Source organism: Lissotriton vulgaris, chromosome 6, assembly GCF_964263255.1.
Source record: "Lissotriton vulgaris chromosome 6, aLisVul1.2, whole genome shotgun sequence".
Classification (NCBI taxonomy): domain Eukaryota; kingdom Metazoa; phylum Chordata; class Amphibia; order Caudata; family Salamandridae; genus Lissotriton; species Lissotriton vulgaris.
Window position 1 is genome coordinate 1,044,773,273 of NC_141694.1, and position 997,240 is coordinate 1,045,770,512.

At 46.3% G+C, this 997,240-nt stretch overlaps 1 protein-coding gene across 2 annotated transcripts; it reads right to left on the reverse strand.

Moving 5' to 3' along the window:
- Positions 1-296,445: 296,445 nt before the first annotated feature.
- On the reverse strand, positions 296,446-974,500 carry PHF10 (PHD finger protein 10). Of its 2 annotated transcripts, none has more exons than XM_086927105.1 (11): positions 974,364-974,500; positions 892,970-893,100; positions 889,094-889,177; positions 818,962-819,095; positions 748,123-748,272; positions 620,821-620,930; positions 619,558-619,720; positions 591,762-591,917; positions 371,578-371,686; positions 323,890-324,078; positions 296,446-296,668 (listed from the first exon to the last, which is right to left on the reverse strand). In XM_086927105.1, exons 1-11 carry the CDS (start codon positions 974,420-974,422, stop codon positions 296,586-296,588), a joined length of 1,368 nt encoding a protein of 455 aa, XP_086783231.1. In that variant the 5' UTR covers positions 974,423-974,500; the 3' UTR covers positions 296,446-296,585. The 2 variants fall into 2 exon arrangements, with proteins under 2 accessions (XP_086783231.1, XP_086783230.1); XM_086927104.1 differs by having other exon boundaries at positions 818,962-819,113.
- Between the last annotated feature and the right edge of the window lie 22,740 nt (positions 974,501-997,240).

A 997,240-nucleotide genomic window follows, 5' to 3' on the forward strand; every position in this document is an offset into this window, starting at 1 on the left:
GCTTCACTGACAACCTGGGAGAATGGACTCCGTAGACTGCAGAGGTGTCCTGTTCATGCAGGGGGCCCCTCTCACATAGAACCAAGCACCCTGCGCATGCACCAACTTACACAGGCTCCAATGGCAGGCCTGTAGGTCCATTTTGTATGGTCTCTCATGGGTGGCATAATGTATGCTTCAGCTCATGGGTGACTTCTGGGGTACCTATGACCTGGATACCATATACTAGGGACCGACAAGGGTACCCCAGTATCCAATCTGGGATTGTACCTAGGTACTAACACCACAGTTTAGGGAGAAAGCAGATAGACTGGCATCCTGATTAGCAGGGTCCCAGTCAGCCTAGTCAAAAAACGCATCACATAAAGCAAAAAGTGGGGGTAACCATAAGAAGCAGCTCATAGTTTCCTATACCTGCACTCCGATTAATCTATAATCTCTAAAAGTCCACAATAAGCCTAACAGTTAAAGCACATTCTGTATCACTGTATGCTTTTTGCGATCCGATCCCTCCAACAGCTTCAGTTGATTATACACTTGAACTCTGGTATCCTCCAGTCTAACCCCATTTCTACTTAGATGATCCTCTTTCTACCTACAATTAAGAAAGATCCTCTCAGAAAATGTGAATAAAAGGAACAAGACAAGTGCACAAATGTAGACCGTAATTGCAGGCATTAGCACAGTGCTAAACATAGCCCCTCCCAAACTATTGATCCATTCACCAACCTTACTAATACTCTTTTCTATCTAACTAGCCAGGAACTTACGGCTTCCCACAAGCCATACTCTTCAAAAGCATAGACTTAACAAGAAAAATGTGTAATATTTATTACATGTGTATTAATAACCCCACTGTTAACAGGGATGAAGATACAGCACTCTCTAAACTTCAAAACCCTGCAAACACGGCCTTCCTTCAAAAAAATATCTAGCACTAGGTAATTCAGCATAATCGTTGTACACATAGCAATTAATTCTGTATTAATCTGCGTTATTTCGTCGGCCAATCAACAAGCATAGATAGTCTTGTAATTTTCACTTAATTTATAGCTACTCCTATAGAGGTAATCATGGCTCCTAATACTATATATCCCCAAAACTACTATTCACTCTCTTCAAGCCAACAGCTTCATTGATCCCATTCATAAGATAGAATGGGATTACTGACACTCGGGTTGCTTCCACCCCCCATAAATCCCCCTTCACTTTAGGAGACAATGGCATTAAATTACTCAAGATTCATGAAAGAATTTATGGCCCCTAGGATTGAAGAGTCTGATGATATTAAGATGAGATGAAATGAATTTCATGATGTTTTAAAATCTACTACGGATATTCTTGCCCCTCTTAAACAACAACACTCAAAATATCCAGAGACTGCATGTGGCTTGGTATTCACCTGAGCTGCGTTAACAAGAATGCAAATTGCAAAAAACTGGAGAAGTTTTGCCGGCAATCGCATAATTTGAACAAAAATAAAACCTATGAAAATGCACTAGCACTTTATCATACGAATATTAAAAAAGCTCCTAAAGCTTACATTGCTTCCATCCCAGTCCAGTTTTAGACCAAGGCACAGCACTGAATCGACTCTTATAGTGGTAACAGACTACATCATACACTCTTGTGATAACAACCAGGATGTGCTACTGGTGCTGTTGGATCTGTCGGCAGCCTTTGATACAGTGTCATGTCATAAGTTACTCCAAAGATTAGAGTAGATGGGGATCTGTGAACTTGCTCTAAAATGGTTTTCTAGTTTCTTAAATCAGGGTACACAGACCATTAACTTGCCTGGACACTCGCCATCGGGCGAAGCCGTGAGGGGAACGGCGGAGGCAGACAGACGCCGGACGCCGGACCGGACACCGGGGAACTATAATCCCCAGCAGCCTGTGGGGCGGAAGCGCGCTTGTGACGCGCCGAGAGCGCCCGGAGGCGCCTGCAAAAGGCTGACCCCCCGGGAGCCCAGGGGGGAGCACCAGAGACTTGCCTGGACACTCGCCATCGGGCGAAGCCGTGAGGGGAACGGCGGAGGCAGACAGACGCCGGATACTGGGGAACTACAATCCCCAGCAGCCTGTGGGGCGGAAGCGCGCTCGTGACGCGCCCGGAGGCGCCTGCAAAAGGCTGACACCCCCTCACGCCCCGCGAATCGCGCGTGGGAGAAGCCCGGGACAAGGGCGGGACCGTCTGTGGCCGTCAGGGGCCAGAAGAGGCCGGGCAGGGCCCCCCCTCCAACCACCAGGAGGAAGATGGGCAAAAGGAAAAAGGTAGGCTCTAAAGACGATGCAGGGTCAAAAGCTAAACACCCCAGACACTCTGAATCAATAATCTCTTATTTAACCTCAGCAGTGGAGGCCCTGACTAAAGAAATTGCACAAGCTGAGAAAGAACTGGGCTTGAACACTGACGAGTTAGACCCAGCCCTGAGTTCCGACCATAACAGGGAGATACCCTTGGTTCCGAATGTTATTATCTCCAACCGGGCATTGACCCCACCACCCATCGCACAACCAACTCCTTCAGATGCCTCGATTGCCCATTTACCTACTTCCCCCACACCCACTACGACCTCACAAAGAGCACATAAGAGGAAAAAAACACTAAGCTCGCTGGGAAGGCCTAATAGAGACTTGGCAAATACCAATAGACTGGACGCTCGCACGAAGGGCCAAATTGAGAAACTTATTGAGGACCTTTTTATTGAGCGCTTGGAACCTGCATTGGTATCTGTAGCTAAGGATATTGTGGACACACACTCAATACGTGCGTAGCAGGGCTTCTCTCTAAATGTGAAAAAATTTACCAGCTATTGAGACAACATAGTGGGGATAAGGGAGGCCTGCACAAACCGGGTGTTACATCTACTAATCCGTCTACAGCTGACAATCCTAATCCAACCCCCAGTCAGGTCACCAGTGAGGGTGGGGCCACTAGCTTACTGGGGAAGCCAAGCGCAAGGGACAAGTCTCTGAACCCCGGGATGGAGAAAAATGCATGCCACACCCGGGATAGGTTCAATAGTAGACATCCCCATCACCCTGGTTACAGCCTGGAGTTGCCTCCTGATGCTGCTCCTTTGGTGGCCATCCTCACTGGAGTTCCCCCAGTAAAAGAGGGGGATAGGGAGACCACTGCTGACTTGTTGAACTTAGCTAGTCAGTGGTGCAATGAGTTTAGCTCAGGCAATGCTAATATAGCTAGTGCAATTACTATGGTAAGGAGGGTACGATGGGTGGGGCGCCGCCCAAAGAACATCCCCGGGGACTGTGCGGTGGTGAATTTTAAGAATAAGAATTGTGCGGAAAGATTATTCTGGGATGGTTCAGAGCTAACTAATAAAGGCATCAGACCCCTACCCGTGGGTTTTTTTTACCCCCCACCGGGTGTTTTGAGACAAGCACCCCCACATTTCCAACATCACACAAGACCGAGCAATACAAGTAAGTTAACATACCAGGCTAGAATGACTGCTCAGCGGTCTCTAGCGCAGAGCCCAACCAGGATGGGGGACATTGAATCAATGGACTTACTTCCAGCCTCCCCGATAAATGTGCAACCTAGGGACGAGATACATCTTAGTAACAGGTTTTCACCCTTATCACAGATGGAATCCAACGACTGACTGGGCCAGGTAGCTGTAAGTGTAGGGAGGGAAAGAGGACGCCTTATAACTCCAACAGACCCATTCAAGTTTTTAAGTTTGAATGTGGCGGGCATTAGATCTAAAAGTGATGATCCCATCTGGCTCCAATTTATAAAAAGTTTTGACATCCTGGCATTTCAGGAAACTTGGGATGCAGACCCTAGCTTTAATTTGGATGGCTTCCAAAGCTTCTCTACCCCTGCGATTAGAGGGACCATGGGAAGATCTACGGGTGGCTTACTTTTTCTTGTATCCTTAGACATTGCTGGGTCATTTAGAAAATGTCATATTGAGTCAAATAATTTTATCATCCTGGAGTGGTCCTGGTCTAATAAGAAATATATGTTGATAAACTTGTATAATGCAATGGATGGTCTTGAACATTTTAACATTTTAGAACAATTTTTGTCAGTATATAAAGTCAATCACTCTCATTCGTTAGAAATTCTTCTCATGGGGGATTTTAACACACACCCTTGCAAATGGGATTGTTATGGGGATGACCTAGACGGGCAACTTAACAGCAAGGTACCTCATTTTGAACATGGTAAGAGGGGAGAGGATCTGGAAGCTTTGCTCTCCAGTATGAATCTATTAGAACCAGGTAGGGAGACTGGCAATGAGAATGCTCCTACCTTCATAGGTAGGGGGGTCAACTCTGTTATTGACTACATTTTTGTGTCACCCCCTTTGCTGACCATAATATTAGCCTACAGAGTAGTGACATCACCATTTAGTGACCACAACCCTCTTGTCTTAGAATTGGATATAAGCGCCAAGATTACCACCAGGGCACTGGGAAGGGAAGTACCACGAGCCATCTCCACAAAGGATCAAGGCAGACGGTTAAAATGGGACAAAATTATACCTGAGGCCTTCTTTGTAGAATTGACGGCCACAACTGAATCCCATATGGGCATCTGCCTAGAGGATAATGTTGTGGGAGTGGGAACGATAACCTCCTTCTCAGCCATTTGTAAACAAATAGCAGCTAATCTAAACAAGGGGAGGGGGTCACACCAGAAGAAAGCCCATAGATGGTTCGACAGCGCCTGCTCTAAAGCACATGAGGCCCTCCTTGGGGCACTTAAAAGAAGCCCGAGAGATAGAATTTTGGTTTCCACTCTCCGTAAGGAATACAAATTGGCAATCTCGCAGCGGAAACTGAAAATCAAAGAGGATGCATGGGATAGCCTACAGGAGGTTGATGTGTTAAGGGATAGCAGGAAGTTCTGGGCCATAATCAATCAGCCATTCTTTGCGGATAGCGACAGCCCAGACACGGATTGTGTAATTTCGGACGATGTTTGGCTTGGGCATTTTAAGAACATTTATGGTGACTTGGACATGCCTGATCTAACATGCGTACCCCCAACCATCAGCTGTCCCAGTTCTCCCATCAAATTCGAACCACAAGAAGTAGAAAGGGCAATCCGTGCTACTTCCAAAAATAAGGCACCAGGCCCGGATGGGGTGCCTGCAGATCTTTTTATTATGTATCCTCATTTCTGGGCTAAAATCCTAACTAATGTATTTAATGCTGCAGCACTGGTGGGTTTCCCCCCATCCTGGGGCTCTTCAATTATCGTGCCCATTTTCAAAAAGGGGAGCTGTGGGGACCCCGCCTGCTATAGGCCAATCTCCCTGTTGGATTCTTCCGTTAAAATCATGGGAAGAGTTATTCTACAGAAACTGGGAGATTGGCTGGACGGTGGGGGGTTCCTCACAAATCTCCAGTACGGTTTTAGGGAGCACAGGGGCACCATGGACCAGTGTCTTAATCTTTATCTTCTGATCAACAAGTACACAGTGGCAAAGGAAGGCTTCCTATATCTGGGGTTCATGGATTTATCATCAGCCTTTGATATGGTGAACCGTTCAAAATTGTGGTGTATCTTGTTAGATATGGGTCTAGACGCTCCCCTTGTTTATTTTCTAGCCTCACTCCATCAGGACCTAGCAGCGGCAGTCAGGGTCACACAGGACGGCAGGTGCACGGACCAATTTAGATCTAGACGGGGAGTCAGACAAGGCTGCATTCTGGTTCCCCTTCTTTTCACGATCTATATAAATGGCCTGGAAAAATCTTTAGCTAAGGCTGGTGCGGACATCCCTAGTGCAGGAGGAACGGGTATCCCGGTCCTCCTGTACGCTGATGATGCCGTACTCATCGCCCGTACAGGTCTGGGTCTACAAAGGCTGCTGGACAGCTTTGGAAAATTTATGGAAGCCCTTGACCTCAAAATCAATAGTAAAAAATCCCATGTCATGATTGCAGGGGCCGGCAGGAAGCCCAGGAATGTCAATACCTTTAGATGCCTGGGTGCGGAAGTTGCAAGGGTCCCAGTCTTTACGTACCTGGGGGTATTATTCGATGAGAAAGGTAATTGGGGTCCCCAGATGAAGCACAAAAGTAACATAGTGGCTAGATCCACCACAGGGCTTCTCAATTTTGCTAAAAGACTGGGAGCGAAACCCATGGAACCCATACTCAAAATCTATAAGGCTAAGTGCTGGGCCATTGCGTCCTATGGGGCATCGATTTGGGGATATGCCAATGTGGATAAAATTCAATTGGTAGAAAATAAGTTTTTTAGATCACTGCTGGCGGTACCACATTCATCGTCAACCATGGCAGTACACTGTGAACTAGGAATGGGATATATCACAGACCATCTTAAGGCAGCGCCATTGATTTGCTGGGCTAAGACATGGCTGAATGAGGACATTACCCTTAATCATCTCATCCTTAAAGACTGTCTGGCTCTTGACAAGGCACTTAGCATCCCATGGCTGGCATACGTTAGAGCGGCGTGTGTCAGGCTGGGACGTCTGGACGTGTTTTCCACCCCAGAGGGTATCAAGAAAGAGGACTTGGGATGGATTAAGCAGAACTACCGAATCATGGCTGAGGCAGATAGGGAGGAGATAGAACTCAAAAAATCAGGAGTAAGAAGTATTTATGCTTTGCAGTCCTCGCCCCACATAGAACCCTACCTCAGGATTGTAACAAAGCCATACCATCGCTTCTTGCTTACAAGGTTCAGATTTAACCTTATTCATCTTGTGCTGGGAGATCAACAACATTGGGGTAAGCCAGCTGATTCTCCACCATGTTCTTGCGACAACTTCTCGACACAAGACACTCTTCACCTTATTATGTTTTGTGACAAATTTGCGGTGGCACGAAATAAATTCTTGTTGCCCATATTACGAGAAGCGGGTTTCTTGCAGGTGAGGCCTGCACTACTGTATTTGCAATTATTGAACAGTGTGCGAGTTATCTTTAGCGTAGCTAGTTTTCTGGTGGCTGCAGCCAGAGTTAAAAACAAAAGAACCCTACAGATAAATTGATCTAAACCACTTCCCCATAATCGTGGAACAGAAATTTTTATAAATTTTATACTGTTTTAATAGTGGTTTTTAATTACAATAGGAGATATTTTGTATTAATTATCACCCCATGAACGTTGTAATATATAATTTGTATATAATTGAATGTATGTACATAGATGCTTGTTTTTAAATGTATACATATATTTTTACTCTGTATGTATATATTGTTGCTTCTTTTATGATTTTAATAATCGAATAAAGAGTTTTTGACTGACTGACTGACTAACTTGGGTCCTTTTTGCTCTCGCACCATTGAGCTTACTAAGGCATACCACAGGACTCCTGTTGTAGCCCTACTTTGGTAAATGTATATATGGCTCCTCTTGCCAAGATAATTTGGGTTACCTCCTTTTCATATACTGACAACACCCAACTTATTTTATTGTTTGAAAATATCACTTTTTCTACCAAATCCCTCTTTGCAGAAGGAATTCGAGCGGTTTTGGGTTTATTGACAGAAAACTTTCTCCAACTGAATGCCAATAAGACGAGGTTTTTATGCTTTTTCATAATGCTCAAACATTGTGGTCTTCAGAATGGTGGCCACCAGAATTGGGCATAGCCCCGGCTTCCAATTCAGTGGCTAAAAAGTGGATGTCCGTTTGGACCAAGCTCATAGTATGAAAGATCAGGTAGTAGCTGCCACCTGGTACCTGTTTAGGTCTCGCCTACGCAGCGCGCAAGCGCTGCTTTGGAGTGACCTCTTGAAATCGCTCCAGGCTTTTGTGGAAACTCGTGCATGTTCTGCACTGTTTCCAATGGGCACTCATGCATGTACAGCGTGTCCGAGGCATATGAGCTGCAGATTGTACATCTTAGCATTAGACCGCCACCTGGTATTGGGCTCGGATGATTGCAGGTTGTTGTCTTGGAAGAAGTCTTTGTAGTCATGAGATAGGTGACTCCTCCCTTGGACAACAGTGCGCATGGGCATCAACTCCATCCTTAGATTGTTTTTTTCCGCCACTGGGTTCGGATGTTAGTTTCTCCGCTCCGGCCAGAAAAACATTTTTCAGCAACTTCGAAACGCAGAACTTCCAAAAACTTCAACAAACTACCTTCGAAGACAAGGCTTTTTGAATACATAACTTCCATTCCGGTCATCGAAGTGGGCCTATCGACGCCGTGCGGCCTACACCACATGGAAAGAACTCCGTTCAAGAAATGCCCGAAATGCCAGGCAAAATTCCCATATAGCGATCACCACAAGGTCTGTAACCTCTGCCTATCGCTGAAACCTGACGAGTCGACCTGCACAGCGTGTGCGTCATTCCGATCGAAGAAAACCATCCGGGATCGGAGGGCCCGTCGACACGAGATGAGGAGATCAGCACCGGAGGATATCTTCGACGAAGAGGTTCCCGTCGTTCCCGAAGAAGACTCTCCTGATCTCCAGATCGTATCAGAGGCAGACGACTCAGATGACTCCATTCCATCGGGTCAGCGCGTGAGTACTACTGCCCCTGCACCACATACTCTGCCCAAGCCGAAGGCAAAGGTCAGCACTCCACACAAAGGGCCCAGTCAAGACCGAAAATCCACTTCAACAGCCCCACCATTGAGCCCGGCTGCGAAAAAACTAACAAAGCCTTCTAGGGCCTCGACACCGAGTAAACCTCTCCTGTCAGCACTGAAACATAAAGACACCTCGGCGGCGAAGCCAAAAGACCCTTGGGTACCAAAGCCGAGAATCATACCGGCACCGAAACCGAAAGAAGCACCGGCTCCGAAGCCGTCCACCTCTACCTCTTTCCGGTGCCGAAGACAAGCCTGATTCGGAGGTGCCCAAAACCTCGAACATACCTACCAAGCCGAAAAGAACACCTTCAGCTCCGAAAACTTTGCCATGGGACGTTACAACCCCTCCCAATGCTAAAGAAAAACCACAACCTCCGTCGGAGCCGAAAAAAATCGAAGCCCAGGAAGGTTGTAGACGAGGAGGAACTTTTTACACCAGATCCTCAACAAAAATCACAACCTCCGTCGGAGCCGAAAAAAATCGAAGCCCAGGAAGGTTGAAGAAGAGGAGGAACTTTTTACACCAGATCCTCAACAAAAGAAGATCTATATAGACCCAAAGACAGGTCATGTGGGCACTACAACTTCCAAGAAGAGACAGGCACCACCCACTCATGTGGTGCCTGTCAAGAAGAAGGACTGTGCAACATCTCCTATGCACCCTTCCTCTCCTATACCTCCTCACATATCACCTCATATATCTCCTGCACATTCTCCATTATCATCACATTCCTCACAGCAAAATGATGATGAATATAACTTAGAGGGAGGGGGGATGAGGAAGAGCCTAGATCATACCACATAGATAAGGGTATTTGGGATTAAACAAACCCAACCGAGGTACCTATATATGATTTTCCAAATCCACAGAATATGCCTGACGTTCCAGAACCGCATTCATACCCATCAAAGCCTTCCCCTCCAGAAGACCTAATTAGTTTTAGTCATCTGTTAAACAGAACTGCTGTTTACCAAGGAGTGTCTATGCATTCTGACGATATTGAAGAGGATTTTCTCTTTTACACCTTTGAGCACTCTCAGAGGACTGCTCAAATCCTTCCAGTGATTAAGGGAGAAATCAATCATGCTCCAGAAGTATTTAAAGATCCTGTATGCACTAGAATTTTAAATCCTAGAATTGAAAAGAAATATAGGCCAGCACCTGCAGACCCAGTCTATATTAAAGGACACCTTCCACTAGATTCATTAGTGGTGTCCAATGCTAGAAAAAGGGCCAATTCCCAAACATCAGGAGAAGCGCCCCCACCTGATAAAGAATCAAAGGTAATTGATGCATCAGGGAAAATAGTAGCTGCACAAGCGGCAAACATGTGGCGTATAGCAAATACACCAGCCCTCCTCTCTCGTTTTGATAGGGCTCATTATGATCAACTAGAAAAACTACTTCAACATCTACCAGATCAGTATAAAGATCAAGCAACTGACCTTATACAAGAAGGCAAGCTAATATCTAATGCCTCAATAAAATGTGCACTAGATGCCGCTGACACAGCATCCAGGGCCATAAACATCAGTGTCATACTTAGGAGACATGCGTGGCTACGTATTTCAGGGTTTAAACAAGAGGTGCAAACTACCATTTTAAACCAGCCTTTCAATCAAAACCAATAATTTGGTCCTGAAGTAGACAACATCCTAGAAAAGATGAAAAAAGACACTGACACAGCTAAGTCTTTGGAAGCTTTACAGTCTACACCAACTAGAGGCTTCTTTCGTCGCTCCTCCTACAGAGGAGGCTCCAAGCAGACTGGAGCAGGCACTACCTCATCTTTTAAGTCACAAACCTCCTCCAATAAAGGATACTTTAGAGGAGGATATAGAGGAAACAATAACAAAGGAAGAGGTCGCGGTAACAATAACAATCAAACCTCTTCCACCACCAAGCAATGACTTCCCTCTGCTCCCCCCACAGCATACCACTCCTGTAGGGGGCAGATTAACACAGTTCCTGCCTGTCTGGAACTTCATTACAACAGACAAGTGGGTAAGACAGATTATCCAACATGGTTACTGCCTAGAACTTACAGCAACACCTCCAAACATACCTTGAGACAGCGTCCAATGTCTACAGACCATCTAACTCTGCTTCGACAAGAAGTGTTATCACTTCTACAGAAGGGTGCTATTCAAATAGTTCCTTTAGAAGAACAGGGAATGGGGGTTTACTCACTGTATTTTCTAATTCCCAAAAAGGACGGGACACTGAGACCAATACTCGACCTCAGGCCCCTCAATCACTACATACAGTCAGATAATTTTCATATGATCACTTTACAACAGGTGCTTCCACTACTACAACAGGGCGACTTCCTTACAACACTAGATCTAAAGGACGCCTACTTCCATATCCCCATACATCCTGCTCACAGAAAGTATCTAAGGTTTGTACTAGAAGGACAACATTATCAATTCAAAGTCCTTCCATTTGGGGTAACCACAGCACCAATTGTATTCACAAAGTGCCTAGCAGTGGTAGCAGCACATCTCAGACGACAACAGATACATGTCTTCCCTTACCTAGACGACTGGCTAATGAAAGCAAAATCGTTCAATCAGTGTGTCCAGCACACACAGCAAACGATTCAAACATTGCACGACTTAGGATTCACAATAAACTACACCAAGTCGCAAATACAGCCTTTGCATGTACATCAGTATCTAGGAGCTACACTAAATACGTCCACAGCTCTAACGTATCCCAGCACAGCCAGTATACAGAGCATTCAAGCCTTAGTCACCAAGTTTCAACACCAGCACTCTCTACAAGCCAGGGTGTTCATGAGACTAATAGGCATGATGGCATCTTGCATCTTCATAGTGCCACACGCAAGACTGCAGATGCGTCCCCTACAAGAGTGCTTAGCACAACAGTGGAACAAAGCTCAAGGTCAACTAAAAGACCTGGTGTTGGTGGACAGGTCCACATATCGCTCTCTGCAATGGTGGAACACCAAAAACCTGACAAAGGGGCGTCCGTTCCTAGAGCTTGTTCCACAAGTAGTGCTTACAACAGACGCATCCCTCACAGGGTGGGGAGCCCATCTCTTACATCACACAACTCAAGGACAATGGGCCATTCAACAGAAAAGGTTCCATATCAACCACCTAGAGCTGCTAGCAATATTCCTAGCACTCAAGACTTTTCAACTTCAAGTACAAAACAAGGCTGTCTTAATCCGGACGGACAATATGACAGCCATGTACTATATACAAAAACAAGGGGAGGACACACTCTCTGCAACTGTCCCAACTCGCACAGAACATTTGGAGATGGGCCATTCCTCAAAACATACATCTGCTAGCGAAGCACCTTCCAGCAGTCCACGATCAGATAGCAGATCTGTTAAGTCGGCAGACACAAATTCACGAATGGGAACTACATCCACAAGTTCTTCAACCATTCTTCCAGAGTTGGGGGCATCCACACATAGATCTGTTTTCCACCCACGAAAACGCAAAATGCCCAGCCTTCGCCGCCAGGTTCCCACACCCACAGTCCGAAGGCAATGCGATATGGGTGATCTGGTCAGGCAGATTTGCGTACGCTTTTCCGCCTCTCCCACTTATTCCATTAGTAGTGCGCCAGCTCAGACAAGTCTCTCACAATGATACTGGTAGCTCCCACATGGGCACGCCAACCGTGGTTCACCACACTACTAGAACTGTCTCTAGCTCCGCATCAAAAGCTACGCCTCACACCATCCCTGCTAACACAGAACCATGGAGAAATCAAGACACCCAGATCCCAGCCAACTGACTTTGGCGATCTGGCTCCTGAAGTCTTAGAGTTTGGTTATCTAAACCTACCACCAGACTGTATGAATATCATCAAAGAGGCTAGAAAACCCACTACTAGAGCGTGTTACGCAGCTAAATGGAGAAGATTCGCAATTTATTGCAAAAATAATCACATCGATCCACTGGATGCTTCCATCCAAAATATCATCTGTTAACTTTTACATTTACAAAGGTCTAACTTGGCATATTTTTCCATACGCCTGCACCTCACAGCAATTGCAGAAGATCTACAAAACAGACAACACCTGTCTCTCTTTAGAGTACCAGCAATAAAAGCATTCATGGAGGGATTAAAAAGAATAATCCCGCCAAGGTTACGACCTTCCCCTTTGTGGAACCTAAATTTAGTACTCACAAGGCTCATGGGACTCCCGTTCGAGCCTTTACATAAATGTGAACTGCAATTTCTAACATGGAAAACAGCTTTCCTTGTTGCCATTACCTCTCTTAGAAGAGTAAGTGAAATAAAAGCTTTCACAATACAAGAACCATTTTTTCAAATACATCCTAACAAGGTGGTTCTTATATCCAATCCAAAATTTCTTTCAAAGGTCATCACTTCCTTTCACCTAAACCAATCCGTAGAGTTACCTGTGTTTTTCCAAAACCCAGACTCTGTGGTAGAAAGAGCATTACACACATTAGATGTTAAAATAGCTCTTTTATACTACATAGATAGAACAAAATCCTCTAGGAAGACAAAACAACTGTTTGTAGCTTTTTCTCCTCCTCATAAAGGCAAACCCCTCTCCAAAGGTGGGATTGCGAGGTGGATTGTAAAATGTATACAAATATGCTATGCTAAAGCTAAACGTACACTAACAGTTCTTCCTAGAGCGCATTCTACTCGCAAACTAGGAGCCTCTATGGCTTTCTTAGGAAACATGCCATTAGAGGACATATGCAAGGCAGCTGCATGGTCTACACCACATACCTTCACTAAAGACTATTGTGTTGATGTGCAAGCCAAGCAGCAAGCTGCAGTAGGCCAAGCTGTCCTTAAAACTTTATTTCTAACTACTGCAACGGATACGGGTGACCACCGCTAAGAGGAGACACTGCTGCACAATCGATGCTAAGGTGTACAATCTGCAGATCATATGCCTCGAACGGAAAATGCTACTTACCAGTATGCATCTGTTATTGGCATGTAGAGCTGCAGAGTTGTACACGCCCTCCCGCCTCCCCGGGACTCGTATCCGTTCCAGTTTTCATCTTATTTAGTTGCACACGCATGGACATCCTTTTTATTACTATATCTCTACTAACTCCATCATTTCCCATCATGGCGAAAAACAATCTAAGGATGGAGTCGATGCCAATGCGCACTGTTGTCCAAGGAAGGAGTCACCTATCTCATGACTACAAAGACTTCTTCCAAGACAACAACAACCTGCAATCATCCGAGCCCAACACCGGGTGGTGGTCTAATGCTAAGGTGTACAACTCTGCAGCTCTACGTTCCAAGAAAAGATGCATACTGGTAAGTAGCATTTTCTTTACCTTGCAGGAGCGAGCAGCGGCGCTATCTGTTTGCAATTATCGCGCTTGCTCCCGCAAGGTAAACTCTGTACATGGACTGAGCCCGCAGCATTGCCCCATGAAGTCGCCTCGCAATATCTCCTCTCCCCTGCACATCAAACACTGCTTGCAAATCGCCCTGCCCGTCAGCCCTTCAAGAAGGCAGTGCCACAAGAGTGCGTTTTCAAGCCGCTTTAGCTTTGGAAGTCCGGCTATTATTTTACCTTTTTTTTAGTCATAATGGCACGGTTCTTGTTTTGTAAAGAAATGTGCATATATTCATAAGAATTTAAACTTGGACCAGCATTTCGATGCTAAACATGCCACTTTTCAGGGCTGCCGGTTAGCTAGCTATCACTACTCTTTAAAAGTGAAGTGTGCACTACACACTTAGCTCGCGTAACTTATGGAGTTTAAAAGGGTACTTTCTGGTTTTTTGTGCAAGGGGGTGTGTTCCCAGCTGGGCAGCCACCTGGGAGTCTGGTTGGCTGCCGGAGATTGTAGTTCCACCGGGCGGCTTCTGGGAAGTGGAAGTCAGCTGTGGCCATGCTTTCCACAGCTCACAAAGCGACGTGCTCATGCTGCTGCCGGGAAGAGGGTGAAGCATACCTCTTGTGATTTCCGTGTACCCCCTATCTTCACACGGATTGCAATGAAATGAGCCTCCCACCTAGGGTCTCTCCGCCACTCATGTCCCTGATAGGAGTTTTATGTGTAGCACTGTAGGAGAGTAGGGTCTGCTATCCTATGGTCACCTCAATTTTTGCTTTTTGCTTCACTGGTTTTCGACTTACTGAGGCTGTGGGCCTGCTAATCAGACCCCCAGCCTGCTGTTCTCTCTCTAAATTCACAGACATGTACTATAGATACATAACCCAATTGGAAATGGACTCCTTGTCAGCCCCTGTACCATGCACTATAGGTGCTCAGGGCATAGGTGCCACCAAGGCCTACCAGGGGCTGAAGTATAGCTTTTGCCACCCCTGGCTGGTTCTTAAATTGACACAACTGGCTGATCACTCAGCTGGGGCAAGTGGGTGTAATCACCCCTTGCTTAGATATAGTATACCTTTATCTAAACCTATATCTGGACACATATAAACCTGTGAGCCACTCCTATGGAAGGCCTTATCAATCCTGGAGGCAGAGTGCGTGGTTTAATGTGAGATGGAGCTCTGGCATGAGCTGAGCCTGTCTGCAGCTGTCGGGAACAACTCCCTAAGCTGATCCGGGATATTGCCATACCATATACTATTAAGTGCCTTATAATCCTCGCGGTTATATAGCAACTTTGGTTTGGCTTTATCAAAACATGTCGTGTAAGGTGTCATACGATTTGGAATACTATCCCCTGGACAGTTCTGTCGACGGGGATAGCATTCCACCCCTCTAGAGGGAGAAGACATGTTCCTTTACTGAAACGCGGTTGATTTTTAAAAGAGCCTCAGATCCACAAAATGGATGCTTCTGCCACAGACACAAGTCTGACCTCCTGCTGCTGACCGAAACTCCGCAGAGGAGGCCTGGACAAAGGCTTTCCTGTCGCAGGGAGGTGTCACACCACCCCAGGCAGGAGATAGTGGATTGTAGCAGGGAGGTTTGAAAGAAACCAGACACTGCCTGGGGAGCACAAGGCGTCCCCTTGCATAATCCAGCCAAACCGGTTCTGGGGCACACCAGCCCCTGTCCCAGCGCGGCCTGGATCAAAGGAAAGGGGTGTATCCACCCCCTTGCTGGGTCCCACCCATAGGAGGGGACCTAGCAGGTAATCCAGCCCCCTGGATTGGTATATGAATGGGAGCAGTGCCAACGCACTCAGATTATCCTGATGAAACATTTGAAATGAAACTCTGGACCCTTCGACATCCTACTCAACGTAGAAGACTGAAGAATCTCCCTTGTGGTCAAGGAGTGACCACCCTGTGCAAACAGGCACCATCCAGCACCTTGACGTCTGCTTTGTTGCAGTTCCCGACGGAACTCGAGCGACAGAGATCGACGAGATCAAGCTTGCCTGCCTTCTTACAGCCCGATCCACAGTCCCTGCAGAGCTGAGACCCGTGGAGACGACCGGAAGCGTGGGGCACGCCATCTTGAAAAGACCACGAGACGCTGACTGTGCAGCCCACGAGTGACCCTCGAAGCTGTACACCGGGGTTTGAGAAGCCCCAACCCTGAGCCACTCTTGCACCGAAGCTCACCCCTCTACACTCGACGAGTGCTGCGTGGGGCCCTTCTGCTTTCTTTGGCTCGACGCGTTGGCCCGGTCACTTGCCAGCTGGCTTGTGGCCCCTGTGCTGACGAAAACCTAAAACCGACTTGCGATTCTGGTTGCTCCAGACTTGCACCAGCTCCTCTGAAAAGGAGCCCCCACTCTGACCCTCCTGGTCCGAGTGAGAAGCAATCTTCCAGTCCTGCGTGGATTGCTCTTGCCAAGTGTTGTTGACTCCGATCTTGAAGCCGACAAAGCCGACGGTGAGAGCCTTCGTGGGACAGCTCGTGACCCGCTCCTGGATGTCGCAGATGCCCCAGAGCCCACGTGGCAGCGGAGAGAAGCTCCTCGACAACCACCTGATTGCGCCCGACATTGCCTGGTTCCGTCCTGGTTCCACCCTGGTCACTGCTGAGTGACCCAGACTCTGTCCCCTCTGCTTTCAGGTACTTTTCTACTCTGATCCACCCTTGGATCACACCGGACACTTCTCCTTCACATCGCCTGCAGCATCTTCAGCTTCAAGCACCAAGAACCTGCGTGACGAAACCCGACGCCACTTCGACCCTATGCACCCGCTTCCTGTGGGTGAGGTAACATTGCAACGTCGGTGTTCCCACACTGGTACACACCTCTAGGGTCTGTGTCTAAAGTTTTGTCCATCTAGGTTCAGCGGAAGTATCCTTAAACTCTATTTGTGTAACTTTTACGCACCATTGACTTTACATTGGTGCATGCGTGTGCTTTAAGCGCTGCACCCGAATCCCGCGGGCTTTTCCCGCCTTCAGCGTTGCTTGTCCCGACTGCTCCCAGCGATTCCCTAGGCCCTAGGCCTAACCACTGTTCGATTGGTATCTCTTATACCACTTTCTTAATATATGGTTTGAGTGGCCACCCGCCCTCATCCATAATTGTGCAACTTTGTATGTTATACTTTGCTTTTGATTTAACGCTTGTGCCCCTTTGCTCATAAAGAGTACTGGGGATTATTTTAGTAATAAACACATATATTTTTATAATATATACTTGTGTGGTGTCCTTTCATTTGATATTACAGGATTGTGATTGGTAAAACAGCTAGCTTAACACGACCTCTTGAGTTTAGCCTTTAAGGCTGCTTAGTCTATGCTACCATTAAGATGGCTTGTCTATAAGGTTGATTTACAACCAGACACCATAAGGGATTGTTTGGACTGAGACAAGGTGGTTCCAGAATTGGAAACATATATCAGGCCAACTTCTCACAAGCACCCTGTCAGTTCACCAGCTGCACATGTGGCTGCACCGAGCACCTCCTGTTTCAAGCACATGGCAGTGGGTTGTGCACACTTCTTGCGAACAGATCACACAGGACAGGACCTCATACATTGGATAATTAGAGATCCTGTATCCACACCTCCTATGGAGCACAATGCTGAGGGGAAAAAATATTTCCATGGAATATTTCTCACAGGGCTGATTTAGCCCCAACCTATTCGGAAGACATTATTTTATGGCCAAGTGTTGCATTTTGTTTTTATCTCACCCTCAGTAGTCAAAGATGTAGCATAGATGCATGAGGTACCATTCAAAAGAGTTTGCAATATCCCCATCAAAACTAATCTTTCAGTTCACTTCAAGCTTCAAGCCATACCGAATCATACTCTTGTGACTTCTCAAATGTAGGTTTTATTTGAACGTCAAATATCTAAATTTTGATGGCTTGCTCACCAAATTACTTTAGTCAGTGACTAATTAAGATTACTATTTTAAAGTATCAGTGGTTTTATGAACCTGTATAACTCGGCATTTCTGATGAGGAAGTTTCTGGGATAAATGTGTTTATGTACGTTGAAAGCCCCGCTTCTATCTTCCGTTGACTTAGGACGATAGAGGCCACGTTGAGCTTTGAGGTACTTCTTTCCCCTCTTGTGTTTGAATATAAATTGCATGTGCATTGAGCAAGTAGATATTGGCTAAGCCAATAGGTCTCGCTTTTGGGACCTTATAAGTATTTAGTTATGCAGCAAAATATCCTTGGTGCAACTACATCAGCTGTTGCATGGCTAAACACTTATAAGGTCCCAAAGGCGAGACCTATTGGCTATGCCAATGTTTGTTTTATATGTTGAGTCTTGCATAGAGCGTTCCATCTCCTCCCTTTATCCGTATGAAAACTGCTGATTCGGGCTTTGGTGATCAGTCTTCTAGACTACTGTAATGCGCTTTTAGCGGCCACAAATGAATCTTTACTGAATAAACTTCAGGTGGTCCAAAATACTTTGGCCTGACTGGTCCTTAATATGCCACTCTCACTCTTCTGTGACAACTACACCGGCTCCCTATACGCTAGAGAATCATGTTTAAGATCTGTTGCATTGTACATAAAGCACTAAATGGCAAGGGTCCTAGCTATCTATCTGAAAAACTCATCTGCTATCAGACTAGTAGATTCTTACACTCAGGGAAGAAAGCCCTCCTTGTCACCGCCTATTTTAGGAAGTCTTAACACGGTTGGGAAAGCCTTCTTCTACCTTGCCCCCTCTATTGGAATCTCCTGCCTTTGCACCTTCGAAAGTGTACAGACCTCCTCCTTTTTAGGAAATTTCTCAAAACTAAACTCTTCTGCAACTGATTCTACTGGTCCTGTTTACCTGATCATATAGCGTGGAGATACCACTTAGGTGGTGATTCCGGCGCTTTACAAATTTGATAATTCATTCATTCTAGGAATTACTAAAACCAACTAGCAAGAACCCACCCAATTACGAGGCAGATTAAAATATGCAGTCTTACCACACATAATAAATTCCTCTGGTACTTCACCAACCAGAAAATCACCACTGTTAACATAACTTCTCTCACACTTACCTACAAATTATATTGACCTAACTCCTATAGGTTCATGATGAACTATACAGAATTCACTCTCTCATGCTCCAGTCTGAATCTTGGATGCAAATTTGAAAACCTAAATTCATCCTCAGCCTTCATCTGCTTTTTAATTTTTCATCTGTCCCATATCTTTCCATATCCAATGTTTATTCTCCTCTCATTATAGTCCTTCACAGATTCTTGCTCATCTTTACTCAAACTACACTCATACGTCCATTTAGTCTGTTTTGTGTCATGATTCGTTTGTGCAACTGTATTCAAATATTTACTACAGTTTACCATATTCCTGGCATCTCTGGACACAGCAAGATTCTTCAGAACAACATAGAAATCCAACTAAATGGCAACAAAAATTTCAGCTGATTTATTATACTAATAAATTCACCACATGACAAGCTATACCAAATAGATCACCTGCAGAAGGGGGGGAGAAATACACCTCCAATGAGCAGCTTGTTAACCCAACATTTGTTTTCTAAATATAATCATTAAATCCACTAACCAAACGTTGCGTGTATTAGACTCAACCGTATTATGAACTGTAGTTCGTTCAACTTTTGTGGAGGCATATCTTTCCCGAGAAATAAGGCACAACCGGCTAACTAAGAATATTGATATCATTATCAATACGGTCATGATAATAGTTTTACAGCATCTGCTGTATGCCATTTCTATTGAGATTAGAAATAAAAATTAAAAATATTCTTTTTTTTAATAATAAATATAAGCGTACATACACACAGTCTATATCATAAAATCAGATTTATCATATTAATCAAATTGGGGGCATGCCCAGCAATATGACAGAGTAACTTATGAACACAACGAGCTCCAGCCGGAGCTACCATATCCTGCAGTGCATAACTTGTTAATAGAGCTCAATTCTGTCTGAAGGAGCCCTTACTGTACAGGGTGAAGATTGGCGACCGAGGGCCTAAGCATATCGAGAAAGAAGGTGGTAGGAGACAGGCCAGCGCAGCAGAGTGAAGGCTAAATCGGACTTACCTGCGGCCGATAGTGGCAAAGCTGCTGAAGTCCCAGCTGACGAGGAAGCCACCTGACTTTGCTCTTGCGTGGCCTCCGGGAGAGACTGGAGACAGGAGCACATCGGGCGGAAAGAAGAGTGGCCCAGGAGAGATCCCCGGCCTCGCAAAACCTTAGACCAGGCACCTTCCTAGGCCTGCCCAGAGACCGGACCGAAAGGTACTTTGCTGCAGAGAGAAGGGGACCGGAGTCCCCACGTTCACCCCACGGGCCTGGAGTAAGAGACAAAGGACCCAACTTTGAGGTAAGGAGGGAGACACACCCGGGACATTGAAGCGGGGGGAGGGGGCTGGACACCCGGCTAACGGGTGCCCATGGTCGCTGGTCCGGGCCTTGAGAAAGTGGAGACTGGCTGCTGAACGCGCAGACCATGTGTGCGAGGAGGTGCATCTAAGAAAACGGAGGTAGGGAAGCCCTACCCAAACCGGCCACCAGATAAATCGAGAGACAGCCCATGCTGGTGAAAAGGGCAGCATGGGTGTGGCCTGGACAATATACAAGACCTGGCCTGTAGACCTGAAATCACTGGCGAGAGGCTTGCTGATTGTGACCAGGCGGCCTGTGGGGGCGAAGGATGACACTGAGGAGCCTGCCCTCCCCGCCCCTCACCAGAAAAGAAAGGAACGACATCCACTGCTGGGCGCAAAATGAAAAAGGTGAGCACGGTCGGGCCCACACCCGGGGCAGAGGTGGGTGAGGTATGGACTTAAAATGCCTGAGTGACTTTGGCCTTGGGCCCAAGAGCTAAACTCACGCCCCCTAAGCGAGCCAATAGACATCAAACATGAAGTGAATGGACTAACATCTCACGATTTTCCCATTGCATGTGGGACAATGCAGGGCTTCCCCCATCCCCACTACTATTTGCACTGACAGTGGAAATCTTGGTGTGCCGGATCAGACACCACCCAGAGATATAGGGATTTAGGGTGACCCTGGGAAATCCTTTGAAGAGAAAATCTCGCTATACGCGGACGACATTGTTTTAGTTATAACACGACCCAATACCACGATTCTCACTCTCATCCAGACAATAGATACATATGGACAACACATGGCATATAAGGGCAGCTGGCACAAATCACTGATATATAGCCCACGCCCAATGATGGAATTGCCGCCACTTGCGGGAGATCTACAGGGGGCAGTCCCTGTTTGTTTTTTCTTTTATTCCTCTCACGAAATTGGAACTCAATAAAAATATTCCACAAATATTTTAAAAAAACATTTATTGAGACATTTCAGAACAGATTTAAAAAAAGATACAACAGGAAAGCAAACTTCACCCTCCTTTAACATCTGTAAAAAAACATTGGGCAGTTCTAAATTGAATACAGTTTCACCAAAGGTTTAAAAAGTGCTTTGAATAAATTCTATAAATATCTATAGGAAAAAAACTAAGTGCAACATCGATTGTATCAAAAGACCATATTATGGGCAAATACAAATGCTGGCCCAATCGTATTGCACCAATGGGAAACAGATTTAGGAGAGTATGATCCCTACCCAGAAGCGTGTACACAGGGCCCTTTCCCACTGCCCTGATATTTTTAGAAAGAAAGGCTCTGGCCAAGGAGTTGCTTACAGCACAGCACATTCCCTAATTAAGTGTCTCTTTATTACACCCTGCTCCCTATCCGCCTTTTTATTCATGAGCAAAGATTTAATCTTGAATCTGTTTTTCTGATACCGTATGGAATATGAGAGCCAAGATATATTAAGGCAATTGTCGCACACTAAGCAATCTCTTCTAATAACATGGTTAAGTTTGGCTTGAGGATTCAGTCATACTGAGAACTAGAGGGTAAGGGATGCAGGTTTAATCGAGTCCTCCTGGAACAAGAGGCCCAATTCCTCATGGCATACACAGCTAGGGCATGTAGAGGTAGACTTAAAAGATGACAAAGTCCACGATTCTTCTCCAATTGCAAAACGCTAGTGTTAGCACACCCCCAGCCTCATACAAAACTACCAGCACACATTCAGGGATATTCTCAAGAATGTGTGATATTCATCGCAAAATTTGCTTAACGCAACTCTTCACCGCAGTCTATCGCGGGAAATGAACACCGTGGTAACGTGGTATTCCCAACCTGGCAGTACCATGCGAGAGGCTGACGATAAGGCGTCAAATGTTCACAATAAAGTGAATGCGGCGCCACACAAATGCAAAACACGTATGCAAAAAAAGCTGCGATGAGGCCAATAGCGATACAAAAATCAGCGATAACCAGCGACGGCAATTCCCATGCGTCATGCGGGAAAATGCACCATAAAAGCAGAGAAAAATAAAAGTAGAAAAAAAGAAACTGCGTAGCACAATGGATGCACCCAGACCCAGTGCAGAGGCCAACGCGAACCCCCCAAGCCCCACAAACCACCAGAAAGGAACCTCGGGTCGGGGAAGGGCAAGGGGAAGAGGAAGACAGGGTGCAGTCCACAGGAAAACCAGATCAGCGTCACGGAGGTGACAGAACACTACCACCCACTGAACGTCAAAATTACAAATGTGAATGCAGTCGGAGTGTCGAGGAGGTCTATTGAGGAGGACAAGAGCGCCAGCATGATGTGAAAAGCCAAACCAAGCACAAACCTGCTGCCAACAGGAAGCCAGCAACGGCGACAGGAGGTGGGAGTCCTGCGCCGCTGGAGGAAACGGAGGCCACAGTCATCAGGGTGGAGACGGTGCAAGGAGTTGGGAGTCCTGACACAGCTCGATAGGACCGGACACAAGATCAACTGGGGGAGTAACGACCAGGGCCTGGGGGGACGGGGGGAGATGGGCACAATCCCACACATGCACAAAGATTTGTAGCACACTGCACACCCACAATGACCCTGGATCATGTCCCTTATCCCCGTGGCACACTGCAGCACACACACATAGCAATAACAGCACATCCAACGACATTGTGGCACTAAGTGCAACACCGACACCGCAGAACTAAGGACACAACTGGGTGCTCTCAGGCACAGAAAAAGGCCAATCACATCCAACATAGCTGGAAACTGTGAAATGGAAATGTACATGTACAACCACACATCCGTCATGTGGTCCAAATGTCCACTCTCCCGCCTCAAATATGCAGCACCTCCCAAACAGCCTTAATGTACATTGTCATACAGTCTGCATGTAAACTAGAACAATGCGCCAACATACATGTCAACATGCATCTCCCCTTCACATTGTAGAGGGACAAACAGAGCAGATCAAACCACTCATCAGTGATGCTGGAGAGGACCACCACACCTTCAACACCCTACAACAGCCCATGGACATCTTAGGAAACCCACCCCCAGGAGCAGGGCAGCCAAGCTACACAGAGGAGACCCCAGCCACTGCACAGACCACACAGCAGGAAGCACCCGTCACCAAGGCTAGCTCCCAACACTTCACCTAGGCACACATCGCATTCCAATGCCAGGTGTCAGAATGCCAAAAGGAAGTGGCCAAACATATGGGGGTGGGGTCAGAGCTCATGTAGGCCAAAGTAGATCACATACGTGGGAGTTCAAGCCCATCAGGGACCACCTACACCACACAAAGGAGACCCACACTGTGACAGATACACATGCATGTGCACAGTTCCTGCAATGAACCACGCCCAGAGCCACGGAATCATCATACACACCCCGTGCTGGACCTCTGTCCGATGGCCCAGTCCACTCCTCTTACGCATTGAGTGGCTGATGACAAAGCTACATATCCAAGGGTTTACCCGCTGTCAGCGGTGACATGGTTGCATCCATTGTACACAGCGTAATGTAATGTTATAGGCCCTGGGGCCCTCAAGCATACATCATGACTACACAGCCACACGCAGATAGTTTGTGGAACTGGCTACAGGCACGTGCGCCCGACCCTTTATTGGCAGTGTCACATGTACAATGACTCCTGTGCTGGATAGGTGTGGGGTGAGTGTACGCCAGCCCGAACTGAGTGGTTGGTGCTGGCAACAACTTGAACAGTGAACACCATTAAAACAGAAACAGAAAACACCAGCATTACAGAGACAACTGCGGAGCATCATGGTGGTAGCCGGAGCAAGTACAGAGGTCACCCAATCTGCAAACAGAAGTGTCCGTGAGTTGCATAGCACTGAGTTGGTGGCACCTGGAGTGCTGAGCAGGGTATCAGGCAGATGATGGCATCCACAACAGGTGTGATCAAACTCTGATCTGGCAGCAAGACACGTTCTACTCTGGCAGTTGTCATCTGTAGGTGGTCCTGGTGGTGGTGGCATGTGTCTCCTATGGTGATGCGACGTCCGTGCCGGTCAGGACTCTAATTGATGTGTGAGCCCTGGTGGACTACAGTGTAGGCCGGAGGCAGCGGACAGCGCAGGGCCACAGACACATGGCGTTGATGACCCAAGGCCATCGTCTCAGAGGCCATCCAATATCTCAGCTGACAGGGTCCCTGACTTGGGCTGCGCAGAAGTAGTGGCCCCGGATGCAGTGCGGCCGGCACAGGCACAGGCACAGGCACACCGCCATGGGACGGTAACTTGCGGTGCAGTGAGATAGGGCCACGAGAGCTGAGCTTGTCCTCACCGATCTCCAAAGGGAATGTAGCATAGGGTTGCGGGAGACTGTGGAAAGTGTCTTCCAGGGCATGATGCAGAGGGTAGAAGCCGTCCGGACGCGCAAATGGAGGAGTGGAATGCTACTGCCTCGTTTTTGCCACCAAGTCAGTATCACCGACATGATGATGACGACAAACCCAAGTCCATAGACCCATTCACCTCCAAAGTACAACCAGAAAGTGTCCATGGATGTTGGGGAACAGACTTAGTGGCACCAGAGTTGAAAGGGGATGCAGTCTGCGATGAGGCCAGTACAATGTTATCACATCTGCCATTAATGAATCAAGACTGAGTCCTGAAAGTGTGACCTACACAACCGCAGTGTAGGCCGGAGGCAGCTGTCAGCGTGGGCCAACCTATGTTCAGCGAGCTCCTCCTGGAACTCTAACATACGACATTGGAATGGCATGTGGGGGTGACTTGTGGTTGACGGAGGCAGAGGCACCAGAGCTGAGTGGGTGTTCAGTCAGCGACGATGCCGTGTCCTGCCTGGTGCGGACTGGATTGGAGTGAGGCCTACTGGACCGCAGTGTAGACTGAAGGCGTAGTCATCAAGGGCCCACAGACGGGAAACAACTTTTACAACGCACTACCATTACAACGAAACTTTTACAACGCAACATCCATTACAACGCATGCATTTACAACGCAACCATTACAACGCATGACACTACAACGCACACCACTACAACGCATTCCATTACAACGCAGTCATTACAACACATAGTACCCTTACACTATCCAACACTTACCCTACTGTTGAACCCCCTGGAGTTAGAATGGTAATTTTAACCCCTACACTATCCAACACTTACCCTACTGTTGCACCCCTGGGGTTAGAATAGTAATTTTAACCCCTACACTATCCAACACTTACCCTACTGTTGCACCCCCTGGAGTTAGAATAGTAATTTTTACCCCTACACTATCCAACACTTACCCTACTGTTGCACCCCCTGGAGTTTGAATAGTAATTTTTACCCCTACACTATCCAAAACTTACCTTACATGCAATGTAATGTGATGCGTTGTAATGGTATGCGTTGTAAATGTAGTATGCGTTGTAATGGAATGTGTTGTAAAGGTACTTTCAAAGAATTTGTTGTAATGGCATGCGTTGTAATGGTATGCGTTGTAATGGATGTTGCGGTGTAAAAAATGCGTTGTAAAGGTAGGCATTGTAAAAGTATGTGTTGTAACGTCATACATCCCCCGCAGACACATGTGGTTGGGATGCTATGCACAGACCTGGTGTCACCACATTGAAGGAAGTATAAGGATCTGAATGCTGCATTAATGTGTGTACTCAGACATTGTATGATCAAGACTCAGTCCCAAATGTGTGACCTACTCAACCGCAGTGTAGGCCGGAAGCAGTGATCAGCAGGGGCCCACAGGCACCTTCGGCTTGCGATGCACAGAGTTAGTGACACCAGGGCAGTTGTTGGTAGTGTTCAATCCCCTCCGTAACGATGATCCATTTTTTACTCCAGTCTGAACCATGTCTTCCTCTTACACCTCTCCTGGCGTGCATGATATGAACTCTGCCATGGTGGGCCGAGGGCAGTAGTCTGCGGGGGCCCACAGGCACTTGTGGTTGGAATGCCATGCACAGACTTGGTGTCACCACATCGAAGGGAGTATAGTGACATAAAATCAGCCATAAATATGTACTCTGCCACTGTGTAATCAAGACTAGTTCCAAATCTGTGACCTATTTGTCCACTGTGTATCCCGGTGGAGTACATCAACATGAGAAGAGGACTGCGGGCCTTGCTCAAGGAGGTCCTGATGGTCTGAGCAGGCTGCCAAGGTCGCGGGCCTTAGGCTTGGAGGTTGCATCAGCACATGACAGGCCCTCCTTGACACACGCCGGTGTCGGCAGGTGAGCAGTGAGGCCTGGCTGTGCAGGGGCAGGCAATATGGGTTCGGGGACCAGCGGCCCAGGGTGCAGCAGGCACATAGGATCACAGGCAACTCCGCTCATGTTGACGCGTAGGCCTTATGGCGGGGTGAGAGGCGCCACCCTGGCAGGGATGTTGGACATTCCGAAGAGAACTACGCCCAGGGATACTTGCTTTTTATTCACACCCCTATGCTGGCTTGGCGTATGCCGGGCCAGCCCACCCCGATCACGCTTACAGGGGGGGACGTAACAGGTTACATTTCCGCGATCTTCCCCACTGGCTGGGGTGACATGGTTTCGTCTACTGTCCACTACACTCCATACACCAGCTGTGTATGTCGACATGGATATGGGTGTGTTCTGCATACTGTAGTCTGTCCAGCACATCGCCGCCACACGTGGCATTGTGTACTTTTGAAGAAGGGTAAGTATTTCCCTTCAGGTGTGGTCACGGGCTACCGAAACACTGCCTATCTGTGAATAATAGACACAGGTGTGAAACACAGAAATTACATTGAAGTGGCACTTTTATTCATCAAGTAAAACACAGCAGAAAATATATTCATCAATTCATTAGCTGTAACAAGAATATTTAGAAAACCTGACTTCAATCCGTCAGAAATAAAAGCACAAGTACACTTTTATAATGCACAAGAGCCTAGAAGGTAAACCTTAAATGAGAAAATCAAACATGCAAGAGTTACAATTTTAAGGTACACTAAATGCAATGAATTGGGTGAGGATGAGACACCGAGAATAAGTGAAGAAGTCAAAAAGGAAAAAAAACCATCTAGATTGGGTGTTTCCACCTGAGAGCAGGCTTAGGAGCCCCAAAATAGATATACGTCCGGCTAGGAAACAACACTGTGCAGGGCACTGCAGAAAAGTTCTGGGCTCAAAGTGGGTTGCAGGACCTATATACCTGTTCAAAGCAGAATGGTTAAACAACATTGACGTATCTACTGGCATAGGTGTTTGACTGCACGCCTACAGTGGTGTTGCTAAAACGCTGAGAACACAAAAGTGGTAGCCCAGTGGGTCAGGTGTTTGGGCGGGCGGTCGGCCGGCCATGCTTGACCGCAAATTATAAACAAAGAATATTTCTAGAGTAAATGTCTCGGAAAATATATGTGAGAGCGGAACTAAAAAACAGGTGTTATTGTAAGATGCCGTCTTGGATTTCGTTTGAGCAAGCTTGGAAAGTTTTCTAATATAAAAATGAAGCAAACAATACTTATGAAATGTCAAAGATGTACCAGTGTGTGGGTGGAATACCCTGTTTTTGTAACGGTGGAAAGTTTCTGTGGTTCTATGGTTGCCCAAGCTGCATCTCCGTGTTGTGCTCACGAGAAATTCATGTTTGTGAATGTCGGACCTAGTAGATTTTATTATTGAAGATCATAACATGAGGCAGTGGGTTCTGGGCCTGGTCCTATACGTAGGGGTATCAAGGGACATGTGGGTCGTCATTTACTGATTGTGTATGGTAAAAATGGTCAAGATAGCATTTAGCCAGATTTTGGCTAGTGGGGCATATACAGGGACCTTCATGCTGCATGGGTCGAGCAAAATGCAATGTTGGGAAATTATATGGTAAAACATGATCCTCCATTATTTCCCTCCTCTTGTTCATTTTTTAACACACTTCTTAGAGAGTATCTTGGTGATCTTTCTGCTAGTGGGGGCCTCGTAAACATAGCACTTGAATCTGCCCTGTTGTTGTTCCCTTAGGTTGACATATTCTCCATATGACCTAATAAGTATTTCGGCATAGTCTGCACCTGATCTGTTAAGCAGACATTCATATCGAACAGCAGCAGAGCCCTCGTTCATGGTTTTTTTACCTGGGGGAAGTGGGGGAGCGGTATGTATGTCATAATGAGCAACAGGTGTTGCAACCTCACTCATTTCTAATTGCACCCCGTTCCCATCTCCTGGGACACAGTTCATGTCCTCATATTGTGTTTTCTGGTAAATCCCTGTGCTAGCATAGTTCATACCTACTACTTTTATGCCAAATTTCTCGACATCCTTAGATATGACCTGTACACAGCAACACAGTAGCATCAACACGCAACAGATAGGTAGACACATTTTCAGGATAGCAGACAGCCATGAAGGCATCCAGTCAACGTTAAACCAATTACTAAAGACGTCTGCTTCAGCACCTCCCTCCTCACGCATCTTCTTCCCCAGATTGTCCTAGTCCTCAAATAGCCTTGGAGAGAGTCCCGTTTTCGGCATCATTCGATGGAATGGGTGTGCAGCAGCTTTTTCCTATTTTAGCGCATACTCCACCGTCCATGGCAGTCAGTTGATCTAGAACATAGCGATGTTCCAGAACCATTAGTCCCAATGGGCGTAGTTTCTCTTTTTTGGCTTTGAACCCGTCTCTTGTGTTGTTGACGAGCCACATAAGTTCGTAGTGGGTCACCTGCAGCCATCGGGCATTAGCTGATGTTTGCCATATTGGCCACAGGCCCCCAAAGAACTCCTGGGCATCATTCAAAAGTCGAAATTCCTGAGGAAGTTGGCTAAAGGCGTTAGCAAAATATTGCGCACTCCTTCGGTGGCGGTGGAGCAAGGTGACATCACCTGTCATCGGGTGAGTATGCACATGGGAGATGTTGGATGCCGGGACAACCAGATGCAGTTCGTGCATGGTGACCATGGTGCATAGGCCACTCCACTGGGGAGGCAACTGGAGATAAAGGCGTTCTCTGCATGCCCAATAGATGTCCATGAGGCTGGAGGTGCCGTCTTGAAGGTCCAAATTAAAGATGGTGTTATTGCAACCAGTGTTGCAGCCCACAGGAATTGTACCATTCCCTAGGAAACAAAGGAGAGGATGTTTTAGCTTGTATGCTTTTTTCCATTTATAAGTTCTGCCCTTACCATAGGTATACCTTCTAGTTTCCTTTGCTCAACCCCATGGCACTCAGTTACAACGTCCCAATCTATACCGTCCTCCCAGTCTGTTGCTACAACAGGTGCTCCTAAGGAAGCTGCCCAGCAGGTCAAGTTGTGTGGACCCTGCCATTTGTTGTTAAAATAAATATGGGCCTTTAAGAGTAGCGCAGCCCTGGTCTGACAAGCGTTTTGGGTGGTGCCCTTCCCTGGTACTCTTGGATCACATATTACTCCGTGGATGGGAAGGTGAAGTATCCCTGGTCCTCAAAGCTACGCTCCCAATGTTTTGTTACGGAGCCATGTATTCTCATCCTATACATAACCTCCATTTCCAACTCAAATTCTCGTTCGTCTGTCACAACCCTGAACGTGACATAATTATGGTCCCATTTCGTGGTGTTAACAAACACTACGTCAAGTTCTGCTGATAGGAGCTGGATCTGACCATGTATGTGGCAGAGAAATAGGTGGAGAAGACATTTGGTAATTGGTGGTGGTATTTCTTGGGGAAAGACCAATTTGTCTGCGCCTAGAGCATGTGGGATGTGTGCACACACGTAACACGACTCCTGCGTGACCTTCCTCCCTATTATTGTCATGTCCCTGTACCACATGTTATCTAGAAAGGCGTTATGGGCCCCATGGTCACTTGTTGACTGGTCAGGACCTGGGGAGTGGAAGGTAGGCATGGGATACTGGTCAGCAATATAGACAACTGTGCTGTGAAGTGCGGAGGCCCAACCTGTTGCTGTCTGTTTGGACCTCGTAGGGGTGCGCCATTTTAGTGTATAGACCAGAGGAACTGCAAAAACAAATCTATGTTTTCTGTGCAGGGCCATTTTATGCCTGCGGGACTTGTTAGTATTGTGTTGGCGTTCTGTAAGCGGGGGGGGGGGAGCTATTGTTAGGTCAAGAGTGTGGGTGACCGCTAGTACATTGGGTGGTGTTGTAGGTGTCATGGCATTATCGCTACCTGCATTGTGAGGGAAATAACTCTTTACAGCAAGGAAAAAGATATACCAATTAAATGTTGCTAGTGCCACTCCAAAAATTATACATAACATTAGTATAGATAAAATACATAACTTTGCGTCACGGCTGCTGTACTCATGGAGCAGCACGTGAGTTCCATCTTCGTCTTCATCAACAGTGTAAGGGAAGCCACTGTCCTCATTCAGTTGGACCAAGAGCATGTCATTTTCTTCTTTCAGTCCATTGTCTGGTGCTGCTGAGGTTCACGGTCGAGTCTGATGTCGCGGCGATGGATCTATGCCTTTTACTGAGCTATCCGGATGGCAGTTTGTGATGAATCGATCACTGTGAAGGGGCCCTCAAACTTGGGGTCCTTCCAGCATCTGACGTGTTTCCAGACAAAGATCAGGGTCCCTTGGCGGATTGGTGGGAGCTCAGGATCGACGGGGCCCTTCTCTTTCCTCCTGGATACCTGGGTAGAAAAGAACTGCGCAGGATGACTCACGATCTGTTTTAGGCCTGGTTGAAGGGACAGCTACATTTATGGATCGTCCGGTGACAAGCTGATGTGGCGTGAGGTGGTGATCCGAACTTGGGGAATTTCTTTGTGAAAAGGGAGCAATTGGGAGGCAGTAGAGCCATTTTTTACCGATTATGGCGCTTATTTTGCTTATTTTACTTTTGAGAAAGCAGTTGAGGCACTCACAAATGCCGTTGCTTTGTGGGTGGTAAGCTGATGTTAGTTTGTGTCTGATGCCTAGCATTGTGGTCAGGGAGGAAAAAATAGCGGTTGAAAAATAACTTCCGTTATCCGTCCGGATGGCGTCGGGAACGCCCCATCGGAAAATGACGTCACGGAGTAGGACTATGGCTGCTGCTTTGGCATCGCAGTGAACGCATGGTCCAGCTTCGATCCATAACGATAATGGGCATACTACCACAATGAGGTATCAATATTTTTGGCATCGTCCAATCATGTCGACATAGTCGATGTGGAGTTCTTTGAAGGGACCAGAGGGTTTAGGGATGGTAGAGGCGACTGATTTGAGAGTTGGGTTTGGGGAGTATTGTTGGCAGATGAGACATTTATTAACAAAGAGTTGTATCAGCTCGTGGGCATAGGGAATGGACCAGTCTGTTTTAAATGTTGTCGACATGTCTCGGGAAATGTGTGTGGGAAGGTGTCGTTGATCCAGTGCCACTTGCAGTAAGGCTTGTGACATGACAGGCTTTCCTGTCATTGTCTGTCTGTAAATAAAATCAGCAGGGTCCTGCTGTACTCCCCTCTTCTTCCACAACTCTTTCTCTTGATCTGGTGCACTTTCTTACATTTCTCTGAGATGCAGTTGGGCAATGTGATCATGCTGCTGCATGTGGTCGATAGTATAAGGGGTATTTGTGTCAAGTGTTCCTGTTCCTTCATCCGTGTCTGTCTGTTCTGCTGGAGATAGTCTTCTTTCATCCATTCCTGTCTGCTGTGCTGGAGTTACTGTTTGGGCAAGTAGGAGAGGGACGTTCTGAGCGTCTGGTGCAGCTACAGGTGGGGGGCCTCTGGCTGTGGCTTTTGCTGCCCAGTCTGCCAGAGCGTTACTTCTTGACCATTAGTGTGTGCTGCACATTTGACTACAGCTACCTCAGCTGGCAGTGTGAGGGCCTTGATTAGTTCCTCTGCTTGTGAATCACAGGTGTCCCATCTGATTTAAGAAATCCACGCTTTTTCCAGCGCAAGATGCTGGAGTGTGTTGTTGTTGTGACATATGCAGAGTCTGAGTAAACGGTGATGCGGATGTCAGCCCCATGGTTCAAAGCGGCATGAGTACCACTAACTCGGCTGCTTGGGCTGAGTAATGTGGAGGTAATGCAATCTGCTGTACAATGCCTAGGGAATCAGAGGACTCATGCTGTTGGGCCCTAACCACTGCAGCTCCTGTGTACTTGACCCCCTGTTTCTTGGTCAATGGTGGAGTACCCGTCAACAAAATAGACGGTGCTCTGTGGTACGGGGTCCTTTTTTTCTGCTCCTGACTCCTCTGGAGAGACTTTGGCACAATCATGGGTGTCATCATCTGAGGCTGCAATGGGATGGGCAAAGAAATTGGCAGGATTGACTGTGTGACATTTGACAACTTTCGGGGAAGGCAATGATAGTATGGCTTTGTAACCTGACACTCTTTGTGTTGTTAATGTTGTTTTGGCTTTCTGAATTATGGCAAAGACGGCATGCTCAGTGTACAGTGTTAACTGGGGTCCCATAACAATGGGAGTGCTTTTCTCTACAGTGAATGCTGCTGTGGCAAGAGCTTGCTTGCATGGGTAATGACCTTTCATGACACAGTCCAACAAGCCGCTGAAGTAGGCAATGGGCTTATGGCCCATGGGATATTTTTGCGTAAATACAGCAGTCATGACTTGGCCATCACAGTGAGGGAACAGGTAGAATTCTTTGGTGTAGTCAGGTGAACCTAACACTGGTGCGTTTGTTATTTCATCTTTTAACTGCTTGAAGGATGCTGTCATCTCAGGTGTCCAGTCTATTTTGTTGTCTGTCTTTGGCCGTTTTAACTGCTTATAGCAAAGGAGCGGTTATTGTTCAGAAACCAAAGACCCACTGGCGGACATAATTCACTAGTCATAGGAATTTCTGCATGTCCTTGACTGTCCGTGGCTCTGGGGTGCACTTTATTGCCTCAACTCTGTCTGGCATGACTCTTCTTCCTGATGCTGACAGTAATTGCCCAGGATAGTGCACCTCTTTTTGGCAGTACTGATGTTTGTTTGTAACCTCGGTGTGCTAAGGTAGTGGGCAGGAAAATGGTGTCCTTCCTACATTGATGTTCTGTGGGACTACAGAGCAAAATGTCGTCGACATATTGCAGCAACGTGCTGTCACATTGGAAATTTGATAAATCTTCTTTGACAACTCTGTTAAAGACGCTGGGGGACTCACAATATCCTTGAGCCAGACGGGTGTACATCATTTCCACACCATTGAACGAGAATGCCAATAGGTATTGACTGTCTGGGTGTAGGGGGACGCTGAAAAAAGCATTTTTCAGGTCAATCATGGAAAAGTACTGTGCATCCAGGGGGACATTTGTGAGGATGACAGAAGGGTCTGGGACGATGCGAAACTCTGGTATGACTATGTTTTTATTGCACAAAGATCATGTACTAGACGCCATTGGTTGGTCTTCTCTTTCCGCACCGGAAAAAAGACACGTGTTACGTGTGGAGATACAAGGGTTTATGACTCCTTGATCCAGCAAGGCTTGTATGGTGGGGCAATACCTTCCTCTGCTTTCTTGGATAGTGGGTACTGTCTAATTCTGGGTAGGATGGCACCTGGTTTCAGTGTTATCTTGAATGGGGCAGCAGAATGGATAAGGCCCACGTCATTTGGGCCCGTAGTCCACAGGTGAGCTGGGATTTGAGCCAAATCTGCTTCACGTACAGAGTCATATTTTGCTATGGCATTGGGTTTTCTGGTGTCCACTGTTACTGAGAGGGACACTTCATTCATTTAGATGATCTCTGTTTTCAGGTATTCTTCAGGATCGCCAAAGAGTGCTCATCTGAAATGTTTCTCACCAACTGTCCAGGCTCGATAAAAATGACGCAGGCCCAGGTGTGGGCATAATCGTCAATTGCTAGGAATGCCCATATGTGGATGTAATTTCAAGAGCATGTATGTCTAGGATCATGTTCCTGTCTGATACTTGAGAATTCTGGGACTGTGGGCAAAAGAGGAACTCTTTTGGGAGTTGGACAGTGCGGTCGTGCAGTTCTGGTGTGTTAACTACAACGATGTGTACCGCAGTGGAGAATGCTTGTTCATTCACTGGGCGGGCTCTTATTTGATCTTTCAAGGAGGAGTCCACAGTCAGTGCCATCATTCTTGCCAAAGGTGTACCTGGTATAGAGCAGATCATTGTTCCGTTCTCATTGAAGTGGATGGTCATGTTTATTTTTGCCATGAGGTCACGCCCTAAGAGATTCACTGGAGAGTGTGGCGAATAGAGCAGTCGTTGTTCTAGCACACAGCCTGCGTACTGGCTTGGGGAAAGGGACCCTTGCTATTGCCCCAGAGAATCCTTGTGTGTCCGCTATCTGATCTGAAATAGGCAGAGGTCCGCCTGTAATACAGGAGTACGTAGCGCCTATGTCAATGAGAAAGCTATATGTTTTGTTGTTTATCGTGACCAGGATGATGGGGTCATCTTCACTGCTCATGGTGCATGATAAAACCGGGCACACAAGAGTTTTCTGTGGGCTGTCCTAACCAGTGTATCCTCCTGCTTGGTATTGCTGTATGGTGCCTTGTGTGAACGGATTGCTGGGAGTGATCATCGTGCCTCCTTGGGGCACAGCATTTTGCGTTTGGAGCATCACTTGTTATGTAGGTGTCTGCTGCTGCTGTTGCATGGGAACTTGCATCTGCAGAAGTGGTGGTTGTACTTGGGCCATCATGGGTGCTTGGAGCTGCACTTGCTGCATGTTTTGCTGTTGGGCAGGTTGGGCGTAGGTGTACAGCATTTGGGGCTGGAGGGGCTGTGGGTGCATTTTCTGTTGTTGGAATCGTGGTGATGCTTGTTGGGCAGGACCCATAGATTGCTGGCTTTGGTCTCGAAGTCTAGTACGGCATTCTCTCTGCATGTGGCCTACTTTGTGGCAATAAAAACAAGTGTGCTGTCCTGGCTGTAGTGGGAACTTCTGTTGTCCCATTCTATGCCCTCTTCCCTGCATACCTATGTTTCTATTAGCATTGTTTTTGTTGTTGTCGTAATAATTGTGAGAAGTTGGCCTGGTATGTGATGCTCACAAATTCTAGTGATCACCTTGTACCATGCCAAGCAACCCTTATGATGATTGGTTGTAAGTCAACCTTATAGACCAGCTATCCTAGTGGTAGCGTGGACAAAGCAGTCTTAGGCTAAACTCTGAAAGGCATGTGAAGCAAGCTGTTTTACCATATACAACCCCCTTGAATACCAAATGAAAGGACACCACACAGATATATATTGAAAATATATATATATATTTATTAACTACAAATATCCCCTATACTCTTTATGAGCACAGAAGCACAAGCGTTAAAACAAAACACAGTTAAAATACACAAAAGTTGCACAATATGGATGAGCCCTAGGGGGCACCTAAACCATATACTAAGAAAGTGGTATAAGAGATACCAATCGAAAAGGAAACAGGCCTAGGGCCTTGGGAATCGCTGGAGCTGATCGGGACTAGCAGTGACTAAGTCGGGAAAGGCCCGCGGGACTCGGGTGCAGTGTTTAAAGTGCACGCATTCACCAATGCATTGTCTATGGTGCATAAAAGTTACAAAGTTAGTGTTTTAGGAACCTTCCGAGTGACCTAGAGGAGTGAAACTTCAGACACAGACACTAGAGGTGTGTACCAGTGTAGGAACACCGGCGTTGTTGAGTTGCCTCACCCACAGGAAGCGGGTGCACAGGTGCGAAGTAGTGTCGGGTTTCGTCACGCAGGTCGATAGTGCTTGGAGCTGAAGATGCTGCAGGCGGCTCGATGTGAAGAGTTCCGGTGGATCCAAGGATGGATCTGAAGTGGTGAAGACCTGAAAGCAGAGGGGACAATGTTCAAAGTCACTAGCCAGTGACTACCGTGGAACCAGATTGGAACCAGGCGATGTCGGGTGCAAACAGGCGATGAGGTGTAGCTTTTCTCTGCAGCCATGTGGACACGAATAGGTCGAGGACGTCCAGGCGTCGATCACGAGCTGTCCCACAAAGGCTCTAGCTGATGGCGGTGTCGGCAACTTGATTGGAGCAAACAGGCCTTGGCTAATGCAAGCCACGCAGGAATCAAAAAAGGCTTATCACTCGGACCAGCAAGGTCAGAGCGGGTGCTCCTTTTTACAGGAGCGAGGGCAAGTCTGGAGCAACCAGACCCGCAGTGTAGATTGTAGGTTTAGTCACCAAGATGGCCGCTGACCACGTGGCAAGTGGCCGGGATGGCGCGTCGAGTGGCACGATGCAAAAGGGTCCCACGCAGATCGTGGAGATGCTGGGGGGCTGATCTTCAGTGCAAGGGCTGCTCGGTTGTTAGGCTTCTCAATCCCCAAAGCACAGCATCGAGGGTGCCTCGGGTGCTGCGCAGTCAGCTTTTCGGTGGTCTTCCGAGATGTCCAGTCCCACGTCTCTCGATGCCTCCACGGGTCCCTTCTTTGCAAGGACTGTGGATCGGGCGGTGAGAAGTCTGGGAGTCTGGGTCTCATCAGGCTCTGGGCTCGGGCTCCGGCAGGAGGCGGCGGCAAAGCAGACGTTGAGTTGCTGGATGATGCCTGTGTTCACAGGGTGGCCACTCCTAGGCCACAAGAGAGATGCTCTTCAGTCTTCTGTGCAGCAGAATGTCGAAGTCCGGCGTCTTCTTAGTTTTAAGTTGATTTCAGGATGATCTGAAGTGCTATGGCACTGCTCCCACTCTTATTCCCAATCTGAGGGGTGGATCACCTGCTAGGTCCCTCCTCTGGGTGGGACCAGGAAGGGGGGCGGTTACACCCCCTTTCCTTTGTCCAGCTCCTCGCCAGGCCTGGGTCTGGAAAGTCCCAGGACCGGTTTGGACTGGCTTATGCACGGGGACACCTTGTGTGCCCCGGGCATGTCTGATTCTATTCAGCCCTGTCCTACCCAATACACAAAATCCTGTCTGGGGTGGTGCTCGCACCTCCCAAGGCAGGAAACCCTTTGTCCAAGCCTCCCTCGCTGGAAGGACTCCCAGCAGCAGGAGGTCAGACTTGTGTCTGTGGTGGCAGCATCCATTTTGTGATGCTGAGGCTCTGGTTAACTTTAACCGGGGTTAAGGCTAGGTACATGTCGTGTCCCTCTAGAAGGGGGGACTGCTATCCCCTTCGACAGAACTGTCGAGGGGATAGTATTCCAAATCGTATGACACCTTACTCGACATGTTTTGATAAAGCCAAACCAAAGTTAGCATATAACCGCGAGGATTATAATGCACTTAAGAGTATATGGTATGACAATATCCCGGAACAGCTAAGGGAGTTGTTCCCGACAGCTGCAGACAGGCTCAGCTCATGCTAGAGCACCATCTCACATGAAACCACGCACTCTGCCCCCAGGATTTCAGGGGCCTTCCATAGGAATGGCTTATAGGTTAACATGTGTCCAGTTAAGGTTAGATATAGGGATGCTATATCTAAGTAAGAGGTGATTACACCAACTAACCCCAGCTGAGTGATCAGCCAGTTGTGTCAAAATATGGAGGCCAGGCCAGGGGTGGCACAATACATGCTGCAGCCCCTGGTAGGCCTTGGATACACCTATGCCCTGGGTACCTAGGGTACACTGTTACAGGGGCCTATAAGGTGAACCAGTTCCAATTTGTAATGCACCTAGAGTGCATTGGCAATAATTTAGAGAGAGAACAGCAGGCTGTGGGTCTGATTAGCAGGCCCACAGCCACCTTAAGTCATAAACCAGTGAAGCAAAAAGCAAAAATTTGGGATGACCATAGGATAGCAGACCCTACTCTCCTACAATAATGCTGTTGGTCATTGATGTAAGCAGGTTGTGCTGACATGTGTTGTACGGGGGCTGTGGCTGCACGTGCTGTAACACAGGCTGTGGTTGGGTCTGTACATACTGTACGGCAGGTTGTGACTGGGTCTGTACGTATTGTACGCCAGGCTGTGTTTGCATCTGTTGTGGGGCAGGCTGTGTGTTGCCTGCGAGTGCATTCAGGGCAGTCTGGGGAAATGTGGTGACTGCCGTCATCTGACTGACAGGTGCAGCTAACATGACTGTGTCTGGGGTGTCCTTTTTCTTATTAAGTTTCTGTTGCACCAATTTTGCAGCTGTATTCTCTGTAGCTAGGTGTCTACTATTTTCCTGTTCTTGCCTCTTTTTGCAGAAATGTATAATGTGATTGTTAGAAGGTGGTTCTGACACTAGGGTCCGCCCGGATTTTTCGCTTTTTGAGCACCTAATTGTTGAGCTTTTACTGTGGGGGAACCTCATAATCTGGGACTCGCCCACAGTGAACTCATAATGAAGGAGACTGCATGGAGATTTTACTGGTGTCCCCCTGGCTTGACTAGGCCGCTGCGCAGCAGCGGGAGTATGGGGCACCATGCTGGTTACATGCAGACACGGGTGTACATGCGTGTGCACACTTGTATGGACTGCGCAGGGGAGATTCCTAGCGTGCACAGTCCAGGAGGCTACAGAGTGATGGTGTGGCAGGACTTATACAGAATTGGGTGATGACATGGACTAGGCTTTATACACTGGAAGGAAACATGCCAGGGAAAGTCAGTGTGTTTTACTGTGTTTTTCACTTCATTATTCCATTATGGGAAGGTGGAACCCATGGCGAGAGTTACTTCCACAATTCCTACAGATTCCAGACACGCACTAAAGTCCAGTATAGCGGATGTGAAAATGAGTATTTTGTCATATTTGTACTACTTTTGGGTCGTCCAGAAAATGTCCTATTTCTCTGAGTCCCTGGCTGGGGTCTGGCTCTGGCAGGTTAGATTAATGACTTTTCTTTCCAGAGCGAAGATCTTCCCTCCAAGGAGAAAAGATAGGTGGAGCTACAAGCCAATCCATCAACTGCTGTCGCTGGGTGCTAGGCACCCGGATAAACCACAGTGAGGGCAGTGATGGGGGAAGGAGTTGGGTTTCAGAGGCCATGTGGCCAGACACTGGACTACGCCATTTTTAACAAACCCAGAGGGTGGACAAGAAGGAGGGAGCAGGGGCAGGGAAGTGATGTGTCACTGTGTGATAGGACACACAGAGACTTCCTGCCAGCCCCCTACTCAACTTTTAAAAAGTACTTGCACAGGAAGAGAAACTCTCTCTGAGGTGTGGTCTGCTGAGGCGGAAGGTGCAGGAGCCTGGCAATGGGCAGTTGGAAGGAGGACACCCCCGACTGCCCCCCAGGCCCCTAACAGCACCAGAAGAAGAGCCCAGGACTGGTGTGTGGAAGCAGGGGCCTCTGCGCAGGGAGAAGAGAGGCGCAGGGAACCAGTGAAACCCGATCCCTGCAGAATGCACCCTCTTAGAGACCCGGAGGATGAAGGAGAGTGCTCCCAGTGGCTGGGGGCCGCCACCAGGAGCAAGAAGAGGCAAACATGGGGCAGATTGGACCCCCAGGGGCTGAGATATGGCCCCGGAAGGTAGGCGACCTTTGACCCCTAAGAAGACCGACAAAGAAGCGCGTGGGGCTCCGCCGCCAGTCTCAGACATGCCCCCGGGATGGGTCAGGTCCCGGGGGCTGCCCCCAAGGAGATGTAAAGCCAGGGAGCGCCGTCACGCTCCCCGTGAAGGTGCCCTGCAGGGGGCCAGGAGCCCACCCTGGCCCTCACTGAAGACGGAGGCCGGGGAGTGCCGTCGCGCTCCCCATAAAATAGCCCCCTCGGGGTGCCAGGAGCCCACCATGGCCCCAGACGCAAATGTGATGGGGGCGCGCCATCGCGCAACCTTGTCCAGAGGAGGAGGGGCCCGGGACCCCATCTCCGGGCCCGAAGTGGCAGAGTGAGGGGTCGCGCCGTCGCGCCCCCGAAGATGTTTGGGTGCCCGGGATCCCATCCCCGGGCTCCAAGTGTGGAAGTGCTGGCCGCGGGGTGCCAGGAGCCCACCCTGGTCCCCGCCGAAGGAAGTCGGTCCAAGCCGGGGGGCGTCGTCACGCCCCCGTGAAGATGGCCCTGGGGGCCTGGGACCCCATCCACGTGCCCTGATGTGCAGGAACAGGTGGGGGGAGTGCGGCGTACTCCCCTGTGCTCCAGGAGGACCCGCTGGATGTCGGGCGTCCTTCCCCCGGAGCGGGCAGACCTGAAGACCAGAGCCGGCTCCTGTGTCAGCACAGAAGAGTGCTGGCCGGGCGGGGAGCCGGCCGGGGGTGGGCTCCCCAGGCTGCCCTCCATCGAATGGGCATGCGGGGGCCCGGTGGAACCGGGACCCTCGGTAGATCAAAGAAGGTGCCAAGGGCCCGGGTGAGACCGGGCCTCAGAAAACCGAAGGAACGGCCGGGGGTGGGCTCCCCGAGCCGCCTACCAACACCTGGGGGTCCGGGTGGCCCCGTGCCCCCACCGAAGCGGGAAGAGAAGGCGAAGCCACCAGCAGCATCAGCGCGGCTCTCCCCGGTGCAGTGGGAGAGCCACTCATACAATATGCACGAGGAGGAGCACAATCGCCCCATAATGCCTTGCCAGGCATTTGGGAGCCTGCCGTTTTGGTGCTTGGTAGCCCCCAGAGGAGGGGGGTCACCCTCATTGGTGAAAAGGTGCTGAGGGGAGCTGCTGGAAAAGTGCAGCCTCCCCCCCCCGCACAAAGAGAAACGTCACCCTAAGTTTCTTAAGTATTTCTAAGGAATAACCTCTCAAGGGCTCAGCCCACAATTATCACCTTCTGGGCTGGAACATTTGTTCTTCTGCTGAGGGTGTTCGCATAATTGCCTTAAGGAGTGAAAGGCTGAGTGGGGGTGTCTGGAAGAAGGCATCCCTGCAGGTGAAGAGGTGTAATTGCACCAGAAATGCTTTTACTAATGGTTATTTCCTTTAAAGGGACTGAAGGTCACATGTGCATTGTGAAGTACTGGTGTATGGTGACATCATAAGCAAAGTGGGGTTGTGTTATCAGACATTCCTGCTAGGGTGTCTGGCTTTATATGCATACTCCTGTGATCTTCTGTGATGCCTTTAGGGGCTGTAATTACAATGCATTTTTAATGATATCCAAATGTGAGGAGTACTGTCATTCTAAAGTGTGCATAAACATGTATTCTTGCTGCTGCACTTAGGTGAAGAACCTAGACTGTTAGCCCTTAAGATGTAGAGGTGCATACTTTATGGTCAGTAGGAGATGCTCCGTCAGGTTCATGTGTCACCAAGGCAGGTGTACCCCTGTTTAATGCTTGTTGAGGTAATGGGGGGATGCCACTGGGATGTGCCAGTGCGCAGGGCCCTCGCTCCAGGTTATGTTCAACCAATTGCATTGGGGCGGCAAGAAGATATGCATACATGGGAGTGGTGGTGCTAGACCCCACCCCCCTGCGGGAGGGGTGGAGATGTTATGCAATGTCACAAAGTAATTCCAACAGCTTATGTATATTTGTAAATTGGTGCATAGTATTGAGTAGTGTGTGCGTTTAATAAATGTACTCTTACTTTTATAAAGCAAAGTACAGACTGGACAATCAATTATTGAGTGTTACTTTTTGCGCCCCTGCAAATGGCGATTACTAGTCCACACCACCTCCCTTGAGTAAGCTTCAGACTGCTCTGCAACGCTAGCCTCTGAGAGTCAGGCGCTACAATTGTGTGTTTGGTTCCCAGTGAAGGACAAATGTAGTCATGTTATTTGTGCAGGCCTCACAGATGCTGCCTCGTTTTCCAACACTGATCTTGTATCTCAGGCCATGGTTGTGCTTCCATAGCTACAACTCCATCCAACTTTTCCTGCATATCCTCAGGCAGTCCTCTCTTGACCATGTGGTAGAAAAGCCTGCTATTCTCTCCTGTTGCGTTCCATTTGTCACCTAACTCCTGATGCCATTTTCCCTTAATTCTATAGATAAAGTCAATTGGATCCTCATTTGCTTGTATTGTCAGTGACATGAGGGAGCCAACATCGGGGACATCTGGATATTTTATACGCAGTTTGGCCCAGACCTATGTTCCTATTTTGTCGAATGATTCCCTATCATACGTCGTCTCAGTCATGGTTATTAAGTTACGACTGACCCTTTTGAAGATGTCCTCTGCTTCTTCTCCCATGATGGAGATGAGCAGACTCTTCATATCACCTATCCCTATGTTGCTCCCTGTAGTATTTTTTTCCAGGGCCGCTATCCATTTGCCAAAAAACACAGTTGATGGACAGAATGCAGAACAATGTCTTACATTCACCCCAGTACAAAGATCTGGACCTAAATCCATCGTTTTTTTGCACTCCACACCACCCTAGGTCAGACACTGGCTATATGCAAATCAGCCTTGACCCTGTGCCTCATGGGAACAGTCCAGCCCGAACTACCAAGTCATGTCTTTCCTAGACTGGAATCAAGCATCCAAGGACCGGTTTCTGGCTATCAGCCTTCTTCAGCCTGGATAGCTTGACTCCAGTGATGTGGAGAGCCTGGGACTCACGTCTGAGCATACCCAGCCCACTCGGGGTGAAAATTGCAAAAAACACAGTTGATGGACAGAATGCAGAACAATGTCTTACATTCACCCCAGTACAAAGATCTGGGCCTAAATCCATAGTTTTTTTGCACTCCACACCACCCTAGGTCAGACACTGGCTATATGCAAATCAGCCTTGACCCTGTGCCTCATGGGAATAGTCCAGCCCGAACTACCAAGCCATGTCTTTCCTAGACCGGAATCAAGCATCCAAGGACCGGTTTCTGGCTATCAGCCTTCTTCAGCCTGGATAGCTTGACTCCAGTGATGTGGAGAGCCTGGGACTCACGTCTGAGCATACCCAGCCCACTCGGGGTGAACATTGCAAAAAACACAGTTGATGGACAGAATGCAGAACAATGTCTTACATTCACCCCAGTACAAAGATCTGGGCCTAAATCCATCGTTTTATTGCACTCCACACCACCCTAGGTCAGACACTGGCTATATGCAAATCAGCCTTCACCCTGTGCCTCATGGGAACAGTCCAGCCCGAACTACCAAGCCATGTCTTTCCTAGACCGGAATCAAGCATCCAAGGACCGGTTTCTGGCTATCAGCCTTCTTCAGCCTGGATAGCTTGACTCCAGTGATGTGGAGAGCCTGGGACTCACGTCTGAGCATACCCAGCCCACTCGGAGTGAAAATTGCAAAAAACACAGTTGATGGACAGAATGCAGAACAATGTCTTACATTCACCCCAGTACAAAGATCTGGGCCTAAATCCATCTTTTTTTGCACTCCACACCACCCTAGGTCAGACACTGGCTATATGCAAATCAGCCTTGACCGTGTGTCCATCAACTGTGTTTTTTTTGCAATTTTCACCCCGAGTGGGCTGGGTATGCCTAGACGTGAGTCCCAGGCTCTCCACACCACTGGAGTCAAGATATCCAGGCTGATGAAGGCTGATAGCCAGAAACCGGTCCTTGGATGCTTGATTCCGGTCTGGGAAAGACATGGCTTGGTAGTTCGGACTGGACTGTTCCCATGAGGCACAGGGTCAGAGCTGATTTGCATATAGCCAGTGTCTAACCCAGGGTGGTGTGGAGTGCAAAAAAACAATGGATTTAGGCCCAGATCCTTGTACTGGGATGAATGTATGACATTGTTCTACATTCTGTCCATCAACTGTGTTTTTTGCAATTTTCACCCCAAGTGGGCTGGGTATGCTCAGATGTGAGTCCCAGGCTCTCCACACCACTGGAGTCAAGCTATCCAGGCTGATGAAGGCTGATAGCCAGAAACCGGTCCTTGGATGCTTGATTCCGGTCTGGGAAAGACATGGCTTGGTAGTTCGGACTGGACTGTTCCCATGAGGCACAGGGTCAGAGCTGATTTGCATATAGCCAGTGTCTAACCCAGGGTGGTGTGGAGTGCAAAAAAACGATGGATTTAGGGCCAGATCCTTGTACTGGGGTGAATGTATGACATTGTTCTACATTCTGTCCATCAACTGTGTTTTTTGCAATTTTCACCCCGAGTGGGCTGGGTATGCTCAGACGTGAGTCCCAGGCTCTCCACACCACTGGAGTCAAGCTTTCCAGGCTGATGAAGGCTGATAGCCAGAATCCGGTCCTTGGATGCTTGATTCCGGTCTGGGAAAGACATGGCTTGGTAGTTCGGACTGGACTGTTCCCATGAGGCACAGGGTCAGAGCTGATTTGCATATAGCCAGTGTCTAACCCAGGGTGGTGTGGAGTGCAAAAAAACGATGGATTCAGGCCTGGATCCTTGTACTGGGGTGAATGTATGACATTGTTCTACATTCTGTCCATCAACGGTGTTTTTTGCTATCCATTTGCCAGCACCCTCCGTGAGGGGTGGGAGAAGCTTTTTGAGGTTCTCCTTGTCCATGTGAGACCATGGGACAAAGAAAAGCGGGTCAGTGGCTTTTTTATACAACAGTTGCATCTGGGGTGTCCCTCCCATTGGTTGTGTATGGTCACATCTACGTGCGTACTTCTGTCAGACCTGTAGGCCTGGACGCATATAGTCATCATCCCTTGCCCCCTCCAAGATGCATTCCTCGGCAGTTGCCATGTCTTGTTGCTCAAATGATCCTTCTCTTGGTCAAACATTAATTTGGGGGCATTGGCTTCTGTCCATCCTGCCAAATTATATGAGATGGGGTTGACATAATAGTCTGACCCTTCTCCAAGTATCACTATTTCGTTTGGTGTCAAGCTATCAGTCCGCGGTCAGGGCTGCTTGCTGAGAAGCATTGGGTGCACATTTCGTGACCTGGTGCTACGCAGGCATGCAGAACCTGAGCCGTCATACTCGTATGGGCGTCCGTGTGAACCCAACACTCAGTTTTTCCGCCTCTGTTCGTCTCTTCCTAAATTTCTGCATCACTCTGTCTACTGGTAGTGACATAGGGCCCAACGCGAGTGGGTCCAGAACGCCCCATGCTGACTGAGGTGCTGGGGGTCCAGATGGCGGCGTAGAGGCAAGTGGGGTGTATCTTGTAAGTGCTGGTGGTGGAGGTAATGCTGCCTGGGAGTTATTCTGGATGTAAGTTAGCTGGGTTTGTGGTACATCTGAGGTGGCTGCCGCGTTGGACTGGGATGTTCCTGGGCTTTGGGCTTCTCCATGGAAGCTTATCAAGGGTACCTCCTGTGCTGCAATTGTTGAGGCCTCACTATTGTGCGGCGCCGCTGGGCCTGGTGTGCTGGCCAATTCATTGAGTGTTGGCCGGTGCTGTTTACCAAAGTGGCCTGTGTCCTCCAGTAGTTCAGCAAGTTTATCTTTCACCTGGTTTACACTTATAGACAACCGCCGAATGTGTGCCATTCGGTCAGTAGGGCTGGGTGCATGTTGTTCGCATGACATATCCCCTGGCCCTTTACCTTTTCTTTGAAATAAGTCTCGCTCTGTCCTCCATCTGCTACTGTCTGTGTCAGTGACTGCCTCAGAGAGACGTAGGTCACTATCCCTTTCCTCTTCATTGAATGTTGGCAGGAGCATTGGGAAGTATTCTGTCTTTGGCTTGCGACCAGGAGTAAGGGGCAGCCGCCCATTAGAGTGGGTCTGTGTATTGGGAGGGAACTGCTGCTCCTTGGGAGAGATGAACGGGCCGTAATTTCTAATTGCTGTGCCTGAGAACTCACAATCCTCATTGAAGGCCTGGGAAGCGACATGCTGGAGCTGCGTTGTGAAACACTAGAAGCCCCATCACTTTCTGAGTCCTCGTCCGCCTGGCGATCACTGGAGTTGGATGTTGGCGTGAGTGTCAGTGTAAAATGAGCGTCCATCTGTCCTGATATTCCTGACACAGTGGCGTGTAGGCATGGGCGGAAAATCCGTTCCGCTCGCGGATTTTGCGGATTTTCGGGAAATCCGCAATCCGCGAGATTTGCGAATCTCCCGCAAAATCCGCAAATCCGCGAGCAGCGGATTTTGCTCGCACTGCTCGCACTGTTCGCGTGAGTTCGCGTGAGTTCGCGCCCCGCGAATAAGTGCAAAATTGCAGAAATACGATCTTAGCAAAACTGAAAGTAACTACTTACCAGGTTCAAAAGTTCAGGCTCATCATTAGTAGCCATTTCCTGTAGTGCTTCCTGAGGGGCCCCTCCAGAGTTCAGTTGCCAGTTGAAACTATTATGTGACCCTGCTCTGAACCTCAGAATAGTTACACATATGCCACAAAGGTCCTGAATTACAGCTAAGGGAGACAAGCAGGAGCCAGGCTGGAAGTTAAAATCCATTAATCAGCCCCTAATTCATTATTGTCAGTTGGGGCAGGGCAGGTGTTGTAACTAATTTTGCAACAATGAAAGCACTTAGCAAGTGCAAAAGATCACTAATCAGGGCGCACTAAGGAAGCAGGTGCCAGCTAAAAAAATATTCTGTGACACATTAATCAGCCCCAAATTAATTCAGGTCACTTGAGGCAGGGAAGGTGTGCTTTGCTTTGCCGAAAATAATGTACACTGGACAACCAGAGGGTGTGGTGATGAAACAGAGGGTGGCATGGGTGGGCCAGAGGGTGGCATGAGTAGTCAGAGAGTGGCAGTGGTGACAGAGAGTGGCAGTGATGAAGAAGAGTGTCCCAAACAGGCTGGACACGTAGAAACAACAAGTTCGCGAAACTTGCGACCCGACAGGTAAGTTCGCAATTTGCGAAAGTGTACAAAACCCTCGCGAACTGGCAGAAACACGGGCGAACACAAAAAAAAAAAATCCGCAAATTCGCGGGAATTCGCGGATTTTGCGGATTGCGAATCCGCAAATCCGCAAAATTCGTGAACGCGAGATCCGCAAAATTCGCTCATGCTTAGTGGCGTGTATAGTGGGACCGCTACTGGTGAGGCATGGTGCAGGTGGGGGTTTGCCTAATCCTGGCATGTGGCATGTATACTTGGGCAGTTGCTGGTGAAGGGTAGTGCAGGTGGGGATGTACTACATGCAGTAGTGTGTGGAGGGGGTTTGGTGGGGAAGCTAAATCCTCTGGAAGTTTTTTGAATCTGACAGCTGGTAGGTCATTCGTGGTAGGATGTAAATCTGGACTCTCAGTGTGGGCGACCGTGACCGCGGGGTACATACCGCTGGCCTGATATGGTGGGGGAGTCGGAGTGGCAGTGGACATGGCCGTGTGTATCATGGCAGGGGGCTACTGCGTATTGTCTTTGAAAATATGCCAGACATCCAGGGTGGCCTTCCTCTTCTGTAGCTTGGTGCCGGAGTACTGGGCGGCAAATAGGTCGGGCAAGGATAGAGTATAGAGGCGGACTTGGGAGGAAGAGGAGAACGCCGAGACTGCTATCGTGGACCCCCAGGTGAGGAAGGATGTTCTGCGTCAGGCAAGTCGGCGGAACCTGCTAGCGTGGTCACAAGAACCAAGAGGAGCCTGTTGGAAAAAAGATACCAGCGCTCTTTTCCGCTGCTAAAGATAAACGGAAGGGCAAAAAGGCTGAACTGTTACTAGAGGAAGGAGTAGATTTAGACTTGGCTGAGCCTGGTGATTGCGGGCCTTCAAATAAGGCTAATGTGGTGAATATGGTTGATGCGGCTAATGGGACTCCAACTATGTAATCAGTATCTCTGGAAGATGGTGCAGTGGGGTGCTTGGGACCCCCTTCAGATGCCACTATAGTTCCGGGCGGGGTACCGGAGAGTACTGGTCAAAGTGGAGATTCTAAGGGTACTGCACAAATACCTGAAGCAGACTCAGAGGATTTTTTCTCCCTTTCTGAGCAGTCCATGTCATCTTGGGAGGACTTGGCAATTCAATATTCGGCCCAGTTAAGCATGGTGAATGGCAGTGACCATAGTAGTCTGTTTTTGGAGGACTCAGAAGTGCATTTAGAGGGGCGCTCTCATACTGTGCGGAAATTGGAGTTGAACTGTAACAAAGGTGATTTGTCAAAGACTCAAACTCAGGGGGACCACATACAAGCCGAGGGAGAAGAAATTTCTCTGTCACTAATATATCGATCCATCATGTCCCACGGGATGAGACCCGAGAAGAGAGCCTAAGAGTACAAAACTCTTGTTGCAAGTTGCAGAACTCGGTTAGACGTTTGGCCAAATCCCATTCCTACTTTATCTCTAGGTTCAAAGAAGCAGAAACTCAAATATCCAATTTAGAGGATGAACTCGTTCAACAGAAGACTGACACTGATTTGATTCAGGCGACTAGGGAGGACACATTATGGAAGCTGGCAGATATTGAGAACCGGGCACGCAGAAATAATCTGAGAGTACTTCAGATACCGGATGGGAAGGAGGGGCAGGATCCACGTAGATTCATAGTAGATTTGTTTAAAAAAGCTTTCCCTGAGATGACCTGGTGCGATTGGGATAGAGAAATTGAAAGTGCTCATAGGTTCCCATTCAATATACGTCTTAGAGCAGGTCAACGGGACTCTAAACCCAGAGCTCTCCTAGTTTCTTTCAATAGTTTTTGGCCCAAGAGGAGGTATTTTCATTAGCACGTCCTGATAAGAAAAGAGTTGGGGGAGACGTTGAATTTTTTGTAAGGTCGGATCTCTGCCAGCGCTCTGTTGAGCTCCGCTGGCAACTTCGGCAATTGATCGCAGAATTTCAAGCTAAGGGGGCTCAAGCCTATTTAATGTTTCCAGCAAAGCTAAAAGTGATTTTTCATGAGCGTACTCATTTTTTTACTAGTGTAGGGCCTGCCAAGGAATTCTTAATCTCTATTCAGTAAGGCTGATTTAATGGTGGCAGGCTAATCAATGTAGTTGTAATACTGTATGGGTTCATATTCTCCAGCTCTTTCTATGGCTTCCTTTTTTTTAATTCTGTGTGATTAGCTAATGAGGACCTTTTCTTATTCTCCACTCCTTATATTTTCCTTTTTTTTAATAATTAGGGTTGGTCTTCCTGCTTAACTTGGGGGGGGGTCTTCTTCCTTCTCTTTCAAGCGGCGGGGCCCGCAAGTAACGGTAGGGGGTTCACGGGGGCTAGCATCTACAGGACCATGGGTCCCAAAGCCTCATTACAGGGGGGTGGAGGGGGGAGGGATGGAGGGGGGAAGGGTTTCACTAGGGGGAGAGGGGTGTCGTAACACTTAGGTGGGGTAAAAGGGGGAAAATATCCACAGTAGCAATTTTGCGAGAAAATTTAAAGAATAATAAAATATTGATATGGTCACAAAGAGACTACGTATGTTGTATACGTTTTATACGTTTGGTAACGACGCTACATCTGATATGGTCAGCAGGGGGAGTTTGGGAAGTTTGTCTGAACTTTTACAATGACACTTAAAGGGATAAAAATCTGTTCACTAAATGTCTCTGGTCTTAATAATTGGTCAAAGTGGAAGAGGGTAGCCGCTGAATTGCGATTTATTCAGCCAGACTTGGTGTGTCTTCAAGAGACACATATACCTTGGCCTAAATAACACATTTTAAAGGAGCTTGGGTTTCTATCGATTTCGGCCTCTCTGCAATCTGTTATGACTCGGGGTGTTGCTATCTTAGCCATACCAAATGTATTCCCCATTGGACGTACCCTGGCCGACAAGCTAGGCCGTTGGGCCATAATTGAGTGTGGGTCTGGGGATAGTAAGCTTACTGTGTATACCATCTATGGTTCTAATTTGGAAGAGGCAGAAACCTTAGAGGAGCTAAATTTGGAGCTGGCCTCATGGGGACAACCTTTGCTAATTTGCGGGGATATAAATATTAATCTGGCCAATCAAGCATTGCAGGATGGACCCCGCAAATATAAAGGGTGGAAACTGTGGGCCTTTAACGCTCTTTATCATGTAATAAGTGATCATGGTTTAGTTAATGTGTGGGGAAAGCTAAAAGTTATGGACCTGGGCTAGACGTTTTATTCTTTCCCTCATAAAAAGCTGGTTCGGCTGGATTATTTTTTCGCACCCTGCTCCTCTTTAGCAGATGCCTCTGTCCAAATGTATCCGAGGAATTTGTCGGATCATGCCCCTATTGTTTTAGATTGAGCTTACCAGGATGGAAGGTACAACCTAACATTTATTCGTTTGATCGGAAACACTGTCTAAGTGATGATTTCAAAGAACTCATGATTCGCTGGATGAAGGATTTTTTCGTTAATACCGGACAGTCTGCTCATATATTTTTTTTTTTGTCCTCATCTGCCTTCCCCTTTAGACGGATAATGCCAACCACCTTGCACGACATTGCTGACGTGATGAATTATGTTGGTGGGAGAGATATTCCGACAATAACAGTTAGGGGTGCGTTCTTTTGACTCCATCTAGGTATGTTTCAACCTGCCGGACCTTACTCGGAACTGTCCTGGCCCTTGATCCAAAGGAGTATAGATGGCATAATCATCGGACCCGGGGAAAAAAAAACCAAAAAAAACCCCGGATCATCTCCAGTTGGTCAGGAGGTCCCAGAAAGCCAACTTTCTCTTACTTACAGATCTTTTTAGATCTCTTTTGGATGTCTCGTATACGGATGTGAGCCATGAACAGTGTAAAGGAGGTGTCTTCTCTACCCATTGTATGCAGATCTGTCTTCTCGCTAGTAAAATTGCGTAAAAAAGAAATGGCTTCTCCTTGCCTGTGATGTAGTCTTCCGTCCCAAAGATGACGAGTGGTAGGGTTATTGACAGGGATGTATTTAGTATAGAATTTAGAGTGTTTTTCACGTCTTCCCAGAATTTTGCTATGCTTGGGCATTCTAGGAACATATGTATATCACATGCATCTGCTAAATTACATTTATTACATTTCTTATCCGGTTGATATTTAGAGAGTTTTTGTGGTGTTAAATATGCCCGGTGTACCGAGAAGATATGATTTCGTACTAGCCAAGAAGGCTTTACAATTTTACGCAATAATTCAAAGGAATTTATCCACCTCTCCTCGCATGGAATTCCAGTCTCTGCCCCCCATAACTCATCCGGGAGTTTAAACTCCCCTTCGCTTTCCTCCAACAGAAGCCAATACCATATGGCTACTTCTCTTCCTCCAGTTGGTCGTTCTACCATTTGTTGTTCCGTTTCACTTATCTTCCCGATATTACTATCTATGCGGGTTTCAGATCTTGCCCAGCTATCCAGTTGAATATATTTAAATCTGGAAAGCCCAGGGCCTACTTGATCATATAGCTCATCCCAGGTTATCAGTTTTTTTTCTTTGAATAATTGACCCCATTTAATAATGCCTGCTTGTTCTATTATAGTGGACAGATTATCTTTCAGGCATGGGGGTAAACCGGGAGAGTCCCAAATTAGGGAATAATTTGAGTAATAAAATAAGCCCAGTTTTTTCCTGATGTTAAACCAATTTTTGGCCCATGAGTATAGTATTTTCAATTTTATGTTTTTGAAAAATGTCTGACTTCCAAATTTAAACATAAAGCCATCTGCTGCTAAATTTGTCCCCCTTAGCATGGCCCCGTACATAGATGTATTAGGCAGATTAGATGGCATTTTGAGAAGCATTCTAGAATAAGACATCTGAAAAGCCCATGAATAGTACATTAGGTCTGGCAATGCAAGGCCCCCTTTTTCTCTCCTTCTTCTGGGCTTCTTCCATGCAATTCTTGTGGTCTTGTAACTCCATATGAAAGAGTTAATTTCTCTTTGACATTTTTCCATCATTCTTGTGTCCATAGCGATTGGGATAGTGTTAAAAACAAAAGTAAATTTTGGGAGAATGCACATTTTGACTAAGTTTACCCTTCCTGTTATAGAAAGAGGCAAATGTGTCCAAGATTTCATAAGTGTTTTGCTTTCACTGTGTATTCTTTCCAAATTAGTTTGTGCAAGGCTGCCCACATCTTGGGTTATTTTGATTCGCAGATACCGCATTGAGGATGAGATGTTTATCCCAACATCTAAGTTGGGTAGATTCCATGCCATAATCTCGCTCTTACTCGAGTTTATGTCGTAGCCCGAGACATGTCCGAATTCTTCAGCCCGTTGTATGATCACTGGGAATGCCCTAACTGGATCAGGTGTAAACACTAAGATGTCGTCTGCATATAATGCTACCCGTCTCTCCCACTCTCCGAAACAAAAAGATGGAATATTAGCCTCTTCCCTTAACACCTGGGCAAAAGGCTCGATGTACAAATCAAATAAGAGAGGGGAAAGCGGGCAGCCCTGCCTTGTTCCTCGAGTGATGCTAAGTGCTTCCGTCAGAGACCCGTTAACCAGCAGCCTAGCTGATGGTGCACTATATAACTGCTTGATAGTTCTACAGAACACTTCACCGCAATTAAATTTTTTAAAGATGTCATTTAGGTAGAGCCAGTTAACTCTGTCAAACGCCTTGGTTGCGTCTAGAGTCAGAGTGGCCAAGGGCAGAGAGAAAGCAGTAGCAATATCTATAGCCCCAATTAATTCCCGCGTTAGCTCAGCTAGTTGTCGCCCCTTTATAAACCCTTTCTGATCATGGTGGACTACAGTACCAATAACGCTAGCCAATCTTGTGGCAATAATAGTTGTAAAAATGTTATAGTCGTTGTTAAGTAACGATATTGGTCTGTATGACCCGCACTCTAATGGGGATTTCCCTGGTTTTGGGATGAGAGCAATTGTGGCCTCGCCCCAAGATTTCGGCATTAGCTGTTCTTCCATTAAAATGCCATTAAAGAGTTCAGTTAACACAGGTATAATGGTGTTCTCAAGAGCTCTATAAATTTCTCCCGGCAAACCATCCGGGCCTGCTGCTTTCCCTTTCTTAGTTTGACTAATAGCTTTTTTCACCTCCTCTTGTGTGATGTCTGACTCTAATGATTTGCTCTGGGTTGTTGAGAGAGTAGGTAGTGTAATATTATCCAACCATCTATCCCTTGCGTTTTGATCGTTGGGGAGATCCTCTTTATAGATATCCTGAAAAAACTCCAGAAATGCTCATATTACTACCATCTGGGACACGTTCAAGGCCTGTTTCCGGGAGGAAGTATTTAGCTTTGGTCTGTATCAACAAAAAAAAATTAAATCAGAGCTACAGCGTTTATATGCGGATCTGAGAGAGGCGGAGGCTGTATTAACTGTGGGGATTGCATCGCAAACCAATAATATTTTGGATTTAGAAACACTGTCGCTAAATCACGGGCAAGAATTCACGGTCTATGGAACACAGAGAACGCAAAAAAATATCTAGTATATAAGAAGCAGAATCACGAATATGGGGAAACCATAGGCAGACGTTTGGCATTACAGCTGCATATGAAAGAGTCCTCTCGCTCTATTGTATCCTTGAAGGATCAGAATGGGTATGTGTGTCAGGACCCAAAACATATACTCTCCATTTTACATCAGTTTTATACCGATCTGTATACACAACAGGGAGGGGTAAAGGGTGATTACTGTGTATTTTTGTAGGAGGGAATACCACATTTAGACCCTCTTCAATCGGAACAACTTGATAGCCCAATCACTATGATAGAATTAGAACGTGCGATTAATAGTCTGGCCTCAGGGAAAGCGGCAGGCCTGACAAGATTTAGGCGGAGGTCTATAAGCTTTTTTTCATCAATTAAAAGATGTGATGCTGAGTGCTTTTAGGGTGGCACAGCAGTGTCATGCGCCCAAGTCTTGGGCAGAAGCCACTATTGTGGTTTTCTGTAAAAAGGGCAAAGAACCGGATTTGGTGGGATCATACCGCCCAATTTCGTTATTAAACTGTGACAGCAAAATATATTCTAAGATTTTGGCAAATCGTATATCCAAAGTTATCAGCACATTAGTCTCCGTAAATCAACACAGATTTATTCCATCGAGAGGGACCGTGACTCAGGTGAATAAAGTGGTGACACTTTTTGACGTAGCCCAAACTGAAAAAACGGGATTTGGGATTGATTTTGTTGGATGCGGAGAAAGCTTTTGATCAGGTGGAATGGGATTTTTTATGGCAACTGATGTCTCAAATTAGATTTGAAAGCAGATTTATGACAGCAATGCAGGTTTTATATACCTACACCAACCGCTAAGATCTTTGCCATGGGCTTATTGTCGGAAGCTGTTTGTATTACCCGAGGTACTAGGCAAGGTTGCCCCTGCTCTCCACTTTTGTTTGCTTTATACAATAATCCTTTTGTTGAACAGTTGGGCAATAATCCCTGCATTAAGCCTTTTTCTGTACGTAACTGTTTGTTTTCAGTTTTCGCATATGCCGACGACATTGCTATTACTACGGCTGATCCTCCTCTTGCATTACAAGAGATTGAGCAACTAGCAACAATGTTTGGCCAAATATCTAGCTAAAAACTTAATGTGACCAAAACGCAAATCCTTTGCTCAGTATTGTCTTTCAAGATGTCAGAGTGTTAAAAGAGGTGACATACCTTGGTATTAAAATAAGGGCATCAATGTCCGAGGTGGTTGATGTCAACTGGAATACGTTGTTACATAGTGTCAAGGATTAGTTGGATAAACGGGGACGACTACACTTTACTTTAATTGGACGAAGCAACATCATAAAAATGAATATTCTTCCCAAGGTTTTATATCTATTTCACTCAATTCCTCTGGAAGTGGCTTGTGCTCAGCTACAACATCTTCAATCGATTTGTGCAAAGTTTATCTGGGCCCCTGGTAAATCTAGACGAGCAATGAGATTTATAACGCTACCATTGAGAGAGGGGGGCTAGCTATACCTGATTTTGCCCTTGTTTTCTGTTAAAAATGCGGGTATTATTTACAGGGGAAGGAATGGCGAGCATTGCTGAGGCTCCTTCCATCTTTGAAAATTTGTTGGGTTCGGAGTCACGACAATGTCTATTTAAAGAAGTTGATGGTAGTTATTTTAAGCGTACAAGGTTCAAAGTATTGGATGGTGCCTTTAAAGTATGAAAGAGAATAAGAAAGCTATGTTGTTTGGAGAAATTATCATATTACACTCCCTTGAATTCTTCTAAGATTCTTCCCCCTATTTTTTGGGATAATATAGCATACGGGTGGAGGAATAAAGGTATTACCAAACGAGGGGATCTTTTTTCCCTGGGGGGTTCGCTTATGTCCTTTGAAGAATTATCGAAACAATATAAGTTGCCTAATTTTCAGTTCTTTAAATTTCTCCAGATTCGGGACTTTTTACTACGGAAAAATGCAATTTTTGTACCTAATCCACCTATCGAGATTGTTAGACGACAGGAGAATATTGGGGTGCTGTATCAGTTATTATTATCGTATAGACTGGATGATCTTGATAAACATAATGCCAAATGGTCTATAACTTTGAGGGAGCATAATATATCTATTGAGAAGGTAATAGTTAGATCCCGGGACGTATTATTATCGGCTAATTTGAAAATGCAATTCTTTAAAACTATATTTGATTTGTATTACACCCCAGCTCGAATGTCCAAGTGGGGGAGTGGGTTTGATGGAAAATGTTTTCAATGTGGGGGAGATAACGCCGATAGTTATCATGTTTTCTTTAGTTGTAGTAAACTGTCCAGATTTATAACAGATATAGAGAAATTTTTGTCTATAATCATTGCCGGCCCAATGAAGATTACACCTGTTATTATGTTATTAGAGATGGGGCCTGATATTAATCAACGGACTGTACTATATAAACATCGATATTTGATTTTTATTGCCATGACTGTTGCTCGGCTTTGTATAGCCTCTGTATGGCTTCAAAGTGAACTCCCAGTATTTGAGGTATGGCTGGCCAAAATGTACAATCTTTATACCTTAGAATGGAGTTTATTTTCGGTTAAGGGGGTAAAGAAACGTCAGATTGGTTTAAGTATTTGGGGGGCTTTTCGTGACCACTTTAACTCTTGAAAATTCTATGTTAAGAAGTTGTATTGTTTTTCTATGTTATACTTTGCTACTGTTGAGTAATAAATAAAAAAAAATTAAAAAGAGAGGCGGACTTGGGTATTGGGGATGAAGGTGACCCCCCCAAAAGGTCCTATGTGGTGGATAAGATATGCCGGTGATGGTCAGTAAGGGTAGTTAGTTCGTTAAAGGTAATATTATGGACGGTGGTAGCAATGCCGTGCACCAAATGGATAGTGACGTTGATGATACGAGGAAAAAAAGAAAAATATCCTTGACTTACCCAGTGGCTGGTAGTGGGGAGAGACCGGGTTTTCGTGGGCAATCTGCCGAAGTATTCCAGCTCCACCGCAGACAAGAACAGTCTTGCATAAATTGTTCGTGGTCGCCAGCTGAAGAAGGTTAAGTATTTCCCTTCAGGTGTGGTTACCAGCTACCGAAATACTGTTTATCTGAGAATAATAGACACAGGTGTGAAACACAGAAATTACGTTGAAGTGGCACTTTTAATCATCAAGTAAAACAAAGCAGAAAATATATTCATCAATTCATTAGCTGTAACAAGAATATTTAGAAAACCTGACTTCAATCCGCCAGAAATAAAAACACAAGTACACTTTTATAAAGCGCAAGAGCCTAGAAGGCAAGCCTTAAATGAAAAAATTAACCATGCAAGAGTTACAATTTTAAGATACACTAAATGCAATGAATTAGATGAGGATGAGAAACCGAGAATAAGTAGAGAACTCAAAAAGGAAAAAAAAATATCTAGATTGGTTGTTACCACCTGAGAGCAGGCTTATGAGCCCCAAAATAGATATACGGCTGGCCGGTAACCAACGCTGTGCAGGGCACTGTAGAAGAGTTCTGGGCTCGAAGTGGGGTGGACGACCTATATACCTGTTCTAAGTAGAACGGTTAAACCGCATTGACATATGTACTGGCGCAGGTGTTTGACCACATGCCTACAGTGGTGTTGCTAAAACCCTGAGAACACAGAAGTGGTAGCCCAGTGGGTCAGGTGTTTGGGCGGGCAGGCGGTCGGCCATGCATGACCGCAAATTATAAACAAAGAATATTTCTAGCGTAAATGTCTCGGAAAATATATGTGAGATATGTAAAAACAGGTGTTATCATTGCAAGATGCTGTCTTGGGTTCCGTTTGATAAAGCTTGGAAAGTTTCATGATATAAAAATTAAGCAACCAATACTTATGAAATGTCAAAGATGTACCAGCTGGTCCAGTGTGTGGGTGGAATACGCTGTTCTTGTAACGGTGGAAAGTTTCTGTGATTCTGTGGTTGCCCAAGCTGCATCGCCGTGTTGTGCTCACGAGAAATTCATGTTTGTGAATGTCGGGCCTAGTAGATTTTATTATTGAAGATCATAACATGAGGCAGTGGGCTCTGGGCCTGGTCCTATATGTAGGGGTATCAAGGGATGTGTGTGTCGTTATTTACTGACTGTGTATGGTAAAAATGGTCAAGATAGCATTTTTCCAGATTTTAGCTAGTGGGGCCTGTACAAGGACGTTCATGCTGCATGGGTCGGGCAAAATGCAATGTTGGGAAATTATATGGTAAAACGTGGTCACTTGCCTCCTTCGCACATGCCTTTTTCCCACCTCTCCCCACATTCCGCTATTGTGTGGCTCAGGTGCCATGACATTGATGGCTTATGTACATGGCTAGTCCAGGTTACCACAGTAAGTTGTGCTGTCGTGTCTGGTGGGTGGGCATGTTGTTTTGCATGTTGTATGTGATTTTGTGACGTGTGCATTGCCAGAGTTGTGAGTAGCATGATTGTGGAGTTGAGGTGTGTGGGGTGTTCATTTGGTACTTGCCAACGGGCAGTGCATTCCCATTGGTGCCATCCTGGAAGCGCAGTTTGATGGAGGACTGTCGGAAGATGAAGGTATCATGCACACTGCCTGGGTAGTTGGCAACGACGTTGGTGGCGATTCCCAGGTGGTCCACTGTTGCCTGCACATTGATGTAATGTGTGTGCTTTCTGTTGAGGTAATTGTGTGCAGTGTCACCAGGGGGCACGAGTAGGACAAGTGTGCAGTCAATTGCCCCCTAACACATGCGGGAAGCCAGCTATGGCGTAGAATCCTTGCTTGGTCTCCAGCTGTTCCTGCGCAGTGTGGGGGAGTATGGGTACTGGGGTACCAAGCTGATGATGGCATCCAAAACAGTTGTGATGAACTTTGATAGGGCTGGCTGTGAGACTCCTCCGACTCTGGCGGTTGTTGGTGGAAGGTCCTTGAGGCCAGGACATCATGTGCAGCAGAGCCAGCAGCTTTGTCTGCGGTGGGATGTTGGTTGTCGGCTGTGTTGGTACCGTCAGCCTGTGGGCAATGGTTGTCAGGGTGCGTAGGATGGTTGTCCTTTTGAGCCTGTAGTGGGCAATGACATTCTCTGGTGTTGGGTCTGTGAGGTTGGTTCATTTTCTTAAGGTCTGCTGTCTTGGTCTGCCCTGCCTCTATGGTGGTCCGGGGGAAGGAGGGTGGGGATGGGGGGCTGTCCTGGAGGTGGTGGTGGTGGGTGTTGTGGCCCTGTTGGGGCTCCATGGTGCATGGTCAGTGGCTCTATGGCATCTGTTGTTCTGCAGGTGTGGCTGTGGTCTGGGCTCGCTTGTCTGGTGCCGGTTGTCGTCCAACTTTGCACCAGGTCAGAGCAGGTGTTAATTTCCTGTTCCTAACTCACCTTATTGCATGTTTTGTGTTCTTATCGCAGATCTGGCTGGTCGTTGAGAATGTTGAGGTGTGGTGTTGTCTCAGCTTTTTGCTTGGGTACACCTACTCTGCATCTCATTAGCGATAGTTGGCGGGGTCATCCGTGGCGATGTTTTTTGAGGATGCTATCGCCAGAAAACTGGTGATATCGACTGTTAGCACCAGCTTGTGAATGGGTCGATACATTTATCGTGACTTTAGCTGCGATAAAGTGCCGATAACTCAGCGATAGGTCCTTGAGAATATGCCCCATTGTCTTTTGTATATTTCTAGCAATGGGGTGAGTGGCCTGCTTCTGATTACCGAGGAGATGTTAGCTAGAGCATCCACTGACTGCCTTAATATTTAGCTTCAGATTGATAGGTTTCTATTCCAAGAATTCATGGAGTTGAAAACTATTCGAAAATAATGAACTTTAAATGGTTCATTACCCTTAATGCTAAAAGTTCTCAAGGTGGGGCTGCGCGGTCGACATGCCGTAATTTGTGATTTTGAAAACTTGTTTTTTAAATCTAGCTCGGTCATGAAGTTTGGAAAGGGAAACACCGTTCCTCGGAGTATGCGCCAACAAGACTACGTCATCTGTGTGCAGTAGGCTGGGATTGACATAGTTAATTCTAGGCACGTCCAAATCTCATTGAGACAGATGTTTGTTCAAATTATTAATATAAATGGAGAATAAAATGGGTACCATACAGTAACGCTGCTGAACTCCATGCTCAAACTTAAATGGATGAGAATATTTGCCATCCAGACCATAGCGCATTCTAACCTCTAGATCCAAACAAAAATTAAAATAATGTTGAATTCTAAAAATCAGTCTTTAAGAAAAATGTTTTTTTTTGTTTTGGAAACAATATTGAATCATTTTAGTTGATTTTTTAAATACAATAATCAAAAATTAAAATTTAACTTTAAAGTCGAACATTTTTTCAGTTCAGAATCTTCAAAGCATTATTTCTTCATCTGGATTCTTTTGCAAAGTTCAAAACCTATTCCACCACTATCCGAATTTCCAAAAGTTCAAGGTGGCTCTTTTTCCTTCTAGCTTGTTTTCAAAGATCAATTGGCAACAGTTTATTGGATTGTGTATATCTGTATCTGACTCTCCCATTTCTCCTCCAAATACAGACACAAGATACGCACATTGAGGTGTAGCGTATTTTCTGTTTGGATTTTTTTTTCTTGCTGGTATTTTGGGCAACAGGCAATTCAGTTGCATTATTTTCTTTGATCAAATATAATCTTTTATTCTCCCAGTGTTTTCTCTTGCAACGTCTTTTCAATGCATTGGGTGTTACGACTCTTGCATATTTACTACAGTTGAATCTTCTTTACACACTGATGAACTTGTGCTTTTATTAGCATCAGCCACTTAACTCACTATGGACCGCTTTCTTCCTCTGGCGTTTCTCGAGACTCGAAAATTAAACTGGAGCTTTATACGAGTTGGACCAGAGACTATTTCTTCTTGCTGCTGCTCATGACTTTGTAACAGCTCCTCACTCTGATCCTCACATTGAAACTGCCCACTGATACTGTCACCTTGATCTTCACCTTCATCAGGCAACTTCACAACTTTCAAAGATTTCTGCCGTCCCCCTTTCACCACCTCCCACCCTGCCGCCACCATCTAGATTCATACTGCAAACTTGGGCATGATCCTAAGAACAAGCATTTGCAATGCAATAGGTCTCTCAGCATTAAAGTTTGAGTTACTGGCATTGTAAATGACAATGCTTTGCATTATTATTTTTTTTAATTTGCAATTGGTATATAAACATTGTTTGTGAATGGTTAGCTGTTGCTTATGTTAAGCTAAGTTGGCAGTAATATAGAGTGCTAGTCTTGCTTGTTATAAGCATGCTGATTTAAAGCGCTCTGATACCTGCGGGTAAAGTTTGAGTTATATAAAAGTGAAAACTAATAAATAAATAAAAAACAGCCTACATGTACCACGTCCGTTCTTATGACAGAAGCATGCACAAAGAGAGAAGGGATAGAGGTGTGCACACACAAGGAAGCAGGGACGTGCACACATGAAACAATGGAAGCGCAGAGGTACGCATAAACGCGGGGCACGGGGAGGCGGAGGTATGCACACAAGAGAAGCTGAGAGGTGCAAGCGGGGATGGGGAGGCACATGGATGCGCACAGCACGAAAGAGACAGGGGGTGTACAGGTGCACAGAGGAATGCATAGGAAGGCGCAGAGGTGCACCGAGCGGGAGGCAGAGAGGAGTGCACACAAGCGAGGCTAAAAGGTGCAGCAGGAGAGGCAGATTCTTGCACATAGAGGTGAGGACACAGGGGTGTAAGGGTGGACATAGGAAGGCGCATAGGTGTACAGAGAAGGAGGCCGAGAGGAGTGTACACAAGAGAGGGCAAGAGGTGCAACGCGAGGGTGGGAAACAGATCGATGCACACAGAAGGAAAGAGAGAGGGAAGTACAGGTGCACACTGGAGCCCCTCGGGAGGCACAGAGGGCACACAGACGGTGGCATAGAGGTATGCATACAAGAGAGGCTGTGAGGTACAAACCGGAGGTGGGGACAGATTGGTGCACAGAGAAGGAAGAACACAGAGGGGTGTACAGGTATACACAGGAGGCCACCGGAGGCACATAGGTGCACACCGCGGGAGACGGAGAGCAGGCAAGCGAGGCTCAGAGGTGCAACAGGAGGGGCAGATTGGTGCACATTGAAGTAATGTGGTACTGAAAATTCTGGACCCTGCTATAATGTGGTACCGAGGCTCTACACTCGTGTCAAAAAATATCATTATACCATGACGAATTTGGTATCGGCAGACCGGTAATGATTGAGACATTATACCTGTGCATTTGTGTCACAATTGAGTGACGAAAACACCCTTAATTCATACTTTCTGTCTTGAACCCTCGGGTTCCATTTTGTGAGCGGCATCCATCTTGTGGTTGCCCTTACATAGTCAATTGACCAAGGCCGAATTCGATCTAAAAGGACACGTCCACCTTTCCTGGCTCCTCTGTGACCTGGGCAAGCTGACTCCACTGCCTCCAGCCAAACCTGTTCGGGCAGTCCCCAACCCAATGGCCGAGCGAGATTAGCATCAAGGCACAACATGTCATAAACCGTTCACCGCATACAAACCACGCTTTATCATACACACACCTGTCCCTGTTTCTTCTTTATGGCTAGTTTTACAAGGAGGAGGTGCCCGATTTTATTGGGGTTTCATCAATATCTGATGTAAGTTCTGGGCCTGGCTGGGTAATCTATCACAAACTGGACATACGAAAATGTGGGCTTGCCATCATGACTTTGCTTTTTCATTGTTGTGAAAATATGTATATGGTTGTACCGTAAAACACAGAATTCTTGCCTGAAGCTGATATTTTTGTATAAAAGGAGAAGGCTGGTTCTGTAAAAACGAACAGTCTCCTGAGAATATACACACCGTGCTGTTGTACTTCTAGGACGCTTGTTACTTGGTTGCAGCCAATAAAACTCGATCCTTGACATCACCTAGAAGACTCTGTGTTTCTGTGGTCCAGAACAGGAAGAACTCAAGAGGTCTCTGGGTGTTCCCCCTGGCACCGACGGGTTCCTAAAAACCCGGTACCTCAGTTTGGCGCCCAACTCGGGGCGGTATCAAGCGGTGTCGGTCCAAGCCAGATGTTCGTGAGGAGCTTTGTGTGAAAATTCCAGAGGACGGCCAGCCACTTCAGCGACCCCTGTATGTCGACGTGGTTCCGAAGGTCTTTGCTGCGAGGTTCCCCGCGTCCCGACGGCTACGAAGGACTGCTGCCCTGACTATCGCCCTGTTTTGGACCCATTGATGCTTGGTAGAGCGAAACGATAGACAAGTCTTCTAGTGACGTCATCGATCTTCAATACTTCAGTTAAGTATAAGTGGAGCGTCTCCCAGTCCTTAGTTTTATTTTTAGTTTTGGTATCCTTGAGATACGCTTTGATTTGGAACTTGCAAGCGCCAAAGCCGAGGGACTCGTGTATTCACAAGAATATTGTATTTGATAATCCTTTGAAGTTTGAAGCTAGACTAGTGAGCGAAGATGCCTGGTCTTAGCAGACTTGGAAACTTGTTTTGTCTTGGTTGTAATAGGGACTCCCGATTAGAGGATTCGTGTCCGGTTCCTCCGATTGGAACTCCAACATATGAGCTCTATGTGAAGCACGGCGTAGGCCCTATCACATATAATGAAGTATGGATCCGATACACCAGAAATGATGGTGTCTTAAAATGGCCTCAATATGGTAGCTTTGATACAGAAATCTTAGATAATCTAGAGGTGAAACTGTTCAAGAAGAAAGCCCGGCCGGCGATGTTTGACTCCTTTCGCCTATGGCGCAAGGAAGCCAAACAGAAAGAAATGAAATTAGCGAAGAAAAATAAACGAGGTATGTCAATGGTACAAGCTGCCGTTGCATACAGGGATAATGAGGAAGAGCAAGAGAGTGAACAAATGCTTAGAAGTAAGAAGTTAGCAGTAGACAAATGCTACCCAGTGTTGCCACGTGAAGGACAAGGATCAAAAGGGACACCTGAGAAGGATCCATTAATGTCCCACTTACTGAGTTCTCCACCCCCTATGCACAAAATGCTACTGCACCCCCGCAACGCTTTGTTATACCGCGCCCCGCCGCACAAACACCAGTTCTTCCACAAGCACCAGCTCCTCTACAGCTGGTTTCTTCTTCTCCGGCGCAGCCCTCTCAAGGGCCGCCGCCTTTGCTACATACTCCATCTACTTTCTCTACGACTTCGCCTACTGCTCCAATTGCTTATCCTGATACTCTTTCTGCTACTGCCTCGACTTCTACTTTACATCAGCCTGTCTTTTCTGGCACATCTGCCTTTCCACCAGCTTCTTCTTCTGTTCGACAGAGTGGCAAATACTGTCACTGGTCTTTTCTCACCTTTCTTTGGGTCGCCTAAGACGACCCCTAATACAGAACGTAGACAGTTGCGGAGTCGACTGCCTGACTATCATGAAAGAGAAGTGCGGAATGAGTTAGCACGTAAATGGGTTACTGATACTGTAAAGTATGACGTTCAGTCCGTTATGGAAGTCTTCCATCAGTGGGAAGCATCTACACAGAGATATGTATTTGAGCAAATGTGTGTATATCTCCGTGAAGATTTGAAGGGAAATGATCCAGAATATGACATGAATTAATTATTCCGTGTACGGTTCAAGTTCGCAGAAGGCATGATTGTAGGTGCCGATGTTGAACAAGCAATCGAGATGTTATTGTCATATAGGAGTAAAGGAAGCAATTCCCGGTTACTATCTGAGTATGACATGCCAGGTAGGAAAAAGGCGCGACAGTACCCTATGAGAGAGGTTCCTCCAGTTTGGAGGGAAGGTGATGCAAATGCGAATCCAGCCATTCCGCCGCATTTCCAGCGTGTATGGGTACATGTCCCTTGGAAAAGATCTGAAGTTTTAGCGCTAAAGCAGACATTGCCTGATCCCCGCAAAAATCCTGCAGGGTATTATAAAGAGTTAACACAGACTGCCAGTTCCTGTATCATGAATTTAGCCGATGTAGACATGTTGTTTGGAAATGTTGTTCCACAGCCTTTATGGGGAAAGACTCGCCAGCAGATCATGACCAAGAGCTAGGTGATACATGGGTTAATATTGCTGCTGCTGATGCTAGACAAGTTGGTGGCTCTAAGCCCGAGCCTTTGGTAGCAGAACCTCCTGGTAGAATTATCACATATATGAAGACATTAATGCCTGAATTGCGTGTGAATTGGGACAAGTTGTCTGCGTGCAAGCAGAAGAAAGATGAAATGGTGTCTGACTTTTTCACGAGGTTTGAAGAGACTTTCGTCGATCATAGTGGTCAGGATATGGCTACTGAGGGTGGCCAAAGATTGTTTGTAGACAAGTTTGTACATAATCTGCTTCCTGAACTGTGTAATAAGTTGAAAGATTCAGAGAGTGCTTGGGCTGTTTCCACGTCAGCGCAGATTTTAGCCACAGCCCAGTACTACGAAAATAGGCGCAAAGATGAGCTAGAGAAGGCAGACAAAAAGACTAAAGAATTGAAAACTAAAGTCCTTCTACAGCAAGCTTATCCGCCTCGTACTGCTAGTCAGCAAGATTATCAGCAACCTCAGCAGTATTCGAGAAACTCACAAAGAAACGAGTCTTCTCAACAGCGTTTACCGTATGGTCCGAATCAGTGTGCGTATTGCAAGGAAGAGGGTAATTTCAAGAATAGTTGTCCGGCTCTGTTGCGACGTATGAATGGTGTTTCTGGTGCAAGAGGTAGAGGTGTTCAACAGGCTCCTAGAGGTAGGGGCCGTGGAAATTTCCCCCAGAATGCTCCTTCTTTTCCGCCTCAGAAATCCATGAACAGCTTTGACCAACAGAATAATGCGTTTTCTAGGACAGCTCAGTACTATGCTGATGACTACTATGCAGAGAACGAGAATGAGGGTAATGATTGCTAGGACAGCCATGGACAAAGAGAGGGAGTTGTTTCAGTTCCAGTAGATCAGAATGGACCTTATGTTGAGGTGAATACATCAGGTGTGTCAGAGCCTTTTCTGTTGGATACTGGTGCTACAAAGAGTTCTATTATGCACTCCAAGCTCCCTGGCGCACCTTTGTCTGGCGAAATGAATGTTTCAGTAGGTTTTTCTGGCGCCCCTGTTAGGAACCCGATCTCTAGTCCTATGTCCCTTTCGGTTGGGCCATGCGAATTAGAAGCACCCCTCATTCTTACAACATGTTGTGGTGAAAACTTGTTGGGATTGGATCTGTTAAAGAGACTATATGCGACTTTGTACTGTTCTCCTTCAGGAGTACAACTTACCCTAGGTAAGAAAGTGGTTTCTCCAATGTATTTGTCAAGGGAAAAGCTTCCAACAGAATTATCTTCTCTTCCAGATATACTTTGGGCTACTGGCTCTAATGATGTGGGTCTTTTAGAGATAGCGCCATATGTTATAACATTGAAAGCCAATGTTAGGTTGCCACGTATTCCCCAATACAAGATCTCTAGCGAAGGCGAAAAAGCGTTCTTAGCGATCATTTACGATCTGATTGAGAAAGATGTCATTGAAGAGACAACAGGCAACATTTGCAATAGTCCTGTTCTGCCGGGTTTAAAGAGTACTGATCCTTCCCAGCCACCTGTGTACAGATTCGTGATTGATCTTAGAGAAGTGAACAAGATTGTTGTGCCACAGTTTCCAGTTGTTCCTGATATTACTGCCCTATTGACTATGGTTCCAGCGTCAGCCACTTGGTTCTCGGTGATTGACTTGAAGAATGCTTTCTTGAGCATCCCGATTGCCGAGGAGAGCAGAGATATTTTTGGCTTCAATTTAGGAGGCCGAAGCTTCCGCTTCAAACGCGCTCCTCAGGGCTACTGTGAAAGTCCATCAATATTCAGTCAGGCTCTGAAATCACAGCTTGACACGGTTGTTCTACCTGATGTTGCGACTCTTATTCAGTACGTCGATGATTTACTGGTAGCTGCAGATACTGAGGAGATTTGCAAGAAAGCCACTTTGTCATTGTTGCGTCATTTATGTGATATGAAGCACAAAGTCTCTCTTTCAAAATTGCAATTTTGTCGACAAGAAGTGACCTACTTAGGCCACATCTTATCGAAGGAGGGAAGGAAGCTGACCCCAGAGAGAATACAGGCAATTGCAAAATTGAGTGTCCCAAGGACACAGAGAGAAGTGCGTGCTTTCTTGGGCATTACATCATATTGCAGACAATGGATACAAAATTTCTCATTGGTGGCCAAACCTTTGGTGGCATTAACTTGTAAGGATACACCAAAACCCATTCCGTGGTCTAAAGAGTGTCAGAAAAGCTTTCACGAATTGCGTGATGCATTGTGTTCGGCTCCTGTGTTGGGTACCCCCGACTACAGTAAGCCTTTTACATTATACATCCATGAGAAAGAAGGTTGTGCATTATCAGTCCTGACACAGTCTTTTGGGGACAAACAGCGTCCATTCGGGTACTTTTCAGCGACTCTAGATCCCGTAGCTAAGGCATTGCCAAGTTGCTTGAGGGCCACTGCGGCAGCAGCTATCTGTATTCGACAGTCTGCTGGGTTAGTAATGAATAATACACTGATAGTTATGGTCCCACATGCAGTAGACATTTTGCTAAACAGAACAAAAACACAGCACTTAACTAGTGCTCGACTGTCAAGTTATGAGCTGACACTGCTAGCGAGTCACATACACATAAAGAGGTGTGATACACTCAACCCAGCCATGTTATTGCTCATTCCAGTAGAGACAGATGAGGTCGAAAAACATGACTGCTGCTTTAGGACAGAAGAAGAGACAAAAGGGAGAGTAGACTTGCAGGACACTCCTCTTCCTGAATGTAATGATACTTTATGGGTTGATGGTTCGTGTTTCAAGTTGCCGAATGGTGATACGACTGCAGCATATGCTGTGACAACATTGCACACGATTGTTGAAGCTGCACGTATCCCACACAATTCTGCGCAAGCAGCAGAGTTGATTGCACTTACAAGAGCATGTGTGTTGGCGAAAGGAAAACGAGTGAATGTGTACACAGACAGCCAATACGCCTTTGGCGTGGCTCACAGTTTTGGACGATTGTGGCGTGAACGTGGGTTCTTGACGTCGCATGGTACAAAGATCCAGCATGGTCGGCTAGTTAATGAGCTTCTCGAGTCACTGACCTTGCCACTACAAGTTGCGATTGTGAAATGCAGTGCACACAAAAAGGTGACAGATGATGTTGGTCGTGGTAATGCGTTTGCAGATGAAGTTGCAAAAGAGACTGCAAGGAATGTGATGAGTCGAATGTATGTTGCAGGCCCTACAAGATGGATTGGGGATGTGGGTATGTGTGAAGACACGATTGAGAGTGTGAAGTCTATCCAATCCGAAGCCACAGAGAAAGAGGTGAATGAATGGAGAGAAAGCAAGGGTAAATTGGATGCGAATGGTTGTTGGGTTGAATTGTCAGAGCATCAGAGATGGTTGTTACCCGATGCGTATGTGCTTGCAGTGGTGACAATGGCTCATGGAATGGCTCACATCAGTGTGAAAGGGATCTGTAAGTTGTTAGCTCCAGTATGGCAGAATAGTGGAATACCTAAATGTGCAGAGAATGTGGTCAAGAACTGTATGGTGTGTCTGAAGCACAATCCTGGTAGGGGAACCCCAACTCCAGCTGGTCATTTTGCGCCTCCAACGATTCCGTTCGAGGTTTTGCAGCTAGATTTCATCCACATGGAGAGGTGCAACAATCTGAAATACGTACTCGTTGTTGTTTGTGCCTTTTCCAGGTGGGTGGAAGCGTATCCCCTTAAGGACAATACTGCCTTGTCCACAGCCAAAGCCCTTGTCAAAGAATTCTTCCCTAGGTTTGGAATGCCTAGAATGGTCTGGAGTGATAATGGGAGTGAATTCGTGGGACGAGTGATGAAGAGAGTGTGTGAGAGTCTAGGCATACACCAGAAGTTTCACGCTGCAAATCACTCCCAATCAGCTGGATTAGTAGAGTGCTATAACGGCACTCTAAAGTTGAAACTGGCCAAGATCCAAGCCAGCACAGGTCTTAAATGGCCTGACGCCCTGCCCTTGGCACTCCTATCGACAAGAATGACTGGTCATTCTAGAATGGGACTTAGTCCTCATGAAATCCTTTTCGGTCGCCCAGCTAACATATGGGGAGTGCCAAGGCCCACAAAGCTCAGTGAGATAGAGCATCCTGTACTGCTTGACTATTTGTACGAAGACGGCTAAATTGCGTGTTTTACACCAACAGGTCCATGACTCTCTGCCTCCAGTCTAAAGCTCCAGGACATCAAATCGATCCTGGATCCTGGGTGTTGGTGAAAAACTTTCAGCGAACAAAGAACAAACAACCCAGGTGGACCGGCCCACACCTCGTCCTTCTTTCCACAAGATCAGCCGTTTGTGTGGAAGGAAAGAAGAACTGGATCCACGGGATCCACTGCAAACAGATCCCTCTGCCTCTGCCCTATGACCGGTGGGTCCAGGAGGGTGTCGCCGACTCAGAGACTGAATCTGTGCCACGATTTGTACCCTTCAGTGATGCACGTTTAAAAGGAACTACTACAGAAAAGGAGAGCGATAACATTCTGCAAGGATTTGTGCCACCGTCAATGCAGTTGGATACTACTGAGCCTGAACTGCTGTTTCTCGACCACACAGCACCCGGTAGAAATCGCTATAACTTAAGGCCAAGACCTATGACTAAGGACAAATAAAAACATTTTTATTTTTGATTGTGCAGCTCTCTCATCCAGGAAACTTGCTCATTTTTGATTTTCGAACCGCCATCCGGTTCTGCTGCTAGGGTCGCAGTTGCCACAGTCTTTGGAGTGCAGCTGGGGACGGTTAGGTCGATAGTTCTGTTGGTTTAAGGGAGTTACCCTAGGATTGACAGAAGCACTCCTTAGCAGAATCAATCTCCCACCGCGGGCAGCAACTTAGAGGATGGAGTTTCCAAAGATGGAGAGACCTGCTAGATCAGCGAACTTTGAAAAGACAATATTCGCTGTGATGGCGAAAAAACAATTTTTAATAATATGCATCCTCATGTTGTGCAGTATAATGATGTTTTTGATTGGCTATGCTCTATTCACTTTTCGAGTTTCATTTGTACACGACACTCAGCCCACACCTCCTCCTACTGTTTCCCCGCACTCCTTTCACCCTCTACCTGAACACGAGTCTGCCAGAAGATTTGAATTTGTAAATAACTCATTCGTTCATCTCCTACACCAGCACCAGTCTGTAATGAACACAACGAATTGTTGGGTATGTGGACTTATGCCACACACGACAGATAAGGGTATCCCATACTTTGTCCTGCCATTTAGCTACTATGGTTCTCTGTGGGCTTTCCAAACCATGTTCCTGTTTGCCATAGAACCGTATCCCCCGCGTCCCACAGGAAGAAATTCTAGCAACAAGGCACTAGTGGCAGGAATCAGAAATATGAGCAGGGATATTGACACATATCGGACGATTCCCAAAGATGAGTTTAAGTTATACAGTAGATGGAACATAACTAATTATGGGATTTCCTTGAGTGAGAGCCGGAAAGCAAAGAAATCCTCGACCCACTGGATAGTACCCCATCAAGGTCACCTATGTCTGCAGGGAAATGGCAAAAACCCCAGAGCTCAGTTAGGGAAGAGTGTCTGTACTGAAACTTAAGTTTTCTCGTCTTAGACCTCTCCTTCATTCCTAGCAGCTAAGGGTACCTACTTCGTCTGCCATGATAGAGCGTATACATGGTTGCCCCCTGACTTTTCGGGCACATGTTTTGTCTCGTTTCTGTTGCCACCCACCTACACGGCCGAGGCAGATTACCATCGGACAAGGACAGTTAGGGGTGTCCTGAGTAAAGACGACACTGCGGAACAGGAGTTTGGAGATTTCGCTAAAGGTTTTCTGCCGTTTTGGGGGCCTATGGTGAACAGCAGGAACATTCGCCAATTGACGAGGGTAGTTGAATCCGCCGTGATTGAAACGGCTGGTGCCCTTAGTAACTTGACTGCGGAGCTCCAGTCGGACCGCCTTATGACTCTTCAGAGCAGGGTTGCCCTAGATGTCATACTTGCAGCCCGTGGTGGGGTATGTAAAGTGATCCAATCCAGTTGCTGCATTTTCATCCCCGATAATGCTCCGACAGTATACCAGGCCATCTCCAAACTACACAAGATCTCTGAGTCCATCCATGTGGACAAAGGCGACTGGTCCTTGCTGGGGTGGTTCTGGGAACTGATATCTGCCTGGGGATGGAAAACTCTGATATTCATTGGAATGATCTTAGCCATTCTGTTTCTGTTCTGCCTGTGTGTGCAGTGCGCTCCTGCAATATGTGGCCTCTGTGCTACATCATGTGTAAGGAAGCCTGTGTCAAGGGACGAACTGAGCAACAGGATGATGCTACAGCAGCATATCCATGACTTCATGAATACAGATTTGGACTCAGATTAGCATGAGTTATTGCCTATATAAGGGCAAAAGGAGGGTCTGTGATACTGAAAATTCTGGACCCTGCTATAATGTGGTACTGAGGCTCTACACTCTTGTCAAAAAATATCATCATACCATGACGAATTTGGTATCGGCAGACCAGTAATGATTGAGACATTATACCTGTGCATTTGCGTCACGATTGAGTGACGAAAGCACCCTTAAATCATACTTTCTGTCTTGAACCCTCGGGTTCCATTTTGTGAGCGGCATCCATCTTATGGTTGCCCTTATATAGTCAATTGACCAAGGCTGAATTCGATCTAAAAGGACACGTCCACCTTTCCTGACTCCTCTGTGACCTGGGCAAGCTGACTCCACTGCCTCCAGCCAAACCTGTTCGGGCAGTCCCCAACCCAATGGCCGAGCGAGATTAGCATCAAGGCACAACATGTCATAAACCGTTTACCGCATACAAACCACGCTTTATCATACACACACCTGTCCCGGTTTCTTCTTTATGGCTAGTTTTACAAGGAGGAGGAGCCCGATTTTATTGGAGTTTCATCGATATCTGATGTAAGTTCTGGGCCTGGCTGGGTAATCTATCACGAACTGGACATACGAAAATGTGGGCTTTTTCATTGTTGTGAAAATATGTATATGGTTGTACAGTAAAACACGGAATTCTTGCCTGAAGCTGATATTTTTGTATAAAAGGAGAAGGCTGGTTCTGTAAAAACTAACAGTCTCCTGAGAATATACACACCGTGCTGTTGTACTTCTAGGACGCTTGTTACTTGGTTGCAGCCAATAAAACTTGATCCTTGACATCACCTAGAAGACTCTGTGTTTCTGTGGTCCAGAACAGGAAGAACTCAAGAGGTCTCTGGGTGTTCCCCCTGGCACCGCCGGGTTCCTAAAAACCCGGTACCTCAGTAAGGACACGGGGTGTATGAGTGCACACTTGAGGGTATAGGGAGACACAGATGCGCACTGCGGGAGGCAGAGCGGAATGCACACAAGAGAGGCTGAGAGGGTCAACACGAGGGATGGGGAAGATTGGTGCACACAGAGGGGCGGAGACAGGGGTGTACAGGAGCACACAGGAGGGCATAGGAAGGCACAGAGGTGCGGACAGCTGGCGGCGGAGAAAAGTGCACACAAGAGATCCTAAGAGGGTCAACACGAGGGATGAGGCAGATTAGTGGACACAGAGGGACGGAGAGAGTGGGGTGTACAGGAGCACACAGGAGGACCCAGGAGGGCATAGGTGAGGCACAGAGGTCACACAGCGGAGGCAGAGAGGAACGCACACAAGAGAGGCTGAGAGGGTCAACAGGAGGGATGGGGCAGATTAGTGCACACAGAGGGACGGAGACAGTGGAGTGTACAGGTGCACACAGGATGACACAGGAAGGCATAGGGAGGCACAGAGGAAACACTGAGGAGGCAGAGAGGAACGCACACAAGAGAGGTTGAGAGGTGCAAAAGAAGGGGGCATTTTTGGACATTGAGGTAAGGGCACGGGGTGTACGGGTGCACACTGGAGGGCATAGGGAGGCACAGAGATGCGCACAGCGGAAGGCAGAGACAACTGCACACAAGAGAGGCTGAGAGGGTCAACACGAGGGAGGGGGCAGATTGGTGCACACAGAGGGACGGAGACAGTGGGGTGTAAAGGAGCACACAGGAGGACACAGGAGGGCATAGGGAGGCACAGAGGTCACACGGCAGAGAGGAACGCACACAAGCAAGGCTGAGAGGTGCAACACGAGGGATGGAGTAGATTGGGACAGACAGAGGGACTTAGACGGGGGTGTATAGGTGAACACAGGAGGATACAGGAGAGTCCAGGAGGAGTGCATAGGGAGGCACAGAGGTCACACAGCCGGAGGCACAGAAGAATGCACACAAGAGAGGCTGAGAGGTGTCACACAGGCACGGGGAGCAGATTGGCACACACAGAGGGAAGGAGAGAGAGAGATTGAGCACGTGGGGACAACCCAAGACAGGGGACGGCCTGCCGCGGGAGGGGAACTGAAAACAGACCTGGGATATTTAAAGATCTGTGAAAGAGGAGAGTACAGACCCTCTCCCCTTCCCCCACCTCTCCCCTCAGTTGTTTTGGACAAACCCAAGTGATTCCACACAACGCCAAAATGTTCAGAAATGTACAATGGAATATTTTTCACAGAAAGCATCTTGCCCATCTTGCATTAAAGAATACAAAGCTGTTGGTCAGCAGAATTTATCTGTGGCACACCAATACTACATACAATACAGGATAATAATGTTCTAAAAAAAATAGGCACTGTAAAAAATTACAAAAAATTTGCTGGGAGGTAAAGAATGAAATTATATGTAATTTAGTTTTTTCTGAGTTCAAGACACCTAACGGTGCATGCAGGACTGAATGGTCTGACATCCGAATCAGTTCCATATCGAACATGGTGAACGCTTTCCCTGCTCACCAGAGGATGGTTTCAAAATAGATTAAGACTCTGAAGTTGGAACACGTTCACCGCCCTCTCTCTTCGAAGGCAGAGATATGACACGCGTACAGAATATGTATAACCGTGTGCCACTGACATTTGTTGGGCTAAAACTGCCAGAAAGGTGGGGCGGAGCTACAGATGAATAATATATAATGGCTGATGTTGCTGCTCTTCACTACATAACGAACGTGTTTAAAGTTTGAACTGCAGGAGATGTGGAGGGGGTTGGTGCGGCAGTGGCACCATGTCCTAAACTGGCCATGACCTAGAATGCTACACGGGCAAACCATGCACTTAGGCAACACTAATGAGCGCTACGAAATTAAAGATGCTGCGCTCCCCATTGTGACCAGGCAAAACCACTGGAATGTCCAGATTAGCGGCTGCCTCTTAGTTGTCATGTAAACGCAATGGTAAATCACCATGGCAATCCCAGAAGAGTAAACAAACTGGTGCTATTGTAATTGTACTGATGCAAGCCAAGGCTCGATAACCCATGCTGTTCAGCCAAAATTCACTTTGGCAGCCATCGCCATGTGGAAGCAGTGTGAACACGTATTAGGGCGAGAACTAGTAAAATGGCTGTTTCGTAAGTGGTTTCTCGTCGGTTTTGTCTTTGGGCTCTGAAAAAGTAATCGCATCTCAACCTTGAGCAAACTTGACTCCCCCCTCCCTAAACTGTGTCTGATCCCCCAAGCCAAGCGAGAAGTTAAACATCATTCTGGAAATGCCAGAGCCCGACGATTAATAGAAATTGCTTCATTTCGAAGCAGTACGTCTACTGGTGTCGATGTAATGCTGCACTTTGTCGATTGAGGCTCCGCGTGTTTGTACATCACAAACGGAAACGCACAAGCACTTCAAGTACTGAATTAATACTCATTCTACTTATAGTAACCTTTAACACTACAATCCATTTAACAACTGAGCGAAGGCAAGCCTGACACGTTTAATGTAAGGCTTACTTTAGGCCTAAAGCTGTAAATGTTAAGTCGGTTACAAAAAAAATACGTGCAAAAAATACTTTCTCTGGAGCGACAATACTGGCGTGAAACCAAACGTAATTATCAGAGCATGTAGGGGATACATTGTGCCAATGGTCATGTCCGTACTCCTCCTTCTGGCCAATTTATTTTCTAAGTCCAAAAACTCAGAAAACAAGAGAGCAACACCTTCGGGTAAAGTTTGCGCTATATACAATCGCATTAAATAAATAAACATAATAAAGCGATCGCTATTGTGAAAACAGCCATACCACATATGCGACGCAAGGGCGAGAGAGCGGAATGAGCGGAAGCAGGAATAACAATTAAATGCAGCACTCAATATAACTAACATGTAGGCAGACACAAACCCCGCTCTCAGTCAGATGTGCTTTTCAACCTTTTTATTCCGGTGAAATCACAGTGTACCTCTCGCTACGAGCTATTTTCAACGCCTGCCTGCTTATCGGCGCTGCGCTCCCCTCTGCAGACTCCCCCTGCTCCCCGCTGCCCTTCCCACGCACACTGACCAAAACCGAAACTTAAAGCCTATCATGGCAGAGGAAGATTCCGACGCGCGCCTTGGTATTGGGTCGCGCGCGTGAGCTGTCTACGTTACAAGCTCACGCGCACGACCCAATCCAAAGGCGCGCGTCTGAATCCGCCTCTGCCATAGACAATGCTGCGCGTACGGCCAGCTCTTGTCTCCCCTCGTTGTTGGCTGAGTCGAAAGCTATAGTTCTCGCGGCGAGAGCGCGCTTTTGCGCGCTTTCGCCAGGGTGAGACCTAATCAGTGGATGTCTGCTGTCTTCCCTCTTCTCGTGTGAGCAGTGTGGATCCACTGTGGGACTCGGGTACACTTCACTGCAGTTTTAGTCTCTAGCACAACTTGTTAAGGACACTTCTAGCCCTCCTCACGGAAGCTTTTGCAGACATGCTTTTACATCAGGATCCCGTCACCTTGTTGCAGGGGATGAAACAGAGTTTCCTTTGATGGTACTATTGCCAAATTCACCTAATGAGAAAAAGATTTCACCATATCTGCCAGACCTTTGCAGTAATCTAATAGGATGTCATACGTTATTGATACCGGTGTTACTGCGGGTACAAAGGCTATTCTCATGACTTTGTCTATTAATACTTCATGAGGCAAAAGTCCAGTCTTTTTGTCTTGGGTACTTCTAATACTCATGAAAACAAGAGTCCGAGCATCAGGCCATTTCAAACTGGTGGAAGATCATACTTTAGCTAACTTGTTTTCTTCTACCCTGCCAGATGACTGAGGACAATTACTACAGTGGAATTTGTGATCAATCAGGTGAGCTGAACAAATCAATGTAAGAATCTCAATTCAATTTCAATAAGCTCTATTCAGTTCATAAAAACTACCATAAAAATACAAAAAAAATCAGCATACATTACTTTAGAAAAAACATTACTGTACAATAAATAGATAAAATCCAGCAAAGTATTAATGCACTTAAAACATCATATTTTTCCTCGCATCGATGGATTTAAGAATAAAAGTACAGTGAAGAAACATATATCAGGTTCTCGCATTGTAAAGATCAACCTCATAGCAGCTTCTGCAGTAAAGGTACAATATTTTAAAAACAAGGGTTCTAAAAATGCAATACGAAAGTTCATATATAAATCACATATGAGGAGAAAGTGCAAAGTGCTTTGTTTAGTGTGGCCGTCACATAAGTAAGGGGAAGCAGGATACTGTTTTACTCATGGAAATGCTACCAAGTGGTGAACAAGCCCAAATCTCATTCTTGTGAGTACATAAGGGTGTGAGGATCTAGTTACCTGGCTCAAATACGTTTGGAATACCTCGAAAACCGAATAAGAATTGTAAAATTGGCAAGTTGTTAGGTATCCTATGCTACTTAGGCGCCTCTTTTTTCTGTATAACAAAAAAAAATTCCTCATTTCTGTTTTGGGCAGCTCAGCTACAACATTAGGGTCATCCAAAATATTTAGTTTAAAAACTTCCTTAAAACGATGTACAATGTAATTGAGCCAGGGAATCTTAAGACAATTATGTAATCGAAGACAGTCTTGATAATCGTTCTATTGAAGGTGGTCTCTTCCTTTCGCCAATAGATTTCCAGATCAGTAAGGGCCTAAATGCTGTTAAGTCCATCAGGTAGCTGATTCCTACTTCCCTATGAATTAATTCTGTTTACGCCGAGGATGGCAAACAGAGCAGTTTTTTAAGAAACATATTTTCCACTGTTTGTAAATCACTATTAGTGTTATGACCCCAGACCCCTGCACCATACAGTGCAATTGAGGTACATCTTGATTGATATATGTGTGTCATATCTAATTTGTCAGTCGCCTAACTTCGCTGCAAATCTAAAAACTCCATGGAGACTTTTAGCCATCTTTGCCTAAACATTCGACATCTCTTGTGACCACCAGATATGTTATATCTGTTATGTTATATATGTTATATCATAGACCATAGTATATGTTTTGGTCTTATTAATCTGCAGCTTCCTCCTCGTAATAAAATCAGCAAACTTGTCTATTAGCCGCTGAAGGCCGATTGGGGTTCTCGATAAAAGCACGGCATCATCTGCATAAAGCATAAACATCTTGGCCATCCGCCTGTGGTGCATCCGATTTTACTAATTTAAGTGCTGCGTCTACCTCATTAATAAAAAGTGTAAAGAGCAAAAGGGCAAGGACGCAGCGTTGTCGGATGCCACATCTAACATTAAATTTAGAAGTACATTCTCCCCTGTGCCCGTACCATACAGATGTTAACAATCTTCCATAGAGCCTAGCCAGAAAATAAATTATAGACTCTGGGGCCCCGAGTTCTAAAAGAGTTGGCCAAAGAATGGTATGATCCACTAGATCGAACGCGCGGCTGAGGTCAGCAAAGCATAGAAAAAGGGACCCTTCCTTAGCACATGTGTATTTTCCAATTAATAAATCTAAATTAATACACTGTTCAAGGGTTCTTCGCCCTTTTCTGAAACCATATTGTGTCTTTGTTAAATTCCCATTGTCCTCAGTCCATTCTTCTAACCTAACAAGTAGAATCCTACTCATAATTTTAATGGAGAAATCTAGAAGGGAAATTGGCCGGTAATTTTTGGCATCCGATTTGACCCCCTTCTTAAAAATTGGGATGATAAGACTCGCCTCATGTTGGAGGAATTCCCTCGGTTACAGCAGCATTAAAGGCTCTGTTTAATAGGGGTCCCCATAAAGCAGGTACAGCTTTATAAACATCTATTGGAACACCGTCCGGGGCCTTTCCTCCTTTTCTACTTTTGATACCGTGTTCCACCTCTTCTAAGGTTATATTTAACAGTACAATAGGCCAGGTACTAGAATTATTAGGATTGTTACTAATAAGATTTCCTGATTTAAAAATGCTGGAAAACTGGGCAACCATGCCTCACTACTAACATGGGACATCAATTCAGGGACCACCTCGTCTTTTAAAAAGGGAGAATTGACTGTTTCCCAGAACAGTTGGCAGTTTGATGTATCCGCGGCCTGAGCAAGTTTGTCCCAAGCCTCCTATTGTAACTCTCTCTTCCTCAGTTTCAGTGTGGATTTATATTCCAATCTTAATTTCTTTACAAGCATCAAATCCCTGGGCCTACTGGACAGTGCTTGTTTTAACAGGTTAAGTGAGTGGGTACAGACGTGGTTAAACCATCCTCTGTTCTGAGTAAATTTCTTGTTAGAAGTCGTGGTCAAAATTCAGTCAATGGTATTATTTATTTTACAAAAATTCGTTAAAATCAATGCAGGCTCACTTTCAACATCCAAATTTTCAGAAATCTCAACAAAGCAGTCAGTAACAATGTTTTTTAAACACCCTGCCCGGGTTCACCCCTTTCCATTTGATACTTGTACCGTTAGGTCTACACGGGGCGATATTTCCCACAGTTGTTGCTATAAATACAGGTCTATTTTCCCATACAGCTACTTTCATTATGATACAATTATGGTCACTAAGTAAGGATTGTTTGAGCCTGGGGGTGGTACACAAAGGGATAATATTGGTAGATACCAATACATGATCGATGACTGAATTTGCATTTCTACCTGAAAAGGTGGGGACCGATTTCCCCGTTCCATCTCTTGCACATTGCATAATGTCCAGATCAAAATTTGCCATAAAAGTATTAAGTGTTTCTCCATACAGATTGTGCGGGAAATGCATACAGTCATCTCCTGTGTCGTTTCTGAACCCACAGACCCTTGTAGTAGACAGAGGACATAAAGGTGTATTAAAATCGCCAACCCAAATTGTGTCAAAATAAACATCCTCATCGGAGCCCAGTTTACCAATAACATTCTCCAGTTCCGTAACTACTTTAACCACATGGCTGCTAGGCGTTTTCCCGTCCTGCGCTAAAAAATGTAAAACACCATAAATCATGACGAGCTGGCCTTGTCATCCGCGCACGGCAGGTAAGCGCCATGACGAGCCCAGCTCGTCATTAGCTTCGAAGGGGTTAAACCGCGTACAATCAAATAAATTGTTATAGAAATGAATTAAGAGAACATTTTTTTGGTGTAACCAAAGTACCTGTGAATGGAACCCGATGTTAATAAACCTTTTAACTTCTATATGCAGGTTGATTGACAGGAGAATTAAGAGACCCCCCTTTGCTCTACCGGCCACAGAACATAGAGCAGGTAGATCATAGGAAACAAACCCCTCAAAGCTAACAAGGTCTGTGCACCAAGTCTCATGGAGACAAATAATATCATGGAAATGAAAAAAACCTGTCCATCCTAACATATCCCTCTTTTTTTTGTCAGCACAGCTATGCTCCAAGTGGCTATAGAAAACCCGCTAGCTTGACATGCAGTTTCTATTTCAATCGGTTGGCCTATATTACCCTCAGGGGTTGCCCCTTGCTCTAAACCAGAACCCCTTTCATCGGAAGTATAAGCAACTCCCCGTGAACTTGCATGACCCACCGGTCCCTGTCCCATTATGATTTCAGCCCCTGGATCGTCAATTCCCCTGCTATCCGCCATTCTTTCTGTATGGCGGTCTGGATCCTGTCAATCATTCTCCTCAAGAGTGCTGAGTGATTGAAATCGGTTGTATACAGGTAGGTTAAAATGCGACTGGGGTGGTAAAGCCCAGCTGTTTTTTTGGCGTTCCTGAGTAGCCCCTCTCGGGGGCACTTGTTTTAATTGGCTATAAAAGAAACCGAGTGGAAGTAATGAGGTACTCAAATCATTAGCTGGCAGGGCTACTACTCTATTCAAAGAGATCCTGGCATAATGTGGGTTCTTGAAATTGATAATGACGCAATCACCCTGTATGGATTTCTTTAAGGGGCCTATCCAGTTAACTCTTCTTGTTGTAAGGATCTGATCTGCACAATTAACCGGATAGACACAGTTAAGGTTAAGCCAATGCATGGTTTTATATTTAAGAGATGCATGTGTTTCGTTTTGTGACAAACTAAGAGGGGGGACATTCACCAAGACTGCCACATACGGGGAGCATTCCGGGGGTAGGTTGATGGTACTACTACGTTTTCCCTCCTTTAATTCTTTCTCTGTCCGGGTATTAATCTCCGTTATGCTCTCCTTACTACCAATGCCTAGATTTCGTACATCAAAGGCATGGTTACTCCCTGTCAATTGCTTTGTGTGGCCAAGAGGGGCTGAATTGTAACCCGTAACTGTGGCGTATGCATTAGGTTTATTAATGGCCCCCGAAATTCTATTGGAATCAGACACTTCTCCCATAGCAACTGCTATTCTTAAATTACTACCGTTTTGAGAACCTTCTTGCTGTCTATTTATAGTTAATTTAAGTAACTCATTGTGAGTGTGCAGTTCCCCACTGAGCCTAGATACTTCCCCATTTATTTTGTCTATTTTATCGTGTAGAGGTTTGTGGTATGTTTCAATCTTAACAGCCAGCACATTGATGATCTGATTAACCTGTGTATCATTTAGCAACCCAATACTAGTTGGTTGCTCACCTGTACAAGCGGTGGGAATCGTTTTGGAACCTTTTCTTGTTGTCCCCTGTTTTGGCTGTGGCTTCCTACAACTTCTTTTCTTTCTTGGGGTAGGCACTTCGTTAGTTAGCGGCGAACAGTGGACTTCTCTTGGATCCGAGGAATTCAGAGCAAGGTCTGAGTTTACACTATCCACGATAGGAGTAGTATCTTGATTAATAATAAAAATTGGCTCCACATGGGAATCTATCGAGCTTACAGGGTCCGGCAGGCTGCCTAATCCTAATGAAAGTCGGCGTTCTGCCCTATCTATTGCGACACTAATGGCGCTAACCGCCTTCACGAGGTACGAGTCAATGGTAGAACCCGTGGGCTCAGCTATATTTTTGTTTCCTTTACGTTTCGACATGTTATGTGTGGCATATATAGCAAAATCCTACTAGTGCTAATAACAGCAAGATTAACTCATGGAACCCACGTGTTAGAGTATAGGTATTGTAATGACTTGCACCTTAAAACAACCAAAGAATCATACTTTCTTTCCAATTAATAATGCAAGAAATATAAACGGTGCAAGGAGAAAAGTTAAAAGTGGGCAAGAGTATCCTATTCTCATTGCCACCACATCGAAGCTTATTGATTAATTAAAACCATTAAAAATAATAAAAACTGGTAACGCAATCAATCGAACTCTGTCGTAACCTGGGTTGATATCCGTGTTTACCTGCTGAAGAATAGGCTAAGTTAATCTAGACAAGTCTAGTCATAACCGGCTACTCACAGTATCTACAGCAGTCCAAAATTAGTACTTAGGTGCAACAACCAAGGGATATGGCCCAGCCCAGCCTCAGACGGGCCCGCCCTTGGCCCGGGCTTCGCCCAGCGCATGCCCCGCACGCGACCCACGTAGCGGGGGCCGCGAGATGTTAAGTAGCGCTTGTGGGCGGGCAGTCAGCCAGGCACAGGCGTTACAGGTTGCGGGGCTCCTGGGTGTTGTAGTCCCCTCACGCTTACACCAGAGTCCCAGGCAAAATCCAACGACAAGCGACTCCCGCGTAGCGGGGGCCGCGAGATGTTAAGTAGCGCTTGTGGGCGGGCAGTCAGCCAGGAACAGGTGTTACAGGTTGTGGGGCTCCTGGGCATTGTAGTCCCTTCACGCTTACACCAGAGTCCCAGGCAAAATCCAACAACGAGCGGCACTCTTGAACTGAGTTCCAGAGTCTGTCTCAGTAGAGATTGGCAAGATAAACAGTGCAATCAATTGCCTTAGCAAAAGTTTGGCAAGTGTCATATGATGTCAGATCTCCAAGTAGGCTAATCCTCAACCCATTTAGAAAAGAAGTTGATATTTTCAAAAATATATTTAGGGCCATTGTAAACTGGCATCTCAATGAAGTCTGCCTGAAGTCCTTAAAATGGGCCCTCGGATTTGCCAATATGACTCATAGTAAAAATAATAATTTTCCCTTAATATTTCTTTGACAAATAACAGACTTTTGATACAAATCTTCTGCAACATATCTGAATCCAGCATTAAACCTATTTATTATAGGTCCTGGTAATCACACCCCTTCCCAGACGTACTTGGCCATATAAATAATGTTCTATGCAACATAGCATTGAGTCTGTAATGTCTGTCATATTTGTATTCAGAAGTTATCCACACATCATTATACCTCTTTTTAAAACCAACATTTCCCACCTTCGTTTCTCATCCTGTGGTATTCCTCCTGGAGATTCCTCAATTCACCTAGTGCAGTCTATTGGGTTCAACAAAAAACATTTGACATTTTCTATACTTTCAGAAGAACTTACACTTAGTTTGTTTTGTTGCTTTATAATTTGCCCCTTTGATCCCACCATTGCATTACACAGTCTCTCACCACTAGGCCAGTATATTCTTTTCCCAATGTGACCATATCATCACCAGATTTATGGCCAGCACCCTTGACTACTGCAATTTCTTTTGGTTGTATTGCTTCCAACAAACCAAGACTTAGGACCATTTCTAATGGGATAGTAGAGGATGTCATAAAGCCCCATTGTGACCATGACTGCCAAAATTGTGTATCGCTCCAAATTCATACTGGCTGCCTGTATAAATCATCTCATTAGAATTATCTGCAAGGCAACAAGCTCTGGTCAGTGCAATCAACTCTGCCACTCATGTTGAAGTTATATTAGGAGGGTATGATGCTTCAAAAATTTCAGAAATTTAACAAACTGCTTTCAGCATTCCATGATGGCCTTTCAGATCAGAACCATCTACAAACAAAATCAGGTCAGTCATTTTTAGAGGAGTATCTTTTAAGCCTGACCTTGGTTTGTTACTTAATTCTGTGACATTCACAGTTCATCATTATCTTCATGGCTGTCTAAAACAGGACGCAGCGTTACAGGATTAAAAAATTGCACCTTCTTATGTAGATGTTTTAAGCTGCCAGTATGATTTGCTCATACCTTGTATGGTGCCTGTTAGTCATGTGCTGAGTTCTGGTTCAGGTCAACAAAATCTTGACTAGAAGAAGAACAGGCACAATCAGAGAATGTCCCTTACAGTCTTTTCACTTTGTTCAGTTGCAATACAAGCAGCTGCAACTGCTTTCAGACAACCAGGAAGAGCTACAGCTATTAGATCTAATGCAACACAGGTATATGCAACTGGCCTCATAATGCCTCCTTTATTTTTGGTAAAAACCGACAAAGTGCGCCCACTCTTCTCATTGCAAAAAAGGTCGAACTCCTTATCATAATCGGGCATTTTGAGGGCAGGCGCATTACATACATGGGTAAGTTTTTGAATCTTCTGACAACATTAGCCAACATTTCCCAAGAACATCCTCTGCTCCCTCTGGGTGGTTGCAGGATTCATCTTCAGAACTACAGAAACGCGTTCTTGTGAGACATTCTTTGCTCCTTTTTTAATATGATGACAAAGATAAATCACCTATTTTTCACAATACTGCTTCTTTGTGGGTGAAACCTTGTGACCAATGTCGAGAAGATGATTCAGAAGTGCAATTGTATCCAGTTTATAACTTTTATCTTTGATGGCACAAGCAGGTTATCCTTAAATTGGACTAAGAATGAGTTACAGAGGAGCTGTAAATTCTCTAAATCTTCCTATAGGATCTTATTAAAAAGGGAAGTCTTTCTATATACCCCTGTTGATATCAACACCAAACAAGGACTTTACTTTGGAACTGAAATGTGAAAACATATTGACTATTCTCATGTAGAGAAATGCAGAACAACACTTTGTTTAAGTAAGTTACTGTATACCATTCTGTATCTGCAGGAATCTCGACCAATATTACTGCAGGATTTTGTACTACCAGACAAATGGAATTAAACTTTTATTTATTTTTTATCAGAACTTGCACTAATCTCCAATTTAAAAAAAATCTGTTTATTGAGCATTTACATTTTTTACTACATGTATATCACAACTGGTTCATCATCAGTTCCAGCTTCGATTAGATACAATGTGTCCAGTATGATATCACTAGCTGAAATAATCATAAGGATAAAGTCCATGTGGCAAACAAAGGATAACAATATAAGTTGGGTTTGACAGATTTCAGGCCAGTTCAGCCATCTATGAGCAATAAGGAGATTACATTTAAACCAACCGGAGAGTAAAGAACAACAAACCTAGAACATTTGAACAGGCCTGTACCTTCCAGATTTATAAACCAGGTTCTCTCCACAATGCAACATCACTTAGAATGATTAACATGTTGGGGGCGTGGCTTGCGCGCCGCTGTGAAATGGCGGATTACGCTTGAGCTCCGGGGTGACAGAGGCCGTCGGGGAGATTTCTGATCCCTATACGCGGTGAAACCTGCCCGGAATCGGCGCTTTCGACTTCGGAACATGCCGTGAGCAGTTTGTGAGGCTCCTTCTACTCACGCTGCTCGGAAGGCTTAGTTATTCGTCGCAGAGCCCCTCTCTCTGGAATTTGCGGGCGGCCGCCATTTTATATCCTGGTGGCGGCGCTCGAGTTCTTCTCTCCAAGTGCTGGGCATTTCACCAGAACCTGCGCTACATGAAGGGAAAGAGGTGATACTTGCCTGAATTGGTTATTTTAGCTTCTCCAAGAAGGCTTTTTCCTCCTAACATGCTGTTTTTGGGAGCTTTTATGAAGTGGAGACTTATGGCCCCTTTTAGTGACTTTCTTCAGTGATAACTCATCAAACTCTATTCTGGAATAGTTGGTGAGATACCTGTGTCATTTTTACTGCTCTTGTTGCCTGGTTTGATACTCCTGCTCTCGCAGAGCCCTTCTTTATATTTTTCTTTCTGCAAACGGCCGTCATTTTGTGCTTTATTAGTGGCGACTCTGTTTTACCTCAGCTGTTGCACCTTTTATTTGGTGTTCTTTTTGATCATTACTGAGGATGCAACATTTATAACTGTGACTCTGAGATTTCACTACAGGAGAATGTTCTTTGTTTGTGGCAACTAATTTGTCCCACTGAAGGCCTACTACTAGTCATGTGGTACTACACTGCTATCTTTTTTCTTTCACTGGGATGTTCTCAATGGTGACATTATATTGAATTATTTGCTGTAAAGTACATATGTCTTTAAACATATTCTGAGTACGCTACTGGTGCCCAGGGTGCTGTTTTTGTTTCTGACGTATATGCACCTTTCCTAACTGTACCAGTGTGGGTGAATATAATTCCTAGGCAATTATTCCTGAGAGTGAATGCCATATAAGTCCGCCCTTTTTGTTTATTCTGCCTGCTTGCTTTCATTGTGCTCTATTCCTTTACTTTTTGTGGGAAATACTCTCCCCTTGACCTTTTTTTGCCTGCCTCTATTATACCTCACGTGGCTTTACATTTTTCTCTGTGGCTGGTGTTCCATGGCTGCAAATATGGGCCGGTCATGAACTGCTAAGGATGCTAAAGATCCCGGTACCTCTCTTAAAAGACTCAAATCACTGTCTCCCACACCTGAGTCTTTTCAATCAGACACCAATACCACTCTTGATGCAATCTTAACGAGACTCAATGAGGTTCATGATATTGCGCAGTCAACAAAGACTAACACAGATTTACTGCAAGTGGAGGTGTCTGCTATCAGAAATGACTTTAAGGCTCTCTCTATTCGTGTTTCGGCCACGGAAACACGTATTAGTGGTGCAGAGGATAATATGCAGAAGCAATCTAGGTCTCTTTCCCAAATGGAGCGCTCAATGGCGGCATTGCGAAGGGATCTCACGGAGCAGGAGGATCGTAATCGCAGATCTAATCTGCGCATTTTTGGTCTGCCGGAAGATGCAGAGAAATCATCCTCTTCTATGATTGACTTTTTATACCACTGGATTCCTTCTACTCTACAAATCTCCTTTCAGAGAGACTTTGAATTAGAAAGGGCTCATGTTGTCCCTACCTTTCGTTCTAAATCTGCCACACAGCCAAGAGCGATAATTTTTAAACCACTGCGTCACCAACACACGGAGCAGATTCTTGCCCACATGAGGAAGGTTAAAGCTGTTATCTGGGAAGGTCATCGAATTTCAATCTCTCAGGACTTCGCCAGGGATACAGTGATAAGGAGGAAGGGCTTTCTTAATCTTCGGAAACGTCTTTCTGAGAGGAACATCCCCTTTTCCTTCTCTGGTCCATCGAAATTTCGTATTACCTTCAAAGGTCGCTCCAGAATTTTTGATGAACCCGCAGACGTAATCTCTTTCTTGGACAATCAGATGGAACTGCAGATGGAGCTTCAAATGGCAACTTCGCTTGATCCTGGTGCTTCTGGCACTTGAAGTGTATACTTATACCTCCTCTGCTTTCTCTTTTGGTTTCAGATCTGTTGACTTAGCTGTCTCTTATGATCTGTATGGTGGTTTTATGTTCCTCTGTTGTTGATATATTGGTGTTGTCTGTTTGTGGCTTTGCCACTGGAGTTTTTTTGGTTTGGTTTGATATCTGCAATGAGTTGTCTCTTTTTCAGGTTTATTAAGTTTATCTCTTTTAGTTCTGTGTAGTGCTTTTATTGCTCACTGTTGTTGGTGTTCTTTTATTACCTTGTGTGTGGTGTTGTTACTTAAAGTTGTACGGTTTGTCTTCTTCTCTTCCTTCTCTACGCGCTTTCTATCTATATGATGTACTCCACCACTTTCTTCGGTATACCTTTTTTATATCTCTTCTAACCTTTGGTGGTATTCCTTTTTTTTTATGTTCCCTTAATCCTGTTTGTTTTTATAGTGCTTACCTATCTTTTTTCTTTCCTTCTGCTTGTTCTCTGCCCGTGTCAGCTTTCGGTTCTTCTATTATCTCATTTTCTAGCTTCTTTTATTTCCTTCTCTTTTATGTGTGAGTCTTCGTCTTATGTCCCTCTTTTGATCTTCTCTTTCCTTTGACTCTAATTATTGTCACTTTTATTGTTGGTTCTTTATATGGTCATTTCGCCTGACATTTCTCTCATGTTGTTTGCTCTTCAGTGTTTACATCATCGATTACTAAATGCATTGTTTTATAGATTGGTTATATAAACTGTTTCATAGATTCTTATTAAGTACGCCTATATAGCTAATGCTCAATTCTCATTATTGTATAGGTTATTTATATATCTAGCTTATGATAAGTTTCATTGTTTGCTTCCTTACCTAGTATTATCAATTGCCTCTCTACCCTAGATCTAAGTTATTCTATTTATTCTGCACGTTCTAGTCTCCTCTTCTCCTACTTTTCATTAATATATATTTGATATGTTCCTATATTTTCAAATCAAATTATTTATAACAAGTTCTATATATTTAAGGACACTTAATTAATTGCTTATCTTTAATTCTTGCATATTCATCTTCATGATATAGTGATTTCTTATATTTTATCCAGTTTGGTGCCTCATTGATTGTTCTACTCAATAGCTGGTTGGTGCCTCTCTCTATTGTGTCTCCTTTATTTTCTTTTTACTGCACTCTATAGTCCTCTTCGGAAGCATTTTTTTCTTCTACTTATTCTGTCCTGATATTTATCATGATTGCCTCGACTTTGTTTTATTTAATCTTAGTTTACTTTTATGATGTTTTTGGTGCTTTCTTTATTTATAATATGACATATACAACTTGCTATTGCATTTACTCTGTTAGGTGTCTTTCTCTCTTCTACCTATTCCACTTTTCTATGGTATACTTTATATGCTACCTGTCTATTAACTTGGTATATGCTTGCTGACTTTATAGACTCACATGATGAATTGTTTTTGCAATACTCTAATGGTATTAGTCCGTATTTCAGAAGTTTCTTTCTCCTCATTAAGTTTAACCAGTTATGTACTGTATTGGGGCTGTTGATATCGATTGAACTTACTCCTCCTGACGGTCCCCTTGCTCGCCTTCCCACGTTCCCCCTAGTATGAAGTTGGTCTTTTTCAGACCTCCCCTGCTGGTTCCTCTCCTTCTTCTTCTTTCTCCTCTCTTCTCTCTCTTCTTCTTTCGGATTTCCCCCATGGATTCTTCCTCTTCGACGTTAATGTTTGTTATCTGGACGCTTGTATTCGTGCTGGTTGTTTTTTATTTTCCATTTAGGGCCTATGTTATCTTTTTCTATGTATGTCAATGCCGGGTTTGAATGTGTTGTCCCTTAATGTTAAGGGTTTAAATCATCCAGTGAAAAGATCGAAAATCTTAGATTATTGCAAATCTCTCTCTTCAGATCTAGTCCTTTTTCAGGAAACTAAGGTATCTACCAGAGACGCGCTATTCCTGAAGAAGGAATGGGTTTCAGATGTTGTTTGTTCCGATGCTTGTGGTAAAAGAAATGGGGTCATTACTTTAATTTAAAAAAATTCAGGCTTATTTATACTCTCTTCTGATCATGATACTGAGGGTCGTTGGTTATTAACTAAGTTGTCTGATGGCAATACTGATCTTTATGTCATGAATATTTACTCCCCTAACAAGGATGATCCGTCCTTTTGGAAAACGGTTACCAAAAAATTGAATGACACACCTCATTCTGGGAATCTTATCGTTGGTGGAGATTTTAACTTACCAATTGATCCCATTCTAGATAGGAATTCAGCTTTTCAATTTCACCCTCCAAATCTCATAAACAAATGCTTAACATGTGTTCCCTAACTCATCTTCAGGATGTATGACGTCTTCACAACCCCACTGGTAGTGATTTTTCCTTCTTTTCTTCACCTCATTCTACCTTTTCTCGTATTGATTATTTATTGGTTCACTCCTCTCTGGTTTCGGCTTCCTCCTCTCCGCTTATTCATCCTATTCTGATTTCTGATCATGCCGCGGTTACTTTTAGATTGTTGTCCTTTGCTCCTAAATCAAGAGTTCGTTCCCGGAGACTAAATACAGAAATTTTGTATGATGATGCCCAGATTGATGAGTTTTCTACGGATATCGAAACTTTTTTCCTTGAGAATGAAGGCTCGGTCTCTTCCCCAATTGTCCTCTGGGATTCGTTTAAATGTACCTTCCGTGGCCAGGTTATTAAATGTATGTCAAAAAGGAATGCTGCTATTAAAAAAGAACTTACAGATCTAGCAACTGAAATAAAAAGTCTGGAATCTACCTTTAGACACTCTAAGGATAAATCTTGTCTACAGGTAATCAAGCAATTAAAGTACAAATATAATACTATAGTTACCAAAAGAGCCCATATTGGGGTTCAGGCTCAGAAATCCAAAAGACTATTGTTAAAAAATCGAGCTGGGAAGATTCTTGCGGCCACATTAAAATTTCAGGATTCCTCCTTTAAGTCTTCTCAAATCTCTTGTATTAATGATCATCTTGGTTCTAAAAAATTTCAGACTGGGGAAATTCTTGAAGTTTTTCGTGAGTTCTACAATAACTTATATACCCCTTATAATCAGGCCTCTTTTGAGCAGTGTCAGGACTTCTTGAAATCTGTTCCGGTGAAGTCGGTATCCGTTGAAGGTAGCAATTTTTTAAATGGTCCGATTACACCTGAAGAAATTATTGCCGCAATTAAAGCCACCCGCTCTGGGAAAGCTCCAGGGCCTGATGGTTACCCTATTCTGTTCTATAAAACCTTTCTTCCCGTGATTGTTCCCAAGCTTCAATCTGTCTTTGACGCTTTTATTAAGGATGGATCTGTTTCTGGCACGGCGGCTGAGGCTACCATTGTAGTGATTCCAAAAGAGGGAAAAGATCATTCAGAGCCCAAAAACTTCCGTCCTATTTCCCTTCTTAACATGGAGGCTAAAATTTTTGCTAAAATCTTAGCCAAGAGATTAGAATCCTTCATTCCTAAACTGGTTCATCCCTCTCAAACGGGTTTCGTAAAGGGCCGTCTTGCGCGTGATAATATACGTACATTTTGCCATATTCTCGGATCAGCTAAACGTTCTCATCTCCCTGCCGCGGCCTTGGCCCTTGATGCTGAAAAGGCCTTTGACAAGGTCTCTTGGCCTTTTCTTCGTGCTGTCTTGTGTGCACATAATCTTGGTGACTCCTTCATTAATATGGTAATGTCCCTATATTCTCAACCTAGAGCTAACATAAGAGTCAATGGTGCTACGTCGTCCTTCTTTAATCTTCGCCAGGGCACCAGACAGGGTTGTCCTTTATCTCCACTTTTGTTTTTATTATCCATTGACCCTCTCCTCAGATTGATTGACATACACCCAGACATTAAAGGTTTTGCTTTTGGTCCTCATTGTATTAAAACTGCTGCGTACGCGGATGATGTCCTTATTTTCTCAGATGATATTGCCTTGGCTATCCCTGCTATCTCGGATACGATTTCCCTTTTTTCGAAGGTTTCAGGATACACCTTAAATAAGGATAAGACTGAGATGTTCCCCTTAAATGCCTACTGTTTTTCTACGCATATGGGCTCTGCTGGTTTCAAATGGCAGTCTAAGCAGTTAAAATATTTGGGTATCTATTTTTGCTCTACCTTATATGCTACAATTGCCTATAATGAAACCCAGACTATTCTTAAAGTACAGCGTCTTTTGGATACTTGGTCTCCTAAACACATTTCCTGGTGGGGTCGCCTTCAGACCCTCAAAATGATGATTACACCTATTATTATTTTTGTATCCTCTATGCTCCCGGTAAAGTTATCGGATTCCTTCTTTCATGAAATTGATGTTCTGACCTCTAAATTTTTATGGAATGACAAACGGGCTAGGATTGCCTATAAATTGTTGCGGAAGCCTTATGATATGGGAGGATGCAATCTTCCTGATTGGGAAAAATACCAAACTGCCTTTTTGGCGTCTCAAGGTGCTCTATGGTTTTCTGCTCCCCCTATTCATGTTCCTTCCTGGTTGTTAATAGAGCAGGAATTGGCTTCTCCATTACCGACTGCCTCCTTTTGCACTGCGTCTACCTTGTCTATCCTGTTCTCCCGCTCTATTATTCTTGATACTCTTGCTGCGGTACGGAAGGTAGACAAGAAAGTGGCGATTCCACTTCACAAATCTAGGTGGTCTATTTGGCGGAATTCTAAAATTAAAATTAATATTGATCCTTCTCTGATGTCTTATTGGGCTACTAAGGGGATCTCGCTTGTTAAACATCTTTATGGTTCTAATAATGAGCCACTTCTTTTCTCATCCTTAGCTCAACAACATTCTTTAACTAATTAGCTCTTGCTAAGGTGCGTCTTCATCCTAATTCCCCTACGATTACTCTCTTTCAAATATGGACTAAATCTGGTCATGTAGCCTCTAAAAACTATACATTTTTATCAACTGTTTCATTACCTACTCATACTGTTGCTCAACAAAAATGATTGCACCATTTTGATCATGGTGTTACTGACCATATTTCTTCAGACACCTGGCAGATGATTGGTAAACTTTCTCTTCGCAATAAGATCGCCCCATCGTTAATGCAATCCAAATATTTTTCCGTCAACCTCCTTCATTGGACTCCTGTTCGTTTACATTCGCTCAATCTCAAAGAGGATAACCTATGTTGGAGCTGTGGCTTGTTAACAGGTGACTTTCCGCATATGTTTTTTGAATGCTCCCTCCTCCAACCCTTTTGGGACCTCATTCACAAACACCTAATGCTCATCTTTGATATTAAGTTCCAACTCTCTTTCCCATTAATTCGTTTAGGTCCATTAGCTGCCCCAGTCCCTCTCCCCTTAGATCGCATGGATTTACAGCTGTTGGATCTCCTATTGACTATTGCAGTGAAAGTAATTCTTATGGAATGGAAATCCTTTTCCTCTGTTTCTTATCATACTTGGTGGGCTTGGGTTTCCTTCTTGCGAAGTGCTCATACCTCGGTTGATCATGCTCACCTTTCTCCATCTATTGCTAGTGGAGTTTGGAATGCTCTGGATAACTATATGGATTTGTCAGCAAAGGGGTTGATTGAACAATATCCCTTCGATTTGTCTGGATGAATGGCGTCTTGTTTGTCGGGTGGGTTCGGTTGAAATCCTTCTCTCCTCCTTTCTTCTCCTCCTTCTCTGTCCTCTTTCTTTTTCCCATCTTTTCCCTCTTTTCTCTCTTTCTTTCTTCCTTCTTTTTTTTTTTCCTTTCCTCTCCTCCCCTGATCATACCAGCTGATAGTGATACTCTTGATTGTAAACTCTGCCTAAGCCACTTACTTTATTTTACTTCATTCATTTCTCAGTTTTTGGCAGGCTACTTTTGTTTATTGATGTCCTTGCTACGACTCATTTTTGAATTCCAGCTTCTGATTGCTTTTTATCTATTATCAATTGTTTCACTTTTTCATGTATTTTGTATATTCATTTGCTTCTTTATAATAATAAAATTCTTTTGAAATTAAAAAAAAAGAATGATTAACATGTTGGGGAAGGAAGCAGCCAGTATAATGTAGTCGATATGCTTTGCAAGAGGGGGGTATCTGGAGAGCCTGCAGCCTCACTGGGTATTAAAGCTCCTCTGGGGGACTCGGCTGTGTGCAACTGGGCAGCTTCAAGTGCAATCAAGATAGTGTCCCAGCTAGTCGCAAGGGGATATTTGCTTAAGCCCTTCGTATCCTCTCTATGTAGGGCAAAGCTTTCAGCCTTGTCCAAAGTTTTCCTGGATTGTTCCCATCCAGTGAGGGGGGGGGGGGTGGATTTCTACTTCCGAGTGATGACCCATTTGGCCAGCAGGATCCCTAAGTCACTTATACGGGTTGTGGACCTGTACTCTCTATTCCTGCGGCATAAGCCCTACAAGCACACCTCCCATGTGTGCAGCGAGGAATGTCCTGTGCAGTTCGTTAGGTGTGTAGTGACGCCTTGCCAATACTTGTGAAGGGATCGTCAGGCCCATAGCATGTGCAAGAAATCCGCATCAGACAAACATCAGTGGGGCAGGTAGCATCTGCGCAATGGAAGTAATGGTTTATCTTGTTACAGGTGAGGTAAGCCCTATGGAGTGCCTAATATTGAAAATGACGAAAGCGGGCATTGCGCTTGATCAGGGCAGGCTACTCCAGTATGAAACTCCATTCTCTATCTGTACAAGGGCCATCCCAGCTCTGTCTCCCAATGGCAACTTAAAGGGGTAAGTGGCATTGCCACGTGTGTTTACAGTGAATCAGCGAGCCAGCGCTTCAAATGTTTTCCTGACCCCATAACTTGAAGGTAGAGGACTATGAGGTGTATCAGGCATTTCTGCTGCAGGTTCCCCCAGTTTCCAGCCAGAGCCCCAAGGAGAGAGTTGTAAAGTAGGAAGTAGCCAGGAGGAAAACCGTCATCCTCAATTAGAGACTCAAGGGGGGTAAGAGAGCCATTGCGATATAAATCTCCCAGTGTATGTCGCCCTATCTGGTGCTAGGGGGTCATTTCCACCAAGGAGGTGTAGCACCAGGGTGTATGGCTGAGTTGACCCAGTAAGAAAAAGGCTCCTTCTACAACAGCAATCTTCCACTCATGAAATGGTGAGCTAGGCGGCGTTGCCCTTGAGCAAAGATGAAACAAGTGCATTATGCAAGGCAAACCCTAGGCTGGAGAGGTAGTGGTGGTATCAGTTATCTGGAGGTCCGCCAAACACTGGGCCACCCACTGCAGTTGAAAGGCCAGGGAGTACTACTCAAAGTTTAGGATCACTAGTCCACCCCTGTCCATAGGCAGGTAAAGACTATGCAGTGCCACCCTACAGCATGTGTTGTGCCAGAGGAACTCCCTTATCAACTTTTCAAGTGATCAGAAAAAGGGCTTTGGAACATACAGGGGGAGGTTGACAAAGTAGTATAGTAGGCGGTGCAACATCACCATTTTGGTAAATGCAAAAAGAACAATAGATAGACAGAATGCAGAACAATGTCATACATTTACCCCGGTACAGAGATGTGCGCCTAAATGCCATTGTTTTTTTGCTCCCCATGCAATTCCAGTTTGAGCCCAGCCATATGCAAATCAGTCTTGACCCTGTACCCAATGGGAACAGTCCAGCCCGAACTGCCAGGCCAGGTCCTCCCTGGACTGGAAACAAGCATCCTTGGACTGTTTTTGGGATTTCACCCCTCAACAGCCAAGATAGCTTGACTCCAGTGGCATGGAGAACGCAGGACCGACTTCTGGGCATACCCGTCCAACTTTGGGTGACAAATGCAAAAAGAACAATTGATGGGCTGAATGCAGAACAATGTCATACATTCACCCCAGTACAGAGATCTGGGCCTAACTTCAGTTTTTTTGCTCCCCATGCCATTCCAGTTTGAACCCAGCCATATGCAAATCTGTCTTGACCCTGCACCCCATGGGAACAGTCCAGCCCGACCTGCCAGGCCAGTTCCTCCCTGAAAGGAAACAAGCATCCTTGGACCGGTTTCAGGGTTTCACCCCTCACAACCAGGATAGCTTGACTCCAGTGGTATGGAGAGCACCGGACCCATGTCTGGGCATACCCGTCCCACTCGGGGTGACAAATGCAAAAAGAACAATTGATGGACAGAATGCAGAACAATGTCATACATTCACCCCAGTACAGAGATCTGCGCCTAAATCCATAGTTTTCTTGCTCCCCATGCCATTCCAGTTTGAACCCAGCAATCACCTGTGTATCTTTTGCATTCTAGCCCTACGTGCGCTGGGTATGCCCAGATGTGGGTCCCAGGCTCACTGTGCCACTGGATTCAAGCTAGCATGGCTAATGAGGGTTGATGCCCCAAAATCGGTCACAGGATTCTTGTTTCCCGTCCAGGGATCACCTGGCTTGGCAGTTTTGTCGGGACTGTTCCCATGAGGCACAGGGTCAAGACTGATTTGCATATGACTTAGTCTAAACTGGGGTGGTATGGTGAGGAAAAGAACATTGGAATCAACCCAGATCAATTGACTTGGGGTGAATGTTTGATTTGCTCTGCATTCTGTCCATCAGCTGTGTGTCTTTTGCTTTCTCGCCCTAAGTGCGCCGGGTATGCCCAAATGCGGGGCCCTTGGATTGCCATTGGATTCAAGCTAGCCTGGCTGATATGGGGTAATGCCCCGAAACCGGTCCCAGGATGCTTGTTTACGGTCTAGGGAGGACCTGGTTCGGCAGTTCAGTCTGTACTGTTCCCATGAGGCACAGGGTCAAGGCTGATTTGCACATGGGTGGGTCTAAACTAAGGTGGCATGGTGAGGAAAAGAACAATGGATTTAACCCAGATCTATTGACTGGGGGTAAATGTTTGATTTGCTCTGCATTCCATCCATCGTCTGTGTGTCTTTTACCATTTTGGTAAGCACTATGCGTCCTGCCACAGAGAGTGACAGTGACCTCCAGAACCCTACCTGCGCCCCCATCCAAGACACCACCTGTGTGAGATTGCCGTTGAACATGTCGGCAGGTTTGTGATAGACATGAATGCCCAAATAGCGAAACATGATGGGTTGCCATGTCAGTGAGTACCATTAAGGCAAAAGGCAAGGTCAGGTGTTGTACCATTGAGTGGAAAAATGCATGATTTGACCTAATTGACCTTAAGGCTCAAAAGTTCTGCAAACTTGTCAAATGTTAGTGCTTTGTCGGCCGCAATTACATGTATATCTCTAAGGTACAGGAGTAGGTCAACTGCGTACAGAGAGACCCCGTGCAGACCGTCGCCCAGCGGAATCTCCAAGCTCCATCCGTGAACTTGAAGGGAAAGTGCCAGCGGCTCCATGGCCAGAGAAAAAAGCAATGTGGACAGTGGGAAACCCTAGAAGTGCTCCTGTGGATCGGAATGGGGTCAGAAATGAGAGCACCCGTTTTCACTCTAGCTGGTTGTTAAAGAAGCCTAACCCGCTGAATGAAATGAGCCCATAGCACTGCATCACCTAAAACAGGAAGACAACTCTCCCTTGGCCAGGAGTAGGGGCAAGCTCCAGGATCTGGAGAAATATTAGCAGATTGAGAGAAGTAATGCAGGACAGAGCATACCTGTTCTGGTCTGGGTGTACCAATGCTGGGATCAAGGGTGCCAAAGGGTTGGCAAGGATTTTAGCTCATATTTTGTAGTCCCTGTTAAGTAGTGCCAACTGCCTGTATGACCCCACTGCAGTGGGATCTCTGTCGGGTTTAGGGAGGGAGATAAGCAGCACCTCACAGAGCGTGGCCCGTAGGTGGATGGCCAGCAGAACCTGATCATATAATATCCTCAGGGGAGGGGCTAAAAGTGGGGCGTGAGCTTTATAAAATTCAGTCGGGAGACCAGAACGGATGATCCAATGCTCTGCAAAAAAAGTTACATAATCTACCCATGTGCTTGCCACCATCTTTTTGCAATTCCTAAACCTCTGTCTATACAGTTCAGGAGTCAACCCAAACCTGGACATCAATGCTTCTTTCATATTGCTATAAGAATTGTGGACTTCAGAAGGCAAGTCTAACAAGGTATCCCACCCCTCACGAAGGAACCGCCCCCACAACCCCGCTCCCCAATCCTTCTCACGGACCCGGTGGGAGCACATGGCTACCTCACAGACCTTGAACCACCATGTCATCATTCTTACAAAATTCTCTAACCACATCCTTAGGTATGTACACCCTTGCTTTAACAGGCATGGACCTGCCACCAGAGGGAGTTATCTCTAAGCTCCTAGCTTTTAACTCCAACTCCCTCAAACTTCTCTCATGCTCCAACTGCATTCTCTTTTCCTCTAGGGCCAATTTCCTATTCTCTAAGTCCAATTGCCCACCCTTCTTGTGCTTGGTCGGCTCCAATTTGTGCATCCTACTTTTCTCCCTGTCCTCCAACTCCTCTGGGGACAGGCCCTTGGCAGAAACACTGCTATTTACTGGGGAAGTTGCTCTCCTCTCCCCCTGGACCCAATGGCCCTTCCAGCTGCTCATCTGCATTTTCAGCCTCTTCCACATGCTCAGGGGCGCTCCTTGCTTCCACCTAGGCCCTCAGCGCCTTTTGGAACTCATCCTTCTTGGTGAGACCTGTAATAGCAACTTTAAACCTCCTGCAGAAGTGCTTTGGCTCTCTCACATTGTAGCTTTCTATTTCTCCTCTTCAAAATCCCAATCCTCAAATGCCATGGATTCTGCTTTACTCATGGTGGCTAAACTTGGCAGTTCTTGTCAAAAATAGAAAATCCTAGGAAAAATAATCTACCAAAATGTATGTGGTTGCGTTTGGTCTGTACTCACTAGTAGTGTTCACTACTGTTCACCAATCATTGTGTATGAGTCACAAATGCAAGTCCAGAATCCTCACCGCTGACCACCAATGTTAGATTTGGGGGTCTCTAGTTGACAGAGGTAGGTACCTTTGACCAAATAGGGAACCTTGCGTCTAGTCAGGGTAAGGGGCTACACTTCTAAAATAACCCTTGCTCACCCCCTTGGTAGCTTGGCACGAGCAGACAGGCTTATCTCAGACGCAGTGCGTAAAGCATTTGTGAACACATACAGTAACCCAGTGACAACACTGCAGATGGGCACCACACAAGTTGTAGTATACAAATAAGTATTTTTATATAGACTTAACACAAGACCACAAATGACAAAAATCCACAATACTGTACTTTAAAAATGGTATACATAGCTTAGTTCTCTTTAGATGGTAAATGTGACAATTTAAGTTCAATGTACCTTTGGATGAATAACGCTATACTACGAATGTAGTGTAGTTCCTATATTCCCAATAGGCTCGGCGCATTGGAATAATATACACTATAGATTTGACATAGGACTGAGGTCAGTATGTCTCTATCGAGTATATTAAACTTAATTGTGTGTGTGCCAGCTAACTCAGAGTTCACTAGAAACTTTCTCAAATAAACAAGAAGTGATTAGTCGCTGACAACCGCATAAACATGACAACTTTGTTTCCCCTAGAACCGGAACAAGTCACTCAGTCAAACGTGCATGCTTCGTTTCTACAGCGTTGCATAGAAATAGAGAGACTGGCGTTTCAATAAAAGGGGTTTATTGAACAGTCTTATTTGTCATGCAAGAGATATGAACTTCTACAATCATTAGACAGAATGCAAAGTATAATGTGTACAGCCTGAACAGTAATATAAAATAATACTGTAATAGCATTGTCTGTTGCTATGACATACATAAAATACATATATAAATAACACAGGTTAAAATACTCAACTGGTGCTTCTAAAATACGCCTACCCCAATGTACGTAACCTAGGTCTAGTACCAGGGAAGAACTAGGTGCTGTTTAGGTATAGTTTTAGTTCTGCCAAGAATTTGCCAAAGGTTTCTCTAGGTTCTAATCAGCTCCATACCTTAGAATGAGAGAGGTTGGTATCTCTTTCCCTGGACTCGATCTCCCAACACTCCGTAAGGGGAGTCAGAAGCACTGGAGCTGGATTCTCGGCAGGAGGATGACAGCTTCTACTCAGTGAGTCAGCTGGAGAGTTGGCTTCCTTCGGCACATGCTGTAGCGAGCTGCGTCGTGCAAGCTGGTAGTCGAACTGCACCGAACCACACCGCGCTTTGCTTTAGCAAGTGAAGGTATATTTATACCTTGAAGTGTTTAGGAATGCCATTATTGACGTAAGAGTCGGGCATATGAACGTCATGAATAAACCCTTAAGGAATAGATGTTCATACATAATAAATGAGTTCTTGGAGAAATCAATATCCAGGCAAGGGGAAGTCCCTTCAGCTTAAGAGTCTGCTTGTCCAAGAAATCGTTGTGACGTAGATGAACGGATGGAAGTAGCCATGCCTGTATCTGGGTAGTATTGTCTATGCCTAAATAAGAACTGGATTTCTATGCCTATATAAGGGCAATGTGAATTGTATCTATATAAGGGCATGAATTGGGAAAATGCATATGGAATCCAAATCGATACACAACACCCACTCCACTTTCGTATGTACGACGGTTCTAAACATGTTTAACATATCTAAAACATATCTACACATGAAGTGCTAAAACCCCTCCAAAATACATTAAAAAATGCATTAGAATTGGTTGTAAGCATATACAAAATGCATTGGTGCTGTACACATTTAAGCCATGTTTCATTCTAAGCATATATTTACATTCGAATGCTAAATGAATGAAGCACGAAAAATACATTGATGAAATGGCTCATAAATACAGAAGAAAAAAGGTCATAACCATTTTATGTCAGATTACAGAAACTGTTTGTTTATGGACAAGGTCATATTATTGTCTCTTGAAGTATTCATATAATTCTTGTTCTTTATGAATAGTTCTACTATAAGCACATTACTTGTGCCAAATATGAAAAAATACAAATTTGGAGAAAAATAATAAATTAATCATAGGAAAAAGTTCTTTGTTTTCAAAAATGAAGGTCACATTCAAAGTCTCTCAGAACACTGTGTGCCAAATTCAAAAGTCATGAAATCTTCTATGTCTGCAAAAAAATTGCCTGTCATTGTAGGTTACAGCTGGATTACCTCGTTTAGAAGATTAAACTGCACATAGATGTGAAGCATCAGCATTTTGCGTCTGTGAGATCTCAATAAATGCCGTCATCAGAATTGGTAGCCGCTGCGGACAACACAGAGCATGGACCGTTACCGGTTTAAGCAAAGTATCAACATCCGTTGGCATGACTGATGGGAGTGTTAGGCAGATGTCTAGCACGCATTATTCTCCGCATAGCAGGCAGCGTAGAACAGATAAGATGCAATTTTGCCAGATTGGTCTGAATGACAGAAACCATGTGGTATTTAATTCTCGTACACAAGTTAATCCTAAAATTTGGACAACGCGCTCATGACACTTCATCTCCAATAGAGCTCTCTCTATGGTGCTTGGATTGGCGCAGGTGATTTGGCTTGCCATATCGTAGCAGAAGGAGCAAAAATAGTATCTCTGCAACGAGTTCCAAAAGGAGGGGCAGTCCGCCAAACACAGAGTGCACAAAGTTTGGAAATATTCAGAGGACTGCTTGAAAATGTGCTAACAGTTCGGAACATACTTTCTTAAGTAGATGTACAATACTGCTCGTATTAGACATGTTTAAGATACAACTTAACATTTCTGAGAAATGTATAGGGCAGTTTGTAGTTAAAAGGGCATGTATCTCGACAGAAGTCCTTGCGACTTGCAGATCATAGGTCTCTTTGGCCAAGGTCAGTGGCACAGTTTTTTGCAAAAGAATGGCTTTCATTCTGCTTAGAGTATCAATTCCTATAGAAGAGATGTTCAGTGAAGGCCATAACGCCGACTCCCTGGCTGTCCTAATTTTAGGAAACAATACTTGCATACAGCAAGTGACCCTGGCTGACACAGTTACTAGATATGGTATGCCTGGCAACATGCCACAGCAGCCGCAATCGTTCAACATGAGATAACTCCCATTTGAAAGTTGTCCAAATATTGGATCAATCACTGCAGCTGGTGAACCTTGCAGGTGACAGGATAAATTGTTAGACAAACCATTGCAGGGCCCGTGTAAATTAATACCCTGAGAAAGGAGAGAATCTCTAAGTGTGTTTTCACAGTTTTTACAGCTAAGAAACACTTCAGGTCCCCCACTCCAACATCTGTGTGTGTATGGTAAATCCCAGGATGTCTTGATGTATTCTTTACCCAACCTTTCATATGTGCCTGATGGTATGTGTTTTAGGCAATACTGAAAATGGAAAATTGTAACAGGCAGAGTGATTGTTCCATGTATAATCCATTCAATAGCTGGTTTCTCTGCTAATAAATGGCAATCTTTCCAGTTTTTCAATGCTCAGCACCGTATAGTCTGCTCCCCTCTGTGCCAGATTGAGCTGTTTAGCAGTGAGATTGAATTCTGAAAACAGTGACGTGGTATTGATTAAACGCCAAGGCACATAGCTTGAACGAAGGTTTTGAAACGTCCAGCCTAATAGCATGATAGAACGTAATTGCGACTGACCATGTTGCAACATGCCCAAGTCCTGTTCCATGATGCCCATGGCAGAAGACACTATGCTGTCCAATGAATATATCCTGTACGACAGAGTGGTTAACCCAATGTCAACTACAGAGAGAGTTTTCTCCAAATTAATACGATCAATTTATCGTATTCTTTCTGCAGTCTCTGCTTGCGTAATCTTCCATGCTTCGTTATATGCAGCATATATACTGGCATATATAAAACGGTTATGTTGCAGTTTTCTTGGTCCTAGTAAGACTTCCCTAAGATCGGCGCCATCTTTAAGTAAAGATAAGTGTTGTTTTACATCCTTAAGTATAGATCTTTGTAGCCAATCGAGGCATAACTTCCCTAAACTGTATGTTGTTACTATTCCGGGATGCTGTCTTTGAACATAACTTGGGTCTGGCCTATTGTTTTTAACCCCTTGTGTTTTGTTCAGGAATCTATCTTAACAGTTGTTGGTGTCTGTGGGCCAGATCAACCATTTTTTCCTTTTTTTTTTTTTTTTTTTTTTTTTTTTTTTTGTAGTGGAAGATCCCTCTTTATTGACAAGTAGTTAGGTGGATCTGTTCTGTTGTGAAACAAAATAGTATGTACGTCAATCTCCCCCTCTGAAGTATCTTCACTATCAGGTGAAGGAGTAGGTATGGAGGGATTGTTCATGTCTTTAATTTTGACTAACCCAAGTCAAGACGTCTTTTGAACAGTGTCATTCAAAAAATCAAAATTTGCTCAGGGATAATACAGGCTCTAGACATAGCTTCTACACTGTAGGAAGGTGGCTACCTGACTATGGTTACCCCAGATTTTTTGCCTTGTGTTTAGCTGGTTCTTGACTTAGTTGGCCTGGTTCCCTGCTAATCAGGGCCCCAGTCTATCTGCTCTCTCTGTAAAATGGATTCCATGTACCCTAGGTGCATAACTAAATTGGCTTGGGTCACCTTATCAGCCCCTGTACAGTGCACTATAGGTCCCCAGGGCATAGGTGCATCCAAGGCCTACCAGGGGCTGCAGCATATCTTTTGCCACCCCTGACTGGCTATCCAAAATTGACACAACTGGCTGATCACTCAGCTGGGGCAAGGTGGTGTAATCACCCCTTGCTTAGATATAGTATACCTATATCTAAACCTATCTGGACACATATATACCTATAAGTCACTCCTATGGCAGGCCTTAACAATCCTGGAGGCAGAGTGCTTGGTTTTATGTGAGATGGTGCTCTAGCATGAGCTGAGCCTGTCTGCAGCTGTCGGGACCAATTCCCTAAGCTGTTCTGGGATAATGCCATACCATACACTATTAAGTGCATTATAATCCTTGCGGTTATATGTTAACTTTGGTTTGGCTTTATCAAAACATGTCGTGTAAGGTGTCATACGATTTGGAATACTATCCCCTCGACAGTCCTGTTGACGGGGATAGCATCCCACCCCTCTAGAGGGAGACAACATGTTACTTTGCTAAAACGCAGTTGATTTTAAAAGGAGCCTCAGCACCACAAAATGGATGCTTCTGCCACAGACACGGGTCTGACCTCCTGCTGCTGACCGAAACTCAGCCAAGGAGGCCTGGACAAAGGGTTTCCTGTCACAGGGAGGTGTCACACCACCCCAGACAGGAGATAGTGGATTGTAGCAGGGAGGTTTGAAAGAAACCAGACACTGCCTGGGGAGCACAAGGCTTCCCCTTGCATAATCCGGTCAAACCAGTTCTGGGGCACACCAGACCCAGTCCCAGCGCGACCCTGGACAAAGGGAAAGGGGTGTAACCACCCCCTTCCTGGGTCCCACCCATAGGCGAGACCTAGCAGGTAATCCAGCCCCCTAGATTGGTATTAGAATGGGAGCAGTGCCAAAGAACTCAGATTATCCTGACTGAAACTTATGAAACAAAACTCTGGGCCCTTCGACATCCTACTCGACGTAGAAGACTGAAGAATCTCCCTTGTGGTCAAGGAGTGACCACCCTGTGCAAACAGGCACCATCCAGCACCTCGACATTTGCTTTGTTGCAGTTCCTGCTGGAACTCGAACGACAGAGTTCAACAAGACCAAGCGTGCCTGCCTTCTTACAGCCCGATCCACAGTCCCTGCAGAGCTGAGACCCGTGGAGGCAACCTGAAGCGTGGGGCCCGCCATCTTGGAAAGACCACGAGACGCTGACCGTGCAGCCCACAAGTGATCCTCGAAGCTGTGCATTGGGGTCTGAGAAACCCCAGCCCTGAGCCTCTCTTGCACCGAAGCTCACCCCTCTACACTCACCGAGTGCTGCGTGGGGCCCTTCTGCATCTTTTGGCTCAACGCGTTGGCCCGGTCACTTGCCCGTTGGCTTGTGGCCCCTGTGCCAACGAACCTTGAAACCTAACGTGTGATTCTGGTTGCTCCAGACTTGCACTCGCACCTCTGAAAAGGAGCCACCGCTCTGACCCTCCTGGTCCGAGTGTAACGCCATCGTCGAATCCTGCATGGGTTGCCCTTGCCAAGGGTTGTTTGCTCCAATCCGGAAGCTGACACAGCCAACAGCGAGAACCTGCGTGGGACAGCTCGTGATCCACTCCTGGACATCCTTGGTGCCCCAGAGTCCACATAGCTGTGGAGAGAAGCAGCCAGTCAGCGACCTGAAAGCGCCCGACATTGCCTGGTTCCTTCTGGTTCCACCCTGGTCACTGCTAAGTGACCCAGACTCTGTCCCCTATGCTTTCAGATCATCTTTAACTTCGATCCACCCTTGGATCACACCGGACACTTCTCGTCTCGACGACTGCAGCATCTTCAGCTCCAAGCACCAGGAACCTGCGTGACAAAACCAGACACTACTTCGCACCTGTGCACCCGCTTCCTGTGGGTGAGGTAACTCAGCAACGCTGGTGTTCCCACACTGGTACACACCTCTAGTGTATGTGTCTTAAGTTTCGTCCTTCTAGGTTGAGCGGAAGTATTCTTAAACTGTAACTTTATAACTTTTATGCACCATTGACTTTGCATTGGTGCATGCCTGTGCTTTAAGCGCTGCACCCGAATCCCGCTGGCTTTTCCCGACTTCAGCATTGCTAGTCCCGACTGCTCCTAGCGATTCCCTAGGCCCTAGGCCTAACCACTGTTCGATTGGTATCGCTTATACCACTTTCTTAATATATGGTTTGCGAGGCCTCCCGGCCTCATCCATAATTGTGCAACTTTCATATGTTTAACTGTGCTTTTGTTTAAACGCTTGTGCCTCTGCACTCATAAAGAGTACAGAGGATTATTCTAGTAATAAATACATATATTTTTATAATATATACTTGTGTGGAGTCCTTTTGTTTGATATTACAGGATTGTGATTGGTAAAACAGCTTGCTTAACACGACCTCTAGAGTTAAGCCTTTAAGGCTGCTTAGTCCATGCTACCATTAGGATAGCTTGTCTATAAGGTTGACTTACAACCAGACACCATAAGGGATTGTTTGGACTGATACAAGGTGGTTCCAGAATTGGAAACATCATATATCAGGCCAACTTCTCACATTGGTGGCAGCGGTGGGATTTGAGCTTGCTGTTGTTTTACCATTGCAATCTTTTTATCAAATTGAAAGATCACATCAAGTACCTTCGGTACATATAAACAAAAGCTTAGCATATTTAAGTTCTACTGAACCTAGTAGTTGTAGATCAAAGGGATTAGAACACCCTGCCTACAACTCACTAGCAAGGTACAGTAGGAAAACACTTAGTGTAGGTAAGTGCATCACTTGCACCTCACTAGCAGTCATGTCTGGCAGAGAGGGAGCTCCTGGCTCTCAGCCTGTGACAGTTGACCTTACCAAGGCAACTTCCAGCTATGACAAACTTAGCCATAAAGACTTGAGTGCATTATGCATTGCAAGAGGGCTATAAAGGGGTCACAACCCCACCGTTCCTTCCCTGATAGCCATACTGGAAAAGGATGACTTAGCTAAGGCAAGTACAGTTCCCTTAGATGCAGGAGATGGAGTGAATCTCCCAGAGAATGAGAACACCCCAGAGAGTGAGGTGGACCCAAAATCAGATGGTAATGTGTCAGATCATCATCAAGGGGATATCCAGGTACCAGTGGGGAGGCTTAGCCGAGCCAACTTGGACCTACATAGAGATGGAGAGGGCCAGCACCTCCCCAGACCCTATAACCCAGTTCCCTCAGGTAATAGAAGGTTGAGATCTCCCTCAAAGGACTCTCATATTTCTAGTGCCTCAAGGGAATCTCAAAGGGGAATGACTACCCCCCAGAGAAAAGAGCATAGGGCCAGAATGAGGGCTGTCCAACTCCAGATAGAGAGGGAAGAGGTAGCCCTGGCTCAAGCTAAACCTGCTTTAGCAAGAGAACAAAAGTTGTGTGGATTAGATTCCACTGGTGGCAGCAATATTCCTAGAGAGAAAGACAGGGCCTATGATAATAGAAACCTGACAAAGATTGTGCCCCCCTACAAGGAAGGGGATGACATCCACAAGTGGATAACTGCTCTTGAGAGAGCCTGCAGGGTACAGCAGGTTCCTGAAGAACAGTGGGCGGCAATCTTATGGTACTCCTTTTCTGAGAAAGGGAGAGATAAGCTCCTCACTGTCAGACATGAGGATGCTAAAAACTACAAAGTCCTGAAGAGTGCCCTAATAGATGGGTTTGGCTTAACAGCAACTCTTCCTCACTAAGGGTGTTCAATCTGTCTAGTCCCAAATTTCCGGCCATTAGTTCTTCCAACTCTAATCTTAGCTTGTAAATATCTAATGGTTTGGGCTGAGGAGTTTCTTTTTCCAATTCTCGAGTCCATCGATTCAGTTCTTCCGGAGTCACTACTGTGGCGCTTCGAGTACCTGAAGTTGTTTCTATCAGGAGTTCCTTTGCACTAGTCTGAGTTCTCGTCCGTGGTACACTGCTTTCCGGTTCCCTTATGGGCAGATCCATCAGAAAGATCACAGATTCACATTCACTTGTCTGATCATCAACTATGAGAGGCTCTTTTCTGGGCTGTGCTACAGCTGGTGTAATAAATGGTGTTTTTGGACTAGCCAGTCTATCCCCATAAAGAGGAACAACTGGACCAATGGTTACTGGAATTGTCAGAGCTTCAGGACTGGGATTTATCTGGGCTATTGTCTGAATGAGTTCATTTCGCTGTTTAACTAAGGCTTCCTTTTCTCGTTCGTGTAAAACCTTTTCAATTGATGTGTCATGTATTACTTGTGGAACTAAAGGAGGGTACAGACTCGGGGCAGTTGGGACTGTCATACCTGGTCTCTCATTACCGAATGGTCTATAATTTGGGACAGTTGTGTCAAGTCTACAAAATCCATCTCTACCATTATGCCTATTACCTATACCTGCTGTATCTGTTTCACTGGCCCTTCTACTTCTAGGATGTTTGAAGAATGGGTTTTTCGAACTCAGGGACCTAGACTCCTCATCATATGGTGGTGGATTTTTCATTAATAAATCCTCCAGGTATTCATCTTCCGAATCACCCATAGTCATTAAGTGTCGGGTTTTCTCTGTCCTTTTTCCTCCTACAGGTTCGTCTATAGGTAGTACTGGAAATAGTCCCTCGACCATCATATTCTGTCTCCACTGTTTCATCTTTTTCTCTTTGGTCTCCCTCTGCATTTTCGGGTACCCTTTACTTACTCCCTTATCCATTCTGGGTCTGTCTCGCTCCAAGGCCTCAATCTCCCATTCTTCTAAAGCCTCATATTGCGTCAATCTTGGTCTGGGATGTAAGTCATTCATTCGGGTCCTCAAATTAAACAGATTTCTACTATTAAAGGTACCATCTAGGGGAAATGCTAAGATTCCATTGTCTTCAGTATACTTTACCCAATTCTACAACCATACGCAGGTATGATACCCTTTGTCAAACATCATAAATGATGCGGGAGTATTAGGTGGTGGAATAATTACACCTTCTCTAGTTTTGATGGGCTTATCCTTCTTGAAATAATTCCTGACCTTTTCTGCGAAAGTCATTTTCCTCTTGCTTCCGTACATATTGTAAGGTCTGCCTCTTAGCATCTGATCCTTACAAAAACCTAAATGTTGTGGATCAGGTAAGAATTCGGGATACCACATATACTTCGTAACTAGAATTTTCGCGTTTAACTACGTATTTTGTTTACAAATCCCTTTCCAATGCTAGCGCGTCTTTCAGTTGTTCAACCACCAATCAACACTATGATTACAATTGTTTCTGACCAATGAGTGCGCGGCCTTTTTCGCGAGACGTGGTCTCACGCTCCGGCACTCACCCCTCCCTTACAAATACCAGCTCCGTTACACACTCGCTGTTTCAACCAATACCAGCGCGACACAGAGTGACGTCAGCGCAGCTCCGCGACCGACTCCCTCCTTCACAAGGTAACGGAAACTTTGAATTTTTCTTAAAGTGCAAGTGCTCAGTTTAGTTTACAACGTATAACATTCGCCACTGTACTTGAGTGTCTATAAAGAACGTTTTGTTTCACTGCAAGTAAACCTCTTCTGTCTACTTTTCATACACTATGGATAGACCCTTCTGCCTACCCTTCACACAAGCATTAGAGAACCTGTTACTTCTTTGACTCATCCACTCTTTCCGGGATATATACTAAGTCTAAAGTTTCACCAGTGAACTCCTTTGCAATCACTCAAGCTCCGATGAACCCACTAATCCTTCCTCGTGTGACCCTTACTAGGTAATATCACAACTGAAGTTTCATCAGCTAACCCGTTGCTGTCATTCATTCAACTACTCATTCACAAAACCCTAATTAGCGCTTCCAGTTCTGCCTAACCATGCACTCATTTTCCTCACAGCCAGTGACCTCTCTGCGGAGTGGATTCTACTCACCACCCGCTATTCTATCCCCCCGGGTAATTTACAGACAACATATAACAATCACTTACCAATTTGTAAATAAACACTTAATATAGCAGCATATCATGAATTATAATTTCAAACAATTTCAAAACATTTTAAAGCAATACTTTTTACAGCAGATCGATCTTAAGAAAAAAAGAATTGTTAACAGTACATTTTCGATTTTCACGTTTTACCAGCAAGTTAATTTTATCTACCTATCTTAACTAGTCCTAACCATCCTATTGCTACCAGAAAATTACTGATAGCGCGCGCAGGTCACCCGACTCTTATTTACCAAACTATGCACACCTGGGCCCATACGTATTTATCACTATAATTTATTTGGTCAGGTAACCTACACACCACCATCAGTAATACTTGTGTTTTTACTTTCCGTGTACCTAACTTACCAAATCCTTGTCACAGGTACTTCTGATCACGATAGATCAGGAGCTAGCAGGGGTAGGAAGATAACACCAAACAAAATACCATATACCTTGCAAAATGTTTATACCATGTAATAACCACAAACACAAGAAGTTTTCAAAGCTTTATCTAGTCATCATTTTCTTCATATGCCATGAGTATGAAATTTACACAGATCAAAACGTCAATAACTAAGATCAGAAATATAGTGTAACTATGAATCAAAGTAAGAATCATCTATATGACTTGAAAGATAAAGGAAGGGGAAAAATAAGGAACACGCTAAGTTTTGTCTACCAGACTTTCACAACGTTGCTAAAGGTGGATAAAGAAAAAGGAACATACTAATAAATGTTGCCTCGAACTATACTAAATGATTCAGAGGAAAAACGAAACTTATCAAGATGTTCCTATTTTCTATAGGAAGGGAAAAATGGGAACATGCTATATATGCAGATAGTCCAGTATTTGACTAAAGGTAGGGAAATTATGGAACATGCTAGTCAAAATACTTTACGTGAGAGTCAAATGACAGAAAGATTTTACATAGGCAAGATTTGCTTTATTTTAGACAAGAGAGAGATTTAGAGAGACAAACACCCAAACAGGAATTATATTTACCTAGATCAGAATGAAGACTAACCCTGGCCACGGGTCAGTTTGGGAAAAGGCGAGAAGGGACCCTCAAGGACTTTAGGATGCCAGTAGGCGAGCAGGTACAGCTCATGGACAGTCAGGACAGGATCACCCCAGGATTTGGATCAGGACTGGGCTCACCAAAGGGTACGACCAACACCTGCAGCTTCGGATGCAATGCCTGCGCTACTCCCTCTCTGCAAGGAATATGCCAATAACCCCGATTGGGGTCTCGAATCTCCCAGCATAGTGCTTCGCCAGCACTTAAGGTTCTCCACCCCAGACTGAGTTTGTGATCAATCACCTATAGAGTAAGTAGGGTCAGTGACAGGTCAGCTATTCGGACAAGTCGGACAATTTCTCTAGCTAAACCTAGGCTAGTTATACTGTTTTCGGGTCAGTGTACCACCCACCAATGTTGCAAGTGAAAGGATCCCCAACTTCGGATTGGACAAGAGAGGTGGTTAGGTCATGACACCACCTATAATTTTAACTTTCCCATACTAAATATTCAAGTTTCGAACCCACCCCTTACATTCCCGTTCCCATGGCATAGAAATTCAGAAAACAATAGCACACACATTACAATTCTACAATGTAGCAAACGCAGGTATGAGTTTTGAGTCTTCTCGCTGGGGCATGGTTCAGGTTCCCATGAGCATCTCAGCTTCGGCAGCCAGCTGGCTGGTTTCCACTGCTGCAAGACTCTTTTCCCTCATCACGTGATTGGTACCGCACGGGCTTCAAAGATGGAAGGGCGCACCTCTCCCAGGCCCGCAAAGATCGATACATGAAAAGTAAGCGAATACAATTTAGAAACACAGAAAAAATGAATACACTGTATACCATGATTAGCTATACTACATCCCTTACTTTATAATAACTATAGCATTAGGAGTTAAGCAGAACAAAACGGCTGAGCAAAAGCAGCGGTGGCAAGCGAGGAGCATGTTATAAACAAAGCGGCCATTTTAACTGTACTGCGCATGAGCGAAAAATTCCCTCCAGAACTGCGAGTGCGTCACATCACATGGGTATGACCGACGCATGCGCAGACTAGAATCCCGCATAGCAGCGACCATTTTAAATGCAAGCGTAGTTAGGATTAGTAAACACATAGGCAAGCGTCACTGGGACACCCCCGTGTAGTGTAAAAGTGCAATATTAATAAGACAAAACAGGTTGGTTATGATGTTACATTATTCTAGGTTCAAGAGTACAAGCAAGTCGCGTAACGTGCGAATCCTTGCTCCATCAGCCAGACTTCTAGAATAAGCAGTATAACTCATGCTAGGGATAGAAGTTGACAGTAAAGACAGTTGTCTACTTTCCGACCCAGAAGAGCGTAGGGAAAGGTGCCTCTGACGGATTGATTCCTTTGTTCAGAGACCGCGGTATTGCCGACCGTACATAGTTTATTATGCAAGCATAGAGAATTCCACCACACCATAGAAGATAATTTAGATGATGATTTCCAATTAAAGGTGAATTGCTGGAAAGCAATCGCCAACAAAATATCTTATAACTTATGTTTAGGAAAAGACGGTACAAGATAGTTAGTTAAAGAGCCTAGAAAAATTGAAAGAATCTTAAAGGGATGTTCTAAATTAAAAATCTTTCTGATCTGAGATCAAACCCTATGCCAAAAAGAAAGTGTATTAGGACACCTAAACGGCAGATGCATAAGATCAGCCTTAGGAAAATCACAAGACCAGCAGCTATCAGAGGCATCTGAGGAAAATTTGGAACAGCGCACGGGGAAATTTATAGTCTATAATAAAAACAAAATTGGGATTGTGTAATACTTGCTGGCCTAGAAATTTTATAGATACTTGCTCATATCTTATTCCAAAAAGTAATTTTCTCAAACAATATCAAGGTCCTGTTCCCATAAGAACTCCAACTTGGATTTGGTTCAAGAGGGATACGTAATGGAAGGAGTTTTATAGAAAAATGCAGCTTTAGGACCAGTTTTCAGGAAATCAGTAAATCCTGATGCAAAGGAAACTGAGTGGGTGGATATCTGTATTGAAAAATAAACATCCAGAATAGCATTCATTAATGATAAGAAATGAGGATAAAAAGACTTGGGACAATGTTAATCGAGACAAAATTGAGGAAATGAGAAAGGAGAATTATAATGAAAAAGTTGAGATACGCACATAAGGCCCCTATCCATCCAAGTACGCCAAAAAAGAGGACGGTTGTTAAGTTTAATCAGAGAGTTTTACCATAGAGGCATCTTCAAAAATACCAAGGAGTTAAAGTAATAGGGAGAAACGTTGATTTGATCAATAAAATCTTTTTTGGTAAAATAGAAGAGCGAAGAAAAAGATAGCGCCTCTTTGAAAGTAAGAGGGAATATAAAGGCTTTTACAAGCTCCAACCACAATGCACAGAAAGATGAAGACAGCTCAGAAATCCAGAGCGCTGCTTGAAGGAGGGTAAAAGCTTTATGATAGTGATAGGAGTTCAGAAAATTCACACCTCCCGCCAATTTGGATCTCTGTAAAGTAACTAAAGCTACTCTTGGCTTTTTATTATGCCATAAAAACCTAATAAGAAAAGAGTTAATTTCTTAAAGAAATACTTTGGAATATGGACTGGTAACATATAAAGTAAATAAAAAAGAGCATAATTTTTATAGAGTCTAAGTGAACCGACCAAGATAGATATAAAGGAATCCAAAAAGAAAGAATACTCTCTATTTTAGTATTTAATTCTGTAAAGTTAATTTTGATGGAATCCGGAATAGAACTGGTAAACCAAATCCCTAAATATTTAATCTTGGCAATATTAGATCATTTATAACCTGTGAGACTATAAGATTGACTAAAAGTATAATTATTGATAGGAAGGGTTTCCGTTTTTTCTTTCTGTAGTTTATATCCTGCAAATAAAAAGAAATTTCCTGCAGAAGCGGGTGCAAGGAATTATCAGGAGAGGAAGTAAATAGAAGAATATCAGCTGCATAAGCAACACATTTTAAATGACGTTCACCGTAAGGAAAACCAGCAATAGAAGAATTATCACAAATACAGGAAAAAAAATGCTCAAGCGCCAAGACCAATAATAGAGGGGAAAGTTGACACCCTTGTCGAACTCCTCTATGAAGAGAAAAATTGGAAGAAACTATTCCATTGACTAGCACAGACGCATAAGGAGCAAAATATTAAAGAGAAATAAGAGCTATACATTTATAACCAAATCCATGGCATTATAATGATTGAAGCATAAACTCCCAGCTTATTCTATCTAACGCTTTCTCAGCATCAATGGATATAGCTGCAAGCAAAGCTTTAAAAGTAGGGGATTTGCTAAGAACATTAAGAAGCAAACAAACATTATCCGATATGTCTTCCTTTAATAGAGCCAGATTGCTCTTTCCCAATAGGATGAGGGAGAAACAAATCTAAACAAAGAGCTAAAAGTTTAGCAAACATGTTATTATCCACATTTAATAAGGACATTGGTCTATACTTTTTACAATCCTGGGGATAATTATCATCTTTATGTACAATACAAATAATTGCTTCTTGAAAAGAACCTGAAGTGGAAGAAGAATCAATACAATGTTTAAATAACCAATATAAATAGGGAAGAAGAAGATGAGAGAAATGTAGATAAAATTCCACTGTGAACCCATCAGTACCTGGTATTTTCCTTAATTGTAATGATTTTATTCCTCTGGACAATTCATCATATGTAAGAACACCCTCCAACAAGTCAAAATCCAGATCAGGGGGAATAATATGAGATGTCTGACTTAAATAGTCTGACATGTTGAAGAAGGGGGCGCTACTTCTGGAGTACACAAGGACTTATAACATTTTACAAACTCCTCTAAAATAGCTTGATGGTTAGTGATAGACTGCCCCTGTGAAGAGGATATAGAATCAATAACATGTCTCTCTTTTTGACCTTTAAATAATTTGCTAACAATTTATCCACTTTATTTTTCCCACCGTAATATTGAGCATTTTCCCTCAGCAGTATTTGATTGGCGTCCTCAGGAGAGACAGTATGGAACCACAATTTAGCCTGCAGCAAATAATGCAAATCTAAAGACGATTTTGAAGAGAAGTACTGCTGCTCCAAAGCTTTGATTGAAGAGAGTAATGCATTATGCTCTTGCATTCTATTTTTCTTTTTGTTAGAGACATAATTTGAAATAAAGTCTCTCGCACAAGCTTTAAACGTGACCCACAATAAAGCAGGTGAAATCTCTGAATTATCATTAAAGGAGAAAATTCTGAAGCAAAAGAAATAAAAAAACTAGAAAATTGAACATCTTGGAGTAAAAAATTATTGAATCTCCATGTATGTGGCAGAGATCTAGAGGGAACCAAATCCAAGTCAGTGATAACCATGGCATAAACAGAAAGTACAATTGGAGTAATGTAGGACATTGTGAGAGAGATTTAGAGAGAAAAATGTGGTCTAGTTCTGAAAATGTACCCTGAGTGGCAGAATAAAAGGTATAATCTGTAACTGTAGGGTTAGACAATCTCGATGAAGCTACTAATACATTTTTAGAAATGGCAGAAATAAATTGCTTATACATTTTATGTGACAAAAATTGAACTGACAACTGTCTATCCAAAAAAGGATCTGAGATTTGGTTACAATCCCATTCTAAGATAAAGTATGCATCATAATATTGCGAACATTTTCTTGCAGTGGAATGCCAAAAAGTATGGTCAGGTTATGTAGGAGCATAAATATTCATTATAGTTAGAGGTATATTATCTACAAGAACATTACTAATAACCCATCTTCCAGTATCATCTGCTTTTTGCGAAACCACATTAAGATTGAGAGCCTTTAGGATGCCCCCCTTCCAGACTCCTCTCCTCTTGAGGACCGGCTCTTGCTGGATCCTATGGATCGCAAGGCCATTTACCTCACATATAAAAAATTGGTCAATAATCGGACCGACCCAATGCTGAAATTGCGGGCGAAATGGGAGGGTGACCTGGGAGAAATGGCCGATGAGGACTAGTAAGAGGCATTGGCCTCACCTTGAGAAGTTGCCATCCCGATGCGACTTCGATTGGTCCAACTTAAAATTCTCCATCGGGTGTATTTTGACGCCACACTGCTGTGCCGGTTGGGTAGGAGACCTGATGCGCTTTGCCTCCGACACTGTAATCAGACTGGTACATTCCTACATATCCTGTGGGATTGCCCCCACATTCAACAGTACTGGACGGGCGTCACCAGACAATTAACTAGGACTTGTGACAAACCTATACATCCAACTCCCACACTATGTTTCCTCAATATTTGGGAGGCAATGGACCTCACACAAGCCGAACAATCGTGGGCTGCCATGGGGTGGACTATAGCGAAACTGAACATTCCTCAGAAGTGGGGCGTAGACACCATACCTCAATTGAGAGACTGGGCAAAAGATATTGATCATGCCATGATTGCGGAGAAAGCAGCCTATAAAGGGAGGGGATGTCCACGTAAATGGGAACACAAGTGGGGGCGATGGAATAAATATAGGGGGGAGATATGTGTTTCTCCTACCGTGGAACTGAGGAGGGAGAGGCTTTTGGTGTTTGATGGGGGGGAGGATGAAGAGATGGTGGCGAATAACAGGGGCAATCAATGATTTGGGTAGACCGATGATGTTTCCGGATCTGGGGACGTAGAAGCAACCATCATAAAGAATGTTAAGATGTTTCTTGAGTGTATTTCACTTGGCTTCTGCTGGTTTGGTGTCTGGTAATTTAATGCTGTAATCTTATGTACACTGCCAAAGATGTCAATGCAATGTCATTATTGCTGCAGTTTGTTTCTAATAAAAACTGTTAAAAAAAAAAGATTGAGAGACTTATTACACAGTCTCACAACTCCATTCTTTTTAGTCACGGAGGGAGAAACAAACACATGACCAACCCAGTTTCTTTTAAATTTCAATGCTTCAGATTGAGTAAGATGGGGTTCTTGAAGGAGAACAAGGTCCGAATTAGATTTACCTAAATGTGACAATATTATTCTCCGTCGTTTAACCGGGCTGAGAGACCCCTTAATATTCCACGATATTACTCAAATTTATATAAAGTGAATCAGGGGATTTACTGCTGCAGAGAAGAAGGTAGTGAGAGCTACTGTGAAGCCAGGCTGACTGTCCATGCACCCTGGGCGGAATGGGTGCCAAGGTGGTTCCGGTCTTCTGTCGGTTCTTCTGGAACTTTTTGGTGACATTTTTTCCAAATGCCAACTTTTGCGGTTAGACAGGAACAGCACTCTAGTACCACGTGCAACACTCCAGGACTTGGGGGGGCATTTGGGGGATTAGGATTCACTCCAGCAAAGGCCAGGTACAGGGTTAAATGTCTCTGGAGCTTGTTATATCCCTGGAGCTCACACAGGAGGTCATTCAATTAGCTCTTGGAGTCACTCTGGTAGTGCTCGGTTCAAGCAGCAAGGCAAGCCTCAATATGCAGGGCAGTCCTCTAATAGCAGCAGGGTAGTCCTCTGGGGAACAAGGCAGTCCTTTGCAGGTCCAGGATGTCTACAGTCTTTCACAGGTCCAGGAGTGGACTGAAGAGTGGCTCTGGAGGTCCAATATTGAGACATAGTGTCAGCCTTTGAAGTGGGGAAATCCATCAGGCTACCCCCTCATTTGGTACTGGAAAGTTCTTCCCTTTCCAAGGCTGCAAGAAGTCAGTCTGGGGTGACAAAAGGCTAAGCTCAGGTTTCTTTGTATGTGTGCCAGAAACAGCCCTTTGAAATGTAAGTGGGGCAGGTAACAGCTCCAGTCATAGCAATCCAGGCAGGATAGCCAATCCTGCCAACACCTAGTCCCCTCTGTCTTACTTTCTGGGAGAAATACCCAAATCCCACCAGCTAAGCTATTCACAGTCATGTGACCCTGGACACTGGCAGCAGGCACTAACTGGTTCGGACAAGAAAATCATCAACACACAGAAAACCACTGACAGTACCTGCGGTAGGGAACTAGAGGCTATGGGGCCTCAAGGGTGAGTTGGCTTCCAGTCACAACTGTTATACACAACTAAGCCACCCGAGAAACTGGTTTGAATAAATGATTCACCTCACTGTAGCTTATCTATGGGCATACACACAAATGTGACATGATGTCCTTTCACACCACCAGGTGTCATGCTTCATCATAGGGCTCCCCACGCTCTTCAAATATCCGGTTTGATGAAGAGTGGGCCTACACCCTGGAGTCAGGGAGGCCCTTTTAACTAGGTATGGACCTGTGACATAGCATAATTAAAAAACAATGGCATATGCCAAACTGACCTTTATGTTAAGTGGAATACCACTTGGTATTAAAAAATAATTTTGAGGACAAAGGGAGCTAGTACTCCATCACCACTCAAACCATCAAAATGTTTCTGCCTGTTGTATCATACAAGCCAATGGCATTTGACAGGAAGGAAACACTGAATCCTTGCATAGCACACACAACTGTGCATGCCACTATTAATGTAGGGGTGACCTTTGTCGAACCTCCCAAATCCTATGTCCTTAGGTACCTGCAAAACAATAATAATATTGTACTATTTGGCTAAGCTACAAGAACAGCCGGAAATAAAAAGCATGCAACATTCCCTCGCAATGTAAATGTGTGTCATATGTAGACAATTGGTATACTGTGAGACCAGCTCTCATCCTCTTACCTTAAATTTGCATCTTCTGGGCCCCATGAAAGAAGGGCTTAGGAACCCCTGTAGTCACAGACTGTCTATGGGAGAAGACAAATTAAGTTTTCCCCATCGTCAGACACTTACATCAAAGGGGTTGTGCAATGAGAGGATCCTGTCCTCACCACTATTCACTTACTTCGTCAAGATGTGTTCCTCTTAGTTAACCTACTGATACTGGCTCCTTTCTTTAAAAACTTAATTTTCCTTTTCTTCAATACAAAAACATTGTACATATGTATTCGTTCACCAGTGAATCATTATACATTGTTGTGCCATATCTATATCAACACTTAATACAGTTTGCAATCCTCAAGATATTTACCAGGTAGTTAAAGGCTGACCCCTTCTTATAACACCCCGTCCGATTCAAAACCTCAATATACATGCTTTGTGTGTGGGTAGTTGACACATATCTGAAGTAATCTCAGCATTAATAGTACAATAGGACTATAACATCGGTAGAGTCGCAATTACCCCACTTCCTCTGGTACTATGCCTTGTTCCAACTACAGGTCTGAGTCTTTACATAAGGCCTCAATGTATGACCGGTATGGGCCCCATATGTCCTTGGGATGGGACGAGCTAGGCATCACACTTGTGTATATTTCACTGTTAACTTTACAATACGCTAGGCTATGCAGCCAGTTCTGGACAGTCCGAACAGACTTGCGCCCCCAATGGATGGCCACCTCTCGTTTCGCCAGTAGCAGACCTAATGCTACAAACCGTCTGACCTTTTTGGGGAAGTTCACTGTAAAGCCCAGCAAGGCCACTTCAGGGATGGGAGTCAGAGAGAGATTGGTCATTTTCCCTAGTGTATAATGTATGCGTTCCCAGTAATGTTACAGTTTCGGACATGAACAGGTGAGATGTGCAAAATCAACCTGAGGAGCGGAGCATTTACGACAGTTGTGTGGCTTGGAAGGGTCTATCTTGTGTGTCAATGCTGGAGTGAAATATATGCGGCGCAGAAATTTGAAGTGTAAGAGCGTGTGTCTACTGTTCAATGACATGTCTTGTGTAACCAAGCAGCATTTGGCCCATTGCTCATCTGTAATTGTCGTTCCCAAATCAGCATCCCAGGCCCTACAGATTTTGCTGTCATCAACGGGTTTCAGTGCCGTGCATGCCTTATAAAGTTTTGAAATGAAATGTATGTTATCCGCATTTTTTATAGTCAAAGTCAGAGGAGGAAAGGAGGTCGGCTCAACCGGAAATGATGGGAAGGTGGGGCGTAGGGTGGAGCGCATGCGGCTGATGACAAATCTGTCCATAATGGTACCAGTTTGGAAACGGGCGTCCTCCGTTAAGAAAAAAATATGGCTATCTGGTCACCTATCTGCGAAAGTTCAAATTTAGTAAGAGTACGCTGAACCAATCATTCTCCCATGATTGGTTTCAAACGGGGGTTTACGATGGGCAGAGCAGAAGAATAAAGAACTTCTGTACCTGTGATCCCACATAGTTTCTTCCATGCCCACCTTGTGGAGGAAACAGTTTGGATATCCAGTGGGTCTCTGGGGAAGCCCGTAGGCAGGATAGTCGCAAGCTATTCAGGGAGAACGAGGTCTGCCTCTGTTCTTAGATACGGAATCCGGGCTTCGGGGTGATACCAAGAATAAGCATAGATACATTGGGCCACTAAATATTATAACTGAAAATCCGGGAGATTATATCCTCCTTTCTCATATGGTGACGTAAGGACTGCCCTTCGGACTCGTGCCTGTTTCCCACCCCAAATTAAGCGGGTCAGAAGAGTATTAAGCGTTTGAAAAAAACTATTGGTAAGAGGAATAGGTATGTTATTAAAAAGATATAGGAATTTAGGGAGTACTACCATCTTTAAAATCGATACTCGGCCGCTAGTGATAAAGGTAGCCTTAGCCATTTCTCTACTCGAGTCGTAAGTGTGTCGACTGCTCGCCCATAATTAAGACTTAATATTTGGGCAGTGTCTAAATGGATATGGATTCCTAGATATTTAACTGAATCTGTGCACCACTCTAAAGGGAATTTGCAGTCCCATTGTTTTGTACTGGCTGTCAACAGGAACATTACTGATTTGTGCCAATTTATGCCCATTCCCAAGAAGTGACCGAATCAAATGATTTCCCTGATCAGTTCATGCAAGTTTTCTTAAGGGTGTCTAACATAGAGGATCGTGTCATCTGCGTATAGGGAGACCGGGAAGGGGGCCGGTGTTAAATTGTAGGCCCCTGTGGAGATGTCGCTGCTAAAAGTGACATATCAGGGGGTCCATGGCCAGAATGAATAATATTGGGAACAGTGGGCAGCCCTGATGGGTTCCGCGGTATAGCCGAAAGGGACAGGAGAGTGCACACTTTAAACATAACAGAGCAGTTGGTTTATCATACAATAATGATGTTGTGGCAATAAAACCCATGGGTATGCCCATGTGCCTCAAAACAGAGAGTAAAAAGGGCCTTTCTAAAGAATCAAAGGCTTTCTAGAAGAATGGCTGCGGCCGGTGTGTCTGGATTGATCCTGTGAATAACCGAAAAAAGTGTTCGGAGGTTGAGTGAAGTGGAGCGATGTGGCACAAAGCCAGATTGCGTCGGAGAGACGATGAATTCCATTAATTGGGACTACCTATTAGAAATTTCTTTGGCTAAAATTTTATAATCTAAATTTAGGAGGGATTGCGGCCGATAAGAACCACATTGTATAGGGTCCTTTCCAGGTTTAGGAAGGAGAATTCTGACTGCCTCCCTAAGAGTGGGGGGCAGGAGTTGCCTCTCCAATGCCTCAGCATATACCTCGATGAGTTTTGGAGCTAATAACTGCTTGTATTCTTTATAGAAGTCTCAGTTAAATCCGCCTAAACCTGCGTGCCGATAAGCCACGAATAGTGTCAATGGGCAGTGTCACGTCTGCGACCGAGATGGATTCTGCCAAAAAATCCTGCATGTATTTCTCAAGATAAACTAAGGCTATCTCGTCTAAATAACTCTCTTGCGCTTCATGATTGCCCCCTATTGTGGTGGAGTATAGAGTAGAAAAATATTCCAAGAATTTGTTTTGAATGTCCGTCGTGGAGGTGTATATGTGAGTGTCTAGGGAATGTAATTCAATGATGTAAGTCTTGTGATATGGGGGGCACAGGAGTTGGGCCAGAACTCTGGCAGGTCTCTCACCTTCACTGTATCCTCCGGCTGTCTGATACTTCCCTAAGAATACAATTTCCTGGTCAGCTGTTTCCCTGTATTCCTCCAGCATTACTAATCTTCTGCTATCGTAAGTGGGTTGTGTGTAATTTGTGGTGGCCTCATCCAGCGCCTTGAGGTCACGCTCAAGACGTGTCAGTGTGTTATGAAGGTCTCTGAGGACTTCTGCATGTGTAGCTATGAGCGTACCCCTGATAACAGCTTTAAAACTCTCCCACAGAACCGCCCACGAGTCCACAGAGCCTGTGTTGATGGCAAAGTATTCCTCTATGGCCTCTCATGTCTCTTCCTTGAACACTTCATCATGCAAAGCGAGGCTGGGAAACAGCCACTGTCGTTCAAAGCCCTCTGGGCGGGGGACCTTAAGATGTAGCGTCACCGAGGCGTGATCTGAGTAAGTCCTAGGAAGGGACCCAACTGATGTGCACCAACCATAAATTTCGGGGGATAGCAACCAGTAGTCAATCCCTGTCAAGGTGTTGTGTTGACCTGAATAGTGGGTGTACTCTGTGGTGTTTGGATTAAGTTTTCGCCAGACATCCAACAACATGAACCGGTCACAGAGCTCACAAAGTGCTCGGCGGGCACGTGGTTTAACCTCCGAAGACCTAGAGGTGCCATCCACTGCAGGGTCGAGTAGTAAGTTGAAGTCCCCACCTATAATCAACGTCTGTGGCTGCAGCCGCATGAGCCGTGTGTGAAGGGAATGACAAAAATCGGGAGCATCTATGTTAGGGGCATAAACGCAAAGCAATGTAACATTCCTACCCAGCAGGGTCCCAGAGACCGCAAGGTATCTACCCTTGTCATCTTGAAGCATGGAGCTAATGTGGAAAGGAACTCTCTTATGTATTAAAATGGCAGTACCCCTTGCGTAATTACTGTAATTAGTAAAATACCTGTGTGCACCCCAACTGGTACCAAAGTGCGCCTTCTGTGTTGGGGAGGTGTGTCTCTTGTAAATAAGCAATATCGACATTGTGTCTTAACAGATAATGGAGCACCTGTCTACGTTTCCTAGTGTCATTAAGGCCCCGTACATTCCAAGATATTAGGGAGAGGTCTGAGGGTCCCTCTATGTTACCAAACCTGGCCATTTATACGGGAAAACAATATATCGCAACAATAAACTACTGTGAGCAACAGTAAAAGATTTGGCATGTCCCGTGAGACACGATTTTCACAATTGAACAATCCCCTCCCCCCCCCCACCCCAACCCAGGCAAACCCCAACCGGGGAAGGGCCATTCCCAACGTAATAGAGAACGTGAAGTACCAAATAGCTTTACATTTAAATGAAGATCCCAAAAAACAGTACCCCAGTTTAAATCAAACCAAGCTCAAAGGATACACCATGAGGGGCAGCAACACCCCGTTAAGCTACCAGCTAAATGCAGTATCATTGCAAGGATGTAAAAAAAACATATTCCCAATATTACATTGAAACAAGTTACGTGAGTCAAGGTGCTGAATCATCCCGTGCCAGCACTGGAAAACAGTTTGCCACTTGCATTGGATCCACTGTGCAGAGGGGAAGGGCCTGACCCCGCTCTACTAGAAGGAAGATTGTTCTGTTTGTAGACTCAGCAAAACTCCTGTGCCTCTGTTGGGTTTTAAAAGATTCGAGCCCTGCCGTCTATGTCGACCTTTAACCCTTGAAGGGTACAGCATACCAAATCTTAACCCTAAGTTCCTCAGGGTAGCTTTGACTCCGTTGAATTTTCGCTGTGCGTCCTGTACCATGGCCGTAAAATCTGGGTAAAAGGACAGTTTTGCGCCCTGCCAGTCAATGTCACCTCTCTCTCTTGCCAAGCGAAGTGCTGCATCTCGGTCCCGGAAGTTCATGACGTGCGCCACAATGGGTCTGGGGGAAGACCGGGGTTGGGGCGATGTCATAAAGATCTGTGTGCCCTCTCGATTACAAAGCCAGAAGTGAAGGAATCTTTGCCAAACAGTCTGATTAACAAAGTCTCAACAAATAGATCCATGCGGCCAGTGGGGGTTGTCTCCGGAACTCCAAGAATGCGTAGATTGTTGCGGCGGATGCAGTCTTCGAGGTCTTTAATTTTGATGGCCACCTCCTTTAGAATGCGCTCGACCCTTTCCAGACATTTAGCGGATTGTGCAGTCCCATCCTCAATGTCGGAGATGCGTACTTCAGCTACATCGAGTCGTCTGTCGTGCACTTGGATTTTGGCGCCCAGACTCGAAATATTTTTGTCGAGCAGATCAAAGCGGCTGTCCAATGCCTTACAAACCTGCTCTCATCACCTGGTGTAGTGTAGTTCCTATATTCCCAATAGGCTCTGCGCATTGGAATAATATATACTGTAGTTTAGACAGAAGACTGAGGTCTACTAGGTCTCTACCGAATATATTAAACTTAATAGTGAGTGCCAGCTAGCTCAGAGGTCACTAGAAACTTTCTCGAATTCACAAGAAGGGATTAGTTTCTGACAACCGCATAAACATGATAACTTTGTTTCCCAAGAATAAAAAATCAAATCTCTAGAGTCGCGGAAACAATAGATAACTATTTTACTCAGTCAATCGTACATGCTTCGTTTCAACAGAGATGCAGAGACGGGCATTTTCAATAAAAGTATTTCTTGAACAGTCTTCTTTCTCAAGCATTGGAAATGAACTGCTACAATCGTAATACTGGTTATAAAGTACAAGGCATATATTACAAACAGTATTATAAAGTAGTACTGTAAAAGCATGATATGGTTTCTAAGCCATAAAGTGCATAAAATGTATAAAATACATGCAGTAATAAATAATGACTAAAAGTACTCAACTGGTGCTTCTAAAATACGCCTACCCCGGTGTACCTAGCCTGAGTCTAGTACTAGGGAGGAAGTAAGTGAGGAGTAGTCTCAGTTTAGTAGTTATCTGCCAGGAATCTATTCCAAGAATTCTTCAAGAGGTCTAATCAGCTCCGTACCTTGGTTTTAGAATGAAGGATGTCTTGTATCTCTCTCTCAGAACTCGATTTCCCAGATACCCGCAAGGGTAATCTGGAAACACTGAAGCTAGATTTCTCGGCAGGAGAAAAGACAGCGTCTCTCTCAGTGCGTCAGCTGGAAGGTCGGCTTCCTTCGCCATTTGCTGCTGCAGGGCATCGGGCAAGTAGATAGTCGATCTGCTCCAAACCACTGTGTGTTCGACTGGTCAAACCTGAGCATATTTATACTTTGAAGGTGCTGAGTTTGACGCATGTTTGGACTTAATATCGTCACTCAAAGGCTAAATTCTTGGAAAATGCCAGGAGTTCTTGGAGAACTTAATATTCAAGCAGGGGGAAGTTCCTAGCTGCTGAAGGCGGGTTTTTCCAAGAAATCAATGTTAATTCTCGGAACCTAGTGGAAGTAGCCATGCCGTATTTGGGCTGTATGGTTTTAGACCAAATAGGGTAGTGATTTCTATTCCTATATAAGGATATGATAAAGTATACCTATATAAGGGCATGAATCGGGAAAATTACACTAGGGGCCTAGATTCGATTACAACACCCACTCTGCGATCTTAAGTTCAATTAAGCTAACCTAATAAGCACTGAACATATCTAAAGCTAGTGTTTACAATCCCACCCCAAAATACATAAAAATGCACTTGAAATGGTTTGTACATGATAAAAATATTGAGCATTTCTACAGTACGCATTTTAAGGAAGTGATGACATTCTAAGCATATAGTATGGTATCTGAATATGCAAACTGAATGAATCATGAATTTACATTTATGAAAATGGCTCTTAAACACATAAAAAAAGGTCGAGACCATTTCATAACATAACATAACGTACCATGTCAAAGGTTATATGAGGACAAAGCCAAATACATTTTCTAGGCAGTGTTTCAAAAAAGAAAATAATTTCTTGTTCTCTATGAATAGTTCTACTTTAAGCAGATTAGTCTGTGCCCAAAAAAGTTCAATAATTTTTGGAGAGAAGAAAAATTCAAATGGTTGTGAAAAACTGAGTCCCAAAGTTAAATTTCTTTGTTTTGAAAAATTGAAGGCCGAATTTCAGAGTTCAGGGAACGCTGTGTGCATAAATCAAAAGTTATTCTCGGTGTCAGGAGAAAACATTAGATCATCAAGGCTGGCAAAGAAATCGTCTACCTCAGAAGGTGAAAGTGGAACCACTTGATCAAGCAAATCAAATGTGCACAGATGAGAAGCATTGCCGTCAGTAGTGTTCAAATCAGATAGTACCTGTGTGCCTGTTGATTCTCGTATCTCACTCTCAGTTAGAATTACTGGTGAGATCTCAATGAATGCCTTCATCAGGATTGGTAGCCGTTGGGGAGAACACGATGCATGAGCTGTTACAGGACCTAGCAAGGCGTCGACATCCGATGGCTGGACTGATGGAAGTGTAAGACAGATGTCCAACACGCATTCCTCTCCGCAAAGCAGGCATCGTAGAACACGTAAGATGCAATCTTGCCAGATTGGTCTGAACGATAGAAACAAGGTAGTGTTCAGATCTCTTAAACGAGCCAAGCCAAGAATCTGTGAAATCCTTTCACGATACCTTATGGCAAGGAGATTCCCTTCCATGTTGATCTGGGTATCGTTAGTTGCTGGACTTGCCATATTGGAGCAGAAGGAATAAAAATAAGATTCCTGCTACTAGTCCCAAGAAGAGAGGCAGGCCGCCGAACACAGGGTGCACGAAATTTGGAAAGATGCAGAGGACTACTTCAAATGGTGTTAACAGTCCGAAAAAATCGTCTTAAATACATGTGCGATGCCACTGGTATCCAACATGTTTAAGATTTGACTTAACATTTCTGCGAAATGCACTGGGCAGTTTGTTGATAATAATGCATGTATCTCTGCAGATGTCCTCGCAACTTGCAGATCATACGTTTCTTTAGACGAGGTCAGTGGCACAGATGTTTGCAAAAGAATGGCTTTTATTCTGCTTAAAGTATCAATTCGTATAGAAGAGATATTCAGTGAAGGCCATATTGTAGTCCCACTGTCTGACTTTCGAGTTGGATACAATACTTGCATTCAACAAGTGACCATGGATGACACAATAACGAGATAACGTTTTCCTGGCATCATGCCAAAGCATCTGTGATCATTCAACATAACGTAACTACCATTGGATAGCTGCCTGAAAATGGGTTCTATCACAGTCGAGGGAGTACCTTACAGGTGGCAAAAAAGGTTATTTGCAGAACCGTCACAGGCTCCGTGTAAATTAATACCTTTGACTGAGTTTTTACAATTTTTTCCACTAAGGAATACCTCATTTCCCTTGTTCCAACATTTGTGTGTGTATGGCAAAGTCCATGTCGACTTAATGTATTCTTTACCCAATCTTTCATACAGGCCTGCTGGCATATGCTGTAGACAATACTGAAATTGGAAAATCATCACTGGTATCATGATGGTGCCATGAATTATCCATTCAATGACAGGCTTCTCAGAAACTGTCAATGGTAATATTTCCGGTTTTCAATGCTCAGCACTGTATAGTCTGCTCCTCTTTGTGCCAAAGAGATTTGTTTATCTGTAAGGTTAAATACAGGAAACAATGACGTTGTGTTGATTAGACGCCATGGCACATAGCCTGAACGAAGGTTTTGCAACGTCCAGCCTAACTGCATTATAGAACGTAATGAGACTGGCCATGTTGTAACATTAGCAAGTCCTGTTCCATTATGTCAATTGCAGAGGATACAATGCTGTCCAAAGAATATATTTCTCCTATTCTTTCTGCAGTTTCTATTTGCGTTATTTTCCAAGCTTCGTTGTACGCAGCATATATACCGGCGTATATAAAACGTTTTTGCCGTGGTTTGCAAGGCCCCATTAAGAAATCTTGCAAATCATTGCTTTCTTTAGGTAAAGATAAGTGTTGTTTGATTTCCGGAAGTGTGGATGTTTTTAGCCACTAAAGGCATAGTTTTCCTACACTATATAATGGTACTATCCCTGGATGTTGTCTCTGGGAGTATCTTGGATGTGGCCTGTTCAGTTTTAACCCTGTGTTTTGTTCAGGAATCTATCATGACAGTTATTTGTGTCTGTGGACCAGATTAACCATTTTTTCCAATCAGGTTTAGTTCTGTTTTGTGTTAAAATAAATGGTACGTCTACCTCCTTTATTGTTGTGTCATTACTTTCAGAAGTGGGTTTAGGTAAAGACGGTTTATTCAAATCTTTTATTTTAGCCAGGCTAAGACAAGAAATCTGTTGAACAGTATCATTTAAAAACATTATTTGTTCTGGTATAATGCAGGCTCTGAACAAGGCCTCTAAACCTTGTACCTGCCATTCTTTCGTGCCCCAGACAGTTTTTGTCTCAATGTTGTCTTTCCAAAAGTCAAAACTTAATGTAGACAGATGAGCATAAAAGTTTGCAGAATAAATTTGTTTAGTGTTGGTCAACATTGTTTTCATTCCTGTCTTATTTACATTTTTAAAACAAAACGATTCTGGATTTGTAACATTAAACCCTGAGAAGTACGAAAACTTTTCATGAAATGTTTTTGAGCTGCCTTTTGGTGGCGTGGGACAATGTTCCCATTGATTATATGTAAAGACATTCCTAGGACTTGCAGATTTGTGCAAATATTGGTGACCATAGTGATTGAAACAATACATTTGTTCATAGTCTGATGACCCTTCTAAATAGTCGTGTTCAGTACATTTTTCAGACATTTCTAAATCTGGCATCTTATTATTAATAGTCTCAAAGTCCCAATCATCAGAGAATGTGCTGGGTGATACAAAGTCACTTCAATTCAATTAAATTCAAGGATTCTTTATTCGATGATTAAAAATCACCATAAAAGCACATACATATATACAACAATTAAAAAATTCATTTAAAGAAGCCTTGAACTGGTGTGGAATTTTCAGCAGCTCCACCGGGCCATAGATGTCATAGTCAGTTCTATCCCATGCTATACCACCAGGTATGGGAACGGCTGTGATGTTCACTGACGACAGGTCTCTTTCCTCACGATGGGATGATTTGTGAGGTTTCAGGACCAAGTTGATTTTCTGACTTGCTGTGTCCATTGTACTGTATTTTCCCTCTATCATTTGTCCCAAGCTTACAACCAATATCATAAACATAAATATATAGAAATTACTGGTCCTCTATGTGTTGCTGTACTAGTAACTGAGAAAACAGGACTCATGCAAACAGTGAATGAGTTACAACTGGCTGAGATATTCCCATCAGCCCACCCTTCTGGCGGAGTCTCATCATATGGGATATTTATTAATCCATCCAACCAGCCACCCAAGCCATCATCCTCTGAGTAACATTCTGGCTAGAGTTTCTACTCCACATCCATATCCACACCATCATTTGATGGCTTGGGCGGCTGGTTGGATGGATTAACAAATATCCCATATGATGAGACTCCGCCAGAAGGGTGGGCTGACGGGAATATCTCAGCCAGTTGTAACTCATTCACTGTTTGCATGAGTCCTGTTTACTCAGTTACTAGTACAGCAACACATAGAGGACCGGTCATTTCTATATATTTATGTTTATGTTGTAGGGAAATGAAATGACAGGTCATTAAATATATTCCCTCGACCCCCTTAAAATTATTTTTATTGGTACAACTAATATCAGCCAGAGTAGGAGAAAAAGTGCACCCAAACCAATCCAAAATTCAATCCATGGTGAAACCAGATATATTTTCCCTAGTTGATGAAACAGGTCTATTGTTTTTTCTTTGAGAGTTTTCTTTGCTGGCCTTTCTTCGGGTTCACTGGGATCCTCAGAGAATGTATCAAAGTTGATAAAATAGCCAGAGGCAGTTCTGTCAATTGTTGGAATTGCATCAGGATTGTTATTAATCTTTGGGGTTGCTTCTTCCTTTGTCATATTGGTATAGTCAGAGGCTACATCATTGTATTTTTTTTTTTTAATTTGTTTTTATTGCAGAATTAGAAACCATTGCATACAGTTGCTCAACCAGTACACTCATGGTGTCCCCCCGCATCAATCGTAAGAGCGTAGATCATACACAGCCATTCAGCCCGCATCCCGGAGGCCGGGCGGCACAGCGTCCCAGTTAGTAGCAAGACATCATGGTGAGTGTCCCTGAGGGACAGTGGTCGAAATCTCTTTACGTATTTGCATTTTACCCCCCAACCCCTAACCTGTCCGCAACATCAGCCATTCTAGTCTAACATTCCAGTGCTACAGAGCCGCTGCAGTCCAGTTCCCCGTTCCCTACGAGGGCCTCATCATGTCCGTCCTGTGCGCCCCTGCCGCCTCCCGCTATCCACCCACGCTCCACAGACCCAGTAAGCAGTCCCAATCCAGAATCGCTGCCGTATCCAATCTGCCTCCCGGCTCCTAGCCCACCCCTCAACAGCACCTAAACAACCCCTAGTCCCACCCCCCCAGCAACCGCCAATGGTGTGTGCCATGTTCCTGACTCTTGCATGGGTCCCGCTACAGATCCGCTGATACCTCCGTACTCGTAAGCCTCGCGGTGTCCTCGAGTCCTATCCATTCAGTCCTCATCCTCCACCAATGAATCACGCAGAGCCTGCACTAACAATTCCCAAGCACGCGCTGATTCTAAGTTCTTTTCATTATCAAGCTTGACAGCTTGCCTCATTCGGAGCACACTCTCGCACTCGGACCACCTCAGCAAGTCATTCGTCCACCTCCTCACAGACGGTCCCTCCCTGGACTTCCAGTGCCAGGTAATCTCTCGCTGCGCCAGTATCAGCCCTAGGTCAATAAACTTACTTGTCACCTTAGTGTGTTTGGTGTGTGGGAACCAGAGCAACAAGCACGCCACCATATCAAACTCCACCTCCCTGTCGGTCACTGCATTGAGAAGTTCCCCTACCTCCGCCCAGTAAGCCTCTAATTTCGGACAGCCCCAGAGCAGGTGATCCATATCCGCCTCCGACGCCAAGCACCTCGGACACCGCGCTTCCTGCACCTGGAAGTACCGTTTGATCTTCTCCGGAGTCAAGTAGGCCCTATGTAATACAAAGAAATGCACCTGCTGGAAGCGCGCATTCCTCGTGCCCTTCCACGTACGCTTAAGAATATGGCTCCACACCGTGTCCGGAATGGGCCTACCTATGCTCGCCTCCCATTTCGCTTTCAGCCCCAGGAGCGGTTCCAGCCCCTCATGCAGCATCCTATTATGGAGGCAGGTCACCGCCTTAAAGGTGCCAGCGGCCATCACTACGTACTGGCATGCCATAGTCGTGTCCGGCTCAATGAGCTCCCCTCTCCAGTGTTTCTGAATGGCCGCCACCACTGCCGCATGCAAGAGGAAGCTCCCCTCCGGCAGCCCAAACTGTTCCTGTAGTACCCCGAAGGGCACCAAGGTCCCATCAACATACAGGTCCCCTACCACTTGCAGTCCCGACTCCTCCCATTCCGACAGTGGGGACCAATCGCCCCCATGCGGCAGTGCTGTCAACATGCCTATCGGTATCTCCGGTGCATACGGTCGGGTCGCCTTCGCCCTCCTCAGACTCCTCTGCCAGCATAACCTGAGCGTCCGCTCCTCCATAGTGAGGCCTCGCAACTCCAGTTTCTGCTGCATAACGATATAGGCCAGGACATGGCGTTGTATCCCCGACTCTCGGTCGCACTCCGGCCCTCTGAACACCCTAGCCACATGCTGTGTAAGAACCTGAAGCTGCGCCGCCAAGTAATACAACTCAAAGTCAGGGACGGCCATCCCCCCCTCAATCTTGGGGCGAAGCAACGTGGTCAGTGCCACTCTACGGCGGCCATGGCCCCAAAGGAAGTCAATAACCATCGTCCGCAAGTCCCTAAAGATCCTCTGAGGAATCCAAATGGGCAGCGTTCGAAAATAATACAGGAGTCGTGGAAGCGCTACCATTTTCAACAGAGCAATCCTACCTAACACCGTCAGGGGAAGGGATGCCCAAAAGGACATACAACCTCTCAGCGCCCGTACGCACCGTCCAATATTGCCCTCTAATAGGTCCGCGGCCTCGTGGTAGATACGGACTCCCAAATAAGTAAAGCAAGATGGCTCCCAGACCACCCCCAAGTCACGTGCGGGGCAGGGCGCATCCGCTCGAAGCGGAAAGACACAGGTCTTCGCCCAGTTAACCCTGAGGCCCGACAACCGGCCAAACTCAGACAGCATTTCCATCGCCCCTTCCAGAGCCCGTTCCGTGTCCTCCATATATAGCAGCAGGTCATCCGCGTACAGTGAGATGTGGTGCAGCTGCCCACCGCTTGCAATCCCTGCATACCCGTCTCCCGACCTGGCACGCACCTCCAAGGGTTCCATCACCAGTGCGAACAAAAGAGGGGAAAGGGAGCACCCCTGTCGCGTTCCCCTACCAACTGGATAAGCCGCGGACACCAAATTGCCCAGGCGTACTCGCGCCGTTGCCGAGGAATACAGCACCTTCGTCCACCTGCGGAACCCTTCACCAATACCAAACCTCACTAGCACTTCATCCAGATAGAGCCATTCCAAACTATCAAAAGCCTTCTCAATGTCTACAGACAACACCGCCTGGGCACCGTCCGTATCCACTGTACCATCCAGTATCCCAACCAGGCGACGAATATTTAACGCTGTGCTTCTCGTGGGGATAAACCCCGCCTGGTCCCTGTGCACCAGGCCAGTCATGTGTGGGGCCAACCTGGTGGCCAAGATCCGGCTCAATATCTTGTAGTCCACCGTCAGCATGGACAATGGCCTGTAGGACCTCACATCAGTCGCTTCCCTGCCGGGTTTTAGCAGCGGCACTATCAGTGCTTCCCTCATTGATCCGGGCAGACCCCCCAACCTGTAAGCCTCCATATACACCACCAGCAGTCTGGGTGCCAAACTATCAACGTACTTCTGATAGAACTCTATTGGTAGGCCATCCACACCGGGAGTTTTATTCCGCGCCATGTGCTTAATGGCCGTCCTGATCTCGGCCAGCGTGATAGGCCCACCTAAGTCTTTTGCATCGTCATTGTTAAGGACCGGAAGCTGCCTTGACTCCAGATACGCCGCGATTTCGTGGGCGTCTACTCCCAACTGACTCTCGTACAGCTCCGCATAATAGGCCCGAAAGCACTCCAGCACCGCCGATTGGGAATGCACCGTTTCCCCCAGTGCATTTTTGATGCTTAGGACCGGACAGCCTCTAAGTTCGGGATTAGCAAGCCTGGCCAGGAGCGTACCCACCTTATCCCTTTCGGCATGCGCTCTAATGGCGTATTGTCTGTAGTCATAGCTCCGTAACCGTTCCGTTTCGGTGGCTACCACCTCCTTTGCCTCCAGCAACCGGGCCTGCAATTCCGGTCGGGTCGGCCTACGCCGCTCCAGTTCCCTCAGTTTCTCCTCCGCACTGGCAAGCACATTCAGCACCGACAATCGAGCATTCGAAAACCTACCCAAGCATACACCTCTCACCACCACTTTCATCGCATCCCATTCAGTGGACCTGCATGTAGCTGTACCCTCATTCTCACTAAAATACTGATCAATGCCCTGTTGGACTGCATCACTGAACACCGAGTCCTCCAGCGTGTCGGGCCGGAGCCGCCATGTTGGAATCGCAGAACGCTCCCGCTGCCATTGGACATGCACCAGCAGAGGATTGTGATCCGAGATAGTTCTGGCCAGATACTCCGTATGAGAGACCAATGGGGCTAGGGACCCGCTACACAGTACCGAATCAATTCTAACATGTAGAGCATGGAGTGCTGAGAAAAAGGAGTAGTCCCTAACATCCCTGTGTTGTTCCCGCCATACATCCAACAGCCCCCACCTATCTTGCCAATCCTTCCTATGCATGGCTAGCTTACGTACCGGGGAGTCAACAAGGGGAGGGTGAGATCTGTCTAAGGCCACATCCGTGATCGAATTAAAGTCCCCCCCCCAATATCACAGGACCCGCTAGGAAGGAGGCCAAGGACCCGGATAAACCATCGAAAAAGCGGGCCTGATCAACATTTGGAGCATATACACAGCTGAGAACCACATCCCGACCATATAACCTCCCCTCCACCGCCACATATCTGCCCTCGGGATCCACCACTTGATTCAGCACCTGAAACGGTATCCCCGCCCTCACCCATATCAGTACCCCTCTAGCAAACGCTGAGTAAGTGGTGCCAAAAACCTGACCCCGCCATCTCTTCTGTAGTGCGGTGCATTCCTGTTTCGTTAAATGAGTCTCCTGCAACATGGCAACCTGAACCCCCCTCCTCACCAAATACGCATGCACTTTGTGGCGTTTGACCATAGTTTGCAGCCCTCGGACATTCCACGTCAGGCATTTCAAGTTAGGTAACGTCCCCATACCAGCATAGAGCGATCCAGTTCAAATGCAGCCAGTCAATACCCACACCATAGCAGTTGCCCCCCCCAAAACAAACTATTGAAAAGAAAACTCCCCGAACCCCACTCCCCAGGACAGAGCCCACAAACCCGGTGTCAGCCCCGATCCAAACCTTAAACCAAACACACATCCGACTAACCTGTGGTCACCTCCACAGAAGGCCTTAAGGGCCCTGGGGGGGTGAGTTATCGCCGATCCCGGCAAGCGGCGCCTGCGCCCCGCGCTCTCCATCCCGCCATGCCAACGCGGCACCCTGCCCGGCGACCCACCCAGCTCCAACAGGATGCCACCCTACCAAAAACCGTGTCCAAGTCCCAATGAAGAATCAGCCATGAAAAATCTCATCAGACGTCTGGGGGGTGACCACCGGCCCCTTCGAGCTCTCCGCCTCCGAAAGTTCCTCTCCGGTCCTGCCGCCGTCGTCGCCAGAGTCCGTCGCTGCCAGTTCACTCTCCGGCTGCGATCTCGTAATGGCCGCCGTCGCTGCAAGCGCCTCTCTCTTGTCTGCAGCCATTTGGGCCTCCCGTTTCTCTCGCTGGCGCCTAGTGCGGGAGCGGATCCTTTGGGACTGCCGGACCTGAGGCGGTTTAGGCCGATCTCGCCGACTTTTGTGATTCCTGTCCGTGCCAGCTCGGTACGATTCCAACCACAGCCATGCTTCATCCGGGGTCTGAAAAAAGTGCGTGGCCCCATCCAGGATTATCCGCAGCTTGGCCGGGAAGAGCAAGTACTGGATGCCCTCCTCCCTCAGTTCCTTTTTCACTGCCAGAAATGATGCCCTATTCTTCTGGACCGCCTGAGTGTAGTCCGGGAAGATCGTGACCCTGCTGTTTTCCACCTCATATGGGCCCGAAGCCCGAGCTCTCTGGATTAGGAGGTCCCGGTCCTTATAATGAAGGAGCCTCACCACCATCGGTCGGGGGGGGGCAGCCAAGCGCTGGCGGGTGAGCCGGCACCCTGTGAGCTCGTTCCAATGTAAAGAAGGAAGTAAGTCCCTCCGGTGCCACCACAGTCCGGAACCATTCCTCCATGTAGGCCACCGCATCCTCCCCCTCAATTCGTTCCGGCAGGCCTACGACCCGCACGTTGTTCCTTCTGTTGCGGCTTTCGGCATCCTCCGCTCGTCGTTCCAACATGTCCAGCCGGGTCAGGATGTCTGTTATCTTGTGTTCCGCGGTCACCACCGCCGGTTTCAGGTCCAATAAGAGCTGTTCATGGTCCTTTACCTTATCCACCAACTTGGCGTGATCCGCTCGCAGGAGCCCCAGCCCCGTAGCGACCTGCGCAATGTCCTGCTGCAATGCCTCCTTGGTCGAGATGATAGCATCCAGTATGGCATCCAAGCGCCGGTGTAGCCTCTGCTCCTGGTCCATCATCGGCGGGGGGGCCTCGCCAACCTGGGATAGTGCGGCCACATCCTCCTGGCCCTGCTCCATGGTGGTCGCTCCCCCTGCAGCCGCCATCTTAGGTTGCTCCGTCGCCTCTGCACGGGCAGAGGGCCTCGCCAAGTCCCAACAACCACTGTCCAGTGGGACGTGTGTCTCAGCAATGATCGCGACAGAGTGCCACCACAATGCCCGCAACTCCAAGGATCAGAAGGACCAGCGCCGTCCACCTCACTGCCACCAGGTCCGGGGGGAGGGGGAGGGGGAGAAGGAGTAGAGACGAGCAGTCGCCCCCAATACCCTGATCAACTGCTGGGCACCAAACTCCCCGCCTTCAGGACCGCATCTACAGCTCCCACAACTCCGATCTCGTAGCAGCGGGCCAGTCGATGCCAATTCCGCTCAGTTTCGGTTTTCTGAGGCCATCGACCCGCGCCGCCGCCATTTTCTTCACACTCCAGGCGACACCTCGGCCGTCGTCTTACAAGGTCTCCACGGGGCCAGCGAACCCCAAAGTGCTTTCCGCCGCTCCCCAGTGGCTCCCCAACTCTTCGTAGGCCAGTCACACCGACCAGGGGTCGCTCCGGGTGCTGATTTCAGGAGAATTAGCGGGACCCTGCGCGGAGCTGCAAGCTCACGCCGCCATCCCGATCGGCGTCCAAGCCACGCCCTAGGCTACATCATTGTAGACAGGTGTTTCTTGACAAACTGTTATTTGGGTCTCAAGAGAGACGAGTTCCATGGCTTTGTTGCATAGTCCTTCTTTTCTTACTGCAAGTTTATCAAACGTGATAAGTCTTTCAGTCCGAACCTCTTGGATAGTAGCAAGATTTGGTCTTCTGCTACATCTTGGGAGTCCACTGGGCCTACTACTTATTATTGGCCACATGTTGTGGTTTGACGAGGTCGATGGACACGACTCGGTTCTCCTTTTTACCAGCAAGTGTTGGTAGTACTACTGATCTTGTTCCTTTGATTGCTAAGACAGGTACTGTGTTACAATAAAGAAAGATCCATAGTATGTAGGTGAAATCAGGATCATAGCTTTATTTCTTCTTCAGATCCATGAGATAGAGTAGAGACCCCACCAGGAGCAGTTCCACTGCTCAGCCCCTCATGCCAACTGACATCTCCTTACTGTTCTACCATCCCAACATTCCAATGACATCATCAAGGGCCAAGCAGTACAGCAGGGGTAAGCATAGGGAGGATGCACAAAAGAAGTTACATTACAACACATCCCCCTTTTATCAAAAATCAACAAATGAATCATCAGCACACATGCAAAATAATTCACAAAGAAGTAAATGTGCAAAGATGAAAAAGCACAAAGAGAATGTCAAAAAGATTCAGAAACAAAGAGCCAAATAACACAGCAATTCAACACCCAAGTTCTAAACCTTCTAACACTTCTAACACATTAATAAATATTTCAATAACGAAAGACCCACGCAAAAGTCCTAAGGCAACTCCAGAAAATGTCAGGGACTAGATTTTTCACACCCAACAACGGAGGTAAACCATCCTCACCCCACCTCCTTCCCATAGGAAAAGACAAAAATTAAGGGGAAAAAACCTCCCCAAAACCTTGAGACATATTGTAAAGGGCAAATCACCTCCCTATAGGGAAAACAACTCTCAAAAACACAAAAACAAATTGTATAGGGCAATCACCTCCCTTTTGGGAAAACACCTCCCAAAAACACAGAAACAAATTGTATAGGGCAAAACATCTCCCTATTGGGGAAAACACCTCCCAAAAAACCTTAAAATACTAATGGGGTGACAGACATATGTCACCCACAAGCAAGAAAACGGCACATAGCCTATGGAGTAACCAACTAAGTTACCCACAACCCAAATGAGAGCACAAAACAATCAGACTCTCAACAAAAACCTTGAAAAACTAATGGGGTGACATACTTATGTTGTCACCCACAACCAAGAAAACGGCACATAGCCTATGGGGTAACCAACTAAGTTACCCACAACCCAAATGAGAGCACAAAACTCTCAAACTCTGAACTACTCATACCACACACACTTCCCCATCACCATACATAAACAATAACGGCAGGACAAGGGAAAACCCACAATTACATAAACCAACAACCAACACAAAAACATATAATATAGGGCAAATAACCTCCAAAAAAATATATATATATTGACATATAATTCACTGTTAAAAAATATTCGAACACCATTTAAAACCGTTTGTTAATTACAGGATGGACAACCAGACAGTGAAAGAGTGCAAAAGGTAAAGCACCCCCCAAAACCCTCAACTTAACAAAGCAAACACTAATTGAGCCCCGAAATTGCAAAACACAGATGTTTTTTTTAAAAAGTACAATAAAGACAAACTCCATATATCCCAGAGATTTGATTGATGTGCATAACTCTCCCACGAAGCACTGCGTAGCGCCGTATCCATGGTGATGATCCTAACAACTGCGCAAAATGATGGCACACATAACGCGTAGCGCTGGGTAGCTCAGGGCACGCTGCAGCTCTAAGCGTGTAAATGCGGAACAAAAGGACAGCTGAACGTCACAATGAGCTGTAAGGCAAAGGTAGGCTTCACACGATTCCCTTTGACTTTCAAAAATAAGCATGACAGTTGAAGCATAAGTCGCGCATTTCCCATAGCGCAGTTAAAAATTAAGTTGGTTTTAAACAACAGATTCCCAAAGCACATGCCTTCACTAATTCACCGCATGAGCCCGCTCGACTTTTAAAATACAGCCGCAGCATAATGTTCCTCTACACTCTGGTAGGCACACGATCTACCCGGCTCCTTTGAAAATGCACACAGATGATTGTCCAACAGCATACAGTGCCTTGTACCCCTCAAAGTCAATCACAATCCCTCGATCATAACGAAACGATTACATCCTTCAACAGCAGATAGAAACGCTTGCCGAATTCACGTCATTCACTCAATGACTTTTGCATGTGGTATCTGCAGTCGTCTGTAAATCCATTCCAAATTGTTTCAAAATACAGTCAGCAAATCAATAAAAATTCTTCCGTTTTCTATCGCAGCATAAACACTGTAATACAGAGGCAGTCACCATTATATAACTCACAGCGCTCTCTTGTGTGAACAAATGGTGCATGCACAGTTCATCAGGACTTCTCTTGCTGCTCAGAACGGCACAGGGAAATCAACTGGCATCTCCCTCATACGCTGATCAAAACTGCCAGAACCATACATGAGAAAAAATGTGCTCCAGATGCCAGGCTGTTTTGTAGTCGTTGTAGATGCTGACACCTCTCCAAATTCATACAAAGAGTCAACACAGAACTCAATCTGTTCTTCCCAACAGCTTGTAAGAGGTTACAGCAAACCAGTAATGACAAAGACAACAAGAAAGAAACTGGCACTTACATGAATAGGGCGACCGATGATGTGGTCACTGGTGGGGTCTTAGATGTGCCAAGTTTCTCCAAATTCAAAACCAAATCCAAATCCTTTAGTTTCTTGAAAGTCCAAAGTCCAAATCCATAGAAGTAGCACGCAGGTTCTTTTACATCGTCACCAGTGTTACAATAAAGAAAGATCCATAGTCTGTAGGTGAAATCAGGATCATAGCTTTATTTCTTCTTCAGATCCATGAGATAGAGTAGAGACCCCACCAGGAGCAGTTCCACTGCTCAGCCCCTCATGCCAACTGACATCTCCTTACTGTTCAACCATCCCAACATTCCAATGACATCATCAAGGGCCAAGCAGTAGAGCAGGGGTAAGCATAGGGAGGATGCACAAGAGAAGTTACATTACAACATACTGCTTTTCTGTAAGAAGGCCCAAATTCCTACTTCACCGCTATCTTTTCCCTGACTAGATCCCCAATCTTTGGAATCCAGACAGGTCTTGCTGGGACAGGTGGTTTTTCTTCAGTGGCTGTTGGCTTTTTTGTTGTGTTACTCAGACTTCTTCTTGTTTCATTTAAGTCCTTTAAAACAGCCAAACGATCTTTGACATCAAAGGGTTTTTGTTCCACCACTGAAGTTTGACAATCGAGGTCTTCGACTATAATTCTAGTACCAAACAGTAACTCATAAGGAGTGATTCCCACCAGAGAATTTCTTGGCCGATTGTTAAGACTACTTTGGACACTTATTAAGTGTTTGACCCACCCATCACCCGCACCTAATACCTTAGCTGTTAGGGATTGCTTTATGTTACGTTTTTTTCTTTCCACTACCGCATTACCCTCAGGATGGAAGGGACTAGAATACCGCAATGCAATGCCCAAGCTAACCATAGCCTCCTTGTAAGCTCGAGAGCTAAAAGCAGGACCCAGGTCAGAATGTAGCGTGCCGATTGCGTATATGCCGATAAAGACTCGCAAATCCTTTATAACAGTTCTGGCGTCAGCCAAGCGCTGGGGCCATAACCAAGTAAATCTTGTGCAGGAATCCACTGCGACCATAATATATTTATAGTTGCCATCCCTAGTTAAGGGACCACTGTGGTCCAGGTAAACACACGATAGTGGTTTATCTGAAATCATAAGGGGTGTCTGTACAGGATGTTTCACTGTAGAAAATTTTATTTTCTGGCAGATTTCACATTCCAGAACATAGGGCCTCATTTATGAGGCCTTGCGTCAGTTTTGCGCTGCGGATGCGTCACTTTTTGTGACGCATCTGCGGCGTAAAACATGCGCCTTGTTGCGCCATATTTAAAAAGTGACGCATCTAGGTAGATGCGTCACTTTTTAAACCCCTGCGCCACATTATACCTGCGTCAGGTATAATGTATGCAGAGGGGGCGTTCCCCCGCAAAAAGCCTCGTAATAGTGACGCAGTGAAATCTATGAGATTTCACTGCGTCACTTTTAGGATGCGGTTGCGTCAAAATCTTGCGCCTGCCTCACAGCAGGCGTAAGACTGACGCAAGCCCTTTCACATGGGGCTTTCCCCATGTGAAAGGACGCATTGCTGGAGATGCGTCACTTTTGTGACACACTCCAGCAATGCGTCACTTTTGCGCTTACAGATGCGTCAAAAATACTGACATATCTGTAAGTCCTTGCGACATGATGCGTCATACATTAAATATGACGCATCATTGGTGTCGCAAGGAGTGCACAGTGAAAAGTGACGCATCGCTGTTTTCACGCAGCGATGCGTCACTTTTCATAAATGAGGCCCATAATTTCTAGTTTGTTTCCTCATTTGCGGCCACCAGTATCTCTGTTTTAATAATAACACTGTGGCGGAAACTCCCGCGTGTGTAGACGTGAGCCCTTCATGTGCTGCTACAATTAGTCCTAACCTATGTTCCATGTTTGGGATTGCCCTATCCCCCACTCCAGGGATTCGAGCAAAAGGAACATTATTTGCATCAGTTATATATGAGTACTTTAATGGAAAGCATTTAGGGAATGTCTTACCACTGTCTTTGACTGAAGCAGTGACAGCTTGCAATATATCGCTGTCTATTTTTGTTTTTGACCGGGTGATTGCAGCTACGGAAGACGTTTGCACAGCTGCCTTTGCCGCTTCATCAGCCAATGAATTCCCTGCAACGTGAACGCCATCACGCTGATGACTCAGTGTATAAATCACGTGAGTCTTTTGTAGTTCTTTCTGTAAAAGAACTACTTGTTCCCAAAGCATTTTATGCTTGATTGTGCCACCTTTAGCCTCTTTGAAGCCATTCTGAACCCAGTTCTCCAAGTATTCATTGTAAGATTGTATGCAGTAACACGAATCGCACACTATTAGTGTGGGGAATTCGCGATCAGTATTTTCAAGCGCCATCTTGAAAGCCTGTAGTTCAGCTTGCTGAGCTGTACAGTCTCCGAGTGATTGAGTTTTTGTGACCATAGGTCTGAATTTGCCTTTGCGCCAGCGACCTTTAACAATCACGCACGCAGCACTATAGGCTTGTTTACCCCCAATTGCAGGCTGTGCTGATCCGTCTGTATATATTATACATCCGTAATATTCTAGAGGCAGGATTTCGGTCGGTAGAGGACATTCATGTTCGTATTGGAGAAATTCTTGTAAGAAAGTTAACTCATTGTATCCATCTTCGATGTAAAGCTTTAGCGTTTGGGATGCTTGCTTTCGTCATTGCCTCTAAGGCAGGTACAGGTAAAACGTTCATTATGCGTTTACCCTGCGCGAGAGCTCTCTCTTTTGCTACTGCAGTTTGAACCGCCGTCAGAATTTTCTCAGTAGAAGTGAACTTCATTTCAGCTTGTGTGTACAAGTGTGATTTGTATGCTGTAGCGCTCTAGTGTTTTTCCCCGGGGTCTCGGCTGAGCCCCGGAAGAACATTCCCACAATGTATCACCTTCTGGCCATGCGTGGCCAGAAGGCTATAAATAAATGGTCGGAGGTCGCACGGGACTTCCGTCCGACCCTACACTGGTGCCTGCATGGGGTCATTATTCATGCCTGCCTAGTATATCTGTGTGCGACCTCACCCTTCGTTGTGTGCCCCCACATACCCAGATACTGGGCCCCAACACTGGCGACGAGAGTGGGATGTAAACAATTTCACCCAGAAGACGGAGAAAACCCTACCTGCGTGACGCGACCCTCACACTGAAACTGCGTGTCAACATCCCGACGGCCGCCGCTACAGTGAGGCCTCCCATCCCTGCTGAGAAGGCCTTCAAACCGGTAAGCAGCGTGAGCAGAGCTGCGAGAGGGACCGGTGCAGGCAGTGGGAGAAAGACGCGAGCTCCACAGGCAGGCCGAGCGCCTACGGAGACCCAGCCAGGGAAAGACGGTGCGCGCATGCGCACGAGAAGCAAGGCCCGAGGTGAACACGCGAGACGCGTGTGATTGAAAGGCCTAGAATAGACGAGACAAATTAGCGGCGGCGACGACGAGGAGAAAGAGCCCCAGGACCCACATGCGCGCATGAGGCAGAGCAGCCCTGAGTGTGCACCACACAAACAAGAAAAGAAAAATCAAGCATTGGCAGCAGCAAGCAGCAAGCAGCACAGGCCCATACCTAACAGAGCCAACAGCAAGCATTGGCAGCTACAAAGGCCTGGCATAGCAGGAAGAGACCCTGAGTGAGCCCACAAACACCCAGACATCAACAGGACAGTAAGCACAGGCACGAACTAGCACCAGGAGAGCCCCAACAAGCATTGGCCCCAGCAAGAGGCCAACACCAAACCATGTCAAACAACCAGCCAGGAGTCGCTGCTGGAGTGCAGCAACCTTTGAACCCCCCAGCGGCTGCAGCAGGAGAAGCACAAAACGTACCACCCCCTGTAGGACCACCTCCTGCACAGGTGGCAGGTGCACCAGTACAACAATCCGCTCACTCCCAAATGCAGGCGTTGCCACGGTTTAGTGAACTCATCGATCCAGGTACAGCTGCACCAAGATGGGCGGTATGGATAGGGCGCTTAAACAATTATTTTGTGACCACCAGGGAAAAGGACAATGAAGTCAAGAGATCTCTCCTACTGCACTTTGGTGGAGACGAGATTTATAAATTATTCGCACACCTCCCAAACACCGGAGATGCTACCGACTACGACGCCGCCGTCCGAGCGTTAAATGCTCACTTCGATCCACAACTCAACCCCCATTATGAACGCTTCAAGTTTCGACAATCAAGGCAAAGAGAGGGAGAGACAATGGACGCATTTCACGCACGACTAAGGGAGCTGATCAGCACGTGCCCAGACGACGACCAAACGAAGGAAGTCACCGCGCAGTAAATTTAAGGATGCCGCAACAAGCCTCTGAGAACACTAATACTGCGTCAGCCCCGCATCACTCTAGAAGAAATACTACTGCTGGCCTGATCACACGAGCTGTCTGACGCCAGAGCCACTGCTATGGAAGCAGCACTCAATCCCCATGCCGACACCGGAGCAACGGTCAAGACGGAGAGAGTAGACACCATACGCAGTTCCGGCCGCAGCAGCCGAGGGCGTTGGCCAACCAGAACACCACGGCAATCAACTTGTGGATAGTGCGGGCGGGAAGAACATAACCCTGAGAACTGTCCCGCCAGAGGAAAAACATGCTCGAAGTGCGATATACCGAACCACTTTTCTAGTGTTTGCAGAGGTGGAGTTCGCGGAAGGAACCAATCTGGACGAAAGACCTTATCGGAAGCAGTCAGGCACCTCACCATGGATGACCAACACTCGTCACGCTCGACGAAATCACAACATTGCCATTACGAGCGCCTGGATGACTCGTCCACTGAAGAAGATGACGAATGCTATTTCATATCGTTCACCAGTGACCTCAAAAAGCGACGAAGGCCACAGCCCAAGTGTCAAATTCAAATAGATGGATCACCTGTAACAGGAGTAATCGACACCGGTGCCACCATAAATGTAATGGGAATACAACATTACCAGGCTCTCAACACAAAACCACAGCTGAGACCGTCCACAATACGAATACTCACGTACGGAAGCCACGAACCACTGCCGGTGCGGGGGAAGATGACAGTGCAAGTCAAATCTGAAGATAGAGAGTGAACAACAATGTTCCATGTCGTCGACAAAGAGGCTGACCTGCTGGTTGGTAGCCACACGGCGGAAGACCTCAATCTCATCGCATTTGCCAATGCCGTAAAGACCCTGCAGGTAGAAGACATTTTGCAATGGTTCCCGTCCTTATTCGAAGGCCTATGAACGATCAAGAGAGATCCTGTAAAACTTCACATAGATAAGGCCATCCAGCCAGTCGCCCTACGACATAGGAGGATCCCTTTTCACCTAACAGCCGCAGTGGAGCAAGAGCTAACCCTATTAGAACAACAAGGGGTGATTGAGAAAGTGACCGGTACAACGCCATGGGTGTCCCCCATGGTAATAGCTGAGAAGCCTCGACAGCCCGGGAAAATACGGATCTGCATTCATATGCGCATGCCAAACAAAGCGATAAAGCGAGAAAGGCACATAACACCCACCGTAGATGACATACTAGCCGACCTGAACGGAGCCCAATGGTTTTCGAAGTTGGATTTAAACGCCGGGTATCACCAACTAAGGTTAGCGGAAGAAAGTAGGTACATCACTACTTTCTCAACACACCTGGGCCTAAGAAGGTACAAGAGGCTCAACTTTGGGATCTCCTCAGCGGCCGAAATATTCCAAAACACCGTCAAGGAAATATTAACCAGCCTGCAAGGGGTTCTCAATGTCAGCGATGACATACTAATACATGCAAAAACCAGCGAAGAGCATCATCGCCGACTAAGAGCCACCCATAAAAGGCTATCCGAGCATGGAGTTACCCTGCACAGAGACAAGTGCAAATTCTTCCAGAAATCCATAGAGTTTTTCGGATACGTATTTGGCGCGGAGGGAGTCAAGGTGGATCCCCGGAAATCCCAAGCCATCAGACATGCACCTGCGCCCACGACAGCCTCCGAAGTCAGAAGCTTCCTCGGCATGGCTCAATACTGCACAAGGTTTATCCCAAATCTTGCCACCCAGGCGGAACCGCTGCACAACTTAACAAGGAAAGACAATCCCTGGAAATGGACCCAAGTGGAAGAGGAAGCCTTCACAAAAGTGAAGGAAGCCCTGCTAGACGGAACAACGATGGCCTACTTTGACACTGCGAAGAACACAGAAATCCTAATAGACGCCAGCCCAGTCGGGCTGCGAGCTCTACTGACACAAGAAGCCGAACCTGGAGTGTGGGTCCCACTCGCATTTGCCAGCAAAGCCCTCCACCAACAGAGGCAAGATATTCCAAGATAGAAAGAGAGGCGTTAGCAGTCAAATGGGCGTGCAATCACTTCCATCTGTACATCACGGGATGCCCGTTTTGGATGGTGACAGACCATCAACCGCAGGTGCCCCTGTTCAAGGGCACGGCACCACATCCACCACCAAGGATCGAGCGCTGGGCCATCCAAGTTCAGCAATACCAGATGGACCTAGTATACAGGCCCGGGGCCAAGAATCCTCCTGACTTCTTATCTCGCCACCCAACAGTAGGAGAAATGATCAGAGAAGAACAGGACACCCCAACGGAGGAGTTTGTAAATATGATCTCCCAATGGGCTTGCCCACAAGCACTGTCAGCAGACACCATCACAGACCAATATGCCAATGTCGCAGTGATTCAGCGCGTTGCTCAAGCCATACGGGCTGGATCATGGGAGAGATTCCTCCACAACACCCAGGATTGGAGCGAGGCGGAACGACTGCGCCTAGGAAAATTCTGGAGAGTACACAATGAACTCAGCATCGCAGAGAACGGGCTAATACTGAGAGGGTCCAGAGTGGTGATACCAGTAGCATTACAAGAGCATGCAACGACTCTCGCGCATGCCGGACACCAGGGCACTCGGAGAATGAAAGCCAGAATGAGGGAGAAAGTATGGTTTCCTGACCTCGAGCAGCTAGTAGACACCACTGTGCAAGCCTGCAGAGCATGTCAGCTCACAAGCACACCAGAAGCCCCTGCACCTGTTGTCACGGAAGACCCTGCGCCGGCACCATGGTCATGGATCAGTCTGGATTTCGGTAGTTTTCCCGACGGAAGGGTCACCGTGGTCATGATTGATAGCTACACCAAATACCCAATCGTCGAAGTGGTAGCGTCAGCAAGCTTCGTGAACATCCAACCAGTACTCAAAAAGACGTTCGCCATGTTTGGAATTCCACTAGTGCTCAAAACAGATAACGGATCCCCTTTTCAAGGGAGTGAATTCAAAGAATTCTAAAAAGGACTTGGAGTGAAACACCATCGCATCACACCTCAAAGGCCTCAGGCTAATGGAAAGGCAGAAAGGTTCATGAGGACTATTAACAAAATTCTGGGATAGCCACAGTAGAGGGGACTGATCCCGAAGAAGAGCTCCAACACTTCCTCAGGGAATATCGGAGCACACCACACAGCACAACCAACAAGTCACCTTGGTCACTCATGCTGTCGGGACAAAGGAGAGATCTACTTCCTGTGGCGGAGAACTGGAGGTCGGAACCATACTCCCCTGAGGCCACTCAAGAAGGAAGACGAAGGAACAATGACAAGGCGAGTCGGAAGAGGAGAGCTCGCGACAGAGAACTATCACCCGGAGACTCGGTGCTCATCCGGACACGAAGACCTGGTGGGAAGTTTCGTACCCCGTACAAAGCTGAACCATGGGTGATTACGGCAACCAGAGGCACTGCAGTGACCGCGCTATGGAATGGGGAAGAAGTTACCCGCAACGTATCATGGTTCAAGCGGATATCGTCAGATCCCCATCGGAGTGAACGGACAGAAGAATTGCCGGTTGACAATCCCACAGAAAGCGGACCTGAGCCAACTTGCCCGGAGTAGCCTGCCGATCCATCTGGAATCTCTGAGCAATCACCCAGTAGAGCTGCCACGGAGCAGACACCCACCAGAGGAAAGCAACAATACGACCTCCGGCCAAATCCAAGACCCAACCGGAGGTTGGCGGACTTTGCCTGCTGAAAGGGCGCCTACATCAGAGACTGACAAAAGACTAACTTGAGAAGGGATGTAGCGCTCTAGTGTTTTCCCCCGGGGTCTCAGCTGAGCCTCGGAAGAAAATTCCCACAATGTATCGCCTTCTGGCCAGGCGTGGCCAGAAGGCTATAAATAAATGGTCGGAGGTCGCACGGGACTTCCGATCCGACCCTACACTGGTGCCTGCATGTGATCATTATTCATGCCTGCCTAGTATATCTGTGTGCGACCTCACCCTTCGTTGTGTGCCCCCACATACCCAGATACTTGGCCCCAACATATGCTATTGGTACTGTTTCTCCCTCATTAAAGGTCAGGTACCTGAATCCGCATCTCCCTGGGATGATTCGGATCACAAGATTGCGCACGTTTTCACATGTCTGTAACTGTTTTTTAGCTAACATGTCTTTTTGGACGGAACGCAGAATTTCTGTGTGACCTTGTGTCCAATTAGTTGATTTGAAATCAGGTTTGATTAGTTTGTAGAGAGGTTTAACCCTTTCTGCATAATTTAGAATGTAAGTTCTACCAAAATTCAAGAAACCTAGAATGGACTGTACGTTTTTCAGCGTTCTTGGAGTTTGGAGCAGCGCTCATTTCTCTACAAAGTTTGCTCCCAGGCTTTTGCCTTCACTCAATAACTCGTATTCTAGAAATAGGACATTGAGGTGGGCAATTCGTGATTGCTTAAAATTGAATTTATACCCTTCAGAGGCGAACCCAAGTATTATGGTGTTCACTCTTTCCAAGTGCCTGTCCAAGTCGTCATCTGTAAGAGAGATGTCATCGACATAAGATAATGCCTCATCATCGTACGTTTGTAGTAACTCTGTTACCCTGGCTGAAAATAACCCAGGACTATTCTTGAATCCTTGGGGGAGACGGCAAAATTGTCCCTGTGTCCCCATTATTGAGAAAGCGGTCAGATGCCTGCTTTCAGGTGCAATGTTTTGACAGAAAAACCCATTTGAAATATCTAATGTGGTTTTATATTTTTTGCGCACAATGTTATTCATCAGAGCTGCACTATGTGCATTTTGCACTGCAAAAGTTTTGCAACTAGAGTTTAAGTGTCTGTAATCCAATACTATACAATATGAATTGTCTGGTTTGGAGACAGGAAACAAAGGATTGTTCATTGACGAGGTGCATGTTTCAATCACCCCTTGGTATTCAAGTTGATTTAAAATCTCCCTGACTTGTTTTTTATCTTCTTGCTTAACTGGATACTGCGTTTGTGCAGTCGGTTGATTTTTTAACTGGATTTTATGGTTAGGAGAATCCTCATCCCATCCCACATGATTTTATATAATGCTGGAGCATGTGCTACTGCCCATTTTCTGGCATAAGTGTATTTTTTATGAATTGGAATATGATTTGAAAATGCCGGCATAATTATCTCTTCGCCATGTGGGCACTCCCTGAAAAATTCAGATGGCCAGTCTTGTTCAGCTAGAAGTATGTCATAGCCCGTAGAGAGCTTATCCCAAAAGAGTGCTCTTATTTTTCTAGTTATGTCCCTCTCCATCCAGAGTGTTACTTCATATAACTTGTGGGGTATACTAACCCTGGTGTCGGCAGTTTCAACCTGAATGCTTTCATTCAAGTCCACTGTCTCCAGATGATCCTTCAGGATCCTGCGAACTATGGTGACTTCTGCTGCGCTGTCTAGCATTGTTTGAGCCCACTCCCCGTTCTTGAATTGTGTCCTCAAGATCCTCAGCATGTCTGATCTTTATGCTTGCTACCTTCTTTTTAGGAAATTGAGCTTTTTTACTTTGGTGAACGGGTTGTTTGTCTTTGGACTTGACGCGTTCTTCCTTGTGTTCTGACCGTGCTCTTCTTTCCGATTTCTGCGAGGAAGTCTGAAAAGATCGAGAGGGACGTGTATCATTATCTTGATATCTGTCAGGTTTTTTCAAATTATCCCTATTCCTAAGGTTATACCTTTTTTCAGAGGGCTCCCGATGGGGAGACCTACTTCCCCTTTGGGGAGATGTTCCTCTGGACAGAGAATGTTTCTCTCTGAAAAGAGTTTGTTTAGTGTTTTCCCACTTCTTTTTAGGAGTAGTGAGATTATTTTTAATAAACACTTTTTCAGGAGTTTCTGTTAATTCAGGTTTTACTGGTTTCCCACCCAAACTATCTCTTCCTAATTCTTCATAGGATTTTTCAATAATTCTAGCAAGCTCATATGGTTGATCTGTTATATCTGTTTCTTTTAACTTTTGGCGGATTGCCACAGATGCTGCTTCACCTTTAATGTTAGCTAATAATATAGCTGAGACCTGTTTGAAATCTTTCATAAATTTCATACCTAAATTTAAGGCCGGTTCTGGACCGTATCCATTTTCAATCTGCCTCAGAACGTCTGGTATCACCGCCATAGACGGTACACCATGTGTTTTTGTGTAGATTGAAGCAAAGACTGTACCCCAAGTGTCACAGTCCTCCACATGTGGTGCTATCCCCATTGGTAAACAGATTGTCAAAATTCTGTGTTTCTCATGAGGTGTGCTATGAGGGAATACTGCCTCTATTTGAGGAATTTTTTGAGCTAACCAGAACGGAATTTTTTCCCCTGGTGAGGGGTGTGCTGTGGAATCCTTATAGCAGGTGGAACCGTTAAAGTCCGCATGACATATTGAACCAATTGTCTGTGTATTTTAATTAACTGTTTCAGCTGAGCTAACAGTTCTGGATCTGACCTCCCTTGCCTTCCTCAAATCACTGGTCATCCCTTACCGTCCGGTACGCAATCTTCGTTCCTCCCATCGCCTCTTGCTAGCTGTCCCTGCTACCAAACTAAAAAAAACGGCGGTCGTAGATTTGCCTACCTTGCCCCTGCCTTCTGGAACCAGTTACCTCTCCCTCTTAAATCTGCCAATTCCCTTCTGGCTTTTAGAAAACTCCTAAAAACTCACCTCTTCACACAGACTGGCTAGACCCCCGTATCTCAATCTCATTGGCACTCAGCCAGCGCCAGGAAACCTCTCGGTGTCAGTGCGCTATACAAGAATCCCCTAAGATAAGATAAGATAAGATGTAATTCCGTTAATATAAGGATGTGGTGTATAGCTGGCTAGTACCGGCCATGTAGCTCCTGGTCTACCTAGTGGACCGAGCCTGGTAATCTGATTTTGATGTTGTAGGGCGCCATTAAACCAGAGCTGATGCTCTTGGTAAGTTAGTGGAATTTCAACGTCCTTGAAAGGAACGTATTCCGCTGGAGGTTCCTCTGCTTTGTAGTGGTGGAACTCCTGTGTTACTGGATTTGCTTGTGGAAAAGTAATCCATGAATAGAATACCTCTGTCTGCCGATATTCATGTGCCTCTATTACAAATATAACTTTACCACCTCTCGATGATACCTCATTTTCTATAAGTTTTATAGTTATGGTTTTCCTTATATTTGCCGGGATGATTACTGCATCATCATCGTTTTCATTAAACCCTGTAGCGTCTAAACCCGGTTGGTTCGCATTTACTGCAGCTCCACCGGTTGCATTGTTGTGGCCGCCGTTAATCGACATTGTTTAATGAAAGTTTGCAGAACCAGTTTCAAAGAAACAAAGATTAGGTGTACAATATTTTGGAACACTGTATCCTTCAACGTTGAATAAACCAAAAACGAATACATGGGATTTTTCGTCCTACACAGTTTTGGCGGATATTATCCTTTTACCCACTCCAGACGTCTATTGGAGTATTTTACGGGAAAAAAGGGGTCGGTGTGGAAAGCACGACTGAGTTACTCTAGTATCTAGCTTTAAATTATCGCCTTACCAAACGTTGGGTGCCATGTAGTTTAGTTCCTATATTCCCAATAGGCTCTGCGCATTGGATTAATATATACTGTAGTTTAGACGTAGGACTGAGGTCTACTAGGTCTCTACCAAATATATGAAACTCAATAGTGAGTGCCAGCTAGCTCAGAGGTCACTAGAAACTTTCTCAAATTCACAAGAAGGGATTAGTTTCTGATGACCGCATAAGCATGACAACTTTGTTTCCCAAGAATAAGAAATCAAATCTCTACAGTCGCGGAAACAATAGATAACTATTTTACTCAGTCAATCGTGCATGCTTCGTTTCAACAGAGATGCAGAGAAATAGAGAGACGGGCATTTTCAATAAAAGTATTTATTGAACAGTCTTCTTTTTCAAGCATTGGAAATGAACTGCTACAATCATAATACTGGTTATAAAGTACAAGGCATATAATACGAACAGTATTATAAAGTAGTACTGTAAAAGCGTGATATGGTTTCTAAGCCATAAAGTGCATAAAATGTATAAAATACATGCAGTAATAAATAATGACTAAAAGTACTCAACTGGTGCTTCTAAAATACCCCTACCCCAGTGTACCTAACCTGAGTCTAGTACTAGGGAGGAAGTGAGGAGTAGTCTCAGTTTAGTAGTTCTCTGCCAGGAATCCATTCCAAGAATTCTCTAAGAGGTCTAATCAGCTCCGTACCTTGGTTTTAGAATGAAGGAGGTCTTGTATCTCTCTCTCAGATCTCTATTTCCCAGATACCCGCAAGGGTAGTCTGGAAACACTGGAGCTGGATTTCTCGGCAGGAGAAAAGACAGCGTCTCTCTCAGTGCGTCAGCTGGAGGGTCGGCTTCCTTCTGCACTTGCTGCTGCATTGCGTCGGGCAAGTAGATAGTCAATCTGCTCCAAACCACTGTGTGTTTGACTGGTCAAACCTGAGCATATTTATACTTTGAAGGTGCCACGTTTGACGCATGTTTGGACTTATTATCGTCACTCAAAGGCTAAATTCTTGGAAAATGCCAGGAGTTCTTGGAGAACTTAATATTCAAGCAAGGGGAAGTTCCTAGCTGCTGAAGGCGGGTTTTTCCAAGAAATCGTTGTTAATTCTCGGAACCTAGTGGAAGTAGCCATACCGTATTTGGGCTGTATGGTTTTAGACCAAATAGGGTAGTGATTTCTATGCCTATATAAGGATATGATGAAGTATACCTATATAAGGGCATGAATCGGGAAAATTACACTAGGGGTCTAGATTCGATTACAACACTGGAGTAGAGAGCCCGTTGTATCCGGGTGGAGTTCTGGACTTTTTGGTTCCGTCCAGAGGTGTCAGGGATAACACCCGAAGACCCCGGAGTTCTACCTGTCTCGGTGCACAAATAAACAGAAACACGGGCTTCTCGATGGTGGCGTCAAAGACCAAAGGTTTATTACTGCAGGGACACAGAAGTCACAGAAACTACACACGGGCAGTATCTAGGAGCCTGTTCGATTTGTACAAAGTGGGTTGCTCCTTATATACTAAATTTTAGGCTTGAGGCAAATTCTTTACATGCTAGTACATTTCTAAACCTTTGTGTCCTAAACAATAAATATTTGGCGTTGCACAGAAATCGTCAACAATATCTGATGTCAAAACATTACGAACGAGGGGTTCCCACTGTTCCATCATAATCCCATGTCAACTTTTCATTCAAGAGCCGGACCGCCTCATCGTAAATTTCGTTACCTCCCCCTAATAAAGGCCCAGAAGGAAAGGAGCAGAGCCAGGTGCAGATGATAGAAAAGCAGGATAAGAGATGTTTGTGGGTCGTAAATGGGCAAGGCTACCAGCTTCGGCCGCCTAATCATGATCAGGCCAACGAACACGAGAACCAGTATAGCAGGACTGGCCTCAGGCAGAGGAGGCAGTTTCTGTCGAGTCATGCAGCCATGGCGTGTTCTGCCCTAAGGTGCACGTGTCACTAGCAAGGTGAATCGCCGGCTAAAGCTTACGTATCCTTAAGTGAAAGAGGTCACTGCGTGTCCATTGACTATGTGAGGGCAAGAAATACAAAATGGCTGCCGTAATCTAAGATGGATGCCATGGGTAGATCAGAAATGTGTTCATTACAGGAGTGCTTTTGCTCGTAGCATGGCGAAAACACCAGGATATGCTAAATGGATCATTTGCGGTTCACTGATACCAAAATTATGTATTTACGACAATATTGAAAACACGGGTTCAAATCGTCACGGAACCTCAGACCCTCCTTTTGCCCTTACATAGGCAATTACTCAGTCTATGTCAGAGTCTAACTCTATGCTCATCAGGTCAGTGACATGTTGTTGTATCATCATCCTTTCTCGTACCTTTTCTCCAAACGCAGGTGGTTTTCTGAAACAGGTTGCAGCACAGAGACTACACAAAGCGGGACCACATTGGATAATAAGGCAGCACGAGAACAGGAATACTAGGATGATACCAATGACCATTAGAACCTTCCATCCCCACGCTGCCAACAGAGTCCAAAGCCACTCCATTAAGGACCAGTTTCCCTTGTCTACGTGAATAGACTCGGAAATCTTGTGTAGCTTAGAGATTGCTTCATAAACAGTCGGAGCATTATTGGGAATAAAAACACAGCAGCTCGATTGGATCATTCTGCATACCCCACCTCGATCTGCAAGTATTACGTCTAGAACCATACGGTTCTGCAACGTCATGAGACGATCCGCCTGAAGCTCAGCTGTTAAGTTACTAAGGGCACCAGCAGTTTCTGTAATAGTAGATTCAACTACCCGTGTTAGCTGACGTAGATTTCTACTATTGGCCATAGGCCCCCAGAAGGGAAGGAAACCTTTGAAGAAGTCTCCAGCTTCCTGACCAGCGGTGTCTTCCTTGCTGAAAACACCTCTTGCTACTCTGGTCTTGTGATAATCTGAAGAGGCAGTGTACGTTGGAGGCAACAGTCGAGCAATATAACATGAACCTGAAAAGTCAGCAGGCAGCCATGTATACGCTCTGTCTTGACAGATGAAGTAGGTACTCCTAGCAGTAAGAAAGGCAGGGGAAGAGTTAGACGGAAACACGTAAGTCTCAACGCACTCACTCCTCCCTAGCTGAGCTCTCGGATTTCTCCCATTTCCTTGCAAACAGACTTGACCTCGGTGGGGCACGACCCAGACTGGAGTGGAGCTTTTACGCTTGCTTTCTCCCAAACTAAGGCGATACTCTGTAGAATTCCAACTCAAATATACCCGTAATTCATCTCTAGGGTAAGATGGAGTATTATTGACGTCTTTAATCATGTCAATAATTCCCTGGACTAAAGCTTTGTTGGCAGAGTTGTATTTAGTGGAACGTGGTGGACGCGGAGGATAGGTCTCAAGGGCATAGGCAAAAATGGTCTGAAAGGCCTGAAATGATCCATTATAGCTAAAAGGCAAGACTAGATAGGGAATGCCTTTATCCATAGTGTGGGGTATCAAGCCACACACCCAGCAGTCTGTAGTGTTAACTACCAGTTGGTGTTGATGCAAGAGCTGTACAAAAGTATTATTAATGAATTCTGAGCGTCAAGCTTGTTCGTGTTCAGGAAACGAGTGAAAAGAATGCATAGAAGCAACAGTAGAAGAAACAGGATCAAGGGGAGGTACTGTAGTTGTTACCGGTGTAAAAATCAGATGCACACAAAAGACGATTCCACCCACCAACGTTATTAAAACAATCAAAAACGTAATTGCACTTTGCATCAAAAAGCATTCGCTATGAAGAATCTTGTAAAGTCTATTTCTGCGAACATAAATTACATTCTCTCGTTGCAGCTCAGGAAGCTCCATCTTCTACAATCCGCTCGCGACCACTGATGATGTGTACGTAGATGAAAATGCCTCTATCAGCCCTGGGAGTTCCCAGAACTAACAGAAAGATCGACCTTGTGTCTGACCCCCGCAGATTCAACTAGGCACACAGCCACGACCCTACGGCTACCCAGACGGCAAGGCAATTTAAAACAACAAAATAATACAAAGTATTAGCAAACTTCCTGGCTGGAGGCAATGTATCAAAAATTCAAATGTGTAAAATAGGCAGTTTCCTGCTTTATTTGTCCATATTGCGAGATCGTAAATTATATCTCAGTTTTGCAGGAGCTGTTTGATCTGGAAACAGTGTATTTTCAGCAGGGGTTGCAATGTTCAAGTTCGCAGATGGCAAATGTTCTTTTGATGCAGAGGACAAATGTTCAGAGTTCAAAGGAGCAGTTTCAGAAGGGGAGTCAAAGTTTGATGAATCAGTGATTAGTTCTGCATCGCTGAAAGGGATAAACCTGGGTATTTGTTCAGTTTCCGAGGCACTGATTCCTTTCTTCACCCAGTTATCATAAGGAAGCGGCAGAGGCACACGCTTGACATGCGTTGTATGGATCCAGTTTTTTCGGCCAGCCACACGAATAGCAGTTCTTGTCGCCAACAACACCTGGAATGGTCCGACGAATCTGGGTTGGAGATTTTTCGTCCTTGCAAAATTTCGGATGACCACTTGGTCACCTGGTTTCAGCTGATGACCTGGACTCTCCGGTGGCTTTGGCAATGCATCGAAAACCTGTTGGTGAATAAGACTCAATTTAGCAGTCAAGTCGAAAAGGTAATCAATTAACATTGGGTATTCCAGCTGTTTAAATTCCTTTGGTCTAGGTACCCCCCAAACATTGGCAGGACGGCCAAAAACTATTCCGTACGGACTAAGCCCTACTCTAGAATGCACAGTCACTCTTGTGGATAGCAGAGCCAAAGGTAGTGCATCTGGCCAGGACAAACCCGTGGATGCTTGTATATTAGCAAGTTTCAGTTTGAGGGTGCCATTGTAACCCTCAACTAAACCAGCAGACTGGGGATGATTCGCACTGTGGAACTTCTGTTTTATCCCTAAGCCGGCACACACACTCTGCATAACTTTCCCTACGAATTCACTTCCATTATCTGACCATACAATCCGTGGCATTCCGAATCTGGGGAAGTATTCTTTGAGAAGGATTTTGGCAGTGGACAAGGCAGTATTGTCCTTCAGTGGATATGCTTCAATCCATCTAGAGAAAGCACAGACTACCACTAGGACGTACTTTAGATTGTTGCAACGATCCATATGAATGAAGTCTAACTGAATCACTTCAAAGGGGCAAGAAGGAGGAGCGAAGTGACCAGCGGGTGTGGGGATTCCCTTGCCAGGATTATGCATCAGGCATACCATGCAATTTCTCACCACTCTCTCTGCACATTTACTAATCCCATCATTCTTCCAGACTGGAGCCAACATCTTACAAATCCCTTTAGAACTGATATGCGCTGCTCCATGCGCCATCGTTACTACTGCAAGCACATACGCATCAGGCAACATCCAACACTGTTGTTCCGACAAATCAATCCAACACCCACTCGAGTCCAATTTACCCGTACTCTCTTTCCATGCAAGCTTTTCTTCCTCAGTCGCCTCTTTCTGAATTTCTTTCACGCTTTCCACTGTGTCCTCACACATTCCAGACTCAGAAATCCATCTTGCAGACGTTGCAACATACATTCTACTCATCATATTCCTAGCTGTCTGTTTAGCGGTCTCATCAGCAAAAGCATTCCCACGACCAACATCATCCGTGATTGCTTTATGAGCACTGCACTTCACAATCGCAACTTCAGTCGGCAAGGTTAGAGATTCCAACAAGTCGTTAACTAGCTGACCATGTTGAATCTTAGTCCCATGGGACGTAATGAAACCTCTCTCTTTACACAAACGGCCAAAACTATGGGCCACGCCGAACGCGTACTGACTATCTGTGAACACATTCACTCTCTTTCCCTTAGCTAAAACACACGCTCTCGTTAGTGCAATTAATTCCGCAGCTTGGGCAGAATTCTGACTCACTCTCGCAGTCTCCACAATCGTACTCAAAGTCGTTACTGCATAAGCAGCAGTCACATCACCATTCTCCAATTTAAAGCAAGACCCATCAACATACAACGTGCCATCTGGATCTGACAACGGGGTGTCTTTAAGATCAATTCGTCCTTTTGTCTCTTCCTCGGTTCTGAAGCAACAGTCATGTGGTTCGGAATCACTCGACTCTTGACTAGTCGGCAACAATGTTGCTGGATTCAATACATTGCATCTTTTGATCTGAATATGACTCGCTAGCAGTGTCAGCTCGTAGCCAGATAATCTAGCACTGGTAAGGTGCTGTGTCTTGGTTCGATTCATGAGTGTATCCACAGCATGAGGAACCATGACCACTAGCATGTTGTTCATCACCAAACCAGCAGATTGTCGAATGGAAGCCGTAGCTGCCGCTGTAGCTCTCAAACAACTAGGCAACGCTCTAGCTACCGGATCTAATGTTGATGAAAAATACGCACAAGGGCGTTGTTGATCACCAAATCTCTGTGTCAGAACACTCAACGCACAACCTTCTCTCTCGTGAACATAGAGCGTGAATGGCTTACTGTAGTCAGGTGTACCCAACACAGGAGCTGAACACAGTGCATTTCGTAACTCAGAAAAACTCTCCTGACATTCAGCAGACCATGGCACCGGACTCAGAACACCTTTCCCAGTCAAAGCTACCAATGGTTTTGCCAAAAGTGAAACATTTGGGATCCATTGCCTACAGTATGAGGTAATACCTAAAAAGGCACGCACTTCTCTCTGTGTGCTAGGAACATTCATCTGCGTAATTGCTTTTATTCTCTCTGGGGTCAACTTTCTTCCCTCCTTTGACAAGAGATGACCTAGGTAGGTCACTTCTTGGCAACAGTATTGCATTTTCGAAGGTGACACCTTGTGATTCAAATTAGACAAATGATGCAATAAGGAAATTGTAGCTGCTTTGCAAGTTTCCTTGTCATCGGCAGCCACTAGAAGATAATCTACATATTGCACTAAAGCAGAACCAGGAGGAAGTACAAAGGAATCTAACTGACTTTTTAATGCCTGGCTGTAAATGGATGGACTCTCACAATACCCTTGTGGAGCACGTTTAAACCTGAAGCTTCGACCTCCTAGAGAGAAGCCAAAAATATCTCTGCTTTCTTCAGCTATCGGAATACTGAAAAAGGCATTCTTCAAGTCGATAACTGAAAACCAGGTGGCTGTGGCAGGAATCAATGTTAACAATGCAGTTATGTCTGGAACCACAGGAAACTGTGGAATCACAATTTTGTTAACCTCTCTAAGATCAATTACAAACCTATAGACTGGAGGCTTTGAAGGATCAGTACGTTTCAGAATTGGCAATACAGGACTGTTACAGACATTTCCTCTAGTTTCTTCTACTACACCTTTCTTGATCAAATCTTGCACAATCAATAAAAGAGCACGTTCACCTTCACTAGAGATCTTGTATTGTGGGATTCGTGGAAATTTGACATTCGCTTTCAAAGTGACTACATATGGTGGAATTTCTAAAAGACCTACATCGTTAGGACCAGTCGCCCAAAGAGTATCAGGGAGAGAACGCAGCTCTGGTGGGAGCGCATCCATTGACAAGTACATCGGAGAGATGATTCTTTTACCCAACGTAAGCTGTACTCCTGCCGGAGAACAGTACAGTGTCGCATATAGGCGTTTTAACAAGTCTAAACCAAGCAGATTTTCATTACAACCGGTCGTCAAAATCAAGGGTGCTTTCAATTGACACGGTCCAACAGAAATAGACAAAGGACCAGGTACGGGGTTGTAAACAGGGGCGCCTGAAAAACCTACAGAAACATTTGTTAAGCCAGACAAAGGTGCGCCAGGGAGTTTCGCATGAATGATAGAACTTTTTGCTGCACCAGTATCCAACAGAAACGGTTCGACTACACCTGATGTTGCTACTGCGACATAAGGCCCACTCTGATCTACTGGAACTGATACTACTCCCTCTCTTTGTCCATGGCTGTCCTAGTACTCACTTTGCTGAAATTCCTCATTAGCTTCACAATAGTCTCCAACATGATACTGTTGAGATCTATTTTGTTGGGCAGACTGTCCATTTCGCTGATCAAAATGATTAGAAGGGCGATCATTCGTTTGTGGAGGCATAGCACCTCGTCCTCGACCTCTAGAATTTTGCACATAACCACCACGACCTCTTTGAGCTGCTGCAGCATTATTTTGCGCTAAGACTGGACACTCATTCTTATAATGACCTTCCTTCTTACAATAAGCACACTGATTCCACTGATATTGCGGTCTCTGAGAACCATAATCTGTTCTTTGATATGACCCTTGCTGTGTATTTGTCTGATTCGTGCGAGGCGGATATGCTTGTTGCAAGAGAACTTTAGTTTTTAAATCTTTCGTTTTCTTATCTGACTTTTCCTTCTCCTCTTTATCCCTATTTTCATAGTATTGGGCAGTTGCAAGTATTTGCGCAGTCGTAGAGACAGCCCACGCACTCTCAGAATCTTTCAATTTATTACTAAGCTCTGGTAACAGATTGTGTACAAACTTATCAACAAATAATCTCTGTCCTCCTTCCGTGCTCATATCCTGACCACTGTGATCTACGAATGTCTCTTCAAACCTTGTGAAAAAGTCGGAGACACTTTCGTCCTTCTTCTGCCTGCATGCGGACAACTTGTCCCAGTTAACGCGCAATGCTGGCATCAGAGTCTTCATTAATTCGATTATTCTACCGGGTAAATCAGCAATTAGAGGTTCGGGTTTGGAACCACCTATTTGTTGACCATCCGCTGCAATTATAGCTGCCCAATCACCACCTAGAGCAACTGGATGATTCTCTGTACGAATTTTAGCCCAAATTGGTTGCGGAACTACATTCCCAAATAACATGTCAATGTCCGCTAAATTCATCACACAAGCTTCAACTGTCTGCGCTAACTCTTTGTAATATCCAGCTGGATTCTTACGCGGATCAGGCAAGGCCTGTTTTACTGCTAACACTTCGGCTCGCTTCCACGGAATGTGTATCCACACTCTCTGGAATTGCGCCGGAGCGGCAGCAATACCATGGGCCGCATCAGCTTGCACAGCTTCGCGCCAAATTGGAGGAACCTCCCTCATTGGATATTGGCGATTCTGTTTCGTACTACGTTTTTCTAACTCCCTCGGTGAACGAAGGGATGGATCATTCCTATAACTTAAAATCAGTTCCATCGCTTCCTTTATATTTTGACCAACTATCATACCTGCAGCAAATTCTTTCTGAACATTAATTAATTCTTCTAGATTTGATTCAGAGTCATCCTCTTCCAATTCCTCACGCAAAAGGGAGCACATTTCGTCAAACACATATCGTTGTGTCGGTTCATTCCATTGCATAAATGTATCTAATACATCTCTAGTACTATATCTTCCACTTTTCGAAATCCATCTAAGAGCTGTGGAATCTAATATTCCCCGTTCTTCAGTACTGGGAAGCTGACTACGTCTCTGCACAGAGTCAGAGGCAGGAGTCTTAATTAAAGTTTTATAGAAGGGAGATAGAATATTAGAGACAGAATCAGTGATTCTCCGATGAACAGAAAGCGGAGTCATGATGCTAGCAGAAGCAGTAAGTAAAGTAGCAGTTGGAACAGATAAAACAGGAGCAGTAGAAGTAGCTGGCAAAGTAGCTTGTGAAACAACAGGTGTAAGCGGTACAGGTATAGGCAAAGAAGCCGGCAACCCTGGAAGAGGGGGTGCCGAAGGAACATTAACATTGACCACAGGAGGTACAGGAGCTTGGAGCAGGAGCAGGAATACCAGGCTGTCCAGCAACCGGTAATTGAACATTCGGTAAAGGTGGAGCCGTAGCACCCTGTGCATACGGTGGGGGTGACTTCAACAAGTAAGACAACAGAGGATCATTTTCGGGGTCCTCTACTATCTTAGCTGTACTCGATGGCAAGGCAGGATAGCACTTGTCTATCGCTAAATTACGCTCTCTATTGGCCACCTCCATTGCTTTCTCAGACTCGTTGAGTTGCAGCTGCTTAGTAGACTGTTCTAAAGTCAACTCTTGCTCTTTCTGTTCTTTCTTCAACTTTTTAATTTCTCTCTGTTTAGATTCTTTTCGCCAATAACGGAAAGAATCAAACATTGCCGGCCGGGCTTTCTTCTTAAACAATTTCCTTTCCAAATTATCAAGAACTTCAGGTTCAAAACTACCATGCAGTGGCCAACTAAGGACACCGTCTTTCTCTGTATATCGGATCCACACCTCATTATAAGATATAGGACCCACTCCAAACTTACGATACAGATCATAAAGAGGAGTTCCAATCGGAGGAACCAGACATGAGTCCTCCAACCGGGAATCACTGTTGCAACCAAAACACGACAACATACAATTTTTCCGACTTACCATTTTATAATCCGGAACACAGAACAGACAAAACACAAACAAAAAGGTGCGCACTCGAACCAAGAACTTAGGCCTACCAAAGCGAACAAATGTATCGATACCCAAACTAAACCAAATGATTATCGTAACTAGAACAACCAGTGATAATCTTACGAAACCAAACCAAACCAAGAACTAAAAGGATTATCCAAACAGGAGCAACCCTTACGAAATAACCAACTAGCAACCACTTAATACTTAACTGAGGCACTGAAGACGTCACCAAGGAGAAACCCGTCACGTCTCGCCGTACTAAGGACTGCACCTCGGGTCCAAGACAGGGCGACGGTCAAGGCAACGGACCACTGCAGCCGTCCGAACGGGAACCCTCGTGGAAGAGAACGTCGGGCCACTTTTGCGATATGCCAGGATCGATGAAGTGGGGCGCCTCCCTCAGGAATCTTCAAACGAAGCTTCTCGAACTCTTCAGGCTTTTGGACCGGTACCGAATGACGTCCCCCCAGTTGGGCGCCAATTGGAGTTCTGGACTTTTTGGTTCCGTCCAGAGGTGTCAGGGATAACACACGAAGACCCCGAAGTTCTACCTGTCTCGGTGCACAAATAAACAGAAACACGGGCTTCTCGATGGTGGCGTCAAAGACCAAAGGTTTATTACTGCAGGGACACAGAAGTCACAGAAACTACACACGGGCAGTATCTAGGAGCCTGTTCGATTTGTACAAAGTGGGTTGCTCCTTATATACTAAATTTTAGGCTTGAGGCAAATTCTTTACATGCTAGTACATTTCTAAACCTTTGTGTCCTAAACAATAAATATTTGGTGTTGCACAGAAATCGTCAACAATATCTGATGTCAAAACATTACGAACGAGGGGTTCCCACTGTTCCATCATAATCCCATGTCAACTTTTCATTCAAGAACCGGACCGCCTCATCGTAAATTTCGTTACCTCCCCCTAATAAAGGCCCAGAAGGAAAGGAGCAGAGCCAGGTGCAGATGATAGAAAAGCAGGATAAGAGATGTTTGTGGGTCGTAAATGGGCAAGGCTACCAGCTTCGGCCGCCTAATCATGATCAGGCCAACGAACACGAGAACCAGTATAGCAGGACTGGCCTCAGGCAGAGGAGGCAGTTTCTGTCGAGTCATGCAGCCATGGCGTGTTCTGTCCTAAGGTGCACGTGTCACTAGCAAGGTGAATCGCCGGCTAAAGCTTAGGTATCCTTAAGTGAAAGAGGTCACTGCGTGTCCATTGACTATGTGAGGGCAAGAAATACAAAATGGCTGCCGTAATCTAAGATGGATGCCATAGGTAGATCAGAAATGTGTTCATTACAGGAGTGCTTTTGCTCGTAGCATGGCGAAAACACCAGGATATGCTAAATGGATCATTTGCGGTTCACTGATACCAAAATTATGTATTTACGACAATATTGAAAACACGGGTTCAAATCGTCACGGAACCTCACGGGGGCTGTTCTTGCCCCGTGTGATGCGCAGATTCCGCCATGGCTGGGTCTTGTTGTAGGGCGGTATCAACGAGTTTCTCAAACGGCAAATGTCAGCTGTGTGCGGGTCGTATTCTTTGATGGTCAGGGTGTGGCGCAGATGGTGCCGGGTCTGGCGGGAGGTACGCCCAGCGGTCCCCGATAGACACACAATTAATGCAATCAAGACAACAAATATGTGCATACACAAATGACTTATAACAACATTGTTTTTAATCACAACGTGTATCATACAAAATTCATTCATAAAAATAAATATGCAGTAAATCACATATAATGCCCCTGAAGGAAAAGGAAGGGTAGTGCTGGGATAGTGAAAGTATAGAAACTAAAATACGGGTCACTAAGACCAAGATACACCAGAAATAATGATAGGTTAGCACAATGAACCAATTAATTTATCAATTGATTTAAACAATCATGCCTCGAGTAAAATCACAAATGATGAATCAAAAAAAGAGGCTGAACATAAAAGGAAGTGTCGACGTTTCGACCTAGAATCGATGCAGGCGTGGTATAAACCTTGCTAGAGGGTCTTCATCAGGACAGGGGTTGCGGAAGGTGGGGCAATGGATCTGTATAAAGAATTAAAATATTTTACTGCGGGTCCCAACGGATCCCAAAGAGCTCATAAAATTAATAAAAGGCCGAGAGGGAAACACATTGTGAACAAAGGGAATACATTAGTAGCAACCGAATGGCTGCAGTCATATTACTTGTGAGGCAAACTGATTTAGAGGCCTCAGAAGCACAATAAGTCGATAGTCAATGGAAAAACCACCCCAGACAGGATTTTGTGTATTGAGGTAGGACAGGCTGAATGGAATGAGACATGCCTGGGCACACAAGGTGACCCTGTGCATACCCTGATTCAAACCAGTTGCTGGGGCACTCCAGCCCCAGCTCTGGTGCGAAACCGGACAAAGGATAGGGGGTGTAAACACCCCCCTTCCTGGTCCCACCCATAGGAGGGACCTAGTCATAGTACAGCCCCCTTTAGGAGTATAAAGGTAGGAGCTGGTCCCATTCCAAATTAGATTAATCCTGATTTGAAACTACAAAGAAGAAACTCTGGACTTCGACGTTCTGCTCCACAGAAGACTGAAGAAATCTCCCTTGTGGCCAAGGAGTGACCACCCTGCACAAGCAGGCACCATCAAGCGTCCTAGCGGTTCACTTTGTCGTCCTTCCAGCCTGAACCAGACTTCAGAACCTGACGAGATCCGGACTTCCAGACCTCTCCGACCTCTACCTACATCTGCAGCACAGCTGAGATCCGTGGGTGCGACGAGACACGTGGGACCAGCCATCTTGGAGAAACTGCTCTTCGCTTCCAGCACAACTTCAGAGGCATCCTCGAGAGAGTGCTTTGGGGATTGAGAAGCCCCAGCCCCGAGCAGCTCCTGCACAGAAGATCAGCCCTCCAGCATCCACGAGATCTGCGTGGGGCCCTTTTGCTTGATTGCTGATTGACGCATTGTCTGGTCACTTGCCGGCTGGCTAGTGACCTCCTAGACAATGATCCACAAAATCTACACTGCTGGCCTGGTTGCTCCAGACTGGCCCTTGCTCCCCTGCAAAGGAGAAGCACCCCGGACCCTCCTGGTCCGCACCAGATGCCTTTTCCACTCACCGCGTGGGTTGCCTTTGCCAAGGCCTGTTGACGCCGAATCCGGAACCAACACCGCCGACAGCGAGAGCCTGCGTGGGACAGCTTGTGCCTCCATCCTGGTCATCAAAGACACCACCTGGTCCACGTGGCTGCAGAGTCAAGCATCCACTCTTCACCTGATCGCGACGACAGCATCTGGTTCCTTCCTGGTTCCACTCCAGTCACTGGCTAGTGACTGTGAACATTGTCCCCTCTGCTTTCAGGTCTTCATATTCCTCGATCCACCCTTGGATCGCTCCGCACAGCTTCCTCCTGGTCGCCTTCAGCATCTTTCTTCAAGGTTCCATAGACTTCAACGCGGAAACCCGACACACTTTCACACCTTTACACCCGCAGCCCGTGGGTGAGGTTATGAGAGCATTTCGGTGCTCAAGGGTAGATTGACTCTCCTAGTATCCAGGTATCCAGTCGTTTTAGTCCTAGCTAGTCGTAACTGTCTTTTACTTACCTTTTCGTAATTTGTACTGTCCATTGACTTTGTCCCGAATCTCGCGTGTGAGTTCACACTCTGCACACGCGTCCCGTGGGCCTCCTGCTACTTACCTAAAGTTAGGGTAGTGTAGTCCCAGCGATCCTACAGCCTCTGGACAGCTCCATTCCTTCTATCGATTTCCTTATACCATTTACTTAGTATATGGTTTGTCGTGCCCCTAGGGCACCATTGTAATTTGTGCAACTTAACGTATTTTTCTTAAGAGTCTTGTCATGTGCTTAGCCCTTTGATCTCATAAAGAGTTCAGAGGTGTTTTGTTAGTAATAAATATCTTGTTTATTTTCATAACAACCTGTGTGGTGTCCTTTCATTTGGTATTCAAGGGGTTATATGTGGTAAAACAGCTGGCTTCACATGCCAAAAGAGTTTAGACTAAGACTGCTTGTCCATGCTACCATTAGGATAGCTGGTCTATAAGGTTGACTTACAACCAATTACCATAAGGGTTGTTTGGACTGATACAAGGTGATCACTAGAACTAGTGAGCATCATATATCAGGCCAACTTCCCACATTGGTGGCAGCGGTGGGATTTGAGCTTGCTGTTGTTTTCACCAAATATAATCTTGAGCTATCATTTGAAAGATCACATAGGTACCATAGGTACATATAACAAAGCTTAGAAATACTCTGAGTTCTACTGAACCAGCTGTTGTAGTAGAAAGGGAGTAGCACACCCTGACTACAACTCTTAGCAAGGAATCCGTAGGAAAACCCATAGTGTAGGTAAGTGCACCACTTACACCTCACTAGAAAGCATGTCTATCACAGGAGAGAACACAATGGCTCCCCCTGTGATTAGTGACCCTCCACAGGTCCTTTCCAGATATGCAGCACTCAGCTTCCAGGAGATGAGACAATTGTGTACCTCCAGGAAACTGAAACAGGGTTCTAACCCTACCCTTCCTTTTCTGTTAGGTCTCTTAGAGACATATGATGCTAGAAGGGCTTCTAAACCAGGCCCCTCTGATCCTACAGATGGAAGCATACCCCCCTTAGAAGGTGACCCTGAATCTAACCTCCCTGAAACAGAAGATGTAGGTGAGGAAGATGGGAACTCCTCTGATGGAGAGGTAGACAATGGTCCAGTTATAGTCAGTAGACTTACCAGGGCCAACTTAAGCCTACATGAGGATGGAACTGGGGGAGCCCCAAACCCATCCACAAGCAGGCCTAACCTTGGGAATAGACGAGTTAGGTCTCACTCCAGAGGCTCTACCAGATCTATTCACACCCATGTCTCTCAAGCATCTTCTCAGAGAGGGATGACTTCCCCTCAGAGAAGAGAACATGAAGCAAAGATGAAGGAAGTGAATCTGAGAATCCAAAGGGAAGAACGTGCCCTTGCCAAAGAGAAACTTGCCTTTGCCAAAGAGCAGAAATTGAGTGGGGTAGATCCCACTGGTGGCAGCATTATCCCTAGAGATAAAGACAGGAGTTTTGATAATAGACACCCGAGTAAAATGATGCCCTCCTTTAAGGTAGGATATGACATCCACAAATGGATGACTGCTCTGGAGAGGGCCTGCAAAGTACAGCAGGTACCCCAGAGTCAGTGGGCAGCTATCTTGTGGCTCTCCTTTGAAGGTAAAGGTAGAAATAAGCTCCTCACTGTTAGAGCTGAGGATGCTAATGATTACCAAGTCCTGAAAAATGTACTGATTGATGGGTTTGGCTTAACAACTGAACAGTACAGGTTGATGTTCAGAGACACCCAGAAAACTCAGTCTCAGGATTGGACTGACTTTGTTGATTGTGCCACTAAGGCTTTGTGAGGCTGGTTACTGGGAAGTAAAGTTACTGATTACACAGGATTGTATAATCTAGTGGGACTCTGACCGAAAGCTTACCTGGGTGCTCCTGCCGCTGCCGCTGAAAACGCTGACTCCGTGACAACCAGCCTCCCCGTGTCCCTGGAGGGATTGACCGCCTCTGCCGCCCGTCAACATCTTGCAGCACCCGCTTCGCGGGTGCCGCTGCGCGGCTTGAGGCGTGGGGTCGAGGCTGCAGGAGGGCTGCTCAGTCGCCGAAAGGAGGAGGGAGCTCCACGAGGCTGAAGAGGACGCGCCCCGCAGGGACTCTGAAGACCAGGAGTCCCTGCGCTGCACAGGTGTGCACGGCCGCGCCCCCAGAAGGACACGCCCCCCGGCCGACCAGAAACTAAAAGCGGGAAGCTTTCCAAACAGCGGTGGGACTCTGACCGAAAGCTTACCTGGGTGCTCCTGCCGCTGCCGCTGAAAACGCTGACTCCGTGACAACCAGCCTCCCCGTGTCCCTGGAGGGATTGACCGCCTCTGCCGCCCGTCAACATCTTGCAGCACCCGCTTCGCGGGTGCCGCTGCGCGGCTTGAGGCGTGGGGTCGAGGCTGCAGGAGGGCTGCTCAGTCGCCGAAAGGAGGAGGGAGCTCCACGAGGCTGAAGAGGGCGCGCGCCGCAGGGACTCTGAAGACCAGGAGTCCCTGCGCTGCACAGGTGTGCACGGCCGCGCCCCCAGCAGGACACGCCCCCCGGCCGACCAGAAACTAAAAGCGGGAAGCTTTCCAAACAGCGGTGGGACTCTGACCGAAAGCTTACCTGGGTGCTCCTGCCGCTGCCGCTGAAAACGCTGACTCCGTGACAACCAGCCTCCCCGTGTCCCTGGAGGGATTGACCGCCTCTTTAAGGTAGGATATGACATCCACAAATGGATGACTGCTCTGGAGAGGGCCTGCAAAGTACAGCAGGTACCCCAGAGTCAGTGGGCAGCTATCTTGTGGCTCTCCTTTGAAGGTAAAGGTAGAAATAAGCTCCTCACTGTTAGAGCTGAGGATGCTAATGATTACCAAGTCCTGAAAAATGTACTGATTGATGGGTTTGGCTTAACAACTGAACAGTACAGGTTGATGTTCAGAGACACCCAGAAAACTCAGTCTCAGGATTGGACTGACTTTGTTGATTGTGCCACTAAGGCTTTGTGAGGCTGGTTACTGGGAAGTAAAGTTACTGATTACACAGGATTGTATAATCTAGTGGGACTCTGACCGAAAGCTTACCTGGGTGCTCCTGCCGCTGCCGCTGAAAACGCTGACTCCGTGACAACCAGCCTCCCCGTGTCCCTGGAGGGATTGACCGCCTCTAGAAGCTTCGCGGGTGCCGCTGCGCGGCTTGAGGCGTGGGGTCGAGGCTGCAGGAGGGCTGCTCAGTCGCCGAAAGGAGGAGGGAGCTCCACGAGGCTGAAGAGGGCGCGCGCCGCAGGGACTCTGAAGACCAGGAGTCCCTGCGCTGCACAGGTGTGCACGGCCGCGCCCCCAGCAGGACACGCCCCCCGGCCGACCAGAAACTAAAAGCGGGAAGCTTTCCAAACAGCGGTGGGACTCTGACCGAAAGCTTACCTGGGTGCTCCTGCCGCTGCCGCTGAAAACGCTGACTCCGTGACAACCAGCCTCCCCGTGTCCCTGGAGGGATTGACCGCCTCTGCCGCCCGTCAACATCTTGCAGCACCCGCTTCGCGGGTGCCGCTGCGCGGCTTGAGGCGTGGGGTCGAGGCTGCAGGAGGGCTGCTCAGTCGCCGAAAGGAGGAGGGAGCTCCACGAGGCTGAAGAGGGCGCGCGCCGCAGGGACTCTGAAGACCAGGAGTCCCTGCGCTGCACAGGTGTGCACGGCCGCGCCCCCAGCAGGACACGCCCCCCGGCCGACCAGAAACTAAAAGCGGGCAGCTTTCCAAACAGCGGTGGGACTCTGACCGAAAGCTTACCTGGGTGCTCCTGCCGCTGCCGCTGAAAACGCTGACTCCGTGACAACCAGCCTCCCCGTGTCCCTGGAGGGATTGACCGCCTCTGCCGCCCGTCAACATCTTGCAGCACCCGCTTCGCGGGTGCCGCTGCGCGGCTTGAGGCGTGGGGTCGAGGCTGCAGGAGGGCTGCTCAGTCGCCGAAAGGAGGAGGGAGCTCCACGAGGCTGAAGAGGGCGCGCGCCGCAGGGACTCTGAAGACCAGGAGTCCCTGCGCTGCACAGGTGTGCACGGCCGCGCCCCCAGCAGGACACGCCCCCCGGCCGACCAGAAACTAAAAGCGGGAAGCTTTCCAAACAGCGGTGGGACTCTGACCGAAAGCTTACCTGGGTGCTCCTGCCGCTGCCGCTGAAAACGCTGACTCCGTGACAACCAGCCTCCCCGTGTCCCTGGAGGGATTGACCGCCTCTGCCGCCCGTCAACATCTTGCAGCACCCGCTTTGCGGGTGCCGCTTGTGGTACTGTAAATCTTGACCCTGCTGTTCCACCGATATCGAGGTCCAACACTCGTATCACAAAATATCGTCGCACCATGACGAATTTGGTATCTACGGACCGGTAATGATTAGGACATTATCCCTATGCATTTGCGTCATGATTGAGTGATGCTAACACCCTTAAACCATGGTTTCCGTCCCGAACCCTCAGACTCCATTTTGTAAACGGCATCCATCTTATGACTTGCCCTCATATAGTCAATTGATTAAGACCGAGTTTGATCTGAAAGGACACGTCCGCTGTAGCTGACTTCCCCATGACCTGGCCGAGCTGACTCCACTGTCTCCAGCCAAGCCTGTTCGGGCAGCTCCTCGCCCAGTGGCCGAGCAAGATATCATCAAGGCACAACATGTCATAAACCATTTACTACATACAGACCCTGTTTTCCATACACATACACCTGTCCATGATTCTTGTTTATGACCCGTTTTATGATGGGAGGGTGCCCGACCTTATTGGTGTTTCATCGATATCTGATGGGAATTCTAGATCTGGCGGGGTAATCCATCACAAACTGGACATCTAAAATATGTGCTGACTAGCATGACTTCGCTCTTTGTATTATTGTAGAAACATGTGTATAGCCATATCATAAACTCAAGAATTCTTGCCTGCAGCTGTTATTTATGTATATAAGGAAAAGGCTGGTTCTGTAAAAACGAACAGTCTCCTGAGAACTTACGGCCCGTGCTGTCGTACTTCTAGGACGCATGTTACTTGGTTGCAGCCAATAAAACTCGATCTCTGACTTCAACTATAAGACTCTGTGTTTCTGTAGTCCAGAACAGGGAGAACTCAGAGGTCTTCAGGTGTGGTCCCCTGGCACCACCGGGTCCCTAAAAACCCGGCACCTCAGTTGGCGCCCAACTCGAGGCGATATCAAGCGGTGACGGTCCAAGCCAGATGTTCGTGAGGAGCTTCGTGTGAAAATTCCGGAGGAAGGCCAGCCACTTCAGCGACCCCTGCATGTCGACGTGGTTCCGAAGGTCTTTGCTGCGAGGTTCCCCGCGTCCCGACGGCTACGAAGGACTGCTGCCCTGACTATCGCCCTGTTTTGGACCCAGTGATCCTTGGTAGAGCGAAACGATAGATGAGTCTTCTAGTGACGTCACCGATCTTCAATATTCAGTGAAGTATAAGTGGAGCGTCTCTCAGTCCTTAGTTTGGTTCTTAGTTTTGGTATCCCAGAGATACGGTTTGTATTGGTTCTAGCAAGCACCAAAACCGAGGGATTCGTGTATTCACGACAATATCATAATTAGATAATCCCTTGAAGTTTGAAGCTAGACTAGTGAGCGAAGATGCCTGGTCTCAGCAGACTTGGAAACTTGTTTTGCCTTGGTTGTAGTAAGGACTCCCGATTAGAGGACTCGTGTCCGGTTCCTCCGATTGGAACTCCAACATATGAGTTATATATAAAGCACGGAGTAGGTACTATCACGTATAATGAGGTATGGATAAAATACACCCGCAAGGATGGTGTTTTAAAATGGCCCCAATATGGTAGTTTTGACTCAGAAATATTAGACAACCTCGAGGTCAAATTGTTCAAGAAGAAAGCCCGGCCGGCGATGTTTGACTCTTTTCGCTTATGGCGCAAAGAAGCCAAACGGAAAGAAATAAAAGTAGCAAAGAAAAATAAAAGAGGCATGTCGATGGTACAAGCTGCCATCGCATACAGGGATAATGAGGAAGAGCAGGAAAGTGAACAAATGCTCAGAAGCAAGAAACTAGCAGTAGATAAATGCTACCCGATGTTACCACATGAGGGACAAGACTCAAAGGGAACATCCGAGAAAGATCCATTAAAGTTCCATTTATTGAACTCACCACCCCCATATACATCGAGCATTGTTGGACCCCCGAGGCGTACTGTTAAACCACGCCCTGGCGCACGAAAAGCAGCTCTTGCACAAGCACCAGCTCCTCTTCAGCTGGTTCCTACTTCTCTGGTGCAGCCTTCTCAAGGGCCGCCGCCTTTGCAACATACTCCATCTACTTCTACAACTTTGCCTACTGCTCCAACTATTCACTATGATAATACGTCTGCTACTGCCTCGACTTCCTCTGCTGTTGCTTCGACTTCCTCTTTACATCAGCCTGTCTTTTCTGGCGCATCTGCCTCGCCGCAAGCTTCTCCTTCTGTCAGACAGAGAGTGGCAAGTACTGTCACTGGTCTATTCTCGCCCTTCTTTGGGTCGCCTAAAACGACCCCTAAAACGGAACGTAGACAGTTGCGTAGTCAACTACCCGACTACGAGGAAAGAGAAGTGCTGAATGAGTTAGCGCACAAATGGGTTACTGATACTGTAAGATATGATGTTCAGTCTGTTATGGAAATCTTCCGTCAGTGGGATTCATCCACTCAAAGATATGCATTTGAAGAGATGTGTGTGTACCTCTGGGAAGATTTACAAGACAATGACCCAAAACGCAGAATGCAGGAACTAGCCCGCATGCAATTCAAATTTTACGAAGGCATGATTATAGGTGCAGATGTTGAACGAGCAATGGATCTGTTGTTATCTTATAGGAGTAAGGGAAACAGCTCTAGATCCTTTAATGAGGATGATATGTCTGGTAGGAAAAAGGCGCGACAGTACCCCATGAGAGAGGTTCCTCCAGTATGGAGGGAGGGTGATGCGAATGCACAACAACCTGTTCCACCGCATTTCCAGCGTGTATGGGTACATGTCCCCTGGAAAAGATCCGTAGTTTTAGCACTCAAACAGACACTACCTGATCCCCGTAAAAACCCAGCAGGATATTACAAGGAATTATCACAGACCGCCAGCTCATGTATAATGAATTTAGCAGATGTAGACATGTTGTTTGGGAATGTTGTTCCGCATCCTTTATGGAGTAAAATTCGTCATGCAGATCATGATCAAGAACTAGGTGACTCATGGGCTAATATTACTGCTACTGATGCTAGACAAGTTGGTGGTTCTAAACCCGAGCCTTTAATAGCAGAACTTCCCGGTAGGATTATCGCGTACATGAAAACGTTAATGCCTGAATTACGTGTAAATTGGGACAAGCTATCTGCGTGCAAGCAGAAGAAAGATGAGAATGTGTCTGACTTTTTCACGAGATTTGAGGAGACTTTCACTGATCATAGTGGTCAGGACATGGCTACCGAGGGTGGCCAAAGATTGTAGACAAATTTGTGCATAATCTGCTTCCTGAACTGTGCAATAAATTGAAAGATTCAGAGAGTGCTTGGGCTGTTTCCACGTCAGCGCAGATTTTAGCCACAGCCCAGTACTATGAAAATAGACGCAAAGACGAGCTAGATAAGACAGACAAGAAGACTAAAGAACTAAAAACTAAAGTTCTTCTCCAGCAAGCTTATCCGCCTCGCACTCCTAGTCAGCCCAATTATCAGCAACCACAGCAGTATTCGAGAAACGCGCAAGGAAACGAGTTTTCCCACCAGCGTTCTCCGTATGGCCCGAATCAATGTGCATATTGCAAAGAAGAGGGTCATTTCAAAAGTAATTGTCAAGCTCTTGCTCGATGTTTAAACGGTGTTTCCGGTACAAGAGGTAGAGGTGTTCAACAGGCTCCTAGAGGTAGGGGCCGTGGAAATTCCTCCCAGAATACCATTTCTTTTCCGCCTCAGAATTCTATGAATAGCTTTGACCAACAGAATAATGCGTCTTCCAGGTCAGCTCAGTACTATGCAGATGACTATTACGCAGAAAACGAGAATGAGGGTAATAATTGCTAGGACAGCCATGGACAAAGAGAGGGAGTTGTTTCAGTTCCAGTAGATCAGAATGGACCTTATGTCGAGGTGATTACATCCGGAGTGTCGGAGCCATTTCTGCTGGATACTGGTGCTACAAAAAGTTCTATTATGCACTCAAAACTTCCTGGCGCACCTTTGTCCGGCGAAATGAATGTTTCAGTAGGTTTTTCTGGCGCCCCTGTTAGAAACCCGATCTCCAGTCCCATGCCCCTTTCTGTTGGCCCATGCGAATTAGAAGCACCCCTCATTCTTACAACAGGTTGTGGCAAAAATGTGTTAGGTTTGGATTTGCTGAAGAGATTATATGCGACTTTGTACTGTTCTCCTTCGGGAGTACAACTTACCCTTGGTAAGAAAGTGATTTCCCCGATGTATTTGTCAAAGGAAAGAATTCCGACTGAGTTGTCATCTCTTCCAGATGTACTTTGGGCAAATGGTTCTAATGATGTAGGTCGTTTGGAGATAGCACCGTATGTCATAACATTGAAAGCTAATGTTAGGTTGCCACGTATCCCCAATATAGAATATCAAACGAATGTGAAAAGGCTTTGTTAGAGATAGTCTACGATCTGATTGCGAAAGATGTCATCGAAGAGACTACAGGCAACATTTGTAACAGTCCTGTTTTGCCTGTTTTAAAGCGTACCGATCCTTCACAGCCCCCTGTGTACCGATTTGTGATCGATCTAAGGGAAATGAATAAGATCGTTGTACCGCAGTTTCCAGTCGTCCCCGACATTACTGCCTTATTGACTATGGTTCCAGCCTCAGCCAATTGATTTTCAGTGATTGACCTAAAGAATGCTTTCTTCAGCATCCCGATTGCCGAGGAGAGCAGAGATATCTTTGGCTTCAATTTAGGAGGACGAAGCTTCCGCTTTAGACGCGCTCCTCAGGGCTACTGTGAGAGTCCATCAATATTCAGTCAGGCTCTGAAAACACAACTAGATACGATTGTTCTACCTGGTGGCGCGACTCTGATTCAGTATGTAGACGATTTACTGATCGCTACAGATACTGAAGAGATTTGCAAGCGAGCTACATTGTCATTGTTGCGTCATTTATGTGACATGAAGCACAAGGTCTCGCTTTCCAAATTACAATTTTGCCGACAAGAAGTAACCTACTTAGGTCACATCTTATCGAAGGAGGGAAGGAGACTGACCCCAGAAAGAATACAGGCAATTGCAGAATTGAGTGTCCCAAGGACACAAAGAGAAGTGCGTGCCTTCTTGGGCATTACATCGTACTGTAGACAATGGATACCGAATTTCTCACTGTTGGCCAAACCCTTGCTGGCATTAATGCGTAAAGACACACCCAATCCTTTGCCTTGGTCTGAAGATTGTCAGGCGAGTTTCCATGAGTTGCGTGAGGCATTATGTTCGGCTCCTGTGTTGGGCAACCCCGACTACAGCAAGCCTTTTACATTATACGTCCATGAGAAGGAAGGTTGCGCATTATCAGTCTTGACGCAGCACTTTGGGGACAAACAACGCCCATGTGCATATTTCTCAGCGACTCTAGATCCTGTAGCTAAGGCATTACCAAGTTGCTTGAGGGCCACTGCCGCAGCGACTGTCTGTATTCGACAGTCGGCTGGGCTAGTCATGAATAATCCTCTGACCGTTATGGTCCCACATGCAGTAGATATCCTACTAAACAGGACGAAAACGCAACATCTAACTAGTGCTCGACTATCCAGCTATGAGTTGACCCTGTTAGCAAGTCACATTCACATAAAGAGGTGTGATACACTCAACCCTGCTACGTTACTACCCATTCCACCAGCAGAGACAGATGAGGTCGACAAACATGATTGCTGCTTTAGGACAGAGGAAGAGACAAAAGGGAGAGTAGACTTGCAGGACACTCCCCTCCCTGAATGTAATGATAATTTATGGGTTGATGGTTCATGTTTCAAGTTGCCAAATGGTGATACGACTGCAGCATATGCCGTGACAACATTACACACGATTGTAGAGACAGCTCGCATCCCCCAGAATTCTGCACAAGCAGCAGAGTTAGTCGCACTCACAAGAGCGTGTGTGTTGGCGAAAGGAAAACGAGTGAATGTGTACACTGATAGTCAGTACGCCTTTGGCGTTGCCCACAGTTTTGGAAGATTGTGGCGTGAACGTGGGTTCCTGACGTCACATGGTGCGAAAATTCAACACCGACAGCTAGTACACGACCTTCTCGAGTCACTGACCTTGCCCCTACAGGTTGCGATTGTGAAGTGCAGCGCGCATAGAAAAATCCGAGATGATGTTGGTCGAGGGAATGCATTTGCCGATGAGGTCGTGAAAGAGACTGCAAGGAACACAATGAGTCGGATGTATGTTGTAGGTCCTGTTAGATGGACCCCTGATGTGGGTATGTGTGAGGACACCATCGAAAGCGTGAAGTCTATACAAGCTGATGCTACCGAGAAAGAGGTGAATGAATGGAGAGAAAGCAAGGGTAGATTAGACGCGAATGGTTGTTGGGTCGAACTATCAGAACATCAGCGATGGTTGTTACCTAACGCCTATGTGCTCGCAGTGGTAACGATGGCCCATGGAATGGCACACATCAGTGTAAAAGGAATATGTAAGTTGTTGGCCCCAGTATGGCAGAATAGTGGTATCCCAAAATGTGCAGAGAATCTGGTCAGAAATTGTATGGTGTGTTTGAAGCACAATCCCAGTAGGGGAACCCCAACCCCAGCTGGTCATTTTTCACCTCCAACGTATCCGTTCGAGGTCTTGCAACTCGATTTCATTCACATGGAGAGGTGCAATAACCTGAAATATGTCCTTGTTGTCGTTTGCGCCTTCTCCAGGTGGGTAGAAGCGTACCCCCTTAAGAACAACACTGCATTGTCAACTGCCAAAGCCCTCGTCAAGGAATTCTTCCCTAGATTTGGCATGCCTAGAATTGTCTGGAGTGATAATGGAAGTGAATTCGTGGGACGAGTGATGAAGAGAGTGTGTGAGTGTCTAGGCATCCACCAGAAATTCCATGCTGCAAATCATCCCCAATCGGCAGGAATGGTAGAGTGCTATAATGGCACGTTAAAATTGAAACTGGCCAAGATACAAGCCAGCACAGGTCTCAAGTGGCCAGACGCCCTGCCTTTAGCACTCCTGTCTACCAGGATGATTGTCCATTCCAGATTAGGACTTAGCCCACACGAGATCGTGTTCGGGCGCCCAGCAAATATATGGGGAGTACCGAGGCCCAGGAGGCTCAGTGAGATAGAGTACCCTGCACTGTTTGACTATTTGCACGAACTGACAACTAAACTGCATGCTTTACATCAACAGGTCCACAGCTCCTCTCCACCGGCGTCTGACGATCCAGGCCACGCCATCGAACCTGGCTCCTGGATCCTAGTTCGGAACTTCAGACGAACAAAGAACGAGGAGCCTCGCTGGACCGGACCTTTCCAGGTTTTGCTGTCCACCCGCTCTGCAGTACGTGTCCTCGGGAAGAAACACTGGGTGCACGGCGCCCATTGCATAAGGGTCCCGCTGCCCCTTCCATATGACCGATGGGTCCGGCAAGGAGTCGCTGACTCCGAAACTGAGTTTATACCTCGTTTTTTCCCCTTCAGCGATGCACGATTAAAAGGAACTGGTACCGACAAAGAGAGCGATTGTATTTTGCAAGGATCTGTGCCACCATCGATGCAGTTGGACACTACAGAACCTGAAACATTGTTTGAAGATCACACCGTGCCTGGAAAGGAACGATATAATCTGAGGTCAAGACCAAGCAACTGACATAATCGAATTAGTGCAATTTTCCCCCTTTTTCCCATGAACTATTTTTGATTTCACAGCTCTCTCGCCCAGGGAACTAGCTCATTTTTTGATTTTCGAACCGCCATCCGGTTCTGCTGCTAGGGCCGCGGTTGAAGTCTGAGGAGTGCAGCCGGGGACGCCTAGGTCAACGGTTCTGGTCAGTCTGAGGGAATTACCCCGGACTGGACAGAGCGCACATCTTGGCAGAAGCAACCTCCCACCACGGGCAGCAACCAGAGGATGGAGTTTCCAGGGGTAGAGAGACCTGCTAGACACATGAACTTTAAAACGAAAATATGCACTGTGATGGCCAGGAAGAAATTCCTGATAATATGTATTTTGATGATATGTAGCATAATGATGTTCTTGATTGGTTACACCTTATCCACGTTTCAAATCACCTTTGTAAACAACACTCAGCCCACACCTTCTCCGACTGTTTCTTTACACTCCTTTCACCCTCTTCCTGAACACGAGTCTGCCAGAAGACTAGAGTTCGTAAATAACTCCTTTATCCAGCTCCTACACCAGCACCAGTCTATAATGAACACATCGAATTGTTGGATCTGCGGACTCATGCCGCACACGACAGATAAGGGCATTCCATACTTCATCCTACCATTCAGTTATTACGGTTCTCTATGGGCTTTCCAGACCATGTTCCTGTTCGCCCTAGAACCATACCCGCCCCGTTCCGCGGAAAGCGATTCCAGCAACAAGGCACTAGTGGTAGGAATAAGAAATATGAGTAGGGACGTTGACACGTATCAAATGATTCCTAAAGATGAACTCACTCCCTACGGCCGTTGGAACGTGACTAAATACGGGATCTCTTTGAATAAAAGCCAGAAAACAAAGAAATCCTCCCAAGTCTGGATAGTGCCCCACCGAGGTCACTTATGTCTGCAAGGTATTGGCAGGGATCCCAAAGCACAGTTGGGGAAGAGCATATGCACGGAAACATATGTGTTTGCCTCCCGAACTTCCCCTCCATTCTTGGCGGCTAAAGGCACCTATTTCGTCTGCCATGACAAAGCCTACACATGGTTGCCCCCTGACTTCTTGGGCACATGCTTTATCTCGTTTCTGCTGCCACCCACCTACACGGCTGGGGCAGATTACCATCGGACAAGGACAGTTAGGGGTGTCGTGAGTCAAGACGACACTGCGGGTCAGGAGTTTGGCGACTTCGCAAAGGGTTTTCTGCCATTTTGGGGGCCCATGGTGAACAGCAGAAACATTCGACAATTGACGAGGATAGTTGAGTCCGCCGTGACTGAAACGGCCGGTGCCCTTAGCAACTTGACAGCTGAGCTTCAGTCGGATCGACTTATGACCCTTCAGAACAGGGTTGCCCTAGATGTCATACTTGCAGACCGTGGTGGTGTATGTAGAGTGATCCAATCTAGTTGCTGCATTTTCATCCCCCATAATGCTCCGACGGTGTACCAGGCCATCTCCAAATTACACAAAATCTCTGATTCCCTTCACATGGAGAAAGGGGATTGGTCTCTGCTAGGGTGGTTCTGGGAACTGATCTCTGCCTGGGGATGGAAAACCCTGATCTTCATCGGGATGATCTTAGCCGTTCTGTTTATGTTCTGCCTGTTTGTGCAGTGCGCTCCTGCAATATGTGGCCTCTGCGCCACTTCATGTGTAAGGAAGCCTGTATCAAGGGACGAATTGAGCAACAGAATGATGCTACAGCAGCATCTCCATGAATTCATCAATACAGATTTGGACTCAGATTAGCATGAGTTATTGCCTAATATGAGGGCAAAAGGAGGGTCTGTGGTACTGTAAATCTTGACCCTGCTGTTCCACCGATATCGAGGTCCAACACTCGTATCACAAAATATCGTCGCACCATGACGAATTTGGTATCTACGGACCGGTAATGATTAGGACATTATCCCTATGCATTTGCGTCATGATTGAGTGATGCTAACACCCTTAAATCATGGTTTCCGTCCCGAACCCTCAGACTCCATTTTGTAAACGGCATCCATCTTATGACTTGCCCTCATATAGTCAATTGATTAAGACCGAGTTTGATCTGAAAGGACACGTCCGCCGTAGCTGACTTTCCCATGACCTGGCCGAGCTGACTCCACTGCCTCCAGCCAAGCCGGTTCAGGCAGCTCCTCGCCCAGTGGCCGAGCAAGATATCATCAAGGCACAACATGTCATAAACCATTTACTACATACAGACCCTGTTTTCCATACACATACACCTGTCCATGATTCTTGTTTATGATCCGTTTTATGATGGGAGGGTGCCCGACCTTATTGGTGTTTCATCGATATCTGATGGGAATTCTGGATCTGGCGGGGTAATCCATCACAAACTGGACATCTAAAATATGTGCTGACCAGCATGACTTCGCTCTTTGTATTATTGTAGAAACATGTGTATAGCCATATCATAAACTCAAGAATTCTTGCCTGCAGCTGTTATTTATGTATATAAGGAAAAGGCTGGTTCTGTAAAAACGAACAGTCTCCTGAGAACTTACGGCCCGTGCTGTCGTACTTCTAGGACGCATGTTACTTGGTTGCAGCCAATAAAACTCGATCTCTGACTTCAACTAGAAGACTCTGTGTTTCTGTAGTCCAGAACAGTGAGAACTCAGAGGTCTTCGGGTGTGGTCCCCTGGCACCACCGGGTCCCTAAAAACCCGGCACCTCACGCTGCACGGCTTGAGGCGTGGGGTCGAGGCTGCAGGAGGGCTGCTCAGTCGCCGAAAGGAGGAGGGAGCTCCACGAGGCTGAAGAGGGCGCGCGCCGCAGGGACTCTGAAGACCAGGAGTCCCTGCGCTGCACAGGTGTGCACGGCCGCGCCCCCAGCAGGACACGCCCCCTGGCCGACCAGAAACTAAAAGCGGGAAGTTTTCCAAACAGCGGTGGGACTCTGAACGAAAGCTTACCTGGGTGCTCCTGCCGCTGAAAACGCTGACTCCGTGACAACCAGCCTCCCCGTGTCCCTGGAGGGATTGACCGCCTCTGCCGCCCGTCAACATCTTGCAGCACCCGCTTCGCGGGTGCCGCTGCGCGTCTTGAGGCATGGGGTCGAGGCTGCAGGAGGGCTGCTCAGTCGCCAAAAGGAGGAGGGAGCTCCACGAGGCTGAAGAGGGCGCGAAATGATGAATGAAACTTATATAGCGCACGACTTACCCTGGGGCATCTCCGCGCTTGCTTAGGGAACCCGTCCTGGTATTCCCCTGTGAGATAACCCTGGCAGGGTATCCACAAGGTGAAAGCCAGGAATCCCACCGCGAGGGGCCGTTGTGGAGATTAAGCAAGCTATTGCCCAGAGTCGCAGAGTGTGAACCCGTGAGTCGAGAAGACACCGGAGGGAGAATTAACGAGTCCGTGGAATTTTGAGAACAAGACCCGCCGAGGCGGGGAATTGAACCCTGGTCCAGGGCCGAACTCAAGCTCCAGGTCTGCCGCCTCTAACCCCTGAGCCACACTTCTCCACCAACGGTTTAACGCGTAGCGGGACGCGAGCGGGACGCCGAGCGAAGCCCGAGCTAAGGGCGGGCAGTCTGTGGCAGTCCGGGGCTGTCAAGGCTGGGCTGGGCCACCCCTCTTACATCCATCGCCTGCCGGACCAAGATTTCGGAGTCCATCTGTGGGCCCCGAAGCCATTATGTCAACCCGCTCTGGTAAAGCTCTGAGGGGTGGCGGAGAAAGTGCCTCAGGGGGTACCATTATCGGCACAATGGACAAATTTATTACCAGGGTGGCTGCCGTCATTGAAAAGGAGATTGCAATGACGGAACGCCGCCTCTCACAAGACTTCCTCCCCTCCAAACGCTCCTCCTTGGGAGCAGCGGCACACGCTCTGTCTCCAATCTCCTCCAACCCCACTGCACCCCTGCTTGGGACCCTATCTGGGGAGCCACATATTGTAGCTATAGAGGCAGGAATTGATAGGATAGAAAATCTGATATCCGATTCTCTCCCTAACAGCCCCAGCACTGTTGTAATAGAGTCCTGCCCCGTCCCTCCCATAGCTAGCTCTCCTGGTCTTAAGTCTCAATCCTGTTCTGACGTTCCTACAACAGGCCTAAAATCATTGCCCCAGACACGATCGACCCGGGCTCATAGGAAAAGGAAAAGGGCGACCAGTATCCGGAAGGGTTCTTACTCCACGCTTTATAAGCGTTCTAGGATACAGCCCCAAAGGGGTCCCACACATCCAGATTCTGGAGGGCTTGAACCATCTGGAATCCCCACCCCTCTACAGCTTGCTGCTGATACCCTGCAGTCTCATCCCTTGGTCCCAGCATTACTTGTTCCTGCTAACGAGGGCCCCACATTCGAGCCCCTTGAGAAACTGATAAAGTCTCTACTGTCACCACTCATCGACCAAGTCAAGAGTATGGGGGATAGGCTTGACAGATTCGAACAGGCTACTAGGGATAATTTCTTCTCCCTGAAAACCTTGCTTAAACTGCATCCAAAGCTTAGGGAGGATAACGTAGATAGGAATGTCGAAAAGGGGGTTGCTGTGGGTCAGCCACAGGGTAACCAGTCGGCATTGCCTGCTAAGTCGCAAGCGACTGTGAATGTTCCCACACCAGCTTCCCTAGCCGGTGCAAAGCAGGCAAGGCCGATTGCTACAACTCATGTTGCTCAAGTTCATGCTAGCCCCTCCCCAGTAGCGAAAATTCCCGTCCACAAGAAGCAACAAAAGGGAGGGGTCGGTTCAAATTCCAAACCCTTGGCTGCTCCGCCTGCCAAAGCTAGTGGAGTAGCCACAACCTCAAAGACTAATCCAACCACCTCTCCTCCTAAAAATCCCTACCCAGCGGCCCCTCCACAAAAGGCGATACGCAAGTGCCCCCCCAGTCAATCTCCCGCCCGAGTGCCACCCATATGTTGTAGTCCTAGTTAAGGTTCCCCCCCTAAAAGACAGTCAGCAGGAAACCCACCAGGCGCTAAAGAATATGGTCATCCACTGGCTGAAAACTAACAGACCCCTTCCCTTGGGCGTGGATGGCCTGATTCTCGGCGTACGGAGGGTGGGTTGGATCGGACATGGGAAAAAACCTTTTGAGGGTGACTGTGTGGTGGTCAACTTCCAAGACATAAGAGCTGCCCACTCAATATGTTGCCTAGGGCGAGCCGCGGCCGGCCCCGGAGTTGATGCAGTTGACCTATCATTCTTCTACCCGCGGTCAGCCTCGAATACCCCCATCATCCATTCCGGGCTCCCTCCTCAAAATATTGCTTATGGCCTACCCTACCCAGTGACAACTGTAGCGCAGTCGCATACAGCTTTACCATCACCGAACTGGGGTATCTGGGGCTGTTGACTCTGTGACGCCTCTGAGGAGTCTCTGGTGATTCGGAGTCCCGGTGTCCAGTCCCCTCCTTCTGCTAAAAATAACACCCCTCTGACCACACCGGATGAACAGGCTATTGTAGAGATGACAGGGGAATTAAGGGAGGAGAGGGTGCCACCTGACCCTACAGCTGGTTGTCCTACTGTGGGTGCTGTGGACTTATCCGCTCTTGTCGAGACCTGTAGCATTGCGGCTGTGGCGGACCCACCTATCAGGGTTCTCAGCTGGAATGCAGCAGGGCTCGAAAGAAAGCTGGCACTGCCCGACTGGAACTCGCTTGTGGAGCAATACTCCATATGCTTGTTCCAGGAAACCTGGAGTAAGGAGCCCCTACACAAGGCAGGATACTCTACCCACCACTTACCAGCTGTCCACTCAGAAACTGGTAGGGGTCGCCCTTCGGGCGGCCTCCTCATCTGGGTGGCTTCTGCACTTAATTGCAGGGTGGTGGAGCGGGATACCAAATGCCCGGACCTCCTTAACATCTCTCTGAAAAACCCCAAGGGACGTGTCATTTTAAACATCTTTAACATCGATGCCCGTGGTATGAAGGGGGGTAGAGAATCCCCAGTTATAGCCTGCCTGGAAGCCCTAATACGATCGTCTCCACACAAGCACTGCACTCTGGTTGCGGGTGATTTTAATTGTACCTTTGAGCCCCTTGGCCCCGAAATTCTACAAGACCAAGAGGAAAATGACAATAGGTGGGGGATACCAGCATTAGAACTTAGCCCAATCAAAAAATGGACAGAAGTGGTCCTCCAGATTAACTCCCTAACAATGCAGTTTGGTCTGAGGGCCGCCAATGGCAGGACTGGTTCTGATAAAGCAGGAGCCCATACTTACAACAGGCCTGGTCATACGTCAAGAATTGACTATTTTCTTCTTGACGTAAACCTGTGGAGCATGGTAAATGACATGGTGATTATACCCTCCGTCGAGAGTGACCACAATCTCCTCTCGCTTACACTTACACTGTCCCATAGGTGGTTAACTGGCACTGGGAGCGGAACCGCTCGCAATCTCGCCCCGGACATGTCATCAGTCTCCAACTGTGGACGACGGTTAAAGTGGGCGAAGCTGTCGCTCTCAGTGGAGAAAACTTCTACTATAAGGCAGCTACTTACCACAGCCTTAGACAACCCTGTCTCCTTCGAGGATGGGCTGTTGGAGGTGACTGCTAGGTTCTGCACCCTAACGCAGGCTATTAGCGACCTATTTGTTGTCCCAGCGAGTGCCAACAGGAGGAAACCCCGCCCATGGGCTAAACAAGATTGGTTCAATCGGAAGTGTAGGGAGGCGAAGTCACTCCTTGTTGAAGCAGTCAAGTCCAAAATACACACCAGGACTAGGGAGGCAAGAAGGCAATATTCCCTCTGTCAACAAAATGCTAAAAAGGAATGGGAGGACAGTTACTGGCAGGACCTCTTGGCTGCCAGTCAAGGGAAAGATGCTAAAGGCTTTTGGGATTTGGTGGGAAGTAGGAATCGCCCCGATGACACACTGACGACCTGCAGCATTACTGCCCAGTCATGGCTTACCCACTTTCAGACACTCTATTCCGCCATTGAAGGCCCACTTAACGTCCCCTTCATCGTTCCGCCATACACCTTGGATAGAGATTTGGATTTGTTTTCTGAAGGGGAAGTCACAAACCTGATCAAAACTCTGGTGCCACTAAAAGCTGCTGGCCCGGACGGGCTCCCAGGAGACGTTCTTCGAGCCTACCCAAAAGAATGGGGGGCATTGATCTCGGCCCTTCTTAATGCCATCATTGAGGGAGGACCTGTGCCTGATTCCTGGAAAGGGGCAGAGGTAGTCCCAATTTTTAAAAAGGGTTGCCGGGACCTACCAGCGAATTACAGGCCCATAAGCCTAATAGACTCGAGCCAGAAATTGGCGGGGAAAGCAATTTTGGGGAGGATTTTACAATGGGTGGATGACAACCACATACTGTCTGATATGCAAGCGGGGTTTCGTTCAGGAACCGGAACCATTGAACAAGTGTTTAGGCTCATGTTATTGTACTGGAAGGTGGTGGAGCTAGGCAAAGGCAGTCTATACTTGGCCTTCATAGATCTGAAGACTGCCTTTGACCTGGTTCCTAGGGAGGAACTCTGGAGGGTGTTGTATGGCCTAGGGATGCCCCCATACATCTTAGACCTCCTTATTAAATTGCACGATGCCAACTATGCCTAGGTCAGATGGGGGCTGAATGGGGAAAAGACCGACAAGATCAGGGTCGAGAGGGGAGTGCGGCAGGGCTGTGTTCTAGCTCCCACCCTATTCTCCCTTTATGTTAATGGGGTGGTAGAGCACCTGCTCGGCGAACCAGCAGACGCCCCCACATTGGGAGGCGTAAAAATTCCAACTTTGCTGTTCGCCGACGACACCCTCCTCATCTCGAAAACTCCCCAAGGCCTCCAGAAACTCCTGAACCGCTTCCAGGACTTTTGCACTATCAGAGGGCTAGTCATCAATGTGGACAAAACAAAGTATCTAATCATGCACCCCCCCCCCCGCAAACTTGGGCGTCCCCCCATTTTGAACTCCATCCCCCTTGAAAGAGTGGCAGAATTCGATTACCTGGGAATCCGCCTGAGTGATGCTATGAACTGGACCGCCCACATCAACAAAATGACAGTCGGTCATAAAAGGGTGGGGGGGGGCCTCCTCAAGGAATACAGCAATTCAACAAAACATTGTGCAGCCCCGTTAATAGACATTTATAAACCTTGTGCTGTATCCGCGTCACTCTACGGAGCCGAATTGTGGGGCCTAGGCAATATGGAGTCACTAAGTAAGGCAGAGAATAAATTTATCAAGGACCTCCTTGCCATTCCGATGAGTACTCGGACAGTCCCGGTCTTAATGGATGTAGGCTGCAAAGAAATTAGGGACCAGGCTCGCCTTCTCCCTCTCTTGCTTTGGGCTCGCCTGTGGAGGGTTCCGGAATTAAAATCCTATGCTGACGGGTTAGCCGAGGTGATGTGCTCGGACGGCTGGCAGAGATCAAATGGCTTAGGGACATTAAACATCTCTTAGGGGACATAGGCTTGGGGTCTTGCTGGTCCAATCACTCAGCCCCCCCAAAGGAGTCCCTAAAAAAACTATATTGGGAATGGGTTTCCTTGAAGCGCATTAGTAATCAGCGTCACTGCAACGCCACCGCAGCATTCTTGAAAATAAAAGACGTTGTTTCCTTCGAGCCCTATATGGATCTTATTACCATCGCCATGGACCGGACTTTATACATCAAATTCCGACTAGGAACGCTACCCCTTGCCGACTTTTGCTCCAGGTGGAATAAGTCTCAGCCAGCATCACGTCATTGTGCCCTATGTTCTGACAAACCTGAAACTGTATCACACTTTCTTTTCGAATGTCCGGACTACGTGCGCCCTAGGTCACGCTGGCTTAAACCAATTTGTAGAGAACTTGGCACTCGTCAGTACTTGGTCGCCCTCCGGATTTTACTAACTAACACAGCCCCTCCCATTGTCTGCGCCGTAACCAAGTTTTTAAAATGGGCTTGGTTGATACGACTAAAAAGACTGTCTATATCAATTTAATTCATTTTTACTTAATTTATTCTGAGCAATTGTGCTTTTATTCTTTTATTTCAAATGTACAGTCACATTCATGATATGCTGTTTTATATTTTTGTAATGCTTTTATGATATATGCATATCAAAATAAAGCAATCAACCAACCATAATCTAATTATGAGAGAGCAAATCTTAAATAATTGTCAGAACCAGTTGTTGCATCAGCACTTGATTGACTCAGATCTGACCTCTCCCCAAGAATTGGGAAAGAAGGCAGACAGATGGGTCAGGACAAGGGTCAAGCAGCAGAACCAGAACCCGGGTAGTGGCCAGAAGGAAGCAGACCAAAAGGGTAATCAGAATCAACAAAATGACCAGAAGGCTTCAACAGGGCCCCAACAGTCTAAGGAGGGTGGGTCCCAGAATTCCCAAAAGAAGAAGACTGATTTTCCAAGAAAACCATGGTGCCAATACTGTAAAAGTAAGACTCACTGGTTTAGTGAGTGCACCAAGAAAGGCACAGCTCCTACCACTACTGCCCCTAAGGCACCTGCACACCCTAGTACAGTTAGTAGTGGTAGTGCACCCCTCCCCCCCCCCTAAGGCTATAGTTGGGTTAACCCTGGGAACTGAGGTGGGTTCTGACTTAGTCAGAATAACAATTCATACTGTTCTTGTTTGTCGTGGGGACATGGATATGGCCCCCTACTGTAAGTCCCAGTACTCTGGGCAAATACAGGCAAACGCCTTTAATCAATGGGAAAATGGCTCAGGCCTACAGGGACACATGTGCCAGTGTCACTATGGTGACACCAAACTTTGTGGACCCTGATCAGGTAATACTAGGTTCAGACTACCTAGTGACCAATGCTAGCAATGTCACTACCAATCACAGTATGGCAGTTGTTAACTTCTCCTGGGGAGGGGTAACTGGCCTCAAAAGGGTTGTAGTTAGTTCAGACCTCCCAGTGGACTGTCTGTTTGGCAATGATTTGGAATCCTCCTTATGGTCAGAAGTGGAGCATAGGACTCATATGGAAATGCTAGGTTTGTCAACACATGTCCTTGCTGTGACCAGGTCACAGGCCAAGAAATGCCCAGCTGGACAAGTGCTGGATCCTGGTACAATGGACCAGACACTACCCAAGAGGAAGACCAGTAGGGTTAAGGCAGTGCCTTCCACCCTAACTCAAGGATGTGGATCAGCCCTCTCAGGAGGCTGACCCAATGACCCCAGTAGGAACTGTCCTAGAGGAGCTTGAACACGATAAGGTTGAGTTTCTTCGGTCAGGGGGACCTTCCAGGGCAGACTTGAGGCAGGCACAGTTAGACTGTTCCTCTCTTGAACCCCTCAGACAGCAAGCTGCTGCTGAGGCTGCAGGAAATGCTACAGGTACCCACAAGGTGTACTGGGATGATGGACTCCTATACTCTGAGGCAAGAGACCCCAAGCCTGGTGCTACCAGGAGGCTGGCCATCCCCTTGTCTCTGAGAGGTTTCCTTCTTACCTTAGCCCATGAGATTCCCCTTGCAGGTCACTTAGGCCAGAACAAGACTTGGGACAGGCTTGCCCCTCACTTTCACTGGCCTCATATGTCTGAAGACACCAAAGAGTTTTGTCGCTCATGTGTCACCTGCCAAGCCAGTGGCAAATCAGGTGGCACAAAAAGACCCTCCTTATACCACTACCTGTGTATTGGGGGTACCCTTTGAAAGAGTGGGGATAGACATTGTTGGACCAATGGACCCACCAACAGCATCTGGGCACAGATTTATACTGGTGGTAGTGGATCATGCCACCAGGTATCCAGAAGCTATTCCCCTTAGAACCACTACAGCTCCTGTTGTGGCCAGGGCCCTACTTGGAGTTTTCTCCAGAGTGGGGGTTCCTAAGGAGGTCATCTCTGACAGAGGTGCAAACTTCATGTCAGGATACTTGACTGCAATGTGGAAGGAGTGTGGTGTAAATTACAAATTCACCACCCCCTATCATCCACAGTGCAATGGGCTTGTGGAGAGATTCAACAAGACCCTAAAAGGGATGATAAAAGGGTTACCTGAAAAGCTTAGGCGAAGATGGGACATCCTTTTACCCTGCCTTCTGTGTGCTTACAGAGAGGTCCCACAGAAGGGGGTTGGCTACAGCCCTTTTGAGCTTCTGTTTGGGCATCCTGTAAGGGGACCCCTATGTCTTGTGAAGGAAGGATGGGAGTTACCTCTCAAAAAACCTAAGCTTGACATAGTGGACTATGTACTTGGTCTCCGCTCCAGGATGGCAGAGTGTATGGAGAAGGCATCCAAAAACCTTGAGGCCAGCCAAGAACTTCAAAAAGCTTGGTATGACCAAAAGGCTGTCCTTACTGTTTACCAGCCTGGGCAGAAGGTGTGGGTGTTGGAGCCTGTGGCCCCAGCAGCTCTCCAAGACAAATGGTCTGGACCCCATACCATCATTGAACAAAGGGGAGAGGTCACCTACCTGGTGGACCTTGGAACTCCCAGGAGCCCTCACAGAGTACTTCATGTGAACAGGCTCAAGGCATTTGTTGACAGGGAGGACATGGTCTTGCTCATGGCCACAGATGAGGGACAGGAGGAAGAGAGTGACCCTCTCCCAGACCTGCTCACTCAGAACCCTGATGATGGGTCAGTAGATGGTGTGGTCTTTTCTGACAGCCTCTCTGAGCATCAGCAAAAGGATTGCAAACAGGTTCTTCAATCCTTTAGACAAATGTTCTCTCTGACACCCAGTCAGACAAACTGGTGCACCCATGAGGTGGACACTGGTGACAGTCTGCCTATAAAGAGTAAAATCTACACGCAACCTGACCACGTCAGGGACTGCATTAAGAAAGAAGTACAAAAGATGTTGGAATTGGGAGTCATTGAACCCTTAGAGAGCCCTTGGGATAGTCCTGTAGTTCTAGTGCCAAAACCTCACACACAGGATGGTAAGAGAGAGATGAGGTTTTGTGTAGACTACAGGGGTCTCAATGCTGTCACTAAGACAGATGCCCATCCAATATCTAGGGCAGATGAACTCATAGATAAATTGGTTTCTGCCAAATTCTTGAGTACATTTGACCTGACAGCTGGTTATTGGCAAATCAGGTTAGCTGAGGATGCCAAGGCCAAAACAGCATTTTCTACCCCAGGAGGTCATTACCAATTTGTGGTGATGCCCTTTGGTTTGAAAAATGCACCTGCCACTTTTCAACGGTTGGTGAACCAAGTTCTCACTGGGTTGAATGACTTTTGTGCAGCATATCTAGATGATATTGCTGTCTTCAGTTCCACCTGGGAGGATCACCTGATCCACCTGAGGAAAGTTTTGGGGGCCCTGCAAAAGGCAGGCCTCACTATCAAGGCTACCAAGTGCCAGATAGGGCAGAGTCAGGTTGTGTACCTGGGCCACCTTGTAGGTGGAGGCCAGGTTCAACCATTGGAGAGCAAGATACAGGCCATAAAGGACTGGGCTCCTCCAACCACCCAGACACAGGTCAGAGCTTTCTTGGGCCTCTCTGGTTACTATAGGAAATTTGTCAGAAATTATGGGACCATTGTGACCCCACTGAATGACCTGACAAGCAAGAAAATGCCAAAGTAGTTCAGTGGACAGTTAGCTGTCAGAAGGCATTCGATGACCTGAAGCAGGCCATGTGTACTGCACCTATTCTCAAGAGTCCACACTACTCCAAAACTTTCATTGTCCAAACAGATGCTTCTGAGTTGGGCGTGGGAGCTGTTCTATCTCAACTGAATAATGATGGTCATGACCAGCCCATTGCTTTTATAAGCAGAAGGCTGACCCCTAGAGAGAAACGTTGGTCAGCTATTGAGAGGGAGGCCTTTGCTGTGGTTTGGGCCCTGAAGAAGTTGAGGCCATTCTTGTTTGGAACTCACTTCAAGATTCAGACAGATCATAAGCCCCTCTTGTGGCTAAATCAAATGAAGGGTGAAAACCCCAAACTTCTTAGGTGGTCCATTTCCCTACGGGGGATGGACTTTACAGTGGAGCACAGACCAGGGACTGACCATGTCAATGCAGATGGTCTCTCCAGGTATTTCCACTTAGAACAAGAAGACTCACCTGGTCAAGGTTAGTTTAATGTCCCTAAGTTTTTTTTGGGGGGGAGGGGTTATGTAGGAGAGTAGGGTCTGCAATCCTATGGTCACCCCAGATTTTTGCTTTTTGCTTCACTGGTTTACGACTTTCCCTCGCTGTGGGCCTGCTAATCAGACCCACAGCCTAGCTGCTCTCTCTCTAAATTGACATCCATGTACCTTAGGTGCATTTACCAGTTGGTATTGGGTCACTCTTGCAAGTCCTTCTACAGTGTACCATAGGTACCCAGAGCATAAGTGCACCCAAGGCCTACCAGGGACTGCAGCATGTATTATGCCACCCCTGGCTGGCCATCTAAACAGACACAACTGGCTGGTAACACAGCTGGGGCAAGGTGGTGTAATCACCCTTTGCTGTAGATATAGTATACCTATATCTAACCCTAAAATGGACACATATACTCGTATAAGTCACTCCTTTGGCAGGCCTTAAGAATCCTGGAGGCAGAGTGCTTGGAATTATGTGAGATGGTGCTCTAGCATGAGCTGAGCCTGTCGGCAGCTTTCGAACCCAAGTCCTTTAGCTGTTTCCATGATAACACTATACCATATACTCTTAAGTGCATTATAATCCTCGCGGTTATTGCTAACTTTGGCATAGCATTATCAAAACATGTCGAGTAAGGTGTCACACAAATTGGAATACTACTCCCTCCCCAGTTCTGACGATGGGGGTAGCATTCCACCCTTTTAGAGGGACACGACATGTATGTAACTGTGAACCCCGGTTAAAGTTAGCTCGAGTCTCAGCATCACAAAATGGATGCTGCCACCACAGACACAAGTCTGACCTCCTGCTGCTGGGAGTCCTTCCAGCGAGGGAGGCTTGGACAAAGGGTTTCCTGCCTTGGGAGGTGCTAGCACCACCCCAGACAGGATTTTGTGTATTGAGGTAGGACAGGCTGAAAGGAATGAGACATGCCTGGGGCACACAAGGTGTCCCTGTGCATACCCCGGTTCAAACCAGTTGCTGGGGCACTCCAGCCCCAGCTCTGGCGCAAAACCGGACAAAGGATAGGGGGTGTAACCACCCCCCTTCCTGGTCCCACCCATAGGAGGGACCTAGTCATAGTACAGCCCCCTTTAGGAGAATAAAGGTAGGAGCTGGTCCCATTCCAAATTAGATGAATCCTGATTTGAAACTACAAAGAAGAAACTCTGGACTTCGACGTTCTGCTCCACAGAAGACTGAAGAAATCTCCCTTGTGGCCAAGGAGTGACCACCCTGCACAAGCAGGCACCATCAAGCGTGCTAGCGGTTCACTTTGTCGTCCTTCCAGCTGGAACCAGATTTCAGAGCCTGACGAGATCCGGACTTCCAGATCTCGCCGACCTCTACCTACATCTGCAGCACAGCTGAGATCCGTGGGTGCGACGAGACACGTAGGACCGGCCATCTTGGAGAAACTGCACTTCGCTTCCAGCATGACTTCAGAGGCATCCTCGAGAAAGTGCTTTGGGGATTGAGAAGCCCCAGCCCCGAGCAGCTCCTGCACAGAAGATCAGCCCTCCAGCATCCACGAGATCTGCGTGGGACCCTTTTGCTTGATTGCTGCTCGACGCGTTGTCTGGTCACTTGCCGGCTGGCTAGCGACCTCCTAGACGACGATCCACGAAATCTACACCACTGGTCTGGTTGCTCCTGACTGGCCCTTGCTTCCCTGTAAAGGAGAAGCACCCCGGACCCTCCTGGTCCGCACCAGGCACCTTTTCCACTCAACGCGTGGGTTGCCTTTTCCAAGGCTTCTTGACTCCGAATCCGGAACCAACACCACCGACAGCGAGAGCCTGCGTGGGACAGCTTGTGCCTCCATCCTGGTCGTGGAAGACACCACTTGGTACACGTGGCTGCAGAGTCAAGCGTCCACTCTTCACCTGATCGCGACATCAGCATCTGGTTCCTTCCTGGTTCCTCTCCGGTCACTGGCTAGTGACTGTGAACATTGTCCCCTCTGCTTTCAGGTCTTCATGTTCCTCGATCCACCCTTGGATCGCTCCGGACAGCTTCCTCCTGGTCGCCTGCAGCATCTTTCTTCAAGGCTCCATAGACTTCAACGCGGAAACCCGACACACTTTCACACCTATGCACCCGCAGCCCGTGGGTGAGGTAACGAGAGCATTTCAGTGCTCAATGGTAGATTGACTCTCCTAGTGTTCAGGTATCCAGTCGTTTTAGTCCTAGCTAGTCGGAACTGTCTTTTACTTACCTTTTCGTAATTTGTACTGTTCATTGACTTTGTCCCGCATCTCGCGTGTGAGTTCACACTCTGCACACGCGTCCCGTGGGCCTCCTGCTACTTACCTAAAGTTAAGGTAGTGTAGTCCCAGCGGTCCTATAGCCTCTGGACAGCTCCATTCCTTCTATCGATTTCCTTATACCATTTACTTAGTATATGGTTTGTCGTGCCCCTAGGGCACCATTGTAATTTGTGCAACTTAACGTATTTTTCTTAAGAGTCTTGTCATGTGCTTAGCCCTCTGATCTCATAAAGAGTTCAGAGGTGTTTTGTTAGTAATAAATATCTTGTTTATTTTCATAACAACCTGTGTGGTGTCCTTTCACTTGGTATTCAAGGGGTTATATGTGTTAAAACAGCTGGCTTCACATGCCAAAAGAGTTTAGCCTAAGACTGCTTTGTCCATGCTACCATTAGGATAGCTGGTCTATAAGGTTGACTTACAACCAATCACCATAAGGGTTGTTTGGACTGATACAAGGTGATCACTAGAACTAGTGAGCATCATATATCAGGCCAACTTCCCACAGCTTTCTTTTACATTCCTGAAGTCGATATCTTCCTTGTTGCTCTTCGCACTAGTACATTTGTGTTTGGAACTGTTACTACAACTGTCCACAAGGTGGTGGTTTTCCCACATTGTATATGGAAGGTACTTAACATAGACAACATAGACGTTAATACAGCATGTTGCTTCCTGAGGACATTCCAGCTTTATTGCGTACATATATTTGTATGAGAGGATGTAAAGAGCAGTAACTTTTCGTTATTTTTTTGCGAGTTGGGCATCAGAACATTTTCCAACATCTGGGTCTCCAGTCTTTCCATGCAGGTGCTTAGCATGGAGATGTATTCAGTTGTCAATGTTTGTAGGTTAGATCTTGTACAGAACTCAGACGTAATGATCTCTGCCTAACAAGCTGCAGTGCATTCCTCTCACACCCTAAATAAGGTTAAGGGGTTCTACAGCACCGGATGGATTTGCAAGTGAGGGGCCCGACAGGATCCCTCCCCACTCACTGTGCCTTTGGGTAGGTTTTGAATCATACTCTGTTTTCGTGCCAGTAACTTTGAGACGCACAGTACCCGATATGAAGGTGCAGTTCTGTGGCTATGAGTGGGTGTGCAATTTAATGTGACCTCATTCACTAAAGTCAAGCTCTTCTGTCAAACATTAGCTGAATATGGTGCCACTTTCTTGGGCTCGAAATATGAAATGGAAACGTTTTGCAGAATGAGTGAAATAAGTCCTCTTTTTATTTATTTATTTATTTACGCAACTTTTATAGCGCAACAAATACCCTGAGGTGTCTCGGCGCTGTGGAGCTACTAGATTCAGCTAACCTCTTACTGGTTAAACAACCATGTCTTTAAGAGCCTGCGAAAGCTCATCAGATTCGGGGCAGTTTTAATGGCAAGTGGCAAGAGATTCCAAAGTTTTGGTGCGGCTACGAGAAAACGCCTGTCTCCCCAAGTGGCCGTTCTTGTACGTGGCACAGGGAGGAGACTGGTGTTAGCCGATCTTAATTGCCTTCTGGGGACATAAAGCTGAAAGGCTTCAGTCAGGAACCTGGGTCCTATGCCATGTACTGCCTTATATACAATACAGAGGGCCTTAAATTTTATACGGCTCTCAACTCTCAGCCAGTGGAGCTGACGAATGCCATGAGTAGTGGATTTGCGGCGAGGAAGGTTTAAGATAATCCTGGCAGCCGCATTCTGAATGGATTGCAGCTTCGTTATGACACGCTTCTGAGTATGAAGAAAGAGAGCGTTCCCATAATCTATTTTTGAGAAGACTAAGGTAGAGACCAAAGTCTTCCCAGCTGAGGGAGGAAGATAAGGCAGTAGTTTCTTTATTTTTTTCAGAACAAAGAATGATGACGAAACGACCTTGTTAGTGTGAAGGTCAAAAGCCAACTTGCTATCAAATATCACTCCCAGATTTCTGGCTTTGTCCACTGGAACTGGTGGAAGGCCAAGCTTTTCCGGCCACCAACTGGGAGACCATTCAGGGGAGAGTTTTCCAAAGGTCATAATCTCGGTTTTGTCCGAGTTGAGCCTAAGACAGTTCGAGGTCATCCAGGTACTGACCTCAAGCATAGCTTTCTGGAAGTTAGCTGCCACAGCAAGGCCGTCCCTGTGGATAGCCAGGACCAGCTGGGTATCATCTGCGTAAGATGTAAGCCGTACCCCATAGGCCTTTATTACCCTCGCCAAGTCCGCTACGTAGATATTAAATAGCATTGGACTTAGCGAGGAGCCTTGTGGGACTCCACAGGGGAGAGCAGAGATAGGTGAATAAAATTCTCCCAGCTTCACCGTCTGGGTACGGTTTGCGAGAAAAGATGAAATAAGGTCCCTGGCCAAACCGTTTATCCCCAGGGCTGTGACACGGTCGACTAGAGTGACATGGTCGACCGTGTCAAAGGCCGCTGACAAATCCAGAAGGATCAGGACAGCCGCCCCTCCCTGATCCATGATCACCCTGATCTCATCAGAGGCCTTTATCAGAGCGGTCTCTGTTCCATGCCCTTTCGTAAAACCAAATTGCGTTTCGTCGAGAAGATGGTGAATCTCGACGAACTCTGAGAGCTGTCTATTCATCAGGCATTCGCATACTTTGGCAGGAAAGGGCAGACATGCAATGGGTCTGTAACTAGCAACGGCCGTAGGATCTAGGGAAGGTTTTTTTAGAAGAGGTTTTATGACAGCCTTCTTCCATATATTAGGAAACTGGCCTGTCTGAAATGCGAGGTTGCAAATCTCCATAAGGGGGCGTGAGATCACTTCTGTGAGTTTTGACATCACTGAGGGGGGACATGGGTCCAAAGGGGAGCCCGATTTGATGAGAGAAATGAGTTTGGTGACATCATCGTGTGAGGCAAGTGAGAAACATGAAAAGAAATCATGATTGTGATGGTGAGGCCCTTCTTCCCCAATACAGCCTCTGTATTCAGTTTCAGTTTCCCCTTTAAAAGATGCATATATATCTGCCACCTTTGAGGTAAAGAAAGTGGATAGTTCATTGCAAAAATTCTGTGAGGGCTCAACTCCAGAGCCAGAGGGGGGTGTGGACAGAGTCGTGACAACAGAGAACAACTCTCTGGCAGAGTTAGCAGCAGTCTCAATTTGTGACGAGAAAAAAACTGTTTTTTGAGTTATAATCGCCTTTTTATAAACTGCAAGGGCATCTTTATAAGTTTGCCTAGCTATAGGACAGTAGGCTTTCCTCCATCGCCTTTCTAAGTTCCTACAATGTTGGCGATGAAGTCTGAGATCTTCATTATACCAGGCAGCCGAGGGGGATGCTCTGTTAGGTCTCGTGCATTTTTCTGGGGCCACTAGATCAGCGGCGGTACGGATCCAATCCTGAAAGTCTGAAGCTGATAGTGCAGGAGTATTTCCGTCCCAAGTACAGGAAGAGGCTAGGGAGTTTAGCATCTGAGGGATGTCTGCATTTTTCCAGGCGCGGGTCCCCACCCTATTTCGGGGCCTGGAAGATAAGGGATATACAGATTTTTTATCTAGCTGGAATATAATAGCCCTGTGGTCTGACCATGTGATGGGAATAATATCCAGCACAGAGATGTCAGGATCGTTAGTGAATAGACCATCAAGGGTATGTCCAGCTTGATGAGTACTGCCCTTAACTAATTGGTGGAGTCCTAAATTAGAGAGGTCAGAAATAAGTTGGATAGTGTCTGAATTATCTTGGTCTTCCAAATGAAAATTAAAATCTCCCAGTATGGTATATTTGTCTGAGCCTATGACGTTGTTGTTCTGGTCAGAAAAAGTGGAGAGAAAAGGATTACGGGGGCCAGGAGGGCGGTATAATATTATACCCTTAAAAGCTTGCTTAGGGCTAATGCTGATAGCGAAGGCAGCTGATTCACAATTAGCAGAGTTTATAGGGTCGAGCGTAGTGCGATATGTGTCCTTGTAAATGATTGCAAGGCCTCCACCTCTTCCTAAAGGCCTGTCGTGTCTGACGACGCTATATCCATCCGGGATAGCGTCGCAGAAATCCGGCCCTGACCCGGCATCTGCCCATGTCTCAGTAGCAAACAATAAATCCAGGTCATGAGCAAGAATAAACTCATTAACCTGGAAGCTGTGACAAGGGAGTGAGCGCATGTTAATTAATGCAGCTCGACAACCATGCAATGAAATAGTGTCCGAAGCAAGATGTGAAACATGGTTAGGGTCTAGATGGTCTGGTAAACGAGGAGGGGGGAGCTGATAGCTACAGCCTGGACAAGGGGGGGGGGGGGAGTGCCCAACTTAGTGCTGAGAGCAACAGTAATACAATCCAGATGTACCTTACCAGGATTCAACTCTTTTAAATAGAGTGATGAATACAGCAGTCGGAGACCAGGGGTTGTGGCCCTGGGCCGTGTCCAGCCGCGGAAGGGCGCAGACGGGCGCAGACGGGCGCAGACGGGCTTGGCTTTGGCGCGGCTTCGGCGCGCGCCCGCTGCGCCAGCCCGCTGCGCCGTCTGTTATTGGTACTCATTTATAGGCCGTGAGGAGGGTGGGAGGGCAGCGCGACTAGAGCGCAGCCCCAGCCCACACCCAAGATGGCGCCCGCCGCCGCCTTCAATCGACAAAAGCGGCAAGGAGAGGCGAAAAAGGAGGATTAATAGAGTGAGTAGATGTCAGTGTGCCTCACATAAATTCCCTTTACACTAAAAGAAGAAATCGTACCCCCAGCTCAAAATTTCAACACAAGTTATAAAATCGATATTAAAATCAGGTTCAACAGTTTTCAATGCAGCAATGGGTTTAAACTAATTTCGAGTAGCTCGCAGCCCTAGTGCTCACCTAGGGAGAGCTTCAGAGGCAGCGAGCGTCGCGAGTTTAGCAGGCTAAATAGTCTGGGAGGGCGGGAGGGCAGCGCGACTAGAGCGCAGCCCCAGCCCACACCCAAGATGGCGCCCCATATGAAGGCCAAATTGTGGCAAACTGCTTCACCGGTGCAGCCAGGAAAGTGGGCACATTTCAGTTATTCCTTGCAGTTGTGTTTCACCAAAGACAAAAAATAATCTAGAGCAGTGATTCTGCACCTGTGGTCCGAGGACCCATGGGCGACCGCAACTACTTCTCAGGGGTTCTGTGACTGTTTAATAAAATTACATTTAAAAAATAATAAAGTATATACAATTAAAGAAATAAAATGTAAACTTTGAAAACCTTTTCTACACGTGAATGTGAATTAAACAAAATATTTCAATACTTGAGCATTTGTTTGGTTTATACTTGTTTTCATATTTTTTTTGTGTATTTTGAGGTCTAAATCACAGTAGTTGCTTGGGCTCCTCGTTTTCTAATAATAATTCAGTCCAGGTCCCCGGATTCAAGTAATGATTCAGTGGGGGTCCACAGGAATTAAAAGGTAATGGACCACAGACAAGAGAAAAAGCTGATTTTTATGTTATCAGAGAAATGAAAGTTACTACAGAAAGTAATCTATATTTTCCCGGACACTGCCTGTGGGGTCGCCGGTACCTTTCTTTACAAGGTGTTCCAAGTCCACAGTCCTGCAGTGAGCTGCAGGACTATTGAGCTTTTTTTCTCGTGATTCTCTTTAAAAATTGAGTTAATCCTTTCTAACGCTTTGTGTCTGGAATTGTGGTAGGCTTCTCACCTGAGGACAAATTCTAGGTTTTTAGCCGAACGTCAGAATTTTAGTTGCCTTGCACCTCCACTAAGGCTTATTTGCATTTTAATGTTGCTCTGGTTGATACGATCGCCCCTCTTGAGAGAAATTATGGAAAAAAATACAATGGTGCTAGCGAGTATGGCAATTGTGCTTGCTCTTCCAGTTTCAAATAAGAAAGGATTCTGTAAATAGACAGCATATTAGGTTAGACCAACAAGGGGAAAAAGCTTCTAGCTCTAGGAAGCTGGCACTGAAGTTATCCATCTTGGTATACTTTCTTGCCAGGTAATCTCACGATTTTCCTGTTTTTGACCTTCAAGATCACGTTCATACCAAATTCACTTAAAACTCTAACGGTGGCCTCAATGGCCCCAAAAAGTTACCTGATAAGAGTGATCAAAACAACAGCTGATGTATTGGGTTTGTTTTTTTAAATGTTTTACAGGAGAGAAAATGGCCAGCACTGCAAGTTCGGGGAATATAGCCACTGGCAGAAACTTCAACAGTTTTACTGACTGTTCAAAGCCAACTTGTATTTTGCCATCTCCTTATCGGTCTATTCCACTCTCACTCGAAGCCTCTTGTATTTCTCAGTTCTGGTTCTTGAGATGCTAATAGGGTCTGGGTGTCATATACGTTCTACAATGGCTAAGGATAACCTTGGATGAGTGGGTTATATTCTGTCATTCTTGAGTTGAGGGCCGACCGTTTACTCTCCCCCCCCCCCCAAATATCTTGATTGCAAACATTTTGTCCTAGAAGTAATTGGTTCCTCGATTTTAGAGTGGTATGGGATACTATTCTAGGTGCCTTCTGGTGCCCTAGATAGGGGCATGTCCGAGGCAGATTCTGCACCTTCTTTTCCGGCCAATTTCTTGAAAATGGGAAGGCTCCAGATGGGTAAGCTTCAGTTCCTCCTTTCAGGTGTTCATTTTGATTCAAGTTTTGTTGCATCTGCAGAGCACCTACTTCCACAATTCTCTCTACACAATCCAGCTTACACAGGAAGTACACTGAAAGTATAACTTTTGAAAGTAAATAAACAGTCCGCACATGGTTGTGCTGTGCACATAAAGAGCAACGTTTATTTTGCTCTAGGTTTAAGCATAAACACGCAGTGACCAACTGCCAAGTGTTCTGCCTCACTGCGGTTACATTGAGCCTTTTATACAAAAAATGTATGCAATACAATATATTGAAATGACTGAATCATCTATTCCATGCAGCTGCAAGGTTATTCTTATCAGGAGCTTGAAAGCATTTGTTTCAACAGTTATGTATCTTGGCAGTAAATATGTTACTTGTAGCTAATGGGTTTTCTTAGTTTCTGAGGCCCAAGGTTCCCCTGCATTCTTCAAGTCTGTGATCAATGGATAGTAAGTTACACCTTTCCACCTAACGGACAGATTGGGGAAAAAAAGCCACAAGCAGATATGGGTCAGTGTCAAGAAGTTCAAACAATAGTTCACTCCTACTTTCAGCACACTTATAGACGCCAAGATCCTAGTTAAAACAAATGCAGCATTATCACAAAAAACAGCTGCTGCCTTCCTGAGCGGAGCCCACAACTGGCACCGTTGCACCTGGTTTTCACAGTTTGGGTGCGAGAAGTGGGAACGTATAAAAAAATCAGTCAACAAGACTACCAGGTGAGCATATTGCGAAAACAATTCTCTAGGCAAAAATACAGATGCAGTACCAATCACAACAAGCATTGGCATAGCCAATAGGTCTCGCTTTTGGGACCTTATAAGTATTTAGTTATGCAGAACAATATCCTTGGTGCAATGACATCAACTGTTGCATGGCTAAACACTTATAAGGTCCCAAAAGCGAGACCTATTGGCTATGCGATTGCTTGTTTTAAATATCCTAATGACCCCATCTAATTGATGAGCGGCTCTTCCCTTTCAAGTCTGTGCAGCTGTGCTCAAAGAGCCCATGTGAGGAACAACTCCAAGGCTGATCGCTGTGACCGGTGTTATATATAATCGGGTACTCTGCCTTATCAGTATCGCTTGTACACCATTAAAATGGGCGGCGTCACTGCTGCCGCTACTAAGCAGAATGACCAGCATCAGCTGTTCTCAGATGTAGCTCGATAATTAACAAGACGCATGTGGCATGCGGCGTCAATCAACTTCATTAAGTAAGTGACTAGTACCGCAACTGACATCAGGCTATCGTATGTGTAAAACGAGTCGTCATATATCTCCCGGGCGAGATGGATCATTCTGGCTGGGTGCGACAGCGTGTGGTGTTGTGCGTGATAAACGCTGCCACAGTTCAACCGGATCATGGGAAATATAGTTCTCCCCCAGATCCCGACATGTATTCAGTTTTCTCTACAGCTGTGATTATTTGAGAATAGAGGGACATTTTCTTTAAAAAAAACTAAATTGGCAGTGTGGGTGCTGGAATCACATCATTTTTAAGTCACCCCACATTTATACCAGGTAATGGGTATCATAAGCAAGTTCCAGATACGAGACACGTGTCTCAATATCAAATAAACTCCCACCTCAAGGGTGTAGTGACGGAGCCACCCGGCCAGTGCATGTACTACTAGGCACATGCATCCGCTCACCCCAGGGGTTAAATAAAGGGGCGAGAGAGCGCTCGGGGTCTTTGCCCAGTGCTAATATTAACGTGTGGTTATCCCCTTATTACTGTGGCTGTGAGTCAGAGGCCTACTGCTGTGTCCCAGTCAGGCCTGGACACTACACTGGCGACGAGGCGGGTCCCACCCACGCCTTGTGTGCGCATCACCTGCTGGTACTGGAGATCCTGGTGCGGAGGTGTTATGTTATGTTAAAATTATTTATACAGCGCACGGACACCAAGCGGTTTCATGGCGCTAGGAGCGGAAGGACTATGGCAAGAAGATTAGTGGAGCCTTATTCATAGGCTTGCAAAAACAGAAAAGTTTTAAGAAGGGTTCTGAAAAAGGTGTAGCTGGTTACTAGTCTTAACTCATTCGGAAGGGAGTTCCAGAGGTGGTGGGCCAAGAAGGAAAACCTAAGGCCACCATGTTTTTTCTGCTTGAAGGCGGGGGTGATGAGCAGGTTGTGATGGGAGGAGCGAAGATCACAGGAAGGGACATACGGATGGATCCTGGAAGAAATGAAGACAGGGCCCTGACCAACAAGTGCCTTAAAGATGGTACAGCCAAGTTTAAAAACACAACATTTGGCTACCGGGAGCCAGTGGAGGTTCTTCAGCAGGGGGGTATAGTTGGCGAAAAATTAGCCTAGCTGCCTGATTTTGTACAAGTTGTAGGCGGTGAAGCTGATAGGCTGGAATGCCAACATAGAGAGCGTTTGCATAATCAATGCGAGAGGGGACCAGGGTCATGATAACAAGTGTGAGGGCTTCCGTGGTCAAAAACCTGCAGATTTTCCGAATTCTGCGGAGATGGAAGAAACACGAGGAGACTACAGCATTGATTTGTGGTTTCATGGACAGGTCATTACAAATGATGACACCAAGACTTTTTACAGAGTCTGCGGGGCGAGGTGGAATGCCCAGGGACGGCGGCCAAAAACTAGAGTTCCAGGGATTAGTGGGCCCTCCAGTCAAGACAAGCTCTGTCTTGTCGGGATTGAGTTTCAATTGACTGGAGTACATCCATTCACTAATAAAGATCATGGTAGATTGGAAATTCGTAATGGATGCATTGGTGGAATCAAGATTGAATACCAACTGAAGGTCGTCGGCATAATTGAAGATTGTGACCGGGCTGTTGCGAAGGGAGACAATCAGGGGTTGCATATATAAATTAAATAGAAGGGGCGCTAAAGCAGAGCCCTGAGGGACCCCATAGGTCAATTTTGTTTTCCCTGCTGAGAAGGTGGACAAGCGGACCGCCTGGAAGCGATGATGTAAAAAGGATCTGATCCATTTAAGGGCCAGACCCTGGATGCCAGCATTATTGACACGGTCGACCAGAAGTTCATGATCGACCGTGTCAAATGCCGCCGATAGATCCAGGAGCACCAGTGCCTGGGCGATGTTTTTATCGGCTCCACTCCTAAGCTCGTCCATTACAGCCAAGATGACAGATTCTGTGGAGTGCGCTGGCCTGAAACCCGCCTGCCGGGGGTCAAGAAACTGGGAATGCTCAATAAATGAGCCGAGGCAGTTTGTAACGTAGGCCTCTAATATTTTGCTGAGGTAGGGGAGCAAAGAAATGGGCCGAAAGTTACTCAGTACCGAGGGGTCTGCATTGGGTTTTTTCAATATAGGGACAACTGTGGGGCATTTAAAGGTATGCGGAACAATGCCTGTTTTCAGGTAGTTGTTAAGAAGTAAAAACGGGGGACCAGGACAGGCGAGAAATGCTTCCTTCAGAATGTGGGGAGGGCAACAATCATTAGGAGAGCCAGATCCCACTTTGTTCAGAAGAGTCAAGAACTCTACTTTAGAGATCAGGGGAATATGATCCAGCGTGAGTGGGTTCTTACAGGATGTGAGAGGGATGGTGGGGGAAGTGGGGGTAGGAATATTATTTTTAATGGAAATGATTTTATTGATAAAGAAAGAGTTCAGTGAGTCACATAGTGTTTGCGAAGGGACCGATTTAAGTCACCCGGTCAGGTTGTGTGAGTTCATTGACAATTGAGAAGATGTCTTTGGCCTTTGTGGATGAGTTAGTGATTTTTTGCGAGAAGTAGGCCGACTTAGTCTGAAGAATAGAGTTTTTGTAGTGTCTTAACAGGACTACGTATGCCGTTTTCTCAACAGGGGCATAAGCTCGCCGCCAACGGCGCTCTGCCTGCCTGAGGGCCAACTTTTCCTTTTTTAGGTCCTCAGAGAACCAGCGTTGGGCATCGTGGGGGCGTTTGATTTTTATTTTTTCAGAGGGGCAACCTTATCACTGGCTAATTCTAGCCAGCTTTTGAGGCTCAAGGCCTGGCAAGAGATGGAGACCTGTTCATTGGGAGCAGAAGCTCTTAGCAGCGCGTAGAATTCATCCATGTTAGCCCGTTTCCAGTTTCTAGCCGAGAAGTTACCGGCTGGAGATGGTAAGATGGAGGGGGTGTAAGCCATGGTGAAAGAGATAAGAGAATGATCAGACCAAGAACAGGGAGAAATTAGGGGAAGAGTAATATCAATATTGGAGGTCCAGACTTGGTCCAGAATGTGCCCCTTAACGTGGGTGGCTTTGTGGGCGTGTGGGGTGAAATTCAGGCCAAGGAGAAGGTCTGAGAACTCCACCGAGGAGGTGCTTTCACGAGTGTCTGAGAGCCAGTAGTTGAAATCGCCAAGGATAATAATCCTGGCATGGTTAATGAATAGCTGGGAGACTAATTCACCGAAAAGCTGGGGGAACAAGGGCATATGATCAGGGGGTCAGTAAAAGAGGGCACAGATGAAGGAGAACTTGGGGAGACAAATTTCAGAATAAGACTGTCGACACGGGGAAGACTATCAATTTCTAGGGTGGTAAACTTATGTTTTTTACAAATAATAGCTGCTACTCCACCCCCTGGTTTACCCTGGACCCTATTAGTTTGGAGTATATAATAACCAGCGGGTATTGCTGCGAGGACGTCGGGGGTGGAATCACCCGTAAGCCAGGTTTCTGACAGGAGTAGAATATCAATGTTGTCAGCGTCAAGTAATTGAAAGATCTCAGGCTGATGCTTCACCATCGAGCGTGTGTTTAAATAGGTGATAGCAAGGGGACCTACAACCCGGGGATTGGGGTTAGGGGTCATCTGGGATGCCTCGTGGGGGAAAAGAGAAACACATTGGGTGTGATAATCAGGTGGGGTAGTTCTAGAGACAAGGATACCTAATTTCGTTGCAGCTATCCTGGCATTAGCACAGATAGGCCAATTGTGCTGTAAGTTGTGGTGGTCGGAGGAGGTATAGGTGATCAGTTGGACATTATGACTGGCCCCTGTCCCGGCTGGGCGAGGATGGGTGCAGACGGGCTTGCCTTTGGCGCGCCCGCTGCTCTCGTCCCCTGCGCCTCCGTCTAGTTTCTGGGTGTGCGGCCTGCTCCGCCGACCCTGCCGCGCCTCTACTGCAGGAGCCCACCCCGCAAAGTGTTGCCGTCCTTCGAGTCGTGGTGCACCGGTGCACACTCTCCTTGGTGAGTGTTCACCCCGCTGTGCACCGCCGCAAGTCAGCAGTCTTCATGCCTGGAACTGCGCCCCAACGGTGAGGCCCACTTTGTCCTGCGCGTGTTCGAGCTAGTTGTGCCTGCTTCTTGCCGCCTGCGAGACTCGCGCCAGCACTCCGGCAGCATCTGTGCCCGGCCATGCTCCTAATGTCATGTGGTCGAGCCGGCGAGAAGTGCGAGCGCCTATCTCGGCGCGCAGCTGTTCAGGCTCTGCAGCACGTCCTCCACACGCGCGCCTGCTCCTCACACCTGGTCCCCACACCCATTGAGGAGCCAGAAGCGGGACAACATGTGGAGTGCAATGTTTCCTGCTTGAGTCCCAGACGCACAGGGTACACACCCCTGCACCCATTTGGGAGCCCTGAGAGAGCAGGCCTTACTTCACTGCAAAGCTGCCAGATCCTGGCCGGTTAGGCCCCACACACAGTCTGCCCCAGCAGGGCCAAGTGTCACTCAGGCCTGGTGCGTAATCAAGGTCCTGCCCACGCCAGTGGGCACCATCACAGCGAACTGCAAGTGAAGCCTGCCCAGCTGCTACCCTTGGGGGCCATCAAGGAACGCGCTGTCGACTGGAAATGAGTCAGCAGGGCGGCAGTGGAGGGGGGCGATGCCCCCGCGGCACCACCACCACTTCCTCAGCAGGCGGTCCCACCTGCCCACGACCGGCCTGATCAGGCCATGGCTGCCCCCTGCCTCCATTCAGCAAGCTCTCTGACCCCTCCACGGCTGCAGCGCGCTGGAAGTCCTGCATCGGCCGCTTGGATCACTACTTCGTGGGCGTGCAAGAGACTGAAGAGTGAAACGGTCGCTCCTCACGTGCTACAGAGGTGGCGAGTTGTATAATCTTTTCAAGACGCTGCCCAACACTGGACCAGACGACGACTACAATGGGGCGGTCGCAGCCCTTAACAGGCACTTCGACCCCCAGATAAACCCTGACTTTGAGTGCTTCAAGTTGCGACAGGCCAGGCAAGGGGAGTCTGAGACTATTGATGTCTTCTACGCCCGCCTGAGGAAGTTGGTGAGTTCCTGCACACCATCAACATGGGGCTATCATTAAGCCCCAAAACCAGTGGCACAGCCAATGTTGCATTTGCAAATATTCTCAATTTCTTCAACGTTTTATACTTCTTTAAATTCCATATTTCCTTTTTTTTTCATTTTCACTGTAAACCTTTCAAATCCACATGCAAGGAAATGCAATTTTCTGAGTTTCTCATGTTTAAGGGGGTCATCCGAACCTCTTCTCCAAAAAACACGTACAAAGGCGAAGGTGAAGTAGTATCAAGAACGGCGACCTTCCCCTACCTGGGAGTGCTCATCGATGAGAGGGGATCGTGGGGCCCACAGGTTAGGGCAAAAAGCCCATCAGTGGCCAGGTCATCGGCGGCTGTCATGGGCTTCTCAAAGAGACTGGGGGCTAGACCGATGGAGGCCTTATTGAAGGTATATAGTAGCAAATGTATTCCAATTGCCATGTATGGTGCTTCAATTTGGGGATATGTACGGCTTGAGCCTATACGGAGGGCAGAAAATAGGTTTTTGCGCTCCTTATTGTCAGTCCCAACATCTACTCCGACATACTCAATCCATGCGGAGGTGGGCATGGATTATGTTACAGACAGGCTCAACTTGGCACCGCTGATCTTTTGGTTAAAGACATGGCTCAATAAGGAGTTAACTCTGAATCACTCAATCATGGAGGACGTCATGTCGCTAGACTACTCTAAAAAGATCCCCTGGTTGGAATATCTGAGGAAGTCATTTGCCCAGGTGGGAGACCGGAACTTTTTGAATCCCCTTCCCGTATTAGGAACGTGGATGTGGTCTCAGTTAAGAGGCAGTTTATGATCTTGGCGAGATTAGCCCGCGAGGAAAGGGAACTGCAGAAGCCATCGGTGAGGTCTCATTACATATCAAAAAGCTCGACCTCACTGGAACCCTACCTCAGCATTGTTACTAGGCCTTTCCACAGATTCCTTTTAATTAAGTTTAGATTTAACCTGATCCATTATCATTTGGGCAATTACCAGTCCTGGGCCAGACCAGAGTCAGCCCCTCCCTGCTCCTGTGACAACTTTTCAACCCAGGATACCATGCATTTTGTCATGTTTTGCTCTTTATTTTCAGTTCCTCGCAAAAAACATTTGTTACCAATTTTGAGGGAGGCTGGTTTCATACAAGCTAGACCAGCTCTTCTTTACCTCCAGTCTATGAACAATATTCGCACTATATTTTGTATGGGGAATTATTTGGTTGCAGCATCACGTATTAAATCAAGTATTACAACAATAGCCAGTCCCTAATTTCTGTCCATCCCCTGCAGTCCACATTGTTATTTAGTATGTGGTTCTTTGCCTTTTTGCACAAACGTTCTACTAATAGTTTTTTACTGAACCCCTTGCAGTCTATAATGGTATTTAGTATGTGGAACCTTGCCTTTTTGCACAAACTCTTTTTAATAGTTTTTTTACTGAATATACTGTGTTGTAACAATCTTTGTAAATGTATTTTAACATTTTTAACATGTATGGAATGTATGTCTTTTTATGATTTTATTTAAAATCGAATAAAGTATTTTGACTGACTGACTGACGTACAAAGGCGAAATTCATCAGAAGCAGTTTATTAACACCAATGCATTTCGGGCCTCTGGGGGCCCTTCGTCAGGGTGTAATTGAAAATGACAATAAAACGTACATTAAAAAACCTCCAATATATGTACAATCAATCTCATGTCACTGTGCTTATGGAACAAGTTACACTCTGCCCGATCAGAGAGAAGAGATTTGGGTGCAGATAATCCAGGGGTGTCATTCTGTGACGCTGTGCCGCCTGATACTCCGCCAGCCGGGCATCAGTCTGGACGAGATCCTCGTCCTTGCCAGGTCCCACGGGCTGTCCAACGCTCGAGCGGACGAGATGGAGGCGGCACTCGACCGGCCTAAGCCACAATCAGCGCCAACATGATCACCAGTGATCAAAGAGGAGAGGGTGGACATCATCCAGAGACGACAGGGACAGCCAAGAGGGGCCTCAATGCCTTCCCAGAGAAGCGCGTGTGGGAATTATGGCCTGGACCACTCTCCAGTGGGGAGGTGTTTCGCAAGAGGGAAGACGTGTTCCCAGTGTGGTAAACTCAACCACTTCGCAAAGGTTTGCAAGTGTGGCAGGCCGAGAACAAATGCCCCAAACCCACGGGGAACGACGACAGCAGTGAGACAAATGACGCTTGAAGACACGCTAGATCAGGTGGCCACCACCCCGCCAGGGTTTTGTACTGGGGACAGAATATGATGATGTATTCTTCATGTCGTTTGTAGGAAGAGAAAGCACAAGACGCCGGCCGCCACCCATGTGCACGATCACTGTGACTGGATCTCCAGTGAGTGCCCTTGTAGACACAGTGGCGTTGGTGAATGTAATGGACAGTCACCAGTATGAGCAGTTATCACCATGCCCGCTGCTCCTCCCGTCCAAGGCAAGAAATTACACCTATGATGGAAACGAACCTCTTCCCCTATGAGAAGTCACGGAGGATGAAGTCACCAACGAGGGTCATCGTATCAGCACAAGATTTCACGTCATGGAGGGGAAACGAGGAACACTCCTCAGTTGCCACACGGCGGAGGACCTAGACCTGGTTTTCTTCGATAACCAGGTGCATGATCTACACGCCTGCGCCATGCTCAAAGACTTCCCCATGCTGTTCCAGGGCCTGGGCCACCAAAAAGGTAAAATGTTCAAGCTACACGTCGATCCAACAGTCAAGCCCATGGCTTTGAGACACTGCCGGGTGCCCTTCCACCTACGCCCGCAAGTGGAGGAGGAGCTGAAGAAGTTAGAGGAGTTAGACATGATAGAATGGGTGTCAGGTCCCACCCCATGGGTGTCGACGTTGGTCGTGGCCCCCAAACTAATGCAGCCAGGAGTAATTCGGCTGTGCGTGGACATGCGCCTTCCAAGCAAGGCCGTGAAGAGGGAGGGTCATCTCACTCCCACGATGGAAGACATTGTGGCCGACCTCAACAGTGCCAAGTGGTTCACCAAACTCGACCTGAACGCTGGTTACCACCAGTTAGAACTCCACCCGACAGCAGAAACATCACAACCTTCTCCAGCCACGTGGGGCTACGTTGGTAAAAGCAGCTGAGCTTCGGGGTGTCCTCTGCCGCAGAGATGTTTCAAAATGCGATAAGGGAGATGCTAACTGGACTGCAAGGGGTTATAAACTTGAGTGATGACATCCTAGTATACTCCAAGACACTGGAGGAGCACCATGTGCACCTCAGAGCCACCCTCCAACGATCGGTCGAGAACGGACTCACCCTGCACAAAGCCAAGTGCTCCTTTTACCAAGAGCAGTGGATTTCTTTGGATACATTTTCTCAAGGGAGGGCCTACGTGTTGATCCAAAGAAGGCAGCGGCCATACGATCTGCCCCGAGGCCCACATCGCCCACGGAGGTCTGCAGCTTCCTCGTGATGGCCACGTATTGCTTCCGTTTTATCCCAATCTGGTGTCCCTCTCCGAGCCGCTCTGAAACTTGACGAAGTCTGGCCAGCCGTGGGTCTGGTCAGCGGAAGAAGATCTGGCATTCCATGCCATCAAGGAAGCCCTCATCGATGACAAGGTGATGGCGTACTTCTGCACCCATAGGTGCACCGAAGTGGTGTTAGACACTAGCCCTGTGGGGCTGGGTGCGATCCTGATGCAGGAGATGTAGTCCAAGGAGTGAATACCCACCGCCTACGCCAGCAGGGCGCCGACTGTAACAGAGATGCGCTACTCACAAATTGAGCACGAGGCCCTAGCCATTAAATGGGTGTGCCAGCACTTCCATCTCTATATGGACACGAATTCCGGGTGGTCACATATCACAAGCCACTTGTTCGCCGGCATGTCTTGGCTCGCTCCTTCCCGGATCAAGAGATAGGCAGTCCAGCAGCAGGCCTAATTCTTTGACGTAGTTTTTCGCCCAGGGGTCAATAACCCTGCTGACTTCCAGTCGTGACACCCCTGTCCGCCGGTGCAGTCCATGCGGTTGTCCGATGAAGAGTGCACCGAGGAGTATGGCAGGATGATTTCTCTGGAAGCATGCCCGGTAGCCCTCACACTTGAAGACATTGGAAAGACGACTGAATCTGATGAATGCCTAATCAAGGTCAAAACCACAGGAACTTACACCGGCTACCTGAACCCTTGGATTTACTCCATACGGATTGATTCCAGCCTCCCTTGGCTCTCATTCAGTACCCATGTATTGTATTTCCTATATTCCCAATAGGCTCTGCGCATTGGAATAACATATCCTATTGATGTGACGTAGGACTTATGTCGACTAGGTCTCTATTGAATATATTAGACTTATTGTGAGTACCAGCTAGTTCAGAGGTCACTAGAAACTTTCTCGAATAAACAAGAAGGGATTAGTTTCTGACAACCGCATAAACATGACAACTTTGTTCCCCCAAGATAAAACGTATCTTCAGAGTCGTGGAAACAATAATAGATATTTCACTCAATCAATCATGCATGCTTCGTTTCATCAGAGGTGCAGAGAGACGGGCGTTTTCAATAAAAAGGATTTATTTAACAGTCTTCTTTCTCAGGCAAAAGAAATGAACGGCTACAATCGTAATACTGGTTGCAAAGTATAATGTGTACAGTAAGAAGAGTATTATAACATAATACTGTAAAAGCATGGTATGGTTTCTAAGCGAGACTAGCTCTCAATCTTTCAAGAAGATCTTCGGGGAAACAAGCTTTAGTTCAACTCCACTGGCTCCCTATACGGGAGCGTATCATCTTCAAGAGCATGTGTATGACCCATTGCATTGCTTATGAGAGAGGTCCTGCCTATCTTCAAAAGCTACTCACAAAATACCACCCCAAGCGTCTTTTACGATCACAGGGCCGTATGCTCTTTCAGGTGCCCAGAATTCAACAGGCACGGATGGGGGGGTCGGTCTTTCAGATATTTGGCTAGCAAACCCTAGAATGACCTCCCCATTGAGCTTCGGATGGAGCCATCAGAAGGAAGCTTTAGGCGCAAACTGAAAACGCACCTCTTTCCCAAATAGTGATATTCTCCTGACCTTGCCTTCAGCGGCCTTCTTGCTTTTGGGGTTTAGTGCTGGTAAATAGTTTTAAAGCGCGGGGACACACTGTTCCTAGTGTAACCAGGCGCTATATAAATGGTGTTATTATTATTATTATTATAAAATACATACATAAATAATAAAGCTAAAAGGACTCAACTGGTGCTTCTAAAATACGCCTTCCCCAATGTACCTAACCTGAGTCTAGTACAAGGGAAGGAGTAAGTATGGTGTAGGATAGGTTTAGTTTGTTTTTGCCAAGAATCTAACCAAGAGTTCTCTTAGGGTCTTAATCAGCTCCGTACCTTGGTTTTAGAATGAAGGAGGTCTGGTATTGCTCTGTCTCGGACTCGATTTCACAACACCCTGCAAGGGGAGCTTGGAAACACTGGAGCTGGATTCTCCGCGAGAGAAAGGCAGCCTCTCTGTCAGTGCGTCAGCTGGAGGGTTGGCTTCCTTCGGCACTTGCTGTAGTGAGCTGCGTCGGGCAAGTAGATAGTCGAGCTGCTCCGAACCACCGTGTGTTTGCTACGGCTAGTGTAGGCATATTTATACCTTGAAGGTGCCTTGTTTGACGTAAAGTCGGACATAATAATGTTACCAAAGAACCCTAAGGGAATTGTAGTTCTTTGAAAACTCCATGATTTCTAGGACAAATCAATATTCAAGCAAGGGGATGTCCCTGACTGCTGAAGCCGAGTTTTCCAAGAAATTGTTGTGGCTTTTTGGAACCAGTAGAAGTAACCATGCCTGTATTTGGACTGCATGGGTTATGTCTAAATATGGTTATGATTTCTATGCTTATATATGGGCAATGTGAATTGTACCTATATAAGAGCATGAATCAGTAATTTTGCTTGTATTCTAAAATGCTACACAACACCCACTCCACTTTATTATATTCGATATTACTAAATTCTTAGCATTTTTAAACATATCTAAAGCATGATGTGTTAAAATCCCTCCCAAAATACATAAAATGCATTCAAAATGGTTGTACACGAAAGTTTGCATTTGTGCTGTACGCATTTTAAAAGCAATGTTTTTCATTCAAAGCATATAGTATGACATTGGAAATGCTATTAGAATGAGTCATGAAATAATATTTATGAAATGGCTTTTAAATACAGAAGAAAGGTCGATACAATTCCATGACAGAATATAGATATTGTTTAGGTTGTGGACAAGGTCAAACATTGTCACTTGGAAGTGTTTCAAAGAGTTCTTGTTCTCTAAGAATAGTTCTTCTTTGAGCACATTACTTAGTGCACCAAAAAAAGAAAAATAAATTTTTGGAAAAAGTAAAATTGCAAAAAATAGAGTTCTGAAGTTGGAAGTTTTGTTTTGAGAAGCAAAGGTCGAATACAGAGTCCAGTAGAACGCTGTGTGCTTACTTCAAAAGTAATTCTCGTTGTTAGGAGAAAACATCAAATCTTCTCAGCTGGCAAAGAAATTGTCTACCACAGTAGGTGAAAGTTGGACTACTTCATTAAGTAAATCGATTGCACAAAAATATGAAGCATCGCCGTCAGCGTTAGCCGCGTTAGCAATGTTCGAAGGAGTTGGAGCTGGTACCTGTGTGCCTATCGATCCACGTATCTCACCGTCAGCAGATTGCGTCTGTGAGACCTCAATGAATGCCACCATCAGGATTGGTAGCCGCTGGGGACAACACAATGCATGAGCCTTTACAGAACCAAGCAAAGTATCAACATCCGTTGGTAGTGCTGATGAAAGTGTCAGACAGATGTCTAGCACACATTCTTCTCCACATAGCAGGCATCGTAGAACAGGTAAGATGCAATCTTGCCAGATTGGTCTGAATGATAGGAACCACATGCTATTCTGATCTCTCAAACGAGCCAAGCCCAAGATCTGTATCATGCGCTCACGACACTTCATTGCCAGGAGAGTGTTCTCTATGGTAATCTGAGTGTCGCTGGTGACCGGACTTCCCATTTCGGAGCAGAAGGAACAAAAATAGTATTCCTGTGACGAGTCCCAAAATGAGAGGCAGGCCGGCGAACACAGAGTGCACGAAGTTTGGGAAAATGCCTAGGACTGCTTCAAAGGGTGCTAACAGTCCCCAAAAAAATTTCTTAAATACATGTACAATACCACTGGTATCCGACATGTTTAAGATACGACCTAACATTTCTGCGAAATGTACAGGGCAGTTTGTGGATAAAAGGGCATGTATCTCTGCAGAGGACCTTGCAACTTGTAGCTCATACGTATCTTTGGACGAGTTCAGTGGCACAGTTTTTTGTAAAAGAATGGCTTTCATTCTGCTTAAAGTATCAATTTGAATAGAAGAGATGTTCAGTGAAGGCCATAACGGCGACTCCCCGTCTGTCTTAGCTTTAGGAAACAATACTTGCATACAACAAGTGACCCTGGCTGCCACAGTTTTGAGATAGACTATTCCTGGCATCATTCCACAACAGCTGTGATCATTCAACATTATGTAGCTCCCATTGGAAAGCTGCCTAAAAATTGGATCTATCACTGCTGCCAGAGAACCTTGCACATGGCAGGATAAGTTGGACGAAGAATCGTCACAGGCTCCATGTAAATTAATACCCTGACATAGAAGTGTACCGCTTAGTGCGCTTTTGCATTTTGTACCACTAAGAAATACTCCTTCTCCCCCACTCCAACATCTGTGTGTATGTGGTAAATCCCATGTTGACTTTATGTATTCCTTACCCAACCTTTCATATACGCCAGCTGGTATATGTTTCAACAATATTGAAAGTGGAAAATCATCGTGGGCTACGCTGGACTGATACTTGGGAGGATCGCATATCACTCTATGCAGATGACGTGCTCTTATATCTTGCCTCCCCATGAAAATCAATTTTAGAACTCCTGAATATATGTGATAAATTCGGCCGGGTGTCTGGATACACTATTAATTGGTCTAAATCTGTGCTCTATGTGTTGAAAGGCCCGCCACCACTATTACTCTCGGAATGCCCGCTGCGAATTACAGACAAAGCCTTTAAATATCTAGGCATCTACGCCACACCTGACCCTGACGACTTCTATGTGAAGAATTTGAAACCCCCACTAGAACGCTTCAAACGTGATGCAATGGTTTGGCGTAGCCTCCCCCTCACACTGTTGGGTAGGGCGGCACTTTACAAAATGATGACGCTCCCCTGGTTCTTATATGTCCTTGAAAACACCCCATTCCCCATCCCACAGACCTACTTTAAGGCAATAACCGCTGAAGCCTCCTGCTTGATATGAGGGAACAATCCGGCGCGAATCGCCCAAGACAAGCTGGTGCGTAGCTGGTACGATGGGGGGATAGCTCTTCCGAATGTACAGATGTACTACTGGGCGGCCCACCTTAAAATAATCAACTATTGGCTACACACCCCGCAGGATGAACCTGCGTATCAAGCGGACAGGCACGACCTCGGGGAGAGCGGATTAATGACAGCATTATACAGCAAGCGTAGGCCCCCCTCCCTGATTGGCCCTACTGCACACACGATCCACATATGTTACCGGGCGCAGGTGCGCTTGCAATGTTTGGGAAACATCACGCAAATGACACCACTCTAGGACTCCCACAGACTTGGGCGACTTCGTAATAGTAAGGGATTCACCAATTGGGACAACATAGGTATTTCCACAGTGGGGGATCTTTGGAGGGAGGCTGCTGCGGTGGTGGAATTCTCCCATTTGGAGACACAATACGACATGGCGCAGACAGAAAAGTTTAGATATATTCAAATTAGACACGCACTTCAGGCAATCCTAGCGCCGGGCACGGACATACCAGATGCTAACCCACTGGAGGATAGACTCCTTACGGAACATATGGCTGAGAGGGCGACATCCTTTACATATCGCAAGTTAATTAACAACCTGCCAAATCCGACGCCCAAGCTCCGACAAAAATGGTCCCAGAATGTGGGTGACTTCGATGACTCAGAATGGCAGGAGGCACTGTCATCGCCCTGTGAGATGGCCATACCCTCAGGTTGGTCCAACTTAAAGTATTACACCGCACCTACTACACTAGAGCGACACTCTGTGCCATAGGGAAAGCCCAACACAAATACTGTTTAAGGAATTGTGGGGAGGAAGGTACATTTTTTCATACATTGTGGGAGTGTCCTCTTGTGGCAGCATACTGGGCCAAGGTGATGCACACTATTTCCCAAGCTGTGGAAGTCTCTCTACTGCCAGAACCAAGACGCTGTCTGTTAAACGTGTGGGACACCAACGACCTCACCCATCAGGAACAGGACTTGGCAATGCTCGGTATGACATTTGCGAAGCGCAACATTGCTATGCTGTGGGGATCAGGTGACACACCTACGCTCCGGAAATGGTGTACAGACATGGATGAAGCGATGGTAATTGAGAAGACGGTCTTTATACACTGTGGTTGTCCCCGTAAATGGGAGAAGGTGTGGGGAGCATGGAACAAGTTTCGAGGTTATATCTGTGACCCACCTGAATTTGAATCGGATGATGTGTCCACTTGATGGGATTGTGTTCCTCAGGGGTTCGGAGCACGAGTCAAAAGTAACGTTTATTGTCTATGGGGGAGTGAGTAAGATTAGCGTTGTATTATTTATAGCTCTACTTGCAGCCAATCATGACTATATTTTTAAATGTACTGTTTCCCCTGATTTTCAATTTAATAAAAATATGTTGATTAGACGCCATGGCACGTATCCAGAACGAGGATTTTGTAACGTCCAGCCTAAAAGCATTATAGAACGTAATTGTGACTGTCCATGCTGTAGCATGAGCAAGTCCTGTTCTAATATGTCTATGGCAGAGGATACAATGCTGTCCAAAAAATAAATTTTGGATGACCGAGTCATTAATCCATTGTCAACTACAGAGAGAGCTTTCTCTAAATGAACACAATAAATTTCTCGTATTCGTTCTCAAGTCTCTGCTTGTGTCGCCTTTCAAGCTTCCTTATAAATGGCATATATACCTGCGTATATGAAACGTTTATGACGTCGCTTTGCAGGACCTTGTAGGAAGTCCCTTAAATCAACGCCATCTTTAAGTACAGATAAGTGTTGTTTAACCTCAGTAAGTGTAGATTTTTGTAGCCACTCAAGGCACAGTTTTCCTACACTGTATGTTGTTACTATCCCTGGATGTTGTCTCTGGATATGTCTTGGATCTGGCCTAGTTATTGTAAACCCTTGTGTCTTATTCAAGAATCTATCTTGACAGTTGTTTGTGTCTGTGGGCCAGATTAACCATTTTTTCCAATTAGGATTAGTTCTGTTTTTAAGTAAAAGTGATTTTACGTCGACCCCTCCCTCTGAAATGTTTTTATTATCAGGTATAGGTGTAGGTATGGACGGTTTGTTTAAATCTTTTATCTTGGCCAGGCCAAGGCAGGATGTCTGTTGAGCAGTGTCATTCAAAAACATTATTTGTTCAGGGATAATGCCGGCTCGAAATAAAGCTTCTATTCCCTGCACTTGCCAGTCTTTTGAGCCCCAGACAGTTTTTGTTTCAATTTTGTCACTCCAAAAGTCAAAATCTAATGAGGACAATTGGGCATAAAAGGCTGCAGAATAAATTTGTTTAGTATTAGTCAACATACTTTTCATTCCTGTCTTATTAACATTTTTAAAGTAAAACGTTTATGGATTTGTGGTATTGAAACCTGAGAAGTATGGACATTTTTCATAGAATGTTTTTGAGCTACCCTTTGGTGGCGTAGGACAATGTTCCCATTGATTATAAGTATAAACATTTCTAGGGTTTGCAGATTTGTGCAAAAAATGATAACCATAGTGATTATAGCAGTACATTTGTTCATAATCTGATGAACCTTCTAAGATTTTGTACATTTTGCAGACATCTCTAAATCTGACATCATATTATTAACAGTCTCAAAGTCCCAATCATCAGAAAACATGCTATGTGAAACAATGTCACTCAAGGAAACCTTAAATTGATGTGGAATTTTCAACAGCTCTGCCGGACCATAAATGTCATAATCAGTTCTGTCCCATGCTATACCACCAGGTATAAGAACGGCTGTGATGTTCACTGATGTTAAGTCTCTTCGTTCACGATGAGATGATTTGTGTGGCTTGAGACGTAAGTTGATGTTCTTACTTGCTGTGTCCATTTTACTATATCTTCCATTTATCAGCATTCCCAAAGTTAATACAAGAATTAGCCAAAGTAGGAGAAAAAGTACGCCTAGCACAATCCAAAGTTCAACCCATGGTAAAACCAGATAAGTTTTTTCAAGTTGCTGAAAAAGTTTTGTTATTTGATCTTTAAAAGTTTTATTTACTGGCGTTGTTTCGGGCTCACTGGGATCCTCAGAAAATGTATCAAAGTTGATGAAATAGCCAGAGGCAGTTCTGTCAAGTGTAGGTATTGCATCAGGATTACTTGAAATCGCTGGAGCTATTTGATCCCTTGTCATATTAGTATAGTCATATGCTATATCATTGTAGACAGGAGTGTCTTGATGAACTATTATTTGGGTCTCAAGAGGCACAAGTTCCATTGTTTTATTGCTTAGTCCTTCTTTCTTACTGTAGATTTTTCAAAGGTGATGAGTCCCTCAGTTTGAACATCTTGGATAGTAGCAAGATTTGGTCTTCTGCTACATCTTTGGAGTGCACTTGGCCTAATACTTATTATCGGCCACATGATGTGGTTTTACCAGGTCGATGGATATGACCCTGTTCTCCTTTCTTCCAGCAAGGGGCGGCAGTAACACTGTTCTTGATCCGTGGATTGCTAGCACAGGTACTGGTTTTCCGTAAGAAGGCCCAAATTCCTTCTTATCCATGATCTTTTCTCTGACTAGATCCCCAATCTTTGGAATCCAGGCAGGCCTTGCTAGTACGAGTGGTTCCCCTTCAGTGGTCGTTGGCTTCTGCAATGTGTTCCTTAGACTTCTTCTTGTTTCATTTAAGTCCTGCAAAACAGCCAAACGGTCTTTGATATCAAAGGGTTTTTGTTCTACCACTGAAGTGTGATGATCGAGATCCTGGACAAGCATTCTAGTACCAAAAACGATTTCATATGGAGTGATTCCACCCAGAGAACTTCTTGGCAGATTATTTAAACTACGTTGGACACATATTAGATGTTTGACCCACCCGTCACCCGAACCTAATACTCTAACTGTTATAGATTGCTTTATGTCCCGTTTTTTTCTCTCCACAACAGAATTTCCCTCAGGATGGAATGGACTAGAATACTGCAATGCAACGCCCAGATTGGCCATGCCCTCCTTGTAAGCTTGAGAGCTAAACGCAGGACCCTGGTCAGAATGTAGCGTGCCGATTGCGTACGTGCCGATAAAGACTCGCAAATCTTTTATAACAGTTCAAGCGTCAGCCGAGCGCTGAGGCCACATCCAAATGAATCTTGAGCAGGAATCCACTGCGACCATGATATATTTATAGTTACCATCCCTCTGTAAGGGACCGCAGTGGTCCAGGTGAACACAAGCTAATGGTTTATCTGAAATTAGCAGGGGTGTCTGCGCAGGTCGTTTCACTGTAGAGACTTTCATCTTTTGGCAGATTTGACATTCCAAAACATAGTTTCTGGTCTGTTTCCTCATGCGCGTCCACCAGTATCTTTGTTTTACTAATGACACTGTGGCGGAAACACTTGCGTGTGCAGAGGCGAGCCCTTCATGTGCAGCTATGATTAGTCTTAATCTATGTTCCATGTTTGGAATTACTCTATCCCCCACTCCAGGGATTCGAGCATAAGGAACATTATTTGCATCAGTTATATATATTTGAGTGGAAAGCCTTTTGGTAATGTTTTACCGCTGTCTTTGTTGGAAGCGGTGACAGCCTGCATTATTTTGCCGTCTATTTTTGTTTTTGAATGAGTGATTGCAGCTACGGAAGCCGTTTGCACGGCTGCCTTTGCGGCTTTATCAGCCAATGAATTACATTCAACGTGAACGCCATCAAGTTGATGACTCAGTGTATGGATCACATGAGTCTTTTGTAGTTCTGTCTGTTTCGGAACTACTTGTTCCAAAGCAACATATGCTTGATTGTGCCACCTTTTGCATCTTTGAAACGGTTTTGAACCCAGTTCTGCAAGTATTTATTGTAAGATTGAATGCAGTAATATGAATCACATACTATCACTAACCCTGGTGTCGGCAGTTTCAACTTAGATCCACTCATTCAAGTCCACTGTCTCCAGATGATCCTTCAAGATCTTGTGAGCCATGGTGACTTCTGCGCTGTCCAGCATTGTCTGGGCCCACTCCTTGTTCTTGACTTGTGTCCCCAAGATCCTCTGCATGTCTGATTTTTAGTTAGACCTGCTACCTTCTTTTTGGTGAATTGGGTTTTCTTATTTTTTTGGAACGGGTTGATCGTCTTTGGACTTCACGCATTCTTCCTTGTGTTCTGACCGTCCTCTTCTTTCCGATTTCTGTGGGGAAGTCTGAAAGGTACGAGAGGAACGTGTATCAATATCTTGATATCTATCAGGTTTTCTCAACTTATCCCTATTCCTGAGGTTATACCTCTTTTTCAGAGGGCTCCTTTTGAGGAGACCTACCTCAGGATTGAGAACGCTTCTCTTTAGAAAGTTTCTTTAGTATTCTCCCACTTATTTTCAGAAATTGTAAGAGTGTTTTTAATAAAGACCTTTTCAAGACTCTCTGTTAGTTGGGGCTTAACTGGTTTCCCACCCAAACTATCTCTACCTAGTTCTTCATAGGATTTTTCAATTATTCTGGCCAGTTTATATGGTTGCTCAATTTCATAAATGTATCTTATTTTTTGGCGGATTGCCACGGATGCTGCTTCACCTTTAATATTAGCTAATATTGTAGCTGAAGCCTGTTTGAAATCTTTTAGTAATTTCATACCCAGATTTAAAGCAGGCTCGCCCCAGTTCATTTTGAATCTGTTTCAGGACGTCTGGTATTACCGCCATAGACAGAACACCATGTGTTTTTGTGTAGATTGCAGCAAAGACTGTACCCAAAGTGTCGCAGTCCTCCAGGTGTGGTGCAATCCCCATTGGTAAACAGATTGTTAGAGTCCTGTGTTTCTCATGAGAGGTAGTATCAGGAAATACTGCCTCTATTTGAGTAATTTTTTGAGCTACCCAGAATGGAATTTGTTCCCTTTTTGCGGGCAATTTACCAATGACTGATTGTATAGTCTGTGGTGTTATTTTATTTGTGTTCCCCTGGTGAGGGATTTGTTGTGGAATCTTTATAGGAGGTTGAACTGTTAGAGTCCGCATGACATATTGAACCAATTGTCTATGTATTTTGATTAATTGTTTTAGTTGAACTAATAGTTCTGCACCTGACATTTCTTCAATGGAAGTATGTGGTGTATAGCTGGCTAAAACCCGCCATGTTGCTCCTGGTCTACCTAGTGGACCGAGCCTGGTAATGTGATTTTGATGTTGTAGGATGCCTTTAAACCAGAGCTGGTGCTCTTGGTAAGTTAGTGGAATTTCAACATCCTCGAAAGGAGTGTATTCCGCTGGAGGTTCCTCTACTTTATAGAAGTGGAACACATGTGTTACTGGATTTGCTTCAGGGAAAACAATCCATGAATAGAATACCTCTGTCTGCCAATATTCATGTGCCTCTATGACAAAAATTACCCTACCACCTCTTGATGATAGGCCATTTGTTATAAGCTTTATAGTGATGGTTTTCCTTACGTTTTCCGGAATGATTATAGCATCCGGCACGGTTTCTTGGAAACCTGTAACGTCAAAGACTGCTGGATTTACTGCAGCCCCTCCATTCTCACTTTAAGTCATTTTTTTGACTGAAAGTTTGCAGAGCAAGTTTCAAGGAAACAAACATAAGGTGCACAATATTTTGGAACACTGTATCCTTCAACTAATACAAAGGATTTTCGTCCTACTCAGTTATGGCGGATATTTTATCCTTTTACCCACTCCAGACATCTATTGGAGTATTTTACGGGAAAAAGGGGTCTCTGAGAAAAGCACGACTGAGTTACTCTAGTATCTAGCGTTGAATTAGTGCCTTACCAAACGTTGGGCGACATGTAGTGTAGCTCCTATATTCCCAATAGGCTCTGCGCATTGGAATAACATATCCTATAGATTTGACGTAGGACTTATGTCGACTAGGTTTCTATTGAATATATTAGACTTAATTGTGAGTGCCAGCTAGCTCAGAGGTCACTAGAAACTTTCTCAAATAAAGAAGAAGGGATTAGTTTCTGACAACCGCATAAACATGACAACTTTGTACCCCCAAGATAAAACGTATCTTCAGAGTCGTGGAAACAATAGATAGAAATTTCACTCAGTCAATCGTGCATGCTTCGTTTCATCAGAGGTGCAGAGAAATAGAGAGATGGGCGGTTTCAATAAAAAGGATTTATTTAACAGTCTTCTTTCTCAGGCAAAAGAAATGAACTGCTACAATCGTAATACTGGTTGCAAAGTATAATGTGTACAGTAAGAAGAGTATTATTACATAACACTGTAAAAGCATGGTATGGTTTCTAAGCCATAAAATACATACATAAATAACAAAGCTAAAAGTACTCAACTGGTGCTTCTAAAATACGCCTACCCCAATGTACCTAACCTGAGTCTAGTATGAGGGAAGGAGTAAGTATGGTGTAGGATAGGTTTAGTTTGTGTTTGCCAAAAATCTAACCAAGAGCTCTCTTAGTCGAGCTGCTACAAACCACCGTGTGTTTGCTACAGCAATTGTAGGCATATTTATACCTTGAAGGTGCCTTATTAGACATAAAGTCAGACATAATAACGTCACCAAAGAACCCCAAGGGAATGGTAGTTCTTTGAAAACTCCATGTTTTCTCGGACAAATCAATATTCAAGCAAGGGGATGTCCCTGACTGCTGAAACCGAGTTTTCCAAGAAATCGTTGTGTCTTTTTGGAATTAGTGGAAGTAACCATGCCTGTATTTGGACTGCATGGGTTAGGTCTAAATATGGTTATGATTTCTATGCCTATATAAGAGCAATGTGAATTGTACCTATATAAGGGCATGAATCGGTAATTTGCTTGTATTCTAAAATGCTACACAACACCCAAGACCGCCAATTTCTTCCTGATTGATTCCAATCTAGCTACCCCACAAATCAACTCAGCTGTCTCCGGCATCCCCGGACTGAACCCGCCTCATTTCCTTCCCCTCACTGCCTTTAATTCAAATGTAACCTGTTGTGATGATGGCCTAGACTTCTGCAGGCCGAAACGCTGTCGACTTCCACAGCGTAACTTCTGGCGTCCCTCCTTACGGACACCCTACCTAATATGTTTCTTGAATGTTGTATCATTTATTGCCTGGATGTCCTCAATATGTAAGCTACCTGTTGTTTTACTTTGTCCTTTGTCACGTCCATCACCATCTCTCTATATATCCCACATCACTTGTCACTTGCGCGGTCACAAACTTCACGAGCACTTGTGCACAGTATCTTGTTGGTTACATGTCATTTAATGTAACGCGGTGCTACCCTCCCATGTGCTTGTACATATGAACTTTAATATATCCAACATGTTTGAAGTGACTCTAATACAATCGACCTTTACATGAATATGTCTCCCTTTGTTTCTCCCCTTTTGGATTGAATCTGCAGAAATTGATTGTGCTACCTGTATTTGTTCTTTAAATGATACCCATGCTTGAGACATTGTTGTTTGATATAGATTATTGCCCCAGTCTCCTGTGGTCAGAAACTGCCAACAGGAACTGGTGGCACTTCCTTGATTGAGTCAGCGCACTAACAGCAGAAGAAAGACTGTTTCGACAGCAGATGAGGAACGCTCAGAGTGAGCTCAGCGTGGGCCTCCATGGAGTCGTGCTACGAGGAACCACCCCCGTGATCCCGAGGAGTCTTCAAGAGAAAGTGGTTCATTTGGGGCACCAAGGGCTATCAAAGACCAAAGCCAGGTTAAGAAGCAAAGTCTCGTTCCCGGGAATGAACATGGTCAAGGAGGTTATCCGCACATGCCACTCGTGCAACATCACAGGGGTGACCCAACGCCCCACCGGTGATCATAGATGATCCATGCCAAGAACCCTGGACCAAAATAAGTGTCGACTTTGGGTCCTTTCCTGATGGCCGAAAGCACCCTAGACCTCGTGGACTTGCATTCAAAGTTCCCTGTGGTGGAAATTGTGGCATCAACAGCTTTTCTGTACGTCAAGACTGCACTTCAGTGCATATTTGCCCTGATGGCATTGCCGGAAAAGATCAAATCAGACAATGGCCCACCATTTCAAGGTCGAGAGTTCCAGGAGTTCTTGGCCTCGAGGGTCATTTGGCATCGCAAGATCATGCCACAGTGGCCTCAGGCAAATAGTGAGGTGGAGCGGTTCATGCGTACAATGAAAAGAGCTCTCCGGATTGGAGTGGAAAGAGGAGAGGAAGCTGAACAGTGCCTCCAGCAATTCCTAAGGGCCTATCGCCAGACGCCACACTGCACCACCCAATGTGCATCGGCTCACCTCGTGTTCAGAAGAGCGCCAAGAGACAGTGTCCCTGCGGACCCGTCGTAGAGTCCTCCAACACTGAACCCAGAAGCTGTCTGAGCTTGGCAGAAAGTGATCAACGACAAGGCAAGTCAGGATCGAAGAACGGAACAGATGAGCATCTGAGTAGGGGACAGGGTCATCGTGAAAGACCGCTATCCTGGCTGGAAGTATTGCACTCAGTACGAGCTGGAAGTATGGGAAGTCGTCAATGGGCAAGGTACCATGGCTTCGGCCATGCGTGGAACTCGTGTGGTCACCAGGAACACATCGTGGTTCAAGAAGATGGAGGGTGACTCTAGGCCAGCGGAAGGTGCCACTGGAGGGTCAGAAGATGAAGAAGCAACTGCCAGATGAGCACTCCCATCAGCAGCCCAGCGCCTGTGTCAGGTCAAGGAGTAGAAGAGTCAGGAGGAGGAGAACAGCTGACCCCAGGGGGCGTGTCCCCTGAGGCAGGCAAAACTGCCAGGGAGTCTGGAGCAGAGAAGATCTCCCGGAGCAAGAAGTATGGTCTCCGGCCGAACCCAGCCCCCAGCCAAAGATTGAAAGACTTTGCATGGTGTTTACAGAAAGACTGAGGTTAACCCCTCCCATGCTGTTGCCATGGTGCTCGTGTGATGATGACCAGCTGAGCTCGTCATAGCCATTAGAACGCTCGCACGCTGGGATAATTCCCCTGCTGTGCTGAGCGTTCTATTGAAATGGTTGTGGCTGTGACGAGCTCAGCTCGTCATGAGCACAGGAGCACTGTAGCTCATGACGAGCTGAGCTCGTCATGAGCACCGGGGCGCTGTGCGCTCCCCCGCCCCCCAGCACAGTAGGAAAATTACCCCAGCAGCCAAGGGGTTAAAGACTTTGAAGGGCCTTAGTATCTGATAGCTTGGAGGGATGTAGTGACGGAGCCACCCGGCCCATTCTCGTTCTACGCACAAGCATTCACGCACCCCGAGGGCGGGCTCGCCCGAGGGGTTAAATAAAGGAGCGTGAGACCGCACGGGGTCTTTGCCCAGTACTAATATTAATGTGTGGTTGTCCTCCTATTACTGTGGCCGTGAGTCAGAGGCCTACTGCTGTGTCCCAGGTGTCCAGTCAGGCCTGGACACTACAAAGGGCTCTAGGCCAGAGGACCCCACTATTGTCATAAATTAGAAGTGAATAAGAATGGAAATGCTCATTCACATTCCTTTATGTCCTTTTGTGGCCTTCTGCATGTATGTCTAAGCCCTTCTAATTTATTACAATAGTGGAGTCTCCCAGCCTAGAACCCTTGAGGTGGGAGCTTATTTGATATTCAGACACGTGGCTCATATAGGAAACTTGCTTATGATACTAATTACTTTGTATATATGAGGGGTGACTTAGGAATGGAGTAACCCATACTGCAAAGTTTTTCATTTTTTTAAAGAAATTGTCGCTCTAGTCTCAAAATATCACAGCTGTAGAAAAACCTGAATACATGTCAGGATCTGGGGGAACTACGTTTTCCATGATCCTGTTGGGACTGTGGTCGCAAATCACACATGACACCATACGCTGACTCACCCGGCCTGAAATGATCCATGTTGGCCTGGACGATATGACGGCTCGTTTTACACGTATGGTAGCCTGATATCAGCTGCAGTACTAGGCATTTACTTAATGAAGCTGATTAACGCGTTGCACACGTCTTGATAATTATTGGGCAACACCTGAGAACAGCTGACATTGGTCATTCCGCCTAGTAGCAGCAGCCACGACACCGCCCATTTCATTCGTATACATAGGGTGACCAATTGGCATGGGTGTGACACACCAGATGTTGCGCAATAGTATATAAGTAAGTAATTTGACAACCAACATAAGTACAAGTAAAAAACTGTGCAGGTCTTTTTTTGGTATTTCATATGACCATTATCTATTGATATCATTCTTTTCTCTTTATTCTTTAAATTCATATTTCATCTTCTTTTCATATTTCCATATTCCTTATTCTCATTCATTTTTTTGTTCCTTTTTTATTTGATCACCCTCTTTTCCTTCCTTTATTGATAAGTCTTTCTTTATATCTTTCAGCTTTGTCATTATTTGCATTCTATTATTTCTTTGTTTTCTCACTCCATTTGTGTCATACTTCTTTTTGAGATAACATTTTAATAATTTATATTTCTTTCGCCGCTTTTGCCTACTTTGGCCCCCTTTTCAGGGCTGCATCACAGTGATTATTCTTGTTTTGTTTATTAGGTTCTTCTCCTGTCTTGTGCTGGCCTGGGAGTCAAAGATCAAAGTTAGGAAGGAAACGTGTTTATCTCACCTCTGTCACCAACCCCCCCCCCCCCCCCCCCCCACCCCCTTAGCGGGTGCTTCAATACACCTTTGGCCCATTGTCATTCAAAATGTGATAATCAGCCACAGTCAGAATGACAATGGGCCTTTTCACAGTCTTTGCCAGGTCCTGGAGGGGCAACTGCATTCTCTAGAGTTCAAAAGAGAAGTGCAAGCTGGTTCTGGTTGTGGCAGGGGGATAGCACAGCCTGTTACAGTTCCAAAATTAGGAATCTGTAAAAGAAATGATGACGGCAACGGACAAGACAGCAAAATAACGGACAGTCCGTGAAATGTACGGACGGTTGGTCACCCTACGTATACAGGTGGCAACGATGAGGCAGAGTAACTTGATAACAAATAACATGGTTGATGCCGATCAGCCGATAAGTTGTTCCTCACACAGGCTTGTCAGCACCTCTGCTGAGCTCGTCCATGACGGCCAGGATGACCGATTCCATGGAGTGAGCAGGTCTAAAGCCCGCCTGCTGGGGGTCGAGAAACTTAGATTGCTCAATAAAGGAGCTGAGACAGTTTGTGACGTGGGCCTCCAGAATTTTGCTGAGGTAAGGAAGCAGGGAGATGGGGCGGAAATTGCTAGGTACTGACGGGTCTGCGTTGGGCTTCTTTAATATCGGGACAACTACAGCCTGCTTGAATGTGTCTGGGACAATACCTAGTTTGAGGGAGTTGTTGAGGAGAGAGAGGGGAGGATCGGGGAAGGCTAGAAAAGCCTTTTTTAGGATATGAGGTGGACAGCAATCGTAGGGGGAGCCAGATCCTACTTTGTTCAGAAGGGTGAAAAAATCTTCACTGGAGAGCAAAGGGAATTGATCAAATGAGAGGGGGTTTTTGCCGGTAAGGGAGGGGATGGGAGGGAAGGAGGGGATGTTTTCTTTAATCAAGGTGATTTTGTCAATGAAGTATGAGTTCAGGGTGTCGCAAAGGGTTTGTGAGAGGGTGGGCTTGGCCATTACCCTGTCAGGTTGTGCGAGCTCATTTACGATTGAGAAGATATCTTTGGCCTTGGTAGAAGAATTCATGATCTTTTGGGAGAAAAAGGATTCGGCTTCGAGGATGGAGGCTTTATAGTGTCGTAGGAGGGCTACAAAGACAGCTCTATCCTCAGGGGCATAGGTGCAGCGCCAGAGGCATTCAGCCTGTCGGAGGGCCAATTTTTCCTTCTTAAGATTGTCGGAGAACCAGCGTTGGGCATTGTGTGGGCGCTTAAGCTGAATTCTCCTAAGGGGAGCCACCTTGTCCCTTGCAACTTTTAACCAGCGATCGATGTTGACAGCTTGATGGAAGATAGAGGTCGATTTGGTGGGGGGAGAGGTTGTCAGGGATGCATAGAAGTCGTCCATGTTGGCTAGTTTCCAGTTCCTGTCTGTAAATTTGCCGGCAGGCACCACTGGGGTGAAAGGTGTGTACGCCATCGTAAAAGAAATGAGGGCGAGGTCGGACCACGTGCATGGGGAAACTGAGGGGGTGAGACTTCGATGTTAGTGGTCCAAATCTGGTCCAGAATGTGCCCCTTGGTATGAGTGGCCATGTGCACATGTTGAGTAAAGTTCATGCCTAGGAGGAGATCTGTAAATTCAGCCGACGTGGCACTCTCATGGGAATCGGAGGGCCAATAGTTGAAATCCCCCAGGATGATGATACTAGCATGATTTATGACTAGCTGAGAGATAAGTTCCCCAAAAAGTTGAGGGAACAGGGGCATACGGTCGGGGGCGGTAGAACAAAGCACAAATAAAAGAGGAGCTAGGGGAGTCAAATTTCATAATAAGGCTATCAACGTTAGGAGGACTGCTGGTCTGGAGGGAGATAAAGTTGTGTTTATGCTGGATAATAGGTGCCACACCACCACCAATTTTGCCCGTCGCCCTATTTGCATAGAGGATGTAGTAGCCGGGGGGTATTGCTGCCAGGATGTCGGGGTTGGAGTCCACCTGTAGTCAGGTTTCTGATAAAAATAAGATGTCAGGTCTCTCCGCATCGAGTAAGTGGAAAATTTCGAGCTGGTGTTTTACCAGGGAGCGTGTGTTAAGGTATGTGATGGACAGAGGTCCAGTTAACCGAGCAGGAGACACAGCAGGGGCAGGGGGTTCGTTTTGCGCCGAGGAAGGTCTCGGCCCCATGTCCTGTGAAGGATACATGAGGAGAGGGTCACTAAGGTGCAGAATCCCTTCTTTACTCATGACAAGCTTGGTAGTGGGGTTTATATCCCAGATGCCCCTAAGGTCGTGAAGTTCGCGAGAGGTGTAGGAGAGCAAGTGGGCATTATTGCTGGCCCCTGGTCCCGGTTGGGCGCGGACGGGCACAGACGGGCTTGCCTTTGGCACGCCTTCGGCGTGCCGCCGGCAGGCCTGCTGCGCAGTCTTGACATGAGCTGGGTAAATACCCTCGGGGGAAGGGGTCAGGAGGGGCGTGTCTCGCTCTCCTCGGTCCGCCCTCCACACAAACAGCGAACAGCTGCGGTGGACCGGGGTCGGAGCGGGAGGCGTGCGGCGTGAGGAGGGAAATGGAGGCTTCGAGGTTCAGGTATTTCCCCTTTACAGTACAAAGTGCAAGTGCAAGTTTAAAATTAAAATAAACGAACACACACGCAAACAAACACAAGGATACGGCCAACACAATCAGCGCACAATGCTTCAGCGGCACGTCGCGAAGGCTATGGACCTTATGTAGGAATTAGCTTGGAGACAGCATCAGGAGGGGCGTGTCTCGCTCTCCTCGGTCCGCCCTCCACACAAACAGCGAACAGCTGCGGTGGACCGGGGTCGGAGCGGGAGGCGTGCGGCGTGAGGAGGGAAATGGAGGCTTCGAGGTTCAGGTATTTCCCCTTTATAGTAGCAAGTGCAAGTTTAAAATTGAAATAAACGAACACACATGCAAACAAACACAAGTATACGGCCAACACAATCAGCGCACAGTGCTTCAGCGGCGCGTCGCGAAGGCTATGGACCTTATGTAGGAATTAGCCTGCACCGTACCGCTGCCTCCCGTCTTGACGACGAGTTCCCAGCGTCCGGCGGGAGCTTTCAGGCGAGACTGGGGATCTGCGGACTGGGAGAAAATGGCGGCCGCAACTTGAGCACTAGCGGATTAGAGACCGGACCGGTGAATGCTGCCTTGCCCAGGGGAGACTACTTATAGCGTGTGGGCGAGACGTCGGGGACACCGACACGCGGGCGTGCTCATTTAAGAGTTGTGCGCTGCATGCGCAATCGGAGGCGGTGAGCCGGTTGCCCCCGCCCCCCCTTCACCCTTCCCGCTGCGGCGACAAGACAATGGCGGCAGTTAATCCCCCCACCCCGCGATACCTCCAGTGGCAGAGAGCCTCCGCATTTGGATGTGCTGACGGTGCACTGCAACTCCCCCTCCCCCACGTGAAGTGCCTGCTGATGGATGTGGGAGGCGGTAGAGCCTGACCAGGGCTGTGCATAAAAAGTAGACCCCGGGCGCTGATGTTCTGGCTGTGCATACCTACTGAGACATACTTGAGGCCGCCATCGACGTGTTGCGGAGGATGCACGTGGCGCTGAGGACCGGTGGTGCGGTGCCTGGGGAGAGAACACTCTGAGGGCCGTTGCAGCTTGGCGGATCCCCACACAGCGAACGGCGTTGCCTCTACCCACACCACTGACACCCTACTAGTGGTTGGATCTGCAGGCTCATACAGTGCCCAGCTGGCGCCGGTAGCACCAAGACCTACTGCCTTATCCGTTGGAACTGATCCCACTGACCAACGCGGCCCTGCGGGCCCTGCTTACAGCCATACAGGGACACTACGAGTATATTGACCTGCAAGACGCTACCCGCCTCTTTGCGCCGCTACGCCACTAGCGCCCGAGCTCACCCCCAGCTGAAGCTCGCTCTCTGCATCACACGTGGAGGGCACTAGATAGTAAATCTGAGCCCACGCGCCCAAACGGAAAATAGGGGAGGCCATCACATCTCGCTGCCTGCATATCTATTTGCTACATATCGTGACTATATCCCTGCGTGCACCCGCTACCACTGCAAAATGGGGCGCAATGATGCTAGACAGTCCAAAATCCTGTTTGAAACCCGCAAGGCTCCTACGCCTCAAGACCCAGAAAACACAGAGCACAGGAATGACCCGCCGCCGGGGGAGGACTGGAGAGAGATTTAATTAGGTATGAAGCAAAGCCTTACATCCAGTGACTCAAAAATAGATACTCTAAACACAAGGATGGACTCTGTGGTCGCTAAATTAGAGCAACACGACACCCGCCTTAAAGAAACGGAAAGCAGAATCTCAGACCTCGAGGATGGGGCGACGACGAGCGGGCGCCATATCTCAGAAATGGACAAACTGCTTAAAATAATTGCCGAAAAAAATGAGGATTTGGAAGCTAGGTCCCGCAGGAATAATATTCGCATTTTAGGCCTAGCAGAGACAACCAACACTGGCCGAATGGAGGACTTCATAGAAAAGTTGCTAATCGACCTCTTTGGTAGGGATGCCTTCTCACCCCACCTCACTGTGGAGAGAGCACATAGGTCCCTGGCGGCCCGCCTCCCACCTGGGGCACCACCGACCGAGGCCCATCATAGCCCGCCTCTTGAATTATCGAGATCGCACACGGTTCTGAGACTGGCTCGTGAAAAACAACAAGTGCCTTATGAAAATACCACCTTGGCATTCTGTCCGGATTTCACCGCAACCGTACAGGAAGCCCGGCGCAAATTCGCAGAAGCTGCAGACCCTGGAGATCCCTTATGCCATGCTCTACCCCGTGAAACTCAAAATCACACAAGGCGGGAAACAACATTTTTTCACCACCCCGCAGCAGGCAGAAGACTACATTAAACAACATAAAAGAGCATCCTCCAGAGAAGCTGTCCCCCAAGACCGCTCCAGATCGAACTCTCCGCTATCTCAACAAGACTGATGTTGCACTGCGATTGTAGCTTATCGGAGAGACACGCGGCTCCTACACGAAGGGACATAACGACTTTATTTGGTGATGTATACATTATGTTAAACATGATTGTTGTATTTGGAATATGCGAACTGTAGTATTGCTCGGCCCAACACCTCCGTCCCACGACAGTCTGCTTTGCTTACCAGCTGGCAGGCGGGTGGGTGCAAGTAGGGAGGTGATAGGGCTGGTCTAGTGCCCCTGGTCGATCTACCCCCCTTACAGGGCGAACCCCTGACCCCCCTAATACACGGGGACTCTCAGTTAACTGTAATGGGTTTCCATTTCAAGGGAGGGGATTTAGTACCCGGCAAGTTGGGGACGCCGGAGTCGGAGGGATGTCATAACATAATGTGTTTTACGTTTATAAATGCAGCCGGTAATGTCACTTTTCTAGAACACTTGTGGTTTAGCACATCTAGTTGTGGGAGCTATGGGTTAGGCACAAGCACTCTTCACCTTCATAATAGCATCATGGAATGTCCGGGGCCTAAATGACCCTAGAAAGCGCAGACAAATCCTGGGGTATTTGGACAGGCACGAGATAACTATTGCCCTGTTACAGGAGACACACTTAGCGCCCAACGATAACACTTAATTTGCGACCCGCTGGTCCACGTGTCATGTTTTCTCCACTTATTCTAGGGGTGTGACCATCCTGATCAGGCGAGGTGTAGCCTTCATGCCCAAGGGCATGGAATCAGATGCGGAGGGTAGATTCTGCCTATTGTGGGGACAACTACACAAACACGACATCCTCTTTGCCAATTATTATGGCCCCAACATTGACAATCCCAATACCCTCCTCTCAGTATGGGGCAGGATACAAACGCTCGGCATCACACATGTTGGTCTGGGGGGAGATTTCCAAATAGCCATACAACCGCAACTTGACCGCTCCCGCTCACTACCAACGCACTACACCACAACGCAGCGCACATTGCAAGACATCGTGGACACGCACTGCTTGCTGGACACATGGAGATACATATACCCAGAGCGCAGGGAAGGCACCCACTACTCTGCCGTACATGCTAACTGGGCTCGATTTGACTATATATTTATGTCAAGAGGGATGGCACAGTGGCTGACTCGGGTAACTCATATGCCCCGCACCTTCTCGGACCACTCCCCGGTCATGGTGGAACTCCAAATCCTGCTGGACTGCTCACCCTATTTGGGTTGGCGCCTCAACCCCTTCCACCTGGGTGACACGGCGTTTAAGGCTGAATTGCAACAAGATATACATGATTTTTTTGATCGAAACATCTCCTCTGTCTCTAGTATCAATACAGTATGGGAGGCCTTCAAGGTCACTGTAAGGGGATGGTGCATTGCTAAGGGCGGTGGCATCCTCAAGTCGCTGCGAGGGGATCTCCGCAAGTTAGAAGCCGAATTGCGGTCTCTGGAACACTCACTCAACCAAAATCCAGATAGCACGACGACAATGGCCCATATCAGGGATAAACTTAATGAGTACGGAATAATAGCCGACAGGGAATGTAAATTTCGTGGTAAGCCGTATGAGGCACGCATCTACGGTGAGGGTGACCGACCCGGTAAAGCCCTGGCTGGCTCAATCAGGCCCCCTAAATTTGCTACTTACGTAGCCGCCATCCAAGACACACAGGGGAACACACACAGAAATATTACAGACCAACTTCGTGTCTTTCGAGACTTTTACCAGACCCTCTATTCATCACAAAGGGGTGCACCCTTGGACCTACCTGCATACCTGGAGCATACTGCAATAGCCTGGCTGGGACCTATCCAGCAGAAGTTCCTCAATCTGGAATTAGAGCTAGACGAAATCACGGATGCCATTATGACAATGCCATTGGGCCAAGCCCCTGGCTCTGACGGCCTCCCGATTGAATTTTATAAAGCCTATGCTCCCATACTTGCACCCATACTAAAAGAAGTCTTTTATGCCGCAATGGAAGAAGGGAGCCTCACTGACACCATGGGAGAAGCACTTATTACCTCTTGCTTAAGCCTGGCAAGTCCCCCACGCAGTGCGACTCTTATCACCCTTTTCCCTATTGAACTACGACACCAAAATATTAGCAAAGGTGCTTGCTATCCACCTTAACCTCTTGATGGAGCGCCTGGTTCTACCAGATCAAGCAGGATTTGTCCCCAACCGCGCAACATCACATAACTTACGCACTCTCCATGCAGTAATGCAAGACATCAACCCACATTGCGAAGCTGCAGCTGTATTCCTCGACGCCACTAAGGTGTTTGATTCGCTGAAGTGGGACTACTTGCTGGGTATACTGGAACGCATGGGCCTTCCATTCAGCTTTCTGAATTGGATACGATTATTGTACAATCACCCAACGGCTGTAGTATTACTTAACGGGTCCAGGTCATCCCCATTCGCGATACATGGAGTCACGCGCCAGTGCTGCCCACTATCCCCCGTCCTCTTTGCAATAGCGATCGAACCCCTAGCGGCGAAATTGCGTCAACACCACAACCACCGGGCACTCATTTACCCTAATCGACAATTACTCATATCCCTATACGCCGACGACATGACGCTATACATTCACAAACCCACTGAAAACCTTAACCCAGTATTGCAGGAGAGTACAAAATTCGGATGCATTGCAGGCATACAGATAAATTGGGCCAAATCTGCAGTCTTCCCCCTTACGGACTCAACGCACCGCATCAACTAGACTACCCCCTTGTATGGGAGCAAGACGAAATCAAATTTCTAGGCATACAGATAACACGTCAGAGGGAGGCCCTGATGAGAGCTAACTACGGGACAGCAATAGATAAAATTACGGACACTATCACCAAATGACTACGCCTCCCACTCTCGATGGTAGGCCACATATCCCGGACTAAAATGGTGTTGCTTCCGAAACTGCTTTACCTCTTCACCAATATCCCGTATCACCCCAGCAGTTTTTTCTTCCGCACGCTTAGGGCCCAATTATCCCGACTCATCTGGGGCAGTAAGCAAGCACGACTCAGTCTTAGCACGCTAATGCTGCCTTACCACCAAGGAGGTTTGACGTGCCGGATTTCGAACAGTACTATTACAGTGCACAGGCCCACTTCGCCACATACTGGTTTTACCCACCTCCATTCATGGCACACCTAGCGGTGGAGGACGGGCACATGGCGCCAGTCACTATCACTAACTACATATTTACGAACGTCAAAGATAGGGACCGTGATCCAACGACAGTCGATTGCACAGCCATGGCATGGAAGCGCATAGCACAGTATACCGGTAACCCATTACTATACTCGCCCCAGCTGCCCTTGATAAACGACTCCCGGCTACTGATTACCTGTGAGGGGATAGGCCGTAAGATGCTGCTAAGTCTCAATTACTGCACCTGGGCTGACCTGTACCTTGATGGCCAGTTCCGCACATCGCACCACTTTTTTGGTGAAAATACACCCACAACCATGGACACGTTCTTGTACACGCGGCTTCGGCAAAATGTACGGTCACTCACACCCTCCTTCCCAGACGAACCTGATACCCTGGCGCCCTTACATGCACTCTTACAACCAGAAGCCCTGCGCCATGTAGTGTCGCTCATCTATAAACACGTACAGAATGCGCCACGAACCACCCCCCCCGCGCTAGGGCGGAATGGGACAGGGACCTTGACTCCCCGCTAACAGACGAGCAATGGGAAATCAGCTGTACACAAACGCCATTACCAGCAATGCCAGGCTACGTCTCATACACTTTAAGTTCCTACACCGCCTATATCACACCCCCATTAGACTCCACAGGTTCCAGCTGAGGGACATGACCGCTGTGCTCAATGTGGCACGAGTGGTGCAGATTTTGCACACCTAGCATGGACATGCCCCAAAGTAGAGGAATATTGGATGCTGGTCTTTGCGGGCCTCTCGGACATGTTGGGTGCTACCATATCACCATGCCCGCGACTGGCGTTGCTAGGTCTCACGCAAAATATCGAGACTATACATAGAAAATTCTTGGCAATGGGGGGGGCGGAGCTTGCCAGCGGCGAAGATGGCTGCGTGGTCCTGAGGCTCCTGCCCACATATCTAAAATCTGACATCTATCCTCCGCCAGAGTGGCGAACCTTAACCCCCAGGCAGCCCTGGGAGCTGAGTAGAGGCCGGTGAGCTGCGCGACTTTTCCCGACGCCAGCTCCCGTATGCACAAGAGATCTCAGCAGTGAGGTGGTGGCGGCGACCTGGACCCCCCAGCCGCGGGCTGTGGTGAGAGCGTGGCCCGGGCGGCGGCGTCCTGCGTGCAGCGAGGGGCGGGCCGTGACCCGGAGCCCGGCGCCTGGGCCCCCCTGCAACGTCAGCGGCGGAGGCCCCCCTTGGGGAGTACATTACCGGGCCTGGAGTGGCGAGGTGAGGGGAGGGGAGTGCTTGGGCCCCCCCCCCTGAGGCTGAGTTCTGAAACACATAAATTGGCGAGATTTGTGATAGCGGCGTGGCGGTTAGAGGCCCCAGATAGTGCGACTGCCGATGAGGCAATGGTGGTGCCTGAAGTGAGGAGGCCCCCTCTGCGTGACAGAGGAAAAGCCTGGAGGACCCGAGGTGCCGTCGGAAGGGACTCACTGGGGCACGGAGAGCCTGAGCCGGGAGGACACAGCTAGCTGGCAGCACACTGAGGTGAGGGGGGTCCTCGGCGCGGTGACGCCGCTACACGTGGCTGGGTCGGCGTGCAGCCGGTCTCGGGGAGGTGGCTTCGGGAGAGAAGGAGACCACACGAGGAAGAGTGCGTAGGGGACCGGCTCGGGAAGGGCTCACCCCCCCCCCCTATACATATTACAGATCACCTTGGGCCTGGTGGCAGGCAGGTCTAGAGCGGTGGAAAACACCTGACCCGCTCTGGCCTGGCCACTTGAAAGAGGTGCCCTGGGGGCCAGTAGACCCCTGATCTAGTCGACAACTAACTGCCTGGAGCGTACTGTGCTACTTTGTGCGGCTGGTGTGAGAGGGCCACAATAAAGTTCTGACCGTGGGATGAGCCTGAACCGGTGAAGAAGCAGCCTAGAAGATATTTGCGCAGAGTCCCGCTAGCTGACTTGTCATAGGGTGGCTTATAGTTGTCGGATTCACACAACCGAGTCGCTGATACTAGCTGTGCAATGGGCAAGGGTGATAAGACGCAGAGTAAACTTACCTTTGAACGAAGACGATCGAGATCACAGGGCCCCACAGGAACAGACAAGGCTGCAGAGCGGGAAGAAGAGGAGATGGCGGGGGCGAAGACATTAAGACCATGCTTCTTGCAATGGAGAAAGGCCTTCAAGCCAGCATCGCGTCGTTGGGCTCTAAGATGGGCGCACTCACCTATAGAATGGATAGAATGGCGGAACGCATAGACAAACATGCGGAACGCCTAGATATGTCTGAAAGGAGGCTGACGGAGGTAGAAGAGGCGCAAACGGAGATTGATTTGAACCATAAAAGGCTGGACGCCGCCCGGGCCGCGCTCTCACCACAGGCTGATGCAGACTCTTCAGGACAAAAAGTAGGATTTGGAGGCCCATTCGCAGCGCTGCAACCTCCGAATAACGGGCCTTCCGGAGTCGACCCAGACGGGGAATATGGAAGACTTCTTCGAGAAACTGTTGACCACTCTCCTGGGGACGGAAACTTTCTCGCCGATGTTCGTCGTGGAGTGAGCGCACCGATCCTTGGGCCCACGCCCGCGTCCGGGAGCCCCCCCTCGACCAATAATTGCAAAACTATTGAATTACAGGGACCGCGATGCGGCACTGAGACAAGCTAGGGAGAGGAAAACACTGCAATACGAGGGCTCGGACATCTCACTCTATCCGGATTTTACCGCCAAAGTGCAGGAAGCCCGTAAACATTCTGCTCCCTTCAAAAGGCAACTGAGAGACCTGGGCCTGGATTATGCCATGCTGTACCCTGCGAAACTGCGCGTAAATCGACAAGGTCATTCACACCTGTTCACTGATCCAAAGTCGTTGAAACATGCCTTGAAAGACTGGTCTAAGAATCATCGCAGGGAGGCGAATCTTTCGGCGGAGGCTGCGGAAGGTGATAGCCAGCTGGAGGAACAAGATTGACTACCTGATGCCATTAGATTTACAGGAGTTGGTAAGATGCTGGACTTATGGATAGTCGCTAAGACTGTGTGATGCCACTGAGAGACTTTGGTGGCTGGGCGGGACTGCTGAAGCTAGTCTAGCTCATTATTACTCTTGTTGCTGGGTTGGAGCTCATTGTTGTTTAGACTGCTGGGTTTTCCCGCTGCGGGGTCTCTTGCCGCTCTACAGGTGGGCCTGAGCGGGGGACGGTTTGCAGACCTGAGATGTGCCTAGGAAATGTTGATGCTACAGAATGCGCTGTTTACCTATAAAGGCACTTAGATTGTAGTATCATGTGTAAACTCAAGAACAACCATTCTGGTGCTTACTATACATTGATGCAGGCGGTGGCGAGGAGGACCCCAGAGTAGTGCGCACGCGCACGCCTGGCAGACGGCCGGGCAACCTCGGCCCCCCGTGCATTGCACCTAGTAGGTCTCCATGGAGACATTTTTGATCGGGACAGGGGAAAGGGGAGGGAGGGAGAATGTCATTTTCGTCGAGGCCCAGTTGGGGGAGGTCTGCTGTGGGAGGGGGAAGGTAAAGGTTTCTGAGTTAAGTTTTGAAAGGGGTTTGAGGGGAGGGGTTGCATGCTATTATCACGCACTGGCTTTGATGGGCCCACACGTACACTGCACAGTATCACATTGGTAACTGCACTGACTGCGTCTGACAGAGGGAACCACAATAAATCGGTCATAGTTCGGGCCCTCACATGGAATGTAAGAGGACTGAATGACTTCCGTAAGCTGCGAAAGGTGATTGCATATCTTCAGAGACAGACAGTGGATATAGCACTCCTACAGGAGACGCACTTGCCGCTCACCAGTAGAATGCTACATAGTAAATGTCTGGAGGGAATGTAGTGGCAGCAGGCTTCACAACCCATGCTAGAGGTGTCCTAATCTGGGTGAACCCAAGGTCGAGATTTGCCATTACCCCCATAAGAGTGGATGCGGAGGGAAGGTATGTGATTGCACACTGCAAGGGATGCGGGATGGACCTTATCATTGGTAACACATATGGCCCAAACTATGATTCCCCTACATTTTACCAATCCCTAGCGGACATTGTTAGTATGCATGACTCGGAAAAAATTCTATGGGAAGGGGATTTTAACTTGGTACTAGATCCGGAGATGGATAGATCTGCAGGACCCCAGCGAAGACCTTCAGCGGCGGCACAGCTGCTCAACACACAAATTCTTAGGCTGGGCCTGGAGGACGTGTGGAGGAACAGGCACCCGACACAAGGGGGATACACACATTATTCTGCCTACCATGCAATCCACACCAGGATAGATTACTGGCTAGCCTCCTCCGGCGTATTAGACCAGGTCAGAGAATTTACAATATTGCCGCGTACATTGTCGGATCATTCACCGCTATTGCTGGTACTGGTGACTCCAGCGAAGGCCATCCCCCCCTTTACATGGCGCTTCCCGTCGTACTCGCTTCTGGACCCCTTATTCAGGGGCGAGATTGCAGAGGCGATAAATGTCTTTTTTTAGACTAATGTAGGGTCGGTCGACAGTTTCCAGACACTTTGGGAGGCCTTTATGATATATATTCGTGGGATTGCCATGTCCAAACATTCCAGTGTCCTCAAATCTATTCGGCAGCGACTATCCGACTTGGAGAGTCTTATGGTGAAACTGGAAGAGAGGCAGCTGGGGTGCCCGTACCCAGTAATTGTAGAGGAAATGAAGTCCCTCCTCACAGAATATCACGAGGAAGCTGATAGGGAGGTAAAGCACATGCGAAAATATGCCACAGCACGCACCTATGGGGAAGGGGAGAGACCCAGCTCGGTTTTGGCCAATATACTAAAGGGTAGGAGAGGCAGACAGCAGGTGACTGAGTTAAAAACAGACGGCGACCGGACCGTTACAGACGAGCGCAGTATTGCAAATACATTCCGAAGCTACTACTCTGACCTCTACTCTACGCAGAGCGGCGACCTGACCGATGAGATCAAAGAATATTTGGAGCACATAGAACTACCTGTGCTCTCAAATGCCCATAGAGAATTTTTGATGCTCCCCATAGAAAAGGATGAGATAGTAGAAGCACTGACCTCCATGAGGACAGGCAGCGCACCGGGAATAGACGGGCTCACGGTGGAATTTTATAAAACCTTTAGGGAACAACTGATTCCCCATTTATCTACACTGTTCGATGACATATGTGTGGAGGGCAGTATGCCGCAGTCTATGCGAGAAGCCTTATTAGTTACAATACTGAAACCAGGGAAGGCGCATGATGAATGCAGCTCCTACAGGCCGCTTTCCCTGATTAATGTGGATACCAAGATTTATGCTAAAGTCTTAGCGACACGACTGGCACTGCTGGCACCTACTTTGGTGGCACCGGAGCAGGCGGGCTTTATCCCCAACAGGAACCTTGTTTATAATATTTGTGCGGTATTGGGTGCGATGCAGCATATAAAACAGGATACGAAGGCCATCGCAGTCTTTCTCGATATGGAAAAGGCGTTCGACTCGGTTGAGTAGCCCTTCCTGAGACTGGTGCTGAGGAGAATGGGGCTGGGCGAGCCGTTTCTTCAAATGTTAGGCGCGCTCTACCAGAAGCCCTCGGCTAGGGTACGACTTGGCAACCTAGTTACGGAACCGTTTATGATTGGCAGGGGCACACGACAGGGCTGCCCGCTGTCCCCACTGCTCTACGCTTTGGCGGCTGAGCCGCTGGCCTGTGCGCTGAGGGAGTACCACGGCAGAGAAGGTATCCGTTTCCCCACATACAATATCGACGTCTCTATGTACGGGGACGATATGTTGCTTTATGTCCATGACCCCGAGAATAACCTTTCGCCAATGCTCAGAGAGGTGGTCCACTACGGCGCCTTGTCAGGCTTAAAGGTGAACTGGACAAAGTCATTGGCTTTTCCCCTGACGCCTGTCACTCATAGGTTTGGTATGGAATACCCTCTGCAGTGGACTGAGGACACTGTCAGATACCTAGATGTACGCCTACACACAGACCCGGAGCTTCTTCTTAGAGAAAACTATGGAGTTGCGATTGGCAAACTGGAAGATGCCATAGCTGTCTGGAACAGGATCCCTCTCTCGCTCATGGGGCGCATTGCTATAATGAAAAGGATCGTCTTGCCTAGGCTCCTCTTTTTGTTCAGTGCAATTCCAATGGTGTTGTCGAGGGCATTTTTCCAGCGCTTAACGCAACTGCTGATTCACCTCGCATGGGCGGGTAAACAACCCAGAGTAAAATGTACCACCCTCACGTTACCTTACAACAAGGGAGGCCTTGGAGCCCCTGATATGGAATTCTACTACCGTGCAGCGCAGGCGGCACACTTGCACACCTGGGTGCATGGCGAACAACGTATCCCGCATGTGACTATGGAGTCGCTGTTTGTGGAACCCCTCGCCCTTCCGGTGACGGTGTTCACGCCCAAGGATCGTAGGACGGGTATTCTTGACTCGATCACGGCTACTAATCATGCGTGGCACTCCTTGCTGTCACGGCAGGGGAGCGTCTTGCTATACTCGCACTTCATGCCAGTAGACTGGACAGTGTGGCTGCCCCCTGTGCGCGAACGGGGTGTAGTGCGCGCTTTACGACAACTTGGCATACACTTGGCAGGTGACTTCTTTGAAGGCGGCACGGTAAAAACATGGGAACAGGTGATGGGAGATAGGGGAGACCTGACACTGCTGCACCGGTTCAAATACCAATTCCAATGGTTATTATGGCCTTGGTGACGTCACGTATTGACTATGACAACTCCCTCTACGTAGGTACTCCGGCCTATCATCTTTACCGGCTACAGCTGGTGCAAAACCAGGCGGCTAGATTGGTATTCCATCTTCCGAAACACCAACACATTTCACCCTTGTTGAACAGTTTGCATTGGCTCCCGGTGGCCTACCGCTGTCAGTTAAAACTTGGTTGTTTGGTGTTTAAAGCCCTCATCGGCCAAGCACCTGCCTTCATTATCTCCAGCCTCCAGCACTATACTCCATCTAGAGCACTCCGATCCACCTCTCATAACTTGCTGACGATCCCTAGGTACAAAAGGAAAAAGCATGGTGGTTCATGTTTTTCCTTCCTGGCCCCCACCCTGTGGAATTCTCTTCCCTCGTGCTTTAGACTCTGTCCTCAGTACGATTGCTTTCGTAAACTACTTAAAACTCACTTTTTCAAGCTAGCCTACTGAGCCCTCTACAGTACTGTCTCTCCCTCTTCTGTCCTGAGCGCCATGAAACCTTTTGGTGACCGTGCGCGGTATAAATGCTTTTACCATACCATACCATACCAATACCATAGACTCCGCAGTGCCTTCCTGGAGTTATTGGGGCCGGACCTGGCGGAACCCCCGGAGGTCCCGGAGTTAACATATGTGATAAAAGTGGAATCCCCCCGTAAACTTGTGACCAATTTATACAGAATTGCTCAGTCCCATGACGAGCATCGACACCTGAGGGCCAGAACGGCCTGGCAGAGGGATCTTGCGGGACCAATTGACGATGCAATGTGTCCTACTGCTGCCTCAGCACCAGGAAAATCCCATTAAATGGAAGGCACAGGCTGATCCATTTCAAATTTCTCCAGAGGGTTTATTACACTCCTGAGAGGCTACACAGGTACGGCCTTCGCCAGTCTGCGGCATGTGAGAGATGCCAGGAGCCAATCGCAGACTTTCTCTATTTAGCATGGACTTGTCCAGGCATACAGGAATACTGGTCAAAACTTTTCTCCGAAATGAGCAAGATTTTGGAGGTGGATTTGCATCCAGATCCTGTGTTGGCCCTCATAGGACATTCAAAGGGTCTCCTGGTGGCGATCCGACGCCAGGCCGATATGGGGTTGCTGATAGCGCGACGAGTGCTGGCGTGCTGCTGGATGAGGGGCCCATTGCCTACGGTTACACGTTGGGCACAAGACATGCTTTATTGTTGCACGCAAACGGAACACTATAGCGAACTACTACCACCCACAAGCCGCCCTAAAAACTTCTGGGCCTTGTATCAGACACACATTAGTGGCACCACTCAGGGTGAAGACGCAACTGAGGGAATTGGGATTGGGACGCCTCCAGTTGCCGCTTCAAATTGTGACGACAGTGTGGATGCTGACCTGGGCTGACTGCTTTTTAATCATTGAACGACCTCGGGTGGTTGGAGAGTTGAGGAAATGAGTGTTACACTACATTGGGGGAGAGACTTATAGCGCGGGAGGGAGAAGGAGGCAGGTAGAGGCTGGACTGCTGTGATGAGAATGTTGAGGTTGCGGACGGCGCAGTACTCTGCAGTGCGATGAATGAGTGTGGCGCCGACAGCGGGCGCAGTGTGTGAGGGGTGGGGCACGGGAAGGGGTGTTGGTTACCTGTTTGGTTTGTTCTCAGTGATTTAAAATTCTCCATACCATAGCGCTGCGGTTTCTGGGCAGAATGGTAACTCGGACATACGAGAAAGTTAGGAGACAGCACCCTTACTTAACAAACTGGTCTTTAACGCTGCAGGATTGCAGATCGCGTATATAATGCATGTCATTTTTCAAGTTTGATTGTTTTCTTACGAAACTTGCCTCCGGACCCCCGGATTTTCGGCTGATGGGCTGTGTTACCTCTGATAGAATTAGTTAAGCAATCAGTATTTGCCGCCGGCCACTGGGTAGTAGGCGATTTGAGCTGTGTAATCACTTGGAAAAAATAAAGGTTTTTGGAGAAGAAAAAAAAAGAAAATTATTGGCAATGACAAGCCAAAAGACAAGTGGCCTGTAGGTGGGGGAGGGGACGGGCCCCCAAATTCAAAACTTGGCTCTCAATCATGTCCACTTGGAGGGACCAACTGCAAGCATATGCATGAGCTCCTTCCACTCAAGTTGCGACCAAAAGACATCTGGAGCCCTTTGACGACCTATTTATTCCGCCAGGAGGCAGAGGAGGAGGAGGGAATGGGGAACCATACTGGTACTGATAGGGGAAAGTCTGCAGATACTCACCAAAGCGGAGGTCGCTAGGTTACATATGAGCCGGAAGATGTGCCAAATACCCACTCCACATGCCCCGCCTTCCCAATTGTACCTTGCAGTATGTGGTTCCAAGAGATGTTCGACACTGTGGATTCCCCTTAATAACAGCATGTCATTATGGAATGTTCTAGTACTCTCTGATGCTCTAATGTTATGTATGTACTCCTCAATGCACAGCCCAAGAAGTATTGACTTTCTAGAGATATAGCGCAAATACCTCCACTGCTTTACTTGCCATTACCTGCCGCACTGTAAATGATGTTATGCATGGGGAGGGAGATATGGGAGTTCAGTTCTGGTTTGATCTTATTTACTGTATTGTGTGTTTACGATACGGGAAGCTACCGTCCAAATGCTTGCCAATACTGCACAGTATCAGTTGGTTTCATTGTACTGATGTGCTGTACTCAAACACAATAAAGGTTTTTGAAAATCAAAAACAAAAAAGTAAGTGGGTAGTGGTCGGGGACAGGATCACACAGCACAACCCCTGTGATGTAAGTGTCTGAGAATGGGGCAAACTTGATTTTTCTCCTTCGATAGATAAATAGTATGTAACTACAGGTGTTGCTGAGCCGTTCCTTCATGGGGCCCAGATGACCCAAATATAGGGTATGAGTATGTGAGCTGATCTCACAATATACCAATTGTGTACATGTGATACTGAAGTGCAGTGTCACATTCACATTGCATGGAATGTTGCATGCAAATGTTGCATGCTTTTGATGCTCACCTATCCTTGTTAGTCAGCCTTTGAAAAATCATACAACTGTATTAATATTGTTTTGCAGGTACATAGGGTCCTAGGATTGGAGAGGGCTGACAAAGGTCAGCCCTAAATTAATAGTGCATTAATAGTGCATGCACAGTGGTATGTGCCACACAAGGATCCTGTGTTTCCATCCTGACGAATGCCATGGACTCCTATGAGCCAACAGGCAGATACATGGTGACGGTTTGAGTGGTGATGGGGTACTAGCTTTTCTTGTCTGCGCGTTGTTTTTTAATACCAAGTGACATTCCACTTACCATGAATGTGAGTTTGGCATATCACATGGGTCCATGCCTAGTTAAAAGTGCCTCCCTGACTCTTGGGTGTAGGTCAGCTCTTCATCAAAATGGGTTATTGAAGGGCGTGGGGAGTCCTATGACTAAGCATAACACATGCTGGGGTGTGAGGATATCCTGTCACATTTTTGTGTATGCCCAGAGATAGGCTACTGTAAGGTGAAGCAAACACTAACTCTCTAAAAGTGTGACTTGTGACTGAAAGTCTGACTTTACCAATAAAGAGGATTTTAAATTACAACTCATTTGAGTCCAAACATGACACTCTTGCCTGTTCCCCATCACAAGTTAGCCCTTATTAAATGTATTTAGGTAACCAAATGTTATCCTGTAGGAGAGGTAGGCCTTACAGTAGTTAAAAAAGAATTTAGGAGTTTTTTATTACCAAGCCATGTAAAACTTAAAACATAGAAAAACCAAAGGTGATGATGGACGGAGCGTTGACAATACAAACACTCACCCCCAGTCAACTGATCTGGGTTTAATCCATCACCGTTCTTTAGCTCACTCCGCCACCCCAGTTAAGACATGTGCCACACGTTTTAAACATAATGCAGCTTGCCCGCTGTGCTTTTTTTGGGGCCTACCTTAGTGGTGAATTATGTATATTAAAAAGCTAGGTTTAAGCCTGGCAAAAGGTTTATTTTGCCAGGTTGAACTGGTCATATATACTGCAAAACAGGCTGCAATGGCCGACCTGAGACATGTTTTAAAGTTCTAATTTAGTAGGCAGCACAATGAGTGCTAAAGGCCCACTAGTAGCATTTAATTTACACACCCTGGTGTGAGAAGTTAGCCTGGCATATGATGTCCACTATTCTAGTGGGCACCTTGCACCAGTCTAATCGACCCTTATTGATGGTGGTTGTAAAGTCAACCTTATAGACAAGCGATCCTAGTGATAGCATGGACCAGCAGTCATAGGCTAAGACTTCGGGGAGCATGTGAAGCAAGCGGTTTTACCAATTATAATCCCTTCAATGCCAAATGAAAGGACACCACACAAGGTATATATCTATATGATTATATATATGTATTTATTTTTAACACAACCCCTCTGCACTCTTTATGAGGTCAGAGGTAAAAGTACATCACAAGTTACTCAATTAGTATACGATAAGTTGCACAAATACAGCTATGCCCTAGGGGCCTCACAAACCATATACTGAAGAAGTTGTATAAGAACCACGACAGAAACAGTGAGTAGGCCTAGGGCCTAGGGAATCGCTGGGGCTACACTAAACAACCAAAGGTTAGGGAGTAGGAGGCCCACAGGAGACGTGTGCAGTGTCTAAACACAGTCGCGAGTTACCATTGACTTATAATGGAAAACGAAGAAGTTACAAAGTTACTGTTTCAGGACCCTTCCGGATGGACTGCGACAAAACCTCTTTAGACTAGGACACTTAGAGAGTCAAGACCCACGGGAGCACCGTAGTACTCGTGTTACCTCACCCAGGGAAGCCGGGTGCATAGGTGCCTTTTGGTGTCGGGGTTCGTCGTCGTTTTCTATGGAGAGCTGCGAAGAAGTGCTGCAGGCTTCCAGAGGAAAAGTGTCCGGGTGGATCCAAGGGTGGATCAGTGATGTGAAGAACCTGAAAGCAGAGGGGACAGAGTCTGGGTCACTAGCCAGTGACCAGGAAGGAACCAGAAAGGAACCAGGAGATGTCGAGTGCTTTGCAGGTGAAGAAGGTGAGCTTATCTCTTCAGCCACGAGGTCCAGGAGGCATCGACGATGACCAGGCACTGGATTCGAGCTGTCCCAAGACGGATCTAGTAGACTGCGCTATTGGTATCCAGATTGAACCCAACAAGCCTTGGCAACCGCAACCCACGCAGGATGTCGAGATTGGCTCTGTTGCAGACCAGCAAGGTCTGTGGCGCTTCTCCTTTGAATGGAAGCTGGAGCAAGCCGGGAAAGCAGTTTAGTTCAAAAGGTTTGTCTTCAGGAGGCTTACTAGCCAACAGACTAGCAACCGGGAAGACACGTCAAGCTGAAATGCAGGAGCGGGCCCCACGCGGCACTCGTGGAGTGTGAAGGGCTGAGCTTCGATCCAAATGGTGCTCGGGTCTTGGACTTCTCGTACCCCAATGCACAACTTTGAGTTACCTCAGGAGTCGATGCAGTTAGCAAAATGCAGCATGTCCAGGGTATCCCATCCCACGTCACTCGTGTCCGCCAAGGGCCTCAGCTTTGCTGTGGATGTGGATGTGGGTAGGAGTCAGAGAAGTCTGGAAGTCCAGTTCCTGTGTCGCTGAGTCTTCGGCATCCACCGGGAGCATCGACAAAGCAGACCGGCAAGTTACTGATGGTGCCTGTTTGCACAGGGTGGTCATTCCTTGACCATAAGGGAGATCTCTTCAATCTTCTAGTCGAAATAGAACGTCGAAGGTCCAAGAGTTCTGTACCAGAGTTTTGTTCCAGGATAATCTAAAGTCCTGGGGACACAGCTCCTATACTTATACTAAGCTAAGGCCTAGGTCTCTCCTATTGGTGGACCTGAGAAGGGGGTGGTTACACCCCTTTCCCTTTGTCCAGTTTTGCACCAACTGGTTTGAACCGGGCTATGCATGGAGCACCTTGTGTGCCCCAGGCAGTGTCTGAAAAAGCATCTGCTGATGCAGCCCTCCCTGTCCCAATACACATCAGCCTGTCTGGGGAGGTGCTGGCACCTCCCTAGACAGGAAACCTATTACCAGGCCTCCCCTGCCGGAGTTTCGTCCAGCAGCAGGAGGTCAGACTTGTGTCTGTGGCAGCAGCATCCATTTTGTGATGCTGGGGCTCTGTTTAATTTTAACCAGGTAAAGCAGTAACATACATGTCTTTTCCCTCTAGAAGGGTGAAATACTACCCCGCCGCCAGAATTGGCGAGGGGGGGTGGTAGTATTCCAAAGTGTTTGACACCTTACACAACATGTTTTGATAAAGCCAAACCAAAGTTAGCATTAACCGCGAGGATTATAATGCACTTAAGAGTATATGGTATGGCTATATCATAGAACAGCTATAAGGAGATGGTTCTGAAAGCTGCAGAGGGGCTAAGCTCATGCTAGGGCACCCTCTCACATAAAACCAAGCACTCTGCCTCCAGGATTGTCGAGGCCTACCATAGGAGTGACTTATAGGTGCATATGTGTCTATATGTATAGGTAGATATACTATATCTAAGTAAGGGGTGATTACACCACCTTACCGAAGCTGAGTGATCAGCCTGTGGTGTCAGTTTGGAGGGCCAGCCAGGGGTGGCATAATACATGCTGCAGCCCCTGGTAGGCCTTGAATGCACCTATGCCCTGGGTACCTATGGTACACTATACAGGGGCTCACAAAGGTGACCCAATACCCAATCAGGTATGTACCTAAAGTACATGTATCAATTTTAGAGAGAGAACAGCTGGGCTGTGGGTCTGATTAGCAGGCCCACAGCCACACTAAAGTCGAAAAACCAGAAAATCACAGGAAAAATAGGGGTGACCATAGGAAGCAGACCCTACTCTCCTACGCAACCCCCCTCCCCCCAAACGTAGGGACATTAAACTAACCTTAACTGGTTGAGTCTTCATGTTCTAAGTGGAAATATCTGGAGAGTCCATCTGCATTGGCATGGTCAGTCCCAGGTCTATGTTCCAATGTAAAGTCCATCCCCTGTAGGGAAATGGACACCTAAGCAGTTTGTGATTTTCACCCTTCATCTGATTTAGCCACAAGAGGGGCTTATGGTTTGTCTGAATCTTGAAGTGAGTACCAAACAAGTATGGTCTCAACTTCTTCAGGGCCCACACCACAGCAAAGGCCTCCCTCTCAATGGCTGACCAACGTTTCTCTCTACCGGTCAGCCTTCTGCTAATAAAAGCAATGGGCTGGTCTTGACCATCTACATTAAGTTGTGAAAGCACAGCTCCCACCCCCAACTCAGAAGCATCTGTTTGGAGAATAAACTCTTTGGAGTAGTCAGGACTCTTTAAGATAGGTGCAGATCACATGGCCTTCTTCAGGTCATCAAATGCCTTTTGACAGCTTACTGTCCACTAAACCTTCTTTGGCATCTTCTTAGAAGTCAAGTCATTAAGAGGAGTCACAATGGACCTATAGTTATTAACAAACTTTCTGTAGTACCCAGACAGACCCAAGAAAGCTCTGACCTGTGTCTGGGTGGTGGGAGCAGTCCAGTCCTTTATGGTCTGGATCTTGATCTCCTAATGGTTGAACCTGACCTCCACCTACCAGGTGGCCTAGATATACAACCTTGCTCTGCCCTATCTGGCACTTGGTGGCCTTGATAGTTAGGCCTGCCTTTTGCAGGGCCTCCAAAACATTCTTCAGGTGGATCAGGTGATCTTCCCAAGTGGAGCTAAAGACAGCAATATCATCAAGATAAGCTGCACAGTAGTCATCCAGACCCGAGAGGTCTTGGTTCACCAACCTTTGGAATGTTGCAGGTGCATTTTTCAGACCAAAGGGCATTACCACAAATTGATAATGTCTTCCTGGGGTTGAAAATGCTGTTTTGGCTTTTGCATCATCAGCTAGTCTGATCTGCCAGTAGCCAGGTGTCAAGTCAAATGTACTCAAACACTTGGCAGATGCCAATCTGTCAATGAGTTCATCTGCCCTTGGTATTGGATGGGCATCTGTCATAGGGCCAGATGTAGGTAAGTAACATTTACCGATTCTTAATTACCGAAAATTACCGAATTTTACCGATTCGGTAATTAAGAATCGGTAAATGTGAGGGGTGGGTATGTAGGGAATCCAGATGTTCCCTTTTACCGAATCGGTAAAAGTCGGTATTTACCGATTCGGTAAATACCGAATCGGTAAAGCCTATTGATTCCTATGGGCTTCAAAGCCCATAGGAATCAATGGGCTTTCCCGATTCGGTAATTACCGAATCGGTAAATACCGAATTTCACAAGGGTGCAGGGGGTGTCACTTTGACACCCCCTGGCACCCCCTAAACAGGATTGGGTGCCATGTGGCAGGCATACAAGCCCTAGGGGCAGGTCTGCCTGCCACATGGCATAGGTGTGCATGCTCACATGTGCATGCACACCGGAATCGGCATTTTACCATGAAGTTGGATTTCATGGTAAAATACCGATTCGTTTAGGCCTTTGGGACTCAGAAGAGTCCCACCTACATATGGAATTTACAGAATCGGTAAAATTACCGAATCGGTATTTTACCAAATCGGTAATTTTACTGATTCTGTAAATGTAGATTTACTTACATGTGGCCTTGGATTTAGGCCCCTACATACCGATTGGCCATTTACCGGTCGGTAACGGCCGAAATCGGCCGTTACCGGTCGGTAAATGGCCTGAAACGACCACCTACATCGGGCCCCTAGTGACAGCATTGAGGCCTCTGTAATCCACGCAAAACCTCATCTCTCTCTTACCATCTTGGGTGTGAGGTTTAAGCACTAGGACTACAGGACTGGCCCAAGGGCTCTCTGAGGGCTCAATGACTCCCAACTCCAACGTCTTTTGGACCTCTGTCCTGATACAGTCCCTGACATGATCAGGTTGCCTGTAAATCTTACTTTTAACAGGCAGACTGTCCCTAGTGTCCACCTCATGGTTGTACCAGGTAGTCTGACTTGGAGTCAGAGAAAACATATGTTTGTAGGACTGTAGAACTTGTCTGCAGTCCTGTTGCTGTTGGTCAGTGAGGCTGCCTGCCAAGGCTACACCATCAACTGAACCATCATCAGGGTCCGGAGAAAGCAGGTCTGGGAGAGGGTCACTCTCCTCCTCCTGTCCCTCATCTGTAGCCATGAGCAAGCCCATGTCTGCCCTGTCAACATATGGTTTCAATCTGTTGAAATGGAGCACCCTGTGGGGCTCCTGGAAGTTCCAAGATCAACCAAATAGGTTACCTCTCCCTTTTGTTCAACAATAGTGTGGGGTCCAGACCATTTGTCTTGGAGAGCTGCTGGGGCCACTGGCTCCAACACCCACACTTCCTGCCCTGGCTGGTACACAGTCAGCACAGCCTTTTGGTCATGCCAGGCTTTTTGGAGTTCCAGGCTAGCCTCAAGGTTTTTGGGTGCCTTTTTCATATACTCAGCCATCCTGGAGCGGAGACCAAGTACATAATCCACAATGTCTTGCTTTGAAGCTTTGAGAAGTAACTCCCATCCTTCCTTCACCAGATAAAGGGGTCCTCTTACAGGGTGCCCAAACAGAAGTTCAAAAGAGCTGTAGCCAACCCCCTTCTGTGGGACCTCTCTGTAAGCAAACAAAAGGCAGGGCAGTAGGATGTCCCATCTCCGCCTAAGCTTTTCAGGTAAACCCTTAATCATTCCCTTTAAGGTCTTGTTGAATCTCTCAACTAGACCATTGCACTGTGGATGGTAGGGTGTGGTGAACTTGTAGTCACTCCACACTCTTTCCACATAGCAGTCAAATATCCAGACATAAAGTTTTTACCTCTGAGACAACCTCCTTTGGAAAACCCACTCTTGAGAAAACTCCCAGGAGGGCTCTTGCCACAACAGGTGCTGTTGTGGTCCTTAGGGCAATAGCTTCTGGGTATCTGGTGGCATGATTCACTACCACCAGAATAAACCTGTGCCCAGAGGCTGTTTGGGGATCCATTGGTCCAACAATGTCAATACCTACTCTTTCAAAGGGAACCCCCACCACAGGTAGTAGTATTAGGGGAGCCTTTGTGGTGCCACCTGATTTGCCACTGGCTTGGCAGGTGACACAGGAGCGACAAAACTCCTTGGTGTCTTCTGACATGTGGGGCCAGTGAAAGTGAAGGACAAGCCTGTCCCAAGTCTTGTTCTGGCCAAGATGTCCTGCAAGGGGAATATCATGGGCTAGTGTGAGAAGGAAGCCCCTGAATGCCAAAGGTATGACCAACCTCCTGGAAGTACCAGGCTTGGGGTCTCTAGCTTCTGAATACAGGAGCCCATCATCCCAATAGACTTTGTGGGTCCCACTAGCATTCCCAGCAGCCTCAGCAGCAGCTTGCTGTCTGAGGGGTTCAAGAGGAGGGCCGTCCAACTGCGCCTGCCTCAGATCTGCCCTTGAAGGTCTCCCTGTCCCAAGAAACTTAACCTGATCAGGCTCAAGTTGTTCTAGGACAGTTCCTTCTTGGGTCTCACAATTAGCTTCCTTGGAAGGCTGATCCTCATTATGAGGCAAGGGGGAAGGCACCGCCTTAACCCTAACTGCTTCTCCTCCTGGTAGGCAACTGGTCCATTATTTCAGGACCAGGACCTGTTCAGAGTTGCAATTTTTGACCTGTGACCTGGTCACAGCAAGGACATGTGCTGATATACCTAACATCTCTACATGAGTCCTATACTCCACTTCAGACCATACTGAAGATTCTAGGTCATTGCCAAGCAAACATTATACAGGGAGGTCTGAACTAACAACAACTCTTTTGAGGCCAGTTCCCCCTCCAAGAGAAATTAACAATTGCCATACTATGCGTGGTAGTGACATTGCTTGCATTGGTCACTAGGTAGTTGTCACCTAGTATTATCTGTCCAGGGTCCACAAAGCTGGGTGTCACCATTTTGACACTAGCACATGTGTCCCTGTAGGCCTGAGCCACTTTTTTATTTTTTAAAGGAGTCTGTCTGTACTTGCCCAAGTTACTGGGGCTCACAACCTAGTTGGTGGCATGCTTCATCATCGGGCCCACCACAGTGACACCGAATGTGTCCCGAGTGAACTTCGACTCCAGATTACTGAGGAGCTGGTACACTTGCTGAGTGTGCAGTGTTGATGAGTGTGAAAGTGATGATTAAAAGCAAGGAATACAAGGAATACCTTACTCAGTCTAAAGTCAAGAAATTTGAGAAAGATCTCAAAAGATGTAGCTACTCCAAGACCTACCCCTATGCGGATGACGACTACACTGCACCCACAAGAGGTACAGATAGCTCAGGAGACAGCAGCTCCGTCTCAACCGACTCTAGCGCAGGATCCACCAAACCTAGAGGGAGAGGACGTAGAGGCCAAAACTGGCAGCAACCTTGGCAAGGGCCCCCACAACACCATAATTTTGGGCCACCTCCGTTTGGACCGATACAACCACCATATTTTGGATATCCGCCCCTATATCCCCCAGGACAGATGCCCTACTATCAAGGCAACCAGAACCGAAGATTTCCTTTTTTATGCCAAGGCCGCAGACCACGCGGCAAGAGAAGGAACCCCCAACAAGTGCAATGGGCAACAGAGGAAGACCCGGTGAGCTCCAACACAGGGAACAAATCCCGGGAGCAAGCGGGACCCAGCAAACAATAACACCTCACACCACCAGCCCCCTGGTCTTCAACATCTCTAGTGCACAACTCACTAATGAGGAGACTGCTGTCCTCAACAAAGGACTCTCCTTTGTCCCCCACTACCAGACTGGACATTTTCAAGCTCCATGTGGAGCTAGCAGAGTTTTTCAGGAAACTCAAGCTAAAAGCCTTTTTTGAAAAACAGGAGAACACTGACAACAATACCGAAACTACCAACGAAACCGGCTTGAAATTGAAGTCCAATTTCATCCCCCCACCAGCCAGCATATCTGTAGAAATTTCCACATTCGAACTTGCAGTCTACTCAGAAATTGAGAAACTACAACCCAAAGACACATTCAACAACCTCTCCCACCAGGACCGGGAGATCATCAAGCGCCTACAAACTGACCCCACACTCATCATCAAGCCAGCGGACAAAGGGGGCGGAATTGTCATAATGAACAAGACTGACTACGATACTGAATGCCGCAGACTCCTGAGTGATACACGGAATTAGAAATGCCTAAAAAAAATCCAACTGAAGAGTTACAAAAGACAATCAATCTACTCATTAAAAACGCCAGTGACGCGGAGTACATATCTAAACAAGAGGCGTACTACCTCTGCACCAAAAATGCCAAAGTACCCTATTTTTACACAGTGCACAAAGGGGTCACTCCACCACCAGGCAGGCCAATTGTGTCCGGCATCCAATCCCTCCTGGAACCATTATCACGCTTTTGTGACTTTTATCTGAACCCACTGAAGACACCTTCCTACATCAAGGATACGAAACACCTCCTCAATATCATCAAGGACACCAGTTTCAATCCAGAAACGCAACTCCTAGTTGGACTGGACATAGAGAGCTTGTACACTAGCTTACCTCAAGATGCCACCTTACAAGTATTACACAATGGCCTGATGGAGAATACCTGGGAACACCGAACCCCACGACACTTCATCCTTGACTGCGCCACCCTTGCGTTGAAAGAAAACTGCTTTGAGTATGAGGGAAAGTTCTTTCTCCAGACAAATGGAACTTCTATGGGGAGTGTTTTCGCCCCCAGTGTGGCGGGACTGTACGTCCACCACTTTGAACGGACCCACATTGATGCACCCACTAACCCCTACTCAGCGAACATAATGACCTGGCGTTGTTATATCGACAACATCTTCATCATTTGGGAGGGTAATGAAGAAACACTGACAAACTTCCTCACATGGATCAATAACCGAGACACCTACGCCCGGTTTACTTGCACAAGCAGCTCTACCGAACTTGCCTTCTTGGATTTCAACATCAAAGCATAACATAATGGCCTGACAACCACTACATACTACAAACCCACAGCGAGGAACTTGTTACTGAGATTTGACAGTTTCCACCCTATACCCCTTAGGGAAAACCTACCCTTTGTACAATTTCTGCGCATTCGACGCAATTGCAGCAACATCAAAGACTACAAACTACAGTCAAAGGCACTAGTCCATAAACTGGAGGATCGTGGCTACCCCACCAGAATTATCTCTAAAACCTGCAAAAGGGCTCGGAATCAGAATAGAGAGGCACTTTTGGAAACCATTATCAAACCACCTGACACACCAGTGGTCACATGTGTTACCACCTACACCGCCTCAAATCAAGTGTCCAGCATAATCCGCAGAAATTGGAAGATTATCAATCCGGGAACCAGAAACTGGGAAACCCCACGCTTCGCGTACAAAAGAGCCAAGAACTTAAAGGACTAATTGGTGTCTACCAGACCAAGGGTGACCCCTCACCACACAGACAACATGATACTGAACGCCTGGGGCCTACCGAAACTCACTGGCCACCAACCATGCAACAATTGCAGCGTCTGCCACCTGACATCTCCCTCAAAAACTCTTGCCCTGGAAAACGGCAAAACCTGGACACAGCGCCAGTTCACCAACTGCAACTCATCAAACTTAGTGTACCTCATAACGTGCCGGTGCGGCCTCAGGTACATTGGCATGACAACCCGGAAAGTCAGGACAAGAATGACTGAACATAGGAGTACCATCCGCTGCGGTAAAAGCATAAGTAAACTGACGGAACATTTCCTCACCCACAATCACACCCCGAATGACTTCACATAGACAGTGATTGAACAGTTTGATGTGACCCACTTCAATGAAAAGGCCCTCCTTATGAAGGCACAATGCTGGATATACCGCCTATCCACGCATATAAATGGGCTTAACGACTCCATTCCATGGAATGCGTTGACAACCTGAGCATCTTCGCACAAACAGTATATCTGAATCTACCCCCTCTCATCGCGTAATCATATAACAGAGTATATTCTCCATTGACCGGCTGTACCCCAGTCTGACCGTGAATCTCTCTAACTTACAAAAAAACCCAGTTTATCCTTTGTAAAACTCGACATCCCAGTTCCAGTTCAAGTTCAGGAGTTTGTATAGCGCACTACTCACCCAGAGGGTCTCAAGGCGCTTGAGGGAGGGTGGGCGCATTACTTATCGAATAGCCAGGTTTTAAGCTGCTTTCTGAAGGAGAGGTGGTTCTGTGTAAGGCGGAGGTGAGTGGGGAGAGAATTCCAGGTTTTGGCCGCTAAGTAGGAGAAGGATCTTCCTCCCGCGGTGGATCTATGGATGCGCGGAATTGCGGCGAGGGCTTGATTGGATGATCGTAGTTGGCGGGTGGGTGTGTAGAAGGACAGTCTTGTGTTGAGGCATTCGGGTCCTAGGTCGTAGAGGGCCTTGTGTGCGTGGGTGAGGAGACGGAACGTTATTCTCTTGTTGACGGGGAGCCAGTGGAGGTCTTTCAGGGGACCGGAAATGTGAGCTTGACGGGGGATGTCCAGTATGAGTCTGGCTGAGGCGTTTTGGATGCGTTGGAGTTTTTTCTGCAGTTTGGCTGTGGTTCCGGCGTGAAGGGTATTTCCCTAATCCAGTCGGCTAGTGACCAGTGCGTGGGTGACTGTCTTTCTTGTTTCCGTGGGGATCCAACTGAAGATTTTTTTGAGCATGCGTAGGATGTTGAAGCATGAAGATGAGACGGCGTTGACTTGTCTGGACATCGAGAGGGAGGAGTCTAGGATGAAGCCCAGGTTACGTGCGTGATCTGTAGGTATGGGTGCTGTGCCCAGGGCCGGTGGCCACCATGAGTCGTCCCAGGAAGAGGGGGATGATCCTAAAATGAGGACTTCCGTTTTGTCCGAGTTTAGTTTTAAACGGCTGTTCTTCATCCATTCGGCTACTTCTTTCATTCCTACGTGTAGATTGGTTTTGGTGGTGTTTGGGTCTTTGGTGAGGGAGAGAATCAGCTGGGTGTCGTCTGCGTAGGAGATGATGTTGAGGTTGTGTTGGCGCACGATGGATGCGAGGGGACTCATGTAAACGTTGAAGAGGGTGGGACTGAGAGATGATCCTTGTGGAACGCCGCAGATGACTTCGGTGGCCTCTGATTTGAATGGGGGGAGGCGTACTCTCTGAGTTCTTCCGGCGAGGAACGAGATGATCCAGTCCAGTCTGATAGCCTTAAAACCTTAAAACTAGGACTTCGCCAAGCCGAGCGTCGCTGGCGCCGAAATTATGATCCCTCAGAAAAATTACACTTCCTAAAACTATCCGGAGAATACAAACAGGCAATTTCAGCTGCCAAAACTGCCCACTTCTCCACAAAAATTCTAAACTCCGCGCAAAAATCTAAAGAAATCTTTGCCATTGTGGAGGAGCTCTCACACCCAGATAGGGTGACCATCAAACCCCTCCCCTCTCAGGCACTTTGTGACTCCCTTAACTGTTTCTTTATAGATAAAATCAGTAAAATAAAAAACAGTATTTCCTCTGGAGCCCCGGCGACGCCCCTCTCAGAGGCTGCCCCCTCTTGTAACTCCTATTCACTGACCCAGCTTCCCCCTATACTTGAAGAAGACTTCCTCTCCCTACTTAACAAAGTCTCATCTGGTTCCCCCACAGATTGCTGCCCTCCTGTGATTCTCCGGGCCGCCTTTTCAGCTTGCCCCGCCCCTCCGCTGGCCCTCCTGAACAACTCTCTCCTGCTCGGCGAGGTACCCAGCCAGTTCAAGTACGCTGAAGTGGTTCCCATACTGAAAAAACCCAACGCCGACTCCGCGGTTATGGGCAATTTCCGTCCCATCTCCCTTCTCCCTTACTTTAGCAAGGTACTTGAGACACATGTGACCAGCCTCCTCAGTTCCTTTATCGAACACTCCAACTTCCTAGACTCCCAGCAAGCCGGGTTTAGACCTGCCCATTCGACAGAGGCGGTTATCCTCTCTGTCATGGAGGAACTTCGTAGAGGCGCCGATTCCAACATTAGCCAAGCCTTGGTTCTTCTGGACCTGTCGGCGGCCTTTGACACGGTCGACCACACCATCTTGGTCGACCGTGTCAAAGAGGCGGGAATCAGTGGGACGGCCCTTAATTGGGTCTGCTCCTTTCTGGCGGACCGCCACCAATCGGTCCGACTCTCCCAGTTTTCGGCAGACAGGATGATGGTCACCTGCGGCGTCCCGCAGGGTTCGTCCCTGTCACCACTCCTTTTTAACTTGTACCTCACCCCCCTGATCCGCTCCCTCCGAGGAAGGAATGTGACTGCATTCAATTATGCAGACGACATTCCGCTTGTCTTCAATCTCGACTCGTCGGATGAAGCGGTTCAAGACTTCCAGTCTACCCTCTGCCATATCAGTAATTGGATGGGGCTCACCATCTCAAACTTAATCCCGACAAGACGGAGCTCGTTCTTGTCGGAGGTCCATCCAATCCCTGGAATTCCACCTTTTGGCCCCCTTCCCTCGGCCCCTCCCCTCGCCCCGCTGACAAAGTGAAAAGCCTGGGGGTTTACATCTTCCACGACCTCTCAAATAAGCACCAGGTCAGTGCCACTGTGTCCTCCTGCTTTTTCCAGCTTAGGAAGATCCGGAAAATAGCCCACTTCCTGACCACTGAAGCCCTCACCTTGGCACTGCTGGCATTAGTCATCTCTCGGATCGACTATGCCAACGCTCTGTACCCTGGCATCCCACAATACCAAATCAACAGATTGCAGCTGATACAGAATCAGGCAGCTCGCCTGATTTGCCATCAACCTAAGCATCACCATGTCCGCCATCTTCTCAAAGCCCTTCATTGGCTTCCTGTATCGGAGCGCTGCAAGTTCAAACTAGGCTGCCTGACCCATAAATCTCTGGCCGGCATCGGTCCCTCCTTTATCTCTTCCCTTCTGCACCCTTACGCTCCCTCCAGGCACCTCCGTTCCTCCCACCATGCGCTCCTCCAGACGCCTAGATTTAGGCGTAAAAAACACGGAGGTCTTAGATTCTCCTTTCTGGCCCCCTCATTCTGGAACTCTCTCCCGCTGGAACTTAGACTCTCTCCCTCCTACCCTCACTTTAGGTCTCTCCTAAAAACTCACCTCTTCCGCAGTACCTACACATAAGTTTTCCTCTCCTTCCCTCTATGCCTCTCACCGAATAAGTGAACAGCGCCAAGAAACCGTCCGGTGTACGCTGCGCTTTATAAGTAATTTTTACATTACATTACATTACATTACAGAGCTTTTCCTTGTATTCCGACGTTGCTGAGGCGTTGTATGAGGGTGCTATGACAGACTATGTCGAAGGCGGCGGAGAGGTCGAGTAGGATGAGGGCAACTGTTTCTCCGTTGTCCAGTAGCGTTCGGATGTCGTCTGTAGCTGCGATGAGGGCGGTTTCGGTGCTGTGATTGGCTCGGAAGCTGGACTGTGAGGGATCGAGGGAATTGTTGGATTCAAGGAAGGCGGCGAGCTGATTATTGACGGCTTTCTCAATGACTTTGGCAGGGAATGGGAGGAGTGAGATGGGGCGGTAGTTCTTAAGTTCAGTGGGGTCTGCTGTGGGTTTCTTCAGAAGGGCGCTGAGTTCGGCATGTTTCCAGCTTTCCGGGAAGTTAGCGGAGTTGAAGGAACAGTTGATGACATCGCGGAGATGGGGTGCGATGATGGAGTCTGCTTTGTTGAAAATGTGGTGGGGACAAGGGTCTGTTGGCGATCCTGAGTGGATGGAGTTCATCAGGCGGATGGTGACTTCAGTAGTGATTGGGTTCCAGGCGCAGAGGTTGTGAGAGTGCTGTTTTGGTTCGGAGGTGGGTGGAGTGGACTGTTCTTCCGACTGGTTTTCAAAGCTGTTATGTATGTCGGTGATTTTGTTGTGGAAGAAAGAGGATAAAGAGTCGCAGAGGTCTTGGGAGGGAGTTATGTCGTTGGTGCCGGCGGTGGGGTTGGTAAATTCTTTGACGATGTTGAATAGTTCCTTGCTGTTGTGGGCGTTGTCCTTGAAGGTGGTCAGGTTATCAGTGGTTGGGTTTTTTCTCCAGGTTTTCTCGAGAGTACGACATAACTTCTTGGATTTCTTAAGGTCATCGTTGAACCAGGGAGCCTTTTTGCTACCTTGTTTGATCTGGTGGTTTTTCAAGGGTGCTAGTTCGTCAGCGCTGTGGGTGATCCATTGTGTGAGTTTGGTAGCAGCTTGGTTTGGGTCCGATGATATGGTAGGAGGGTTTTGGTTAAGCGATGTGAAGAGTTGGTCGGTGGTGATTTTGTTCCAGTTTCTTCGAGGAATAGGTTGTGGGGGGGTGTGGGTCGTGGTCTTTTTGTAGCTGAAGTGAACGCAGCTGTGGTCCGTCCAATGGAGAGCTGTGGTGTGATCGAAGGAGATGTGCTTGCTGGAGGTGAAGATGGGGTCGAGCGTGTGTCCGGCCAAGTGGGTGGGGGTGTCAACAAGTTGTTTGAGTCCGAGATTGGCCAGGTTGTCCAGAAGGGTGGTGGTGTTTCTGTTGTTATTCTTTTCCAGGTGGAAGTTGAGGTCTCCCAGGAGAATGTAGTTCTCGGAGGTGAGGGCATGTGGGCTGATGAAGTCAGTGATGTCTTCGTTGAATTGTGTGCGGGGTCCTGGTGGTCTGTAGATGAGGGTGCCTCTAAGTGTGGTCCTGGGGTCGGTGTGGATCTGGAAGTGAAGGTGTTCGGCGGTCGCGAGGTTATCGTCGGAGCTGGTCGTGATTCGGATGGTGTTCTTATGGACGATGGCGATGCCTCCTCCTGTTTGGTTGGTGCGGTCTTTTCGGATGATCTTGTAAGCGTCCGGGATGGCTATGGCGATGTCGGGTGCTGATGAGGTGTTCATCCAGGTTTCTGTAAGGAAGGCGACGTCCGGCGAAGTGGTGTCGAGTAGGTTCCAGAGTTCAATGGCGTGTTTGTGGACCGAGCGGGTGTTGAGTAGGATGCACTTCAGGTGCTTAGTGTTGGAGCTCTGTTTGGAGTCTGTGGATTTAGAGTGGGTCCTGATGCAGTCGAGTTTGCAGGAGTGGCATGTGAAGGGTCCATGGGTGTGTCCAGGGGCGGCTTGGTAGCAGTCTAGGAGTCGGCCGGGGTTGAGTGCTGAGAGGGATGCGGCATCATACGCTATGCGGGTGGATTGGGGTTTGCGAAGACCAGGAGGTCTGGCACTGGGCGCGGTCCAGTCTGACATTCACCCTTTAACAAGCATAAACTTTATATATATTGCCACTTGATTAGACCACACCTTGCGGGCATACTCTCTACTCGCGCTGCCTCACGCATGCGCATCATCGCGGCACTACCCTGAGCTAACAACGCATGCGCACGCATCACTGATCCCGCACGCATGCGCAGGGCTCCAGATGACTCAGCGCTTCCAGCGCGACCGCACCTTCTTCTATCTTCACTTTTGCTCCAGGTACTGCGAATCACACGGGCTACTTAAACCCGACCAGGGGCTCCACTCATTTACCCGGGACACCGCAGCAGGTCAATAGGTCTAAGGAGCACGCAGATCGGCAATTCCGTGAGTAAACACGCTGTTCTAGCGCTACGATCTAGGTAAGCAGCAGCAGTTTTCTCCCTACAGGTTTGGCGCTAATCTATGCCTTTCTACAATATCTAGGGTCTTTTCTCCCAGCCAGGTGACCCAAGGAAGCTTTAACAGCAAACAGCAACTGTGAGGATAATGTATTATACTTACCTGTACCTCACCCTGCACTGACTCCGCTGTTTAGCTCACCACCCCCACTCCGGTTTTACGCTTAAAACCACATTAGCCTTGCAACCAGCATGGCCACCATTTTCTGCCGGTTTTAGGTCGTTCACACACCAGAGAAGCCGGCAATACTTTGTGTTCCTAAATTATCATGTAGCAGGGTTTCCGTTCTCCCACAGAACTGTGCACAGAGATCTAGAACCTGGGTGAGTTAGGGTGACCCAAAACTCCCCTTAGTTTCAGAAATCCCCTTACCAAGCTAGCTACAGTGTCTCATTGGTAGTAATAACTTCCCAATGACTTAGACAATCCAGAACATGAACTTAGGGTACCTCAGGTATCGTGGAACACATGAACACTCTTTCGTTATATAATCATTACAAACCGAAACTGGGAGGCAAAGAACACACGTGCAAGTTTGAAATGTTTATTTTTCAATGCAAAGTTCTCAAACGCAGTATCTTATATAATATCACCATACATATTATAAAAATCAGAGTTAGCAGCATAGTCACTAGTCCATAGTAAGCGAACGGTGATAGCATATTATAATGCAAAATCTATAGAAATCTGTATCACCTATATTTCGCGCACCCTAATTAGCATATTATATTATATCTAAGAAGGTCTCATTTGGGTTTTTAGCAGGGCGGGCCCATACCTCTAATGGTCAGTAGGAGCAGATCACATCAACAGCCACCAGCTCTCTGCATGCGAAGCATCAAGTGTGTTGATTCATTCCCTGTAACTCTATCTTAAACCCGAGTAGAGCCCAATGTTGGCAGCAACATTATTTGTGTTATGTCTAATGTGGTGCGAGGATCAGGCCTTCAGCAACCTTGTGTTAGGTTATTCTTAGAGGGTGCAGTTCTCAGTGTGCAGACATTTGTACCAAGTGTACCAAGCACGACTGATATCAGAGCAATAACATATTATTCTCAAATAAATCACATCTTTCGTCTAGGTTGAAAGCTACAATAACAATTAGGTGTTGTGTGCAAACTGAAGCGAAGGAAAATATGGTGTTTAAACATTTGATAAACTCATGCTAACTTAACACAATATATAGAAACGCAGTAACCATATGACACCCCCCCAATGATCCGAGGACGGTCAAAAAAGGAAAAAATAAGCCAATACTATAAGAAAGGCAAAACATGAAAGCAGAGTTCAACAATATTGAGCCAAGCTAAATGTATGTAAATGTATATAAAAATCAATAATACAAAAATATGTATGAATGCCTATAGTGGCCACACAAAAATATTTTAAAAAACTTGAACTTGAGGCCATATATAAAATCATAGGCCCAGAACATATCAAAGTCCAATGTTCGTAATAGAAAAGGCACCATTCAGAATTACTAAAAAGTCACGTGCCATAATAGTGAAAGTCTTCAAAGCCACTCATGGGTGGATAGAATATGCAAAATAGGTAGCCACAGCTTCCAACATGAAATCACTGTCATCATCCGAAAACAGTTCAGCCATCCAATTAAGCAATGGGAAAGAACATACGTGCTCCTCAAGCACCGAATCCTCTAGCAACATCAGAGGACAACTCAGTGGGTTCTCGAGAACGCTATGTGCCAGAAAGTCATGCGCCGCTGCGAATGTGTCCCACTGACCCATTAGTCCATGCATCGCTGCCACGGCCATAAATCTTTCGCCAGAACAAACCAACTCGTGAGCAACTACGGGGCTCATCAGCTGATCAAAATCGACGTCAGGAGAAGTCAGTAAGCAGAGACACAAATCAATGGCCCAGTCGAAATCACAGCTCAGGCAATGAAACACAGGCTGGACACATGTGAAATAGGAAAATCGAAACGATAATCCAAAAGCCGTGCTTAAAGTCGCAAGCGGTAAGGAGCCATAGTAATCAAGCATCCGGTTGCGAAACAGCATCAGTAGGGGCTGAGCGTTTTCTTGCGCAGGAAGGGCATCCATGTTTTATAAAGCAAAATATCACCAGAACGCCTGCAGCCAAAGCCAGCAAAACAGGGAATCCGCCAAACAAGCTTGCCAATATAGAATGAAAAAACGCGGGGATAATACCAAATACTTTTTCAAACGTAGTCACGAGACCACTGCTAACCAATTTAAAAAAATGTGCGAGGCCAGACGTGGAGGAGGCATTAAAGATTTGATGAACCAGCTCGCAGAAATGAAACGGCAAATCAGTATTTAAAAGTGCCTGCACCTCTGTGTGTGTGTTAGCTATGTGAAGGACATAAGTTTCACGGGCCGAGCTCAGGGCCACTTCTTTTTGAGACAATAGGGCTCTTATTCGGCTCAAACTCCGCTCTCAAGAATGGGATTCGCGGCCAAATGGAAACATCTGAATTCCCATGCGTGGGTGGATATAACACGTTCTTGCAACACACCACACGTTCTGATACAGTAACCACATAGGCGATACCGACCATTAACCCATAACACATTTCGTTGTTCAAAAGTAAATAACTACCGTTAGACAATAAAGTGAATGTGGGAACTATTGCAGGAACCGGTGTGCCTTTTAAAACACAGGCTAAATTTGGTCTGTCCTGATTACAAGAACCATGCAATTGGATGTGCCTACGTATCAGTGAACGGTCAGGCGACTGTGTGCATTCTTCACCATTCAGATTCACTTCCTTTCCCTCTTTCAGACATCTGTATGTGTATGGTAAAGACCATGTCTCATGTAGGAAAGCACTGCATAGTGGTTCATATCGCCCAATAGCAATATATTGCATACAATTTGTAAATTTATACAGAGCAAATGGTAAAGTAATAATACCATGGATAAGCCATGTAGCAGCAGTTGCCTCAGCAACAGAAAAGGGCAAAGATTCTAATTTTTCAATGTGTAACATAGAAAATGATGCATCTCGCATGGAAAGCATGCGCTGCTTGTCAGTCAAATTAAATGGGGCAAATAGTGATGAGACGTTCATATAACTCCAAGGCACTCGACCAGCCTTCAGAGTCTGTAGTGTCCAGGCAAACTGCATAACAGAACGCAACTGATTTTGACCATGATATAATACGGACACTTCATCATGCACAATGTCAACAACAGAAGAAACAATATTGTTCAATGTGTAAATTCGGGAAGAAAGCGTGTTAATACTGTTATCGACCACTGCAAGGACTTTTTCTAAATTTGCTTGGTCAATTGCCCTTAGGCGCTTAGCAGCCTCAATTTGAGACACTTTCCAAATTTCATTGTAAACAGCATAAATCCACCGTTTAGATCTACCCTTAGCCGGGCCTTTTATAAAATCATTTAAATCCACATTTTCAGTTAACTGAGACAGATGTAGTTTAACTGAAGCTAACGTGGAATGTTGTAACCAATTCTGACACAGTTTCCCCACAGAGTAAGTGGTGACAGTATAATCAGTTTCAAAACGGGGATCTGGTCGTACTTGTGTGAACCCTTCAGCCAACCCCAGAAATCGACGTTGGCAAGAATCAGAACTCTTTTGCCACAACAGCCAACCCTTTGGATCCAAACTGGATACATTAAAGGATGAATTGTGTATTAGAGACTGTATCTCACGAATAGACAATTCAGAAAAATTACCCCAACCTGAATATTCGTCTAATTCGGGGATAATTGGTGTATTTAATTTTTTAGAAGTAGCCAATCCAAAGCATGTTGTTTGTGAAATAGTAGAATTTAGAAACAACATGTGATTCGGGATGAGACATGCACGGTGTAAAGCCTCAGTGCCTTGTACCTGCCAATCTTTGGTACCCCAAACCGATTTAAGGTCAATTATTCCCTTCCAGAACTCGTAGCCATCTAAAGCCAATTTGTCTAGAAAGGACTTCGAATACAGCAACTTTGTATTGGTAAGTCTAACTTTGGACATGGACTTTTCTGTCATCCTGAAATAAAATGACTCAGGATTTGATTGATTGAAATCTGTAAAATAACTGTATTTTTTTCAGAAATGTACTGGAGCTTCCAATTAAAGGAGCTGGGCAGTGTTCCCACTGCGTGTAATTCACAGCAACCCTCCTGGAATTAGTCTTATGGAGAAAATGATTACCATAATGTTGGAAGCAAAACAAATCACCATAATTAATAGAATCTAAATATAAGTCTTCAGCATCAAAAGCCGCATAGTATTTCAAATCAGAAAATAATGCTTCTACGGCCTGAATATCCCAATCATCAGAACGTATATTTTGTTTAATCACATCTCCCATGTTTACTCTAAGCACATTCGGAACATTAATCACTTCAGTGGGCCCATGTATTTGAAATCTAACCGCATCCCACACAATACCATCAAGGACAGGCCAAGCAGTAATGTTGACTGTATTCAAGTTTCGTTTCAGTCTGTGTGCTGAATGTGAAGAGGAAAGAGGGGCCAATGTTCCATTAAGGTATCGAATTCCTGTTCTTTCTTTAACGTAGTGACCATCAATCAGGCGGAAAAAATAAAACACAAAACCAATTGACATAAAAAGGTAAAATGAAAATAGGATCAACCAAATGTATGTCCAAGGGGGGATTAAAAAATGTTTTTTAAACAACGTGGCATATTTCGCAATAGTTGAGGGTTTCTTTGAAAGTTCCGAAACAGAGTCAAAAGAGAATCTGGACTGGTCGGCCAAACGAGTCTGCAAATCAGGCATCGATAAATCAGCAGGATAGGTGTAGTTCAGCTCATCAATGTTAGTAACAGGAATAGTATTTAATAAAGGACTGGATATGGCAGGCATCTCGAGGGACACCTCCTGTTCTGTACCAGATGTAATAGCCAGCACAGAGTGCCTCACCATGGAAGGACAGGATACAGCCGGTGTCATGCTATGAAGAATCGGCCACCCTGTGTGTCTTGACATTGTCAATAGAAATAAATCTTTTTTCCTTACGACCTGGAAGTGGTGGTAAAATGACTGTTCTTGTGCCCTTCACTCCAAGAACTCGAACCGGTGCACGATATGAGGGACCAAACTCTTTCTTGTTATCGATCTTCTCTCGAACCAGTTCTCCAACTTGGAGTAGCCAGCCAACTACCGGGATCTGCAACGCATCATCCGATGTGGAGGGCAAATGTTCCTTTGCTAGACTGTCTCTGGTCTTTTGTAGATCCTGTAAAACATTGAAATGTTCATCTACGTCAAAGACCGAGGCCTGGGCCTTGCAGTCTAAACCATCGAGGTCAGGGATGTACATCTTGATACCAAAGAGCATTTCGTACGGGGTCCGCCCACCCAGAGACCTTCTAGGGAGATTATTAAGCGCACGCTGCACGCCATTGAGGTGGGCTAACTAGTTTCTGCCAGTGCCTATAACTCGGGCTGTCAAAGATTGCTTTAAGTCACAGTTCATTCGTTCCACTACACTGTTACCCTCGGGCCTGTACGGACTTGAAAACTTGACTTGGACCCCCAACGAAACCATAGCATCCTTATACGCCTTAGAGGCGAAAGCCGGACCCTGATCCGAATGGAAGGTACCACAGGCAAAAATCCCTATAAAGACTTGCAAATCCTTGATGACAGTCCGTGAATCAGCGCTCCGATGTGGCCATACCCACACAAAGCGTGTGCATGAATCAACTGCTACCAAGATGTACTTGTATGCAGTATCAGAAGAAAATGGACCGCAGTGATCCAAATAAACGCATCCAAGTGGTTTATTAGAGATGTACAACTGTGTCCGAGGCGGACGCGCAGCAGTCGAAGGTTTAATCTGCTGGCAAATGTCACATTGAAGGACATAATTGCGCGTCTGTTTGTACAGTCCCCGCCACCAGAACCTCTGTTGTAGCGGAGTTACAGTGGCTGAGACGCCCGCATGCGCAGACGCCACACCTTCATGAGCCGCTGTAATCAACGCAGCCCTGCGATCCGAGTTGGGAACTAGCCGTTCGCCAACATCAGGAATTTTCACATAAGGAACCTTATCGGGACTTAAGTGGTATGTGTACTTAGAAGGGAACCCCGCAGGATATTTACCTCCCTTCTCGGTCGCAGCAACAGCTGCCAAGATGTCATCATCTATTTTGCTTTTGGACCTCGTGACTGCTGCAACTAAGTATTTTGATACCGCTGACTTCGCTGCTTCATCAGCAAGCGAATTACCAACAGCGTGGACCCCCACGCGCTGATGGCCGAGAGTATGAATCACGAACACGAGTGGCAGCTTCTCTTTAAGTTCCGCCACACGGACCCAGATCATTATATGTTTTATTGTGCTACCTTTGGAATCACGAAATTCATTCTGAATCCAAAAGAACAAGTTTTCATTGTAAGACTGGACACAGTAGTAAGAGTCACTTACGATCAAAGTCGTCACACTAGGATCTGCGTACTCCAATGCAAGCATCAGCGCACGAAGCTCTGCTAATTGTGCGGTGCAGTCCCCAAGCGTCTGCGTGTGCACGACACTGGACTTGAACTCATCGTTCACCATGGCACCGACCACAATGGCGCAAGCGGAAACTTAGGCATGTTTAGAGCCATGCGCAACCTGCGCCGAACCATCAGTGTAAATAATGCAATGGAAATCCTCCAACGGCCGCATTGCTAAAGGAGCAGGATGAACAAATTCATACTGTAAATACTCCTGCGACCGTAAAGTGCGTCAAAAACAAACGTGACATCCTGGGACGTCAAGGATGCAGCCCACTGAATCCATCGAGGGTGCAAAGCTTTGGAATTAGGTACACTGGCTTTCGTAACTGCCTCCAAGGCAGGACACAGGGTAACAACCAACATGTGTTTTCCTTGTGACAGGGCACGTTCCTTAAGAATTGCCATCTGCACAGCCGTTAAAACTTTCTTCACAGTGGAAAAACGCAATTCAGCCGAAGTGTACAAGTGTGACTTGTAAGCAATAGGTACTGTATCTCCTTCATTAAAAGTCAGGTACGTGAAACCCACCGCCCCAGGGATAATTCTTATCACCAGGTTGGTCTGGTTATCACGAGTCTGTAAGTATTCAGAAGCGGGCAAATCAGCCTGCAAAGACTGCAGAATGGCTGAATGCTCAGGCAGCCAGCATGATTTGGGAAAAGATGGTTGTATCAAAGCATACAAAGGCTTGATACGCTGGGCATATTCCGGAATGTAAGTCCTCCCGAAATTAAAAAAACCCAGTAAAGACTGTAATTTTTTCAGTGTTGTTGGAGAACGCAACTGTGCGCATTTCTCCAGGAAGTGAGGTGCTAACCCCTTTCCCTCGTTGTTAAGCTCGTAGCCGAGAAACAACACTGTGTACTCTGCAATGTGCGACTTTGCAAAGTTAAACTTGTAACCTATGTCTGCAAAGTTACAAATTATGCTATTTACTCGACACAGATGCTCCCAAAGATCGTCGTCTGTGAGATAAATGTCATCCACATACGAACAAGCAACTGGGTCGATGCCCTCTAGAAGAGAGACAATGCGGGCGGAGAATACCCCAGGACTATTCTTATAGCCCATTGGGAGACGCCGAAACATTTTTTGCACACCGCCGCATGTAAAACTGGTCCATTGGGAACTTAGACCGTCTAATCTATGGGCATAAAAACCATTGGAAATGTCAAGCGTGGTTTTGAACCGTTTACGCTCAAGACTATTCACTAACGCAGAGCCATGAGTATTCTGTACTGCGCAGTTACGGCAATGCGAGTTCAAATGCCTATAATTCAAAACCAAACGATATGAGCCGTCCGGCTTGTTTACAGTAAAAAGGGGGTTATTCATCGGTGACACACACGTTTCAATTACACCTTGATATTCCAATTGTTCAAGGATAGCTGCGACTGAAGCTCTGGCTTCACGCCGTATGGGATATTGAGGTCGATGCTGCGGCTGAGACCGTAAAGGAATCTCGTGGCTTGGAGACAATTTATCCCAGCCACACTGATTGCGGTACACAGCCGGCGCAAGTGCCAGAGCCCACTCTTCTGCAAAATGCAGCGCTTCCACTCTCGATACAGTGTGCGTGAAACTGGGGAGGATCACCTCCTCCCCTCGCGGAGCTGCGAGAACAAAAGGTGGGGGCCAGTCAGCCTCCGAAAGCAAAATGTCATACGTAGACGAAAGATTTTCCCAAAATACCCCTTTTACAGTTCGATGCATGTCACCTTCTTTTAACAGGACAATTTCAAAAAGACGTTCAGGGGGAGCAACATGCGTATCAGCAGTTTCAATTACAACATAAGTGTCAGTCGCTGTCACCTTCAACAGTGGACGCAGGGCCTCTCTCACTATGGTAATCTCTGCCGCGCTGTCCAGCAAGGTCAGAGCCCACGTCAGATTCCGAAGCCGCGTTCTCACTATCTGGGGCATATCGATGCGCTGTCAGGGCGGCGACTTTCTTCGTGGCAAACTGTGGTCTCTTGGGTGTAGCGCCTTCCTGCTGCTCTCCACCGTTACGCGGGCGGGGCTGACCACCTCCTTGCTGGCCACCCCGGCCCCTGCTGCCCCCTCCACCACCGGTTGACGGAGCCGATGAGTCCTGAAAGGAACGAGGAGAGCGTTGGTCAGAAGCCTGAAACCTTTCAGGTGACTTAATCATCGCGCAATCGCGCAAATCATAAACCCGATCTGATTGCGCAGGCAACGGAGACGCAGGAGCAGAAGCCTGTGTTTGCTGTTGTTGTTGCTTACCCTGAGACTGCTTTTTTGGCCAATTTTGTTTCTTGGACTTTTGTTGACCACTAGTTTCCGAAGACTGACCCTGGGGCTGCTTTTTCTCTTTATCAGGAAAAGCCTTAAGCCCCTTTGCATTGCGGCCAACCGTTTTATAAGCAGCCACAATTATCCTTGCCAACCGACGGGGTCTCTCGGCCTCGGGAACTAACGCCAATGTGTTAGCAACCTGAAAGTTCACTGCATCCCCCTTGACATTCACAAGGATCAGATCGCAAACTACATCAAAGGTGCCACACAGGCGCATACCCAATTCAACCGCCGACTCCGGTCCGTGTTCGTCCTGAACACGTTTAAGGACCGCACCCAGATTGGTCACAGACCGGGTGCCATAGCACCTCGAATAGACCGCTGCAAAAGTCTTACCCCAGGTCTCACAGTCAACAAGTTCAGGTGCCAAATCTTTCGGTAAACTTAGTGTAAGAATCCTGTGTTTATCACCAGGACTCGTGTTGGGAAACACAGCTTCCAGCTGGCCGAATTTCTCAGCAAGCCAGAACGGAAAATCATCCTTGTCCTGGGGCTTTTTGCCCATCACGGAAGTCACCATGACCGGATTGATTTTCAAACCAGCCTGTTCTGCACGAAGCTGTGCACCCCTAGGGGCTACGTCTTGAACATTACGGCTAGTGTAATGAACAAGCGCTCTAATCACTGCCACTGCGACTTCATGAAGCTGCCGCAGATCAGCCACGTTACAAGTGGCGCGATTAGGGTGAGGAGTGAATCCAGCCAAAGCGGGCCAAGGTGTGCCCGGAATGGACAAAGGAACCAACCTCGGAGCGGTTAAAGCGTGTGGTAGGGCGCCACCAAACCAAACTCCATGCTGCCAAGCATCAATAGGAACCTCCAGTGCTCTGTACGGAGCATACGCAGCCGGTACAGCCGTAGCAGTGTAGGAGTTGAAAACACCAGAATTAGCGTTCACCGCCGGAAATGTCACCCACAAATAAAACAGTTCGTACGGGTAAGCATGTTCCGCACTCACCACTAGAACAACAGCCAAGCCTTCCACAGGTACATTATAAGCCCGCAAATGGTCACGCACCGCAATGCGACTATGCTGCGGAATGTCCACGGCTTGTGCCATGTCAGCACAGGAAAGTGAAAAAACAAAGATTACTTTGTAGCACAACTGAGTAGTAATTCAAGGAAACCGTTTTTAGATAGATTCAAGCTTGAAAAAGACCTATTTCAAAAATAGGTAGGTTTTTCCGACACTGCCGTTTTCCGGAAACGGGAATGAAGGGGTTAAGGTTTGAATGATATACTACTCGAGTGTCATGATATAAGGCCAACAACGTATGGGCGCCATGTAGCAGGGTTTCCGTTCTCCCACAGAACTGTGCACAGAGATCTAGAACCTGGGTGAGTTAGGGTGACCCAAAACTCCCCTTAGTTTCAGAAATCCCCTTACCAAGCTAGCTACAGTGTCTCATTGGTAGTAATAACTTCCCAATGACTTAGACAATCCAGAACATGAACTTAGGGTACCTCAGGTATCGTGGAACACATGAACACTCTTTCGTTATATAATCATTACAGACCGAAACTGGGAGGCAAAGAACACACGTGCAAGTTTGAAATGTTTATTTTTCAATGCAAAGTTCTCAAACGCAGTATCTTATTTAATATCAACATACATATTATAAAAATCAGAGTTAGCAGCATAGTCACTAGTCCATAGTAAGCGAACGGTGATAGCATATTATAATGCAAAATCTATAGAAATCTGTATCACCTATATTTCGCGCACCCTAATTAGCATATTATATTATATCTAAGAAGGTCTCATTTGGGTTTTTAGCTGGGCGGGCCCATACCTCTAATGGTCAGTAGGAGCAGATCACATCAACAGCTACCAGCTCTCTGCATGCGAAGCATCAAGTGTGTTGATTCATTCCCTGTAACTCTATCTTAAACCCGAGTAGAGCCCAATGTTGGCAGCAACATTATTTGTGTTATGTCTAATGTGGTGCGAGGATCAGGCCTTCAGCAACCTTGTGTTAGGTTATTCTTAGAGGGTGCAGTTCTCAGTGTGCAGACATTTGTACCAAGTGTACCAAGCACGACTGATATCAGAGCAATAACATATTATTCTCAAATAAATCACATCTTTCGTCTAGGTTGAAAGCTACAATAACAATTAGGTGTCGTGTGCAAACTGAAGCCGAAGGAAAATATGGTGTTTAAACATTTAATAAACTCATGCTAACTTAACACAATGTATAGAAACGCAGTAACCATATGACAATCATACTTATTGACTCTGCCTTGTACGTCTGTCTGTGTCATTTATGTTATGTGTACAGTAAAGCAGAGGGAATTCCCCTCTAACACGTAACGCACCTTAGCGAGTGCGACACTTTTAACATCATCACAATTACTTAAAAATATCGGCGTTGAATCTTCGACGAGTCCATGGGGTGATGGCCCGTGCGCACCTCCTTAAGGAACAGGCAGTGATCCTTTCCCTCGACGCCAAAATGGCGTTCGATTTAGTAGAGTGGGAATACCTCTTCACGGTTCTGGAGCGCATGGGCTTTGGGCCGAAATACATACGGTGGGTACGACTGCTCTACACAAACCCCGTGGCGCAAGTGGTGGCCAACGGCCACACATCGCCGAGATTCCCACTAGGCAGGGGGACCAGACAGGGCTGCCCCCTGTCCCCCCTGCTCTTCGCGCTTGTACTTGAGCCCTTGGCCATACAAATCAGATCGACAACTCTGTTCGCGGGCATCAGATGGGAGGAGGGATGGGAGGACAAAATCTCGCTATATGCGGACGATATGCTTATATATATGACCGCGCCCGAGACGGGCATCCCTGCCCTACTAGACCTTTGTGACGCGCATGGGCGCACATCGGGATACACACTCAACTGGTCGAAATCCACCATATACACTTTAAAAGGCCCGGAGCCAAGCCTACAGGGCACCTGTCCATTGCTTAAAACAACGGCCTCTTTCAAGTACCTAGGCATTGTCGTCGCGAGTGGGGAAGCAGCCTTTTTTGTGAACAACCTGAAACCACCCATAGACCGCCTGCGCGCAGACGTTAGGCACTGGGCAGCCCTCCCTCTGACCCTGTTGGGCAGAGCGGCATTGTACAAGATGATGGCCCTCCCTAGACTCCTTTACGTGCTGGAAAATACTCCTCACCTGGTACCACAGCGTTACTTCCAACAGATTGTGGCACTGGTCACGGTCCTGCTATGGGACACGGGCCCGGCACGCATAGCATACGACAAGCTAGTGAAGAGCTGGTACGAAGGAGGCATAGCACTCCCCAACATCCAGCTGTATTACTGGGCGGCCCAACTTAAGATTATAAACTACTGGATCCACGCCCCGAAGGACGACCCGGCATACCGGGCAGACTGGTCGCAACTCGGGACAGTCTGCATGCTGTCCGTGCTGTACAATAGGTCGCAACTGAAAGACCTGATCGGTCCGACCAAACACACGGCGGCGTTGTGGCACATAGCGCAGGCCCGTCTGGGGTGGGCAGGCCGACTCACTAAAATGACCCCCCTGTGGGACACGAAAGCGTTGGGGAACCTAAGAGGATGTAAGGGGTTTGAAAGGTGGGACTCAATAGGCATATCTACGATAGGGGACCTATGGGACACTGACACGGTATTACCATTTCCGCACTTACAGCAGCAGTACAACCTCGGTCCCACAGAAACATTTAGGTATGTCCAAATTAGACATGCGTTACTGCAGGCAATCCCGGCCGACACCACATTACCAGACTCCTCTGCTCTGGAAGATAGACTGCTAACTGACTACATGCTCCAGAGCGCCACATCCCTTACATACAAAAAGTTGATCAACAACCTCAAAGACCCGACACTGAAGCTTAAAGGGAAATGGGAAGAGGAACTAGGAGAGACAGACGAATTCGAATGGAATGAGGCCCTGGCATCCCCGAAGGAGGTGGGAATCTCTAGTAAGCTCAGGCTAGTACAGCTTAAAATCCTCCACCGTATCTATTACACCAGGACACTGCTGCACAAAATACAGAGAGCACCACACCCCTTCTGTCTGCGAGGTTGCGGGGAGGAAGGGACACTACTCCACACGCTGTGGGAATGCCCGCAAATACGCGAATTTTGGAAACAGGTGCTCCGATCCATCTCCCAGGCCCTCAAACTCTCCATTCTGCCCGAACCACGCAAATGCCTTCTGAACATCTGGGACCCGAATGACCTGGGTAGATATGAACTGATTTGGGCGTCACTGGCGTTGACAGTGGCGAAACGGGATATAGCGCAGAAATGGGGGGCGCCGGAAGTCCCCACCGCCAGCAGGTGGGCCAAGAACATGGACATCATAATGGTGACAGAGAGAGCGGTGTATGTGCTTCGAGCGGCACCCAGGAAATGGAACAAGGTATGGGCGGCATGGAACACATACAGAGGGGAACTGTGTGAGCCCTTGCCAGAGGGAGAGGAATCAGACTCCGAAGGGGAGGAGGAGTAACTGGCCAGATGCGGAGAGAGAGACCTGGACATATGACATGGCTGAATGCGTGATGATGTGCTGGCCATTCAATACACTCAGGACAACAGCGCAGGGTGTTACGTGCTGTGGGGGAAAGTCCGAGGGAGGCGATGACATGTACTGGGGGGGTTTGTTGGGTAGTTTGTTTATATGGGTAACTTGGAAGGAAATGTCACCGTTACTAAGCTTGAGGGGAAGGGTACCGAGGGAACACGTTATGAGTCCGAATGTCATATGTTGAAAGCCTGTAAGAGACCCATGATACAGCAGGACCTATGTATTGACTGCGAAAAGGTAGCCAATATATTACTACACAGGCGACTTGTATGGTACGTACTTTTACAGATTGGATGTATGCAATTGTATAACCAATATTCCTTCCTGCCAATAAAGTTTAAAAAAAAAAAAAAAAAAAAAAAAAATATTTACTTTCACCTTCACATACTCATTGGTCCTGAGGAAAGCCAGTTATAAAAGGCCTGGCTGAAACATGTAGACCACACAGGACGAAGGAGGTCATAATTCACTCCAACGCTTCAGTTTGCCATATTAGTTGCTAACATGGGCCCAGTAATTAAAGTTTATCCATACACCCTCGGGTACTGGGACCCACTGTATAGCTTTTAATCATCACTTTCACACTCACCAACACTGCACACTCAGCAAGTATACCAGCTCCTCAGTAATCTGGAGTCGAAGCACACCCGGGACACATTCGGTGTCACTGTGGTAGGCCCGATGAGGAAGCATGCCACCAACTAGGTTGGTGGGTGAGGGCTTCATGATCAAACCAAATGGTTTGCCAACAAACGTACCCATTGAGTCTCTCCACACAACTTAGCTAGTCCTTCTTGATAATCTACATATAGCCTAGGGGATCCGGACTAGCTTACCTAGTCCTCTCTCTCTGTTTTGATGATTTAATGAAATTTTGCCAGACATCCGGCACCTTGGTTTCGGAGCTGGCAGCTTGGATGAAAAGGATTTTTGCCGTGGAGCTAATGGAGTCAATGTTGCCGGCGTTGCACCGAAGCCGCTTTACATTTGAGCTGGCTTCTGTGTCGAAGCCTGTAAGGTGTTCAGTTTCCAGTTGAAAATTAGATCTTATTTCGGCCTCTTGAGGCAGGTGGTCGCTGAGCTCGCTCATCCCTATTCTGAAGGATGTTACCCAGAAAAACATGTTTAAAGATGTGAATATGTAGTCAAGATGGGAGGATTGTTTGTTGGAGTGGAAGGTGGCTACTGGTGGGTCTCGTCGACATAGCGACCATTTAGGGCCCTTAAGTTAAGTTGTTCCAGATATCGAAGTAAGTTTTTTTAATGCTTCGTTGGTTTCTTATTTTCTGTTGGGCCTTGTGTCGACACACCCCATGCTGCATTAAAATCTTGGGTGAGGTCGCTGAATTGATCTTAATTGATGAGAAGCATATTGAAGTCGCCGGCCAAGATGAATGAATCAGACGCTCTTTCTTCCATTATTTTTTCCAGCAGTTTGGCCAGGTCTTCCGCCCCTTTTTTTTCTGTTTGGGGTGAATGTATATGTTAATTATAATTACTTCCTGGAGCTGCTTCTTTAGCCGGAGTGAGATCTTTGCCACCTGAATGACACTTGGGGGAGGTATGTGGAGATCCATTGCCACAATTTCGCCTATTGTTGGTATTGATGCGAAGAACATCAGACCTCCTGATCTTCGTCCAAAGGTTGAGTTTTTATTTGCCGAGATGCAGCAAGACGAGAACCCTTGGAGCTCAAATGCTTTTTCTTCCCAGGTTTCTTGGAGCAGAATAAGGTCAAATGTAGTTAGGTATTGTAGAAATTCAGATTCATTCCTTTTACTGGCAAGGCCGTTAATGTTCCAGAAGCAAATTCTGATATCCCAGCACCCCACTGAGGGGTTGGTAAGTTCTTTCCCTTTTTGTCAATTGTCGACAGTTGTTGTGATGATTGTGCATTGGATTGAGTTCCAATTGTGGGCGGTTTTTGGGGAAAGATAGCTACTGTGGTTTTGATAATGTCCAAATTGAGGATTTTCTGTGTCTCGGGAGTACATCCTGGGCGAGCTGCTTCTAGCTCCCTTTAATATTGAGTTGGTGCTTTTTTGTGCCAAGGGTCCGGCAGGAGGTAGAAGAGGAGTCGGATAGCGGGGTCGCTCTTCGAGTCTCAGATCTATCCCCCATTGCTGAAACGTCGCTACTTCTTCCATGATTTTGTGTGCTGTCTCTAATGAGTGCCATGTTTCTTTTGTTATATCTGGATGATGGGGCTCGGTGTTTGACTGAAACTCTATTCCCAAGAGGTCAGTGGAGCTGATATTTCCTAGAGTTGTTAATGAGTGCAGGAGTCCTAGTATGTTTCCCCTATTCAATATGTCATCCCTGCCTCGGGATGTGTATTCAGTAATAAAGAGAATTGATGTTGCCATGTCTGAACTGGGGTGGCAGAGTGGGCTAAAGAACGGTGATGGATTAAACCCAGATCTTTTGACTGGGTGGGAGTGTTTGATTGGTTCAGATGCTCTGTCCATTACAACCCCCTTTTGTACCGCTTTTGGACTAATCAAATGCTGCGGTATTGTTGGATCAGGTGGTGGTCTCTTGTAGCCCTGTTGAATGGGTTGAGGAAAATTACTTAGGCCTGCTGTGTCTAAGACATTTGGCTGCTCACTTTGATCGTTGTCTGTCCTCAGACTCCGGGTTATACTATTCAATATACGTATCGGTTGTTGGGGTGACTCCGTATTGATGGCCATGACGATGTCCTCTCTTCCTATTATTGGAGCAATTTCAGATAATGTTGGTTCAGTATTAAGAGAATTGTGTACTGATTGAGTTTTTGTAAATTGTAAAAGTTGCTGTTTAAGTTTTTTTGGTGCAAGTTTCTTAGTAGCGTTGCTTGTCGGTTTTACACATCGCGATGGGGACACTGATGGTGTACTTTCGGGGGCATTGTAAAGGGGAGATAATTGTTCGTTGGCTATCGAGGTCCGAACGAAGGTTGCTGCTAAAGGAGAAGAATTCGATTGTGCTTCTATGTTTTTTCTTGCGCCTATTAGCGTCCGATTCCTTCCTTTCATTTTTATCTTTCTACAGGTCTTACTGGATGCCTGAGTATTTGTTAAAGAAGGTTCAACTGTAGTCGCAGTAGTGATCGTTAGCTCAGTTTCCAGTAATCTAGGCGGTGATGTTTGAACTGAGGGTCCAATGATAACTCACCTCTGCTCAACCGGCTGCTTGGTCAGTAGGCCTGTTGGTGCCACTGAAAAGTCTGGAGGTGGGTCAGAGATTTGCAGAATTAGGGTTTGTAAAACTGTTGATTTTAAGTCATTTATCAGGTCCCCTAACATGGATGGTAAAGATAATAATTTATCTAAAATTGGATTACAAGATAGTGGTTGTAGTGGAGTTGATTGGGCCGCAAATAGTGCGTCTTGACCACTCCTTATGAGGCCGTTTAATTCCGAGATTTTCCAGTCGAGCTCTGAGATAGAATCAGCCATTGTCTGCAGAACACAAAGCTGCAAGTCCATTTTTTGTGATTGGAATTCCAGGGCTGTAGCTGAATGTTGCAGGGTGTTTAAGATTGTAACCCATATGGATTCGGGGACAGATGTTCCTGGGTTGCTCCTCCTCTCAAGTCTCGGTGAAGCATCGACGATAGGTTTCCCTTCAGATGGTTTGTGGTTATAAGTAGCAACTAATTCAGCCCACTCCTGAGCTGCTATAGAGGACATGCCATTGTTTAAGGAATTATATGTGGATTGAGAATCGTTGTACGGTAGTAAGGTACAGCCCTGGGATGCCCCTTGCGCTGCTGGCTTATTATTTGCTTGTATTTGTTCAGTAATGCTACTCAAGTTTAGCTGGTATGTCTTGATTTGAGTCGAGTTTGGCAGTTGCGATGGTTGAATTCCGCTTCCTTGCTTGCCAGTGATGGTTTTGCTTGTGGGTCTCGGATTTTCTTTATTGAATTTGGGGAGCTACTAACTAATTGGGGAGGAGATGGTTCTTCGCTTTCCTCCTCTTTGTGAATCAGTACCTTAATTTCCATTATCGCGTCTTGATTTCCAAAGTGTGATGAGCTGAGCTCCCTAGGATGAGTCTCACCCTGGTTCACTGACTGTGGGTCGGTTGCTATCTCTGATGACTTAGCTTTCTTTGGTGAGCACCAGTCTTTGGTGGGAATTTCACTGGTGGACGCCACTTCTTGAATATTGAAATTGGTAGGTTCATGGTCTGCTAGAAAAATGAATGCTGCCGCTCTTCTTAATTCAGGCGATGTTGGTATTAGGATAGCAGCGGCAGCCTCGATGGTGGATTGATGGAGGACTTCGGCTTGTCTGGCTGAGCCTACTTGGCTACTATTCATGCGGCTGCAATCAGACTCGCTTTGTAAAAGCGGTGATTGAAGACCTCTAATGTTCCCTGTCTTTGAGTAAATAACTGTTCCAGGGTTTTTAAGGAAAGAAAACTTTGTATAAATCTTAGGTTGGTGTGAACATATCCTTTTCTTTGCTGGCATTCCGTCAATGGTTACAAGATTATCTGAGTCCATTGGTGAGGGCTTTGGTGCTTGAGATAATAAAGTTTGTAAGGACCTTTGTGGCTGCTGTGGTTGCTGGAGGGCAGTAATTAGACAAGGTGATGCCGCAAGGACCTTGACTTGGGCTTGGTCGTTTTTATTTTTCGATTGTGTTGAGGATTAATTTTGATTTGCTATTTAAGTCGATGTTTCCATTTGTGCAAAGGTTGAGCCGTCTTTATTATTTTTATTGCATGCGTTTGAACCAAATTCCTGAGGATTATTGGAGTTTGATGGAGATAATGGCTCCAGTTTCCCCAGTTTCCTTTTCCATGATTTCGATGTAGAGTTGGGTTATAGTTTTAGTTGTTGCCTAACTCTGCCAGATCTTATTGCTCTTTTTTTTTCTCCTTATTGTGGCCTTATTGTGTTGTTGTGTTTTGTGCGTTAGTAGATATAGGAAGTAGCCAGGCGAGGGATTGTCCCTCTCCCCCTCTATCAAAGCTCTAGTGGAGCCCTGGTGGGATCTGTTGCTGTTACTGGAGTATTCTGCTAGGCTTTGGTATTTTCCTTTTTTTTTTTTAAATACCAACAGATGGTGAAGGTCTGATGATGATGATCTGATTAGGTCATAGGTGATAAAAGGCTGGATGGCTGCTTACTGCTCACTAGATACTGGCAGCCGCTGGCGGTATCAGTCTTTAGGGCTTTGGGTGCGCAGAAAGGACGCAGTGGTGGGGGTGGTGGCAAGCGGAGCTCACAGGGAGAACCACGGGTCAGCAGGACCTAGTCAAGCTACCTCCCAGTCACTCCCGGGCTCTTACTCAGCAGCCGCCTCTATCGGCAGCCGTGCTCGCCCGCAACCTGTGTATCCCTATGTCGCCCTGTGTCACGGCGCCCCCACCTCCCCTCCAGGTGTGTGAGTAATGAGGTTGGGACCAGGCAAGCAGGCTCTCTCCCCCTCTCCTGGTTGCAGGTGTAGTTAGCCAGTTAGTTTGCCAGACGAGTCGGAGTATGATTCCAGGAGGTGGGCGGGAGAAACGGGAGAACAGGTACACAAGTGCGCACAAAGCCGCTGACCCTTCCCCTCCGCCCCATGTTCATCAAACGCTGCTCAAGTGTTGCGCAGGTAGCACCGCGAAACGGGTTTCAAGGGGGGCGGTCGGGAAATCGGGTGCTCACCGGGCCGCAGTTCCCTGTTTCCTGCTTCAGCTCGGATGGCCAGCCCGCCATGGTTTCGGCGTGATCCGCACTGATTGCTTGCTTCGCTCCTCCGGTCTCCGCTCCGCTCTGCTCCACTACTCGGCACTCATCTCTCAGGACTGCTGCCACAAGTGGGCTCTAGCCCACACAATTTCTCTCTCTCTCAAGAGCCAGGGTCTCTTTTGCAAGGGCAACTTCTTGCCTCTTTATTCTAAGCTTGGATTCCCTCATCCTAGCCTTATGCTCTCTTCTCTGGGGTGAAGACATTCTTGCAGAGCTGAGGCATGGGACCCTACTGAGTCATCAGAGTGGTTGGACTCACTGGAGAGTGACCTTCCTCTTCTGTGCTCAGGGTTAGGCCTACTTGGGGGTCTGGATTGGATTCTTCCTCCTCCAGTCCCAAATAGTCCTAGGTTAACCTGGTTCAGTTCCCTGACTTCTACCTGGTTAGCATCCACATCCTCATCAGACTCCCCTTGGGTCTCACCAGTGGGATCTTCTGTTGAGGGATGGCCCCCCTCTGTACTACCAGTTTGATCTGGGGTAGATGCCTTTTCTACATCATACTCCACTAAAATATCTACCAGGTGGTTAAAGGTTGGACTCTGTCGTTGTCTCAGCCTTCTGGCTGTACACAGACTTCTCAGCTCATGAAAGTGAATGTGTCATATTTAGAAGGGATCCTGGTAGGGTCCACTTCTTGCAGAGGCACACTAGACCCTGCTTCCAAGGACAATTTCTAGTGAGGTGTGGTGTGTGCACCTACCTACACTAAATGTTTTCTACTAGAACCTCTCTAGGAGCTGTAGTCAGGGTGTGTTAAGCCCTTATCACCTACAACTGCTAAGTTCAGTAGAACTTAAAGTATTATAAGAACTTTATTTATATGTACCTACAGGTACCTTAATGTGATCTTTCAAATGATATTTTAAGATTATATGGTAAAACAACAACAGGCTCTTATCCCATCCGCTGCACACCAATGTGAGAAGTTAGCCTGGCATATGATGTCCACTATTCTAGTGGGCACCTTGCACCAGTCTAATCGACCCTTATTGATGGTGGTTGTAAAGTCAACCTTATAGACAAGCTATCCTAGCGGTAGCATGGACCAGCAGTCATAGGCTAAGACTTCAGAGAGCATGTGAAGCAAGCTGTTTTACCAATTAATCCCTTGAATACCAATTGAAAGGACACCACTCAAGGTATATATCAAATATATATGTATTTATTTTTAACACAACCCCTCTGCACTCTTTATGAGGTCAGAGGTAAAAGTACATCACAAGTTACTCAATTAGTATACGATAAGTTGCACAAATACAGCTATGCCCTAGGGGCCTCACAAACCATATACTAAAGAAGTGGTATAAGAACCACGACAGAAACAGTGAGTAGGCCTAGGGCCTAGGGAATCGCTGGGGCTACACTAAACAACCAAAGGTTAGGGAGTAGGAGGCCCACGGGAGACACTTGCAGTGTCTAAACACAGTCACGAATTATCATTGACTTATAATGGGAAACTAAGAAGTTCCAAAGTTACTGTTTTAGGACGCATCCGGATGGACTACGACAAAACCCCTTTAGACTAGGACACTTTGAGAGTCAAGACCCACGGGAGCACCGGAGTACTCGTGTTACCTCACCCAGGGAAGCCGGGTGCATAGGTGCCTTTTGGTGTCGGGTTTCATCGTCGTTTTCTATGGAGAGCTGCGAGAAGTGCTGCAGGCGACCAGAGGAAAAGTGTCTGGGTGGATCCAAGGGTGGATCGGTGATGTGAAGTACCTGAAAGCAGAGATGACAGAGTGTGGGTCACTAGCCAGTTACCAGGAAGGAACCAGGCGATGGCTTGTGCTTTGCAGGTGAAGAAGGTGAGCTTGTCTCTTCAGCCACGAGGGCCAGGAGGCATCGACGATGACCAGGCGCTGGATTCGAGCTGTCCCACAATGGATCTAGTTGACTGCGGTGTTGGTATCCAAATTGAACATAACAAACCTTGGCAACCGCAAACCACGCAGGATGTCGAGATTAGCTCTGTTGCAGACCAGCAAGGTCTGTGGCGCTTCTCCTTTGAAGGGAAGCTGGAGCACGCCTGGAGCAACCAGGAAAGCAGTTTAGTTCAAAAGGTTTGTCTTCAGGAGGCTTACTAGCCAACAGGCTAGCAACCGGGAAGATGCGTCGAGCTGAAAGGCAGGAGCGGGCCCCGCGCGGCACTCGTGGAGTGTGGAGGGCTGAGCTTCGGTGCAAATGGTGCTCGGGTATGGGGCTTCTCGTACCCCAATGCACAACTTCGAGTTACCTCAGGAGTCGATGCAGTTAGCAAAATGGAGGATGTCCAGGGTATCCGGTCACACGTCTCTCGTGTCCGCCACGGGTCTCAGCTTTGCTGTGGATGTGGATCGGAGTCAGAGAAGTCTGGAAGTCCAGTTCCTGTGTCACTGAGTCTTCGGGTTCCGGCAGGAGTGTCGTCAAAGCAGACCGGCAAGTTACTGATGGTGCCTGTTTGCACAGGGTGGTCACTCCTTGACCACAAGGGAGATGTCTTCAGCCTTCTAGTCGAAATAGAACATTGAAGGTCCAAGAGTTCTGTATCAGAGTTTTGTTCCAGGATAATCTAAAGTCCTGGGGACACAGCTCCTATACTTATACTAAGCTACGGGGCTGGATTACCTGCCTAGGTCCCTCCTATGGGTGGACCTGAGAAGGGGGTGGTTACACCTCTTTCCCTTTGTCCAGTTTCGCGCCAGAGCTGGGGCTGGAGTGCCCCAGCAACTGGTTTGAACTGGGCTATGCATGGAGCACCTTGTGTGCCTCAGGCAGTGTCTCAAAAAGCATCTGCTGATGCAGCTCTCCCTGCCCCAATACACATCTGCCTGTCTGGGGAGGTGCTGGCACCTCCCTGGACAGGAAACCTATTGTCCCGGCCTCCCCTGCCAGAGTTTCGTCCAGCAGCAGGAGGTCAGACTTGTGTCTGTGGCAGCAGCATCCATTTTGTGATGCTGGGGCTCTGTTTATCTTTAACCGGGTAAAGCAGTAACATACATGTCTTTTACCTCTAGAAGGGTGGAATGCTACTCCTGCCGCCAGAATTGGCGGGGCAGGTAGTATTCCAAAGTGTTTGACATGTTTTGATAAAGCCAAACCAAAGTTAGCATTAACCACGAGGATTATAATGCACTTAAGATTATATGGTATGGCTATATCATAGAACAGCTATAAGGAGATGGTTCCGAAAGCTGCAGAGGGGCTCAGCTCATGCTAGGACACCTTCTCACATAAAAACAAGCACTCTGCCTCCAGGATTGTCGAGGTCTACCATAGGAGTGACTTATAGGTGCATATGTGTCTATATGTATAGGTAGATATAGATATACTATATCTAAGTAAGGGGTGATTACACCACCTTCTCCAAGCTGAGTGATCAGCCTGTGGTGTCAGTTTGGAGGGCCAGCCAGGGGTGGCATAATACATGCTGCGGCCCCTGGTAGGCCTTGGATGCACCTATGCCCTGGGTACCTATGGTGCACTATACAGGGGCTCACAAAGGTGACCCAATACCCAATCAGGTATGTACCTAAAGTACATGGTATCAATTTTAGAGAGAGAACAGCTGGGATGTGGGTCTGATTAGCAGGCCCAGAGCCACACTACAGTCGAAAAAACAGAAAATCAAAGCAAAAAGTGGGGGTGACCATAGAATGCAGATCCTACTCTCCTACACCTGGGTATCATGTAGTACCATATACCAAGGACTTCCAAGTAAATTAAACGAGTCCTAATGCCCAAAAAAACGACATTCTGAAAAAGGAGGGCTGAAGGCAAAGAGTTTGGGGGAAGACCACACCAAGGGTGTCAGGTCTAACAACTAGCATTTGTATTCACATGTTACTGCAGTTCTTTACATCTGTGCCACTGGAATGTCTGGCACCATCAAGCTAAAATTAGGTAATTAGTAGCAAAGAAGTCACAGATGATACTCGGTTCTAATCAGAATATCTAAAAGAAAACATTGCCCTGCTACTGAAACCTTCAAATACATCATGTTGGTAATAATGGTGTGTTGCTTAGCCCTGTAAGATGGCATTTGAAAAGAGAACATTGACATGCTCCTAAAACTCTTAAACACATCATGCACGGCTTCCAGGGCCATGAAGAGGAATAATTACAAATATCCTTCCCAATAAAGTTGGCACAAAGAAAACATTCAGAATAAAATATCAGTATGTTGCCAGCCTGAGTTATGTACTTAATGTTGGTTCCATGGCGGTCATTCAGGGCTCGTAGCTGCTACCCTGGCATATCCCTGGCACTGTGTTTGCAACCCCTGACCTCAGATGTGACACAATCAGTCTCAGGAAGATCCAGCTTGACTTTACGGTCATTGGTTGGGGCTCGAATTTCCTTGTTTTCAGTCAATTTTGTATTACATTAATAGTGAACAATACAATATTATTCACTATTAGTGTAATAAGGGCTGGAGTACAATTAGGTGGAATAGGGCCCTCCCTGGCATCTGAGGTAAGTACAAATATGCGTTTAAATATATGTTGTGTGCATGCTTACGGGTGAGAGTGTGTTTATGTGAGAAAATGTGTATATGTGTGAATGTGTGTGTATGTGTAAGCATGTGTGCATGACTGAAAGTTAAGGTCAAATGGTACGTGATATCACTTCCGCTACCCCTGCATTTTTGGAAATTGAAGTTCATGACAGGTTTCACCTAGTAACGTCAAGGTATAAGCAGGTCGAGACATCACTACATTTTTCACACTGTAAATATAATAGCAGCACTTTGAACGTTCTATTTAAGTGCCATACACGGCCCATTGCTGAAACCTAAAATGTCAACCAATGGCTAGCTTTTATCATATAGTGGATGTTTACATTTAGAAGTTCTTGCACGTCTTGTGCCCATAAGCTGAGGCATCAGCAACCAGATGCATAGACCCTCGCAGGCTGCTCCCCGTTGGGCGACAAGACGGCTACTACATTTGAGGGCTAGAATGGGGCAGGCAAAAGTGGATTTGCTAGCAACTCCCCAGGAAGACTTAGGGTCTGACTGGGACACAAAGTATGTCCGAGCACAGAGAAAAGATGGCCTCCCTTAAAGTGACCCATGTTTGCCAATTGGGGCAGTTTGAACTTGCAAAGACATGATGTATAAGTGTTTGCTAATATGGAGAGCTCTAAGGATTTAAGCTTTCTGCAGGCAATGTTTGTTCTAATATCATGGTAATTAACAGTAAACAAGCACTGGCAAAGTAAATAGGTCTCGCCTGTGCAAAAGCTATTGGCTTTGGACAATGTGTTTTAGCATGCTCTACACCAGTGTGGTTGCTCTTCAGCATGGCTAAAAGCTGCATAGAGGAGAGTGCCATGGAGTTCTGTGGAGTGACAGAGTGGCATTGAATGGAGTGACTTAGAGTGTCGTGGAGTGGCATAGAGTGAGATGGAGGGGTGTAGAGCGGAGTGGCTTAGAGTGGAGTATCATGGGGTGTCATTGAGTGGCATAAAGTGGAGTGGTATAGAGTGGAGGAACGTAGAGGGGAGTGGTGTAGAGGTGAGAGACGTAGAGTGCAGAGACATATAGTGTAGTAGAGTGGAGTAGAGTGTCGTAGGGTGGAGGGGCGTAGTATGAAGTAGATTGTTGTAGGGTGGAGTGGCTTAAAGTGGATAGGAGTGGAGTAGAACAGCTTGTTCTAGAGTGGCGTAGAGTAGCGTGGAGTAGATTGGCGTAGATTAAATAAGAGTGTCATACAGTGGAGTGGTGTAGAGTGAGTGCTGTAGAGTAAAGTGTTGTAGAGTGGAGTGGAGTGTCAGAGTGTCTTAGAGTGGAGTGACGTAGACTGGAGGGTCATAGAGTTGAGTGTCAAAGTGTTGTGGCATAGAGTGGCATAGTGTAGAGTGGGGTAAAGTGTCATAGAGTGTAGTTCCACAAAGTGGAGTGCCACAGAGTGGAGTGGCATAGCATAAATTGGAGAAAAGTGGCATAGAATGTCAGAGTGGAGTGTTGTAGAGTAACTTGGAGTGTGAAAGAGTGGCATAGATTGAAGTGTCGTAGAGTGGCATAGAATTGAGTAGAGTGGCCTAGAGAAAAGTGTCATAGAGCGGCATGGAGTGTCATAGAGTGGAGTGTAATAGAGTGGAGTGGCATAGAGTGGTGCAAAGTGGAGTAAAGTGTCATAAAGTGGAGAACAGTGGAATGGAGGTGAGTGTTGTGGAGTGCAGTGTCATAGAGAGTAGAGTGTTGTAGAATCGAGTGTTGTATAGTGGAGAAGAGTGGCCTGGAGTGAAGTAGAGTTGAGAGGAGTGTCATAGAGTGGAGTAAAGTGTCATAAAATCGTGTGTCATGAAGTGCTGTAGAGTAGAGTGGAGTAGACTGGCATAGAGCGGAGTACCATAGAGTGCTTCGAGTGGCGTAGAGGGGAGTAGAATGGAGTGTCATAGAGTGGTATAGAGTGGAGTAGAGTAGAGTGAAGTAGAGTGGTATAAAGTGGAGAGTGGAGCGGTGAAGGGTGTTGTGGAGTGGCATGGTGAAGAGTAGCGTGGAGTGGTGTAGAGTGGACTGGAGTAGCGTAGCATAGAGGGGAGTAGAGTGTCATAGAGTGCCATAGAGTAGCGGGTATAGGAGCACACTGCCATTACAGACAAGCCATTTTCAATTGAAATGACCATTACATTTGCTAAGACATACAATTTTACTGATAAAACTATACAGCACTCAAATGTTAATATGTGGAAAGGACATTGTCTAACGTAGTGATTTGTTCTGATCAAGTTAAAATATTTGTTTCCACCCCACTTCAGAATAACAAAAACATTTGCTTCATTAGTGCTTACCTAATTCGGATTTATTCTGAAATATTTGCACAATTCTTTTGCAGACATTTACATTTTGTTGTGTGCTAGAAAAACATTGTATAGCCTTCCTTCAGCCCACCCACAGTACCCAACATGATTGTCACATAAATCCTCTCACTCTGAAGCTAGAGAAAGAAAGGTAAACACCCAGCTCCCTTGGAAGAAAGAGCCTGGCATTTGACCTTTGTCTTTGAATGCACAGCAAACGTGACAAAATAAGAACAAGATTTAAAGGCCTGTTTACAGAAAGCAAGCTTTGCTCCACAGGAGGGAAAAAGACATACTGGACAGCCAAAAAACATTAAGCCAGCAAAAAGAAAGCAAACAACTGTGCGTCACAAAACACAAAGCTAATGGTAAGCAACGTGCAGAATGCCTTCCCATGGAAATTTTCTGAATGCCCCCAAGAAGTCTTTGCAAACCAGACAGTAGACTTCTGCTTAAAGAACGGACCAGCAGTCTATAAAACTGGCAAAAAAACAGCTAAATCTAGCTCATACACTGCCCTGTCAGACCAGTCACTCAAGCACTGTCTGATTGCCATGTAGGCCTGTCCGATCCTGAGAAAAGTCGAGCCGTGGGTTGTCCTTGGCTCCAAGAGCCCATCACGATATGAGCCCTGAACATATTCAGCATAGTCATGCAGCAAACATCATAGTAGCTCCAGTGCTCGAGGGCTGTGACAAAAGTATGGGAAGCTGCCTACAAATGCCTTAATTCGCGCTGCCTTTCTAGAATTCCAAATTGAGTTCCAGTAATGTGGCGGGGTTTACATATCCTCTTTCTCCCCTCCCATCCTGCAAAGAGTGCAACAAAAGGCCTTTGAAGTAGCAGTACCTCACAGGTGTGAATCCTTTCTGTGCCTGGGGGCATCTAGTCCTCCTGGCAGGTGCACTTCTCCCTTATTTTGGGGCAACCCTGCCTCTCCTTGATGGCACTAAGTGTGTAAGACGGTCCAGCCCACACAGTGGACCCCCCAAAACACTCAATACCCTGACCCATTGCTCTCTCCTGCGGGTAAGGGCCAGTGGCTGTCTCTGATAAACTCTGCCTGCATTGACCTACAGGTTGTACTTAAAATAACCCTTTTATGTGCTAGTGAATTTTAACTACTAGGAAACCATGCCTTTTACTAATGGCATGTGTTGAATATTCTTGATTATCAGGCCTGCAGCCGTGCACGCAACACAATTTTATTTCAACAAAAAGTCACTGAATGTTTGTTCTGAAGTGAGATATTATTCTTCCTCTGTTATCCCCCAAATTTTGTAAGCACCCCGCCAGAAGGAAGAGTGTTGTTAGCCTAACCCTGCCAAAAACACTATGGCCTACATTTATGACCATTTTTAGTGGTCGCAAATGGAGATTGTGGCCGTTTGTGACAGCTAAAAAGGGTTGTAGCACGTATCAACACTATTTTGCGAGTCCGTAACCTATTATCGACTTGACTAGTAAAAAATGGTTAGGGATTCTGCCCACTTAACCCTCCCGTACCTGAGCAGGAGACATCCAAGAGAAAGTAGCAACAAAGGGTACCGAAGGGATCAATCCAATTTTAATTTTCAAACAAGAGACAATTAATTATCTTGTGAATAACAAATTAAACATTGAGAAAATATATATGTTAATTCATCTACACACATATGAGTGGACATCAAGGGAGGCACGACAACCAACAGTCTATATACAAAACATCACAAATACATCATATACAAATATACAAAACATTTACAATATCAACAAACATTTATCTGTACCCTAAATACAAGAAATATATAAGAATATATATACACCCATTAAAGTAAGTGCCTCCTCTTAATTTACAATGGAGTGCACAACAAAGTGGTAGTACCAAAAGCAAAGCACCAGGGGGTTAGAACATCAACCCAGTCTATATTTGTATTGGTGCACATCAGACAAAAATCAAATCTTTCTTAAATTGTAACAGGGGACTCCATTCAAAGCAAAAGGTGTCGACGCAGTCGCGGTCGCGTTTCAGCCAGATGATATAGGCTTCATCAGGACTTGGGTACTCTAATAATAACAAATATATATATATATTACCTTCTTACTTGCCAAACATGGGCACATATAATAAAATAACATAACAGCTGCAAAAGTGACATAGCCTCCCCCACACGTGGAAATGCAGAGTCAACTAGTGAATCCATCAAAGAAAAGGAAAGAAAGCAGAAGATAACTGCCCAACTGAGATCAACTTCAAAATCTATTATCGACTTGAAGCATAATATTTGTGAGTCTCTATTAGGAAGGTGCACGTCAAGGGAGTCCCTTCCTAATAGCGAGTCGCAAGGGCATGTGTGGTTGTTTTGTGACCGGAATGCGGTGGCAAAACAACCGCAGTTTACTGCGTCGCAAACGGAAAGGGGTCCCCTAGGGACCCCTTCCCCCTTGTGACTGGCAGGTAAAACGTTTTTTTAAGAGCAGGCAGACTGCCTGCTCTTAAAAAATGTAAGTAAATCTTTTCATTTTTGAAATGTATGCCGTTTTCCTTTGAGGTGAATGGACTGCATTGAAAAAATAACCTTGATTTAAAATATAGATATGGGGTCTGCTGTCCCCAGTGTTATTGCCCATTCCCAATGGGTCTCAAATTGCGATCTGCCTCATGAATATTGTATTGTATTGTAATTTCATTTATATAGCGCTTACTACCCCTGGCGAGGCGTCAAAGCACTTTTTCAGCGGGTAGCACGCTACTTCGGGAAGCATAGAGGATTAGTGTTGAATAAGTATAGTGAAACATGCAAGTACATTTTAAGTGGTGGATAGGTTAGTCAGGTATTTCGATTCGGAAAGATAGAAAAAGCATAGAAGAGAAAAAAAAGGTTTGTATTTATAAAGCGGTTGTTACCCCTGATGGGGTGTTGAAGCACGCTACTCCAGAAACCCATAAAGGATTAATGCTGAATTAGTATGATGAAATATGAAAGTAATTTGAGTGGTGGATATTAGTCAGTTATCTGGAGTGAGAAGGGTAGCGGAGGGATAAAAGGGAAGAAAGGTTTGCATTCATGTAGCACCTGTTACTCCTGATGGGTGTTAAAGCGCTTTTCTGACGAGCAGGACGCTACTCTGGAACCCATAAAGGATCAGTTTTGAAAATTAGTATAGTGAAGTATGGAATAATTTGAGTGGTGGATATGTTATTCAGCTATTTGGATAGAGAAGGGTAGGTTGCTGGATAGAATTGGGAAACAGGTTTGTATTTATATAGCGCTTGCTACTCCTTGATGGGGTTTTGAAGCGCTTCATTGGCGAGTAGCACGCTACTCTGGAACCCATAAAGGATTAGTGGTGAATTAGTATAGTGGAATATGGAAATTGAGAAGTGAACATGTTAGTCAAGTCAAATCAAGTCAGAGACTCTTGTATAGCGCACAAATCACCGCTAGGTCTCATGGCGCTTGCTGAGGCTCCGGCAGCCTATACCAGGTCCTGATTATATAATTATTGGTCAAACAGCCAGGTCTTCAGTTCTTTACGAAAACCCTGGTGAACAGCCATAGAACGGAGATGGGACAGTAACTTGTTCCAAAGGTTAGGAGCAAGGAAAGAAAACGATCGGCCTCCACTATGTGACGTACGGACACAAAAGGGCGTAAGCAGAGATTTTGCACTAGATCTTAGTGTTCTGCTAGGCTGATACTTTTTAAGTTTTTTCGCTAAATAGCTAGGACCAGTACCATATATACTATTATGGGGGAGGCACAAGATCATAAAATGACCTCTCTTCCTGACTGAAAGCCAGTGAAGAGACCTCAGATTTGGGGCAGAGGGAGATCTAGACGGAAGATTTAAGATCAATCTGGCCGCCGTATTTTGCAAGACTTGCAATTTGGAAAAGAGATTTTCCGTTAGGAAGGCCAATAAGGCATACCCATAATCCATACGGCTCACGATTTAGCCCTGAATCAGTGGCTTCCTGGCTTCGATGGGTAGCCATTTAAAAAATGTATGCAGCTTCCTCAAAAGCCAATAACAAGTGCCCAGCACAGTATTAACATGATTTTTCATCAATAACTTGTTGTCGATTGGTATTCCTAAGTTGCAGACTGCTTGTTTAGGGAGCAGGCAAGGGCCTAACGCCAGAGGCCACCAGCTGTTAGACCAATACTCCTCGGCCCTGCCAAACAGAATGATCTCGGTTTTACCGCCATTCAGCTGCAGTTTGTGCCCATCCAGCTATTGATATGAATCAGGCAATTTTTAAAACCGTACCATTGTGTCGGCAGGGTCGGGACCGAACGTGATCAGCAGCTGAGTGTCATCGGCATATGACACAGCCTCAAACCCGGACTACCTGATTACCTTGGCATGGGGAGTTACGTAAAGATTAAAAAGCATTGCGCTCAGGATAGAACCCTGAGGAACTCCGATGCTTACTGGTCTGCTACAAGCTGCTAAAGAATCTATATGTACAGTAGTGGATCGGCCTTTTAGATAGTTATTAAACCAGCCCAGTGCTTTCCCTCGGACTCCCATCTCCCAGAGCCGTTGTTCTAAAATGTCATGGGAGATGGTGTCGAAAGCAGCAGACAGGTCCAAAAGAACTAGCATAGCTGAGTTTCTTTTGTCTAAAGCTATCCAGATATTATCCACAATCTCTACTACTGCCGTTTCGGTACTGTGTGCTGCTCAAAATCCTGATTGTGATGGATCAAGTAATCCATGACTTTCTAGATGGATGGAGACCTGTTTATTTACCAAGGATTCGAGCACCTTCCCGAAATCAGGAAGTAGCAAGATGGGACGATAGTTACCTGGCTCACTGGGATCTGAAGAAGGCTTTTTCAAGGTAGGCCTAACTTGGCCATGTTAATCTGTTATTATGATTTAAAAGGATAGTGGAGGGACAAAAGAGTGAGATTTATTCTTTTTGTTTTAGGTCATAGCAGTAGGAGGAGACTTTTGGATGAGTAAAAAGGGGTTTTGGAGGGGAAGAGTCAGAGGGAAGAGTTTATAAAGGTTTGTTTTGGGGGATCGGTATAGTAAAAAGAGGTGTCAGATGATGCAAGGAGGGGTAGAATAGCAAAGTCTAGAAAGGGTTATTTTGGGGATCATAGTAGTGGTATGGGGTTTGGGGTAATTGAGAGAGTGCATGTAGAGGATATATTGATAGATGTATAAGGTGGGAGGTAGGGTAGTGCATTGGAAAGAGTAGTAGAAAGAAGTTTGAGAGAGACAGAGGGTTGGGCCAGAGGATATATTGAGAGAAGTATAGGCTGAGAAATAGGGTAGTGCTTTTGAAATGCTAAATTAGAAGGAAGTGATAAATATATAGATCCATAAGTACATTGACAGTATATAGATGCATAGAAGAGATAAGTATATATAGGTTAAGGATATTGATAGAGGTACAGGATGAGAAATAGGGTAGTGCATTGGATATGCTTTTTCAGGAGAAAGGTAACAGACACACAGATCCAAGTACATGGAAGGTACATAGACGCACAATGGAAGTAAGTACATGCAGTGGCAGTTGGTGACATTTGAAAGGGTGAGGCGTAACATTGTCGTACGTCACTGCAGCGAGCGAGCAAGCTCGTACAACCTACGGGGGGTGTGGGGGGTTCTCACCCCAAGAAAATCTTGAAAAAAGAGTGGACAAACGGTGCATTTTTAAGCAACTTTGAGGAAGCTGGAAGGTTAATAAAGCAATTAGTGCTGGGCCTAAACTGCCCTCACAGGCTTATCTACAAGGTCCTCATCTCAGCACATCTTAGACACTGATAGGCTGGCCACCCAACCTTACTTGTAGATCTCACCTTGTTTGATGGTAAAGCCAAAGAGTAGATCTCCTATCTCACCGATTGATCTTTCATGGCCTTCTGCTGTTTCTCCACTTGCCACCTGCTGCCCTCCTACCTGTTAGTGAGCCTCATGGTTCTGTCCTGGACCTGTAGTTTTTTTACCCTTTACATGATGGTGATCCCAATGATGTTCTTCTTTCTTCCTCCTCTGGCTGGAACTTAAGGACCCTATTTAATAAGAGTTTGTGACTACAGTTCTTCAGAGCATTCACAGCTACATGAGTTGATTACAGCTACTTAACAGAAGAAATAATCCCAGGAGCATTACCCGTCCACACTGCTAATGTTCTGATTAACACACTGCTTGTAAACTAGATTACTGCAACAATCTAATACTGCGACCCAATATACTGTTTCTCAGCACAAGAATATTTAGAATTTTGCTACATATACACTGTTCAAATTGCACCATGAATGGCCAAGCACTGCACAATAAAAAGAGGGAGGCTGACTCTAATACACAAAGTGCACAGGACATACCCTTATTTCCTCACCATATTAAATGGTGTGAGTCTCCTCGCCTAAATTGGATGTGCTTCCATCCTACCTGAACGCCTCGGGCGCTGAACAAGCTGCCAGTAAGACAGACCACCCACACCTCAAGGAAAAACCCTCCCAGGACCCTTGTGCAGCTCGTTCCTTTTGTAATGTGTGTCCCGGCTGGGTTAAGAAGTGACATAGCGAAGCCGAAGTCAGTAAAGAAAAACGTTTAATAGGCAAAGTGCCCAGGACACTGGTTCCCTATGCTCACCCCTTAACCAAAGACATTACTACTTTGCCTGGAGGGGGTCTATCTGCTGTGTACCGCACCAAGCTACAAATTTGTCCCAATGACAGGTGTATACAGTTTTTGTCGAGGGACGCCTGACTGTCAAGATGACGACCAATTCCGAAGGAAGGTCAAAGGTGGTCATCTGTCACTGATCAATCTCCAAGCATGACGGTGAAAATTGCGGAGGCCCAGGTGCAGAATCTGCTCTGCTGCTGTGAGAGCAGATCCTCCCAGAAGGGCAGACAGATCAGACGACAGATGCTTAAACCCATAAGTTCTGGATACCATACTCTGCATGCCTGATCCAGAGCCACTAGGATGACTTGGGCACAGCTGCTCCTGATCTTCTTCAGGGCAGGAGTGTTATCGGCATAAAGGCATATAGAAGTCCCGAGTTCCTTTAGAGGCAGAACACATCTCCGAGCGAGTGATGCCTTGGAAACTAAAAAACGCAGAGGTATTGACATTGCATGTACTCGGCAGTGGCAAATTGTTCGAACCAAGGTTCATCCCATTTGTGAAAGAGCCTGCCAGATGATTCATGACCAGGAAGATCACTTGGTGGTCTTGGCATTTCCAGATGTGCAGGGCCTCCTGTCACAGCATTCATGACCTCACCCCACCCTATTTGTTGCAGTACCACATGGCAGTGATGTTGTCCATGGGCACCTGAGCAAGCCTCCCTTTGATGGATAGAAGAAAGGCTTTCAATGCTAAGCGGATGGCCCTCAGCACCATAAGGCTGATATTGAGTCAGGGCTTGACCGGATACTACAGACTTCTGATCTCCATCTCTCCCTGATAGCCACCCGAACCCAGAAGCAATGTATCCATCACCACTTTCAGATATGAGTGGGAAAGAGAGAGGGGTTTACAGTCCACTAACCACCACTGCAGATCGTTCGCAGTCTCCTCAGAACGTTGTCAGGAGGTCTGGCAGTTGAAGGCCCTTGACACCTCCTCAAATGTTGCCCTTCATTGGACCATTCTGGACATGGTTTGGTTTTGTCTCTTTCTCGCTGAAAAAAAGAGTCCAGGACATTCAGGCTATTATCTGGATCTTTCAGTCTCTGTCTTCGAGCTATTTTTCTGATCTCTCAGCCTCTGCCCTCAGTGAGGTCAACTAAGGCTTTTGGGACTAATGGCCTCCGGCATCCTGCTGGTCAAGCGTGCTAGGTGGCATATGTGTGCCCTGCAGTGAGATCTGCAGTCTGATTTGGCCCAAAATCAAGAGAACCTCTCCTTCCATGTCTTGATTTTGCAGGAGTGTGAGACAGATATGCAGTGGTGGTTACTGGACCGCGACTGGGTCAACGGTTGACCCCTCTTTCTAACCCAATGAGTGGATAGCGGTGACAGATTCGCCCCTTCTGGGTTGAGGTGGAAATTAGAGGCCTCTGGTCTCTGGCAGAGACCACAGGCCTGTCACCTTCTCAACCTCCTGGAGCTGCAGGCCATCGGTTTGGCATTCCAAAGCCTTCCTTCAATTCACCGAAGGGAGGCTGGTTCAGGTGCTTACAGACAACACCACAGCCATGTGGTACAGTAACACGCTGGGTCCTTCGGCAGGATATTTGTTTTTAGAAACTTTATTTTTCCATGTTATCGTGACAAGTAAAATCAACATTACAGCATACAGTATTAGGTAAGCGCCTTGGGCAACATTTTCCAATGTTGAGATCACTGTGAGATATTTTAGAGTCCACAAAAAGATTAGCCAAGAGTATCACATCATACAGGACATCATTAAAAACAATTTGCCTTGGGGCAAGCACTCTTTACAACTATCCGCCCTTGCCCTACCTCCCCTGGCTTTCCTCTCAGCCTGTGTCACACCCGCTGCTCTCAGAGGTACTTTGCTCTATCCCCCCCCGATACAAGCCCTGAACTGCACAGTTCTTTCCATTCCATGAGAGCTGCCTGGAGCCCTTCATCTTTACGCGTTAGTTTCATGTGTGTTTGTGCGTTTCCTTGGCTAAAGCCTATTCCCTGATGTCTCTGAGCCACACTGCTATGTCTGGGCTTCTCTGCCCCATCCAAGTTATGGCCACCCTATGTCTGGCCAGAACAAGCATCAGGTGAAGTAGGTTATAGGGTAGTATCCGTTTTTTAGGTCTACGTATTTGGGCCAGCAGGCATTGCAAGGGTTCCTCCCTAAGCGGAAGACCTGTGGTTGTGCGCACTTTTTCAGCCAACAGTGTCCAGAACTGTCTCACCTCAAGGCACTCCCACGCCAGGTGGTTAAAATCTGCCTTCTCAGATGCAAACCTGGAACATTTACCATCCTTGTTATGGGAGATGCGTCTCAACTTCACTGGTGTGAGGTAAATGCGATTTAACAAGTTATAGTGGATCAGTTTGACCCTAGCATTACAGGAGACTGTATGTGTAAGTTTACTAATAGACACCCAAGCCCTCTCGTCTAGTTGGGTGTTAAGGTCCCTCTCCCATGCAGCCCTTAACCGTGGTGGTGGGGCAGTAGAGTCCTGCTTCATGGCTTTATATAGGAGAGATATCATCCTGTGACCGGATCCGCATGTTAGCAGAATATCTAAGGTAAGTGTTGGTTGGGGAATACACGGATATTGTGGCCAGGTGACTGACTACTTCCTGAATTTCCCTGTATTGCAGATAATGACCCTGCCTAAGAGCGAAACTCTCACTTGCTTGTTCATAGGTTATGAAGGTCTCATTCGGGAAAAGGTCTGCAAGGACCTCGCAGCCGCCGTCCCTCCAGGCCTGGAAGAACATGTGTGTACCCATATCTCTGATGGAGGCCAGGATCCGAATAGGAAGCCCTCTATGAAATGGCGCCTGACGCAGCACCTTTCCCACAAACAGCTGCCATATGCTCGCTGTTTGATGCACTATATATGGGAGGTCCCCCTCCGCCCCCTGCCCTTCATCAGCGCAATTTGGAGGGCCTCTGGGTCTGCCCTGCCAGCCAATAGTCGTTTTCCCAATTGCCCCCTTCTGCCATCCAGCGAGCCGCAGGCTGCAGCTGGGTGGCGTAATAGTACAGGTCAAAGCGCAGGGCCTCCAATCCCCCTCCTCGTCTTCCTGTGTCAGGGTATTGAGGCCTACTCTACTCCGCTTCCCCGCCCACAGTAATGAAGTCAGGATTGTGTTCAATTGCTTGAATACTCAGATCGGATTCAGGCAGAGTGAGTTTTGAAGCGCATAAAGGCACCTAGGGAGCATTACCATCTTTGAGATGGCAAGTCTGCCAATTAAGGACAATGGGAGAGTTCCAGAAATTCACTGATCCCTGCAGGGCTGCAAGGGTCCTGTCTAAGTTTAGGGCTATTAACTGTGCATTGGTCAAGGCAATCTGAACCCCCAGGTACCTGAAGTTTGCCGGTTCCCATCTGACCTCTAAGACTGGGAGGTCCCCCAAGAGCACAGAAGTCATGCCCGCCAGCAGGAAGATCAATGATTTGTTACGGTTGAGTCTCAGGCCAGAGACCTGCCCGAATCTGTCCCGGTGGCGAAAAAGACGGGGGACTAAGTATAAGAGCGAATAGTCCGCGTTTATAAGGAGATGATGTGGTTGTTGTCTCCCACCCAGATACTCCACTGGTCCAATTCCGCTCTCATACGCACTGCCAACGTCTCAATGGCCAGGGCGAATAGTAGGGGCGAGAGCGGGCGCCCCTGACGGGTTCCGCGGCCCGGCACCCAATTTGCCAGGATCTTTGTATGCCAGGGTGGATGAACTCAGCCATTAACGCCTAGCAGTTCACTAAAGGCAGTTGCACTCAGAGGTGGTGCAAGGTCTCTTCCGCACATGGGGAGAACCCTGGTGTGTTCTATTCACCGCTGCAAAGAACGTCCAATGTCAGCACGTTTGCGCTTTGGAGTGTCTCTCACTGGAAGATGCATTCCGCCTAGATTGGACCGCAGGATTCTTGTATGCCTTCCGCCAATATCTTTTTTGCCCTGAATTCTGGGGATCAGGCCTGACCAGGCGCAAGTCATCCTGGTGGCCCCGGAATGGGCATGGAGAGTTTTGGTTACCAGAACTCCTTGGCTTGAGCGTGTGTCTTCTGACCTGACTGCAACTCTGTGAGGACCTGCTGTCACTGGAACAGGACAGGTTTCTCCACCTTTATGCATAGAGATTCAACGGTGGCAGCTCAACACCTTTAACCTCCCTCCGGAGGTTGTGGATGTCATCTTGGCAGACCGTTCGATTGTATTGTGAAGTAGATAGCTTGCGCACAGCCTAATTTTAAGGATTCTTTTGTTGACTAATTTCAATGTGTTATTAATTCTTTCTTATGTTTGTAGGTTGTTCCCAGGGGTAACGTTTCCGTCCCAATGGTATAACGTCATAAACATGTATTGATGTGTGCTTCCAGCAAGCTTGGCTGCATCCCCCTTGGGGCACTCCTTAATGTATCCCTCAGGACTTTAAATAGTTGAGATCCACTCTTTTTGCTGTTTTCACGAATTTATTCATTCAGTGAAATTCTATTTTCCATTTTTATTTCCATTACTTTTTCAATATGCCACATGTTGATTTCAACATGTTACGTTTCTGATGTGCTCCAATGCATTTCGAGCTGAGAAGCTCTTCATCAGGGAGTATAATATAGAATATAAGATTCTATTAAAATGCTAATAATGCTTAGGGAGCATTATTAGGAGGGTATTAGACCTTTTAATAGAATCAGCGAGAATATCATGTTTTTTCAGCACACTAGTGGCAATAGCTTCCGACAAACATACTTGTAAACAAGCCAGAACTACGTGCGATCTCGTCAATAGCGTGTGATTTGAACCACAAAACGGGTTCATAAATATTAATGAGATATAGTAACGACAAACATGGTATTCATGCGAATGTAACCTTCTTTCCCGCACAGCTACCCGTGAAGCCTATTCAATGTGATAACACGTGAGTGAATTCGTACCGGATAATACATAAACAGCATGTTTTCTTTGGGTCACCACAACTGAATGTACACATAATTGCATGAAAGAGAGCACCTATCCAAGCAGCATGACATTTATCTGTATTTAAGTTTTTTGTAAAGATAATCCTAGTTTCATAATGCATTTTGGTTGTAATTATATTCTAGATTGTACTCCCTAATGAAGAGCTTCTCAGCTCGAAATGTATTGGAGCACATCAGAAACGTAACATGTTGAAATCAACATATGGCATATTGAAAAAGTAATGGAAATGAAAATAAAAATGCAAAATAGAATTTCACTGAATGAATAAATTCGTGAAAACAGCAAAAAGAGTGGATCTCAACTATTTAAAGTCCTGAGGGATACATTAAGGAGTGCCCCAAGGGGGGTGCAACCAAGCTTGCTGGAAGCATACATCTATACATCTTGGCAGACCATGCATTCCTTGAGAAAAACTGTTTACGCCTGTCATTGGGACACATTTGTGGTTTGGTGTGGCACAGGCCAGACTGAACCCCTCCAGACCAAGTTATCTGACATTCTTTTGTTTGTTTTATCTCTTGAACAGCAAGGCTTTGCTTTGGGCCTAGGTAAAGGGTACCTTTTGGCTCTTTTTCAGACTGGTTCCAGACCAACAACAGTTGTGCCCTCCCTCTCCCCTTTCATACCACAGTAGAACTTTATCTTGGTGCTAACATTTTTGATAAGCACTCCATTTGAGCTGCTTCACAGCTGCCTACTGTGGCTTCCTACTCTCAAGATAGTGTTCTTCGTCACTATGCCAGCAGTTTAGCGAAAGAGATGCGGGCTCTCTGCGTCCATCCGCCATACACCGTGTTCTTCAGATGTGAGAATCCTTCTTGCCAAAAGTTGTGATGTCATACCACGTTGGTCAAACAATCAACCCACTGGCGTTCGATGCTCCACTCCACCTCTCTAAGGAGGAGAAGAGACTTTATTGCCTGGGCCCCAAAAGGGCGCTGAGCTTTTACATCTATCATACCAAAGGGACACCGGGTGGATGATCAGCTCTTTGTGGAGTCCATGGGAGCAAAAAAGGCAAAGCCATGCAGAAATGCACCATCTCCCAGTGGACAGCGCCCTGCATCAAGATCTGCTACTCATTTGCTAAAAAACAGCCTCTAGAAGGACTGTGAGCTCATTCTACCAGGGCCAAGGCTGCTACCACTGGGTTGGTGTGCGGAGTTCCTGTCCTAGAGATCTGTCAGGCAGGTATGTCGGTGTTACCCCATACATTCGCCAAGAGGGGTATTTCACCCACTCAGTCCAAAAGGACTTCTTTGTTTGAACCAGACCACAGAGCCACCTCCCAATGGGTGCTACTCTGGTATCTATTCAAAAGGTGTGGAATCTGCTGTTAGAAGTCTCTATCCTTACCGAACCACCAATCTACACACAGTTCTGTGAATTGGGCTCTATCTATTAATAAGATCCTAAGTCTAGTAATCTGCACACTTTTCAAAGCCAATTTTCTGTTGGAGTGCTGCTATTAGGGGTGTAGACAGTCTCGAAAACAACTGATGTCAGCGCGTGGGAGTGGCACCTATACGGGCTCTCCACGCCATTTTCGGAGTGGATCAATGTCAGTGTGAAGCCACACAGTGCTACCTGCTGTAGGGCAGAGATAGTGCTTAAGTTTACAGATCTAATCAGGCGCCTGGGGAAAATTCAAAAGGTGAGGAATCTGCGACTAGGTAGAGTCTCTACTAGAGAGAGCATTACTGAAGGTAAGTGACTTGCTACATAAGCTGGGTTTCTGAAGACTCAGTCCAGACTGTGACATGTGAATTATATCAATGAACATATGGGGCACAAAGGCATTTTGGAGTGCATAACGTAGTACTCCTTTAGTATTCTTTTACATGCCCTTCAAAGCTTTTGTGAATTGGCCCCAAAAACATATAAAATGGGAATATTCAGACATAATTACAAATAGAAAAGAAAGCATCCTGTTTGCACTTTTACTAGTAAGCAATTAGATGTTGCAGGGCTGCTACTTCACAAATGCATGCTAGAGTACTCCTGCACTTTCTATACTCATAAATAATGTTGTTCTCAGGGTGAAAGGACCTCATCCTGCCAGCATGATGACCTTGAGATAAATATAGCAAGTTACACACAAAGAAGAGTGGGCAACCACAAGGCTCCCAACTAATGTATTAGAATTCAGTTTTGGAAAGGAACCCTGAGTCCTAGTGGAAACAATGGCGGGACCACAAATGCTGATATGATGACCAGCGTAGGCCAAAGGCACATAAAGTAACTCAGAGGCATACTAACATTTCATTATAACCTCCATCCTACTCATTCTGATAAGTTCCTAAAGATCTGTAGATTTAGGCCATAAGAGCACTTTTGTATGTGGCAATGATAAATCAGATCACTCTGTAGAGCTCTCACATGTTGCAGACTTTGAGGCTACTCAACTTTAAACCCTTAGGAATCTCCCTGTGGCCTATGGACTAAGGAGAAGCAGTTTTCCTGTCAAGGGGCATGTGAAAGCAAAGGAGTACTTATCAGAAGACACTGGGTCTGTTATGCATAATGTCCACAAACTGTTGATAATCCCTAAGTATTGCATAATCGCAGGACAATGAAAGTCTTTTGAGAAGAGCCATTCGAGATTGTACAGATTAAGATATTTTGGCAGTGGCAAGTGACTAAAAAAGTGATCTTTACATCTCTACCTTTTAACCATGGATTAGAAAGTAATGCAAAAAAGCTTAGAACAGCAACCAATTGCAAAATAGAGGGCAGTAGTGAACTGTGATCATCTTTTACTGGGAGTATTATTAATCAGTGGAACGGGTTTATATGTTTTGGCGCCACTGAGATGAATTGCAGTGAATGAAGTTTATTAAAAGAAATGCATGAAACCTTACATGCAGTTCAGTGGCGAGAACAATCGTATATTTGAGAACATCGCATGCATTTTATTGAAAAAAGTTCAAAATCAAATTGTAATTCGTAACTGAATAAGATAACCATACAGGTGAGTTACGTGGAATTCAATATTTTTATTTGCTGTAGAAATGTGAAAAAGTGTCATAGCTATCATGTTGCACCACGTACAGAAACTGATTGGTCTTTTAGCACCATTGTTGTGTAAAGCTTGCATGATTGTTAAAAATATCCCGTCATCCTTCTTTGCTGTTTTTTGGTTTTCTGCCTTTTTTGGGGGTCGGTGGACCATTTTGACAGCAATCACAAATCCAGCGGCCTAAAGTAAAAACAAAAAAAATATGTTAATACAACACACTGAAAAATTGAGTAAGCAAAGGTAAATAGAACAGCCAATGCTTGTGTCTACAGTAAGTGGAATTTGTTTTGTATTTATTTAGGCAAAGGTTACTTTACTAGTCAAATGTTATTGTTTTTAATGTACATTAATATACATTAACCCCTTCCATGCTGGTGACGGAACCGCTCCGTCACCAGCCTCGGTCGCGCTGTGCTGGTGACGGAGCGGTTCCGGCACGGTCCGCTTGGCACGCCTGCGCGGCGCTGATTTCACGCCTGCGCTAAGCGCTCCATTGAGCGGGCGGGGCCGTGACGGAACCGCTCCGTCACAAGCACAGCGCCCCCGAGGCTCGTGACGGAGCGGTTCCGTCACGAGCATGGGAGCGCTGTGCGCCCCCCCTCCCCCCCAGCACAGCAGCGGAATTACCGCCGCAGCCAAGGGGTTAAACACAATGCAATAAAATAGAGTCCCTCCCTCATCCCGCTGCGCAGCCCTGTTTGTCCAGATCCACCTCCTCTTTACCTTCATGGCATGATTAAGTCAACAGTCCAAAGTATCCCCACCATGCCCCCATATTTTGTGGTATTTCTTTGGTCACCCTTCGACTGCATAAATGTACTTCTCTAGTTTAGCACACTAGTCCATCACCCGTCGCCCATTTCCACTCAGTCAGGGTTGGTGGATCCGGGGAAGACCATTTTGCACACGATGTCACGTTTTGCCACGATCGTGGCCACCTCAACCAGGGCACGGTACCACCACATCATCCAAGAGGCCCTGGAAGGCCATCTTACGTGGAAATTCATTCAGCCGCTCTAAAATTCGCATTAGGGTATGGGAGATCTGCTTCTAGTATTTAGCATTTCTCAGGTATTGCCACTGAATTTGAAAGAAGACTGCCTCGGGTGCAAGCAGCGGGTGCATGTGTTGTCAGTGTGAAATCTCACCGGGGCGTGAAATTGGTCAGTGTAGATAGTGTAGCTAAATCATTCGAAGTTGTGCCGATATAGCAATCTCCAGGGAAGTCATACAGGCCTCTTAACAGTCCAAGTCTTCAAAAGCACCCACTCTGTGAGTCTATGAGCAGCCTGCCAAATTAAGATCACGATCCTTGTGATCTCTAGGGTATGCCATGGGCTGGCCATATAACACAGCAATGACATTATACAGCCGCCATTCAACCTATCATAGATGACCAGGAGTTGGGAGGCCCAGCAGTACAGTTTATCATCTGCTGACCCACAAACCCCCCCATCGTAAACCAACAGCCGGCATTTGTCTTGCGCGATACATGGGGGATAACCCCCCAGAGGAAGGCACAAATTAATGCTGACACAACAGTACATCACCCATGTGGAATAGGGAGTGGGAAATACTGCATCACATGCAGGAAGCACGAAAGGACCATCATTTTGACTAGGGCACTCTATCAATTACATTCAGCAGACGTTTAGACCAGCTATGACGGTCCCTTTCAGTCTTACTCAGGAGGGGGTTGAGGTTAATATTACGGATGAGCTCTGATATTATCAATATGTGTACCCCTAGGTATTTGAAACTTGGACACCGAACGGGGATACCTTATCGCCATGTGACAGTAGCCTGATCTCCCATCAGGGGAACCAGGAGAGATTTACTCAAATTAACTCTAAGTCCGGAGGCCACTTCATACAGCTTTAAGGATTCTAGGCCCCTACTCCTGAGGACTGGGGACAAAAAAGAGAATGTCATTTAAGTATAGCGCAAACATGTCCTCTAATGAGTGCCCCCCCCCTCCATTCCAACCACACACTTTGCATCATACTAACTTAGCTAATGGCTCGATGGCAATAAGGAAGGGAGACAATGGGCATCCCTACCTCGTGCCCCTTCAGATCGGAAATGTGGTTGACAACTCCCCTTGTATGAGGACCAGAACTGTGGTTTCACGATAGAAGAGAAGACATAACCCCGACATCTGGGCCCAAAGCCCATAATTCAAAGGACTTGATCCAAGTATATCCAGTTGATCCTTTTAAAGGCCTTCTCCAAGTCCACCAGCGGGGTCCGAGAGAGATCCCGATCTCAGGCTATAGTGGTGTGTATCTGTCGTATACAGTGTAAGGTACTACAATTGGGCATGAAGCCACACTGGTCAGGGTGAACAAGAGCATCAAGGACTCTTTGCAGTCGACTTCTAAAAACATTGGCAAAATATTTTTTATTAGTGTTAATCAATGATATGGGGCAATAGGCTGTGCAGTAATCCACGGGCCGTCAGCCATTGGAAGTAGCACAATGGTGGCCAGGTACAGCTTTGGTGGAAATGCACCCTTGTTCACTCCCTCTCCGTATAAGTTGAGAAGATGGGGAGCACGATGTCCCAATATGTGCTATAGTATTCAAAGGGGAGGCCATCTGGGTCCGGGGTTCTGCCTGCATGGAGACCTTGGATTGCCTCTCCAATCTTGTCTATCATGAGGGGGGCATCTACGTCTACTTTTAACAAAATGTTATCAGTGTAATAACGCCTGTACTCTTGGCTTATATCACTATTGTGAATCACCACCATCCTGCAGAGGGACTGGGAAATAATCCATGAAGCTATCTTTAGGATAAATACCATTACTTGGATGCAAAATTCCCCAAAACATATGCCAAATATACCATTAAAGTAACAGCTGCTCTTTTCATGCTTCATGACAGATCACTTTAGAAGGAAAATGTTACTTACCCAGTCAGCATCTCTTCATGGCATATAGTGCTGTAGATTCACAGGCTGTGCATAATTGTGCCATCTAGTGATTGGCTTGGATTTGTGCAAGTTGTTTTTCTTCTAAGAAAGCCTTCCAAGTCAAAAGGTATTATCACTCCTCCTCTTGCTGGTAATGGGCATGGTTATCAACTTCACGGTTAGATTGTTTTCCCGCATGGCGTGTGAGGATAAAATGTGAAGTGAAGCATAGTATAGAGAGATGTCCATGCAAAAAGAAAAGCAATATAGATTTAGTTGACTGCAACTTACATCGGCGCCCGGGGAGGAGGGTGGGTGTATGAGAATCTACAGCACGACATTTCTCAAACAGATGCTTACTGGGTAAGTAACATTTTCCATTCGAGGCATGTTGGGCTGTAGCTACACATAGACTGTAAAGCACTCCCAAAACAGTGGTGGCTAGCCTGTGGGTGTTGCAGTGGTTTGGAAAAGTGTACTTAGAACTGCTTCACCAACATTGGCTTGTTGGCGAGCCAGTACAGCCACACAATATTGTTTTATAAAAGTATGTGGTGTGGACCATGTGGCTGTTTTACAAAGATCAACAATAGAAATATTCCCAAGAAAGGCCATAGATTCTTCTTTTTTTCTAGTGGAATAAGCTCTGGGAGGGATAATTAAGGTGATTTTTGCTTTAGCACAGCATGTCTAACAATGCCTAATTTAGAGATGGCATTCCCACTATGGGGCTTGGAGGAAGCAACAAAAAACTGTTTTCTTTTTCTAAAAGATTTAGTTCTGTCAATATAATACACAAGCGCTTTTTTTTAAATATATTTTTATTGCAGAATTAGAAACAAGACCTCAAAATAGACCAACCATTACACTTATGGCATCATGACGATTAAAGTGACATAAATACACTACACAGCCATTTAGCCCACATCCCGGAGGCTGGGCGGCGCGCCAAATTTCCATTCCCCGAAAGATGCCTCAGTGTGTGCCCTTCACGGGCGTCAGGTCAGTTGCATCGTGTAGTATCTGCTTTTACCCCCCGAAAGCCCGCCCCCCTTGCACCATCGAGCCCCAGATTGCACCCTGGGTTGTTTCCAACAGTTCCTGTCCACATCATTCCAGATCCATCTGGATCTACTAAGCTATGTCGCGGTGCTTAACTACCTCACTCAAAAACACCCCCCCCAACTGCTGCTAATGTGGGCACCCATAATCCGTCCTAGTGCCGAGGCACGTCACCCATCAGGATCCACACTCAATCATTCGATCTACATGGAGCACTGTCCTATCTCTACTCTCCCTCTTCATCGTCCGTCATATAATCACGCAGCGCTTGCACCACCATCTCCCAGGCCCTCGCCAACTCCAGGCATTTCTCATTGCCAGTCCTAGTGGCCTGTCGCATCCTGATTACACTCTCACAGCCCGACCACTTCAACAGCTCATCCATCCATCTCCTCACTGATGGGCCTTCTGCAGACTTCCAATGCCAAGTTATCTCTCGTTGTGCCAGCATGATTCCCAGATCAATAAATTTACTCGTTATTTTTGTCTTTTTGGTATGAGGGAACCAGAGGAGCAGACACGCCGCCATATTAAAGTCTACCTCCCTATCCGTTACAGCATTCAGGAGTTCCCCTACTTCCGGCCAGTACGCCCCCAACTTCGGGCATCCCCACAATAGATGATCCAGATCCACCTCTGGTGCCAAGCATCTCGGCACAAGGCATCGAGCACCTGGAAATGCCGTCTCAACCTCTACGGGGTCAAGTACGCCCTATGGATAATGAAAAAATGCACCTGTTGAAATCGTGCGTTCCTCGTTCCCTTCCACGTCCGACGCAACACCTGGTTCCAGATAGTGTCCGGTATGGACTTGCCTATGCTGGCCTCCCATCGCGACTTTAGCGCCAGCAGGAGGGCCAGTCCCTCGTTCAGCATTCTATTATGGAGGCAAGTCACTGCTTTGACGGTGCCCGCTGCCATCACCACATACTGGCATGCCATTGTCACCTCTGGCTCTACAAGCCCTCCCCTCCAATGTCGCTGCATCGCTGCCACCACCGCCGCGTGCAGTAGGAAAGTTCCGTCCGGCAAGCCAAATTGCTCCTGTAGCGTCTGATATGGGACTAGCGTCCCATCGATATATAGATCCCCCACCACCTGCAAGCCCAGCTCCTCCCATGTCAATAGTTGGGACCAATCGCCCCCCGTGAGGCAGTGCAGTCAGCATTCCCAGCGGTATTCCCGGTGCATACGGCCGGTCTCTTTTTGCTCTCTTTAAGCTCCTATTCCAACATAATTTAAGCGTCCTTTCCTCTATTGCAAGCTCCTTCATATCCAGTTTCTGCTGCATAATTATATATGACAATACACACCTCTGGATGCCAGTCCCCCGTTCATGTTCAGGACCCCTGAATTCCCTGGCCACATTCTGTGTCAACACCTGGAGTTGTGCCGCCAGATAATATAATTCAAAGTCGGGAATGGCCATCCCCCCTTCGTGCTTGGGTCTGGTCAGGGTATCCAATGCCACCCTGCGCCGTCCGTGGCCCCAGAGGAAGCCGGTCACCAACGTCTTCAGTTCCTTAAAGATCCTCTGCGGGATCCACACCGGTAGCGTTCGGAAATAATAGAGTAGTCGCGGGAGTGCCACCATCTTCAACAATGCCACTCGACCCAGCACAGATAGAGGGAGGGAGGCCCAGAAATCCATGCAACCCTTCAACGCGCGAATACAACGCTCCACGTTCCCCTCCAAGAGGTCCGCGGCCTCATGATAGATGCGCACCCCCAAATAGGTGAAGCAGGAGGGCTCCCACACCACCTCTCTCGTCAGCTGTGGACAGAGCGTGCTCTTCCGCAATGGGAATACACAGGTCTTAGTCCAGTTCACCCTAAGGCCTGACAGCTGCCCGAATCTACCCAGCATGTCCACTGCAGCCTCTAGTGACCGCCCAGGATCCGCCAGATACAATAACAGATCATCGGCGTAGAGAGATATATAATGCGACTCTGGCCCTTGTGCTATCCCGTTATACACGGCGCCTGATCGTGCCTGTGCCGCCAATGGCTCCATCGCCAAAGCAAACAACAGAGGGGACAATGAACAGCCCTGTCTCGTTCCCCTACAAACCGGATAAGCCGAAGATACAATAGGCCCCAGTCGTACTCGCGCCTTTGCTGACGAATAAAGCACCCTCGTCCATCTCCGAAAGCCCTCCCCGACCCCAAACTTCAACAGCACCCCATCCAGGTATTCCCATTCAAGGCTATCGAAGGCCTTTTCGATATCAACTGCCAATACCACGGGATCAAGAGCCGATGCTTCAGCGCCATCTATTACTCGGATCAGACGACGTATGTTCATCGAAGTGCTCCTAGTCGGGATAAATCCCGCCTGATCCCTATGCACCAGAGTGGTCATGTGCGGCAGTAGCCTGGTAGCCAGAATGCGACTCAAGATCTTGTAGTCCACCGTTAGCATAGACAATGGTCGGTAAGAAGTCACATCCAGCGCATCTCTGCCCGGCTTCAGCAGCGGCACCACTAGCGCCTCCCTCATGGATTCAGGCAAGCACCCCACTTGTTTTGCTTCCGCATACACCACCAGTAGTCTGGGCGCCAGGGTATCAACAAATTTGACATAAAATTCTATTGGTAACCCGTCCACCCCTGGGGTTTTGTTCCGTGCCATATGTTTAATTGCCCCCCTTATCTCTGCTAACGTGATGGGTCCCCCCAGTTCTATTGCCTCTTCGCTATCCATCACCGGTAGTGGGATCGGATCTAATTATTCGCCTATCTCCGAGATCTCCGCCTCTAGGTGGCATTCATACAGTCCCATGTAATAGGACTGAAAGCGCGCTAGGACCGCTGATTGAGAGTAGACTACTTCCCCATCCCCTCGTCTTATACTCAGGACCGGGCACCCCCTTGGCTCTGGATTAGCTAGCTTGGCAAGAAGCGGGCCCACTTTATCTCGCTCCTCATGTACCTTGACAACATACAACTTATAATCATAGCACCGCAGCCGTTCCGTCTCAGTCGCCACCACCTCTTTAGCCTGCATCAGTTGCTCCTGTAAATCCGGCCGCTCGGGCCTTCGCTGCTCTAACCCCCTCAACGCCTCTTCCGCTTTCCTAAGGTCATTCAAAACTGTCTTTCTCGCATTTGAAAACCTACCCATGCATACCCCTCTCACCACCACTTTCATCGCATCCCATTCTATCGACCTGGTCGTGGCTGAGCCTCCGTTTTCCTCAAAGTAGCAGTCAATGCCCTGTCGGACCGTGTCGCTAAACACCAGATCTTCCAGTGTATCCGGACGCAGTCGCCAGGATGGAACCGCCGATCTCGCCTGTTGCCACTGCATCGAGATCAGCAAGGGGTTATGATCCGAAATGGTCCTAGTCAAATACTCAGAATGAGTCACCACAGTCGCCAAGGGGCCACTACACAACACCGAGTCTAGTCTAACATGTAAGTCGTGGAGTGTGGAAAAGTAGGAGTAATCCCTGATCTCCGGATGCTGTTCCCTCCACACATCCACCAATCCCCACCTCTCCTGCCATTCCTTCCTGTGGGCTGCTAGCCTGCGCACGGGGAGTCTACCAGTGGCGGGTGCGACCTATCCAGCTGCACATCAGATATTGAATTAAAATCTCCCGCCAATAAGATAGGGCCTGCCAAAAAATGGGCCAGCGAACGCGTTAAACCCTCAAAGAAATGGGCCTGATCGGAGTTGGGGGCATATATATTACACAGGACCACCTCCCTGCCATAGAGTCGCCCCTCAACCGCTACATATCTACCCTCGGGATCCACCCTCTGACTCGTTGCCTGGAATGGCGTACCCGCCCGTATCCATATTAGCACCCCTCTGGCAAATGCTGAGTATGTCGTACCAAAGACCTGACCCCTCCACCTCTTCTGTAAAGCCCCACACTCTTTCTTGGTCAGGTGAGTTTCCTGAAGCATTGCAATCTGTACGCCCCTCCTCACCAAATAGGCATGCACCTTATGACGTTTCACCATCGTGCGAATACCCCGGACATTCCATGTAACACATTTCAAATTAGGTAACGTCCCCATGAAGTACTTTCCTGCACAGTGGCTCTAGCCAACAAATGTCCCCCGCATTGCAGCAATTGTATCCCCCCTTCAAAACATGCCCCAGAACTCCCCAACCCCCTCTCCCCAGGACAGGACCTAATAACCCAGCTTCAGCCCCGTTCCAAACCTTCAACACCCCACACATTATTCTAACCTGTGGTCGTCACCACAGAAGGCCTTAAGGGCCTCAAAAGGTCGATGGAGCGCCGATCCAGGGTGGGTAGAGCTCCCGCCCCGCGCCCACGGTCCCATACTGCTTGTACAACCCCATACCTGGTAGTCCAATAAAGATCAGGAGAGACTGTACCAACAGCTGCCTCTGGATCGTTCAAAGTTCTCAAGCCTCACTCATTAAACAAGCCATCCGCAGTTGGTGGCGTGACCGCCGGTCCCCTCGCATTCCCCATGTCTGATTAGTCGCCTCCGGATTTCTCTCCCTCCTCCTCCGATTCCGATCCTCCAGATGTTTTCTCCTGCTGCGACCCTGTGATGGTCGCCGTTGCAGCCAGCGCTCCCCTCCTGTCAGCTGGCATTTGTGCTTCCCGCTCGGCCCTTTTGAGCTTATTCCGGGAGCGGATGCGTTGTGACTTTCTGACCCTGACTGGCTTCTGCCGTTCCCTTCCGCTTTTGTGCGCACGATCCGTCCCTGCACGATACAGTTCAAGCCACGACCATGCCTCGTCAGGAGTCTGAAAGAAGTGGGTCCTGTCATCAAGGATCACTCTCAGTTTGGCAGGAAAGAGCAAGGAGTATTGAATCCCCTCCTCTCTCAGTTCCTTTTTCACCGACAAGAAGGATGCTCTGCTTTTCTGAACGTCCTGCGTGTAATCCGGGAAGACCGTGACTTTGTTGTTGTCCACCTGGAAGGGACCTTAGGATCGTGCTCTCTGTATCAACAAATCGCGGTCCTTATAGTGCATCAATTTGACCACCATCGGCCGCAGCGTACACCGGTTGTCCGTGTCGCCTCGTCCTTGGGACTGCAGAAAGTACGTGTGATTCAAGCCACGCCTGCCCTCCTCTTGCCCTATCCAAGTGGACACATTGTTGTTATATATAAAGGAAGAATTCCTTGTACTGGGGTTAGATATGTATTCCTGCCCCAATCCCCCACCCTTGTGTGGGTGGGTGTGTTTGCTGGCCGCCGATATTTGTCAGAGAGATCACGAGGACCTAGAAGAATAGAGTACCCATTGTCCTGATGAAGCCTACATCATCTGGCTGAAACGCGACCGAGTCGACACCTTTTACTTCAATTGGAGTCCCCTGTTATCATTAAATAATTTGTTTGATTTTTGTGTGATTGGCACCAATACAAATATAGTCTGGGTTGATTTAGTAACCCCCAGGTGCTGTACTTTTGGGACTACCATTGTTTTGTGCTCTCATTATAAATTAAGTGGAGGCACTGATCCGAATTAGGATATATATATATATTTTTTTTTATATATATCTTGTGTTTGGGGTACATAGTAAGTTGATACTGTAAATGTGATGTATATTTGTATATATGTATATGTGATATTTTGTAGATAGACTGTCGGTTGTTGTGCTTCCCTTGATGCCAGCTCATATGTGTTGATGAATTCATATATGTAATTCTTTCATGTTTAATTTCTGTTTCACAAGAGAATTAATTGTTTCTGGTTTGAGAATTAAATTTGGATCAATCCCTTCGGTACCCTTTGTTTCTATTTTTTCATCCTAGGATGTACCCTGCTCAGGTATGGGAGGGTTAAGTGGGCAGAACCCCTGACCATTTTTAGGTCTCGCCTAGACGAAAGCAAAAGCGAAGCTTTTGCTGTCTATGCGAGACAACTTATGTTGCCGCTTTTCTGGGAATATTGTGGACATCAGACTGTGACGAGCCTGTCCTCCTGGAGATTGCAGCTCGTGAGCGCGCACGTCGCCTCGCCCTGCCTGCTATTCGCATTCACACAAAGGCTCCCGCACGCATGCGCACATACACACACTCCATACACACACACGCACCCCCCTTTAACAGACACACGCGCAGACAGACACACGCACGCACAGACACACTACAACAGACACACGCGCACACCCCACCCCCACTCACCTCTCTCGGACAGTCTCTTCTCTCTCGCGCTGCGATGGGGGCGGGACTTCCGGTTGGGGCCGCGCTGCGATTGGCCGGCTGCCCAACCGCTTCCGGGTCGTCGCAGGCAGCGCGGCGGCAACTTGTTGTTTTAATTGATGGTTTCCGACGCCGCACACTGTGCAATCTCAGCCCACAGCCGGGGGTGCGTGCCCTGTTTTCTTTAATAAACACGGACCCCGCGCATTTTTTAAAAATCTCTCATGCCTGGCTGCCCTTTCCATCTTTAGCATTTATGACTTTTAGTAACTGTATGCACCTTTTGGTATGCGCTGGGGATCTCTCAGAGGAATTTCATACGAGGATCTTTACACAATCAGTCTTACAGATTGTACGGCTCTAGGAGGATAAAAGCCTGAGTCCGCCCTGCAAGGGCTGCACTTGTGACTCCAGGCTGTTGAGGGCGTCCACAGCCGTGGCTTAAAATAACCAATCCTTCCCCCAGGCACAATCCTCCTCAAATGTCTATTTTTTCAGACCAGAAGAACACATTTCCGTCTTGCAATTATTAGCGCTGTTGACAGAATCTTGTACTTAAGGTTGCGCGGGCGATTCTTCATGGCTGGACATTTGTGGTGTTTGTTTGCTTGCAGTTTTATGATTCTCCGTGGTGACCTGTTGTTCTGCCTCGCTGGTACCACAGCCGGCTCGTGCCTGAATCACCACTTTTTTTTACAGCTTTCCTTATGTTTTTTGGGGAGATGAGAACGCACTTCTGCCCTTCACATGCTGAGGTCATTCTCTGCCCTTTCCTTCTGGTCCTTCTCCAAAGCGCCAACCATCACCCAGGATGAGAAATGGCGCTTTCCGTGAGGGTGGTACAAATCACCCACTGAAATAACAGGAACAACCAAAGTTAAGCTCTATGTTCCATACATTTTTTCTTTTACTAAGCGTTGTCAAAGGGTTGCTAGTAAAGGCTGACGGGTGGAATTGTAAGTGGTGAGTTTGTTTTTAAGGGTAACCTCGTGCCTTATTTCCGTTGATTTAGTTGCATATGCCGCGGTACGTTTCCCATGGATGTCAATAATGGGCAGCCACGTACAGGGGCGTAGCTCCCAGTGGTGCAGCAGGTTCATTTGCACCGGGATACAGAGGTCTTAGGTGACCACTGAAGAAGTACCCTTGCCAATAGGTCTCGCAGTAGGAAAGTTGGAGCTATTGGTTTTGTTAATGACAAAGCCCTTTATGTTTTTAAAATGAAAACAAAAAAAAAAGGCATTGTTAATTGCAATTGTAATAGCTCCAACTTTCCTACTGCGAGACCTATTGGCAACGCCAGTGCTTGTTTTGCTAGTCTCCAGGGGCGGTTTGGCAGGGACCCTGTGCGCTCTTTCCAGGGAGAAGAAGGGAGACAAACCCTCCGGCGCCACAACCGTTTTAAACCAGTTCTCCATATAGGACACCGCGTCCCCTTTCTCAATTTTTTCCGGAAGACCCACTACCCGCACGTTAATCCTCCGGTTACGACTTTCCGCATCCTCCGCTCGTCGCTCCAGAATCGCCAGACGGCCGAGGATATCCGTCAGTTTATGTTCTGCGGTGACCACCGCTGGTTTCAGGTCTTGAAGCAGTTGTTCATTCGTTTTTACTCTACCAGAGAGCTTAGCGTGGTCCGCCCTCAGTAGGTCCAGCCCCGTCGCGACCTGCGCAATGCCCTGATGCAGCGATTCCTTTGTCGCGGTGATCGCCTCCAGGATGGTGTCAAGGCGCTTGTTCAGCCTCTGTTCTTGCGGCGAAGCCTCCGAAGGGGGTTGAGCACCGCCATCTTGGGCCAGAGCAGTCGCGCCTTCCCGCCCATGTGGCGCGTTTAAGCCATCACCCAGAGCGGCCATCCTGACTGTGAAATGTGCGCCACTCGGGCCGCTGCTATGGGCCACTCCAGTTCACCGTGCTCACTCTACAGGCCCTTCGGTCCCAGGCACCTCCCCGCGTCGCTCAGTGGTAGAGTACCCAAGGGTCAATATTCACTATCACAGGCCCACTCTGCCCTCACAGCACCCCCGAGCACCATCCTGTTTGCAGCCTTCTATCACTGATCCGCGGCCGTGTGCTGCATGGGGCCACCAGCACTTCCACAGCGCCTCCAGGAGCCTCAAGGTCCAAGGCAGCAAACCCCCAGCACACCTTCAGAAGGGCAGGCGGGCGCTGTCCAGGGCCGATCGCGCCTGCTGTCCGAACCAGCACACCGCAGTCTCTAAGGCAGCCTTCCCAGCTCACCATTCACTGTGCCGCCATGACTATGCCTCGAGAACTCCAGGCGGGCGACCCCCGCCCCTGGTCCCGAGGCACACAGAATGACTCCACCAGCTCCAGTTGCTCAGCTGCTCACAGGGGCATGCGGGGGCCGGAGGGGCACGGGTCCGGGTCCATTCACGCTGCCGCTACGCTGTTAGCCGACTGCCCCCAGCGGTTCTCATTCGAGTGACCGAGCCCCTCTCCCATCGCGGCCCCCTCCGCCAAAGCCCAACCAGCTCCACGTGTGACCGGCCACCGCTGCCGTCGGCTCCTCCGCCCAGGAGCAATCAGTCAGCCACCAAGCCCCCTCGTCGGGAAGCGGGGAAGCGGGAGGGGGAGGGGGAGGGGGAGGGGCTCCGCTCTCACCGGATCGTGGGTGTTCAACGCCTCCGCCGCACCGCGCCGGCTCCAGTGGCCCCAGCCTCGGGTCCCCACTCCAGTCGCTCCCTCAATCAGGCTCCGAGACCTCAACGCCGTCAGCTCCTAAGTCTCCCGAGCTCCAAGCGCCGCCATTTTCCCTTTGTCTGCAGCCCGGTTCCTCCGAGCTCCGATGTCTGATCGGCACGCTGCTCCCGGGGTCTCGCTGGGTTCCAGACTCTCCCCTCCGGTCTGGCAGCACCTCAGGCAGCAAAATCGTACCTCCAGGGGCACAAAAGGCAAGATTCACAGGATTATTGCGGGACTCGGCGCGGAGCTACACGCTCACACAGCCATCCCGTCCGGCGCCCAAGCCACGCCAATATAATACACAAGCGCTTGTTTAACATCTTATGTATGGACAGCCAGTTCTGCAACTGAGTCAGGTGGAGGGAAAAATACAGGAAGTTCAATAGATTCATTGAGGTGAAACCACATTTGGAGAAACTTAGGTTTGGTGCGGGGAACAACACTAACTCTATGTTTAGAAGAAGGGTTCTTCCAATCTTAATGCCTGAAGCTCACTGACATGTCTACGGGAAGTGATGGTGACCAGAAATGTTAACTTCCAGGATAGAAACTGGGGTGCTGAAGTTGAGGGATTCGTATGTTAGGTCCATTAATGTTATCGTCTCAATACAATGTTAAGATTGCATGTCAGGCTGGAGGGACCTGGGGAAGAATGACTTTTAAGACCTTTCATGAAGGCTTTAAAGAAAAATTCAGAATAGGATAATGTGCTGCCTGTTCCGAAGGTAAGCAGCTACAGCCGCTAGGTGTATTCCTATGGATGCGAAAGCTAAATCAGAAGTTTGTAAGTAAAAGAGGTAGCAGACAATGTCTTGCACTTTGGCCGCTAAATGATCAATATGTTTGGAATGACAATAATGAACAAATCTCTTCTATTTAGCAGAGTAACAAGCACAAGTAGTAGGCCTGTGCGCCTCTCTGAGAATACCCATGCATTCTGGTGGGAGAGTAAGTTGTCCAAATTCTAGGACCTCAAGAGCTAAATTGCAAGGCTGAGAAACCTGGGATCCAGGTGCCTGATTTCTCCATGGTTCTGCATGTGGTCATGCCTGTTGGGCAGTGTCTCGTTTGGGACCACTGAGAGTTCGAGGAAGGTGGCGAACCATGGATGCCATGTCCATGTGGGAGCCACAAGGATGAGGGTGAGCGATGTCTAAGTTTACGAACCACAAACAAGTAGAGGTAGAGGAGGAAAAGCGTAAGGAAATATCCATCACCAATTCATCCATAGTGCATTGCCCTTGGACTTTGGATGTGGAAACATGGAGGCAAAGTTTTGGCATTTGGCATTTTCTGCTGTGGCGAAGAGGTCTATCTTTGGTAGTCCTCAACGCTGAAAGTAGTGGTGGAGGAATTGTGTGTGGAGTTATCAATTGTGCAGTTTTTGCTGCATCCTGCTTAGGATGCCAGCAAAGTCGTTGTCCTGGCAACTATTCCGCTTAGAAACGGATCCTGTGATGGAGAGCCCATTTCCAAATGTTCTCGCCTAAGTGAAAGAGTTGAGGGGATCTGGTGCCCCCCGTTGTTTCTGAAGTCAAGTCAAGTCAAAATGTATGTTTATTATGACCACAGTCTTTAAACAAATGCAAATAACCGTATCACAGAATAAAATATTCACATCAAATACCATAAAACCTTTTAAAAATTAATCCAGTAAACAATTCTTACGCACCATTATAAAAATACAAAACACCAATAAAATTACATTTGCCTTAAAACTTAAATTTACATTTAAAACCCATTCCTTTCATTTACTACTGGATGTATTTTCATTGATTTAAAAATTCATACAGTACTACAGATTATTCCTGATTTCTTAGTGCACTCAGGTCCACCTTTATATATTTCCCAAGGGCAATTGCAATATCAATAGTGGGGATTTCAGTTAATAGGTTGGCCGCCTGCGCCCTTGTTCTTATATTGAGTTTTAGGAACACAGGGCGCAGCCACTGTTTCCGCTGTTCTAATAGTGTCAAACAATCAAGTAAGATATGTAGCAGGTCTCCTTTGGTTCCCAGCTTACACCTGCAGCGCCCTTGCTGATCTCACATTTTTGCTTTAAGGTCTCTGTTTATTAACCATGGGTTGATCCCAATCCACAGCCTCAGAATCTCTTGCCTATATCCGCGATTGGGTAGGATATCTAAGTAGGGGAACCAGTTTTCGTTGGACCAAGCGTTTAGCATATGTGCTACTGATTTCTTCTTCGCTAAATAACCTATGTCAATCATTCTGGATACTTCCTTCCCATTTAGCTTCAGCTCACACTTGGTACCAAGAACTTGATACGTTTCCTGGTCCACTTCGATCTTTAACCTTTTACAGATTTGCACCAATCTTTCCCTGCAGGCCTTTGCCCATTTTAGCTCACTATTCTGTATTTCTTTCCTACACCAGTGAGCTACTTTTTGCCCTTCGGATCTTCTAGTCTTTTCCAGAATCTGATTACAGCCATCTGTGTTTGTATCTCCCAAGCCTTTGTGCCTATTTCTGTTCTTATGGCTTGTATCATAGAAGATTGTGGAAGAGATAAGAGACTTTTTATGCATTTCCCCTCCACCGAGTCCCAGGCTCCCTTACCGCTCAAATAAAGGATCTCCGCTCCATACAGGACTTTGGGAGGGGATCATTGCCTCAAAAGCTCTAAGCATTGGTCGATGTGACATCTCTCCATAATCCCTATTGAACATTTTTAGACCACATATGAAGTGTGTGCTTTTGCTTTTTGTGTTTCTATATGGGCGCTCCAATTTAAAGACTTATCAAACCATATGCCTAGGTATCGATACTCCTTGACTGTCTCTAAATTGAGCTCGCCTATATACCAACTGAACCTGCTTATCTTTTTCCCAAAACATAAAATTTTTGTTTTGTCTAGATTGATCGTTAGAAATTTGCTAGCGCAGTAAGTATTGAAGGCGTTAAGCTTTCTTTGAAGGCCTCTCTCAGTCTGGTCTACTATTACCAGATCGTCTGCGTAAAGTAAGCAGGACACCTTATTTCCATCCATTTTGGGGCTTGCACTACCCTCAACCTCTAGATGGGCCGGGAGGACTGACAGAAATATGGAGAAAAGCTGAGGGGCCAACACACAGCCCTGTCTTAATCCATTGGCAATGGGTATTTTTAGGGTCAAGGATCCCACGGTATCCCTAATGACTTGCCCCCAGTTTTCCCTGTGCAGTTCCTTTATTATGGTCATTAGGTCTTTTGGAATATTAATCTTCGTTAGAGTATCCCATAGGCAGGCCCGGTCGACTGAATCGAAGGCTGCTCGGAAGTCGACGAAACAGCAGCATAACTTGCCGTTTTGTTCCGTCGACTTCTTTGCCATAGCCCATAAAGCAAATCCATGATCTGTTGTGGAGTGGCCCGCTCTGAATCCTCCCTGTTCCGTGGGTACTATTTGAAACTCTTTTACCCATGCGTTCAGTTGGTTCAATACTATTTTTGAAAATACTTTCTTTCCTATGTCGAGGAGGTTGATCAGCCGGTAATTTTGTGGAGCCTCCATGCTCCCTTTCTTGTGGATTGGCCTAATTATGGCACCCTTCCAAGTAGGTGGCATTACGCCTTCTTTTAGTATTACCTGGAACATCTGAGCCAGAAATCTTGCCCACCATTTTACCTCCGACTTCAGTATTATTGCAGGGAGGTTGTCTGGTCCTGCCGCACGGGTTAGCTTCAGTTCTCTTATTGTAAGCTCTACTTGTTTTCGTTAAATTTAGATTTTAAGTCTTCTGATATTTTTTGTCATATTTTGGTCTCTACATACTCTCTTGGAGCTCTTACCCCGTACAGTTCCCTTATATACTCTTCCCATGCAGCCTCACTCACCACGCAATTTAATTCTCCACCTGTTGTTCCGGATCCTGCCTTTACCAATTTCCAAAATTGTCTTACATTTTTTTCCTCGATTGCTTCTAACAGGTCTAACCAGCATTTCTCTTTATATGCCCTTTTAGCGTCATTTACCATTGATTTGAATTCTTTTTTCAGCTTGTTTATATGTACCTGTCTCTCTTGTGTGAAGTTCTTTTTTTGCCTTCTTTGTGCTGCCCGTATTTCCTTTTTTTTGGTTTGACACTCCACAGAAAACCTTTTACCTCGGTTTGACAGTTTTACCCTATTATGTTTGTCCCTTTTTAGTTCTATTCTTAGGCACTGGACCACTTCTTCTAGCTTTCCTATGAACCATTCTAAATTTTTCTTCTCGAGATTTTCAGGTTCCATTTTCATTTGCATGGCCTTCAGTTTTTCCAGGTATTCTTCCGTTAATCGTGTCGTCACCCGTTTAGGGTACTCAACCTCCTGGGTAATCACTGTTTCTCTATGCAATTTCCTTCCCCCAGATATTGTTAGGTGAAGAAGTTAAGATCACTCACCTCTTTTTGTTCTATCCTAAACCCCCTAACGTGGGGGAAATTCCAGGCTTGCATGAACATATAGTCGATAGGGCAATTCTGTAGACCTAATTTAAAGGTCTTCACTGCTGGGCAGTCTGTCTTTAATCTACCATTGAGACAGTGGAGACCCTACCTCCTAAGGCGTATACTAGTTCCGAGTCCTGTTTCAAGATCTCCCCACTTGGAAAGCTAGCAGGGTTTATTCCGTACACCTCTAACAGTTCTCTATTCCATTGGTCAGCCTTTTTAGGATTTAGTTTGTGGTTAAAATCCCCCATTATTATTATTATATCTGCTGCATAATTTTCTAATGTACTGTCAACATCCTCTTTAAAGAACCTCATCTCCTTTTCATACTCTGCTCTATTGTCCCACTGCATATATACATTCATTAGCGTCAACATTTTATGTTTCAATTCCACTGTCAAAAGTTCTATTCTACTTGATTGAACCCATTTACATTTTGTTTTCAACGGTGTTACTTCCCTCAGTACTTTTGTTGAAACCAGTGTCATCAGACCCTGATCTGTTCCCTATTTAGGGGGTTTGTTTTTCTTACCGACTTTCCCTTCTTCCCTGCTGGTAACTGATCCAAATATAACCATTTGTTGTTGTTATCCCTCTCTTGTACTTTCATGTTGGTTTCATGAACATGTTGACTCACATTTGTTCTCCCTGGCTGCCACCCTTTGCTTCTTGTGCCGGATGGTGCCTGTGCATGTGAGCTAACTGTCCTATGGCCATTGGATAGTTCGGGTGTTATCCTTACTTTCTGCTTCATAATGCGGTTAGATGAGGGTTTCTCATTTGCCTCCTTACTTCTCTGATTTTTCCTTAATTCTCTCGGGGACTTTGTTGGTTTAGCCTCTGATTGCGAGTGACTGTTTGGTATGTAGATCGGGGTCAGGGGTTTAATCCTGACTGTGCCCCCGCCGTTTTCTTCCTTTTTCTCTTTCCTGATGGCTTTGGTTGTCTATTCTTTTCAGCCCTCTTCCTGGCTGCGGCCGCTGCATACCCCCCACACCTTTTTATCAACATAGGTCTTCTCGAAATGTAAACGTTGTCTAAGGCCTCTGCGGAATCCTTTGTTATAGATTGCTCTATAGGATGAAGAGTCCTATCGAGGTTTACCATGATTTCCTCTGCTGGTTCATTTTCGGCGCTTTCCTCGATGGGTGGTACTGTAGCTAATGGCCTTAACATGCTTGGCATTTGGCTCTTTATCTCCACTAGTTCATCTTCGATTTTTTTTAGATGTTGTTTCTGGGCTTTCATCACTCCGTTGTTTGAGAGCGTTACTTCAAGGATTCCTTGTAATACCTTCTGCAACATCAATATTAGTTCCATCAGAGATGATGTGGCTGTTACCGAAAGCTCCGAATCCTGAGTATTGTTTCTATCTGGGTTTTCCTGGTGACCAGTACTTGTGCCGTCTTGCTGTAGTGAGAATTTTTGCGTTTTGTGGTGCTGCTGGAGTTGATCTGGCGCGCCTCCCCAGACGTAACTCTGGTTCTGACTTTCGTTTCCCCTTTGCCCTTCATTCCCTGATGATTGCAGCGAGAACATTTTTGGGGAGGATGATAGACGAGGCGCTGATATGTGGTGATTTTGGCTCTGGAGAGTCTGGTTTACCGATTTGGGGATCTCCCTTCCCTCCTCAGTGTCGAGGGCTTCTTCTTCATGGAGTTCTCCCGTATCTATCCATATCTGGTTTGCTACTGTCCTACCTGACTTTTCACCAGTCTCCCCACCATTTTCCTCTCTTTCTCCGTCGTATTCCAATGTTATCACTGGATCTATTGATTTGTAATGTTTCCCAAAAACTCCTTTATAGATTTTGATGCTGCCGTGTTCTCTTTCTGTTTCGAAGTTGTTTGATTACACCCTCTTTTCGCCTGCTGGGCGTTCTTCGTTGCTCTTATAACTTTTCTTTTCTTGTGTCTCCCCTTGCTGTTGTCCATAGAGGATACCTGGCTTTCCTGGCTCTCTTCCAGAGATATTGAGCCCTCCATTAATTTACTCTTCTCTGGTTCATCCACTGTACGTGATTTTTGCCCTCTTTTGGGTGCCATTTCTAGGTTTTTAGTACCTAATCTGTAGTTCTGCTGAAGTTGGTGTCTCTAATTTAGTAGGAATTAAGTTACAATTTTACCCTTACATAAGTACTTTCACTTACCTCTGTTATGCCTTGAAGCCTTGTAGCCGTCCGCCTCCCTGCCTTGCCGCACTTGTAGATCTCTTTCACGGCGTCTCCCCGCTTTCCCCGGTACTTGTCCTTCTTATATCCGGGATACTAGGGTCGCCCCTTTGCTTCTTGGCTCCTTGCTCATTCAGGTGCCTCAGAAATTAACAGTGTTTCGGTCCATTGGCTGATTCTGCCGGATTGTCCAAGCCCTACTGGACCTCCCCCCCCTAATTCTGACTTTCGGTTGGTGTGCCTCTGCTGGTTCTTAGCAACACCAATTTCCTCCTTTGTTTTACTTCCTACAGGGGTTGAGGTTTGATGGGCAGTTGGTAATATTGCGTGCCTGCACCCCGCGCTCCCAATCTTGCACACTTTGTGCAGCTGCGGGGGTCTCCCGATGGCTCACGGTCGCTGGGGTTCAATGCCGGCGTCTTCACTATCCCGGCTTGTGGCCGGCGTTCTGCAGTGTTTCTGCGGCGCTCGGCCGGCCCTCCGCCCTGCGCCGCTCCCCACTCCACGCCTCTTACCCTGTGAGTTCCGCGATCCTCCGGGGCTGGAAAGGGGGTCTGGGGGTCTCGCAGTTGTCCTCGCAGTTGTCCTCAACTGCGAGCTACCCGTTTCCTCGTCCTCGGTCCTCTGGGTTCGCAGAGCTCCACCGGGTCCGCTCTTGCTCGGCGCTCGATTCTTTGGTCTGGTTGCAGCTGTGTAAGGCAAGGCGCGGCTTAGGCACGGCTAGGCAACAACAGAGACAACAGAATTCTCCATGGCTCCGTGGCTAGTTGTTTCTGAAGGCATTACGTGGCAATCATGCTGTCAGTCTTGATGATGACACCTTGCCAATTAGGTGAGGAAGGAAAGCTTTCAGCACAAGGTGCACCGCTAGTAGCTCTAGATGATTTATGTGGAGAAGTTGCTGACTGGGATTCCACGGATCTTGGACCGTTAAATTATGTGAATGCGCTCCCCACCCTTAAGGGAGGCATTTGTTATGGTTCTTTGGGAAACTGGGTCCAGGAATAGCTGTCCTTTTAACAAGTTGTTTGTGTTCCATCACTGCAAAGAGTGGCAAGTTAGACAGCCGACCAACACTAGATCTTCCCATTAATCCTCCGTTTGAGGCCATTGATGCGCCAGGCACTCCTGTAGTGGACGCATGTGTAACCTGGCACGAGGTTCTCTAGCGATGCATGTGGTCAATACGCCGAAGAGGCGCATAACTGTCCTGACTAACTTGCTGATTTGGTTGAAAAAGAGGAATGAGTGCCTGAAAGGATTGGATCCCTGCAGCATTTAGGTAGGATATGTCTATCTCTGAATTGAGGATTGAAGATCCAGGGTAAGGCTGGATCGTAAGGAGTTGGAAATGGGAATTTAAAGCATTGATAGTTCGCCAAGTAGGTTGATGGTGACCTGAATGTGTTGGTAACATTTTAGATGAGTGGCACTCTTGATGAGCCAATTATACAGATAGGGTAAGACGTGATTGACTTGTCTGTGGAGGTGAGCGGCCACCACAGCGGGGCACTTTGTGAAGACTCTGAGTTCCATATTTGAATTGGTAATGCTATCCGCTTACTACACATCTGAAGTACCAGAAATGTGCCGGAAGAAATTAAATGTGGAACCAGGCGTCCTTGAGGTAGAGTGCGGCCATGAAGCCGCCTTGTTGTAGTAGCGGGATAACCTCCTAAACAGTGACCATGTGAAAATGCTCTGAAAGAATGTATTAGTTTAGAGGCCTAAGTTCTAAAATTGGTCTAAGGGACCCATCCATTTTGGGTATAAGGAAGTATATCCAGTAAACTCCTGTACCCTTTTGATGGAGAGGGGCCGGTTCTAGGGATCCTTTCTGGAGGACTGCTTGGATCTCTTACCCAAGTAACCTCTGGTGTTGTGGGGAGAGCTTGTGCTTGGTGGAATGTTGGCAGGAGTGGAAGTGAGCTCCAGATAATGACCATGCTGGATGATATCCAAAACTCACTGGTCGGAGGTGATGTTCCGTCAAGCGGACACTAACCCTTGGAGACGACCCCCAACTGGTGTTATATAATCATGGGGAATGAGAGGTAAATCAGGGCTTACTGGTGGTGGCAGGTGCTTTGGGGGATCCACCTACCTTTACCCCTGCCTTTTGAATTGTTCCCTCTGTAGGAGCCTCGAATATAGCCTTTAGGAGAGGTGTTTTGGGCTTGTTGTTGTTGGTATTATGTGCAGCTATCGGGGAAAGTGGACCTTCACATTAGGAAAAGTGGAAAAAAGACCTGCGATGGGAAGGGGTTTTGAGGGCAATCATTGCTTTTGCTGTATCACTGTCCTTTTAAATGGTTTCTAATAAATTATCTACATGCTTCCCAAAAAGATGTTACCCATCAAAAGGCAAATTAAGTAGGTTTTGCTGAACTTCCTGTTTGAACCCGGAGACAGAGCTGTGCATGCCTATGTAGAAGCTCACTAGAGTTAATCCCCTCTATCTGAATGAGGGGGCCCTTGAGATGTGTATGATATAGAGTCAGCTGGAGAAACAGGAGGTGAGGAAAATATCACATTTTTTCCTTGTTTTTTTCCCCACAGCTCATAGTAAATGTTTTACTGATATTTACTTTTAAACCCCTATCTTGCATAAAATTAACAAAGTTAGTGACTGTTCATTGTAACCCTATTTGCGTCTGTGCCATGATTACTGCGTCATCCGCATAGAGTAGGATGGGGACTGGGGTCAATCAATCAATCAATCAATGCATTTATATAGCACACTACTCACCCGGAGGGTCTCAAGGCGCTGGGGGAGGGGGGGTCCGCTACTGCTCGAACAGCCAGGACTTGAGCTGTTTCCTGAAGGCGAGGTGGTCCTGGGTCAGGCGGAGGTGGGTCGGGAGGGAGTTCCAAGTCTTGGCGGGCAGGTAGGAGAAGGACCTTCCTCCAGTGGTGGCTCTTCGGATCCGGGAGACGGCGGCGAGGGCGTGGCTGGACGATCGAAACTGGCGTGTGGGAGGGTAGAAGTTGAGGCGGCTGTTGAGGTATGCTGGTCCTTGGTTGTGCAGGGCTTTGTGTGCGTGGGTGAGGAGACGGAAGGTGATTCTCTTGTTGACCGGGAGCCAGTGCAGATCTCTCAGGTGTCCGGAGATGTGGCTGCGACGGGGGATGTCCAGGATGAGTCGTGCTGAGGCTTTCTGGATCCGCTGGAGTCTCTTCTGGAGTTTGGTGGTGGATCCGGCGTAGAGGGAGTTGCCGTAGTCCAGACGGCTGGTGACGAGGGCCTGGGTGACCGTCATCCTGGTCTCGGTGGGGATCCACCGGAAGATCTTACGCGTAGCATGCGCAGGATGTTGAAGCACGATGAGGAGACGGCGTTGACTTGTCTGGACATGGAGAGGGAGGAGTCCAGGATGAAGCCCAGGTTGCGTGCGTGGTCTGTTGGTTTGGGTGCGCTGCCCAGGGCGGGGGGCCACCAGGAGTCGTCCCAGGCGGAGGGTGAGGATCCCAGGATGAGGACTTCTGTCTTGTCCGAGTTCAGTTTCAGGCGGCTGTTCATCATCCACTTGGCTACTTCTGTCATCCCTTCGTGCAGGTTGGCTCTGGCGGTTGCGGGGTCGTTGGTGAGGGAGAGGATCAGCTGGGCTGGGTGTCGTCGGCGTAAGAGATGATGTTGAGGTTGTGTTGGCGTGCGATGGCCGCAAGGGGGCTCATGTAGACGTTGAAGAGGGTTGGGCTGAGCGAGGAGCCCTGAGGAGCGCCGCAGATGACTTCGGTGGCTTCTGATCTGAACGGGGGAGGCGGACTCTCTGTGTCCTTCCGGTGAGGAACGAGATGATCCATTCCAGTGCCTTCCCCTGGATTCCGACGTTGCTGAGGCGCTGCACTAGGGTGCGGTGGCAGACAGTGTCGAAGGCCGGGGAGAGGTCTAGGAGGATGAGGGCCGCTGTTTCTCCGTTGTGGAGCACGGCTCGGATGTCATTCTTAATAATCGGATAGTTCTGTCGATGTTCAGTCAAATATTGGCCCAGGCTGTTTATATATAAGGAGAAAAGGAAAGGGGCAAGTATACAGCCTTGCCACACTCCCTTTTTGTGCAAAATTTGGCTGAGCATTCCCCCTGTCTCCCGTAGCGGATCCTGGCTCCTGCCTCCCTATACAATTCCTTGATAAATAAAAGCAAGGATGGCTCAACTTCCATATCTTTAAGAAATCTCCACAGCATTCCATGATTTACACGAACGCTGAGCTCAAATCAACGAATGACAAGAAGAGTTTTCCCTCCTTAACAACTGTATATTTGCTTATGATCAGAGTTAAATTGAGACCTTGCTCAACCGTACCGAGCCCCGCTCGGAAACCATATTGTAAATTAGATAGCACGCCTGTCTCTTCAGCCCAGGATGGTATTCTATTAAGAATCACCCTCCCTACTACCTTCAGAAGGGTGTCTAACAAGGAAATTGGGCGATAACACCTTGGTTCATTTCTGCCCCCCTTTTAAAAATGGGGATCACTATAGCCTCCGACCATGTGGGTTGAAAAAGGACAAATGTCCTAATATGTAATCATGCATGCGGAAATAGCATAGAAAAATGGGACATTAGGTTCCTATGTGTGTAGACAGTTCCTCCTCCAGTTCAACCCAAATGGCTTCCTGGTATTAAGATTAATAATGTACCATAGACTCGAGAATGCATAGCTGTTTCACCCTGTTGCTTCCTCGTTTATGTTTCATTACTCTGTCGATCCCAAAAAACTTCACTAGATTATTGTTGCTATTGTGGGAGTGATAGAAATGTCTTGCTACCGGATAGCGGAAGTCCATGTTGGTTATTGCCCTTTGGTGTTCTAGGATGCGTTTTTTTAATTGTAATTTAGTGCTTCCTATATATCTAAGACCACATGGACATTCCAACAGGTAAATTACATATTCCGTGGTACAGGTGATGAATTTTGAAATAGATCTATTTTTGCCATCATGCGTCTTGAAGGTTTTGCAGCTTAGAGTAAATTTACAAGCTTTGCAGGAATTGCACCAATGAAACCCTTCATTTACCTGTAACCAAGTGGTAGATAGTTCTGGTGGATAAAAGCTTTGGATCAATTTGTCCTTAAGGGATCTTGGTCTTTTATAGGTTATCACGCGGAATCACCTACACTTTTGCCTATTATAGGGTCTGCCTGGAAGAGGCCCCAATGTCCTTCATGATGGTTTTGAGACTATTGGATCTTGCATTGTAGATATTAATGATTCGGGGAATATTGATTGATTGTTTTTCTTGGGACATCTTTCTATTTTCAAAGAGGACATCTGTCTAACATTTTGTAATTTACTGCGAGCTTGTGACAAGGGGCCAGATGTAGAAAAACAATAGGAGAGTGAGGGTTTTTCACTCAGAAGTGAGGTGAGAACTCCTAGTCCCCTGTAAACGTTATAAACAAATCAAATGGAGGAGTGCCACCTGTAGGCGAGACAGTGAAAGTCTCTGCGCCTGAAGCTTAAGGCTTACTCTAGCACTTGTGCCCAACCTTAATGTAGGACATAGCATGTCCTTTTAGAAGACCCCTCACTCACCAACCTAGTTGGTGACATGCTTCATCATTGGGGTCCCACCCCGAAGGCCGAGTGCCAACAGGGTGTGCTACGACACCTGATTACAGTGGAGCGGGTATTTTGTCTTTTATATGTGCAGTGATAAAAGGGTAAGTGACTTAAAAAGGGGCCAGAACTACTCACTTCAAGACTTTATTCTTGAGTGACTGGACACCTTGATAAAAGAAGTGTAACACCTTTGTCTAATTAAGTAGACTGTGGTGTTAAAGACGTGTAGTGATGATAAAATAGCGACGTGCGCTATGTGATTAAAATATGGGTCTTAGGTCTACATGTTTCAACCTCTTATAATTGTGGGTTTTCATCAGGACCAAAAGGAAAAAAGTGAAGGGGACCTGGGTGGTACGCACACGCTAAGGTGCGCCCTGACCTCGATCCGTGATAGATGGGAACACAAAATTGTGTCCCTTCACAAAATGTAGTATTCTCCCCACTCTGGAAGAAAAACTCATCTAGCGGTGAGAAACCGCCTCATGGGCGTTCCTGGTCCAAAAGGCGAGGCTCGCGTAATTTGCGGCTTCTTTTCCTTGGATTGGTAACCTACTTGGTTCCACCAACGATCCGCCCCGTGGTAATCCCTCACCCTCAGTGCGGGAGCGTTAAAAATAGTTAGATGTTCTGCTTCCTGGAAGGGGCGTGGACTGGCCGCCCACGTGTATCGCTCAGCCAATCAGCCGACATTGGTGATCAGACTGAGGCTTGGAACTCAGTTTCCATAGTAACCATGGGACCATGGGCGCCTCGGTGAATGCTCGGGGGCTCCCTAGTGAAATCAGGATTACGAGGCAGATTTTATTTGCATTTCTATCCCAACGGCCATGTATGTTATAAGTTCAAGACACCTGCGGCAAAAGAGTCTATAGTTGATGTTTGTTTTTAGTTAAAAGTTCCGAATTCAAAACGGCAAAATCGCATCTTGTTTCCAAAAGTCCGTGGTTACTACCACAGTTCCCTTTGGTAATTGGCTAAGTCTAGAGACCACATCAGAGACTCTCATGCAGTGCAAGCAGAGATATTTCTATATGGCCAAAAAGGGCAATGATGACTCCTAAAGGTACAGTTTTCAAGTCTTTTTATTGGTATCCACATTACTGTCAGGGGCCAGATGTATCAAGGCTTTTGTGACTCGCAAAGGCCGAAATTCGCAGAATTTCGGCCTTTGCGACTCGCAAAACGGCCTTTTTGCAATTTTTCATATGTATGAAAAAAATCGCAATTTAAGGAATCTCAATAATTTGCGATTCCTTATTTTGCCATAGCATTTAAGGAATCGCAAATTTTGCGATTCCTTAAATGATATGTATGCAACATTTTGAAATTGCGATTTTGTGTTAAGAAATCGCAAATTACCACCAACTTGTAGTTGGTGGTAATTTGCGATTTCTTTTAAAAATGCCCTATTTTGCATTTGTAAGGGTGGCATGTGAGGCACATACATGCCCATAGGGCATGTATGTGCACCACATGCACACACATGTACATTTCAGGGGTGCAGCAGGGTGTCTTTGAGACACCCCTGCACCCTTGAAATAATTCTCAAATTGCTATTATCTAATTGCGAATTCGCAATTTGAGAATTATTGCACTATCATTCCTATGGGCCTCCTGGCCCATGGGAATGCATTGGGAATGATTCTTTATTTGGGAATTCGCAAAATGCGAATTCGCAAATAAAGAATAATAAGGAATCGCTAAAAAATAGCGTTTTTGTACATACATTCCATTTTGCGATTTCTAAATAGCGATTCGCAAAAAATCGCTATTTAGAAATCGCAATTCGGAATCTTGATACATCTGGCCCAAGATCTTATCAGAGTAACCTCTTCTTCTGAATCTTTGTATCATGTTATTACTTTTTTTTCTGTAGCCGTCATCAGTGCTGCAATTTCTGTGAGCACGCAACAATACTCCATATGGGATACTGTTTAGAAGGGAAGTGGGTGATGGCTACGTGCGTGCAGAGTACATTTCAATCTTTGTCCCATTCCTCCTTTCGCCGACTGATCCCAAACCATTCTGACTTCTATGAACCCCCAAATATCCTTCTCAAATGTTCACCTCCTTACAACTTTCCCTTTCAAATCCATCAATCCCAACCATCCTATCCCTACTCTAAACTCTATTTTCACATAAGAATTTCAAGAGCACAAACCTAACAACTAATGGAAAAAAAACATTTACTAATCTACTAAATATTAACCTCTAATATTGGGTTCCAGGGAGGCGTGTTACTTGCAGCAAACTGCTTCTACACCTCTTAAGGGTAGTAAGTGCTATATAAATACCATTTACAATTACAATAACAAGCCCAATAACAAGCCATTGGACCAGCAGCCAAACGTCACTTTTGAATGCTAGTGAGAAAGGTTTAAAAGTAGAGAAGCCTTTACCTGAGGGAATAGCACCAAGGCCCACGCAGAAAGTGTGATAACCACGGTCACACTTGTCGCAGAACATCATCTCTTCTTCATGATGAGGGTGGCCACATATGATGCACGTTTTACATTCCATACATTGCCAAGGATACTTTTTAATAACAGACACAAGTTCTGAAGACATATCCAAACACGAAGGATGCCCTGGAAAACAATTAAAACAAAATACCAAGACTTGATTTGGGGTTGAATTATTACAGGTTACTATAACTCTTTATTATACAGGTTCAAATCCGTACATCTTTTTTTATTTCTGAGTTAACAACTTGCATCATCATCTTGGATAGCTCTATCACAGGGGTGTCAGTAACAAAATGCAAACCATGCAATGGACATTGCCAAATACATTGCAATCCACACTGATAAATGATAATTCCCACTCATCACAAAAGGTCGAAACAAAATACATTTTTCAACTAATGGCACTTATTAAAGTTGATATTGAAGCTAAAGAGGCAGACAGTACTGGATATATGTATATATGAAGGAGTTTGGTTATTATTTTAAAGTGTTAGAATCAGAAAGGGGTACTCATGGATTAGTGTTAAATTATGAGTTCAGTCAGTGTGAGAAGTTGGCCTGATATATGATGTTTCCAATTTTGGAACCTCCTTGTATCAGTCCAAACAATCCCTTATGGTGTCTGGTTGTAAGTCAACTTTATTAGACAAGCTATCCTAGTGGTAGCATGGACTAAGCAGCCTTAAAGTCTAAACTCAAGAGGTCGTGTTAAACGAGCTGTTTTACCAATCACAATCCTGTAATATCAAATGAAAGGACAGCACACAAGTATATATTATAAAAATATATGTATTTATTACTCAAGATAATCCCCAGTACTCTTTATGAGCAAAGGGGCAAAAGCGTTAAATCAAAAGGACAGCATAACATATGAAAGTTGCACAATTATGGATGAGGGCGGGTGGCCACTCAAACCATATATTAAGAAAGTGGTATAAGAGATACCAATCGAACAGTGGTTAGGCCTAGGGCATCGCTGGGAGCAGTCGGGACAAGCAATGCTGAAGTCGGGAAAAGCCTGCGGGATTCGGGTGCAGCGCTTAAAGCACACGCATGCACCAATGCAAAGTCAATGGTGCGTAAAAGTTACACAAATAGAGTTTAAGGATACTTCCGCTGAACCTAGAAGGACAAAACTTTAGACACAGACCCTAGAGGTGTGTACCAGTGTGGGAACACCGGCGATGCTGAGTTACCTCACCCACAGGAAGCGGGTGCATAGGGTCGAAGTGGCGCCGGTTTCGTCACGCAGGTTGATGGTGCTTGAAGCTGGAGATGCAGCAGGCGATGTGAAGGAGAAGTGTCCGGTGTGATCCAAGGGTGGATCAGAGTAGAAAAGTACCTGAAAGCAGAGGGGACAGAGTCTGGGTCACTCAGCAGTGACCAGGGTGGAACCAGGACGGAACCAGGCAATGTCGGGCACAATCAGGTGGTTGTCGAGGAGCTTCTCTCCACTGCCACGTGGCCTCTGGGGCATCTGCGACGTCCAGGAGCGGGTCACGAGCTATCCCACGCAGGCTCTCACCATCGGCACTGTCGGCTTCAAGATCGGAGCAAACAACACTTGGCAAGAGCAATCCACGCGGGATTGGAAGATTGCTTCTCACTCGGACCAGGAGGGTCAGAGCGGGTGCTCCTTTTCAGAGGAGCGGGTCCAAGTCTGGAGCAACCAGAATCACAAGTCGTATTTAGGTTTTCGTCGGCACAGGGGCCACAAGCCAGCTGGCAAGTGACCGGGCCAACGCGTTGAGCCAAAGAAAGCAGAAGGGCCCCACGTAGCACTCGTCGAGTGTAGAGGGGTGAGCTTCGGTGCAAAAGTGGCTCAGGGCTGGGGCTTCTCAAACCCCGGTGTACAGCTTCGAGGGTCATTCGTGGGCTGCACAGTCAGCGTCTCGTGGTCTTTTCGAGATGGCGTGCCCCACGCTTCCGGTCGCCTCCACGAGTCTCAGCTCTGCAGGGACTGTGGATCGGGCTGTAAGAAGGCAGGCAAGCTTGATCTCGTCGATCTCGGTCGCTCGAGTTCCGGCGGGAACTGCAACAAAGCAGACGTCGAGGTGCTGGATGGTGCCTGTTTGCACAGGGTGGTCACTCCTTGACCACAAGGGAGATTCTTCAGTCTTCTACGTCGAGTAGGATGTCGAAGGGTCAAGAGTTTCGTTTGAAATGTTTCATCAGGATAATCTGAGTGCGTTGGCACTGCTCCCATTCTTATACCAATCTAGAGGGCTGGATTACCTGCTAGGTCCCCTCCTATGGGTGGGACCCAGGAAGGGGGTGGATACACCCCTTTCCCTTTGATCCAGGCCGCGCTGGGACAGGGGCTGGTGTGCCCCAGAACCGGTTTGGCCGGATTATGCAAGGGGAAGCCTTGTGCTCCCCAGGCAGTGTCTGGTTTCTTTCAAACCTCCCTGCTACAATCCACTATCTCCTGTCTGGGGTGGTGTGACACCTCCCTGTGACAGGAAATCCTTTGTCCAGGCCTCTTTGGCTGAGTTTCGGTCAGCTGCAGGAGGTCAGACTTGTGTCTGTGGCAGGAGCATCCATTTTGTGGATCTGAGGCTCTTTTAAAATCAACCGCGTTTTGGCAAAGTAACATGTCGTCTCCCTCTAGAGGGGTGGAATGCTACCCCCGTCGCCAGGACTGGTGAGGGGGTAGTATTCCAAATCGTTGACACCTTACACAACATGTTTTGATAAAGCCAAACCAAAGTTAACATATAACCGCGAGGATTATAATGCACTTAATAGTATATGGTATGGCATTATCCTGGAACAGCTTAGGGAATTGGTCCCGACAGCTGCAGACAGGCTCAGCTCATGCTAGAGCACCATCTCACATAAAACCAAGCACTCTGCCTCCAGGATTGTTAAGGCCTGCCATAGGAGTGACTGATAGGTATATATGTGTCCAGATAGGTTTAGATATAGGCATACTATATCTAAGCAAGGGGTGATTACACCACCTTGCCCCAGCTGAGTGATCAGCCAGTTGTGTCAATTTTGGATAGCCAGCCAGGGGTGGCAAAAGATATGCTGCAGCCCCTGGTAGACCTTGGATGCACCTATGCCCTGGGCACCTATAGTGCTCTGTACAGGGGCTGATAAGGTGACCCAAGCCAATTTAGTTATGCACCTAGGGTACATGGAATCCTTTTTACAGAGAGAGCAGATAGCCTGGGGCCCTGATTAGCAGGGAACCAGGCCAACTAAGTCGAAAACCAGCTAAACGCAAGGCAAAAAAATCTGGGGTAACCATAGTCAGGTAGCCACCTTCCTACACAACCCCCCCCCCCCAAACGAAAGGAGATAAGGCTATCCGTGGCCAGGTAAGCCCATATTGCCTGAGTGGCCATATAAGGAAGTACCTGCACTAGCATGGGTACCCCCTGTCTCATGGTCCACTAACCAGTCCCTCACCCTTGGGGTATTAGAGGGTCTCCACCATAGGGAATCACTACCTTGGGTGTGTTTATGCAAGGTTAAAGGCTGGTTTGGATATGGAGTATTGAAGTGAGGCTCCACTAATTTAGGGCTCAGCTTCCTTCAATTATCTTCCACCATGTGTGCCTTTCTTTCTTCAACTGAGTTGCACTGTGCTCTCAGGGTCAACCTCTGGCTACCTAAAGCTGGAGGCTGGGTCCCTCTATTTGGCTTGCTGGAGGGACAGTTCAGGTTTGGGCACTTTGGGTCCCAGGTTTGGCTGTGCCCAACAGAATCCATCTGTGGGAGGTCCCTAACTACTTTTAAGGGGGCTCCCTCAGGAGTTTTTAAAGTTTTCACCTTACCAGGGCTACTAGTTTTGGTGCACCTAATCTGTTGATGGGGGTGCTTTATTTGACAGGGGGCCCTCTGGGTCTCACTGTCCTTCTTGTCCTCTGCAGCCCTGGGCTGATTAAGGCAAGGTAGAGAGGGGCAGGTTACCTGCTCCAGACTGGGTCCCACCTGAGAAGGGTCCACTGCCATCAGAGGCTCTGTCAGGCCAGGCCTAACAACCTCTGGGGCAGGTCCTTCACCAGGGGTAAGATCCGTTCCCTGAGGAGGCTGATCCTGTCCTAATGTCTGGTGAGGGGGAGATTTCTCTTCCTCCTCCATGCTCTCAATTTGGGTGGAGTGATCTATCATTTCAGGCTTCACAACACACATATCAGTTTGAGTTTGGGCTGTGGCCATCACAGCCCCACCAACCTTTTCAGGAGGAGACTCAGTTTGGGTATCTGCTGTTATCATAACAGCTTTGCTATTCTGTTCAGGAAGAGCTTCTGCTAAAGATGGGGCTGAGTCTTGCACAGCCCTACCAACCTTTTCAGGAAGAACATCTTGAATTGGGGCTGTAGCCAGTACAGCCCCACTAACCTTTCCATTGGCATTTACCATTCTAGAATGGATTTCCTGTTCAATCTCAGCCCAGGCTGAGATTTCCAAATCATTACCTAGTAGACAGTCTGCAGGCAAGTTTGGTGACACTGCCACTCTCTTTGGGCCAGTGACACCTCCCCAGCTGAGACTTACTACTGCCATGGGATGATTGGTTTGTATTCCATCAATGTTTGTTACTTGGTATGTGGCACCAGGTAAAAGTTGCTTAGAGGGGACTATACAGTCAGCCACCATGGTGATGCTAGCCCCTGTGTCTCTAAAGGCTTCAACTTTCAAACCATTGATGATGGGTTCTTGTCTATATTTGCTCAAGGTATTTGGGCAATCAGAGAAGTTGGCAAACCCCATGCCAGTCTCATAAACAAGATCATTTGGTGATGGGGACCTGGATAGGCCAGGGTCCACCTGTGCTCCAAAAGTAAACCCACCCATATTTCTGGGGGTGCTCCCACTTCCTGGGGGATTAGTGCTGACAGTAACAGGAGGTGTTGGAGTGTTTTTTGGAGGTATATTTTCTTTATTGCCATTCTTGGGACAGCAGCTGTCTGTTTTCCAATGCCCAACCTGTTTACAGGCATGACAATAAGGCTTTTTCTGAGTTGAAGAAGTGTCTTGGGACCCACCCCCATCCTTGGAGTTTTGGGGCCCTGGGTAAGTCTTTTCTTTACTTTTATCCCCACCCTTATCTTGAGGCTTGGTAGACTCCTTCTTCTGGCTATTGTCCTGATTCTTAGGCCTAATCCTGGTTCTGACCCATTTATCTGCCCTCTTTCCCAATTCTTGGGGAGAGGTCAAATCTGAGTCCACCAGGTGCTGGTGTAAGAGCTGGTTCTGACAATTACTTAGGATCTGCTCCCTCATAATCAAATTATACAATCCTGTGAAGTCATGTATGTAGGAGAGTAGGGACTGCTATCCTATGGTCACCCCAAATGTTTGCTTTTTGCTTCACTGGTTTATGACTTAATGTGGCTGTGGGCCTGCCAATCAGACCCACAGCCTGCTGTTCTCTCTCTAAATTAATGCCAATGCACTCTAGGTGCATTACGAATTGGAACTGGTTCACCTTATTGTCCCCTGTAATAGTGTACCCTAGGTACCCAGGGCATAGGTGTTTCCAAGGCCTACCAGGGGCTGCAGCATGTATTGTGCCACCTCTGGCCTGGCCTCCATATTTGACACAACTGGCAAATCAGCTGGGGTAAGTTGGTGTAATCACCTCTTGTTTAGATATAGTATATATAGTAGATATAGTATCCCTATATCTAACCTTAACTGGACACATGTTAACCTATAAGCCATTCCTATGGAAGGCCCCTGCAATCCTGGGGGCAGAGTGCGTGGTTTCATGTGAGATGGTGCTCTAGCATGAGCTGAGCCTGTCTGCAGCGGTCGGGAACAACTCCCTTAGCTGTTCCGGGATATTGCCATACCATATACTCTTAAGTGCATTATAATCCTCGCGGTTATATGCTAACTTTGGTTTGGCTTTATCAAAACATGTCGAGTAAGGTGTCATACGATTTGGAATACTATCCCCTCGACAGTTCTGTCGACGGGGATAGCATTCCACCCTTCTAGAGGGACACAACATGTACATAGCCTTAACCCCGGTTAAAGTTAACCAGAGCCTCAGCATCACGAAATGGATGCTGCCACCACAGACACAAGTCTGACCTCCTGCTGCTGGGAGTCCTTCCAGCGAGGGAGGCTTGGACAAAGGGTTTCCTGCCTTGGGAGGTGCGAGCACCACCCCAGACAGGATTTTGTGTATTGGGTAGGACAGGGCTGAATAGAATCAGACATGCCCGGGGCACACAAGGTGTCCCCGTGCATAAGCCAGTCAAAACCGGTCCTGGGACTTTCCAGACCCAGGCCTGGCGAGGAGCTGGACAAAGGAAAGGGGGTGTAACCGCCCCCCTTCCTGTTCCCACCCAGAGGAGGGACCTAGCAGGTGATCCACCCCTCAGATTGGGAATAAGAGTGGGAGCAGTGCCATAGCACCTCAGATCATCCTGAATCAACTTGAAACAAAGAAGACGACTGGACTTCGACATTCTGCTGCACAGAAGACTGAAGAGCATCTCCCTTGTGGCCTAGGAGTGGCCACCCTGTGAACACAGGCACCAACCAGCAACTTTTCTGTCTGCTTTGCCGCCGCCTCCCACCGGAGCCCAAGCCCAGCGCTTGACAAAACCCAGACTCCCAGACTTCTCACCGCCCGATCCACAGTCCTTGCAAAGAAGGGACCCATGGAGGCACCGAGAGACGTGGGACCGGACATCTCGGAAGACCCCCGAAAAGCTGACTGCGCTGCACCCGAGGCACCCTCGACGCTGTGCTTTGGGGATTGAGAACCCCTACAACCGAGCAGCCCTTGCACCGAAGATCAGCCCCCCAGCATCTCCACGATCTGCGTGGGGCCCTTTTGCATCGTGCCACTCGACGCGCCATCCCGGCCACTTGCCACGTGGTCAGCGGCCATCTTGGCGACGAAACGTACAATCTACACTGCGGGTCTGGTTGCTCCAGACTTGCCCTCGCTCCTGTAAAAGGGAGCACCCGCTCTGACCTTGCTGGTCCGAGTGATAAGCCTTTTTCGATTCCTGCGTGGCTTGCATTAGCCAAGGCCTGTTTGCTCCGATCAAGTTGCCGACACCGCCATCAGCTAGAGCCTTCGTGGGACAGCTCGTGACCGACGCCTGGACGTCCTCGACCTCTTCGTGTCCACGTGGCTGCAGAGAGAAGCTACACCTCATCGCCTGTTTGCACCCGACATCGCCTGGTTCCAATCTGGTTCCACGGTAGTCACTGGCTAGTGACTTTGAACATTGTCCCCTCTGCTTTCAGGTCTTCACCACTTCAGATCCACCCTTGGATCCACCGGAACTCTTCACATCGAGCCGCCTGCAGCATCTTCAGCTCCAAGCACCATCGACCTGCGTGACGAAACCCGACACTACTTCGCACCTGTGCACCCACTTCCTGTGGGTGAGGTAACTCAACAACGCCGGTGTTCCTACACTGGTACACACCTCTAGTGTCTGTGTCTAAAGTTTCACTCCTCTAGGTCACTCGGAAGGTTCCTAAAACATTAACTTTGTAACTTTTACGCACCATAGACAATGCATTGGTGAATGCGTGCACTTTAAACACTGCACCCGAGTCCCGCGGGCCTTTCCCGACTTAGTCACTGCTAGTCCCGATCAGCTCCAGCGATTCCCAAGGCCCTAGGCCTATTTCCTTTTCGATTGGTATCTCTTATACCACTTTTTTAGTATATGGTTTAGGTGGCCCCTAGGGCTCATCCATATTGTGCAACTTTTGTGTATTTTAACTGTGTTTTGTTTTAACGCTTGTGCTTCTGTGCTCATAAAGAGTATAGGGGATATTTGTAGTTAATAAATATATATATATTTTCAATATATATCTGTGTGGTGTCCTTTCATTTGGTATTCAAGGGGGTTGTATATGGTAAAACAGCTTGCTTCACATGCCTTTCAGAGTTTAGCCTAAGACTGCTTTGTCCACGCTACCACTAGGATAGCTGGTCTATAAGGTTGACTTACAACCAATCATCATAAGGGTTGCTTGGCATGGTACAAGGTGATCACTAGAACTAGTGAGCATCACATACCAGGCCAACTTCTCACAATGTACTTTGCTGCCATGTAGCCAACCCTCCAGAGCCTTAGTAGCACAATCTACAAAATCAGTCCAGTCCTGTGTCTGTGTCTTCTGGGTGTCTCTGAACTTTAACCTGTATTGTTCAGTGGTTAAGCCAAACCCATCTATTAGAGCACTCTTCAGGACATTGTAATTGTTTGCATCCTCATGTCTAACAGTGAGGAGCTTATCTCTCCCTTTCTCTGAAAAGGAGTACCATAAAATTGCAGCCCACTGTTCTTGGGGAACCTGCTGTACCATGCAGGCTCTCTCCAGAGCAGTCATCCATTTGTGGATGTCACCCCCTTCCTTGTAGGGGGGCACAATCTTTGTCAGGTTTCTACTATCATAGGACCTGGGTTTCTCTCTAGGAATATTGCTGCCACCAGTGGCATCTAAGCCACACAATTTTTGTTCTCTTCCTAAAGCAAGTTTAGCTTGAGCCAAGGCTACCTCTTCCGTCTCTATCTGGAGTTGGACAGCCCTCATTCTGGCCCTATGCTCTTTTCTCTGGGGGGAAGTCATTCCCCTTTGAGATTCCCTGGAGACACTAGAAATATGAGAGTCCCTGATGGAGATCTCACCCTTCTGTTGCCTGGGGGAATTATGTTATAGGATCTGGGGAGGTGCTGGCCCTCTTCATTCCCATGTAGGTCTAAGTTGGCCTGGTTAAGCCTGGCAACTACAACCTGGTCAACCCTCTGATCCTGATTAGGCTCATCTACTTCTGAGCCATCCTCCTCTTCATCCTCCTCTTCTTCCTCATCTGGAGTTTTCTCATTCTCAGGGGTGTTCACTCCATCTCCTGCATCTAAGGGAGCTGCACTCGCCTTATCTAAGTCATCCTTTTCCAGGATGGCTATCAGGGAAGGAATGGTGGGGTTTCTACCCCTTTTTAGCCCTCTTGCAATGCATAAGGCACCCAAGTCTTTATGACTAAGTTTGTCATAACTGGAAGTTGCCTTGGTAAGGTCAACTGTCACAGGGGGAGAGCCTGAAGCTCCTCCTGTGCCAGACATGACTGCTAGTGAGGTGCAAGTGGTGCACTTACCTACACTAAGTGTTTTCCTACTGTACCTTGCTAGTGAGTTGTAGTCAGGGTGTGCTAATCCCTTTAATCTACAACTACTAAGTTCAGTAGAACTTAAATATGCTAAGCTTTTGATTTATATGTACCTAGGGTACTTTATGTGATCTTTCAATTTGATAAAAAGATTGCAATGGTAAAAACAACAGCAAGCTCAAATCCGCACCGCTGCGCACCAATGTGAGAAGTTGGCCTGATATTTGATGTTTCCAATTCTGGAACCACCTTGTAACAGTCCAAACAATCCCTTATGGTGTCTGGTTGTAAGTCAACCTTATTAGACAAGCTATCCTAGTGGTAGCATGGACTAAGCAGCCTTAAAGGCTAAACTCAAGAGGTCGTGTTAAGCGAGCTGTTTTACCAATCACAATCCTGTAATATCAAATGAAAGGACACCACACAAGTATATATTATAAAAATATATGTATTTATTACTCAAGATAATCCCCAGTACTCTTTATGAGCAAAGGGGCAAAAGCGTTAAATCAAAAGCACAGTATAACATATGAAAGTTGCACAATTATGGATGAGGGCGGGTGGCCACTCAAACCATATATTAAGAAAGTGGTATAAGAGATACCAATCAAACAGTGGTTAGGCCTAGGGCCTAGGGAATCGCTGGGAGCAGTCGGGACAAACAATGCTGAAGTCGGGAAAAGCCCGCGGGATTCGGGTGCCGCGCTTAAAGCACACGCATGCACCAATGCAAAGTCAATGGTGCGTAAAAGTTACACAAATAGAGTTTAAGGATACTTCCGCTGAACCTAGAAGGACAAAACTGTAGACACAGACCCTAGAGGTGTGTACCAGTGTGGGAACACCGGCGTTGCTGAGTTACCTCACCCACAGGAAGCGTGTGCATAGGGTCAAAGTGGCATCGGGTTTCGTCACGCAGGTTGATGGTGCTTGAAGCTGGAGATGCTGCAGGCGATGTGAAGGAGAAGTGTCCGGTGTGATCTGTGAGAAGTTGGCCCGATATGCAACGTTCGCTATTCTCGCGACCGCTATGTATCGTTCCAACGACCCTTATGGTGTTTGGTTGTAAGTCAACCTATAGACCAGCTATCCTAGTAGCGTGGATACGAGCAGTCTAAGGCTAAAGACTCGAGAGGGCGTGTTAAGCCAGCTGTTTACCACACATGTACCCCTTGAACACCCAGTGAAAGGACACCACACAAGTGTTATGAAAATAAACAGTATATTTATTAAGAATCACAACAGCCCTGTACTCTTTATGAGGACAGGGTACTAAGCACAAACCAAATCTCTTTAGTAAATACTTCAAGTGCACAGTTTAAACAAGTGTCCGGGGACACGGAAAGGTTAAGGCAAGTCAGAAGCGAGGGACTCGGGACCCTAGAGTAAGGAGGCTATGCAGGCACCGAAATGCCGAGTTACCTAGCCACGAGGGCTGCGGCTGCACAAGTCTTACAGGCGTCGGGGTCTTCGCTGACGAGCCAGGAGCCGGAAGAAAAGAAGTTGCTGGCCGGCGACCAGTGCTGAATAGTTCGTAGGGATCCAAGCCTGGATCGGAGATTGATGAAACCTGAAAGCAGAGGGGACCAAGTTCGTACTACTAGCCAGTAGTCAGAGGGTACCAGGAAGGCACCGGTTGGCCGTCACCTCGACCAGGTGAGTGGGCGACGCTAGGCTCTGCAGTCTCTCGGACCAAGAGGCGTTGTCGGCGACCACGGTGGAGGTGCGAGCTGTCCCACGACGGATGTCGCGGTCGGCGTCTGGAGTGGACCAGGAGGGTCCGGGGTGCTTCTCGAAAAGATGGAAGCAAGGGCCAGTCTGGAGCAACCAGACCGGCAGTGTTGATTCTCGGATGTCGTCACAGAAGGACACGAGCCAACGGCTAGTGACCAGACAACGTGCTGAGCGGCGAGCAGAAGGGCCCCACGCAGATCGTGGAGATGCTGGGAGACTGCACTTCGGTGCTGGAGCGGCTCAGGGTCGGGGCTTCTCGGACCCCAGAGCACTCACCAGAGAGTTACCTCGATGGTCGTGCTGGTTTTTAAGAGCGTGCAGGTTCTGATGATGGCCGGTCCCTCGAGGTCTCGTCGCACCCACAGATCACAGCTGAGCTGATGACGTGGGTAGAGGTCAGAGGTGCCAGGGAAGCCGGTTCTCGTCGAGCTGGGCCGTCGGATTCCTTGAGGAAGGACTTACAGCAAACCGCAGAGTTCTTAGATGGTGCCCGCTGATGCAGGGTGACTACTCCTTAGCCACAAGGGAGAAATCTTGAGAAGAGTCTTGAAGGTCCTTTCGTAGAAAGTAGTTCTTGATTCAAAGATGATCTAATTTGGAAGGGTCCCCGCTCCGGCCTTTATCCTAAAGAAAGGGGTGGGTACATGACTAGGTCCCGCCCTAAGGGTGGGACCAGGAAGGGGGGTAGTTACGCCCCTCTCCCCCTGCCGGGCTTTCCCCAGGCCAGGGCTGTCGCCCCTGGAACTGGTTCTAACCGGCAGATGCGCAGTGAGCACCGGGGTGCCACTCCGCAGTCACCTTCTCGCCAAAGCCCTACCTACCCAGAATACACAAACCCTGTCTGGGACGGTGCGAACACCGCCCTCGACAGGAAACCCTTTGTCCAAGCGCTCCTCGCTGGAAGGACTCCCAGCAGCAGGAGGTCAGACTCGTGTCTGTGGTGGCAGCATCCATTTTGTGGAGCTGAGGCTTCAGTTAACTTTAACCGGGGTTCACAGTTACGTGCATGTCGTGTCCCTCTAGAAGGGTGGAATGCTAACCTCATCGCCAGAATTGGTGAGAGGGCAGCACCCCGATTCGTATGACACCTTACTCGACATGCCTTGATAACGCGACACCGAAGTTACCGATATGGTACGCGTTATCATGGAACAGCCATTGGGTCTTGATTCCGCAAGCTGCAACCAGGCTCGGCTCGGGCCTGAACCTAGCTCACACGAGCCCACGCACTCTGCCTTTAGGATTGTTAAGGCCTGCCATAGGAGTGACTGATAGGAACTCGGGTGTCCATTGTATGGTTAGATATAGAGCTACTATACCTAAAGCAAAGGGTGATTACACGACTTCGCCCCAGCTGTCATGCAGCCAGTTGTGTCAGATTTAGGAGGCCAGTCAGGGGTGGCATAATACATGCTGCAGCCCCTGGCGGCCCTGGGTACACCTATGCCCTGGGTTACAGGGTCTGATAAGGTGGCCCAGTACCAATTGGTAAATGCACCTAGGGCACATATCGTAATTTAGAGAGAGAACAGCCAGGCGGTGGGTCTGATTGGCAGGCCCACAGCCAGAGAAAGTCGTAAACCAGTGAAACAAAAGCAAAAAATCTGGGTGATCATAGGATTGCAGACCCTACTCTCCTACATGATCCAAGAGTGGATCAGAGTAGAAAAGTACCTGAAAGCAGAGGGGACAGAGTCTGGGTCACTCAGCAGTGACCAGGGTGGAACCAGGACGGAACCAGGCAATGTCGGGCGCAATCAGGTGGTTGTCGAGGAGCTTCTCTCCGCTGCCACGTGGGCTCTGGGGCATCTGCAACGTCCAGGAGCAGGTCACGAGCTGTCCCACGCAGGCTCTCACCGTCGGCGCTGTCGGCTTCAAGATCGGAGCAAACAACACTTGGCAACAGCAATCCACGCGGGATTGGAAGATTGCTTCTCACTCGGACCAGGAGGGTCAGAGCGGGTGCTCCTTTTCAGAGGAGCGGGTGCAAGTCTGGAGCAACCAGAATCATAAGTCGTATTTAGGTTTTCGTCGCCACAGGGGCCACAAGCCAGCTGGCAAGTGACCGGGCCAACGCATTGAGCCAAAGAAAGCATAAGGGCCCCACGCAGCACTCGTCGAGTGTAGAGGGGTGAGCTTCGGTGCAAAAGTGGCTCAGGGCTGGGGCTTCTCAAACCCCGGTGTACAGCTTCGAGGGTCACTCGTGGGCTGCACGGTCAGCGTCTCGTGGTCTTTTCGAGATGGCGTGCCCCACGCTTCTGGTCGCCTCCACGGGTCTCAGCTCTGCAGGGACTGTGGATCGGGCTGTAAGAAGGCAGGCAAGCTTGATCTTGTCGATCTGTCGCTCGAGTTCTGGCGGGAACTGCAACAAAGCAGACGTCGAGGTGCTGGATGGTGCCTGTTTGCACAGGGTGGTCACTCCTTGACCACAAGGAGATTCTTCAGTCTTCTACGTCGAGTAGGATGTCGAAGGGTCCAGAGTTTCATTTCAAATGTTTCATCAGGATAATCTGAGTGCGTTGGCACTGCTCCCATTCTTATACCAATCTAGGGGGCTGGATTACCTGCTAGGTCCCCTCCTATGGGTGGGACCCAGGAAGGGGGTGGATACACCCCTTTCCCTTTGATCCATGCCGCTCTGGGACAGGGGCTGGTGTGACCCAGAACCGGTTTGGCCGGATTATGCAAGGGGAAGCCTTGTGCTCCCCAGGCAGTGTCTGGTTTCTTTCAAACCTCCCTGCTACAATCCACTATCTCCTGTCTGGGGTGGTGTGACACCTCCCTGTGACAGGAAATCCTTTGTCCAGGCCTCCTAGGCTGAGTTTCGGTCAGCTGCAGGAGGTCAGACTTGTGTCTGTGGCAGGAGCATCCATTTTGTGGATCTGAGGCTCTTTTAAAATCAACCGTGTTTTAGCAAAGTAACATGTCATCTCCCTCTAGAGGGGTGGAATGCTACCCCCGTCGCCAGGACTGGTGAGGGGGTAGTATTCCAAATCGTATGACACCTTACACAACATGTTTTGATAAAGCCAAACCAAAGTTAACATATAACCGCGAGGATTATAATGCACTTAATAGTATATGGTATGGCATTATCCCGGAACAGCTTAGGGAATTGGTCCCGACAGCTGCAGACAGGCTCAGCTCATGCTAGAGCACCATCTCACATAAAACCAAGCACTCTGCCTCCAGGATTGTTAAGGCCTGCCATAGGAGTGACTGATAGGTATATATGTGTCCAGATAGGTTTAGATATAGGCATACTATATCTAAGCAAGGGGTGATTACACCACCTTGCCCCAGCTGAGTGATCAGCCAGTTGTGTCAATTTTGGATAGCCAGCCAGGGGTGGCAAAAGATATGCTGCAGCCCCTGGTAGGCCTTGGATGCACCTATGCCCTGGGCACCTATAGTGCTCTGTACAGGGGCTGATAAGGTGACCCAAGCCAATTTAGTTATGCACCTAGGGTACATGGACTCCATTTTACAGAGAGAGCAGATAGCCTGGGGCCCTGATTAGCAGGGAACCAGGCCAACTAAGTCGAAAACCAGCTAAACACAAGGCAAAAAAATCTGGGGTAACCATAGTCCGGTAGCCACCTTCCTACAGTCAGTGAGATGCCAATCTGATTAAATTAGTTGCATAACACATGACAACTGAATTCAGTTTAGGCGAACAAGGATCTTCAGTTTACCGGTTGTTTCTGAAACCAATGTATTTAGGTTCTGACCTCAGGCTTGGATTCAGGGTATTCGATAACCTAGGTCCCTGGACTTGAGGGATGTTCCCACTATATTTCAACCATCTGAATACTCTCTGTGGTATCAGGTGAGCAGCAGATGGTCATATGGCCCTGTAAGGGTCATAATAGGGCCCCTGCTTCTGTGGGTCCCTGAACACTTTCTCCAGTAAGTTTCTATACACTGCAAAAATCTCTGACTTTAATTCTTTCTAACACCAGAAGCCCATAGATTTCAATCAGTGGAGATCTGATCTAGGCAATCCTCAGTAGGTTCAAGCATATTCTAATAACTTTGTGACCTATTAATGTAGAGATGGCTTACAAAAAACGACAAGCTAGTAGAAGAATACCACCTTATTCATGTTCTTTATGACAGTCCTGCTTGTGAGGGAATCTGGAAGCTAATGTGTCAAGGAGCTAATAGCAGTTAGTCTTAGGAAGGGAAGAACGAGCAAGGAAAGATTCAGATGACTATCCATTAAAGAGTAAAAAGCCAGGTTTACAAGGCCTTGCGAATTGAAGCGTGAGACTGAAGACTGGAGACAGAATAAGGAAGAGAGTTCCACAGCTTGGATGCAACCACCAAAAAGGCTCTACCTACCTATCTCGATTGTCTATGCTTAGGAACTATTAGAAGATTTCTGCCCAAGGATCGCAGAGGTCTAGAGAGAATGTAACGTTGAAACAAATTCCTGAGTTCTCCTGGACCAATGTTGTGCAGGGCTTTGTGAACCATACAAAGAACCTTAAAGGTAATTTGTTTGTTTACGGATAGCCAGTGAAGTTTCCGAATCCCCTCAGAAACTTATTGATGTTTGGGGATATCAAGAATTAATCTGGCTGCAGCGTTCAGAACCAGCTGCAGTTTAGCAAGTACAGTGTTATCAATATCCAGGTAGAGAGCATTACAGTAATACAACCTGGATATAATAAGTACCACTTGTTTTCGTGCAGGAAGTGGAATAAAAGGAAACACATTCCTAAGGTATTTGATTATCCAAAAACAGGTTGAGACTGTCCTGTTTACCTGCAGGTCGTACGATGGGTTTCTATCGATCAATACTCTATGATTTGTAACGGAGTCTGTTGGAATAGGTAAGGTCCCCAGCCTATCTGCCCACCACAGACCTGCCCACACAGATGGCTAACCACCAAAGATCAAGACCTTCTTGTGCAGCATAAGAGATCACCAGATATACACACTCACTTACCAGGAATACTCCACAGGGACCTGCCCTTAGTCCTATGCTTTTTAACATTTATGTCAGCCCTCTGGCCGATAAAGTGGAAAGCGGAACCCTTCGACATACACCAACGAACCCGGATTATTTTCTCTCTGTCGTCAGAGCAAGAAGCCAGCCTAGAAGATCCTAAATCCTGACTTGGCCACATCTACATCTGGATAAATGGCAACTCCCTGATATTAAATGGAGACAAGATGGAGGTTCTGATACTGGGCAAGAATCCTCAGCTCTGGCGTCCCCAACACTGGCCTTCCGCTTTAGGCCCACTCACTGAAATGGTCAACATGTTAAAGAGTCTGGGCTTCTGGCTATATTCCAACTTGTCTATGAAGTCTCAAGTAGCCAAGGTTGCAGCTTCCTGTTCTGCTATAATGAAATGGCTCAAAAAGATCTTACGGATACTTCCCTTCTCGGCTCAGTGAACCGTCATCCAAGCCATGATACTATCTAGGCTGAATTATGGTAACATCTTATATCTGGGGTCTGACAAGACAGTGATCAGATGTCAATCAATTAAACTTTACTCAGCTTTTGTAAAGAAAAAACAAAAAAGTCAAAAACACATCACAAATACACATAAAAACTACAATAAAATAGATTGCAAAATGATACGAAATGGCTCCATGTTCGATTAACTCCCACCACTGAATAATTAAAAGGTCGCTCTAAGCCTTAATGCAGCCTTTAAAAAGCTAAGAACATACCATACAGTGCTCCCTGATAGCATTGATAAAAAAGTAAAAGCAGGTCGCACTTGTTTAGAATTGGCATGTTTTAAAATAGGGATTAAAAAGGTCTTCCTAGTCACCTCATAATTGCTGCAGAACATTAAAAAATGAAGCATGTCCTGTGGAGACGTACCGTCACAGACACAGGGCAGCAAGATCTCGCCTTTCATAATCCCTCTTGGGTGAGCAAGAAGCAGATGGAATAAATCAAGGCAAAATCTGGTCAATAAAAAACGGGGGAGCTCTAAAAGGTAAGGTTCCGTAGAAGGAGCGATTTTCAGAAGGATGTATCTACGTACACTGGGCTTCCTTGACTCGCATTCTTCCCCTTCCATCGCCCGCAATTCAAAAAAGGACGACTTTGCCCAAATCATGTCTTTCCAGCTTATGATAAGGGGTGCAAAAGAGGTCTGGTCTACCTAGTTTCTTAAATCCTTCCTGTATATAGTTGAACTAGGGTATGTGATGAGCACCATCTAGGCCAAGACAGTCCCTTGGTATCTATTTAGGTCAGTTCCATTGCTTAACCAAACTTTAAGCCAATAAAATAAAGGGTGGAAAGACAACAAGTCTGTCAGAGAGGGCACATCCAATTCTTTGTGAACAACAAAAGTAGCAGTACCCTGTGGAACACATAACAGTCATCTCAAGAACCTGTTTTCCACTATTCGAAGCTCCTCATGGGCGGCATAACCCCAGATCTCACTACCTGGAGTGCACACCTAGATCTATAAATCTGCAAAAAGGCGCATATATGTTTTTTTGCCCAGACGGGAAGCAAAATTAAAAATGGCTGGGTTCGCGTGTAGGAGACCCCCTCCCCCTTCAGTTTAACTTAGCATCCAACATACCTCCTAAATAGGAGACAACACTGGTCTTGGGGACAGGGACGGTCCCTACCTTAAAATGGAAGGATTTGGTTGAACTGTGGCCTATCTGCATCACATATGACTTGGAATTATTTACTAACAGGTCAACAGGTCTTGCGGTCATGCTATAAGGTCCGCGTTATCCGCATACAGTAATACAGGCAGGCCACGCCAGCCCAACTAGGGGAACATCCGCATGTGTGGCTGTCAAGTCCTTCACTAAATTATTATTATATAAGTTAAATGAAAAAGGGGACAATATACATCCCGGTAGTACCCCTCTCTGTATTGGGAACTGACTGGTCACTTCGCCATCGCTAGTATAGTGAACCTCCACTTTTGTATCCCTATGGAGCTCCTGCAAGAAAAGGACAATGTTATTGTCTACTCCCATACACAAAAGGGCCCCCCATAGTTTGCTTCTATTCACCCGGACAAATGCGGACGACAGGACCATGAAGGCCAAGTAAATCCTGCCTGTACGCTCAACCGTATATTTGTTTAAAATCACATACAGATTAAGGCATTGGTCCACTGTTGACCTCTCAGGGCCAACACCATATTGAATATCTGCTAGTATGTTGTTTCATCTGCCCATGTGGTTAACATATCCAATAAAATGCGGACCACCACCTTTACCATTGAATCCAACAGCAATATGAGACCATAACAAAGGAGCACTATCCCTGTTGCCTTTCTTAAAAATCCGTACGATGGTAGAAATGGCCCAGGAGCTGGGTGGAGCTTCTCTTATAGATATGTTGACAATAGAAGTGAGGAGTGGCACCCACAAAAGTGGGTTAGATAAGAAGAGGTCAGGTGATATGCCATCAGGTCCACCGGCCTGATTTCTGGACAGTCCTTCAATACCTTTTTTAACCTTGTTGGCATGGCTGTCAAGGGGTGACTTTCCTGCCCCCCGACATTCCACTGAGTTAGTTTCTGTTTGACTAGAAAACATTTCCTGGGCATGACCAACCCATTCCTCCTCTGTTATATGTACATCAAGGGCCTGTCTAGCATCTCCAACCGTAAAGGGGCTGTTAACTATGTTCCAGAACATTTCACTATTTTTTAGGGTACTAGCCTCAGTGAGCTTGGTCCAAGCCTCATCGCTCAGTTCAGCCTTGCGCCTTGCTAGTTATATCTTTTACTGACCTCGATAGGCTTTCGTTAGAGCTGGGTCCCTGGGTTTTGTGACTAACACTCCCCTCAATTCTCTTGGAACAATTGCGGACAAACCCCCTCGGGCGCACTCATTCGGGTACCTAGATCGCTCTTTTAGAAGATCCTCAATAGCACATGAGATAAACGCAAATGCATCAAGGATAATCCCGGGAGCTTCCTGCCCTTTGGTGTAAATATCGAGTTCCCCTTTACACCTAGCTACGAGGGACTCACAGTAAGGTTCCGGAGTGATCTGGGCCCACCTTAGTCTTCTGCCATGGTCTGTAGCCTTGAGGGGCCCTATCTTTTCATCCTGGGTTTCCCTGACTGGAACCAACTAACTGATGACATAAGGGATTATGATTACTAAAAATAGTGTCCTCAATTGAAAACTCCATCAAAAAGGGAAGAAAGGGATTAGACACATGAATAAAATCAATGTAGGATGCACACCCCCTCCCTGAGAAGGTGGGTACAGGAGTCCTCCCACGATGATCCACCCGGCACATTGCCGCAGTCAGGTCAAACTCTTCCACTAGAGTGTGAAGTGATTCTTCCTGCTTGGTATGCTCTACATGCATTCCCGCCCAAAGCGGACATCCTGTATTGGGAGAATTCAACACAGAAGTGACCCCACATAAGTGAAGATTGAAGTGAAGTCTCCAGCAATCATAAGGAATCCTTTATGATTGAACTTCGATGTCATGCTGTTTAAAAACAAACCTAGCCTGAAAATATTACACACGTCTGGGGCAGCAGCAATGGGGTTGCAAAAGTTGAATAACAACAGATTGTCAAACCCCTGTGAAAATAACAAAGACTGCAAACGGGATTGTCCGTTGGCAATGTGAGAAGTTGGCCTGACATATGATGTCCACTATTCTAGTGGAGATCATATGTCCACTAGAATAGTGGACACCTTGCACCAGTCCAAACGACCCTTATTGATGGTAGGTTTAAGACAACCTTTCTAGAAAGCTATCCTAGTGGTAGCTATGGAGAGCAGCCTTCAGGCTAAGTCTTGAAGGAATGTAAAGCAGCTTGTTTTACCAGTCTATAATCTCTTGAATGATCAAATGAAAGTACACCACACAAGGTATATATAAAAAAACATGTATTCATTGAAAACACAACCCCTCTAGTCTCTTTATAGTCTACAGGCAAAAGTACAATACAAGAACTTTTAATCGCACACAGTAAATAGCACCCTAGGGGCCTCACAAACCATATACTAAAATAGTGGTATAAGAACCACGTGAGAGTTAGAAGTGAGGCCTAGGGCCTGTAGAACCACTGGGGCAACCAGGAACCACCCAAGGTAGGGATGCAGGAGAGCCACGGGGGACGTGTGCAGTGTCTAAACACAGCCGCAAATCACCATTGACTTCTATGGAGAAAGTTTAAGTTACAAAGTTAAAGATTAGGGACACTTAGGAGTGGACAATGGTGGAACCTCCTCAGTACTGTACACTTCGAGAGTCAAGACCCACGGAAGCACCAAAGTACTCGTGTTACCTTACCCAGGGAAGCCGGGTGCATAGGTGTCTTTTCGTGTCGGGTTTCGTAGTCGTTTCAATGGAGAGATGCAAGGAAGTGCTGCAGGCGACTAGAGGAAACGTTTACGGGTGGATCCAAGAGTGGATCAGAGATCTGAAGAACCTGAAAGCAGAGGGGATAGAGTCTGGGTCACTAGGCAGTGACCAGGAAGGCGACAGGAAGATGCCAGCCGATGTTGGGTGCTTTGAGGTGAAGCTTGACAACCAGGAGCTGGATTCGAGCTGTCCCATGTCGGATGTCGAGTGCTGCAGCGTCGGTATCCGGTTTGGACCCAACAAGCCTTGGCAACAGCAACCCACGCAATATGACAAGATTGGCTTTGGTGCAGACCAGCAAGGTCTGAGGGACTCACCCTTTGGAGGGGAGTCAGGGCACATTTGGATCAACCAGGAAAGCCCAAGAAACAAAGGATTGAGGGGGCGTGGCTAGGCGCCAACGAAGATGGCCGCCTAGGTACCGAACTCCGCCGGGACGGCTGTTGTCCCCATTAAATCCGACGCAGATCCTGGCTGGAGCGCTCCCCTTTTGGCGCCCCAGCTCCCCTGAGAGACGCGCTGCCCAACGGTGTCTGGAGCGGAGTCCTAGCCCCAGCGGGGCAGAAGCTCCGCGTCCGAGTGTGCGGCGGCGGACCCCGGGATCGCGGCTCGGAGCCTGAAATCCGGGGAGGTGAAAGTAGAGGCCCCGGCTTGCGGCCTACGCCCCAACCCGGCCGGAGCGAGGCCCGACATACGGCTGCTGGCGCGAGGTGGCGCCGAGCCGAAGTGCTGGCGAAGACCTGCGGGATCCCGCGAACCCGAGGGAGGACAGCTGCGCGAGCCAGGAGAGGCCCGGGTGGACCCCGTGCGCTGCCGCCATCGGCCCGCTGAGGGGGCAATCCTGCGTGCAAAGGGAGGCATCCATCGCGGCTCTACCGCGCGGACACCCCGGAGGCGGGCCTGAAGAGACATATCCAGCGACGCTGAAGGTGAGGGCGGTGGTGGCGCGGAGGTTGGAGCTGCAGCCCAAAACTTCGAGCAGTGGGGACACACAGGGGTCAAGACTGCCTCCGTGAGGGGGTAGCGCGCTGCCAAGCTTGGAGCCCCTTCACCTGCAACAGTGGTAGCCCTGCCTTGGGGCCGGGCACGACGGGCTGAGCTGACCCACACAGTTGTTATACTTGCTGGCTGGCTGGGGCCTACTGCGGACTCCGCGGACGCGCACGTGGCGCCAGTGACTACCTGCGGACATACCGACCTGCCCGATGGAAGGAGTGGTGGCGGAACAGGATACCGACTATCGACACCTGGCCTGGTGGCATTAAGCTTGTGGATACCGGCACTAACACCCAACATGAGGCCCAAGACGGGAACGACGACTCAAACAAATAAACTGGATAAATATGCGGTGCCGACTGGGCCGCGACAATCTGGAGCGCAGGGAGGTGATGCCACTGACCCAGCGGAACCCTCACTGACCTCCATAATGACCGCAATACAGACGCTGGGCACGAATCTCGAGACCGAAATGGACAAGATCTCCATCGAGGTTAATTTGCTGCGCACGGACCTCGGCAAGACCACAGAAAGATCCAAAGCGAACGAGACGGATATCAAAGCACTCCAGGCCTCTGAAAAACGTCTCGAGGGGCGTGTAAACGAACTAGTACACCAACACCGCCAAATGGCTCTGAAGCTCGAAGATCAGGAAGGGAGGGCCCGCCGGAGTAATATCTGCGTGGTAGGAGTGCCGGAAAATTTGGAATGGCACAGCATGGAGCTATTCCTGGAGGACTTAATTCTACATCACCTTAAGCCAAAGAGACTCTCCAACATTTTCACCATTGAGCGGGCACACAGAGCCCTGGTCCCTAAACCCAAGCCTGGCGTCCCACCAAGAACTATCATTGCGAAAATATTGAACTATAGGGATCGTGATGCCATCCTCCAGGCTGCCAGACAACAGGGAGACTTGCAATATGAGGGGGCTACCATCCGCTTCTTTCCTGATTTCACATTGCAGGTCCAACGCGAACGACGCTCCTTCACGGGAGTAAAGGCGGCGCTCAGAGAGCGGGGCATCAAGTACATGATGTTCTTCCCAGCGAAACTTAAGATCATTTCGGAGGGGAAGTCCCGATTCTTCATTTCGCCTGCTGCGGTCCAGGAGTGGCTCGACGAGACTGCGCCGGAGACACCGAAAACGCAGGGCCGCGACAACTGGAGGGAAGCCAGGGCCTCCTCCCCTGGGTCCGCGGCTGGGAGATCAGCGGTGGACGAACAGAGCCAAAGGTCGTGGCGCTCTAGATCCAATAGTCCTCGCTGGGACTCGCTCAGGGACAATGCGGCACAATGATGACCCAGACTACGAGATTACGACTCGTCGAACTGTAATGTATAAAACATGCTCAGGGGTACTGTTCAGTGTCGCAGGGGGGGGGGGGGGGGGGGGAGTGGACCCTACTGCCCAATACCACTGAGACTTCGTACCTGATCCTCAGGCGCACTGTAGACTTAGGGGATCAAAGGTATTGGGGCTGACGGCAATAGCGGCTGGAGCTGGGGCCGGCCCACGTTCTCACTAACAGAGTCCTCGGGGAGGGAAGGTTCACTCTCTCTGGGGAGGGGTTGGGCGACAGGCGCTCTGCTAATTGGGGTAGAGGGTAGTTTGAAACCTACGGAGCAGGGAGCAGGGTGGGGGGTTTTTTGACGGGGAGGGGGGGTAACTCAGGAGTGCTGTTTTCGAAGTTTAGGGAGGTAGAAAAGGGAGTAGGGTGGGGGGTTCTGTTGTACAAGGGGAGGTGCGGTGGAAGCGGGGAGTTGAGGGGTGGGATGAGGGGGGACACATGTTTGCTCAAAAAGTGACCGTTTGGTTTGAATGCACATGCCGAGTGGGGGATGGGGAGGGAAGGGGCGCTGGGAAGGTTAAACAGTTTAATGTGGCACGCAAATACAGTGTTGAGGGTACTTCCAGTTTACAGAGACAGGTAATCACGCAGAGCAATGGCTACGGCTAGGAGGTGGGAGAAAAGTCTTTAAGTCCTGCGCTGGAATGTTAACGGGCTGGGAGACAGACTTAAACGCACTATAGTCTTGCAGTTCATTAAACGATACCGGCCGGACGCAGTTATGCTGCAAGAAACGCACTTACTGGGGAACACATGTCACGCCCTCAACAGGTGGGGGTACACTCTGGTAGCCCACTCAGGCTTCACTTCCGGGTCGCGGGGTGTGGGGATCCTGGTGCGTCGCTCACTGCCCCTCCACATTGAACGTACGGAATCGGATCAGCAGGGCCGATTTGCAGTAGTGTCCGGTAGGTGGGAGGGATACACGCTAAACCTACTTTCCGTATATGTCCCGCCGGGCCTCCAAACTCAAACTTACACGGACCTGGGCAAATTGCTTCTTTCCCTCCCAGACGGACACCTTGTTATGGGGGGGCGACTATAACGCAGTGGTGTCCGGGACCCTTGACAGACGACCTCCCAGAGACATACCTCAGGGGCAGCAATGGCTGTCCGACTTCCTTGAAGCCTTTGGGCTCACAGACGTATGGCGCCTTTTACACCCCACAGATAGCCACTTCACATTCTTTTCTGGGCCACATCACTCCTTCTCCCGCCTTGACTACATCCTCACTCTGTTGCAGCCCTACACAACAGTACAAGAAGCTACACACCTGACCCGCGGCATATCGGACCACTCGCCGGTGTCCACACACATGACATTCGGCTCCCGCCGGGAAGGTTGCATTGCACCGATAAATGCTTGGCATCTAAGAAAATGCCGACGTAAGGAAGAAGCTAACCAAGTCCATTACCCAATGCTTCGAAACTAACGAGGGCTCGGTTGACTCCCCTGCCACGCTGTGGGAGGCCTTTAAAACCATGATCAGAGGAGAGGCGCTGTCGGCTATCTCAGGGGTACGGAACGAAAAACAAAAGGAGGTCGGCTCCATTGAAAGGGATCTTGGTGAACTGGAAGAGGAGGTGAGGGATAGTAGGGCGGCAGGGGTGCGGCACAGATTGCAGCTAAAAACAGCGGAATATAAAGAAGTGGTAACCCGGGAGGCCCAAACGGTAATGCGACACAAGATGGGTAGGCTGTACGACCAGGGCGACAATGCCGGGAAACTTATAGCGTGGCTCGACAAACAGCAGAGGGCCAGGAAGGTAGTGCCGGAAATACACACGACATTAGACACCGTAGTCACTGAGCCCTGTGAGATAGTGGCGGAATTTTTTAAACACTACAAACAGGTGTACAGCCGTGAGTCTGACCGTCCGGAGGAGGACTCGGTAGACCTCCTGCAGGACATCCGAATACCTTGCCTATCGGATGGGGATCGTGAGGCACTCGAGAGCCCCATTACTGACGCCGAACTCCAACGTGCCATAGCCGATCTTCGCCCTGGTAAAGCCCTGGGGCCCAACGGCCTCCCGATCGAGCTTTACAAGCTGAAAACAGACGTCCTCAGCAAACACCTCAAACGCATGTTCGAAGACTGTAGGGAGACGGGACTGTTGCCGCGAGACCAACGAATAGCTACCATAGTTGTGATACCTAAAGAGGGGAAGCCTGCAGAACTCTCTGCTTCGTACAGACCTATCTCACTGCTCAACGGTGAGCCGAAAATTCTCGCTAAAACACTCGCGAATCGGCTCCAGTCGGTCCTTCCTACCCTGGTCCACCCGGACCAATCCGGGTTCATGCCCCACCGTAACACCGCGCTTAACATCCGACGACTCAATGGGGTACTGGGACAACGACATAGGCTTAAGGAAGACGCGGTGGTGGTCTCGCTTGACGCTACCATGGCATTTAACACCTTAGAATGGCCCTACATGATTGCAGTCCTCCGAAAACTGGGCTTCGGACCCACCTTCATCAACTGGATCCGTCTCCTTTATACAGAACCGTTAGCGCAGGTGCTGGTGAACAACAAGGTCTCAGAGATATTTACCCTTGAAAGGGGAACTAGACAGGGCTGCCCTCTCTCCTCCCTCCTATTCGCACTCTCCCTCGAACCTCTCGCCGCCTGGATAAGACAGGATGTTTATCTTAAAGGGATAGCCTGGGCGGAAGGGTGGGAAGATAAGATCTCCCTCTACGCCGACGATATCCTCCTCTACCTCTCAAAACCGCGAAGATCTATAATAGCTGCACTAGATATCTTTGCAAGCTTTGGACGTAATTCCGGCTTCCGCATCAATTGGAGTAAATCGCACCTCTATGTCCTTCATGGCGACCCCCCGAGGCTTCCCACCTCTTGTCCCATAACCGTAGCAGAGGACGGTTTCCTTTACCTGGGAGTCTTCGTCACCGCTGACAGGACTCTGCTGTATGAAAAAAACCTCTTACCACCTTTACGACGGCTCCAACGTGATGCCAAATCCTGGCAGAAACTCCCATTGTCACTGCTGGGCCGTGCAGCCCTCTTTAAAATGATGGCGCTGCCAAGATTTTTATACGCCCTGCAGAACTATCCGGACTTGGTCCCCAACGCATACTTTGTGGCCATTGAGGCAGCGCAGCGTGCCCTCCTGTGGGCAGGAGCGCCTAGAATTGCGTTGCGAAAACTTACACTGGGGTGGTATGACGGTGGGATAGCCCTACCGGACATCCGTAAATATTACTGGGCAGCACACCTCTCGGCAATTAACCAGGGAATGTATAGAGACACCAACGATCCTGGGTACGGGATGGACAGGTGGTTGCTTCAGGGAGGGAATTATGAGATTGCACTCTACTCCAAGCCAGGCACGCACCAGCTCACTGGACCGACACGACACTCAGTGCAAATTTGGCACATTGCACAGAAGAAACTTGGGTGGTCAGACGTCCTCACGAAGGCCACGCCACTGTGGGCCTCTGAAAAACTGGGCAACTTGGGACGCTCCAAGGGGTTCCGAAACTGGGACCTAATTGGGATTTCGCAAATTAAAGACATCTGGGGCCCCAAAGGGATCCACACATTCGCCCACTTACAGGACACATATGAACTTGCGCAAACTGAATACTTTAGATACCTACAAGTGCGACACTCCCTGCTGGCGAATATTCCACCTGACACTACACTGCCTCAGACTTCCCCACTCGAAGACAGATTACTAGATGGACACATGACAGAACACGCTATCTCGCTTACATACAAAAAACTTATCAATAACCCCCCGGACTCGCTCCTCCCTCTGAAAGAGAAATGGGTAGCTGATGGGCTGGAGATAGACGAGGAAGAGTGGTCATATGCTCTTGCCTCCCCCAGAGAGGTGGCGATATCAGCTAGACTGCGGGTTGTCCAATTGAACATACTGCACAGGATATATATGTCATGTACTAGATTACAAATTATAGGGAGGGGAGGTGACGGACTCTGCAGGAGGGGCTGAGGGGGAATGGGCACCTTTTTTCATATAATATGGGAGTGCCCGAAGGTGCAGAGGTATTGGAGACGGGTGGTGCAATGTATGCAGGAGGTGTGGGAGGTGGGACTTCGCCCTGAGGCTAAGAGATGCCTACTGAACATATGGGAACCCACGGACATCTCTCCAAAAGGGAAAATATGGGTGACGCCTGGGCAGATGGTGGCAAAAAGGAACATTGCCAGATTGTGGGGTGCCCCTAACCCACCGAAACTTATAGATTGGCAAACCGACATGGATTGGTGTATGTTGCAAGAAAAAACTATGTATGTAGCAAGGGGTTGCCCTCGAGAGAAATATGGACTTGTTGGAATGAATATAGGGGGATTTTATGCGAGCTCCCTTATGCCCCGCATGCCGGCTCAGAGGACAACGATCAAGACTGATTGCTCTCTGTTTTGTATAACTGATTGTGCGGAAATGTCACTGTAGTACTGGTGCCGCGACAGACTTTATCAATATGTAACCTGCCTGCCATGTTTTTTGTTTCTTATTTCATTTCTCAAATAAAAAGAATAAAAAAAAAAAAGAAACAAAGGATTGTCCTTCGTGCATACCCACTAGCAAACGGACTATAGATTGCGAAGGAGCCTCGAGCTGCGGTGAAGAAAGCGGGCCCACAGAACACTCGAGGAGTGTAGGCCTCTCAACTTCGGTGCAAAAGGTGCTCAGGGAAAAGGCAACAAATAGCTCAATGCACAACTTCGGGAAGTAGGTGCACTTGCAAACTTGCAGGATGTCCAGGAGTTCTGGTCCCACGTCTTTCCTGATGGCTACAGGTCTCAGCTTTGCTGGGGACTCATGTCGGCCTCCGAAATGTCGAAGTCTGTGTCCTGTGTCGCAGATTCTTCGGGATCCGGCGGGAGCCTCGAAAATGCAGACCGGCAAGATGAGTCTTTGGTGCCTGTTTGAACAGGGGGGGTCACTCCTTGACCCCAAGGGAGATTTCTTCCATCTTTCAATCGATATGGAATGTCGAAGGTCCAAGATTTCATCTTTAGAGTTTCGTCCAGGGTAATCTAAAGTCCTAGGGACTGGGGTCCTATACTTATACTAAGTTTAGGGGTTGGACTAACTCACGGGTCCCACTTTTTGGGAGGACATGGGGAGGGGGTGGTTACACCCCTTCCCCGTTGTCCAGTTTCGTGCCAGAGCTGGGGCTGGGAGCCCCAGCAACCGGTTTGAACTGGGAAATGCATGGAGCACCTTGTGTGCCCCAGGCTGCGTCTGAAAAAGCATTCAATGAATGCAACCCACCCTGCCCCAATAAACTAAAGCCTGTCTGGGGAGTTTCGTCCAGCAACAGGAGGTCAGACTCGTGTCTGTGGCAGCGGAATCCATTTTGTGATGCTGAGGCTCTTTTAAAACATTTACCGGGTAAGTAAGTGGGTACATGTCTTCTCCCTCTAGAAGGGTGGAATGCTACCCCCGTCCCCAGAACTGGCGGGGGGGGGGGTAGTATTCCAAAGTGTTTGACACCAAACACAACATGTTTTAATAAAGCCAAACCAAAGTTAGCATTAACCGCGAGGATTAGAATACACTTAAGAGTATATGGTATGGCCATATCACAGAACAGCTATAAGGAAGGGATTCCGAAAGCTGCAGAGGGGCTCAGCTCATGCTAGGGCACCCTCGCACACAAAACCAAGCACTCTGCCTTCAGGATTGTGAAGGCCTGCCATATGAGTGACTTATAGGTTAATATGTGTCTGTTTTACATGGTGGATATAGGTATACTATATCCCAGTAAGGGGTGCTTACACCATCTTACCCAGGCTGCAAGTGCGGACCTGTGGTGCCATTTTGGAAGGCTTCCCAGGGTTGGCATAATACATGCTTCAGCCCCTGGTAGGCCTCTGGGTACCTATGCCCTTGGTACCTAAGGTACCATATACTAGGGACTCACAAGGGTAACCCAGTAACCAATCTGGTGTGTGCCTAATGTACAGGAAATCCATTTTAGAGAGAAAGCAGATAGACTGGGGCTCTGAATAGCAGAATCCCAGTCCAACGAAGTCGAAAGACGGCAAAATACAAGGAAAAAAGTGGGGGTAACCATATAGTCTGATTCCACCTTCCTACAGGCAACACCTTCGTACGGCAGAGAACGGCCAGGGAAACAAAAATAATCAAACCACCCTTATGTCTTCCTGCCCTTGATGGAATGGCAGGCACACAAAAAAGGCTTGTAACGCTAAAGAGAGATGCTGTTAGTATTGTCCCATGTCTCTTGTTATGTTATGTTATATGTTATAATACGCTTATATAGCGCATGGCTACCCCAGCAACGAGGCGTCCCAGCGCTAGCAGACACGCCCAATTACATAACACCCAGAGGGATACGGTAAAGTACCTGCTCAAAAGGAGCCCTAGATAGAGGAAAACAACCAAGTTTTAACGTGTTTTCGAAAATGAAGGTGATTAGTGATGGAGCGCACATCCAGAGGGATAGAGTTCCAGAGTTTTGGGGCCAGGAACTTAAAAGATCGGCCTCCAGCTCTGCACTTCCGGATCTTGATGGTACAGGCAAGGGAAAGGTCCGCAGAGCGGAGGGCACGTGGCGGGACATAAAAGGAACAAATTCCTTGCAAGATTTGGGGACCTAAACAATGCAACATTCTGTGAATAACACACAAGGCTTTAAATTGAATGCGCTGTCTGACGGGCAGCCAATGGAGTCTACGTAAGACCTGAGAAGTGTGGCAACGTTTCGGCAGACCGAACAAAGTACGGGCTGCAGCGTTCTGGGCTCTTTGTAGTCTATTAACGACTGTCAGATTGGACCCAAGCATAAGAACATTACAATAGTCTAGATGGGATAAGACCATAGCTTGGACAATTGTCTGACGGATGGAAGGTTCAAAGAAGCCGAGGATAGGTTTCAAAGAGCGCAGGCGACCATAACAAGTACCAGCAACTCTTTTTGCGTGAGAATCCAGGGTGAGTGCGTCATCTAGAATCACGCCCAGATTTTTAACTTCCCTCTTAGGCGTGGGAGGGGGGCCCAATGTAGGGGGCCACCACCGCTCATCCCACTTTTGAGTATCAGTGCCAATAAGGAGGACTTCAGTCTTAGATGAATTTAACTGAAGGCAGTTCTCTGTTAGCCAGCTGGAAATGGCCAGAATGTCCTCTTGAAATTTGGCTTGATCTCCCACGGTGTTATTAGAAAAGGTAAAAATCAGTTGCGTATCATCCGCATAGGATATTAATTTGATGTTACGTTCCCTGGCCATTATGGCCAAGGGGCGGACATACACATTAAACAGCGTGGGGCTGAGGGCAGAGCCCTGTGGGACACCGCAGCCTAATGGATAACTGCTGGATGAGTATGGGGGAGCATGAACCTGGAAGGAGCGGTCAGATAGAAATGACACGAACCAATCCAGAGCTTCATCTCTGACACCTATCTCCCACAGTCTCCTAAGCAGGATCCCATGGGAAACGGTGTCAAACGCCGCACTCAAATCCAGCAGCACCACAGCTGAGGTGCTGCCCATGTCCTGTGCCACCCTTAGATGTTCCATAACGGCCAGTAAGGCCGACTCCGTGCTATGTTTGGCACGGAATCCATTCTGAGACTCCTCCAAGATCCCGTTAGTCTCCAAGAAACCAGTCAAGATGGAGTTTACATAAGCCTCCGTAACTTTGGCCAAGTACGGAAGCAAGGAGGTAGGCCGGAAGCTTTCTGGCTTGGAAGAGTCCAGGGTGGGTTTTTTTAACAAGGGGATCACCTTGGCGTGCTTCCACGATTTCGGGATAGTGGCTGACTGCAGAGATTTGTTAATCAGTTCCCGCCCTTCCGTCATGATGGAGTTCTGACACAATCTAAACATCTCTGGTTTGACAGGGTCTTCCGGGGAGCCCGATTTAATTCTTAAAGTCAGGAGTTCCATATCTGTCAGAGATGTGTGGAAGAGTTACGAGGGAATAGAGAAGATCTGGTGGATCTGTGACAGATCTATAAGTCATAGACGGGCCTCCAGAATTGAATGTATTATAGATCCCTTGAACTTTGTTGATAAAAAAGTGCGCCAGATTTTTCACATTGTAAGTCAGACACTATGATGTTATTAGTCCCGACAGGTGGTTTAGTAAGCTCCTTCACTAGCGCGAAGATAGTTTTAGCGCGATTAGTGCTGGCATTGATCAGATCAGTGTAATAACTAGCCTTGGTCTTTTTTATAAGCCTATGATAGGCTTTAGTGGCACTTCTAAAATTGGATTTGGCAACAGAGTCATACGATCGCCTCCAGATACGTTCAAGTACCTTGCACTGCTTTTTTTTAATTGAGAGTGCCTCACAGTACCATAAATGGGACTGTTTGCGTTTGGGTCTTGACATTTTCCTAGGTATAAAATAATCCAAGGACTCATTGATCCATTCTCTATAGACTAGATCTGCCTCATCCAAGTTAACAGGCCAATCTGGCCGGGAGTTTATTAGTCTAGCCTCAAACAGAGCCCCATCAAGTTTTTGTCATGCTCGTCTCCAAAGAGGGGGAGGAGGCTTTTCCCCAGAGCTGGCTGGAATCCTAACAGAGATCTGCACCAGGAAATGGAATTGGAGACATATTACATCAAAACCTTTTATGAAGGAACACCAAATGGGGTCACTATGCTTTTATGTCAACCCAGCAATTTTTCCCAACACAAGTTTGCAAGCCTTTCCTTCTCTAGAACCAATAGGACCTGGCAAAGTCACGTTTTTGAACAATGATGATGACTGTACCGGATCCTTATCAGTGAGTCAGTTACAAGAGTCCAGGGTATCCAAGGGAGCAATTCGGTTGAAGAGGGGGGTATCTTGAATCATAATCTGCCTAAAAGGCTGTCGGCGCAGAGGAAAAGCCGGCTGATTCCAGTCATTTCCTTACCCATGTGGTCTTGCTCTACTCAGAGAACTATAAAAATGACCCAATGGGAGGGCTACTATGGATTAAGTGGCGCCACAAGAATTGATATGTCCAACTGCATGCAAGACCCGCTCTACCAGGTGACGCCTGTTAAAGTGGATTACAACACATGCTCCTAAAATATTTTTACTGGACCTTCCGATCCCTGAGACTGTTCGTATCATGTTGATGAATCTCTCCATCCTTAGGTCCAAAATCTGGACAGAGAACGCGCCGGATCAGGTCGACCTGCAGAACCACAGCAAAAAACCCATCCCCTGAACAGGCCCTACAGGGTTAGGAGTTGGCATTGGCCGCAGCCGCTGCCATGCGAGAAACCAACCCACCATCCTCACAGGAACAATCGGATGATAACCTGCTACACTCCGACAGTAATTACCTGTTGTTCCATTTGATCATCCCGCAAATAGTGCAGACCTTATTTGGCTAATGATGTGCGGAACTTGAAGGCGATACCAAGCACATATTAACGCGTGCCCACAATGAAGGGAAGTAAGATTTTGCTAATATAGAAATATATTGCCTTTTTTCCCCGAGGTGTCCCATACCTTTAATAAACATCAAGGGTTCTGACGTGTGTAGTTCCATCCAGCAAATAGGTATTATGCATTGTACAGGAACCACCCCCCATGCAGTTAATGTAATCAATAACCAAATGGACTTTCAGGCTGTTTTGCTTAATGTTGGTACCAGCACAGTTCTGGCGCTAGTCCTAGTATTGGGAGATTTAGTTAGGATGGCTTTCCCGGGTTTCTGGCTCATCCAACGTTGTAAAACAAACAACAAATGTTACACAATCCTATGCCGATACAACTTAATCACACAAACCTATGTATGGCTCTGTTGGGTAAATATAAAGTGATAACTTGGAATGTTAGAAGGATGGGCTCAGAGCACAAACGGCATCGGATCCTTGCACAGTTAAATGGATGGAAAGTACAGATTGCCTTCCTTCAGGAAACCAATCTTAATGACTCTGAGTTAGTTAAATTACGTAAGAAATGGAGAGGCCAGATATTTACTACATCATATTCCGCATTTGCGAGAGGGACACTCATACGGGTCAGACATGGGGTACCGTTCGTGAATATAGAGCAGCGAATAGACGCTCAACTGAGATACACGCTATTACATGGTACACTTGATGGCGTACACATAGTTATAGCCAGAGTATATTCTCAGAATTATGAGCAGGATAAATTCCTTATCAACCTGAAAGCAGTACTAGCGGATTGGGTTGACATTCCATGGACACTTGGCAGGAATTATAATTCCATCCTTGATGTCCACCTGGACCGCTCCCATCCCCTGGTTCAAGGAGCAGCTTCTATTAAACATGCAGAGTTTCCGAGGTCCTGGGCAGAGGGTTGGGCGATTAAAGATGTGTGGCGTCTCCAAAACCCTACTAACTGTGAAAACAATTTCTATTCTCCACCACACCAACTGCACACTAGACTGGACTGAATATTCTGTTACTCATACATTACACCCCAAATATCCCAAACAACATACCTTGGTAAAACTCTATCTGATCACAATCCACTTTAAATCACTCTAGAATGGGGGGAAATTCCCACCCCGGTCCCAATATGGAGACTCTGGCCACAGATGCTATAGGATGGGGTCTTCCGAGATAAATTAGATGCGACCATTACCAATTATTTTAACGAAAATGCCAATTTGGCCTCTTCTCGCCTAATAGAGTGGGATGCATTTAAATCACTGGTATGTGGCACATCTATAGGAGTGACGGTAGGGGCCCGCCAGGAAATAAATAAGAACCTCACAACACTCGAGGCCTCTTTACATTAGTTAGAACGGGAAGCGAGTAACTATCCCTCCAAACAAGAGAAATAACAAGAGGGGCGAATACGATACTCCGAACTCCTTGAAGACCTGCGCCTCATTGATTATCGGGCATATACCCAACATACACACGCAGATAAATCGGGCACCCTGCTTGCGCGTCTCTTACGAGACACCCCCCATACCAATACCGGAAGTGGCACTACTGGATGGCACTAAAGTGCACACTTAGGCAGAAATCAACCATGCTTTTAGTAAATATTATGAGACGCTGTACAACATTCCAATACCTGCAAAACTGGAGCATATAGAAGCGTTACTGGACGGTTTGACTTACCCTAAATGAACGGAAACGGCCCAGGATGAATTGGACAACCCCAATACTAGGGCTAAAATGAAAGAGGCTATAAGGGAGCTCCTGCATAAAAAGACCTCAGGGGTGGATGGGCTGCCAGCAGAATTTTATTCTACTTTTGCAGACAACCTAACTCTGCACCTCGAAGGTCTATATAACGAAGCACAAGAGCCCCATTCCCTCCAACTAACTACCATGCAAGCATTAGTCATCTCCCTTCTCAAGCCAAACAGAGACCCACGAGACACGTCAGGATATAGCTGTCTCTCCATATTGTCCACTGAATACAAGATACTTAGCAAAATCCTGGTCCACCGGCACCTCCCTTATCTTTCAAAACTCATACATGTTGACCAGTGCGGCTTTGTCCCAGGTCGTAATACGTCCCTAAATATAAGGTGCTTGCTCTACATCATGGAGGCCACCTCCAAGATCTCCTATAAGACTGGTTGTATCTTTCTTGACCTTCAGCAGACGTTTGATACACTAAATTGTGATGACATGTTCGCAATCAAGGAAAGAGTTAGCATTCCGCCCGGCTATATGACGTGGGTCAAACTCCTACACACAGTTCATACTGCACGGGTCCGTACTGGCTCCCACATATCTCGCCCTTACCCAGCGGCAAGGGGAATAAGGCAGGGCTGTCCCCTATCGCCAATTCTATTTGAATTGGCGCTAGAACCCCTAATCATTAAAATTCGGAGGGATGGTGCAAACAAAGGGATACGACTTGGAGAGACAACACATATAGTATCGTCATATGATGATGACCTTATATTATATATTGAGGACCTAACAGAAGACCTGGAACCCATTCCAAACATATTCTGACAATTTGAATGCATCTCAGGGCTGGCAATTAATGCTAAAAAATCACACGTATTCTTTATGCAATATAGAGAAGACCCAGAACCCGCCAACTTTGGCCAAGTCGCTCTGATGGCTGCACCACAAACTTTCAAATATCTGGGTATACAGATATATAGAACCCCTCGGACCGTCAAGAAGGGAACCTGATAAAAACTATTAGATCACAACAGGCCGAGGTCTCTTTCTGGACATCATTACCTCTCTCGGTAATGGGTTGAATAGCCATCTCTAAGATGGTGTTGCTCCCAAGATAATTAGATTACTTTACTAATCTACCAATCCTGATCCCTGCCAAAGTCTTTCGAACATTGGACTCCCTTCTCACGGAGCTTGTATGGTGAAAAGGATGTAGGAGGGTGAGCCTGGCAAAACAACTAAAACCAGAGGAGGGGGAATAGGGGCTCCCGACTTTCGTGCGTACTGCATGGCTTGTCAGCTACAATGCCTGTTGTATTGGCTTGCTGGACGCAACCTACATGAAATTGGATAAACGCTACAAAAATTGGATCAAGGAACACCACCCACCACTCCCCAGTTACTTAAAGCAGCCCTCCTGTACTGGAGACGGACATTACAGTTCACCAAACGGACTCCCCCCCCATACTCATCTAATGCTCCATTACTTGGAATCCCCACTACAACGGGGCTTATCACCAGAAGAAGAATTTTCCAATGGGCACAAGAAGGAGTACCAACGGTAGGAACCTGGTTTATAGACCGTATACTAGGACCATGACAATTTGACAATTTCACCCACACTCAGGGAGTGCCCCAAACACTGTTCATATTACACACTACCATAGTTCATTATATTGAGAAACACTGGTCCTCGAATGGGAATGAGCCCTCCACTCATGGACTGGTACATGCAGTGTATCTGATGGGAGAGGAACGTCACCTAATCCGCTGGCTCTAAGAGGTACCAGAATACACAAGATGGCCTCTCTCGTGCCCCTGCGCGGAAAATGAGCAAGGGACTTTGGTAGAGATATAACGGATAGGGAGTGGGCATTACAAAAAATTGTCCCGTAATGCTACATATAAATATATTCAATATATGATCATACATAGGGCATATCTTACTCCACGCCATCTCAATCGTATATATCCAGATGCACAAGTATGCTGCCCTAGGTGTCAGATGTTGGATGCAGATATAATACACGTTATAGGAATGCCCGCAACTGAAGGGATTCTGGTCTATGATAGGACATATGGTACAGGAAACGACAGGCACCTCAGTTTGGGATACAGCCGATAGCTGCTTGCTAGGACTACACGCTCGCCTGAAGAGTCCGAAAATACAGCATACATTCGCAGACAGGGCTATCCTTATAGCAAAACGTGCCATCACAATCAGCTTTTCCCCCCATGCTACACACTTGGCACATAGAGATGGTCCGTTGCGGCGGGCGGAGAGTGCCATCATTAGAAGAGAAGAACTACGTGGGTTCCGTAAAACACCCATTTTCATGGAGTGGAACCAGATGCTAGAAGCACTAAAGGCTACAGACCTGGCGGAGCCCTCTGGCCCTAGTGAGTGCTGTACCCTCCCCTGTGAAACACTGAGTCCGTGTAGAACTGCTCCCTGCATAAGATAGTCCAATATGAAAATGATTAGTAAATGCACCAGCCTAGGCGTGATAACCCAATGTAGGTATGCGCAACTCAGCCCTAAGACATAAAGCACGGGAGTGAGACAGATAGGAGGGTGGGGGGTACGATATTGAGGAGATGGGGTAAGCTACCATGTTCTAGTTTATATTCTTTTATAGTGGAGGCATCAAGACTTGTATGAAGGCATACCTATCCATAAGAATTTAACAAAATGCAAATGTAAATATTAGATGACTATAGCAACTACACCAACCATTCCTAAAATAATGAGTATACTGCCGAAGAGAAAACTGTGTAGCAACTAATGTCTTCTGACAAACAAAGTAATGCCATAACAGGCTGTATTGTATACATAACCAAAATCAATAAAACTGTGTTTAAAAAAAATTAGAAGCTGCACTTCGCTCCCCTCCTTTGGTAAGAAGCTCAAACCTTGGCTATTTTAGGTCTACTTCTTAGGCTACTGCCACGTCCTCAAGCGCTGGCAAACCTTATAGGTAGCTATGTGCTATATAAAAACTTCAATAATAATAATAATAATAACAATAATAATATACACATTGCTTTTTTTTTAATCAAACTGGAGATAGTCTTCTCACTACTATTCTAAATGATTTATTTTTGCCATTTCTAGGTGCTGGCTTCTTGTAGGGTTTATTATGAATAAAGTGACAACATCGGTCACAGTCCACCGCAATTCAAAGTCCAGAAGCTGCAGTGCACAAAACACATCCTGAGTGAGGAGTATGTAAAGTAGGGTAGATGCCACTATGCTGGGCTTGGTTTTCTGATCAAATCTAGTTCTCCCAAAATGAGGACTTCTGTGCACAAAAAACAGTATAGGCAGATACAGTAATGTCATGAGTCTCCCAAGGATCAAGGCTTGTGCTATCACTCACAGTTGACAGGCACCATGAAATCAAATATTCCTTGCTGTAGCGAGAACAAATAATGAAGATTTTCTACAGCTACCGAAGCAAACATCTGTCAAAGAAGACTGCAAATGTTTCTGATAAGAATGCAGAGTAAGCGGAGTATCTCTCCCCCTTTTGACTCGGTCCTGTGCACAGCTGCCTTTTGACTAGGTTTTTTAATATACAAATACCACCTAGATAAATACATACGTACATACCCCTTTCAAAAGTCTGAACAGCAGACGTCCCTGTTCTCTAGAGAATTACATGTCATTATTGACCAGTGAAATCCACCTTACCGGTCTTCTGTCTGGGATATAGGGGCCACAAGGCAGCAGACACAGATGAGATGGAGTTGGACCCACAGAAGCTTGAGGAGGATTCTTAGCCTCAAAGACGTAGGGTGGAGTAGGGAGCTCAGCTAGCAGAAGTGGTCCATAACATGGACATGCTGGGGTTTATGGCACAATAAAAAACTGAAGGTTCAGATGACTTCTTAAACTATTAAACCTGTACAGAGACCGACACCCCATCTATGCACAAAAAGTGCAACCTATTGATCAGGCACTTGCAGGACATTGACAAATCAGGACTGCCAAGGTATTTCCCACTGTTATGCCGTGGAGAAATTTCAGACAGACATTATTCCAGCTCTTAAAGCCAGAACCTTAATGGCTAGAAGAGTGGGTCTATCTATTCAGTTATTGCACTGTTGAGTGACTATTGAGTTTTGAGCTTACCCACCCCCAAAGCCACTTATCTGAGAATATTGTGACTGCTCGCCATCACTACCACTGAGAGTCGAGTGCTGAAGGGGTTGTACTTGCTCCAGTTCAGCCGAGTAAAAGTAGAATGGACTCTGTAACATCAGAGGCAAACAACCACAGCTCTGATGGCCAAGGCCCAGTAACTCTTGTTTTCCCAGCATGTCCTTGCTTGCCTTGGGCCCCCACAATGACAGCTGTTTTGCAATTCTCAAAATGATAAATTCCCTATTCTCAGATATATGACCCATCTCTACACAGCCATTCTCCACCCATCTGGTACAGTCATGATTTAATGTAATATACACACATAAAGGAGTCCTGATGTGGTGCCCCAGGGCAGAATGCTTAGCTGTCAATGCATCGCCAGGCACAGCAGTCCCATAAGCTGGACATCACCTGAATCAAGTGTGGGGATTCGTGCCTTCTCCTTTCCAGCATAAAAAAGAAACTAGATGTAATGTGCCTCCTTGCCCCATCAGAAGTGATGTCTCAACACAAGGGCCACCATTTGTCCAACATCTTAGTCCATACCAAAGCAGACATCCGGCTGTCTAACTCTTCAAAGGATCCAAATAGTCGACACCCTTCAGTACATATAACAATCTGGGTAATATCACTATTTGGCCAATGCCAACTAGCCAGTTATGGACAATGGGAGAGTTTTCCAAAACGTAATGGGTGCCCACAGGCCATATACCACATGACCTACATTAAAATCAAATATATTCTTTTTAGATGTTGTATCCATTAGGTCAGGGGACCTTCCATTCTCAGGCCATGCCGGGCGTTTTGGACCTGGCGGGACAACCAATTACGGACTCTCCGGCCATTGCGGAGAGTTTTGCAGCGCATTATGCGGCCCTATACGCGCCCAGGGAATGCCTATCGCCTGCCGTTATTAACAAATATATCCCCGACCTGCCGCCCAAAATAGTGTCAGAGGAAGTGAGGGACCAGCTGCAGTTCCCACTGACCGACAAAGAATTGGGTACGGCTTTGGGGGACCTTAACCCCGGGAGGCAAAGGTCTTGGACAAGGCCTTGGCCAGTCGCCTCTTGCCTCACATTTCCACCCTGGTGCACCCGGACCAGGCTGGATTTATGCCTCAGACTTTGTTGGTCCAGTGTCAGTCAAAAATTTAAAGTGCTGAGACAAAAATACAATATGATCTGTTATATTTAAGTTACTGGTGTTATCTACATTATAAATGATAGTGTATATTACATCATATGATTTAATGAAATGTTTATATTGACATGGACCCATACCTCAGAGGTATTTGTTTTGTTTTGGTTTAGGAATATAAGTGGTATGCATAGGGTGTGAAAGTACCAGTGTGGATGTGTTATAGAGTGGTGTATGATCTGTTTTGTAAAAATTTGTAAAAAGTTTGTATCTATTTGTATATTTTGTATATATTCGTGATATGCACATGAAATTCTTCTTGAAAAATAAGAAAACCTTTGAAAAATTATTTGAATAAACTAGTAACAAATGTTACATTAGACTGCTATGTTCTATTCATAACAGATCTTTGGTTATTAGAATTTAAGTTAGTCCGGTACTGGCCTTTGTATTGTTAGTTCAGAGGGCAACCAGGCACAATATTAGGCGAGCGCATGTGGCGATAGCGGCTGTCTGGCGGTTGGGGGAACCAGCGGCACTCTTATTGGCCAACATGGACAGGGCGTTTGACTCCCTAACCTGGGTTTATCTCTTTGCTCTGTTGCGACGACTTACCTTTGGACCAGGCTTTCTCTCCTACCTTACGCTCCAGTACACAGATCTGACGCAGTCGGTTCGGGTGGCTGGGGCAGCATCCTCTACCTTTTCCATCGGGCGGGGCACGAGACAGGGCTGCCCCCATCCCCGTATTTATCCGCGTTAGCCATGGAGCCTTTAGCTGCATTGGTGCGCATAGATGCGCAGGTTCGGGGTTTGAATGGGCCCTGGGCCTGTCTGACAGGATTGCATTGTACGTGGACGATGTCCTCTTTTTCCTTACGGCCATAGATAGGACGGGGCTGCGGTTGTTGCGCATCATGCAGATCTTTGGGGAGACCTCGGGACTGTATATGAATCCCCGTAAATCGACGTTATGGCTTCTGGGGGAGCACGGGTATGGGCACGTGATCCCCTCAGTTCAGCGGACGGTGGGGGGACTGAAATACCTAGGGGTGTTCTTGTCAGATGTCCCTGCGATCTCCTGGGAGCGTAATTTGGCTCCCGTATGGTAACGGACCCGGGAGGATCTTAAGTCCTGGTCCCGTATGCCCCTATCACTGTATGGCAAATCGGCAATTTTCAAAATGGTGGCACACCCCCGGCTCCTCTATCAGCTGCAAAATCACCAAATCAGATCTCGCCCAGATGGTTCCGGCAGGTGAATGCAGCGCTAGGGCAGTTGTTATGGGAGAGGGGAAAGGTGATTGTGGCCCTATGTTATGTTATGTTATGTTAACAAGGCATTTATTGAGCGCACTATCACCGATTGGTTTCTTGGCGCTGAGATCAACAGTAACAATCGTGGATGTGGAATGGGGAGTTATTGGTATGCTTGTCTGTAAAGCCAGGTCTTCAAAGTTTTCCGAAATAAGAGGTCCTGGCAGGTCCGAATCTCGAGAGGGAAAGTGTTCCACAGACAAGGAGCCAATGTTGCAAACCTACGACCGCCGGAGCGCTTGAGTTTAAAAGGGGGCATCTGAAGGAGGCCGTGATGGGATGAGCGGAGGTTACGAGATGGTACGTACTTTGTAATAAGTTGGTCAATGAATTTGGGGCTTTTGCAGTGTAAGGATTTAAAAATCATGCATCCTATTTTAAAAGTACAACGTTGGCTCACTGGAAGCCAATGGAGATTCATGAGTAAGGGAGTGGCTGCGTGCCACCTAGGTTGATTCAAAATCAGTCTAGCGGCATAGTTCTGCACCATCTGGAGACGTTTTGACAAGTAAAGGGGGAGACCTAAATAAATGGAGTTTGCGTAGTCCAGATGGGACAGAACGGTGGCGATCACTACCTGGGTAACTGCCTCCAAGGTGAGAAGACGCCGAACCTTCCAGATTTTTTTTAATTGAAAAAGGCACTTAGAGACCACCTGGCCCACTTTTGCTTTTAGCGAAAGATCGCAGTCCACGGTGACCCCAAGCGTTTTTGCCGATGGTGAGGGGGTCGGGGCTTGACCCAAATCCGATGGCCAATAGTCGGGCCCCAGTGTTTGGCGCTATCTCCAGTGAGGACTAACTCGGTTTTTCCCTGGTTTAGTTTCAGCTGATTTTGGTCCATCCATGCTTTGATGTACCTCATGGTCGATTGAAAGTGCAAGATGGAGGTTTCAGAGTTATCAATCGTAAATAACAGCTGTAAATCTACATATGCACATGTTTCTTGTCCACCTACTGCGAGGGGCTGGCGTCCTCGGATGTCCTATCTTATTATCAAGCTTTGCATCGGTTGGTCCTTAACGAGTGGTGGCACGGTGATAGAAGAGACCCGGCATATGCTGTCGAGCGACAGCTCATGGGTCACCATTCACTACACATTCTCTACTCTGCGCCCCTGAGAGGCTCCCTACCGGCGGTCACGAGTGTGGTATTCTTGATTTGGAGACAGGCACTGCGACAAATGGGTAGGTGGAACACCTTGACTAGGGAGACCCCCCTCTGGAACAATGGGCGACTACCTCTAATGGCGGCCTTGCAGGGGTTTCGGGGATGGGACAATATAGGCATCTCAGCTCTGGAGGATGTCATGAGGGGCCTGACGCTCAAATCCTTCCAAGATCTTCAGGCCTAGTTCCATATGCCGCGGTCCCAGTTCTTTCGCTACCTTCAATTGCGGCATGCCCTGTCCGCCAGACTAGAGGGCTTAGAGTCCTTGCCGGAATTTAGCCAGTTGGAAGCAAAGGTTTTCATGGGAGACTTGCCAGACCGTAAGATGTCCCGTATATATCAATCCCTGGTTATACATTGCTACTCTACACTGCAGAAGCTTCGGGGGGACTGGGAGGAGGATGTGGGTTCATTGGAGGAGGAGGACTGGACGGCGGCCCTGGCTGCCCCGCGGGGTGCGGCTATAGCTTTGCGACTCTGCCTTGTCCAGCTCAAATACCTTCACAGGGTCTACTATACACAGGTCCGCTTGTGGAGGCCCGGGTTGATTGCCTCCCCAGAGTGTCTTCGCTGCGGGCGGGAGAAAGGCACATTTAACCATACGGTATGGCACTGTCTGGCTCTGGATCGTTTTTGGAGGGGGGTGTTTGACAATTAATTGGAAGTCCTGGGGTGGAGGCTCCCACGCACACCACAGTTGGCCTTTGCTCCACGTCATTGAGGGGATGGGTGGTAATATTTACAAGAGACACCTCATGCTGTTGGTTTCACATTGGCGAAGAGGGACATCGCCAGGGCATGGAAGGAGCCTAGGGCTCCGTCTGTGGCCGCATGGAAGAACGGGCTGGACTTCTGTATGGGGCTGGAACAGCCTATTTTTATTGCTAAGGGATGCCCATGCAAGCACTACAAAATATGGAGATGTTGGGCAAACTATAGGGGTTTGATGTTAGAACCGCCACCGGCGGAGGACACTCATTCACTGTGATAGGGTATGGATATGCTGCGGGAGGTGGGGGTGTAATGGCGGGGGGACTCCGGGAGATTTGTTTGCCTGGTTATGCATGTATGTGGGGGGCTGGGCTGAGCGGACCTTTTGCGATTGAGGGGTGTGGGGGCTGGGCAGAGTTGGGGTTTTCAATTTACTTGTTGCATATATTTGTTTGGGCAACACAGGAAAAAGTCAAAGTCATCATATCTGTGTGGGTTGATTGGGCAGATGTCTCTGGGATGCAGAGCTCTGCAATATATGTGCAACTTGACAAAATCTGTTAAAAAAAATATATATATATTCTTTGAGTATGTGCCACATAGATACATAAATACTTTTGTACCATAGCTTCCAGTGGAAACGTGTTGGTTCTGTCACTCGCAATCCAAACTGCTCTCCATTACCTGAAATACAGTCTAGAGGATGAGGGCTCACCCCCAAGAGTCACTCAAATAGACCAATGCATTGTCTTCGTAGAGGGAGGCCACATGCAAGGCAACCCCCATTTGTAATGTCCAAAGTCTCATTTACCATTTCAGCATTACTGCCATTGATTCCTCCAGCAGGACAAAGAGTAATAGGGAGAAAGGACAACCTTGACAAGTGCCCTTGCCCAAAGTGCATATATTATTATTTTATTATTATTATTAAGCTTTATTCGATTTTTTAGATATAAAATCATAAAAGCACATTACAGAATATAAACACCATTACATTTCATTCATATCACAGAAATTACATTATGGCATAAGATCTTTAAAAGAGGTCAAGTACTAAAATAAATAATATATCAGGTCAGGTCAGAGTCTGGGTGTTGATACCCCTCACCCCGGAGCTGTTTCGGCCCAACCCACAGTTACTCTCTTCCTTAATCTTGTGTAGGGGTGAAGTTATTCTCTGGGATAGAAGTCAGATAGTCCCCAGGTGTATATAGGTCCATCTCCTAACTGTGGTTTCCAAGTCTGTAGGTATGGGACAACATTACTATTTTTAAACTTTATCAGCACCAGATCGCCAGGTCTCTGTTTTCGAAGAGGGCCCAACCATCCCACCCTTCTAACACATTGTATTCTGCCATCGATGTCGGGGGGCAGGGGTCTATTCTTAGTTAACCAGTACAATGCCTTGTTACTTAACTCCTGTTGACTTTCAGATTTTCCATTGGTAAGCTCAGGCACGCCAGAAAGGACACACACAAACGGGGCTGCCTCCGGTGGTAGATGGATAAGATTTGATTTCCGTGGCATGTTCCTTGTATCCAGAAGTGGCCCTTTGGATGGTATAGTGACTTTGATCGGCTTCGTCTCGAGGGAGCTACTATGTGCTGTTATTAGATTGGCCTGCACTTTCTGGGTCAGTGGGGTTAACATGTCTGGGGCTGCCTGTCGGGATTGATTAATGTTACTTTGGGGAGTGGTTAAAGGCTTTACGGAATCGCATAGGGGCTGTAAATGACTTGGGCCTGCCATACTTTTTAGGATTAACGAGTTTGACTTGATCATTTCCTCTATTGCCACGATCCTATCCCCAAAATTGTTCATTCTTTCTATCAGAGGTTGTATCACAGAGTTGATCATAGTTTGTAGCTGGGTCAACAGGGATGGTGAAGGTGGGGATACGGACAGTTTTTGCTGCTTAGCTTGGCTAGCTGTATGATTAACCACGAGTTGTTTTCTTTTACCAGCAAGGTCCAGGAGGGGTATGTTGGGGTTCGTATTACCTATAGCAGGTGGACAGGGGGAAGTACCCAGGAGATTTCTGTGTGTTGGGGATAATGTTCTGAACTGGGGACTTGTGAAGACTGTAGAGCAGTAGGAAGCATTAATATGCTCTGATGTAGACTCAACAGCAACATACGTGGATTTGCATAGGCTGTTGAGTTCCTCCAGGAGTGATAGATTTTGTGATGCAGCGGCTGACTGTGGGGGGGTGGAATCACAGTAGGAACAGTCAGTGGACAGTCGTTTTCGCTCTGTTCTTACGGGTTGTTGGACAGTAGGTGGTGTTGTCTTGGATAGATATTGGATCATCGTCCCCTTAGCCGTGTCCCTTGTCACAGTAGGAATTTTTCGGGCCCCCTTAGAAGACATGGTATGAATTGCAATAGACCTACTGGGACTAGAAGTAACTCAACACACGTACTTTTATCTCTTTAGGCTGCACGGACAGGGGGGGTGGCCCGTCCCGTCCTCCTCTGGCCTATGATGGCCTTAGATGGTCCCGCCCTTGTCCCGGGCTTAGCCCGGCGCTGTCCCGCGCGCGTCCCGCGACGCGGAGGGAGCCTCGTCTTTTTTCTGCGCCTCCGGGCGCGTAGCAACCGGAAATGACCCTCACAGGCTGCTGGGAGCTGTAGTCTGCCGGCGGCCGTGCAGGTGGAGAGCAACGGCGGCGTGCAGCACTCACAGCATGTGGGCCCCAGCAGCAGCGACGGAGTGTGCCCGGTGAGTCCCTCCTGCTCCGAGACCCGTGACTCTGGTCCTGGACTGGACTGTGTCCCTCCGCTCCTCAGTGGGAGCCTCGTCCTTTTTCTGCGCCTCCGGGCGCGTAGCTACCGGAAATGCCCCTCACAGGCTGCTGGGAGCTGTAGTCTGCCGGCGGCCGTGCAGGTGGAGAGCAACGGCGGCGTGCAGCACTCACAGCATGTGGGCCCCAGCAGCAGCGACGGAGTGTGCCCGGTGAGTCCCTCCTGCTCCGAGACCCGTGACTCTGGTCCTGGACTGGACTGTGTCCCTCCGCTCCTCAGTGGGAGCCTCGTCCTTTTTCTGCGCCTCCGGGCGCGTAGCTACCGGAAATGCCCCTCACAGGCTGCTGGGAGCTGTAGTCTGCCGGCGGCCGTGCAGGTGGAGAGCAACGGCGGCGTGCAGCACTCACAGCATGTGGGCCCCAGCAGCAGCGACGGAGTGTGCCCGGTGAGTCCCTCCTGCTCCGAGACCCGTGACTCTGGTCCTGGACTGGACTGTGTGCATATGTTATTCATTACAGTAACCAGTTTTAATCGTGATATTGTTTGGGAATTGAGCAATTTAACCCAAACAGGCAGAGTTGGATCAAAATGATAAAACTTCAGGGCTCAGAACAAATTTACAGGTTACAGCATCAAAGGTTTTTCAATGTCCAAGAGTCCACAGCATACTCCCACTCAATATCCCACTGCCTTAGTTCCTATGCATGAGCAGGTCATCTAAGGTTAAACATTGTATTTCTGGGGGGTAAATCACATTTGTATAAGGTCATGAGTAACTTAGAGCACACTGGAGGACAAAACTGCAATAAATCTGTCTCAACGTTAACTAGAGAAAGGGGCATGCAAGATCCATAATCTTTATGATCATGACCTGATCATGACCCAGTGTGGGCATGACTACAACTGTGATTTCTCTCATCTACTAGGACTGGACACCAGCCTCCTTCACTTCCATATACATTTAAAAACATTTATCAGCTAACATCTCTGGTATACATTTAAAGACTGTATAGACAGTCCATCAACACCCTGAGTTTTCCCAGATTTAGTCTCCTTAACAGCTAATAATAACTCTTGATGGGTGATTGCCTCTTCCAGTAGTTCATACTGTGCCTCAGTTAGATGAGGAGTGTCAGACTTCTTTCAAACACATAGACAAATATTAATAGAACACAAAGGCCTACCAATTGAAGCAATGCAAAAAATAACAATAAAAACAAATAAAATCAGCCTGCACAGTTTATTCATATACATTGAAACATAATTAAAATTGGAACATAATTAAAATTGGGAACACAGACAATATGAAAGAAGAAACAGATTACATACAGAAAATCATAAAACACTTCCTATACTCAAAAAAGAGGAGGTACAAAACAAAGAGTTAATTCCGCAACAGTCAGAATTATCCTTGATAAGTGTATATTGTACTTCTCCCTTTGCTTCAACGCGTTTCGGCGGACACTTAAGATATAGCCGCCTTCATCAGGAATATATTAACTGTCTTCCCAAAATCTTCTGAAATTTAAACAGAATTTATTTTAAAACCCAGAAGATATTTGCATTGCTTCAATGGGTAGGCCTTTGTGTTCTATTAATATTTGTCTATGTGTTTGAAAGACTTGGTGTCTCTAAAATAAGGTGCCCAAAGGGAATCTTTTGTGACGGAAGTCAGTTTTGGTACCCTGTCCCTTTGGCTTTGGGGTCCCTCTCTCTTTTATTAGAGAATGTCAGACTTCACCAGGAGCCTGTTAATAGCACTCGTGCCAACCATTTCCTCTTGTACATACAGCTGTTCATATAATCCCTAAACACATCATTGATGCCATGTTGGGTACCAATATGAATACCCAAGTCCTCCACGCACATACTGTACTAGATTACTTACCTTCACTGTGTGATCTCTGGAGGTATAAACTCCAGAATGTTCTGCAAAGAAGATCAATCCCCCCAATGAAGGGGGGTCCTTGGAAGTCTAAATGTTAAGAACCACTGCCCTAGCAGATGGGAACACCAAATGGAAATCAATCTTGGCACCAACCTAGAAATAAAAGTCCAGCTCGAATGGAATGGGAATCTGAAACAGTGTCACAAACTTGATACTGTATTTTAGTAAGAATAGGGGATAACACAATAGGATCTGCAAGGGTTTCAATTCAATGGAAACTCATTGATAGGGCTATGAACTGGATCCCTTGTGAGATCATGCAGTAGTACACTAATAATAATGGTATATGGCCATCTGTAACCTCTGAAGAATTATGTTTTCTTTGTCCTGGTGAATGAAGAAAAATGCTGAAATATGTAAACATTCACACTGGGAAATGTGTCCATGAGTTTCTGGAACTGATCTCTGCTTCCTTATTAATATGTGAACTACTGCTGCATTGTTAGACAAAATTTGCATGTGGCAACCATGAATGCATTTATAAAAGTGATTTTAAATTGTGCAAACTTAGCTATAGAGCTATGAAAAATGGACTGGGAGAAGAGATCGAAACGTGAAAGGTGTTTGTGGGTGGGTGGTTGTGGGAGAGTTAACCGGTTGACAGGTCTACGTGCCCACCCCACCTCTCTTCTGAACACTGAAAAATAACTATATTTTAGAACAGCCTCTGATTTATTTATCAGATAGAGCATTATTTACACATAATATTTAATATCTTTCTAAGATTGTTTTCCAAAGAAGAGTTCAACAAATATTCCTTTCAAACAAATGTAAGAATGCGTTCCTAAGCATGTAAACATTCCACTTACCACTATTTTCACACTGAGAACATTGTATTAGTGCTTCAGACTTTCCTTTCTTGTTGCACTCTTTACCCTTCAGACAAATTCCACACAGGGCATTTGGGCTAACTTTCAGCTAAAAGAGTAGAAAAGGCAATAGCATTACGACTCTTTAGAGATATGTACTAAGTTCAAAACCTTGCAAGGACTTAAGGAAAAACTTTTAAAACGTCACAAAGCACTACTGAAATCTCTGTCCTAGACCTCAATCAAATGTTAATACATGACAGTAGATTGCTGCTGCTGAACTTCTACGATTTTTATGAGCAATTTGAGATATGAGTGTATAAAAGACAGCAACATTTTAGAAAATGCCAAAATGCTTCTTGTCCCAAAACTTAATATATGGCTTTTCACTCTACAAGTAGTACGGAGTTCAAACATTTCTGTTAATGATTTACTCGACATAAAGTAATCACATTTTATAATCATTGTTATTTTCCCAATCATAATCAGGGAATTTAGCAATTCGACAATTGCCAATGGCTTACATGCTTGTCCCTTATAAGATAAACAAAAAACAAAAAAAATTGCACCCTCTTTCCCAAGGAACAACATTTTCTAGTCCAAGGTAAAAAAAAAAAATTAAAAAGAACAGATTGCTCAGAAAGAAGCAATGAAAATAATTTTAGTAGTTACTTATGGTTGCTTTTTAACAGTCAGATGTCAATATCAATCCTTACTGACGTAAAGAAAAAAGACTATTAGCTTTTAATTACTGTAACCTAATAATATACTTACAACATACAAGTGTAACTACAAAAAACAAGCATTGAAAAAAAACAATAGGTAGCGCCTTGTGGACCTATTTGTTTTGCAAATGCCTTTTAACCAGGTTGTAAATCAACTGGGAGCGGGCGGGAAGGGGGTCAGCAACGTGGAGTAGGCGGGAGGGGGGTGAGCAACCTGGAGTGGGTGGAAGGGGGGTGAGCAACGTGGAGCGGGAGGGGGGTGAGCAACGTGGAGCGGGAGGGGTCAGCAACGTGGAGCGGGAGGGGTCAGCAACGTGGAGCGGGAGGGGTCTGCAACGTGGAGCGGGAGGGGGTCAGCAAACGGGGAGGGGTTCAGCAAACGGGGAGGGGGTCAGCAAACGGGGAGTGGGAGGGGGTCAGCAACAGGGAGCGGGAGGGGGTCAGCAACGGGGATCGGGAGGGGGTCAGCAACGGGGAGCGGGAGGGGGTCAGCAACGGGGAGCGGGAGGGGGTCAGCAACGTGGAGCGGGAGGGGGTCAGCAACGTGGAGCGGGAGGGGGTCAGCAACGTGGAGCGGGAGGGGTCAGCAACGTGGAGCGGGAGGGGGTCAGCAACATGGAGCGGGAGGGGGTCAGCAACATGGAGCGGGAGGGGGTCAGCAACGGGGAGAGAGCGAGATGGGAGGTCAGCAACGGGGAGAGAGCAGGTGGGAGGTCAGCAACGGGTAGAGAGCAGGAGAGAGGTCAGGAACAGGGAGCAAGCAGGAGGGGGTCAGCAACGGGGAACGGCCGGGAGGGGAGTTCAGCAACGAGGAGCGGGCAGGTGGGGGGTCAGCAACAAAGAGCGGGTGGGAGGGGGGTCAGCAACAAGTAGCAGGTGGGATGGGGGTCAGCAACAAGGAGCAGGAGGGAGTGGGGGTCAGCAACAAGGAGCGGGAGGGAGTGGGGGTCAGCAACAAGGAGCAGGCGGGAGGGGGGTCAGCAACAATGAGCGGGAAGGGGGTCAGCAACAAGGAGCAGGTGGGAGGGGGGTCAGCAACAAGGAGCGCGAGGGGGGTCAGCAACAAGGAGCGGGCGGGAGGGGGGTCAGCAACAAGGAGCAGGCGGGAGGGGGGTCAGCAACAAGGAGCAGGCGAAAGGGGGGTCAGCAACAAGGAGCAGGCAGGAGGGGGGTCAGCAACAAGGAGCAGGCAGGAGGGGGGATCACCAACAAGTAGCAGGCGGGAGGTCAGCAGTAGGGAGCCACAAGAGGGGGTTCAGCAACAGGGAGCGGGCGGGTTGGGGGTTCAACAACAGGGAGCTGGAGGGGGGTTCAGCAACAGCGGGTGGGCGGGAGGGGGGGTTCAGCAAAAGGAAGGGGGGTTAGCAACAGGGAGCGGCGGGAGGGGGGTCAGCAACAGAGAGCGGGCGGGAGGGGGATCAGCAACAAGGAGCGGCCGGGAGGGGGTTCAGCAACAGAGAGCGGGTGTGAGGGGGATCAGTAACAGGGAGCGGGTGTGAGGGGGATCAGCAACAGGGAGCGGGAGGGGGTCAGCAACAGGGAGCGGGAGGGGGTCAGCAACAGGGAGCGGGCGGGAGGGGGGTTCAGCAACAGGGAGCGGGCGGGAGGGGGGTTCAGCAACAGCGGGTGGGAGGGGGGGTTCAGCAACAGGGAGCGGGCGGGAGGGGGGGTTCAGCAACAGGGAGCGGGCGGGAGGGGGGGTTCAGCAAAAGGGAGGGGGGTTAGCAACAGGGAGCGGCGGGAGGGGGGTCAGCAACAGAGAGCGGGCGGGAGGGGGATCAGCAACAAGGAGCGGCCGGGAGGGGGTTCAGCAACAGAGAGCGGGTGTGAGGGGGATCAGCAACAGGGAGCGGGTGGGAGGGGGATCAGCAACAGGGAGTGGCCGGGAGGGGGTTCAGCAACAGAGAGCAGGTTTGAGGGGGATCAGCAACAGGGAGCGGGAGGGGGTCAGTAACAGGGAGCGGGCGGGAGGGGGGTTCAGCAACAGGGAGCGGGCGGGAGGGGGATTCAGCAACAGCGAGCGGGCATGAGGGGGGGTTCAGCAACAGCGGGAGGGAGGGGGGTTCAGCAAAAGGGAGCGGGAGGGGGGTTCAGCAAAAGGGAGCGGGAGGGGGGTCAGCAACAGGGAGCGGGAGGGAGGGGGGTCAGCAACAGGGAGCGGGCGGGAGGCAGATCACCAACAGCGGGAGGGAGGGGGGGTTCAGCAAAAGGGAGCGGGTGTGAGGGGGATCAGCAACAAGAAGTGGGTGTGAGGGGGATCAGCAACAGGGAGTGGGCGGGAGGGGGTCAGTAACAGGGAGCGGGCGGGAGGGGGTCAGCAACAGGGAGCGGGCGGGAGGGGGTCAGCAACAGGGAGCAGGCAGGAGGGGGTCAATAACAGGGAGCAGGCAGGAGGGGGGTCAGCAACAGGGAGCGGGCAGGAGGGGGGTCAGCAACAGGGAGCGGGCAGGAGGGGGGTCAGCAACAGGGAGCGGGCTGGAGGGGGTCAGCAACAGAAGCGGGTGGGAGGGGGTCAACAAAAAGGAGCTCACAGGAGGGGGGTGAGCAACAGCAAGCGGGCAGGGGGGTCAGCAACCGGGATGGGTCAGCAACAGGGAGCGTGTGGGAGGGGGGTCAGCAACAGGGAGTGGGTGTTATGGGGATCAGCAACAGGGACCGGGTGGGAGGGGGATCAGTAATAGGGAGTGGGCAGGAGGGGGGTCAGTAACAGGGAGTTGGCTGGAGGGGGGGTTCAGCAACAGGGAGCGGGCGGGAGGGGGGGTTCAGCAAAAGGGAGGGGGGTTAGCAACAGGGAGCGGCGGGAGGGGGGTCAGCAACAGGGAGCGGGAGGGGGGGTTCAGCAAAAGGGAGGGGGGTTAGCAACGGAGCGGCGGGAGGGGGGTCAGCAACAGAGAGCGGGCGGGAGGGGGATCAGCAACAAGGAGCGGCCGGGAGGGGGTTCAGCAACAGAGAGCGGGTGTGAGGGGGATCAGCAACAGGGAGCGGGTGGGAGGGGGATCAGCAACAGGGAGTGGCCGGGAGGGGGTTCAGCAACAGAGAGCAGGTTTGAGGGGGATCAGCAACAGGGAGCGGGAGGGGGTCAGTAACAGGGAGCGGGCGGGAGGGGGGTTCAGCAACAGGGAGCGGGCGGGAGGGGGATTCAGCAACAGCGAGCGGGCATGAGGGGGGGTTCAGCAACAGCGGGAGGGAGGGGGGTTCAGCAAAAGGGAGCGGGAGGGGGGTTCAGCAAAAGGGAGCGGGAGGGGGGTCAGCAACAGGGAGCGGGAGGGAGGGGGGTCAGCAACAGGGAGCGGGCGGGAGGCAGATCACCAACAGCGGGAGGGAGGGGGGGTTCAGCAAAAGGGAGCGGGTGTGAGGGGGATCAGCAACAAGAAGTGGGTGTGAGGGGGATCAGCAACAGGGAGTGGGCGGGAGGGGGTCAGTAACAGGGAGCGGGCGGGAGGGGGTCAGCAACAGGGAGCGGGCGGGAGGGGGTCAGCAACAGGGAGCAGGCAGGAGGGGGTCAATAACAGGGAGCAGGCAGGAGGGGGGTCAGCAACAGGGAGCGGGCAGGAGGGGGGTCAGCAACAGGGAGCGGGCAGGAGGGGGGTCAGCAACAGGGAGCGGGCTGGAGGGGGGTCAGCAACAGAAGCGGGTGGGAGGGGGTCAACAAAAAGGAGCTCACAGGAGGGGGGTGAGCAACAGCAAGCGGGCAGGGGGGTCAGCAACCGGGATGGGTCAGCAACAGGGAGCGTGTGGGAGGGGGGTCAGCAACAGGGAGTGGGTGTTATGGGGATCAGCAACAGGGACCGGGTGGGAGGGGGATCAGTAATAGGGAGTGGGCAGGAGGGGGGTCAGTAACAGGGAGTGGGCTGGAGGGTGTCAGCAACAGGCAGGAGGGGGGTCAGCAATAGGGAGCGGGCGGGAGGGAAGTCAGCAACAGGGGGCGGGCGGGAGGGGGTCAGCAACAAGGAGCGGGCGGTAGGGGGTTCAGCAACAGGGAGCTGGGGGAGGGGGTCAGCAAAAGAAAGCGGTGGGAGGGGGTCAGCAACAGGGAGCGGATGGGAGGGGGTTAGCAACAGGGAGCAGGTGGGAGGGGGATCAGCAACAGGGAGCGGGCGGGAGGGGGCTCAGCAACAGGGAGTGGGCGGGAGGGGGGTCAGCAACAGGGAATGGGTGGGAGGGGGGTCAGCAACAGGGAATGGGTGGGAGGGGGGGTCAGCAACATGGAGTGGGCGGGAGGGTGTCGGCAACGGGGAGCAGGAGGAGGCGGTTCAGCAACGGGGAGCGGGTGGGGGGGTAGTAACGGGGAGTGGAGAAAGTAAATATTTTCTAATTAGGAGGGTCATCAAGGAACAGTCCCTTCTTCCCACAAGTGTGATAAGAAAAGAGTGGATTATGAGTCAATTCAGCAATATATTCTTTCTAGCCCAAATTCCCCCAAAATATTACTCATCCATTGGCAAGGCTGCTACAGGGGTTGCAGGAATCTAGGAAATTTGGAAATAGTAAGAGAAATGTAAAAGCGGACTAACGGTTCTAAAGAAATAAGAATAGTTGATAAGGAACTCACACAACGTGAAGTAGAAATCTAAAGTATGATTGTCTCTGGGTGAGTGGGGTCCAAACCACAATCACCTCAGCTGAAATGTTGGACTTTAGTTAGGTGCATGGGCTTCTCAGTATACTCTATTTCACAACCTTTGAGGCATGCCAGTGTTGTGTACAGCTAATCACCAGGAATGACTAAAGCATGTGAATCTATTAAATATCCAAAGCTAAAAAACTCTTGTTGCAGTGAAGTAAATGGCTTTTTGCAGCAAGAATGTCTCGATAGTTCACATGCTATGTATAGAGTAAGAGATGAATACTAATAATTTAGGAGAAAGGCTCCTTTGGGGCTAGCCAGTGGGGACCGCTCTGCTCTGTTGGTGTTTCTTCCGGCCACAGCATTGGATACCCGCTCCTCCTGAGGGGAGGCGGAGGAGCCTGCTGCCAGCTGAGCCTGTTGAGCATTGCCTGACGCAGAAGCGGAACATGTCATGGCCTAGTTCTCCCCACCTGATGCGGGGTCCCGGGACTAACCCCAGAGTTCTGGTTGTCCCCTCTTGCCTCCGCATAGTTTCTGCCCTGAGTAATGTGGTGTGAGCTGGGTGTGGTGGCTTCCGGAGGAGCATTGCACTGCAGCGTGATTATCTATAGTCTCCGCATCGTTTCAGACCGGAGCAATGAGGTGAGAGCTGGATGCGGGGGCGCCCGGATGAGTGATGCACTGAAGCGTGATTGACTGCTGCTCTGGCTTGCCTGCAGGGACCACCTGCTCTTCCTGCTCTGCCTACCGGTTGCCATGCGAGCCTGGTCTATGTTATTAATCTCCATGTGCTTGCTGGGTGCGGTGTGGTGTTCCCGAGCACCATTGTGATCATTGATGGATAGCCATTTTGTTAAGCCTTGTTACTGTTGGTGGGCATCCATTTTGTCCTCTGGTCATAGGTATCGTAGAGGGTCGCCCCCCCCCCCCCCCCCCAACGGTCTCTACGATCGGTCGGTCACTGAAAGAGAAATGGGCCTGCTCCTCCCTCTGCATTGGGTGGCCATCTTGGAGTGGGCATGTTGCCATTTTCCCACAGGACTGGTTCAAGAGCTTCCCTGTTAATCAGCATCCATGCTCTTCGGATAAGACATGCTTGTCGGCCAATTGGATAATTTCATCCTAACCTCACCATCACATTGATGGTTTGCTCCGGAGTACTGGAACTACAAAGGGAGGCTTCGAACGTGATGCTGCACGGTACCCCCACATTACCGAGATGACTTTACCTAAACAGATTCCTTAAATGGCGATACTCTGCTATTCCCAAAACGGCGCCGGTACACATCTCTCTCCATGATGGCTAACCTCGAGGCCGTATAATTAAGCCGGAGCAAGTCATTAACCAGACCAACCACGCCCTCCCTGGCACTCAGACTGCCTCAGCCTGGGCATAATCACTGAACATTATTTAATGTTGATTTTACCAATCTGGTTATAACTGCAGATAATTATCTTATTTAACTCAGTAGCTTTTGTGAACCTAAAATGGTTCTAAGTGAATCCTCCGAACCACATCTAATCGCCGCTGGAGTTTTCCTGTCCTGAACTATTACCAGACTACTAAATCGCCATGTCTCCGTTCAACCCTCAGCCCCTCTGCTCTGGTGACAGACAATTCAGAATTCTATTTCACCATTGACTACCTACTAGGCCCTCTAATGTTATTTATATTCTATTGTTGCCTGTAACTTTAACTACTATCTAGCCTGCGAATGCTTTTGTAATCTGACCTACTAGGCCCTCTAATGTTATTTATATTTTTTCTATGCCTTTACTACCATATGTGGCTGTGAATACTTTTGTAACTTACTGCCCTATACTCACACATATTGCTCCCTTTCTTAATATACTCCAGCCCCTCTTCCTGCTTTACCACTGCCCCCTCTCTCCTCCCCTAGCACCGAACCCCCCCTCTCCTTCCACTGAGCCCCCTCCTTTTATAAGGCCCATAACGATTGTTAAATTTTTGTCCGTCTCCTAACAAACTCACCGACCTGTCCTCTCTCTCTCCCCTCTAGCACTGACCCCCTCCCTTCCTGCGCCCACTGTCACTACGAACTCCTGCCCCATCCCCTACCCGACTCTCCCACCTGTCACCCCTCTAGCACCGACCTCGCTCTCGTCCTCCTACCCCCTAACTACCTGCATTAAATTGCTCTCTTTCAACTCTTTGCATCACATCACTGACCCAACATGCCCCCTCAACCACGCTCACATGCCTCATGACTCTACTCTCTCCATACATGGCCCCAACTCATGGTCCATTCTCTACCCCCCAATCTTTCAAAAAACTCAAAGAAAATTTTTAAACACAAACTTCTCATCCGAAACCCTGAATCACTTATTGTTGATAACTACATCAGCCTCACTTCCCCCATTAAAACCAACTACATCTTCTATTCCAAACGCCCCTCCAAATGGAAAAGCATCTTCCGACAATATCTCCCAGTCACTAACTCAATTAAAATTCCCTATGGCTTTAAACTATCCACCACTCCCTCCCCAACTTTTCCAGGCAAAATTGCTATCTCCATTTTCAAATCGGGTAACATCCTCATACAAGCCGCTGAATCCCACCTCATCATCTTTGAACACCACTTCAGCACCTTGACCTTCCAACTATACAAATCCTCTCCTAACCTTCCGTCTTCCCAACCACACAACAAACTTCCGTTCTCTCCCTTACATCCAACCCCATTCTTCCCCTCCCCTGTCATCCCTACAGACAATACCATCCCCCAATCAACATCATTCTCCCCCTTCCCTGACATCTCTACAGCTAATGCCATCCCCCAATCATCGACATCCAAATATTCGCTCCCCCAACGACCCTCCCTCTTCCTAACATCCCTACTACACACCCCCTCTCCCAATCACACACGCACCTTAACGACCTTTCCCCTCCAACCCATAATACTTCTATTTCTCTCCCCTATCCTTCCTACTTTCTCCCCAACCTGAATCCCTACCTCTCCACCCTGAATCCCCTTTCGTGCCCCCTACAGCCCCATCATCTTCCTCTGAGAAACCATTATCTCACTCCCAGAATTACACACCACCCACTAACTCTGATGCTGTCTTTCTCCATACTTTTCACGCCCTTCTAACATCTCATACCTCATCCTCTGAGGTCTCGAATCTCCTGTCCCCATCATGCATCCCCTCACGCCCAACAGCCTTAGCATTCCTCTTACTCCCCCCACTGGCCTCTCACTCCCTCCACATAACAGACCTCCTTCCACAGTAAACACAGATCACTCTATCCCCCTCACTCTCCCAAACAATGTCCCCCCTCACTCTAATAAACCAGACTCTACGCAATATAGAACACAATCTCTCCACATTGACGAGAGATCTCACTCGACTTAGTGATTTTAATTCCCACTGCTCCAGAACCCTCCTCAACCGGACAAATTATCCCTATGCCGGCCGAAAAAACCCCACTCACTACAATTTTTGGAGAACTACTCCTCTCCGCTGCCGTATGCATAGACCCTTTCCGCTCCTCTTGCCAGCTCTCCCCGTCCGACCTTACTGACTTATGCAACTCTTACCATCCTAGTTCATCAATCAATAATCCTCCACTTCCCTACTCTAACCTCCCCGTTATTCTGGGGACTAATAGAATCCCCTTATCTCCCGTCTCCCCCAGACCCCCTCCTCAACTCACCACCATCTACACCTGCCCACCCCCCAAAAGCAAGCCCAACCCACTCGCCTGCATGCTTGTGAACTGTCTATCTGCTGTCCAACATGCCACTGAAATTTCTGAAACTATCCTTAGCGAATCCATTGACATTGCGTTCCTTACGGAAACCTGGCTCAATGACCACTCTACGAGTATACTCGACATACTCCTCCCCCCCCAGGATATTCTATCCTTAGAAAAGACAGACCCAACAGAATGGGTGGTGGTTTAGCCATAATCTTCAAAAACGAACTTCAGCTCTCCCTTGTTAACAATTCCGACCACTCTACCTTCGAATACCTTGAAGCTGAACTAAAAATACAAGGTTCTCACCCAATTCATCTACATACTATCTACCACCCTCCTGGAAATCCTCATCCCTTTGTTGATGATTTATCCGCCAATCTGACACAATCCTCAATATCCAACTCTAAAAATCTCTTCCTTGGAGATCTCAACCTCCATTGGAACGGTACTGATGATCCCACAACCACCCTCCTCACCAATCTTCTTGAGATTAATGACCTCGAACAACTGTCAGTTCCCAACCCACACTAAAGGAACAATCCTGGACGCTATTATTACCAATAAGGATCTGGCCTTCCTGTCCAATATCGTCCCCATCGAATAGTCCGACCACCACCTCATACTGTTCTCACCATTGCTACCACAGCACCTCCCCCAACTAAAATCATTAAACCTAGGAAATGTACCAGAAATCTAAAACTTATCCCCCCTGCTGAACTCGAGTCTTAACTTCATGCTCAACTTCTTCTCCTCATCCCTCCCTCACAAAACGCAAATGAGCTTACTGAACACTTTAATAAAGCGGTCACCGATGCCTTAGACCAAATGGCCCGCCTAAACTCAAAAAATCTAAGAAACATCCCTTCCAAATCATGGTTTAACTCCGAGCTCAACAAAAAAAGGCTCACACTCAGACTAATCGAAAGAACATGAAGACAGCATCACTCTCCCTCACATCTTGGACTAGCTCGACATACAAGAAACACATTTTTAACGAAAAGGCGTCCTTCTTCAGTACACAACTCGATTGGGCCAAAAATAGATACAGAGAACTGTTCAACATCGTTCGTAACCAAACATCCTCCGCACCTCCATTTGTGTTGGCCTCGACTGCTAGATGTGGAGAAATTGCTCACTTCTTCTCGGAAAAAATTGCAAAGATAAAGCAATCCTTCCTTTCCAACTCTGATCCCAACCACCTCCCAACACTCTCCTGACATCATCTCAAAAACTTATACCGCATTCCACACACCCCCTGACCCCACTTCAAACTTGCCTATTACTTCACCTCACCCTAACTACTCCTCACACACACACACTTTGAAACCTCCCCATAACCACTCTCTACACTTTCCCACAACCACACCTCTTGAAACCAATCTCCCTAACTCACAAGTAAAAAACAACGCCTCCTGGCATAATTTCCACCCTGTAACTGAGCACGAAGTTTTTAAGATCATTGCTAAACTAAAACCGTCCTCCCATACTAAACCTCCCCTACCTTCTAACCTTGTCCAAGACCTAAAGCACATCATTTACCCAACTTGGACCTCTTTCATCATCACCTCCCTTACCACAGGTTGTGTCCCTTTTTACCTTCAACTTGGACAAATCCCTCCCATTCTTAAAAACCCTATGGCCGACCCCAATGACCTAAACAATCTCTGCCCCATCTCTAACCTCTCCCTTCTTTCCAAAGCTCTCGAAAAATGTTTCATGCTCCAATTGGATGAACACATTGAAAATTTCAACTTACTGGACTGGACAGTCAGGCTTCGGGAACGGTTGCAGCACCGAAACTGCCATGCTTAACATTGTCGATGACATCTACCACTCCCTCAACAATAGCAAGACCTGCCTACTTATCCTCCTGGATCTCTCAACAGCGTTCAATACAGTTAACCACTCAGCTCTACTTAACGTTCTGAGAGATTGCTTCGCCCTCAATGGTACTGCCCATAAATGATTTGTCTTTTATCTCCAACACGGAACACAGGAAATCAAAATTCACGACTGCTTATCAAACCCCACTCCGGTCTCCCTATGAGTCCCCCTGGGATCTATTCTCTCTCCCTCTCTCTTTATGGAAGCTCCCTCCCTTAGTCTTAGACAAGCTGGAATCAACTACCACCTCTATTCCGATGATACCCAACTCTACCATAAGATCAAAACCCACACTGACATCCTATACCTTAACAACACCCTTACTAACATTCAATCCTGGTTCCAATTAAATCATTTCAAACTTAACCCCCAAAAAACTGAAATCCTTCTCTTCTCCCCTAAAAACAACCCTCTCCCCATTCAAACCTGAATCTACAACCTTAATGCCCTCAACTGCTCACTCTCCTTATCAATCTCAGTAAAATCTCTTGGTATCTTCATCGATAATAGCCTAACTCTCAATGTGCACATCAAAAACTCAGCTAAAGGAGCCCTCTTCACTCTCCGTCATCTCAAGAAAATTAGACCCTTTATTCCTACTGATGACTTTAAATTAGTAGTCCAATCTCTGGTCCTTTCCCATATTGATTACGGCAATGCCATCCTCACCGGAATCCCCAAGGTCCATCTTGCTCCACACAAATCTGTGCTCAACCTTGCAGCCAGACTCATCCCCGACAGCAAACGCTTCGACCATATCTCCCCAGCCCTCAAAACCCTTAAATGGTCACACCTCGAAGTTAGATCCGCCTACAAAACTGCTTGCATTACACACAAAGGTCTCCATCAAAATACACCGCCATAACTCGCCAATAAACTCTGCAAAGTGGGCAGCACACGACCTATGAGAAGCACAAACGCTCTCCCCCTAGTCCCACCCCTGCTAAAATTGAAATCCACACAATCCCCCTCCTTCTCCGGTAATGCCCCAAACATCTGGAATGCCCTCCCCAAAGACCTACGAAGCAACCCTTCCTACATTAGCTTTAAAAAAGACCTCAAAATGCACCTCCTCAATAAATATTGGGAGTCTTAACCAGCGCCCTGAATTCGCCCTAACCCCTTCCACTTTTCTGGTCCCGCTTACTTTCCTACGGTCTCCCTACTCCCTCCCCTACCCTCTACATCCTACTGGCTCACCTTTCTCCCTTCCCGACTGCTCTCATCCGCTCCCTCTCATAGTCCTTCCCATCATCTCCCACTCCCCCCTCTCCTACCAAATTTCCCCCTCTACTTTCCACCCCCTTTTTCACACATTACTTCCGACTACCTGCTGCCCTTCATGCCTTCCTCCATCCCTTACCATTATACAAAATCTGATCTCCATTTCCATGTTATACATGGATATAGCCCTAGCTCTATCGGTTTATTTGATATGCGTAAATTCAAGCTGTTTCTATTTTGTTAACTTGTTGGTTTTCCATGCTGTTGAATTATTGTTTAATACCATTACCATCTTTAAACATGTAGAGCACTCTTGATACCTCTGGGTCTAGCGAGCGCTATAAAATCTCTAAAATAAAATAATACTGTAACTACTGACCTGTTAGATCAAAACAATGGCAGAGATGGCATAAAGCAGCAGGCTTTCAACAGACACAAACAATTAAAGTCAATAAGTAGATCAGTGAAACTCCATCTTCAATATAGTAAAACAAAATATTTTATGTTTAAAACTAAAGAAAAATCCAATATCAGAATGAGTTTATGATGAATTTTTTAAGGACATGTAGTCAGCAGTATTATGTACTCTACCCTCTCTGCACTCTACCCTCGGAGAGCCTTAGAGTATGTGCAAGGGTACCATTGCTGCCTATTTAAAGCAAGCAGGGGTGTGTCTACATTGCCACTTCTACAAAGGCCACTCTGCAGCCATGCTGCTGAATACCAGGAGAACATTACTCTTAGGGGGCACATTGTTAAGCCTGATTTTAAAACTTTAATTTATTTTGTGTGGGTTTGGGTGTTTCTTTTGTTGCACCAATTTTACTATTTTGTAACTGAATTCCTGTTAGACCTGGGACCATTGGCGTGGGTCTCCCTTCCATTTTTGCTATTGCCTCATGTATTTTTGCTGGTGTTAGATGCGTTGGGCACTGTGCCACTGCTATCCAGTGCCACAGTGCAAGTGCTCCCTATTGTAAATTGATGCATTAATCAGTGGTTCCATGTTTGACTATTTGGTTTACTTGTCAGACCCTAGTCTAGTGCACTGAGTGTGCCCAGGGTGTGTACATCTAAATACTGCAGGTGGGCCTGCAGCACTGGTTGTGCCACCCACAGAAGCAGCCTTGTAAAATGTGTCTAAGGTCTGCCATTGCAGAGCCTGCATGCAGTCTGGCACTGTCATGCTGACTGGGCAAGTGCACCCACTAGCCAGTCCCTAAACCTTCCCTTTTCTTCATATCAGTCACCCCTATGGTAGGCCCATGGGCAGGGTGCATTGTAAGTATAAGGCAGGACAAGCTCTGGTGTGTGTGGCATGTCCTAAAAGTGAACTGCAGCCATTTTCGTTTTTCACTATTGCAAGACTACCTGTTCTCCAAAGGCCAGAATGGGCTGTTAGATTATTACATGTTTATAATCCTAACTGTCTCAGAGAATATGGTAGAAATTCGAGTTTAGTATGCCTGAACTCAGAATGATAAAATACATCTTTTAGTCAAGTTGGTTTTAACATTCTGTGTTTGCAAATACCACTTTTAGCAAGTAGGTATTTGCTTGTCTAAAACTTTCAAGCCTGCCTCTGCTAGGTTGTGTATTCCTTTGTCTGGTTTTGTGAGTGACAGGGCTGGGGGATTCCAAGAGACAGGATGAGTCAGCCCAGTGGTGAATAGAGAGATCTGCATCTAGATGGGAGGGAGGAGTTGCACCTGAACCTTGAATAGGGCTGTGCCTGCCTTCCACAATGCTGGCTCCACCTCCTGGGGTGCAGCTGATGTCTCTGCCCTGCACACTGAAAGAAGAGAAGGAGTCCTGTAAACAGAGTGCTTCAGAACTGGTTTGGACTGGGCAAAGGCCCCTCTCCCCTCAGAGAACAAAGGATTTTGGGGTATAAATATTGGGACCCTGATCCCAAGAAATCAGATCACTTTTGGACGACAAGAAGAAACCTTTCCATAGGAGAGGAACCTGAAGAAACTGAGGAGAGACTACTCCCATGCTGAAGTGCTGCTTGGGGGATTGGCCTGCAGTGGTTGCCTTACTGCCAAAGGAAGGAGAAAGGAACTTTGTGTACTTTGCTTTCAACTTGTGAAGGATCTCCAAGGGCTTGGAAAAGAGCTTGCCTCCTGCTGAAGTCTCAGGGACAACAGACTTCAACCCCCAGCTCTCCAGAGTTCTTTGGAAGTGCCTGCTGCTGCGGCCTTCTAAGGGACTGCGTGTCGCAAGGAGCTGGAAGCGCGACTCAATGAGAAAAAGCGTGTCGCCGTCACTGGGCCTGGCGTCGCAACTACGAAGGAGGGTGTCGCCGCTCGAACTGTTGCACTGCACCGCATCAGAGAGAAGCGTGCCACAACGAAGAGGAAGCTTGTCGCCGTCACAACTCCGAAGGAGGGTGTCGCCGCTGGAGCTGTCGCACTGCACCGCATCAGGAGAAGAATCTTGCAACGAGGTCGGAACGTGTCGCCGTTGCTGTGCCTGCCGTTGCAACTCCGAAGGAGGGTGTAGTTGCTGGAACGGTCGCACTGCACCGTATCGAAGAAGAGCACACCTAGCATCCCCGAGAAGCGCGCCGCCATCTGAGCTGCTGCTGTCGCATCATAGATGTCGCCGCTGTAGTTGTCGCCTCGTGCGGAAGCTTCACGCATCGTGGAAGAACAGTGTCGCCGCTGGAGCTGCTGCCGTCGCATCGCGGAACAAGGGTGTCGCCGCTGCAGTCCATGGATTGAACCGAAAACTTCTCGCATCCCCGAGAAGCGTGCCGCATCTGGAAGATCTTCACATCTTTATTTCTTTGCACCTGAACTTTGCCGCATTTCCCTCGCTGCGACATTGCTTGTCGTGGAAGCGCAACGCAACCTAAGTTAGTTACTAGCCGATGCAAACTCTGTTCTGAGAATGTTATCCTTTCTGAAAAAAGTGCTCCGTCAGAGGAAATCTATGATTATCTGAATGTTTACTTAGCACAGTACGATGTCTGAAATTTTAGGATTTACATCGTAATTTCTTTTTTAACTTTATCTTGTATAATATTATTATTATGGTTTTTAAGAAATTCGTTTTTAATGAATTGTTTGTATGCTTTTATGATTGCTTTTACAATTGAATAAAGCTTTCTTGATTGATTGAACTGAACCAAGCTTAAATCTACCATCTTAAAGTAACAGTATTGTGTATTTTTGTCGTTTATGGTCTTGTGGTAACTCTATATAAAGTATACTTATTTTTGATCTAAAACCTGTGTGGTGTCCATTTGTAGTGTTGTCACTGGGTTACTGTATGTGGTTACAAATGCTTAACACACTGCCTCTGAGATAAGCCTGTCTGCTCGTGCCAAGCTACCAAGGGAGTGAGCAGGGGTTATTTTGGGAGTGTAATCCCCTTATCCTGACAAGAGGAGAGGGTCCCTATTTGTCACAAGTACCTACCTGTGCCAACTAGAGACCCCCAAATCTAACAATTCCCGTCTGACCGCTCAGTGTTGCTGAGGAGCAGAGGCCATATTGGAGGAAATCAAGTGTGTGCTGTATTCTCTGCAAGCCTTAGTGCATGTGAAAGTGCACAATCTCTGCTTATTTCAACCACGCAGGAGCGCATCTACACTGCCATGTCTAAACAAGTCACACTGCAGCTATATTGCTGGCTATTGGTAGGGAACTATAGAAGTTATTCTGAACACATTGTAGACTTTACACTTTTCAAATGTTCACCTTTTCAGAAACAATCAACTTCTCTGCTGAATGGTTTTTGGGGAATGCCACCTCAGAAGGCAGATGACGGATTGGCTTGGATATGTGGTATATTGTTTAGGTGGTTTTGATAGATCCACAGGCTTATGAGGACATTGTTGGAAGCTGGAGGAGAGGAGATGAAGCACAGTTTAACTAAGAGTGGATTTTAGATATATAGTCGGAGTAGCTTGAATCAGTAGTTACGAAGTAGTACCACAAGGTTTAGGGTATTCAAGGAAAGGTTGTGACAAGGCATACATTTTGCTAACATTTAAGATAAATAGTGAGGGAATAGCTAATTCACAGTGTTTAAAGCAAGATTACTGGTTTGCAACATGCCCTTTTTGCGGATAACCAGCCAATTTGACGACAGCAGGAAGATGCAGGAGAGTGCTTTGTCAGATGCAAGAATTTTTGGGGAAGGTCAACTAGTACCCTGTTGAAGTAATCTAGCCTCCTCAGAAGCAGCGCACAGAGAAGTATTTTGGCCATATCAAACAAAACATAGGCACAACTTCTGTGGCTATTAGGTACTAAGTACCTAGTAGCAGTTAATGCAGAAGTGTAGTAATAGTCAATGCGCATTGCTGGAATTAAATACACACTAAGGTTTCAAGTCAAATATGTTGGTATGAGAGTGTCAGAACGAAAAAGAATAGGAATCAGTAGATTTGTGGGTTCTGAATTAGCAGGCATATTACAAATATGCATGATGAGATGATGTCTACTAGGGGTACCATGTAATGAGAGAAATTGTAGGACAGGGAAATGATTGAAAGATCTCGATCAGGGCTGAATGACTGCAATTTTCGTAGACAAGTGGGTTCAATATGCAAGACATCAATTTTGTGGTACTGGGGCTTAATATTTAAGAATTAGTACACAACACAAGTTAAATGTCTACTTATAATTGTATATTTTTATTTTAAATCCTTTATGCTGAGTTACACATTTACGAGGGGATTTGTTCACTATGGGGTCACCGTTGTTAGTCATTTTGCACTTTATTAATCGTTTCACTATTACAACTTTATTGGTCAGCGCAGTAACCATAGCGTTGTAACCCGATTGATTCTCAGTGCACGTATTGAAGACGCGGTGTATCACTTTAAATCTATGTAATGGGAGCGGTTCTTTTCATACGGCACGTCATTTCCTTTTGATACATTGTTACCGCAGCCCTTGTTTTTGGCCGAAGGAACCCCGGTAAGCGTTTTAGACACTTCAGAATATACACTTCCGAATCACCACAAGTTTGCATGGACTCTGATATCTACTTTACACAGGAGCTTGTTTTTAGATATTCGCTTTGCATGATTTCAGAGTTTGGGTTTAATACATGAAGAACTGTTAGTTCCATCTCTATTTTCCACTATAGCTCCAAGTCTATATCGATATGGTTTTCACTTGTACAGCGCGTATATTTCTCACGTTCTTTTTGATTTCCTGCACAGCCACGGAGCGAGTCTTTTATGCATGACGCCTTGATTTATTTACACAGGACTACTTTTTGAGCACTGCGTCTAGACAATGTGATAAAAATGTTGCTTTACATTTTGCTCATAGTGGTTTGAAATTTAAGCATTCACCCATGAGATCCTTTGGGACTCACTTGATTTCGTTTTATATCATTTTCTGTTGAATGAGGTTCATTAGAACATAGGACTGTATAGTGTTTAGACTCTTGTTATTTTTGTTTTCAAGAATCACGAGTGATAACTCCTGATGAAGGATCGGGTTATTGACCCGAAATGCATTGGGTTGAGAATTCGATTATGGAAAATTGCTAATCGAATGGAAGACATTTCATTGTTTACGAATGAATAACAGAGATTACATTCTTTTGAAATTCGTACAAGAGTTGAATTACATTGGAGTCATTGGATTATAATTTGAATTCATTTTTTTAACATAATTCCTACTGTTATTGATGTCGCACTCCTGCCAGTGAGTAGATGTTCCTCTCACAGACTTGTACAATATTCAATAATGGTAGCCTTCGGACAAGGCACCAGGCATGGATGCACACTATAGCGTGTTTCTCTTTATTAACTATAGTTGAACAACAAAAGTGAAGTGTGCACACTGGCAACATTGTTACAGTTTCAATATGCAAGACACCTATTTGTGTCAAGAATGAATGCTCAACTTCAGGTTTTCTAAAGTTGGAGACCAGTTTCAGAGACAAAAGCAATATATGCTTTCTCGCAGGTTGGAGACTGGGGACCATTTATGCTTTGGCAAGTTTGCAAGAGGAAGAGACCCTACTTGCTGGTGGGAGCACTATTTCATTAACGGATAACTGTTATCCACTGAATTCGGATTTGCAATTTTTCTAATTTCCATTCTTTCACGCAAGTTTAATTCATAAATTCAATCATTTATTGTTTTTATAAATGTATTCAGCAACATGCAGTTTCATCCAACATAATCATCAAACATTGTATCCATGAAGTGTTTTACTCCATTATATTCTTCAAAACCCAATGCATTTCGGGTCAAAAACGTGACCCTTCGTCAGGAGCCAATCATTGCAATGCTACAATTTAAAGGAAACAGAAGGCGATTCAGCATACAGTCAATTACACTACAGTAACAATCTTACAGTTGTGTGGATCTAACGAGATATTGATCTGCCTGATATGATGGTTTGGTTTATAAATTTGAAACTGGCTTTCCAAGCCAGAGGGATAGTTCAATGAGCTGAATGCTCGTGGGAATAAAGCAAGCAGTGATCTGCAAGTCTCAAGTTTGAATCCAAACAAGGGTGACTAAGTCTCTCTTCCTCCTGAAGGTCAATTATTTGAGTACCATGAGTGGGGAATAGTAACATTTGTTATTTACAACAAAAACAGCAGAAGTGTGGTATGAAGTACTATATAATAATAATTTAATTTTTATTATTATCCTTCCAGTGTGAGGAAAATGTAATTCAGATTTTGGAATTGCTTCAAAACTAGCCTCCCAGTGAGGATTTACCAAGGAAGATGTCAATCAAGTTGATGATGTTCTTGTGCCTTACATCATGTAAGAGAGCTTTGGACATTTGGGACCCAGATTTGGTTGTAAGGGAGTTTACACTTCCTATGCTTTTCTAGGTGAATGAGGCTCAATTTCAGAACTTTTAGATATCAGAGTTCCCTGGATCATTGTAAGCAATAAGTTGTACAGTGTACACAAGTTATCTATAAAGGTTATCAAGAAACGAACAGCTGGGGGGCTCACCAAATTTGATCTGGTATCTTATTCAGTTGTACAGTGTTCAGTTAGTTGTATTAGAAGAAGGGTTTGATACCACTGTGTTTGGAGCACATTCAGAAAGAGGGGGGGGGGGGCATAGATTTTAAGGCATTACTTCTGGGATGAAAGATGGAGGACAGTATGAGGTCGGCTAATTGACGAACAGCTCCTAATTCAACAAAAGTTATTTAAAACCAATGGGGGATACAGCTTCATAGGTGAGGAGACTAATGCTTGCTTTAGTTCCTGACAGCGAAATTATAAATTCCTAGCTAAAGAATTGAAAAATTAAAATTCAGTTAATGGCACTGAGATGAGGAGTATCAGACTCACGAAATACATTCTTTCATGATGTGCATGGTTTGTCCTCATCCCACCGTTTTTTTTTATGCTCATACGTGCACAGCTAAGTACTTTTGAAGGGACCAAATTAATTTCTCAATTGATTCCTAAAAGCGGATTTAGAAGGGTGGCACAAGGGATGAGAGGAACAATGGCCGGCTTGTGCACAAAGGTTTAAGACAGAGGATAAGAGCACCTTTCTATAAGAAATTATGTTTGGGTTGGTTATTTAGCTCATGTGTTGTTTTGTAGTCACTGGCCTTGGAATTTTAGGAAATTAAACTTTGAGCTGTGACAGTGTTTTTACAACTAATGTTGGCTAACTAAAGAATGAGAAAACATAGTTCTTGCCTTTGTATTCCTAATAGAGTTGTAATTTTGTCTTCAAGATTGCTAGGAAAATGTACATTTTTCCCCAAAAACTTGAGTTCTCACACTAAAAGTAATCTACTAACTTTTAAAAATGTTGCATACCTGGCAAAGTTGAGAAACAATATTACGAAGTTTGTAGATACAGTTCTTGCAACTTCATGCAACCTTACATTCAACCAGTACAGGAATGTATGGATCTATGTCATATTGTCTGATTTTCCCATTGGTGGTTCAAGAAACTGCAGTACAGTTTCCATATTCTAATTTTTGCCATGATGTATGTTACACTCTCCCACCTTGGTTGACAGCATAGGAACATATTCCCCCCTAAAGGGACACCTAGCAAAACCAGACAGAAGTTTCAGAAGTCTCTTGCCGCATACTTCTGAGGACAAGCTCACTCCACCTCTACTATTATTTCACTGAGATTGACCCTCACTAGGAGGTAAAGGAAACTGATAGGAAGAACTAACTCTCCTAGGGACCACTTACCTTCTGTATAGACGTCATCACAGAATGCTAACAAAATAGCCCCATTACTAGGTACAGGACCATCCCAAAATGCCCAACAAATTTATGTCTCCATGTAATACACCTAGAGTGGAACTTTCTTGGTAGGTTTAGTTTTGGACAAAGTATTCCTTGAAGTGGTGAGTTTCATTCCCTTTTGAGCTGGAAATGCCAAAGACCTTGTTGGATCTGTTGGGACGGTATTCCAGACATTGAGGCAGAGCAGGAAAATGCCTGTTGCTAAAAGAGCTCTTGATCTAGTTTGCTAGTTATAGTTATGTGTTGGAGTGCACAGCATTAAACAGATACAGCAGGCTTGGGTGGGCAGAATGAGACATTGAAACTCCATGAGCATGCCGGTGATCCTGTCATACATTTGTAACCCCATGATGAATTAAAGACAATTAACGTGCAGGCAAAGCAGGAACTGTAAATCTTCATCATTGCATTATAACCATTCTGATCAACATCAGGGGGAATGGTAAAGTATTTCTCAGAATAGTCTGTCTCAGAGTCTGTGTAGCACATGTCTGTTGACAGCCTTCATATATATGCCCATGCAGGGTCACTTTTTCTTCCTCACTAAGAACAACTTAATCCAGAACATATCTGGATCGTCCATACCTCCTGCTCTATTAGCACTTGTTTCTCCCTTAAGGACCATTTTAAAACTTCCGTCATTTGCTTATGAATGGATTCTAGTGGATGGCTTCCTGGTAGCCGATAGTATCTTTAAGTTCTCTGATAAGATGCTTAGATGTTGATAAATTAACTCATCAAGAATTGTGCACTCTAGCTGAGTGATAGCAGAGAGAAGTGTAGAACCATGCCTCTATCAATATACAGGAGGTGGAGAAGTGGTCTCTCTGCACACAGTGAAGTAGATTAGAGTACCAAACCTGGTAAGGCCTGTCTGGAGTGTAGGAAGGTGGATACCTGACTATGATTACCCCAGATTTTTTGCCTAGTGTTTAGCTGGCTTTCGGCTTAGTTGGCCTGAGATCCTGCTAATCAGGGCCCCAGGCTATCTGCTCTCACTGTAAAATGGACTCCATGTACTTTAGGTACATCTCCAATTTGATATTGGGTCACCTTATGAGCCCCTTATGAGCCCCTGTATAGTGTACTATAGGTACCCAGGGCATAGGTGCATCCAAGGCCTACCAGGGGCTGCAGCATGTACTATGCCACCCCTGGCTGGCCACTCACATTGACACAACTGGCTGATCACTCAGCTGGGGCAAGGTCGTGTAATCACCCCTTGCTTAGATATAGTATTCCTATATCTAACCTTATATCTAGACACATATACACCTATAAGTCACTCCTATGGCAGGCCTTAACAATCCTGGAGGCAGAGTGCTTGGTTTTATGTGAGATGAGGCTCTAGCATGAACTGAGCCTGTCTGCAGCTTTCGGAACCATGTCCTTATAGCTGTTCTAGGATATAGCCATACCATATACTCTTAAGTGCATTATGAACCTCGCGGTTAAATGCTAACTCTGGTTTGGCTTTATCAAAACATGTCGTGTAAGGTGTCATACGCTTTGGAATTATACCCCCTCGCCAGTTCTGGAGACGGGGGTAGCATTCCACCCTTCTAGAGGAAAAAGACATGTTGTTCCTACTAATCCCGGTTAAAGTTAACCAGAGCCTCAGCATCACAAAATGGATGCTGCTTCCACAGACACAAGTCTGACCTCCTGCTGCTGGGAGTCCTTCCTGTGAGGGAGGCTTGGACAATAGGTTTCCTGTCTTGGGAGGTGTTAGCACCACCCCAGACAGGCTATAGTGTATTGGGGCAGGGAGGGCTGAAAGAAATGAGACACTGCCTGGAGCACACAAGGTGTCCCATGCATAGTCCAGTTCAAACCGGTGCTGGGGCACTCCAGCCCCAGCTCTGGCGTGAAACTGGACAAAGGGAAAGGGGTGTAACCACCCCCTTCCCTCGTCCCACCCATAGGAGGGACCTAGCAGGTAATCCAGCCCCTAAATTTGGTATATAGGTAGGAGCGGAGTCCCAAGACTTTAGATTAATCCGGACTGAAACTTGAAACGAAACTCTGGACCTTCGACTTCTACTTGAAGATAGAAGACTGAAGAATCTCCCTTGTGGTCAAGGAGTGACCACCCTGCACAAGCAGGCACCACCAAGCGATCAACGGTTTGCTTTGTCCCTCCCGCCGGAGCCCGAACACAGAGCCTGACAAGACCCGGATTTTCAGACTTCCTTCAGCCCGATCCACAGCCACAGCAAAGCGGAGACCCGTGGAGGCAACGCGAGACGTGGGACCGGCCATCTTGGAAAGCCAGCAAATTGCTTTCTGTGCAAATTCTGAGGCACCCTCGAAGTTGTGCATTGGGGATTGAGAAGCCCCAGCCCCGAGCACCAACTGCACCGAAGATCAGCCCTCCACACTCCACGAGTTCTGCGTGGGGCCCTTCTGCATTTTTCTGCTCGACTCGTCTGTCCGGTAACTTGCCCTTTGGCTAGTGGTCTCTGTGACAACGAAACCTTGAATCTACACCGCTGGTCTGGTTGCTCCAGACTGGCCCTTGCTTCCCTGAAAAGGAGAAGCCCATCAGACCTTGCTGGTCTGATTAAGAAGCCATCTTCGATTTCTGCGTGGGTTGCCTTAGCCAAGGCTTGTTGACTCCAATCCGGAAGTTGACACCGCCGACAGCGAGATCCTTCGTGGGACAGTCGGTGCCCAGCTCCTGGTCGTCGTCGATACCTCCTGGTCCACGTGGCTGCAGAGACAAGCTTCACAACACCACCTGATTGCTTCGCGACATCGCCTGGTTCCTTCCTGGTTCCTTCCTGGTCACTGGCTAGTGACCCAGACTCTGTCCCCTCTGCTTTCCGGTACTCCTCATCCCTTGGATCCAACCGGACACTTCTCTCCTGGTCGCCTGCAGCATCTTTCTTCAAGGCTCCATAGGATTCAGCGACGAAACCCGACACACTTTGACACCTATGAACCCGCTTCCTGTGAGTGAGGTAACGCGAGTACTCCGGTGCTCCTGTGGGTATTGACTATCCTAGTGTCTAAGTTTCAAGTAGCTTTCTCCTAGTCCATCCAGAAGTGCCCTAAAAGAACTAGTTTCCAATTCTTTCGTTCCCATTCTAACTCTATGGTAACCTGCGTGTGAGTAAAGACACTGCACACGCCTCCCGTGGGCCTCCTACTTCCTATCCTTTGGTAGTACAGTGTAGCCCCAGCGATTCCCTAGGCCCTAGGCCAATCCTTTGTTCGTGACGTGGTTCTTATACCACTATTTTAGTATATGGTTTGACCTGTCCCTAGGGTGCTACTGTATATTGTGCCACTAATTGTATGATAATTAAGTATCTTGTTATGTGCTTGTGCCTCTGACCTCATAAAGAGTTCAGAGGGGTTGTGTTAGAAATAAATACATATATATTTTATATATAACCTGTGTGGTGTAATTTCATTTGGTATTAAAGGGGCTACATATGGTAAAACAGCTGGCTTCACATGCCCTCTTGAGTTTAGCCTAAGACGGCTTTGTCCATGGTACCACTAGGATATCTGGTCTATAAGGTTGACTTTACAACCATCACCATAAGGGTTGTTTGGACTGATACAGGGTGCTCACTAGAATAATGGACATCACATAGGCAAACTTCTCACATGGAGCACCCATGGCTCTCCCCGATTTTCTGGAGAAATGTTATTATCAGATTGCTTGAGGCAAATGCTTACAGAAATGTTCCTGCACAGCTAGTGTCAGGCCATGCTCCAAGAAAAAAAGAGTGACCAGCCCATCCAAAATGCACACTATCTACTCCTATGTGTTGAGTCAGATCACAAAACAATCTATGGGAGGTCAACCAAGCCTCGATGATGGAATTCAGGATTTCTTGGAAGATCTACCACTATTGTGACCAAGAGAGACCCTGCTTAAGCTGTGAACTTTGGCGCTGTCAATCACAGCAAGAGCTGGATCCAATGTGCAGATCTGTGGGCACCCTTGCTTCCAGATATAAAAGAGGGACATGGTGTGCCCGCATATACAATACCCACCTCAGCAGGAAAGCTTTTATTGTCAAGAAAATTGACTTCAGTTCCAGAACGTTTATGTGAAAAGACCCACAAACCAGAGAGATCAATGCTGCGTCTCCCCATCCATGCTCTGAGGATTCTGTGGTCACCAGCACCTGTGCAGCCAGTAGAAGAGGCATCCCACAAATAAATTGGGGGTATATCCCTATCATTCCAAGGTTGAAATCTAGGGTTGACTGAATTGGAAAGCTTTAAACTGATCTCCTTAAAGCTGGTGCCATGTTCTGCCAGACGTAGTTGCAAGGAGGAAATATAAAGTATGGCATTTAGTATCACCCCTATTCAAGATGCCTGGAACTACTAGTAACAGTCTGTGTGCTGTGCACTGCCAGGGTAGAGGTCACAATTACACTGATGGAGGGATTCCGCTGTGGAGGGGATATGAATGATAGATCTCACACTTGTGTAGGGTTCTTTTATCATTAATGCTAATGTGGATGCCACACACTCCTTGGCAGAGCTAGAATAAGTCAGTTATCTAGGTACTGGTGTACCATCTTCTGATACTGAAAAGGTACCACAGATGCCAGGATCTTTGTAAATTCACGATTGGTAGCACTGAGACCAGATGACAAAGTCCTGGTGTGTTTGTATTGGCTTTCTATAATACTAAACTGGACATACCTCCTGTGCTCCTTGAGGATCTACAGACTGCATCCAGTCATCTCCTTGCACAGCTGCCAATATAGTAATTAAAGACCGCAGTTTCAACTTTTGCAAAGAGATGGACTGGCCTTATTCATGAAGCTCAAGCATGGGGTGGAGCCTTCCTTCCCTTTCCTTCCAAGTAAGCAGTGTGATTAATATCCCTGGCCGGGCTACATTACTCTTTTAGATTAGTTGATATTCTGGCCCAGACTAGCAATACCGGGCAACGGGCAATCCCCCGGTGCGCCGCACGGGTGGGGGGCGGTTTTGGGCCCCTGGGGGCCGTTTTTGTTACAGGGCCGTTTTTGCAGCATAGCTGCAAAATCGGCCCTGTACCAAAAACGGCCGAAAACCGGCCCTAGCAAAGAGCTCGGCCGCACCTCCAGAGTGGGGAGGGGGGGCCGGCTGAGCACTTTGCCAGGGCTGGTTGTGGTTCCCATTCCGGCCCTGTTGATATTCCAATTTGGCATAGGTGGTCTGGCACAGATTGATCTTGGCTTCTGGAGAACATAGACTGCCTTCACCACTAAGACCCATGTGTCTTTGATTATATGAATCCAGTGGAGGGAAAGACTTCTAACTAGTTGTGTCAAGTTTGTGCCTTGATATTGTAAGGAGGGTAGATTAGCCATGAGGGAGCCACAGGACTTCTCCTTCTTAGCTGAGTGTGGGTGAATAAGCTTGTTTTTACCCGTTTCCCCTCTTTGCCTACTTCCCTCATAGCAAAGAAAATTATCCAACTCTAGTCTTGAATTGAAAAGCACACACTAGCCTTCAAAAACAGGGAGGTCATGGCCAGTTTGAAAAGAGGAGTTGGTCTAACCAGTACCTTTGGCCATGACAGTCTCCATTTTATACTGCGGAATGACCATGTCTTTCATGGGATTGAATAATTTCTTCACATCGAAGATGAGATTGATAACTTTATGCTAGTCCTGTAGCCTTAGGTTCAGAGCCTAGGACCACAAGGGTCAATGCAGAGGGGAGTTCATGGGCCTGACGACCATGTGGATGACGACCCTGAATATAATCAGTTTCTTCATCAGAGATTGCCTGCCCTAGTGGGGACGAAACTGGTATTCTTACAGGTTGTAGTCCGCGAGCAAGAAAATTGGTCAAGCTCGTTCCAGCGGCACGGTCCATAACCAAACATGGCGGCAGTAGCCTGCAATAACGAGAATACATTGGACTGGTAAAAGGTCTTCTCTTGTATATCCAGACACTTTACCTTCTAGTACAGTTGGGAGGATACTGCTTTTTTGCTTTGCATGAGTTGGGTGATTCTCAGACACAAAGACTGGAGGAGTCCTTAGTGGCTGGGTACTTGGTGCCCAAGAAAGCAAGAGCAGCAAACTGCTTATTCCCATTCTCCCGAGCCTGCTTTGGAGCATAGGGTTCCATTGTCAGACAGGGCTTGTCTTCACGTCAATATGTGGCAGCCACCAAGGAAGAAGGGCCCTCATTCTCCAGTGTAGTCAATAAACAGCACATCAAAAGCCTTAGCGATAATAGCATCTAATTAAATGCAGGTCCTTGTATTTACTGATGATGACCCTCATGTGGGCAGAGAGGATGTATCAACCAAATCCACAATAATCTGCCATCTCTGAGAAGTCAGTTAGTGCAACTTGGCCAGAAGTCGGCTGTGCCAGATGAGACAGGATGACCAGCGCTTTGGGGTGGTCCCCTGGCACCAAAGACTGCAGACGTTGCAGGAAGAAGTTGGGAGCTGCTTCAGAGGAGGTGTAAACTGTATCAGGTTTGGGGGTAGACTAGATGTTGAGGCACCTGTGGCTTAAACTTCATCCTCAAAGCATACTGGAAGGAGTCTCAGGAAAATGTGGAGGACAGCAAGGGGGCAAATCCTGCAGCTGGACCCAGAGGAGGTGGAGAGCTGCTCCTGTGTCCTAAAGATCGTATGACTCTGACATTTCTGCCTTGGTGTCCCTAACTTATTTGAGCCTCTAGGGTCACCAAGTGTGTCTGAGCACTGGCAGAGAGCGGCCGCTTTCTCTAGGACCTTTACTGGGGCTCACTACCCCCTGACTGGGTGGATCTCTCCTTCTGTGGGTACAGAGGAGTCAAGAAAAAGGTATAACCTTTTAGATTAGCCCTGCAACAGAGCCCACAGATAGAAAGACCTGGTGCAAATCAGGCCCATACTCGGGAGGCAGATAACCTCATACTCTTGGTGCACCCTGCCCAGAAGAAAACATTACCTAGGCTTTTCGGTGCAAAGGTGGCTAGGAGTCTTCACTCCCAAATGAGGAGCCGAGCTTAACTCTTTAGAGTAATAGACTTAGAAGCAAAGCATGTTTATTTACTCCTGGAGTTTAACCGTACATGGTTTACTGAACCAAGTGAGGAAGGCCAATGAGAGTGACTGTCATAACAGGGGTTGAGGTTCCCTGGGGAGAATGCCTTGCAACCTCACTAGTACAACAGGCTCCGTACTATTGGCTGAGACCATGCACTTACCTCCTGAATCTTCTTTCTAATGATTCAATCCAATGTCTCAACTGGAATCCCTGCACCATTATTCTGAATCCAAGCCAGATGGTTCTGGAGGAACGTCGTACCAATAGCACACAAAATACAGATGCACGGGGTGACTATTCTCAGCCATGGAATTCTAACATGTGGATCAACTTTCTGCAACAGCTGATGGCCAAATGTGCGGGGCTTAAAGCACTGTGGTACACATAATTTGCTGATCTGACTGAAGGACGAGATGGAGGGTGCAAAGAGATGGATACAAATAAGACCCAAGAACAGAAGCAAGGTCCCACTAGAGGAATTCACTGAGTTTCCATTAGCAACACCCTGCTATAGCACCTTAGCAATGGGAGGTTTCTGATGTCACAGCTCTAGGACAGCAGAATTTTGAGCTTCTACCATCGGATCCTACTCACACGGACATGTGTCAAAATGAGCATTGTCTCAGCAATGCAGTGTCATTGGAAGCATCATACCAGTAGTGTCAAGGAATTGAAATGTCAGCCTATTCACGCATAGCCACTTCATTGCTGAAGAACTCCTTCCTCATTGTAAACTCAATCGAGGCCATCAGTGTCATTGCTAAGAAAGGGCTTCTCCAATCAGTGCCCTGCCACCATTGTGGAAAACCAGCAGGGCAAGCTTCCTTAATTTCCTTTGGCAGATTTGTATTATTTGAAGCTCACAATCTAATCAAATCAAAAGAGGCTTCCACTACCACATTAGTAAGAAATATTCAAGAGAGAAATTCTTAAAATCCTAATGAAAAAAGTCTGGCCGCTTCCCTTTTCGGATTTTCCCATATCGCACAAAACTCAGAAGATGCTACCTTAATTTTGAGAAACTGGCTTGCATTTCAGATATTTGCTCACGTCACCTTTAGTGGTTGCAATAGGGTTTTGGTGACAAACAATTTGTGGCCTCTACTGTAAGTTCTATAACCTGTATATGGCAGCTATTTGTGCTCTTGCATTCTGTTCACTAGAGCAGTTCAGCCATAAAACCTTAGTGTAGTGTTGTAAATGCAGCTGTTAATGCCGTGACCCATCTGCAAGCCATGTACCCAGGAGGTTGAGGCCCTATTCCCTCAGATGCAGATGCACTCTTTACACAACCCAGCGCTCCACAATGAGAAGTGGAAGCACAAATTAGTGCCTGAAGCACATACATTCTGGAATTGAAATAATATTTTGCTTCACTATTATACTTTACATCCACGGGCGCTTGGATTCATTAATGAGGTTGGACCTAAAGACCTTTATTTAATGGTTTATATTGATTCATTTCAGGCGGACAGAGTAAAAAAAATATGTTTACTTGTCTTCCAATTAAGATGTCTTCAGCCCCATCACAATTATGTTGATACTATTACAAGCAGAGAGTGGATATTGGGATAAGATTAATATTTTATTAGGATTTTACCCAGATGATGATCAGGTTATTAAAGATTTAGATTTGTGGTAAATTGAGAAGTTAAGTCTTATCCCAGTTATGTTTTTGGGAAGGAGGGGGCACATAATTCAATGAACAGCTGGGAAATACAATACTGCAGAGGGGGCTGCACCTTGTTCTTATACGACTCAGCTCTACCCCCTGCCTCTTACAATTCTACCCCCCCCCCCCCCCCCCCACCTCCCCTGTTACAGTTCTCATTGCCGGCCACAGTATCCCTGAAGGAACCACTCCCATCTCTAGAGCTTGTCCCACTCTTAGTTACAGACACTGGGCTGCACAAGCAGTAGGTTGGCTCACCAAGGAGTGCTTAAGATACTGTTCCATCCATACTGGTAAGCCTCTAGCTTCCCCTTATCAAAAGGGATGAATGCAAATGGAAAGTAACAGGCCCTGGACAAGCTTCTGGTGAGAGAAAACGCCACAATGTTAATTTCCTGTGAGGTTCACAGTCTAAGGAGACCAATCAGTAATTTGTGCCCCACCAGAAGCCCTTCTGCTCTGTCCTTTTCAAGCATGTGCAGCCCAACAACAGCCAAGAGCTGCTGTTTGAGTGAAAGAAGGTATATGGAAGCTGGCATTGCACTTTAGTGGGCTTGTGAAAGAAGTACAAGGCAAGTCGTAGAGGGTACTATACACGTCTAACCTGTGGAAGCTTTAAAAATACCAGACAATACCTGTAAAACGGCACACAGCACATGGGAACTGGCATTCCCTATTACTAGGTATGTTGGAAAGTTCTGGGAGACAAACGCATCTGCAACCTTCAATTAATTTTTGTCTATGTTTTATTCTATGAAGTTTGCGGACATACACATCCTTAAAAGAAAACTTAAATAACATAATTTAACATTTCATGAACTTATTAACCCTTTAAAACATGCATTACTGTTTGCCCTTGTTTGTTACATGATGGACAAAACTTTACCTCATCCGTCCATTTCCCTCATATTTAAGAACTTGCTTAGCTGGAAGTTGGCCAAGTTTTAGCTTATGTGTAAGAACAACAGGAGTAAACCCATAGACCACGTCGGGATGGGTGTGAAGTTAGAACAATAACAATTCCCAACAGGTTTCAATTTGAGACAGTTAAGTAATGTATGCAGTGTGCATTACAAAAACAAGAAACAAGGAGGCTCATATGGTTTAAAAGCTTGTTATTCACCAAATTAAAGGGGGGTGTTTCACATGGAAATACAGTTAAACAGCACTGTACAGAGGAAATAAGGTGACAACCCGAGGGCACTTGGTGAGTGAAGAATATATACAATTAGTGAAAAGTGAAGACGCAAGTGCTGAAGGTGAACAGCGTGAACGGCGCAAAGTGACAGGAAAGTAATACAGTGATGGCTCCGCAGGGTTAAGTTAAATTCACTTAAATCGTGGAATAAACAGTTTTACAGGAGCACAAAACGTAAAGAGGTGCCCTAAAATTCTGCTGTGATGTTGACGGCGTTTCGATCCCCGTGAGTCGGGATGGTCATCAGGAGAGGGTTGTCGATGTCAGGCAGTGTGACTCACGTGGTGTAGATCCCATGAGTCGCTGGACGCCCTGGTAACATCTGTGAATGCGGCGTCTGGAAGACAAGTGCGCAGTCGAAGGCTAGATAGATTGGGCAGCGCCTGAATCAAGCAAGGCGGCCGAGGGCGTTGAGAGCTCTTGATGTGCGGGCAGCTCGCGGTTAGTGCGAGGCTCCGTGAGGGGCACTAACCGCGAGCTGCCCGCACATCAAGAGCTCTCAACGCCCTCGGCCGCCTTGCTTGTTTCAGGCGCTGCCCAATCTATCTAGCCTTCGACTGCGCACTTGTCTTCCAGACGCCGCATTCACAGATGTTACCAGGGCGTCCAGCGACTCACGGGATCTACACCACGTGAGCCACACTGCCTGACATCGACAACCTTGTCCTGATGACGATCCCGACTCACGGGGATCGAAACGCCTTCGACATTACAGCGCAATTTTAGGGCGCCTCTTAACGTTTTGTGCTCCTGTAAAACTGTTTATTCCACGATTTAAGTGAATTTAACTTAACCCTGCGGAGCCATCACTGTATTACTTTCCTGTCATTTTGCGTCGTTCACGCTGTTCACCTTCAGCACTTGCGTCTTCACTTTTCACTAATTGTATATATTCTTCACTCACCAAGTGCCCTCGGGTTGTCACATGATTTCCTCTGTACAGTGCTGTTTAACTGTATTTCCATGTGAAACACCCCCCTTTCATTTGGTGAATAACAAGCTTTTAAACCATATGAGCCTCCTTGTTTCTTGTTTTTGTAATGCAGACTACTTACATTACTTAACTGTCTGAAATTGAAACCTGTTGGGAATTGTTATTGTTCAAGTTTTAGCTTAAGCAGCCATCACCCTGTGACTCTTGGAGGCAAACGCACCCTGTGGAACGTGACTACTCATTGTACTCAAAAAGTAATCTACAGCGGATGCCGTCTGGTCAAACAATTGCTTTGTTTGTGATGCTGGAATAAAGTTTTAAACCAGTAAATTAAACCCTCACTATTGTTAAACAGTTCAGAAACAACCCAAACAGACATAACTAAAAATACTCATACACTGTGAATATGAACAATCACTTTTTTGTTTTTAATTATGAAAAAGGTTCAAAAACATATGGCTGTCATATATACATGTATCCACAAAGGTGAAAAAAGTGAGGTAAATGGCAATGTGGAGAGTCAGCGTCAGAGGTGATACTTTGTAGTCTGCCTGATAACATCCCGCCCAGTTGGGGTGTGCGCCCATTTCACTCTGGTAATTGAAGTACTTTGGGCATTAAAATCTCTGGTAGATGTCGCCGCCAGTCTCCTAAAACATTTGATTGACTCCAGTGGGTTACTGCCTCTTTATCATCGTGCCAAGCTGTTTTTCTCCCTGCAGAACAACACGCTGTTCATTTCGCGTCGCACGCGTAGCGGCACCAGACTCGCTCGTCTGCAGGGTGGGGCTCTCCACGACTTGGGTAGGCCACTATATGTTCCATATGGAAGCACCCGAGACTTGGAGGCCCACACACAGCGTGTAAAGTTGTTTATTCCGTGAGGCAGCAAAGGACAACAATTCTTTGGGAGCAGCTTGCTTTTGACCATACATTTCCCCGATGCGTTTCAGGCGTCTTCCCGCCCTTGTTCACAGGGAATGGCAGTGTGGAGGGGCAGCGTCACTTCTCGCCCCCAAGCTTCCAATTGCCTAGCCAGTGAGAAAGGGATCGGCTTCCCGAAATGCGTGTTGCAAACGAGGCACACTGCGCTTGAACTGCTGTGTTTGAATTCTGCAGGCTGCCAATAAAGGATAAGACAACACGCTGCGCGAGGCTTTCCAATCTTTAGGTGTTCGCGATTGGAATATATATATATATATATATATATATATATATATATATATATATATATATATATATATATATACACACACACACACAAAAAGATATTTTTGTTTGGTAGAAATAGACACTGGATGACGCATTTCGGTGGACACAGCCACCTTGATCACATAGTGTGGCCGCCATTTTCTGACACTTACATACTACTTGGGACTACTCAGCTAAGAGTAAACACTGAAAGCATAATGTGCAGTAACTACTGTGTGAAGCAAAAACACAATTCTTAATATATACAAACAATGCACAATTCATTCAGCTGCTCACTGTGTTATGACTATAATAAACTACATCTCAATAAAATGAAATGAAAAAAGTGGCACTGAGTGCAGTGTGTTACAATTAGTCACTTGGCAAATCATGAAGATACAATTTGTTACACACACTTCCTTTCTAAAATTCCAAGAGAATAAAGCATGGGGCATGTCTAATAAGTTACGATCTATTTTTGTGAGTGATTAGCAACATTGCCATTTCCTGTAACAACCTAGTTGCGCAGTTTAATTCATAAACGCTAGCAAAATTGCAAAATGCGATATACAAAATCCAGCCCAATTGGGCATACGTTCCACATTTCAATTCATTAACTCGACAAGAAAGCTGCTAGGAGATGAATTTTGGACAAGTGTCTGATTCACGTATCCTTAGGCATGGCATGTGTGTGTGAAAAACAATGGGACATGTGCACCCAACCTCTAGTTGTTCTCTGAAAAAGAATTCTAACTTAAACTGTGACAATGCGTGAAAAATGTGCTCAAAGCAAACCTAAGTGTACGTGAATGAAACAAATGTGAGCTGCAGATGAAGTCTCTGCATGCAGTTAAAAACACTAGATCTGGGCTGAGAAGAATCGGGAAAAGTTACCAGGAAGCCATTAGGTAATGCTATTACAAATGTATATACAATTCTTCATCTGAATTCACACCATTAGGTATTTTACTCTTCAACATTATGATGTAGCAAGATTCCAATCTGTGCAACTTTTGCTCTCTGTTGCCTCCCCTCACATAGCTAGGGACAGAGTCAATAACATAGTACACCAGATCACTACTGTTGCCCTCATGGCTTTCATGGATGTGGCGAGCTACGGGGTATGTTTTTTCATCCTTGGCAATAGCACGTAGATGTTGTAAGATCCTTACATGTAGAATGTGTTTGGTGCTGCCTACGTATATTTTAGAAAACTCCTCGCAGACTCAACACTCTTTTCAACGGTCACATTGAGCGGCACAGCTAAGCAGCAAAACGTTGCAGATAAACTTCTAAGATTGCAAAAGAAGCACATTAGGACAGAACTACATGGCCAATTCCTACTTGCAAACTTAAGGGCTGGAACAATCCCGTGGGGCTTACAGATAAAAAACGTTCCTGTGATCTTCACCGACGACCCGTCTATAAGAAAGGGTTCAGTTGTATCAGCACCAAGTGCAGCAGAGATCTTATGGTGCACACAGTGGAAACAGCCCACAGAATTTGCCAGAAAGAAATCGAAGAAATCTTGGAACAACTACAAAATATCAAGGATAATCATACAGAAACTGAGGCAAAACTCCTCCTTGAAAAGATTGAGAAGGAAATAACAACATTCAAGGATAACACCATAAATTCCAAAACATCAAAATTTGAAAAAGATAAAAAAAAACTTCAACTTGGAGACTGTGTACCCTTATCTCAAAGAAGATTTTTATACCCGGTCTGAATCCACCAGACATCTCAATACCTACCAAGGAAGATCCAAAAAAAGATTTGTCACATTCTCAGAAACCTCCTCTTCAGAGTCATCAGCCGAGTCAGATCCAGGAGAAGGATCGTCCAATAGGAATCAACAGAAGAGGCCTTTTTTAGGACAGGGCCAACAACAGTGGAGCAAATTCAAACCCCAACAATGGGAAATGACCACGCGCAAGCAGCACTACAAGTCATAGACAATTCCTCTATTATTAACATCTCTAATAAGATCCTTACAAAAGCCGAAGAAGAATTGTTGCAATTGGGTCTTTCATTTGTACCAGGCACACGTATAGACTTCATCAAAGTGAAATTGGAAGTGATTGAATTTTTTAGGAAAATCCGACTTAGATGGTTCTTCAAGGATGCAGTGAACCAGCCACAAGCAGAGGTCTCTGGTCTCAGAAATAAATCATCATTCTGTCCCCCGAGCAATAACATGGCGAAGAACATCATCACCTTTGAGCAAAAAGTGTTATCCTCATTAAATGTGTTGGAGAAGAAGAGACAGTTCATACCAACTAATCTCTCGAAAGGTCAATGGCAAGCCATATGCGCACTCAAGAACCAGCAGGAGGCAGTCATCCGACCGGCGGACAAAGGCGGGGCAGTGGTCCTGTGGTCCAAAGAATTGTACAAAGCGGAAGGCAGGAGCCACGTTTACAATCCAAATTGGTACCGCCGAATTACACAAGATCCCACCGCGGAGATCACCCATGAAATATCGCGGATGGTGAAGGAGGCGAAGGAGATTGGAATACTCGGACCAAAGGAAGCTGAATTCTTGGTCAAACGATTCCCTCGAATTCCCCATTTATACTTTCTTCCAAAAGTACACAAAGATCCCAAGATACCACCAGGCCGACCAATAGTGTCGGGATGTGACTCAGTGCTGGAGCCGATTTCCAAGTTTGTGGATGTTTTTTTGAAGGAATTTGTTACCCAAGTGCCGTCATATCTTCGCGACACGATGGAATTTATAAACAAGGTTGAAGGCCTGGAATTTGATCCTAGCTCGCAGCTTCTGGTTACAATGGACGTGTCGTCCTTATATACTCAAATTCCACAGCAAGATGGAGTAGACGTCATTGAAATGTATCTTGACACCAGACCCCGTCCTCACAGGGTTCCCACAGAACTGATTGTAAACTTCGCAGCACTTGCTCTAAAAAAGAACTTTTTCATGTTTGAGGAAGAAATGTTTTTGCAGATTAAGGGATCAGCGATGGGCTGTCCCTTCGCACCGGAGATGGCAATACTATATATGGCCCAGTGCGAAGAGAAATCCGTTTATAACAACAACCCGTACAGAGCCCACATTGGGCAATGGCTCAGGTATATAGATGATGTGTGGTGTATCTGGAATGGTACACCACAGTCTCTAGAAGAATTTCACGACTGGTTGAACAACAGAAGTCCGGACATCAAATTCAGTCTGGCATATGACTGTAAAACCATGCCGTTTCTGGATGTAGAGATTAAATCCACATCGCAAGGCCTTATGTTGTCTCTGTTCCAGAAGAAAACGGACAAGAATAACTCCTTACATTATAAAAGCTATCATCCGAAGAGCCTTAAGAACAACCTCCCCTACGGACAATTCCTTAGGGTGAGGAGGAACTGCTCTAGAACAGAAGACTTTGTCACTCATGGTGAAGCACTTGCCAACAAGTTAAAAGAAAGAGGATATCCTGGCAAGCTCCTAAAAAACTCTATGAAGAGGGCAAGATGGACACCCAGAGAACATCTTCTGCAGAAGAGAGAAAAACCACCAACGGAACGGATGGTGTGTGTATCCACTTTTGGACCCCACACAACCCCTGTGCAGAAAATTATCCGGAACAACTGGCACCTGGTTGAAGAAGTCATCCCCGAGATTGGCAAACCACTGTTCGCGTTAAAGAAAAACCGCAGTCTGGGACAGCAGATCTCTTCCACTCGGGCTACAACCAAAAGAGAAACACAAAGTACTCTGTTCAATATGGGTCCAGTGAAAGGACATCACAAATGCGGCACATGCTCGGTGTGCAGCCTGACGATGGAAGGAACACATTTCACTGACGGCAAAAAACATTGGCGGCACGAGGGTTTCACGAACTGTAAAACCAAGTATGCAGTCTATGCCATAACCTGCCCGTGTGGGAAAGTGTATATAGGCAAAACCACACAAGAAGTGCGCCAGCGCATAATACAACACAGATCACGGATCAATAACAAAGTGCTCACAGCACCACTAGTGTCCCACTTTCTGAAGAAAGAACATTCGGTCACTGACCTGAAATGGACGATCTTGGCAAGTATCAAAAACATTGCGGGTGCCGGTGGGGACCCGGATGTACGACAGGCACAAAAAGAGGCTTACCTCATTTTAAAATTCGATACTGCCATGTCGGGACTCAATGATCTTAATGAATTCAGCAATCTCTAGCGATGTGTCATAAACTTCGTTCATCTGCAACGGGGACCTGTCTTCGTTTGCTGCTGCTCATGTGACCATACTGCTTCATCTTTCAGATAATCCCAGTAAAAGATGCCCCATCAAACTACGTCGCCACAGATATTGGGACGTCAGTTTATCTAAACACGAGTCCCATGTTTTAAATCACAGTAATACTCCTAGTAAAAAGATATGGACCAACAAACTACGTCTCCCAACAGACACCGGGACCGTAGCCAGTTTAAATACAAGAAGACACGCCTCTCTGGGCTACTAGTCTGTCTTTCAGAAGTAGATGGGTGCCGGACCGAAGCGTCCACAAATTCCGCTGAGAAGTCATCTATCCAAGACAAACTCTAGACCGAGAGAGTGCGGGGAGACTAACAGCTTCCTAATCGCTCGTTCTTTGTATTAACAGCTGACAAGCCCGTGCGGCGGCTGCCGCCTCCACACGCGTGCAGTGAGAACGAACTCTGCCCCAAGACGAAGGTAGGATTTGATATCTTCCCGAACGGCTAAGCAATGTTAGCTGTACAACATACGGGCAATTATGTTAGGTCCCTTTGTTTTCTGTAGCTACAAAGACTCGAACATTGAATAACTGACGAGTACCGGCACCCGCCTTCCGCACTACATGCGCTTTTTCGAGGTAAGTCATGGTCCTCTAGATTTACAAGCTTAGTATATCTGGGACAGTGTAGTAACGTATCTAATAGACATCTTTACGTTATCTGTCCACAGGGAGTTATCTGAACCCTTCATCAATAAGGTACATTTATTCCAAGAGTGTTTGAGTCTGAGAGAAGAGGTCCCTAGAGGTAGTTTTCTCACTGACACCATATTTTAATTATTATTTCACAGTGACAGCGACCCCCCAGTCCGTGTCCTGAGGAGAACCCGGAGAATTATATTGGGTTTGAAACGCGTCGACGTTTTTACCTACAAGATACAAAATAGATGGGGCTTGATAGGAATTGACTGTTACACTTGTAAAGTACTCAGCAGTTTACGTGTGATTCCTAGTCAAAGCACTCTGTGACTCAATTCATTGTGTATCTTGTGTTGGTGTTAACAAGCAGGCCAATGTAACAATTTGCTAGCCTACTTGTTCAGTTTCATCCAGGACTGGTGCCTCAACATTTGATCTATTTGAGGCATAGTATAGTTGTCCATGTTAATTATTTTTTGTCACAAATTTCCTTGTTTAATTACTGTGTTTGACATGTTTTTTCAGTAGATCGCATGTAGGTATGTATTTTTTGTAAATATTGTGCTGTATTTGGATGCCAAAATACTTTTTCAAAAACTTTATAAAATAAGAATTAATTCAATACAAATGGTTGTCCAACCTAGCAATTGATTTCACTAGGTGGTGTACTGCTTTAATAACTCAATCTGCCCGGCCACTGTTTTTGTTTATCTCATAGTAGTGGTCCAGGCCGGACAGTGACAGGACCCAAGCCTTTCTTTGTTTCTCCTACGTATATTTTAGGGTATGAACATTGTAGCACATATACCACAAATTCACTTCTACAATTGTAGGAGTGACGGATCTTAAAAGGGGTATTGTACAGTGGGCTTAGAAATTCACTCTTGTTCAGACCAATGGTGCAGTCCTTGCATTTATGGCATTTACGGAAACCAGGGGAGGAAGTGAGCCATGATTCTCACATGACCATTTGAGAATGGTCATGTGTACTGTGAACTGGTTGTACAAAGTTCTCCCCTCATGGATTTTGCCCGCCTTAAGGAGAGGAGTGGATGTTTAGGCATTGATGGTCCTATGGTCGGGTCACTACGTATAAGGTTCCAATGAGATTTGAAGATATCATATACACAAAAAACAATGGCCCGTCCTACAGTAAATATGTAAGTCTTCATCAGTGGCCCTGGTGATCGTTATTTCAGCTTTATAGTGAGGGGACCAAAGGACATGGCCTAAGGACACGTCAATGTTTCGACCCAGGGTTGTGTGCAATTCAAAGGGCGTCGCGGCGGGTCTTTATGAGGACAGACAATGGAGAAAATATGGACAGCCAAGACAATACGTGGATGGAATCCTGCGTATTTGGGAGCTGATAATTCAGTGTGTATACACAAGGTGTGGTATAAGGCCTTTCATGTAGGTAACAACTCCACAATAGGTAGGAGTCCTGAAGGAGGATTGATTCCGCGGCTTTCGGCATTTGGTGCCTGGGACTGGGAAGAGGATCAAAAACAACCACATCAGTGTCTTTTGATTAAATCATTTGCACGCTTAAAAGCCATAAGCATCTATTGAATGCAACATACTATACGCCTATTGAATTAACAAGCTGTGTCATTAAATAGATGTAGACCGGAGGCTGTACTCTATTTTATGAGTCTCTGAGCTGCCAAGTAAGAATCAATCCTTCTTCAGGACTCCTACTTATTTCGGGATTTTTAGATTATTAGATTTTTCTCCCTTTCCTAAAACTAAGTAAGATGAGTTTAGTAATAACGTCTAGTGGAAAAGAATTCTAGAAGTGAGATACCAATACTGAGATCCACCAAGCTCCCTTCCGTCACACATTCTAAATATTTTTCAAAGATATATAAGGAGGGAGGACAAAGAGAAGGGGCAAAAACTAATAGCATTTCTATGTTCTGCTTCAAACCTACATCACTGCTTTGGCAAGAAAAGGAGGCAAACTCTTAGGTCCATTTGTCTACCCACAGTCTGGCTATATACACCAACACAGTTTCAAGTTCCCTCAACGTGTGGTCTCTCACAGCATTTTTGTTAAGCTTCAAAAATACCATTTCATCTTGCACCTGGTTAAACACCACTCTATGCCCCTTGACCGAAGTTCATCAGCTCTTTCTTTATATGCTGTACACATTGCCTCTTGTTTTGGGTCCAACAGGTCAAATCTGGTAAAAAAGAAATGTCACGTTGCCAATCAATGTTTAACATGTGGTAGCAGCCTCTTGGAGAAAATTAAAAATTAAAGGAATTAATGGAAAAGCATAACTCGGCTTCAAGACCCCTCTCATACACTTGGCTTGAAACCTGTAAGCTTTGCAGACAATAATTTGAGGAGAGGAGTTTTCAGAGAGAAATTCTAATTTCAGGAACCTCTGCACCATTGTGATGAGGGACTCAGAGTCATGGGGTTGCAGTGGTACCTCCAAGAGACCTACATTTAATTCACATGATCATTAGCCCAGTGTCACAATCAAATTCTCACAGTTGATTAACTGAGACACCACATCCTAAAAAAAAGTAATTGTGCTACTTCCCACTGTCTCCAAGCTCAGCCATTGAAGATTCCACTCTTGACATTCTTTTTAATAGACCTATTGTGCCACCCTCCATTTTAAGCAACCAGATCTATAGACAGCAATGTAGAATCAATAGGCGATAGCTCCTCAATGCCTTTAGGACTTTGTTTCACATCTTGTAACAATGCTAGGATCAGTATTACACTCACAAATGGTTTGTTCATATATTCTTTATGTGCACACTGTGCCACTCGTCAAAGAGTGCGTGGGCAAAGATGTCTGCATTCACCCATTTTTTTTCTTCTCTTGGCTTTCTTAGAAGGCATCAGGCTGGCCTTGTGGCTATTACAGAGACATAAAGAAGCATGTAAATGCAACTGTCGGCTCTCTGGTTTCCATTTAAGTGCACCTAGTCCCAGAAGTCAGAGAGAACATACTTTGAGGGAACTTCGGGACAACTACCCACAGCTCTAAGATCCTACCTCTCCTGTGATCTTCCACACCACAGCTCTCAACTGTCTGTCACACCAAAACTTGGCTGAGCCAGTACTACTCTCACACATTATACAACCGCAACACTCCTTATGCCAAGTTACAGGAGAACTTCACAAAGGGAACCACCCCTCAGATCTTTCTCATTTTCAAAATACAAAAAATGCTTTGTATCATGTGAACAGCATGATTTTGAGGGTGCATAATTCAATGTAACTTGGTGCCTGAGGATATTACTTTTTAGCTCTCGGTTTGTCCCCTAAATTACAAATGCGTAGAGGGCCCTTTATTTGTCAATGCTGGCTACTCACATGGTTATGACCGTCATTCAGGGCAGTAGAAATTATGACTGCACAAGAGCTGCAAGTATACATATCCACTCAGTGGCCACAGACGACCCAGTCACCTTAAAACTCTATAAAGCACCAGCATTCGTTTTTTAAGAAGCCCTCTCTGGTCCTACCTACTGACACAGGCAACTCCTCAAATTAAAATGGAGGGAGAGCAGCAGAGTAAGTACGTTTGCAAAACATTTTGTGTAAGATCGAATCTTTCAGTTTAGAGACAAGACTATATCCACAGATTTATCTAGATACATTGAGATATTGAGAAACAAAGAGGGCTAAATGAAGTTGAATGAATTGTAATTTTTTTGGTACATATTCTATAAGGAAAGATCCCTTCCACACCCACTCTCTTTCATTACATTAGTTATCATAAACTGTATCTGTTACGTTTTCAGGATAAATGTGGAGAAAAGCCATAGCATTTAATGTTTTTGGGGATGCTAGATGGTGTAACAAAAAAGCCAGTATTTCTCAGACTCTATTTTCCCTCTTCTGACCTGAAATCCACGTTGTACGCGTACCTTACCAGTAGTTAAGAGTAGTCTTAAGAATATCTGATGTTGGATAAAGCACTGACTTACCAAATATGAGAAGGAAAATGTCACTTACCCAGTAAGCAGCTGTTCTTGGCATGTAGAGCTGTAGATTCACATGCTTTGTTTACTCCTGTCATCTAGTGTTGGGTCCGGATGTTTCCAAGTTGTTTTTCTTTGCAGAAGTCTTTTCAGTCACAAGGTAGGTGGCTCCTCCTTTCGGTGATAGAGCGCATGGGCATCAACTCCAGAATGTTTTCCCCACAGAGGATGAGAATAGAGTAAGTAAAGGTAGATGAGAGATGTCCATGCGTATCTTTGTAAGATAAGAAAAACTGCAACAGGTTTAGGTACCCGGGGAGGCGGGTGGGTGCATGTAAATCTACAGCTCTACATGCCAAGACAGATGCTCACTGGGTAAGTAACATTTTCCGTTTGAGGCGAGTGAGCTGTAGATCACATGCTTTGCATAGACTATACAGCAGTATTCTCTCAAAGTGGTGGCAAACCTGTAGCTGTTGCAGTTGTTTTGAGTACTGCATGGCCTACAGTAGCTTGTTGCCTCGCTAACACATCCACACATTTTCATTTCATGAAGCTTTATTCTGTACATAAAAACAATGACTATAAAAGTACCTTGTCATTAAGGACTGTCTAGACCTGGATAATTGCACCAAGATACCTTGGCTTAAGTATGTTGTAGACAGTTTTCAGGTTATCTATGGGCTCAACATATTGACAGACCCATGTTCTGCTGGAAACATCCCTAAACAGGATATGAAAAATATTTTTATGTTGTATAGAGCCCAAAAAAGTCTAGCATTTAATGGTTGCCTTACCACAGTCCATCTTTATAATAAATATATTGAAAGTGAAGGCTTCCAGCAGTACTTGAGCCTGGTAACTAGACCAGCCCATAGATTTGTCTTAACTAGATTTAGATTTGGAATGGTCCACGTCTTGGTGGCCTTCCCCCATCCAAAGAAGTATCCGGTTGGCCCTTGCCCATGTGATGGGCACTCAAAACAAAGCAGCCTGCACTTCATGCTAATCTGTACGCTATTTTTGAATGTTAGGGTTGTTTACTTAAAACCATTGTTTGTAAAGTATGGTATTTTTAATGTGGATGACGCCATGAAGCTGATTTATAACATGAACAAAAAGAAACAACACATCTACACAATAGTGTTTGGTGAATGTGTGCGGTGAAGACAATGTTGCTGCCTTACAGATGTCAGCTAAGGGAATATTCCCTAAGAAGGGCATAGTAGCCCCTATTTTGTGAATGGAATGCGCTCTAGGGGGTATTGGCAATGTTCTTTTTGCTTTTGTATACCATGTTTGGATACATTTAACAATCCATCTTGCAATACCGGATTTAGAAATGGGATTGCCTTTTTGTGGTGGAGAAAAAGCAACAAAGAGATGCTTTTTCTTATGAAAATATTTTGTTCTTTCTATGTAATATGGTAGAGCTCTTCAAACATCAAGTGTGTGTGTAAGGCTCGTTCTGCTACAGAATCAGGTTGAGGAAAGAACATAGGTAACTTAACTGATTGATTGATGCGCAATCACTTTTTGAAGAAATTTGGGATTGGGTCGAAAACGTCCTTGTCTTTGTGAAGTTGAAAGTAAGGTTCTTGTATAGTAAGTGCCTGGAGTACACCAACTGTCCTTAAGGAAGAGGACGCAATAAGAAAAGCAACCTTCCATGAGAGAAATTGTAGTTGACACTTGTGCATTGGCTCAAAAGGTGGTCCCATTAGCCTTGTAAGGACTACATTCAAGTTCCATATTGGTGCAGGTGGAGCTCTTGTTGGTATTACACTTTTCAGTCCTTCCATAAAGGCTTTAATCACTGGTACTCTGAATAGAGAGAAGTGTTGCTGTTCTGTAAGTATGCAGCTACTGTTGCTAAATGCAATCGAATAGATGTATACATTAATCCAGATTGCTGTGAGTGTAAGAGATAACAGATGATGTTTTGTACTGAAGCATCAATGGGGTTGATATTGTTATTGATACAATATATAGCAAAACGTTAACAATTTGCTACATAACTTGCCCTAGCAGTAGGTCTCCTAGCCTCCTCTAGGATTGTCATGCAGTCTAGTGGTAATTGTAAATAACCAAACTCCAGGACTTCAGGAGCCAAATCGCTAGGTTGAGCTCTTTGGGATTTGGATCTCTGGTTTCTCCATGGCTCTGAGTGAGACGCGTGGAGTTGAGATGCAGATTTTGGTGTAGAACTACTGAGAGCTCCAACAGGGTTGTGTACCAAGGTTGACGTGCCCATGTGGGAGCCATGAGAATGAGTGTGAGGGATGATTGTCTGAAGCAGAAATGGGTAGGCAAATACACAGACTAGTTCATCCATGGGGCATTGCCTTTGGAGAGCAAGTGTGGGAACCTGGAGGCGAAGCTTAGGCATTTTGCATTTTCAGCTTTGGCAAAAAGGTCTATGTGAGGAAATCCCCACTCCTGAAAGTAGGGGAGAAGAATTTGGGGATGAAGTTCCCACTTGTGGATTTGCTGTCTCTGTCTGCTGAGGTCTGCAATTTGATTGTTTACTTCTGGAAGGTGTTGTGTTAGGATATACATTTTGTGATGTTTGGGCCATTTCCAAATGGCTTGTGCTAGGCGTGACAGTTGGAGAGATTGTGTCCCCCCTGTTTTTGTATGTATTATATAGCTATCATGTTGCCTGTTTGGATTAAGGCAGATTGGCCTATTGGGTGAGTTTTAAAGGCTTTGAGCGCTAGAAACATTACTAGTAGCTCCAGGTGATTTATATGGAGGGTATGGTACTTTTTGTAGGTGAGCGCCCCAGCCAGTGAGCGATGTGTCTGTGGAGCACCACCTTTTGGATAACTTTTGTGGGTTCCACCACTGCAAAGAGCGATGGGGGCGGCCATACACCAACACTAGATCGGTAAACCTACCCTGCGACTGGTTCCACTGACTTGCTAAGCATTCTTGAAGGGGGCGCATGTGAAGTCTTGCATGGGGAACAATTATAATGCAAGACCCCATAATGTCTAGCAGTTGCATGAAGACTTTTGCTGGCAATGAATGGTTGGGTTGAAATTGAGTGAGAAGTGACTGAATACTGTGAATCCTGGCTGCATTGAGACATGCAAAAGCTTTGTGAGCGTCTATCGTGGCTCCCAGATAAGTTTGTGTTGGAAGGCTGTAGAAGAGACTTCGACGCATTTACTGTAAACCCTAGTTGGTGAAGTAAGTGAATATTGGTTTGAGTGTGTTGGAGACACATTTGGTAAGTACTGGCTTTGATGAGCCAGTAGTCCAGGAATGGGAAGACATGGATTTGTTGTCTTCTAAGATGTGCTGCGACTACTGCCAGAAATTTGGTGAATACCCTGGGAGCAGTGGTGACTCCAAAAGGTAGTACTTCGAATTGATAATGATGACCGGCTATCATGAATCTGAGGTATTTGCGATGGGCGGGATGAATTGGAATGTGGAAATATGCGTCTTTTAAGTCTAGAGTAGACATAAAATCGCCCTGCGGTAGAAGCAGGAGCACTTGTTCTAGTGTTACCATTTGGAAATGCTCTGACAGTATGTAGACGTTTAGTTCTCTGAGATCTAGAATATGTCTCAAGGACAGGGAGTACACGCCTTTCCATTGATGTTGTAAAGGCACAGGTTCTATGGCTCCTTTGGAGAGGAGAGACTGGACTTTTTCCTGAAGTAGATGTAAATGTTCTGGTGACATTTTGTGAGAATGTATTGGTATGTTTAGAGAATTGTTGGTAAGCTCCAGGCAAGAACCATGTTGGATAATTTCTAACACTCATTTGTCTGTGGTGATGGATTGCCAAATGGGGAGGAATTGTAGAAGCCGTCCCCCGACAGGTGTTACATGATCGGGGGTTAAGTGTAGGCAAGTCACTGCTGGTTGGGGGAGGGGGAATTATGTGGTGCGGAACCCCTGCCTCAACCTTTATTGTTATTACCTCTAACCCCTTGCGTGCGGGGCGTATTCCCCGCCTGTGCTGACTCCGTCTTGCGCGGGCGGAGTCATGACGGAACGGTTCCGTCATCAGCACAGCTCAACCGACGCTGATGACGGAACCGTTCCGTCATCAGCGTCGAAGGGGCTATATCCTCCTCTTAAGAAACTCCTTGTAGAGCAAGATTGACTGTTGCCTTTGTAAGAGGTGGCAGTGTTTTCTGAGGACATGCTTTTGGACACTCCACGTTAAAAGGAGCGGCAAAAGGAGCCCCGATTAGAGGGAGACGGCAGAGCTCCCTTAGACTTGGCTACCTCTGTCTTTTTTCATTTTAACTAATGACTTATCTACTTTGGGCCCGAACAGATGTTCCTTGTCAAAAGGAGTATTTAAAATAGACTGGTGTACTTCTGGTTTGAAACCAGAAATTCTCAACCATGCATGTCTTCTTAGTAACGACTAGTGTAGATCTCTCTCGCTGCGGTGATAGCAGCATCTAAAGCGCATCTTATTGAGGAATTGGATATGAGCTTCCCTTCCCGGACTAAATCCTGGGCTTTTGCTTTGTGCTCATTTCGGAGGTGTTGTAGCAACTGCTCCATTTCGGTCCAGTGTGCCCAATCATATCTGGCTAGCAGGGCCTGGGTGTTTGCACTGCACCAATGATTTGCTGCTTGGGAGGCTACTCGTTTACCAGAGGTGTCTAATAGTTTTGACACCTTGTCTGGAGGGGAAGCATCACCTGTAGTGTGATTTTGGCCCATTTACGGACATTAGAGACCACCTAAGAGCCTAGTGGTAACTGTCCTTTTACAAAGACTGGATCTGAGAGAGCAGACTTATATTTTTATCAATCCTGGGGGTGAGAATACAAGCCTGCACTGGCTCTTTAAAGATGTCATTGGCATATCTCATCATGCCTTTAAGAATAGCTGACTAGCCCTTTGTGTGGTACTGAGCGTTTCAAATAGGAAATCTTACTCTAAAGATTCCTTGTGTAACTGTTTCCCTATGATATTCTGCAGCTCTAGCAAGTAATTCTAGATATCCTAGATTATCGTCAGGAGGGGAGGGCTTTGCAGGGTAAAGATCTGGGTATATCTGTAAGTGAATCCATGCGATAATCCTTCCAGGGGGTCTATCTGTAAAATATTGTCCCCCCATCTCCATCATCATCAGGTGGTGGTGGTGGTGGAGAGTTACTTGGTGTAATCATTAAATGATGCAAAGGTGGAGAAGTTGGTGTAGGGGAACGTGCTAAAAGAGGAGGAGGGGAAGGGTTAGTACCCACATTCTTCCTCCTGAAAGGAAAAAAGAAAGCTGTGTCCTCTGACTCAGGTTTGCGTTTCTGAGGTGACTTAGTAAGAACACGCCCTGTAGTCGGATTTATATAGAGTTCCTTTTGTTTTGGGTCCGATTTGGGTGTTGGGGCATCGAAAATCGGATCCTGCAGCTTTGGAGGAACAGTTTTAGGCTTCGGCGCGGAGGATTTCCGTGCCGGGGTAGAATCACTTTTCAGTGCTGAAGGTTTCAGTGCAGAAGGAGGCTTTGGTCGATCCCGAGCAGGAAGGCTTAGAGATGTGTGTCTGTGCCAAGCCGGAGGGCAGGGCATCTGAAACATCCTGTCAGTGGCGCGAAGTGTGGGTGGGCATGAAGCCTTTTGTTGTGGCTCAGTTGGAGTTTGGGTTGAGGGGCATTCAGTATTCAAGGCACGTTGACCTTGTGGCAAGTCTTCTTCCAACTCTTAGTCAGATTCTGCAATGAAGACAAGTTCCTCTTGTTCTTCCTCGGCCCCTTGTGCCCGCAGAACGGCTTCGAACCGGAGAGCCGCAATACACGTCTGAACCCGATGGTGGAAAAAAATTGCCAGAGTTGATGCCCATGCGCACTATCACCGGAAGGAGGAGTCACCTACTTTGTGACTGGAAAGACTTCTTCGAAGAAAAACAACTTGCAAACATCCAAACCCAACACTTGATGGCAGGAGTATGCAAAGTATGTGATCACATGCTTTGAACACATTGATATTCCTCTCTCACTCGCTCTTTGCCAGTTTAACACCAGCTGAGAATGTTAACTGAACACCATCTGACTGCTGCACTCTCTGTAGCATGGAGACCATTTTGAGATCATTGAATTTGTCTGCTAGCCACTGCTTTGAACAGCATTCCATACAAATCATACCGTGCTCTAATGAATATTCGTACTGCAAAAATTAGATCAGATTAACGATACATTAAGTAATTGTAGCGTGGGGGTGTGGACAGGCGGAGGTCTTACTACTGGGGAGGTAGGAACAGGCTGGAGACTTATTCTGCGTAAGGAGGGCTTTATTTTAATGAAGGATTTTCGAGTCCTGAAAGTTAGTCTTTCTCTAGCAAAGTCGGCCCGGTCCGTGGTGGCGTCCGTTCTGGTCGAGGATGACGAGGCCGTCCTCTTCCCCCCCTGATGGTATGGATATCTTCAAGGGACCTTGTGGGCTTCGTATTCCAGGTAGCTCCGAGAAAAGAGAAACCAACAGAAGGATAATGTCAGTTTCGCTATCTGGTATTAAACAACCCCCTGGACCCCAGTGCAGTGAAGGAACACCCATGCTTCACAGTTTCATGCCGGTGCTCGGAGATAGTGAGGTACGAGGGGGAGGGGGTCTAGGAAGGTAGGAAGTGAGGGACAGTACAGAAAGGTGAGGACTATTTACACTATGTAACACGGGCCCCCTTGCCCCCGACCCAAGCTGCCCAACGCCGCCGTACCTGTGGCAGCCACACTCCTCCCTCGGGAGTGTGGCACGGCGGTTCACCGAGTTGTTGGCCTCCTGGCTTTCCAACGTCTCCCGCTCTCTCTCCTTCGGTATTCTCCCGTCCTCTCCTGGGCTCTCCGTCCTCCTCTCGATGCTCCTCTCCCGTTCTCCGCTCCGCTTCCTCCTGGGTGTAAACACATCCCGAATAGAGGGCTTCCTGGCTTATGACCAATCCGGGTCCTCCTACGTCATGAGGGGGCGTGGTCTCATCATCTGCGAAGGTCCAGTTAAAGGCGCCCTCCTGTATTTCTCCACCGTCCTCGGAAAGCAACGGACTGGTATTTCATTCGGACTGAGGGGAAGGAAGGGAGGGACAATCAACAATCCACCACGGAACAGGTGTTCCCACCCCGTTACACCCCTCCCCCCTGGCTTCTCCCGATCGGGGAGAACAGGTGTCCTGGATAGGTAGTCTGCGTTACCGTTCTCCACTCCCTTTCTATGCACAACCGTAAAGGCATATGGCTGTAGGAAGAGAAACCACCGTAATACTCTTGAGTTTTGGGATTTGTTTCTCTGCATCCATTTGAGGGGAGCGTGGTCTGTATACAATATGAACGGCTGCCCTTCTAAATAGTATCTTAGTTTCTCTATAGACCAGCGTATCGCCAAACATTCTTTTTCCACTGTAGGGTATTTGCGTTCTCTGGGGTGTAGTTTCCTACTAATGTACAGAATCGGGTGCTCTAACCCGTCCTCCCCCTCTTGGGATAATACTGCTCCTATCCCTGTGTCAGAGGCGTCTGTGGCTAGGGAGAACGGTTTCCCGAAGTCTGGGGGAATCAACACTGGGCTGGAGGTGATCGCTTTCTTTAGAGTCTCAAACGCCCTTCTCGCTTCTTCTGGGGGTGGTTTTACGAGGATGTTCTTTGCATTCTTTTTCAGGAGGTCTGTTAAAGGCGTAGCTACGTCTGCAAAATTCTCAATGAACCTCCTATAATAACCAATGAGACCTAAAAACGCCCTTAGGTCTCTTTTGGTGGAGGGGAAGGGGGTATTGGTTATAGCCCTGATTTTTTCCTCCTGTGGTGCTTTTACTCCCTCACCTAGCATAAACCCCAGATATTTGACCTTGGGAAAGGCAGCTCTAGATTTTTTTTGCGTTTACGTGTAGTCCTGCGTTCTGTAGGGTGGTTAGGACTTTGGTTATGTGATCCATGTGTTCCCTCCATGTCGTGCTAAAGATAACAATGTCGTCTAAGTAGACTGAACTGTACTGGGTGTGCGGGGCCAACACCTCCGTCATCAGCCTCTGGAAGGTTGCTGGGGCCCCGTGAAGGCCGAAAGGCAGGACGTTAAACTCGAACAGGCCATCATCTGTGGCAAAAGCTGTTTTATGCTTGTCCTTTTCCCTTAATGGCACCTGCCAATAGCCCTTGGTCAGGTCCAACGTGGTGATGTATCGGGCCCCGCCTATTCCTTCTATGAGTTCGTTCACTCTTGGAATAGGGAATGCGTCGAAGGTGGATATTGCGTTTAGGGCCCTGAAGTCCATACAAAACCTGGTGGACCCATCGGGTTTGGGAACCATAACTATCGGGGATGACCAGTTGCTCTTAGATGACCTTATGACCCCGAGTTCAAGCATGTCCCTTACTTCCTTTTTCAAGTCTGCTCTTCTGGCAGCGGGTATTCTGTAGGCCTTCTGTTTAATCACCCTTCCCTCTGCTGTATCAATGCAGTGTTCTGCCATATGGGTGAGACCTGGAGTATCAGAAAACATGTCAGAAAAAGGACGTAAGGCGTGGAGTAATTCTCTTTGTTCGACCTTGGACAACTCCGGGTTGGTAGGGAGGTGTTTCAGCGTCGAGTCCTCCCCTCGTGTGGGCAACACTAAGTGGGTTGTTTGGGGGGGGGGGGCTATCCATTTTTTCAGCATGTTTATGTGAAAGGTCTGTTGGCGACTGGGTGTGATCTGTAATTTGTAGGTGGTTCTGCCTATGGTCTCTGTGATTTTATACGGACCCATCGATTCACTCCTGAATTTGTGTATGGAGGAGGGAAGGAGCACTAAGGCCCAGTCACCTTTCTCCATTGTCCTCCATTTTTTTCCTTTGTCATAATACAGCTTTTGTTTTTGCTGGGCTCGCTCAAGGTTTGAATAGGCGAGGTCTCTAAGCTTACCCAACCTGGACTGCAACTGTTGTGTGTATTCCAACAACGATCTCTGTTCGTTGGCCTCTTCCCACTCCCAGGCCTCTTTGGTGATTTCCATGAGGGACCGAGGCTGACGACCATAAAGGAGCTCAAACGGGGAGTACCCTAAACTGCTCTGTACCTGAGCGCGCAGGACATATAGAGCCAGAGGCAGAAGCCTATCCCATTCCTTGTTTTCGGCAGACAACATTTTTTTCAGTGTGGTTTTCAAGGTTCGGTTGTAACGCTCTACCAACCCATCTGTTTGTGGGTGGTAGGCGGAGGTGCGTATTTGTCGGAGGTCTAGGGTTTTACAAACCTCCTTCATCAACCTCGAGACAAAGGGTGTCCCCTGGTCCATTAGGATCTCCGGGGGAAAACCTACCCGCGAAAATAGTTCTATCAACTTGTCTGCCACTTTCTTTGTTGTCGGAGAACTGAGTGCAAAGGCCTCGGGGAACCGGGTATTGTAGTCCACCACTACCAGTGCATACGTATGTCCCCTTGAGGTGCGTGGAAGGGGTCCGATTAGGTCCATTCCCACCCTTTCGAACGGGTTCCCTATTATGGGTAATGGTTGGAGGGGAACTGCTGTTGGCCTACTCATGTTTTTCTTTTGACATACCTCACATTGCTTACAGTAGGTTTCGGCCTCTTTATATATACCGGGCCAAAAGAAAAGATTTAAAATGTTGTGAGTTGTCTTCTCAGGCCCCGAATGACCTGCTGTCAAGTGAGTGTGGGCAAAAAATAGGATTTGTTCCCTAAAGTCCTGTGGTATCACCAGCTGAGGTGAGTCACCTGCTTTCCCTTCCCTATACAACAGATCGTTGTCGATCCTAAACCGTGGAAATGGAGTGTCTGGTTTGTCCTGAGCGATATGAGCCGCTTCCCATGCATTTAGTAGGGTGGGATTGTTGGCCTGAGCAAATTTAAAGCTACGGTCTATAACCCATGGCTCTGTCGTTAAATAGGTACCCGCCGGATGCTTTGCAGTCTGTTCTCTTATCTCCCTCCCAAACAGTGCCAAAAAGTCAGGGTTATCTACTCCTAGGATAAGGTCCTCTGGTAGAGAGTCCACCACCCCTACCCTAACCGTACAGGGACGTCTGCCTACAGGATGAAGGACGAGATGGGCCACTGGATAGGGTTTTACGTCCCAGTGAACGCATCTAATGTGTACCAGGACATTGGGACTCAGTTGGGTGGAATGTACTAGCCTTTTCTGAATGACAGACTGCCTACATCCTGAATCTAAAAGCGCCTTAACCCCTCTGTTATTGACCAGGACCCTTACGTAGAAAGAAGGCCCCATCTCTGCGGTGTACAGCACTGCCTTGGGAATGTAGCCGACCTCCATGGGTTCATCGCCGCTTCTTCTCCTTGGGCATAGTCGCGCTATGTGTCCCCATTCCCCGCATTCAAAGCACTGGGGGCCTTCCACGGGTGGCGTCATGTCCATTCTGGGGGGTCTTGTCTTCATGGGTTCGGGCATGGATTTGTTTTTCTTTTCTTGCCTCGCTACCGGAACAGGTTTGCCTCCCTTTTCCGTTTCCCAAGGGAAGGTTCGTGGCTGTGCCCTAGCATAGTTGGACGCCATCTCAATGGCCTGAGCAGCGGTGAGGCCAGAGTGTTGCCTCAACCACCGTTGCGTGCCAAAAGGCAGGGCCTCCATAAACTGCTCCAGGTATATGCTGGACATGATCTCCTCCTTACTGCGGTTTTCTGGTTTCAGCCACTTATCAGCAGCCATTTTGAGATGCATAAACAACGTCTTTGGGTTTTCCCCCGAGGTCCCTTTCTCCCTTCTGAACCTTAGCCTGTATGCCTCCGCGTCTAGTCCCAAGTGGTCCAGTATTACTTCTTTTATGTCATGATACGAGGTGGTTCCTGCGTGATTTGCGACTTGGTACGCCGCTTGTGCCTCTCCAGACAGTAGCGGTGCCAGAAAGAAGGGCCACTTTTCTTCGGGCCACCCACAGGCATGTGCCGCCCGCTCGAAGTTGGTGAGAAAAGCATCTGGGTCCTCACCTGGAACATACTTTTGGAGAGAGACCCCAGCAGGATGGTGTGCGTAATTCCTCCTTTCCACCGGCACCGGGATGCTGGGGTTCTGTACCACTTAATGCAGACCTTCTATTCGAGCTGTAATGGTGTTCCTGAACAAAGTCCTATTGGCATCGGCAGTGGAGATTTGCTGACTGACAGCCCACTCCAGCTTCTGTTGTCCCTCTATCAAGTGTTGTATTACCTGATCCATCTGTGGTTCCTGGATGGAAGGGACTAATCCCACTTCTGACACCACTTGTAGCGTGGACAGGCGGAGGTCTTACTACTGGGGAGGTAGGAACAGGCTGGAGACTTATTCTGCGTAAGGAGGGCTTTATTTTAATGAAGGATTTTCGAGTCCTGAAAGTCAGTCTTTCTCTAGCAAAGTCGGCCCGGTCCGTGGTGGCGTCCGTTCTGGTAGAGGATGACGAGGCCGTCCTCTTCCCCCCCTGATGGTATGGATATCTTCAAGGGACCTTGTGGGCTTCGTATTCCAGGCAGCTCCGAGAAAAGAGAAACCAACAGAGGGATAATGTCAGTTTCGCTATCTGGTATTAAACAACCCCCTGGACCCGAGTGCAGTGAAGGAACACCTGTGCTTCAGTTTCATGCCGGTGCTCGGGAGATAGTGAGGTACGAGGGGGGGGGTTTAGGAAGGTAGGAAGTGAGGGACAGTACAGGAAGGTGAGGACTATTTTCACTATGTAACACGGGCCCCCTTGCCCCCGACCCAATCTGCCCAACGCCGCCGTACCTGTGACAGCCACACTCCTCCCTCGGGAGTGTGGCACGGCGGTTCACTGAGTCGTTGGCCTCCTGGCTTTCCACCGTCTCCCGCTCTCTCTCCCCTTCGGTATTCTCCCATCCTCTCCTGGGCTCTCCGTCCTCCTCTCGATGCTCCTCTCCCGTTCTCCGCTCCGCTTCCTCCTGGGTGTAAACACACCCCGAATAGAGGTCTTCCTGGCTTATGTCCAATCCGGGTCCTCCTACGTCATGAGGGGGTGTGGTCTCATCATCTGCGAAGGTCCAGTCAAAGGCGCCCTCCTGTATTTCTCCACCGCCCTCAGAAAGCAACGGACTGGTGTTCCATTCGGACTGAGGGGAGGGACAATCAACAATCCACCACGGAACAGGTGTTCCCACCCCGTTACAGTAATATAGAAGAGTAGCTTTACATGTCAGCTGTGCAGGTGTAGTCAATCACTTTGAGTTGTGTTGGATGACATACTACACTGCTCTAGTGAACTGCTCTTTCCTGTGCTTATGCGGAGCGTTAATGTGGGTGGGGCAAATGTTGCTAGTTGTCTTCAACAGAACCTTGAGTTGGGATAATAACTGTGTCCTTTTCAATTCTTTGCCTATTGAGATTAGCTGTGTTGTCAAGCTTGGACAAGCTGCTAGGTCAGTTTCCTTATTTTTGTTAGGCAGGGCTCTTCTATCTGGCATAAACATGGCTCCTTGTCCCTGGTTTCCGTGTCTCTGTTCCCTCCTGTGGTTTTCAGGAGTCACAGATTGTGGCACTATGGTCCCTGTAGTCACAGCCATATTTAGATTCCTTATTTGAGGGTGGTTCTTCTCTTGGTCTTCCCTCGTCAACTTAATGCCACCCCTTCTTTTTTACATTTTGTACAGTCTATATTGTAGGTTCCAATAAGCAATCTAGGATCAGTCTTGAGTGACGAGTTGTGTGACTGCTAAACACTGCATGTTTTAGTGAGGTGCTGTATCATGTGCATTGCTGTGACTTATCTAACTGGTTGTTTCTTTTTTGAGCAGTGTTACCAGTTGAACTGTCTAAGGGGTTGTTACCTGCTGAGTGTTGGGTTTGTGGTGTGGTTTTTCTTTTCGCTGAGGGAGAATTGTGTATGGTGGTGGTTGGGTTTCGGGGGCCAAGTTATGCATATTATGTTACATGTTTCTATATATTGAAGATGTGTTAAATTCTTGATTTTAAGTGCTCTCTACTACGGAGGTAGCATATGATAGTGGGTTTGTCCATGGGATGCCTTCTATGGATAGTATACATTAAGAGAGAGATGTTTTATAACTTGCTTTTACTCTACTGGGGGTGCAACATGTCTGCCAAACTCATGGAGGAGTGAAGTGCCACACCCTCCACCTAAACTATGTAAGCAGTGGTGTTGCTGGTCAAGGAAAAACATGACTACATTTCAGTCATAAGCGGTTATGAAGTTAATAGCCAAAGTATTCAGCACACATAGGTTCTGCATTTGATCCAGTTCCTTTGTTGTCCAGTCCCAGTTTTTTTAAAGTCTTCATGTTCCCGGTTTTCGGTACTGTGGCCTACCTGTCCGACGGTTTCTTACTCTTGGATTATATATTTAAGATGCATTAAATTCTTGATTTTAAGTGCTCTCTACTACAGAGGCAGTCTATGGTAGTGGGTTTCTCCATAGGAAACCTTCTATGGATAGTATTCGTTAGGAGGGAGATGTTTTATTACTTGCTTGTACTCTACTGGGGGTGCAAAATGTCTGCCAAACTCATGGAGGAGTGAAGAGCCTGACCCTCCACCTAAACTGTGGTGTTGTTGGTCAATGAAAAACATGACTACATTTCAGTCTTAAGCTGTTATAAAATTAGTAGCCGAATTATCCAGCACACAGAGGTTCTGCATTTGATTCAGTTTCTTTGTTACCCAGTCCCAGTATTTTCTTTGTAAGTCTTCTAGTTCCCCGTTTTTGGTACTGTGGACTACCTGTCTGACGGTTTCTTACTATTGGAATATTTTGATGAGGTTACAGCTCCTTTTGTGTTGTTTCTTTGTTCTTTCCTTAAGGTCACGTTCCCTGGTTCTTAACTCATTCGGTTCATCGGAAGCCTCCTTCTGTTGACTCATTATGAAATAATCTTAAGCCGTCCCTTAGAGTGTGTGGTCCAGAAAAGGTTAAGTGTTGTGATGTGCGAAGTGGTTGGGGTGGGGGCATCCTGATTTGCTCAATAGTGTGATGGTATGCAGTGTGATGCTGAGGTCAACCAAGATTTTCAGCACTGAAAAGGGGCCATTGTAGAGGCAGCAGTTTTGGGTACACTGTTTGCATACCTCTCAGGAGGGATAAACCTCTACTTATTATATTAATAATGTGCTGACCCCAACACTCAGCCAACAGTTTTGAAATAGATTGCTATATGATGTCATTCAATTTCAAGCATCTTTATTTTACCAGATAGCAAAACACCATTATGCATCTCAACTTTAAGGGCCCGCCTCTTGTATAAGTACGCCCTTGTTGAATCATTGATCTTGTTTTTGGATCACCTCTCAGAGCCATAAAATGATTCCACCGTTACAATCTAGGGAGCCAAAAATCCAAGCATGCATTCTCAGAGTGCTTCCTTGAAGCACATATAGATACTATGAGACAATTTCATTTTTAAGCCACAGAAACAGGTTTACTGGTTGCTCCTGTACAAGAAACAACACAAAATGAGCTTCCTTTGAAAGAGGTCTTGCTAGGTGCACACTGTACCATTCACAACCTGAGACAACTGTCACATAATTAACCAAGGAAAACACTCATGGAATATCAGGGCTCATCTCGCACAAACATTAAGAACTTAGTAATGATTTGATGCATAGCTAGACATTAGGTAAGACATTACAAACTTGAATCCAGGATGATGTGAAAGAGGATGTTAGGACGGGTTGGGTTTGGGGAAGGGGATCGATGTACCTTCTAGATCAAAAAGAAATAATAGGCAATAGAAGACCTCTCAATGAGACATTTCAGAAATGCAGATTAAAGCTATTTCAGGCAGGTCTCCTGACTTCCATCTGGGCAGGGGCACCAGGCAGGGATGCCCCCTGTCCCAGGTCCTTTACGCCCTGGCCTTGGAACCGTTGGCGGCATGGGTCCGGCAGGACCGTTCGCTAAGCGGAATGCGACGTACTGTGGAGTGGGAGGACAAAATCTCACTCTACGCCGATGATATTCTTCTTTACCTCACCAACCCGAGGGGATCCTTGATTTGTTTTTTGGACGGGTTGGCTATTTTTGGGAGGTATGCAGGCTTCGGGATAAATTGGTCCAAATCTGTGCTCTTTGTCCTCAGGGGTGACCCGCCAGTCGCTCCAAACACCTGCCCGATACAAATTGATCCAGTAGGATTCAGGTACCTCGGTATCTATATCACACTAGACCCAAAGCTCCGTTACACTAACAACCTGTGACCCCCCTCTGACGCGATTTAGAGGTGATGTGGTGTGCTGGAAAGCGCTCCGTTCTCCCTTTTAGGCAGAGCGGTGCTTTTCAAAATGATGGCTATGCCCAGGTTTTTATACGCACTTCAGAATGCGATGGATCCGGTTCCCGCATCCTACTTTATGGAAATAGAGGCCCTCCAGAGACAGCTATTCTGGGATGGTAAACCCTGCATAGAATTCTCTAAACTTACCCTTCCTGGTACGACGGGGGAATAGGATTGCCGGACCTAAAGAAATATTACTGGGCTTCCCAGTTGGCGGCAGTAAATCACAGGATTTATGGCCCCCCAGAAGACCCCGGGTAGGCTATGGACCGCTGGCGAACTACCGGGGGGCGACTACACTAGAGCACTATATGCTGGGCCCCGCAGGTTTCGACTCACAGGACCCACAGCACATGCCGTCTAGGTGTGGTATGCGGCCAACGGGCACCTCAAGTGGGAGGGGAGGCTCACACTTGCCACCCCGCTGTGGATTTCGGAGAGGTTGGAAAGTCTATGGAAGTCTAAGGGCTTTGATAAGTGAGACCTTATAGGGATCATGCATATAAAGGATGTTTGGGGGGGGGGGGGGGGGAAGGTTTAATTCACACATTTGATTCCCTTTAGCTACAATATCAAACTGAATGACTGTGAGTATTTCCGTTACCTTCAGATCCGACATGCGTTGCTCACACACATTCCCAGGGGCACGACACTCCCTGACGCTTCTCCCCTTGAGGACAGAGTGTTGGACGGACATCTTCCGGAGAAAACCATCTCTTTACTATATACGAAACCCATAAATAATATGGAGGATCCGCTAGTACTCATAAGACAGCATTGGAATGAGAATGGGTTGGAGCTAGATGACTAGGACTGGCGGGAGGCAGTTACCTCCCCGCGGGTGGTGGCAATTCAGATGCGGCTCAGATTGGTGCAACTAAAGATTTTACACAGGTCGTATGTCACGGGGCCCTGTCTGGTCCGTATGGGCCGCTCAGAGAGCGGGTAGTGCAAGAGGGGATGTGGGGAACTTGGGACGTTCACACATATATTGTGGCACTGTATAAGTGTGCAAGCGTATTGGGGATAGGTCCACAGCACGCTGCGAGCAGTCCTGGGGATAGAAATGCAGCCAGAGGCCCGCAGGTGCATTCTGAATGTCTGGGAACCCACGGACCTAAACGCATATAGAAAGCAATGGGTAACGTTGGCATTCATGATAGCAAAGTGTAATATCGCCCAACTGTGGGGAGCCAGCCAGCCGCCCCGGATTGAGAAATGGATGGAGGATTTAGACTGGTGTATGTTTAGGGAAAGGTCAGTCGATTCCGCCAGGGGATGCCCGGGGAAGTGGGGTAAGGTCTGGGAGGCCTGGAATCACTACAGGGGAGATGTTTGTGCCCCTCCGGCATGAAAGGAAGAAGCAGATACGCACTTGTCCCCTTGATCCACCAATTGCCACAACTGTATAATATTTTGAATGTATGGAATGTCATTGAGACACTCGTAAGATCTATGAATATGTCACCTGATGTGCTTCTTTGTTGATTTCTTGTTTAATAAAAAGAATTTAAAAAAAAAAGAAAAAAAAAAGCTATTTTAGGGCTTGGAACCAGCCACACTCCGCTGGGAGCTTGGTTAATTGTGGGAGATTTATAGTGCAACCAGCACTATCTACCCGTAGACTATTACCTTTTGAATCCTCCCAGGCAACAGGCTGGATCCTGAAAAACTTCCAAGCACCAGAATGTGGCACCATCAGTTCAACTGCATTCCTTCACAAACCAGGAAATACAGTACCATTTAGTCACCACCAATGTTCTTTGTCATGGTTACCTTCTTTTTTCCCCACACTACCAGATGAGGAAACGTTACTGAAAAGACTGATGTGATAATTGCCAATGAGCAAACGTATTATTACTTTCTGAAATTCCACTCCAAAGCAATCAGTGGCAGGAACATTTTGAGGAGTCTGCAGGTAGATTGAGGTAAGCAACCTATTTTACTGATTAAAACTTCTACCCACAAATTCATCACTTCTTCACCTTTTGACTCCGTAATAAAGCAGTCCCTCTAAACGGGAGGTGGGGGCATACCAGGAAGTTCTGAAGGGCCTAATGGGCAAACGGACCTTTAGTCACACATGAGAATTCATACAATAGAGCCTGGTGAAAGTGTGTCTGGGAGATATCAAAAAACAGGAGTACCTCAAGCCAACGCCTAAGTTGCAGCCTTCTCTCTGGAAGAATTAGCCCAGAGTTTCGAGGGCAAATCCATTTTTTCAAGAGCACAATCTAGCTTCATCTAGAGGACAATCCAGCGTGATAAGTTTCTCTTCAGCACCACCTTTCCTTTCTTCGTACTGGCAAAACCAATAAAATTGCTCATTAATCTGGTGCTCCTTAGTCCTATCAGTTAAGGCCAATTTGTTGGTCCAACCATGTAATCACTCCTTGTGCAAAGCATAATGGTCTGCCTCACATGAAAGGGCTGGAATGTTTGAATTAATCTTAGCCACTGATAATTACTCAGGACTGCATCCCAGCCCATCTTTTATTGCCCACCATGCAACCTCATACAGGACCCAGCTAAATACAACTCAGATCAGAATAGTTATAGGGTGTAATGCTACACTTCAAGTAGGTCCGAAACACAGGTGCTCTACGCCCTAGGCTAACTGTTAAAATAAAAAACAAATATCACAGAATCGATATACACAAATGTAGGATAAGCACTCTGTAAACAGTAAGAGAACTACTTTTGTCCAAAAAAGGATATTTGTGTTTCACATATATTTGAACAAATTATACAACTGGCAAAATACAAGAATGCTGGTTTCAGTAAAGATGCTATTCTGCTCCTCAAGGTACAAAAGAACCTGGCAAAGATGCTAGAGTTCTTAGTCTAACATCCCACCTGCCTTTTAAAACAACACTGATCACAATATAAACTTCAACCTCGGCCAAATAAACGATCTACGCTGAACCTTAAATAACTAGGTCTAGAAACAATAAAATCATGGATCCATGACTTGCCAGATCTACCCCAACTACAGCATGCAGTAGATGCAAAAGTGCCATAGCGCATTCCATTTGATCAAAACGTTGAGAAATCCAGATATTTTACTCACAAATTCATTAGACAATGTATATAGATCACTTGAATAGCTTCATTTGTTTTTAATTTCAAAATGTTTATTAGGGTAAACACCTAGATGACAATGGAAAAAGGGTGTCAGTATACCAGATGAACATAAAAAGAAACTAAATATGTTGTGATCAGACTACTGGGTACAGAACAGTGAACATATAGACAAGAAATGGATCCGCTAGCTGTAGTGATACATATATTGATAGTATACTTATTTTCAGATATCAAACTGAGAAACCATTTTTTAATTAGAATGAAAATAAGAAGAGAAAGTGACAGAATAACAGAAGGTTAAAAAAGACGGGAGAGAAGAAGCGATAAAGATTTTAAGAATGTGATCTGGCCTAAAAAGATTATGCAGGCAAGTTGGTCAGGGGAAAGTTGCCCTAACAGTCTTTTTGAAGAGCGCCTGCTTCAAGATTTTGGGCAATGGATAGATTACGGTGGTTTATTTTTTTGTAGGTATACTTGCAGAGAGTTCTAAAGTTTTCTTGAACAGGAGAGATTGTGAGATTTCTGAAAACATGTATTGTCTACACCTCTAGTAAAGCACAGCCAGGCACACCATGTGTGGAAGAAAAATTAGCAGCACTTTTCCATTTGTAAATAATTCGTTTTGTACCCAACACAAGCATGAGCTCGATAAGTTGGATGTCGTTTGCAGGTAATAAAGGAATATCGACATGAGTGAAAAGGTCTAGCGAGTCTGTTGTAGTGACCAGATTTAACTGATTGTTGAGGACATTCGTATTCAGGTTCTGCAATTGGTTCCAGAAGGTATACATGTATGCAATTAAAAAAACTGTTAAATCTCCTGTGGCTGTCTTACAATTCAACCAAAGTTGTTAATCTATAAGCCCTAGTTTGTGAGGGTTACTTGGAGTCTACAGGGCGTTGTGTAGTATCCTATATCTGCATTGTGCGATTGCAGGAGTAATTTTGCCTTGAAAAGGGAGGACCATATTTTCTTCCATTGGTTACTGAGGCTTGTGAGGCCTGAAGTGGTATGCCTAATCTTCCATATAGAACTGGTTTTACAAATAAGATGTGGTATTGAGGGTGAGAAAAGTGAATAGATTTTTGAGGCAACATGGCCCGAGCTCGTAAGCTTATCTAGCAACACTGGGAGATTAGGTATATGGACTGTACCTAGTTCTTTAATGCAATGGTTGTCCTTGGAGCTCAGGTCTTTCATTTGGTTTATGCCTTTATCTGCCCATTCTTCCCAAAAGGTTTTTCAGTCGTTTTTTATATTTGTTATGCAATAAAGAAGTGAGAGCAGATTTAGGGATTTAAAAGTTGAAGCTTCTGGTCTAGTTTGTATAGGGCTGCTAGTGCATTTTTGATAATAGTGTGGGAGTGTTACATTTTTAAATGAGATACATGTTTAGTTGTGAGGAGAGCTTGTGGTGGTAAGGGTATGAGAATCACCAGTCCCTTGTCTGTCTTGAAAGGCAGACTGGTATCTTGTGTGTCCAGAAGTTTAACACTACGTTTAATTTTGTCAATCCTGAGTTTTGTAAGGGAGATTCTTGTTTTTTTATTAGACCAAAGGAATTTGGATATTAGTTTGCCAATTATTCAATGAGAGGATTCGGAGAATCGTAAAGGGAACATGCTAAGTGAGAAGTTAATTATAGGAGTAAGCATCACCTTGATGTGATAAATGTTGCCAACCATTGTGATATGAGGTCTTTGATCTTGGAAATACTTTTCCGAATCATATGCCAAGATATTTTATTGAAGATTTGTTGCCATTTCAGTCTCATATCATGTATGATTTTGGGGAAACAGTAGATATTTAGTGGGTAAATGTTTGTCTTTTGTTTGTTGAGGGAGTAACCCTAGACCTCTGAGAAGTCTTTGATTACATCCATGATATGCTGGATTCCCCTTATCTGCCACTTCTGTGAATAGTAACATTGCAGCAGTTTTTATTGGGCCAGCAGAAAAGGGGATTCCCTTTATGGTGTCACTGGATTTTATTAAGGTCAAAAGTGACTTGTTGGTTATTCGAAGGAGAAGACGGGACAGGGGACATCCCTGCGTTGTACCCAGTTTTAAAATACTTATTTGTATTATTGGAAAAGTTCCTTAAAGTCAGCAATTCATCTTAAAATACATACATTTCAAATCTTATTCTACTTCTAACTTATCGCTGTATGGCATAACAGAATAAAACAAAATATTGCAAATTAGCTCAAATTTTAGCAGCAGTAAACACAACCTCCTTTCTCCAAATCATCCCATAACCTCCGGAATTCATTATATGTGCCTGACCTCAGTGCATAACAATGTTCTTGTCCCTTAATTTTTAATATTTTAGGCCGCTAGTGCTGAAAGGAGGGGACAGCCAGTTCTTCAGGATCCCCTGATCTTGCTATGTAACAATTCCATATTGGCGTCTGACAAATAACCCAATAACGCTGCTGAGATATCATTTGAAAAGTTATTCTTAACTGTACAAAAGCAGTATTCCCAGGGGCGGCCTTGGGCATGTGCAAGCTGTACACCTGCAAAGGGCCACCAGGCCAATATATATCCTTAATATAATAATCCTCTGAGGATGGATACATAATTGCATGGTGGCCCCTGGCAGAGATTTGGCGGCCACCGGCTCTATTCCACTTTCAAAACACCCTGACCCCCCCCCCCCCCCCCCCCCCCCCCCCCCCTCGCTGGCCTCCACGCCTGCGATCCTCCTGGTTCCTGATTTGCTTTGTTTTTTCCCTACCCACTGCTGGGCGCTGGAATAGGCGTATATATCATTGCAAGAAAAATTAAGAGAATTCCAGTACACCATCGAAACGGAAGAGAAAGGCGGCTCAGCAGGTTTTCGTAGCGTCACAGGAAGGAGTAATCCTGAACTTTATCACCCAAGGGGAACCTAAAGATGGAGAATCCTCCGGCCAGAGTACTGCTGATGCACTAGGTAAAACAGGCGCTGACGACCATAAACAAGAACAAAAAAATGATGATATCCATGAGCAGAATGAAACTCGTGGCGGCCCCAGCAGGGATGTTTCCGGGCAAAGAGGCCACTGATTCTTTCTCTGTGCGAGGGCTGTGGGTCTGGGCCCCTGTCATGGCCCTGGCACTGCAGCCGTCTGTACCAGTCCCTCACGTTGTGTGTCACAATATAACCTCCTCCTCCTAAATGTTATCGTTCTGAGACGAATTCGGAAGAGTAGGAGCAGCCACAGGTACTGGTCATCTAACGCCTTTTCTGGACGTTTATTAAAACACCTTTCTGAGCTCCGGGGGGCTCTGCCCGCCCGACCCCCTCTTCTGGGGCCCCCTACCTACGCTCCCTGCCCAGGGCCTCCATGAGCCTAGAGCCGCCCCAGTATAGCGGCCCAGTACTCTGTTATTTTAGGGCAGCTCCAAATGATGTGTCCAGTTGGCCTCACCCTCCATCAAATACCTAAAGCATCTTGTTGATATCTGGGGATTAATTGTATATACAGCAACAATTTCATACAATATTGCATATGCCGAACATTCGCCCACTTTAAGAGACAGAAAGTTAAAGATTTATCTTGCTCCAAGTCTATGCTGAAATCAGAAGGCCCTCCCTTAATTGCTGTTTCTCTCAAGCTTCACCAAAAACATCAGCTTCCTTATGTTGTCTAAATGTAGCTGCCCAGTACCTGATAGATGTACATGTTTTAATCTTGATCAGATCTTCGGCTAAATCAATACTAAGGTCAGTCAAACACGCTTTATTCGACATAGTCATAAAAGCATTAATACTAAGGATTATTCTATTAGGGTCTTATTCTGTGAAAATAAATGTTATACGGATAAACGACAATTGAATTGAGGTTCTGAAATATCTATTGGTGGGTACGATTTAAGACCAGCTTTTTCAAGTGTTGAAATTTTTTAAATCTGCAATGCAGCAATAGCCATTACTTTCCCACCTTTGAGCGTTTTTTTAATCTACTAAAAGGAGATGTAACATTGAAATATCCGTTAGCCGAGTTACGCCACTAATTATGAAAATAACTGTCTCTTCAAATGTTTCCTAAATGTCATTAAATCCTGCTGGGCTCTGAGGTGCGCATGTAGCTGGTTCCAAAATTTGCAAGTGGAGTATATCATGCTTCTACCACCCCATGAGGCAGTGTAAACTCTTGGGACTCTAACCATTATAGAGGTTGCTGACTTAAGACATCTTCCTGGAATGTACCAGAAAAATGTACTCTTTAAGTAGGCTGGGCCTGTATTATGGAAGGCTTTGTGTGCTATACAGAGTGCCTTAAAAACAAGTCTCCTATTTATTGCAAGCCAGTGAGGCTCATCCAGGGCCTTGGTAACTGAATCATATTTAGTGATGTTCTCAATAAGCTCGCAGCAGCATTGTGCACTCACTACAATTTTTTCAAGGAGCCAGTTGCATCCCCCAAATAAAGGGCATTGCAGTAATCCAATTTCGATAAAATCAATGAGATCAATACTATTTTCTGCAATTCAAAAAGAATAAAGGTCAACATGTTCTCAAATTAGTTGGGAAAAGCAATTGGCGACCAGCTTAATAGTCTGGTCATTGAAAGCAAGTCTAGAATCAAATAGGAGTATCTTGTTTTCTTCCGAGTTTAATTTAAGGCAGTGCCTACTCATACAACTAACCACTGCTTACATACAGCTATTGAAATGCTGTGCCACTTTCTCAATATTACTGGGGAAAGACACAACAATTTGCATGTCATCAGCATAGGAGATGATTGAGACACCAAAAGATCTAATGAGCTTTGCAAGTAGAGCCACATAAATGTTAAAGAGGGTAGGGCTGAGAGATGACCCTTGCGGGACACCACAGGGCAAGGAAAAAGGATGGGAAATAAAATCTCCCAGTGATTCAAATTGCTCTCTTTCCAAAAGGAAGGAGCATAGAAGATCGTATGCCGGTCCACCAATTCCTATTTCGATTAATCTCTGCTTCAATATAACGCGTCTAACAGTATCAAAGGCTGCAGATAGTTCCAAGAGGACCCCCGCAGCCTTGCCACTGTTGTCCATGATGATCTGTATCTCCTCTGAAGCTACCACTAATGCTGTCTCAGTACTATAAGCCTTTCAGAAGCCAAACTGGGCTCCATCCAGTAGTTCCTTATGCTTAAGATATTCTGAGACACCAATATTTATATGTTTCACTAAGATTTTTGTGGGTCGAGGAAGGAGAGAGATGGACCAGTAGTTTATCTCTTCGTTTGGGTCCAATGAGCGTTTCTTTAAAAGCAGCAGAATTTCATGCTTTTTTCCAGTCTAATGAGAAAGTATCCGTTTTGATAATTTTGAATAGGGTGGTAAGGGACAGAGTTACTATGCCTGCAATGTTCTGGGAAATTTAGGGCTTACACGTATCAGATGGAGCACCTGATTTAGTTTGCATAATAAGTTCCATCAATCTCTCGTTAGACAGAGGTGGAAAATGAAGGCGCTTAGGACCAGTCAGCTCCACAAAAGTATACTAAATATTGGGGATAATAGGGCCTCTAATAGCCTTAAAATATGGTTTCAACCTTTTTTTTAAAAAATGTGCCTGAGTTTTTACAAAGCTTTTGGCTAGCAGTTAAAGAGCTACTGACCGATGGACAGGAAAGCTCCTGCACAGTCTTAAAAAGTTGTCTGGATGGATGTTTTGCTCTGTTAATTTTCTCTGTATAAAAATGGGTATTTCCTCTTTAATCAGAGCTTTATAATTTTGAATCAGCAGTTTATATTTTATTTTCTCCTCGGTAGAAAACTAACTCCTTGAGACTCTCTCCTGTTTCTTACAGTTCTTTTTCATTTCCCTAAGCTGAGGGGAAAACCAAGGTGCTCGAAAGGACAGTTTCTAAAACAGCTGACAGCTCTAGCAGGCGCCAACTTAACTGCTGAATGGATCTACTTTCCATTCTGGCTGTATCTGAATTAGGATTCCCCAACAAGGATGGTTGAGTGGAATCTAAAATGTTGTTCTTCCTTATTAATTTTATTCCAGGCCGCACTTTTTTGAACTGGTTGATAATTGATTTTAGGTTTGCCGGATCAGAGTTGAATGCTAAACACAACTGCCTTATAATCAGACCATGTCAAGGGAAGAATATCTTCCACCTGCAAGTATGGATGGTTAGAAAAAATACCATCCAAGATATGTCCAGCAGAGGGAGTAGCGGTGTTGACTAGATGAAACACATTTAAACTAGCTAAGTTGTCAATCAAAGTGTTAGACTCTCTATTATTTAACTCTTCCAAATGAAAGTTAAAATCTCCAACGATGGTATCATTTGTATATTGAATACTTGACTCTAGAAAGTCTGTAAGAGCTTTGATGAATTTAACTTTAGGGCCAGGGGGTCTGTATATTAATAGAGAACAAGGAGTTGTTATCCAATTTACATTTGAACGAAAGTGCCTCACAGCCTTCTATCTGAGCTGGCTCACCCGTAAGGTTTGTGATTATTATTTTTCTGTTTTCATTTGGCTGTTGTTTCTTAATTAGCTCACGTTAAATTGTAGGCAACATATTTTCGGTTTGCACTCGAATTTTTAAAACAGCTTCAAAGTTCTGTTTGTATTGGAGGCTCGAAATAAATGGGAAATATATCAGGTAATAAATATATAAAGTGTAATAAAATTGAATGTATTTATAATGCTAAAAAAAAATATATATATATATATATATATATATATATATATATATATATATATATCTCCCAAGAACAAGTTAGGCCACCCCCTTTCCTTCCTTCACGATCAACTCCAACAATATTTTAGCCTATAGGCAAGGCTTAGGTCATATCAGGGTCAGAAAAGGTATCTGCCCACATCTCTGTTAGAATACAATGTCAGGCCCATAATAATCTATATGATTGAAAAGTTCAAGTTTATGTTTTTTTATTTTCTATAATTTAGTTTATTGGCATTTTGCGTATATAATGACAATTTACATATTGGTCAACACCAGTAGATGAAATGCATATGATTACATGTCTACAACATCTCAACAACCAACTTACAGGACAGCAAGTCTTACAAGAAGAAATAAAATCAGCGAATCTGGTTAACCTTACCAGTGTACATGCCTATAAAGTTACTTTACACTTTTTTTCCCTCATTCAACTACCTCATCAAAAGCAATATTCTTGTGTTACATTATTCAGGACATCTTATACACAATGATGTGGGTCTAAGTACTTGACTCTGCCATTTCAGGGCTCGAACTGTCAGCATCTTCGGTTTGTTTCATGCGTATCCATTCCAAGATCGGACCCCATATATCTTTTGGCCTGGAGGCAGAGGGCATAAGTACCCAATATAAAGAGAGCTGAGTTTGGCAGTAGGCGATACCCTGAAACCAGGTCTTGGTCGACGGCGTCTTAGGCTTCCCCCAAAGCATAGCCACTTTCCTCCTTGCCAGGAGTAGGAGCATTGCATGCAGTTTCCGTGTGCCCACCGGGGTTTCTTTCACATATATCCCAGTAAGTCTATAAAAGGTGTGGAGTCAATTGGAAAGTTCAAGTTTATGTTTGATGGCTGACGGATATTCAGCAAAATGAAGTGCTATTTTGGAGCTTCCTTAAAAAAATCCATAAAAATAACGTGCAAAACCTGCAAAGCAGTATTCTTTCAAGTCAGGCAAGGCAAGGCCCCCATCTTTCAAAGGTATATATAAAGTGCCTAGTGGCCCCTTGGTGCTTTATTAGCCCAGATAAACGCTGAGAACATCCCCTTTAGTTCGCTAAAGAATTTAATCTGAAGCACACATAGAATTGCAGAGAATAAAAAATTACACAGAGATAAAACAAACATTTGAATCAAAGCAATACACCCATATAAGACATTGGCAAATTGGTCCATCTTGAAAAGAGTAACTTAATCTTATTAACTATAAGTGAACAGTGCAGTGCAAATACATTAGTTGTATTCTCGGTTGTGTAAATTCCTAAATAATGCTTTGGTTTAGAGTGGACGAGAGGATGGATTTCTAAAAATATAGGGTCTATTGTCTAGTTGCATAAACAAATTTCGGCTTTTAACCTATCGATTTTGTAGCCACCCAAGTATTAAAATTCTTGGAAAATATCAAAAATCCTCTTCTGGTAATCCAAAGTGGTTTTAAGAACAGGGCATGTCATCAGCATACAGTGTGATTTTATTAATTTCTCTTATAGGGGAGTCTATGCTCCTGTAAGCTCTTATGGCTATAACAAGCGGTTCAATAAAGAGAGCAAAAAGTAAAGGGGAGAGGGAACAGCCCTATCTCGTTCCAATATTCATCTTACAGGAGCCTAGATCTAATGAATTAGTAATTAGTCAAGCTATTGCACTTTTATACATTCTAGATATGATCAGTATAAAACAAGTGGGAAAAATAAATTCCTTAAGAATAATAAAAAGACTCTCCCAACAGACAAAGTAAAATGCCTTCTCGCCATCTAACAGTAATACTTGGGTGGGGATTTGTTTTTGCTTAAAGTAACCTAGAGCCTCAACCAGTAAATTTGTGTTGGCAAACAATTGGTGGCCTGAAATAAAGCCACACTGATCCAGGTTGACAATTGTTCCAACAATTTTACACACACAATTTGCAAGCAATTTCATCACTATTTTATAGTCAATATTTAAAAGTATAATCGGTCTACAAGGGTTAATATTTTTCCTGTACATATTTTTCTTTTAAAAACTAACCACGGTTGCTGGATGAAATGATAGTGAGATTTTGCCTCCACTAATACGATTGGCAAGCTTTCATATTTCAGGGTTCAGAGCAAATGCAAACTTCTTATAGTTCGGCCAGTACACCATCCCTGCCACATGCCTTCCTCTAGGGAAAGCTTAACCATCAGCATGTGCGCTTGTCCCTGTTTTAACTTTGGCAGGGAGATTTGGCTCAAAAAATGTCTAAGATGGATAGTATCAATCTTTTGCTCCACGCTGTACACCAGATCAGTGTTTCAAAAGTTTTGCTAGTATTAGTTTGAGTTTGGGGTCCGAGAGCTGTGTCTTTGTTTAGACATCAAAAAGTGATGCAATATTATTCTGAGCCTGTCTCTCGCGAGCTTGCCATGCTAGAAACTGGCCAGCATATTCACTTTCTTAATATATCCTATGCAGATATGCATTATTAGAAATATATCCCTGCTCACAAAAGTACTTCTGCATTAGGTGTTCAGTTTTCCTATGGTTCAGTTTATCTGTATAGGATTTAATTCTTTAAAATTTCTCAATCGACTGATTTACGGCAGTTCCCAACCCTGCTCTCTTCTCTGCTAGGTGCCTTTTTCCCTCAATACCTAGAAGTTCTGTAAGCGCGAATGGTAGCTTTACAACGATTACCACACTGGCTGTGTTGGTGTTCAATTTAAAATAATTAACAATATCCTTCTGAGTTTCAGAGCACCAAACGTTGTCTTCCAATTTCACTTAACTGAAGGTCCATCTACCAATTGGCGTGTCTAGTTTAGTTCCACTCACCATCATCTCAACCAAAAAGTGGTCAGAAAATCCATTTGGAATGTGGCTCTAACTATTTAAGGCTAATTCAGATAAGGAGAGAACCTTATTCTAATCTGGCTGCAAATTCATACCTTTCCGAGACGCCAGAATACTGATGCCTAGTCAGAAATTTCTCTTGCCATAGATCATATAATCAGGCATGGACCTTGGCATTTGGGGCCTATTGTGTTTGTGAGTATTTTTTGAAGAGCCAAGCGCTGGATTTAGGAGAAAAGTGAAATTCCCTCCCAGAATCAATGTCCCAGGGGATTATTATTATAAGTGTCTGGGATAACTATCATGGGAGCTGGATTATCTATTATCGGGTCATAGATTGTAGGGACAGTTACGTCTAACATTATTAATTAGGCCGCTGACAAGCACTTGATCTGTTTGGGAAGAGCTAATCTGATATTGAAGCTGCTTATTTATATAAATCGCAACTCCCCTATGAGAAGCTCTTGCCCATAAAATACATTCAAATTCAGCCCAATGCTTGAACATTGTACAGCTCTGCTCTACCCCCTTCTCAAAAATGTGTTTCCTGAATTAATTAAATATCTGCGGGACGATCTTTCAGCAAATCCTCAATTTCTCTAGCCTTGCGTTTATTGTTCAGGCAATTATCATTGAGTGCTTCTGAAACATTTCAACAGTGCCACCTAGGTGGCTTATTTCATCTTCTAAAAACGTAAAGTGTCATGTGCAAAAGTGCTATAGCAAAGTGATTGCATGGTTATATCCCTGAAAACCTTTCCCTCTCTCCATATTGTTACACTAACCCTTGTTTGTAAAACTGCTTGAGCGCATATTTTCTCCTTTAAAATGCTATGCCAAAGTGCTGTTGTGCTTGTACCCCTATCTTTCATTGTTTCTCGCCATATTATTTCACAAGCCCTTATTTGTGAAAGTGCTTGAATGCTTATATCTCTATTAATTGATAAACATTTCCGTGTTACATAGCATAAACTTTTTTTTCTGCAGTGTCCCTCCACCCCTGCTCCATTGGATTCCCCCCCATACCTTTTGGAGGCCCCTTCGACGAAAACCTCACCCCTGCCATTGGAAGGATTGGCCGTAGAACCCTCTGGATTCCATCACTAACTGGCACCCTGTACCTGCGCCTACGAAGCTTCCACCCATCCACTGTAAGCAGCAAAGGGCACTTCCCCTTCTGCATCATAGAGAATTATGACATTTTAGCGTGCAATCCACAAATACATTCTTCAACTTTGTACCCTCCATCGGACGCCTCAGTCAAGTACAGGACGGTTGGCAGCATTTTCCGTGCTTCACTCTCATCCGAGACTAGTTAAAACTATCCTTTATGCTGAATTTTCAGTTTGGACTACTGGATCAGCAAGGCCTGAGCTCCAACCTGATCTGAACCGACTTAAGAGCCCAAGAAACTCTTTCCTTCTGTGATTAGCCTTCTCTGGATTCCTTGTCTTTTCCCCTGTGCCCCCAGAAATATTGTTCAATTTCAACTTCACCAATAAATTTCACCTCTAATAGTACTTAATCCACTAAAGTGAATAGCCTATATGCTACCTACTGGTGTCTCTTATCCAGGTGTGCCTTTTCCTATTTCCTGAAAACTGGTGCCATATAGTTACGTTGCATACTGAGTGTCAAGCAAGGCTCAGGGTACTCACATGCCACCATCAGTTGTGTTGTCATGGGGATGTTGAAGCATTGCCTGCCTCGCAGAGTGTCAAGAGGGGTGTCCTTACAGCTACTGCATTCACCCCGACCACATATGGGGCCCGAGGGGGAGGCTCTTCGTCGACTTCACTGAGCTTTTACAGAAGTCCGTCCCGGCTCCTTGATATATAAAAACGCTGCAAGAATCCGGCATAATTTCCTTCCTGCTGCTTCAGAAAACACAGAGCAGTGTTGCAGGATTCGGAGAACTGCACGCCATCAGGAAGCGTGGTGCAGAGTGAGAGGTCAAAGGAGGAGCTACCTAATGGCCAGGCTTACTGGCTCGCCTGCCGCACTAGACCACCCTGTTTTAGCTTAAAAGGTTTAGATAGGCAACCATTTACACTGACTGAGGCTTCTGAATTGCAGTAGAGTGAAAAGGTTACTTTGATAAAATTGTCACCAAGGTCAAATTTATACAGAATGGTTTTGAGGAAGGACCACAAGACTATCACAAGCCTTTTCTGCATCAAAGGTTGTGGCCATGGCCTGGAAGTATAATGTCTTAGCTTTTTTTAGATCATGACAAAAGGATATAATATTGTCAGAGGCAATCTGCCTTTAGAAATATTGATTTGCCTGAGTGAAACTTCTGATTTAGACTAAACTTTTTAGCTGAGCTTGATCACTTATTTTTTGCTGCCATTAAGTAAATCATGGAGCCTCTTACAGATGTTTTAGGGCATCCGAGAATATTCCTAGCTGGGTTTCATCAATAATATTTTCATCAATGTAAAGGTTGACCCCGTATCGAAGTGCTTCATTAAAGTTACTGTTATCCACCAGGATGTAATTCATTCTTCATTGTGTTGGAGTCTATTGAGAGATACCAAGGTCTAAAGTTATGGAGATCCAAACATGCATGGTCAGAGACCATAGTTGATTCTATTATAGGGTTGGTAGAGTATTGTAACAGACAACTGTCAACTTGTAGGTAATCAATTCTAGAGAGCAAATACTGGAGGTGAAAAAAAGAAGGCATATTCACTACCTGTTGGGTTACGAATTCGCCATTCATGTTTCAGATTGTGAGTATTGCAGAAATTGACTAGTTATGAGTGTAAATTGTTCAATAAGAACTTTAAATTAGATTTTCTATCCAGAATGACATCCAGCGGAAAGTTAAAATCACATCCTAGTATTACACCCATGTCTTTGGGTAGGTCTGCTATAACTTTGTTTAGTGATGCCCAGAACTTGGGGGCATCATTGTTAGGGGAGTAAATATTAACAATGTAAAATTCAGGACTATCTTTTTCACTAGGGTGAGTAGCCATATCCCTGCTTTGTCATGGTGTTGAGAGATCATGCACATATTGGATTTCCTTTATATGAGTATGATGACTCAATTTTTCTTTTGCTGAACAGGGGAGCTTGATCTATAAGCAATCCAGTATTAGTTAAGTTTTAGTGCTTTGCTAGAGCTTATTCTAATTTCTTGTAAGAGGATGACGTCTCCTTTAAGAATGCAGTAGTAATCCATTTTTTTGCCTTTTGACTGGGTGGTTTAGACCCTTAGTATTGACTGAAATTTTTTTTTTATTCTTGAGTGATTAGATGAAAGCATAAATTATACTATAGTTGTGTCATTCTATAATTGTCTGTGCAACGTAGATTTGAAAAGCACTGTACAATGGCACAAGCATATGTGATTAAGAACAGCAATACAGAGGTGGTGATGCTTGAGCGGGGACTCATTTTCACATACCTTTAGGTATTACCTGCCAGATCCGAATAGCTAGGGACAAGAGATGGGTGTGTGAAATAATAGTTGAAAAAAAGGCAAGAGAAGACAAAGCCAAGTAGGAGAGAAAGAACAAATTAAATATAAAAGAAACGCAACTTCAACTCCCCCAAGAGAGCATAAGTGCTGTCATGTTCATGCTAGATGAATCAGGAGATCTGGAGTGCCAAAACGGTCCTCCAAGAGCGAAAAGTTGACTTAAATGATAGATAGTAACAGCAACATCAAACCTCATTGCTAATGGAATGAGGAGCCAAAACAACAGTGGTAAACATTAATCCATATTGAAAAACAATACCAAAGTAGCCATGACCGAAACTAGTATATGCTTAGGGAGAGAACTGAAGATGGATAAAGGCTGATCAGGGTTGATGAGAGCCTAATCTTTAGCTGAGAGTGAGATTTGAGTTTAGGATACAAGTCCGGTCCTTGTAACAAACCATATAACACCATATTAAACCCTGTTCTGAAACTGTGTCAGCAGTTTATAGATTGAAGATTTGTGTTAAACCAGTTATGATCATGATAAAACTGATGAGTTATCCTATGTTAAGGGCACATGTAAGATGATCGAATGCCATCAAGAAGCCCTTCACAAAAACTTGAGATGAAAGGTATCAACAAGTCATATACTGGATATTGAGAAGCGGTGTCATTGCAGAGCAAGGACCATAGTTAGTGATCCATTCTGGTGTGATTAAGTATTGCAATGAAGGACTAAAAATCTTCTGGATCATGAAATATTCTGGGTTTGTCATTGACAATCTTGAAGTAGAATGGTCCAACAAAGAAGAGGGGGACCGCCATTTTGCAGTGCTTCTTCCTAAGTGCGAAGAAACCCTTACTTCTAAGCACCATCGCTTTGGAGTAATCTTGAGCAATGTTAACTTTTACTCCTTCCCAGTAAACATGATGACTTTTTTTCATATGGTTGAGAATAATTTCAGTTTGTTTGAATTTTGAGGGTTTGAAGAACATAGCTCCAGGGCATTGCGTTGCCTTAAGAGATTCAAATAGTTTGCCTGAGGGGATTCTGTGCCCTTCCCATTTCAAAATCTCTTTCAAAAGAAATACCTAAAACTCCTGAGATCAAAGATTCCAAAAACTCTGTGCGTGAATTGACTGTGTCTTCTACTCCCTCTGGCAAGCTGAAGATCGTCAAGATTCCTCTGTGGTTGCGGTCTTCAAGTTCTGTTACATCTTTGGTAAGGGTTGAAACTTTAGCATACAGTGAGCCAGTGAATTTCGAAAATTTATATTTCTCATCTTCAAACAGACTGATCCTCAATTCGGTTTTAGAGATTCTACCAACCAACTCCTTGAAATCTTTGCGTACGCTCTGAATATCTGCATGTATGAGATCTGAGTTGGTCTTTGTCCTTTGAACCAGGTTGTGAAGTGAAGAGAGTCTCTAGAGGATGAGGTCCATGTTAGCAGAGTATAGTCTGTTTTTGGTTTAATCAGAGAGTCTGCAATAGGAAACTCCGGTTTGGGTCTTTTCTGTCCAGTTCTGATATCTTTAGAGTCCTTGAGGTCCTTTTCTTTATAATCAGGCAATATGAGTGACGGTTTCGGAACGTTAATTGTACGTATCAGAGCCGAATGTTATTAGCGTCAAAGTGTAGCTTGAAGTTCTTGTCCAGACCAGGAACATCCCAAATGGGACACCTATACAAAGAGATACAATGCAGAGTGAGGTGGCTCTGCAGAGTGGACCGATTAGTAGAATGTTGGCTGGGTGTCTGACTATATGGTAGGGCTGTTAGATCTGATGTATATGTTGCACAACAGTTGGCTTTGTGCACAAGTTCAATCTTGTCAGGTACCCCTAGAGAAAGGAACCAGAGCAGGATGCTCCCATGAATTTTGTGCTGGAGTACCAAGTAGGTTGACACCCCGATGACCTAATGCAGACAGTGCACAGGCAATTTAGGAGTTAACAGTAGCATGCAGGACTAAGTAACAACTGCCATTCTAAGTACTTCGATGTTTGCAACAAGATTAGAAGCAAAGTCGAAATTGGAGACCATACATAGGAGTCCCACACCAAGGTCTGGGTTTGCAAGAGAAAGATATCAGATCATGTCAATTGTAAAGTGTTAAATATTATAGTACCTTGGTTGCAGGCTGCTGGCCAAATGGAGAGATGTGGTAGGATTTACTGATTTTTGTCTGTGTCAGACACCATTTTGTCCCAAATTGAATGCCTGACCTTCAGTTAAGGCAAAGCAGTGAGGCACCATAAGGGAGGTTTGATGTCTGTCAACAGGGACCTATACTAATAAGATGATTGGTATTAGGGGCAAGCACTGGTATGAGAAGCTGTAGGTAGTGACAAACTGTCTTACCCACCAGTCTGGAGGAGATGAGCCTCCATGGTGGCTGTTATTTGTGAAAGACCAAGGATGCCTGACCTTCATCAAAGTGCAGCAAGTATATTTTCCTGACCTCAGGGTAAGGTAAATTTGGAAATCTAGTTAACTCCCTGGGACTCCTCGAAAGGTGCATCCAAGAACTGATGGCCGGTAATCCAACACTAGGGTGATTGGGTGCAGCTACTGCCCACTATTATGAGCTCCGAACTATTCCTTCACACATTTCTGAGCCCTGTTACTGGTGTGCAGAGATGACCCGAACACTTTGGTAAGAGGTCTGTGTTAGGAGTTGAGGTGCTCTCATCAAGCTCTGATTTCCGAGAGAACTACTTAGTGAAGTTACTGTAGAATGTTCATCGGAGCTGTAGCCTTACATGGCTATCTTGCTTCACCTCTGGCCACACCCCACAGTATCATCATTTTGATGAATAATCTAGAAGAGAACAAAAAGGCAATATCTTCTCTGTAGACCTGATCTCCACTAAGATTTAAAACCTGAGAAGTAAACCCACTCAATTGCCTAAGGAGCAAGTTGTTTTTCTGGAGATGAAAGTAACTTAGCTGAAACACAAATTGAACTTTGTGAGAACACATTTCGCTGACATAGGAAAAATAAGAGAAACATTCATGTAAAATCTTAAGCAGGATCCATTATTTGGGAAATAACCATAAATAAACTGGCTTAATTCAGACACAGAATGATGGTTGTGGAGAAAGGAGAAATAAATGCACTTTCAACAGTGTTGGATACCCAGCAGGCGTATAAACCAAGGGATGAGATGCAACACGAGGTCTATCTAAGAAAACAGGGGGACAATCTCAAAAATGCCATTATAATTTTTGTTCAGCTTAAGCAGTGGACAAGGCTGGGTGGCTAAGTAAAAAGTGTAGGGTTGGCATTCCTATATGAATAACAAAGAATCTTTAGGCGACTATCAGTGGAGAAGCTTGAGCTGGTTAAAAAAGCTAGATCTGGGAGTTTTTCCAATATGGTTAATAAAATGTCACTTTACTATTTCTTAAATTTCAAAATCTCTCTTATAATGAAAGTTATTTCAATGGCATTTTAATGGACAATTTGAAAGGTCACAAAATCTCTCATCGCTAAGCCAACATAATTAATTCTTCAAACATTATTGCACCAGAAATATGTCAAACAAAATGTGTAGACCAGCTTTGTAAAAGGGGCCTCTAAATGAATGCTTTTGTTTGAACTCAGTCATCAGCAGCATTAAGAGAGACATGAGAAGGAGAAAGCTGAGCGCCCTATGCAAAGGAGGGATGAAAATTGCAAAGTTGAAGCCACAGCCAATTCTCATAGTGGTTTTTAAAGAAAAACCCACTGCACAGGAATAAGAAAATGATTGTGGTTTGATACCTATAGTATCACTACAGATGCCAACTAAAGCTAGCATACCAAATGCCCATGTCTTACAATTGCACTGGATGCACTGGACCGCAGGTCAAGCCAGTTTGGATGTTCAATTTAAATATAACCCAACCAAAAAATAAAGGAATTTCTCGAATGTCAACAAAAAATCCTGGAATATTGTTAATGAAACCATTACATGACTATGATATCTTCTACACAGATGGATGAGCATAGTCTGCAGTGAGAAGACACAAAAGAGTAGTACGCCATAGCTCGTGCAGCTCAGCAAGGGGTAATTGAGGATTCCGAATTCAGAGTAAAACATATACTTGTAAAGCGCTTAGGTGACTTAAATGCAAAAATAACTAAACTAAATGCTCTCCTAGTCTTGCAGTAAGCTGATTCTTAAGTTTCTCTAATATAATCCAACTCCTGATTGTGTGTTCAAGAGTAAAATGTAGATACAAAACATTGGGAATCCAATGGTTACAATGAGTCACAAGCTAGCTTCACAAAGCAGCTTACATTGGTGCTGTTCAGCACATTTTGATCTGCCACTTTAGGAAATATGGTTCAGAGTCAGTTTGTATGTACCTGATTTTACAGAAAGGGAGAATCCCCATTTGAAGTGACATTATGATCTGTTACAGGATTTGCAACTCAAAAGACAAAGCCTGGAAAGGCTGCCACAGCACCACTATTGTCTGCTGTGAGTGGCTGGTTACTGATGGTCAGCCAACATATGGCAGAGAGCTTGGGAAAGAAGATAGAGTCTGTTCCTGTTAATCCAAAGCCCTTGCCAGTGCTAGCTAAGAAAGGAACAAGAACGGTAAACTTACCATTGTTACTTGGGAGGAGAAAAAAGTAATTGGCGTCCACTGATTCACTAAAACTGTACATGTGGTTCATCATGTCCAGCCAATTACTGCTGCTTATAATATAGCAGCAAATTGTGAAATCAGCAAAAGTGTTTCAAAATGTGTTCCAGTCAGAATCCCTTTCAAATACCAGGTACCAGGAGATCATCAAGTGGTAAGCACTGAACTCACTGAAAATGCTATAAAAAAACAATAGTCACCAGTACTGGCATTAGGTTTAGAACTTAATGAGACTTTGCTAAATCCAGGCATCAGATTCACAAGATTCCGTTTCAGGGATGTCATAAGGCAAGTCTTTTGCCACCAATGACTTGAGAATGGAAGAGCCAAGTTATAGGTCTGAAGAACAAGTTACTTACCTTTGGTAATGATGTATCTGTAAGAGACATATTTAGTTAAAGATTCCTTACCTTAGGATTACCCCTAGGCATCATTCTGGATCTGGATAATTTTTCTGTAGCAGTACCCCTTCGCAGCAGTGGGTGGCGTCGGTCGACTTCACGTCCGTCTTCGGCATTGTGGTCGTCGGGATGACATTGCGGTGTCTACTTAGACCCCGCCCCTGCGTGCGGACGTCAGTTCTGACACGACTTTCCACGCCAGAAGCGCAGAGCCATGCGAGACACTGACCACTAGTGCACATAACTAGGGCCCTAGAAGCGAGTCCCTGTCCCTTGAAGTCAGTTCACAGACCAGGGAGGATGGGTGGGACAGTAAGGAATCTATAACTACATATGTCTCTTACAGATACATCGTTACCGAAGGTAATAAACTTGTTCATCTGAAAGAGACTGTAGTTATAGACTCCTTACCTTTGAATAGATACCCCAGCAATACCAACCCCGGTGGTGGATCTGCAAACTAAGTTCACACCAGAAAGTCCTGGAGGACAGAACGGCCAAAGAAGCGGTCTCTCCGGACTTGGCTGTCCAGGCAGTAATGTCTAGTGAAAGTGTGCAGGAATGCCCACGTGGCTGCCAGGCAGATGTCAATCAGCGGAACTCCACGTCCCAAAGCAGTAGTGGCTGCCATTGCCCTGGTGGAGTGGGTTCGCCGTCTTACTGGAGGTTCCTTTTCTGACAAAGAATAACAAATCTTGATGCATAGGACAACCCATCGAGAGATGGTACGTTTGTGCACAGCCCGACCTTTCTTGGAACCCACATAACCCACTAAGAGTTAATAGTCCACCCGGAATTCTTAAGTGCAGTCAAGGTAGGACACCACATGTTTTGGGTCCAGACAGTGGACTCTCTCCTCCTTTTTAGAAGAAGGCTGGAAGAAGGTGGGGGATGTGATGGTCTGACCTATGTGGAAAGAGGTAACTACTTTGGGCAGAAAAGAGGGCCTAGTGCGAAGGACCACTTTTTCCGGATGAACAGTAAGAAAAGGAAGCTTGGAAGACAGAGCATGACGCTCACTCACCCTGCGAGCAGAGGTGATGGCAAGCAGGAAAGTAGTCCTAAAGAAAGAAGACAGAGAGAACAATTATGTAGTGGTTCAAAGGGAGCACACATAAGATAAGTAAGTACAAGATTTAAGTACCACTGGAAAAAGATGAGTAAAGCCTTTCAGAAATCTGTTTACAATAGGGGACTTCAAAAGAGAAGGCTGATTAGGAAGGCAAAGAAAGGTCGAAATGGCCAAAAGATAGCCTTTAAAAGCGCCCAGAGCAGAGCCCTGCTGGGCCAAAAAAAGAATGAAGAGGAGAACCTCTGAAAGGGGCGGAAAGGGGATCCACAACCTTTGCTGTGCACCAGGCCACAAATTTGTTCCATCTACATGTGTATATCGTCTTAGTGGAGGAACGCCTGGCTGCCAAGATGACGTTACAGACTTCGGGAGAAAGGTCGAAAGCTGTCAACTGTCGCTGCTCAATCTTCACGCAAGGAGGTGAAGGCTGGACAGGTTCGGGTGGATAACCGTCCCCTGCTGCTGCGACAGAAGATACTCTCGAAGAGGCAGTCTGATTGGAGGATCGATGGGCATGCTCAAGAGCTAAGGGTACCAGACTCTTTGTGACCAGTACGGAGCCACAAGAATGACTTGTGCCCGGTCACGCTTGATCTTCTTCAGCACTCTAGGCAGAAGTGGTACAGGCGGAAAGGAGTGCAGGAGGCTGCAATTGCACTCACGATGAAAGCGATTGCCACCTTGGAAACTCCAACGTGCAGAACTGCTGACATTGCATGTTCTCTTCGGTGGCAAACAGATCTAACCAAGGCTCTCCCCACTGCTGAGAAAGACTTTGTACCACCTCAGAGTGAAGACGCCAATTGTGATCCATCATGCATCGGCTGCTCGGTTTGTCCGCCCTGGCGTTCAGGGATCCCGATCAGGTGTTGAACCACTGGGGATATGCCCGGATGTTCCAGCCATGTCCAAAGGCGAAGAGGCTCTTGACATAGTGTCCATGACCCCATCCTGCCCTGTTTGTTGCAGGACCACATGGCGGTTGTTTTGTCCATAAACACCTGCACTTCTCTTCCTTTGACAGAAGGAAGGAATGTCTTCAGTGCAAGCCGAATTGCCCTGAGCTCCAGAAGGTTGATGTGGAGCCCAGACTCCGCCGGAGATCAGAGACCCCTGATCTCCGCCTCTCCCATGTGGCCGCCCCATCCCAGGAGTGACACATCCGTCACCTCTGGGAACTCTGGTTGGGGAAGGGAGAGGGATCTGCCGCTTATCCAATCTTGGTTAGTTAGCCACCACTGCAACTGACTCAAAGTCCCCTCCAAGACCTGGACGACATTGGAAAGTTTGCCCTGATGCTGCGCCCACTGGAACTTCAGGTCCCACTGTAGAGCCCACATGTGCCATCTGGTATGATTTACCAGCAGGATGCAGGAGGCCATGAGGCCCAGCAGCCTCTGAGTCATTCTCACTGAAATCCGGCATAGAGGATGAAACATTGGTATCATAGCCTGAATATCCCGGATTCGCTGCTACGGAGGATAAGCCCTAAACTGTGCTGTATCCAGAACTGCTCCGATGAAAAGGAGCTTCTGAGAGGGAATCAGGTGCGACTTCGGCTCGTTGATAGTGTAACCCAGCGAATGCAGGAGGTCCACCATAGCCTGGAGGTGGAAGACGACAGCCTGGGGCAATACCGCCTTCAACAGCCAGTCGTCAAGATAGGGGAAGACTGGAACCCCTGATCTGCGCAGATGAGCTGAGACCATCGCCATCACTCTCGTGATCACCCGAGGGGTGCTGGTAAGGTCAAAGGGGAGCGCGGTAAACTGAAAATGCTTGTGGTATTCCGTAAACCGTAGGTAACGCCGTTGGGCAGGCAAGACGGGGAAGTGAAAATAAGCGTCCTGCAAGTCCATCTATACCATCCAGTCTCCAGGGTCGAGGGCAAACAAGACCTGAGTCAAGATTAACATTTCGAACTTCTCCTTCCGGAGGAAGCGGTTGACGTCCCTGAGGTCTAAGATAGGACGCAAACCTTTGTCCTTCTTGGGTACCAGGAAGTAGTGGGAGTAGCAACCACGACCTACTTCTGGCACAGGGACTCGTTCAATAGCTACCATTGGCGGAGAAGGGCCAAGTGACCCTTCGACATGCGATGGAGTGTTGCTTACATGGAGGGAGGGGAAGCCTCGAAGGGGAGGGAGTAGCCCCTTCGGACTATCTGTAAAACCCACCTGTCTGACGTGATTTTTTGCCAATGAGGGAGGTGATTGCGGATACTGCCGCCCACTGGCAACTAGTGGCCCAGAAAAGTCAGACTAGGAAGGTTTGGAGGCTGCTGCAAGGGGGGCATTGGTGGACTGGCCCGCCTACTGGCCCCCAGACCTGTGACGCTGGGTCCTATGTCCCCGGCCCCACATACGCTGGGCAGCCTGCGCAGCTCTGTGGGTCTGGGTAAAACGTGGTGGGGCACCCTTCGGGAGCCACAAAAGGGGCGAAAGGCAGACTGCATGGGGCAAGAAGTTGCTGTGGGGCTCAAGGATCTGGCCGTGGTCCTGGAGTCCTTTAAGCGCTAAGCGTGTTGTCCCCTTTGTCACCAAACAGGCGACGGCCGTCAAAGAGCATGTCCAAAAGTATGGATTGGACATCCCCAGAGAAACCAGACGTTCTCAGCCAGGCGTAGAGCCTCAGGGCTACCGACGTGGAAACCGACATACCCAGAAAGTCGGCGGTATCCAGCCCACACCGGATGATTAACTTAGCTGCGTCTCGACCCTCAGCAAAAGCGCGGGGGAACCACGGCCCGAGCCTACTACGGGCACTGTGGCAGCACTTGTGCAACCATATCCCACACTGCGTGTGTAAAACCGCCCAAGAGATATGCTGTGTTCACCGACCGCAGTCCTGAGCTGGTGGAAGCAAACATCTTCTTCCCAAGATGGTCCAGCTTCTTGGATTCCCTATCTGGGGGAGCAGTAGGTAATGCGCCTTTTGAGGATGAGGCTTGGACCACCAATCTCTCAGGGGTAGGGTGTTGGGAGAGGAAAAGTGGGTCGTCCGGGGCCGGGCAGCGACGTCAGGCAATTGTCCTGTCCACAGGAGCCCCTGTGCCCAGAAGGATGTCAGTGGGAGCCTCATTAAAAGGCAGCAAGGGTTCTGAAGAGGTTGCTGTTTGCTGAAGCACCTCAGTCAGGAGGTTAGAAGTGACAGCCACCATAGGAAGCTCAAGGCCCAAGGCCTCAGCAACCTTAAGCAACACCACAGTGTAGGAAGCCCACTCCTCCATTGCCACGGTAGGAGGAGAAAGCCTACCAAGGTCTGGGGAGGTATCCAGTTCACTGGCATCACCCAACTCCTCTCGCCAGTCTGGCTCCTAGAGGGTCAACTGACCCCTCCCATTCCTCCTCAGCCTCCCTGGCTGCCACTCAGGGCAATAGGGAACGCCAGAGATGAACAGTGGTACAGAAGTACCCTCCGGCGCCTGTACCGATGTCGGACGATGTCAGCCCGGCATGGGGTCCAAGTAGGGGGTGAGGCTGGGGTCGACGCCAGTTGGGGGCACAACCGGCGTCGGGGGTGTCATCACTGTAATCAGCGCAGGGGAAGGTACCCAGAGGTCGCCCGGCGCAGATCCGGATCCAGGCATGGATCCATGTGGGCCCTCCGGCACCGAGGCCAGAGCCACTGGCATCGAAGGCCCAGGGCCCGAATCTGAGTCTGCTGGGCCCAAAGGCGCGCAAGCGGAGTCGGGCTGCCAAAAAATGCTAAGGAGCGCTTCATAAAAGGCACGAAGTTCCGCAGGGGATGCTCCGGCTGAGGGAAAGGGAGGGAATCGCAGAGCCGTCCCAGCAGGGTCCGAAGATGGAGCCGGAGAACGACGACGCTCCCGGTCTCGCGTCACATCAGCCAAAGGACGGGGAGAAGACGAAGAATGACAATGCTTCTTCGCCTTCTTCTTGTGCTTCGATTTACCGGAGGAGTGCGAAGACTTCAAGGAGGAATGGTGATGACTTTGCAACCGGAACCGCGACCTTCCTCTCGACGGGCACCTTAAATTGCACGGAGCAGACTGCCTGGCCTCTAAAAACATTTGGGACCGCTCCCGCAAAGACTTCGAGGTTTATGGCCCAGCAGTCAGAGCATGACTTCAGGTCGTGGTTGTGCTCCAGGCACCATAGGCACACGAGGTGCAGTTCGGTGACCGACAAACTTGTAACAGGAGTCACAGGGCTTGAAGTCGGTCTGACGATAGAACATCCCTCATGTACCAGAAGTCAAGGACCCGAAAAATTTGTCGACAAAAAGTCAAACAAGCATTGAAAATGCAATAGGTCTCGCCTTTGATTAAGTTAAAGCCATGTGCTTTGCTAATGGTATTGTATAGCAAAGCAAATGGCTTTAACTTAATAAAAGGCGAGACCTATTGCATTTTCAATGTTTGTTTTGTCCAGCAAGCAGCAAAGGGTGGTTTGTATTTTTTACGTCCCTTACCAGCGGAGGGTGAGCAACAGCGAAAAGGTCCACAGAAAAGAACGGTTAGACAACCTATGCACACAGTAGTCTGGAGCAGGACTGACTTTGTGAGGGGACAGTGAGTGATGATCAGTCCTCGGTCACGCTTTCCGACCAGCAATCGGATGATTGACGGTCTGTTCATGACCAGGGTCGGAATGGATAGAAAATAGGGCAGGAAACAAAGTAAAACTGCCCTTATTTGTGAATTCAATGAAAACGTGACAGGTTTGCAAATTGGGGCAATTTTTAACATGGGTGCACTGCAAGACAAGAGAGATTGCATGACTGATCTTGCTACAGGCAAAGTGTGTTTTAATATCATCGAAACCAACAGGAAAACTGGCACAACAGACCATAAAACAGGCCCACAGACAGCCAAAAAGGAGCATACACAACGAACCGACCGAGTTCCCGACTGACAGTGATCGCTACCCTGGAGCTGCCCTTCTGGCTCTTGCCTGCAGTATTGCTTAGGTTTTTGGGGCTTGAAACGATGACTGATATGTATGGAACAGCAGGTACTAAAAGAAAATTATTAGGCGCCAAATGTTTTAGCCATGGGTGGCATGTTTAGCATTTAATGATACAGGATATTCCATTTGTTATGTTCAACTGAGTAGCTTTGCACTTAGGGGCAGCATTCCAATTTCTTACAGAGAAACCACGTAGAGCACTTCCCATTCAACTTGCCACCTGCACAATTGAGTAGCTACAATAACGGATAGTGGTACAGGGGGCTCCACCTGAAGGGCGAAAGCATACGTCAAATACACAGCACATGGTTGAGCAGTCAGGAGGCAGCCAAAGGGAAGGGGCCAGTGAGAGCGCTACCACCCGGGTAGGGACGATCTTGGACGAATGTACTTGCTAGTTTGCTGGCAGTAAGTATGATGATATGAAACATTGCAGAGGTCACATTGCAGAAAGTTGATTTACTGTCTGACTTCCGGCTCCTTATTCAGAGTGAGGCAGGGAAGGTGTATTGTGACAGAAAGCCCAACTTAAATAAATAGAATTAGTTCGAGAGATGATCTGAGACCGTATCCGGAATTAAAGTGATGTATTTAATATTTTTTGCAGAAAAAATGTCGGCATTTCAAAGGGGCACCACCCCAGAGCCCTAAAGCAGAAACCACCCCCCAATGCAAAACAGGAGAGCAGCAAAGAGCAGCAGCAAAGAGAATGGTGTAGTGTCACATCAGTGAGCGTCTTACTCTTGGGGCCACTGACAGGTGGTCATTATTACCCAATAGTGATCGTTGTATTACCATTGAAAGGATGAGTCGCTGAGTGAAATGCTGGGGTTAAAACCTGTGCCATGGAGTCACATATAGACCCCTACAGTTGATGCTTCAGAGCACTAAATCTCAACCGGCACCTCTCTGGGAAAAATGCACGACACTGCAAAAACTACAGGGCCTAGAACTGGATATCATCAGGAGGGTCCCCCATGAAATCTGCAAACAGCTACACGAAGGTCACCAGGGGTCAAATATCTAGCATGAAGGGAACAAGATAAACACTCAGTGGTACGAAGAGGACCTTCTGAGGTACTGAGGAGGGTCTCAAAACAATGAGTTCACCAACAGGCTGAGATGTGTCTCTGTGCAGCACACATGCACATCAGAGATCAAAGCTCCAACTACATAACCTAACATAACATTTATTTGTAAAGCGCACGTTCACCCATAGGTCTCTTGGCGCTGAATAACAGATGTTTATTGTTTCCCAACTCAATGGTACTCATTTTATTGCCCTCAGATAGATGAAAGGCCGGGTGGACCCGCTGAGGTTTGAACCTGTGACCATGAGGTCGAACACAGGCCCTGAAATGGATGCATTAGTCCACTGAGCCACCAAATCCGGCCAATGCTTACTTGACCTTCTGAGGTAATGAGGAAGGTCACAAAACAATGAGTCCACCAACAGGCTGAGATGTGTCTCTGTGCAGCACACATGCACACCAGAGATCAAAGCCCAACTACGAGGCGAACACCCCCCCCCTCCCCCCCCAGAGCCAGAGGGACCGCTTTTATTAAATAAGGGGGATATTGTGGAGACCGGAATGTGAGACTAGACACAAAGGGAAGGAAAATAATACCTCCCTCTAGGATGCTGCTAACAAATAAAGATTGCAAAAAACACAGTTGATGGACAGAATGCAGAACAATGTCTTACATTCACCCCAGTACAAAGATCTGGGCCTAAATCCATCGTTTTTTTGCACTCCACACCACCATAGGTCAGACACTGGCTATATGCAAATCAGCCTTGACCCTGTGCCTCATGGTAACAGTCCAGCCCGAACTACCAAGCCATGTCTTTCCTAGACCGGAATCAAGCATCCAAGGACCGGTTTCTGGCTATCAGCCTTCTTCAGCCTGGATAGCTTGACTCCAGTGATGTGGAGAGCGTGGGACTCACGTCTGAGCATACCCAGCCCACTCAGGGGTGAAAATTGCAAAAAACACAGTTGATGGACAGAATGCAGAACAATGTCTTACATTCACCCCAGTACAAAGATCTGGGCCTAAATCCATCGTTTTTTTGCACTCCACACCACCCTAGGTCAGACACTGGCTATATGCAAATCAGCCTTGACCCTGTGCCTCATGGGAACAGTCCAGCCCGAACTACCAAGCCATGTCTTTCCTAGACCGGAATCAAGCATCCAAGGACCGGTTTCTGGCTATCAGCCTTCTTCAGCCTGGATAGCTTGACTCCAGTGATGTGGAGAGCCTGGGACTCACGTCTGAGCATACCCAGCCCACTTGGGGTGAAAATTGCAAAAAACACAGTTGATGGACAGAATGCAGAACAATGTCTTACATTCACCCCAGTACAAAGATCTGAGCCTGAATCCATCGTTTTTTGGCAGTCCACACCACCCTAGGTCAGACACTGGCTATATGCAAATCAGCCTTGACCCTGTGCCTCATGGGAACAGTCCAGTTCGGGCTGGACTGTTCCCATGAGGCACAGGGTCAGACTGATTTGCATATAGCCATGTCTGAACTGGGGTGGCTGAGTGGGCTAAAGAACGGTGATGGATTAAACCCAGATCTTTTGACTGGGTGTGAGTGTTTGTATTGATTCAGATGCTCCGTCCATCACCACCCCCTTTTGTACCGCTTTTGACCGCCATAAGTGTGGCAGGGTATGCTCAGACGTGAGTCCCTTGCTCACTTTGCCACTGGATTCAAGCAAGCCGGGCTGAAGACGGCTGGAATGCCAGAAACCGGTCCTCGGAAGCTTGTTTCCGGTCCAGGGAAGACATGGCTTGGCAGTTCGGGCTGGACTGTTCCCATGAGGCACAGGGTCAGACTGATTTGCATATAGCCATGTCTGAACTGGGGTGGCAGAGTGGGCTAAAGCACGGTGATGGATTAAACCCAGATCTTTTGACTGGGTGTGAGTGTTTGATTGATTCAGATGCTCCGTCCATCACCACCCCCTTTTGTACCGCTAACAAATGAAGAACATTAACCTACACGGAGCCACGATAAGACTTCTGTATTATAACAACTCTGCAAAGTGTTGGAAGGTGGAATTCTAAAGTACAGAATGGCTGGAAGGCTCGTCGGGGCAATTCACATGCAAAACCCAACGCAGTGTGATATGTGCTTAAGATCACACAATTTAAGCGGGGAAGCCATGATTTATACAGGTTTTCTGGTTTCACTTTGTACAAATCAGCCTGTAAACGGGTGGTATCTATTTGCATTTCCTTATGTTAAGGCTTTAATTTTTACCTCTGTGCATTTTTTATATAGCGCGAACTGGACCTGGAAGATATTTGACCGCTTTACATGAGCGCCAGTGATGTTACACAAGGTCTCAATGCATTGTTCAAAGGGATGGAGACTTACAACTACTCCAAGAAATGTAATGGCGGCACAGACGGAGAACGCTGTTTGACCAGACAAAAAGCAGAATTAGAATGCTGGCATTATTCGTATCAATGTTGAGTGTTGAGCTATGGGAGCTGCGAGCGACAGCAGCAGCGAGACCAGGGAGAGCCGCGGGAGCCAGAGCGGCATCGGCAGCCTAGCAGTCTGGCCCGGTAGTGAGAGCAGCGACAGCCCGACCCAGCAGCGAGAGCCGCGACAGCTCAACAAGAATCGAGGTCACAGAGCTGCAAGAGCCATGAGAACAGTGGGAACTGCGGGAGTGACAACCACGTCAGCCCAGCGGTAGCGGTAGCCCAGCAGGAGCCGCGGCAGGCTAACAGGCACCGCAGAGCAGAACCGCGGAGCCTCGAGAGCCGTGGGGAGGGCCACGAGAGCGAGGCCCGCAAAAGCCGCGGTTGGCCTGCAGGAGCCAACAGGACCTGCGACAGTCGAGCAGTGGGGTCGCAGAGGTCACAGGAGCCCCGCTGGAGCCCCACAAGAACTGCGAGTGCCCTGTGAAAGCCATAGAAGCCCAGTGTGGACAGTGTGTAGCAGGAGAGAGGTAGTGGGGTTTGCCAGAGCTCCTCCAGCACAGTGAGAGCCACAGGAGAGCTCATATCCCTCAGCCCATTAGGAGGGCCCCCAGAAACCAGACCAGCACGAACCACAGAAGGAGCAGGAGAGGAGAGCGGGTGATTGCGAGGCTGCGAGGAGCAGATGCCCACAAATCACCCATTCCTACCCCCCAGGTGAGGTGAGGTCGTCGCCGCTCGTACCAGAGGAGCCAACCTTCTACCATCAACTGCTCAACCCCATACTGCCCCCCCCGCCTGCGGATAGAGGCTCGGTAACCGTGAGTCCTTGAGACCGAACAACTGGGGGGTGATGTATACCGGGTAGTGCACAGGGAGTGGCGCCCAGAGCCTAGCGGGAGCGGCACGGGACGCGTGGGTGAAAGGAGAAAGAAACAGGTGCTGGAGTAGATGTGGAGTAGGAGTAAGGGGGGGCACAACCAGCCCCCCTCCTCCCACCCAGCCAGCGCCAAGTGTTGAGTAAGACTCCCCCAAAAGGTACCCAAGGAGAGTGACAACATCAAAGTCCATCATGAGATCAGGGAGAGACAGAATAGAGATCAAAACAAAATTTAAAAAACGAAACTAACAGCATAGCGGCAAGTCGAGCGAAGGAGTAAGTGCTTCCATAGAAGAAGACAAAGTGCAGGAGAACAATACATATACCCGTTCTCATATTCTCAAGACGCAATTGAAAACACCAGGACTCACAAACTCAAAGATCACAGATTTCTTATTTTCATCAGCTTCACTAGCGTCACGAGTTCAGAAACAAAAACTGTCACCAGCATCCAGGACCTCAAAAAACAGAATGTCCCAATCAGTTGGCTCCATGTCTAACCTATTACAGCCACAGCTAAACACCTCATTAGAGAATAGCCAAAGCCCTTGGAAACCCCCCAAAATGATCGCCAATAGAATAACACTGACAGCACAAATAAACACAAAGGAAGCAGTAAACAATGGTCAAACAAACCTGCGCAAAACACCCTCAGAGGCACCAAAGGTAAGAAGATCAAAGGTAAAAACAAAGCGACGATCAATAAGCCTTGGATCACTTTTCTGCGCTCAGGGGCCTGATTTTGGGGGCGGCCGGCTATCAGCTTCAAGAACGGACATAATGGACATTCAAACAATTGATAAAGAAATTGTAGTATATCAAACAGGAGGCCAGCCAAAGAATAATGTTTATTTAAACTTAGAAACACAGAAGGCACCGGAGCGCTTAACAAGCAGCCAGGAGCTACCACAGGAAGTGAAAACAACAAAATCTGCTTCAGGTTCAGGAACACAGGAAGTACACGATTGCTTAATTAGTTCAATAATTTGCCACGAGTTAAACGAAATTCCACCAAATGGCCCGATAGGGCATCCTCACATCTATCACACCATTCTTTCACCAATCAAGGTCCGACTAGCTAACGTTTCATGCTCCCAGACAAAAAGGGACAAACCAACAAAACCTGAACCAGGCGCATGCCTGGGAGGAGACCTATAGGATAACATCTGGAATAAACCAGGGGAGGATACCTGGTCAAGCAAGCAAGTAGGCGTTAATCAAACACTTCCTACCATCACAGGCCCCATTAAGGATGCCATGCATAGGCATTATGGAAACTATATCTTCAGCACTACTGCAACACTCAGAAAAACTAGAGCTACAAATCGATCTCTTGCAAATGTTGGCATCCCACGTGGTTGGCTTAGACAGAAAAATACAAAATTTAAATTCACTCATCGAACAGGTACAGAAAGACCCCCACACAATGTACCATGAATGCCAATGCTCCGGTAAAAATGAACCAACTTAAAGCCCTATCGACAATTCTAACAGACAATCTGGCAGAGGTAAAAAACAAAACAACTGACCACCAAACCAGCATCTCAAGCCCCTGCACAGAAAATGAATCAGACCATTTGAAGCACACTACTAGCTTTGACACTTCAGCAAACGAGGAAACAAGTATGGACGCAATGGAAGGCATATCAAAAAATCTTACATCAGACACCCAGACAGAAACAACCCAAAAGTATGCCATTGCAACACAAAGACACACAAGAACTTGACGATCAACTGACTGAAGAAACAAGGCTACAATCAAATGGGCAACAAAAATGTTGCAATCCGGCGTGGCTTAAGGGGCGATGTGAGCTGACGTGCTCTTGTGGGGCTCCTGCTGCCACCGGCCTTTATTTGCTATTTACGCGGAGTCGGGGCTCTCCAATCTCGTCCCCGAGTACCCTGGAGGTGTGGGCACACTGTGCTCGGGTGTCCGGCGAGTGGTCCGTGTGAGCGACAACGGCAGAGCACCACCAGGAACGGACGGTTGGACCCTCAGCAGCGGCGCCCGCCATTTTGGGAGCCTGGTGACGGCGGGCTCGACCTCTGCCGCTGGACGAGTGCGGCTTGCTGGAGCGACCAGAGACAGGATCAGTGACACCCTGAGTGGCGGACATCACTGGCGGGTGCCGGGGACTCTCCCGCGCAGCCCTGAAGGCGTGCGGGCGTTGGGGGCACAGAGACCTGCAGCCGGAGCCTGGGGCGGGAGCCCGCCCCTTTTGGACGCTTGGAGGTCGGTGGATGTGGTGGCCCACCCGCCCTGCCCCGCCGGAGACGGAGCCTTGGTAGCCTTGGTCCCCTTGTGACGTGGGCGCTCTGAGGTCCGGGGCCCGCCGGCAGCCCATGCGGAGAGCGGACAGCGGACAATAGGGCAGAGGTGGCCCAATCATCGGGAGTGGAGTCCCGCCATCCCCGGGACCCAGCAGGAGAAGGCCCCTGCCCCTGCCACGCCGGGAGTGCGCCCTGAAGGGAAGAGGAGATTGTGTGCTGGGGCCGCTTCACGCGGTGGCCTGCCCTGACGGGCGTCCGGGAGCACACGACACACTCCACTCTGTGCTTGGGAGCACTACGACTGCCGAGAGGGGTTGATGCCCGGGGGCCCGCCATTTTACTGGAACCCAGACGCCTGCGGCGATGACCTGGCTGCCTGCCTCTGCTAGAGACTTAAGTGTGTCCCCTGAGGAGGTGTGAAGGAGCGGGGGCGATCTGACGAGAGACCTCCGGTGGTGACCCTGGCCTGGTGGAAGGCGAAGAAGGGTGCGGTGAGAGCCTGTGGTGAGAGGCGAACGCCATCTTGCGAGCTGCGGTGCGCAGCGACCGCCATCTTGCTGACCAGGAGGGACTGGAGCAACCTGTGAAGGTGACCTGCGAAGGGTAAGCTGCACGCAGTGAGAGGCGATTAACCGCGGATGCCCAACCCGAGTCCTTCCGCGGCTGGCTCCGGCGTGACCAGCATTGAACTGTGAAGGAGCACCTGGCGGTTGATCGGAGAGTGGTGACCGAAGTTAGCCCTCAGGTGCCTTTATGCAGTTGGGCTGAGCACCAGGAGGGAGGTGAGCTGCTTTGACTGTTTGGGGGGGTGAGGGGGTCCATTGTTGCTGTCCTGCGGCGGGGGTCCGGTGGCCCGGGTCCGTGACCCTCGGGGGCTTGGGTGTGCCTGCTCCCTGTTCTGCGGTCTGCCTGGTGCGACTCTCCCGGTGGGCCTACCTAGCCCCCCCCCCCCCTCCTGCCATCGTTGGTTGTTCAAGGCTGTGTGGAGGACGTGGTGTGCCGGCCCGACTCGCCTCCTGGGCCGAGAGGCAGACTTTTCCCCTGGTTCATCTGGCCAGAGAGACGATGACGCGCTCTAATAAAGGCGCCAAGAATGACCCGGCGGGGGCCCCTAAGGACAACACTGTGGTGGCCATGTGGGGTAAGCCTGGAGCACCTGCGGCAGGAGAGGGCCCGTCCCGAGCGGCGGCGGAATCCCCACCAGTCACCCAGTCCTTCATGGCAGCTTTTATGACTGAACTGAAGGCGGAGATAGGATCCCGGAGATCGGAGGTACACTCCTGCGTCACAGAGCTTAGGAGGGAGGTAACGGAACTCGGGACCGGGTCGATGGCCTAGAGAAAACCATGGACGCGCGCACGGAAGATCAGGAGCAACTGTGGCAGCGCCTGTTGACCCTTGAGGAACAGAATATCGAAACCCAGATCAAGCAGGAGGACTTGGAAAACAGGAGTCAGAGAAACAACCTCCGTATCCGGGGAGTTCCGCTCGGAGAAGAGGGGGAGGACACGATGGACTATGTGGCGCAACTCCTTCACGAGGTCCGGGGCGATGACGACGTGTCACCCCCCACCCTAGACAGGGCGCACCGAGTGGCGGCTCCAGCGGGAAAACCGGGCCTCTTGCTGGACATTCTGACCAGGGTGCACTTCTTTGTGGAGAAAGAGGCGATATGGAAATGTGCGCGCGACCTACCTGACCTCCAATACAAAGGCCACAAGATTCAAATTTTCCAAGACTAGGCGCCTAACACGTTGAAGAGAAGGCGGGTGTTCCGACCAGTGAAGGAGAAGCTGCGGAGCATGAACATTCCCTATCAGTGGGGGCACCCATTCGCATTGATCTTCCAGTGGGAGGGTAAACGCAGGGCTCTGCGATCCTACACCGAGGCGGCGCAGCTCCTCCGCCTATAGGCGTCTCCCCCGGCGAGCCCAACCCGACCACCTAATCGAAAGAGGACGTCAGCTGGACCGGACTGGACAACGGTGCAGAGACGGCGGCGTGCTCCCTCGGCTGTAGAGCCTACTCACAGCCAGGTTAAACAAGATATTATAGCCCACATCCGATCCTTGGAAGGAGACAAGACTGAAGTGGAGGGGGCCCCCCTCACGCCCTGACGGCGGACTTGACCGTGCTGCATTCCTCCTGATGTGCTGATCCCATGTCTCCTTTTACTGGCCTCTGGATCGGGCTGCGGGGAGTGAGTCCACTACGCTCCCGGACCCTGATGGCTGAAGCCCGGGGCAGTGGGAGCCCCGTGCTCCTTGGTACTCTATGATCACCACAACCCCCTTGAACTGCCCCCTGGGGAGTGACATCCTGGAGAGCGTCCAAACCTGCGGGTGTAGGATGCCCTATACTGGGGACAGAGAACTCCGGCCCTGTTGGCCGTGTTTGTTGGGTTCGATCGTCCAGCCTATCCGGCTGACTGATTTTGTTTTCTTATCTCCTTTCTTTCTCTTTTCCCTTCAGTCTTCTTTTCTGTTTCTCTCCTCTTCTGTGTGGGACCTGGGAGGGGACTGTTGGTGGTGGGGAGGGGGGTCGGAGGTTGGGCTTCTGACTGGGGTGTGAGGGTTGTGTGTGGACTGGCGACGATGGTCACGTTAGTGACTCCCGATGGTTCCTGATATGGCTGGTAGTATGCGTGGCCCCCTAAAGATCTTGTCCCTTAACGTTAAGGGCCTTAACTCGCCCAATAAGCGCAAGCAGGTGTGGCATTATCTTATCCGCCAGAATCTAGACATCATTTTCCTGCAAGAGACCCATCTTCTCCAAGCTGATACCCTGCGCATGGCACACCCGAAGTACCCTTTACAATTCTGGGCGGCTGCGGACACAAAGACAGCGGGGGTGGCGATACTGTGCAGGGCTGGCATCAGGCGGGCGCAGTCAGGCCCTACAAGAATGGTGATGGGCGCTTTCTGAGGGTGGGTGTGGAGGTGGGCCGGAGACGCCTCATCCTATGTAATATCTACGCTCCTAATCAGGCGCAGGACCGCTACCTTAGGGACCTTTTGAGGGAGCATGTACCACAGAACGACTCGTCGCTTATTGTAGGAGGAGACCTGAACTTGGTGTGGGACCCGAAGTTGGATAGGAGTGAAGGCTCCTTTAGTGGGACTGGGGCGATGTCCTCGGAACTGCGTAACCTATTCAAGGACATGGGGCTCTACGATTCCTGGCGCTATTTCTCTCCAGATAAAAGGGAATACTCCTATTACTCCCATGCCCACCGTTCCTACTCCCGCATCGACTTCCTCTTCATATCTCCTGATCTCCCCCGCGACATTTTGGGAGTGGAGATGTCCGACATCTCGATTTCTGACCACGCTCATGTTGAACTGCTCTTACAGGACCCGGCGGTCGGCCCTCCCAGAGAGAGGAAGTGGCACCTTCCGCTGAGTATTTTGCGTGATGCGGCGGATGTGGAAAGCATCCGTGAGGCCATCGTTTCCTACTTTGAGCACAATGACATACCGGAGACGCCCTTCCCGGTGGTTTGGGACGCCTTCAAGGCAACAATACAGGGCCATATCACGTCTCTCTCGATAGCGAGGACACGTGAGGCGCGAGCCCTGGAGGACAGACTGTCGAAGGAGTTGAGGGAGACCGAGGCGCGCGATCAGTGCGGCTCTACCCAGAAGTTGAGGAGACACCTGGCCAACTTAAGGGGTCAGCTCCGACTGCTGCGTACCAACCGGGCTGAAACCGCCCTGGTGGCGCTGAAGCAAAAATACCACGAGGGTGGGGATAATGCGGGGAGAACACTAGCCAGGCGATTGAGAGCCAGAGCCGCTAAGGCCCACATATCTAACGTGCAGTTGCCGGACGGGACTAGAGTGGCGGCGGCTTCCGCTAAATGTGAGACCTTTAAAAATTACTACGAATCCCTTTATACTGAGGAGAGACCCCCCCCAGAGCTCGTTGAGGAAGTGCTGGGGAACTATGGGGGCGCGAAGCTTCATCCCCACTTTGCCCAACCCCTAGAAGAGGAGATCACGCAGGAGGAGATGGCGTTGGCGATGCGCGAGCTGCACCTGGGGAAGACACCGGGCCCTGACGGCCTTCCATTATCTTTCTTTCGCGTTTTTCAGGCGCAGCTGGGCCCTCATCTGCTCAGGCTGTTCAACTCCTTTGCCGAAGGGCGAGGCCCATCCCTAGACATGGGGATGGCTGAGATCGCCCTAATACTGAAACCTGGGAAGGACCCATCCCTGTGCTCATCCTACCGCCCGATTGCTCTATTAAATACTGACTTTAAAATCTATACGAAGATTTTGGCGAAACGCCTGGACCCCCATATGCCGGGCCTGGTTGACCCCGACCAAGTTGGATTTATTAGAGGGCGGCAGGGAGCTGACAATGTGCGAAGAGTGGCGCACCTTGTTGGTAAGGCTCACCATTGGCAGATCCCGGCCTGTCTCCTCTCTTTGGATGCCGAGAGGGCATTTGACCGCGTGGATTGGTCCTTCCTTAGAGCGGTCCGCCATAAGATAGGGCTTGGCCCAAAGATGATTGCTAGAATCATGGCGCCCTACATTGCGCCGTGGGCCAGGATTAAAGTAAACGGGTAACTCACGGAGCCATTCGCTATCGGCAGAGGAACCAGGCAAGGGTGTCCGCTTTCACCTCTCCTATTTGCCTTGGCGATTGAACCCTTGGCCGATATGATTCGTCGGGCCCCTGACATTCATGGTATCCCGCTAGGTGGTCTTGATCATAAAGTGGCGCTCTTTGCGGATGACCTCATCTTGACGCTCACGAGACTACGCGACTCCCTTCCGGCACTGCACTCCGCGCTTGGTTTATTTGAACGTGTCTCGGGCTTGAAAATCAACCATGATAAATCTTGGGCGCTTAATCTTACCATTCCGCAGACAGAAATCCCCCATCTTGAACAGATAGCCCCCTACCGTTGGCGGGCCAGCACATCCGATACCTTGGCTTACAGCTGACTCCCTCGCTCGAGGGTTGGACGCATGTCAACTGGAAAGATTATAAACGAGCGGTGCTGGAGGATCTGCGAAAATGGAAGGCGCTTGTCCCATCCTGGCTGGGGCGAATAAATGCCATAAAGATGTCCATCCTATCCAAAATACTATATCTGTTTCAGTGCTTGCCTACCCCCATCCCACTACGCAATATCAGAACCTTGCAGAGGGATTTAACCAACTTTGTCTGGGGAGTTAAGAGGCCCCGCTTTTCGCAGGCGCTCCTCTTGATGCCCCGAGACCGAGGGGGACTGGGAGGCCCCAACCTGGTGGAGTACTACTGGGCTGCCCATCTCCGCTATGTGGTGGAGTGGGGTACTACTGAAAGCGAGAAGGGGTGGCTGCATATGGACAGAGCCGTGACTTGACACACCATATGGAACCTGGCATGGACACATAGGGCGGGGCGCTCCCCAAGCGCTTATATGGCGGTGCCAACGAAGACGGTGCTCGATATTTGGGATCGGGTGGCGGTGCGTCGGGGCCTTACCACCTTTCCGTCGCCGCATACTCCGATTGAGGGGAATCCATGGTTCCCGCGGGCCCTCCACACCAGAGCTTTCCGAAGTTGGTCCTGGGGTGATTGCAGGGTACTTACGGACCTCTTTGACGGGGGCACACTGAAATCCTTCGCGCATTGCAGGGAGGAATTCCGTTTACCGCCTGAAGCTGAAATGCAGTATATCCAGCTACGGAACTGGGCGATGGGGGAGGAGACCTACCGGGCGGCCACTCGTGCCTTTACACCGTTCGAGAAATTGGCCCGCTACTTCACTGACTCGAAAGGACTGATTTCTAAGATCTATCATATTCTTCAGCACCCCCAGACGCCGCCCTCCCATACCTATCAGACTCGATGGCAGTCCCTCTCGGGTGCTGACATCACGCCTGTGCAATGGGTGCAGCTGTGGCGTGATATACCCAAGATCTATCGTAGCGTACCTCAGCAAGAAAATGCCTACAAAATGATGACTCAGTGGTACTACACTCCACAGCGTTTACATAAGATGTTCCCGGCTTCTTCGCCTGTGTGCTGGAGGTGCCGGTCCGTGACTGGGGATTTTTTACATATCTGGTGGACCTGCCCATCACTAACCCTCTTCTGGAAGGAGGTCCTGAGCCATATCAGGAGGGTCCTGGGGTTTCCTCTGCCTGATGCCACTAGCACTGTTCTCCTCGGGATCAAACCACCTGGGCTCCTGGCACTCACCCGTCATGACTGGATGCTAGCACTTCAAATGCTGGGGGCGGCCAGGCAGCTCATTGCCCTTTATTGGAAGAGGACTGAGGCGCCACCAGTGGCAGCATGGTTTGTGCGCCTCTGGCATGTGCTGACCATGGAACTCTTTACGGCCAGATTGCAGGCCCGTGACACGCGCTTCAACAAAGTGTGGCAGCCCCTGGTAAAATACCTATGCAAAGTAGAGCACGCGCGCCATGTACCCCCTCGATTGCGAACTTTGCGTCTGGTTGAGGATGCCCTACTCCCTTCCCAGTAACCCTGAACAGTTTGCTGTACGTGTGCGGGGGAGGGAGGACCACCCCGGCATTGCCACTACCTGATCTTACTCCCTGGGTCCTTCCTCTTTCTGTCCCTTGCTCACCCTCTGGTCTTTCCTCTTCTGCCTCTTCTTTCTCCTTTTGTTTTTACCTGCTGATTTTTTAGCGACATTGCACTATTATTTGGGCCCGTTTGGCCTTACGAATTCACTAGTTCTTGTTCCTAAGTTGATCCTGGCCCTTGGGACTGAGCGATTACGGCCAGTGACTCTTATACATGACACTACTGCTGACAGACAAGGATTGCGTGGCCGGCCCTTTCTGGGTTGTGGGCATTCTTCTATGCTTGACACATGCTTTGTTATGCCTCTCTACTAAGTTTTCTGTGCATTCCTCATGACGCGGCCGGCCCGGAAAAAACAGGGTTGTAGGCTTATCGCTGTGTTTCTGTCACTGACAAGATATTCCCAGTTGTGGGGCCTCAATAAAAAGAATAGAACATAAAAAAATGTTGCAATCCTTTAACCAAACGTGAACGAAAGAGATTGAGAAAAGCTAGACAAAACAAGCAACAAAGGAAAAAAAGCAACAGCACTCTTCACTCAGCACCAGGCTCAAGAGACATCATCACTGGTAAGCTACCAGTATATAAACTCGCCCGGATCAACTCCAGAAAATGGGACGAAGGGAAAAGAGTCAAGCAAAAGGGCCCAGGAAGAACTAGGGGAAGTTAGGCAAGAACGTGATCATCACAGATCAAAGACAGACCCAACAACAGTACAGCCAAGTAGTCTAAAAGACTCTCAGTCCATCCAAGGCAACACAAAAAAATGTTGGCAGATGGCTCACCAAAACAGAAGACTAGAGCAGAACAAAGAAGCATATTTCATTATTTTTCAAAAATTACAAAGTCTCAAAAAGAAAATTTCATGGCTAAAGCGCACCAACCAAGAACTACAAGACAAGGGCCAGAGATTTCAAGAGTCCACTCGCCAGCATTTGGCACTGAGGCAATAGTACAGGACAAGATAACCAATCAGGACAATCCAGTCAATACATTTAAAACAAGCACTCAAAACATGTTTTGGACCCAAAAGAAAACAAACTACTAACTTACCCAGTAGGCCTAACAACACTTGAAATGATCCCGCATTATAACTCCAGAGTGAACCACAACATCCTTAATCGGAGCGAAAATGATTCAGACCATTTGAAGCACACTACTAGCTTTGACACTTTAGCAAACGAGGAAACAAGTGTGGACGCAATGGAAGGCATATCAAAAAATCTTACATCAGACACCCAGAAAGAAACACCCCAAAGTATGCCATTGCAACACAAAGACACACAAGAACTTGACGATCAACTGACTGAGGAAACAAGGTTACAATCAAATGGGCAACAAAAATGTGGCAATCCTTTAACCAAACGTGAACGAAAGAGATTGAGAAAAGCTAGACAAAACAAGCAACAAAGAAAAAAAGCAACAGCACTCTTCACTCAGCACCAGGCTCAAGAGACATCACTGGTAAGCTACCAGTATATAAACTTGCCCGGATCATCTCCAGAAAATGGGACGAAGGGAAAAGAGTCAAGCAAAAGGGCCCAGGAAGAACTAGAGGAAGTTAGGCAAGAACGTGATCATCACAGATCAAAGACGCCCCCAACAGACCCAACAACAGTACAGCCAAGTAGTCTAAAAGACTCTCAGTCCATCCAAGGCAACACACAAAAAAATTTGCAGATGGCTTACCAATACAGAAGACTCGAGCAGAAAAAAAAGCATATCTCATTATTTTAAAAAAATTACAAAGGCTCAAAAGAAAATGTCATGGCCAAAGCGATCCAACCAAGAACTACAATACAAGGGCCAGAGATTTCAAGAGTCCACTCGCCAGCATTTGGCATTGAGTCAATAGTACAGGACAAGATCACCAATCAGTACAATACAGTCAATATATGTAAAACAAGCACTCAAAACATGTTTTTGGACCCAAAAGAAAACAAAGAACTAACCTACCCAGTAGGCCTAACAACACTTGAAATTATCCCGCATTATAGCTCCAGAGTGAACCACGACATCCTTAATCGGAGTGCCATTTTAAAACTCACCAATTCAATTGAAACACTAAAACACCTGAATACAAATCATATTGAAAGTATTCAATTCAAACCACCCTCAAATGCAAAGAGGAGAGATAAGACCGTGGTAACTTGGAGTGATCCAAAGAATGCCAAAGAATGTTGGCAGCACAGAGAAGAGTTTGCCAAATGGGATATTTGAAATTAGATTAACAGAAATTGAAAGATATCCAGGCCTGTTATGCCCGATGGCAGTGTCAAGATCACAAACTGACAGCGGACTACTTCGGGGGGCAGTTGGTCGTACCGCGAGCACCGAGGAAGGATGGACTAACCTACGTGTCATCCACCATGGTTCATCCGGAGCAACCAGTCATACTCGGAAAATGCTACCCCCAACATCAAGTTCCATGGACCACAGGAAAAATGAAGCATGAAATCTAATTTCAAATTATGCTTGTGGAACATAAACGGACAAGGCAGCAAAATCGAGAATGCAGATCTATTAGCATTCCTAAAACAATTTGATATCTTATTACTTCAAGAGACCTGGTCAATAACATCGGCTCAGATAAACGGCTTTAAAGAATTCCAACAATATGCTACCAAAAGAGGTTCACTTGGTAGGGCAGCCGGCGGATTATCAATCTACCTAAACACCAGCATACCATGGACGTACGACCTAATTGGCTCTGGACAAACATGGATTCAGTGTATCAAAATTGAACTACCATCAGACCTCTGCTCAGGATCACAGAACTTCCAAGACATACGGTCATTGGTAATTTGTAACATCTACATTCACCCAGAATCTAAGATGAACAAGAGAAAATCGCGACCCTCAAAGCACTGGTCAAATCTTTGCAATCCACCTTCCCACAGGCGGGATTGGTAGTGTCAGGCTACTTCAACATGTTTTTATTACAAGTGGACCACACACAAAATATCCAACAAAACAAACTGAAAGGCAAAATAATTCCACCAATGATAATAAATCACCGAAAAAAGGACAGATATGGCCAGCTGTGCGCCTTAAATTTTGCTGAAATCGGCATGATCACTTTTTTTTTTTTTTTTTTTGTAAGACCTTTATTGCAAATACGTGCTTATACACAGCAGTGTGCCCACAACCCTATACAGGGCCGGCCGCTACCGGATCAACAATTAGCAATTAGAAAGCACATATCAAATGACATCGTGCGAGCGCATACAAAGATCGCAGAGGGTAATAATATGTCACAATGCAAACCCAGGCCGTCCTCCGCAGTCGCATCTCGCTCTTCACATATAGTCTTATTTTACAGTTTTTAAACCCAACTTGAACAACCCCCAACCCCCCATCCCAAACATTCCCGGTCCCAGTCGCAGTGAAAGTCCAGTTAAGTAGTACAGAATGACAGATTAATTCAGAAGGGGCATGATCACTTTGAATGGCCGTTTCCAAAAAGACCAGCCTGCAGCCACAACCAGAATTGCTAAACAGGCTCAATCAGTCCTGGATTATACCATAGTGGACTTGGAGGTACTGCAAAGGATTGTTAGCTACCGAATAATTCACAAAGTGGAGAGCGATCATAGCCTGCAATCAATTGATCTTAGCCTTCAATATGTAAGGGCACCAGCAAGTAACGACTTGACGGAAACCCCTAGCCCATATAATCTAAAACGACTTGCTTGGAATGCAAAGAATGTTGAAGAAATGATGACCCATGTAAAACATGTTCAGGAAAAAGGCGAAGAAAAAAGATCGGCAGAGCGTCGGGCCAACTGAGAAAAGATGATCATAAGTTTGACCGACAAATTCGGTTCCCAAAACAAAAGCCATAGAAGTAAATCAAGCACAGTAACCTCAGTGCATCTTGGCTCCATACTGTGCAAAAAAAAGGATTCTAAACCAGGAAATTATAAAGTTACAAGGAAAAGATCAGATTATGGGTTAAGACACAAAGCGACAAATCCACAAGTAAGGCAAAAATACAAAAAAGAGGTTTGGATAGCAAAGAAAATCAAACAGAAACTTGGCAAAAACTTGGCAAAAACTATTGGAAACAAGCAAATCAAATAATAACAGGAAATTTTGGCCAGAAATGAATAAAATTGCAAACGGAGCATTCCACGAACACAACGCAAATATACTAGAGGCAGATTGGATACATTACTTAGAGCAAAATCAATGGAACAGCTGCAATCTTCAAGTACTGAAATCAGATCACACTACTCACCAGCAACACAAAAGGGAAGAATCCGAACAAAACGTTGGTAAAAATTGGATCAGACCACATCAAATACAAACGGTTATAAAAAAACTGAGATCTACTGGCGCACCTGGCCCAAACGGCTTGCCAAATGGGCTCTTTAAACATGACCAATTGTTCTGGGCAGAATACCTCACCCCATTGTTCAACCACACCTTTCAAACGGGAAGTATACCATCATCATGGAGAGGGAGCACTTTGCATACAATTTTTAAAGCAGGCGTTAGATCGGACCCCGCAAACTATAGGCTGATCGCTCTTATTGACGTAGAGGCCAAACTATATGCATCAAACCTCCTGATAGCACTGGATAATGGGTCACCACAAATAAGATCCTCCCAATCACACAGACGGGGTTCAGGCCGGGAACAAACATGTTGTGCAACTTGTTCGCCTTAAACCTTCTTGTCGGAAAAGCAAAGGACAAATCAACTAAATTGTACACCTGTTTTGTCGATTTAAAAGCAGCGTTCGACACAGTACCAAGGGAGATCCTATGGCAAAAGATGGCAAACTGGGGTATCCCACCAAGGTTACTGCGGGCCATCATCAACCTATACACATCCACCTGGGTCAAGATAAAATTAGGTAATGGTGACAGAACAACAGCAAAGATCTCAACCCACATTGGCCTTAAGCAGGGATGTGTATTGGCCCCCACTTTTTTAAACATTTTTACTGCAGACTGGTTTGCTTATCAATCATAAAAAAACGAAGGTCATCTGTTTTTCATCATGTAGAGGGCGGCAAAAATTCAAAAGGCACGCAGCAGGAAACATAGAGCAAAGCGTCAAATACAAGTACCTAGGAGTAGTGGTAGCATCAAGGTTGATCCAACAGATCACTTACTGTACAGAAAAGCCCAGGCTAACAAAGTAATTCGCTCTGCCGATCCAACTTATACTTGCAAAAAGTAATTGCAGCTAAATTTCTCCCAACCCTCACGTACGGCTCCGAATTATTCAGAGGACAAGACGCAAACTTCCTGAATCTACAACAATCAGAGTTATTCAAATACATCTTTCAGATCCCGAAGTTTGTATCACAAGCACAAGTACGTCTGGAATTGGGCTATCAAACCAGCACCCAGTAAGATAAGCAGCAATATTTAAAATGTGTTGGAAACTAAAAGCAGTACAAGAGGATTTGTAGATGGGGCACTGTTGGATCGAAATAAAGAATCAAACAAAAGGAAAAAACCCCTGGAACACAGTCCTAGAAGAAGCATTGATAAACCTCAAAATGCAAGAAGCATTGAACACCAATTACACCTTTGCAGCTTTTTAAAAAATAGCCAATAATGCGGCAAAACAAAAAGCCTGGATCACAGATAAAGACGCACTAGCAAAGAAAAAACATGGCTGGACGGTATTAGCTTCATATGAGAGATGCTCCCCACAACCATATTAAGTCAACTACATCACAACAACTACCCAACAACTGCTACTTCAAACTCATATGGGGCATTTATCTCAAAAGATCAGGTTCCTGCATGGAAACAAACATGGCCAACATCACTCTGCAGACTCTGCGGCCAAGTAGAAGAAACTCTGATTAATTTACTGTGTATTTGTCAAACCCTGAATAACCTGAGACGATTTTATCTATAACACGCATTTCGCACATTTCAAATTAGATCATGTCGGCCAGCAGTTATGTTAGCATTGAACAGCCAATTGTTACAGGTAGCATGCAGGGACACCAGACTCTTGCAGAAAGTTAGCTTCTTAATACAGAAAACTGAAAAATAGTGCATGAGCATGCGCTGCTTTCGCCAGCTGACACCTAAAAAGGGTTAGTCAAAAAAGACAAATGGGTACGCTTTCTCCGGATGTGCGCTGGCTGGCGTGGAAACAGAAAGAACTGATTTCAGCGCGTAGGGGCAGCGTCTAAGTAGACACCGCGACGTCATCCCGGCGACCACGACGCCAACGACGGATTCGAAGTCAACCGACGCCAACTACTGACGTGCAGGGTTACTGGTAGAGAAAAATTCTCTGGATCCAGCCTGATTCCTGGGGCTAATTCCATGGTAAGGTATCTATAACTACAGACTATTTCAGATATAACTATTCTAGAAAACTCACAAAGAAATAGATGGGTACAGAGTAGACATGTATGTCTGGATAGTGATGCCACGTATTTTGTTCCTGATTTGGCTAACATTGGTAGTGTTCCTATCAAAGATGGTGCATGGTAAGTATCTTCCAGAAATTCAGGATCCTGATTTTTCACCAAGGAAGTTAAACAAGCAGGTAGAATTACACGTCACACTATAAATGTGTCAAAAGAGCCTCAAGGTAACTAGAGAGTCGGAAATACACTGATCAAGTACCACACACCTTGTGTTGGAACTTAGATGACATCCTTTCTTCAGAGTTGTTCACCAGAGACTGAAATAGGAACACTATAAAGAACCTACCTGCAGATCTACAGTCCTACATATATTTATGAAGCAGATTCTAATCTCACAGTGAACGACTACAAACATGTGTTATATATGTAATATGCTAAATAGCCTTTACATTTATTCAATGTGAAAGGATAATGTTCCCACGCCATCAGCAGAAACACTGTACTGTGCTAACAGTTCAGAGTAAAGCAGAATTTGGGGCACAATTAATTAATTCTCACTACCATCAAACCAGAGGTTTGGGTCCGACACCTCTATAACCAAAATGACACAAACTGGACTAATATGTTTAATTTGAGAAACACAAAGATCTATTCACTTTTAGAATAATACAATGACCCAAGGATTAGAGGGTTGGAATACAAATACTGTTATAATGATACGGGGAAATAGAGATTGGCAAATTCACGGGTCAGACACATTGTTTCTTGCATGTCACAGTTCTAAAGATTTTAACTTCTGAATGACATTCAACAGATCACATATTTTGGTTTTGTAAGTATTAGAGAATTATTAAGCGTGTTTGCAGGCCTAGACACACTTACAAAATAACGTAATGAAATGCATGTATGTAGGAAATAAACTTCTGAATCTATAGGAACATATAATTGGAATTTACACAGAAATGAATGTCGAAGATTTGCTGCAGGACTACTTGTAAAAAAAGTGGATCCTAGCTATGATAAGGTTCATATTAATACCCTGGATATTGGTAAACTGTGCCAAAAAGGGTCAGTGATCAGTCAGTCAATACTCTTTATTTCAGCATTGTGCCAGAAAAGAACAAGCAAATAAGTCCATTAAAAAGAAAAAGTCAATAAAATGATTAAAAAATTGTACTCATTTGTTAGAATTATTGTGTATAAGAATTAGAAATAGAGGCAAAACGCCATATAAGTCCAAATAAAAGTAATTTTAAAGTTGAGTAAACACTGTATAATAAGCCAGTTAAAAGGTCAGTAGACTCTGGTAAACTAAGCAAACAAGTATAGTCATGTAAAAACAGCATAATCTTAAAAAAAGGCGGCGGTATAATAAGTGTCCGGTTCATTGTCATAATAATGTATAAAGAGTCAATCGTACCAAGTAATTTTAGCATTGGAGCGGCTCAGCTTCTACATCCCTTCCAGTTGCAGTTAACAGAGTGATTTATTTCCTATACCGCCACAGTCCAGGTACATACCTTGATACAACAAATACTACATATTTGCTATTATTCGATTGTAAGATTCTATAGGCCTCCATGTGCTGAGTGGTTCCAATGTTCCTGCAGATTAGATTAACCATGTAGCCCTAGCCTTACTATACGCTGGGCAAAAGAAGAGGGCACGTACCATGGTTTCAGCACCAAGAGCATAGGACGGGCAAACCTGCTCTACTGGACTATCAGAGAGTGCCCATTTGCAAGTATATGTACACAGTGGTAAGGATCCGTACCTAAATTGTACATAGAGCTTTCTCGACAGGTTGGGTTCAATTTCATCAAGAAACTGCTCCGCTTTATAGTAGTCCTTTACCGGCAGAAAAGAGCTTGTCTGCATACCCAGGACTGGACTTGTCATAAGGATACTTAATTCAAGATTCTTTTAAGCTCCAAATTGCTAATTAGTATGCCTTTCCCCCCAGGATCTTCCCAGAGCCTTTCTTTCCTCGTGCTTACATATTTAATCTAGGAGAGATCGCCTGCCCCTGGGAGGCCAAGTATCTCTTACAGCCCTCGGAGATAGGAAAGCAACTCAGAGGTTGCCCAGACTCTTCTCCATTACAATAGTGGTCTAATGGAATTCCCTTCAGAAAATGGCCTGAGCCCCACCTCCAGCCTTAGAGGGATCAACAGGGGGCTGACTGGGAGACTCATTGCCTCAAAAATCTATTTTCTTCCACTTCTAAAGTATTGATACACTTATGTCTCCAAAGCTCCGCACCATAGAGAGTGGAGCCCAGCACTTGATAAATGTACATCTGTGTTACCGGGGAAACAGGTTTTCAGAAAGACCCCAGATGGACCTTCAGCAGCCCACCAATATGTTGCTCCAGTTTGAGCCTTTGTTTGGAAATATGTCCAGCCAATCAAATCGCTCATGAAGGGTGATCCCGAGATACTCCAAAATGTATCCCTGTTCTAACGGTGTCCCATTCAGGGTGAGATTTGATCACATGCGACACAGATTAAATGCCATATAAATTTAGTTTTTTCCACATTTATTTCCAGACCCCTCTGTGTGCAAAAAGTACTAAATTCATCCAGAATCTTCTGGGCGACTTGGATAAGAGGAGCATGTCGTCCGCAAACATTAACGCAGGCATATTAGCTAGTCTGTAAATATCATTATGACATGTTCAAAGTGGGCGACCACGTCACTGATAAACAGTGTGAAGAGTGTTGGGACAAAGACACAGCCCTGTCTTACACCACTATTAACCAGGAATAGTTTGGTCACTTCTCTTAGCCGGCCACATCAGACCTGAGCAAATTTCTGATCATGGAGCCTTTCAATGGCTATTCGTAAGTAAGTTGGAATGGCCATCTCAGTCAACACATGCCACCAAAGTTTTCTGGTGACCAGATCGAACGTGGATCTCAAGTCTACAAACAAAATGTAAAATCTGCCACCTTCGAGAGCAACATTTTTACAATATAATAACTGCAGCATAAACACCTGGTCAACGGTGGATGTGCAGTTACGAAAACCTGCTTGCAGCAAACTTAGGATATCAATAGCCTCCATCCCCTCTTGTAGTCTCGCTAGGTTGACTCTACTAATTCATTTTGTCAATAAGCCCAAATGGTTTGGAGTTAGTTGGCAACAAAAGGGAGCCCTTTTTATAGATATGGATCATTTCTGCCCTGCCCAAGATGGGGTTAAAAAAAATAATAAGGGCCCCAGACCTCGATTCCAGCCAGAAACAGAGGGCCAATGATCATTTATTAGACACCATTACTCAACACAAGTGTTTCATGAGAAAACAAATGTGAGTATTTTACTTGAAGGTCCCTAGCAAAGAGGAGGTCTGAAAGAGATCTTATATCATGAATTCATGTGGCCCTTATGCAGACACGTGCTAACTCTGCATGGAAGGCAGCAAGAAAAGTTGTAAAAATACACACGGAAAATATTTAGGGAACACTAATAATAGACGGTGGGTGATCTTAGAACGCTGAAAGAAAAAATATAACCTGTCTTAGAACTGACATTGTCAGCCTTTAGAATTGTGAAGGGTATACTGGGGATGAACAAACAGGAGCAAAAGTAATATGAATCAATATATTAATTGCACTCTTCTCTACAAGTTTCAAACGTGCAAAGAGTGGCTTGGAGCTTTTCCAAAGACTCAATTTTCAAGCCTTGTAATTTGAATGGCCATCAAACAATAATAATTAAACGTGACTCAAATTACAGTTTGGTTTATCTATAAGACTTTGACATGTCACCGTTAAACACTTATGAAAACTCAAATATTAGATGACTTATGTGGCTTTATTACAATATTTAGCTATGTGTTGCATTTTGAAAGTTGCCTTGCAAGAAAAAAGATGCCATACAGAGTCGGGTGGCTCATTCATACATTATTCTTATACAATTCTATATTTGTTGCATTGTTTAATGAAAGAAGGGCCTGTTTATTTAAATACAGAGGACTGGTCCCTCTGTATTTAAATAAACAGGCCCTTCTTTCAGTAAACAGTCGGTTACGAAATTCTCTCACATGTAAACAGATTATTTTATCATGATTGAAAAACAACGAATTTGAATATATCTCCGGGACAAGAAGTAGTTGAAATAATTAGAACAATGAGAAACATTAAAAACACTTAGAGTCATAGAAAATTGCGGTGTTCGCTCTAGAAAGGCTACAGGAATTTAGTAACCGAGTGAGCCTATTCAATGTAGTGGCTATATATTACACCCACAAAAACAATTAGCAGTTACCCTACCCCGGTGGCCAAGCACGAACAAGTTTTCATATACAGAATTTGAAAACTAGCTAGAATAGTTCATTATTACTGAAACATGATAGAACATAAGAATCAGTAATACATATTACACAGCAAGGGTTGCCATAGTGCAACGGAAATGTCACTGCTTTTACACCCCTCCCAGATTTTACTGGCAGCCTGGAAACTGTTTTTCATGCTTCAAAGAAAACTGGGTTAGTTTCTCATTTAAAGGCAGCTAGAAAGAGAATATAAGACAGATATATATATATATATATATATATATATATATATATATATATATATATATATATATATATATATATATATATATATATATATATATATATATCCATATGGGTTTGTCCTGATTGAATGAAGGGAGGACATGCACAGTGATGCTCCCAACAGGGCAGCTAATATCAGTCATAGTTAGATGTTAGGTAGCCCATCATAGGGAATGCAGGAAAGAAAAAGGTAAAGGAAAACATGCCACAAAACCTTTTCAATATTGAATCTCGGAGGAGTCAGCAAAGAAAAAACATTGTGCAGGCTAGGCCCCTTCACCCACAGAAAGTGAAATACAGGATGGGCACAATCACAATTTGACTCCAGAAAGCAGTGACCATTCCCTAGTAAACAGAGATCAGGCAAGCACGGTAGCAAGATACTAAACATCTGGGAATCCTGGGAGATAAGTGGCGGGATTCGAGGAAATGACCGAGCAGAACAAATACCCCAGAAGTTAAGCCGCAAAACTGTGATGGGTATATTAGTGGTAGCTTGCAGCTCCCCATTTGCAAGGACGTAAAGGAGTACATAGAGACTGAAGAACCAACGAAAAACAGACTGACAAAGAAATAGCAGTATGTGGTTTTTAAAAACAAAGAATAATAAACATTTCCAGCATGACCTCAGAACAGTGGGAGTAACTACACACGCCGCACCAGCAAACAGAACCAAATGGACCCAATGCTCAAAAAGCCAAAATGGGTGGAACAAGACCAGGCCGTCATCTTAAAAATTTCGTTAATAGTGCTTAGCGAATTAAACTATAAAAATAATATCTGGGGACACAATCCCTTTTTAAGAAATAAAAACAATTGAGTGGTAGCAGGTGTGCGGAAGGGCTTGGTAGCAACTTGCAGAACTGAGATACAGAAAGATCGATTAGCAGTGCTGCACAGAACATAAAAATGGTAGTACCCCCAATTGATAGGACACTGCGCCAAGAAAAAGCACATTGAACAGTGGCAATCTCCTGTTTGAGGACTAAGCAAAAACAGATTAATGAAGCTAACAATATAGTGCGGCTTCTATAACCATAACATATTGGAAGAATGGGTCACTAAAAACGTATTTAATTGCCACATAGGAAGTCTTTTGAAAGTGTGCAAATCAAACTGATAAGGTCTAAAATAAGACCGATGCTCAAATCAAATAAGCTTTATTCGATTTAGGAATATACATCATAAAAGCAAATTATCAAGTTATTATAAAACATCAAAGACAACATCATATTAGGTTGTTTAAAATAATAAAAGTATCACATGTTAAACGCCAGGTTCGTATTCCACCTTGTTTTTCCTGTAGCTAATCACACATTTCAAATACATTGCTAAATGACAGGTAAAAAATTCATACTGTAAAAGTTCAGCGTTAAAAATGCTGGGCGGCTTTGTCTCGGTCCTAATAACTTTAAAATGGGTATAATCCATCTTTTTCTGGGGACAAAATATAATTTACAGAAAAAAGAATGTGCATTGTAGACTGTTGGGATGTATCGTCACATGGGCATGTGCCCAAGGTTCTGGACAAGTCATTCATGACTGGAAAACGTATTAATCTATGAAGGATCCCCAGACGAAACGAGTCAGTAACATCCTATCATAACCCCCAGTTACATATACAAGATAAGGCTGAATGTCATAACATGTCAGTAGCATCTGATTTTCCTTGACCGTGGGTTTAACAATTTGATTTGAAAATCTGATTGTCTCCAGGTGATTTAGACAAGCCACTTTCAAATTTGTTCTTGGGATTAAAGTAATACTGCCCAAGTTGGCAAAATATTCTGGGTGCCCTAAATCTGACAAGAATTTTTAAAGATAATTTAACCAGGGTACGGGGGAAACACGGTGAAGCTTTAGGCAATCATTTATAATGCTTTGATTAAAACTAGTATGTGTTGTCAACAATTTCTTATGCCATAATAAAATCGGTTGTATCTTAATTAGGTCATATATATATGGGATTCCTAACTCTGCGTGGCAAATATAAGTGGCGGTACTATTCGGTACTGAAAGTAGGTATCTAGCAAAGGCATTCTCAATTAATTGCAGAGGCTGAGAGTCAACATAGCCCCAGATGCCTGCACCATACATAGCAGTTGTGACACACTTGGCTTTGTAAATTAGAATTAGAACTACCACCGGTCTTCTGCCCAGTTTTCTAGCAAAGTTAGCAAGGGCGGCTGTGGCCTTGGAGAATAACAGTTTACTTGCTGAAACAGCGTATGACCAGCTCCCTCTTTAACCGAAAAGGATACCCAGATATGGAAATCTATTAATAAAATCAACATTTTTGTTATTGAAATAGCTCTGCATTTAGCGCTATTTTTATGTTGACATGCAGGCCCAGGTTATGCATGAATGTTGCGTAGCTAGACCCTACTCTTTGTAGCCCTAGTTGAGTGCATGACATTAAAACAGCGACATCTGCATACAATAATACTGGGATTGGACGCTTATCAATATGTGGCAAATCCTGGCATTGTTTAACTAAAACTTGGCCGAAACCATTAATATGTAAAGTGGAAAGGAGCATGGAAACATCCTTGTCTTACCCCTTACCTTATAGGAAACTTAGCAGTGCACTCCCCCGAAATTCTGTAGTGGACCTTGGAATGAGCGTTTAGATATAACTATCTCATAAAATTTATAAGGGGTGTATCCACTCCCATTTCCTGGAAAATGCTTCAAAGTTTATTGTGTCTGACACAGTCAAACACGAAGTGAAGATCTACAAATGCCAGAAATAGCTTCCCCTGCTTAGCCCGTGTGTATTTGCCAAGCAAGAGATTTAAATTTAGCCCCTGTTCGATCGTGCAAAGTCCCTGCCCGAAACCATATTGTAACTCAGTGATCACACCAGCATCTTCGGCCCGTTGCTGCAATCTGTAAAGTAAAATATGGCCAGCCACTTTAAGGAAGGAATCTAATAGAGAGATAGGTCGGTAGCACATAGGATTATTACGATTTCCCTTTTTAAAAATAGTCACCAAAATTGATTCAGACCAGGATGGGATAAAACCAAGATGACAACAAGCTAGCAAAACCTGGTTTAACAAGCATTTGCAATGCATAAGGTCTCGCATTAGGAAAGTTTGAGCTATTGGTATTGTAAATGACACATTTTTTATTTATGTGTTGGTTTTGAAAATAGCAAAAATAGCTTTGTCATTTACAGTGCCAATAGTTATAACTTGTGACACCTATAGCATTTGTAATGCAATATGTGTTGTATTCACGTGACTTAGATGTATTGATATCACAAATAGCAATGGCTTTTAATTTTTTTAATAATTGAAACTTAAATAAAAGGTATTGTAATTTATAATGGCAATAGCTTAAACTTTTGCAAATAACTTTTGTGAAGAATATGTTCAGTGTATTTTATTGTGATGAAAATCCAAGAACAGAAGTGAAATACTAACCTCTTTTTGTGACATTTGTAATAAAGCTTGAAACATTGAGAGAACATATTTGACCCAGTTGTTGTTGAATGGTTGCACAGATTGATGCTGTGGTGGCGCTGAGTGATGTTGTGGTGGCGACTAGTGATGCTTTGGCATTCAATGATCCTGTGGTAGCGCATAGTGATGTTGTTGTGCCCCTTAGTGATGCTGTGGTGATGCGATAGATAGAGTGAGGGCGATAGAGGGAGGGCGATAGATAGAGTGAGGGCGATAGATAGCTAGACAGAGTGATGGTGATCAGTATCTAGATAAATAGATAGATAGAATGATAGATAGAGTGAGGGCGATAGATAGTGAGGGCAATAGATAGATAGAGTGAGGGTGATAGATAGTGAGGGCGATAGATAGATAGAGTGAGGGCGATAGATAGATAGAGTGAGGGCGATAGATGGATAGAGTGAGGGCGATAGATGGATAGAGTGAGGGCGATAGATGGATAGAGTGAGGGCGATAGAGGGAGGGCGATAGATAGAGTGAGGGCGATAGATAGCTAGACAGAGTGATGGTGATCAGTATCTAGATAAATAGATAGATAGAATGATAGATAGAGTGAGGGCGATAGATAGTGAGGGCAATAGATAGATAGAGTGAGGGCAATAGATAGATAGAGTGAGGGCGATAGATAGATAGAGTGAGGGCGATAGATAGATAGAGTGAGGGCGATAGATGGATAGAGTGAGGGCGATAGATGGATAGAGTGAGGGCGATAGATGGATAGAGTGAGGGCGATAGATGGATAGAGTGAGGGCGATAGATGGATAGAGTGAGGGCGATGGATAGAGTGAGGGCGATGGATAGAGTGAGGGCGATGGATAGAGTGAGGGCGATGGATAGAGTGAGGGCGATGGATAGAGTGAGGGCGATGGATAGAGTGAGGGCGAGGGATAGATAGATGGATAGAGTGAGGGCGATGGATAGATAGATGGATAGAGTGAGGGCGATGGATAGAGTGAGGGCGATGGATAGACAGATGGATAGAGTGAGGGCGATAGATAGACAGAGTGAGGGCGATAGACAGAGTGAGGGCGATAGATAGACAGAGTGAGGGCGATAGATAGACAGATAGATAGATATTTGTGTGTGTGGTTGTGTGTGTGTGTGGTTGTGTGTGCATGGTTGTGTGTGTGTGGTTGTGTGTGTTATGCTTTGTTTTGCTATGCTATGTTTTGTTATGCTATGCTATGTTTTGTTGTGTTTGGTATGCTATGCTATCTTTTGCTAGGCTATGATATGTTTTGTTTTGTTATGCTATGTTTTGTTGTGTTTTGTTAAGCTATGCTATGGTTTGTTGTGTTTTGCTATGTTTTGTTATGCTATGTGTTGTTGTGTTTTGCTATGCTATGTTTTGTTATGTTATGCTATGTTTTGTTATGCTATGCAATGTTTTGTTTTGCTATTCTATGCTTTGTTTTGCTATGCTATGCTATGTTTTTTTGCTATCCTATGCTTTGTTTTGTTATGCTATGCAATGCTTTGTTGTGTTTTGCTATGATTTGTTATGCTATGCTATGTTTTGTTGTGTTTTGCTATGTTTTGCTATGCTATGCTATGTTTTGTTGTGTTTTGCTATGTTTTGCTATGTTTTGTTATGCTATGCAATGTTTTGTTATGCTTTGTTTTAATATGCTATGCTATGTTTTGCTATCCTATGCTTTGTTTTGTTATGCTATGCTATGTTTTGTTGTGTTTTGCTATGCTATGTTTTGTTGTGTTTTGCTATGCTATGCTTTGTTATGCTATGCTATGTTTTGTTGTGTTTTGCTATGCTATGCCTTGTTTTGCTATGCCATGTTTTGTTATGCTATGTTTTGTTATGCTATGCTACCCTTTGTTATGCTATGCTTTGTTATGCTATGCTATGTTTTGCTATGCTATGCTTTGTTATGCTATGTTTTGTTATGCTATGCTACCCTTTGTTATGCTATGCTTTGTTATGCTATGCTATGTTTTGCTATGCTATGTTTTGTTATGCTATGCTATGCTATGTTTTGTTGTGTTTGATATGCTGTTTTGCTATGCTATTATATGTTTTGTTTTGCTGTGCTATGTTTTGTTGTGTTTTGTTAAGCTATGCTATGTTTTGTTGTGTTTTGCTGTTTTGTTATGCTATGTGTTGTGTTTTGTTATGCTATGTTTTGTCATGTTATGCAATGTTTTGTTATGCTATGCTATGTTTGTTTTGCTATCCTATGCTTTGTTTTGTTATGCTATGCTCCGTTTAGTTTTGCTATCCTATGCTTTGTTTTGTTATGCCATGCTATGCTATGTTTTGTTGTGTTTTGTTATGCTATGCTTTGTTGAGTTTTGATATGCTATGTTTTGTTATGTTACGCTATGTTTTGTTATGCTATGCAATGTTTTGTTTTGCTATTCTATGCTTTGTTTTGCTATTCTATGCTTTGTTTTGTTATGCTATGCTATATTTTTCTGCTATCCTATGCTTTGTTTTGTTATGCTATGCTATGCTATGCTATGTTGTGTTTTGCTATGATTTGTTATGCTATGCTTTGTTGTGTTTTGCTATGTTTTGTTATGCTATGTGTTGTTGTGTTTTGTTATGCTATGTTTTGTTATGCTATGCAATGTTTTGTTATGCTTTGTTTTATTATGCTATGCTATGTTTTGCTATCCTATGCTTTGTTTTGTTATGCTATGTTTTGTTGTGTTTTGCTATGCTATGCTTTGTTATGCTATGCTATGTTTTGTTGTGTTTTGCTATGCTCTGCTTTGTTTTGCTATGTCATGTTTTGTTATGCTATGTTTTGTTATGCTATGCTTTGTTATGCTATGCTTTGTTATGCTATGCTATGTTTTGCTATGCTATGCTTTGCTATGCTATGCTTTGTTATGCTATGTTTTGTCATGCTATGCTATATGTTGTTTTATTATGCTATGCTTTGTTTTGCTATGCTATGTTTTGTTATGCTATGCTATGTTTTGTTGTGTTTGATATGCTATGTTTTGTTGTGTTTGATATGCTATGTTTTGCTATGCTATTATATGTTGTGTTAAGCTATGCTATGTTTTGTTGTGTTTTGCTGTTTTGGTATGCTATGTGTTGTTTTGTTATGCTATGTTTTGTCATGTTATGCAATGTTTTGTTATGCTATGCTATGTTTGTTTTGCTATCCTATGCTTTGTTTTGTTATGCTAAGCTCCGTTTAGTTTTGCTATCCTTTGTTATTTTTTGTTATGCTATGCTATGTTTTGTTGTGTTTTATTATGCTATGCTTTGTTTTGCTATGCTATGTTTTGTTATGCTATGCTTTGTTATGCTATGCTTTGTTATGCTATGCTTTGTTATGCTATGCTTTGTTATGCTATGCTTTGTTATGCAATGCTTTTTTATGCTATGCTTTTTTATGCTATGCTTTGTTATGCTATGTTTTGTTATGCTATGCCAAGCGTTGTTTTTTTAGGCTATGCTATGTTGTGTTTTGTTATGCTATGCTATGTTGTATTTTGTTATGCTATGTTTTTTTCTGCTATGTGTTGTTGTGTTTTGTTATGCTATGTTTTGTTATGTTATGCTATGTTTTGTTATGCTATGCTATGTTTTGTTTTGCTATCCTATTCTTTGTTTTGTTATGCTATGCTATGTTTAGTTTTGCTATCCTATGCTTTGTTATGCTATGCTTTGTTGTGTTTTGCTATGATTTGTTATGCTATGTTTTGTTGTGTTTTATTATGCTATGCTTTGTTTTGCTATGCTTTGTTTTGCTATGCTATGGTTTGTTATGCTATGCTATGCTTTGTTATACTATGTTTTGTTATGCTAAGCTTTGTTTTGTTATGCTATGCTATTTTGTGTTTGGTTATGCTATACTATGTTTTGTTGTGTTTTCTTATGCTATGCTATGCTATGTTTTGCTATGCTTTGCAATGCTGTGTTTTGTTATGTATGCTATGTTTTGTTGTGTTTAGTTTTGCTATGCTATATTTTGTTGTGTTTTGCTATGCTTTGTTATGCTATGTTTTGTTATGCTATGCTTTGTTTTATGTTATGTTATGCTATGTTTTGTTATGTTATGCTGTTTTGTTGTGTTATGTTATGCTATGCTATGTTTTGTTTTGCTATGCTATGTTTTGTTTTGCTATTCTTTGTTGTTATGCTATGATATGTTTTGTTATGCTATGCTAAGTTTTGCTGTGTTTTGCTATGTTTTGTTATGCTATGCTTTGTTTTATGTTATGTTATGCTATGTTTTGTTCTGCTACGTTTTGTTGTGTTATGTTATGCTATGCTATGTTGTGTTGTGTTTTGTTATGCTATGTTTTGTTTTGTTATGCTATGTTTTGTTTTGCTATCCTATGCTTTGTTTTGTTATGCTGTGCTTTTGCTATCCTATGCTTTTGTTTGTTATGCTATGCTATGCTGTGTTTTGTTATGCTATGTTATGTTTTGTTATGCTATGCGGGTATGTGAGGGTGTGTCAGTGTGTGTGAGGGTGAGTGAGGGTGAGGGGGATGAGGGTGTGTGAGGGTGAGGGTTTTTGGGGGTGAGGGGGTGAGGGGGTGTGAGTGGGTGAGAGGGGATGTGAGTGGGTGAGAGGGGGTGAGGGGGTGTGAGGGTGAGGGTGTGTGAGAGTGAGGGGGTGTGAGGGTGAGGGGGTGTGAGGGTGAGTGAGGGGGTGTGAGGGTGAGTGAGGGGGTGTGAGGGTGAGTGAGGGTATGTGAGGGGTGTGAGGGTGAGAGTGTGTGAGGGTGAGGGGGGTGAGGGGGTGTGAGGGGGTGTGAGGGTGAGGGGGTGTGAGGGTGGTTGAGGGGTAGTGAGGGTGAGGGGGGGTGAGGGGGTGTGAGGGTGAGGCGGTGTAAGGGTGAGGGTGTGTGAGAGTGAGAGGGTGTGTGAAGGTGAGGGGGTGTGAAGGTGAGAGGGGGTGTGAAGGTGAGAGGGTGTGTGAGGGTGAGAGGGTGTGTGAGGGTGAGAGGGGGTGAGAGGGTGAGTGAGGGTGTGTGAGGGTGTGTGAGAGTGAGGGGGTGTGAGGGTGAGGAGGTGTGTGAGGGGTCAGAGGGTGTGAGGGCGAGTGAGGGGGGTCAGGGTGAGTGTCTCCAATGAATGTTGCTGCTTCGCCTTCTTTGAAAATGTTCAGTGCTGCAAATAGAGCATGCCGCCCTAATTATCACAGCATGAGGCCCCAAAGTGAAAATTATCACAGCATGCAGAGAGGCACCCCACACTGCTGCAGCACTCAACTGCACATTAATTATAGTTGAGTGCTCCAGCAGCCTGGGGCACCTGTTGACATGCTGTGATAAGTGGGGTCTCATGCTGTGATAATTGTTACTTGCAGCGCACAAGCTGTTCCACTGTGAAGCTCGTTCACAGACCTGAATCGCTCGTGCCCATACTACAATAAAAACAGGGCGGGAACAGGATACTGAATCCCGCCCCTCCAGGACTCCCTGACCTGCCTCATGGTTGCCAAGGCAATATTTCTAAAAAAATATTGTCGTGCTACCGTAAGGCAGGTCATGGAGTCCTCGAGAGGCGGGATCCAGAGCAGACAAATCTGCTAAACAGGAGCTTTTTCCAATGGCAGGCCTCAGTTTCCAGAGGCCTGCCAATGCAAAAAAGGGGCGTGGCTTCACGCCATACTGAAATCCCCTTGCTCACAATAACTCTTTGCCTGCAGCAGGGCCATGCCCTGCAATGAAGGCTTCGACCTAATAAAGGGCCCCAGAGAGGTAGTTTTGATTTCTATAGGTCAACTGGGACACCATCTGGGCCTGGAGTTTTGCCACCCATACTTGCATTTATAGCACAAATGACTTAATCTAATGTAAAGTGAACATCTATTGGAAAAGTACGAGATGATTCAGACTCTAGGGGTAACGTAGAAACAGTCAATGCTAACTCCTGCTCTCTATTATTGTACAGAGTAGAGAAGTGTTTCACCCGGTGGTCCTCTTCGATAGTTATCTCAATTGATGGTAAGTCACTGGGGGCTAAAAAGGGTGCATTGACTGCCCTCCAGAAGTGGGTATTATCTATAGGTCAGGAGGCTTCATGCAGGACCCTCCAAGATTCACCTCTCAAGGCATCCTTACGTTCTCTCAATGCACATACGTACACCCTTCTGGTCGTCTTAATTTCCATCTGATTTCTAGCAGGTTTATGCAAAGCTTTATTCAGATCTTTATGGACTTTTGTACATTTAGTATCGAACCATCCCTGTTTATTGAGGATTTTTTTGTTTTCAACAAATAAGCTCCCAAACTGATGTTCACTACAAAGGGTATGCTCAGACGTGAGTCCCTTGCTCACTTTGCCACTGGCTTCAAGCAAGCCCGGCTGAAGACGGCTGCAATGCCAGAAACCGGTCCTGGGAAGTTTGATTCCCGTCCAGGGAAGACATGGCTTGGCAGTTCGGGCTGGACTGTTCCCATGAGGCACAGGGTCAGACTGATTTGCATATGGCCATGTCTGAACTGGGGTGGCGGAGTGAGCTAAAGAACGGTGATGGATTAAACGCAGATCAGTTGACTGGGGGTGAGTGTTTGTATTGTCAACGCTCCGTCCATCACCCCCTTTGGTTTTTCTTTGTTCGCCCTAAGATGGCAGGGTATGCTCAGACGTGAGTCCCTTGCTCACTTTGCCACTGGATTCAAGCAAGCCCGGCTGAAGACGGCTGCAATGCCAGAAACCGGTCCTGGGAAGCTTGATTCCGGTCCAGGGAAGACATGGCTTGGCAGTTCGGCCTGGACTGTTCCCATGAGGCACAGGGCCAGACTGATTTGAATATGGCCATGTCTGAACTGGGGTGGCGAAGTGAGCTAAAGAACGGTGATGGATTAAACCCAGATCAGTTGACTGGGGGTGAGTGTTTGTATTGTCAACGCTCAGTCCATCACCCCCTTTGGTTTTTCACTACAAAGAAAGAACACGTACCAAATCCTGAGAGACTTCTCAGGAAACTCCTCTTGAATAACCAGAAGGCTGAAACATCACCCTCCCCCTATAACCAAGGAATCTCTTACCGCCTTAGTACCCCTCGTCAAATCTGGCTCTCCACTAGACCCCTGTCCTGCCCATATTCTCCGCCACATCTTCATCACTTGTCCAGACCCCCCCCCTTCACCTCAATAGCTCCCTTTCTCAGGGCGTAGTACCGAATCCCCTAAAATCTGCGGTAATTGTGCCCATCCTGAAAAAGCCGGGCGCGGACCCCTCAATCCCTGCCAACTTCCGCCCCATCTCCCTCTTGCCATTCCTGGCAAAGGTGCTCGAGCGCCATGTCATCTGCGCTCTGAGCTCCTTTGTGGAGAAGCATGGAGCTCTTGCCCCCCGCCAGGCCGGGTTCCGCCCCGCACACTCTACGGAGTCCGTAGTCATTTCGGTCTTGGACAACCTCAGGGAGGGTATGGATACCAACCAGCCCCAGGCCTTGGTGCTCCTCGATCTCTCAGCCGCTTTTGACACGGTGGACCATACCATCTTGCTTTCCCGTGTCAAGGCGGCGGGGATCGGGGGCACCGCTCTGGTCTGGCTATCCTCCTTCCTGAGCGACCGCTCCCAGGCTGTCCGCCTGGGTGACTTCACTGCGGACGTTCGGAAAGTTCAGTGCGGGGTCCCCCAAGGCTCTTCCCTTTCCCCTCTTCTGTTTAATCTTTATATCGCCCCTCTTATCTTCTCTCTGCAACAAATGGAGGTCGCCGTATTTAATTATGCGGATGACCTCCAGCTTGTTTTCAATCTGTCTTCTTCCCCCTCATCTGTTCTAAATTTCCAATCTATCATGCTCCATATCCGGGACTGGATGAACCACAACCACCTGAAGCTCAACCCCGACAAGACCGAGCTGGTGTTGACGGGTGGTTCATCCAGCCCCTGGTCCTCTTTATTCTGGCCCCCCTCTCTTGGCCCTTCAACCGCTCCCTCCACCTAAGTCAAAACACTAGGCATAAAACTCAATTCTCAACTCACCCTTCACTCCCAGGTTAGCTCTGTGGTTTCTTCTTCTTTCTTATCACTGCGCACCATACGCAGGGTGTCCCGTTTTTTTTCCTTTACTGCCCTCAAACTTATCATTTTGGCCATGGTGGTGTCCCGTCTGGATTACGGCAACACCCTATATGCAGGTATTCCTGCATATAGCTTACGGCGTCTGCAACAGATTCAAAACCAGACGGCCCGCCTGGTCTTCAAACTCCCGAAATTCCACCACTCCACCCCCCTCTTGAAGTCTCTACATTGGCTCCCTGTTCGTGCTCGGGTCCAGTTCAAGCTCGACTCCATCACCTTTCTGGCTCGACTGGGCTCGGCACCGGCGTTCATCTCATCTGAGATCACCCCTTACGTCCCCATCAGGGAACTTCGCTCATCTACCCAGTCCTTCTCACTATCCCACGATACCGGAGAAAAAAATGGGGAGGCTCGAAATTTGCGACCCTTGCCCCGCTCCTCTGGAACTCTCTCCCCCTTGAACTTCGAACCCTCACTTTGTACCCACAATTTCGGAAACTCCTCAAGGCTCATCTGTTCATGAAGTCCTTCAACTAAACCTCCTGCAGTTTATCCTTGTCTTTTGGCCCCGGACCTTTGTTGGTTGTAGCGCCAAGAAACCGCTGGTGTATGTGCGCTTTAAAAATAATTTTAAATTCAAACTCAAAGGGGAAAGCAATCAGCAAGTACTGTCAAAGACCATTTGCTGAACTGGAAAATACATTAAACAGGCACTCACACTACAGCCGTCAAAGACAAAGCGAACTCAAAATTCACAAGAACCCACTATCTCAAAAGTAATTAACGCAGTATGCGGAACGAGAACATCACTGGAAGCCAAAGTAGTTGCCTAGGTGACCAACAAGTACGTTTTAAGAGCAGACAAGTAAAGTCACAGATTGGGTCACACAAGGCGGAACAGTGATAAAAGACACCCAACAAACAGTACAAACACTACAAAAGAAACTATAAGACGTAGGACAAAATTACTGGAAGTAAAAAAACACAAGACACAGAAAGCAGATCCTGTCGCAATAACGGAAAACTGACATGCGTTCTGGAGAAGATGGGAGAATGTCCAGCATTGTTCCTAAAGCAATGAAAACTGGCATAATTCCCGAGTTTGTCAAAATTAATTTCAATACAAGCATTTACAATGCAATGGTCTCGGCTTTGTTAAAGTTAGAGCTATTGCAAATGGCTTTTATTCCATTGTTTGTTTTTTTGAAAACATAAATAAATGGTATTGTCATTTACAATGGCAATAGGTGAGCATTAGAGAGTAGTAGAGAGTATTAGCGGACACAGAGCCACACACACAAACACAGAGTGCCACACACACACACACAGACAGAGAGACACACACACACACACACACACACACACACACACACACACACACACACAGAGCCACACACAGACCGAGCCACACACACACACACAGAGCCACACAGACAGAGCCACACACACAGACAGAGCCACACACACAGACGTCAGAGCCACACACAGACAGAGCCACACACACAGAGCCACACACACACACACACAGCTCTCTGCCCAGTAACACCCTAGGGAACAGAGGCAGGAAAAACCGGATCACAAGCAGGGAACAGAGGCACGAAAAACCAGATCAAAAGCAGGGAACAGAGGCACAAGCAGGGAACAGAGGCACGAACAGAGGCACGAGCAGGGAACAGAGGCACGAGCAGGGAACAGAGGCACGAACAGGGAACAGAGGCACGAACAGGGAACAGAGGCACGAACAGGGAACAGAGGCACGAACAGGGAACAGAGGCACGAACAGGGAACAGAGGCACGAACAGGGAACAGAGGCACGAACAGGGAACAGAGGAACGAACAGGGAACAGAGGCACAAACAGGGAACAGAGGCACAAACAGGGAACAGAGGCACAAACAGGGAACAGAGGCACAAACAGGGAACAGAGGCACAAACAGGGAACAGAGGCACAAACAGGGAACAGAGGCACGAACAGGGAACAGAGGCACGAACAGGGAACAGAGGCACGAACAGGGAACAGAGGCACAAGCAGGGAACAGAGGCACAAGCAGGGAACAGAGGCACAAGCAGGGAACAGAGGCACGAACAGGGAACAAAGGCACAAGCAGGGAACAGAGGCACGAACAGGGAACAGAGGCACAAGCAGGGAACAGAGGCACAAGCAGGGAACAGAGGCACGAACAGGGAACAGAGGCACGAACAGGGAACAGAGGCACGAACAGGGAACAGAGGCACGAACAGGGAACAGAGGCACGAACAGGGAACAGAGGCACGAACAGGGAACAGAGGCACGAACAGGGAACAGAGGCACGAACAGGGAACAGAGACACGAAAACCGGATCAAAAGCAGGGAACAGATGCACGAGCAGGGAACAGAGGCACAAGCAGGGAACAGAGGCACAAGCAGGGAACAGAGGCACAAGCAGGGAACAGAACAGAGGCACAAGCAGGGAACAGAGGCACAAGCAGGGAACAGAGGCACAAGCAGGGAACAGAGGCACAAGCATGGAACAGAGGCAACAGAGGCACAAGCAGGGAACAGAGGCACAAGCAGCAGTCGCACAGTGGATGACACTCAACTGCTTGCAGCTAAATTCCGGGAAAACGGAGGTCCTCCTCCTGGGAAAAACCCCCACCCTTTGGAGCGATCATTGGTGGCCCTCTGTGCTTGGCCCCACCCCCGTGCCAAAAGATGTCGTCAAAAATCTAGGTGTCTGGCTCGACCCCTCACTTAACTTTCAGTCCCACACGAAGAAAGTGGCAGCTACGTGTGTGGGTCTCATGAGGAGCCTCAACCCCATACTTGGATTCTTTGACTCCAAAACCCGCCAACTCATTATACAATCCATGATTCTTGCCCGGCTGGACTATGCCAATGTCTTACTCTTGGGGGCAAACAAAGCTGAACTAGCAAGACTGCAACGTATCCAGAACTCGGCCGCCAGAGCAGTGGTTGGTCTCCCACGTAGGTGTTCTGCCAGAACCACCATCCGCAATTTGCACTGGCTTCCAATCGAATCTCGGATCCATTTTAAAACCCTAACCATGGCATTTAAAATTCTCAACTCTGATTGTCCTGAACTCCTGCGCCCGCTTCTGGTACCATACACTCCCCAGCGCAACCTGCGCTCACTGGGACAACACCTCGTGATGGTCCCCCGAACTAAGCTCTGTAGAAAGGGTGGTCGTTCCTTCAGAGTCTTAGGGGCTAAGCTGTGGAACTCCCTACCTCCTCACATCCGTACCCAAACCAATCTGATCGCTTTCCGAAAGAAACTCAAAACCCATCTCTTCTCTGTCATCTAATTCCTCTGTTGGTTCCCCCCCTCTCCTCAGGTACTGGTTAGGTCAGCGCCGGGACGCTCCGTTGCTGGGGCAGCTGTTTGCGCTTTAACAAATAAATAACATAACATAACATAACAAGCAGGGCACAAGCAGGGAACAGAGGCGCAAGCAGGGAACAGAGGCACAAGCAGGGAACAGAGGCACAAGTAGGGAACAGAGGCACAAGCATGGAACAGAGGCACAAGCAGGGAACAGAGGCACAAGCAGGGAACAGAGGCACAAGCAGGGAACAGAGGCACAAACAGGGAACAGAGGCACGAAAACCGGATCACAAGCAGGGAACAGAGAAACAAAAACCGGATCACAAGCAGGGAACAGAGGCACGAAAACTGGGAACAGAGGTACGAAAACTGGGAACAGAGGTACGAAAACTGGGAACAGAGGCACGAAAACCGGGAACAGAGGCACGGGAACAGAGGCACAAGCAGGGAACAGAGGCACGAACAGGGAACAGAAGCACGAACAGGGAACAGAGGCACGAACAGGGAACAGAGGCACGAACAGGGAACAGAGGCACGAACAGGGAACAGAGGCACGAACAGGGAACAGAGGCACGAACAGGGAACAGAGGCACGAACAGGGAACAGAGGCACGAACAGGGAACAGAGGCACGAAAACCAGATCACAAGCAGGGAACTGAGGCACAAGCAGGGAACAGAGGCACAAGCAGGGAACAGAGGCACAAGCAGGGAACAGAGGCACAAGCAGGGAACAGAGGCACAAGCAGGGAACAGAGGCACAAGCAGGGAACAGAGGCACGAACAGGGAACAGAGGCACGAACAGGGAACAGAGGCACGAACAGGGAACAGAGGCACGAAAACCGGATCACAAGCAGGGAACAGAGGCACGAAAACCGGATCACAAGCAGGGAACAGAGGCACAAGCAGGGAACAGAGGCACGAGCAGGGAACAGAAGCACAAGCAGGGAACAGAAGCACAAGCAGGGAACAGAAGCACAAGCAGGGAACAGAGTAACAAACAAGCAGGGAACAGAGGCACAAACAAGCAGAGAACAGAGGCCCAAGCAGGGAACAGAGGCCCAAGCAGGGAACAGAGGCCCAAGCAGGGAACAGAGGCCCAAGCAGGGAACAGAGGCCCAAGCAGGGAACAGAGGCCCAAGCAGGGAACAGAGGCACACGCAGGGAACAGAGGCACACGCAGGGAACAGAGGCACACGCAGGGAACAGAGGCACAAGCAGGGAACAGATCGTTTTATTAAGACAAGGGGAACCCAACGGATAGCTAAGAGCCATGGGTATAACTTTGTTATAAAAAACAATGGAACCTAGCTTATTCAACATATACAAAATATAGTATAGAAACTCAATGGAAGCTATACAATTCAGGTTGTCCTGACCCAGCCGGGGCAGGAGTTTATTACCAACAAACAATGTCAGATATACAATACAATTTTTCAAGACACAAGCCTGTGCCGTACTGACAAGGAAGGAGGAAATAGATATAGGGTGAAAAGAGGGTGATTTTCAGGCAAGGAAAGAGAGCAAAGACAGGGCACTGCAAAAAATGCAAAGATTACTGGCAGTGTCGCCTGGAGTGGAATGTACACAGAATTTTTGAGAATATTACGAGTGTCAACCCACTCTTGGGTGTCGACGTTTCGATCCCTAAAAGCTCTAATAGATGCACGGGATCATCATCAGGACTTATTTAAGTAGCAAAACATGCCTGAATGAGCAAAGCCATGTGGTTGAGCTTACACATAAGATTCAGTGGAGTTCAATGGTTGTCTTGATATGGTCGTTTTAAAACTGCAACGTCCGTCTGTGGGTGGCTGCACTTTTAAGTCGCGTGCTAGTGTCGGAATCTGAAGTATAGAGGCATCAATGGTACCATACTTTTGTGTCAGTATTTCCAACTTCTTTCTTTGAAGTTACAGTTTTCTGGCTTGCCTCGCCCTGGGCTTCAGCAATGTGGATAACGGGCGTTGGTCATGATATGACAGCCGCCTCTCCCAGGGGTGCTCGGACGATGCCGGATACAGGTTGTATCCGGCATATCATGACCAACGCCAGTTATCCACATTGCTGAAGCCCAGGGCGAGGCAAGCCAGAAAACTGTAACTTCAAAGAAAGAAGTTGGAAATACTGACACAAAAGTATGGTACCATTGATGCCTCTATACTTCAGATTCCGACACTAGCACGCGACTTAAAAGTGCAGCCACCCACAGACGGACGTTGCAGTTTTAAAACGACCATATCAAGACAACCATTGAACTCCACTGAATCTTATGTGTAAGCTCAACCACATGGCTTTGCTCATTCAGGCATGTTTTGCTACTTAAATAAGTCCTGATGATGATCCCGTGCATCTATTAGAGCTTTTAGGGATCGAAACGTCGACACCCAAGAGTGGGTTGACACTCGTAATATTCTCAAAAATTTTGTGTACATTCCACTCCAGGCGACACTGCCAGTAATCTTTGCATTTTTTGCAGTGCCCTGTCTTTGCTCTCTTTCCTTGCCTGAAAATCACCCTCTTTTTCACCCTATATCTATTTCCTCCTTCCTTGTCAGTATGGCACAGGCTTGTGTCTTGAAAAATTGTATTGTATATCTGACATTGTTTGTTGGTAATAAACTCCTGCCCCGGCTGGGTCAGGACAACCTGAATTGTATAGCTTCCATTGAGTTTCTATACTATATTTTGTATATGTTGAATAAGCTAGGTTCCATTGTTTTTTATAACAAGCAGGGAACAGAGGCACAAGCAGGGAAGAGAGGCACAAGCAGGGAACAGAGGCACGGACAGGGAACAGAGGCACAAGCAGGGAACAGAGGCACAAGCAGGGAACAGAGGCACAAGCAGGGAACAGAGGCACAAGCAGGGAACAGAGACACAAGCAGGGAACAGAGGCACGAACAGGGAACAGAGGCACGAACAGGGAACAGAGGCACGAACAGGGAACAGAGGCACGAACAGGGAACAGAGGCACGAAAACCGGATCACAAGCAGGGAACAGAGGCACGAAAACCGGATCACAAACAGGGAACAGAGGCACGAGCAGGGAACAGAGGCAAGAGCAGGGAACAGAGGCACAAGCAAGGAACAGAGGCACAAGCAAGGAACAGAGGCACGAACACCGGATCACAAGCAGGGAACAGAGGCACAAAAACCGGGAACAGAGGCACGAAAACCAGGAACAGAGGCATGAAAACCGGGAACAGAGGCATGAAAACCGGGAACAGAGGCATGAAAACCGGGAACAGAGGCATGAAAACCGGGAACAGAGGCAGGAAAACCAGAGTGACCCACTTTACCTTCGATCCTGTACATACCTTCTATTTCAGAGTATAGCCTCCTCTCAGTTTCTTGTCGGTCTGCCTTAATCCTTTTTACTATAATTCTTCAATTGGCTGATGACACATTTCATAGATCACATCCCCTCATCTTCAAAACCCTATCACTGTGACTTTATATTACCCATATTATGTCAACCAACCATTCACCTGAAACCACAGCCTCACTTATGATCACACCTAACTGATATTAATATACTGTATCACTAAGTAACTGGAGAACATGCATGCATTTTTTTCTTGAGAGCACATAACTAATCGCAGTAACTACTAGATTAACTGCTAACCATGGGAATAGCGGGCTACTCGCCCTAAAGCATTTCAACGCCTCCTCAGTGATAGTTAGAGCTATATAAACACAATCACATTGAAACACATGCTAGGTCCCTGCTCTTTTTTGCACCCTCTCTCGCTAGGGCTCTTTCTCTCTGCTAACAACTCATCCACATGTCATTCCACGACTTTCCCCAACCACCCCATTTTATCACCTCCCCCCAGCCTCTTTTCTCCCACATCTGCCCCCCCATGCCCTTTCCCCAATACCTTGGAACTTAGGTCGGGTTCGCCTCCCTCAGGCCCCTCCCCATCTGAGCTACTGCCATCCGAGGCCTCCTCCTCCGGACCAAAAATGTGGGCGGGCAGCTGGACGACTGGAGATCCGGAGCGGAGGGCACCAGGTGAGGCCGCCGGAGAAGCCATCAGTCACTAACACACAGCAGCCCGCGCGATAGCGCCACATCACCAACACCCATGCGCAGCCACGCCCTCATGGAGTGAGCATCCACGGTGGGCCAGGCTACTTCTCATAGCCGACCAATAGATAGCTGCGAAACCAATTTCTGAAAACGAGGCGTGGATCAACAGCAAGGAAATGCCTCCTATGTTCAGCCATCATGGATTGGGGAATATGCTTCAATTTGACATGGCATCATATGCAATAAGTGAAGACTTTAAAACGAGGCGTAGGGATAGTAGAGCCTGGGCGGGCTTTTGTACAACAGTAGCAAATCTCGTTCAAGCGATGCGGGGCAGTTTGCTTACCTGATTAAATATGCAAGCAATAGAGTGAAGACTTGAAAACGATTCTTAGGGCAAATAGAGCGTGGGCGGGCGCTCGTACTACAGTAGCAAATCTCGTTAAAGCGATGCAGGGCAGATTGCTTAACTGATGAAATATGCAAGCAATAGCGCAAAGACGAAAATCGAGGTCATGGACATAAAAATAATTCATTTCAGTACCTAACAAGGGGGAAAGGACCACCATGTTTCTCCGAGGCCAAGCAGAAATCCCTCGGAGAAACCACCGTCATTTTCGGGATTGGGGGGGCGTGGTTTTCTTTCTCTCCTCTTCCCATTGGCTGGAATGTAAAATTCCAGCCAATGGGAAGAGGAGAGAAAGAAAACAAAGAAACGAAAAAACACCCTCCCCGAATCCGGGTTTGAACGGAATGACGCACCTCTCCTCCAATGGCTGGCCTCAGTTTAGGAAGCCAGCCAATACAGAAGAGGGGCGGGTTCAAGCCCCACTACTAAAAAACAAAATTTCTCGCCAGAGAGACTGCCCAAGAGCAGCCTTTGCAGGCCGAGACCTAAAAACAAGCATTTGCAATGCAAAAGGTCTCGCATTAGGAAAGTTTGAGCTATTGGTATTGAAAATGACAAATTCTTTATTCATGTGTTGGTTTTAAAAGTAGAGAAATTAATAGCTTTGTCATTTACAATACCAATAGTTATAATTTTTGCAAATGTGACACCTATAGCATTTGTAATGCAATATGTGTTGTATTTACGTGACTTACATGTATTGATATGACAAGTAACAATGGCTTTTAATTTTGTTATTAATTAATACTTAAATAAAAGTTATTGTAATTTATAATTGCAATAGCTTAAACTTTAGTAAATAACTTATGAAGATTATGTTAAGTGTATTTTATTGTGACGAAAATCCTAGAACAGAAGTGAAATAACTTTTTTTTGTGACATTTGTAATAAAGCTTGAAACATTGAGAGAACATATTTGAAACAATTGTTGTTGAATGGTTGCACAGATTGATGGTGTGGTCGCGCTGAGTGATGTTGTGGTGTCGACGAGTCATGCTGTGGCATTCAGTGATGCTGTGGTGGCACATAAAGATGTTGTGGTGCCCCTGAGTGATGCTGTGGTGGTGCTGAGTGATGCTGTGGTGGTGCTGAGTGATGCTGTGGTGATGCAATAGATAGAGTGAGTACGATAGATAGAGTGAGTACGATAGATAGATAGAGTGAGTGCGATAGATAGATAGAGTGAGTGCGATAGATAGATAGAGTGAGGGCGATAGATAGATAGAGTGAGGGCGATAGATAGAGTGAGGGCGATAGATAGAGTGAGGGCGATAGATAGAGTGAGGGCGATAGATAGAGTGAGGAAGATAGATATATAGATAGAGTGAGGGCTATAGATAGAGTGAGGGCGATAGATAGATAGTGAGGGCGATAGAGTGGGGAGAGGGGAGATGGAGGGGAGAGTGGGGAGAGGGGAGTGAGGAGAGAGGGGAAAGAGAGGGTTTGGAGAGTGAGGAGAGGGGAGAGTGAGGAGAGGGGAGAGTGAGAAGACGGGAGAGTGAGGAGAGGGGAGAGTGAGGAGAGGGGAGAGGGAAGACTGAGGAGAGGGGAGAGTGAGGATAGAGGGAGTGGAGAGAGGGTGGGGAGAGGGGGAGTGAGGAGAGAGGGGGAGGGGAGAGTGAGGAGAGAGGGGAGAGTGAGGAGAGAGGGGAGAGTGAGGAGAGAGGGGAGAGTGAGGAGAGAGGGGAGAGTGAGGAGAGAGGGGAGAGTGAGGAGAGAGGGGAGAGTGAGGAGAGAGGGGAGAGTGAGGAGAGAGGGAAGAGGGGAGAGTGAGAAGAGAGGGGGAAGGTAGAGGAGAAGAGTGAGGAGCGAGAGGAGAGTGGTGAAACGGGAGAGTGGTCAGTGGGGAGAGTGATGAGAGAGGATAGAGTATTGAGAGAGGAGAGCGTGGGGGGAGTGAGGCTAGTGAGGACAGGGGAGAGGTAGAGAAGAGAAGAGTGGGGAAAGGGAGGAGAGAGGATAGTGAGAGAGGAGAGAGTGGTGTGAGAGGAGAGAGTGGGGAGAGTGAGGATAGTGAGGAGAGGGGAGATTGAGATGAGAGGGAGGTGAGAGTGGTGAGAGATGGGGGAGTGGTGAGAGGGGAGAGTGGGAAGAGTGAGGAGAGGGGAGCTTAGACTGGCGACAAGCATCAGGACCACCACATCATACCGTAATATTTCACCTTATAAATTTAGAAGACTACAGAAGACAGAGCAAAAAGCAATTTACAAAGTGGAAGAACATGAATTATGCTATTCCCAGACTACCCTGAAGAAGTACAAAAACAGCAAAGGTCCTTTGAGGCAGTTATGCAGAAATGTAGAGAGAGAAGTCTAAAATACGTTATTTTTTTTCCAGCAAAAATTAAAATCATACATGTAGGCCACTCACACTTGATATGACTGCAGACAAACACGGGACTGGCTGAAAAACTAAAGATGAGAACCACACAAACGAGCCTGAAGAATGTCATCCAAAGAAGTGCACGAAGATTGCAAAATAACCATATAACTGCAGAAAATGTGCCAGAAAAAATAAGAACAGATCTTCAACACAAGATTCGTTACCCAACAAAATGACAGAGGTGTGATGGTAAAAGCAAATAGTCCAGGAGTTCCCACAAACATCACAGGCATATTCTCTAGTCAATGTTAAAGATTGTGAAGGCTAGCGCGCATCTTTGGACAAAGTTTTTAGTGATGTTTGAAAACTAAACAAGAAGAACTGTACAGCATGTATCTCGAACTCGCACATATCAAAATGGCAGCATTACCGTTGCTTCTTTCTGCTTCCGCCGCCTCCTCCGGTCCCTGCAGCAGCCATGCAGCACAAATAAGTAATAACTACAGCCACAGCGGCCTGGAAAAGCTGCCTCCTTCAGCCAGGGTCACAAAGCTCTCTGGCCACTTCCCCCGGAAAGCTGAATATGGCACTCATAGCTGTGGAGCAAGTCCCGGCGTTAACCTTGATAAAGAAAGATGAAAGCGGGCGCCGTGCAAATAAAATATATAGCGTGGGGCCATTGCCTAATAAAGTTATGCGCATGGCAGCCCTTGAAGGGCCATGCTGATAAAGAAAAAAATCTTAAGCAAGGAAATAAAAAACACAAGAAGACTAAAGCTACAACATATAGCGCGGCGCCCGTGGTTCTTAAAGTTATGCTCATGGCAGGTCAGGAAAGGGCACAATGCCGATAAAAAAAAACACAATAATGGACAAAACCGGGCTTGCTAAAACATACAGCACGACGCCCGTGTCAAGGCAGGAAGCATCAATTAAAAAAAAAAAACAAGGAGGAGTGGCGGGAGGCGGTGTGCGATACTGATGATGGGTGGCAGTAGGGGTGATGAAGGTGGGGACATGACACAGACGTGCATCGATATTCAGCGTAACATTAAAACCTAGTTAATTATACACACTCGAACTCGCACATATCCCGTGGAAGGAGGGAACAGGGAGAACAGGGGAATGAAGAGGATCTTACATAATGGCTGGAGTGGGAGACTGATGCGGGGAAACCGGGTTCGAGCCAGCACTGATACCTTTTGAGTGCGGGTACAAAAGTAAAAAAAATTAAAGTTAAAACAAGCAGTGCATAAATCATGAAAGGAGAAGGCAATTACTGAAAACTACAAAACAAGCTCTTGGCATTGCTGTGGGGAGAGGGGGGAGGAGAAAGTGTGAAGCAGGGGGCGGGGGAGCGGATCCCTTTGAAGTGAAGCTCTCGGAGGCAGGCGGGAGCAAATGGCAAGCTTGTGCAGGAGCACATAAACTCGACGAAATCCGCGGTGGTTTAGACCTTGGTTTGCCCCCAATACTCTTGTCTATTTATTCCTTGCGGACTATAATAGACGAGACCTAAAAAGACCTTAGACTGGCAACAAGCATCAGGACCACCACACCATACCGTAATATTTCACCTTATAAATTTAGGAGACTACAGAAGACAGAGCAAAAAGCAATTTACAAAGTGGAAGAACATGAATTATGCTATTCCCAGACTACCCTGAAGAAGTACAAAAACAGCAAAGGTCCTTTGAGGCAGTTATGCAGAAATGTAGAGAGAGAAGTCTAAAATACGTTATTTTTTTTTCCAGCAAAAATTAAAATCATACATGTAGGCCACTCACACTTGATATGACTGCAGACAAACATGGGACTGGCTGAAAAACTAAAGAGGAGAACCACACAAACGAGCCTGAAGAATGTCATCCAAAGAAGTGCAGGAAGATTGCAAAATAACCATATAACTGCAGAAGCTGTGCCAGAAAAAATAAGAACAGATCTTCAACACAAGATTCCTTACCCAACAAAATGACAGATGTGTGATGGAAAAAGTAAATAGTCCAGGAGTTCCCACAAACATTACCTGATAATAAAAAGCAAAACATTGAACTAAATAGAAGACAATGCCACATCTCAAGAAAGAAATGCAAAAGGAAGCAATAGAGAAAGAATTACTGCAAAATTAGGAATTCTGATTAGCCCTACTGATAGAAGACAACAAACCCAGGCAAATAAGAGTGGCTGTTAAATAGAGACACAAACACCACCTGAATAACTTCAATAATAGACGAAAAAGGTATGTTACTTCTTAAACAAGAGCAAATTGACAAGATATTCGAGGACAATTATAACACATTGCACAAACTGCAAGAGGCAGCAGCAACAGACAAATACTTCTTAGAACCAAACCTGAGAGATATTCGCAAACTGACACAAGAGCAAAGAGAGCACCCATCACAACAGAAGTAGTTAAAGATGCAATACAAATATTCAACACAAGCAAAACTCCAAAGTGAATGGTGCTAAATGTTAGCTACTGTAGTGGCGTCAAGTCTTTCACAGGTGTCTCAGGAAGCCATAGAGGTAGGTGTGCTACCCAAGTCTATGAGAGAGCCCCAATACCAGTACTGTTAAAAAACACAAAAAACATTTAGACTAAAAAGCCTACAGGCCCTTATCGCTCTTTAATAGGGTAACAAAACATTATGTAAAATACTGGTACTCAGCTTATCCAAAGTTATCACTCAGTGAGTAAAGAGACCAAAATGTATTTATACTGCATAGATGAACTGCACTAAGAAAAAAAGGTGACCAGCTCATGCTATTTGCGAGATGACAAATAGCGAGAATTAGGTAAAGAAACAGCCTTCAATACAATTTTGTGTCAACGCTTTTTTGCATTTCGCTATGTAATATATTTCAGTCTTCTGCTTGACAAGACTGTCAGACTACTATAAGTATCAGTTACTTACCTTCGGTAAGGTTGTATCTGGTAGAGACGTTGTCTTGCCGCAGATTCCTTAACTTAGAATATCCCCAGGCGTGAGACTGGATCCGGAATTTTTTTGCAGCAGCACCTCTGCGCGCTGGGGGATGGCGCCACACGAACCCGCCCTGAAGTCGTCCTCGTACGTGACGTCAGCGAGGTCATATAAGTCCCTCCCCACACGCTGACGTCAGTTTTCTTCGGAGAAACTCTTCCGCGGCACAACGCGGAGCCACCAACTAAAAACTGGGAAAGTATGGGAACTGTGGAAGGCACCATCTTAAAGACAGAATAGACATCGCCTACACATATAAGTGGAGGCTACGAGAAAGAGCCCCGCAAGCCAAACGGAGGCCCCTTCCCGAGTGCAACAAGAAAAAAACAAGACAACAGACAAAGACTGATAGTGCCATGTGGAAATGTGCTGTTCACTAAGAACGGAACACAGAAAGAACAGCAGTCCACTATAGGAAAGAAAGAGAAGACTGGCCTTTCCTCTCTAAAAACAGAGGTAGGAGAACAGAGGATAATCGCCCCTAAAAAAGGATGACCACGAGGGGACCAGGACGCCGAGGCAGTAGAGCCGACTGAAGGGACTGGAAAGGAAAACAAACCTTCCTGTGAATCAAAGACACCATGTAACAGAAAAGAAGTCCCTCAGCAGAGGTTGACTGTATATGGAAGCACCCAGGGGAGTTCAACAACCTGAACCCTCAGAAGATATAACCCAATGGCAACTGAAGAGGCCAGCAGAGAACACTACCAGATAAGGTCCTCACATAATGGGGAGGCTGGGTGGGCGTTAAGGAATCTGTGGCTAGACAACGTCTCTACCAGATACATCGTTACCGAAGGTAAGTAACTCGTACATCTGATAGAGACATCTAGCAGCAGATTCCTGTACTTAGAATAGATACCACAGCCATGCCCCAAAAGGGAGGCGGGTCTGCGACGGGACAACAGAAAATGCAAAGCGTGTGATCCAGCAACAAGGTGACGGATAAAGGGGGAAAAACTGTGGCAAAACAGCCCGCCAGCAGCCCCAGCAGCTCGAAGAGCAGAAGTAACAGGATAGAAGATATCCTACAACATGCCAGAATGCTGCCACACCATACCAGTATAAAAATGACAGGTAGAACAGTATGATCCCCAGAAGAGAGAGAGAAAAAGATCACTCTCTGCTAAACATGGTGCATGAAAACAGCATTAACCCAAGCTTGGAATGAACTTGAAGGGATGCAACCAGCGCCTAACAGACTGGGTTATAAAAGGAAGTCAAAATTGCTGGTGGCAAGAGCCAAAGGCAAAGCCAGAACCTGAGCAATGAATTGGAAATAGCCAGCAGGACAAGAAGCACCCCAAGCGCACCCCCAACCCCAAAAGGGTAAAAAGGGGCAATAACATCAACCCCCAACCCGCTGATGCCGGTAGAATATGCCACCGGCAAATGGCAATAGAGACCTTAAAGTGGCTTAAGCAGGAACAGAAGGGTGCGCGACCGGGCAGCATAAAGCCAAAGGGAGGGACAACCACAATATAGACTCACAGACAGTAATCAATGACCTCCGCCATCAGAAGAACTGTCCCACAGGCGAGCTTTAACAAGAGTAGGCATATCCAAAGGGAGAGGCCAAAAACACCAAGAGAACGAATGGTGGAAAGAGTCTCAGATACCAAGACCAACACTCTAGAAGACAGGGACAGCATCGAACATCAAAAAGGGAGCATATGACAATTGGAAAAATACTCCAGGAAGTGGAAGCAAAGAGGAACCTATGGACAACTTGCAACCACCTAGAAAGGCTCCCCCACACATGGAGATATTGGTTCAAACTTCGCAACCACGACAAAAGGTGGCGACATAGGAAGAGGAAACCAAAGCAACCAGTATGTAGACAAAGTATATGCCGGACCATACCTAGCACATTTAGAGCAGGTAAAAGACATTTGCGAAGAGGAGAACAAGAAACCTCCAAAAGAGGTGGATGACCATGGTGAAGCAGATGGCACCAAGGAAAATTATAGAACACCGTACAACGGACCTTCAATCGGCGCATAGAGCCCACATGATCTCCAGGCCCAGGTGAGATAAGCAAGGCTATATAATAGCTTACAAGTACCCCACATTGAGTATGTATACCCCGGACAACGGGGGACACCTCTTGGGGCAAAAAGCCAGGCCAAAAGAATGCAGCAACGAACCGAACCCATGAACTGAGTTCCGAGCCGTAACAACATTACCGAGCTGAGCCACCGGCTGAAAACCACAAGCAGGGGACACAGCAACCGGTGGAACACGTCTACAAAAGGCTAACAGGCAACTGAAAAGAAAAAATGCATTCAAGTGAGGCTAATAAAAAGGGTAAGCACCCTTGACCATATAAAAAAGAAGACGCAAGGCTCACTGCCCATGATAAACACAGAGCGCATCTAAAGGCTCACTGCCCATGTTAAGGGATGCGAAATGAAAAAGTACCACAGAAAACAGGCATAAAAGGACTTAAGTGGGAGGACGAAAGCCCGCCAGGAGCAGGTGAACCGCCGACACGGCGTGAGCATCAAAGAGCAAAACCCCATCAAAGGGTAAATCAACCAGACATTCCCGGATATTTTCAGGGAAGACACTTATCTCGCAACCAAGCGTGTCGCCTTAAGGCAACAGAACTCGCCATGGCTCGGCCCAAAGAATCCGCAGTATCTAAGGCTGAACGGATTGTGAATTCGGCCAGGTCGCGGCCATCCCGATTGGCGTGAAAGAGATCAATGCGAGCACCTTCGGAGGTGGAGGTAAGCAAGGACTCTACAGAGTCCCACGGGGCAGAGGTAGCCCGAGCCAAAACACACACAGTATTTAAGGACCGAAGGAGAGCACTAGTGGATGCAAAGACGTTCCTACCCCAGGATTCAAGCCACCTGGACTCCAGAGAGGGAGGAAGCGTTTGAGGGGGCAGAGAAGGAAAGGCAGTCTGCAACACAAACCCCTGCACCTCAGGGTGCACAAAAATACAGACCGGAGCATGTGGAGGTGGACAGTGGCGGTGCAAAACCGAACGAGCCACCAGATCAACTGAAGCAGGTCGGACCCTGGTACCCAAGAGGGCATCATAAAGGGAAGCCTCAAAAGGCAAAAGGGGCTCCACATTGCCGGACCCACGGTGGAGGACCTCAAGCAAAGGGTCCACTGACAAGGGGGTAGCATATTCAAAATACGGGTGGCCAAAGAGACCACCCTAAAAAAAGACGCACAAGCCTTGGTAGCCCTCCGCAGAGGGGACACCAGCTCATCAGTGGGGGAGGGTTGTAGGCTTACCCTCCCGAGACACTGAGGGCGAGCCCAATGCCCCACAGAAGGGAGCCCCGTGGAAGAATGAGGATCCTGACGGGGCTCCTGGGGAGGCGAACAGCCTGCCGGATCTGGAAGCTCCTCAAGAGGCTCCACAAATTCCAAAGGGGGCATTGGTAACACCAGCTTCAGCGACGCTGGGCGGGAGGGGGGCGCTGAACACTCCCCAGAGGCCTCTATAGAAGAATCCAGAACTCGGCTTCGACACGGCGGGGAAACGACCGGTTTCGGCGCTGATTGTGCCTCGTCAGACATCTGGCGTCGAGTCGGCGCCACCCAGCGCCAAAACGATGACAAGCTCCCCCTTGGAAGAAGGAGAGGTTGCCGGGGCTGGCGAGGCAATCTTCCTGCGCCGCCCCGGCGCCAGCTCCACCTCATCCAGAGCGGGCTCCGATTCCGGAGAAAGGAGCAGAGTTCCAGCGCCGACCCTGGCTCCGGACAGGCGGCCGCCTGCCCGGAAGCCAGGGGTGTGCCAACTCCGACCAGGACAACCGTGCCAATAGAAGCTTCATATGGCGCTCCCGCCGAGACTTCGGTTTTAGACATTGGCAGGCTTCACAGTCCGTGGAGTCATGGTGCTCGCCCAGACACCACATACAATGAGATGCGGGTCTGTCGCGGACATTTGCCGCGAACAGGAATTGCAAGAAGGCATCGCACACACTGTTACCGGCGCAAAATGAGGCCTGAAAACAGGCCAGAGGAGCTCACTCCGGATCCGCGTTGCATGCGGAAAAGGAAACTGACGTCAGCACGCCGGGAGGGACTTATATGACCTCACTAACGTCACATACGAGGGCGACGTCAGGGCGGGGTCGTGTGGTGCCGTCCCCCCTGCGTGCAGAGGGCATGCTGCAAAAAACTTCTGGATCCAGTCTCACGCCTGGGGATATTCTAAGTTAAGGAATCTGCGGCTAGATGTTTCTATAAGATACTAAACCCATATCCAGACTCAGTACTAATTGATACATATCAGAGGAGTGGGAAGAAGGACGAGGCAGGAGGGAGCTCTGTCCCCATTACCATTTAATCTAGCAACAGAACTCCGTAGCCTGCGAATTATGGAGGGGAATCTAAGAGGGGGTCATCATTATATATGGTCTTCAGCACATAGTATCACTATACGCTGATGATTTTACTGAGATACTTGTCAAAATCAACAGAATCACTACACGTATTAAATGTAATATTAGGATTAGTGTGCCCATATACAGAAATGGCACGTTTCCTCTGGGTGGTCTCCAGCAATAGGTGTTTGAATCATTGCCAATAGACATCTCTTAAGTGTAAAACCCTTTTCGATATGTGGGAATAATATAACGCAAGGGGAAATATGGCATGAACTAAACACAGACAGATGTCTCCAATTATAACAGGTTGAATATATTTTTGGACATTCATGCCACTGTCTGTGGCAGCAAGAACTGCAGTTACCATAAAGCTTATCCTTACTAGATGCCTATATTAATTTCAGTGCAGATTGTGTGCAATTCAAAGACATTTTTTAGGCAATTGAAGTCCGCAATAAGAACACAAATATTCTACAAAAATAAAAAGAGGAGCAGAGTGAGGATGGGCACACTACATAATTACTATGAAGATGAGGACTAGAAATACCCACTTGGAGGCTTACTACCCAGTCGCCCAAAAATAATTTGCAGCTGGATGGTTTGGGAGAAAACAGGCATTGTTGGAAACTGACTTACTGGTTGAGGGAGGTGAAACTTTATTCAAGCAGCAGCCAAAATGTTGGTCAGGGTGAAGTCACAAGCAGACCCCAAGTTAACCTAAGTTAACCCTCTGGTAGCCTGGCACAAAGCAGTAAGGTTTAACTTGAAGGCAATGTGTAAACAATTTATGCAGAGCTTCAAAAATGTATAAAGTGAAAACAGAAAAGAAATCCCACACCAATTTTGAAACATAGAGTACATTTTTATATATTTGAGATCACAACAACAAAAATCCTATCACTATATTTGGAGATATGAAATGTTTAAGATGCAAGTGAAAATAGTGCCTGGAAGCACCAACTGTGCGTATCTGGTTGAGCTGGACTGGAACAAAGTCACAAGTTGAGGCTGAGCACAGGCCAGATACAGAGACCCTGTCAGGCCTGCTGAACAAAGTACCCTAAATCTAGGTTTGTGGAGCATTACAAGATCCAGATTTGAGGATTCATCTTGTAGCAGCAGTTCCAAATGAGCTGTGAGGCTGTAATGTGAAGTCTTGTGTTGTCATTGAGGATGTTGTCAATAAGGGGCTTGTGATGTGAAGTCCCGCATTGAGAATGCATCACGCAGTGGCGGTTGTGAAGAAGCTCTCGGGCTGAAATGCGAAGTCCTGCATCGTCGTCATTCATTCTGTTGACGAGGGACTTGTAATGCAGAAACCTGTGTCGAGGATCCATCGTGCAGCGGCAGTTCAGAGACACCATCGGGCTGTGATGCGAGGTCCTACATCATGCTTCAGCAGTTCCAAAGTTTCCTTAAAGAGATGCGTTGTGCTTCGTTCGTTCTGCTCACAGGATCACAGCTTGGCTGGCAGAGCACCTTCAGGCCCACTACCAAATGCACATGACTAGGCTGGCACCACCTGGGGGGATAGGACTCACAGCAGACAGAGTCCATGTGCTGTATTCAAGGTGCCTATAGCCTTTCTTTCCCTGAGGCTCTGATCAGGTCAGCCAACTATCCTTGGAGTCATTCTGGTGGTCCTGGGTTAAATATGCAGGTCCAGTCCTTTTCACTCAGGCACCAGGGAAGCAGTCCTTCTTGAAGAGCAGCACAGCAGTCTTTCAGAGTTTTCCACCGGTCCTGAGGTGTACTGAAGAGTTGGGTCTGAGGGTCCATTATTTATACCTAGTACCTATTTTGAACTAGAAGAAGGTTCTAGAGGCCTCCATCCACAGATGTGTTTGGAATTTCCTGACTCCCTGCCCTGGCCTCAGTTTATCTGGGGTAACAACAAGATTAGAGCCAAAAGCCTTTGAGTGTGTGCTGGACAGAGCTTTTGTGATGTGCAAGTGTGGTAGGCGACAGCCCCTCCTGCTCATCAAGCCAGAGATGGCCAATCCTGCCAACACCTATTCCCCCTTTGTCTCACTGTCTGGGAGCAATACACAAAGACCACCTGGCAGCTACACCTAGTCATGTGAGCCAGAATACAGGGTGTCATCACCAAACGGTTGGGACTAAAAATGGTAACTTTCTAAAAGTGGCGTTTTCAGAATTGTGCATAAAATCCAACTTTACCATTAAATAATTATTTTCATTACAATTCTGTAGGCACCAAACCCAACATTCCTACCTGCTCCCAATTCCAAATGATCACTTATCAAATGGAATCAGTTAACCTGATGTCCTCCTAAGGACTGATTTGCATGTGGCTCGGTCTAAATTGGAATGGTGTGGTGTACAAAGAAACAATGGATTTAACCCAGATTTGTGACTGGGGGTAAATGTTCGAATGATTCAGCATTCCGTCCATCATCTGTTCTTTTTGCATTTGTCGCTCTAAGTGGGAAGGGGATGCCCAGACGTGGGTCCCGTGCTTGCTATGCCACCAGATTGAAGCTATCCTGACTGATGAGGGGTGAAACCCCAAAACCAGTCCTAGGATGCTTGTTTCAGGTCTAGGGGGGACCTGGCCTGGCAGTTCTGGCTAGATTGTTCCCATGTGGAACAGGGTCAGTACTGATTTGCATATGGCTGGGTCTAAACTGAAAAGGCTTGGCGTGCAAAAAACAATGTATTTAACCCAGATCTGTGATTGAGGGTTAATGTTCGATTGGTTTAGCATTCTGCTTATCATCTGCTCTTTTTGCCTCCTAAGGAAGAGACATGCCTTGTAGTAGTAAAAAAAAGGAATTTAAGAGATTTTCACTACCAGGACATGTAAAGGTTAAATATACATGTCCAACTTTTTTAATGCACTTTATCCTGCCCTGTGGGCTATTTAGGGCCTACCCTAGGAGTGAATTATGTATTACAAAGGAAGGTTTAGGCGTGGCAAAAGGTTTATTTTGCCAGGTCCAAACAGCAGTTTAACCTATACCCACAGGCTGCAGTGGCAGGCCTGAAACCTGTTTAGAGGGCTACCCGAGTGGGTGACATAATAATTGCTTCACGCTCACTAGCAGCATTTAATTTACAGGCCCTGGGTATACGTGGGTTCACTGTACTAGGGTCTTACAGATTAATTACATTTGTGAATTGGTTGTAAGCCAATTTTAGCATGATTAAAGGAGAGAGCCCATGCACTTTGTGCACTTAACTGCTGCTGACCAGTGCTAGAGTCTTGAGGCAACAAAAAAGAGGTCAGCAAAAATGGAGGAGTAAGGCAGAAAGTTTGGGGGAAGACCATCCTAAAGCTGACAGGTCTAACAGGCATAGCCAGACTTATCAAATAATGCCTTAAACACAATGGAACTCCAACCCTACCTACTCGGCAATAAGAACACAATCACAAATGCTAAACACTATTAAATTGCATGAGACGCATGCGGACAATGTTCCTTACCAGACAAGGATCACTGATGCCATATACCCCACTACTTCCACTTTATATAGGACCTGAATGTAAAATGTTAGACAAAAAAATGAACACGACGAGCTGGAAGAGAGAGGGTCTGATACTATCTGAGACAAATGTGCTGGTGAGCTTAGATACAGATATGAAGAGCTTTCCAACTAACAGCAGGTCACTTTTTAGAATACTACAGTGTATGTGAAGCTGCCAGAACGACATAGGCCAATAAACAACTCCATTAAAAATGGGACTGATGGTCATCACAGACCAAGGTTGGGGTGTAATCAGGAGACTGTATACAGCGGTGTGGGAAGACACACAGAAACAGCCATTAACAGTTAACAGTAAGGCATATATGGGAAAATGATTGTGCGTTAGAATGTTTGGAAAGAGTGTGAGAATAATCTACACTTACTCACATGGGTGTCTAGTAATGACGGATTATGATTGGCACAATTGAACATAATAGATAGAACATGCATGATACAAGCAACGCTACACACACTAGTCCCAACTGAAGGTGCAAGTTTCCCCTAAATGCAAGCAAATGCCTTACAACATTCTTTCATCAAGTCAGGGATTGCCCATTCATACAGGTTGTTAGGGAAATTGTGAAAAATAGAAAAACGGGGCACTTGCAATTAGAAATTGAGAGAAAACCTAAAAAATATTTACTAGGCACTGAAATTAGCAAATTCCAATGTAAAAAGAAAAATAATTCTTATTGGCAACACAGAGAATTGCAATACTCTGAATGCAAAATCCGCAGAAATAAAATACTGGATTACAGATGTCCAAGAATAGACATAAGTATAAGAAATAAAGATGAAGCGAATTTACAGACTACAACCTCTTGGAAGATTAATCAACATGGTGTACACTTGCCAAATAAGTAACATGTCCATCTGAAACGCCAACACCCTGGATGTCTTAATGGTGCAACGAGTCAGAGAACTCAAAGAGATAACTGTAAAGTAATACAAAAAAAAGGAATATAAAAAAATTTGATTTCTGGGGGAAATGATACTGTTGCCTATGTAGTATTAGCAAAGAGAAGAAAGCTGCTATCGGTATATTTGCATGTTTTCTCCAAAAGTGAGTTGTGAGTGAGAGAGTGTGTGTGTATGTGTGAGTGTGGGTGTGTGTGTGTGTGAGTGTGGTGAGTGAGTTTGTGTGTGTGTGTGAGTAAGTGTGTGTGTTAGTGTACACACACACACACACACACACACACACACACACACACACACACACACACACACACACACACACACACACACACACACACACACACACACACACACACACACACACACACACACGGATATTGTTGACAAACACCAGGATATCCACCATCTATTTCTTTCACTGGATTGTCTGCAATTCTACTGTTTGTGGGTTCTCACTTATCGTGGTGTTTCTGTTACATAAATAAATATGTTCAGAAGGCGCTCAAAGTGTGAAAAAAATATTAAAGTAAATGGCTTAAAAACAGCCTTCTAAGAACAAAAGTATCAGGAAAGAAATACTTTAACTTGACAGATGCCAGTGCATGTGAGAGTATCTGACCTGAAAGTTGTCGTTTCACAGAACTGCACCAAGAATAAAACTCAGCACTCCTTTCATTTACTGAAGAACAACACCATGAAAAAGCGCCGAGCAGTACTCGGTATCAAGTGGTTTATTCTGCTTGAGAGTGATAACCAATGATATATATCGTTCAGACAAAACTACACTAAATTTTTGGTACAGAAATTAAATTTTCAAAGCATTTAGTTTGCATATGACATAGGGTCAAATGAGTGCAAATCATGACCATTGTCAACCAAGCAGAAGTTGTGTATATGGCAGGGCTTTTGTATGACAATGATACATGCTACATACAAGATGGGCCTGATTGTATGCAAACATGACTTCATTTGATCACATTAAAGAAGCGTTCTCTATCTACGATTCCAATTCTCGATCAATCAATCATATTCACCGGCCTCGTCGTGTAACAACTCGAGTTACGAGGTCCGCGGTCTCCTGAGGGTAGTGAATATCCTCACCACTCCGTACGGCGGTACAGAGTGGTGAGGATATTCACTACCCTCAGGAGACTGCGGACCTCGTAACTCGAGTTGTTACACGACGAGGCCGGTGAATATGATTGATTGATCGAGAATTGGAATCGTAGATAGAGAACGCTTCTTTAATGTGATTACGATATTGGAGACTATCATTTGGAGAAACATTAACACGCAATGAACTGACATTAAGAGATTTGAATCTCGGTTATATACAGAGGAAGTTATCAATTCTGAAGATACCTTGGATATTTAGCCCCGAGTAAGTCAATGTGTTATATATTACACGACGAAACACGTGTTGGCTGATGTACCATGTTCAAGTTATTTTCAAGAGACGACTGATGGCATGAAAATAAACACAAAGGAACTGTGAAACCTTAATTGGAGGAGATTTGGACTGTTCTTAAGACATAATGAATAGTGGCATCCACCAATAAGACTGGTGCTTAACTAACTAAGAAAAGTGGGAATAGATACAGTGTGCTCAGAGGGTACTGGTTTTGTTCGCTTCTGTATGTGCAAGAATTGTGGATGTTGGGTACGCATTCACCTTCTTAGAGCACCAAATGTGATATTTTGAATACACCCTGATTACATGTTGTAGAGCGCCCGTTAGACTGTTTGTATCTGCCTCATCATTATGACTTCATTTGATATGTGATTAGTGGACATATGGCCTAGAAAAGTAAACTGCTAACAAATGTGTGCTCAATCGCCATATCTTTTGTTTACAAACTCCATGTGTTCCAATATGTTCAGACTAACAGAGCAGATCAGTTAAACTTTCCATTTCTCTGGTGCACGAAAAAATGACCATGTTAAGATCCATCATGGAAGAAGGAAAGTAAGAGTACCGTTAGTTAGTAGGGGAGGAGCCACGCTAGCAACCAAGATGGCCGCGTAGGCTCCCGGCTCCGCCGACCCCTGACTCCCGCCGGAATATCCTGTCATTTATCCTGTTCTTGCGCCCAGCCACCGTGTTTATGAACCTGCCGTGAGCTTAATGGAGCTATTCCAAACTTTTTACCTGTTCGGCTGACGAAGCTACGTCGATAGGAAGTTTGCGGCCTAGATCTGTCCGGAAGCCGGGGTCTCGAGTACTGGCGCATCCGGGTTTCAGTTAAACAACATCGGCTGCAATGGTGTGCTTGGGTCCGGTCCACCGGAGTGGAAACATTTCTTTTGCTTTCTCGGATTGCTATGGATGACGTTTGGCTGCCTTGGTGAAAGTCGGAGGAGGGGTGACAGCTCAACGGTCGCGGCTGTGGACGGGAGTCCTGCCCGGTGACCCGGTAAAGGGCCCGCTGTTGTTCGCTGGGTCAGGGTCTCCGCCTGCGGTTGCGGTCATCGGAACCATTGAAAAGTCTCCCTCCGTAGTCGACTTTTCCCCGACTCGCCCGTTCCCTCTCTGAGAGATCGAGTTCGAAAGGAGAAGCGATCATGACTGTGTCCGATTGCAGAGTAGAGGAGCGGAACGAGAGTGACCAGTCGCTACGAACTGTGTTGGCAGCCATTGAGTCTATTCACGTATACGTCGAACAGCGTATTCAGATGATGATGGTGCGCTTGTCTGAGTTGGTACAAATTGGACCGGACCCTGCTCCACTACAAGAAACGGTGACGACTGAGACATCCACGATGGCCACTCTGCTGGGGGAAGTAAACCCCGTACTATGTGATGTGTTGGAGCCTTTGCCCAGTGTCATGGAAGATGAGAACAAACTCGATGCCACCAATGGATCACCAAGTTTACGATCGCTGCCGCCTATGGTAGAACTAATTGTTGTTCCTATCTTAGAGACTTTTGATGAGAGCTGTTATCGGAATGGAACTGCGTCACTCCCCTATACATCGGAGCCGCTAAGATGGCGGAAGGATCAACGTTGGGACTTCATAACGGGGAGGGGAGTCTCTGGACCGGTCGGTGTTCACAGCACTCTCGTTCTTCTACTTTGTTTCGCATTGAATTCTCTTACATATTCTTTGTCCTTGAACTGTCCGGTGGCAGAGGTGGTTTGTCCAGAGGGGACTCCTGCGTCTGATCATAAGGGGCAAGGATGAGTTTGAAAGACTGGGTTTTATTTAAGAACGATGGACACGGGATCTGTTAAACTTATGCCTTGGCATGGCTGGGCGGTGATTGATGTTCCCTTGTAGAGACACATGTTTGTTATTCGATAGATTTCTTGGCTTCAATTTGGGGATTCATGATTCTGGCGGGGGGAGGGGCGACCAGGGGCCCATACAACTATGCCCTCCTCCACTTCTCTTCTCTACTCTGGTAGATTTCTTCTTTTAGAACCTAGTTAGTTGGGGCGACAGGCACGCTGCTACTGGGGGTTAGGCGGTAACCGTTTTCTCTTTTTCCATTTTTTTCCTAGTCTTTCCTATACATGTACTATGGTCGTAATATCCGGACTCTGATCCTTAACTTCTAGTGTTAGGTTGCCATGATTCTCCTGCTGTTAGATTTGCTGGTGAGTGAGTTTTGAGGATCCGCTTCTAAACTGTTTAGCGATTATACTACTGTCAATGTTACTTTTGAGCTTAATATTGCGGACCACTCGAAGAATTTTGCTGTTGTAAGTCTGTCCTGTCATAATGTACTAACTCACCCTGTTTACATCGGATGTATTTATGGTACCGGATATGTCGGTTTATTTTTTATTCTTGCTATGTAATAATAAAAAGATTTATAAAAAAAAAGAGTACCGTTTGTTTCCATATCTTCCACATGGTTTTGCAAAAAGACACGGGTTTCACCGTTTGTAGAGAAATTGAAGCCAAGCATGAGTGACACCTCTTCACTGCATAAGACATCAGTGGTGATAAAGATGTATAAAGGTACCAAATGAATGAGTGGGCGAGAGATATGGACTGGTTCATGATGGTAGATGCCGTATGACTGATCTCAGAATGCTGACCCCATTGTACCTAAGATACGTAAGGAAACTATACATGGATTGGCATGATATAAGCTTAGTGATCTAATACAGTCATGTAAGTTAGATGGCTGACAACATATATATACGTTGAATAGAGAATAGACTGATAATGTTAGGGATGCGTAATGAAATGTGATTGTGGCATACCATTTGTCCCACTTCCATATATCATCTGCTGGGTTGTTTGTAGAACAAATGATCCTTCTGTTGTGATTTGTACACAAATACTATATAATATATAATCATAAGACTAAAATAAATTACTAATCCTTGTATGTGCATACTGATTGGTGGTTACTAGGATGGGTCTTCATTTCATTATTATTACCTGCAGATAAAAGATTCTCCGACAGATTCCTCAGACCTAACACATCCTATCTAACAGAGCATCAATCGGTTAAAGAGCCACGCACCTACCAGCTCTCCTTTTCTCTCAAAAGAGCACCTTTTGGTACAAAGGAGATCTACTGTGTGTGATTTCAATAATAATTGGTTGAACATGACATTATTTTATTTACATGAAATCCATTGAGCACAATTACACTGAAAGGAGGTGGTTATATTTGCTTTACTGAAATTCCCCAAAGAACAAATACTGGTTGCAAAAAAAACAAATGTAAAATGCAACATGCAACATGGTCCATCTCAGAGGAAAACATAAGTTTTAAAAGGAAAAAAAACATATTTTCTACATGTTAGTACACATTCCACACAGAATCAATCAGAAAGGATTTAAAGGATTTTTTGTGATTACCGATTAAAAGCAAAATAAGCACATTGGTAGAAATCTATGGAATACTAAATCTATACCCTCCATAGTAACTTGCAGCTGGTCTTTTTAGCCTGAAGTACACAGCACAAACTTTCTAATTAGCCATAGTCGTTGGTGTTGTCAACTACAGTTGTAGACTGACAGCTGAAATAAGCTTTATGCCCAAAATGCCAATTAATCAATCAATAAATCAAGATTCATAACGCATGGCTAATCACCCGATAGGGTATCCAGGTGCTTGCAGGTCCTGGGGGCTTAACCGAACAGCAAGGTCTTGAGGGCCATTTGGAATTCCCGAAGTGAGGTAATGGTCCAGAGGTGCATGTGGAGGCTGTTCCAGGTCTATGCTGCGATGTGAGAGAAGGAGCGTCCTCCACTTTTGCTTCAGTAGATTCTGGGAGTAGGGGCAAGTAAAAGGAAGGTGGAAAGTAGTCTTCTCAACAGTTGGTGGAAGTTCAAGTGGTGGTTAATGTAGGCGGGTCCTTGGCTGTGTAGAGCCTTTGTGTGCAGGTCAGCAGCTTGAATCGCCATCTCTTCTGTACAGGGAGCCAGTGGATTTTCCTGAGGTGGGGTGTGATGTGGGTTCCTCAGGGAAGGCAGAGGATAGGTCTGGCTGTGGCATTCTGTATGGCCTGAAGTCTCTGCAGGAGGCATGCTGCAAATCCTTCATATAAGGCGTTGCAGTAGTCCAGTCGGCTGGTGATGAGGGCTTGTGTCATGGCGCATTTCGTAAGTAGGGGTAGCCAGTTGAAGACCTTATGTAGTATGCAGAGTGAGGAAGCAGACGGAGGAGACAGTGCTGATATGTGATTTCATGGTGAGCTTGCGGCCACGATGATTCCTAGGTTTCTAGCGTGGTTGGATGGAGTGGGTGCAGGTCCTAGGTCTGATGGCTGCCAGGAGTCGTTACATGTGTTGCTGTTGTTTGTCTGTGCTCAGCTGCAGGCCGTTCTTTATCCAGTCGGCGACGTTTGTCAAGCATCTGTGGAAGCGGGTTCTGGTGGTGGTGGGGTCGTCGGTGAGTGAGAGGATGAGTTAGGTGTTGTTTGTGTAGGAAATTATGTTGAGACTGTGGGATCTGACAATGTTGGCCAGCAGGGCCATATATGGGTTGAAGAACGTGGGGCTGAAGGATTAGCCCTGGGGGACACCACAGGTGGTCTCCTTGGGTTCAGAGGTGAAAGTTGGGAGGAGGATACTCTGTTCTACCGGTAAGATAAGAGGTGCTCCATCTGAGCGTGTCCCCTTGGATGCCGATGTGGTGGAGTCTTTCAATCAGCGTGTGATGGAATACAGTGTCAAAAGCTGCTGAGAGGTCGAGAAGGATCAAAGCTGTTTCTTCTCAGTCAAGGGTGGTTCGGATGTCATCAGTGGCTGCGATCAGGGCGGTTTTGATGCTGTGATTGCTACGGAATCTGGATTGGGAGGTGTCCAGTAGCTGGTTCTGCTCCAGGTGTGACATGAGTTGATTGTTAATGATCTTTTCCAGTATCTTCGCTGGGAATGGCAGCAGGGAGATTGGCTATCAGTTTTTGAGTATGCTGGGGATGGCGGAGGGCTTGTTGAGTAGTGGTCTGACTTCGACATGTTTCCAGGCATTGGGAAATGTTGCAATGGTGATAGAGATATTGAGTAGGGTGGTGAGTTTCTGGCTGATCCTTTGGTTTCAGAGGTTGAAGCTGTGGTGCGGGCATGGACCTGTGGAAGCTCCTGAGTGTATGGATTTTATGGTGGAGTTGGTGTTCTGGGTGGAAAGGATGTTCCAGGTGGTTAGCGTCTGGTTCTTGTCTGTTACGTATCTGAAGAGGAAGTCCGTAGGTGTGATATGGTTGCGATCTTGTAATGGAAGAAGTGGGCGAGGTTTCCGCAAAGCTCCTGTGAAGGTGTGATGTTGATTTCACTGGCAGTCGGGTTGGAGAATTCCTTAACAAAGTTGAAAAGTTCCTTGGTGTTGTTGGCGCTGGTTTCGATGTGTGCGGCAAGGGCTAACATCTTTGCTGCCCTCAGTAGGCGTGGTAGAGGTTGAGGAAGGTCCTGAAGGCTGCCCTGTCGGCGGTGTCCTTGCTAGTGCGCCATCTCATCTCCAAATGTTTGTGGTCTTGTTTCGCTGTCCTGAGGTCTTTGGTGTATCAACTGGCCTTTTTGGAGGATTTTCTCTGGATGTTGCTCTTGATGCTATCTGTGCAATTGGTGATCCAGGCTTTGACGTTTTTTACTTCCTGTTTGAGGTTGGTGGCAGTAGCAGCGTTGAGGGCATTCTGCCCAGCTGGTCTCTGAGGTTTTGTTCCACCTCTGGTGGGGGCCGTCAGTCGTCTTGGGGGTGGCAGTGCAGGGGCTGGAGATTCTGAAGTGGACAATGGAATGATCTGTCCATGTAAGTTTTGTGACAAAGCTGTATTTGATGCTGTTTGCTGGAGGTGAAAATTGGGTCCAGCGTATCTTCTGCATTGTGTGTAGAATTGTGGATGATCTGGATCAATCAGAGGCTGCTTCCAATGTTGAGGAGGGGCACGGTGTTTTTGTCATTGGGGTCGATGTGGAAATTTAGGTCACTGAGGAAGATGTAGTCCTTGGAGTCTAAGGCTAAGGGTGCAATGAAGTCTGTGCTGGGGGTTAGTATGCAAGGGTGCCTCTAATGGTTGTCTTGTCCTTCATGTCGAGCTTGAAGTTGAGAGTTTCCATGTGGGTCGGGTTGTTGGTGGTGGTACACTGTATGGTGTCTTTGTGGATGATGGCTGTTCCTCCTCCCAAGTTGTTGGTGCGGTACTGGTGAGTGATTTTATATCTGTCGGGGATCAGTGTGGCAATGACTGGGGCAGATGTGGTGTTGAGCCAGGTGTCAGTGAGAAAGACTATGTCATCAGGACTATGTCAGGTGCAAAGGTGGCAATGAGGTCCCATAATTCAGTGGAATGTTTGCATAGTAAGATTGTGTTGAGAAGGGCTCATGCAAGTTGGTGTCTTTGTTCAGGTAGTGTGTTTGGGGTGGGACTGGTCAGAGGTCTGGTGTGTGTGCAGTGTGAGGTTCTGTGACGATTTGAACCCGTGTTTTCAATATTGTCGGAAATACATAATATTGGTATCAGCGAACCGCAAATGATCCATTTAGCATATCCTGGTGTTTTCGCTACGCTACGAACAAGAGTACTCCTGTTACAAACATTTCTCCGATCTACCCATGGCATCCATCTTAGATCATGGCAGCCATTTTGTGTTTCTTGCCCTCACATACGCAATAACCTCTGATCACTTCATTTCAATTAAGGACACGTAGCCTTAGCCGGAGATTCACCTCTCTAGTGACACGTGCACCTTAGACCAGAACACGCTGTAGCTGCATGACTCGACAAAGGCTGCCTCCTCTGCCCGAGGCCAGTCCTGCTGAACTGGTCCACGTGTCCGTTGGCCTGATCACGATTAGGCGGCCGAAGCCGGTAGCCTTGCCCATTTACAACCCACAAACATCCCTTATCCTACTTTCCTATCTTCCACACCTGGCTCCGTTCCTTTCTCTCCAAATCTTTATTAGGGGGAGGTAACGAAATTTACGATGAGGCGGTCCGGCTCTTGAATGCAATATTGACAAGGGATTGTGATGAACTAGTGGGAACCCCTCTTCGTAATGTTTGGCATCAGATATTATCGACGGTTCCTGTGTAACGCCAAATATTTATTGTTTAAGACACAAAGGTTCTGGGAATGTATTACATGTAAAGAATTTGCCTCAAGCTCAAATTTTAGTATATAAGGAACAACCCTCTTTGTACAAATTGAACAGGCTCCTAGACACTGCCCATGCGTAGTTTCTGTGACTTCTGTGTCCCTGCAGTAATAAACCTTTGGTCTTTGACGCCACCATCGAGAAGCCCGTGTTTCTGTTTATTTGTGCACCAAGACAGGTGGAACTCCGGGGTCTTCGGGTGTTGTTCCCTGACACCTCTGGACGGAACCAAAAAGTCCAGAACTCCAATTGGCGCCCAACGTGGGGCGACGTCATTCGGTACCGGTCCAAAAGCCTGAAGAGTTCGAGAAGCTTCGTGTGAAGATTCCTGAGGGAGGCGCCCCACTTCATCGATCCCGGGATATCGCAAAAGTGGCCCGACGTTCTCTTCCACGAGGGTTCCCGTTCAGGACGGCTGCAGTGGGCCGTTGCCTTGACCGTCGCCCTGTCTTGGACCCGAGGTGCAGTCCTTAGTACGGCGAAACGTGACGGGTTTCTCCTTGGTGACGTCTTCAGTGCCTCAGTTAAGTATTTAGTGGTTGCTAGCTGGTTATCTTGTGAGGGTTGTTAAAATCCTTTTTGGTTCTTGGTTTGGTTTGGTTTCGTAAGATTATCACTGATTGTTCTGGTTGCGATAATCTATTTGGTTTAGTTTGGGTATCGATACATTTGTTCGCTTTTGGTAGGCCTAAGTTCTTGGTTCGAGTGCACATCCCCTGTTTGTGTTGTTTGTTCTGTGTTCCGGATTACAAAATGGTAAGTCGGAGAAATTGTATGTTGGCGTGTTTTGGTTGCAACAATGATTCACGATTGGAGGACTCATGTCTGGTTCCTCCGATTGGGACTCCCCTATATGATCTTTACTGTAAGCATGGTGTGGGTCCTATATCTTATAATGAGGTATGGGTCCGATACACTGAGAAGGATGGTGTCCTTAGTTGGCCACTGCATGGTAGTTTTGAACCCGAAATCCTGGACAATTTAGAAGTGAAATTGTTTAAGAAGAAAGCCCGGCCGGCAATGTTTGATTCTTTCCGTTACTGGCGAAAAGAATCTAAACAGAGAGAGATTAAAAGGTTGAAGAAAGAACAGAAAGAGCAAGAGTTAACTTTAGAACAAGCGGCTAAGCAGCTGCAAGATAACGAGTCTGAGAAAGCAATGGAGATAGCCACTAGAGAGCGTAACTTAGCGATAGATAAGTGCTATCCTGCCTTGCCATCGAGTACGACTAAGATAGTAGAGGACCCCGAAAATGATCCTCTGTTATCCTACTTGTTACGGTCACCACCACCGTATGCACAGGGTGCTACGGCTCCACCTGTACCGAATGTTCAATTGCCGGTTGCTGGACAACCTGGCATTCCTGCTCCTGCCCCCCAGAATCAAGCTCCTGTACCTCCTGTGGTTAATGTAAATGTTCCTACGGCACCTCCTCTTCCTGGGTTGCCGACCTCTTTGCCTATACCTGTATCGCTTACACCTACTGTTTCACAAGCTATTCTCTTCGATACTCCTACTGTCCCGCTATCTGTTCCAACTGCTACTGTGTTCTCTGCATCTGCCAGTATGTTGACTCCGCTTTCTGTTCGTCGAAGAATCACTGATTCTGTCTCTAACATTCTGTCTCCTTTCTATAAATCTTTAATTAAGACTCCTACTTCTGACTCCGTACAAAGACGTAGTCAGCTCCCAAGTACTGAGGAACGGGGAATATTAGATTCCACGGCTCTCAGATGGATTTCGAAAAGTAGGAGATATAGTACGAGAGATGTACTAGATACATTTCTGCAGTGGAATGAACCAACGCAACGATATGTCTTCGACGAGATGTGCTCTCTTTTACGTGAGGAACTAGAAGAAGATGACTCTGAATTGAATTTAGAAGACTTAATTAAGGTTCAGAAAGAGTTTGCTGCAGGAATGATAGTAGGTCAAAATATAAAAGAAGCGATGGAACTGATTTTAAGTTATAGGAATGATCCATCACTTCGTTCACCGAGAGACTTAGAGAAAAATAGTACGAAACAGAATCGCCAATATCCAATGAGGGAGGTTCCTCCAATTTGGCGCGAAGCTGTGCAAGCTGACGCCATTAATGGTATTCCAGCCGCTCCGGCGCAATTCCAGAGAGTGTGGATACACATCCCGTGGAAGCGAGCCGAAGTTTTAGCAGTGAAACAGGCCTTGCCAGACCCGCGTAAGAATCCTGCTGGATATTATAAAGAATTAGCGCAAACAGTTGAGGCCTGTGTAATGAATCTGGCGGACATTGACATGTTATTTGGCAATGTAGTTCCGCAACCAATTTGGGCTAAGATACGTAAAGAGAATCATCCAGTTGCCCTAGGTGGTGATTGGGCAGCTATCATTGCAGCGGATGGTCAGCAAATAGGTGGTTCCAAACCAGAACCTCTAATTGCTAATCTTCCAGGTAGAATAATCGACTTAATGAAGACTCTGATGCCCGCATTGCGTGTTAATTGGGACAAGTTGTCCGCATGCAGGCAAAAGAAAGACGAAAGTGTCTCCGACTTTTTCACAAGGTTCGAAGAGACTTTTGTAGATCATAGTGGTCAAGATATGAGCACAGAAGGAGGACAGAGATTATTTGTCGATAAATTTGTACACAATTTGTTACCTGAGCTATGCAATAAACTAAAAGATTCCGAGAGTGCGTGGGCTGTTTCTACAACTGCGCAAATACTTGCAACTGCACAGTATTATGAAAATAGGGATAAAGAAGAGAAAGAAAAATCAGATAAAAAGACGAAAGACTTAAAGACTAAAGTTCTTTTGCAACAGGCATATCCGCCTCGTATAAATCAGACTAATACCCAGCAAGGATCGTATCAAAGGACAGATTATAGTTCACCTAGGCCACAATACCAGTGGAATCAGTGTGCGTATTGTAAGAAAGAAGGTCATTATAAAAATGAGTGTCCAGTCCTAGCGCAAAATAATGCAGCAGCAGCTCAGAGAGGTCGTGGTGGTTTTGCGCAGAATTCTAGAGGTCGAGGACGAGGTACTGTGCCTCCACAGACAAATGATCGCCCTTCCAATCACTTTGATCAACGAAATGGACAGTCTGCCCAACAAAATAGATCTCAACAGTATCATGTTGAAGACTATTGTGAAATGGATGAGGGATTTCAACAAAATGGGTACTAGGACAGCCATGGACAGAGAGAGGGAGTAGTATCAGTTCCAGTGGATCAGAGTGGGCCTTATGTCGCAGTAGCAACATCAGGTGTAGTCGAACCGTTTCTGTTGGATACTGGTGCCGCAAAAAGTTCTATCATACATGCGAAACTCCCTGGCGCACCTTTGTCCGGCTTAACAAATGTTTCTGTAGGTTTTTCAGGCGCCCCCGTTTACAACCCGGTATCTGGTCCTTTGTCTATTTCTGTTGGACCATGTCAATTGAAAGCACCCCTGATTTTGACGACAGGTTGTAATGAAAATCTGCTTGGTTTAGACTTGTTAAAACGACTATATGCGACATTGTACTGTTCTCCGGAAGGAGTACAGCTTACGTTGGGTAAAAGAATCACCTCTCCGATGTACTTGTCTATGGATGCACTCCCGCCAGAGCTGCATTCACTCCCTGATACTCTTTGGGCGACTGGTCCTAACGATGTAGGCCTTTTAGAAATACCACCATATGTAGTCACTTTGAAAGCAAATGTAAAATTTCCACGAATTCCTCAATATAAAATATCTAGTGAAGGTGAACGTGCACTTTTATTGATTGTACAAGATTTGATTAAGAAAGGTGTGGTTGAAGAAACTAGAGGAAATGTCTGTAACAGTCCTGTATTGCCGATTTTGAAACGTACTGACCCAACCAAACCTCCAGTATATAGGTTTGTCATTGATCTCAGAGAAGTTAATAAGATTGTAGTTCCACAGTTTCCTGTAGTTCCAGACATTACTGCCTTGTTAACATTGATTCCTGCTACAGCTACATGGTTTTCAGTAATTGATTTGAAAAATGCCTTTTTCAGCATTCCGATAGCCGAGGAAAGCAGAGATATTTTCGGCTTCTGTCTAGGAGGTCGAAGCTTCAGATTTAAACGCGCTCCACAAGGCTATTGTGAGAGCCCATCCATTTACAGTCAGGCATTAAAAAGTCAGTTAGATTCTTTTGTACTTCCTCAAGGTTCTGCTCTAGTGCAGTATGTAGATGATCTTCTAGTGGCTGCCGATGACAAGGAAACTTGCAAAGCAGCTACGATTTCGTTATTGCATCATTTGTCCAATTTGAATCACAAGGTGTCACCTTCCAAAATGCAATATTGCTGCCAAGAAGTGACCTACCTAGGTCATCTCTTGTCAAAGGAGGGAAGGAAGTTGACCCCAGAGAGAATAAAAGCAATTACGCAGATGAGTGTTCCTCGCACACAGAGAGAAGTACGTGCCTTTCTAGGTATTACCTCTTACTGTAGACAGTGGATCCCAAATTTTTCTCTTTTAGCAAAACCGTTGGTAGCTTTGACTGGGAAAAATGTTCCGAGTCCGGTGCCATGGTCTGCTGAATGTCAGGAGAGTTTTTCTGAGTTACGAAATGCACTTTGTTCAGCTCCTGTATTGGGTACACCTGATTACAGTAAGCCATTCACGCTCTATGTTCACGAAAGAGAAGGTTGCCGTTGAGTGTTCTGACACAGAAATTTGGTGATAAACAACGCCCTTGTGCGTACTTTTCATCAACATTAGATCCAGTAGCTAGAGCGTTGCCTAGTTGCTTGAGAGCTACAGCGGCAGCTGCGGCTTCCATTCGACAATCTGCTGGTTTGGTGATGAATAATATGCTAGTGGTTATGGTTCCTCATGCTGTGGATACACTCATGAACAGAACTAAGACACAACACCTTACCAGTGCAAGATTATCTGGCTACGAGCTGACACTGCTAGCAAGTCATATCCAGATCAAAAGATGCAATGTATTGAATCCAGCAACACTGTTGCCGGCTAATCAAGAGTCGAGTGATTCCGAACCCCATGATTGTTGTTTCAGAACCGAGGAAGAGACAAAAGGGCGAATTGATTTAAAAGACACCCCATTGTCGGATCCCGATGGCACGTTGTATGTTGATGGGTCATGTTTTAAATTGGAGAATGGTGATGTGACTGCTGCTTATGCAGTAACGACTTTGAGTACGATTGTGGAGACTGCAAGAGTGAGTCAGAATTCTGCCCAAGCTGCAGAATTAATAGCTCTAACAAGAGCGTGTGTTTTAGCTAAGGGAAAGAGAGTGAATGTGTTCACAGATAGTCAGTACGCGTTTGGCGTGGCCCATAATTTTGGCCGTTTGTGGAAAGAAAGAGGGTTCATTACATCCCATGGGACTAAGATTCAACATGGTCAGTTAGTTAACGACTTGTTGGAATCTCTAACCTTGCCGACTGAAGTTGCGATTGTGAAATGCAGTGCGCATAAAGCAATCACGGATGATGTTGGTCGTGGGAATGCTTTTGCTGACGAGACTGCTAAACAGACAGCTAGGAATATGATGAGTAGAATGTATGTTGCAACATCTGCAAGATGGATTTCTGAGTCTGGAATGTGTGAGGATACAGTGGAAAGTGTGAAAGAGATTCAGAAAGAGGCAACAGAGGAGGAAAAATGTGCATGGAAAGAAAGTACGGGCAAGTTGGATTCAAGTGGGTGTTGGATTGACTTGTCGGAACAACAGCGTTGGATGTTGCCTGATGCATATGTGCTTGCAGTGGTGACAATGGCGCATGGAGTAGCGTACATAAGTTCTAAAGGAATCTGTAAAATGTTGGCCCCAGTTTGGAAGAATGATGGGATTAGTAAATGTGCAGAGAGAGTGGTGAAAAAATGTATGGTATGCCTGATGCATAATCCTGGCAAGGGAACTCCTGCTGGTCATTTCGCTCCACCCTCTTGCCCCTTTGAGGTAATTCAGCTAGATTTCATACACATGGATCGTTGTAATAATCTAAAATACGTCCTGGTGGTAGTCTGTGCATTCTCCAGATGGATCAAAGCATATCCACTAAAAGACAATACTGCCCTATCTACTGCCAAAATTCTTCTCAAAGAATATTTCCCTAGGTATGGAATGCCACGGATTGTATGGTCAGATAACGGAAGTGAGTTTATAGGGAAAGTTATGCAGAGTGTATGTGCCGGTTTGGGCATTAAACAGAAGTTTCACAGTGCAAACCATCCTCAGTCTGCTGGTTTAGTTGAGGGTTACAATGGCACCCTCAAACTAAAACTTGCTAAAATTCAGGCATCCACAGGTTTATCCTGGCCAGACGCACTACCCTTGGCTTTGTTATCGACGAGAGCAACTGTACATTCTAGAGTAGGGCTTAGTCCTTACGAAATAGTTTTTGGTCGTCCCGCTAATGTTTGGGGAGTGCCTAGGCCAAAAGAATTTTGTTCTTTAGAATATCCAATGTTGATTGATTACCTCTACGACTTGACTGCTAAATTGAGTCTTATTCACCAACAGGTTTTCGATGCATTGCCAAAGCCTCCGGAGAGTCCAGGTCATCAGCTGAAACCCGGCGACCACGTTGTGGTCCGAAATTTTACGAGGACAAAGAACCTTCAGCCCAAGTTTGTCGGTCCCTTCCAGGTGCTGCTTGTGACGAGAACTGCCGTTCGTGTGGCTGGACGTAAGCATTGGATACACGCAACTCATGTCAAACGTGTACCTTTGCCACTTCCTTACGACGACTGGGTGAAGAAGGGAATTGGTGCCTCTGAATGCGAGCAAACACCCAAGTTTATCCCTTTCAGCGATGCCGAATTGATAACTGACACTCCAAACTCTGACTCTCCTCCTGAAAAGACTCCTTTGAACTCTGAACATTTGTCCTCTACATCAGAAAAAACTCTGTCATCTGCGAACCTGAACACTGCAACAGCTACTAATGATACGTTATTTTCCGATCAAACAGTTCCTGCAAAACTAAGATACAACTTACGATCTCGTAATATGGACAAATAAAGCAGGAAACTGCCTATTGTGATATTTGAAATTTTGAACTTTTGCCTTCAGCCAGGAAGTTTGCTATTGTTTTATTGTTTTTAAAAATTGCCTTGCCGTCTGGGTAGCCGTAGGGTCGTGGCTGTGTACCTAGTTGAATCTGCGGGGGTCTGACACAAGGTCGATCTTTCTGTTGGTTCTGGGAACTCCCAGGGCTGATAGAGGCATTTTCATCTACGTACACATCATCAGTGGTCGCGAGCGGATTGTAGAAGATGGAGCTTCCTGCGCTGCAACGAGAAAATGTGATTTATGTTCGCAGAAACAGACTTTACAGAATTCTTCACAGCAAATGCTTTCTGATACAATGTGCCATTACATTCTTGATTGTTTTGATAACGTTGGTGGGTGGAATCGTCTTTGGTATGAGTTTAATATTTGTGCCAGTCACTACAGTACCTCCCCTTGATCCTGCTTCTTCTACTATTTCTTCCATACACTCTTTTCACTCGTTTCCTGAACATGAGCCAGCTCGACGCTCAGAATTCATCAATAACACTTTTGTACAGCTCTTGCACCAACACCAACTAGTAGTTAACACTACAGACTGCTGGGTGTGTGGCTTGATACCCCACACTATGGATAAAGGCATTCCTTACCTGGTTTTGCCTTTTAGCTATAATGGATCATTTCAGGCCTTTCAAACCATCTTTGCTTATGCCCTTGAAACCTATCCTCCGCGTCCACCACGTTCCACTAAATATAACTCTGCCAACAAAGCTCTAGTCCAGGGAATTATTGACATGATCAAGGACGTCAATAATACTCCATCTTACCCTAGAGACGAATTACGAGTATATTTGAGTTGGAATTCTTCAGAGTATCGCCTTAGTTTGGGAGAAAGCAAACGGAAAAGCTCCACTCCAATCTGGGTCGTACCTCACCGAGGTCAAGTCTGTTTGCAAGGTAATGGGAGAAATCCGAGAGCTCAGCTAGGGAGGAGTGAGTGCGTAGAGACTTACGTGTTTCCGTCTAACTCTTCCCCTGCCTTCCTTACTGCTAGGGGTACCTACTTCATCTGTCAAGACAGAGCGTATACATGGTTGCCTGCTGACTTTTCAGGATCATGTTATATTGCTCGATTATTGCCCCCAACATACACTGCTTCATCTGATTATCACAAGACCAGAGTAGCAAGAGGTGTTTTTAGCAAGGAAGACACCGCTGGTCAGGAAGCTGGAGACTTCTTCAAAGGTTTCCTTCCGTTCTGGGGGCCTATGGCCAATAGTAGAAACATACGTCAGCTAACACGGGTAGTTGAATCTACTATTACCGAAACTGCTGGTGCCCTTAGCAATTTGACAGCTGAGCTTCAGGCGGATAGACTCATGACGTTGCAGAACCGTATGGTTCTAGACGTAATACTTGCAGATCGAGGTGGGGTATGCAGAATGATCCAATCGAGCTGCTGTGTCTTTATTCCCAATAATGCTCCAACAGTCTATGAGGCGATCTCTAAGCTACACAAGATTTCCGACTCTATACACGTAGACAAGGGAAACTGGTCCTTCATGGAGTGGTTTTGGACTGTGATATCAGCGTGGGGATGGAAGGTTGTGATGGTCATTGGTGTCATCTTAGTATTCCTATTCTCATGCTGCCTGATTATCCAGTGTGGTCCTGCTCTGTGCAGTCTTTGTGCTGCAACCTGTTTTAGGAAACCACCTGCGTTTGGAGAAAAGGCGCGAGAAAGGATGATGATACAACAACATGTCACTGACCTGATGAGCATAGAATTAGACTCTGACATAGATTGAGTAATTGCCTATGTAAGGGCAAAAGGAGGGTCTGAGGTTCCGTGACGATTTGAACCCGTGTTTTCAATATTGTCTGAAATACATAATATTGGTATCAGCGAACCGCAAATGATCCATTTAGCATATCCTGGTGTTTTCGCTACGCTACGAACAAGAGTACTCCTGTTACAAACATTTCTCCGATCTACCCATGGCATCCATCTTAGATCATGGCAGCCATTTTGTGTTTCTTGCCCTCACATACGCAATAACCTCTGATCACTTCATTTCAATTAAGGACACGTAGCCTTAGCCGGAGATTCACCTCTCTAGTGACACGTGCACCTTAGACCAGAACACGCTGTAGCTGCATGACTTGACAAAGGCTGCCTCCTCTGCCCGAGGCCAGTCCTGCTGAACTGGTCCTCGTGTCCGTTGGCCTGATCACGATTAGGCGGCCGAAGCCGGTAGCCTTGCCCATTTACAACCCACAAACATCCCTTATCCTACTTTCCTATCTTCCACACCTGGCTCCGTTCCTTTCTCTCCAAATCTTTATTAGGGGGGGGTAACGAAATTTACGATGAGGCGGTCCGGCTCTTGAATGCAATATTTACAAGGGATTGTGATGAACTAGTGGGAACCCCTCTTCGTAATGTTTGGCATCAGATATTATCGACGGTTCCTGTGTAACACCAAATATTTATTGTTTAAGACACAAAGGTTCTGGGAATGTATTACATGTAAAGAATTTGCCTCAAGCTCAAATTTTAGTATATAAGGAACAACCCTCTTTGTACAAATTGAACAGGCTCCTAGACACTGCCCATGCGTAGTTTCTGTGACTTCTGTGTCCCTGCAGTAATAAACCTTTGGTCTTTGACGCCACCATCGAGAAGCCCGTGTTTCTGTTTATTTGTGCACCAAGACAGGTGGAACTCCGGGGTCTTCGGGTGTTGTTCCCTGACACCTCTGGACGGAACCAAAAAGTCCAGAACTCCAAGTGGCGGGTGAAGTGGCAGTGGGTGCAGGTGAAAGATCCTACAGTGGAGATTGGATCAGCACAGTGGCAGTGTTTTTTGCAGTGTCTGGTAAAGAGGGTGTAGAGCTCGGCAATGGTTTATCTTCAGGGGTGAGAGGGCCATGGGTCGTGGTGCTGGGTGTGCCAACCGCATGCCCGCTGTGCGACTGCACTGGCTGCCTACCTCCTTTTGACTTCAGTGACACAAGTAACAGAATCAGTCACCCCCTGCCAGTCTTAAGCAGTTCCAACTTTCATGTACTGAAGCTCTGGATGAAGGGAGACAATTATAACCCCCAGGCTTTCGTGCCTCCTCACAGAGGTTCAGAGTAGCTGCTAAACAATGAACACTTAATTTACCAGGAATATCCGCTTCGAGTTCAGACTGCGACACAAGAATACGTGCTTTCTATAAAACTTGTTCTAGTAAAGCAACAGCACTGGCAGAATGTACCTCTGGAAATTAAGAAACATCAGGGGATTTGTTTCCAAACTGCTTACCTGGAAAGTGATTGTATGTTACTAAGTTATATAGAAAAAGGCAATCCGAGTGATACAGTTTTGTCTGTGAATGTATAATGATAAACAACCTCTTCCCCTTCAGTCTAGAAATCAACTGTAATAAAAAAAGACTGACTGCTTCTTAACTCTTATGTATTCACAGTATCATAATAGAAAGGCACCTCTCACTTAGAGCCATTTTAGGGAAGGCTGGCCCGGGGCAGATAGTAAGGACCTAGCAGAGGTTATAGGGTAGTATCTAGATCTGTGAAGATGTTGTGCTGGTGCCTGACTGGAGTGGTATTTAAAAATATGGGCTACACTTTGCTTGATCAATTTAAACCCTTACAAATAAGATCTCTTTATTATCCAATCTTGGTGTTGTAACTTGAAAGGCATAGTCTCAATAGGGATAATTACCTATGGCACACAAATGCCAAGAGTGATTGTGAAGTGTAAAATTAACGCTAAAGGAACAATGTAAGGTGTAACAATAGTGGAGGACTTGGCACCCATACTCCTGTCTTGTAAAGAGGTGAAAGAACCTACAACAGCCTTAACTGTTCAATAATACTGATCCTTCTATCTTAACCTCAGGTCCTAAGGTACACACACCCTTGTGACTGAATATGTGATGTGAACCAAAGGTTTCAGAAGCATAGACAAGGACTTCCTTCGGATCAATATAGTTCATGTGGTCATCTTCCAATGATAAATATGTTCCAAGCATCCCCTTACCCTACTTTTATCCCAGAAAGCACATTCCAAAATGGTTGTCTAACATCTCAACACTGACTTGCTCCTACCATTTATAGTCAGATTTCATGATTGCTAAAAAACTAGAGGCCAGTCTCTAAACTCAACTTTCTTGGGAAGAAAAATGCTCTCTATGTAGATTGTTCCACATATTAAAAAACTACCTGCTAAACTCTTAGATTTGGATTCCTGCCTAAATGCACACAGCAGTATCTGCCCTCAAAATATTCTAGAGTACCTTACTTATACTGGATTACAGGGGATGTCCGATTTCTATGGCTCTTTGATTTATCAATGTTTAACACTATTGAACATGAACTCTACTCAACATCTTTTCTGCAAGTATTAGAATGGTAGGCCACATTCTGAAACGGGCATCACCATTTATCTGAAGAGGATTAAATAATGTAAAAACGTACTTTTTGTCAGCCACATCACCCATCTTTCAACTTAGGCGTACCACAAGGTTCAACCCTTATTCCTTTTCTGTTAAATCTTTACATTTAGCCACGTGGGCTAATGCTGTTGGCAATGAGAACACCCTACAGCAATATGTAGATTGAATACATCTTTAATTCAAAATATTAAACTCATTTGATACTACTATGAAGTTTTACTGAAAAATCCTGCAAAGTAGATGAACTCAGTCTTTCAAATGCTAAATCCCTCTTCTCTTGTGAGCAAACATCTCCAGTCCATAAATGGCAAGCAAATCCTTCCAACCAAGGTCTCTCACCCACACTTTAGTCCCAGCACCAAATCCTAGGAATTTTTAATTGACCAACATACATCTCTATTACTAAACGTAACAGGATAAATCAAGAAGAAGCCTGGTGCTTTACCTCTCAGATCCCCTTGGTACATACTAAGGATATTGCAGCATTGTTTAATAAAATTAGATGCAACTCACAGATGATAGGATACCAGCACATGTTTTTTCCATAAACATCCAATAATTTATTTTACATCATAGTCCGGTCATTTTATACAAAATAGAGAAAACATTTTTTGATCAATGTACCTTCACAATATTTATTCTTCTCAATTTGTCATCAAATCATCTTCAAAGCCAATTGACATGGCACCTGCTCAGTTCAAAATATGCAGTGCACAGCCTTAATGCTGCAAACTGCTTTATTTTATTATAAGAAATTGATGTTTGTGTAAGGGACAAGGGTGGGCTTAATAAGCAGTATACCTCTCTGCCCTGCTTACGCACCCCTGCCTTTTCCCTTCTTAATAAACAAGCATATGCCAGAACATGCAAACAGACATTCACTTATGCTGTTTATAGGCACTGCATCTACAAATGCTGCTTATCACATTAAAGGTTACCATCTTTGTTTTAACAATAAATAGGAGCCAACAGTAGAAATAGAATGACTGCTTTCTGTAGTAAATGATTATATGACAAAGATCTGAATCTGAAAGTGTAATGACTGGGTGTATTTTTCAGGTGTAAAACAGTTCCTCTTGCATTTGTATGGAAGCACTTCCTGGAAGGCAGAATGATGATTCAAATAGACAATAGCTTGGGTGAAGCCAAAGTCTAATATATTTATATTTTAAAGAACTGGTAACAATATGTAAATTGTATTTATATCATTCATTCAGCTGCGGTTTCAAACCAGACCAAAAAAAAAAAAACCCATATCCATTTGTAGAAATAGATGAGGAGTCAGTGGGATGGTGTTGATAATGCCGTAGGGTATAAATATGTCACTTTCATGTGATTTTCTATTTTAAGTGCCATTAACTGGTCTTCGAGTTTTATATTAAAAAACGCAAACTGTATATCTTTCTCAAAAGATGACAGAGGCATTCATTAAGATTTTGTCAGTTTATTACTTAAAAAATAAATTGTCAGCCTGTATTATACATACAGTCAAACTGGTAAAATAAAGTAACATTCACATAGTAGCTACAAAATAAATGTATAATGTATATTCAATGGCACTCCTCCATGTAAGCATCTATGGATACATAGATGTATACAAACAAATTCACGTCTTTAGTTTTAAATGTCATCGTGCAATATTTTGCCTCCTTTCACTGCTACATTATAGGAAGTTCTCAATAGAAAACTATCATTCTTACATTAATAATATGTAAAATGAAACTAATGAGAAAAACATCTGAAAAGTGCAATTGTCTAATACAAAAATAAAGGCTAATTTAAAAATGTCATAATATGAAGCAATTTACATCAAGCCTAGCGGTCAACATTAAAAAAGCAAGTGCCTTCATTGTGAACTACAGGATGTGTGCAAGCTTATTGCACTATCATATGTAGTAGACAGCAATTGAGCTGTTGCTTTTTTCTATCTCCACTCCTGTTCCGATCTTAAAAACCAAGAGGTCAGCAAAGCGTTTTGGACATGTAAGTTTATAACATTAAGTTCAATAAGTGGGAAAAAAATGGACTGTTCCTAAAAAGAGTCTAGTAGTGGACAAAAAACATGGTCTTCCATTTTCGGTACTGATAAGTATTTTTTTAAAACGCATTAGTCGCTAAGGTGGTTCACTGACTTAAACACATGTTGGTAGGCAAGTTCCTTTGACACGGGTTGATAACATTAAACAACAACAGTGGCCTAAAAACAGGTGAAGACTGGGAAAAATTTTCAATGTCTCGAAACGATCATAGAGGAAGTCAATCCATTTTGGTGCGAATGCTGCTTAGGAATAAAAAGCAAGCCAGTGAAAACGAATTACCATCGTTTGCTGGTCGATTTATTTCTGCAGGCCCCGTATTTTAGTCTCTTCTGACAACTGAAAACCCAATCTCTACCACTCATAACCATCCATCACCTAATACTCTGGTCTTTCCACCCAACCACATACTCTTTCCTCCCCCAGTTGATCTTGAATCGTCCCTCTCATAACTTCTCCGAATCTGATACAGACTACCCTCACATTTCTCAAGGCTACATAACTTCTGAGGCTCCCCCATTCCCTCCCTACTCTAACTTTTGTAACTGTCATCACAACTCAAAAACTCATGCTCTACGCAGCTGCCAATGCGGATTCTAGAAACTCCACCACTTATTAACTCTGACTGACCGCTCTGCTGATGTACCTATGACAAACGTCGCTCTTATCTAAAGTGCATTAACACTTGTCCATGAATGGGAGTCTTGTAGTATAGCACCACTATCTTTCAAAAAGGCAGTGGGATAAATTTGAGGAATGGCAGGAGTGGAGATAAAATCAAAACAGCTTTCAATTGTACCATACATTTTTGAGAGCTTGCAGCACAAGTCTAGCGACTAGTTTTCCCATGTAATACAACATTAGCAAAATGACTTCAAGATAACACGCAACATCCTTAAACTTCAATTAGTCAGTTCAGATCAAATTAAAGCTGGTACATACATTACTGAATTGTAAAGTATGATAACAGAGAAATAATCTTTGTCATGCTTGTACGACATCAACAAGGTGTCTCTAAAACAACATAAGATTATACAATACTGTAAAGATAATTGCAGTGCCCCAGGAGATACTTTTACAGTTTTAGCTGGTTGATGTAAACTGACAGAGTTCTACAAACTATAGGCCAAAAATGACAGCCTGTGTTACTTTGGAACGGCATAAACCAGTTCTTGGAATTTGTTAACATAGGAAAGAGGACTACATATGCCTTATGTTGGTAGTAACCACAATTACTTTATATTTACTCAACTCAAGGGCTGATTCAGAGGCCTGCTTAATTTCACAAATTCCAGAATGGTCTACTTTTTTTACCAGAATAACTGAATCCTATTGACTGAGGCTATTTTTTTTTTTTTACTTTCCATGTAAATAAGTCAGTTCAACCTTTTGCCTACTTCATAAACCACATGTTGAAAACGCATTTTATTTAGTTAGCTGCTTCAGAAATAATAGGATATCGCACTCCCCATGAGAAATCAGTTACACTAGCACGGTTGAACATTTCAACTAACAGTATTCTTTATTTTCAAAGCCTCTCCATAAAGTGGCAAGAAAGTAAGGATTAACTGATGCGTTCAATTTACATTCCCAGCCAGCCTGGTAATCAGCAAGTTTCCCTGTGTGTACTCTAACCCCCCAATAGAGTGACCATCACCCTCATGGGGAAGTAGGACAACACCCCCAAGACATGGGACAAAACAGAAGGTGCTTCAACAGGAGGACAGAGGAGTCAGAACTCAGAGTGTCTGCCTTACTCTCCTGACAATGTTTTCCAAAATGGTGACCCTGGAGGATATTCGATGGAGGAAAAGCAATAAACCAAATCAGAATCTGGTACTGACTTAATGGCGCCCATGGTACAGGAGCCAGCCGGCAGGAAAGTGAATAAACGGGACACTGTTGGAACCCCCATCGGCCATACACACAATGATTCCATTGTGGGGGATGATGGTTGAAGAATGGTTGAGGCTAAATGTTTAAAAGTTTCAATGTTTAAAAGTTTATTGATGGCTTTCCTGGAATCGGTGGAGTTGGATATGTCACGGAATAATAGAGGCACAATGGACAATATGAACAGGTCAGATATTTGCAATTTGTATTGTATTGGAGTCTGCATCAATGGCCCACATTTGAGGGTTTTTTACTAATGGCGGGAGCAAAGGGGCTGCTGAATCTACAGTTCTGATTCAAGTAAGACATTTGCAGAGACCCACATCCAACACAGACTCCTGCAGATATGGTAGGCAAATACAATTCCTTACCACAAACTATAGGTATGTTTATGACCCACTCCCTAAATATAACAAGATTAATTCCGAAAAAAACTCACTAGGCAGCTCAAGCTGTTGTATTCTATAAAGTGATAAGAAAAAGTAAATTTCCCTTTTGTGCTTCAATCATCTACTGCTGCATTTTGTACGTGGATGAAAACATATCCACATAAATACTTATCGACAATCAACACCATTATGAAAACATTCAATGTCTCACTATAGTTAAAGAAAATATCTATTATAATAAATACAAAAAATGTTTTTAATTAGTGTATTGGATATAAATAGGAAATTATTCATGTATTTGAATATTATATGAATATAATCAATGTTTATTAATTACTGAATATGTTCTAAACATATAAGTGGTGTAATTTTAACTATATAATACATATTATTTCTATTGGATGAGGTATCTGGTATTTAGACATGAAGATATACTGTCTTAGTGTTGTTTATGGCTAGAAAAAAAGTAGCTATGCATGAGTACTGTCTGTCTACAGCTATGAAAGACTGGATTATGGAACTGATTCAGTGTACGGATACGATGGACATATATACCATTCTCTTGCTCAGCTTTAAATTAAAGACATATGGTCCCCACAGCACAACTTGCTATGAAGAAAGAAAATATGTGGCTATATTTAAGATTGTCTGTGATGTAGTAATAGGAATGGAAAAGTAAATACTTGTGCAAAGCTTGCTATTATGTGTACCTTCGGTTCGATGTTGTCTACTTGTGAACAACTTCTGTAATAGAGGTTTCAGAAAAATGATAAGCGGCCTCTGGAGGAGGAGGAGTGGATAGAGGCCAAAATGGCATCCCGCGAACTGGTGATTCTGGCTCGCCTGAGACTGATCTAGTTTAAATATTTCTATAGAATATATTACACCCCAGTCAGGCTGTGGAGGATGTGGCGGGGCAGTGGCCCCAACTGCCTCTGCTGCGGACAGGCTAGAGGCATCCCGATGCACATGGTGTGGGAATGCCAGGTGAAATAGGAATACTAGGACTCAATATTCCACAAAGTGGAGGCAGTGAGCGGAATACCAATAGACCACGATCCAAAGCTGGCAATCATGGTGATGTTCCTGGGGTGGAATGGGAACAGTGGACAAAAACTAATGATCAGGCTTGGTTGTATGCTAGCTAAATGGGATGGATATAGCAAGTACTTGGAGATCTGGTGAGGTACTCCGATCTAGAAATGGTTACAAGGGATGGGCAACTGCTCTCTGGCCGAAGAGGGGGTATATAGGGTGAGAGGTTGCCTGCACATATAGAACAAAATTTGGGAGCAGTGGAGAGAGCACTATGATATACCATGACCCAGCCATTAAGAGGGTGACTTCAAGGGAGAAGATGCATAACTCTAAACGCGCGGTGTGGTGGGGGTGGTCTGAGGCAAACACATTAACTACAAACTATGTTCTGTCCTCAATGTCACTGTGCTTGGAAGGGTATAGTGCAAGAGGGGGTGGGACAAGTGTCGCTGGTGAAACAATAACACTTTGCACGATTGTACTGTTGAAAATGTTAATTAAAAGTATTTTTGTTAAATGATAAGTGGAGTTTGTAGGACTTATGATGATGTTAACTGTAAACCCATTATACAGCCTTACATGTTAAATGCTTCAGAAACAGCTTGTGCACAGGTTCAGAGGGAGATATCCCTAGACTACTTAAAACAGTATTTAAATTCCAAGGGTAGTGATCGGTGTAGTGGATGCATTGAATTCACTCTTTCCAATGAAGTGTGAACTTCGCAATATTAAGAGCCACTCATTGTTATGACCTCACATGCATCCTTTTTAGTTGCAAGTGAACCCTTGAAGAAGGCATAACTCCAGGAAATTAAGTAAATATAAAACAAGAATTATTTCTTCGCATGGCCATGTGTGATGATTGTTTATCTTGCACAATGAAATAGTCTGTGTCCAACTTGCTACAAACATCTTTGTGCTGTGGATCGTAGTGTTCTAAGCATTTCCTCTTATCTTTAAGGTAAATTTAAGTGTCTGAATTGTTTGTTCTCAGAAGTCATGCTGCAAATTTCAAGGTGTGACGTTCTCTAAGTTTAACCATCCCCTTCTGTAAGGTCAGCAAATGTGGGAATGGTGCAGTTTCCAATGTTCGGCCTGAGACATGTTAGATGTGAGTACCAAGGTTGTCGTGACCATTCTCATGCTTTGAGCGCTAAAGTTATGTGTGACCACCTGTACCTCTTGGTAACTTGAGCCACAAGTTGAAATGGGAAAGTATTTGATGGGATTTAGCTTTTCCATGTGGTCTCCTTTGTACAGGAGCTTTACTTTTACATGCGACTCCATTCTGTAAGGTCATGCTTCTGTTTCCTATCTTTGCCTCTTATGTCTCGTTATCTTCCGCATCGCATACAACATATTGGCTTCTCAGAAACATTTCCTCTTTCTAAGAACGTTTTCAATGTCCTCCCAATTTTATGGTCTTTTGACACAAAGTCTTTGTGGCTGTGTTGATGTCTACCTAACATGCACATCAGGATATGTCAGAGTCAATAACCACGGACTGGTTCTTTCAATATTAATTATTCCAAATGGAAGCTGCGTCATGTCCCCTTTTATGTAAAATGCTACTCCAGTTTGCTTTTGACCCTGAAGATGGTATTTCAGAGACAGTTTTGAAACTAATTACTCTTTCATTACCTTTTTCACTAATGTGTAGTTAATGTTTTGAATGCTGAAGATGCTGTAAGCTTCAATTATTCTGGCACTGACACTGTTTTTCAAAAACATTTTAATCAATGTAAATAGTATATCTCTTTACTTCAGTGTCCCATTCACACCCCTGTTCACCGTCTCTCTTCTACACTGTCACATCAGAACCCTCTTCCTCCGAATTCAGATCATGCAGACTCTGCTCGGAATCATGTTAATCACTTTGGTACAATACCAATACCTGATCTGGCTTACTATGCCATAAATTATAATTTTATTTATAAACTAAAAAGGTATCACCAGGGGTGCTGCCTACTATCTAGCAGTAAAATGACCCCAATTGATTCCCTCAGACTTCACAGGGTGCCTGGCCTATCTGGAAGGTCACTTGAAACCTAGGTATTACCAATGGAGCTATAAGGGGACCAACTCACGGGTCATCCTATGTGTATTACAATAGAAGCTAACAATGCATAGTCCCTATCCCTCCTTCCAACTAAACTACTGAGGTGAAGCAGGTGAGGAGGCGAGAAGAAAGCCCCAATGAAGAAAGGGAGGTACATAAGGGCCAGAGAGGGCACTACTGTCCTGGTGACTGGATGCACAAATAAGATCTTTCTTTCTACAGCCATGAGGTCTGCTAGGTTTGTGGGATTTCTGAGCCCACAGGTGACAGCTCTGCTCTAGGTGGTTGGGCTAAGAAGTATTTTTTTTGCCTCAGGCATTCTCAACAATCATTCCTGGAATCAGATTTAAACAACTGAAATCATAAAGGACGATCAAATGAGAAACAGTAAGTAGGCATAACCGCAAACTTGTCTTTGAACCAGGTGCAATGAAGTATTTACCTTCAAATTTTAAGGGCTGAGGGCACAGCACAAAACCAATTTGGAACTGTGTCCCATAAAACAGATAATACCATAAAAGGAAGTGGGGACAAGCAGTCATCTTCACTCTCCCCTGAGACCAAAATAAACAGAAGAGCAGATGAGATTATCAGTCGCTATACAGGACCAGGATGGGTCAGTTTGAGACCCAAAGAAGACCAGAGTGATCCATTACTAGACTCACTGAGACAGTGGTAAACCTGGAGACGTTTTCAAGCATGGAGAATAAGGCATGGGACTTACACACGAATAGTGCTAAAGTGAAACAAAACATTGTCTCCATGAGCCAAAGGCTGAACACATCTATCTGGGGGAAAGAAATTATCAAGTCCACACAGCTAACCACAGAAGCACACCTATTGGGCTCTCACTGACCATTCCTGTATTGGTATGGGTTTCAATTGCTTTATTGTGCAGGCTTCACTAGGGGCTCACAAGTGGCTGCTATTGTCCTTAGAAGGAATGCTCATTTGAAGTGTATTATTTCTGGTAGGGCACCTAATGTAAGTGCTTAATGGCCTCAGAATCAAGAGAAAGACGCGCTATTACATGTTTCAGGATGTATGCACAACCTCTTCTCCTGCCTCCTTTCTGCAGGTATTGGGTTCCATTTTGCTTCTGGTCATGCCCTGGCTACTCATTCTAGGTGTAACAGTGCTCCAGCTAGGGGGCGTGGCTACCGGCTGTTGATGGCGGACGCGAGATAGAGCCGCTCCGTCTCAAGCCCTGAACACAAGCTGAATATCCTAGGACACCGGCGCTGAATCCCCCACAATCACATGCACGCAAGAGGCAGAAGACCCGTGCTGAGGTAGGAAGAAACTGTGAGCACGGAGGACGGCGGCTACTGCCAACCGGAACAACGGAGGGAGAGGCCTACCACCCTGAGCACAGCCGGAGCCCGCAGTAAGTGTCGAGCCGAGCGCTGCGAACTTCCGGGCAGCCGCAGCCGACTTCCGGGCACCGCTCGAGGGACGCAGGGAGGCGGTGGAAGTAATGGCCGCGGAGACCCTGGCCAGACTCTCCCGTAATTACAGAGGGACCCGCCCAGACCACGGATCGAAACGGGACGGGATCGGGGGCAGGCGGAAGGGCTCGAGGAAGGCTTGAGGAGGGAGGTGAAATGCGCAGGAGGAGTGACCACCGAGGCAGGGGGAGAGACACCCGGGACAACTGCCGAACAGCGGGAGGTGAACAAAAATAACTCTAAGGGCCCGCCTGGACAGACCCCATTCACCTGCGATCCTACAGCACACACCAGCCAGCTTCAGGCGCTACATGCGCACGAAAGTGGGTTCACCGGCGGACTGGGGCTGTTGGACAGGCCTCGTGGAAGGCCCGCTCCCTCCCCGCATGGCGGGGCCCGGACCCCTGCTCTCCCTGTATCAGACAAGAACCATCCCGGCAACCCACCGGGGCAACCCACGGCTGGTCCAAAACGGAACTCCAGCTCCTGAAACACCCCAGTATCGGCTGGCCCGGGCCCCCGTCAGTACCACTGCCCCGGCCCAGCCGCCATCTTTGGACACTGCACGACAAGGCCGCGTGGCCTCGGCTCGACCCCAACCCTGGGCCCGGCCAGGCCCCGACATCGAGGCACCACCCTCCACCCAGGAGGTGAAGAGACCACTTGGCAGGTCAATGGGAGAAGGAGTGTCAATGGCTTCCCTCCGCCAGGTGTCGATCGCCCCCGGCCTCCCCGGGCGCTGGCTCCACCCCCCTGCTGGGTGTCTGGACTCCCTCATCCCGGACCTCCCGACCTCCAAGTGTGAGGGTCCGGACATCAAAGGACGCCAGACCTATAACTGGGGCAGCTCCAGAGCAGGAAGTTAGTTGTATCCTGGAGTCGAGAGACACCGAGACAAACTCATCCTTGAAGGCCTGCTGGCGCTGCCGCGGCCCCTTTCTTGTGAACCATCTTCGAAGCCTGCTGGCGCTGCCGCGGCCCTCTTCCACGTGAACCATCGTCCTAGCCTGCTGGCGCTGCCGCGGCCTTCCTCGTCGTGAACCATCTTCGAAGCCTGCTGGCGCTGCCGCGGCCCTCATCCACTTGAACCATCGTCGTAGCCTGCTGGCGCTGCCGCGGACTTCCTCGTCGTGAACCATCTTCGAAGCCTGCTGGCGCTGCCGCGGCCCTCTTCCACGTGAACCATCGTCCTAGCCTGCTGGCGCTGCCACGGCCTTCCTCGTCGTGAACCATCGTCCTAGCCTGCTGGCGCTGCCGCGGCCCATCTTTGCAGACCCCAAGCTCGAGGATTGTGAGCTTCACCTCTTGCTGCTCCCGTACCGGCCCGGTACTAAGACTGTCCCGCTACCCCTTTTCCCTACAGAGACTAGAATCGGCAGGATCCTCGTATCCTGGTCCCCCTGTATCGTTTATCACCGTGCCTCAAGATTCTTATATAAAGTGTGCAGAACTCATCCTTGTGTGGTGTCCATCTGTAGGGGGGAAGTTACTTGTCTGTACGATCACCGGAGACGGCCCTCACCGGAGGCCTCTCCCCCTGTACTCGGCCGACCCTCCGGGTCTCCGTCTAACATGGGCTGAAACCTGCGTTGTGAGACACTGCCTGTAACCGACTATGAAGCGATTCTGTGGTAGCCTTCTTCGACTGGGGTCGGGACTGGGGTGCGACTGCCTGACGGTCCACACAAGCAGCGATCGTGCACTGTGGAAAGCCCAGGTGCGAGTCTCCTCATCGCTGCCACACAGCGAAACCTCGGAACTGTGAGGTGATACTAGGAGCACTGCTGAAACGAGTCCAAGTGGGGGTACACTGAACCGCTGCGGAAGGAACCATCAAGAACGGCGCAGAGAGGCACACCATGGTGAAGAAAAACCGGCAGCCGGACTCGGCGGTGCACGCTACGTTGCGCTCAGCCGGCTCCGAAGACCCATTGGCATCCTCTAATAACGAAGTAATCCCACCAACGGGGATGGAGTCGCAGGAGGCCAAACTGGACCTAATCCTGACCGAAATAAGGGCCTCGAGGGAAGCACTGGAGGCCAGGATGGACACGATGTCAACTGGTTTGTCTCTGTTGAAGGCCGACCACAAAAAACTGTCGGACAAAGTCACGGAACATAAGTTGGCACTAGATGATCTGGTCCCACAATCCACGGAGCACTCCACAAAAATAGAGTCCCTGGAACGTCAGCTGAAGGGATTACGGGACAGGGTGGATGATGCGGAAGGACGCTCACGCCGCAATAATGTGCGCATTCTCGGAATTCCGGAACGACGTGAAGGGACTAACCCGACGCAGTTTGTGAAGGACTGGCTAAAGAGGGTGGTGGCTCCAGAGGATCTCACCCCGATGTTCAGTGTGGAGCGAGCGCATAGAATACCACCGAGGCCGCCAAAGCCGGGAGCCCCACCGCGCCCGCTAATAGCCCGTCTTCTACGCTACAAAGACAGGAACACAGTCCTGAGGGCAGCAAGAGAAAAGGCGCCGATAAGGTACGAAAATAAAACTATCTCGATATATCCGGACTTCACCCCGGCAGTACAGAAAGCAAGGTCCTCCTTTCTGGGTGTGAAACGTACCCTCCGAGAGCGCAACATAAAATATGCCCTGTTCTTCCCGGCACGTCTCAAAGTTATACACGGGCACAAGTCCTACTTTTTCGACACACCGGAGGAAGCATCGGAATGGATTGAAGTGGCGCTCACACCGGACGCATCACAAGATCCTATGGAACACGTGATGAGAGAGGAGGAGCGGGCCGACTTGGAGACGAGGTCAGAAACGGGGAAACAGAAGGACACGGAGTCTGGAGGGCCTGGAACACACTCACCGAGTGGAGGGGAAGGAGGGACGGAGACGGTACCGCTGACGACGGACGCACTAGCAGCACACAACGCCAGGAATGACGCAGACACACTGAGCAAGGGGAGCTCACGTACACTGGCTTCGGAATCGGACACTAGCCTCCAGCTGTTTCCTCGCATCACAGTGCAGATAACTCACGACTTTTGATCAGCTACTCGAGAGCCATGGGGTGGTAATGTATGCCTACGCCTAAACACTCTTTTTCTTCTGACATGGGGGAGTGAAGCATGGGACCCATGTAGCTATCAGGGCGAAAAGCAGAGAGACCTTTTACCGAGACTCTGAGACAGTACGGAGGGGTACACCCCCCAGGCGAAGGCAATCTGAAAAAGTGGTTCTACCCCTGTTGGGTTTTGTTGTTTGGTCCCGGACAGTTAGAAGGAAGGGACCTTATAGTTGGGAAATTACGCACCAAGACAGCACACAAAATGTACCACACAATGTCACACAGGCTGATCACACTGGCGAGACAGCAAGAAACACTTAATCAATGTAATGGCGACAACTACCAGATATAAACTCTGCACGTGGAATGGAAGGGGTATGGGGTCGGTACATAAGCGACATAGGATATTATCTCAGCTACACAGAAGACAGGTGGTAATTGCATGCCTGCAGGAAACACACCTAAACAGCGCGGAAGGAGCCAAGGTGGCCAAGAAATGGAAGGGGCAATTTTATGCCACTGAATACTCTGCATTTTCCCGGGGGGGCGGCTATCTGGATAAAAAATACGGTCCCGTTTAAAGAACTGGAACGCCGAATCGACAGGGAGGGAAGATACGTATTTGTTAAGGGATTGCTGGACGGAGCTATGGTAGTTCTGGGCTGTATCTACACCCCCAATACAGAGCAGTCAAAGTTCTTTGATGCAGTCAGTGGGGTGTTAGCAGAGTGGGCTGAACATGTCTGGGTGCTTGGTGGCGACTGTAATGCAGTACTGGATCTGGAACTTGACAGGTCACATCCCCCGTTGCACGCAGCAGAGAGCAAAAAACAAGCAGAAGCGTTAGCAAGGTGGGCGTCTGGCTGGGACTTGGTTGATCCATGGCGCATCAAAAACACGCATCACAGGGAATACACGTTCTACTCCCCAGGACATAAACTACACACGAGAATCGACTGTTTCCTATGCTCTGCTACATTGTCAGGGTCCGTTGAGCTGATTACACACATGGGCAAAACACTGTCGGACCACGCCTCAGTGGAGCTATCACTACTTTGGGGAAAAATCCCTACCCCGACCCGATTCCGACCTGGCGCTTATCCCCTGAACTACTAGAAGACTCCGTTTTCAAGGAGACATTGCAGACCGCCATTTCCAGATATTTCATTGAGAACCACAACACAGCAGGGTCCCGTCAGATAGAATGGGATGCCTTTAAGGCGACCATACAGGGGGTAGCAATGAGCACAAAAGTGGGCATCAAATACTTGGTAATAGACAAGCTTTAGGAAGTGGAAGGCACACTAGCTATGCTTGAAAATGAGGCAGCAGGGGCAGGTGGCAATCTGACGCAACTGCAGGAAGCTCACATACGGCATGCGGAGTTGCTGGAGGAGTTGCGCGTAATAGACTATAGGGAATACACATGCAGGCAACACACACAGGCGGATAGATCCGGTCCCCTACTGGCCAGACTGGTGCGCAATGCCCCGCCGGCGGCCCCAATAGTGGAAGTGAGGGACAGGATGGGGGAAATAGTCCAGACACAAATGGACATCAACGACACGTTCAAGGAATACTACACGGAGTTGTATAGCTCACATGCACCGTTGTCAGACGCAGACTTGGAGTCCTTCCTGACGGACGTACCCATCCCACAACTCACGGACGCCCAGAGGAAACAACTGGCTGGCAAAGTAACCCTGGCCGAAATTAGACAGGCCATCAAGGCGCTGCCTAGGAACAAGGCACCAGGGACCGACGGCCTACCGGCCGAGTTCTACATGACGTACATTGACACATTGGCCCCGCGACTGCATACGCTATACACCGTATCGATGGAATCTCACGCACTACCTTCTACCACATTACAGGCGCTAATAGTCTCCCTCCTCAAACCTGGTAGGGATGCACTGCAGCTGGAAAACTATAGGCCTTTGTCCCTGTTAAACATGGACTACAAAATCCTTAGCAAGAGTTTGGCTTCGAGATTGTCCCAGTATATCCCAGACTTGATACATTCCGACCAATGTGGTTTTGTACCAGGCAGGAGCACTGCCCTGAACCTCCGGAGACTGAGCCAGTTAATGAATCTTGAGGGTACCAGAAATAACAATGAAGGGTGCATCTCCCTAGACCTCAAGCAGGCGTTTGATTCCCTGAGGTGGGATTACATGTTTAGGATACTGGGCAAATTTGGCATTCCCCAGGAATACATTGATTGGGTAACACTACTGTACCTACACCCCACGGCGCATGTTCGAACTGACCGGTGTATCTCAGCGCAAATAGCAATACAGAAAGGGACACGACAGGGATGCCCGTTGTCGCCGTTACTATTCATAATCACCCTAGAGCCTTTGCTGAGTAAGGTGCGAGCGCTAGCGCAAGCGAAAGGGATATCGAGACACTCCACATTCCATGTAGTTTCGGCCTATGCTGACGACATTATTTTATACATTAAGGACATGACGGAAGGCCTAGAGCCACTCCCAGTAATATTTGAAGACTTCCGGGTAATATCTGGACGAATGATTAATGAATCGAAGTCATATGGTTACGGCTTTAAGACCTCCTTAGACACCACACATATAAGGTTTGTACCGCACTCTTTCAAGGAGGCACCTACGACTTTTAAATACTTAGGCATACAGGTGTATCGGAACACCCAGGACCTTTTGGATGGTAACTTGGGTAAAGCGATTACCGCGCTTAAAATGCAAATAAAATTCTGGAACACACTACCCCTGTCGATAGCCGGAAAGGTGGCAATTACCAAAATGGTGGTTCTACCTAGACTGCTGTACTTCTTCACTAATCTGCCTATCGTAGTTCCATTGTCCTGTTTCAGACCCCTGAACACACTTGTGACGGAATTGATCTGGGGGAAGGGTAGGCGCCGGATCAGTCTGGCTAAACTGCAGCTCCCCACGGACAGGGGCGGTATGGGTGTGCCAGACCTGATTGCTTACGGTTACGCCTGTCAACTCCAGTGGCTAGCCTACTGGCTAGCGGGACGTAACCTACACGAAATAGGCATGACTGACATGGACAGGAATAGGGGCACTCTACATAGACTGCTGTTGCCAGACGCCAAGACACCGGTGACGGCGCCATACCTCCTGACACTAGCTCTTAAGCATTGGAAGAAAGCGGTCAAATACGCTAACGCAGCGACATCTTATGCTCCCTCTATCCCACTGCTGGGGCTACCAAGGGGAAACGGTGTCCTAACGGAATGAGCGCTCCAGGGATGGCAGCAAGCGGGAGTCACCCAGGTCGGGGACTTCTTCGCGGAGAACATTATAATGACACACACAGACTTCACTCACCTACATCATACCCCCGATACGTTCTTCCTGTTGCACGCACAGGTCACACGCTACGTAACCTCGACATGGGCACGGGATGGAGCGGAATCACCCACGAACTCGCTTATCACAATGCAGTATTTGTTGGGTACGGGTAGCCATCTGACGAGGTGGCTGTCGGCTGGCATCAGAGATGGAAGGGCGATCACACTGCAACCTACTCGAACACGATGGGAGGGGGATATAGGACGTGCAATGGGAGACAAGGAATGGGAAAGTATACTTAAGTTCCCCAAAAAAGTATCCCGAAACCCAAAATTCAAATTTATTCAATTGATGATAGTGCACAGGGCGTACCTCACCCCCCATGCTCTGCGTGCCATGTTTCCAGACGCAGAGGATTCCTGCCCCAGGTGCAAGGTGAATGATACTAGACTGCTTCACATGTTACGGGACTGCCCCAAGCTAGGTTATTATTGGACAACTATCCACACAATTCTGGCGAAGGTGGCCCCGGGCAGACCTTACGCAACGCCATTATACAGTCTGCTAGGTATCGGACACAGGGAAAGGAAGGGAAGCGCAGCCTCCCGCTTTGCTGATCTGGCGCTCTTACTAGGGAAAAGATTGATAACAATGCGCTGGAAATCGCCCAGGCCACTGGACCCAGAGGGATGGTACAATGAGATGCTGAGATGGAGCAAGGCAGAGGGTACGGAACAGAGGAGGGAGGAACGCAGAGGACTAAGGAAAACACATATATCATTAGAATGGGAGGCAATATTAATAGAATTTGAGGCTTGTGAGGGCTCACTAGTAGAACCGGGAAGTGGGGAATAGGCCCAGGTATACGGAACTGCTGGATTCCTACTATTATAGAAGTAATGTGTCAGCGGGATGGAAAGGAGGGTTGTAGGGGAGTGGTATGTCACATGATCAGGCGGAAGTACACACGTGAACAGAGAGGACGGATGTTAATGAGCAAAATATGCGACGCAAATGCTTGATTATGTTTGAATTGTAATGCAGAAACGGAGTTGTGTGGACAACGAAATGCTAAGTGTGCAAGAATGGGGAGGGGGGGTTCAAGTCTTTGTTTCGGGGAGTTCGAGAACAAAAATCAGAAAATTGTAAAATTTTATAATAAATGCACAGAGGGCACAGAGATGTAAATGTATTAAATGTATACGTGAGACCTATCAGCTTCTCTGTACTATGCATTAGCACAACAAAGAAATTTTCAACAACAAAAAAAAACAGTGCTCCAGCTAGACAAAACAGTAGGGATATACTTGACACATGTTACAATTTGCCTCCCGACAATTGTGTTACCTCACTACACTTGTAGCGATGAATGGCGCTTGCTATTGGGCAAAAAGAGGACACGTTCCTTTCTAAAAATGCACTATATGCTGTGAACACCATCCTCAATCAGAGGTCTTAAATGCATTCCTAGACATCAGTCCAGGACAGTCTTTACATTCCTTGGATGCATCCAGTTGGACACTGAGATCTTGGTCAAGTTAGGAGAGGCCGCGGTCCGCCTCCAGGCAGGTAGACCCCATGACTAAAGGCTTACCAGCATAGATACTCAAATGATCTGCCTCCCAACTGACCACACATTTGCATAAAATGAGCTCCAGTTCCTGGGAGAAAAGAACTTTGCAAGGCCACCATACCAGTACTGTTGGAGACCAACAAACACAGTGATCAATGCTCCTTATGTAGACCCATGTTTGGGATGGACTGTCCCTTTGAAGAGTAGGGTCTGTACTTACTTGCATAAGGCAGGCCTTTGTCTAAAGTAGCACAGTGGGCAAAAACAATGGGTTGAAATCCTAACCCCAGCTACTGCCAGTGGTTAGACTATTTGCAACCACCCCCCCTCCCCCCTCCCACACCATCACGTTTTGTGTGACTGATGTAATTTCCTAAATGGCCAGGGGTATGTACAGAATTCAAGCTGTACCTCACTGAAAAGGTCTAACAAGGCGAATACCATTCAAGGGTTGCTTATTTTTCTCTTCTGAAAGTGCTCACCAGGCGGGTCAGGGTGGACTGTTCCTATGAGAAGCAGGGACTTGTGGCTTCAAAAAATCTACTCGCTATGGCTAGTCAGATTTTATCAGGTCGAGCTATGTTTAGCACCTACTTGTCTGTTCTGGCAAGTGAACTCAAGCTGGAAAGAACAGGTGTTCTGTTCATTCAGAAAGTGACTGTTCAATAAAGATGTCTTTAAATCTTGTTTTATCGTGATACGTTTGCTGTCTTGTCAAGGACAGAGGTCAAATGTCAGTTTTTCGTTTTACTAATTGTTTCTTATATTAACATGGAAAATGGTGTTTACGTTTCTTTCTCTTATTACAGTTAAAAGGTTTTTTGTCGAGTGAGCGGTCTGATCATTGTGAAACAAAAGACCATAAAATGTCAGGTTTTTTTTCTAACACAACTTTTAAATAGCTAGTAAATGAATAGTAGAAGTATTTCGGAATATATACTAGGAATTACGAAATAACTTTTTTTTATAATTCCGAAGTGTGATGCCAAAAAAGATTTAAATAGGAGCAAAACAAATCAGATCACTTTACTTGGTGATGTGCAAATGACAAATATTTGCAGAAACCCAATTTCCAAACATTATACACGATATGGTTTAATCAGTAAAAGAAAATGTCAGTGGGAAATGTTGTGGCCATTTCAATGGCAAATCTGCTGATTGCAAGTAAGTGTGCTAAAACTTGATACTTTAGGTACATATTTATTAAAAGTGATAGTTTTTAAACATGATTTGGGAAACATTCTTGCCCCCGCGTGAAATAAAAATAAGGTTAATGAACTAAGAGGCAAGTCAGCGGTCATGTGTGTACTATATGTAGCTGAATTTGTATTACATATGGAACAAACGTTTAGTCTAATAAATCAAAGAAAAGTGTTTTTGTATATCAGACATGCTGAACTTGTGTATTTAAAGATGCTCTCATATATGATAAAGAAGAAAATGGGGGCTCAGTGGATTAAAATGTTTGCCCAGGATCACACAATTTGAAACTAGTTAATGAGCCAAGAGCATTGTAATTAGGTTAAGTAGATTATTTAAGTCACTAGACCTGCAAGTCTAGTAATACTTATATACGTTTTCGAGGCCTGGTTCGGATTTCTACATGGCAGGCTATTTTCTAGAGTGGCACAGTGGGTGAAAAATGATGGGTTGGAATGACACTCAAGCCTGATTACCAGTGGTTAAGCTATGTGCAAGCATTCCTCCCATCACATTTTGTGTCATTAATATTAATATGTAAACAAAGGTGTTGGAAAAGGCTCTGGCTTCATCTGTAAGAAATCAATGTAACACAATGTTAGTCGCCTTCAAAAAGCTCCGCCCCTTGCATACAGATTGAAAGTTCCCCTTGTGATTCACCTCATTCGTTTTGAGAAGTCCTCTACTTATTTCCAAACTCTCAAATATGGGTTTGGGTCATTACTTTCTATGGAGTGTTTATCTGCTATATACTCTGGCACTCGCTTAATGCCAGTCAATACCATTCTCTCAAAGCCTTTTCTCAATGGACAAAGCAGAGGTGCCCATTGCCGTCCATGCTTTTTCAACGAGCTACTGAGCCGCTGGTGTAGCTCATCCAGGCTGATGGCGAGAACTCTGGTTTTGAGTGGGCTCCTGGCGGATAGGACAAGGTATCGCTGTGAGCAGATACCCTGTTTTCTTGAGTCAACCCTGATGCTCAAGCCTACAAACAGTGAGGGTACTGGATCTGTTTCGGCATTTCATCAAGCTGTTTGTCAACTGGTTCATGTCTGTTGTGTACGGGTGTTCAGTCAATGATGGAAGCCCTTGGAGCCACAAGCTTTCAGATACTTGGATGGTCATAAATAAAGGGAAACTCCTCAGTTCAGCCCACTCAGGTTGACCATCGTGGGACGTACAGCAATGTGTAACAAGGTTAAGCTTTCGATGTTCCTAAATGCGCTTCAGAGCTATCCATTTTATATAGACATCTCTTTCCTGTTCAAGGTAAATTCATTTCGCTGCTTTCTGTGAGGATTTAAGATTCCCATGTCTCCAAGACCAAATGTTGTAAACTGTCTGACGTTTGTGAGTTAGGTATTTTGGATAACCTAAAGTACTACCGAGCCCACCCACTCCCAACACATTATTTGATGATTGACTGTTCAGATCCCAATAAGACCTGGCATACAGAACAATGAGTTGGGTCACGGGAGAGTTATATCCTTAACACTCATTCTCAGACATGCACATCTTTTACGCAAGCAGCAAAGAAGATATGTACTGCTACTCACTGGATCCATAACTGAATAGGTGTGACTTTTCAGGGTTGAAATCAGGCCCCAGCATGTCAGGTTTTTTTCCAGGTGGGATATAGTCAGCATCTCATGTGTCAAAGATCTAGTTGACCAAATCATCTCTTTTGCGCATCGTAGGCGGTTGGCTTTGTATATGGTGCACATTTATTCAAGTGAAGCACCTTGCACTAATCCAGACAACCCTTATGTTGATTTCAGTGGTCTTAGACAACCATAGGAAAGCTTTGCAAGTAGTAGCTGTGGAGAGTAGCCTTCAGGCTTAGTCCAGGAGTGTTAAGCAGGTTTTTTTTACCAGAGCTAGTCAGATAGTGTACGTTAAATGGAAAAGAACCACACAATGTAGTTATAAAAATAGTTACATTTATTATACACACTCACTAACACATTGGTATATCTCCTACCCGGAGATATCAACACAATACACACAATATTTCACATGGAAAAGGTATGTAAGCACAAATACACAGTGGTCTCCCCAGGTGGAGGCTAACCCATATACTAAAGAAGTGGAATGGGAACTGCAACCGAAGTCAAGTCTCGAGACCAGAAGACTCAGAAGAGCTGGGAACCTAAGGATCTACACAAGGTAAGTACCCAGGAACCCCACAGAGGCTGTGTGCAGAGTGGAAAAACACAGCCGAATACTCAATACAAGTCAATGGTAAAGTCACGGTTGCAGTTTTTAAGAAGGATCCTTCCCAGATGTCCCTGAAGAAACCTGTGAAAGATGAAAGGTTGGAGGGTCACTACTCCAGTGGATACCCCAGGAACCAGGATACCTACACCAGGGAAGACGGTGCATAGGTGCGAAGTGATGTCGGAAACTGCCGTAGACCACAATGGAGGATTTCAGTAAAGATGCCACTGGCAAAGAAGATGAAAGAGTCAGGTGAATTCCAAGGAAGGATTCTTGAAGAAGAGTACCTGCAAGCAAAGGGGTTAGAGTCTATTCCACTCGGGAGTGACCAGAAGGCACAGAAGACCAATGACCACCGATCACGGAAGATGCAGGAGTGATGACTGAGACCTTGTCGCTGCAGCTGTTAGGACCAGGCTACGTTTTGGAAGACCAGGAGCCATTCACAAGCTGCCCCACGTCGAAGGTCAAGAACTAGGGGGTCAGTGTCTGGCGGGAGCACCAACAAGCCTTGGCAGAAGAAACAGACATGGAAAACAAAAAAGGTGCACCATTAGGACTAGAAAGGTTCAAGGGACTCACCAAATGCAGGAGAGTCAGAGCAGGCTTCAAGCAAGCAGGGGAGCCCACTGAAGCCAAAAGTCAAGAGGACCCACAGGCCGAAGGCACAAGAGTCGCAAGAGGACCTCGAGCAGCTCACCAAAGATGCAGACCCACAGTGCAGAGGATGCAGTGAGGACAAAGAAATTGTAAGAGATGCTGGAGGCAGGAACGTCTTGTAGCCTGAAGATCTCTGGAGGACAGAGTTAACAAGCCTTGGCAACAGCAAGTCGACGCGTGCACAGGGGTTCTGTTCCAGAGGTGCAGACGAGGGATACTGGCCTCAAACTTTCTGAGAAGACAGTGCAGGCCTCAAGGGAGTTGCAGTACCACCACTTGTGTTGCTGAGCCTTTCAGAGTCCATGGGACCTCAGGAGCAGCAACCGGTCAGCTTTGCTGCGGTGCCTGCAGATGTACGGGACTGACTCCTTCACTCCAAGGGAGATTACTTCAGGTGCCTTTGGTGCCCTAAGGCCTGAAGAAGAACCTGGATGAAGCTAAGGCACAGACCATGCAGAAGACTGTCAGGACAACAAGACCACGCGTAGCCGGAGTCTTCCTGGATGCAGTCTGGTTCCAGGTGAAGTCCAAAAAAGTCCAAGTTGCCCAGACAATTGAAGTGGTTTTGGATCTGAATATTGTCCCATGATGAATCTGAAGAGCAACCCACAGGTAAACCCTTAAGTACGCTAGGGAAAGGGTTGGGACGATTGAAGGTTCCCTCCCAGAGGAGGGGTTGGACAGAGGGGAGGATACTCTCATGTTCTTTGTCCAGTTTCGCATCAGAGTGGGAGCCAACAGTTCCCTGAACTGGCTCAAACTGGAATATGTAAGGAGGACACTAAATGTGTCATTCAAGGCAGTCTGGTGGTGCTGTCAAGCGCCCCACCCTAGCCCAACACACTAAGTCCTTTCTGGGAGGTGGTTACACCTCCCTGTGACAGGGAACCTATTGTTCTCCTTCCCCTCCTCGAGCTCAGCTCAGCAGCAGGAGGGCAGCATCGTGTCTGTGGTCGGCAGCAGCACCAGCTTGCTGTTAGACCCTAAAAGGCTGGTACCAGGAATACAGGGGGTCACCCTAGGAGAGTGCCCCAGTACATGGGATCCTACATCCAACACTCAAATCGGTGTTTGGTTAAGATTCAAACATGTTTGATACCAAACATGACCATTTTCAGTGCAGCCCATATATAGTTAGACATCTCGTATTTGACTTGATGTCCACTATATGTATCAAATGACTAACCGCACTTACAAAGCCTGGAGAATCGACTTTGGAATTTGTAGAGGGGCACCCCCACACTTGTAACCAAGCACTCTGCCCTCAGGACTGAAGAGCTTGCCATAGGGGTGACATAGGTTTTTAAGTGCAGTGACCTCAGATAGAAGGTAACTTATATCTGTTGTAAAGGGGCGTGGCTATGGTGCATTGCGAGATGGCTGCTTGGTGAAGGAGCTCCGCAGGCCAGGCTCAGTAATCCGGCTAATACCATCTGAAAAGCCCACCTGTGCTAGCTGAAATTTAGCACAACAAAAGCCGGACCGGTCTGGAGCACTCCACTGTATTTTGGTCCCCCGACATCTGCAGAAACCTGCTGTATCGAGGGGCGACGAAGTGCGGCAGTGGCTGAGAAAATGACCGCCGGGCTGTGAGCTGCGACTGATCGATATACGCTCGCAGGGAGAGGTGGAGATTACGGACCAGCCGCTGGATGTATGTGCAGCACCACACTGGGCTGAGGAGGGTTGCGGGGGCTGGCGATGTGCCATACCTATCCTAAAGGTGAAAGGCGGAGAGGACCGCTGGACCACCTAGTTGCCCACTGGCGGACGGCGGGGTGCAATTGACTAACGTTTTCAGAGTGTTGTGGTGCTCCAGGGCTCTGTGGACTGCTGCGGCAAGGCAAACGGAGGTGGAAGGAGAGAGCTGACGATTGCTGAGGAGACAGCTGCCCCGAGGAATAAGGAGCTGAGATGAGTGCAGCGGGGACTGGTAACTGAGTCGGGCTGGGCGGACCTGCGTAGTGCGGCCTAGGCCATCATTGCTTCAGGGGCCCGGGGTCTAGCGGCGCAGGTTGGTTGGCTTCGGCTGGGATCCAGGGCTTCGTCTCCTCCCCTCCAGCAAGGGTGATCCCGTCTGTGCTGTCCGGTGCGGGGGAGGCACCTGATGGAGAGCTACAGACGGTGTCTGGCTTCCACTGTGAAATAAACACGTGGGTTGCCTAGGTGGTGTGCCGGCCTGCTGGGTCTCCCCTCCGTGGCTCGGTGGGTCGGATTGACCCTTTGAGTTATAGGCCTGGGAAGCTGGCAGCTGTGCTGACACCGGGTGTTGCCACTCTCTGCTAGTCATGTAAAAAGACAAGGTCATACGCAGACCTACCTGGCAGAGACTGTCGAAACAGAACGGATACTGCAGGTCCTCTTCCATTACGGTGGCCATCTGCTGAGCGTGATTTGCGGCGTGAGTTGGCGCTGCTGTTTTTCCCTTTTGTGATGACGTGGTTTCGCCGCTCTGGTTTTATAGCAGGCCACACGAGAGAGCGCTGGAGTCAAATATAATGGTCATGATCCCGCTGCTGCGCTAGCAGTTCCTGAGACAAGAGGAGAGGGAGCTCTACCTCATCCAGGGTGAAACTGCACTTGCCCTACCTTCAAGAGTCTACAGACCAGGGATAGACTTGGTAGTGCATGTGAAGACATAGTTCGGCGCAGCGAGACACAGTGCACGGACGAACACGGCTGTCAGCGCCGCTACTACTGTTGGATCATGGGAAAGGCAGACCCCAAACAACCTAAGCTCCCATTCGAAAGCAAAATAAATACGCGCAACGTGGATTCATCGTCGGAGCTGGGTGGCGCACAGGGGCCAGTTGAAGCTGTAGACAATCCTGAGGAAGACATGTGATCTATATTATTAGAAGTACGATCAGGTCTAAAAACTATTGACACAGATCCTTAGTGTGGAAAAGGTGCTGGAGGTAATAAGATTGAAAAATGAAGATTTAGAAGTGCGCTCCCGCAAGTAACAACCTTAGAATACCTGCCTTCCGGAATCGACAGCCATCTCAAAGATGGAGCCCTTTATTGACAACCTGTTGCGAGAACTCTTTGGCTTGGTGCTCTCTCCGGTCATGATAGTGGAGAGGGCTCACTGGTCGCTTGGCCCCCTGTTCAAAGCTTGGCGCGCCGCCATGCCCAATCATTGTATGTCTTCTCAATTACGCGGACAGGGATGCTATTTTTCGAGAAGCAAGAGCTAAGAGCCCCATCAACCATATGGGTAATAACCTTTCCTTCTTTCCAGACTACACCCCAGCAGTGCAGGTCGCCCATAGGGAATTCATGCCAGTGAAAAGGCTTTTACAGTCTGCCTCTATTTCTTATGCAATGCTATATCCTGCTAAATTGAAAATAACTCATGATGGGCAAGCACATTTTTTTTTAAGACTCCAAGTCAGATCTGAAGTTCACAAAACACATTTGCCCCCGTAAAACCTCTCAAGTCGCTTCAAAGAGTTCCACGATATCGACTGATCCGAGTGACACTGATTAGCAACTCACTGTTTACTTGAGCAATGGTGTCGATGATCCATATGACTGAATAGTTGGACATGTTCGGGTATGTTTTGTGTGGTGCTGGGATAACAGAAGGAGGCAGATAGAATATTATATCTATGCTAAAGTTAGGCTTTTGGTACAGTTACGTTTTCATAACTGTACAGCTGAGTGGGGTTTTCTGTTTAGCAGCCTGGCCACCCTGCCATTTGGTGGGTGTTTGCTGTCGTTCCCTCCCCCAGAGAGGGTGATCCCCCATTTGTAGGACCTTTCAAATTGGGTTTGGGACAATTTTCAGGAGGGTTTGTATTCTCGACCTAATTGGGAGGTTGTAGTGGGAGGGAGACTGGCGGAAGGGCTTAATGTGTTTGTAGTTAATCATTGCTCAGATGTTGTATTCAATCATTGTGATTGTATTGACACCTGGAAAGGGGCATGCATCTTTGTTAGGGTGTGATATGACTGCCAGTTAACTGATCCGGATGCGATAAAGTGTGCTAGAGAGGCCAATGAGTGAACCCTACAGATTTCTCACGTGGAACATTAGAGAGCTGAACTCCCCAAAACAAATACGCCAAGTATTTGCCTATCTGAACCGGCATGGCACTCAAATTGCCTTGTTGCAGGAAACACACCTGACCAAGGTAACAGAACGTAACACTGCACTCAAATAAGCCGGGTTCAAGCTAGCGTCATCATACTCCTCTTACGCAAGAGGGGTACTCATATTGATTAAAAGGGCATTGGGTTAACACCGCTCAAGACTCACAAAGATGATGAGGGTCGCTGCGCCATGGTTCAGGGTAAATTAGGGAACTCATTAATCACTATTATAAATGTGTATGTTCCCTTAGCGGATGAGCCAGAGGGGTTTCTGCGAATGTATAGTATACTGAGAGACTGGCCTGAGACCGACAATGTGTGTGTGTGAGGGGGGGGGGGGGGGGGGGGTTAGATCTTAATACCCATTTGGACCCTAATCTTGACAAGTCTAACCCACAAAGCATCCGCACGCCTAGGGTGTCTCAGAGTGTTCATAATGCTATGTTGGAATTAGGGCTGGTGGATATTTGGAGACTACGAAATGGCACCTCGAAGGATGGAAAGCATGCCAGCGCATAATAGCTGATGTAGGCTGGAATATTGGCTCCTTAGTGAGGGTGCAACAGAGTGGGTGACTGCTGTCGCTACTCAACCATGCACCCTGTCCGATCACAACCCAGTGCAACTGTTTTTTCAAGTTCCCACCTCAGTTCACCGTCCATTCACATGAGGATTTTGTTTGGAGGCATTGCTGGAACCCATTTATAAAATGATACTATTTGCAAAGCGATAGAGCACTACTACGAGGTTAATAAAGGCACAGCGGATAGAGCAGCCACACTGTGGGAGTCTTTCAAGGTGACGATCCGGGGTGTCTGCATTAGCACCACAGCCAGTATTTTGAAAGACCTCAGAGCCTATCTCGCCAAGATAAAGATCATGCTCAAAACCCTAGAGCGCAACTACACAGATAACCCATCCCTTGACATGTTTGCACACATTCACAAGTTAGTTTTGGAATATGACCAGTAGCAGAGTAAGAAATACGCAATATTTCACAGTGACATGTTGCCCGGAAGTATGGAGAGGGTGGTAGACCAGGCCGTAACCTTGCTGAAAAAATTAAAACAAGGGCAGAACATCATCACATAGATAACCAACTCTCAGTGAAAGGAATATTATAGTCCGTTGGATTTAGTGGAACAGTTTCAAGGTTACTATGCTCAAATGGATACTTCTAAGGGGGAGGTTCCAAACTTTGCTGGGGAGGAATATTGAGATGACATTGCATGTGTGTGGTTGGCGGATGGTCACCGGGAGTACCTGAGTCAACCAATATACAAGGTGGATATAAAAGCAGCAATAAGCACCCTACGGAATGCGAAGGCACCAGGGCGAGATGGTCTCACCATAGAATTTTATAAAGCCTATACAGATCTTCCCACGCCATACCTATTGGAGATGTATGCTGAAGAGCATAAAGCTGGTATTCTGCCTCCATCCCTCGGTCAGGCATTAATTATCACCCTTATGAAAAAGGACAAACCCTTGGACGCCTGTGACTCATATCGATCTCGGTCTTTGATTAACATTTAAGCTAAAATACTTGCTAAAATTCTAGCCACTAAACTCCAGCCCTTAATGTCAACCTTGGTGCTACCGGACCAATCGGGCTTTATACCAGAGCGGTCCACGTCGCACAACCTACGGACCATCTTTGCAATGATGCATGTTCTAGACCCTACTCTACATGCGGTAGCGGTTATGCTGGATGCGGCTAAACGTTCAATTCCATAGAGTGGAATTACATGTTTTATATTTTACAGTGCATGGGGTTTCCACAATTTTTTTTAAATGAGTGAGAATACTCTACAATGACCCGTCGGCGAGAGTCCGAGTGGGAGGTTTAACATCTGAGCCATTCTCTATTAAACGCGGTACTCGTCAGTGTTGCCCACTGTCACTGTTGCTGTTGCTGTTTGCACTTGCAATCGAGCCCCTAGAGTGCATGAACGGCAAAGACACAGAGAAACTGCTTCAAACTTTAACCACCGTCCAGTCCGTATAGCTCTCTATGCCGATGATATGGTGCTTTTTATTAGAGAACCCGCTAGATATTTGGAGCAGATGTTATGAGAATATATCAGATTTGGACTAATATCCGGCCTCAGTATTAACTGGGATAAATCAGTTATTATCCCTTTGACGGCGGCCACCCCTCCACCATCTATGGATTATCCGATGGTCGGGACTGCAGTTCCGGTCAAATACCTAGGGATATGGAATCATCGGGATCCCGAGGTCGTTATAAGGGAAAACTATGAGCGTGCAACTGTCTCGCTGGACCAACAAACTGATAAATGGATAGCTCTGCCGCTGTCCTTGGTGGATCGCATTGCAATTATAAAAATGGTGGTATTGCTGCGCCTTCTATATCGCTTTGCTAACATTCCAGTAAAGCGGACTCAAGGGTTTTTTAATATTTTACGAACATCATTGCTTCGATTAATTTGGGGAGGTAAACAAGCTTGGGTGGGTTGGAATACCCTTACACTTGATTATGCCAAGGGGGGATTTAGTGCACCGGACCCATATATTTATTATCTAAGTGTTCAAGCACAATATGCATATTTCTGGTTTAATCCACATGCTTACACCCCTCATGTGACAGTTGAAGATGGTGATGCCTTCCCGACCCCCTTACACAGTCTTAACACCCACATGTGATAAAATACCCCCAAAATAGAAATAAGCACAATAGATACTACAGTGGCGGCATGGCAGTCTATAGGGCAGCTTGCTGAAAAATTACCTTTATATGCTCTGGCGATGCCCTTGGCACATAATGCGGTGCTTTCGGTAACACAGGAGGCTGGCCCAGTGCGCCTGCTTCGGGAGGCGGGAATGACTACCATGCAGGACCTATATCCGGGTGGCATTTTCCTCACCCCTGAAGCCCTGCAGTACATTACTAACCCAACACTGCTATTTCAATTTACTGTTCAAAGACTGAGGCACGCTATTAAATCACATTACGACACTTATCCAGCTAAGCCTCCAATTCTTCAATCCCTACAGTTAGTATTGACTACTCCCACATGAAAAAAGTTAATTATTAAGCTATACAGGGCAATCCGAGTTGAAAAAATCAGTGGCTGAGATAGGAACCTTGAACGATGGCATGATAAATTGAGACCCCCCCCCCCCCCCCCCCACATGACCTTGGCGGAATGGGAGCATGTTTGCTGCCTTACTAGTAAGCTTACCCCGAACGGAAACCTTCGCATCATACATTTTAAATACCTACAGCAGACACATTACACGCCCCTTCGATTGCACCGCTATGGACTGCGTGATTCTAGCAGATGTAGGCAGTGTGGTCAATTGGAAGCTGCTTTTTTGCTTCTTGCATGGGATTGTGGGGGGTGGTGGCATGTTACTGGAGACATGTGGTGCAGAATATAAATGAAATGTCTGGATCGGAGATCCGATGTACACCGCTGGTATGTCTGCTAAGTTATATTCCTCATCTGAAAGAGGTTATGGGTAATTGTATCCATATAGCCTTGCTAATGGATGAACGTAGAGTTGCTATAACGTGGGAAGGAGCACAGTCACTGAAAGTTGCACACTGGCTTAAAGACCGGGTATACTGTTAAGAAAATTTGGAATTATATGCAGAGGAACTTCCAAAGTCATCTAAGTCCAAAGATATTACGGCTGTTCCTTCAGCAGAAAGCCATAGCTGACTCACAGGCCGGAGCAGACTAGACGCTATATATAAAAAAAGATCTGGCACTCAAGATGCACACTGGGAGGAGGGCGCTAGGTGGCACTTGACCAAGATGGCCGCGCTACTGTGAGGCTCCAGCCCTACTGAGCCTTATTTTATCCTCCATCCTATCCTCAAGTGCATTAATATGCCTGCAAACATCGCCGCTCGATTAGTGAGGTGTTAGGGATCCTGGCGATACCGCGTTCCAAGCTGTGAAAGTAGCACCAAAATAGCCTCTATCGCACAGCGGACCAAGCCTGTCCTCCTTGGAGCTCTGGACCCGGCCGCGGCCACCACTAGACGCCTCGGCTCCTAGGCCTGTCTGACCACGAGGAGCTGCCTGCCCGGGATCACCTGCGCTCCCATCTTGCTGTCCAGTGCCGGCGATCACCTAGATCAGGAACACGGTGAGACGCCCGACTGTGTCACCCCCCCGCCCGCTGTTCTGAGGCCCGCACAGGAGCGCACCCTGCCGTACCCCGCCGAGCTTGGCCATTTGCGGCTGACGGAGCCACTCCAGCACAGGGCTTGGGCCTTCTCCCCCACCAACTGGGACAACCTGCTCTGCAACCTGCTTCTCCCGTGCGAAGCGGGGCCTGAGGGCGAACGACCCACACACCACTGGCAGGGGTGCGCTGGAACACCCAGACCCTCGGGGTGGAGTTGGGACGATACCGTGACAAGGGGTTGCACCTATTGGATATTGTGGCGCCCCCTCGATCGATTGCTTCACACCCGAGGCCTGGCCCATACGGCAGAAAAGGTACTACACGCAATCGCCTGGAGGGCCGCGAGCACACCTATGCGGCCTAGCTCCCTCTCCTCCGCACGGACCTCGGCCCGATGAGAATCCCTCAAGCGGCGCGGGCGCGTTGGAGCCCGGGTCCTTCTCTCAACAACAGCACCACTTCCTTGACGGGGGGGGGACCTCCCGCTTTCGTGCCTCAGCACGGCCAGGCGCACCTGAACTGCCCGAAGCCCCGAGGCTTACCTCTTCATTGGCTGAAACGTACCTACTCTGCCACTAAAAAGCTGCTGCAACCTGGCTACATGGGTCCAGCTTTAGGAGACGCACTCTCCCCCCCCTCCCCCGGACTCCTAGGCACTTAGAGAGGGGCCCGGTGGAGAGACATCGGACCCTGACTTACGGTCCTGGTTGCCGCCATTTTAACTCTGCGCCCATTTTGGCGAATCACCCTCTTACTTGCTGGGACACCACCGAGATTGTCAGCTCCTTCTTGAGTGCATCGCTCTGCCAGCACTACCAGGGCCACCAAGAGTTGGGATTACACTACGCCCAAGACCCGAATTGTATCTCCACCTTCCTCAGGTCTTGGTGGTCTATTGCCGGGCACCATCGGTCACTGATCCACTCACATCGCAAGCCAAACCCTGCCGCCCTGGGCGCCCGTTTCTTCTGGCTGTGCCGCGGACACTCTACGGTTTAACCCCCCTCACTGCCACTGCCGAGCTATATACAAACCCTCCGCAAGCAGCTGTGCCCACACAAACTCTCAGACCTCCTGCAACCTACATAGCAGCCTTTACACTGCGGGAGATGACATGGGGCGGAACGATGCCAGACAATCCAAGCTGCCCTATGAAACCAGGAAAACTCCAGAATCCCAGCCGGGAGATCCGGCTGCTGCTGGGGCGGCAGCCCCAACCGATGAAGACTGGAAGTCACTGCTACTGGGAATGAAACAAAGCCTCACTTCAATAGACTCCAAAATGGATGCACTCAGCTCCAGAATGGACACTGTTGTGGTGAAACTGAATCAGCATGACACCCGATTGAAGGACGCAGAGAGTAGAATCTCAGAGTTGGAAGACACTGCCACTGCCAACGGCCGCCAGGTGACCCAAAAAGAAAAGCTCCTCAAAATTATAGCCGACAAGAACGAGGAACTTGAAGCCAGGTCACGAAGAAACAACATACGAATTGTAGGCCTTGCGGAGACAACCAACACTGGCCGCATGAGGACTTCATTGAGCGTCTTCTAGTATACCTGTTTGGCCGAGACTCCTTCTCTGCACACCTTACAATTGAGAGGGCACACCGCTCTCTTGCGGCCCGTCCTCCTCCCGGTGCTGCGCCAAGGCCCATTATTGCTCATTTTTTTACACTACCGGGACCGGAACACCGTTTTACGGCTGGCACGTGAGAAGCAACATGTCCCCTATGAGAACACCTCCCTGTCTTTCTACCTGGACTTTACAACTACGGTGCAGGAGGCGCGTCATAAATTCGCAGGAGTCAAGAAAAAACTGCAGTCCCTCTCTATCCCATATGATATGCTATATCCAGCCAAACTTAAAATCACTCACCGAGGAAAACAACACTTCTTTACGTCCCCACAACAGGCCGAGGACTACCTTAAACGACACAAACTAGAGACCTCCAGACCGACGGACCCTGGTAGCCGCTCCAGATCGCCCTCGCCGCTGTCTCAGCAGAACTGACTTCTACTGTTGTAATGTATCACAGACGAAGACCTCACCCCACTTACCATGATGCGATACCCTACACTACTTGGTGATGTATAAGACTATTCAAGCATTTTATCTCTGCACTCGTTATATTGCTCAGACTTCCATCTCCGTCCCAAGACCGGTGCTAGGCTTTCAGCTATGGTACCAGTGGGTGAAAGTAGGGAGATGGATGGGCGGGTCAATGGCTCCTAGCGACTCTTCCCTAGTCACAGGGCAAACCCCTGATCTTCTTTGTTACTCTCTGTTCTGACAGCTCACGATTTTAGGATGAGTGTTTGTTTCTTGGGAGGGAATGCGATGCCCGGCAGGTTGGGGAAGCCGGAGTGGGAGGAGGGAGGGTTTACAGTACAACACACCGCATATTGCACCAAAATATTGTCTGACCTAGTGCTACGTTCTAGAACTGATTCGCTAGACCACTTGCTATTTCTCACTGCACACCTCATATACTCACCCTTAATGCCACAAGGCTCACATGGTCATGGGCTCTTCGGGTGAGGCTGGGACACTGCAGCATCTTAAGGTAGCCTCTTGGAATATACGAGGCTTAAACGACCCCAGAAAACGCAGACAGGTTTTAGGATACCTGGACAGACATGGGATCCACATCGCACTCCTGCAAGAGACGCACCTGGCTCCTGGGGGGACCACGCAGTTTGCGTCCAGATGGGCCGTCAATCGCATCTTTTCCTCCTATTCCAGTTACTCCAGGGGGGTTACCATCCTTATTAAACGATGGGTGGTCTTCACGCCCAAAGGTGTAGATAAAGATGCAGAGGGCAGGTTCTGTCTAGTATGGGGACGACTACACACCCACGATATCCTTTTTGCCAACTACTATGGGTCAAATACGGACAACCCTATTGGTCTGCTTGTACTGTGGGGCAAGATCCAGACACTAGGCATCGCGCATGTCATCTGGGGTGGGGACTTCAATACTGCACTGCATCCCTCAATGGACAGGTCTAGATCGCTACCCTCCCACTACAACTCCACACAGAGGACACTCTGCAGCATAACGGATGACAACGCCTTGATCGATGCTTGGCGACACGCCCACCCCACCCTCAGGGAAGGCACACATTACTCCTCCGTGCACTCTACTTGGGCGCGGCTAGATTACATTTTCATATCGGCGGGCCTAACACCCTGGCTGCGGCATGCGACACACCTAGCCCGCACATACTTGGACCATTCTCCGGTCCTCCTGGAGTCCCAGGTTCCCCTACTGTGTTCGTCCTACTTAAGTTGGCGGCTAAACCCGGCACACCTTAGGGATGCCGTTTTTAAGGCGGACATGGAGCAGGCCATTAAAGACTTCTTTGAACGCAACTTGGCCTCGGTCGATAGCGTCACTACAGTTTGGGAAGCCTTTATGGTCACAGTCAGGGGGTGGTGTATAGCTAAGGGGGGTGGTATCCTAAAATTCCTTCGCATTGACCTATATAACTTAGAAAAAGATGTGCGAAACCTTGAACGCTCAGCTGCTCAGAACCCCAATGACAACACAACACAAGCCCGCATTCGAGACAAACTTACCGAGTACACTCAGGTGGCTGACAGGGAATGTAAGTTCCTTGGACACCCACACATGGCGCGGGTTTATGGTGGGGGAGACAGACCTGGTAGGGCCCTAGCGAATTCGATCAAACCCCCCTCGATTTCACAACTACATCACTGATTACATGACCCTGACGGCAATGTACACAGGAATCTCCCAGACAAACTCTGCATATTTCGGGAACACTATCGTGAGCTATACTCCTCGCACAGGACGGAACCTCTTGATCTCCCTACATACTTCAGTGATGTCGCGCTGGCCTGGCTAGGCGACACCCAACAGAAATTTCTGCATTTAGAGTTGGAGTTAGATGAGATATCTGAGGCTATTATGGGCATGCGATCTGGCAAAGCCCCCGGGTCCGACGGCCTACCTATTGACTTTTACAAACTTTTTGCTCCTATCTTGGCCCCCATCTTGAAACAAGTATATTATGCGGCTGGAAGAAGGTTGTCTCCCCCGAACCATGCGAGAAGCGCTCATAACCTCCCTGCTCAAGACTGGTAAACCCCCCACGCACTGTGACTCCTACCGGCCTCTATCCCTTTTAAACTGTGACACTAAGATTTTAGCTAAAGTACTAGCCACCCGTCTTAATCTTCTCATGGAGCGATTAGTCTTGCCGGATCAAGCAGGCTTTGTTCCGAACAGGGCGACTTCGCACAACCTCCGCACTCTTCAGGCAGTAATGCAGGACATTGACCCTAAATGTGAGGCCGTGGCGGTATTCTTGGATGCCACCAAGGCCTTCGATACACTGGAATGGGACTACCTGCTAGGCACTCTTCAACACATGGGGATGCCCTTTAGCTTTATAGACTGGGTTAAGCTAATGTATTATCAACCAACGGCTACTGTCTTGCTCAATGGTGCCAGAGCTGCCCCCTTCTCTCTCCAGAGAGGCACGCTCCAAAGCTGCCCCTTATCCCCTATTCTCTTCGCAATCGCGATTGAGCCTCTAGCTGCAAAACTCAGTCAGATTCACAACCATCGCGCCCTCATCTACCGATCTCAGCAACTGCTTGTGTCGCTCTATGCGGACGATATGACGCTCTATATTGAGAAGCCTCAAGTTAATTTAAACCCAGTGCTCCGTGAAATCACCAAATTCGGAGGCCTAGCGGGCGTGCAAATCAACTGGGCCAAATCTGCCATTTTCCCATTGACCGCTAACACTCTCCAACACCAACTAGACTACCCCCTTCTATGGGAACAGGATGACTTGAAATACCTAGGTATCCAAATCTCCAGACAAAAGGATGTCATGATGCGCGCCAATTATGGCACCGTTCTGGACAGAATAACGGATAGTGTCACCAAGTGGATCCACCTTCCGCTATCAATGGCTGGGAGAATAGCTCTTGCTAAAATGATAATCTTGCCCAAACCCTTATACTTTTTTGTCAACATTCCGTATAATCGTATAATCCAGGGAGGTTTTTTTTAAAGTTCCTTGCGGTCCCAACTCACGAGATTAATATGGGGCGGGAAACAGGCACACCTCAGTCTCGATATGCTCATGCTCCCCTTCAATCAAGGAGGCTTTGAAGTTCCCAACTTTGAAAGGTATTACTATTGTGCCCAAGCTCACTTTGCTGTATTTTGGTACCATCCTCCACCATACATGGCTCATCTAGCGGTTGAAGATGGCCATATGGCCCCCACTTCTAAGACCGGATATATTCATGTGCCGGTGAAGCCCAGAGAGCGGGACCCGACAACTGTGGATTGCACTGTGGCTGCATGGGACCGAATTGCACGTACCCTTGACTGCCCATTCCTATATTCACCCAGACTGCCACTAGACAAAGATCCCAGGCTTCAGGTCACGTGCGAGGCTATCGGTCGCAAACTGCTCAAGGAACTAGGATACGACCTGTGGGGTGACCTATATGTGAATGGGACCTTTCGGACTAAGGAACAGTTCTTTAAGGGAAGACCAGCATTTGTCATGGGGGCCTTTTTATTTACCAGACTACGTCAGAATCTGCGCACTCTCACTCCCTCTTTCCCTGCCGAGCCTGACACGTTTGGGCCTCTGCACACCATTGTGCACCCAGATACACCACGCCACGTCATCTCACAGCTCTACAAACATGTACAAGACGTGCCACGATCCACCTCATTGAAGGCTAGACTTGACTGGGACAGGGACCTGATAGAGCCGTTAACAGATGAACAATGGGAGATCAGCTGCACACAAACAAAAGCGATCACCGGCAACAATAGACTGAGGCTCATACAGTACAGATTCTTACACCGGATATACCACACCCCTGCTCGGTTGCACAAATTTCATCTGAGCGATTCGGACTGCTGCCTTCGTTGCGGATCTGCTGGGGCGGACTTCCTGCACCTAGCCTGGTCCTGCCCCATGGTTGCTACTTACTGGGCGCAGGTATTTGAGGGGCTCTCCACTATGCTGGGTGTCACACTGACCCCATGCCCGTTGAAGGCACTGCTGGGCTTGACACAAGACGTGTTAACTCCACATAAAAAATTCCTGGCAATTGACCTCCTACTGGCCAAAAGCTTGGTGGCGTGCAGATGGGGAAGAGACAGAGCCCCAAAATTTAAGTGCTGGCTTGGGTCCATGTCCACATGGCAGGAACATTTACACGACTATGCAGAATTACTGCCCTTGCGATCCAGGCCTAAAGACATATGGGGTCCTCTCACATCCTATCTCTTACAGGAGGAGGACATTGAGGGCGGACGGGAAGAGCTGCCAACAGGGGAAACGGGAATGCCGCAAGTTTCAAGTCCATGATCATACCAATAGAGACATGCGCACCTGTAACCTTATGACGACACACTTGCAGGGGGGCCATCTTTTGATGCTTGGAGCCGATATGCCTGTATAATTCTGCAAACTTGCGTGTTAATATTGACTAGGGGCATGTTGTACCTTGTTGATTGTGTCTTTGAACTGTGCATTTGTGAACACCTGAGATCGGTCGGACTATGGCACTTTGTCTTGCACCTGGATGTGCTACTTGCTTCGGACATGCTCATTTTAATAGTTATGTGATGTACTGTTGGGGGGGGGGGGGGGGGGGGGGGGGATGAGCTCACTGTTTTGTTCCATAAGTATAACAATTAGCATGGGAAGGTGCCCACACTTTGTTACTTACCTGACATTCATTTGCCCGATTGCATTGCATTGATGTACCATGCTATATTCTCCTTAATAAAGGTTTTTGAAACTTAAAAAAAAATGCACACTGGGATCATTGATTTGTTATGTAATCATTTCCCTATGGATTTGATCAATCGCAACTTGTCTTTTTTGTGTTTATTATTATTTTTGTTGTTTGGTTTGATATGAAAGCTACCTTGCACGGAATGCTGTTGATTATTTTTGAAATGCAATAAAAAGAGTTTAAATACAAAATAAAAAAGTATTTCTGTTGTAAGTGGTGCTAGCACCACTTACACAAGCTGCAATGGCAGGATTGTAGTCACTGTTTGAGTGATCTCTCATGGGTGGCATAATACATGTTGCAGCCCTTGGGACACCTGGTATACCTATGCCCTGGATACCTTAGTACCATATACTAGGGGCTTACCTGGATGCACCAGTAGCAAATTGGGAAAGTACCAAAGTACTTACCACTGTCAAATTTAGGGAGGAAAAAACTGTACAAGTTCAAATATTATAGAACTGCCATTAAGACAAGCTTGCTTCCTATACTTGTAGTGACTGGATGAACTTCCTGTATTTAAGCTACTTTAGGTAAAAAGAAATCACTGTGAGAACAAGAAGACTTCCCACATTTAAAGGAAACCCTGTCTATAATACACCTGATGCTTTCCTCACTTTACGAGTGTCCTTCTGGCAGATGTGGAACTGCTTACTAAAGAGAACCACAGAGCTGCTTCAAGGTCACTCAAAGAGGTGGCTATATTATCTTATTTTCTAGTGATTCAAATCAACTACCTTCATATAGTGTACAATACCCGAAAGATGCTTTAGTAAACGTAGAAGCATTTGTCTCCAACTTGTATTCATCATTAACGAAAAAGTCTCCCAATCATACAGACATCCACACACAGAGAATATTTACTCACTTATGAAACATATTTGGTCTTTCCTCCAAACCAGAACCAACAGATTAATTGAATCACGTTCTCATGACTACAAAGTCTAGCTGCCTGAGAATTCTCAAATCCGTAAAATAGTTCCTTGGGCAAAACCATGCTACTAAGGGCAGAACCACCCAGACACGTAACAAAGGACTTTGATGACCTACTCAGTTGTACAACCAACCACATTCCCTTGCAAATACCTGCCCCAATCCCTCACACAATCCTACAATAAAAGGTTCAAAACACTGAGTACATGTCCATACCAGAACAGCACTGGCAAAACTATCACTCTAGGCCTTAGCTGCCAGACTTTTTGCCTTGACATTGCTTGTTTGGTTAATTGTTTTTTGTAACTTTATTTTTCGGGAAGCTGCCAGGCCCTCATCTATCTAAAATCAACATTGGTAAGGTCAAAAGTATTTTTGGACTCAAAAACACCCATTGCACTGAAAGGGACTATTTTGAGTGTGGATGTCCTCCTTGTAAAAATGCAAAGTGTTCTCACTGAAAGTGAAATTAGCCAATAGCTGAAGTAGGCTGCCACTCTGCCACAATGCTGTATGCTGTAGCCGGTGAAAGGAAAACGACTGGCTGAGTTGGAGTGCCATGGCATTTTGTGGTGTGGCATGACATTGTGTAGCATGGTGTGCAGTGGCACTGTGTGCCATTGAGTGCAGTGGAATTTTAAGGAGTGGTACTGTACGGAGTGGAGTGGCATTGTGTGGCGTGCAGTATAGCAGCACTGAGTGGGGTGAAGTGGCATTTAGTGGGGTGGCATGGAATAGCATAGTGGGGTGTGGTGTGTAGAGGCACTGTGCACTGAGTGGATTGGCAGTGCATGGCATAGACAGGAGTGCCACAGTATGGTGCGGTGTGGTGGAGTGTGGTGTGGAATGACAATGTGTGGCATGAAGTGGAGTGGCATGGCATTGGGTGGAGTGGCATTGGGTGGATCAGAGTGGCATTCTGTGGAGTAGCACTGTGTGAGATGAAGTGGCATAGTGTGGTGAGGTGTGGAATAGCACTCTGTGGAGTGGCCTTGTGTTGCGTGGATTGGGTGGAGATGCATTGGTTGGAGTGGCCTTGTGTGGCACTGTGTGGAGTGTAGTATGTAGAGTGGTATTGTGTGGAGTGGTGATGTAAGGAGTGGTACGGTTGGAGTAGCATTAGGTGGCATGAAGTGGAATGGCACTGTGTCATGGAGTAGCGTGGCATTATGGGGAGTGGATTAACACGGTTTGGCATGGAGTGGCATGCCGCAAAAAGCTTCAATGCCTCGTATGGGGTATTAAGTGCCATATAAATATAATTACGATTCAATGGAGAACAGCGGCACTGAGTGGAGTGGCATTGTGTGGTGTGGAGTGGCCTTGTGTGGTGTGGAGTGGCATTGAGAGGACTGGAGTACAATTCTGTGGTGTGAAGTAGCATTGTGTGCTGTGAGGTGGCATTGTATGGCTTCGAGTGGAGTGGCATTGTGTGGAGTGGTGTCGATTGGAGTAGAACTCCCAAACCATTACTAACAGACACCCTATGAGACCGAAGATCAGAGACACCAAATACATCCCTATTCCCTCTCTAGAAACTAAAATTGCCTCAGCATTTTCTATTCCTAGCAAACAAAAATGTATAAAATCATTAATGAAATACTACAATGAGTCTGCACACAGCAATATATAAAAATGGTGCCCCTCAAAGTCAAAAAGACAACAGACACTGGAATAATCTGTACCTTGCAACAACAAAAATGTCAATTAAGCGAGGCAGAACAGCTGAATATTAGGTGTTAATCATCATCTACGAAAAACCTTGAATTACTATGTCATGAACCCATAACCAAAAAGAAATTAGTATTTGAGGCAAAATCCAACTACTCCAAAGCAGAGCTACAAAAAGACAAAAATAAATCTGAGAAACTATTTTTAATTGTTAGACAGGTTGCCAATCCATCAACCCCTCCTACTCAGAACAAAAGGGAAATTCCCATTATTTTTGTATCCCTAGCAGTCATCCCATCCTTTTCACTTTATCAAGATCACCAACCACTAATGAGGATATCTGCTAAGACTTGGTCTCCTGCTTATGAAGAGGTCATTCTTGAAGTGTCAATGATTATTTCTTTCTTCTCTATCTGCAGACTCAATATCTGGTAAATTGTAAAATTCACAGATGCCTTTCTAGATCACTACTGAAAGAAAATGATCAATACCTCATTGAAAGAGGGTATACTACCAGACTGTGTGAAACTAGACCAAGTGACACCACTGTTGAAAACAACTAAGGTTGATCCTGAAGACAATAACAACTTTCACCTGGTAACATCTTTACCTTTCATGAACAAAGTCAGATATGTGTTACTTTATGACTCCACAACTACATTTGTACAAATTACCTGCTCAATACTGTCTTTAAAATGAGGCTTTAGAAAAGGCTGTAGCACACAGAGAGCCACAATGCAAATCACAGATATACACTCTGCATACTAGACTAAGGAGACTCATACCTTCATATCTCGCCCCACCCTACAGCATTGATATGGTCTGTCACCCCATCTTCTTCTACAACTTAAAGGAATGCATGGGACTTGAGGGAAATGTTCTAAGCTTGTTTCCCTCCTTCCTCAAGGACCGAAACCAGGTAATCGAAGTAAGCAACTCCCCACTGAAACCCTCCACTACAGAAAAAGATATTAATCGGGGTGCGATACTATCCCAAACTCTTTTCAATCTCTACAGCAAATACCTTGGCTCAAACCTCAGCAATACCAATATCTCCTACTGTTTCTATGGCAAAAACAACCAGCTTTATCTCAAAGTCTCCTCCTTCAAAGACAACATACCTCTTGCCTCAAACCTAGCAGACACACAGACGTGACTACCTAGACAATACCTCAAACTGAACCCTCTCAAAACAGATTCTCCTTATGTCCCCAGCCCCCTCCAACAACTCCATAACTTCCAATCTGGTTCAATCATGGCTTAACATCACTTAATATCCTAGACTATGAATCTTAGCTCATTGATCGCACAAAGTGATGATGCTTTACCCTGAACAAAATATTCAATCCAAAACGCCAACATACACGACCAGTCAAGAAATGCCAAATCCCAACTAAGACGCATCAGAGTTATCAAACCCGTATCTGACTTCCAAACAGTGGTTCAAAGCCTTGTTCTTTCAAGACTAGGCTAAGGGGTGTCCATACTGTCGAGGATTCCTAAATTGCATCTCGAGTTTTAAAAAATGCTGTGGACAAGCTTTCTCCCCTAGCACTTGAAATGCATACCTCAGTTGGGATATGTGTAGGTGGGAGACCACGTGAAATCCTTATATAAATATATATGTGAGTGAGTGAGTGAGTGAGTGAGTGAGTGAGTGAGTGAGTGAGTGAGTGAGTGAGTGTGAGAGAGAGAGAGAGAGAGAGAGAGAGAGAGATATATATATATATATATATATAGAGATATATAGAGATATATATATAGATATAGATATATATCCAAACATCGAGTTGCCCACATAGGAAAGGCCCGCACAGGTAGGTATTGCCAAGGATTTTAATGAAGGATGCACAGCGAGTACAGGAAAATGCCACACAGGAATAACTGTTCAGCCGGCTCAAAGCGTTTCATGCTAATAAGCACTTGGTCAGGGGCAGCAGGCTTCAGGAAAGGAACGGCAGTTCATCAGCACCGGCTTTCATATCATAAACCCCGCCACGTGATCAAGCCGCTAGGCGAAACGCGTTGTGTGGAAATAAGCCTGTGTTCCTGTATCTGTGATTTCTGACTCCTTTCCTGAGAGCGTACGTTTGGATTGTTTTAAAGGATTGTGACATTTAAATCACCAGCACGCTCCGCCGGAGTGTACGCCACCCCTCTACGGGTCCCAGTATCCCGGCAGGAGCCGTCTTGTTTTGCTTTGATTTCGAAAACGAGGGATACACTGGACCGGCCGCTACGTGGATGCCTAAGGAAAACACACGAGCGAGGACACCCGCAATTGCGCACGGCAAGTCGACCCTTTGGTAAGCCCTCACGCGTTCGGATCCGTCCCTTCCGAGGTACTGTTTTGGTTGTTTCCTTTGCGGGTGCCTCCGGGGTTAACGGTCTGAGTGCGGCTGTGGGAATACTGTTTGGGTCCGAGTGCGTGTTGAAATAGTGGTGTCGTGTGTACATACTGTTATTTTCTTGGCAGCTAACAACGTACATGGACTGCACAGAATTATCATTACGTCTTGAATGCAAAGACGTTTCAGACTAACTTTGTTTGGTAGCTGCTGTTCTCGTGTAACGCTAACCTATTTGTGTGGCACCCGGCTGCATCGGCAGCGATTTTCACGTCTCTGGCAAGGGGAACTCGCTATTGTAGCGAGGGGATTGAGACTCAGTCTAATCACTAAGTTATAATTGTAACCTGATATATATTCTACACAGGTTATTTTGGATTTAACCTTGAATTCTACATGGAGGAAGAAACGGAGAGAAGGGCGGCTGCCCTGACTCTCTTCAGTAGAAAACCAAGCAATCCTACTAATACAAACAGAGCAAAAAACCAAGATTCGCTTAAACAAAGCCTTGATGACAAGATTAAGAAACTGGAAAAATGAAGACGCATGGAAATTTCGAAATGGTGGGAGGCGATCTCGCTGCAAAATTATGTGGACCAAGCTATGGCTCCTCGAGGTCTCAGAATATTCATAACTCCTACATATGAAGCACCAAATCCTATCATGTTAAAAGAGTGGTCTGAAAACTCGGCTGCCAGTTCACGTAAAATGATGGAAATCCTGATTAAATTTGCCTGGTCGGATAGGGAAGACCTTCTAAAACAGATTCAAGAAATTATGGATGAACTTACTCTTGAAATGGAGAAAGACGCGCTGAAAAAAATGCTAGACAGCATGAAAGAACGTTTAAACAAATATGAGGAAGATATCAAAATCAGAAAACAGAGAAAAATGAATAGAGACTATGCGGATTATGAATGTGGGAGGATACTTACCTTCAGTAGGAAATATGACCATTTGTACAAGAAACAATCACCTCAACATAATCCCAACACCGCGAGCATTAACCCTAATGATACCACCATTCTGAGCAAGACTGAGTCCGACATCACGGAAGGCAGTGTATCAGGTGATGAAATGATTCCTAGAAAACAAGTGAATTTTTTAGACGAATTTCGGGTGATGGCACCGGATCGACAGAACACGAGAGAGCATGCGTCATCCACACCAAGGGGGAGAGGACGCGGACAGGGCAGGACAAGAGGAAACGCCGCAACCGAAAAAAACGTCTCAAACAACGTTGGGAACACCGACAAAACAAAGGGCGCCGTGGGAAAACGTATAACGCGCTCAAACAAAACATACTGATGGATGCCACAACGGTAAATAAAACAATTGTGAACTTATCTAAAAAAGATTTCACTGACTATGAGAAAAGAACCTTATGTTTGGGACTATCTTTCTGCCCCTCTTCCCATTTTAATTACACCGATACCAGGATTGATACTTTCAAATTTGTGCGCAAACTGAAGTTACGCAAATGGCACAAACTGAAAAGACTGGGGCAAAATGCCAGAACTGTACCGCATGGGGATATTGATGCTAATTTGCATTTTGATATTGGGGATGTAGATGCTTTGGTAACTATAGCTGAGCTGGACACCCCTGAAGTCTCTGCAGACACACACATAAGTACGACACAACTTTTAGATGACATGCAACTTGAACAAAGGGCACCTGCACTTACTGATTTTAGAGTGAAATCCACTTTCATGCCTATTCTCCCTCATGACAGTGTAGACACTTTTCATAAGTGTGTCATCAAGGGGCTTACTGAACTTAGACACAAGTGTGGTAAAAATAATGACAGAAATTACAATAATCTTTCCCAAATCCAACGTATATTTCTCAAAAGCCTGCATGATGATACGTCCCTAGTTATCCGCCCTGCCGACAAAGGGGGCAACATCGTGATTCTAGAAAGAGATGACTACATCAATGAAGCCATGCGGCAATTAAATGATACCAATTTTTACATACCTGTGACTAATCAAATCTACAATCTTAGTATTACCTCTATTTGGGATAAACTTGCAGATTGGAAGGATAAGGGCTTACTCACGTGGGAGGAGTATTGTTATCTCAAGCGTGACTACCCTCAACTCCCTATTTTGTATCTTCTACCGAAGATCCATAAACATGATACCAAGCCACCTGGACGTCCCATCGTGTCCTCTACAGGCAGCGCTGGGGAACATATCTCTAAATATGTTGACTTCTTTCTTAGGGAATATGTTTGCCAGTTACCCAGTTACATCAGAGATACTAAGGATTTCCTAGGGCGCATTGAGAACCTCACTTGGAGTCCCAATTTTCTGTTTATAGTTTTAGATGTACATTCTTTGTACACTATTATTGATCACCAACAGGGGATTGAGGCTTGTGAACATTTCCTGTTGAATCTAGCATTGCGTTACAGGGAACACACGAAAATGTTGTTAGAGATGATACTTTTCTGTCTACAAAATAACATCTTCTCCTTCAATGGAGCCCTCTACAGGCAAATAAATGGTACTGCAATGGGGTCGTGCTTTGCACCGAGCTTCGCGAACCTCTTTATGGGGTTCTGGGAACAGGAGATTTTTGCAAGCACGACCCTATCAGTAGATCTGTCCAAAATCATTATGTGGCTCCGCTACATTGATGATCTGTTCATTGTATGGAGTGGCACTAGGGAGGAAGCTGAACTCTTTATTGAGAAATTGAATACTAACAATTACAACATCAAGCTCACTGGTAACATGACGGAATATCTCGATGTTAAACTAGAGATTATCAACAACACCATACGCACTTCTCTTTTTCGGAAGGCCACTGCTGGCAACAGTGTCCTGCATGCTCTCAGCAGCCACCCAGAATCACTGAAATGGAGCATTCCATATGGTGAGCTGCTGAGAGCAAAGAGGAACTGCAACTCGAGTGTGACATTTGAGGCAGAATCTGACAACATCATTGATAGATTCCGTAGAAGAGGGTACCCACAGTGGGTACTCAATAAGGCCCTGAAACATGTGGCAGACGTTGACAGAAGTGATACCCTGTGTGAAAAATCTGTTACAGGCTTATCACAAAACACCGATGTCACACGGTTGATTCTCACTTTTAGTTCTGACTCTCAAAAAATCAAAAGGATCATTACTAAAAACTGGGATATCTTGAAAACAGATGGCATACTAGGGAAATCTATACCTGAAAGACCAAATATTACGTATAGACGGAGCAGAAATATACGAGATATTGTGGTCAAAAATGATGTAACGAGCGTCCCACCTACTTCACAACATGGTCTTATAGGCTTTACCCATGTGGCCACTGTAAGGCCTGTAAAAACAGTACGTATAAGAACACGGTGACTTACAATGGGGTGACCAAGAAATTAACCCAATTCTTAACCTGTGGGATGACCTTTGTCATTTATGTCATTTTATGTACGTGTGGTCTGTGGTTTATAGGCAGTACAACCTGTGCTGCCAAGAAACGCATTTTGGAACATCTACGGGCCATAACGAATCGTGATCCCAAATACCCTGTGGCCAGACACTTTGAACAACATCATTTCTCCAACATTTCTGAGTGCAGCTACTTGATTTTGGAACAAGTTCCAATGAAATCGAGAGGGGGTGACAGAGTACTGGCCCTTAGGAAAAAAGAGTCACAACACATAATTGACTTTCAGAGTAAAACCCCGGGGGGCCTCAACATGGACGAAGAATTAGCAGTACATCTGAAAGATTGATATAGCTCTGTTTATAGGTTATTGGTTTTCTATATTTTAATGTTTTCTTAAAAAATGCAAACTGTGTATGAGAGACATTAGAGGACATGTATTTTGTGATATTTTACTTTTTACTTTTTCTCACACTATTTTTCTCTTCTTTTTCCAGGAGGAAAGGAAGGGGCCCTTGCACGAACATTCACTTTCACGGGCGTACCTACCCTTTGCACTCCTTGTTGTGAGACCACGTATGTTATGCACTGATTTATTTTTGTGAACAATTATGAGAGGATGTTGATCAATGTTCTTTGGTTTTGGCACTTGCCAGCATTGGTTGATGGAGGTCGCCATGGGCAGTTTGGAGACAATTATCGGTGGTGTACATCATCGTATTACTTCCGCCAGTATTGTGTATTGTGACTACATCTTAACAACTTAATGGTGCAGTATTATTAGTCTCTGTTGTATGTCTAAGATGGCAAGCATTGGTCCTCTTTCTGTTTTGGCACTTGCCATTAATTCACCGAGAGATAGAAGTTGGTGTTCAGTAGTTCTATTATGTTCTAATAACTGAATATTCTCAACAGATATGGACGTTTACATTCTATATGTTGTATTTCACAATGTTACATATGTGGGATTATTTACTGTGCAAACCTAGTTTGTTTTCTTCCAATATGTGACTAACTTAAGATGGCCACCATGCATCTTTAGCTCAATGGTCCTTCTTCTATGTTCGCAAAAAACCTTATCACTGTGTTTGGTCTCTGTATTGTCTACACGTGATCAAGCCGCGAGGCGAAACGCGCTGTGTGGAAATAAACCTGTGTTCCTGTATCTGTGATTTCTGACTCCTTTTCTGAGAGCGTACGTTTGGATTGTTTTAAAGGATTGTGACATATATATATATATATATACTCACTTAAAAAACCATAGGTTTCAGGCCTTATATAGTTAGGAATTAGCATTTAAGAAACCATTGAAATTGCTCCTATATAGTTAGTTGTACTAACTATATTTCGCGCACCCGCAATCTACTGCTGATGATGTCACATATTACATCATTCATGACATGGTCAGTGACATCACTGATGACATCACTGATGACATCTCAAATGACATCACTGATGACATCTCATTTGACATCACTGATGACATCACTGATGACATCATCCAGTGACTGTGTGTTTCTGTAAAGTTTAAATATGTTTTACATATTGAAGAATGAGTGGATGTATAAGTGTCTGGATGAAGGATTTAGTAGGTGCGTGACTGACTGTATGAGTGAGTGATTAAATGTGTCTTACTAAATGCATGGGTTAGTGACTAAACTGTCTGAATGTGTGCATCAGTATGTCTGTTGTTGTGTAAGCTGCTGCATGTATTGATCAGTAGCTATATGAGTGGCTATATGGGTTATTGATTGGTTGCCCAAGTATTTGAATGGGAGACTGAGTGTGTGTGTGGGTGGCTGGGAGGTGTGTGACTGTGCATAGATGTGTGAGCAGTTGATTCACTAGGTGTATGAGTTCAAGAGTGCATGTTGAAACAGCTATATGGGCAGTTGACTGTGTGCATGGGTGTGTTGGTGAGTGAATGGATATCTCAGTGCTACATGTCCAAGTAAGTACATATGTAAAACACAGTGCATGTGAGAGTTGGCATATATAAATGACTATACATGAGAGCCAGTGAATGTGCGAGTGGCAGTATGGATCATTGTGTACTTGTATCAGTGATTGTATAATTGAGTAAGTATGTGTTAGTATATGTTTGAATAAGTAAGGTGCTGTGTGTATAACTGTATAGTTGAGGAAATGGAAGTGTGATTGATTCTTTGCATGACTGACTAGGTGTGTGAGTAACTCCATGGATGAGTGGCAGTGTGTGAGTGTCTGTATAGGTGTATGAGTGCATTTGATAGTGTTGTATTGATGAGTGACTGTATGTATGAGTGATTCTATGGGTGAATGAGTGAATGTGTGTGTAGACCTAGGAATCAGTGAGTGCGTATGTAGTAACTGGTATTGGTGTGTCAATGGTTTCAAGAATGGTAGTCTGTGTTTAACAGTGGGTGTATCAAAGGTTATATTAGAGTGTGAGGAGGTGCATCGTATTATCACATGAATGATATTATCAGTGATGGGATCAGTGATGTCAAATGAGATGTCATCAGTGATGTCATTTGAGATGTCATCAGTGATGTCACTGACCATGTCATGAATGATGTAATATGTGACATCATCAGCAGTGGATTGCGGGTGCGCGAAATATAGTCAGTACAACTAACTATATAGGAGCAATTTCAATGTTTTTTTTAAATGCTAATTCCTAACTATATAAGGCCTGAAACCTATGGTTTTTTAAGTGAATTTGCAAGGTTTTTAAAATGCTAATTCCTAACTATATAAGGCCTGAAACCTATGGTTTTTAAGTGAATTTGCAAGGTATTTTAAATGCTAATTCCTAACTATATCAGGCGTGAAACCTATATTTTTTTCAATACATTTCAAAGGTTTTGTAAATGCTAATTCTATTAGCGGATAACGTTTATATATGTTATTATCCTTCTGGGACCACCTGAGCAGCCATCTTGTTTCTCAGGAGAAGTGAGGCACAAGAGAGCACAAAACAAGAGTGGAAAACGTGAAAAGGGGGCAGGGTTGAGACCCCCTTCTCAGGGGGTGGGTTTCCAAAGGGAGGGAGGCGAAAGGACACTATTTACCACTCAAGGTGGTGGAAGGTCCAGTAGCAGCTTAGTGTCCGTACAAAGTACTAGAGATACCAACAAAAAGAGAGGGTGCTGCACTGTTCCTGGAAAGAGATGAGGATTTAAGGAAGGTTTTAGGAAAAGATTTACCTGGCGTGACCAAGGGTGTTACAATGGTACCCTGGGGCATCCATTATGTTGGATGTAATTGCCTCACACACCCCGAAGAGTGTCATGCTTCATCATCGGCGGTTGCTCCTCGTCGGGGAGGCGGTGCAACCCCCGACGGGCTCACCTCAAATGTTGTATTTGTTCCTATGCCTAATGGTCATAAATTAGAGGCCACATGAGGGATTGGCGGTGTGGTACTCCAGAGTTGAGCCCTTAAGATGTGGCTTCAGCGCTCCGAGTCCGTGTGCGTTGACCTACCCCTTACCGCCGAGCTCGAGCTGACCAAACAGCTGACCAAATTCCTAGAGGACGAGGATATCCTGCACCCCAATCAATCTGGGTTTCGGGCCTCACACTCAACGGAATCCGCCCTTCTGTACACCGTGGAGACACTGAAGACCGCCATGGATCAGGGGAAGAAGGCCGTCCTTATCCTACTAGATCTATCGGCGGCCTTCGGTACGGTGTCCCACTCAATACTAATCAGGCGTTTGAGGGCTGCAAGGATTGGGGGCTCCGTGCTGGACTGGCTGAGGAACTTCCTCGACCACCGTAGGCAGGTCACGGTGCTGGGAGAATACCGCTCTGAGGAAAAAATCACACAAACAGGGGTACCGCAGGGCTCCAATCTAAGCCCGGTACTGTTTAATATATACATGATCCCCTTGATTGAGCTGATTTCGTCTTTTAACATCAGTACCATATCATACGCTGACGATACGCAGCTCATTCTTGTGCTAGACAGGGAGAATGGAAAGGCAGAGGAAAATCTAAAAGCCTGCCTCACTGCAACTTTCATTTGGATGCGTGACAACCATCTCAAATGTAATGCCGGGAAGACCGAAATCATACCCTTCGGCCCGCAAAACCCTTTCTCCCCCAGCCTATGGTGGCCACTGGGGGTGGAGTCCCCCCCGGACACCATCACTGCGGCCCGGAACCTAGGGATTAGATTTGACAGTGCCCTATCTTTCAAACAGCAAGCAGGGGCAGTGGCAGGGTCTTGTTTCAACATCATCAGAGGGCTTAGAAAGTTTTTTGATTTTCTTCCTCTGACAGCCAGGAAGACGGTGACAGTAGCACTTGTAACATCTCGCTTGGACTACTGCAACAGCTTATATGCAGGATTAAATCGATCTGTCCTGCATAGGTTGCAGGTTGTCCAAAATGCTGCTGCCCGTCTGGTCCTGAAATGGCCGAGGAGGTCATCTGCCTCAGCCGCCCTCAAGGCCCTACACTGGTTACCTATTCACAAACGCATACTTTTCAAAATCTTACTGATTACCTTTAGGGCATATCACCAAAAAGGACCTAAATACTTCCTCCCCTGGTTCAAACAGTATGCACCAACACGCTCCCTAAGATCAGCCAACATGAATTTACTACAGACCCCTAAATTCAGACTCTCAACTAGAGGAGGGAAATCTCTCGCAACACTAGGCGCAAAAGCGTGGAATAAACTTCCTCCCAACTTGCGCTTGATCTCTGCTGAGAAGAATTTCCGTAAGGCCCTGAAAACTTGGATTTTCAACCTTCCAGACTCGATCTGTATGACTCTGGTTTAGACATAGTGTTCTGTTTAGATGAGATAGATGTGTGAGCTGACTTTTCCGGCCTTCCATCTAGGCTACGGGCTACAAGCGCCAGGATGCTCCTTGGAGCGACAGTCGCGCTATAGAAGTGCATATTTACATTTACATTTACATTTACTCTGCCCCCTTTTCGTGTTTTCCACTCTTGTTTTGGGCTCTCTTGTGCCTCAGTTCTCCTGAAAAACAAGATGGTGGCCAACACTTCCTGGTTTGGACAGTTTAGAATGTTGACAGTCGACTGTCAGCCAATCAGAAACTCGCTCGCGCACGTAAGGGTACGCGCAGGTACGCGTACGGTGCGCGTACGGTGAGCGCATATAGATATATAATTTGCTCAAATTCAATTTTCTCAACGACTACTGTAGGGATTTTCACCAAATATAGAAAAGGCACTACTGCATACCTGTCCCTACCATTTTGCCAAGTTTGGTGTAATTCCGTTCAGCCGTTTGGGCTGTAGCCGTGTCTGAAGGTCCCATAGAAAATGGCATTTGAAAAATTTCAAATTCAATTTTCTCAAGAACTACTGGAGGGATTTTCACCAAACGTAGCAAAGGCACATCTGCATACCAGGCCCTACCATTTTGCCAAGTTTGGTGTAATTCCATTCAGCCGTTCGGGCTGTAGCCGTGTCTAAAGGTCCCTATGGAAATTTACATGGGGAAAACACGTTTTGGGAACCCCCTTTCGGCCCCCGCTTGACAAATCCCCCCAAAACATTCAGGGAAGGAGCGGAGCGGAGCTGGCCAAACTTCTGGAAAATTACACACAGATTCCTCAATCGGCGCCAAAGTTATTCCCAATAGAATGTTGAGCGCATATAGATAAATAATTTGCTCAAATTCAATTTCTCAACAACTACTGGAGGGAATTTCACCAAATATAGAAAAGGCACTACTGCATACCTGTCCCTACCATTTTGCCAAGTTTGGTGTAATTCCGTTCAGCCGTTCGGGCTGTAGCCGTGTCTAAAGATCCCATAGAAAATGCCATTTGTAAATTTCAAATTCAATTTTCTCAAGAACTACTGGAGAGATTTTCACCAAACATACAAAAGGCACTGCTGCATACCAGTCCCTACCATTTTGCCAAATCTAGTGTAATTCCGTTCAGCCGTTTGAGCTGTAGCCTTGTCAGAATGTCCCTATGGAAATTAACATGGGGAAAACACGTTTTGGGACCCCCCCTTTTTTCTCGGCCCCCGCTTGACGAATCCCCCTGAAACTTTCAAGGTAGGAGCGGAGCGCAGCGAGGCAAACTTAAGGAAAATTACAGGCAGATCCTTCAATCGGCGCCAAAGTTATTCCCAATAGAATGTTCGGAATTTCCTATGGTAACTAGGTCCTAACTATATATACCTACTGGGGATGGATGGATGGATGGAGATATATATATATATATATATATATATATATTCCACGATTTGTCTCCAAAATGACGAGGCCACCACACAGCGTGTAAAATCCATTTAATGCCAAGGATTGCCTCATCCAAGGCGCAACACACAAATTTGGCCAAACGCGTTTCGGGCGTGAGACGCCCTTGTTCACTGGCATCAGAGACCCCAAGGAATGAGCAAACCACCTAAGCACAATGAATGTCCCGCCCAAGTGGGCGTGTGCCGCATGGAATTCTGGTCTTTATGGTCCGTTCAAAATAACACCCCAGTGGGCTCCAAGGGATCTCAAATTACAAAGTCTTACCCCAATGGGTATGCGTTGCATCGAGGAATAGGATAGTATCACCCTCCTTAGCACGGACACGCTGTTCCAGTAGTGCTTCTGCATACACTGTACTCCGGAGCCGCTGGTTCTGCAGTGGGGCCCCATCCCAGCCGAGCCAGCTGGATTGTACACGCTGTGTGGTGGCCTCGTTATTTTGGAGACAAATCGTGGATGTTTATATATATATATATAATGCAATGGCAATGCGGGCATGTAAGGTGATGCAAAGTTTTTTGGTTCTGGTCAATCGCATCCTATCAGATGTGAAGCGTTTGTGCATTGAGCTCTCACCCAAAGTGGTGCTCCTCGGCTTGGTGGAAAACCTTGGCTTTGTGCTAGGGACTAAGGCTCTAATTAATACAGGATTCCTGCTCTCTACCAGATATTGCAAAACACTAACAATCTGTGAAGTTCTCCACATGGGGGCTGGCTGGTGGACATAGAGATGCTCATTAGTAATGACAGTACACATATCATGCTCACACCTGTCTGCACAAATATGCTACAAGCTAGGGTCCTTGGTGGGACCACTTTCAATTTGCTTTATAACGCTGCGTGCCCTGATCTGCTGTCCACTAAGCACTGCTGGATATACTGTTGATTTACTGCTTGGTGTCCGTTAAGTGTGATGGCAGTAGCTGGTAATAAAATATATACCTTATATAGTTTATTGCCTGACTTGCCTAGAAATTTCAAACAACATTATTTGACTAAAAAACAGAAACACTATCAGAAAAGCTGGATAAGACAAGATTTCCCAACCTGCCAAGTTGAGAGAACAATATAGGAAATAAATAAGTCACTGGGACACAGAATGGGAAGAGTTCCTTTTAAGCCACGATGCCAGAAAAAGGGAAGAGGTGAGAATCGTTCTAGAGGAGCAGACGCTAAATGTTTCCAATTAGACTGGTTACAAAATCCCTCAAAAGTCAAGGCAGTGGTTTGCACCACCCTTACTAACCTGCGTCAGAGCACTGCTTAACCTGTAAGTCTTCATAAAAAAGCCAAAAATTGTCTAGTTTAAGAAGCCTTCATACTCTAAAACTAACTCACCAGAGCCTTTTCACACTCTTTAAGAAGCTCTTCGCCCTGTCAATTATTCCAAAAGACAGCCTATCATGGCAAAGTCCCCATGTTCATTGTGGAAGGGGTTTAAAAACCTTACTCATCTTGTGTAATTATCCATTGCCATTGTGCTACACGCAGTGCACACATAGAGCTTCAAAGTGGTAGCAAGATAACAGGCAGAAAACACCTCAAAATAAACGTGTGCAGCCTTTGTTACACACTGCTTTCTATTCATTGTTACTGTCCTGGAGGTGTGACCTTAGAGGAAATAATTCTACTATTAGTGCGCCTGAACAATTTGTTAGCAAATCTTGACTGAAGGGGAATTGTTTTAGATTAAAGTGATTTAAAAAAAAATACATACTGTGATAATAGGATGTTCTGTATTGCTATGATCCTATTATTATTGTGATGGTATTAGAATGTTTACATGATCATGATTGCCGGTTTGAAAGTTCGATCAAAAATACTAGTAAAGGGATGTTTATTTTAAAATAAATACAACACACCCCAATAGAAAAATAGTATGTTTGATGCCTTACCATTGCTGTACTTAAAAAAAAAAAAAAACAACTGCAGATCTACTTCTGGCTACTAGATTATTACACGAGGATATGAAAAATAGCAAAATAAAACTGTGGGCTTAATTCACAAAATCATACTCGGAAAACTACAGCTATGCATGCCCTTCCAACAGGTGCAGACTTACGAGTTTCGGAAAGTAACATACATTCCCACCAGTATGTCTGGAAATCTGCCCTTGTTCCAGCTTTCAAAGGGCATTACTACGACTGTCATGTGACATATGCTATTTCCCCACATTTGAGTTATGTGCACAGTAAAACTCTGCATTTGGAAAAGGCACTTTGCTGTGCGAATGCACATTTTTTTCCTTTCCTGGGGGGAATTTTTTGTCCATGTTGAAACCTCATACCCAACATCCTCACAACGTTTGGAGATATTCTGTTCTACGTACCACCTGCAAGAGAAGCTACTCCAGCTCTCTAAGGTGTCAATCTCCAATAATTTCCATGGTGAGAATAGCCACAGAGAAGTTTTCGAATGCAGGCAAACTCACATGTTTGGTGAAGTTCACAAGTTCTCAAGGCAAACCACGCTTTCACCCACACCCAAGCCTTGCAAGAGGTTTACTGCTGCATATGTGGACACAGCTGTGGCGTACCAATACGTAGCAGTAAAATCATTACCCTTGTCAGACATCCGTTTGCCATGTATCGCTTAAGGATACCTGAAAGATGTGCATACAGCCATGTTGTATGTAAACATATACATTTTCTATTTCCGGTAAGGCTCTTTCTGGGGGATACTCTAGGTAACCGCACATCCCTCACTTTTTGAATCCCCCCCTGGGTGCTAACTAGATACTTTTTAGCAATTGCTCCTGCACTCCAATAGGTGGTGCCATTAGACTCCGCAGCAGCTTTGTCCCATTTCAGAAAGGACAGAGCGGAGCCGCATTCAGAAGCCACCCTTGCACGCCGTCAGTTTATATGAAAGCATTGCATTCAAATTACCCAGAGCATCCGTGACAGATAAAAATCATGACTGTGTGCAGAATCTAACATGGAACATTATTAACAACTGGAAGTCTACCCCACAGAATGGGGAGGAGGGAGCGTAATGAGGTATCTGTGGTTAAAGTTACAACCACAAAACCATTACCAAGGGTAACTATTGATGGATACTTCTAACCGAAGAATCCTCACCTTGTGAAAAGATATCAAAGTAGTACATCCCAAAAGGTGGAGTGTTTGAGCAGTGGACTTCAGGACCGAGCAAGAAAATAGTCCGCCCGGTGCACCTGAAGTCAAGGCAGTAATGCCTGGTGAAGGTGCGGATGGACGCTGATCTAGTCATCAGGCAGATGTCCAGCGTCAGAACATTCAGACTGTAGAGGAGAGGAGGCATTGGCTCTGGTAGAAAGAACTCAAACAGCCTCAGTAGACTTCTTCTGAGCCAGGCAATAGCACATTTTTATGCAGAGAAGGATACATCTGAAACAACACCAGTTTATGGACTGAGCTTCCCAATGTCGAGGAGCACTGGGAAAAGTTGATCATCCAACCTGGCTTCTTAATCTATCTATACTACTATTATAAAGAGAGAACACAAACCTTTTGGCAAAGTAAACTCGGGAACCACAGCGCCAATTCACACACCCAATACATTGTTGTAATCCTCAGGGTGTGCGGATGGACATAGGCTATAGAAAATAAAATAAAAACGTAAATTTAAAAATATAACTTAAAATAAAAAGTAGTGCCTGAAAGTAGCACCGGCCGCGACGCTGCGCTGGCCATGACGTAGCGCTGGCCGCAACGTACGTGATGACGAGAAGGAGCGGCGGTGAAGTGAGGAGTAGGGAGGAGCGGCAGCTCAGGTGCGTCATGACGAGGAGGAGCGGCAGTGAAGTGAGGAGTGCGGGGAGGAGCGGCGGCTCAGGTAAGGCTCTGGGACACGGGAAATGTTGGGGCGGGAGGGAGCCGGTGCGGGAGGTTGGCCCTGAACAAATGCGGCTGAGGTAAGGCTCAGGCTCTGGGGGCAGCATTTCAGGCTTGCGTGCACTCCCGCCCCGGCCCCCGGCCGCCACAACATTGTCCGGGACACAGACAATGTCGTGGTGAGCGGGGGCCGGGACGGGAGTGCACGCAAGCCTGAAATGCTGCCCCCAGCCCCCTTCTGCCACAGGCAACGCTGGGGCGGGCTGTTAGTTCAATCTATAAAAAAGCTAAGGGCTCTTTTTTAGAGATCCAGCCAATAAAGCCTCATCTCCTCCTTAGAAGGATGTGGCAGAGAGTGGAAAGAGCAAAGTATGATAAACTGGCCCATATGGAAAGGGGAGATCGCCTATGGCTGTTGTTGCAGTGACAGGGACTGCAGTCCATTGTCACAGCTTGCAGAAGTTATCAAAGTAAAGAAGAAAGCTTGAGGGTCAGCAGCTTCAAATAGCGGCAATGCTTAGTCACAAATGGCCTATATAATAAGGCGGTAAGAACCAAACTAAGGCCCCATTACAGCATAAAAAAGCACAGTAGCTAACATATGTAAGACCTTTAAAAAAATATAACAACTGGTAACCTAAACAGAGAGGACTATTAAAACAACTGTAGGAAAGCTAGAAGGGCCAACAAATAACATTTGAGAGTGCCCACAGCAAGGCCATAGGAAAACGTATCCTACCCTGCATCTGATTGACCTAAAGGTTCTCACAGCAGACCACAAAACATCCCCAGAATCCAGCAGAGATCGGCTTTATGGATGGCAAGCATCCAAGATGAATTTCAACGCTTTCTCCGGAAGAATAAATCAAGGCGTCCGATTGCACTTAACTGTCACACATAAAGGTATAAATTATTGTGATTCAGATGTAAAACCCTGGACTGTTTTTGGGAGAGCAGGTCCTCCCCTAAGAGGTAAATGAGACTGAAGGCAGGTGCTCAGACTCGGAGTACAAAACCTTCTGAGACTTGTCTAGGGCTATAAGGATAAGCGAAGTTGAACAGTGTAAACTGACCTTCAGACCCCTAGGGAAGCTGAGTTGGAAATGTCTAAAGGAGGCCGCGCTCCCATGGAAGGCAGAACGGGTTGCCCAGGGAAACTCTAGTGCACAAAAGGCTCAACAATGAGCGCTTTCAGTAGTAGTGATAAGATTACTCATGCCACACCCCACTAAGTAATTTTACCTTGCACCATGTCCAGGTGTACACGCAACTTGTGGTCAGCTAGATGGAGTTTGCTGGTGTCGCCCACCCTAACATTTACAGGCCCGCCAGAAGGTTGACAGTCAGGGAAATCCCGGTCAGTGTTACTGCTTCAGCGCCTCATGGCACATCACTTTGCCCAATTTGTTGTAATTTCAAAAGGTTGTGTTGCTGTCCATCAGAACTTGCGCAAGGCTGCTACTGATTAAAGGCAGAAAGGCTTGAGTACACAGTTCTTAAAGAATAAGGTACGGACAAAAGGCCACTGATCACCACATACTGCAAGGTGCCTCGCTGGGCCAGAACCTACTTATCCATCACCACCAGCTTTGTATGGGTTAGGGAAAACAGTCTGCAGAAAGCCTCATTCACCATTGAAGATTCTAGACAGCCTCACCCGCACACAGATGTTGTCTGAGAGGCATCCTCCCATGCTGTGCCCACTGAACGCAAACGTTCCCTTGAAGAGCCTGCATTTGCCAATGGGCATGACACACCAGTAGAATACAGGAGACCAAGAAGCTTTTGAACCATCTGATCTGGAACAAAAGACTGAGAAACACTCGGGTCATACCCTGAATGCCTTGGAGTCACTTTGGTGGCTAAATGGCTTTAACATCACAGTGCCAAGAATGGCTCATACAGGGGATACTCAGTAAAAGCTATTAAAAAGCTATTAAAAGGAGAGTAACAGTGACAAACACATTGCAGGACCCACTGGCTGGTTGTAGGTACTTGCCGGTCAGCTAGGCCCAAACTGGCTGGAGGTGACTTCCAAAGGGAGACTGGAGAGGTCTGACAGCAGAAGGAGAGAGGTGAGACGATGGGGCCTGGCAGTGCTGTTGGTGGCCCTTTCATCTGCCACCACCATGCCTCCTGGAGCCTTCACATGGCTGAATGGCTGAAAGGGCAGCTGAATGGGAGGCTGAACAGGCTGAGATGGCTGCCTTTGGCAGTAAGCCAATCACGGAAATAACCCGTAAATTTCCTTTTTTGTTGATGGAACGGATAGGCCTCGGACAGCAATCCCAAGTTCGGGGCGTGGCACAACTTTCTTTGAACTGTTCCAAAACCGAATCCTCCTTTTCTCCAAACAGCCTGGAGCATATCCACAAGGAGGAAACCTGTGGCATGTATTCAGGACTGATGGTGAATCACTACTCTAGTGCACAGAACATGGCCCAAACAGTCTGAGGTGTTCATACAAACTCATAAAATGTACTTGGCCACATAATGTGGTCAAGTACAATCTGCGTAGAAGTATTTTGGATCTCCTCAGGTAGGGAAGGCAAATCTCACTCACCATATCCCAGAGGTCATGAGTGTATTCCTCCAACTAAGAGACAGCATTCAAAGCATGACCTCCCTTGCCAAACTCATCGATGTGCTTCAATTCTCTGTTGGGTGAAGTAGAGAAGACATTCAGTTCACTTTGCTGGCTGAAACCTCAACCATGAGGTTTTCTAACATGAAATGGTGTGACTACATTGAATGGTAGTGCTGAACAGGGCTATGGTACCTACTAGAGAGGTGCCTACAAGTGATGCCCAACATGGTTTAAACCATGCCGCTGTCAAAGATTCAGTCAATGCTTCATAGGAAGTTGGCAAAGGCTATGAAGTTAAATGGCAAGCTTTAGTTTCCACAGTTGACAAATGCAAGTCTGATACCACCGTGGCCCCATGGATCACTGCCACAAAGGAGGTGCTTTCCTCAGTGGGGGCACGAAAGGGGAGACCAGTTCCATCTCTAGTAAGATATAAAGGGCATTAGCATTTTGAAAGTCTAAATATGTGTCAGCATCAGTGAGAGGGTAACAAATCATTTGCCTCCCCTTTATCGTCTAATATTGTTGAAGGTCCTATTTTGTTTTAGGGTCTGAAGTAACCAGCGCCTCAAGCTGCTGAAAGAACAGTCATTAAGGTAAATGCATTGTTGCAGAATTCGCCCTACACCATGGGCTGCGCCTTGGTGATCTCATAACAAAAAAATTGGTTGAAGTTTAGCAGAACCCTACCCTGGATTCGAGACGAACATAGGAGTCGGACTGAGAAAGGCACTTCTGGGTCTGTCATTGGTATAGCTGGTCTAGCATGGCCTTCAGTAGAGAAGTGGTGGTACAGCATAGCACCAGCGGGAGACAAGAGAGCGGTGTAATGGGTTCAGTCAGCACCAAGGAAGCCCCCATTAGTAGAGTCAGACTGGTGATACTGGTGGATCCACGATCCAGGAAGACTATCGATCATCCAGCATTGCCTCCTTGAGGGCCTGTACTAACTATAGAGTCGAAGATGGCCTGAGAAATGTGGAGCGCATCAGTGGAAATTGTGTAATGGGGTCACAGCTACATAACTGCAGTGCAATCAATCCTTTTGAGTTTAGACTGCTCAAACTCTCCCTGGAGTAATGGAGAGAGGACTCCTGTCTGGTCTTCTTGCATGAAGATTTAGCCTTCTACATTGTCTTGGACTTACCGGAGGATGATAACAGGACCAGGAATTGAAGAATAAAAAGGCCCATGATCTGGAGTGCAGCAAGCCTCCTTTTTCTGTGCTTTGAGACATACAACTTCACCTCCAGCCCACTGGTGGCTTTCAGATACATCAAGGAGCCCTTGTTGCATGACTCTGAATTACAGTTGGAGCCGGAACACCAAAGGCAGGCATCAGGCAGGTCTACAACCAACACCTGCTTCCTGTAGGTGAGGCATTGCTTGAAGCCTGTTATCAGAAGAAGGGGAGAATAAAACAAGTCTAGCATATTTCCACAGAAAAACTGTTTTGGAAGTCGAAGAACAGACATAAATTTGAAGCAGAGCTCTGGATCTGCACAGAAGAATGCAGAAAAAGAACTGATGTGAACATCTATATACAGCTCTCTGCCGTCACTTGTTCAGGCAGGATAAGGATACAATGTAGTCCTATGGCTCCACCAATCAACACATTGTTAAAATGTTTCTGGGTCCATTCTGACACCTGGGGAAATTCAAAAGGCAAAGGACCTGAAGTTAGAAATATTAAGCAGAAGTAGGTTCAGGGCGGTTGAGCGGCTTTGTAAATCGGGCCCAGCCTGTCTGTGCTTGGTATCTTACACCAATATGGAAAGTAAGAGCTCAAGCATCGTTTTAGGTCTACATTGCTAGCAGATACATATCCTGACCTCACTCCACTAACATGCAGGATGGTGAAAAAGGTTTAAGGACCCTGCGTTCTTATCCTGGAACATAATCCTAAACTTATTTGAAAACGTACATCCTTCAAACCATTTAGCAAAATAGTTTTTATTTAATAAAATAACTTTGAATGCCTTCTCAAACACACTGTGGTCTAACTTTTTAAACAATTGTTTTGGGGGAAGGCAGGAGGCAGCTATATCTACTATTGAAACGAGAAACAGTCACCCTAAGGAGAACGTTTTCTAAAAACCCACTCCTGTACAGCTGCTTGGTCTTTTCAACTAGTCAACTATATAAACTAATGCTTAGGGTATATCTTACAATATATTGGTTCACCTTGGTTTGTGTTTAACAAATAGAATTTGAACTGAACTGCCCATGCATCTGTAGTTGCAGTTTTACACCCCAATTTTTTTGGTTAAAGAAATATGTCGCTGATGGCACAGAACAGACTTCACAGAAATAGTAACGGAAAAGTCCCAGTGAAAATAAAAGACAGAATTGAGCAAACATTCAAGACAGAAACAAAGAAGAAAGCACAGAAAGTAAAATGTACCATATAATAAAAACAAAACAAAAATAAAAAACTATTCAGCAGGAGGGGATGACAGGCTGGTCAGTAAAGAAGTGGAGTCAGGGGCTTTGATCTTCTACCTTGTACCCAGGAACAGATTTTGACACAACAGAACGTTTGGACCCCTCTTTTCTTGGAGTTGAAGGCTTGTCCTTTGCTTTCAGTTTTCCCTGGAAAGAGTCCTCCTGGTGATCAGTCACGTTTTCACCTTCAGACGCATGGCCAGAGGAGTTTTCCTGCAATGACAGATGTTGTATACTTTTTTTTCCAGACTTGTACAAACGAAATGCACAGAACACAGCAATACCTTCAATTCTAGACGCAGATTACAAAGGGGAAATAATTATGTGTCTGGTAGCCTGACTCAGGACTGTATGAATTAACTTTGTGTGGACTAAGGCAGCTTTATCCACTTTGAAGCTCAGGAAACCCTTGGACCATGTAGACTTCTCGTTATCTGACTGCCTGAATCTCACACTAGACCAGGAGAGCAGTGGAATGAACATTTTTTAAAACAATGCATATTACTTGAGCTCCTTCAAAAATCCACCAAGAGAGACAAGTTTGAATATGGGCCTGAATGTTAGCGGATAATAACTGCTATCTGAAGTTTATTAAATGAATGCTGTGAAACCAGTCAAAGGTACAACTTCAAAAATCAACGGAGAAGGACACAGCCACTAAAACAAACATGAAATGGGCATCTGTTAAGTCTATTGGAGTAAACATCACGGTTGTAGAATATGAAATCCGTGGTTAGTGTACGAATAACTGCAGTCTGTATGAAACTGTCCTGTTGACAGATTTCTTTAGGAGCTAAAAAGCTAAGATTCTTTATATACTGAGTCACAACAGTAACTGGAACCTAGGAATCATGGCCTAACGTTTCGAGGTTCTAGCCTCTTGAAATTATTGTCAAGCCAGCAGAAAAGTAAGTTAGTAGCCAATAAACATGGATACAATTATCAGATATTTAATTTCCATCAACACACAAGAGACATTGTGCCCAGCTTTGAACTAGTAGGGAGTAGTCCGATTTTCCCAAGTCGATAGGGCTTGAATATTCGCTTCTAAAGCTGATGAAAGCAAGCTGAAGGTGATATATCCACAATGTCAAGTGTCCTTAGCATGGGCTCAGGTATCCAGGAATCAAGAAGGCTACTCAAAGACATGGCACCTGGTCTTGAACCAGTAAGTGCTAGTTTGGTTATTCTAATTTGATAGGATTGACGCAAGTCCACTAAACATGTTGATCAAAGCAAGTTCCAGATGATATATTAGTTATGGTAAAGGCCCAACACATTGCAAACAGTCTTGAAGTAGTAATAGTTGTATGATTTTCCCTGAAATGTTCTTTCAGGGAACAAGGCCAGATTTCTTAAATGAACAAGGTGGACAAAGGTTTCAGTCTTATTTTAGAAGGAGGTGTAATCCCAGCTTCATTTTGCAGAGCAGTTGTGGTTAGCTTTTTGAACAAAAAAAAGGCTAAGGAAGATATAAATTGATATAGAACTATAAGTCTATTAATGTTGATTATAAAATTAAAACCAAACTTTCAGCAAACAGAATGAACAACAGTTTAGGCTGGGGTATACATCCGGATCAGTGTCACTTTGTACCGGGAAGACAACTATTTTTTAATACAAATTTTCTGATTGAAGCCTTTGGTTATTTTTTAAAAATAAAATTCTGGCGCAGGTTATGTTATTAGACACCAGAAAGGCTTTTGATTTAGTGTGCTGGGAAAGCCTTTTTACTATCCTCTGCGTGTTTGAGTTCCCCTCTAAATTTATTAAAATAATATCCTGTTTGTATAACGGAGCTTCTGCGCAAATAATTATCAATTGCAGTAATATAGGTACTTGCGAGGTTAGCAGATGTACAAGACTGGGCTGTCCTCTGTCATCAATACTTAATGCCCTTTTTATAGAGCCACTAGCTATAGCTGTCTAAACTAATTGGAATATAGTACCACATTGAAAGGGATGACTAATATTAAATTACACGCTGATGACATTACAATGCAGCTGTTTCTACGCATGCCATTACAAGGCATGCATTGCAACTCTTAGCCTTCACTGAACATTTTTTTACTACACATATGCTTTTACCATGCATGCCTTTCCAACGAATTTAGATTTAAAGGTATGTACGGTAAGGTGGATAGGGCATAGGGGCTACTATTTTAGGGGTATGAGTTAAAGAAGGGCTAGGGGGAGAGCGTAGGGGAAGAGCTGGGGGTCGGGTTGCGCAGGGGTAGTGATATAGGGTAGGGTATGGGCAGGGGTTCATGCAGGGGTAGGTTTTTAGGTCTCTCCTACGCAGTGCGCATGCACTGCATAGGAGGGCCTTTAGCCGTCTCCCTTCTCATTTTCAAGCCCACACTCGTGCTTGTGGCGGCATCCACCTTGCAGGAGCGTGAAGGGGCACGCCACAAGCACGAGTGCAATGCTTGAAAATAAGCAGACTGCGCGCGCACACACCACTCCCGGGCTCACCTCCTACCCTCCCCACTCCTTCTCACGTGTGCACCACTCGCGGGCTTTGTATTTTCAGACTGCGCTTCTCAGGACAGTACTTGGTTTCCTGCTTTCTCTCTCTCATCCATGCTTTCTGACCCCTCCTCTGCCACGGCTCCTCTCTACGCCCTTCTCCCCCGCACGCATCCTTCCTGTGCCTCCCCCTCCCTCTTTCTCCCCCCTCGGTTCTGAACCTCGCTCTCTACCCTCCTGTCACCAGAATTTCCTTCTTCCCGCTTCTGCTCCCTCACGTGCTCTCTCACCCTTTTTAGGTTTCGCCTGGCGTTCACTGCGCAAGCACTGCTACGCAGGCGAAATTTTATGTTTTTCAGTAAGGGCTTTCACCCGCCTCTCTCTTCCATTGGCTAGCTCCATAAATGGAGGCTAGCCATTGGAAGAGAGATCGGTCAGTAATTCTCGGAGCAGATTCGTGGGCGTTCCAGTGATTTTTTCTCGCTCCGCCCCTTTGCGAACGTCATGCAGCGGCGGGCGGCATGTTTTTGTCACTTCCATCGTGTCTTTTGCAGGAGTGGGCTGCGCGATTTAAGTTGCCAGGATGTATTTCTTTATATATATCCGAGTAGGTAAGCAGCATTTTGTTATAATTTTCTTTGTACGTCCTCGGTTTCCTGTCGTTTCCGTGTATTCCGTCCGTGGATTCTTTCCGTCTTCTGTTTTTGTTGTTTTGTTGTTTACGTGTCCTGTCGTTTCCGTGTACTGACGTGCGTGGCGCCGACATAGCTTTAAAGCGACCGGCAGTGTACTTGTGTCTTCAATAATGGTGCATTGCCATGTGTCTAGTTCACACACAATCTCACCCGAGCGATGTCACATAATAGTCAGTCGTGGCTCCAGAAACTGGAGCTTCATTCCCAGCTTCATTCCCAGCGTCCCTATGGCCCCCTTCCCGCAGCCCTCCTCCTTTCTGCTCTTGCCTCGCCCCCCTGCTCTCTGCCCCCCCGCTCTCGCCTCCCCCTTCCCTCTGCCCGCAGCTCTCCTCCCCGCAGCTCTTCACCGTCCCGCTCTCGCTTCGCCGCCCCCAGCCATACCAATGTGTGCACAGTGACTACTCCGTAGCAGACACTATCACAGCTGGACCCTCCCATGCATAGCTCTATGACGTTTGCACAGTTGTGCGTGAGAGCTATTGGCCGTGCCAATGTGTTGATTTGCGTGACCCTGTTAACACTTCTGTGTAGGCATAACAGTAATCTGTTAAAGGGTGGTGCAGGTAAGCGTAAAGCCTACTGTAGACAAAGCGGCTTCTAAGCTCAATAGGTGCATGGTGTCACTATAAGTGGAACATGTTTTCCATTGGGCCATCAAGTGCACATCCAGTTTACGCCCAGCCTACCCAACCTACTTACTCTTTTGAAGAGTCAAGGTGCTGAGCTGTGCACAGTTGCGGCTGGGTTTGATGATCCATGTCTGTAGTTGAATCGTTTAAAGTAATGCAGTGACTGCGGGTGTGTGTATAGAATAGTGACCATATTATTTGTAGCCATACAGATGTACATTTTTGATGAATAAAATGACCAAGAACGCAGCGGAGCACTGACTTGCATTATTTAATAAATGATGGATCTGTTCCCAGGAGCGTCACGTGGAGTGCACTAATAACAATGCGCCAACTTTGATCTGCGGCTTAGTAAGTACTTTTTATCTAGTTCACCAAGTGTTCCTCTATTCCTATAAAAGCTTGGGTTTTACAAGTACGTAACGTATCCTATGTTGCTTTACAAGGAAGGCTGGGAGGTAGGTGGTGCGTGTGGGTACGTTTTCGGCAGCCAGTTTATTTTAGGGCACAGATGCATTCTTCAGAGGCGACTCTTGCATAGCTGAAGATTGCATGGAAGTGCTGAATCCTCCGAGCTGGAGAGAGGTCAACTGAATGCTGCTACCTCACCACGATCAGCTCTTCGCGCCGTCCTTAGACTTTCTAATTCACTCTGGAGCATGTCTCGGAAGGGAAGTCGCATAATGATTCAGATGTTGAATACAGACACCGAGCTGGGCTCCTGGATGCAAGTCGCCATGTAAGCTGATCTCTTCATGCTGGTGTCGAAATATATTGCGGGTGGCCTGTGTTTTTTTTTTGTAAACTAAATGTCGATCCAATAGTTCATGGGTGAAATCGCTTGATTCATTTGGTGTGTGTGCTTTGTAGTGTCCCATTAATGTCGTTACCCATGTTTGAGTGGGACAGAGGAGAGCGGTGGCTTCTACCTCCAAGCAGTTCCGACTTTGTTAGTTGCTCAAGGAGGACTGTGTTTCAAATGGTGTTTAAAGTCGTTTGCTCTGCCCGTGTTTGCGTTCGCTTTGTATAGTTGTGTACACCTGATCTTTTCTCTTATGTGATGGCGATCACGCGACACGGTGATTAGTGCTTTTGTATTGGCCTCCGCCTGATTTTCATTTCCGGTATAACTTGTGTTAATTGTTGTGAAGCGCTGGATTTAGCAGTGTCACTGTTGTGTTATAGAACTCGTCTGCAGTAATTGCTGTCTGCTGAGCTCGTCCAGTAGGGTACAATAGGTCTCACATTTGCGAGAGATTAAGCTATTGGCAATGTAAATGACAATGCCATTTATTTATCTGTTTTTAAAACCAACACATAAATAAAAATGTTGTCATTTACAATGCCAATAGCTCTAACTTTTGCAAAGGCGAAACCGTTGCATTGTAAATGCTTGTTCTTTCTTCTTTGCTCCCCCTCACTTTCTCTCCCTTTTGTTTCATTTTCTATGTTTCTTTGCCCCCACCCCGTATTCTCACTTTCGCCTCCTCCTCGCTCTTGGTCCTGGGATGAACTCGGTGGAGAAGGGCAGAGGGAACATATTTGACGAAGGTGAGACTAAATGACCAATTTTGTTTATGCTAGAGTGCACATTAGCAGAGGACAACACAGCTTGTAATTCTATATCTTGAAAGCTGTATCATGCCAAGCATGTGTCTAATGAAGATCATTTTCATGAGCAGCGTGCTTTTTTCCTTAGAATGAATGAAAATAAAAGTGTACTAATGTAAAAGTTAGTGTTGCCTTCTTCCCCCTCCCTCTCACCATAGCATTTTTCCCTCCCGCCCCCTTCCGGCCATAGTTGCTGTTGCCTTTGTTTCCGCCCCCTCCCTCCGTAATGTTTGTTGGTTTGCCCCCCCCCCCCCATTCCGTTATCATAAGTTAAGATATTTAAAAAAAACTTGTATGGGATTCTACTTCATTTTTTGCGTGTTATTTCTCTGGTGAAATTGTGGGTAAATCACTCCACACAGCATTGCACAAAGGAGTTTGCTTGGTTGAATCTCCCAAAGGAATATACTATTCTGGGGATGGGGTTGTTACAGAACACTTATCAGGGGACGCTCTTTCTGCAGCAGTGGGTGTCAGCAGCATCAGACGAGTCGCTAACACAGAAGCAGGCTGGGTGCCTCTGAAACGTCACTGTCCCACGTTAGAAGATGAGGTGCACCCTGATATCTCCACATGGAATTTCTACAGCGACCCAGCTGGGAAGATCGAACAAACTGGAGCTGAGAACTGCACTTAGTGCTGCATTTTTGGGTTAAGTTGAGAGTTATAGGTTTATGCTCAAGTGCACATTAGCACGAGGACACCAAAGCTGAATAGTGCCAAGTAGGTGCATAACAAAGATCATTTTCGAGGGCAGCGTGTCTTTTTTTATTCTCAGAATGAACGAACATATAAACTTATTAATGTATGCAGTAGTGCGCATTTCCTGTTGGCTGACTGTACTTACTCTCAAAAACCGAAGTCTCTCAGACAGTCCAACAGGCTTTTTTATTGAGTGATTGCAACATGTACTTTTCACCTCCCATGGTTTGCAGGAAACAGTGCAAGAACCGACAGTTCTTTCACTTTGCAAATAATTTACACCATGTTCAACATGGTGTAAATTATCTGGTAGTAAAAGAAAAACTGTTTGAAAGCGTGTGAGAAGCCCGGAGGAGACCGTGTTAAAAAGTGTGCCAGACCAGGAGTGTGAGATGTGTTGAAAATTGGGTAACAATTCACAAAGTGTAATGGAAGGTTCGTATTTAAAAGGGAGTGTATTTTACTTGAAGTTCGTGGTATCTGCAGTCGATAAATTTCTTTTGCAGAAGTGAGGGACACTTCTGTTATGAAAAAAAGCGCTTTCAGTTTGGTTTGTTTAATGAAATCTGTTTTCAACATAGGGATTGAAGGCCAAGTTGAAGTTTGGGAGTTAGTTTGTGTGGGTGGGAATAGACATTGCCACAGGAAGTTAATCGGTTTGAAACAGTAAGGACATACAGTAGGCCAGCTCACATTCCGTAGGAGTGCATGATATTGAGAAGCAGATAGCTGTTGTTAGAAAGCTGTGTGAATGTTGGTCTGATTGTGGGAGTTGGCGTCCTTTTAAGAAAGGATGCAAGATTGGGGGCTGTAAGCTTAGAAGCGCCGTGTAGTTGGACGTTCTTGGATAGTAATGAATGACTGCCATTGTTGTCGCACTTTTCACCTGTGACAAAAACTTCTGTATGCTCTTTAAGAAAGCGATATGTAAATGGGAGAAACCACTGCTCTTGAATAAACGCGCTACTTTATATAATCACATACAACATGACAAACAACATGTACACCTAGCAGACACAACAACACTACGTACTTTGGGAACCGTGGCTAGCCATGTATACAAACCAAACATGGCATGGTACCTCTGCCACACAATGCAGAATGTGGGGAGAGTTGGGAGCAAAATATGTGCAAAGGTGGCAAGTAATTCTCGATTATAAAAGTATACAATGCAAAGCGTTAAGGGGATGTGCCGCGCAGACTTGAGTATGCAGAGCACAGACATGTACATGCCAACATACACTGATGGTCTATTGAGTGAAGTAGACAGTGGACGCAACCATGATAGTACAGTCAGTAGGGAGGATTATGGATAGGTAGCGCGTACGTGCCTCCCTCCAAATGGGTAGCATAGTGGGCTGGCTCGGCGTACGTAAGGCTAGCGTAGGGGTATGAAGAAGAGGTACGTTTCTCTGGGTGTGGTTTTGTTCCAGAATGGCGAAAGGGTCTGCTAGGACTGCGCAGGTTACACCGCCACGAGGCTGACGCCGTGAGCGAAGGTGGCTGCGTGAATGATGCTCTCAGCGTGCTGGTATCCAGAAACCGTCATGGCAGCTGCGACGCACATATGCTCCACAGTTCACTTTTCAACACCGCCGTATGTGAAAGAGGTCCCACCACAGGCCGGCGGAAGCTCCTGGGCCGAAGTCTGTGAACTCGGAAGGCTCCTGAGATTAACGCTGGCTACCACGACACAGGCACACAGCGCCCAGCCTGAGGCCCAGCAGTGTGGAGTGCTGCTGTATACTACTTACTCAGTAATCCAACAGGTACCAACAGTGGAACGGTGTTTTGATACCATAGTGGACGATGTTAGAACTGAATCTAAGAGTGGAGATGAGGGTACTCCCTTCGACCAGGTGCAACCAACTCTAGGTCTCAACAGTGGAACGGTGTCTTGATCCCACAATGGAAGATGTCCGATATTACTTGCTGCTTGGTTTTACATAACTCTCTCAGTTGAGGTGCATCAGACTCTGTGCTTCCGTAGCTAACTGCTGCACATGATTATTGTGCTTGGTTGACACCAATAGGTGCAGTACACCGCGGTACAGCAGATCTGAACAGTGAAACGGGGTCTTGATTCTATGATTGAGGATGTCAGAAGTTCTGTTCTGTGTACCCCTTCCGATTAGGTGCAACCAACTCTAGGTCCCAACAGTGGAACGGTGTCTTGATCCTACAATGGACGATATCCAATATTATCTGCAGCTTGGTTTTGATAGAACTACCTCCGTTGAGGTGCATCACACTCTGTTATTCCGTAGCTAACTGTTGTACAGGATTATTGGGCTTTGTTGACTGTAGTTGCTAGATTACACCGCGGTACAGCAGGTGCCAACAGTGAAACGGGGACTTGATTCTATGATTGAGGATGTCAGAAGTTAAATCCTATGATGATTTCTGTGTACCCCCTCCGATCAGGTGCAACCAACTCTAGGTCCCAACAGTGGAACGGTGTCTTGATCCCACAATGGACGATGTTAGAACTGCATCTAAAAGTGGAGATGAAGGTACTCCCTTCGACCAGGTGCAACCAACTCTAGGTCCCAACAACGGAACAGTGTCTTGATCCCACACGGACGATGTTAGAACTGCATCTGAGAGTGGAGATGAAGGTACTCCCTTCAACCAGGTGCAACCAACATTAGGTCCAAACAGTGGAACGGAGTCTTGATCCCACAATGGAAGATGTCCGATATTACTTGCTGCTTGATTTTCATAGAACTCCCTCCATTGAGGTTCAGCAGACTCTGTGCTTGCATAGCTAACTGCTGCACACGATTATTGTGCTTCGTTGACACCAGTCGGTGGAGTACACCACGGTACAGCAGGTTCGAACAGTGAAATGGGGCTTGATTCTATGGTTGAGGATGTCATAAGTTAAAGTCTCTGTTGATTTCTGTGAACCCCCTCCGATCAGGTGCAACCAACTCTGTGCTTTTGAATCCAACGGTACGTGGCTGTGAGGCATTAATGACCACTACCTCTGGCCTACACTGCGGTTAGCAGGGTTCACAATTTAGATCAGGTGGTGATTGTTTAACTACAGAATCCAGTAGTCAAGTAAGTACAATGTCTATTGAAATATACACAATATTGTTTTAGTATACTTGCTTGAAGAACTTTATTTTAGATGAGTTATAGGTTTAGTAAAGTGACCAAATTCATCTTGCAAGTCAAAAGTAACAGTGAATAGTGTAGACTGTGGACAGATGAAATCGCAATTCGAATTGTTTTGATTTATTTATTGCAGAGTTTTCTGTAATTTAGGTTGTTGTATTTTGTGAAGAGGCAGTGAGAAAAAGTATTCATGGTTGTGTGTGTGAGTACTGCCTTTAATTAACACTGCAGACAGCAGTGTTCACTATTCATATCGAGTCGCTATTGTAGATGATGCAGTTCTGTAGGAAAAGACATTGCTCTAGTGCGCTCTATCTGCACCACTCATATGCATCATTGCAGGCTCCGCACACGGTCTTTGTGGTTTCACGGATTGAAAACTGTGGAGCTCAAGTCAATGCCACGTATACGCATCATTGCAGGCTCCGCACACGCTTTTTTTTTGCTTCGCGTATGACAAACTGGGCAGCTCAAGTCAATGCCACGTGGCTGTGGGCCCTTGCTGAACGCTCTCTCTGGCCTACACTGCAGACAGCAGTGTTGACATTTGAGATTGAGTGGGTATTGTAGATGATGCAGTCCTGTAGGAAAAGACATTGCTCCAGGGCGCTCTGTCTGCACCACTCATACGCATCATTGCAGGATCCGCACATGCTTTTTTGTTGCTTTGCGTATTGCAAACTGTGGAGCTCAAGTCAATGCCACGTGGCTGTGGGTCTTTGCTGACCGCTCTGTCTGGCCAACACTGCAGACAGTAGTGTTCACAATTCAGATCGAGTCGCTATTGCAGATGATGCAGGGTTGATGGGAACAGATATTGCTCCTAGTACGACCCGCCAGCAGCACGCGTCATCGCTGGCTGTGCACATGCGGAATGCTTTTGATGTTGCTATGTGAGTACACTAGAACTGATGGAGCGTTTATGATATAATCTTTTTGGGTATTATTTCAGATCTATTGATTGTGTCTCAGTATAGCACAAGTTGTGTTTTTTTACGATATAATTTTTTCTGTATTATTTCACATCTACTGTCCCTACCTTACTGCAACACACAAATTATTGATTCTTTTAACACTGAATCTCTGTGTGTGATCCAATGATTACTGTTGTAGTTGATGCTAGCAGCAACCATTCCCTGAGGGCTGCTTTACACTCACCCCACACGCATCCAGCACAGACGTCACTGGATATGTGACCCTGGTAATAAAAAAGTGTTGAACGCACGTGCCCGTACCCACTTCCACTATCTATCTGTGTCATTGTGTTTATTATCTATGCATGATACTGCCCCTGGGCTGTACCACATTACATTGTGCTGTGGACAGCGTATGAAACCATGTTACCTCTGGTAGTGGAGAAAACTTTGGTTCTGTAACTTTCAGTGTATGGCTATCACAGGTTGAAGACTACTTTACAAAGTAGGAATATTGATGAAGAGGATGGTTGCATGTTGTGTGTAGTGTAAGATATATGTACATAGCAAAAAGTTTAGGAAAAAGCTCTCTAAGCAGAAGAATTGTGTCTCATCAAATGCAGTACAGAGATTGACTAAAATGGGTGGCATTTTCCAACTGTTACAATGGGAAATGTTATGAACTAATGAAATGCTTTTTTTTATGGTCACATGGCAATCGCGCAGCCAGTGTGCAAGGAGACCGCACCCGACGTGATTTTGAGAAAATATATTTACTATAATATAGGTTTATTACAGTTAGAAATATATAAAAGTTTAAAATATTTTTGATTATCGCTTGCTCTCATATGCACTTTAAAGTTATTTAGTTATCTAGTTTTGAGACAAAAAAATTAATTGGGGAATGGCGTACGCAGCGCGACACCGTACTTCTAGGACGTAACACAGGGCGTGGCAGCGTGCACTCGTCGCATAAGCAACGTGCAGCGGGCGCGACCCCATACGTACATGACGCAGCTTGGTAGTGTGTACCTCATATGTATATGTTGTTACGTGGGACGCGGTGCCACAAACCCGTCGGGTACAAAAAGCGTATTATTTAAATGTGGTGGCTAGGATTTGCGTGCTGATCGAGCTTGGTAGACTACCGGTACGGACCATAACACAAAAGGAGCCAAGAGTGAACAAAAAGATACAAAAGGGATCGCCCTCCACTCTAATCAATCAATTCACAAAAAAGATCCCTGTACCAAGGACAGATAGTGTAGTCTATTTAATCAACATGAGTATACACTTGTTCTGGACCTATTACTACAATGTGCAAGAAACAACCCCCTTTCTCTTCACAGTGAGGTGTGTTTTCTCTAATGTCTTGCTGTCCATACACAAAGCAATGTTTCTAACTAAAAAACTTAAAATTACAAGGTGGCAATCAACTCAAGGTGTCCAATGATGCCTGCCCTCAATCAGACAGTGCATCGATCCACACTCAAACAGATAAAGAAATGAAAAAATGTGTGGTGGAGAGGAAGGCACCTCACGGGCGAACAACCCTCGGGGAACTTGGCAGATGTTTTTACCAATTCTATACCCCTTTCTCATCATCGGTTGCCATTCCAATCCAGAAAGAAATGAGTGTACAAAACACAGAAAATGTACAACACAAAAGCAAAACTGCGTCTAAAGAGGTGCTAGACAGAAAGCTTATAACAATAGCCAACTGGTGTGACCAACATAAACGAGTGACATAAAATCATCAGACACACTCACTATATATCTTTATTATTCGTATTAGTGTGTGCTGGTGAATTAAAACGGCTGGTAGCTTAATAATGCATACCAATACCTGATACCAACATGTTTCACTGCCCCAATGCTTTTGGCAGATTCATCAGGGTATTAACACTCGGTCACTGCACCGATTGTGGACACCTCTTTTTTTGGACACTGTTGAGTTGAAAAAACATACACCCGTATGAGACCATTAAAAACCTATTTCTGAAACCAATCTGGAAATCTTATTCTCTAGAAAATTAAGGTCGAAATAAAGAACATTTACCCTGATTCAGCCCTGTCTTCTCATACCAGCTGATCAGGCCGCCATCCACTTTGTTTTGTGTCGATTGATACATCAATCTGCAAATAGTAAAACCATCAAACCGTCAACCTGTGCTGAAAGCCTGCATCGGTTAACTGTGAGGGTACTAACTGCAAAGCTTGCTCCTAAGCCGATTGATTCCCACTAAGCCCTCCTGTGGGAAAATCTGTCCCTCATCTAGACAGCGCTCAGAGGCAATGCAAATAAATGTCCCCGTGGAAGTCCTAATTGGCTCCCCTGCGACGGTGGAGCTGCGAGAGACTCACAGCGCCAGCGTCCAAATACTTAAAAAGTAAAAAGTAACCCGTAGTCCCAGTCTCTCTTCCTCCTCGCTAGGTACGTTTATTCAAGCCTTACACCCCTCTCCTCACCGTACGACTTCGTAACCAGGACGTCAAATCATCCCAGGAACGCCGTGTCCTCGCTGCTGAGGTTATTTAACTGGATGTTGATTGCAGCGAGACCGGGGGATGACCGGTCACATGGCTTACCAGGCATGCGCAGAAGCACTTCCTAGTGTGCACTACTGTGGGCGCCATCTTTGAGTGGAGTATTATTGATATATATATCAATGTCGTTACTGGTGTTTACACACACTTTAACCCCAAGGAAATGGCGCTATGATCTAATTTAATTACTGCACGCACACATATAATTAACAATTAGAAATTTCATCATTAAGGGTCTGCAATGATATCAAAGGTCATTGTCGTTATAGGGAAAGAAGGTTTCAAAACGTAGGGATCTTAAAACTGCATTCATATTATGCATATTGCTCCACATTCCGGGGCACTGGTCAGTTGCAGTCCGACCAAATAAATAGTGCTATGATCTCATTTTAATTACTTCGTGCACACCTATAATTAACAAATAGAAATTTGCGATTTAAGGACCGTGGAGCGTTTAGAACTTCATTCATATTGTATATATTGCTCCACATTGCAGGACTGGTTTGAACTGACCTGTGTCCTGCAATGTGGAGCAATATATACAATATGAATGAAGTTCTAAAGGCTCCACGGTCCTTAAATCCTCCTTCCCCCATAACGACAATGACACTAATCTTTGATATCATCGCAAATTTCCTTGGGGTTAAAGTGTGTGTAAACACCAGTAACTACATTGATATATATATCAATAATACTCCACTCAAAGATGGCGCCCACAGTAGTGCACACTAGGAAGTGCTTCTGCGCATGCCCGGTAAGCCATGTGACCGGACATCCCCCGGTCTCGCTGCAATCAACATCCAGTTAAATAACCTCAGCAGCGAGGACACGGCGTTCCTGGGATGATTTGACGTCCTGGTTACGAAGTCGTACGGTGAGGAGAGGGGTGTAAGGCTTGAATAAACGTACCTAGCGAGGAGGAAGAGAGACTGGGACTACGGGTTACTTTTTACTTTTTAAGTATTTGGACGCTGGCGCTGTGAGTCTCTCGCAGCTCCACCATCGCAGGAGAGCCAATTAGGACTTCCACGGGGACATTTATTTGCATTGCCTCTGAGCGCTGTCTAGATGAGGGACAGATTTTCCCACAGGAGGGCTTAGTGGGAATCAATCGGCTTAGGAGCAAGCTTTGCAGTTAGTACCCTCACAGTTAACCGATGCAGGCTTTCAGCACAGGTTGACGGTTTGATGGTTTTACTATTTGCAGATTGATGTATCAATCGACACAAAACAAAGTGGATCAGCTGATCAGCTGGTATGAGAAGACAGGGCTGAATCAGGGTAAATGTTCTTTATTTCGACCTTAATTTTCTAGAGAATAAGATTTCCAGATTGGTTTCAGAAATAGGTTTTTAATGGTCTCATACGGGTGTATGTTTTTTCAACTCAAAAGTGTCCAAAAAAAGAGGTGTCCACAATCGGTGCAGTGGCCGAGTGTTAATACCCTGATGAATCTGCCAAAAGCATTGGGGCAGTGAAACATGTCGGTATCAGGTATTGGTATGCATTATTAAGCTACCAGCCTTTTTAATTCACCAGCACACACTAATACGAATAATAAAGATATATAGTGAGTGTGTCTGATGATTTTATGTCACTCGTTTATGTTGGTCACACCAGTTGGCTATTGTTATAAGCTTTCTGTCTAGCACCTCTTTACACGCAGTTTTGCTTTTGTGTTGTACATTTTCTGTGTTTTGTACACTCATTTCTTTCTGGATTGGAATGGCAACCGATGATGAGAAAGGGGCATAGAATTGGTAAAAACATCTGCCAAGTTCCCCGAGGGTTGTTCGCCCGTGAGGTGCCTTCCTCTCCACCACACATTTTTTCATTTCTTTATCTGTTTGAGTGTGGATCGATGCACTGTCTGATTGAGGGCAGGCATCATTGGACACCTTGAGTTGATTGCCACCTTGTAATTTTAAGTTTTTTAGTTACAAACATTGCTTTGTGTATGGACAGCAAGACATTAGAGAAAACACACCTCACTGTGAAGAGAAAGGGGGTTGTTTCTGGCACATTGTAGTAATAGGTCCAGAACAAGTGTATACTCATGTTGATTAAATAGACTACACTATCTGTCCTTGGTACAGGGATCTTTTTTGTGAATAGACTACCGGTACGGGACTGTAGTTTTCTTAAAAAAAAAAAAATCAATAAAAAGATACATTTTTTGGGGGGAAGATAAAAAACATTACATAATTTTTTAAGTTATAAAAAGGGTAATAGAGTTGCAAAATATAAAAAAACGATTAAAAAATAAAGGTTTTATAAATATTAAAATATGAAATAACATTTGTAAAACCTTTGAAATTCACTGAAAAAAACATAGGTTTTATAGACGTTATAGTTAGGAATTAGCATTTAAAAAACCTTAGAAATTCACTGAAAAAAACATAGGTTTCAGAAACGTTATAGTTAGTTGGCCATTTGACTCACATAAAACCATAGAAATTCGCCAGCTATAGTTAGTTGAGCTAACTTTAACTTGCGCACCCGCAATGCACTGCTGATGACGTAACATATTACATCACTCATGACATGGTCAGTGACATCACTGATGACATCTCAAATGACATCACTGATGGCATCACTGATGGCATCACTGATGACATCATCCACGTGATAATCTGATGCACATACTGATGCTCTAATATAAACTTTGATACACCCACTCTAAAATACAGACTATTATTTTTGAAACCATACACACAACAATGCCAGATACTACATACCCTCGACTATTTCCTAGGTCTATACACACATCCAGTGACTTATGCATACTAATACCAGGCATGAGTCCAGTTCCCTGTGTACCTAGTGAGTCGACTGCCTCTAGGTAACTGCAAAGTTAGAGTTTAGTGGTGCTCTTAGGTCCAATGCTATCAAGCCGTCGACTACACTTTTGGATTTGAGAACAAGGAGTATGGTATTGTGCGGTTCATACCGTGTTCCGCTTTTATAATGTCAGAGCGTATCACTGATAGGCACTCATGCTTGGATCTGATATAATGAATGACCTTATTTTTTTAATGACTCTTCATCCTCCCAGTAGGAGGAGTGAGTCAATTTAGGGACATTTGTCATGAATAGCGTCTGATCTGCCTGGGTGTTTTTATCATTGACTATTTTACTGTTTCGATTCTGTCTAGGAGCTCGATTTCTATTGCCTGAACAGTACCTTGATTGCTCACTTTGTGTGTCCTGTTCACTTCCGGTTATTGTAGGCCGTGCACAATAATTTAGCTGCCCTTCCATATAGTGATTGTATTGGGGTTTATTGTTATAGGAACGGTAATGGCCAACATCACCCTTGTTCTTCCATACATCCCTGCTCTCCAACCTTGCTCCCATGGAACCAGACGTACTTCTCTCATAGCCTTTTCCCTCCTCATAGGCAGGTTCTTGAGTGTCCATAATATTACTGCGTACTAGTGTTGGGCGGCTAGAGAGTCGGGTCAGGGCATTAGAAGTAGTGGGAGATTTGGGCTTCACATGCAGGTTCCTACTTGGGCCCTGCGCCTCCTCTATGTTAGCCGGACTCTCGGGGTCCCTTGTAGAGTGAGTTTGGGTCTGCTGGTTGTTACAATTTGGAAGTATTATTGGAATCAAGTTATAAGTAGGAGATAGATCACTCACAGAGGCTGTTGTTGGGAGTGAGGCTAATGGTGAGTATCTATTAGTACATAGTATTGTTGATAGAGCCCCCCTATCTCCGACGAGACCAGTTTGATCTTCTGAGGATTTTAGGTCCATAGGGTTGGATGAGTGCGATCTTCCTATATGTTATTCTATTATAGATAGGACTGTTATTACAGGCGGGGGCTACTGGTTAGTGGGGTGGAATCTCAATAGTTACAAGTGTTTCACCTGGTTTTGAAGTTGTTTTATTCTGGGGATTTTACTCTTGTTCTACATAAAAAGCAGTGTTACATTCTGTATATACTTATGGTCATTATATGTTATGTCCCTTTAAATGCATTGCATCTTTCAGTGTTCTCACCACTATTCTTAGAACCTGTACTGCTGCTAGGCACCAGGTCAGTTGCCACTGTTCCTGCCTGCCAGCCAGATGCTGAGTTGCTGTGCTGCATTACCAGAAATAAATACTTCAAGAAAATACCTGCTTTTGCCTGATTTCTAACAAAATTTGGCGACGAGGGTCAACAAGGAAACATATTCTACTCCATCAACTTAAGAAGCAGCACAGGTGTGGAGTAAAATCATTTTTGTACTTTCAAGCAACTTGGAACCCAGAAGAACTACTTTAGAAGACGTTTTCTTCTACTTCACTGAAAATCCGGTAATTCCTTTCTTTTGTATCCTGAAGAAATACATTTTCATATGTATTTGTACTTTTAAGACTTGTGTTTTCATTTGAAACGTCAGCATACTGAAGCACGAGCTTGTTTACCTGATCTTGGCGTGCTTGCCGCAGAGCGAGCCTCTCTGTCATCGTGGGACTCGAGGACAACTTAAAGCAAAACAAGACGCTCTCCTTCGCGTCATCTCCTCGACCCGCGTGAGTAATCATAACTGCTACAAGGCGCATGCGCGCATTCACGAGAGGAACACTGCTCTTTAAGACGTCGTGACGCAAGGAAAACGGAACGTCCCACGTCACTTCTGAAACAACGTGCCGCCATTTTGTATTTCCGTTACCACGGCAACGAGTTTCCGAGTCGATCAGTGCTAACTTTTGTTTTGTTTTCGACTCGATCTCCGCATTTTCGAGTCTTTTGCTTCACCGATGCATTCTCTGGATTGACTTCAAGTAAGTGGTGAAGTGGTGGCGTTTACGCTATTTTTAGGATTTGCTTCGTGAATCTTACTTTCTGGATGGATTCAAAGTAACTTGTGACGCTTACGATCCATGTTATTTTCAGCTTACATTTAACTACAATACTAAATTCCTATGAGTCTGCATTTAATATTTTCTTTATTGTTTTGCTTATCTGTTGCCATTCATTTATTCAACGCTGAACTTCTTTAGTATTAGTGGATTTCATATATATATTAAGCCACACATTCTGTAAGTCATGGCCATGCAATTCGATCCACCGGACAAATTTTTACAAAATAAAGGGGATCCTCCTTTGCCTTGGACACGTTGGAAGGAGGAGTTCATTAATTATATGAAGGCAATCGACGGGGAACGCATGGGAGCTGAAAGGAAGAAGAGCATCCTATTACACTGTTTGGGATCAGAGGGACAAATGGTATTTAGGGCTCTCCCACAAATTCCACCTGCTGAAGGTGAGGGTGAAGGTACTAATGTGTACAAGGAAGCCTTATTGAGACTAGAGAAAAGGTTTAAACCTGTTACAAATATAGCCTTAAATAGATATAAGTTCTATACCAGAGCACAACATGATTCTGAATCGTTTGATGATTTTATTACTGCTCTCAGGTCTTTATCCATTCATTGCAATTTTGGCACGATCTGTGATGAGATGTTACGTGATCAAATTATCGTTCACGTCAAAAACAAGAAAACACAAGAAAGACTTTGGGAGTTAGGAGATCCTAAATTGTCCGAAGCCATTGCCATTGCTAAATCGTTAGAACAGTCTGAGAAGTGGATGAGTACAGTTAAAAAACATACTGAACATAAAACTGAGTGTGTAGATGAAGTTTGTGCACTCAAACGCACAGAGCCTCATTCAAGTGCAGGGTCTCATCCCAGTTTCAATTTTAATTCCAGCAGGACAAATTTTCATGGTACTGTAAGAAAGTTTGACAAAACATATGTATGCTTTAGATGTGGTAGTAAAACTCATCTAGCCTCATATGGTGGTTGCCCTGCTATTAACAGAGAATGTAGGAAATGTGGTAGGATGGGACATTTTTCCAACATGTGTAAGGACATAAAAAGATCAGTTCCGAACACACAGGTAAAGATGGCATCTGTGCTGGAAGAATCTTCAAAGGCATGTAAGTGTGAATGTGCGGGTTACCATTGTGATGATAATAAGGGTTTTGTGGTATTTTTGAAAGAGGCTATGTCGAATGTTAATGATCCTACTGACTTTTTTTGGTATAAAAAAACCTTTATGTGAAGTTGAAGTGTTGAATATCAAACTGGACCTTATGGCTGATTCAGGTTCTCCATGGACAATTATCACCAAGGAATATTTTAATATCAAATTAAGTACGGTTCTCTGTCTTGAGAACATTTTACCACCTGATATTTGTGCTTTAAGTTTCAATGAAAGCAAAATTGATATGTTAGGTTTGTTTGTTGTAGATCTCACGTTCAAAGGAAGATGTGTAAGTGTCAAGTTGTATATAGCTCTCAAAGGTATTAATGTACTGGGTTGGAGAGACCAATGGAAGTTTGGGATTACTCTCAATCCTCGTGCAGTGGATCCAGTGATGTTGGATGTGAATGCAGAAGTATGTAACATTGCTTTGGTTGAAAAGGACAAATTAACCAATTTAACTACGTTAATCAAAACAGAGTTTAAAGATGTGTTTTCAGATAAATTGGGCATGGTTAAAGATTATTCCCACAGAATCAAACTTAAACAGGATGTGATTCCTCTCAAACAAAAATTGAGAGGCGTTCCCATTAATGTTAGAGAGGAGCTGAAGAAAATGCTTAATGATTTAGTTGCAGAGAAAATTATTGAACCTATAGAGTCTGCAGAATGGGTTTCGCCCATCGTTTTAGTTAGGAAACCGGATAAAAGTCTGAGAATGTGTGTGGACCTTCGAGCTTTGAATGCTAATATTATAGTAGACTGTCATCCATTGCCCAATATAAATGAAGTGGTATCAATGCTAGAAGGGGCGAAAGTTTTCTCCACTTTGGATTTAAGATCAGCCTATCACCAGGTTCCATTAACTGATGACTCAAAATGTTTAACAGCATTTATTACTCCTCAAGGTTTATTCCAGTACACCAGAATGCCGTTCGGCTTAGCTTCGGCGGCTTCAGTATTTCAGAGGGTGATGTTTAATTTGTTCAGGGATTTTGATAACTTTGTAAAGTGTTTTCAGGACGACATTTTAATTTTTTCAACCACACATGATGAGCATTTACAACATCTACGTAGTGTGTGTCGGAAGTTGGAGGAGAATGGTCTTACATTAAAGGCTAGCAAGTGTAAAATGTTCCAACATTCTGTGGAATATCTGGGACATACATTATCCGGGGATGGGGTAGTTCCGAAAAAATCGAATGTTGATGGTATTACTAATGCACCTCCTCCTGAGAATAAGGAACAATTACTTTCATTTGCAGGAATGTGCGAGTATTACAGCAAATTTGTATATAACTTTGCATCTAAGATGGAACCTCTAAGACGACTTCTCAGAAATAATGCTGTTTTTGCTTGGGGACAAGAACAACAAACAGCTTTTGAGCTTATCAAGTCTGACATCTTACAAGCCCCTACTCTTAGACCTTTTTGTATAAACAAAATGTGCATAATCACTGTGGATGCCAGTATGTATGGGTTAGGAGCTGTGTTATCTCAAATTGCTGGGAAGGAGGAGTGGAATGTTTGCTTTGCTTCACGTACACTCAATGAAACGGAACGGCGTTATGCTGTAATTGAAAGAGAGTTGTTGGCTTGTGTTTGGGCCATAGAACATTTTCGCAATTATATTTGGGGCAGTAAGTTCCTGTTGAGGACTGACCATAAGCCGCTTGTTAATATTCTGTCCACCGGGGGTGGATGGAGTTCTACTGCTCGCATAGCCAGACTGACTTCAAGATTGCAGGAATACTGTTTTACTCCAGAGTTCGTTCCTGGTAAGAAGAATGTCATTGCGGACTTTATGTCTCGCATGCCTTGCAAGAGTAGCTGTGTAGGGAAAGTTGAGGATGCTGACATTGTCATGGTTTTGGAAGATGTTTTGTCAGGTTCTTTCAATGACATTTCTGAACAGTCTTGGAAACTTGCTTATGAACAGGATGCTACCTTACAGAGTATAAAGAAGTTTATTTTGGAAGGTTGGCCTGACAAAAGGAATTTGTCAGATAGTGTTTTACCTATGTTTTCTGTCATGGATGAGCTTGAATTGGAAAATGATTTGATCTTCAAGTCTGGCAAATGTGTTCCTCCTGTGGGTTTACAGAAGGTAATTTTGGATGTGGCACATAATATGCATCCAGGAATGTCAGCTATGAAGCGTCTCATAAGGAATTACTTTTGGTGGCCTGGTATCGATAGAATGGCAGATCGCAGGGTAAGAGAATGTGAGGTTTGCATGGGAAGTGAAAAAATGTTAAAAGTTAATGTTCCTCACTTGAAGTGTTCCACCTGGCCAAGTGAACCTTGGAAGAAAATTTCTTTCGATATTTCTGGTCCATTTATGTGTCTTCCAGTTGATTCCCGTTATGCTTTAGTTCTGGTGGACTACCACTCTAAATGGCCTGAGGTCAGGTTTGTGTCTTCTGTCTCCACCAATGTTGTGATAGATTTCTTCAAGGAGATATTTTCCAGGGAAGGCACTCCGTCAGTGCTTGTTACTGATAACGGTGTGCAACTTACTTCTGTAGAGATGGAAAATTTTCTTAAACAACTCAACATTAAACATTCTTTGGTTTCTGTTTATGAACCACATGAAAATGGTTTTGTTGAACGTTTTAACAGAGTGTTGAAAGGTTTTGTATCTGATGTCATTAAAGTTGGGTCCAGTTGGAAGAATTTGCTAAGAGAAAAATTATGGTTATATAGAATAACTCCCCATTCTACAACTGAAGTCAGTCCTTTCCGTTTGTTAAAAGGGCGAGACCCAGCTTCCTCAATTTGTCCATGGTGGTTAAAAGACAAATGTTCAAATGTTTCTTTTTCAGATAATTTGTTAAAAGATGTTGCACAAAAAGTTGAATGTAAACAGCGTAAGGTTAAAGAATGGTATGACAACAGATGGAAGACCAAAGAACCCAATTTTGCCATTGGTGATTGGGTCAGGATTAAAAAACCTGGTTTCATCACAAAGTGTTCAAACAAGTTTGGTAAGCCTATGAAGATTGTCAAGGTCTTTACCAACAGTGTTATCACTCAGGATGGTAAATTGTGGAACATAAAACGTGTTGCCAAATGTCCCTCATACACAAATAATTCTGAGCCTTCTGTACAATTGCATCCCAATGATGACATCTCTTCAAGAGTTAAAATTTCATCTCGCTCTAGATGTCCTCCTTCTAGATTTGCTGATTATGTTACTTAGGTTTTTATCTTATTGTATCTTCATCTTATGGAAGGGAGATGTGTTACATTCTGTATATACTTATGGTCATTATATGTTATGTCCCTTTAAATGCATTGCATCTTTCAGTGTTCTCACCACTATTCTTAGAACCTGTACTGCTGCTAGGCACCAGGTCAGTTGCCACTGTTCCTGCCTGCCAGCCAGATGCTGAGTTGCTGTGCTGCATTACCAGAAATAAATACTTCAAGAAAATACCTGCTTTTGCCTGATTTCTAACAAGCAGTGATCTTAGATTTGTGTGTGCTAACTGATTTGTGTTTGTTACTCAATAATGATTCTACCTTTTCTAGCAAGTCATCAATCTCTTCCAGCGTGCAGTTCTCTGCTGTGCTTTTCGTTATTTTAGGTTTTTTCCTTGTCTGAGCCCTCCATGGCTTTCCGCTTGCCCATATTAAAGTTTGTTTATAATGAGGAATCCTTCGCTATAAACCTTCCCCTTGTTGAATATTTGGTGCTGATATTTCCTCTTCATGGATAACATATAAAGTGTAGAATGAAATAAGTTAAAGAAGAGAAGAGCGATCTCAAGACAGGGAAGGGAAAATACTTTTTACCACCAGCTCACAATAACCTTTGAAAACAACCTCTGGACCACCCCACTTATTACAGAAGATGATTCAAATAAATAAAGATACAATGTGATCACACTTCAACAATTACAATTATAGTTAGGGTTAAAGGCTGTCTGATTCCAAGGCTGGGGATCACTGTTGTGGCAGCTTGAAACCACGATGCGGGTTCCCACTGGAAGATGACGGGGACCTTTGTGAGTGTCACAGTACTTCAACACTGACCAGTTGCTGTCCAAACAACAGAGGGTGAGATACAGGCGGTAACAAAGCTTGTCTTACCAGAAAAATAGTTCTGTGAGGTTGGGCCTAAGAGAGGTGGCCCTGCCCTGCCTATTTCCGTCGCTGACAGATGCAGGACGGGTCCGCCCTTGGGCCGCATGCATCCTGCACAGCGGAGGTTGAGGCAGCACTTTATGCATGATGTTAGCGCCGCCCCCTGGTCGGTGGCAGCGGGGAAGAGTGAAGTTGCACCCTGGGACTCGTAGTCCTCACCAGGGTCTTGGGGCATGGAAAAAGCAAAGCTACACTGTTCATCACGAACCAGGGTGGTAACCACATCACACAACCTAGTGACATGTGCCTTCGCCAATATCTTGGCATCTACCTCCAGCATGGAAGGGGTCGATAAGAACTGGGATCTGAAGAGTCCCTACCAGGTTTGGGGAGAATTACTATTTGTGCCTCTCGCATGGTCTGCGGTAAGATCCCACGTTTTCGCACCTCAAAGAAGGTTTCCTAGAGACAGGGAAGTAGTAACTCCGAGAATGTTTGGCAGTGTTCCACCGGTAGCCCATCCGGCCCGGTGCCCTACCCTGTGCCATCTCCCAGACTGTCCTCTTCAGCTCCTCCACCGAGAGGTCTCCCTAGCATAAACGGAAGCAAGATAGTCCTGTATAAGGAGATTGATTGCTGTCTGGGACCCCGCAAAGATTCCATCACGTCACCTCAGAGAAAGCATCACTGGGGGCGGGCGTTCTCTTTTTGGTAACCACACAAGTAGAAGCCTGGATTTTTTCGCCCACATGATGAAGCAACTGGCGATATTTACGCAGGACTAACCAGTCTAGCCAGTCCCAGGTCTCCTCCACTGCACTCCCATTAGTGATTCTCACCAGATGAACAAGCAACTTACCTTGGGTAATGCCTTATCTGGTAGAGACTATCTAGCCACAGATTCCTTACCAATCCACCCATCCTCACCGCTCTGCGAACGGATTTCCAGGGACAATCATCTTGTCTTTCAGGGCCCTAGTTTTCCACACTCGTGATTAATGTTCTTCCTGGCTCTGTGCTCCTGAGGTGAAAAGTCACGAAAAGAAATGGAAGTCCGCGTGCTGGGGTGGCGCCTTTATTAGGCACGAGCACGTCACTTCTGTCGTAAATGACACAGACAAGACCTACCGACGTGCAGGGGTACTACTCTCAAAATCTTTTCAGATCCAGTCTGACTCCTGGGGTTAATAATAAGGTAAGGAATCTACAACTGCAAGTCTCTAGCAGATATAGGCAATATAGATAATAATAAATTGTCAGGAAAACAACAGGTCCAATGTAATCTGGCTGACTAAGTTTAGAAATAGGTCAAAGCAACAGTTTCTTCATAGAGCTGAGCAGGGCTCAGGGAGACCCTTTCACATGGCATGCAGTTAGAAATCTGAGGTGTGGGGACCCTTGAGGGGGAAGGTTGATTCAAGAGCTGCTCTCCGACTGGCTGAAGTTTGGTTCTTTCTAAAATGACATGAAAATGACATGAATTGGCTAACAAAGTCACTCATCTGGGCTTTACTGTGTAATGCTTAGCTTCTTACTACTTGTTCTAATTACTGTGGAGTGGTGTAGCTCACTGGTTAGAGGCGGCAGACCCGGAAGCTGAGGACGGCCCAGGACCAGGGTTCAATTCCCGACGCGGCAGGGTCGTGGACAAGGGTCAGCGGACTTGATCATTCTCGCCTCGGTGCCTACTCTAACCAGGGATCACACTCGGCAACTCTGGGCATTAGCTTGCCTTATCTCCACAACGGCCCCCCCACATACGCCGGGGATGCCTGGTTTCACCTTGGAGATACCCAGCAGGGACCATCTCACAGGGAAAGCCAGGATGGGTCCCCCAGCGGTCCACAGCGCTGAGATACCCCATGGCGGGGTGATACATGCGCTTTACAAGACACCATTACATTACATTACCCCTACCTTGAGGCCCGGGAAGATTCAAGCATGTATATCAATGAAAAACTCAATACTGGAGAAAATTAGTCTACCAACTGCTTTGAAAACTCGTAGGTGCCTATTGAATATGGAAAAATCTTCCACAGTTTACCTAATGGTAGGTGGTGTCATTTGCCTCCATCGCAACTCAGTATTGCCCCAGACATAACCCCCACTAAAATATTGCTTTTGGTCTCAACAGAAGGTAAAGGAAGCTCAAGGACGTCAGAAGCTTTCCTCAACTAAGCATGAAAGGATGCCACATCGGAGATAACTGGTCCTGAACGACAGTCCATTACCAACTCAGGGGCGTTAGCTAATCCACTAAACTGCTCCAAAACCAAAAAATCTGCTCTATCATATGATGAGGGGAGAAATAGATGGGCTGCCTCACTATCGCCCAGAGCATGCTGAAATGGAATCAGCATCTGAACGTAGGGCCAGATTTAGATCTCGGCGGACAGGTTACTCAGTCACAACAGTGACAGATATCCTGTCCGCCAAAATATAAATCCCATTATATCCTATGAGATTTATATTTCGACGGATGGGATATCCGTCACTGGTGTGACGGAGTGACCCATCCGTTGAGACCTAACTCCAGGCCCATGTCAGAATATGAGCCAAATATATCATGCATGGTCTACTAGTAATGCTGGAGGAAAGTATCCACTTGCTCTTCACTGTACATTTCTTCTTCAATAAGTTGCTGAGCTTCCCTCCAAAACCTCTGCAATATAGCCTTTGACTAGGCACAGATTGTTCCACAGGAGATAAAGACTCTGGCCCCGTAGCACCAGAGCCGGTGCAGTTAAAGCTGCTGTCGGCAAAAGCATTGGACGCAGGTCAATCAGCAAATGCATCAGCACTGGGAAACTTCCAGATGGCACCAGAGGTGTGCAAAGCGGAGACAAGGGAACAAACAGCACAGAGGGAGGACCCATTGACAGGAATCCAAACAGAGCTCATGTAGGTCACATAGGGCCCTAAGGTGCTCCAGGAAGGCTGGATCATGACTAAACAGCTTCGCCATGGCATACATGAACAAGGCTGGATCGTATCCCATTGCGTAAAGTCAGGCAAGGCCTGAGGTGGCACCAGTTTCTCTGTGTTGACCCTTACTGAGCCTTCAACATCTCCACTTTCATCCTCCCTTCTGTGCCCTTCACTATCTCTCCGCTTTCCCTTGCCTGTCCTCAGTACTAGCCTCTCTTTTACCTGCTTCTGTCTCTCTTCTCCATGGCCATCTACACTTCCTATGTTGTTCTTCCTCCTTCTACCTTTCCCTCTAATCTCACACCTGTTTACTCTGTAATTTTCAAGTTGTACTGTAAGGTGTTTGTCGCAGTTTGCCCACTATGTGAAGCGCATCTATTCCTCTTAGTGTGCATGCACTACATAAAAATGCTAAATAAATTATTCTTAAAGGACTGACTCTTGTTGAAGTCCTCAGTGTCAAATGCATGCTGAAGGGTAGTTCACTTTTGAAATTCTCATCTCATTTATCCACAATGGAAACAGACACTATAGTATGTAACCTTTACACTGTGGTGTTTACCCTACATCACATTTACCCCGCCGTCTTTGCCAAGCAGGTAAGTGATGGTAATGAGTTTCTGACTTTACCTCATATCCATTACCACACAGTACTTTACTCCGCAGGGTGGTATTTTGTTTTATTCTTTTTATCGCTAATGCAATTGCATTTGTATTTATATAGCGCATACTACGCCCAGGCGATGCATTGAAGCACTTTACACCAGGCAGGACGCTGCTCTAGAACCCAAGGTTAGTGAGCAGTCCAGTATTATTGTTTAGAAGGGGAGGCAGTGACCTTGGAGTTTGCAGAAATGCAAAAATAGAGATTAGGGCAAACTTGCAAGTGACAGAGAGGACTGTACTCCGAGAAAGGTGTCCTGCAGAGGATGGGAAAGAAGGATAGGAACATTTGAAGAAAAAAAAAAAAAGGTTTTAATTATAGGTCAGTTTTTATGCCAGATTTTAGGGTTATTGAGGATATTGTCTAGATAGAATGCAGAATAAGAATTGAAAACTGTAGAAATAAACATTACTTGTATGTGAAGTTAATGCTATTTTAAGTATTTTTGACAGGCACTAGAATCAGGCAAACAACCTGTCCACTGCTACTCTAGAACACTGCTCCATCCAGGTTAGTTCATCGGCTGTGTTGGATGTGAAAAGTAACAGCTGGATGCATTAACTTACATAGACCACAGATAGATGCTTTAAGAGTCCTCCTTTCCACAGTAGCTGGATTCAACCTAAACAAGTTACATGAAATCATGCACATATCACAAAAGCAGTAGCATGCATACAGCAACCACTTTCACTCTGCGTATAACCTCGCTCATACTGCCTGTTGCCCAATTCACTCCACCGTCACTTAGATGGATTTCTTCCAATGTCAGAGGTGGGAAAACAAAATACTTTCTGTAAGTAATGATTGACGTTCCAACCGCAGATTCTTTCAATGTTATTTTAAAAGATAAAAAGGGGTAAAGTGTCGGTAAAGGGGAGTGTGGATCATTTTAGGGTTAAGCGGTGGGTAGAGGTACATGGAATAAAGAGTGGTAGAGGTAAATGGAGCTAAGGATAATTTTAGGTTAAATGGTGGGAAGAGGAAAATGGAGGCAAGTGAGGTTTTAGGGTTGGGAGAGGAGTAGAGGTAAAGGGAGGTGAGGGTGAATTTAGGGTTAAGGGCTAGTAAAAGGTAAATGGAGGGTGAATTTAGGGTTAAGGGCTAGTAAAAGGTAAATGGAGGAAATGGTGAAATTAGGCTTGACAGGTGGGTAGACGTAACAGGGGAACGTTTGTTAGGGTTCAGGAGCAGGAGGAAGTAAAGGGTGGTAAGGATTATTTTTTTTAAAAAAAAGGGTTTGTGGGGTCACAACACAGGGTATTAGAATTTACAAAACAGGTAAAGACATGCGCTGTCAACGCCTGTATGGTATTACAACGCATTGTAAAGGCCATCACTGTAATGTCTGATATTTGCCACAAGAACCATACCACAAATCATTCTTAATTGACATCCGAGACTTAAAATGAATTCTTAGCTCTTTTGTGACTACAATGCTGTATAACAACTACATGCACTGCATTTATATTTCCAGAACTCAATTGTAGCTAAAGCTTACTGAAGAGGCTTTTATTTTCTTTTTGGCGTCACCGTGACCCTCCTCAGCATCATCTGAATCTCCCTCGCTGTCTAAAGCCAGAAGTTCAGGGTCCAGCGGGTCCAGAGGGGGCTCATATAGGGCTGTGTTGATAGGCAGGTAACGAAGCTCATCTGGAGAATATCTGAAAAATAATGAATGGGTATTCAACACTTCTGGACACAAACAATACCTAGTAGACATTGCTGACTGACACCTTGAAATGACTCAGATGACGTTTAAGTAAGAATCCTCCAGCAGCAGTAGGTAACAAATTAACGATTAATAGCAAAACAAATCTTTAGAAACCTCTCTTTTGGCATCCAGTAATTATTTACCTAGATCAACATACTCTGCGCTGTAGTGTCAACATACTCTGTGAAAAACATGGTATTTTGTCCATTCACTATTATACTGTAAACATACATATAGATGGCCAAGTCATAACTACTACTTGGTTACCCCGCAGAAAACTCAAAAAGATATAGTGAAATCGCCTCACCCACATCTTGTCATGGCATGCTTCATCATTGCAATTATACACACCACGGAAGGTAAACACCACCAGGGCGGACTCAACCATTTCTGGGAGATCTTAGATAAATATGAAATGGATTATAGCAGGGATCCAGAAGGATGATAAAAATATGTTAGGGTATACTCAAGGATTTCCCTTTACAGTTGAGTATGAAGATATGGTTAAAACAAAAAATATTAGATGTTAGATTAGGTATAATGGCTCATCTACACTATAATAGTGGCAACATATTTTGCCCTTTTTTTGAAAGCCCATACTTTCGGAATCCCTGCTATAATCCAGCTCATAAGTATCTAAGAACTCACAGAAATGGTTGAGTCCTCCAGGGTGATATTTACCTACCATGGTGTGGATAATCGCCAATAACGAGGGAATGCCACAACAAGCTGCGCTGCGGTCACACAATTACTTCAAAATCTTTTTGAGTTTTCAGCAGGGTAACCAAGTAGTAGTTTTGACCTAGCCATCTAGGGGTGCGTTAATGCTAGGTTATGGAGAATATGGTCAGGTAGTTCTCCTCTCTGAATTGGTGTATTCATCACTATTATACTGTACACACTTCATACACTGTATCACAGTCCTTCCCAGTTACCAGAACTTTATGAAGTGAAATGTGTTTGAATGGAGAAACGAAAGGGTACATAAAAATCCTACAACACTTAGATATGCATCCCTTTTATTGTGTATAATTTTCTTTAATAAAGTACCGTTTGTAATATTCTTGGAACTGCCCTGGAATTAAAGACACTGGGTAAGGACCAACTTTCGTTCTCTCTGATGGTAAAACTTTGTATTTTCCTTGAGGGACCTGAATAACCTGTACGAAAATAAAAAGAAAATAGGACATTTAAAATCAGTGTGCAATTTCTAAGTAGAACACGCTTACATCTCTTAAGATTTCTACTTTACGAAAAATTTCAATTAGGCATCGAGCAGTTAAGGATGTGCATTATTTTCCAGGGCAACTTTACTTGACTTCCTAACTGCTCTACTGTACTTCTCACACATTGCAAACGGTGCAACACTAACAGATGTCTGCACCATGAAATTGAGTTGCCTGTATACACAAAATTGCAAAATAGTACAGAAACATATATCCGAGATGACACAACTGAAAATAATTGGAAGGACAAAAAACAAGCATTTGCAATGCAATAGGTCTCGCATTTGTTAAAGTTCGAGCTGTTGGCATTGAAATTTTTTAAAAAATTACTTTTCTTTTTTATATGAAGTGGAGTTATAATAATTGCCAATGGTACAGAAAAGCAAAAGAAAAAACATTGTCATTTTCAACGCCAACAGTTCTAACTTTAACAAATGCAAGACCGATTGCTTAGGAAAGGCAATAGGTCTCGCATTTGTTGGAGTTGGAGGTAATGGAATTTTAAATGCCAATGTTTTTTACCTAGACATATTGCAGGGTGCAGTACCATAGGTTGCCAAAAAAGGGCCCAAGAGAACTCTTTTGGCCACATATGGTACTGCATCCTGCATAAGATATGGTAAATACACCCTACCCATAATGCATTGCATGCAAGACAATACCACGGGTACATTCAAATAGCTATGTCCATATATACAATTAGTAGCTTTAAAATGTGAAAAAAAGAATATTATATTAATTTCGGATTAGGTTGTACTCTGTATCAAGCTGATGAAGGGAAATTTATAGAATGTCTCATATAAATGTGCTATGTGCTACTGAGTAAAGTAACCACTGCCGGCCTTGCCTATGACCAAGTGTGTGTTCTGCCTGAAGACCTTTAAGAAAATAGTGCTCTGAGGCTGTAATTAAAATCTAGGGAGTAACAACACTTGTAACAGGGGTGTCCTCATGGGAGGTTACAAGAAGAAACAAGGTGGAACTAAGGAAGGGCTACTAAGCCTATTGACCAAAAAGCCACCATTTACAAAGGACAGGAGCAAATTAAAAAGATGGTCGGAAAGAGGGCGGACCTTTATTCCCATATCCTGAATACAGCATGTCTCGAAGAGACAGCGTAAGCTCTGCCTAGGCGAGACCTAAAAAGGGGGGTGGGGGGCAGAACGCTTGGCAACAATTCGCCATGGGCCATGTACTCACACCCAAGCCACCTGCTGGACTGCTACCAAGAATTAACAAAGGTCGAAAGTTAACCCCAGAATATGGCACTGTGGGTACCCCAAAGACAAACCTACTCAAAGAGACTGACTTCAACATCACATGATCTGTAATGAAAGATACGATCAAGTTATATGTTCTATAAATTGTCAAAGTTATTGAAAAAACGTTGCCCGGCCTGCGAGTGGGTCATTTGCTTCTTACAGTGTAAATAAACTGCGACCATTTGAACTCCAACAAGGAACATCTTACATCTTTTATCAAAAATTGCAGGTTTGGGAGTGGTGGCTGAGTGACCAGAGTGCTTGCTTTGTTTAACGAAAGTAGCTTACTGTTTGTTTATACTTCTGGGCAATGAATGCTGAGTTTGCAAAAGGCGAGATAGAAAGTAAAACAATAAAAAAAAGTGAGCAGGAATTAATTGACTGGTGGAGAGGCAATACTTTGAGCTGGGACAGCTGTTAGTTGGGTGCTTTGTTAATACTGCTTCCTTAAATTATGAATAAATGAGTCACCGTCGCCTGGTTTGTACATATGCCAAATTAAGCAATCGAGTACGCATTCTCTGATAATCGTTCTTTCACAGTTGCATTTATAAATGGAAAAGCGAAACTACAGCTACCAGAATGCAAAGAAACTCAGATCTGCGTGAGCTATTGGCACCTGCGTCAGGAGGGCGCCTCAGTGAGGGCAGGCTTCTCTTGCCTAACCTGATGAGTGGCACCAGCAGCCGGTACCGCCCCAGGTCCTGGTGAATGAATGTGAGCGTCAGCGAGACCATGACCGACAGCACCAGCATGAAGAGCAGAGTCAGCCCGATCCAGAAGGAGTCCTCAGAGCAGCTGTAGACAGCAGCCAGCACGCAGGAAGCAAATTACTCCCCGCAGAAGAGCAAGGGTGGCAATGATTATGCTAAAGGGAGGCCTCACGCTGGAGATGGGCAACTGGCACACTCCATTGCCCACTGTGGGGGGCGGCTTTTCGGATTCCCCAGCGGGGCTAATGTTACGCCGTCCATTCTCTGGCTCCGTGGCCCTCCAGGGGTTCACTCCCTGTGAGGAGAGACTCACCGGTGTTTCCCCATGGGCGGACGTTCCCCGTGGTCAGCCTGATATTCGCGGGACTCGGGAAAACAGGAGGAATCCCGGTCCAGGAAATACCCATCCATGCCGTCTTTCCGTGTCTCTGCAGAGAGCCGACAGCCAAGACCCGGAAGAGGTTGGACTTAACCCCGGAAGTGATTGGGCGGGACAAATGAAAACGAAGGTCCCCGAGGAGGGAGGTGTTCAGTCGTTTGGAGCCGAAAGCCACGAGGAAACGCCAGGAGGAGAAGGGGTACAGAAGAAACTCTGTGAAGCGGCCAGAGCGACGGAACCACAGAGAGGAGACGCTGCGGACGAAGAAGTGGACGAACCTTGGTGTGAGGAGTGGTGGAATCCTCCGGAGGATGCTGGAGAGCGGCCGTAACTCTGGAGAGTTACGGCAGGGCCGGTGAGTGGGGTGTACCACGGGACTTGGCGGGAGGAAACTTGGAAGGGAGGGTTAGGTAAGGGAGGGGTGCGGAAAGGGTGTAAGTCACACCCAAAGTCCGAGAGTGTGCATTTTACACCGCCTGGGTGGGTGGCCTAATAGTTAGCCTATTGTTGACCGTAACTCGCAAACTCCTGACTGAAATTACCGCCTATCTGCTGTACTTGGGCTTAGTAGGAGACATCCCCTTTTTCCAGTTATTATAATTTGATGTTGGTTTTGGTTCCCGTCACACTGGTGATACCCACGGCATTATAATACTGTATTCACTACCCCATTAGCTCAACAGTCACAATTTTCTTATTAAGAGCACGGTAACACTTCAAGGTGTGGTGACGGATTAAAACCCTTAGTCATGCAGGAAACTTGTGTTCTGACGGCCCTTCTTTTCCCTCTTTTATGATCCTCCGGGGAAACCCCTTTGACTCTGAAGACGAGGAGCTAGAAACAACGGCCTCCACCCCACCAGGAAAAGAAGTGACATCAGAAGAAGAATATTGTGACGCACGAACATTTGTTTCCTCTGAAAGTAGCTCTTTTGAAAATAAACCACAACCTGTTCGCACTTACATACAGCCTCCTCGCTTGTATATCAGACCTGCGCTCCCACAAGTGGTGTCAGAAGTGGGATTGAAAGGCACAATGGAGGCTGCACTTGCGAAAATGGCAGAAAACCAAGAACATCTGGGGAAAGTAATGGAGCGCTTCCTGACTGTGGTGGAAGAAGACCGTGGTAAACTTCAACAAGTCCTCTCAGGACAAAAACAAAACCATGGAGCAGCAATGGATAAACTGACAGAGGCAATAGGACAGCAGAGAGGTCCCACCACCCTGCCATCAGTGGTATTACAGAGATATGCGAGTGCAGAAGATCCAGATTTTTTCTTTAACCATTTTGAGAGAATGGCGACAGCAGCATCCTGGCCTGCTGATAAATGGGGACAATATTTATGGCCTCTGTTATCTGGCGATTTACAGGCTGCCTATCAAGCTGCGACAGTTCAAGGGGGGGGGTTACCTATGCAGAGATAAAAATGTGTATTATGGAACGACTGGGGGTTGATGATAAATCATAACGACAGAAACGCCGACAAATGAAAGAAGGACCACAAGAGACTCCCAGGGCGTTGTACTTCAGAGTGAAGGACATGGCGGATCGCTTGTTGAAGCCAGCTACAACCGATTAAGATGGAATAATGGCTAAGATTTATTTGGAACAATATTTAACTTCTTTACATCCCCCTATCCAGAAATGGGTACGCCAACAGGCTAACCTCACCCTTGAGACAGCGGTAGAAATCGCCAGTGCCTATAGTCGAGCCCAAGACCTACAGAGAGGGCGGGACGACTTTTCTAGAAAAACAGGAGGGCCAGTGCCTCATCGTCCTCCCCGCCCACCCCATGTGGTGAAAAAACCAGATCCCCTGGCCATTGTACCAGGAACTCCACTTCTTAGAGCACCAATGGGACCACAGTGTTTCCAATGCGGAGGTTTGGGACACATTGCACGTTTTTGCCCACAGAATGAGAAAGAAGAACCGATGGAGATTGGGTTGGCCCGTAATTATTATTGTTCCCCTTCAGAAAGAAAACAACCACCCTATCATTGCACGGTTTCTGTGAACGGTCAACAAGTAACCGCACTAGCAGACACAGGATGCCTACATAGCGTAGTCCAACCCCAAGGTCTGGGTTCTAATATTGGTCCCATTGACGGAGGTGTCGCTATACGATGTATGCATGGAGACACCAAGCCATATCCTACCACTCAAGTCAAAATTCAACACCCCAGAGATGCAGGAACGACCCTGACCGTCAGTTTGATACCCCGGTTACCCGAACAGGCTATTCTTGGGAATGACTACCCAAAGTTGTCACAGCTCTTACAGGACAAACCTATACAAGAGGAAGAATGGTGGTCCACTACCCCGGTTGCACAAGAGGATGGAAAAGAATGGCCAGTGGCCAAAGCAAGGAAAAGTAGACGACAAAGGAGAGCGGAGAAACATAAGAACCCTTTGGTGCTACCAGTGTTCCAAGATGAAAATCCCTGGGAAACAGACAGAAGTTTCCATGCGGCTCAACAAGAAGATCCAGCGTTGCAAGAAGCATGGAATCAAGCACTAGAGGAGGAGGATTCTCAACATGTAGGTCCTCATTTCTTTAAGAAGAACGGCTTGTTATACAGGAAAGGAAACCCCACACAAAATGCCCAGTTGTTAATCCCTGGTCCTTTTAGAGAGAAGGTGTTGTATTTAGCTCATAGCCACTTACTTGGGGGTCATTTTGGGGCCGATAAGACAGAGAAACAAATCCTAGAACTCTTCTATTGGCCTGGGATTTACCAACAAGTGAAAAGATACTGTCGAGAGTGCCCCGTGTGTCAAAGGAACAGTAGGTACCACCCACCTAGAGCCCCACTATACCCACTCCCTAACATAGGTGTACCTTTTCATAGAATAGGTATGGACATAATAGGACCTTTGCTCCCTTCCCGTAGCGGGTGTAGATACGTTCTTGTCATGGTGGATTATGCCACGCGTTTTCCAGAAGCCATACCCCTACGTAGACCAGATGCATCAAATATTGCTAAGGCTATGATCTCCGTTTTTTCAAGAGTAGGTTTTCCAAAAGAGATTCTAACTGGTCAAGGGACACCTTTTGTGTCCCGATTAATGAAACAGGTGTGTACTCAGGAGTCAAACAAATCCGGACGTCGGCTTATCATCCCCGGACGGATGGATTAGTCGAAAGGTATAATGCCACCATAAAGACTACGTTAAAGAAACTCCTAGCTTTAGAATCCAGAAAATGGGAAGACATGTTACCCCTAGCCCTATTTGCTATTCGATGTAAAGAACAGAAAAGTACCGGGTATTCACCCTTTGAATTATTGTACGGTCATAAACCATGTACATTGCTAGAGATGGCCCAAGAAAAGTGGGAAACAGAACCCCATGACACAAACCCATCACGGAGTATGTATCCAACCTATGCACACATTTGGGACAGATAAGGGCTATTGCCAGAAATAATCTAGAGGAGGCACAGGTGGCCCAAAAGAAACAGTACGATAAAGGAACCAAGGAGAGAACCTTCCAAGTAGGAGAGTTTGTTCTGCTTATGATGGCGTCCTCCGACCACAATTTGTTAGGACAATGACAGGGACCCTATACTGTGATTGAACAGGTTACCCCGGTGACATACCGCATCGAATTAGATCCGGTCAGACATATCTCACAGGTATACCATGTGAACCTATTAAAAAAATGGGAGGGCCCTGTTCCGACCTCTGTGAACATGGCTCATATCCTGTCGACCCCATTTGACCAATGACTAGATCCCGACTTACCTGACACTCTACGAGAGAATCTATCACAGGTCTTCCAACCGTTACAAGATACTTTTTCCACCTCTCCTGGTAGAACATCCTTCATTGAACATGCGATAAAAACTTCCCCAGGGAAGCAAGTGCGTCTAAGACCCTATCGCATTCCAGAAGCATGCAGACAAACCATACGGGAAGTGATCCAGAAAATGCTGCAAATGGACATAATCGAACCCTCTATGAGTGAGTGGAATTCCCCAATAGTACTAGTACCTAAACCAGACGGGTCAGTACAATTTTGTATCAACTTCAGAGAAGTCAATAAGATCTCATCGATACGTATTCCCTTCCTAGGGTAGACGAAATGGTAGAAAGAATAGGACGAGCTAAATACATTAGTACCCTTGATCTATGCAAAGGGTATTGGCAAATACCTCTTCGAAAAGAAGACAGAGAAAAAACAGCATTCTCTACACCTGATGGGCTATATCAGTTTAAAGTGTTACCCTTTGGATTGCATGGAGCACCAGCAACTTTCCAGAGAGCCATGAATGTAATCCTTAGGCCTCATGAGAAATATGCTGGTGCATATATAGATGACAATCATCTATAGTGAGACATGGGAACAGCACCTATGTCATCTTTCCAATGTGATACAGACCCTAGGACAATATGGATTGACAATAAATCCGGCTAAAAGTTATCTAGCAGCACAGACCGTCCGGTATTTGGTCTACTTATTAGGAGAAGGAGTGATTCTGCCACAAACCTCCAAACTAACAGCAATACCTCAAATTCCCTTGCCCTGATCAAAAAAAGACCTAAGAGCCTTCCTGGGGTTACTCGGGTATTACCGTAGATTTATCCCTCAGTTTTCACAGATGGCAACCCCTTTAACAAACTTGCTCCAGAAAAATTGTAAGACTAAAGAGATCCTCAAACATCCTCCTATAGAGGTAGTATGATCCTTCGAGTCCCTGAAAAACTCTCTAACTTCAGATTCAGTGTTAATCATTCCAGACTATTCCCTTCCCTTTATCTTACAAACAGATGCATCGGATCAGGGGTTAGGAGCAGTGTTATCACTGGAAACCTCTCAGGGAGAAAAACCCATATTATACATTAGTCGCAAACTGTTTCCAAGAGAAAGAAATTATGCCACTAAAGAGAAGGAAGCCTTAGCCATCAAGTGGGCTATAGATTCATTAAGATACTATCTCGAAGGCAGAGACTTCACTCTAGATACAGATCATGCTTCTCTGGAATGGCTAGCCAGGAACAAGGGTCATAACGAGAAAGTACTCAGGTGGTTTCTTTACCTGCAACCTTATCGGTTTCGAACCAAACACAGAAAAGGAGGGGACCAAGGAAATGTGGACTATTTATCTAGATTCCCTCAAGATCTAACCCCAAGTAGAAGGACAGCAAGGGAAAGGGTATGTGAAGAGGGACTCACCGGTGTTTCCCCATGGGCGGAGGTTCCCCGTGGTCAGCCTGATGTTCGCTGGACTGGGGACGACGGGAGGAATCCCGGTCCAGGAAATACCCATCCATGCCATCTTTCCGTGTCTCTGCAGAGAGCCGACAGCCAAGACCCGGAAGAGGTTGGACTTAACCCCGGAAGTGATTGGGCGGGACAAATGAAAACGAAGGTCCCCGAGGAGGGAGGTGTTCAGTCGTTTGGAGTCGAAAGCCACGAGGAAACGCCAGGAGGAGAAGCGGAACAGAAGAAACTCTGTGAAGCGGCCACAGTGACGGAACCACGGAGAGGAGACGCTGCGGACGAAGAAGCGGACGAGCCTTGGTGTAAGGAGTGGTGGAATCCTCCGGAGGATGCTGGAAAGCGGCAGTAACTCTGGAGAGTTACGGCAGGGCCGGTGAGTGGGGTGTACCACCGGACTTGGCGGGAGGAACCTTGGAAGGGAGGGTTAGGTAACGGAGGGGTGCGGAAAGGGTGTAAGTCACACGCAAAGTCTGAGAGTGCGCAGTTTACACCGCCTGGGTGGGTGTCCTAATAGTTAGCCTATTGTTGACCGTAACTCGCAAACTCCTGATTGAAATTCCCGCCTATCTGCTGTACTTGGGCTTAGTAGGAGACATCCCCTTTTTCCAGTTATTATAATTTGATGTTGGTTTTGGTTCCCTCACACTGGTGTGAGGTGGTGGCACTATAATACTGTATTCACTACCCCATTAGCTCAACAGTGACAATTTTCTTATTAAGAGCCCGGTAACACTTCAAGGTGTGGTGACGGATTAAAACCCTTAGTCACGCAAGAAACTTGTGTTCGGACGGCCCTTCTTTTCCCTCTGTTATGAGCCTCCGGGGAAACCGGTTTGACACTGAAGACGAGGAGCTAGAAACAACGGCTTCCACCCCACCAGGAAAAGAAGTTACATCAGAAGAAGAATATTGTGACAAACGAACATTTGTTTCCTCTGAAAGTAGCTCTTTTGAAAATAAACCACAACCTGTTCGCACTTACATACAGCCTCCTCGCTTGTATATCAGACCTGCGCTCCCACACTCCCCCACACCTTGATGAGTAGCAACTTGCAAAATGCATCTCAAGAGTTACCAAAAAAGGCACCTCTTTCTGCTCTCCAGGTAGAGCATGCAGTCCTGTGGGGAGACAGCACTGCCTTCCCTTCCAAACTTAACTAGGTCACTTCACTGCGATCATGACTGATACCTTTGGCTTCCATTAGTCCACAATCAATGATGAGCTTTAAGTTCCACTGCATCTCAAAATGGGCTTGTTGAAAAGACTTTCTTTCCAACGTGTACAAGTGAGCAACCACACTGCTCACTTCCTAATAAATGATTCCATTTATTCAGCCGAGGTTATAACATGCTATTCGTTTTCTATGCAGCCAGGTGAGTTGAAAACCCAGCTCCAGATGCATTTCCAAATACCATGAAAATAAATGCACTGCTGCGCCTTTGCTGCTTTCAGCGCCAGGAAGGTGGAGGGCCAGGCAGGCAGAGGGCCAAGGAGGCAGAGATGGCTTTCCACTCTTAACAGACAACGCCCGTGGCCTAAGAGGGGATGACGACAAATCACGAGGGAGCAATGCAGACCCTAAAAGGCACAGCGTGGGAAGGTGAACAAGCTGTCGGCATTGCGCAAAGGCAGCCGCTTGTTTAGATTTGCATTGCGCTTTCACTTTACAATAGCGGTTGCCCCACACAGCCCTCGCAAGGTGGGGCGGCGATGCAAATCTAAACACGCACCCACCCTTGCCAAAGCCAAATTAACATAAAGAAAGTGCTCACTGACTAATGAAAGAGACAGTGTAACGCCGCAAGTAAAAGATCCAATCCTCATGTGGGGTCACAAAAGGAGACAGGGCTTTAACAAGGAGGGACTAAGAAGCCTCATTATCAAACGGAAGCCAGCACTTACCATGGAAAATGACAACAGCCAATGAAAAATATGGGTGGGGTTTCCACATCACTTCTAAAACATACCCGCCTACAGCATGCCTCGCAGAGGGAGCAGCGCATGAGCTGCAACTTTAGGCTCGACCTAAAAATGTACATCATATCTACAGCTGCACAAACAGGTTTTTCAATATTCTGTTAATTAGGCATTTGTGTCATACATACATAATTTATTTTGCTTCGACTTGACTGTCGGCCTCTTAGTAGTCTGCCAGTCATGCGTATGGCATACATATTCTATTAGTTTACGACTGATAAACAACCAATTTTTAGGTCGAGCCTAGCGTTGCAGCGCATGCGCTGCTCACTTTGCAAGCCATGCTGTAGTAGGGTTAGATGTGGAAGTGCTGTGGAAGACTCGCCCACTCTCCTCCTATATTTGTAATTGGCTGGCAGCATTGTCCTTGGTAAAGGCTGGCTTCTTATTCATTATGAGACTTGTTAGTCCCACCTTGGTAACGCCTTGTCTCTTTTTATTACCGCCCTGTGTCCTTTTGTTACCGCTCTGTCTCCTTTTGTTGCCGCCCATAAGGATGCATACACAAAGCACACAAGCCCGAGTCTTAAAGGGGCAGCAGTGCTTCCAGAGGGAGAGAGTGCCGGGTGCTGATGTCATTCTATTTTACCCATAATTGTAGTTGAAATTTAAAACTACTCCACTGCTCATTAACAATGAGTGTTGTTGCCTTCGTGTCTCTGTGTTTGTGTATGTGTCCGCTGCGTTTGTCTGTGTGTAACTAAGGTATCTCAGCAGGAGTCGTGTCATTGTTTGTGCGTTTTTGTGTGGGGTAGGTACTTATGGGAGTTTGTGTGTGGCTGTTTTTTGATATTTTAGACCTCAAAAACTACAAACCACCGCTCCTACACATTCATTACACTCTTTAATCTAGGATGCGCAGGGTAGCGGAGCCGAAAATAGCGTGCAGCAGCATCTTCATCAGGATCCCACTAAAGCGATGCATCGCCATAATACTTTGCTTTATTTATACTGGCAGTCTCAGCAAAGTGGCCAAGTATTGAATGGGCATGCAATCCGAACTCCATTCTCCTGAACAACTCTAATGAAAACTAGCGAAGAGTGCTACAAACTTGTGCAGAGAATAATAGGCTATCAAGCCTCAGTGCTCTGAAGCAGGCACCTCCCTCTTGAGCAATCAATTCTGAAATTTCTTAGTTCCATAAAATGCCATTAGGAGTAAGCGTTTAACAATATTAAAAGACCTAGTTACAGTGATTTACGATTTGCGTTCAAATGTCCTTCAGTGGCTTTTTGGTGCTCTCAAGGGGTTTGAGTTCTAGTGTATGTGTTCACTGATTATGTTATGCATGCACTTTAGAACATCTGCGCTCCTGTTTTAGTGACTAATGACAAAATACTTGCGGGTCTGTTGGTTGTCCAGTACAGAATTTTGTATGTTCTAGATTCTGATGAAGATCATCATACTAGAGTTACACAATAACTTTGAAAGCTGCAACATACTTTGTTCCAAAGTATGTTAATCTATAATATAATATAATATTTATAGGTTTAATAAGCAATGGCGAATGCTAGCATTTAACAAGATTTGAATGAATGAAGCATTTCTAGAGTGCAAAACATAGGCACTTCGATCACTGCTGTGATTTTACTTTGACCATGGCCATTAAAAAGAATATGGCCGCCATCTTGTTGTGCCAGGGGCTGACATTTTACAATGCTGTCTCCAGTGCTAGAAATGTAGACGCTAGAGCCAAGTCCAGGTCAGACTCATTTCCTGGATGAAGTAATGTACAATGCTAATTGGGCTTGTGTCTTGATAATTGTTTAATTTCTGATCTAATGTTGGACATTGCTAATTCAATGAGTGCACCTGTGCTTATGTGTCCTGATAAATATGTACATGCATCAGTGGATAGGAAATTCTATAGGCATACTTAGGCGAATCAGAAGTTGTCAGTGTATGTGTGTTTGGGTGGGTATCCATAATTGTGTGAATGTTGGTCTTATGTTGGGCACTGGTAATTCTGTTTGTGTGTGCAGTGTGTCTGTCTACTGATAAGTATGGTTATTGGTGTGAGGGATAATTCCATGGGTATACATGTGAATATTAATAATTAACTGTGTGAGTATTGTTTATTGATGAAAATATTTATTTGTATTTGCATGTAAATTTATCTTGTGTGAGTATTCATGGGTTTATTCGTAATTGTGAGGTTAATGGTATGCATTGGTGATTGAGTGAAAGTATGTGCACACTGAAGGAAGTGACTCAATTAGGGCCACCTGGGTCCCTCGCGACCACCTTTCAGCCTTTCATACAAATGAAGAGTTGATCAGAAAGTGGAGAATACAAACCAAGTATATGTTTATTCAGATAAACTCGAGCGGAGTACTGTCTGCTCAGTCTCTTGGGGTGTTACAGAGAGGACTCCCATCAGAACACATTGTGATACATTATGTAGAATTCAGGACCAATAAAACACACCCAGACTGGAAATTTCCAGTTGGAGCCAGTTACACAAAGAAGGTACAGAGGGATAGGTTTTGATCCTGAGACTGGGCACACACTGTCTGTATGCCATCTGCCTACGCCCATCGCTGGGCTTCTATCTAGTGGGAAAGGTATGCCCTAATAGGAACAGTGTATTCATTAGTACAGCGAGGCCCAACCTTGAGGAAACGAAAATCACCAAAGCTGCTTCTTCCAGAGACAAACAGAAGTTAGTTTTGATCATAACTCAAAATGGCAGCTAAACACACAAGCATTTGCAATACAATAGGTTTCACAATTACAAGACTTTGACTTATTGGCAGTGTAAATGACAATGCCTTATATCTATGTGTTGTTTTTAAAACAAATAAATAAAAGGCATTGTCATTTACATAGCCAATAGCTTAGACTCTCGCAAATGCGAGACCTATAAGTGCTGAAACCATTCCCAACAAAACCCCCCACTCCCCTCCTGCCTCAAACGTTTCATGACACTGCTTTGTGTAACCAAGCGTATCTGGTCTCATGAGTTAGAGGTCTGTCCTACAATTTTTCAGAGCCAGTAGATGTTCTAATTATGCCCCCCAGCCAGGCTCCTCCTACATTATGCCGCCCCCTGTCTCCATATCGCAAATCCCACCCGTTGGCAAATAGAGGTGCACAGAAACCAATAGTCAAACAATTGGAATGCCTTTGTCTTGGCAGGGTCAGCCTGCTAAGTTCCACTTTCAAGAAATAACACACTAGGGGGGGCGTGGCTTACGCGCCGGCGTGTGATGGCGCTGCCCGGCTGAGCTCCGTGACAACGCGGGAGTCATTCCTGGATTTCTGCTTCCATTCCACCTACGGACACCGGGAAAAGCTTGTCTCGCACGGCGGAACATGGTCCCCGTGCTTTGCGAGCGGCAGCGGCGTTTAAAATTGCCGCTTTGACGTCTTTTCGAGCTGCAGCTTCTGGTCCGAGTTCAGGGACGCGAGCGGCCGCCATTTTGTGCCGCCGCGCTCGCGTCCCGTTTTTTTGGCGGTTCCAGCACTGTCCCTGCTCGTATATTGCCGCCACAGGTCGCATTCAGACAAGGTATGTCATAATTATTGCGCATCATGTCTCCGCTGCAGTTTTATGACCCTTGGCGCCAGAGTTCTCCTCAGCTTCTCTATTGCTACTAGCTCTACCTCTCGGCGGCCATTTTGAGGTGATACCTGCGCACTTGCTATATACCTCCATTTCTGTCACCATTAACCCTCCGCTGCTCATCGAATAAACCACATGGTTTCCATTCCCCATGGACGCTATGCTGCTTTCTTCTCCACTTTCTTCCTGGTTGGCTCTTTGGCTGTGAATTCCTGATTTTTGCTGCCTCTTGACGCCTGTCGTATAGATTGAAGTTAGTGCTTCTCCAGTGCTGCCTGTTACCCCGCCCAAGACCTCTTTCAACAAGTACTCTCTACATATTTACTTTTAGGGTCTCATAACTTTTACTATTTGAATTGGCTTCTATTCCTGCGGTCCTCCTAGTCTGCCCCTCTGTTGGCAACATGTCTCAGGACGCAGGTCATGCGAGAGCGTCTGTCACCGGAACAAAACCAAAACGCCTCAAGAATGACCCTCCGTCCCCAATTCGCACCTCTCAAAACCCGGTGCTGGACTCTATTTTAGAAGAGGTTCGTGGCTTACAACCTTTCATGGTGGCAACTAATGAGAAGCTCAAGCAGATTGAAGACAGATGGGTTGTCATGGAAAATAAAGTCCTGCAACTAGAACAACGTATTAGTGACGTCCAGGATGTATCCACAAAAATTCCTCTTCTCGAAAAGGAGATACAGCAGCTGAAACTTCACACTGAGGACCTTGAAAACCGTAACAGGCGGAACAACCTCCGTATTTATGGTGTACCGGAGTCCCTTGGGGAGGGCGATATGGTGACCTTAGTCCGCAAACTCCTATACGAGCTTTTGGGTCTTCAACCAGAATCTATCCCACTGAACATTCAGCGTGCACACCGTCTGGGTCGACCAACGTCCAACCCGGCCAAACCCAGAGGTATCATCCTGCTGTTTCTGGAATTCACCGAACTGATGACTGTTCTTAAAGCTGCAAGAGCAAAACGTCGCCTCATATGGTCGGGCCACACCATCTACATATCCCAGGACCTCTCGAATGCTACAAATGCACGTCGCAAGGAATTCCTTAATCTGCGTCCTCGCACGAGGGAACTCAACTTCCAATATGGAATCCTTCATCCTTGTCTCTGCAAAATAACCCACAATGGCCGTTCCCGTACCTTTGATGATCCGCAGAAGCTTCGAGAGTATCTTCTCACCATCTCTTCACCCACGATGGACACCAATGACAAACTAAATTTCTTCTATTCTTTGCAATCATTTTTCTACTGTCTTGACGACTGTTGTGGCCTTGTCCCGGTTTCTTTCTTGTCATGTCTTGCTATAACTTCACTTCCTATCGAATATATCATACCTATATTCCCGCGTTTTCCTTGCTCTGTTGGATAGGCGCCCGCGTTGGCGTCTCCATGCTTCCTTTACTTAGATCTTCTCTTTCTTCTCAGGTCTGGCATCTTTGCCTTGATCTGTTTCTTAGCTGTTTCCTTCTTTTTTCCTCCTTTCTCTTTCTCCTCCTTTTCACAGGCCATTGTTGCATATTCCTTGCTCATTCATGTTCCGTTATCTTCTTTGTTTCCCTTCTTGTCTTTCTTCTTGTAGTCTCTAGTGCTCCTCATGGTTACTCCTTACTCTTTTTATGGATTGTGATGCTCCGCCATATTTTGTTTTCCTATATTTACCCGGTTTGTATTGCTAACATGTTTGTCTTCCTTGTCTCTCCCTTTAGTTTCCTACCTGCAGTGTATTGGACCCAACTGTTACCCTCCTCCCTTACCTCCCACCATGTGTAACTTCGTAACGTGGAATGTTCGTGGTCTCGGCAACCCAGTTAAGCGTCAAAAGGTATTGTCCCACTTATCCAAGTTGAATGCTCAGATTGCTTTTCTCCAAGAAACGCATTGTACAGATGCCGAATCGCTGAAGCTTAAGAGGGCTTGGGTGGGTCAAGTGGTGTTTTCTCCTGCGATTGATAAAAAAGGGGGTGTTGCTATTTTATTCCGTAAAGGTCTGGATGTTCAAATTTTATCATCTCAATCGGATGCTGAGGGTCGTTGGGTTATGTCAAAAGTGTCTATACAAAGCAAAACTATGGTGCTCCTAAATATCTATGGTCCTGTCCGTCCTGACCCTAAATTTTGGAATGATATTAAAATCCTCATTTCATCTATTGACTGCCCTAATGTTGTCATAGCTGGCGATCTTAACCAATGGTTGGAACCATTTTCGGATAGACTATCCTCCTCCAAATTCCAGCCGGATAAGACTCATAAAGCATTCCAATCTGCAATTGCCTCCCGTCCCCTTTTAGACGTGTGGAAAACCTGTAATCCTGACTCACTCGAAAACACATTCTACTCTAATGTACACCATACCAGGTCCAGAATTGATTATATTCTAGTCAGTAAGTCTCTTCTCCCTGCGATTCAGAAATCTGAAATTGGTTCCATTTTCCTTTCGGACCATGCACCTGTATATGCCACTTTTGACCTGTCCCACACTGCCACCTCTTTCAATCGTTGGAAATTTAACACTTTCCTTCTCTCTGATTCGATTTTTATGTCTAAAGTTAAAAGTTTCATCTCTGAGTACTTCTCCCTCAATTTACCCCAAGACACATCAGTTTCAAACAATTGGGATGCTTTTAAAGCTGCATTGCGAGGTTTCACAATCTCTTATGTTTCTAGGAAAAAGAAACTCAACAGGGACAAATACACCGCCCAACTCGCCAACATTAAGACCCTAGAACACTCTTACTTCTCATCCAAGAACCCGGACGCTCTCCTCCAACTTATTAAAGCCAAATCTGAACTTAATCAAATTGCCACAGTTGAAGCTTGCAACACCCTTTTAAAGGTAAAATCCAAATTTCATGGGGGTCAAAATAAAGCGGGGAAAATGCTAGCAAATTATCTTAAAATTAAATCTGAACGAAAATCAATTGGCTCTATTCTTAATGAAGACACTAATACAAAGGTTTCCTCTGATGAGGATATTGCACAGGTCTTCCATAATTATTATAAACTCCTATATACAGATGATACACAACCTGGTGATGATGATCTCTCCCGTTTCTTCGAAGACCTTCCCCCTCCCCCATCTCTTCCTACAGAATTCCATCAATTAGAATCTGACATTACCCCTCAGGAAATACTCAAGGCTATTACCTCCCTTAAGAAAGCGAAAGCCCCTGGTCCAGATGGTCTCCCTATTGAATTTTATGCCAACATGCATTCCATTTTTGTTCCTCACCTTTTACAACTTTTTAATTCCTTTATTGCAAATGCCAAAGCGTCGGGCTCATTTTTGGACGCCCTCATAATCATAATTCCCAAACCTGACAAAGACCATTCCCTATGCAAAAATTATCGCCCCATATCCCTTATTAATTACGACTGTAAAATTTTTGCCAAAATTTTAGCAGCCCGCCTCGAATCCCTTATTCCTCTGTTAATCACAACCGATCAAGTTGGCTTCGTGAAAGGCAGACTTGCAGCAGACAATGCCCGTGTTTTTGCCAATATTATTTCCCACAGTAACCGTTTTAAGGCCCCTCTAGCTGCCCTTTCACTAGACGCAGAGAAAGCGTTTGATCGGATTAATTGGAAATTCATGTTTAAGGCATTGCATTGGTTTGGGTTTGGCCCCCACTTCATTTCCTTGGTTAGACTCCTTTACTCTGCTCCCCGCGCCAGTGTTTTTGTTAATAATCAATTCTCTAAGTTTTTCCCCTTATCTAGAGGGACAAGACAAGGCTGTCCTCTCTCCCCTTTACTCTTTATTCTTTGCCTTGAGCCCTTCCTTATTAAAATCCGCTCTAACCCCCTCATTCAGGGATTCAAACAGTCCTCGATTGAGACAAAAATCTCGGCCTATGCTGATGATGTTCTGGTCTACATGGCTAACCCTGTCTCCTCCCTCCCCCCATTTTTAGAAGAAGTCCACTTATATTCATCTGTCTCTGGTTATAAACTTAATCTCTCCAAAACGGAAGTCCTACCCCTTAACTCATCCTGTTATCAATATAGGTTTGCTTCAACCGATTTTGCATGGTGTCCCTCCAAGATCAAATACCTGGGTATTTGGTTCTCCTCCACCCTGCGTGACACACTCAAACTGACCTTTACCTCCCTTACTCAAAAAATTCAATCACTCCTTCAGACATGGTCTCCTCTTTTCCTTTCATGGTGGGGTCGCTTAGACACCATCAAAATGATGATTTCTCCACATATTTTATACACTGTTTCCATGCTTCCTGTAAAAATTCCTAAATTGTATTTTAATAGGCTAAACTCCATCTGCTCTAAATTTCTATGGAACAATAAGCGACCCCGAATTTCCCTACCAAAACTTATACGCCCTAAATCTGAAGGGGGGGTTCGCTTCCCTGATTTCCAATCGTACCATTCTGCCTTCTTAATAAAACAAGCCTTTTCATTAGCGTTTGATTTTACTGATACCCCTTTACCCAGATGGATTGCAGTTGAACGATCTTTGTTAAAGGATTTTACTTTTCAACAATCCCTTTTTATGTCAAACTGTTCATTCTTGACAAATTACCCTGTGTTGAAATATTCCCATACACTGCTACACAATATCTTTTCAAAAGACTCATCGCCCTTACAAACTTTTCTTTCCTCCAGTATTTGGTATAACAAATATCTTAAGTACAAGGGTAAATCTTTCTACTTCAAGTATTGGAAAGAAAAGGATATTATGTTTGTCTACCAATTTTTTTCAGATTCAACCATTATTTCATTTGATGAAATGCAAACTAAGTTTGATTTATCTGTACAGTATCGAAATGAATTTGACATCATTACCAATGCCATTGTGTCTCACCTATCTACCCTCCCTACGTTTGATATCCTTCCTTCCCTTACTCCTTCCACCCCTCTATACCCTATGTTTACTCAACAAATACCCAAAGCTGCTCTGATTTATAAAATGTTATTAGAGAATGTTGGTCCTAGACCTAAAACTGTTAATGAAGTTGCTTGGGAAACTGATTTCTCTTTCTCGTTATCTGTTGATATTTGGGATCGGTTATGGTCCAAACTGTTTAAGACTTCAGTTTCGGCCCGTATTACTCAATCACTTTTTTTTCTTTACCATAGAGCTCTTTTTACCCCTGTAAGCATTACAAAATTCTCCCCATCCTCCTCACCCCTTTGTTGGTCCTGTTCCTCTCACCCAGGCACACTTAAACACCTCTTATTTGATTGCCCATCAGTTCTTACCTTTTGGAACTCAGTTTGGAAATACTGTACGCGTATTTTTCATTTCTCTGAACCATTTTCACCGTTACATATTTTTCTAGGTTCTCTATCTGATGTTTTGGACTTACATTCTTATAATGCTAAATTGTTTGACCTATTCATTGCAACTGCATACAAAGTAATCTTGTCTTGCTGGAAGGATAACTCTAAACTGTCTGTGCAGACATGGTGGAATTTTGTGTGTGATGAGCATAGAATTGCTATTGCTTCTTCTTCATCTGTATCCTTAAAAATCAAGTCTGATCTTACCTGGCTACCTTTCTCCAACTTCTTATCCTCTCCTCCCCCCCTTAACCCTCCTTCCTTCCTTTCTCTTCCTTTCTTCCTCTTTTTAGGTCTCGCCTGTCGATGCGCATGCGCATCGAGCAAGCGAGAGTATTGGGACTTATCCACTCTTTCCCCAACTTGCAAGGAATCGTGGCGATTCCTTGCAGTGCCCGTGACTTTTAAGCTCAATGCGCATGCGCATTGAGCTGCGTGCACGTCCGTCTTGGTTTACCCGCTCCGCCCCCTCCCCTTCCCGCCGTGTCGCATTTCTCCTCCCCCCTCCCCTCTCTTCCCTCCGTCTTGTTTGGTTGTCCCTCCCCTTCCCGCCGTGTCGCATTTCTCCTCCCCCCTCCCCTCTCTTCCCTCCGTCTTGTTTCCTTTAGCTGCCCTGGATGATCTATTCTTACTCAAACTTGCACCGCTTTTACTAAATCTTACCCTTTTAACCTTCGCGATGTTTCCCCCTTTTTACCTCCAGTGCTTGATATATCGTTCTCCCCTTTTTAACTCGGTTTTGCGAGGTCTCCGTTTATTTATCCTCTTGCTGGCTCCCCTTTTCTTTACCCCGCCCGGTCCGGAGGATCTCCTCTGCCATAGCCCGGTGCTGGATCTGTCCTCGTTAGCCCGGTGCTGTAATTGCCACGCTCCCCCTTAGCCCGGTGCTGGATCGCCCTTCTCTTATTTACTTCGCTGTTGGATTCACCACTCTTCGTCAGCTCAGTGCCGGGTTTTCGTTCGCCTAGTTAGCACGGTGCTAGTTCGCCCATGTTTCTCCGTCGGGCGCTGGATCGCCCCTTTTCTCTCTATGCTGGATCTCCTCGCTTCGGTTTCGCTCGCCCTCCCTTCCCCCTTCCTGTGGCTGCTTTGTCTGCTCTCCAGCTCTGCGGGCTCGCTGCTGCCCCGGGCGTGGACTGGCTCCAGTCCCCGCAGAGAGCGGCTCTTCCCCCCCCCCTCCATCCCGCTCTCTCTGCTCTGCCTCCCCCTCTCTTCCAATCAGCCAGCGGGCTCCAGCCTGCGCCGACCCCACAGCAGAGCAGCGGAGCCAGGCGGACGGAGAGGGAGGGCTGTGCTGTTGCCTGCCACAGAGCAGGGGGCACTGCTGTCTGTGCCTGCTCCTCGCGATCTGGAGAGGAGACAAGCACGAAGGGTTTACTGTTCGGATCGGGCAGCCAAAGACGGCGAAATCTTTTGGGGTTCATCATCGCTACCTACCACACGCCTGGTGGCTTACTGCAGTCCAGTCTCCAGCTTGGGACGACATTGGCTGCCGTCATCGAAAAGCATTCTAAAGGCTGCCTACTCCTATTTTCTGTAGTCCGAGCCAACAGGCACACCTAAACTTTCTGGTGGTTCTCCTGGAATAGAGCGCCAGGCACAAGGGGGAGCTACCAGTGCTGCCTGCCTTAGACGGAGAAGGAGGGCTTCACACATTATTGCAGAACTCGGTGCCTGCCCACACCAATGACAAGCGAATCCCTCAGATGTCTTGCATAACATCAAGTATGGGCTGTTTGTTACTTGTCACTGTTGTCTGTCGTTGGCAGCGAGCTCCTACCAGCAGGAGTCATGACCACTGGTGCCAGGACATCCCGTGCCACAGAACACCCGTAATTAACGCCCTGTTTCCAATGCTTGCTTCTGGCCTCTCACAGACATTACTATTTCTACTCCCGCTATTTAACAGGATCCCACACATGAGTTGCCCGACCGTGCTAATCCTGACTGCATGAATAAAATCCAGCACAGGCAAACGCACCCGTTCTCCTACTGTAACTTCAATATACTCGCAGGCTCGCCACCTCACCCAAACGTGCTCCCCCAAACAACGCGGCCTGCCACGCAAGGACATCAAACCTGGTTGCTGGTGGTCCCTACAGCTGCTTGAACCAGGTCCCGAGCTACAAATACCTCTCCCTAAATAATCTTGACTTCCCCTGCCATCCCGCAGGCAGACTAAACTCTGTCCCGCCGAGCTGGCATTCTCTGCTTTCCCCACAGCTTTTCTGAATGCCACCTTGTCCCGGCATTACACGATCCGCCTCTATGGACTGGCACCGCTTCTCACACTTTATCAGCGCGAGCAGGTAAAGGCCCCTCTCAGTACCCTCTCCCTTGTTCACGGTTGCCCCTCCCCTCCCAGGTGTCCACCTTACAAACAAAAAAACTCGCACCGCCCGGTGTCGGATCCTGCCATCCAGTACCCGTATGTTGTAACACTAGCTAACTTAAGCTCGCCCAGCGCGTATTTTGGGGAGGCGAGGTATATGAGAACAGGTCAGCGCCACCTGGTCTCACCCTCTTCTTACTAACCTGCCCCTAGATCGACACAATTTATTTCTAGCTCTGCTGCTATTTAAAAATGTCCATGTCTGCCTAGTTTAAACTGTCACTAGCAGTGAAGGAGGGGATGTGACGTTTGCCTCCCTCTTTCCACGTACACTTTATTTTTTTTATTAGATTTTTCTCCAACTCCACCTTTGTTGTCAGGGGCGTCATCTTCTGCTATCCAATCCCTGACTGGAATACGCCTGCTGAAACGGGAGATAGGCCCAATGAGATCTTAACAACCCCTCACTCTCACTCACTCACCCTCAACCCCTCCCCCTCGACCCCTTCCCCTCAACCCCTCACCCTCACTCACCCTCAACCCCTCACTCACCCTCAACGCCTCACCCTCAACCCCTCACTCACCCTCAACCCCTCACCCTCACTCACCCTCACTCACCCTCAACCCCTCACTCACCCTCACCCTCACTCACCCTCAACCCCTCACCCTCACTCACTCACCCTCAACCCCTCACCCTCAACACCTCACTCACCCTCACTCACCCTCACCCTCACTCACCCTCAACCCCTCACCCTCACCCTCACTCACACTCACCCTCACCCTCACACAGTGCTCACAGCCACCAGTCAGCCTCCGTCCTCGGTGCCTCCACACCATTGTTGCTGCGTAGCAGGATCGGTACAGCGCTGCCACCTCACCTCTCAATGCTGTAGGTCAGGGCGCAAGGTGCGTGTCCCAGCGGCCACTCCAGCATTCAGCACCTCCTCGCCTCACCGCCTCGGTCTGCCTCTCACCTTCGCCGGCATCAGGCCTCCGCCCGCATCCCATAACTGCCATCTTGGGAGCGTAGTGCACCACAGGAAGGTTAAGGCGATCTCGCCCTCCAGACTTCTCCCCCAGGACTGCCGCCTCCGCAGTTTTCCGCTGTGAGTCTGCACGCCGAATCGCCTCCCAGCCGCTCACAAACAGAGTGCACATCTCCCGTTGACGCAGCCGGTGGAAGTCTCCCCCTCAGTGCGCTGCCGTCATTTTAGATGCGCAGCGCCCAGCGCTCAATCGGGTGATTTTGCTGCACTTACACCCTTGTAACAGCACCAATGCGCCCCAGCAGCAGTCCAGCTCATGCACCAGGATTTCCGCAACCAGTTTTGCAGTAAGGGGCCACCTTAGAATCGCCAACCCCTCACCCTCAACCCCTCACCCTCACTCACTCACCCTCAACCCCTCACCCTCAAACCCTCACCCACCCTCAACCCCTCACCCTCACTCACTCACCCTCAACCCCTCACTCTCACTCACTCACCCTCACTCACCCTCAACCCCTCCCCCTCAACCCCTCCCCCTCACCCACCCTCACTCACCCTCAACCCCTCACTCACCCTCAACCCCTCACCCTCAACCCCTCACTCACCCTCACTCTCACTCATCCTCACTCACCCTCAACCCCTCACCCTCACTCACCCTCAACCCCTCACCCTCAACCCCTCACTCACCCTCAACCCCTCACCCTCAACCCCTCACTCACCCTCACTCTCACTCAGCCTCAACTACTCCCCCTCACCCAAAACCCCTCACTCACCCTCACCCTCACTCACCCTCAACACCTCACTCACCCTCACTCACTCTCACTCACCCTCACTCACCCTCAACACCTCACCCTCAACCCCTCACCCTCACTCACCCACCCTCACTCACCCTCACTCACCCTCACCCTCACTCACCCTCACCCTCACCCTCACTCACCCTCACTCACACTCACCCTCACCCTCACACAGTGCAATAGTTCTCAGACCATTTCAGTTAGAGCTTTTAGAAATGTTTATGGCTTTTTTTATTTGTAATACTTTAGCATTGGCTACAGGAAACAAAAATGCTAAACATTTACAAAAAAAACCCATAAACAATTCTAAAAGCACTAACTCTAATGGTGCGAGACCTATTGCATTTCCAATGCTTGTTTCTCTTTCCTTCTTTTTCTTCTTTCTTTTTCTCTACGGTTTTCTTCAATTACATGATTTTACTACCCCGTTTCTTTCTTCTTTATATCTCCAAATATCCTTCATGATTATCTCCTATTGACTTTGCGTTATCTCATGTTGTTATATTATGATGTATCATTTCACTTATGCTCAATAAAACTTTATTAAACTGAAAAAAAAGAAATAACACACTAAAGGAACCCAAAGTTTTCTGAACGTACCTTCTGTGCAGTTTATAGAGCTTGCTATTTTCTCCAATATCGGTACTTGCCATAGCCTAAGAAACCAGTGTGATAAGAGAGGTGATTCAGACGGGTTTCAAAAGCTACTGATTTCCCTCAACGTGGGTCCAAACCAAACAAGCATTTTCAATGCAATAGGTCTCACAGTTGTTAGAGTTTGAGCCATTGGCATTGTAAATGGCAATGCCTTTCATTTATGTTTTAAAAACCAACACGTAAATCAAAGGCAGTGTCATTCACAATGCCAATAGCTTAAACTCTCACAAATGCGAGACCTATTGCATTGCAAATGCTTGTTAATGCTTCTGTGTACGCCAGGGGCCGTAGCGCCCCAGGCCGCAGCATGATGCTTCCTCCTTCGGCTCACCCTTCGACAACAAGGCTGAGGAAGCAGGGGAGTGGTGCGCGCCTGTAAAAGTCAAATTACGAACAAATGAAAGACAGATCAGAACCACGCGCAGGGGAGAGTTTAAAATAACACTCGAAAATAGAGCCCTGGAGGCTGCAGCTTAACGTTTTAGAAGAGGGGGCGGGAGGGCTGTTTACCTCAGTGTTGGAGACACAAGTCCTTCCCTTGAAGTACACTGCTCTGTCCAGCAAAACACAGCCCCTTGTTGCAGTCAAGTCCCAGAGAGGGCGCACTCGGCAGCACCCCGCCTCCCCCAAGAGCTCCAGCCTAGATTGTCTTCCCCTTAAATATTTCCAGGTGACCAAGAGATTCCTGGTCAAGCGCTCACATGAAAAGATGAACCACAGTTCAAAAGAATTACAAACAAGTCCCAGAATTCATAGTGCACCTGCGAAACGTGCAAGGAGATGGCGAATGTAGCTCTCACTTGAAGGCGTTTGACAGCTACCGCAAATCACAGTCAGCCAGTCAGTCAGTCAGTCATTAAAACATTATTTAGTTTGTTACAACCATAAAAGTATACACTATACAGTTATAAAACTTTATAAAAACACATAATATGGAACTTTTGTAAAATTGCAACTCAATCATTTCCCGGAAGATAACCCAGACACCTTTGTTATTAAACAGTATCCTTCTAGGTTGTCAAAATCACATGAGTTAACATGAGTAAAAACAATACATACATTAAAATGCAATCTCATTTTTTTTTATAAAGGGTGGGTTACATACACCTATAACTCAGTACTCTGGAGAAACCCCTTAACTCTACTCATGTATTTCCCCAAAGAACAGGCTATATCCAGATTTCTCACTCCCACCAGAAGGTCTGCAGCTTGCTTCCTATTCATAGTCCTGTATTTTTTTAATATCGGGCCTAAAATCTCCTTACGTATATCAAGGACCAGTCTGATAAAATATGAATAATATCACAGGAGGTACCTAACGTACAAGTACAGTTGCCATTACTATTTATCATGATATTTTTAACCCTGCTATTTACATAACAGGGATTTATTCCCATTCTTAATTTCAATAACTCTCTTCTTAAGTGCTGGTTCGGCAACCTGTCCAAGTAAGGGTAGGAATGGTCTTCTGAAATCCATACTTGGATCATATGGGACACCGATATTTTTTGCAGAAGATACTCTTGATCGCTTATACAGGACACGTCCGCTCCCAATGACCGTAGTTCGTTTTTGCCTATATTGACGTGTCCTAACTGCGTATCTAGTTCTATTCCTAGCTTCCCATATGCTTCTTTTAATGAGGCTCTTGTTTCTTTTGCCAAAGATAACTCGCTAGAGGCAATTTCTTCTCTACACCACTGTCACTGTCAATCATTCGTGTTTATCACAAGTCACAAACTAACATTCATCCATTTATTCATTGTAATCTTTGGGGTCTGAGTCACGGTTCATATATTGAAATGTGTAACAGAAAGAAAAGTAAAGCTGTGCTGTGGGCACAATACACCTGTAAATGAATGCAAGATGTGTGCATGTGGTTTTCTGTAACGTGGGCATCGAAACGCTGTGCAGGGTGAACGACAAGCACAAGTCATTGCATGATAGGTGAGGATGGTTGGGTGCGAAAGAGTAGCTACATAAACAATATCCCACCACGCCAACCCGGAGCAGCGAGTTGGGGGGGGGGGGGGCTTAGCCCAAGTGAGCCCCTTTGCTTGGTGTTAGTACACAGCACAGAGACGTTTAAGGTCAGTTTTACGTCTTCACGTTATTTCTCTCTCTGCTTCCACACTCTGAGTCCCTCCAGATCTCAGTAAAAGATCCACAAGAGGTTATTTCCAAAGATGTTGAGGACCCGAAGCGAAGGGTGAGGCCAGCCCTCCGTGTCTCCTGCCTGTGGTCCCTGCTGTAGTAAAACCCTCTTACATACTCCCTCCTTCTGTGTGATACCTCCTCCCCAGCCCTTCTGCCAAGGCCTCCAGCCCCTCCCCCAAGCACCAGTGAGGCCAGCGCTTCTCCCTGAACTGGTCTGCCTAGGAGCACTGGGGTAGAGATCAGAGCCAGGAGCACCCTGGGCTGGGTGTGTGAGGTGGCAGTGTGCGAGGGGAGCGCCTGGAAGGGGTGATTGGCAACAGCTGCCACCTTGACCTCACGTCTGTAGCGCCTCCTGCCAGCAACAAAAGCTTCTCGGGGGAACGATTCTGTACACGTTACAGGACCTCACCGGGGGAGAATGTAGTGATAGGAGGGTGCGAGGCATGCGTGTAAGGGTCACTGGGCTAAGACTGCTTCAAACCCCCCACCCGTAGGTGCCGTGGTCTGGGGTCGCTGGGCGAAGGCGCAGTCCTGCCTGATTCCAAGTTCTGCAGCTGGCTTAGTGTTGCCCCAGAGCTGAGAAGTTTGTCATTACCGCCCATTAGCATGATAAAAGGGGGGCGCCGCTTGTGTTTTGGCATGTCACTCAAAAGTGACAGGGAGGGGAAACAATCGTGGCACACAGAATAGTCCCCAGTCAAGGTTTGCTCTAACAGTTATGGGCACTACTACGGCGGTCAGTCCCTTGACACGTCTCTCCCCCCGGCAGCCCACGCTGCCATTCAGAACAGCCGCTCACTCACTGCTTTCAGTTTCATCGTAACACAATGTGTCAATAAGAAAGAACAGCGTGCTTGAAAATCATCCCCGAGAACAGTAGCTTCGAGGAATAATCTCGGTCATTACTGCCCCTCGCCTTCTATGACAGTTTAAGGTAAAAATGAGGGCCTCGCCGTCTCTTCTTCCTCGCAGCGAGGCGCTACAATTGGCCGCACTTATGTATTGTGCGGACCAACAGCCGGAACAGACGGTAGGGGGCGCTAGCAAGCACGGGCGGCGGAAGGGTGCCCCTCGTGAACCCCCCGCGTCTCTAAGGATGGTGGCTTCCCCGTCGAGCTTTTGTGCCTTACTTGTTAGAAGCCATCGTCTCCAGAGGTAAAGCTGACGGATGAAGGAGCGCTTTACAACCGGTTCCTGCACAATAGCGTGCCCCGGGGGCGCCTTCGCCATCAACAGGAACACAATGTTAGCTGCAAACGCCGCGCTGAGGTGCAAAAGGGGGTTCAGTAGAAGTAAGGATGGTGGCTTCCCCGTCGAGCTTTTGTGCCTTACTTGTTAGAAGCCATCGTCTCCAGAGGTAAAGCTGACGGATGAAGGAGCGCTTTACAACCGGTTCCTGCACAATAGCGTGCCCCGGGGGCGCCTTCGCCATCAACAGGAACACAATGTTAGCTGCAAACGCCGCGCTGAGGTGCAAAAGGGGGTTCAGTAGACCCGGCGCACTTTTACTGGAGAGGAAAGAGGCGTATTAAAAGAGACCGGAGAGTGTTAAAAGCTGCCCGCGGTAATAACAAGGAGGGTCCATCCTCTAACTCAGGGAGGTACCTTGTGCACAGAAAGGTGGAATGGTACCACTCTTGTTCTGGAATTCGCGCAAAGATTGAGGATGGTAGTGCCCTAAATTATGTCCAAGATTATGAGGTTATCTGTTTACAGGAGACTTGGGCTACCTCAGAACAACACTTGATAAAACCTATTTTTCCCCAGCAAAAGCAGTTACTCATGGCAGGGCAAAGGGCGGCCTGATCGTTTTTATAGCAAATACCATACCGGGGTTGAAAGTTATGGTCCTCCAAATAGAATCAAACTACCAACTATTAAGCCTATCATTTGGGAAGAAGGAGACTGTTCTCCTGGTAAATTTCTATGACAACCTAATGGATAGTGAGGCGGTAAAAATACTTGGTGTACTCCGCCAGAAACTCGGCAAACTGATAAATCAAATGAAACTTACGGACACACCGAGTATCATTTGGGGGGGGGGGGGATTTTAATCAGCATCCCTGTTCTAGAATCAGTACTAATATTTGCGGGCTGGTGGATAAACAAGATGAGCAAATTGTCCACTTCAATCACTCTATGGTAGGAGACTCTCTAAATGAAACTTTATCCGAACTAGGCCTAGTGGTAATAAACGAGGTAAAAAACCCTTCTGGACGACTGGATCCAACTTATTTGGGGAGAGGGTGTGAGTCGACTATAGATTACATCCTAGCCACTACTACATTGGTAAATAAACTTAAGGGGTTTAGAGTGTTAGTAAACACACTAAGTGATCATGCGGCTTTGGGCGTGAATCTATTTGTGGACCAGGGGCAGCTTTCACCCCAGCTCATAATGAGCGCTCTCGCCCAGAATAACCTACACTTATCCAAAATGAATGGTTACGCTCTAGGGTGGGGAAAGATAGATCCAGCCGAATTAACAGCCACGGTGGTATGTGCTGTATACCCGGCCATATTGAAATGTTTAGACACTGACATAGGGGAAGAGGAGGTTCTTCAAAACTTTGGATTAATTCTGGAAAATGTGAACAAAACACTAACTGTAAGGAAAAAAGGGAATAGGGACACAAAGAAAGGGTGGTTTAATCATAAATGTACAATGGCCCATAAAAGTTTAAAAAGAGCACTATCTAATACAGGCACAAATCAGGAGGAAATAAAGACGCTAAGAAGGTCCTATCGATTAGCCCGCAAGGAAAGAAAATTAGAACTAAAACAAGCCTTATGGAACCAACTACATGAAAGTTCCTTGAACAAAAACAGTGAGGCATTTTGGAAAGTTATTAGTAATAGCTTTATTCGATAAAAAAACATATCATAAAAGCATTTCATACATCTTTAAAAAACATTTTTAAAACAGCAATCATCAGCATAAAAAACATTTTATAGACATAGCAGCATATTGGGTGTGGAAGCTCGGTCACTGGATTAACAGTTTTCTTGCAGCTCTAAGACGCCAGGCCCAGCCCAAGAATTTCGCCATGCAAGTGGAAAAGAAGGGCCTAGCATCTGTACGTAAAATACGCAGCGCTTCTAAATGAGAACGAGTTCCCAGGCACCTGCAAAGGGGCTTCAACCACCTACGTCTCTGGGCTGCATAGACACTACACTCAAACAACATAAGGGACACAGACTCTACCCTCAGGTCACAAAAAGGGCAGTAAGGTACAGTTTGGGCGGGCGGTCTCCAGGTGGACATAAACTCACATAATGGAAGCACCCCCACCCTAAACTTGATGTACAGTGATCTGTCCCATGAGCTCTGGATAGGGTCCAAATAAGGTTCCCTTAACGGTATCTCTTTGACCAACAAAAACAGGATTACAGATTTGCAATGGTTTGTACTTCGAACCCTCTCACTGTCTACCCATGCCCAATAAGCCTTCTTTAGTTGTTGTTTCGGGGGTGCAGATTTGTTGGCCCAAGCCTCTCCTAGTCCTAGTTTGTGCAGCAGCTTTTTGACTTCCCTGAGCCAGATGATTTTATGTGAGCCCGGTAGAGACATAATGTCATTCAAGGCTTCTGCATAGCTTCTAAGTTCCTGCACATTCCAGATTCTGGACCATAACAGGAGTGGGCGTAGTTTCGCTTGATCGCAGATGGCCCGGGTACCTGCATCTAACAGCAGTGGGATTGTTGGCGTGCTGTGGGGCAAACCCATTAAATCTTTATGGAAGTTATTCTCAAGGTGAGCCAGAGTATCAACTCTATGAGTGCCCCACAGCTCGGCACCGTAAAGTGCCGCGCTCACAACCCTTGCCCTATAAATATCGAAGGGAGCCCCAATAGGTTTTAATGATGAGGCTCGCTGTTCCTTGAGCAAGGCACCTGCCACCCTTTTGTGAGTCAGGAACACTTTTTGGTGGTGTGCCTTCCAGCTCATGGTGTCACTGATGCGAATACCCAGGTAGTCAAATTCTTTGACGCGATCAAGTGGGACAGAATCTAGGACCGGGGGAAAGACAGACTTTTTGGGCGGGTTAAGAACTAAAAACTTAGTTTTCCCTATGTTTATGGCCAAACCCCTTTCATCGCAGAAGGCCTTGAAGCTGGAGAGCAGCGATTGGATGCCCATTGGAGATTTCGAGATTAGGAGGGTATCGTCCGCGAACAGGAGCGTTGGGATTTTCCTTCCAGCCAGGGTGGGTGCATCTGCTGGTTGCTGGAGTAGATGCTCCACCACTCTGTTAATGTAAAGCGAAAACAGAGTGGGGGCAAGCACACACCCTTGGCGGACGCCCCTGTCCACGGGGATACAAGGTGTTTTCTCTCCCTGTGTACCCCATCTAATTTGGGCAAAATTCATGTCGTGAAATTTTACAAGGAGCGACAGCAGGTAGGGAGGGAGGCCTAACCCATCGAGGACGTTCCATAAAAGTGCGCGTGGTACTAGGTCGAACGCAGTCCGCAAGTCAATAAAGACTAGATACAGACTGCCCCCTCCCAGCACCACCACTTTCCAATAGATCATTAGGAGGCGGAACGTTTGCTCGATTGTGCCTGTTCCTGTTCTGAAACCCGCTTGAAGATCTGACAGGATATGGTTTTCATCGGCCCACTGGATGATCCTGCCCAATACCACCTTTCCTGCTACCTTTTGGGAAGAGTCCAATAAACTAATTGGCCGGTAGTTCGCTGGGTCGTCCCTAGAACCTTTTTTAAAAATAGGTACTGTGAGAAGTTGGCCCGATATGCAACGTTCGCTATTCTAGCGACCGCTATGTATCGTTCCAACGACCCTTATGGTGTTTGGTTGTAAGTCAACCTATAGACCAGCTATCCTAGTAGCGTGGATACGAGCAGTCTAAGGCTAAAGACTCGAGAGGGCGTGTTAAGCCAGCTGTTTACCACACATGTACCCCTTGAACACCCAGTGAAAGGACACCACACAAGTGTTATGAAAATAAACAGTATATTTATTAAGAATCACAACAGCCCTGTACTCTTTATGAGGACAGGGTACTAAGCACAAACCAAATCTCTTTAGCAAATACTTCAAGTGCACAATTAAAACAAGTGTCCGAGGACACGGAAAGATTAAGGTCTCGGGCGGACCCGATAAGGCAAGTCGGAAGCGAGGGACTCAGGACCCTAGAGTAAGGAGGCTATGCAGGCACCGAAATGCCGAGTTACCTAGCCACGAGGGCTGCGGCTGCAAAAGTCTTACAGGCGTCGGGGTCTTCGCTGACGAGCCAGGAGCCGGAAGAAAAGGAGTTGCTGGCCGGCGACCAGTGATGAATAGTTCGTAGAGATCCAAGCCTGGATCGGAGATTGATGAAACCTGAAAGCAGAGGGGACCAAGTTCGTACTACTAGCCAGTAGTCAGAGGGTACCAGGAAGGCACCGGTTGGCCGTCACCTCGACCAGGTGAGTGGGCGACGCTAGGCTCTGCAGTCTCACGGACCAGGAGGCGTTGTCGGCGACCACGGTGGAGGTGCGAGCTGTCCCACGAAGGATGATGCTGTCGGCGTCGCTGGGCCCAGGATGGGGCAACAAGCCTTGGCAGATCTCAGGGCCACGTGGTGGGCCTAAGATGGCGTCTTGAGTGGACCAGGAGGGTCCGGGGTGCTTCTCGCAAAGATGGAAGCAAGGGCCAGTCTGGAGCAACCAGACCAGCAGTGATGATTCTCGGATGTCGTCACAGAAGGGCACAAGCCAGCGGCTAGTGACCAGACAACGTGCTGAGCAGCGAGCAGAAGGGCCCCACGCAGATCGTGGAGATGCTGGGAGACTGCACTTCGGTGCTGGAGCGGCTCAGGGTCGGGGCTTCTCGGACCCCAGAGCACTCACCAGAGAGTTACCTCGATGGTCGTGCTGGTTTTAAGAGCGTGCAGGTTCTGATGATGGCCGGTCCCTCGAGGTCTCGTCGCACCCACAGATCACAGCTGAGCTGATGACGTGGGTAGAGGTCAGAGGTGCCAGGGAAGCCGGTTCTCGTCGAGCTGGGCCGTCGGATTCCTTGAGGAAGGACTTACAGCAAACCGCAGAGTTCTTAGTTGGTGCCCACTGATGCAGGGTGACTACTCCTTAGTCACAAGGGAGAAATCTTGAGAAGAGTCTTGAATGTCCTTTCGTAGAAAGTAGTTCTTGAATCAAAGATGATCTAATTTGGAAGGGTCCCCGCTCCAGTCTTTATTCTAAAGAAAGGGGTGGGTACATGACTAGGTCCTGCCCTAAGGGTGGGACCAGGAAGGGGGGTAGTTATGATGTAAATAATTAATTTACTCTCTTTAATTTCTATGCAGGTAAGTACTTAATCAATAATAACTCAATCGGAAAGAAGGAAAACAGAGTCCGTGGTGTAAGAGTTTCTAAGGGTTTTATTCCTCATAAAGGAATCAGGATATCATGTTCTGACCACCACACAGGATGTCAGAAGGGATAGATGAGCGCGCCGACGTTTATTGACAATACATAGCTTATATACTTGATATACATCATAATGTTCAATGTAAGAGGCGTAACAGCTGAGAGAAGACAAGATAACAGTATACACGTGGTGCTAGTACATCATCAAGAGGCGTAAGCTAGGCGTAACTAGGCGTGTGTGCTAGAAACGTCACTGATAGGTGACGCAAGTGGGTGGCACCAAGGGGTGGTGCTAACAGAATGTTGCAATGTCAGCGGAAATCGGAAGCTTGGATGCGCGCGCAGCTGCATGACGTGTGATAGACGGGGTGCAGGGGACTTGACATTTACACTGACGGGAAGAGACAGAAGTCTGGCATGTCAGATCAACTTGTGCTTCTATCATATCCGATATCTGATGTTTAGGAACTAAGCTATCTGGGCAGAAAGGTCTCTAGAGCAGAAGCTATTCTATACTTGCTGTGAGTGCGTGTATAAGCGCCTGAGTGTCTGTATGAGAAGCGTGGGGGCATGGGGCCTTCCATGGAAGCATGGCAACAGAGGCTATGAATTACTTGCATAAAGACAGGTCGGCCCTTTAGCCCTGTAGCTGAGGAAGGATATTTACTGAAGCTAGCAGGCTGGAATGTATCTTCGGGGAGGAAAACAGATAACTCGAAGGTTATAGTCAATCTTGGCAGGCAGCAGGCTGAGCTGAGCACGGAGGGCCGCGCTAGAAGTAAGTCAGAGTTCACGGGTACGGGGGCTGCTTGGGCAGAGGCCCTCGCAGTCAGAAGCCAGAAAAGAGGCTCGGTGGCAGAGATTCAGGGCCTACTTTCAGCCAGGCTGAAAAACGTAGGAGTACACTTCAAAAAGACGTTGGCATAGCATACTTAGGAACGGACCATCAAACCCATTCATGGTGGGTCTGAAAGAGGACAAGTTAACGTTGGACGCAAATGTATTTGCGTCTTCATAGCTGGTACAGGAGGGAAGTTACATGCACTTTTAACTCGTACATGGAGTCGGTGGGGTACTCGCTAGGGAACACAACATGACCATAAAATTTATATTACCTCATTCCCTCCTTGTTCCCTACGGACCCTTCATGATATGTCGATCCTCATAAATCGATCGGTTTGTTCTTGTAACATTATATGTTCGTCTTTCTTTCTTTGACTGTTTGAGAGGCAACTGGAATGCTCAATGCAGGATGTGGCACACAGTCCACATATCGCTGGCCCACACTGCAGGCACAGGCAACAACTGAATACTATAACAAGGCCAATGCCTAGGAACGATAAGATCTTCCATCCCCAAGCTGTCAACGTAGTCCAGAACCAACCGGACCAAGTCCAGGTGCCTGGATTCTGATGTATCTGATTTGCAATTTTATGTAAACGGGTGATAGCTTGATAGACAGATGGTGCGTTTTGTGGAATGAAAACACAGCAACTTGACCCGATGACCTTACAAGCTCCACCTCTATCTGCCAAGATGACGTCAATCACAAGACGATTTTGAAGGACAACAGTCCGTATAGCAGACTGCTCCTCTGTTAAGTTACCTAGAGCGGAGGCAGTTTCGTTCACTACTGCTTCGAGTGTTCTCGTTAATCTGCGTATTAATTTACTGTTTTGGACAGGTCCTAGGAAGAAAAAGAATCCTTTATTGAAATCAGTGTACTGTTCCCATGCCGTTTCTGTGTAGTCGACAAGGGGAATATCTCTTTTGGGTCTATTCGGTGCTAGATTCGTATTTCTATGGTAATCAGGAGGAGCTAGGAAAACAGGTGGCAGAAGGAATGCAATGTAACAGGTACCATCCCAATCTGGAGGCAAACGTATGTATGCGGTATGACCACAAACAAAGTAGGAATGACTGATAGCTTTAAAGGACGATTTACCATGGTCACTGAACTCGACCACAGTAGTGCATTTACTATGACCTACGTGTACTGAACCTTTCTTGCTAACACATAATTCACCTGTGACTGGTAGTACTAACATATGGGGCAGAACTGGAGCAGTTTCAGATTCAACAGTGAGGATCATAAGGCTGATTGTGTAATTACCTAATCCATATACTTCATTTTCTAGATCAGTTCCTATTCGAGTGGGAAGTCCCTCTTTATCAGGATAACAGACGTTGAGCAGGACTAAGTTCAAGTTTCCCCAAACCCAGCCCCCATCGAAAACAGCAATATCAGGATCTAAAGAGTTAATTATTTTAAACCATGCTCCACAGGAGCCATTGTGAGTGAATGGGTACGGAAAGAGGGGCAGAGCTCCCTTGTAATTCTGGTAGGGAGGGAGTCGGCCACATATCCAACAGTCTGTAGCATTATTTGTCTGATGGGAATGGTGTAACATACTAATAAATGTATTGTTGCGCAGCGCAAGTCTGTAAGAGAGTTCATGTGCAGGAAGTTCACTAAAAGTGTGTTCAGCAGAGACATTGTAAGCAGATTGTTCACGCCTGAAAATAGGCCAGTACATAGGAAGCAGAATGCTGGCAATAATGAGTAGTATACTGAGAATAAACATAATTATTAGTGTCACTATGCAGTGACTACGAAGTGATTTGCAATATGTTCTTTTCTTTTCCTCTCTCTCTCTAACTCGATCTAGGGGATACATGTCAGAAACTATTTAACCGATTCACCTAAGGGAGGACTTAAACAATTAAACTGTCTGACTTGCTAGATCGAAGCTTCATTCGGTAAAGTTCTTGAGGAGTCTTTTCTCTTTTAGGCACAGTAACGTCTTGTGCTTCAACACAGTCTTTGGTGGGGGTGGACGAGTCAGAGTCCTGTTTCAGTCCGTTTTTTAGTTCATTGCATAGTTTGATGTGACTCGTGTGGACCCACCCCTTTCTCCCCTCGATTTTCACGGCGGTCCTAGTGGTAAGCAGAACGGTCTTTGGAGACTTCCAGCGGGGCTCCAGCGGACTTTTCCGGTCGAAATTCCGGACGACTACCAGGTCACCTGGGCGGACCTCATGCGCCTTTACATCGGTGTTGTCAGGGAAGGCTGCGGCAACCTGTGAACGACATGATTGGAGTGCAGACATCAAGGAGGCAAGGTAATCTGTCAACATGTTACAATCAATATCAGTGATCTTTTTCGGAACGGGCGTCCCCCACATATTCGGCGGTCTGCCAAAGACCACTTCGTACGGGGATAGCCCTGATCTCGAGTGGGCGACCATCCTCATGTAGAATAGTGCCACGGGCAGGGCGACTATCCAGTCGACCCCTTTTTCCTGACAGATCTTGGCAAGACGGATTTTTAGTGTCTGATTATGCCTTTCTACAAGGCCAGCTGCTTCGGGATGTCGGACACAGTGGAACCTCCACTGATATCCTAGCAAGAGGGAAACTTGTCTCATCAGCTCGGACGAGAACGGCTGTCCGTTATCTGAGTACACGACACGGGGCAAACCGTACCGTGGGAAGAATTCACGAACCAACTGTCTGGCAGTGGTCGGAGCAGTGTAGTCTGGGACTGGGTATGCTTCGGTCCAGCGGGACAGAGCACAAACAATTACAAGGACATACTTAAATCCTCTACAGCTATTCATCTGGATATAATCCATCTGGAGGACTTCAAAAGGGTGATCGGGAGGATGAAATCCACCTTGCTCAACAGGGACGCTTTTACCTGGATTGAACTGACAACAGATCATGCAAGTACGCACTTTCTGTTTTGCTGCTGCTCGTAAGTGTTTGTTGTACCAGAGATTCTGTAAACTGTCTAACATGGCTTTCTCTCCAAGATGGGCAGGACTATGTGCTGTATTTATCATGACTTGAACCATTGAGTCGGGGAGAAACCATATAGATTTTCCCTTCGTCACCCAACCTTGATCTGTCTGAATCCCTCCTAGTTCAGTCCATTTCTTTATCTCCTCTGGAGTAGCATGTGTCTGGATATCAATTACATCTAGGGCGGGATCTCTAACTGCCATACACTGGGTCTGGACTATTGTCTTTGTCACATCAGTAGTCTGGGTGTAAGTCAATGCTGTATGTTTTGCTGTCTGGTCTGCCAGGTCGTTACCCTGGGAAACGGAATCTGTGACTTTGGTATGTGCCTTACATTTCATGACTGATATGCCCGAGGGCAAATGTATTGCTTCTAACAGTGCTTGAATAAGGGGGCCATGTTGTATCTTGGCCCCATGGGAAGTCAGAAAACCTCGTTCTTGCCAGAGGACTCCGAAGTCGTGTACAACTCCGAAGGCATAGCGGGAATCTGTGTATATGTTAACATTTCTGTTCTTGGCTAGAATACAAGCTCGAGTCAGAGCGATGAGCTCTGCTGCTTGAGCAGACAGGGTGTCAATACGATGTGTTTCTTTAATTTCAGTTTCAGTGGTCACGGCGTACGCGGCCACTAATTCTCCTGTACTTGTTCTCATGCATGAACCGTCCACATAAAGTGTCAGGTCTGGATTTGTCAATGGGACATCTGTTAAGTCTCGTCTAGGCTTAGTTACTGTATTAATTATTTCTATACAATCATGCGGAGCTGGATCTGTCATAACTGTAGGTAACAGTGTTGCGGGGTTCAGGATGCTGCAACGTCTGATTTCTATGTGTGGCTGGAATAGTGTTAATTCATAACCTGTCAGTCGTGCTATAGTTAAGTGTTGAGTCTGGGTTCTGTTTAACAAAACCTCTACAGAATGTGGTACTTGAACTGTTAACTGATGACCTAAAACAATTGAATCACTTTGTCTTATTGCTAACGCTGTTGCTGCTACTGACTTTAAGCACGCAGGGAGTGCTTGAGCTACTGAATCCAATGTACTAGAAAAATAAGCACAAGGCTTATGTGAACCTGCTTGGTCTTGAGTGAGGACAGACAACGCTGTGCCATCACGTTCTGTAACAAAAAGTGTAAACGGTTTGCTGTAACATGGTGTCGCTAAAACTGGTGCTTGGCATAAAACTTTCTTTAATTCTTCAAAAGCTTGTGTGTGTTCCTGAGTCCAAGGGAGGACAGTCGAAGTCGCTGCCTCCTGTGTCGTTAACTGGATGAGTGGTTTAGCTAGAAATGCATACTGGGGAATCCATTGTCTGCAGTACGAGGTGAGGCCTATGAAGGCCCGCACTTCCTTTTGTGTCTTGGGTTGCGGCATGTTCACAATTAACTGAATGCGATCGGGAGTGAGCTGTCTCCCCACTTTGGACAGTAAGTGACCCAAGTACACAACTTGCTGAACACAGAATTGTAGCTTCGAAGGAGACACCTTGTGTCCCTTGTCGGCCAGGAAATGTAAAACTGTCAGTGATGCTTTTTCACATTCGGGCTCACTTCGTGCGGTGATCAGCAGATCATCGACGTATTGTAGTAAAGCGGTGTTAACTGGCATTTGAATACAATCTAGTTGTCTTTTCAGTGCTTGACTATAGATGCTGGGGCTTTCTGTGAATCCTTGAGGTGCGCGCGAAAATTTGAAACTGCGTCCATTTAAACAGAATCCGAAGAGGTATTGGCTCTCTGGATCAATAGGCACGCTGAAGAAGGCGTTCTTGAGATCAATTACAGTAAAGAACGTTGCTTCTGAATCAATAGCAGTCAAGAGAGATGATATATCGGGGACCACAGGATACTGTGGGATAATGCATTTATTCAATTCTCGAAGATCAATCACCAGCCGATATACTGGCGGTGCATTGGGATCAGTACGTTTAAGAATCGGAATGATGGGTGAGTTACAGATATTGGAGTCGGTCTCGACGACCACTCCTTGGGCAATGAGCTCTTCAATGATTTTCAGTAAAGCCGCTACAGCATCGGGTGGTAACTTGTATTGTCTGATTCTGGGTAATACAACACCTGCCTTGAGGGTAACGCGGTATGGTGTAATGTGCATACATCCTACATCAGTTGGGCCTTTTGCCCACAAGTAATCAGGTACATTTTTCAATCTGACGTCAAACTCACGAAGGACGTAATGACCCTTGAAATCCCGCAGAAAGAGTCTAACTCCCTCCGGGGAGCAGCATATTATAGCCCCTAGAGCCTTCAGTGTTTTAATTCCTAACAGATTTTCCGGACATGATTTTGTTAGTAACAGGTCTGTAACGCGTGATAATGGACCCACAGCCAGGGGAACTGGTTCTGAGACTTCATTTACAATAGGTTGTCCTGAAAAACCAAGGGAAACATTTTGTGAGCCTGAGAGGGGTGCCCCTGGAACTTCGTCATGACTTATTGTAGTGCGACTTGCCCCTGTGTCAATTAAAAACTTTCTATCTTTCCCCAATACTTGACTGTGTACATAAGGACCTTCTTGATCTACAGGAATCTCGATAAGAGGCAAGCCACCTTCCCTCTCTAGGCTGTTTCATGTATATCGGGAATATTCGGGGTAAGCAGACTGGGCATACTGGTACATCTGTTGTGAGACTTGCTGAGTTGCAGCAATGGGCTGTGGCTGTGGTACTGCTACGGTTTGTGCTGTCTGTGCAGATGCATGCATGGGCTGTGTATTCTGTGTAGACTGATGCTGGTTATGGTCTTGTCTAGGCGGATGCGGTCTTTCTTTAGTTTTACCTGTCGCTATGTTATGTTTCAGAACTGCACATTCGTGTACGTAGTGACCTGGCTGCTTGCAATAATTGCATGTCCCTTTAACAGGAGCTGCAGCGTGACTTGTCTGGGTCGTACCTTTCCTGTGACTGTCGGATGGGACCGTCTGGGCTACTAACATTTTCATTTTCGTGTCTTTCATACGTTTCTGTTCCTGATCTTGTTCTTCCCTAATTCTATTCTGGTGATATTGTAACATTTGTAACATCTGGGATGGCGTATTTGCTTGCCATGTACTCTCGACTTTATACACTCTATTTTTAACTAACGGTAGGGAATTCTCGACTAACTTTGATACAAAAAGATGTGGGTACGACTCGCTACTTGGCTGGAGGCCACTATTGATAATAAAACATTTCTCGAATCTTGAATAAAAGTCGCTAGTATCTTCATCATGTTTCTGTTTACAGGACGAGATTGCATCCCAATCCTCCTTTCTAGTTGTCAATAATCTGGGCAGGACCTGTACTATTAAACCTGGTAATGCTTTAGTTTTGTCCCCAAGGCCTAACCCTGGAACCCGTTTCTTTTCTTCATCCTCTATTTCTGCCCAGGCAATCTTTGCGTCTCCCACCTCCCAGTCCTTTTCCTTTAATTTCTCGAATATACCCGTAGGCAATAATACTTTCAACATTTTCATGATATCATCATATGTGTAGTCCCCCATCAGTAACATGTCTTTGAGCTCTCTATGAAAACCTGCAGGGTCTTTATCATGGCATGGTACTAATTTCTTCATTTCTAACAGTTCTAATTTAGTCAGAGGCGTGTGCACATACACGCGTTTCAAAATTTTATCCTCACCCATAACAGGGTGCACTTCTCGCAAGGGGTTCTGACTTTCAATACCACCCCCGCACTGCATATGGTACATTTTCCTTTCTGGAGGTGGGGCGGGAACATATTCAGGACTTACAAAGGTGTCATATCTGCGTCGTTGTTCTAGAATTATTTGAACTAATTTAGTGCTTAGGCCTCTCCATCTATCCATCAGTAGTGCTTCTAGTGTCTCATGTAAGGGACCTGGATCGGAATAATGTTTTCTGTACTTAATGAGAAGGTGCTGAATCATATATATACCTGCTAATTTCTGTTCGTCGGGGGAGAGGTTCAGAAATGTCTGTGCTACGGTGTCATCATTATATATGTTTGCATTTTCGGCCCATGATACCGCTGATCGGGCTAATTCTTGTTCATCCATAGAATTGAGTACATGGTACCCAACTCGATCTCGAAGCCGTTTATCAGTTTCCTGGAACTGATGTTCAGCAGAATTCGGATTCGTTAAGGCAGAGAAGAAAACTCTCTTGCTTTCTGGACGGATACCCTTCCTAAGATAAGTTCCCTTACCTACATATGCTATAGTGCCTGTAGTCGGTTCTAGTTCTTCAGATTCTTCTTCCTCCTCGGAGGGAGCCTTTTCTTTCTCTTTCTCGTGTACTGCTATCACTGCTTTCTTAATCTTTTTATACATGGCCTCTATGCAATTTTGTCTGTCATGTTTTCCATCGGCTATATTTTGACCCCACTTGTTCAATGCATCCAATTCACTCTGCTCTGTTCCGGGCCTGTCTCGTTCTCTTATTAGACAATTTATGAAAAATCGTAGTATCAGTGCTTGCATGGTAACTTTCTGTTTCTCCAGGGCATCCTTAATACTGTCGGGGTCCTTTCCCGTTTGAACGAACTCATATATTCTATCTAGGTGCTCCTTCATTCCTGCATAACATAACAAACTATCAGTAGCAGATCTTAACCGTAAAGACGCTAATACCATTAAGTCGTCCTGTCCAGGTTCTGGATCGTATCTACAAACTGACATATTTTCTTTTAGTGCATCAAGACGGGACGAATTAGAAGAACGGGGGGATCTGTGCGTAAAAGGACTCTGCATACCTCTGAGATTTAATCTGTGAGTCGGTGGCGGGGTCTGGAGACCCGCGGTCGCACCTCCTGGAGCGGAAACTTGGGCATTATCTCTGTGTGTAGTCAGTATCTGAATTTGTCTTTTAGTAGGATCTGATTGAAGTGGTTTCGGCAGATCAGTTTTAGGTGAGGGAAGTGGCGGAGCTGGCGGAACGGGACTAGTCTTTTTCAGTGTCGGCTGAGAGTGATCTTGGGGGGCAGTACCACCCCCGGCCCTGTCAGTAGGCAGGGCACGAACAGGCAGATTGGTGTAAGCTGGCGCTACATCTTCGAGATATGAATTTAGGAATATGTCTTTAGTAGTCTTATGCATTACTTTAGTTGGAACTAATGGTGACGGCAAATTTTTCGGTATTTCTGAAATGGCGTCAGGGGTACCATCGGCCAAAAGATACATGTTGTTCACTTTGCCATTTAGGATACGATCTATTTGTTCTACTTTTACTCGAATTCCCTCAGTAACTAATTCGTTTTCTTGGGCCTTTTCTGATTCTTTAAGCCTGTCTTCTCTACGGAGTGCTCTATCAGCACGCTTACGTGATTCCTTACGCCAAAATTCTATGGCGTCTTTCTGAGATTGTCTAGCTTTCTTTTTTCGTAATATTTCTTCTACCTTTATGATGCACTCGGCATCCCATGTTCCGTTAACTGGCCATCGGTATCTTTCCTCTAGGTGCTTGGTATAATCTGTCCATAACTCTAGATACAAGATGGCGTCTATGCCATGTTTATTATACATAAAATTACCTGGAGTGTCCCTAGGGGGGATTGGAATCTCTTCCTCTAACATCCCTTTCCTAGTTCCTATCTGCTTTAATTTGTTGAAAAACGGCATTGTGCCTACTTGATACTGGAATGCTTGATCCTTGATACTTAATGTCAACTGTAACTATTTATACAAAAACACAATAATGCACAAAAACAATCACATTCATACCACGACATTAATCACATGAAACATTTAAAGACATAGTTAACTTCCCCCTACTCTGAATGTACCGCTCAACGATACAGATACACTGCTGTAACAGTGCAGAAATTCGGAATACTTTATATACTGCTAAACAGTACAGATACACTGCCTAAAAACAGTGCAGACCGGACTTGCGTACCCAAACCCGTCTAGATACGACCCAGCAATGGTACTCACCGGGAAGCACGGAAAACAGAAGGCCTCGGAAAACTCGACTGGACTCGACTCGGAACTTCGGAAAACTTCGGAAAACTTCGGAAAACTTCGGAAAACTTCGGAAAACTGGTGGGCCTCTTCACACCTCGGACCTTGCTTCCTTCGGCTGGGCTCTGGTCGGGATCCTCCGCACTCCTCACCGCCTCGTCTGGGCACTGATCGCAGTCTTCGTCACCTCCGTGTGTCAGAGGGGAATGCAGGAAATCCTGCCAGTACACGTGTTGTCCGTCTAACTGATGGCAGGGGACACGGATTGCAACGCACCTTCCGGCGCGTGAGGTGGGGGAGGGGTCCCTATTCGGGCGCCAAAATGATGTAAATAATTAATTTACTCTCTTTAATTTCTATGCAGGTAAGTACTTAATCAATAATAACTCAATCGGAAAGAAGGAAAACAGAGTCCGTGGTGTAAGAGTTTCTAAGGGTTTTATTCCTCATAAAGGAATCAGGATATCATGTTCTGACCACCACACAGGATGTCAGAAGGGATAGATGAGCGCGCCGACGTTTATTGACAATACATAGCTTATATACTTGATATACATCATAATGTTCAATGTAAGAGGCGTAACAGCTGAGAGAAGACAAGATAACAGTATACACGTGGTGCTAGTACATCATCAAGAGGCGTAAGCTAGGCGTAACTAGGCGTGTGTGCTAGAAACGTCACTGATAGGTGACGCAAGTGGGTGGCACCAAGGGGTGGTGCTAACAGAATGTTGCAATGTCAGCGGAAATCGGAAGCTTGGATGCGCGCGCAGCTGCATGACGTGTGATAGACGGGGTGCAGGGGACTTGACATTTACACTGACGGGAAGAGACAGAAGTCTGGCATGTCAGATCAACTTGTGCTTCTATCATATCCGATATCTGATGTTTAGGAACTAAGCTATCTGGGCAGAAAGGTCTCTAGAGCAGAAGCTATTCTATACTTGCTGTGAGTGCGTGTATAAGCGCCTGAGTGTCTGTATGAGAAGCGTGGGGGCATGGGGCCTTCCATGGAAGCATGGCAACAGAGGCTATGAATTACTTGCATAAAGACAGGTCGGCCCTTTAGCCCTGTAGCTGAGGAAGGATATTTACTGAAGCTAGCAGGCTGGAATGTATCTTCGGGGAGGAAAACAGATAACTCGAAGGTTATAGTCAATCTTGGCAGGCAGCAGGCTGAGCTGAGCACGGAGGGCCGCGCTAGAAGTAAGTCAGAGTTCACGGGTACGGGGGCTGCTTGGGCAGAGGCCCTCGCAGTCAGAAGCCAGAAAAGAGGCTCGGTGGCAGAGATTCAGGGCCTACTTTCAGCCAGGCTGAAAAACGTAGGAGTACACTTCAAAAAGACGTTGGCATAGCATACTTAGGAACGGACCATCAAACCCATTCATGGTGGGTCTGAAAGAGGACAAGTTAACGTTGGACGCAAATGTATTTGCGTCTTCATAGCTGGTACAGGAGGGAAGTTACATGCACTTTTAACTCGTACATGGAGTCGGTGGGGTACTCGCTAGGGAACACAACATGACCATAAAATTTATATTACCTCAGTTACACCCCTCTCCCCTGCCGGACTTTCCCCAGGCCAGGGCTGTCGCCCCTGGAACTGGTTCTAACCGGCAGATGCGTAGTGAGCACCGGGGTGCCACTCCGCAGTCACCTTCTCGCCAAAGCCCTACCTACCCAGAATACACAAACCCTGTCTGGGACGGTGCGAACACCGCCCTCGACAGGAAACCCTTTGTCCGAGCGCTCCTCGCTGGAAGGACTCCCAGCAGCAGGAGGCCAGACTCGTGTCTGTGGTGGCAGCATCCATTTTGTGGAGCTGAGGCTTCAGTTAACTTTAACCGGGGTTCACAGTTACGTACATGTCGTGTCCCTCTAGAAGGGTGGAATGCTAACCTCGTCGCCAGCATTGGTGAGAGGGCAGCACCCCGATTCGTATGACACCTTACTCGACATGCCTTGATAACGCGACACCGGAGTTACCGATATGGTACGCGTTATCATGGAACAGCTATTGGGTCTTGATTCCGCAAGCTGCAACCGGGCTCGGCTCGGGCCTGAACCTAGCTCACACGAGCCCACGCACTCTGCCTTCAGGATCGTTAAGGCCTGCCATAGGAGTGACTGATAGGAACTCGGGTGTCCATTGTATGGTTAGATATAGAGCTACTATACCTAAAGCGAAGGGTGGTTACACGTCTTCGCCCCAGCTGTCGTGCAGCCAGTTGTGTCAAATTTAGGAGGCCAGCCAGGGGTGGCATAATACATGCTTCAGCCCCTGGCGGCCCTGGGTACACCTATGCCCTGCGTTACGGGGTCTGATAAGGTGGCCCAGTACCAATTGGTAAATGCACCTAGGGTACATATCGTAATTTAGAAAGAGAACAGCCAGGCTGTGGGTCTGATTAGCAGGCCCACAGCCAGAGAAAGTCGTAAACCAGTGAAACAAAAGCAAAAAATCTGGGTGATCATAGGATTGCAGACCCTACTCTCCTACAGGTACGACTTCAGCGCCCCTCCAGGAGTCAGGAAAGACTCCCCCCAATAATACTTCATTTAGAAGGGAAGCAATTAGTCTGCTCCAGGAAGATGGGTAATTCTTGATTAGATCTCCTGGAATTCCATCAGGACCTGCCGCTTTATTCGGGACAATACATTGGATTGCTCTCTCTACTTCCAAGATGGTAAATAGACCATCATGGCACCGGGGGTCAGTTATAGAATTAGGCAATAAACCCGTGGGTGAGCAAGCTAACTGGGATGGACCTGGAGGAGCAGAGTATAATTTCGAAAAGTGATTAAACCATACGCTCCCTGGGATGTTACAAGTTAGCTGCTGGTCAATGGGCTTTTCCCTAGATCTTAATAGGTCCCAGAACCTCTTGGCTTCCTTCCTAGTGCTTGCCTCTACAAGATCTCCCCAGAAATTAGAGTCGTAATCCTGCTTGGCTTCGAATAGGGTTTTTTAATAAATTTTCCTAGCAGCCCTAATACCAACTACGTCTTTGGACTTTAATGAGGCAACAAGTTCCCTCTTAGCTGCACGACATTTAGCAGTATACCACTTATCTGTTTGTTTCGAGGGACCCCTACGAGTAGATTGGGGAACAATGAATAAGTCACTCAGTGCCAATATAGTCTCCGTGAATAGGGGTAGGATCTTAATATCAGCTGGCCTTGAGGTGACCATCCGAGACTCCACTCCTTCCAAAATAGTCCCGGCTTGGCCCATCCTTGCTTCATCGGATGAAACTTTCACCCATTTCAAGCGCCTGCTACAGTTTGTGGGGGCTAGTTCATGGGAAGATTTCCACTTATAGGCCGGAGGGCCTTGGTTTCCAGCCTGCCAAGGAGATGAGATAGTTAGCGATAAAGGGTTGTGATCGCTATCACCCGACACTATAACCTCCATGTCTTGGTGGTGTTGCCAGAGGTTATAGTTAAGCATGACGAAATCAATCCTTGATGTGTGGCCTGGTCTGTTGTAGGTGTGAGCACCCATATGGTCAGATTTGGATCGACCATTTGTCGATCGCAAATTGTGCTCCATACAAAGAGTATTGATCTCTATTACATTTTGCGACCATTTGGGGATCAGGTCGAGGTTCAGAATAGGGATGCCTCTCCTGGTGTCCTCCTCGAAAGTGTCCAAGATATCTTCTCTGGCCAGAGGTTCAAAACAGCAATTAAAGTCGCCTGCAAGCATTACATATGAGTCCGCACTGCAAGCAGCCAGATTGCGGTTTAGGCCTGTAGAAGGTAGATGGGATGCACCGCCTTTAGCACCCCTCAGGTAAATATTGAAAACTTCCAAGCTTCTTACCCCTTTGTGGGTTATCGTTAGCCACTGGAGATCAGGTGACTGGGTATTTCTTTCTTTTACTCTAAAGCCCAGTGCAATATTAATCCAAATAATAAGGCCGCCTGAAGGGCGACCTTTAGATCCTTGTTCTTGGGCAGCGGGGATAAAAAAGGTAGAGAATCCCACTCGGTGTCTTGGCTCCAAACACCAGGTTTCCTGGAAAAGGCAGATGTGATAAGGATCCAAAAAATCATTCCATTCGGGAATATCAGAGTTACGACCGAGACCAGCCACATTCCAACTTAGAATTTTTAGAACAAAGTCACCGGGTGGAGAAGCCTTGGTAGAAACAGTAGGCATAAGAGAAACAGTCGTAACCTCAGGTTTAGGAGACCTCACAAGTGGCTCAGTTTGCTGGTGATTAGGGGTCACATAGCAGCCAGAACAGGTAGGGCCAGATGGTTCGATAGAGGTAGCTACAGAGTGGGACATGCAGGGTAGGTGCGGCCGATCTTCCCTACCGGGATTTTCTGTTGTGTCAAGTGTGGGTGGCTCCCCTTCAGACCATGGGCTGTTTGGTCGTCCTGCTTCATTTATTGTGAACTCGGAACCAGTGCAATCATTGGGATGATGCCCCTGTGATGGTAAAATTTCCCTTCGGGGTTGCTTGGCTGGTTGCGCAGGGAGTAAATCCACCTCCTCTAAGCTCCCGAATCTGTTATAAGTAGAGAGACCGTTCCAGTGTAGGAGGGTCTCCGTCTGGCCCCGGGACTTATTCAGCCACGGATGTTGTTGTTGAACCAATGTCCAATTATCCCCCTGGTTTCGGCTTGGACGAGGAGGATAAAAAAAGGATAGTGGTTTAGGTATAACTAGGGAGTCATTGTTACTGGGCCATGAGCAAATGTGATGCGCCGTGTGGGGATCTTCGAAGGTCACTACTACACAGTCCCCCGGACTGGATTTCAGCGTTGGACCTACCCAGGGAGTTCTGCGAACCATCAGTACGCGACTTCTTCTACCATTGGGGATTGGTCTGTTTACATTTAACCAGTGCATTATTTTATTTTTTAGCGACCAGTGGTTTTCAAATTGGCCATTGCCTATCGTGGGAACACCCGTCAGAACAACCACATAGTCGTTTGCCTCTGGGGGGAGGTCTATATAGCCACCTCTAAAGTTTTCTTTAACTGGGGGGGCTTGGGTTTCACTAGGAATCGGTCTGCTGGGTATTTCGTGTTTGGTGTTTTGCTGGTGTCGAAAAGAGCCCCGTGGGGGAGCCTTTGGTTTATCACGAGCTTGCTCCACCGTAACGGTCCTTGGTTTAGGGACGGGCTTTAATGTGGGTGATACTGATGAGGGAGTTTGATTGGTTTGGGGTGCGGTAGGTTGTGGCGTTGGGTCAGCAACAATGATACCCTGGTTTTCAAGACTTTTCAACCCAAGAGTGGCCAGAGCAATGATGCTCTTCTCCATTTCTAACAAGTTATTTTCTATCCTTGATAGTCTTAAATCTAGGGGTGACAAAAGTTTTTTGAGTGTCTCTCAAACCACCTCCATAAATTCTTTATTATTTTTAGTTAACCCGTCTACTTCAGGGTCCTCACCTGCTGGGGCATTAAGGAAGGGAGTAGATGGATCCTTTTCCTGTCCCTCACTCGGTAGCTGAGCATTAAGAGTATGCTCTGCGCCAGCATTAGGTGCTGTGATGTTAGTCAGTGGCAGATCTTTGGGAACAGCAATTTTCGCTTTTTTGCGGAAATAAGCAGAGCGAGAATTGCGTTTCCTCTTTGGTTGCTTGCCACTAGAAGTAGTGTTAGATAGATTTATCGGAAAGGATACAATGGGGGCAGGGTTGGGCACACTAAATGGTGTCGGTGGAATTACCTCGTCTTTACTTCCTAGGGCAGGTTGGGGAGTAGCCGGGGACGGTGAATGATGAACATCGACCTGAGTAATTATACAATGTGGGCGGGCTGGGTGCTCAGGGGTGACAGAAGTGGCTATGTGGCCTAAGGAAGATTTCTTAGAAAGTGCGATTACTTGGGACACTCTTCTGGTGGCTTCTAATTCTAGCGAGACCCGGTTTTGGAGTTTGGATATCTCTTCGTCAATGGCTATGTTGGTACGGGTAATAAAGTCATCCATGGGGCCACTGATCTGTCACCCACCTTTAGAAGTCTTACTACGAGTTACCCTTGAATTCATAGCGCTAAGAGCACAGTGACGAAGATAGATCTTATTCCCCTCAGTTATTGTATAGGATCCCAAAGATAACGGGCGAAAAGGGGTGGGCCAGTCCAGTCCTCTCAGTCCTCGAACGGCCTCAAACGGCCCGCTCTTTGCCCGGTCTTAGCCCCAGACGCTCCCGCGCGCTCCCGCGCAGCGTCACTCTCCGATATTTATGGGCCAGTGACCAATGGGCCGTGTTGTAGGAAGGTGGGGGCGGGGCCTTCAGGGAGAGCGGGGCCAGGTGACTCAGCCTCCGGGACTGGGACTACTGGGAAGGTGAGTCCCGGTTCACGCTCGCAGCCCTGCAGCCTCACACGCCCCCACAGAAGCAGCCAGGCAGGAAGCCAGAAACAGATGGTGAAAGTGATGCCAATCCGAAGCGGGACCCGCGAGTTGTGGTAGCAGGCAGCCCTTGAATGCAAACAGCAGCACCGGCCAGGTCAGTTGAAACAGCGTCCCACGAAGAAAGGGTCCAGGCGCCTTTTACGTTGTAGGAAGGTGGGGGCGGGGCCTTCAGGGAGAGCGGGGCCAGGTGACTCAGCCTCCGGGACCGGGACTCCTGGGAAGGTGAGTCCCGGTTCACGCTCGCAGCCCTGCAGCCTCACACGCCCCCACAGAAGCAGCCAGGCAGGAAGCCAGAAACAGATGGTGAAAGTGATGCCAATCCGAAGCGGGACCCGCGGAGCGGGTTCCGCGAGTTGTGGTAGCAGGCAGCCCTTGAATGCAAACAGCAGCACCGGCCAGGTCAGTTGAAACAGCATTTTGGAAAGTGGTGAGAGCCCCCTTCCTAGTAGACAACAACAAAAACCAACCATCAGTAGAGGTGGCTATCGAGGGACCAGCATGGGTAAATCATTTCTCAAAAATCTTTGGGAAAAGCCCAGAAATAGATCTTGTAGGGGGGAGCGATAGCAATACCCAACAGTTAAACCCTCTTCCAATCCCATTAGTTTTTGCATTAACTGAGGTTATTGATGCAGTGAAGGCAAGTAAAAGTGGGAAAGCCCCTGGCGCAGATGGGGTACCAGTGGACTTTTTTTAAATATAAATTAGACTTGTGGGCCCCAATTTTAAAAAGGGTATTTGACTCCGCTATGAAGTGTGGGCTACCTAAATCCTGGAACCAATCTACTATGGTTCCCATCTTCAAGAAAGGTGAAAGACAGGATGTCTCCTGTTATCGTCCAATCTCGCTCCTGGACTCGCTGGGGAAAGTCCTGGGCAGAGTGGTTCTCCAGCATCTACAGGAGTGGGCCGAAGACGGTGAGATTCTTTCCGATATCCAGTTTGGCTTCCGAGAGGGTTTTGGGACAACGGAGCAAGCCCTGAATTTGGCATTAATGATGGGGAAATACGTCTCAGCAAAGCGGGGCAGGTTGTACATGGTCTATGTTGACCTGTCCGCAGCTTTTGACTGCGTTTCCCATTCAAAACTATGGTCCGTTCTCACTGAGATGGGGATAGATCAGGCCCTTGTAACCTTTCTGACAGAGCTTTATTCAAACGCCTCTGCTAGAGTACGTTTTGAAGTGAATGGCGAACTATCTGACTCGTTTGCGGTGGAGCGTGGTGTTAGGCAGGGCTGTGTCCTGGCTCCCTTTCTTTTTTCCCTCTATATAAATGGGCTTGAGGTTGAGGGGGTCCAGGACCTTCCTCGAGTAAGAAATCGGCCGGTTCCCGCTCTTTTATACGCGGACGACGCCGTGATACTCGCACGCACTCCGCGTGAACTCCAGAAGGCATTAGATAGGTACGCCAGGTTTATGGGCAGCCTGAACCTGCGCATAAACATAAAAAAGATATACGCTATGGTGGCAGGAATAAGGAAAAAAGGGGGAAAAGGCATCTTCCTTGACAGCGAAAGGATTGAAGTGACTGCTCAATATCCATATCTTGGCATTATGATGGATGAAAAGATAAATTGGAAACCAGCCATAAAAGCCCGAAAGCACCAGTTGTTGCGAGCAATCGCTGCCCTTAAAAAATTCTCTCAGAAACTAGGAAAGAGGCCTCCAGTAGAGCTGCTCCATATTTATAAAGCAAAATGTCAATCTACCGCACTTTATGGGGCAGGAACTGTGGGGACACAAAAACACTAATTCCCTACAGGTTGCAGAGAATACCTTTTTAAGATTTGTTTTGGCGGTCCCCAAACGTGTATCTACTTTTGCCTGTCATATGGAGCTAGGTATTTCGCATATAGAGGACTTGGCAAAAGTACAACCGTTCCTGCTTTGGCGACGTATCTGGACCACGACAAAGAATACTTTTTCTAAACAGATAGTGACAGACTGTATATCACTGGATCATGCTGGGAAAATTGAGTGGCTCATGTATGTGAAGAACTTCCTCACTGATCTAGGGTTTAGTAAATATTACTCTGCCCCGGAACTAATTCGTGAATTATCCAGAAAAGATCTAAAAAAAAGGGCATTGAGCCATGTAGAAGAGCTACGAATTTGTACTGAGGCAAGGAAACCCTCGGTCCAACATTCCATGGCGGTTATGACCACCCTAGAGATTGAGCCGTATCTGACATATGTTCAGTCACAATTTGAGCATTTTCTACTGACAAGATTCAGAATTAATATTTTCCATAGTCTGGTGGCAATCCCAACGAAAAATAGCTGGGAAGATTCTCTAACAGTGTGCCCATGCGATGATACATCAGAACAAACCACCATTGCACACCTTTCTGTTTTGCAAATTTTACTCTGCACACCGTAAACTTTGGTTGATTCCACTGCTAAGAAAAATGGGTCTTAGAAGATGTCGCCCCGCTATGCTGCGTTTGCAATTTGTAGAATCAGAAATGGCTTGCAAATGTATAGCGGCCCTTTTAAAATGTATTTTTAAGCATAGAGTAAATCTTTGACAAAATCCCGTTGTACATATTAGGAAAACTGAGATAAACCTAAAAAATGCTTGATATGTATAAACTTTTTTACAGTTTTAATGTAATATTTAATCTTAATGAGGGGAAAATTATCCCTTTTTATGATGTAAAAGCAATAACTTGATGGTTGTATATGATAAAAGAATTTCAACAAACATATCTTATGTTTTTTTATGTACTTTGAAAACCGAATAAAGATTTACTTACTTACCTCTAACTCAGGGGTCTCCAAACCGGTCCTGGAGGGCCGGATCCATGCCAGATTTTTAAAATAACTACATGTATCTCAATTGGGATATCCCAAAAATCTGGCATGGATCCGGCCCTCCAGGACCTAAAGGGATTAATATGTATATACAACCACTGCAATGCCTCCTTCCAGCAAGGAGAACGAGGCAACAATGACGAAAACCGCACGCACAAAAAAAAAAGGGGCGGGAACAGCTACTGAATCCCTCCCCCTCCAGGACTCTGTGACCGGCCTCGTGGTTGCCATAGCAATGTTTCTGGAAATCGGTTTGCGACACCAGAAGTCAGGTCACGGAGTCCTGAAAAGGAGAGATCACAGCTGGACAAATCATCCAAACAGGGGCATTGTCCAATGGCAGGCCTCCATTTCGCGAGGCCGGCCAATGGCAGAAGGGGCGTGGTTTCATGCCCCTTCTGGTTTACAAGAACTCTCGCCTGCAGCATCGCATGCGCTGCAATGCAGGCTTCGACCTAAAAAGGAATATCTTCCAATTCTTGAGTCCTTGGCCCCACATTCTATGGATACCCGCCCACAGGTCTTCCACTTACTGTCGTACATTTCTCTTCTGTGACTCACTCCTATCTGTCCTGATAGGACCAAAGATGTTGACATTAATACTCCAGGAGTATTCTGAAAAGGGACCAGGTGAGCCCCTCAGCTAACGCAAGTTTAGATATTACTTTTTCTAAGGGAGTTCTTAGACTCAACACCATTTACAGTGTGGATTACCAAGTGTTAAATGCTAATAATGTAAACGGTTCCTGTTGTGTGATGTGGTACATTGTGCTTTAGAGCTGAGGGAATCCCAGATTGTAACCTTTTGAAACATGTTCACCGTGGTTCTGCATTCCCCCTTTCCCCATTTTTAAAGTTCTTCGGCCTGCTGCAGGAGTGAAATCAGATCTGTGGAGAAAGGGCACTTAAGGGGAGGGGACATTTTTCAGCCCTCACTTGAAAGCAATTGGTTTCAGACCTTCAGTGGGAAGGCTTCATTAGCATTACATGGGCATTTCGCTCTTGCTAACCATTCCAGGTCCTACATGGGGGTTCCAGCCACCGCCCTTGTCCATGAACAGAATGTTTTTCTCGGACTCTCTAGCCCCCCCGCCAATTAGACTACTGCACTGAAGTGGGACACCCTATAATTTGTTTTTAATAATCAAATGTTATTGATTTTCGAAGAAAAACAGACTGTGAAACAAATCTGCATTTCCATAATGTAAGTACAGAAATCAGACACCACACATTCGGATCACAAATCCTATCCATGGTACTCCCACTTGTCCGAATTCTTGCTGTGTTTCTGTAGGCATCCTCATGCTTCACAAATCAGATGCTGCTGGCGAGCACACCAATCCGCCAATCTCTCAACGAGGGGGGAGCCGGAGATTTACACTTGTTCGCAATGTCTCACTTGGCTACCAGCGTGGGTACTCCAATAAAAGATGCGCTTCATCCTCTGCCCCTCAACCTCATGCGGTAGGCCCAATAGTGTAACTCTGGAGGTCAGGTGAATCAGGTGACCGAGAACCATGGAGATCTACTGTTATATTCCCTCCCAGAAGGGGTCCAGGGCCAGACAAGCCCAGACCAGGTTAAAGACATTATCCTGCAGTAGGTTACATCATGCATAGCAAGCCTGAGGAGCCCTGCCAGCTCGATGAAGCTGATGCAGCGCCTCTCCGGAAATAATTTCTAAAATACTCATCACCTTTCCCTGAATTCACAATTATTACATTTACTCGTCAGTGGGGCCCATAACACTGACTTCACTTAAGAACTTTCTTTCGACTTCATGGATTGGTGAGATGCAAAGGAGAGTGGCTGGATCAAAGCGGAGTGTCTAAATTAAACTATCCTATTTACAAAATATACATCTGCAGTTTAAATTCTTTTACCATGGCTCTGATATTTAATTGATTTATTCAGACACAACACCATTAATTTAGATGGATCATGCTAGTAAAAATTAGGCTAAGGATGAACAAGACCAGCGTAATTCTCCATTTATCTAATTTTTATTTAGCAAAGATTCTTAGTCATGAATCATTTTTATCCACGCAATTTAAATTATACTGAATTCAGGTTTAATAATTGTACGTCTCAAACATTTAATTTTATTAATAAAGCTCAGAAATGGACATTTATTTAAATTCAAAGGACACTGTTATTTAAAGAATAAACATAATAGTTCCCAAGCTCATCATTCTATTTCCCTAACTATCAACCTCACCTAAAGACTCCGTTCCCATTCAGGCTAAGTTCAAAATTTCAAGAAAAACAGCAAAGTTCTTACGCATCAGGATTCAATCAGCATTCTGGCAGCATGTCAAGATACATCAGGCAAGAAGGTTTTTTACTTCATCGGAACGCCCTCTTTTATACCCTTTTTACTAGCTAAACTATCTAATTTTCTGAAACATTTGGGGTCTCAAATACACCTGATTGGTCCTTTCAAGGGGTGGATGAGCATAACCTCATCTCAGCTTCCGCAACATCAGCAAAATTGAATATAGCCATTGTCTCTGTAAATGTTCATGTCACTCGTGTCCTCAAATTGCAATATTAGCTTTGGTTCCCATGATTTCACTACGGACTTCCATCTTGTTGGCAGTCATTCAGGGTTTCAGGGCATATTGTCCTTGACCCATCTCATTGAGCTAGAGGCTTTGCAAGCTTCGTCTGCAGTTTTCATTCACAGCTCTGCACATGCGTGGTACACCTCAAGCTCGATTTCATGCAAACGTCCATTTTTCTACAGGCCGCAAAGGCCCATACGGGAACTATTATAGAAACAAACACAGCCAGCTATTAATTATTGAATTAAAACCGATTCTGTTTACCTCCCCCTTTACTAAGGTATCCCTGTTAGTTGTTACCTAGCAATTAAAGCCACAATTATGCGTGATTTTCTTACCCATCTTCCAGTTTCTGCCACAAATAGACAAACAGAAAGCACATTCATGCCGCTTTTGGATTAATTTAAAGCTGCTTATTAGTTTAGGACATGACGAAATCACTTTATTAGTTAATTATAGTTGCAACATAAGCAAAATTATTTTCCCACGTGTACTTTTGTAGGTGCAAATTTACTCTAGGTTGATTAGTATTTCAAACCACTCAAATTAGTTCATGTTACTGTTATGAGAGAGGGATTTCACAAGGGGTATACAAAATTTTGTTTCTACCCTTGCTCCATCACAGCCACCGGGGAGTCAGGTAAGTGAGGTATAGGTAATTGAGCTGAACCACGCAAAGGAGAGCAGAGATGGCCAATTCTATGGAAGCCAGTCAGTCCTAGAAATCGCGCCTTTGCCCAATCTCCTCATCAATATCTTAAGAGGGTTACATTCTGGAATGGGCTTACTAATGGGTATGCATTCAGACAGAGCATGGTGCAGTGGAAAATACCGATAGAATTGTTTATGGGAAAGCTGATAATGATCCTGCATTTCCTGAACAACATCAGGGTATCACCACACCAGACTTCTTCCAGGTGGGTAATACCTATTTTATCCCATTGTGCAAAACCTTGAAGGCTCACCATGTGAGCCAATCCTGTTCCATGCCATAGCGGGGTCACAACAGTGAGTTTCTGGCTCCACTCGATGAGACGAAGCGCAGCCCTCCAACCCAGTCAGTCAGTCAATCACTTTTATTCGATTTTTTTAAAAATCACAAAAAGACACAGAATACGAATATATAAAAAAGACAATACAGTGTGACAATAATAGAATCTGTACAAAATATATCATATATCTGGTCAACATATTTCATGAATTCAAGAAGGATAATATATATACACAAAATAACGTAACAATGTAAACTAATCAAACAGAATAATTATTTCACCTACTCTTAAAAAAATGTAAAACATTTTTTAAAACAGCAGAGTTTGCTAGAATATTTCATTTAGGATTTGTCCTCGTCTTCCTTTGTTACGCCTTTTGTTTATGCGAACTCCTGCTACTAAAAAATTTGCTACATGAAAAGTTATTCGAACTTTGGGCAACAATTGCAAAAATAAGAGTGCTGGTCTGACCTGTAAAAAGCCAGCCTCTCGAAGAATCGGTAGGAGGTATTTTTTCCTAATTTGTGCATAATGATCGCAAAACATGATAAAATGTAGAGTGTCCTGAGATGAGAAATGATCACAATCACATGGACTTGCATTATCAGGAGTTTCCCATCTGGCATAAGTGCCCAACAGAAAGTGTATCAAATTTAGACGAAATCTAGTTAAAAGAAAACGGTGGAATGGTTTGTTAACAAAGACCAGGTAGGGTTCTGGACCTGGGACAGTAATGAGGGCGTAATTGCTTCTAACGGTAGGTTTTTTGAACTCTCTTTCCTCCCGCTCTGCAATAAAAGAGTTTAACAATGATGTTTTTATCATCATGACATCCTCTATATGGATGGTATCAGGGGAGTGGAAAAGATCTACACGTCCCACAAGTGATAACATAGATTTTATGTATGCCAGCCATGGGATTTTTAGGGCACCATCCATGGCCAGGCAATCTTTGAGGATCTGGTGATTTAAGGAGATTTCGTCATTTAGCCAGGTTTTTAACCAAGTGATAACAGGGGCAGATTTTTTTTGATCTGTAACATACCCAATGCCTAACTCCGAGTGAGTGGTAACAATGGGAGTGGACTGGGGGACGGAAAGTAGTGCTCTAAGAAATCTATTTTCCGCCTTCTGGATATTAGCTGAGTTTGTGTATCCCCATATTGATGCACCATAGGTAGCGATTGCTAGGCATTTGGCTTTATAGACCTTGAGAATGGCCTCCATTGGGTGTGACCCCATTCTTTTAGCAAAGTTCAAAAGAGCCGCGGCTGATCTAGTAACTGCATTTGATTTAGACTTGTGTTGGACGCCCAATGTTCCTTTATCGTCGAAAATTATGCCCAGATAGGTAAAGGAGGAGACCCTAAGTACTTCCTTTCCTGTGTAGCTAAAAGGTATGGGTTTCTTTTTCTTGCCCTTAAGTCCCACAGTCATGCCCTGGGATTTTTGTGTGTTTATTTTGAGATCTAATGATGTCATAAAATCCCCAAAAGAGACCAGTAACTTATTTAGGGCCACGCCCGTTCGGGCCAGTAGGACCGCGTCATCCGCGTACAGGAGGACCGGGATGTTAATCTCTCCTGCAAGCGGGACATCGACTCCCTTGGTGGAGAGCTCTGGTTCAAGTGCATTTATGTATAAGGTAAAAAAGAGCGGGGCAAGGATGCACCCTTGCCTCACTCCTCTCTGCGATTTAAACAGTCCAGTGCATCTTCCATCTTGAGTGACTCTAACAGAAGCCTCTAATCCTTCGTGTAAATCTGTCAAAAAGCTCACCAGGGGTCGTTCCATTCCCATATCTAGCAGGACTCCCCACAGCTTTGACCTGTTGACCAGGTCAAAACCTGAGGAGAGATCCATAAATGCCATATACAGAGCCCCTTCTTTCACTGTGGTATATTTACTAATGATCAAGTGCAAATTTAAGCACTGATCAAGGGTGCTCCTTTTAGACCTAAAACCATATTGAGCATTTGATAGGATTCCCCTGCCTTCTAACCAAGTTGTTATCCTGCCCAAAATGACTCTGCCCAAGATCTTAACGGCAGAGTCAATTAGGGAAATAGGTCTATAACAAGCAGGGTCGGCCCTTAGGCCCTTTTTAAAAATCGGTATAATTATTGACCTAGCCCAGGATTGAGGGAACTTATTTTCTCTAGCGCAGTTGAACACATTTGTCAGAATCTTACCCCAAAATTTGGGTGCCACTTTATATAAGTCTGCAGGGACCCCGTCGGGGCCCGGTGCCTTATTTTTAAGTGTATCATTTATAGCTTTTTCTACTTCCTCGGGCTCAAATGGTTGAATTAGCTCCGAGGAGGAATGAGTAGGGCACTCCTGAATATGGGCAGATGTAGGCTGACTATATATGTTGCCAAAATGGGATAGCCAGTGCTCATCTGGTATAACACATTCTGCGGAGTGATTCTCCGCCCCTGAGAAATAGGGGTGATTAATCACCTCCCAGAATTTGGAACTATCCCGCAGGACCTCGTCTGATTGCAGGTCATTCCATGCTTGTTCTTTAATCTGTTTCTTCCTGGTATAAATTGCCTATTTGTAGGCCTTCCTGAGTAGGGCTATATTTGTTTAATTTCTAGGTATCTCCTTTAATCCCTTTAAAAGGGCGGAATGAGCCCTAGAGCAATTGGTGTCAAACCACCGTTTTCCTCTCTGCCCCCCTGATTTTGGTTTAAGCGTTAGGTCATTGTGTACTTGTTGGCATATATTATAAGCCTCCACTGTTCTATTATTAGAGGCAAAAGGATCTAAGCAAATGCCAACCTCCACTTCAACCTTTACCAATACCTCTTTTAGGAAGGTAATCGGGGTCACTTTAGACCATTTCAACCTTCTTCCCTGGTCTTTGGTTGTCATATCAGTCACACAACGTATGTCGGATTCTTTAAAATCTAATAACCCCCCCCCTGTGCAACCTCTAATACCACAGGGTTATGGTCGCTAAAAATAGAGTCTATTACCCTATAGCTTGAAATAAAACCCAAAATAAAAGGTGAAATAAAAATATAATCTATAACCGAACCTGTGTCTTTCCCTTTAAATGTTGGGGATCTAGGGCCTGTTGGACAGCTACTTGATTCGTAAAGGTTAATGAAGGCCAAAAAGTTCTCCATAGCTTCCCCATGTTTAGTGTGCTCAAAGTGCGTGAGGAGCGAGAGAGGTGGGCCCCCTTTATCTTCCATAATGCAGTCCTTATGGCAAGGATGGATGTTGAAGTCACCCATAAGGACGATCTCAAAGCTATTTTTAATTGTTTTATAATTTTCTAGAAATTCCTCAAGTGATACTACAAGTTGGTTTGTGCTGACAAATTCTGGCGAATTATAGAAATTAATAAGAAAAATTGTGAGCGAATTTGTCACTGACAATTCTACTACTAAAAAGTAAGGGGAACTTGTCTCTAACTGTTTAGCTTTCCCTTTCAGGTTAAGTGAAAATAATATAGACAGGCCGCCCTTTGCTCTTCCTGAAGCACTTGGTATAGCAGGAATGTTAAAATGAGCAAACCCATCTAGATCGAAACTATTGGCTATATCCCACATTTCCTGAAAAGATATAATATCGAAAGATGAGACAAAGTTCAGCCAGTTCTCATCCTCAATCTTAGATCCTAGGCCTGCGATGTTCCAGCTAAGAATTCTACACATATTCTTGCCTATTGAAGGAGAGATCCGATTAGTGTCTCGTTTCTTGTGTAGTCAGTCTGAATTATCAGAAAATGACAGTGGTGCATAACAGTTGGATAAAAAGACACCCTCGATCTGTTTGTCATTCAAAGTCAATGTAGGTGTCGTGGTTGGGGGTAGATACTGGGGAGCAGGGGCTGGAACACTAGGGTGGGTGTCTCTCTATTTCCAGATACCTTCTGTGAGTATAAATGTGACTTCTTGCTCCCTCGCGGTGGATAAAAATCCCTAAAGGGAGCGATCTAATTGCATTATTTGAAATGGGAGACCCGTCCCAGAATAATTTTTCTGCAACTTGTCTCTCAGAGAAATTGATGACAATACAGTCTCCCTTGATATTCTTCTCCCCGTGTCCTACCCACCCCATCCTTCTAGCCATAATAATAGAACGGGATATACCGTCTTCACCACTAGAGTATTGTTTGCACCATTCCCTGGATTTATCTAGCAAGTTCCTAGTAGACTCGTTCTCATTTTGATGTAAGAAAGGGACCCCAGTTATTACTGCCACGAAAGGGGGTAGGTGCAACCTGGGAGTGCTAGAAATACGGGGGTTAGATATGTTGTTGGAGAGTTTAGGGCATGCTACAGTGTTCCCTTGTACAGCTGGAATAGGGTTATCTAGTGGGAGTGACTTGCTAATACCAGGCCTAGCCACCTTATGAGGTAAAGTTGATGAGGCAGGTGTGGGTTGCTGGTGTACATTCCCGGTGCTAACTTTTAACCCTGTGCATTCCATAGGCTCTGTATTACTAGTATCAGTAGTCTTATTAGCATTTGCGAAAAATTGGTCTCTGGAGCGAAAATCGTTGATAAATAAGTCAATTTTCTCGCACCTCTTTAACAGGCAAGCCAAACAAGTATTTAGACAGTCAACAATGTCTTTACCAATTTCTTCAAGAATTGGTTCCAGTCGGGCATTAATCAATTCTTCCAATTAATCTCCCATGATTGAGGAAATATCGCGAACAAGGTCCTGGTGAAGGGAGGCAGGGAGTACCTTTCCCCCCACTTTTCTTATGCTTCCGTTTGGCCTTGTTTGAAGAGACATTTAAACCCTGAGTCTCTATAATTTGTGCCGGGGGATCATGAGTTACAGTTACTGAGTCACAAGTAGGTAAAGCCCCGGTCAAACAACATTCAAGGGTCGGCTCTGTGGGAAGCAAGGGGTCAGGAATAGGTAAATCAGAGGACTTTCCCAGTTCCAATTCCTTTTCGGCGTTGGCTATTTTCTGGTTAATGGCACCAACTGCTGATATGAGATATGTGATAATGGTATCTGCTTTGCGGGGTACCTTTGCGTCTTTAGCCCCTAACCCTTCGGTACCCAAGTTTTTGCGCTTACCCATTTGTACGATCAAAGGGGGTGGCCCTGCCCGGCCTCTTCTGGCCCCAGATGGCCCGCCCTCTGCCCGGGCTCTGCCCGGCGTCACCCGCGCGCGTCCCGCGACGCGGAGGGAGCGTCCTGTTAATGTAGCGCCTCCGGGCGCGCAGCGTCAGGCAGCAGGAAGTGGCAGGAAGTGGTCGGAAGGCTCCCTGGGAGCTGTAGTCTCCAGCCGTGGGCCGCGAAATGGAGCTATGCGGCGCGGCGAGACAACAGCGTTTGACCCCCACAGGTAAGCAGGCGAGTGTCCAGCGAGTGTGGTAGCCCCCCGCTCCACCGAGGGAGCGTCCTGTTAATGTAGCGCCTCCGGGCCCTCCAACCCAATAAAGTCACTCATGCGCAATCAGGAAGTGAGTAGGTCCCCATAAAGTAGGCCCATGAAACCGTTGAGGCCAAGTAGATTCAATTCCGTTCGATAAGTATGGTTATCCCAGTCCCCGTTGAACCAGTCATTTATCATCACAATTTGAACAGCTAAATAGTAACCACATGGGTTAGCAATCCCCAGCCCCCCATCATAGGGAGTGTGTCTGCCATTAACAAAGGTGGTGGTGACCTCCCGCTAGAGAATGGCTACAATTTTCGATGCCAGTGTTTGAAACCATCGCGTAGGAATGGCATGGGTAATGTTTGTAAGGTTATTGAGGAAATGCAGAAATCACATCATTTTAAACAATGTTGCATGTCCCAAGGGGTTAAAGGGCAGACGGGCCCTACCGCAGTAAGTCACCATTCAGTCCAGGCATAAGGGGCCGCAGGTTGAGTCTCCACACCAGCTTTGGTTATCGAGATATAAATACTGAGGTATGTAAATGATAGACAGCGTATTGGGATCTTGGAGCATCAAGACTATCCGCAAGCGTCAACCTCTACTGGCACCAACAAGGATTTAGTTTCATTGATCCGAAGTAGTACGGAGGCCCCCTAGTAAAGGGCAAATACTCTCTAGGCAGTGAGGGCCCGAGGATACTGGGTCTGCAAGGAATATCTATAGATCACTGGCGTATAAAGTCACATGTTTCTCCAAGTCCCCTCTCCAGGACAACCCCCAAACTTGGGCGTCGCATCGGAGGAGACGCGCCAAAGGTTTGATTGCCAAAGCAAATAAAAAGGGGGAGAGCGGGCAGCCCTGGCGGGTGCACCTGCGATTCAGAAGGGACACCCTATAATCACCAAAGCTGGTTGTTCAGACTCCTCACAACCCCTCAAGGATGCAAGTATTTTCTTTGGAATATGGGCTTTTTTCCATGCCCATATGAATGAGAGAAGCCTGCTTTGCAATTCTCGTCAATCTCCTATTGAGATGGTTATTGGAAGGAACTGGAATAGGTTTAATATATAGATATATTGTAAATAAACAGTTAAACTATTAATTTTGAATAAGTTAATGAGCTCAAGTCAAGAATACATAGGGGGACCATCGTCTTGAATCTTCACTTGTTTCACAAGCCTGGGCCAGTTGGCCTGTCTCCTTCCCTCCACTCTTTGAGCTTTGGAGCCCTAAATATTTTATCAATTGGTTATCCTAATGTATTGGGATTAGGGGTTAGAGCCTGGTCATTTCCATGTCTGACAATGCAAGGTTTAAGATAACTGACTTGTGTGAGTTCACTTTAAGGTCTGGGGCCTTTTAAAAAGCTCCTAGCTCCTCCAGGACGGTCTTCAGTGAGCTATTTTGCTTATTCACGGTTAAGAGTACATCGTCCGCAAATAGGCAAAGTTTGTGGGATTCTCCTGCAAACCCCATTACCTTATAGCAAACAGCAGGCAACACACCGAACAACCCTGCTTGATGCTTATCCTCTGTTTGTTAAGTCTTTTCGCCCTCCGTTGTCTTTATCCTCCCTCCGTTATCCTTATCCTCCCTCTGTTAAGTCTAATCGCCTCCTTATGGGACTTTGTGGCTTTCTAGAATTAAGTGCTTCATTTTGTTGCCCACATCTAGCGGTCCCCAAACAGCTTTGGAAAATCACCAGCTCACCTGGTCGATACTTATTCAGCGTCAACCGAGAGCAATAATTTATTTTCCTATGGACTTTTTCCATAAAATTAGCTGATCTTTGTAAAGATCTTGATGTTGTTATTCAGTAGGGCTATTGGCCTGTATGAAGATTAGTGGGGATCTTGTTTGCACAGCTTTGCTAAAAGGCTATGTCACAGAAACAATGCTGGGGCTCACCTCCTGTGTATGGACGAAGGAGTTAAGAGTTTGAGTTAGTGGGGGCCTATCAGTAGGAAGAATGCAATGCAAAGGCGAAGGGTAAATCCATCTGGTCCCGGTGGTTTTCTGGACAGCATACTTTTCAACTTGATCTCAATTTCAGAGAGATCAAACGGTCTCCATATTCTCCCCCATCCCCTGTGGAATAGAATCCCATTTGAAACCCCAAATGACGACCTCTCGGAATATAATTTCTTAAATTACTACCTTTTGTTTTCAGTTTCTGTAGTTGTGCACACACAGCCCTTCCAATGGAAGGGCAGGGGGAAAGAGCTAGGTTTGGCCCATATATGTTTGCAAAATCACTGGTAAATATCACTCTCATAAATAACAAATGTGTCCCATATAGGACTTCCAGGTTGAAAACACTCATATCCTACAGATCAGATATTGCCATGCTTCTGGATACTTCAGTGTCCTATTTGTCAGAAGGACCTAAGGTATATTTATAAAAATATACAGGATCACCTCACGCGCCCCAGCCTCCAAACCACCCCTGGGTGTCATGGTTCATCGTCAGTCATCCCACGCTTGCCAAAGAATCCTTTAATGGTGAATGGGCCCTCTGCTAAATCAAGGGTGCTTACAGGGAAAGAGGGAATCCAGATAAAACATGAATATCCGGATTACCTTTCCTATAGATATTATACTTTAATTAGGCGGGTGGTGAGGGGAAGATTAAACGCGAGAAGAGGGATGTGCAAGACACCATTATGAGTCTTTCACTAATTCAGGTCAAAATGTTTTAGCCCTTTTAATGGCTGCAGAGAAGTCTGGAATTTTCGTCAGTACCAGGACACCCATTGATGTGTCCCTGTCTGTACATAAACATACAATACCAGTTGAAATTCTCTACTGGGAGCGAAAACTCGCTAATCATTTGGGTTTCACAAGGTCCTAGAATAAAAGACATAAAATAAATATGAAAATAAATTGAAGACAAACAGAAAAGGTACCAACACCAAAGTTGGCAGTGCCTGATAAAACATGCTGTGCCGTTCTTGTGTGGGCTGCAAATGTGTGTAAACACTGCAAAAAAACGTGCACTTGTGAGTTCTACTTCAACCCACTCATTAAGGTGAGAACTCGTTGACATGTGGGGAAATTCCATGCAGTCACACAATCCCTTACCCTAACTTTGAGAAGTTCACGCACTATGGAGAAGCGTACAAGGGGAGCCTTGTAGTCAAACACTACGGAAAGGAGAGAAGTTTGATATTCCGTGTGGAACTACAAACTGAAACCAAAAAACTGTGGTAAGCCAACAGTGGTCACTTACTTCGTTTAAGGTCTTTTCCCATCGTTTTTTGGTTTTTTTTAAATATATTTTTATTTTGAATCAGCAGTAGACATTTAGATAACCGCAACAACAAATTGCACTTAGACCATACACATTAACTTGATTTTCCCAATTCTGGTGGCCATCTGAGTGACACAAAATAAAGTACAGTCATAATTACATCCATGACCCCGGTATATGTTATAGTTAAGAAGTATCCCCCAACTCGTTCCCGACCAGGAATTTAACTGATTCCTATTAGACAAATATCCCAGTTGTAGTGGTTTGGGTATCCCCAGCACTCTGGCTTAGACCATAATATCTCATCCAGCTACCCCAGATTTTTGTTAATTCTTTGGGGCATCCTCTGCTTTTATAGGTCCCCCTCTCTACTACTATATGGAGATCAATGCCCCCCTTCCATTGTTGTAGTGTGGGGATTTCCTGCACACCCAGTGTCGTGCAATGTCTCGCTTGGCCACAACCAGGTCCAGTGCACTAAAAAGTAGTTGGGGCTGGGGAACATCAATGTCACTTGGGATCCCCAGGAGGATGAATTTAGGGTCTAATGGAAGAGAGATTCCGTGGATTACGTTCAGTTCAGCAATTATAAAACTCTTTAAATGAAAAAGAAATGAAATGAAATGAAAAAATTATCATCTGCCAGTAAGCCCCTATTTGTGGACACTCCCAGAACATGTGGAGAAAATTGCCTAGATCTGCCCGACAATGTAAACACTGACTCAGTGCGACCCATTTTTTGCAACTTGTCTGTCGTAATAGACCCGGTGGATAATATTGAATCGGATAAGGCGGAGCCTGGCTCTTATCACAACCCATCTATGGTGCATCAGGGCAGCCTCCCAGTCTTTGTTCTCCATTTCCCCAGGTCTCGCTCCCATGCCCCCCTCAATTTGACCAGAGTATCAGGCATATTGTTATACATGGGTTTTTATGTGACAAAGACTGCCTTGATCCTCATCTCCTCCTGGAGTATTCTCCCTACGAGTGGTGCAAACTTAGGGAATTCAGAGACCTCTATCTCTTCTGCACCCCAAGCATGGTGCAATTGAGCATATTTAAAACATTTGGGAAGTGAGAAGCTGAAAGTCCACCTGAAGGGCAGAAAAGGGTTTGAGTGTGCCTCTGGCCGTGATATCTCCCACTGTGGAGATCCCAAGCAAGTCCCATGCTTGAAATCCCTGGAGCGTATTCAATTCTTTAAACCAGGTTCTCTTCAACAGCGGGGTAGACCTGGTTAGTTTGTGTGCCCAACCCAACACCCTGGTAGCTCTAGTCCAAACCTCTATGGTGACTTTAGTTGCAGGGAGTTATCTGTGGATTCCCTTCCCTTCATATAGGTAATGTGTGAAGGCTTTATGAGTGAGTGTTTCTCTTTCCAGGCTGTAGGTGGGGTGGTCCCCAGGTGCATGTTTCCAGTCATTTATGGGTGTAAGGTTGGCTGCCCAGTAGTATGCCTCTATGTCTGGAAGCGCTAATCCCCCGTTATATGCATTAAGCTGAATGGACGTTAGTGAAATTCTTGAGTGGTCTTTCAGCCAGAAGAGTGCACAAAGTTCAGATTCGACTTCCCTGAATATCGATCGAGGGAGAGGATGATATGTATTCTGTAGTTCATAGAGGAATTGGGGTAATGGGATCATGTTAAATATGGCTGCCCGGGCCATTATGGAGAGTGGCAGTTCTCTCAATCTATTTGTATCCTGCTTGAAGTTTAAGAGAACCCGGTGTATGTTATGTGTGCGACATGTCATAGGGTTGGGAGTGAGAAAAATCCCAAGATATTGGAATTCCTCGGTGGCAATACATAGTTCTCCAAGTATCAGTGGCCAGTACATATCTTGCATTTGGCTGTATAGTATGGATTGATGATAGTTAATTTTACACCCCGAGAACCAGCCATATTCCTGGAGGATGAAAAACACAGTTGGGATCGTAGTTCCAATGTTGGTGATAAACAGAAGGATGTTGTCCTCATATAGTGAGATTCTTTCATCCTCTTGGTTATCCGGTGCAGTCCAGAAACCCTCTACCCCAGGGTATTGTCTAATTATGCAGGCTAGGGGTTCCATCACCAGTGTGAACAACAGTGGGAACAGTGGACATCCCTGTCTAGTCCCGCAGGAGATTGGGAATGCAGGGGAGAGCCTACCATTGACCCTCACAGCAGCTTTTGGTTCCTTATACAAAAGGGCAACCCATTTCCTTAAGGGCCAAAGCCGAATTTAACTCGGACAGCATCCAGGAAAAGCCAATGCACTGCGTCAAAGGCCTTCTCGGCGTCTAGTGGGAGAAAGGCATGCGGGGCAGAGCAGTTCTTGACGGCCATCACCCAGATGTGGGCTTTTCGGAGGTTTCACCTAGTCGCCCGGCCTAGCATAAACCCAGATTTGTCACAGTGGATAAGGGTCGTTACAACTTTCAGTAGTTGAGTGGCTAGTACTGTCGCAAGGATTTTGGCCTCCATATTCCAGAGGGAGATTGGGCGGTATGAGTCGCACTGGTCCCTAGGTTTGTCCTTCTTGTGGATGACCACTATTGTGACAGTACGGAGATCTGCTGGAAGAATACCTTTGTGTAGGCATCCTGATACAGAGCCAGAAAATGGGGGCCGAGGAGAGTGTTACATTTTTTAAAGAATTCAGTGGAGAGTTCATTTGGGCCGGGCATTTTACCAGGTCTTAGCCTATTCACTGGATCCCCAACCTCTGTCAATGTTAGATCTTCCTCTAGCATCTTGATATCATCTCCCTCTAGCTTAGGGGTGGTGATACCTGTGAGGTATTTGTTGATTTTGTCGGTGGTACTAAGTGTTTTCCGGTCATAGAAGTCTTCATAATGTTGGGCAAATGCAGACAGTACCTGTGTGTCCGTGTTGTGGGTCTCCCCCGGACCATCCACAATGGACTCAACCCATCTGGCATCAGTTTCCTTTTTGCTAAGCCAGGCCAATAATTTCCCGGTCTTGTCCCCCACTTCATATAGGCGATGTAGTGTCACTAGCCTCGGCTTCTTTGCTTCGTCTTGAGCCAGTTCACGAAACTCAACTCTCAAAGTTTCTACTTGTCATGCAATCAGTGGGTCCGGCCTGTCAAGAACATTCCTCTCTGGGGTAAGTATTTGGCCTTCTATCTGTTCTAGGTGTTCCCGCTCTTTCTTATTTTCCTATGATATCCAGTTTTGCGTCCTGTCCTGCAATGCTGTTTTGTATGTCTCTCAGAGTGTAGCCCCATAGTCCACATTGCCCTGATTTTCCTGAAAGAAGATTTCAGTGTTGGTCCGAAGATCAATTAAAATGACGTCCTTTTATAAATCCAACGCATTGAGTTTCTAGGCGGGATGAGAGGTTCGGGTCCTCTGTTCTAATAAAGCCAGTAGTGGTGAAGGATCTGACAGGCTCCTAGCGAGATATTCTGTTTGGCCAACCACCCCCAACTCCCAGTTAGGGACGAAAACGTAATCCAGTCTGGAGTATACTCCATGGGCCCCAGAAAAATAGGAATATTGTCGGGCGTTCGGCTGTTGGAACCTCCATATGTCGGTAAGCCCCAGGGTATCTGCAAAGCGGGACAAGGGTGTGATGTCAATGTTCCTATCTGATCTTCCGGACAGGTCCCTCGAAGTACTAATAGAATCATTAAAATCCCCTCCTATGACGCGGAAGGACATGGGGTTCTCTAGAAGGATATCTGCTATTTTGAGGAGCACAGGGGATTGCAGTCTAGGAGGTGAGTATGCACAAACAATGGTGATATTACATCTGCCCCATGTTCCCGTTATCCCTACAAACCCACCATCAGGATCTAGCCACTTACGAGTTGCTTTGAAGGGGGGTGATCTCTTAATCAAAATAGGGACACCCCTCCAGCCGGATGAGAAGCTGGCGTGTGCAACCACTGTATAATGTGCCCTCCCAAGGACATTACATTGTGTGCCTATTAGGTGTGTTTCTTGTAGTAGTACTACCTCTGGGCGCAGATGTTTTATATATTGAGTCACCAGCCAACGTTTGATCCTATCCCTTGGGTCATTAACATTCCAGGTTAGGACTGATACAGGCCGGTCTTCTATATGTGATGACATGGATGACATGGATGTCATAGTTTTGGAGAGGCAATCCAGTCAATGGATATCCTTATCTGAGTATAGGTCCCCCAGGGTAGACAAGTGATAATTATCAGTCCAGTGCGAACAACATAAACACACATATTAACAATCCCTTCCTCCCTCACAGCCCCCCACCCCCTTACCATTTCCACAACACTTAAACACATGGCAAAACAACAACCTTTTGTAGGAAAAGACAGAGATCTGTCACCCAACCCCCAACAATTTAAGAAACAGTGTCCTACACCCCCCTGCTACATGAGGCTTTTATAGAAACATGTCCTTAGCTGGCCTTGCTTCAGCTCTGTTCTTGGTGATACTACCAGGTAGGGTAGGCTACAGGTTGCAGCATTGTACTGTTGGAGCTTGCTAGACCCCGACCGGTGAACAAAGCCAGATTAAAACGTTTAGGAAAGTAGGATCTGGAGAGTCATTTACCTCCCATTGCCAAAGGTTGGCCACTCTCCACTACCCCCTCCAGGGCTGTTATCTCTGCCACCAATGGGTGGGCACTCGTCTCCAGAGGAGTCTCTCTGGTCCTCAGAGTCCACCTGTGTGTCCCTTTAGATGGACCTGTCCATCTCTCCACCATCTGTGACCTCGATGTGAGCCGGCTCATCTTCTGGTTTCTTGCTTTGTCTCCTGAGTGCATAGGGTGTCGCCAGGCCCACCCTCTTGGAGCTGAGTCCCTTTCTCCTGGTCCTGTGATGTTTGTCTATTGGTACAACGTCCCAAGATCGGCCTTCTCCCCGAGTCTGCCTCTCTGGATGGCTGGGGATCGGCCTTTCTTCGATCCACGCCCACACTTCCTCCATGGTCTGGAAGAAATGTGCCCTCCCCTTGTATAGAACCTTCAGTTTTGCAGGGAATAACAGCATATATTGAATTTGCATTGACCTCAGTTTGACTTTGGCTGAGTCAAAAGACTTTCTCTGCCTCCACACATCCCTACTATTGTCTGGGAAAATCATAATCAAAGAATTCTCATGTCCGATTTCCCTCCTCCTGCGTGTTTCTCGCATGATCATATCCCGAACTGTGAAATTGAGGATTTTTGCAATGATAGGCCTTGGTGGAGCACCAGGTGGAGACCTGGCATTCAGAGCTCTGTCTGCCTGTTTGAGCACAAAGCAGGAAGAGAAGTGTTCAGGTAGAATAATGTTTTTCAGCCAATTGGTTAAAAACCAGGCAGGTCCGATCCCTCCACCCCCTCCAGAAACCCCACAAAGCAGAGATTATTTCTGTGTGCCCTGTTTTCTGCGTCATCAACACGCCACTGCAGGTTGCTGTTTATGGTGCGGAGCTCCGTTATTGCTTTCTGTAAGTCTTTGACCGCACCCTCCACTTCTGCGACCCGGGATTCTGTCTCCGTAACTCGTTCACAGACGTTCCGGAGGTCCTGCCACCGTAGTGTGACTTCTGACCGCACCTCACCGATTCAGTTTTCCAGTGCTTCCCTAGAAAACTGTATAGCTTCAAGTATGGTGGCCGCCTCTGATATGGGCTGGGTAGCCTTGTGTGGGGTGATAACCCTGGATGTACTTATCCATTTTGCCCTGTACGGGGGCTTTGGGTCTTTTTCTTTATTCTTCATGGATGAGGATGGCCCAGTGCCAGTCACCGTCACACTCACTATCTGGTGGGGTAGGGGGACCCCGTCAGACCCCTGGGTGCAGTCCATCCCCAGCTCTCCAGGCCAGGTGTGGGAGATGGGGGGACGAGACCCAGGGGGTCTCGCCACAGCCACTTCCGTCTCAGGCCCTCTGCATAGTGGTCTCTGTCCCAGAGGGCACGATCAAAACTCCACGTCCGTCCCTCCTGTACAGCGTGTGGCCATGCGCAGGGACTCCAGCTCAGTGCCCTAGACACAGTTAATCAGGGCCAGGTGCCCTTCTGCTCACAGTCAGGGCCCAACGATAGTACAGTCAATGGATAAGGAGGAGGGCAGACGAACAAGGATGACCAACAGGTCGGTTTGTTCACTCGTGTCGGTGTATGCTGCACTGGAACACAGGCCCGGAGGGAAGCAATCCCAGAGGGCTCGGAGGCCCACGCTAGACAACAACAAAGCACAACCATCCCACCCCAACAGGCCAGTCCGAGCAGGTGGCCGTCACTCACCCCAGCATCCACCGGGCCCATCCACTCCTTCGGAGATGCGCCCTAGTCCCAGGGATAGCAGTGGTTCTGCTATTGTGTGGAGTCTCACATTAATGTATGGACAATGACTCAGCCCCTATAAGAGACCTTCTTAAACAGATGTCCATTTCACAGGGGGAACGAGGTCTGGTTTTCACTGTTTTGTAATTTTATGCTCAGTATTCAGAGGTGTGTAAAGTGCCAATTATTTACCAAAACAAGCTTTACAAAGTAGCATTGAGAGCGGGGTTATGTTTTGCCTCTTCGCTGATATTCTCTACAGGCATCTGATTAGTCAACAGTACTGTTACTCTGATTCGTAGTTCCATTGCTCCTCATGGGCAGTGAATTGCCCAAGTACTGTAATTGAGCTGTACTGATTTTGTTTTGTGTTCCTCGAACTTCCCAAAAAGAAACAACCTATAATCTGCTGCCCCGGTCTCATTGAAAACACTGTTTAATGCTGAGCGGCTCACAAGCAGCATGGCCAACTTTACGCGGAATGACATAATTCATTAAAAATGGCTGCTGAATCCAAAGCAGCTAATGTACCATTTCCTATGGTTAAATATCTGTTAAAAGTGTAAACAAATTTCAAAGGTTGCCTCCTTCATTAAAATATGGTGAACAATAATGCATTCTTCAGTTCTGAATACATACTACCTTGAGTTTCTAAAAATTCTGAAGTAGAAAGGGGTCAGGCGAAAGATTGCTGGCGACTTACTCACCTCTCGAGCACCAACCCCTCCACTGGTGCAGTTCGGATAAATATTGCCTCAATCGGTTGATAATCATCAGTTATCAGAAACGTAGGTGCTCTAAATGACTAAGTACTCAAACGCTTTCCATAGTTTTATTTCCTTTATTCCGTATTGGAGTTGAAACATATTCATTATAGTCGGGAGGGGTAGGGAGGGAGGGCGGTGGGCACGATACCAGATTATGAATGTGCTGTTACAATAAAGATGTCAGAGTTGTACGGTCGGATATGTCTGATGCACCAATAGACCAAGATACTGCAAATATGTGTTTTGATGTCTACACCATCAACTGTCCGTAATATTGTACTGTATACTGCAAGTGTTACATGTTTAATAAAAAGATTTGTTAAAAAAAAATAATAATCTTCTTCAATTTTGCACGGCCAAACAGCCAACATGTATTTCGGGGTACCACCTCTTTTTCAAGGCCAAGTTCACTGTATGTCCATATTCTGAATTAAATTTCAGGAATCCAAATTCGTAACACCCCCAATTTATGTTATCAGGAGCTTTTTGGATCAATCCCCCGAACACAAACGGGCAAATCATGTCAAACCAATAAGACCGTGTGTGGTTGTGCGGTTTCTCGTGACATATTTTGCTGAACATACCTGTGTGCTGTTTAGAAAGAGTGTGATAGTAGTATTGGTGTATTCAACAAGGTTGTGTGCCTAGTCTATAATAGTAAAGGACATTGGAAGGTTTGAAATGGTTGTGTGCATCTTTTATTCTAAAACAACAAAATGGGGCACACAAACACATGTAATAAACTGAGTCAAAGTCTACACAATTATTATAAAAAATGGCTACTTGGCCAGCTCACGTGACAACAGAGTGAATTAATTCTTAGTTCATTGATTAGAGGTGGTATTATCAAATATTTTAATGTAGTACATAAGATTAGTTTAGGTGTTTCTGTGCTGTGATCAATAGCTACCACTAGTATCCAAGGATGAAAGGTTGAGCTGGCCCTGCAGTCATTCATGTGCATGACTTCATGTCACACACAATGTCTGCAGCCAGAATTAAAAGCATAACGCAACCATGGCATTTAAATCAAAGGAATTGACACTCATTTTACTGCTTTGCAAGAACGAAAGTCTGACTCGCCCAATCCCCATGGAGATTGTAGTTTTTAACATTCGTGTTACATGTTGCTTTTTGTAGCATGGAAATACCCCACCTCCCCCATGCATGCTTATTGTCAAGTGGTGGCTCATGTCTGGTTAATGTAAGTAATTGGTGCCATTCTACCTAGTAGATCGTCCTGTAGCTAAACTACATATTGCTTTGAAAAAGATGATAACGCCCTACCCGGACCCTATTGGTGGGACAGACTAAAAGGGTAGAGGTGACATCATGTAATTCAACCTTAAGCGTGAAGAAAAAATAGTTACCTTGTGGTTCATTTCCTTTTGCTGCTACAGCGGTCAGCAAAGAATAAATTCAGGAGAAGTGGGTGACCCACTGTTCAGCAAATATATGGGAACTAACACTGGACATTTGAGAGTACCCGTTTCTGGTCTTAGTCACGCTTTCCCAAAAAGTCTTGGGATATCTATGTTTGGAGGCTAGAGTTAACTTATTCCAATTACTCTCTGCAATCTCCTACCTAGCACAAAGAACAGACCTATATTTGAGGCGTGAAAAGGAGAATAATTTGGTATCAGATTTCAGCATAACTAAAGACTCTAAAAAGGCCTTTGGATTCTTCATTTTCCAAGAAATGTGCAAGCTGTTTAGTGGAGGGCAAAGATGAGACAAGTGGTTGCTTTAAAAGGACCAGACCTCCTTGAGGGAGTCAAGAAGACAGCCGTCAGAGGATTGTTCTCGGAATAGTTCAAATTTAAGATAGAACAAGGTTTCAGAAAACACAAAAGGCCACTAGAAAATAACATATAATCAACGACCGTCGAACATCCAGCCAAAGAAGCCTGGAATAAATACAAGGTTGTACGTGGAACCCGCCTTCAGTGGATATTAACCAGTTAAAATCAGAAATGAACTTAAAGAGTTCTTCCTCTCTAGCAAGAGCTAGCTGCCTTGGTCAGTAATATTGTAAGCGAACAGTGATACATATTAACATACTAAGCGAATTGAGGATTGTAATTCCCACAGAATATCCAATTGAGAGCTGTAAAAGTCCCAATAAAGCGAGTCCTAGAGGGTTAACGTAGTCCAAAGTGTCTTTAAGTGCACAGCATCGAAGGCCCCAACCACATCGGTAGCCAAGAACAGCTCTGCTTCTTCAAGTCTCTCGATCAGAATCCCTTGATATCACCCACATTCCAGGGATTATGTGGTGGTTACAGAATACTGCATCATCACCTTTTTAGAGAACACCACATCACCTCTCTCACCCAAATAAAAATATCACCTAAATATTTATCTTCAAATTATTTACATCTTTTAAGTGAAATTCCAGAGATGATATGGTGGCACAGAGAAATAACGTGAGCTTGGAGAACAAAGCATATCTAAACATAGTCGTGTAGATGCACTGGCTTCTTTATACAATGCAGAGGTCTCACACTATGATTCTCTGAAAGATCCTCCACCAAGGAGCTTGCTTCCTCTCACACCACAGGATATCTGGCTACCCAGTTAAGATTCCAGATCCTATGATCACTTGTTTTTACAGCATCTTTAAATAACTTCATCGACTTGAAATGCTGTCTAATAGTTAAAGTTTTACCATCCTTTCTTGGGGACTTGATTTTTATCCAATCCCCTACTTGCACAGGGGTCCACTTAACAGCTTTCTGCATAGCATAGAGTTCCTTCCCTTGCGCCGCCTTCTCTCTTCCACCCCTCGACAATTCCCACCTGATTTTCCACTTCTTTTCTTCTCATATTCACTCATCCAGGAACTGTCTCGTAACTGGGAACCCTTCATTTGAACAATTGAAACTGAGACACACCATTGGTAGAGTGCAGTGTCGTGTTATTCTCACACTTTTTCTCTCATCTCATTTTCCCACTCTACCTCTTGTTGTAAGCGCTCCTTAAGTACTTTGATAAAGTGTTCAACAACACCATGCCTCTAATTCTTAAAAATGTATTCCACCACCTCAGAGGTTAGTTGCACACCACTGTGAGTGAGTTTAGAGGAAGAGAAACTGTTTAAGAGGGAAACTTCCCTCTCAAATAGTTATTCTAAAAAAAGTATGATCTCCCTAGAATCTGAATTTACAATCCTGATATTCGGCAACCACGAGAATATATCGGTGCAAACAATAACATATATATCACATGATTTCATCTTGACAGGACCAAGTATGTCAACCACTTTACCTGCCAGTAGACCAAAAGTTCTTAGTCACACCTGTTCTTATTACACCAACCCAACACCATTCTGATAACTTTTGCAAAACTTAATCTTCCTGAAGTTCGTTCTTCCATTCAGCTTCCTGGGTCACCCAATCAGTTACCAAACACACTTTCACTTCACCAACGAAATTTTCCCCTGCAAAATAGTCATCCTCAGAACTAGCCATCTCGTGTCCATGACATAACCTTGAGATATAGTCGGCCTGCAAATTACTTGCACCAGGAACATAAGACACCTCAAATCCAAATTCCTGGCGCGCTACCACCCTTTAGCAAATGTGATGAGAGACCAGATCAATTCCTTTCTTGGAAAGGACTTCGCTAAGTGGCCTGTGATCAGTTTTGATCTCAAACCTGCACATCCAGAGAAACTTCCCGAGTTTCATCACCACCCAATGCAGTCCTAAAGAACAAGTTACTTACCTTCAGTAAAGATATATCTGTAAGAGACATATATAAATTATGGATTCCTTACCTTAGAATTACCCCAGGCGTCAGACTGGATCCAGAGAATTTTTTCTCAACAGTACCCTTACACGTTGGTACGTTGCGTCGGTCAACTCTGCGGTCGAAAATGGCGTTGTGGTCCCTGTAGTGATGTTGTGGTATCTACTTAGACGCCGCCCCTGTGCACTGACGTCAGTTCTTTTACACAACATTAAATGCCAGAAGCGCAAAGCCATGCAAGACACTGACCACTTGTGCACAAAATTAGGGCCCTGAAAGGGAGTCCCTAACACTAGAAGTCAGTTCACAGAATGGGGAGGATGGGTGGGACGGTAAGGAATCCATAACTAATATATGTCTCTTATAGATATATCATTACCGAAGGTAAGTAACTTGTTCATCTGAAAGAGACTATTAGTTATGGATTCCTTACCTAAGAATAGTCTCCCCAGCAATACCAATCCCGGAGGTGGTTCTTCAAACCAAGTTCACACCAGGAAGTCCTGAAGAACAGAACGGCCAAAGAAGCCGTCTCTTTCGGACATGGCTGTACATACAGTAGTGCTTAGTAAACGTGTGCAATGAAGCCCACGTGGCTGCCTGGCAGATATAGTGTGAAGAAGTGAGAAGTGTGGCTCACTGGTTAGAGGAGGCATACCCTGAAGCAGAGGTCAGACCCGGGACCAGGGTTCAATTCCCGACGCGGCAGGGTCTTGAGCCCAATTGTCCACGGACTCGATAATTCTCGCTTCGGTGCCCACTCTAAGCACCGGTTCACACTATGCAGCTCTGGGCATTAAGCTTGCTTAATCTCCACAACGGCCCCCCCGCAGCGGGATGCCTGGCTTTCACCTTGGGGATGCCCAGTACGGGTTATCTCACAGAGAAAAAGCCAGGACGGGTTCCCAATGCAAGCGCCGAGATGCCCTAGGGTAAGTCGAGCGCTATATAAGAACATACATACATACATACATACATACATACATACATACATACATAGCGAAGGGGGGCTGCACGTCCCAAAGCAGTAGTGGTCGTCAAGGAACAGAACATTTTGATGCAAAGAACAACCCATCGACAGATGGTTTACATTTACACGGCCGGACCTTTCTTGGCGCTCAGATAACCAACAAAGAGCTTATCATCCACCCGGAATTGTCTTGTGCGATCCAAATAAAATGAAAGCGCACCTTTTGGATCCAGACGGTGGAGCCTCTCTTCCTCTTTAGAAGTATGTGGAAGCGGAAAGAAGGTGGGCAAAGTGATGGTCTATCTTATGTGTTAAAGGTCAGCGGGCACTCGAGGACCCTGGGCTGCCAAGAGAGGGATAACGCCAAACGCCGGCCGGGCTTTGCTCCGCTGAGGCGTGTACTATCAAACCCTTTTGCCTGTTTGTTTACGGTGGGCGGCTGCCGGGCTTTGCTCCGCCGAGTGACTCATCCTCACTGCTGATTTTCTGTTTGGCCGGGCCCTGCTCCGCCGAGCAGGACTACAACCCCCACCTGCCCCACCCAGGACGCTGCTACACCTGCAATCACCGTGCGCCAGGAGGCGCTTAAAGGTCAGCGCGCACTCGAGGACCCTTGGCTGCCAAGAGAGGGAAAACGCCAAATGCCGGCCGGGCTTTGCTCTGCTGAGGCGTGTACTATCAAACCCTTTTGCCTGTTTGTTTGCGGTGGGTGGCGGCCGGGCTTTGCTCCGCCGAGCGCCTCATCCTCACTGCTGATTTTCTGTTTGGCCGGGCCCTGCTCCGCCGAGCAGGACTTCAACCTCCAGCTGCCCCACCCAGGACGCTGCTACACCTCCAATCACCGTGTGCCAGGAGGCGCTTAAAGTTCAGTGCGCACTCGAGGACCCTGGGCTGCCAAGAGAGGGATAACGCCAAACGCCGGCCGGGCTTTGCTCCGCTGAGGCGTGTACTATCAAACACTTTTGCCTGTTTGTTTGCGGTGGGTGGCGGCCGGGCTTTGCTCCGCCGAGCGACTCATCCTCATTGCTGATTTTCTGTTTGGCCGGGCCCTGCTCCGCCGAGCAGGACTACAACCCCCAGCTGCCCCACCCAGGACACTGCTGCACCTGCAATCACCGTGCGCCAGGGGGCGCTTAAAGGTCAACACGCAATCTCGTCCCGCAAGGACGCGCGCGGGACGCGCCGGGCTAAGCCCGGGCAAAGGGGCTGTCCGGGGCCGGACGAGGCCGGGCTGGGCCACCCCCCTTGCCCCTCGACTCATCCTATAAGGTACATTATATTGACTCTGTTCTGTCTCTGGGAGGATACAACGACTACCACATTGTTAAAATACCTGATAAGGACGATACAACTACTATATCATTGTGGACTGGTGGGAAGGGAAGGAAGACACTGCCTTAATATTCTGATACTCATCAGATAGAACGCTAGGAGAAGGTTAGGGACAGGTGATAGTGTATTTCAAATCTAACCATGTCTAAACCTCCAAAAACGCGCTCGGCTACGACTAAAGCACACCTAGCCGGTACACCAAACCGTGTTAATCCAGAGCCAAATGTCGTACTGTCTCATAAAATTAAACCTACCGCGATTGACCTGATGCTGAGGAAAGTCACAGGGGAGATTGAGCGCATGGAGAGGAGCCTGTCCTCTTCTCCAATTCCCATACTAGTCACCCCCACACAATGTAGGGATTTAAGTACATCTGTAAACTCCAATACGGAGATAGTGAGCAACTCAATCGAGGGCATCCCCTGCGCACAGCTGGTAGTACAGACAGGGGCAGACGATACCCGGGACAGTGATCCAATTACATGTAAAAGATCTTAACGGGGGCGCAGGAAGGGCCAATCTAGGGAAAAAAAATTAAACACAATGGTGTATCGATCTAAAGATAGCGATGAGGTAATCCCAGTAGAAGTAGTCCCAGACCACTCAGGACCGCCAGGATGGATAGATGAGGTTATTGGAGACCTAAAAAAACATCTGGAAGCCTTTATCACTAGCCAACTAAAACCGATTGTCAGTAGGATAGATAAAATAGCTAACAAACTGATTAAACAGGGAAAGACCAAGGGCCCCATAAACAGTAATTTTACTCCAGATCCCAATCAAACAACCAACTTGATTACTGGCCAAATATCGGGTTAAAACAACTGTTTTAGTAACACGCAATGCACGATCGCACAGGTACATGAGTCACCCAAAACCTCAGTACACCCAGAGAGGGGAAACATCCAGAAGGAGGGAATCAAGAATACAGATAATGCTCAGCAGCAAATATTTACGCAAACGGGGCAAGAAGCGTATCACACAACTCAAGGACTAACTAATTTACATCAAAAAGGCCACACTCTATATGAAAGACCAGAAAATTCTCCACCACACATAAATCTGCCCCCTGAAGCATGCCCTTACGTCATTGTCTTCGCAGGGGTACCTGAACTCAGGGCTGCAGAAAAAGAATCACACTTAGAACTAAAAAACAAAATAATTAAATAGCTGAATATTCATAGGCCCTTGAATACCGGGGAATGTGGCGAGATCCTCCACGTAAGACGAGCAAATTGGTTAGGTGGCAGAAAGAAAGACATCATAGGGGACTGTATTGTGGCGAATTTTAGAGACACCAACCTAGTGGAATATATACTAGCAAACCCAAACAGAAACCAGACCAGTACCATTCGCACCCTACCATTGGGATATTTTTACCCGAGGAGACGGAGTATTTACACTTCGACCTATCCCAAGTGGAGTACAGGAAGGGCCCCACCCAGAAAATGGGACAGAATGCCCAATCATCCAGGTCAGTTTTTACCACCTCAAGACTATCCACAGTGGAGAAATAGATTCAGTCCCCTACAGTCCCTTGATGAAAACGACTGACTACCCCCAGTAGGGAATGGGCTAGAAAAGATGACTACAGGGGTGGGAATTGAACGTACTAGAAGGGGGCTAGGGAAAGCTACGAAGTAATGAGGACTGAAGAATCCCCAACACATAGTGGCGTGGGTGAAAGCGGGGTTGAGTTGACCAAGATGACTGAGCACAGACCTAATGATCAGGTTCTAAAGGGAGGAAAAGCTACTAGAGCAGGGCTAGCTCTACTGACCTGGAATATAGCGGGCCTGGGGGGAAAATTTGAAAACATGGACTGGAGGGAGTATATCTGTGGTTTCCATATATTAGCACTCCAGAAGACCTGGGCACTCGATTCTTCTCCCTACCAGTTAGATGGATATAAATGCTTTTTTGTGCCAGCACAGGAAGGCAGATCAGGAAGGCAAAGGGAGGGTTAGCCTTGTATGTTGACCTTGATCTAAAAGGCACATGGACACAACCTCCTTGGGCATCACATACTCTACAGGCAGTGGTATTCCAAGGACAAGGACTGAGGTTGTTGATATTACATTTTTACAACTCAGGGCCGGTTGATGGGAATTATCCAGATATACAGGAATTAGAGAGCAGATTAAATGAAGAAACCGAGCAAAGGAAAGGGGGGTGCAGAACCAATTATCCTGGTAATGGGTGACTTTAATTGTCATCTTTGCCCAAAACTTCTCCCCGTAAGCCCCGATTGGTCATCTTGCCCAATAGAAAGTGGACCACATTTTGAGCATAGTAAGGAGGGAAAATTGCTAATGAAGTTGTTTGATAATTATGCTCTTACACACAATAGACCTGCTGACCCGAGAAAAGATGGTACTTTCATACCAACATTCAAGGGCAGAGGCTGCTCATCTATCATAGATTTTATTATAATATCCACTTTTGCAAAAGACCAGATTAAAGAGGTGATAATGGACTGGAGTCCTTTAATTGACCATAACCCTCTAATTCTTGAAATTTTATATAATGGTCTCACAATAAGGAACGATCCGGCAGACATTGAGGTGCGCTCAACGGACCAGGGGAGGCGATTAAGATGGTCAAAAATCAATGCTCAGGAATTTTATAGAACCTTAATAGAAAGAGGAAAAGAACAAATACATGCCTGTCTAGAACTTACAGTAGAGGGCAGAGATGTGGTCTCAGCATTCGAGTCCTTAACCAAGGTGGTTGATGGACTACTGAAAACCAAACGTCCCATAAAGGATATAGTACTTCCGCGATGGTTTGACTAATTGCTCGCGGGCACTGCGAGAGCTAAAACTCTGCCTTAAGACTCTCCCGAGGGACAAGCAGAAAGTTGCCCTGTGTAGGTGTAGTTACAAAACACAGGTCAAACAGAGAAAGATTACGCTGCAAAAGGAAGTCTGGGCTGACCTGAGGAAAGCAGGGGAAAATAGGGACTATACTCAATTTTGGAAAATCATCAATAGGCCCTGCTTTCAAGACAGCAGTTCCCCGGTCATCAGTACTAACATACTTCCTGAGCAGTGGGTGACCCATTTTAAGAGCCTTTACAATCACCACTGTGATACAGTTTTGGTAGAGCCCTGGGAGGGGGTTCGCCCCACGATATTAGAATTCTCATTACAAGAAATCACCACGGCCATGCAAGGTCTGACCCGAAATAAGGCACCAGGCCCCGATGGCACGCCACCAGATCTTTATCTAAGTACCATTGAATTATGGGCGCCCATTATGACTAGGGTGTTAAATGCAGCGATAAAATCTGGTCTCCCGCAATCTTGATTGTCCCTATCTTTAAGAAAGGTAGTAGGGACAATCCGCAATGCTACAGACCAATATCCCTGATAGACGTGTCAGCCAAACTACTAGGTAGGGCGGTTCTAAACCGCCTCACCGCTTGGACAGAAGGGCACCACACCCTAGTAGATACCCAATATGGATTTAGATCGGGCAAATCAACCAGTGATCAATGTCTTAACCTCTACCTATTAGTTGCTAAATATACAAAAGCTAGCAACGGAACGGTTTATATGGGGTTTATGGACCTGGCCGCGGCCTTTGATAATGTAAATAGAAACAAACTCTGGGCCTTGATGTCTAATTTGGGAATCGACCCTGGACTTATAAACATTTTAAAAGAATTACATTGGAACACCACTGCTAAGGTCCGCTATAGCGCGGGGAACGGGATGGGGGGGGCGGAGTACCGATCCCTTCCCGTGCACTAGCGGAGTGAGGCAGGAGTGTATCCTGGCTAACTTTTTATTCTCACTGTACATAAATGACCTAGAAAGTACACTGATTGCTTTGGAGACTGACTGACCCAAAGTAGGATCACGCCATATACCAGTACTGTTGTACGCGGATGACGCCGTCCTGCTTGCACGAACAGCACTGAGTTTGCAACATCTTGTGGATGGATTTGTGAAGTTCATGGAAAACTTAGATCAATTCTTTGTAATGGTGGCAGGAAAAAAAAACCCAAAGAAATATGTATTCAAAATAGGGGACCACGTTTTAGAAACCGTTAATACCTTCTAATATTTGGGGCTCTTATTTGATGGGGAGATCAAGTTTGATTCCTTGATTGAGGAAAGGTGTAGAAAATTGGTCTCAGCAAACGGTGCTATACTAAACTTTGCCCATAGGCTGGGTCGCTGGTCACCAGAGCAAGTAATGACTTTGTATAGAGCGGTAAGCACCGCCAAGGCCATCTATGGTGCAGAGGTTTGGGGCTTTAGGGATGTAAGACACTTACAAGTAGAGGAAGATAAGTTCCTACGTAAGACTTTGGAGACACCGCAGAGTATCCCAGCAGCAATTGTACATACTGAGCTTGGGATCCCTTATATCACCGACCAGATAAAGGTGAGACCTATCCTGACTTGGCTGCGAATCTGGGTAAATCCGGAAGCAGAGCTAAGCAGGCTAATAGTCAAAGACTGTTTACAAAAAGATAAGTGCCTTCAAATCCCATGGCTAAATTATGTTAAGGATACATTAGGGAGTATAGATCATCAGATACTGTTCAGGGATCCGACCTTGATTGACACCTCTTGTAAATATCGGACCCAAAAGTTGTTATTAGCAAAATATGAACTGGGCAGACAATATCCTGATTCACTAAAATCATCTGCAGTTGCACATCGCTTAGTGAGTAACGGGGAGGGTATGGAACCATATTTATTTTTAATGTATAACCAGCAAGATAGATTTTTAATGTGTCGTTTTAGGCTCAATTTGTTACCTAATATCTTAGCTTATCCGCCTGGTTTTACTTTAACAATTGAGCAGAAGGGTGCCTGCGGCTGCGACAATAGGTCTCCGCAGGACACCCTTCACTTTGTACTTCTATGTTCTTTTTATCGAACCCCTCGCTGTAGATTTCTTGTAGATATTTTAAAAGAGTTAAAATTTCGTCATGCCCAAACTGCATTACTTTTTCTGCAAAGAGCTTCTGACATGCGCACCTTATGTTCTATTATGAGTTTCCTAAAAGTTGCAGTTAACTTAAGAAACACAAGAGGCTGAATTAGGATGTACATAATTTTATATGTTTTTAAACTGCATAAATACTGTTTTTAATATTTCATGGTTCAGAAATGTAATTGATGATTTTGTATAATGAATTTTTATGATGGTTTTTAATCATCGAAATAAAGTTCACTGAACTATGTGGAAAGAGGTAACCACCTTAAAAAGAAAAGAAGGTTGAGTTTGAAGGACAACCTTGTCCGGATGAACAGCAAGGAAAGGAGGCTTAGAAGACAGACCCTGAAGCTCACTCAAACTGTGAGCAGAGGTGATTGCAATAAGAAAAGCAGTTTTTAAAGTTAAGAGTCTAAGAGAACAATTATGTAGTGGCTCGAAAAGTGTGCAGAGAAGGTAAGTCAAAACCAGATTCAAGTCCCACTGGGGCATTCCGAAAGGAATAGGAGGAAAGAGATGAGTAATGCCCTTAATAAATCTGTTTACAATAGGAAACTTGAAAAGAAAAGGCTGATCAGGAAGCAGAAGAAAGGCTGAAATAGCTGACAGATCGCCCTTAAGGGTGCCCAGAGCTGAGCCCTGCTGAGCAAAAGAGAGGAGGAACAAAAGAACCCCAGAAAGAGGAGCAACAAGCATTTACAATGGTCTCGGCATTATTAAAGGTAGAGCCATTGGCATTGCTCATGACATTTTTTTTTAAATAATATATAAATGTCATTGTAATTTACAATGCCAATAGCTTAATCGCTCGCAAATGCATGACCTATTGCATTTACACCCACACAGAGCCGCACACACAGAGCTACCCACACACACATACAGAGCCACACACACACCCAGAGCTCCACACACACAAAGCCCCACACACACACACAGAGCCCCACAACACACACACACACAGAGCCCCACAACACACACACACACAACCCCACACACACACACAGAGCCCCCCCCCCCCACACACACACAGAGCCACACACACACACAGAGCCCCACACACACAGACACACAGAGCCCCACACACACATACACACAGGGCCCCACACACACACATACACACAGAGCCCCACACGCACACACCCAGAGCCCCACACGCACACACCCAGAGCCCCACACGCACACAACCAGAGCCCCACACGCACACAACCAGAGCCCCACACGCACACACCCAGAGCCCCACACGCACACACCCAGAGCCCCACACGCACACACCCAGAGCCCCACACGCACACACCCAGAGCCCCACACGCACACACCCAGAGTCCCCCATGCACACACCCAGAGTCCCCCACGCACACACCCAGAGCCCCACAAGCACACACCCAGCGCCCCACACGCACACACCCAGCGCCCCACACACACACACACCCAGAGTCCCACACACACACACACCCAGAGAGCCCCACACACACACACCCAGAGAGTCCCACACACACACAGAGTCCCCCACACACACACACACACACACACACAGAGTCCCCCACACACACAGAGCCCCCCACACACACAGAGCTCCCCACACACACAGAGCTCCCCACACACACAGAGCTCTTCACACACACAGAGCTCCCCACACACAGAGCGCCCCCACACACAGAGCCCCCCCACACACAGAGCCCCCCCACACACAGAGCCCCCCCACACACAGAGCCCCCCCACACACACGGAGCCCCCCCCACACACAGAGCCCCACACACACAGAGCCCCCCACACACACAGAGCCCCCCACACACAGAGCCCCCCCCACACACAGAGCCCCCCACACACACAGAGCCCCCCCACACACACAGCCCCCCACACAGAGAGCCCCCCACACACACACAGCCCCCCACACACACACAGAGCCTCCCAACACACACACACACACACACACACAGAGCCTCCCCCTACACACACACAGAGCCCCCACACACACAGAGCCCCCACACACCCAGAGCCCCCACACACACCCAGAGCCCCCACACACACCCAGAGCCCCCACACACACCCAGAGCCCCCACACACACCCAGAGCCCCCACACACACCCAGAGCCCCCACACACACCCAGAGCCCCCACACACACCCAGAGCCGCCACACACACCCAGAGCCGCCACACACACCCAGAGCCGCCACACACACCCAGAGCCGCCACACACACCCAGAGCCGCCACACACACCCAGAGCCGCCACACACACCCAGAGCCGCCACACACACCCAGAGCCGCCACACACACCCAGAGCCGCCACACACACCCAGAGCCGCAACACACATCCGGAGCCGCCACACACACCCAGAGCCGCCACACACACCCAGAGCCGCCACACACACCCAGAGCCGCCACACACACCCAGAGCCGCCACACACACCCAGAGCCGCCACACACACCCAGAGCCGCCACACACACCCAGAGCTGCCACACACACCCAGAGCTGCCACACACCCCCAGAGCCGCCACACACACACCCAGAGCCACACACACACACACACACACCCGGAGCCACACACACACACACACACCCAGAGCCACACACACACCCAGAGCCACATATACACACAGGAGAGCAAGCACAGCGAGGGGGTAGGGAAGCAAGCACAGCTAGGGGGCAGGGGAGCAAGCACAGCCAGGGGGCAAGGGAGCAAGCACAGCCAGGGGGCAGGGGAGCAAGCACAGCAAGGGGGCAGGGACGCAAGCACAGCAAGGGGGCAGGGAAGCAAACACAGCGAGGAGGCAGGGGAACCAGGGGGCAGGGGAGCAAGCACAGCCAGGGGGCAGGGGAGCAAGCACAGCCAGGGGGCAGGGGAGCAAGTACGGACAGGGGACAGGGGAGCAGGTACAGCCAGGGGGCAGGGAAGCAAGCACAGCCAGGGGGCAGGGAGGCAAGCACAGCCAGGTGGCAGGGAAGCAAGCACAGCCAGGTGGCAGGGAAGCAAGCACAGCCAGGGGGCAGGGAAGCAAGCACAGCCATGTGTAACATTTTCATAATTTCAGTCCTATTATGAGTGACATTTCAAAGAGTACGAGTGACACTTTCTCGCAAGGTAAATAAAGCAATGCAGACAAGGGAAATATATAAATATCACAAATTAAAACCATTTGCGGAACAAGAAACTCTACTACAACTTAATGCAGACACAGGGGAAAAAGGCACAGGGAAATCACACCAAACCGTAGGGACACATAAATGGGGCATTACAGTAAAGGTGAATTGGCACTGACCATTACAAACATGGGGCAGAAAGACGGAAACTGAAACCTAGAGAGATCGAAAACGGGGTCAATAGCTTAAAGAATGAATGTATTGTGATCGTGTGTTATGTAACTTGTGCTCAGTGACACTTACATCATCAAGGCATTGTTGATGTCACTGCCCTCCTAATCGCACGCTGCAGTTTCACTCGTGGTGGCAGCACATTGCTGGCTCAGGGGTCCACATGTGGTGGGTGCGATGCCCCCCATGAGCTCTCTGCAAGTGCAAACGCCAACCACGCCGGTACTTGCCAGGGCCGGCTGTGCTAGTCACTCCTCGCATGGTGAAGGAGCGAAAAGGACGGGCCCAGCCGCGACGTACGGCGGTAGCAAGTCCCAAGTGGAGAGGACTCGAGTAATTGCATGGCTGCATTCTTACTTGGCTGCACTCTACAATGGCAGGGCTGCCAGGCTACTGATGTACCTGTCACCACTCCGCAGCAGCCGCGGGCCCCATTGACTTCACATAGTGGTGCGCAGTAGAGGAGACTCCTGGTGCGCACGGACGCAATTACCGTCACACTTGGAATGGCAGATATGCCGATCTTCGTCAGGCGGCACCTGGTGTGCTCGGTGAAGTGACCCCCACTTTGTAGGGTCAGTGGCAGGTGAACGACGGTCCAGACCGTCTCTGAACAATTACACCACCGGACCGGCCTTAGTCACTCGGCACACCGCGCTGCAAACTACAGCGGCGGACTCCCGCCTGCGACCAATAGTTCAAGCAGGCTCACTTTATACTTAAAAGTATCGCGCCCGCCCGATTGTGTCACTATGGGCTGTTGCGATTGGTACCTGGGACCAAAAATGGGTTGCTGAACCGTTCCTGAGTGAAGAAATTATATGTATTTGGCGTGACCGGGGGTGTAAATATGACACCCTTGGGCATCCATTTTGTTGGATATATTTGCCTCACACACCCGAATGGGTGTCATGCTTCATCATAGGCGTTGCTCCTCGTCGGGGAGGCGGTGCAATCCCCGACGGGCTCACCTCAAAGAGGGGCTCTTTAGCGGAGATCTTTTGAATCCAACTGCCTTATGGTGAAGTGCGGGTATGTGGGAAATAGGGCAGATAGCCTGAAGAGTGATTAAAATGTAGTAGGGAGTACCAAAGACACTCCTTTATTCTGGGGGTCTCCCGCTACGGTTAAAAACGTGAATCCAACTCACTGGGTGTCACTATGTTAAGTACAGTGTCCCTAGATGAGATTGGAGAAGAGATTGGTCACCATGTTTCTCGCATCAGGAAATACCCCGTGATTCATCAGGACCTATCAGGTGTGGAGATTCTAAAAATTGCATTCATTCAACAGCATGCTAGTGTCATGTGCGAAAATACAAGTGTTATGTGTCTTGGTTACCTCTGTAGTGTTATCCTATGCCTTGGGGTCAAGAATTAAATACTACATGAGTGTTCGGCGGGTTATGAACATCGGGGGGGAGCCTTCAGATGTGGCTCGAGCTTCCCATGTTCTAGCAGTGCGGCCTACCCCTCGCCGCCGAGCTGTTGCGATTGGTTGCAGGCCTTTCAAGTTAGTACCACACATTATCATTGGGCGGCAACTATCATCACGTTCAAACACTCTCGGAAGCAACAGATGTTGAGTAAAACACCGTAACCAGCCCCCAATTGTAGCTTACTGGCAGCAAAGCAGCGCGGACGCGCGTTCTCATCGTAAGGCTAGGAGCTTTGCTTATACTGCAAGGGCTGTGTGAAGAGGTGGGCTGGAGACTGGGTCAGCTCCTCCCTTGCTGCGGGGAGAGGGCTCTGTGATGCCATTACAAACAAGCGGATGGATGCAAGGGCCGGACGTGGTCGGGCAGAAATGGCTGCCGCAAAGCTCCGAAATTTTCAGAATCGGGGCCGTGTTTTTTGGTGAGTGACGGATGACGTCACAGATAGAAGTAGTGTGGCTCACTGGTTAGAGGCGGCAGACCCGAGAGCAGAGGACGGCCCGGGACCAGGGTTCGATTCCCGACGCGGCAGGTTTCTGGACCAGGGTCAGCGGACTCGATAATTCTCTAGCCTCGGTGCCCACTCTGATCAACGATCACACTCGGCAACTCTGGGCACTAGCTTGCCTCATCTTCACTAACGGCCCCACCAGACCGCCGGGGATGCCTGGTCTCACCCTGGAGATACCCATTAAGGGACCATCTCTCAGGGAAGCCAGGAAGGGTTTCGCAGCGGTTGAAGCGCGGAGTTACCCCTTCGGGAGTGATTCCTGCGCTATATAAGCACACAATTAATTAATTAAAAAGGAACCTAAAAAGCACGCCCCCAAATCCGAAAAAGACGGGGCTTAAAGGGAGTTACGCCCCTCTCCTCCAATGGCTGGCCAGCATTTACGAGGCCAGCCAAAGGGGCAGAAGAGGGGCGGGTTCAAACCCCCTACACTAAGAAACATAAAATCTCGGAGCTCTGCCCACTGCTTACGCAGTGCGACGGAGTCCTCGACCTAAAAAGAGGATATACAGCCTTTGCTGTGAACCATGCCACAAATTTGTTCCATTTACAGGGATATACCGTTTTAGTGGAGGGACGCCTGGCTGCCAGAATAACATTACAGACTTCGGGAGGAAGGTCGAAAGCTCTCAACTGTGGGCGCTCAATCTCCACCAAAGGAGGTGGAGGTTGGAGCAGTTCGGGAGGAGGACTGTCCCCTGCTGCAGCATCAGAAGATCCTCCCGAAGAGGCAGTTTGATCGGAGGATCAATGGCCATGTGTAGGAGCTCGGGATACCAGACACTTCGTGCCCTATCCGGACCTAGAAGGATGACTTGGGCCCGGTTGCGCTTGATCTTCTTCAGCACTCTGGGCAGAAGTGGTATAGGCGGAAAGGCATATAGAAGACCGCAGCTCCACTCTTGATGAAAAGCGTCGCCTAACATGTGCCGCCGTGGAAATTCCAACACACAGAACTGTTGACATTGCGCATTCTCTACGGTGACTAATATATCTAATCAAGGCTCTCTCCAGTGCTGAAAGAGACTTTGCACCACCTCAGACTGAAGATGCCATTTGTGATCCATCAAGAACCGCTACTGAGTTAGTCCGCCCTGGCGCTCAGGGAACCTGCCAAGTGTTGAACCACCAGGTACATGCCCTGATGTTCCAGCCACTTCCAGAGGCGAAGGGTCTCCTGGCATAGGGTCAAAGACCCCACTACGCCTTGTTTGTTGCAATACAACATGGCAGAAGTGTTGTCTGTGAACACCTGCACTACTCTCCCCTTGACAGAGGGAAGAAATGCCTTCAGTACCAGACGAAACGCCCGGAGTTTCAGAAGGTTGATTTTCTCCGCCTCTCCCATGTGGCTGCCCCAACCCAGGAGTGACGCATTTGTCACCACTGTAAACTATGGGAGAGAGATCTGCCTTGGACCCAATCTTGGTTCGTACGCCACCACTACAACTGATGTCCAGCTCCCTGCCGAGATCTGGACAACATCAGACAGATTCCCATGATGCTGTGCCCACTGGAACTTCAGGTCCCACTGCAGAGCCCGCAAATCCCACCTGGCATGATGATCCACCTGCAGGAGGCCAAGAGGCCCAGTAGCCTCAGGGTCATCCGTACCGAAATCCAGGATAGAGTCTGGAACATCAGTATCATAGCCGAAATATCCCGGACTCGCAGTTTGGGAGCATATGCCTGAAACTGCACTGTGTTCAGAACCGCTCCGATGAAAAGGAGTTTCTGGGAGGGGTTCAGGTGCGACTTCAGCATATTGACTGCAAACCCCAGCGAATGCAAGACGTCCGCCATAGTCTGGAGGTGGGAGACAACAGCCTGCGGTGAGCCCCCTTCAACAGCTAGTCGTCGAGATAGGGGAGGACTGGAACCCCTGATCTGCACACGAGCTGCTACCATCGCTATCACTTTCGTGAACACCCGAGGGGCGCTTGTAAGGCCAAAAGGAAGCACAGTAAACTGAAAATGCTTGTGGCCTACTGTGAACCGTAGGCAACGCCGGTGGGCAGGCAGGAAGAGGGTGTGAAAATAAGCGTCCTGCAGGTCCAACGCTACCATCTAATCTCCAGGGTCGAGGGCAGACAGGACCTGAGCCGATGTCAACATCTTGAACTTCTCCTTCCGGGGGAAGCGGTTGACGTCCCTTTGTCCTTATGGGCATCAGAAACTAGAGGGAGTAGCAACCATGACCTATTTCTGGGAGAAGGATGCGCTGAATAGCTCCCTTTGCCAAGAGAGCTGTAACTTCCTGACGGAGAAGGGCCAAGTGCTCCTCCAACATGCGATGGGATGAAAGTGGCACGGATGGAGTGATAGTCTCAAAGGGCAGGGAGTAGCCCCTTCGGACTATTTGCAAAACCCACCTGTCCGACGTGATGTTGTGCCAGTGGGGGAGGCGATGGTGGATCCTGCCTCCCACTGGCAACTGGTGGCCCTAAAAGGTCGGACTAGGAAGGTTTGGAGGCTGCTGCAGAGGGGGCACTGGTGCACTGACCCACCCAATGGCCCTGTGACCCATGGTGCTTGGTCCCATGTCCCGGGCAGCGCAGAGGCTGAGCAGCTTGCGCCAGCCTGTGGCCCTGGGTGGAACATGGTGGAGTGCCCCTTTGCAGCCACGAACGGGGCAAAAAGCAGACTGCGTGGGGTGAGACATAGTAGCGAGACCCAAGGATCTGGCTGTAGCCCAAGAATCCTTAAAGCGATGAAGTGTGTTGTCCGCTTTGTGGACAAACAAGCAATGGCCCTCAAAGGGCATGTACAAAAGAGTCGATTGGATATCGCCCGAAAAACCAGTGGACCACAGCCAGGCGTGGCGAGGAAGGGCTACTGACGTTAAAATCACCCTGCCGAGCGAGTCGGCGGTGTCCAGCCCATACCAAATGGTAAACTTCGCAGCATCTCTGCCCTCAGTGACTGCATGGGAGAGAGTGGCCTGGCCCTCCTCCGGACACTGTGGCAACACCTAAGCAACCGTATCCCACACAGTGTGGGAATAACAGACTAAAAGACATGCAGTCCTAAGCTGGCGGAAGAAAACCTCTTCCCAAGATGATCCAGCTTCTTGGATTCCCTGTCTGGGGGAGCAGTAGGGGATGGGCCCTTAGAAGAAGAGGATTGGACCACCAAGCTCTCAAGGGTAGGACTTTGGGAGTGGAAAAGTGGGTCGCCCGGAGCCAGGCAGTGGCGTCTGGCGATCATCCTATCCACAGGAGCCCCTGGCTGGGCTTGGACCAGATGCCCAGAAGGATGTCAGTAAGGGCCTTGTTGAATGGCAGGAGGGGCTCGAAGAGGCCGCCGCCTGTTGAAGCACCACAATCAGGAGGTTGATCCCGACTGACACCGTAGGAAGCTCACGGTTCAAGGCCTGAGTCGCCCTAGGCAACACCACTGCATATGAGTCTCCCTCCTTCGTAGCCACGGTAGGGGGAAAAAGAATACCACAGGCTGGTGAAGTATCCAGACCACTGGCATCACCCAACTCCTCTCTCCAGTCCAGTTCAGCCAACTAGACCCCGCCCAGTCCTCCTATACCTCTTCTAGCTGCCAGTCAGGGCGAAAAGGAACGCCAGGATAGAACAATAGTATAAAAGTACCGGCCGGCACGGTCTGGCTCTGTGTCCAAGTCAGGATGGTAGCCGGGGTCGATGCTGGCTGGGGACACAACCGGAGTCAGAGGGGGTGCAGGTGTCATTAGTGGATTCAACACCAAAGGAGGTTTTGTGAGGTCGAACGGCGCCGATCCGGATCTGGGCCCGGCTCCCTGGGGGCCCTGCGGTACCGGAGCCACCAGGTTCCAAGGCCTAGAACCCCCAGCCAAGTCCACGGGGCCCAAAGGCACGCCAGCTGAGTCAGGCTGCCTAAAAAGCGAGTAAAAGGCTTTGTAAAAACTACAAAGTTGGGCAGGGGTCGCTCCGGCAGCCAGAAAAGAAGGGAAGCCTGAAGCCGACCCGGCAGGCTTCCCGGGCGGAGCCGCAGAACGACCACTGTCCGCGCCATGTCAGCCGATTGAAGAGCGACCATGCTTCTTCGCCTTCTTTTTGTGCTTCGACTTACCACAAGACGAAGACTTTGACGATGAGTGGTGGTGATGCCTCCATGACCGGTCCCGCGACCTCCCTCTCGACCGGGACCTTGAGCGACGAGGAGCGGACTACCGGGCCTCGAGAAGCTTACGGGACCACTCCCGCAAAGACTTCGGGTTCATGACCCGGCAGTCGGGGCACTACTTCGGGTTGTGGTCGCGCCCCTATCACCAGAGACATACGAGGCGCGGGACCATAACCAACATCAATTTGTGACAGGCGTCACAAGCCTTGAAGCGGGTTCCAGGACAGGACATCCCTACGAGCACCACGAGTCAAACGACTCGAAAAGAAGTCCGCAAAAGTCGAAAAAAAGCAGTCAAAAAGTGACTAGTGGTACCGCTCTCTCCAGATCTGCACTGGCTGGAGTGGAAAAAGAAAGAACTAATGTCAGCGGGCAGGGGCGGCGTCTAAGTACATACCGCAACATCACGATGGAAAACAAGATGCCATCAACAACCGCGGTGTCGACCAGCGCCACCTACCGACACGCAGGGGTACTGCTGAGAGAAAAAACTCTCCGGATCCAGTCTGACGCCTATATGTAAAACACCAACATAACTAACAAGCATTTGCAATGCAATAGATCTCGCATTTATGCGAGTTTGAGCTACTGACATTGCAAATAACAATGCCTTTTATTTTTGTTTTCATTTTAAAAATATAAATAAAAGGCATTGTCATTTACAATGCCATCAGCTTAAACTTGGGTACCTGCGAGACCTATTGCATTGCAAATGCTTGTTTACAAAATGTTCTGCTTTCCAACTCTTACCCACCTCTTGCCCGTTAAAGGATCCTTCTCCAACAAATGTATCCCCTCACACTCTCGCTTCTGTTGTACTCTCGTTCAGTCCTGTATACCCGCCCGACATCAATGTTTCAAACAGGGTCAGGCTTTCCAAAGCTTCCAACGAACGCTGTTTTGAAGAAAGACGCGTCAAATACGTTTTTACAAGACAGGTTTCAGAAGTCATGGAGGACTTTCCAGTTGACCAGTTGCAAATGGTTTCTTCTGGAGGCAGGTGAGTTTTGGGGCAAATAATGTACTGATCTGAAGAAAATTCTAGCTGCATCTTGGAACCGGTCATGGGTCTCTGATTTATTGATTTTACCAGGTCTTGTTTAACCAGCCAACATTTCTCGTTTCTTTCTTCCACCGGCACTCGTTGGGTGCAGTATGCAGCACCAAAAACGATTTGCAACTGGTCAACTGGAATTTTCTGGGGGGCTTTACCAGGCTTATACATATTATGTGTATCCAGATGTAACCCACCTGTTCAGCCAGTCACGCCGGCCACCAAAGAGCTGCTACGATGTGTGTGGGCAAAATGTCTCAGGTGCAGGTTCTAGCGCCGCACTCCCCTTGCTGTATCCATGCTCATCGTGCAGCTATATTACTAGGCAGCATTGGGGGGGGGGGTCCGGTCGCTATGCAGACTCACTGGCCAAGTCTAATTGTCCCAGATGCAGTCTTTAACAATGCTGCCAGGGTGGACAGGGTCACGAGCCACAAAAATATTTAACAGCAGGAGGAGCGCGCGGTTAGTGGCGAGGGTCAGAGATGTTCCGGAAGAGGTGAAGAGTCACCTAAAATGAACCAATATCCTTCAAAAATATTTATTCTCAGACGTCCCAAGATCGGAAAAATTATGTCAGTAAAACCGCGGTGCAGAGGGAAGTTTACAGATCATGCATTCGACATTGCATATTTACAACCAGGATGCACGCAACACCATAGATAGCAAAAATAGACACTACAAACGTAAATATTGTAACGTTCTATGTTGTTCTACGCCAGGAAGTTGGAGGGTCACTTTAATTTTGTTTGCAGTTTTATATAGCGCAAGTTCGACCACAAGGCACTGGAGGGCTTTACAGGAGCACCAGTTACATTACACCAAGACACACTCATTTATTTTATTTTCACAGTGGGAATAAGTGGTTTGCCAAGAATCCCAGGATGTTGAGCCGACGCAAGACTGGACACAGTACCACCAGCTCCAAAAGTTAAGCCACATCCTCCCCCCTCTCATTTTAAACCCTGACAATGTAGTGATATCTGTAAGTATAGGGAGACAATTTAGTAAAAGTAGTAAATACATGCATATTTAGTATCACTGATACATTTTTGGCAGTTTTTGTGTGCCTGAATGTAAATCATGTTGACAGATGATCCTTTATATACACACTCCAGGAAGGATTAATAGATGTTTAAGGACCTGGAATGTGATTTAAGATTTCGATTTATTTCCATCTGGGCAAGAGGAAATCTGTCCTAAGGCTGACACTAAATTAAAAGAGCACTCCATATAGTCAAACCAATAGAAGAGGGAGACGTAGTAGGCACAATATATAGAAGGGCTGGGTGTGCACGGGAAATAGTCCCCGCAATACAATGAGGAGGCAACCTAGGGCTCCACTAGGTCTGACCTCGTATTTTCCTACCTGACAGCAAATCCGTTATTTCCTTTCTGCCAGCTTTTCAGTTTTGAGCAGCGGTGGGGGATGGAGACGTGCGCAGAGAGCTCCAGCTGTTATAATGTCATGATTTGATGTATTTTAGTCACACCTGCTTTACACCCTCCCCTCTTAAAATATGCACTTAAGGTCATCAAAGGTGTGCAAAACCAGAATTTTGCACATAAATACCCTTCTTTCGTTTCATAATGGGAGACAAATCCAAATTTCAGCATCCACTGCCATTTTATCAACAGGTCCAGAACTATCCTCGATTACTGTCTCTTCGAGCTGCGTCTTTTAATGCCCAGATGATAGACATAATCTACACTCCAGCGCAAAAGGTACTCCTAACTCACCAGAATTGTGCAGGGTGTTAGTGGAAAGATTTTAATACTTATTCCAGATTATTTTGTTTCCCGTATTCAAGCCATATCGTATTATCTCAGGATCACTGGCAAAAGATTGGTCTCGGCGTGTTTAATAACAAGACCTTTTGAAGTATGAACATGGAAGACAGCGAAACCGAAAGCTGTGACTGAGGGCGTGGGCTGCCCGCGCATGCGTGCTCTTGTTTATGGAGAGGGAGCCCCGGCGCCAAAGCTGAAGTCCCGGGTCCCAGGAGGGGCCCCGGGAGAAAAGCAGCGCTGCGGAGCTCCCATGCCGAGACTGACCCACTGGCTGCCGAGGGAGAGAGGCACACAGAACACGCGAAAGAGCCCGGTGAGTGTGGGGGGGGGGGTGGGAGGTGAGTGAGCGTGTGTATGTGCGAGTGTGTCTGTGTGTTCTTGGGGGGAGGGGGGTGTCTCTGTGTGTGCGTGCGTGTATGTGCGCTTGTGTGTGTGTGATGGTGTGTGTCTCTGTGTGTGCGCTAGTGTGTGTCTGCTTACAAGGAGCTAAAAGTAAGACAGGAGATGGTGAACGCGCGCGCGACCTGATCCGATTCCATCAGGCTGCGCATGCCAGTCTCTGGTCTCCTCTTTTAGTCCTTGTAAGCAGAACTGCCGACAATAGACTCCCTTTGCGACAGCAGGGCTTCACCCTGCATCGCAGTGCGAGACCTAAAAACTACATATCTTCTCTTTTTTCAACAACAAAAAAGAATGATGTAACAACAACAAAATTCTTTTTTTTTAAACTATAGTAGCATTACAATGATGAAATAAACATTATACTAAAAACTACTAGAGGAGTATTATGACTATGCAAACAAAGAGTATTGTACAGAGTTCCCCAGTGGGAGCCAGTGGTTTAGCTCAGTTAGTCTTCTCTCTCACTAGTTATAAAGGGATAAGTGCATGGTGTAGACCCTTTTTTAGAATATAAGGATACCTCACACAGGTTACCGGCAAGACAACAACTGTTGTCCCAGCCGATGGCCGTCCAGCGTCATCATCGGTATCCTGCTCCTACGGCAGGCTGGCGGTGCAATGCCCGTCGGGCAGCAGGGGGAGCTGCACTTTAGCGGAGATCTTTTATTCCGAGCCAACGGGTGTGTGTGTGTGAGGGGCCTAAAAAAGTGCAATAGTGAGCGTGGGGGTGTGCGTGTCTAAAAAAAGTCAGTCGAGTCCATTGGGGATTATTTTAATAGTCAGGCTCGCTGCTTTATTTAAAATAAAGGGGTATTAAGGAGTGATGGGCAATGGGACCAATCCTTATTCAACCCTTGATGTGAATGCGGTCGACATGTTTCTTGCCATAAGGGCAATTCGTCAGGACCTTAGTGCTCATATGATTGCTGGAATCCTCTCAACTAAGAGAACTCCGGTATACGACCTGTATAGTATCGTACAGAAATGGTTCCTTGCGAGGGACCTCCTGGGAACTAGAGAGAAATAAGCAGACATTAATGATGTTAAAGTGAGTTGTATACAGAATACATCATATCGTGCCTGTGTTCATAGTGACAATAAAGCGTGCCCAGTGAATAAAAACTGCCTGTTTCATGACAGAGTTTGGTGGTACTGTGAGAGAAAAGAATTAAAAAGTACAGAGCGCGTGAGGGACACGTTCTGTATTGGGCTGTCATGCTGTTTGGTTATAGCATGCATCTTAGTGAAGAGGCTGGGCTCACGGCTGTGCAGTATGCTGAGTAGGGTGGGCAATCAAAATTCAAGGCCAGTGGTAATGTTACACCCTAACACAGTCAGGTGGCGTGAGGAGCCTGTCTTTAAGAATATATATGTTGACTAAGGAGTTTAGCCATACTAACAAAAAACCGCAAAGATAGACCGATCGTGTATAGTTTGACACTCTGTCTCTAAGTGAGGTCGGCGCTGGCGTGGTGGTCGTGATCACCAGCGAGTATTACCAATAAACAGAGTGCCCTGCTCGACCAGTGCGCGTGAGCAAGGACAATGTCAAAATCAATGATGCGCTTACCCGTTGTGATTTCTCCTGAAGGCCTCACGAGCTGTCCAGGTGGGGCCAGCAGCGAGTGAGGAGATCCTACAGGGGGAGGAGGAAGGCATCCCGCGGGATCGTTAGAAAAATACGAGCCGTCCGGTGCCCCGCGTGAAGGAGTATAGCTGAGTAGTTACTTGCCGCGCGTCTGGCAGAGAGCACGCGGAGTTTCAAGGATTAGCTCAACACCTTACCTCAAAGGTCGCTGATGGCAGGCATCTCAGCACCTACCCCTCCCACGGTACACCGAAGTCAGGACAGCCCGCAAGGTAGTTTGGCGCTGTCCGGTGCAGATAAGGGAGTTGAGCGCGCACAAAGGGGGCGTGTCCCTCCGGTTGCTAGGTAACGGCACGCGGGAGTGGAGAGCAAAGAGGGGTTTGCTCAAAACAGCGAGGCCAGCACACTGCAATGCGGGGGCCATCTTGGAAAGGGCAGAGTTATCTGGTCTGGCATGTTGGTAATCGTCTGGGGATGGACAAAGTAGTCCAGATTGATAACTATCTGGCGAGTGTTGTCCAGGGCACCCCATTGTTCAATCCCAGTTCATCGCACTGTAGTCGATGTATCCATCTTTGTTCAAGTCTGAAGAGGGCTTGTTGGTTGAAGTTTGGTAAACATTCAAGGACAGTCCACCGAATGTTTTCTGGGAGATGATGGTTTTCTTTGCAGTGTTCATAAAGCTTGGTGTGTGTCTTGTGACACCGAATGTTGCTGTTGTGCTCCATTATCCGATGTTTAACCGGGCGCATGGTCATCCCAATGTACAACAACTCGCACGGGCAGATCAAAACATAAATACATCTAGAACTGTTGCAGTTGGTATGTTTGTTCATTGTCCAAGTGTAGTTGCTTTGGAGTACAATGGTCTTGCCCTGGATGGTCTGGGGGCATACAACGCAGGACCCACAGCGATAGTGCCCAGTTACTGGTGGGAGGTCCCAGAGAGTATAGACAACTTGGGTATTGGTTTTCTTAGGACGGGTGTGAATTAGGGTGTCCTTAAGGTTTGCCGTCCTCTTAAATGCAAAGCGTGGGCGCGGTAGCTCCATCCCTGCAGAGTTGAGAATGCCCCAATGTGAATTGACTGTTTTTTTAATGAATGAGGAGTGTTTCGTGAACGAGGTCACGCAGGTAATCGTGTCGTCATGCTCCTTGGGATGCACCTCGAGCAGGGCCTCTCTATTGTTGTTAAGGGCTCTTTTGGTGGAGGTTTTCAAAAGACGTGTGGGGTAGCCCCGGTCCAGAAGCTTGGTTTGTAAGGAATGCACTTGCTGTTTGAAATCAGTGATTGAACTACAATTTCTCCGTAGGCGGAGGAATTGGCCGAAAGGTAAATTGTACCTCAGGGATCTCGTGTGGTGGCTGGTATAAGGCAATAGACTGTTCCTGTCAGTGTCCTTTTTGTATAGAGTGGTACTGATAGTGGTTGGTTCCAGTGATATAGTAAGGTCCAAATAAGGTATGGATTTATTGGGGATCGTGCCCGTGAACTTTAGAAATGGGTCTTGTTGGTTTATCCACGTACAGAAGGCCTCACATGTCATACGGTCACCCTTCCAGAACACCAGGATGTCGTCGATGTATCGACGCCAACACGTGAGATTTTCACGGTAGGGATTGTGTTCAGGGGGGTAGAAATCGTCCACTTTTATTCCCCTTGTTTGATACCGAGTATTATGACTATGACATAAACATCATACCAAACAAAATCAAAATCTGTTACAAAAAGGAATAGTCTTAAAATGTATTGAATAACACACTTAATAGTTTATGCATTATTCCCAAATAAAGTAATTTAGTCTCAATGTTCATGCAAAGTTCTATCAAACCATGCTGTTCTTCCATTCATTCAAGCAATACATTGGTTGTCCTGATGATGATCCTTGATTCTCACTGGATCGAAACGCCGTCGACAGTTGATGTAGTCTAAACACCAGTTCACTATTATGTGCTAAAATTGCGTTTTTTCTACATGAGCGAAGCTAATTGATTCTATCTTAATTTTAGCTGCTCCCTCCTTTTTGCCTGAGAAATTCCCTACCTGTGTGTATTGTAAATTGTTTGTCTAGCCTTGTTGGATACAGGATTGTGTCCCACTGTTTATATGTTGTTCTGTTATTCTACTTATTACATTATTGATTAAATTTTGAGGTCCGGCTGTCTTCCCGTTCATTATAGCGCCAATTGTGGCCTATAATTATTCAAGAGTGTATCTCCCTTTTGTCAAGGACCGTTGTTGCTCAATTATACTAATACCCTTGGTCCTTGCTTACCGAGTGGGTTCCCTTGTTCCTTTAAATAGTTGTTCCATTCATTGACATGTATGAAGTAGGCTCCTTTCTGCTTTGTTCTGAATCATGAACTTTGTTGCTGTCCCACATCTTGGTCAGTACACTGCACCACCTTTACTGGGTACCACACACATGGGAACTACCTTCTCATTCACCATCCAGTTAAATCTCTTTCATTTGTTTCACTTCTCTGAATAGATACATTATCTTTGTTAAATATTGCAAATTAACTAAGATGTCTTACCTTCCCATTGCTTAACAAAGCAGCATTACAAAATATCTCAATGACTTTAAATGATTTAGAAAACCTATTTTGACCACTCCTTAAGACACCCAATCTTTTCACTCTCACCAATACCCTGCCTGCAATTGTGCTATCTTGCAACTCTGACATCATAGTATTCTTTGTAAATGGACTGTGTTTTGTTTATTTAGTCTTTTACAACATCAGGATCCCATTCAACTCTTCTTGCTTTAGGCATTCAACCGATGGTGTCTTTGGAAAATGCTGTCTCTTCATCTCATAAATTCAAATGGATTATGTCCAGTTGCCGCACAGGGTGCAATTCGAAATGCCCAAATGATGCGGAATAAAAAAATGTTCTCCTCCATTTTATTATTCTTTGCCAACTGGATTGAGCCCTTAATAACTCTATTAAATCTCTCAACGCTTCATTGCTGGCTGGTTGATGAATGGAGGTAGTGTAATGTTTTACGCCATTCCACTTTAGAAACCTCTCAAAGTTTTCAGAAATAAATTGTGACCTATTATCTGTAATAATACACTAGCTACAAATTGGAAAACTGCTTTAGAGTCACCATACTCCACTCCTACCTCTGGCCATTTCGAAAAAAGATATATGGCTACTATTAAAACATTTGTGTCCAACTCCGTCCAAAATTGGACCTGCAATGTCAACACTTATTTTCTCCTATGGCATATTTGGCGTGTTAACAGGACACAAAGGTGGTCTGAGTGTGACTTGGATTTTGTCTGAATTTTCACAAAACACAATTCCTGACTTTTTCAATGGCCATTCCCAAACCTGGCCACCAGTAGAACTCTAATACGGTTCTTTGTTTTAGGGATACCTAAATGCCCTTCATGACATAAGTCATGCAATTTAGATTGCAACCCTTCTGGTGGTACAATCAAACAAGTTACTTACCTTCAATAAGGATGTGTCTGGTAGAGACACAGTCTAGCCACAGATTCCTTAACTTAGAATATCCCCAGGCGTCAGACTGGATCTGGAAAACTTTTTTCCCCAGCAGTACCTCTGCACGCCTGGGGGCGGCGTCGCCCCGGCTCCGTCCTGACGCCGTCCACGGAAGTGACATCAATGGAGCCATACAAGTCCACCCTGCGTGCTGACACATTTTTCTACTGTGAAACCTTTAAGCGCCACAACGCAGAGCCACTACAAAAACTGTGAGAGAAAAGGAACAGTGTGCCAAAAAAAAGAGTAAAAACCTTGTAAACAACAATGATAAGAAATCATAGAATGACGAGGAACAACACCTTGTTGAAATAGTACTCACCACTTGAAGGGACTGAAGGGAGCGAACAAAGCACCCGCCCCAGAAAAAAGTCCCACCAAAGCTTAGAGCCTTGCCCCGCCTAAAAGACAACAGCAGTGGATATGAATGGCATGACAAACATGCAACCACAGGATGGAACTGTATGAAGGACATTCTGTAACCAAAGGATGTATATGTGAAAAACAACAGGAGTGGAACAAAAGGACTCATGGCAAGTGACCAGAAGTGAGCAACACCAGTGTTCACCACCCCCCCCCCAAAATGAACTATGAACTGTAGCATAGTCAAATAGAACCTCAACCCAATCGACTGCAGCATAGACAAGGAGATCCCAAGTGATGGGGAGAAACAGAACAGGGCGGAGGAAGGGTAGAAGACCAGGAGAATTTCTATGCCGGAAAAACCAGGGTGGAGGAGCATTGAAAGGCACATAGCTTAGCCACCCGAGAACGGGTGGAGAGACAATGTGCCAAAACAGATTGACACACCCTGCCCCGGAGGTAGGTGAACCAGAGCACCCCTCAGGAAGACCAAGGCCACCTGTAAGGAGGCAAGTGGGTAGAACCCCACCTGGAAAGGTCCTCGCAGAATGGGGAGGATCGGCGGGTGTTAAGGAATCAGCGGCTAGACTGTGTCTCTACCAGATACATCGTTACCAAAGGTAAGTAAATCGTTCATCTGATAGAGACATCTATCCACAGATTCTTTTACTTAGGATACCAAAGCTATACCCTATTGAAAGAGGGGTCTACGACCGAAACCCACCAAGTTCCCAAAGGAAGTAGTTCATCAAGAACATTGACTGAAGCAAGGAGGGGACAGCAATGCCAGCGTCGCGGACACCAGACCCACAAAGCTTAGCAATGCCAGCGTAGCTGACACCAGACCATGAAGTTCAGGGCAGAGCATGCGCAAGGGAAGCAAGGTACCACGATCCGTCAGAGGACGGTATGAGTCCACTGTTGGTCAGACAGGGACGAAACAAAATCATAGAAGGTCAGTGCACAGTGGCAGAATGCCATAAACTGTTACGAAAAGAGGGAAACTGAGAATAGGATCCCAGGATCCGTAAAAGACAAAGTCCCAGCGAAGGGACTTAAACGGTATGACAGATTCAGAACACACTATTTGAGTGGCACAACATCAGGTGCCAACAAATGAAATGTCAGGGGCAGAAGGCATCATGCAGAGACATACAAACTACGACCACCAGGAGATACATAGAGGTGAATTACAAGAATACACGGATCAGACATTGTGTACCGTGAGAACCACACTACACAATGCATAGCCCAATGAAGCGTAACAGCAACAGCATGTGCACGTCGACAGAGAAGATGGGCGCAGCACCAGGTGGCCTACCAGTCAACCGTACCCACAAGTTCAGTGACGAAGGGCCACCGGCAAGCCGGACACACCCAAACCTATCTCCCATGAGGGAGGGAGAGAGAAAAAATCTGGGACAATCGCCAGAAACCCCTGCCGGGAAACGCCACATGCTTGCCCTCTCGTGTGCGTACACAGCACATAGAAATACATGAAAAAGTCAAGAATGTGACAACCAAGGGGAGACTGGATGAGTACCCCTAGAGAATACAAAGCCGTCCAAGGAGGTACCAACGGCACCGATCTGAAACATAGCAGGACATAAAAGTCCCTCCACAAAAGAGGGCGACCCCAACCTCCCGATTGGGAAGGAAAGACCGAGCCACCACCACACAGGCAGGAATACTGACTACCACACTAACGAAGAAGAAGGAGTCAGTAAAATTTGGAGTTAGAATGTCTGAAAAGTATATATATATATATATATATAGACAGGATAAAGCCGGAGATCATCCGGGGACAGAACACGTCTGTTGAAAATCGCAGCAGAGGTCAGGAGGAGAAACACCTGACCCTTGTGCAGCAACAAACAGAAAAACCTGAGTCAAGGCCGGGAACCAGCAGAGGAAAACAAGGGGTGCAAGGCAAAATGCAACAGAGACCCGCCCTGGCGACAACTATACCGCACATAGGCAAACCTCAGACAGGGTGTGCCCAAGCCTTTTCCAACCCCAGGGTAGATGACAACACCCCGGAAAGAGAACACAGCCAAGACACTGCCTCAAAGAAAACCACGGATCCCTGTGCTAGAGCACACACCCAGTGTGGATCAACTTGTGGAGCCTGCCCGGAACACAGAAAGAACCGATCTGGAGCAGAACGGAACAAAACGCCCACAGGGACACGCACCATGCACAAGACAGCCAACATTGCTAGGGGCAGAATGAAGGTGGAAAAACCAGCCAAATGCAAGGCAGGAGGACATGAAACTCTCTGGGGGGAGCCGGATACGGTAGAACCCCAACAATACACCGGAGCAGACTGCGTCCACAAACGCATAAGAGTGCAACGGAAAAACCGTAGCCAGCAATACAGAAGCTCCAGGAGAGGGCCACGCCAGTCCGTGGGTCTCAACAGAGGAGGAGTTCTACCAGAGCAGGAAGTATGGAACAAAGGGAGATGTCCACAGCATAACCTACAGGAAAAATCCCCAGAGGGATAGAAAATAAAGAAGAGAACTTCACAGGAGCCTCTGAAACTTCCTGGAAAAGAATAGCAGCTACACAATAGCGATCGAATACCCCACATAGGGTACATCACATCCCTATAAAAAGCAGGGACACCCCTTGAGACAAGCTCTTAGGCAGAAGTAAAAAAGAACCATAGACACAGCTGGCCCAGCTGTACCAAAGGAAGGAAAAAACACAGCTGAACAGTCATACAATCTGTCTGGGAAATAATGTCTTGAACCAAGTGACGGAAACAAAGTCAGTGACAATACTGCATATAAACCTTCAAACAACAGGGGAAACCCGGTAACCCAAGGGCATCTGGGTAAATAAAGACTATTATAAAGCAAAATGATGCCTAGGACTCTACTAGCATACTATTATTTTAAGAATGGGACCACTTAATTGTCGCATCCTATACCCAATACATTGTATATAGATGAATCAAATTCTTATATTTCATTTACTCAGGGAACCCAACCCTCTATAAAGAATAGCAAATGCTTTTCTTATGTGTTTGATTTTCAATTTAATTAAATTAGACTTCTTATTCTTTTAGGTCTATTTTTGACACATTTAGACAAACAAATATATATACATACACATCACTTTTTACATATATACATATACAGTACATACAAACAATAATAAACTGGTATTGCGATATATTTTGATAGCCCAATTTTTTATACAGGATGTTGGCTCAAAATACAGCCTCAGCATTCCTTAGATAGTAAGCTCCTCCAGTCCTATTTATAAAGAGTGTACCAGATCGTATTCAAATTTGTTGGATCTGTTCAATGTCCTTTTTACTCCTTGTGAAACCAATTGTTTTGTTTATAGTTTTCAATATTTTGGCTGGGGTCTTCTCTCAAACAAAGGTGTCGACGTGTTTCAGCCCACTAACTTAGGGCCTCATCAGGACTTGGGCTTATGCAATAGTCCGTCTACAAAATCATACAAAAAATACAAAGAATCACCAATTACTATGTGTGTTCATTCTAACTGTAATTTTACGTCAGGGTTTTATGTACACTATATACAAATATATACATCTTTTAGATATTTTCTAGAGTCTTGGAGTGGTCAGACTACAACAGGTATATCGCCCCTCTTTCAATTTCTGGCAAAACCGTGTACTTATATGTAAACACAAGGCAAGACCTATCTGTCCAGTTCCATCTGACAAACTTCTAAATGCACCAGGTACTGAAAACCCAAAGAAAACAGAGAAAACACCCAGTGTGTTATCACAGCGTACACCAATAGAATTCACCTTATTCCCAATGGTGCTCTATAAACCCAACGCGTAATACCTGTATATCTCTTAGTGAAAGTACTTACACTTTCCAGGTATCAAGGGGCTTCCCTACAGATGATCAAGTGGGTAGAAGCTCTTTCTAAACGTATCCGGCGTCTCAACGTTTCAAATATCCTACAGGGATAATGTGGTAGCGTGAAAAAACCAACTACTCAAACTCAACAATATACTGTACTAACTATCATGTAGTGATCTGTTCTATCACCTCTATATACTTACTTTTCGTGGCTTTTCTATGCTGATGCACTTCTCACAGCACAGGGCAGCTTTCCCTGCTTCTCTCTGTTTCTCTTGTCCTCCCTTAGCTCGTCTAAAAAAAACGGATCCTGGTATATAGCCGGTAATGTAGGTGGAAGCCCTTTCTACCGTAACCGGCGTCTTCACGTCTTTAGTGACCTACAGGGAAAGTGGGGAAGCGTGTAACACCAATCGATTCACGCTGTGTATTATAACGCGCTCCCTCTCAAGAAGTGATCTATCCTATCCCCTCCATCAACTTACTTTCCGTGACTGTCCCGCTGTGTCGACTCTCTTCTCACAGCACGGGGCGGCTTTCTCTCTGCCTCTCTTTCCTTCCCGTTGTTTATCTGCCAGACCGGAACTAGATTTAAAGCCGGTCACGTGATACGGTAGTCCTTAACACTAAAAAAGGACTAGCGGACCCGTTTATAACAAAGAAATGGAAGAAATCGACGGGGAGTATATGTATATACTGCTAACTATACCGATCATAAGAGTTATCTTGGTCTGAATGGAAAACGGCGATATTCTAGAACCCAGCGAGACATAATAGCTAAGGTTACTCGTAAAGTTCAAAAGGCAGGGTATAATACGTAAACCAACTAATCAACAATGAAGGTGATATCACCCGCAGTCTGCCACTCCGTACAATCTTTCCAGGTGCATTATTATATATATATATCTCACATATATACAATTTTATATTACATTAAAAATACTTTCACGACATATTACATAATCTTTTTGTCTCCTTGCTATATACAGCACAACCTATCTGTAGTGAGCAGACCTATAACTGTTAGATGGTTCAACAGTCATCTTTATCCAGTTCAAATATTCAAAGGAATAATCAAGCTTTATACTCTGTCCTAGGATCAAATTAATGCCCAGATTTCATCTCTGTTGTTTAGCCCAGTAGTGGCCGTCTTATACTTTTCAATCAACCTTGCCTCTAGTCTATCCAATCTCATTTTTATGTCATCCTGTTTACTTTTTCTTAAGACACATAAGACTGTCCAATTAATGTCATTTTCCGTATGTTGGTGTGTTTCATAGTGTTGTACCAATGGCGCTCCATGTACTCTGCATTTTACCCTCGATTTATGTTGCACGCCACACAGTTGAGGCATCTATAGTGTCCTATCATTGGTGGTAAATTCAATAGTCCTCGTAAGTCAAGGGACTGAGATGTTTTCGATTTTTCTCTTCTGCTTGCTCTTACCAGACTCTGTCTAAGGTTCTTACCTTTTTTAAATGCAAAGAGGTTTTTTTTTATTCCCAGCTGTTCAATGACCTTCCAATGTTTCTGAATAACTTTTTTGACCTTATTAGCCTTTGGGTCATAAGTCAATACACATGTTAGGGCGTGGCTTGGACGCCGATCGGGATGGCGGCGTGAGCTCGCAGCTCCGCGCGGAATCCCGCTAATTCTCCTGTTTTCGGGACCCTAGGCGACCCGAAGACGACGTTCCTGCCCTCTGAAGTGTAAGGGGACAGCTGGGCGCAATCGGAGAGTCGTTGGGGGTCTGCTGGCCCCGAGGAGATCGAGAGAAGAGGCGGCCGAGGTGTTGCCGAGTGTGAGAAGAAAATGGCGGCGAGGAGGTCGGACGGTCCCGAACTTCAGCCCTGAGCCAAGTTGTCGCCGAGTGGCAAGAGATCCTGCACTCGGCTGCCCGAGGCATTAGGATAGGCGGTGCTGTGTCCTGAGACCAGGGGACGCTGACCTGATTCACCCAGGAGCTCGGGGACCCTCGTTGGCCACCGCCCTGGACTCATCCTTCCCCCCTCAGGCCGGAGGGGGGTGACGGAACGGAGCCCGTCCGCCTGGCCATTGTTCCTGAGATCGTTGGCGGGGACATTGCGCTGCCCGGTGCCCGGAGACTGGCACGGAACCACGGGCGTAATTGCTAAACGGGCGACTGGACTTGTGACGCAGCACCCTGGCATGGCGGCGATCGGAGGGCCGATGCCCGGGAGTCGCGCGGGGGACTCAGCGACATCAACACGGCTGAGTGAGAGTCCCTCCCCGGAGCCTGATCAGGAACAGCGGCTGAACCGGCGTTTGGATGCCATCCTTGATGCGATCACCTCCACCAAGGAAGCATTGCACAATGACATTGCCCAAGTGGCCACGGGCCTGGGGCTGCTACGCGCGGATCACGCGAAGCTGGCAGACAGGGTCAAGGACCATGACCAGCTGTTGCTGGACCTGAAGCCATCGGTGGTGACAGCGGAGCACAGGATCACGGACATTTTGGCCCGACTGGACTCACTGGAGCGGAGGGCGGAGGATGCCGAAGGCCGCAATAGACGGAACAACGTGCGGGTCGTAGGCCTGCCGGAACGGATTGAGGGGGAGGATGCGGTGGCCTACATGGAGAACTGGTTCCGCACTGTGGTGGCACCGGAGGGGCTTACTCCTTTTTTCACTCTGGAGCGAGCTCACCGGGTGCCTGCTCGCCCGCCGGGGCTTGGCCGCCCCCCCCGACCGATGGTGGTGCGGCTCCTCCACTACAAGGACCGGGATCTTCTCATCCAGCGGGCCAGGATGTCGGGCCCGTATGAGGTGGAGAACAGTAAGGTAACGATCTTCCCGGATTACACTCAAGCGGTCCAAAAGAACAGGGCATCGTTCCTCGCTGTGAAGAAGGAGCTCAGGGAGGAAGGCATTCAGTACTCCTTGCTTTACCCAGCCAAGCTGCGGATCATTATGGACGGCACTACGCACTTTTTCCAGACTCCGGACGAAGTTTGGCAATGGTTCGAGTCATATAGAGCGGGGACGGACAGGTCACACCAAAGTAGGCGAGACCAACCCAAGCAGCCCCGGGTGAGGCAGTCACAACGCATCAGATCCCGCAACAGGCGCCAGCGGGAGAAACGGGAGGCTCAAATGGCGGCGGAGAAGAGGGATGCGCTCGCAGCGACGGCGGCCATTACAGGGTCGCAACAGAACAGTGAACGGGCAGAAACGGACTCGGGAGGGGAAGGCAGCAGAACAGGAGAGGAACTTTCAGAGGCGGAAAGCTCGAAGGGGCCGATAGTAACCCCACAGACATCGGATGGTATATTCTGCGGCTGAGATAGAATTGGGACTAGATCGGGACTTCATGGTAGGGTGATATCCTGTTGATGGAGGGCGGGTTGCCGGGAGGGGGAGCTGTGTGCTTTGGAGGGGATGGAGGTGCGGGGTGCGGGCTCCGCTAGCTGGGGTCGGCGGCGACTCACCCCCCTTGGACCCTTAAGGTCGACTGTGGTGGAGACCACAGGGTAAGAGTGTGAGAAGTTGGTTCACGGTTTGGATGGGGGCGGCCATTGGGTTTGTGTGCTCTGTCCTGGGGAGTGGGGTTTGGGAAGTGTTTCAGTTTTGGGAATGTTCGGGGGGGGCAACTGCAATGGGGGGGCCATGGACCTTGGTTATTTGATTCGGACTGTACGAGGTTGGAATGGGGACATTACCTAACTTGAAATGCCTAACGTGGAATGTCCGGGGGCTGCGGACCATGGTGAAACGTCACAAAGTACATGCATATCTGGTACGTAGGGGGGGTTCAGATTGCTATGCTCCAGGAGACTCATCTCACCAAAAAAGAGTGCGCTGCCTTGCAGAAAAGATGGCGGGCCAGGTGTTTGGCACCACTTACTCAGCGTATGCCAGGGGGGTGTTGATCTGGGTGAGGGCGGGGATACCCTTTCAAGTGCTGAACCAAGTAGTAGATCCGGATGGCAGGTTTGTGGCGGTGGAGGGGAGGTTATATGGACGGGATGTGGTTTTCTGCTGTGTCTATGCACCGAACTCCGACCAAGGCCGATACTTTGATAGTCTCTCGGGGTCCTTGGCCTCTTTCCTGGCGGGTCCGATAGTGTTAGGGGGGGACTTCAACTCGATTACGGATGTTGCTCTGGATAGGTCCCATCCCCCCCTAGTAGACTCTCCGGTGCGCAGGCTGGCCGCGCACAGGAAGGACTGGCAGGAACGATGGGGGTTGCTGGATGTCTGGAGGGAGCGGCACAGGGGAGCCAGGGATTATTCCTTTTATTCCGCTCTCCATGATCTACATGTCAGGATCGATTCGGTGCTTTGCGGGGGATCCCTAGCCCCATTGATTACCCATGCGGAGTACCTGGCTAGGACTATATCCGATCATAACCCCCTATTGGTGCACATTCAGTGGCAGAGAGAGCGCTCAGTGATACCAACATGGCGGCTTCGGCCGGAGACGCTAGAGGATTCGGTGTTCAGCGATGCGGTTCGGCAAGGCATTGATAGTTATTTCGGAGTGAATGAGGGCACGGCTGCGAGTAGGTCTACTGAATGGGATGCAATGAAAGTGGTGGTGAGAGGGGTGTGTTTGGGTAGGTTCTCGAATGCTCGTACGACTGTGCTGAATGACCTAATGAAAGCGGAAGAAACTTTGAGGGACTTGGAGCGCCGCAGGCCGGCTAGGCCAGATCTACAGGCCCAGCTGTTGGAGGCGAAGGAAGTAGTTGCCACCGAGACGGAACGTTTGAGGTGCTATGACTATAGGCAGTACATCATCAGGGCGCACGCAGAAAGGGACAAGGTGGGTACCCTCTTGGCCAGACTAGCTAACCCGGAACTTAGGGGCTGCCCGATTCTCAGCATTAATAATGCGCAGGGAGAGATGGTGTACTCCCAGGCAGCGGTATTGGAACGATTTAGGGGGTATTATGAGGAACTATACCGGAGTCAGCTGGGAGTGGGGGTTCAGGACATCGCGGAATACCTGGGGGAGAGGCAGCTCCCGGTCCTGGATGAGGAGGACGTGGGGGAGCTGGGTAGCCCGATCACGCTCACGGAAATACGGGTGGCCATCAAACATATGGCCCGCAACAAGACGCCCGGGGTGGACGGACTGCCAATTGAATTCTATCAACAATATGTGGACAGCTTGGCGCCCAGGCTGCTGGTGGTGTACACGGAAGCCTTCGAGACGGGGGCATTGCTTGGGTCCATGCGGGAGGCCTTGATAGTACCGCTTCTCAAGCCTGGCCGGGATGCCGCGGATGTGAGGTCTTATCGCCCGCTGTCCATGCTGACGGTGGATTATAAGATCCTGAGCCGAATCCTGGCCACCAGGCTGGCCCCGCATATGACGGGCCTGGTACACAGGGACCAGGCCGGGTTTATACCCACGAGGAGCACGGCACTGAATATCCGCCGCCTGGTGGGAATAATGGACGCCATCTTGGACAGGGAGGGAGCACCGGCGGTTCTGTCTGTGGACATCGAGAAGGCCTTTGATAGTTTGGAATGGCCTTTCCTGGATGGAGTGCTAGAGAGGTTTGGCATGGGCGAGGGGTTTCGGAGGTGGACGAGGGTCTTATATACCTCGGCGACGGCGAGAGTACGATTGGGCGGCCTGGTGTCTGCGGCGTACCCGGTGGGCAGGGGAACACGACAGGGATGCTCTCTCTCCCCCCTATTGTTTGCCCTGGCGATGGAACCTCTGGCGGTCCATGCGAGGTCAGGTGACCGATACACGGGGATAGTTAGTGGCGGGCAGTGGCATTATATATCGCTGTACGCGGATGACTTGCTCCTGTACTTAGCTGACACCTCGGGGGCATTGGTTGGAGCGATGGATCTGTTGTCTGAGTTCGGCCGGCTGTCGGGCCTTAAGGTCAATTGGGCGAAGACTTGTGTGTTCCCGCTGCGAGCGGGATCGCCAGTCCCTAGCAGTGATTTGGGTGTGGTATGGGAACCCTCTTGCATCACCTATTTGGGTGTCCGCATTTACCACGCGGCTGCGGACTTATTGGAGGGCAACATTGGCCGCTGTGTCCGGGTGCTGCGGGGCAGCTTGTCTTTCTGGTCGACCCTCCCGCTGACAGTCCTGGGCAGGATAGCACTGTTGAAAATGGTGGCACTCCCCCGCTTCCTCTATTATTTCCGAACGCTGCCTGTCTGGATTCCCCAGGGGGTGTTTAAAGAACTGCGGTCAATGATAATTGGCTTTCTATGGGGGCATGGCCGCCGTAGAGTAGCCCTGAGCACGCTACTTCGCCCCAAGCTGGAAGGGGGCATGGCTGTGCCCGACCTTGAGCTGTATTATCTTGCAGCGCAGTTGCAGGTCCTTACACAGAACGTAGCCAGGGTGTTCCGGGGCCCGGAGGAGGACCGGGATCGGGGAATACAACGCCACGTGCTGTCCTACATCATCATGCAGCAGCGGCTCGAGTTACGGGCCCTCACCATGGAAGAGCGGACGCTCCGGCTGTGCTGGCAAAGGAGCCTTCGGAGAGCGAGGGCGTCGCGGCCTTATGCCCCGGAGATCCCGATCGGGATGTTGACGGCATTGCCACACGGAGGAGATTGGTCCCCGTTGCTGGATTGGGAGGAGGCGGGACTGCAGGTGGTGGGCGACCTGTACATAGATGGGGCTTTGGCGCCGTTCGAGGTGCTCCGGGACCAGTTCGGGCTGCCTGCTGGGGGCTTCCTCCTACACGCGGCAGTAGTGGCTGCCATACAAAGGCACTGGAAAGAGGGGCTCCTGGAACCCACGACGACTATGGCGTGCCAATATGTGGTGATGGCGGCTGGTACGTTCAAAGCTGTGACGTGCCTCCATAATAGGATGCTGAACGAGGGGCTGGAACCACTCCATGGGCTCAAGGCTAAATGGGAGGTGAGCGTCGGCCGGCCCATACCGGATACGGCATGGGGTCACATCCTGCGACGCACGTGGAAGGGCACTAGAAACGCGCGTTTTCAGCAAGTGCATTTCTATGTGCTCCATAGGGCCTATTTAACTCCTGAGAAATTACAGCGGTACTTTCAGGTGCCGGATGCCTGTTGCCCGCGGTGTTCGTCCCTAGGAGCGGACATGGACCACTTGTTTTGGGGGTGCCCACAACTGGGGACCTATTGGGCGGAGGTAGGGGAACTTCTGAATGAAGTGACTGACAGGGAGGTGGAATTCGACATGGCGGCGTGCTTATTGCTCTGGTTCCCGCATACTAAGCACACCAGGGTGACAAGCAAATTCATAGATCTGGGCCTGATATTGGCACAGAGGGAAATATCGTGGCATTGGAAGTCCAGGGGGGGACCCTCACTGCGTAGATGGAAGAATGAGCTGCTGCGGTGGTCTGACTGCGAGAGTGTGCTCCGGATGAAGCAAGCTGTGAAGTTGGGGAATGAGAAGGCATTGGATGCGGCGCGTGCATGGGAGTTAGTGGTACAGGCTTTGCGTGATTCTTTGGTAGAGGATGAGGATGGCGAGAACTAAGCCGCTGGACACCGCGGGGCGACCACGGAAGTATAGTACCACGCACTGTGGTGGACCCATCCACTTCGACAGAACGAGGCACACACCTTAGCAGTTGCCAGGGGAGGGGGGGCTTTGGGGGGGTTGGTTGTAGGGTGTTCGGGGAGGGCCGGAAGCCATTAGATGGTCGCTTGCTAGGGCCTTGGATCTACTGGGACGGTGGATACTATGCGGAGGGTAGAATGGTTGGGTAGAGCGGTCAGGTGTGACGACCCATAGCGCCTAGGTCCGGTCCCGACAAGGGCGACATTACTGACTATCACTGGGATGGCTGACGGGAATGTTGTTGTGGGTGGGGGGGTAAAAGCAGATACGCAAAACGATCTTTCAACCAGGGTCCCTATGGGCCGTGCACTGTGCTGTGTTCCTCTTGAGCAATATAATATGCCGCCCGGCCTCCGGGATGCGGGCTGAATGGCTGTGTACGACTGGGAATTCTTATTGGACGGGGGGATCTCACAAGTGTACTGGCTGATTAACTGTATCCTGTGGCTTATAACTCTGCAATAAAAATATATTTAAAAAAAAACAAAAAAAAAAGTCAATACACATGTTAGAGGGGCATCTTTTTCTTTAATTTTTGGAACTAAAAGGTCCTCTCTTGGAGTGAACCAAGCTCTTTTCAGGGCTATTTTAACTAACCGTTTCGGGTAGCCTCTAGCTATTAGTTTGTTCTTTAGGTATTCTGCATTTTTGAAATATTCTTCTTTCTTGCTACAATTTCTCCTAACCCGGAGAAATTGCCCATAGGGCAAATTTTCTTTGAGTGTACGAGGATGGCAGCTTGAGAAAAGTAACAATGTATTCCGGTCAGTACTCTTCGTATATAGACTAACCTCTAGATGGCCATTGTCAGTTTCAATGTTGACATCTAGAAAATTCAATTTTTTAGGGTCATTAGACATAGTGAAGTTAAGTTCTGCAGTTCTTGTATTCAACCAGTTATGAAAATCTTTTAATGATGTCATGTCACCTTGCCATATCATAAAAATGTCATCAATATAGCGACACCAAAAATCAACCTTGATCTTAAAAGGATTGGTGTCGCTATATATCCACTTTTTTTCGTATTCTGCCATGACTAGATTGGCAATTTCTGGAGAGAAACTACATCCCATTGCCACCCCTGAGACTTGTAAATATAGTTGACCTTTGTAATCAAAGAAGTTGTTTTTAAGGCAAAGGGTAGCTAATGTAACTAGAAAGTCTGTGGGTACCTGATGTGGTCGTGGCCTCTGGTCTAATACATGTTTCATCACTGCAATTGCTTCGTCTTGCGGGATATTTGTATATAGTGATTCTATATCAAATGACACTAATAGTTGGTTGTCGCTATCGAAAGGACGTCCCTCTGTCTTATTTATGAAGTCCATTGTATCCCTTATGTAGGATTGAGTCTCTTTAACCAAAGGGATAAGGAAAACATCGATGTATTTGGCCAGGGGTTCTAACATTGAACCACAGGCCGAAACAATGGGCCTCCCCGGTGGATCAGTGGTGGATTTGTGTACTTTGGGCAGTACATATATATTTGGAATTTTGTTGTTGTCTGAATTAAGAAAATCAAATTCTTTTTGACATAACCATCCTTTTTCCAGACCTTCTGTTGTAGCATTGAAGATTTTTTCTTTCAACTTAACTGTGGGGTCCTCAGATAGTTTCCTATAATGGTTAACATTGGATAGTTGTCTATTAACCTCCGAATCATATTTGTCACTGTCCCACAGTACGATCCCTCCCCCTTTATCCGCCGGTTTGATTACCAGACAAGGGTTATCAGCCAGATTTTTTAAGGCTATTCTTTCTTCTTTTTCACAGTTGGAATTGAAAAAGATTTTTTTGGATTGTAACTCGTCCATTTCCCTAAGGACCATGTCTTCAAAAATTAATATTTCTGGTGGTAATAGGGCGCTCTCAGGAATGAATGTAGACTTATTCTTCAAGCCACTGATATTTTTAGATTCATTTGTTTCTCTCTCTAAGAAAAAGGCTTTAAGCCTAATTTTCCTGAGAAATGTTAAGACTTATTTTTTTGTCTCAATCGGATTTTGTAAGGCTGTTGGAACAAAGGACAGACCTTTGGATAAAATAGAGATTTCTGCTTTCGTGGGATTATAATTTGAAAGATTATATATTGGTATGGTGTTTTCTTCATTGTTACCCCTTATCTACCTCAGCATCTGTATGTTTTCTTCCGTGTCCTGAATGGCTCGTTCTCCTGTATCTGGTATACATCTGACTGTTGAAATTGACCTGGGGGCAGGAATTGCCCCATCTGTGGGTTGTATCCTCTCCATCTTATCCCTCCTCCCCTTGGTCGAAATCTGCCTCTGTTTAGAAAAGGTGGGAAGGTCCTGGGGTGTTGGGGGTACTAATATCCACCCTGTTGTCCTTGATCTGAATCTGAAGAACTTTCTGAGAAAGTGATAAATTTATTTCTTGATCGCCCTCTATATTGTAGGTTCAGGGCACTGGGGTTGTTGTTGGTGAAAAAATCGTCTTTGAGATAGGGGTATACCTCATCCAATTTAATTTTTTTTATATCTTTACCTACTTTGCTGATTTTTAGATTGGTATTATATTCTGTAAACTTAGCAAGTGTTTTATCTAATGTCTCCAACAATTTCTTGGAATCTGTAATTGTGGTATCGTCTTATTTCTTTTTCTAAAGCTGCAATCTCTTTCAATTCCTCTTCATTTAATCGTAATGCAGTTTCTACTGACAAGACCATCCAGTCAATGGAACATTTTGTTCCCACCCCGCCAAATCTATTCAAATATGTTTTATCTGCAATAAAAATCACCGGTATGTTTTTCACCTGAAGACCTACCGGAATCGTTTTATTCCTAAGGTGTTCAGACAATACTTTGGCATGGAGTTGGGTTCTAATGTTTTTCTTTTTTAACTGTTTTAATTTTTCTATTTCATCCAAATTCGCGGTTTGTGCAACTGTTTGAATACCATTTAGCAATGTAGGTGTCCTTAGAAGTAAAGCATCTATTTCTTCACTACTGTAACTAACGGTTACTGGTTCTGACATACCACTAGATATGGTTGTATCCGTACGTGAAAGTATAAATAATAACAACGTGTATTGTACCTATTCTATTCACAAAACTTCTATACATCTATCCCTGATTCAAAGCATATGTAGCAAAACACATAAATCAATCTTGCACATGAACTCCCTAAGTGGGTTCTCTATATATATATAGAGAGAGCTGGGTAACCTAATCACCAGAGTCTTGTTTTCTCTGATTCAAAGAGCCCAATCGAACTCAAGTCGAGATAACTCAACAAAAAACCTCACACTTAACTAAGTGCAAACAAATACTCCTTCAAAAAACAGGGGAAACTCGGTAACCCAAGGGCATCTGGGTAAATAAAGACTATTATAAAGCAAAATGATGCCTAGGACTCTACTAGCATACTATTATTTTAAGAATGGGACCACTTAATTGTCGCATCCTATACCCAATACATTGTATATAGATGAATCAGATTCTTATATTTCATTTACTCAGGTAACCCAACCCTCTATAAAGAATAGCAAATGCTTTTCTTATGTGTTTGATTTTCAATTTAATTAAATTAGACTTCTTATTCTTTTAGGTCTATTTTTGACACATTTAGACAAACAAATATATATACATACACATCACTTTTTACATATATACATATACAATACATACAAACAATAATAAACTGGTATTGCGATATATTTTGATAGCCCATTTTTTTATACAGGATGTTGGCTCAAAATACAGCCTCAGCATTCCTTAGATAGTAAGCTCCTCCAGTCCTATTTACAAAGAGTGTACCAGATCTTATTCAAATTTGTTGGATCTGTTCAATGTCCTTTTTACTCCTTGTGAAACCAATTGTTTTGTTTATAGTTTTCAATATTGTGGCTGGGGTCTTCTCTCAAACAAAGGTGTCGACGCGTTTCAGCCCACTAACTTAGGGCCTCATCAGGACTTGGGCTTATGCAATAGTCTGTCTACAAAATCATACAAAAAATACAAAGAATCACCAATTACTATGTGTGCTCATTCTAACTGTAATTTTACGTCAGGGTTTTATGTACACTATATACAAATATATACATCTTTTAGATATTTTCTAGAGTCTTGGAGTGGTCAGACTACAACAGGTATATCGCCCCTCTTTCAATTTCTGGCAAAACCGTGTACTTATATGTAAACACAAGGCAAGACCTATCTGTCCAGTTCCATCTGACAAACTTCTAAATGCACCAGGTACTGAAAACCCAAAGAAAACAGAGAAAACACCCTGTGTGTTATCACAGCGTACACCAATAGAATTCACCTTATTCCCAATGGTGCTCTGTAGACCCAACGCGTAATACCTGTATATCTCTTAGTGAAAGTACTTACACTTTCCAGGTATCAAGGGGCTTCCCTACAGATGATCAAGTGGGTAGAAGCTCTTTCTAAACGTATCCGGCGTCTCAACGTTTCAAATATCCTACAGGGATAATGTGGTAGCGTGAAAAAGCCAACTACTCAAACTCAACAATATACTGTACTAACTATCATGTAGTGATCTGTTCTATCACCTCTATATACTTACTTTTCGTGGCTTTTCTATGCTGATGCACTTCTCACAGCACAGGGCAGCTTTCCCTGCTTCTCTCTGTTTCTCTTGTCCTCCCGTAGCTCGTCTAAAAAACCGGATCCTGGAATATAGCCGGTCATGTAGTTGGAAGCCCTTTCTACCGTAACCGGCGTCTTCACGTCTTTAGTGACCTTCAGGGAAAGTGGGGAAGCGTGTAACACCAATCGATTCACGCTGTGTATTATAACGCGCTCCCTCTCAAGAAGTGATCTATCCTATCCCCTCCATCAACTTACTTTCCGTGACTGTCCCGCTGTGTCGACTCTCTTCTCACAGCACGGGGCGGCTTTCTCTCTGCCTCTCTTTCCTTCCCGTTGTTGATCTGCCAGACCGGAACTAGATTTAAAGGCGGTCACGTGATACGGTAGTCCTTAACACTAAAAAAGGACTAGTGGACCCGTTTCTAACAAAGAAATGGAAGAAATCGACGGGGAGTATATGTATATACTGCTAACTATACCGATCATAAGAGTTATCTTGGTCTGAATGGAAAACGGCGATATTCTAGAACCCAGCGAGACATAATAGCTAAGGTTACTCGTAAAGGTAAAAAGGCAGGGTATAATACGTATTCTTAAATTTTTGGTCAAACCAACTAATCAACAATGAAGGTGATATCACCCGCAGTCTGCCACTCCGTACAATCTTTCCAGGTGTATTATTATATATATATATCAGACATATATACAATTTTATATTACATTAAAAATACTTTCACGACATATTACATAATCTTTTTGTCTCCTTGCTATATACAGTACAACCTATCTGTAGTGAGCAGACCTATAACTGTTAGATGGTTCAACAGTCATCTTTATCCAGTTCAAATATTCAAAGGAATAATCAAGCTTTATACTCTGTCCTAGGATCAAATTAATGCCCAGATTTCATCTCTGTCGTTTAGCCCAGTAGTGGCCGTCTTATACTTTTCAATCAACCTTGCCTCTAGTCTATCCAATCTCATTTTTATGTCATCCTGTTTACTTTTTCTTAAGACACATAAGACTGTCCAATTAATGTCATTTTCCGTATGTTGGTGTGTTTCATAGTGTTGTACCAATGGCGCTCCATGTACTCTGCATTTTACCCTCGATTTATGTTGCAGAATACGTTTCTTTACAGCTTGTGTTGTCTGGCCAATATAGAATCATTTGCAAGGGCATTTAATACAATATATTGTATTCTTTGTGTTGCAGTTTGAAAAGTTCTTTTGGTAATGTCTTTGTCCATTGATATCAAGGTATTTTGTATCTGCTGTTTGGTCGCACGCCACACAGTTGAGGCATCTATAGTGTCCTATCATTGGTGGTAAATTCAATAGTCCTCGTAAGTCAAGGGACTGAGATGTTTTCGATTTTTCTCTTCTGCTTGCTCTTACCAGACTCTGTCTAAGGTTCTTACCTTTTTTAAATGCAAAGAGGTTTTTTTTTATTTCCAGCTGTTCAATGACCTTCCAATGTTTCTTAATAACTTTTTTGACCTTATTAGCCTTTGGGTCATAAGTCAATACACATGTTAGAGGGGCATCTTTTTCTTTAATATTTGGAACTAAAAGGTCCTCTCTTGGAGTGAACCAAGCTCTTTTCAGGGCTATTTTAACTAACCGTTTCGGGTAGCCTCTAGCTATTAGTTTGTTCTTTAGGTATTCTGCATTTTTGAAATATTCTTCTTTCTTGCTACAATTTCTCCTAACCTGGAGAAATTGCCCATAGGGCAAATTTTCTTTGAGTGTACGAGGATGGCAGCTTGAGAAAAGTAACAATGTATTACGGTCAGTACTCTTCGTATATAGACTAACCTCTAGACGGCCATTTTCAGTTTCAATGTTGACATCTAGAAAATTCAATTTTTTAGGGTCATTAGACATAGTGAAGTTAAGTTCTGCAGTTCTTGTATTCAACCAGTTATGAAAATCTTTTAATGATGTCATGTCACCTTGCCATATCATAAAAATGTCATCAATATAGCGACACCAAAAATCAGCCTTGATCTTAAAAGGATTGGTGTCGCTATATATCCACTTTTTTTCGTATTCTGCCATGACTAGATTGGCAATTTCTGGAGAGAAACTACATCCCATTGCCACCCCTGAGACTTGTAAATATAGTTGACCTTTGTAATCAAAGAAGTTGTTTTTAAGGCAAAGGGTAGCTAATGTAACTAGAAAGTCTGTGGGTACCTGATGTGGTCGTGGCCTCTGGTCTAATACATGTTTCATCACTGCAATTGCTTCGTCTTGCGGGATATTTGTATATCGTGATTCTATATCAAATGACACTAATAGTTGGTTGTCGCTATCGAAAGGACGTATCTCTGTCTTATTTATGAAGTCCATTGTATCCCTTATGTAGGATTGAGTCTCTTTAACCAAAGGGATAAGGAAAACATCGATGTATTTGGCCAGGGGTTCTAACATTGAACCACAGGCCGAAACAATGGGCCTCCCCGGTGGATCAGTGGTGGATTTGTGTACTTTGGGCAGTACATATATATTTGGAATTTTGTTGTTGTCTGAATTAAGAAAATCAAATTCTTTTTGACATAACCATCCTTTTTCCAGACCTTCTGTTGTAGCATTGAAGATTTTTTCTTTCAACTTAACTGTGGGGTCCTCGGATAGTTTCCTATAATGGTTAACAAGATTGATTTATGTGTTTTGCTACATATGCTTTGAATCAGGGATAGATGTATAGAAGTTTTGTGAATAGAATAGGTACAATACACGTTGTTATTATTTATACTTTCACGTACGGATACAACCATATCGAGTGGTATGTCAGAACCAGTAACCGTTAGTTACAGTAGTGAAGAAATAGATGCTTTACTTCTAAGGACACCTACATTGCTAAATGGTATTCAAACAGTTGCACAAACCGCAAATTTGGATAAAATAGAAAAATTAAAACAGTTAAAAAAGAAAAACATTAGAACCCAACTCCATGCCAAAGTATTGTCTGAACACCTTAGGAATAAAACGATTCCGGTAGGTCTTCAGGTGAAAAACATACCGGTGATTTTTATTGCAGATAAAACATATTTGAATAGATTTGGCGGGGTGGGAACAAAATGTTCCATTGACTGGATGGTCTTGTCAGTAGAAACTGCATTACGATTAAATGAAGAGGAATTGAAAGAGATTGCAGCTTTAGAAAAAGAAATAACAGACGATACCACAATTACAGATTCCAAGAAATTGTTGGAGACATTAGATAAAACACTTGCTGAGTTTACAGAATATAATACCAATCTAAAAATCAGCAAAGTAGGTAAAGATATAAAAAAAATTAAATTGGATGAGGTATACCCCTATCTCAAAGACGATTTTTTCACCAACAACAACCCCAGTGCCCTGAACCTACAATATAGAGGGGGATCACGAAATAAATTTATCACTTTCTCAGAAAGTTCTTCAGATTCAGATCAAGGACAACAGGGTGGATATTATCAGTACCCCCAACACCCCAGGACCTTCCCACCTTTTCTAAACAGAGGCAGATTTCGACCAAGGGGAGGAGGGATAAGATGGAGAGGATACAACCCACAGATGGGGCAATTCCTGCCCCCAGGTCAATTTCAACAGTCAGATGTATACCAGATACAGGAGAACGAGCCATTCAGGACACGGAAGAAAACATACAGACGCTGAGGGAGATAAGGGGTAACAATGAAGAAAACACCATACCAATATATAATCTTTCAAATTATAATCCCACGAAAGCAGAAATCTCTATTTTATCCAAAGGTCTGTCCTTTGTTCCAACAGCCTTACAAAATCCGATTGAGACAAAAAAAGAAGTCTTAACATTTCTCAGGAAAATTAGGCTTAAAGCCTTTTTCTTAGAGAGAGAAACAAATGAATCTAAAAATATCAGTGGCTTGAAGAATAAGTCTACATTCATTCCTGAGAGCGCCCTATTACCACCAGAAATATTAATTTTTGAAGACATGGTCCTTAGGGAAATAGACGAGTTACAATCCAAAAAAATCTTTTTCAATTCCAACTGTGAAAAAGAAGAAAGAATAGCCTTAAAAAATCTGGCTGATAACCCTTGTCTGGTAATCAAACAGGCGGATAAAGGGGGAGGGATCGTACTGTGGGACAGTGACAAATATGATTCGTAGGTTAATAGACAACTATCCAATGTTAACCATTATAGGAAACTATCTGAGGACCCCACAGTTAAGTTGAAAGAAAAAATCTTCAATGCTACAACAGAAGGTCTGGAAAAAGGATGGTTATGTCAAAAAGAATGTGATTTTCTTAATTCAGACAACGACAAAATTCCAAATATATATGTACTGCCCAAAGTACACAAATCCACCACTGATCCACCGGGGAGGCCCATTGTTTCGGCCTGTGGTTCAATGTTAGAACCCCTGGCCAAATACATCAATGTTTTCCTTATCCCTTTGGCTAAAGAGACTCAATCCTACATAAGGGATACAATGGACTTCATAAATAAGACAGAGGGACGTCCTTTCGATAGCGACAACCAACTATTAGTGTCATTTGATATAGAATCACTATATACAAATATCCCGCAAGACGAAGCAATTGCAGTGATGAAACATGTATTAGACCAGAGGCCACGACCACATCAGGTACCCACAGACTTTCTAGTTACATTAGCTACCCTTTGCCTTAAAAACAACTTCTTTGATTACAAAGGTCAACTATATTTACAAGTCTCAGGGGTGGCAATGGGATGTAGTTTCTCTCCAGAAATTGCCAATCTAGTCATGGCAGAATACGAAAAAAAGTGGATATATAGCGACACCAATCCTTTTAAGATCAAGGTTGATTTTTGGTGTCGCTATATTGATGACATTTTTATGATATGGCAAGGTGACATGACATCATTAAAAGATTTTCATAACTGGTTGAATACAAGAACTGCAGAACTTAACTTCACTATGTCTAATGACCCTAAAAAATTGAATTTTCTAGATGTCAACATTGAAACTGACAATGGCCGTCTAGAGGTTAGTCTATATACGAAGAGTACTGACCGGAATACATTGTTACTTTTCTCAAGCTGCCATCCTCGTACACTCAAAGAAAATTTGCCCTATGGGCAATTTCTCCGGGTTAGGAGAAATTGTAGCAAGAAAGAAGAATATTTCAAAAATGCAGAATACCTAAAGAACAAACTAATAGCTAGAGGCTACCCGAAACAGTTAGTTAAAATAGCCCTGAAAAGAGCTTGGTTCACTCCAAGAGAGGACCTTTTAGTTCCAAAAATTAAAGAAAAAGATGCCCCTCTAACATGTGTATTGACTTATGACCCAAAGGCTAATAAGGTCAAAAAAGTTATTCAGAAACATTGGAAGGTCATTGAACAGCTGGGAATAAAAAAAAACCTCTTTGCATTTAAAAAAGGTAAGAACCTTAGACAGAGTCTGGTAAGAGCAAGCAGAAGAGAAAAATCGAAAACATCTCAGTCCCTTGACTTACGAGGACTATTGAATTTACCACCAATGACAGGACACTATAGATGCCTCAACTGTGTGGCGTGCGACCAAACAGCAGATACAAAATACCTTGATATCAATGGACAAAGACATTACCAAAAGAACTTTTCAAACTGCAACACAAAGAATACAATATATTGTATTAAATGCCCGTGCAATAGATTCTATATTGGCCAGACAACACAAGCTGTAAAGAAATGTATTCTGCAACATAAATCGAGGGTAAAATGCAGAGTACATGGAGCGCCATTGGTACAACACTATGAAACACGCCAACATACGGAAAATGACATTAATTGGACAGTCTTATGTGTCTTAAGAAAAAGTAAACAGGATGACATAAAAATGAGATTGGATAGACTAGAGGCAAGGTTGATTGAAAAGTATAAGACGGCCACTACTGGGCTAAACGACAGATGAAATCTGGGCATTAATTTGATCCTAGGACAGAGTATAAAGCTTGATTATTCCTTTGAATATTTGAACTGGATAAAGATGACTGTTGAACCATCTAACAGTTATAGGTCTGCTCACTACAGATAGGTTGTACTGTATATAGCAAGGAGACAAAAAGATTATGTAATATGTTGTGAAAGTATTTTTAATGTAATATAAAATTGTATATATGTGCGATATATATATAATAATACACCTGGAAAGATTGTACTGAGTGGCAGACAGCGGGTGATATCACCTTCATTGTTGATTAGTTGGTTTGACCAAAAATTTAAGATTACGTATTATACCCTGCCTTTTGAACTTTACGAGTAACCTTAGCTATTATGTCTCGCTGGGTTCTAGAATATCGCCGTTTTCCATTCAGACCAAGATAACTCTTATGATCGGTATAGTTAGCAGTATATACATATACTCCCCGTCGATTTCTTCCATTTCTTTGTTAGAAACGGGTCCACTAGTCCTTTTTTAGTGTTAAGGACTACCGTATCACGTGACCGGCTTTAAATCTAGTTCCGGTCTGGCAGATCAACAACGGGAAGGAAAGAGAGGCAGAGAGAAAGCCGCCCGTGCTGTGAGAAGAGAGTCGACACAGCGGGACAGTCACGGAAAGTAAGTTGATGGAGGGGATAGGATAGATCACTTCTTGAGAGGGAGCGCGTTATAATACACAGCGTGAATCGATTGGTGTTACACGCTTCCCCACTTTCCCTGTAGGTCACTAAAGACGTGAAGACGCCGGTTACGGTAGAAAGGGCTTCCACCTACATGACCGGCTATATACCAGGATCCGGTTTTTTAGACGAGCTACGGGAGGACAAGAGAAACAGAGAGAAGCAGGGAAAGCTGCCCTGTGCTGTTAGAAGTGCATCAGCATAGAAAAGCCACGAAAAGTAAGTATATAGAGGTGATAGAACAGATCACTACATGATAGTTAGTACAGTATATTGTTGAGTTTGAGTAGTTGGTTTTTTCACGCTACCACATTATCCCTGTAGGATATTTGAAACGTTGAGACGCCAGATACGTTTAGAAAGAGCTTCTACCCACTTGATCATCTGTAGGGAAGCCCCTTGATACCTGGAAAGTGTAAGTACTTTCACTAAGAGATATACAGGTATTACGCGTTGGGTCTATAGAGCACCATTGGGAATAAGGTGAATTCTATTGGTGTACGCTGTGATAACACACAGGGTGTTTTCTCGGTTTTCTTTGGGTTTTCAGTACCTGGTGCATTTAGAAGTTTGTCAGATGGAACTGGACAGATAGGTCTTGCCTTGTGTTTACATATAAGTACACGGTTTTGCCAGAAATTGAAAGAGGGGCGATATACCTGTTGTAGTCTGACCACTCCAAGACTCTAGAAAATATCTAAAAGATGTATATATTTGTATATAGTGTACATAAAACCATGACGTAAAATTACAGTTAGAATGAACACACATAGTAATTGGTGATTCTTTGTATTTTTTGTATGATTTTGCAGACGGACTATTGCATAAGCCCAAGTCCTGATGAGGCCCTAAGTTAGTGGGCTGAAACGCGTCAACACCTTTGTTTGAGAGAAGACCCCAGCCAAAATATTAAAAACTATAAACAAAACAATTGGTTTCACAAGGAGTAAAAAGGACATTGAACAGATCCAACAAATTTGAATACGATCTGGTACACTCTTTGTAAATAGGACTGGAGGAGCTTACTATCTAAGGAATGCTGAGGCTGTATTTTGAGCCAACATCCTGTATAAAAAATTGGGCTATCAAAATATATCGCAATACCAGTTTATTATTGTTTGTATGTACTGTATATGTATATATGTAAAAAGTGATGTGTATGTATATATATTTGTTTGTCTAAATGTGTCAAAAATAGACCTAAAAGAATAAGAAGTCTAATTTAATTACATTGAAAATCAAACACATAAGAAAAGCATTTGCTATTCTTTATAGAGGGTTGGGTTACCTGAGTAAATGAAATATAAGAATCTGATTCATCTATATACAATGTATTGGGTATAGGATGCGACAATTAAGTGGTCCCATTCTTAAAATAATAGTATGCTAGTAGAGTCCTAGGCATCATTTTGCTTTATAATAATACTGCATATAAAAACACAAGTCCACCAAGAGGACTAAAAACCTGGCAGTGATGAAAATCGAGATAGGAGGCACCGGACCACCGAGTAGGCATGTTCATCAAACAGATGAACCCCATCAAAGGGCAGATCCCTGAGTCGCTCCCGAACATTCGCAGGGAAACTGCCATCGCGTAGCCACGCATAGCGATGCAGAGCAACTGACCTGGCCAAGCTCGAACCACGGAGTCAGTGGTGTCATGGCCAACAGGACGGAAAATTGTGCCATGTCGCAGCCATCCCGAATAGGCTGGACCAGGTCAGCACAAGGGTTCTCCGGCAAAGGGGGAAGGAGTTGTTCAACTGAGTCCCAAAGGGCAAAAGTAGCCCGGGCAAACGTGAGGTTGTGTTCAGGGACCGAAGGCCTGAGCTTCTGAACGCAAAAACATTGCGGCCTCACGACTCCAACCACCTAGACTCTCGAGTGGGGGGAAGGAATGGAGTAGGAGAGGTAGCGAGCGTTGCCGGGACTCTACAAGTCTTTGAGCCCTAGGATGGAGGGACAAACAGGTAGGGTCATCTGGAGCCGGGTGATATGCAATAGCATGACCCACAGGGTCTCCCAATGAGGGCCTGTCCGAAGTCCCCAGAAGAACATCATACAATGACCCGCCAAAAGGCAACAAGGGCTCCACATCCACCAAAGGATCCGAAGGCAGGGAGACAGAGGGCGGCTGCATCTGCAAGATATCCACAGCCCTGCGAACCACCCTCGCAAACTCTGTGCTAGCCTCCGTGGCCATCCAAGGTGGATACAGCAAGTCATCTGCGGCGGACGGCTGTAGGCTGATCCGCCCACCCAACCACAGAGGCCCTGCAGAATGATGAGCTGGCCAGTGCTCCATGGGCCCCTGCTCCGTAGAGCATTGAAAAAACCCTGGGGGTGGGGAACCCACTGGGGTCACGTCACCCACCAGCAGACGAACAGCCGGAGACGGAACAGGCGTCGACCGGCGTTGAGAAGTCGTCGGATCGATGCCGACAACCGCCGAAGAGGAGTTGTCCACCTGGCGTCGGACCGGCATCGACTCGACCTTCACCAAGGCTGGAACCTGCGGGAAGGAAAGAAGTCGACTCGGAGTCGAGCTCCGCGCTGCAGCAGCATCCAGTGGGAGCCCCGCAGGGCTGTGCGAAGACGTATCAGAAGGGCTAGATGTCACAGTGGGATGCCCCTCCGGACCGTGTCCGATGTCCCAGCGACCCCGGAACTGGAGTCAAGGCACTAGGTTGGCGCAAGGGCGAACCCCCGACCTGAGTCTCTACCCCCACTGAGGGGCCCGAAGGAGCGCCAGGGAGAGGAGGTGACCCAAAGATGGCCTGCAGAACCCTGGAATAGGTCTCCATCTGGGTCCTAGTCGCCCCAGCACCAGGAAACGGTGGGTAGGCGGGGCCAACTCCTGAGGGCCTGTGTTCGGTGAAGACCGGGAGCAGCGGGCCCTGACGTCACGCTTGTGCGAGGTCGACCACCTCCGTGACTTCTTCCGGTGCTTACCTGATGCATGCGAGCGACGTCCATGGGAACGACTCCGGGACCTGTCCCGAACAGGAACCTCAGTGTGGGAGGAAGAACTGCCGGCAGGCCTCGCATACGGCGGAGTCGTGGTGCTCGCCCAAGCACCACATACGAATCTCGTGTGGATTCTTTGCTGACATCTGCTGCGAACCGGACGCACACGACTTGAAGCCGGCAGGCATCGGCACACTGTTCCAGACGTGGAAAGGCGTTGTGAAGGCCTGAAAACATAACAGGCCAGAGGAATCGCTTCTCCGTGATCCGCGTTGGGACACGGAAAAGAAAAAAAGCATTTGCAATGCAATAGGTCTCGCATTAGAAAAGTTTGAACTATTGGTATTGTAAATGACAAATTCTTTATTTATGTGTTGGTTTTGAAAATAGCAAAATTAATAGCTTTGTCATTTACAATGCCAATACTTTTAACTTTTGCAAATGTGACACCTATAGCATTTGTAATGCAACATGTTTTGTATTTACGTGACTTAAATGTATTGATATTACAAATACAAATGGCTTTTAATTTTTTTAAATAATTAATACTTAAATAAAAGTTATTGTAATTTATGATAGCAATAGCTTAAACATTTGTGTATGAGTAAACATTCACTCCTGCCATGCCTTTAGGAGAGCAACATTCCCCACCGAGCACAAGCAGAAAATCGGATTCTCACCAGGCTTAAAAAAAAAACACTCCAATAAGAAAAGTCCGGGAGCTGGAGAAGCTAGAGCGCGTGTGTAAAGGTGAAGTCCTCCTAGCAGCAGGCGTGGGCTAAGTACAAGTGCACTTTAAAATTCAAAAGCTAGATTGCTCAGAGGCTGGCACCAGGCGCTCTACCTCACCAGGGCACTTTTCTTCTTCATGGTACACCATGTTTTTCGTTCTAAGTAACATCTCTGAAAGGCCTTGACATTTGAACTTTATTGCATGGTTTTATTTAAAATGCTCCGATGTCCACCGGGCCGCTGTTCCTGCCATTTTCAAACAAGCGGCACTTCAACCGATTGCGAAAGCGATCGAATTGTAAAAAAAAAAAAAAAAAGCCCGCTAGTGGTGCGCCCGCGTCACTGCGAGCAGATGTTTTGAATTATAGTGGCTGTCAAGCCGCGATAATTCAAAACATATGGCCTATGGTGCGCGTAACAGACACCAATAGGCCATAGGCGGAGCTATGCGACCGCCTATTGGCCTATTGCGTGTTCTGTTTAAAAACAGCACGCACGCAAGGGCCAATGAAATTGGATCTTGGATTCCACAACGGCACGAGCGTTGTGGAATGCAAGGTCCATTTTCAAATCGCCCAGAATAGGCTTGCACTGCGGACACTGCATGCGCAGTGTACGCTAGGCCCGAGACTTAATACTTTTTGATGGATACTATTTTGTTGAGTCTATAAAACTGTTCAAACATTAGAGGTGGCTCAAGATCCCACATGAGGAAGATGTATATAATGCACATGAATATCAATAGAAGTCCCATGCCAGGGAAGATAGACTGATTTTCACTTTCTGAATGTTCCTTCGATCACGAGATACACTTTGCTTCAATTCTTCCTCAGTAGACCAATTTCCACTGACAAGCTAAAACGCATTAGTAGACCTAATAGGGGGCTTTAAGCATGTGTCGGATAAACTCAAACTGACACATTTGCTGTGATGTAGAAGCTTGTATAGAACATACTAACTATGAAAACGCATCTTTGGCAGCCATTTCCAAAAGCAAAGCAAATATTTATTCATACAAAGATTACACATTTAAAGTCCATCAATATCAACCTATATTTAGGCGCTTGGTTCGGTGTTGAAAGATTGTCTGAATGAGTTTATTCAGAGAGAAAAGTTGGAGTAGGATCTGTCAGGGTTGAGAACTCGGAGGGGAGGGATTTAAGTTTGTTTATAAAGTTGTCTTGCTTACATAAAATTTAAAACAATATGAAACCCTAAAATCTACTAGATCAGGGATCTTACATCCCTTTAGATCACGGGTACTCACAAACATTTGCCTAGGGGCCACAAAGTACAGTCTATGGTGTGTCCGAGGGCCGCACTGATGCCAGCAGCGGGGCGGTAAAGAGTCTGGGTGGGTCAGGTATTGTGTAAGGAGGGCTAAAAAAATGTTTATAAACGGGCAAGCATTTATTTGCAGGTTAATAAAAGCTTTCCTGTAGATTTAACACTTGGTTTCTGAATATTAGTGTTCAGCTCGTGCTGCTGTTCACCAGGGGGGGCCGCATGAAAAAGTCAAGAGGGCCACTTCGGGTCATAGTTTGAGTATCACTGCTTTAGATTAAACTATTTTAGTTTTTCTACATTAACTACGTATGCATGAAGTTCACAAAATACAGCATAACAAAAAACTCTTGGTGCATGTTTTACCACTGCTTTACTTAACCTCTTTCTTTGTAGCCGTAAAGCAAGTAGAATTTCCCTGTATTTCGCAAACTATATCCTTGTACGACTGTCAGGAACCATGAGTTACAATCAGTAAAATGCATAGTGAGGTTGAGGACAAAGCATAAAATGGGGGGAGATGAACAAAACAGTAAGAACTGTAAACAAAAAAGGCATCTTACATGTGTTTGTAAATCAAAATAGGCACGTCTTTCTTCCATCCTCTCTCGATTTAAATTGCTATTAAACTCTGCAGCTTTTTTTGCAGCTTTCTTAATGTATTCTGGAACTTTGCTGGGTTCTACCTTCTGCGTATTCTGGTGTTGCATTTGCTGAAAAAAGAAGAAAACATACAATTAATAACCAACCAAATTGCAAATGACAATTATGGGTAAGGCTTCTATGACAAAATAACAGAAAAAATGCTTGTGTAGTTAGTGGATTGAGGCAGAGTTATTTCAGAGTTCACAACATCCTAACCTAGGGAACACAAAAAGATATTTCAGAGGTCACCTCTACCACAACTTATCATGACATGCTTCATCCTTAGTGACCTCCCACAACAGAGTAAGGTATAACACTCTAGTGGACTCAACTAAAAAGGGAAGTTCTTAGATATTAATTTCTTTCAGGACAATTTCAGGGATGCAGCTATTAGTTTAAAAATGCCTAAGGGTGTGTCCAAAAAGAAGTCCTTTTATTTATAGGTACCCTTGGTATGTCTTAAGAACAATAACACTTGGTATTAGGGTGAGGAATAATGGTCAACCTAACGACAACATATAACTGCCATCAAGTTTTAACCAAATAGTATGCGTGTACGGGTTAATGGTCATCTTCAGGGCTTAAGAACTCCCTACCTGCATAATGCTTACATCCCATGCTAAAATATGAGGCATTCAGGCCTCATACTAGTCTACTGTACTTCAGCATTGAGACCCTGCTCTTGGATACAAATGAGCATTGCGGACATCTACAATGTTCAGCTCATCAATTTTGCTGCACTTTACTTTAAGTGGTCAGTGATGTAGTGTGGTAAAGGATTTCTTGGCTAAGCTAATAACAGACTTAGGCCTGTAATAAGCGTACATGAAGCTTGGTAATGCCTTAACGTATGTCCTAAACAAAGATTTTCACAAGATTAGCAGTGAGCATGACACACATTGATGGAGTTAAAAGAAACACGTTATTTAACTTGCTCTGATGACCATAAAACCGCTGAGAGTTGAACATCATTGTTTTTTTTTTTACCAAACCGACTTTGGATGATGCTTGTGATTGATTACTTTAATTAGGTCAGTTGTCTGTAAGTTTTTTAAATGTTGCTTTCTCCCAATTTCCTGCTACCCTGGCAAGAAGCTTGTCTTTATATATGCTGACAGGCCTACGCAGTCGGCATATATAAAGTTCAGGCTGGACTGTTCCCATGAGGCACAGGGTCAAGACTGATTTGCATACGGCCAGGTTTACACTGGGGTGGCATGGTGAGCAAAAGAATGATGGATTTAACCCAGATCTCTACACTGGGGGTGAATGTTTTGATTTGTTCTGCATTCCGTTCATCAATTGTGTCTCTTTTGAAAAAAAGCTTATGGCAAATCACTTTCTAAAGAAGCACTGATCACTGGTGGAAAGGCGCATAGGAGTCCTGAGTTTCATTCTAGGCAGAATACGTCTCCAAGAGAAGGCAGTCTTGGGGACTCCAATGTGCAAAAAAACGTACATAGCATGTGTACGCTTGTGGCAAAGAGATTTAGCCAAGGTTTTCCCCATTCCCGTAGTAGACCTTGTGCCCCGTCCAGGAGTAGCTGCTGTTTGTGATCTATCAGACGTCAAAGGTTGAGTTTGTATGCCCTGGTGTACAAAAGATACCCTCCCGGTGGTGTGCCACCGTGAAAATCAGGTGGACACCTCCTCCATTCCCATGTAGGCTTAAGTTGGCCTGGTTCAATATTCCAACTTGAACCTGGTCATCCCCCCTTTGGTCATCTGACTCATCTCCATCCTCATCCTCGTCTACCTCTGCAGGTTCAACTTCTGGGACATCAATGTTATCAGGGGGGTTTCCCTCTCCTACCTTACTTGGAAGGACCTGAAGCAGATTCCTTCTCTAGATCAGCTTTCTCTAGGATTGCTATAAGGATAGGGATGGTGGGGTTGTGACCCCTTTTCAGCCCCCTTGGAAGTGCATAGGGCACTCAAGTCCTTGTGGCTGAGTTTTTCATAACTGGATGGTGCCTTTGACTGGTCTACCACAGGTAGAGAGCTTGATGCTTCACCTGTGCCAGGCATGACTAGTGAGGTGTAAGTGGTGCACTTACCTACACTAAGTGTTTTCCTACTGGAACCTTGCTAGTGAGTTGTAGTCAGGGTGTGCTACTCCCTTTAGTCTACAACTACTAAGTTCAGTAGAACTTAAGTATATTAAGCTTTTGTTTTATATGTACCTATAGTACTTAATGTGATCTTTAAAATTATATAAAGATTGCAATGGTAAAACAACAGCAAGCTCAAATCCCAACCGCTGCACACCAATGTGAGAAGTTGGCATGATGTATGATGTCCACAGTTCTGTTGGCACCCTGTATCAGTCCAAACAATCCCTTATGGTGGTGGTTGTAAAGTCAACCTTATAGACAAGCTATCCTAGGGGTAGCATGGACTAAGCAGTCTTAGGCTGAACTCAAGAGGGCATGTGAAGCCAGCTGTTTTACCATATACAATCCTGTATATCAAATGAAAGGACATCACACAAGTTATATATTATAAAAACTAGCAGCCCGTCCCGACCTTGTCCGGGGGCAATCAGGCTTCAGGGCCCCCACCCGCCCCGGCCCCCGCCCGCCCCGACATTGTCCGTGGGTCCCCAGGAGTAGCAGCCCGTCCCGACCTTGGCTTCAGGGCCCCTGCCCGCCCCGACATTGTCCGTGGGTCCCCCGGTGCCTTACCTCATCCGCCGCACCTCCCCGCGCTCCTGAGTTCACCGGTTCGCTGCTCCTCGCCGCTCCTCTCCTCCCCACTCCTCCCCGCCTGTCCGCCGCTCCTCTCCGCTCCTCCCAGCCTGTCCGCCGCTCCTCCCCGCCTGTCCGCCGCTCCTCCCCGCGCTCATGTCCGCCGCTCCTCTCCGCGCTCATGTCCGCCGCTCCTCCTCGCGCTCCTGGACGCCGCTGCTCCCCGCGCTCCTGATGTCAGCACGCACGTCACGGCCGGCGCTACTTCCATGGGACTACTTTTTTTTTTCTCGTAATTTTTTTAATAACTTATATTTTTTTAACTTATATAGCCTATGTCCATCTGCACACCCTGACAATTTCAACGATGTATCGGGTGTGTGGATTGGCGCTGTGGTTTCCGAGTTTACCCGCCTCAAAGGTTCAAAGTTCTTCCTTTATAATAGTAGTATAGATATATGTATTTATTACTAGAATAATCCTCTGTACTCTTTATGAGTGCAGAGGCACCAGCGTTTAAACAAAAGCACAGTTAAACATTCAAAAGTTGGACAATTTTGGATAGGCCCGGTGGCCATTCAAACCATATACTAAAATAGTGGTATAAGTACCACCTCTCGAACAATGGTAAGGCCTAGGGCGTTGTGAATCGCTGGGACTTCTCGGGACTAGCAGTGATGAAGTCGGGAGAGGCCCGCGGGACACGGGTGCAGTGCCTAAAGCACACGCATGCACCAATGCAAAGTCAATGGCGCGTAAAAGTTAAAGAGTTACTGTTTTGGAGTCTTCCGACTGGAATAGAATTACCCCACTTTAAACTAGGACACTAAAGGTGTAAACCACTACAGGAGCACCGGTGTTAGTTCGTTACTTCACCCACAGGAAGCGGGTGCATAGGTGTCAACGTGTGTCGGGTTTCGTCGTGGAGATCTATGGAGCCCCTGGAGATGAAGATGCTGCAGGCGGCAGGAGAGAAGAGTCCGGTTGGATCCAAGGGTGGATTGAAGATGTAGAGTACCTGAAAGCAGAGGGGACAGAGTCTGGGTCACTAGCCAGTGACCAGGATGGAACCAGGAAGGAACCAGGCAATGTCGGGCGCAATCAGGTGGTTGTCGTGAAGCTTGTCTCCGCTGCCACGTGGACTCTGGGGCATCGACGACGACCAGGAGAGGAGCACGAGATGCCCCACGAAGGCTCTCGCTGTCGGCGGGGTCGGCTTCCGGATCGGAGTTAACAGGCCTTGGCAAATGCAACCCACGCAGGATTTGAAGATCGCTTCTTACTCGGACCAGCAAGGTCAGAGGGGTGGCTCCTTTTCAGGGGAGTAAAGGCCAGTCTGGAGCAACCAGACTGGCAGTGTAAATTGTAAGGTTCGTCGGTTCTGGGGCCACTAGCCAACGGGCAAGCGACCGGACCAACGCGTCGAGCAGGAAAATGCAAAAAGGCCCCACGCAGCACTCTATGAGTGTGGAGGGGAGATCTTTGGTGCACAAGCTGCTCGGGGCTATGGCTTCTCAAACCCCAATGCACAGCTTCGAGGGTGCCACAGAAGCTGCACGGTCAGCACTTCGCAGTCTTTCCAAGATGGCCGGCTCCACGCTTCACGTCGCCTCCAGGGGTCTCAGATTCGTTGGGACTGCGGATCGGGCTGTTAGAAGTCAGGGAAGCTGGGTCTTGTCGATCTCTGTCGCTCGAGTTCCGGCGGGAACTGCAACAAAGCAAACCGTTGGGCGCTGGATGGTGCCTGTATGCACAGGGTGGTCACTCCTTGACCACAAGGGAGATTCTTCAGTCTTCCACGTCAAGTGGGATGTCGAAGGGTCCAGAGTTCTGTATCAAAGTTTCGTTCAGGATAATCTAATGCTCCTGGGCACAGCTCTTACCTTTATTCCAAATCAAGGGGCTGGATTACCTGCTAGGTCCCTCCTATGGGTGGAACCCAGGAAGGGGGTAATTTACACCCCTTTCCCTTTGTCCAGTTTCGCCCCAGAGCTGGGACTGGAGTGTCCGAGCACCGGTTTGAACTGGACTATGCATGGGAAGCCTTGTGCTCCCCAGGCAGTGTCTAGGTCCATTCAACCCTCCCTGCTACAATCCACTATCTCCTGTCTGGGGTGGTGTAACACCTCCCTGTGACAGGATATCTATTGTCCAGGCCTCCCCTGCCGGAGTTTCGGTCAGCAGCAGGAGGCCAGACTCGTGTCTGTGGCAGCAGCATCCATTTTGTGATGCTGGGGCTTTGGTTAGATTTTGTCAGGAAAACGTAAGCAGGGATTATAGTCCAGAAGAAAACATGTAAAAGCAGAAAAGAATCATGTTTTGTGCAAGAACTGTATTTGGAGGTAGCAATGCTTGTTAGTATTGTACAGGTACAACGTTTTTTCCCTACAGATTGAAGGGTGCTCATGCATATTCATAAGCGCACGTTGAAAGCACGTTGAGCAGGTGTGCTCAACCGATATTTCCCCACACGTGAGAAAAGCCTTTAAAAAGGCTTGCCGGTTCCTAAACAGACGCTTCGCTTCTCAGCTTCAGCGCCGCTTAGGAGCCTCCAGGACCCGTCTCCCAGCACCCAGCCCCGCCCGCTTCCAGCGCGACTTGCCTGACTCGCCTGCTCCTCTTCTCATCAGGAGCAACCCCGAAGGAGTTTCCCGATCTTCGGAGCGGTCTGGCAGTATCCCCAAGCTCCGTCCAGCATCGTACCAGCGTTCCTGTCATTTCCGGTTTTTCGAGCGCTTTCAAGTCGGAACTCGATTCAGGTGGGACCGGCTTCCTCTCTTCCGGTCTCTGGACACAGACTTCCTGCCCACACGGATTAAAGTAAGACTATTCCGTTTTTTGAGATGTAACAATCGAACCTTGGCAAATGTGTTAAAAAACGAACCTTGGTAAAACCAATGCAAAAGCAAACCTTGATTAAGCTAAAGGATAAAAGGATTTTCTCTTGATGGACATAGCAGCTGATTGTTGAAACATTATAACTGATTGTTTGAAGGTAGTAATTGTATATGCATATAATGGCAATGCAGTGACTTAAACTGCATAAGAACTAAAGAAGAGATTGTAACCAAGGGATGGTTCATCTTAATGGTTGTTAGGGGGCAAACAGTGTTTGTTCTTTTTTTTATTTTTCTTTTCACAGAACCCCCAATTATTGAAGCACACGAAACAGTGTGAGGTAAGACAAGTTTGCATGCAGAGTGCAGTTCACAGTTTTACTAATCAGTTCATAGAATTGTTCATTGAATTGTTGGTAAACAGAAAAGCTAAGCAATTGCTTACTCAGTGTATTATGTTTTGAAGGTATTTTAAGAACTAAGCAGTTCGGAGAATTCACAATGATGTTCATGTGCTAGCATAAGAAGCACGGGATTGGGCTTTCTAGAAGTTGGTATGTACCAAGATCCTTTTATATAGAGTATGTTGAAAGAACCTGTCTGTTAATAAGAATCAATAGTGATTGGTGTAAACTTTAATGCAGCACAGTCTAAGAATCAAGACTACAAAAGAAAGTCCAGAGTGCTTCAAAATAGAGAGAGACACCCATCTCGCAGAAGAGATCCAGTGTTGTTTGTTTCTCTCTCTCACTTTCCTCACCCCCATCCACTACCCCTTTCCGTCCCCCACTTCCCTGTCCCTTTGGGGGTCAGCAGGTTGTGCCAAGAGTTTTCTTAATCCTTGTCACGTTTGCTGACTTCTGGAGGTATTGGGGCTAGTCAACCACAAGACGGAAGAAAACCTGGACTCCTGAGGTGGCGTCTCTGACAGATTTAACCGCGTTTAAGCAAAGTAACATGTCTTCACCCTCTAGAAGGGCGGAATGCTACCCCCGTCGCCAGGACTGGCGAGGGGGTAGTATTCCAAAGTGCATGACACCTTACACGACACGTTTTGATAAAGGCAAACCAAAGTTAGCAAATAACCGCGAGGATTATAATGCACTTAAGAGTATATGGTATGGCAATATCCCGGAACAGCTAAGGGAGTTGGTCCCGACAGCTGCAGACAGGCTCAGCTCATGCTAGAGCACCATCTCACATAAAACCAAGCACTCTGCCTCCAGGATTGTTAAGGCCTGCCATAGGAGTGACTTATAGGTATATATATATGTCCAGATATAGGTTTAGATATAGATATACGATATCTAAGCAAGGGGTGATTACACAACCTTGCCCCAGCTGAGAGATCAGCCAGTTGTGTCAGTTTGGGTAGCCCGCCAGGGGTGGCAAAAGATAGGCTGCAGCCCCTGGTAGGCCTTGGATACACCTATGCCCTGGGTACCTATAGTACTCTGTACAGGGGCTGATAAGGTGAACCAATGTCCAATTGGTTATGTACCTAAAATACATGGATGTGAATTTAGAGAGAGAACAGCAGGCTGTGGGTCGGATTAGCAGGCCCACAGCCACATTATGTCGAAAACCTGTGAAGCAAAAAGCAAAAATCTGGGGTGACCATAGGAAAGCAGACCCTACTCTCCTACATACATCCACTTACATTCCCTAGTGTTCAAAATTGGGCTAAGGGCACCTCCCCTTTGGCCTAGAGACACTTTCTCCAGCACTAGCCATTTGAATCATTCCGGGGTGTACATCTGAGTAGAGTAATGTTAGACAAGTGGGGATCCCATTGTTTTGCATCTGATTCTGCTACAGTGCTGTAGGATTCTGTTTTTCACTTTTTGCTTGGTTTGACCCACGTACAGTAGGTCACAGGGACACAGAATGGTGTATGTTACGTCAGAGGTGTTGCAATTTGTGTGTGATTTCAGTTGATGGTATGATTTTTGTAGTTCAGTGTTTCGGTTTCTATACACATTGTAAACACCTTGCACTTTGTACATTTGTAATGGCCTACCAATTCAGGTAAGTTCCACATTGTCTGAATCGTTGAACTAGTGGGCGTATCTAGTAGTGAACGGACAACTTGGTCCTTGATGTTTTTGGCCTTCTTAAATGCATGCATCGGAGGCTCAAGTGTTTCTATGGTATCAGAAATCAGTCACCAATGGCCATTTATTATCCTTTTGATGTTGTTGCTCCTTGTGCAGTGCGTAGTTACACATATCATTCTGTCGTGGCCTGCGATGCGTTGTTTGGGCGTTAGTAAGGTTTCTCTGTCATTGTACCAAGCTCTCTTCCTGGCTCTTTTTACCAGCCTCCTGGGATATCCTCTTTCCAAAAGGCGGGTGATCAAGTCGTCCGACTCCTTAAAGAAATCTTCCTTCAATTAACAGTTCCTCAGGATCCGGAGAAAATGGCCGAAAGGGAGGTTAACGTAGAGTCCTCTAGTATGGTGACTTGGTACCTTAATAGCGTGTTTCTTTCCGCTGCTTTCCTGTAGAGGGTGGTATACAGGTGATCATCTTTTACTTTTACGCTGCTATCCAAGAAATTGTTGCGTGTTTATCTAGGCTCCTGATCGATACTGTGACCTTATGCCCCTATTCGGCTATAAATCCATTTATTCCCTATATTGGCATAACCGTTCAAGTGCGATTTTCTGAAAAGTCATCTCTGGCCTCACACGAACAGAGCCACATTCCAGCATAGTTCCCTCTGCCACTTCCTTTGCGACCAATTAGTGCAATGACAGAGCAGCAGTCACTATCTGATATTCCTAGATAACACTCCGAGTTCTTCAACAAGATAAAAACTCAGCAAACCTGGAAATCCCCGCTTGCTATGTTTTGATTAGTAATGGAACTCTAATGAGCAACTGATAACTATCACTTCCTAGTGACATCTTTAATTGACGTCTTATGTCCAGCAAACTTGCGTCAAACCCGGCACCTGTCAGGTATAAATATTACCAACGTTGCCTTAAGCAATTGCCTGTTGTACGAGCTACTGAAGCCAGCTGCCTGCACGACCCCGTGTTGGTAAATCTAGCACTCTGTCGCTGCAGCCTGCTATCCTGTGGTGGTGAAGCTGCTGATACCATTATCGCCGCTAAAGCGCGACCTATGGTGCAGTACGCTTAAGGAGCTGAACAGCCGTCCCTCTGCGAAGACATCCAGCAGATTCCAGCTGCCCGCGGACGCTGTCCCCCCTCCTTCCTCGACGCGCTGAAGAGCAGCCGCTGCCTTTCTCGTGCAGAGAAATCCAGCCACAGCGCTTCCGGTTTACCCTCGCGGGTGACTGGGATATCGAGAGAGACCCCTGAAGGAGATACCAATCCTCCATCATTCTATTCAGAGGTATGGTGTTGACTAAACCCTTAGACGAGAATTCTTGAAACAAACCTTGGCAAAACCAACTTAACTTAAAGCTACTTACTTGCTCCCCTTCCACGTGTTAGGCTTAGGTCAGGCACACTGGGGTAGGCTTAGTTAGAAGCACCAGTTGAGTATGTTAGCCTAATGTATATATGACTGTATATATGTTTTATTACTTTTAAACCATTGTATGGCTAAGAAACCATATCAATGCTTTTACAGTTCTATTTCGCAATACTTATCTTACTGTACGTACTTTTTATAATAACAATTATTGCAATTGTGGCAATACATTTCTCTTGTACGAGAAGAAAGACTGTTCAATAAATGTTAACCCTTTATTGACAAACGCCCGTCTCTCTATTCTCTACATCTCGTGAAAGTAAACTGCACTAGGCTGACTGAGTGAAATACATGTCTATTGTTTCACACGACCCTAGAGATTGACTCTTGATCTGAGGAGCAAAGTTGTCATGTTGCACGGTTGTTGGAAAACTGAATCCCTTCTTGTCTGTGCCAAGGAAGCTGATCACTTCCTATGCAGAGAAGAAAGTTTCCAGTGACCTCTGAGCTAGTTGGTAACACAACCCAATTAAGTTTAGCATAGTCAGTGGAGGCCTGGAATATCCGCAGTTCCACGTCGATACTACTGTTTATGTTATTCCAATGCGCAGGGCCTAGTGGGAAACTAGGAACTACACTACATGGCGCCCAAACGTTTGGTAAGGCGATAAACTAACGCAAGACTTTTAGAGTAACTCAGTCGTGCATATTTCACACCCCTTTCTCCCGTAAATACTCCAATAGACGTCTGGAGTGGGTGAAAGGTTAAAATCCGCCCGACCTTAGTAGGAAGAGATTCCTATGTAAAGCTCTGGTTTATTCAACGTTGAAGGATACAGTGTTCCAAAATATTGTGCACCTAATCTTTGTCTCCTTGGAGACCTACTCTGCAAACCTTGCATTTTTACAATGCCAGAAAATAACGGAACCAATGGGGCCGCAGCAGATGCGACTCAGCAGGGTCCCGAATACACAGATCCGGATGCAATAATCATCCCGGCACATTTAAGAAAATCTATAACTTCAAAACTTATAGTAAACGGACTGACACCTCAGGGTGGTACAGTAATTTTCGTGATAGAGGCTCACGAGTATCGGCAGACAGAGGTATTCTATTCATGGATAAACTTTCCAGCGGTAAACGCTATAACAAAAGAGTTTCACTATTACAAAATAGAGAAACCTCCGGAAGAGTACGCTCCTTTCGAGGAGATTGAAATTCCACTTAAATTTCAAGAGCACCTGCTCTGGTTTAATGGCGCCCTAAAACACAATGATCACATAACTAGGCTCGGTCCACTAGGTAGACCAGGAGCCACGTGGCTGGTTCTAGCCAGCTACACACCACATCCTGACATTGCAAAAATGTCTAGGGAAGAGCTGTTAGTACAGCTAAACACATTAATAAAAATACATAGGCAATTAGTCCAATATGTAATGCGGACTGCAACAGTCCAGCCAGCTGTTAATATACCACAGCTGACCCCTCATCAGGGGAACACAAATAAAATTACACCACAGAACATACAGTCATGTCTTGGTAAAACACCCGTAAAACGGGAACAAATTCCTTTCTGGTTAGCCCAGAAAATCACTCAAATAGAGGCAGTATTTCCTGATACTACCCCTATAGAGAAACACAGAATCTTGACCATCTGCCTTCCTATGGGAATCGCACCACACGTGGAGGACTGCGACACTTGGGGTACAGTCTTTGCTTCCATTTACACAAAAACACACGGTGTTCAGTCTATGGCGGTAATACCAAAAGTGCTAAAACAGATTCAAAATGAATTCGGTCCAGAGCCCGCTTTAAATCTAGGTATGAAATTACTGAAAGACTTCAAGCAGGTCACGGCTATATTATTAGCCAACATTAGAGGAGAAGCAGCATCTGTGGCGATCCGCCAGAAGTTGAAGGAAACAGATATAAAAGATCCTGTTGAGCTTGCCAAAATCATAGAAAAATGCTATGAAGAATTAGGTAGAGACAGCTTGGGTGGAAAAACCAGTTAAGCCCCAACTGCTCGAAAATCCTGAAAAATTATTTATTAAAAATAATTTAAACACTCCTAAAAAGAGCTGGGATGGAAATAAACAATCCACTACCAAGGAAAAAGTTTTCCAATCCAGAGGAAGGTCTCCTCGACGGAGGGAAAGAACTCCGACTCGAGAACGCCAGTCTCCCCAGAGGGAGCCCTCTGAGAAAAGATATAACCTTAGAAATAGGGATAATCTGAAAAAACCTGATAGATATCAAAGTATTGATACACGTCCCTCTCGATCTTTTCCACAGAATTCGGAAAGAAGAGGACGGTCAGACCCAGGAGAGCACACCAAGTCCAAAGACAAGGAACCTGCTCAAAATAAGAAATCTCAATTTCAGAAAAAGAAGGTAGCCAGTATTAGAGTAATCAACCATGCCGAGAATACTGAGGACACAGTTGAAAAACGGGGAGTGGGCATTGACAATGTTGGACAGTGCAGCAGAAATCAGTATAGCGCGCAAGATCTTGATGAGTCATCTGGAGACAGTGGACACGAATGAATACATTCAAGTTGAAACTGCCGACGCCAGACTTAGCGAGCCCCATAAAATATACGAAATAACATTGCGTATAGAGGGTGATAAGACTAGGAAAATTAGGGGTCTATTTTGGGATAAGCTCTCAAAAGGCTATGATATTCTGTTAGCTGAAAAAGATTGGCCCCCAGAGTTTGTCAGGGAGTGCCCTCGTGGCGAAGAAGTGATTATGCCTGCCTTCTCGAAAAACATACCGATTCACAAAAAATATACATATGCAAGGAAATGGGCAGTAGCCCAGGCACCTGCATTGTATAAAAATCATGTAGGATGGAATGAGGATTCACCGCCTCACAAAATCCAATTAAAAAGTGAACCAACTGCCCAACGGCAGTATCCCATAAAGCAAGAAGCTAAAAAACAAGTCAGGGAGATCTTAGATCAACTTGAGTACCAGGGGGTGATTGAAACATGCACCTCTCAAATGAACAATCCTTTGTTTCCTGTCTCCAAGCCAGACAATTCATATCGTCTAGTTTTGGACTACAGACATCTTAATACATGTTGCAAAACTTTTGCAGTACAAAACTCGCATAGTGCAGCCCTAATGAATAATATAGTTAGGAAAAAATATAAAACGACATTAGACATTTCTAATGGTTTCTTTTGTCAAAACATTGCACCAGAAAGCAGATATTTGACCGCTTTCTCCGCATTTGGGTCGCAGAAAAAATTCTGTCGACTCCCACAGGGCTTCAAGAACAGCCCAGGACTATTCTCAGCTAGGGTAACAGAGTTACTACAAATCTATGATGATGAAGCATTATCTTACGTAGATGATATTTATCTCACAGACGACGACTTGGATACTCACTTGAAAAGAGTGAACACCATTATACTTGGGTTCGCAGCAGAGGGTTACAAATTCAACTTTAAAAAGTCTCGAATTGCCCATCTGACAGTACTGTTTTTAGGGTACAAATTATCAAGTGAAGGGAAAAGCCTAGCGGACAACTTCTTAGAGAATTGCGCTGTACTCCAAGCTCCGAAAACGCTGAAGAATTTACAAACCGTACTAGGTTTTCTGAATTTCGGAAGAACTTGCATACTAAATTACGCAGAGAGGGTTAAACCTCTCTACGAACTAATTAAACCTGATTTTAAACAAATCAATTGGACTCAAAAACACACAGAAATTTTGAGATCACTGCAAACAGACATGTTAGCAAAAACAAAATTAGATACACGTGATAACACGATCGATCTTGTAATCCGAGGCATCCCAGGAAGATGCGGATTCACGTACCTAACCTCTAATGAGGGAGAAAGGGTACCAATTTCAATTAAATCTCACTTGTACACACAAGCAGAAAAAACATTCAGTCACACAGAAAGAACTGTGAAAGCAGTGCAAATCGCATTAGCAAATGAACGAGAACTAGCACAAGGCAAACGGATTAATATCCTTACAGCGGAATCCGCCTTCGAGGCGCTATTCAGCCCAGTAAACCTGCCTACAGTGTCACTGGATCCGAAGTGGATACAGTGCGTAGATTCTCTAGGAGCGGAAGACGTGAAATACTATTTCGCCCCGCAATTTGAAGAACTGAATGATTTAGAATATGAAGAAGAATATCCTCTGCCAATCGAAATTCTGCCTCTCCCACAATACGCCTGTATAATCTATACAGATAGCTTTGTACAGCATTTCAACGTAGAGAGAAAATCCTACGATGCAGCATGTGCGATCATTAAAGGTCGTTGGCTGTGCGGTAAATTCAGACCGAAAGTAACAAAAACTGAATCTGTAAGAAACTGTTCGGTTAAAAGAACTGAAATCAGATCTTTAAAGATGGCGCTCGAAAATGCAGAACGTGAATTCCCGACACTTATAGTGTGCGATTCTCATTTTTGCGTCAACTCTTACAACAATAAACTGCAGAGTTGGATCGAAAACGACTACAAAGATGACACAGGTGCCACAATAAAGCATAAATTGCTCTGGAACGAGGTAGCTCTTTTACACAAAGAACTACAAAAGACTCACGTGATTCACGCACAGAGTCTTCAACGTGATGGCGTTCACGTTGCAGGGAATTCATTGGCTAATACAGCCAAAGCGGAAGCAACTAAACCGGCTTCCGTAGCCACAAAAAAGCGTACAGATAAGTACATAGACGGGGAAACCATGCGGACAGTAAAAACGACCGTAAAAGGCGACTGTGCAGCACTACCCGTAAACTATCCACTCAATTATGCATACATAATCGATGCAAACTCCGTTCCTTTTGCTCGAATCCCTGGAGTGGGGGACAGAGTAATTCCAAACAAGAGCAGGAGGGGCTTCCTCTTACTGGAAGCACACATGGGGTTGGGTCTGAGACACCAAACAATCAAAGCCTCTCTGAAAGATTTACAATCAGAGTTCTGGTGGCCAGGAATGAGTATAGATATTCAATGTTTTGCTCAAAATTGTGAAAACTGCAACCGAGATCGCAGAAATGAACAGGCCAGTGTAGTTTCAGGATCCCTTCTAGACAGCATAAGGCGGTCTATCTGCGCAATCAAAGAAGAGAAGCGCGTCCCAGTGTACACCATTAAGACGAAAAGCACTTAAAAAAATGAGGCCCCCAGCGCTCGGCTGACGCTAGAACGGTTATAAAAGATTTGCGAGTCTTTATCGGCACATACGCAATTACCACGTTCCATTCTGACCAGGGTCCTGCTTTCAGCTCTCGAGCCTATAAGGAGGCCATGGCCAGCATGGGAATTGGGTTGCGGTATTCTTGTCCGTCATACCCCGGAAGGGAATAGTGTGGTAGAAAGAAAAAACCGTGACATAAAGCAATCTATAACAGCGAAGGTATTAGGTTCAGGCGCTGGGTGGGTCAAACATTTAATAAGTGTCCAGACTAGTCTTAACAACATGCCAAGAAATTCTCTAAAAGGTTTCAGCCCATACGAACTATTGCTCGGAATTAGAATGCGAGTTCAGGACCTCGATAGTCAGATGTCAGTGGTACAAGAAGAAACAACGCACTTTGATGTAAAAGATCGTTTGGCTGTTTTACAGGAACTGAATGAAACAAGAAAATCATTAAGCAACATAAAGTTAAAACAACAGCCAAGTACCACTGACGAGGCACCACCCGCAACAGCCCCAGCAAGGCCTGTCTGGATTCCAAAGATTGGGGATCTAGTCAGAGAAAAGATCGTGGTTAAGAAGGAATTTGGGCCTTCTTACAGAAAAGCAGTACCTGTCTTAGCAGTCACCGGAACAAGATCAGTTGTGCTACCGCCCCTTGCTGGTAAAAAGGAGAACAGAGTCGTGTCTATCGATCTGGTAAAACCACAAGCATGTGGCCTATAATCAACAGTAGGCCCAGTGGACTCCCAAGAAACAACAGAATACCCAAACTTGCAACAATCCAAGAGGTTCAAACTGAAAGACTAATCACATTCGATCAGCCTGCAGTGCACAATGGAGGACTATGCAATAATGCCATGGAACTCGTGCCTCTTGAAACACAGATTGAAACAGTTCGTCAAGAAACAACACCAGTCTACAATGATGTGGCATCAGAAAGTGCTACCGAGAGACAGATTGAAAGAACAATTCCATCAATTGACAGAACTGCCTCTGGTTATTTCATCAACTTCGACAACTTCTCTGAAGATTTAAACGACCCCGAAGTGATGCCAGAAACAAAAAAGTCTTTTAAAGAAAAAGCAACGGAACTCTTTCATCAACTGAAGGAAATCTACCTAATTTCCCCTTGGCTAGAGTTCTGGTTCGGTCTAGGTGTATTTTTCCTCCTGCTTTGGCTCATCATGGTACTGTGTTTGGGAAAATTCATTGAAGGAAAATATATTACAATGGACACAGCAAGTCAGAACATCAACCTAGTCCTGAAACCACACAGATCATCCCACGTGAAGAAAAGAGAACTGTCAACAGTAAATGTCACAGCAATTCCAATACCTGGTGGGGTAGTATGGGAGAAAACAGACTATGAGATATATGGTCCGGTCGAAATCCTGAAGTATCCTCATCAACTAAAGGTTTCCTTAAGTGACTTTGTGACACCTAGTACATTCTCTGATGATTGGGACTTTAACAGTATTAATGACATGATATCTGATTTAGTAATGTCAGCTAGATTCATAGATCATGATTATTTACAAGGTTCATCTAGTTATGAGCAGTTATTCTGTTACACCCACTATGGGGATCATTACTTGCATAAATCTGCACAGCCTAGAAATGTTTTTATGTATAATCAATGGGAACATTGTTCTACACCACCTAAAAGCAGTTCTAAAGCATTTTTTGAGAAATTCAAATACTTCTCAGGGTTTAACACCAGTGATGCAGAAACGTTTTATTATAAACTGTTAGATAAAACAGGAATGAAAACAATGCTGACAAATTCTAAATTGATATATTCAGAAGCATTTTATGACAAAATGATGACATTTGGTTTTGATTATTGGAAAAATAATATTGAAACGAAAACAATTTGGGGTACAAAAGATTGGCAGGTGCAAGGCATTGAAGCACTATTTAGAACCTGCATGATACCTGAACAAATGTTATTTTTAAATGACACAATACACCAAACATCTTGTCTTGGCCTAGCTAAGATCAAAGACCTTAAAACACCGTCTATACCAAAGCCAATACCTGAGAATACAACCACAGATATTGAGTTAGACGTGTCACAAATTTTACATTTCAACAGAACACATCCTGATTGGAAAAAGTGGTTAATCTGGCCTACAGACACAAATAGCTGTCAAGATAGATTCCTGAATAAAACACAGGGTTTAAAAATGACCAGATTAGACCCTAGATACTCCCAGAGACAACATCCAGGGATTATAACAACATACAGTGTAGGGAAACTCTGCCTTGAATGGCTAACTACATCCACACTGGCTGAAATTAAGCAACACTTGTCTTTATTAAAAGATGGTGCTGATTTGCACGATTTCATTCTTGGACCACGCAAACAGCGTCAAAAGCGTTTAATAGCGACCAGTATCTATGCTGCTTACAACGAGGCTTGGAAAGTAAAGCAAATTGAAACTGCTGAAAAAATACGAGAAATTGATCGTATTAATTTGGAAAAATCACTTTCTGTAGTAGACAATGGGTTAACGACTGTCTTCCAGAATATATTCGTTGGACAATATTGTATCCTCTGCCTTTGATGTGATAGACAGAGATTTGCTAATGTTACAACATGGCCATTCTCAATTACGCTCTATTATAGAATTAGGCTGGACGCTGCAAAATCTTCGTTCAGGCTATGTGCCTTGGCGTTTAATCAACACAACGTCATTATTTTCCAGTTTTAACCTTACTGATAAACAGATCAGTTTGGCACAGAAAGGAGCAGACTATACAATCCTGAGCATCGAAAAACTAGAGAGATTACCATTGACAATGTCAGAGAGTCCTGTCATTGAATGGATAATACACGGAATTATCACAATTCCGATAACAACTTTCCGATTTAAAAAGTGCCTTGAGTACATACCTGCTGGCCAATATGAACAATTGGGTAAAGGATATGTAAAATCCGAATGGAAATTACCATACACTCATTCTTGCTATAGTGACAGTGACAAAAATGTATTTCTTAGTGGTGAGAATTGTAAACATTCACTAAGCGGTATACTTTTGTGTCAGGGTATTAATTTACACGGAGCATGTGATGGAAATTCAAACAACCTTTCATGCCACCAGCTAGTCACACCTGCAACTCAGATAGAGCCCTTCTTTATGCAACTTTCGAACGGGAGTTACATTCTTAGAACGGATCACAGATGTTGTGGCCTGACGCCAGGGAAAAGTTATCTAGTACAAGTTACGTCCATGGTCAAATGTTGTATGCAAGCATTGTTCCCGAGCGGGCCTCCAGACATAGTGACTCCCCTCTGGCCTCGTCTGAATCTCTATTCTATACGAATTGATACATTAAGCAAAATGAAATCTGTACTTTTACAGACAACCGTGCCTATAACGTCATCTAAAGAGACGTATGATCTTCTAGTCGCAAGGACGGATACTGAGGTTCATGACCTTTTATCAACAAATTGCCCCGTGCATTTCGTAGAAATGTTCAGCCAACTCCTTAACATGTCTAGTGCTACAAGCATCCCAGGCATATTTAAGACAGTCTTTACGGGACTGCTAACACCCTTCCAGGCAATTTTGGGAATCTTTCCTAATTTTGTGCACTCCATTTTTGGCGGCATACCATTATTTTTGGGACTCGTCGCAGGGATTCTATTTTTGACCCTCCTGCTACGTTATGGCAAGCCTTGGCTCAGACATAGCTCCCATGGGAATGGAAGAAACAATCCTAGCAATGCGCTACCGGGACAGGATAACTAACGTCCTTGGATTGGCCAGGCTGAGAGATCTAAACATGACCTGGTTCCTTTCATTCAGACCGATATGGCAAAATTGCATTTTACCTGTGCTACGGTGTATGCTTTGCAGCGATGAATGCGTGTTGGACATCTGTCTTTCACTTCCATCAGCAGTACCAATGGACGTCGATACTTTGCTCAGTCCAATAACGGCTCACGCATTGTGTTGTCCCCAGCGGCTACCAATCCTGATGACGGCATTCGTGGAGACTCCTGTGCTACAGCCAAGTGGTAACAGTGGAGCGAGTGACAAAAGCAACATCATCCAGGTACAACGTTCTGTGAGCATTGCTGGTCCCGACTATGATGACAGCAATCATTCTCACACCTGCCAAGTTACAGCGCTATCTAATTAGGTTGAACTATCACCTGAATTTGTAGACCAATTCTTTGAGAGCCTGTCTGATACGATGTTCTCACCCACAGAGAAACAATAACTTTTGAGAAAGCTTTCCGACACACAGCGTTCCCATGAACTCTGAATTCGGCCTTCAGTTTTGATCAACAAAAACTGCCAAGAGCTTTGGAAATCTATTTTCTTTGAATTGGACAATTTTTCTAATATTGACCTTTTTTGGCACGAACAATTCTTTGCTTAACGTAAAAACTATTCTTAGAGAACAGAAGCTTCACACTTCTATTTCTAAACACATCTAGAGACATAACAACGTTACACCAGCCTCTAGCACACATGTTATTACAATGCATTTTTATGTGATGATTTATCTCGCCTTTCTGCTGTCAGAGATACTTCATGTGTAATTCCTTTTGCATAATCGTTCATTGATTTCATATGCAATAATTTTTTGAATGATTACTATGCTTTAAATAACGTACAGTACCTAAATTCCATGTATTACAAGTACGCCTATTTCGAATGCATTTATGTATTTTGGGGTGGGCAATGTTACACATGCATCTAATTGCTTTAGTTTTAGTAATTTTGATGGACATTAACCCGTGGAGTGGGTGTTGCGTGTTTATCTAGGCTCCTGATCGATACTGTGACCTTATGCCCCTATTCGGCTATAAATCCATTTATTCCCTATATTGGCATAACCGTTCAAGTGCGATTTTCTGAAAAGTCATCTCTGGCCTCACACGAACAGAGCCACATTCCAGCATAGTTCCCTCTGCCACTTCCTTTGCGACCAATTAGTGCAATGACAGAGCAGCAGTCACTATCTGATATTCCTAGATAACACTCCGAGTTCTTCAACAAGATAAAAACTCAGCAAACCTGGAAATCCCCGCTTGCTATGTTTTGATTAGTAATGGAACTCTAATGAGCAACTGATAACTATCACTTCCTAGTGACATCTTTAATTGACGTCTTATGTCCAGCAAACTTGCGTCAAACCTGGCACCTGTCAGGTATAAATATTACCAACGTTGCCTTAAGCAATTGCCTGTTGTACGAGCTACTGAAGCCAGCTGCCTGCACGACCCCGTGTTGGTAAATCTAGCACTCTGTCGCTGCAGCCTGCTATCCTGTGGTGGTGAAGCTGCTGATACCATTATCGCCGCTAAAGCGCGACCTATGGTGCAGTACGCTTAAGGAGCTGAACAGCCGCCCCTCTGCGAAGACATCCAGCAGATTCCAGCTGCCCGCGGACGCTGTCCCCCCTCCTTCCTCGACGCGCTGAAGAGCAGCCGCTGCCTTTCTCGTGCAGAGAAATCCAGCCACGGCGCTTCCGGTTTACCCTCGCGGGTGACTGGGATATCGAGAGAGACCCCTGAAGGAGATACCAATCCTCCATCATTCTATTCAGAGGTATGGTGTTGACTAAACCCTTAGACGAGAATTCTTGAAACAAACCTTGGCAAAACCAACTTAACTTAAAGCTACTTACTTGCTCCCCTTCCACGTGTTAGGCTTAGGTCAGGCACACTGGGGTAGGCTTAGTTAGAAGCACCAGTTGAGTATGTTAGCCTAATGTATATATGACTGTATATATGTTTTATTACTTTTAAACCATTGTATGGCTAAGAAACCATATCAATGCTTTTACAGTTCTATTTCGCAATACTTATCTTACTGTACGTACTTTTTATAATAACAATTATTGCAATTGTGGCAATACATTTCTCTTGTACGAGAAGAAAGACTGTTCAATAAATGTTAACCCTTTATTGACAAACGCCCGTCTCTCTATTCTCTACATCTCGTGAAAGTAAACTGCACTAGACTGACTGAGTGAAATACATGTCTATTGTTTCACACGACCCTAGAGATTGACTCTTGATCTGAGGAGCAAAGTTGTCATGTTGCACGGTTGTTGGAAAACTGAATCCCTTCTTGTCTGTGCCAAGGAAGCTGATCACTTCCTATGCAGAGAAGAAAGTTTCCAGTGACCTCTGAGCTAGTTGGTAACACAACCCAATTAAGTTTAGCATAGTCAGTGGAGGCCTGGAATATCCGCAGTTCCACGTCGATACTACTGTTTATGTTATTCCAATGCGCAGGGCCTAGTGGGAAACTAGGAACTACACTACAAAATCAATGGTGTGCCTGTCAAAGTGCATAGTGAACTTAATGTCATACGACCGGGAGTTTAGCCACAAGAAGAAAGTGGTTGGTTCATTCTCTTGACCGGTCCATATTAGGAACACGTCGTTGATATATCTTTGCCATTCAGTGATGTTGTTTCTGTATGGGTTGTTTGGTGATAGTATATGATCTTGTTCAAAATTATCCATGAAGATGATTGCTAGGTCTGGGGCGAAGGCTGCCCCCATCGCCACACCCTTGCTTTGGCTAAAAAATTATTTTTGAAAGAAAAAAAAAAGTTTTTAGTCATTGCCACCTCCAGCAGTTCCACTATAAATTTGGTTGGGACGTTGGTGGGTTGTGGTCTTTATCAAGGGCTCTTGTCATTGATTCCAGGGCTGGTGATTGGGGGATGCTCGTGTAGAGTGAGACGATGTCCATGGTTACCAATATTTGTTTGCTCTTATCAAATGTCATCTCATCTACCAGGTTGATGACCTGCATGGTGTCTCGTAGATATGTTTTTGTTGTTTCTGCGAGTGGTTTAAGGAAAAAGGTCACGTATTTACAGACCAGCTCCAAGAGCGATCCACACCCTGATTTTATTGGTTGTCTTGGTGGTTTGAGTGGGTCCTTGTGTACTTTCGGTAAGGTATAGATGGTCGGAGTTCCAGGCTGGTTCACATTGAGGTATTCATACTCCTTACTGGAAAGGAATCCTGCTTCTTTGCCTCCTTCAGTAATACTTTTGATTCTCATCCGAATTTCTTTAGTAGGGTCACTGCTAATGGATGTGTAGCTGATCCCATCTCTTAAATGGGAGTAGATCTCCGCTTTGTAGTCCTGGACATCTTGCATGACAATAGCTCCTCCTTTGTCCGCCGGCTTGATAACGATTGATTTATTGTCCTTTAGGGTATTCAGGGCTTGTCGTTCCCCTTTGGTGAGTTTATGTTTCACATATGGTCTCTTCGTGCAAATCTCCATAACGTCACGTAGTACCACGCTTTCATACGTTAGAATCTTGTGAGATACTGAGTGTGCTGGAGGCATGAACGTCGAGGGTGGGCGCATCCCAGTGAATGATGACTAAGATATTGGTAACGCATGTTTAAAGTAATGTCTCAGTCAAATCTTGCGGAAGAATCTGTATCATTCTCCCTTTATATTAAATAGGTTCACATGGGAGGTTAGCACAAAGGACAGACCCTTGGTGAGGACGCTCGTCTCATCAGTAGAAAGCTCATAGGTTGATAGGTTGATAATGGGGTTCCTCTGATTCACCATCTGTATGTTCATCTCCTGGTGTTGATTTCGCCATGGTTCCTGGCTGGAATCTCACTTGCTTGGGGTTCTGCCCCTGTTGTCGTCCCGTGTCCCAGTTCTGTTGGTTCTGTCCACGGCGTGGGTGTCTGTTCCAGGAGCCGCCTCTGCCCCTTGGTGGTCTCCAGATGGTTTCCTCTAAAAAGGTTGTGGCTGTGTGTCGATCTTGGGGTGGTTGGTACCATTGATCCTGGTATTGGTAACTTCTGCTGGGGCCCGCTTGCTCGATGTCCCTCCCTGTGCTGTAGGATGAGTCTGAGAAGTTGGTGAATCTCCTCCCACCTTGGTATCCTCCTCTGCCTCTGTTGAATAAGCGCCCCTGGTTATCCTGCTTGAAATAGTCTTCTTGCCAGTAGGGTTTGTTTTCTTCTTGTCGTAATAACAGACGTCTTTTGCCAATTTGTCTAATTTCTTGGCCTGTGCATCAACATCAAAGTCCTTCAATGTCTTTTCCAACCGTTCTAACATCTCCTTTGCGTTGGCAATCGCGGAGTCTCCACATATCTCTTGCCTGAGATTAATGATTTCTTTAATTAGCGTCTCGACTTGTTCCAGTGCTGTTTCCACCCCTAGCACCATCCAGTGGCGTGAACAGTTGTTGGCCACAAAACTAAAGCCTTCTTTGAATTTGGGGTTATCTACAAAAATTGCACGTTCGTTGCGAACTTGTAGGCCAGTAGGTTTGATGTTTGCCTGGAGATACTTAGTTAGTAGGTGCCCGAGGTGGGCGTCATACACCACGCAACACCGGGGCGCCCACAAGGCAACCAGGCCACAATCGGGGTGGGTCTGCAGCGCTCGTAGACACAGCACAGAAGTGATAGTCCCTTCTTTCTCCCGACATCACACCAGACTCTCAAATGACTGCAAGGGACACCTGCTCTTCAGCGGGGGGAGTGAAAATACAGAAGCTGTACTAACTGTGAGTACCTGCAAGAGCATTCTGCTTGGAGTCTGTTGGCTGTGTACATGGACAAGCTGAGGCAAGCGCTCTGTCTAAGCGCCATTGCAGCCTGTGTGAGACTCTGGAGGAATTTGGAAGAAGCCCACTAACCTCAGCAAGAGACTGCGACCCAATAACACGGAGGCACCGTGCTGCAGGCGACCTGTGGAGCAACTATTCTCGTCAGGTGCGGACTGCTGCGCCCGCAGTACTGAGACACTCAAGGAAATGCGGAACCGTGTGGAGGCATAGGCGGCTGAGGGCAACTATCGGAATTTGCAGAGAAAGACACTACCAGAGGGGAGACGTGGTGTATTGTTCCCCCCTGTCATCCTAAAGGCTCATGACTATGAGCAGCTCCGTGACTGTTTGACACGCCTGACACACACTCTACTACACTTGGCGCTAAGTGTATAAGCCTGCACCACCACATTGTCTCACATGTCCATCCCAGCCCGGGCCTGCTGCACAGGGTCCACAGCAGCAGCTCTCTGCGGAAATCGTGTTGGGTATACTGAAAAGGCACAGACTAGTTGCAGCGGGTTGGATTGCGTGGGCACACCGCACGCATCACGAACGTACACACAGCACTAGCACTAATAATCAGTGAGAGGGATATGCCTGTGGGGTGTGCTCTGCTGGCCCGCACTATCTGTACCTGTTGCTGTTTTGCTGATTAGCAGAGCTGCTTAGAATCCCTGCAAAGAGCAAAGTGGCACAGATGCTACACATACTTAGCGGAGAGTGGAGCTCCTCCTCACACTGCTCACTTTGACCTAATCCTCTGGTCTTACAAACAGCAGCCAGAGCCATCAAGAACAGGGGTCCACGATGCATAATGGGGAAAGCTGACATAAAACAGACACAGCTTAATTTTGAAGCATGTAAGAACGCCCGATCCCAACAAGAAGACCCTGAACAAGCAAGTAGCGATGGAGGGGCAGGCATGTCGCATGGGCAGGAAGAAGATATGAAAGAAATCCTGATTGCTGTGAAGCATAGTCTTGCCTCTATGGAGAGCAAGATGGACACTATGAGCACTTGTATGTATGCCATTGTGCATAAGATAGACCAGCATGACGAACGCATGAAAGAAACCGAACGACGCATCTCTGACGCAGAGGATAGCAATGCTGGCCTGCAGAAGCAGGTAACAAATGGACAAACTACTCCGGGTGATCGTGGGCAAGAATGAGGACCTTGAGGCGTGTAGTCGACGCAACAACATTTGTGTCATAGGTATTCCAGAAAGCACCAACACGGGATGAATGGAAGAGTTTGTTGAGAAGCTACTGTGAGCAGTTTGAGGTAATATAAATTTTATGGTCATGTTGTGTTCCCTAGCGAGTACCCCACCGACTCCATGTACGAGTTAAAAGTGCATGTAACTTCCCTCCTGTACCAGCTATGAAGACGCAAATACATTTGCGTCCAACGTTAACTTGTCCTCTTTCAGACCCACCATGAATGGGTTTGATGGTCCGTTCCTAAGTATGCTATGCCAACGTCTTTTTGAAGTGTACTCCTACGTTTTTCAGCCTGGCAGAAAGTAGGCCCTGAATCTCTGCCACCGAGCCTCTTTTCTGGCTTCTGACTGCGAGGGCCTCTGCCCAAGCAGCCCCCGTACCCGTGAACTCTGACTTACTTCTAGCGCGGCCCTCCGTGCTCAGCTCAGCCTGCTGCCTGCCAAGATTGACTATAACCTTCGAGTTATCTGTTTTCCTCCCCGAAGATACATTCCGGCCTGCTAGCTTCAGTAAACATCCTTCCTCAGCTACAGGGCTAAAGGGCCGACCTGTCTTTATGCAAGTAATTCATAGCCTCTGTTGCCATGCTTCCATGGAAGGCCCCATGCCCCCACGCTTCTCATACAGACACTCAGGCGCTTATACACGCACTCACAGCAAGTATAGAATAGCTTCTGCTCTGGAGACCTTTCTGCCCAGATAGCTTAGTTCCTAAACATCAGATATCGGATATGATAGAAGCACAAGTTGATCTGACATGCCAGACTTCTGTCTCTTTCCGCCAGTGTAAATGTCAAGTCCCCTGCACCCCGTCTATCACACGTCATGCAGCTGCGCGCGCATCCAAGCTTCCGATTTCTGCTGACATTGCAACATTCTGTTAGCACCACCCCTTGGTGCCACCCACTTGCGTCACCTATCAGTGACGTTTCTAGCACACACGCCTAGTTTACGCCTCTTGATGATGTACTAGCACCACGTGTATACTGTTATCTTGTCTTCTCTCAGCTGTTACGCCTCTTACATTGAACATTATGATGTAAATCAAGTATATAAGCTATGTATTGTCAATAAACGACGGCGCGCTCATCTATCCCTTCTGACACCCTGTGTGGTGGTCAGAACATGATATCCTGATTCCTTTATGAGGAATAAAACCCTTAGAAACTCTTACACCACGGACTCTGTTTTCCTTCTTTCCGATTGAGTTATTATTGATTAAGTACTTACCTGCATAGAAATTAAGAGAGTAAATTAATTATTTACATCATTTTGGCGCCCGAATAGGGACCCCTCCCCCACCTCACGCGCCGGAAGGTGCGTTGCAATCCGTGTCCCCTGCCATCAGTTAGACGGACAACACGTGTACTGGCAGGATTTCCTGCATCCCCCTCTGACACACGGAGGTGACGAAGACTGCGATCAGTGCCCAGACGAGGCGGTGAGGAGTGCGGAGGATCCCGACCAGAGCCCAGCCGAAGGAAGCAAGGTCCGAGGTGTGAAGAGGCCCACCAGTTTTCCGAAGTTTTCCGAAGTTTTCCGAAGTTTTCCGAAGTTTTCCGAAGTTCCGAGTCGAGTCCAGTCGAGTTTTCCGAGGCCTTCTGTTTTCCGTGCTTCCCGGTGAGTACCATTGCTGGGTCGTATCTAGACGGGTTTGGGTACGCAAGTCCGGTCTGCACTGTTTTTAGGCAGTGTATCTGTACTGTTTAGCAGTATATAAAGTATTCCGAATTTCTGCACTGTTACAGCAGTGTATCTGTATCGTTGAGCGGTACATTCAGAGTAGGGGGAAGTTAGCTATGTCTTTAAATGTTTCATGTGATTAATGTCGTGGTATGAATGTGATTGTTTTTGTGCATTATTGTGTTTTCTTGTTTAAATAGTTACATGCGAAATTAAGTATTAAGGATCAAGCATTTCAGTATCAAGTAGGCACAATGCCGTTTTTTAACAAATTAAAGCAGATAGGAACTAGGAAAGGGATGTTAGAGGAAGAGATTCCAATCCCCCCTAGGGACACTCCAGGTAATTTCATGTATAATAAGCATGGCATAGACGCCATCTTGTATCTAGAGTTATGGACAGATTATACCAAGCACCTAGAGGAAAGATACCGATGGCCAGTTAACGGAACATGGGATGCCGAGTGCATCATAAAGGTAGAAGAAATATTACGGAAAAAGAAAGCTAGACAATCTCAGAAAGACGCCATAGAATTTTGGCGTAAGGAATCACGTAAGCGTGCTGATAGAGCACTCCGTAGAGAAGACAGGCTTAAAGAATCAGAAAAGGCCCAAGAAAACGAATTAGTTACTGAGGGAATTCGAGTAAAAGTAGAACAAATAGATCGTATCCTAAATGGCAAAGTGAACAACATGTATCTTTTGGCCGATGGTACCCCTGACGCCATTTCAGAAATACCGAAAAATTTGCCGTCACCATTAGTTCCAACTAAAGTAATGCATAAGACTACTAAAGACATATTCCTAAATTCATATCTCGAAGATGTAGCGCCAGCTTACACCAATCTGCCTGTTCGTGCCCTGCCTACTGACAGGGCCGGGGGTGGTACTGCCCCCCAAGATCACTCTCAGCCGACACCGAAAAAGACTAGTCCCGTTCCGCCAGCTCCGCCACTTCCCTCACCTAAAACTGATCTGCCGAAACCACTTCAATCAGATCCTACTAAAAGACAAATTCAGATACTGACTACACACAGAGATAATGCCCAAGTTTCCGCTTCAGGAGGTGCGACCGCGGGTCTCCAGACCCCGCCACCGACTCACAGATTAAATCTCAGAGGTATGCAGAGTCCTTTTACGCACAGATCCCCCCGTTCTTCTAATTCATCCCGTCTTGATGCACTAAAAGAGAATATGTCAGTTTGTAGATATGATCCAGAACCTGGACAGGACGACTTAATGATATTAGCGTCTTTACGGTTAAGATCTGCTACTGATAGTTTGTTATGTTATGCAGGAATGAAGGAGCACCTAGATAGAATATATGAGTTCGTTCAAACGGGAAAGGACCCCGACAGTATTAAGGATGCCCTGGAGAAACAGAAAGTTACCATGCAAGCACTGATACTACGATTTTTCATAAATTGTCTAATAAGAGAACGAGACAGGCCCGGAACAGAGCAGAGTGAATTAGATGCATTGAACAAGTGGGGTCAAAATATAGCCGACGGAAAACATGACAGACAAAACTGCATAGAGGCCATGTATAAAAAGATTAAGAAAGCAGTGATAGCAGTACACGAGAAAGAGAAAGAAAAGGCTCCCTCCGAGGAGGAAGAAGAATCTGAAGAACCAGAACCAACTACAAGCACTATAGCATATGTAGGTAAGGGAACTTATCTTAGGAAGGGTATCCGTCCAGAAAGCAAGAGAGTTTTCTTCTCTGCCTTAACGAATCCGAATTCTGCTGAACATCAGTTCCAGGAAACTGATAAACGGCTTCGAGATCGAGTTGGGTACCATGTACTCAATTCTATGGATGAACAAGAATTAGCCCGATCAGCGGTATCATGGGCCGAAAATGCAGACATATATAATGATGACACCGTAGCACAGACATTTCTGAACCTCTCCCCCGACGAACAGAAATTAGCAGGTATATATATGATTCAGCACCTTCTCATTAAGTACAGAAAACATTATTCCGATCCAGGTCCCTTACATGAGACACTAGAAGCACTACTGATGGATAGATGGAGAGGCCTAAGCACTAAATTAGTTCAAATAATTCTAGAACAACGACGCAGATATGACACCTTTGTAAGTCCTGAATATGTTCCCGCCCCACCTCCAGAAAGGAAAATGTACCATATGCAGTGCGGGGGTGGTATTGAAAGTCAGAACCCCTTACGGGAAGTGCACCCTGTTATGGGTGAGGATAAAATTTTGAAACGCGTGTATGTACACACGCCTCTAACTAAATTAGAACTGTTAGAAATGAAGAAATTAGTACCGTGCCATGATAAAGACCCTGCAGGTTTTCATAGAGAGCTCAAAGACATGTTACTGATGGGGGACTACACATATGATGATATCATGAAAATGTTGAAAGTATTATTGCCTACGGGTATATTCGAGAAATTAAAGGAAAAGGACTGGGAGGTGGGAGACGCAAAGATTGCCTGGGCAGAAATAGAAGACGAAGAGAAAAAACGGGTTCCAGGGTTAGGCCTTGGGGACAAAACTAAAGCATTACCAGGTTTGATAGTACAGGTCCTGCCCAGATTATTGACAACTAGAAAGGAGGATTGGGATGCAATCTCGTCCTGTAAACAGAAACATGATGAAGATACTAGCGACTTTTATTCAAGATTCGAGAAATGTTTTATTATCAATAGTGGCCTCCAGCCAAGTAGCGAGTCGTACCCACATCTTTTCGTATCAAAGTTAGTAGAGAATTCCCTACCGTTAGTTAAAAATAGAGTGTATAAAGTCGAGAGTACATGGCAAGCAAATACGCCATCCCAGATGTTACAAATGTTACAATATCACCAGAATAGAATTAGGGAAGAACAAGATCAGGAACAGAAGCGCATGAAAGACACGAAAATGAAAATGTTAGTAGCCCAGACGGTCCCATCCGACAGTCACAGGAAAGGTACGACCCAGACAAGTCACGCTGCAGCTCCTGTTAAAGGGACATGCAATTATTGCAAGCAGCCAGGTCACTACGTACACGAATGTACAGTTCTGAAACATAACATAGCGACAGGTAAAACTAAAGAGAGACCGCATCCGCCTAGACAAGACCATAACCAGCATCAGTCTACACAGAATACACAGCCCATGCATGCATCCGCACAGACAGCACAGACCGTAGCAGTACCACAGCCACAGCCCATTGCTGCAACTCAGCAAGTCTCACAACAGATGTACCAGTATGCCCAGTCTGCTTACCCCGAATATTCCCGATATACATGAAACAGCCTAGAGAGGGAAGGTGGCTTGCCTCTTATCGAGATTCCTGTAGATCAAGAAGGTCCTTATGTACACAGTCAAGTATTGGGGAAAGATAGAAAGTTTTTAATTGACACAGGGGCAAGTCGCACTACAATAAGTCATGACGAAGTTCCAGGGGCACCCCTCTCAGGCTCACAAAATGTTTCCCTTGGTTTTTCAGGACAACCTATTGTAAATGAAGTCTCAGAACCAGTTCCCCTGGCTGTGGGTCCATTATCACGCGTTACAGACCTGTTACTAACAAAATCATGTCCGGAAAATCTGTTAGGAATTAAAACACTGAAGGCTCTAGGGGCTATAATATGCTGCTCCCCGGAGGGAGTTAGACTCTTTCTGCGGGATTTCAAGGGTCATTACGTCCTTCGTGAGTTTGACGTCAGATTGAAAAATGTACCTGATTACTTGTGGGCAAAAGGCCCAACTGATGTAGGATGTATGCACATTACACCATACCGCGTTACCCTCAAGGCAGGTGTTGTATTACCCAGAATCAGACAATACAAGTTACCACCCGATGCTGTAGCGGCTTTACTGAAAATCATTGAAGAGCTCATTGCCCAAGGAGTGGTCGTCGAGACCGACTCCAATATCTGTAACTCACCCATCATTCCGATTCTTAAACGTACTGATCCCAATGCACCGCCAGTATATCGGCTGGTGATTGATCTTCGAGAATTGAATAAATGCATTATCCCACAGTACCCTGTGGTCCCCGATATATCATCTCTCTTGACTGCTATTGATTCAGAAGCAACGTTCTTTACTGTAATTGATCTCAAGAACGCCTTCTTCAGCGTGCCTATTGATCCAGAGAGCCAATATCTCTTCGGATTCTGTTTAAATGGACGCAGTTTCAAATTTTCGCGCGCACCTCAAGGATTCACAGAAAGCCCCAGCATCTATAGTCAAGCACTGAAAAGACAACTAGATTGTATTCAAATGCCAGTTGACACCGCTTTACTACAATACGTCGATGATCTGCTGATCACCGCACGAAGTGAGCCCGAATGTGAAAAAGCATCACTGACAGTTTTACATTTCCTGGCCGACAAGGGACACAAGGTGTCTCCTTCGAAGCTACAATTCTGTGTTCAGCAAGTTGTGTACTTGGGTCACTTGCTGTCCAAAGTGGGGAGACAGCTCACTCCCGATCGCATTCAGTTAATTGTGAACATGCCGCAACCCAAGACACAAAAGGAAGTGCGGGCCTTCATAGGCCTCACCTCGTACTGCAGACAATGGATTCCCCAGTATGCATTTCTAGCTAAACCACTCATCCAGTTAACGACACAGGAGGCAGCGACTTCGACTGTCCTCCCTTGGACTCAGGAACACACACAAGCTTTTGAAGAATTAAAGAAAGTTTTATGCCAAGCACCAGTTTTAGCGACACCATGTTACAGCAAACCGTTTACACTTTTTGTTACAGAACGTGATGGCACAGCGTTGTCTGTCCTCACTCAAGACCAAGCAGGTTCACATAAGCCTTGTGCTTATTTTTCTAGTACATTGGATTCAGTAGCTCAAGCACTCCCTGCGTGCTTAAAGTCAGTAGCAGCAACAGCGTTAGCAATAAGACAAAGTGATTCAATTGTTTTAGGTCATCAGTTAACAGTTCAAGTACCACATTCTGTAGAGGTTTTGTTAAACAGAACCCAGACTCAACACTTAACTATAGCACGACTGACAGGTTATGAATTAACACTATTCCAGCCACACATAGAAATCAGACGTTGCAGCATCCTGAACCCCGCAACACTGTTACCTACAGTTATGACAGATCCAGCTCCGCATGATTGTATAGAAATAATTAATGCAGTAACTAAGCCTAGACGAGACTTAACAGATGTCCCATTGACAAATCCAGACCTGACACTTTATGTGGACGGTTCATGCATGAGAACAAGTACAGGAGAATTAGTGGCCGCGTACGCCGTGACCACTGAAACTGAAATTAAAGAAACACATCGTATTGACACCCTGTCTGCTCAAGCAGCAGAGCTCATCGCTCTGACTCGAGCCTGTATTCTAGCCAAGAACAGAAATGTTAACATATACACAGATTCCCGCTATGCCTCCGGAGTTGTACACGACTTCGGAGTCCTCTGGCAAGAACGAGGTTTTCTGACTTCCCATGGGGCCAAGATACAACATGGCCCCCTCATTCAAGCACTGTTAGAAGCAATACATTTGCCCTCGGGCATATCAGTCATGAAGTGTAAGGCACATACTAAAGTCACAGATTCTGTTTCCCAGGGTAACGACCTGGCAGACCAGACAGCAAAACATACAGCATTGACTTACACCCAGACTACTGATGTGACAAAGACAATAGTCCAGACCCAGTGTATGGCAGTTAGAGATCCCGCCCTAGATGTAATTGATATCCAGACACATGCTACTCCAGAGGAGATAAAGAAATGGACTGAACTAGGAGGGATTCAGACAGATCAAGGTTGGGTGACGAAGGGAAAATCTATATGGTTTCTCCCCGACTCAATGGTTCAAGTCATGATAAATACAGCACATAGTCCTGCCCATCTTGGAGAGAAAGCCATGTTAGACAGTTTACAGAATCTCTGGTACAACAAACACTTACGAGCAGCAGCAAAACAGAAAGTGCGTACTTGCATGATCTGTTGTCAGTTCAATCCAGGTAAAAGCGTCCCTGTTGAGCAAGGTGGATTTCATCCTCCCGATCACCCTTTTGAAGTCCTCCAGATGGATTATATCCAGATGAATAGCTGTAGAGGATTTAAGTATGTCCTTGTAATTGTTTGTGCTCTGTCCCGCTGGACCGAAGCATACCCAGTCCCAGACTACACTGCTCCGACCACTGCCAGACAGTTGGTTCGTGAATTCTTCCCACGGTACGGTTTGCCCCGTGTCGTGTACTCAGATAACGGACAGCCGTTCTCGTCCGAGTTGATGAAACAAGTTTCCCTCTTGCTAGGATATCAGTGGAGGTTCCACTGTGTCCGACATCCCGAAGCAGCTGGCCTTGTAGAAAGGCATAATCAGACACTAAAAATCCGTCTTGCCAAGATCTGTCAGGAAAAAGGGGTCGACTGGATAGTCGCCCTGCCCGTGGCACTATTCTATATGAGGATGGTCGCCCACTCGAGATCAGGGCTATCCCCGTACGAAGTGGTCTTTGGCAGACCGCCGAATATGTGGGGGACGCCCGTTCCGAAAAAGATCACTGATATTGATTGTAACATGTTGACAGATTACCTTGCCTCCTTGATGTCTGCACTCCAATCATGTCGTTCACAGGTTGCCGCAGCCTTCCCTGACAACACCGATGTAAAGGCGCATGAGGTCCGCCCAGGTGACCTGGTAGTCGTCCGGAATTTCGACCGGAAAAGTCCGCTGGAGCCCCGCTGGAAGTCTCCAAAGACCGTTCTGCTTACCACTAGGACCGCCGTGAAAATCGAGGGGAGAAAGGGGTGGGTCCACACGAGTCACATCAAACTATGCAATGAACTAAAAAACGGACTGAAACAGGACTCTGACTCGTCCACCCCCACCAAAGACTGTGTTGAAGCACAAGACGTTACTGTGCCTAAAAGAGAAAAGACTCCTCAAGAACTTTACCGAATGAAGCTTCGATCTAGCAAGTCAGACAGTTTAATTGTTTAAGTCCTCCCTTAGGTGAATCGGTTAAATAGTTTCTGACATGTATCCCCTAGATCGAGTTAGAGAGAGAGAGGAAAAGAGAAGAACATATTGCAAATCACTTCGTAGTCACTGCATAGTGACACTAATAATCATGTTTATTCTGAGTATTCTAATTATTATTGCCAGCATTCTGCTTCCTATGTACTGGCCTATTTTCAGGCGTGAACAATCTGCTTACAATGTCTCTGCTGAACACACTTTTAGTGAACTTCCTGCACATGAACTCTCTTACAGACTTGCGCTGCGCAACAATACATTCATTAGTATGTTACACCATTCCCATCAGACAAATAATGCTACAGACTGTTGGATATGTGGCCGACTCCCTCCCTACCAGAATTACAAGGGAGCTCTGCCCCTCTTTCCGTACCCATTCACTCACAATGGCTCCTGTGGAGCATGGTTTAAAATAATTAATTCTTTAGATCCTGATATTGCTGTTTTCGATGGGGGCTGGGTTTGGGGAAACTTGAACTTAGTCCTGCTCAACGTCTGTTATCCTGATCAAGAAGGACTTCCCGCTCGAATAGGAACTGATCTAGAAAATGAAGTATATGGATTAGGTAATTACACAATTAGCCTTATGATCCTCACTGTTGAATCTGAAACTGCTCCAGTTTTGCCCCATATGTTAGTGTTACCAGTCACAGGTGAATTATGTGTTAGCAAGAAAGGTTCAGTACACGTAGGTCATAGTAAATGCACTACTGTGGTCGAGTTCAGTGACCATGGTAAATCGTCCTTTAAAGCTACCAGTCATTCCTATTTTGTTTGTGGTCATACCGCATACATACGTTTGCCTCCAGATTGGGATGGTACCTGTTACATTGCCTTCCTTCTGCCACCTGTTTTCCTAGCTCCTCCTGATTACCATAGAAATACGAATCTAGCACCGAATAGACCCAAAAGAGATATTCCCCTTGTCGACTACACAGAAACGGCATGGGAACAGTACACTGATTTCAATAAAGGATTCTTTTTCTTCCTAGGACCTGTCCAAAACAGTAAATTAATACGCAGATTAACGAGAACACTCGAAGCAGTAGTGAACGAAACTGCCTCCGCTCTAGGTAACTTAACAGAGGAGCAGTCTGCTATACGGACTGTTGTCCTTCAAAATCGTCTTGTGATTGACGTCATCTTGGCAGATAGAGGTGGAGCTTGTAAGGTCATCGGGTCAAGTTGCTGTGTTTTCATTCCACAAAACGCACCATCTGTCTATCAAGCTATCACCCGTTTACATAAAATTGCAAATCAGATACATCAGAATCCAGGCACCTGGACTTGGTCCGGTTGGTTCTGGACTACGTTGACAGCTTGGGGATGGAAGATCTTATCGTTCCTAGGCATTGGCCTTGTTATAGTATTCAGTTGTTGCCTGTGCCTGCAGTGTGGGCCAGCGATATGTGGACTGTGTGCCACATCCTGCATTGAGCATTCCAGTTGCCTCTCAAACAGTCAAAGAAAGAAAGACGAACATATAATGTTACAAGAACAAACTGATCGATTTATGAGGATCGATATATCATGAAGGGTCCGTAGGGAACAAGGAGGGAATGAGGTAATATAAATTTTATGGTCATGTTGTGTTCCCTAGCGAGTACCCCACCGACTCCATGTACGAGTTAAAAGTGCATGTAACTTCCCTCCTGTACCAGCTATGAAGACGCAAATACATTTGCGTCCAACGTTAACTTGTCCTCTTTCAGACCCACCATGAATGGGTTTGATGGTCCGTTCCTAAGTATGCTATGCCAACGTCTTTTTGAAGTGTACTCCTACGTTTTTCAGCCTGGCAGAAAGTAGGCCCTGAATCTCTGCCACCGAGCCTCTTTTCTGGCTTCTGACTGCGAGGGCCTCTGCCCAAGCAGCCCCCGTACCCGTGAACTCTGACTTACTTCTAGCGCGGCCCTCCGTGCTCAGCTCAGCCTGCTGCCTGCCAAGATTGACTATAACCTTCGAGTTATCTGTTTTCCTCCCCGAAGATACATTCCGGCCTGCTAGCTTCAGTAAACATCCTTCCTCAGCTACAGGGCTAAAGGGCCGACCTGTCTTTATGCAAGTAATTCATAGCCTCTGTTGCCATGCTTCCATGGAAGGCCCCATGCCCCCACGCTTCTCATACAGACACTCAGGCGCTTATACACGCACTCACAGCAAGTATAGAATAGCTTCTGCTCTGGAGACCTTTCTGCCCAGATAGCTTAGTTCCTAAACATCAGATATCGGATATGATAGAAGCACAAGTTGATCTGACATGCCAGACTTCTGTCTCTTTCCGCCAGTGTAAATGTCAAGTCCCCTGCACCCCGTCTATCACACGTCATGCAGCTGCGCGCGCATCCAAGCTTCCGATTTCTGCTGACATTGCAACATTCTGTTAGCACCACCCCTTGGTGCCACCCACTTGCGTCACCTATCAGTGACGTTTCTAGCACACACGCCTAGTTTACGCCTCTTGATGATGTACTAGCACCACGTGTATACTGTTATCTTGTCTTCTCTCAGCTGTTACGCCTCTTACATTGAACATTATGATGTAAATCAAGTATATAAGCTATGTATTGTCAATAAACGACGGCGCGCTCATCTATCCCTTCTGACACCCTGTGTGGTGGTCAGAACATGATATCCTGATTCCTTTATGAGGAATAAAACCCTTAGAAACTCTTACACCACGGACTCTGTTTTCCTTCTTTCCGATTGAGTTATTATTGATTAAGTACTTACCTGCATAGAAATTAAGAGAGTAAATTAATTATTTACATCAAGTTATCGGAGCGGGCTCAATATTCCCACAATTCATAGTCGAGTGGGCGCATTGTTCCCTTGGTCCTAGACCACCCCCCAGAGGACCACCCCACCCGATTATCGCAAGTCTGCTTAATTATCGTAATTGCGACGTGGCTCTCAGAATAGCACGGGACAAGGGACAACTCATGTTTGAGGGCAACACCTTCACTCTCTATCCTGACTTCACTGGTCCAGTTCAAGAAGCGCGGCGGAAATTTTATTTAGTAAAACAGAAGATGTGTCTGACGCAAATAAACTACACACTAATGTATCCAGCCCAGCTGCAGGTAACTCACCAAGACAAGCAACATTTCTTCACAAATCTACAACAAGTAGATGACTTTCTCAAACTTTTCTGGCGCTCTAACACCACTGGTAGCGCGCAAGAGTCTCCGCCAAGATCATTATCACAGGCTGGGAATGGACAGTGAACCAGAACGTGAACTACAGCAGTGGAAGCAGCAAGTGTGTATACACCACATTTAAGATAGTTGACCCCCAGAAGTAGTGGGTTCCCTGAGAAATGGTGATGCTTCTCCTGTCTAGTCCGCATAGCGGAGGAACTGTCTACAGATAAGTACCTACATGGGACCTCATTATACTGTACCTGGCACCCTTTCCCCCGTTGGGTAAAAGACTCCATCTGACTGCCCAGTAAATAGGAGGGCGCAAGTCATGCAAAGCCTAGTGATGCCCACACACGGGCGATCCCCCCCCCCCCCCCGTTTTTGTTTATATTGCAAGATGTTGTTCTCGTTTTGCTGGGGAAATTGGGTGGGGGAGGGTTTGTGTTTACTGGCATGTTTGGGATACTTCATTGGGTGGGGGTGGATGGGGGTTTCTTAACAATGATTACAACATACGACAAGACGGGACACACAGGTCTGATATTGCATGTATTACATTATACCTTAGAGGTAGATCACATGGCGCTTCATATGTTGAGCAAACACTACACCTATGGCAGGCTCTGACTCCAATTTAAGAGTTCACCTCTTGATGTGAAATGTTAGGGGACTATGGGATCCACGTAAGCAAAGGCAAATCCTGGCTTACTTGGATCGCCACCAGATCCAAATTGCAAAGGTACAGGAGACACACTTGGAAGCAAAGGAGGGGGAATGTTGCGGATCCAAGTGGGCGGATCCTAGAGTTTTCTCTCCCTACTCCTCATACACTAGGGGTACAACAATACTGGTTAAGAAGAATACACCATTCTCCCAGAGTGGTGTGGCCATAGATCAAGAAGGACGATATTGCATAATGTGGGGAAGGTTGTGTTCAGAGTCCATCACGCTAATCTGTTGCGATCGACTGAACGTCGACAATCCTGTTTTCTTCAGCACACTCCGGTGTAAGATCGGGTCCACCCACTTAATACGGGGAGGAGATCTTAATTCTAATATTTACCCGGAGAGGGATTGATCAAACTCTGGCCCTCACCCCTATATGCACGCACACAAACTGCTTTGTGACAATGTCAGAAAACGGGCTCATTGACCCATGGAGGCACATCCACCCGCATAAGGCGGAGGGCACACATTGGACTGCAATGCATGAGTCCTGGGCAAGGCTGGACTACATTCTAGTTTCTAAAGGCCTGGGTCCACTGCTAACATCGGTGGAGCACCTGGCACGCACCTATTCTAACCACTGACCTGTTTACACTGTCTTTACGTTTTCGGAACTAGGAGGGAATTCCATGACCTAGAGACTAAGGTCTAGCATATTACTAGACGAGGCGTTCCAAAGCGAATTAGGACAGGAGATAGAAGACTTCTTCCAATGCAACCTTGGGTCAGTCGACAGTGTGGCAACAGTCTGGGAGGCTTTTAAGGTCACAGTTAGGGGCCTCTGCATATCTAAGGGTTCACGGGTCCTTCGTGATATCCGAGGCAACTTGGCAAATTGGAAAAGGATCTCAAACAATTAGAGGACATGCCTACTTTTGGTATTGACGGCAAAGCACAGGGGGACTTCAGAGAGAAACTCTTGGAGTACAAAGCAACAGCAGAGTGTGAGGTTCGCTTCATGGGCAAGTATATTGTTGCTCGACAACATGGGGAGGGCGAACGGCCCGGGCGGGCACTCATGGGAGTGGTCCGTCATCCCCGTTTTTCCAATCACGTGGTGGAAATACGAAGCGCAAATGGGGACAGACAGAGATACCAATGACAAACTGACAACATTCATCACTCACTACTCCTCCCTCTAAAACCACTAGTAAACATGGGACACTGGATCGGTCTGACTATCTTGAGGATATAGCCTTGGGGTGGCTGAGGAATTCCCAAAGAGAGTTTCTAGTGGCTCCATTTGAACTTGATGAGATCCGAGAGGCCATCATGCGCATGGCCTCGGGTAAATCGCCGGGCCTAGATGGGCTTCTAATAGATTTTTAGAAGGCATATATTGATCAACTTGCTCCCATCCTCAAAACAGTGTTTGAAGGGGCTCAAGAAAGGGGTATGCTTCCGCTATCTATGAGAGAAGCACTGATCACCTCATTGCTCAAACTGGGTAATCAGGTGGACCAGTGCGACTCATATAGGCCACTCTCCCTCATTAACAGTGACGCCAAAATACTGGGTAAAGTGCTGGCCAATAGGCTGTCTCTATTGATGGATAATTTAATTCTTCCAGGCCAAGCAGGTTTTATCCCGGGGCGGTCCACCTCCCATAACCTCCGTACGTTGTTCTCGGTTCTTCAAAATGTTGACTCTGATCAAGCTGTAGCAGCGGTCATCCTAGGCGCCACTAAATCATTTGATTCTGTCGAATGGGATTATTTAATTGGTATATTACAGCACATGGGAATGCCAGTGGGTTTCCTGTCATAGGTGATTCTCCTATATCGTCTCCCAGTGGCCAAAGTGCTGATAAATGGATGGGTCTCCCAGCCGTTCCCGATCTCTAGGGGAACTCGACAAGGTTGCCCGTTATACCCGCTTTTATTTGCTTTGGTGGTGGAGCTGCTAGCGGCTAAACTGCGACAGCATCATCAGGACAAAGCACTATGATGTCCCGAGCGTCAGCTACTCATCTCTCTCTACGCGGATGACATCACACTATACAACAGAGATCCATAGCAAAATCTCAAACCTATTCTGCGTGAATTCATTGTCTTTGGTAAACTGTTGGGATTCACATCAATTGGGGAAAATCTCAAATATTCCCTCTCACAGCTGCTACTACACAATTCCCTCTTGATTTTCCCATAGAGTGGCGCAACTCAGAAGTTAAATATCTAGGTATTTATATTGCGAAAGATAGGAAGGAACTTATGCGGCTTAAATATGGCAAGACGTTGGAGCACATAACCAACTGCATAACACGTTGGATCTCTCTGTCCTTATTCATGGCTGGGAGCACCTCTCTTATTAAAATGGTAATATTACTGTACTTGTTCATGAACATACCAGATTTATTTATTTATAAAGTTTTATATAGAATTACCCAGGCCGACATTTTTTCTTGGCCAGAAGATCTGAACTGATCAGACTGAAGTGGGGAGGTAAACAACCATGACTACAGTGGGACATCATGACAAGTCCATACTCACAAGGGGGATTTGCAGTCCCCAACTTGGAATTATACTACATGTGTGCTCGAACCCATTATGCTTACTACTGGTTTCACCCACTCCCGTGCATGCCGCAAGTTGCAGTGGAACAGTGGCTCGCTGATCCTATTCCCTTGGCGGGAATGATACTCGGTACACCCCATTCTCAAGCGGAGGAGACAACGACGGTCACATGCACAGCTAAAGCGAGGCGCAGAATCACCACACTCCTAAAAGCCCCTATGCCTTACTGCCCTTTGCTCCCCTTGCTTTATCACACGCAATTACAACTATTGCAAGAATCCGCTTTCCAGCAAACCATAGCTAAAGTTAACATAGCATGCTGGGATGATCCATAACGTGAGGGTTAAATTCCGCACACTGGACCAAATGTTCGGGGAACTCACACCTTCTCCACTGGAAGTATTCATTTACATATGACTCAAGGTCTCAGGGCCATCACCCCTTAATCCCCAGTAGAGCCCCCCACACTAGCCCCGCTGCACCGTTTACTAAAGGCCGCTTACCCAGGTCTCACTGTCTCTATTCTTTATCATGTCATACACACTCAACAACAACTGGTTCAATGCCCCGCTCGGGCACACTGGGAGAGGAAACTGGGAGACACTATTACGGATGAACAATGGACCTACTGCTGCCTGCAGACTGAACAAATATCCGCTAGCATTCTTATCATCCACTTTAAATTTCTGCACAGGATATACTACACACCAGCTAAAATTTATAAATTAAATCTATGGGACAATGACAGATGCGACAGATGTAATATGCCTGAAGCTGATTTCCTTCATCTGGCATGGATGTGTTCGGGTGTGGGGGACTTCTGGAGAGAAATCTTTACAGCGCTGGAAGAGATGACAGCACTAACACTCGAGCTAACACCATTACAGTCCTTACTGGGATACACAAAGCAGGTTGCCAAGCCCTCCCGCAGATCACTTTTGCATTATTAATGGTCAAGCGCCGCATTGCATGTCATTGGAGAAGAGGTCGAGCTCCCAAGTTCAAGGATTGGTTCAGAGACTTGATTTGATGTCAAGAACAAATGCTCACCTATGAAGAATTACTTCCCTTATCATCACGCCCCAAAGACATTTGGTATCCTTTGAAAGCCTATCTCCTTGCTCACCCTTCAGATACAACATCCAGAATTGTGAATGATTAACGCCAGAGATAATAGTATTTACACTGGAAACCATGAAGTTAAGAATATGATGCAAATTGCTTGCCCTTCCAAATATGATATGTGTCTCCGCATACCCGCAATGAGAATAACAGCATGTAAAACTCACTATTGTTAACAAGGTATACATGCATTGTGCACTATGGTGATAATGATTACATATACGTCAGGTGTAGAACCTCTGTTGTTATAACTTAATTTAGAGCTATTGTCATGAATGTATGATGCTTTCATATGGTAACAGAAAATAATATTGTTGATACCTCTTAGAAACATGTACTTGTCCACTGTCGAAATATACAGAAAGATAAGTTGATTGTATGTCTCAGGTTTATTGTATGGCCAATGCAAAATCATCAAATAAATACATCTTTAACAAAAAAAACAAAGCCAGTTTGGAGTTGCACGACACCACCTACTGGCACACAGGGGGATTGGTTGAAAACTTTGAGCTCCAGTCCAAAGCCTAAATATTCAAAAAGGTGAGGAATATTCAGAAATTAAGATTACACAGGTATATATAAAGAGCAGTACCAGAAAACACACTTGTATGACATCATTCACACTCTATAAACAATTCCTTGCTTTTGTTAGATTTTTGCCACCAACCACTAGTTGCAATGCAGTTTTCTAATTTTGATTCTCAAAATAGGTTTCTGATTATCATAAATGTTAGTGCCATTATACAGTGAGCAGTGGACATTTTTTAATGTAAGCACACAACAGTTGGAGGACACCTACAGACTAAGCAAATATGCAGTGTCTACGTTGCCAGATTTTTTTTAGAAGATGTAGGTCAATGAATTGAGCATTCCCAATAATCTGAAGTCTGACTGGGACTCCTTGTTTCCTTTTTTAGGTCTCGCCTGAGCCAATGCGCTTGCGCATTGCTCTGGCGAGATTACAGTAAGCGGAAAAGAAAAGTCTACCAAAACGTCTGCAGATCGCATACAGTTCATGTGATCTATGCGCGTGCACACCATCGCCAGCCACATAACACACCACCATTTGTCTGTGCCTCGGCATCAGACTTCAAAGGTTGCCGCTCCCCCACCCCCGCATCAGACTTCAAAGGAATGCACTCCCTCTCCCCATTCCCTGCCCCTCCGCCACAGCAATGCCGAGAGCTTGTTTCTGGACGAAAGTGAAAGCCTACCATGCTTGTTTACAGTAGCCTTGCTCCTCAAATGCTGTTGCTGTGTTGCCATCTCTCTAGGGACACTCAGCTTGAAAACACTCGACTTGCTAGCTGCAATGCTACATCCGCTATGCTTTGCCTCTAGACACGTTGATCCTTCGCAGACTGTGCTGACTCTGCCCCTCCCGGTTCTCAAACTGACCAACGCAGTCACCACGCAGTCTCTTCTCTCTGTCTTATGATGTCTGCCCTGACACCATTTACTTCGGACCCTCACCCTCACACCTCCTCTCCCTCACACCCTCTCCCTCACACACCCTCACCCTCACACCCATATCTCCCTCACTCACCCTCACCACCTCACCCACCCTCACTCACCCTCACACCCCTCACCTTCACAACCCTCTCACCCTCACTCACCCACACCCTCACACACCACATCACTCAGGGACACCACCACATCACTCGGACACTACCACATCACTCGGACACCACCACATCACTCAGGGGCACCACCACATCACTCAGGGGCACCACCACATCACTCAGGGACACCACCACATCACTCAGGGACACCACCACATCACTCAGGGACACCACCACATCACTCAGGGAAACCCACCACATCACTCAGGGAAACCCACCACATCACTCAGGGGCACCACCACATCACTCGGGGGCACCACCACATCACTCGGGGGCACCACCACATCACTCGGGGGCACCACCACATCACTCGGGGACACCACCACATCACTCGGGGACACCACCACACCACTCGGGGGCACCACCACACCACTCGGGGGCACCACCACATCTCTCGGGGGCACCACCACATCTCTCGGGGGCACCACCACATCACTCGGGGGCACCACCACATCACTCAGGGAAATCCACCACATCACTCGGGGGCACCACTACATCACTCGGGGGCACCACCACATCACTCGGGGACACCACCACATCACTCGGGGACACCAACACATCACTCGGGGACACCAACACATCACTCGGGGACACCAACACATCACTCGGGGACACCAACACATCACTCGGGGGACACCACCACATCACTCGGGGACACCACCACATCACTCGGGGACACCAACACATCACTCGGGGGACACCACCACATCACTCGGGGACACCACCACATCACTCAGGGACACCACCACATCACTCGGGAACACCACCACATCACTCAGGGGCACCACCACATCACTCAGGGGCACCACCACATCACTCAGGGGCACCACCACATCACTCAGGGGCACCCCCACATCACTCAGGGAAACCCACCACATCACTCAGGGACACCACCACAACACTCAGGGACACCACCACATCACTCAGGGGCACCACTCAGGGGCACCACCACATCACTCAGGGGCACCACCACATCACTCAGGGACACCACCACATCACTCAGGGACACCACCACATCACTCAGGGACACCACCACATCACTCAGGGACACCACCACATCACTCGGGAGCACCACCACATCACTCGGGAACATCACTACATCACTATTTACCGACCGCAGCCCTAAGCTTACAGACGTGAACACCTTCTTCCCGAACTGTTCGTATCTCTTGGATTACCGGTCGGGCGGGGCCGACGGGAATGCGTTCTGGGAATTGGAGTCCTGGATGACCAGGCTCTCGGGGTGGGATGGGTGGACAAAAAGCATGGGTCGCCCGGGGCCGGGCGGTAGCGTCTGGCCACGTTCCTATCCACAGGCGGGCCTGTGGCGGGCTTGGACCAAGTGCCCACAAGAACGTCACATAAGGCCTCATTGAACTGCAGCAGAGGCTCGCTGGAGCTTGACTGCGGTTTGAGGACCTCAGTGAGGAGGTTAGTCCTCACGGCCGCGACGGGGAGCTCGAGGAGTAAGGCCTTGGCTACCTTCGTCAACACTACACTATATGTAGACCCCTCCTCCGAAGCCACAGTCGGAGGGGAGGCAAATCCAGTGTCTGGCGATGTGTCAAGACCACTGGCCTCCCCAAGCTCATATGTCCAGTCCTGTTGAGACTGGCACTCCAGTGCCAGAGGGTCCTCAGACCCCTCCCAATCCTCCTCGTCACCTGATACCTACCTGTAAAACAGGATTAGAAGACGGGGCCTCCTCGTGGAAACAAAAATCTCCAAAGGCCGTCGGAAGCGGCGCCGTTCCGGCGCCAGAGTCGGACTGTAGGGAACATTGCGGACGGGGGCGACACCCTCGGGGCCGGCGCCGGTGAGGTCGTGAGGTCGACCGGCGACGACCAGGATCCGGAAGCGGATCCGGTGAGGTCCTGCGGCACCGAGACCGAAGTCGTCGGCGGCGCCGGGGCCGAAGCACTCGGCTGCGCCGGGGCCGAAGCACCCGACCCGCTAGGGACTCCAGTCGGGACCATTGGGCCCGGAGGCGCCACAGAGCCCGACTGAGGAGGGAGGGACCTCATGGCCATGAGGTACAGCTCGATCTCCTCCGGCGTCGCGCCGTGCCCAGGGACCCGAAGGTGTGGGGCAGGCGGCGACGCTTGTGACTCCCGTGGAGCCGCGTGGGCGGTGTCGCCCGAGCCCTCTGCAGCATCGTGCGAGCGTCGGGGTGGGTCGGAGGAACGATGACGTCTCTCCGACCTCTCATGCCTCTTACTTGAGGACTTGGAGCCTGACGACCGGTGTCCACTCCCGGAGCTGCGATGACTCCGACCTCGCGACCTGTCGCTCGACCTCCCGTGGGACCGGGACCGGGACCTGGAGTGGCGCGGGCCGACTGCCGGAGCTCGAGCCGCTTGCGGGACCGCTCCCGCCTAGCCTTCGACGTCAAGGCCCGGCAGTCGGAGCAGGTTCGATCATCATGGTCGAGACCTAGGCACTTAAGGCACCGGCGATGGGGGCCCGTGACCGGCATCAGTCGGTCGCACTTCGAGCAGGGTTTGAACACGGGCATCCCTACCGGCACCGATAGAGTCGAAGACTCGAAGAAAAAGAATGATCAAAAAGATCAAAAGTTTAGTCAAAAAATGACTAGGGGTAGAGCTTCTCCGGATCTGCGCTAGCTGGCGTGGAAAAAAGAAGAACTGACGTCAGCGCACATGGGCGGCGTCTAAGTACTCCGACGACGTCATTCCGGCGCTAACGACGCCGACGACGGACGCGGAGCCGCAGACGACGCCTACCGACGCGCAGTGGTATTGCTACGCATATCTTTCCGGATCCAGTCTGACGCCTGGGGATATTCTAAGGTAAGGAATCTATCACTAACGTGTCTCTTTCAGATGCAAGATGTAGTTGCAACGATGGTAACGAGCACCAGGTGATCAGAGTCAGCTAGTTGATCGTAGGGTTTGAAAGGAGAACATGAGAGAGTAGCCAGTTGTTTTAATACTAGATGGACGAAGTTTTATGGAGGAAGGAGTTGTGAAGAAGTGAGATTGAGTAAAAACAGGTATGCGTTGAAAAATGGGCTTATGAAAGTTCTATTTGGTGCATAAGTGACACGGGTTAACGGTGGGATCTGAGGTTTCAATCTATTGCAGTCGGTAACAGCCAGTGTTGGTTGCGGGGACAGAGGCATGGTGGGGGAATAGGTAATATGGAGAACGGTAGGGGAGAAGCCAGTGGTTGAGAATTCGCTCTCTAACGTCCGATTGGAAATGAAGTGCAAAGTCACTTCAATTCTTTAAGTGTTTATCAGAGATCACCAAACGTGAGTTGTCTCTATGCGCTTAGAGTGTTATTACCCAACTCTGCCCCCAGAATGCTGATCCAAAATGTTAGAGTGAGTACAGGGAATATTATGTAAAAGTCTGTTCTTAGGCGAAACAAAATATAATCTTGCTGCACAGCTGCTTTTTTCCCATCAGGCTAGGTAGCGCGGGTGACTGAACATATGTTACTAACTCTGGTGGGCATTGGTATCAGTATGTGTCTGTGTTGGCCATGTTACTGGATTCCTTTAGGTGGGTTGCCGCCTTTTTATATCACAGTATGCTGCATGACTGTGTGCATTCCACTCTAATTATACACAAGGCCGCACACTTTGGAAATGATTGTTTCATTATGTTGAGGAAAAAAAACTTTTTTTTACTGGTTCTTTTGTAGTTTACAAATATGCAATGCAGTTTTATGTCTTCTTTGGCACCACATCTGTCACCATTCCTTATGTGATCCAACAGAAAAGCCTTTTAGAAGTACTTTTAGAAGTACTGTTCAGAGGTTTGGCTCCACCACATGTTGATTCCCTTCTTGAGTACATCATTTCATTGGGCAGAAGGCTTTATTTTTAATAGTGGGCTTTAAGCTGACATGTTAAATAGAACACAATACATCAACATGGGATGAATGAACATAATAGTCATTAACAAATATATTGAACATTGAAGACAGAGCTTATGCATTTCTGATTCTACTGATTCTACTGAAAAAGTATGCTTGTATTGCACTTTTTGCCTCATGGTAAATACAGCAGACTGAGTTGGTTACGGTGCAAACCAATACTCAATGCAATAGACTTGGCTTGTTTATTATGAAAAATTACAGTAAAGGCAGTAGCCTTGAGTCCATTGTGATCAGCATATCTTAAAGTCCATAGGTTTAAGTTTGGATGGTTATCCCTCTGTTTTTGAAGCTGTAAAGTTTTATTTTTACATGAACTGACTCTCACAATTTCTGTAGTGGCATGGTGTTTGTTACCCTTGCTAAGAAATCGAGACATGGAACATCTGCACCAATGTGATAGGGCCTTTTAGGAGAGAGTATTCTGCTTTGCCAATTGTTATTTTGTGTACATTTGAATTCTAAACGAGTGTGTGTCAGATGGTTGCTTATGCTCCATAAATAAACCTGGGTTAGCCATAGTAAATCAGCACTTTTGGGATTTAAACCTGTTCGCTCTGTCAGTCCTTAGATGAGGGAGTAGGTAAGGCCTATATATTTACTATATGAAGTCACACTGTCAAAGGAAACTTGATTTAATTCTTGGCCTCTTGAGAACTGGAAATTCATTAGTGATGAAGGAGAGTTAAGCAAAGTTAAGTTTGGTTAAGTGTTGTATATGGGGGCGTCAAGAATCTATCTTGCTTATGAACAGCTGCCAAGCTCCTTTTCCAGCCCTCTCTTCTCAGTGTACCCGCTCAGTTTTTTATATTTTTACACAGGAATCCATTTTATACCAAGTGGGTGACCAACAGTCTTAGTTCTGGAGGGCCTGGCTGTTTGCGCTGAATTTGTTATTTCTGTCCTTTTCAATTTAGAAAGAACAGCGTAATATTAGGCACTCAAGTACTGTGATCATTTCCCCATTTAGTATGTAAGTGTATTTCAGTCTGTGATTTCGGTAGTCATCATTGCGCCCTACTCCACGCAGGTGGACATTCCCTAGTAATAACCACAGTAATAAGGTTTCTGTTTTTGACCTATGGCACTCTAAACACAGCGCTCCTCTGTGTCAGACATATGGAGACCCAGTTCTCTGATCGCCTTTACTGCAATACTAGAACATACGCCATTTCAGAATGTTTAATGTTTATTGCGTTTGTAAGTGCAGCAGATAGAGTTCATCTGTGCTCTGTCCTTCTGGAAGCCATTTAAGTTTAAACTGAGTGGATTTCTTTTCAGTTCCGACTTTAGTTAAAGTGTTAGGCAAGAACCTTTAATTTTACTGAAATTACAGGTATATTATTAGAGATGCCCTACACGGGTAAGTAATTGGAGCCATGATTTAATTAATTATGGAAAGCAAAATTGTTAAGCCTTTAAAGTTAGAGTTCCAGTTATTTTATATTAGTTACAGTTATTGTTTTTGATTCTAGCTCAGAGCGGACAGAAGCAGTGCTGGCTATCTAGGGAGGAAAAGGCAGACAACAGGCAGCGAGTGCAGCTGCAATGGCAGACATCCGGTTGCGGTTGGAAAAACCACTGGAGCTAAAACTCCACTGAATACTGCAGGAGAGAGTTCAGCAGTTGGGAAAAGGAAGTCATTAGAAGAAATCCACCAAAAGCAACGGAAGAATGATCAAACAAAAAGAGAGATTTGTACAACAGAAATGGCTTGAAGTTTTCATGTGGGCAGTGAGTGAAGAAAAGGAAAGTATCAGAGCTGTTTTAGTCAAGACCAGTTTTAAAAAGTCTCAAGTTTTGTATTGTGGAGTTTGCAGGAAATTTCCTCATCTCGCAGCTACTAAGTCTTCCCTATATGTTGGTGTGACAGAAAAATTCAAAAGGGAGACATTGGAATGGCACAACAAGAGCAAATCACATGGAAAATGCATATTACATGAATCTGCAATTCAAAACCCACAGGAGACCTGCATAGCCAAATCAATCACAAAAATGTATGAAAAAAATATCGGGCTTTTAAACATTTTATTTAATACAGCCTATTATCTTGCAAAAGAAGGTGAGGCTTTTATTAAGTTTCCAAAACTCTGCACACTGCAGAAAAAGAACAATCCTGACTGGAATTTAGAAAATTCTACCAATGATCATGCATGCCGTAACTTTGTAATAGAGGTTCATCAGCAGGGAGGGATGAGGAATTACTGTGTCCGTTTCTTTCCCCGGGGTAGGAGTACAGGTTTATCAAAAATGAAAAAGGACACTTGTTACACCTTACAACCTTGGGTTCAAGGAAGAAGAGTACCCTCAAAAGACTCAATGCAAATCTGAGTGCGGTATATGTGTTTCATCCGCCCCGCATTGAAGTTCTGGCAGTTATCATTGGGATTTCTTCAGTGTGTTTGCTGCGAGCCTCATCCAGAGGCACCTCTGGGTTGTTTGGTGCAGTGTCCAGAGATAGAGGGTTACCCCACTTGCAATGTGAAAAAAAGGAAACTTAAAGTGCAAGAAAGTGAATAAAAAAATGAGAAAATAACCCCAAGGATTTATTGGGGGGTAGATTCCCAGTTAGTTTAAAAAAAGGGTGGTACTTACTGCAGACCGAGTTACTGGGTCTGTAAGTATTAAAGTTATTATGAAATCGTCGACATGTTTCAGCTCCTTAGGCCCGAGGGGTCTGTGAAGCTTTCGTCAGGACTTACAAAAAACACAAAAATATACTCACACTATTTGTGCAGTATCAGATTAGTCATTTCAAGTTAGGAGCAATTGTCCAATTTTCTGAGTTTGAGCAGTTTGTTGCTTCAACGGGGGAGGTCGCTTATTATGCGCAGAGCCGCGTGTGGAGGGTTTCCTGACTGGTGCTGGCTTTTTTCGGGGGGCAGTTGCTCCTGAACTGACTTGGAAGTGACGGGCTGCAGCAAATTAATTTCAGTTGTTGAGAGCTGACTGCGATAGACTCCACGTTGTAACTACAAACGCCAGAATAATACGATAGGAGATTTTCACCAATTTTTTTAGATATCTTATCTGCCCAATTCCTTTTCTATACATCTATGAAGTCAGGCGAATAAGGACTTCAAACAGGTTATTCTACTAAGAGACATACAATCATTTTGATTTATGCTGTGTCGCACATTACCACCATATTCAGAATTTTCGTGATTGAGGGTCTCCCAAGATATGATTTTTTATGTCCTGAGGATGGTCTCGGAAACGCAAGAATAGAGACCGAAACGTCGACGATTGCTTTTTCTACCGGATAATAAATTAGATTGTAAATAGGTAGAAAAGCTTTTGCAATTGTTGTATAGAGAATTTTTATAGATCAATTTATTTGTATGTTCTCTTACAACGTTGTTTATCTATCATGTACCCTTGTAACAAATATTAAATCCGAATACTCTTTCATATACACCCTTTCTCTTGCTCTCTTTTGTCTCAAAAAGATCACTGTTCAGTGACAAACAGAAATTAACTTAAAAAGACATTTGTCACAGTTGTTGTGCATTAACGGCATCAAATATATCAGGTCGTACAATTGTAGATATTTAAAATAATATTCGAAACAATAAGACAATTAAAACCCTTGAAGGTTCAATTACCATAACATATCTATTGCCCAAACCCTCAAGGGTATATTGGGTTGCTCACTTTTGTGTATCTGGATGAGGCTGGCAGCAAACACACTGAAGAAATCCCAATGATAACTGCCAGAACTTCAATGCGGGCGGATGAAACACATATACCGCACTCAGATTTGCATTGAGTCTTTTGAGGGTACTCTTCTTCCTTGAACCCAAGGTTGTAAGGTGTAACAAGTGTCCTTTTTCATTTTTGATAAACCTGTAACTTTGTAATAGCAATTTTCGAGACCCTAAAAATTACAATTCGATCCCAGATAGAAAATGCTAGGTTCCTCAGTGTTCTTTCAGATGGGTCAACTGACAAAAGAATTCAGGAACAGGAACTGATTTATGTACGATTCGTTTGTGAAGGCACACTTGTTACCCATCTGTGTGACATTGTCCGCATGAAAAACTCCACTGCATCCGGAGTGAAAAATGCTATAATAGTTGGCCTGGAAAGCATGGGCAGATCTCTGGATATTCTGAGCCAGAAATACATTTGTCTGAATACAGATTGAGCTGCTGTGAACCTCGGTAGTAAATATGGTGCTGTGAAGCAGCTATGAACGAAGTCTCCAAACATCAAGGATGGGACAAATGCGATCACATTGCAGTTGTTCACTGTGTAGCTCACAATCTAGAGCTTGCAGTGTGTGATGTTAAAAAAAGTTAACACATATCCAAATTTGAAGAGGTGCTCAAAGGATGTTTCAAACTATATTATTATTCACCTAAGCATAGAAATTATCATTCCCCTAAGCGAAGAAGGGAACTTAAAGAGATAGCTGATAATCTGGAAGAGCAGTTACAATATTTTGGTGGCTTGCAGCAAATCAGATGGGTAGCAAGTCAGCACAGGGCAGTAACAGTGCTTAAGACAAACTACTTCATCTTGAGCACCGTGCTACTGGTAGTGATGAATATTCAAACAAAGCCAAAGGATTGCTCTGTGACCAGAAATCAGAGAAGTTTCTTTATTTCTTGCACTTCATGATAGACTTCACAGAGCTGCTTCAGCAAGTGTCTAAGGCATTTAAACAGGAAGACAGTCTAATTTCTGAAGTTGCAAGAAGGATTAAGGTGCTTCAACAGAAGCTAATACAGCTAAATACAAAGCCAGGAAAAGCACTAACACAATTTCAATTGCTTTTTAAAGATGGAAATTTTGCAGGGGTCCCGTTACTAACACAGGCAAAGCCTGCTAGAAAAGGCAGCTCTAATGAAACTAGTGTCAAGGAAGACTCTACTGAGTTAATAGAGAATGCTCTTTCTTTTATAAGTGACCGGTTTCTGAAGCACATCTCTGGCAAGAAGCATTCTTTTTTAACATTTTTGATTTTACATTGTGGCCAGACTCTGTTGAAAAGATAAGAGGTTTTGGGGATCAAGAATTTGAGGGCCTTATTACGTAATACAAAAAGGTACTTACTGATGAAGTAATTCAGTCTGCCCCTGGAGAGTGGCTAGATTTTAAACTGTACGTATTTCATCGGATGACGTCCCATAAGCCTGTATCCCTCTTCACTCAGCTATTGAAACAAGCATTTACAATGCAATGGTTTTGCCTTTGTTAAAGTTAGAGCTATTGGCATTGCTCTTGACATTATTTTTATTTATGTTTTTTTTAACATAAATAAATGGCATTGTCATTTACAATGCCAATAGCTTAATCTCTCGCAAATGCCACACACAAACACCCACAGAGAGCCCCCCCACACACACACACAGCGCCCCCCCACACAACCACACAGCGCCCTCCACACATACACCCACACAGAGCCCCCCCCCCACACAGAGCAGAAGTATGCTACATTTAATGCGAGTCACAGGGCTTTAGATCTCATCCACAGAGGATACCAGACCCTTCTGGTGTGCATTAGTTATCATTCTGCGCAGTCTGTATTCGATCCATCAATCTCGGCGTCACTGGAGAGCGCGAGATACCCGGAAAAATAAACTGCGCGCGCATGACGCAGCCCCCACCTCCCAATCCTGACAGGAGCCGTTCAACACCCCCTTCGTACGCTGCGCTAGCCTCCAATTTTAAAGAGCAGTTTAGCTAAGAAATGGCACTTAAGTGAGGCACACTGATATATCCGCGGTAAACACAAGTACAATAACCGAGAATATGAAAATATTTTTTTTTTAAACCCAGCAATAGAAGCTAAAGAATTGAAGCACTGAACATACAAAGTAAACTGTCGTAGTAGGTGAATGCACAACAATACACAGTGGGCAAAACTGGACTGCAAACCACAGGAAGACTGTCACAGATTGGGACGTCCTCCAGGATGTGAACAGGAGATACCACGCCACCAACAGAGATAAGAACACCACTTGGCCGAGGACACAAAGCAAAACGCACTTTAATAAAAAGCTGCCAACAACAACATTACTGTTTAAGCCGGACTGATGTTGGTAAAACGAGTAGTTAGACGAAATGTAGCCAAAAGGACGGGTGAGTCCAAGTGCTGGGGAGATCTGGGCTCCCATAGCGGTGTGTGGTGTCTGCTGCAGAATCAGAAAATAGAGAGTGGTGAAAAATTCCACAATTACATGAAGGTGATAAAGACTTGGATGAGTGAAAACTGTTTAAAATTTAACTCAAGCAAGACCATGGTGATCATTTTTTGGAAACAATGCTAACTTCTAGTCAGCTAGGTGGTGGCCCGAGGAATTAGGTATACTCCTGATGCCCGCCAGGAACGCAAAAAACCTAGGGGTAGTAATTGACAACAGGCCAACCTTTGAGGAGTCAGGTGAATAAGGTCACTTCCTCTACTTTCCTACTAAAAAGGTTGGAGACCCAGCCAGACTCTTGAAATGATAAACAAAAATACTACACTTATTACCCCAGGAAAGCCAACGAATAGTGATAATGTCCCTCATCTTATGAAAACTAGATTACTGCAACAGTTTACATCTGAATATCCAACAGCAACATATGAACAAACTGCAATTATTGCAAAATTCAGCAGCTGAGTTTGCATGGGGATGGTGGAAGCCCTTTCTAAATGCAGGCTCGAACATGGAACTTCTTATAGAATGATCTATGGGGAAGAAGTCAGTGAGGTGCATGAGGTTTGGAGGCCTGATCTAAACAAAGAGTGGCAGGGTCACTGCCCTTAAGCATGTGTTGGGGAATACTGGGAGATACTTTGGGCATGTGGGTACCTACTTATAAGAGGAGGGTTAAAACATAGTAGTTATAAACACAGGAAGAGTAATGTTACTACTTTTCAGGATTCAAAAGGGTTGCATAACAACCTTATTCTTGCTGGCAGCAGTTACAGGTCTTCATCGATTGCACTAAGCAGTTTTACTTGGTACAATACTTACTGTAGACAGGTACAGGTGGGGGAGGAATAGCCCGGGTCAAAATGGTCTAAGCTGATGGCAGGTCCAGATAGTTTGGTGAAAGGTGGGATCCTGTGATGCATGGAACATGATCTATGCCCCTTGCTTTAAAAAAGCTAGATCCAGCAGCTCAGGTCAAAAATAATGACGAGGACGTGCCTGCTGCGTAATATGGAGGTTATGGGGCTGTATTTTAGATTTGTCATGGCTTCTTGATACCTTCTCGGAAGTATGCACCTGGAGTAGTACAAGCAGAAAAGTAATACACAGATGGTAACCTGTACCTTTTATCGAAACCCTAATATGGGGCTACTCCAAACAGGACTCTCATTACGTAAAATAATTGTTTTCTAATTTGTGATGCAAACAGACTAGACTCGCGGACACATCCAAGCATTCCTGCTCTTCGTGTCAATTATTCAGCAGAGGGCTATAAGAATTCTTTTTAGAGAATATTAATAGCATCAGCGCCCGACACCCCAGTCCAGTTATTCAGAGTTAAATACTATTGCAAACCGCAGCCAGAGCACTGTCGCTCTGCACAGCCTCCCCATTTTGTACAAGTTTGCAAGGGAATTAACTGATGAATGGCTGACAGGATGCTCGAATGCCCGAAGTGTTTTAGGGTTTCTGGAGAAAGTACTGAATGAATGGTAGTAGTCGGTCAGCTGTAGCTCTCCTACACCTAATGTACACAGATCTTCCTGGCCCCCAGGCAAATGCAGCTTCTCAGAAGTGTAAACCTGCAGAGCTTTGCACACAGGTTTCCAAATATTACCTTCACCGTAGCATGTTATTAGGGTTCCCCAATACAGTTCATAGCAAAATTAACAAAACCATGAAGATTTCTGTGATGCAGAGAGAGAAACTATTTTACAAAGACCGAGAAACAATTTTACAAAGACCAACAAAACTCCTTCCAAACTCCAGATGGATCAAGAATTGAAGGGGCAGCCAGTACCCCACACACCAGGGCAGCAGTGACAATCCTGTAGGCCTGTGGAACGAATGCAACAAAAGCAACATATAGAGTCTTTGTCAGGGCTGATCTGTACAAACGAAAACTAATCTTAGCGTGCACCCAGAACGATACGAACAGAACTGCCATTTCCCTTTGAATCCCTATGGAACATGTATTAATATACACAGCCCTTATTACTAACGGAAACAGATATTGGATTTTTAGATAATGGAAGCCACCGTGGGATTATAGAATTACAGGACAAAGATCTCAAGCCTGCTCCGTTCTGCTTTCTCCTCCCTCATGACGACAAACTCTCCTGAGCAGAAACAAGGGAAATCAGCAGAAATTGAAAACTAAAATGGTTTTTTTTTTATAACGTTGTTACAGCCAATGTCCGTTTTCCTGCCAGCAGTGGTAAAAAAAAAGAGTGGATTAGACTAATTCACATTTTGGTTGTTCACCATAAAATGACTCCACAGCACCTGTTCTAGGCCTTCATGAAAGATTCCTGCTCTAAGCCCGGACGTGTTCTCTGCTACACCTGCTGAAATGTATGCCTAATTAGTTTACCACCCTTCCCATAAACATTTCAAACCGGTCCTGAACAGGCCACAAGGGTTTCACTTTAAATGACCCATTTATGAAGCAACAAAGGAGTGGAAAGCTGCTCTCTTACCCTATAGAGTCTTGTACCCCTGTTCTTACGATGTTTGGTGCAGACTTTGCACCATTTTGTTAGTTAACCTTTCTACTGGTACAGGACCATGGCTTGTTTGCTTACGGTTTCTGCCAGTTGCAGTGACCAATACAATTGACAATAATCACTAGAGGTTTACTTCAAGAATTCCACTGAGCACTTTTTGGATTTCTAACAACAGCATAGGGAGAGAGGCACAGCGGAGTGGAGACAGGGGGAGAGAGGTTGGGGCAGGAAGGCAGGGGAAGAGAGGAGGGGAAAAAAAAAAAAAACAAATCAACTCACCTGCACCTTGCGACGGCGGCACTTCTCCGGTCTCCCTCTTCGGCATGGGAGACCGGCAACGTCGACGGCGGCGGTTCCCTCCAGGCCACGGGAGCCCCGCGGGCGCCGCCATACTGCTTGCCGTCTTCCTTCTTCCCCCGGGCTGCGGGGGGCGGGCACTTCCGGCCGGCCGCGCTAGGATTGGCCGGCCGGCCAGTCACGGGGCGGGAAACGGGGGAGAAGAGACGCAGTAGTGCCGGCAATGCCGGACCAGACACGGGGGCGTTCCCGGCGTCCCGTGACGTCGGCAAAAGCCAAAGAATGTCGGGAACGCCCCCGTGTCTGGTCCGGCATTGACGGACAGGCCCCTCGTCCAATGGCAAGGCTCCGTTTACGGAGCCAGCCAATCAAGGACGAGGGCCGAACCAAGCCACACTATTCTTCTCATCAGGTTTTCGCCTGCGCCGAAAAGATGCGCAGAGCGCATCTTCGGCGAGGCAAAACCTAAAAACGCCCAGAAGAAGTTAAACATGTCCTTCCAATTTTAGAAATCATGCTTTCCATCAGTCCAACAACAGCAATATGTGAACGGGGGATTAGCAGCATGAACTGAATAAAAAAATTAGCTCCGTACGTCCCTTAAATGTAACACCATGTCTGCTTTAAGGTGAATCCAAGAAGATGGGCCGGAGTTAGACACTTTTGATCCAACCCCAGCCATTTTGCATTGGCTTTCAGCAAATCCAGGAACGAGACATATTATGGGCCACAAACATCCTTGTCAAAACAAGACTGTTACTGAGTCAGAAGATAGCGACTGAGTTTATTGCTACTCTCTATGTTCATATCAGCACCATTTTCCTTAACAAGTTAGTAAATGCTGGTGCGTTGTGTTGTTTTACCGATACTTCTGGCAATTTGCCATGGTGGAGCAGCTGTTTGTCTACTTTGGAGACACTCACCCACTGTCACAGACCTGGGTTGAATTCATCATCGTTCTTTAGCTTACTGTTCGCCACCCCAGTTCAGGACTGGCTATATGCAAATCAGTCTTGACCCTGTGCCTCATGGGAACAGTCCAGCCCGAACTGCCAAGCCAAGGGACTCCTGACAAAGGCCCTGACACTTTTTTTAATACAAATTAAGCACTGCCACAGCTACAGCAATATAAACGAAACTTTGAGGACTTGGCCGCACAAACTGATTACAAAATGAGCTACATCCTGCCTCAAAGCGGAGGAGCGCTAATGCAAATACAAGTGGGTAGCTTGAAAGTTGACACTTTCATCCAACCCGAACAGTAGTGCTTTCGCTGAGAGGAAACACAGGACGATGACAATCCTGACACATTGACACAGCCTTCCAGGTCCATGAATATGCAAAACTGTCCCTATTTTGAAAGAATAAAATTGCTCTCTAGACATAAATACTGATGACTCAGTCTGTTTCAACCTCGATTGATACAAGTACATTGGTCCTGTTGCGCAAAGTTATTTCAAGACAGAATAGCATTCCAAGGACAGAAGGCAGCGTTGCATCTGAAGAACGCAACCCTTAGCTCAGAGCATCAACATCTTCACTAACAAGTAAGTGCCTGATATGTTGTCATGGATGTTATTTCAGTGACATGTTAAAGTTTATGGGGTATTGTTTGCCTTGTATGTTCGCAGAAATGTTCACCACAGCATTTTAATACACACATCTTAGGGAGGTACTGGGTGATAAATTAATAAAATTTCCTGTTAATTTGGTTGGCCAACATTTCCTTGGGTTGTTGGCATTGCAAATGTTTTGAAAAAATTCCTATGCGATCAATTTGTGGGTCGAGTGCATTGATGTTAGGTCGAGTAGAAAAGTCTACTTACTCGACCTGCAGGTCAAGTAAGATTTTTTAGATTTGTCGAGCCCTGCCATAGTCACTCACAAACCCTACACAGCTACTCGCACAGCCACTCACCGACTCACAAATCTAGTCGCACACCCACTCACACACCCTCAGAACTACTTAGACACCCACTCTTACACTCAAACACCCACTCGCATACCAAAATAGGTACTAACACACCCAGTCACTGACCCATACAGCCTTCACACATCCACCCACAAAACTCGCACACCCACTCGAGAGACCCATAAAGCCACTCATGCACCCACTCATCGACCTATTTTTTGTTTGAATATTTTTATTACCATTTTTTAATCAATGTCATTTATAATTAGTATACAGAATGATAAAAAGCAGTTGAGGAATATCAATAAGTAAATTATACATCAGCCATTACCACTTCATACCGTGTTTGTGATTGCTTCATCTAGCGACAAGTTACTCTTAAATTTCGGGAGATTAAGTGTGCATCGCATAGATGTTGCAGAGAGTCTGATGAGGCAGCGTGCGGCCTGTCTCCTGTCTTTGTATGAGTATGGCGACATCTGTGTCCGGGGTCAGCAGAGCGAGGGGTATAATAGCTGAGGAGTGGGTCTGGTTGTGTTTCTCAGTGTGACGCTCCCCCCGGGTGTATCTAGCTTTCTATGTTTGCTATATCATACCCCTCTGCGGCATGTGATAAGGTACTGAGTGCCAGTTGAAGTGTAAATGTCAATTTCGTATATGTAAGTTTTGCAAAGGGAGTCTTATCAACAGTGATAGCACCCTATTATCAATTACAGAGCCATCACGTAAACAGTGGGGTGAGAGGATTCCGGGTAGAAGGGGGGGAAGGGTAAACATTTTTTTTTTTGCCCTATAGGTATAGTAGGTGGGGAAGAGGTAAGTGCAAACTAGGGAGGAGTTAAAAAAACAATTAAAATGAGGTGCGTGCGCTAGTTTTAGTTGTAATTGTGCATGGGGAGTGTCGGTATGGGGGTGTAGGGGAAGACAGCGGCCGAGATGTTGGTCACATCCGGCTCGTGGGATGGGGTGTCCGCCTAGGGGGGAGGGGAGGGGAGGGGGGGAGAGACAGTGTAGCCGGTTTCGTGCTTCTGGGAAGCATCTACGCCTATGCGCACTGGGCTCCTGTTCATAATGTGCGGCATTCATTTCCGGCTCTGCCATCAGTTAGATATGCATGTTGCATCGTGTAAGTAGGCACAGGTTGAGAGGGGGCGCCGGGCACGCGGGGCATCTGTCTATTTCCATATCTTCGGTCTGTTCCGGGAGTGTGTCTAATTTCAGATGATCCCTTGTGCTAGGCTAGCTTGCTGAAAGGACTTCAGCACGGCATCCCAGAGGTGCGCAATTAGGAGTTTTCTCAGTCCCATCGTTTCCTCTCTGCGCAACACTGTGCCCTCCGCCACCGCCCAGTTAGTGAAAGAGGTGTACCAGTGTTGAGTATGCGGGGGTCTGTTGTGTTTCCAGTGCTTAGTGAGTAGACGTTTGGCTGTGACAAGTCACAGATCCCAAAATCGTGCCGGCACCTTGTTCAGTTTGGTCCTTTTGTAAAGCCCCAGGATGCAAGCCTCCCATGTGTGTGGTATTTCTTCATCTGTGCATTGTGTCAGCAATGATGTGATCGTGCTCCAGTATGACTGGATGTCGGGGCACAGCCAGAGCATATGCAACAGGTCTGCTCCAGTCAAGGAACATCGCTGGCATGCTGCGTTAGTGACTGAGAAGTATCTGTTAATCTTGTGCGGTGTCAGGTATGCACGGTGCAAGATGTAGAACTGTATGGTTTTAAAACGGGAGTTGCGTGGGACATTGACTGGGCCTAGTAGCACCATTGCCCACTCTTTGTCCGTCCAGGCCCACCCTCTGTCCACTTCCTATTTGTCTCTTAGTTGTCGGGTAGAGTGTTGTGTGTGCTCCAAGAGAGCTTGTGCCAGCCAGTGTACCACGTGAGTGCCATTGCCCATTACATGCAGATATTGCATGAATTGATGCATTGGCGGCTCCTAGGAGATATCGCCCCAGGCGTTCGCTAACGTCCACACCAGGGAGGCGTGGGTTAGAAATTGACCAGCTGGTAAGCCTGTGTCCGCTGCAAGTGCAGCAAAGGTGAGCAAGGCGCCTTCTGCATAAAGGTCCCCCAATGTCTCCACTCCTGCCTGCGTCCATCTCTCCAGCCCAGCCTCCGCCATTACACCATCTCCTCTGGGAGTGCCCAGTAAGGGGAGCACTGGGGCGTATGGTTTCATCACTCGATTCAGTTTCAAGCAGCGTAGGAAGCATTTGTGTGCTACCGCTGTGTGTAGTTGTGTGGGGCGTGGGGCTTTCGCCAGTGGGTGGAACAGCATGCAAATTTGTGTGTGGGTCCGGCGAGTGGTATCTGTGGCTGTATCTTCCAAATTTCTGCCACTTAGCCATCCCGATACCCATACCCACTCATCGACCTATACACCCATTCTTACAGGTTGCAGGTTACAGTTAGGTAATATATTTTTTTGGAACCTTCGAAATTCACCACAAAAGCAGAGGTTACAGGGATGTTCTAGTTAAGAAATAAAATTAAAACAAAAACGTAAGAATTCACTGAAAAAAATCGGGGACGTTATAGTAAAGCTCAGAATTTACACTCACAAAACCATAGACATTCAGCAGTTCTAGTTACCTGCGCTAACTATAACGTACGCCCCACAAAGCACTGATTATGACTTCACATATTACATCACTCATGACATAGTCTGTGACCTCTCTGATGACATCTCAAATCACATCACTGATGACATTCACGGAACCACTTGCACACCCACTTATACACTCACACAACCATCAAACCCACACTACTCCACACCGACTCACAGATCAATACAACCACTCAGATGTTATATATAAATATATATATTCACTGAAAAAAACACAGGTTTCAGGGACGCTATAGTTAGTTGGACATTTCACTCATGCAAAACCAGAGAAATTCGGCCGTTATAGTTAGTTCAGCTAACTAACCACCGCCCCCGCAATGCACTGCTGATGATGTCAAATATTACATCATTCATGACATGGTCCGTGACATCACAGTGTTTTTTTCAGTGAATTTCTAAGGTTTTTTTAAAAGCTATTTTCTAACTATAACGTCCCTGAAACCTGTGTTTTTTTCAGTGAATTTATAAGGTGTTTTAAATGATTTATTCTAACTATAACGTCCCTCAAACCTATGTTTTTTCAGGTGAATTACATAAATACATCCATACTTCTGTACTCATAAAATGACTAACAGTACTGTGTCATGACTCATAATTCAACCACAATCAAGCACTAATCAACATATTAAACAATTCTAATGCTAAATGTTTCCTATGTTGTTTTTAATTTTTAAAATCGGAATCATGGTTTATTCATATGTCTTCTATTCAGAATCATAGCAAGTATTAAACGTTTTCAGTCATGAGAAAGCAAATGAGACGCGTTGGCGGGTAACAGTTTTCAACCTCTGCCAACGTGTGCACATTTCAAGCAGTTAACGCGTGTGAGGATGCAAATGACAAGCTTTAGCGGTTAACAATTTTGAACCTTTTCCCAACACGTGCACATGTCAAACAGTCTAAAAGTGAGCACATGTTAACCGAAAAACATAATATCTACAGGCGTGGGGCAGCACGTTGCTTCCATAGACTACTTTGTAACCAAAGAATATATAAACCACACCCAACCCTTCGAAAATGGATTCGTTTTTGCGAGTCATTTCCCTGTCTCCAGTGAGTGATCCAGCTTCCGTTCATCAGCGTCTGATTCTTCTTTTGCAACAACAAAAGAGATTACAGACTTGTAGATTGCTAGATCCAGGGATAGTAGACATGTATAAAACGTAACTATTTATCAGAATAGTGGAATTAACCATTATAATTGCTTTTTGTGTTGTAGGAAACAACTAACTAAAAGTATTTATTCAAAGAATCATATGTAGTTTAAAGTTCTATTATATATGGATATCAACAGTTATCAAGATTTTGAAACTTTAGGTAATTGTATAAAAGATTCTAAAAAGTTCAACATGTGTTTGATATTCAGTTGTTATATTATTTCTTTATTTGCATTTATATCTAACGTCAGCAACACCTGTTCACAAACAGACAGAATTCAGGAGACATTTATCTTTTTCTCTCTTCTCACCCCTATTGGTCTTCTCCCCCGGGGTGAAATAGTGTAACCGTGTATGTTCTACTACTATCTTTCCATTTCATCTCAGAGGAGTTCGGGGCCTGTCGGCGCTAGGACCGAAAATACCTGAGTTCCAGAGAACACAAACATGAAACCTGTCAGACGCTTGATAACATTTTGTAATTTATCTCTTCTACTCTCTATTCTTCTTCTCCCCTTAGATGAGATAGAGGGGCTGTATATATTTTACTACTGCCTTTCTATTTTATCTTAGAGGAGTTGGAGGCCTTTCAGCGCTAGGAGTAAACATTCCCAAGTCCCAGACAGCAATAACACTAAACGCTTGCTAACATTTCATCATTTATCTTTTTCTGTCTTTTCATCCCTATTCTCCTTCTCCCATGAGCTAGTACACTGTTGCCGTGTATATTCTACTACTGTGGCCGTGTAGTACCTCAAAAGGGTTGGGGGCGCGTGAGCACCAGGACTCAACATACCCATTTCCCACACAACAACAACAGTAAAGATGTTAAACGCTTGATAACATTGTCATTTATCTTTTTCTGTCTTTTCGTACGTATTCTCCTTCTCCCATGAGCTATATAGTTTCACAGTGTATATTCTACTACTGTGACCCTGCTGTAGCTCAGAGGGGTTGGGGGCCTGTCGGCGCCAGGACAAAACAATTTGAAATACAGGTTACTGGCCTTTAAAAGTGAGGGGCATATCAAGCCCCTATCTCCACAACAACATCACTTTTTGTGACGTTGTGGTGGCAATAGCTTCAGCTCCCTATTATCAAGGCAGCGTTAAGCCACTTAACGTGGCTTAAAGCCACGTTAAGCGGCTTAACGCTGCCTTGATAATAGTTGCCCTTTTCATGCTAAACTTTGCGATAGGGTGGCGATAACAGGGGGTAGCCCCGAACTTAAGACCAAAAAAATCCTGGTCTTAAGATGGCGAATAGAAGCAAAATTATTTATCCTCTTTTTTGCTTTTTCCATGTGTACTGCCTTGTGCAGCAGACATGCAAAAAGCAAAATTCCATGGTTTGTTTATGTACAGGAAGGTATCCCATCCTGTACATTAACCTGTGTTGGAGCTAAGTTGGAAAACTTAGCCCCATTACAGGGGAAAACGCATCCTAAATAATATGGTGCAGTCTCCCGTTAATGAAATGGCGGAGAGAGGCGTTTAGCCAAGAAGGCTAACGCCTCTCTGCCACTTCCATGCTAATACCCCCATAGTGCCTAACTGAATGCCTTGACGATCCCTACATTTCCGACAGACATTTCGTCTTGTTCTCTCTTTTAATTCCTATTCTTTTTCTCCCCTTCTGAGAGTATATTGTGTAACCGTCTATATTCTACTGTTATCATTCTATTCCACCTCAGAGGTGTTGGAGGCAGGACTGAACATCCCGAGTTCCACAGCACAGAAACTTTAAAACAGTAAGACGCTTGATAAAATTTTGTCATTTATCTTTTTCTGTCTTTCCATCCTTATTCTCCTTCTCTCATGAGATAATAGTGTCAATATGTATATTCTACTACTATCACCCTATGTTACCTCAAAGGGGTTGGGGGCCTGTCAGCGCCAGGACTAAAGAATCTGGAATGCAGATTAGTGGCCCTGCATTATAACAAAACATTGCTCCCGGGAACTAGCCCACCAGGGGGGCTTAATTAAACAAAACACTCTACACTGCTCTCCATTTTTAGGTTTCGCCTGCCGAAGGCTGCAATCTAATGTTTACTATATGGGCTACAGGAACGTCCCCCGGCTCCCATTGGCTAGCTCCATAAATGGAGGCTAGCCATTGGGAGCCGGATCTGTCCGTCAAGGCCGGACCAGATTCGGGGGCGATCCCGAGATTTTTTCGCTCTCCGCCTCTGCGATGTCGTCATTGCGGCGGTGGGCGGAGTTTCGTTTTTTTTTTTTATGGGTTTGATTTTGTCATACGGCCGCCGGAGGAAGCCCAGGTGAGTGCTTGTTTTCTTTTTTGCCACGTCTCAGATTTCGCCCCTCGCTAACCACCCCACCCCATTGCCCTCAGTTCGTGGCTCCTTCTCTAGGGGGTCTTTTAAAAATATTTGTTTTAATTTATTCGGTACGTGAGAACGCTTATCTCTTTCCTGTGACACTGAGCCACATGGAGGAGCGTTACCGATGATCACTTCACTCGGCACACCTAAACTACATTTGCCCCCTCTTCCCGCTGTTCGTGTCCCCGTTCCCGCCCCCCTCCCGCTGTCCGTGTGCCCGCCCGCCCGCCCCCCTCCCGCTGACTGTGTGTCTGCCCGCCGCCCTCCCGCTGACCGTGTGTCCGCCCGCCCCCCTCCCACTGTCCGCGTGTGTCCGTGCGTGTCCGTGCGAGTGAAATCATTCCAACACCCTCGCACCCTTCCTTTTTTTTCTTTTTTGCCACGTCTCAGATTTCGCCCCTCGCTAACCGCCCCACCCCATTGCCCTCAGTTCGTGGCTCCTTCTATAGGGGGTCTTTTAAAAATATTTGTTTTAATTTATTCGGTACGTGAGAACGCTTATCTCTTTCCTGTGACACTGAGCCACATGGAGGAGCGTTACCGATGATCACTTCACTCGGCACAACTAAACGACATTTGCCCCCCCCCTCCGGCTGTTCGTGTCCCCGTTCCCGCCCCCCTCCCGCTGTCTGTGTGCCCGTCCCCCTCCCGCTGTCCGTGTGTGTCTGCCCGCCCGCCCCCTCCCGCTGTCCGTGTGTGTCCGCCCGCCTGCCCCCCTCCCGCTGTCCGTGTGTGTCCGTGCGTGTCCGTGCGAGTGAAATCATCCCAACACCCTCGCACCCTTCCTTTTTAGGTTTCGACTGGGGAACGGAGCGTAAGCTCCGCCCCCAGAGAAATCTCTAGTCTTCAGTAACGGACTCTTGGAATACGCCCTCTGTTTCATTGGCTAGCTCCATATATGGAGGCTAGCCATTGGAACAGAGAGGCGTCCGTCATGGCCGGACCAGATTCAGGGGCGTTCCCGAGAATTTTTGGCTTTTGGCTACGTCATGCTACGTCAGCCAAAAGCCGGGAACGCCCCGGAATCTGGTCCGGCCGGGCCGTGCTTGCTGCTGTCCTGCCTTCCTCCGTGTCCCTCCTCCCGCCGTCCCCCCTCCCCCCTCCTCGCTGTCCTGTGCACGTTTCCCGCCTCCCTCCCGCCGTCCATGTCCTCTCCCGCCGTTCGTGTTTGAGAGTTTGAATGGCCAGATAACGCACATGCATAGCAAAAGATTAATATAAGCTTTCATAGAAAGAGGTGACCTATACACATGTCCATATTACGCTAATTTTCACGGACAGGTCATTTTATGTATATGAGCAGGAGGAGTTTAGTCAAATATATTGAAAGAGCCATTTTATGCATTTGTTTGGAAACTAATGTCCTTCTAAGGGCTGGTTTTTGTGCCAGCAAATGGAAGGCCACCGTGTATACATTTACACCGTGCCGCTTCATTTCCCTTCTATTGCCGCATAATTTAATCTGCACTGCCGCATAGATTGCTTCTCCACTGCCGCATAATTCCGCCGGCCGTCCCTGTAGGCCGGACCGCCCGCAGCCTCGCACAAGGACTCGGAGTCACCATCGAAATGGAGCGTCTCTGAAAATGGATGCCGAGAACAGCGGGCGCAGGGGAGGACCGGATCCTCCACAGCCAATGGGGCTGCCGGAAGGATCGGATGGTTAATCGAGGGGAGGGAAGCCTCCCGGTAATAGGGGACGCAGGGGTGGGGGCATTAATCCCCCCCCAGCCCCCGTCTGTGGGGATGAAGGCTATTTCTCTCTCTGCGGGTATTGCGATAATCCCCCGCGCGCAGACGGCCGAGCAGGGAGATAATATTTTGCGCAGTCCAATAATCCGCTCAACCTGCGAGCAAACTGTTTTCACAGATAAGCCGCGCAGCCCTCTCTCCAGATATTCTGTGCGGGGAGAGTGACAACGCAGAGAGATTTGGGACGGGTGGGCTGCGATTAACCCAGCAAACAAATAAATACATCGGGGTCAGCGGGAGAGGGAAGGTGGGGGCAGGCCTTCGGGGGCAGAGATAGATGGCTAACCTTCAGTTCACGTGCTCGGATGCAGGGTTTCAATTAGCAGGTGCCTTGTCACCATTATCTTTATGGAAACCTAGTCGAAACTCTTTACTCGAAAAATTGACTCGACAAAATGTAGGACTTTTGCGTGAGAACGTCGCCAAAAGAATTAATTGGAATTGTTAGTTTTACTCCCTGCACAATTTTCTGGAAAGTTTCCCCTTCACAGTTCATTGCACGTATTTCGTTTTTTTTTTCTCCTTCAATAAATGACCCACTTAAAAAAAAAAAAACAATTGAAAGCTTTCGCTTTCAACACTTAATTTTGACCCTCTCACTTTGCACCTTTTCGTCTTCGGTCCGTTCTTTATCAACTCATTCACTCACTGTATCAGTTGAGATATTTTGCAAAATAGTAGGCTCGTTGTTTTCGGAAATAGTTAATCAAGGAAGTTATGTAATGCAACTTTTATTTTTTCGGGTGTCTGCCTGCCTGCAGTGTCCGTGGTCCGTCTGTCTGTGTGTGTGCCTGCAGTGTCCATCTGTCTGTGTGCCTCCAGTGTCCGTCTATCTGTGTGCCTGCAGTCTCTGTCTATCTGTGTGCCTGCAGTGTCTAAGGTCCGTCTTTCTGTGTGCGTGCTGCAATGTCAGCCTGTCTGTTCGTTCCCCCAGCAAAAATAAGTGAGCAACCACTGTCAAGGCAACCACAGTGTCATGGAGCAGCCCCTCTCCTATCTGTTCCTTCCTTCAACAAATCTCGCACAGGGTGAAACGCCGAAGATGCGCCACTCCGTGCCAGCAGGAATAAGAAACAACCCTTGTGTCTAGGTTTACAATGTCAACCGGCCAGGATACGGTGCCTGTCTGTGTGCCTGTAATGTCCATCTGTCTGTGTGCCTGTAGTGTCCGTCTGTCTGTGTGCCTGTAGTGTCCGTCTGTCTGTGTGCCTGTAGTGTCCCGCTATCTGTGCGCCTGCAGTGTCCATCTGTCCGATTGCAATGTCCGTCTATCTGTGTGCCTGCGGTGATCGGCTGTCTGCCTGCCTGCAGTGTCCGTGGTCCGTCTGTCTGTGTGTGTGCCTGCAGTGTCCGTCTGTCTGTGTGCGTGCAGTGTCAGCATGTCTGTGTGTCTGTAGTGTCCGAGGTCCGTCTGTCTGTCTGTGTGCCTCCAGTGTCCGTCTATCTGTGTGCCTGCAGTCTCTGTCTGTCTGTGTGCCTGCAGTGTCTAAGGTCCGTCTTTCTGTGTGCGTGCTGCAATGTCAGCCTGTCTGTTCGTTCCCCCAGCAAAAAAAAGTGAGCAACCACTGTCAAGGCAACCACAGTGTCATGGAGCAGCCCCTCTCCTATCTGTTCCTTCCTTCAACAAATCTTGCACAGGGTGAAACGCCGAAGATGCGCCACTCCGTGCCAGCAGGAATAAGAGGACTTTGCAAACAGCAAAAAAACTGGAGCACATTAAAACTTGGCTGCGCAGCCATGTAAGAGGCAGGGCATGTCTGCGCTTGTGCAAAGTAGTATATTATAACCAGCCACGTAAGAGGGCCGATCTGCGCTTGCGCAGAGTCCCCATCTCCAGACCTCACACGCGTCACCCAGCATCACAGGCACTGGTCACGCTCGAACCCACGCCATCTTAAACCTTTGCACCTAGGGTCTCCGTGCAAACCAGAGCGCTCCACAGCCCGGGGATGAAGTGCTGTGTAAATGTCACAGTGCAGTACATGGTATAGGCCAATTCTACTACAGTACCTGCTTCAGTGCACACTTGCACTGAGAGCAACTGCTGTGCTGTGACAGCTGTGTGGGCGGATGGCTGTGAGAGCTGTGTGGGCTGTGAGAGCTGTGTGGGCTGTGAGAGCTGTGTGGGCTGTGAGAGCTGTGTGGGCTGTGAGAGCTGTGTGGGCTGTGAGAGCTGTGTGGGCTGTGAGAGCTGTGTGGGCTGTGAGAGCTGTGAGAGCTGTGTGGGCTGTGAGAGCTGTGAGAGCTGTTGGGCTGTGAGAGCTGTGAGGGCTGTGAGGGCTGTGAGAGCTGTGTGGGCTGTGAGAGCTGTGTGGGCTGTGAGGGCTGTGTGGGCTGTGTGGGCTGTGTGGCCTGTGAGGCCTGTGAGGCCTGTGAGGGCTGTGAGGCCTGTGAGGGCTGTGAGAGCTGTGAGAGCTGTGAGAGCTGTGTGGGCTGTGTGGGCTGTGTGGGCTGTGTGGGCTGTGTGGGCTGTGTGGGCTGTGTGGGCTGTGAGGGCTGTGAGGGCTGTGAGGGCTGTGAGAGCTGTGAGGGCTGTGTGGGCTGTGAGGGTTGTGAGGGCTGTGAGAGCTGTGTGGGCTGTGTGGCCTGTGTCGGCTGTGAGAGCTGTGTGGGCTGTGAGAGCTGTGTGGGCTGTGAGAGCTGTGTGGGCTGTGAGAGCTGTGTGGGCTGAGAGAGCTGTGTGGGCTGTGTGGGCTGAGAGCTGTGTGGGCTGTGTGGGCTGAGAGAGCTGTGTGGGCTGTGAGAGCTGTTGGCAATGTAAATAACAATGCCATTTATTTATAAGTAAAAAAAAAAAAAAAAATGTCATGAGCAATGCCAATAACTCTAACTTTTCCAAAGGCGAAACCATTGCATTGTAAATGCTTGTTTTTCTTTTTTGCCACGTCTCAGATTTCGCCCCTCGCTAACCGCCCCACCCCATTGCCCTCAGTTCGTGGCTCCTTCTCTAGGGGGTCTTTTAAAAATATTTGTTTTAATTTATTCGGTACGTGAGAACGCTTATCTCTTTCCTGTGACACTGAGCCACATGGAGGAGCGTTACCGATGATCACTTCACTCGGCACACCTAAACTACATTTTGAGCATACGCAACCATTTTTTCACATGCAATGTAATGTGGACCCGTACCGGTCATTCATTTACATTTGGTTTACAATGCAAATATTTTTACATGAAACAAGTGATCCCTAAAGAATCCTTTATTTAAGTTGTTTCCTGGTTTTGATAAGCCGAAATTAGAAGCATGTATGCCATGCATAGCAATCAGCCTAGATATGGGAAGCATACACACATTGTTTAACTGTCTGCCTATTTTAGCTAAGCCTAAGATGCGGCATTTTTGTACGTTTTAGTATACATTTGTTCAGGGGTGCGCGCTATTTGCAACCGTGCACAATGGATGTTGTCTGCAGCAATGTCCGTGAGCGGCACATCATGGCTATAGTACATGGTATCCTTTTTGATGCTTCAAACATGTATTATTAAATCAGACTGTATGAGCTAGTGTGTAGAGGAAGAGGTGTGGCGCCGCGGCTAGGGCGACTGACTCCGGAATCTGGGGATCACGGTTCGATCCCTCAACGGTGGCAGATTAGCCCAGCACCATGTGACTCTGGGCAATAGCTTGCTTAATCTTCCCGACCCTTACAGGTGATTGTGCACTTTACACATGTGGATTATTTATTTATTAATTGTATAGCTCTTCAATCTCTGGCAGCACAGCAAAAATCTTTATTGAAAATCACTTGCACACATTCATGCAGAGCTCGGAATTGGGGCACATTGTATAGCACACCAACAGACTAAAGGATAACAAGTAGGACATGAGGTTAGTGGGTAGAGTGGGGTCAGAAGGGATTACAGGATAAGTGATGACACACAATAGTGTAAACTGTGACATATTTCTAAACATTGCCGTTCAACAAGCTATGCAGTTCACTCCTTTGATGTCCTACTACCACGCCATTCCTAAGACAGTCCTATGAGAATCAGAATAATAATGAATTACCCTTGCAATCGGAACCATCCGCACATATCGGGTGTGAGAAACCGTAACATTTATCAAATTATTTGTTGGGTACACAATGGAATCTATACCCATTGCTTTCACCAGATGTCTAGTCTGTTTTGTGACCTTCTCACAGCCCCTTCACTACAGTGATTTGATGCATTTAGTTCCGAAGCGTGCAACTATTTTTTGGTGGTATTGTGTGGTTTGGTGAAAGCTGATTGTGCTTGGAGAGGTTTTTCTTCAGTAAGAGGTGTGCAATACTGACACCCAGGCATGAGGAAGAAGTGAGGATTAATCTATTAAAATATGTTGGAATGGAGGTCTAGGTTATGTTCCCAAAAGAGAAGGCCGTATCAATTTTTGTGGCATTTTTTTGAAGCCTCATTGTCTATTTCTTCATGTGAGTTTTGCTTAATTTAGGATCAGCAGGTGTCTTGGGGTACTTTGTTGCCTTCTGCCTGGCACAGCATGTTGTATAGTATCACCAAAAGGCACTGTGGATGCCAGTAAGTCCGAAAGGCAACACCAATTGACTTTGCCAATGCTAGGGAGTGCAGAGTGACTAGGGAGTGCAGAGTGACTAGGGAGTGCAGAGTGACTAGGGAGTGCAGAGTGATTATGGAGTGCAGAGTGATTAGGGAGTGCAGAGTGATTAGGGAGTGCAGAGTGACTAGGGAGTGCAGAGTGCAAGGGAGTGCAGAGTGCAAGGGAGTGCGAGGGAGTGCAGAGTGACTAGGGAGTGCTAGTGTGTGGGCTGTGAGAGCTGTGTGGGCTGTGAGAGCTGTGTGGGCAGTGAGAGCTGTGTGGGCTGTGAGAGCTGTGTGGGCTGTGAGCTGTGTGGGCTGTGAGCTGTGTGGGCTGTGAGAGCTGTGTGGGCTGTGAGAGCTGTGTGGGCTGTGAGAGCTGTGTGGGCTGAGAGAGCTGTGTGGGCTGAGAGAGCTGTTGGCAATGTAAATAACAATGCCATTTATTTATAAGTAAAAAAAAAAAAAAGAAATGTCATGAGCAATGCCAATAGCTCTAACTTTTCCAAAGGCGAAACCATTGCATTGTAAATGCTTGTTCTTTTTCCCACCATGATTTCCAGGCCCTAAGAGAATCCTGCCGAAAGCATATAAAAATGTTTCTTTACGTTCGACTCCCTGTGACACCCCTGAGCACCCTAGAAAGGTCACACTGTTCCTACCCTACCCTCTCCTACTTAACAGAGTCACAACATGGCAGCCAAGGCTTCCTAGTTTGAAGTGTTGGCAGCCAATCCCAGGTAAGCTCATGCTCGGGATGCCTGAACCAATCAGATCTCACAATTCTCAAATATCGATATCTCTAAATCTATAAATATCTCAAAAAATACTGAATGAATTTATACCATTTTTAAAAAAGCGTGCTTTCTGAACCACCAGCTACCTTTTTGCCAAATTTGGTGTAACTCCATTCGGCAGTTCGGGCTGTAGCCGTGTCTAAAGTTTCCTATGGAAATTAACATGGAGAAAACACGTTTTGGGACCCCCCTTTTTTTCTCGACCCCCTTCACCAATCGCCCCCAGACTTTCAAAACCGGAGCTGACCTCAATGAACAATTAGTTTTGAAAATGTCGTGAAAATTCGTCAAACGGCCCCCAAGTTATTCGCAAAATAAAAACCGCTTTTCCTATAGAAACTAGGTTCTAACTATAACTATCTACTGGCGACTGCCAGTAGGAGATAGATGGATGTTAAGATTTTATTTTGTAAGCCCAATAAGTCAATTTTAAAGATAATATTGAAAAGGCTTCTTTAGAGCATTAATAACAAAGGTTTTACCATACAAAAGAATCCAGCTACAAAATATTTACTGGATGTTTACTCTTGCCAGAAAATAGAATGCCAGAATGCCCTCAATAACGGTTTATTTCTAATAGTATTAAACCACTGATGCAAGAAAGGGGATATGTATCTGTATTATAACTCCTACACCGAAGGGCGGAAAACTGCCACTTCATAGTGAAACTGTAAACCTGTCATGAACGCTGGTATAGAGAATAAGTGGTGCATAGCCAAGTGGCACCTTAGACCTTTTTGGAGTCTTTACTACAGTGAGTTATTGTCCACAATACATTTCTTGCAGAAAATGTGCATGAAAATATACACTGGCGTGGTCTCTAGAGATGCAGATGACATTCTATCAATAAATAAATACATGGTAAAAATCAGTGTAAAATATATAAAGAGAAGGACATCAAAACGTTTCCAAGTGCAGCCTGTCAACGTTTAGCACGTGGAACCAGAGGTATGCACCTTAAACTATTCAAAATCTTCACATATCTGATGAGCCCACAACATATTATGCTCAAAGGCTCATTCACCTAGTTGTTTTACTACTGACTATTGCTTACCGAGTATTCTTTGTAGTGATCAGTGATTCGTTGACGTTCTTTCTCCTGCAGTATAACTGAATATTCTGCATGCTTGGTTGGGTATTCTTTAATCATTAGATCAATTACTTCATCACTTCGCAAAGCTGTCAGACCTAGATTGTGTGAGAACACTGAAAATTTACAAAGGGAAAAAAAATTCAACTTACAAGCCATCATTCACTTTTCAGTCAAACTGTTAGAAAATGCAGACTTCATTCACATCAATTTACTCAAGTAACTATGTTCCTCTACTAATGCTCACAAACCTGTAACTACTACCATTGTGATGGCGTATCTATAGTTTACATTTCCATTCTCTGAAGTTAGGACTGTGGGACTCCGAAGGGAAAAAAATGAAACTGTGTATGGTCCTTTTTAAAGGGGAGTACATTAGAAAGCAAATGTAACTTCAGAAAGCTGTAAGTATAATTGCCTTTAGGGTGTTCACACCATTCTAAAATCCTCCATGCCAGAGTGAGTCAAGCGCTCATTAATGCTTCCTGTATGCATCACAAGATCAACTCACACCTAGTGCACATGTACATTTCTTCTTAAAAACTTTGATAAATTGAGCACTATTAAACTAGTAAAAGTAATAATTCTCATTTCTAACAGTTAGAAACAGTCAAATTGCGGTACATGAGAAAAATAGTTAGCATTATTAATATTATTATTATGTCAAGCAGCAACTGCCTTTTGGCTTTGCAGAAGAACCTCGAGCACCAACTCGATTCCCATTTAGAAGACCACCTGACCTTAAAATGGCCGCCAACATCAGACATCAACTGCTCAACTAAGGAGCAAATGGCATGAATCGCCACGGAGTCTAACCACCCAGCAAAGGCTCAGCGGAGGTCGTAGGCATAGCACTGACCCCAACAAACACCAGACCCAGCTGTAGAGTCCCCTCTACAAGTAAACGCTGGCCACATCATCGGTCTAGCAATGTGCTTCTCTCCTTTGGGGTTGCCTGCATTCAAAATGGCCGCCCGCTAGCTTTAAACAGTCAAAAAAAGAGGACATCCTGACCGGATCTGACCCTTTAGACTCCTGGTCCGGACCGAGAATAGAGGACCCACGGAACGACCCAAGGGGACACTAAATTCATTGCTTCACCTGATGACTGCAAGCACCAGCTCACTTCTCGGCAAATAGGCCGCCTGACCTTAAACTGGCCGCCATGTTTAGACACCAACTGCTCAAGCATGGAGCTTGAAGCTCATCGTTGTCCACCTTTAACGTCGAATTTCAAGACTCACCTGAGGACTTGGAGCCTAAACTGCATTAACTCTAGGGGGCCCCCTAATCCCAAAAGGCACCAGCAAAGCCTCCATTCCTCACTGCAATTCATCTTGGTCCTAGGAGCAACGGCCCCCCCTGCATCGTCTAGGTGGCCTGAGTGGCCCATTGCAACCCAACCAGAGGAACCCCCCTGGATGAAATCCCTAAGTGAGCATCGGGAAGGGGATACTCAGTTAAACCCTCAATAGGATCACTCTGCAAAGAACTGGGACAGCTCATGCAGAACAGACCCCCGATGCCTCAGCATCTCCAGGTTAGTGAGTCCCCCGATCCTACCTCACTCCCTTAACCAAGAGAGCCGAGGGCTTCTGCCCTCTTAGTCCACCATCGCCCCGCCCCCAGAGTGGTCCCCTGAACGCTCCTACAACACCCCTTCCCTCCTCCTCTGCAATCAGCTTCCTTCCCCACCTCCCGCCAATAGTCCCACCCTAAAGAGTGACCTCAGTGCGCTAGACCCCACTACCCACCTTATCGAACAGCCCAGCCTCCACGTGACACAACACTCCCCCGCCCTCTCACCGAGGACCCACGCCTCCCCCCTACCCACCGAAGATGCCCCCGGCCGTGCAATTGAACACTTATCCATGCCCTTCTCTTAACTTCCTGACACCACATTAGCTGTTGGTAGGAAGATTAGTTTGTGAGGAAGGTAGAATTAACAACCCTCCGCCGAGCGTCAGAGATCAGCTCTGACCTCGGAGCTGATAGTATCAGAAGACGAAGAGTTCTCTTGTGGGGTCTTCTCTCCAGAACGCGGAAGATTTGAGGGGTCAGATGGGGTTAGCAGCCGCACCCGAGATGAGCAGTGGAATAGACACCTCACTGTCTGTGTGCCCGTTAACCCGCCCCCCTCCCGCTGTCCGTGTGCCCATCCCCCCTTCCGCTGTCCGTGTGCCCGTCCCCCCTCCCGCTGTCCGTGTGCCCGTCCCCCTCCCGTCAGCACCGTGTCCCGGGACAGACTGCGCAGCTTCCAGCACACCAAGCAGGTGGGCAGCTACCGCATCGGCCGCAAGCTGGGCGAGGGCTCCTTCGCCAAGGTGCGCGAGGGCCTGCACGTGGTCACCGGGGAGAAGGTAAGGGCTCGCGTTTGGTGGTACCCGGGAGGGGTGGCGGGCAATGAGGGGTCTGTCGGTGCTGTCCAGATAAGTAGCATAGAGTTGTTGGGAGAGTGTAGTTAGGGGGTTGTCTCGCACCAAAATGCTTTATTTTGAGCCCCTGACTTAGTGTGAAATGGTGTGGAAAAGACGAGGACACGGTTTTTGGTCTCAGTCCCGAGTTTTGCCAAAAGGATAGCTTCTCGGGTTAGTGCCTGGGTGAAACTATGCAGACATTAGTTTCGTGATGAAAATAAGGGTGCCCAAAACGTTGCCCAAACCTTTTGTGCATGTTATTTTGACGGCCATGCAGGTTGAGCCACGTGCAAAAAGCTGCCCCATACTCTGCGCACTTTTGGATTGAACCGGTTGTTTAACATAAAACAGGAGATTGGACGACACAACGCAGATAGGAAGAATACAATACAGAGGGTAAAAAAATAGTAATGGGGACATCTCCTCTGCCCATCGCGACGCCCAGAGTGTTGGGGCCACTGCAGCTTCGAGGCGAGTCCAGGGAGCTGGTCAGCCCGAGGACATGCCGGGAGGCTCACACTGCTCTCCCGCTTTTGTGCTGGGTGTCTGTAGGGCATGGCGGGGCGCTGCCAGTGTCACCGTGTTGACAGCAGCGGCACAGACTGGTAACATGTTCACCAATGCTACACCCAGTGAGCACAGCTGATGGCCTGCCTTCTAGGCGCCCTTTCCTCGTCTGTTCAGCAGACAGCATTCACTAGAGGTGTTCTGCAAGCTGCAGGATATTGCACTGGTTTGTTAGATGGATTCACGGGAAGCAACTCGTGCCCTAGTCACCGTTTGCAAGCTCTTGCGTTACTGCGGCAGCAGCTGGTAACTGTTACCAGTCGCCGGTAGTACACTGTAACATTATGTTGTAGCTTAATGTACAGCACTGAATACTAGGGCATTGCTGCCATGCACACAGCGCAAGCAGAAACACGTCCGTTATCTGTGTTCCGTCCGGCATCGTAATGTTATATTGTTGCATGCTGTGTAGCGCAGAGTTTTTTTTTTGCGATGCTTGCATGCTTGCATGCAGACAGCGCAAACAAACATCCATTTTGCGTAATCAGTAGCATAGTTTGGTTTATTGGTACTGCTTTTATTGGTATGTTCTGATGCTGTAGTTTGTCTTTACGTATAGCGCCTTGGGTAGTTATGCAGGTGACGCTAGTACAGCCAATGCTCGTGCACGCTGGGGATCGCAGCCATGTTCAGAGCTGAAGTGCGTGAGCAAATGTCACTTTCAGACTTTGTAGAGCAAAGCTTTGAGCGTGCGTAGTAGTTTCACTACAGAGGCAAACAACTACGCGGCACACGCAGAGTCCCTTGGCAGCGCTGCTGCATAAAGCTATTGGCCTTGTAAATGACAATGCCATTTATAGATCTGTTTTCAAAATCAACACATAAATAAAAAGTTTGTCATTTACAATGCCAATAGCTCTAACTTTTCCGAAGGCGAAACCATTGCATTGTAATGCTTGTTTCTGTATTTATCCATATTTATTTTGTCGTGAGCAAAAGAAAGATGCTGGGGCTAGTACTTACTCACATTTATTTAAAAAGGCAATGCACGCTTGGTTGTTATAGGTTTAGATAGATTTATGCAGATGGGTAAATAGGTTACTGCTTTTAACACAGAGATCCTTCTGTTACTTGCTGTTAATAAATTGCAAACCTTCTAACATAAGACAGTGAGCTATGAAGGGCCTTGTAAACCTCACTGTCCTATGTATTGTATTGTAATTGCATTTATATAGAGCTTACTACCCTTGACAAGGCATCGAAGAGCTTTTTTATCCAGTAGCACACTACTCCGGAATGACCTCACAAAATCAGGGATTGTGAATAGCACGACTTTCCGTGGTGGTCACATATTAGTAAGGAAAACAAAATTATTTGACTAGAGGTGAAAGAATTTAGTTTTAGACTGGTTAAAATCATTCTTTGCCATTGGTACGCATGCATATTGTCTTGTCACTGACCTAGCAGTACTAAAAGAAATGCAGTCTTTTTCATAAAAACATATAAGAAATATCAACATAAAGGCTCATTTGGAGCCATCGAGCTGATGATTCACATTTGCGGATTTCACTGCATCCTAAGATTCAGTAACAGGGAAGACTCTTTTTCTGGGCGCAAAGATAGGGAAGTGACCTCTCAGTAACCAATAATCCAAACTCTCTCAGATGAGAACATTATTTCAGTGCAGGCGCGCCACGCCCATTGGGCTCAAAGGGCTTTAGCCTCCCCAGTCGTGTGTCGCAGCCTGGGCTGAGACAGCTTCCCTGGCACACACTCAGCCGCACCCGAGCACTTCACAGGTCTTTAAAAGACCATTTACTTGCTAACGAGGCTTTGTTGTACTTTCACCCCTTCTTAGAGCCCCTGCAGCTCCACTCTTCTGATTGCTGGAAGAATTAGCCCCCCTCCCGCAATTTTACTCTAGTTGCACCTCTGTTTCAGTGTCACTGAAGGATATGTTGGTCTGAGACCCCCATAGAGAAACCATAGCGAGAGAAGGCAACACTGCAGAATGAAACTGAATTAGAGAAACCCATTTAAAATAAGAGATCAGTGAAGCACTACATATCGAACATGGCAAGGGGGACATGAAGTAAAACAAACATAAGTTAAACGGTACACACCACACTTGGTGTGCCACACTAGCTTGTTAGGTTTCGCCTGGCGAACAGCTGCGCAGCAGCGTTTCGCGCAGGCGAAATCTTTTGTTATAACAGTATGGCCTTAGTTCCGCCTCTCTCTTCCATTGGCTAGCTCCATGAATGGAGGCTAGCCATTGGAAGAGAGATCTGTCCGTCATTCACCAAGGCGATTCGTGGGCGTTTCGGCGATTTTTTTCCTCTCCACCCCTTTTAAAACGTCATGCGGCGGTGGGCGGATGTTTTTTTTTTTTCCGTGTTGTTTTGGTCATTTTCGAAGTGCCTTTATCCGGAGTGGTCTGCGAGATTTAAGTCGCCAGGAAGTTGTTTTTATTTCCGATCAGGTAAGCAGCATTTTGTTTATAATTTTGTTTTCCCTTTGTACTGTACCCAGTTTCATGTTGTCTCCCTGTTTGTTTTACGTTTTTGCGTGTTTTGTTGCTGTTCCACGGTATATTTTTACGTCTTTGTGTGTCTAGAATCCCGTTCCCGCCCCCCTCCCGCTGTCCGTGAGCCCGTTCCCGCCCCCCCTCCCGCTGTCCGTGAGCCTGTCCCCCCTCCCGCTGTCCGTGTGCCCGTCCCCCCTCCCGCTTTCCATGAGCCCGTCCCCCCTCCCGTAGGCTGCCACGACCGTGGTACTCCTCTGAGACCTGTACTTGCACCATCTTCGGTATCGGTAAAGATGAGGAAGGACACATTCACAACTCCTAGGGATCAACCGTTGGGTTAAAATAAAAAAAATCCCTAATTAGATCATTAGGTGTACCACCGCTTCCTCTTACCGGTAATATCTAGAACTTCTCACAACTTTTCTCAGTAGTTTGCTAGGCAGTCCACAAAGTAAGCCTACGCTAGCCACGCCCATTCACCTCTTACACGCCCCGTGGTGTATGTTAATTATAAACTGTTACATCTAGAACTTGTTACAACTTTGAGGGCTACAAGTAGCTTTAACTCTTATGTGATCTCGGTCCTTTTCGTTCGCGCTGTTTACCCAGGAGGCCGCACTGACCTGATTGGAACACTTGGGAGTGCAGTGTGGAGGAGCAAGGGACACGGGATCTCGTCCCGAAACAGCTAAAGCATAAAGCCAAATTGATTTGATTAGAACATGCAACTCGACCCCTTCGGTCTCTTTTGCCTGGCTTTCACCTTGTGGAGAAGCGTGGCTCAGTGGTTAGAGGCGCAGACCCGGAAGCTGAGATCGGCCGTGGACCAGGGTTCGATTCCCCGCCTCGGCGGGTCTCGGGCTCAAAAATTCCACGGAGTCGACAATTCTCGCTCCGGTGCCTACTCGACTCACGGGGTCACACTCTGCGACTCTGGGCAATAGCTTGCTTAATCTCCACTACGGCCCCTCGCGGCGGGATGCCTGGCTTTCACCTTGTGGATACCCGGCCGGGGTATCTCACAGGGGAATACCAGGACGGGTTCCCTAAGCAAGCGCCTTGAGACCCCTGGGTTAAAGTGTTGCGCTATATAAATCGAAACACATTTACATTTACATTTACATTTCCTAACTATCCAGCTCTGTCCTGGTCCCAAAAAAACAACTGCAATCCGTGATGCATGTTTTCCGGCCGATGGTATTTCGCCGTACAGATCTGAGACACCACCCCATCATTGTTGAGCTAAGCCGTTAGTTATTTTTTATTTACATCAGAATTGCGTAAAGTTGCACACTTTCCAGTTCACGAGGGACTAGCAGAAACAGAGAAATGTGCTACTTATGCTTTTACCAGCAAATGTACTTTCTAATACAAATGCAGCCCACATGTTGGCTATATAAAGCGGCTGAAGTAATATACGGATGCCAAATCTTTTCTTAAACATAACTAAAAATGTAATTAATGAAAAGTATGTTTTATTCGTTGGATAAGAAGACTATTCTGTTCCTTACCACATACCTACTTTCTATAAAAGAATATCTTTACCAAATAACAGATGTGAAATACATTGTATCCGAAGATCGAAACCGGCATGATCATGGTTGTAAGTGACGAGGGGTTTACTCAGAAATGGGTCCCGTGGTCACTGAAAACATGGTACACTCAACTGAAAAAACCCTATTGGGCCGAACCCGGGCTTGGGTAGCCTGTGTTCAGGTACAAAGAAGACCTGGTTTATCAGTTCTGTTTGAGCTGTTCCAATTGGAGCAGGACCAATGCTGATTTGCATGTGGCTGGATCTAATCTGAAGTGAGGAAAAAACACGATGGGCTGGAATTCTGCTCGAACAATTGCCTGTAGCTGGACTTTTTGTAAGCATTCATCCATCCTCTTTTGTTCTTTAGCGTGTAAAGTTGACATTTAACAACCTTATTCACTGTTGGGCTTTATTTCCCACCCCCTTTCTTCTTCATGGTAGTCTTGTCAGTTGTGGCCAGAAAATCACTTGTCAACCCCGACCTATACGGTAATTTAGATTTTTATTTATGAATGCATGCCGATTATCAGTTCGCTTATTTCAGTAACTGAAAACTTGACCGTAAAACCATACAGCTAGGATCAATACTGGTGCTAGACAGAAATGCAGAGCACAGAATGTGACATTTTTACTTAAAAATACTGTGACCATTGTGTTGCCTTAAAATGCTTTGCCTTTGTTCTTTTTAGCTTTTCTTTCTGTTGGCATTTTAAGTGAGATTGATGTAGTGCTGCATATGTATACACAAATATGCTTTATGGTTTTGGTATGTTAGTCCTTGAGAGTACATAGCATATACTGCTTGTCCTAAGCCCTGAAACCTTTGCCTTTATTGTAATTGTTAGGCTAACCTGCCTGGGTTCCGTCACATGTAGCGTGTTCACTATTTAATTATATATTTGTCTGACTGCAGTTTAAAAATGCACTCGATGCGTCAATTTATGTGCCTAAATGGAGTATGCTTGCTTCACTGCCCCCTGGCTGTGCTTGCTTCCCTGCCCCCTGGCTGTGCTTGCTTCCCTGCCCCCTCGCTGTGCTTGCTTCCCTGCCCCCTCGCTGTGCCTGCTTCCCTGCCCCCTCGCTGTGCTTGCTTCCCTGCCCCCTCGCTGTGCTTGCTTCCCTGCCCCCTCGCTGTGCTTGCTTCATTGCCCCCTCGCTGTGCTTGCTTCATTGCCCCCTCGCTGTGCTTGCTCTCCTGGGTAGGTGTGTGTGGCTCTGGGTGTGTGTGTGGCTCTGGGTGTGTGTGTGTGGCTCTGGGTGTGTGTGTGTGTGTGTGTGTGTGTGTGTGTGGCTCTGGGTGTGTGTGTGTGGCTCTGGGTGTGTGTGTGTGTGTGTGTGGCTCTGGGTGTGTGTGTGTGTGTGTGTGTGTGTGGCTCTGGGTGGGTGTGTGTGTGTGTGTGGCTCTGGGTGTGTGTGTGTGTGTGTGGCTCTGGGTGTGTGTGTGTGTGGCTTTGGGTGTGTGTGGGTGTGTGTGGCTTTGGGTGTGTGTGTGTGTGTGGCTTTGGGTGTGTGTGTGTGTGTGTGTGTGTGTTTGGCTCTGGGTGTCTGTGGCTCTGGGTGTGTGTGTGTGTGTGTGTGTGTGGTAGTTATTGCTGTCTGCTGAGCTCGTCCAGTAGGGTACAATAGGTCTCACATTTGCGAGAGATTAAGCTATTGGTAATGTAAATGACAATGCCATTTATTTATCGGTTTTCAAAACCAACACATAAATAAAATTTTTGTCATTTACAATGCCAATAGCTCTAACTTTTGCAAAGGCGAAATCATTGCATTGTAAATGCTTGTTTTTATTGGGCGACCGAGAGCTGACAATCTTTTCTATCGCAATAGCAAATAATATTATTAAATCAGAATGTAACAAGTAAAAAAAAAAAAAAAAGAAAAAAAAGAGTACAGAAAATGATATTCCAGCTCACGGCGTCTCTTTCAGACACCCAATGTGCACGCTCATGGCGTGTCCTTCAGCGTGCGCCTTACAGACATGGGTCCGCTAAGAGAATGGACAACGGCAATGCAACCAGCCAAGCCCTCACTCACGGCTCAGTCTGCAGATTCGCTGGCCATCTCCTCGGCACGCCGCAGGGCTCTCCTCACCACTCAGGAGCCCCGTCATGCCTCTGCTGCCATCTAGTCTACCTCGCTCTTCGCCCGGTCCCTCTGATGAGGCCGGGACTTCAGCATGGAGCTTGCAGGGTTCCAGACGTCCTCTCCGGCGGTTCCTTCCTGTTTCTTTGGCAGACCCCACCCACGTCCCAACGAAGGCTGTCTGACTTCCGGTTTCGCTGCCATCTGCACCGGAGGCAGGGAGAGAGCCCTGTGATGTCCCCTCCGTTGTTCAGCTTGTTTTTATTGCTGTCAAGCATTATGTTTTTACAGTGTAACACGAACCTTAAGCAGAATGCCTCCTTGTCCAAGCAGTCTGGGACCAGTAGCGACATCTGAGGGTCAGAGATGGATAGAAACCGCCCGGACTCGCATCGCACGCTTTCACTTTGCCTCCCCCCTTCGGCTCCACGGAGACAGCTTGTTGCTCGTGGCTGCCGAAGACAAATGTGAGGCTTGCCTCGACCTCTCCATCTGAAGCGGTAATTCAGTCGAGCATTCGCGTTTCATTCAAGTGATGTGCGCAGAAGGCTGCTTGTTCGCTATTATTAGCTGAAGGCAGGTTGGGGAAAGTAATTGCAGTGTGCTCTCATGAAGTACTCGCAGAATCGATGTCCAGTTAGGAGCTTTATTGGAGGAGCAGGCTTCCAAGCACCGTCTACTTGTCTTGTAGACAATATTTGCATGAGTTGTTATAGCTTGTAATTCACTGGGCAAGCGCAATAGTGTAGGGAGTGTGCTTTTATGCCGTCATGCCCTGTGTAAATCTTAACATGCATGCTAATGTGATTTCAGTCATTTGCATGTCACACAGCACACCTATATGTTGTGAGTGTGCTGCCTGACACATTCAGGTGTAGGGGACCTGTTGGTTGTGTGACGCATCTGAGCAACGTAAGCGTCTTTTTGTTGGCTGGCACATTGTATGGGGTATGTATGACCTGTATGGTGTCTACCACAGAGGAACCGTGTATTACTTCTGGTTGCCTAACAAGCCTGTATAATTTAGTACCGTTGTGTGATCTGACATGTAGGATCTGCGTGGTTTCTGATTCACATGTGTTATGCATGACCTCTGTGCTGTGATGCTTCTTTGTATTATGTGTGACATGATACATCAGTGTTTGTTTATACAGCCTGTGTGCTGCCTGACATAGTTTGTTCTTTAGGATATGTATACTGCATGATAAAAACCGGTGTAATGTAACATCTGGCTATTGCCTGGTTCACTCTTGTATGTATGTCCAGCATTCTGCCTGCTGCAGCGGTCATGTATCACAAGTGCGCTCCCTGACAAGCAGGTGTAACCTAGAACCTGTGTGGTGCCTGAAAGCACAATTTATGTCCTATAATATTGTTGTGTTTTATACAACCAGTTTGCTGCCCAACATGCTCTGTTCTGTATGACAAGTGTTATGTTTGGTACAGCTGCGTTGACACGCCTATATGACCTAGGACCTGTGATATCTGACACTTATGTGTATGTGCTTTTTGACACACCATGGTTTGTATGACCTGTGAGCTGTTTGCCACAGCTGTGTAACCTAGTTCTATGTGAAGCCGGACGTATCTGTTTGACACCCATACCGGACATGATCATGCCATTCAACCGTACTTGTTGTAGCTAAGCACTTGTTACACAAATCATTCTAAAAATGGATAACGCAGAAGGCTGGTATAAATTAAGATTTGATTACCCACCGTAAGGTCAATACCACAAAGGCATAATCAGCAAGGACAGTTTAGAAAACCTGGTAGAAAAGGAGGTTTATGAGTCCACAAAATGGGGAAAATGCCATGTGGAGGACAAGTGGACACCAGCCAAGGAGATGAAGTGCTTTTTTATGTTAGGTCAGGTGGTCGACTTTAGTGTAACTTAGTAAAGAACTAGTTACTTACCTGTACACTATGGTTCTCCAGTATTATCTTTCATAGATTCACATGCTTGTATCTTCCCCGTCGTCATGGTGGGAGTCTCCCGGTAAATAATAATCATAGCAGTAGAAGAAAAACTGCCTGAAACCATAGAGTAGAGAAACCAGAGGGTAACCTCTCCTCCTCATTATGTGGCCCAAACTACAGCCAATCAGCAACCAGCCCCAGCCTACACCATTCCCAGCAGAGCCACCATACCTCAGATTTCCTACCGCCCAAGAGTGAGCTATACAGGAAAACCAGAGATAAAAGGCGGTCTACCTAAAGGAAACGGGGAGGCGGGCGGGCGCATGTGAATCTATGAAAGATAATACTGGAGAACCATAGTGTACAGGTAAGTAACTAGTTCTTTCTCCAGTATTCAATCTTTCATAGATTCACATGCTTGTATCAGATTAGATAGCAGTTCCTGTAGTTAGAGCGTTTCCAGGCTAGACCCCTTTCCTATCTCGGGGCTGTGTGCCATAAATTGCTTCTATTACAAAAGAACTTTCCACAATACCAAGGCATGATCAATTAAACATTGTCATCATAATTATTTGCGTAAAGAGAAAAGCATATTATACAGTAAACAGAAATTTGCAGAATACAAGTCATAAACATGTACCTTATTTAAAGAGATGTCGCAGGACTGCCTGTCCCACTGCTGCATCTGCTTTCCATTCCGTGTCCAGACAGTAATGCTTGGTGAATGTATGAGCAGTCGACCAGGTTGCTGCTCTACATATGTCTGGAAGGGGTACTCCTGCCAGCAATGCAGAAGACGTCGCCATTTTCCGTGTATCATGGGCACGGACTTTCCTGTCGAGAGGTCTTCCCGCTTTCTCATGACAGAAGCAAATAGCGGAAGCAATCCATCTGGATATGGAGGAACGTGAAAGGGCCAGCCCTTTTCTGACCCCTGAGTAAGCAACGAACAGTTGGTTTGATTTGCGAAAGCTTTTAGTCTTTTCAATGTAAAATTTTAGGCATCTGCCGATGTCCAAAGTATGCAAAGCTTTTTCAGCCGCCGTGGATGGGTTCTTAAAATATGTCGGCAGGATGACAGGTTCATTCAGATGAAAATAAGAGGGTATTTTAGGCACAAATTTAGGGTTGGTTCTTAGCATCACCTTATCCGGCTTGAATTGAATGAAGGGATCCAATATAGAAAAAGCTTGTATCTCGCTCACTCTTCTGGCAGACGTGAGCGCCAACAGCAAAGCCACCTTCCATGACAAAAATTGTAATTCTGATTTGTGTATGGGTTCGAAGGGAGCTTTCATCAACTGCGACAATACTGTGTTAAGCTGCCATGAAGGTGGAGGATGCTTGACAGGAGGAAACTTCCTGAACAGCCCTTTCAAGAATTCCTTGATTAGCCTATTAGACCACAAGGAAGGGCATCCTGGTGATCTTCTATACCTGGAAATTGCAGCTAGATGGACTTTTATAGATGAGTGTGCCAGTCCTGATCTGGCTAAATGTAGTAAATACGGAAGGATTTGCTCAGCCGAGGACGTTAAGGGATGCAGTGCCTTAGACCTGCACCAATTACAGAATCGCTTCCATTTTGCTACATATGTCCTGTTGGTAGACAGTGCCACAGAACTTTGCAGTATTTCACGACATTCTGGGGTGATATCTAGTGACCGGAATTCGTGCTCAAAAGGTTCCAAGCAGACAATCTTAGCGAGGTCAGTTGCGGATGAAGTACTTGGCCTCTGTTCATGGAAATCAGATCTCTGGTTATCGGGAGCTGTATTCTCGGTTCTACCGACAACTGCAGAAGCTCCGTATACCAAAACTGCCTCGGCCATGCCGGGGCTATCAGTATTATCTGGCAAGGTTCTGCTCTCATTTTCCTTAGTAGTCTGGGAATTAAGGGAAAAGGAGGGAAGGCATAGGCAAACATCCCTGTCCATCTGAGGTGAAGAGCGTTCCCTCTCGAATCCTGTTGGGGAAACCTGCTGGCATAATGACTGCATTTTTTGTTGCTCAGAGTCGCAAACAGGTCTAGACCTGGTTTGCCCCACACTTTGAAAATCCGGTTCAGCTAGATCTGGTTGATTTCCCACTCGTGGCAAATGTCGGATGACCTGCTTAACAGATCCGCTTTTGTGTTGTCCACTCCCGGAACATGTTCTACTTGCAGCGATATTTTCTGACCCAATAGCCATTTCCATATTCTTTGTGCCAGAATCGATGAGGGTTTTGATCTCGTTCCGCCCTGTTTGCGCAGGTAAAACATTGTTGTTGTGCTGTCTGTCCGCACCAAAACCGATGAACCTTGGATTCTGGGAAGGAAAGCCTGGAGGCCCAGAAAGACTGCTTCCAATTCCAAGAGGTTGATGTGTCGTTTCGCCTCTTGAGGAGACCAAAGGCCCTGAATTTCCAGGTCTTGCAGATGAGCCCCCCAACCTCGCAATGAAGCGTCTGACGTCATGACGTAGCTTGGTGATTGTGGTTCGAATGTGAGGCCCTTTGTTAGGTTGCTCCTGATACCCCACCATGACATTGCCCGCTTGATCTGATTTGTCATGACCAGCTTGTCGTCGAAGGAACCCCGGGCTTGGACCCACTGCTTGTCCAGGGCTTCCTGTAACGGTCTCATTTGCAAACGGCAGTTGGGGATCAGCGGAATGCAAGAGGATATCATTCCCAGTAAAGATTTGAATATCCTGATGGAAGTGAACTTTTTTGCTGCTAGGGATGCAGTCAGATTCAAGATTTTCGTTATCCTTTCCTCTGAAGGGTAAGCTTTGAATTCTTGTGTTTTCAGGATTGCTCCTAAGAACTGTAGAACGCAAGTCGGGACAAAGGATGACTTTTCCTTGTTTATCCGAAGACCTAGACCTTGGAAGAGATCCATGCACTTTTGTAGAGATCTTCGCGTTGCTTGGAACAATGGTCCTTTTATCAACCAGTCGTCCAAGTATGGGAACACCTGTAGACCTTGTTTTCTTAAGTGCGCCGCTACAGGGGCCATGCATTTCGTGAAAACTCTGGGGGCGGATTTCAGTCCGAAAGGTAAAACTCTGAACTGGTAATGGCGCCCCTCCACCATGAATCGAAGATATTTTTTGTGCTTTTCGTGAATCGGAATGTGGAAGTATGCTTCCAGCAGGTCTAGAGAGACCATGTAATCTCCTTTGCGAAGCAGTAGCAGAATTTCCTGCAAGGATAGCATACGGAAAGAAATCTTTTTTATGTATGTGTTCAGATCTCTGAGGTCCAGCACCTGTCTCCATTTCGATGACTGCTTCTTCCTTATAAGGAAAAAGTGCGAATAAAAACCTGTTCCCCGCTGGTTTGGTGGTACCTCCTCTATTGCTCCTTTCAGAATGAGCGATAAGACCTCTGCTTTGAGAGCCGTTAGGTGTTGATGAACTCTGCAAAGGGGTGGACGATTTGGAGGTTTTTGCGAGAATTCCAGGGTGTGACCCTGTGTAATAATGTCCAATACCCATCTGTCCGATGTTATGGACTGCCAATACGGGAGAAACTGAGAGAGGTAGTGGAACTGGTTGATCTGAAGCGGCAATAGAGGCGCCTGCGGAACATCACTGTCTGCGCCCAGAGTCCTGCTTTCCTCTGGCTGCGGACTTTCTCCTTCCCTGCTGCTGGAAGGAAGTGTTTGAGGACCGATATTGTTGGGTGGAGGGGTACTGACGGTAGCCCTGCTAGTTATACGGTTGGTACCGATTAGATTGATAAGAGTAACGTTGTTGTTGAAAGTGTCCTCTAGATCCTCGACCGCGAAAGGACTGATAACGGCCCTGTTGCAATGATCCCAAGGATCTAGCAGTGTCGGTATCTGCTTTTATCCCCTGCAACGCCTCATCAATCTGTTTTCCAAAGAGACTTTCTCCATCGAATGGCATATCCAATATCTTAGACTGGACTTCCGGCCGAAAAGACGTAGCCTTGAGCCATCCCTGCCTCCGTAGGGTTATCGCCCCGGCCATTTGGCGAAAAGCTATAGATGATATGTCCATTGCCACATCTATGGACTCCGACGCTGCTCTGGCTCCATCTTGAAGAATGGTAGTTGCCTCCTCTTTCTTGTCCTCCGGAAGGTGCGACAGGAAAGGCGCGATGTCCGACCACATCTGTCTATTGAACCGACTCAGCAGAGCCATTGCGTTGGTAGCTTTGATGGAAGCCGCTGCCATCACCGCAAAGCGTTTTCCTATGCCATCCATCTTCTTGCCCTCCTTATCCGGGGGCGCCACGCATGTGGCCATCGGGTTCTTGGAGCGCTTCTGGGCTGCTTGAGTCACCACCGAGTCTGGACGAGGATGTCCAATAAGGCATGCTGGAGCCTTCTCTACAGCGCGATACTTCTTGTCCAGCCTGGGTATGGACGCTGGGACTGAAGCTGGATTCTTCATCAATTTGAGTCCTTCCTCCCAGATATGCTCAATGATAGGAATAGCTCTTACCGACTTCCTGGAGGACTCCTTAAAGTCATAAAGGAAGCAATCGTTTTCCTTGACTGGCATAGAAAGCTTGAACCTTGTAGCCGCTTTCTCCATCAGGTCATGAAAGCTGGCTATATCCGCTGGAGGAGAACTTGATTGAGGCAAGGGTGACGCCGGAGACGTTGGAGCAATATATTGGTTCCATTCGTCTCCCACTTCCTCGTCCTGAGCAATTTCTCCTTCTTCCTCCTCATGATCCGACTCATTCAGGTCATCACGAATTGTAATTACGTTTTGAACCTCCTTCCGAGGAGGGGGAGGTGGTTGAGTTATAGGCGCCTCTTTAACAGGTTGAGAACTATTCTCAGAGGCCGCAGGAGCATTATCTTCTGGAAAACGACGATAATAGTGGTCTATCATACTCCTTAAGTCGGATATTAAAGAGATTGGCACCGACATTGACTCATCTCGTGCAGGCGTATCCACTTCCTCCTCATCATCATCATAGTGATAGGCCTGGTGGAAAGACTCATATCTCATTTGGCCCCTGACCGGCCGGTCTGTAAAGGCATAGTCCTCCTGTTGATCTTCCTCATCAGTGTCCTGATGCTTAATATGGAGCTGCGAAGGACTGTTCGCCGCTCCAAAAGATCCTTCCTCCTCCGATTCCTGGCCATCTAGAATGGTGGAAGGTAGCAGAGGTGATATCTTTGGCGTTGAAAACTCTCCTTTTCTGCTCGTCAACGCCCCGGTCGACGGAGCAATCCTTTTAACAGAAATGTAAGTTGACGTTATTTTTGTTGGAGAAGACATCTTCAATGATTTATCCGCCGTCGACGGGGTCGTCGACGGGATCGTCGACGGGGCCGTCGACGGGGCCGTCGACGGGATGCTCGTCGACGAAGATCTCGCCGTCGACGAAGACTTAACACTCACCGTCGACGGAGTCGTCGTTGTCATCGTCGTCGACGAAGCTGTCGACATCGAGACTGTCGTCGTCGTCGACGGACTGGTCCTGGTCGTCGACGGAACGGTCGTCGCCGCTATCGTCGACGGAACGGTCTTCGCCGCCGTCGTCGACGATCTCGTCGTCGATCTGACTGGATTTTTAACAGATCTCGTTGACGGAAGCGACGACGGAGCCCTCTTTTCTGAGGAAGGCTTGAGAGGAGTTGGAGGGAGTGAAGTAGAAGGTTCACCTTCCTTAGATTTTCCTGCTTTTTGCCTCACATCTCCCTTTTCCTCAGAGGACCCTCTTAACTTCTTAGAGGAATGTCCCATGGCTTCTCCTTCAGATTCGGAGTCATGAACCTTCCTTTTCTGAAGCCATATTAGGAGGCGCCCTTCCCTATCCCTCAGAGTTTTGGGAGGGAAGTTCTGGCAGTACTTGCAGTCCTTAGGGATATGCTTGGGGTACAGGCAGTACAAGCATTCCTTGTGAGGATCCTCAGAAAAAAGTCTGGCCTTGCCACAGGATCTGCAAGCTCTGAAAAGACTCTTCTTAGAGCTTTCAGACATCGTGACTGAAGTAATTCCAACAAGAAAAAACAGTACCTGAATCCAGCTGACAAAGGTCAAAAGTTCAGTGAAGAGAGAGAAAAAACTGAGCAGAGCTCAGGGAGACTCCTTCTCACACGAAGGCGGTTAGAAATCTGAGGTATGGTGGCTCTGCTGGGAATGGTGTAGGCTGGGGCTGGTTGCTGATTGGCTGTAGTTTGGGCCACATAATGAGGAGGAGAGGTTACCCTCTGGTTTCTCTACTCTATGGTTTCAGGCAGTTTTTCTTCTACTGCTATGATTATTATTTACCGGGAGACTCCCACCATGACGACGGGGAAGATACAAGCATGTGAATCTATGAAAGATTGAATACTGGAGAATCTGAATCCACATCTTCTAAAAACTTATATTAGTCCTGCTGAGCAGATCATTGATGTTGGCATCCGCCATGCTGGCGGTGTTACAGGGATGGGCATTCAGTACACATGTTCAATGTTTTTAACCCCTTCTATGCTCATGACGAGCTCAGCTCATCATGAGTTACGCCTCTCGTACACCCATGACGAGATGAGCTCCTAATGTAACGCGGGTTTTTAAAAAACCCAGCGCACAGCGGGAAAACCGCTAGCGTGCAAGGTGTTAATATGTGCCTGTGCTCCCCTCTGTGTTGCTTCATGTTAGCGTGCCACCCAGTCGATATTGGGGAACCCTTTCTACCTTAGGTAACCTTCCCCAATTCCTGTGTGCGGGCTTACCTCCTTTCCTTCCAGGAATATATTCTACTATTTCTGTTAATAAGTTAAAACCGGTTGTATATTGCGGCTTTTAATTGCCTACTCCCGCCTCCGAGTTCTCCACACCAGCATCCGGGCAGTATTTTCACTATAAAAGGGCTGTTACTTTTGCGCTTGTGGCATGGATAGCTGCTGCAGATGGGCATGTGTTGTCCTAAGGCTTCCCGTGCTGGGAGAGAATGTGGCATAATGGCTAGAGCTGGCGATAAAGGGACTGGGGAACCAGGTTTGATTCTCGGCGTAGTCTCAACATCCTGTGATTCTGGGCCAATCATTTAATTTGTGCCTTTAAAAATAAAGTATTCCCTTGTTTGCAATAGGGCCCGCTGTATATTTGTAACGCTGCTAAAACCAGCTTCACAGTGAAGCAGCACCCAGGCCCTCACGTCACAGCTATCCTAATTTTGAGCCTTTCATTCCCTTGGTTGCACCCGGTGCTTCCTGATCAGTCTGAAGCGATCATCCTCGTTTATACTGCCTGTCAGGTTCAAAGTGCATTCAAACCAATCTGCTGACTTGAGGGAATACAAACAAGCATTTGCAGTGCAATAGGTCTCGCATTTACACAAGTTTCATCTATTGGCATTGTACTGACAATGCCTTTTATTTTGTGTTTTGGTTTTTAAAACATAAATAATAGGCATTGTCATTTGCAATGCCAATAGCTTAAACTTGCAAAAATGCAAGTCCTATTGCATTGCAAATGCTTGTTTTTTTAATGTTCATAATACAATGTCCAGAACTGACTATATTTTAGTTAACAAATCCTATTTACCTACTTTGCATTCTGCTGAGATTGGTTCCATTTTTATAGTAGACCATGCCCCAATACTTGCTACTTTAGTTATCTGATGAAGGATCACAAAACGTTGGATGGAGTTTCATTAAGTGTTTCATGTTAGACAATTTTATTTCTGAAGTTACTTTATACAGGAATTCTTCCACTTCAATAATCCTGATGATACGTCACTAACTGGGATGTCTTTCAGGCTTCTTTTCCATCTTTTACTATTTCCTGCTCAGCAAAGAGGAAAATTAACTTAAGCAGTCAATATACCAGTTTGTTACAAAATATTTAAGGACTTGAAAATTGTTATTTTTTTTTCAAATCGTCTTCTATGCTTCATGATTTGATCAAGGTTAAATCTGATTTAAATAAACTTGCTACAGTTGATGCATACATTATTTTACTTAAAGTCTAAATTTCATGGAGGACAGAACAAAACTGGTAAAATGCTTGCTAATTATCTAAAAATTCAATTAGAATTTACAGCTATTGGTTCCATCATTAACAAATTAGATGTTACTGTATCAGATTCTAATGCTGATATTTTTACATCTTTCAAACATTTAATGAGTCATTATAAACTGAAGATACTATCCCATGCGTACCTAATGTTCAAGCATGTTTTGATGCTATCCCGCACCCACCACCATTCCCAGATCAATTTGCAGATATGAAAGCTGAAATTATAATTGAAGAAATTCTCACTACTACTAAATCCTTGAAGAGAGAATGAAAACTCCTGGTCCAGATGGATTCTCTATTAAACTTATTTCTTCATTTCCCCCTACTTTTTCACCCAAGTTATTGGAACGTTAAACTTCTTCATATCTAAATCGAAAGCTGGAGGCTCCTTTTTCAAAGGCTTGATAATCATTATCCCCAAACCAGATAAAGATCTAAACTTATATAAGAATACAGACCCATTTCACTTATCAATTATGATTGCAAGATCTTTAATAAGATCTTGGCATTTAAAATCTGTGATACCTATGCTTGTCAAATGAGACCAATCTGGTTTTAATAAAAGGAGACTTACTGTTGATAATGCCTGAATGTTTTCTAACATTGTTAGTCAATCAGGAAGAATGACGTCCCCGCTGGGAACGTTATCGCTAGATGCTGCAAAAGCTTCTAACTTTATCAATTGGCACAAAATGTTTAGGACCCTTCAATGGTTTGGCTTTGGTTCTAAATTAATATGATTTGTGAAATTACTATACTCTAATCCCCATGCAAGCGTATTTGTGAATGGTCATTTTTTCCCCTTATTTTTGTTTGCACTGAGGTACTAGAGAAGGCTGTCCACTATCTCCTTTATTATTATCTTATGCTTGGAGCCCTTCTGGAAAGAAATCATTGTAACCATAACATTACTGGTTTTAAATAGGATATTCAGGTAGTCAAACTATATGCCTATGCAGATGATATTTTGATCTATATGTCCAACCTTCTTTAACCCCTTTTTCACAAGAAAGTTCTTTGAATTCTAGTATTTCGGGTTATAAATTAAATTTTACTAAAACAGGAGATTTTGCCCTTGAATTCTCATTGCTATCAATACAGGTTTTCTAATTGCAATTTTGCATGGTGTCCTTCCAGGATTAAATATCTTGGTATTTGGTTCTCCCACACTATTCGAGAAACACTCAATTATAATATTGCTATGTTAAAATCCAAGCATTACTTTCAGCTTGGTCTCTGCTATTTTTATCATGGCGGGAAAGACTAGACTCTATTAAATGAGTGTAATGCACTATTTCCACGTTACCTTTTAAAATCCATAATTATTATTTTAAACAGCTTGAATCCATTTGTAAAAAATTTTTAGGCAATAATAAACCTTCATGTATTGCTATAAGACAAATGACCGAAATTTGAAAGCGGTGTTAAAATTCCTTCAATATAAATGATACCATTGTTCTTTTATACTTAGATAATTTTGCCCTCTGACATATAATTATCAAGATCAACCTACACCCTCCTGGATGATTTTTGAGCAATCATTGTATAATTTTTAATTTACAGATGTTATCGTTATGTCAAATTGCACCTTTATTTCAAAAATTCAAATTTTATAATATTCACACTTTTTATTAAATAGATTACTTTTTGATACGTTTTCTTTTCAACAATATTTTTTACAATTTCAGCTTGGTACAATAAAATTCTATATGATAGATCGTTTTACTTTAAGCATTGGAAAGAAAAAAGGGTATTAAGTACCTCAATTTATGAATGGTAAATGTACTGCAATGTTTGATTCTTTGCAAACTAAATACCAATACCGGATTCCTTTTTAGATACATACAAATTAATTTTCTCCTCTCTCCAATCCTTTTTATCTAGCTCCAACATGGGTTCTGACCCACTTCCACTCACACCTCCTTTCTATCTTGAAATAATTTTACATGCCTCCTACCCCAAAGCTTCTTCCATATAAAATGTCCATATTACCCCTCCATCTTCTAAAACTAAACCTCAACTGGAATTGTTATGAGAAGATTTAAATACCTCATTTTCTCCCCTACTTTGAGGCAAAATTTGGTCTAAAATATTAAGAACCTCAAAAGTAGCTCATTTTACATAGTCTCTCACATATATTATATTATATTATATTCAAGCAAAGGGCTCCTTCTGACCTGCTGCTGCCCCGTGGAAATTGGCGTACATCGCCGGCGGAGCATGCCGGTATTTAATCCGTAAATTTTTCAATAGTCCAGTACGCTCTGTTAATAAAGCATTCGACAGTCAACAGTTCACGTGTAAAGTATAAACATTGTTCAAGGACTACATAGGTGTCATGCCTTGCACCAAAAATGAGCCGCCATGATGGAATGGGACAGTTTGCACATATTGAACGAGATAATCACACAAAGAGCATAGAATACATGGAGAACGTCAAGTGTTGATAAAGTGGCTTGTGCTCAATTAAATAAAAGTTCAAATAACTTGTATTGCTTGCATTTCAAATTAATTAATGTCTGTCTAGCGCTCACTGAGTGAGCAGACACTCTAATTCATTCATTTGGTCAAAATGGAAGACTTAGTATTTTTGTACGATACATTGCGTCATCTATTCTATAAATGTATTCGAAATAAGAGTTCAAATGACCTTATATTGCATGCATTTCAACCAATTGTCAAGTCAGTAAATATCTATCTTGTGCCCACTGGGCAGGCAAACACTTGAATTCATTCCTTAGGTCCATATGAAAAAATTAATATTCTTGTTAAATGCATAACTTCATATTTTCTATAAATATGTGATGCTCCACATACTACCTGTCCGTCCCACATATGTGCAGACTGTGATGCTACATGTGGACATCTGTGCAAATAAAATTGTATTTGAAAAACAAATGAAGGAGTATCACCCGTTGCTGTTGGAGCTATGGGAGGTGTTGCTTGCAGCATCCGAGTCTGGATCTTGTGTGGTTGTGGCTTTATAATCGGGATCCGAATACGGATAAGCCTTGACAAATGTAAATTTTTTGAGGTCTTTTTGAAATTTAGATACTTTCTGTTGGGTGAGGTTCTCTCTGTATTCGTTCATTTCTTTATTCAAATCATCTAGTTTCTTTTTGTATCCTGTGATTGTGGTTTTAATTTGACTCTCGGTTAATTGAATTTCTATTTGGATTTTTTCTGATAGTCGCACTGCTGTTTTTAAAATAAGCATAATCCAAACGTGCGTGCAGTGCCACGCTATGAGGGCCCAATCCTTCCTGAACTCAGCATGATCTAAGAATATTCTTGGGGCATTGGTAACCAGGAGGCCCTTTGGGGCTATGTTATTAGTTACATATTCCTTAAGTATAGTCCCATGTAGGATTGTCCTGATGCGGTTGCGTTTCATTTCCGTGGGTTTGTCCCATTCAGAAGTCTGTGATATGGTGTTGCTGATATTGGCATCAGCAAATACGTTAAGATTGCTCTTGATAGAGTCTATTTCTTCTGTTGAGAAGGATAAACCTGGATTCTCTGCCATGTCCGTATTGTGTCTAACCTCCAATGGCACTGTTGAGAGAGTTGATGTCTAGACTCTCACAGCTGTGCGCTGCCATGATATCCGGAAAAACAAAATGGAGAGTAAGGGATTATGTCCGTAGACAATGGACGAGAAATACTCCTGATCCCCTGGTCACGAATATTTGAAAAACAAATGAAGGAGTATCACCCGATGAGTAGGTAGAAGGTTTTCCAAACGTGGAATCAATATTCCTTGTTAAAAAAACCCTCACTCACCACCTAGTGGTGACATGCTTCATCATCGGGGTCCACCCTGGTGGCCTAGCGTCACCAGGGTGTGCTTCGACACCTGGATTGCAGTGGAGCAGGTTATGAAGTGTAAGTGCAAAAATGAAATAATACAGGGTTAAAAATTGTCCTGGTTATGGCTTTGTAAATGAATTTTAATGAAAAAGCAACTGGACAATATTAAAATAAAGGGTGAGATACTGGAAGGGGAGTTACGACCTACGTATCTCAATTATGTGTTGGTGGTGTATTGGTCAACATGTTTCAGCCATCTGGGGGCAATCCCTGGTATTCATCAGGACCAAAAGGAGATGGGAGGTATGAGTCCCCTAAAAGACTCACCCTGTCCTAAATCCTTAATCAACCAGTGGTAGAATGTACCATTGAGAAGACACTCTTAAAAATGTGGAGCGTCAGTAAAAACCTGTGGAGAGAAGAGATGAAAGAGGGAATCCGGTGCAGATTCTTATTACTAGCCTGTAACGTCGTGCAGACTCTTTGTGCAGTTTCTCAGTGCATACATACTGCATACCACAGTGGTGTTTGGAAAAGAGGCTTCTAATGTCGTTAAGCGTGCTCATATGGTGGGAGTGAACGCTTATCATGAAGGCTGGGATATAATTTGTATCAAGATTTATAAGTGCGTGCTGAATGGCATGCAATAAATTTATATTATGTCTCTTCGTTGAGTGCGCAATAAGGGTCAGATTTCGAAAATTATTGATGATGTTCGCCACAGAGAACTGATGCCGGCGGATGCGCAGGAGCAAAGACCAAGTAGAGGCTTGTAGTGCTTAGATATGGACAAACAAGACTCACAAACATGTAACATGGAGGTTTTCACAAGCGTAACATGACTGAGGGCAGGCTTACTTGAGGCGTTATCCTATTGGGCTTCAACGTGCAGGGGATAGGTGCATCACGAAGTACAACGTATTCTAGATAAAGAAATGTTGTACCCGTGGTTAAGTATAGGGTTAGGTATCAGGGTATTTAATAAAAGGTAACCGCTGAGGAACAGGTGAGGGGTTAGCATCTGTTCGCGTCAGGATCCTGTGGGGGAGGAAAATTTACTTACAGTTTCCTTTCGTGGCAATAGGCCTGTCACCTACGTCTACCGTCCGCTGCTCGGCTATGAGTGCCGTGTCGAGCGAGGCTGGTATTAACCGCTAGTTGCTTCCGGGTATGGTCACGTGCAAGGCGTGTCACCAGTACGGGGGCCCGTGCGGTTATCTGTTGTCATAGGGACAGGAAAATGCCGTGCATGCGCGATGGCGCAAGCAGGCTGAGAATATGCTGCGCATGCGCAATGGCGCGAGCGAGCTGGGATCTAAGATCTATTGCGGGCAGTATTGCCAGGTGGCTGAAATGTGCACAGGGATGAAGCTGCGCTAGTTCCTGTTATTACCCATAGGGTGATATTGTGGTCAGGGTTATGATAGTATTGACTTCAGAATTAGGGGGCATGGTCTCTTCAGGTGCGCTCGTAAGATGGCGCTTTGGGACTTCTATGAGCCATTAAATGATATGATGGTCAAGGTTTCTGTAAATGGGGGCAAGGTCCGTAGGGGCTGTGGGACACAGCAGGAAGTATTCAGATTATTTTAACACAGAACCCCACGGAATGTTATCATTCAGACCCTTCTTGTGGGTGGAAAGTCTGTAAATCCATTGCTGCTCTTTTTCAAAAAGACAGGATTGTATGTTCGGACCTGGCTGCAATTGTTCTATCACAGTCCACCTCATGTCATTAGTGGTGTGGTGGACAGTAAGGAAATGATCCGTCAGTTTAGTTATGTTTTTCTTGCAGCGTATGGTGCTTCTATGTTCGCAGATGCGTTGTTTTATTTTGCGAGTAGTCATTCCTATGTATGGTTTCCCACAGGTACACGTGATGAGGTAAATGACATTACTGCTGTTGCAGTTGGTGTGGGATCTCTGTTCCCACACTTTGCCTGGTTCTAGGTTCAATGTCTTAGTGTTCTCCGTGAGGTGGCAGACACCGCAGTCCCCACATCGTGAGTGTCCAGTTACAGGAGGCAGACCCCATATCTGAGTCATGGTGGGATTGGTGATTGTTGTTATATTTTTAGGTCTTGTGTTGACCAAACTGTTTTTCAGGCTCTGAGCTTTCCTATAGGAGAATAATGGTTTCTCCCAATTCAGAGTTCCTGAATTAATTATGGACCAATGTTTGTTGATACTTTTGCTGACCTGGTTTGAAATTGCATTATATGTTGTTACACATGTGAGAGGTATATTGTCACTGTTTTTTGTAGTTTCTTCCAGTAGGGCTTGGCGGGGTTGACTTCTTGCCCGTTTTTGGCACTTGTTTGTAATCTTGGATGGATACCCACGTTGGGCTAGTTTAGTGGTGAGTTCCCCAGCTTGGTTTTTGTAGTCAGTTAGTTTACTACAATTTCTTCGTAGACGCAAGTATTGACCATAGGGGAGGTTCTCCCTCAGTGGTCGCGGATGAAAGCTTTCAAATCTTAGGAGATAGTTTTTTGCTGTTGGCTTAAAGTAGGTTTTTCCAGTATCTCACCCTTTATTTTAATATTGTCCAGTTGCTTTTTCATTAAAATTCATTTACAAAGCCATAACCAGGACAATTTTTAACCCTGTATTATTTCATTTTTGCACTTACACTTCATAACCTGCTCCACTGCAATCCAGGTGTCGAAGCACACCCTGGTGACGCTAGGCCACCAGGGTGGACCCCGATGATGAAGCATGTCACCACTAGGTGGTGAGTGAGGGTTTTTTTAACAAGGAATATTGATTCCACGTTTGGAAAACCTTCTACCTACTCATCGGGTGATACTCCTTCATTTGTTTTTCAAATATTCGTGACCAGGGGATCAGGAGTATTTCTCGTCCATTGTCTACGGACATAATCCCTTACTCTCCATTTTGTTTTTTCAAATAAAATTGTACCCATGTAAAATACATAAGTTGTTCACTGTCCAAGAGCGGCATTAGTTCAAAATCCTGTCTGGAATACTTGTGCTTCGCTGGCCAGAATGCTGATCATACTAAAAAGTGCTCATGTGGTAAAGAAAAAAAAGGATGAGGAGACCCGTGCTCAAAAGATACATTGCTCAATCAAATAATTTCCTGTTGAGAGAAAAGGAATCCATTGATAATAGTAAATACAATCCCATGAGTGCCACCAATTAAAATCAAAACATTTTCTCTCGAATGCACTGCACAATGAGGATCAAGTGATGTTCTTAGAAAGAAGGCAAAATCGATGTATTATTTACAAGGATGCACAAAACATAGATACAAAGTTGTATTATCAACTCATCATGCTGTTTGAAAGAGATTCTTGGAGATCTACCTATGTGCAAGTCCATAGTATGACCATCAGTAATGTAGTGTACCTGCAGATAAGAATTATTCTCTCAGGTGTATTGCCAGTTCTTCATCCTGGTTGAGCCCACTAGGTTCTTTGGTATGAAAATCAATTATATACTTAGATTTTAACATTCTGTTACCCCCTCTAGGGTTTTGTTTAATCTGCTCAAGACAGAAGAATCTCACTTTTGAGGTGTCGGAGAAATGTTTGTCTCTGTAATGACGGGCAACCGGGTATTTTTCATCATTATTTTTGATTGCCCGTAGATGTTCTAAGACACATTTTTTGGCAGCACAAGTTGTACTGCCTATGTACCATCTTTCACATGGGCATACTAAAACATAAACAACGTGTGTGGTACCACATGTCAGAAATTGTTGGACCTCCATGTGGTTCCCGTTGTAACGACTCCTTTGTAAAGACACTATTTTTACAGGCCTTGCAATGGCCACAAGGAAAAAATCCCTTGAGGCCATGAAAATGTTTTGATTTTAATTGGTGGCACTCATGGGAATGTATTTACTTTTATCAATGGATTCCTTTACTCTCAACAGGAAATTATTTGATTGAGCAATGTATCTTTTGAGCACGGGTCACATCATCCTCTTTTTCCTCACCACATGAGCACTTTGTAGTATGATCAGCATTCTGGCCAACGAAGCGCAAGTATTCCAGACAGGATTTTGAACTAATGCCGCTCTTGGACAGTGAACAACTTATGTATTTTACATGGGTACAATTTTATTTGCACAGATGTCCACATGTAGCATCACAGTCTGCACACAAGTGGGACGGACAGCCAGTATGTGGAGCATCACATATTTATAGAAAATATGACGTTATGCATTTAACAAGAATATTAATTTTTTCATATGGACCTAATTAATGAATTCAAGTGTTTGCTTGCCCAGTGGGCACAAGATAGATATTTACTGACTTGACATTAAGTTGAAATGCATGCAATATAAGGTCATTTGAACTCTTATTTTGAATACAGTTATAGAATAGAGGACGCAATGTATCTAACAAAAATACTAAGTCTTCCATTTTGTTCAAATGAATGAATTCGAGTGTCTGCTCACTCAGTGGGCACTAGACAGACATTAATTAATTTGAAATGCAAGCAATACAAGTTTATTTGAACTTTAATTGAATTGAGCACAAGCCACTTTATCAACACTTGACGTTCTCCATGTATTCTATGCACTTTGTGTGATTATCTCGTTCAATATGTGCAAACTGTCCCATTCCATCATGGCGGCTCATTTTTGGTGCAAGGCATGACACCTATGTAGTCCTTCCACAATGTTTATACTTTACACGTGAACTGTTGACTGCTGAATGCTTTATTAACACGATTGTGGGCACTTTCCATTGAACGTGATCAAGGCTTCTGGGAAGCCGAAACATGTTTTTTGGATTAAATTCCCTTGAAATCTGAGCTGGTGTGTGGACAGGTCACTGAGAGCGTACTGGGCTATTGAAAAATGTACATATATATATATATATATATATATATATATAAAATAATCAAGGACATGGCAGTGACCGAAATGCGTCAAAACAAGCTGGAGCGGTTAATTTAATAGAAACGGAAGTTTGGCATGAAAAGAGGAGTCCTTACCCTTTCTTTCCGTCGGAGTTTGGACAGTGTGGAAACTTATATATCCTACTGGCGGTCGCCAGTAGGTAGTTATAGTTCGGACTAGTTTCCATAGGAAATCCGCAACATTCTATTGGGAATAACTTTGGCGCCGGTTGTTGAATCTTCGCGAATTTCTCAAAGAAGATGGCCCGTTACCTGTTTTACTTAGCAGGCGGCTGTAGCGAAGTGACTAATACATGTGGAGGGGGAGACAGATACAACTTTAAACCAACGGGCTCGGAACGAGAGGGGGAAAAAGGGAGAGAAGAGATAGGGGGCAGGGCGAGAAAGGTTGCTGGGTCAGGAAGAAGGAGCAACAAGCTCTTAGCATTGCTGTGGAGAGGGGGGGAGGAGAAAGTGAAAGCGGGCATGGCATGTTGTGCGCGTGAAAGGCACGGCATGGGGCGGCAAAGCAATTTCAAAGAGTGGGAGGAGCGAGCATATAGGGATGAGGTGTGAGTGAGGGGGAGAAGAAGCCCTTGATGTGGTGATGTGGTGTGCGAGGCCAAGCTCTCAGAGGCAGGCAGTTAAAGAAACAAGCTTCTCAACACAGACTTTTTTTGGGCCATCGGAACCTTCCCTGAGTGGATGTAAATATAAATCTGATCATGTCCTAAAGATTTCTGGAAAGAAATGACATGTAAACCCTGCCATGATTGTTGTTTGATTCAAAGTAAAGACAGCTGCGGCCTGCTGTGAATACAGGCATATTTTTTGTTGGACTTTTTTTAGGGTATGCGTTTTGGGGTTTTTGATGTCAGCGCACTACGCACACCTTCCTCTGCAGACATTCGCTGAACATTTCTATGTGCGCACAATAGGTACACACGCCTTTCAGGCTTCTGTAGTTTACTCTCCTGTGTTCGTATTGCTGTTTTGTTGACTCTTGTTCTGTTAGTGAAGGTTTTTGTATGATCTGTTTTGTAGAACTATTCTGGCTCAAAGTAATGTCATGGCATTTGTGTTGAGCGCTCCGGAGAGGAGTCTGTTCCGTATCAGCACTTTATAAATAAACCGCAAACAATGTGTGAAGTCTCCTTGCAGAAAGCGCGCCAAAGTGTGTGTTGACGGGCAGTGCAAACGGTGATCCCGCGTGCTGGGCGCAATCCAGAGTCCCACCTTGGTGAGGTGTCCCGTGCATGCTTTAAGCCCAGTAGAGCGGGTTTACAGGGCGAGGCCTGGGCAGGGGCGTCCTCTGTGCAGACACAAACGGGGATGAGATGTGGGAACAGGAAGTGGTTGTGCGTGTTGGACACACTCTCGGAAGGCCTGCCAAGGATGTAGATCGCTTGTCTCTGGGGAAACACTCAACAGCTGAAGGAAAGCTGGGCCTCGGCTTCTTCCCACACCCTCGCGGTGTCACTCTGTCACTACTGCAGCTGCTGCAAGCCTCATAGGCACCGACTGCTGCTGAGAAAAGAACACGTCGACCGACCCCACGTTAGCTCTGCGTTAGAAGCGACAAATGTGCTGTACACCAGGAAGGGACGTGTGTGGCAGTGAAGCTTGGGCTTTCATGTTAGTGATGCTCCTGTGCTGTGTACCTTCTCTGTAACCCATAATAGAAGCACGCTTTCAGAGGTCTGGGGTACAGGGCTGTGGGACATTGGGGTGTCATCCTGACAGCAGCAGAACTCTCGGGGTTTCATGCGCGAGAAGGTCATTCACGGCAGTTGTTTTTCTTTCCAGTCTGGGATTTGTAGTGCTGCCAATCCCATTGTAGAGTCACTGCAAGTCCCATAATGCATGATACAAACAAACAAGCTGCAGCCGTGAGTAAGTGATGGTGGGGGGGGGGGTGGGGGGGGCGGCAGCGGAAGCCTTTAGCTGGGGAAGTAGAAGGGAGGCATGGCCGTACAGCAGGGGGCGGAGAGCAGGGGGCGGAGAGGGAAGAGCTGCTGGCGTGGGAGGGTGATTGATGGGGTGGGGGGGAAGCAGATCCCTTTGAAGCTGCTGCCTGCTTGTGGGGACTGGGAGGAAGGGTGACGATATGGGGGGAGAGATGCTGGCCTGAGGCAGAGCGCACCATATGGAGAGGGAGAGGGGTGGGCCAAGTGCAGGAGAAATGCTGCTGGCAGGGGGAAGCCTGTGGGGAAATGCAAGCTCGTGCACGAAGGAGCTTGTGGTCACGTGATTTCAAGTGAACTGTTGAGAATCCTACTCATAAAAAAGTGGGTGGATAGGAAAAGGTCTCTCTACGAGACCTAAAAAGGAACAAAATGAGGGGGTATATTTTGCCATAGAAAGTATGATTAGTGCTGCACAAAGAAAAATTAGGGCACATTTTGAGTAACTTCTCAAATCCTCTTCTATTTCATTAAAAAGTTCTGACATGCAGTCTCCCAAGATGGCCACCAGAGACAAAAGATCCCAAATGTAGCCCAAATATCACCCAGATGTAGCCCAAGTATAGCCCAATGACAGCATGTCCCAGAGTGTTCTAAAGAACAACTGGAGCGCTAACAGTCTTACTTATGACAAAAGTATGGCACACCAGAAGCCATCTTGATTGGAATGAAGTGGTAAGTCCGAAAACATTTAATTTAAAAAGGAACAAAATGAGTGGGTTCATTTTGCCATATAAAGTATGATTAATGCTTCAGAAAGAAAAATTAGGGCACATTTTGAGTGACTTCTCAAATCCTCTTCGATTTCATTAAAAAATTCTGACATGCATACTGAAACATGCACTTTCAATACCAGCAGCAGACTTCCCTGGTGAGCAGTAGCTTTGATACAGTGATCTAATAAGCAACTAGCGTGCTAACATTCTGAATTTATGGCAAATGTGTGTCACATCTGAATGCCTTCTTGATGGAATCAAAGTAGAAACCTGAAAGTATTTCCTATTGAGGAGACTGTGGTAAATGAGGAAATTAGGAAACTTCATAACAAATAAGTCGGGGGGCACACTCACCGGAGCTGGGGGACGAGGGGAGTCCTCTTCTGTTGCCGCCACCGCCAGGAGTCACTACATTGCAGGCATAGCGCCGCCGCCCCGGGACTGCAATTCCCGGCTGCCTCAGCGGCGGCGCAGCTTCCACACGCACTGCAAGCGCAAGGAGGCGCACATATACAGCGCTCTGCTCGGCGGAGCAGGGGGGGGCACACTCACCGGAGCTGGGGGACGAGGGGAGTCTTCTTCTGTTGCCGCCACCGCCAGGAGTCACTACATTGCAGGCATAGCGCCGCCGCCCCGGGACTGCAATTCCCGGCTGCCTCAGCGGCGGCGCAGCTTCCACACGCACAGCAAGCGCCAGGAGGCGCCCATATACAGCGCTCTGCTCGGCCGAGCAGGGGGGGCACACTCACAGGAGCTGGGGGATGAGGGGAGTCCTCTTCTGTTGCCGCCACCGCCAGGAGTCATTACACTGCAGGCATAGCGCCGCCGCCCCGGGACTGCAATTCCCGGCTGCCTCAGCGGCGGCGCAGCTTCCACACGCACTGCAAGCACCAGGAGGCGCCCATATACAGCGCTCTGCTCGGCGGAGCAGGGGGGGCACACTCACCGGAGCTGGGGGACGAGGGGAGTCCTCTTCTGTTGCCGCCACCGCCAGGAGTCACTACATTGGCGGCATAGCGCCGCCGCCCCGGGACTGCAATTCCCAGCTGCCTCAGCAGCGGCGCAGATTCCACACGCACTGCAAGCGCCAGGAGGCGCCCATATACAGCGCTCTGATCAGCTTCGCGGGACGCCGGGCTAAGCCCGGGCAAAGGGCGGGCCCTCTGTGGCCCTCAGAGGCACGAGGAGGCCCGGACGGGGCCACCCTCTTTGACTCCATCACACTGCCAAGGTAATAACTGTACGTTCTTTCTGACATTCCGGCAAGGGATTACCCACTGGACTTAAGTTGCAAATTTTCCAATACCCTCAGATTTTCATGCGGCCTTGTTATAGCCTAACTTTGCACACCTTACAATGACTCATAAGGGAATGACTAATAAATCCATCAGCCAGAGACGTTTGCACTCAGGGTCACAAGTTCTTTGCGGGCCATCTCCGCCCACCGCTCTAACGAATGAACCTGCAAGGACTAGCATGTCTACCAATCAACCGCCCCATCCAACTAATGGTATAGCGCAACAACTCTCACTGCTGGACGAGTTAACTTCCCTCTGCAAAACAAGGTATGCCATTGTGGAACCCAGAAATGAAACTAAAAGTCCCTCCCCTTGCCCTGATACAAGCACCTGTCAACCCCAACCGCTTGTCCTCTGGTACATCTTCCCCAACCCAAAAATGTTAATACACCAACCACAGTCTTTCCCCAGTCCTCAACTAGCAAAAGGAAGTGGGATGGGGTCAAGCCCACAGGGAACAAACCTAAACAACAAAAACTGTGTTTTAGCTCCCCACTGACTGCAACTAACCCCTTTCTAAAAGGAAAAAAAAATGGACCAATTGGTAACATCCTTCAATTCGAACTTTCTGGCCCAGATTGAACAAATGGTTGGCTCACTCATTTCGCCACTGATTGTCAAAATTTCCACCCTAGAGGATAGACTGCTGGGAATAGAGAAATGTATTAAGAACAGCCAAATATGTACTGAAAAACCTGTAACACCAATCTGTCCCAACCCACCTGGTACAAGCAGTAACACTCAAACTCACCTCTTAGCCCCTATCCCTTCACCCCCTAATGCCCCTAAAATTAACCCCAAATCCGGACCTATACATTATACTGTTACAAGAGTAGAGCCTAATAAACCAACACACATACAGCTACCCCGCGTTCTTGCGGGAGTTCCAGCACTCAAAAGTGGGAAAATTGAGCGGGAACAAGACTTACTTAACAAAGTCACGCACTGGTTAACTAAAAACAGGCCCCTGCCACTAGAATCGGACGGTACCATCATAGCTGTTAGAAGGGTGGGCTGGCTAGGTCCCCTAAAAAAAGACATCGACGGTGACCTTGTTTTAATAAAATGTAGAAGCAGTTCAGTCGTTCCCTACCTGCGAACTTTGTACCCCCGTGAAGGTGTTGGCCCTATATCTGTCTGGGACTTACGTGACTTTTATCCAAGCATGGCATATACCCCGCGCCTAAAACTAAGGGCAGAGTCAGCTCACTCGAGGAGCAAAAATACCTGTGCACCCTGTGGCCATGGCTTTTTCCGCCTTCAATTACCCTGTAACAATGTACAATGGCCATGGGTATGGAAAATCATGAATTCTACTATGAAACAAAGGAATTTATTCATGTAGCATAGACAAATGTTTTATCTTCTTGCCATTTTGTGCTTTTGTATGTAATTTTTGTTATGAGTGTTTTTAAATGTATGCTTTTATGATTTTAAACAAAAATCGAATAAAGCTAGTATGATGATTAACAAATAAGTCTCCCAAGATGGCCACCAGAGACAAAAGAGCCCAAATGTAGCACAAATATCCCCCAGATGTAGCCCAAGTATAGCCCAATGACAGAATGTCACAGAGTGTTCTAAAGAACAACTAGAGCACTAACAGTCTTACTTATGACAAAAGTATGGCACACCAGAAGCCATCTTGATTGGAATGAAGTGGTAAGTCTGAAAACATTTAATTTGCAAAAGAACAAAATGAGGGGGTTCATTTGCCATAGAAATTATGATTAGTGCTGAAGAAAGAAAAATTAGGGCACATTTTGACTTCTCAAATCCTCTTCCATTTCATTAAAAAAATTCTGACATGTAGACTGAAACATGCACTTTGAATACCAGCAGCAGACTTCCCTGGTGAGCAGTAGCTTTACTACAGTGATCTAATGAGCAACTAGAGTGCTAACATTCAGAATTTATGGCAAATGAGTGACACATCTGAATGCCTTCTTGATGGAACCAAAATAAACAAGCACTGAAAATGCAATAGATCTCACCCTTGTTTAAGTTAAAGCCATTCTGTTTGTAATGAGGTGGCTTTTTAGCTTTGCTTTTATTAGTGTTTTTCAAACTCATGTAAATAACATGCATATGTATGCATATATGTATATGTATGCATGCATTTATATTTGTATTTATATAGATATGCAGATATGTTTATATATGTATGTATATATATATATATATATATACACACATACATATATATAAATGCATATGCATATATATGCATATATATGTGTATATGTGTGTGTGTAGACAGAGGTAGAGAGGTAGAGGTGTAGAGGTGTAGAGGTAGAGGTGTAGAGGTAGAGAGGTAGAGAGGTAGAGGTAGAGAGGTAGAGACTAGTAGAGAGAGATGTAGAGCGGTAGAGAGTAGAGAGTGAGTAATAGAGAGTAGAGAGTGAGTAGTAGAGAATAATAGAGAGCAGTAGAGAGAGTAGCAGAGAGTAGTAGAGTGAATAGTAGAGGAGAGTAGTAGAGCGTGAGTAGTAGAGAGTAGTAAAGAGTGAGTAGTAGAGAGTGAGTAGTAGAGAGAGAGTAGCAGAAAGAGAATAGTAGAGTAGTAGAGAGTGAGTAGTAGAGTGAGTAGTAGAGCGTAGTAGAGAGAGTAGTAGAGAGTGAGTAGTAGAGAGTAGTAGAGAGTGAGTGGTAGAGAGTAGTAGATAGTGAGTAGTAGAGAGTGAGTATTAGAAAGTAGTATAGTAGAGAAAGAGTAGTAGAGAGTGAGTATTAGAAAGTAGTGGAGTAGTAGAGAGTAGTGGAGAATATTCCAAAGTTTGGCACAGCACCACTTGCACAACAAGTCCAATCAAATCATATCACTTAGAGTCCTTATTGAAGCGCTGAATCTTGGTATATATTCAAATGCTTTTATTTTCCTTAAGTTTATGTACCACTGCCAGCTGACTCGTTTCGTTCTGTACAACAGAACTTCTTCAGGGCGTTCTTAATCCCATGTCATGAATGATGTAATATGTGACATCATCAGCAGTGGATTGCGGGTGCGCGAAATATAGTTAGTACAACTAACTATATAGGAGCAATTTCAATGGTTTTGTATGAGTGAAATGTCCAGCTAATTATACACCCCTAAAACTTATAGTTTTTTGAGTGAATTTCAAAGGTTTTTTAAATGCTAATTCCTAACTATATAAGGCCTGAAACCAATGGTTTTTTTCAGTGAATTAGCAAGGTTTTTTAAATGCTAATTCCTAACTATATAAGGCCTGAAACCTATGTTTTTTTCTGTGAATTTGCAAGGTTATTTAAATGCTAATTCCTAACTATATAAGGCCTGAAACCTATGTTTTTTTCAGTGAATTTCAAAGGATTTTTTTAATGCTAATTCCAAACTATATAAGGCCTGAAACCTATGGTTTTTTAGTGAATTTCAATGGTTTTTAAAATGCTAATTCCTAACTATATCAGGCCTGAGACCTATGGTTTTTTAAATGACAATTTTTAACTGTATTAATTGTTATTTTTTTTATACTTATTTACTCAATTTTTGCAGGCAGGTGTTCAGAGGGCACGCCCCCTTTTTACAACACTCTGCAGCGCAGCTCCACGGTGCTTACTGGAGATACCCGTTGGACTAGTTGCCCTCTAAGGGACCTCTGGATTGAAGAAGAATTAATTCCCCAACTTAAAACACGCCACAGGGAAGTGTAATGAAGCCACGCCCCTTTTTACACCTCTCTGCAACGCAGCCCCCAGGCGTGTTTGCAGAGGGGAAACTAATTCCCCTTGCATAATGGGAGTCCCTGTGGGCCAACTAGCCCACCTGGAACCTCCAGTATGCGCCAGAAGGCTTTGGTACAGAGAGGTGTAATGAGGCCACACCCTTTTTTACACCTCTCTGCAACGCAGCCCCCGGGCGTGTTTGCAGAGGAGGAACTAATTCCCCTTGCATACTGGGGGTCCCTGGGGGCCAACTAGCCCATCAGGAACCAGCAGTATGCGCCAGGGGACTGCATTGCAGAGAGGTGTAATGAGGCCACACCCTTTTTAACACCTCTCTGCAGCGCAACCGCCTGGCGTGTTTGCAGAGGAGGAACTAATTCCCCTTGCATACTGGGGTGCCTGGGGGCCAACTAGCCCACCAGGAGCCTCCAGTATGCGCCAAGGGGCTGCGATGCTTTGCCCCGGGGGCGGCGGTCCCGGGGGAAGTGTGGGGGGGATTGTGGACCCCCCACACTTCTTTATCACTATGCCCCCACAATTTGGTCCCCACGTTGGGGAATTTTTGAAAAAACGAACCAGGTTTAAAAAAAAAAATAAATTGGGCCTTTTTTGTCCTTGTGGGACCACCTGGGCAGGCCTAGGGGGTCAGGGTGTGTCTACCCTGCCCCCTTTTTGTGTTCTTCACGTTTGTTTTTCTGCTTTCTTGTGCCTCGGTCTATCGAGCACAAGATGGATGCCAACACTTCCTGGTTAGAAGTGTTGACAGCCAATGAGCATGCAGCTTTCTCGTGAAGGGGTGCCGATTGGCTGCCACTGTCTGTCAACACTCCAAACCAGGAAGTGTTGGCAGCCATCTTGTGCCTCGGTAGAACCAAGGCACAAGAAAGCAGTGAAACAAAGGTGGAAAACACGCAAAGGGAGCAGGGCAGAAGCACCCCGACCCCCTAGGCCTGCTCAGGGGGTCCCACAAGGACCCCCCAGGCCCCCCCAAATGTATTTATTTTTTTAAATCGCAGGGTACGTGCACCCTACGCGGACCCGTGCGCGCACAGTACGCGTACCCCACGATTTAAAAAAAATAAATAATTGGGGGGGGGGCCTGGGGTCCTTGTGGGACACCCTGAGCAGGCCTAGGGGGTCAGGGTGCTTCTACCCTGCCCCCCTTTTTGAGTTCTACACGTTTGTTTTTCTGCTTTCCTGTGCCTCATTCTACCGAGGCACAAGATGGCTGCCAACAATTTCTGTTTTGGAGTGTTGACAACATTGGCAGCCAATCAGCATGCAGCTCGCGCACGCGAAGGTCCGCACACGTACGTGTACGGTGCGCGCACGGTACGTGGATGGTGCGCGCTTATAGATCAATACATGTTTTCAAATTCGATTTTCTCAACAACTACAGGAGGGATTTACACCATTTAAGCAAAAGGGCGATCTACGAACTGAACTCTACCTCTCTGCCAAATTTGGTGTAATTCCGTTCAGCCGTTCGGGCTGTAGCCGTGTCTAATCGTCCTATGAGAAATAACATAGGGAAAACACGTTTTGGGACCCCCCTTTTTTCTCGGCCCCCACTTGACGAATCCCCCCAAAACTTTCAGGGAAGGAGCGGGCCATCTTCTTTGAGAAATTCGCGAAGATTCATCAGTGTCTGGATGAAGGATTTAGTAGGTGCGAGACCGACTGTATGAGTGAGTGAATAAATGTGTCTTACTGAATGCATTGGTTAGTGACTAAACTGTCTGAATATGTGCATCAGTATGTCTGTTGTTGTGTAAGCTGCTGCATGTGTTGATCAGTAGCTATACGAGTGGCTATATGGGTTATTGATTGGTTGTTCAAGTATTTGTATGTGAGGGTGAGTGTGTGTGTGGGTGGCTGGGAGCTGTGTGACTGTGCATATATATGTGAGCAGTTGATTCACTTGGTATATGGGTTCAAGAGTGCATGTGGAAAGAGCTGGATGGGGGGTTGACTGTCTGCATGGATGTGTTGGTGAGTGAATGGCTATCTCAGTGCTCCATGTCCAAGTAGGTACATATATAAAACACAGTGCATTTGAGAGTTGCCATATATAAATGACTATACATGAGAGCCTGTGATTGCGTAAGTGACTGTATGGTTCAATGTGTACTTGTATCAGTGATTGTAAAAGAGAGTAAGTATGTGTTAGTATATGTATTGATGAGTGACCGTATATGTATGAGTGATTGTATGGGTGAATGAGTGGATGTGTGTGTAGACCTAGAAATCAGTGAGTGCGTATGTAGTTACTGGTATTGGTGTGTCAATTTCAGGAATGGTAGTTTGTATTTAACACTGGGTGTATCAAAGGTTAGATTAGAGTGTGAGAAGGTGCATCGTATTATCACATGGATGATGTCATCAGTGATGCCATTTGAGATGTCATTTGAGATGTCATAAGTGATGTCATCAGTGATGTCACTGACCATGGCATGAATGATGTAATATGTGACATCAGCAGTGGATTGCGGCCGCGCGAGTTATAGTGAGTCCAACTAACTATAACGTGGGAATTTCATTGGTTTTGTACGAGTAAAATGTTCAGCTAACTATAACTGGTGTGAAACCTATGGTTTTTTTCAGTGAATTTCAAAGGTTTTTTAAATGCTAATTCCTAACTATAACGATTGTGAAACCTATGTTTTTTTAGTGAATTTCAAAGGTTTTTTAAAAACTAATTCCTAACTATAACTGGTGTGAAACCTATGGTTGTTTCAGTGAATTTACATTACTTATAAGATAAGTTTGATGTACAATATTTATTTTCTCTATACTGTTTTCTATAACCTCACTACTCTTCTTTGATACTCCCACACCTCTGTTCCCTTATTGCGCTTGCCTCACTTATTCTGAATCCCCACATTTACTCTCTTTTTTCACACTCTTCTCTTACTGTCACCTTCTTTCAGGCCTTCTCTTTTACTTTCTGGTCCAGAGATAGTGTAAAGGTTTCATTGGCATAGTTACAAGCCGCTTCCGCAATGTTAGATGCAATTTACTAATTAATGTTATATCTTGTTTATATATAGATGGCCTGTTTTTGGCCTGTAGATACAGAGAAATAATTTGTGCAGAGACACACATACTGCTTGCAGAGACAGAGATGGTAGATTACATGTAATATCGTGGACATGTGCCTAAGATCACACTGTGAGTGAAGCTTGATTTTAAATGGATGTGGGTGTATCAGCTTTAATGTCAAACATTGCGCATGCAGCTTGAAAATATGCCAATGAAACCAATACACAATCTCTGTATCAGCTTTAATGTCAAACATTGTAGACGCGGCTTGTAAATATGCCAATTAAACCAATGCACTATCTCTGTATCAGCTTTAACATCAAACATTTCGCAAAAGTCTTGTAAATATGCCCCTCTTTATCTTATATTCCATCTCAATTGAAACCATTACTGAAATACTTTATGCATCTCCCACACCATTTCCTATGGTTTTCTATCTGCTATTCCTATCCCTCTCCATACATTCACTGCATCCAACCATGCTAAAAGTTGCACAAGGCGCTTAAAAAAAAAGGAGTATATTTACAAGTCCAATGAAACCATTACTTAATTTCTAAACCAGCATTGAATCCAAGCATAAAAAACAATTTATAAAAGAAGTCTACCTTATAAACACACAGCTAACATTATGGAAAAAGGTAAAAATATAATTCCTTACTTCACACAGACACTCACTATGATACTTGTCAAAAATCTTTAAGCTCTCTATCTTTTTTAAAAGAATCATTACTCACCTTTAAAAATGCTTTGGAAGATGTCAAACAGTGTCAGTCACAGTCAACAGATATTCTTAACCAGAATCTCTGAATAATGCTTCCTTCACTGGAGCCTTTCAATAATGGCACAGATTCTTTCCCATTTCAGAGCCATATTCTTGTACATAGCCAATAAAAATTGTTCCCACACAAATTCAAAACCAAACTGCACATTTTAATTGGTTGTACATTTCAAGACTTTGAAACTCACATAACATTCACCCATCCCCCCAGTACTCATTTACCAACTAACCATGGTAACTCCCTCTTAAACCAGCACACAGTTCACAAGTTCAGCATACTAAGTTGCAAAACAATCCTTCAAGGCTGTTTGACCTCTCAATCTACTAGCTAATGAAATGCAATGTTTCTTTAAATTACTTTTTCTCAACCATTGAAATGACTTCTTACAAAAAAAAGCATGCACCCTAATTTTAAGTGGAGATTTTTAACAAAGCACCAATCATTTCTGATTATTCAACTGCACTGATTCCCAAGCACTTTTTTTCATAATCAAACTGCCATTTCATTTCCACAACTCATCTGACTAGAAGCACATCCACCTTCAAAATGACAAAAGGCTGGTTTGTGGGTCACAGCTATGTCCACTGGAGTCAAAATTACGCAGCTAACAGAGGTATTTACAATCTTGATTTACCAAATGTGGACATTGTATGGATTGGACAAAGAGGATTGAGGAGTCACCAATTGATACCATTGGTAAAATCCTTTATGCATTTACCACACCCTGACCTTATAATTGTGCACTGTGGTGGAAATGACTTGGGCACTTTGACTGGGGTAGGTCTGGAAATGCTTTTAAAGGACATCTTTGGGTAATTGATGTCACTTTTTTCAAAAACTGCCTTGGTATTTTCGAATATATGCCAAAGGCAAAAATGGAACTGGTCCAACCAATTTTGTTCACAGATTGAGAAAGCAAGGAAACATGTAAATAAATCTGTTTCTGCTTACCTCAGAGACTATGGTATGGGTTCCATTTTCCACAACAACGTGCGTTACAACATGCAAGACATCTATAGGAGAGATGGTGTGCATTTTAAAGATGTGGGGAATAGAGTTTTCCTCTTGAATATAAGACTCTGCATTGGTACCTTCTTGGAGGTACAAAAAACACCCACTTAACACAACAGCTCTTTTCAGAGCTAACTTACCTCTAAACACGCTACATAATTTTTTTACTCTATTTTTTTAACACTGTTTTTCCCCGTGGTGCGCTCAGGGTGCGCGTAACGGAGAACGCACCTGGGAGCGCAGCCAGCGCTTACCCCGCGAAAATAAAAATAAAATAAAACGTTTACTTGCCCTTCAAGGTCCTTCTAGGCCCCCCTCAGAAAACCTAGGAGGTCAGGGGGTGTCTACTCTGCCCCCTTTTAATTATTTCCCCCTTTCTTTTTCACCTCTTGTGTCTCGATTCTACCGAGACACAAGATGGCGGACTCTCCGGACTGTTTAGTATGTTGACAGACACCCAATCAGCTTTCCGCTCGCGCACTCCCGTAGCGCGCCGGGTGCACTCCCCGGTACGCACACCGTGAGCGCTCGGAGAGTGCCTATAGATATATATTTGTTTTTTAAGTTAATTTTCGTAAAAACCACTGAAGCAATTTTCACCAAACATAGCAAAGGCACATCTGCGTACCACAATTTTCACCAAACATAGCAAAGGCACATCTGCGCACCAGTCCCTACAATTTTGCCAAGTTTGGCGTAATTCCGTTCAGCGGTTCGGGCTGTAGACTTGTCAGACCGTCCTATGGAAATTAACATGGGGAAAACACGTTTTGGGACCCCCCTTTTTTCTCAGCCCCCACTTCACGAATCCCCCTGGAACTTTCAGGGAAGGAGCACAGCGGAGCTGGCCAACATTTTGGAAAATTACACACAAATTCCTCAACCAGCGCCAGAGTTATTCCCAATAGAATGTTGCGGATTTCCTATGGTAGCCAATCCCAACTATAACTACCTACTGGCGACCGCCAGTAGGTATTATATATTTATATATATTTGCACATGATTAGCATAATTTACACTATATCTGGGCAAACATTGAAAGAGTCAAATTATTTTTAAGAAGAGATGGGTTACTGTTTTTAACATCCTGATGCACGATATATTGGAGCAGTATGTCTACCATTTTCATTATAACTTCTGTCACATAGTTGAGTTTGAAATAAGCACTCACTTTAAAAACCAAGGTCTGACAATATCACATTGTCATGTGAACAAGGCTCGGACGAGCTAAAACGTTATGGCGACATATACCAACCAATAATGACATTTGCACTTATCTGCTGGTCCGTTGTGGAAGCGGTGAGGAGAAAATTACACACACACACACACACACACCCACGCATACATACACTTACACACACACACAGCTGTTACTGCAGAACATGTAGCTAAATTCGACTCCTCTGCCGCCCCCTTATTCTGATCTTTTTCTAAATAAGTTATGTTATACAATTGTTGTCATGTTTACACTTTCTGGACCGCACTTTGGACTAAATCATTAGACGTGCAATATTCAGCTCACTCTTGTGTTCTTGGTTTCTTTACTCATTCCCCATTCATTCCTTACCCTCTTCTTTACTTCTCTTTTTATATATCTTCTATTCAAACAGTTATCCCTACTTTTTACAATCTTTACCCATGTATTAATTTACATGTTTGTAATTCTATGATTTCCATTATGAAATTGCACTAAAAATCATTTAATAAAAAAAAAAAAACATTCTCACTGGCAAGATGAAATGTAATAATGTACAACTATATATATATATATATATATATATATATATATATATATATATATATATTCACTGAAAAAACCATAGGTTTCACACCAGTTATAGTTAGCTGGAAATTTTACTGACATAAAACCATTGAAATTCCCACGTTATAGTTAGTTGGACTCACTATAACATGCGCGCCTGCAATGCACTGCTGATGACGTCACATATTACATCACTCATGACATGGTCAGTGACATCACCCATGACATCACTGATGACACCATCCTTGTGAGAAAGTGACAGACATCCTTTCAGTGTAATGTAACTCTTGAAACATATTCAAAAATAGAAACTAACATTTTCAAAAAAATGCATACCCATACCAGTTACAACAACCAATTCAGTAATTCCACCATCTATATACACATCCACTCATTCACCAACAGTTCTATATAGTCACTCATACATATACTCACTCATCATATGTAGTGATACACATATACATCCTGTTACACACCGACAGTCTTCCAAAAGTTACTCACACACATACTCACACATGCAATAAACTATTGAACATCCATTTATTTGCATATACAGCTATACACACAATAGCACATTACTTCTAAGGAAACGTACACATACTTACTCTCTTAAACAATCACTTATAGAAACACATACTTATTTAAACAGGAACTCTTTCAATCTCTCACTCTCACATATACTTACTTATATACATCAATACTCACATATACTAGATTAAAACATATGTAGTTACTCATAAAGACACTAGTGAGGCAGGCATTCAATCACTAACACACATATATACACACTCATCCACCCATACAGTCCTGCACATATGCTGTCTTCAAAACACATACAAACAGTGAGTCAGTCACCAACCCATGCAGCCACTTATACACAAAGTGAAACACTGATACATATATTTAAAAATTACTCGCTAATATATGTATTCACTAAGATACACTTAATAAGCAAGTTAACCAATCAATATTTTATTAAAAAAACATCCATTTACACACTTATTTAAACATTTATTCTTCTATCGACCTTTACAAATACATATATAAAACATATTTATTTTTCAGAAAGACACACATTCACTGGATGGTGTTATCAGTGATGTCATGAGTGATGTCACTGACCATGTCATGAGTGATGTAATATGTGACGTCATCAGCAGTGCATTGCAGGCACACAAGTTATAGTGAGTCCAACTAACTATAACGTGGGAATTTCAATGGTTTTATGTCAGTAAAATTTCCAGCTAACTATAACTCGTGTGAAACCTATGGTTTTTTCAGTGAATTTAATAGGTTTTTTAAATGCTAATTCCTAACTATAACTGGTGTGAAACCTATGGTTTTTTTAGTGAATTTCATAGGTTTTTTAAATGCTAATTCCTAACTATATATAAGGCTCCAAACCTATGTTGTTTTCAGTAAATTTCAAAATTTTGTTAATAGCAAATGTCTATAGCTATGAAATGTAATATTTTTGAAAATGAATGAATCCTATATTATATTTGTATTTAAAAAATGTTTTTAATGTATATATATATATATATATATATATATATATATATATATATATATATATATATATATATATATATATATATATATATATATATATATATATATATATAATGTTTTTTTTCCCTGGAGCGCTCCCGGGGCGCGCCCCGGTGAGCTCCCCGGAAAGCGTAGTCTTTTGAAGCGCCCCGGGTCGCGCACCGGGGAGCGTCCCGTTAGTGCCAATGCCGCGGCCGAAAACATCATTGTGACATACCGCGTAGCCGCGTACACGTGATACGCACGGCGTAAACGCACCCGGAAGCACTTGAGCGCATACGATCGCGCAACGTAAGCATCCGACGCGCTTAAGCGACGCGTCACCGGGCGCGCCCGGGGGCGCGTTGTGTTAGCGTGTCGGGTCATGTGGCCTGAAAATAACACTTTTAATTGGTGCAGAACAGTTTTGGTTTCATAATGATGAAACCCTTGGTCTTGTGACCTGAAAATAACACTTCTCATTGGTTCAGGACATTTTTTTTTTCCAAATGATGAAAGCCCCCACCTTCTTATTCTGACTTTGTCCTTTGACTGAGGAAGACCTGTTTTGAAATCTTGGAGGTATATTTTGTACTTTGAAATGGCTACAGTAGCAGCATCAGCTGGAGCATCTGCTGCACCACCACCACCACCACCACCAAGAGGACCACCACAACATCACATTGGTGGATAAGAAGAAGAGGAGGAAGAGGAGGAGGGGAGGAGGTGGAGGTGGCTGGAAGAACACAATACCCCATACCAACCCAAGCCACACATTGTATGGGAGTTTTTTTCCATCCCGGAGGGAAAAAAGAAAGTGAATGCGGCAAAGGTGACTTGCCTTATCTGCGACATGTAACTTTCAAGGGGTAACCCAAATAAAAAATATTCATTTGGGAATAATACCATGATTAGGCACATGCAGCGCAAGCATCAGAACAACTATGCTGCCGCAGAGATGAGAGAACTGGCCAGCAACCCTCCCCAATCTACACCCAGCACCTCCAAACGAAAACAACCCACTCCATCGGGACTAGAGACAAGGGAGACAATCCCTTGCATACAACCACGGTTTGGAGAATTTAGGGTAACATGTATTTTTTGTGGTAAGACCATCTCCTATGGTGAGCAGAGCCTAAAGCTCATCCTCCTTGCTGGTGACAACCACAATTGCCCAAAAAAACCCTAATTTTTTCCTTATTTTTTTTTGCTCCAGTTGAGCAATTTTCAATTCCCTGTTTTTTGTTTCTCCCCATAAAAATAACAAAAAAAATACAAAATAGTTCATAAAAGCCAAAAAAAGTACAAAATGTTCAAACAACATAAAAAAATATAAAACAACAGAAAGAAGAAAAAAAACAGTTCTTTTTAGAACTACCTCCAAATTATAAAAAAGGCTAAATTTTTTAAAAACTCTATCATTCTTTTTTCCCCATGGAACGCTCCCCGGTACGCTCCGTGGTGCGCGTACCAGGCGCTCCCCCCGCGCAAATAAAAAAAAAAACATTTTATAGCCCCCACATCAAACCTAGGGGGTCAGGGGGGGGTCTACTCTGCCCCCTTATGGTCATTTCCCCCTTTGTTTTTGCCACCTCTTGTGTCTCGATCCTACCGAGACACAAGATGGCTGCCGCTCTGGACTGTTTCGAATGTTTACAGACACCCGAGAGCCAATCAGCTTTCCGTGCGCACCTCGCGCGGTGCGCGGCCATAGATATATATATTTTTTTGAACCTAAATTACTCAGAAACCACTGGAGCACATTTCTTGAGACATAGCAAAGGCACATCGGGCTACCAGTCCCTACAATTTTGCCAAGTTTGGTGGAAATCCATTCAGCCGTTCGGGCTAAAAGTGAGGTCGACCGCCCTATGGAAATTAACATGGGGAAAACACGTTTTGGGACCCCCCTTTAATCTCGGTCCCCGCTTGACGAATCCCCCCCAAACTTTCAAGAAAGGACCGGAGCTTCGCGAGGCAAATTTGAGGAAATTTTCAGGCAGATTCGTCACCCGGCGCCAAAGTTATTCACAATAGAATTTTGAGATTTTGCATTGAAAAAAATCCTAACTATAACTACCTACTGGCGACCGCCAGTAGGATATATATATATATATATATATATACACGCACAAACATATATGCATATACACAGTGTTTAAACTCATTACAACCACAGCTAAAAAGCACTTCTAATAAGATCAGATAAGGCAAGCTGCAAACCACCTGAGAGTTTATTATAACCCTCTTTTACCTAAGAGTAACAAAATATAGACCAAAGTAAGTATTTGTAACATATTATCATTTTGACAGTATACTGTCAATAATATTGTTAGGACATAAACCATCATTTTGCCTTGCTAATGCTTGTTTTGTCACACCTTTTGTAAAACGTCATTGGAGGGGGGGGACTGTGGAATTCATGTAAATGTGAAGAAATGCCTAAAAACAAAAATCTTTTTTGGGTTTTAAAAACATATTGCCAGAGTAGTCCATGGCACTGACAGGAACTACCTTCTGTGTGGATGTGCTCCTTGGGAAAGAAGAGAATGCAGTTACACACAGTGAAATTAACTAACGGCTGCCAAACGCTATATTGGACAGAAGAAACATATGAATGGTAACAGACCAATGGATGAGGAGAGCTGGCACTAAGTACATTACAGAGCAGTGGTAGCCAATCTGTGGTTATTATAGTTAGAATTCCCAGAGATATGAATTCCTCAGATTTTTGCTAGCTAATAACTTTACGCCCATTTGAAGAATCTCCATAAAACTTTCCAGACCTATTCCTTTTTCTACATTGGCGGACAAAGGAAAGTTTTGTGGAGATTCTTCAAGGAGTTGCAAAGAGAAGATGGTGGGTCCCCAAATCTAATTTTCTACCCAATGCATTTTCCATAGACTTTGTACTCACTCATAACGGCTAAACACCGGAACAGATATACTTTAAAATTGGCAGAATAAGGGGGGGGGGGGGGGGGGGGGTAGCGGGTTGTTATGTTATTAGTTTGTACTGTTTGATTACAAAAATCAAGAAAAAAATATAAGGGAAAAGTTGTCAGGATTATAGATTATGTTGTGCAGATGATCGTTTTAATGCATGGGCAAAGTGGGCTCGGGCCCAGGGCCCCAGCCTTTCAGGGGCCCACCTGACAAGGTCAATTCCGTTCTCCAGAGTTTTGCCCTAATGGCCTTAAATATTTCTTAAACAGATCGTTTTAAATACTGTTTTCCTATTTTATTGTTATGTATGTTTGAAATTCTGTTTTCCTTTAATTTATTTTTTATGTACCTGATGTAAGAGAGTCTAGTACACCCATTTTGCAGAGAAACGTTGTGATTATGTTTCATGCAATATACATAAACAAAGTTTCTTTTACATCAAAACAAGGCCTAACTTATAAGAAATTGGAGGGCGTCACTGAGATTATTTGTATTAATATTGGTGAGCTGCTGCTGTGTTACAATATTGAAAACACACAACTATCCCTGAATATTAGATGTAAACACATTCAGGGCCTTATTTATGAGAAGTGATGCATCGCTGTGTGTAGTACACCATCCTTGCGACATGATGGATGCGTCATATTTACTGTATGATGCATCATGTCTCAAGGAGTTACAGATACGTCAGTATTTCTGATGTATCTGTAGGTGCAAAAGTGATGCATTGCAATGGTGTGTCTGAAAATAGACGCAACTCCAGCAATGTATCCTTTCACATGGGGCCTGCATCACGCCTGCTGTGAGACTGGTATAAGATATTGACGCAATGGCATCCAAGAATGGTGCACTGAGTTCCCATAGATTTCAATGCGCCACTTCTACGAGGCTTTTTGCGGGAGAACAACCACCCTGCATACATTATACCTGGCACAGGTATAATGTGGTGCAGAGGATAACAAAGTGACGCATCTGTCTAGATGCGTCACTTTGTAAATAGGGCGCAACGTGGCACATTTTTTACGCTGCCGGTGCGTCACAAAATGTGAAGCACCGGTGACATAAAAGTGAAGGAAGGCCTCATAAATAAGGCCCTTAGAATTTGGTTGAGTGTTCCTTTGCACTGTCAGAGACCTAATGAAACGAAATGAAATAGTGTCTTTAATAAAGCGTGCAGCTACTCAGACTAGAGTGTCCTGGCACCTGACAGCAGGAGGAAAACGTGTGTAAAAGACCCATCCGTAATTAAAAAGCCAGGTTTTTAAGTTCTTCCTGAAAGAGAGTAGGTCTGTGGTTAGTCTCGGGGACTCAGGGAGTCTATTCCACAATGTTGCATCCAGTGTGTGGGCACAGAATATTTTAGGCATGATGGTCAGGTTGGCATTGGAAGATCTTAGGGGTCTAGATGTTGTGTATCGATTAACGCGCTTATTTAGGTAGCCGGCTCCTAAGCCATGCAAAGCTTTAAAGAAGATGGTCATCGCTTTGAAGTTCATCTGTTCTTCTATGTGGAGTCAGTGTAGAGACTTAAGAATAGGGGTCATTCTAGATCTGGGTTTAGGTCTCAGGATGGCTCTGGCCGCCGCGTTTTGTACCACTTGTAAGCACTGGATAAGGGATTTGGTAAGCTTGAGGTACAAGCTGTTGACATGGTCAAGCTTTGATGTCACCAGAGACTGCACCATGATCTTTCTGCTCTCAAGCGGTAACACTGGCAGGAATATTTTTTGCATCCGGAGTATGCCAAAGCAAGCGCCTGTTAGATTTTGGATTTGAAAGCGCATGGAGAGTGTCTTGTCTATGACAATTCCTACGTTTTTGACTTTTTCCTTTTCCGTGGGCGGGGACGGCAGATCTTTTGGCCACCAAGAGCTCCAGGCAGGCGTTTCTGGGTTGTTTAAATTTGTTTATTGGGTTTTAGGTTGCATTATACAATCAACATGACAGTAATCATAAAGGAAGACTAACATTGCAATGCGGGACCAGAGATACATAGTTTTTAGAGATAGTCACTTTGCGGTCCCTCTCAGTTCGGGTTCTTATGTCTGTCGACCACCTGTATCCGTGCAATCCAGTAGCGTTTACCACGTGGCCTCCCACCAGATCGTGTGTACCCCCCTGAGGGGAGGTCGTACCGTCCACGTGAAGCTGTTAACTGGTGTCAATGAAGGGATGGACTCGTGGTATGTCAGTTACTGTGAGGGTGTCGCAGGGGGCTCTGACTATGTGGGCATGATCCGCACTGGCGCGTGATGTTGTGACGTCGTTATCTACGGGCCTTTCCAGTTAACCATATTCGGGGGGATTACCCCCTCAAATGTAAGCTTCCTAACTCTCCCAAGAACTTCGGGATGAACTAGATGATATGGGGGGGGGGGGGGGGAGATTAGGGGGCAGCGGGAGGGGGGGGGGGATAGGTCTCTATACTAGGGCTCAGTATCGGTGCCCCCGGATCGCATGGCGCAACTGCATGTTGGGATTAGTTGGCACGCGTCTGGTTGCTAAAAGGTCGCTAGGCGCGGCCACTTACGATGTTCAGGTTGTGCTTATGGTAATGTCATGGATGTGTGGGGGTTGGTGTGGCTGGTCGTGTCTGGGATTGCGAGGCGGTGGGCGATTCTTGGGGGCCTGTCGCCTGTGTAAATTTATACAGTAACTGAGCCCACTCTAGGGATATGGGATGCTTGCGATGTCCACGTACTTCCTCCTCCCGGAGTATCTCTTCCTCCGCCTTGCCCCAATTATGTACCGCGCCTATCCATGCCGCTTCCGGTGACCCGTGGGGGACCTCCAATGCATGGCGATTCCTCGTTTTGCCAGGAGGATGGCCAGTGAGAGAAAGCGGCATTGTATTTTCTCGGTTTTCTGTCTACGGAAGATCCCGAGCGCGCATGCCTCCCATGTGGTCATGGTTGTGATGGCCGTAACCTCCTCAAGAGTTCGGTGGACCGTGTCCCAGAATTTTTGGAGGGTGGGATAATCCCAGAACATATGCCTGAAATCCGCTCCCGGAGATTGACAGCGGGGACACTCGAAGCGAGTCTCCGGAAAGAACCGCTGTAGACGGCACGCCGTGAGATAGGCTCTATGGAGGACGTTGAATTGTATATTTCGGAATCTGGCGTTTCTGGAGACTTTTTTTAGGATATTCCAAGGCCGTGCTCCATTTTTTATCATGGACCACTCTACCGAAGTCTGTCTCCCACTTCTGGCGTAAAGATTGGAGAGATGGAAGGAGTAATGAGCGCACCGCTCTGTAGGGCCAAGTCACCAAGTGTCTTCCCACACCCATGTGCATAATCGTGTGGATCACTGGGTGTGTCGTGGGTTCACCGGCATCCGGGTTCAAGCGCCTGTGGCTGCTGTCTATTAATTGCCTATGGAGTAAGAACTGCCCGGGGGGGAGGTCATATTGTTCCCTTATCTGCGCAAATGTTTTTAACTGTCCGTCTTCAAAAAAGGATTCTACCTCCGTGACTGACAATTCTGTCCAGACCCGAAGTGTACCTTGAGTGTAATATGAATCCCCTCGTGGGAAGCCCACCAGTGGCAGCAGGGGCGAATATGGCGGCTGCGCTTTGGATATGCGGTGGATGCGCATTATACAGGTGCGGGCTATGGACAATTGCAAGGGCTGAGTTCGTATGGGTTTAGTACCCGGCAGCAACATTCGGACGATCGCAGCCCGCGACACAGGGCCATTGGCCGTGGTGGTCTCCCCTGTGTGACATCCCGCCGTCCAGTAGGACAGCCATTGGAGTTGGGCCGCTAGAAAGTACGCCTCGAAGGCCGGTGCACCAAGTCCCTCCTCCGTGGTAGGCAGGTAGAGTGTGGATAGCGCCACTAGTCGCCGGCCTCCTCCCCACACCAGCTCCGTCAGGAGAGTGTTCAGTTCTTTGAAGAATGATCGTGGTGAGATCACTGGGAGGTTCACGAAGTGGTACAGTAACCGGGGGACCATAACCATTTTTGCCAGGGCCACTCGGCCAATAGGTGCCAGCGGGAGCGTCTTCCAGAAGCTTACCGCTGACCGTAGTCCGGCTAGGGCTTTGTGATGATTTCCCTCATATATGTCCTCTGGGGTGTGGTATAACCGTACTCCCAGGTATCGAGGGGCCTCGGCACTCTATGCAAGTGATTGGGCGCCCACTTGGACTTCGAAAGGGGCCATATGGGGGCTCAGTGGGTATAGAGAGGATTTCCCCCCAATTAACCTTGAGGCCCGATACGTCCGCAAACTCCTCCAGCGTTTTCCAGATGCATGTCAGGTCGCTCGTGGCGTCTCTAACATAGATTAGAAGATCATCTGCGTATAGGGATACACAGTGCCATGTGTGCGTCAGAGGAATTCCCAAGCCTTCGCCCTCTCGCCGTAGGCGTATCGCTAGGGGTTCAACCGCTAGGGCGAACAAGAGGGGCGACAAAAGGCAAATCCTTGTCTGGTCCCTCTCTCCACTGCTAACTCAGGAGAAATGTAAGTGCCCATCCGAACTCTGGACGTGAGTTGTGAGTAGAGGAGCTTGGTGTATGCGGTCAGGCGTGGGCCAAAATTGTTTTTCGTGAGGACCTCGAACAGGTATCGCCATAGGAGAGTATTGAACGCCTTTTCGAGGTCCAAGATTAGGCAGGCTGCAATTTGCGCGTCACGTTCTGGATATGGAATAGTCTATGGAGGTTGTGAGAAGTGTTGCGGTTCGGCACAAACCCATTTTGGTTGGGATGGACCAGCTGGGGTATGACCTGGGCATATCTCACTGCCAGCATTTTACCTAAGATTTTACAGTCCGAATTGAGTAGTGCGATCGGTCTATAAGACGATGGGAGCCCGGGTTCCCTGTGTGGTTTCAGGAATGAAACTATTATCGACTCCCTGAGGGAGCTTGGTAGGACCCCCATCGTGAGCGCGTCCTCGAACATGGTTGCCATCTGTGGGGCAAGGTGAGCGCTGAGAATGTATGGTAGTATTCGAGGGGGAAGCCGTCCATGCCTGGGGCCTTATTCCTGGCTAGTGTGCCTATCGCTGCTTTAACCTCGGTATGTGTTATTTTCTGGTCCAGGTCCTTCCGAACCTCCGGCGAAACTTGGGGGACGGGTAACGTGAGAAAGAAGCTGTCTATCGCGTGGGGGTCTCCCTGGCTTGGAGCCTGGTATATGTGAGAATAATATGTGTAAAATACTTGCATGATTGCGAGTTGGGAGGTCTGGAGTCGACCGGACTGGTCGGTGATTTCCGTGATGGGTTTCAAATCGGGATCTTGTCTAGCTAACCAGGCCAAGAGTGTGCCCCCCCCTGTTGCCCTCCCGGTGTACTCTGGCGGCGTATTTCCTGAAGTTATATTTTCATAAGTCCCTCAATGTTTCTGCGTACTTTGTTTTGGCCTCTGCTACGCGCACCTGAGTCGCTTCTCCGCGGTCGTCCGCCTTTAGTAGGGTTGCCAGCGCGTATTCTGCATCATGTAATGCGCGTTCTAGTACCTTTCGCGCCCCTACCACTTGTGTTATGCAGTGGCCCCTCGCTGTCACTTTGTGCGCGTCCCACTCTATGAGGCTGCAGGATGCTGACCCCGCGTTGAGCGTGAAATGTTCCTGCAAGTGTTCCCCATGTTCGTGTGTGAATACCTGGTCTGTTGGGCAGTCCCGAGGGAGTTTCCATATCGGCACTGGAGGGTGGGGTGGTTTCCATCTATGGGTCAGTATATGAGCGTCGTGGTCTGAAAGTACTCTACCAAGGTAGTCCGTGTGCTGAGCTTTGGTATGTAGGGCAGTCGAGCATAGGAATCTATCTAGACGCACTCGGAGGTCGTGCGGGACGGAGTGAAATTAGTACAGTTTCGTTGTGGGGTTTAGCGCCCTCCATGTGTCAGTCAATGCCCAGTGTTGCACCCATGTGTTGAAAAGTTCCGTTTGTTTGTGAAGCGGTGAGCGCGGCGGTGGGGGGCGGGAGCGGTCAAGGGTCGTGTCTAAGACACAGTTGTCAAGTCAAGTCAAGTCATAAAATTTATATAGCGCACTACATACCCAGAGGGTTTCAAGGCGCTTAGGAAGGGGAGGAGGATTATTTGTCAAAAATCCACGTTTTAAGCTGTTTTCTGAACGCTAGCAGCCAGGGGGCATGGGTGTAGTGTGCCAACTTTTTCGTGAGGCAGGTCCAAAAAACGTTTTGCTCTACGTTGGGGGCGTATATGCTGCCTATTAGGATTGACTGCCCATCCAGTTGCCCTTCCAATAATACATAGCGTCCCTCCCTATCCACCACCCTGGTCTGCTCTCTAAAGGGGACGCCCGGTCTGACCCATATCAATGTACCCCTGGCGAATGCAGAGTACCCTGTGGCACATATTATGCCCCTCCACTTTTTCTGTAGCCTACCAGCTTCCGTTGTTGTCAAGTGAGTCTCTTGTAAGAGAGCTATGTGGGCCTGCTGCCTTTTCAGATAAGCGTAGGCTGCTTAGCACTTGCTCGCCGTGTGCAGTCCTCTGACATTAAGTGTGATAAACGTAATGTCTGTACTAGGGGTTTTTGTCATGTGAGATTACTAGTTGTGTTGGTCGGTCTTCCCACCACCAGTTGCCCACCACCAGAGCCACACCCACCTGTATACTCTCCCTCCACACATGTCCCTTCAGAGATCAATTGTCCGCTCCCGTAAGGGTATCAGGGTAAAATGGGACGGGGGTAACTTAATAACAACGTCCGGGAAACAGTCCCAACTAAAGGGGGCTATTGCTTGGCACAATAAGTCCAAACCGTACATCTCGTACTGTCTCTAGTTCGTTTGGTGCGAGGGGGTGGAGCGGTGGTATTGCCGTGGGCCCAGGGCCTGGCCGCCCGCCGCACCGCATCTCTGTAAATGCATTTGCTTCCGCCATTACCTTATTTGGGGCTTCACGGTGTCCCCCGTTGGTGAGCTTGCTCAGGTATCTTGGTCTTACCGCGGTCCGTGTCAGCAGCCCTCAGATGAGCGTGTCTGCCGTCTGCGGAGTTACCAGTGGCTGAGAAGCTGAGCCGTCCCTGGAGGTGAGGGCGTCGCTCTGACCCTCGTCTTCGGATGTGAAGATGTGGGGGCCTCGATCCTCCTCCAGTTCTACGTCTGTCTGCCGGACCTCCGTCGCCACTTGTAGGGCCCTCCGTCTATCCGCTATGATTTGTTCCAAATCCGGGGCGCGTTTGGTGTTGGGAGTCGACGGGCGACTCATCTGCCTGAGAGTGACTTTCTTGGATCGTAGCCGCCGCCTGCTGGATGAGGAGCTCGACGGTGTACCCCCTCGCTCTGACAAGTTTTGGTTGTGATGATCTAGCCAGCGCCTCGCCTCCGCTGGATCTGTAAAGAAGTGTGTTGAGTCTTTGTATATGATTTTGAGGCGGGCTGGGAGGAGGAGGGCGTATTGTATCCTGTGTTGGCGTAGGCTTTGCTTCACCGCCTGGAATGTGGTGCGCTGGCGCTGCACTGCTTGGGAGTAGACCGGGAACACCATCACGTTTTTGTCTTCCACCCTGAGTACATTTGCTTGCCTGGCCGCCCGCAGGATCGTGTCCCTGTCTTGGTAATGTAGTAACTTTAGCAAGAATGGTCTGGGTGAGGAACCAGCCGGTGGGCACCTGGCCAGGACCCTATGCGCTCTCTCCACGTAGAAGAATGGCGTGAGGTTTTGGGTCCGGGTAAACGTCTTTATCCATGTCTCGATATAGTGAATGGGGTCTGCCCCCTCCACTCCTTCCGGCAGGTTGATCAGGTGTATGTTACTCCGGCGGGAGCGCCCTTCCAAATCGTCCGCTTTGCGTTCCAGGAAGTTAACTTTGTCCTGCAGCTCTTTGATGGCTTTCTGGTTTAGCTGGACCTGTGGTTTCAGTTCTTGTAGCGTTTGTCCTTCCTGTTTCACGTGTCCGCCAATTTCCTATGGTCATCTCGTAACTGGGTAATGTCCGAGGCCAATTCCCCGAATTTGGTTTCCATGGACATCCGGGAGTGCTCGATGGCAGCCAGCACCTTATCAAGCTTCGTTGACATGTCCATCTCCTACGGCATCCCTCCGGTCTTCAGCTTGCGCGAGGGGCCCGGGTAGGGTGAACGTCTCTGGGACGGCGCCGGCGTCGTGGTCAACGTTCTCTGTGGTCTCCCCATTGGTGGCTTGGGTGACCCGCTGGCCCGATGTGGTCTACCAGAGACGCCGCAACTGGTCCCCTGTTCACCTGCAGGTCGCGCCTCCCGGCTCCAGTCACGGATCCCTGCTCGGTGGTAACCTCTCCGCCCGACCTCCCCGTTGGCTAGGTCGGGTGTCGCCGAATCGGGTGAGCTGGGGTGCCCTTTGTCACGCACCTTTGTGGGCCCTTGTCAATGAGGCGGCTGAACTGGGGAGCGGCGCAGGGTCCGCGTGTGCACCTCACGCGTGGTCGGGTGTGTTCCGGGTTGTCCGGGTGGGTCGGGGGCTGGGAAGGCCCGCTGTCAGCTGGCGTGCCACCCCACAGTCACGCACCCCCTACAGCTCCACTGTCTCTCAGGGGGGCGACCGTGGCGGTCCACCGGCACCCTACGGACCCTGATCGGGTCGCCGGCAATGGAATGTGGGGCTGTCCGGGTGGATCGCCAGTCTCGGAGCGCGTGGGCCTTCACGCCAATGTACCTGTTGCGGCCGTGGCTCCCTCGGGGGACGTTGTGTCTAGGACGGCTCCGAGTCTGCAGGCCTCTGGGGCCTCGTCATCCGGCTCCTCCGCGGGGCTATCTGGGCGGCACCATTTGGTGGAGAACCCACGCGGTCGCAACCTCGCCCCCAGCAGCGGTCCCGCGGTCCTGCGATCCCGGGGGGGCAAGGGCACATCCAGGGACGCACTCTGCGGCGTTCTCGGGGGCCACTCATGCGGGGGCCAGGCTGTCCGGTCTTGCTGGGTTTGCGAGCCCCTCGGGTCCGCCGGGCTGCTCAGAAGGGTCAGGGATCAGGGGTCTCGCCACCATCGAAAGCTCTCCCCCGTGGTACCGCAGCTCCAGTTGTCTGGGCGGCAGCGCCCACCGGGTGCGCAGGGTGTCCTCCGGGGTGTAGCGGGAGCTCCGGCGCTCGTTATCAGGAGGCCGGTTCCAGCGCTTCGGGACCTCCGGCTCTCAGAGGCTCCTGAGGTGGTTGCGGGAGTTCCTCATTAAAGCGTGGGGTGTTGCACAGTTTTTTCGGCGGTATTAGGCATTGGTGTGACGGGCAGCCGACCGGAGCTCTAGGAAAGCTCGTCCGCCATCTTGGCTGGCTCGGCCATGCCCCCCTGCAGGCGTTTCTGGGTTACCAAAGAAAATAACTTCAGTTTTGTCAGGATTGCAATTCAGCTGATTGATCTTAAGCCAGTTAAAAACTTTTGTGAGGCAAGACCTAATCATTGCCCCGTCAAAGTCGATTCCTTTTTCACATGTAAAAATCAGCTGAGTGTCATCAGCATGGGAAACAATTTTGGCGCCCTCTTTCTCTACCAGAGATGCAAGTGGCGATAAATATATATTAAAAAGGGTAGGACTGAGAATGGAGCCCTGAGGGACACCTACATTCATGGCCGGAACCGGGGATGAGAAAGGGGGCGTCAGATGTCCTGAGATCTATTTGCCAAGAAGAATGACATCCATGTTAAGGCCGATGTTAGCAAGTCTCTCCAGGAGCCTCTCATGTGGGACCGTATCAAAGGCCGCCGACAGATCGAGCAGTATCAGAACAGCCTTGTCTCCCTAAGCCAGCTTACCCTTGACAAATTCAGTCACTTCCAGCAGAGCGGACTCCGTACTGTAGTTAAGCTTGTTGGATCACAGAGATCTTTTTGTGGAAGAATTGAGCTATTTGCTTAGACCGTTCCTCCGTGCATGGCCCTTCCTTTATGCCGGCTTTCGGGGTGGTAAAGGATTTAACTATGCCAAAGATTTTGTTATTCCTTTTTTGGACATTTTCTATCTTGGTTTGAAGAAGTTTTTCTTGGTTGCCTTCACAAGAATGTAATGAGCTTTTAAGGTGTCTTTATACACCTTCCTGTCCTCAGGTAGAAAGGTTTTACATCATTTCCGTTCCATTTTTCTACAATTTCTTTTGCTAGATCTGAGAGAATCGTTAAACCATGGAGATGGTGGGGCCAACCTCTTTGAGGAACGGGAAACAACTGGTACCGCTGCACCAATGTTTGTTCGTAGCCATGAATCAATTGAGAGGGCACCCGAGTTAGGGCAGCCAGACCGCTCCGGTGAGGAACGACCGAGGGCGTCTGCTAACATCGGGATGGAAATTTTATGGAATGTTCTGTAATTAGGGAACCTCTGCCCTGCGTTAGCCTGAAGGGCTGTAGCAGAGTTGGGAATGACAAATTTTAAAAGGATGTGGTCAGACCAGTTAATGGGAAGAGGTAAGCTTAATGATATTTGAAAGTTGTGAAAGATTTGGTCTAGGGTATGGCCTTTGTCATAGGTGGCCGAAGAAATAGATGGAAACATGTTGCAGGCCTGCAGCGTCTCCAACAAGGAAATTGTTTGAGGGTCTTTTCCATTGTCCATATGTATATTGAAATCTCCCAGAATAAGGCAGTTGTTGTATTTTAAGGCCAGGGAGATGGTGGCTGTATTAAGCGTCGTAATAACATTTCCAATTGCAACGGGAGGTCTGTAAATCAGAATACCAGCTATGCCATGATGTTAAGTATAAAAGTACAGCGGAAGCCTAAGGACTCTGCGGCCTCAATGTTTTCTATTGGGATGGGAGAGCAGTCTAGTTCTTGATTGTAAATGATGAAGGCACCGCCCCCTTCCCACTCGGTCAGTCCCTCTTAAGGATTTTATAACCCGGAGAGATGGCCGAGGTTATAGTAGGGTTGGAAGTCTCAGACAGCCAGATCTCAGTGAGAAATAAAAGATCAGGCTGTTCATCTAAAAGTAGGTCATATGGTTCATGCTTTTGCATAGATTGACAATTTAAAAGGGTGGCCTTTAAGTCCTCTGTTTTCTTATTCTTTTTACATTTATTGTTGCGTGGGAGGATCTTGGGTGCGAGTTTCCTGGGCTGGAGGAGAGACCAGTTGCACTTATTGCATCGAAAGTATACCTCCAAGCTCGGATCAGCCTCTGTACACTGACATACTGGTAGCTGCCTAAGGCTAAACAGTTTTTCTCTATTGTAATATACTGGAAGAAACTCACTGGAGGGGAACTGGGCAGCATGGTCGCCTCAATACGCCTCCAGGACGCTGACGGGTGCAGACGGGCTTACCTTTTGCGCGCCATTGGTGCACCAGTGGCACGCCTGCTGCGCTCCTCCGTTTGCATCAGGAATATATAGGCTAATGTCTGTGATGCAAACTGGATCGCTAACGCAGCGGAGGAAGCGGAAACTGCGTGGGCGGAAGTGAGGAACCGGATAGTAGCCCCAGCCCTCCGCACAATCGGTGTATCAGCCACGATGGGCTAGGACTGGAGGAAAAGCAAGATGCGCATCAGAGCAGCTAAGGAGGTGTAGGCAAGCAGAATAAAGTAAAGTGCAAGGGCGCGTTGGTAGGTGAAACTGTTAAAAAACATAGAGTAATTCAGCCACACATCTACAATTTAAAAAGTATTAAACACCTAGTAGCAGGGCAGGAAACACTAAATCCTACAGCTGTCAGCTGCGCGCATATGTTTACATCATAGGCTAATGCCTATGATGCAAACTGGATCGCTAACGCAGCTGAGGAAGAAGAAACAGAATGGGAAAGAGGGGCTCGAATCGGATCATAAATTCAAAGTTGTTCTGAACAGGGGTCCCCAAAATATGTTTGGCCCGGGCCCCCAAAATCCTTAAGATGTCCCTGCTACAGGTAAGTATTTTTAAAGTTATAAGGCCATTTAACTTAGTGATATCTATTGGTGCAGTAGTTTCACAGAAATGTGCCAAACCACTGATGTACAAAGCGTGGACAAGGCATTATGTGATTGGCTAATGACTGCCTTTACAAAAGGTAAAGGCAGCCGTTGTTTTAAGTACACTTTGGCTGTGTTCTGCATTACTCTTAGATATAGCTCCGTATTAGGTTTGATATTTTTCCCTACCATTTACCACTTTATTATAATGGTAATAGGGCGGGAAAGATATATATAAGTTTCCACATATTTTTTTTTTTAAATGTATGGAGTACCACTGTACAAATGTTTAAAAAATTAAAAATACAAAAGTATAGTACAGTGAATTTTCAAATGTTTTACATATTTAATTATTTACAAAAATGCTTAGGAGCACTGCAATAATACCTACAAATGGATACACAAATTATTATTATTATTTTTAGCGTGGTTCCCCGTAAACTGCTGTAAAAATATATAGGAACAAATGCATTTCACTACCTGTTACTAAGGTAGGAAAAAACAATAAAACAAACCTACTACTTACCAACATTCAACACCCTAACCTGGAATGCAGCGAAACTGCTGAAAATAGCATGGCTGCCCACTACATGTGTATGTTGCTTTTTTTTATATAAATACAGCTGTAAGCCAATCACATACGGTCTTCTCATCGGTATACTGCGGTACAATATATAACAAATAGTTTCTTACCTGTCGGTGTAGTTTTGCAGCTTGAAGATCTTTCTGGATTCACTATGCTGTGCATATTCCGCTATCTGGTGGTTGGGTCCGGAATCGTAGTCCTTTTTTCTCTCTTTTTTTTTTTTTCATAGCCCAGGTGGGCGTCGACGCCCCACCATTTGGTGTACCTTCGGTGACGTCGGCATGCTTCCAGCGGAAGCTCCCACCCTTGGGCGCCATCTTCGGATTCTTTTTTTCTCTTTTGTGTCCTTGTAGTGAATCCATGGCTTTGTTTGTTAAACCTTTCTCCAACGTAATTCTTTTCACGTATCTTGTAAGCTTCAACTTGCTTTCTATTCCATGTGTTTCCACCTTCTTCTCCAGCCTCATCTTTCTGGCGGAGGTGGATGGGTTCGCTAGTGAATCCAGAAAGATCTTCAAGCTGCAAAACTACACCGACAGGTAAGAAACTATTCGTTTTGCAGCCTGAATCTTTCTGGATTCACTATGCTGTGCATAGATTTTGTAGCTGTTTCGTTACTTTTGTGGCGGATGGGTGGAAGAAGAGCGTTGGTTGTTGAATATATGTTAAAGCACTCCTTGTCCTACTTGTGCTTCCTTGTTCATCTGCACATCCACGCAATAGTGCTTAGTGAACGTGTGCACTAAAGCCCATGTTGCCGCCAGGCATGTGTCCTGAATTGGTGTGTTGGCCAGAAAGGCAATTGTTGCTCCTTTCTTCCTGGTCGAGTGGGCCTGTGCCCCTCCTATTAGCTCCTGCCCCCTTGCTTGAGGCAGAATTGTATCATTTGTGCGATCCATCGAGCTATGGTGTTCTTAGTCACTGGTCTACCCAGGTAACTGTTTGCGAAGGATACGAAGAACTGTTTTGTCTTCCTGTGTTCCTTCGTCCTTTCAATGTAGTGCATCACTGCCGTCTTGCGTCTAGAGTGTGGAGCGCCCTCTCAGCGCTTGTCGTGGGGTTCTGGAAGAAGCTAGGAATTTGAATACTCTGATTCATGTGGAACTTTGACACCACCTTTGGCATGAAGTGCGGGTCTGTTCTCATTACGACCCTGTCACTGTGTATCTGGATATAGGGTTCCTGCAGTGTTAGTGCCTGTAGTTCGCTCACCCTGCGTAGCGAGGTGATTGCTACCAGAAAGGCCGCTTTCATCGTCAGCATTTGCAGTGATGCCTTGTGGATGGGTTCGAAAGGTGCTTTCATGAGCTCTGTCAGTACGACATTCAGGTTCCAAGCCGGCGGCGGCATCCTTTTTGGTGGAGCTATTCGCTTAGCCCCTTCCAGGAATCTTTTTACTACTTGAGATGTAAAGAACCTCCTCCCTGTTTCTCCTCTTGAGTATGCCACAATCGCTGCCAGGTGTACCCTCAGTGAGGATGAGCTTAGTTTAGCTTTTATTAGGTGCGTTAGGTATCTTAGCACCGTTGATTCCCTGGTCAGCTTTCTATGTAGTTTTTTTTTTACAGCACCATTGAGTGAATCTTTTCCATTTTTCCCCATAGCACTTGCATGTGCTGGGCCTTCTTGCCTCCCGCAGCACCCGCAGGGTGCTCTCTGGTAGTTTTAGATGTGCGAACTCTAAGTCCTCAGGAGTCAAGCTGAGAGGCTGAGGCTCTCCAGCTCTGGGTGTAGAACTTCTCAGTTTTCCATGGAGAGTAGGTCTCTTCTTTTTGAGAACTTGTGGGGTGGACCCTGCGCCATCTCCATTATCTGTGACTACCAGGTCTGCCTGGCCCATTGTGGTGCCACCAGGATGAGCGTCATGTTGCTCGTCATGCATTTGTTGAGAACCCTGGGGATCAGTGGTATCGGGGGAAAAGCGTAGGCAAATGTTTTTGACCAGCTTAAACATAGGGCATTCCCCTGGGATAGTGCCTCTGGTTGTCTGGATGCAAAGTACTGGCATTTTGCATTCTGGCGTGTTGCAAACAGGTCTATTGTAGGAGTGCCCCACCTCCTGAATAGTCTTTCTGTTTCCTGTATGTTGAGTTCCCACTCGTGGGATGCTGAAGTCTGCCTGCTGAGCCAATCCGCTTCTACTTTGTCCTTCCCTGGCAGGTGTATGGCTAGCAGGTCTATTTTGAGTGGTATTGCCCATCTCCAGATTTCCTGTGACAAGCTTGACAGAGGGAATGATGGAGTTCCCCCCTGCTTGTTGATGTAAAACATTGTTGTGGTGTTGTCTGTTTGTATCAGCACCTTTTGGATGTACAGTTGTTTCTGAAAGGCCTTGAGGGCAAGCAACACGGCTTTCAGCTCCAGGTAATTGATGTGTCTGACTGCATCCGCTGGGCTCCACAGACCCCTCACTCTGAGCCTGTTCATGTGGGCGCCCCATCCCTTCTAGGATGCGTCTGTGGTGATGGTCACGGTTAGGTCCGGTGGCGTTAGAGGCTTCCCTATTGTTATCCACCACTTCATTTCTTCCTGCACCTTGTGCGTTACAACCACTAGATCCTCCCAACTGCCTGTAGCTTGTGACCATTGCTGTTGCAGCCACTCTTGGAGTGGTCTCATTTGTAGGCGTCCATTGGGGACCAGGTGTATGCATGACGCCATCATTCCCAAGATCTTGCTCACTGTCCTCACTGTCAGAGCTCGCCCCTTCTGGTAGTGACGTTTCTCCCTCAGTAGGCTGAGTGTCCTCTTTTCGCTGGGTACACCCTGCATTGGACGGTGTTGATTTGAGCTCCCAGGAAGATCTTCACTTGCTCCGGTTCCATCGAGCATTTGCCCCAGTGTATGGAGAATCCCAAGCATGTTAGCTTTCTTGTGACCTGCTCTGCATGAACCTTGCATGTCCTGTAAGAGCTTGCCTTTATGAGCCAGTCGTCGAGGTAGGGGTACACGTGTATCCCCTCTCTTCGCAGATGTGCGGCCACTGCTGCGAGGCATTTGGTGAATATCTTGGTGCGGACTTTAGACCGAATGCCAGGGTTGTGAATTGGTAGTGATCCTTGTTTACTGTGAATCTCAGCATGTGCTTGTGCTGCCTGTTCATGGGGATGTACAGGTATGCATCTTTGAGGTCTACGGTGGACAAGAAATCCCCGGCCCTTATCTGTGGGATGACCTCTTATAGGGACGTCATCTTGAATTTTTGAGTCTTTACATACTTGTTTAGGAACCGTAGATCCAGGATTGGTTTTAGGCTTTCGTCCACTTTTGGCACCAGGAAGTAGTTTGAGTACACTCCCCTGTTCCGTTCTTTGAATGGGACCGGTTCGATGGCCTCTTTGAGGAGGAGTTCTTGAGCTTCCTCTTGGAGCAATTGCAGCTCTCTTCCCGAGTGCTCTCTTTTCTTTGGCTTTCTGTTTGGTGGTCTCTTTTCCAACTTTATGCAGTATCCGAACTGTATGATGTTGAGTATCCACTTGTCTGTGGTTATTTTTCTCCACTCCTGGAGAAAAAATCTCAGCCTGCCTCCTACTGGTGTTACATGTTGTTTTGTGTCTTGTCCATGTAGCCCTCTCCTCTTTGTTTACCCGTGTTCCTCCCCGGAGGGTTTGAGTGGGTGAGCACCTTTTTCCGTGTGAAGTCACTTAGAGGGGGTTGTTCACCGCCTCTCCTTCTATGGCCCCGTCCGTTTCCTTTTCCTCGAAAGGACTGGCCCCTGTTCTGATAGTTCCAGTTTTGCTTCTGCTGGCCCTGGTGACCTTGGTTGTCACTCTGTTGACCCTGGTGGAACGCCTGGTGTGATTGTCCTTGCTGGTTTCCACCCCTTCCATTCGGCCTCCGCGTAGGATTGCCTCTTCTCATCCACCTGAATTGCAGGGCCCCCATGGACCTTGCCGTCTCGTTGTCTTTCTTCAGTTGGGCGAGTTTCTCATCAACTGGGGCTCCAAACAGTGTTTCTCCATTGAAAGGTGTGTTCATGATGTTGTTCTGAACCTCAGTTTTGAAGCCTGAGATCCTGAGGCAGGCTTGCCTTCTCTCTGTGATGCCTATAGCCATCAGTCTGCTGGATGTTTCAGCCCCATCCAAGGCTGTCTTCAGGAATGCGTTAGCAATGCTTTTCCCTTCTTCCACAAGGTGCGTTGCCCTCTGAAGGTATTGCTCTGGGAGGTGCTCGAGAAATTGGCCGATCTCATCCCAATGTTGGTATTGGTGCCTGTTCAGGAGGGCGTTGGAGTTAGCCATCAGCCAGTGCATTGCGGCGTTCCTCTAAATTTTTCTGCCCGTCAGGTCCATCCTCCTGCTTTCCTTGTCGGGTGGTGGCCCAGATGTTGTTGGGACGTTGGCCCTTCTTTTGGCCGTTGCAGCGATTATTGAATCTGCTGTGACGGACCCCTTGATGTAAGCAGGGTCCTGGGAGGAGAATTTGTATTTCTTCTCTGTCCTCGGCGTGACTGATCTGCATGTAGCCAGGTCCTTGAACGCTTCCTTCCCCTGATCCGTGATACTTTTCAGCATGGGCAAGAACTGGCTTCTTGTCTGCGTGGGGAGCAATGTTTCCAGCAGGAAGTCTGCTTTAGGCTTCTCCTCTTCCAGCTTAACCCATAAGCTGCTGCTGCCTTCCTGACGACCTCATTGTATGCCCCAATGTGATCTGGCAGCGAAGGACTCGAGGGATATGTCTCCACAGGCTCCTCCGGGTTTTCGGCCTCGATGTCCTGCCATTTCAGGTCTTGGGCCGTCGAGGATCCTGAACCGTAGCTTGACTGCTGCTCACCCTCTGTGTAGTAGAGGTCCTCTTCCTCTTTGTGTTCCGAGGGCTCCGGAGTTTTCGGTGGCTCTTCGACGCCAAACTCCTCATGCTCCTGCACCTCAGCTACGGCCGTCGCTGGCTTCGAGGGGATCCTGAAACTTTTCATCTTTTCCTCGAAGTCCTTCTCCCTCTGAAGGATGTTTTCAATCTCGGCCTCGAGCCTTCTTTTCTTCCTCTCCAACTGTGCGGCCTGCTCGTCGTCGAGCGTTTCGGCTGCTCTCTTCGACGGCGTCATCGGCGTCAAAGCTTTTTTCGGCTCCTTCTCCTTCGAAGTCGGAGTCCGTTTTTCGTGGGCTTGCTTCGACGACCTTGGCTTTTTGCCGGTCTTCGGAGCCCAGGAGTCCTTCTCGAAGGATCCGCTGGGCCCTTTATCGGGGGATGCAGCTTCGGTCATTGAAGTTTTCGGCGCCGGTGCTTCCTTCGAGTCTCTGGAATCTGATTTTCGAGAGTCTGTATCAGGCTTTCAAGGCCCTGTCGAGGTTTTCGGGGTCGTAGACTCTCCTACCTTGTCAGACGTTTTCTTATCGGTCTCTGCGACCGTGAAGTCATCTGGATTTTCGGTGATGTTCTCCTCGTCGTCGGTGGGGAGGCCCAGTTCGTAAAGCGTCGGGCCTGGCCTTTGCCCTGCATCGTGTAGTGAGCTATCCTCTGCTTCTCTCGAACCCGGAGTGTCTTCGGTTTGAAGACGGAGCAGGCGTTGCAGTCTTTGCTCTCGTGGTCGATCGGCAGGCAGAGGTTGCAGACCGGGTGCTGGTCCTTCTGCGCGAACTTGTGGTGGCAGTTTTTGCAGAATTTAAACGGTGTGTTGTACATCCCTGCGCTCAGGGGGCCCCTGTGTGCAGATTCTCCGAAGGGCGTCGAAGTTCTCGAGGTTCTTCCCCTTCTTCGTCGTCTCCTCTCGGATGGTCTTCTCCTAATCTTCTCAGGTCTTTTCTGTCGAAAAAATGCTGTATTTTCTCCTTTTCTCTTCCAAAACTTCTGGAGCTTCACGCGACGATCCAGACCCAACGGCGGAAAAAAGAATCTGAAGATGGCGCCCAAGGGTGGGAGCTTCCGCCGGAAGCATGCCGATGTCAACGAAGGTACACCAAATGGTGGGACGTCGACGCCCACCTGGGCTACGAAAAAAAAAAAAGACTACGATTCCGGACCCAACCTCCAGATAGCGGAATATGCACAGCATAGTGAATCCAGAAAGATTCACGCTGCAAAACGAATTGTACACTCATAACTTTAACACACTTATACTATTTACACCTACTACCTAAAATGATCATTTACACCTCAATCTATATTCCTGCCATATTACAACTACATCCATTCACTCTCACGATAAATCTGTTTCAAGTACCACACTACACTCCAACCTATTACACTTTGTCACTCGACTATGCGCTAACCCATTGTACGCCACAGCACTCCATGCTAGTACACTCTACACCGCTCCATTCTACAACACTCTAGTCTTTGCCACTACACTGTAAGCCCCTCCACTCTATATGCTCCTTTACTGTAAGCAAGTCCCCTCTATGCCACTCCACTGCTGTACCTTAATGCAGTCTATAACACTCCACTCTACATCATTCCACCCCACTCTAGAGTATGCGATTCCACTGTATGCTACTCCACTGTATGCGACTCCACACAATTACACTGTACGTAACTGCAGTTTACCTCACTCCACTGTGCACCACTCCACACTATTTCACTGTACACCATTACACGCTATGCCACTCCAGTGTATAGCACTATATGCCACTCCACTGTACGTTATTCCACTCTATGCCACCCCACCACAATTTAGTCCACTCTACAGCACTATAAAACACTCCACTTTACACTAACCCGTTTTACCAAATTCCTCTCCACACTAAGCAACTCTACCATACAAGACTCTACTATACTTTCTACCACTATTCCACACAGTACTCCACTCTATGCCTGTACACTCTGTTCAACACTCTAAAACACTTTCCAACAGTCTTTGACATACCACTCCACTATAGTGTATATGACGCAACTCCAATTTCTGACAGTTTACTCTACTCTTCACTAAGTTTGTCAACTCTAGTGCACTCCACAGCACTGTACTATACAACACGCCACTGCTCTCTGACCCTTTAGTCCAGTATATGCTATGCCACTCCACTCTACAACAACCCACCGTACGCCACTCCACTGTACCACACTCTAACACTACACTCTACTCCACACAACATTCTACCTGACTCTACTGTACCACACTCCACCAAATGACACTACACTCGACCATTAAATCTACGATTCGAAACATTTAGTAAAAAATAAAAATTCAATGAAAATGCCAAAGGTTAAATAAACCTTTGTTATTATTAGAGCATTTTATTTAGTCTTTCCAATAAACTTGTGCCTTCTCCATACACTACTTATACCCTTTTATGTATCACTTACAGCAGTTAAATAATAATATTTACAAAAACACTTATGACATTGCACATAACATCATTTGTGAGAACAGAGTGCATGGTAGTGTGGAAAGTTATAGTTAATGTAATGTGGCTATTGAGTTGAATACAGTGTGTATGAAGGTGAGCGAGTTAAAATAATTTGAAGCGGTTGCATAAATTATATATTTAAGGTATAAGTTTATAATTGTTCATTTTTGTGTAGTTTAAGTTTGGTTTGTAGATAAAGAATAAATAAAGCTATAGTAATTTAAAGGTGGTGAATAAATTACTATGTGTTTGAGGTAGCATATTCAGAGTGTCAATGGTGTTGTAGGGTGCTCCATATAAAGGAGCTGCTCTCCACCTAAACTTGGAAAGTACTCAGGGTTCCCCCGCTTCAATTTTTACATAATTTATGTGGCACTCCAAGCCCGAAAGGTTTAGTTACAACTCCTCCTGTTACCTCTAGTAAGATCCACACAGCTGGATTGCTGAGAGGTAGTCAGAGGCTACGCCCGCTTCTCCGCTACTCTACAATTGAGCCTCCTGGTGCACTACAGGTTGGGGGAAGAAGCATATGACCGCATTGACAGAGTGACGTGAAAGCTTGCTTGATTCATCATGCAGTGTTTATGCTTCATGTATTTTAAATCTTGAGTGGCCCGGTTTTAAAGTTGCATCGGTACCTATGAGAGAACTGTGAATTGTACATGTGCTCTTCAAGTTTCTTGGCCACATTTTCTGTCTCGTAGGATAATTCATGCAGGGTCCTTGATTTGATTACATCCAAGTATGTCTCATTCAGACCATACAAACTACATCGATTTGTTGCTGAAAATGCTTTGCTTGTTCTGATGATGACCTTATAAATTACATAGGTGGAAATGACATCAACGCTTGTCCTTGGCACATATTAAAGAGGAAGTATTTATTGTAATTTCTGTTCCTGTTATCTGTTCCTCTTTTTCCTTCCAGATTTCTCCCAATTAGAGTCAAGGTTCCTACTTACACTGTTCCCAACCATCCAAGAGTTAGGCAGAATTGGGCTCAGATACAGTTCTCTCAAATGTTCTTACTGTTTTCAATATACAGCCCAGTTCAATAGTTTATTTGTTCTTAGTTTTAATTCAACAGACTCAGTAGACCTGGTGCACCTTCACATGCCTTTGCGTCTGTCGGCCCTAAGAGCAGTTTTAGTCATGTGCTTTACCTGAATAATGTTGTCAGCAGTCCTGTTTGGGCGGGTGGATATAGATATACCCTCCCCTTGCGAAGGGTGGTCTACTTGCTGCAGGGTCCCAGCGGTGGCTTTTCTGGACAGCACAAACAGAAGGTAGGAAGGAGCATCTTCATGTTGGCAAGAGATTTGCTGTGGCAGCCGTCTCCCAAGGCAGCCGTGTGCCAGCACTCAGTCAAAGATTGTTGCAGTCTCTAGGTCTGACCTTCTCACAGTGATGGTTTCAGATGAGGGATAGCCCCTGTTCACGTTTGGCTCTCCACACCCAATTTTCATCTTTAGATGCTGCAGCAGCACTCGATCGTACCCAGGGCTAACATGTGACATTTTTGGAAGGGTTTAAGGCAGTGATGGCTCAATTTGCCCACTTCTTCATACTGACCCCCCTGGAATAAATAGTCTGTGGCATGACAGAGGGAAACTCTAGGAGCAATCCATACAGTGTGTCAGCTCATGTTCAAGAATGTATCGCTTTGTTTGCCCTAAGTTGGCAGGGTATGCCTAGATGTGGGTCCCTTGCTCACTTTGCCAATGGATTCAAGCTAGCTTGGCTGATGGCGGCTGATTAGCCAGAAACCGGTCCCAGGATGCTTGTTTCCGGTCCAGGGAAGACATGGCTTGGCAGTTCGGGTTGGACTATTCCATGAGGCACAGGGTCAGACTAATTTGCATATGGTCATGTCTGAACTGGGGTGGTGGAGTGAGCTAAAGAATGATGATGGATTAAACCCAGATCAGTTGACTGGGGGTGAGTGTTTGATTTGCTCAAGCGCTCCGTCCATCATCCCCTTTGGTATCGCTTTGTTCGGCCTAAGTTGGCAGGGTATGCCCAGACGTGGGTCCCTTGCTCACTTTGCCACTGGATTCAAGCTAGCCTGGCTGATGAGTCGGAAACCTGTCCCAGGATGCTTGTTTCCGGTCCAGGGAAGACATGGCTTGGCAGTTCGGGCTGGACTGTTCCCATGAGGCACAAGGTCAGACTGATTTGCATATGGCCATGTCTGAACTGGGGTGGTGGAGTGAGCTTAAGAATGATGATGGATTAAACCCAGATCAGTTGACTGGGGGTGAGTGTTTGATTTGCTCAAGCGCTCCATTCATCATCCCCTTTGGTATCGCAAGAATGCATCGTGGCAGAGCTATCCAAGGTGCTGAATCCGGAGGTCTCTGACCAACCCGTTGAGTTCTGGTAAACAATCAAGTGTTGACGGACCAGCACTTATGCATTGACTACTGGATGTCAGTACAAGAACCAACATAGATGTCCCTCGCATTCGTCAAGCTGACGAGCTTGTAGATAAGTTGTGTACAACAAGGTAGATACGTACTTTTTACCTGGCCAGTGGCTTCTGTCAAACTGAACTGACAATACTTATGAGGAGTGTCAGAAATCTTCAGAAAGGTATTAGCCGTTTTATTGAATGGAAAAACGTATGCTCAAGCCACCAAATGCTACACTAGCTAGCTCCCTGTAGCCAACCTTGAGCACAGGATAAGGAATTGAACGAGTCTAAATCTAGACGCAAAAGTACTGGTAGTCCTGGGCTTGGAGGCCTCTGAAGCCCAGGTACAGATGAGTGCTCTGGGGCCTCAAGAAGCATTGCAGAAAATGTAACCAACTATGGGACCATCCTTGACCGACTTGAACTCCTAGAAATAGCCAAAGAAGAATATCTGCACTGGGGGGTGGCAGCAGACCTGTGAACTGGAAGCAGGCACTTAGCAAGGCACCCGCACTTAGCACCCACAATCAGTACTTCAATTTACAAATGGATGCTTCAGATAATGGAATAAAATATAACTTAACCCAATGAGAAAGGTCAGCAGCATTTTATGATCTTTGGTTGTTACCAAAGGCCTCTCCCTAAGAAGCAGAAATTGTTGCAATTGAAAAAAAATGATTTGCAATCATTGTCTACAAGGTACTTCAGGGACGATATGCTTGAAACTCAAGTTAGAGTACACGGACAATAAATCCTTAAGTGGCTGATGGCGATGAAAGGTAAGCCTTCCTCCAAGGGCTGGACTTCACTGTGAAGTACAAGGCAGGAACGTTGAATAAAAACGCCAATGGCCTTTCCGAAGATTTACGCACACGGATAACAAAGGGTCTATTGGCCATTAAGTGATTCCAGGCAGACCGATTTGAGAAGGGCATGCTGTGGGAACGAAGGTTCACTACATAGCTTCGTGAAGTTATGTATATCCTGCCATTATTCTTTTTATGAACATAACTGAGTTGAGCTCAACAAGCAGGGGAGACCACTGGAGGCAATTCCTGTATTTTTGGTTAACCCAAGAGCTAAACTATTTTGTCCGACCATTTCTAAAGATGCCAAATGTGCAGATACATCAGGTGGTTCTACGGAGACATTATAACCAGGACTAGGTTTACAATCCGCGTTAATTGACAAAGCACTTTGCGAGGAAATCTGTATGAAATTCTACACTGGCTGCCAAAAAATGATCTATTTTAGGAAAGACCAATCTCCTACTTGTGAATAATGGCTATAGGACAAGACATTTTACAATCAGATGGAAGAGACCTCTTCAGAAACTTTGGGAGCAGCTTTTAAACCTAGTATTATCTGAGGTAAGTCAGGAGTTAAGAATAAAAACAGTAGTTACCCATAAAAGGAAACTGATCATCCCATATTAGAAAACGTGCGTGTTTCGTGTAAAACTGCCTGCATTACAAAATGATGAATTTGATGCTTTTTACATACTTTTTTGTATTAATGTTTTTAAAAGAGGCATTTTAGAAACATGGCAGGAAAAGAAGGTTTGACAATTAAAACTTGTTTTACCTAAAGTACACTGCGTTTCTGTGATGACGTTCATTTCTCTCAGGTAGAGCTTCTCCTTGTGGGAGAGATCTCGTCGCTCTAAATCTTTGTAAAAAAAGACAAAAGACAAAGTACATAAAAAAGCACAGTGTGTCACTGCATCTCAAACAAGAATACTAAGAACACAGATATCTAAAGTGTAGGGTAGCTTTATTTGATCAAGTAGGTCACAGGACACATTCACAATACTCAATATACTTTGCACATTTAAATGTAGACAATCTGATACTTCACTGTGATATAAGTTCCTGGAGTCTACACCAAGTCAACCTATGCCTTTCACTCCAAGCTGCTTATCCGTTTCCCAAAATTAGAAGGCGCACATGGTCTGCTGATTATAACACCTTAATTACCAAACACTATCGCAAGAAAGTGAAAACCTGAAATTGGTGTTTGGATTTCTCATGCACCAAGCAACGCATTACCAGTCCTACTATATAGTGTGTATACACAAAGAAAAGACATCTGACTCCCCCTAGACAGCATTCAAGCTCACTCTCCATAGTGATTGAGAGCAAAATGTGCACTTCTATCTAACCCACGTAATTTACTTATTTACTTTGGGCAAAAACACACAAAATGTATGTGAGGAATGTCAAGCACAATCGTTTGGCACACAAGCTCAAGTACACCTACTTAAAAGTCCACTAATTCACTTATCAATCTATCCGAAGACTTTAACAGTTATTCGAACTCAAACAAACATCAACTCGACCACAAGCAAATCCACATAACTACTCTCTCACATATACTTTCCAACAGTACTTTAGCTTTAATCTCTACACAACATAAAAGCAATTGCCTTCAAAACTGGGCAAAATAAGCCTGAAGTCTCCTCCAGATATAAAAATAAACCAAAAGTGACATCCTGAACAGGGCACAGAATCCAGGTGTGTTTGTTAATACTGAATTAATCTCTATTTTATAAAGTCCACGGCCAACCCGGACTGATCCAGAAGTGGACTTCACCATTGGTGACAATATCGGAAATGAGCTCTCATGAGCACAAAGTCATCTGAATCAAGAAAATGATTGAATAGCTGAGCATAAGACTTTATCACATGCAGCACCACATGGGCAACAGATGTGACATCAGTATCACCGGAGGTTCACGTACTGATAACTTCAGTTTCTTTTCTCCGTACCCTCCTCAAAATGATATCTGAAACAGCGACCCATTTTTGGCCTTTTCTTCAATGGTTTCTAAAGTTTTTTTAATACTTTTTTTTCTTTATAATAAAAAAATTGGTTTTTTTGGGGAATTGCAGTTCTTGCTTCAGAAAAATGTACACACCTCCATGGGATATGGCGTGATTCGGTTTCATGCAAGCTTTGCCATCTCATGCACTGTACAACCTTGAAGAGAAGGCACAATTAATGGTGCATCTTTCAGGGATTAATAGCCCAGATACCCATTCAGTAGGTCAATTTGGTCCAGTTCGTGGAACTATTCTGTAAAGGAGATACGGTTTTCTGCATGGCACCATGGATCACTGCTGCTTTCTTTTCAGAGAAGGTTTGAGTCCGCCTGGGTCCTAGCATCAAGACGCACCAAAAACAGCATCACTTGTTCTCATCCTCTTACAATCAGCACACAAGGATGAAAGATAACTCATCTTCACAGTAGATTTCTACGTAACAGAAAAATCCTGCTGGCAAGTCTGACATCTGGTTCTTTGTCTAACTAAATGAATGCTATTCTTCGAGCTATTTTGCCGATTTTCGTCACTCCACCATCTTGTGTGCCAGAAACTACTCCCAGGAGATCAAGAGTTCAATTGCCTTTTTGTAACTGGCCCTGTCTCATGAGACATTGACAACTTTGACGCAGGCAGCGGAGCCACTAGCAAAGTGAAAATACACACTTCCTCCACCAGTATCTACTCTGGTGCCAGGACCAAGGAAGACTCGAAACTTCTCTGAAAAGAAAGCACCAATGATCCATGGTGCCAGGTGGAAAACAGAACCTCATTCACAGGGGGAAAGAATTAGCAGCTCCACACGCCTAATTCTGATAATTTTCACAAAAGTGATCATCTATTTGGCTCAGCTCTGTATATTAATCATTTTCCCTTTAAGACATTGGATGATGAGAGTTAATGGGCTATCTATACTAAATACAAAAGAGGGAGCTTCCACAAGTAGATAAGAGTAATTACAATGAGGCGTCCAGACAAAGAAGCAACACTTCAGGTCAAACCTCAGCACTTGAAACAATTTAAGAGATGTGGCCTCCAGAACTGGGCTATATTCAACATGAAATTTTCTTAACTTAGTACCACACGCCAAATGAGGGCTGCAAACAACACTGCATCGAAAACTACATAACACTCGAGAATGCGCCTCAGATAACACCCACTACTAAACAATAATACAGATAACGGTCACCAGAAATAAGCAAAATACTTTAGAGATGGCTTTTGAAAGTACTTGCATTACAGGTGAGACATCAGCAAATTGACAATACTCCAGATATTGCTTCAAGCATTTCACTCGACAATACTCCTGATAACATTTTCACAGCTGTGTTGGACATAGTTGGAGAGAGCTGGCACAAAAACTGGACACAAAATGGTACAAAATAAATCAAAGCTGTCACTTTTAAGTTGGAGGATAATACGCATGAGGAGGCTTTGAAAGATGGAACTACCACAGGTGAGGCGTTTAGATTTGAAATAATATTCGAGATGGGGCTTACAAGCTCAAATGGTCCTCTGGGAAGGACATAAAATGTCAGATGAGTCTCTAGAGTAAGATACAATACGCTAGAAATGGACTCTAAAAAGACCATCAATACTTCGGGTGAAACACGGAGATATAAACACAGTATTCCGGAGGAGTAATGCTTAACTGTGGACAGTGATGTGTACACTGTGCGGTTGTAACACAACCTCCTTTTCTGCTGATTTTGTTCCTCACTCTGAACCCCAGCGTTACCTTTTGGCTCTCTGTGGCTTCATCACATAGCTATCTTACCATAAGCTTAATCAAAATAGAAACGCAAAGATGAGCAAAGACAAAGGAAGCATTCTCTTCTGCTGCTTTAAGAAGTGGAAGGTTGGAACACATCCAATGATGATTACCAATTCTGCAGGTGAGTGAGAGGGATAGAGGTGTGTGTGTGTGGGAGTTGTATATGCTGTTTTCCAATCTGTGCATTACAGGCTCACGTGAACCTGGGCATCGCTCTAGTTTCCCTTTTGGTAGCTTGGAGTGGGAGGGCATTTGAGGATCAGGGATACAATGAAACTGTATACCATCAATGGCGGGGCACTTCTATCAATATACTCTAGATGTCCTTGTATCGTTTAATTGGTTTCCAAAATAACATTTTCACACAAAAATACACTTTTTCATGCTTTCCACACTACACTGGGGTAGTGTGCGACTCTTTCTTCATATTTCAGGCACGAAAAGTCTTGTAAACTCCAGTATCGAAGGGTCTGGTGAGTGCAGAGGGACAGGAAATGTGTTTTACGTATTGTTTTCAGCTATGGGGTGAAATTTCCCCAAATGTACTGTTATTTTTTGCCTTTAAGTAGCTGTTGCATTTTTGGTACCTTTAAACCTCTTCATAAAAAGATATGAAACAAAAGAGCCGTTCTCAGTCACGACAGTTTAGGTCTCAAATGGAATTTATTGTTTTACATTGCACTGAATTAAAAATGCAGACATTGTGATGGGCAGGTTTGGAAAGGAGGCAGTGCAACGTGATAGTAATGAGAACAATTCGCCAAGCTTTCTGTATCCTGTACAGCAGCAAAAACTATTAAAACCATGAAAAATAGTAAACTAATTTGTAAAAACAGTAATGACGCTCAAGTTTTCATACCATACCTGGATATTTCCGTTTAAAGGAAGTCACACCCAAATATTCACTGACTTGCTCCTGAAGCATGTAATATTCTCCAGTTTCATCAGGAGGCCATTTATATTCTATCAGATTTTCTGCAGGAAAGTAGCTAGATCTAAACAGAAACAAACAGTCAATTCCTGCGTCACAACACACACGTTTTTAAATGTTGAATATATATATATATATATATTTTTTTTTTTTAATTGTGCAAGTGCACACATTTCAAACGTTAAGTTTCTGCGTTCATCGAAAATTAAGGTGTTGGAAACAATAAATGCACACCAAAATTCTGTGCGTCATAATAGTTTCAATGCCTGTGGTATCTTTCAGACCAGAAACGAATTCCTCACAAGTAACACTATGCAAATGGTATCTCCTCGTTGACCAGGATTTCAATTCCAAGCTTTTGGGCAGGACGGACTGACAGCAGAATTAAGGAATGCATTAACAACTCCCTTTCATTAACAAACAGCTTAACCATGTCACGTGAAAATAATATTAAATCCCTTAGATGAAGTTACTCTTATGGGGTGTACTTTACAGCAGAATCCAGAGGCTCTTTCCAATTTCCAACCTGTGGGTTCCTGGCCCTTTTACTGACTGAATCAAAACCGCTTTTGTGGTAGAGATTTATACACTCAGTACAATGTAGAGCGTAAAAAGAAGGCAAATGCCTTTCTCAAATTAGGGTAAACAAATTCCTACCATTACTACAAGGCGTTCTTTGGACTGGCTGATAAAGTGATTCGACAGTCACAGGACTAGATTACTTTTAGTTGGTGCTCTTGGCTACAAATTTCAAATTGTCACCCTTACGGACGAAGTCACATCATTACTATGCCTTCTGATGGCAAGGATCACTTTCACCAAATGTTGGATAATCTAGAATACAAAAAAGAAGGCAACAGCAAGGGCTATCAGAGTGCTTTGCACAGGGGTAATCTTAAAGGCTGCAAAGATAGATGGAATATACTGATTGATAACCAGGCAAGAAACCAAGGGACCAGGCGCTCAACAATTGTGTAGGGCAGTGTGAAAATACAAAATTAGTATAGGTTGATGCTCCAAGGGGAGAGGGGTTGGCTACCAATTGAACCACATAAATCCCCACAGCAGAAACAAAGGATCTCCCCGAGCACTCAATAGAGTAATATTTAATCCAATATAAATGAGAAAGTCTTTGCATATTAGTCCAAGTTCCAATTCTTTATTCAGGTATCCAGTGTCGGAAATTCAGTCAGATAATATTTCCAAGACCCAGCTTGATGCAGTGGTACAATCAAATAATTACAGCCAACACGTGTTTCGTTGTGTGTTGTAACACACGTGCCTTCTTCAGGGCTGATAATGTTGTCAGCTCATTATGCAATACAATCCGGATAATACGCCATATTAAAATTGTGAAGTCCTGGTAACTTGCTAAATTGTTCCTGGCTAGTATGATAGATATACGGCGTTCCTGAAACAATATTTCAATGTAAATGGGATTCCACTTACTTAAGATATAAAAAGCACAGCACTGAGTATGATAGCTTACAAATATAGGCGTAGGAGTACAGGTTGAGTATATGTTGTAGTAGGGAAGATGACAAGTCCATGACCTGTAAGGGTTCCCTCGTAGTGGAAATCCCTCCAGTTGGCGTGCACCCATGTGGCTGCTTTTACTTATGTTGCGGCACCCTGACTATGCTAGTAAGCCTGCCTTATTGATAATGATACCCTCTAATATTGTGATGTTGCATCTAGTATATTTGGGGTTTTATTGTTATAAGGGGCAGGACCCCACTAGAGGTGTATGGTGATAGGAGGGTATCACCAAAGGTAGTCTCATCTACATATACTGCGGGGAAAAGAAAGAAAGAAAGAAAGAAAGAAAGAAAGAAAGAAAGAAAGAAAGAAAGAAAGAAAGAAAGAAAGAAAGAAAGAAAGAAAGAAAGAAAGAAAGAAAGAAAGAAAGAAAGAAAGAAAGAAAGGAAGAAAGGAAGAAAGGAAGAAAGAAGAAAGAAGATACTTTTCCTTTATGAAAGAAAAAGCACTGATTGGGTGCTGTTGTAGCATATCAGCAAGCTGAATTTACTAGTCCACACCACCACCCTGAATAGGCCTTGGACTGCTCTGCTTGGCTACTCTGAGTCAAGTGCTACAAAAGGGTAATTGGATCTCAGTAAAATTTAATTGAGGAGTTTTTACTTGTGAAAGACGCACCACCTTCTCAACTAATAATTCAATTTCGTACAGCCTTGTACAGCCAACAAGGAGTTTGACCCTTAAGTTATTATAAACATCCAACAATCTTTTTGATCGAGTTTCTTGATAAAGGATTTATCCTGGAGAACTCTGGAAGCCCCCACACAGCAGTTCCCTGTGCCAAAGTTCAACTGTGCTCCTCAATTTCCCCTCCGATACACCCAATGGGTTTCGGACTTCATCCTCTTTAATGTACCTCAAATGTGAAAAATTAAGCCCCAGGATATAGTATGAGGACATGCAAATTTCTCAGGGATTTGTCTTGTGGCCGTTCCTTTATTTAGAGAACCTCCATTGGACATAATACATTCACTAAGATTCTGGGACCGTCCAACCTCCTATTTTTAGGGACGATATGTGACTAAGGAGAAACCTTAGACATTCTTCCCAAGCAAAAAAATCCTCACAACTGAGTTATGGCAGATTCAGTAGTTCTGGTTTGGAATTGGGACAGCAGTGCTTAAAAAAGAGAGTAGACGAGGACGAAGATTCATCTTTAGATCAATTGACTAGAAATAATCTTCCTTTTCAGCATGGGGCCGTTTATGGCTACTCTCCCATCAACTGATCAATAGGGAGCCTTTAAGCACTTTTCTTTTCCAGTCATCCCCAGACTCTGAAGATATTATAGAATCTTCTTTATTACTCATCCATTCTAGCTGACACATGTTTCGTCAATTCTGACCTCATCAGGGATTTTTCATGGAAATACAACCAGTTTGGAAACAAAATCACAGTGTAAGCACCAAGTGTATATACACAATATCAGATTAATCCGTGCAATCTCAAATCAACCGCTATTCCACAAAGTTAGGGTGAGCCAAATTAAGTCTACTCACAAAATCGAATCTTTAGATACAGTAAAAAGGTCCAACTTCAACCGCAGAGATGTGTGTATGTGGAGTTGCTGCAGTACCATCAAAGACTGAAACTTTGATTATTTAGATGGCTGGAAGAGTGTTTTTAAGGGCTCAATGTTGGATTTTTGGGGGTTTCCCTGCTGAGGAGCTTGGGGTAGCCACTCGTTCCCTCTGAAAGCCCAAGAGTCTAACAACCAAGAACTAATGAGGATGTGGCTTTTCAGCTAGAGCGGCCGACCTAGACTCTGGGGAACAGGGTTCGAGTCTCGGCAGGGACGCTCAACACTCATGTGACTCTGGGCAAATCAATTAATCTCCCTGTGCTTAACAAAAAAAAAAGAATGTGTCCGTCTATAAGCAACTGGTGCTCATGTAAAGCGCTCTGATACCGTCGGGTCAATTTTGGGCTATTTAAACTCTGGGGAAATGTGATTACATAAGCAGTGTGCACATTTTTAGGTCGAGTCTGTCAATGCACGTGCGCATTGAGCTTGCGAGAGATATTGGGGCTTAACGAGAGCTTAACCATCGGCGATTTGATGCTGTGCCCGTGAAAAGCAAGCTCAATGCGCAAGCGCATTGACCTGAAAAGCGAGTGCACATGAAAGCCAGCCATCTGTTGCTTCCCCAGCGTGGTGCCGCCAGCAGCTTCACTTGAAAGGGATCCTCTTCGCCCCCTGCTGCATCAAAGGCTTTCAATATGCACTTTTCACGGCCGCCAGGCCGTGTCGCATTTCTCCTCCCCACAGCAATGCCAAGAGCTTGTTTATATATTGTCTGCCATTGCTGAAAGTGTCTTTGGTTGATTTTTGCAAATTATTTGCTCCTTATGATCACGTCTCTGTCTTGCCGCATCTTTTTACACGGGAGTATGCAACTTTCGGCTTGCTGCACAATGCCGCTGCTTGTCTATCATCGTCGGAAGCTGCAAAGCGTGGCTAGAATAATAACCAGCCCACCCCTGTCTGTTGCCGAGAGCTGGCGGGGTGGCTATGCAAAGGCAGCATTCTGCTCCACATGCCTCTCATTGCAGAGCTATCGCGGGATTAGCACTGTGTGCGTACAGTATTCACGTGCGTGTATATTACTGACATATTTAAAGGCGACCTCTAGAATGAGGCCATATATGGAGCAGCCGCTGAGCCTGTTCCAGAGATTTGTTAGAAGAAGTTATCACTGTAAACTGTTTCTTCCAGAAGCTTCCTACCTGTGTTCCCTGCACCCAAACTAGTTTTTTTTTCTCCTGAGAAAGTTATAAGGGCCAGCTACTTAAACAAAAACCTTGCTTGTGTGCTGAGTGAGTGTGTGTTTGTGTAACATAGTATGTGAAAGGGCTGTCATCAGCCTGTAAATGGAGCGGAGAGGTCGGGCGGATGTGTCTGCTTTTGGACTCTGTCCATTGGCCCGGTGCCCACTTGAAACAGGCTGGGGAAGGATTGCGTTGTCTTTCCAACTCAGTAACGTGATATTTAAGGCAGCGAAGCTCGTAAAAGTGGCAACTCGGCTTTCTTTCTCCCAAGAAACTACACCAGAATCATGACTTCATTGGATGGGCAGCACGGCCTGAAAGCACGTGGGCTTATCCAATTCGTATTTTGAGGCAAATTACTCTAAATTACACTATATTGTGTCCCACCCAACGGACGTCGTGAGGAAAATACCACCAGGGACTCAAACGTGTCTGAGGCAAAATAACTTTTAGAAAAGGTCTCGGTAAAGATACATTTACTATAATACTTTTTTCAAATGTTATATCTGCTATGCTAATATAATTTGACGTTTTATACTCCACAAGCAGCCAAAAATATAGATATATTGATGGTTATTTTTCTAAGTTCCCAACTAAACAACGTACATTGAAAGTTTGTGTTTCCATTTATAGAGGAGTGTCAAACCAAGTGTGTAGGAAGGTGGACACTTGACTATGGTTACCCCAGATTTGTTGCCTTGTGTTTAGCTGGTTTTCGACTTAGTTGGCCTGGTTCCCTGCTAATCAGGGCCCCAGGCTATCTGCTCTCTACTTAAAATGGACTCCATGCACCCTAGGTGCCTAACCAAATTGGTACTGGACACCTTGTCAGCCCCTATATAGTGCACTATAGGTGCCAAGGGCATAGGTGCATCCATGGCCTACCAGGGGCTGCAGCATAGCTTTTGCCACCCCTGGCTGGTTCTTAAATTGACACAACTGGCTGATCACTCAGCTGGGGCAAGGTGGTGTAATTACTCCTTGCTTAGATATAGTATACCTATATCTAAACCTATATCTGGACACATATAAACCTATGAGTCACTCCTATGGCAGGCCTTATCAATCCTGGAGGCAGAGTGCGTGGTTTTACGTGAGATGGTGCTCAAGCATGAGCTGAGCTTCTCTTAGCTGTTCCGGGATAGTGCCATACCATATACTCTTAAGTGCATTATAATCCATCGCGGTTATGTGCTAACTTTGGTTTGGCTTTATCAAAACATGTCGTGTAAGGTGTCATATGATTTGGAATACTATCCCCTCGACAGTCCTGTCGACGGGGATAGCATTCCACTCTTCTAGAGGGAGAACACATGTTACTTTACTAAAACGCGGTTAATCCTAACCAGAGCCTCAGCATCACAAAATGGATGCTGCTGCCACCGACACAAGTCCGACCTCCTGCTACTGACCGAAACTTGGCAGAGGAGGCCTGGACAAAGGGTTTTCTGTTGCAGGGAGGTGCTACACCACCCCAGACAGGAGATAGTGTATTGGGGTAGGGAGGGCTGAAAGAAACTAGACAGTGCCTGGGGCGCACAAGGCTTCCCCTTGCATAATCCGGTCAAACCGGTTCTGGGGCACACCAGCCCCAGTCCCAGCGCGACCCTGGACAAAGGGAAAGGGGTGTAACCACCCCCTTCCTGGGTCCCACCCATAGGAGGAACCTAGCAGGTAATCCAGCCCCCTAGATTGGTATAAGAATGGGAGCAGTGCCAACGCACTCGGATTATCCTGACTGAAACCTATGAAACGAAACTCTGGACCCTTCGACATCCTACTCGACGTTGAAGACTGAAGAATCTCCCTTGTGGTCAAGGAGTGACCACCCTGTGCAAACAGGCACAATCCAGCACCTCGACGTTTGCTTTGTTGCAGTTCCCGCCTGAACTCGAGCGACAGAGATCGACAAGACCCAGCGTGCCTGCCTTCTAACAGCCCGATCCACAGTCCCTGCAGAGCTGAGACCCATGGAGGCGACCAGAAGCGTGGGGCCGGCCATCTTGGAAAGACCACGAGGCACTGACCGTGCAGCTCCAGAGGCACCCTCGAAGCTGTGCATTGGGGTTTGAGAAGCCCCAGCCCTGAGCCTCTCTTGCACCGAAGCTCACCCCTTTACACTCACCGAGTGCTGCGTGGGGCCCTTCTGCATCTTTTGGCTCAACACGTTGGTCCGGTCGCTTGCCCGTTGGCTAGCGGCCCCAGTACCGACGAACCTTTGAATCTGACTTGTGAGTCTGGTTGCTCCAGACTTGCCCTCGCTACCTGAAAAGGAGCACCCGCTCTGACCCTCCTGGTCCGAGTAAGAAGCGATCTTCGAATCCTGCGTAGGTTGCGCTTGCCAAGGTTTGTTTGCTCCAATCCGGAAGCAGACACCGCCGACAGCGAGAGCCTGCGTGGGACAGCTCGTGATCCACTCCTGGACATCCTCGGTGCCCCAGAGTCCACGTGGCAGCGGAGACAAGCTTCACGACATCGACCTGATTGCGCCCGACATTGCCTCGTTCCTTCCTGGTTCCACCCTGGTCACTGCTGAGTGACCCAGACTCTGTCCCCTCTGCTTTCAGATCATCTATATCTTCGATCCACCCTTGGATCACACCGGACACTTCTCTTCTCGACGCCTGCAGCATCTTCATCTTCAGGCACCATCGACCTGCGTGACGAAACTCGACACTACTTTGCACCTGTGCACCCGCTTCTTGTGGGTGAGGTAACTCAGCAACGCTGGTGCTCCTGCACTGGTACACACCTCTAGTGTATATGTCTAAAGTTTCGTCCTTCTAGGTCAGTCGGAAGATTCCTTTAACAGTAAATTTGTAACTTTTACGCACCATTGACTTTACATTGGTGCATGTGTGTGCTTTAAGCGCTGCACCTGAATCCCACGGGCTTTTCCCGACTTAAGCATTGCTAGTTCCGATTGCTCCCAGCGATTCCCCAGGCCCTAGGCCTAACCACAGTTCGATTAGTGATACTTATACCACTTTTTAGGTTTTGCCTCGCCAAAAAGATGCGCTCTGCGCATCTTTTTCGGCGCAGGCGAAAACCTGATGAGAACTGTAGTGTGCTTTGGCTCGGCCCTCGTCATTCATTGGCTGGCTCCGTAAATGGAGCCTAGCCATTGGATGAGGGGCCTGTCCGTCAATGCCGGACCAGACACGGGGGCGTTCCCGACATTCTTTGGCTTTTGCCGACGTCACGCGAGGCCGGGAACGCCCCCGTGTCTGGTCCGGCATTGCCGGCACTTCTGCGTCTCTCCTCCCACGTTTCCCGCCCCGTGACTGGCCGGCCGGCCAATCCTAGCGCGGCCGGCCGGAAGTGCCCGCCCCACGCAGCCCGGGGGAAGAAGGAAGACGGCAAGAAGTATGGCGGCGCCCGCGGGGCTCCCGTGGCCTGGAGGGAACCCCGGGAGATGCGGAGGACGTTGCCGGTCTACCATGCCGAAGAGGGAGACCGGAGAAGTGCCGCCGTCGCAAGGTGCAGGTGAGTCGATTTCAGAAGCTTCTTTTTTTCACACAGACGCAGCTGAATCAATTATCTCATTATAGTTAATTTTCTGTTTCATTGCTAGACAGGGAATCTTGACAGCCAGGGTTGCGGCTAGAGTCCCATTGTGAACCCCCATTCACTTTTGTTGCTTTCCCCTGCTACCCACAACATCCCCACTCGTGTCTGTTGCTTATCCTCTGTCCTCCCGCCATTTCCGTTCCTCATTCTTCCCACCTCCAGACTCTAGTAGCCATGCCTGCAAGCTGCATCACGCAAAAGGGGAGAGGTAAACAGATGCAGTCGCCAGGTGGAAGACGTGCCGTTCCTGAGTTTCGTTTCTTAGAGCTCACAGTAATAGAGGATCAGAGATCTGCGTACTGTCTACATTACTCTTCGCATGCCTCTGAAGGTTGACAACCAGCAGTTACACCTGCGATTTGCCCCTCCTAGCTCTGTTGGAGTTTGCGGAGGCGCAGGCACTCAACACCCTGATTTGTCTATGCTGGAAGTATGGCAGGACTATAGTTTAATTCAGGGCCGCATGCAGGAGCAGCCTGATGTGCTACAGCACGAGGCAACAGTGTTGTGTGTGTGTTTGTGGAGCTTGCACTGATGCTGCCCATGCGCTATGTAAATGTGACCATACAGTGGATTGTGTGCTCAGTGTGTGTGGTTCTGTTTGCACTGTGACTCTCTTCGATGTACAGAATCTGATAGTGAAGCCATGCTGTACCTGTGCTGAGTGTGTTAGTGTCACTATAGAGAAGCTAAAAGTATTGTCTCTGAATGCTTATTTTCGTTGGTAAGGCCCGAAAGGCTATTGGGGTGATTTAGAATGCCCCCAGCTGAGTTAGAAAAAGCAAGGGTCTTGATTCCCAGTGTCTATTCATGGCATTTACAGCTATAGTTTTCTTTTCTCAGGCACATTTTGACCCAAATCTGTCTGAACTGAATTTTGCCTGTTTTCAGGTTTGCAGTTTGTTTCATATGATTGCTGGTTGAGGTTGTTATATCGGTCGAAGAATGATGAACTAGAAGATTTTGTCTGGCTTTCCTGGGGAAAAGCAGTGCACTATTGGATGTCTAGCCAGAGGCTGCTCATGTATACAGCTTTGTTGGAGTCTCTTTTGATGAATAATCATGACCTTTTGATTAGTCCCTCATGAGAAACTTTACGGATCAGAATTATCTTGAGGGACGTGATGGTTTGCAAGTAGGTGGGATCGGTGATGTATTCAGACGTGAGGCAAATAATATTAAAGTGTTTTCTTTCTCTCACTGAACCTTAGTTTGATATTATTTTATGGCTGCTGGAACGTTACAGTTGTATTTGACCTTTTGGATCTACTTATAATTTGAGTGTGAAAGACATGCATATATCATCTTCACAAAATCAATCTTATGGTTTTTGTAATAGCTGTCCACTGTTGTGTGAAGAGCTGACTAATGTACTGAATTCCGAGGCTGTTTTGACGGATTCAAATTCCATCAGTTACACTTTTACCTTAAGAGTTCTTGCTTACATCGCTTTCTCTGTTTGACCATAAAAAGAATACTTTTGCGCAGGAAAAAAACTCTGCTGCTTGGGGCATTTTCATCCCTTTTATATCTGACACCCTTTCTGTGTGTGCGACGTATCAGTTTCCTCACTCTTTTACTTCGGGACGCATATCGGTCTTAATTCTACATTGGTTCCACATCCATACCTTGGGACATAGAACTCTAATCCTAAACATTGAAATGATCTGTCCACTGCTAAAAGAGCTTATGTTTTAGTACAAAAACCTATCTGCTGAGGATTTGTGACACTTTGTAGTGTCATCGCTGCCTAATAGTTCTACTAGATCTTTCTACAGCCTTCCATGTAGTGGAGTATGACATCCTTCTGAATGTAGCTATGGCATTTGAAGGCATAGATCGCGGGATTTTTTTTTATCTGTCTGCCAAACCTAATCCAACAAGGTAAGATAGCAAATTGCCTTTCAAAATCCTCTGTTTCTTTTAGTGTCCCAGACGTCTCTATGCTAGTCTTCTTGCTTTTCCACCACTACATTATTCACTTAGCCACGTACTGACCAGCCTTGGTGTTTCATGCTACCAATTCAGACATTCCACCATAACGGTCAACTGTGCCGAACATTTTCTTAAGTTTGTCCACTTGTTTAAACAAACAACATGCGGAGATTAAATTCACATTACATCTTATTAAGGTGTCATTTCTTTCTTCTATCTCACAGACCAAATGCAAAGTTTCTAGATTTCGGGCTAGAAAAGTTTAAATTCAGAGTTTTAGGAGCCTGTTCCTGAGTCTCTGTTAAGATGTCATTTGATTACACCTGTCTCTTTAGGATCCTTAAAGTATAGTCAACCAAAAAGAAGGCGTCCGGGTTAGGTCGAGGGAATAGGTTCTTTGAACGTAAAAGTGGAAGTTTTCTCTGAGGGTTTATACATATATTTTAGCACACTGCCTGAGATGAGAAGATGGGGCATCCTTACTACTGTTGCAGTTTCCGTTTTGGAAGGTTCCTAGTTTCACCTACTGCCCTGTAGTGCTGCTGATTTGTTGTAGAGTATGCCAGAGAGGACAGACTTGTTTAGGAGAGCAAGTCTAGTCAAGAAATCCTCGAGTATGTGTCCCAGCATATGCCGGAGTAGTTTCCTTCCTATGTCTGGGCCAAAGCCAGGTTTGTGTGATTGTGGGTTCCACTTATCGTTTTTGTTCTAAATGTACAACTTTTCCAGAACCTTGAATAACGAAGGGTGATTGGCTGGTGGGTATTTGGTGGCTTCTGTGTTGATTCCGGTTAGTATTTTTTTCGTTTTCCTTTCTCAACTGGTGGCTAATTATATATTGAAGATGTTGATTGTGTCCACTTACAGGGTGAAGGGAGAGAGAGCGAGCATTGAGAATAACAGTACCACCCTTCACCATGATGTTTCAGGTTAACGGGGGACAGGCTGTGACCAAGAAGTTAATACTTTGTTGTTTGTCAAAAGCAGAATCACATTTATGTACTGAATCTGAACTTGCGTATTTTCTTTCTAAGACTTTGTCCAAGATCGGAGAGGAGGCCAATCGCCGAATGATATACAGGGTGAGGGAGTTAAGCATTTTCTGCAGGTGACTAGTTCAAATTTCGCGTTCAGTCTTCATTCTTCTAAGGTTAGTAAAGTGAATTACATTAAATTCCAGCCTGCCCTCTCCCAACCTGCCCTCTCCCAGCCTGTCCCCTCCCTGCCCTCTCCCAGCCTGTCCCCTCCCTGCCCACTCCCAGCCTGTCCTCTCCCTGCCTGTTGTCGTGTCCCGGCGGCAGCAGGCAGCAGGCAAGAGCGTGCACTGCGTCCCCGAAGTAACAGCCCTAAAGAAAGCAAGAAGTACACCCCCCTCCCACCAATCCCTGTTAGGTAGTGGAAACTGTCCAAACTGGGGTGCAGACAGCCCCTCTCACCTTTCAGCCTGGTACCACTGCACCAGCCGCACTACTTCCCTACTGACCGTTCTCCACTTCAGCCCCGTCTAAATTACAATTCCTGCTTGTGACCCTTTTGCCTGCTTGTGCATGTTTTCGTGACCCTGTTGCCTGCTTGCGCCCCTATTGCCTGCTTGTGCCTCCGTTTTCGTGCCCCTGTTGCCTGCTTGTGCTGTGTGGGTGTGTGTGGAAGGCTCTGTGTGGGTGTGTGGAGGGCTCTGTGTGGGGAGCTTTGTGTGGCTGTGTGTGTGGGGGGCTCTGTGTGGCTGTGTGTGTGGGGGGCTCTGTGTGGGTGTGTGTGGGGGGGCTCTGTGTGTGTTTGTGTGTGTCATTTGCGAGAGATAAAGCTAGTGGCATTGTAAATGACAATGCCATTTATTTATGTTAAAAAAAAACAAATAAAAATAATGTCAAGAGCAATGTCAATAGCTCTAACTTTAACAAAGGCAAAACCATTGCATTGTAAATGCTTGTTTTGATATATGGTTTGAGTGGCCCCGAGGCCTCATCCATAATTGTGCAACTTTTATATGTTTAACTGTACTTTTGTTTAAACGCTTGTGCTTCTAGACTCATAAAGAGTATAGAGGATTATTCTAGTCATAAATACATATATTTTTATAATATATACCTTGTGTGGTGTCCTTTCATTTGATATTACAGGATTGTGATTGGTAAAACAGCTTGCTTAACACGACCTCTTGAGTTAAGCCCTTAAGGCTGCTTAGTCCATGCTACCCTTAGGATAGCTTGTCTATAAGGTTGACTTACAACCAGACACCATAAGGGATTGTTTGGACTGATACAAGGTGCCCCCAGAATTGGAGACATCATATATCAGGCCAACTTCTCACAAAGTGCCTTAAAAATAACTACAATAAAATGTAATAAAATGTCACTGTATTTCAAGGACTGGGTTTAATGGGAAATACGGAATGCTTTGTAGTCTCTTTTACCCATGCAGTTTGTAGCAACGCAGACAAAATATTTGTTCCTATATAAATTCATCCTGTGCAAGATTTTAAGCTGTTCTCAAACCCGCCCTACCCCTCGTTCCCCTGCAAAGTCTGGACAAAGCAGCACCCCCTCCGCCCTTCTCCACTGTGCTTGACTTGTTTATTTAGTGCTTACACATTCCTAATGGCACCTCTGGGTGCCTCTCCTCGCTTCAGCCCCCACTCCAGCCTCAGAGCGTGCGTGTATTTCCAATACTTGGGTAACATCCTCGGGCAGCAGCTGCTTTTCTTTACAGAGTACGTTCTTCCTGTGTGTGGTGTGGGCTTTCGATTCAGGATTTTTTTTGGGGCCGTTTTCTCCTCAAGAATATACATTTGTTTGTATGTGGGGCCGATTTTTGCATTTGAAGGCATATAAACATAACAAGCAGGGGCAGAAACGATTTAAGGAGACCCCAGTTACTGGAAACTGCAAAGAGCAGCACTTCTTACTGCACCGCCTGACCCACGGCCCCGCCGACTGTGTCACCAATTCACCCGCCCAAAATCCAGAACTTCACCTTCAACCCAGATAGATAGAAACATTACAAAGAAGCGTCCCAGATAGGGAACGCCGTGCAACCGCGTCATTGGTTTCACTTTCAGACATGCAGGTCACTGATGTTCTATTGCAAAAGGTTCCATAGTATGGCGTGGTATAGGTATGTATATAGTGCCTACTACCCCTTATGCAGAGCTGAAGTGGTTAGCGGACGGGTAGCATGCCACTCACTCTCTCTCTCACTCCACACAGCACTCTCTCTCTCCCTCCATACATCACTCTCTCTCTCTCCATCAACACCACACTTTCACTATGTCCATTCCCAAATCACTTTCTATCTCTCATAGTCGCCACATTAATCACTCTCTCGCTCTCTCAAACCCACTAACAGCCTCATTCTATATCACAATTACCACATCACTCTCTCTCAATTGCCAAATCACACTCTCTCAGTTACCAAATAACTCAATATAAATAGCCAACTCTCTCATGCCCACACTACAAACCGCACTCTTGCTCTCAGTCCATACATCAGTCTCACTCTACCGCAATACATGACTCTTGCTCACCCTCCATACATCACTCTATCTCTCTCACTTCAAAGCACACTATAACTCTATAAACAAGCACTGGCGTTGCCAATAGGTCTCGCAGTAGGAAAGTTGGAGCTATTGGTTTTGTAAATGACATTTTATATTTATGTTTTGTGATTTACAATGCCAATACTTTTAACTTTAGCATATGTGACACTTTTAGTATTTGTAATGTCACATGTTTTGTATTGTCTTTACTTAGATGTATTGATATTACAATTAACATTGGCTTTTAATTTTTTTAAATAATTAATACTTAAATAAAAGTGATTGTAATTTTTAATGGCAATAGCTTAAACTTTTGTAAATAACTGTTGTGAAGATTATGTTCAGTGACTAAAATCCAAGAACAGAAGTGAAATATTAACATTTTTTGTGACATTTGCAATAAAGCTTCAAACATTGAGGGAACATATTTGAACCAGTGATGCTGTGGTAGTGCTGAGTGATGCTGTGGTGGTGCTGAGTGATGCTGTGGTGGTGTGATAGATAGAGGGTGATAGACAGAGTGACGGCGATAGATAGATAGACAGTGAGGGCGATAAATAGAGTGAGGGCGATCGATAGATAGAGTGAGGGGAATAGATAGAGTGAGGGCGACAGATGTGTGTGTTTGTGTGTGTGCGGTTGTGTGTGGTTGTGTGTGTAGTTGTTTGAGTGGTTGTATGTGTGAGTGGTTGTATGTGTGAGTGGTTGTATGTGTGAGTGGTTGTATGTGTGAGTGGTTGTATGTGTGAGTGGTTGTATGTGTGAGTGGTTGTATGTGTGAGTGGTTGTATGTGTGAGTGGTTGTATGTGTGAGTGGTTGTATGCGTGTATGGTGGTGGGGTTGTGTAGTGCATTCGTTTTCGCTCCGACTAATTTCTTACAGGGAAATAGTGGCACTCGCAAGTCAATATATGCACTCACAATATTTATTAAAGGTTAGTAATATTAAGCGTTTTATATTAATTTAAAATAATGTCACATTTGAATTAAAGGGTTAATTTAGGGGTTTCATTTTTTTAAAAATAAGTAATCATTTTTGAAAATCTAAAAGATTTAATTTTTACATTTATTGTCACTTTAACACTAAAAACAATTTTATAGAAATGTAATTTAAAAGTCAAAATCGTGTAATGTATTTATTATCATTTCGTTCAGGGTGTTATAGTAAGTTCCTGTTCCCACTATCTTATCTGGGAATGAGTTGGGGCACCAGTGAGTTTCCATGTGTGGAGCTCGACTTACTCCCAGCCTGAACCGCAATACATTTTACACCAAAACATATGTAGTGGAGACCTCCTACAGGGGTGGGGGAGGCCTCTGTTCGTAAGTTAATGAAACGCATTTTGTATTAACACGACAGCACTGCTTTAAGGAGTGCGAAATGCAGTTTGTTTATCAGGTCCATGGGATCTCCTGTACATCATATGGATCCTGCCAAACACACAGGCATGTTCACAAGTGACTACAGCCACTAACACACACATTCTCGCACTAGAGACTCTCAGGCCTTTAAGTGCACCAACACGCACACCCAAAAGCGCATGTGCTGCTCTGCGTGTACACTTGCTCTTAGGGGCGGCGGGAGGTTGAGACGAGCGGTGAAACCCTCAGGCGGAAGAAGCATTTGGTCAGAAGCGCCCTTCACCCCCCAAGAATGTCAGACACAGAGAGCCCAGACGCATTGAGCAATACTGGAAACACCTTACAGTGAAGAAGCCGCAGTCAATCGCCCACATAATAAACACACGGCACACTTTCGTCTTAAAGGAAGCATAACGCCCATGCAGGCGAAACAGACCTGTAAAGGCATGATATAGTCAAGTATCGACATGGAGGGAGAAGGCACAGACAGCGGGCGGGCTGCGGGGACGAGGGGTACGGGGAGGGAGAAGGCACAACAACAGGAGGGAGGGGGGTAAAGAGACATCAAAGCACGTCTTACCTGCAGTGAGAGAAAGTGAGCGGGTTTACGCTATGGAGTTACAAAAGCCGATAGCAAGTTGGGCGGCACAATAATACATTACAAAAAAATAATGTTGCGAGATAACAGCAATACAAAAACTCGTTTTTATTTATTTATTATTGTGCCGCCTAACTTGCGATTGGCTTTTGTAATCTTCATACCATAAACACGATCTAAGGTTACAAAGGCCGATCGCAAGTTAGGCGGCACAATAATAAGTACAAAAATTGTATAGCACACACAAGACTTACACGTGACCGTGACTCATGTATCTGATAATTCGCCGTCTGGAAAATAAACAACAAAACGGGAGACTGGGGTGAGCTCCCATGTTGAAGCAAGGGAGGTCAAATAAGTGGCGCCAAGTCAGTAATTGGAAAAATGGAAAGCGGAAGTAATTAAGTAGTCATCCGGTATGACTCACGTAAGGGCCCGGATTGAAAACAGCTGAAACGTGAACCTCGTAGTGGGTTCGCTTCAGTGCATGTATGACAGGAAATAACATCGTATTTCTTCACTGGTAAAAAAAAAAAACAAGTAAATGAATATCGTGAAAGGTGGGCACAGAGATGTTCAAGCAGGCACGGTGTGGCGAAGAGCAAGTAATGCGTGGTTAATGGCAGCGGGCAAGTGATGCGTGCCTCAGGGCAGGGGGCACTAAAGTGTGATGTGAACCAATGCGTGTGCCTCGCGCTGAAGCTTTAAACAAACAAGAGCGGCCGGGAAACTGAAAGCCATGAATAATTAGGGGAGGAGACACGCTGGGAGAAGCCCTTTGATGTGGTGGCGGCCGTAGGGAGGGAGGGAGGCTGATGCGCGTGCTTGTTTGGTCACGTGATTCACGTAAACTTAAACAAAACCGCACGAACGAAACCCTTGGTTTCACGAGCGTTTTGAGGACATGAATTCTCGCTACGCTCAATGCGCTTGCGCGTATTGATAGGTCGCGAGACCTAAAAACAAACCTCAAGATTTTCAGAACTCACTCTCTCTCTATATATATCTCTATACAACACAGCCTCTGTCTCTCAATCTCTCTCATTCACAACATCTCTCGCAATCTCTCTATATATCCCTCACCACCTCTAGCTCTCTATACATCTCTCTACCTCAACACCTCTCTCTCTAGCTCACAAAAATACAAACACACTCCTACTCTCACACACACACCACCTCGCTAACGCACACCCACCATCACTCACACACACACACACACACACACACCCCTCGCTCACACACATAAACCCCCTCACACACACACCCCTTCGATCACACACCCCTTCGATCACACACACGCACCCTCACACACAAACACTATCACACACAAACACACTAGACGAAACAACAATAGCAGCCCAAAAAATAGACACAATCAACATAGGCCCCAACACCATAGCTAACAAGACTAGAAACAACAACACTAGCACACACCACCATAGCACACACCACAATATTAGCCAACAGCCTAGCAGACATCATTGTGGTCGCCATGGAACACTATGTGCCTTTTTTCCATTTAATTCGGCATGTTGGCAACAGAAAGCGTTCACAACGTGTATGTAACAAGCAGAATCACTTCACAAATAAAAACACGTTTTCAACAGTGAAAAATTAAAGGATTTTTTTCACGTATTATTCGTCATGTGACATACATACTTTTTGTATTGAACCCGTTAGAGAGTTTCAGCAAAAGAAAAACACAGAGGTGGAGGGGAGGTCGAAGACAAAATGTACAACTTTATTATAAACAAAAGCTCACTCTATCTATCACATCACCACAGCATCACTCAGCACCACCACAGCATCACTCAGGGGCACCACAACATCACTATGCCCTACCACAGCATCCCTGAATGCCACAGCATTACGTGTCGCCACCACAACATCACTCAGTGCCACCACTGCATCAATCTGTGCAACTATTCAACAACAACTGGTTCAAATATGTTCTATCAATGTTTCAAGCTTTATTACAAATGTCACAAAAAGATGTTAATATTTCACTTCTGTTCTTGGATTTTCGTCACAATAAAATACACTGAACATAATCTTCACAAAAGTTATTTACAAAACTTTAAGCTATTGCCATTATAAATTACAATAACTTTTATTTAAGTATTAATTATTTTAAAAAATTAAAAGCCATTGTTATTTGTAATATCAATACATCTAAGTCACGTAAATACAACACATATTGCATTACAAATGCTATAGGTGTCATATTTGCAAAAGGTATAACTATTGGCATTGTAAATGACAAAGCTATTAATGTCGCTATTTTCAAAACCAACACAAATAAAAAATGTGTCATTTACAATACCAATAGCTCAAACTTTCCTAATGCGAGACCTATTGCATTGCAAATGCTTGTTTTCTCCTGGCTATGCTTAATATTCAAATATTCCATCTACAGAGTTCACAAGGTTAGTCTCCAGCTACTTAACCACCCCATCAACCCAATTTAGAATTCTGATATGTTGGATACTTGGGATTCATGAAAATGTTCAATACTTCGGATTAGTGTATGTTTATGTGGAAATCCCCAACACTGTCAAAATGTTGCAGTTGCAGGAAAAGAACGCTCTGGGGTCGTGGTTAAGAGAATGTCTTGTAAAAAAGAAACATTTTAGGAGTCTCCCCTTCAAACGATATCCTTTGAATTTTCAGGGCTATGTCTAACACTGACAGCTAATACCTCAATTGAAATGGCAAAAAGGATGGACAACGGCTAACACCACGTCTTGGCCCTCCCTCCAAGATTACTCTCTCCGTTCTCTTTCAATTCCCTCTTATTAACACAACATATGATACATAATTTGCCAAGATCCAGTGCAACATCCTAGGAGCTTTTCCCTCCAAGTGATTGTGTCTGTCCTAATTTTCGAACTAACCCGGTCAAATGCCTTTTCACCATCCAAATCAAGGATAAGGAAAAATGTCCAAACTGCCCCTCTAGTGAATCACTGGCATAATCATACTCATACAGAGAAAGATTTACGTTGGGCCATTATTTCCAAAGTCGAACAAGATCCAAGAGTAGGTGATCTTGAGGCAAAACTGATCAAAAGAGAGGCAACTTTAATTATCAAATTCAATACGGCAGTGGATGGACTGAATGAGCTCTCCGAAATGTACCATCTTTAACCGGGCAACATCCTAAGTTGATCACACACCTTTTCTGCAAACAGACAAAGTAACTACCAACTAAGAAGAGGACAGTGCCACTGGGCCCCTTCTTTCTGTTAGCAAAGTATCAAAACAACCCACACAACACCATTAGGACAGAAATGGCAAGTTACGCTCAACCAAAATAGGGTTAGATTCTCTCAATACATAATTCAGATCTCCAGAGGACGTTTCCGATTAATTTTTAATGGCAAGTACCACTCCCTGAATAATTACTAAGATGATCGGAATGCGACGCAGCCATGCTTCTTTTTACCAAACACATTCGACTTTAACTGACTAAAAACGTTCCGGATAGATGGCCCGTCTAATGCCTTTGCTAACATGATATATCTTGCCAAACTCCGTAGACCATTATCAAGGAGGCTGATGTCGTACAACAGTCTAGGAATTCTTTCGGCTTGTAACATCAACTACTGCTCTCCAATATTTTCTGCACACTGCGTTCACACTCGAGTGGCGGCACAGTGAGGACATGCTGTTTCATATCCATACAACCAAGTATAGACTTCGCTGGCATTTATTTTCAAGTTTATTCTATTACTTGACCTTGTCCCAACCAATGTTATACAAACTCGAGATACAACATTTATTTGGCCGTTGTCGATTACAGATGAACTTGTTCTACATCGCCCACGCAGCCGCATTGATTTTAAGAACCGATTACAAGTCCCAGAACCCTCCGCTCATTGCGGCGGTAATCTCGCTTTTAAAGACCGAAGGATACGTCCTCCCGTACCCCTGTAAACAGAATAGACGAATAATAGATACGTAGAACTTTCCAACCGAGTAAATTAAGGTAAGCACTACCTCGACAAGAAGTGTAGTTTAGGAATAGGGATAGTGTCCACCCAAGTTTAATAAATATTTAACTCACGGACTCGCAACGCGATGTGGAGTTTATTTGTACCAGCAATAGCGGGCAAACAAGCAGTAGAGTTTTATATCTACACCAGTCTAAGATAGCAAAGTTTGACACACGCAAATCTATTACAACACGGCGTTCCTTGCAACTCCATAAGAATCTCGAACCAGCAGCGCGTAATGCATAAGGACACAGATTTTTTCATAAATTGTCTTCCTGAGAAAGCGGGAAGCTCAACGTTAATGATAAATAAGCCCAGTTTCAAAGAAATGGAGTCCGTTGCTTCAATGCAACACTGCGCCCATATGAAGAATGTTGCATATTTCATAATGCCAGCCTCCACAGCTAATAAAAAGCGCATTAGCCTGTTGGAGTCAAATTAAGTATTGTCTAGGCACGATAGAGAGTATTGTACCCAACAAAGAAAACAACACCAGACCATTAATATTAATGAACATCCGTCCTTTTTATTTTAGAGCTCCCGCATACTACATTTATAGAGAAGTCCCTTCAAAGGAGCATTCAGAATTCAACAGGTACTAAAATGAAGCCGTATCTGTTCCCTACCATTGCTATTAATTTGATAATGTAAGCACTGAAAGAGACCTACTTTCTATTTCAGAATATTACTTTTTTGGGCACAACACAGAGAACTGGGAGGGAAGCCCATATCTAGGCGCTATGCGCTTTTTTTTTCAAGTAAGCAACAATAGATCTATTGACTATTATTGCACGTTACGACAGATGTAATATGGTGACTGTGACGAGTTTATTCAATTTTTGTTTGCAGATAGGATAAGAGAAACATCTATGTGATTCTGTCAGAGGTTTTTAAGAAGGTAAGAGACTCCAGCTGCAGTCCTTTACAGAATTTGGAGTGATAAGTGTAAAAGACCTATAGTAGGAAAATGTCTATAAATGTCTTTTAGAGATTCTTGGTCCTGAGGAGAATCCCTTTGAGAAAGGGATTCGAAATGCGTCGACCACGATACTTTAGGCCAATCAAGATAGATTATCTTTTCAAGATTTGTAATGTTTTATGAATCATGGATGGCCTATTGTGATTTTTGTAAATTGGAAAGTTATTATTCTTTGTTTGATTTTTGAAATTTGTATATATGTGTATTTAAAAAAAGGTTTTGTTTAGGTGCCCCAGGGAGGGTTTGGTGTGAATAAAGAAAGGATGAGTGTATGTTTGTGGGAATGAGTCAAACACAAGTATGAATGTGACACTATATGAGAGTATGCCAGAGAGAATGGTGATGAAAGTCTGTTGATTTTGATCCCAAAGGGTTGGAGTTCTTTCGTGGGGGAGAAATACATTCTTTATGATACTTTTTGTGATGATCATTGCGACTTTGTAAGGCGTTCGATTTAAAAAAAATTTTTTTTTAGGTGTAAGACTTTAATTGACGGTTGCTCATTATACACAGCATTTGCCTACAACCCGGAGGCTGGCTGCAACACTTTGCGATAGTTTACCACATATAATACACAGCTATTCAGCCGACAACCTTCGGTCCGGCAGCAATTCATTAACATTACAGCAGAGAGCTTGGTATCAATTTCTTGATGAATCAAATTCCGTCTCACTTCTTTATTTTATAACCAAAACTAAACATGACTCATTAGGTTCGATGATCAGCTTATACTTTTTCAACTATGTTTCCCTTCTCCCACATCGGCACACTCGCTAAGGCACCCAACTAGTCCCCGGGGCCCCTTAGAAGAACTGGCAGGCCAGCCTGTCATTCCCTTATATCTGTTATGGGTGTCTAGATAGCGAATTAGTTAGACTACATCTTCTTCATCCTCCGAACTATCTATGTCGTCCTCTGGTAGAGGTTCACACAGGTCTCCCCTGTAGCTGTTCCATGGCATCCAGATCTTATTCCACTTGCGAGGGTTAGCTCTCATTTTATACACTGCTCGCTCAACCACTAGAAGCATATCCATATTCCTGCACCATTGCGCCAATGTTGGTGCATCTGCCGCCCCCCATTTTTGAGCTATATCTCGCTTGGCTACCATGATGCCGACAATGGCCCACTGTTGCCCCTGGCGTGTCATGTCATTCGGTCCCCATACATTCAATAGGCACGAGCGTGGATCAGGTGTAATGGATATCTAGAGTTTGGGAAATGGTACGTAGCACCTGTCGCCAGTATTCTGAAATAGTCGGACACTCCCAAAGTGTATGTAACAGTGTGCCCTCCTCCCCGCAGCCCCTGAGACAGTATGGGTGGTCCGCTCTGTACAGTTTGTGTAAAGTGACCCTCGTGAAGTAGACCCTGTGTAATATCTTAAACTGTACCAGCCGGAATCGAGCCGATATGCCCGCCTCCCTCGGAGAGGCCATCGCAGCGTTCCAGTCCGTCTCATCTATTTCACCCAGTTCGCCCTCCCATTTCTCCCTCAGTTTAAGCAAGGAGTCAGGCAGATTATTTAATAGCTTTTGATAAGTGAGGGAGGTGGCGCTAGCTTGTATATAGTCTGTAAGCAGGCGATCCTCCAGCGGGGAGGATTCCCGGACTTCCGCACCCGTCTCGATCGCCGTCAGCAGCGCATGACGTAGTTGGATATAGCGGTAAGTTTCGTTAGGGCCTAGGTTATATTGCTGCTGGAGGTGCTCGAAGGGGTGATCCCCTTCTTTTGTCCACATGTCTCCTACCGTGGAGATGCCTATATTGTTCCATTGGGTGAACCCCTTACTACGTCTTAAATGACCCAGCGCCTTGGTGTCCCATAGAGGTGTAAGTTTTGTTATAGCACCCCCCTATTTGAGCCTCGCATGTGTCTTGTGCCATAGCGCCACTGTGTGTTTGGTCGGGCCCGTCAGTTTCGCCGCTAGTCCCCTGTGGTACAGCGGGGCCAATAGACTGTGCGTGCCCAGCTGTGCTCTGTCTGCTAGATAGGCCGGATCGTACTGTGGGGCATGCAGCCATTGGTTAATAACCTTCAGCTGTGCCACCCAGTAGTATAATTGTATATTCGGCAGAGCTATTCCACCGTCGTACCAGCCACGGATGAGCTTCATGTGCGCTACACGAGATGGGCGGTCGCCCCACAGCAGGCCGGTCACCTCAGCCGTTACTTTTCGGAGGTATGAGGGTGGCACCAGAGTCGGTGTATTTTCCAATACATAAAGGAAACGTGGCAGCGCCATAATTTTGAACAGCGCTGCACGCCCCAGCAACGTCAGAGGAAGGGCCTTCCAGTGCCTCACGTCAGACCTAAGTCTAGTAAGCGGTGGCAGCAAGTTCAGTTCAGAAAAGACCTTGTCGTCTCGGGTGATGTGGATTCCCAAGTATCGGAAGGAGGCGCCCGCCATCGCCAACGGGCAGTCTGCGGGAAGATCCGGTAGAGGACCCCTAAGTTCGTAAATAACCGACTTCGTCCAATTGATCGTGTATCCGGAGGTCTGTCCGTGCGTATCACACAGTGCCAGAAGCACTCTCTCTCTGGGTCTGACAAGTAGATTAGCATGTCGTCAGCATAAAGGGAGATCCTATCCTCCCAGTTGTCTCCCCAGCGAATTCCTTTCAGTAGCGGAGAAGCTCTAATGATAGTGGCCAACGGTTCCAGGACTAAAGCAAATAATAAAGGCGAGAGCGGGCATCCCTGCCTCGTTCCCCTTGACAACGGTATCTCGCGGGAAATATGGCCGTTTGCTGCCACGTGTGCCACTGGACTCGCGTATAGGAGCCGTATCCACAAGATAAATTTGGGGCCGAAGCCCATGTAGGCCAGTACTGCAAATAAGTATCGCCATTCCACCAAGTCGAACGCCATTCTGGCATCCAGCGACAGGATGGCTGCTGGCCCCGTTAATAATGGGGCTCTTGCCAACGCTCCATGCACTCTTCGGAGGTTCAACGCCGTACTCCTATGCGGCATAAAGCCCGATTGATCCGGATGGATCAAGTGGGCGAGATGAGGCATTAGTCTAGTAGCCAGTAGTTTCGCCAGAATTTTGGCCTCGGACGTACACTCAGTGGGCGGCTTGCCCGGTTTCGGGATTACCACAATGTTAGCCATACGCTGCTCAAGTGGCAGGATCTCTCGCTCCAAACCTTCTGTGTACATGGCTAGTAAAGGTTTACTTAGCGTTTCAGACATTACCTCATACCACTCAATAGGGATCCGGTTAGGGCCCAGGGCTTTACCGGAGTGGAACGCATTGATGGCTGACTGTATCTCTTCCGAGGATAGGTCGGCTTCTAGCTCATCTACCACCTCTTGCGATAGAATCTGGGTCGGCACACCTTGGAGAGCCGCTGTCGCCGCTCCCTGTGTTATTTCAACCCCCGGGGTGTATACTTTCTAGTAGTGGTCAGCTAGGGTCTCTATTATCATTGATGGGCGCGTGTGTAGCGTCCCCTCGGAATCCCGCAACTGAAGAATATTCATTTTACCTCCTTTCTTTTTGTCCAGCCAGGCCAGGAGCTTACTCGCCTTATCCCCAGTATCATAGACTCTGTGTGCTGTTGCCGCAATGTTTTCGACCATACTTCGTCTAAGGTGGTCGTCATGGAGCTGCTGACTGAGCCGAAGTGCGTGCAGCATGTCTTCTGTCTGGTCCGCCATATGGGCCGCATTTGTTCTATTAAGTTTTAACTCTAGGTCTAGCAGTTCCCTCTTTTGTGTACGTTTATGTCCCGAAATGGTCGTGATGGCCTGTCCTCTCAGCACTGTCTTGTAGGCTTCCCACAAGATCGTAGGTGATGTTACAGAGGCCGCATTTCCCGCAAAATAATACTGAGTTACTTTTTTCAATTCCTTGCGTATGGACGGAATCTGGAGATAGCCCGGAAAAATAGGGTATATTCTTTTTCGAGCCCTTTCCGGGCATGATAAAGTTAATGTAAGCGGAGAGTGGTCCGAGATGCCCCTTGGTCTAATCTGCATGTCACCTATGGTGAGGAGGCCATCGCCCAAGGCAAGGAAATAGTCGATACGAGACAGACTATTATGTACAGTGGAGTAGTAGGTGTATTGCTGGCCATCAGGGATTAGTTGCCTCCAGACGTCGATTAGCCCCTGTGCCTCCAGAAACTCACTGAAGCGGGAGGGACCCGAGGTCTGTGTACAGACCGGGAATCTGTCCTGCATGTTATGTGCAACTGTGTCAAAGTCACCTCCTATAATAAGGTCTCCTTCCGGGAGCTCCAGGATGAATTTCCCCAGGTCCGGAAGGGCAACCATATGGAGTGCTGGTGGAATGTAGACTGACACTATGTTTAGTGGTCTGCCCTCCCACTGTCCATGTGCCGCCGCAAAGCGGCCTTGGTCATCCGTGGTAGTAGTCTGCAGTATGAACGGGGATGACCTCCGCATCAGTATACCCGTCCCGTGTGATCCTGTGGTGAACTCTGAATGCACTATCATATGATAACCCCGTCTATCTAGTGCTCGACTAGCTGCGCCCACCAGGTGTGTCTCCTGAAGAAGAACTAAAGCGGGCCTCACCCTTCGAATACCCTGCAGAACCAGTCCCCGCTTAATCTTGTCTCCCAATCCCCGCACATTCCAAGACATCAATTGCAGTGGTGCTACCGGCCCTGTGCGAAGGTCCCCACCCAGGGTATCAGCCTGTGTCCAGTGTGCCATTTCCATTCTGTAGAGGAAGATATGTTTGCGCTATGAAGTGAGACCTCTGAACCATTTGCGTGCCGTCCAATGTGTCGGTGTCATTGTACCACATCCAACCCCCCTGAGTCAAACAATTAAAAAAACCTATGAGTGGCAACGTGGAAGAAGATATGAGAGGTGGTCTAAACCAATTTAGTATGTGTCCGGGATGTAGCCCACCACTGCCCTGTTGCACTTAGAGTGAATGGGTACATATTGCTCTCTCAGTCGCTATTAGGCAGGTATTGCCGTGTCTCAATCCAGTCTCTGTTGGCGCCACTCCTTATGCCCAATCTGGCGGGAAATCCTGGCGCTGGGGGCCCCCCTCCACGGGTAAATTATAGGTGGTAGGCCGTGTGGTTCGCGACGGGCACACAGTCACCTCTCTCACCGATGCTGTGTCCTGTATCACTCCCGTGGAAGGCCACCCAGTGTAATTTATGTCTCTGTCGGCCACAAGCGTGTCAGGCCGATGTTAATGATTGTGCATCAAATCTGTCGCTGTCCATGCGCCCTTCCCGCACCCGGCGACTATAATGTAGGCATCAGGCTGCCATGTCAGCTGTTTCAAGCGTTCTTCCCCCGGTCCAAATGGAGGCCAAAGCGGGACCTCGTGTGAGGGTCAACTTCCAGCAATAGCTATTCGAGGGATTTAATTAAGTAGGCCGTGCTGTCCGCCACTCACTGCGGGAACGTGTGTGTCTTTGAAGCGGCCGTCACTGCCTCGAAGTCCGCCGGAGTCTGTCCCTGAGTCGGTGCGCTGCAGCGCCAGCGTGGCCAGGCGGGCACCAGGGCTCTTTGGCTTCTCTGTGTCACTTTCCGGGTTCTTATGCCGTTTGAGGACCTCCCAGTAGCGCCAGCGGGGTAATTAGCAGCAGAGTGCACAGCATCGGGACCCAATCCTCGGACCTCAACCGGGTCCGACAGCCGAGGCGACAGCAAATTCACAGGATTTATATATTTTATTCAAGTCGGTCCCGGGGGCAGTCACCAAAGCGGCCGTATCTTCATCGGGCAGCTCGCTCGCCGTACGCACATACGGTGCCGCTTACTGCTACAGGCGTTTGAGGTCACCCGATCTCGTAGCTTTGTCGCGCTATGGCAAGATGGCGTCTCGCTCCGTCTCACAGCCGTCCCCTTCACACATCACAGCCCGCAGTCCGGCTTACTGTAGCTGCAGCAGTGTCTCCTCTTTCTCTATACTGCTGCTCCCGCTCCTCCGAGATGTCCCGGGTAGTAATTCAAGCAGTCTTTGGGGTCACCGCAGCCTCTTCTTGCTCCGGTCGGACGTTTCCAGCAAGTGCTGCCCACGTCCTCTTCACTTCCGGTCGGGCTCTTCGATGATGACAGCCCCCGGATCTCGGCCACTGTTCAGGCCACAGGCGCTTTCGGCAGGAACTTCTCCGTCCGGCGTTGGATTTTCTCCGCAGTTGCTGCCGCCGATTCTGCCCGGTTCCGGGCGTCGGGTCCCTCCAATGGAGATCGTGATATAGTCGGATATGTGCACGGATTTATGGAGAGGCCGCTCTAACTACGGAGCTCACTCTCTAGGCTGCCGCCATGCTCGGCTGCCAGCCACGCCCCCCAGGCGTTCCATTTCTTGAAAAAATTCTGAAAATTGATAAAAATAAAAAAGATCAATTCAAACTGAAAGAGTAGTTCAGAGGGACTTGTTTAATTCCTTTTCCTCATCTTGAATTCATAAAAGAAGTGGCAGCATAGGCGGTTCTAATTGTTTATTGTTTTCACCATCCACGGCTTTGCCCATTCTGTGGTGAGGACTTTCATGAAAAGTTTCACATCTATCTTGATTGGGGCAATGGGCTGTAGACCTAACTTTCTGTCAGATGCTTGCCTGCTTTCAAAACTAGTGTGAAGTCTGCCCCTCAGATGGACTCACCTACTCCTTCCTTTGTTATTTATTTGTTTATTTGAAGGTTTTATATAGCGCAAACAAGACCTTTGAGGGTATCAGAGCGGTTTACATGACAGATATTTGAAACAACTATAAGTCTAGTGAAGTACAAATATAGGTGGTTCAGATATACGGTGCTCAGTAATACATACTAGTAATGAAAAAAACAGTCATAAGTAAGTTGTTCACGTGAATTTACCCATGAGGATTGCTTTCACTTCTTTTTTGAAGGAGGCAGTGGAAGGGTTCAGCCTTGTTTCTGTGGGCAAAGCATTCCAGATCCTGGGAGCCATTCCTGAGAAGGTCCGGTTGTAAGTCTTTTTCTTGGCAAATCGTTGTGGTTTCCGTAGGAGAATCTTGGTGCTCCCGGATGCTCCGTTACCAGCGGAGAGTACCAGTTTCTGAGCTAGGTAGCTCGGAGAGTTGTGGCGTAAGGCCTTGTGCGTCATACATGCGATTTTCAGATGAATTCTAGCTTCAAACGATAGCCAGTTGAGTGCTCTAAGGTCTGGAGAGATGTGCAATGTTCTTTTTGAACCTGTGATGAGCCTTGCAGCTGAATTGATAGCGGCTCTTTACGGGGCTGTAGTCTATCTGGGGAGACCGCAGAGGGTAACAGCCCCATATTCCACTCTTGGGATTACTAGGGCTAGAACTGCTTGTTTTGAAGTTGTTTGCTGGCAGGAAGGGTTTCAGTTTTCGCAGGGTGTTCATGTGGTAATTTGCTCCTTTTGTTGAGGTGCTGATATGCTTCTGCATCTTTGGGTTTCTGTTCAGTGTCACACCCAACGATTTTGCTGATTCGACAATGAGAGGTTGCCCTTTGAGTGCTGTTAGGTGCTTCATCCAGTCAAGAATGGTGGATGATCTGTTGGGGGGGGGGGGGGGGGGGCGATTAAGAGGAACTCTGTTTTGAGTGAGTTTAGTTTCAAATGGTTTTCAGCCAAACATTTTTGAGTTTTTTGTAGCATTGTGTTGAGAGCTTTGATGTCCTCAAGTGAATGGATCTTGATGTAGAGTTGGGTGTCGTCTGCATACATATGGAAATGGATCTTGGAGAGACTGAGAAGTTTGGTGAGTGGTTCCATGAAAAAGTTGAAAAGTGTGGGTGATAGGAAAGAGCCTTGCGGCACTCCTAACGTGACTGGAACGGGGTTGGACATGGATTGATTGACCTTGAATCTTTGAGATGTATTTTGTAGGAAAGATGTAAACCAGGTAAGCACAGATCCAGATAATCCCATTCTGTTTTTCAGGAGCTCTAGCAAGTTGTCATGTTTGACGGTGTCAAATGCCGATGTTATGTTATGTTATTAGAACTTGTAAAGCGCGCTGCTACCCTAGGGTGTCCTGGCGCTGGGTACTAGTTACCTGCGAAAAACAGTGAACTGATTATTCGGAGAAAAGCCAAGTTTTCAAAACCTTCCGAAAGGAGATAAGATCTGGGGCGTTTCTGAGGTGGAACGGAAGCTCATTCCATGCTTTGGAGGTGTAGAGAAAGAAACTTCGGCCTCCCCAGTAAGTTTTCCTAAACATAGGAGTTCGAAATAGTTTAGACCCGGAGGAATGCAGGGTTCTGCTGGGGACATACCAATTGAGCCTATGTTTAAGAAACTCCGGGCCAATCCCGTTCACTGCCTTAAAGACCACACAAAGGGCCTTAAACCGTGATCTAAGTGGGATTGGAAGCCAATGTAATTTCCTCAGCTCTCCTCTAACCAGTTGCAACTTGTACATGCGTTGTTTCTGTACATTAAGATAGAGGCTGTTGCAATAGTCCAGGCGGGACAAAATCCGAACCGTAACAACCGTCCTAAGATTGCTGGCTGAGAGGAAGAGCTTGATTATTTTGATTATCCTGAGGACCATAAAACAGGCAGAAGTTACCCGATTCACTTGGTCCCCCATGGTGAGTTTGTTATCCACCAGGACTCCCAGATTCTTGGCTTTCCTAGAGGGTATAGGGCAGGATCACAACCCTTCAGGCCACCAGTCCGGTGTCCATACCCGGGGATTGTTGCCAAACTTTATCAACTAAGTTTTTGCTGAATTGAGCTTTAAGCAATTAGATGACATCCAGATGGAAATGGAGCTCATACATATCTGAAACCTGTCCCCTGCTTCTCTTTCCGCTCCTCCGTCAGCGACAACACAATCTGAGTGTCATCCGCGTAGGAGGTGAGCTGGAACTCAAATGACCAGATGTTGGCCAGGGGGGCCACCTAGATATTAAAGAGCGTGAGGCTCAACGAAGAGCCCTGTGGCACCCCGCAGGACACCGAGAAGGGGTCAGAAACATTCCCATCTAGGTCCACCGTCTGGGACCTATCAGCCAGAAAGGAGTGAAGCAATTTCCATGCTAAGCCCTTGACTCCAATATCCGAAAGCCGGTTCAGCAGGACCCCATGATGGACTGTATCAAAGGCAGCGGATAGGTCCAGGAGGATTAAGATGGCATTCCCTCCCCTATCCACGGCCTCTCTAATTTCCTCTGTAGATTTAATTAAAGCCAGCTCTATACTGTGAAAGGCTCTAAATCAGTGGTAGAAGTGGGCGGGAACGGAAGGGCATGGCGTTCCCCTACTTCTAAAAAATATTTCAGTCCGTTCCCCTACTTCTTACTTTTGAAAAAGCATCCCGGGACGGCAAGTATAGTCCGACTTAAAAACAATAACTTTTTTCATTAGATTCCAGTGGCTGCTGCCACTTCTCTGTGAACTCCAGAGGCTGCAGCAGCCCCCGCCCCCTCTGAGCTCGCACAGACCGAGGACAGGCCCATTGTCATTCCGATTGAGGCTGATTACCCCCTTTAGAATGACAATGCGCCCGCCCTCTGCCTTTAGCATATCAAGTGCCAGTGAGATCGGAGTTGGTGATTACAGAGGAGCTTTCCCCAGACAGAGTAGTGGGGAACTTCACACCATGTGAAATGTGTTAATGTTGTACACAGAGTGAATTGGGCAGGAGCAGTGACCGGACAGAAGAGGCAACAGGAAAGGAAAGGCACTAGGGCAGGAGAGGTGACCGGGCAGGAAAAGTAACGGATAGGAGAAGTGACGGGGCAGAAGAGTTGACGTGTCAGGAGCAGTGATGGGTCAGGAGAGGTGACAGGAAAGGAGAGGTGACGGGGCAGGAGCGGTGAATAGGCATAGGTAGGAGCGGTAACCAGCAGGAGCAGTGAACGGATAGGGGCAGTGAATGGGGCAAGAGCAGTGAACGGGCAGGAGCGGTGATGGGGTAGGAAAAGTGATGGGGCAGGAAAAGTGACGGGGCAGGCGAGGTGACGGGGCAGGCGAGGTGACGGGGCAGGCGAGGTGACGGGGCAGGCGAGGTGACGGGGCAGGCGAGGTGACGGGGCAGGCGAGGTGACGGGGCAGGCGAGGTGACGGGGCAGGCGAGGTGACGGGGCAGGCGAGGTGACGGGGCAGGCGAGGTGACGGGGCAGGCGAGGTGACGGGGCAGGCGAGGTGACGGGGCAGGCGAGGTGACGGGGCAGGCAAGGTGACGGGGCAGGAGAGGTGACGGGGCAGGAGAGGTGACGGGGCAGGAGAGGTGACGGGGCAGGAGAGGTGACGGGGCAGGAGAGGTGACGGGGCAGGAGAGGTGACGGGGCAGGAGAGGTGACGGGGCAGGAGAGGTGACGGGGCAGGAGAGGTGACGGGGCAGGAGAGGTGACGGGGCAGGAGAGGTGACGGGGCAGGAGAGGTGACGGGGCAGGAGAGGTGACGGGGCAGGAGAGGTGACGGGGCAGGAGAGGTGACGGGGCAGGAGAGGTGACGGGGCAGGAGAGGTGACGGGGCAGGAGAGGTGACTGGGCAGGAGAGGTGACGGGGCAGGAGAGGTGACGGGGCAGGAGAGGTGACGGGGCAGGAGAGGTGACGGGGCAGGAGAGGTGCAACAGAAGACATGCCCTATGCACACACTTAGAAAGTATAAACGGTCACTGTGTGGCCATTACTAGTTAAACGAAAATTGCAGAGAAACAACAATGTGATACAAGGTAATATGCGATTGAGGAAAAATAAATGGACATTTAGTGACAACAGCGTCGTGGTTTCCTTGTTTAATGTGTCACAGCTTGAGAACAACCAGCCGACACGTGTTTCATCGCATCACGCGAATCTTCAGGGCTGGAAATGATACAAAGAAATAGACTTTTCTTGGTAACATATACAAGGTATACACGGTAGATTACAATGTCTACACCACTTAAAACCGGCTTTAGAAACAAGCATCAAGTTAAACAACTTCATGCATGGATTGACCCTTTTGAGAAGGTATGCGGAAGACATCATTGGGTGTAGTGCATCCAAGATTAAGCTATTTGGAACCACAAGTGCTCTCAGTGTCATCATTTAGTTTGTGAAGATATTATGTACATCCACTGGTCAATGGACGACTCATGCACAAGAAAATCTCGACGAATCGTGTTCCACCTATGTGCAGTGATCCGTGAATTCATTCACAAATAATTTTTTAGGTGAGGTGCTATAATACGCTCGAGAGTCATGCACAGAACATGCGTATCAAGAAGGTGCAGGAGAGGTGACGGGGCAGGGGAGGTGACGGGGCAGGGGAGGTGACGGGGCAGGGGAGGTGACGGGGCAGGGGAGGTGACGGGGCAGGGGAGGTGACGGGGCAGGGGAGGTGAAGGGGCAGGGGAGGTGAAGGGGCAGGGGAGGTGAAGGGGCAGGGGAGGTGAAGGGGCAGGGGAGGTGACGGGGCAGGGGAGGTGACGGGGCAGGGGAGGTGACGGGCAGGAGAGGTGACGGGCAGGAGAGGTGACGGGCAGGGGAGGTGACGGGCAGGGGAGGTGACGGGCAGGAGAGGTGACGGGCAGGAGAGGTGACTGGCAGGAGAGGTGACGGGCAGGAGAGGTGACGGGCAGGAGAGGTGACGGGCAGGAGAGGTGATGGTGCAGGTGACGGTGCAGGAGCGGTGAAAGGGGCAGGAGCGGTGAAAGGGGCAGGAGCGGTGAAAGGGGCAGGAGCGGTGAACGGGGCAGGAGCGGTGAACGGGGCAGGAGCGGTGAACGGGGCAGGAGCGGTGAACGGGGCAGGAGCGGTGAACGGGGCAGGAGCGGTGAACGGGGCTGGAGCGGTGAACGGGGCTGGAGCGGTGAACGGGGCAGGAACGGTGAACGGGGCAGGAACGGTGAACGGGGCAGGAACGGTGAACGGGGCAGGAACGGTGAACGGGGCAGGAACGGTGAACGGGGCAGGAACGGTGAACGGGGCAGGAACGGTGAACGGGGCAGGAACGGTGAACGGGGCAGGAGCGGTGAACAGGGCAGGAGCGGTGAACAGGGCAGGAGCGGTGAACAGGGCAGGAGCGGTGAACGGGTCAGGAGCAGTGAACGGGGCAGGAGCAGTGAACGGGGCAGGAGCAGTGAACGGGGCAGGAGCAGTGAACGGGGCAGGAGCAGTGAACGGGGCAGGAGCAGTGAACGGGGCAGGAGCAGTGAACGGGGCAGGAGCAGTGAACGGGGCAGGAGCAGTGAACGGGGCAGGAGCAGTGAACGGGGCAGGAGCAGTGAACGGGGCAGGAGCAGTGAACGGGGCAGGAGCAGTGAACGGGGCAGGAGCGGTGAACAGGGCAGGGGCGGTGAACAGGGCAGGGGCGGTGAACAGGGCAGGGGCGGTGAACAGGGTAGGAGCGGTGAACAGGGCAGGAGCGGTGAACAGGGCAGGAGCGGTGAACAGGGCAGGAGCGGTGAACAGGGCAGGAGCGGTGAACAGGGCAGGAGCGGTGAACAGGGCAGGAGCGGTGAACAGGGCAGGAGCAGGGAACAGGGCAGGAGCAGGGAACAGGGCAGGAGCAGGGAACAGGGCAGGAGAAGTGACGGATGAGAGAAGTGACAGGACAGGGGAATTGATGAGGCAGGAGTGTTGATCGAACATGAGCAGGAGAACTGACTGGGCAGGAGCAGTGAAAGGGCAGGAGCAGGTATTTCCCAAGGCAACTTGAAGGGTAGGGGGCCAGTTTAGTTTGGGGAGACTGGTTTTGTACAAGTGCAGGAGTTTTAAAAACACTGCAAATTTCTTTGTATATTCAGCAGGTTTCGGTCTACAATACAAGTGCCAAGATAACTTTGGTGATCAATGTACCTGCTGGAGAGAGATGGGAGCATGTCTTGTCTAGTGGCTGTTTTACTCATCTGAGGTAGTGCAGAGGGGCAATAAGCCTGCTGCAAAGAACATGTACCATGCATATCAAAAAGCAATATGTTATGTGCATAGTGTAGTGGGTACTGCTTTGTGTTCACTTCCTGAATGAAAGGACACTTGAATACATATGGCCTGGCAGTTCGGACAGAACTGTTCCCATTGGGGGCAGAATCTAGACTGATTTGCATATGGCTGGGTCCAAATTGGATGGCATGGTGAGCAAAAAACGATGGATTTAAGCCCAGATCTCTGAACTGGGGTGAATGTATGACATTTTTCTGCATTCTGTCCATCAATTGTTCTTTTTGCATTTGTCACCTGAGTAGGACAGGTATGCTCAGACATGAGTCCCGTGCTCTCCATGCCACTGGAATCAAGCTATCCTGGCTGATGAGGGCTGAAAGCCCGAAACCGGTCCTAGGATGCTGGTTTCCAGTCCAGGAAGGAACTGGCCTGGCAGTTCGGGCTGGACTGTTCCCATTGGGTGCAGGATCAAGACTGATTTGCATATGGCTAGGTCCAAACTGGAATGGCATGGTGAGCAAAGAAACAATGGATTTAGGCCCAGATCTCTGTACTGGGGTGAATGTATGATATTGTTCTGCATTCTGTCCATCAGTTGTACTTTTTGCTATATTATGATTGAGCAGCTAGCTGGCTGACATGAATATGAAGGAGCCTTTGTGGGTTTCTGTGAGTCTAGATTCTCCTGAAGAGTACCTTTCTCTTTTGAGCCCTGCTTAACACTTGTGTACAGGAGGAGCCCTGTATTCATGACCTCAATGTTTGAGACAAAAAATAATCGTGGATTTCTGAACAATGAGAGTAAAAGCATTAAGGTAACATGTTGTTTCTGCTTATATTTCACACGCTTTACATAAACCTGTATTCCCTATGAGCGTTTGCTTTTTCCTGAATTAAACCTCAAATAAACATGTTTCTCCATTGTTTTAATTAAATAACGTCATAAGCTGTAACTGGTCAGTGAAATGCTAAACGTACTAAAAATTGGTATGTTTTGCTATTTCTAGCCACACCCCCGACTCTGCCCACTGATTCAATCTTCGGTTATTCCCACCCCCTGATTCTCCACCCACAGTTTCCCTACTTTTTTTTTCCCCACTTCGACCACTACTCTAAACCCAAATTGCGAGGGATCTAAAGAGTTGTTAGCCAAAGGAATATGCTACTTACCAGTAGGCATCTGTTCTTGGCATAGAGGGCTGCAGAGTGGTACATTATGAATAGATCGCCATCTGGTGTTGGGCTCGGATGATTGCACTTTGTTTTTCTCTTGGAGAGTCTTTTGTATCTTGGTGACTCCTCCCTTAGTTGGTAGTGCGCATGGGCATCGGCTCCATCCTTAGATTGTTTTGCCATAGTAGGGTTAGATGGAGTAGTATAGTAGAATACAGATAAGAGTGCCCATGTAAGTGTATCTAAATAAGATAATGTTGGAACAGACACAGGTTTCCGGGGAGGCAGGGAGGGCATGTACCACTCTGCAGCCCTCTATGCCAAGAACAGATGCATACTGGTAAGTAGCATATTCCGTTCGAGGCATATGGGCTGCAGATGGTACATTATGAATAGACTATACAGCAGTTCTCTCCCTAGCGGTGGTCGCCCGTGTCTGTTGCAACTGTCTGAAACAATGTTTTTAATACTGCTTGTCCCACTCTAGCTTGTTGTGTTGTGTGCACATCTACACAATAGTGTTTTGTGAAGGTGTGCGGTGTAACCCAGGTAGCCGCTTTGCATATGTCATCTAGTGGAATGTTTCCCAGAAATGCCATAGATGCTCCTAGTTTACGTGTAGAGTGAGCTCTAGGAGGAACAGTTAATGTTCTCTTTGCCTTTAAGTAGCATATTTGAATGCATTTTACAATCCATCTGGCAATGCCCGCTTTGGAGATGGGATTGCCTTTATGTGTGGGAGAAAACGCAACAAATAGCTGTTTTGTCTTTCTGAAAGTTTGTGTTCTTTCTATATAGTACAATATGGCCCTCCTAACATCCAGTGTATGTAGGGCTCTTTCCGCTACTGTTTGTGGTTTTGGAAAGAAAACCGGTAATTCCACTGACTGATTGATGTGGAATGCTGAAATAACCTTTGGTAAGAATTTTGGGTTTGTTCTAAGAACCACTTTATTTTGGTGTAGCTGCATAAATGGTTCTTGAATCGTAAAAGCCTGCAGTTCACTTACTCTTCTAAGTGACGTGATAGCTATGAGGAAGGCCACCTTCCATGTGAGGAATTGTATTTCACACCTATGCATAGGTTCAAAGGGTGGCCCCATTAGTCTGGTAAGCCCTATGTTGAGATTCCAGACTGGGGAAGGTGGTCTTCTTGGTGGAATGACTCTTTTGAGTCCTTCCATGAAAGCTTTAATTGCTGGTACTTTAAACAGTGACAGGTGTTGCCTGTTTTGTAGGTACGCCGCTATGGCTGCTAGATGAACCCTGATAGAGGTATATGCTAGGTTACATTGCTGTAAGTGTAATAAATAGCAAATGATTTGTTTAGTGGATGCGTCCAGAGGGTTGATGTGCTTACTGTTACAGTGTATAGCAAACCTCTTCCATTTTGCTGCGTAGCATGCTCTGGTGGTAGGACGTCTTGCCTGTTTAATGATTTCCATGCATTCTGGTGGTAAATCTAAATACCCAAACTCTATGACCTCAGGAGCCAGATCGCTAGGTTCAGTTGTTTGGGATCTGGGTGCATTATTTCTCCATGGTTCTGTGTAAGATACATGGGTAATAACCTTAGCTTTTGATGTGGTACTTGTGAGAGTTGTAGCAGCGTGGTGAACCACGGCTGTCTTGCCCACGTGGGTGCCACTAGTATCATTGTCATTGAGTGTTGCTGCAGTTTCCTCACCAGTAATGGAATTAGTGGTAGAGGAGGGAACGCGTAAGCAAATTTGTTGGACCAATTTATCCACAGTGCATTGCCCTGGGACCTTTGGTGTGGGTACCTGGATGCGAATTGTTTGCATTTTGCGTTCTGATGATTTGCAAACAGATCTATCTCTGGTTGCCCCCATTTTTGGAAGAATGGCTGTAGTATTTGGTCGTGCAGCTCCCATTCGTGAACTTGTTCTGACTGTCTGCTTAGGATGTCTGCTATTTGATTTTGAATTCCTGGTAGGTGTTCCGCTAACAGGTAGATCTTTTGAGGAATGGCCCATCTCCATATGTCCTGTGCTAGTTTGGACAGTTGGAGAGAGTGTGTCCCCCCCTGTTTTTGAATATAATACATTGCAGTCATGTTGTCTGTTCTGATCAGGACTGCCTTGTTTGTTATTTGCATTTGGAAAGCTTTTAGTGCTAGAAATATTGCTAATAGTTCTAGGTAGTTGATGTGCAGTTTCTTTTGCTGCGCACTCCACTTCCCCTGTACTGTGTATTTGTCCATATGCGCTCCCCATCCAGAGAGCGATGCGTCCGCTGTTATTATTACTTGTGGAATTGGCTCTAGGAACGACCGTCCCTTGGAAATGTTTTCTGTGTTCCACCACTTCAGAGAGCGATACGTCCGGTCGTTTACCAACACCAGATCTGTAATCTGACCTTGAGCCTGATTCCACTGTGTCGCTAGACACTCTTGTAGTGGGCGCATTTGTAGTCTGGCATGTGGTATTAGCAGTATGCAAGAGGACATCATGCCTAATAGTTGCATAAACACTCGTGCTGGTAGTGAGTGTTGTGGTTGAAATCTTTGTATTAACCCGACCATTGTCTGTACTCTGATTGGGTTGGGGTATGCTATTGCCTTTTCTGTGTCTACTGTAGCCCCCAGGTATTGCTGGATCTGGTTTGGTTGCAGGTGTGATTTTTTGTAGTTCACCGTAAACCCTAGGTGGTGCAGCAATTGAATTGTCTTCTGTGTGTTGTGAAGACATTCTTCCTTTGATTTGGCCTTTATTAGCCAATCGTCCAAGTATGGGAAGACATGTATTTGTTGTCTTCTTAGGTGTGCTGCCACCACCGCTAGGCATTTTGTGAAAACTCTCGGTGCTGTTGTGACACCGAACGGAAGGACTTTGAACTGGTAGTGTTGTCCTTCTAACACAAACCTTAGGTATTTTCTGTGGGCTTTGTGAATTGGGATATGAAAGTAAGCGTCTTTTAGATCCAGTGTAGAAAGAAAGTCCCCTTTCTTCAGTAAAGGGAGTACTTGTTGGAGCGTGACCATGTGGAAGTGTTCCGAATTTATGTAAGCATTGAGAGGTCTGAGGTCTAATATTGGTCGTAGGGACCCGTCCTTTTTGGGGATCAGGAAGTATAGAGAGTATACTCCTGTTCCTTGTTGATCCTTTGGGACCTTCTCTATTGCATGCTTTTGTAGAAGTGCTAGCACTTCTTCTCTTAACAATGTCAGATGATCCTGACTCATTGGACGCTGTTTGGGAGGGATGTTTGGTGGGGTAGCTGTGAGTTCTAGGCAATAACCATGTTGGATAATTTGTCTCACCCACTTGTCTGACGTGATGTTTTCCCAGACAGGTAGGAACTGTGATAGACGTCCCCCGACCGGTGTTATGTGGTCTGGGGGGAGTTCTATGAAGTCACTGTTTTGGTGTTGAGGCGTTGCGGTTGTTATTATTTCCGCGGCCTCTACCCTTATTGTTGTTACCTCTGTAACTACCTCTTGAATTACCTCTGGGTGATGTTGGTGTGAAAGATGTGGATTGCTGATTTGTTCCTGTGTTTTTTGAGCCCCCTCTATAGGTGGATCTACGAAAGGAACCTCTGTGCGTTGGCTGTTGCAATGCTCCCATTGACTTAGCCGTTTCCGTATCTTTCTTCATCTTTTCTAATGTCTCGTCTGTACTTGAACCAAACAATGTCTTCTGATCAAATGGTTTGTTCAGTAGGGCTGTTTGTACTTCTTGTTTGAATCCTGAGATTCTAAGCCATGCGTGCCTTCTTAGCATGACACTAGTGTTAATAGACCTTGCTGCAGTGTCTGCTGCGTCTAATGCACACTTAATGGAAGTATTGGTTATTATTTTACCTTCCTGTATTAATTGGTCTGCCTTCTTCTGATGTTCTTTTGGAAGATGTGTGAGAAGTTTTTCTAACTCATCGTAATGTGCCCTGTCATAACGTGCGAGTAGTGCTTGTGTATTGGCTATACGCCAGCTATTCGCTGCCTGTGATGCTACTCTTTTGCCTGATGCATCTATTAACTTCGACTCTTTATCTGGTGGAGGAGCCTCTCCTGTAGATAATGAGTTTGCTCTTTTACGAGCGTTTGAGACCACCAGCGAATCTAGAGGTACATGCCCTCTAATAAATATTGGGTCCTTTGGAGCCGCTTTGTATTTTTTATCGATTCTTGGGTTTAACACCCTGGCTCTCACTGGGTTTTCGAATATTTCCTCTGTGTGAGTGAGAAGACCCTTCAGCATAGGAAGAGTACCTGATGTTCTCTGTGCACTAGGTAGAGTCTCTAACAAGAAATCCTCTATCTGAGGTTCTGTGTGCATATCTAGTTTGTGATATTTTGCTGCCCTATTAATGAGCTGCACAAAACCTGTGTTATCATCAGGTGGTGAAGGCTTTGAGGGATATAGCTCTGGGTCGTTGTCCTCATCTGACCCTACATCGTAATTTTCCCATGGATCTTCCTCATCTGGGATAGATTCGTCATCCCCTTGAGGTTCTCCCTCCCCTATATCACTGTCTACATCTGACTGAGGTGTAGCTGGTCTTGGTGTGGAGGGTGTAGGAATATGTGGCCTATTGTGAGGAATAGGAGAAGAGTGTGTGTCTCTAGGACGAGGAGAAGCAGGAGGAGTTATGTTCGTCCCCATTGTTCTCTTTTTTGAAGGAAGAGGTTTATCTTCTGACTGTTCACTCTTTCTCTTCTTCGTGACCACTTTCCCAGTTTGTGGGTCAATAAACAAGATCTTTTGTTTGGGATCTGTTTGTTGCTCTTGAATCGGTACCGAGGGTCCTGGTTCCGAGAGCTGTTTTTGTTTTTGATCTTCAGATCTTGCTGTTTTCGACACCGAATGTCTGCTCGATTCCGACTTTTTGGGTATCGAGTGTCTTTTGGGCGATAAATCATATTTCTTTTTCGACATGGAATGTTTCGATACCGAGCTCTCCTTTGTATGTAGCCTCGGTGCCGAAGTCGATGTCGCCCTTTTCTCGGATCCGACATGGTGGGATTCCGAGTGCTTCGGTTTCAGTTTCGGTTTCGTTGCCGGGCCCGAGGGCGGGGCGTCGGAAACTTTTTTCAGCGGTTTGACCGGGCCCGAGGGCGGGGTCGTTACCGCACGGGGTCGGTTTTTCGGTAAGGGGACGTCGTCACTCACGGTTTGTTGCTCGAAGAGTTCTTCAACCTCCGACTGGTCCCCTTCCGACCCCGACTGGTCCTCTTCTTCCTCGATTTGTTCGTCTCCGAACAGCTCCGGGATTGCCTCCGCCTGCATTCTGGAAGCCTCGTGTCTTCGAGCTCGACGATTTCTAATCGTTAGCTTGGAGGAGAATGCTGCGCAGGCTTCGCAGTCCCTGGATTCGTGTTCAGGCGATAGACAGAGGTTGCACACCTCGTGTAGGTCCTTGTGTGGGAACTTAGCACCACATGATGGACATTTTTTGAATGGAGTCCTTTCCATGGACTCCGGGCTTGACTGCGTCGAGAAAGGTCTCCTGTTCTTCGACGTAGATCCAAGTTTTTCTCTTCTATTTTGAATTTGTAACGCGTCGGAATGGAAAAGAACGCGTTCGATAACAATACCGTCGAATTGGAAAGGGAATACGCGCCGAAAAATCACTTTCTTCTGAAGTTGATCTGGAGCGTCTCGATCTTCATCCGAACCCGATGGCGGAAAAAAACAATCTAAGGATGGAGCCGATGCCCATGCGCACTACCAACTAAGGGAGGAGTCACCAAGATACAAAAGACTCTCCAAGAGAAAAACAAAGTGCAATCATCCGAGCCCAACACCAGATGGCGATCTATTCATAATGTACCATCTGCAGCCCATATGCCTCGAACATGAAGTTACTAAGTTGTCTATTCATTTCTTTCTCCAGTACTTTAGCTGGCAGAGGAAGACTGGAAACCGGGCGATAGTTATTCGGGTCCTTGGGGTCCAAAGATTGCTTCTTCAATAAAGGAACCACGGAGGCCTTTTTCCAGTCTCTAGGAAAAGTACTGGTCCGAAGAAGCAAGTTTCATAGGGTGGTCAGAGCTTCTCCAATAATGTCCGGGATTAACTTAACAATTCTGGGGGCACAGGGGTCGCTGGGAACACCTGATTTTATGGTGTGCAGCAGTTTGATCAGGTCAGGCTTCTTGATGGGAGTAAAGTGAACCAGGATGCCTTCGATGGTAATTGGGCAACCTGATGCCCTGGGACCTGAATCAATATGTTTTCCACTGATCTGACCCACCAGAGCGGTAAAGATAGTTTCAGCTTTGGTTTTAAAATAGTCTGCCATCTTATTGCAGAACTCTACATCGCCCTGTTTTTTAGGGGTAGAGGGTTTGGCTAGTTTACAAATCGTTTTGAACAGTTCTTTGGAATTTGATTCCGCTCTAGTTATTTGCAGGGAGAAGTGCTCCTTCTTGGCTTCAAAAAGAGCTAGCTTGTAGTTAGAAATATAAGATTTATATTTTTCCTCCATCCCTGCAGAGTACGATTTCCGCCAATTCCTCTATGCCGATTTACAAACTAGTTTTTTTGCCCTGAGCTCATCCGAGTACCAGGGTGCAGTGGGCCAAGCCCGTTTGGGGACCCATTTTTTAACAGGGACTAGCTGGTCACAAGCCTTGGTGAGCCAGGTATTATAGGTCGATGTAGCTTCATCCGCGTCCATCGGAAGCTGGAACCTGGAATTCCCCAGGACATTTCCTAGTCTGACAGGTCGAGTAAGATTAGTAAAGAGGCTTCGTTTTGGTCCAGAATTTTTATAGCGTCGTCAATTATGTGAGTCATGGCTGATTCAGTACTGTGACCTGCACGGAAGCAGATTGGTATTGGCTAAGAAGGTTGAATTGTTCGATGTGGTTGTTAAGCTGCATGTGAACACATTTTTCCAGGAGCTTGAGGGGGGATGTTGGGTATCGGGCGATAGTTGTAAGTCTAATGGGTCAGCTGTTGGTTTCTTTAGTATAGGGGATACCTGACCTGATTTCAGGATTTCTGGGATGGTTCCTTGAAGGAGGGAGGTATTTATAATCTTGGTCCAGAGAGGTAGTAAAAATTGAATGAAGTCTTTTAAATTGTTAGCAGGAAGCAGGTCTGTGAAGTGGTTGGAGGGATTCAAGGCGGTTAGCGTCTTTAGTATAGTATCTTCACTGTAAGTGTTGAAGAAGGACAATGTTGCATTATTTTTAAGGTTGACTTTTGTGGAGCATTTCACTGGGGCACCTGTCAGGGCAGTGAGGAGTTCTTTTAAGTGTCTGTTAGGGATAAAAGGTTATCGAGTAAGTCGGTTTTTATGGATTCTGATTTCATAGTGAAAAAGGAGGCAAATTCCTCACAGTTGGGAAGCAAGACAGGGATTGCCTTGGGGTGGGTGGGTGCACTCTTGGTTTGGGCTTTGATTAGATTGAATAGTTTTTTGGGGACGGTTCTTGGCTTGGTCTAGTTGATTACTGAAGAACTCTGTTTTAGATCTACTGATCTTTCTAAAGTAGGAGTTTCTGGTGGTTCTTAGTAACTTGAGGTGGTCAGCTGAAGGCGTAGATCTCTACCGTCATTCAATTACTCTAAGTGAACGTTTGTCTCCATTTAGCCTACCATCATACCAGGGTTTTGAGTCTTTTGTGGTTGTTCTTTTCAATTGTGAGGGGCTATTTTATCTAGTAGGCTGTTGATGGAGTGGAAGTAGTGGTTGGTCAGACCATCTGCTAGGTCTTCTGGGAATCATAGGATATGTGGAACTGCGGATGCTAGTAGGTTGGTGTCGATGTTTTTCATATTTCTCTTCCGAATCTTTGTTCTTGGGGGTTGTGTGGCCAGTCGTTTACCTGATTCCACGACTTGGAATGTGATGATGTGATGGTCAGACCAATCACAGGGGAGGATCGAGTCGAGCTAAGTGGAGTCCACTTTGGAGATTACTAGGTCGAGGGTTGCACCTTTGTCTTGTGTGGGGCTGTTACAGATTTGTTTAAGATTGAGGTCTGAGAGGAAAGCTTTGAGGTTGTTGACCCCTGGGTCGTTCTGGTCATCCCAGTGAAGGTTGAAGTCACCTAGGAATATTTGCATACTTTGTTGGCCGTCATTTGTAGCTAGAATATCCATGAGGTGTTCTATGAATGTGAGGTTATCTCCTGGAGGGTGGTCAAATGTGTGTAACAAACATATTTGTTTGTTATTACTAGAGATGTTTAAGGGAAGGTATTCACAGGATGATCGTGCAGGGGTATTGGTCACTGTTAGATTGCTTTGATGTATACAAGTGACCCCACAACCCAACCTATCAATTCTGTCTAGTCTTGTGAGGTCGTAGTTAGGGGGTACAAGTATGTCCAGGATGGGTGTAGATGATTCATTCAGCCATGTTTCAGTCAGGATTATAATATCTGGTTTGTTAGCGAGTAGTAGGTCAGCTATATTGGCTGCATGTCTAGATGCGGATCTGCAGTTTAGGAGTATACATTTCAGCCGCGTCTTGTTGGGTAATATGGTGGGTTCGAGTTTGAGAGGGATTCGTGTGAGGTTGTTTTCAACTATGCCTCTGGGATTGTGTCTTGTATCTGTGTGTGTGTTGATAGGGATAGTCCGGATTAAGGAATCTATATACAAGTTATCTGGGTGCACAGAGTTATGTGGGAGGTAAAATGGTTCGTAAAAGCGGAGTAGGGAACCTAAATCTTTAGGTGATAAGGGGTTTTTCAACCTGCTAGGGCGTGATAAGGCATTGGTGTAGGGCACTGTACTCCATCTTGGGGGCACTTGACTTTGTGAGCATAAGTGTAGTTGTTGGGCGCGATTAGAATTTTTGATGTGTGGGTATGTTCTGGATTCATGTTTATGGCGCGCGATATTGGGTTGCTGCAGAATCAAATCATGTAAAGTTTGGATGTCAGCTTTGACTTGTTAAAGGGATAATGATATCTCGTCTAGTCTAGGGTATGGAGTGCGAGTTGCCATATTTGATGGATGAACTGTGGGTGAGGGAGGAGAGGTTATGCCTTGTGCGCAATTTGAGGGGGAGACGTACTCTGGATCATTGTGTTGAGCTCTTTGTGTGTTTGACAATGGGGAGGGGGAGTGTTGAGGCTTGGAGTGGAGGGGTCTGGATATGGGCTGTGTAGGGGATTGTGGTGGTATATGTGGGGATAGAAGGGACAGTTGGGACGTCGGGATTATGTAAGGTAGGAGTTGTATGCATGGTTGGGACCTTGTGCCTATTATTGTTGTTGGGGGAGCAGTAGGAATGGGGGAGATGGGTGATGCTATGAAGATGTGTGATGGATTGGCTAAGTGGTGTGAATGGGGCGCTGGGAGTATTGGTGCGGGGAGATGGTGGGGACGGTAATGCATGGTGGTGAGAGAAGTGTGTGTGGTGGTGGTGTAGGGTGCGAAAATGGCTTAATGTGGTACGTATTGTTGGCTTGGGTGTTAGTTTGGTCTAGGGTGGGTGTATGTGAAAAGGGGACCGCTGGGTATCAAGACTTATTTGGGAATCAAATTGGGAGTTGGTTATTGAGTTGTAGTTGGCTGGTGAGGGGAAGTGTGTTCTTATAACGTTTTCCTTGATGAGCAGAAATATGTGATCTAGCAGGTTTAGGTTGCGGTCGGATGATTGCATGAGGATGATCCCATTATGATCTATATCGCATGAGGTTTCTTTTCTGTGATGTCGGAGTTTGCTGCGGGAGGCCACAGGGAGATTATCTACTGCCCAGGTCATTGCGGGAGAGACGCAAGACTAGTGCCAGCCCCCTGGACATCGCGGGCTTGGAGACAGACGACGGACTTTCTTGGTTGCACTCCAAGTCCCAGTATTCCCTCTTTCACCACACCTGGACCGGGACAGAGCAACGTCCACAGCCCCAGGCGCTACTTTAGACCTCGCCGCATCCGCTTCGCGGGTGCCGCAGCGCATGAGGTTTCTTTTCCGTGAGGTCGGAGTTTCCTGCGGGAGGCCACAGGGAGATTATCTGCTGCCCAGGTCATTGCGGGAGAGACGCTAGACTAGTGCCCGCCCCCTGGACATCGCGGGCTTGGCGAGAGATGCCGGACTTTCTTGGGCGCACTCCAAGTCCCAGGATTCCCTCTCACCACACCTGGACCGGGACTGAGCAACGCCCACAACGGTTCCCACCACTTAAACCATCGACAACCCCCGCGGCGCGGGAGCGTCCCTGGAGAAGCCCGGGACAAGGGCAGGACCGTCTGTGGCCTTCAGAGGCCAGAGGAGGCTGGGCTGGGCCACCCCTTAACATCTCTACCATTTGCCTTGGACTCGATTTATACCTAAAGGTACTCTTTAAAACTCTAACTTGGACATTTCGTTTAAAGTATAAATATTTGGCCACAGGATTGTCTATCCAAATACCTTTTTCTTTTCATTAGTGTGCAGTCCCATCTTGAATATTGTGGGAAGGAAACATTGTGTATAGTGGGATTTGTTCACCCTGCTTGTAAGAATGAGCGACAAGGGAAAAAATACTAAGCCTGGTACTTCTCGCCCTATGACTAGGCACCAGGCTGCTACGACACAACCTCCCCCGAGCCTCACTGCCATTGATAAGATGCTGCAGAAAACAATTGGGGTAGTGGCAACAGCTATAGAGAATACTGAGAGGCGATTATCAATTACTCCTGCCATCCCCCCTCTTCAGTCTGTAGGGGATTTCTCAGCAGTCATTGCTGATCCCCCTGACTTCAGTTCTTTTCTTATGTGTTCCTTTGCTGAGTTGCCCTGTGCCCAGGTTGTTCTTGACGTAAATGACACCCCAGAGGTTGCCAAATGTCCCCCACACTCTGTAGCCAGAAAGGTCCCTAAACCCCGCCCCAGAAGTAAGAAACTTAAACCTTCAAAAAAATTTGCCAAAAGAATCACACCTTTATCTTACTGTGTACCGGTTGCTGTTGGTCCTTCTCTGTCCTCTGTGGGAACACCTGTCTGGGTTACTCATCTATTATCTGATTTCCAGGCTCATATGGAACAGATTATTGGTTCACATTTTAAATCTTTGTCATCTAGGCTTGATAGATTAGTTTCCACTATTAACAATACAGGTCTAGGGAGAGCCCAGCCGATTAGTCCACCTGGGAATTCTAGCACTATTAAGCCCACTTCCACTTCCAATCTCAAAACTCTGCCAGCCAGTAAAAATATTCCAGCTGTACCTCCTCGGGTAACTGGTAATTCTACCCCTGAAACTACTCCACCCCTGCCTAGGGATGGAAAAGTATTTACTGGAAATACCATACTGCCGAGGGGGGTCTCTGAAGTGGGGGCAAAGCATCTGGACCAACAAGCCCAAGTCAGCAGAAATACTTCAGAGGAGGGGCCCCTAACTCCTGAGTCTTTACCCTACGTTGTGGTGCTTGCTGGGGTCCCTCCCCTAAGCCAGGGAAAAAGTGAGGACCATTTTGAACTAAAAAACAAATGTATACAATGGCTTAACTCCAACAGGCCTCTCGAACACCTATGGAGAAATATTGTGTGTTAGAAGAGTAGACTGGATTGGGACTGGACCTAAAACTATTGCAGGAAACTGTGTTGTAATCAACTTTAGGCACACACGTGCTGTAGAACACATCTGCAGCAGGTCGCCAACCTGGTCTAACATTCAAATTTCCCCCCTGCATGTGTCATATTTTTACCCCACTCCCCAGCTGAGAACTGGTCAGAAGAGAGGTGTCCGAAAAGAAGGGGGCCAGAACATCTTACAGCCTAGATTTCAACAGGGAATATCAACCTGGGAGAGCTGTCAGCCGTATATCCCCCTACTTTCACTTAGCATGTTGGAACAGGTCGACTGACGCCCTGTGAGGCAGAGACCCTTACCCCAAATTGGTAGTAGCCTGGGCATTCAAACGGAGATATTGGTGGGTAATGGGGACAGTAGTATCCCTGAAAACATAACAACACCTCAATATCCGACCACAGAGGGTGGGATGGAATTGGGGGTAAATACCAAACATGTGGGGGTTTGTGCTTTCTCTGAGGAGTTGCTAAGAGGTGAGGCAAAGGAAAAGACATCAGAGCCCAAGACCCTATTGTGTTGCACTGGGCCTAACCAAAGTAAGGGTGAACCATCAACTAACATTAGGGTAGTTGATGGAAGCATGAAAATATTGTCCTGGAACGTGGCCGGGATGAAAAATAAATTGCCCTTACCTGAGTGGGGCTCTTTTATGGCAATGCATGACATCGGCCTCATGCAGGAAACATGGGCACTGGAGGAGAGTGTAAGGGCCGGCTTTGCAACTTTTGATATCCTGGCAACAACTAGGGGCAGGGGGAGACCCTCGGGTGGCCTGTCAATATGGGTGGGCACACACTTGGGCGTCCAGGCAGCTCAAATACCAACTAACTCTCTCGAGGTCCAATGTGTACTCCTAACACTTCAAGATAGGCCCCATGTGGCCATATTAAACATCTATTCAAGACCACTTAAGAGTGGTCAAGAATCCGACACCATTGAGGTATTAAAGAAGTTTATACAGTCCCTTGACCCTTCAGTCGCTCTATTAGTTGGAGGCAATTTTAATTGCCAGTTTGAGCCCCTCGTGAGTCCAGATATGGGAGAGCTGGACGATGAGGACCAGTTCTGGCATGTTCCTGATCCGCAGATCCCTTCCGTCAGAGCATGGACCCCATTGGTCCTTCAAAATTAAGTCTCTCTCCCTTTCAACGTCTCTGCTGGCGTGTAATGGGAGGTCGGAGCCAGACAGACTGGGGTCAGTCACGTTCAACAGACTAGGGCAAACTTCTATCATCAATTATATAATGATGGAAGCTAGACACTGGGACAAGTTGCTGGAATTCAGGATCCACCCTAGACAAGATAGTGACCACAATGCCCTTGTTTTAACACTCAAGCCCAGGAGTTTTGGGCTAACAAACCCTGCTCCCGATTCCAACGGTGCACTGCCGCCCCTTTTGATTTCTAACAATAGGCGGAGGGTTAAATGGCCCTACTTCCAGGACTCTCCCACCAAACTTACTGAAATATATCAGATAGCTATACCGCTGCTCTTAGATATGGGGGATATAGGCAATAACAACTTAGATCCAGACTCCCAGGGTAGAGCCTTGGAAATTCATAAGTAGCTGGCTGTCAGGCTTGCAGATGTGTTTAGTCCTGTGGGAAGAAAAAAACCTCACCAGGCCAGGACACATCCCTGGTATGACGCCGCCTGTAGGAAAGCAAAAAAAGACCTGCTTTCTGCAATAAACAAGCATTTACAATGCAACGGTCTCGCCTTTTCAAAAGTTAGAGCTATTGGCATTGTAAATTACAAATGTTTTATTTATGTGTTGGTTTTGAAAACAGATAAATAAATGGCATTGTCATTTACAATGGCAATAGCTTAATCTCTCGCAAATGCGAGACCTATTGCATTTGCACCCACCCACACACACACACACAGAGACACACACGTAGATGTGGTGGTGGTGAATGTGGTGGTGGTGGTGAATGTGGTGGTGAATGTGGTGGTGAATGTGGTGGTGGTGGTGGATGTGGTGGTGGTGGATGTGGTGGTGGTGGTGGATGTGGTGGTGGTGGAGGATGTGGTGGTGGAGGATGTGGTGGTGGAGGATGTGGTGGTGGAGGATGTGGCGGTGGTGGATGTGGCGGTGGTGGATGTGGCGGTGGTGGATGTGGAGGTGGTGGATGTGGCTGTGGTGGATGTGGCAGTGGTGGATGTGGCGGTGGTGGATGTGGTGGTGGAGGTGGATGTGGTGGTGGAGGTGGATGTGGTGGTGGAGGTGGATGTGGTGGTGGAGGTGGATGTGGTGGTGGAGGTGGATGTGGTTGTGGATGTGGTGGTGGTGGATGTGGATGTGGTGGTGGATGTGCTGGTGGTGGATGTGCTGGTGGATGTGGTGGTGGTGGATGTGGTGGTGGTGGATGTGATGGTGGATGTGGTGGTGGTGGATGTGGTGATGGTGGATGTGGTGGTGGTGGATGTGGTGATGGAGGATGTGGTGGTGATGGAGGATGTGGTGGTGGTGGAGGATGTGGTGGTGGTGGAGGATGTGGTGGTGGAGGCTGTGGTGGTGGAGGCTGTGGTGGTGGTGGATGTGGAAAACCCGGAAGGGAGAGCTCAAAGCTCAAACCACTGTGAGATGGAGAGTCAAGGGTCACCCAGTCCTTGCAAAGGAGAGAATGTCCCTCCAACCAATGATGATGAATCTCCAGCCCCACCGCGTAGAAACTCATTCATCACCGGAACTAGCAACATTGATTTAAAGGGTGTGCTGTCCACAGCACTGACTACGTTTCAATTAATCAAAGAAAAACAACATACATGACTGGCTAAATCCCAATACTGAATTTGGAAAAAAAAACCATTAGATCAAAACGCTTTTGCAACTTGTGGTAGCACTTCAACCAATGACTGAGACATACATGAAAGTCCAAAGAGCGACTTGGGTAGTATTGGCCTGTGATGTCGATATAAATGGACATACTGTTTACTGGGGGTGTCCACTTTAGCTGGGAATGGGGAAGCTTTCAGTTGATGAAAGAGGTTGAAGATGTCTTTGTGTATTCGAATAGCGACCCCTACCGGACAAAAAAATTGCCAGATGCGAATATCCAGTTTTCTTCAGGTCTCATGTCATCCGTGCATGTGCATGACGCATCTCAAATGTACCTCTCATTTAACCCGGGCAGGAAGTACCCAATTTGCAAGCAGTTTTAATCGCAGGTGGAACCAAACTGCAAACCTCTGTCCCTTTGAGATAAATTACGGAGAGGGATCAGAAAACCCCAATAAGGCCCTTCATTCTTACAGAGCCACCATACGGCACAAGCAGACACATAGCTGGCTATGAGAGCAGTAGGGCTAAACATGTATGCACACCAACGCTATTTAGAAAGGAGAGTCCTTCTGATTTTAGCAAAAGGCGGTGCTATATATCAGCTTTCCTAATCTCTTTCCCCTTTACTAGTCATCATAAAACGTTAATTGACAAATAGAGTTAATCTCCTTCGAATTCCGAAATCACCTTCCCGGGTGTTCCCTGATGCCAGGCTGTGTTATAATGCAAGGAAGCATTGGCCTGGATTCACTTATCTGAAAGTGAGATGCTGAAACAATTGGATCTCCTGCGCTCTCTTCGGGGTGCAGTAGCCGGCAGCGATGCCTCCACGGGCTGTGGGTGTTTACGGGGTGGAGGTTGTGTTCCAGCCTGCCATCTACACTCCCAGAGGCAGGCCAAACCTGTCTGGTTACCCTCCCGCTTTCTCCTGATCTGCCTTTTACCGAAACGGAGAAGCGCGCAACTCCCCGACTCAAGATGCGGGCTCACCCACCGCCTCCAGCGTGTGTCGCCCTCAAGGAGGAACGGTGGGCGAATACACCAGACGCCCCCTTGTCCGCCCTGCAAATAATGTATGCGCGCCGACAAAATAGTTCCACCACACACAAGATAGTTCTGTGGGTCAATGCCTTGGCTGCAGAGAACTGTGTGCATGTTGCAAGCCACACACATCCGGTCCCAGACAAACTCTCAAGATTCCCAGGTCTAAACAAGATCTTGTTTGCTATGCTAACAACACTCATCTGGTTGGCATTACATAAATACAATTTATGTCTGGCGTCAGGGCACCTGGCTCTTCATGCCACCTTCCCCCTCCATCCTACACCCCTCCCCCAGGGTCGCCAGCTCGAAGGGGACCCTTCTCCCGGCTCTTAAAACGATACTTTGTTCACCCCGCAGTCACTTCCGGCAGCCTGGTCTCCATCTATAATTGCACTACAAAGGCCTCGCATCCCAATTAGTTTTCATTGGGAATGAGCAGTGTTTTTGGCTGGGTTCATTTTGCATAACAAACCCAACCAGAAGGGCGTGACAGAAGTAGCTGTGAATCTCTCCCCGTTCGCAAATGAAAAAACCTGCTCTGCGAATGGCCAGCAGGAATCAGGCAAACTGTGCGCACGGGAGCGGTGGGGAGCAGAGGGGATGGTGTACAAAAGGGAGGGCAGCAGCAAAGTGGAGAAGGAGACAGAGGGGAGGGAGTATGGTAAAGGAGCAGAGAAAAGACTGAGGGAAAAACGGAGAAAAGAGGTGAGCGAGAGAGAGGAAAAGGGAAGGCATAGATGAGAAAGGAACGAAAGGAGAGTAAGGGAGAGACAGAGTTGTCGAAGACAGATGGAAGCAGAAACAAAGGGACAGAGTAGAAAGGAGGACAAGGGAGAGAAGGGAAGGACGAGAGAGACATAACCGCAGAAAGAACAGTTAGTAGGGCGGAGAGGGAGAATAACAAAGAAGGGGGCAAAGCATGGACAGAGAAAACAAAGGGGAAGTAGAAAGAACGGTTGAGTGGGGAGTGGGTAGGAGATAAAAACAAGAACAAGCCGTGAGCGTGCACCTGCAAATCCCGAAACCGGAAGTTCGGGGGCGTCACGCCTGTCATGGGGCGGGACTTCCATCTTCTGCGACAAGCCCAGAAGCCCGCGCCCATGGAGTGGATGGCCCAGGAGCAGTGGTGACGCGGGGCTCCCATGCCTGAGGGAGAGCCCTGCGGTGGCAGCAGACGTCAGGAGTGGCGGCTGAGGCCGCTGATACGGTAAGTGGGGCTTAATTGGGGGGGAGGTGTGGGGGTGTGTGTGTGTGCGCGCGCGTGGGGTGGCGCCGGTGTGGGTGTATATGTGTGTCTGTGTGCGCGTGTGTGTATGCGTCTGTCTGTGTATGCGCGTGTGTGCGTGCCTTCGGCCGGCCTCAGTAGCGCTGTGTGTGTGCGCGCACGCGAAGCGCGTTCACACACCCTATGCGGCTCGTGCACCGGTTTGTCACCATTGACAGGCATCTTGGCAGCAATAGGTCTCGAGGACGAGACCTAAAAAGCTGACTACCAATTTCAGACCTACTGATTTTGCCAATGCTTGTTTCTTTTTCCCCATAATCTTATTGAAACTGGTTACACTGATTTTCCATTATGTATATTTTTGGGAAATACTAGCATGCACCAACACGTTACTAAATGATGCTGCAAATAAATGGTACCTGAAATTTTACAGTAGTTCAGCTAAATGTTTTTTTCTGCTTTCATTTTTTTGTCAACATTTTATTTTGAAAGCAAAGAATCTTCAATCTTGCTTTCAAGCTTCTGCAAATATTTGCATAAGATCAGAGAGCATTCAGGGAGCATTATATATAGCCTCATATTGCTAAACTTTGAACATGTGTGTACACATTATTATACTGGAACCATTATCAGTAGTGCTGTCAGAGCTTACAACATTTACGTAGAGCGCTCACCCTAATAATAAAGGCTTTCAATTAATGAACCATAAATACAAGTTTGAACAGCATTCACAAATGGACAAAAATATTACATTAATTGCAGGCACTGCCCTTCCCTGATGTGAAACTGCACACTGACATCCAGAGGATTGGTCCTGCAGGGGGCTGGGCCTACTTGTCCCAAGGCCCAAATCCACATAAAAACTTGTTGCCCTTGACCCCAAACAATATTTCCTAGGCGTCGGGCTATAGGAATTCCACATCCCTGAGTCCAGCAGGGGGCAATGAAGCGTTACAGATTATTTATTGACAGAAACCAGCACTCCAGGTTTAGCAATAGTACTATACTTTTTCACACAAGAAATATGAGTTACACTGTGAGCCCATCTGGCTGGAATACAACAAAAGTACACCGAATAGCACCATGACACTTTTATAAGAGCCAATCAATTCTAAATTTAGGAAATTAATATCCAGATGCTATTTCTGAATTGCATCAAATATTTCTATAAACCAAACATTTCTTGAAACTACTTATCCTTCAGAACATCCTAAGCAATTAATTCGGTTCTCCTCGAGAAGAGACCTAGACGGTGCTTAATTCGAACCTGTAGTTGCAGGTGGCGCCAACTCGAACTCATTTTTAGGGACCAGCTTTAATTTTCCGCAACAGACTTTGATTTAGAAACAAGAGAAGGAAAACACAAAAGGGCGAGGGAAGGAGGAAGAGAAAGATGGAAAAGCAGTGACAAAAGGAGGAGAAAGGAGGGATGAAAAATTAACTACAAGAGAGATAAAGGAGCAGGGAGTGGCTGGTGGTAGAATAAAGAGGAATTGGGTGGAATCAAGACTATGTGGGCACGGTATTCGCTACCACAACTTTCGATAATGCCAGACACAGGCTTCTGATCAAATCTTTGGGCCCTGGCACATATTGCTTTACAAATTTAGCACTGGTTGGATAATACCATAAAATGATAGCAATGTATCTGGAGTAAGCCTATCAATCAGCAGGGTTAATTGGTTATCATTTTCTGAGTGACAGAGATATGGAGATTTGCACGGCAGGACAAGCCATTCTACCACTCTGGCATTTCCCAGGAGGCTGCCTCACCTTTAATTTTTTTAAACAGCAACAATCAAATTGATGGTAACCAGAAACCTTTTGGAATATGTCTAGGATGGGTTAGCAGTCTGTACAAAATAACTTTTGATCCAATTAGGTTAAGAACAATTTTTTGTTGTTGAAAACAGCCACTAACGCAGGCTGAGGAGAGTTGATTAAGTGGCAAGAGCGGCATTCCAAAACTGCACGCACATCGCATATCTCTAGTGACTGTGATTAAAGGGACATATGATTGGAAAACAGTCTAATTGTTTGTACCTAGAAGTAACAATCAGAAAATAATGTGGAATTGCTGGCCCCTGACAGCTCAAACAGGGAATCCTTCTGAAAGTGAGGATTCTCAATGAAAGGAAAGTTACTCAGAGGAAGTTGGCATCCAACAAGGACTACTGTATCTATGTGGCAGCTTTTTTCAAGCTTGAGTGAGAGTCAGGATGACAATACATATGTATGTTGAAATCGACCACTGTGCTGCGATAGGAGGGGGCTCCACAGGCAACTATTGGGGCGCACTTACAGAATTTTGTGTGAGCTCTAGTGCTGAAGTAGTTTGTGGGCCAGCTCAGAATTTGGGTGGGTGACCTGGCCGATGTGGGTGCCATCAAAGGAAATGAGGATTCTGGTCGCCATTGATGTGAATTATTGAGCTGTATTCGGTGCTAGAAATGGGGAAGGGTGAGGCAGACGATTTTGACAGAAGTGCATTTGTAGAGCTGCGCGAGTCCTTGCACTGGAGCAGAGGGGTACAATGGGGGTCACAGCTGGAGTGTAAAGTTAGAGGCTTGTTCAAGACACCAGTATTGGAAAAGGCTGCAGGCAGAGGGGGGAGATGCACTGGCAGAGTCCTGTGCGAACTACCAGTACTAGAGTAACATAACGGAGATTGTGGATGGGGTGCAGTTTCGAAGCAGATTGGGGTAGCTGTACTCGAATAGTGTTGAGGGGGGAAGCAGTCGAATTTCGGGTTGCACTGCTATATTGAACTAGCATGGGTGGTGTCAAAGGCCTGGTTCGCTTTAGCTGAGCAGTGTGTGTGTCCCAGTGGGGATCAAACGCGGTGACGCAGGTAAGGACTGAGGTGTATTGGCTGAGCTGTGTGTGACCTCATCACTGCTGCAGCATTGTCTAAGGCGTGAAAGCGATGGCATGCATTAGGCGAGTTGTGTCACGGTGATGCAAGCAAGGCTTGTTATGCCTTACCAGAGATGTGCGTGGCCCCAGTACTTCAGGCGCACAGGGCCGGATTGAGCCACATTCTTCGCGGTGCCAGTTCTGCGTGGCACTCTGTGCCAGTTCGGCGTGGCACTCGGTGCAGCAGCTCAGGGTTGAGGTGGATTGGCAGAGCTGCGTGGGCATTTCAAAAGCCCTGTGCTCCTCGGCTGACCCGGAGTACGAGAGCGCCGGTCTCTCCTGTACGTGCTACGGACACGTGCACGAGCGCCGGTCTCCTCCTGCACCCGCTACAGACACGCATGCGCAGCGGCTCGTGCAGGCCTCCGAGGGGGTGCGTCATTCTTCTCCAGCTGCTGCGGGCTCCGCGGAGCCCGCAGACTTCCCTCACTCGAAGCGCTCAGCACAATGCCGAGCCGCGGGGTCTGAGCCGGTTCATTATCCGCCACAGTCGGGTCCTGTTGATACTCGGATAATTGCTTCAGCTCTAGCAAACATTAAAATCACCACGGAAACACGGGGGACAGTGTTTATTACTTCCGTCCTCTGCCCTCAGCACTCCCTTGCAGTGAGACATGAAATCTTCAAACGTGAACCTCTGCTTAAGGTAAGAAGGCGATCTGGGGCATGAGGAGGGTTGGACAGAGGCTTTCAAGCGGTGGGAGGGAGGGTGGCGGCATATTTCATTAAGGTGCAGGGTCGGCAGGTGTTTTCAAGACATAACTGTATTATGCAGTGGCTACAGTACTCGTGCTGGGAGTGGCAACAGTGGGAAACGGTACATTCGGCCCACTGCTTATTCTTGGCAGTGGTTGTGCTACTCAGGACCTGTAGTGTTTGCATTGGCTGCGGGACAGGAGATGTGCGCGTCCACGGTCCCGAATCGCCGCTCGTGCCCCGGTCTGTCTCCCTTGAGAGGCAACTGGGCGACAAAAGTCAAGTCAAGTCAGTAAATTTATATAGCGCGCTACATACCCAGAGGGTCTCAAGGCGCTTGAAGAAGGATGGGGAATTACTTGTCAAATATCCACGTTTTAAGTTGCTTTCTGAATGCTAGGTGGTTCTGAGTAAGGCGAAGGTGAGTGGGAAGTGAGTTCCAGGTTTTAGCTGCCAGGTAGGAGAAGGATCTACCTCCCATGGTGGCCTTGTTGATTCGAGGTACAGTGGCAAGGGCTTGGTTGGAGGATCGTAGCTGACGAGGGGGGGTGTAGAAGGACAGTCGTGTGTTGAGGCATTCAGGTCCGGTTTCGTAGAGTGCTTTGTGTGCGTGGGTAAGGAGCCGGAAAGTAATCCTCTTATTGACGGGGAGCCAGTGGAGGTTTTTCAGGTGACCAGAGATGTGTTCTTTACGCGGGATGTCTAATATGAGCCTGGCTGAAGCGTTCTGGATGCGTTGGAGTTTTTTCTGGAGTTTTGCGGTGGTACCGGCGTAGAGGGTGTTTCCGTAGTCCAGTCGGCTCGTGACCAGAGTGTGTGTGACTGTTTTTCTAGTTTCGGTGGGGATCCAGCGAAATGTTTTTTTGAGCATGCGAAGAATGTTGAAGCAAGATGAAGAGACGGCGTTGACTTGTCTGTTCATTGAAAGTGAGGAATCCAGGATGACGCCCAAGTTCCGTGCGTGGTCCGTCGGGATGGGTGCTTTTTCGAGGGCCTATGGCCACCAAGAGTCGTCCCAGGCGGAGGGGGAGGTGCCTAGGATGAGGACTTCTGTTTAGGTCTCTAGGACGAGACCTAAAAATGAAGATAGAATTAGCATTAAGAAATTCCGCCTGGATTTTAAAAAGGCCATTACAAGGGGAAAAAAGCACTGGGAGGAGAATAGATGGGAGGAACTTAGATCCGCACTCTCACGAAAGGACTCTAAGTCGTTTTGGGCTATTGTGAGCTCTAGTGTGAGTGGGGGAGGATTAACTCCAATCCCGAATATAGCACCCTCAGTGTGGGAAGCGCACTTCGGTGTGCTATATGCCAACTTGGGCAAAGAGATCATACTCCCTCCCAATTCCGAATCACTCCAGGAGCATAGATTGGCGGGGATGGTAGATTTGGTCCTAAGGGAAACTGTGGGGTGTCCCCTGTTGGCCGTCCCCGGGGCCCCGCCACGAGTATCGACTGGTGGGGTACTTGGATGGTGATCGGAGGCAGGACTCCTTGCTTGTTGGGGATGTGTATCATCTAGAACGGCCTGAGGATATTACTCTGAAGGAGGTCGAGTCTAAAATAGCAAGACTATTACCTAACAAGGCCCCCGGCCTAGACAAAATCCCCGGGGATTTATTCCGATCCCAACCCAAAATATGGGTACCATATCTGGTAGTTTTATTTAATGCAATTCTTATGGGGACTGACCCGTCAGATACTTGGCTTGGAGCTGAGATCGTCCCTATCCTTAAGAAAGGTTGCCCGTTAACCCCATCAAACTATAGGCCTATTAGTCTTATAGATACTGCACAGAAACTAATGGGCAGGATCATCTTAGATAGAATCCAGGGGTGGATGGAAGAAAATGAGATATTGACCACACTCCAGGCCGGGTTCAGGACGGGTATTTCAACTTTGGATCAAATATTTCGGCTGCAGGTCTTATTTTGGAAAACGGCAAGAGTGGAGGGTGGCAGCCTCTATCTCATCTTTGTTGACCTGCCGGCCGCTTTCGACCTTGTTCCAAGGGAAAAGTTGTGGAAAGCTTTTAGCAGACCTGGGTCCCCCATCCTATCTATTGAACATCCTAACCAGACTCCACACTAGCAACTATGCCCAAGTCAGGTGCGGGAGGCACGGTGATCTGCCAGCACGTTTCCGCATTTTGAAGGGTGTACGCCAGGGGTGCGTCCTGGCTCCAACGTTATTTTGTCTTTACGTCAATGGTCTTGTGGACCATTTAATTGGGGTAACTGACAATGACGCCCCCAGGCTGGCCACCGGGCGGGTGCCCGCTTTGATGTTTGCAGAGGACACTCTGTTGTTATCTAAAACATCATCCGGCATCCAGCGTACTCTGGACGGCTTTTCAGCATTCTGTGCTTCACGTGGATTGGAGATAAAATTGGACAAGACCAAGTTTATGATTTTCAATCCCCCCGAAGCAGACCCGTCCAAACCCCATTCTCAATGGTTCTGCCTTAGAAAGAGTCAAGACTTTTGTCTACCTCGGCATTACCTTGACGGAAAATTTTGACTGGGGTTCTCAAATTTCCAAATCAGCTGTTAGGCTATCCCAAGTAACGGGGGGCATTAGCAAAGTCCACAGAATTTCGGACTTCAAACCGGCAGCCCCGGTTATTGAAATAGATCGACTCCAGGCTAGAACGGCCTCGACGTACGGTGCAGAACTTTGGGGCCATAAAAATACATCTAATCTCCTGAGGGTGGAGCAGGGCTTTATGAGGAGCCTTCTGGGCTTGCCACTAAGTAAACCACTGCGACTTGATCTGGGGCTGGAATCAATAGAAGAGCTAGTAGCAGCACGGCCTATGCTCTATTGGAAGAGACTTTGGTCAGTGCCCGAACTAGCTCCATATAGAGAGGAATTTCTAGAGGTTTGGGCTCTTCTAAAAGGCAAGAACATCCCGTGGCTGCACCACATCAAGACTCTTAGTATCCGGATTAGTTTGTCTGAGCTCTGGGAGACCCCTGAGGTGTGCTGCCCGGGGATATTCAAACTGGAACTCATAAGTCAGCTGAGGCAACAGAACTCACTAGCTTTACAGAGATCAGGTTCCCTAGGAAGACTGTCTGCAGAGTTCCTCCTAGTGAAAACTGAATTGCGAGTGGAGGAATTCCTAGATGTAATTTATCCACCCCTTGCGAGGAAGCTTTACATCCAGTTAAGGCATGGCAGTCTACCACTCAGGGCATTCACTTGCAAATGGGCAAAATCAGAAAATATAGCCTGTCCGGCATGTAATTATAAGCAAGAAGATGTTTGCCATGTTATGTTTTTTTGCCCTGCGTATGAAACTATAAGGAAATGCTGGCTGATTCCGGTATGCAGGAATCTAGGGTTTGGATATTGCACTCAAACCTGTAGGGTTTTAACGTATGATACTCACCCCCCCATCGTCTTTGCCGTACTCGTTTTTTATTTGGCATGTGGCATAGAAGGAAAAGTTTTGGATAAATATCTGTGTTTAATTATGAATTTTATATCTTCAAGTCCTTGATAACTATCTAGTTTAATCAATTTTTGTGTCTAATATTGACTTGTTCTCTATTTATTGTTTTAATGATTCGTGCTCTTTTGTATGTATTTTACTTGCACTTTTATGGTCCTCCGACCGAAATAAAGTTATCTATGATGATGATGATGATATATAGTGATTGTAGCTGCTGCTTTATAGAATGGGGATGGTAGGATAGATAGCGTGACTCAGTGTGCTCTGTTTTGCTCATGTTGGCAACCTTAAAAAGAGTGAGAAAGGCTTTTCTCCATTGAGCTCTTCTTTTAGTATAGAAAATGATGTCATTAGTAATGTGCCCTTTGTTCAATGAGAAGTAGGGATCAGAGATTGGGGTTTCCGGGTGGGATTTTAGAATGTTGTTATATAGTCACCAAAATGCTTATTAAAGCTAGAAATGTATCTTTCAGGGCCCAGTGTCGTATTAATTTTCGACTGTTTAATGTAGCTACCACCTCACCAGCCTCTATTTGCTCATGTTGCTCTTAAGCCACTAAAGCAGCAGTCGAGGCAAGTTCACCACCAAGCTCATAGTTTCAGACTCCAACTCTTGGCTTAAAGATTTCGTAGAACGCTCATAACAGGCAGTTTGCAGTTTTCCATTATTGGATCTTGCCTCATTGGCGAATACACACATGATAAGTACTTTGGTTTGCCTAACCAGTACGCAAGAGGGCCAAAAGCCTAACAATAGTCTCCCCCTTCCATAAAACATGTGCCTTCTGGTCAGAAGCGAGCGCTACAATATATTAGTGAGTATTAGGATTAGCTGTACCCAGATAGTTATGATCTTCAGTCCTTGTCCAGTCTGGTTACACATTCTAGGAGGTCTCGCGAAAGAAGGTTTCCCACCAAGCATCTCTCCCTCCACACCTTGGCATCTAGAGCCATAAGCTACTCCTAACGGTCGCTTGCTTGTGTAACCAGTTTATCGTTATAAGTGTCTTTTCAGGTTTGCAGAACAAAATCCTCAATAGCTGTAAAGAATAACCACATTCCTCTCACCCTGCCATTTAACTCCTACGTAGGTCCACTCTACACACTAACAAGCGTTGGCTCATCAATAAGCAGTCTATTCTAGTGTAGGAGAAGTGTGGCTCAAGGTGGAGAAGTGTGGCTCAAGTCGTTGGAGCGGCAGACCTGATGCAGAGGTCTGGCCCGGACCAGGGTTCAATTCCCCGCCTCGGCGGGTCTTGGGCTCAAATTTCCCCGGACCTGACAATTCTCGCCTCTGTGCCTATTCCAATCATGGAGTCCCACTCTGTAACTCTGGGCAATAGCTTGCTTAATCTCCACAATGGCCCCTCGCAGCGGGATGCCTGGCTTTCACCTTGGGGATGCCCAGTAATGGGTTATCTCGCAGGGGAATACCAGGACGGGTTCCCTAAGCAAGCGCTGGGACGCTTTCGGGCAGCCATGCGCTCTACAAATCAAATTTCATTTCATTTCATTTCAAGTTTAATGATGATAATGATGTGAAAAGAAAATGTAATCATTGACCCCTTGACTTAAGCACCTTCAAGTGCCTATCAGGCCCATGCTGTAGGAAGTGGATTTGAGGTTTTTGCTTGTTGCTTTGATTGCCAGTGTACTTTGAGTTTGAGGAAATGTTTAAAGTAGCTTTACACAAAAGTCAAAATCAACCTTGGTTATTCGGTCACCCATTATTTATTGTGCTGTGTTGGTGATCAGGTCAACCAGTAAACCATCTTGTGCAGCATAAAGTGCACGGATGTTCAAACGTGTAACAGGCGTACCCTGTATCTCCAACTTGGACCAGATAAATCTGCCATTTGAGTCCATCCAAAGTCTCCCCACCCCCATAGGTTTTTAAGTCTCGCCTGGCAAAAGCAGCGCATGCGCTGCTCTCGCCAGAGAGGACCTTTTGGAATCAATTCCTGCAAGGGCTCTCATGCATGCGTCTGCAATGGACAAAGATGTTTGCTCTCGCCATTTGTCCATTGCAAACAGCATGCGTGTGTCCGTGGGACTGTGGACAGTCCCACGCCATCTTGTTTTTAATTATCGTGTCAGCGCGTTCGGTTTCACTTTCACCGCCGCTAGTCATCCAGTCAGCGCGTTCAGTTTCAAGATCACCGCCGCTAGCGCAATGCCGAGACGTGCACTGTGTGCCAGCCCTGCCGACCTCCCTTGTTCTACTCTGCATTGGCCTGCTCCAGCCTCCCTCTCCGCTCCGTTTCTCTCAATTTCTGCTGCGTGCTATGTGCCCTCCACCCCCACCCGCCTATAGTCTCCAGTACTTTCTTTTCCAGTCTCTCCGCTTCTGCCGCAATTTCTTCTCACTGAATAATGCCCCCCCTTTCTTCACCTCCTTCCTTTACTGTAGTTCTTTCAATGTCTTTCACACCCCTCCCTCCCTACCTCCCTGCTCACCTCCACTTCCCCTTCTCAAAATGCTGCTTTTCTGCGACACACCTTTAATTACAATCTCGTTTTACCTTCTTCTCCATGTCCTTTCCCAAGGTTGTTGTTAGATCGGCCCTCCTCTCTCGATCTGGTAAGGTATTCTAGGAGTAGGGCTTTGCTATTTTTCAACCCAGTCCCACTTGGTTGGTGACCCCTGGTATGTTTCGCCACTATCCGCCAACCCAGCTCTCGGGCCCACACAGTCTCGCAGATTGGTCCTGCATGGTCCTTACCATCCTCTGGGCAGAAGGCATACAATATTCCTGGCCTCGCTGAGTGGCTTTCTCACAAAAAGAAGATGAAAAATGTATGGGCTCATCATTACTGTGAGCCCCGGAAGAAGAGTAAGTAAGTCTATGACGGGTTTGAAGGAGCATCCATTTGCTAATGTTGCCAAAAGGTCCTGAAAAAAGAGGAGCAGAGTGCCATTGAAAAAGATTGCACCTCCTTATTGTGCCTTCAACACATGAAGACCTCCTTATCGTAGAACTAATAAAGGCTAGGTCATCGGTAGTAATTTTCCCCACTCTGCTTAGGAGTACTGTCTGGACTCTTTTCATGGGAATGGGGTGTGACCAAGTTTTAGAAGGACAGCATCGAAGAGAACCTCCAAGTATTTCCATAATTTGGCAATAGAAACGCTGTTAGGCATGCCACGGATGCAGATTTTTTTTGCAGGATTTATTTTCGAGGGCTTCACATTTTTCTTGTAGCAAAAGGTGTTGGTCTTCAAGCTATTGAATTAGATGTTTAAGTAATTTGTTTTCTTTGGTAGGTTTGTCAATGGACACTGCGGTCTCAGCCACCTCTCTCACAGCTGGATGACGTCGCATTGAATATCTTGCAGTCATGTTGAAGATCAGTTTTGACTCACCTGATATCCTCCTTGAGTTCTTAAAAAAGACCTGAAGGAGGAGGTCCTTGGTAAGTGTAAGAGAGTGGGCAAGATCTAAGGTAGGCCCTTTAGGGGCTTACGAGAGAACCGCCAATAATAGTTCTGCCCCAAGGCATGATGTGTTGGATCTCCCTCGTGATTGCACCTCTCATGTGGCAGAGGTAGTACATGTACCCCCAATAGCAACATATGCCACAGAAGCATTGCAAGAATTAGAAACAAGGTAGCATATCGGTTTTCCAAAGCAGGTGATTGTTTTTGCCCCATTTACAGTCACAAACAGATTTGAGCCTCTGGGCTTTCTGGAGGGAGTGGATTGACTGTCTAACTGAGAAATGGGTGCGGCGATTGTAGATGAGGAAGCTGGGCAAGCAGGAGATGCACCCATTATAGAGCAGGGGACTCTTTTCATGGGAATTGGGTGTGACCAAGTTTTAGAAGGACAGCATCGAAGAGAACCGCCAAGTATTTCCATAGGTTGGCAATAGAAACGCTGTTAGGCATGCCTCGGATGCAGATGTTTTGGCAGGATTTATTTTCGAGGGCTTCACATTTTTCTCGTGGCAAAAAGGTGTTGGTCTTCAAGCTATTGAATTAGATGTTTAAGTAATTTGTTTTCTTTGGTAGGTTTGTCAATGGACGTTACGGTCTCAGCCACCTCTCTCCCAGCTGGTTGACTTCGCATTGAATAACTTACAGTCATGTTAACGATCAGTTTTGACTCACCTGATATCCTCCTTGAGTTCTTGAAAAAGACCTGAAGGAGGGGGTCCTTGGTAAGTGTAAGAGTGGTCAGCTCCGGTCTAACCAGATTTTTCGGCTTCCACCAACTGCGCACCTTCATCATTTGTCTTGCATTGTGAAGGCTTATTTAAGGAACATGTTGAAACATTGTATAAGATGGGCGCCGCCATGGTCATTAGGAAGCTTGAGATTTGGCTGAGGTGCGGAGGGAGGGGGAACACATTGAGAGCACAATATATAGTGACCAACACAGCCAGCAAGCAAGGGGCTTAGAGGATCCCTCAACCAAGGCTCCCAATAGTGAAAGGGAATGCGTAAGGACTAATGACAGTCTCCTGGTGGTTAGCTCACAGGGTGTCAAAGTCTTTCGTCATTGCATCTGACCTTACGGGCCTAAAGCTTTATCCAGGAAGCCAAACTGATTTGGAGGAGGCTCTTAAGGTGCTGTGGAGTCTCAAAAGGAGGCAGCACCCTCCACTGGGTTGCACTCAAGAGTAGACCCCGAATAACATGGCTCTCAGGAGGGGTCAGCAATGTTCCTTGCATTCTTGTTGGTCTCAGCATAACGTTCCAAAGCCGTGGGGGGGCTCGATTGCAGGGGTTTAAGTGCCCCAATCCACTTGGCCCCATGGCGGAGGGGTGGGGCGGGTGGAGAGCTGTCAGATGTGTGGCGTAGGGCCAGCTCTGCCCAATCCCAAAGGACTAGGTCTCTCACTCTCTGGACTTTATGCTTTGGTATTTTGTTCAGCCCCTTGGGAGAGTGCAGACAAGGCCGGTCCGCATCGCTGAACAAGTCTGAACAAGTCAATGGAAACAACTCCAAGCCAAACAATTACTAAACTTGAGGTACAGTGACTGTAGTTGAAGTGATCAGGGCCGACGCAGCGTGATGGTAGTAAAAATGGTGTTAACATATTTCCCAAAGCCTGCCAAGTACAGGAGGACAGTAGTAGTCATACAACATTCCAGGGCATCATTTCAATTAGAAACTCTGTTCTTCATGAACATTGGTTTAATAAAGTGCGACATGCAGTTAAAAACTCTGGGCAATAGCATAGAAGGTGAAGCATAGTCCCTTTTCTATAATCTCTAACTCTGCAGGGGCTAATACCAGGTGATAATGCCCAGTCAGAGTGAAACTAGTCAATCGAAGTACCATGAGTCGTCCTCTTAGGATGCTGCAAAGCTGTGCCTCCTTGCTTACTGCTGCCCTTAAGTATGGATGCAAGCCTATTTCCCCACTTAGTCTTCCTCATCAGAGTCTGCCCCTGCCTTACCTCTAGCTTCCCAGGTACCAGCTAATCGTGCCCACAGTAGCTTGTGCTAAACCTCTGCCTGTACACCTACAAGATCTAAGGGAGGACCTTTAGGGGCATACGAGAGAACCGCCATTAATGGTTCTGCCCCAAGGCATGATGTGTTGGATCTCCCTCGTGATTGCACCTCTCATGTGGCAGTGGTAGTACATGTACCCCCAATAGCAACATATGCCACAGAAGCATTGCAAGAATTAGAAACAAGGTAGCATATCGGTTTTCCAAAGCAGGTGATTGTTTTTGCCCCATTTACAGTCACAAACAGATTTGAGCTTCTGGGCTTTCTGGAGGGAGTGGATTGACTGTCTAACCGAGAAATGGGTGCGGCGATTGTAGATGAGGAACCTGGGCAAGCAGGAGATGCACCCATTATGGAGCAGGGGGCGTAGTTAAGGATTTTATCCTGGAACCTAGCAGGGCGGGATGCCAAGAGAACAGACCGTAATTGGCTGGACCTTTTTGAAACATTTCATGTCTTGGCCTTCCAGGAAACATGGTCTCTCTCTGCCTCAACTTTTTAATTTAATTTTTCTCACTTTTTCTGGCCTGTCATACCTTCGACTTGTGGCCAGGCTAAGATGGGACACTGTATTTTGGTCTCCATAGCCTTAAAATGTGTGGCCATTAAAGTAGAAAATTTAGTGCATATGTAGTGGTGGTTTCATTAACATTTCAAGACAATACACTGATGTTAATAGCAAACATTTACAACCTGTACGGTAACCTGACTCAATGGCATAGTTTTGTTCATCTTGAAGCAACCGTTGAGAGATTTAAAAATGCTCTCATACTAGAGATTTGTCCCTAGGTGGAAAAATCGCAATAGTGGTGATGGGCGAATTTAGTATCCACCCTTGTCCCAGTCCTTACTTTTTGCTACAAGATCCCCAGGAGGAGGAAACCACTATGCTCTATCATTTTGAACACACCACCCAGGGATACAATTGAATAACTTGATTCACTCATTGAATATGGTTATCCCTGGTGTTCAGGCCGCTGCCACATATGTTGGGCGAGGTGCAGAATCCATTGTAGGTAATGTTTTTAATTTCTGGGGGGCGGAGCTAGCCGGCGTCGATGGCGGACGCGTGAGCTCTCGGCTCCTCGCCTTAGCCCCGGAATAATCCTGATAATTTATCCTAAAATGTGTCCTATATGCCATAGCGGGCTCTCCTACACCCGCCGACGCCCCTAGATTCTTTTGGGGGACTTTTTGGACACTGGCTGGCGGGCCTCTCCGAGTTGTTTGAAGGGCGGCTCCTCGCGACTCGGCTGAGGAGGACTGGGCCTGTAGCAGCGTACTATCCTGGAGAGGTGGCCGGGTGACGTCGCCTGACGTGCGGCCTCAAAGTCGGGAGTGGACGGACTGATCTCCGGCCGGACTAACACTTGGCCTTTTCCATTGCCAGAGCGTCCCCCCCCCTTTTTTGTCTGCGGTTGCCCCACAACAGAACGACTTGTCCTCCCAGGCGGAGGGCCACCGGCAGAGAGGACACCGAGCACCCGAACCACGAGGTGGAGCGGTCGCCATATCGGTGCGATCACTGGTTCGGATCCCCACTGCGGCGGTCTGCTATCCCCGCGCCCCCACGCCACGGTGGTGTGACGCTGACTGGAACTGGCATTGTTGACCTAATAATACCCTGTGTCCAGCGAGTGTGGGTTTTGTCGACGTGATTGGAGGCGGCTTGTCCGCCATAATGGGCGCCATCTTGGCTGCATCAGGCCTCTGGATCAGACTCAGTAACTAGTGGCAGTGGATCGCTGGCTGGTGTATCTCCTGTATTGCCCCTGCGACCTGCTGATTGCGAGGCGCTTCTTTGTTCTGGGCCCCACCGCACCAGGAGCAGAAGATGGGGAAAAACGACGCAGCCCAGGCGAAGCTCTCCTTTGAACGGCGCCGACCGAAAGGGCCTGATGCGACGGCCCCGGAGTCATCCCCGAAGGGGGCCACTGCGACCGCCCCAGCGTCCACGGAGCTCCGGGACATGCTGGCCGCCATGGAAAAGGGCATCCAGGACAGCATTGCGTCTGTGGGCACTAAGATAGACGCTCTGTCATACCGCATGGACCGCATGGCGGAGCGAGTGGATAAACACGCGGAGCGCCTGGACATGGCGGAACGTCGACTCACTGAAGCCGAAGAAGCCCAGACCGAGTGGGACAAAGATAGAAAGCAGTTTGATAGACTTTTGCACGTTATTCGTGATAAAACGGAGGACTTGGAGGCGCGCTCACGCAGATCCAACATCCGTATTACGGGTGTGGCGGAAACAACGCAAACTGGGAGGATGGAACTCTTCGTTGAAAAATTGCTGAAACTGCTACTTGGGGAGGAGGTTTTTTCCCCCATGTTCATAGTGGAACGGGCCCACCGCACGCTGGGCCCACAACCGCAGCCGGGCGCGCCTCCTCGCCCCATCATCGCGAAGCTCCTTAATTACCGCGACAGGGACACTGCTTTGCGCCTGGCGAGGGAGAAGGGCAAGCTTCAACATGAGGGTATGGATATCTCCCTCTACCCGGACTTTACGGCCAAAGTGCAGGAGGAGAGACGGCAGTTCGCGCCGTATAAAAAACAACTGCGCACTCTGGGCCTTGACTACGCGATGCTGTACCCTGCCAAGCTTCGCATTAACACAGGAGGGCGATCGTATTTCTTTACGGATCCGAAAGAACTCCAGAAATCCCTAAAGACATGGACACGGGAGCGAAAGGAGGCTAGGCATGGTCAGGAAGACGACGCTGGCTCAGCATCGAACCTGGATGAACAGGACTAGAGGGCTCGACCGGGATATTTGGAACCTCTCATCATGTGTGGGACACTGCAACCTGGTACCGCTGCACCACCCCAAGAGGGGCGGTTAATCTGGTCTACATGAGCGCTGCCGGTACTCTCTGGAGAGGCGGCGGCTACCCTGCTCGGACATATGCCTAATGGATTGCTGGTGAGGAGGTCGTTGGCCATTGATAGGGGGGGGGGTCTGAACACTGCTGAATCGTTGGGGGGGCTGGAAGGGTTGTGGGGGGCTGTTATACTTGCTACTCGAAGGGCACTGGACAACAAGTGGGGCAGGATCGAGGTGCCGATTTGAACTTTTCATTGGGACAGTTTGCGGTGTTGTACTATTTTGGCGCGCTTCGCCCCGGTGCCTTTGGTTGTGCGACTCTCCAGGGAGTTGGTATCGAACTGACGGAAACTCTGCTACTTGAGGGTTGATGGGGGGGATTCTTGGGACCTGTCTGACCTGGTTGGGGGTGGTCGGCTGTGGGTGGGCGGGGGAAAGGGGGGTGGGATCGGGGACTGGACAATTGGGGGGGGTTGTTGCCTTGGGTTGTTCGGGGGGTTTGTGCGTATTGAGTGTGGTCTGCTTTGTGGAACTGTACCGGTTTGGAAATGCCGGCTGGCGAACATGGGGTCAAGTGTACTGCTGTGTCCGGTTTTGCCCATCCCTGCCACTAATACAACCCGTAAGCTCATGCAATGTCTTTTTTTTTTTTTTATTGAGATGGATCAGAATATAAAAAATACACATTTACAGATATCAGCTGGATAAGAACATGGTAAAATATGACATTACTAATAAAAATATACATATACATCTTCTACATCTTCCAGAACTTAGCAATCCTCCAAAAAACTGTTACAAGACTAGCCACATAGGAAAAAGTTACATTCCAGAACGGTAAAGGAGACTCAAGGACTGTTCAGATTATTCATCTCATTTTCCTCCAATTACTAAGAGGAGCCCATATCTTTTTACCGTACTCTTTCCTCTTTTTACCTTTAAAGCTATATAGGCATTCCTCAATGTTATGAGTCCCAAGCAATCTCGCAAGCCACATCTGAAAAGTTGGAGCTATCGGATCTTTACAGGCCGCCGCAATTAAGATTCTAAAAACAGCCACACACAGAAAGATAAAAGCTTCGACTTCTTGTTCGATTATAAGGTTTTCATCCCTGCCAATCAAAACAGTAGAAGGGGATAGAGAAATTTGACGCTCTAGCAGCCCCGATAAAAACTTTTCCATTTCTGTTAAAACTGGCTTAAGATTCTGACAGGAATAAAACATATGCAATAAATCCGCCGGACCTTGATTACACCTTGGACACCTATCAGTATCTCTTTTACCCCATTGAAACAGCTTGGCGGGAGTAAAGTAAAGGTTAAACACCATCTTATAATGCTGCGCTTTTAAATTAGTTGCTCTTAGTACTTTTCTATTCAATGCCAGAGCATAATCTGCATCTATATCTGGATCCCCAATTCTTTGAGCCCAGGCAGTTTCTATTTGTCCAATGTCCTCTCCCAAGCCCTGTAGAAGATATCTATACCCTATTTTAATCTTCTTGCCCCCATTTATTACGTATTTCACAATCGGGTTTAGCTCCTGAATGGAAACCCTGGGTCTTAGTGGTTTCACTGTTTGTTCTAATTGTTTATATAAGAGCCAGTGGTTCGTAGGGATACCATATTTTTGTTGCAAAACATCAAACCCTAATAATTCATCCTTACACATGACATCCCCCAGACATCTAATACCCAACCTCTTCCATATGCCACTATTTCTGTTCTGTCCTAGATGAAAGAATGGGCTTGAGCTCCAAAGATCTACTGTACCATTGATCTTAGGGATCTTGAGAAATTTCAGAATCGCCTTCCATGTACCCCACGCACTTAACATCACTTTGCTTTTGCTCCTTTTAAAATACAAGACATTGATTTCTCGTGTTAAAATCCCCATAGCCCTGTCTCCACTTAATAATTCATATATTGAGGGAATTCTGTGGGATCCAGGCGGCATCTCTAGTACATCGTAATTCAATAAATAATTCATATGCAGCATTAAACAGACCCAATGATAGAACCTTAAATTAGGTGCCGATAACCCTCCTCCCTCTAGTGGTGCAGAGAGTTGAGCTAATGATCTACGAATTTTTCCATATGGCCATAGAAATTGTGAAAACACTGCTTCCATTTTTTTCAACAAACCCTCATCAACGAGTAACGGTATGGCACGGAATAAATACAGTAATTTTGGAAACATTGACATTTTCAAGACATTCACCCTTCCAATCAAAGACAGATGTAGTACATCGATTCTTCTCAATTCTTTGTCTATTGATGTAAGTAAGGGCACGTAATTTTCCTGTATGATTTTATCTACATTTGCATTAATTTTTACTCCCAGATAGATCGCGGAGTCCACATACCTTTGATCCCTTTTATGAATGTTCTTTGTACAAATTATTATTGTTTTTTCCGTGTTGAGCTTATAACCAGAGTACATCCCGAACTCCTGAGCCAAATGGCTTAATTCCAGTATTGCCGTTTGTGGATTAGTGGTAACGATTGCCAGATCATCCGCATACGCCAATAACTTGGTAGTATGTCCGTAAGTTGTAACAGGAGTTATTTTATCAGAAGCAAGAATCTTCCTAATTAACGGGTCTATATAGAGTGAAAAAAGTATAGGAGAACAGGGGCATCCTTGACGGGTGCCTCTTCTAATCACCACCTCTTCCGATTGTAATCCCATTGAGGTGATTCTGGCTACAGGATCCATATACATAGCTTTAATTGCTTTCCTGCATTTCTCCCCAAAGCCCCTTCTGGCCAATACATCCCACAGAAAATCCCAGACCACACGGTCGAAAGCCTTTTCGGCGTCTAAAAGGATCATGGCCATATCTCTCCCCGCAGCAGCCATTGCATCAAATAGCGAGATTGCCCGCGCTGTATGTTCCGTGGTGTCTCTCCCTGGGACAAACCCATGCTGCCAGGGTGAAACAAGTTGACCAATAATCCTTCCTAGCCTTTTCGCCCATACTTTGGAGTAAAGTTTGGCATCCGCATTTATCAGCGAAATCGGCCGATATGAGCCGGGATTCTCCTCCGGTTTTCCCTTCTTATGGAAAATTACGATATTTGTCTGTTTCCATGTATCCGGGAACTTACCAGAACAAATTATTCCATTAAATAAATCTTCAAGCAAAGGAAGAAGTTCCTCTCCTAAAACCCTATAAACCTCTATTGGTAAGCCATCTGGGCCTGCCGCTTTACCCGCTGCCAGTTCATTCAGTGCAATCTTTATCTCCCCTGCTGTTATATCCAAATCCAATAGCACCTTATCCTCCTCCTCCACCCTTGGGCATGGGGGTCCCAGATCTATTCTAGGTAATTTGACTATTTTAACCTTGCCAATTTTCCTCATTGTCACAAAAAAATAATCCAATTTAGAATATTTCTGTGCCGGGTGGGAAAAATATGTATAGCCTCGATCCCCAGACATTTTTTCTCCCCAAACCTCCACCAAGCCATGAGACTGAATTAAGGAGCCGAGAGCTCTATTTACTTTACGTTTACGACCTGTATATCTACTTCCCTGTTGCCAGTCCGCTGAGATATTCATATCCCCACACACTATCATCGGGGTGGTCCAATTAGCCAACTCTTCTTCCAGTTTATCATAAACCATTGGGTCGTCTTCATTTGGGCCATATATCACACATAATGTAAATCCCAAGTTCAATTCCACTAGGACCCACCTACCAGACCCATCAGTTTTACTGCGTTTCACTCCACCCAGATTACTTTTTGCTAAAATAGCCACACCTCTAATCGTAGATGATTGTGTTGAACATCCAATCATGGTATACCCCCGCATCTCCAGCAGCTTCCTTTTAGCCCAGGGTATATGGGTTTCCTGAATGCACACTATGTCTATATTATTTGATTTGACCAAGTGACTCAATCTTTGCCGTTTCTTCCAGTCGTTTAGACCACCTACATTAATGGTGCATATCCTAATGTCTGACATTAATGACACGTTTACATTTCCTACGTTGTCTGTTAACCATGAATCTGATACCAGCCCAAGTCATATTCATTTCCATCTCATAGATTTTCTTTTTTTTAGTCCACCCTTTTCCCCCCTCCACCCGCTCCCCCTCCCCCTGCTCCCTCTCCCTCCCCTTGCCCAGCTCCCAGCCGGAGCTGCCCCTCACCCACCCCCCTTTTTCAGAGGCGCTCAGACCAATGGTCTGCGCACGTGATGGTTCGCAGCCCTGATTGAGGAGATTTAATCCTGTATCATGCAATGTCTAATGCAACACTGAATGCACCCACAGGTATCCCGCATAAGCTGAAATTGATGACCTGGAATGTTCGGGGCCTGAACGACTTTCGTAAGCTGAGGAAGGTCCTCGGCTATCTCCATAGACATCATGTTGATCTGGCCCTGTTGCAGGAAACGCACTTGCCACTCACCAGCAGGATGTTACAATCTAGGGGGTTGGCGGGGAACATAGTGGCTGCAGGCTTCACGACACATTCCCGGGGGGTGCTGATCTGGGCCAATCCTACATCACAACTGAAATTGATACCGGTACACGCAGACTCGGAGGGCAGGTACGTCCTGGCTAGGTGTGTGGGTAAAGGTCTTGATCTGCTGGTAGTAAATGTTTATGGCCCCAACTATGATCACCCTGAATTCTATGCGACTTTGTCTGCCCTTTGCAGGTTACATGCTCAGCCTGGGACGTTGTGGGGGGGGGGGGGGGGGGGGGGGGGATTTTAATTTTGTGTTCGACCCATCCAGGGACTGCTCCGCGGGCCCTGCTCGGCGCCCGGTGGCCTCGGCCGCACGTATGAAAGCCGAGATGACTAAATTAGACCTAGTGGATGTCTGGAGAGACAAACACCCCACGACGGGCGGCTTCACGCACTATTCAGCCTTCCACAATGTGCACACCAGGATAGATTACTGGTTAGCATCTCCCTCGGTCCTGGGTGGTATCAGCGCTTGCGAGGTTCTCCCACGCACACTCTCGGACCACTCCCTCATTCTATTACACCTTTCCACTGCCAGAAAGGGGATACCGGCCTTCACTTGGAGGTTCCCTCCTTTCGCTCTGCTAGATGCCTTCCGGGGGGAGCTTGCAGAAGATATAGACCAATATTTTGCTACTAACCAAGGCTCGGTCGATGACTTTTTTACAGTTTGGAAGGCTTTTAAGGTGTACATTAGGGGTATGGCCATGGCTAAGCACTCCAGTGTGCTACGTTCCATCAGGCGGGAACTCACTAGTGTGGAGACTAGGATAGCGGAGCTGGAGGCTCGACAATTGTCGACACTTGGTACTGCAGATGGCCCGGCGCTCACCCAACTCCTGTCCGAGTTTCAGGCTCTGGCGGATAGAGAGATTCTTTATATGGGCAAGTACGCCACTGCCCGAGTGTATGGTGAGGGGGACAGGCCAGGTGCCTTGCTTGCTCGTATGCTCGTATGGTTCGGGGCTCTCGACGGCCTCTGGTTGTTGAGGAGCTAAGGACCCCGGAGGGTGACACGGTCTCAGATGAGGAGCAGATATTAGGGACCTTTAGACGATATTATGCTGAGCTATATCAGTCCAAGACGCAGGGAGTCGAGAGCGAAATGGACGATTATTTGGACCACATTGCCATGCCGTTCCTCAAGAACTCGGATAGGGAATTTTTGATGGCCCCCTTTCACCAGGACGAAATACTAGAGGCTCTAGCGAGCATGAAATCGGGAAGTGCGCCGGGTTCCGACGGACTCACGGTTGGCTTTTATAAAGCCTTCAAAGACATTCTGCTCCCGCACTTGGTTGCCCTCTTTGATGCTATCTGCGAGGATGGCGAGATGCCGCCCACCATGCGTGAGGCGTTGCTGATTACTATACCTAAGCCAGGGAAACCACCGGACCTCTGCGGCTCGTACAGGCCACTCAGCCTGCTGAACGTAGATGCAAAGATCTACGCAAAAGTCCTAGCCAACCGGCTGGCCTTGCTGGTCCCAGATCTTGTCGCCCCGGAGCAGTCCGGATTTGTCCCATGCAGGAATTTAACTTACACCATCCGCACGGTGCTGGGCACAATGCAACATGTCAAGCAGGATAACAGGGCGCTGGCAATCTTCCTTGACATGGAAAAGGCGTTCGACTCTGTTGAGTGGCCTTTCATGGTCAGAGTACTGCGAAAGCTGGGCCTTGGCGAACCGTTCCTGCAGAGAATAGGGGCGCTGTACCATCGGCCTTCTGCCAGACTTCGGCTGGGAGACAGAGTGTCGGAGCCGGTATATATTGGTAGGGGCACTCGGCAGGGCTGCCCTCTGTCGCCGTTGCTCTATGCGCTGGTCGCGGAGCCCCTCGCTTGCGCTATACGGGAGTACCACAGTCTGGAGGGTATAAGTTTTCCCACTTACAAAATAGGGATTTCGACGTACGCTGATGACACACTACTGTATGTCCGGAACCCGGAATCTAACCTGTCCGCGGTTCTTCGGGAGGTGGTCCACTTTGGATCGCTCCCGGGCTTGAGGGTGAACTGGGACAAGTCCATAGCTTTTCCTCTCACCCCGGTAACACAACCCTTTGCTATGGAGTACCCACTACAGTGGTCCACTGACTCAGTCCGTTATTTGGGTATCCGTCTGCATACTGATCCTGAGGTCCTGGTTAGGGACAACTACGGAGTTGCGTACAACAAATTGGTTGATGATGTCGATGCCTGGGTCAAACTCCCGCTCTCCCTTCTGGGCAGGATCGCTATTATGAAAATGATAGTGCTTCCCCGATTCCTGTTCCTTTTCCTTAACTAACCTGTGGTTCTGTCGAGAGCATTTTTTAAACAACTTACCCAAGTCATGATCCGTCTGGCCTGGGGCGACAAGCAACCAAGAGTACGGTGGACAATCCTTACTCTCCCCTGTGAGATGGGGGGCTTGGGAGCTCCGGATCTAGAGCGCTACTATCGAGTTGCGCAGGCTTCGCACCTGCACTCGTGGATTCACGGTGATGCACGCACGCCGCACCTCATACTGGAGCGGTTGTTTGCGGACCCACTCCCTCTGCCTGCCACGATCTGCCTTCCCACGAATCGATCGATCGGCCGGATGGACTCCCTTAAAGCGACCAATCACGCCTGGAACTCCCTGGTGCGTTCCCGCGGATGCGCCCTTTTGTACTCCCCATTGATGCCTGTAGAATGGGCCCTCTGGCTGGACCCGTTGGGCGAGAGAGGAGTAGTTGAGGCCTTGCGTGCCCTCGGCATAGCGAGGATGGAGGATTTGTTCTCCGAAGGCACTTTGAAAACCTGGGATCAGCTTACTCCCACGGAGTCGGGCCCTTCCTTGCTACAGAAATTTCAATTTCACAGACTTCGCTCTGCGTTCAGAGAGGTCCTGGGCTCTACCATGGAGGAGCCTGAGGAGATCCCGGAACTGACCTACATTATTAAATCCACATCACCCGCAAAGCTTATTTCACAGGTCAACAGGTTGGGAGTGGCGCATCAGCGCCCACAACCCTCTAAAGCTAGAGCGGCCTGGCAGAACGATTTGCAAACCCCCATAGACGACGTTATGTGGAGATATTGCTGCTCCAGCACGCGCAAGATTTCCCTAAATGGCAGGCACAGGCTGGTGCATTTCAAATTCCTTCAACGGGTGTACTATACCCCCGAACGACTGCACCGCTATGGCCTTCGCCCTAATGCGGAGTGTGAGCGTTGCCGAACATTAGTGGCAGACTTCTTCCATTTAGCGTGGCTTTGTCCCGGTGTACGAGCATTCTGGGAGGAGGTATTTGCGGAACTTGACCAGAATCTGGGGGAGTCCCTGCCGCGCACTCCCGCGCTCGCGCTCCTTGGTTACTCTAAGCCATTGGCCCCTTCTCTGCGCCGGATGGTCGATATGGCCCTGCTGTTGGCCAGAAGGGTGGTGGCGGCCTGTTGGATGCGTGGGCCCATACCGGCCAAAACAAGATGGTTGCGGGACCTACAGTACTGCTGCACTCAAACGGAACTGTACAGCGACCTGTTACCGCCCAGGAGTAGGCCCAAGAATTTCTGGGATCTTTACAAAGAATACCTGCATAAGGGGGGAGATGGCGACTCTGACACGTCTGAAGTAGCTGAACTCCAAGACCGGGTGGAGGAATAGTGGTTTGAACGCATGCATTTCTGTCCCCGAGGGGAGTGGTCTGGGGGTGCTACGGGACGGGAGGGGGCTACATTGAGGCTCCTGATTCTGGGGCACGACTGGGGGTGGCACTGGGGGGGGCATTCATTTACGATGGGACGACACGGGGCACATGGCAGGCACACCTTGAGGTACACATGACTGGATGGGGTTAGCAGTTCCAAAGCCACACTCTGGGGGGAGGGGTTGGGGTTCAGTTGGGGTAGTTATATTGACCGCATTTCGATACTAGACCTTCTTGTCGCGATCGCAGTTGGGGATTGCCAGTTGACACACTGCTCTAATAAACTACCCATGGAGAGACATTGCACTTGGTAATACTAGAATTACGACACTTCACCATGCCGCCGGGCCTCCGGGGTGCCGGCAATAAGGCTGTGTAAGGTTCTTCTTGATCATCGCTCGCATGTATTTTATGGTGCATGATACAGTGCAAGGTGAAAATGTAAATACTTGGTGATGTCAATGGCTTTGCTTACAATAAAGGTCTTTATATATAATAAAAAAAAAATTTAATTTCTATGTCCCTCCTACAGGCAATGGTGGATTAAGCGGTTAAATGGGTGGCGTGATCATAATGCAGTTGCTCTTGTGCTTTCTCAGAGCAAACAGCTCACCCTATTAGCCACAGAGCAGGATCCACTGGCTGTTACAGATCAAGGCAGAAGGGTAAGGTGGGAGAAAATGGTTCCTGAAAACGTTTCTGAATTACTGTTTAAGAATCTCAGCCTTGAGGTGGAGAACTACTTCAATCCCGGCTTATGCCTCAAGGAAATCATTTTCGCCTGTTCTAACCTTTGTGCCGGTGTTAAATCAGCCCTCACATTGGCCGATGTAGAACGACTTGCCTCGAAGAACTACCTGTGGTTTAATAGAGATTGCTGAAAGGTGCGGAGGGCTTTGAAGGCAGCACATAAGTTGCGTCCAAGAGATAGGGACGAGATTCACTGGTTAAGAGACTCATATAAGAAGGTGTTAAAAGAAAGAAAGGAATCCCTTAAGGCAGATATATGGGATCATTTGTAGCAAGCCAGTGAAAATTCTAAATCACTTTCTGGCAGAGGACTCCTACCTGGTGAGGCCCCAGTGAGAACAGAAACACAATGATTTGCCCCTTTTTCAGTAATCTCTCTTCTAGATCATGGATACTCGCAAACATTTTCCTGGGGGTTGCAAAGTTTGGTCGTTGGTGTGACCGAGGGCCGCATGGATGCCAGCGTGTAGTGCTAGAGGCACTCTTATGGTTTGACACCACATGATAACCTTTGAATACCATCATTTTAATTGACTTTGGTGTGTCATTTTACCCTTGCATGAATGTACGACATCCTGCCTATGCTTTTTTTTCATGAAGGTTTCTTTCATGTAATCTTGGAGTCTTAAAGTGGGAGCTGTCAGAGTAGAACAGCTTGCCAAGAACAGAACGTGTGGGATGTACATTTGAAAGCATGAGAAAGCGACGGAGAGAGATTTGGAATGTACTTTTTGGTCTCGAAGTGCGGGTTATGAGTAGTGTTGCACAAATGTGCATTGTGTTGTACATTGGGAAGTATTATGAAGTTCTTACTATTGGCTTTGACATGGCCTCATGTCATCCTGAATTCTGACACTGCCTTGCTTGAGTTTTTTGGGCGCACAGACAAGCCCCCAGTGTGTTTGCAAGTTGTTTGGGTTAATCACGTTCAAGGTTGCATTATTTTGTTTCTGGAAGAGATTTTTTAATGTACCCTCAATGGCTTTCGTAAGCTTAGTTAAGATAAAGGCTGGAACATGTGAGAATGCAGAAGGAACATGGGAACTCCTTTCGCCTTTAGAAAGCTTGCTTGGGAGGTGGCCAATTCCAGTAAGTTTCCTTGGCGCAAAGGGATGATCTCTTGAACCTTCTAGTGTGTTTTGAGACTATAAAGCTGAGGTTTGTTGATTTAGAAACCGGGATTGTTTAAAATCCGAATGGGGACAAACTCATCTATTTCAGTATAGCGGAACCTTAGTTGCTGAAACTCTTAACCCTGGCTGAAAATACCCCAGTCTGGAGTGGGCTAAGTTGCAATGTTTGTGCCAGGTGGAAGTGATTTGTTTTTGATTAGTGCCATTGTGATGTGTGGTCAGTGGCTATAATCAGTTGAGGTGTTTTCTTTGTGATGTGTGAGTGAGTCAGAGTGCACATCCAAAGTAATCATTTGATGTATTTAGTGTATATATTTTTCAGATTTCTCGCTGGACATCCACTATTATTGGCTGCTTTTTTATTCATTATTATTATTCAGGCCTTTTACGGTTGCATTTGCCAAGTGTATTATTATTGCTTGACTATACATATATATACACCTCTATATACATTTGAATGTTTTTCACTGACATCTGGGAAAGCCTTTCTGTTAGAGAGCATTGCATGAATAAAACCCCAAGCCTTATTCTGAAAAGAGAGTATGTGTTTCATTTTATAAAGTGAAACTCCTATCTAGGTGTTGTAGCGTTACATGTCTCCGGCTTCGCCGTGTCTGAGCCATCGTGTGGGAGTGGTATTTTGCAAGGGCAAAGCAAGGCACAGTGGAAGTGTAAAGTCAGTGTAGGGGAAGCAATTCATGTATATTTAGTGGCTGAACGAAATTGAGTAATGTGAAACCAGAAAACCTGGGATGAATCCTTGCTTCTCCACTTGACCAAATTGTGTGACCATGGCCAATTGTATTTTAATTTCCCTCCTTTTTCTTCATGATCATACAAGAGGAACTTGAAATACATGTCTTAAAGATGTGTGCTGTTAAAAACCATCTCCTGTGCTTGCATGTAATCACTAACAGCATTGTTGTCAGGGTGGGGAGGGGAAGCATGAACGTTTCTAAATTCATGTTTGAAAAACATCACTTTAAGAAAAATACTTCTGAATGTACTGCAACATTTGATTTACTAAGGTCAATTAAATACACTTATTGAATTTTGAAAAAACGATCGTATTTATACACAGGAAAGTGTTCCTAAAGTTAGGGGCCTAGTTACTGCCTTTCCCTAACTGCAATTAACCTTTAAATATGATGTTGCTGTATATTTAACATTTTTCTTCATGATAGTGCTGAGTCAAATAAACAGCGGTGTGCTCTTGCTGCACAGGGGGCCGCATGTAGAGGTCAGGAGGGCCACATGCGGCCCCCGGGCCATACTTTCAATATTGCTGTCCTAGATGAAAGCCGAGGACAGACATTATTTAATGGTCGCTCTGAGAAGGTTACTGCTGGCCTATCATATTCGGTCTCTGAAGTTATGAGAGCTATTAGTCACATGTCGAGGCATAAGACTCCAGGGTCAAATAGGATCCAAGCAGGTTTATTTAAAAAATGACTTCGTTATATGGGCCCCCATATTGAATGCTTAACACTACACTCAAATAAGCCTAAACTGCTCACCCACACTACCACAAAACAGCATTTGGGATTATTGATTTAAACCCTGTACTCCAATAAAGGATCATCTGGACTTTTTAAACAGTGTACCTCATTTTGGTACACTACATAAAACGCCAGCTTCCTACAGTCCACAGCTTTGACCTCTTCTTTTGTGAAATGATTAGTTTTAAGATCACCTACCAGGATTGAGAGTAATTCCCGGAGAGTGCAAAGATTAGCTGGAGTACTGGTGCAGGTCATAGTCCCGCCAGCCTGGAAAAAGACACTTATCTAGGCTTCCAGGTTTGCTATTTTTGAGTCCTTGCTGGTTACTGCATTTGCAAGAGTTTGCATCAGATCGACCTGGAGTTCTAGTTTGTGCGACTGCAGGAAAAGAGGTTTGTAATGGTAAGGATGGTTGAGTTGTTTGACAGCTAAGTGGCCTCAATGGGTGTATTCCAGTTGACCTGAATTCCTCTGTCAGAGAGTGTGTGCAGCAGTGGGTGTTCAATCACTTCTAGAAACTTTTCATCTGAATCATTCAGTAGGAAGCTTACCAAGTTCCTTACATGCATCTCTGTATCATTAATTTTCAGTTGGCAGTGTGTTGGTAAGATCAGGGAGTAGGCCAACCTGGGCTCCTTCATGGTAATTCTAGTGCTTGATGAAATGTGTGCTGTCCTCTCTATGGGGTGACCTAATTGTGACAGCATGGAGTTAGTTATTGGCGTTTACGGCCTGAGACCCTGGAGTATAGAGGTAGGTAGACATTAAGTAAAAGTCTATAGCTAGTTAGGTCAAATGATTGACAAAATACTCTAGGTACTTAAGAAATAAGCAACCACTATTGTTATCAATCAAGTCATCAAAATTACACAAGTATTTCAAAAAAAATATATTTCATTTTATTATTATTTATGATTTGTTTTGGAAATCACATTTTTTTCCTCTTTTTTTTATAGATATATAGGAATTCATATAAAAAAATACATAATGACATAAGCAAATCCATGTACAGAACATATATAGAATTCAGATAAAATGATTCATGTTATTCAACATACAATTCCATCATTGATAGTAAGTATACGATAGCCGTAGAGTTGATGGAGGCAATGCGGTAGATGGGAACTACGCACGTTTCTGCATTGCTGCCTTCATCAGGAGACCGTCTATTGCACTGAATTTCGGTATCTGTAAACTTGTTTTGCGGGCAGAAACCGTTGTTAACACTAACTCAGCAGATAATTTAATAGCAGATGTATACTCGATGAATATAAAGGTTAAAAGAAAGAAAGGGATGACTGACTGGGCCGAAGCACCGCTATTAATGTCAAATTTGGCAGAAAGTCATTCGGGAATCAGTCCATCCACATCAATTTGAATAAGTATTAATTCCAATGGAGGTTGTTTTTAATGTATGGCAAGGAATTTAAAACACCGGATTATATTATCCAAAAACTCAGTCTTGTTATAGGCAACACTATGTCCTTAATTCTGGCAGATCAAAAAGGATCCCGCACGATAACAAACGTCCATGGTGTGCTCATACACCTATGATGTGGATCATCTAACTACACAAACAAGGTATGGAGTCCGGTGATAATCCCAGAGCTCGCTAATATAATAGCCCTGTGCTCACATAGTGAAGGAAGGTCTAGATAAGGGGTCTTCAAACTGTGGGGCACGACCCCCAGGGGGGCTGTGGACCGATGCAAAGGGAGTCGCACATTCCCAGTTACACTTCTGCCAAGGGCTTCAGCCCCCCTCTTCCCCCATCCAGCGTCTCAGCCCGGGCTGCTGCAGTGCAACTTGAGCTGCTGGGGTCTCAGCAGGGCAGTGTATGGAGTCTTATCTGCGGCACGCCCAGAGTTTTTCCACAGGTCTTTAAAGACCATTTGCATATTTACATACCTTTGTAAACTGGTTACAGAGGCTTAGGGTTTTCCTGGTTACAGTACCCCCTGGGTCCCCACTCTGCCTATTCCTAACATATGTATTTAACATTTACTGCTGTAGTGTTAGAATGCATTTCATGAAAAGAACTATTAAGTAGGGTTGCCAAAAGAAAAAGGCCTGCTTGTGTTGTTTAAAGAGCCCGCAGAGACCACCTCTTGACACTAAATAGACTTAAAAAATAAAAAAGTATGTATTCATTCATTATGTGACTTTTCTGTCTTTGTTCTCTTTCATTATCAGTCATGGATCATTGAGGGAGCCCTAGAACACAATTAAAAGTGCTTTCTATTTATATTTGCTCTTCAAAGTATGCACAGATAAGTGCTTAAAATACAGCTTTAGGTGACATCTTATTTTTGTACTTACTGGGCCATCAAAATAATCTGCTGGCAACCCTAACCCTAGGACTGGAAGTTTGTTGCAGGATCAGCACATTATTTGTTTCCTCCACCCTCGATCCCCGATTAATGCCATAATAGCAATAGTTTAACTTAGATCTTAAACCCTATGCCGCTGTCAATAACATGGTGAGTGACTTCAAGTGTCTGGGAATGCACCCTGCATTCAGACAACTCACTCCTCATTCTTGCCCTTCACTTTCATGCTCACCCTGCACTCACAGCGATCACAATGCACTCACACTGATCACCATGCACTCACACCATTCAGCTGCTCAGCCTGCACGCACAGTGATCACTCTGCACTCACAATGCACATGCGCTGTTCACCCTATACCTCACCCTGCAGTCACACAAGCACACTACTAATCCTGCACTCATGGGACACCCCACTCACCTGTCCCCCTCACTGCTGAATATGCAACTCACTCGAACAAGCCTAGCATCCATCTGGTGAGTCAATTGCATAATTTTGCAAAAGGGGAAAAAATGAATACCTACTTGCCACAGATGTGCAGGGTATAAACATTCTCCTCTCTAAGCTTATTTAGTGCTTCATCGAGCCAGAATGCATAATTCCATATATTGATTTTATAGTGTGTCTTCAGCTTACTTTACACTTGGCAAGGATCCATTCTCCTCTGTCACTTTGAGTAACGGTCTTCCATCTCCAAGACTGTTTCTCCACTCCTAACCAAGACTGGTGCCACTGGCATTCGCAGATATGCACCACTCATTGTTCACCATATCTACCCCTCACAGCCAAGAAAAAAAAGCATGTTTCAACTTTTTTTTCTGCTCATTTTCCAGCCATGGGCATTTACACTGAAACCCAATCCCCCTAAACGGAAGCCTTACTGCAATCTATACATCTCAAAAACCTTACCTTCTTTACAAGGAAATGCTACTGACACTGCCCAAGACGGCAGGGCAATCCAGTACGAAAGACTCCAATCCTGGCTACATGGATTAAGCTGTACTACTGCACTAATATACTCACCCTATACTATCCCTTGCCAGTTTGCCATGTATTCATTATAACCATCAATTGTTAACTGTTTCTAGGTACTCTAATGTAACTGAATGCTAAGTTTGCTCACATGGCATTATAACCTATGTACTTTTCATCATTTCTGCTACAAAGACTAAATAAACACATTCATCTCTTCAGAAAAAGAGTGGTTAATATATCACTGATCAATGCTTGAAAGAATATAAGGATAAAAAATACACAATACCCAAAATCCTGACTTGTTTCACAACTTCTTGCGCTTCGAGTGCTATCGCCTGATCCCATGCGTCTTCTTTTTGATGGTTGACTTCCATCATTGGAATTCTCTTCTATTTCTCTCGCATCATTGGAATTCTCCTCCTAAAAAGAATTTTAGCAAATAAATTACATGAATCATATCGAATGCATTATGCTGGTTCCTTCTTCATTACCTAGGATCCCTCTTAGTTTTAACTTATTTAAAAAAATATTTAAAAAATAAAAAAAATTTTATAAAATCTTAAAGTAACCAGTAGAACCCTCAGATACTGTAGATAACTGGTATAGCATTGATAAAAGTTCAAAGAGAGCTATTTTTCTAAGTTGCTAAAAAAAAGTGTGTTCTCGTTATTTGTAGAAAAAAGGAATGTTCTTCGCTTCTAACAGAGTTTTTATTGTTATTCAGATTTTTAAATTGCTCTATTGTCCTGAAGAAGGTGTTGAAATACTTTAATCACCGAAACGCTGCGTCGACAGTTTGTTTTTCTTTTTTGGAATATTTGTAAATTGACAAATGTTTTTTAATAATGTAAAAATAGTGTGTTCTAGATAATCACTTAGAGTGAATTTTGTGATATCATTGTTCCTACTTTTTAATAAACTCATTTTAATAAGCATTCCTTTTAATATTGTTTGATTTTAAATATTTACATTTGTTTCTCTTCACACATGATTTTGTACTTTAGCAACTTGGAATTGTAGCGCAATGTTGACTCTTAGGCAGTGACTTGACGCAGTGTAGATACTTACTGACTTATTTTATGCACCCACTGTTGACTATCTGGGCACGCAGCTGAGTTTTCGTTCTGCTAGTAAGACACAGATGTTAAGTTGTGCCAGCACTCTTATCTACAGGAAGGTTTCAAATGGCATCACATGCGCTGGAATGGGTGTTTATCTAAAAGGTAAAAATCACTTTCTTAAACCCGCCTGTGGTGAATGTCATGTTTCTCCCTGTACAAGCTTGCTAGCTCCAGCTCTTTGCAGGCATACTTGGCAGTGCTGCTCACACACATACCCCGGGCAGTAAAGCTGTGAGAGGGGTTTTTAATGGGCTCTGCCGCCCCAGCCTGGCCAATAAATGTTGAGCCCGCGGTGGAAGCAGCGAGGCCGGGTGCAGCCTGCCATGTGTGCCTTGTCAGAAAAAAAAATATTTAGGCAAACCAGAAACTGAGGAAAAAGCAACGGTTGACAACTGTGTGTAAAGCATGGAAAATAATATGGGCAAACTTGAAAAGGTCTCTGAGGGAGCCTGGATCAGGGCTCCACCAACCTGAGGATCGAGTAATACCTATAGAGAACACAATGGTGAAACAAGATGAATTGGGGGGGTGCAAATGCATTGTTGAAGCTATTTAGTTAGGTTGAAACCGTGCAGAAAACACAGCGTAGAGCGCAAATATAGGTTTTCGAATTTTCAAAGATGGGGTTGGGCACATCAGTCAAAGAGAAATTGGAGCAATTTTCTTAAAGAATACTTTTACAGGCTGCTAATGAGATTCAAGCATAATCTGAGCATCTAACCTAATACACAATGGCACCCGTATGGGCACTTTTCACCTTTACGGGCACAGTACCATAATACTGGAGCAGCCGTACAAAATATGCTAGGCATCACCCTAGGAATAAAAGTTGTTCCTTAAACTATCACCTAGTACCCTACCAAGTCTCGACCGCATCACGTATGGTCACGCAAGTTCTGACCCTCACGAAAAAGACCAAAAGGACTTCTAAGACTATATCATAAACTCCCCATTACATCCAACCACCGCTCACTCGCAAATTGCAGCACTACTCCACTTTGCTTCCTTTCCCTCTTCTCAGTCTTCACATGTCCAAAACAGCAGACAGCAGCCTATCCTTGCCTCGCCCGCATGCAACAGGCTGCCCATTTCAAGTTCAACTTATCTCGAGCACAGAGATGTACAACTAAAACCCATTCGCGGATGTCACGCTTTTACCACCCGTCGCATGTAAAATGACAAAAGCAAGCATGGACTCCACAGCCAATGAACACTTCGCCATTCTGATTGGAATACTACGATGGGCTGGGGTGTCCATCGCTCCCGAATCCTAAATTACCTTTCAGGCTTAGCAGTTAACGGACACTTCCAGACTACTCCCAAAATACGTCCAATCATGCGATAAGTTGGTATGTGACCCAGAAGTGCTAACATTACAGCCAAATGTTCGTCTAACAATCAGAAGAGGAGACCGATGTAAAGCTGAATTTATCGGCGGTCCGTGTAAGTAGTGGACGTATTTCAACGTAATTCCTACCACCACAGATCCTCTAGTTAAAGAATAGCTAAACCGTAGGTTGCCCTGTGTGGGTATGGGCCCATTCAGTTTCTCACCTTTTCACTAAATCAAACTAGCATCGATGTGGGAGGGAAAGCGAAAGAGCGCCATGCACACATCTCATGTCCTCCGTACGCGTGCACATCTCCTGTCCTCCGTACGCGGGCACATCTCATGTCCCCCTTCGGACGAAAAATCGAAGATAATAGATCTCGCCAAGCGAGGAGCGCATGCTCTGCGCCACTAGGCTAGACCTATAAAGGGTTGTCTGTAATGGCAGTGCGCTACCACACCATGCATACCTCACACTATGCCATTCCACTCGTCTGTATGCAATGCCACTCCATTCCATTCTATAACACTACAACACACCACTCCACGCCCCTATGCTCAAAGACACTCTAAAACATTTTGCTCAGTCCACGACACAACAAAGTCCACTCTAGAACCCTCAACTCCCCCTACTCCATCTACCCCACCCCAATCTACCCCACTCTGCTCCAATACACTCCTCCCCCCTCCCTCTCAAGTCTACCCCAATCTCATCCAATCTACCCACTTCAATCTACTCCAGTCTACCGCTTTCTGCCCAAATCTGCTACAATTTACCTCACTCTGCTACAATCTGCTACAATCTAACACACTCCACTCCATCCAATCTACCCAACACTACCCCACTCCACTCGAATCTACCTCACACCACACCACCCCACTCAAATCTACCTCACTAAGATTCAATCTACCCCACTCAACTTCGCTACAAATCGACTAAATCTACTCCAATCTACTGAACACCAATCCACTCTACCCCACTCTACTCCAATCTACCCCACTGCGCCACAATCTTCCCCACCCCATTCCGCTACAATCTGCCCCACTCCGCTACAATCTGCCCCACTCCACCCCACTCAATCTACCCAAAACTACCCCACTCCAACCCAATCTACCTCACTCCACCCCACTCAAATCTACCTCCCTAAGATTCAATCTACCCCACTCCGCTACAATCTACCAAATCTACTCCAATCTACTGAACATCAATCCACTCCAAACCTGCCCGCTACAATCTACCCCACTCCGCTACAATCTACCCCATTCCGCTACAATCTACCCCACTCCGCTACAATCTACCCCAAACTACCCCAATCCACCCCAATCTACCTCACTCCACCCCACTCAAATCTACCTCACCAAGATTCAATTTACACCACTCCACTCCGCTACAATCTACCCACTCCAATCGCTACAATCTACCAAATCTACTCCAATCTACTGAACACCAATCCAATCCATCACACTCTACCCCACTCCACTACAATCTACCCCACTCTGCCTCGCTACAATCTACCCCACTCTGCCTCGCTACAACCTACCCCACTCTGCTACAATCTACCCCACTACAATCTACCCCACCCCACTTTGCTACAATCTACCCCACCCCACTTTGCTACAATCTACCCCACCCCACTTTGCTACAATCTACCCCCCTCCACTCCGCTACAATCTATCCCCCTCCACTCCGCTACAATCTATCCCCCTCCACTCCGCTACAATCTATCCCCCTCCACTCCGCTACAATCTATCCCCCTCCACTCCGCTACAATCTATCCCCCTCCACTCCGCTACAATCTATCCCCCCCCACTCCGCTACAACCGACCCCACTCCGCTAGAGTCGACCCCACTCCGCTAGAGTCGACCCCACTCCGCTAGAGTCGACCCCACTCCGCTAGAGTCGACCCCACTCCGCTAGAGTCGACCCCACTCCACTCTGCACAATCTACCCTGTCAGGGACTGTCCTAGACTATGTCGGGAACACAGTCAGGGACATGGGCAGGGACTGGGTAGAAAACGTACACAGGAAGTGTAGTACAGAGCTGCCCAGCATAACACAGGAAGTCAGAGGGGGAAAAGGGATACAAAGGGGAAGCTTGTACAAGTAAACAAGATGGCTAAGACTCAAAGGATGTGCACTCAAGAGGCAATTTAGCATTCAGAATAACTACATCCATGATGGGCGTGCAGACATATATATATACACACACAAAACAACATCAGTCCTTTTCATATCCTTGCCATGCTGAGCTGGGTCTCCCATATATTTCTGACCTCACAAAATTGGAACCTATTCTTCTTTGGCATAGGATTTGGTCAAAAGAGCAGACTAATCTAAACAGGGGGATTTTATGGGATAGCTTGAACCTGGAAGGGGCTTTAAAAATCCCATGGGTCAAGTATGTGCGTGATTTCATGAGAGACCTAGGTCACTTAGAATGTTTTACAAATCCAAGCACAGCCCAGCTGATCACTAGAAAGAATCTAAACAAGTAGGGTCTTGAGGTATTGGATATGCTAAGACTGTCTGGGGGGACTTTAAAGCCCAGCGTTCAACAGCTTCAGGTGGTTCTAACTACTTTTAGTATGCAGCCATACTTAGCATTTGTCCCTGGTGGATGTGATCGGCTGCTACTGACCAGGTTTAGACTGTGGATTGTTTATAGATTTGCTTCTTTCCCAAGAATGAATGACTGGACTCGGGAATTACAACCCTGTCCTTGTGATAATCACTCAACCCAATCGACTATTCATCTTGTTTTATTTTGTAAATTTTACATGGAGTTAAGGAAAGTGTGGTTGAATCCACTTTTAATAGCTCAGGGATTTAGGCAATGTCGCCCGACACTAATTAAACTCCAATTTTTAGAAAATGAATACATAGCCTGGAGGATATTGATGTTCTTGAAGAAAGTGCTTTATCAAAGGAAGAGCATAGTGGTTTAACGAGCAAGATTGTTTGGGCACATTGTATTTTAAATTTTTTAACATTATCTGATTTTAAATACCTTGAATTTTACCTCAAATTTTAAGAAGTCTTTTTATTCTTCTTGTACATTCATTTCTGTGTTAACTTTGGTAAAAGAATCATGTGTTTTATGTGCTTTTACGATTGTTAAAAAAGCAATCAATATTTCAATAAAGCTTTATTCGGTTGTAAGAAACAGCCATAAAAGCACAGTGTATTTACAGATACATAAAAAATACAGTTTAAAAAGTGCAACCAACATGATAAGATGACGTAATAATGACAAGTTCATTTTAGCACCATACGGTTCTCTCAATCTTCCAGCGATAAAAAAGAAAAACAGCCGATAAATATTCTTTGAGATATGACTCCTAAAAAGAGAACTTCAGGGTGAGGTATATAAAGTGCTAAGTGCATACACAAGAAAATGACAATCTTAAAAACAGCAAGTTAAAAACAGTCTAAAAGTAGAGAAAGTTCAATACATCAAAATGAGTGCTAACACAGCCAATACAGACACTAACAGTTACAAAAAACTCATGATGAAAGATGTGCAGCCCATATTACTCCAAGTTCTGCCTATGCCTAACAACTAGATTCAGGAATTTTACTATCGGTTTGGCAAAAGGTTCTGCATCTAAGAGTTGGAGGGCAAGAAATGCAGGGCGGCACCTGCGTAGGCCCAGGACTTTTAAAATTGGTATAAGCCACCGTTTCCTCGGATCCTGATAGAATTTACAAAACAATATTGTATGGATCGTGGTTTGGGGAGAGGTTTCGTCACAGGGACAAGGTTGTAAGGATTTTACCCAAGTATTAATTGTGGGAAAGGTGACCAGATGGTGGAAAATATTTTGTCTGAACCTCGTTAACAGAAGTCTTTCGTAGCCCGAAAGGTTAAAAGTTAGATAGGGCTGAACCGCCATAGTTGTTTGAATTAGTAGCGGATGTTGCACTGTAACTTTAGAGACCTAGCCGGACAGCCTCAGAGATTCTAAATGAGCCAGACAGACCTTTTTGAACTGTTTTCTCGGTATTACAGCAATTAAGGTGGGGGAGTGATAGTATTTTAACATGCCCAGGTCGCTAAAGAATTTCTTGAAATAAGCAATCCCTCCAATCTTATGTGCATTGTCTAGGAAAATACAGTCCTCTATGAACTCTTGGCAGAGAGTGGTTTCACTAGACGACCAAATGTGATGCCATAAGAGAAGGGGTTGGATCTTAATCAAGTCAGTTAAATAAGACAAACCCACTTCCAGATGGCATGCGTAGGTCGACGTACCCCGCGGGACTGCTAATAGAAATCTCAGAAAACTGTTTTCCACCCTTTGCACCTCCTCGACCTTGGCATATCCCCAAACACCAGCCCCGTATATTACACTGGCCATACATTTTGCCCTATAGATTTCTAAGAGTTCTACCGTAGGTCGTCTGCCTAATTTATTGGCAAAGTTAGCCAAGGCAGCTGTTGTCGTCATGAAAGTAAGTTTCCTGGATTCAATAGCGTACTTCCAGGAGCATTTGTGGTCAAATACAATGCCCAAATACGGGTACGTGATTGTGCTCTCTAGTTTTTGGTTTTCAATGTGCATGGCCTTAATGTTCTTAATCCTGGACCCAGCAGACATAACAAACGTTTTTTTAATGTTAATCTTCAGGTTGAGGTTGGCCATAAAAGTGTGATATTTCATGAGTGCACGCTGTAATTCCATGGGGGTACAGGCTAGGATTACGGCGTCGTCCGCATAGAGTAACACCGGTATTGGGCGATTGTTTATGGTGGGGAGGTCCTGGCATCCTGTTACCATGGCTTTTTCCAGGCCATTGGTATATAGATTGAATAAAAACGGGGCCAGGACACAACCCTGCCCTACCCCTCGGTCTACTCTGAACGACTTTGTTAACTCGCCCCCCAGGCCATATCTAACTCTAGCTGTGGCGTCTGAATATAGTTCGCGCAAAAAAGTTATAAGGGGCTCCTCTATTCCCATATCCGCCAAGATAGTCCACAGCTTATTATGGTTAACGCAGTCAAAGGCTGCTGAAAGATAGACTTATGCCATATATAGAGCCCCCCCTTTCGCGTTTACGTATTTACCTATTAATAAAGATAGGTTGAGGGCTTGTTCTGTCGTTCCCAGGCCCTCACGAAACCCAAATTGCAGGTCGGATAGGGCTTTATTGTTGGATGCCCACTGCTGGAGACGCTCTAAAATAACGCGGCCAGCCACTTACCCCAACGAGTCCAACAGGGAAATAGGCCTGTAGCACGATGGTGATTGACGGTCCCCTTTTTTAAAAATGGGCACAAGAATTGATTGGGACCACGAATCAACAAGTCCCAGGGCACAAGATGCTTGAAGAACCCTAGTCAAAATTGGGGACCATAGGTCCGTGTTGAATTTAAAGAGATCAATTGGAACCCCGTCGGGGCCTGGCGCTTTACCATTTTAACTGGCCATCAGGGCGAGCTCCACCTCCTCATGTGATATATGGATAGGCAACGGGAAGGGTTTTAGATTTGATCCATCTAGAATCGCTTGCATTGCGGTTGAAGGGAGGCTGAATATCCGCTCAAAATAGTCAACCCATAGCTGTTTGTCAATCGCAACGTCAATACTGATATTAGCCGTTATGTCTGATAGAAATGGAGACTTCACAACCTTCCAGAAGGCGGGACTGTCCCTCAGGGTACATGATTTGTGCAGTTGATCCCAAAGATCTTTTTTCAGGTTATTCTTCCTGCATTTTAGAGCCCGATTATAGTTCTTCCTGAAAGCTTCAATTTCCTTTATGTTTCTATCCTTTTTATGTAAGGCTGCTTTCAGGTTCTGATAAGCTTTTGTGCAGGAACTGTCAAACCATCCCTTAGTTCTAATGTTGCCAGTTTTCGTATTAACGAATAAGATTTCCTTTATTGATTTTAACAGTATTGTAAAGTTTGCCATAATTCCCTCGTTGGTAGTAGCTGGGTCAAGGCATTTATCAATCACTGGTCTTAGATTTGAAGCCAGTCTTGCTGTAATGTCCAGCGGATCCACTTTTTCCCACCTTATTGAGTAGCCATTTAATCTATCTATTGTTAGGTTATTCTGATTTAAGGTCGTCTTGATGTCAAACCTCTCACGTTTCTTGGTGGTTTTTAGGGTGATACTATATAGGTAATGGTCGCTGATATTGATGTCATGAGTTTTACAATTGAGTTGATCTTTTTCCGCTTTCACAGAGATAAAAATAAAGTCAATTGTGCTTGGCCTACCTCTACCATTTAAAGTAGGTATAACAGGTATGGGAGGATTCACCAGGTTGTTAGCAAGGGCAAGATATAGGCCACACATGGTTTCATTCAGGGAGTACCCGACTAAAGTATGGGGAAAATGAGTTACCGGGTCACCGTTTTCATCCACAATGCCACAGACTGTATTTGGCCTCTGATTGCATAGAGTTTGGTTAACGTCCCAATCCCAGATTATGGCCAACTCCTTATGTACCTTATTAGATAGTTCATGGAGAAAGAAGTATATTTCCTTTATTACTTTTATTAAGTCATCTACGGGGAGATTGTTATAAAAATTCACCGTTACAATGGCGTTGGTATTATTCTGATAGGGAATAAGTATTTGGAAATTTAATTCCAATTTAATAGGGCCTATACTTGTGAATTCAGGATATTAGATACAAAAATAGACAAATCAGAGGGAGAAGGTAGCGCTGGAGAAAAATACGTTTTATAGCCCTCAAGGTGTAATTCAGATGGCGGCCATGTTTCCTGCAAACATAAAATGATAAAGTTGTGAACGAAATCAAGCCAGATGTCATTCACAACCTTTGCGCGGAGACAAGCGACGTTCCAGTATAGTATTTTCAGGGATGGATCGTCCTTGTTGGTTACAAGTTCGGGATCCATTCCTGTAGTTTCCTCATAGTGGCTGATCTGGATGATATTGGGGGGAACTTCTACGTTCACAGCACCACCTTGATTCGGATTATCTAAGTATACAAAAGGGGTAGATGTGTTGTTTGTGGTGTTAAAAGACAGACCCTCCAACTCAAGCCAATCCACCCTTTCCAGTTCAGAGAGCTTATCGAAATAATTAAAAGTCAGGATGTTATATCTAATTCTAGTCCCTTCCATCGATTCCATGTTTGCTACTCCCCTGTGACACATAGTTGTTGGTGAAGGGGGAAATTGGGGATAGAAAAAACGTAGGTCCCTGGTGTGGATTTCATGATCACCGAACTGAGCAGGCCAGTTGCATATATGTTGGACCACCCGCCTGTCCCTAAAATTGATGACAATACAGTCCCCCGGCAGATCCTTTCTTCTATGGCCCAGCCAGCTTAACCTTCTCGCATATAGTATTTCCCCAGATGCATTAAACGGGAGTGGCCTGTTCTTGTTTAGCCAGTGTGCGGCTTTATTTCTTAGCTCAGGATAGGTTTCTGATTTTTCTTGGGGTAGCTCTGGGACACGGACTAGCACTACTGTATATGGTCATTATTGTGGGTGTAGATCGATGTTGGAAATGTTCTCTTTGGTTTAGCAGTCAGGGAAGAGTCCTTGGCTGCACAGAGATTATTGTTCACCTGTCCCACAGATTCTGTAGCCTTGGGCAAGTCACCCGCCCCTATTTCCAAGACCTTAACTTCAGCCGCCCTCGGAGCCCACTGAGAAAGCCTGACCGTGTTTTCAGTGTTCTTCATTGATTGAACAACTAGGGGCCTGAGGTCAGATAGTGGTTGGATAATGTTATTGGGACCAGTTTTTTGGCCTCTGGGGCGTGGTTGTGGATCAGTGGCCTTAGTGTGTGCACTATCCGTTGGTTGCCCTGGGGTAGTGGGGCTGTTTTTCATTACTTGCTCCAAGTTATCTATTTTTTCGGCAATGCACTTTATCCTTTCCAGGAGTGGTGCAATTAAGGATTTCATAAGATGTTCGGTTTTATCCATGAGTCCCTTGTTGTGTAAAGGAAAAGGTAGGGGAGTGACTGCTTTTTCTATAATTAAGACATTCGTTGAAGGGGTATTAATCGGGAAAAGGGTTGGGGGAGGAGGGTCTTGCGGTTGTTTAGCTGCAGTTTTAGGTGCTTTGAGGGTGGTGATTATTTTTGCAGTTTTTGGGCATCTTCCCTTCTGTCTGATCCCACCGCGTTTCCTCTTATTTGCATGGCCCTGCCCTTGTGCTGTTACTACTAAGTTTTCGATTGGTTTGGGTTTTGTTGGTAGGAGCATTAGCGACTCGTTAAGCATAACGTCTAGTACTGAATCTAGGCTCGAGTCTGTGTTGCTATCTTCCCTAATTATATTTAAATTAGGGGACGCCTCAATGGAACGGTCAATAGTAGATTCCCCTGTGGTCCCAGCGTTAGATAATTCACCCGTGTAGTTTATTGGTGGAGTGGTTGCTGTAACTTGGCTCATCGAGAAACGTTTGTTAAGCAAGTGTTCCAATGACCGTCGCCGCTCGGTAATGGCGATTTCTTTTTCTAAGGCTGTTCTGGCCCTGGTTAAGAACTGATCCAGGGTACCATTGCCACTCCCCCCAATAGTTAAATTTCTCCCTTTGCCAGACATTTTTACCCTCTTTGCTAATAGCAAATGCTCGCAGCGCAGGCCCAGTAGTTACCGCGTATCTAAGGTGAATGAGATATATGGAAAAACATAAGCATTAAATGGGCCAATGTCCAACATAGGAACTTACAGTACGAATCGCAACACGAGTGTACACAAGATGGCCCAGCCCGGCCTGCTTCGGGCGAGGACAGGCCCGCTCTTGGCCAGGGCTCAGCCCGCGCGCGTCCCACGGCGCGTTGGCCCGCTCTGCTTTTAAAGGTCCCCGGGGGGCGGGGCTTCGATCAGGCACCTCACGCAAGAACGCGCCCACTGAATGTTGGGGTCGTGCAGCGCGCGGTCCGCAGATGGCTAGAGGCGCACTTGCCAGCTTGACTAACCCTCGCAGCACAGCTATACCCCCGGCAGCACGGAGAATGCGGGCGATGATGCAGGTATTGTACCAATTCAGAGCTCAAGGTTCACAGTGTCGATGTAATTTACATTCCCAATAGCTTAATCGTTAAATAAATGGCATTGTCATTTACAATGCCAATAGGTTAATCGCTCGCAAATGCATGACCTATTGCATTTACACCCACACAGAGCCACACATACAAAGCCACCCACACACACACATACAGCCACACACAGAGCCCCCCCACACACACAGAGCCCCCCCCACACACACACATAGAGCCCCCCCCCACACACACACAGAGCTCCCCCCACACACACACACAGAGCCCCCCCACACACACACACAGAGCCCCACACACACACCCAGAGCCCCCCACACACACAGAGCCCCCCCACACACACAGAGCCCCACACACACACAGAGCCCCACACACACACATAGCCCCACACACACACAGCGCCGTACACACCCAGAGCCCCACACAAAAACACAGAGCCCCACACAAAAACACAGAGCCCCACACAAAAACACACAGAGCCCCACACACACACCCAGAGCCCCACACACACACCCAGAGCCCCACACACACACCCAGAGCCCCCCACACACACAGAGCCCCCCCACACACACAGAGCCCCACACACACACAGAGCCCCACACACACACAGAGCCCCACACACACACAGCGCCGTACACACCCAGAGCCCCACACAAAAACACAGAGCCCCACACAAAAACACAGAGCCCCACACAAAAACACACAGTGCCCCACACAAAAACACACAGAGCCCCACACACACACACACCCAGAGCCCCACACACACACACACCCAGAGCCCCACACACACACCCAGAGCCCCACACACACACCCAGAGCCCCACACACACACACACCCAGAGCCCCACACACACACACACCCAGAGCCCCACACACACACACACACACCCAGAGCCCCACACACACACACACACACACCCAGAGCCCCACACACACACACACCCAGAGCCCCACACACACACACACCCAGAGCCCCACACACACACAGAGCCCCACACACACACACACCCAGAGCCCCACACACACACACCCAGAGCCCCCCACACACACACACCCAGAGCCCCCCACACACACACACCCAGAGCCCCCCACACACACACACCCAGAGCCCCACACACACACACACACCCAGAGCCCCCCACACACACACACACCCAGAGCCTCACACAACCAGAGCCCCCCCCACACACACACAGAGCCCCACACACACACCTAGAGCCCCACACACACACACAGACCAATAATGTCCCTAAACCCATCCAAATAGGACTACGCACAGATACAAAAGCATTCTTGGTAGAGTTTGAAGAATGGATTGGATTGACAATGGTGAAAGCAATGGGCGCTGGCAGTACAAGGTCAAGCTGTGAAACACGTTAAGTTCCTCGATCTAATGAGTACTCAACATCACGTTTGCACTATTGATAAACGAGGTCACAACCTCAAATTAGGGGTTTCGCTTTCATGAAATAAAGTGGCCTTGTGGCAACACAGTAACAAATAGCATAATCAGGTTACATAACAGGGCAAGTGAAGAACGTAAACACTCCATTTACATATTCAAATAATGTCAGTCTTACCCATCAGTGTTGCAAGAAGGCATACCGAATACATCTCCTTGTCAATCTGTTCTTGAAGTTCCTTAGATATAGCTTGTGTCGCTGCAACATCGTCATACTTTACTGCAACATTTCTTTTCATTTTCACCCCAGAGGCCATAAATTAAACCGAGGTATGGTCTAAATCCCTGAATAATGACGCAATTACAACACCAAACTATAAATGTAAAAAAAAACAAAAACACTGAAGGACTCTTGAAATAGTAGGAGATTATTAGTTTTACAGCCCCTGCCCTGTTTCAAGTAACTTCTTTCTACAAGTGGCACATGAAGATCACCTGCCGGCTCAGCATATAAGCTCAAAAAAAGGGCCACATCAACTGGCACACGTATGTGGAGATTGCACCACCAGAGACAACTGAAGTACGTACTGAAGAGAGGTAAAAGGTGGCTACCAGACAGCTAGTAAAGTGCGTTGGTGGCAATGCAAAAAAAAAAAACTGCCTGCTCAGATGATGGTGAAATCGAATTTGGAAATCTCCATAGAAATTAGGTCGACTTGGGGCTTTGAAGGCTGACAACTGGTGGATGGCTATAGGTTTTCCAAAGTACGAAACATACATCACTGTAAGACATTACACTAATCAGCAGGGTAATCACATTTTGAATTTCAAAACGGCGAACTCCCCTCTCCCTTCTTTATATTATCCCATGGGTCAATTCTCGTGATTTGAAAATTGACAGAGGAAATGCAGACTGTGGTGCTCATTTTAGAAACGCAAGTTCTAATTAGTCAGTAACCATAATCCCCAGAAATCGAGATTTAACAGTTCTTGATGGCCTTCAAAGATATAAAATGGAGAATTAGCATTGATCTCTTTTCTCACCATGTTACCTTGGGATTAATACCGGTAAAAGACCGGTGTGGTAGCTCTTGTACCTTGTATTTCTAGTACGTTCCTTCCGTCTTTCATTGAGAACTGTCCCCAAGTTATTCAAATTTGTGCGCAAATCCAGATAGCACTCATAAACACTGACTTAAATTCAATCAGGAGAGCTGAGCTCTTGTGGTGTTCACTCATGGTTTTAGTCAATGGGCTGTAATCAGAGAACATTATAAACTCTGGCTTAGAACTATATTGTGAAGTTAAGTAGCACTCATGACGTTGTAAGTGAGAAACAGTGGCTTTTATTGCAGGAAACACAGGTGACAGCAAACCAACACTTAGCAGGCAACACCGCTCCACCTTAAGCCCCAAACCGTCTCCCAACTCCCCGTTCAAACCCCGCATTCCACATATGAATGACCACAAGACCTTAAGGCGTCCTCGAGCTCCAGTGGGCACAAGCTCATCATAACAAACTGCTTGTACATCTAGTCAAAACAGAAACACTCACTTAAAGATCCCTAATCCTGTCCACATACATTTAGCAGAAATGAAAAAGCAGGCAAGCTTGCTCTGCAGATTGCAGTCTCCTAAATTATTAATAAGCGATCATGAGTTAAAAAACTCATTAATGAGAACCCAGCCTCTACTCACTACATGGCCTATAAACGGAGTACGGCTTAGTAGGTTAATGGAGTCGTGTAATTTGCAGGTCTCCATTGTAGGAGCTAAAGCTATATAAAAGTGAATAGGAGCCTTTACTATTAGCAATAATTTTAGTAGGGGCGCAGTTACTACTGTTTATTATTTGTAAATATCGAAAGTGCAACTGCTACTCGAGTACTGGGTGACTTGCATGGAGAAATCTGGGCAAAGATCTGATGAAGGGATGCTAACTCACAGCAAAGGCTTAGGCAGATGAAGATTACATGGTTTTAGTCGTTTTTTTCCGGAAGCAGAGGTGGGTCTATAGGTCTCAGGGACAATGGGTATACTGTTTTTATGCTTTACTGTTACGTCTCATTTATATCTAGAAGTATCTCACTGCTTGAGAATCGAAATGGTGTCTTAGTAGATAAGCGTGTGTCCTAGGCCCCACTGTCTGCGTCAGTGGTTTAAGCGATATGGGGCGGGTGAAAACTTACAAAACAATCAAGGAGCGGGTGAAAACGTACAAAACAATCAGAAAGGCAGCAGTTGATTTTTAAAGCTGAAGGAGGAATACTAAACAACTAAGATACAAAATTGATATGAAAATATACGTATTACCTGCATTCCCTAATAACTTCTCAAAGGAGTTCAGTACAAAGCATCTCACAACAGCCGCAGTGTGGATTTGAACGGGGGATATGCCTCAAATGATGCTTTATTCTCCAAGCATAAGACTGTCCGCAAACACTTCTAATAAAAAAAAAAGTACCAGAAGTCCAGTGTCTAAAATTCAGGGGAAAAAATTACTAAATGGGTCCTTTTGGCTAATATAAATAACCACTGTTAATGTGGGTCTGAAGTAGCGGGCACGTTTCTGACTTGGGGGAATCGCTCGGTGCTCGACAGCTCGGGCAATGGATGAACGCCACACGGAGGCCGGCGCTGACGGTTGCAGCGTGCTGTGGACGTGCCTCTCAGCGGATATCCCTGCCACCGTCCCCCCTCTCCGGGCCCCCCTCTGGCTGCCTGTATCAGGGCTGCCAGCCCTCCCATGACTCAGTAGCCCGAGGCACGGCTCTGCTTCCTACCACGGCCGCTTAGGCCTACTGGAGGGATTTCATCAGCAGCTGCCACTACGAACTCCATGGTGCGTGGGCATAGGCTCATGCCCAGACTCGCTCCTGTAGCTATGGAATCCGAACTTTGTGCCACCAAAGACCAGACTACGTCATATCCGGCCCACGAAACGGGGAGTCCCATAGATAGCTCTGTGTGCTCCAGGCTGACGGGAGGACCTCTTGAATGGGGGGGTCACAGGGTGTACAAATGTAACAAGACATCATCGAAATCTAAAGTGTTGTGTTTTTGTTAGTGCTGTGGAGCCAGGAGGTATTCGGACCTTTAGTCAGATCATACATTCAACATTTGGGAAAGGAGAAGAGACATATTTCAAAATGCGGGTAAATAAACTGCCTGCGGACTTGCAATGAAGTGAAACCTTTTCAAAGAGAAAGAAATCCGAAATTAGGTTATTTTATGGGTAAAAACATGGCACCTCCCACCTAAATTTTAAGTGTTTAAATACATGATAGTCCAACACCTACGTTTAAGTTTTCAGCCCACAAAGGGTTCTTACTTAAATCAAAAGATGAAAGAAAGAAGTTAAAACATGTAGTTTACATACCTATAAATAATAATCCGTTTAAATGGGCACTATGGTTCTGTGACTTTAAGGGAGCAGCTCTCCATCAGCCGCTGGCCAACAACACCACCCAAAAAAAAATGGCGGGCGAAAATTTCAGAATCGGGGGCGTGTTTTGGCGTTCTGAGTGATGGGTGACGTCACAGTGGAAAGAACGCAAAAAAACACGACCCCGAATCCAAAAGAGATGGGCCTTTATTGGAGTGACGCCTGTCTCCTCCAATGGCTGGCCTCCGTTAGGAAGCCAGCCAATGGAGGAGAGAGGCGGGTACAAGCCCCCATACTCCAAATCATTAAATCTCCTCCCGGAGACTGCGCAAGCGCAGCCTTTCGGTCCTCGACCTAAAAAAGAACTGAGAGAGAGGTGTAACTGGAGGATGGAGCAACCAAAGAGAGAGACAACAGGGGAGCAAAATGAAAATTAGTCATGCAGCTAGCAAAGGTACTCCTAAAGCACCAATAAGAACACTACACCACCAATGTTGGATCACCTGTGAGCCCAGAAATTAGAGAAGAGATCCATCTGTATACAGCCCCATGATCAAGAATTATCGGATACCAGGACTGTACCACCACCATGAAGGAACAAAGCATTCCCCAATAGCAACAAACATAGTATGAATGAACGAATGAATGAATAAATGAATAGGTGTTGTAACGCGCAATCAGCTACTCAGGACCCAACCTCTCTACTGAAAACCAACAGGTAAGTACTCTATTAAAGGAGGTAACAGGAAGAGAACAGGCAGGTTTTCAAAGGTTTACTGGAATGGTTCTCATTGTTATTGGCACGAATGGTAATAAGCAGTTTATTCCAAACTTTTGAAGTGAGGCAGAAGAAAGCTCTTCCTTCTTCTTTGGTCAACTTGAATATCGGAATTTTAAAAAGAATGGAGTTACTCAATGTAAAGTCACTTCTACAGTTGTAATGCTGAAGCCTCTCTCGAAGGTATTTGGGGCCCGTATCATTGTATGCGCTACGTGCCAGGACGAGTGCCTTAAAATTAACAAGCTCATGTACTGGTAGCCAGTGTGAATACCCAAGATGTTGAGAAATAGGTAAATGGAGAGGTATTCCTAAAACTAGTTGCGGTGTTGCATTCTGTTACCCCTGCAGTCGATTAATCAAAACTTTAGGTAGCCCAAAGTAGAGACTATTTATACAGTCAACTCTAGATGTGATTCGCACATGAACAGATATTTTAAGTGCTTCCAAGGGGGTTAAATACAGAAAGCTCTGAAGTGTAGGAAGTAGCAAGAAACACATTCTACTAACACCAAGTATTTGAGAGCACAAAGTAATATTGGTGCATCTATTCAATAAGATCAGATGGGTATTTTTTAAAGGACGTTTCTGGACCTTCATAGGTTTTTTCTATAAGTGTCATCAGTGTAGGACACTACATTAACCCAAAATTACTCTTGGTTCATTGCAGAAAATCTGGCATATTCTCTTGGCATGCAGAGGATAACTTCTATGCTACTCCACATTACCCAGGCTAACACCACCACCACCACTTCAGAAATCCGACTACAATACTACTATAAGGAAGTGTAGCCTTGGGATTATTTGGCATCATCCATTTTTATTGACCAAGGACCACTTCAAAACTCACAATAATGTGCCAGTTCAGATAAGCCCTTCTCTGAGAGGAACCAGTTGAAGTCTCCAGGTGGCAAAGCGTACACCAGACTCTATAGCCAGGACTGCACTTAAGCCACAACAAGAAAGCTGAAAATCTTGCATCGCCCCCAATGCAGCACTCCTCTCACCAGGTGAAAGCATCACCTGTAAACACTCTTGCCGCATCCAACATGCCTTAAATATGCAAACGGTAATGGTAGAAATGCTCTCAATAAGTCTAACTACTGCCAAACATATGGGGTAACATTCCAACCCATCGTTCTTTTGCCCAGCACGCCACCTCAGTTTGGAACCAGCCATATGCAAATCAGTCTTGACCATGCTCCAATCAGGCAGTCCAGCCCAAACTGCCGGGCCAGCTCCTCCCTGTACTCAAACGTAAGCAACCCATGACTGGGCTTGCCATTAATGGGCTCTTCAGTCAAGTGTAACTTAGTTACAATGGCATAGAGAGCACCGGACCAACATCTAGGCATAACCTTGCCACTTACGGTGGTGTGTTAAACACACAAAAAGTGATGGAAAGAATGCTTGCAATAGGTCTACCCTCTGGCAATCGCTCAGATAGTATAAAAACCCATCATTCTTTTGCCCACCAGGCCACATCAGTTTGGATCCAGCCAAATACAAATCAGTCTTCACTGTACTTCAATAGGAATAATAAACTGGGATGCAGCCCAGGTTATTATTAGTGGCTGAAATTAATTCCATTCATCACTTTTTTTGTATACTTCAGTGCAGCAAACATGCCAGCATTATTGTAAAGTCCACATTGGGTTTCATTACTGTTCGGTGCCGCGCTCAAACCGAGCAGAGACCAAAGTAAGGGAATCGGTTACACATCCATCTTTACATGGTGACGGCATGTTTTTCATAAAAATCATCTTACCAAGTCTATGTATGCCCTTTCAAACACAAGAGAGTGCACAATCAAATTTAAAGGATGGGTGTCTCTCTTGAACCAAGTACTCATCATGAAGTTTAGAAGGGGGGGTAGTCCCACATAGGGAAAACAGAGTGGCTTAGCTATAGGCTGACAAAAAAAGCTAGATTTTGTGTGTCGATACTGAACTGATGTAGTCTGTGCCTCATACACTGCAGGATTTATGCTTTTTACATGCAGTACAAAGCAGGTTTATTACCCTTTATTGCATCGCTTAGCAATTAAAACTGTTTGCAACTAGCACTTTTGGAGAATGGGCATCTGAATTGGAGTCTCAGAATTCTTGAATTTAGCTCTAAAGCTATGGGCATATAATTGTAATGGCTCTTAAAGCAATGCCCACTTTGTTGTTTAAGATTGTGTTATTCTTTGTCTTTTGTGTAATTGCAGCTTCATGAGATTTGATTGATGTTGATGAAATAATGTAATATGACAAATACAAGTTCAATGTGTATGATTTTTTAAATTATAGATGAAGATGAGAACAAATATAAATAAAACCGAATGTTATGAAGTTTAGTGTTACTTTTATAATGATACAATATCACTTCATTGTTGAAATGAATGACATTTTAAATATTGCCTTGAAATAAGGTATTTGCAAACATTTTTACAACATGTACAATAAGAATGTATCAAAACTCTAACTGCTAAAGGTTATGTATCAGGTACTTGAAAGGTGCATGCTGGGTAGACAAGCCTAGCTGTGAAATGCACGACAGATCTGAATGGTTATCAATCAATCAATCAATCAATCATTGTATTTATATAGCGCACTACTTACCCAGAGGGTCTCAAGGCGCTGGGGGGGGGGGGGGGGGGGGGGGTCTGCTACTAATCGAACAACCAGGTCTTGAGTTGCTTCCTGAAGGCGAGGTGGTCCTGGGTCAGGCGGAGGTGGGTGGGGAGGGAGTTCCATGTCTTGGCGGCAAGGTAGGAAAAGGACCGTCCCCCTGTGGTGGCTCTGCGGATGCGGGGGACGGCGGCGAGGGCGTGGCTGGACGAACAAAGCTGGCGTTTGGGAGCGTAGAAGTTGAGGCGGCTGTTGAGGTATCCTGGGCCTTGGCTGTGTAGGGCTTTGTGTGCGTGGGTGAGGAGACGGAAGGTGATTCTCTTGCTGACCGGGAGCCAATGCAGATCTCTCAGGTGTCCGGAGATGTGGCTGCGACGGGGGATGTCCAGGATGAGTCGTGCTGAGGCGTTCTGGATCCGCTGGAGTCTCTTCTGGAGTTTGGCGGTGGTTCCGGCGTAGAGGGTGTTGCCGTAGTCCAGACGGCTGGTGACGAGGGCCTGGGTGACCGTCTTCCTGGTCTCGGTGGGGATCCACCGGAAGATCTTACGTAGCATGCGCAGGCTATTGAAGCATGACGAGGAGACGGCGTTGACTTGTCTGGTCATGGAGAGGGAGGAGTCCAGGATGAAGCCCAGGTTGCGTGCGTGGTCTGTTGGTTTGGGTGCGCTGCCTAGGGCGGGGGGGCCACCAGGAGTCGTTCCAGGCGGAGGGTGAGGATCCCAGGATGAGGACTTCCGTCTTGTCCGAGTTCAGTTTCAGGCGGCTGTTCATCATCCATTCGGCTACCTCTTTCATCCCTTCGTGAAGGTTGGCTCTGGCGGTGGCGGGGTCGTTGGTAAGGGAGAGGATCAGCTGGGTGTCGTCGGCGTAGGAGATGATGTTGAGGTTGTGCTGGCGTGCGATGTCTGCGAGGGGGCTCATGTAGATGTTGAAGAGGGTTGGACTGAGCGAGGAGCCTTGAGGGACGCCGCAAATGACTTCGATGGCTTCAGATCTGAACGGGGGGAGGCGGACTCTCTGTGTTCTTCCGGCAAGGAAGGAGATGATCCACTCCAGTGCCTTCTCCTGGACTCCGACGTTGCTGAGGTGTTGTACTAGGGTACGATGGCAGACAGTGTCGAAGGCCGCGGAGAGGTCGAGGAGGATGAGGGCCGCTGTTTCTCCGTTGTCGAGCAGCGTTCGGATGTCATCGGTGACTGCGATCAGGGCGGTCTCGGTGCTGTGGTTGGCCCGGAAGCCAGACTGCGAGGGGTCGAGGGATCCGTTCGTCTCGAGGAAGGCGGCCAGCTGCTTGTTGACGGTCTTCTCGATGACTTTTGCAGGAAACGGGAGCAGCGAGATGGGGCGGTAGTTCTTGAGGTCGGTGGGGTCAGCCGATGGCTTCTTGAGTAGAGCGCTGAGTTCGGCGTGCTTCCAGCTCTCCGGGAAGGTAGCGGTGTCGAAGGAGGTGTTGATGATGTCCCGCAGGTGGGGTGCGATGATAGCGTCGGCCTTGTTGAAGACGTGGTGAGGGCAGGGGTCGGTCGGAGATCCGGAGTGGATGGAGTTCATCGTGCGGATGGTGTCTTCGGTGCTGATCGGAGTCCAGGCGCGGAGGGTGGAGGTGGGGGGCGGTGGTTCGGTCGTGGTGCTCGTCGGTTGGCTGCTGAAGCTGTTGTGTATGTCCGCGATCTTGTTGTGGAAGTAGGAGGCGAGGGAGTTGCAGAGGTCTTGCGAAGGGTGATGTCGTTGTTTCCGGCGTTGGGGTTGGAGAGCTCTTTGACGATGTTGAAGAGTTCTTTGCTGTTGTGTGCGTTGTTGTCCAGTCGTTCCTTGAATGCAGTTTTCTTGGTGGCGCGGATGAGTTGGTGGTGTTTCCGGGTGGCGAGCTTGAGGGCAGTCATGTTGTCTGGTGTTGGGTCTCTGCGCCAGGTTCTCTCGAGGGCTCTGCAGTTCTTCTTGGAGCTCTTGAGTTCGTCGGTGAACCATGGGGCTTTCTTGCTGCCGGGTCTGCTGGGCGGGGTCCTTAGGGGGGCGAGCTCGTCTGCGCAGTCGTTGATCCACTTCGTGAGGTTGGTGGCCGCCTGGCTTGGGTTCGTTGTGATGGTGGGAGGGTTTGTGCTCAGGGAGGACGCGAGCTGGTCGGCTGTGATCTTGTTCCAGTTCCTGCGTGCAGCCTGTTGCTGGTGGTGGTGGATCGTGGTCCTTGCGAAGCTGAAGTGGACGCAGCTGTGGTCCGTCCAGTGGAGCCCGGTGGCGTGGCTGAAGGCGATGTCCTTGCTGGATGAGAAGACGGGGTCGAGTGTGTGTCCGGCGTAGTGGGTGGGGGTGGTCACCAGTTGCTTGAGTCCCAGGTTGGCGAGGTTGTCCAGCAGGGTGGTGGTGTTGCGGTCGTTGTTGTTCTCCAGGTGGAAGTTGTGGTCCCCGAGGAGGATGTAGTCAGCGGAGCAGAGGGCGTGTGGGCTGATGAAGTCGGCGATGTCTTCGCTGAATTGTGTGCGTTGTCCAGGGGGTCTGTAGATGAGGGTGCCTCTGAGGGTGGTCTTGGGGTTGATGTGGACTTGGAAGTGCAGGTGCTCGGCGGTAGCGAGGGTGTCATCGGTGTTGGTCGTGATGCGGATGGTGTTCCTGTGGACGATGGCGATGCCTCCTCCGGTGTGGTTGATGCGGTCCCTTCGGATGATCTTGTAGCCGTCTGGGATGGCGATGGTGATGTCAGGCGCGGAGGAGGCGTTCATCCAGGTTTCCGTGAAGAAGGCGACGTCTGGGGCTGTGGTGTCGAGCAGGTTCCAGATCTCGATGGCGTGCCTGTGGACGGAGCGGGTGTTGAGCAGGATGCATCTCAGGTGGCTGCTGCTGTTGCGCGTCGGGGTCTTGGGCACTGCTGGAGTGGTGCAGGTCCGGATGCAGGTGAACTTGCAGGCGTTGCAGCAGAAGGGTCCGTGGGTGCGTCTTGGGGTGGCTCGGTAGCAGCCCGGGACTCGGCCGGCGTTGAGGGTGGCGGCGTCGTACGTCCGGCGGGGGCCAGGGGTCCTGGCGCTGGGCGCGGTCCAGGCGCGGATGGGCGCAGACGGGCTTACCTTTGGCGCGCCCGCTGCGCGTGCACGCTGCACGTTCGCCACTCTGCCATATGAGGAGAGTGGGGGGGCGGAGCGAGGGAGGGGCAGCTGGGAGGGGGAGCGGGATGGCGAATGGGGAGGGCGAGCGAGGGAAGGGGGCGGGGCCGCAGGGGGGCAGCGGCGGGGAAGTGGCGGGAAACGCGGCCGGGGCTGGGCGAGAAAGATGGGGGAGCACAGGGGGCTAGGGCAAACGGCGGGAAAAAGACGAAAAAAGGCGGCGAAGCAAGCTGGTGGCAGGGGGCACAGGAGATCCGCGGACCAAGCGGATCCGGCGGTCGGGGCACAGCAGAGGGCACAGCAGAGGGCACAGCTGGTGGCAGGGGGCAGTTATGTGGCTGTGAGGGGAACTCCAGCTAGTATGAATTTCCCAAAGTCCAATCTGGATAGGACTAGAGATTATACTGCTGTTCTGAGATGATTGGGTGTAATGAG

Coding starts and splice junctions, on each gene's coding strand:
- PHF10 (XM_086927104.1), bottom strand. CDS start 974,422: ATGGGATCAGGCGATAGCACTCGAAGCGCAAGAAGTTGTGAAACAAGT. Junction 748,273..818,961: donor ATCACTACAAAGAATACTCG/GTAAGCAATAGT, acceptor TTCTTTTTTCAG/CAAATGCAACACCAGAATAC. Junction 591,918..619,557: donor AGAAAATAAAAGCCTCTTCA/GTAAGCTTTAGC, acceptor CTGTCATTGCAG/GAAAACTCCTCTGGCCATGC.